The 985,649-nt window shown below is 36.5% G+C and overlaps 99 protein-coding genes, 7 long non-coding RNA genes and 2 other non-coding genes across 197 annotated transcripts; 48 read left to right on the forward strand and 60 right to left on the reverse strand.

The window, feature by feature from the left end:
* Nucleotides 1–7,400: 7,400 nt before the first annotated feature.
* On the reverse strand, nucleotides 7,401–10,352 carry LOC143204226 (uncharacterized). Of its 3 annotated transcripts, none has more exons than XM_076416746.1 (11): nucleotides 9,661–10,352; nucleotides 9,363–9,603; nucleotides 9,226–9,294; nucleotides 9,130–9,168; nucleotides 8,992–9,075; nucleotides 8,871–8,933; nucleotides 8,775–8,813; nucleotides 8,670–8,708; nucleotides 7,721–8,590; nucleotides 7,549–7,663; nucleotides 7,401–7,494 (listed from the first exon to the last, which is right to left on the reverse strand). In XM_076416746.1, the coding sequence occupies exons 1-11, from the start codon at nucleotides 9,895–9,897 to the stop codon at nucleotides 7,485–7,487; spliced, it is 1,806 nt and encodes a 601-aa protein (XP_076272861.1). In that variant the 5' UTR covers nucleotides 9,898–10,352; the 3' UTR covers nucleotides 7,401–7,484. The 3 variants fall into 3 exon arrangements, with proteins under 3 accessions (XP_076272861.1, XP_076272863.1, XP_076272862.1); XM_076416748.1 differs by having other exon boundaries at nucleotides 8,998–9,075; nucleotides 9,661–9,927; XM_076416747.1 differs by having other exon boundaries at nucleotides 8,995–9,075; nucleotides 9,661–9,927.
* Nucleotides 10,353–10,482: 130 nt separating this feature from the next.
* LOC143204221 (piezo-type mechanosensitive ion channel component) lies at nucleotides 10,483–42,253 on the reverse strand. Of its 4 annotated transcripts, XM_076416727.1 has the most exons (36): nucleotides 19,355–19,556; nucleotides 19,093–19,304; nucleotides 18,942–19,035; nucleotides 18,738–18,890; nucleotides 18,428–18,680; nucleotides 18,213–18,372; nucleotides 17,929–18,159; nucleotides 17,491–17,872; nucleotides 17,250–17,437; nucleotides 17,047–17,195; nucleotides 16,815–16,990; nucleotides 16,459–16,760; nucleotides 16,098–16,403; nucleotides 15,819–16,020; nucleotides 15,493–15,763; nucleotides 15,129–15,428; nucleotides 14,862–15,079; nucleotides 14,673–14,798; nucleotides 14,428–14,555; nucleotides 14,225–14,375; nucleotides 14,016–14,164; nucleotides 13,874–13,965; nucleotides 13,554–13,800; nucleotides 13,333–13,493; nucleotides 13,170–13,283; nucleotides 13,025–13,114; nucleotides 12,807–12,957; nucleotides 12,533–12,747; nucleotides 12,195–12,480; nucleotides 11,891–12,138; nucleotides 11,644–11,825; nucleotides 11,335–11,586; nucleotides 11,155–11,281; nucleotides 10,933–11,082; nucleotides 10,759–10,876; nucleotides 10,483–10,619 (listed from the first exon to the last, which is right to left on the reverse strand). In XM_076416727.1, the coding sequence occupies exons 1-36, from the start codon at nucleotides 19,416–19,418 to the stop codon at nucleotides 10,494–10,496; spliced, it is 6,774 nt and encodes a 2,257-aa protein (XP_076272842.1). In that variant the 5' UTR covers nucleotides 19,419–19,556; the 3' UTR covers nucleotides 10,483–10,493. The 4 variants fall into 4 exon arrangements, with proteins under 4 accessions (XP_076272842.1, XP_076272841.1, XP_076272844.1 ...); XM_076416726.1 differs by having other exon boundaries at nucleotides 13,333–13,800; XM_076416729.1 differs by lacking the exons at nucleotides 18,942–19,035; nucleotides 19,093–19,304; nucleotides 19,355–19,556 and adding an exon at nucleotides 42,081–42,253 and having other exon boundaries at nucleotides 13,333–13,800.
* On the forward strand, nucleotides 19,903–28,552 carry bma (SCY1-like protein bma). Of its 10 annotated transcripts, none has more exons than XR_013007548.1 (16): nucleotides 19,903–20,045; nucleotides 21,137–21,451; nucleotides 21,512–21,637; nucleotides 21,698–21,910; nucleotides 21,964–22,180; nucleotides 22,609–22,754; nucleotides 22,804–22,934; nucleotides 22,999–23,113; nucleotides 23,161–23,460; nucleotides 23,526–23,775; nucleotides 23,837–24,187; nucleotides 24,869–25,119; nucleotides 25,386–25,451; nucleotides 25,882–25,899; nucleotides 25,960–26,272; nucleotides 26,618–28,552. XR_013007548.1 is itself a non-coding variant. In XM_076416731.1 (16 exons), exons 2-16 carry the CDS (start codon nucleotides 21,293–21,295, stop codon nucleotides 27,704–27,706), a joined length of 2,574 nt encoding a protein of 857 aa, XP_076272846.1. In that variant the 5' UTR covers nucleotides 19,903–20,045; nucleotides 21,137–21,292; the 3' UTR covers nucleotides 27,707–27,844. The 10 variants fall into 10 exon arrangements, 8 of the variants coding, with proteins under 8 accessions (XP_076272846.1, XP_076272848.1, XP_076272847.1 ...); XM_076416731.1 differs by having other exon boundaries at nucleotides 25,960–26,109; nucleotides 27,626–27,844; XM_076416733.1 differs by having other exon boundaries at nucleotides 25,960–26,109; nucleotides 26,618–26,780.
* On the forward strand, nucleotides 28,649–33,336 carry LOC143203689 (peptidoglycan recognition protein 3). Its single transcript, XM_076415932.1, has 4 exons — nucleotides 28,649–29,093; nucleotides 30,463–30,643; nucleotides 31,826–32,387; nucleotides 32,526–33,336. Exons 1-4 carry the CDS (start codon nucleotides 28,935–28,937, stop codon nucleotides 33,223–33,225), a joined length of 1,602 nt encoding a protein of 533 aa, XP_076272047.1. The 5' UTR covers nucleotides 28,649–28,934; the 3' UTR covers nucleotides 33,226–33,336.
* Nucleotides 33,425–35,543, forward strand: LOC143204228 (peptidoglycan-recognition protein SC2). Of its 2 annotated transcripts, none has more exons than XR_013007550.1 (4): nucleotides 33,425–33,766; nucleotides 33,850–34,856; nucleotides 34,917–35,158; nucleotides 35,215–35,543. XR_013007550.1 is itself a non-coding variant. In XM_076416750.1 (4 exons), exons 1-4 carry the CDS (start codon nucleotides 33,574–33,576, stop codon nucleotides 35,450–35,452), a joined length of 906 nt encoding a protein of 301 aa, XP_076272865.1. In that variant the 5' UTR covers nucleotides 33,446–33,573; the 3' UTR covers nucleotides 35,453–35,543. The 2 variants fall into 2 exon arrangements, 1 of the variants encoding a protein (XP_076272865.1); XM_076416750.1 differs by having other exon boundaries at nucleotides 33,446–33,766; nucleotides 34,624–34,856.
* LOC143203856 (uncharacterized) lies at nucleotides 36,184–41,897 on the forward strand. Its single transcript, XM_076416167.1, has 11 exons — nucleotides 36,184–36,699; nucleotides 36,751–36,910; nucleotides 37,506–37,631; nucleotides 37,687–37,915; nucleotides 39,585–39,718; nucleotides 40,361–40,382; nucleotides 40,451–40,892; nucleotides 40,946–41,131; nucleotides 41,188–41,368; nucleotides 41,424–41,549; nucleotides 41,606–41,897. Exons 1-11 carry the CDS (start codon nucleotides 36,252–36,254, stop codon nucleotides 41,829–41,831), a joined length of 2,280 nt encoding a protein of 759 aa, XP_076272282.1. The 5' UTR covers nucleotides 36,184–36,251; the 3' UTR covers nucleotides 41,832–41,897.
* A 245-nt stretch (nucleotides 42,254–42,498) lies between the features above and the next one.
* Nucleotides 42,499–43,834, reverse strand: LOC143204227 (retinol dehydrogenase 12). The gene is made up of 5 exons (XM_076416749.1): nucleotides 43,514–43,834; nucleotides 43,234–43,462; nucleotides 43,010–43,170; nucleotides 42,833–42,955; nucleotides 42,499–42,758 (listed from the first exon to the last, which is right to left on the reverse strand). The coding sequence occupies exons 1-5, from the start codon at nucleotides 43,796–43,798 to the stop codon at nucleotides 42,591–42,593; spliced, it is 966 nt and encodes a 321-aa protein (XP_076272864.1). The 5' UTR covers nucleotides 43,799–43,834; the 3' UTR covers nucleotides 42,499–42,590.
* Nucleotides 43,835–43,960: 126 nt separating this feature from the next.
* On the forward strand, nucleotides 43,961–49,975 carry LOC143204225 (phosphatidylinositol-binding clathrin assembly protein LAP). Of its 6 annotated transcripts, XM_076416739.1 has the most exons (13): nucleotides 43,974–44,250; nucleotides 46,075–46,217; nucleotides 46,277–46,352; nucleotides 46,504–46,524; nucleotides 46,628–46,939; nucleotides 46,991–47,097; nucleotides 47,154–47,287; nucleotides 47,345–47,513; nucleotides 47,569–47,830; nucleotides 47,888–47,998; nucleotides 48,693–48,912; nucleotides 48,967–49,162; nucleotides 49,220–49,975. In XM_076416739.1, exons 1-13 carry the CDS (start codon nucleotides 44,109–44,111, stop codon nucleotides 49,316–49,318), a joined length of 1,992 nt encoding a protein of 663 aa, XP_076272854.1. In that variant the 5' UTR covers nucleotides 43,974–44,108; the 3' UTR covers nucleotides 49,319–49,975. The 6 variants fall into 6 exon arrangements, with proteins under 6 accessions (XP_076272855.1, XP_076272858.1, XP_076272854.1 ...); XM_076416740.1 differs by lacking the exon at nucleotides 46,504–46,524 and having other exon boundaries at nucleotides 43,961–44,250; XM_076416741.1 differs by lacking the exon at nucleotides 47,888–47,998.
* Nucleotides 49,976–50,479: 504 nt separating this feature from the next.
* Nucleotides 50,480–58,500, reverse strand: Duox (Dual oxidase). Its single transcript, XM_076416753.1, has 19 exons — nucleotides 58,282–58,500; nucleotides 56,990–57,070; nucleotides 55,698–55,879; nucleotides 55,272–55,644; nucleotides 55,041–55,207; nucleotides 54,746–54,982; nucleotides 54,504–54,695; nucleotides 54,191–54,444; nucleotides 53,935–54,136; nucleotides 53,251–53,880; nucleotides 52,858–53,196; nucleotides 52,494–52,803; nucleotides 52,061–52,435; nucleotides 51,783–52,000; nucleotides 51,505–51,730; nucleotides 51,219–51,451; nucleotides 51,012–51,167; nucleotides 50,822–50,950; nucleotides 50,480–50,766 (listed from the first exon to the last, which is right to left on the reverse strand). The coding sequence occupies exons 1-19, from the start codon at nucleotides 58,343–58,345 to the stop codon at nucleotides 50,638–50,640; spliced, it is 4,497 nt and encodes a 1,498-aa protein (XP_076272868.1). The 5' UTR covers nucleotides 58,346–58,500; the 3' UTR covers nucleotides 50,480–50,637.
* A 7-nt stretch (nucleotides 58,501–58,507) lies between these two features.
* LOC143204241 (putative fatty acyl-CoA reductase CG5065) lies at nucleotides 58,508–62,630 on the forward strand. 3 transcript variants are annotated; one of them, XM_076416774.1, is made up of 10 exons: nucleotides 58,508–58,631; nucleotides 58,691–58,826; nucleotides 60,627–60,822; nucleotides 60,879–61,187; nucleotides 61,251–61,446; nucleotides 61,504–61,699; nucleotides 61,760–61,999; nucleotides 62,052–62,160; nucleotides 62,222–62,370; nucleotides 62,430–62,630. In XM_076416774.1, exons 3-10 carry the CDS (start codon nucleotides 60,631–60,633, stop codon nucleotides 62,608–62,610), a joined length of 1,572 nt encoding a protein of 523 aa, XP_076272889.1. In that variant the 5' UTR covers nucleotides 58,508–58,631; nucleotides 58,691–58,826; nucleotides 60,627–60,630; the 3' UTR covers nucleotides 62,611–62,630. The 3 variants fall into 3 exon arrangements, with proteins under 3 accessions (XP_076272889.1, XP_076272888.1, XP_076272886.1); XM_076416773.1 differs by lacking the exons at nucleotides 58,508–58,631; nucleotides 58,691–58,826 and adding exons at nucleotides 59,721–59,787; nucleotides 59,846–59,980; XM_076416771.1 differs by lacking the exons at nucleotides 58,508–58,631; nucleotides 58,691–58,826 and adding an exon at nucleotides 59,838–59,980.
* LOC143204249 (biogenesis of lysosome-related organelles complex 1 subunit 4) lies at nucleotides 58,869–59,588 on the reverse strand. 2 transcript variants are annotated; one of them, XM_076416785.1, is made up of 3 exons: nucleotides 59,433–59,588; nucleotides 59,084–59,380; nucleotides 58,869–59,024 (listed from the first exon to the last, which is right to left on the reverse strand). In XM_076416785.1, exons 1-3 carry the CDS (start codon nucleotides 59,505–59,507, stop codon nucleotides 58,956–58,958), a joined length of 441 nt encoding a protein of 146 aa, XP_076272900.1. In that variant the 5' UTR covers nucleotides 59,508–59,588; the 3' UTR covers nucleotides 58,869–58,955. The 2 variants fall into 2 exon arrangements, with proteins under 2 accessions (XP_076272900.1, XP_076272899.1); XM_076416784.1 differs by having other exon boundaries at nucleotides 58,869–59,030.
* On the reverse strand, nucleotides 62,624–67,670 carry Not3 (CCR4-associated factor Not3). The gene is made up of 12 exons (XM_076416765.1): nucleotides 67,401–67,670; nucleotides 67,029–67,261; nucleotides 66,818–66,973; nucleotides 66,586–66,765; nucleotides 66,384–66,522; nucleotides 66,129–66,313; nucleotides 65,972–66,074; nucleotides 65,657–65,916; nucleotides 65,458–65,607; nucleotides 65,064–65,402; nucleotides 62,808–63,017; nucleotides 62,624–62,746 (listed from the first exon to the last, which is right to left on the reverse strand). The coding sequence occupies exons 1-12, from the start codon at nucleotides 67,423–67,425 to the stop codon at nucleotides 62,648–62,650; spliced, it is 2,079 nt and encodes a 692-aa protein (XP_076272880.1). The 5' UTR covers nucleotides 67,426–67,670; the 3' UTR covers nucleotides 62,624–62,647.
* Nucleotides 67,671–67,735: 65 nt separating this feature from the next.
* Nucleotides 67,736–70,464, forward strand: Sirt7 (Sirtuin 7). 2 transcript variants are annotated; one of them, XM_076416767.1, is made up of 6 exons: nucleotides 67,736–67,875; nucleotides 67,930–68,092; nucleotides 68,152–68,465; nucleotides 68,520–68,780; nucleotides 68,836–68,969; nucleotides 69,026–70,464. In XM_076416767.1, the coding sequence occupies exons 2-6, from the start codon at nucleotides 68,045–68,047 to the stop codon at nucleotides 69,913–69,915; spliced, it is 1,647 nt and encodes a 548-aa protein (XP_076272882.1). In that variant the 5' UTR covers nucleotides 67,736–67,875; nucleotides 67,930–68,044; the 3' UTR covers nucleotides 69,916–70,464. The 2 variants fall into 2 exon arrangements, with proteins under 2 accessions (XP_076272882.1, XP_076272881.1); XM_076416766.1 differs by having other exon boundaries at nucleotides 67,930–68,081.
* A 758-nt stretch (nucleotides 70,465–71,222) lies between these two features.
* Nucleotides 71,223–75,162, reverse strand: LOC143204235 (uncharacterized). 4 transcript variants are annotated; one of them, XM_076416762.1, is made up of 11 exons: nucleotides 74,950–75,162; nucleotides 74,745–74,862; nucleotides 74,561–74,681; nucleotides 74,260–74,513; nucleotides 74,038–74,206; nucleotides 73,794–73,983; nucleotides 73,587–73,734; nucleotides 72,827–73,530; nucleotides 72,504–72,768; nucleotides 71,929–72,078; nucleotides 71,223–71,862 (listed from the first exon to the last, which is right to left on the reverse strand). In XM_076416762.1, exons 2-11 carry the CDS (start codon nucleotides 74,832–74,834, stop codon nucleotides 71,695–71,697), a joined length of 2,259 nt encoding a protein of 752 aa, XP_076272877.1. In that variant the 5' UTR covers nucleotides 74,835–74,862; nucleotides 74,950–75,162; the 3' UTR covers nucleotides 71,223–71,694. The 4 variants fall into 4 exon arrangements, with proteins under 4 accessions (XP_076272877.1, XP_076272879.1, XP_076272878.1 ...); XM_076416764.1 differs by having other exon boundaries at nucleotides 74,943–75,083; XM_076416763.1 differs by having other exon boundaries at nucleotides 74,910–75,017.
* A 615-nt stretch (nucleotides 75,163–75,777) lies between these two features.
* On the forward strand, nucleotides 75,778–78,496 carry LOC143204242 (uncharacterized). Of its 3 annotated transcripts, none has more exons than XM_076416775.1 (7): nucleotides 75,778–76,101; nucleotides 76,157–76,476; nucleotides 76,536–76,688; nucleotides 76,753–76,891; nucleotides 76,947–77,107; nucleotides 78,065–78,198; nucleotides 78,252–78,496. In XM_076416775.1, the coding sequence occupies exons 1-7, from the start codon at nucleotides 75,937–75,939 to the stop codon at nucleotides 78,407–78,409; spliced, it is 1,230 nt and encodes a 409-aa protein (XP_076272890.1). In that variant the 5' UTR covers nucleotides 75,778–75,936; the 3' UTR covers nucleotides 78,410–78,496. The 3 variants fall into 3 exon arrangements, with proteins under 3 accessions (XP_076272890.1, XP_076272891.1, XP_076272893.1); XM_076416776.1 differs by having other exon boundaries at nucleotides 78,256–78,496; XM_076416778.1 differs by having other exon boundaries at nucleotides 75,884–76,105.
* Nucleotides 78,485–79,511, reverse strand: ppl (glycine cleavage system H protein, mitochondrial). Its single transcript, XM_076416783.1, has 4 exons — nucleotides 79,255–79,511; nucleotides 79,051–79,194; nucleotides 78,866–78,997; nucleotides 78,485–78,746 (listed from the first exon to the last, which is right to left on the reverse strand). Exons 1-4 carry the CDS (start codon nucleotides 79,370–79,372, stop codon nucleotides 78,646–78,648), a joined length of 495 nt encoding a protein of 164 aa, XP_076272898.1. The 5' UTR covers nucleotides 79,373–79,511; the 3' UTR covers nucleotides 78,485–78,645.
* A 215-nt stretch (nucleotides 79,512–79,726) lies between these two features.
* On the reverse strand, nucleotides 79,727–82,443 carry LOC143204234 (uncharacterized). Its single transcript, XM_076416760.1, has 2 exons — nucleotides 82,247–82,443; nucleotides 79,727–82,179 (listed from the first exon to the last, which is right to left on the reverse strand). The coding sequence occupies exons 1-2, from the start codon at nucleotides 82,309–82,311 to the stop codon at nucleotides 79,803–79,805; spliced, it is 2,442 nt and encodes an 813-aa protein (XP_076272875.1). The 5' UTR covers nucleotides 82,312–82,443; the 3' UTR covers nucleotides 79,727–79,802.
* Nucleotides 82,444–82,899: 456 nt separating this feature from the next.
* LOC143204240 (uncharacterized) lies at nucleotides 82,900–87,787 on the reverse strand. Of its 2 annotated transcripts, XM_076416770.1 has the most exons (10): nucleotides 87,231–87,787; nucleotides 87,058–87,166; nucleotides 86,483–86,623; nucleotides 86,188–86,262; nucleotides 86,016–86,132; nucleotides 85,834–85,941; nucleotides 84,156–84,316; nucleotides 83,956–84,092; nucleotides 83,735–83,890; nucleotides 82,900–83,680 (listed from the first exon to the last, which is right to left on the reverse strand). In XM_076416770.1, exons 1-10 carry the CDS (start codon nucleotides 87,572–87,574, stop codon nucleotides 83,502–83,504), a joined length of 1,527 nt encoding a protein of 508 aa, XP_076272885.1. In that variant the 5' UTR covers nucleotides 87,575–87,787; the 3' UTR covers nucleotides 82,900–83,501. The 2 variants fall into 2 exon arrangements, with proteins under 2 accessions (XP_076272885.1, XP_076272884.1); XM_076416769.1 differs by having other exon boundaries at nucleotides 82,900–83,890.
* A 308-nt stretch (nucleotides 87,788–88,095) lies between these two features.
* Nucleotides 88,096–95,537, forward strand: fab1 (1-phosphatidylinositol 3-phosphate 5-kinase fab1). Its single transcript, XM_076416752.1, has 22 exons — nucleotides 88,096–88,595; nucleotides 88,651–88,840; nucleotides 88,893–89,148; nucleotides 89,200–89,403; nucleotides 89,457–89,668; nucleotides 89,733–89,954; nucleotides 90,216–90,404; nucleotides 90,461–90,696; nucleotides 90,768–91,035; nucleotides 91,089–91,339; nucleotides 91,395–91,832; nucleotides 91,890–92,170; nucleotides 92,232–92,380; nucleotides 92,431–92,587; nucleotides 92,638–92,745; nucleotides 92,797–93,130; nucleotides 93,192–93,384; nucleotides 93,443–93,612; nucleotides 93,667–93,995; nucleotides 94,046–94,299; nucleotides 94,357–94,680; nucleotides 95,114–95,537. Exons 1-22 carry the CDS (start codon nucleotides 88,296–88,298, stop codon nucleotides 95,470–95,472), a joined length of 5,424 nt encoding a protein of 1,807 aa, XP_076272867.1. The 5' UTR covers nucleotides 88,096–88,295; the 3' UTR covers nucleotides 95,473–95,537.
* Nucleotides 95,510–96,737, reverse strand: LOC143204245 (uncharacterized). Its single transcript, XM_076416781.1, has 4 exons — nucleotides 96,538–96,737; nucleotides 96,272–96,475; nucleotides 95,883–96,218; nucleotides 95,510–95,821 (listed from the first exon to the last, which is right to left on the reverse strand). Exons 1-4 carry the CDS (start codon nucleotides 96,629–96,631, stop codon nucleotides 95,628–95,630), a joined length of 828 nt encoding a protein of 275 aa, XP_076272896.1. The 5' UTR covers nucleotides 96,632–96,737; the 3' UTR covers nucleotides 95,510–95,627.
* Nucleotides 96,738–97,353: 616 nt separating this feature from the next.
* Nucleotides 97,354–101,192, reverse strand: LOC143204233 (uncharacterized). The gene is made up of 7 exons (XM_076416758.1): nucleotides 100,923–101,192; nucleotides 100,669–100,868; nucleotides 100,446–100,617; nucleotides 100,099–100,394; nucleotides 99,812–100,043; nucleotides 99,589–99,756; nucleotides 97,354–99,526 (listed from the first exon to the last, which is right to left on the reverse strand). Exons 1-7 carry the CDS (start codon nucleotides 101,099–101,101, stop codon nucleotides 97,873–97,875), a joined length of 2,901 nt encoding a protein of 966 aa, XP_076272873.1. The 5' UTR covers nucleotides 101,102–101,192; the 3' UTR covers nucleotides 97,354–97,872.
* A 187-nt stretch (nucleotides 101,193–101,379) lies between these two features.
* On the reverse strand, nucleotides 101,380–106,753 carry LOC143204232 (transient receptor potential channel pyrexia-like). Of its 3 annotated transcripts, none has more exons than XM_076416756.1 (8): nucleotides 106,614–106,753; nucleotides 105,431–105,789; nucleotides 104,731–104,902; nucleotides 104,377–104,672; nucleotides 104,089–104,320; nucleotides 103,857–104,030; nucleotides 101,594–103,803; nucleotides 101,380–101,535 (listed from the first exon to the last, which is right to left on the reverse strand). In XM_076416756.1, the coding sequence occupies exons 2-7, from the start codon at nucleotides 105,783–105,785 to the stop codon at nucleotides 102,096–102,098; spliced, it is 2,937 nt and encodes a 978-aa protein (XP_076272871.1). In that variant the 5' UTR covers nucleotides 105,786–105,789; nucleotides 106,614–106,753; the 3' UTR covers nucleotides 101,380–101,535; nucleotides 101,594–102,095. The 3 variants fall into 3 exon arrangements, with proteins under 3 accessions (XP_076272871.1, XP_076272872.1, XP_076272870.1); XM_076416757.1 differs by lacking the exon at nucleotides 106,614–106,753 and adding an exon at nucleotides 105,986–106,085; XM_076416755.1 differs by lacking the exon at nucleotides 106,614–106,753 and having other exon boundaries at nucleotides 105,431–105,921.
* mRpS9 (mitochondrial ribosomal protein S9) lies at nucleotides 101,380–108,682 on the reverse strand. The gene is made up of 8 exons (XM_076416779.1): nucleotides 108,546–108,682; nucleotides 108,264–108,491; nucleotides 108,033–108,206; nucleotides 107,890–107,975; nucleotides 107,592–107,836; nucleotides 107,422–107,537; nucleotides 101,594–101,756; nucleotides 101,380–101,535 (listed from the first exon to the last, which is right to left on the reverse strand). Exons 1-8 carry the CDS (start codon nucleotides 108,630–108,632, stop codon nucleotides 101,444–101,446), a joined length of 1,191 nt encoding a protein of 396 aa, XP_076272894.1. The 5' UTR covers nucleotides 108,633–108,682; the 3' UTR covers nucleotides 101,380–101,443.
* A 276-nt stretch (nucleotides 108,683–108,958) lies between these two features.
* On the forward strand, nucleotides 108,959–114,720 carry msk (importin-7 msk). Its single transcript, XM_076416754.1, has 19 exons — nucleotides 108,959–109,153; nucleotides 109,340–109,435; nucleotides 109,504–109,586; nucleotides 109,649–109,781; nucleotides 110,065–110,223; nucleotides 110,281–110,427; nucleotides 110,480–110,598; nucleotides 110,658–110,829; nucleotides 111,078–111,225; nucleotides 111,300–111,928; nucleotides 112,003–112,149; nucleotides 112,221–112,334; nucleotides 112,518–112,662; nucleotides 112,725–112,888; nucleotides 112,952–113,117; nucleotides 113,187–113,345; nucleotides 113,402–113,665; nucleotides 113,728–113,871; nucleotides 113,975–114,720. Exons 1-19 carry the CDS (start codon nucleotides 109,070–109,072, stop codon nucleotides 114,034–114,036), a joined length of 3,135 nt encoding a protein of 1,044 aa, XP_076272869.1. The 5' UTR covers nucleotides 108,959–109,069; the 3' UTR covers nucleotides 114,037–114,720.
* A 450-nt stretch (nucleotides 114,721–115,170) lies between these two features.
* On the reverse strand, nucleotides 115,171–117,806 carry ArgRS-m (Arginyl-tRNA synthetase, mitochondrial). The gene is made up of 6 exons (XM_076416768.1): nucleotides 117,462–117,806; nucleotides 116,577–117,404; nucleotides 116,181–116,514; nucleotides 115,710–115,834; nucleotides 115,438–115,661; nucleotides 115,171–115,384 (listed from the first exon to the last, which is right to left on the reverse strand). Exons 1-6 carry the CDS (start codon nucleotides 117,495–117,497, stop codon nucleotides 115,234–115,236), a joined length of 1,698 nt encoding a protein of 565 aa, XP_076272883.1. The 5' UTR covers nucleotides 117,498–117,806; the 3' UTR covers nucleotides 115,171–115,233.
* A 212-nt stretch (nucleotides 117,807–118,018) lies between these two features.
* Cdk9 (Cyclin-dependent kinase 9) lies at nucleotides 118,019–119,816 on the forward strand. Its single transcript, XM_076416780.1, has 4 exons — nucleotides 118,019–118,771; nucleotides 118,857–118,995; nucleotides 119,055–119,186; nucleotides 119,246–119,816. The coding sequence occupies exons 1-4, from the start codon at nucleotides 118,161–118,163 to the stop codon at nucleotides 119,540–119,542; spliced, it is 1,179 nt and encodes a 392-aa protein (XP_076272895.1). The 5' UTR covers nucleotides 118,019–118,160; the 3' UTR covers nucleotides 119,543–119,816.
* Nucleotides 119,817–119,877: 61 nt separating this feature from the next.
* Nucleotides 119,878–120,724, reverse strand: LOC143204247 (ADP-ribosylation factor 4). The gene has a single exon (XM_076416782.1). The coding sequence runs from the start codon at nucleotides 120,534–120,536 to the stop codon at nucleotides 119,994–119,996; it is 543 nt and encodes a 180-aa protein (XP_076272897.1). The 5' UTR covers nucleotides 120,537–120,724; the 3' UTR covers nucleotides 119,878–119,993.
* Nucleotides 120,725–121,401: 677 nt separating this feature from the next.
* Usp39 (Ubiquitin specific protease 39) lies at nucleotides 121,402–123,385 on the forward strand. Its single transcript, XM_076416786.1, has 6 exons — nucleotides 121,402–121,839; nucleotides 121,898–122,073; nucleotides 122,123–122,348; nucleotides 122,410–122,696; nucleotides 122,754–122,944; nucleotides 123,057–123,385. The coding sequence occupies exons 1-6, from the start codon at nucleotides 121,524–121,526 to the stop codon at nucleotides 123,298–123,300; spliced, it is 1,440 nt and encodes a 479-aa protein (XP_076272901.1). The 5' UTR covers nucleotides 121,402–121,523; the 3' UTR covers nucleotides 123,301–123,385.
* LOC143204251 (uncharacterized) lies at nucleotides 123,337–124,863 on the reverse strand. Its single transcript, XM_076416787.1, has 4 exons — nucleotides 124,153–124,863; nucleotides 123,970–124,102; nucleotides 123,787–123,916; nucleotides 123,337–123,735 (listed from the first exon to the last, which is right to left on the reverse strand). Exons 1-4 carry the CDS (start codon nucleotides 124,755–124,757, stop codon nucleotides 123,650–123,652), a joined length of 954 nt encoding a protein of 317 aa, XP_076272902.1. The 5' UTR covers nucleotides 124,758–124,863; the 3' UTR covers nucleotides 123,337–123,649.
* Nucleotides 124,864–125,076: 213 nt separating this feature from the next.
* Nucleotides 125,077–125,738, forward strand: Pfdn6 (Prefoldin 6). The gene is made up of 2 exons (XM_076416788.1): nucleotides 125,077–125,256; nucleotides 125,336–125,738. The coding sequence occupies exons 1-2, from the start codon at nucleotides 125,193–125,195 to the stop codon at nucleotides 125,650–125,652; spliced, it is 381 nt and encodes a 126-aa protein (XP_076272903.1). The 5' UTR covers nucleotides 125,077–125,192; the 3' UTR covers nucleotides 125,653–125,738.
* A 2,487-nt stretch (nucleotides 125,739–128,225) lies between these two features.
* Nucleotides 128,226–132,186, reverse strand: LOC143204254 (uncharacterized). The gene is made up of 9 exons (XM_076416789.1): nucleotides 131,812–132,186; nucleotides 131,423–131,682; nucleotides 130,990–131,363; nucleotides 130,790–130,935; nucleotides 130,402–130,629; nucleotides 130,060–130,258; nucleotides 129,642–130,002; nucleotides 129,336–129,587; nucleotides 128,226–129,267 (listed from the first exon to the last, which is right to left on the reverse strand). Exons 1-9 carry the CDS (start codon nucleotides 132,070–132,072, stop codon nucleotides 128,436–128,438), a joined length of 2,913 nt encoding a protein of 970 aa, XP_076272904.1. The 5' UTR covers nucleotides 132,073–132,186; the 3' UTR covers nucleotides 128,226–128,435.
* A 1,304-nt stretch (nucleotides 132,187–133,490) lies between these two features.
* On the reverse strand, nucleotides 133,491–136,918 carry gcl (germ cell-less). The gene is made up of 7 exons (XM_076416790.1): nucleotides 136,618–136,918; nucleotides 136,382–136,543; nucleotides 136,106–136,326; nucleotides 135,890–136,041; nucleotides 134,900–135,197; nucleotides 134,641–134,842; nucleotides 133,491–134,583 (listed from the first exon to the last, which is right to left on the reverse strand). The coding sequence occupies exons 2-7, from the start codon at nucleotides 136,516–136,518 to the stop codon at nucleotides 134,184–134,186; spliced, it is 1,410 nt and encodes a 469-aa protein (XP_076272905.1). The 5' UTR covers nucleotides 136,519–136,543; nucleotides 136,618–136,918; the 3' UTR covers nucleotides 133,491–134,183.
* Nucleotides 136,919–137,184: 266 nt separating this feature from the next.
* On the forward strand, nucleotides 137,185–138,903 carry LOC143204256 (cytochrome c oxidase assembly protein COX18, mitochondrial). 2 transcript variants are annotated; one of them, XM_076416793.1, is made up of 6 exons: nucleotides 137,185–137,465; nucleotides 137,520–137,729; nucleotides 137,788–137,959; nucleotides 138,008–138,280; nucleotides 138,333–138,449; nucleotides 138,507–138,903. In XM_076416793.1, exons 1-6 carry the CDS (start codon nucleotides 137,308–137,310, stop codon nucleotides 138,678–138,680), a joined length of 1,104 nt encoding a protein of 367 aa, XP_076272908.1. In that variant the 5' UTR covers nucleotides 137,185–137,307; the 3' UTR covers nucleotides 138,681–138,903. The 2 variants fall into 2 exon arrangements, with proteins under 2 accessions (XP_076272908.1, XP_076272906.1); XM_076416791.1 differs by having other exon boundaries at nucleotides 137,185–137,729.
* Nucleotides 138,904–139,046: 143 nt separating this feature from the next.
* On the forward strand, nucleotides 139,047–140,442 carry LOC143204257 (UPF0046 protein T07D4.2). Its single transcript, XM_076416794.1, has 4 exons — nucleotides 139,047–139,536; nucleotides 139,596–139,857; nucleotides 139,918–140,144; nucleotides 140,198–140,442. Exons 1-4 carry the CDS (start codon nucleotides 139,263–139,265, stop codon nucleotides 140,326–140,328), a joined length of 894 nt encoding a protein of 297 aa, XP_076272909.1. The 5' UTR covers nucleotides 139,047–139,262; the 3' UTR covers nucleotides 140,329–140,442.
* LOC143204258 (TP53-regulated inhibitor of apoptosis 1) lies at nucleotides 140,436–141,164 on the reverse strand. Of its 3 annotated transcripts, none has more exons than XM_076416796.1 (3): nucleotides 141,042–141,164; nucleotides 140,763–140,978; nucleotides 140,436–140,706 (listed from the first exon to the last, which is right to left on the reverse strand). In XM_076416796.1, the coding sequence occupies exons 2-3, from the start codon at nucleotides 140,907–140,909 to the stop codon at nucleotides 140,599–140,601; spliced, it is 255 nt and encodes an 84-aa protein (XP_076272911.1). In that variant the 5' UTR covers nucleotides 140,910–140,978; nucleotides 141,042–141,164; the 3' UTR covers nucleotides 140,436–140,598. The 3 variants fall into 3 exon arrangements, with proteins under 3 accessions (XP_076272911.1, XP_076272910.1, XP_076272912.1); XM_076416795.1 differs by having other exon boundaries at nucleotides 140,763–140,992; nucleotides 141,042–141,152; XM_076416797.1 differs by having other exon boundaries at nucleotides 140,763–140,981; nucleotides 141,042–141,058.
* A 648-nt stretch (nucleotides 141,165–141,812) lies between these two features.
* LOC143204259 (uncharacterized) lies at nucleotides 141,813–143,047 on the forward strand. The gene has a single exon (XM_076416798.1). The coding sequence runs from the start codon at nucleotides 141,896–141,898 to the stop codon at nucleotides 142,946–142,948; it is 1,053 nt and encodes a 350-aa protein (XP_076272913.1). The 5' UTR covers nucleotides 141,813–141,895; the 3' UTR covers nucleotides 142,949–143,047.
* Nucleotides 143,048–143,547: 500 nt separating this feature from the next.
* Nucleotides 143,548–146,421, reverse strand: RanGAP (Ran GTPase activating protein). 2 transcript variants are annotated; one of them, XM_076416815.1, is made up of 9 exons: nucleotides 146,185–146,421; nucleotides 145,933–146,120; nucleotides 145,721–145,883; nucleotides 145,519–145,670; nucleotides 144,986–145,229; nucleotides 144,743–144,928; nucleotides 144,475–144,686; nucleotides 144,208–144,411; nucleotides 143,548–143,823 (listed from the first exon to the last, which is right to left on the reverse strand). In XM_076416815.1, the coding sequence occupies exons 1-9, from the start codon at nucleotides 146,306–146,308 to the stop codon at nucleotides 143,704–143,706; spliced, it is 1,593 nt and encodes a 530-aa protein (XP_076272930.1). In that variant the 5' UTR covers nucleotides 146,309–146,421; the 3' UTR covers nucleotides 143,548–143,703. The 2 variants fall into 2 exon arrangements, with proteins under 2 accessions (XP_076272930.1, XP_076272928.1); XM_076416813.1 differs by having other exon boundaries at nucleotides 143,548–143,752; nucleotides 146,185–146,419.
* Nucleotides 146,422–146,692: 271 nt separating this feature from the next.
* On the reverse strand, nucleotides 146,693–149,153 carry eIF3l (eukaryotic translation initiation factor 3 subunit l). The gene is made up of 6 exons (XM_076416812.1): nucleotides 148,996–149,153; nucleotides 148,512–148,760; nucleotides 148,067–148,273; nucleotides 147,764–148,004; nucleotides 146,940–147,709; nucleotides 146,693–146,880 (listed from the first exon to the last, which is right to left on the reverse strand). Exons 1-6 carry the CDS (start codon nucleotides 149,014–149,016, stop codon nucleotides 146,737–146,739), a joined length of 1,632 nt encoding a protein of 543 aa, XP_076272927.1. The 5' UTR covers nucleotides 149,017–149,153; the 3' UTR covers nucleotides 146,693–146,736.
* Nucleotides 148,347–155,067, forward strand: iPLA2-VIA (calcium-independent phospholipase A2 VIA). Of its 6 annotated transcripts, none has more exons than XM_076416800.1 (12): nucleotides 148,347–148,500; nucleotides 150,041–150,339; nucleotides 150,744–151,046; nucleotides 151,109–151,303; nucleotides 151,365–151,531; nucleotides 151,598–151,785; nucleotides 151,837–151,961; nucleotides 152,015–152,264; nucleotides 153,056–153,219; nucleotides 153,281–153,465; nucleotides 154,290–154,441; nucleotides 154,497–155,067. In XM_076416800.1, exons 1-12 carry the CDS (start codon nucleotides 148,371–148,373, stop codon nucleotides 154,829–154,831), a joined length of 2,493 nt encoding a protein of 830 aa, XP_076272915.1. In that variant the 5' UTR covers nucleotides 148,347–148,370; the 3' UTR covers nucleotides 154,832–155,067. The 6 variants fall into 6 exon arrangements, with proteins under 6 accessions (XP_076272915.1, XP_076272914.1, XP_076272917.1 ...); XM_076416802.1 differs by lacking the exon at nucleotides 148,347–148,500 and adding an exon at nucleotides 149,623–149,961; XM_076416804.1 differs by lacking the exon at nucleotides 148,347–148,500 and adding an exon at nucleotides 149,643–149,961 and having other exon boundaries at nucleotides 150,051–150,339.
* A 564-nt stretch (nucleotides 155,068–155,631) lies between these two features.
* Nucleotides 155,632–158,306, reverse strand: LOC143204263 (pentatricopeptide repeat-containing protein 1, mitochondrial). The gene is made up of 5 exons (XM_076416807.1): nucleotides 157,103–158,306; nucleotides 156,807–157,048; nucleotides 156,278–156,438; nucleotides 156,051–156,225; nucleotides 155,632–155,992 (listed from the first exon to the last, which is right to left on the reverse strand). The coding sequence occupies exons 1-5, from the start codon at nucleotides 158,250–158,252 to the stop codon at nucleotides 155,762–155,764; spliced, it is 1,959 nt and encodes a 652-aa protein (XP_076272922.1). The 5' UTR covers nucleotides 158,253–158,306; the 3' UTR covers nucleotides 155,632–155,761.
* Nucleotides 158,307–158,874: 568 nt separating this feature from the next.
* On the reverse strand, nucleotides 158,875–161,823 carry LOC143204265 (phosphatidylserine lipase ABHD16A). 2 transcript variants are annotated; one of them, XM_076416811.1, is made up of 10 exons: nucleotides 161,677–161,822; nucleotides 161,568–161,621; nucleotides 161,198–161,496; nucleotides 160,980–161,143; nucleotides 160,078–160,331; nucleotides 159,865–160,029; nucleotides 159,629–159,813; nucleotides 159,441–159,571; nucleotides 159,232–159,377; nucleotides 158,875–159,166 (listed from the first exon to the last, which is right to left on the reverse strand). In XM_076416811.1, exons 1-10 carry the CDS (start codon nucleotides 161,752–161,754, stop codon nucleotides 159,056–159,058), a joined length of 1,587 nt encoding a protein of 528 aa, XP_076272926.1. In that variant the 5' UTR covers nucleotides 161,755–161,822; the 3' UTR covers nucleotides 158,875–159,055. The 2 variants fall into 2 exon arrangements, with proteins under 2 accessions (XP_076272926.1, XP_076272925.1); XM_076416810.1 differs by having other exon boundaries at nucleotides 159,232–159,571; nucleotides 161,677–161,823.
* Nucleotides 161,824–162,179: 356 nt separating this feature from the next.
* Nucleotides 162,180–163,382, forward strand: ND-24 (NADH dehydrogenase ubiquinone). Its single transcript, XM_076416818.1, has 6 exons — nucleotides 162,180–162,341; nucleotides 162,400–162,528; nucleotides 162,583–162,770; nucleotides 162,825–163,032; nucleotides 163,088–163,164; nucleotides 163,223–163,382. Exons 1-6 carry the CDS (start codon nucleotides 162,306–162,308, stop codon nucleotides 163,314–163,316), a joined length of 732 nt encoding a protein of 243 aa, XP_076272933.1. The 5' UTR covers nucleotides 162,180–162,305; the 3' UTR covers nucleotides 163,317–163,382.
* An 884-nt stretch (nucleotides 163,383–164,266) lies between these two features.
* Nucleotides 164,267–166,288, reverse strand: capt (adenylyl cyclase-associated protein 1). Its single transcript, XM_076416816.1, has 3 exons — nucleotides 165,798–166,288; nucleotides 165,585–165,743; nucleotides 164,267–165,499 (listed from the first exon to the last, which is right to left on the reverse strand). The coding sequence occupies exons 1-3, from the start codon at nucleotides 166,246–166,248 to the stop codon at nucleotides 164,841–164,843; spliced, it is 1,269 nt and encodes a 422-aa protein (XP_076272931.1). The 5' UTR covers nucleotides 166,249–166,288; the 3' UTR covers nucleotides 164,267–164,840.
* Nucleotides 166,289–166,633: 345 nt separating this feature from the next.
* Nucleotides 166,634–169,631, forward strand: RpA-70 (replication protein A 70). 2 transcript variants are annotated; one of them, XM_076416808.1, is made up of 10 exons: nucleotides 166,634–166,916; nucleotides 166,968–167,218; nucleotides 167,274–167,513; nucleotides 167,568–167,730; nucleotides 167,790–167,997; nucleotides 168,055–168,167; nucleotides 168,229–168,504; nucleotides 168,859–169,071; nucleotides 169,124–169,318; nucleotides 169,372–169,631. In XM_076416808.1, exons 1-10 carry the CDS (start codon nucleotides 166,884–166,886, stop codon nucleotides 169,474–169,476), a joined length of 1,797 nt encoding a protein of 598 aa, XP_076272923.1. In that variant the 5' UTR covers nucleotides 166,634–166,883; the 3' UTR covers nucleotides 169,477–169,631. The 2 variants fall into 2 exon arrangements, with proteins under 2 accessions (XP_076272923.1, XP_076272924.1); XM_076416809.1 differs by lacking the exon at nucleotides 168,859–169,071.
* Nucleotides 169,588–169,904, reverse strand: LOC143204274 (uncharacterized). Its single transcript, XR_013007552.1, has 2 exons — nucleotides 169,722–169,904; nucleotides 169,588–169,663 (listed from the first exon to the last, which is right to left on the reverse strand). It is a non-coding gene; the product is annotated as an uncharacterized LOC143204274 (long non-coding RNA).
* A 257-nt stretch (nucleotides 169,905–170,161) lies between these two features.
* Mvd (Mevalonate diphosphate decarboxylase) lies at nucleotides 170,162–172,283 on the forward strand. Its single transcript, XM_076416817.1, has 5 exons — nucleotides 170,162–170,670; nucleotides 170,884–170,954; nucleotides 171,013–171,127; nucleotides 171,184–171,962; nucleotides 172,022–172,283. The coding sequence occupies exons 1-5, from the start codon at nucleotides 170,619–170,621 to the stop codon at nucleotides 172,160–172,162; spliced, it is 1,158 nt and encodes a 385-aa protein (XP_076272932.1). The 5' UTR covers nucleotides 170,162–170,618; the 3' UTR covers nucleotides 172,163–172,283.
* sun (ATP synthase subunit epsilon stunted) lies at nucleotides 172,213–172,904 on the reverse strand. Of its 2 annotated transcripts, XM_076416820.1 has the most exons (4): nucleotides 172,746–172,904; nucleotides 172,531–172,661; nucleotides 172,444–172,466; nucleotides 172,213–172,334 (listed from the first exon to the last, which is right to left on the reverse strand). In XM_076416820.1, the coding sequence occupies exons 1-3, from the start codon at nucleotides 172,772–172,774 to the stop codon at nucleotides 172,453–172,455; spliced, it is 174 nt and encodes a 57-aa protein (XP_076272935.1). In that variant the 5' UTR covers nucleotides 172,775–172,904; the 3' UTR covers nucleotides 172,213–172,334; nucleotides 172,444–172,452. The 2 variants fall into 2 exon arrangements, with proteins under 2 accessions (XP_076272935.1, XP_076272934.1); XM_076416819.1 differs by lacking the exon at nucleotides 172,444–172,466.
* A 225-nt stretch (nucleotides 172,905–173,129) lies between these two features.
* On the forward strand, nucleotides 173,130–177,884 carry LOC143204262 (solute carrier family 53 member 1). The gene is made up of 10 exons (XM_076416805.1): nucleotides 173,130–173,552; nucleotides 174,443–174,826; nucleotides 174,881–175,024; nucleotides 175,087–175,204; nucleotides 175,258–175,628; nucleotides 175,691–175,838; nucleotides 175,908–176,102; nucleotides 176,156–176,325; nucleotides 177,109–177,245; nucleotides 177,306–177,884. The coding sequence occupies exons 1-10, from the start codon at nucleotides 173,484–173,486 to the stop codon at nucleotides 177,565–177,567; spliced, it is 1,998 nt and encodes a 665-aa protein (XP_076272920.1). The 5' UTR covers nucleotides 173,130–173,483; the 3' UTR covers nucleotides 177,568–177,884.
* Nucleotides 177,885–180,341: 2,457 nt separating this feature from the next.
* On the forward strand, nucleotides 180,342–207,637 carry Dhc1 (dynein axonemal heavy chain 1). Its single transcript, XM_076416821.1, has 57 exons — nucleotides 180,342–180,493; nucleotides 182,924–183,061; nucleotides 183,116–183,406; nucleotides 184,510–184,699; nucleotides 184,751–184,954; nucleotides 186,003–186,247; nucleotides 186,304–186,736; nucleotides 186,790–187,161; nucleotides 187,216–187,397; nucleotides 188,040–188,246; nucleotides 188,303–188,491; nucleotides 188,544–188,655; nucleotides 189,914–190,081; nucleotides 190,140–190,379; nucleotides 190,439–190,602; nucleotides 191,746–191,751; nucleotides 192,006–192,095; nucleotides 192,202–192,396; nucleotides 192,514–192,755; nucleotides 192,809–192,995; nucleotides 193,736–194,017; nucleotides 194,069–194,326; nucleotides 194,385–195,051; nucleotides 195,112–195,554; nucleotides 195,610–195,834; nucleotides 195,888–196,060; nucleotides 196,114–196,292; nucleotides 196,360–196,547; nucleotides 196,778–197,269; nucleotides 197,329–197,447; nucleotides 197,655–197,782; nucleotides 197,848–198,044; nucleotides 198,098–198,568; nucleotides 198,620–199,054; nucleotides 199,111–199,339; nucleotides 199,395–199,567; nucleotides 199,772–200,219; nucleotides 200,280–200,910; nucleotides 200,969–201,201; nucleotides 201,260–201,448; nucleotides 201,502–201,647; nucleotides 201,694–201,841; nucleotides 201,899–201,999; nucleotides 202,477–203,092; nucleotides 203,149–203,382; nucleotides 203,437–203,906; nucleotides 203,965–204,213; nucleotides 204,266–204,434; nucleotides 204,491–204,643; nucleotides 204,702–204,962; nucleotides 205,016–205,162; nucleotides 205,226–205,603; nucleotides 205,659–205,885; nucleotides 205,945–206,064; nucleotides 206,121–206,273; nucleotides 206,857–207,039; nucleotides 207,094–207,637. Exons 1-57 carry the CDS (start codon nucleotides 180,467–180,469, stop codon nucleotides 207,295–207,297), a joined length of 14,001 nt encoding a protein of 4,666 aa, XP_076272936.1. The 5' UTR covers nucleotides 180,342–180,466; the 3' UTR covers nucleotides 207,298–207,637.
* A 307-nt stretch (nucleotides 207,638–207,944) lies between these two features.
* On the reverse strand, nucleotides 207,945–210,705 carry LOC143204280 (glycosyltransferase 25 family member). Of its 2 annotated transcripts, none has more exons than XM_076416828.1 (9): nucleotides 210,527–210,705; nucleotides 210,120–210,348; nucleotides 209,800–210,068; nucleotides 209,236–209,435; nucleotides 208,999–209,182; nucleotides 208,817–208,943; nucleotides 208,638–208,762; nucleotides 208,425–208,581; nucleotides 207,945–208,370 (listed from the first exon to the last, which is right to left on the reverse strand). In XM_076416828.1, exons 1-9 carry the CDS (start codon nucleotides 210,703–210,705, stop codon nucleotides 208,161–208,163), a joined length of 1,680 nt encoding a protein of 559 aa, XP_076272943.1. In that variant the 3' UTR covers nucleotides 207,945–208,160. The 2 variants fall into 2 exon arrangements, with proteins under 2 accessions (XP_076272943.1, XP_076272944.1); XM_076416829.1 differs by lacking the exon at nucleotides 210,527–210,705 and adding an exon at nucleotides 210,424–210,526.
* On the forward strand, nucleotides 210,544–213,542 carry mtDNA-helicase (mitochondrial DNA helicase). 2 transcript variants are annotated; one of them, XM_076416823.1, is made up of 6 exons: nucleotides 210,544–210,679; nucleotides 211,438–211,693; nucleotides 211,749–212,321; nucleotides 212,381–212,530; nucleotides 212,593–213,102; nucleotides 213,359–213,542. In XM_076416823.1, the coding sequence occupies exons 2-6, from the start codon at nucleotides 211,466–211,468 to the stop codon at nucleotides 213,509–213,511; spliced, it is 1,614 nt and encodes a 537-aa protein (XP_076272938.1). In that variant the 5' UTR covers nucleotides 210,544–210,679; nucleotides 211,438–211,465; the 3' UTR covers nucleotides 213,512–213,542. The 2 variants fall into 2 exon arrangements, with proteins under 2 accessions (XP_076272938.1, XP_076272937.1); XM_076416822.1 differs by lacking the exon at nucleotides 210,544–210,679 and adding an exon at nucleotides 210,836–211,410 and having other exon boundaries at nucleotides 211,464–211,693.
* Nucleotides 213,543–214,249: 707 nt separating this feature from the next.
* Nucleotides 214,250–217,490, reverse strand: LOC143204279 (uncharacterized). The gene is made up of 7 exons (XM_076416827.1): nucleotides 217,352–217,490; nucleotides 217,142–217,298; nucleotides 216,730–217,090; nucleotides 216,474–216,680; nucleotides 216,053–216,405; nucleotides 214,806–215,104; nucleotides 214,250–214,747 (listed from the first exon to the last, which is right to left on the reverse strand). The coding sequence occupies exons 1-7, from the start codon at nucleotides 217,471–217,473 to the stop codon at nucleotides 214,567–214,569; spliced, it is 1,680 nt and encodes a 559-aa protein (XP_076272942.1). The 5' UTR covers nucleotides 217,474–217,490; the 3' UTR covers nucleotides 214,250–214,566.
* A 147-nt stretch (nucleotides 217,491–217,637) lies between these two features.
* Nucleotides 217,638–218,316, forward strand: LOC143204282 (uncharacterized). Its single transcript, XM_076416831.1, has 3 exons — nucleotides 217,638–217,811; nucleotides 217,875–218,023; nucleotides 218,070–218,316. Exons 1-3 carry the CDS (start codon nucleotides 217,638–217,640, stop codon nucleotides 218,284–218,286), a joined length of 540 nt encoding a protein of 179 aa, XP_076272946.1. The 3' UTR covers nucleotides 218,287–218,316.
* mTerf3 (mitochondrial transcription termination factor 3) lies at nucleotides 218,310–219,543 on the reverse strand. The gene is made up of 2 exons (XM_076416830.1): nucleotides 218,881–219,543; nucleotides 218,310–218,824 (listed from the first exon to the last, which is right to left on the reverse strand). The coding sequence occupies exons 1-2, from the start codon at nucleotides 219,423–219,425 to the stop codon at nucleotides 218,332–218,334; spliced, it is 1,038 nt and encodes a 345-aa protein (XP_076272945.1). The 5' UTR covers nucleotides 219,426–219,543; the 3' UTR covers nucleotides 218,310–218,331.
* On the forward strand, nucleotides 219,520–223,384 carry TM9SF3 (Transmembrane 9 superfamily protein member 3). Its single transcript, XM_076416824.1, has 10 exons — nucleotides 219,520–219,993; nucleotides 220,127–220,322; nucleotides 220,379–220,570; nucleotides 220,627–220,796; nucleotides 220,859–220,990; nucleotides 221,122–221,288; nucleotides 221,342–221,567; nucleotides 221,625–221,833; nucleotides 221,895–222,125; nucleotides 222,718–223,384. Exons 1-10 carry the CDS (start codon nucleotides 219,922–219,924, stop codon nucleotides 222,860–222,862), a joined length of 1,740 nt encoding a protein of 579 aa, XP_076272939.1. The 5' UTR covers nucleotides 219,520–219,921; the 3' UTR covers nucleotides 222,863–223,384.
* Nucleotides 223,385–223,422: 38 nt separating this feature from the next.
* LOC143204278 (uncharacterized) lies at nucleotides 223,423–226,691 on the reverse strand. The gene is made up of 7 exons (XM_076416826.1): nucleotides 226,451–226,691; nucleotides 225,613–226,363; nucleotides 225,316–225,558; nucleotides 224,891–225,063; nucleotides 224,733–224,832; nucleotides 224,558–224,666; nucleotides 223,423–224,501 (listed from the first exon to the last, which is right to left on the reverse strand). The coding sequence occupies exons 2-7, from the start codon at nucleotides 226,349–226,351 to the stop codon at nucleotides 224,144–224,146; spliced, it is 1,722 nt and encodes a 573-aa protein (XP_076272941.1). The 5' UTR covers nucleotides 226,352–226,363; nucleotides 226,451–226,691; the 3' UTR covers nucleotides 223,423–224,143.
* A 271-nt stretch (nucleotides 226,692–226,962) lies between these two features.
* On the reverse strand, nucleotides 226,963–229,269 carry LOC143204198 (lipid scramblase CLPTM1L). The gene is made up of 8 exons (XM_076416686.1): nucleotides 228,882–229,269; nucleotides 228,690–228,829; nucleotides 228,485–228,635; nucleotides 228,114–228,432; nucleotides 227,865–228,053; nucleotides 227,496–227,698; nucleotides 227,194–227,445; nucleotides 226,963–227,141 (listed from the first exon to the last, which is right to left on the reverse strand). The coding sequence occupies exons 1-8, from the start codon at nucleotides 229,127–229,129 to the stop codon at nucleotides 227,060–227,062; spliced, it is 1,584 nt and encodes a 527-aa protein (XP_076272801.1). The 5' UTR covers nucleotides 229,130–229,269; the 3' UTR covers nucleotides 226,963–227,059.
* Nucleotides 229,270–230,588: 1,319 nt separating this feature from the next.
* On the reverse strand, nucleotides 230,589–239,967 carry Spred (Sprouty-related protein with EVH-1 domain). 2 transcript variants are annotated; one of them, XM_076416874.1, is made up of 7 exons: nucleotides 239,797–239,967; nucleotides 234,427–234,619; nucleotides 234,197–234,365; nucleotides 233,068–233,138; nucleotides 232,853–233,012; nucleotides 232,588–232,796; nucleotides 230,589–232,536 (listed from the first exon to the last, which is right to left on the reverse strand). In XM_076416874.1, the coding sequence occupies exons 1-7, from the start codon at nucleotides 239,814–239,816 to the stop codon at nucleotides 232,201–232,203; spliced, it is 1,158 nt and encodes a 385-aa protein (XP_076272989.1). In that variant the 5' UTR covers nucleotides 239,817–239,967; the 3' UTR covers nucleotides 230,589–232,200. The 2 variants fall into 2 exon arrangements, with proteins under 2 accessions (XP_076272989.1, XP_076272990.1); XM_076416875.1 differs by having other exon boundaries at nucleotides 234,427–236,051; nucleotides 236,098–239,967.
* On the forward strand, nucleotides 239,362–241,541 carry LOC143204299 (tubulin polyglutamylase complex subunit 2). Of its 3 annotated transcripts, none has more exons than XM_076416880.1 (5): nucleotides 239,362–239,495; nucleotides 240,462–240,593; nucleotides 240,649–240,925; nucleotides 241,000–241,159; nucleotides 241,213–241,541. In XM_076416880.1, the coding sequence occupies exons 2-5, from the start codon at nucleotides 240,466–240,468 to the stop codon at nucleotides 241,515–241,517; spliced, it is 870 nt and encodes a 289-aa protein (XP_076272995.1). In that variant the 5' UTR covers nucleotides 239,362–239,495; nucleotides 240,462–240,465; the 3' UTR covers nucleotides 241,518–241,541. The 3 variants fall into 3 exon arrangements, with proteins under 3 accessions (XP_076272995.1, XP_076272994.1, XP_076272993.1); XM_076416879.1 differs by lacking the exon at nucleotides 239,362–239,495 and adding an exon at nucleotides 240,053–240,188; XM_076416878.1 differs by lacking the exon at nucleotides 239,362–239,495 and having other exon boundaries at nucleotides 240,337–240,593.
* Uvrag (UV-resistance associated gene) lies at nucleotides 241,528–245,224 on the reverse strand. Its single transcript, XM_076416849.1, has 9 exons — nucleotides 244,898–245,224; nucleotides 243,951–244,818; nucleotides 243,662–243,898; nucleotides 243,374–243,539; nucleotides 243,112–243,321; nucleotides 242,914–243,053; nucleotides 242,528–242,773; nucleotides 241,930–242,292; nucleotides 241,528–241,872 (listed from the first exon to the last, which is right to left on the reverse strand). Exons 1-9 carry the CDS (start codon nucleotides 244,970–244,972, stop codon nucleotides 241,715–241,717), a joined length of 2,463 nt encoding a protein of 820 aa, XP_076272964.1. The 5' UTR covers nucleotides 244,973–245,224; the 3' UTR covers nucleotides 241,528–241,714.
* Nucleotides 245,225–245,227: 3 nt separating this feature from the next.
* On the forward strand, nucleotides 245,228–247,611 carry LOC143204296 (surfeit locus protein 1). Its single transcript, XM_076416873.1, has 6 exons — nucleotides 245,228–245,616; nucleotides 245,677–245,915; nucleotides 246,708–246,829; nucleotides 246,889–247,083; nucleotides 247,141–247,314; nucleotides 247,372–247,611. Exons 1-6 carry the CDS (start codon nucleotides 245,331–245,333, stop codon nucleotides 247,577–247,579), a joined length of 1,224 nt encoding a protein of 407 aa, XP_076272988.1. The 5' UTR covers nucleotides 245,228–245,330; the 3' UTR covers nucleotides 247,580–247,611.
* On the reverse strand, nucleotides 247,601–253,304 carry pins (G-protein-signaling modulator pins). 4 transcript variants are annotated; one of them, XM_076416859.1, is made up of 11 exons: nucleotides 253,075–253,304; nucleotides 252,537–252,769; nucleotides 252,342–252,487; nucleotides 252,155–252,287; nucleotides 251,524–251,763; nucleotides 251,096–251,360; nucleotides 250,896–251,039; nucleotides 249,934–250,087; nucleotides 249,736–249,867; nucleotides 249,400–249,679; nucleotides 247,601–248,959 (listed from the first exon to the last, which is right to left on the reverse strand). In XM_076416859.1, exons 1-11 carry the CDS (start codon nucleotides 253,120–253,122, stop codon nucleotides 248,890–248,892), a joined length of 1,845 nt encoding a protein of 614 aa, XP_076272974.1. In that variant the 5' UTR covers nucleotides 253,123–253,304; the 3' UTR covers nucleotides 247,601–248,889. The 4 variants fall into 4 exon arrangements, with proteins under 4 accessions (XP_076272974.1, XP_076272972.1, XP_076272975.1 ...); XM_076416857.1 differs by having other exon boundaries at nucleotides 250,857–251,039; XM_076416860.1 differs by lacking the exon at nucleotides 253,075–253,304 and adding an exon at nucleotides 252,850–252,973.
* Nucleotides 253,305–253,363: 59 nt separating this feature from the next.
* Nucleotides 253,364–254,299, forward strand: LOC143204302 (transmembrane protein 208). Its single transcript, XM_076416887.1, has 4 exons — nucleotides 253,364–253,499; nucleotides 253,557–253,706; nucleotides 253,762–253,898; nucleotides 253,951–254,299. The coding sequence occupies exons 1-4, from the start codon at nucleotides 253,494–253,496 to the stop codon at nucleotides 254,180–254,182; spliced, it is 525 nt and encodes a 174-aa protein (XP_076273002.1). The 5' UTR covers nucleotides 253,364–253,493; the 3' UTR covers nucleotides 254,183–254,299.
* LOC143204313 (uncharacterized) lies at nucleotides 254,007–255,977 on the reverse strand. Its single transcript, XR_013007556.1, has 3 exons — nucleotides 255,835–255,977; nucleotides 255,607–255,699; nucleotides 254,007–254,143 (listed from the first exon to the last, which is right to left on the reverse strand). It is a non-coding gene; the product is annotated as an uncharacterized LOC143204313 (long non-coding RNA).
* Nucleotides 254,774–259,863, forward strand: Cralbp (Cellular retinaldehyde binding protein). Of its 2 annotated transcripts, none has more exons than XM_076416877.1 (7): nucleotides 254,774–254,914; nucleotides 256,568–256,786; nucleotides 256,841–257,000; nucleotides 257,054–257,115; nucleotides 257,175–257,368; nucleotides 259,233–259,349; nucleotides 259,407–259,863. In XM_076416877.1, the coding sequence occupies exons 2-7, from the start codon at nucleotides 256,570–256,572 to the stop codon at nucleotides 259,653–259,655; spliced, it is 999 nt and encodes a 332-aa protein (XP_076272992.1). In that variant the 5' UTR covers nucleotides 254,774–254,914; nucleotides 256,568–256,569; the 3' UTR covers nucleotides 259,656–259,863. The 2 variants fall into 2 exon arrangements, with proteins under 2 accessions (XP_076272992.1, XP_076272991.1); XM_076416876.1 differs by lacking the exon at nucleotides 254,774–254,914 and adding an exon at nucleotides 255,731–255,886.
* Nucleotides 259,864–259,917: 54 nt separating this feature from the next.
* On the forward strand, nucleotides 259,918–265,268 carry LOC143204294 (protein cortex). The gene is made up of 7 exons (XM_076416870.1): nucleotides 259,918–260,245; nucleotides 262,745–262,914; nucleotides 262,971–263,182; nucleotides 263,379–263,675; nucleotides 263,728–263,907; nucleotides 263,974–264,127; nucleotides 265,025–265,268. Exons 1-7 carry the CDS (start codon nucleotides 260,046–260,048, stop codon nucleotides 265,168–265,170), a joined length of 1,359 nt encoding a protein of 452 aa, XP_076272985.1. The 5' UTR covers nucleotides 259,918–260,045; the 3' UTR covers nucleotides 265,171–265,268.
* A 502-nt stretch (nucleotides 265,269–265,770) lies between these two features.
* On the reverse strand, nucleotides 265,771–268,875 carry LOC143204288 (glutamate receptor ionotropic, delta-1). Of its 2 annotated transcripts, XM_076416854.1 has the most exons (10): nucleotides 268,517–268,875; nucleotides 268,290–268,456; nucleotides 267,855–268,013; nucleotides 267,579–267,801; nucleotides 267,312–267,522; nucleotides 267,089–267,259; nucleotides 266,804–267,030; nucleotides 266,537–266,745; nucleotides 266,207–266,475; nucleotides 265,772–266,155 (listed from the first exon to the last, which is right to left on the reverse strand). In XM_076416854.1, the coding sequence occupies exons 1-10, from the start codon at nucleotides 268,734–268,736 to the stop codon at nucleotides 265,909–265,911; spliced, it is 2,103 nt and encodes a 700-aa protein (XP_076272969.1). In that variant the 5' UTR covers nucleotides 268,737–268,875; the 3' UTR covers nucleotides 265,772–265,908. The 2 variants fall into 2 exon arrangements, with proteins under 2 accessions (XP_076272967.1, XP_076272969.1); XM_076416852.1 differs by having other exon boundaries at nucleotides 265,771–266,155; nucleotides 267,312–267,767; nucleotides 267,826–268,013.
* A 1,016-nt stretch (nucleotides 268,876–269,891) lies between these two features.
* On the reverse strand, nucleotides 269,892–277,427 carry LOC143204301 (thioredoxin-related transmembrane protein 1). 2 transcript variants are annotated; one of them, XM_076416886.1, is made up of 7 exons: nucleotides 277,338–277,427; nucleotides 276,804–276,923; nucleotides 271,163–271,324; nucleotides 270,883–271,057; nucleotides 270,727–270,828; nucleotides 270,257–270,352; nucleotides 269,892–270,196 (listed from the first exon to the last, which is right to left on the reverse strand). In XM_076416886.1, exons 2-7 carry the CDS (start codon nucleotides 276,896–276,898, stop codon nucleotides 270,008–270,010), a joined length of 819 nt encoding a protein of 272 aa, XP_076273001.1. In that variant the 5' UTR covers nucleotides 276,899–276,923; nucleotides 277,338–277,427; the 3' UTR covers nucleotides 269,892–270,007. The 2 variants fall into 2 exon arrangements, with proteins under 2 accessions (XP_076273001.1, XP_076273000.1); XM_076416885.1 differs by lacking the exons at nucleotides 276,804–276,923; nucleotides 277,338–277,427 and adding an exon at nucleotides 271,482–271,848.
* LeuRS-m (Leucyl-tRNA synthetase, mitochondrial) lies at nucleotides 271,916–275,807 on the forward strand. Of its 2 annotated transcripts, none has more exons than XM_076416841.1 (12): nucleotides 271,916–272,058; nucleotides 272,112–272,647; nucleotides 272,699–272,899; nucleotides 272,953–273,179; nucleotides 273,796–273,991; nucleotides 274,047–274,191; nucleotides 274,247–274,433; nucleotides 274,488–274,661; nucleotides 274,718–274,909; nucleotides 274,961–275,193; nucleotides 275,248–275,478; nucleotides 275,548–275,807. In XM_076416841.1, the coding sequence occupies exons 1-12, from the start codon at nucleotides 271,969–271,971 to the stop codon at nucleotides 275,782–275,784; spliced, it is 2,649 nt and encodes an 882-aa protein (XP_076272956.1). In that variant the 5' UTR covers nucleotides 271,916–271,968; the 3' UTR covers nucleotides 275,785–275,807. The 2 variants fall into 2 exon arrangements, with proteins under 2 accessions (XP_076272956.1, XP_076272957.1); XM_076416842.1 differs by having other exon boundaries at nucleotides 271,941–272,033.
* Nucleotides 277,428–277,478: 51 nt separating the features above from the next.
* On the reverse strand, nucleotides 277,479–300,283 carry LOC143204311 (uncharacterized). The gene is made up of 2 exons (XR_013007555.1): nucleotides 300,062–300,283; nucleotides 277,479–277,619 (listed from the first exon to the last, which is right to left on the reverse strand). It is a non-coding gene; the product is annotated as an uncharacterized LOC143204311 (long non-coding RNA).
* Rgk3 (Rad, Gem/Kir family member 3) lies at nucleotides 277,833–306,263 on the forward strand. Of its 4 annotated transcripts, XM_076416865.1 has the most exons (9): nucleotides 277,833–278,229; nucleotides 278,752–278,949; nucleotides 279,199–279,577; nucleotides 279,659–279,898; nucleotides 294,831–295,055; nucleotides 301,572–301,657; nucleotides 303,610–303,796; nucleotides 305,242–305,392; nucleotides 305,446–306,263. In XM_076416865.1, exons 2-9 carry the CDS (start codon nucleotides 278,893–278,895, stop codon nucleotides 305,558–305,560), a joined length of 1,440 nt encoding a protein of 479 aa, XP_076272980.1. In that variant the 5' UTR covers nucleotides 277,833–278,229; nucleotides 278,752–278,892; the 3' UTR covers nucleotides 305,561–306,263. The 4 variants fall into 4 exon arrangements, with proteins under 4 accessions (XP_076272980.1, XP_076272976.1, XP_076272978.1 ...); XM_076416861.1 differs by lacking the exons at nucleotides 277,833–278,229; nucleotides 278,752–278,949 and adding an exon at nucleotides 286,774–286,794 and having other exon boundaries at nucleotides 279,109–279,577; XM_076416863.1 differs by lacking the exons at nucleotides 277,833–278,229; nucleotides 278,752–278,949 and adding an exon at nucleotides 286,774–286,794 and having other exon boundaries at nucleotides 279,109–279,577; nucleotides 305,242–305,389.
* A 218-nt stretch (nucleotides 306,264–306,481) lies between these two features.
* Nucleotides 306,482–310,876, reverse strand: Ced-12 (engulfment and cell motility Ced-12). The gene is made up of 9 exons (XM_076416856.1): nucleotides 309,906–310,876; nucleotides 309,718–309,847; nucleotides 309,509–309,669; nucleotides 308,774–308,936; nucleotides 308,414–308,721; nucleotides 308,218–308,345; nucleotides 308,047–308,162; nucleotides 307,742–307,993; nucleotides 306,482–306,896 (listed from the first exon to the last, which is right to left on the reverse strand). Exons 1-9 carry the CDS (start codon nucleotides 310,527–310,529, stop codon nucleotides 306,649–306,651), a joined length of 2,130 nt encoding a protein of 709 aa, XP_076272971.1. The 5' UTR covers nucleotides 310,530–310,876; the 3' UTR covers nucleotides 306,482–306,648.
* RhoGAP15B (RhoGAP_ARAP and RA_ARAPs domain-containing protein RhoGAP15B) lies at nucleotides 310,740–318,818 on the forward strand. 8 transcript variants are annotated; one of them, XM_076416836.1, is made up of 18 exons: nucleotides 310,740–311,025; nucleotides 311,139–311,394; nucleotides 311,597–311,774; nucleotides 312,664–312,857; nucleotides 312,916–313,326; nucleotides 313,394–313,697; nucleotides 313,796–313,964; nucleotides 314,956–315,125; nucleotides 315,177–315,370; nucleotides 315,428–315,550; nucleotides 315,612–315,724; nucleotides 315,781–315,904; nucleotides 315,962–316,174; nucleotides 316,933–317,120; nucleotides 317,184–317,429; nucleotides 317,483–317,617; nucleotides 317,674–317,892; nucleotides 317,953–318,818. In XM_076416836.1, exons 2-18 carry the CDS (start codon nucleotides 311,160–311,162, stop codon nucleotides 318,211–318,213), a joined length of 3,477 nt encoding a protein of 1,158 aa, XP_076272951.1. In that variant the 5' UTR covers nucleotides 310,740–311,025; nucleotides 311,139–311,159; the 3' UTR covers nucleotides 318,214–318,818. The 8 variants fall into 8 exon arrangements, with proteins under 8 accessions (XP_076272951.1, XP_076272953.1, XP_076272955.1 ...); XM_076416838.1 differs by having other exon boundaries at nucleotides 310,785–311,025; nucleotides 311,155–311,394; XM_076416840.1 differs by having other exon boundaries at nucleotides 310,785–311,025; nucleotides 311,155–311,394; nucleotides 314,956–315,119.
* On the reverse strand, nucleotides 318,500–323,789 carry LOC143204300 (uncharacterized). Of its 3 annotated transcripts, none has more exons than XM_076416882.1 (6): nucleotides 323,651–323,789; nucleotides 320,299–320,432; nucleotides 320,100–320,245; nucleotides 319,876–320,042; nucleotides 319,655–319,750; nucleotides 318,500–319,607 (listed from the first exon to the last, which is right to left on the reverse strand). In XM_076416882.1, the coding sequence occupies exons 2-6, from the start codon at nucleotides 320,424–320,426 to the stop codon at nucleotides 319,224–319,226; spliced, it is 921 nt and encodes a 306-aa protein (XP_076272997.1). In that variant the 5' UTR covers nucleotides 320,427–320,432; nucleotides 323,651–323,789; the 3' UTR covers nucleotides 318,500–319,223. The 3 variants fall into 3 exon arrangements, with proteins under 3 accessions (XP_076272997.1, XP_076272998.1, XP_076272999.1); XM_076416883.1 differs by having other exon boundaries at nucleotides 320,299–320,455; nucleotides 323,651–323,784; XM_076416884.1 differs by lacking the exon at nucleotides 323,651–323,789 and adding an exon at nucleotides 322,553–322,689.
* Nucleotides 323,790–325,521: 1,732 nt separating this feature from the next.
* On the forward strand, nucleotides 325,522–326,328 carry LOC143204310 (uncharacterized). 2 transcript variants are annotated; one of them, XR_013007554.1, is made up of 3 exons: nucleotides 325,522–325,844; nucleotides 325,907–326,076; nucleotides 326,192–326,328. It is a non-coding gene; the product is annotated as an uncharacterized LOC143204310 (long non-coding RNA). The 2 variants fall into 2 exon arrangements; XR_013007553.1 differs by having other exon boundaries at nucleotides 326,187–326,321.
* Nucleotides 326,329–363,855: 37,527 nt separating this feature from the next.
* LOC143204314 (uncharacterized) lies at nucleotides 363,856–364,512 on the forward strand. The gene is made up of 2 exons (XR_013007557.1): nucleotides 363,856–364,014; nucleotides 364,168–364,512. It is a non-coding gene; the product is annotated as an uncharacterized LOC143204314 (long non-coding RNA).
* Nucleotides 364,513–370,678: 6,166 nt separating this feature from the next.
* Mys45A (SDA1 domain containing protein Mys45A) lies at nucleotides 370,679–373,307 on the reverse strand. Its single transcript, XM_076416855.1, has 3 exons — nucleotides 372,594–373,307; nucleotides 372,290–372,536; nucleotides 370,679–371,968 (listed from the first exon to the last, which is right to left on the reverse strand). Exons 1-3 carry the CDS (start codon nucleotides 373,227–373,229, stop codon nucleotides 370,713–370,715), a joined length of 2,139 nt encoding a protein of 712 aa, XP_076272970.1. The 5' UTR covers nucleotides 373,230–373,307; the 3' UTR covers nucleotides 370,679–370,712.
* A 543-nt stretch (nucleotides 373,308–373,850) lies between these two features.
* Nucleotides 373,851–487,295, forward strand: LOC143204312 (E3 ubiquitin-protein ligase MYCBP2). The gene is made up of 59 exons (XM_076416897.1): nucleotides 373,851–373,991; nucleotides 374,053–374,226; nucleotides 374,282–374,427; nucleotides 375,387–375,482; nucleotides 377,638–377,885; nucleotides 377,937–378,254; nucleotides 378,312–378,479; nucleotides 378,533–378,751; nucleotides 378,810–378,981; nucleotides 379,453–380,128; nucleotides 380,191–380,322; nucleotides 380,374–380,514; nucleotides 380,913–381,081; nucleotides 381,144–381,371; nucleotides 381,427–381,566; nucleotides 382,840–382,964; nucleotides 383,082–383,589; nucleotides 383,648–383,918; nucleotides 384,047–384,259; nucleotides 384,403–385,152; nucleotides 385,204–385,398; nucleotides 385,456–385,575; nucleotides 386,064–386,150; nucleotides 386,211–386,762; nucleotides 386,840–387,063; nucleotides 389,482–389,691; nucleotides 389,747–390,000; nucleotides 390,053–390,194; nucleotides 466,868–467,468; nucleotides 468,320–468,869; nucleotides 468,939–469,072; nucleotides 469,131–469,378; nucleotides 469,440–469,606; nucleotides 469,666–469,746; nucleotides 477,359–477,561; nucleotides 477,616–477,930; nucleotides 477,987–478,397; nucleotides 478,451–478,571; nucleotides 478,615–478,833; nucleotides 478,892–479,123; nucleotides 479,174–479,381; nucleotides 479,437–479,608; nucleotides 480,422–480,795; nucleotides 481,999–482,265; nucleotides 482,319–482,573; nucleotides 482,633–482,750; nucleotides 482,802–482,987; nucleotides 483,717–483,892; nucleotides 483,958–484,227; nucleotides 484,283–484,431; nucleotides 484,485–484,713; nucleotides 484,767–484,950; nucleotides 485,014–485,183; nucleotides 485,235–485,474; nucleotides 485,539–485,724; nucleotides 485,781–485,888; nucleotides 486,463–486,672; nucleotides 486,735–487,002; nucleotides 487,062–487,295. Exons 1-59 carry the CDS (start codon nucleotides 373,921–373,923, stop codon nucleotides 487,175–487,177), a joined length of 13,917 nt encoding a protein of 4,638 aa, XP_076273012.1. The 5' UTR covers nucleotides 373,851–373,920; the 3' UTR covers nucleotides 487,178–487,295.
* Nucleotides 391,396–412,754, reverse strand: LOC143204293 (uncharacterized). Of its 4 annotated transcripts, none has more exons than XM_076416867.1 (3): nucleotides 412,515–412,754; nucleotides 393,181–393,374; nucleotides 391,396–392,935 (listed from the first exon to the last, which is right to left on the reverse strand). In XM_076416867.1, exons 2-3 carry the CDS (start codon nucleotides 393,346–393,348, stop codon nucleotides 391,730–391,732), a joined length of 1,374 nt encoding a protein of 457 aa, XP_076272982.1. In that variant the 5' UTR covers nucleotides 393,349–393,374; nucleotides 412,515–412,754; the 3' UTR covers nucleotides 391,396–391,729. The 4 variants fall into 4 exon arrangements, with proteins under 4 accessions (XP_076272982.1, XP_076272983.1, XP_076272981.1 ...); XM_076416868.1 differs by lacking the exon at nucleotides 412,515–412,754 and adding an exon at nucleotides 399,516–399,674; XM_076416866.1 differs by lacking the exon at nucleotides 412,515–412,754 and adding an exon at nucleotides 393,514–393,651.
* Nucleotides 414,538–462,220, reverse strand: LOC143204287 (uncharacterized). Of its 2 annotated transcripts, none has more exons than XM_076416851.1 (9): nucleotides 461,783–462,220; nucleotides 420,515–420,766; nucleotides 418,945–419,115; nucleotides 418,748–418,882; nucleotides 418,532–418,689; nucleotides 418,160–418,471; nucleotides 416,993–417,354; nucleotides 416,701–416,926; nucleotides 414,538–415,431 (listed from the first exon to the last, which is right to left on the reverse strand). In XM_076416851.1, the coding sequence occupies exons 1-9, from the start codon at nucleotides 461,957–461,959 to the stop codon at nucleotides 415,026–415,028; spliced, it is 2,199 nt and encodes a 732-aa protein (XP_076272966.1). In that variant the 5' UTR covers nucleotides 461,960–462,220; the 3' UTR covers nucleotides 414,538–415,025. The 2 variants fall into 2 exon arrangements, with proteins under 2 accessions (XP_076272966.1, XP_076272965.1); XM_076416850.1 differs by having other exon boundaries at nucleotides 416,701–416,941.
* Nucleotides 487,296–487,418: 123 nt separating the features above from the next.
* Nucleotides 487,419–488,566, reverse strand: LOC143204308 (uncharacterized). Its single transcript, XM_076416894.1, has 2 exons — nucleotides 488,360–488,566; nucleotides 487,419–487,706 (listed from the first exon to the last, which is right to left on the reverse strand). The coding sequence occupies exons 1-2, from the start codon at nucleotides 488,421–488,423 to the stop codon at nucleotides 487,489–487,491; spliced, it is 282 nt and encodes a 93-aa protein (XP_076273009.1). The 5' UTR covers nucleotides 488,424–488,566; the 3' UTR covers nucleotides 487,419–487,488.
* On the forward strand, nucleotides 488,468–489,514 carry LOC143203870 (E3 ubiquitin-protein ligase MYCBP2-like). The gene is made up of 3 exons (XM_076416182.1): nucleotides 488,468–488,477; nucleotides 489,082–489,228; nucleotides 489,288–489,514. Exons 1-3 carry the CDS (start codon nucleotides 488,468–488,470, stop codon nucleotides 489,401–489,403), a joined length of 273 nt encoding a protein of 90 aa, XP_076272297.1. The 3' UTR covers nucleotides 489,404–489,514.
* A 115-nt stretch (nucleotides 489,515–489,629) lies between these two features.
* Nucleotides 489,630–490,013, forward strand: LOC143203871 (E3 ubiquitin-protein ligase MYCBP2-like; the record flags this gene model as incomplete). Its single annotated transcript, XM_076416183.1, has 2 exons — nucleotides 489,630–489,795; nucleotides 489,856–490,013. Coding segments are annotated over 2 exons (282 nt in total), but the record flags the coding sequence as incomplete, so codon positions are not given.
* Nucleotides 490,014–491,304: 1,291 nt separating this feature from the next.
* On the reverse strand, nucleotides 491,305–491,963 carry LOC143204309 (uncharacterized). The gene is made up of 2 exons (XM_076416895.1): nucleotides 491,813–491,963; nucleotides 491,305–491,592 (listed from the first exon to the last, which is right to left on the reverse strand). The coding sequence occupies exons 1-2, from the start codon at nucleotides 491,874–491,876 to the stop codon at nucleotides 491,378–491,380; spliced, it is 279 nt and encodes a 92-aa protein (XP_076273010.1). The 5' UTR covers nucleotides 491,877–491,963; the 3' UTR covers nucleotides 491,305–491,377.
* A 4,788-nt stretch (nucleotides 491,964–496,751) lies between these two features.
* LOC143204304 (chitin-binding domain protein cbd-1-like) lies at nucleotides 496,752–497,261 on the reverse strand. The gene is made up of 2 exons (XM_076416890.1): nucleotides 497,100–497,261; nucleotides 496,752–497,034 (listed from the first exon to the last, which is right to left on the reverse strand). Exons 1-2 carry the CDS (start codon nucleotides 497,197–497,199, stop codon nucleotides 496,829–496,831), a joined length of 306 nt encoding a protein of 101 aa, XP_076273005.1. The 5' UTR covers nucleotides 497,200–497,261; the 3' UTR covers nucleotides 496,752–496,828.
* A 2,986-nt stretch (nucleotides 497,262–500,247) lies between these two features.
* LOC143204303 (U-scoloptoxin(01)-Tl1a-like) lies at nucleotides 500,248–500,739 on the reverse strand. Its single transcript, XM_076416888.1, has 2 exons — nucleotides 500,580–500,739; nucleotides 500,248–500,527 (listed from the first exon to the last, which is right to left on the reverse strand). The coding sequence occupies exons 1-2, from the start codon at nucleotides 500,638–500,640 to the stop codon at nucleotides 500,280–500,282; spliced, it is 309 nt and encodes a 102-aa protein (XP_076273003.1). The 5' UTR covers nucleotides 500,641–500,739; the 3' UTR covers nucleotides 500,248–500,279.
* Nucleotides 500,740–505,084: 4,345 nt separating this feature from the next.
* LOC143204306 (U-scoloptoxin(01)-Tl1a-like) lies at nucleotides 505,085–505,598 on the reverse strand. Its single transcript, XM_076416892.1, has 2 exons — nucleotides 505,439–505,598; nucleotides 505,085–505,379 (listed from the first exon to the last, which is right to left on the reverse strand). Exons 1-2 carry the CDS (start codon nucleotides 505,500–505,502, stop codon nucleotides 505,147–505,149), a joined length of 297 nt encoding a protein of 98 aa, XP_076273007.1. The 5' UTR covers nucleotides 505,503–505,598; the 3' UTR covers nucleotides 505,085–505,146.
* Nucleotides 505,599–510,681: 5,083 nt separating this feature from the next.
* Nucleotides 510,682–511,184, reverse strand: LOC143204305 (peritrophin-1). The gene is made up of 2 exons (XM_076416891.1): nucleotides 511,025–511,184; nucleotides 510,682–510,967 (listed from the first exon to the last, which is right to left on the reverse strand). The coding sequence occupies exons 1-2, from the start codon at nucleotides 511,089–511,091 to the stop codon at nucleotides 510,732–510,734; spliced, it is 303 nt and encodes a 100-aa protein (XP_076273006.1). The 5' UTR covers nucleotides 511,092–511,184; the 3' UTR covers nucleotides 510,682–510,731.
* An 11,369-nt stretch (nucleotides 511,185–522,553) lies between these two features.
* Nucleotides 522,554–567,607, reverse strand: LOC143204315 (uncharacterized). Of its 2 annotated transcripts, none has more exons than XR_013007559.1 (3): nucleotides 567,495–567,607; nucleotides 536,980–537,054; nucleotides 522,554–522,645 (listed from the first exon to the last, which is right to left on the reverse strand). It is a non-coding gene; the product is annotated as an uncharacterized LOC143204315 (long non-coding RNA). The 2 variants fall into 2 exon arrangements; XR_013007558.1 differs by lacking the exon at nucleotides 567,495–567,607 and adding an exon at nucleotides 564,904–565,019.
* On the reverse strand, nucleotides 523,251–527,317 carry LOC143204307 (U-scoloptoxin(01)-Tl1a). The gene is made up of 2 exons (XM_076416893.1): nucleotides 527,158–527,317; nucleotides 523,251–523,558 (listed from the first exon to the last, which is right to left on the reverse strand). Exons 1-2 carry the CDS (start codon nucleotides 527,225–527,227, stop codon nucleotides 523,338–523,340), a joined length of 291 nt encoding a protein of 96 aa, XP_076273008.1. The 5' UTR covers nucleotides 527,228–527,317; the 3' UTR covers nucleotides 523,251–523,337.
* Blot (bloated tubules) lies at nucleotides 529,503–564,777 on the forward strand. Of its 5 annotated transcripts, none has more exons than XM_076416843.1 (14): nucleotides 529,503–529,898; nucleotides 544,656–544,837; nucleotides 544,889–545,048; nucleotides 559,015–559,258; nucleotides 559,312–559,457; nucleotides 559,517–559,560; nucleotides 559,622–559,714; nucleotides 561,045–561,210; nucleotides 561,266–561,369; nucleotides 561,423–561,654; nucleotides 561,714–561,939; nucleotides 562,001–562,266; nucleotides 563,901–564,300; nucleotides 564,356–564,777. In XM_076416843.1, the coding sequence occupies exons 1-14, from the start codon at nucleotides 529,830–529,832 to the stop codon at nucleotides 564,637–564,639; spliced, it is 2,616 nt and encodes an 871-aa protein (XP_076272958.1). In that variant the 5' UTR covers nucleotides 529,503–529,829; the 3' UTR covers nucleotides 564,640–564,777. The 5 variants fall into 5 exon arrangements, with proteins under 5 accessions (XP_076272958.1, XP_076272960.1, XP_076272961.1 ...); XM_076416845.1 differs by having other exon boundaries at nucleotides 529,515–529,898; nucleotides 564,359–564,777; XM_076416846.1 differs by lacking the exon at nucleotides 529,503–529,898 and adding an exon at nucleotides 539,336–539,448.
* beg (malonyl-CoA-acyl carrier protein transacylase beg) lies at nucleotides 565,305–566,916 on the reverse strand. Its single transcript, XM_076416871.1, has 5 exons — nucleotides 566,384–566,916; nucleotides 566,175–566,332; nucleotides 565,902–566,119; nucleotides 565,610–565,837; nucleotides 565,305–565,555 (listed from the first exon to the last, which is right to left on the reverse strand). The coding sequence occupies exons 1-5, from the start codon at nucleotides 566,851–566,853 to the stop codon at nucleotides 565,388–565,390; spliced, it is 1,242 nt and encodes a 413-aa protein (XP_076272986.1). The 5' UTR covers nucleotides 566,854–566,916; the 3' UTR covers nucleotides 565,305–565,387.
* A 439-nt stretch (nucleotides 567,608–568,046) lies between the features above and the next one.
* On the forward strand, nucleotides 568,047–569,169 carry LOC143204317 (uncharacterized). Of its 4 annotated transcripts, none has more exons than XM_076416903.1 (4): nucleotides 568,047–568,251; nucleotides 568,550–568,621; nucleotides 568,671–568,850; nucleotides 568,905–569,169. In XM_076416903.1, exons 2-4 carry the CDS (start codon nucleotides 568,558–568,560, stop codon nucleotides 569,054–569,056), a joined length of 396 nt encoding a protein of 131 aa, XP_076273018.1. In that variant the 5' UTR covers nucleotides 568,047–568,251; nucleotides 568,550–568,557; the 3' UTR covers nucleotides 569,057–569,169. The 4 variants fall into 4 exon arrangements, with proteins under 4 accessions (XP_076273018.1, XP_076273016.1, XP_076273017.1 ...); XM_076416901.1 differs by having other exon boundaries at nucleotides 568,183–568,246; nucleotides 568,547–568,621; XM_076416902.1 differs by lacking the exon at nucleotides 568,047–568,251 and adding an exon at nucleotides 568,279–568,372.
* Nucleotides 569,170–569,579: 410 nt separating this feature from the next.
* On the reverse strand, nucleotides 569,580–576,966 carry b (glutamate decarboxylase-like protein black). The gene is made up of 5 exons (XM_076416898.1): nucleotides 576,201–576,966; nucleotides 575,957–576,143; nucleotides 573,315–573,495; nucleotides 570,250–570,410; nucleotides 569,580–570,188 (listed from the first exon to the last, which is right to left on the reverse strand). The coding sequence occupies exons 1-5, from the start codon at nucleotides 576,852–576,854 to the stop codon at nucleotides 569,725–569,727; spliced, it is 1,647 nt and encodes a 548-aa protein (XP_076273013.1). The 5' UTR covers nucleotides 576,855–576,966; the 3' UTR covers nucleotides 569,580–569,724.
* An 18,469-nt stretch (nucleotides 576,967–595,435) lies between these two features.
* Nucleotides 595,436–720,768, forward strand: Dscam2 (Down syndrome cell adhesion molecule 2). Of its 4 annotated transcripts, none has more exons than XM_076416904.1 (35): nucleotides 595,436–595,695; nucleotides 668,549–668,878; nucleotides 668,936–669,097; nucleotides 675,011–675,157; nucleotides 676,773–676,890; nucleotides 679,295–679,398; nucleotides 685,836–685,974; nucleotides 686,031–686,233; nucleotides 687,609–687,753; nucleotides 701,029–701,180; nucleotides 705,022–705,167; nucleotides 705,229–705,355; nucleotides 707,262–707,457; nucleotides 707,612–707,700; nucleotides 709,810–709,929; nucleotides 709,984–710,157; nucleotides 710,210–710,538; nucleotides 710,594–710,696; nucleotides 710,760–710,850; nucleotides 710,903–711,080; nucleotides 711,135–711,333; nucleotides 711,387–711,695; nucleotides 711,751–711,865; nucleotides 711,924–712,105; nucleotides 712,162–712,286; nucleotides 713,094–713,212; nucleotides 713,271–713,414; nucleotides 713,722–713,785; nucleotides 713,853–714,102; nucleotides 714,153–714,614; nucleotides 715,659–715,831; nucleotides 715,907–715,948; nucleotides 717,881–718,028; nucleotides 719,685–719,778; nucleotides 719,837–720,768. In XM_076416904.1, the coding sequence occupies exons 1-35, from the start codon at nucleotides 595,647–595,649 to the stop codon at nucleotides 720,099–720,101; spliced, it is 5,793 nt and encodes a 1,930-aa protein (XP_076273019.1). In that variant the 5' UTR covers nucleotides 595,436–595,646; the 3' UTR covers nucleotides 720,102–720,768. The 4 variants fall into 4 exon arrangements, with proteins under 4 accessions (XP_076273019.1, XP_076273020.1, XP_076273022.1 ...); XM_076416906.1 differs by lacking the exon at nucleotides 715,907–715,948 and having other exon boundaries at nucleotides 595,438–595,695; nucleotides 714,153–714,437; nucleotides 714,498–714,614; nucleotides 719,846–720,768; XM_076416905.1 differs by lacking the exons at nucleotides 707,262–707,457; nucleotides 707,612–707,700 and adding an exon at nucleotides 706,713–706,997.
* Nucleotides 720,769–722,706: 1,938 nt separating this feature from the next.
* LOC143203568 (protein gone early) lies at nucleotides 722,707–767,233 on the reverse strand. Of its 2 annotated transcripts, none has more exons than XM_076415773.1 (9): nucleotides 767,212–767,233; nucleotides 765,662–766,074; nucleotides 763,875–764,010; nucleotides 763,659–763,817; nucleotides 739,478–739,689; nucleotides 724,712–724,915; nucleotides 723,638–724,654; nucleotides 723,411–723,583; nucleotides 722,707–723,035 (listed from the first exon to the last, which is right to left on the reverse strand). In XM_076415773.1, exons 2-9 carry the CDS (start codon nucleotides 766,010–766,012, stop codon nucleotides 722,945–722,947), a joined length of 2,343 nt encoding a protein of 780 aa, XP_076271888.1. In that variant the 5' UTR covers nucleotides 766,013–766,074; nucleotides 767,212–767,233; the 3' UTR covers nucleotides 722,707–722,944. The 2 variants fall into 2 exon arrangements, with proteins under 2 accessions (XP_076271888.1, XP_076271887.1); XM_076415772.1 differs by lacking the exon at nucleotides 767,212–767,233 and adding an exon at nucleotides 766,778–767,139.
* Nucleotides 745,423–747,367, forward strand: LOC143203573 (uncharacterized). 2 transcript variants are annotated; one of them, XM_076415778.1, is made up of 2 exons: nucleotides 745,423–745,657; nucleotides 745,702–747,367. In XM_076415778.1, the coding sequence occupies exons 1-2, from the start codon at nucleotides 745,643–745,645 to the stop codon at nucleotides 747,076–747,078; spliced, it is 1,392 nt and encodes a 463-aa protein (XP_076271893.1). In that variant the 5' UTR covers nucleotides 745,423–745,642; the 3' UTR covers nucleotides 747,079–747,367. The 2 variants fall into 2 exon arrangements, with proteins under 2 accessions (XP_076271893.1, XP_076271892.1); XM_076415777.1 differs by having other exon boundaries at nucleotides 745,512–745,657; nucleotides 745,723–747,367.
* On the reverse strand, nucleotides 763,222–763,293 carry TRNAP-AGG (transfer RNA proline (anticodon AGG)). The gene has a single exon. It is a non-coding gene; the product is annotated as a tRNA-Pro (tRNA).
* Nucleotides 767,234–767,590: 357 nt separating the features above from the next.
* awd (nucleoside diphosphate kinase) lies at nucleotides 767,591–768,890 on the forward strand. The gene is made up of 4 exons (XM_076415786.1): nucleotides 767,591–767,744; nucleotides 768,008–768,138; nucleotides 768,361–768,567; nucleotides 768,625–768,890. The coding sequence occupies exons 1-4, from the start codon at nucleotides 767,657–767,659 to the stop codon at nucleotides 768,751–768,753; spliced, it is 555 nt and encodes a 184-aa protein (XP_076271901.1). The 5' UTR covers nucleotides 767,591–767,656; the 3' UTR covers nucleotides 768,754–768,890.
* A 158-nt stretch (nucleotides 768,891–769,048) lies between these two features.
* On the forward strand, nucleotides 769,049–891,937 carry LOC143203574 (prolactin-releasing peptide receptor). 4 transcript variants are annotated; one of them, XM_076415781.1, is made up of 9 exons: nucleotides 769,049–769,274; nucleotides 819,953–820,011; nucleotides 865,031–865,578; nucleotides 867,435–867,728; nucleotides 867,793–867,986; nucleotides 868,044–868,229; nucleotides 871,419–871,543; nucleotides 875,209–875,335; nucleotides 891,739–891,937. In XM_076415781.1, the coding sequence occupies exons 3-8, from the start codon at nucleotides 865,214–865,216 to the stop codon at nucleotides 875,323–875,325; spliced, it is 1,281 nt and encodes a 426-aa protein (XP_076271896.1). In that variant the 5' UTR covers nucleotides 769,049–769,274; nucleotides 819,953–820,011; nucleotides 865,031–865,213; the 3' UTR covers nucleotides 875,326–875,335; nucleotides 891,739–891,937. The 4 variants fall into 4 exon arrangements, with proteins under 4 accessions (XP_076271896.1, XP_076271898.1, XP_076271894.1 ...); XM_076415783.1 differs by lacking the exon at nucleotides 769,049–769,274 and adding an exon at nucleotides 775,896–776,118 and having other exon boundaries at nucleotides 868,044–868,214; XM_076415779.1 differs by lacking the exon at nucleotides 769,049–769,274 and adding an exon at nucleotides 775,897–776,118.
* Nucleotides 769,906–771,122, reverse strand: Polr1F (RNA polymerase I subunit F). The gene is made up of 4 exons (XM_076415785.1): nucleotides 770,889–771,122; nucleotides 770,690–770,832; nucleotides 770,438–770,630; nucleotides 769,906–770,384 (listed from the first exon to the last, which is right to left on the reverse strand). Exons 1-4 carry the CDS (start codon nucleotides 771,077–771,079, stop codon nucleotides 769,967–769,969), a joined length of 945 nt encoding a protein of 314 aa, XP_076271900.1. The 5' UTR covers nucleotides 771,080–771,122; the 3' UTR covers nucleotides 769,906–769,966.
* Nucleotides 828,914–829,018, reverse strand: LOC143204367 (U6 spliceosomal RNA). Its single transcript, XR_013007594.1, has one exon. It is a non-coding gene; the product is annotated as a U6 spliceosomal RNA (small nuclear RNA).
* Balat (Beta-alanine transporter) lies at nucleotides 891,858–914,864 on the reverse strand. The gene is made up of 9 exons (XM_076415776.1): nucleotides 914,541–914,864; nucleotides 909,590–909,779; nucleotides 907,409–907,667; nucleotides 907,126–907,240; nucleotides 906,932–907,066; nucleotides 905,332–905,534; nucleotides 905,112–905,273; nucleotides 892,251–892,429; nucleotides 891,858–892,187 (listed from the first exon to the last, which is right to left on the reverse strand). The coding sequence occupies exons 1-9, from the start codon at nucleotides 914,738–914,740 to the stop codon at nucleotides 891,966–891,968; spliced, it is 1,665 nt and encodes a 554-aa protein (XP_076271891.1). The 5' UTR covers nucleotides 914,741–914,864; the 3' UTR covers nucleotides 891,858–891,965.
* A 2,059-nt stretch (nucleotides 914,865–916,923) lies between these two features.
* On the forward strand, nucleotides 916,924–930,286 carry LOC143203575 (uncharacterized). Its single transcript, XM_076415784.1, has 7 exons — nucleotides 916,924–917,506; nucleotides 922,017–922,124; nucleotides 922,188–922,351; nucleotides 927,144–927,305; nucleotides 928,227–928,333; nucleotides 928,393–928,632; nucleotides 929,952–930,286. Exons 1-7 carry the CDS (start codon nucleotides 917,261–917,263, stop codon nucleotides 930,140–930,142), a joined length of 1,218 nt encoding a protein of 405 aa, XP_076271899.1. The 5' UTR covers nucleotides 916,924–917,260; the 3' UTR covers nucleotides 930,143–930,286.
* A 2,460-nt stretch (nucleotides 930,287–932,746) lies between these two features.
* Nucleotides 932,747–934,472, reverse strand: LOC143203578 (uncharacterized). The gene is made up of 2 exons (XR_013007377.1): nucleotides 934,252–934,472; nucleotides 932,747–934,193 (listed from the first exon to the last, which is right to left on the reverse strand). It is a non-coding gene; the product is annotated as an uncharacterized LOC143203578 (long non-coding RNA).
* Nucleotides 934,473–939,750: 5,278 nt separating this feature from the next.
* On the forward strand, nucleotides 939,751–942,522 carry LOC143203569 (uncharacterized). The gene is made up of 11 exons (XM_076415774.1): nucleotides 939,751–939,908; nucleotides 939,994–940,175; nucleotides 940,238–940,682; nucleotides 940,737–940,921; nucleotides 940,978–941,071; nucleotides 941,128–941,348; nucleotides 941,404–941,635; nucleotides 941,685–941,863; nucleotides 941,920–942,181; nucleotides 942,234–942,374; nucleotides 942,436–942,522. Exons 1-11 carry the CDS (start codon nucleotides 939,848–939,850, stop codon nucleotides 942,444–942,446), a joined length of 2,013 nt encoding a protein of 670 aa, XP_076271889.1. The 5' UTR covers nucleotides 939,751–939,847; the 3' UTR covers nucleotides 942,447–942,522.
* A 4,300-nt stretch (nucleotides 942,523–946,822) lies between these two features.
* On the forward strand, nucleotides 946,823–949,356 carry LOC143203570 (uncharacterized). Its single transcript, XM_076415775.1, has 12 exons — nucleotides 946,823–946,980; nucleotides 947,064–947,158; nucleotides 947,212–947,347; nucleotides 947,404–947,550; nucleotides 947,610–947,788; nucleotides 947,845–947,923; nucleotides 947,982–948,202; nucleotides 948,265–948,481; nucleotides 948,535–948,689; nucleotides 948,746–948,959; nucleotides 949,016–949,177; nucleotides 949,242–949,356. The coding sequence occupies exons 1-12, from the start codon at nucleotides 946,920–946,922 to the stop codon at nucleotides 949,262–949,264; spliced, it is 1,689 nt and encodes a 562-aa protein (XP_076271890.1). The 5' UTR covers nucleotides 946,823–946,919; the 3' UTR covers nucleotides 949,265–949,356.
* A 3,353-nt stretch (nucleotides 949,357–952,709) lies between these two features.
* On the forward strand, nucleotides 952,710–957,522 carry LOC143204199 (uncharacterized). The gene is made up of 12 exons (XM_076416687.1): nucleotides 952,710–952,917; nucleotides 953,871–953,965; nucleotides 955,263–955,398; nucleotides 955,452–955,607; nucleotides 955,661–955,836; nucleotides 955,893–955,983; nucleotides 956,040–956,263; nucleotides 956,329–956,557; nucleotides 956,614–956,792; nucleotides 956,852–957,104; nucleotides 957,161–957,304; nucleotides 957,362–957,522. Exons 1-12 carry the CDS (start codon nucleotides 952,716–952,718, stop codon nucleotides 957,388–957,390), a joined length of 1,914 nt encoding a protein of 637 aa, XP_076272802.1. The 5' UTR covers nucleotides 952,710–952,715; the 3' UTR covers nucleotides 957,391–957,522.
* The last annotated feature ends 28,127 nt before the right edge of the window (nucleotides 957,523–985,649 follow it).

A 985,649-nucleotide genomic window follows, 5' to 3' on the forward strand; every position in this document is an offset into this window, starting at 1 on the left:
CAAACCAAACCAAACCAAACCAAACCAAACCAACCCAAACCAACCCCCACACCACACCCAACACCCCACCCACCCAAACCCCCACCCCCCCACCCAACCACACCACACCAAACCAAACCAAACCCAACCACCCAAACCACCCAACAAACCCAACCCAAACCAAACCAAACCAAACCCAACCCCAAACCAACCCAACCAAACCAAACCAACCCAAACCAAACCAAACCAAACCAAACTCAAACCAAACCAAACCAAACCAAACCAAACCAAACCAAACCAACCAAACCAAACCCAAACCAAACCAAACCAACCAAACCAAACCAAACCAAACCAAACCAACCAACCCAAACCAAACCACCAAACCCAACCACCCAAACCAAACCACCAAACCACCCAACCAAACCAACCAAACCAAACCAAACCAAACCAAAACCAAACCAAACCAAACCAAACCAAACCAAACCCAACACCAAACAAAACCAAACCAAACCAAACCAAACCCAAACCAAACCAAACCAAACAAACCAAACCAAACCAAACCAAACCAACCAAACCAAACCAAACCAACCAAACCAAACCCCACCAACCAAACCAAACCAAACCAAACCAACCAAACCAAACCAAACCAAACCACCCACCAAACCAACCACCAAACCAAACCAAACCAAACCAAACCACACCCAACCACCAAACCAACCAAACCAAACCAAACCAAACCCAACCAAACCAAACCAAACCAAACCAACCAACCAAACCAAACCAAACCAAACCAAACCAAACCAAACCAAACCAAACCAAACCAAACCAAACCAAACCAAACCAAACCAAACCAAACCAAACCAAACCAAACCAAACCAAACCAAACCAAACCAAACCAAACCAAACCAAACCAAACCAAACCAAACCAAACCAAACCAAACCAAACCAAACCAAACCAAACCAAACCAAACCAAACCAAACCAAACCAAACCAAACCAAACCAAACCAAACCAAACCAAACCAAACCAAACCAAACCAAACCAAACCAAACCAAACCAAACCAAACCAAACCAAACCAAACCAAACCAAACCAAACCAAACCAAACCAAACCAAACCAAACCAAACCAAACCAAACCAAACCAAACCAAACCAAACCAAACCAAACCAAACCAAACCAAACCAAACCAAACCAAACCAAACCAAACCAAACCAAACCAAACCAAACCAAACCAAACCAAACCAAACCAAACCAAACCAAACCAAACCAAACCAAACCAAACCAAACCAAACCAAACCAAACCAAACCAAACCAAACCAAACCAAACCAAACCAAACCAAACCAAACCAAACCAAACCAAACCAAACCAAACCAAACCAAACCAAACCAAACCAAACCAAACCAAACCAAACCAAACCAAACCAAACCAAACCAAACCAAACCAAACCAAACCAAACCAAACCAAACCAAACCAAACCAAACCAAACCAAACCAAACCAAACCAAACCAAACCAAACCAAACCAAACCAAACCAAACCAAACCAAACCAAACCAAACCAAACCAAACCAAACCAAACCAAACCAAACCAAACCAAACCAAACCAAACCAAACCAAACCAAACCAAACCAAACCAAACCAAACCAAACCAAACCAAACCAAACCAAACCAAACCAAACCAAACCAAACCAAACCAAACCAAACCAAACCAAACCAAACCAAACCAAACCAAACCAAACCAAACCAAACCAAACCAAACCAAACCAAACCAAACCAAACCAAACCAAACCAAACCAAACCAAACCAAACCAAACCAAACCAAACCAAACCAAACCAAACCAAACCAAACCAAACCAAACCAAACCAAACCAAACCAAACCAAACCAAACCAAACCAAACCAAACCAAACCAAACCAAACCAAACCAAACCAAACCAAACCAAACCAAACCAAACCAAACCAAACCAAACCAAACCAAACCAAACCAAACCAAACCAAACCAAACCAAACCAAACCAAACCAAACCAAACCAAACCAAACCAAACCAAACCAAACCAAACCAAACCAAACCAAACCAAACCAAACCAAACCAAACCAAACCAAACCAAACCAAACCAAACCAAACCAAACCAAACCAAACCTCTGACCAAACCAAACCAAACCAAACCAAACCTCTGACCAAACCAAACCAAACCAAACCAAACCTCTGACCAAACCAAACCAAACCAAACCAAACCTCTGACCAAACCAAACCAAACCAAACCAAACCTCTGACCAAACCAAACCAAACCAAACCAAACCTCTGACCAAACCAAACCAAACCAAACCAAACCTCTGACCAAACCAAACCAAACCAAACCAAACCTCTGACCAAACCAAACCAAACCAAACCAAACCTCTGACCAAACCAAACCAAACCAAACCAAACCTCTGACCAAACCAAACCAAACCAAACCAAACCTCTGACCAAACCAAACCAAACCAAACCAAACCTCTGACCAAACCAAACCAAACCAAACCAAACCTCTGACCAAACCAAACCAAACCAAACCAAACCTCTGACCAAACCAAACCAAACCAAACCAAACCTCTGACCAAACCAAACCAAACCAAACCAAACCTCTGACCAAACCAAACCAAACCAAACCAAACCTCTGACCAAACCAAACCAAACCAAACCAAACCTCTGACCAAACCAAACCAAACCAAACCAAACCTCTGACCAAACCAAACCAAACCAAACCAAACCTCTGACCAAACCAAACCAAACCAAACCAAACCTCTGACCAAACCAAACCAAACCAAACCAAACCTCTGACCAAACCAAACCAAACCAAACCAAACCTCTGACCAAACCAAACCAAACCAAACCAAACCTCTGACCAAACCAAACCAAACCAAACCAAACCTCTGACCAAACCAAACCAAACCAAACCAAACCTCTGACCAAACCAAACCAAACCAAACCAAACCTCTGACCAAACCAAACCAAACCAAACCAAACCTCTGACCAAACCAAACCAAACCAAACCAAACCTCTGACCAAACCAAACCAAACCAAACCAAACCTCTGACCAAACCAAACCAAACCAAACCAAACCTCTGACCAAACCAAACCAAACCAAACCAAACCTCTGACCAAACCAAACCAAACCAAACCAAACCTCTGACCAAACCAAACCAAACCAAACCAAACCTCTGACCAAACCAAACCAAACCAAACCAAACCTCTGACCAAACCAAACCAAACCAAACCAAACCTCTGACCAAACCAAACCAAACCAAACCAAACCTCTGACCAAACCAAACCAAACCAAACCAAACCTCTGACCAAACCAAACCAAACCAAACCAAACCTCTGACCAAACCAAACCAAACCAAACCAAACCTCTGACCAAACCAAACCAAACCAAACCAAACCTCTGACCAAACCAAACCAAACCAAACCAAACCTCTGACCAAACCAAACCAAACCAAACCAAACCTCTGACCAAACCAAACCAAACCAAACCAAACCTCTGACCAAACCAAACCAAACCAAACCAAACCTCTGACCAAACCAAACCAAACCAAACCAAACCTCTGACCAAACCAAACCAAACCAAACCAAACCTCTGACCAAACCAAACCAAACCAAACCAAACCTCTGACCAAACCAAACCAAACCAAACCAAACCTCTGACCAAACCAAACCAAACCAAACCAAACCTCTGACCAAACCAAACCAAACCAAACCAAACCTCTGACCAAACCAAACCAAACCAAACCAAACCTCTGACCAAACCAAACCAAACCAAACCAAACCTCTGACCAAACCAAACCAAACCAAACCAAACCTCTGACCAAACCAAACCAAACCAAACCAAACCTCTGACCAAACCAAACCAAACCAAACCAAACCTCTGACCAAACCAAACCAAACCAAACCAAACCTCTGACCAAACCAAACCAAACCAAACCAAACCTCTGACCAAACCAAACCAAACCAAACCAAACCTCTGACCAAACCAAACCAAACCAAACCAAACCTCTGACCAAACCAAACCAAACCAAACCAAACCTCTGACCAAACCAAACCAAACCAAACCAAACCTCTGACCAAACCAAACCAAACCAAACCAAACCTCTGACCAAACCAAACCAAACCAAACCAAACCTCTGACCAAACCAAACCAAACCAAACCAAACCTCTGACCAAACCAAACCAAACCAAACCAAACCTCTGACCAAACCAAACCAAACCAAACCAAACCTCTGACCAAACCAAACCAAACCAAACCAAACCTCTGACCAAACCAAACCAAACCAAACCAAACCTCTGACCAAACCAAACCAAACCAAACCAAACCTCTGACCAAACCAAACCAAACCAAACCAAACCTCTGACCAAACCAAACCAAACCAAACCAAACCTCTGACCAAACCAAACCAAACCAAACCAAACCTCTGACCAAACCAAACCAAACCAAACCAAACCTCTGACCAAACCAAACCAAACCAAACCAAACCTCTGACCAAACCAAACCAAACCAAACCAAACCTCTGACCAAACCAAACCAAACCAAACCAAACCTCTGACCAAACCAAACCAAACCAAACCAAACCTCTGACCAAACCAAACCAAACCAAACCAAACCTCTGACCAAACCAAACCAAACCAAACCAAACCTCTGACCAAACCAAACCAAACCAAACCAAACCTCTGACCAAACCAAACCAAACCAAACCAAACCTCTGACCAAACCAAACCAAACCAAACCAAACCTCTGACCAAACCAAACCAAACCAAACCAAACCTCTGACCAAACCAAACCAAACCAAACCAAACCTCTGACCAAACCAAACCAAACCAAACCAAACCTCTGACCAAACCAAACCAAACCAAACCAAACCTCTGACCAAACCAAACCAAACCAAACCAAACCTCTGACCAAACCAAACCAAACCAAACCAAACCTCTGACCAAACCAAACCAAACCAAACCAAACCTCTGACCAAACCAAACCAAACCAAACCAAACCTCTGACCAAACCAAACCAAACCAAACCAAACCTCTGACCAAACCAAACCAAACCAAACCAAACCTCTGACCAAACCAAACCAAACCAAACCAAACCTCTGACCAAACCAAACCAAACCAAACCAAACCTCTGACCAAACCAAACCAAACCAAACCAAACCTCTGACCAAACCAAACCAAACCAAACCAAACCTCTGACCAAACCAAACCAAACCAAACCAAACCTCTGACCAAACCAAACCAAACCAAACCAAACCTCTGACCAAACCAAACCAAACCAAACCAAACCTCTGACCAAACCAAACCAAACCAAACCAAACCTCTGACCAAACCAAACCAAACCAAACCAAACCTCTGACCAAACCAAACCAAACCAAACCAAACCTCTGACCAAACCAAACCAAACCAAACCAAACCTCTGACCAAACCAAACCAAACCAAACCAAACCTCTGACCAAACCAAACCAAACCAAACCAAACCTCTGACCAAACCAAACCAAACCAAACCAAACCTCTGACCAAACCAAACCAAACCAAACCAAACCTCTGACCAAACCAAACCAAACCAAACCAAACCTCTGACCAAACCAAACCAAACCAAACCAAACCTCTGACCAAACCAAACCAAACCAAACCAAACCTCTGACCAAACCAAACCAAACCAAACCAAACCTCTGACCAAACCAAACCAAACCAAACCAAACCTCTGACCAAACCAAACCAAACCAAACCAAACCTCTGACCAAACCAAACCAAACCAAACCAAACCTCTGACCAAACCAAACCAAACCAAACCAAACCTCTGACCAAACCAAACCAAACCAAACCAAACCTCTGACCAAACCAAACCAAACCAAACCAAACCTCTGACCAAACCAAACCAAACCAAACCAAACCTCTGACCAAACCAAACCAAACCAAACCAAACCTCTGACCAAACCAAACCAAACCAAACCAAACCTCTGACCAAACCAAACCAAACCAAACCAAACCTCTGACCAAACCAAACCAAACCAAACCAAACCTCTGACCAAACCAAACCAAACCAAACCAAACCTCTGACCAAACCAAACCAAACCAAACCAAACCTCTGACCAAACCAAACCAAACCAAACCAAACCTCTGACCAAACCAAACCAAACCAAACCAAACCTCTCACCAAACCAAACCAAACCAAACCAAACCAAACCTCTGACCAAACCAAACCAAACCAAACCATACCTCTGACCAAACCAAACCAAACCAAACCAAACCTCTGACCAAACCAAACCAAACCAAACCCCCCATCGAACCCCCCCATCGAACCCCCCATCGAACCGAAAACTGTAGAGGCAGTGAGAGAAGCCTTACTGTTTGAGGAAAATAGCAGACCATCTTCGTAGTCATCTCTACTCCGTGTTTACTGAGTGAGAAGTGACACCGAAGACATACGGAGGGGATAACTTGCAAAGTGATAATAATTGATATTATGGAGCGGGATAAAAAATTATAGAATTATTAAAATGGCTATTAAAAAGCAGGGGTTGGTGATAGAACATTTGGATAGGTGAACATTTAGAAAATAAATATAAAAAAAATAAATTTTGAGGTGGACACCCCTTATCACTTAGGGGTTTGAAAAATAGACAGTAGTCGATTCTCAGATCTACTGAATATTCATACAAAATTTCATAACAATCGGTCAAGCCGTTTCTGAGGAGTATGGAAACGAACATTGTGACATGTGAATTTTATATGTATAACAATTTAACGTAGTTCAAATGTCTACTTATCAATATCAATATCATTGTAATCTGTACGTTTAATATATTGACGCAATGATCTAAACTAACAAATATGATATTGAAACGTGGAAAATTATCAAGAAGGCAAATATTTTAATTTCTAAGTATTATTATTTTATATTTACACATACGACTTTATCAAATGTTGACTTTGTAAATTAATAATTTCTTTCATTTTATGAAATAAGTTTCACATTATAGAAAATAATTTTATTTCCTACAATTACAGTTACATATATCCTTCAATCACCTAATTGCTTCAACGTATACAAGTCTGTACTAGGAACAGACAGATTAGGTACAGACAAACATTTTTGTAACAAAAGTGATAAAATGCCATATTTTTAGACTTGCATTAATTATTCTAGCTTTCATTTTGTTAAAATCGAGAGTTTCATACAGTTCAATGTTTTTGCCTGCGTACTCCAACAGTGTTGCTATTAATTGGCTTGGTATATTTATAAAATTATTTAAAATTACTTAAGTGAAGCAAAAATGACATCGATGGTAAGCCATAAAATATGGCATGTGTTAATAACGAAATTGCACAGAGTAGCATGAAAAATGTGGAAGGAAATTAGGAAGGCGGATTATATTGACGGGGAGCAAAATACACAAAAGTTTAACGTGCGAACAAGTTTATTGCCAATCGTTCAAAACAGTGCAACGTGAGCCTTAAAACACTGTGGACCTAAAAGAATAATCTCATCTGCCGCTGAAAAATTGAGCAAATCAATAAACCCATTCAAACCGGCAACAATAAACTTACTAGCTACTACTTTTTGCGGACGCCGAGGCTGACGCGCTGGCCGTAGCGAAGGCTCCTCCTCCGCCTCCACCTTTGCCACCGCAGCCGCTGGAACAACCGCCGCTTCCACCATAACCTAAAAGAAATGGTTCCTTTCCTATCAAACCCTTTATTTCGTACTAACACCAGGTACCTCCTGAACCACCAAGTCCTCCACCGGCTGCACTCGATCCGGATCCTCCGAAACCGCCGCTGTGGCTTCCCGCGCCGCCACCGGCTCCTCCACCCAGACCACCGCCAAGTCCTCCTCCAAAGCCTCCTCCTTTTCCTCCTCCTAAGCCCCCGAATCCTCCTCCGCTAGATCCACCAAATCCTCCGCCGGAACTACCGCCGTGTCCGCCTCCAGCACCACCGGCACCTCCGAACCCTCCTCCGAGTCCGCCGCCGGCGCCACCACCACCTGCTCCTCCGTATCCACCTCCGCTTGAGCCTCCAAATCCGCCACCAGTCGATCCGCCAAATCCTCCGCCGGAACCACCTCCGGTGCCGCCGCCCTTACCGCCAGCGCCTCCGAAACCGCCCCCACCGGGGCCGCCGAATCCTCCTCCAGAGCTTCCACCATGGCCGGCACCAGCCCCCCCTGCTCCTCCAAATCCTCCACCGAGTCCACCTCCGGCACCGCCACCGGAGCCGCCGAATCCTCCGGAAGAACCTCCCCCACTAGAGCCGCCGAATCCTCCACCTGAGCTTCCACCGTGGCCGGCACCAGCTCCCCCTGCTCCGCCAAATCCTCCACCGAGTCCGGCACCGGAGCCGCCGAATCCTCCGGAAGAACCTCCCCCACTAGAGCCGCCGAATCCTCCACCAGAGCTTCCACCGTGGCCGGCACCAGCTCCTCCTGCTCCTCCGAAACCTCCGCCGCTAGAACCGCCAAATCCTCCGCCGGCACTACCGCCGTGTCCACTTCCGGCACCCCCGAATCCTCCTCCGAGTCCTCCACCGGCGCCGCCTCCAAGCCCACCGCCGCCACTTCCTTTACCGCCTCCAATGACTGTGACCTGACCTGAAAAAGAAGCAAATCGATATTGAAACTGTTCGAATCGCAGTTTGAAAACAAAACGATTCCAAGTTTACACACTCACCGGTCGCAAAGCCGTCGGAACCACTGCCGCCACCGCCACCTATGGGTTAAAAGTAAAACAATGTACACGTCGAGTTTGAAATATTCCGAATAATGAAGTACGAACCGGTTCCGCCGCCGTGGCCGCCTCCGACACCACTGCCTGCTGCAAAATTATTTCGATTTAACATAAATGCTATTGCAAAACGTCCACTCGACTCACCTCCTCCGAATCCGCCGGAGCTGCCACCTGCAAAGCCGCCGCCTCCACTTCCCGAATGTCCGGCTGCAATGAGGTTATGGTGGAAAAATAATTAACAGACCCGCATCAATTACGCCCTTACCTCCTCCTCCTCCTCCTCCGAGTCCGCCACCTAATCCGCCGCCTAATCCTCCGCCTAATCCTCCGCCCAAACCGCCACCGGCTCCTGCAAATTTAAAGTTTTCATTCCGTCAAGGCGCTCGTTTCACCTCACCCTCACCTCCGCCTCCGCTACCGCCGTGTCCTCCTGACGAACCACCTGTAAGCGAAAAACCAACCGTCAGATTGACCGACGCGATGAAAAATTACCTCCAACCTGAGAATCCACCGCCGCCACCCGCGCCGCCTCCACCTCCGGCGCCGCCGCCAAATCCTGCCCCGAAACCTACCGAAACGAATGGAAACTGGAAATGCTGCAGCCGCTACACTACAACGCACGCCGATCGTACTTACCGCCGCCCTTTCCGCCGGCCAACTGGCTCAAGAACCCGCCTAGGCCTTCGATGCCGCCCAAAGCGCCGCCGCCGCCAAAGCCACCTCCGCCGCCTCCTCCCCCACCGCCGCCTCCACCTGCTCCGAAGCCTCCACCGAAGCCGCCACCGGAACCGCCGCCATAGCTGCCGCTGTAGCTCGACCCCTTGCTGTACCTCCTGCTGCGTGGTTTACCCTCTGATGGCGGCAACACCGCGAAATGCTGAAACGACAACAACGAAGGATGAAGGACGAGAGGGACGAGAGAACTAACGCGTACCTGTCCTTGCACTTTGGTTCCTTTTGCCGGTTTGAAGTAGATCCCGTCGCCGGCCGAGTCCAGCGGGATGGGCTTGGTCAGCAGGACGCCCTTGTCCCCGTCGCCGCCCTCGGGTTTGCGTCCCTGCAAGTCGCTAACTAGGTAGACCTTGTCCTCGGTGTCTCCGGCCCTGGCCCCGGCCAGAACGACGGCCCACCAACAGACCAGAACGGCTCCGTGTACTGCGTGTCGCCTCATGGTTCACAGCGATCTGTGGTTCCGGATCGAGTTGCCCCATTTATAGTCGGCCGCCGACGTAAAAATTTACGCGGAATTGTGATGTTCGGTCACGATTCTCTTTATTATATAATTAACCAGTCACAGTGCATCGTATACCACAAACATATTGTTTTTTCTTCTCGCATATTTTTTATATGGATTTAATTTTAAATGTGATTCGATTCCGGCGCGAGCGCTGGCCGCCGGAATTCCCGCCAAATATCGATCGGCCAGTCATCGCGTATGCGGTTTTAGATGTTGCGAGATGCGAATATTAAATGGGACGCGATTAGATTTACCATTGGGTTGGACTGAAAGGCCCCGACGGCCGCTTCCGCCCTAAAAATCGCTCCCATCGACGAGAATCAACAAAACGATCTCGACGATGACACCTGAAAACCTGTTAATCCTTTTTTATGGCCTTTGCGGAGAATCTGCGGCGGCGGCGGCGGCGATCGAATCGCTAATGTCACGGTTATAAATAATCGCCATTGAAACGCCAAACCTGTTTATTTAACAATGTAAAACAAAGAAAACGCTTACAAAGACTAGGAACGGTATTAACGAAAACAATCTTAAACTTCTTTGGTTAATCGGATGCAGATCTCGCGAGAGCGCATGATAAACACCAGCTCCTCGAATATTTCCTCCTCCAACTCGAAATTGCCAATGTCCCTGGCGACGTAAACTTCCAGGCATTTCTGCAACGACAACGACAGTCGATCATTTCGAGAATCGAAGTGTTTCGTCGTTAACCGACGCCGAGAGCGGTTCTCGGTATCGATTAACGCGCGAAACAAACAACCGCAAAAGCCGCCTTCGTGACGACGGACGACTAACCCTCAGCAACACCTCCGGGTTGGGGATGTCTTCGATCCATATCTCTTCCGCCTTGATCATCATCTCGCGGATCAGCGAGAAGATAATCATGAAGTAGATCAGGTACATGCCCAGGATCCTGCAACGGAACGAGTAAGGGCGACGGAAAGGGAAGTGTTGGTCGCCAGAACTCACCCGCTGGCCGTTACGTAGGAAATGGTTGAGGAGAAGACCTTTTCGTTGAACACGTACACCACGATGTTGTCGCAGGTGTTCATGACGAGATCCTTAAGGTAGAACTGGTAATTTTCGTCCTGTTCCGAACAGTACTCCTGCATCTCCCACCTATGGCCCGACGAACGAAAGAAAAAACGATCAGCAAAAACAAACTGGAACGACCGCAAACGCAAAACTCACCAATACTTGTTGGAGTCTCTCTGCAGGGCCACCAGCAGGCTTCTAAAACTGGTCGAGTCTGCGCGCGCGTCGTCGTCGTCGTCCTCTTCGTCGTCCGTCTTGTCGCTTTCGTACCCGTGGCTGTATTCTGTCGAATGAAAGAGTGACACCGGATGGAACGGGAAAATGTCGACTACTTACTGTCGCTGATGAGCTCCATCATGGGCAGCGATGTGGGTTTGCCCTCCTTGTCGATCTGCAGGAACTTGGGCAGCACCGCGGGAATAAAGACGGGCTCCGTGGCCGACGCGTTGGTCAACATCTGCAGCAGGTGGTCGCGCTCTTCGGGGGCCAGCGCGTACGACGTCTGTCCGAACGTCTTTTCCTTCTTGTCGCCGCCGTGGCCTTGATGTAAGTATTCGATGGTAAGGCGCGCAAACAGCGGTTCTTTGTCTGCGAGGCACGTCGTCTCAATCTAGTCTTTGCGCTTTTCGATTGGCGCCGACTTACCGTCTCCCACCCTGGACACGAATTCCTCGAACCTGCTCGGCGACATGTCCCACGTGGTCAGGCTGAAGCGCGACCAGCTGGCGGCGATGATGTCTTCGGGCTGGAAGGTGCTGAAGACGCTCTTAACCATTTCAATGTTGTTGAAGGTCTTGGTGAGGTTCATGTACAAATTCTGGTTGAACCTGGCGGAAGTGAGAGGGTGACGGAGGGTGGGAGGAACGGAGGCTGCGGATGCCGCAGTACTTACACCGTGACGGTCTTGCCGTGGGCGTAGGCGTGGAAGATGGGATATTCGGTGCCCAGGAAGACGCTCATCTTCAGGCGGGCGGGGCGCGTGGTCACGCCCACCGTGTCACTCAGTGAGAACAGCAGGAAGGGCAGGATGAGGGTGAGCGTCAGCAGAACGAACAGAGTGCCGCCGATCAGGTACTTGATCTTCCGGTTCTTGCGCTTGCCCGAGCCCTTGTCGGTGAGCAGCTCAAAGTTGCGCTCGCACTAGACCAACGACCGAAAATGAAGAACGGGTGCCACCTACGCCTCACCACCGCTACCATCTGCTCGAATATGTTGTTGGTGATGTCCTCCATCTTGAACCACTGCGACACCCCCAGACACGAATCGGTGCACGTCCAGTCCAGCAGCGAACGCATCTCAAACAGGTACGGGATGAGGATGTACATCTTGAAGGCGAACCGGTGGAAGAGGGTGTAGCCGCTCCACAGGCAGTGAAACGACGTCAGCAGCGGGTAGCCGTTGCGGATCTGGTAGGCGGAGAACAGGAAGTAGAGGCATTTGAGTACGTAGAACACCTGCACGGGCGGCGTCCTGTTGAACGTCCTGGAAAGCAAAAGCCGAGTGAGAGAATCGGAGACGAGGGCGATGACCCCACTTTTGCGTCACCATCGGGTACAGCACGAAGAACCAGATGTGGAACGCAATCACCTGGAAGAAGTGGAACAGAATCTTGACGAAGCGCCTTCGGCCCTTGTAGATCCACCTGTCGAACACCATGAGGCCGAACAGGCACAGGAACACGCTGATGAAGGAGATTGGCACGCGGTTGAACTTTAAGAATCCCACGAAGCCCAGCGTCTCTCCCTCGCCCTGCAACAGCGACAGTTGGTCAACGTGGTCGGGCCACGGCTCCTCTTTGCGATCCCTACCACGAAGGCGTAGAAGAAGAACGATACGATAAAGAGGTTGATGAGGTCGCAGAGGAACATGGGCGTGTACACGTCTACGGGAAGCTGCGTGGACGACGGGAACAGCAGCTGTTGGGTGAAGAGACGAAACTGTTCGGCGTATTTCTGAATTCTGTAACGGAAAATGCCAAGTTTACGGGGGACCGGCTTAACCGGGGGGCGCATGTCGTCGATTTTACCCGTGCATCAGCGACTGTGGAAAGTAGTCGCTCAAGGGAACTTGCGTGCTGCTTACGGTGTAGGTCCGCGTCCCTGTCCCCGTCTGTCCCCTGAAAGTTCCGACCGTTAGTTGGAGGACGTCGGCAAAGCCGTCGTACTCGATACCTGCTCGGGACGGGCCACAGCGCCCGATTCTTGAGCTCGTAATCGCCATCGTCCAGCAACTTGACGGTCCTGTGCGCAACCGACTTCCACAACCCCAACGACTGCAACAACGACCTGCAACAGCAAACGTCCAACAACGCCCAAAAGTCCCGATACTAGATACCTGTGGAAGAGCAGCACGCTCAACATGACGATGTTGAAGGTGGTGTTGATGTTGCGCCGCAAGCCGATGATGGTGGGCGGATAGAACTTGTTGTTCTCGAACTGGTACGCGTTCCAGTCCACGACGTCCATGACGAAAAAGTTGCAAATCAGCAACATGATCTGCAACAGACGTGACGTGAGCGCCGGGGAAGGGGCGCGCCCCGCGGCGGCCCCACTCACCAGCACGTAGGCGATGCTGGTCACCCAGAAGGTCTTGGACGGTTTCGGCATCGACAACGAGCCCCAGCAAAACACCATCAGCAGCAGCGGCAACGAGATAAAGTCGGAGCGAAACACTTGTCGCATCACGATGCAGAAATAGCACAACCACTCCGAGTAGCACAGGAACCAGTACCACAGGGCCATCGCCAACTTGACGTAGATGGACGCCTCGTAAGCGGTCGGACGGTGCGCGGCCTGCGACGCCCTGAAAACAGAAACAGAGTCGACGGCAAAAAACGGAGACGCTCCACCACTGGTCGTCGCGGCCTTCGACTTACGAATTATTCAGGGGCGGCGGGGAAAGGCGGGCAGTCGGGTGCCACACTTGATTCAAACCGACTCTCTCTCCCGTGATGTATTGCGGGTTTTCCTGCAGAGGCAACGGACGTGGTCACGATTCACGTTAATTACGCGCTTTACCTTCATGAACGCCTTCTCCACGTTGACTTCGGCCAGCACCCGCCTGAACGAGCGCGTCGAGTGGTTCAACAAGGCCGTGATCGACACGACGCCGCCCTCCGCCATCCCCAGCAGGAATTCCCCCGCCTCCGCCGGTTTCCTCATCCAGGCTGAATTAAAAAAAACACACAATCAACGAGCCAGACTCGCGGGGAGCGTCCCTCAAAGACCTGCGGGTTGCCAGGAGTCCTGGTCGAGGCTCGTGCTCGCGGCCTCTTGCGTCGATGGCGTGGCCGAAGTCGCGTCTCTCTTGCGTCTCCGCCGCGCTCTGCGCTCCTGCAACACGCTGGACGCATCCACTTGTATGGCCATCGTCAGGAACTGCAACAGAAGAAGTGTTCAAGACAACTAACTCCGAGGCCGCCCGTCTTACCTCCGTGAAGAACATGGGATCGCTGGGGTCGAAATCCGCATCGACGATCTGCGTCTTGGACGGGATCAGCGGAATGTTGAGTTCCCGCTCCAGGTCGTCGAATCCCGCGTAGTTGCCGGCCCTGATTTCTGTTCCCACACGACAGCGTAACTAAAGAGTCGAACACACCGAGAGAAAGGGGGAGAGAGGAGAGAGAGAGAGAGAGAGAGAGAGAGAGAGAGAGAGAGAGAGATATGAGAATTTACCGTCGATCTGCTGGCGATTCTTCTTTATCTTCAGCAGCTTTATGTCGATGTTGGAGATCATCGCCTTGCGCTCCGCGTCCAGCGTCTGCCTCTGTGTCTGTCGGAACTGCTCGATCAGAACGGCGCCTACAATTCAAAATTGATTCAATGATGAAAATACGAACACCCACTCGGCGCAAAGGGCAACACCTCTGTCGGCCAACACCGCCTGAGCCTTGGCGTCTCGCACGAGATGGAAGAAATAGTACGACTTGAAGATACGGTGCTGAATGATCAGGAAGCAGAAGCAGACGCAGTCCCAGCCCACCCCCAGCCGCTGCTTGTCCACGTTGCAGGTCGAGTTGACGGTCAGGCCGGCGATGCCGCTAAACATTCCCAGATCGTCGACGCAGCCCAGAGAGAGTAACCTGCGCAACAGAAGAGTGATGCTGCGGTTGGGGGTCCCATTTCCTCTACCTCATGATCCTGCAATATTTGTTTTCGATATGGAAGACGAGGATGCACCCGAAGATCTGCGTCAGCGTGATGAACAACATGATGAACACGTTATAGTAGAGAAGCAGGTTCCATCTGAAGATGATGCTGCGGGGCGGACGAAGGAACATGTCTTGACCTTCCCAGAGCAGCAGGAACGAGCCTATTATGTAACCGAAGGAATAGATGGTGGGCCGCATGGTTCCCGCGAAGAAGGTGGACAGCAGAGCAACGTAGAACCAGCTGACGAAAATCAGGTACTTGTACACGTCCAACGAGTTCCTGTAAGTAAGAAAAAAGAGAAATCAGTCGAGGGACGGCGACAGCGCCCTCTGTCGCACGGCACCTGGTTTTGCCAACAAAGTCCGGCACCGGATTGGCGACGTTGGGGTCGTCGATCGTCGCGGACACGTCCTCGTTGTTGCCGCCGGCAAAGTCAGCCCCGGCCCACGTCCGCTCCAACCGGAACGCTCTCCACTGCCTGGACATGCAGAGCAATAATAAAAAATCGAAAATCAGCTTCTTGGCCTTGGGAGGATGCACCAGGTTCATCTGGTTGATGAACTGCTGCACCCGGATCATGGTATCGTTGGCGTTCCAGTAGAGTGTCAGCGTGTCTGAAACAGAAGGCGGAGGTAAGAGTCGCGGCTACGGAAGCGACGCTCTCGTTACTGTCCCAAAAGGTGGGCCAAAAGCCCAAAGTCATTAAGTATTGGAACGGCACCATCACTAGCAGCAACAGCATCACCACGAACCACATCTTGATCACGAACCGCCTGGGCCTTCCCAGCAGCACCAACAGGAAAATCGAGATGATTATAGAGAACAGATCCATCCGCACGTAGAGGACGATGGTGGCCACGATGGCGCTCAGCTAAAGGATGCGACAAAGAACCATTCGTTTATAATCAGGCAGTGGACGAACGGTCTCGAGAGGCCTCCCTTTATTACCTCAATTCCGAAACGGTAGTACCCGTAGTTGACCAGGAACCTGATCATGTTCCCGGTGCTGTCGTGGCAGTTTCGATAGTCGACGTCGGGAAACAGCGTTTCGGGCATCCGCGTGGACACGCCCCGAGCGAGACGGTAGTGGCGCTGTCGCAGTCCGACGACTCGGTACAGCGACACGGCGGCCGCCAGCACGAACGACCACTTGATGCCCTCAAAGTCGACGTACCGCCAACCGAACTGCGACTGGCGAAAGCCCAACCACTCGGCCGAATTCAGCACCACGGAGTGATTAAGGCCGTTCCTGACCTGCAACAGAGGCTTCGTCAACGGAGGCCATCGAGCGGCTACGACGCCCTCCTACGTAGTGGCCCACAAAATCCCATCGGTGATGGTTCCGGTACAGGTGCGTGTAGAGCGTTCGCGCCATGATCAGAAGCAGGTTCCAGGCGGACATGGTGTAGAGCACCGGTACGGCCACCACGCGGCTGTAGAAGCAGCTGATGGTCAGCAGCACAGCAAAGACAAAATTGAAGGCGCACATGTCGAACACGCACGCGCACCACCCCAACAGCAGCAGCAACTTCGGAAGGTGCAGCTCCAGGACGTGAAACAGCAGGTTCTTGAACCGCATGCTCAGGACGATGACTTTTTTCCAGCCCCTCTCTGAAACGACAAAGATACGCATCATCTTGGATGGTGGCAATTAACGTTCCTTACGGGCGTCCGGCGATTCCGATGCGTAGTCCTCCTCGAGGAGGGGCGACGTAAATTTGTCGAAATGTTTTTGTAGGTAATTCTTCTGGATGACTATGGCCAACTGGAAGACCAGCGGAATCACCAGGATTATGAAACGGCTGCTGATGTCGTGCGACTCGATACCGAAGCGGGCGAACCTGGAACCGAAACGTTGCGATCACGGGAAACGGGACGAGTGGCGCGGAGCGCTTACTGCTCGCTGGAGGCTACGAAACGGTTCAAGAAGCGCTGCGTGAGTCGCACCTCGTACAAGTACAGAAAGATCAAGTTGACGACGGAATACACAATCAGCACCCACCAGTAGACGGGCAAGCAGCGCTTCCAAAAGTGGAACGGGCACAACTGAAGCGGTACAGAGACGGAGACATTCGTAATATTCAGGTGGTACTTACGTACTTGAAAAGACAGGACGAGCAATATTCCGAACGCCGCCTGCACCAGCTTTATGAGGTTGACGGTTCCCCAATAGGCTAAGATAAACATCAGGACCACCACCAACCAGATCCAAAGCAGCGAGATCCACTTGGTGAAGAAGAAACCGGTGCTCTGGAAAATGGCAGACTTGGGCCACGCGGATGCAAACGCTGCAATAGGAAATGCGTACGGTCGCCGGTGGCAAGATCGCGTCCCTACTTACTGGTCTCGGCCGTAGACTGTTGCGGTCCCATAATCTCGGCCAGCTCCTCCCTCTCCTTCTTCTTCACACGTTCCAGTCGGTACTGTCGCATCGTGGAAAAGATGATGACAGAGAAGAGGGACTGAACGAGCAGGTGCAACCATCTGAGGCTTGTCGTGCTGCTGCCCGAAGACAGTTTGAGGAAACCGACGTAGCGGGGCAGCTCCTGTTCCGATAGGCTGAACGAGTAAAGGTAGTTGGTGATGAGCACGAACCAGATGTAGAGGATCAGAAAAGGACTAGTCCGCAGCATCAACTTCTGCTCGCTGGGCGTGAGCCACATAATGTTGGCCCACACCAACAGGATGAGGCTCTTCCAGCCGACGTACGTTATGGACCACACCTACAATCGCTGCGTCGGAATTGAAATGAAAGCAAGCTGGCGCGCAAGGGACTCACCATCATGATAAAATTTGCAGTCAGGTACGATTTGGTGATGACGTACAGTAAACTTTGCTGACACACACTTCGGATACGAAAAATGATCGAGTGCTCAGCCTGAAACACGACGCTCACCTGCTCCTCGGCCATTTTCTGTTGCATCTTTCGCAGAAGAAATCGCCACTTACCGACAGCGCCCCTCTGCCTCTCGCGTCGCAAAAAGGCCCACACAAAGTTCCAAAAGCCATCCTAACGCAAAGCCCTACACTGTCTCGTCCCGTAACGTCGTCGTAAGCACTTACCTGCGCTTTGAGGATGTGCCTGGTGAGAAGCACGCACATTATGTACATGACGAACAGGATGGCCAACAGACCCGCAGTGAAGCCGCTCTTGAAATACGTCTTGAATAGCCGAGGATCTTGACAGCTGAGCATGGTCTTGTAGGGGTACAGCTGAATTAACCTAAAACGTTCCAAGTTGTCGAGTGCCGAGCGGCGTATCGTAGTACCTAGCGAACCTGGTAAGCAATCGTTTCCTGCCCAAGGCCTCGTGCTGATTGAAGTATTGAAACTGGTAAAATATGATGGCGGACACGTGGAGGAACACGACGGGCACCAGAACGGCCGCCATCCTCGCGAAGAATTTGCTAAACGGTCGATACACGGCCCAGTGCGTCAGAAAACACAAGAACACGAAGAAGTAGATCAATCCGAAGACCGACACTCTACAGATGGCAGAGACACAAACCAGAAACGTAAGCAAGTATTTGGCTGCAAGAAAGGATGAAAAATCATGGAAAATTCGCTCGCTAGAAGGGAACCACTTACCGACGCTGGCCATAATGGAGACGTATTGCTTCACGTGCAGCTCCGATCTGTCTTCGTCCTCCACTCCGCTGGCGTTGCGCGTCATCGCGCTATCGTGAGTGAGTTTTTGCAGAAAGAAATACAACGCAAGAACGGTCAACAGCATGAGCGGATCTGAAAACATAGAAAAAATAAACGTCGGGCCGATCTCGGAACTAATCCTACCCGGTAAAAGCCAGGCAATGGCATCACCCAGAGGCAAATTTCGAAATTCCACCACACCAAATGTCCGCAAGAATATCTCCAAGGAACTACAATTCTACAACAACAACAAAACACAAAAGAATTCGTCGTCTATGCTCGAGCGGACGGGTACCTCGAGGTTATAACTACCGGACCGCGGAAAATACAGGACAAAGTAAAATCCGACGATGGCCAAGCAAATTAAAAGGCACGTTATCAGCGATATCTTCAGGTAGGTACCGGTGGCTCGAGCCATCGACATCGGCGTGGGCACCGAAAAAAACGGCATATACAACCCGAGCAACATGTACACATAGCTGGACACCGTGGGTCGAATGTAGACGGCTGGAAATAGGGCGACGGTGAAATTGAGTCTCTTAACAGGGGACCCTTACCTAGGAGGATCGCCGACGGATACACGACCCGAAAAAGAAAAGCCGCCAGCCAAAAATTCGCCATTAATCTGTGTCAGAGTGACAGCGGCAATAATATTCAATAAATATCTCCGCGTAACCATAGAAAGGACATTTATAGATTTTGTTTTAATTTGCTATTACTAGTCGGCGAGAACGTAAAAAAATCCAAGAAGCAGAGACTAGTTCGGGCACGAAATCCGACGCTTACAAACAAACGAATGGCCGCCTATGCGGTCACAGCAATTATTGCAAATCAAAAACCCAACGAAATTATTCGGTCCTTCGAGTCGTTGACGACGGGCGCTCGATCGCCGGAACGTCATCGGCAAGAGATCGAGAGTTTTATAGATCGCCGTGACCCATTTCAGGGGGAATGCGACGCCGAACGGCCTACTTCGACGCCGCGTCGGTGGAAATCCGGGCCAGCAGGTGGGGAGGAGGGCGCGTGCGCGCAGTTCCCCCAGGTGCGGGTCCCGGCCGTCTCAACAGGTAGTGCGAGGTCCGGCGACGGCCCGGTTGTTGCATCTTCTACGTCGGAAAACATCATGGCCCCAGTGAGTCTTTAGTTTACCATTTTGCTACCGAAAAAATCGACCGCACAAGCAGACTTGCAACTGTCGACGTACCGCACCGATGGACGAGACTGCGAGCGCCCGCTGAGGCCTAAAAGGTAAGTCCCGTTCGAATGCATGCATGCCAGCGAGTGTTCGGTCGACGAGAGGTAAACATTGTTGCGATCGTCGGGCTCCACGGGCGGCTGCCGCTTACCCCGTAAAAACAAACGGAAGGGTGAGAGCGACTCGACTCGTTTCGGCGCGATATTTATCGACGACATGATTGTATCGAATTTAAATCGATAGGGAAGGGATCGCGCGGCCGGCGGTAGCGACCTGTCGATAGCGATCGGCGTTCGTCCATCCGAGAAACGATACGATTCGGGGAAAAACTTCAAAGAGAAACGGGGGCGATTTAAGACGAGGGAGGGTAGACATCTCCATCCACATGTGCACGATTCGGACGAGAGGAAGCGGCAGAAAGGGGCGACGAGTCGGCTTCTCCCTCCGCGACCCCCTCTTGCGACGTAACCTTGCGGGAATCGGGCGACTCGAGGGGACCGAGGGACAAAAATAGAACCCCGGAGGCGGACTGACGAGGGCAAATCTCTCCCTAACGAAGTTCGACAGTCTGTGGGCGACCCCCTCCGTCGTCCGACGCGCGTATTTATTTGTTTATTAGCGAGAATGGCGCGCTGGACGTTCTTTAAGCGGACCCCTCTTGCTGCTAATCATTTGAATTCGCGCCGACACGACACGCGAAACCGCGTTCAACAAGTATCGGGGGTAATTCGACGGCACACGCGACCGCCTAATTAACGGCTTTTAACGTTTATTACAGTCGGCCGAGACACGGGGCAAAGTACTAAAATAGACGGTCGGCGACGTCGGTTATAATCATCAAGGGAAAATAAATAAATCGAGTCGATGCCTGTCGCAGGTTTGGGACGGAAGAGCGACTGTCGGAAACGCAGCTTTGCCGACGAATCGGCCGTCGGAAACGTATCTTTGTTATCTTTGGTCTCGACGTCGGCGTTGACGTACGCGAGTCATCGCGTCCGGAGCGTCTTTTGTCAACGCATTCGCGAATGGGGCCGTTGTTTCGCGGCGACATTCCTAAATTGTGTGCCAACTTATATCGTCTCGTCCCTCGACGTTGCGACTAAATCCAATGGGATTGTTATCGATGCCAAATGAATTGTTGCAGCACCGGAGACGCGATGGGTGCCGTCGTTCTTGGTTCCGTCTCAGGTGAAGTCCCCGTACAACGTTTCGTCTACTAGACCGGGCGTCCTTCTTCGGGGCGCCGACGGGCACGTCATGTAACCCGTCAGCGCCGTCCCACCGGGTGCCCGCAGCTGCCATGTTCTCCAAGCTGAGGAGCGGAGGCGGCGGGGGCCAAACCCCCGCCATCGAGTCCAACCCCATCGGTCAGTACTTCGAGATCGGCAAACAGGTGGCCAACGCCGGTCCCGAGCTGATCTGGAAGATACACGACGCCTACCGGAAGAGCGACGGCAAGGTAAGTGAGCGCAGCGAGAGTATGGCGTCCTACAGCCGCCTTTTGTTCTGGGCCCGTCAGGAATGCTCCATTTTTATATTCGAGAAGAAGTGCGCTGAGAAACTGCACAAACCCAAACGGAAGGAGACCGTCACCGAAATACTGCGCAACTCCGTCAGGCAGCTGGAAAGGTACCGCCACCCCAAGGTAGGATTCGTCTTGTTACGTGCCTTAAGGCGGTTGTCTCTTACCGGCCGCCGCTTGTAGGTCCTGCACGTGCTTCATCCGGTGGAGGAGTGCCCGGACACGCTCGCCTTTGCCTCGGAACACATTTACGCCAGTCTAGCCAACATCTTGGCCTTTCAAGAGGCCGCGACGGTCAGTTCTTCCCCCGGCGGTATACAGCAGCCGGCCAGACCCGGCGTCTTCTTGAGAGAATATTCTTTTCTAGACATCGAGTACAAGTACGGCATTCTTCAGGTACGTAGCAAACACGCAACGCGAGCCCGAATGCAGTGGCGCTTGTGTTGCAGATAACGGAGGCGCTCTCGTTCCTGCATTTTTCCGGACACATCATCCACCGCAACGTGTGTCCGGCCAGCATTTTGGTGACGAGGCGGGGTACGTGGAAATTGGCGGGGCTGGAGTTTACCGAGAAAGTCAACGACGTGGACGGCGTAGAACCCGTACCCTGTCAGCCGTGGACGTCTCGACTGTCTAAGATGGCGCAACCCAACCTGGACTATATCGGTAAGCATAACCGTATTTCACGCGAATGAAACTCGCGTCGAAGCCGCTCCTCGTTACCGGAACGAGAAGGGTTCGGGCGACGGAGCGAATTAGAATACGTTCCAATTAGGCGGCCTTCCTGCGTGAACGTGGGAACGGCGGCCCGTCCTGAATCGGTCGTTACGCTACGGCGGCCTCTCGGTTTCGCGGCAAAAAAACAAAACGGTGCGAGCGAGTCGCGCATCGGCCGGAGCGGATTAAAATTAACGAGTACATTAATTCGGCCGGAGCTCGAATTACTCCGAAATTACGTTCTCTATCTGGAGAACGACGGAGAAAGGCCAAAACGAGGATAATTGAAACGATGTCTGCGATGCCGAAAGGGCGCTAATTGACGTCAGACTGCAAGTTCCGCCTAAAAACAAAATTAATCGGGAGACGATTTCCAGCGCCCGAATCGCAGACGCAGTCAGTGTGCAGCATCCTGAGTGACATGTTTTCCTTGGGCATGGTGTTGTGCGCAATCTTCAACCAGGGACGCCCGCTCATCCAAGCCAACAACTCGAGTTCGTCGTACACGAAGCAGCTGGAGCTGGTAAGTGCAATGCTTGCTCCCCATCGAAGCCTCACGAACGCCATTTCAGCTCGAAGACCAAGTCCACAACATCTTGCCCAGAATTCCCGTCCCGCTCCAGGAGGCCACCGTCAGACTGCTGAGCAAGGACACGCGGCAGAGACCAACTGCTCAACTGCTGGTTCTCATCAAATATTTCGAGTGAGTAAACGCACGGCACAATCATATGCCGAATCTTCCATATATATTTGTTTGCACGACATAGCGACCCCACCGTTCACGCTCTGCAGTTTCTGGATACGATAATGATGAAGGACCCCACGCAGAAGAACCATTTTTACCGCAACACCCTCAAGGACGCCCTCCCCTACATTCCCAAGGTGAGCTCCGCCCGCTGATTCGACACACTTACAAGCTAAATTTTCAGAAACTGTGGTACCAGCATGTGTGGCCTTCGCTGCAACAAGAGATGAGATCTCAGGAAGTGCTGGCGTCCGTTTTGCAGCCAGTCCTGTACATGGTGCAGGAGTCGTCCGTGAAAGATTACGAAAACGTTATCGTGTCATCGTTGAGGACCGTCTTTCAAGCGCCCAAAACTGTGCAGGCGGCGGTCACCATCTTGGAGAACCTGCACATCATACTGGAGAAGACGCCGCGAGAGGAAGTGCAAACTGAGGTACTACCGATGCTGTACAACGCCCTGGACGGCACTACGATTCAAGTTCAGGTAAAATAGCGGACAAAGACTAAACTAATGCACGAGCCCTCCGTCATCTGTTTGTTCTGGTACAGAACGCGGCCCTGATCGCAGTGACGAATGTGTCAGAATATTTGGACGAGGCGTCCATTAAGCGAATCATCCTGCCCAAAATAAAGGTGATTTACGAGAAGAACCAAAACGACCTGAAGCTAGTATCCAACGTGTTGTCGTGTATTGAGCGCAGCTTGGATCGCCTGGACAAGTCGCAAATCATAGACGAGGTGATGCCACTGTTGTACGAAATTCGCCTATCTGACCCGATGATCACCCTCAGAGTCGTCAGTAAGTGATTTTGTTTGAGGAGTTTCGCAGTCGAGAGCATTTCACGGCTTCTTCCTTGCAGACATCTACCGGTTAATGCTGAGCGACAAAAAGTATGGACTGAGCGTCAATCTGATGGCCACCAAGGTGATGCCGTCGCTGTTGCCGCAAACCGTCAACCCGTCGCTGAACCTCGAGCAGTTTACCGTGCTCATCGAGGTGCTGCAAGACATGCTGGATCAGATCGACCGCAATCAGCGCAATAAGCTGAAGCTGGACAACTTGTCTCTGCCAAGCCCGGAGCGTCACCGGCCGCTTCGCCACCAGTACAGTTCTGACAACATGCACGTACCACCCTTCAACATACCCAATTTGAGGATAGAGCAGCGAAAGACCTCCAGCGCGGAGGATATGCAGAGGAAAAACTCCACAGGTAAGTCTAGAGGCATGTTGTTTACTCTTTTATCAAATACACCGTGCTTTATTTTTTTTTGAATGCAAATCCTTACGGATAAATTTATGATGATGATGCTACATAAAGAATAAATTATACATTTCAAGATGTTTATAGAGTAACATATGTTTTTTCTCAATTGCTATTTTACTTGATTTGTTGTTTAAAAGAAAGAATTTTTATATATAATTGGAGCAATTAAGTAAATAATATTTATCATATATACTTATATTATTATATTTGGTGCTCTGAAGTCATAGATTTACAAATAATCTTAATTTTAGTTCTTTTGTCATAATTTTTAGTACTGTACCATTTTAAGTTTATTGATATTTGGTTATGATATTTATTGAGATTTAATATAAGTACCCTTATATTGTCATTTCATTTTCATGTTCGCACACCTATGCTGTAGAAAAATAATATCAAAAAGCATGTTTAGATATAAAACTCAATAAATGAAAACAATATTAGGGCGAGTCAGTGTTCGGGATCGAAAACCTGTGAAATTCATAATATTGTTTTACTCGATCCTTTTATAACACTAATTAATACAATTAACTATAATAATTAAAACATAAAGTGAATGTAGTGTGGTCGAGATGCGACCAATGGGCGATCATTAGTACGAATAAGTGGTTCATAATGCTTCTGTTGCAGGTGGCATCCTCGGCGGTTGGTGGTTCGGAGGATCGCCCTCGTCGCCCGACAGCAATTTCTTGAGGGTTGCCAACGCTTTCCCCAACAGACGATTGTCGGACAACACCTTGATGACCCCCAAGATCCGGATAGCGCCATCGTGCGCATCGTCTCCCGGCGGCACGCCCGGCGGGGGTCTGCCCATTCGACGACACTCCAGTATCGGCCCGCAGGAACGGAGAGGCTCCACGGTGAACCTCTCCCCGCCCACGGTGAGTGTCCCATCGCTGATAAATCGAAAGGAAAGAGCGATCTGAGCGACGGTTGCCGCGATACTTAACCGCGAGTTATTCTGGCCTCCGCCCGGTCGCTCTTTCGCCGAAGACATACAACCAAAACGAACATGAAACATGTAACAACAGAACCGATCGCGGCCACCACTCGGACTCGCACGCGTGTCTCGGCGGGCGACTCCGGGTGCGGGGCCCGACAATTTATTTCTACACTTTATACTGAACACGTGCTGGTTGGCCCACAGGGCGGATTCGGGTACTGCTCGGTGTCCCGAGAGGGCTCGAGCCTTTCGGTGCCTTCAACGTCATATGTAAGTCACAAAACTCAATCGATGTACTCATCCACCCCACTTTACTGACGTGCGACCTCATCGCGAACGGCGATGCCGGTGCCCCCCTCCCCCACTGCGCGCTCACTGCACCGAATTGCCAAGGGGGAGGCGCGGCGAAGGGGCGCGCGCCGGCATGGCCGTTCCGCAGCTTCTACCTGTATCCACATGAAATGCCAATACTTCACATCATCGAGGCGCTAACGAAACCACAACTCGTGCTGTACGCCCAGTTGCATACATTCATACCCAGCCCGTTCCCCGGCCGGCCGCCGGGGCGTCGGCTCGCCTCCCCGGAGGGGGGCCCTCGAGCCGACGGCCCGGCAGCCTCTCACGGCCGCCCTTCTCTTTGTCAGCCATTTGTCTGCGTACTGCGCCAGAGACCAACACTAATCGAATCTGTTTTGCTTAGCTTGCCCGGAGCATGATTGTAAGTAGCATCGTCGGAGACGGCGCGACTCGCGGCCTCTGATCTATCGCCGTGTTGCAGGGCGGATCCATGCCAAACACCAGCAGCAGTGTTCCGTTCCTCCTGAGCAGCAGCATGCAGTCGATACGATCGTCGCGGCGGCCGTCCGCCGCCCTCGGCGGCTCACAGGGCGGCAGCAGCGGCCTTCTGCAGCAGCTCGGATCCGGCATGGTAAGGCTCCCACCCACACCACCGCCACGCGGGGCAGGCCGGGCGGCGGCGGGGTCCGCGCCCCCCGCCCCCGTCCGCAAGTGCCCCTCCCTCAATATTACGCTGAGCTGAGTCGACGCCGCAGCCGCCCCTACGCCGCCGCCACTGCCGCCCCAGACTACCGGTAACGACTCCTACTTTCTCTCTCTTTTACTCGCTCGCTCACTCGCCACTCACTCACTCACTCACTCACTCGCCCACTCATTACCTCACCGACTCGATCGATCGTTCACCGCCCCCCGCCGCCCACCCACATCTCACCCCATCGCCTGTTTGAATTGCACGCGCGTTGCCGTCGGACGCGGACCGCGGCGTGCCCGGCTGCTGCGGGCTCTCGCAGGAGCAGCGGCGCTCCTGCCGTTCGCTTGTGTAAGTCTGGATGGTAGTTGTAGCGCTCCCGCTTCGGTCCGGCCGGGACCGACGGGCTCCACCGCTGCGCGCGCACCTGTCATTGCTTCTGCTGTTTCAGTACCAGCTGTTCGGCGGCCGTCAGTAGACGCGACGGCCCTTCGCCGCCCCGTCGCCTTTTCCTCCCGCCACCATCTCCACCACCACCACCACCACCACTATCGGACCATCCGACCAACCCCCGGCCCATCGCTCCACCAAACAGACCCCGCCCCCGTCGACTGCCGCCATCGGGTTTGGCCGCTGGACGCCGCCGGCCCTCTGTCCGTCTGTCTGTCCCACGTGCTGTTTGTCTATGTGTAGGTGTTGAGTAGCCCGAGGTGCCGCCGCCCCCGGGGCGAGAGAGAGTAGGTCCGTAGATGCGCGCAAGTTTTCATAGAAAAAGTCTCGAGACTAATTCGCGTCAGGCGCACCAAAGGCCGACCAGAACTTCCCGTTAAATAAGATACGCTTCCTAATTTTTCTATGGAAACTTACCTCCAGCAGTCAATATTACGTGTATGTTTCTATAACTCGGCCATCCATCCATCTTTGCCGGCGCGGCCTTCGAAGATGGATGGGCTCGCCCCTAACAATAAGTGTGTCTTTTTCAGCCTTGTAATTTTAACACGACACTGTATAGTAAGATATTCTTTACGACTTTGTCTGACAATCGCCTATTTAAAAACAATTACATGTTGTGAGATTAAGCAATTATACAACTTCATATTTTTCATAAACGCGTATTTTCGCTACAATTATTACTATATTGAAAAGATAGAAACAAGATCAACCCCTCGGCCGGCCCGGCCCGAGAACTGACACAAATTCATATATTTACATTCGTATATTTGTGACGGTTGTATTCGTAGGGCGTTTCCCATTTTTCCTTTTTACCGCACCTCGCGTCGCGCGAACACATCCGAACCGTGTCCCGTCGTTTTCCGCCGGTCCCGGTTGAGAGCAGAAGAGAAGGAGGAAGCAGAGACCGCGGGGGCCGTCGGCCGAGGGCGCTCGCGGCCTCTGCCTCTGGCGGGAGCCGCGCGACGGCCCTTCGTAACCCACGTTTTTCATGATTTCTGTTTTTCAGTTGAGAAAACAGCCAATGAGAATGTATACAGGGTCATTAGGAGATCGCTTCCAAGGGATTAACACGCTCGCTTACTTTTAGCCGCGCGCCGTCGTATTTTTCCAAGAGGCGTTATATTTACAGGGATTTCCTTTTCCCCGCAAGACACGACGAGCGTTCCTCTCGAACGAGCCTCGACTATTTTTTTAGATGATTTACATCGTTCCTAACAATCCAATCCGACAATCTCTAACGTCTACGTTTCCATCGATGTACGTGCATGTCCTCCTTTATGTTTAGGTACAGAAATGAAATGTATACCCCTAGTGAATAATTGTGTGTATATTTTTAACGATCGCCAATTCTCAATTATACCATATCAAAAAGATTATAAAGATATTTAAGAGATATACGCAGAGGGAGAATATTTGTATATTGAAATGTTTCTACTATTCGGTGTAAATAGGTCGACAGATATATTCCATATTAATAAATGTGACTGAGGAGAGTTTCTATTCAAGGGACGCGGAATTATATATCAATTTCAATGTAAAAGAAAATCTCAAAATGTGGAAGAACCGCTCCGCGCGTCGGCGATCGGCCCCGCGCCCCCTCCGGCGCTCGGACGGGACGACTGTCGCAAGCCACCTTGCAACAATCGACATCGTACCGTATTATGCTCGTTCCATGATAATTAGACGTTTTACTCTGAAACGGAGGCGCCGCGTCCGCCGGTCGGACACACGCGGCGCGCTTGCCGCTCGCAACCGTCAACGCCTCCCGGCGACGACACGCGGACGCCGCGCCGTTGCGTTTCCTACTCTTTGACTATGTATTTTTCTACTTGAAAATCTATATGTTTTCTCACATTTTGTGTGGTTTTCTATAACATATCAGAAATGGGCATGTTATCATGTTTAAGAGAAATAAAAATGTGATATGTTTCAATTCGTCGTTTCAATAACCTAACCCCCCCCCCACCACGCCCCTCGGGTGTTTAAACGGTTGCCTCCGCTGAATTATCGCAAATCGTTCGGCGCATACGTGATTGACTGAAACGTGCGACAAGCAAACGTTTCCGTTCAAGGTTATAAAACAAGTTCTCTGCTGATTTGTTATAACTTCACCCCACCCTGCCGCAATCGTTTCGAACGCGCTAATGTTTATTGTAGGAGATAACGTCACATGCGCGAAAGATAACGGGCTCGTCATATTTTTGAAATTTTTACTGGAAACGGATCACTTATCGGTCGAACAGTGATGTCGAAAGTGAATATTGACGTTGTTTGGTTCGTGGAATAGCCGTGCAGCAACCACCGTCGTTAACGAAATGTCCGAGGGCGGAATCGAGGACGCCGTCGTCAAGAACCCGGTGGCGTTGTGGTCTGCCTCAAACGATGACGAAGAAGAAGAAGACGAAGAGGAACATTTAGCAATCAGCGGTACCAAGCCGTTGGAGAGTAATGGCGTTCTAACTCCCTATTTAGACGTAAGTTGCGTGAAGAGACAAACGCGCGTCTATCCTTCTTTTTATGCAAACAAAGCGGCAATCGCCGAACGAACAAATTCAGGGACGACCGCATTCAATTAGTATTCAAAAAGAATCGAGGCCGATCCCCCATTATTTTCTCACATCTGCTTTTATTCTCGAAATATGACTAATGACAACCCGTTTTGTTTGCCATTTGAACAAACGCTAACCTCTTGAAGTTAACAACGTGTTATATTATCGCGCAATTTTAACATACATTAATTTTACTAGATACCAAGCTAATCAAGACCCTTCAGCATCGATAGGAATTTTAAGAAGTTTTAATAAAATAACAATAACATACACAATTTTAAACAATGGTGTACATTTTATGTAATTAGTGGTGATTATGATTAAATAGCAGAACATTTATAGATTACGTTTTTAACCGGTTTCCCCTGTAAACTCTTTTGTTTGTCAACATTCGAATAACTAACAATTTAAATAATTCATAAGGTTATGACTTATCGGTAACGGAGACCAATTATCAACACAAATTCTGTTTATTACCTTTTGTTAATCGACAAAGGCAAATACTGCCAAAAGTGGTGTTTGTAATATACGTATTTATAATGTATGTTTTATTACAATTCACGCTGGCTTCCCTACAATTTATTATTAGGAGAACGTAGAAACTGGTCCTTATTTAGTCTTTACACTAATAATGTTTACGTATTAATTATCACTTTGCTATATTTTTCCCATTAAATACACTACACTACACGGAATCAAATTGTTTTGATTCTCATGAATCTGCATCCTACTCAGTCTAGGTTCATCTAATTATATTATATAATTCCTTGGTATAGTTGCTGTCAAGTAAGTTGTATTTTCATAGTTTAGGGCCATAAAAATAATTATCATGAAATCGCTTAGAATGACTTAGTGAGGGATACCATTAATAAAACCACATATTTGCCAGTTACTAAACAGGATAAAATTATGTTTCTATAACATTTAAAACACACCATTTTATTGGAAATATTAAGCATTTTAAACACGTAAACATCACTAATCATACCTAAACAAAATAAACCGAAAAACGCAGGTTTACGCAACGAGCAATATTCAAGCGTTAACATTGGTTCCGCTCTTGTTCGACTCTAAACGTTCTAGCTGAAATGTAAAAGTTCAATAGTTCAGTGCTTTACTACATTTGCCTGCGGGCTACAGATCCCTGCCGGAGACTTGAACTATAGTTAAGCATGTAGTTGAACTTATACAAGGGCATTCTCATTTGGTAAAATTAATGTATGTCCTCGACGCCGTTTCTATATACGCGTATAATTTAAATTGGACTACGACTATATGAAAATGTAATTTTTAGAACGAAAACAATGCCCTGCAACTATTTCAACGGACCAGCGACGCGAACCAAGTTATTGGAGATGTAAACATAGAGAGCTCGAACAATGTCCATATAGGGCACGTTTTCAAGACCATCGTTCAGGGGGACATACAAAATTCCAGTCCCGTGAACCAAGAGACCAACGGCTACTGCAAAAAAGGTAGGTTCTTATCGATCAGTTGTTGTCAGTAGTCCTTGTTGTCAGTTGTCGGCCGAGGCGGCTCTCGGTCTGCCTCGGCCTGCTTCATTTTTGTTGCGTCGTAGTTAGTAAGTAAATAGTTGTTAGTCCTCCCGCTTCGTGTGTCAAAATGCTGTTCCGCGAGATTGTGCAAATCTTGTCGGCGACAACGTGTTCCGTGTTCTCCGTATTTGTTTAATGTTTGATCATCTCTCCTCACTAATACACTATTGAAAATGTCCGTCTTGACACGAGCAGGCGACTGTCGAAGGGAAACGACCGGGCCGAAGCTAATGCGGATTGTTTTACCTTCTTGTAGCTACGCTTGCAGCTCCTGCCTTTGACGACCTTAAGCCATCGATCGCGCTCCTGTCTACGATTCTGTTCGTGCTGAGCGTCACGACGGTTCTGGCCGTTCTACGTTTTACGACCACTCAGGAGGTGACGGAGTTTAGTGCGGATGACGCTTCCAACGCCACTAGCACAGAGCGAACGCGACACGCTTATATATTCAGGTTGCAGGACTGGGGCGGCAGAACCCACACGGGTACCGAGCTGATAAAGGGTCCCGTCGTCCTGGTCATCGTTAAGCACACGGACACGGAACCGTGCTGGGATATTCCGTCCTGCTTCAGTTCTATGCAGAGGCTGCAGGGAGTCGACGTGGGCGAGAAGCATGAACCAACCATCGCCTACAACTTTGTGATCGGCGGCAGCGGCGACGTGTACGAAGGTAAGGGATGGGTTATGTCCAAGGATCCAATGAACCGCTCGATTGACGTCGCTTTTATGGGCAACTTCGATGTAGAAGAACCCACCGAAAACATGCTCGAAGCGGGCAAGTACCTCATCCAAGTAGGCGTTGCGTCGAACCATTTGGACAGACATAGCCTCCGAGTGGTGGCCCACAATCAAACGGAACCTACCAATAGTCCCGGAAAAAACGTGTTCAAACGCCTACCATCTTGGCCGTTTTACTCAGATGACATTTTATATAGTAGGGCCGATCCAGGCCATAGTTGAAAGTAGATTTGTTTCATTGGAATTAACCCGACAATGTGCTGTTTGTTGTTCGTGTTGAGTAGACTCGTAAACATTAACCAAAAGTGGCGATCTGTATCATGTGTAGGAATAGCTGGTTGACGACCATTTTTGTTCCAGTAGAACGTTGGAAAACAATTTTATGTGTCACATGTCTCTTTGCCATCCCAGTCGTTGTGATGCTGCCTATAGTTTTAACTAGATACCGTTCGAACGACCATGAGCCTCCACAAGACGACATCGTCAATAGAACTAGGTGGGGAGCTCAGCCTCCTCGATCGGTGGCGCCTTTGGAAAATGTCAACACGATATTCTACACCCGCACCGATACGAGCTGCACCACTTTTGGGCAGTGCCAAGTTCTGATGAAGCAGATGCAAAAGGTGGATTTAAACTCAAGCAATTTAACGGACCTGCGTTACAATTTCCTAATCGGGGGTGACGGGACAGTTTACGAAGGAAGAGGCTTCTACGCGAGGAACGAGATTGACAACAGCAGTCTCCTGGTTGCGTTGATGCACGATTTCACTGACGATCCGTCGAACCCGATATGTGCCGGATTCCAAAAAGTGCTTCTTGAAGGGTTTCGTTTAGACAAACTGCAACCCGCGTTGGTAGACGTAAGTTGCTACCAGTGCCAGGACGAGACATTCAACCAACATATCGAGTCCAACTGTTTAGAGTGGTAGCACACTCTAGACACGCTCGCACCACCAACACAGCCTTTTACATCTTACATATATACTGTACATACTTCCGCTTTGTCTGGTGTAAACAGAAAACTGCTTCGATGGGGCGTAAAAAGATTTTCGATCTGAACCAGGAGAGGAAATCAAACCTGTTTGACACGTCCGCTTGTTTCTTTTGCAGTCCGTTTGGGAAAAAAGTGTAAGATCATCCTATTCTGCGGCGTCTTGGGATTGATGTTGTTTCTGACGTTATCTAGTAGCAAAGACGACGACCAACATCCACCCGACGTGAATAAACCTATTGATAGGAAGACCTGCGGCCTTTCCCCATCGCAGAACCCTATCGCTGTCGATCAAATAGAATACATCGTTGTTGATCACAGCGGCGGAGAGCAGTGCTTCGACTTGAAGAGCTGCTGCAAGCGGGTGCTTGACATCCAACGCAGGGACGTGAACGAAGACGGGCTGGCGGACATCCGCTATAATTTCCTGATAGGCACCGACGGAACGATATACCAAGGGCGAGGCTTCGAGCACGCCAACGACATGAGTCCCCGAACCTTGAACGTCGCCATGATCGGTGACTTTACGGAAAAGCGAGCGCCGAATGCCATGATGGAGGCGGTTAATTGGCTCGTCCTTCTTGGCCTCGGCAAGTCTCCTATGGCCGTGGGAACCATGGACATCATATGCTACAACCAAATCAGAAGCATAGGCAACCAGAGGACTGACGACAGTCAGTTGTGCAGGGACATAGCCAACTCGGACAGTATCAGGATGTATTACGCCGACGCCATCTTGAACATCACCGACGGTCGAATCTACCCCGACTGATTGCAAAGCGATCTAGATGAACAATGTGCTATTGTACATAATAATTCTAAGGCAGTAGTATTAGGTTTAATTTTAGCTAATTTTAGTTTTTCATAAATCCTTCAGGCAATTCTCACGTCGTTTCACTTGCAACAAAACCCTGTTTTCATAATTATCGTATTTTTGACGGGTCATCGCGTGGTCATCTCCCCACTATCGCGCGCTGGACTTTGGCGACGATGTAAACGCGTAGTTGCGGTTGTAAACACGCCGTCGAATATGTTCTTCCTCCGAAAGGGACTTCCCAACGACGAGATATCCCGTTTATTCGAGGCGAATTCGTCGCCCGTCTAACCGTAGTCGGTCGAGATGCAGAGTCCGGTCGAGATGGGTCAAGAGAAAAGATGCGCCGCAGTGTCCTCCAGCACCACAGGCAATAGCGTCGGGGTTGTCTCTAAGAAAACTCCACCGCAAGGGGACGACGCACCTCTGTACCGACACGTGCTGAACGCTCAGAACAGGCTCATTGAACAGCAGGCGACGCTCATCGATCGACTGACAGGTAACACGTTCCATTTATGCCATTAAAATCGCCCCGCACATCGATCGGACGCGCCCGAACCCATTCTGTTTCTTCTGTTTCAGGCCTCGCGCCCCCGAAGAACGTCGACCGCTTTCCCTACTTGGTCCTCGTCTCGATCTTTTTCGTTTTCGTGCTAGTGACGTTCGTCACGTTCGCCGTTCTTCGCCACGTCCTCGCACCCGCGCGCCCCCCTCTCTCCGCCACACTTCCCGTTCCCCAGGTAAACACACGACTCAACGGCCACCCGGTCTATTCCAAATCGGACTGGGGCGGCGCCGCAGCGGGCGGCGCCCTTCCCGTACTGCGAGGCGCTACGCTTTTAGTCATTATCAGCCATTCGGACACCGACTCCTGTTTCGGCTTTGACCAGTGCGTCCCCCTGTTGCAACGCATCCAATTTCGGTCCCTCAAACGGGGTCATTCCGACATCGAGTACAACTTCTTGGTGAGCGACCGTGGCGATATCTACGAGGGCCGAGGATGGCGCCACGAAAACGCGATTCGGGCGGGCAGCATCTCGGTGTGTTTTTTAGGCGACTTCAATAAGATCAAACCGAGCGGAAACGCGACGGACGCGGTCAAGTCGCTGATTGACGAGGGCCTGCGGTCGGGTTTCGTATCCAAAACCTACAAGCTGGTGGGCGAGAACCAGACGTCGCCCAGGCGGTTTTACAGTCCCGGGATAAACGTCGTGAACGAGATCGGTGGCTGGCCGCACTTCTTCGGAGGGACGGTACTTTAAGTTAGAAGCCGGCGGGCACGCGCGCGGTCCATCCGCATTTCAACAGCCATTCGCCATTGAACTAACACCGCTATTTCGTATTTGATTCTTGCAGTGAACACGTGCACGGACGTCGCCCTCAAGAAACCGACGGACATAACGGATATTCTGCGTCAGAAATCTTTCAAAATCTGGTCGCTGGCCTTTCTGATGGTCCTCGTCGTCGTCGCTCTGTCCCTTGTCTTCTACCTGCCCCTGAGTTTGTCCCCCAACCCCTCCAGTCCCATTATACCCTCGTCCGGCCACTCGGACGACCTGGGGGACGGAATTCAAATCATTCAGAGACACGTGAGTACAACTACCTAAGGGCGGTCAGAGACTCGCCTTCCAACGATCCGTTTCCCGCAGGAGTGGTCCGCTAGAGATCCCCTGAACGTCACCAAGATCAGCGAGCCCCCGAAAATCGTGCGAATAATGCACACCGCGGGTTTCAAGTGCAACAGTTACCAGAAGTGCGCTACGCAAGTTCTGGCCTTGCAAGGCTGGCAGGTAAGCAGCCAGGGCATGCCCGACGTGGCCTACAACTACCTAATCGGCGGAGATGGAAACGTGTACGTGGGGCGCGGAGCCGACGTGCAGAACGAATGGATGTAAGTATGGCGCTAGGCGTCGGGACGCAACTAACGCAGTCCCTGTGTCGTTTCAGGCCGAACGCCATCGACATCGTCTACATCGGTAACTACCTGTCCCCTTACGACCAGCTCACCGACAAGATGGAAAAAGCAGGCAGACGACTGATTGCGCGACTCCGGGCAGAAGGAAAAATCACTCAAGACTACGTGGTCATAGCCCAGAATCAAACGGTAAATACTCAAAGCCCGGGAGAAAATATTTTCAAAGAAATTATAAAATGGCCCCATTACGACCCCTCAATATACTTTTAGCTTTTACATTGGCCCCCCCGAACGTATATATACAAATGTAACGAAAATAATCTCGAATATATATGTTGTCTTTTTCTATACACGAGTAGAATTAATTGTTTGCTTATCCCCGCCCCAACCGTCGCCCGAATAAATAATTCCAACTAGCCATTACGAGCGAGTCATTTAAAGCGCATTAGAGAACCATCACTGTAAACGGATAATCGAAGAAAGACATCGATAACCCGAAAGTAAAGTGCACGCCGATCGTCGGTCGCGTTTTGGAGAAACGAGAAACAGGTCGACCTCGCGATCTACGTCACCGGCCAGCCAGTACGCCTTGTAAATAAATAAGTAGCAACAATCTCGGAGCCCCAGTACTGCCGGGGCGAGGGGAGCCAGTCCACGATCGAGAATCGACGCTGCCGCAGGTTTTTCCGTGGTTGCTTCGGACCGAACCAACGCAGAGCGACAACAATATGCATCATGTCCGCCGTTAGCGATGAGGGTCCCAGTCTGCTTGACTGGCAACGCGTGTAAGGTAAGAGAACGACAAAAGATCGCTTCGCAACAAAATACGCGGGGCGCGTCCGCGGCGCAGTTTTGAGAAAGCGACATTTTTGCGGTTACGCATTTAATGAATTAGATCACCGCTTCTTTCTTACAACTCACTGTCTATCTCCAAGTCGACTTGATAACTTTAGATATTTTCGAATGCGTTCCCGGAAACGTATAAATAACACACTGATTAGCCGGGCAGTGCACGAGGCTGTTGCGGAACAATTTAGCGATCAAATAGCCTTGCAAGCATCCTTCGGGCATGGCCGTGGCATGCCTCGGAGACAATCGCGTCTACGACCTGCAAGTCAAAGACGAGCATGTTGTTACTCCCAACTTCAGAAATGTGCACGTGGATCAGGCGACGGATGTGTACTTTGGCGACCGAAATATATTCCAAGGACCCGTAACGATAGAGAAGATCGTTCTGACCAAGGGAGGAAGAGGAAAGGGGGAGGCCCCCAGAGATCCCGACCACGGTTATCGAAAGGATGGTCCAGAGCCGAATACCAGTAGCACGGCCGCCCCATCGCCCTGCCGAAGAAACAGTGAGTCTGGGACCACGTCTGGTCGCATGAATGTAAACGAAAGAATCTGTTTAGTATTAAGGCTGCTAAAATCCAAGTCGACGGAGAGGCCGCTGGTCACGACCGCCATCGTCATCGCGGTTATTCTATGTCTTATCGCGGGAGTCGCCGTCATCGTTGCAGGTAAGCCGACCGACCGTCTCGTATTTTACCACTTTAACGTATTGCTTTTAGTCGCCGACAGAGGTTTAACTGTACTGACTCGTTCGCAGTGGGGGGCAATTCCTCCTACGGACGCCACCACTCCCTTGGTGACGCCCGTGCCCTACGTGATCATCCATCACACGGCTACCGTAAACTGTTCCACTATAGAAGAGTGCATTCCACACGTGAGGTAAGACGAATTAAGTTTCCGTTTGATAGTGCAAAACGCCGTTTCCGCACTAAATAACTTAATTAAAACAATTAGCGTAAAGAGATAATTACTGATTCTAAGCATTTTGGCCATCCCTCGGGCAATTTATGGATGTCATTCCAAAAGAACAGTTTCTCCTTTAAGCTAAACCATTAATCAAAGAAAAGGTGAGAGTCGGTGAGAGAGGTTAATATCAGTAGAATAAAATGGCATATGATGCAGTTACAACATTGCATCCTTGTAAATAGTGAAATTTGTTACCACAACCTAATAGTAACCAACCTAACAAACGTAAATGAAAAACCTAACGTGTTAAAAACATTCATTTAAAACTATTCTGCTAGTTAATTTTCTCTGCCATTCTTCCCATTTACTATCTTTATACTTTTTTGTGGGGAACGTTATTAATTTTGTCTAATTGTGAGAGTGTCCAAATGTAAAGAAAACTTTTCGCTGATTGCCTTATTTTAATTTTATAATTGCCTTAATTATTTTGAAGGTTTCAATAATTTTTTATTCATTTTGCTGTTTTGCTATTCATTATTGACAGCTAACGTACGTTTTGTCATTTCAGGTTTATACAAGAGTTTCATACGGGGGGCAAGCAATTCTACGATATTGGTTACAACTTTTTGATCGGAGGAGATGGCACCGTATTTGAAGGCCGTGGATGGACGGTAGAAGGCGCGCATTCTTACGGGTGAGTTATTCTTATCTCGTGTCCCACATAAGATGTTAGAATTCTGCTTTTTAAGGAACAACTATAAAAGCATCGGCATCGCCTTTATCGGAACGTTCAACGACATAAAACCGCCCGACGTACAGATGTCAGCCTGCAAGAAGTTGATAGCGAAGGGAGTTAAGCTGGGCTACATCAAAGAGGACTATAAACTATTGGCGGCCAGGCAGTTGGCAGCCACGGAAAGCCCGGGAGCAGTCTTCTATGCTGAGTTAAAAACCTGGCCCCATTGGTCTTTGGAACTATAGAACACGACTCGGTCAAGGACTGAAATTAGCATGTAGTTTCCCACCAACACGTGCCTTAACATTATATAATTTCAATGTTTAAATCGCATTTGTGCGTTATTCAGACGAAATAGTAAAACCGCAACCAAAATTCAAGAATAAAAAATCAGTAAATCAAAGATAAGAAAATAGCAACTCGATTATTACAGTAGCCAAATATGTGCGATTCGCGATATAGATAAAAATGATGACGACTTAGATATGTTAACAAAAAAAAATCAAAACAACCTACAAAATATATAGACTCAATGTTTTGTGAAACAAGCGTAATGCTTTATGAACCGACTTCCAAGCAGACCTTGACATACGACGTGACATTGACTTCACGTATATCACAACTAGTGTTAACCGTTATCGATTTTAAATAAACAAATATTCCATTATTTATAGTACGAAAAGTTAATAATATAAAAAATAATAATATCTTGGTTCTAGTCTTTGTTTGTCCTAACTAGAGTCTCCAGCAAGTAACTGGCCGAAGTGTATGTCTTCTGTCTTGAACTCTCTTTTGATATAAGAAAGAAGAACCTTCCGGAACCTGCATGGAATTACCCATAAAACGTACTTTGACCGGATGCAATGTACATCCAAATTAATATATCGAGAATGCGATAAAATGGAAGAAGAGCCACAAATAAAGGAACGAGTCACTGATGCAAGCCATATATAGAAAGAATATAAACAAAATGTAAAAAAACAAGAATGTCTTGCTGAAATATTTCACAATAATTGATAGTGTAGTAATTTTATATTTGTGGAAATAAATGGAAAAGACATAACTTTATAATCAAATTAATAAAAATCTAAAATTTGTTGCATTACCTTTCTGCATACCTTATATAATATAAAATTATTGTATCGTCAAATAATATACAAAATTTAAAAAAACTTTCACTTCTAAGAAATGTTATTTCGCGTAAAATTCCTATCAATGTACTTAAGTCATAAGTGTTTATCACATGCAAACACAAGTAATTATATTCTCTTTAAAATGTTACTTTAAGAGGATGAATTATGCTACACCACATAACAATGTTACAGTAATTTTTTATAAAGTTATAATAATGGCGTTCACACCAAATAATAAAAAGTTTAATTTTGTTTCTAAAATATCGAAATCGAATCAGATACAGGTTTAAATCGTGCTAAATTTTTTTTTGGAGATTTTTACATCCACTTAAATCTCTTGATACATCTAAATGATTCGTTTTCTCTATCTATTCAATTAGTTATTTTCGATAATGTTGCGATGTTGATTGAGTTTACATCACAAAATATATTATTTAAATTACTCTTCCTACTCTATTTGACACCCTAGTCTATTTCGCTATATCGATATTGGCTATATATCGATATTTTTTTGATCGATATCTTTTTATATTTGTTCAAAAATATGATATAAATAATAAAATATACAAAAATATAGTATATAATAAACCTTTAAAAGTCAGTTTTTGTAATAAATTTTAAAGATTTTTAAAAAAAATATCGCTTTTTCTAAATTTTTTAAAAAATATCGATATGTTTCGGGTCGATATGACAATTTTTTTGTTTTCCGAAATTTTTCTAAAAATCGATATTTTTCCTGGTTGTTGCAAAAACAATATAGATACATATATTTAAAAAGAAATATCGAAATGACGATATTTTTCTCCGCGGCTGGCATTTCAAATTCTATCTTAACAACACCATGAGATTACAAACTTCATCTGACGTCATAGTCTCGAAGGTCTTGGTGGCCATAATCGAAAATTCGATTAAGTAAGTCTTGATCGAAAATACCAGTTTATGAGCAGTCTTGGCCAATCGGCGTGTCAGCAGTTGTCAGTGGGCGAGATTTTGAGAAATTATTACGGCAAAAGTGTGACAATAGTACACGAAGACCTAGTGTAAAGTGAATTGTATTGGTTCGAATCCCGAAACAGAGAGGCACCGACCTTTAACCAAAATACGCATCGCCATAGGCTATCTCGACCAGAAACACCAAAAAGCTACAGCTTTGACAGTCACGGTAAACATTAAATTCGGACATAGTTTAGGCGATAAATACCCCGCGGCCTTGATTTGAATTGACAAGTTTTTCTCTTGATAAACCAAAACAAACTTTCGATTTCATAGTATAATGAAAATGCCATTATCATTTATTGAACGACATCTTTCCATTGTTTACGTGGAAATATTAAGTAGTTGTTTTGTTCAGTTTCGATACCAACAACTGGCTGTCAACAAGCCGTTCTAAGTTCCCCAAAATTAAAAGTAAACAAACAGTAACCATGTCTAAACTATTAAAGGGCGTGTTCGAACAATATTTAACTTTATTATAAGCCACCTTAATACCTCAAATGTCTAATGAAACATGCCTTAATGTCTTTCATAACAACTCGTTTTTTCGCTTTGTTCCAGTCCCGAAACTAAAAGACGCAGTGTGGGATTGACTGATAATACAACAGGTACCAGGCACAACAAAAATATGAAAAACACGTTCTATGATAGAAGGCTATGACCTTAATAGACCCAAACCCAAACAATGAAATTTGCTTACGAAACAAATCGGATACGGAATTGAACCAGCAATTTTGTTGGCCTCCGCGGCAGGATGACCAGAACCAACTCGCCCTCGCAGAATGTCCCTTAGGGGACGGCGTACTACAAAACGTAGGGTGCGGAGAGGCGACCGACACCCTTCCCTATTTCGGCAACGTGTCCATCGAAAATTCGACGGACGTACACATCGGTGACAAAAATATTTATCACGGTGCAGTGACAATCAAACAAATTGTGTACGCCAGTTTACCCGAGCCCATCTCCAAAGAACTTGAACAATCTCCGGTCAGTTATTGTAGGGACGGTCTTGGATCCCACCAAAAACTCGACAATGTGACTCTCCCCAATAACACCAGCGTCCCTTTTCGTCCAGATTCTAGAACTGGAAAAGGTAAACGAAAAAACTATTTGGCATCCACAATTCTAACTGACTTAGCTTTTTAGGGGTCATTTGGCTCCGAGACACTTTGAAGACGAGACCAAGGGAGACTGCAGGATGTTGCATACTAGTGTTGCTAATATTTGTGGTTGCTCTGGTAACGAGCATGCTGCTCACAAAACCCTCAGGTAAACCAGTGCAATCTTTTAAAAACGAGCTGGACATGATTCAACCTGTTGATTATAACCCTGGTAGTAAATGACCATCATTAAAACATTCGAGACTTGATTTCATATTTTTGCTGCAGATATCACCATCAATAGCCAAAAAAACAATACCAAACTGAGGATCACATCCAGAGGAGAATGGGTGTCGCAGCCCCCTGTTCGCCCCATAAAGAATCTGACCACGCCCGTCCCCTATGTAGTTATTTATCACACCGCTACAGATAACTGCACATCCCACGCTAAATGTGTCTACAGAGTCAGGTAGCTCTGATCGTTGTAATTCTTTGATAACCGCCACTCACCGTGACTGTTTCAGGTTTTTGCAGTCGTTTTTTATTGAAAGCATGAGCTTTCACGACATAGGTTATAACTTTCTAGTAGGTGGCGATGGAGCTATATACGAAGGCAGGGGATGGACAACTGAAGGCGGATATGTGGACGAGTAAGTGAACAAAATGCGTTAATAACATCCTATTGATTTGTGATGTAATATCTTAGATATGATAGGCCAAGCATTAGCATCGCATTCATTGGTACATTCACTCATGCCAAGCCTCCCGAGCTACAAGTTTTAATATGTCAACGATTAATCGAACTAGGCTTAAAATTGGGCTACATCAATAAAGACTATAAGTTAATTGTTTCTAAAAGACTGACTGAAAATTCTAGAACGGCCCTGGTTGAAGAAGTGAAAACTTGGCCACATTGGGCTGGGAACTCTTAAAATTCCACATTCCTTGTATAATATGTAATATTTTGTTATATGCTATAAATATATTCTATATATTTGTTTTGTCGTTTATGTTGAGCATTTCAATTATAAATCGAATAACTTAAAGATAAATAATCTACTTGTATGGTTTAAGGTGCATGTGAGTAAAAAAAACTATGGTATAAACATATTGCAAAACTAGATATCTACATATCTCATCAATTTATAATTAGTAAAAGGGGAAAATTTTACAAAAATTACCTTTTATCTTTATAGGAGTCCAGTAGTCTGAAGACATGTAGAAGTACTTCTAAATAACAGTCCCATTTTCCGATACCGAACACTTAATTTCACAAAACATACTGCATTGTTTAACAAAAAAAAACCATTTCTTTTACACGATTAACTATTCATCGGAATTTCACAGATTATGCCGAAAGGCCACGCCGTTTAACAATCATTTATTTTTCATAGCCCACTAGATTTATCTACTGTCAATAAACGAAGTTTAAGACGATCATCCTTTAGCACGGCCAACTAGATGTTTTCGCGAGGATATTAGTATCATATACCTAGCAATAGAAAATACATTCGCAAATTATAACTCTAAATTTTTTTGGAACTTTTCTAAATAAATAAATTTGAGGAAGGAAGGTGTTATATTGAATTTAAAAATAAATTTCATGGCAACTGAAAATTGCTTTTATTGTAATTGTAATTTGCAATTTTATTAAATATTTAAAGACTGTTTCATACAAGACGTTACAATCATCAGTTTACAACATGGTTGATCATATCTTGAGACACTGTCCATAGATCCTGCCCGACTTTATCGAAGAATATAGTTCTTGTGCCATATGGTTTGCAATCTCTGTAAAGCAACGCTGTTTGGTCACTCAAGCTAGGTTCCGTGGCACAGTATATTACGGTCTGAGAACCCTAAAATTGCAGAAATTCAAAATAACTCATGGTGTTACATTGTCTTCATGTGAAAAGGAAAAACTAACACTGACCTGCATTGCTGTTCTCATGAATAGCAAGGCTATTGGGGCAAAAATTATATGGTACCATTTGAAAGTGTGGCGAAAGAGCCCGGTGTAGACCCATCCTGGACACACTGCGTAAACAACGACCCTCTAAAAATAATAATGCTTCACTCAGTTTGTTAATACTCTTCGCAGGGATGGTACCTTGTTTCTCAAGCGTTTCGCTAACTCATAAGCAAAGTATGCATTAGCCAACTTGGAGTCTGCATACAAATTTTCTCCTGGGGGAAAATCAAAATTTCTTATGGCATTAAAATTCAGTTTCCCCTTTTCATGCAATGAAGATGTCACCACAATAATTCTACCTAAAATACAGCTGTATATTAGATCTCCATCAGTCATTTTACATAATTGATCACATTATTTACCTTTAGCAGCTATCACCAATTCTTGCAAAAGACACGTCAAATAAAAATGTCCTAAATGATTGATTCCAAAATGAATTTCGATGCCATCATATGTTTTCAAGCGCTCATATTTCTGATACGCTACTCCAGCGTTATTTATCAGAATATCAATTTTATCGAATCTACTCTTGATGATTTCCGCAAACTCACTAACAGATCTAAGACTACCTAAATCGATCGTCATCGGAATCTAAAACGCAACTTTGGCACTTTGTTGATATTGTGGTGAAATATTTCATACCAAATGTGGGTTATTGGACAAATGTTGTTTGATTTTTATTAGGGCAGCATTAGCTTTGTCAATACTACGACACGCTAAAACAACTTGAGCATTTCTAGAGGCCAAATTTTTGGCCACTTCAAAACCGATTCCTGAATTCGCACCAGTGATAATGACAACCTTTCCATTCAAGTCAACAGAATTTTTGCATTTACCCCATTTACTCGCTCTATATTTGCGTAAGCCTAGCAGCATTAAAATGGTTGGTAAAATATAATAAATCAATCTATGCATCCTATCAAACATTATAACAATAACATGACAATAACTTCATAACCTTAATTACATATGTATTGTTGGCTGTATAACTACACCATATATTAATACAGAATATTTTCTCACGGTATAAATGGTTGCCTGTGTGTGCCAACCTGATTTTTTATTAATAGGTGAGAATATTTCCCTAGTTGTGGCAGTATGACAGTTGGTATGTTGAGTTGGAATGGTGTAGAAGGGTCGGGTTTTAGTGAAAGAAATAGTTTTTTTTGAGATCTCGTTTTGTGATAGTATATTTTTCGTAGTGTTTCTAGTGAAAATATCAAAATAACGGTTCAATATGACCGGCAGACTAGCAGGACAGACTATAAACGACCGTTTACTGGCGGCGAAACATAGCTTGGCTGGTCAAGGACTGGCCAAGTCTGTCTGTAAAGCCACAACGGAGGAAATGATTGGGCCGAAAAAGAAACATTTAGACTGTAAGTACTTGGAACGTATGTTTATGCACGTCCTTTCACCGTGAAGGAATGTTGTCGGTTTTTGTTACAAGTGCCGATCATCAGGTAGAGCAGTTTATCTGTGACGTTTAATAAAGATAAGGCTTAATTGTGTGATTATTACTCTAATTCGCCCTTAAAATAAAATGTTGATTTCAGTCAACTAAGTTGCAATACCTGTTGTTAGAAACAGGTTGTCCTTAACCCGCGAGCAAACAATTTTTGGGAAACCCATTATTAGATTTCTCTTTTTGTCGGTCGAATGTCGGAGAGCGAAACTTTGTGATGAAAACGGCCGTAGAGGAATAGAAAAGATTTACAATCAACGGCATAAATACCAGACATATTTTCTTAGTTATCATATTTATAACTACGATATGATTTGATTCGTGTTTGTTGCGGTAGTATCTACATTGTTATGTTTACGGTTTGGTTAAAGACAAACCGAACTGAGCGGGAAAAGATGCAACATTTTTCGATAGTCACGGGAATGAAGACAACGTAACGGGTGGCTGTTTATTGTACAGCTGATGTACGGAAATATAGGTCATCGCCTATACGAAATTGTATGCAGGAACTCTTACGCGCAGCGAAAGGATGTAAATAGGTTTATAGTTATTTATATACACATTGGTATCTATACGAAAATACTTTCGGAGTTATTACGAAGCGACCTGTAAATATTATGATAACATGAGCCAATCGAAAACACTAACGGCGACTTATTTCATAAAATAAACATTATTCTTTCGAAGAATTCCCAATGACCACACTTTATCAAAGCTGATTAATGCATAATTCCGGGAAGGTGACAATGAGTGAGTGCCAATTTCGCGATTAAGTGATGGAGATGAGCGGCGGCATTTAACCATTGCCCGTAAGCCCAAGGTGGTATGCGTACACGCCCGCCGAGTGCTCATTCTAAAACCCATGGGTGGTTGAACCTTCAAGGTTATATAGGCGTTCCTATTGCTACTTAATCGTCTTAATCGATGGGCCTTTTTCATGGTCACCGTTCTGTCATCAAATTTTCACGTCCTTGACAAACAGGCCGGCTTTCGATCTTTCGAGGACCGATATCACGAGGCCTTACGAAATACTTGTCATTTCCTATTGCGCTGTCAGTACTGGTTCTTCAGTAATGGTTCTCGATTAAGGGTTTTACGTATTTTCTCGCCTGATTGGTTCTATTGCGACAACGCAGTGGACGTTTGCCAAGAAAATCTTGTTTTCGATTCCTCAAAAACGTTTGTACGTATCTAGTTTGCATTGGTGTACGTGTCAATAAAATTGAGATAAAGCCGAACAATAACGAAATTCGAGTTAATCTAGCAGAGACGCCCCCAACTCGCGATAGCACACTTGGTCGTATATGGTATATCTCGGTTTGGTTTAATTATCACCAAACAACAGGCCTCCTTCTTCCTCGTCTTTGCGCCGATAACAAGTTTGGAGGGCGTCACCGCCGTTGAGCCCAAACGTAGTTGATCGTATTTGTCGTAATCGCCCAGAGAGCGATCGATTATACAGGTACGACGGCCGGTTCTCGCTCTCATTAGGACCCGTTGAATGGTGCAGAGGTCAGAGTTGCTTGTCGTCGTTTATTTTAACAGGTGATCCGGCTTGGCCTTTCTCTGTCTCACGCCCGCCAGCCGAGCGCTTTGATTGTAGCTCGTTTTATTGACGCAGATGAACGTAATGTCCTTGAGGGCGCCGTAAAATGGGCTGAGATTGTTGACATAGGACGTTTGTTTACTAACAGGTATCTCATTTTATCACTTATTCGCCGCCCCACCTTTTTTTCAGACTTGGTTCACTGCACCAACGAACCCAACGTGTCCATTCCACAGTTGGCTAATTTGCTGATCGAGAGGTCTCAGAATACCAACTGGGTGGTAGTTTACAAGGCCCTGGTCACCTGCCATCACATGATGTGCTACGGAAACGAGGTAAACGGGAGACGCCAGTCAGCCACCTATAAATAGACGGTCGTTCTTTTTTGTTGCAGAGATTCACGCAGTTCCTGGCGTCCAACAACAGCACCTTTCAGCTAAGCAATTTTTTAGACAAGGGAGGTTTACAAGGTACGTTGTTATCCGATCGATTGTGGTCGTCTTTTGTACGTGCATTGGGCTCATTTGTATTCCGTGTTTCATTCAGCCCGAGGCGACGCTGAATGAGTCACGCGTTCCTAATGTTTAATGGGATTTATGTAACTTTTCTGTTTCTGCTTAGGCATACTGAATTCGAAAACGGGTAAGTGTCGTGTCTTGGCCTGTGTTGTGCGTGAGCTGGTTCATTTTCAATACAAATTACAGACGAGTAGACCTCCTCTCAACTGACCTACGTTTGTCCTTAGGATACGACATGTCGCCCTTCATAAGGCGATACGCTCGCTACCTGAACGAGAAGGCCCTGTCCTACAGATCGGTGGCTTTCGATTTCTGCAAGGTGAAGCGGGGAAAGGACGACGGCATGCTTCGCACGATGAACGCCGATAAGCTATTGAAGACGATTCCGGTGCTACAAGGCCAGCTGGACGCTCTGTTGGAGTTCGACTGCGCGGCCAATGATCTGACCAACGGCATCATCAATATGTGCTTCATGCTGCTGTTTAGGGATCTAATTCGACTGTTTGCCTGCTACAACGATGGCATCATCAATCTCTTGGGTAAGACGACGACCGCGTACGTTGACGTTTTCGCCAATTGAACGTTTTCAGAAAAATACTTTGACATGAACAAAAAGCAGTGCAAGGAAGCGCTAGATATCTACAAGAAGTTCCTGGTCCGGATGGATAGCGTGGCCGAGTTTTTAAAAGTGGCCGAAGTAAGTGATGATGGAGTCGAGTGTGTCGCGGGTTGAGAAAGAAAGTTTCTTTTCAGAATGTGGGCATAGACAAGGGAGACATCCCGGACCTGACCAAAGCGCCCAGCAGTCTGTTGGACGCGTTGGAACAACACTACAGTCACATGGAAGGCAAAAAATCCGCCGCAAACTCGACCGCTAGCTCTTCCAGGTATTAGACGAGAGCCAGGGATTTGGCTTCGTTGTGTTAATTCCGCTTCCGTTTAAGTTCTAGCAACCAGAAGAACGTCAAGTCCGGCGTCACGGCCCTCAGCAGCACCAGCAATGCCTTCGGAACGGCGGCGTCCAGTTCGAAGTTCGACTCTTTAAACGGAATCGACGAGAACCTGAAGCAAAAGGCACTGGCGGAGGAAGAAGCCGCCATGAACCAATTCAAGGTGCGACCGAGTTCGCGCCGGCCGCCCTGTTAGTTTAACACTCGTTTCGTTTCAGTCCAAGGTATCGTCTCCGGCCAGCAACCCCTTCCTGTCGGGCCCCGTCTCGCCCGCGACGCTCTCGAGCCAGTCCACTCCGGCCGTCGATCTGTTTTCCGCCGGCCCGATGCCTACGCCGCAACCCAAGGCCTCCGATGACCTGCTGCAGCTGTCGAATCCGTTCGCGGACGCGTTCGCTCAACCACCCTCCCTCACCACTTCTTCCATGCCACCCTTCGCCGTTCAACAGCAAACCAGCGCCTGGGTCGCCAACGGAAACGGTAAGTTCACGTTCCGACCGTTCACCCATCTTTCGCTCAACGCACCGTCGGTTTAAGGGTACGGAATAGCTCAACCGCCGCAGCCGCAGACGAACCCCCTGGTCCCCAACGGCGCCTTCGTCACCGAGAACGCGTTCGCTTCAGTGTTTGGTAATACCGAGGCCCCCAGTAAGTTATCGCCATCTACTTGTACTAAATCCGTACTAACAACGGCCCGCGAAAGGCCCACGATAGTCGCCGACCCTCTCACCAACTTGGCTTTAAATCGTCTTGGCGCATGACACTGCACTCTCTATCGGAGCCACTCACGACGAGCGCGAATCGAAATTATGTTGTACGTGTAATCACTGTGTTTTCCTTTCGCAAGCTGCCGAAGACGCCGCGTGCTCGCTCTCATACAATCCCTTCTTGAACGAGGACAAAACCCCTCCTCTGTTAAACCTGGATTCGCCCACCGCCCTGCCGGAAGCCACCTACTTCCGAAACGTGTCAGGCTTCTTCCAGGCTGGCGACGCGTGATTTTCTGATTCTCGCGATTTCCCGTCTCTCGTTTGCAACAATCATGTGCCAAACGGCCACTTGGCCGCGACCGTCAGTTCAGGTGATTCTTTTTGACAGACGTTGTTTCGTGTTGGTGTGCCTGCCGTCTGTTGTTGCATCGCCTCCTTGATAGTGCACCCCGACTGGTTCGTATGGGAATGTCGCATGCTTGCTGTGTATTGGCATCAAAGTGTATCATTGCTGCTTGAGATAGATAGTTCGTTGAGTTTGATTATTGTAGTTTTTGCTGATCCACTTCCATTTGCACGTTCCCTGATGCCATTCTTAGTGGAAATAGTGATGGTTCTGTTTGTATTTCTAGCTTCAGGTCAATTTGATCCTCTCGGAGGCGTGCTGCAGCCGATTAATAGCAGTGGACAGGCAGCCGGCGGCAACAATAACCCACCCGACCCCAGTAGCGGCGTTCTTGGCAATTCTGAAGCATCGAATGGTAACGGTGGTCTGTTGACTGGCGACTTGGAGTCCAGCCTGGCGTCATTGGCCGAAAATCTGACGATTAGCGACCGAAAGCAAACGCTAAAGTAAGTATTCGAATGATCATCTGTTCACACTCCACTAAACTAGAACCGTTTTAGGGGCGTGCAATGGAACGCCGCCAAGGGCAGTTCCAAACCTAACTGGACGCCGCAGCCTATGTCTGCCACCACCGGGGCTGGTTACAAACCCATGAACCAACAACTAAATAACGCACCCTTCAGTACAACGCTGACGGCGCCGCAAGTCGCGTCTCCTTTCATGAGCCAACCCCTCTATCCCCAAATGACACAGATGGTAAGGAATGAACGCTTCACGCCGACCGGCCGGATCCCAAGTCCTATCTTGTTTCAGGTCGTCAAACCGATGGCGCCCGTAATGAGTCCGCTGAACCCGATGCCGCAGCAGCCCAGCTCGTTGGGCAGCCAACAGCACTCGCTTTTGTTCCACTGACATCTTTCACGCGTGTCATCTGTACATACTATTATCAGTACGAGCGGTTAATTAATTTACAGCACCAACCAGAGGAAGCCGATGACGATTTCCGTACGAGATTATTTGTGATACGCCACGAGGTTCACGTCCAATATGCGCCGTCGAGTCGGTTCCCAGTTTGTGCGTTAGGCCATATTCTATTAAATTTGTATATACCGTTAGAAATCAAGGAGAAATCTATATTTTTCTATGTCAAGTTTCCCGTATCGCTTCTCGGGAGCCGTACACCTCCCGCCCGCGCATCATCATTCGTTGTCTATTTATTATCGAGGGAGCAAATGGTCAGTCGGTTGAAGTCTCTGTCGTCGTACGGCTCCCGAGAAGCCTCCCGCTGTTTAGTAGCACTGGATCCGGACGAGGTGAGGTTGCCCGCTCCGGTTGAACGTAAAGCGACAATAATCGAAAAAAATAAGGTCCATTGTTGTAGAGCTAAGGAAATATTGCCATATGTTATGTACATGTACATTTTGATACATTCTCACATACGTTAAGACCAACATATTTTTTTACAACAACTTTATTATCCCAACTTTAGTGCACTTTCTATTTGCTGTATTTTTTGTATAGAACTGTTTAGGTGTGTAAAAATGAAACCAATAAAATTATCATATGTTTTGATGTGTGATTTCTTTAACCTTTTGAATACCTTATCACAGTTCGTACAAGTATTTAATAAAAAATGAAACCTTTGATAGCTCTGTCGACAATTTCCAAATCGGAAAAAGTAATTTATTTTTACAAAATCTTAGAAAACATGGGTGCATCCTCCCAATAACAATGTAAAAAGAAGCCTCTAAACTGCAATCAGTAACTTATTAATTTACATCACGAGCAATTTATGAAAATAGCGTCAAGAATCTCGCCTTATACAGTAGATATGTCTAAAAGCCTATCTTCTATCTGCAATATATAACACCTTCATTAAATAGACCAGCAGCAATGTTATCAGGGATTTTAGAACATTTTAACCCAGAATGTTAGAACATGTCGAAAATGAGTTCTCATCACTAGGCAAATTAAAAAATTTAGAACACATCCGGTCCAGCCTGGCTGTTTACATTTCTCTGTACAAGTTTTAGCCATCACTATAGATCAATTGATATAAAATATCGAAAAGCGTTTGTGGTGTTTAAATAAGTTTATTTTGTTTAACATAAATAGGTGTATGATACAAAGCTACTAGTAAAATATAATACAAAGAACAACTTTTCACATGAAAATTGAAACTAATACTTTTAAGTGGGCGTTAAGTACCTAGGAGGACTCTTGGAATCCATTTAGCCAAAGTTTTCAAAGTGATGTATAAAATAAGGCAGTTTCCTGCCCATGTTGACCTCGTCGCATGCGGACATGATGCTTTTGGTCAGGGGCCTGGGGCCGCAGCTAAACACTCCAATTTTGCTAACCTGAAACACACGATGTGGAAATTTCTTGACTTTGATGGAGGGCGGTGTCACTTACGTAGCTGTGTCTTTTTTGGACGAATTTTAAGAACGAAGTCATATCGGGCCGTCCGAAGTGATTGACGGCCTTTAGTCCAGTGAAAATGGACGTTTTGGACAATCGCTGGAAGTGGTTTTCGCAGATGTACTGGAAAAAGTAGACACGGTGGTGCTGTTTTATGAATACTTTATAGGCGCCAAGCTCTTACCAGCATAGTAGTCCTTAAATCGAACTTGTGGAAAAACTGGGTTATAAAGATGTGAATCTCTAAAACGTTGGTGACGTCCTTCTTCTCCACGTCCCTGAGCACGTCTATGAACCACTCAAAGTGCTTGTGTGACGGGCAGATCCACAAGAAATAAACCTAAAAAAGCCATCTCACGCGTAAAGTCCGTCGACCGTAAACCCCACTTACCTTTTTGCAAGCCACGCCCGAGTATCTATTGGTGGACGTGCCAAATACCAAATCGTTGAGGATGGAAGCGTAGGGGGTCACACCGATGCCGCCTCCCACCATCACGGCCACCTCAAATTTGTACCAATCCTGGTTGCCTCCTCCGAAGGGCCCGTCCAGCAAAATCTTTGGTTGGTCTTCGGGGTTATAGTTGCACGGATCGAAGTAGTTTCGCAATTTCCACGTCCAAGGCCCTAAGAAGTTGGCTCTTTTAAAAATAGTGCTCGACGATTCAGTCGATCCTCACCTTGCGCTTTGATGTGACACGAGAGGAAGTTTTCGTGGGGCGCCGACGTTAAGGTGAAGGAATGAAATTCCCGATCTTTGAAGGCGGTGCAGGTAAGTCTCACCCACTGGCCCGAGAGGTATTTAAGATTGGGCGGCCGGTAGAACTTGACCTTGATGACGTCGGACGGGAGCAGTTCCGTTTCGAAAACGTCCAACGGAATGTATCGTGTTCTCAGACTCACCACCTGTAAAAGAGAGAAGTGAAGGAGATCCCATGAGCCGAGTGCTTCACGCTACCTTGTCGAGGGTGAAAATGATCCCCGGCCCCACGAAGAACATCCAAAATCTTGGCGGCCCCGTCAGCCGGGCGAGTCCGTGAATCAGGCAAAGCACGTACAGTAGGACGTACAGGCTGTGGGTGAACCAGAAGAACTTGTAGGCCTGCTTCCGAATGGTGGGGTGGGCGAAGACGAAAATTATGCACATGATGATGAAGAGAAATACGCCGGTGAGACCTGCGAAGGAAAAAGGAGAGCGTTTTAGCTCATGGCATTCGTCGTACCGTGACTGCGTACCTGTGACAGTCTGAAACAGCCAGAAACTGATTCCAGGCTTGTAGTCCGAGGGGAAGCGTATCTCGTTAGTTAAGCATTTGAGGTTCTCGGCCGACTGGGTGGAGATGTGATAGAAATTCACTATGTGGCCGACGGTGTGCAGAAGAGAGAAGAAGAGCGCCGTGCAGGCCGCGATTTTGTGGAATTGAATGTGAGCGTCTAGAGGAATGTACTGTTGTATGGAAAAGTCCTTCAGCTTGGTGATTAGATTTCGGGACATGGTCAGCAGCAGCATGCAGTAGCAGAAAGACAGGGAAGCCGCCGATCCTCGCGTAATGGCGATGCCCACGCCCATTATGTGGCGCAGATCGGTGTGCTCGGCCATAAAGGAATAATCTGAAATGGCGAAGGTGATCGGTTGGGCGGCGGAGGGTCGGCGAGTGGTTGGACTTACGTATGAACCTCTCCACGAACAGGGCGATGGTGATTACATAGAACACGAACAGATAAAAGATGTTTTGTCTATTTTCCTCGAGGAACGTAGTCAAAATGTCCAATTTCAATCTAAGCCAGGTCTTCTCGGCGTCCACGCTGGGCTCGATGTGGAAGCTGGTCATGCGCGCCACGTTCGTCGAAGTGTCGAGGAAATTCTGCTTGGCCCCCTTGCAGTCGAGGCCGATGGCCACGAAGTCGCCCTTGTACTCTTTCATCATCTCCTTAAAGTCCTGGTAGGTGAGGTAGTTCTTGTGCTGAAGGCCCGCGTCCTACAAAGCAACGAATCGTTAGTTGAGAGAAGCCATGGCGGCCAAATGTCGTACCAAGAACATGCCGTCGATCAGTTCCGTGACGTGGTCGTCGGACAGACTGGTAGTACGAGCGATCTCCACCAGGGAGCGCAGCATGTCGGAAAACTCCTCCTTGTCAATGACGCCGTTGCGATCGTTGTCGCACATGTCGAAGATGATACGCAACTTGTCCTCGGTCTTTCCCCTGGAGAAGAGCACCACCGTGTCCAGGAACTCCTGGAAGGAGATCCTACCGTCGCCGTCCTTGTCGACGATGTTGAACATTTTCTTGACGAACACGGCGTCGGTTTTCATACCCAACGCGCTGGCAAACTCGGCCTTGGTGAGCGACGTTCTCATCACCGTCACGACCTGCAATAAAGAGTGGCGACATTCGGGCGAGTCGGAGACCCTCGCGGCACTTACCTCTCCGTCCGTGGTGGAATCGCTGCGTCTGCGTCGCTCCCCCGGCCTCAGCCCGAAAGTCAGGGCGTAAGCCTCGCGGAAAAAGTGCTCTAGTTTCTTCTCCCTGCGCTGCTTAGTTTCCGCCTTGGCCAGCATGATCTCGCGGACCACCTGCGTCAAGGCCATGCTCTTCTTGTTCGAGTTGAGGAAGTGTTCGAGCTTGGTCAGGAACTTTTTCTTGTTGGTCACGGAGTCGAACTCCAGCACCAGGTCGTGGTCCCTAGGCACGGACAGCAGCACCATGGGCTTTTTGGCGGCGGTGACATCCAGGGACTCTTCGACGGCGACCGGATCGGTGCTTTTGAAATCGATGCTGCGCAGATTCTCGCCCTTTCGGCCGATGATATTGATAGAGGCCTCGGGCCCAAACTTGATTTTCACGATGCGCTTGTGATTGGCGTGCAGCCACTCTTGTACCACCATCGTATCCACGGGCAGCTTGCAGTTCTTGGCCCGAAGCTCCTCCTGCTTCACCTTGAGGCGGCGACGGCGGCGGTTCTGCAGTTTGACGACGCCGTAACCCGCCCCGGCGCACAGGATGGGCACGAAACCCAAGAAGACGCAGGCGTAGATGTAGACCAGCTCGTTGCCCTAGAAGAGATGGAATGTCAATTAGCTGGGCAGGGAACGAGTGTCGCCGGCTACCTCGAAATAATCGTGGCCGATCATCATCTTGCAGGGCTCCATCTGGGACACGTTGAGCTGCGCAGGCTGCGGACAGGGGTCGCCGTTCTTCCAGAAGAAGACGTCGCGCTGGATGGCTCCGGGGAGCACGTTGGTGCTGTTGATGATTACGTCCCACAACCTGATTTTGCGGATCTCGGCGATCTCGGACGATGTGAACAACCTGCCGCAGATAAGGCGTCAACGCCTGTGGGCTGACGTGAGGGACGCCACTTACCCGCTAGCCTCGTTCTCGAACCAGAAACGGTCCGAGTCGCGCAACCTCGCGAACTGCTCTTTGATTACCGTGCGGAAGAGTTCGCCCGGACGACCGTAGCTCTCCAGCATTCCGCCGACGTACACGTCCACGTTGTCGATGTCGTCGGCGTAGGCGGCCACCAGCATGCGTAGCAGCTCCGGTCGTTCCTTGAACAGCTTGGGATTGATGTCGGTCCAGTTGCGGATCCTCGGCAGCCCGAAGTGCACGCGCACCTGCGACATTCGACGGATTAACGCGGCGAGTCCGCGCAGCTGTTGAAGGGCGAACTTACCGTGTTGTAGTCTGCAAGACCGTTGTCGCGGCCTCTCATAATGTTGAGTGCGCCCAGGTCCCTGCGCGAGAACTCCATCGGCCCGAAGAGCTTGTCGCGCACGTCCGAGCACAGTACCGCGTCCTCCCTCTCGGCCAACTGCGAGATCATACCCATGAGCAGCTCCTCCACGGTGTTCCTGGTTAGCACCTCCTGAAAACGAATGCGACGGTCAAGGCGTCATGGCGGCGGCGCACTCTTACGTTCGAGTCCCACCAGGTGGCGCAGAGTCTCAGGGCCAAGTGTCCCATGGACGTCTTCTTGAAATTGCACTTGGCGTCACGTCTGTACAGTCCGGGAGGGATGAGCGAGTGACCGAACCTGAAGGCGGCGCTCTGGAACACGTGCGTGACGCCGGGGTGCACGTTCTGCTGGTAGCCCTCGTACGGCGGCAGTGACTCGCCCAGGAAGGCGGGTAAGTACTCGTACACGATGATGTTCTGCAACAAAACCATGTTTAGGAGCGGCCAAGCGACGCCGAAAGGAACAGAAGGCTACCTGCAGGGTTGCCACCACCACGCGCCGCGCCTTCTGGAAGATGTCTTCGTCCGACCAGGTGGGGTTGGCCTTTTGTATGCGGGCAGCCACCACGTTGTGCCAGCGGAAGAACAGGATGCTCAGAGCGAGCAGCGCCGGGTTCTGGTTGGATCTCGGATCGCCGAGTACTGCACAAGAAAGAAACCAGGAGAGATCAGTCGGACGGGAATGCGTCGCGTCTTATCTACTTACGGAACAGCCTCTCCGTGCTGAGAGTTTTCATCATGTGCGGCACGGGATTGTTAAACAGCGGCACCTTCTTGTAATTCCTGACCGGTAGCTTGCCAGAGCGGTCCGCCAGAAACGTTCCGTTGGTAAAGGACCGCATGGAGCTGACCCACGGCTCGCTGGTGCTATAGATGAAGCTGCCGTCGATCCAACTCGTCACTTGGTTCACCTGCTCCCGGGGATTGTTGGGACTCTGACCGGTTTTGCGGTCGTAGCTGGCCCGATGGAAGGGGATGTACTTATCACCCTTGCACTCCCGATCGTACGTCTCGTCGCACTTCTCGATTTCGATATGGTGCAGCTCGATGGGACAGCCGCTTTCGCTCGCCATTACCACCTGAAAGGACAACTGAATGATGCGAAACAAGACATGTTGTGCCGCTAAGTTACCTCGGACGTAACCAGCTGACCGAAGAAGGCCAGCAACGTTGTTCGATTCATCATGGACGGTAACCCATCGATTCCCTTCATGAACAACCGGCTGAGCTTCCTGGCACTAGGCCTGTCCTGTCCGGACAACATGTACACCCCATCGGCATAGGATGGCGGGGCTCGACGAATAAGATGGCTGTCTGAAACGTAAGCCGTACAGTCTCCTTCGAACGCTTCACGATAGGCTCTGCCCATCGCCCTCGTCTTTATCGTATATATGTAAACGAAAAAGAACTAAATTCGTGGCATGCTCCGGTCGCGTGCTTGCGACACCCAGCCACGCCCTCGACTTTGCTAAAAAACGGAACCGGACACCGCGCATAATTTTAGTTCGTTTGGAGAATCGGGACGCCCAGATCAGATTCTTGTGTACTTTCCGAGTCCAGTGGGCAAATTATATCGCGCTACCTGCGGCTCTCAAGGCCGTAAAGATCAAAATACACCGCCGCCACCGCCTCGACGTCAATTAACGAGACACGGATCTTCCAACGACTGTTTCGTGGGTTTCGCCACGAGCAACTACAGAAAAAATCGCACGGCGTATGTGGTTCTCTGCGGTTAGTCGGCCTCGATGTAATCTCGCCTGTCCAGTCTCTTCCTTCATCGTCTTCGCGCCACGACTGGAGGGAGGTTACAAAGGGCCGAACATAAAGAACATAATTGATCGGCAAACATTGGGATGCGTCAAGGCCAGCACGACGGTGTTGTACCCTCTTCGAGGCAGAGCGGTTTCGAACAAAAAGCGCACGAGCCAGCGAAAAAAGACAATGGCCAGATATCCTTCGGCATTAGTTACGATTGTTATCGTGGACCGGAGGAGAACGGAAGGTTGAAAACAATCGAAAATTACTTTCAACTGCAGCTGCGTCCACTATGCAGCCGGTCACGTAGCGGCCGAGTAGCGATCTGGCCGGCGCGCGAAAAAATGACCTGCCGAAGAACACGTAAACCAGAGCTAGAAGGAACCGAGCGGCCTTTCTTTTTTATGCTTCGCGCCAAATTCACTGTCAACCGCGAGAACCGTGAACAGCCAGCGAAAGCAACGGTCCATATTGTTTTGTTCCACATAATGATCGACAATCTAGTCGAAGGATAAATTACGACAACCGAACCGCTGAAGACCGCGGACGAAGCTCATGCCGTGCACGTAGTGGTATCCCTTGACATTTTTCGATGGTTTCTAGCCACGGCTCCAAGTGAACCGTGCGAATCGCGCCGCGCATTCCTTTCTTGTCCTATCAGTTTCTTACCTGTTGCGCCCCAGCTCGGATGAGCCAAGTTGTTGAACCATCCGTCGTACCGTTGCTTCTCCACTTTACTATGAAATTGTCCTGGAAAGAAGCGAATTTTTGTACTGTCTGTTAACACAACACAATCACACCTTTAATTTATTCAGCTCTTAAGCAATTGACTAATTCGGCAAAATATAAAACAGTTCTTGCCAACAAAATAAATAGTATCGGCATACATAATTAAAAATCAATAACACCAAATTGATTTCCCAAGAGATGCAGCACTTTGTGGAATAAAAAACAAAGGAAATTAAATACCAAATGAATAATGACTATTTAGAAACAATGCTTCTAATTTAAATATTTCTCCAAGACTGTACGCAACACGTATGATTTGTTATTGCGTAATGGTTTCAAAGCAAAAGTGTATTTTTTCGTAGCTGACAAGAAACAGAACATCATCATCTCAACTCTCCCAGAAAATCTCATCATCCAAGGTACCAACAATCAATTAAGATATCAGCAAAATTGACATTTAACGTCCACGTTCCAATTAAAAAGTAATTAATTTGTAGCCCTGAAGAAAAAAACACCACCAGTATCGTTTACACAGCATGATTATGCATCAAGATAAGGTGATGAACAATCGACGTTCTCGCGCTCAAAAAATAAACAGGAGTTTTCAGAAGACTTGCAAATAAAATGCCCTGTGAATAATTCGATTCAAGGTTCGGTGGAGAAATGTGCCTCTGCATAAGAGAATTGCCATTGTTATTGTTCGTATGGCGTTACGGCCGTGGCTCATATTGATAAAACACTCCAAAACACATAATCTGGTCCAAACGAGAACCGATCGTTGTAAGGATAAAAACCGCAAAAGAGAATTGAATACAAATTAAATTAACCATTCGTAATTGCAGCCGCGGTTTCCTACATAATTGGATAAACATTCAAATTTATTTGCGAAATATCTCAGGGTCTATTAAAAAAAACGAATCAAAACGTTTTTCGTTGGCCTTAAACGTTTTTAAAGTGTCTAACGCGATCTTGATCACTTTTCAGATGAAAAAAGCTGCGTTTGAACTGTTTCTGAACGGAATGAACGGATGAAACCGTGTCAATTAATATTTACACACATTTTAAACAGACGTCCGAGTGGAAATCGCAGCCATAACATGCTCGCTAAGGTTTAGTTGCAAAATAAATGTTGTAACCCATCGGGTAGCATTGAAACTCGATTACACACACGGATTACACGATTCGAAGAAAATGTTTTGATGCAAAACTGTTTTAAGGATAGTCATACGTACCCGTACTGCCCAGTCCCAAAATACCGATTCCGATCAGACACATGTACGCTGAACTCACAGCCATACTGCTGAAAAATCCAGCTATAAAAATACAAATAAACGATGCTCACTATAGTCTCTTCACTACTCGATTCGGTTCGATTATCATATTTAAGTCAACGGCGTCTGTTTGAAACCAGACGCGCTCCGCACCATCTGCGAACATAAAAGAAACTGAAGACCGAACGAAGAGAAAGTCAACCAGTCTGAATCAGAATCTCCCACCAAGCAAAGGTCGGTGGCGGACGGGACGGCAAATTCAGTCAGGATTTTTTTCTATGGTCAGGATTCCAGTACTCTTTTTATCAACGGTTGTCAGACAGTCAATACCCATACATTAATTATTTTTCTTATTGTAATTAGTTCTTAGATCATACTAGCCATACACTTTAATTATGAAAGGTCAAGGATCGGCTTTGCACAGAAGCTTTTGAAATAAAACAGGAAATCAACCACGTGACGTCTACTTTTTAATTATCACATAGGAAAAGATGATAATTAATCAAGTAAGCTTGAATACTATTTTTAGGTTAAAATGAAATTCCAACAACGCAACAAATAGATTATATATTTCACAGATGTATGTACAATAGTTATAAAAAAATTAAATAATATATCTAAATACAAATATAGAATTACATAAAATAATCTTCGGTTTTGAATAGTTCCACCGAAGAAGGCGTTGGTTTTCGCTCAGCATTAGCCTTTTTCTTGAAAAAAAAATTTATAGGTTAGATGTCCCAGAGGGTTATCAAAAACTTACAAATAACAGTGGCGTTAACAGATTCGTAACTTTACTAGCAGTGTCTGTTACATTCAATTTTGCTTCGCTCTCTTCGATCCTGGCTTCCAGTGTATCCAAATTATGTTTCACGTGAGCAACCAATAGTTCAGTGTTGTCGATTTTCTCGCATAAAATGTCAAACTCCGACTTATACTCCATTATAGAATTCAGCAGATCTTTTGAATCTTTTATATCGGGTTGAATAAACGCGAACATTGTTTCAAATTCTTCTAGCCTGGCCAACATTTGCTCTATGGACTTGTTTATAGGAACTAACTGAAAATAATTTCCTACAAAATTACACTTAGTTACATTAGCCCTCAGTTACCTTTTGTTCTAAATTGCAATCGGTAAAAAGTTTACTATATCCCTCTGAGGTTTTCTTAATTTCGTTGCCTCTCATACTTATTGTTTTGTATACGAAACGTCACAACCGAAAATAGATCAACCATCTGTCAAAAGCAATGCAATATGCTGCAACCAACAACGAAGGACGTATTACTGGTTTCGGCATAATCTATAAATAATTAAAAAACAGAACCGCAATCGGCAATAAATGTGTTGGCAAACGACGTGATTATTAAAATATAATTATTGGTATTTAATGATGTAAATTATTCATAAGTCAAATTACATCCGAGAAACAATTAGACTCTAGGAAAAAAGGTAAAGGTGATCTCTAGGTGAAATTTGAAAATATTAGAACGTCGCCGCCAATAGTAATCGTTGATAAATGTATAGGCGGTGGGAATTTTTACGAAAATTCTGCTCTGCTAAACTAACTTCAGTAGATGGTACGTTGTCGTTGGCGACACGTTAGCACATTTGCCTTCCTAATCTTTTACGAACCCAGAAACCAGTTTATCATTCGGTTGTGTAAGTATATTTTTATAATTTTTTTTACCAGTAATCAACAGGTCTTGAAAAAATACTAAATTTAATTTTTATTGACATTAAAAGTGCTGTATTTTGTTTAGAGTTACTTGTTAACGTTCTATGTCTAACTATAATAGATTTAGTTATAGTTTTAAATGTTAGCATATTTGGAATATGTCAACAGTTTACAGTTATAAAAATATCATTCATACGTCTTCAACCATTCTTAATGGCAATTTAAGAAAGTCGTAACGTTCTTTCCTTGAAATTAAGTAATACATATTCTTTAACTGATGCTAAAACATACCTCGTAAAAGATATGTTTGCTCGTTTTATGACCGGAAAGAATGTTATTACCGAAAACGTATCAAAAGAGAAAGCGTTTATTTACTCCGATATACTATTTCACGTACGAAATTACGGAAATGCGTTTGAGAAAAAGTCCATTAGTCCAGAACGGTCGCTTTTAATTGGCGCGTAAAAGAGGAAAAAAATTTCGTCAGCATTCGATTACTTTATGTAATGGATCTGTTTGGTAACGTTTTCACTACACGACGGCGTAATATCTCACATGAAATAAAACAGAAACATCTTCAATGACCATATTCTAAGGAAAACGTAACAGAACGAGGTTTTTGTTTTACAGCGAGATGAGAAGCAAAATCGCACGATGGTATGACGGCCGAAGCGTCCTGGTCACGGGCGGCAGCGGATTCATGGGTAAAGTGATGTTGGAGAAGCTGCTGTACTCTTGCGATGGCATAGAGAAGATTTACGTGTTGCTGCGATCGAAAAGAGGCCGCACTCCGCAACAAAGAATCGACGACATGTGGAAACTTCCGGTGAGTGGAGCAGCGGTACCATCATCGAACGCACACGTAATCGGGATCGTTTGCAGGTGTTTAATAGACTGAGGGAGAAGGACACGAATGCCGTGAATAAGCTAATCCCCGTGGACGGAGATCTGTTCAGCAAGGGACTCGGTCTGAAGGACGCGGACGTCCGGCTGCTGACGGACAACGTTTCCGTTATATTCCACATGGCCGCCACGTTGAAACTGGAGGCTACGCTCAAGGACGCCATCCAACAGAACACCGAGGGCACGGCCATGGTCCTAGATTTGGCCAAGCGAATGAAAAAGTTGGATGCTTTCTGCCACTTTAGCACGGCCTACTGTTCCGCCGACATTCAGGTCTTCGAGGAGAGGGCAAGTCGTGAAACAAGCACGCGATCGTCATGAAGTCACTAAAGCTGTTTAACGACGTTCTAGGTCTACGACACCAAAGACAAGCCCAGAGACGTGATCGATGTGGTGAAATGGATGAACCCGGAAGCGCTGGAAACCGCCACCAAGATGATAATATCTCCGCATCCCAACACATACACCTACAGCAAAAGACTGGCTGAGAATCTCGTTGCTGACGAGCAGGAGAATTTTCCTGTGTGCATAATTCGACCTGCCGTGGGTAAGAAATCTTCGAACAACCGGTTGACGCAGACGCCATTGAAAAAAAATGTTGTAGTTTGTCCCGCCGGTCTCGAGCCGATGCCGGGCTGGGTGGACAGCCTCAACGGACCAATGGGCCTCCTGGTCGCCGCCGGCAAAGGGGTACTGAGATCAATGCACTGCGTTGGCTCCAACAAGGCGCAGGTCATCCCCGTCGACTACGCCATCAACGCCAGCATCGTCATAGCCTACAAACTGGGATCGGAAAAACCGTAACAATTTTCCGTCGAGCATCTGCGACTATCGACACTGACTTTAACTTTTTGCCGCAGAAAGAACGACGTACCCGTCTACAACTTGACCCAAGACGGAGTCATCTCCATCACGATGGGAGAGGTATTGGACATGGGTAAAGAAATTGTCTATCGAAACCCCTTTGAGATGCAGGTGTGGTATCCGGACGGTGACATCCGCTCCTCCAAGCTAGTGCATACCCTTTGCTGCATCTTCATGCACTGGTTACCGGCCTTCTTCATCGACCTTTTGATGCTGATATTCCGACAGAAACGATTGTGAGTATACCAACGTCCAACTGAGACTCTCGACTAACCACCCTCTTGACAGTATGATACGCATACAGAAGAGAATCCACCAAGGACTGGAGCTGTTGCAGTTCTTTACCACTAGAGAATGGAACTTTGCCAGTGATAGGTTCCTGGCGCTTTGGGACGAGGTAAGTTGTCGGATCTCGCGATTGACATGAAATTTTATTTATCTACAACATCCAACGACAGATGGACGAAAAGGATAAGAAGACGTTCAACATGGATTTTCACGCCATGCCAATGGAATGGTACTTAGAGCAGTCCGTGTTGGGAGCGAGACAGTACTGCATGAAAGAACCTCTCTCGTCGCTGCCTCGATGCAGGAGGCAGCAGAAAGCGTAAGCATAAAACGATGATCCCCAACAGATTCCTTGATATCGTTCTCGTCTGCTTCCAGGTTATACGTGCTGCACAAGCTGTTCGTGTTCACACTCTACTACTACTTATTCTACCTGCTGAGCTTGTGGTGTCCCCCCGTCAGGATCCTGCGCGACCTCCTGTGGGAGAACGTGGCCAAGTTGTCTCCTTACCATGAGTCCAACGATAGTGACACGGTGCAGATGAATGTGGGACGTTAAATAAAAGAAATTATTTTAAATTTTCTATAAATAATATTTAATTAAGATCTCTATCCTCTAAGTATTTATATTCAAAGGTGAATCCCTCCTTTTTCCTCTGTCCCCACTTTTCGTAGTCAAAATAGATATAGGTGCCCTACAACAAACCACTTGTTGCTTGAGGCGCTCTCACTGCCACGCAACTGCAACCCACTCACCTGCTCGTATTCCTCATTGATAATCTTGGGCTCTTCATGTCGCTGGAACCACATCATGTACTTCGTGTGGAATCGCCAGCTCTGTTTCTTCAGCGCCTTCGCCGCCAGATACTGCGCTTTGGTGCCTTCCATGTAGTAAAACACGAAAAACAGTGTCTCGGTCCCCAGTCGCTGGTAGAACTCGGGCGTATCAGAATTAAACAGAGGCGCCTGCAACATACAGACACTGTAGCGGCTATCACCGATAGCTAGGGTTGCCAACCATACTTTAGAATAACATATCCTACATAATCTATTACGACATTGCATAAAAATATAGTATTCGAAATGGAAATTAAGTGGTTTTCGATATACCCTAATGTTTTTCAGATGGGCGAAATTTGAAGTGACCATTACAAATTATATATATTGTAAGAGAGACGATTTACATTTGTAGAATATTGCAGAGAAAAATGATGAAAAATGCAATACGATGTTAAAAAGATAACGATATTTAAAACAATTATTTATCAATCCATATGCATTAATGTTATCATCCTTTAAAAGTTTCTCCGCTTTTTTCAATCACTGAAACGTTTTCGGAACTGTTTCTTTGGTAGAACGACAATATCAATACAGTGGAAAATGTAACAGGTACATTTTGAAAAGTCCCCGGCCTGACACATAGATAGTTTTTTAGTTAGCCCTAACCCCCAAAAGATGCATGTATAAATTTGACAGCTGTCGGATTATTAGTTTGTGAACTATAGCATTTTGAGTGAAACAACTTTTGTTATTATGAAAAAATGGATAAAAAGGATCTGGCGTGTTGATAAAATATAGCTTTTTGTAAGGAAAAAAATACAGTTGAAACAAAAACTTGGCTTGATGCAGAGTTTCCGGACACTGCCCCAGTAAAATCAACCATCAAGGATTGGTATGCTATGTTTAGACGTGGTAAAATGAGCACCGAAGACGATAAACGCAGTGGACGCCCAAAAGAGGTTGTTACCAACGAAAACATTTAAAAAATCCACAAAATGATTTTGAATGACCGTAAATTGAAATTGAATAAAATAGCAGACACTCCAAAGATATCAACTGAACGTGTACATCATATCATTCATGAATATTTGGGTATGAGAAAGCTCTGTGCAAAGAGGATGCCGAGCTCACTTTTGATCAAAAACAACGACGAGTTGATGATTCGGAGCCGTGTTTGAAGATGATCAAGCGTAATAAATCCGAATTTTTGCCTCGATATGTGACAATGGATGAAACATGGCTCCATCATTTTACTCCGAAGTCCAATCAACAGTTGTCCGAGTGGACTGTACACGATGAACCCACTACAAAGCGTGGGAAACCGCAACGGTCGGCTGGCAAGATTATGGCGTCTGTATTTTGGTATGCGCATGGAATAATTTTCATGAACTACCTTGAAAAAGAAAGGACCATCAACAGCGACTATTACATAGCGTTATTGGACCGTTTGAATGACGAAATTGCCGAAAAACGGCCGCATATGAAGAAAAAGAAAATGGTGCTTCACCAACACAATGCACCGTGTCACAAGTCAGTAAAAACGATGGCAAAAATCCATGAATTGGGCTTTGAATTGCTTTCTCATTCACCGTATTCTCCAGATCTGGCCTCCAGCGACTATTTCCTGTTCTCAGATCTCTAAAGAATGCTCGCTGGAAAGAAATTTCCGTCGAATAAAGAAATGATCGCCGAAATTGACGCCTATTTTGAAGCAATTGACAAATCGTACTACAAAAATGGTATCCAAATGTTGGAGGGTCGCTATAATCAGTGTATCACCCTTGAAGGGAATTATGTTGAATAAAAAAAACTAATTTTGCTAAAAAAATGCGTTTTACTCATAATACTCGGAAATACTCACAACAAGCAACAAATCCCGCTAATTGGACCAAAGCAGTTACTTTTTAAGAACATACTCTTGTATATTTGAAAATGAAAAATTTGATAACTTACTAAATAAAAAAAACCATTCTTATTAACACTTTGTTACCGTCACGTCAGCTTTCACTAAGCCAGAAAGAGTATCACACCATCCATAAGAATAAAAAAAAACGAATTAATTATTTAAACTTCTATTTTGATTTTTTCAAAGCTTCAAAGAACACAACAAAATGTTAGTGTTTGCCTGAAAACATTACTGTATTTTCAAGAGGTTAAAAACAGTAATTTTTTTCTTTGATAGGCTTTCCTTCTTTCCTACCTTAAATTGATATATATGTTTATTTTTCCCACCTGAATGTAATAAGAGGGCGTATTGCACGGGTTCCGGGGCAGATAGGTCCTAATTCTCTCAGTATCGGACGGATGGGGCATATGGTAATACGCGGCCTCCATTAGCTGGAACTGCTGCTGGTGCTCCTTCTGCAATGGCACGGCTCCCAAGGGAGCCACCCCTAGTAACGGCGGTATGTGCGCCTCTGTCTTGGCCTGCGTCCGGGGCGTTTCCAGTATAACCTGTTGTTGCTGCTGCTGCTGCGCCTGCTGTTGCTGCTGCTGTTGATTCTCTATCGTCGTTCTGTCGATCACCTGTTGCGCGATGGTCTTCAGAGTAGACAGTTCGACAATTTGAATCTGCAACGGAAACGATTAGTAAAAGAGTCGCGTTTTCGCCTTCTCCACGATGCACCTTCTCCATGATATCGTTGGGGAGGTTCTGGGGCCCGTCCGTGTTGGAAAGCGGCGAAGGCGCTGCGCTATTGTTCGTGTCCGGGGTGCAATTATTTTGTACTGGGCCGTTGGCGGGTTTCTGGGAGGTGCTTGTGGAATTCGTCGATGTCTGAAAAGACGAAAGTCGAGAACTGTGATACACGCACCACGGACCTTACCTGGGAGGCTATGGATGAATTTACAGCCGACGTGTTGTTCGAACTGGACGCGTTCTGCTGAGACGACGATTGACTCACGTTGGGTATCACAGTTGGAGGGTTGCTCTCGCCGTTGCTGGAGCTCATCTTCGACGCTGGGTTGTTGGCCGCTACCGCCGCGAAGTTGCTGACGGTCGTCATGTTGGATATCACGGGGGAGCTCTCCCGAGCCGCCAGGGAGACTTTGCTTGGCGTACTGCTCGTCAAGGTAGTGGTCTTGCCTGAAACTCGACGACGTTAAGCGTCCCGACGTCCGACTCGCCGGAAAATACTCACCAGAGGGCGTCGACGTCGCGCTGGCACCACTATAGTTCAACATGGAATTTGTACTACTGTTCAACGAGGATGGGGTGGCTCTCACAGCGGTCGGCTTCACCGGCTTAGAAAAAGATTATAGAACTGATGAAAAAAAAAAAAAAGCTCTTATGGTTACCTTTGTTTGCTGTTGAACCTCTTTAGCGATGGCTTTTTTCTCCTCGGTAATGCTGTTATCGTTGGAATGACTAAATGCGGTAGAATTAGTTAAGCCGCCCGCTGAAGGGGCTGGAGAGGCGATAGGTGATGAGCCAGAAATCATTGAAGTCGGCGTACCACCGGTCTCGTTACTGTCTGTTGTAGCTGCGAAAGAACAGATAGTTTCATCAAATCTCTGTTACCACTCCCCCAACACCGATGATGATGATGATACCTGAGGATGGTAAACCAACTCCCGACAATTCCACTTCATCCAATCCAATTATATCGTCATATATGAACTCGTTATCTTCAAAATCGGGCTCTTTCCACGATTCTATATAATACTCGACGTTATCTTTAATAGGTTTTATCTGCAACGCGAAAACTCGGTTCGGAACTGCGCCACTACCAACCCGAAAAACAACATTGCTCACCTGTTTTACTTCTACCGACTCGTTCACCAACATCCTCAACAGAGCTTCCAATTTCTGGATATGAAACCTATGCCTTTCTAACCTCCCTTTTAACTCGTCCATGCGCTCCTGCTTATCTTTGTCCAACTTTTTTTTCCCTTTCGATAGCAGCTGCTCTATTTCACTCTCAAAGGAATCAGTCTGAAACCATCCCCCAATAATACTACCACAAAATATTACTCATAAAACCAACCTGAATTGAAAGTTGATCAATGGACATGTTCAGCCAATGCTGCATTTCCTCCTTCTCTTTTTGAGCAGGGTCCAGTTTCTGAGCTGCCCCCAAACCTTCTTTCGAGTAAGCTTTTGTCTTTGTTTCTCGTTCCACTACTTTAAAACGTTCCATTTGCTACATGGATCATTCATCAGTTTTCGTAAATTTTAAGCAAGCGACCACAACTTACAGTTTCGATCAGTTTTCTATTATCCATCAAAATACTCTTGTCTTTAATCTCGCCTGAGGCTATCCAACTTTTGATTTGATCTCGAAGCCTCTGTAGCTTCTTGATTTCCTTCTTGAGGTCCGCCTCATACTTTTCCTTTTGATTGCTGTTCGTGGCATTATGAACTTTTTGCCAGATATCTTCGAACGTCTCTACTCCTTCAGTTACTTTTTTTAAACAACGATCTATTTCCCCTGAAACGAAATTTAACTATAAACCTGCGGATCATTATGCCGCTTACATACTCAAAATACATAATAACTATTGTATTTTAAAACGCATCTAATAAGGCCATCTCTGTTGTTAAAAAAATAATGTACAAAAACTAAGTACCTTGAAGTTTCCTAGTCGCCGCCATATCTGTCAATTTCAATGCATTCTAACGCTCTTTTAGCCAATATGGACAAGGTACCGTTAAACAATTCACACCACAACCAGTCAAAACGAACAGAAAAAGACGAATCTGTTAATAAATGTTCTTAGGTCTTAAATTTTTGGCTGAAAAAAAATAAAAAAACTGTGGCTTTTTCTCAGTACTGCTTCTTCAAGAATTTCAACATTCAGCACAGCCAACCGAAATCTACGATGTTTGACGTTAATCTGTAGATCGATTAGATCTGCGGTGGATTCGAACAAAACAAAACTGAATAATTTAAACAATTTTGGAACGGCAATTGTACCGTCTGTAGATTGTGAAAATATAATCGGGATGATATTAACAATTCCTAAAACTTGACAGGTGTTTTGATCTACTGGCAAACCAAACAACACAGTTATGAAGTGAACCAAAACAAGTTAACATGAGAGAGTGACTAGTTTTGTTTTTACTCGGTAGTCTCTAGAAGTAATTCGTTTTTCTTAGGAATGGATGACATGGATTGCGAGGACATAGCGGAAAATGAATCGGCCGAAAGGGAAAATACAGCTTCGAAAAGAATACGATTATTACGACCACAAAGTGTTCAACCAAAGAAATTATGTGCCAAGGAGGAAAGGACTGCAAACTTACGAAAAGTAGGACGCAAGTCGGAATATGTTAAATGTGTGTTAAAAGTAACAAGTTCTAGTTAATGTGTATTTTAAGGTATCTATGATTTTACAAAAATCAGAACATAGCCGAACAACAGCAGACTTGAAGACGCTAGAGAGATGCTCCAATATTATTGAGGAGGTTCAAGGGAGGCTGAAAAAACGGGAGGCTCTAAAAAAACGCCTGGAAGAGTTTGAAGATCCAGAGGATGTTTTAACAGAAAAATGCCAAATATTGGCCCAGGCAATAGCACAGTCTCAACATTTGGTGGTGTATACTGGAGCAGGTATTAGTACAGCTGCTAAAATTCCGGATTATAGGGGACCCAACGGTATTTGGACGAGATTGAAGGAAGGCAAAGAGATTGAGTTAGTGCTTATAAAATGTTTGGTTTTGTATTTCTAGTGTTTGTGGTTTTTTAGAGATCACGACCTATCCTTAGCGGAACCAACTTACACCCATATGGCCTTGTTCGAGTTGTATAGACAAAAAATACTAAAGTATGTTGTGTCACAAAATTGCGACGGATTGCATCTACGTTCCGGATTACCTAGAACTGCACTCTCTGAACTGCACGGTAACATGTATATTGAAGTATGCAAAACATGTAAGCCTCACAGAGAGTACTGGAGGGCTTTCGATGTCACAGAGAATACTGCCAGATACGCCCATAAGACATACAGGTGAGTTGTAAAAAATGAGTATCTGGGAGTGTTGTATTGACAGGAAACATTTTAGGAGATGTTATGCATGCAACGGACCACTGCAAGATACAATCGTACACTTTGGAGAAAGAGGTAGCTTACAGTGGCCACTGAATTGGAAGGGGGCTTGCAAGAATGCCAAAGAAGCCACGACAATTATTTGCTTAGGTATGTAGATTACAAGAAAACTATTTGAAAAGAAGCAACTGTTGGTTTATTAACAGGTTCCAGCTTGAAAGTGTTGAAAAAGTACCCTTGGCTATGGCAAATGAATAAACCGGCAAAGAAGCGACCGAACCTGTACATTGTGAACCTGCAATGGACGCCCAAGGACGAATGCGCCAACGTCAAGATCAACGGAAGGTGCGACGTAGTGTTCCGGAAGATCATGGCCATGCTGGGCATCTCGGTGCCACGGTACAACAAGTGTTCTGACCCAATCTTCCAGCACTCTACTGCTTTGACCGAACTGGAATTGCACACGACGAATCAGCCGGTCCTGAATTTGGAGGGCGACGGAAAAGTGAAGTCGGAGGAATTAAGTCGCGCCGAAGTTCAAAAAGACTGTTTTAGTGATAGCTCTGATCTCAATTTCCACTGTGATACTAATAGTGATAATAAGAAGACGCTTCTGAGCGATGTGTCCCTCTTCGTGTTTAGCCGATACACGGAGCTGTTCCTCTATCCGCACCAGACGAGTTTCTTGTACCCCGGTCTGCACAGCATCATCGATCCGCTGCCGGCCATTAAGGAGGAGACCTTCGTCAAAGTGGAGGCAGACGCGTTCGTCGGCGAGCCAGCCTGCAATTTCTGCCACAGAAACTACAAGTCTGTCAGTTGTTTATTTTACAAGAAGGCCGACCCGACCTTCAGCCATCAGAAATGGCGCTACAGCAAGATTGAGAAGAGAGACAAACCAAATGTGTGTCTGTGCTGTGACTATACCACGGAGGAAGAGGACGAGGCTGAGTTTAACGCCAATAGCAGTAGCGACAGGGAGGCCAGCAGCAGTTCCTGTGACAAGGAGCAGAAGGTGCGAGTGCAAGCGGGGTGGTTCGGTAAAGGTTACAGAAAGAGGAGGAGGTTCAAGAGGAAGATGGCGGAGTACAAATGACTGGCAGTTGCTTTCGACCGTTCGTTTGTCACGTGCGGAATTAGTCAATTTAGGATTAGAATTGTATAAAACGACTTTTTTACCGTGTACCTGGCGTAAAAGTGGCAAAATATTAGGTTAGCGCGTTTTCGATCGGCGGCAGCTGTGGACGGCTCAGTTCAGTATTTCCGGATATTTCGTAGTTGCTCAAAGAGTGTTGGTGTAATCGTACGTGTCGGAGGCGGGGATCGCTAGTATTAGTGCTGACAATGTGTCGATAGCGGTGTTTGATGTATGCACGTGTGTTACTTGTCTCAGTATTACCTTTTACCGGAAGAAGTAAAAGCATTTTAAGGTGTCTTTTTTAATTATTTTTATTTATTTTCGCCATAGGAATTGTACGAGTCCTTTTTACTGAGTGTTCCTTACTTTTTACTAAACACTACCACAAAACGTACAACAATTACTTTTAAATTACCTGCGATTAGCTGTTTAAACTTTACAAATATTTTTTTAAAACATTTTGTATGTGTTTTTTTTTATTTTTATTTAATATATTTTAATTTTTTACAGTTTGTTTTATTTTCTTATGCTTCCACATAATCGATGCTAACGAAATAATTGTCTAAAATAATTGAATCATAATCGGCTTATTTCAATGATACTAAACTATTAATTCAACCTCTGAAATTAAGAGAAGAAAAGTTGACGTATATGACATATTTATTCAATCGGTCCGTCGGATACGTCAACATACATTTTCTGCGAAAGAAGCATATAAGAAACCCGCGATATTACAAATCTGCTCACATAACAGCAAATATATGCAAGAAAACATTCTTTGTATTAAACGGCACATTTTTCTTTATGAATAGTTAAAGAGGTCAAATATTGCTCGCTTTGGAAAGATTGGTCATGTTATAAAATGTATAATCAATTAACTAATTTTAACAATAGATTAATAGTTATTTTTTTATTCTTAAACCTAAACTGATTTCATTGAATTTCCGTCAATATCATTACTCTTAACGTGTACAATTCTCCATATATAAATACAATTCATACATTCTGACAGCACTGCCAGCTAAAATATAGACTTTTAATATATGGTAGCAGTGGCTGACTGATTTTTGTCAAACTGGTTTTAACGTTTTCGTAAGCATTCATTTAAAGATCACAATGAATACCGAAATATTAATAGCTTGAGTATAGAATGTAATAAATTTAATAATTCAAAAAGTAATAATAATATGTAATAATATAGCAGGTCAAAAAATACGATATGATACAATGCAAGTTTTGTTGCCTTACGAACATAAACCCGAGACTCTCCTTTCGAAACAAGCTCTTTATTGAAGATGAACAAAAAGCCATTTTACAAAAATCAATTTCAGAATGTTTCTTAAAAATTACTAATACTTTATTACACAATGGCATAAAAAAGAATTGCGTAGTGTCGTTCTCCGGTTCTGTCGAGTGGTATTCCTTGAACATAGCGTTTGAGAGGGAACGCAATCTTGAAAAATATCACAATACAAATGAGTATCACACGTTTTCTGTTTACCGGCGCTTCGGTCAAGTTGGGCTCTGGAGGTGGTTATTGTTAATAGCTTGAAACAATTGAAGGTGTGACCGTAAGTCTCTATCCTATCGCCTACGTAGAGAATTGTTAAGTTATTTTGAACAGAACTATAATTTATAAGGATATTTATATAGTATATATATATATATATATATATATATATATATATATATATATATATATATATATATATATGGGCCGCCCTGCACCGTGTCAGATTATGCTATAATCCTTTTGGTTTGGGTGGCGGCGTTACAATGAGTCCGCATCGTCGGGTGACTTTCGCCGCCCCTGTCCCCGTGCCCCGACTTGTGATTCTGCATGGACAAGTCCGCCATCTGTTTCTGCAACGACGCCAGTATTTCCTCCTTGTTCTCCAGCTGTACCTGCGTCACAAACATATTTATTCCTTAATCGTTTCAACGAGGCGGTCTACCCTGATACTACACTACCTGCAAGAATAGAACTTGTCTTCGAAGATCGGCCAATTCCTTTTCCACCACGTTTGTATTGTCCAGGTTATCGTTCAGATCGTCGGACTGGCCCGAAAGATAGCCCTCTTGATTAAACAGAATGTCTCTGAACGGGTTCTGTGTGTCGCTCTGCGAAAACCAACGGACAGCTAGTGAGTTACGCTCAACAGTCTTGTTTTTAGGTAAAAATCTAGTTTAGGTGTATTGGAATAGGCAAACCGGAGAAATGGACGTAAATCGTCGTTATAGGTAAAAGTATAATTATAATTCCAATTTAATCTTAGGTTTCCTACGCCAACACCCATGAAAGATAAGTATTTAAAATGATACTGATGATTCAATCGGATTATACCTAACAAATTACTGTCTCAATGTTTGAAATATTTCTGTTGTCATTTTCATTCATTTGTTTTTAAATATGTCAAATTATAAAGCGATTCTGTCATCAGTATAATTCTTTAATTTCCTACTCCTATTATTAATATCAAACTAAACCACATCGAAGGGCTTAATTTAGCACCGTGGCCAGATTTAGCTAACAGCTTAATACGTACATCGTTTAGGAGCATCTTCAACTTAACCAGGAGCTTTTTGATGTCTCGGACGTCCTTTTGGATAGTGGGCGACTGCTTCACGTTCAGATTCAAGGTAAAGCCATTGTTGAAATTATAATTTAACGTATCCGTGTCTTGTGCGTATCTAGATTCTGGGTAGTTGTTGGAGAACAGCGGATAGTCAATCTCCCGCTCCAACCATGGAGAGTCTCTGGCGTTGGAATCTTGTGCTCGAGTTGTTTTCTCGTCACTCTTCAAAACGGACCTAAGGCGAAAACCTCTCCATTTACTTGACTCGCTGGGGCAGGCGCCGGCCGACCTACCTGTGAAAATCGATGGCATCGTTGGTGTGGCTTGAATCGTAGTCCATGATAAAATCGTCACTGCCTATACTCTCGCAAGAGGACAAACTGTCTACGCTACCGGTCGATTTGGCAAACAATCGTCTGGTCTTCAACGATGACGGACTGGACTCTGGCGCCTTGGTCTTCTTGTGGGATTTCAGCAAATGTCTCCTCAACGAATCTTTGTCGTACTCGTATTTGAACGCGTCCAAGCTCGGGGTATCCTCATCGTTTCCCGGTCCGTTCTTGAACGTCAAAGCGGGCTGATCCTCTATCTCGTCGTCTATGAGGAAATCCTTTTCCTCCGCCAACGACATGGAACTGACGTTGGTGGGTGAAGGGGGCGTCGAATTGGGCGACTTTTCGTTGATATCCTTGGACAATGAACTTCTGGCGTTGGCGTCCGTCGACTCGGACGTGGAGAGGCTCTCGATGGGAGAAAGTATCTCGTCGTCCAGCAACATGCCCGTGACGCTGGTCGAGGCAGCCGTCACGAAGCTCAAGTCGTCGTTGGCCAAGTTGCAATCTGGAGCGTCGAGAGTTGGGGGCACGAGCAGAGGGCTGATGAGCCTGGCGGGCTGCGGCGAAGCTTGCAGCGACGCCCCGCTGTACTTTGACTTCTTGTGAGATCGATAACTGTTGAGCTGATTCAGATCCAATGCCATGGCCTCGCCCGCGTTGTCCTACAAGAACCTCCGATGAAATATCAGGTTTGAACGGTAAGAAGGTCAATTCTCACCCATAGGTCGGACTGGCTGTCTTGCTTGGAAATTTCGTCCAGTTTTAATTTGAAGAACGTCTTCTGGATGTCCGGTTCTGGATGAATATCAATGCCGATCGTTGTGCGCGCCTTTTCCTGGTTGCATTGACTGACGGAGGTACTGAAACTGTAAAAGAGGGAGGTAGTAAACCGTTCAGCGCGACGACTTACGTCTCGTCTTGTTACCTGTCTTCGTTTTTGCCGGCCGATCTCTTGGCCACTGGTTTAATCTCGTAAGAATGAGAATCAAAGCTGTTGCACGTGGCGTCGCCGCTCATGTTGTTATTGTAAGCTTCGTCCTTGTGGTAAGAAATGTAGCTTTTGTTGGCTGTTAAACTGTTGCTCTCAGCATACACGGCCTCGTTGTTGTTTTTAACTAAAATGGTGGAGGTGACGGGACTATCTACCCGGAAACATTAAAAATACTTACTAGAACATTTGGTGACCAAGCCGTCGTCGAACGTGGTTTCGCAGTACTGCTGTCGGTTGTTGGCCGACTTTCTTCTAGTATTGATAATGGTCTTTTCAGTTTTGCTTTCGATCACCCGCACGGGCTCTAGTTGCGGCAGCTCTGTGCTCTGGAGGGTGTACCTCCCGACCTGAAACGATCATCACGATCGACGTACACGCTGTGATGGCTTGGCGCTATTACCTGCGGTTGAATATTAATGTGCGACCTGTAAGCGTTGGCGACCTGGGGCGCTGCTGCACCACTTGCCGGCCTGGGTGTGTTTTGAGGCCGTTTAACGCGAAAGCCGAATCTGTTGGCATCGGGTTTCAAGGTTTCTTCCTGTCTCGCGAAGAACGCCTGGTTTTCCACCGGTGACTCTTTCCTGATCACAGTCCTCCTGGGCAAGTGCAACTGCTCCTCCGCTTTTTTTGCGCTAGCGAATTCCCTGCGAACAGCTACAAGGCCAATTAAATGACATTTTTAGAATTTACAAGGAAATTACCTGTTGGAACGGACGCTGGTTTCTTTCGGAAGCCGAAAGACATGGCCACACCTTTGGTTTGTGCATGTTTCCTGCCGACGCTCCCTTCCTTATCCTTATTTTCGGCCGGCGAGTTGGTTTTCTAAAATAGAAAAGCCTCCCCTCAGTAAAGCGAACACCTCGAATTCACTATTGATATACGAACTGGAAACGTTTCCATAAATTCCGGAGACGCTTTGGGGAACACCAGTGATTTTTTGCTCCTTTTCAGCTTGCGAGACTCAGTTTGGCCCATGAATACGTTGAAATATTCCTCTTGGCATCTTCAGGTCGATTAATGTATGGAGAAAAAAGAAACCAGTAAACATACCTGGACACGAGAGCACCTATGCTACACACTAACCACTTACATTTGTGCCGTCGCGATTTTAGTCGGTATTATGTCGAAAACCCATTATGACTCACAAGAATATCAGAATACGTCCTAGAAATGCAAAGAAAATGCCCCTTTGCATTCAGCGTTCCATCCTGTACGCATGTCAGCGCAGAAAGAAAATCAATAACAAAGGGTAACTACAAAATTACATTGTCCGTGATACTATATCTTTCTGTACTAGAATAATTATCAACAATATGACAAATACCTCCTATTTAGTGACAATGGGACAAATAAATTCCCTTTGTAAAAAGGTTTCTTTATTTTAACTGATACATAAATCAATGGAATTCCGCAGCCTAATTGGCGGAGCTATTAAAATAATTGAATTCCTTATATGTTTTGCGTTTTGTAAATTTATCCTATTAATAGTGTGTTATCGCTCTTTATTAACTTAACAATAAGTTCATCAGTAACACTACCTCACAAAAGTCGCGATTATTAATCACATCAGTTCTATCCCGTTTATTTCTAAAAAGATTCGATTACGGAAACTATTTTACTTGATTATTGTTACTTCTCTGTTTTACAAAATTGTAATTGATTGCAAATTCAATTTCAACCATCTATCTATTCGATATCATTATTTGTAAAAAGTATGTTTTGAATGTTTTAATGCAAAAACAATTGGAATGTTATTTGTTTGTTCGATTTCTTCATTTCAGCGAAAAAAGATAAATAACGAACCATCTTGGAGATTTACCGAATGCAATTAGAGATAAATCCCAATGTCAACTGATGACATAAGAGTGAATTTTAGGGAACAACTGTCGTAACGTTATCGTTTAACGCGAAGGTTCGTATCTCTCTAATATCGATCGGTTTGAAAATCACCTTGGCGACGACGGCTTATTTTTCGATAAATATAACGTGAAAATTGTGTGTTGTTCGGTCTAAAATTAGACGTTATTTTTCAGCAGGCGTGACTTATCAGCGCCCATGATGCACATCCGATCTCACAATGTCGCAAATTGTTTACGAAATTTTAGATTACGAATTGACGCCCATTCCGGCCGCACTCGGTAACCTGTTGGGCGTCCAAATCAACAATTGCCTGTGTAATGGTGCGTTTTGGCTCTTGGTGTTATGGACAAGCGTCCACGTCGTGTTCGATGTCTCGCTATATGTAGGTAAGCAACGAAACAGCTACAGAACAAGAGACGACTATACTCTCATTTTAGAGTATGCTGGCAAAAGCTGGGTACAAACCTTATGCGTGTACACGACTAGTCGACGGCCTATGGTCCGTGTTCGTTTCCCTTTTGTCCTTTTCGTATTTCTTCAGCGTCGTCGCAAAGTACCGACTGGATCTGTTTAATTGGCACAGCAAGTTTTTACACGCCAACCTCAACCCGCCGTCCGACGTCTCGATCGGTATTATACTCTTATCCACGTTTTATCTGCACATGACGCTTTATCAACCAATAAAACTGGATGGGACGGACTCTATCTTGAAGTATTTACTGCTGTCAATTATTTACGCCCTGACTTACATCAATAGGTAACAAAACACGTCGCCAACATCTTTAAACAGTCTTTATATCGACGCACTCTTTTCAGGAAAATCGAGATTCCTCTCCTCATGCCACTGTTTGTCGGTGCTTCGGATTTGTCCATCGCGATGACGAGAATACTGTTCTGTGCGACGGAAAACCACTCTTCGTGGATGAGAAAAATTAAAAAGGGCGCATTCGCCATTTCGCTGGTCTTGTGGTAGGAAGGAATTTCTTAACCAGCGGATATCAAGACAAAATTGGTTTTGCGTTCTCTTTTTTAGGATAGCTGTTTACATCGTCGTCATACCTTTACGGCTGGTGCTGTTTCCCGTTAAAAGAATTTGGTACGATTTTAGAACGGCACACGCCACATTATTTTTACTGCTTATCGTTTGGTTCGTAGTGAATTTGTACGAGTCGGTAAGTAGTTGATTTCCTTTACAAGCGCTCAAACCGAATCACCCACCGTCGTTAGGTTCTATTGAAATGGTTCTCTCACTGGTTGGAGCACACTAAAGACGAGAAATATTCTATGCTGTCAGAGTCGGCTTTGGATTTTTCGCTGTTCGACGTAAGACGGGACTCGGCATATTACTGGAAAACTTTGAGAAGCGAAATGAAAACCAGAGGCGACGAGTGCGTAGAGGCTTAGTTATAAGGTTGGAGAAAAAGTAATTTCGGGTTTTCCTAAGGATAGTTTAGTCACTTTTTAAATGATCACATATCCCTATAATCATATAATAACCCGGAAATAAATGTAGACGGATTCGTGTAGGATTCAGTGTAGGCGACGTTGAGTGTTTACTGGGATTGGAAAGAAATTGTTTATCATGAGTTGCTCGAACCTAGCCAGATCATTAATTCCATTATCTATTGCAATAACTATGCGATTAAAAAACCTTATTTAATTTGTTTTTATAACATCTTTATTAGATACGCTTAGTACAATCTTAATTTATTAATAATTTTATAATTTGTTCCTATGTACTTGGATTAAAAAGCAAGACGAGTGCGAGAAAATACATCAGTATGTATTCCTCAATTATAAAATTATAATTATTGATTATTAATTTATAGCTATAGTTTACACTAAATGTATACACTTTATATAAGTTCGTATGGTTTTGTCCGCTTCAATCTCCTGACATCCTGCGCGCTGTCCAGCAGTTGTATTGCTTCCACGTTAGTATGATTTAGTAATCTTCTTTCGTGTTTCAAGGCGAAATCTTGGATAACTTCCCAAATCCATTTGATTTCCAGGTCATTGTGCAGTTCTTCGTTGGTTACATAGCGATAGACATTTGTAATCAATCGAAGAACCTTGTTTTGACAGCGTTGCATGACTAGTTGATTTGAATTTTTAATGCAACCCCATAGGTCCACCTTATTTAATGATGAATATTTGGCTTCAAAAGAGCCTTGTGAAAATAATTCATTTCAGACTTTCGAACTATCAGAAATTCTGTAGTACCAGGTAAGAGAGATAGTTTTAAGTTTATGTGACTAAATTCTGCTGGAGAAAACACGAGCAAAAACGAAATTACTTTTTCTCCAATCCATTATTTTGAACGCGCCACTAAGGATGATTTTTAGGATGGTGGCCAGGCGTAAACCCAACAATAGGAACGTTCTTTTCCAAACAATAAAATGCATGTTGGCCATTAGAAGAAAAAAGAACGAGAAAAAGGACGGTTTCAGCACCGTGGAGCGCAGCGAGACACCGTTAGGTATGCGAGACAAAAACCGTAAGTGAAAAAAACGTAAACTATTAACGTCTTAGCTAGTGAAACAGAGAATGAGAGCGAAACATCAAGTCTGGCGCCAGAAGAGGAATTTCAGGAAGCAAAACTGGTTATCAAGCTACAACATGAGGAGCACACAGCAGCCTCGCAACTAAATATCGGGGATCAAAGACCACCGTCGTGCAAAGACGAATAATTTAAGTAAGAGACACTATTGTAGCAACGATAACCAAAGATAGATTGTGATAATATGAAAATGAATAAAAGCAAATTTGACAACAAATCAACATTTAAATATATTTCCCTTTCAACACTGACGTACAATTACAAAAGAAACATAACAAGAAATAACGGCGATAACCTCGCTAACATCGCAGATAAGGAATTGGGCTCGTTCGAATAATTTATTACGATGGTCGATCCGGGCGGTCGTCAATGCGATTCCTCTGTCTTCAGAAATTCCTTGTACCGATCTTCCTTCAATAAACTGTCCAGTTCCGCCTCGTTCGCCAATTCCAACTTGAAAAGCCACCCTAGAATCAAACACAGATCGAATGTGAGAAACATTTGATTATATGATCAAATGTTTATGTGTTTATGTAATATATAATAAATTACACCACTGTATGATAAAACGTTATTCTCTACTCACCTTTCTCGTAGCAGGACGTGTTGATCAGTGATGGAGTCTCTTCTACGGCGTCATTTTTCTCAACAACTTTCCCACTGAGGGGACTGTAAATTTCACTAGCTGCCTTTACACTTTCCAACGCACCGCATTCCTCTGCGAAAATCTAATTTTAAGAATAATTGAAACGTAAGCGGTGGCTCTTTTACCTTTCTGTTTCACCACAGTGCCCACTTCGGGCAGCTGAGCGTAGACTACATCGCCCAAAGCTTCCTGTGCATAATCCGAAATGCCAACCGTGCCGATTTTGCCACTAATGTGTACCCATTCGTGTTTTTCCGTAAACAGCCTATCTGAAAAATACAGGCAATTTTAGTACAAACATTACTCAGTATAAAGGTATTGTTACTTACCTGACAGCACTGGTACCGATGTATGGACTAATTTAAGGTTAGACCGCTGATTAATGCTTTCACATTTCCGTAAAAAGTATTTGGAAACACTACACAAAACACGTGGAATTATTGCCATTTTAAAATGATAAGTTGGCCGGGAGGACGATTTTGACCACTTTTATCGCTATCGATTACTCCAGAAATACTGGCCGGTGCTCCGTAATGAGTTGAAAAGATTTTATTTTTTATCTCGTCTACGTCTGTCAACAAGCAGATTATTTTAAAAATGACGAAATTTATTTGGCCAAATTATTCCGTTTTAGGTCGTTAGGGATGAGATTTTAGAAATTAAAATTCCATCAATGTTGTTCGGAACAAAACAAACTTGCGCACCCCACGCCATCTGTCGGCGTACTGAAATTACGGTTTTGCAGTATTCTAATTTCCAGTGGGTCGTTCCCAAACTGACTGTTTTAAATAAAAATGCCAATAGATTAAAACAATTTATTTAAGTCTGACAGAGTTGATTCTACAATTAATATCTAATTATACAAGATATAAACGTTTTAATTAATCCCGTGAGAGTCTTTAAGGCACAACACGTATTTACAAACGTCCACACAATCCACGCCGTCTATATTATCGCTATAGTAATCTATATTTGTAGATTGGGAAATTGGGAAATCTAAAGCAACCAGCATATCTTTTAAGTAATCACAACGGAATTTGTTCTTGGCAATTTTTAAAGTGTGCAGTAGATTAAATTGTCTCGTACTAAAAACTTGGTAGTCTAAACTTTTGAGATTGTTATATTCCAAGTCCAAAAGTCTGAGGTCGCTTAAAGGCCACAAAGACTCGGTTAAAATGGTTGATATGTCATTGCGCGCCATATATAATTTTTGTAATGATGGCAAATTTGAGAAGACGCCCACTTTGAACTCTACCAACTTGTTTCCGCTAAGATGCAGTTCACGCAACGACGGAAAATGTTGAAAGGTACCCAGGTCTATTGTCCGTATCTTGTTATTGGTTAAATTCAGGGTTTGCAAACTATTTAGACCGTAAAAGGCATTCGCAGAACAATAGCGGATCGAACTATTTTCAAGCTTCAAGTGTCGAAGGGCGTTTAGGCCTTCAAAAGCGTTGGCTCTCAGGTAAGTCAAATTGTTGTGGCTGAGATCTAAGCTGTCTAGTAATTTCATGCGGTAAAACGCCCGAGCCTGTATATCGCTTAGTCCTATTGCGGACAAGTCCAGGTAGAGTAGATGGTAAAAGTCCTTAAAGGCGAGGCTGTTGATAGTACGCGTGCGCGCAAATATGCATTTGGCACTAAAGATTTGCAGACTAAACAGGCCGCATAATGCGCACGGCTCGATCTTGTCAACGGCGCAATTTTCCATTTTTAAAACGGATAAGCGGCTAAATGCGATAAAGGAACGGTTTCTTAGCACTGGAATGGTAGCATTTACAACAGAAAAGGCTTTCAAAGAGTCGCATCTGAAGGACTGGTCGTTTAGTTCTCCACGTATACTTAACGACAATTCTAGGATGGGACATTCGGCGAAGTACAGCGAGCGATTGTGTATGGGTTCAATGTTACTATTGGACAAGTCCAAATGATCAAGAGTGCCAATATGAAGAAAGGGGTGGTCGTTGAACGACAGGGGTCCGTTATTCCGGGCGACCCGGACAATTCGCAGCAATGGCACATTTACAAATGCGTTTGTCTCAATTACACCGATTTGATTTACGCTCAAGTCTACAAGATGGAGTGATGGCAAACCGACGAATGTTTCTGATCCCAAACGGGATATTAGATTTCTCGATAGATCTAACTGTCGCAGGTTAGGCAAAATTTGGAACGAATTCACCGCTAAAATTCTTAGTAGATTTCCAGACAAATTCAACTGTTCCAAATTTGTCAAGCCCGAAAAAATATCGTCACTAACAGCCTTCAACGAACAATTCGCTAGACGCAGCACCTGTAGGGCGCTCCATTGATGGAAGCTGTTATTTGTCAAACGTAATGTGTTGAAAGACAGATCCAGCTCGTAAACCTCGATAGTTCTAGCTTCCAAGTCGTCCACTACTGTCGTTTCGATGTGATTGTGTGACAAATTCAAATACCGCAAAGTCGTGGCCATCTCTGCCCTTAATACATTTCCGATAGAGTGAATGGAACTGTAAGACAGATCCAGGTTCTCTATCGAATAATATAACATTGCATCGCTTGGAACTAATGTACCGGACATATACAAGGCACTTACTTGAAACGTTTTACTAATACAATTCAAAAGAGGGAGGGTTAGGTTCATACCCGATAATATCAAGGTATCGACATTTACTTTAACGGAATTTCTAATCCTATCAGTATGAATCACCTTCAAGGGATTGTGTTGCAAATTTAGAATCGAAAAACTGAAGGTAAAGGTATAGGAAGTTGAATTAATTTCTTCAATTCTGTTGAAGCCTAAATCGAGTTGGATGTTATACATTTGCATCTGCGCTAAATCGAATATGCGTATTTTGTTATGCGACAGATCCAACAGTTGCAAATTGGGAAAGTACCGGGACTCTAAAAAGAATGTCTCTAATTGGTTGTGACTAAAATCAAGAACTCTAATAAGATTGTAGTTATTCAAACAATCTGGCGCGACGCTTGAGACGTTGCTGGTCGTAATTTTTAATATTTGAATGTTGGATGAAATAACCAGTCGCTCGATTTTGGGAAAATCTGAATATGAAATGTCGAGATAATAGTATTCGCCCGCATCCGTTTGTAAAATATCGTAGATGTATTCGTTTATAGATGTCGACATGCATCGAACTGTATACATGCCCTCAAAATCCTCAAAATTGCATTCCGTCTTTGCCGATGGTAAGAACACCATTAACCAAACGGCGCCAAAGAACACCCGCAAATTGGCGCTTGTCATCTTGAATCTGTAAACGACCGCGTCGGGTGTTTAACAAACGTTCAATTATTGAGATACAAAACAAGATTACTTACCGACATTCCTTGGCGGCGCACAATATGTCGTTCCAGACAAAAACAAACGATCCGGGGAGACGCATACTGTTTCAAATTCCAACGGTTAAATACAACAGGCGATATCATATCTGCACCGAGTTGGGCGTATTTCCGGCATACACATATGACATTGATGTAGACATAAAAATTAAAAATATTTTCAAGTAGTTTTTATTAATGTAATATTTTAATCGTGCGCGAAAAAATTAAAAGCAAACGTCTTATTGGTTGCATATGGTAGCACGAGCGACGGTATCAATAAAAGCTAAACAAGATAATAATGGCTATTTCGTTGGATTATTAAAAAAGTGAAGCAGACTTTACATGAGAACATGCACTATCAAGGTTCAGGTTTAACGAATATTTGAAAATAAAAATAACAAATATTCAAGACTGAACATGGTCTAGATTTGAAAACCGTATATTGCTGGTTATAAAAGACTATCGATAATATCTAGTGCATGTCTGATTTATTATAAATATGTATTTATTACTAATTTATATCAATGTTTAATGGCAAAATGGGATAATTTTAAAGACACGTCTTACCGGTTGCCTATTTGGTTGGAATTAAGAGGCGCTTAAAAATAATGACATTTTCGCGATTAGTAAAAAAATGAAACAAGTGTCTGTAAAATTCTTGACAAATATTTATTACTAGTCAGAAAAACACAGTCTCTGAATATGTAACGAGTCGTTAAGGAATGTTTGAAGATAAAAATGAGAAATACTCAGGGTAGAATATGAACAAGAGGGGATGAATTGGAAACTTAAGTACGCTTGTAAATGGAGCAATATGAAAATACTGCAACAACAACGTCCTCGTGCGGGGGTACACGTCCCCTGAACTCGTCGGACGAAGGCTAACACTGGCTAACGTTGGGCTATAAAAAATCTCTCCATAACTTATCTAGGGGCAAGAAAAAACTCCCACCTCAATAAATAATTTGCATAACAGCCTCTTCAAAATTGTTTCTGTTTGAAAATACAACAACAGTCGCCTAGAAACTCTATAACATTTTTTAAACTAAATTTACTATCGCAAACCGTTTTTCGAGAAAGTGATCTAATTAGTTGGTTCAGAGAACCATCGGCGGGGGGCCAAGACCGCGCCGAGCGCCTTCGCCAAACGCACAGCCCAAGGGGACATCGTCTCCGTGCCCGTTCTCCCGACGGTGGGGAAAGAGGCAGAGCGCGTCCACGATGAGTGGCGCGCCGTGGCGTCGGCCTCCGTCTACTTCCGGATTTTCCGGATTATTTTCCGAAACGAGGCCGTCCACTTGGTCCTCGTCAGCTTGGCACAATCGTTTTCGTCCAGCGTGTCCGGAGGGCAGAACTTGTCCTTCGGGGTAGTGGCGTTACTCTTGTACTCCCCGCATATGTCGGACGAGAAGCCGGAGTCGCTACCGAACCCTGCAACCGCGAGCGGCGTTAAAGCTGCGACCGTGGTCGGGAATCTGCTCTCACCTGGGAAACTGTTCCTGTTCCCTTGGCTCAGCTCGTCGTCCTTGTCCCTCAAGTATTCCGATGACGTCTCCGAAGCCTCGTCCATGTAGGAGAGCGACAACTGGCCGAAGGGCACGCTGAGCGACGAGCAGTCGCTCTGGTCGCTCCCGCTCGGACCTGAAAACAGAATTAAAGTACGTGAGCAAAAGAAAAAAAAACGAACGCGCGGTGGTCGCAAATACCCGAGGGGCTGTCCTCCACCGGGCAGAACCACTCTGACAGGCTCTCTCCCTCGCCTGCGTTCACCGGCGACCTGGGCGGTTTGATCATGTTGCGTACTTCTAGGAAGGGGGTCTGCAGGCACCCGAACAATTTCCGGCTGCAATTAATGAACGAGTGCGTAAGAAAAAAGCAGATAAAGTCATCCACCGGGTCGACTTACTCGTATTTATGGTGGTTCGGAGAGATCCTCTTGTACGACGCCTTGGCGTAGGCACATACCGAACACTTTTTTTGCTTGCAAGTAGCCAGGTGTTCCACGGCCTTCTTCAGCTGGGAGGTCAACGACGAGCTGTAGTATTCGGACGGTTTCACTCCGGGTACCTAGACAATGAAATCGTTCAAGTTGGCGATACGTTTTTGTCGCACTGGTGACGAGACCTTAATCCGCACACCATTGACGAAAAACAAATGTTGACAGTGACAACGGTAAATATCGAGTCCTTATCGCGACGACCTTTACTAAATGCAAAATAAACAAAAGAGGCTCTGTAAAAAGTTTCCTTTTTTTTTCTCCCGTGCCACTCGTCAATATTATAAATGGATTACACATTGTCCTACTCCCGACGGGTAGAGGGGTACTGATTGTAAAATGGACCGGGAAAAGAGCTAAAAATAGACGCGATTAGTCAATCAGTTTGATTTCAGGCGTGATTTCATTAGATCGGCGCGTGGCCGGCAGGTTAATAAAAACAATAAAAACCCGACCGGACGATCGCAGAACGTGATGGTCGAGGCCGTTGAAACACACGAAAACTCCGCATTTGAATGATTCCCACTACAGCAAGTGACGATTCTTGAATGTTCTTGACGAATTGATCTTCTGTCGCATGAACATATTCCAATGGGGAATATGCTTGAGTCACGGCAAGGGCCGAGAGTTATTGTTAAAGTTTACAACAGCATATTTTCGACGAACCAAATTAGAGAAAGGCCTAGGTCTCTAGAACGAAGCAAGCGCGCGACTCTCCTTTGCAAACTCTGACGACCGACGAAAAGGCGAATCCGGCCGGAACCAACTTCCAGGAAAAACAAAACCAGAGGGGGCTGGTAAAATGTTTTACACGAACCGCCGCTTGAATGGTGGGAAATGACTGATGGGGATTTTGACTGCAGGCCGGTCTTCGAAAGAGAACGATGCGTCAACGGGCCGAGCACAAGATGGTCGATTTTCGATTCTCGGCCACGCCGCTGCGTTCAAACCCGCAGGGAAATGTTCGGTTCGATAGCTGTTGGCCAATGATCGCGATAAGAGCTGGCATTGTCTTCACGGTCCATGAGTACGACTGTAGCTTTGTCTGTCGGAACGCGCAGTATCTACAGGCCCTAATATAAAAAGTCGCAGTTGTTCCGGTGGCGACTGTTGAGATACAGCTATATTTTATTTGTTTATGTTAAAATCCTTGATTCCTGTAAATGTATTGAAGTCGAGTTGGAGATACATTATTGAAAATAATTACAGGACATTGTTTGAGACAAACGTTAAGACACTGCCCTTGAATATCTGGATGTTTGATCTGAGAATTTGCAGGGCCACTATACCCACCGAGATACGAAAGGCATAATTTTTTAGTTACAGAGCTGAAGAAAAAAGTGTTTCGAACCACCATTATGAATAGAATATCCAGTCAAACAACAAGGCCCCAACGAGACTCAATCCCAAATCAGAAGACTTTCGTCACCAAAAGGTTAGAAGGGAGCACACAAGGGCATAAAGAAATTAACCATTTCAGAGATAATTTGGCATTTAAAGAGGCACTTCCTCACACAATCTATAATCTACTACTGGTAAAACTGTAAAGACACTGACACTGCTGCAGTCACAGAAATCGTCTACTCACCCTTCGGTTAGAAAATTCCGATGCGTCAGTCCTCCGTCTACGCACCTGGGGAACATACCTCCCGGTGCTTTTCCTCTCTGCCTCCAGGGCTTCCTTTAACTGATCATTCTGCCAAACAGACAGAGCTCATATAACTAAATCGCGAAAAGGCCCTTCGCGAACCCTCCACCGTAACTACTGACCTCCCTCTCCAGACTCTCCTTTTCGTTCTTGATCTTGGTTAGGTGGTGCACCACTTCCTGTCGCGCCCTCTCCAACTTCCGCCGGTTGTATTCAGACTCCTTTGCTTGTTCCTGCAACTGATGTCAGTCCCGGTGAGCGCATCCTTCCGCCACATATCTTATCGACACTTACCAGCCTCAAAGTTTTGTCTCGTTCCCTTTCGATGATGTCCTTCTGCTCCAGAAACTTTTCCCTTTCCAGTCGTAACTGAAACAACTACTAATTAACAAAACCTTTCGAGAAATGACCACCTCGTGGAATTCGTCCATTAGCCGTAGCGGGCTAGGCATAATGAAAGCAGACATTGATTTAATTATGCAAATGAAATACACGTTGCAATGCCGTCGGCCTTTCGTTATAATTTCAGTCGACGCGATTAACATGCGTAATTAGCTCGACGCCTAGATTAGAAAAAACCAACACGTACTTTGTCGCACTGTTCCTCCAGATACACCACCCTTTCCAGGTGCAGGAAAACTTCGTCCTCCTTTTCTCGCAGCAGACATTCGCTGGATTCCAACCTCCGAACAATCTCGTCTCTCTGCTGGATTAAATCGTCGCGTTCAGTCTAAAAACAACAGATACTTATCAAGCCGACGTAAACGCAACAATTAGCTGTTAAAATAGAAGCCTGAAAACGGATTATATATAAAAAAAAAGAGACCGCAAAAAGAAAACGTTCATTGTATGATAATTTTAAAAGAATTGACATTGAAACGCTTCAGGAGAGACAAGAAAAATTCTTACAAATGAATCTTGACGGAAATTGTTTGGTGTTTCACCGTTAACTATGTTCCAACAGGTATTATTTTCTTTTGGATAAAAGCCAAATATTAACGACGGCGCACTTCGATATTATTTTTATGAAAATCCCAAATAGTCTTTCATTTAATGTCAGCACCAAGGTTATTTTCGAATTTTTGACACTGCGTGCGTTTTGTAGCACTATTAAACGTTATCTTATCAAAGGGGCGACCAACTAATTAAAAAAAACTATCCTACCTTTATTTCATGATATTTTTCCTCCAAGTAATAGGCGATGTTTCGAGCTTCCTCGTACTTTTGAGACAGATGAAGATACTTGTCGTAATGCTTTTTGAAGAGTACAAAACTGGAAACAATTAAAACATTCGGTGGTTTCACAAGTCGAGTGACTACAACGGTGGCCAGCTTACCGATAGAAATCATTCTCACTCACGATATCTCTTATACTGTCTTCCGGGTCCACTCGATCGTAGACCGATGTCCTTTTATTACGGTAGGTCTTGGGCAAAATCACGTCGGATTTGTCCAAAAAGTCATCTTTCGTCGGCGACATACAACCAGAATCTAACAAATTTTCCGAGTGGCCGTGATGAATATCCTCACCGATAGGGATATCTGCTGCATTTTGTAACACCAACTCGTCGCTTTTGCTCGTAGTCAGATCACTGTAAAAATCCGTATTCTTGCTTGCTCGATACGTCTCCAGAAACGTTCTGGGGAACGTATCACCACGGGTCACTATTAAGTCGGTCATTTTTGTTCTCTGCCCGATAAACCACTATATATTCAAGTTTGTTTGTAGTGACGTCGATGCACTGACATTAAATCAAATCACTACTTTCACGAAGCAATTATGAAATAAGGATAAGCATAAATAATAAAATAATCCTTATAAAACCTGATTTCAGACAGAAACCAACCACCTTATTAAACAATCGTAACATGACTGAATTGACAGGTCAACAAATGAATAGAAGAAATTAAATGAATTTAGTTATCAGCTTCGACTTACGTCACAATGGACGTCACTCCTTAAGAACTGGTAAACCGATATTAAAGGTATGGCACATACGTCGTGTCTAGATGTTTATTTTTGATAGTCGCTTTCAAAAACTATGTTAAATTCAATTATTATCTCAGTATATTTTCTCATACTATAAATTTATATTTATTTTAAATTTCCGGGAAAACTTATTTTATTTTCTGAAGTAAGGGAGATCGACTATTAATTTTCAAGGCAAATTCCTCTATTAAAAACATGACAAGTGACGTTTTATAGTTGAAAATCTCAAGGTATCTAACCCCAATGTGAATTGATGGTGTCAAATTATCGAATCGAATTAAGTGGTGTTTATGTTTGTTGTTAGTATTTTGGTCTGGTTAACGGTTTAACACGTCTCTTCCCTTATCTGTGATTGCCATATATAGGAGAAATTTTTAATTCAATAGGAATGTCGTATTGACAAACAATCGATATGAGTAAAAATTTACAAACACCAACCAAGTTAACGGAATTTGCTCCCTTACAACAAGAGGAAAAGCCACAAAGTGTAGGTCAATTTATATCAAAATTTTTTAAAATATCTAAGGCCGAAGAGGTGCCCACTTCCGAAAGCGACACTACTCTTCAGGAAAATGTACCAAATTGGGCTAAAGATGCCAGTGATTCTTCAGATAGTTCTATACAGAATATGTATCCTGTCAATGTTAATGAAGGGAGAACTCTACCAAATATCTTGAAAAGAATAAGTAATTTGTTAGATCTTAGGACAAATGTATGTACAGGTACTATAGCTATGATCAATGAAATTTGATTAGCAATTCTTGCAGAATCTACAGGACTATGCAGACACTGAATTGAAACAGTACTGGATGCCAGATTCAGTGAGCAAGGAGTGTTATGAATGTTCAGAAAAGTTTACTACATTCAAAAGAAGGCACCATTGTAGAGTTTGTGGCCAAATATTTTGTTCTCAATGTTGCAACCAGCAAATACCTGGTAAAATATTTGGTTGTACTGGTAAGTACATAATTCATTTTATAAAAGCAGTTGATCACGTTGTTTGCTTTAGGAGATTTAAGAGTCTGTACTTACTGTTGTAAGATAGTACTTTCTTATCTGCAGTCTTCTAATTTTGGAGCTGCATTGACATCAGATTTGAAAGTGTTACAAGAAAATCTGCAGAGCAAATTCTCAGATCTCCCTAATGCCACTTTTTCCACTGACCTGTCGCATCAAAGTTCAAATTTAAAACCTTCCGAGTCGTCGGAGCCCTTGAAGAGGAAGGTATCTGTTGGTTATCAGGAAGAAAAATTTGCTTCTGGAAGGTAAATCAAGTGTGTTTGTGTTGCAATTTAATGAACTAAAATTCCTTGCAGTTCTGTACAGTATTTAACAAATGAAGAAAAGTGTAGGGCACTACAGAATTCAGTGTCTCTTCGCAATCTATTTGAGGAAATTTGTAAACCGGTAACCGGGATAGGCTTTGCCCCTTACAAAATCAGGCTGAGAACCTTTCAAGACTGTTTTTTAGGTTCTGAATTAGTGGATTGGCTCATTTGTCAACAGAAGGCCAAAACCAGGTGAAATTAAAGTGTTTTTCAAGGGATCATTGTATGGTTACTTTTTCTTGTAGAGTACAAGCTGCAGCTCTATGTCAGGCATTATTGGAAGGGGGTTATATTGATTCCTTCTTGGAGCCTAACTCTTTTGTTGATGGTCACATAAGATATAGAAAAGGAAACTTGTTTTGCCCCACTCCTGTGCAAGTCAGCCCCAGTTTTGAGGTTCCGGTACCGGAGGAGCCCAGCTGGGTGCAGCAGATCCCGCAAGAGTCAAGTAACACGGGTAAAAGGAATGCGAAATATCGGAGCCACACTCCCTCTACCACAAGGTCATTTATCGTTTGCAGATTCTGAAAACGAGCAAATATCGCCATCTTTAGCTGGTCTGTCCACTTCCAGCTCATATATGCTAAATCTGAACGTTGAGGCCAGCACCGTATATTTGTCCAGGCCGCCAGATTCATCGTACGATGCTCCCAGTGGCGAAAACGAAATCCAGCAGCAGTGCGGGCACGAGGAAACGTCGGTGGTGCGACCGTCCGAGCAGAGGGAACTGGCACCAGAATCGGGTATGCAATTTACTTGATGGTGACAATAACACATATAGACTCATATAAACATTAAGTAAGAAAGTATTGATTGAGATTCTAAAAAAAATATTGTTATTATTGTTTTGGTGCAAGTTTTGAAATTGCATTACTTTAAACGTGGGTTTTTCTGTTTTTTTTTATTGAATAAATTTTTTTTCGGGTAAAACTTCTTGGAGCAGTTTTTCAAAATCAGTAGTTGTTGCCTTCATCGGATATTACTCATTGCGATCGTTTTTACAGGATGGTACAATGTGCCAGCACTAAGAGAAGAGAATGGCGAAAAAGAGGCCTACGAATTGCTGACGGAGACGTTTGAACAGCACGAACAGACAATGCTCAGGCAACTGCTCTCGGCCAAAGGCCTCGCCTCTTCATGGGAGGACATATTAATACCACTCGTCCACGACGTAGTCGGCGTTGTCAGACCGGGTATGGAGCAAATTCTGTTCGGCTCGATGCAAATTGGTCACGTGCGCTTTTTCCAGACAAGAACCACGACGCTACTGAACTGGATATCAGAAATTACGTTCAGTTCAAAAAGCTGCTGGGCAACGACAAAAAGGACACGTGCTTGGTGAACGGCGTCGTCTGCTCCAAGAACGTAGCTCACAAGGATATGTCGACGGACATCGACAATCCGAAAATACTGCTTTTACAGTGCCCGATCGTCTACCAAAGAAACGAAGGTAGGCTCATGTCTCTGGAGCCCGTTCTAATGCAGGTAATGATGATGGGGTAACTCTAAAATGGGCAGGCGGTGCCGTTCACTGTATTTTGCCTTTTTCCCTGAAGGAACACGAGTACCTCAGACACGTCGCCGCTCGGATAGTCTCTTTGCAACCTGACATAGTTCTCGTTCACAAGAACGTCTCTCGACTAGCCCAGGACATGCTGAGGCAAAACAATATTACGCTGATTCACAACGTCAAGCTGACTGTGCTTGAGAGACTCTCCCGGTGCACACAGGCCGACGTGGTTAACGCGGTGGACGCGCACATCGGCCGGCCCAAACTCGGAACCTGCAAGAGGTTTTACGTCAAAAGATACAACACGGAAAGAGGTATGAGACCGGCGTAATAGGCGGCGCCTTTTTATTTCAAGCGGCTGTTTCAGGTCTCCAGAAAACTCTAATGTTCTTCGAAGGACTCGCGTGCCCTTGGTTGGGGGCGACCGTTTTGTTGCGGAGCCCATTCAAACCGGAGCTCGTCAAGGTGAAAGCGTTGGCGTCGTTCTTGTTGCTAGCTACTTATAATTGGCGTTTGGAAAAGTCGTTCTTGATGGACGAATTCGCACTGCCTCCCAGTTCCAAAATCGAATTTCTCGACGATAGTAGGGAACACTCTCCAGAGTTCCCAAAACCAAAGGTAGAGGTCAATTGGGGCTTTGTCGTTCTACTCGGTTGGTTTTTAACGTTTTCAGGTGTCGCTAGACGATCTGATGGTCGATGAACACCAAAAGGGAGCTGCGTCGGAAGAGAGAAAAGATCCGAGTCACGAGCGCAAAAATGCCACCCAAAAATTCGTCGCCGAGTCCGTCAGTGACTGCACGGATCCCTTGCAGGCTTCCTTCGACGCCAACAAGCCTCATTTTCAATCGATAACCCACGAGACTCTCTCCGTGGCCCAGTTACCGTTTTCCAACAATTTCAAAAAGTACCTAGAGGACAGCATCCTATGCATTTCCCCATACATCATCTTTCCCATTCCGTATTTAGAAACGGACTCTGGGAAAAAGAGCAAGTTGAGGCGGTTCTTTTACAAGGATCTCTACTTTAGCGAACAGTTCGATGGCAATGTTCGTAATAAGAAAAGAAACGTGGACGCGGAAAAGAACGTCGCCTATAATGGAAACCGTAACGTATATTATCACGGCCATTCCTCATTCGACATTTCAAGTGAACTTACTTCATCGCAGGTCCACTCGCTCCATCCCTTCCAAGTCGCGCAAATCACCAACGTGGAAAACAACGACATTCAAAACCTGCTAGCTCATTTTCGGGCTTGCGGTGGTCAATATCGGAAGAAGGAACTTCTAGACATCACGAACGCAAATGAGGAGCGTGTCATCTTTAAGGAGAAGAGAGACGAGCGTAGAAAGGATGTGTTGGACCCTACGAATCATCAACGCCTGGCCGTGTTGTTTTGCAGCTTTAGCCACGAGTCTAGCAACGCTCCGGCCTTTTGCGTCAATCCTTGGTGAGTTGTTTTCTGATATTGTGGCGGAGGTGATGGGCGACGTATTGGTCTTTACTTTTAGGGTAGTGTATATGGATTTCTATGGTACCAACGACATTCCTATCGGTTGCTTTCTGGAACGGTACTGCTTCAGGCCCACTTACGCATGCCCTTCGAAAACTTGCGTGACGCCCATGGTCAAACACATTCGCAGATTCGTGCACAACTCGGGTATGGCCATTCATTTTGTTTCGATGTGTTTCGTTGATGTCGATTTACAGGATGCGTTACGATAACTCTGAACAACTTTGAGAGCGAATTCGCCGAAGAAAACATCGTGATGTGGAGCTGGTGCACCAAATGCCAGAGCGTGTCTCCGGTCGTGCCCATGTCAGCCGACACTTGGTCGTACTCCTTCGGAAAGTATCTGGAGCTCAGGTACGTGATTCTGTTTCGTCGGTCTTTTATTAATTCCTGCGTTTTTTCAGGTTTCACGGCGATATATTCAGCAGAAGAGGTCACAATCCATGTAAGCACAGTTTACATCACGACCACTACCAATATTTCGGGTACAAGAACTACGTGGCTTCGTTCAAGTGAGTTCGTAGTGCATCGGAAAGCCTGCCTGGAATAACGATTACTTTCAGATTCTCCTCGATCAACATATGGGAAATATCACTGCCATCGCCGCGTATCGAGATCGCATTCGACAGGGAGCACGCCCATCAAAGACTCATCGACCTGACGAGAAAGTACGCTCAGAAGGGCCACGAGATGTTTGCTCTTATCCAGGAAAAGGTGTCGTCAGTCTTTACCGACGAGCTGGAAGGCGTAGGCAACCTTCATCAGCAGCTGGCTAAGGAACAGAATCAGTTTAAGCAAAAAGTGGAGGAGATTCAACTGAAACTCACCTCCCCCACTGTCGAGAACATGGACTTTGATGTGAAAAGCAATTTCCAACAGTCGTACTGGAAGATAGAGGCAAGATGGTTTGAGTGTGGAACCCATGTTGGAGATCTAATCGGTTTTTTGTATTCCTTAGGATTCTCTGATAAAATTAAAAATAATACTGGTGGAGCTGACGGAAAATTGGAACTCGCATTTGACCGAAGTCATCCGACAGGACAAGAAAAGGGAGAAGAGCAACGCTTCAGATCTGGAGAGTCCAGTTACGGAGAGTGCCGATTCCAAATTGTCTTTTGGTGTTTCCAGAGACAACGTTGATCAGGAAAAAGGTGATTTGTCATCGTCTTGTTCGCTGATCCTTGATTGTTGTTTTTCTTTATGAATCAGATGGATCGATGGAAGATTCGGTACATAGACGATATTCCGACGTCTCTGTCGTGGCTTACCTGGAAGACAGCACTGATAATAAGAAGGACCAGGCCAAGAAGACGGAGAAGTCGGTGAAAACTATTCTGGACAAGCTGCTACCTTCGTCGGGGACGTTGAATTTGATTCAGGCAAGCAATTTGCGACCGTGTAAACAGACCGAAGCTACCTATACGCTTTTTCAGGCTCCTTTTACTGCCCAAGAACATTACCTTTTACCGGTCGGTCAGCACGGACCGATCGTCGTGCGCGAGAACGAAATCGGCTCCATCATCGCCTACGCCCTTAACAGTCTCGATTACCGCAAATATCTCGAGGAGTTGATCAACAAGAAGACGCACAGCAATGACCAGACTCCTAGTCCCGTTCAGAAAAGAAGAAACACTGGGACCGACAAGGAGAGGAACGACGGCGACGACAGAAGCAGTGGCCTGCTGGGATTCCTACGGACCAAGGATTCCAAAGCTGAGCTGTCCGCATCGTTGGCAAACCCTGCTGGCGCCGGCGAACCACAGTAAGTCTGAGGCGTGTTAAGAGCGACAGTCCATGTGTAACTTTTTGTAGATATGGAGACATGTCGAATATTTCGGAAAAGTCGACCGAAGATGCGAAAAGGATAAAAAACTCCCACATCGTAGTTCAGTTCCAAGATGGGACATGCAATTTCTTCTGTCGCATTTATCTGGCCGATAAATTCGCCAGTCTCAGAACGACGGTGGTGCCCGATGGCGAGGAGGCCTACATCAGATCCTTGGCCAGATCGGTCCAGTGGAAGGCGAGGGGCGGCAAGTCGGGTTCGAATTTTTCAAAAACTCTGGGTACTCTTTCCGATTCTCTTTTCGTTGATCAACCTCGAAATATATTCGCTGTTTCAGACGACCGGTTCATCCTCAAAGACATGTCCAAAACAGAGGTGCAGCTGTTTCTGGAATCGGCCACTAACTACTTTGCCTACATGCAAAAATGCTCCACCACCGCGCAACCCACCCTCCTTGGTAAGATACTGGGCATCTATCAGATCATTTACAAGAACGCGTCCAACGTTAGTCATCGCAGTAGCGTTCTGGTAATGGAGAACTTGTTCTACAACAGGGAGGTGGCTCAGAAGTTCGATTTGAAAGGTTCCGTAAGAAACAGGCTCGTCAACCCCGACAACCAGGAGGGTGAAATCGTGCTGCTGGACGAGAATCTCTTGAAAAGTATGTATAGATAATCACACAGCCCAACAAAAGATGTCTCTCCAAAAACTGTTTTAATCATTTTACTTAGAATCTACTCTCTGGTATTTTCTCGTGATATGTGGCCTATTGAAAATATATATCTAATAAAAAAATGCGAAAATTTAAAAAATCAATATTTAATTATTTCTTTGTTTTTTTTCTCTAAAATTTCTTAAAGTTCTGCGGTACCGACAACAGCATATTGCTTGTCACTCCTTGAGCGTCAGCTGTGGATTGATGATAATGAATTGTTTAATTGTTCAAAATTTTTTATCGATTTTTATCAAAATATCCATACAGCAACCAATCATGAACTGTATAGTCAATTTTCTGTAAAATTATTTTCGTCGTTGGCCTTTATTATTAGAAGGAAGTATGGTTGTTGTAATTGTTTGTAATATTTGTTTCGTAGTGACCTGCGATTCCCCCCTGTATGTACTGCCTCATTCCAAAGAAGTGCTCCTGGCTGCAATCCAGAACGACACCGAATTCCTATCCACCCAGTCCGTGATGGACTACTCCCTGCTGGTGGGCCTGGACACGCAAAACAAGGAGCTGGTTCTCGGCATCATAGACTACATCAGGACGTTCACCTGGGACAAGCGACTGGAGACGATGGTAAAAAGAAGCGGCATTCTGGGCGGGCAGGGAAAGTTACCGACCATAATCTCGCCTGAGGAGTACCAGAAGAGGTTCATAGAAGCCATGCACAAGTATTTTTTAGAGGTACCTGACCATTATGCTGGCCTCTGCAAAGGATTGGAGGTGTAGACGAATCTTGTTCGTTAATTATAAAAACAATATTAAGTATTAAATACACTTTGTTATTATTGTCACCGGAATTTTATTTTGCATTTCATACTGGTTTATAATGAAGTTTAAATATAAAATGATAAGAGGGCGCCCTCGTTGGGGAATGGGGAGTATTACTCGTATTTACATGAACCGTCGTTTGTCGTCGTTTCGTTCAAAGCTGTTGCGATGCCTCTGATGTACTGGTCGCCAGGTGGTTTCACCGTAATACGGAAGCAGCGGACGAGGGCCCCGTTTGATATAGAGAATTTTACAAAGGCTCTCAGTTTAAGTTCACGGATATACTGCGGCGAATTGATCGTTGATTCTGGAAGAAAATTCAATGGCTATTTTTCAGCGTTCTCCACCCTTTGCTCATCGCGACTTACCTATCAAAGCTATCGTGGCCATACCGTTGCACAAGTCATTGTCGTCATGACAAACTGACTGATATCCCCAGCCTCGGCCTTCGTAGATTTTGCCGTCTTCTTTCTGATAGAAGTTGTATAGTACTTTCCCTTCGATTCTCATTTTCTTCTTACCCTGTTCCTCCAATGTTCGATAGTTCGAGCAAATGTTGTTCGAATCACAGGTCGTGGTCAACGCCAATAGAGATATCCGGGATACCGGCAAGCGCATTTTAGGCACACCATCTACTTGGCTAGGTTCCGCCGACCAGTTATTTTTTGGCATATAATCAAACTCTTCGATTATATTGGATTCGTCTAAAATACCGTTCGTTATTATTGTCCATCATCAGAAATACGCTCCAACTTACCTTCATCGATGTACATCATAGTGATTATGAACAGAGAACATATTAACATTAGGGTTAATAGCGATACCAGAATGTTATCGTAGCATTTTGATTTTTTAACAACAGAGATGCCGTTGGTGGCCGGCAATGGTGTCGCCATGTGTTCCTTGACTTCCCGTTTTTGTAAACAGGCATCGCAAATGTTACAGTCCTTCTTGGGCTGTACTGAAAACAAAGAAAACGGGCTGGTACAAGGTTTCTCGTTACCAATGGAGATAACGGCTTACATCTGTACTCCTCGGACATGCAATTGAACGATTTCGGTTTCAAGTAAAGCGGCACTGCCGCTCGGTTTAGGGATATTTTTTCCGAACAACTCATTCCTCCGACGTCTACAACCACAAATTAAACACCTTCTGAAGCTCTGTCCAGCCCAAGAAACTGCCGTATACTAAACCCGAGGAGTCTCACGTCGACAGAATGAAATTTTGGCCGCAAACATGAGAAAAAACAAACAATTTATAAACAAACACGACCTTTTTTCTTTACCGAGTTCGATTCGCAGATACGAAACGTACACCGATGCTGGTAATTGTGTTTGTTTAGCCCTTCATTCTGATGCGATTTAAATTATTTTTATCGCGTAGAGTCAACAAGTTATATAGATGGTTTAATTTCGACAAATGGCCGATAATAACGACGTTATGTCCACCATGGGTATTTAATAGATTTACTGACGAACAATAATAGATAACGTACAAATTTGGTTGCCTTGATTTTATCTATGGCTATTATTGGGATAAGTGATAATCCGAGGTAGCCACATCTGAAGAGTACAGAAGGTGGAATAGAATGAACCAGTTAGGCGTTTTCGTGGATTTTGTATCATTTCAAATAATAATAAAATTAGTGATAATTTTTTATTTAACTAACTCATAACGTTAAATGTACACCGTCCTTAGCATATAATGTGGCGACCAACTATCTGATGGATATGTCCCATATGTGTTGTGCCCCATAAGTTTATTCTAAGTTTTTTTGATATTATAATTTGAAAACTATTTTATATAATTTATAAACTGAATAAAAATAGAATGATTTGATGAATTCAAAAACTTAAATATATATTAAATTATATATAACAAATATGGTATACCATCACATTATATAAACGAGTTTAAAGATTAAATACCTTATTTCAATCATTATAAAAACAGATAATGAATAAAAATTAGTACTCATACTAATGTAAAATATTAATGGTTAATTAACAACTTATAAAATAATATATTTTTATATTAAAGATAAAATGGTGAAGGTAAATTAAATGTTTTGTATTTTACAAACATTATAATTTTTACAATATTTTGGATAATTTATACACTTAACAAGGGTAAAATTATTCTTCAAACACTTAAAATCTATACTAAAACATATAACAAGTATAGTGTACAGAGATATTATAAAAAACTGGTTCAAATTTAAATAATTTGTCTAGAGCCATATAAAAAATATTGAATCATTAACGTAAATTAGTACTCTAATTTTATATGAATATATAAAATATAAAAGGTTAATTACTTTCTATTGTATAGAGTATTATTAGTTCATTAACGATTTAATTAATTTTTATCTTCTTGGGCTGTGAAGAAAGTGTCCCTGATAAGCAAGAGGTGGTCGTTGATGGTTTCCATAACGTCTCGTAATTCTTGCATTTCGTTCATTAGTGAATCGACCTTTTCAGCATTTTCTTCGATCTTGGCGAATATTAAAGATAGGTCCTTGGCGTTTTCGTCATCGTTCCTCCCCAAAATTCCCAGCTTCTCTCGAGATTCCTGCGACGTCCGGTCTTTAAGCTTCTTTGCCACTTCGTACGCCGCTTCTAGAACGTCCTTCGGCAACGTATTCTCACTAAGGTTCAGTGGTTTTACGTTGATGGCTACCTTGCAAGTCTTGGGTGAGATCAACGTCCAATGGAGGATTTTCATGACGTAATTGGCCAAGTATCCGTCAAAGAGCGCCAGCTCGATGTAGGAGATGAGCTTGGTTTGCCGGACCAACTTGGAGAGGCCGGCGGTTTTCTGGAGACCCTGTATGTCACCGACGGCTATGCCCACCAGCAGATTCATCAGGATGATGGTGATGAAGAGTAGAAATAAGACAAATGTGACCTGAGCGCTGATCTCTAGAATGAGGGGCGGGTCCTCGGGGTCGTCGTCGGCCAGAATGTCGAGGTTCAGCTCGCCGATCATCATGGTGATGACGGTGATAAAACCGATGAAGGGATTAGCGAAGGTGTTTGAGTCTGGGAAAATGACGCAGAAGCTGATGGCAAATCCGATCAATAGGCAGGAGTAGGCGAGCAGTAGCTTGGCGAACTCGGCTTGTATTTTGGTGTACATAGCTACGTAGGGTCCGAACACCGGCAGCTGGCCTACGTTCAACATGAGGTCGGTCCAGGCGAAGAGCACGGCGAAGGCCCCGACGTGGTTCTGCCACGTGTAAGTACGGCCGGTGTACACAAATGAGATGACGAACACGCTGATTATCACGAACCACTCGATGATGTTGTCCGGGTACAAGAAGTACTGCTTGAAGGACTTGCAGCCTATGAGTCCGTACAGCTTTCGGAGTATCTCGCAGACGGTGATGGCAACCAGCGCGAACCACTGCATCTCGATGACAAACGGGTTGTTCCTCAGCACGTGTCCCATCATCGATTTGGTCTCGCACAACTCGATCACGTTGTCTCCATCGTCCCCCTCCATGATTTTGCCTCTGTTATAGCAGTTGTGCGCCAGCGCCGTCAACACGTACAGCGACAGACTCAGCACGAACACCAAGCAGAAAAAGAGCCTGGCTATGTAGTATTTCTTGATCTTCTTCCACTTCAGATAGAGGAAGGCCGAGCAGAGTGGATGTTGTAACATTTCCTTGAGGCCCTCGTCAACGAAGGTATTTAGGAATCGGATTTCTTTCGGGTGACAGTGCTGAAGGATCGGTCTAAAGTCCAGCGTCAGTTCCACCTCTTTGGTGGAGGTTCCGGGATGGTGCGCGAACGTTATGGACTGGTCCAGCTTGTTTCTAATAGTTTCCAAGACGACGGGAGTTTTCTTCCGGACGATGGCCAGCACGGTGGTGCCTCGGTCGGATTTTGCCGTAATGTCGGCGCCGTGAGAGGCCAGCAGCTGCGCGCATCGAGGCAGCTCGTTGATGGCAGCGATGTGGAGGGGTGTGTATCCGTTTTGGCCCTTGGCGTTGACGTCTGCGCCCCGTCTGAACAAAAAACACGATCGAACAACGACCTGAAGTGTGGTTGTTTAGACTAGAAGACTCACCGGACCAACACGTCGATGATGTTGTAGTTGGTCTTGGCGGCGGCCAAATGCAGGGGGGTCATGTTTTTGCAATCGACCAAATTCGGATCGGCCTCGCCTCTGGTGAGCAACAGTTGCACCGAAGAGTAGTTCTGTGACTTCACGGCCAGATGCAGCGCTGTCTCGTCCCTGATGAGAAAAACATCTTAATGCCACAAACGACTCGTTTACCATCGTTCGTTACCTGTCGTTCCTTATGTTGGCGTCCGCCCCAGAATCCAGCAGAACCTCCATCGACTCCAGCGCCTCGGCCTCGACGGCCAGATGCAACGCGCTGTACCTGTTGCCTTTGGTTTGAGCGTTGACATTGGCTCCGTCGCTCTTCAGCATGATGGTGAGACACTCAACGTTGTTCAGTTCGGCGGCCAGGTGGATGGGAGACATGCCTGTCAGTTCAACTTGGCTCACGTCGGCCCCTTAAAGGTAATATCGATTATAAAACCTTCCTCCGATGTTGAACGTCAAAATCACCTTGCGCGGCGAGCAGACGGACGCAGTTCACCGAATTTACCCGGACGGCGCAGTGCAGCCCACTCTCGTTGGAATTAATCTTGCTTCGGGTGACGGCTTGAAGTTCGGCACCGTGCTGTAACAGAACCATGGCGGTTTCCGAGTTGTTGCCGAACATTGCGCAGTGCAACGGGCTGTAGTACTTGTACGACTCGTTCACGTCGCACCCTTGCGATATAAGAAACTGGGTACCACCGATACAGCCGCTGAAGGCACTCAAATGCAACGCGCTTAAACCCTGGCTCGGTTCCGTGTACCTAAAACACTCTAGCTGGTTATAACTGAAGACCACGCCGATCACTCATTACTTGAACGACGCTCCCATTCGACATAAACCTTCGAGTAGATCCCATCGCTTCTGGAAAGCCGCCCACAACAGACAAATATTGATCACCGTCTCGCTCGCTTCCCCCAGACACTCCTCCAGGTTCTCCTGCATGATTTTCTTGTTCTCGATCCCGTCGAAGTAACGCGGGTCCCCTGCAAAACCCAGATTCATCGAACGGAATCAAAAATGAAGCCATTCATTACCTAGACAGTGTCTCATGTGGTCCGTCAGATCTCTCCTGATCTTCTCGTAAGTCAGCGGTATACTGTGCTGGTTGGCGAACGAAAACTGGAAACTCTCGTTGAAGAAACCCATGGTGTTGTCGGGCGAGGGACTCGAACCACAGTCCATGTAATTGGAATCGTCAGACACCTCGTCCTCGTAGAGTATCTTCGGATTTATCCTGTGGAGGAAGAGGGGTGGTGAGTAGTGGACGATATCGAGGATGGGGTCTTACCTGTGACTGCGTCTAGAGATGCCCGAATGGACCGTCGAGCGCAGAGGCACGTACTCGTCGTTGGTGTTTACGTTGAACGTGCGGGCGTACTTGGCGGGAGGACGCCGGAGTGTAACGCCGGCCAGCTCTACCATCTCCGTCTGGTTTTCCACGTCGAACACCATGTCGCGTCGGGCCATTAACGGAAAAACAAATCTCGATAGGGTAAAACACCGTTTGACTCTTCCGCGCTATCTAATCTAACCAAGTTGAATGTGTCGTCGTTAATCTTCACTAAGATAATCTGTAATGGCCCCCTATATAAAACGGATTTGTTTTTACGACGTGAAATTGTGCGTCTCATTGACGTGTTATCCTATAAACCAGGTTATTTCTATGAATCGCCTTGTTGTTGTCACAATCGGAGAGAGATTTCAAGGCTGGATTTCCGGTTAGAAAAAAGAATAAAAATCAATGGTATTGGAAAACCACTTTATTTTTTACAAATACAACGAGACGAAATAAGAGTTTGTCCGCGAAACTTAACGTTTCTTCCAAGTGAACTTCTTCCTGGCACCAGCCTGGCCGGGCTTCTTCCTCTCCCTCGTCCGGAAGTCCATGGTCAACAGTCCAGCTGAAACGCAAAATTCATAGAGGTACAGATCCCGGACTGCCTCAGCAGCATCACATACCTAAACGCATCTTCTCCATCATATTGTAGTCCAAAAAGCTTCTCAATCCCCAAGCTATGCCCCACCGGATAGCTCCGGCCTGACCCGACGGACCGCCGTTACGAACCTCCGCCTCTACGTCGACCTTATTCTGCATGTTAGTAAAAATGAGCGGAAACAAAAGCTGTAAAAGATCAAACATTAGTTGAATCATATGAAGAACCTCAAACGCTGTAGGCTATGGCATTAGAAAGAATGGGCGCGACAAATAAAATACGCCTTTAGGCTAAGAAAAGCGATATATTTATTATGCATTGTTACAATGGTATTAAATATGTCAATGTCTGGGGTGTGAAGGAGTGAAAGGGGGACTTACCTTTACATCCTACCTAACAGAAAGAGAGAGAGAGAGAGAGAGTTAAATCACAACCGCTAAATTTCTAATATCACATATCAAATGGCGTTAATAAAGTATTTAAAGCTACGCTGATGACATATATAGAAATTTGAAGTCCTGGGATCGTCACTCGACCACGCTACCCTTACGACTGTTCTTGTTCAGATTCCGGCTCTGGATGATGGTGTTTAATAATTGTTGTACCACCTTCTGGTTGTTCTGCAGCGTCTCCATCATGGACTTCAGCTCCTTCACTTCTTTAACCAGCCCGTCTACCTTTTCCGAGTTGCGCTCCAGCTTGTTGTGCACCACGCCCAGACCGCCGGACTCGAACCCCCCTCCCGCGCTGTCCGTGTTGTTGTTGGTACTCTTCTTGCCCAGGGAGGAGAGCGCGTGCCCGAAATGTTTCCGCTTCTTAGCGATCTCGTACGCGGCCTCCAGGATGTCCTTTGGGAGTCTCTTCTCGCCCGGATTGAGTGGCTTCACGTTCAGCACCACCCTGTAGGCCTTGGGGCTTACCAGCGCGGTCCAATGTAGTAGGTTAAGGAGATATCGAGGCAGGTAGCCGTTGAAGAGCGCCAGCTCGATGTAAGAGATGAGTTTGGTCTGTCGGACAAGCTTGGAGAGGCCAGCGGTCTTCTGCAGGCCCTGTATGTCGTGCACGGCAATGCCCACGAGCAGGTTCATCAGGATGACGGTAACGAAGAGCAGGAACAGGATGTAGGTAACCTGCGCGCTGATCTCTAACAGGAAAGGCGGGTCTTCGGGGTCGTCGTCCACCAGGAGATCGAGGCTTAGCTCGCCTGTCATCATGACGAGCACGGTGATGAGACCGATGAAGGGGTTCGCGAACGTGGACGAGTCGGGGAAGATGACGCAGAAGCTGATGGTGAAGCCAATGAGCAGACAGGAGTAGGCCAGGAGCAGTTTGGCGAACTCGCCCTGGACGCGCGTGTACATGGCGACGTAGGGTCCGAAGACCGGCAGCTGGCCGATCATCAGCATCAAGTTGGTCCAGCCGAAGAGGACGGCAAAGGCACCGACGTGATTCTGCCACGTGTACGTGCGGCCGGTGTACACGAACGAGATGACGAATACGCTGATGATGACCGACCACTCGATAATGTTCTCTGGGTGTGAAAGGTACTGCCTCACGGACGGGTACCCGGTCAGGCCGTACACCTTCCTCAGGATCTCGCAGCAGGTAATGCCGACCAGCGCGAACCACTGCATCTCGATGACGAATGGGTTGTTGCGCAGCATATGCCCCATCATCGACTTCTTCTCGCACAACTCGATCACGTTCTGCGGCTGGGTATCGTTCATGTTCTTGCCGTGGTTGTAGCAGTTGTGCGCCAGCGCCGTCAACACGTACAGCGACAGGCTGAGCACGAAAATGAAGCAGAACAGCATTCGGGCCACGTAGTACTTGCGGATCTTCTCCCACTTGAGATAGAGGAAGGCGGAGCACAGCGGGTGCAGCAGGATCTCTTTCTGGCCCTCGTCAACGAACGTGTTCAGGAAACTGATCTCGCGCGGGTGGCAGTGCTGCAGGATGCTGCGGAAATCGAGCCGCAGCTCCACCTCGCGGTTGGACGACTCAGGGTGGTGGTGTAAAGTGATGGCCTGGTCCAGCTTGAACTTGATGACGGCGAGGGAGGCGGGCGTCTTGCGCGTGATGATGCCCAGGGCGGTCATGCCGTACTTGGACTTGGCGGTGACATCGGCGCCTCGGTGGATCAACACCTCCACGCATTGGGACAACTCGTTGAGGGCGGCGATGTGGAGGGGCGTGTAGCCGTACTGGTCTTTGGCGTTGACGTCGGCGCCGAAGCTGCAACAAAAACCGTGCGAGTGTCTGGGCCCCGTAGGGGTGCCGCGACCTACCTCACCAGGATCTCGATGATGTCGTAAGAGCGCGCCGCCTTGCCCACGGCGGCGTGCAAGGCCGTTCTCTTATCGCAGTCGGCCACGTTCGGATCCGCGTTACCCTTCTTGAGAAGGAGCTCCACACTGTCGTAGGACTGCGCCCTGGCAGCTAGATGTAGAGGCGTTTGCAACCTAACCGCACGATGAAAGAATTGGGTGCACGACCGTCAAGCGTCTTTAGTAATCTTACCTGTAATTTTTAACGTTCGCCTGCGCTCCTCGGTCCAACAGGATATCGATGCAGTCCGAGTAACCGCCCTCAGCGGCCAGGTGCATCGGAGTCTGTTCCTTATCCTTGGTGCGTCCGTTTACGTTCACTCCCTTGGTCTCTAGCATGATTTTGAGGCACTGGGAATGACCCAGTTCGGCCGCCAGATGCACCGGCGACATGCCACAGTGTTGCGTCTGACCCACGTCGGCTCCTGTAACAAACTCTTTCGTTAATAGTCCCTAGAGATATCCGTACGACGCCACTCACCTTCCACCGTGAAAAGCCGTACGCAAGCCACGGCGTTGGCCCGAACCGCGCAATGCAACACGCTCTCGTTGTTGTAGTTGGGGCTGTTGGTCAACGCCTCCACCAGAGCCCCGTTGTTCAACAATATCATTGCAGTCTCTGGGCTATCGCCGAACGCCGCGCAGTGCAACGGACTGTAACATTTGTAGATGGCGTTGACGTCGCTGCCTTGCGCGATCAGGAACTGGGTGCCGGTGATGCAGCCGCTGAAGGCGGCCAGGTGCAGCGCACTGAGACCCTGAGTCGGTTCGCTGTAACTGCAACAATCACGCAATCTTTAGCAATTCTTAGCGTACCGCCGCAACGGAAACTCACTTCAATCGGGCCCCCAACTTCAAAAGCCCCTCCAACAGGCCCCATCGCTTCAGGAAGGCGGCCCACAGGAAACATATGCTGATCTCCACCCGGTTGGCGCCCTTGAAACTACTCTCCAAATTCTCCTCCACGATCTTCTTGTTCTCGATGTCGTCTAAGTAGTGGTGTCGACCTGTAACAAAATGATGCAATCCCAATCTCGCGACAAGGGGAGGGGGGTATTTTCGGTGGGCTTGATGTTCAATTCCAGCTTCCAAACAAGTGGATTGATTTTTTTTTGGAAAACTTTAATGTTACGGCTTAGAGAGCGAAGGGCAAGGGGAACAGTAGAACATCAACATAAGGGCTGATTGCTGTTGCTCACTTCACAGAGTACAACAGTGTACATCACATCGAAGAAAAGGCTATTAAAGACACATTACGAAGAAAAATGGAAAGTTAATACAAAAAATAATCACCTACTATTTGCATTTTGATAATTTCATATTTCTTTATAGAAAAAAATCCTAGAAAAACCCTTTTTCTTTACTTTCATATATGTCCAATTCTTATATCATCGATGCCAAAAATAAATTAAACTTCAATAAAAAGTTAAGGTAAATTGGTCTAAAATAAATACGCTAAATTAGTGTTCTGAATAAAAACGATAACTTTTTTTGAAAGAGTGCCGAAATATCTCGAACCTACTATCTATCCTTACCCGAGGACAGCTTCATGTGCTCCGTGAGGTTGTTTTTGATCGTGTCCGAGCATATCTGCACCGTCAGCTCGCTGGTCGAAAACTCTTCCAGGCTCTCGTAGATGTTGGGCGTGTGGTCTGCCGGAGGGCTGGGACCGCACTCCATATACTCAAAGTCGTCCGAGCATTCCTCAAGCATCACATCGGAATCGAACTGGGAGCGGAACGACCGTCTCCACGTCTTGTACGGATAGTGTTCGACGCCGGGATGGGCGCTGACGGAGCGCACCAGGCGCCGAGGCTTCTCGTTACCCTCCTGGAACCCCAGGTTGTCCATTCTGATGGTCTTGGCGCGTTCATCTGAAGGAGCTACCATTTATCTTGCCCCACCAAAAACAGAAACAATTCCCGTCGGTATATCGTAACAGAATGTATAAAGTATACGCGTGCACAAGAACGAGAGGATGAGAAGACGGAGACTCGATTTAATGGGGACGATAATAGTGGCGTAGTGGGTCAGTGCGTTTAACCGATAACCGTGTCAATAATATTTGTGCGTGCATCATCAACTCTTACCATGTCGCCTCGTCGACTGGACGTACCGACGGAGCCTTCTGGCGATCGGGACCGAATGAGAACCAAAGCAGATTGGATCGTTTTATATAACGACTTTTTGTGGTAAAAATGCCGAACGTTTAACAATGAGACGGGAGGCAATTTGGTGACGTCGCCGGTACCGTCCAGCCTTTAATTGTTTTGCAAGGTAATGCGGCGACTTATTCAAATTAACATCATCATCAAGCCGGCCGCGAAAATGCAAATTCCATCAAACAGATGTAATTTATCAATTAGTTTAACGTCGTAATTTACTCCGTTTAAACGGCGTGCATTTTCTCGCGTCCACCGAGCGTACGTTTCCTGTATTTAGGATTCCTGCTGTCCTCGCGACCACGGCAAACGTCCGTCGTCATCTAGAAGACATGTCCCGTCGTCGTCTTTTGTCTTAGTGGGTCATCGACCTTCGAATAATTAAACTGTAACCCACGTTCGTGGCGGTGTCGTTAAAACCGTTAATCTCTTCTAAATCGGGTGACCTTTACGCGAAACATCGTTCCGACGGTCTTCTACAGGTATTTTCCGATAGCGCGACGGTTAAACCAACCAGAACTAACTGCTTCAGAACAACAAAAACAGATATACTTACCGCTGACATACAATCACCGGAACTCCCACATATCCAATATACAGACACGCACTCAAACAAACACGACAACTAAATAAACCGAAATTATAGTTTTAACCAAACGACGGGCTGCGTCCGGATTCGTTGCATGGAACGCCCAGATGGGAGAATCGGAGCCTGGGAACCGATATATTTCCAGTGGTTCAAAATTTTATAACGTTCAGCGAGGTACGAAAACAAGACGACGGAAGAAACTGTGCGGCCCAAAGTATCGCGAAATGTGCGCGAATAAATTAGAAAATTGGCAGTTAAAAGACGCTTACATCGGTCGCGTAGAAGGGGCATCCGTAAATAAATTTAAAAAAGCCAAGATTGTTGCTCGGCTGGTCGACGGTGGCCAGACACGGGTTCAACCTACTCTTTTAATTGTTCCGCGGTGGGCAGTATCATCATCATCATCATCGCTAACAACGCCTTTACTCCAATTATAACCTCGTGTAACGTTAACTGAAGAAAAACCATAACGAGTTTACAAAACCGCACTAATCAAGTTGGAATTATTTTAAAAACCACAAGAAAAAGATATTGGATAGGAAACGAAATCATAAACAAATAATATTTTCCATCCACGCGCAAATTGGAGGTACAACCTTTATCATTCCTTTTAAATTGGTCCAATAGAAATAAAATTATACCGTTATTAATTTTTAATGAAATTTGTATTGTTATGCAACCGAAAATACGGTTAAGCCACACTGTTATACAGATCAAATGTCGTCGTCGAATAAATGCCATAGCCTGCCGATAGACTAATAGGTAGAAAACTTACCTGATCCCTTGACTGAATGTCATTGAAGTACGTAATATCTTTACCGTTAATGTCGATCTTACCAGTTCCTGGCATTCTTAAAGTTACCGTAGCTCTAGCGGTTTTCCGGCAACAATCTGAAATAATCCGAAAAGTGATTAAGGAATCCCGCCAGAGCATCTCCTATTTACCATAAACAGTAACCACCTGTCTGCCGTCGGAATCAACTTGCGGTTGTATAGCCTCGAAGGTTTTAGTTTGGTTCAATAGTGGTTTACAATACCTTAAAACAAAATCCTTTTCTCTATAAGAATATGGAAGCTCGCTTAACCTTTCCAATGTGTTAATAAAAGTTTCATAATCTCTGAGTGTTAAAGATTCTACCACCATTGTTTCCAAGGCACCCTTATCTATCCATTGGTATCCTGATAGTTCTCTGTGTGCGTGAAATTAATCAATAATCACATTAATATAAACACAAGTACTTACAATTTTAAATTTGGATCAGGCACTAGGCCTTTTTTAACCATCGCTGACTCAAATTTATATAGATCATTCATTTTTTGTACTGCATCCTTAAAATCAAAAATAACAGAATTTTGGTGTTATCAATTGTCACAAAACCAACATACATGCAATATTTGATAAAAATATGGTCTTCCAGTATAAAATAAAAAGTGAAAAGGTCTGCCTGTCTCATCAAATTCTGCAGCTTTCCTCTGTGGGAAAACTTCTTCAGGAGATTTCATCAATGGTCTTGCCTTTTTATCATATAGACCACTGGGGAACAAATATTCAATTGCCTCCTACAATCTTCCAGATTTAATATCATCATTTATATATTCATGATTTATATAACCTACATCTACATCTTTTTGAGTAAAAGTCTCTGGATTTTCTCCCATCATGTTAGCCAAATGTCTTTTACCAATTTCATACTCATGCCTTTGCGTTTTCATAAACTCGTCGTGTTCTCTAGCACGTTCCAAATATAATTTCATGGCTTTACTTTGCGTTTTTTTCTGCTGTACATCGGCAACGGATGTCTGAAGTTTCTCGTTGCATACTTGGGTGGTGGACAAGTTTTTTACCTAGAAATTTCTATTGTACTTCAGACCGTTCGGCATTTGCCCGACTACACTTACTGTAGTTATGAAAACGTTAAGGCTTAAAGTGGTATTTTTATTTATAATTCGAAATGGATCGTATACTAAATTAAAACCTCGTATCATTTTTCCAATGCGTAAAACAAATATCTCATTTCTTAAATTTTAACCTAACATCTTCTTCATTTAAAGTTGGCGCTTACTGTCATGTCTTCTTATGTTATTTACAAATCAAAGTATTGTTAATATATATGATCACATGCGGAATGCTATATTAGTGGTAAATGAAGCGAAAATTAAAGTTTATATCAAAGGTTCTGCGGAGTCAGTTTCAAATATATTATTTGCGAATTTTTCGGCCAAATATTTAATTACAACAAGCACACTTTTTACTTTTTTTGGCTGGCCATGATCACGTGCCCAAAAAATGCGTCGGGCACGTCAAATGTCATAATTGTCAGGTAATAAATAGTGCGGGCGAGTCGAAGTCCTGAAACAGTCAGGCTCTTGTTATTCCAAGTAACACTGAAAATTTTAAGCAAGTATCGTAACCAGTACACAAAATGGAAATTAGAAAAGTAATAGATCTGCTAAGGGCCACGATTGATCTCACTCAAAGGGAACAGGCGGAAAGTCAATTGGACCAGGTACGACAAACATGTGCTCATGCTTTTTTTTTATTAATAACTAGCCCAACAATTCTTCAGCAATTAACAGTTATCGAATACGAAAATGTTAATGATAAGTGATGGGTCCACGCGTTTGCGGTCGAATCCGTTGATTTTAAATTCACGATATTAGGTTACGAGTCTCACGAATGTGTTGCTTTACAGATACACAAAATTATTGGTTTTGCTCCAACATTGCTTCAAGTAGTGATGATGGGCGATTGTGAGATGCCTGTTAGACAAGCAGCGGCGATTTATTTGGTATGATTTTTGTGGATGTTGTGAAGTTATTATTAAGACTAATAATGTTTTGTATTTTATTTAAATAGAAAAATCTGGTAACAAACAGTTGGCAGGACAGAGAAGCTGAGGCGGGCCAACCAGTCCCCTTCGCTCTACATGAACAAGACAGGTAATGACATATTTTAACTGTTGTCTTTTGAAAATAATTTTTGATTATGCATATCGAAACAGAGCCCTAATTAGAGATAGCATAGTGGATGCTGTTGTGCACGCTCCGGATTTGATCAGAACCCAGTTATGCATTTGTGTAAATAATATGGTAAAACACGATTTTCCAGGCAGATGGACTCAAATTGTAGACAAGGTAAGTAAAAAAAGTGTGAAAGTCGGCGGACGACAGAACGAAAATAACTTTCTTTCTTGTGTAGAGTGTTGTCTAAATATTGCTGAAATGTTTCTTTTCATATCTAAATGGAGATGAATAATGAACATCTATTTTTAAATGTCGAGTGACTAAACATATTTGCAATTTAGCTTAATATTACATTTACTTTTTTAATAGGTCTAAATATGGTGCATAAAAAACTGTTGATTTTTAAATTCTTTGTGTTTGGTTTTAATTCACTTCATAATAATGGATGTTTTAGATAAGTGTTTACCTCTCGAATCCAGACCCTTCAGGGTGGCATGGAGCCCTTCTCAGTTTATATCAATTGGTTAAAAATTTTGAATACAAAAAGGCAGAAGAACGAGGGCCCCTTCATGAAGCCATGAATTTATTATTGCCCCAGTTATATCAATTGGAAGTAAGTGGGAATTTGTTTGATATCCCAAGAGAGGGCTAACATTTTGTCTTGTTCCAGATAAGACTGTTGCCGGATCCTTCCGATCAGGCCGTATTATTGCAAAAACAAGGTTTAAAAGTATATTTCGCGCTTACTCAATACATTTTGCCCTTGGACCTGATAAGCAAAGAGGCTTTCGCTCAATGGATGGAGATTTGCAGACAAGTGAGTGGGTATTAGAGTTGTCAATCAATGTGTTTCTTCGGTCTGTTCTTAGGTGGTAGAGAGACCCGTGCCACCGGCCGCCTTACAACCCGACGAGGACGAAAGACCGGAACTTCCATGGTGGAAGTGCAAAAAGTGGGCTCTTCACATCTTATACAGGATGTTTGAACGGTATGAGTATGAACGTGGGGGCTTTGTAGTGAACTTCGTAACTAATTACGATATTCTAGGTACGGCTCTCCGGGACATGTATCAAAGGAATACAATGAATTCTCAGAATGGTATCTCCAGACCTTCAGCACCGGCATCCTGGAGGTGCTGCTCCGTGTCTTGGACGGTTACAGAGGCGGTCATTGGGTACCAGCTCGAGTGATCCAGCAAACATTGAATTATCTAAATCAGGTAAGTACAAACACAGTCTGTAGAAATGCAATGACGATTTGAAGCATTATCTGACAGGCTTATATATTATATGCACGTTTGAGGTAGTTTTGTTAAATAGCAAATTTCTCAAATTGGTAAAGTTACTGATAAAATGGTATTTTTGGCAACATTGATTTTCAATGAATGTATTTTGTTTGGTGGTGATTGGTAGGAATAATGTCCACGATTGATTATAGTGTAATAACGATATAACATTTGGCGTTTAGGGTGTGATTCACTCGCACACGTGGAGGATCTTGAAACCCCACATGCCCGCCATCATACGAGACGTTCTCTTCCAACTGATGAGCTACTCGGCAGAAGATCATGACCTGTGGACCGTCGATCCCCATGAGTACATCAGGGTGAAATTCGGTAAGTAAGGCGCGGTATGACCGCAGCTGTCGTCCGACAGTCGGTGCCTGGATTAACGCCTCAACATTTTTTAGACGTCTTCGAGGATTTCGTGTCGCCGGTCACGGCTGCGCAGACTTTGTTGCATTCCTCCTGCAAGAAGAGGAAAGACATGCTGGGCGAAACAATGTCGATGCTCAACCAGGTTCTGAACAACCCAGCGACCGAGCCCCCGCAGAAGGACGGCGCTCTGCACATGGTCGGTTCGTTGGCGGACGTGCTGTTGAAAAAGGCGCCGTACAAGGATCAGCTCGATCAGCTGTTCATCAAGTACGTGTTCCCGGAGTTCAGCAGCGACCGGGGCCACATGAGAGCCAGAGCCTGTTGGGTGTTACACTATTTCGCGGAGTATAAGTTCAAGCAGGACAGTGTGCTGATGGAGGCCATCAATTTGAACGTCCGCGTGTTGTTATACGACAAGGACCTTCCGGTCAAAGTGGAGGCGGCGATCGCGCTGCAGTCTCTGCTCAACTATCAGGAGAAGAGCCATGCGTACATTGAGCTGAAGGTAAAGGAAATCGCGTTGGAATTGTTGACGATTATCAGGGAGACCGAGAATGAGGACGTCACGGGAGTCATGCAGAAGTTGGTATGCGTCTTCACCGAGCAACTCGCCCCTATCGCTGTGGAGATTTGCCAGCATTTGGCGTCGACGTTTAACCAGGTAAATTGAGACATCTACATCACTCCCTCTCCCCACTGTCCCTTACGATAGCGCTTAACCCGAAATTTTCGTAGGTACTGGATACCGACGAGGGTTCGGACGAGAAGGCCATCACTGCTATGGGACTGCTCAATACGATCGAAACCTTGCTAACGGTCATGGACGAACAGCCTGACATCATGAGATTACTGGAACCTACAGTGTTGCAGGTCATCGCCCAGGTGAGCGCTCGACGAAAAGTTGAAGGTATTTCCGAGTATGTTAATTAACGAGTCTTTTTCTTCGACATTAGGTCCTTCAAAACGAATTCCAAGAGTTTTATGAGGAGATTCTGTCTTTGATTTATGACTTGACCAGCAAACAGATCTCGACGGATATGTGGAAGGTGTTTGAGCTGTTGTACCAGGTGAGTGTCGGACAATAATTATCCAATGTTTGTATTATTTTACTGTCTATACCATATTTTTTTCGCTCATTGGATTAATAAACCTGTACTATTCGTTAGAATTCTTCAATGTCTCATTTAAATAATTGTCAAAGACACTTCCAACGATTTGCGGAGAAGACTTATCTCCTTTTTTCGTTACAGGTATTTATGAAGAACGCCATGGACCACTTCACGGATATGATGCCCGCATTACACAACTACATCACGATCGACACAGCCGCCTTTCTATCAGACGAAAAGCGTCTTTTGGCGATCTACAACATCTGTAAAGAGATTCTCACCAAAGGTAAGATGCCCTCGCTTGGGACGAACCGACCGTCTAACGTAAACACCCTTTTCTCTCCACAGATAGCGGGGAGGATCCGGAGTCCCACGCCGCTAAGTTGTTAGAAGTGGTACTTCTGCAGTGCCGGGGAAAGATCGATAGCGCCGCGCCTATGCTCGTAGAGTTGGCCGCTACGAGACTGTTGAGAGAGGTTAAAACTAGCGAGTTGAGGACTATGTGTTTGCAGGTATGGTGCTATCCGCATTACTGCCGCGAAGCACGCACATTAACATCATTATTTTTTCTGCAGGTTCTCATCGCCGCGTTATACTATGACCCAAATCTTCTTTTCACGGTACTACAGAAGATGCCCGATTTTACGAACCACTTCATCAAACAGTGGCTGCATGACACGGATTGCTTCCTAGGTATTCATGATCGGAAACTGTGTATTTTAGGTCTCTGCACGTTGATCGGTAAGTGAGGGACGCGCGCGCTTTTTCGGCGACATACTCTGACACCTCCCTTCTGATTATGTATTGCAGGAATGGATCAGAAGCCACCGGCCTTGATCGAGATGGCGCCGAAGGTCATCCCATCTTTGATTTTGCTATTCGACGGCTTGAAACGAGCCTACGCTGCCAAAGCGCAGGCTGAAGCTGAAGAAGAAGAGAGCGAAAGCGACGACGGTGACGTCTCAGAGAGTAAGTAGCATCTTGTGGTAGTAACCAGTCCAGGTGTGTCAAAAGTATGGTTGCAGACATTCTTAGTTCAGACGAAGATGAGATAGACGACCAAGGGCAGGACTACTTGGAGAGCTTAGGAAGGAAGGCCTTGGCTGCTGGACAGAGCCAGGGCATGGCCATCGAGGCCACCATAAATGACATCGAGGATGAATCAGACGACGACGAAGACTCGGACTACGAACCCAACGAGGAGACCGTCTTAGAGTCCTACACGACGCCCCTAGACGAAGAGGATTGCGAGGTGGACGAGTACCTCGCCTTTAAACAGGTCATGACCAGTGAGTTATCTCCCGTCCCTTCCCCACTTGCGCGTGTACTAACAACTCGTTCTTTTTCGCAGACATACAGGGCCAAAATCCCGAATGGTATGGCGCGTTGACCAGCAACCTGAACGAGAAGCAACTGAAGGTACTCAACGAGGTGGTGGTGCTGGCAGAACAGCGGGCGGCAGCTAGGGAAAGTAAGAAAATCGGGCAGCAAGGAGGTACGTAGGTAACTGGGAACGGAGCCTCGTGTCATCCTCTCAGTTTTCATCCCGGACGATCCTGGATCACTCTCCCTTCACCGGATATATCTGTTTTTTCCAGGTTATATGTTCACGCAACAATCCGTGCCAACCAGCTTTAAGTTCGGGGATTCGAACTCGTGAACGGACCCTTAATTTATAGTTTAGTTATTAAAAGAGATTTAAAAAAAAACAACAATAAAGGTTTAATGTTATTTATTGTGACTGGCTGCTAGGGAGTGAGCGAGCGGCGGGTGGGGAGACGGGCGCCCCGCCCGCGAACCAGGACTATAGTAAAATATTCCTTATTTGATTTAAGTGCCTTTTTTAACGACGCTGGGTTCAGGCCAAGAATTCTCCTCCCTTTCTTCGTTCCCGACCAGCGGAAGGGACGACGACCGCCCCTACCGGTCGCCGTTCCTATCGTTGGACGCGCTCTCGATGCCCCTCGTCGTGAAACCAATTTTAATCTGAACCAAGCGATATAAGTATATATATATATATACAAAAATATTCGCCACGCGCGACGACCTACAATGAATAGACCTATTAGTTTTTACTCATTTTCGGAGGGTTCCTTTCCGTCTAGTTTAATTTGTCTTATCCGTTATACGAATATTAAATGATCGATCTATATATGTATATATATATGACTACGTATATACAGATCATACATGGATATCATGGCGATCCTTTTTATCGAGAATGGTCGAGTCTATAAGGACTCCAGTCTTTGTTATGTATTTGTAAATCGGACGTGATTGCTGTCTGAGCAGGCCGTGTTTATATAAGTTATTTTATTGCATTTTAATAAATATTTTGCTTCTATCCCTGACTTTTATTTTGTTCCTTAGGCGGCAGGGTCTGTTGAAGAAAAAAATATATCTTTGCATATGTCACTCACATTAAAATTGCAATCACAGGTGAAATTTGCTGGATAACAGTTAATATGATAATGGTTGTCATGACATTGTAAGTCAGATTAAACTACCGAAAAGAGGTTATAGAAAGATTCTGTAAAAACTCCGAGTCAATTTATCATAAGATCTCAAAGTTTTGCAAACAGAAACTGAGCTTTTGTGTATATAAAACCGAGTATTTGTCTAATTCCAGCAGCGCCTTGCTGATATTTTAGTATAGTTTCCGGTTTACACTAAAATGTTATTGTTTGAGATTTATCTGGCACAAGTGATTATTTTATTCCTTACTGATGCAGACTGCACCAATATTTTTCAATAAATATCAATTTAAAAGGAAAAAATTAAAATCATTGCATGATTCTCATAAAATATAACTTCCTCATTAACGGAACAACAAAAAACTACTTTATTCCAAGCACAATCACATTTTCTTTAAAGGTTTGACGCCCAAGATACTGATCCCGTTCTTCAGCACCTCTCTGGCGGTGACAAACAACAACAGCCTCTGGGACGCCACCTCGGGGTTCGTCCCTTTGATCCTCAATAGTTTTAGGGCTTTGCTGATGTGGTTGCTGGAAGGAATAACAACAATTAAGCGGATCTCAACGAAAACCGTTAAACCTACCAGAGGTGAAAAAGATAGGTGACTAAAAGACACGCTTCCAATTGTTCGCCAGAGGCATATAGGATGTCCTGGAACTTGGCCAGAGCTTTGACCAGCTCTGTGGCCTCGTCTTCAATGAGAACAGCAGGATCGCATTGTTTAGCCGGCAGAATGCCCGTGTTTTCCTCCAGACTGTGCAGTCTACAGTGAGTATACTGCAGTTTTATACCTGTATCGCCTTTGACCTGAAATCAGATGGTAAAAAACATCGTCGTGCAGAGTAAAAGACGTACCTGCAGCACTTTGTCCCAGTCGAATTCGTAATCTCTTTGTCGCCTTTGCTTCAAGTCGTTTATTACGACGCAACTCACTCCCAACACGTCGGATGTCTCTTGGTCGGTGATTGGTACTTTGGTGGCTTTAAAAATAAATTTCCACAATACTAATGCGATTTAATACGAACTACAAATTGTTTAAAACTGCCAATTGTTAGTTTGGAAAGTTATTGGAAATTGTTAGGCGTTCTAAACGATATTCAAAAAAATACTAGTTTTTTTGAAGTTTTTAGCAATAAATATAAAACAAAAATCAATAAACATGTAAAAAAAAGTAACAGCAAAATATCAAGAATAAAAATCAAAGAGATTTTGATGAAAAACTGGTTCTATATAAAGCAGACTTTTTAAAAAATCACCCTTCACATACAGCTTATATTATTTGTTACAAGGAATAAAAAAACAGAAGGTATAGAAAATGACACTCACTTGGTGATTCTATCTGTCGTTTAATTACCAGCTCCCTACATTCGTCCAAAATATCCTTCAAGAAAACGGACGTCCCTTTCCTAGAACTCATCCCTCGTATTTTGCCAAACTTTACGTGCACCAAGCGATCGGCCCACGGCATGTCCATCTTGTGCAAGATACTTTTTAAGGCATAAAAATGGTCACTCTGATCGTTCCCCACCACATAGTACATTCTATCGAATTTATACTTGTTGTATCGGTCGATAGCTGCTGCTATGTCCCTGGAGAGATATAAAGTTGATCCATCACTTTTGATCACCGTTACCACCTTGTCGATTCCAACTTCAGCCACCTAACTCAATGGATACCCTTTTGTTCCAATAATTTCCCACTTTCAATCTGCTGTATACTTACAATTCGCCCATCGTTTTGTTCCTTCAAAATGTTCTTGTTCCTCATTATTTCTATAACATTTCTGATATCCTTCTGACTGTACATCGACTCCGAATTGTATTCGTCGAAAGTTATACCCAACCTCGCGTAAGTTTTCACCAGTTCCCCTTTGGTAAATTCCAAAATCTGCCGCCATCTCACAAGTTCCTCCTCAGATCCCTGCTCCAGTTTCTGAAACTCACTTCTGGCTCTGTCTTGAACGCTAGCGTCTGTTTCTGCTAATTTATTCGCGTGCACATAACACTGATACAGTAATTTTATTGGGTCTTGTTTTAGATGGTCCAAGTTATAATTCAAATCCTGAACTCCAACCTGTATAAATCCAAACTGTGTTCCCCAATCCCCCAAATAGTTTAATCTAGTAACGTTGTTTTTTACAAACATGTTTAGATTACTCAAAAATCCTCCTATAATCGTTGATCTAAGGTGTCCATAATGAAATGGTTTAGCTATATTGGGAGAACTGTACTCTACCACAATATTTTTCGGTTTAAAATTTATTTCTGGATAGGAACAATTCTCAATCACATCTTTAATGAATATGTTTCTATCTATCTCAAAGGACAACTTCCTGTTTGCCCGATCCCTAACCAGCTGAACACTCTTGATGATATCATCTGGGTGAATTTTTAAAATTTCGTTCACGTTAGTTATCCCCAAACTTGTTTCCAATATGTTTAGGGGTAAATTGAGTTCGATTTTACTTTTTTCCTTTGGGTTGCCAACGTGTATTAGGGGCTGTAACTGAATCGGACTTATTTTCGTCGATTTGTGTAAACAGTCCACGATCTAACATTGAAAATTGATAGTAAAAGAGAATAAAAAATACATCAAATATTGTAACACCTTACGTCCGATGTATAGTTTCAATTTTGAAGACATATTTTATTTTACAAATTAATCGATCTGCACTAAAATTTTGAAAATATTGAATAAATGTATGAATTTTAGAATTACAATTTTCAGGTTATGATCATAGAAAAAGTTAGGTCGAAGCTACATATCTTATAGAAATCATGCGATTACCTTTTTCAAATTGTGTTTTGTTGTTATTTAGGGATACCGAAAAAATATCGGTATATTGTTCTATCGATATTTTTTCACAAAATTTAAATACATTCTATAAACCTTTTAATTGGTACTTACGTATTTTAAATGTTTTAAATTAAATATTTTTTTTGTCACATTTGTATTTATTGTTTGAAAAAGTTAAGGGAACTTGTATATTTGATATTTATCACTCATTTATTCAAATAGTATTTTTAATTATGAACAATTTTTCTAATTATACTTTTTCTAATATTAATATTTATCTTATTGAGTATAACTATAGCAAGATACACAGAGAGAAAACACATTCTCAATATTTTTTTGTAAGAAAAGAAGAAGACGTCACCACTGTCACCTTTCATAAAAAGTAATGCAGTAACGTTTTGTTTTTATTTGGTTTTCTGAGTTTATGTGGTCATGCTATTCAGAAAGTGTGTGTGAAAGTGTTCGTTTAGCGTGTTCTGTTTTATAAATAAAGTGGCAATTATTTAAAAAATGCAGAATAATCACCATTCGGGCCATCCGAATTCAATGGCAATGAATATTCGCGAGAAAGAAAAATATATCGAATCGTTTAACTTTCAGTTTTGCGAGGAGTCGACCAAATATCAGAAAGTGGCTAAAATAGGTCAGGGTACTTTCGGTGAAGTGTTTAAAGCGAGAGACATCAACAACCCGAAAAAATTCGTGGCTATGAAGAAAGTTCTTATGGACAATGAAAAAGAAGGGTTTCCCATCACGGCACTTCGAGAAATCCGCATTTTACAGTTACTGAAGCATGAAAATGTAGTGAATTTGATCGAAATATGCAGAACAAAAGCATCGGCAGCGAATAGGTATCGGTCGACATTTTATTTGGTGTTTGATTTTTGTGAACATGATTTAGCCGGACTATTATCTAATGTGAATGTGAAATTTAGTTTGGGTGAGATTAAGAAAGTGCTACAACAACTTCTCAATGGACTCTATTACATTCATTCAAATAAAATCCTACACAGAGATATGAAAGCTGCTAATGTTTTAATTACCAAGAATGGGGTGTTGAAATTAGCTGACTTCGGACTCGCTAGAGCTTTTAGTACCAACAAAAATGGACAACCAAACAGGTAATGTTATATAACTTCTTAAAATACCATTAAGAACTAGAACAAAGGATGGTTAGGTAATACCAACTACAATATCATTTTACAGATTTACTAACAGGGTGGTTACTTTGTGGTATCGCCCCCCTGAGCTTCTCTTGGGGGAAAGAAACTATGGACCGCCTGTTGATTTGTGGGGTGCTGGGTGTATTATGGCAGAAATGTGGACACGAAGTCCCATTATGCAGGTTAGTTAAATGTTTGCTATTAATGAATTAAGCTTGATATAATTTTGTTGGTACTATAGGGTAATAGTGAACAACAACAGCTAACACTAATATCTCAGTTGTGTGGCTCTATAAACCCACAAAGTTGGCCTGGAGTGGAGAACCTGGAACTCTACAAGAAGATGGATTTACCGCAAGAGCAAAAAAGAAAGGTGTTGTGAAAGCTCTTGTTTCCTTTGTTGTATTTGATTATAGTTTATTTTTGTCTTAGGTAAAGGAGCGTCTAAAGCCTTACATGAAAGACCCATATGCCATAGACCTGTTGGACAAACTACTGGCTCTAGATCCAGCCAGGAGAGCCGATTCTGACACAGCTCTGAATCACGACTTTTTCTGGACGGATCCGATGCCTTGCGAGTTAGGAAAAATGCTGGCGAACCATTCTCAAAGTATGTTTGAGTTTCTGGCACCTGCAAGGAGAGGAACTCAGATCAGCAGGCATCATTCCATGCCGCGACCAACGACCTCAGCCGTGCAAGACAGTTGCTATCAAGATAGAGTTTTTTAGTAGCCTTAGGATGGTTTTTGTTTGGAACTTAATTTTCTATTAAACTGCGCGTTTGAGATTACCGAGCCGAGCGAAACAGTGAATTTAGTGAAGTGGCTTTCAATGAAACTTCACAGACATGTAACTGACGCTGATTTTATTTCAGTTTATAGCCAACATATAATGTGTGTATATAACAAATTATGGACTGATTGTTTTGCAATAACTCTTTTTGTAAAGACAAATATGGTGTATCTAGTAGTAAGTATTTAACGAATATATTATTATGGATTAATATTGGTGTTTTTATGCGCCTTTTTAAAGAGAAACTAGGGTATAGCTCAAAACAAAACTAATATAATTAAAGAAATATATTAAAGTTTAAATTATCCATAATATTACATATTACACATCATCAAGATCAATAATAGTTTACCAGAAATCCTAAAGTAATTTACACAAAATGCAAAATTTATCTGCTAGCCAACTCATTCGATAGCCAGTCTAAACCCTCATAAAGGCCAGTGCCCTGTGTGGCGCAGGTGGCTTGGATGTACCACTTACGACTCGACATGGAGTACAGTTTCAATTTGTCAGTGAGTTCCGCAGTCGACATCGAATTCGGTAGATCCTGTTTGTTGGCGAATATCAACAGAATCGAATTCTTCAACTCCTCCTCTTCCAGCATGTTGTGTAATTCCTGTTCGGCTTCGGCAATACGGTCTCTATCGTTGGAATCTACCACGAAAATAATGCCGTCGGTATTGGAAAAATAGTGCCTCCACAACTTCCTGATTCTCGTCTGTCCACCGACGTCCCAAACGGTAAACGAGATATTCTTATATTCTACGGTTTCTACGTTAAACCCTATCGTTGGAATGGTAGTGACAATCTCCCCAAGTTTCAACTTATAAAGGATAGTAGTTTTGCCCGCCGCATCCAGACCTACCATTAATATCCTCATCGGCTTTTTGCTGAACAAACGTGTAAATACTGACGAGATTGTTAGACCCATTTCGAACCAGTTTTAAATTGCTGCTATAACATAAAACAATACAAAAATTCACTACAAACTGTATAGTCTCAAAATTTCATTTGTACATCCACGTCATAACAATACAGAGCTTTTTAAACGAACACCGTAATATTTATTATCTCAAAAACTGAAAATGTGGCAAAAATCTATCTTTATTATGCACAAATGTCAGCGAAACGTCAATTTATTTGTTTTCTTCTATTAATTTTTAAAATAATTATTTATAAACATATGACTGGATAACAGTGAATATCTACAACTGTTAAATATTTTCAAAGTAATATCACAATATGAAACAATATAAGGAAAATATTGTTTCTTCATTCATTCCTTTGCTATTTAAATCATATTAAAACTGTATATGATTAGGCCTACACATGCGCCTCAGTATTTGTGTTTATTATGACCGAAATATTATAGACTTCTATTGTAAAATATGGCGGGCGTTTATTGGGTTTTTGAAATAAAAGTTTGTGTTTTTGTATATATTAAAAATATAGATATATTGGACAAAAAAAATATCGAATTTTTTTTGCAATAAGTATAAAAAATATCGAAAAAAATTCCAAAAAAATATATCGATATTTTTAAGGAAAAATAAAAATATATAGTAAAATATTATCCAAAAAATATATAATATTTCTAACTTCCTTTAAAAGTAGTAATATTTTTGATAAACCTGTAAGATCAAGTAACACTTTTAAAGGTTTATTAAAAAAAATAATAAATTTATTCGGAAAAAATATCGAAAAAAATTGACTAAAAAAATATCCACATATCGGCCAAAAATATGGTTATTTTTTTCAGATTCATCTGCACCCCTAGTCACCATTGGTTAGACACCTTAAAAAATTGACATGTGACGTCGAAACTTAAAGAGGAATTTTAGGTTAGGTCCAATATAAATAAACAGGTTACTACACGTAAATAATTTCCTGGATATTGAAGTAAAATAAAATTAAGGAAATGGACGAAAGCGAGGATCCACCAACAAAAAAACAAAAACTAGAGGAGCCGGAAAACGTCCAGGACGTTAAGCCTCGGCTGTGCCCCTATTTGGATACAATCAATAGACAATATTTGGATTTTGATTTTGAGAAATTATGTTCGGTGTCGTTAACTCGCATTAACGTTTATGCATGTTTGGTGTGCGGCAAGTATTTTCAAGGAAGAGGTACTAATACTCATGCCTACACACATTCAGTTGCGGAAAGTCATCATGTCTATTTGAATCTGCACACTTTGAAATTTTACTGTTTACCCGACAACTATGAAATTATTGGTAATTTAGCACTGCATATACTATCGGGAGTGATGATATACTGGTTTCTGTTTTTTAGATTCCTCACTAGATGATATAAAGTATGTTTTAAACCCTACCTTTACACCAAATCATATAAAAACATTAGATAGCAGTACCAAACTGTCACGGGCTATAGATGGTTCCCTTTACATGCCTGGAATAGTTGGTCTTAACAATATCAAAGCCAATGATTATTGTAATGTAGTATTGCAGGTAAATGTAACATATTAATGAGAAACAGAAAAAACAAGTATATTTTTAGGCCTTGTCACACGTCGCCCCCTTGAGGAATTACTTCTTGAGAGAGGAAAATTACATTAAGGTCAAGAGGCCACCGGGCGATTCAGCATTTCTGTTGGTCCAGAGATATGGTGAGCTAATGAGGAAGCTATGGAATCCAAGAAATTTCAAAGCCCATGTATCCCCTCATGAAATGTTACAAGCAGTGGTGTTGTGGAGCAAAAAAAAGTTCCAATTCACCCAACAAGGTGTGTACTATTTTATATGGAGATGCATCAAAAATGGTTGATTATCTTTTCAAATTTGCAGGTGATCCCATTGATTTTTTATCTTGGTTTTTAAATGCCCTCCACAAAGCTCTTAATGGAAACAAGAAAAAGGACAGTTCCATCATTTACAAGTCTTTTCTCGGTAACATGAAGATTTACACGAGAAAAATACCACCTATCGACATGGAGGAACGTCAAAAAAAAACGTTAATGTTAACTACAGAATACCAGGAGGTTGTAACAGAATCACCCTTCTTATATTTGACCTGTGATTTGCCACCGCCACCGTTATTTATAGACGAATTTAAAGAAAATATCATTCCCCAGGTAGGGAGAGGAAAAAAGTATTTTATAGATTTAATCGTGATCAATCATCGTTCACAGGTGAATCTCTATCAGTTATTGGCGAAATTCAATGGCCAAACAGAGAAGGAATACAAGACATACAAAGAAAACTTCATGAAGAGATTCGAAATTTCACGGCTGCCTCCATATTTGATCCTGTACATAAAAAGGTTTACCAAAAACACCTTTTTCGTCGAAAAGAATCCCACTATAGTCAATTTTCCAGTCAAGTAAGTTTTTTTTATTAATCCCTAGCATTTCCTTTGAGAAAAAGTTTTAAGTGGGAATGTATTTACATTTTAAACTCCACTAAATATACAGCATATAGTCGTTGTTTTGCAGAAACGTGGATTTTGGAGAATTTCTCTCGGACGACGTCAAAGCCAAACACAAAAATACCATCTACGACCTGGTGGCGAACATTGTACACGACGGGGAGCCATCAAAAGGCACCTATCGCGTTCACATCCTGCAAAAATCAACCGGCCAGTGGTACGAGATGCAAGATCTTCACGTGACCGATATCCTACCACAAATGATCACCCTCACGGAGGCCTACATACAAATCTACGAGTTGCGATCGTAGTCTACAAATTTAAGGTACAGGGAATAAAATTCGCTGTTAAATCAGGTTTTTAATAATAGAATAAAAACTTTATACACTCTGAAAATTGTGTTTTGTTACATGGCAAAATTATGGCACTAAAATAAAATGAACTTAATGGCATTTTAAATAAATGTTACTAGGTAACTTAGGTAACTAAACAAAATATTGTACTACGGTGAGAACAAGACTAGAAATAATATATTTATACTCTTAGAATAACTTTGGTTAAAAATCAATGGTACCGGAAGGTAGGTTTTGCTTAGAAATAGAATTATGGCAAGAGTAGTAAGTTAGAAATACTTCTAATACAAGTCATTCTTGGTGATTTCTAACCATATTCTGACTGTACTGAGAGACTAAACTGGCCCTTCGGTATTGTAGTTGCATGGTACCATATTCTAGTATCAACTAAAACTATAGCAGCACTGATTATATTCCAGTAGTGAAAGTAAAAAGTCCACTTACCTCCATCCCCCGGAAACACCTTAAACTCTACAGGCTGGCACACAGCTTGGCATTCGGGGGGTGGAATCAGATGCCATTCTTTCTCACCTTTTAATTGAGCTTGCCACATTAATCTGTTTATGAAATCCAGCTGAAAAGTAGTTTCTCATTATTCTGTACAAATCATGTTGATAAGTAACTCACATGCATAGTTGCACCATCATCATACCCCATAAATATATATTCCTTGTGCGGAATTTCAGCCTCTTCAGGAAGAAAATGCGGTTTTGGATAATATTTCCTCATTTCTTCCAGGACTAACGGATGACAATTGCCCCTACGAAACTATGAAATATATCAAAGCCTAAATGTTGTACCGCGACTTACCAACCGACATACCAACTCTTTTGATTTGGCAAATTTCTAATTCTAGCTTCACTCATACTAAAAACATCTTTAATCGAGATAAAATCCGATTTGAAATGCAGAAATTGACACTCTTCATCTACAGTCTTGTAGGATTCTTCTATGTCCATGTACAATTGTTTGAAAAAATGCCAATTAAACTTTTTCATGGCTGGCCAGTGCCAGAATGCATTTCTAACGATAATAGGCGTCGATAAAAATGCAAACCGATCAAAATCTTGTTTACTAATATTCTGCAATACGATCGGTTTACTAACATTTGAGCAAAACGTACAGTTAGATATAGGCCTGGTAGCCTCCCATACGAAGTAATTGTTAGGTAAGATGCATCGAATCCCGAAAATAATACTTAACACATTAATGTAATATAGAGTGGGTAATAAGAAAAGTAATACGGAAATACTTATTATGGTATGTCTTGCCTTAAAACCGCAGGTTTGTCGCTTACTCGGATATAAACTCTGTTGAAGTTCTTCGATGGAAAAGTCGAAACCTAAGTAGTATTGCACTAAATCGATAATTTTATTATCAACCAGTTTTTCGGAGACAATTTTTCTAGAGGACATTATGTTTTAAACATTTTCGTAATAAAATTATAAAGTAAATATAAATAAAATAAAATCTGACATCAAAAATTTATAACCCCATTATTTTATTATTTTCAGTGAACCTAGATTGATGCCAGACTATTTTAAAACGAGAAGACAGCAATAAAACAAAGATAGAAATATGATTGGTTGGTTGTACATATATAATATAGTATTTTTGTGAAAAGTATCCACATTATATATCATGTAAATATAATTATCGGTTGGAATTTGAGTGGCCGCAAATAGCCAATCACCATTAATTTCATGTTACTTCTCGATTGTTAAGTTTTTTGGTACATAAGAAGAAAAACGTCAAACCAAGAAGAAGAGGAACGTCAACGTGACACTAATTTTAAAGTATAGTAGTTCCTTTTTTGGATATTTGTAGGGTATATATCATAAATCGAGAATATGGGTGAAGACCTTCAAAGAAAACTTCAAGCAGAATTGGATAATTTAAAGAGCGCGCAAAAAGGTAATACACAGTTACTTTAAAATATCCTTGTTCCAAATTAATAACCATACTATGCTAATACCAACATGTATGTTTTTAGAACTGCAAAAAGCTATATCTACTAGGCAACAGTTGGATGGGCAACTAAATGAAAATGAGATAGTGAAAAAAGAACTGGATCTTCTGCCTGCCGATAATAAGGTATATAAATCAGTAGGTCCAGTTTTGATCAAAACAGAACTAGTTGAAGCTAAGCAGAATGTCTCCAAGAGAATCGATTATATTACCAAGGAATTGAAGAGAGTTGATGATCTCATTGTTTCATTGGAGAAAAAGCAAGACACACACCGGGAGGCCTGTCAGAAATTCCAACATCAATATCAACAAGCCCAAGTTAAAGCTGCCCTACATGCCTAATAATGTTACAGGTCATTAAATAACCCAAAAAAATTAACTAGTATGTCATTTTCTAATTTATTTAATACACTTTTTATGTGATTGCATACATGTTCTTGATTTTCATCCATAGATTAGGTTGAGATATATCATAGGAAGTGTGCGGAGGAATGTTATTTTTTTGTTTTAAGATTCTCCAGTATCTTTTCATATTTTCAATGTTTTGGAAACACTTTTCCTTTTCTTTAATAGATTTACTCAAAATATACTCGTTCTCTTTATAGGCTTTTGAGATGTTTCTGAATTCTTTATCAGCGATATCGAAGAAACTCCGATCTTTGATTTGGTATCTGGTCCAGGTGTTGTTGTTCTGCATTTGGACAGTTTCAAAGTAGGAGGGTGACCTATGTTGATATTTCTGGGCTATTTTTGTCACGTTCTCAAAACCTGATGGTCTGTATTGCAAGGTATATTTTGCGTAAGTAGTTAGCTTCGAAGCGCCCCGCATCATGAATATGAAAGTGAAAATGAAATGGATATGATTTTAAGGACAGAAAATTTAGATATAAATATGACAAATTATGTTTACAATTGTCACTCATATTTTTTAACTTCGTGGTCTTGTAATATTTTATTGAAATACCATCACGCTAAGTATAATAAAATAATTACTGTAATATGCTAAGAAACTTAAAAAAAAACTAAAGAAAGTGATAAAGCATATAAATTACTAGTCTGTTTTTTATAATATAAGAAAATTATGAAATTAGATTACATGCAACCAGTAAAACAAATAATCTGAAGCGGCCATCTATAGATAGTACTAATTTTTAGTAAACTGAACTATCGTGTTTTTCATGGTCGACAAAGGCATCTGTTAGCAATATAACTAATTTAACCACAACAGTAGAGAAAACTGTTTTGCGTATGCTCAAAGTTTGTAAAATTCTCGAGAGAGGACGCATACCTCGAATATAGCGGATCATGTTAAATGAAAAAAGACCTCTATAAAAGTTTCTTCATCAGTTTGGGACCACTCCAATAGATGTCACAGCTAACATGATTGATCAGAGGTCTCTGTTGGCGATCGGCTGAATTACTCTACAGAGTTACAGAAAACTGTTTCACGTATGCTAAAAGTTTGTAAAATTCTCGAGAGAGGGCGCCAAATTCGAGTATAGCAGTTAATGTTAAATGAAAAAAGACCCCTATAGAAATTTCTGCATCAGTTTGGGACCACTCCAATAGATGTCACGGCTAACATAATTGATCAGAGGTCTCTGTTGGCGATCGGCTGAATTACTCTATAGAGGTACAGAAAACTGTTTTACGTATGTTAAATGTTTGCAAAATTTTCGACAGAGGACGCAAACCGCGAATATAGCGGATCATGTTAAATGAAAAAAGACCTCTATAAAAGTTTCTTCGTCAGTTTGGGACCACTCCAATAGATGTCACGGCTAACATAATTGATCAGAGGTCTCTGTTGGCGATCGACTGAATTACTCTACAGAGTTACAGAAAACTGTTCTACGTATGCTAAAAGTTTGTAAGATTCTCGAGAGAGGACGCCAAATTCGAGTATACAGTTCATGTTAAGTGAAAAAAGACCCCTATAGAAATTTCTGCATCAGTTTGGGACCACTCCAATAGATGTCACAGCTAACATAATTGATCAGAGGTCTCTGTTGGCGATCGGCTGAATTACTCTACAGAGGTATATCTAATTTACATTGGCAATTTCAGTTCATGCTAAGTGAAAAAAACTTCTATAAGAATTTCAGCGTCAGTGGGGAACTGCTGCAATAGATGTCACCGTTCGCGTTATCGATAGGGGCATCTATTGACGATATGCCCAATTTAACTGCAAGAATATAGAAAACTGTTTTACGTATACCAGAAATTACTGAAACTCCCGAAAGATGCTGCAAACATTATTAATTCTTGTGTATGTCAAATGAACAAAGAATTCTCAGTTCGGAGCCGTTACAATAGATGTCACGGCTCCCGTGATCGATAGGGGTCTCTCTTGGCGATATGCCGAATTTCCCTACAGCCATACAGAAAACTATTTTACGTACGTCAAGTGTTCGTGGTATTTTCAATAGAGGACGCAAACAGCGGTGCTCATAATCTCACCTCGACTTCTTTATTTATAATAAATTCCGAATCATTACAGTAGATGTCGGCGTCTTCTTGATTTACAGCGTCATCTGGTAGCTGTGTGGCGAGTTTTACAATGATAATTCAGAAGGCTATTTTTGCTCTTCGAAAAGTTCCTTCTATTGTTGACAGATGCCGTCAGCAGTCACTTTCCGAATGTTGCGACATCTATGTAGTGAATCGCGAAATACTAGAGATTTCTATAATTAAGCAAACCAACTGTTCATAGTGGTTCGTGTTAATTTGTATAGATGTCTCTAGCATACTGTAAGTTAAAGCACTAAATAATTAAATATGAATTAATGTTGGGATTTACATTGTTAATTTGAAGCTCATGATAGAAACATCTCGGTTGCTATGATTGAATAGACAGGACGAAGTCAGGGCGGTAGGGTTGCCAAAAAATCAACAACTATATAAGAGAAACAATCTTAAAACCATAAATAGTATATATTTGCATATATAGATACAAAGGACTGTAGATCGTAGTTTGACACGAAGGAAACTTAAAACTAAAATAATCTTCCCGGGTTTACGCGATGTTTGTGTCTCGCTTACATCTAGTAAATATATATCACAGACGGTTCGACTAAAGTTGCCAGATTATCGAAAAGCCGCACACCTCGGCTCGCGTGGCCTGGCTATACAAACGGCCCCTTCAGCATCTTCCTCTTTAACAGGCCATCCCTCTTGAAACAGAGGTCCCTGGCCCTCTGTTGGTGACCGCTCAACGTCAAGAACCTAAACAGCAGGCTCTGAATATCCTGGAGCAGCTGCTCCTTGTATCCCAGCCTGAACAGGCTCTCGAACATGGAGAGGCGCTTCTTCTCGTCCACCTCCACTACCAGGGCGAAGGCGACACTCTCCACCCGCAGCAGGTTGGTGCCCGACTCCACGCTCCAGTTGTAGATGGTCGGCAGCGTGTCGATGGAGATCTTGTACCGTTCCACCGCGTCGGTGAGCACCACGCACAGCTCCATCAGTAGGTACCGGTCGCACAACACGATCACGTCCAACAGCGTCTCCAGGTCCAGATCGATGTCTGCCACTTCGGACAGATCGACGCTCTGCAGCAGACAAAGCAAGCACCGGAAGCTGCGCGTATGCACCTTAGACAACGCCACCTGACTCTCGGAGCTCTCTTTGAAGTGGCCGTTGAGAAGTCCGTTGAAGAACTCGGATTTTTCGCTGAGGAAGTCCCGGTCGGCCTCCACTACGCTGCCGTCGTCCAGGACGAAGCTGACGACGTTACCGCAGTCCCTCGGGAGCGAGTACGAGTCGGCCGCGATTTTCCGCCTGTTGGTTGACTTGCTGACGTCTCTGGGATTGACGATCAGCAGCCGGTAGGTGGCCATGTGGCACAGGGCCTTGAGGGTGCGCCTGTTGTCGTCGTTCTCGTCGTTGCGAAACAAGTCGATCAGGATCTCCAGGCCACCGCAGTTCAGCATCAGCTTGCCGAGGATGGAACGGTTCCTTGAAACAGAACGAAGCAGGCCGGTTAGTTACAAAACCTAGACTAGTGAAAAGTAAAGGATACTCACGAAATAACGTAGGGAATGACCGTGACCAATTTCCGCTTCATGGCGTCGTCGCCTCTCAGCAACCTGTGGGCGATGTCTCCCTTCCCCGCCCCGGATTCGGCCACTTCCGTGATCTTCTGCAGAATCCTGCTCGCGATTTCGAAGTAGAGGAAGCACTTGACGCAGTGCCCGTGGTCGGGCAGATTGTCCCTCATGGACCACACGACGTGGACGAAATCGGTCTGCAGCAGCGGGATCAGGTAACCGTGGTGGCTGGAAAACAAAAGAATAAGGAATCTGACGACGACGTCCGCGATCCACACCAACCTCAACAGCTCGCACACGGCCTTCTCCAAGTCATCCTTCTCGAGGATCGCGCACTTGGTTAGTTGAACCAGGAGGTCCATGTTGGCTAGCTGGGGCGCGGCCGGCCGCAGTCTGATGTAGGTCTTGATCAGCCCCACGATCTCCATCCTCAGACCGGTCTTCAGCGACTCGGAAATGGCGGGTTTGGCGACATCCGAAGAACTGCCGCCCTGATCCGCGCTGGCTTCGCCGTCATTCTCGACCAAGTCATCCAGGTCGGGAACGGGGGCCAGCGGGTCGCAGTAGTCCTCGCACTCCTCTGCGAGGTAGTCGGGCTCGTCGGGTTCGCTGCACACGGGCGAGTAATTGTCCGAGTCAGAGTCTGGAAAGGCAGAGTGTCTACAGATTCGACAAGAAACGATCGATCTCTGGAACTTACCGTGAGCCAGGGACTCGGCGGGACTGGAACTAGAACTGGCTGGGCCCCAATGCACCGGCGACCCGTTGTCGCCATCCGAACTGCTGGAACAAGGGCTTGGGCTCCTGTAATAGAGAGCATTCCGTATCCCCACCGAGTCCAATGATAGTTCCCTCTCATCGTCGCTGGATGGGGGAGATCTATAGCACTCCCTAGGTAACTGCGGAGGAAATTCGAATTGAATCGGGACAAAACTCAAGAGCGATGAAATAATCCACATGTTGATTTTTCCCGTATTTATTGCACTAACTCGCCAGAAAATGATTTTTCACGTGGATTACTTATCGTGCGTCTGATACTCACGTCGCCCTCTATGCATCGTTTTTTGGGAGGAGCGGCGCTGGGCCCGTACATGTATTTGCGCTTCTTCTCACACACGTGCATCACATCGATGGTGTCGGGAGGTCCGACCACCCAAGCCAGCTTCTTCACCAGCAGCGGGACGATGTCGTTTCCCAGCTGGTCCACCAACCACTTGGGGTCATACTTGAACTTGTTCAGCGTGTTGATCAACAGTATACAGCACTCGACCTGGAAATTGTTCGTTTATCATAACGGATACAATGAGTGGGTTTTAAAATCCACAAAGCGCATCTACTTTACTCAAAATATTCCTTTGATTCACATATTAAGATATTTCTTCTACTGTAACCATGCCTATACTCATCTAATAACCCAATAGTGTACTTACAATATTGTTAGAGGGAGTCTCGAATTCCTTCAGTACTTTAATTAGCAAAGGCACCGCTTTCCCGCACCTTTCCTGATTCCTATTGGCCGGATGATCCAGCAAATAACACAGACACTGTAAATATTCGCTGTATTGACCCCGAAACTCTAATTAGAAAAGACTGATTAATTCAACATCCTCAAAAAAATCGTCAGTTTTACCTTTGACGAGGGAATGGTTCTCCAGGACGTCGATAAACTTGGTGCAGATCTCCGGTATGGGCAGTTCCGACTTCAGTTTGCAGCTCCGGATAAAATTCATCACTATTTTGACGATCCTCTTCGGGGATAAAATAAGAACGTTGGTCAAGTGGAGGAGGGAGTCGCCTCGCTCGGTACTGCGCATGTCCAGGATGGAGTGGTAGTTTTTGTACTTGGAGTACTCGTGTATGACTCGAACTATGTCCAGTAATAGTTTCTCATTCTGCCTGTTGGTCTGCCAGATGGTACTGTACTTGATGAACAGCGCCCCCACGGCTTTTAAAACTCCAAAATCTTCTACCAAGTTGACTATGGTATAAGTGTTCAACAATTCCCTGTACACCGCCAATATATTAGTATTGGAAAACATCGAATGTAAAATTTAAAATCTTACCTTAAGGCTCTCAATGCCGTGATGACGGTTGCGTCCGATATTTTTTCTCCATCTGGCAAGGTATCCAAAGACGCTTTCCTAATAATATCTACAGCAGTAGCAACCAAAATTCCCTTTCGGTTTAAGATGATGCCGGCCCATTGATCAGAGTGCTGACATATGTTGCCAACTATTCTCAAGGTTCTCCCTTTAACACTGTCGTCGTTGGGATACTTTTTGAGTAAAACACTCAATACTGAAAAAATATTAAAGTGTCCGACCTACGACAAGTACTTTTTCAGTGTCCATGGTAAAACGCAATAGTTATAAGCAGCACCGTTGCCATTTTAAACAAACAACATTCCACATATGTTTGTTAAGAAACATCATAAAGGTCAAAAATTACTTACCAGTTCGGAAGTGCAACTCCTATCCATACAGCAATTTCCTAAAATGCTTAGGGTTGTATCGATGCAGCATTTATTGAGAGAATTGGACAATATCGACAAAAATCGTTTCAGAGTTCCACGAGAGCGAAGTGTGGCAACGTTGGCACGGTGCTTGGGCCAATCTACTTTTTTCCGTATCAAAACAAGGGCATTTAAAAGAGTCCTAGACGAACATGACTTCTCCAATACCCTAATCACCTTTTCCAGTTCACTATCCGACATTTTACTTGCTTGAAATTCCACTTATAATCCAAAAATACGATATATTTTCCTAAATAAATAAATACAATATTTTGACAGCCACTACGCAGTTACGTCAGCGTCACACGATGCACTGAAGCTCAGAGAACCAGGGACTAACGAAAAGTACATGCATAACATAATAAGCTATTGTACGATATTTCTTTATGGTTGGGGTGTTTGTTTAGGAAGGACATTGTTAATACAATAGTAGACGGTCACTGACATTAATGGCATTAGATTAACCGACAACCAATAACAAGTAAAGACGACGATTATTTCTTTATGGCAACAGTATATTTTCGAAATTAATTTATTGGCTCAAAAGTAGTCTGCCAAATAGGATCTGGTAACAAGATGGGAGTAATGTTTCCGTTCCTTTCGTTGGTGCGAATTGAGAAGCGTAACCCTTCTGGGCGGATTGGGAGGTTCGAAACGTATATCCGACCAGTTAGTGATTCTGGGAAAATGGCGCTTTTGTTTTCTTTTCCAGTCATGCTGCGGTAGTTTTATTATCAATGTTCCTTGATCATATATGTCGTAACGATCTGAAACCATCCCGACTTAAATCGAACTCGGCTAAGACCACAAAACATAGAAATAGTCTGTATATTTTGTGGCTAAGACTAATTACTCGACTGTGGCTAACCGCAATTTATTTGTGAAGTTTATTAAAAAAAATACTAGTTGTTAGGCAACAAGATGACAGTATATAGCACCGATTTACGACGATCTATCTCCCTAGAGAATAATGAGATAATAATAAGTAATCCATGTTTTTTAGGATTAAGTAATTCACGTTTTCTTAGTTTTTATTAAATTTTATAAGTAGTGATCGAGCGCTCAAAGTGACCAGATGTGTCTGGGGCTCCGACCGCCATCCAAACAAAGTGTCGGTACCTCAATATACCGGCTACCTGCGAATGTTTATTCAACAAAGGACCAGTAAACAAACCACCGAAGATGAACGGCTCTTCAAGGAAACCGAAAAAGCAGTCCAATATGGAAATTGAATACAACGAAGAAGAAAGTTTTTCCTATTCGAGGTAATTTTAGTATACAACATTCATCTTACGCCGTCTCCAGTTCACTTCATGGCCCTAATTAGCCAGTTAGATATCAACATCATGAAATGGTTTATGACCATCCTTAAATGGTTTATAACCACTATGAAATGGTTTATGACCACCATGACAGGACTGTTTTACCGCTTCTTATAAATTACGATACCGTTTTATTAGTAATAAATTAATTTGTAAATTAAGCTTTTACTAAGTATATCTAATATAAGATGTAATTAACAGTAAAATGATAGGATTTTATGATAATAATTTGACCAATTATATATTACTTTTATTGCATTCGTCATAAAAGATCCCCAGGACAAAATAAAAGACACGTTTGTTCTCTCATCAATAGTATATTTAAGAATCTATTTGGTTTTACAGACTGATTAAGGGCACTTTTAAAAGTCTTAGCCGGCATTTCTTAAAAATTCAAAATTAACGCATTTCAACGCGTTATCGCTGGCGGTGGTCATGGAAATGGTACACATACTAAATATGCCTGTCGGTAATTAAGGATATTCCATGCACGGCACAAAGGAAGAACTCCGATTCGATACATGTTAGAAAGCAGGTACTATAAGTACAAAATATATGTATTTACAAAAAACAACATGTTATATACAAGATAGAAAATATATATATATATGCATATATAGATATAAAAAAATACGATAATGTAACGTCGTTTTCAAACAACTCGACTTTAGTTACGTAATAAAAACGACGCCACTGTCAAGTGAATATGCGTGTGCGTATATACTTACAAACACATATATACATGTAAAATTAAAAGAACATACAATGGCACTGGAAAACAATTATTCGCCCCGTATACACGTAACATGTATACTGACCCTGACTAGAAGAACTATGAAGAAAAATGAAGATTCTTGCAGCCCCTGGAGAAATCTTTAATGGAAACCCATATCACCATGTCTTAAAGCAGATAGAATATGACTAAATATATACGTATGCATATATATATAAAATAACAAGCGAACTCCGCCCTCTTATGTAGAGCGTCGGTTATACCGTCTCCGGGCAAGTGTACATGATGTTGGCCGATATGAAAATCGGATACTCCAGGTCTTTATCCAGGGTCATAATCTGGACCTCGCCTCCTTTACTCATGTTGATTTTCTGAACGTCCGACTGTTTGGAGTAGATGATCTGCTTCTGCTCGTTGAGCCTCACGACCGTCACACGGATGGCGACGTGTCGCGTTGGCTGGAAACTGAGCAACACGTTCTCCGACTCAGCCCGCTGGTTCCTTTTGATGGAGAGCTTGGACTCGTCGCTGATCATCAGCAGATCAATGCCGAAGTGGAAACCCGTCCACCGCCACACGTGTCTGTCCTTGGATTTGATCACCCGGCCGCAGCGTAGGCAGTCTTTTAGGAACTGATCGTCGGATATGTCGTGGGGCCTGCGGAATCACGGATTCGTGCGGGAAAATGATACGGTAGCCGTGCGGGAGACTCACCCTTTATCCTCGTTCTGATTGACCCGCAGGACGTTCCTCCACTGCTGCAGTATCACCGGGTTCAGCCAGGACTTCGGGATGATGTTGTCTCGGGTGATCAGCAGGACGTCCAACAGGTGGGAGATAAGGTTTTGCAGCCGCAAACCCTGAAAGACCGGTATGAAGCCTCTGCCCTCCGTGCAATACAAATACGGCGTTTTATCTGTGGCGGAAGCAAGTCACAATTATCCATATTGCGTCGAATAACGAAAGTACTCACCAGATCTGGAGCAAAAGTACTCGTTAACATTGGAAATGTTTGTCTCCTTGTCGTCTTTATGATGTATCAGGTACATCCAATACTTTAGCATGACGTAGATAGAGTATTCAGTTTGGATCACAAACAAATCGGGATGAGCGACCAGTTTTGTCATCAAAGATACGGGGATGGTGCTTAGTTCAGTGTGAGAATGATTAAAATAATGCGGCATTAGATTGATCAAAAACCATCTGAAACAGGCCTCCTGCAGTTTTTTGTCTCCGTATTGACAGGCAGCTTCGTAATAGTCCAGTGCAGTCTATAAAAAAACAAAAGCCGATTAAATACAAAGATGGTTGGTGGATGGTAGATCATTCAGCGTTGAGAAATTTTGAATACGTTCTAGTTCCTAAAGGCTGCTTGAATATATATTTAAATAGTAATTTCAAAATATTTATTATTTACTACATACTTTACTAAAGAAGGAAATGGTTATTATTGGTTATATGTTAGTTTGTATTGAATATTTATTATCAAATATCTCTTTCTTTTTTTCTCTCAAAATTAGTACCAGAAAGTTAATTATGTCTGTTATGTATAGTACTGCCAGGTACTGCACTGCTAAGGTCTAGTACTTGTCCTTGTAATTGAAGGGTATGCGATATCATCTGTTTATTACAAAATTTTCATTATACAGCTACCACCCTTTTGCCTGAATTTGTATATGAATAATTAAGATGTTTGACTGCTTGATTTGCATAAACTGATAATACTGTACAATATTAATATAACCAATTAATTTTAAGAGTAGATTAACAAACTTAACCACTTTTTTATTTTTTTTTGTGTATTAAATTTGTGAGCTCAAATAAAGACATTTAAAATGGCCACCACCATATTATAAGGCAAATACCCAGTTTGGCAACAAAGAAAATACTTAAAGCAACTTTTTTCAACTGATGAATGTTTCAGTAGTTCCCATTGTATCTCAATCATCATTAACTCTCTTACCTTCGGATTGATTGTTTCCATCATAACTTCTGTACACTCTTCAATAAGACCATCCAATTGAAACATGGTGGCTGTAGCTAATATCGGAACAATCTCCAAGGGGTTTAATGCTATGTCTGAATTATACAATGAACCAAAAACTACCTGCAAAGCTGGAAAATTTTAAACAAGGGTAATGACAACCGGTATGTAAACCTGGTATTTGTAAATATTTACAGTCTAATGTGATCAGGGGATCCACTATGTCTATAGTAATGTATTTTTGAGTTGTTTCTAGCCAGGACCCACTAAACATACTTGCAAAATAGGGGCTTTGGCATAGATAAACTCTGTGTAAATGATGTTCCTTTCCTAAAGCGCAGACTGTCACGTCCGAGTTTTTACCTTCCAAAAATAAGGCTTGATATATATACTGGGCGGTACACAATAACTTTTTCCTGAAAAAGACAGCAGTAAACTCACATCAAGCCCATGTTACATACAGTAAATTACTTCTTTGGTGTATGTAAAGCAATCTCAATAACTTTGTTTACTTCCTCGTCCTCGGATTCGGAATATTTCCTTTTCCTCCCCGTAACAAGGCTTGTTACATTATCGACAATATTTTGTGTCGAAAGTCTGCCCCCCATGTTGACTTAAATAAAAAGTAATAACCTATAAACAAGAAACAAATGTTTAATTTCAGACAATTTCTAGTTTATGGGACAAATAATCGTAATGCTACTCACTGCGCAATGACGAACTATTAAATAACACCCAACTAAAATTTAAAAGAAAATACACCGACCGTATCCACAGAAGGAAACAAATTTCGCAATGTTTATACACAAACCGTTCGACAAAACCAAGATATTTAAACATACATCCTAGGAAATAAGTTCAGACCGTGATTTTTGCGCCAATTTCATATTCAAATTAAAAGGAATGGCTATCAATTTTTTTCTACTAAAGAAAAACGATCAAAATATACAGAAAACTTAGATCAAATCACAGATACGCCACCGAGAGTTATAAAAAAAATTACATCAGCTGTCAGGATATAGGCCAAAAATATCCCGCGTTGTCAAATCTCTGGAAAATAACAGGTTGAATGAAACGGGATTAAAATATATTCATCATGAATAATAATATAGCGCAGAACGAAAACTGGTAAATACGGAATTATATCTAGAAAATATCACTGTCCTGGTATAAAATGAGTATATTGCCTTAGGATCAATTTCAAATAAGCGTATAATAATTACCACAAACCTACCTGCACATAATGGCAACATACCCCCCGATAGAGAATTGTAAACATAACCTACAGTTTTACATCATCGTCCAAAATAGAGAAAACCAGATTTAAGCTTGTTTGAGGACATTTTATGTGGTAACTATTGAAAAATTTCGCAACGGCTTTATACCTAGTTACCAGGATGATCAAAATAATTCGACGTTGTCGCTCTCTACCATTGCAACATCAGGATCCTCGGATATTTCTTGTGAAGACGTACGAAAATAGATATTTAGGTCAACAAAACAGTTTATTATTGAATGAAAATTCGAAAAGGGGTTACGCTACGGACCTTCGAACGTGTAACTCATTAAAACATGTTAGTGCACCTTATATAAGTTGTTTATTTGATAGTGTTTTGAAGAAGCAGTCAGGTGTATTTCAAAAAAGACACTATTCCCTTCAGTCACAAGTGGAATTATTTGTCCAGACACAAACTGGCTTGTTCAAATTTTTATCGGAATCCGCAACGGTCAAATGGTGTCAGAGTTTTTTAATAAATGTCCATGATATGACTGGTTTGCCATGGTGGGCAACCATAATATGTTCAACTATTATTTTAAGGTGCTTATTTTAAGGCTTTCCATAAATCTGCTTGTTAACTACAATGATGACTTTGTAGGACAGTAGTTACGCTTCCTTTGGCTGTATATCAACAATATATTTTAGCAAAATTAGAGAATTTAAAGCAAGAATTACCTTATCTAGTAAATGAATTAAAGAAGGAAACTGCAATTGCTGTGAAACTATATGGTTGGGATGAAAGAACAGCCAGAGCTACTTACAACAGATCTGTATGTGATTTTGCCTTGGGGATTGTGAATTTTATACTTGACTTGTAGCTGAGGAAACAATGGAACAACTTAATAGTGAGAGACAACTGCCATCCTTTCAAATCTACCATATTATTTTGGTTTCAAATACCAATGTGGGTGTCTTTATCTGTTTCCTTGAGAAATTTGGTGTATATGCTTCCAAATCGGGATTTACAAGCACAATTGACTTTTACTGAATTATCTCTGGGTGGATTTTCATTTATTCCCAACTTAACAATCCCAGATCACTCCTGGATATTGCCTGTAGCTTTGGGAATAATTAATCTACTCATTATTGAGGTAAATTTAAACAACCCTGTGAGAAATACTTGTAAAGTATATGTATTTTAAGCTCCAGCAGTTATCTAGATTGCAAACAAGTTCACCAACAAAAATTCAGAAATATTTAACAAACACTTTCAGGTTTATAAGTGTTTTGATGATTCCTTTTGCTGCCGCAGTACCTTCAGTGAGTAGCATATTTTAATATTCAGATCTTCAGCATCATCACTTTTACATGTTTTAGTGTTTGACATTATATTGGACAACGTCTAGTGCTTACGGCTTAGTACAGAATTTAATTTTAATGTCCCCAAATATTAAGAGAGCCTTTAGGATACCAAAAACAGCAATGGAAATCAATGATCCATACAAAACGGTTTTATCTAATTTAAAAAATAGGTTTAAAAATGTCCCATAAAAATCAACTATAGAAAAACAAGCCAAGAGGGTTTGCATTCGCATAGAAAAAATCATAAAATATTGAGAATTATAATTATTGAAATTATAAATATTGAAAATATTCCTCTGTGTTTTGTGGAAAAAATGTTTTATTTTTTTGTGACAGTAACTTGTACTTAAGGATCTTAGTGAAGGGTTTTAACGATTGCGTCAGTAATAAATACATTTTAATCCCACACCTATTAAGAGCGTAAATTTATTACATATATTTTTCAATAAAAAGTACAGTTTGCTTTTAAATAAAATAATCCTTAAAGAGATCTCTAAAAATGCAATAAAAAAATTCGAGGTTGCACATCTCTACTGTCACTTTAAATCGATAATGACGTTTAAAGGCATGTTTTTGAAATCACCCTATACTAATTATGGTTTTTTGTTGCAAAATGAGATAAACTAATCTGTATTTGTGTGTCAAATTAAAATTTTATCGAATTATTTATACAGGAACGTAGCGAACAATCAAAATATTGCATATCATGTTGTTTTTAGAAGGCGCCTTTCAAGGCTAGTGTTCAGTGCGGAGTATATACGTGAACAGAAAATGGAAAAGCAAATAGCAGTTCATCCTATGGCTGAAAGGCCGACTGCTGCATGGAAGGAAATCAGTAAGCAACAGAAAATATATAAACTGAACGTTAAAATACCGCAAAAACCGGTCGAACCGAGCAAGCTTCGGTTTGTATGTATGAGCGATACGCATTCTTTGATTCGGAATATCATGTTCGATATACCAGACGGGGACGTATTTATTCACGCTGGGGACTTCACGAAATGCGGGCAAAAAGACGAGGTCATTGCGTTTAACAAATGGCTAGGTAAATTTACACTACAGTTTTTTTTATAATTTAAATTCTGATGCTGAGGCAATTTAAAGGAGGATTACCCCATAAATACAAAATAGTAATAGCCGGAAACCATGAACTGAGCTTTGATGAAAAATTCACCAACTCCTTTAAAAAAAAGATCGAGTCCAAGCCTAAGGATATCACAGATGAAGTGCCCCATTATGGAAAAACCAAAGACAACATAAGTGATGCTGTTAACACTGCCAATATTAGGCAGTATTTAACTAATTGTGTGTATCTTGAAGATTCTGGCATAGATATTTGTGGAATTAAAATATATGGAACACCATGGTGAGGTGGTTTTCAGAAACACACTTAGCTTTGTAACAATATGTTATTTCTGCAATGCAGGCAACCGGAATTTGGTAATTGGGCATTTAATCTGCCAAGAGGTGAAGAATGTCTATCTAAATGGAATCTGATACCAGTTGGTATTGATGTACTGATAACACATACACCTCCTTTGGGGCATGGTGACTTGGTTTGTTCTGGAGTGAGGGCAGGGTGTACAGAACTGTTATCAACTGTACAGCACCGAGTACAGCCAAAGTATCATGTCTTTGGTCATATACATGAAGGTACTTTTACATAATTTATAAAAATTGTAACTATTGCAAAATTTCTGTTTCAGGATACGGAGTAACCTCAGATGGAAAAATAATATTCATCAATGCATCAACTTGCGACATCAATTACATCCCCAACAATCTACCTGTGGTATTTGATATACCAATACCCCCGAGTCATATTAAAAATTTGTAAAAAAACTTATTGTTTTAAGTTATTTTATTTAATTCTCCCATTTTTGTATTGTATTTATTTGTATATTTTTTTCTAGAGGTCAGATTGTTGCCAAATAAATAAATAAATTAAAAAGGAATAACTTTATTCTTCCTATAACTTAAAAAGTACTTTTTGTTCACTTTTAATCACATTATTGTCATTTTGATTCAAGTGAAACAATGCAATATCATCTGTATCAATAACTAAAAAAATAAAAACAAATTCTGCTATAATAACCTACAAGATTCGCTAGGACTTTGAGCTTTTGTGTTCAGAAGGCGGCTTTTTTTCATGTTCTGTTCCCAATAGATCCTTTTTAACTTCATTGTAATCCAGATTGTGTTCTTTCATAGCTTTCTTAAATTAACAAAAGTATTGTGGGTTTGAAAAAACTAACAAAAGAGCTAATTTACCTTTACACAATGTTGATAAACTTTAAATAAGGGGGCGCAAACCGAATCGTTGGTACGACCTTTTAAAAAATGTTCGGAGAACCAGGAATTAAAACAATCGTCGTACTCTTTTTTCAGATCATTGCAAGCTTCTCCTATGCTATTCATTTTACTAATGGAAATTTTAAGTTAAACAATATTTGCCTTTTGAATTAGTTGGGTTATGACAACGACCTTCTTCTTAAAATAAACTAATAAATGTATTTTAGTTAAATCACTGATATGAATTAAATAACAAACCTATATTTATGCGATCTATTTTGAATTGGACGTGAAATAAAAATGTGTCCCTTTAAATGAACTTGAATTTCCTCAAAAATAATTTAGGTGAAAAATTTTTCTCGCTTTGCTTTTTGATTTTTAAATAATATTATCATAATTTCAAATATATAACAATATAAAAAATAAACTAATAAATGTTGTGTTTCCTATTAGGGACACCAAAACGATATCGATATTTAAGCAATTTTTTTTGACTTTTATTTCGATATTTTTTCAGCCGATATTTAAATAAATAAAAATGAAGATATTTCTTAAGTATCATAAAAAACATTGTAAAATAGAGACGTAATTTTAAAGGTTTAGTTTATTTAGTATGTAAAAAAATGTTAATATTTTTTATATGATATATCGATAATTTTTTCTCGGGCCGACACTCCTATTTTCTATAATTCAGTACAATGCATTTTTCTATAGTACAATGGAGCCAATACAATGTAGGTGATAGCCACCGAGAGAAATATCGATATATCGGAGGAAAATCTTTAAGAACAAATAAAAACTGTGAAATATTACCTATTAGCCTAAAGTTTTTTTTAAATCTCTTAAAAGTTAGTTATTATTTTTTAAAATGAAGTACCAAAAGTTTATTAAAAATTATATTTAATTTATTCTGAATAAAAAATATCGATGTATCGACCATATGTTTTTCGTAAAATATCTATATTTTTTTGCATCGATAGAATGGCGACATTCTTTTTGGCTGACCTGGGTAAATTAAAAAACAAATAAATCTAAATTTGAATATTTTGCGCCAAACATGCGAACATAACCTTACTTTTTATTTTTTAACGGTAGAAGTATGCCTTGTTACAATGTTACAAAGTTTAGTTTCCCTTGCTAATTTGGCAGGATCATCTGTATATTATCTGCTATCATATAGCATCAAGACAGGGCAGTTTTTAGTAACAACCATCCATTGTGTACTATTTTATCTCAGTCAGATAATCCGGAGCTTGTTCGGAGCTTTTTCAGTGCTTAGTGAATCCGTTGGGGTGTTTTTGCAAGATATCGTCCACTATATTCAACAAATATTTCACTTCGTTCTAGGAACATGTGATGGGCTCTTGAATGGCTTTAATGTGATTTATTGCAAACTAACATCTAGTCTTCTTCTGGGTATTAATGTTTTAATCTCAGTTTCAAATTTTCTGGTTCAAGGATTGTTAAATATTTACAATTTAGTCATCCAAGCCTGTGTTTTAATTAAACTTGTTATAGTTCTCTTCGGATCTGGTATTTGGTTTCTTATAACTCTACCACCAATATTACTGTATTATGCTTATGTTTTGGGGGCATCTTTCATACAAAATTTTGCAATAGAAGTGTCAGACATATGTTACAGGTGGTTTATTGGCATCAAATCTATAATTTATAATACCATAGTGTTTGTTATTGATGTACCTTTAGAGTCTTTAGCTGGTTTAGCTGTAGCTTTGAGTTTTGGTTATATTTTTGCTCAATTTTATGCCATAATTGGATTGTATGTCAAACAACAATTGAGGAAAGTCATTGTATGGGCCGGAAGACAATACTCCAAGCTTCAAAGAATACTGCGGTCAGCTCAAGTGTTGATTCAAAGGAGATGGACTCAGCCATACCATGTGCAAGTGCAGAGACAATCTGCTATCAGCCATACAGAAGCCAGACCTTTATATAGGACTTTGAAAATGGTAGGAGGAGATTCAAGCCTAAACCATTCTGATACATACTGCATAATATGTCAAGAAAGAAATAAGTGTGTGCTGTTACTGCCCTGCAAACATTTATGCCTGTGTTTGGAGTGTAGCCATGAATTGGGATATTACAATTATTTATGTCCAATTTGTAGAACCAATATTGAAAGAACCATGAAAATTTATGTGTAAATCTATCTATACATCTATATTTTTATAAATATAAAACAAAGACTGAATTGAATATAAATATAGTGCCCATTTTATGTTATTAAAGTGAATTTAAGCAAATTTAAGAGTATTTTTTTCGTATGACACAAAACACTTAATGGAAATATGTAAAGTAAGAAGGTTAACGTTACATTTTATATTTAAACAGGGCAGCCGCCAAAACATTAAAGAAAGCCTATATCGCAGCTCATATTGTTACCTGATGAAATGAATTGTATTTACCTATCATGGATATAGTGAATTAATTAAAGTTTAATGAATATTAAGAAGGGTAAAATTAAATTAAATCCGTTAGTTTAGTTAGGATATCAATAAATTATAATAGTCGCTAATTAAATCAAAGAAACTGTAGCTGTATAAAGTAGATATATCTAAGCAAATTGGCAACAATGCATACATTCAATTTAAGAATATATGCTATGGGGATCGCAGCTGGCATTGCTAAGGTTTTGGTTATATAATTATAATGCCAAAGATTTGAGTTGAATATATATTAGTACATTTTTATCGGTTGTTATTGTAAATTTGAAATATTTAAAATACACAAAAAAAGCAAATGGTTTAATGGAAAAATATATTAACAAGATAATACGTAAAATGATGACGATATAACCTAAACACTTATAATAATTACATCTTTTTACTCAAAAATACTTTCATTGTATCTTTAGTGCTATCAGGAACGTAGTTGGCAGTGGTTAGTTTTTGGAGAGAACTCAAACAACCTGATAAATTCCACATTGGTTTGAACTTTTTATCCTCACTCTGAAAAAAATGGTCAAATAGGCGTGAGAAGTTCGAGATATCTGTGTAGGTGTGCAGTTGTAGGATGATTTCTACAAGATATAGAGAGATCATATTTTTACTTATAATAGCTCATATTGAGATTGTGACATATACATTTCTTTTTAATGTAGAACGTTGCACGGGATTTAGTTTCTATGTTAAGGCAATTTGCAATAAAAGGAACAATTTTCGTTGACTTCGCCTGTCCGTGACACCGTCAGAGCTGTCTTGGATTAAATATATTTGATATCTGTCAAACTTCGGATTTAATATTGTTGTAATTAGGGATTTAAATATTGGATGGATGACATATTATTAATAATTTCAGAAGAAACTGGAACAAGCGTTATAATTTAACAACTGATAGTAGTATATGTTAAAAAAATATGATCCGCTCGATATGAACAAACGCGCCCTTATCCTTTTCTACTCACCTTTATCAATCCCGTGTTGACGAGAAGGCTGTTATTGACATGTGACAGCACGTCCTTCTTCCGAGCCCAGGTAAACAGATTTTCGTACAAAGTGTCGGTGACTCTTTGAGATGTTTGCGCCACGTCCGGTTCTGAGTTGTCGCTCAGTGATGCCACCTTCATTAAAATGGAGAGGTAATTGTCTAAATGTATGTCATCGTTTCTCTGTAAAACAAGTAAAGAAAAAAAAACACTAACGACGGTTCAGTATCGATTAAATCACAGTACCTTGGCCTCGTTCAGAATCGTTTCGGCACTTTTGCCGCATAAAAGCTCAAATACCGATACGGACCCTTTGCTCATTGATTTTGTGTGACTGCCTTCCTCCGCTTCACTATCCCCGCTTTCAGTCTCGTCTTCTTTGTCGTCCTCTCCCTCCTCGTCCTCCTCGGAATCTTCCTCTTCATTATTATCCATGGGTGCCAGCACGTGCAATTTTCCTGCAATTACCCGTCACAATAACTCACCATTCTAGAACCCTGCATCAGAGACATACCAATTTTCTTCAGTTTGTCCCTCAGTTCGTCCGCACCGTCATCACCAAACTGATTACCATCCAGGACGAGGTTCTTAAGTTTGGTCTTATTCGCTATCGCGTCGGCCACATCGAAACCTCCCTGTTTCTTGATTTCGTTGTAGCCCAAAATAAGTTGTTCCAGATTTCCGTGTTTCGGCTTCAGAGCTACATAGCAAAAAAGTCGTTAGGCTAGTTCCCGTTTGCGGGAGAGGCGGAACATACCCTGCGCCAAGGCGGATGCTCCTTGGGTCTTCAACAGACAGTCTCCAAAGTTGATCTCTCTCAAGTTTTGTAACACCGGTAGGGCCTTGGCTATGGCGGCGGCTCCCTTGACGCCGATAGTGTTGTCGTTTAAATTTAGGATTTGCAGATTGGGATTGTGAGTGAAGGCTTTGGATAAAGCAGATATGCCTACGTGATAAATACCGTTTTGAGGCATGGCGATCTCCTCCAAGGTTCTGATCATCTAAAGGGGATAAACACTTAACTATCGATGTTGAAATCTTTTAAAGAATGTTGTAACAGGCAAACAATAATAATTGTAATATCTAGTGATTCATTATATACGATTATTTGAACGAAAATGATAGCAAAGGCAGAAAAATGGTACAAAATCATAGTTTCATGACTGTCAAAACATCTTACTAATATAATTCATCTGTAACTAATCACCAGTAATCAATCAGTTGTCTCTGTAGCTCATATTATATTTTATTACATTGAATTCCTCAAATATTTACTGAATGATCACTTACCTTAAATACATTAGCTAATGCTTTAGCTCCATCATTTTCAAGTCGATTCCTTCCTGCTATAAAAACCTTAAGCGCCAAAGGTTTACCCAAGGCTTTGCTAGAATTATAGCAGTCTGTCAGAGCTGAGGCCAGTAGTTTCCCACCACCAATACCTAAAAATTTTAGTTCAAATATTTTTCTCTCAGTCACATAACCTCCAAACCTAATCCATTATTGTTCAATCGCAGTTCCTCCAAAGCATAACAAGTTGGACTTCTCAATAAAGAGGCCAGACCTTCCACGCCGATGGGACCAAAGGCATTGTCGCTTAGATCTAACTCAGTGAGACGTATGCCGGCTGTTACTAAACCGTCCCCCAAGAATTGCTGGAAAAAAAAGATTGAAACATGTTTTTCTTTGATCTATGATACGCACCAGACATTTGGGGATTTCCGATTTTAACCTCCCGGTAAACATATCCTTCCATAGCGCCCTTTTGAATTCCGGATGTTTCTCCAAGGCTTGCGCTATACATTTCGAAGCCTCGACGCCTAGTGTATTACCTTCTAGGTTAAGGAACTGCAACTCTTTGCATCTATTAATTTCCTCGACCACAAGTCTGGCTAGCAAAAAAAAACAATCTGATTAATTACACCACTTTTCATCAATTAATACATTTCCACATACCATCTTCTTCCGTGTTTAATTTCAATGATTTTCCAGCAAAACTAACACCGCTTGGTGACACTTTCGTATTTTGTAAGACATCGACAAGAGAGTCCACATTAAATTTCGTTTCAGTCCGACTCATTTTGTAAGCGAAAACGTTTAATAAAGATGATACACAATATTATTTATAAACGAGACATGTAGGGTTAAATTTAAATTCAGCGAGACGCAGCTGACAAGATGTCACAACGTCGCATGCCAGTTAACTCAACGGAAAATGTTCAAAACAATTGAGCTCTACTTGGTCGAATTTTCGTCACTTTTACACAAGACTATTCATAAATAATGTAATAATTAAATACCCATCCACAAAACATTGATAATTTTTCTATATCTTGTGTACCCATCCAAACCTTAATTATCGATAAATATTTATGTTTGTCTAAGGATGATACCAAACTCGATGTCACTGGTTGCCTATACGGCTTTTAAAAATTTCTTTTTCAAATAAATAAAAGGCAATGGGTATGTCGAAAACGCTTTATTATATTTTAGAATTTAAAGATATAATCACTGCAATCTAATATGAATATGGTGTAATTTTCTGTTGATATCAGAAAATTTTAAGATTTTCCTGATGAAAAAGTCTCCGTATCTGTGCGCTACCTTGGTGTCGGCAATATGGATCATGTCGTTGTCGATATAGAAATCCAACTAAGAAAAAGAACGGTTAACCTACCATCCTTAATCGACATTACTTGAGGAAAACTTACCTCGGAACCACTTTGGAACTTTCCCTCTAGACCCGACGCCCCTTTCGACCACACCACGTTTTTCATTTTGTGTTTGAAACACAGCAAATGGATGAGCAGGGATTGAATCTCCTTGTTCAAGTCCCATTTCGAGGGGTCACTCTTATTATTCTGACCCATGAACGTCGCCAGCTTGCTCAGGGGGAGGGTTGTGTACAGTTTGAGGTAGCTACGGATAGTGGGAAGCATCCTCTGTTGTTGCACCTCATCAATAAACACTTGGGTCTGATGATGGATGGCCTCCTTGGAGTAGTCGTCAGGGATCGAGTCGGTGGGTGGAGGATAAGGGGAGAGGAACTTTGGACAGGCAAAGACGAAGCTGTTTTCGAACTCCTGCAAGTCGCCGCATTGCATCTTGTACATTTTTTCGTGGTAGGACTTCTCTCTCAGCGTTTGTTGGATGCTTTCGTCAACGCATTGGGGATGCAACACGAGGCAGATGGCCAGGAGGTGATACATTTGATCCGTCTGCTTGTTTATTTGATCGTGTTGGTAGGTTTTGGAGGCGAATAACTGTTTGGTGCGCTGTATGTAGAGAAGGATGCTAGAGAAGGTCCTGATGGCATCGGAATAACGCCTCATCATCATGTACGCGAAGCCCACATAATAGGACGTGGAGATCTGACAGGCCGGAATATGGGAGTACTGGGACTTCTTGTGTACCTCTATATTCTCCAGCACTTTGATCGCTTGATAATAATCGCCGAGAAGTGAGTGTAGCCTCAACAATCCTGGAAATTAGTTGTTATACTCCACACAGGACAACAGGAAATACACTATCCTACCAACTAAACTGAAATATCCTAGCATCTTGTACAACGAGTGACTTCCAAAGTCTCCGGCGACTGAATCGGGATTCCCACCGCTGGCATACACTTCCAGTTGACGTTTGATATTGCTCTTATCCACCAAAGAATGAAGAACATTCAAAACACAAAGCACATTCCATACTTTGTTGTTTGAATTTAATGTCTCCAATTCCTGAGGGGTTTTCTTCTGTAATCGCGCTCTGTATTGTGAAAATGACTGGAAATAAAACAAATTCATAAAATCCCTGAGGACTTTGGTACGAAACTGTTGTCAAGTACCTGGAATTGATAAACAAACTCATCAATCAGTTCCCACATCCACAGATCAGGAAGTTCCAGTTCCACCGGCTGTTCGGCACTGAGAATATAATTAAATATCTCGCAATAATTGAAGAATGAATTGAATCTCTGTTCCAAGGACGGTCCACCTTGAATCCTAGCATAAATATGACGGAAATAAAGCTCCTTGTAGAGAATCATGAAGACCTACAAAATCCATACATTAATCCAATCAATAACACTAACTAATTTAGCAAGATCAATAGAAACTTCAGTTTGTTTACATTGCACTACAACAAAGAACATGGATCACTACAAAAAGCAATTTTTGAATAAATCTGAGCAGATGAAAGAGAAATTAAAAGATACCAGTGAGCAGGTCAAGGAAAAGCTCACCAATGTTGGACAGAACATGAACGAAATAAAAAATGAAGGTAAGACTTACCTTATCATCTTCGGCCGTTTTGATTTCGTTCCATTCGGGCCAGGGCATCTTCTCGAAATGAGCCTCGGTGAGTTTGGGCCATAAATGTTCATATACATTCTGCAATTCAAAGACTCTACCTTCATTAATGCTATTGCGGAAGTACACTAGAAAACTTTTAACGTTCTCCGGTACTTTGTATTGTTGGCGGTTATATTCATCCAGACTGGGGTCTCCGGTGTGAACCGCGTAATCATCATAGTCACAACCCTAAAATATATAATGTTAGGTTACTCAAAACTGACAAACATCGTCTGATCTAGTTATCGTTGAATAATGTCACCCTTTGAGGTAAAATGGATAATTTCCTGTGCACCTTAATTATGGGGCTAGTTCCTGCCAAACACATCGGTACGTATTAAAATTAAAATAATGATGCTACGGCATGTGACACATATTTTCGGGATTAAACTCATCAAAACTCAATGAAACGAAATAAACGTACCTCATAATCGTCCGTGTACATTTTGGCACTTTTAATCAAACAGCAGTAGTATAGAAAAAGAGAATATTTGTGAAAAACCAGCCACAACACGAGAATCTCGACTTTCAAGAACTGTCAGGCATTTCGAACTGTCAAATTTGACAGAAGCTCCATCAAAGACACAAGAAAGGATCTATGATTGGCTCGTTTATACGCATGAGTGTTTAGATCCACAGTTTGAAATTCTTATTTTTGTGAGTTAATTTTATTATTACAAGGAATTTCATATAACTACTTTATGATTACTTCATATAATTCGTTAAGTAATTGCTTTTATAGCGTTTTTAAGAATTGGATGGCTACATTTTCCTTAATACGAACAAGTTTTGTGTGGATATTCTAAAACTCCATATATTTTTCGTCCTATCCAACGTGTCCTTTTTTATGTCCTCTATCATTACCGGCAGTTTTTCTGTGTGTTTGGTTATTTTTCTGAGGTTTATCAGATGTTCACAATAGTAAATAATCAAATAATTCAAAACAACCATAAAATTGCCAAATAAAAAAGTAAATCTATTTTATGATAATGCGTATGCGCAATGACAAGTCAATTACAAACCGTGTCTTGCTCCTGTCTTGTCCTTTGTCAAATTTTGACAGATGTGGTTATTTAACCGCAAGTACATACAATGTAATCAGTTCGTATCATACATATATAGCTTTAATAATTATTTAACTCACCGTGCTAGAAGGAAATAAAAAAATACGGTTTTATTTTAATAACATAGGTTCATCCATATCTCAAACGCCGATTTGAAAACGTGGACGTCGGTCGGTTGTTTTTCGGGGGGAACACAGAGGGAATTATCTAAAAAAAAATACCAGAGCTCAAAGTTCTTTTCGATGCATTTAACGAATAGTATGTTTGAAATATTTAGGGGGTAATAATATAATTTTTAGTTAAAATGTTACAAGCTGGTTTTGACGGTAAGCAATAGTTTATATGTTAAATATTTCTCTATGAAAAATGGTGTACTTTACACGCCCCTATAATTATAATTCCCAGTGTTGCGTAGCTTTCTCAACACCGACGTCCCTTCTAACAAAGTACTGGAGACCCGTTCTGACACCTTTGCCGTGAGGGAGATTTTTATGCGGGAAGATGGGTTGGTGTTGTATAAACCCCAGAAAAAAACCAACAATTCAACCAGCAGAGAGAACTACGAGATCGTGCTTCACAGACCGACCACGGAAACGCTCATTCAGACCTTCAGTTTGGTCAGGACCAATACCTTGGATGAGGCCAAAGCAAAATTTACTATACTGCATGATAAGTTACCGGTTTTCGTCGAGATAGCCAAAGAGGTAAGTGGTGAAGATCTTTCTGTTTAAAATCGTAACTTAAATTGAACCAAGTCATTTTCACAAGCCTTTCTTGAAGCCAGCAAGAGAGAAACTAGAACAAGTGTTTGTCAAAATTTCCTTGTCAATCTCTGGATTTTTTCCGAGCCACTAAAAATATTTGTGATCTAGTGTTATCTTGAGGGAATACAACTTGTTTCCTATAAATCAGCTTCTCTTGGAAAAAGCAAAATGTGACGAAAATTACCTTAAGAAAACTATATTTTCAAAGTCTAATAACATCAAACCAAGCAAACCAATGTCTCTGCTTTCCAACACTCTATATTATAGTTTAATTGAATAAGTGCACAGGAGATATATAACTCTAAGGTTCTCCAAGGCTATTGTTTTAATGGCTACATTTGTAGATGTGCAACGTGAACGGGCTCCAGAAAATTTGCGACGTCTTATCTGAACACCAGTCCTGGACGGTCGCCCATCTCGCGGCCTACTTTGCTTTATACGATTCTTTCGATAACGCCAAGATCAACTGTTTCCTGAACAGTAGCGACAACGAGAAAGGTATGTCCCCATTACAGGTAGCAATCACAACGCACAACCTGAAGACGGTACAGATCCTGGTGGCCGCGAACTGTTCCCTGGAACACCTCGACTGGGACGGGAACTCCGTGTTCCACTACGCAGCCAGTACCACGAAGGAAATCATAGCCGTGAGTATTACGACGGTGTCGCGGTCCGAACCCTGATGATCGCCGCGCTTCCGATGCTCCAGGTGCTGACGCAGGGCTGTCATCCAAAGTGTCTCAGTTCCAGGAACCAGAACGGGTACACGCCCTTGCACATGGCCTGCCTGGCCGATAAGCCGGAGTGCGTCAAGGCTTTGTTGATCGCAGGCGCGGACGTCAACAAGACCGCGACGGGCGATGGTGACTACAGCGAGCCCGGATACGTCCAGAACTTTTTGCTGGTTTGTTTGCCGCCTGTCTCGTTCTCCGGAGACGCTGTCTTGATACCAAGTCCGTTTGCAGGATCATCCGAACACGCTGTATCAGAATGATATGAAGCACGGCGGGACTCCCCTGCACTGGGCCAATTCTCGTCAGGTGATCGACGCTCTGCTCGACGTGAACTGCAACATCAACGCCGTCAACTTCGAGCACAAGACCGCCCTGCATGTCATGGTGGAACGAAACCGGTAAGATCGCCAGCCCCCCCCGCGTGTTGGTGGTATGTAGAGCTCGAGCCTTCTGCTGTGTTTCAGGTTGAACTGCGTCGTGGCCCTTTTGAGCAGACAAGCAAAGATCAATCTCCCGGACAAAAACGGAAATCATCCCATACATCTGGCGGTAACATGCGGCTTCGTCAATATCCTGCAGGCTCTGATCGTGTTCGGAGCGGATCTAGACGCCCTGAACTACGCCGGCGAGTCGCCGAGGCACCTGGCCAAGAGTAAGTATCGAGTTATCGCAGCGTTTAAACTATCATTCCGATGTGTTTCAGACCAAAGCAGCAAACTGCTGTATTATCTCCATGCAGTCGGAGCGAAACGGTGCCCCCCGGGAGTGGCGGAATGTCACGAGGGTTGCTCTCACGATGGGACATTCGACGGCATAATACCCGCCAAGGTACGTTTTTGAATCCGGTGATGGTGTCGTAATATATAGAGATATTTTGTTAGGTAATTGGTCCGACGAATAGAGACACGCTGAATCAGATGTTGGCCGTGGCTGGGATGGAAGTGGCCGCCAAGAAGTACAAGAAGAACGATTTCCCCAAGAAAGGTCGCCTCTTGTGTCTGGACGGCGGCGGCATCAGGGGTCTAGTGTTGGTGCAGATGCTGCTCGAATTGGAGACAGTGTTCCAGACACCAATCAATTTGTGCTTCGATTGGTTGGCCGGTACCAGTACCGGAGGTATCCTAGCTTTGGGTGAGTTGAAACAATAAATAATGTACATCTGCACTGAAGCTACATTTCCTAGCTCCCAGCAAGTTTTGTACTATTTATCTTTTGCCAAATAGGCCATGTAAAAAATATCAAGTCTTGCAACGACCCGAGCGAGGCTCGATCCCCCAGACGTACTTGTGACCTGTTTTAAGATGTTGGAATTATGAAACTGTGTTCAAAAATGAGTGAGTAAACGTAGGGTTCGTCCAAGCGTAAACAAAGATGGCCTTGCATTCAAACCTGAATTAATGGGCCCTGTGGAATTTTTAGATATAATGTATTTTATTTATTATTTGATATAACAATTTTGTTCCCACCTTATTTTGTCAATGTGTTGCCTAAAAATATTCGAAGCTTTATTCCCAAAAAAAGTGGTTATGTGTTTATGATCCAAAGTCTCGTACACGGATATCCACTGCTTTCCGTAGTCTTTTAGCTGATAATTTATTGAACTCTTCCAGAATAGGTCCCCCAAAGATTATAATGTACAATTTTGACCTGTGGCCAAACGGTATAATGTTATAATGGGTCTTTGTTGCATTAGTTGCTGTTTATAGTGATTTGCCATGTACTTTCGACCTTTTACTACTGTTTTTTTGTCAATTAGTACAATACTGGAGAGCATTTTGTTACTTCTAAATGTTTCATGTATTCTTTGAAATTTACTTAATGCGAAACATCCACGACAAACTGCAACAACCATTTAATTAAATTATTCGAATATGTTCGGTTTCTTACTGTAGTTATGAATATATACAATTATTATATGACAGGGATTGCATCCGGTAAGTCGATGAAGGAGTGCCAGAGCCTGTACTTCCGCCTAAAGGAACAGACGTTCATCGGGAGTCGTCCGTATTGCAGCGAAAACCTGGAGAACGTAATGAAGGAGACGTTCGGGTCCGAGACAGTGATGTCCGACATCAAGCATCCCAAGGTACGTCGACCGTCGAATACACGTACACGAGTTAATCGTACTCGTCCTTATTATGTCACAGGTGATGATAACGGGATTGTTGGCGGACCGGAAACCGGCCGAGTTGCATCTGTTCCGGAACTATACGAGTGCCAACGACATCCTGGGCGTGAAACACGACTCCCCCTACGAATTGCCTCCGCCTCCCCAGCAGCAATACATGTGGCAAGTAGCAAGAGCTACTGGCGCTGCGCCTACTTATTACAGGTAAGTAAAATTACAGTGAGACAAAAATAACTATGATGGAGTTTTTACTAATTATATAATGAAACTAATGACGCTTTCCCAAAACATTTTAGTATATAATTCTAACTGCTCGGCTTGCTTTGCTCGTTTTGATATTATTCGGACTATTTATCTATTTATCCGATATTTCCTAGTAATGGAACAATGATTGTATTTTATCTTTAGTAAGGCCGTACATATAATCTTTTAACAGAGAGTGGAATAGAGAAACTGGGCCCATCGCATGACTTTGAATATAACTTTGCCTAACATTTAACTGGAAAAACAATAAGAGCTTTGCAACTAAATTATAAAAATAATAAACAAAAATGATGAAAGATAACAACACTTTTGAATCGATATTGTTATTATTTACAACACACGTGAGACATCATAAATTCATTGACGAGACGCACACCATGGATTAATGGTGTGCGTCTCATATGTGCACACACGTTCCTGTGGACATATGTGTCATATGTGCATAGGAATTAATGATTAATCAAATAAGTTATTGGTTACGAGTGTATGATGTCACTCATACATGCCACCGATAATGTGACGGTTTAGAACAAGTCACCTGTTTTGGTCCTGTGGTTTGAATTTCTGGCCCTCTTCGCTGTTATTCATCTATTATTTCGCTGTTGTATATATTTGTATGTATGTATTTGTTCTGTATATTTGTATGTACCATTAGCTATTAATATAATACAACGTAATAATCCGCTGCCTCGGGAATTTCGTCTGTGTATTGGTCTGGTTGAAAAAGTATTAGCGAAGCACCTATCTAACATATTCCCACTTAGAATGTTCCAGAGATACTTGGACGGCGGTCTAATTGCCAACAACCCCACGCTGGACGCGCTTACCGAGATCCAAGAACACTGTCTGGCCTTGAAAGCGATGAATAGGGACGACGAGGCCTGCCCGGTATCCGTGGTGGTCAGCCTGGGCACCGGTAAGTAAAGACCCGTCATCTACCGCCCCCGATACCCTCCCAATTCTGCTTGCAGGCGTCATCCCGGTCACCGAGCTCAAAGCCGTGGACGTATACAGACCGGAAAGCATCTGGGACACGACCAAAGTGTTCTTCGGCCTGCAGAACTTGGGGACCCTGCTGGTCGATCAGGCGACCGCCAGCGACGGACGCGTGGTAGATCGAGGCCGCGCCTGGTGCTCGTCGGTGGGCATCCCCTATTTTCGGTTCTCGCCGCAGATGTCGCTGGAGGTCGCCATGGACGAGAAGAGCGACGACATCCTCTGCAATATGCTCTGGGAGACAAAGGCCTACATGCACTCCAATATGGGTCTGATGAGGGAGCTGGCGGATCTCCTCCAGAGAGGTTAAACGGCGGAGATCGATGTTTTTCATTTATTGAAGCCTTCGGTTCATTCCTTTCTCTATCGTAGCTGTTTTAACAACCTAATGATTGTTGTGTGCTTCTAGTCATCTAACACAAGGCATTACATCACGTACTCGTCCGGAGCTGAGCGTAAAAATCAATTAGTTCCTTTGTTATTTATTCTTTTAATTATTCCAGATGTGTGTATTTTATAAATAATTATAACTATTCTCTGTTAAAAGGTTTTTTTTTTATATATTACCTGCTAAATTCGGACCCACTTTGCTGCCATCGATAGTAACGATATTGCGCAACAGTCTGGAATACAAATCCAAACAAGATTGTCCACAATATGGTGGATGCTATATTTTTAATTTTCTGATGCCACCATGATTTAATAAAACACCTTTCTTTCTTCGCGATACACCTGTCCTTACCAGATTTAGTAGTACGATTCTTCTTTTTTAAAACAAAAATTTTGTAGTACTAGTTGACATAACCAGGAATTTATAGTCGTGCTTTGCCATCGTCCTGTCAATAATTATCTCTTATAAACAGTAGTTTGAGGTCTTTCAGAATCAGTATCCTGTATATTTATATTGTTTTAAAATACCTGTTTGTGGATAATTCTGACATTTCTGTCTCTTGTCCTTTCGAAGTCTTGATGATATTGGGACGAGTGTTTCATTTGTTGATGTTTATCTAATCACATTGGTTGTAAATTATTTCGCGATTATTTCGTTACAGTTTGCCAGAGAAGTTTCATAGTGTCATTAGGTGGGGATGAGAAAAACAAAGTCAGCTATTAATGATAATGTATATAATTAAAAAATTAATCAGCGGACAGTTAATTCAACGAATAACACTTGAAACATGTGTGTCACTCTTTCACGATCCTAATATCACAATCCTCCATGCGACCGAACGCACGACGCTCATGACGTTCTTGTTTTCGTCGAGGTTTTCACCTTGAACAGTGAGCTGTGCCTCCGCGGAAACCTGACGCCATCTTTCGGTTTATACTTGATATTCTCGTCGGTGCTATTTTGTCGGAACTGTTGCCAGGGATGGATGTCCTCGGTGTCGTCAATATGTACCTCCGTGAGCCACGTCTTGTGACGCTTCAGGAATATCGTGAACATGGCGGCCTCTCGCTTGTTGAATGTCTGAAAAAAAAACACACGTGGACGCTTGTTACGAGAATGATGAACGACCTCGGCTTACATGGGCTTCCAGTTGCGCTTTTCCCCACTTCTTAAACTGATCCAGGTTATCTAAAAGCTGTTTATTCGCCGGTACACTCTGTTTAAGGCACAACTCCATTACTTCGAAGATGTAGTCGTATTGCCTGTGATAACAAGCCTGTTTCAACATGGCCCCCAAAATTACGACATTAAGCCTGAAAATAGAAAATAGTAAGAGATTCTTCTTGAATACGTTGGTACTCATACGTGTAACCGAAAGAATTCATTTCTGCTAACAGATCCAAAGCATCTTCCTTCGTTTTGCAACCTAATGCCAAAACAGCATAGGTGACCAGATTAGGCCTGTATTTCATTTGTTTCATCGATACGAGGACTTCTTTAGCTCTTTCATAATCACATCTCATGCTCTGCAAGGAGACAAATAAAAATAAATAGTGTTTAAATAGTATAAGTTTAAATGTTTATTTTTTTTAATTATGGGGGGTCCCCAAAAACAAATTGTTGTTAAATATTGAGACATTAAGGAATATACTAGAAATATTTTTTATATTTGAGAGCAACGGCAGGTAAAACAGGGCACGCTTTGATTAATTTTTATCATTTATTGGCCGTATAAGTTAAAATAAAAAATTATATTTCTAGCATCGAAAGAGCCGCGATCCAAGGCCTTATAATAAAAAAAGAGGTGCCTCTGGTGAAATTTAAAAAAATAATTTAGGAAGAAATACCTTATTGCACTATATTATTAGAATTTCGTATTTTGTCAGGATTTTACCTTCTTTTTGATCAGCATATTAAAAAAGTCTATGTCGGGGATGACATTTAGTCTTTTCATAGTGGCGATCAAGTCCTTCTCAGCTACGTTGGTACTAGGAATAACATCTAGTAGCTGGGTAAAGGTTTTTATGTCTGGAGTACATTTATATCTTATCATGGTGTCAAGAAAGTTCTTGCAACCCCCTAGTAATAACAATCGGTCTTCGGGTGATTTTACTTCAGAGATACTTAATATGTTGCCTGCAAAAAACTACATTTGGTTTCAAACTATTTAATAGTTTAATTATAACATACCTAAATGTGGTTTTTCACATAAAAGATCCGGCCTGGCACCGTTACTCTCCTGCCAATTCGAAACCATTGCGCTATTGCTTTGTTTCTCCTCGTCGCCTGTTTCGTCAGATAAACATAAAACATTTGAAGAATCCCTGCACTCTTCACCTACAATTTTTTGTATAACGTCCCTGGTCGTTTCAACATCACCGAGGCCAGAGTCACGCGTGCACCTTAACAACAGATTAAATGTATACAAGTTTGGAGCGATATTCTTCTCGATCATCTTCCTCCAGACCAGTAACCCGTGTCTGAAGCCTGCCTCTTTGTCCGATATGCAGGCCTGCAGTAAAAAGTTCATGGTATCTGCTTTAAGAGAGAAACCCAGCCTGGACATCTCGTCTACGAGTTTAAATGCCATAGGGAGGTCGCCGCATCGACCGAATGCCTTGATCATTGCGTGGTAGTTGGTATCGTTAGGCTGATAACCCTTTTCAATCATCAAGTCATACAAATGCTTGGCTCTGGTAAGACCATCCGTGGTAGGCCATGGGCTATTAGCGCAGGCATTAAATAAAGCGGTATAAGTCCCACCCATTCCATTCAAACCGCGTTTCTTCATATCATTATATAGCGCGAAAGCCTTTTTTGTGTATCCTACCCGTCCACAGGCACCCAACAGAAGATTATAGATATAAGCCTCAGGCTTAACTCGGTCATTTTTCAACATTCTCACCTCGAGAACATCGATGGCCTCCTTAATTTTACGTTGCTTAATAAAATCCTTGATAATATCGGCATACTGTTTGGTACGAAGCCTCTTTTGAGGCGCCGGTTGTTCCGTATAATATTTCTCTTCTAATACATCTCCCTCGTCTAGAATTTCTGGCTCAATAACTCCACCGAACAGATCCGGGTCGTTCTTAACCCTCACCAGAAATTCTTTTTCGTTTTCTTTTCGATTCGCATCAGACAAATCACCCCAGGATTCTCCCAAGGGCCTTTTGTTTACATTCTGTTTAGATTTGTTTCGATCAAGATTTTCTGTCGTATTTGCACTTGGCCACGATTTTATCCGACGAACGCAGTTTAAAACGGGCGTTTTGTTGGTGGTTAAAACAGTTTCAAACGATTTTTGCAATAAAATATTAGGATATTTAATTTTAAACATGTTTGTTGCGAGCGCTAAGTGATGCCATAACCACACTTTCTTCTTTCACCCTGAATATACGAGGGGTTTCCAAAAACAACTGAACTTTTTCCAATAAATTATTTTTTAATTTTAAAAGTTTTTTCAATTCTCCCTGGATGTATTAAATACACTGACCTAATATTTTATCCCATTTCTAAGATATTTTTAACATATTTTTACTTTCTTTTGAATCGCATCGTAAGGGTAATTAAAAAAAATGTCAGACGAATAAGTTCGGACATTATGGTCACGATCATTTATTATTATTTTAAGAGGTAGACAGAACGTGTAAAATCGAGTATACAAAACAACTGTTACTAAAAAAAAATTGTAAAATGGACCGGACTCTTATTTACAAGGTATTATACATTTCATTTATCAGATCTCTCTTATTCACTATTAACTAAAGGCAATGTAAATACGTTGAGCAAACTTAAAAAACGCCAGTCAATGCTGCTTTTAGACCAGCAAGAAACAGAATAATTCACAACGTTCACAATCTGAACTATTTAAAATTTCAGGCTCATTGACATTTATCTTGGTATCAACGCCTCTAGCTGATGAACGTGATATTATAAAGACATTTAATTAAGAGAAACAATTTAATTAAAAAAACATTTAATATATTTTTATATTACAAGTAAACATTTTCCGTATTGCCACGGGTCCAAAATAAATACCTAATCTCTAGCCCAGCCTATGCAGCATACAAAAAAATGACATAAATACGATTTAGCACAACACTAACACCGTTTATATTAAGAAAATTTTATACAGAAGCCTTATGTGAAGACATAATCTGAATCTACAATTATATCCCACGGTTTCGTGAACATTTCCCCGGGTAAATTCGTACAGTGGCTGGATTTGAAGTCCTTCATGTGTTTACTGGCCTGAAAAAACATAATCCATTATTCGTCGGTTCAAGAAGGTACCCCGCGTAGGTGGTAGGTCTTACCAAAAACAGGGCCATCTGGGAACTTTCGGCGAAAGAAAACTCCGGACCTATTTTGATCGGGTAAGACTTTGAAAACTCGGAAACGTACGTCTGAAGCAAGGATGAACAAACGCTCTCGTCCACATTGTATTTGCTCAACATTTCAGCTGAAAAAACAAACGATCCTCCCATCAACGTTAATTTTAAATAGAATAAGCAACGAAACGCACCTTGTTTGACGCCGGAAACTGACAAGTACTCTTGAAGTAATGACAAGTGAGGTTCGAAAATGCAAGGGTATCTTTGTTTCAGTATCTTGATCAACAAGTCATTGCCCCTGTTTGACAGCAAGTCGTTGTCCCTGTTACAAAAAATGGATAATCAGCCTTTTCGGATCAGTTATCAGTGTAAAACGTACTTCAGGCAAATAACTTCGTCATCCGTCCTCCGGATTAGCAACAGCGGGCCAGAATATTGAGACAAATGCTCGTAGACGTTCAGATTGACGTGCTCTCGTATGGCTATTTTGACTATGGATTCCCAGCACTTGGGCATATGGTTAAGAGCTAACGGTAGGATATCATCGAAAGTTGCATCGATTATCTAAAAAACCGTCATTACCACGCTAGCGAACACCATTATGTAACCACTGACTATGCCTTTAACATCAGGGTAAGTCATTGCCGCCCAGGACGATGTATACCCGCCGATACTCCAACCGAACAGCATAATATTCTCTACCTTAAAACCTAACTTATTTATAGCAAATTGCATCACGGCATCTATGGCGTTCTGCTCATTTTCCGGGTAAGGCATGCCCTAAAACAAGGGCGTCAGTTCCGCGTGAAACCTCTTATCCGTACTTACGGTACTGCCAGCGAAACCAGGATGATTCCAACCCAACACTGAATATCCCGCCTCGATCGGTGTTATCATAATGCCGATTTCATAAAAGCCGGCGTTGCCTTCGCAGCAGACCACCAGAGTTTCCCCGTTTTGGGAGGCGTTCCTTTTATCGATAAAGATGCTATCGATGTCATTACCATCGGAGGCTTTCAACTTGTATCTCTGACCTCTGTAAGATTCTACGAGGCGCGACCTTCCGCTAAGTAAACTACCCTCTAAAAAAGTGAAATCAACGAAGGCCTTAATCTTACCAAATGCTCAGCCAATGGCAATGTTTGTATTATCGAATTATGTTCGTGTAGTATCGGGTTTTCGATGATAAATCAGGGGTTTAAGGCTGTTTTATTGTATTTATATTTGTATAGGTGACTATTTTGTTTTTAATGTACATATGGAAAAACTGCTATATCTTTTACCTATCGGATAATAAGACTCTCAAAAGAAACGTAAATCCATATTAAATTGCTTTAGAGTTTATGATTCTTAAGAAATTTGACAAACCGAAAATACACAAATTTGAAAATACGCTTTTCACTTGTATATTATCAACGATAATCCACATTAAATTGTTTTAAAATTCGGGATTTTTAATATATGCCAAGCAAAGAGAAAATGTGATTTGACTAAAGGTTGCACGAAAATAATTCTTTAGCATTGCATAACAGAGGTAAAAATTAAATTATATGAAAGAAATCCTAATCTATGCTAAAAAATTGTTACAGTACAACATAATTAACTCACTGGTAGTATGTCATAATGCATAATCAAGGGAAAAATTAATTTATCATATACCCAACCAATATTATTCGGTATTGTGTTGCATGGGGCGGGTATTTAGTAAATAACACACCCTAAAAACTTACCAAGTATAGATTGCAGAATGCCAACACTTCCAGGATAAACCAGTCTTATACCAAACGTGTGTATCGCAAAAGAGGCTATAATTCTGAAGGGAATATTAGTCAAATACTCGAATGTACTATTGGCTACAACAGCTTCACTTGAAGTTTTCGAGACTCTTTCTGGTCTTAAAGTATAAATGATCGTTACAACATATACACAAGCAAATATTATAACTTACGAAGCTGTTTTACTTAAATCGTATTCTACTGGCCACAATTTAAAATCAAAATCGTATTTGGCATAATCTCTTCTATTATCTCCGTCAGTTCTATGCAAAGTAGCGAGGAAAGTCTGATAGACTGGATTCTGAGCTCTACTCAACCCTCGAATACAAAAGGACACCACGAAAATGGCTCCGAATCCGACAACTATTTTTGAGAAGAATGGTAAATTTTGAAGGTCTAAATATCCCCGACTATAAAATATTATTCCCCAAAAGGGAGATGTATACACACCCAACTTCCAAATGATATATAGCTATAAAAAACAAACAAAGCGTGAAACAGCAATTGAATAAAATTTAACTAACAAAAACCAAAAAGTCTTACAGAATGTATAACTTGATCACCGAGTTTTTCCATGGGCTGAGGCTCATACAGTTTCTGAAACATTCAGGGCAGTTAAAATCGGTCTCGAAGAGGTACAAGAACGACTCACCTCGATCGGTCCATGTCCGTATATTTTTATTAATTTTGGAGAAAACATACAGTTCCAAATAGATTTTAGTGTTGACATTTCGCTGTTTAACAATCAATTTTGAGGTTAATAAGACATACATATAGAAAGAAAGAAGACAACATTCTGATTTTATGTTCTTCCTGTTGCCAGATTGCACAAGTTATCTTTATATATGAGGAATTTGGTGTTATAAAAGTAATTTAAAAAGCTTATATTGAATAGCTTATACTTAAATTGAGTATATTAAAATTGACTAAATTGATTGAAATTCAATCAACTAGGTTAAAATTTTTAGTCAATTAACTAATTAATACTTAATTATAATAATAATATTATGCCTACTAATTTATCAAAATCGAACAATTGTTTATCCCCTCTTAATTATTCATGCAGAAATAAATCTTTATAAACGCTGATATAATCAAAAACAGTAGCAAAAGTCTCTAACAATATGGCAACATCGCTTGCCGTTAAATGGTTTGGTTAGATACATAAGAAGGAAAGAAGAAGAGCGTAGAAAACACCTAATTGCTGAACGTCAAAAAAATTAAATAATTAATAATTGAGTAAATTTGAGGGTGATTAGCCATTAATTGGATTTGTAAACTATGCTTCCTACCTTACGTACACTAGGTAATGGCTTGGTAAGTTATATTTTAATGGTAATGCTTGATAATTACATAATCAAAATCTTGTCTTCAGAGACGCAGTGCTGGTTTTGGACGCCTTCATACGTCTGCTATTTCTAGACACGATGCCCTTTTTGTTCATCGGGACACCCCCGAGGATAATCCCGATATTCCCTTTGAATTTACAGCAGAAAATCAGAAAGTATCTATTTTCTTTAGTATTTTTACTTTATGTGTGATTGGATGTAATTTACAGAGAGTTCAAGCTATCTTAGCTATATATCCAGAAGGGCATAAGCGTGGAGCTATGATTCCTCTATTAGATTTAGCTCAGAGGCAATATGGATGGTTACCCATATCAGCTATGCACAAGGTAGCTGAAATTTTAAATTTACCAAGTATGAGGGTATATGAAGTTGCTACATTCTATACTATGTTTATGAGGTAGTTGGAGAGAAACTGATTCTGTCAAGATAAAGATCAGCGTTTTTATTATAGGAAACCTACTGGCAAATATCACGTACAAATATGTACGACAACCCCATGTTGGTTGAGAGGTTCTGATGAGATTTTGGAAGCAATCAAGAAGAATCTGAACTTGGAAGTTGGTCAAACTAGCAGTGATAAGCAATTCACCCTATCTGAAGTGGAGTGTTTGGGAGCCTGTGTTAATGCCCCCATGGTGCAAATTAATGATGATTATTATGTAAGTCCCAAGGAGCATTGTTCCCCATGTTTTAAGATTATGTTTTTTTTTTCAGGAAGATTTAACTGTACAAGACACCAATGAAATTCTAAATGACTTAAAAGCAGGAAAGAAACCTAAACCAGGTCCTAGGTATGTTTTTTAGGTTTGACTTAATCTTACTAGAAAATAATGATTGATGTTATGCTAGGAGTGGAAGGTTTGCAGCTGAGCCTAGTGGTGAACCAACTTCCCTCAAAGGAGAACCACCAGCAGCTGGATTTGGGGTTAGAGCTGATTTGTAAAAGGTCTTATTTAAAATGAGGCTTGTATAAATAATGTTATTTATAATAAATTTTCTGTTAAAACTTTATTTCGTTTTAATTACCAAAAATATTCTACACTATTCTTCTTTTATACATACTCTTTATTTACATCTAGAAAACCTCAGTTCCTCTGATATTGAATGTAAAAAACACAACAGGTGGAGTAATCCCACGTTTAAGTGTGTATTATTCATCAACATCTCGCATCAAAAAAATCATACAAACCATGACCTAACGGTACAGTAGCGTACATAAAACGGAATATTTATAAAGATTACTAGCTAAAGCTGGTCACGCCTCGCCGACATTCACTTTTATATTAATCATTAGCCGATTTACTGAGAAAACTCATTGTTCAATACATGATAACGATTATCGTGGCAAAATTACTATGACAAATTATCAGTCAACATAAAATGCACAAAATATCATCTTTTCCTTGAAATTTGGGAATGTAGAGACCGTGTTTAATAGAACAACATCCAACACTTTGATTAATATATAAAACGTTTATAGAAGTTAAAATGACGTTAATACCAATTACCTTTGTATTTTGATAGCCTCCTTTACCTTTGATGTTTATGAATAATAAATTCCTTGGAAAGTTGTTAAGTATTTACTAAATTCACACATTAGAGCCTTAATTGTCATTTTGTTGAACCAAGATAGCACGTTTTGATTAGTAAAAGACAGTCTGAGTTTTAGGGGCACATATATTCACAAGTGGAATTTTTATGTATAAAATATACAACCTAAATAAACAATAAAAAATCAGGCCGCTGTTATTTCGGGATATATTGGAAGAGTACCAGCTGTTATGACCCATTGATTATCAATTCATTAACGGTACAATGAAACCGATTGATTTTTTATCGTTAATTAGTTTTGTTTCGGACGAGGTTGATTATCAATAAATAAAAAACAGGAAATTTAATGCACAAACTCTTTATTAGAAAGCCAATGATATATAAAATGGGATTAATTCAATTATTACGGAGTATATGGGTGAAAACGCACTAAATTATAGAAGTCTGAGTCTGAAATAAGAAATAAATAAACTAAGAAATCATCGCTACCATTGCTACGAACACACCGATGACTTGATATGATTAAAGAGACTTGCCACGTCCGATGTTCTGGCTGTTTTCTCATATATTTTGTAAAGAAATAAATACAAATTAAGATAATACTATTTTATAATTGGAGTTGGTGTTTTTTTGGTTCGATCGCAAACATTCTCGCGATTTAATCAAATATGATAAAACAATTACTCCCTATTTATTTTAACCAATACGATTTTGGAAAAACACTAGTTAATTGAATACGGTTTTAAAAAGATACACTCGTGGAGAACAATCCAAAGCGAGCGATGACGTCACACAGTACAAACATATCTTTTATAAACCAAGAATATTGCAATACAAAATAGTGGGAAGATATTTTGAAACCGTACGAGATTGGTTCGAAGCTATCTTCCGTCGTTCTGGGCGGTACCGGAACGACCTAGCCTTTGTTCTCTACGATTTCGGTGTGCAAGGTCTTGTTAGGGGTGATCTTGGTGCGATATTGCTCGGGTACGGGCAGTTCGACGTAGTCGTCGCCTTTCGGCACCAGCACGTTCATCTCGGAAGACTTGGAACTGATGATCTCCACGTCTAGGGAATCGTTACTCAGGTACACCTGGCAACCATCAGTTTTGTCGATGGATATGGTAGGAACTTTTCCAAAGACCTGCATCTGCGCCGACTGGCAGTTGATGAACTCCATAGAAGATACCAGATTGTCGAAAACTATGGACGTTTTCTTGCAGGAATCCATCGTGATGGAGTTCAGTTTTCCCTTGACCTGAACGGTGGTGTTCTCACACTTGAACAAATAGACGACGTTGTTCATTTCCGCGTTCTCCACCACCAGGTCCGACCGGTTCTTTTGGTACTCTATCAGCCATTTTTTGCCATCTCTAGTGAAAACTGGCGGCTTGTCTACCGCTGCGGGAGCGGACACCGAGACCGGCTTTTTGGCGACCGGTGGCTTGAATGGCGCGGGTCCCTCGCGAAGCGCGGTGTTTTTGTGAGTTTGCATATCAGCCGTGACCCTTTTCAGGTTCTTCGTGATGTCCTGGCCCTTGTTGATCTCAGCGAACAACGCCGAACGATCCAGCCCTGAAAAAAACGACGCTCAACATTTATAGGCAAGTCCCATTAACATTAATTCACGGAAAACCAATAATAGCTCATATATATATACCTGCATCACCTGCTGCGGATGCGGAGAAGTCCAAAACTGGTGGTGGTGGTGGACAACCTGGCGGAGGTGGGGGTGGGACAGCCCCTAGTGCGGAAACACCACCTTTGCCTGACCACACCAAGCCGGTGGTGTGATACTGTTTGACATAAGCCTGGAGTTCTGTAACGTCACACAGTTACAGTTAAGACCCCCAGTATCCACAACAAATCTTACCAGACAGTGTTTGAATCCAAGTTTTAACCCAATCGACGTGTCTCTTATCTTTTTCCTTCCACTCCTTCAAAACTCTGTTGGTGTAAAACTGTCCAGCATCGTTCATCTCTTTGACGTAAGGCCCCGGGGTCGGACTCACTGTAACCCATCCCAACGCCGGTATACTAGCACTTATCGCCGACAAATGATTGAAGAACGGGGACGTCCGGTGCTTCTCCCCGTAGGTCTGGATGGCTTCGATCTTCTGACTGGTCGGCTTCAACAGGTTTATCACTTCCGCTTGAGAGGGCTGAGCGATCTGCGCCGCCAACTGAATGTATTGCAGCTGGGCTTCAAAGGCGCCCTGCACCAGTTTCGATTGCTCGGCCACATCACCGCCGATTTCCTGCGAGATTCGCAGGAATTGTGCTAGAGCACCCTGCACGATATCTCTATAACCCAATACGCTCATAGTTGACGCCCTATTTTCGACTAGCTCGATCACAATCACTTTTGTAACACTCCGGCTGCGGTTCACGTCGGTTGACCTAGAACGTAAGTTGAATTTGTTGCCAGTTTGCTCAAAAAGCGATGAATGATTCACTTTTTCGTCGATGAGTAACCAAAAACCGTGTTTATGAAGCCGATTTTTTTGACGTTTTGGTGATATAAATAAAAATGAGGTTACAATTTATGAAATTTTGACAGTTCTTCTTTCAAGGAAAATCACTAATTCAACGATAACGCCCTATATTTTATTCCGATTGCTTATTAGTATTTGCTACAAAATTCACAATTTTTAAAACCCAATATTAATACTGCTTAATTTTATTAAATAAACGTTATTTATACAGCTTCGAAATCTTTCGATAGATGTCGCTCTAATATTTATTAAATACATAAATATATATTATATCTTTAAACTTCTGATCATGCTTTAAATATAGTATTTAAAAACCGCATATACAATTATTTACATGATAATTATTTTATAAACTAATATTACATATTTATGAAAAAAAATTAAACGTCAAATAGAGCGACAAGTATTACCGCCAAAATTTATATGGGTTAATTTCTTACTGAGGTTTATATCATAACAACAAAATGAGTTATAAATTATCAGAGGAGTGTTTTAGGGTACGTTTGAACGATAAACCATGATATTTCGTATAATAATAATTTTTATAGACCATCATGGCGGGGGGAGACTTTTCGGAGCCTATTGTGCAGGTTTTGAGTTTGAAAAAAATGACCACTTCTTCGGGTCAAGATAGATTTAGGGTCTGCCTTTCCGACGGCAAGTATATGATCACTGTGGCTATGGTAACAGCCTCAGTGTTGTCCAAAGTTGGTGAAAAAGGTGTCCCGAAATTTTCCGTGATACAATTAACAAGATATACCACTACGGTTATTAACAATACACCTAGTAAAGGAGACAGGTAAAGAAATCTAAATATTTTCATGGAATATTTATCTACTTTACTGTACTTTTAGCCGGGTGTTACTGATGCTGGACATAAAGCTAATAGCAGATGGTGATGATGTTCATGAAATTATAGGAAACCCAATCTCTTACTCAGAAGCCATAACTCAAGAGCAAAGGCATGAACCCCCTCCCGCGAAAATCCCCAAAATATCTGGTCCAAGCAAAGGGGCGGAATCCTTTGATGGAAATAAGAGTTTAGTGGGTCATATTGTTCATCCTATCTCCAGCTTAAATCCATACAATAACAAGTAAGTACTCTTTCATCTTAAGTTCAATTAACAAGAAAAATTAATGAAAAATAGGTGGATAATCAAGGCTCGTGTAATGAACAAGACTCCCATTAAGACATGGTCTAATTCTAAAGGAGAAGGCAAACTGTTCAGCATGGATCTGATTGATGAAAGTGGTGAAATACGACTAACCGGGTTCAGAGATCTTGTTGATAAGTTTTATGATAAAGTAGAGGTCTGTATTTTTGAAAATATCATTACCTTTGTTGTGGACACAGTATGGTTTTGTTGCAGATTGATAAAGTTTATTATATATCAAAGTGTATGTTAAAACCGGCCAATAAGCAGTTCAGCAATCTGAAGAATGATTATGAGATGACCATGGTCAATGAGACTGTGATAGAAGAGTGTCAGGATGATGATATGGGTGCGGTACCACAAATTAACTATAATTTCGTTCCTGTTAAACAGATTATGGAGCTAGATCCTAAAAGTATTATAGGTATGTTTTTGTTTTTTTTTTTTGAACAAGAATTCATTTATTACTGATGTTATTCAGATATCATTGGTGTGGTGAAAGGAGTGGGTGATTTGCAAGTTTTCCAAGCGAGATCTACGGGTCGTGAGGTGAAGAAAAAGGAAGTTATGCTGGTTGATCAGTCCAATGCATCAGTAAGCGCCTCACGAATCCCTGTTTTCGTTAGGCCTGTTTCAGTAAAGAACTATTTTCCAGGTAACACTAACTCTGTGGGGCGCTGAAGCGGAGAACTTTGACGGCTCCAACAATCCCGTCGTTGTGCTGAAAGGGGCTCGAATTAGTGAGTTTGGAGGCGGCAAGACTCTCTCCACAGTCTCAGGCACCATAATGAAGTTGAATCCCGATCTGAAGGAGTCTTACAGGCTGAAACAATGGTACGACACAGAGGGGAACTCGGTCGAGGCGACCAATGTGAGCGCGAGGAGTGGAGGGTCCCTAGGCTTTAACACACCATGGATGTGCTTCAAGGAGGTAAATATTTTCTTTTTTTCAATTCAAATGCAGTTTAAAATTTTAAATGACTCGTAATATATAGTGGGTTATAAGACTGGCAGATCAAAAAACTGTTCTGATATTTGTACATGTGACAGGGACAGACTAGGGCTCTTAAACTAACAATCATGAAGACTAATCAGCAATCACAAAAAGAGGGGATATTTACCTAACAAAATATGATGATAATTTGAAATAGAATGATAATTTATTTGATGGTATAAAAGTGCAACGCAATGATCTGCTACAAATTGAATATCAATCAGGGAGAATTACATCATTTCTGTATAAACTGCGAATATATATTTTGATAAAAGCGATAACCTTTACCAGGTGTTCGATCAGCAGCTGGGTTCCAGTAACGCAACAGGTGATTATTACCAAGTAAAAGGTACCGTTTTGATGGTGAAGAGTGAAAACTCCTGTTATAAAGCATGCCCCAGCCCCGACTGCAATAAAAAGGTCATCGATAACTCCAACGGGATGTACCGATGTGAAAAGTGTAACCGAGAGTATGAGAGTTTCAAATGGAGACTCTTAGCCAGTGTATGTACTCAACATTAGCAAAAATAAGTATTTTTTTGACAATTTTCAATAGATGAACGTGGGAGACTGGAGCGGTAATCAGTGGGTGAGCATGTTCAGTTCGGAAGCGGAAAAAGTCCTGGGAGTCACTGCGCAAGAAGCCGGAGACCTATTCGAACAGGACCCCTCCCAATTCAATGAGCTGGTGGAAAAGGCTCACTTTAAACAGTTCGTGCTCAAATGTCGGGCCAAGACCGAGGTTTATAATGTAAGTTACGACGACCTACCTTACATTTTTTTAAATTAATTGATTCCTTTCAGGATGAACAACGCCTGAAGACCGTGGCTGTTAAAGTTGATCCGATTAACTATGAGGAATACAACAACCATTTGATAAACCGTATAAAACAGTTAACGGGTGCATAATGCCTCTATTTAAATTATTAATCACTTTACACCGTTTTTTAAATCATTATTTTCTTCTATTGTTTTGTTTGATGAAGTCTTGTTCATATATGTAGAAAATAAAACATCAAAAACGTTTCATATTTTTAATAATAAACAAAATGTTATACGTTAAATTATCACATCGTTTTGTTTTAATCCAGTGCTCCTAGAAAAAATTAATGGTGAGACCTGATAAAAAAAAAGAACAAGTGCGTAAAACATACCGGGTTATCCTATAAAGCTTCGTTATATGCTCGTCTTCTAACGTAGACACCTATACAGGACAATAAACCAAAAGCCAGTAGAGTTAATATTATTAATAAAGCGAGGGTGTCTCCAAAATCGAACATTTTTAAACGTTATAGAAAATACCGATCATAACCACAAAATATTTTTTCGTTGTTTCCTGATATTTGACGTTTGGGACACGGATTTAAAAAATTTAGGGGAAAAAAATTATCGATATTTTTTGCAATATACATTAATATTTTTAATAAACCCTTACAATCAAGTAAGATAACATATTAAACATATAAAATTAAGCACCAATTTAAAAGGTTTATTAATAATTAAATGTTTTTTTTTATAATATTTAAGAAATATATTTAATATTTCTAAAAATTATGGATATATAGTCAAAAAATATATATGTCTAATTGACGAATTCAGACATAGATGTTGCGACGTCTGTAGTAACTTTCAGTTTAATTATCCGAGTAGTTTTAATCCGCTAATATAATACACTTGTGTTTATTATCTTTCATAATAATTCAACAATACATATGGATAATGCATAAATAATAATGATTTTTTATCGATTCTATATTCTGTATTATTACTCTAAAATGGCAACCTGGCAATAAACTTTCTTTGACAGTTATATCAAATACGTGTTTAAATTTTTTCTATGGTTTAAATATTTACTATTTACCTACGGAAAGTGTATTTAAACCTTAAATTTTGAATATGGTTTTAGTTCTACCGTGTACGTCGCCATTACAGGCTTTGTTATTTAAAAATCGATGAACCAGTCGTGTTAGATCCTTGACCTGTGCCACTTTCCATCTGAACTAACTGTATATTTACAAGAGGATTTTTTTTAATTTATATTAACTACCAACATGTTGATGGTAACAGCAATAGCTCCAGTCAATATTGCGGTGATAAAATACTGTAAGTACTTATGTAGTTTGTATAATATTTACTCATAAATTTTTTAAAAAGTTTAAGGTTGTTTAAAATCCACTTATTTTAAATGAACACAACCCTTTATTTTGCATTAAACTTTTTTAACTAATATTAGCTCCAGCAAGCTAAATCCTTGGGCTGCACAGCTATTTGCTGGGTGTAATATAATAGCAATTACATTTTTTTTATTTTAATTAGGGGGTAAAAAAGATGCACAGAAAAATATACCAATTAACGATTCTATAAGTGGCACACTAAGTACAGATGTGGTAAGTTTATACAGTTACTATTTGACAAATTAGGTGTTATAATTGATGAATGAATTAGATGTATGCAAAAACCACAGTTTACACAAGTTCAACGCTAGAAAAGAACAGGTTCTGGTTGAATGGTGAGGAACAGGTTTTTGAAGGGACACGAATACACTCTTGTGTGTGTGAAGGTAAGTAAAGTCATAAAATAAAATATCTTGTAGTAAATGAAATAAATTAATTTTAGTTAGAAGTAAGTCTGACGAAAGTCTGCCCCATTTTACTTGGAATCTTGCAATATGCTCTGAAAACAATTTTCCCACAGCTGCAGGTCTTGCTTCCTCTGCAGCTGGGTATGCTTGTCTGGTATATGCCCTGGGGGCTCTGTTTAAACTTAAAGATGAATTATCAAGCATTGCCAGAGTGGGATCTGGTAGTGCTTGTAGGAGTATGTATGGAGGATGGGTGTTATGGCAGAAAGGTACCTCTTCCATGAGCAATGACTCAGTAGCTAGACCTATAGCTTCACATGAGCACTGGCCAGAAATGCGAGTCCTGATACTAGTGGTGAATGACAACCGGAAAAAACACCCATCAACTATAGCCATGCAAAATAGTGTCACCTCATCGAGCTTGATTCATTATAGAGCCAAAGATGTAGTACCACATAGAATAAAGGAGATGCACTTGGCGATTTTAACCAAAGATTTCAGAAAATTTGCAGAAATAACCATGAAAGACTCCAACCAGTTCCATGCAATTTGCTTGGATACCTATCCTCCATGTTTTTACTTGAACACAGTCTCTCAAGCTATAATTGACCTAGTTCATGCTTATAATGACTACAAGGGCGAGCATGTAGTGGCTTATACATTCGATGCAGGCCCAAATGCTTGTCTGTATATGCTGGAACCTGTGCTGGAAGAATTTACTAGCATTATAAACTATGTATTCCCCCAGCCGGCAGACATCCATGACAATGATTATTTCAGAGGACTGACCCTCCCACGAAAGCCAGTTGATGAGGTAAATCAGTACAAACATTTGTCTTTAATGGGTTTTTCATTTAACTATTTTAATTCTAGATGATAGTGTACGACATGGACTTGCAGCCATATAATGCCGGAAAGCTGAAATATATAATTTATACTAAACTTGGAGAAGGCCCCAAACTGCTCTCTGATCCCAAAGAACACCTGCTCTCAGAAGATGGTCTTCCTTTATAAGTAAATTCTAACAAGATTACATGGTGCTTTTGATTAGAACAAATTATAACTTATTTTGTATAGTGTTTGACTATTTATTATATTTTAATCTAACAAATAACATTATTTTGAGACTTAAAAATGAAGTTTTTCTTAAACTCTACCTTGTTGTCACCTTAGACTTCTGATGATTCTGAAAAAAAATACACATCAGTTTGAACATTAAGACCAAGTACTGGAAAAGTTAAGCAAAACCAAGACACTCTAATTAATTGGAAGTCACGCTAAAACCGAAAACTTACGATTTATATTTAATCCCTAGCATCTGTAATGTTGATTGAAAATTAAAGTATATTTTCTTTCATCTATTCAAGGTAATCAATACTTACTGATTGGTTTTCCATCTTCCCACTTTGTGATCTTGATGTGACTGTCTGTTCTCTTTAAGGCTTCAGCCCTGACGTCGGCTTTTAGAGCTTGTCTGAGCAATCTTGCCGCAATACTAGAGTAGTTAATGTAACTAAAAAGTGAGGTTTACGTTACATAACTGCTTACATGATGATTGCGTTTTATATGTATTTGTCGTACAAGATTTTAAGCTTACTTCAAACCGGCTTGTCTCCAGGCGCTCATTTTGCCAGAATAATTTCTGAAAAATTAATGAAATAGATGAGTTAGAAAAAGTTACGTAAATGGAGTAGTCTAAATTTCAAAACGTCAAACGTCATCCGTTTCAGGGTGCGTTCAGAAATTAACAGTGATAAAGAAGAACGTATTTATGTTCCGTAAATAGATATAATTTTTTCGTAAAACATATATATTAATTAATATGGCAATTCCTCTGTTGATCGAACAATTAAAACTTTTATTGACCGTATTAGCGGTAGCATGTTGTATAACCAACTAATATTTGCAATTTTTCTATTTACAATGACAATGGAATTTGATTTACTTAACATTCCTTTGTATCTTTATTACTAGGGTAATTAGATTACGCTCATAATTTCCTTTATAATGACTATGCAGTAGAAATAATAGCCTGTTTTTATCGGGACTGACCAACTATAACACATTTATCAAGCACTCCTCTATAGTCCTCGATATTTAAAATGACGATCCACAAGTGTCTGTCGAGAAGATAAAGTGACAATTTTGAATAATAAGGACACTTGAACTTGTAAATAGACACACGGTTCGTGTATTTGCATATTTTATTATGTACTGTTTGTTGAAATCATGATATAGGACCGAATAAAGCTTGACAACGAAGCGAAAACACACGGCTGTTTTTCTCACCGAGAAATAAAGTGTTTTTTTCAGTCCGGTGAATGTCTAGGTCAAGATGAAGTTTGCTGAACACCTGTCGGCGCACATAACTCCGGAATGGCGGAAGCAATACATCAACTACGAGGTAAATGCACGTTATCGTCCTAGGAATGCTGCACACTTTGATATTTTATTTCCCAAAGACAAACTCATAGCGAATCGATAAAGTAGGGTTAAGAATACCGTTTGACAAAGAAGAAATCACGGCTGATTGGAGTGATGCATATATACAGGATGTCCCTATCTTAACTAGGGAAATTATTTAGTACTCGAGTTGAAACCAATAAAATTAAAATAATAATATATTGGATGTAAATTTTATAGATAAGGTTTTCGAATCTGTGCTCTTAATTTTACTAAAGGGGCTAAATATTATTTAAGATGAAATCAATAAATATTGGATAGAATAAGAAATTGAGTGGGAATAATGTTTTTTGCCTCCGCAACTATTTATCACGATTTGAATAACTATTCTTCTGGTAATTTAATTTTGAACATCTCATAACATTATTCCCATTATTCTTTGTATTGTTTTTTTGCCACTTTTGTTGATTCTAGTATTCATTTCTTAATATATGTGTTCCTTTCTTTCTTAGTTTTATATATTCTTATTTCCACATTTGTTTATTTTATGCTATATTACCATTTGTCTGTCTTCATTTCCTGGTATTATGATACTTAGGTTAATTTCTCCTCACTGTTGGTTTTCAATTTTCTTTTTTCTGTGTTTGTTTTGAACATCATTTAAAATTTTAGTTTTTTCTTTGATCATGAATTTTTCTAGTTTTTGTTATTCTAGTTTATACCTTTTTTATGTTTTGGTAGTGTGTTATTACACAGTTTTTTTTTAATTAGGGTTAGCGTCGGTTTTCTTAGTGTTAGAGTCTTTTTCATTTAACCGGTATACCTATTCCTTCCAATAATTTGCCGGTATTAGTTTAATCGACGGCTAATTGAGTTTTTCCTAATATTAAGGAAATGAAGGCAATGCTTTACATGGCCGTCGAACAAGCCCCCTCGGCGGAAAGCGTCCACGCCGATGACGTGCGCAAACACTTCGCTAACTTCGACGAACAATTCTTCCTCTACTGCGACAAGGAACTGAAGAAGATCAATACCTTCTACGCGGAGAAATTGGCCGAGGCCACCAGGAAATATGCCACGCTCAAATCCGAACTGCAGGACTCGCTGGAGAGCCTCAAGATGGGAACGAAAAGGGACAGGAAGAAGCTCCCAGTCAGGAAGCTGCAGGACCTGAAACTGGCGTTCAGCGAGTTCTATCTCAGCCTGATTCTGCTCCAAAACTATCAGACCTTGAACAACACGGGGTTCCGTAAGATCCTCAAGAAGCACGATAAGGTAAGGACGGTATGGGTTTGGTAGGGTCGCAGGTTGGTGTTATCTGTGTTTCAGTTGGTTAACACGGACGTGGGAGCGAGATGGCGAGAGGAACACGTGGAGGCATCTCATTTCAACACCAACAAAGATATCGATAATCTAATTACGGAGACGGAGAACCTAGTTACCAATGATCTAGAGGGAGGAGATAGGCAGAGGGTGGGTACCCGACACTAGGTTGCCGGAGTGGTATTGACGATTTCTTGTTTGTTTGTTTGTAGGCCATGAAAAGATTGCGGGTACCCCCGTTGGGAGAACAACAGTCTCCGTGGACCACGTTTAAAGTCGGGCTGTTTTCCGGAAGCTTCATCGTTCTCCTGATAGCGGTCGTACTCTCCGGTGAGCCTTGAACATGGTCAGTTGGCCGGATGACACTGTTGTTGTTTTTTTAGCTATTTTCCACGACGGCAAGGGCGAGAACCTCAAGATCGCATTCCGGATGTACCGGGGCCCGTTGCTCGTGATCGAGTTCCTCTTCCTGCTCGGCGTCAACATCTACGGATGGAGGTCGTCCGGCGTGAACCACGTCCTCATTTTCGAGCTGGACCCCCGCAACCACTTGTCCGAACAGCACCTGATGGAACTGGCCGCCATCTTCGGGGTGGTCTGGGCCCTCAGCCTGATGACCTTCCTGTACAGTACCGCGTTGAGTATCCCCGCATATGTCAACCCCCTGTCCCTGGTTGTCATCATGCTGGTATTCCTGTTTAATCCCTTCAAGGTGTTCAGGCACGAGGCCAGGTTCTGGTTCCTGAGATTGTGCGTACGTATGACCGGTTCCACATCGAGCGGGCGCTGATATTTATGGTCAAACTCTGGTTTCAGTGGCGTATGTTCGCGGCACCCTTCTACCACGTGGGTTTCGCGGACTTCTGGCTGGCCGATCAACTCAATAGTTTGGTCAGCGGTCTCCTGGACGTGCAGTTCTTGGTGTGCTTCTATTTCACTAACGGAAACTGGATGGAGGCCAACGGTAAGCAAAGTTATCGCCGGTCAGACCGAGATTGATCGCTAATGAGGGGTTGTTCCTGTTCCCGATTAGATACTTCGTCGTGCATAGAGACCAGCTTCGTGATACGGCCTTTGGTTAACTGTATACCGGCGTGGATCCGTTTCGCGCAGTGTCTCCGCCGTTACTACGACACCAAAGAGGCCTTTCCCCATTTGGTCAACGCGGGAAAGTACTCGACGACATTTTTCGTCGTTATATTCTCCACATTGAAGGGGTACTACAAGGGTAAGCGAGATATATTCCTTGTCCGATGGTTTAGCGATTATTTACGTTACTAGGAGACTACACCTCCGTACTGGACAATCCGTACTACATCATGTGGGTGCTGGCGCAGCTGGTCAGTTCGACGTACGCCTACATCTGGGATATAAAAATGGATTGGGGACTGTTGGACAAGAACGCCGGAGAAAACCGGTTCCTCAGAGAGGAGATTGTTTATTCCTCTACGGTAAGTTTTCCTAATAGGTCGTTTTATAAGTTCCGTAATCGACAGCGCACGACACCTGTGAAGTTTCATATAGATCTGGCAAATGATCCCTATATTTGCAGCAATATGCAAGGTTGGCGTGTTGAAATCGTATCTTTATATCCCTATATATATATTGAATTGATGAATTGATCACAAATTTTCATACAACGTTGCATTTTAACTGAGGAATGTTATAACGCACTTCCGGCCAACAGGAATGGGGATTTTGAAGGGTTTTAGGTTAACTCTTTGTTACGTTACCATGGTAACTATTGTCGTGTTTAACCGTTGTTATGGAACAACTTACTATTTCAATTTAATCTTAGTAAACTGGATTAAAACAAATAAAAAAAAAACAAGGGGATTTCATATTATCAATAGCCATGAAGGATATTGAACGATTAAAAGGGAATTCGATTCAATTACAAATTTCCCATTAAACCTGACAAATTACTCATATTTTTTTCTCTAGTTATTTTCACTCATTTGTTTTGGAACGTGCCAAATTATTAAAATTTAAGTGTTTATCTTATTTGTTTTTGAAGAAATACTATTTTCACTCATATAAAAAGAGCACCAAATATAAAAATGGTAAAAAAAACACGACATTTTCAAGACTATATCGTATATAGGAAAAATTATTTGAATTGCAAAAGTAGTAATAGATAGTCTTGGAAGCGTATATTGATAGTCGTAAGGATTATCACTCCAGCCTTTGAGTCTATATTCTGACCAGACATAACATTAATACTCTGATTTCAGTTCTTCTATTATTTCGCCATCATCGAGGACTTTGTACTTAGGTTCACTTGGACTTTATCAATTTACTTAACCGAATACAAATACGTGTCTTCGGATATGATGACTTCCATCACAGCACCCCTGGAGGTGTTCCGAAGGTAAAATATTACAGAGGTTCGTTTTCCGAATCGCGCTACGTCACCGTTTCCCTTTCGTAGGTTCGTGTGGAATTTTTTCCGCTTAGAGAACGAGCATCTGAACAATTGCGGTAAATTCAGAGCCGTCCGCGACATATCCGTCGCTCCCATAGATTCCTCCGACCAGATCCAGATACTTCGGATGATGGACGACGAGGACGGCGTGTTCCACCGGGGCAAGAAGAGTAAAATGGCGAAGAAGAAGGACGACAAGGCGCCTCTGATACCCGACTCCACCATAATCACGTTCAAAAAGATCCCGTTGTCCGGCATTCAAGGGTAATCGATGCCTTTATTGATACATATCGTTGCCAAAAATAAATACCACCAAGTAAGATAGGAACCTATCGTGTGATATAATAGACAATAACGTTGCTAGCCTAATTGTTTACCATTCCGTTCGTTTTTAGTAATTATATATCTCGAATTGTTTAATTTTTAACTGTACGGTTTGCCATACTACTCTTAAACATAACATTCCATTTTATCTGCCTTTTTTTATTAGTACTTAAGAAAAAAGGTATTTTCTTAATAGATATTCTTTATATAGTGGATACGTTTTAAATATGCTATTGTATTTTAATAAATTCATTTACAAATGATAGTAATTATTTGTCCCATCATCCCATATCCTGTATTACTGCTAACATAAACATTTACAGTTTTCTCGATTTAGTTGTTATTTCGGCAATCACCCACTAGATGTCGGGTAGTGCCAGATGAACGATACTATATATTCGTAGAAAGAAAATTCGTCAATGTCCAACAACTTGGGAAATGAATTGATGCTAATTTACATTTGTGTATTTTTAACTTTCTCTTAACCTCATAAAAGGCTACTCACCTTCGGACAACGATATCAGATTAATAGCAGAATAAAGTTCAGACAAGGACTGCAATGGCAAAGAATAGGTACAAGTACAATCCCCGCCCCCACATTGAACTACTAATAATATTCTAATCTACGAATAGTGCCCTCAATTGTATCCCAAATACGACAGACTAGAGTATATAAGAGGAAAGAAGAGTGCTACCAGAAATCGATCTTAATGACAACAGAACAACCAGTCATTTAAGCAGAAAAAACACTGTCCTCTAGTCCTGGGTCAAACTTACGCCGCCTGCTAATTCTCCTCAAAGATAACCTCAAAATGTCATGATAATCTGACGTTTAGTTCGAAAGTTACATTGATTTTAGCGAAATGGTTTTTGTTATTATTAAAACAATCGGGACATTTGAAAGCAATGGTCAAATTGAACGAATTTCTTTATTGGCCACCGTATAGTCCAGATCGGGCCCCCAATGACTGTTCATGGATGCTCATGGGAAAGCAATCACTGTCGCCAAGGAATTGATTTTTTCGGCTAGTTAATAGCGTTATGTCGTAATTCTATTTTCGACCGCTAATGACCGTGGAAATCAACGACGAAACCTATTAATTTGTGGTATCAGCCGGGACGGTCTAGAGTTTTCCTCCGAGAAGACACGACATCGACGAACACGCGGGGAGAAATAAAAAATCCGGTCGCGCTGCAAATAAAAAAAATATTTATGTATTTCATCGTTTCGCCGGAGTCGGGGGGGTTGTTGGTCGGGGTAATATCGTTGTGTCTACAGGTACCAGTCGCAGGAGCCGATGCCCCATATTTTTCGATAGATTGCATAATGTGGTCATGCAATCGAAGTAAAAGGAACGAAGGGGACAATATCGAACGTTCGTTCTCCAAGCAACGCAACAACAGAACGATTTTAAAATCGTTAATTAAGAAATTTACGGGCACTGCCTCCCCCTCGACTTTTCGAAAGTATTATTTTATTAATATATTATCGACATACACTGTAATGGTAATTTAAAAAAAAGGTACCTTTTATTTTAAATATAAAAAAAAGAAAATTAATGGAAAAAAAAACAGTAGTTTTAAAAAGTACTCTTCTATATGACTTTGAAACACTCTGATAATATCTAGCGTTCTTTAGAAGTTTCAGACCTATTCTTAGAATCAAAATGAAGGTTTAAATAAAAAAAAATAGTCATTTTTTAATCAAATACTATACCATTGACTGCCGGAACACCCGAAACAAAGAATAAATAAGTTTTCATCCTTTGACATCTAATGCTTCAAGTAATTAGTAAAATTCTTACGTCTTTATTGTGTTATGTATCGATAAATAGTTGTTACATATGACAGAGTCATTTTAGACATTGGGAATAAAGCATTTATGCAAGTATATTGATCAAAAATAGCGTTCAATTGATCAAAATCATGTTCTTAAAATAGATACATGTTTTACTTTGTTAGCGGAATTTCCCTGACAATGACGTTTATGAAAGATCATATGTCATCTGTAACGTCTGACATTTGTCGAGTTCGGTAATTAGTTGATTTCAGTTTGAACTGAAGTGGTGAATACGAACAACAAAATATTTTTAAATGTAACTAAAACAACCATAGGGAAGAAATAATATTTTTAAGATGTATATTTCCAATCTCTTATATAGTTATTATTATTATTATATAACTTTGGTTCACATTTATAATTGTTGGTGTTCTTTGAAAGTTCCAAGGTCTATCTTTCAATAAAAGTTGTGATTCAAATAAATAAATGGTTCGTTTTATTGAGGTATTTAATTGACAATGACATTAGTGAAAGATTGTATGTCATATGTCACATTTGACATCTAATGTTGCGTACGGTAACTAGTTATAGTAATTTAAATCGTGTGCGCATTATTTGTCGTGGTAGAAATTGGAAATACAGTATATTTATCGAATACGTTAAAAGTCGTAAACGAGGAATAGAGGATACGTTCGCGATGTCGATGTGGTCGATAATTGATGGGCTCCAATGTCCTTAGCATGTCGGGACGTAGTTAATTCCACGAATTAAGGGACATTCTTCGGGAACAACGGCGCGCTTACCGCACGGGGCCCCTTCCAATTATTGTCCGCATCAATCAATGGAAATTTAGCTTTCCGTGACTAGCGTTTGATGAGATTATCAAATGATAGATCGTCGCGGTGATGGCCGCGGCGGCGGTGGTGGGGAGGAAATTGATATAAAAACAGATAAGCATCAATAACCAGATTTACTCGTGTTTGTTGATGTTCGGATGCAGTCAGTTCGAAGGCGGCGGTGACCAGGCCGTCTGGATGATGGGCTCGGGCAGCTGCGATCGAACATGGCCGACGACGATGAGCTCAATAAAGTAAGTCGACGGATCGCTTTGTGCGAATATTTCGGAGTGGCGTGACGGCGACAAAAGCAGGAAAAAAGACGAACGGATTCTATTTTAATAACGCTAAAAGGTCCGGGTTTCGATCAAACTTGCTGTCATTACATTTATTACACGTGTATATATATAGTCACGCTCCATCCGAAATATATTAGGCGACAACCTGCTCGCGGTCACACCATAATCATGAGCACGTTACCTCCGAACGTTTTACTACCCTTTCCCATTCATACGTGACATCCGAATTGATATATCGTCGCGAACACACACGATCGATTCGTAAAAAACGAAAATGGATCGTAAATTTAAAAAGACGCCGGAGATGCGACACGGAAAGGACAAGAAGCTCTCCAACAAGCTGATATTGCTACAAGGTATCAGGAAACTGGCCATGCCCAGTAGATCTTTCAGCGAAGAATCAGCAATGGTAAGTGGACGCGATAACATCAATGACCGTCTCTAAGTATTCTCTCAAACGAATATTTTGGCAGGAATTCACTGTGACATGTAAATGAATTGGTGACCGGCGTATTCGCCATTTCATTAATATTTTAATGAACGATTGCATTGACGATACCAGAAAAGTTTTCTTAGATCCCTGTCGATTTTTTTGACACGCTTTAGTCTACACATTCCTATTTTTGGTTATTTTCCTCAATTCATTTTTTTTCGTTTCTAATTCGAACATTTTTCCTTTTTCTTGTTGTCTTCCTGTCTATTTCACACTATTTTCCCATTGTCTTCTAACCTACTCTACTCTCTACTGTTATACTAGGCTGAGGAAATAATAATTTCGTCTTTTCTCATGTTTTTCAAATAAGATTTTTGCCCATTCCCAATTCTGATACTGATGTTCATTTAAATATTCATCACCATCCACACATATATACATTTTCCTATGAGCTTGCGCTACATACGTTAAAATGAAAATATGATGAAAATGTCTTCCATTATCAAAACACAATAACTAGATTGAAAAAGCTAATGATTTAGTTTTTAGTCTATGAACCATGAAATGTTACTTTTCAAATACGTTGTAGTAGAGCTTCTTTAAACAGATATCATTGCAAATATGCGATTTTAAGGCTTAATCTTATTGCCTTATATATTCTTTAGAATTTCTACTTCATAGCATATTTTTATTCTCTACTAGAACACCTACATCTATCTTGCAAATTTTCTCCAGCGGCAATAACAATAACCACTTTGCCCATAGTTATATCATACTTGACATATATATACATATAGTACAGTTGTTTCATTTGGAATTTCATCGCCTTTGCTTTTTATCTAACATGGTGTTTGTAATTTAACTAATCATCTAGATGGATACCGAGGTATTTAGCTGAGTGTGCTTGAGGGCGGTCATCAGTCAAGTGATATAATTAGGTTTCTTTTATTTTGCAACGAAAATTTAATTTGGAAAGATTTGGAGCTGTTAAGCTGTGTTCTCCAGCTTCTAGTCCATTTGTGAATCTTGTTCAGTACCACTTGTAATTTTTTCTACAGCCTTAAGCAGAGATATATCTCTTGTCATGATGACTGTGTCGTCGGCAACTGTTCCAAGTACTGTTTCTTTTTTAATTGGGTTATCAACAGTGTACAGCAGATACAGGAGCAATCCCCAGACACTACCCTGGGAAACTCCAGCCGAAATAAGTTGATAAAAGATATGACCCTTGCAATCAACAATAGTTCCATGATAGCAATTTGCTCATCTTGTAGATCAATCCCAAATTCCATACCCGGTCAAAAGCTTGTGAGATGTCCAGGAATATCGCAGGAAGATATTTATTTTCTTCGCTTCTTCTTCCCCGCATCGAAAAAAAATCCTAACTCTTAACGAATATGGTGTCGGTAGTTTACACACACGCCAAACCACCATTCGGCGATAAATCGGCATACACATTATCTCAGCCAGAGCAGCTTTGTGCCAGTTGTTCGTCGAAGGGTCGAAATAAAATGCTCATTTTCTCGCCCGTCGATACTTTCGAAAATTGCACGTGTCACGCAAAAGTTCCCCTTTTTTTCTTCCGGGTAGTTAACGGGTTGACACCGCCTGGCACAACGATACGACGGTATAAAACGATCGCCGACACTTCAAACCCATTTAGAGCCGCGTTAAGCGTACTTGAACTCGCACCCCAGATCGACTTTCGTCATGGACGTTGCCCGATCGCGGACGCCGTCTCTCCACTTCCCCCCCGACGTCTCGTAAGACGCGTGCGACATGTTCGTTCACGGCATAAAGGTGGTGGACTTTTCCAGCGACGATGAATCGGCCGATTCTTACGAAACCACCTCGGATGACCTGCTCATGGTATTTATTTCCACGTATCTGTCGCTTCGCACGAGCATAATTCGATATTTCACGTCTAATGCTTGGCGTTTTCACACCAACAGCGAAGGAGGGAAGAATGCGAGCGCAAGGCGAGGAGGGGGGAGATGGACCCCCGACTGGAGTTCACGTTCCAGATCCTCATGGACGCGACCGGGCTCCCGAGACACGAGATAATGGACCACGTCTTCGAGGGAGACATGGTAGGTGTGCGTCGAACCCCACCGACACGGTAATCACCGGCGGGTTTGGTTTAGCTGGACGAGATCAACCAGCTGTTCCTCCCGCACATGAAGACGAAGCTGATCTGGTTCTACCAGAACATGCTGGACACCGAGGCCATGGTCACGACGGAGCCCGTCAAGTCCACCATCGGCCGACAGCTCCAGGCCAGCACTAGCAGGGCCAACTTGACCCCGAACGTCACGCCCGTCTACAAGAAGCGGCTGTTTCTCACGGACGGCTGGGAGGTGCCGTTGACCGGCGTGTGCATCTATATCTTCAGGACCAACATCACCAAGCAGCTACCGGAGGAGGGGTTTCAAAAGGTACTTCGGTTTAAAATATTTTAATATACAATAATTTATGGACAAGGACTCCTTCTTCTTCTTGAAAAGCTTCTCCGACAACTGGCATTACTTACGGTAATTTTGGAGAATATTCCGAGTATTATTATAATATTAGGCAGAGTATCTTCCAAGTCGAATGTTACAATAAATATTAATAATTCAAGAGCATACTATAAATTACATCTAGTGTCATCTAGATTAGAAAACTTATACGTCAAATTCTGTAGCTGATGGAAAGGCTCACGAATTTCTATAACGGTTCCATCAAACGAAGAATCTCAAAGCCAGTTTCACAAGACGAGTTATCGTTCAAAAAGTTCCGCCATCAAAAATAATCCTCCTGGGTATGCGCCTTTGAGGTTCCATGGAGAAGTTGTTCAGATATATTTTTGCATAACTTAGAGCGCTTTCTGTCCATTCCTCTCGTTTCTTTATTGTACCAACATTTACTTTCTGAACGCACAGTGTTATATCAAGTCCTTTTGGTTGTAAATATGGTTGTTTGTGCATAATTCAGTTGATATAACACCAGATGCCAGAGGTCCAAGTCAAAGAAAGAAACAAGCAAAACTCCTTAATCTGATCTGGTGTTTGGGTTTTCGCCTGGCTATGTCAGTTTTTCCAAAGCAATGTGTAGAAATGCAACGCCCTAGGCAGCCCACGTTTAACCAATGATTTAAAGAAGCTACGAGTTTGCCATTTACTTTTTTATTTCTTTGCTGAACTACTAAATACCTTCCAGTCTTAACAGCAACATTATCACATGCTTCGCCTCTATGGTTACTTATATCGAGGCCATCAGCTTCAAGCTTGCTCAAAATAATCTTTGAAATTCCTTCAGCAGTTTGATCTTTTGTTTCAATGGGAACTTAGCCTTTTCACTTGTTCCATGAAATGTTGGCGAACTCTATTCCTCAAAATTCGGAAAAATGAGCAAGATGTCATCATTACACATTATTTTAAAGAAAAGTGATTGACAGAAAAGATAATGACAAATTCCGTGCTTATTTCAACCGATCCGATACGTAGTGCTCCCTCCTCCAGCTACACCTCCCATATCACCTCGTTATCGACAATTACAGGACCTTTTTTGTGGAGTGATCGACGCCGAACGTATCGGTCTAGTGACGACCATCGAGAGGGTGATCGAGCACGTCTTCATGGAGGCTCTGGCCTACCCCAGTCTGGACTGCGAGGACGACGCGGCCAGCTGTCCCATGGTGAAGAACCAACTGTTGCCCAGTCTCCGGTCGTTCTGCAGCGTGCTGAGGGGTGAGTTCCTCGATTTTTCACGAGCCCGAACGCCCGGTTTTGGTTTTCTAGTTTGCGAGGAGGTCGCCAACGAGGCGAACATTTTCGACGACGGCCACGAGCCGATGAAGGGCGCGCAGCTGGAGGACACCAAGGAGATGTCGACATTTCCCGAGAAGGTGCAGGCGCTGGAGGAGCGCGTCAAAGGTTGGTGTAAGAAACTGGACGAGATTCTCAAAGAGAGCGAGCAGATTCGGAGAGAAAACGACTCATCAGGTTGGTAGGAGTGATAGACTGTATAGAGAACATTTCAGGTAGCACCACATACTATAAATGCGCAAGATGGTGCTTTGATTATATACAAGATGTTGTTGTTAAAGCATTTGATTGGTTAAGAAGAGTGTGTCACGTGACGTTACATTTTCTCGTCTAATACAATAGAACTTCCAACCAATTAAGAATCCAGAGTAACTATTCGCATGTGAAGGGCTTGAAACTATTTTATGGTTGTTGTTCGACTCGGTAACGATGTCCGGAGATGAAATATGTCGATCTACCCTGATATGTTAAGGAATTTCATTGATTTTATCATATTTAACAACGAAATATTCGGTAATAAAAAAAACAAATTTATTTCTTCCCATCACCATAACGCCACACAACTTTCGGTAATTTTGAGCAGCATTTTTCGTTCTGGAAAGAAAAAAATTAAAATATGATGAATTTTTGATTGGGTCTAAAAATATACGATACAACCTTTATATCTCAAATATTTCATGAACTGTTACCTTTCAAACCCGCCATAGTATCGCTGCATTGAATAAGTACTAAAAGTAATATGCGACTTTAAAATCATCTGATGGGAAAAATCGAAACAACTTTTTCCCCGACCTTTTAACTTTTAAATGATAAATGAACATAAAATGGGCTTTTATTTATTTTATGTACACGGTAAAATGGTGTGGTAATGCAGTAGCAGTAGTGATCCACAGGGGTCAACTGTGAGGCGGTTTCGGTTTAGTGTATTGGTAAGCCCAGAGGCAGTCCCACATAACTCGGTCCAACTTGTCACTCCAGGGCAAGTCTCCGCGACCAGGTATGCGTCATGCATTCCACCGCCTGGTTTTTAGGCCAGAACAAAAAAAAAAGGTAAAATGATGTTCGAAACAAGAAATATGCCGTAACCAATAAACATTAAGGTCACGTTTACGGAGAGCGATCGCAATGCCATCTAGTAGGTGGAAACAATACCTCGTTAACCCTCCATGACAGGACTTATTTAGTGGTGAATCGATTAAAACAACGGCACTATCCGATTTCCAAGGACCCCAGGACGAGTTGGAGTACTGGAAGAAGAGGGGCGCGCGGTTCTCGCAGATCGTCGCACACGTCAACTCGAAGGAGGTCCAGAACACGCTCATCTGCCTCAAGTTCGCCCGCTCCAAGATCTTGAAAGAGTGGAAGGAGACGGACAAGAAGATCACGTTCTGCTACAACGAGGCCAAGGACAACGCCAAATTCATACAGGCGCTGGAGTCCAAATGTCACTCGCTCTATCTTGACGACCCGGTAAGGCGGACATCCGGCGTGAGACCCCGCCTCCATGACTGTTTGATTGTTCGCAGGTGAGGATGAAGGACTGCATCATGGGATTGTTGCAGACTGTGAAGCTGATCTTCAACGTGTCCCAGTTCTACAACACGTCGGAACGGTGCTCGGCCCTGATGGTGAAGATCACCAACCAGATGATCGAGACCTGCAAGGGTTACGTCACGTGTCGCGGCCAGGAGACGATCTGGTCGCAGGACCGCGGTCTGATGAAGGACAAGCTGATGCACTGCATCGTGCTGAACAGGGTGTACCGGAAGACGTACCAGGTGGTCAAGAACCAGGTCAGCGCGCCCATCAACCGTCCTTTCACTTTTTCCGAGAACTACATCTTCGGCAAGTTCGACGCCTTCTGCAAGCGTCTGGCCAAGATAATCTCGATGTTCGACCTGATCGACGACTACAACGGCCTGTTCCAAAGGAGGATGGAGGGACTGCTCCTCGGCGAAGGTCAGTGGCCAACCACGTCGCCCCGACGAACCTCATTACGCTGATCGTTTCAGCTCTGGAGGAGTCCATTCAGAAGTTCACCGAGATCAAAACGGTCATCATGAATAAGCAGTACGACTACCTGGACCAGCGCAACACCGACTTCGAGAAGGACTTCCTCGACTTCCTGGCCAGCACCGACCGGCTCAAGGACAGCGTCGCCGAGACCATCGAGGCCAACTTCGACAGCGTGTGGGAGACGCCGCAGGGGATACGGTTCCTGGTGCGCTTCGAGAAGGTCAGCGAGAAGATCCCGCTCAGCAGGCTAGAGGAAAAGTACGAACGCATTCTGAAGTACTGCGAGAAGGAGGTGGAGAGAATCATCAGGATGTTCAAGAAGCAGAGGGACGATCCCCCGGTCCCCAGGATGTTTCCTCCCATCGCAGGTAAGTTCGTCGAGACGAGATGGAACCGGCGCGCCTGGATCTTGTCTCGTTTAGGTCGAATCAAGTGGGCCAGGTGCCTGTCCTCGCACCTGGAGGAGTTGCTGTCCAGCGTTACCACGCACTACGTCATGAAGAACCTGCCCGCGACGGTGGAGCTGTCCAAGCGGCATCGATTAGCCGAGAATATGTTGAAGATATACGAGACCGACATGGTGGCACTCTGGATGAACCAACACGTAAGTCCTGTTATCTCGAACAATGCACTAATTGTATTTTTCGAAGAACGGTTTGTCATTGCTTTTAAAATTTAGGTTTTAACCGTCATTTGGAGCCTAATCTCGCCTATAGGGTAGGCGGAGGGTCAATTACTTCAATTTGGCCATCGTTTTCATCGACCCTTTGCGTTGTATTGATGAAATAGTCCGTTTTCTTTGATATTTGATACAATAATACCATCTAATAATCATCGTTGATGATTCTACCTATATTGAGGTACCCAGTGAATATAATTCGATGTGTTTCCCAAAACGCGGACGCCGTAAGCTTTGCAAGCTAACAATTTGGTCGATTTAGACAGTGTTTACCGGCTGCCAATCAGTTAACGAACTTTTTGGTCCAAATGAATAGCAATGAACTAATTATTTCGCTTAAATAGTGTTCTGAATCGACGTGCTGTTATTTTTGATCACAGATTTTTCGTCTTTACTTAACGTAAACTAGTTTTCAATTATTAGAAATCAATTTTTCAAAATTCACCGAAAACATGAGGAATTGTGGACCATAGAAAAGTCGAAAGTTTCTAGAAAGTTGTTTGAGTGTTAGAACTATCAGGTTTGATTGAAAGTTGGCGTCATACACATTTACCAAACTACCGGCAGGTATCTGATGCCGACCGATGTCTGACCAAGCACCTGTTGGCCGTATGCCCCGAGCAACAAAAACTAAAGGTGAATCTGCATACCACCATCCCCCTGTTGATCAGGGAGACGGATCTGATGATCAAAATGGATCTGCCGGTGCCCATGGTCGCCCTGACCCTCTACGCCAAGCAGGAGCACTTCAGTCTGGTGCAGGACTCGTTACAGGTAACTTTGACGTAGTCCCACCCTTACCTATCTTGAGGGTCATTCGGTTTCTTCAGTTCCTCATCAACGACTTCCTGAAAGTGGTGAAGAACGTCAAGCTGGAGGTGCGCCCGCTGTTCCTACCGCACCTGATCAAACTATGCGGCAAGATAGAGCCGGGCCTGATCCGACTCGATTGGGTCTCGGACGACTGGCAATCGTACGTGGACACGGCCGGTGAAGCCGTCAAAAATTTCCGGATCCTGGTGAGTGTCGGCCGGCTCTTGTTCTTCCGTTCGTCTTACGTTCGATTCACAGACGGAGAGAGTTCACGACATCTACACAAACCGAGTGCTGGAGGTCCTGAGCAGCATGCAGACCATTCAGCTGCACGCTTTGCCAGAGTACGGAGAAAGTCCTTGGGATATAGGTAAATAGATGATGGTTCACACTGGTTCGTCATTTAACATGTCGTGTAAATATAATTTCAACATTTCTGTCTAGTAAACCAAAAAACATAGTCTTCTCAGTATACTTTATGATTTTTGCTAACTTTAGTTGATTGGCGTTAATCTAACGTTGGTTAACAACTTTATAAGCAAGCAGGGTTGCTATTTATATTTCTTGCTTTGGCAATACTAAGTGTTCTTAAGCTCCATCCGACGTTTTTGAAGGAACCTGAAATCCGACGTAAGTTTGAACTATCTAACCATAACCTTCTTCAGAGCGTTCGGTTATTTGACTACAATCTGTGTTGTTCATTTAAAGTAACTTTTGTCTAAGTCGAAAAAATGGAGTATAATAATTTCTTATGATTTTCGATATGAATTATCATATTGCAAGATCGTCATGTGACTTAGTATGAGAAACATCAATAAGATATTGCTTGACCATTTAATCTTTATAGTGATCCAGGGTAATCAATCTGCGAATTATGTGTATGATCCTCAAACAAAAGGACAATCCACTGTACGGGTATTCCAGGGCCGAGTGCGCAAAGCATTTCGAACCAAATGCTCGCTCGTTTCTTCGGAATAAATGAACGTGCTACATCCGTGCCGTTGAAGTAACGTAAAACGGTGAATTCTGAATGGTTCACAACTAATTATTTACCAGAAGTGCTTCGTCAAATACCAAAGAAGAAACGACAAAGAAACATCATTCACAATGACAACACAAGGTCTTACACATCACACACAACTGAAACATCCGCCAATTTGCTTGGCCAAAATATAAAAGTGATGGGTTGTCCTCTTTACAGCCCTGATTTTCCACTAAATAACTCTTTTTATTCCGAAATATCAATAATAAATTAATTAAAAATGCATTCACAATGTTGTGGAAGTGGACCTCCACCACATCGGAATGCAAAAGTGTATGCAAGATCATCATGGGAATACCTCGAAAAACAATAAAACTTGTTTCGTCAACAAAACATTGTCTATTCATTATTAAGCTCAATATATAAGTAGCAACCCTCGTGATCGGCTTTATAAACAAGCAAGAATTGTGCTACTAAATATTGTCCTTTGAGGACTGAGAGAGTTCCTAGTAAATATCGTAGCAATGTCGAAAAATTAAGTTAACAAATATTTCATCCCATCCAAAGTTGTATAAAAGGAATAAGTTTTCTCATTTTTGTTTCGTCAGTTTTGTTTTCCAACTAACTGTTTGTTAAATTTGACAAGATACGTTCTGCGACAAAATCGACGAGGTGTGTCGTTACGGTGCCGCCGAACTGCACAAGAAATGCATGATGGTGGAGGAGGCCGTGGAGGAGATCCTTTCTCTAGTGAAAAAAGTGCGTATCGACCCCGGGGAGTCCGTCGACGCTGCCGACGATTTCGTATTTGCAGGTAATCAACCCGCCTGCACCACTTCTATGGCTTTTTGTACCGCCCTTTCATCTCCTAGAAGAGAACAAACCGCCCGACATCACGGGGACGCAGCAACAGTCCGACTGGTCGCTGGTGTGGGAATGCTTCGAGAAACCGCACCTGCTGTTCAGCGGCGGGATGAGCAAGGCAATGCAGGACGTGGTGAGGGGCGCGGTGAGCGAGATGAGACGGTACTACACGAGGAAGGTGATCGACGTGCTCGTGAAGGTCACCAGAGCTTCCCTGGAGGCGCTCCGCAAGCGGTTCTGCGTCGAATGTAAGTAGGGTCGCGCGAAAAGGGCGCGTGGGATCGCCTAACGTGCAGCAACGTTCCAGACAAGGAGGAGCGCGAGCCGGTGTTCGTCCTGAACGCGGTGCTGCTTATCCCCAAGGTCGGCATCCAGCCGAACCTCGACGAAGTGCAGGAGGTGCTGAACTTGGCCGGACGCAACGTCACGTCCATCGCCAAGGGCGTGGGGCAGTGGGCGGGAAGCGCCGAGGTATATTCATTCTTCTTCTCTCGGACGGACTTCATGGTACATCCGGGAGCTTCGTGCGCCATTTTACTAGTGATGATCTAAGATACTACAAAAACGAATTTGGTAATAGGTACGGACCTGTAACGTAACATAACGGGTACTTATTTTCTAAAATACTAGTTCCAAAATATCTCCCGAGAGTTCAGAGGTTCGATAACGTATATTTGGAATACTTGGATAGGTAAAAGGTGTTGAAATTGATTGCGCCTCATGTTGCCTTTTACTTTTATTCGTAGGTAATAATTTAATATTATATGATAATACGTAAATAATCAAACTAGATATTGGTCTCATGTTCCCTACTGTTTTTTTAAAGATCTACAAAAGTATCATGGTATATATTATATATGGTTTGACCAGGTGAATTTTGTATCAGCAATTTCTATCTTGAAAATGTTTTCTGACATCAACAATAATTGTTTATAACTGTTGTGTTAGCACCCCAATCTATTCCCGGATCCATCTGATTGCAGGAGCACTACATGTGCGGAATAACTCAATTTAATTGTGTCGTCTTAACTAATATGTGTGCTAGTTGTGTTTGACGTTCACAAACTCGTTGCAATCTGAGCAAAGTGGGCAGCTTCATTTCTAGTCACTTTAGAGTTCTAAAACTCTGGAATATTATCATTTTCTATATCTTTCTGGTCATCAGAGCGGTTAGCAAATGCGGTACCTCGTTGCACATTTCATTGAGGTAGTTCGACGACCCAGGTCAGGTCGTCTTCTTTTTGGTGTTGGTAATGGTAAAAGGAAACAAAATCCATAGTGATTTAACAGTAAATATTAACAATTGTGAGAAATATCTATAAAGTATGTTGGAAAATATGGTTGTCATTTGATTCTCACGTAATCTTCCTACTAGTTCACGATTCTTTGTAATAGTGAAACTATTTCCGTACCTATTACTATTACTAGGACTAGTACAGGTACCTCTTACACAGAAATAAATAGTCATCACTAGATCTTACCATATAGACCTTCTTGCCCATTTTAAGTTTAAACTAAAGACGCGCGAGGCTCCCGAGCCATGAGCCAGGACCATCGGTGTAAATTAATCGGTATTTTTTCGCAACGACCCTTAGCATAGATCGCCGTCCAGAGAGGACAGTTGTAACAGTTTCCGCGTAAGTAAACTCTTACAACTGCCTTGAATCCGTACTCTAGTGCAGTGTGAAACTAATTGGGCGTTTCTGTTTTTCCTCTTACTCTGACTGCGTCACACGACACATTACACTCCACACGTCTTGACAACACCCTGCACCAATGCCACCACTATATCCGCCTATACTCACACATCCGCTACTCTACACACACACACACTCCTACATGTAACACGCCGCCCTCTGCATGCTAACTAGAAGGGATTCGCTCGGAAATCCGGCTGGCAAAAAATCGCAGGACCCTCCCCTAACCTGATGGACGTCGTCGTTCGCTCGAAGATCATCCAGCAGGTAAATATCTGCTTCTCACTTGGTCTCCCGTAGTTACAGTAGCGTGAAACAGTCGCAAGATCGAGTCGCCAGACGACCTCTCATGATGACTTGACGGTGTTTGCAGAAACCCAGCAAGAGCAACATCAAAACCAAGGAGGACGATTTCCGTATGAGGAGACGCAAACTCTACCGACTGATGACCGAGGAGAAGCCCATGTTCCCTCTGCAGCAACGCAACTTCTTCAACCACGTGATGGAGAACAAGGAGGTGATCAAGACTCTGTCGCTGTTGGCATCTTGCACGCAAGACATGCGCTGTGTGAGTATCACTCTCGTTCATCACCTCGTTAGCGTTTCCCGTTCGATCACCATCATCACCGATGCGACGCCTCTTTATAAAAATTGTGACATCTCCTGGCGTTTTCTCTGTCCTCAGGAGATGTCACAGTTTCTTTCAAGATGGCGACTGTACAGCATCTTGTGGAGAAACGAGAAATCACAGCGCGAACTGCTCAACTGCCAACTGACGGAGTTCGAGGGCACCCTGCGCAAGCACGAGGAACTGAACGAGCGGCTAGCCACCGAACCGGACGTGTTCACCATCGCCAACTGCCTCGCCATCTCGACCGAGAGGTTGAAGTACGGCATACTGACCGAGATTAGGTCGTGCACCCACAGGTGAGAGGCTGACGCGCCCCAGTCACAGCTGACTGATCGGCGATCGGTTCCAGGGTGGGTCAGGCCATGAAGAAGAAGTACAAGCGCGAGATGGACTACGTGTACGCGGTCATCAGCGAGATGGAGAGGAAGCTGGACCGCACCATCCGGGACCTGGACGACGTCCGCATGATCATGGACACGCTGAAGAAGATCCGGGAGCAGGAGGTGGACATGGAGCTGAGGATCGATCCCATAGAGGTAGGTAAAGTCAGAGCATTATAAAAAAATCGACTTTTTATCGAAAAATAATCAGATATTCAGCCGACAAAAGGACGAAGTTAATTAACTTATTTGTATCGCAAAAATATCCAAGTACAGATAGTAAAAGATCGAAAACAACTAAAAATAGAATCACACTGGAATGGTGTGGCCCCCGATTTGGAAGTTGCTGTATTGAAATGTGAATAACGGACATTGTACCAAATACTTGAAAGATTCAACTACAACAATCAAAGGGCAGATGATCCAAGTCCTGTCCAATGTTACAATACAATTTCGAATCTTCAGTAATGGAAATGACGTAGTTGTAATTACAATTGAAGAACCAAAGCCTCCTGTTAAGAAACTGTGACATCTCTCGATGGACTCGATGACGAAGAGGTGTCACAGTTTCTTGATAGGTGACAGTGGAATTCGAACTATTTAGAGATAAACGATACTTTACCACCGGTGACTTTACCAGCGACCTGATCGATCATCTCTGAAGCCCAACAACAAAGCTGCTTATTTTAGTTTGTTAAGTTAAGCTCTTGTTTATCTGAACTGTTGAATGTTGGTTGAGTGTCAAGTGTGCAGCACTTGATGACACAATTAAGCAAAGATATTACCTTTCTGAAGTTGTAATTGATAACTTGGCTCCAATGTACAAGTTACTGAAAAAATAATTATTGCTTTGTGTATTCTTCATAGTTTTTCAAGTTCACTGACTTATATTGCAGGAGGCGTTCAACGTGCTGAGCCGTTACGACGTCACCGTCGAGCAGGAAATCATTGAACAAGTCGACAGCCTCAGGGATACCTGGAAGAAATTATTAAATAACGCGCTCAAAGTACAGGTCGGTCTTCTAGACATGCAGCCTCAGTTCCAGAATGACCTGAAGAGCAACCTTGACAAGTTCAGGCAGGACAAGATCGATTACTGCAACGAATACCGCACGGCCGGGCCAATGCAGCCCGGACTGACGCCTCGGGAAGCTTCGGATCGTCTCATTCTCTTCCAGGTGATATATCAAGTCCGATATTCATTCCCAAACCCATTAGTGTTTTCGTAGAACCGATTCGACGGCATGTGGAGGAAGCTGCAGACGTACCAGAGTGGAGAGGACCTGTTCGGGTTGCCCACGACCGATTACCCCGACCTAGCTCAGATTAGGAAGGAGCTGAACCTGCTCCAAAAACTCTACAAGCTCTACAACGACGTCATCGATCGGGTCAACAGCTACTACGACATTCCCTGGGGAGACGTCAACATCGAGGAGATCAACAACGAGCTGATGGAGTTCCAGAACAGATGCAGGAAACTGCCCAAGGTTTGTACGGTTGCTGACTCGTCTCCTCACGACTTCACCTCGTTTCCTCCATTAAAAGGGCTTGAAAGAGTGGCCCGCCTTCTTCGCCTTGAAGAAGACCATCGACGACTTCAACGACATGTGCCCGCTGCTGGAGCTGATGGCGAACAAGGCCATGAAACCGCGCCACTGGCAGCGCATCATGGACTCTCTCAACCACGTGTTCGAGCTGGAAAGCGACGGATTCTGCTTGAAGAACATCCTGGAGGCGCCCCTGTTGCAGCACAAGGAGGACATCGAGGACATTTGCATCTCCGCCATGAAGGAAAAGGACATCGAGGCCAAGCTGAGACAAGTCACCAATGAGTGGTCCGTGCACGAACTCACCTTCATGACGTTCAACAACAGGGGAGAGCTACTGCTGCGGGGGGACACCACGGCCGAGACCATCGGCCAGCTGGAGGACAGCCTGATGGTGTTGGGATCGCTGCTGTCCAACAGATACAACGCGCCTTTCAAGAAACAGATCCAGCAGTGGGTGCATGATCTGTCCAACACCAACGAGATCCTGGAACGTTGGCTGTTGGTGCAGAACATGTGGGTCTATCTGGAAGCTGTCTTCGTGGGCGGCGACATCGCCAAGCAACTACCGAAAGAGGCCAAACGCTTCTCCAAGATCGACAAGTCGTGGCAAAAGATCATGCAGAGGGCTCACGAGACCCCTGGCGTCGTGGCCTGCTGCGTGGGTAAGTGATCATCGCCGAGGTGACTCGGCGAGCCGGTGAAACACCATCTCCTTATTTCAGGCGACGACATGCTCAAACAGCTGCTGCCCCACCTGCAGGAACAACTGGAACTGTGCCAGAAATCGCTCAGCGGTTACCTGGAGAGGAAGCGCATGATGTTCCCGCGGTTCTTCTTCGTGTCGGACCCCGCGCTGCTGGAGATCCTTGGCCAGGCCTCGGACTCGCACACGATCCAGAACCACCTGCTGTCCATCTTCGACAATACGCGCTACGTCAAGTTCCACGACATCGAGTACAACAAGATCACGGCCGTTGTCTCGTCGGAGGGCGAGACCATCCCGCTGGAGAAGGCGGTCCGGGCCGAGGGCAGCGTCGAGACGTGGCTGACGCAGCTGCTACAGACTTCGCAAGCGTCCCTGCACTCCATCATCCGGCAGGCGCACGCCCTCCTCAACGATCCCAACTTCCAGCTGCTGTTGTTCCTGGAGAAGCTGCCGGCTCAGGTGCGTGTTGGCTTATCGTGGCGAGAGGGGTGAGTAACGACGACGCTTTTTGCAGATCGGCATCCTGGGACTGCAGATGATCTGGACCAGGGACGCGGAACTGGCCCTCCTTCAAGCCAGACACGACAAGAAAATCATGCCCGAGACCAACAACAAATTCCTGGAGCTCCTCAACACGCTCATCGACCAGACGACGCGGGACCTCACGAAAATCGAACGCACTAAGTTCGAGACTCTCATCACCATCCACGTGCATCAGAGAGACATCTTCGACATCCTGGTGAGTGGTTATCGAGCGATGGTAAAACACCATTGATCGCGTTGCGGTTCCAGTGTCGATTGAACGTGCGGCACGTCAACGATTTTGAGTGGTTGAAGCAGTGCCGCTTCTACTTCAAGGAAGAGCAGGATAAGACACTCATCATCATCACGGACGTCACGTTCTCGTACCAGAACGAGTACTTGGGTTGTACCGATCGACTCGTCATCACTCCGCTCACGGACAGGTACGACTTCGGACGATCAACCAGTACAGCTTTTGGATAAACTCTTCTTGTAGATGCTACATCACCCTGGCGCAGGCGCTGGCCATGAGCATGGGCGGGGCTCCCTGTGGACCGGCTGGTACCGGAAAGACCGAGACCGTCAAGGACATGGGCAAGACGCTGGCCAAGTACGTGGTGGTGTTCAACTGCTCCGATCAGATGGACTATCGCGGACTGGGACGCATCTACAAAGGTTCGTTCTAGTTCCAAGACCGTGCGCGTTCGCTTGCGGCCTCCATTTTAACAAGAAACAACTCTAGGTCTCGCTCAGTCCGGGTCATGGGGCTGCTTCGACGAATTCAACCGCATCGAACTGCCCGTCCTCTCTGTGGCCGCCCAGCAGGTGGCAGTCGTCCTCGCCAGCAAGAAGGAGAAGAAAAAGTCGTTCCAGTTCACCGATGGCGACATCATCGACATGTGCCCCGAGTTCGGCATCTTCATCACTATGGTAAGATCATCCACAACGCTTGAAAATGTTTCGTTATGAATTTGATAGTTAATATTCCCACTATGAACAAAATTGATGATGTTTGTTGGTTAAAAACATAACCTTACATTCCGTACTTACCATTGTCCTTCCATATTTTTAAATTGCCAATTATACAAAGTGTTGGAGAGAGGTGGAGCGCATGTCCTAATTCGAACATTCCTTTCTGCATATCGTATTCTGTCTTTTAGAACCCGGGCTACGCGGGCCGCAAGGAACTGCCCGAAAACCTCAAGATCCAGTTCAGGACGGTGGCCATGATGGTGCCCGACCGGCAGATCATCATCAGAGTCAAGCTGGCCAGTTGCGGCTTCCTCGAGAACATCACGCTGGCCCGCAAGTTCTACACGCTGTACAAGCTGTGCGAGGAGCAGCTGACGAAGCAGGTGCACTACGACTTCGGGCTGCGCAACATCCTGTCCGTGCTGCGCAGCCTCGGCGCGGCCAAGCGCGTCAACAACAAGGACTCGGAGAGCACCATCGTGATGCGGGTGCTGCGGGACATGAACCTGTCGAAGCTGATCGACGAGGACGAGCCGCTCTTCATCTCGCTCATCGCCGATCTGTTCCCCAACCTGGTGCTGGAGAAGACCACCTACCCGGAGCTGGAGGACGCCATCAACCAGCAGGTGGAGGAGATGTGGCTGGTGAATCATCCCTCGTGGGTGTTGAAGCTGATTCAGGTGTGTAGGTGAGGGTAAGGCACGGGAGGACGTACGTGAGATGTTGGCGCCTGTTTCAGCTCTACGAGACGCAGAGGGTGCGACACGGTATCATGACGCTGGGGCCCTCGGGCGCCGGCAAGACCACCTGCATACAAATCTTGATGAAGGCTTTGACACAAATGGGTACCGTCCACAAGTAAGTATCCTCCCCGAAAAAAAAAACACTACACCACCCACAACATATAACAAACGATGGATGTTTGCTATTGTTGTTCTAAAATTGTTCTATATCTTAATATCCTTGAAAAACGGAAAACTCAGATAAAAAGTCGAAGAAAAACGCAATTTTAAACGCTACTAGTCATATTTCGTTGGAGAGACGCTGTATTTTTGTGATTAATAGAGAGATGCGGATGAACCCGAAGGCCATCACCGCGGCGCAGATGTTCGGACGCCTGGACGTCGCCACCAACGACTGGACTGACGGGATCTTCTCCGCTCTGTGGCGGAAGACATTGAAAATCAAAAACGGTTCGTTCGATCGCCGATCTCGCCTCGCGCGTTGCGATAACCTTCACCGATGTCGTCTTTTTCAGGAGAACACGTCTGGCTGGTGCTAGACGGCCCCGTCGACAGCATCTGGATCGAGAACTTGAACTCCGTGCTGGACGACAACAAGACCCTGACCCTGGCCAACGGCGATCGCCTCTCCATGGCGCCCACCTGCAAGATCATCTTTGAACCGGAGAACATCGACAACGCCTCCCCCGCCACCGTCTCCAGGAACGGCATGGTGAGAAATCGGTGTTGGTTCTCGCGCGTCTCCCTTTCACCGTCTCCGTTTAGGTCTACATGAGCTCCTCCGGCCTGAACTGGAAACCCATCGTCAAGGCATGGCTGAAGCGGCGCAGCTCCAGGGAGCAGGAGACTTTCACCAAACTGTTCGAGGAGTCGTTCGGCGTGCTGCAGGGCTGGGGAGCGCAGGCCCTGTCCCCCGTCATGCACGTCTTGGAGTGCAACATCATCCTCCAGATGACCTCCCTGCTGGAGGGCCTGATACCCAGCCAGGTCGAGTCGCACGACGAAGCCGCGACCTCCAAGTCGGAATTCGACGACGACGACCTCCTCGAGGATACCGACAAGCCGGAGGAGAGGAAGATCTTGACTGTCGAACACCTGGAGAAGCTGTACGTGTTCGGGCTCGCTTGGGGTATAGGCGCCTACCTGGAGAACGACGACAGGCAAAAGTGCGACGTCTTCGTCAAGGAGAACCTAGCCTTTTTGGATCTGCCGAAGAATAACAGCAAAAATCCCGACGTAAGCTTCGAGGTAAGAATCTAAATGAGAATATCACCGATAACGTTCCAGGCCACCATCTTTGACTACGTCGTCAACTCCGAGGGCGAGTGGGTGTTGTGGAACACCATGGTGACCAACTACGTGTATCCGGAACTGGCGACGCCCGAATACGCGAGTATCCTCATCCCCATCATGGACAACGTGCGAATCAATTTCCTGATCGACACCATCGCCAAGCAGGAGAGGGCGGTGATGGTGATTGGTGAGCAGGGCACTGCCAAGACGGTCATGATGAAGGCCTACATGAAGAGGGCCAACCCCGAGCAGTACCTGCACCGGGCCTTCAACTTTTCCAGCGCCACCACGCCGTACCAGTTCCAGAAGACGATCGAGAGCTACGTGGAGAAGCGGATGGGAAACACTTTCGGGGCGCCCAACGGGAAAAAGCTGATTGTGTTCATCGACGACATCAATCTGCCCGAAATCAACTGCTGGGGCGACCAGGTAAGGTCGAATCTCGTTGTTCCTTCCATCCCGAGCTGCTCGCAACTAATTCTTAGATTACCAACGAGATCGTGCGTCAAACAATGGATATGGGCGGTTTCTACAGCCTGGAGAAGCCGGGGGAGTTCACCACCATCATCGACGTGCAATTCGTGGCGGCCATGGGACAGCCGGGAGGCGGAAGAAACGACATACCGTCCAGGTTGAAACGGCAGTTTTGTATCTTCAACTGTCCCCTACCCAGCGACGCCTCCATCGACAAAATATTCAGCGTTATAGCTCAAGGTGGGTACGATGTCACGATTCACACTTTCAGGCCTTCAATTAAAATGACTTGCAGGACACTACAACATCAAGAGAGGCTTCACGCTTGAAGTACGCAACCTGGTGAAGAAACTGATCCCCCTAACCAGGACGCTGTGGAAGAGCACCCGATCCAAGTTGTTGCCCACCCCGGCCAAGTTCCACTACGTCTTCTCCCTGAGAGATCTGTCGAAGATCTGGCAAGGGATGGTGAGTATCGTCCATCAAATAGAATTAAAAATATCCGAAAAGAACATTAAAAAAAATCAAATATTTTTTAGAACAAAAAAGTAAAAGGTTCAAGTATGTTTTGTGATAAAAAATATTAATATTTTAAAAATTCATATAAAATAATGGTATATTCATGTCGATATTTTCCAAAATTATCAATATATTCAACACCATTCTTTTCAGATCGGAACCCTGTCTACAGTGATAGAGTCGGAGGGCTGTATGATGGTGCTGTGGAAGCACGAGTGCGCCAGGGTGTTCTCCGATCGATTCACCATCGAGGACGACAAGCGATGGTTCAACGAAGAGCTCATGCGACTGGTGGAAGAGCAGATGGGGCCCGAGATGCGGCGCAAGACCGAGCCCGATCCCGTGTTCGTCGATTTCATGAGGGACGCTCCGGAGCCGACGGGGGAAGAAGGGGAGGACGCGGACATGGAGCTGCCCAAGGTGTACGAGCCGGTGAGTAACGAAAATGAGCTGCGGGAGCGTCTCGAGATGTTCCTCGCCCAGTTCAACGAGATGGTTAGGGGCTCCGGGATGGACCTGGTGTTCTTCCCCGACGCCATGCTGCATTTGGTGAAGATATCTCGCATCATCCGGCATCCGAGGGGCAACGTCATGCTAGTCGGTGCGTCAGGTTGAGATTCCTGCTAAGTTATCGATGTAAACGGCGTGTTCCTTTGCGCAGGAGTCGGAGGCAGCGGGAAACAGTCGCTGACCAAACTGTCCTCCTTCATCGCCGGCTACAAGACCTTCCAGATAGCTCTGACGCGCTCCTACAACATCGCCAACTTCCTGGAAGACCTGAAGGTGTTGTACCGCTCGTGCGGTTGCCAGGGCAAGGGCACCACCTTCATCTTCACCGACCTGGACATAAAGGAGGAGGGTTTCCTGGAGTATCTCAACAACATCCTGTCGTCGGGCGTCATCTCGAACCTGTTCACCAAGGACGAGCAGGCGGAGATCATCCAGGAGCTGACGCCCGTAATGAAACGCGAGAACCCGAAGCGCACCCTCAACCAGGAGGTCGTAATGGAGTTCTTCATGAACCGGACCTGCCAGAATCTGCACGTCGTGTTCTGCTTTTCGCCGGTGGGCGAGAAGTTCCGCAACAGGGCGCTGCGTTTCCCCGCCCTGATATCCGGCTGCACCATCGACTGGTTCCAGCCGTGGCCCAAGGACGCCTTGGTGCTAGTCGCGCGACATTTCCTCACCGAGTTCCAGATCGCCTGCACCAAGGAGGTCAAGGAGGAGCTGGTCACGGCGCTGGGTTCCATCCAGGATATCGTGGCGGGTACTTCCGCCGAGTACTTCCAACGGTATCGGGCTTGAGGGGGATGCGAGACCGTCAGCAAAGTAACCCGGGGCTTGTTGTAGGTTTCGACGCGCCACCCACGTTACCCCCAAGTCCTACCTCAACTTCATAGCGGGATACAAGAGCATATACAACAGCAAGCGGAAGGAACTGAGTGACGGAGCCCTGAGGATGGATACCGGTCTGGAGAAGTTAGCGGAAGCGTCCTCGTCCGTGCTGGTTCTCAAAAAGGAACTGGCCGTCATGGAACAAGAACTGGTGGATGCTTCCCGGAGGGCCGAAAGGGTCTTGACAGGTATGATGCACGGTGCGACCCTGCGGCGCTGGTTTTAACACCCCATTGGTATGCGAAGAGGTGACCGAACGTGCCATGCAGGCGGAGATAGTGAAAAATCAGGTGCAGAAGGTCAAGGAGAAAGCGGAGGCGCTGGTATCTTCGATAGCCGCGGAGAAGGCCCTGGCCGAGGAAAAACTGGAGGCGGCCAAACCCGCGCTGGAAGAAGCCGAGGCGGCGCTTAATACCATCAAACCCGCGCATATAGGTAAGTCTTCGAGGCTTTCAATATTCCTCGCCATCAGTGCCATCGTGTTGCAGCAACGGTGAGAAAACTGGGACGTCCTCCGCATCTCATCATGCGTATCATGGACTGCGTCTTGATACTGTTCCAGAGGAAACTGCACCCCGTCATTGCGGACACGGGAGCCCCGTGCCCCAAGCCCTCCTGGGCGGAATCTCTTAAGGTAAAGGTCACGGGAAAGGTTTCCGGTTATAACGTACCCTTTCCAGATGATGGCCTCCACCACGTTCCTGCTACAGCTACAGAACTATCCCAAAGACATCATCAACAACGAAATGGTGGAACTGCTGCAGCCCTATTTCCAGATGGAGGATTACAACATGGATACCGCCAAGAGAGTTTGCGGTGACGTCGCAGGTGGATGGGTGACGTGGTAACTGTAAAACCTTCTCTTCTACGCCATACGCTTTTCAGGTCTGTTATCCTGGACCAAAGCGATGGCGTTCTTCTACAGCGTCAACCGAGAGGTGCTTCCTTTAAAGGCCAACCTGACGCTGCAGGAAGCCAGGCTAAAGGTAAGACCTTGATTACATTACCATTAATCTTGATTGTAATATTGACCAACCTTAACACATTCCAACTGAACGCCGTTGAGATTTACAACAGCAGTGAATCCGTCCATTGCCAGCACATTAATTCCTGTTTCGATTATTTTTAACTCATTTGCTTCTAAATAGTAGCTTCAACATCTGTATCAGCGAAGTTAGCGCCATTATCAACGAACGGTTATCAGATCGGTCAAGAAGTTCAAGTATATTATCCCTCAGTGATTGCTGTTTATAAATTTATTCATTGCTATCTGAGGGCATCAGGAAATAAAGTTTCTGAAGTTATTCAGGGAGTTGGTAATCCTTGAAATGGATCATGGTTGTAGAGAAGGGGTAATCAGCAGGGTTCAAATCAGCAATCGCGCCCTTCCAGAAGGTCTTCGATCTTAGTTCTCGCCTAACTCGATCTCGATTTAGACCTCGGTTACATCCAAAGAATTTTAGATAGCGATGGAGGATCTGGCCGGGGCGGAACGACAACTGGAGGAACGGGAGCAGTCACTGAGGCAGGTCAAGGAGCAGTACGACAGCGCCGTGATGGAGAAACAACGGCTGACGGACGCGGCCAACCTGTGCCTGAAGAAGATGAACACGGCGACCACGTTGATCAAGGGCCTGGGTGGCGAGAAGGTGCGCTGGACGCAACAGAGCAAGGAGTTCAAGGAGCAGCTGGGCCGACTGGTCGGCGACGTGCTGCTGGCCACCGGCTTCCTGTCGTACTGCGGCCCCTACAACCAGGAGTTCAGGGCTGGACTGGTCAACGCTTGGATGAACGTGCTACAGACCAAGGCCATACCGTACACCGTCGACCTGAACATCACCAACATGCTGGTGGAAAGCTCGACGGTGTCGGAGTGGACGTTGCAGGGTCTCCCCAACGACGAGCTGTCGGTGCAGAACGCGCTGATAGTGACCAAGTCGCGCTCGTATCCGCTCCTCATCGACCCGCAGAGCCAGGGCAAGATGTGGATCAAGAACAAGGAAGCCAACAATAACCTGCAAATCACTAAACTCGACCACAAGTACTTCCGGACGCACCTTGAGGACTGTCTTTCTCTGGGTGAGCGATTTGCATTATTTTGTTAGTCTCCAGGAGTTTAGAACGTTTTGTTCCAGGAAAACCGCTGCTGATCGAGGACATCGACGTCGAGCTGGACCCTGTGCTCGACAACGTGCTGGAGAAAAACTTCATCAAGTCCGGCAGCATCGAGAAGGTGATCGTGGGTGACAAGGAGTGCGACGTGCTCAAGGGCTTCATGCTCTACATCACCACCAAGCTTCCGAACCCTCCCTACTCGCCGGAGATCAGCGCCAAGACGTCCATCATCGACTTCACCGTCACCATGCTAGGTTAAAAGATGCTCTACCTCTGACACGTCTATGAACGCCTCTCGTCTCGCGTAGGTTTGGAAGACCAGCTGCTGGGCCGCGTCATCCTGATGGAAAAGTCCGACCTGGAAGCCGAGCGGGTGGCCCTCTTCGAGTCGGTGATGGAAAATCAGAAGCGCATGAAGGAGCTGGAGAGCAACCTGCTGGGGAGGTTGAACTCTACGGAGGGATCGCTGGTCGACGACGAAGAGCTGATCAACGTGCTCCAAGTCACCAAGACGACGGCAGAGGAGGTGACGCAGAAACTGTCGGTATCGGCCCAGACGGAGAGAAAGATCAACATAGCCCGGGAAGAGTTCAGGGCCGTCGCCGCCCGGGGGTCCATCCTCTACTTCCTGATCGTCGAGATGAGCAACGTGAACGTCATGTACCAGAACTCCCTCAAGCAATTCCTCAACATCTTCGACAACTCCATCACCAAGTCCGAGAAGAACCCGGACACCGCCGAGAGGATCAACATTATCTTAAAGTATCTAACACATGAGGTAAGCGTTTTAACTCTACCACCAACATCCCCACCGGCTAAAGTTTCTGTCCATCCAGGTCTGGACGTTTACTCAGCGCAGCCTGTACGAACGCCACAAGGCCCTCTTCACCCTGATGATGGCGATGAAGATAGACCTGCAGAACGGCGTCATCACCCACGAGGAATTCATGTCGTTCATCAAGGGCGGCGCCTCACTCGACCTCAACGCCGTCCAGCCGAAACCCTTCCGCTGGATCCTGGACATCACGTGGCTGAACCTGGTGGAGATTAACAAGCTGTCCATTTTCTCCGAGATTCTGACCAAGGTGCTCTCGTGAAACTGCCTCCCCTTTCGAATTAACCCGTTTTCATTCGCAGATCGAGACCAACGAACGGGAATGGAGGGTGTGGTACGAGAAGGAGAAGCCGGAGGAGGAGGAAATACCCTGCGGCTACCAGAAGAACCTGGACGTGTTCCGGAAGCTCCTGCTGATTAGGTCCTGGAGTCCCGACCGGACGTTGTCGCAAGCCAGGAAGTATATCATGGGTGTGTTTTAGTAGACTCGCGAGGTTCCCTCCCCTTAATCCGCCCGATGGTTGCAGATTCGTTGGGCCCGGAGTACGGCGAACCCAGCATCCTGGACCTGGAGGCCACCTGGATGGAATCCGAGCCGATGACCCCGTTGATTTGCATCCTCTCCATCGGTTCCGACCCGTCCCCGCAAATATCCGCTCTGGCCAAGTCCAAAGATATATGTGCGGACACCTCCTCCTTGTCGTACTTGGTTTTGAAGTAACTCGAACTATTCTCCAGGTCTGAAATCGGTGTCTATGGGTCAGGGCCAGGAGATTGTGGCCAGAGACATGATAGAGTCATCGTTCCAGCGCGGTGGTTGGGTCCTGCTACAAAACATCCATCTGTCGCTGCCCTTCTCCACCGAGGCGATGACCATGTTGTTGGACGCCGAGAAGGTGCACGAGAGTTTCAGGTTATGGTTGACCACCGAGGTGCACGAGCAGTTCCCCATCGGACTGTTGCAGATGGCCATCAAGTTCACCAACGAGCCGCCTCAAGGTAATGTTTCTTGTACATGGTTGTTGTTGATGGAAATAAATAATCGCGAACAGGGATCCGAGCCAGCATGAAGCGCACCTACCAGAACATCACCCAAGATTTTCTGGACTACTCCAGCCAGTCGCAGTGGCCCCCGTTGCTCTACGCCGTGGCGTTCCTGCACACGGTGGTCCAGGAGAGGCGGAAATTCGGACCTCTCGGTAAGTATTCGCTCTCACGTCGCCTACTGACCAGACGCACCAACTTTTCCCCTTCCCCCACAGGTTGGAACGTCCCCTACGAGTTCAACCAGGCCGATTTCGCGGCCTGCGTCCAGTTCGTGCAGAACCACCTGGACGACATGGACCCCAAGAAGGGCGTGTCGTGGCCGACGGTCTGCTACATGCTTGGCGAGGTCCAGTACGGGGGCCGCGTCACCGACGATTTCGACAAGCGGCTGCTCACCACCTTCACGCACGTCTGGTTCTGCGATGTCCTGCTGCGGCCTGGGTTCGAGTTCTATCGCGGCTACAAGGTGCCGCAGACGCGCAACCTTCAGGGCTACATCGACTACATCAACGGACTGCCGGCCACCGACACTCCTGAGGTGTTCGGGCTTCATTCCAACGCCGACATCACCTATCAGATCAATACGGCCAAAGGTATACACGGCTACACCCGAAGAAGGCGGGAGATGTGACCTTTAACTATTTTCAGCCATTCTGGACACCATCCTGAGCGTTCAGCCGAAGGAGGGCGGCGGGGGAGGCGGGGAAACCCGCGAAAGCGTCGTTTACTCGCTGGCCGAAGACATGCTCGACAAACTTCCGAACCTGTACAACAGTTTTGAGGTCAAGGAGGCCCTGAACCGCATGGGCGCGCTCCTGCCCATGAACATCTTCCTCAGACAGGAGATAGACCGTATCCAGAAGGTGATCAAGGAGGTAAACGGTTCCGAAACGTTGCCGGTGTCGGTAAGACTCACGCGGGCCTCCGTTTTTAGGTGAAAACCACCCTAAGCGACTTAAAACTGGCCATAGACGGAACGATCATCATGAGTCAGAACCTGAGGACGGCCCTGGATGCCATGTACGACGCGAGGATCCCGGAAAAGTGGCAAAAGGTACGTCAACGTTGTGGCGGCGCGGCCTCGGTGATTATAATGAAATTATTTCGTAGATATCCTGGGAATCGGCCACGTTGGGTTTCTGGTACACGGAGTTGCTCGAGAGGGACGCCCAGTTTCGAACATGGTGCAACAACGGCAAGCCAGGCGTTTTCTGGATGACGGGCTTCTTTAATCCGCAAGGTTTCCTCACCGCCATGAGACAAGTACGCAAAATAACAACTCGTAATATTTTGAATTGAAATAATAGTCATATGAATTAGCCAATTTATTTTTCAATACTTACATCTCCATACTGTCAAACACCATCACCTGTCAAATAACAGTTAACTCTAATAAAAATTCTAAATCTAGTCACTCACGACCGATTCACTCTAAGGGCAAGCGCGAAAACAGTACAGGAAGGAAGCTGTAGTTTTATGACGTATTATATTCTTTATATATTATTTTAATTCAATACTGCTATTGTAGTTCTGGATTTTATTCTATTTTACATTAACACTCTTGATAATCTTTCTACGCTTACCTCTTATCAAATGACGCTGTCAAATGTCACCACTGTTAAACGACTGTCAACCTTAACTCTGTTCTGTCAAACATCATCATCTGCCAAGTAACAGTTCATTCTAATGAAAGTTCTATCACTCTAAAGGCTCTATTTTTAATTTTAAATTTTATTATATTTTATATTTACAGTATTGATAATCCGTAAGTCTGTACTTACATTTACCGTTCTATCAAATGACACTATCAAAAACGTTGAAGGTTTTTCGAGTGTTGATATTTTAGGACGTGACAAGAGCCCACAAGGGCTGGGCCCTAGACTCTGTCGTCCTTCAGAACTTAATCACCAGGTACAACAAGGAGGACATCAAGGACGGGCCGCAGGAGGGCGTCTACGTGCACGGTCTCTTCCTGGAAGGCGCCAGCTTGGATCGCAGAACCGCGAAACTGGTAGAAAGCAAGGCCAAGGTTCGAAGTGAACACGGAAGCTCCGGTCATACGTTCATCGGTCTCATATTTCAGGTCCTCTACGAGCAGATGCCCGTGATCTACATTTACGCCATCAACACGACCGCCGGCAAGGACCCGAAACTATACGAATGCCCTATTTATAGGAAACCGCAACGTACCGATCAGAAATACGTCGGCAGCATCGATTTCGAGACCGATCATAATCCACGACATTGGACGTTACGTGGCGTCGCCTTATTATGCGATATCAAATAGTTAGGTCTCTTTCAAGTTTCCTTTTATATGCTGTTAATACGTTAATTATTTATCCATGTTAATGTGAGTACGCCGTCTGCTGTTTTATTTTTGAAGTGCATTTTGACTTTGACAACACTACCGTCCTTGACATTGACAATCATCTCAACGTCAACAAGAGATTGTTAAGCTTTTTAATTAGTATAAAAACAATTATATTCCGAATAGACTGTATCAAAAAGAAATCAGCAGATATCCTACCCTGTGTGTGTATTTATATATGCTGTTATTTGTTATCAAACCAATCTTGTTCAATGTTATTTGACGTTTTATGAAATAAAAAACAAAATAGTTCATATCAGTATTTTCACTTTTAATAAACCAGTTGCCATGGACTGAAAAAAAAAACAAATATCGAGCGTGGATTACTGTAAACATCGACCGACATTTGGTTTTTTTAGTTCCAAACAAGTAAAGGTTTTTGTATCGTTTTAAAATGGTTTTTCTTCTCAGTTTATAATTTACTTCTGACAACTTAATGAGTGTTCCAATTAGTACAACGAGGAAGTAAGTAAGTAATTTCTTTCTTAGATGTTAAAATATAAATTTTAAAACGTTTAAAAGGGAAATATTTGTAATCAATCGTGTCAAGTAAAAAGTCTTAAATGTTTACTGTTAAGTACTCGGTTTTATTAAGGGGCATTAGTACAAAAATATAGTAAGGCACATGTTTATCACTCTAACATTACAATTAAACTTATAACGATTTATTTACAAAAATAATAATGGCACAATTACACAAAATAAAAGTAGGCTATGGCGGTATAAATATAACACAGATGTTTAGACGATGAAGTGAATGAGTGCGAACCAAAAACGAACATTTAAAGATCCTCTTTGACGAATATTTCCGTTGGTATCACTACAGAGTCCTCCGTGTCGCTGATGTAACCCTTCTCGCCCGTATAGTGCGTCGGGAAGAGCAGCAGAGGCGCCACAGAGAAAGCCACTAGGTCTCTACGGGGGAAGTGCTTCTTCCAAGATTCCTGAGGATGCCTGTCGAACAGAATGGGTAGGTACTCGTCCACGGGTACCTGAAAACGACGGATATAAGGTAAACTGAACGGGTCGTGATGGCTCGGACGCACCAATTTGGACAGGGGTTCGGCTGAGACCAGTTTCCTCGCTCCGTTCCAGCTCAGGATATAGCCCAGGGTCCAGTACGAGTATCCCACTTCCACCAGGTACTTGGAACCCTCCACCCAAGGCTCATCTTGATCTTGCAACTTCTTCCTACCCAGGTATCTAGAGGAAAAGCGCGCGGTCACGATAAATACATAGGGGGAATTAAACTGACTTACACCAAGTCCCAGTCAGGCATCCGCCGTACCTCCGCCATGAGATATTCAATTTTTTTTCTGAAATAGGGCTCGAATCGTATGTCGTCCTCGAGTATCATGACGGTCTGGAGCCTCTCTTCCAAAACCTACAAGAGAAAGCGAGTCAAAAACCTGCGGGAAAACGTGAAATCAAAGCCTACTCGTTCCCAAATGCGATAGTGACTCAGAAAACAGCCTATTTCTCCCAGTTTCATCGGTCTTTTGTGGTAAGGGTCGTAAAAATCCGGCATAAAGGATATAGTCTTCAGAAAACTCTCGTTCAAAGCCCTGAAACGTTATAACCCGTTACTCGAACCGTATTTTCCACTTCCTGATTGCTTACCGGCCGTCTACCGCATCGATGGTCTCCGCCTGGAGCCCCAACTGATTGAAGCACCTGTGCATTCTCTCCTTCCTATCCGGTCGGCGCTTCAAGTTGATCATGAACACCTTATCGAAGCCGAAGGTGTCCTTTTCAGGCGTCGCAATGAAACCTTCGAGTAGGCCGCCGACGTGCAGCACCAGTCCTGCAACATCTCACAGTCTCCCATACAGTTTCAGCCCCTCCTAACATATTTACCTGCGTTGAGTATATCCATTTTTATATTCAGCACCTTTTCGAAATCATCCTCCAAGGTTTCCGTGGGTTCCAGAGGCACCGGTATATATCCGAACACTTCCTCGTTGCAGACGTACAGGGGAATATCATTAAACTTGGCGGAAAGGGCAAAAACGATGATGTCGTCGTGAGGACCATCGAAATGAGGCACTTTCTCCGGCCTGAAATCATTTACTGCAGCAGCGCGATACAACGAAAATACCAGGTGTCTTAAAAGAAAGTTCGTAATTTATACCGCGCGCGTATCAGTCACTAGCGTGACTCTCGAGATTTTTATCAGAATTCAGGTCATTCAAAAATGGGCGAAAAGGTTTTAAGAGACCGCAACGACACTGGAAAACCCAACATCCGGGCAATCATGGTCACCAAGAACGATAAAAAACGTGGGACGTGTTATCAGACTGTTTGAACTTCCATAACACATAATTACACCACATAAAGACAGTTTTTCGATTGTTAAAAAAATCAATTCACTAAGTACACGCAAACTTTCTTTTAAAACACCCCGTACCTCGCCAAGTCTACCTGTACGTCAACAAATCCGATTGTTTCAATCGCAAATCCACCAGTATGCAGGAATGTACCATGGGTACGTTGTAGCAACTGGTGTTTTGCCGATATAAAATCGGTTTATAGTCGTCCGTCCTTTGATAATAGTAGTCCTCGGTCATACCGTGCCAGAAATTTGAATAGAGCCCGTTGGATTGAAGCATCGGCGAGACCACCATCAATCTCTTGGAGATCAAGTAATTTAACGTTTCCGGATTGGTCAGAAATACGTCCGCGTCGATCGACTACAAAAATTCGCAATAATTCCCGTGCTCCTCGTCGAATACCGTTCCTACCAAGAGATAATCGGCCCATATTTTTCTGCCGTACATCAAGCCCGCTTCTCTTTGGTTCATTACGTGAGTGAACCTGTCATCAGTCCAGTCGGCTATTCCCTTCTCATCCGGAAACTTCGTATCCATCGTTTCGAATTCTGTGTGTATCGAATGGTATTGGTCTTTAACCGATTCTATCCAGACTTTCAAAATATCTATACTGTTATCCACATTGTGATCGCTGCGAATCCTACAAGAATAAAAATCTGAGGCGTCGAGGGACAGAACGTGCGTCTGGCAACAGCGACAACACCGCAATATTTACCTGACGTTTGCAGTTTGTTGTGTAAGGTTATGTCATCATAATGTAAACAGGTGTAGTTATTAACATCATCGCTGAATTATGCTGATATGCATCTGGTACTTACCACAAAGACATTCGATGTTTCGGATAATTCAACTCCTCGAGATACGTTAAAAAATAGGGCAGGCCGTGACCTTTATTCCTAACCAAAATGGAAATTAATACTGTGGGTTTCTTAATATTGTCAGCTAATAGATAACTGAACAGGATAGCGAAGGTAAGAAAATGTAGACCACTTTTCATTTTCGTTTCGAATGCCCTTTACATAAAAACGCAATCAAAAGCGGCCACGTACTTATCCTACTCGCATACACAGATCACTGCATTTAATATTCCTGGGTTTATGTCGGGAATATGTAGGAGACTGGCGCGATACTATTATCAGACAGAGATAACTTATGCTGTAACCTTACATTTCTTCTATTATATCCGCAAAAATATCGAAGTTGTTTCCTATAATTCTTAGTCTATTTTGTTATATGTTCAGCATATTCATTCAAATAATTTCTGTTTTTGGCCCATTTATAAATATATTTTTCGACTGAGTTTGCATCTAAGTTCGTTTTATTTTGAAATAGTTAGACGACCAACAATGCTAACCTCGCATTTTCAAACGCATTTCTTTTAAGTTTTATCAGATTCGTTTTTTTTTTATAAAACATGTTTATATTTTTATTTTATATAAAATGCTTTTAAAGAATTTATCTTATGTCCATTTCTTGCGAAAAAATACTGTTCTTACCTCTCTGTATCGAGCGTACAAAGACTCACCGGACGTTGGACCTGGTGAAGTATCTACGGTAGTAATAAAGAAAATTTTAAAAGAGCACGATGTGGGTTTTGAGGATGGCTACACCTGTGTTATATCGAAAATTACCCTTTGTAAGATTTGCAAGAATTCGCCAAAGAACGCGCCTAATGCCAGACTTTATATAAATAAAATGACAGGTAAAAAAGTTGACTTTATAATTTTAGTTTTAGTACTGCATAGTTTCCTGCAGGAATGTACTTGTGTAGTTATTGTTCGTATTCCGGACAATGGGATCAATTGAAGGCTCACTTAGGTATGATGAAGTCCAAGAAGGCCAGAGTAAGATCTCAATTTGAAAAGGATTTACAAGAGGGGGAACGAAATGCAGAATTTTTGAATTCGATAGTTGAAAAAAGCACAGATCTGAAGCACTATGAAGAGAACGAATTTTTAGATATATTAAAGAAATTTAAGTTGCCTGTAGGAAATATAATTTGATGTTTTTATGTATTTCTATACAATCTGCTTATTTTAGGATTTACCAAAAACTATATTTGAATCTCTCGACGTTAGAATAGATAATAAACGTACCGTTATGTATTTTCCCTTGGAAAACGTTGATAACAAAATAGTGGGTTATAGAACTATACATTCATCTCAACAAGTAGAAAATATCATTCCAAACATTGAGTGTGGTGGTGTGTTAACTGCTAAACCAACTAAGAACAAAAATACTGCTATATTAGTACCTACAATTAGTGACTTTTTATTGTTGGTCAGTAGTAAACCTAGTAGTTCAGTGGTGTGCCTTCCAGAAAAAGTTAAAACATTGTCTCAGTATGTATTACCTAGTTTAGAACGCTTCAACAAACTGGTACTATGGCTGGGCAGTGATAACCAGTCCTGGGATGCGGCAAGGCAATTCGCTCGCAAATTAGGCGAGAAAAGATGTTGTCTAGTTAATTCTAGCGAGCTCTTACCTCATCTGAAACCACAAGAAGACTACAAGCCCATATTGAGTTCTGCACAGCCCGTGTGGCATAAAAGCATCACCACTTTCAGTAATCTGAGAGCGGACGTGTTATCAGAGTTGCAGAACATCGATAAGGTAAGCAGAAAACACTCCAGAATAAATATGTTTGTATTCATTTATTCACTCGCTGACAGGTACAAGGTGTAAAATGGAAAAGGTTTCCCACGTTAACCAAAATACTTCGGGGGCACAGGAGGGGGGAACTGACGGTGTTGACGGGGCCTACGGGTTGTGGAAAAACCACGTTCATCAGTGAATATTCGCTTGACTTGGCATTACAAGGTGTAAGAGCAGAGCTGACCGTTTGTATTTTGGATTGGTTGTGATCAGAGTCGGCGTTGTTTAGGTCAACACGCTGTGGGGCAGCTTCGAGATCAGGAACCAGCGCTTGGCAAGGACGATGCTGCAACAAATGGCGGGCTTCTCCCTGGAGGAGAATCTGAACTTGTTCGACGAGATGGCGGACCAGTTCGAGCAGTTGCCCATTTACTTCATGACCTTCCACGGGCAGCAAAGTATAAAGGTGGTCATGGAGGCGGTGGAGCACGCGGCATACATCTACGATATCGGGCACGTAATCATCGATAACGTCCAGTTTATGATGGGTATGTCCGAGGATCAGCAGCATATGGACCGGTTTTGGAGACAGGATTCGATCATAGCGGCGTTCAGGTCGTTCGCGACCAAGAAAAACTGCCACGTCACTCTGGTCATTCATCCTAGGAAGGAAAAAAGTGACGAGGACCTTACCACGAGTTCGATTTTCGGCAGCGCAAAGGCCGCACAAGAAGCCGACAACATACTCATCATTCAGGATAAAAGGCTGGCCGCGCTAAAAGGCAAGAAATATTTACAGGTAAAAAAATAATTTGACGGTTACTTTTTTTACGTTTAAAATTACGGTGCCTTCTCGAATAACAGCAACCCGGCTTGTAAAATGTATTTATCTGTTGCTTAGTAACGCATCGTAGACGTAAAATAGACAGGCCATTTACCGTGAATAAAATTGTAAACCAAGTTATTTCAATTGTTTGAACAAACTTAGTAATTACTGTAAAATTGTGATATGTATATGTTTCGTAAGTAATTTACATACTCATTACTTGTTACAGGTGACAAAAAATCGATATAGCGGAGACTTGGGTATATTGCCGTTAGAATTCAACAAAATCAGCCTAAGTTTTGCGCAGAAGAAACCAAAGGAGAAGAAGGAGACTTCCGACAGTATTACCTCTAACGAAACTAATGTGATACCCAAATCTTAACCATGTAAATTATTAAATACTTTCCGTGTTATCTTTGCTCTTTCTTAACCCAATAACATCTACCATATTTAATATTAATAATAATCAGTCATTAATTAAAATATATCATAACTTTTTGCTCTAAATCTGAATTGCTGGCTTCAATATCCGTTGATAACGAAATTAGCATCAGGCATCTATAAGTTGTAGGTGGTAAATTTGGATTTTTGACCCATGATAAATAACTATCAAAAATAGCCCCAAGTGTTTTTAAAAAATTGCCCTACCTCCTCGGTAGGTATAGTTTCCTGATACTAGATTTTTAATACCGAACCCCCCTAGAACACACAATTTTAAAGAAAGCAAAAAAATTTGATCGTAAAAAAGGATTTTTTTGGGTTAATTAGAAAGAAATTTTGTCGGACTACCAACTCAGTTATCAGAGTCACAGGAGTTTCGAGGACGTGCTTTTGTTGGTTGGAACATGACAAATAATTAAGGTTAACAAATTGACGTTTGGAAGACACATTGAATGAACACTAAATGATGATATAAGATAAGAATGATAAAGGTAATAAATAAATATCTGCATCGAAATAGAAATAAAATACGGAATTTGAAGATATTTTACGATTTCATCTGGCTTTGCAATAATTATGATATATAAGTTGTTTTCAATTGGAAATAACTTGTTCACATAGAGGAGTTGCACACTACACACCATACATTCTTCTATTGGTAGAAATAATTTAAATGCTGTATTTACAAACACCTTTATTCTATCGCTTTGATGCCAAATTTAAATTGTATTGTTTGAACAGCACGGTTTTTCTTAAAAATCCTTGTGTTTCAAATAAATAACATTTATTTTGACTGAAATAAATGCTTAAAAGTATCGTTGAGTAGTTTTTCCAAATCAGTATCACTTAATAATGTTATATCAATGGTAGAGAAGTAGATTTAAAAAAATAAAAATTATGCTTTCTTTTCAAACGACAATGAAGTAAATTTTGCCACACAATATACAAATACACAACAATATATGATCAAGTTGTGGTGATATTCCAGCGAAAGCCTTAGCCTTCCTCTGAGGAGGCCTCTCCTTCAAGTAGCCAGGTGAAGCCAACCAGCTGCTTCCACAGATGATCCTGGAACTTGTAGTACGGACATTTCTTGTCGTTGGAGAATTTCTTGTAGTACAGGTACGCGTTGGAGACGCAGACGCCGGTCAACAGATCACTGGCTAGTCTTCGGTACCTGCGTGGAAAATAACGAGATGTAGAGTCGAGCGACAGAAGTTACGTGTGAACCTTACCAGGTGGTCTCGCTGTTGATCGGACTGTCCGGCACGCTATACTGCTCAACAAGCTCGAAGAGCTCCAAGCGACTCTCGTAATATTTCAAAAAATCCGTCGTAGACAGCGACACCGTTTTTTCTAAACGAATAATTTCGGTGTAAGCGGAACCGCCGAGGCTTGATATACTGACATCTTGCTTTTTGTCGAGGTCCTGTTGATCTGCCCTTCTCCGGCACGTACCCAACACGCGACTTTGATTATCGTTTATTTTCCATTTATAAATGCCAACGCCGCCTTTGTTTTCTAAACCTCGAATCTAAAACGTTTTTATTTGCATTATTCAAATATATGATACAGTTACAACAGTGCAACTTATTTATTTTGAAGAATCTTAAACTTTTAATACACCACATTCAATATATAATACACATATATAAACACAATTAATGTACTCTATTTACTTTTGCGGATTTTGTAATTAGGGTGTGGAAGAAATTTACGCGTGGACACACAAAGTAATCTAACTACCTATGTATCGGAAACTATAAGATATATTGAAATGCTTGCCAGATTCGTAAGTAGCCGGTCTTATATGCTACAGGAAACCTACTAAGACATCGCGAGCGAAAATAAGCACTCTTTAATGTATCGGTGACAGAAATGATGGAAAAGGCAATTGTCTAAAATTTGATGGCGGGCGATGTTGCCAGTTTGTTAATTATTAATTGTTTCTTAATAAATAGAATTAATATAAAACATTTTATTCGATCGATCAGATTTAATAGTTGATTGATTAGTTCAAATATAACAATTTTGGAATTGTATATTAAGTGTTGTGGTAGTTACTCTAGGGATGCCGAAAAAAGTATCGATATTTTTTTAAGAAAATATGGATAATTGTAAATAAGGGTATCAAACTTTTGAGCTACCGATTAAAGTATCGGCATTAAAAACAGCGTATATGAAGGAGAGTATCGAACTTTTATTTTGGGATCTCTTCCCGTTCATCAGGTGAATTTCGTGTGGAAAGGGAAAGGTTGGAATGAAGAAATATCGATATCCGACATCCCCAATTGCGAAAAATCTCCACACAATCAGGCAACATCGCGAATAAAACAAATTTTAATACATTGAAATATTTCTTCCGAAATGCAAATATAATTGAAGGATTGCCTATTCCAACGAAATCCTGAAAAATGGGTCCTTGGTGTGAAAATATCGATATTTCTCTCGTCGTAATTCGCTCATAAATGGCGGTACTTACTTCATTTTCCTCAAACTTGAGCGCGTTGAATTTTTCAGGGGTGCCTCTAGATTTGCGACGGATCGGGCCGATGACGTGGGAGTTTCTTTTTTGCATCGTTCTTGCCACCTCGATCGATATGAACAGATTATCGAACACGAAGATCCTGCCGCCATCCAAGTAGTTCTCCAGCATTTTCATCAGGGCCGTCCTGGTTGGGGTACTTCGATCGGCGCCACGTCCCGGCGGTACCAGGGTCACCTTATACGTGTAGAGGTGGTTGTCTACGAGGCGCAACATTTTGTGGCCCCGTACGGGACCGTCGCCCTTTTTCTGCTTCGCGTAGTGTTCCCGCAAATACACGGTGCTTTTGCCTAGAAAAAAATATGGACGGGGGCGAAATTAGCAAACAAAGTTGAAACAAATCAATATAATAGCATACCGACATACATCACGGGTGCAGGCGACTTGATATATGAGAAATTTTGGTTCAACAAATTCAACAAGTTGGAGATTTTCGAGAATTCGTCGCCGCTGTTCTCGCCGAAGCGCCAGAAGCTCATCAGTCTCTTGAACCTTGTTTCGGTCATTACATAGCCTGCTATGGGCGTCACCATGTCCCTCTCACAAGACCAATAATACTTTACACCTGCAGGAATGGTGTTAGCCCCTTTCAATGCTAATTATATGACACTAACCTGTTAAGTTTCTGATTTTTATAAAAATCAACAGCCCGATAAGCTCCAACATCTCTGTAGCTGTGACGTCCATCCATCCAGTGAGGAAATCTTTGTGATAGTTGGGTTTGATAAATTTGCTCCTGGCGTGTTTGTTGGTTTCATTCACTAGAAGATTGATCACTGTGTCTGTCACAAACAACCTGAAGCAGCACAGTGGGGTGAGCCTCTCTGTTGATATGTTCTCGTTGTTAGTCCAAGAACCTCCGCTGTCCTCGGACGGATATTCGGCTATAGCGTCCTGCAGTTCCTGGCTGTTGACGTGTTCATGCATCTCTTCCCATTCGCTGCTCTGCGCGACCTTTTTTTTTCTTTTAGCCGCCTAATGAAAATAATATTGCAAGTGTGTCAACTAAAAAAATAGAACATTTACCGTTTCCTCGTCTACGTCCATTTTATCCGCTCTACCATCTTCATCCCATGAATCCTGACTGGAACTTCCCGAACTCCATAGTTCGAAGAAATCCTTATCATCGCTCGAGTCGAATTCCGAATGGTCGGAACTTACGGACTTCGGTCTGGTATTTTGTCTAGTAGAATATGAAATGTTAATCGAAAATAATACACCTAAATTCCCACTAACCCAGTTGCATTGACATTTGGGGCTATTTGTACTTCGATGACGGTAGAGACCGAAGAATTATGACTTTCCTGATTCGAGGATGAACTATTCCCTTCGATATCCATTTCCATGTTTTCGGACATCCCTAATAGTTACTAATAATAATTTTGAACAGGAAATACTATGATACACAGATTTGAGGAGGAAACATAACCCCACTTTCCAATGTTTAATGTCTTCGACGGCCAAGCAACATATAATTAAGTGACGTTTGTCATTTTTGTCCCTAAATTTTTTGTACTTTATAATGTCCCGCGTTTTTTGCGGATTTTTTATGTATCTATTTATCCTTGATGAAATTAGCAGAATCCGATGCGATGATAACAACAAAACAACGTATGTTCCGCCGGGCAATACAAAATATCCACACGGAGACGAGCATCTCATAAATACGGATATAGCCTGTCCTGATATTAATCGAGTTGGTCGAGGCCAGTATTAGTTGAGTAAATTAAGATCTTAAAACTGGTACCCATATTTCCAGGCGATATGTTCGGAGTCACAGCCGCCAATTCCGCCGCAAGGAAAATGTCCCTTTCCCCCAGAGTATCCGGGCGACATGAAATTTACAAACCCGTACGTGTCTTGCGTTAACTTTCCAGATCTTTACGTACCGGAAAAAGGGACAGCCAGGTATTTGTCTTGTTATTTTCCGTCATGTCATAATGAATTTTTCCAGTTCCGAGATTCTACTACCCAGAATTCAATGTAAATCTTGTGACGTAAAACAAACGACTGATGCGTCAGCGGTCGTTTTATACTGCATGGAGTGCTACGATCTTCCTACACCGGGCTTTGAAGCAAATTTAACTGCTCGAGATATTTTGTACAAAGTAACGTTTATGGAAATTACGAACTACACGTCGGTGCAAGTGACTGGACACGAGAATTTTTGATCGTAAAATAAAGAAACCATAAATAAGGCACTATATCATTTTTATTTACAGAGATTTTAGGAAATTATTGTACATATTGACACTGCTTTTAGCTACTTCTGTCGCAAACGTCCCATCGTCGTTCTTAACCATCGTCGTAAGCGCCACATAGTTTGGTTTTCTGCTATCAAACTGGTCTCGACCCAGCTTTACCAAAAATAGATGTCTCTCCCTTAAACGTTTTTTTCTGTATGTTAAAATTTCGGGATTTTCTACGATTTGTTCTAAAGAAACTTTCATGGTGTTGTGTAGGTATTCGAAGCTATCCAATAGTCTTCTTTGTCCATTCATATACAGTTTTGGTTTTTTCAGTAAGATTTCCTTCAAGTCTGAAGGACTGAAGCACATTTCCTCTTTCAAAGCAAATATATTTACTTTAATTTTCTCCTGGTCGAAGGTGATAAGTTTCGGTTGAGCCACAGCAATTTGACGAACTTCTTTGCCAGACAGATGAAATGTTTTTTGAAAAAAGCCTAGTTTATCATCAATTTCTTGAGTTCTGCAAAAAATATTATATAGCATTAACACATTACAAACACTAAAACTATTAAATACCTGTAACTCAGCCAAAATGGATTTCTACCGACAATTCTAGAAACCATATCATTAGTGAATTGTTTAAATTTCAAGTATGTAATTCTTACATCCAAGTTGTCCAAGGTTTCACGAAAAATGTACGGATTATTCGTTATAAGATAGCTGATTTGGCTATTATCTAATCCCAGTTGATTAAAAAAAATTATATGCCCCTTTATATCGTCGAAACTTAATTTTAGAATATCCGTTACAGCCTCTGGTTTCTTTTTTTCAATAGCGGCAATATTTACACCCAGTTTCACCAGTTGTTGGATCGTTTCCGACTTATTAGCGTACGCAGCTACGTTATATGTAGGTTTCAGGTAACTAGATATATGAGATATGTCTTCAGTAAGTGGTTCCAATAAAGACGGTTTGTTTTGATCACGTTGAACTTCCAAACTATCGGTAATTTCGATATTTTTGTCTATGTCAGGATACTTTTCCTTTAGGGACGCCAGTTGCGATACAAAACAACTTAAAGAATGTTTTGTAACATTAAAACGTAACATTTGCTTCAACATTATTACGTTTGTTGGTTAATCTAAACAAAACCAACTCTTGGCTTAAAAATATAGCATAGGATTGGTATATTATTGTAAAGTATATGTCACAAAACATTGACAATTCTGTGTTTTGTGGGAAGTGTATATGATTTTGACATATACGAAAGCGCAGATTAATATATAGTATTTTTATTTCCACTAAAAGTGTTTTCTACGCCAAAAGTGTTTAACCAATTTACTATGATTTAAATAGATCTCAGAGTCTTTCGCATCTGTTTAACCTGATCCTCATAATTATGGTTATAATTAGAAAGTGTGAAGCTTTCACTAAATGAAACGAGAAAATTTGACATTTGTCTGTCCAGTTATCAATTCGTTTGATGTGTCAGTTTTGTGTAGTAGTAATCTATGCTACGTGTTTAGAAATGTTAAATAGCTTATATTTTCGTAATTGTCTCTAAATATAATAAAAGGATCCTTGCACGTAGTTAGGCATTGGAAACCAGCATATAAAATGCAACTGTTTAAGAGTATATTAACATTATGGCTTGTTGCTGGGGCGTTTTCAGACGAACACAATCATATAGTAAGTAGATCATGCCAAGATGATGGGGATTTTTGTAGAACAAGTCTAATATTTTAAATATACCCATGCATAAATGACGCTGTCTGAATGTCAACTTGGTACATTGCTAAAAAGCTAAAAGATATTGTTTTAGTATGAAGACAATGAAGAAGTGGTGCTGTGGATGAACACAGTAGGTCCCTACCATAACAGACAGGAAACTTACGCGTATTTCTCACTCCCGTTCTGTGCAGGCCCTAAAACTAACATAAATCACTATCATGAAACACTCAGTGAAGCTTTGCAAGGAGTTGAGTTGGAATATAGTGGTATCGATATAGAATTTAAAAGTAAATTTAAGCACTAGTAGTGCGTGTTGTTGCTAATTCTTATTCGTCTTTTAAAGATAATGTGGCTCGAGATAGCCATGAGTATTGCGCGGTGTACTTGGATTCAGAAAAATACAAGGCATTTGTTTATGCTGTCAAGAATCACTATTGGTATCAGATGTACATCGATGATTTACCTATTTGGGGTGTAGTGGGGGAGGTTAAAGATGACAACTATTATATATGGACGCACAAGAAGTTCGAGATTGGTGCTTAAATATAAAAAGTAGTGTAGTTAAGTCATTTATCATTATATGGGTTTTAGGCTACAATGGTAAGCAGATTATTGATGTCAACTTGACATCCGAAGAAAAAGTAGCCTTGCAACCATTTAATAAACTGAGCTTCACTTACGAAGTTATCTGGAAAAAAACCGACACGAAGTTCGAAGATCGTTTTGACAAATATTTGGACCATAACTTTTTCCAGCACCGGGTAAGTCGTTTTAAACCATCTCTCATAGTCTAGTAAATTATCTAAGAGGGGCATCTTTTCAGATACACTGGTTCAGCATTTTCAACAGCTTCATGATGGTTATATTTCTCGTTGGACTGGTGTCGATGATCTTGATGAGGACCCTCAGAAAAGACTACGCCCGGTACAGTAAAGACGACGATATTGATGATATGGTCAGTAAACAAAAGCCTTTATTTCTTACAGAATTAATATATTTTTTGAGAATAGTGAATGGATTAGAATGTTATCGAATGGTTTTTCAAAATTTAGTCATCATGCCTATTGTTTTGATATGTGATTGTAGGAAAGAGACTTGGGCGATGAGTACGGATGGAAGCAAGTGCATGGGGATGTTTTCAGGCCGGCCTCGAATCCTCTGCTGTTCTCCGCCTTGATCGGTGCCGGTCATCAGCTTACCAGCGTCGTCTTGATCGTCATCGTCTTCGCCATATTAGGCGAATTATACACGGAGTAGGTGGCGTTGGTTTAACGATGTCGGTGTTGTTGAACGCATTGAGTTTCAGACGGGGAATGTTGCTCTCCACGGCGATCTTTGTGTATGTCGTCACATCACCAGTCAACGGATACTTCGGAGGATCGCTGTACGCCCGAATGGGCGGCAAGCTCTGGATCAGGCAGATGGTGGCGTCGGCTTTCATGCTGCCGGTGTTCGTATGCGGCACAGCCTTCTTCATCAACTTCATCGCGATATACTACCATGCATCCCGGGCGATTCCCTTCGAAACCATGGTACGGCTGTTTCTCGGTACGCAGGTGCGATGGTACTGACGCTTTACACGTTTACAGATCGCGGTGGTGTGTCTGTGCCTGTTCGTCATCCTACCCCTGACCCTAGTGGGTACGGTGCTGGGCCGCAACCTAGCGGGCCAGCCGGACTATCCCTGCCGAATCAACGCGGTACCCAGGCCGATCCCCGAGAAGAAGTGGTTCATGGAACCGGGCGTGATCATCCTGCTAGGGGGCGTGCTACCTTTCGCCAGTATTTTCATCGAGATGTGAGTACCGTGACGCGGTTGTACCCCTCGCTTGTTATCCACGGCGCTATTTCGTTTACAGGTATTTCATCTTCACCTCCTTCTGGGCCTACAAGATCTACTACGTCTACGGATTCATGCTGCTGGTCTTCCTGATTCTGATCATCGTCACCGTGTGCGTCACGATAGTGTGCACGTATTTCCTGCTGAACGCCGAGGACTACCGCTGGCAGTGGACGTCGTTCCTGGCCGCCGCTTCCACGGCCGCCTACGTCTACGTCTACGCGATCTACTACTTTTTCTTCAAAACAAAGTAAGTTGTTGCTGTTTGTGTTGCACCAAATAGTTGAATTAGCCATTTTATTTTGGGGGCGAGAACAACCCATGTTATTTAATTAGGAGCAAAATTATTATCTTTATATATAATATCCTTATATTTGTAACTTTAAATATTTTAAAATTTAAGGGTTTAATTGAATTTCATTAATTTTTATCAATCCTATGATTATGAACTTGTGCTGTATTCATTTGTTGGTGTTCTTTTGCTCTCAGCTCTTTAAGATTGTGAGTACGGGCTCATTTGTTTATTAGTTATTTTTACAATTGAAGGGTACGCGATGTTGCCAGTGTACTCAGGTACTTTCCTCGTACAGTTGGAGCTATTTTGATTCCTCTATGACATATTAAGAGATGTCAAAGAATTCGACTAGTTGATCAATAAATTTACTAATTTTTTTATTCTTTAAAATATTTTAAATAGATTTAATTGAATTTTTGTCAGGTTCTTATCTTCATATATTTTTTTTCTCTAATATCCCATTTTAGTGTTTGTTAATTGTAAACTGAAAAACATATTTTAGGGACTACAACTTCAACGATTTTTACTGACTTTTATTTGGTCTTAGGATGTATGGACTATTCCAAACCACTTTCTACTTTGGCTACATGGCCCTGTTCAGCGGAGTGCTGGGCATCATCTGCGGAACCGTCGGCTACATGGGAACCAGCGTGTTCGTTCGGAAGATCTATTCCACCGTGAAGATCGACTGAAGACTCGGGGAAGAGACACATACAACACACAATTAATTTTTTGTAAATAATCGTTGGTGAATGCGTCGAGTGAATGGTGAATGCGCCCCTTGCGTGACTGTTTCATGAAAATAAAACACTTATACAGAGTAAGAGAAAAAGGATGCCATTTCTGTCTGTCTTTTTATCGTTTATAATACACTTGTTCCGTTAAAAAATATATCGCGAAGTCGATAAGCGTACGACGGTTGTGTCCATCACTTTGGTCAATTTTATTACCGGTTAAATGTGATTTCTGCTACTGTTTATGGTAGGATAGGGTTCGTTTTGTTCGTTACGGTTTGTAACGATGATATTACGTTTCCCCGCTTTGATTTCGACCGCCCGCTCGGTAGAGGGCGGGATGGTCGTAAATTTGTTTTCGTGAACACTGTATTTGTTCTGGAATATATTAGTCACCCTTCCCCCCACTCCCAACGTCCCTCTATACTAGTTTGTAACAGAGCATCTGTAAAGTTAGTATTAATAAATAACTGAAAATAATATCGTGAGTGTTTGTTCTAAAAACAAATCGCCAGAGGGATGGTAGCAAAAATGTATTAACGGAAATTATAGAATTATATTGGGTTACACAACTTAACGAACCTTAAGTGTAGGCCTGCTTCGCTCTATTCCACCGTCCAACCGCACAAAAACGTACGCGTGATCTAAAAAACTCAAGTATACAAGCTAAAAAGCGGTACATAGAGAGAAGCGGTACAAACAATCGTAAAAAGTGACAGTATAAAGAAACAATTGTCAAAATTGACAGTTTTTATATAACCTATGTAGTATATTAATGTGGAAAAATAGTTTACGTTTTTAGCGTTTACATAGATTGGGCGTCCTCGACAGAAACAATTCGTTAAAAAAGAGAAAAATCTGGTGCACGCGATTTTTTTTGATCTGTCTGTAAAATGACAATATTAAACTTAAGAAAATTAGTTTGTTTCTTTAAGGTGCCTTCACCATATGGTCCAGCCTTTTCTCCCAATCAATTTCCGAGGATCAACGATCGTCAAGGAAAGTTGTGTAAAAACAGTAAAACGTTAAAAACGTCGATTATTTTTTCATATAGCTAATATTGACAATGTACAAAACTATATGGTTCTTTCTATATCTTACATCAGTCTTTGAGGCGAAATTACCGTAACATACTATATAACAACTCTCAATACAATTTAAAATGCTAACGACGGTGGGGATCCGCTCCCCACTTTGAACCTATCACCGAATCACTGCCCTGCCCGACATCGTCGCTGCTCAACTGACCTCCAAGTCGTTGGAGACGCTGGGATGGTGCTTCTGCCGGTGGTTGGTCAGCTGGATCTCCCGGATGAAGCCGCGGCCGCAGTCGCCGCACTTGAACGGCTTCTCCATCGAGTGGGTGAGGATGTGCCTGTTCAACACATCTATGCGGCCGAACTTCTTGTTGCAGATCTCGCACTGGAAGGGTTTGACGTGCAGGTGAATGAGCAGGTGCTTGCTGAGGTTGTGGGCCTGCTGGAAGCGCTTGTGGCAGATGGAGCACTCGCAGGGCTTCACGCCCGTGTGAACCCGGGTGTGGCGTTCGAGGTCACACAGCTTGCTGAACTCCTTCGAGCAGACGTCGCACTTGAATCTGCGAATCGTGTGATTGAATGAAAGAACAAGAACGTTTTGAACACGAGACCTTACCGTTTCACCATCGGCTTCTTCTTCAACACGTGGATCAATACGTGTTTGTCCAGATCCTCCTTGGTGGAGAAACCTTTGTCACACTTCTTGCACTGGTAGGGATCCTTTCCTGTGTAAGTTCATATAAAATAACACTGTCTGAAGAAAGTACTCGATTTTTTACTAAAATAGTTACCTTGATGCACTCTGATGTGGGCCATCAGGAGATCTATATCCTTGAACTTGTCGTTGCATTGGTTGCACTCATAAGGATTCACCTTCAATTTGTGTTCGAACTAAAAAATATATAAATCGTTAAAGTTACCGTTAGTCGAATTCTTTGGTGATCCCAACCTTGTGCTTGCTGAGCTTGTAGTAGTTGGAGAACACCGCGCAGCATATTTTACATTTATACCACTGGCTGCGTTTCATTTTGTCCTGAGAATGTTTCATTTTATACTGAGCGTAATCGTCCGGCATCCACTCGGCCAAGCTCTCGTTATCGCTGGCTGCGCCTGTCCCCTCATCTAAACATTTAACCTTCATTATAATTCCGCCATAATATTTTAAAAACAATTACAATATAATGATACAAAAATCAAGCGCGCCAGCTATCACTATTTGAAACAAATTTACTTGTACAAATACAAAATAATCCCTATTCTACGAGATGTCAGGACTATATGGTGAACGTAAAAACTATCCAAACAACGCTTTCACATGTATTCTTCAATAGAAAAACCATCCATACTGAAGTAAATGATTGAATTAATACCTACCACTGGAACACATATCTAAACCGTCCTGGCTGGATTCATCGAACTCGCTTTCTTTCCTGTCCTTACCGACGTCATTGTGCTCCAGGGCCCTGTGTTTCCGGACGGCATAGTAAGATGAAAACTCCGCCTTGCAAAATTTGCAGGGAAAATTTTTCTTGCTCATTTTTCTCAAGTGTTGCTGCTTATACTCGACATATTCCTCGGGTATCCATTCTTGTCTGCTATCTTCGGAATCGTATGCATCTGAAAAGATGCGTATGTAAAACGAATTGAAAGAAAAATAAAACTCGGTCAAACCATCATCGTTTCCTTGGTCCTGGTTAGCGTTTTCCGCTTCTTCCACAGCATGAAACATACTCGCAATTTCCGCTTCGACGTCCCTTTCCTCTTCTTTCCTACTTTGCTTGGGGCTCTCATCCAGAACTTTTCTCTTGCGTCCACGTTTCTTTGCCTGTACTATTTTGGATTCATTACTGGCATCGTTTCCCTCCTCATTTTCAGTACATAAAGACTTTTTCGGTCTACCCCTTCGAGGCGTTCCTGTTTGTTCAGAAGAATCTTCTTTTTTATCCTCATTTGTTTTTTTAGCAGACGAGGATTTTTTAGGGCGTCCTCTAGGTCGTTTAAATGGAGTCTGTTTATTCACAGTGTCGCCATCATCTTCATACATTTTTTTCAAGAAAATAGTATTTCTCAATACATCAGAGGAACCAGAACCATTCATATCATTTGGACAACTCAATAAACCACACTTTGAATCTTCTTGCTCTGTCGACGTATCTTGAACTTCTTCAGAATAGGATTCATTTTCTGTCTCAGGCTCAGTGTCTGCTTCAACATGTTCAATCTTAATGGGGACATTCACTCCCGGTGGATTAACGTCCACGTAATTTTTCTGATTATGCGAAATCCTTTTGTCCGTTTTCGCCAGTAAATTCGGGTTGGTTACCGAAACATTTCTAATATTTGGTTTGTCGTAAATAACAATTTCCTGAATAATCGAAGGTACTGGACGTTCAGGTTCTTGGAAATACATATCGCTTCCGATCTAAAATAGTATACGATGTTATTTTGTTTACAAGGTATAACCTAAATTAACATCCGATATAATAATAATAATTAAACAAGCACTTACTTATCTGATTACATTAGCATTCCACATACATTATGTATCCCTCGCAATATATTATATATTCCTGAGTTTGCTGAGGACCAGCTGGTTGTGATGCAAAATAACGTTGCTAAATATCAAAACACTTGTTGCATTTTACAAGAAATTTTGGCGAAGTACATGCAAAACCAGTAGAAAAATCTGGCGCAGGTGCCAGCTCAAAAACATTCGACTAACGGAATGGTGGACATTACAATAAAATGGCGGCGGTTAACATATCCTACAGATTAAAATTAATGCATCTTCAAATTTTTTTTTCTCTAAAAAAAATTATTATTAAGTATAATTAGATCAAATTAAATATAACTATAGCTCGAACATTAGTTTTTATACGATATATAAAAATAAATGTTCAAGAAGCACTAAGTCATATAAAAGTGTACGACGGGTTGTATTATATATGATATGTCATTAATCATCTGCGAGGGAAATTTAAATCTGTCTCTTTCAAAGTGACTCGGAGAAAAACAAGATACTATAGATAAATATGTATTTAGTATAAACAATGGGTTAACAACAAAATGTTTGATTCTATATAACCCTGTATAATAAAATAAGATTATGGAATGTGATTTAGTTATTTTTTTTGGTGTCAGGTTCAGATATAACTTCTCCAGATACATCTTCTATTCTGGAAGTGTCTACGGGGTACAACCTGGAAAAGAGATTGTTATCAAGTAGTATTATTTATGTGTTGTTGTCGTTACCATCTTTGGTATAAGTAGATTAAAAATATCACGTCATCCCTAAAACAAGCCACTCTGTGAGCTGTGGGCATGGTTATCATGAACGCGAAGACGTCGTCAATGAAAGTGTTGAACGCTCTGTAGGTAAAAGCTCTCCAGGGTAGGGCGGCCACCGACTTTAATCTGTAGTTGATGAAAAGTTGCGGGAGCATGAATAGAAAGCCGAAGGCGTACACGCCGTTAACTAGGCTGTTTATGGTCCACGAGTACCAGCTAAAAGATAAAAGCTTTGATGTTTTACTAGCCATTATCACGAGCGGTACCTTTTATGGGGTTGGTAGATTAAGGAGTACAATGCGGAACCGATGCAAAGTGGATACAGCAAGTAACTCAGGTACTTCATGCACTCCTCGTCGTATTTTCTCGTCTCGGCTTCCGCTGCCGATTCCGTTTGGTCGCGCTGCAAGGAGAGCCCTTTCCACGAGAGCTTCATGTTGGTTTTCCACACCTTCTTCACCTTCCACATCTTAAAACACGAGAGAGTATAGGGGTCAGTGTAAATACCTTGTTGATGTATGGAAAGTAGTAGGACTAACTTATTTTCGTCCAAATTATATAGCAGACGACAATAGCAAAATAACCACCCATTCTACATGGCCACTTCAAACGGCCCACTTAGATCTACAGCTTACCTCTATCAAGGTGGCGATACCGCTAGGGATCAGAACCAACAAGGAAGTCCTCTGGTCCAACAGGTACAGGAAGATAATCGCCTGCGAGAAGGCTCGCCATAGGATGGTCCTGGCGGACAGTCCCGCCATCGATTTCTGCGATCTCCAGAAACTCACGTCGTTTTTGAAGGACAGAAAGTCCAGGAGTAGCTAAAAAAAGACGAGAAAGAAAATATATATCAGTGTTTCTTTATGTAGCCGGAGACCTACATGCACAGTACCGATGACTAAAGCAGCACAAAGGAAATATACGTTGGTATCGCTGAATACATTTTTGACTTCGTCCAGATCCTTTTCGGTAAAGCCCAGTTGAAGAAACTGTTTCAAGCTGGCTTCCATCTGTAGGAGAAACCTCATTTTGCCTAGAGACACAGGGCTGTACTGAAATTTAAGCGACATGCTCTCTGTTTGTTCTTTTATCTCCTCCAGTTCGTCCAGTCGCATGTTCAAAAAATTCGAAGCCGCTATGGGTAGGAACTCTGATCGGGGATTGATTCTCATTTCGCGCATTATTTCAAACGGGATATCTCTAAAATTAAATGATACTAAGAAAAAGCTATAATTATCTATGTCAGTCATACTTGTGAGGAATATGTAATTCTTCAGTACACATAATGAAAGAGTATTTGGACCTTAAATGTGTAACAGGTTGAAAATTCTGCTTCTTATTCTCTTTGCTGTTTAGTAAATTAAAGGCAGAACTTTTTGGAATCGCGTACTTTGTCAATTTTCCTGAGGAATCATCACAAGACAGTTTTAACATCAATCATTTATGGCACTAATTACCTTTAACATGAGTTGCATCCTCTGTATTATCCAGTTTATCTAAAGGATACCTTTTCGGGTACTTGCTCCGTATTACTAAAACGTGAATGAATAAAGTACCATTTCTTCGAACTTCTGCAGGTATATTGATTTCAATGTCTCTACAAGAAATCCCAATGATAAAAACTGTTATCTTCCTTCTACATTACTTACTTTTCGAACGGCTCACGATATCGGAACTGTTCCAGATGAAGAATCAAGTCATTTTTACTGCTGTACAACCTTGGGCTGGTATAAACTAATAAATCTAACTGGGGGTTACTGTTTAGAAAAGAATGGTAACATATATCCGCGCCAACACATTCCGGCGATTTCCACATATGATAAAAATTGTAAATGATGTTAGCGACAAATAATAGAAATATTGTTATTCCAACAGCAGTAAATGAAGAAAATTTCATTTTACCTTATTATTTGTTTCCTATAACGTCATATGGTACGTTAATAGAAAACACTTATAGGCAAAAAATTTAGAGTTTTGTATATTTGGTGGTTATGACCATAGAGAAATTACTCTACAGCTACGAGGAGAAATGATAATATCGGTTGCATAAATCTTAAAACAAAACAAATCAGAATATTATATCAATAAGTTACTAGCGACCTCTTACAGTCAAGAGATATAATGTGGTACCAAAAACTACAGTTAAATGTTAAATGACATGCCAATATTCAACCGTAATTCGGATAGAAGCCACTAGATGGCGAAACAAAAAATGTCAAATATTTAAAAAAAAATTAAATATTTCTGGTTGCCACATAAACAATAAATTAATTTTCATTCGACTTGAAAGGAGTATGACGATGAAAACATCAGCGCAACTTAAAATTTAAAGTTCAATTGGGCTACCGGTTCAATTAAACTTTTATTAATATTAACAAATCTAAAATTTTACTCAAGAAGTTACTGGCGGCCTCGTACGGTCAGCTGATATAATACGTACGCAAGGATCACAGTTAACTGTAACGAAATGTTGACACCCAATTATAGTGAGGCCAAAAGCCAACAGATGGCAGATAGGTAAAATATCCATTACACAGATGATTATTTTTGAGTAGATATTACAGTTTCCTATATATGTGTTTCCAGTTTTAGTTCTCAGGGGCGCTAATAGATCGCGGCACACACATGATCGTCGGTTCAAACTACAATGTGTTATCAATTTAAATTTACAGTTAACTGTAACGACATGATAACCCGAAACACTAATTCGCGTAAGCGCTAGTAGATGGCTGCACGTTTAACTATGGTTAATAAAAAAATTCAGAGTAATTTTTTAACAAGAATTGCTGGCTGCCAATATATTAAGAAAATTATTTTCAATCAAATTTAGTGATCTATAACAATGAAAACATCGGCGTAACTTAAAATATTAACGTTAAACTTGGGCTGCCGTTCATTACCCAGAGGGAAATAAGGTATTGTTTAAATAAACGTGTATTATTATAACAGATCTGACACCTAGAGATGTTACTAGCAGTCTATTACGTCGAAAATTGCAAGAGGAAAGATGATAATTACAGCTATCTGTAATGGTAGAAGCTGTAACTTGAGTAAGAGCTACTAGATGGCAGAGCGGTTGACTAGCAATGATTAATTAAAAATATAATAGGTTACTGTTGTATATATAATTGTTTCCACTTTAGTTCGTGTGAGTACTGAGAGATAGCGGCATGAGCGTAATTCCTGGTATTTCAATATTCTTTGAAGGTTAATATTTAACAATTGCTGGTTAGCAGTACATCATTAAACAAATTTTCACTCAACTTTGGAGGTGTAGAACCAATGAAAGCACTCCTGCAACTTAGAATATAACGTTCAATTCGGATAGGTACTTTTTATCGAGAAAAAACAAGGCACTCTTTAAATAAACATTTATTATTTACAAATCTGAAATTACAATATAACATTTATTATTTATTTAACTAACTAAGAGTTCACTATACTAACGATTCTTTTTGTATGTGCAAAAAAAAGTAAATGGAATCGATTCCGATCTAAAACCGACGTCCGGAGTACCGGACGAATTTTAGATCGTCGTTAACGTGGTCAGAAGTCGCCCGAAGCGGTACCCACAGTCGTACGCAGATCGAAAAATTGCCATAACATTCAGAGCCCTTGAAGGCCATGGCGATTTCGGGGTAACGACTAGAGGGGGGATACGAGTAGCCCGCGTATCGCCTGGGTCTGTTTTTCCGTGGAGATTCATCGGAGCCCCAGGTAAGAGCGGGGGAGGGAGGAAGAAACGACACCGATCTAATGCGATAACAGAGAGGCGTGATTCCGGCGGTATGTACACGACTCCGTGAGGTCGACGAAACCGGAAACGTAGACTCTCACGGGAGGGGAAATGAGGGGTCTTTAACTGGGCAATAATTATTTCGTGGTCTTGTTCAACCATACGTATGTACAATGTTGCCATATTATCTATGATATTTATATGTATATCAAGTTTAATTAGTACATTTTATAAGATATAAAACACTTGTGTTTGGTTAGTCTATGATATCGGAGATGGACAGCGGCAATTCCTCTGTGTTCTCGAATCGCCCCCGGGGTTCGCCCCGGCGTCCACACTAGCACGAAAGCGTATATTGTCAGAACAATGCGCCAAATCCGGAGCGGATATTTACACGTAGTGACTCTTCGTCTCCATATTATTTTTTTGGCAGTATGTTTGTTTGTTTCGTCTCTTCGCCGTAACGGAACCTCCGGGAGGGGGAGACGCCGCGGCGGCGATTGGAGACTTGAGCGCGCGCGCCCTCTCCCGGGCAGGGAAGGTCCGTCCTGTGCCGTGCGCGGAACCGAATGAGAAAACATCGTGAGAACTCTTAACATTAAAATCACAGTCTTCCATATATACGAACTAAATTTAAATAAATATATCTCTAGGTGCTAACCTCGAACGTATCAATAGCGATAGCGAAGAGACATTATTCTCATAAGATCGAGGGTGTGTATGTGGGGAAGGAGCGGTTGGGGGTTAGAAAGGGAGCCAACAAGCGTCGGGCATCGGCCTGGAGAAATGATGATTTTGGCACTGGAAAACGAACGTGTCCGGATCCGCCACCGCCGTTCGTTACCTCTTTTCGGTTTTAGATCCCGTTCCGCCTACAAATGCTAATTGCTCAGTCGGAGGATGTCCCGCCAGGAGGTCGCGCAGGAGACGCCGACCGTTAATACTGGATAGGCGCGTTCCGATGGAGGGGCCGGCGTCCCCCCGCGACCCCCTCTCTAAACCACAAACAACGAGAGCTACGAATAAGAGTATGTACACGCGCTTGTACACGTTTTTCTTAGAGAGAACGGCAGAATTAGTTCATTCTTCTTCTTCTTCTTCTTCTGTTTCGGAGGATAAGTGAAACGAGGATGGGGCGGCGGCCGTTTGAACGCTAAACGAGAGAGACTGGTGTGCTTGAACGGGTCACCCTACACGAAGCTGAATTCGGTGCTGAGCTCGCTCTCCCAGGGTCATGCGCCCTCCGTGGTGGCTTTATGTTTGCCGCCCCACAGGCCGCAGCGGACGCCGCGCGAGTGGCACAGCCGCAGCGGGGGATACAGACAGATGCAGGGCACGACCGTCGACAGCAGCGTGAGTCCGATCCAGCGGCGAGCGCACACGTCGGACGTCTCGTCCTCGCCCTGACAGCGGCACGGGTCGCTCTGGATCTCGCCCTCCGAGTCGGCCGCGCAGTGATACATGGAACAATTGATCAGCGGAAGACAGGACAGCCAGTGCACGACGGAGCGCACCCGGTCTGGCGCGTACTCGCAGGAGCCGCGCGTGTTCTCCTCTCGTGTGAAGGGCTGCAACGTGAAGGGTTAGACGGAGGGGGGTGAAGGGTTGAACGGACTCACCAAGTTGCAGTAGCGGCAGACAAAGTGCTGGGGCCGCTTCACGATCGGCTTGAAGACCTCAGGAAGCGGTTGCGGCGGCAGCGGGGGCGAGGCCTTTTTCAGCGCCGTGGGCGACTCCCATGTGGGGGGCAGCGTTGGTTGCTGGCTGAGCGGGTTCTCCACGTACAGGTATTCGTGTCTCGGCTGTAGTTGCACGTACTCGGAGCCGCCTGTGAGGAAACAGTACAGTCAGTCGGAAACCGACGACGGCGCGACGCCGACTCACCTTTTTGGGGGTCGTAGGAGTGCTGGCGTGGCGGCTCTACCGGTTTATCCTTCCCTACGTAAGTGATCCTGTGCAAGTGCTCGGCGGCGCCGCTCTTGCCGCTGCTGTTCGAGTCCGTGCTACTCCTGGAGTCCTTCGGGTCGCGTGGCAGTTCCAATGTCTGTGGACAAAGGCGGAAGATAGGTACACAACGATAAATAGAAGCGGGCACATACCATGAACACGTCGTCGTCGACTTCCCGAGTGCATTTGGGCAGAATCATTGATGGGGAGGTGTGATTGAAACCTAGAAAAACGACCACCAATGCAACCAGGTCGCGCGGCTCGCTCTCAGCTCGGGGGCGGCCGTGGACGCACGCGGGGTTCTCACGTCGGTTCCCCCGAGAGACACATCGATGGACGAGGGCTCGCTCGCGCTTCCGCTTTCTCCTGCCACGCAAAGCCGCGCGGTCCTCTCGAGGCGGAAGCGCGAGCCGCGCCGCTCTGGCCCATGCTCGACTTACCATGTAGAAATCCCGTAGTTAGGAAAGCAGTGAAAAAAGACACATAGAGCAAATAAGATAAAATACTGGTGATATGAGTCGGGACCGGCTGATTACGTGAAACGACCGGCTGCGGTCGCGCGACTGAGCGGAGAAAAAACAGAGAACATACACCGGAAGCGGTTTCCTGGTGGCCGCCAGTGTTTATGTTGTAAGCTCTTGCTCGGATTGAAATGTGAGCAGAGCAGTAATAACGTCAGTGCCCCGACGGACCCAACAAGTCACTAATTCTTATTCTTGAAATAATATTGTTTCATAAACCTGTCTTCTCATCCCACACATGCATAACTCCAAACTGTCGCAGTGGGGCTCATTCTCTACAATATCCAATCAAAAGTATCAAACAAATCACGAGAAAATAAAACAGATGGACGTTGGTTCGTCAATGTCTCTTAGTATAGTTTGGGACGCTGCATTCACACTGATGAGTTCGAGTAGAATCTTGCAGTTGCATGGCGTAGAGCAACTATAGTCGGGCTGAAGTATAACAGAACATTTGAGCCTTGAAAAATATCCCTGGTCCGTGGATTTCTGTAGTATGCTGTAGGAATTTGTGGAGTTTGAATTTGATAATTGTTAGTTGCATGAACATCCCTTCATCTACTTTACTGCGATTTGAATAAAAGTCGACCGTCTTTGTCAAATAATTTACGGAAACCTGGCGTATATTCTCTATTTTTTTAGTCGTTGTGGACAAACAAAAAGAAACGCAAACAAAACGGATGGCTGGTGGACGGGGGTGGGGAGATTGCGATGTGATGGTGGCGGCGCCGATGACGAGGCGCCACGCGTGGCAACTTACCGTCCAGCAGATCCTCGACAGCCGTCCTCACGCCCTTGTCGAAGGCCCTGGCGTCGGCCGCCGCCTGGAACGTGAGGCCGAAGCGCTTCGAACCCGTCCTCCAGTGATGGAAGGTGGGCATCACCTTGTTGTACTCGAAATCCTTCTTGATGGTGCAGCTGAGCACTACCTGCGGAAAGAGAGTAAGGGTTAGAGAATACGTAGAGAGAAATGAGTGATAGCGGTCGTACCGTGTTGTCGCTTATTCTCTTGCCGTAGATGAGGTAATCGTGTTTGGGCTTGTCGGGGGGGCCGGCGCCCTGCGGCCTTGGTCGCCGTCTCACCGACACGTCGCTCAGCCCCCCGCCTTCCAGCGGTACCCATCCTCCGGACGAGTCGTCCCTAGACATCACCTGAGCACGTACCCGCACCAAGTAGTTGCCACTGCGGAAAGAAAACGTTACGGGTCAGGACTGTTAAAGTGGTCGGAGGAAAGGACGAGGGGGCGCCGGGTTCCGGAGGCACACCGTCGGGAGACTTACTAGGCGGGAGCGTGCGTTTGCACGTTCGTCTGGATCTTCATGCCGGATTCCGGCACGGAATCAGAATCGGACGAGGAACCCGGCTCCAACGCGCGGTTCTCCGTGCTCCCTTCCAGAGCTGCGGTCCCCTTCGTGTCCGACGACTAGCAAGACGTCATTCGGCACCACCACCACCACCACGAAGGAGACAGCGACGACGTCCGTGGGTCCGTAACCGAACACTGAACGAACGCGTCAGTATGAACGGTGACGAAGTCGGGGAATATTCATTGACGTCACTGCTGTCCGCGTCCCGTCCCGTCCCCCACCTCACCACTACTCGTTCTCCCCTACCTTCCGATCGCACACCGCCCCCCGCCGGAGGCACGGCGGTGAGGGATGCGAGAAAATTTAGGTAACTGGGTGAAGTCGAGTTCAACGAACGATGCCGAAGTGCACACACACATACATCAGGCACTAGGATGGACGGTCGTTTCGGGCGCCCTGACCGCGTCCCCCTAGCGATCCGCCTCTCCGCGAAATCCTTCATTCATATTAGTCGGACACATTAACAAAAAACCAAGAATAAGAACCGACTGCAGAAGAGAATGAAAACGTCAATAAGGGGTGGGGAGGGTCTGATCCACGTGCTCGAGACGGTGCGGTAGGGGCAAGTGACGTCAGGAGCCACTTGCGAAAAAAGACCACGCGCGCTCAGTTCACTCATACCGTTGTGATAAGACACGTATACGTAGAAAATGTTTAGATATTTTTTGGATATCCGTTGTATATCACCCGCAGGTGGTTCAATGAATAATAAACGGAAGCGCGACAGTTCAATATGAATCGAATTCGAATCAGATTTCGTTCAGCTTGTTTTAGCTTGCAATTCAATTCAACAGCAGTGTACGTCGCTAACGTTATTCAAATTAGAGATAGTGATGTTTCATGACGAATCGAAATTTCGGTAACAAAGTTCGCAAATAAATTAAACTATCCAGCAAATACTCTCCAGCCATACCCTGGTGACGGACATAAAACCTTACCTATACCTAATAGAGAATTATAAACACAATAACCCAAAAGGAGATTCCTCAAGAGATTCAAGAAAACGCCAGAGATCAATTTGTTAAACATCTTCCAAGAAATAGCATTCATAAGCAGTGGCAGATTATTATAATCCGCAAACCCGATTAATCACCTAACGAATCTTATCGACTAAATATCCCAATGATTAGCAAACTGCTCCGGAGGATATATTGTTAAAACGCCTCACACCAATTATCGAAGAAAAAGAATGTGGATGAAGTATGATGTAAGAAAGGACTATTAATAAAAGTTAGCAAATCAATTACCTAGATAAGTCATTTTCAATTCTTATAGAAACAAATCTGCCCAGGCAAAAAAAAATCCTTCGAATCGTCGTTTTAAGAACTTAAATTATCTCGGCAAAAGTGTCGAAAAAATCAGTTTGTGAATTTAAACAAAAATAGAATTCTGAATATAAATTGGGAAATATTTCTGTATATTATAGTCCATTAAATAAAACAGCCAATCATCAAGATTTATATGCAAAAGCTGTCGCATCATATTTAAGTTTTCGTTTATTTTGGCTCTAACAACGAAATACTCATGTGAATAAAATACTGTAGTGTATTAACTAACACTGTAGTGCATCCAATGCATATATTTCCGAAGGAATTAAACTACAGTTAATTACAGCGACAATAGTTTGTAGGTTAGAGTGGTTTTAATATATTTACATTGACATATGCCAACGGCGTCGACCAGTACCAACACAAATCGAATTTTATAGACTTCGTCACAGACTTCATTCTGTCTCGTTATAATTAGACCACTAATTAGTAAAATAAAGAGAAATTAATTAATTAATCAGAAAAACGCTCAGAGTTCAAAAGGGATTTTACGTTTTTATAAACTGAATTTGGTAATACTATAGATGAATAATCCCGATTTTTAGCTATTATCTAAACAAATCTCAGGCGAAAACTGCTTCGAATCCCTGTTACGACGACTCAAATCACGTCCGCAAAAATGGTCGAGTTTTAAATGTGCCTAAAAAAATTACAATTAAGCATATAAAACGAGAAATATTTCTGCATCGTAAAAAGCCAATAGTCTATATACCCACATCTTAAGTAATATCGTTTCCTATCCTTCTGTATCGAAAGAACCTCGTCTGAGTGAAATGAGCGAATTCGCACAAGACACCGGAGAAGCCCGCTCTGCCATTGGACGGGGAGGATGAATCGGCATGTTAATAATTGCATTAGGATGGTGCCAAGTTGGGCGTGATGGGGAAATTGGAATGGCGGAAAAAGACGGAGTTTCGTCCCGCGGTTAGGATGCGTGACGTTATCGTTCCGAGAAGTAAAAAACAGTCCAAGACCGCGACGGTATCGTACGGAGATAACAATGCCAACACGCCGTCCGAAGCCCAGGAGAGCGAGCTGAATGAGAGAATGAAGAAAAAACAGGTTTAGTCCGCAAGAAACGAACCGACCGCATCCTCGGGTCGGACAGTGCGTCCCATTAATGAACGCGGCGGACGTGGCAACGCCGGCCCCGTCGCCGCATCTAACCTACTTCGGACCCATGAATGACTCCCGCCCCCCCGGAAAGGGTAACACCCTACGCGGCCCGCCGGGAACTGGGTCGCGCACATACCGGGCGAGCCAGAAAATAAGGTCGCCGCCGCAACGGACTATTTTCGGAACGGGCGCATGAATAGGGCGACCTGCATGAATGGGTGCAGGGGGGCGAAAGCGGGAGGAGCAGCCCCCCACCACCCGCTCCGCAGCGGGATTAATGGACCGGCCGGAAACACAGGCGGAATCTTTATTATTGTTTACGGCCCAGGGAACGCCAATAAATATCCCGGGATCCGCATAAACGAAGGGGCGATCGCCACCGGGAAACAAAAAATCGGGTCCATTGACGATTCCTTCCATAGATCCACCTAGACCGTTCTAAATATAGCTCTGCATAACCCGGAATGACCTACATTCCCGCCGTTGGGGTTGTTGGCCTCCAGCGAGGCCATTCATGCACCAAACTAGGTCAAAGAGACTCCCCCCTCCCCCTCCTAACGGACAAATTGCACCCCTCCATTACCCCCTCCAACGGCAGCTCGGGGGTTCATTCGCAATTGCGATGCCTCGGTCACGACGATTCGTACCTGAAGGAGTCGCCTCTGCATTGATGTTTTTCCGAATCCACCACCGACCCGAATGGATAGAGCGGTCGCGTCCATCCCCGATTTTCCAAACAGAAAAAAACAAACACAAACGTAATCGATATGGTCCGAAAAAAAAACGCTTCCAATATTAATACTCCAATATATTAAGTATTTGCAACCCGTAATGCATAATTTAATTAACTAAAATATATTGGATGAATCAAGTATACGTTTTCATTGTCCTAATTTAAAAATGTATTTTCTTGAAAAATGTCCCAACTATTTCTGAAAAGAAAATATTAATTTTTGTGGGCAATAAATGAACAATAGGTTAACATCTACATTGGAATAATATAAAAAAATTATACAAACTATTAATAACATACACACAAATGGTTATTTTGAAAAATAACAGGAATTTTTAATTTGCTAAATGCAACTTTTCAATTCAGTTGCGTTCCTGATTCCATCCAATACATTCTAAGCCATCTTTATATATTTTTAAAATTTAACATTATTTTTTGTGAATATTTTTAGCGTTATACAGCAATTTCCTTTTATGTTACGATAACACCGTTTCACATAGTAGATGTAAAGTTATAACCGATACGAGTCAACATATATCGGTGTTTTTAATCGATATACGATCCCATAATTGAACCGCAACAAAAAAAACCAGACAACCAAATATTCAAGTATCCGTTAAAAATCCGAATATACTTTAGAAAACAAAAGAAGGGAACTGTCAAAGTTCGACAGACACACGAAGAAATTAGGACTGCAAAAATAAATAGCAACAGGTGTTGGGCATTGTTGCACGTTAAGCAAGAGCAAATCCACATCGAATTTGATTACAAAACTAGAGCAACATCAACGGAATCTAACGTTGAACAGAAGGACGTTGAATCGAGACAGTTTCCGTCAATACGAAAAAATATAAGGATGAGAGACCTTTACGGAACACCCCTGTACGATTTCGACCGGAAATTATAAACAATTCAATGCCGGATGTGATTAACTTGACAATAAATAGCAATTATCGCAACGACGATTATTGGAAATCGAGAATAATCACTGGTACATTTCCCGTCTTTTATCGAGCTACCTTGTTTTCCTGCACGGATAAAAAAAACAGTCACAGACGTTCAGTGCCAGATGTTTCTCGGTGTTATCTAGACGGCCGTACCGTCAGGTCTTCCGAAAGGCCAATCGTCCATGAACCGGAAACTTTAACGCTTCTAATTAGATTAATTGGTGTCGATTCAGCCCCAGAATATTTACGTAACGTCGCTTAGAACGACCAGTAACTATAACCACGAAAAAATATAACCTTAGCGTCGATTTCTCACCCGATTTCTTTTTAAAACCAACAATATACGATCGACATAGACTCGATTGGATACTCAGAAGTGACCGAATATTATCGTAAACGTTTCAAGGTTTCCAATTAAACGGTGTTTTTAAAAAAAATGACAGCCACACAGAACCACCCTTTTTACCCATAACACCCTTCCCCGCAACAGACGGACGGAATCACGAAAACGGGTTTTTTTCTCTCGACAGGAAACTCGCAGCGGTAGAAAAACAATCGGGCGGCAAGGTGAGGGACGTTATATTTTTATCCGGAATAAGCCAAGATAAACTTATGAATGGATCTTCCATTGATTAATATGCAGCGCTTTACATGAATTAACTTGGCATATCGCCTGAGAGAGACGACTGTAAAAGGCCGAAATAACACGGATTAGGATGGTTCGCGAACGGACAGAGGTCGGACGCTATCCAACGCAACGAAAACAACGCCTTTCAGACCGGATACGTACGCCCGCAACCCTTACGAAAAGGGTGTTGTACCCGCCAATTCCTCTCGCGAGCTAAATAGCAACAATAATCGTACTTACTCTTCAGATCTGTCGGTCATGGTTGGTCACTAAAAAAATTCTAGTTGTTAGAGTCAGTTTTTTGATGGGAACCCACATTTTTGCACAACATCAAACCCAGCGAAACACGAACAACATTCTATTGAAAAATATCACTGTTTGACTTGACGCTGTCAGTTTTCATTTCGATCTGACATTTTGTGCGGGGGCGCGCATGCCTGCCAACGTCAAACTCGCAAAGGCTCGTTTGATTTTTCGCGCGCTTTTTGCTGAATATCGATTCGTTTTCGCCGTTTTGTTTAATCGATTAAAAACCTTGACTATTGGTACTTGGATCCCAATTCTTTTAAATAATTAGTTATTATGTATCAGTCTTGTATAGTTTACAATGTAAATTAATTGTGAACCCAAAAGTAAGTATATGTGAACTATTATTTTTACCATTGTATATTTATCAGAAACAAATCTTTAGATTAAGACGTTATAATTTTTTATTTAAATAAGAAACAATTCAAGGGATTATCAATCAATTTAAACATAGATTGATGTAGGTAAAAAATCCATTGTTCATTTGAACTACTTTCAAAATCTTGGCGCTTTTTGACGCCTTTTAAAAATATTTCGAAAATGTTGAAAAGGAAAATATTTAGAACGCAAAACGGTAGAACAATGTCGTCGTTTTGTAGGGACATGGGTTTCGTAGTGGACAAAGTATCGGAGGATTCTTTCTACGAGAATCTCTTGTTGGGACTGTCCAAAGTGCTCGAAAGAAGCCCATGTGTATCCAAGGTAACTTTAAAAAGGATCCCGGGGGTTAGGTATAAAAATACAATAAAGCGATACACTGTGCAGAATGATTTATTTTAATTGTAGACAGGCAGATATCAGAGCTTGGGAACATAACAACGGAGTGATATTACCGGAAGATCTTCGTTCTTTTTATTCGTCTTGCAACGGATTTCTGTTAACATACGAATTTTCCTACGATTACAAGACAACGAACGAGGAGGAGAGGGATTACCGTACTGGTATCATACAAGTCAACGCCATAAACGATGTGATTCGGGTGTATGGATACGAAACAAAGAATAACGCTAACGTAGAACATTGTGGCAAAAGGCACTCCCTGACCCTCTCCCGGGAAAGTAAGGTGAGTCTTAGCTTGAGTGAGTGAATCTTATCTTATATTGGGTTTAGAAAGACATCACCCTGAATTATCTATAGGTTTTCGAACTAGCTAATGTGGATGAAAACGCCAAGGTGGTACTAGTTTATCCAACCACATATTCCATACCAAACATATGGTTCTATTGGGGACAGATGAGCTTTTCGTTTCTAGCTGAAGACTTCACCACGTATTTTCGGATGACCGTTGCACATCTAGGTAAAAATTCTCTCCCCGTATAACAGCGACTACATATAATTGAATTATTCCAGGTATACCCTACTGGCAGTACGCCTTCTCTAAAGAAAACCTGCCCGAGACCAGTCGGGAAATGTTCACCATAATAGCCCCGGGCATCTTAGCCGAAGACAGAAACCTGGTGGAACGGCACAAATACGACCTGGACAACGTCAATAAAATCGATCCGAATATCTTCAGTCCATCGCAGGGCGGCAGCCAGGGAACAAATCTGGAAAGGAACGTCAACGTACGTTCCACGGAGAACAAGACCAAGGAGAGGATCAAATCCAAGAGCGTCCCCAAGAAAGGTACCAGCGCGAAAAACAGGAAACACTAAAAACGATCTATTTATTTTGTAACGTAACATGTTTATTTCTAATAAACGCAACTTTGTTTCAATAAATAAGGAATAATAAAACTAAAATAACGATACAATAAAACGATCGGTTTCCTTTCGATCCAGTACAGTCTGTGGAAGGAGATAACTGCTCGAGCGACGAGGGGACTGACGCGCGGCCCTCGACCCTGTCCGACTCAGTCGAGATTCCTGTGTTTCACCAGGTTGAAGGACTGGTTCGTGGACAGCAGCCTGTCGGTGCGCGCCGTCAACGGACGAGACACGTCCTGCAAGGAGGCGCGCAACTCTTCATCGGACACCACCCCGTCGGGTAAGAGGAGGAGGTTGCTGTCGCCTGAAACCAAATGCGATATTAATCCAATCCTCGATCGGTAACCTCCAAGAGACGAACCTCTGAGCCATTTTTCGAAAAACTTTGGCTGCCTGATAGGTACCTGCGCCGCTCCGGTATCGCCCACGGTCTGGTGGATCAAGGGATCGCTGCCCAACTCCAACGATGCCCGGACCAGGCCGTTCACTTGCTCGTCGACATACGACCCAGCCGATCTGCTGATCCCCTTCGTCTCCGGCTGGTTCATCCCCATCCGAATCCTGATAGACTTGGTGACCGCGCCGTGCAGACCGGACGACGGGTCCAGGGGATCGGTGCCTTGCTCGATGGAATCGAACCGTTGGGCGTCTGCCGGATCTGAGTTCGCTTTGAACTCTTCCACGCCGTCCTTGACTAGTATACCTGTGTTGTTCTTGTGCAAACCTGCGTTCGCAACGATAGATACATCATCAGCTCGGATCTTTGAATAACCAACCTCGAATTGGGCACGTTAAGACTCATTGGTGCCTCGGCGAGAGGTTATATCCAGCTTATTTAATATATATATTTAATTCGCCCCTTAAGATAACGACAGTTTATTAACCAAGTCTTGTTGCAGCCTTTTAAAACCCACACAGCCTTCCGAACACCAACGACTCTTAACGTCCGACAACCTTACCCTCCAGGTCGCCCGGCAACGAGTGCAATCCCGCGGCAAACCTATCGAACACATCCTTGCTGATTTGCTTGTTCAGATAGGCTTCCGGAACGGCCAGGGCCTCGCTCGACCCGTCCCTCGACGCAACCACCTCCTTCTTGGAATGCCTCGTGGTGGACTTGAAGAAACTTAACCTCCTCGACGGGCTCCTCACCACCGCGGACTCGGCCGACCTTCGATTCTGGCGGATCTCTTCGAGGATAGTCTCTGGAATAAACGGTCAAAATCGCATCAATATCGACGAAATGATTAATTTCAAAAAAGCGCACAAAACAAGTTGTGTTAAAAAGAAAGAAAAAAAAACGACACATATTCCGCAAATGCAGTTATTTTTGTTTTATCTTTACCTAAGAGAGGATCATTTATATTAGTACTTGATGAACTAGAAAGGGACAGACTAACCAACTTGTCCAAGGCAAGGGGACCGCCTTCTTTCAATCTCTCTGAGCTCGCGCTTTCAGCCGGGCCAGAATAATCCGCGTTCAATCTAAAATACGAAGTACGAATTCCCCATTATTTTCGCTAGCGTCCGAGACGGTACTCACCTTTTGGGGACCTCCTCATGAAAGGGCGATGCGACCACTTCGTTCCGATCGTTCCCCAACAGAAAAGAGTACATATTTTTTAGAGTTTCCTTCAGCTCGTTCGTGCTCCACTGGTAAAAAAACCGTCGCAGTTGGCTGATGTTTTGGTTTAAAAGGAACACGGCGTAACCAAAGCTGGCCTTATCTTTCCCTTTCGTGTACAGCGGAAACCTAGGACCAATTGATGGATCACCACAACAGAAAAATGTGCTGCAACACTTACTCTCTGTCTTTGTCTGGTATTAAAGACCAAATATGGTCGTAGATAACCGATCTGGAACCGTAGTGTTTTACCGGATACCGTAACGGCACTTGGAGGAACATAGAACACATAATTAAAATGTGGCACAGATATCCTAGCACTACTGAAATTCCTGGGTCAGAACAATCTGCAACCACAAAAAAATTATTTTAATTACAATTCTCAGACGGCTTATGATATTAGAATTGTCACATTTTGCCAAAAAAAAATGTAGTTTGATGTTAAGATTTTTTTTTTAAAAACACTTACCAGTTAATATTTCTGAATTTGGCAAATATATCCCCAGCATCGTATACTTGTTTTCATTGGGAATTTTTTCTATGGGATACAAAAACAACAATTCCTTCAACAGCTGTTTCTGCCTGGCCTGAATCTGTTTCGTGGTATGTAAAAACAATTCTTTATGCCTTAAGTAGTTGTGTTTGTATTCCTTGAATTTCTCAATGTTTTTACTCAAAGTATGATATGCCGAAGTTAAATTACACTCTATAACAATAAAGAATGATAACTAATGATATAAAAATCAGTAAGTACTCACGTCTGTTAACATTATCATCGCTTATCTGACCATGTTTTTGTTTCAAACTTCGGATCTGAGACTTTTTCTTGTCACGCTCTTGACTCAACAACTTTATCCTAAATTTCGATTCCTCGATTTGTTTGGCAACACTCTGCATCTTCTCTCTCTCCTTCTTGGTTGGTTTACTATGCAGCATCTTGTTTAATGAGTTCATGGTAAGCAACTGGGGCGCAAATCGTACACTATCACTGGATGTACTGGATTCGTTTGTTTTCTTCTGATCACATTCAGTTGCTTTATGAATTTTCTCCACTACACCCTTCACTTCCTCGTTTTTGTTTTTAATAAGCCTTTGCAAATCGTGCAACTGCTTCAATTTATCTAACGTATAGGTATTTTGAACTTCACCTTTGGGGGCCTTGATGGCCACTCGCCTATACAACACCAGCTCATTATTATCTTTTTCTATGAGATTTAAGTGTTTCTGAAAAGGTAGAGCACCGTCAAGGTCGTTCCTAATAAAAGTGTGACTAGTAAAATAACCTCCTTGCATGGAGAATATCACAGTGTTTAATTTAAAGTATCTCGGATGCAGATCCGCGATCTTGCTCCCCAGATACACCAGTCCCGAAAAATGTACGCCCAAAGTGATGATTATCTCGTCATTATCTCTCGCGTGTTTCCATATTCGAATCACCACAGACGATATGTGACCCTCTACGTCTCTAAGTATCAGTTCTGTCCATTTCGGATGCTTGCTGCATATTTTCTCACTGGTATAGAATGGAGAGCTCATGCAGGTTTTATGGAGGGTGAAATAGAAACTCGACCTTTTTTCTGCCGGAAGGTTGTAGGCATGAATTTGATCGACGTGACGCAACCGCAACTAAAACAAGGTTTGTTATTGTGTGCATTGGCATCTAATTTGAATACAATTAAGAATATCTAGAGTTATGTGATAATACCTGCTGAGAAATGAGAGACGCCCATTGTCGACATCGTTGTCTACCCAAAGAAAAATCTGATACAACAAAACTCATAGCAAATCGCAGACGTTTTTAAAAAGTCCATACAGGTTTGTATTGTCTCTATATATACACATAACCTATTGGTGTTTTCTTTAAATCGCGCTAGAACTAGACACAAGCAGACCAATTTTACCAACACCGATTAGTAAAATAAGGTAGCTGTTCCTAAATATTGCAAATAATGTTTTTCAACTAACTAAAAACTGACAAATATCCGAGAAAGTGGGATGGAAATGTCAATGTACATTAGTGTCATTTGTCACTTTTTCTATATATGTCACACATATTTCTTCTTTCCATAGATCCAAAAAAAAACAATAATAATAGGTTATAATTATGTATGAACTTTAATCTTGTATAATTTAGAAATATGTCCGAACGAAAGGTAATAAGTACCTTAGACCAAGGTGTTCGTAAAATAATTCTGAATCGTCCAGAAAAAAGGAATGCCTTTGATCAATTCATGTATGTGGAGATAAAAAATATCCTAAGGAAAGATGCCGAAAATGACGATGTCGTAGTTTCTATAATAACGGGGGCTGGAGATTTCTATAGTAGTGGAACCGAATTTACAATACAAAATAATGAATCTGATCCTTTAGATACAGTGAAAGATTTTATACAAGCCTTTATTGATTATCCTAAGCTTTTAATAGGTGACCTAGCAATTGTAGTAACAGTTGATTAAATAGTGGTAAAATGTCAATATTTTTTAGCGGTTGTAAATGGGCCTGCTATCGGAATAGCCGCCACCACCGCTGCGTTGTGTGATATTGTGTACTGCTCGGATAAAGCCTATTTTCTCACTCCGTTCATCAATTTGGGGCTTTGTGCGGAGGGTACGTCTAGCTTCACATATCCAGCAATATTGGGACGCAGCAAGGCATCGGAAGCTATTCTCTTGGGACGTAAAATACCTGCGAAAGAGGCTCGCGAATTCGGATTAGTTTCGGAGGTAATACCCCATCGACAGCTGGAGGGTTTTATCAAGAATCTCAATCAATATGGGCAATTGCCTGTCAACGCTGTTAGATTAAATAAAAAGCTATTAATGAGAAACTTCCGCGGCGCCCTAACGGAGAGCAATAACAGAGAAATCGAAGGTTTAAGGTTATGCTTCCAGAGCGAGGAGTTTTCGAAATCGATGATGACGTTCTTGAATAAACAAAGCAAAAGCAAACTGTAACTTATATGTATTCCAAAAATAAATTATTTTTTACTGGTTAGAAGGGATTATCATGGTGGCGCAAAAAAAGGAGGCAAAAGAAGTATTTTTATTTAATTGATAAAGTTAAGAATCCACAAAAATAAATTATCAAAATATCTTGTGAACAATCATTTGTCAACCCGTTTTTTGAGTGTTGGATTATTGTTATATTATTATAATAATAATTATTATTCTAACAATATCGTTATAAAATTTGTGACAATGCAGAGAAGAGAAGAATTCAGTGAATTTATACATAACCAATAAACCATTTCTTATAAACACAAAACACAGAGGAATTCTCAATATTTTGTGCTTATAAACAATGAACCGTTTAATAAAGTTGTTAAGAGTCAACAATAATTTCCCTGTAAAAGTTAATTTGAGATTTCTATGTTTCAAAAACGGACTCAATCAACTGTCCAAACCGATCCTTAAGAAACCCTCGAGAACAAATACAATCGAACCGTTGGGATGGTTCCTTTTGGTACTAATTTGGTCGAGAAATATTGACACGATTTAGCAGTTGATTTATCTTAGATAATACCGGCTTCAGCTTTCGGCCTTGGAGTCTGGCAGGTCCAGAGAAAATCGTGGAAAGAGAACCTCATCAGGGAACTAAAGGAGCAGGCAAATAGTAATCCTGTACAACTTCCAGAAGAGTGAGTTGACGTCGTTTCTGTAGTAATTTTCGGAAGGTACTATTCCTTAAATATGTCAGTTTAACAGAAGTTGACAATTTGGAGTACCGGCCAGTGCATGTTAGAGGCAAGTTTCTGCATGATAAGGAAATTTACATGGGCCCCAGGTCTTTGCTGGTGAAAGGGGACGCCTCGACACAAAGCGCCTTGTTTTCCGGTAACAGTACATCGCAAGGTTACCTGGTTATTACACCATTTAAATTGGAGGACAGAGAGTGAGGATGGTGGAGTGTTAGAGGTCAAGCTATTGAGATTTATGTGCTTTTTTGTAGGGAAACGATTCTAGTAAATCGGGGATGGATTCCGTCCAAAAAATTAGATCCCAAGACCCGTCTCGGAGGTCAGATGGATGGTGTGGTTGATGTTATAGGTGTAGTGAGGTTAAACGAAAATAGACCAGTGTTTACCACTAAGAATCAGTCGAGCAGCAAATTGTTCTTTTACCGGTAGTCCCTGTTTGGTACTTACCACGTTATTTATTATTCCAAAAAATATTTATCTAGGGATCTACCTGCAATGTGTTCAGCGACTGGAGCCCTACCGATATACCTTGACCAAACGGGCGATTTCTATACGCCAGAGGGCCCCATCGGCGGCCAGACCCGGATAGCTCTGAGAAATGAGCACTTATCCTACATCCTGACGTGGTTCTCGCTAAGCGGAGCCACAGGCTACATGTGGTATAAAAAGTTTCTGTCTCGATCTAGGTGAGGTAAAATAAAACAGCAGTCGTTTTAAAAGTACATGTGGTTTTATTTGCCAAGGGTTGAAAAGTAAACATAATAAAAATAGAGCTAATAACATGTTCTTTGTCAGTCTTAACGGAAACGAAGAACGAGTATTTATCGTCTCGCATCACGAGACAGCTTTGACGTGACCCACGCCAAACAAAGCGCCCCCTTCGCCATATCATCAACAATTTGTAAACCTACGCTGGAATGGACATTATTTGGCACCTAATATCTAAACTACATTTTCATCATGTGAACAATACTGGTGTAAAATAGTAGATGGTTATAAAACAATGGAGACTGACTCTCCGACATTACTAGGAAAACAATTACCTACCAATGTTAATTTCACAATATATATCACAACTCTTTTAATAACCTGACCAATTAGTGGAAAAAAATGGACTTTTCACAATTCGTATACAATTAACAAATATATGAGACATGTAAACATTAGTAATAAATCTTTTATCGTTAAAAGTCTACTTAACTCACTCTTTTTTTAATTTGAATTACAAGCACGTCAACCATTCCATTGTTTATTTAATATACAGAGTTTTGGCACAAAGTATTTTGAAGACAAACAACAACGAGTAAGTTTTGTACTTTTACGCGTTTATTGCCTAGTAAAAGAATCACCGTGCGTTAATGGGCCGATTTTGACGGAAGGGATAATGCGATGATTGCCTATCGATCCCGAAACAAAAGAACATACCTCGGCTTACTGTTACTGTTGTAGACTTATAGTATGACTAAGAACAAGAAAAATATACGTTTTATGTTTATATTATAAAAACTCCTATGGAGAACAATAAAGTAATATTAGTAATAAAATATACTTTTATCGTTATCTGTTATTAGTTAGTTTAAGATCTATTTGGTTCTTAATTCTACGCGATAAAGAACTAGAATTTGCGTTATATTAAATATATGGTGGGCAAGGCCCGGGAAAATAAAACATTTCACCTTTGGTCTGGAACAAAATATTTACGTCGCGGTCCTCATTTGCATCTCCCACGCGGTAGAGGGGACGCCCTTATAAATATTCTCTTTAATATATTGTACTATATATATATTTATATATTCTCAATGCCTAAATTAAAAGAGTTCCAAGTTTAATTATTCACTCTTTCTCCCTGCTTCGATGCTCTATCTCTCACAGGTCCCTCGCTGATCGAAGGACCGCACTATTTCTAAAACTTCATGGAAGAAACTTTGACACAGTTACAAGAATCGATCGTTTTGTTTGTTCGAGTAGGTACATTTGGTATGAGGGCGATTTAGGGTTCTCTACTTCTTCTTGGGCAGTTTTTTGACGTCCTCCACTCCGTTAGATTGCGGAAGACTGCCGTTTGTCAGTCTGCGTGGTAGATATTCGTAAGAACAATTAGGCGTGGTTCCATTGATGGTGCTTTGGTGTGAAATAGGTCACTGTACGCGGAAGGATTACGTGGGTTTGAACATTTAAACGACAAAAGGTTATAAAAAAATAACTTGTCATTGGCTGGAAAGTAGGATTTTCTCAACTCGACAACCCATATAACCCGTAAAAAATCAACAGAGCCAGACGATTCGGACCTGGTCGGTTCACACTTTTCATTTTTTGTTATATTAATTTTTGTAAGGATATAAAAAAAACGATATAATTATTTGTCGTTTGTTTTGAAGAATAAGCCGACCGGATCCGAAAGACACAGGACTTTTGTGACTTTTAACGTCCGTCCCGTACGCGTTTCACCCCAAAGGACCATCGGGGAAGCGTGCCGCTTGAAAGAGAGACTTAACGCCTTTAGGGCTCACCTATTGCTGGCCCGGGGTACGGCCGCCCGCTGGTCGTCCATGCGGCCCGACTGGAACCTCATGATCAGCGAAAAAAAGTCCTCATCAGGAACGGTGGCGCCGCTCCTGACGGGGGGGCGGGGATCGGTCTCGGCGTCGACGGAGGGAGCCGGTAGCGGCGACCGTTGATCGTCCAGCCGGGAGTTTTGGCAGCGCACCAGCTGGTCGAGGAAGTTGTCATCCGGCACGGACGAGTTGTTACGGGATTCGCTCAGGTGTCTCAGGGAGCGCGCCTCCAGACCTGCAAAGACGCGGGGATCAGTTCGAGAGTCCGGGAGACCGAGGCGGGACGCTTACCGGGCAGCGTGGGCAGCTCCACCCGCTGCTCGTCCATCCTCTTGCTCTGCATGCCGGTGATCATGTCGAACAGGTCCTCGGGGCCCTCGTTCTTCGGGAGGTTGGTGACGTTCTTGTTTTCCTTGTTGTTATCTGACGGAAAAAAGGAAAAATCATTGAAAAAGACTGGGAATGACGAGGGATGAACGTTCCACTCACTCTTGACGGACAGCGAACATCTTTGGTCGTCCATTCGCTTCGATTGGAATCGCGATAGGAGGTCGAAGAAGGAGTCGTCGTCCTCACCCTTCGCCGGGGTGCCCGCCTTGGGCTGAGTCGCCGGTACCCCCGTGCCTTTTCCGTCTGGAGTTAGCTGGAAACCGAAACATTTCACACGCGCCAATCACCAAAGGAACAGCCACACGGGTGCAACATTATGCAGCGAGAAACTTATTACAATAAATTGACAATAATTCATAAACTTTGTCCTGATAGTTTAAAAGTAACGGCGCAATATGGCAAAAATCAACCATTATTGGACTGACAGAAAGAAGTCCAAAGTTCATGAGTGCATTTGTTTATTTCTCTGATGAACGCTACATATAAGCCCGAACCTAGCGCGGATATAGTTTGGAATAAAATACATACTAATACAAACATGAACGAAATCATACAGTTACATAGTTTGGTGTTGGGGAATTTAGATAAAACTTGAGAAAAAAAAACTCATACCGAATGTATCAATAAACGATGAGATGAGGAAAGACTGTTACTTCAACTCTGTATGTATTCAGTTCTATCCAGACACTCATCATTTTTGACTTACTTTATATAAAATAACCAATCTACCGAAAATATTCTAATCACACCCTTGCAACTCCTAAAAAGTTCATATATTCTTCAGCAACAACTCGCTTAAACGGGACGACATACCGCAACAAATTGCTGTTGAATGGTATTGCACCAGCGCGCATGTACCTTTAAAATTGATTTAAGCAGGCCGTGTACATTCCGCAAAAAGTTACAGACAAACTAACGTTGAAAACAAAAGCGTGTTATTATATACAGCGCAATGTTGACAAAATAAAAGACACCCACAGTTTATTGGAACTCGTTAAACAATAAACACAAAAAGCAACTACCTTAATAAGACTAAGCTGTTCCATGCTTTCTCGCCTCACCCTGTGTAAATGTTGGTCCATTTTCGAGGGCGTCTTCAGCGGTAGTACCTCGTCCCGGACCTCGGGGCTGTCGGGCAAGTTCAAGATCCGTTTCAGGTCGGCCACGTTCATTTTGGCGGTAGCTTCGCCCATCTGGTCGCTCAACTGAAACACACGGTAACGTTAACGACCATCCCCGCACCGGACGAACGCTTATCTACCTCTTTGCTGATTTCCAGGTGTTTGGAGGCGAAGTTCAGGGCCTTCTCGTGGTGGCCCAGGGACGCATGGGCGTTACCTAGCGACCAGCATGCTCTCCCCTCCCCCACTCGGTCATTCAGGTTCTGAGCTATCAGCAGATGACGCAGGTGGTACTCGATGGCGGTCTCGTAGTCGCGTAGGAGGGTGTAGGTATTTCCCAAGCTGTAGCAAGCCTGTGCCTCTATCGCCTGGTCGCCCAATTCTTGAGCCAGTGCCAACGTTCGCCTGAAAAATTAAATCAAATAATTTTACTACCAAAAAATACTAATTCTAACAAGTTTAATACTATTTCATCTTTGACCAAAATTGTTCGTTCATGTACACATAATACAAATTTATTACACGTTATTTAAAGGTTTCAAGGGCGTTCTTTCTGAATATCACTTACTTGTAATGGTGAGCGGCTTCTTCAAACTGTCCCATGAAGATGTGCGAGTTTCCCAAGTTGCTGTGGGCCCTTCTTTCCGCCGCCTTATCTCCAAACTGTCTCGCTATGGCAAGTCTTTCCTCGTGATAGGTAATGGCTTGTCCGAAATCACCCAACAAATAATAGGTATTACCCAAGTTGCCGCAGGCACGGCCTTGGGCGGCTACATCTCCGATATCTCGCATCAACTGCAGGTTCTCCCTAGAACATAAAACACCCTAATGCAGCGAAAAGTCACCCAGTACTGCTAATTTATATATACATCAACTAAATGAAAAAAAAAATACATGTAGGATTTAGAGGATCTGTATGCTATGATACAGGATCCTACACACAGAGAACTTTCTGGTATTGGCTTTTTTGTGAATACTTAATACACCAAAAAAAGCCTACATATATACACTCAGGCAAAAAAGCATAAACACAAGAACATCCAACTATATATCTTACTGATAACACTTCACAGCATCCTGTAGTAACTCTTTTACTTCTTCCGGATACTCTCCGGGTCCCCTACGTTGGACACTATTCCTTCATTGAATGTATTTAAAAACTCAGTGTTTTTTTTAGTGAAAAACAAGTGGAAACTTACTGATAATATGTCACGGCTTCCTGGAGACATTCCTTGACCTCATCAGAAAATTCCCCAGGGTCTTTCTGTCCCACTCTGCCTATGTGCTTCCCCTTGGCATGGTAAACATTCCCCAAATTATACAAGGCTCGCCCTAAAATTGATTTAAGTTTATGGATGCTGTATACACCACTTCCAGCTCTCATACCTTCGCTTAATTTGTCATTTAGCTCTCTGGACAACTCTAGATGTCGTTTACAACATACTATGGCTTCATCGAATTTTCCCATTACTTTTAGTGTGTTTCCCAGGTTACCTGAAGACTTGGCCTCCCCTAATTTATCTCCCATTGTTCTATAAAAATACGGTGAATACAGATTTCAGACAAAATATCATTAGTTACCTTGCCAGGGTCAAGTCATGTTTGTGATATTGCATAGCTTTGTTGTAATCGCCCAAATAAAAATATGCATTTCCCAATTGACTATAAATAGCACTCAATGTCCTCAAATCGTCGGTTCCAGCCTGAATGGCTGCTTGAAAAAACGCCACACCTGCCCTGCAATCGCCTGCTTTACACAGACGTTCACCTTCCAGTGCCAGCTCCAAACACATATTGCTGGACCCATCATATTCCTAAAACAAAATGAAGGCTTGTCACTTTTTTTGCAAAATATGTTTGAAGAATTTGTCCAAAAATTAACTAAAAGATGCACCTTTTTCGACGACATCGTTATCAAGACCTTCTATAACTAAATTAAAAACATAAATGCCTCTAAACACAGTCTTTCTGGATCTGTATTTGGTTGTTTGCCATATATTCAACAATCATACGTGACCAAACATTTGTTTAATTACGTTTGTTAAATTTAAAAGGAAACAGTATGAGTAATGGGCATAATATCAGTCAGATGGAATATTAATATTGTTTCCTTACTCACCTGAGGGGGATTCTGTATGTTTTCTTGGCTGGTGGTCACAGACATCATAAATAGTCCTTAGATAGTGTTACGTTTGTTAACAGGCCGGTTCCCGATGTGTTAAAATCGCGTAAACATTATCGGTACGATAAACAAATTATAAAACACACCTTCATAAAATTTGTTACACTTTCCCTGTCAAAAAATAACGACATTTAAGGTCGTATTAGTTTCACCATCAAAGAATAGATGTCGCCAGCGGTACATCATCTTCTTTTTGTAATGTAAAGTTTTAGTACAGAAATAAATCAAACAGCTGATTCTTTAAAATAAATCGTGTCAACGTGGAACTGAGTTGGTATAGAAGCATCTTTTAAAACTTGTATTTATGAATTAAAGTTTTGGAAACTGAAGAAATATTAACTAAATAACTAATTGCCATGAGTGTGAGTTTAATCTGTCGTAAAGTATGATTGAATATAACAGTGGTGGTTACTTTGCAGCCCCCTCAAAAAGGAAAACAGGCCACAAAAGGAGCCAAACAAATTTTGGACGAAAATGTAGCTACACTCAAGTTTTACAGAAATATGGCTATGATTTCCAATGCTCTGTCTCTGGCCATTCTTGTGTTTTATCACTCAACAATCAATATTGTATGTAGTGTCTGTTATTTTAAAGTGTTTTATTTACATAATTGTTGTTTTGTAGGTTTTTTACATATTTTCAAGCTTGGTTTACATAGGATCCTACCAGTTTATGGCTTATATGGCGAAACCAAAGCACACTCCGACTGGACAGTTATTGGATAGTGGAGTGGACTTAAATATGGAAGGAGGGATTGCAGAGTAAGCAGGTTAGGAGTAACAGAGTACAACTTATGACACCATTTGGTTTTAGGAACGTTAAAGATGTGATCATCCTTACAGCAGGCTGTCAGCTGCTATCTGCTTTCATTTCCAACTATTTTTGGTTCCTGTGGTTGCTGGCCCCAGCGCGGCTATTCTGGATTCTGTGGAGGAACATCCTTTCTCCTTATTTCTTCCAGCCAGCTCCAGAAAATCCCATTATGGATGAGAAGAAACAGAAGAAACTGGAAAGGAAACAAAAGAGAATGGCCAACATGAGATAATCTTTTCTCAAAGAATTGGCATACACATTTTGACTAATTGTTTTGTTTTTTTTATGGTATTTATTTGTATTTGTTTTTATTACACTAGTTGTAAATAAAGGTGATTTTTAATATTAATTTTGTTTATTTTGGTAAAAAATATCTATTATCAGATAAAATATCAAAAAATTTATTTTGTTAGGGATATTGAAGGGTGTAATACTATAATAGTCATGATGCTCTGTCTTTAACTTACTATTGGTCAAGCAACTGTAAAAAAGGCGAAGAGTTTGGCGTTTTTTTGAAGGAAGCGGTCAATATAGAGGGTGGCAGAGTCAGTGACACTAAGTACCCCGACGTACACCACGGCGTGTCCCAGTCGGAGGGAGCAACGATCCATGGGGTATAAACAATGCGGTCACCAACTGCGAGCGAACCAAAAACAAATCCGCGGGATTATGTAAACAACTGCAACGAAAATCCGAGCAATTTCACGTCCAGCCGGCATGTGACCTACTTTTTCCTTGATATAACAATGCGTACACCACCGTGTTCTTTTAATAATTGTCCAGGAAACCGCCACCACGGTTAAAAGCGACGGATCGCTGTGATATAAGAAGTTGCAAAATTGCTTTAGAAAAATTAACGACAATTTCGCGTAGACAGCGCGTATATAGGCAAATGGTGGCGTGCGACAACCTGTTGTCGATCAGATCGGGCCAGTAACGCTGTCTTCGGGAATAAAACATTGAGGTGAGTGAATATTTTTATAAACGAATATTTAACTACTTGATACAATAGGTTCGTGTCAACATTTGTCAAACAGTGTCAATATATCAGCGAAAATGTTTGCATTTGTTTTTTGGGAGCGCTGCAATTGTCTTAATATTCTCCAGAAATATTCTAGACATATCGTATTATTAAAAAGAGGTAGATTATTTTAAAATATTAAACTTCTCTCTTTTTGCAACGATATTTACATAGAATGCGTACGTAGTAATCAAAGTTGCATGAACTAACCAGAGCGTTAGATGGAAATATTTCATTGGTTTTTTACTTGTAGGTCTAATAATTATCCAGTAAATTACTGACACTTAAAAGCGTTGTTATGAAAAACAGTTGTCGATATAACCCGGCCTATAACAATATCTTTGAGAGGAAACTCTCGAGGTGAGCGTAAACGTAAATAGAAACCATATTTTTCCTGCAATATTTTACCGCGTGTTTCGTTTAATAGTTACGTGAACCATTGCGAAAAACGGAGATTTAACTAATAACTAGTAGGCTTAATATTTTCCTATTTTGCAACGCCGTTTCACGTTTTGACGAAGAATTTCTCTCGATATGTCATATCCCTACGGACGCTTTAACAATTCTAAGCGAAACTGACGATTGTTTAGTAACCGCAAGACCCTGTTAATGATCTATGTGCTTAGCCTTCGTACCTTTTTTCATTTTACGCAACGATTATCTAATAAATCTCCATCAGAGCTCAAGTACCAGGTTGTGTGCAATATTTGGTCTTTCGGGGAGTGTGTCTATAAACAGAAAAGAACGAGAGATGATATAACAGGGCAACGCAATAGTCGCATAAAGTCGACCCCTACTCTAAATCCCCCTACGACCGCTTTACTCTTCGGTTACGAGCAAGAGAACCAAAAGAACCTATTTACCTTTGATTGCTTGTCGGTTCCGTGCTTTTATTGTCGTTAGTACAAGTCCAAGGTACGTACATTTAGTTCTTTAATGGCATTTAATAAGAGACGCGTTGGTTGACCATTACATTACGTTACGTTTATTTAGAGTAATTACCGATTTCGTTTATTTTTTCGAACATTGGCGGAAGTGGTCCATCGGAGATGCCTTTATCTAAACTCGGTTACATTAACATTTCTAGCCTTGACCGTGAACGCAGCAGCGAGCGCTCACTTTCACTATTACGTGTCGCGTTTTATTGCAGGAAATATATTGAGAACATTTTTTCCATTACGCATGAGAAAACCGTCTTACCGTGTCGCCTTCGCCAAAATCGCCATAAACAGCTTACAAAAAGTCAGAAATATATCGCCTGGGAAAAAATTAGAGTCATTTTATATGCGAGCGTTTAGAATAGGCGAAATTAATTGTACGTATTTATAATTTTTAAGGTCTGCCAAGTTCTATACTATCTTCTGTCGTACCATTATGAAAGCGATTTTTTTGGTTTTTTTTTGGTCGGACGGTAGAATGTGTAGTATATGAACTAGACGGTGGGAGAAAGCAATTCGAGAATCCTTTCGCGCGTTGCTTAAAAGCCGGAGGCGTTTCGCAATGTTCACTGTTACATTACAGACCATCGTAAAAATTGCGTTGCTGAAAAAGTATATTTCTGTTGCGACATCAGTCACGGCCTTTGTTATTTCGCAGACATGTCGACACAACTACTCATATCCACTAGCTGCTGGACGGACAATATCGACGCCGTGCCAGAGTGCGACAACGACCAACGGAACGCCCTGTCGAGAAAAGCGCTGGCGAAGAAAGCGGAAGAGGAACTGCGAGAGACCGAGAACGTACGGACAGAATGTCTTCGGCAGCTCAAGGTGTGGATTCAACAGAACCAGGACGTCGAGAATTGCATTACCGGTACGTAGGCTCCGAATAAACCCCGACTGGGTCGCTAAAAACTATTCCTTGCAGACGACAACTTCCTGCTTCGCTTCCTGCGAGTGAAGAAGTTCAGCATCCCCATGGCCCAACAAACGCTGCTCAAGTACCTGAATTTTCGTAAGCGATTCGACCACATCTTCCGTAATCTCACCCTAAACGATGACAAAGTCAACGAACTCCTCACCAATGGGTAAAAACAAACGGGAGAATCACCGGAACACTGTCTTACGTTATATTTTCCAGGTACATTTTTGTTAGCCCTGTCAGGGACAGCCAAGGACGCCGCGTGATATTGTACGATCTCAGTAAGCTACGAAAAACAAAACAGCGTCGAGCAAACGCGGAACTATGTTTTCGGTTTCAGGTAAATTCGATCCCAAGCGGTACACGGGGACGGATATGGCTCGAGCGCACGCCATCACCTACGAGACGCTCCTGACCGAGGAAGAGAATCAAATTCTGGGGGTTGTTCACGTGGCCGACATAGGGGCCATCAACGCTTCTTTTGTCACGCTATTTACGGTCACCGAATTTGGCACACTGATCAAATGGGGAGAGGTATGATATTTTTGACGCATCTAGGGCATTTCTAAAATATTTCACGGTAAAAAAACGCGGATTGTTCGGCTATTATGTTACATTACTTCAATATTGGATGATGTAAATATTCATAAAAAAAACGGTGTCTTTCTTAGGTTAGGTCATAATAATATACAGATTCCTATAGGACAAACTGACATTAAATAATGTCAGATTTTCATATAAATTTCTTGAGATTAGGTAGTCAATATTTTATATAATGTTGACATTTGTTGATGTTAAATATTTATGAAATTCATTATTTATTCATTATTATTATAAATAGCACTGGGCTTCTTGTCAAATTGACATTTGCTGATGCGACCTATCTATATTGATATTGTTAAATTGAACGATTTAAAGTGTCATCTCACAATGGGAAGATACAAGAGTCTAATTCTCGAGAGGCAACCGCGCGTACAACGATTTGAATTTGTAACGTTGCCAGTTATTGCAAATTATATGTATATTTCAAGAATAAAATATAAATAGAATAAATTATGTCAAATTCACAAATTAGCCTAATATTTCTAATACTAATTTACTAATTATAATAATACTAATTTAATATATATATATATATATATATATAAGCTAGCATCTATCATAATTGTGAAGCTAAATCAATTACTCAATAAAATATCTAAGTAATGGCAAATTCTATATGGTCCCAGCCAAATAGCATGAAAATTCGTCTCTCAGTTCATTCATTACAAGCAAGGAATGCAATTCAAATCCATATGCATTAAACTCAAAATGGTTACCGTAGGTCCTTGGATTCTACCTCTGGATACGGCAACGTCGCAAAATCAGGCAGGAACTATCGAAGTTTACCGGTTTTTTGCCGGTTATGATTCTCCAAAATTAGTCACTACTTGAAAACATTACGTTTCATGATGTGAAACATTCATAAAAGTTCGGTGACTTTTTCTCAGGTTACATTAACTGTCGATTCTAAAGATAGTTTTATGTCATAACGAAATCAAGAATTCTTCATAAAAATTGTGTTTAATGTCAAACATTCGTGGAACTTTACTTTCAGATTAGGTTATATAAAAGTACGTAGCAGTTCCAATAAAACAACCAATGCACGTCATCAAAGTGTATAATTCACCGCTGCTGCACCAAATTTAAATTTTCGTTTATTTTGAATGAAGATAACTATATAAAATATAATTTATATTAACAGTTTAGTACGTTTAATGCATATTTATTGAAAGGGTTAAACTACAGTTAATTAAACAGACGCAACAGTTTGTAGGTTAGAGTTGTTTTATTATATTTACGTTGATATATGATAACGGCGTCGACCAGTAGACTAGACATTAGACTTCATTCTGCCTCTATTTAGCTAGACTAATGCCAATTAGTAAAATGAGAAAGAAAAATTCTTCGAGCTAAAAGAGATTTTACGTTTTTATAAACTGACGGTGTTGATATGCATTGGCTATTTTATTGAAAATACTATATATTTTTATCCCGAAAGAAAACGTAAAGATATTTAAACATTTGTATCGATTTTATTAAAGTAAATATCTATGTAAGATTTTCGGTATTTCCTGCTACGCCAGATTTAAATATATCTTGTTATGGTCCGTTGCACCGGCATGGACGCATTTCGTTAAACATTTTCGCCAGAGAGCACGTGCCACTGACGATTTTTGAGACCCCGATCGTAGTTTGCGTCGAAGAGAGCTTTCACTTTCGCGCGCGCCGCCTCTGTTTCGAAACGTACTCGACATTCTCGACGAAAAACATTACCCGATCCATTACGTAACGGTTCACACGAGAGTACCGCCAAGTCACGCCTTCCCCTACATTCCAACATTCCCAACGTTTACAGCAAAGCTTCCCCATGAGACACAAGGAGATCCACCTCATCAACATGCCCCAGGCGCTCCGGTACGTCTACGACTTCGCCCGCAGCAACATAACCCAGAAGCTCAAAGAACGCATCTCGGTAAGTAGTACCACCGGCGGTCCAGGGACCTGAACCGATCCAACCCCGTGTCCTCAGGTGCACGACGGCAAGTCCACGGCCTCGCAGAGCATCGAGCTGGAGGCCTTGCCCGCGGAATTCGGAGGCCACGTCCCCGCCAAGGACATGATAACCTGGTGGACCCGACAGGTCGACGCCAAGGCCAAGAGGATCCTCGCCACGGACGACATCCGGCTTCTGAGCGATGGGGGGATCATCAGATCGAAGACCGCCAGACGGGACGCGGAGAATATGATCGGAAGCTTCAGGAAGCTGGAGGTCGATTGAGGTTTGACGCGGAAAGACGTTTTCGTAGGTAGTTAAGTCGCTTTGTACATATATATTTGTTAGCGTTAGGTTAAGGACGACCACTGGCATCATCACTGTAGCTCTTAAGGAGACATTACTTTTGTATCAGACATCTGTATGCTTATATGTTATATATTAGACACCCCCTTGCCTTAGATTATAATCGAATAAACGTATTTGGGATAAATATTTGTGTTTTCCTCTCGGAACGTTCCGCGCACTCGAAATGTTTGTGTTTTTTCGACGCGGTATCGATACAAAAACACCACGACCGACATTCCGAGCAGGCGGCACCCGTCGTACCTTTCCCAGTTTGTGTTCGTGTCGTATCGAAGCGAGCGACGTGCCATTCGCGAAGCAGTGAACGGGATGAAACAAGCGACGAACGCTCACTACTCCCTCGACAGATTCATACCGAGACGATGCATCAACCTAGAACTGAATCATTACAATCTCACTCACTCGGAGAAGGACTACCTGTCCTCCACGCCCATCGAGAACGAGCTCCTGAACGAGACGTTCATCAACACGGCCAAATACGCCAACATGATCACCAACTATAGGAAATTGTAAGTGGCAAGGGGACCGGTACGGGAGAACTCGAGTTTCGCTAACCGTTATCGGCTCAAGCCTGGGAAATCCACTCCTGCGATTATCCAAAGCAAGTTTATTTTATTACAAGTTATTCTCTTTTGCATTATACTCGTCTTTATGAGAGAAATAGATAGAAGAAAATCATTAATTGACATATAAACAATTGTTCATTTATACCACGGTGTGACTTAATTCAAAATACACTTATTTTTCAAATTATTTTGATAAATATTTCTGTAATATATTTGAAAATATTTTAAATGCACTTACGGGTACCTAACAGCAGAAATAAAACTATAGCCCGTCTAACAAAACAACCCACTCACGTCATCAAAATGTATGTCGTCAGTACGTCCCAATATTGACTTTTGGTTTACGACGAAATAGATAGAAGAAAATCATTAATTTTTTTTATAACATCTTTATTAGATACGCTTAGTACAATCTTAATTATTATTATTACAATTAATTTATTATTACTTTTCCTATGTGCTTGGATTAATTAACAAGCAAGACGAGTACGAGAAAATACATCAGTATGTATTCCTCAATTATAAAATTATAATTATTTATTAATTATTAACTTATAGCTATAGTTTACACTAATAATACACACTAAATGTTCACACAAGTTCGTATGGTTTTATTCGTTTCAATCTCCTGACATCCTGTGCTCTGTCCAGCAGTTGTATTGCTTCCACGTTAGAATGATTTAGTAATCTTCTTTCGTATTTCAAGGCGAAATCCTGCACAACTTCGCAAATCCATTTGATTTCCAGGTCATCGTGCAGTTCTTCATTGGTTACATAGCGATAGGCATTGGTAATCAATCGAAGAATCTTGTTTTGACAGCGCTGTATGATTAACTGATTTGCATTTTTAGTGCAACCCCATATTTGCACCCCATAGGTCCAAATTGGCTTTATAATTGTATTATAGATCAACCTCTTTGATTTTAGATCAAGTTGAGAGTATCTTCCGACTAACCAGTATAGTTGTTTTATTTTGGTTCTAATGTGTTTTTCTTTTTGTCTAACGTGATGCTTCCAATTTAATCTACAGTCAAGATGGATTCCAAGGTATTTTGCTGATTCTGCTTGAGGAATCGGGCATCCATTGAGTGATATAAATAAGTTTTTATTATTTCTTCTTAATGCAAAATTAACGTGGACAGATTTGGAGCTATTAAGTTGAATTTTCCAATCTTTTGTCCATTTGTAGATTTTGTTGACTGCCACTTGCACTTTTTCTATTGCCCTAGGCAGAGATATATCTTTTGCCATAATAACTGTGTCATCAGCAAAGGTTCCAAGAAGTGTTTCTTTTGTTGTTGGAATGTCAGCAGCGTAGAGTAGATACAGTAGAGGTCCTAAGACGCTAAAGCTTAAATCATTAATTGACATATAAACAACTGTTCATTTATACCACGGTGTGACATTTGAAAATATTTTAAATGCACTTACGGGTACCTAACAGCAGAAATAAAACTATAGCCCGTCTAACAAAACAACCCACTCACGTCATCAAAATGTATGTCGTCATTACGTCCCAATAGTGACTTTTGGTTTACGACATTTGCGCTGATTTTTAACTTCTAATTCTAGAATTATCAGATATTAGATTAATCTCTTAAAACTTTAACAATCTGTCCGTGGGCAATAAGTATTTTTTATGATTTCCCTTATACAATATAACTATTCTGACATGTAGAAGATCGGTTCAATAAGTAATCTTATAACCTAAATCTTATTTTGGGACTATTCTAACATATTTTGGATTATTATGTCTCACTCTATGTGACTATTAATCAGTTCGAATGGTAGTATGCGTTTGATCTTACGCACTTCACTGTCATCGCGCACATTCAACTGTTTGGCCAGTGCAATGGAATGCACTAACACTTTGAACCACACTCGTTGTACGTTTCAAGGGGATATCGCGCTGAATTAGTCTGTTGGAGACGTAATATGGGACATGATCGATGCCTCGCAACACTTTATTCTGGAATCTCTGAAGGATTGCTATGTTAGATTCGCTAGTAGTACCGCACAGTTCAATTCCATAGGTTCAGATGGTCCTAAGTATTGACTTATACAGCAAAACCTTGTTACCTAAGAATCAGCCAATAGATTTGGTTTAGTTTAACTCCTTCTACAAAGGGTGAATGTCACTTGGGTAGATTTTGTCTCATTTGCTTTGTTAGTCCATGTTTTCAACCACAATTCTGCTTTGTTTAGATGAAGTTGGAGGCTTTTTTGTGGCTGATATTGAATCTTCGTGTGATGATAAAACCGCTGTATCATTGGACGGACTATATATGATGATTTAGAATTACCCAAGTTGGGTCACATAGCGTTGAATCACTCGAACTTGGGTTCTCTGGTATTGGTTCAAGATTTTCCCCATAAATGAGTCCGGGGGGCTTCTTGCACGGCCTGGGTTTATCCCTGTTAACCGTTCATTCTTGCCGGAAGATTGCTGCGGTCCATTTACCAGCAAACGCCCGATCGTCCATACCAGATGCCAGTATTGGATGTGCCGGAGAAGACGCCGAGCCACACTTGGCCGGTAAAGCCTAGGAGGAAGCCGTTGATCAAGAGACCGGAAATTATACTGGACATGCCCGACATAAGCACCACCATCTGTAAGTGTAACCGCGCAAACCTGACTGCAGTACTCATATTCCTTTGCGACTGTCAGATCACCACGTGATTGATTGGGGTAAGAGCGGTCTCCTGGCCACCATCTTCCACAGCGAGGTCTATCTGTGGCCGTTCCGAGACTCCAAGCCGCAACAGACCGACTCGGGCGGCACCATCTTGGACTGCATCAAGTGGAACAAATCGGGCACGCACTTCGCCGTGTCCAGAACACTCTCCAGGCTCAGCATCTTTGACGCGGAAAGGCTAAAAGTAAGACTACGCTAACATTTTTGAACACTGAATAATTCCCTACATCTACAAACTGGCAACAACGTATCAGTCAATCTGGTTAAATCCAGCGCATCAATTGTTTTTTTAGTGCAGTGTCTGAACGTAACTTTACAATCGAATTTCTATTTCCTCTATGCTAACCTCACTGTTACCTCGCCTTCGCTACTCTGCACAGATCACCAGAAACTTTTATTGTAAATGCGACGATTGCGTCATAACGGCCATCGAATGGACCAGCAAAGAATACGTGTTCAGCGGCTGTTCGAAGGGGGCCATCAACGTGGTGTTCAAGAACAGCTACCGATCAGACCACACCATCGGGGTACTGACGGAGGAGATCATCGACCTGCAGCTGTCCTGCAACGAGCGATACCTGACCGTGCGAGGTATGTCCGGCTCGTGCGTGGTTTTCAAGCTGGCGCAAACCATGGAGGAGGTGTTCGTGGCCAAAGGCGGCTGCAATTACATCAAGGTGAGACATCCGCCGCGCTATCCGGACCGTCGTTCAAAGCGTCTGCTTCCAGAGCACCGCCTGGCACCCGTGGAAGGAGTCCGTGCTGGCCATAGCCGACATCACCAACACCATCTACCTGTGGAACATCAACAACCGGAAGCTGATCGACAAGAGCGTAGCCAAGCCGTTCTTCAGAGAGGAAAACATCATTGACTGTCTCACATTCAATCCTGTTTCGGCGGAACTGTTGGTAAGAGCCGCGGTTCCTGGCCGCAATTTACACCATTGACCACCCCCCTCTCTCCCGCTGTCGCAGGTCAGTTTCTACTGCGAAAGTTCCGATCCAGACACGAGCCTCGGCTACAATTTCCTGACCGTCTTCAGCGACATGCACACCATCGTGGACGAGCTGAAGTTCCACAACGCGCGGGTACCGTTCGCCCTGTGGGACGGCACCGGAACCAAATTAGGTATCTCTACTGGCCGCAATGTCGTTTAAATAAAAGGTAATCCACGATTTATTGTCGGAACCCATTCCAATTAATAGATCTCTCGATAAGTCTTCGGCCTGACGTACAGATGACGCCGGCTCCGTATCTTCCCGAACTTAATCTAGTAATGTGACACACAAGAGTCTAATTCTCGAGAATCATGGAATGTGCACAAGGATTTGAATTTGTAACGTTGTCAGTTCTTGTAAAATATAATATATCTAGATCAATTATCAATGAGTTGACAAATTAAGTTCAAATTAAGATACAAATTAACATTTTTTTAAGATTGAGGCTTATATAACAACATACGTTCTGTGTTTTTTAACCTTATTTACCTATGCTTCAACACTTAAACTTACACAAAACAAAACAAAACAGTACAAGTACAATACAAGAAAATTCTTAACCTCACAAAACAGGGTCCTTACCAGTGCCAAGGTCAAATACTATAGTTCGTTGGGTTCTACCTGTTGATTGCTTGTAAATGGCAATGTCGCAAAATTAGGCGGAAACTGCCGAAGTTCACCGAATGTCGGCTGATTCTCCAAAATTAACCACAACTGTGAAATAATTCTTGTTATTTTCAAAAGGGTGGTTACATTGAACACATTTTTTTGCCATCCACTGTACGGTTTAGATTCAGTTCTCAGGTTAGCTGGACTTAAAGGATTGCACTAGGTCTGATTGATCTACGAAGAAGTTAGTTTACAAAATTAGGGAAGCGACGTTGCTAAAAAAATTGTTTGGTTTTATTAATCGGGTACGAGACTTGAGCATGAAATGGGTTCCGATTTCAATTATCGAAGAACGTGGATTACCTTTTCAAACGTTCAGTGAACCGAAAGCACTGTATCCGGCTTACGTCTGTTTCAGCCACAGTGAGCGTTGACGAAAACTTGGCCATATGGGAGTTCTTCGGGGAGGCGGCGTCCGACATCCGAGGTAAGAGGCCGCAGAAGCGGCGGGACATCTTCAGCGTCTTCGACAATGAGAGACGTTTCAACGAGTGCCTGAGGTAGAAAGTGACGATTCTTGTGCGCGTTGTTTAGGTATAGATTATTATTGCTATTATTAAATTATTATCAAATTGAATTTAATTAAATTATTATTAGGCGTTCTTGTCCACGTGTTTCATTCATCTGAACCATCGATCCTTCCAGTAAATCATAGAAATACCAATTCGATATTTTTATATTTAGTGATTTATTCGCTCATATATAAGCACAATTGAAATTGTCGCACTTTTGAGTACAGTGATTCGAACTAACTACAATATTTAATGCCTACTAATTTAATGTTTAAACCTATAATTCTTCCAATAAAACAGCCAATGCATAACATCAAAATTGATCATGCTGACAAAATACTAATGTAAATAAAATAATGAACCAAAAATAACATCATAAAATATACTTTATTTCAACATTATAGTACATCTAATGCATATTTATCGTCGACCATTACCAACACAAATAGAATTTCATATACTGATTTGGTTACATGTTCGGACGCATCAGACGGTTTCTTTTTTTAACTAGAGTAAAATGCTAATTAGTAAAATGATAAAACGTTCAGTTCAGTACGTTCGACGATGTTGAGGATGGTGCATTGACGGTTTTCTTGGAAGGGCTATTACCTTTTGCTGATACATAAATATCCTTATAAGTACAGAATCTATAGTAAATAAATAGGAGTGCTTAAAAAAATTACGAAAATATTTCAATTGATACCGTCGAATCATTCCTGTTTCTATACGTTCAGTGGGTGAAAGGAAAGGGTCCACGGCGTCGGCGCTTCAGCGCTCGCCCTCGTCTCTTCCATACGTGCTCCAACATCACCACCGCGAACGCCGTCAGGATCCCCGTACCCAACAGTATGAAACAGGTGAAGAGATCGTTGATCCTGGCGCTGCGGAACGTCTTCTGCTGGCTGCAGATCGGCAGACTCGGGGCCACCAGCGTGGTGATGTAGTCGTGTACGCCGGACTCCAGCATCTTGATCAAACTGGAAGAGAGATGGGTGAAACAAGCAATAGATGATCACCGTGCCTCCTACCACATATTGACGAGCTTCTTGTAGGGAGAATGCAGGGATAAGGGGAAGGCGACGTTATTCCGCGTCTGTTTCACCGGCAACTCCATCAGGTCGAACTTGCACCGATAGTTGCTGATGGAGAGGAACTCCTTGCGGGCGACGTGGCCCGTGGCGAAGAACCCGTAGTTCCCCTGGGTGGCCCGGAGGAGGCCCGCGGTGATGTTGGTGACGTCGCTGTGTAGATATCCTCGCAGATAGATCTGGTTCAGCTGACTTACGTTATTCATGGACTGAAATCGGAAAGAAGTGAACCGACTCGGTACTAATTACTCTCAACCATTCGTCCAATACCCGTAAATAGATCTCATCCTGACTGTTCCTGCTGTAGGCGATGACGTAGTTGCTGTCGAGCAGGTCGCCGACGGTGCGGATCTTCTTCAGCTTCACCGAGAGGATCGACGTGATGAAGGCCGAGTAGGAATTGTAGATCAACAGGGTGAACAGCAGGGCCATTACTATGACCATCTTGCCGGATACGGAACGAGTCTCGATCATGCTGCCTGCAACAGCATCATCACCGGTGATACATCGCCCCCCCTCCGATTCGGTTCCGCTCACCTTGCATGCAGAAGACGCCCAACACCCAGAAACTAGACTCGGAGAACGCCGCTAGGTACGACCTGGGCTCGGAGCCGTCGCCCCCCACCAACAGCAGATTCAGCGACATCGCTACGAAACATATGACGCCCGTCAGCAGGACCAACAGCAGCATCTTCGTCCCGAAGGGTATCAAGAAGATGTCGCGAGCCGTGTGCGATTCCTCCGGCTTCACGTAGATGTTCCGTCTGAAAATCGATGAAGCTTCGATAATAAAAGAGCAGGGACATTGCAAGTCGGACTCACATGGACTGCATGATATCGAACGAGAAGGACATGTCGTTGTACCGCTCGGGGACCTTGATCACCATGTCCAAGCCCAAATCCACCTTCTGCTCCACCACGCCGCCCAAGAGCCCGTTCCATTTGCCATCCGGAGCCTTGAGACCTAGCGTTGGGTACACCATGGTCTTCTCCCTTCAAGAACGAAAACGATATTGCTTCGAGAAACCGGCCATAGCCCCAGTACCTTGCGTTCAGATAAGTCGTGATAAAATCCGAAAATTTATCCATATTCTGTTCGTCGTTGTCGTCCTCGATGAGGTTCTCGTCGGCCACAGTCGTCTCCTGGGTGAAGGTCTTCTTGCCCAGGATCAGCGGGAACCGGTGGAAGTTGTCCCTCTTCTCGATGATCTGGAATGGCCTGAGGGCGTTGGCGCCGGTATCTCGGTCCCAGGACCCTGTGGAAAATCGTTTTAGACACACCGGACCCGAATCCTGCTGCAAATCGACAGACCCAGAAACCTCAGCACCAGCGAGTCGTTGTACAGCTTCCGGATCTTGTAAATTTGCACGAAGCAGTAGAAGACGCCGCTGGACTCCGCCGTTTCGCAATACTCGTCCACGAAGTTGTTGGTGACGTTGGGATTGCGGTGCTTGAAAGGCAGCAGCGTCGGAGCGACGCCGTGCGGTCCGCTCTTTGTGCCTGTCGAGTGTATATTACACATCGGTAACTCCGTCTAGAATTTTCAACGAATTTTTACATCGATACCATCGCTCTCGTCAACCATACTTGATCGAGGTCATTTCCCATCTTCAAAGCCACCACCACATCAGCATCGACCGACAGAGTGCTCACGGCGAGAGTGTCAAAGACGGAGTGAACGTTGGTTCCCGGCATCACGACGTTGAACCACTTAAAGTAATCCAAATTAGAAGCGATTTCGTTGGCCTGAAACCAACACGGAACTGTTACAAGGATTCGTTAAATGTTCATGCAATTTGCACCAATATTTCTATCGTATAACTGAGTCTTAGAAATGTATACAACCCATAGTTGTTAAGTTATACAATGAAAATGATGTTGTCATAAAATAAATGGATTTATATATAGTCACGAGTCTTAAAAACAATAAATTCCAAATAATTTAAGATAGGTTTTCGTTTATTTTATCCCAAAATGCATTGCAAATTGCCTGAAGTTTAAAAATTGTTTTGTAGGGTCCACCTGATCGAGATAAACGCTCTGATTGAAATCAGTCTTCACAAAAGTGACCACGACAGCTTGTCGAGCGAGGAAAGTATCGAACACTCGGATCTTCCTTCGAAAACTGACCATCAGGCGATTTACATAAAAACAACGATAATGACTCTTAAGTACCGACATGAAACAGCCTGAAAGTGAAAAAACATCTAGGTAACAGTTGTTTTCTTCCTAATCAAGTACTCCGATACCTGAATGAATATTTTCGTCGACCACGATGACGTGCGCCATATTGCGCCACTTCGAGTATTCGATCACCATCTGGACCATCTCGTTCGTCAGCTTAAAAGCGCAATTCATGCCCGACGTCTGATTTTTGTACGCCCTCGAGGAGTTCTTGCGCCAAGACCAATTTTCCTGGCCACTTACCAGCATCGCGCACAACCAGCAAAACACCACGAGCATTCGCATGTCTTCAGTCTTCTCGGGCGAATGATTTCAACGCCTGCTTGACCTACTTCGTATCACGCAATCACTCCATTTGGAAAAGAACTAATCAACGAGATATAATTAAAAACCATTAGTCGCGGCAATTAAAAACTAATCGAAAGCGCGCGATAATGATGGAACCTTTATTTAATTACCCACAACTGTAGTCTGTACGACCAATAGCAGAAGTAAGTAAATTGTCTAGATTTCAAGAACAATGAAAGCAATTGTCTGTCGTATATTATTTATTTTACAAAATAGTATAAATGATTAGAATCTTTAAATATCTATCATTCATGGGTGTTGGTCATAGTAAATGTAAAATTAAATTGAATTCATTGGAGTTGGAATAATGATATTACAATAACAAATTATAATTCAAGTCAATTCGAATGAGTAAATGTGAAATAAAATCTTCTATTAAAGTGGAAACACCAGTAAATTATCTAGACAGCAAGGATAACAAATAAAACCAATTATTTTTGTTGTATTTTATTCAATACCATTAACAAATTCAAATGAGCTAAAACATACCAGTGTCTCTGAAAGAAACACTCATGTTCTTTAAATGATATGATAAATCTTTTATATAAATATCAAAAACTATCCATGCGGTTTCATAAATTAAATTAACACGCATAAATAAAAGACTGATCATGGTTATAATTGTTAATGATCCGTTCGTGTCATTTTTTGTTCAACCCACGCAAGTAATTTATCTAGCCAGCTAGGATAACGAATAAAAAACAATTGTTTTTTGTATACTATTTACTATAATAAAAAAAATCAAATGGTAATGCAAAAATATACAAGCACCTACCCATTGCTCATTATTACACAGTCACTTGGAATGAGTAACGACGCGACAAGTTTTGGTTCCGAATTGCTGATCCTCTCCGAACGTTTAACCTCAAAACGAGAGAAAATTTGTTCGAATCCATGTATGTAATAATGCACAGAACTAATAGCGATAATAGACTCTGTCACATAATTAACGGAACGTTTAAAGATTCCTCTCGACGCTGGAAGACGCTTCGAAATAACCACCGCTCACTTGATTTCCCTAGAAATCTGAGCACGTGCCAAAAACACCATCTAGGTAGTATATATATATATTTTACGTTTAATCATCTCAACTGTTATTAAATTATTTATTTTTACAAGCAAAGGTTACGGTTTTACATTACACCCGGGCAAGTCTTAATATCGGTTAGAGTCAAATTTGATCAGAGACGCAGTAGAAACATTAAAAATCACATGTCCCGCCTCTTTGTTTTGCGTTTCCTCGCTTTCCCGCCGCTCTCACTGCTCGAATCACCCTGTTGGACGATCTCCTCCGGTTCGGTCAAGACACGATCCCCGTCTTCGTCGCCCAGGTCGTCTCCGTCCTCCTCCGAATCCGCCGGCTGGTCGACCAGATCGTCTTTGATATCTTCGTCGTTCTGAAAAACGAGATGACAATCTCACAGATTCGTGTTAAAATTAAGTGTTTATGTTTGTACCAATTCATCTCCCATATTCGCAGATGGCGTGGAGCAAATTTCGTACGACTTGCTGGGTTTTTGTGGGAATACCAAATCGATTGCACAAACGAGAATCTGAAAGAACACAATTCCTGCACCTGTGGCTTACCATAAATAAATAACGACTCCTAAATAAATTCGTTTTTAAACCTTAAGTGCCATTAATTTTTTCACATTCTTTCGTTCTAATATATTTTAGGAGTTTTGTTTTACATTTACGTATATTATTTTCAGTTTTTCAAGCTTCCAAATATACCGTTTAAAAAAAAAATGGAAATATTGAAATAAAATTATTGGCATTTTTTCAAACTTGGAAAGTAGCTCCCTCTAGTGGGAAAAAGATGCCCTTCTTAGCAACTCCAGATTTCCATACTCCATTTTTGATATAGTAAAAGGCGAAATAAAAACGAATTTATTTCCGAGAAACCCTTTATGAAAAAAAAACATACCAAACCCAGACAAGCACCCATAATAATGGTGGCAATGGCGAAAATCAGATAAGAAGCAAATGTGGGTAAACCATACTCGTTTGTCAATTTATTGTGGATTTGCTGTAACATTTCAAATACGTCAAAGTGCAACTTTCATTACCATGAACGCCATACCCTCAGTGACTGCGATAATTTGAAAAACGACGCTATAAAACTCATTTGTAAGGAATTGGGTGCCTTCCAACTGGAAATAGGATCGACCTGTTCCCATTTTCTATCTTCAATAAACAGACTGAAAGAATCCACGTCGCGGGAACCTTTATATTGCCGAAATTGTCCGTCTAAAACACTATGAATTGCCCATTCCAAAATATATTTGCCATATATATTGTTTTAATCAATATCAATACTATAAACTGTAAATTATTTGGCATCGTACCAATTCCATACTCACTGAAATATTGTCGGTAGGGCTGTTACCATAAAACGGCCACTCAATCCTGGTGACGTAGTGACATCTACAGCCCCGATTTGTATTCCTAAAGCATTCCCGGATTCAGCAAACGTTTTCCATTTTGGATCTAAGGCCTTACAAGCCGGACACCACGGTGCATAGCTGTTTTTAAAAAAATGTTCTTATCTGTAATTTATTTTGCGACAACAATATTTTTAACATAATTTACGGCTAGATAATGGTATAGATAATTTAAAAATATAAATTGTGAGACCTGACAATTAACACGTAGGTGCCAGACGAAAGGAGGATTACTTACAATTCCACCATCCATTCTCCTTTCAGTATCTGGGACCAATTCTCCTCGTCCAATTCTATAACTTTATATCCTTCTACATCAAGGAGAATAAGCCCACAAAAAAATAGTACAGATAAGGTCATTTTGTACGCCATTTTTGATAGTTTTCTCACCGGCGTTGTCTTGGAAACGAAAGAAAACAAATACTAAATTATTTAAAAGCTAAACGAACAAGAAATACCGAACTACGATTACTCGACAAAACAATGGTATAATTTTAGATTATAAACATCACGAATTAATTTAAAATTTAGCAGATTAATTAAACATACGAGCAAAAATTAACGGACTGCGTTAACCTGTCTGTCTATATTTATCTGACGTTTCTAATGATTAATAATGTAAAATTGAGAAAAATCAAAAAAGTCTTAAGAAGAAGACAAAAGCTACTAACCTCCATAATTAATAGGGTTATGTATAAAGTAAAATGAAAATATAAATTGTAAATATGAAGTTATTGGTGTTAAAGCATCGTTTTTTATTTGCTACTAAATATCTGTCGGGAAATAGAAGGTTACTGTCTAGTCTAGGATTATTTGTATGTTGAATAAACGCTAATATGGTTCAATAAACTTACTGAAACTGTTTCAGGACGAAGATCTATCATGTAGTGTTAAGCGTAGAATAGAAAGACATTGGGCTTCCAAGTTGTATCAGCAATCATTTCAGGAAAATGACAAATCCAAAGAAAAATATTATGTGCTCTGCATGTTTCCCTATCCTTCAGGGTTCTTGCATATGGGGCATGTTCGTATATATACAATTAGTGACGCTTTGGCCCGATTTCAGAGGATGAATGGTAAAAATGTTATTCATCCGATAGGCTGGGATGCATTTGGTTTACCTGCTGAGAATGCGGCCATCGACAGACAATTATCTCCTGAAGATTGGACATTAAAAAACATAGATTACATGAGAGAACAATTGAAAGAATTAGGTTGTAGTTTTGAATGGAAAAGAGAACTGGCAACATGTGATCCTGTATATTACAGGTGGACTCAAGAATTATTTCTGAAACTTTTTGAGGCAGGTCTAGTTTATCAGAAAGAAGCTCTTGTTAACTGGGACCCAGTGGATCAAACTGTCTTGGCCGATGAGCAGGTGGATGAAAATGGCAATTCTTGGAGGTATTTAGTGATTCAGTTATTAGTTTTCATTTGAAATCTATTGATTTTTAGATCAGGAGCTCATGTAGAGAAAAAACTGCTGAAACAGTGGTTTATTCGAACAACCCAGTTCGCCAAAGAATTATATGATGGTCTGAACGATTCAGTCCTGCATGACTGGAAAGACATAATTAAGCTGCAAAAACATTGGATAGGAGAATGTGACGGAGTCAATTTTTATTTCAAAATCAATAATGTATCTTTAAAAAATAGGTATTTACCAATATTAAATATCAGTGACGATTTCAAGTCAAATATTTTTTCAGCGAAAATGATTCAGTAACTGTCTGGACGCGTTGGCCGGAACATATAGAAAAGGTTAGATTTGTAGCTGTAAAAGATAGTCATCTTTTAGCGCTTAAGGAAAACGTTAAAACCAATGGTAACACGATAAAATTAAATGTAGAGTTGATCAATCCTTTCAATGGGGAACTAGTCCCTGTTTTCGTTACGGAAGAACTGAAATTCGAACCGCTGGGTGATTGTTATGTAGGTATGTTACAATATTTGTATACAATTCTTGACAAATCGTTTTGACATATTGTCCAAATTGAGAAACAATTTTAAGAGATGCGCGCGCAACCAAGAACTTAACGCAACCATAAAAATTTATATTTCAGATGCGACGTTTCCAGTTTGTATATAGTATATTAGTATGAGGTTTACAATACATTTAAATTAGCACAAATTAATGGTAACCTAAGTATATATTTTTAAAATTTTGGATTTGCCTAAACGACAATGAAATTTTACGTTTCGCAATGTTGCCGGTTTGCAAGAGCTGTATTTATCTATGGGGAATAATATAAACACTTAAATTACAATTTTTTTTAAGGCTGAGTTCTAGAAATTAGACAGTTGTTTGACCGTTTAATATTAATTGTATTTTTCTAGGGAATGTAGGAAAATTTTATGCGATATCGTTAACACTATGATAAAAGTTAATAAAAATAATTGTTGATAAAAACGCGTAAGCTTATATGCATAATTATAAATCTATTGTCGATATGTAGTTATTAGCGGAATGTAATAGATATTTTGGTTGCGCCGGATCATTAAATGTGCCGTGTATATGATGCATTGTATTAAAAGGTTGTTATATGTGTAAGGAATACCAAGTGCGTCCGAAGAGGCCTTACAGTTTGCTGAAAAATATGGACTTAAAACAGACCCTCTGAATACCGTTGATAATCCCGATGATTTAACTGAAAAACAAAAAGTCATATGTGACAAAGCGAAGCTACTGAAGGCCGGTGGCCATTGGAGCAGCGCCAAATTAAGAGACTGGCTGATATCACGGCAGAGGTCGGCTCTCACATAATATAGATGTTAACAGCATTTTCACATTTATTATTTGAAGATTTTGGGGAACACCTATACCGATAATTCATTGTAAAAAATGTGGGTCTGTACCTGTTGATAGGGGCGATCTACCTGTAAAATTGCCCAAACTTTCGCAGCTTTCCCGTAAAGACAAATCGCCTTTACAAGATGACTCGAGTTGGGTAGGTTGGAGGTCATGTCGCGGACGATTAATGTTATTAATCGCCTTCATTATAGCTTAACACGACTTGCCCCAGTTGTGGAGGTGACGCTACCAGGGAAACGGACACCATGGACACGTTCGTGGATAGTTCGTGGTATTTTCTAAGATACCTCGATCCAAAGTACAATCGGGAGATGTTTTCCAAGGACAAAGCGTTTAAAATGACTCCGGTCGATCTGTACATAGGTGGGAAGGAACATGGTGCGTTCACAGTTTTGTTATAACAGCGATTTAAAATGATCCCGTACACTTTAGCCGTGCTGCATCTGTACTACGCCAGGTTCGTGAGTCACTTCTTGCATTCGTTGGGCATGCTGCCGGAACGGGAACCCTTCAAGCGTCTCCTGGTTCACGGTATGGTGATGGGACGTAGTTTCCGCGTAAAGGGGACGGGCGAGTACATCCCGGAAAGCCGGGTCAAAATCATAGGTATTGTTTGGTGGCACTGGCTCGTTATAAATGGTCCAATTTCGATTGTTGAGTAGATATGAAGAAGAACAAGGCGGTGTGTAAAGAAACTGGCAGGCCGGTCACCATCAGTTGGGAGAAAATGAGCAAGTCCAAGCACAACGGCGTCAACCCGGAGGATATGTTCAACGAATACGGCATCGACACCACCAGACTTCTGATACTGGCGGACGTTTCTCCTACGTCGCATCGGAACTGGAATTCGAACAGTGAGTAGGAAAGAGAGGTGATGCACAGCGAGTAATGGGGTTCGATAACAGCATTTCCCGGCATCCTGAACTGGCAGAAGAGATTGTGGTTGACGATGAGGGATTTCTTGAAGCACCGGAACCATCCGCCGCCTATGATCGCCAAGGACCAGTTCAAGGCCCAAGAGAATTTTCTGTGGGATTCCCGAAATTACTACATAAAAGGCAACACGTTCAACTTTGTGATATCACAGCAGGTCAGCATAGCGGTATCGAAGCAACAGGGTCTGACTAATAGTATTCGGGTGAGTGATCGGGGCTCTTGAGGTGACTTCCGATATTGTTACGGTGATTTTCAGAGATCCCCGGCTGCTGTGATCGCTCACAGTCTCCAATACGAGCGGGCTTTGGCCACGCAGCTAATCCTCCTTTCGCCCCTGGCGCCGCATTTCGCTTCGGAGCTGTGGTCGGGCTTCGTGTCGGCTCCGAATCGTCTCAATCACTCGGGCGAGATCGATTGGGACAAGACCGTGCTGGAACAAGACTGGCCGGAGATCGACGCGGACTACGAACTGGATCTGGTGTGTCAGGTGGGTTCTAGGATTTTTTTTGTGAGCGATAACGTTAATTGGTTTTTATATATACGGGCGTTATTATAGGTGAACGGGCATGAGAATTGCGTGGTGAAGTACAAGCGAGCCGCTCTGGATAGTCTGACGAAAGATGAAGCGGTGGAGGTGGCTCTGAGGCAGAGCGCCGTGCAGAAACCCCTGAAGCTGAGGAACGTCTTGGGCGCTGACTTTACACTGCACCCGGGCTGTGGATCTACCATAAATATTCTAACCGATCAGCCACCGGCAAAAAATCAAGTTCACCACGTAGAAGCCAATACGTAAACAAATAAACCAATACCAAAGTCTGCGATGCGTTTTATTTATTCCCATTTTACGTTGAAAGTTTATTTCCCTATCTTTATTTCTACCGGTAAACTATAAGAAACGATAAAATAAATAATAAACAGGGTGCACCAAATCAATAAGTTTAAATTTGTGAAAAATTAATGCGATTATTAAGAGTAAAACATCTAAGTTAACCATGGAAAAATTATTGTTCGTTAAATAGAACCATAGTCATGTCTTTCGGTAGAATTTCGTTTTATTTTAATGCAGAGCTGTCGAATCCTTTCAATGTTGTAGTGGTCCGTATCGGTATTTGTTATACCGCTGGGCGATTGTTATAAATGTATGTAGCAATGTTTATGTACACAAATCGTTGACAAGTTTTGATGTTTGACGGTAATTTTTGGAGACTCACGCACAACCAATAACTTCAAAAAGTTTATATTTATGATGCGACGTTGTCAGATTGTATAAAATAAATTTATTTACGAAGAATACACTAGCAATATTAGGTTTGTGGGAAGGTGTGTTGTACTGTAAAATCCAAGAGTTTTCTCAATCGCGAATCTTGACTGACATTTTATTTCGAACTTTGGAAATCTGGAAATAGCCTCATACAGCATATTGCCGGACATTGTTCCTAATCAGTTCGAACTGGTAACAGTGAAACTTCGTCGCGCCCGTAGGAGCGAGTTTGACGCCGGCACGGCACAAGTTTTGATATCTCGGCAATTCCGAACAAGAACAACTGTCGGGAGCGCGTCAAGCCAAAGTTGGACTCGCTCCGCTGACGCCTATTCGATTTGTTACCGAATTCTTGTTTCGCGAGGCAGGTTTCTCGCAGAGAGAGAGAGAGGGGGGGGGTCACATTTTCTAGTAGTTGTTTTTCATTTTTATTATTCATTTGTTTAATAAGATGTTTTATGAAAACAAAAAAATTCAAAGAGTAAAAGGTATATGAGAGCCGGCAGTGATTTGAGATTAATTTAACTCGGATAATGGTACTTAATATTTACGCTACAGTTTCTTTAGCGGGCCGCAGGTCATTGCGACTGACAGCGAATGCACGAACCTCAGCACTGATGGTTAGGGACGCCGAAAATATCGACATATAGATATTTTTCTTAGCCAATATTCTTCAAACAAATTTAAAGATATTTCTTAAATATTTTACAAAACCTTTCAATTATTTTTGGGGAAACTAAAAACCAATAATATCAGTCAATAAACCTTTAAAATTGATACTTAATGTTAAAGGTTTAGTGCATTTTGGTACTTAATCTCAAGGACTTGTTAAAAATATTGGGTTTCAAAATGTTTAGAAAATATTGATGGTTTTCCTGGTTGTTGCAATAAATATATTATTAGAAATTAAAATTTATCCCAGTTTTTTATCATTTATTATAACCAGAATTCGCGAGTGCTAAGTGGGATTTGCTTTTGGTAAGTAAGAAAAATTATTTTAATATTTTAGTGGGATTACATAAAATTTGTTTGAGCTTCTTTAGTTTTTTTTTTGGATGCTCCGCAGCACTGCAGCGTTTATGCACCGGTGGCCACTGGATCCACATTTGAAGATCTAAACGTTGAACATATACAAACAAATGTTTAGATTAGAATAATCCCTCGATCCGATACCATCCCGGCTGTACGAGGGGAATCTGGACGTGGAGCCGGAAACGCCTCCTGGAGCTGGTACCGATCGGAGCACGAATTCACAGGCCACGTCGGAGCGTCGACATCGCAAAAGTAGAACGTGCCGTGGATCTATTTTGAAACGGGATGCACTCGCGCGGTCGGCAGGACAGGCAGGGGTGAATGCCGTTTACATCCTAAAAATAATTGCATAGTAGTAAGAGTGCCGTGGCCAACGACGTAGCCGTTGGCGGTGTTGCCGCTAGCAGCGCGTGCATCCGCTGCAGCAGCGTACACACTGGAAAACGCCGTGGACAGTAAAAGCACATTGGCGTGCGTGTAGATTGGACAGATTTCTGCTCATGCGCATTTGTTCCAAATTAACTTGACATATTTCACAACCACGCGTTATTGTTTACGAGAATTGTAATTCGAAAGTAATTTTGTTGAGGTTATATAATTATTTATTATTTAATAGAGAAAATTAGCAGCAAGCAATACAAAAATAAGCGTATAAGGTATGAATTATGAGTAAAATATTATAATTTTGTAGATTACAATGGAGCAAAAGTATATTTTTGTTAAATAATATAAAACATAACTTGTTCGAAGAATATACTAAAGCTAAGAATGAAAAATGGCAATATTTGTAAAATTTATAACTATAATTGTCTGATTTTGTAGATATGTCAAAGGATTACTAAAAAGTAGATGGTTAAATGGAACGTCATGCATTTCCAGGATAGTGTAAATATAAGATGTAGTTAATAGAAAGTACGAAATAAATTGATAACATAAAAATTGAAGGTTTGTGATTTATTATTTCTTTCGGTTAATATAAATCTTCGGAGCGGATAAATAGCGCAGAAAAATTGAAATAATACATCGTATAACACATTTTATTGCAATAAATGGAATAAAATAAATAAAAAATCTAAAGATAAACATACAAACAACAATAAAATATTAAAAGATTCAAACAAAAACTAGAATAAACATAATTTTATTTTGTCATAGTAAACTACAGCGCCTTTTTTTATCGTTTTATCTTGATATTTTACTTCAAATTTGTCCGAATGATGTAAAACTGTTTGGCTTATTATTTAGTTCTTGCGAGTTCTGCTTTCTTATGGAATCTGATAATTAATCTATATAAAATTAATATGAACAGATTTGGATCTATTAAGCTGTATTTTCCAGTGTCTAATCCATTTGTAGATCTTGTTGAGCACTACTTGTACTTTTACTATACCTTTAAAGAGACTCATCTTTTGCCATGGCAAGTGTGTCGTCGGCAGATGTTCCAAGTACTGTTTCTTTTGTTGTTAGGATATCAGCAGTATAGAGCAGATATAGGAGTGGCCCCAAGCCACTACCCTGTGGAACTCCGGCCGAAATAGGTTTTTTAAGCATAATTATTCGAGCATTCTTAAGACATTCGGAACATGCTTCAGTCTCAAGGCATCGAATATGCACGACAACATGATGATTGATTTTCGTGGCAGCTCCTTCAATAAACCAGGTGGGGTGAGTGATCATCCAGGAGCCTTTATAGGATTGAGGTTGTTGTTAATTTATGCGACAACTACCATTGGAGAAATCTGATTTATAGCTGCATAGGGCTGATAAACAGAATTTGTATCTAGATGTAGATTCTATATCATTTTGTTGGAATACGTTAGCTAAATGTTGTAAAATGAAATGTATTTTTTTACTGTTACTGTTACGACCTCTGGTGCAAAATGCACGGGAGATTCTTTTCTCTACTGCTCTAAGTGTCGTGTTCCAAACACGGATCGCATGCCAGAGGAGGAGTTTAAGGACCGCGGTGATCGGTCGGGTTTATCGTCAGAGAACGGGACGTGGCGGACGACGTGGCAACGCGTCGGGCCAGTTTCCAGCGGGCGTCTCGACGCCAGTCGCGTCCCGGCGTCAGTTTTCGCCATGACGGACGACAGGACGCAGCGCGTTCCGCGACCCAAAGGACGCTCGGCCTCGATATGCGCCGGCAGCTCGAGCATGGAGGCGATCCCCCCGATGCCGCCGCCACCGGGCGACGGCACCCCGACGCAGCGACGGCGGCGACCCGCCGCCCGCTCCCAGAGCGCCCGCATCGCCAACCGCAGGAGCATCAAGTACCGCAACGCTCAACAAGGTAACGTCGAGAGCCCACAAACTTTTACAAGAAGCAAAGACGCCAAAACAATGGTCTGATGCTCATCCTCTTTCGTTCCAGCGCAAGCCGACCGGTCTCAGTCGAACAGCGAACCCAAACTGACCGAGGACTCGACTCCCGATGTGTCGCCCAACATCAGACGCAAGGGTTCGCAGAGACGGGGCACCTCCGTGTACCAGCGGAAATCCGCGGCCTTCCTGGACGTGCCCGAGAGCAAGAAATCAACCAGTCACAGCAACACGGACGGCGAGGAGGACGAGGACAGTTACAGGCTGAGGAGCTTCAGTTTCACCTCCAAAGGTACGACCCCAGTCGTGGGAGAACGAAGTCGAACGCGCGGCGGAATCGGGTCAGAGTTTTCGATGTTTTTTTTTTCGCTCTAAATTATCGTCTCTCGCCTTGACACCTATACGAAAATTTGGGTTTCGCCGAAAAATTCGCGTTTTATCGGTTTCTATTTCTGAACGCCTGTTGTTGTTCGTTTCTCAGCGGACGGACCAGCGAACGTCGATTTAACTTTTCTCCTTCCGACCCCATCTCGACCGCTCGTCGTGCAAAAGACACGGATTTTCGGAGAACGACCGAAGTTTGGCCAAAACACGCGCCGTTGGAAACTTCTCGAATAGGCTAGATGACCGTACTCTAGACTAACCATTAAAAATACATTTATTTTAAGATAAAACTGGGATTACTGAAATTTTACCAGAAATAAAAACAAATAATTCCTAAATTCGCCACGTCAAGCCAAACATCAATCAGAAACGGTACGAAACATTGACGTCACTTAGCGTGTCATAACCATCAGATCCGCATTCGAACGTTTGAACTCTTTAGTGCGCTTCGATTTTATTTGGATTATTTATCTTGTATCTCACGGTTAAAAATCGGTTTTGTGCTACCAAAGAGAAGAAAAGATAAACGAAAAAATTCGTCGATAGTGGTCGTAACTGAAATAATAATTTTAAAACGAATACTAGAACTCTTACATAATTGATTAAGCATTCAAGGCACACTAACCATGAAAAATGGTGGATTATTGAAGAACATTAAGTAAAAATACTATCGGTATAACACTTGGCAAGGAAATTAATAAATAAAGGTAATAACTCTAAACAGTTCCCCATAATAAGCACAATCGCCACTTAGGAACTGTGACAATAATATTTCTGACGACAAAATCAAAATTGTATGATAATAATTTGAAGATACAGATGCAAAAGGATGGGGCAGAGCTACCAAAATATTCATCCTACATAGTTGAACAAAATAATTAAGGGACTCGTATAGACAACAAACAAAACAAATGAGGCCTGACCTTAAACGTTATCGACTGCTGCTTAGTTTCTTTTACGCCATTTGACTTCAGTGATAACATTTGAGTTCATACATTGTCCGTGTGTAAGTATTATTCGAAATGTCTGAAACTGGTCAGTTTGCCATAACACACACACACACCATATTGTAAAAACCCTGATAAAATCACATTATTCAATCAAATATGTGTCCTTAACCTGATGAAGAATAACCCATCGAACTATATGATGTACAAGAAACCAGATATTTGATCTCGGTTTTTCGCAATCTAATCATAATGGGATTTGATTGACACTTGTTAGAAGCCCGTTTTCTTCTGTCTAACTGGCATTGGAATCTTGTAGAGACCTATACTGACTTCATGCACACTTGTATTAATAAACCATCACATTATATTAAATATAATTTTCTATATTATTCGACAACTGAAAAAAATAGTAACGTTACTAGGGACTCATGTGCACAATAAACAAAACAAATGAGGCCTGACCTCAAATGTTAACGACATTGTTATTATTTACCTCGATATTATCGATTACATTTTAGACATTAATAAATGTACATAAAATAGTAAATACTTACATCGGAATGTTCTTATTACTTCGAATAAATTACACATGTTCAAACTATACTGGCTGATTCCTGCCTTGTAAGTTTCAATCACAATTTCTACGGTGAAACGAAAATACATAACTTGTTTTAAGTTTTAACTTATGTATAATTACATTAAGGGCCCTCACACCATGGATAAACATTAAAACGTCTAATTATAACACGAAATTATTAAAATTTTGTATAAATAAGATGACCAAAACACGCGCAGGTTTGAAGCGCTTTAGTGTACAATTAAAATTTCACTATTTCAAACGTCAATGTTTCTTTCAAATCCATTTTTTGCGGAAATAACTTATTACGGGTAAAATAAAGACGTAGGATTGTTATAAAGTAGCAGTTCAAAGTAGGCATCTGGCCGACCACGACAACGATCAAATCGTTCACCGAATCACGATGAAAAAATGAGAAAACTAACGACGCTATCTATTGTCTGGTGGTGAATCAACGAAATTTCCGTTGTTCTATATATAAATACCCTTTTTTCCTTCGACAAACTGCACGGATACGTCATCGGAGCGATAAACAAACCTTAGTGGCGGTTGTAAAACGAACTTTATCATAACATATAGCGGAGAACGTTAAATATCCAGCACGATGCCAAGATTTTATTATCGACTCGATGGGCGGCTGCAACAATAAGAATCGGAAACGATCCACATCGCTAAAACTCGAGTATACGATAAACAAAACGGACACGAACAATTTTATCACTAAAATTAATTCTCAGACGATAAACCACTGACGTTAGGTGTCACTTACTGAAGTCAAATCCTACGACATTTTCGAGAAAAGTCAACATACCCTAAAAAAGTGACAGCAGAGAAGCGATTGTTTGGAAACGTCATCCCGTTGTCACTTCCATTCAAATAATCATGAATTAATAAAAATTACAAGGTCTATTAAGAATTTTACGCTGAATCCATACAACATTTACATTTTAAGATATTTTAAAATGTTGTTCTAAAAACATTAGAACAAATTAGGTGATTTTCTCAAGTTGTTTTGCAATATAGTGATACTGTGTCGATGTGATAATGACAAATATGAGTTTATCGAACTCGCGACTGCGGTTATTTCGTTTTGTTTGTGATTTCAACGATTTTACGAAATCAACATATGGATTTTTTGTTTTGAAATACCATAGCAGAATAGTCTTTCATCGTTAGTTATAATGTACCACAGAAAAATCTCCTTATTTTCGACTAGCGAGTAAAAAATGCGATAATTAATTGATTTGCGACGACATCTTCAATTATTATTGGTCCGCAACAACTCCTAGCTCGTATTTAAACATTTTGTGTTATTGAAAATCAAAATAAATAAAATTTAAGTGTGAAAATCAGATTCGACAGCTGGAATATGATGAAACAGAGATTGTTTTCTTCGAATCAAAAATAGAAACTCATGAACAATAAGTTAAGGAAAAGTAAAACGTCACCGATGACAGGCAAATGTCAAATGCGTGGAATTTTACGGTATATAATACAATTACGCTAAAATCACGACCAATAGACGGCATAGAAAGAAAAATCTCGACGCGGTACATGCCGGCCGATGCCTTTCGCCAGAACATTCGGAACAATAAAAAAATAACTCATCCAGAAAAAATAAACGTCCGTCGCAGAACATCCCGGCGTTTCTCATAAAACCGGCAAAACTATGTTAATAGTTTCGGGAGAAAAAATAAATGCCCCGTTTAGATTTATTTATCTTTTTCTGATCTTCTCGCCGGATCGCATAAATAAAACCCCACCGACAATAGATGGCGCTGCGGAACGGTTTCTGGTTGAACGCTCTGTGACTACGCGGAATGACTGACAAAATAGTCAGTTGTCAAAATAGCGTTAGGAACTATCGACTGTTTAGTATTTAACTACTTTTTCTACAAGAATTTGCAACGTTGCCAGTTCTTGTTAATTATACATTCATTGAAAGAATATAATAAAAAGAGAATAAATTACTTTTGATTCACAAATTAACCTAAAATTTCCATCTCCTCCTTCGTTGATATTTTAGCAGCTAGTTTGGCTGCAATCATATTTTTATCTGATTTTAATGACTCACACGGCTCTCCCTTTGATACGCTCAAATTTAGAATTAGTAATATTTTTACCAAAATAGATACTTCCAACCTTAAAAATAAGTGAGTGAGCCAAACTTCAATGTTTCTTGTTCAGTTTTGATGCTACAGATTGATTGTATGATCAACGATCTGTGATTTTAATGAGATATACTCACATAGAGGACATCCAGTCATATTTATCGGTACTTTTACTTTCGCAGGGTTAACTATTAATAAAATATAAAGAATTTCGTATAGAATTTAATACAATTTGCAAAATTAAAATAAAAATTGAATTTTTGACTTCACAAAACAGATCTATAACAGAGCCGCTGTATTTTGTTATATTCTCTCGATTGCTTGTAAATGGCAACGTCGCAAAACCATATATACCGTTTAGGATTTTCCATAAATAGCCACTACTTCCAAAATTAGCCACCATTGGTCTTATTCTTATATGTTATATGATTTCATGTTTTTAATTTAAGCCTTCTTTCGTTGATGTTTCAAAGAATAATAATCTTAAATAATTCCCGATTAAGGATAAATAAAATCGTTTTATTTAAATATTTGGGGGTCATTCCTCTTTGCAGTCAAGCCAAATATATGAAATATAAAAATAATTTTACATCATTCAAGATGAAACTATTCTTTTGAACGTAATAGTACCCGGAAATTATCTCTTTCCTTTTCTCTCCTAAGGAAAGTCCGAGGAGGAATTCGTACATCTCCGTCTGTTATCGCTGAATAGAAAAATAGTAGAAGTGTGCATTTGACTGAAATAGTAATTACTATTTTCAGTCGCTAGTTTTTCGACTATCGACTGTTTTCAGTCGATAGTTCCCAACGCTAGTCCGTAATCAACCCCGCGGCACATATCGCCGCCTCGTAAGTGTAAATATAGAGGATATTTCGCGAAAATATAATTTGTAGGAAAAGACACGACCGTACAATGGCGATGAAAAACGGGGAAAATTCATGAGTGGTGTCGCCGTTGCCAAGTCGGTTACTTCCTGGTATCGTGAAAATGTCATTACTGTTAATGCTAAAAATACGGTCTCGGTTGGCCGAAAATGACTTTGAACTTTAGTCCGGTTACGTTTACATTTTTCGGTTAACAATCGGACGTGTATTAGCCTATGATTTAGTACGAGAAATCGTTATTAATAAGAGATAGAGATAATAAATGTGACTGCGACGGCGGTGAGTAAACATTATTTCATCTGGAAAAGCTCTGCGGGATATTTACGGACTTGCCAAAACCATCAAGCACCGATATTAACTCGGCGTATAATTAGCTGAATAACTTATTCCGTTTTCAAGTGGTTGCTACACGAAATCAGACACTTTTCGTTATGTACACGCACACACACACACACACATGCTGCTTAAAAATAAATATTATTAATTAGTCATTTTACAGGCCCAAGTAATTAGGGATCTGTCGGCTTGAAGTTTGGCAACATCGCGTGACCGGCCTACTTAGATTTAAGGCAATTAATAGAAATAAAACGTACGCTTGTAGAAAAAACAGTTGGAAAGGTGTTGTTTTTACGATAAGGGAACTTTGATTATTTTTTTATTCCGAATATATTGCTGTGACATTTATCTTTTCGAAAGAATGCAATTTCTTATATATGTAAAGGGCGTTCAGTTTAAGATCTTTAGAACACTAAAGTCAGTCCAACAATGCAAATATAATAATAGCAAACGGTAGGGAAGTTTCTATACTCTCCGTCATATTTTAAATTTGGCATTTTTGTGGAACAGAAGCAACGAAACGAACAGAGGTTTCAAGTAAAACGTCTCCGGTAAAATGACACATAACCCTGTTGAAAATTCGAAACAGAAAACTTCGAGTAATAGAGGGAAAACTCAGTATGGGTCTCTGGAGAAAAGTTTCGCTACGTCCATTATATAGATGGAGCGATAATCGCCAATTCAAGTAATTTGATTAGTCATTTTAAATCTTGTTGTGGAGACATTGCATTGACATTGACAACTTTGCGTCACGTACCATTGACCAATGAAATTTAAATACAATGCAAATCAAAATTGTAATTAAATTATGTTTCCACAAGTTTTACTAAATAACCTGAAATATATACTACGCTATAACGTAAAAGTTTGTTTCTTCGTATAGGAATAACTCAACAACTAGTAATAGATTAGTTAGTAAAGAAATAAATTATCTAAAGCGCCCTCATGTTCATCCTCTTTACAGTTTCCTAAAGGCGAATGAGATCAAAAAAAAACTTATGATGAACGTTTTAAATAATTTTTCAAATATTCTTGTTGAGGAATGTATATTCTTGAATCCTTGAGCTCTAATAGATCCAAAAACTATCTTGGTCAGGTAACTTTAAGCCAATATATTTATTCGGATACTTACTCAAAATATTTTTCTCTAAAGAAATGAACTTCATCGAGGTATATTCTGTATATGAGATTTTCTTTATGATATAAAACTAACGTTGTATAGTTGTATAACCTCTCCAATAAAATAACCAATGCAGGTCATCAAATTTTATGACGTCAGCACGTTGCAATGTTGCCGCAACAAATTGAACTTTTAATTGATTTACATGTTTTGAAGAATTTTATAGAAACTTGACAACAGTGTCGAACAATACCGGCACAGTCAGTTTCTTTTTAACTCGGATAAAATAAGAAGGAAAAATTCCTTACGATTTTAAGACGAATTTCATGTCTTTACAAACTGCGTTTGATATGGTTGTTTTACTAGAAGGGCTATAGTGTCATTTTATTTTAGAATAAATGTTATTCGGTCTTCAGAAATACCAAATTCGAGCGTAATGATACGGACAAAAAATCCGCTCGAAGTTAACAGGTTAAAAAAAAAGTTTTTCACTAAATTAAAGAAGGCCTTGATTACAAAACCAGACTTGTAACCTCTTTACAATAATTGAGCAGACAATCGTCGGGGTTAGGACAGGGAGCGGGAAAAAAACACGGCCTTTTACCTTTGACGAGAGAGGCCGCCATCGTCGAAAAGGCAAATAAAACGTCTCGCGAGTCGGAAACGAACCGTTTCGCCTCCGTACCTTCTCCGGTGAATATTTTATAACTCCGTACGCCAGTTGTCGGTCGTTTTTTGCCTCTGCCGTCTCTTTTTTTTTGTTTTTAGTTCACGTTCACTCAACAATTCTTCTTTCTTTTGTAGGAATATTCGCCAAGCACACCGGTAAGATATATCGCATCGAGCACTTTTATAGGGGAGATCAGAAAGAAAAAACGCCCTTTTTCACAAACCGAAACACATAGAGGGCATTGTTTTTTTTTGCTCTCCTCTTATAGAGACGATCGAGTAAAACCACAAGGGCTTGGCATAAACATCGTCGTCTCGTGCTGTTTGACGAGTTTTGATGCTTTTTTTCGCTTGCTTTAAGAGTTTCGCCCTTTCGCCGAGAGATGACGCGCTATCGAAATACAAGTTACATATTTTTATAGAGTTTTCGGTCAAAATCCCGCGCTATGTCTCTTAATAATAATTTACGAGCACTAAAACGCTAAGTCGGTACGATAAACTTTTTATGGACAACCTAAAACGGTTTTTAGTATCTCTCGCGACGAAAAGAAGGAAACGTAAACTCTCAATCCAATTGAAACGACAATCAAATGAAAAGATTTGACGTTGGTTGTCAGTGAAATTAGGTTAGGGTAAACCATAGAGTAGCCAGTATAGTCCTTCCAATAAAACGTCCAACGCATGCCATCCAAATTTATGATGCAACGTTGCCGCACCAAATTTTAGATTTCGTTTATTTTGACTGTGACTTGAACGAAATATTAATATAAATAAAATAATAAAACAAATATAACGTTTTAAAATATAATTTATTTCAACACTACAGTACATCTAGAACATATTTATTGAAGCCACAATAGTTTTCAGGTTCATAGACCGATTTGGTTACATATTCGGACGCATTACACTTCATTCTGTCTTTTTTTTTTCAAGTAGAGTAACTCTAATTAGTAAAATGAGAAAGAAAAATGGTCCGAGTTTAAAAGGGATTTTACGTTTTTATAAACTGAATTTGGCAATAGATTCGATGGCGTTGACTGTTTTATTGGAAGGACTATATACGAAAACAAATTGTCTATATAAATACTACACACCTTCTTAATCTAGATAACTTGAGCTTTTTGGTTTGATCAATGTATTTTTGAAATAAAGTTTAGGAAATTTCCTGCAAGGAAACCGACGTTTCGTTTTTTTATTTCCGCACAAGCAATTGATACAGAACGCATTTTTGGACTGAAGATACATTATAATCAAATAATAGTGGTCATAATTAATTAACAAAAACTAAGAAAAATATTGAACATACTCTTAATCAGACACACAAAAATGGCGTCATAAACCAACTGAAGCAAACTATCGTATTAAGCCTTTATCCTTTATGGATTTGACGACGATATCTGTATAAACATGCTATTTTACCATATACTGGATATAGTGTCGTCTACAATATTTGTCAGTCATTATTTTTTACGAATACGTATATGCAACCAATCAAGCGCTGGGTTAATGTGCTCTCTCTTCATGTGATTGGTTCATCGACAGTCATCCGTTAAATGTCAGTGAGGAAACGTTTCAAGTAGTTATTTTTATAAAGAAAAATGAACGCAACTCATTCTAAGATAAAATCCAGGAAAACTGATAATAACGGGTGACAAATCCATTTCCTCGTCTTGCATTACGCCGAAAAACACTACGACATGATCTAAATTTGCGCGTCATGTCGAGAATGCAATTTAAGTCTCTTTAGACACAAGCCGCCCTTGATTTTAATACTTAAAAGTGCGTTAGACAACCCGCGCAGTTTACCTTCGCATTTTCCGCATCAGAACCGACGCGAATTCGAGTTTCCAGTTAAATAATAAACGGCGGGCGCCAGGGGAGGGAAAAAAACCATCAAACATTCACGGGCGGGTTATTATCGAATTCTCGACGAGATAAAAGTTGCACGGGCCCGGGAACCGTCGAAAATACGTCGGTTTTTACCGACAACAAACCCCCTCCGTCTGTTTCGACCCGGGACAGGTCTCCAGCGACATCGTAACTCCAAGACGGGGCGGTTTTTCGACGATCTGTTTGGATTACCTTAATTAATATGAGGCACAACACCCCCACGATGCGTGTATCCCGTCGGTGTACACGTCCCAAACCAACACGACCCTCATACACTGACTATTATTCGAAACTGATTAATTATATAGACGGGGGGAGGTATCTCTCGATCCGTACCTTTACCGGAAGCAAAACTTTCGAACTGTAATGTGGGGCATGTGGGGAAAATCGAAAAATTGTCTGTGAAATACTTCCTTCATCGAATAGTGACGGGCGATGAAAAGTGGATTCATTTTGAAGAGTATAATCCCAAGAAATCATGGTTATCACCTGGAGAATCCGACCAATCGACGACTCCACACGCCAAATCGTTTTGTTCGCAAGACAATGCTCTGTATTTGGTGGGACCAGAGCGGCGTGGTGTTTTGCGAACTGTTGGAACAGTTAATAGTGATCCCTACCTACAACAAATGATCAATTTGAACCATGCATTGGTCAAAAAGTGTCTAAAATGGGCTTAAAGACATGGTAAAGTGATTTTATAGCACGATGACGCGTCGTCTCGTTACGCAAATCCAGTCAGAGAAGCGTTGAAAGCACACGCCGTATTCTCCAGACCTTGCCCCGCCGCTATCAACTTTTCGCATCAATGGGACACCGATTTGCAGAATAGCACTTCGCCAATTTCGAAAATGTTAAAAAATGGCTCGATGAATGGTTTTGATCAAAGGACAAACAGTTTTTTAGTGAAACGTGAAAAATAGGCAACAAAAATAGTGTATAGATTCAAATGGCCGATGCTGTGAATAAATTAATTTTTCCATTTTTTTGAAAATTACGCAGTTCTTTTCCAATGACTTTCCGGTACATTTTGGTATTACGTACAATATTATTATTTTTATATATGTTGTATAAATCTTAGAATAATATTACCATTGTAATGAAAAAAGTTTAATATTTCTGATATAATTGTATTTTTCATGTATTTTCCAACTAATTACTTAAAATGTCTTTTTTTTGCTTTTATTTTATTCTCATTTTTACTACTATTACTATTATTATATTTAAAACTTTCCGATACTCATATTGGCCCAGTGCCACTGTATGTTTTGTGTCAGTGACACGTACCAGAGCTAACCGAAGGCACTAAGCCATATTTACTTACGATAATCAATGTGTGGTTGGTACGCCGCACGCACGGCCTCCAGGTGAAGTCCCCCGGGTCCCGTCGCCGACTCGATTAGGACGACGTCGACCGCCCGGGCGGGAACCCGCGAGGTTTGCTTCCCTTAATTCGTGTCAACCCCGACAAAGTCTCTCGACGTCGCGCAAATACGTTTTCCCGCGATAGGACCGTCGAATAAAAGTAGTAGGCCGTGTTATCGTTAAAAAAATGACTTGGCTGTGGTACGGGCGGGGGGGGAGGGGGGTCGGTGGTAATTTAATGCGGTCCGGCCACCGGATCCGTTCGACGCCTCAGTGCGGAAGAAGTAAATCGGCGGAAAATTAAAAGATAATCGGATTATTATTAAGAAGATTGCTGCGGTCTCAGCTCCGTTTTATTGTTTTCTTTCGATTTTCGAGCACATTTGCCTCTTCTTGAGGGATTAAGGTATTATCGTAAGAGAATTGACCAAAAAAAAAAAAATTTAAAAGCTTACGAGACGTCCTGGAGTATTCCGGGACAGTATGTCTTTTCTTCAAACGCCACTTGGCCAATTAGGAAAAAACAATTATTAGTAGGCTGATCTGCCTGCAGATTGACAATGCTGTCTGTGATAAACTTCAAATAGTTGTTTGAGTGATTGTTTTCCTCACTGATAGAGGCGTGGTTGGAAAACAACATTTTTTTCGGTCAAGTCTGGATCCGTTTTATCGGAGTTCCCTTCGTTAACCGTGGCCGATGCTTAGTCATCGTCGACGCCTACTAATACCACCAACTAATTAAATCCAGGGCTTCGTAAATGGAAAAATGTAATTGTTTTCGGAATACTTTCATGTTCCGTACGGAAATGAATATCTCGACTGTTTTCGTGCTCGGATTAGACGGTTTGGACGAGCGTCGATCCTGGCATGGAGTAATATATGTCAGTGTCAACTTAATACACATAATTTTGGAATTGTTTTACGTGATCTTAGCGAGAAGGCGCTGAAAACGCCATTTCGCTGCATTTCATTGGTTCGAATTACCATTACAGAGACCTTTTTCATTCATTTCATTGGTTGAGGATATCATACGTATCACGTGACTAAACCCTGACGTCACATTCCACTGATCAATTAAGTTTGAAATGAAACCCAAATGTTATTTCTCAAAAGAAAATCATTAAGATAAAATTCTGCATAAATACAAATATTATAAAAAATTAAAATGCTAAAATATAAGTTTGTATAGTTTATTGAAAAATAATTTAATGTAAATATAAAACAAGGTGCAACCTAATTGAGAACACAATATATCCTCCTGGCAAATATAACCAAAATTGCCTATAGCGTTCATCTCATCTCTTCGTTCCCTCATACTGAAATCAGACTAAGTCTGTGTCTGTGTTAATATTTTATTTATTTATTCAACACGAAAAAGTATTTAGGTCAAGTTCAATAATTAATTTGTAAATTTTATTGTGAAAACTGTGGATCGAATAATTAAAATAGTTAAATTGTATGATATATGTCGAAGTGGAGGAAACAAACCAAAAAATAATAATTTAAAGAATAGCAACAAAAGTTAAAATGTATGATTATATCAAAATTAGTGCTGCGCTCTTCTTACTGTAAAATTGAATAGTGAAATCAAAGAGACCGTTTAAAATATCGATTAACAATTTTTTTTTATTACTCTTCGTGAGTCCACAATCTGCCCTATTGGCAATAAGTATTTCTTCTGTCTATATTATATATACATGTAGAAAATCACTTCATTAAGCAATCTTCTGTATAAAATATTATCTTAATTAATTAGTTTTATTCTAATGCTTATTCTAAAGTCTACATATGTCCAGTAATCAGATCAGGTGGTGTTAAACGTTTTAGTCTACGCACTTCACTATCACTTCGCATATTTAGCTGATTAGCGAGTAGATTGGGATGCACTGACACTCTTTCGAAGTACTTCACACAAACACGTTGAATTACACTCGTTATAGGTTCTAGAGGAATATCGCGTTGTATCACTTTATTTGAAATATAGTACAGAGCATCAACAATGGCACGCAACACCTGATTTTGGAACCGTTGAATGATGGATATATTAGATTTGCTAGCGGTGATTAACAATATAATAAAACAATCATGATATACCATCATGTCTACAAAATCACTTTCAACTCTCTTGATCTACCAATTTTATTATTTAATTTTGTATTAATGTATTTTTTAAAACATAATTGTTGAACAATATATATTTCTGACTCCATGCAGTAGATCCAACAAGATTCCATCTTGGTTGTAGCCTTAAGCCAAAATATTTAGTCGGTATCTTAACCAAAATACATTTCTTGAATTAAGCGAACTCCTTCAAAATAATTAAATTTCTAATTGATCTTGTTTCTAAATGATTGGCACTTCAAACATTTTAACAACACTAATGCTCTAAATAATAGATTGTATACATACCAGGTAAAAACAATGCTGTTACACTCACACGCATCTTTAACTTAGGCTGTTCACCAACTAATTTTTGGAACAGAGTTGGACATTTCTTCCAATGAAAACGTCTCGTTTTTTATCTCTGCACGTATACTGGATACACAACCCTTTTTTACATCAAATAATAGTGATGATAAATTACAAACATGCTGAATGGACTCCATGTCAGGTACACAAAAACGGCGCCATTAACAACATGAAACAAATAATCGCGTTATCGAAATGAGCCAATCAGATGCTTTTGTGGGGTGGATTCAAACGAACCAATTAAAAAAGTGGTCTTAGTGCCTGCATCGGTGGGACCGTGCAAAACATTTCCTCGGTTTCGCCTATTTAAGTTAAACCTCTATATATACCCTATGGATCTTATTTTAGCGATGAATCCAAGACGGCGGCGACGGTCAGATGCAGACCGTCGAGTGATTCATGACGACCGCCCGTCGTGTTTACCACCTTGCGAAAATGTGCGGCCGATTCCTGGCCAAAAAAAAAACCCGAAATATTGTGACACTGATCTAGGCGAACCATGTGGTCGAATCGCGTTGCCTATAGCGTCGATTTGGCCGCTGACAGAAAACAAGTCCCGTCTTACGTCATTAAACGAATACCGAATGGGCTGCGAGATAATTATTGGCCTGGCAAGAGGGTAATCTCGGTTTCGCAACCGTTTCTTATATAGGACCGCTCGTCCGTTGGTTTTACACTGAAAGGTGTGTTATTTTGACGTTGGCCGCGTACCCACGTTTGCTTCGAACGGATGATGGGTTAGGTCAAATCCTCACGCTGAGGAATAACAGGTCAATTGAAGAATCCCCGGCCTGATACATATATGGCGCTACCAGAATTAAATCCATATGTTTTTTAGTTAGCCCCATCATTTGGGTATGAGAAAGCTCTGTAGAAAGTGGGTGACGCGCGAGCTCACTTTTGACCAAAAACAACGACGAGTTGATGATTCGGAGCAGTGATTGAAGATGATCAAGCGTAGTAAACCCGAGTCTTTGCGTCTATATGTGACAATGAATGAAACATCGCTGCATCATTTCACTCCGAAGTCCAATCGACAGTCATCCGAGTGGACTGCACAATATGAACCCGCTCCAAATCGTGGGAAAACGCAAGAGTTGGCTGGCAAGGTTATGGCGTCTGTATTTTGGGATCCGCATGGAATAATTTTCATTGACTACCTTGAAAAGAAAGGACTATCAACAGCGACTATTGCATAGCCTTATTGGACCGTTTGAAGGACGAAGTCGCCGAAAAACAGCCGCATTTGAAGAAAGAGAAGTGCTGCATCACCAAGACACTGCAACGTTTCACAAGTCAGTGAAAACCATGACTTCGAATTGCTTCCTCATCCGCCGTATTCTCCAGATCTGCACCCCAGCGACTATGTCCTGTTCTCAAATCTCAAAAGAATGCTCGCTGGGAAGAAATTTTCGCCGAATGAAGAGGTGACCGCCGAAACTGAGGCCTATTTTGAGACAAAGGACAAATCGTACTACAAAAATGGTATCGAAAAGAAGCTGGAGGGTCGCTATAATCAGTGTATCACCCTTGAAGGGAATTATATTGAATAAAAGAAACTAATTTTGCCAAAAATATGTACTATAGTACTATGGTTTACTATGGTAGGCCGGGGATTTTTCAATTGACCTGTTAAGTCGCGTGTGTGAACGATAAATTCTTAATTCTCAACGAACCGTTCTAAACAAAATTGTATGCCGCCCGAACTTATTCCTTCCGTGACGACGATACCTCAACGATCAAAACAAAACTATAAATTAAGCCTATATATAGGCACTGAATCCGCATAACGTTGTCCATCAACAGGGAACCATTCGTACGTAACTTTGAACTGGCGACGAGTTTCCATCAGGTGAATGGATCAGGTGTCGTTCCCTACACTTGATTAATTTAATTTTTTCCCAATTTTTACAATTTCATCTCATCAAATAAGAGAACGAGAGTAACTGCGGAACGATTGACAATCCAACGTCAAGCCGTATGTAAATATATATATATATATATATATATATATATATATATATATATATATATATATATATACATATACACTACACTACTTCAAACACAAACAGATGATTTATCCTATATAGGGCATCAAACGTAACTCTAATCCGATGACGGCTTATGCAAATTATTTCGAACCAGACGCCGGTGAAATCGTCTCCTCTCTCGCTCGTCTGGTGGGTCCTCCAACGGCTGTTACCCCCGGCCGAAGCGGGAGCAACATTCCTCCCGCCGGTGGCTCGTCGATATCGCTCTCGGATAGCTCGACAGGCCCATTAGCCGGAACTTCGTTCGCGGATCATCAGAAATCAAAACTGCCGCTGATTTATCGGAAAGAAAGGGCGCGGATTTAATGGAAAATCAACCGGCAATCGCGAGACAGCGCGCTTTTGTTGTCGTCACCAGGCGGCCTTTTTAATTTACCACCATTATCGTATAACGATCCTCCCTGTTGTTCGCAGGAATCATCAACAGGGGCGATTCCTTCCGTAGGAGACGGTCCAGGTCCAATTCCCTGTGCCCGCCTGCCATGGGGGGCCAGACCCCCTCTCCCGTCCTCGACAACCACTGCATAGAAGTATCGAATTACACCGTGGCGCTGCTAGGGGCTCAGGGGGTGGGCAAGACGGCCCTCATTAGCCAGTTCATGACATCGGAATGCATCAACACCTATGAGAGGCAGAAAGGTAAGTCCACCGTTTCATTCCATATCTGTATACAACTGGTTAGTTCGATATTCAATCGGGTTTTTAATTTGAAACTGCGCCGAACTGCGAGTTTCCGATAACGGAATTTTGTTTTCGTTGTTTTCGGCTTTTGTTTTTTTGTTATTTCGTTCCCGTTGCAACGCAACCAGCTCGACCGTAAAATATGCAGAGGGTCTTTATGGCTCGGCGTTCCCTCCGACTAGAAATTAATTATTTCCGCGGCTGCAACGATTAGTCGGACAATCGATAATCTTGAAATCGGATTATATCGATGCGGCAACACCGGAATAGTTACGGCGGGTTAAGGGAAACCGACCAAAAAAACACCAGCAACAGGTCGACGCCCAAATCTTTTAATAATCATCAAACACCAACTGGAAAAGTTCTCCTACATTAAATTTGATATTTGACTATCAAAATGTTTTCAAATCACATGAACATATGCAGTATGGACGTACGAGTACCAGCCCAATATTCATGGAAATGTTGGAACATATCCTCGTTAAAACAAGTAACCGAGATAACATATATATCGAGATTTCTCAAAAACCTCACAACTAAGTCAGTTCAGGCATACATTAAAATTGCCAGGGAGGTACTTGCCTGTAAAAACGTGGTACATATACTCCAAATTCACACATCCACCGCTTGAATAAAATGTAAACATTCTCGACTGCCTGTTTGACCACATTCTCATCCGTACTCCCATATGTATATTTCAAAAAGTTCTCACGTTAACTCAACAGACACAATTATCTATTCAGCTACATACTTTATTGAAAAGTCGTCCCTGTCCTATCCTAACACTTGATCATAAACATCAACTCAACAAATCATCAGTTTATTTGTTTAATTATTATTACTAACTCTAATTTTACTCTTAATTGATATTAAAAGCCCGTGACTCAAATCCTGTTTCTACCCTAACTCAGAAAATATAATTCATATATACTTAGTAATAACCCTTAGTTAAAATATTTGCCCTGTCCTAACTCAATATAGATATTTAAAAGCGTCTAACTCTAATAAGAAAATATAATTTATATACTTAGTAATAACCCTTAGTTAAAACATTTCTAACTCTGTCCTAACACAATATAGATATTTAAAGGCCTCTAACTCAAATCATGTTCGTACCGTAACTCAAAATATATAATTTATCTGCTTAGTAGTGACCCCTAGCTAAAAGACTAGTCTTGTCCTAGCTCAATATTAATATTTAAAAGCCTCTAACTCAAACCCTGTTTTTACCCTAACTCAGAAAATATAATTTATATGCTTAGTAATAACCCTTAGTTAAAACATTTCTAACTCTGTCCTAACTCAATATAGATATTTAAAGGCCTCTAAGTCAAATCATGTTCGTACCGTAACTCAAAATATATAATTTATCTGCTTAGTAGTGACCCCTAGCTAAAAGACTAGTCTCGTTCTAGCTCAATATTAATATTTAAAAGCCTCTAACTCAAGCCCTGTTTCTACCCTAACTCAGAAAATATAATTTATATGCTTAGTAATAACCCTTAGTTAAAACATTTCTAACTCTGTCCTAACTCAATATAGATATTTAAAGGCCTCTAACTCAAATCATGTTCGTACCGTAACTCAAAATATATAATTTATCTGCTTAGTAGTGACCCCTAGCTAAAAGACTAGTCTCGTTCTAGCTCAATATTAATATTTAAAAGCCTCTAACTCAAGCCCTGTTTCTACCCTAACTCAGAAAATATAATTTATATGCTTAGTAATAACCCTTAGTTAAAACATTTCTAACTCTGTCCTAACTCAATATAGATATTTAAAGGCCTCTAACTCAAATCATGTTCGTACCGTAACTCAAAATATATAATTTATCTGCTTAGTAGTGACCCCTAGCTAAAAGACTAGTCTCGTTCTAGCTCAATATTAATATTTAAAAGCCTCTAACTCAAGCCCTGTTTCTACCCTAACTCAGAAAATATAATTTATATGCTTAGTAATAACCCTTAGTTAAAACATTTCTAACTCTGTCCTAACACAATATAGATATTTAAAGGCCTCTAACTCAAATCATGTTCGTACCGTAACTCAAAATATATAATTTATCTGCTTAGTAGTGACCCCTAGCTAAAAGACTAGTCTTGTCCTAGCTCAATATTAATATTTAAAAGCCTCTAACTCAAACCCTGTTTTTACCCTAACTCAGAAAATATAATTTATATGCTTAGTAATAACCCTTAGTTAAAACATTTCTAACTCTGTCCTAACTCAATATAGATATTTAAAGGCCTCTAACTCAAATCATGTTCGTACCGTAACTCAAAATATATAATTTATCTGCTTAGTAGTGACCCCTAGCTAAAAGACTAGTCTTGTCCTAGCTCAATATTAATATTTAAAAGCCTCTAACTCAAACCCTGTTTTTACCCTAACTCAGAAAATATAATTTATATGCTTAGTAATAACCCTTAGTTAAAACATTTCTAACTCTGTCCTAACTCAATATAGATATTTAAAGGCCTCTAACTCAAATCATGTTCGTACCGTAACTCAAAATATATAATTTATCTGCTTAGTAGTGACCCCTAGCTAAAAGACTAGTCTCGTTCTAGCTCAATATTAATATTTAAAAGCCTCTAACTCAAGCCCTGTTTCTACCCTAACTCAGAAAATATAATTTATATGCTTAGTAATAACCCTTAGTTAAAACATTTCTAACTCTGTCCTAACTCAATATAGATATTTAAAGGCCTCTAACTCAAATCATGTTCGTACCGTAACTCAAAATATATAATTTATCTGCTTAGTAGTGACCCCTAGCTAAAAGACTAGTCTTGTTCTAGCTCAATATTAATATTTAAAAGCCTCTAACTCAAGCCCTGTTTCTACCCTAACTCAGAAAATATAATTTATATGCTTAGTAATAACCCTTAGTTGAAACATTTCTAACCCTGTCCTAACTCAATATAGATATTTAAGGTCTCTAACTCAAATCATGTTCATACTCTAACTCACATTAAATAATTTATCTGCTTAGTAGTAACACCTAGCTAAAAGATTAGACCTGTCCTAGCTCATTATTAATACTTTAAAGCCTCTAAGTCAATCCACGTGCCTACCCTAACTTGGTACGTCAATTTATCGGTTTAGCTTTAATACCCAACATAAATACCACTCCGGATCGAACCCCGACACGTCCGCGCATTGCGAAATGGAATTACGTTCGAAAGCAACAACACACGTAATTCCGTATGCATCGCGTGGCTTACGAGGGCCGTCGCCAGAAGAAAGAGCCGATATCAGAGGGTCCGTGGTGGGAACGGGGGCCGCCATCGAACGGTAATCCCCGCCGGCGTCTGAGAGCGTCTTAATTTAAGCCGGTACGCGATTAGATTAGAGCCGTAGCAGCGTCGCGGCCTCCGAGCCCCTTCCCCTCACCCCTTCGCGACCCCCACCGAACCGAATCGATAAGCCGACTGCGACTGTCGCGAACGCCACTTGTCGCCGTCCGTGATTAATTAGTTTTGTTTCGCACGTCGCGCTTAATTAAAGGCAAATCTTCCGCGATTATACCTACCGCACAGTCGGTCAAAGTCGAACTCAAGGCGCTCGTGGCCCGCTCAAAGGGAGGATTAAATATTCTTCCCCCTCTCCCCAAATTATCAGACGGTTAAATCCCGCCGTGTCTTTAGGTAAATAGGCGCGATTCTTTTTACGAGACGATATCGGATTCATCCATCAGACGAGCGGAACGTGTCGTATTTAATTACGATAGTTCAGCTATTTTAACGGTTGAACGTCCTACCCTAAATCAGATATTCTTCTTCGTTAGAATACAAAACAAAAGAAATAACGTAATACACAATTTCCATGCACGATACATCGAAATGTGTGTTTTTACGGTTTATAACCTCTAATTATTATCACTAATGTTCTGAAGAATTTTGTAGACATTTGACAACAGTGGCAACATAAATCGAATTCTATAGACTAATTCGGTTACATGTACCGATGCATTAGACAGCATTTTGTCTTTTCTTAACCAGTGTAAAATGAGAAGGAACAATCCTTTTCGAGCTTAAAACAAATTTTACACTTTTACAAAGTGGCTTTGGTAGTATATTCGACGTCATCTATAACGTGCATTGAACACTGATTGCTGGGGTAAGATTTAAGCTTTGACTGAAATAGTAATTACTATTTTCAGTCGCTAGTTTTGACTGTTTTGACGCTAAAAATAACATAAAATCCGAAAATAAAGAGTTAGCACCTCATTTTGCTTTGATTTTGACATTTCGGTCAAACGTCAGCGCCGCCGGTGTCAATTTCTAAGTTTCGAATTTTTTCACCGCCCCCTCCCGTAATTATAGTTGCTCCACAACAGTCGGCGAAATAAACTGGCAATTAGTGACGTCAAGCGGGCAGCCGTTCGAACACTTTAGAGCCTTTTAAACGGCGATTTTTCGTTTCCGAAAATATACAAGTGGGGCCCGACAGCAAGCGCGCGATTTATTTTGATTGGAAATGATCCGATATACAAGCATCGGTTTCTATTTACTTTTCTGTTTGTTGCTCTTCCTCTCCCCCCGCAACGAGTGATGAGCAATAGACAAAGAAAGCCGCCGTCTTTATATTTATTCCCGATACCTTCATAATCAATTTTGACATTTTTCCGTAGGTTCGCGAAAGTACTTATTCTTATAACGAAATAATACGCTGTGTTGCCAATTTACTCGGATGTTTTCTTACGAGGCTCTACTCACTAAAATTTGACTTTGCCACGTTGTCAGCTCTTGTAAATTGTACGTATATTTCATGAATATAATATACATAGAAAATATTTTCTTGAATTCAAAAATTAAGTAATTATAATTTCAAGTTGTAGGGATAATTTTAAAACCAGGGTATTGAATAAAAACTATATTTAAAAAGGACAATAGGAAACTATTTAACATCTCTAACAAATAAAAACAGAGATCAAAATAAATGATAAAGCAGCTACTTACATGATAAATGGCAAAATAGATAAAACAAATTCTAAACGCGCGAGATCTTGATGTCGAGGTGGTCGAATAATACTAAAACTGATATACAGTACTGATAAATCAATATACCGATAAGTAACGATACTGGAAATGGATGATATTGATAATATCAATAATTGACCATGACAATGGTAGTCAGTAGCGATGATGGAATATGAACCATTATGGTTAACAACCATCTTAATCCACAATGATGGGCAATGGGCAACAATATCAACAGATAATAGCGATAACTGATAGCAATGCTAATCTGTGATTGGATGAAGTAAACTTAAAATAAATACAAAATAATTAAAAGAATAATCATAAAAATTAAAATATATTTATTTTATTAATTTACTATCTATTATTATTATTCTCTCTTCCTTCGATGTTAAAAAAAATCTATACGAAATTTAAAAAAGACAATAAAAACAAGACGAACTAATTCGGTGAACTTTTATGACATTCGTTCGACGATCCAGTGATATTTGACCGACCGAATCGACTACAGCTACATCCGATTTTCCGCGATTCGCCGAATGTCAACCACAAACAATTGCGCGATTATCATCGATAAACGGTTTTACGGCCTTTATGTCAGCCGCCCTTCACCTCATCGCTCTGCGGGAACCGGAAATGGGGAAATCATAATGACGATTTCGATAGGAGATCCAGATTTTTTCCAAAAATCATATCAATAGTTTCAATATATGAAAACAAGAACTATTTAAAAACGTGTATTACTCGGCCGAAGACCCTCATCCGACTCGGAACCCTTCGAATTTAAGGGACCGCAAGCGAATTTGCAACCGATAACAAAGAATCATTATCGCTGACGGTAAATCTACACGTCCCGTTCCTTGTTCCCCGGATAGACTCGTCGAAAATTACCCGGATCGAACAATCCTCGACTAGCTAACCATCTAGAACTCGTCAAACTAACCCATTTATTTATGCATATTTATATTGACATTAGGAATAAATTCCGCGTCGGGTGCCTTCGGTTATAGTCGGGAACGATGATCTCGTAAAGACAAAAAACGATAAATGACATCTGATCTTGTTTTTAGTTGTTTCATTATTTTTCAGCCATACTAATTATATTTTATTTAACATATTACGGGAAAGCTACGCGTCTTGTTCCTTTTCTGTGGGTAAACTCGTCGAAAGTTACCGGGATCGATCTATCCTCGACTGGCTAATCATCTAGAACTCTTCAAACTAACCTATTTATTTGACATTAAGAAATAAACTCGTGTCGGGCGCCTTCGGTTATAGTCGGGAACGAACATCGCGTAACGACAATAAGCGATAAATGACGTCTGATCTTGTTTTAAATTATTTCGTTACTTTTCAGCGATACTAATTATTTTTTATAAAGTTATATTTAATACACAAAAGAGCAAACATAATTTTGAAAGTTTAATAATAACTTTCAATGTTTCTTTCTGTTGGCAACTGTTTTTCAATTCATTGTTTGTTGTTTCAGATACCCTGATAAAAACGGAAACAGTTTCTATCATGCTCAACGGCGAGGAGTCCGAATTGACGTTCCAGAATCTCGGTTCGTCAAAGGTAAGCCGACGCATTGATTTACTTCGTTGTACGATCTTAAAAAAAAACGGAACATGACGGTAAATCTCTCCCAATCCTTCGCAACAAGACGCGAAGCGAAAGAGCTCGAAGCGCCGAGCGGCGCGGAGTGAGAGGGGAACGCGGAACCGGAAAAGAAAGAGTAATGTTTTTCGTTTAAAATTAATTTCAAACGAATTCGAGGCGCGCGCGTGTGTTTCTGTTTTTTTGTCGTTTTCAATTTAATATCGAACGCGTAATATTCGGGTAACTGATCCGAATAAACAGAGTTTCGGTGTATAGGAACGTTCGTCTACCCGTTAAATTATTGATGTCGGTCGGTCCCTTCACCTTCGTCATTTTATCAACATGTAAATACTTGATAGGCTGTTCGTTGTTATATACCACCGATGTTCTTTTTTTTATAAAATTTTTAACCTCATTTGATTGGTTTAAGACACCAGAACGCAACGATACTGCATACTTATGAAGAACCTTTCTGAGTCGTTTAGAATGTTTTACTCTTTCACTTTTCTTCTTGCCCAGCCCATCAGTTCTTGGTTCTCTTATTTCTTATTGTTTTCTGTTAACATTCTTGTTTCTTTATAGCTTTAGACATATTAGGGACCTGTCCCTTTAACACGGCGAATTTGCCTTACCGCGTTTTCGACTTGTTAACCTTACTTTGCTAGGTTAAACTTCAGTTAACCCCATTTCCATCACAAACTAACAACAGCGCTGTCAAACAAATGAAAACAACATCTGATGGTCAACGCCACCAACTATTGAAACGTAACGAACCGAACTAAAACTACTCGCCCGCCCAATGGCCCACGATTGACGATTCTTAAGACTCAAACGGCCGAAGGGCCTTCCGTTTGCACCTTTCCGTGAGAGACCGCAATAAAAAAGGGCGATCGAGCGGAAATGGACCGGAAGGCCGAGACAAAAAGTCGAATCGACTTGCGATTTTCCGCTCGGCTGGGAAAATCCGCGAGGATAACGGAACGATCCGTCACGGACGGCACGAAAGGGCATTATTCTGTTGCTCGGGGGCCTAGGGGGACGCCCCGCGAGACGAAATCGACCGTCAATCACGCGGTATTCACGAATTCGTCGAGAAAACTAAATGACGGAGAGGAGGAATCCATCCGTGACCATGTTAGGGCTCCGTGGGTCTGTATCGGGTTTCCCGCATCGAAAGAAATCGACGAGAACGTGGATCCGACAACTGTCAGTGTCAACAAACTGGCGGAGAAGTATTTTTAAAGTCGCGCATCGTTCCCGCTCGCCCGTCGCCTCCGCCAAAACACGTATAATGGATATAAATAAGCGACGATCGCCGACATCGTTATCGCGGATTTCATTAGCCCCGGCACGTGTGCTCCGGTTTCTGTCCACTCTTACGCCATCAGGTCGGATGTTCCGTCGGGAAAATCGAGTTAAAATGACGGGTAGTCGGGGGAATCCGTCCAGAAAAGGTCTACGTTGATGGTAAAAAATTGCACTTCCCATATAACTAAGTAAAAATCACTCGACAACTTGTTCGTTTTGATCGTCTACAGTTTAATACCGTGTGATTTCCACGCTACTTTCATTTCGTACTTATCATAATGATTAAAAAACAATGCAGTAGCGAAAAGTACGAGACAATCGTGTCCGAGTTGGTACCGAAGCAAAAAAAAAACAACGAAATATTCGTTTTAAAAATAGGCGAAAAAAACTCGCATAAATTCCGTTTTATGTTGGATTCGGACGCGAAAAATTAGATTTACGGCTTCCATCCTCCGAACTCCATTAAACGTCGCTCGCCCTGAAACAAAAATAGTTCGCCCGAACGGAAAAACACAAAAAAACACTCCGGCATCGATAAACAAACGGCCCCCCTCCGACCCCTCTCGCGGCGGCGACGTATCCCCCAGTCTCCCCAAAACTACACGAACATCTCGTTGCAGGAAATCAACCGTACGAACCCCCCCGACGCCTTCGTGGTGCTGTACTCGGTCGTGGACAAGGCCAGTTTCCTGAAGGCCGAGGCCGAGCTCACTAGGCTGCAGGACCTGGAGCTGCTGAGGTCCCGACCGGCTATCGTGGCGGCTAACAAGATCGACCTGGCCAGGAGCAGGACCGTTTCTACTCAAGGTAACGTATGACGACGTCCCGTGGTGGTCTTTGTGTCCGGGACACAAACGGAACTAAAAATATCAATGCAACGCTCGCTGTTAAGAAACCGGAAGACGAGATGCCGCCGTCGCGCGGTTTAGTAGGCCGTGGAAACGCGAGCGGCGAAACAATCGCCCGCGAACGTACAAAAATCATCGCCTTATCGGCGGTGTAGAGCGGATTTAGGGCGTTCTGAATACGTTTCACGTGTATTCAGTTTGCACTCCGTAAAAAGCCCTACAAACGTCTGGAGGAGATTTAGAGTGCTACGCTGCATAACTGTGATACGACATGGAAGAACATTTTTTATCATATATTCGTGTGAATCGCAATATTCGCCATTACGGTCATACAATTTCGATTTATACATTTAAATAATCAGATTATTTTTAATTTGACTGCTGAAAAAATAATCTCTCACAAACGGAAAAGGAAAACTCAGAAAATAAAATGTATATCTAAAATCGGCACATTTAATATTACCATAGAGTAATAGAGAGAAAACTCAACAGAGGTCTCTCGAAAAAAGTTTCGCCACGTCCAATATCTAGATCGGGTTATAATGGTTCATTGAAGTAATTTGATTGGTTAGTTTATATTTCCCTTATAGTAACCTATAGACTTGATTGTCCTAATGTCACATTATCGACCAATGCAAATATAAAAATAAATATATCCATAAAATATAGAAATAAATACATCTATAAAATATAAATATATACAAGAAATAATAGCGAGTACTGGATGAATTGATATAAAGTTACCATTATCTTTTGGAATTCGTTCAAATATTAATGGAAATTGTTTCGAACGTCCTAGTTGTGGATCTGGAATGATGCAAGTAGGTACTACAAGTATAGTCCTTCCAATAAAACAGCCAATGCACGTCATCAAAATTTATAATGCAACGTTGCCGCACTAAATTTAACTTTTCGTTAATTTTGACTCTGGCAACAAACCACTATTGTAAATAAAATAATTAAACAAAAATAACGTTATAAAACATAATTTATTTTAACATTATAGTACATATAATGCATATTTATTGAACGATTTAAACTACGGTTAATTAAACAGCTACAATAGTTTGTAGGTTAGAGTGGTTTTAATATATTTACATTGGCATATGACAACGGTATCGACCAGTACCAACACAAATCGAATTTTATAGACTGACTTCTAATGCTAATTAGTAAAATGAGAAAGAAAAATACTCCGAGTTTAAAAGCGATTAAAACAGGTAATAAGTTCAAAGTAGCAAGATCTAGATATTGGATGCCGCGAAACATTTCCCCAAAATTTCGTATAAAGTTAAATCTCTATTTTCTCTATGAATATAACCACGAAGTTATCCATCGCCGCCTCGATACAGGTAAATATATTTAAGACCAGTTTAAAATCTTAATCGCTAAATCTATTTCTAGACGGTAAATGCTTGGCGTGCACCTTCAAGGGGAAATTCATCGAGATATCCGTTGGGATCAACCACAACGTGGACGAACTGCTCGTCGGGATCCTCACACAAATTCGACTGAAGGCCGAGAACTACGACGACAGCGGCCCCCAGCAACAGTGGTGAGTAAATATATGGTTCTCCAGACTCCCCTCACGTCCTCGCATCGTTCCAGGTACAAGAGCAGAGGGATGGTCAAAGCCAGCATGAAAGCCAGACAGATGTTCACCTGGCTGTTCGGCAAAGAGGATTCCAAATTCAAGAACTGCGAGAACCTTCACATCTTATAAGTGATCGAGTAGGCGGAATCGAGGAGAGTCCCCTCCAACACGCCGCGAGTGCCCTCTCCCCTTACCACACAGGGCGCGTACGAATCAAAAGAAACCAAAGGGCCAATATGTCTTTGAAACCCATCTAGTGTCTTCGAACTGGAACCAAGAAAAAGACGAGTGAATACAGTATTTCGATTTTTTTCTGACACTGACGCATCAAACGTCAACAAAACAATATGTGATTTTTTATCGTAGACGACTTGATAGATAACTCTGCGTATGAATCAAAACCAAAACAAGGTACTAATACATAGATTACGATTAAATGGAGCACATTTATCGCCTAGTTTCCGTATTATCGTTTGAAATCTACTCGAAGGGCTCAAGCTCTTCGATTATATTCCGAACGGATCTGTCCTATATATAAATATATCAAAGAGAAAACTTTTATACACCTCCACTTTTACTGAATGGAAAACGTTTTTTCTATTACGTAACGTACAACTGTCACTAGATTTATATAACGCCTTATTTTGTTACATTGTAATACCTTCCTAGAGAATAAGATATATATTTTCTTTTCTCTTTTTAGACTATAAGATATTTTCTGATACTTTTTAGGTTAATGGCTCGTTAGGTCTTTTTGTACATCTATTTCTCCGATATACTTTTGACAATAATTAATGTTGTATATGTTGTATAAATAAATGTTGGAAAATGTCGCGATGCTCGTTTTTTTCCTGTCGAAAACTTCTCAATTTGAGTATTCAAACACGACTTGAAACAGACCTTAGCGTCATGTGTTGTGGACTAAAATTATTATTTTAGTACCGTTTAATCGTAAGTCAAACTTTTTGCCTAGATATCTAGACCCACAAAAACCCTATTCCTAGGTTTGGTTTCGTCTTGACATATATAACCGCGTAAAAAAACTACCCCTTTAATGGTATAGGAATATATATATTTTGTAAAATAATACACAGACGTCTTTGGTAAATATAAAATGCAATATAAAATACGGTGAGTATAAAAAAGTGAGCTACCCGATAAAATAAAATGTGCGAAATAAAAGGGAGTTAAAAATTCGAAAATAAATACACAGACGGTTACTTCAGATCGTAGCAGAAGTGGTAGTGTGGCGGATCCGGCGGAATTGGCGGCGGATCCTGCGGGATAGCCACACCCTCCGCGTCTAGCAGACGCAGCTTGATCTCCATGCTCAGCAGCGTGTCCAGATCCTTTTCCGTTTCCTTGCTGGTCATCTTCTGGCCCAGGAGGGCATTGATGCCGTCCGTCCAATAGGCCAGGCCGAGTTCGTCGGGAGCCACGCAGTCCAGACTCTGGAGGTCGACACCTGGTGATTAAATTGCCATAATATTGTCGAAGATCCCGAGAGTAGTGGCTATTTCTGGAGAATCCCAACCGGTATTAGGTAGTTTTCGCCTGATTTTGTATAGAAAGGTAGAATCCAACTACAACAGCCATTTTGGATTCTACCCTAGTACTGGTAGGAGCTCTGCTTTGTCAGGTTAAGAATGTTGTTGTTTCTAGTTTATTTATTCTTGTACTGTTCATATTTTGATTATAAATAATAACCTGAATAATCTAATCTGAAGAAACATATGAGGATATTCCGTCCAGGTGCGTATCTATTCAATTTTTATTCTAATTTTGTACATTGGGTTTAATTATATAGCATATTCATTAATTTCAGGCATAGTTGATCCTGCGAAAGTAAAAGTACAGGTAAATATGGCTCTATGTCCTTTATGTGAATATATTTCATCAAAGTCACAGCTCAAGAGTCAGTGGTGAGATTTATTAAAATCAGATGAAACCTGAGCTCATTTGAGCAGTGGCAATTTAAAAAGACTAGATACACAAGTACAAAACAAAAAAGTGACGCTACAAGTGTTGAAGCATGGGTAAATGAGGAGAAAAATACAGGATATATGTTATATAAGCCAAAATCTTCTTAATTACAACTATAATTTTGGTTGTGTTATTGTAGTGTTTATGTGACGTCTAATTTTAGATATAAATAATAACATATAGTTTTATTTTGTCTTTTTTCTTTTTAAAATGAAAGATGTTTATAAAAAATTCTTCATATTATGTATATATACATATAATTTTCAACAACTGGCCACTTGTGCGCATGTCAGGATTCTCCAGAACTAGACTTTTGCTGTTCCTCACCTTCTAAAGCCAGAGAAAAGGCCAGCTGGGTGTGGGAGGCTTTCCGGCCGCGCATGTGCGGGCATTCCTTACCCACGACCAGCGCCTTGATGTCGCTCACGGCCAACTTGGCCGGCAGCTCCTCGGTGGTGGGCGCAGATTTCTCGTCGCACTCCCCGTAGTGCAACACTTTGTGATTAGGAGACAGGCGCATGAACCAAAACTTGTCCTTGATCCTCTGTCCTCTCGGAGAGTACTTTGTGAACCTCGTTCCTGCGGTAAAACGCGTTCAAGACCGACCTCGAACCCCCCGTCCCACTACTAACCTTCAACAAGAAAAGCCAGTCTCTGCTGCTTGATCAGCCCCATAATTTCCGGCGTGATCAGTTCTCGTAGTTCCACTACGGGCCTCGCGTGGCTTTCCCATTCTTCGCGGCTATTCCTGCAAAAGGCGCGTACGTCAGGCCACACTCTCAACTCGAATACCCTCCACAAACCTCTCCAATTGCCAAAGCTGCGTGATCTCTGAGTATGTTAGGGACTGAAGCTTGGTCTTTAACTGATCTAGCGAAGCGGGGGACACATCTAAAGCTCTACTAATCTGTTCTCGCACAACACTCGCGACCTTCGAAGACCCAAAGCGTGATTAACGGTACAAACATGTAAGATCAAAGCCTTAGTGTACGCACTAACCTTGCCGAAATCCTCCGCCGTCGCCCTCATCTCCTTCCACGTTTTGTTCAGCAGCACTATGCAGATGCAGTAGCATTCCTCGAAGGGATGGTCGTGAGTGAAGAACAACGGCTGATAGGTGTCGCACTGTTCGGAGGGCGCCTCGCCGATCTTCAGCAACTCGCACAAAATCCTGACCAGCTCCACGCTGGCTCTTCCAAAAGGACACTCGTGTTCGTCAGCCCTACAACTATTCTCCAACACAAGCTTCGTGTAGCTCTCCGAGTGGTTCCTCGCAAAATATATCATACAGTCCAACGCCAAGAGACCTGGACCAGATAATTGTATGTAAATATCAAGCCGCTGGTTTTTCTAACGTACCTGGAGGAGTCTCGGTGAAATCCAGTGCCGGATTTATGTCATTCTTGAAACCCAACTTCTTGTAATCTCTGGTGTGAGCTTGGGTCGCCCTGAGACTGCCGGCGCCTTCGCTGTCAAAGGCGATCCTTCTCAGTTCCTTGATCTTGTCGTGGCCGTCTTGATCCTAACGTTATCATCAAGTCAGAGAATTTCACAAGCAAAAAATAATCGACAACCGCTAAAATCATGTATTTGTCTAACAAAATTGTGTTAATAGATTCAGAAAATTATGTTTGTCTACATGTTTACTGCAATAATGATAATTCATTGGAAATAACAAAACTATATACGAAATATCGCTGTGATAAAATGAACAGGGATCCAAGCGAATTACACCACCACTATGTAAACCGACGCAAACGTTTTATTTAATGCCAATGAAATACGAATATTATGAAATATGCGAAAACGAAAAGTTGCTCTTGTAAGTTATGTGGAGTTATTTTAATAGTCGATGAAGTGAATGAATAGAATGCATAATTGAACAATTCAATTCGAATTAACTGGCAAAATAAATGATTTTGATGATTTGGCTCGCAATATTTATGGTTTATCTACATTTTACGTGACGTCACATTTCCGTGGATTTTTTTTCGAAAAACTGTACCCGTTCTTAATGAAATAACATATTTTCAGAAAATAGTAGATTAGAACATTATAGATTTGTTTATCAAAATCAGCCATCATGCCTCTTACCTGTTGATCCATTTTGGTTAACATCCTCTGCTCCAACAGGCCAAACATCAATGTCTGCAGCACATACAGCTGATGTGCCATCTCAGCACCACTGGAAGCTCCAGTTTGTAAAATATGATTTTGGATAACAGTCCGAAATTGTTTGGATGTCAGAGTTTGAGCTATAAAAAAAAATTAAATTGCAAAAATTACATTTATCATTATCTTACCCAACGATCGCCTTTTTGCCAAATCCGCCCTGTGTAAAAGTGCATTAATAAGAGCAACAGCATTTTGTTGTACGACTGAAGTGGACTGAAGATGTACCAACAGAGAGCCTATGGGAATTTCTCGCTCCACCTGTAAGATTTAATTGCAATTTGCTTTATTTCAGAAATGTTATAGAAACAGAAACAACCTGTCCATAACCCTCTGTGCTATTTAAAATCACATTTTCTAATATAGATAGAGCTGCCTGTGTTATTTGGGAGTCATGTTGAGTGTTGATGAGATGAGCTACCCTAGATATAAATTCCCCATTGAGGATATCCCATGAAACTATTCCATGCTCCATTAATTCCACAAAAGACGACAGGGTATGAGCTAAAAGCTCTCCCTTGCCGTTTCCTTTCTCGATTTGTTTTATTATGAGGGTGAGTCCCTGTTTATTGATAAACTCCAGCGCGAACGTCATGTCTGCACTCAAAACAGATAATTTGGCCATAGCTCCGGCCTTTTCCTCTAGGCTACCACCATTTAACTTTTGCAGAATATCCTGAGCGGTTTTCGATGGTGAAAAATTCAGTCTCAATACAGAACCATTTTTAATCTCATTCCTGTTCTTCTCCGTTACATAATTATTGTTATTACAATCGTCGAATTGCAATGAGTACTGTTCCGGATCGGTGAGGTTCCATACATTGCACAACTCTTGAATAATAGCGGCCAGAGGCTGTTTTTGATTGAACTCGATCAGCTGTGCCACTTGATCGGTCATTTCAACGGCAATTTTTACGATATACGAGTCCTTCATGGCTGGCATCTTTGTATTCTATGTTGGTCGATAGTACAAACAAATAACCCTTTCAATTCAAATCATCTCAGATTGTTTGTAGGTTTTGTAGGAAAACACACCTCTTTTGTTTTTATAACAATAGTGACACTCCCATTATTTTCATTTGACTTGTGTCAAACTTGTCATAACCAACATAGTTGCCAAACGTCATAATTAATAAAACATTTACTGCAGGATATTGAATCAAAACCAATGAACTCTAAGGACTTACATAATTATTTTGTGGTATTTGAGTATTTTTATCGGTCTGACGTTTTTCATTTAAATAAATATTAACTTGCGTCGTTCATTTCGGACAAAACATGTCAACGTCTGGCAAGTCCAGAGAAAAGCTGAGCGTGTTTACTGTTTACATAAAGTAATGGGTCATATTCATTGAATAATGCTGTAGTCGTCAATTCGCCGTTGATAAGAAAAAACGGTGATTGTGGTGATGCGTCATCTCCGTACAATTGGTACAACGGTAGGATTTTCCTTTGTATTTTATCTCCAGCCATATTAATTTTTCTTTACAATTATCTCATAAAGTATATACTTAAACGAAGTATATTTAATGATTAATGGGGATTTAATTAGTGCAATTTATGACAAGAAATAATGGAAAGGCCAATTCCCGCTCCGAGGGAAGGTAAAAAACCAGTACCAACTCCACGAAGAAATGTATATAAAGTTGCTACACCCTTGGAACCAACAATTAACGAACAGGAATGCGCTAATTTATCGAATAATGAATATGAAGAGGCTTTACCGCAAAATAAACACGACGAGGAGAAGGCAGAACAATTTAATACATTCTCTAAGAGGGTGTCAAATGCTTCCAAGCAGATAGCAGGTAATTTTAATCTTATATTGATCGAAATAAATTTGATAATCAGACAAATCACAGTTCTTTGCTCTGTGACTCACCAAGCAGCCACTGTTTTCATAATTTAAGGCAATGATAAAAGATGATAACACAATAATTTAAAAATCCACAAATATTTGCAGTGTTGCTTAGTTGTTTGAAGAATATGCGTTGCTTAATTTATCTGTAGGTGATATCGGTCAATTGGTTCAGGATAGAAAAAAAGCTGTGATCGAAGGGACAAGGCAGAGTGTCAGGCGTCTTACTAGACGCTTTAGTTCTGCCTCTCAGTTACAAAGGAAGCAGTCAGATTGCACTACCGATGCTGTGGAAGTTGAAGGCAACATAGACATTTTTAATAACATCAGGTATGTATCATTATTTTTTTCATAAATTGATTGACACTAAATGATTTTTCATACACTATAACGGGTAAAAACAGTTGGTTGTTGCAAGCCTCGAAATAATAAATATAACTTTATATCGAAAAGAACCTTATAAGGTGTTTGGCAGTTTAGAAATTGAGTTTATCATATCGTAATTTATATTTATTTGACATTTGGTACCTTTCATCTGTCAAAGCCGCTACGACCGACTTTTTATTGCCAATTGTTATAGAATTGAATGCCATAAAAAAAAACTTTTATACAATTTCACGGCATCTTTGATAATAATTTGTTTATCAACATTTTTAGTGTAGGGTATAATTGATATATTTCAATAATCGTTAGAATTGAAAGACAATTTTAAATAATCTAGTCCATCGTCTATTAAAGGGTATGCAACACTCAATATACGGTATTTTATTTTATAGGTTTTTAGATGTATTGTTATTATATCTTTAGCATTAACATATTGTGAATGATAATAGTATTTCCAGGACGTAAACAACCTTTAATTTGATAAATAAATATAATATGAATCACACAATTATATGCACAAAGACCCGTTTTTTTACTTTCAATGTCAGTTTTTAATGTTCTCCCTATTTTGGTTAATATTTGTTTTACTTTTTTGTTTACAAATTAAATTAACTTACACCGTTATGTTTCTCACCATCGCATGTTATTCTATATTATTTTGTTTATCAATACAACATTGTTGCACGCTTCGCGTAAGGTCATAATCAATCAGAACTAAAACATCTCGGTGGCCACAACCGATATATTTCGATTACGTAACTCATGATTGGACAACACTAAACGTTTTGCGATGAATCGCAGGAGTGATTAGAAAATAATGACGTGTTTTTCGAAGCTTCGAATCTCCATTAAGTCGGACCCATAGCATCTATAGTAACGTGGAAAATGAATCCGGGTGCTGGTCGTCGACCGAATCCCTCAATTTACCACCCCCGAAACACCCGCCGCCGCCTCTGCCCGCGGAAGGAATCTATGACGCTCCATCCAGTTCCTCGCCCGTAGCTTCCAGTGGTGACTCCAGCGGATCCGGTTAGTTGTGGGATGTGATTTTCGAATGGTTACCTTTGATTATTCATTCGATTTGCAGGTCGGGCTCTAAGCAAGCAGGACAATTACGAGAGCGTCTTTCCCGCCGCGGCGGCAAGTTTTAGTAACAATAGAAATCAGGAAAGGGCGTCGTTGAACAACGGAGACGAGCCGGAGGACTTTTCCAGTTCCTGGAAGTATTACGATACAGTGAATCAGCAGGAGAACATCTACGATAACATCGGCTCGTACAGGAGCAGTGTGGGGCTGGAGGAGGAGGGTGGCGATATCAAGGCGGCAGCCGAGGTAAACGAAGAAATGCTAGTTCCCTCGAAGGTGAGTTCTGGCGAGAGTCACTGCAATTCGATGTACGAGAACCACGACGTCGTCTTCATGCGACCAAAGAGAGACCCGTTGCAGAACGCTACCACTACCAAGAGCGTTTTGATGCAGTTCGATCCCCTCAACTTGGGTAAGAAAGAATCGAAATTCTATCGGCAAGAATCGAGTTGTTCAGTCGTTTCTTTCTTGTCTTTCAGACAGCGCCACGGAGTTCTCCGATCTGAACTTGCTGGAGGACCTATTGCAGGGCGACCTGTACGGTAGCATCTCTCGAGTTTCCACGTTCGAAGAATTGAGTAACAGCAACGAGTCGGAATCGGAAGAGTATATCAGTCCCCCCACGCCTCCCATGAGGTTCGATTCCCTGCCTGAAGACGAGACGAAGGAAACAGATAAGGAGAAGGCGAAACCTCAACTCCCGCTCCGTACCGCGAAGCCGGCGAGGGAGACCTCCAGGATCAAATCAAAATCGAGCTGGTTTGTGGACGATGTCGCGGAAAGGTAAGGCGACAAATATTAGACGATGTTTCAAGAATATATGATTCGAATCAATTAAAATGAAAAAAAATCCTAGATTAAAAAAAATGTTCTCTTTGCAGTTCGAAAGACTCGTCTGGCGAACCAAAGAAGAACTGGCTGCGCCAGGTGAAGGATCACGTTTTGGTGAAGGCGGATGTGTTCAAAAATAATAAACTGTCGGGGAGCAGCGTAGACCGGCCAGTGTTGGGCGGTAGATCGCCCATCAGCAAAAGAGGCATGCTGTACAAGGTAGGTGCGGTGGCCAGATGGGGGCGCCGGTTCGAAAAATCTATAATAGAGAATATTGTGATTATCTGGTTTGGTCCAAGTTTTGGGAACTTCTCTATTCTTAGCTTAGGCGCAAGCAAGTAATACTGATGGCTCTAAATATCGCAGTGAGCCTGGTAGTGCGTTTTTGATGGTCACCCAGCCATTCTGTTTCAAGCTCTCTGGATAGGGTTCTATATTGACTGCTGAGCACTGCGATACTCAAAAATGTATCCCACATTGCAATTCCCTTGAGCGTTTCCTGGAACGGAAATTCAACCATCCCCTGGTCGCCGATTCACTGTTAATCATCTGTATCTTCTATTAGAATGTCTACAAGATAATTTTAGTATAGATCCGTTCCCACCATCACAAATATCTGTATGCACACTGACCTTATCCTTTTAATTTCGTGTTTCACGAAGAACGAGGTAGAGTTGGTCTTTAGTCAGCAATATTTCTCCTTCTCACATTCCATCCATTCGTCACCATGCCGTAGCTCTGAATCGACTCAGATTGGGTCACTTGATGACTTTGAACCCGCATGCTCACTGTGAGTTTGGTCAACTTGCCCTTACCTCAGTCTATCACATACTGGGCGATCGTCTATGCCTCACTCAGCTTAAGGCTGATGTATGGTCTGCACAACTTTAGGAATTCCTTAACAGGAGAAAATACAGACAGACTCCATGAATTTCTACAAGAGATCAATTATCTTCATAGAATCTAGTCTATGCTGAGATAAGTGTTGATGACCAAGTCACCATTACCACTATGGTCTGGGTGCGTGGTGTGGATGGAGTATCTACTTTGTCATTGTCGTGACTTGAATTTGTGCATTTTTCAATTGTATATACACTATTTATACTTGTAGTCCCCCCGTTTGTCTTATTAATTTTATTTTGTAATCACGTTGTGTCTGTCCCGTACTGTTTTATAGTCACGAAATGACGACATTCGTGTCATTTTAAAGGTCCAGAGCGGTCCGGTGGAGGATTTCTTCGGGGAATACAGCGGCCGATGGTGCATACTGGAAAACGAGGACCTGTTCTGCTACTCGGACAACACCTGCTCGAGCCTGAAGGAGCATTTCCCCGCCTCCAGCATCCTAAGCGTGCAGTTGTTGCAAGATCCCAAGTACAGGTTTGTAGTCGGCGAGTGGAGGAAGTGTTGTAGTGTAGGGAGTGTTTACAGGTACGAGAACGAGGACTTGCACTGTTTCGAGCTGAACGTGGCGGGGAAATCGAGGGGAGGCCACAAGTACGGGTCGCGCAGCATGAGCGAGAGACGTATCTGGATGCAGTGTATCGCCGAGATGTTAACGCAAAAGTTCAAGTCGCGGTACACCAGCAATTTCATCCGAATGGGATGGGCGTACGTCCGAGAAGGTTTGTGTTGAGCTGATTTCTCTTGTTCGACATTAATCGTCTCTCGTCTCTGTGTAGGTGTCAGCGGGAAGTGGGCGGGAGCGTGGCTGATACTCAGTGAGAGGGAACTGCATTACACAATCGATCGGCACTCAGTGAAAACGATGGACCTGCGGAAGGCTCGCTGCATCAATCTCCAAGGTAACCAGAACACGGTAAAGGTTTTGTTTCCAAGTAAATGTCGACGTCGCGTATTTCTCAGGGTACCAGGAAACCGACAATAACCCCAAGACGAACGACAAGGGGCCCAACATGCTGGTAGATTGTCCGGAAATCGCGCTGTACCTCAGGATGTGGACGTCCCGCGAAACCAAGGTAAGACCGTGCTTTTCTAGAGCGGGTGTGCATATAACAGATTGATTCGTTTTTAGGTTTGGTGTCACATCGTGAAATTGGAAGCGCACAACAACGGCGCCAACTTGGACCAGCAGCAGTTAACTAAGAACGACATCCCGGTTATTGTTGAGAAGTGCATCAACTTCATCTATGCCCACGGTGAGAATTCCGTCCCCTCCAGACTCCCCTGGTTTTACACGGCGTCGTTTCTTACAGGAAGCATGTCGGAGGGTATCTACCGCAAGGCCGGCACCTGCAGCACGGTGTCCGACCTGCTGTTCAAGTTCAGGAAGGACGCGTTCGCCGTGCAGCTGACGAAGAACATCTGCAGCGAGTACGAGGCGGCCACGGCGTTGAAGCGCTTCTTCAGGGAGTTGCCCGAGCCTCTCTTCGGTAGCGACCATCGCCAATACCTGTACGAAGTTGCCAGTGAGTAATTCTTTTAGTGTTTTGACGCATAAATACTCAATTATAATTTATTTTTAACAAGCTACCGCTTAATAACCGATGCTAACCGATAGTGTGGTAAGATTACCATTAATTTACTGATTGATTATTATTAGTTGGCAACAGGTGACGCCTTCATTAGTCATTTTGCAGGAATGTTGTCTTGTTTCTTGTCTGTTGACTTTATTCGAACACTCGCTACTATTTTTTTGGAAGGAATTTTCACGGGAACAGAAAACAGTGATTGATGCAAAACTTGCTTATTTCGATGTTATATGTGGTCGACGGGAGGATCGACAGGATATTAGGTTAAGTTAAGGTTAAGGAAATGAAATAGCAAAGAGGAAAGAGATAGATACATTGTCTTGCTGATTGTATCTTATTTGTTCGATTTTTAATTTTTTTCTTTTATGTGTTCTTACACCAGTTGTGTTACTATGATTTTATTAGTCTTGGTTTAGCTGTTGCGCCTTATATTATCCATATATAACTAACATGTTGTCATTCCTCTACAAATTCTTGGAATTCTCTATCAATTCAGAATTGCGATATATTTCGTTTGGCATCTTCGCCCCCATAATCTTGACTACATGCTAGATAATGAGCGAATGTCCGCGCATCTACCTCAATGTGTTTAGTCTTATATTTCATTTTGGGTAAAAAATGGAAAGTACGAAGATACGTACAGAATGACTGAAATGCTCACGAATACATAATGTGAAAACGATCATCGTTTGTAGAGCACAAGATTGTGAGCGAGAAGATACGGATGTTCAAAGCCGCTTTGGACCAGTTGCCGGAGATATCCTACAAGACGGCGCGGAAATTGCTCGGCCACCTGCACTTCATCAGCTTACAGAAACACAAGAATCGGATGACAATCGAAAACCTGGCCGCGATTTGGGGACCGACGCTGATGCATTACGACGTAAGCGACGCGCGTCTTACCATCGCGTCTTCGCCTCTCACTGACCCTTGGCGATTGTTTCAGGACAAAGACCGGCCCGCCAAGGGATCCAGTCACGTCCAGGACGCGGACGTGGTGTGTCAACTGATCACCTACTATCGACAGGTGTTTCCCGAGGATCCCGGCGAGCTGGAGAAGGAGCGAATAATGCTGCAGGTGCTGCAGAAGTACACGCAGTCGCCGCAGGGTTCGGTCAACGACAAGACGGCCGGCGACCTCAGGGTCTGGATTTATTTGTTCAACAAGGACGGAAAGTCATTTAATTTGGCGGTAAGTGGCGGTAATCCGGTCGCCCGGACGTATGATGTCTGTTCTGTCGATAGATCGGCCCTACTAGGACGGCCTACGAGGTTTGTATCGAACTCAGCGACAAAATCGGACGGTCTGTGCACGAGATTATACTGGAGGAGGTGGTACTCAATGACAGACTGGTCAGGCCCATACATCACACCGAGAAGGTTTGTGGGTACGCAGGCGTGTTTGTGTATGACTGAATCTCGTTGTTTTCGCGCAGGTACTCGACGTGGTGCTGAAGTGGAGCTATTGGGACGACTGCGATAGGAAGAACAACTACATCACCTGCGTATATCTGTCGAAATATTGGGAGTATATCATCGAGAAGCCGCTGCCTGTGTCGGGCGAGTTGAGGTTCGCCGACTCTAGGTCGAAAGTCTTCCGGACGCTGCTCTTCCAATTCACCCAGGGCTGCCTGAGCTGCTTCAAGGACAAGTCCGTACGTATCGCCCCCGCGACGCTCTGGACAGGTTCGTTAATCGCGCCCCTGACGTTCCAGAACGACGCCAGCATGTTCTCCTGGCGCATCGAGGACCTCATTTGGTATTTCGGCCACGAGCCCAAGAGGAACCCGCAGTCCAAGTGGACGCTAACTTTCTTCGAAGTGGACTCCAAGCCGAAACGCACCAAGAGCTCTCCGTTCTTCGGGCACGTCATCGCGTGGAACGATGCCAGTTCCCGCGCCAACTGGGTCAATGCGATGCTCAAATCGCAGTACCCGAACAACCTCCCGCCTCCGCCGAGGTTCTTAGACTTTTAAGTGCAATACGCCTTAGGGAACCGAATCAATTAGTTACCAAAATAGCTTGCCTGACGGTATCCGTTACGAAACTCGAACCGGTACTTGTACTATTGTTACACTTAAGGAATAGTATTTTATTGGCGCGTGCGAGGCCTCGATCTATGACCGATCTTTGCAGGCCCTCTTCGGATTGAAACGTATTGTTATCTGTGGATGTGTGAACCACAGTATTCAGAAGTATTACTTCGTCTTGGTGAGGATCAAAGGTTACCATGTATTATTTTACACAAAAAAAATACCTCCAAAGTTTAGTGACACTTTATTTGCTATTTAAGAATAAAAATATACAATTACTTTTAAACTTAACACCTAGTACATTACGGCAGTGATTTAGTGGTGATCAATACAGGATGGTCGAGAATGTGATTGTAATTAATCTTTACACAGTGTATTAATTAGGTATTACCAGATAGGTCGAAAGTCTGATTTTTTTATAACTTACTGGATATTACTACCACATACATTTTATATATATAGATAACAAATATATATATATATATATATATATATATATATATATATATATATACATACATACATAAATAAATATGTTATTATTGAAAGACATTGGTGTTTCTTTAAGTTACATTTTATTTTCTATCTAAGAATAAAAATATACAATTACTTTTAAACTTAACACCTAATATGTTACGGCAGTGATTTAAAGGTGATCAATACAGAGGATGGTGGAGAATGTGATTGTAATTAATATTTACAGTGTATTAGTTAGCTATTACCAGATAGGTCGAAAGTCTGATTTTTTTATAACTTACTGGAAATTACGTTTCATATGTACAGACAAGAAATATATTAAATAAAAATAAAAGCCAACAGTGTCTGTTCTGTTGGTTTGTTCTTAGTTCACGACTGGCTCTTGAGTAACATCACAGAATTTCGCCAGGTTGAAACGGGTAACGCTCTCGTTAAACTATCACAGGTCCCTTTGGTCTTGTCGCTCTTGTCGATCGTCACCGCCCGTTACCCGGGGCGTTAGAGTCGTTCTTCGCCGGAATCTTGGTGTAGACGTACCTGCGGGCGCTCGTCCAGTGCACGTAGAGGTAGATGGTCTCCAGAATGACGGCCAGGAGGTTCAACGAACACGAGGATATCAGCATGGGCATCATGGTGACATGAAGGTCGGCACACGTGAGGTCTTGATAGTGGTAGGTGCCGTCCGAGTCGTCCCCGCCGCTGTGTGTCGAGTTGGAGGCCGTCGAACAGACGCAGGTGGCGTTGAATTTGTCGTGGGGCACGCAGGCGGCATTGTATATGTAAAACAAGTGGAGAATGGCCATTAAAAGCACCATGGCGGCAGTCATAGCGGAAATGCAGGCGGTTAGGATACTAGCGAACTAAAAATAGGCCGTGAGTGACTATTCTCGAAAGACGGGTGCCTTACCTTAGATATGTGGTAGTGAATGCCTAACTTGCGGCCGGGATAAGGTCGGGGACAGAAGCCCAGGAAAACGCACCCCATCACTCCCGATAGGAACACCTGAAAACCAAATATGTTTTTTATTGGTTTTGGTCCTTTAATACGCATTCACTGAACGATATTGGACCATATTAAGGTCGCGGGTTCGAAGCCTGTTAGCCTGTTACAAATATTGTAATACTCACCGGAATGGCGCTCCAATAGGGATAATAAGCGGAGGTGAGGGTCGGCGTCCACAATACGAACCAGGCCGACAACACCGACATAAACATCCCTAAAATGATCGTGAACACTTTCAGAGCCTTGACGAGCTTGTAGTTTCGGATGATCAGCGGCAGATATTTCCTGGGAACTAAGGCGGACAGAGACAGATCATAGGAAAGGTCCAGCGGAGAATCGACGTACATACCTCTCCCGTGCCTGTTCATCACGATCATGCGACTGTGTCGTAAACTGTTCCTGGTGGGGGCGTGTTTGTCGCCCAGGCTCTTGGCCGCGATATTCTGCGGCACCGTAGTGTTGAGACACACCAACTGGGTGGGCTGATCCAGGGACCTAAAGTGAGGCGTTAGTCGAGGCTTAATCTGGCGATATGAGCAGCAGCTCACCTGCTCGGCGATGGGTCGTTGTCCTGGCTGATGTTGAAGGTGGGACCGTCGTGGATGGGTGCTTTTCCGTTGTTGCTCAGATCGTTCATAGGGTAACCGGACTCGGCGGGATTGTTGTTGTTGTTCATTGTTTCCTGCAACGCATCGCCGAACACGTCTATGAGGCAATTGATAAGGTATGGCCGTGTGTGGGACGTAGGGTGTGCGGGTTTGCTCGCTGTTCTGGTTCTTTTATCGTTCGCGCGGAAGACCGAGGATCGATTTTAGAATAAATCACGGTGCCGGCCGTTCGAAAATAGAACCATTCCAATTTACATTTTCCGTCGGAAAAGCGAGCAACCATTCCCCTCCCCGTGCCTTTGGCTCGGTCTGTATCTCAAAGAGACAACAGTAAAAGGACATTAGCGTGGGCGCGGATTGGCCGGAACTGTTCATGCGCCTTTATTCTAAACTAGCCTGACAGATGTCACAGCCACGTGTTGTTGAAGTCATTTTTGGGTTATTGCTATGTCTACAAAATTTTGTTAGGGCAACATAATTATTTATTATATAATAGAGAAAATGAGCAACAAGTAATGTCAAAATAAGTGTACAAGGTATGAATCATTTGAAAAATGGTCATATTTGTATAGTTATAGGTATATAACTTTCTGATTTTGCGGATACTTCAAAATATTTAAAAAAGTTGATGTTTAAATGTAATATTATGCATTTTTAGGATAGTGTAAATAGATAGGAAGTAAAGTAATTAATAGAAAGTGTGAAATGAGTTGATAGCACAAGATTTGAAGCTTCGTAATTTATTGTTTCTTTCGGTTTATGTAAGTCTCCGGGGCAGATAAATAGCGCAGAATAATTGAAATAATATATAACAAATTGTATTGAAATAAATGGAATAAACTAAACAAATAAATCATCTAAATAAGATACATCTACAAACAATATAAATATGATATTAAAACAAATATTAGAATAAACATAATTTATTTTGATACAGCGCATTTTGTATCTTTTTATTTTGATATTTTACTTCGAATTTGCCCGAGTGATGTAAAACTGTATGACTTATATATTTAGCTTTTGTGAGTTCTGCTTCCTTAAGGATCTGGTAATTATTCTATCTTGATAGTTATTAGCATTTGGTCGTTCAATATTAAAAATCCTTTTCCGTACTTTCGTTTTCTTTTCAACTGTTACCCTAGCATGCCTCTTTAGGATATTATTCAAGGACTCTATTACCATATTTATGTTGATTCCAGCTTTTTCACGGAAACAATGTTTCCATATGAGCCCATATTCTTATTCTGTCCTCATCTTATAAGTAATACCCACCAAAATAATATTAAGAAATTGTTCGAATTATTCACACAGTAATATAGCACATACTTGTACAAATAATTTAATTAATAAAAATTCCTTTCGCCTTGCATGTTCTTTATAATATGTAATGAACCTAAGAGCCTTTTTTTGGCCTGATTCACGTAACTCTTTTACTAATACCCCATACACTTATTTTCGCACTGTTGCTGCTGAGTTCCTCTATTAAATAATAAATAATTACATTACCTCAACAAATTTTTGTAGATGTAGATAGAAAGTTAACCTAAAAACACTTCTTAACCACAACTCTCCTAAACAACGACGCGTAGCTGTGAAATCTGTCAAGCTTGGTTAGACTAAACGCGCATGAGTTGCTCTGACCAATCCGCACGTACGCCAATGTCCTTTTAGTACAGTAGATTTCTAATTTCAAAGAAGTGACATGACACAAGCGGATCGCCGCGTTAACGACGCAAGTCAAGGCCGCCTATATACAACGGAGCAAACAAAAACAATGGTAGCTGTTGGTTCCCACGGTTTTACTTGAGATACACGTCCCATCCGATCGAAAATCTGTGTTAATGTAGTGATGATAAAGCTTCTCGTCGGAAAAAACGGCGTTTATTTATTTGCATACGGAACGCGCGACATAAAAACCGTCCCACGTACGTTTTATTTCGAGATTCCACCTATAATGATCGATGCGTGCCGCGAAGGCCAATTGGAGAAAGATACGGTACCCGTATACCTGATCTGGACGTGCCTGATACATTATTAATGAACGCCCGAATAGCCAAACAAACGAACATCGTCTGCTCTACAAACGGCTCGAATGGAGACGCAGGAAAAACTGTGACAGGCCGTGTATGATTGTGTGCGTGAATTAATAAAGAACGGTTGTTTGGATCGGGATCTTCCGCTTCGTCACACTTACCGACCCATGAGGGTGATATTTTTAACCATCGAAACCGAATATAGAAAATCCATACTCGATGAAATAGTCCCCGATTAGAGCGTGATAAAATGAACCATCGTTAAGAGACGTGGTACCGGTGACAGTCGAGCGTAGTGCCGCTTATTGTGTACGAAATCAGCCGGCCGATTCTTTATTTTGAGCCTGTTCGCGTCAAACACTGAAGATTTAACTCACAACCTAAATACGATGGACTTTTCGTCGGTTAAACTGAAATAGTAAAAGCTACCGCAGGAGCTCGTTATAATTACTGTTGATATTTTAGTTTAGCGGGCTTGTTGCGCAACTTGACTGCAGGTGTGTACGGTTGTGTTGGTTACGCGAGTCTACCGGAACGTGTCCAGTTCGAATTATTGAGAAATAGCCATTTATCGAAGCAGGCCTGTATTTATTTCTTAATACGTGCATTCAAATACCAACACGAGAACACGTTGCATGTCACTATGAATAATTGGCAAAAGAAACAAGGAATTACGAATCCCATGAGTCTGATTCATAATGTGTGAAATGCATTCGATAGATTGACAAAATATTTTCAATGTGACACACGCGTTTTTGTCTTTATTTTTTTAATTCTAATTGACGTTTGCTGTCATACCAAGAAAAGACCGAACCTATTATTTGTTAGCACTTAAGCACAAAAATGGAGTGGGCAATAATATCATGTCTATCAGTAGTACAGAGTGACATTTAAATAAGAACGAAGTTATGCAAGAAATCCACAAAATTTGCTACCCATTGATTGCAAAAATGTTTACTTTAAATACGTTGTGATGAAATCGTCAATGGCTATCCGTCCTTTCTCCCGCACTTAGTCCCAATAAAGTTAAATGTCCCATTCAAAAGTCATTAAATTATAATTAATGAACAGCAATACAATAATCATTATGTCATTAATAGGAGAATAATAACGCAACACAATTATGAGATTCATTTGTCGACTACAATTAAAAGAATGTACTCTTCGCAAACTATTATAACGCAACAAGATTTTTTGTGTTGTACAATTGCAAAAAATATATTTTTTTAATTAATAAAATGTAACTAGACTATTATTACCTGTGAATCAAAATTCCATTATCCAAAACTGTCAATAATCACGATAACAAAACTGAACAAGCAACTGGATTTTTCTTTCGGAACGATTATTTATTTTCGTTACCCACTCGAACCGTGGTAAACGTCAGGTCGTCGTCGACCAACTGACTGATCGGTGGGATATCCGTTTGGTGTCGTGCGAGTGAATGGGTTTCTTCTCGCTTTTGTTACCTGGTGGATGGTCAAGTTCTAATCCCTATTTACGGCGCCCGCTGCGAGTTCCTTTATGCGTCCGATATATCTTTTTTAACGGGTCACAATTCAAAAGGACACCAAGCACTATTTTTTTATGACCGGGAGACCCCACGTTTTAAATTATTGCGTCACAGTTCACAGTTTACCATATATTGTTTAAAACAGTTTCGATAATTAAATCTCGTCCTAATTTCAACGACTATTTTAAATGTCCATATCGTCGTTTTTCTTTCTCGAACTGCCTGTTAAGATAACTGCCATAATGGTATTTACATATTTTTTTCATCAAATACTTTAAGAATATAAAATAACATTGCCCATAAAAAATGTTTCAGTTGAAGACATGTATTGGAAAGAATACGAAAAAATTAAATCAATATATAGGCAACTAAATATACGCCAAGGTTTAAAACATTAAATGAAACAGGAAGATATTGTTTGAAATTAGACCTTTTATATAGAAATATATATGAACCTATAGGAAAAATTTTAGAAATTTATTTTTAAAGGGAAAATGATGAATACGGATTAAAATTTTTAATTGGTGAATATTTCACGAATTAAGTATTGAATAATATAAGAATATAATTGAATCAGTTTTGGAGAAGTAAAATTTCTATGAAATATATTTTTAATTAGGCAGACAGATTTTGATTATATAATATACATAAATTAAAAACTACGTTAACTAATTTTAAATATAATACAAATTTACTTCTATTTTTTATAAATAATCTATTATATTTAAGCTCTATATACCCTCTAAAATAATAAAATTCTTATAAGCACTTGGGGTATGTTCAAATAATATAAAATTCTTAAATATTTTTTGAAAATTCCTAACTAAAAACTAACAATATAATTTAAAATAATTTGTTATGTATTTATTTTTTTATTTGGATAAATAAAATTATTTGCACGCCCCTGGATAAAAATTCAAACTTTGTTCAAATTGTTGTATTTTCTAAAAACGGCACTATAAAAAATGCATATTTGTTGCTTGCCATAAAATGAGTGTGCCATGAATTCTTTTCAACCCTGCGATTTGCGTCCTATGTTGCCGGTACGCATCTTATATTTGTCATTAGGTATGGTTAATTTATTTTAAGCAAATTAAATTTTAATGTATATTAAACGAAATAGAGTATGTTTACACCATTAGTTGTGTGTTTAATACTAGTATGACTGAATATATCTGAAATGTTAATACAAAATGTATTTCATTACGTTGAATTTAATGATGATCTTCTTTCCGGTATTGTAGACAACGGCGCACTTCGATATTAAGTTAGGAGCGTACTTCATTGCTGTTCCTTCGCAATTGTACGAGCGGTGTCCTTCGTTGTTGGTTGATGCCGTCGCTCCATGCAACTATTTCGTTATTTTTTCTTAAAATGCAGTAATTTTAATAGAATTCGTTCATTTTATTATTCTATAGTGACTTGTACTATTCTACACAGACTTGCTCTGCTCCCCAACGGGTAAGTTAATATTATTTAATATTTATTAAAGTAATTTCCCTTAATGTACACCCGTCACTGAGTAAAGCGTAATTGACATGCGTCAGAATAATTTGCCGGATCCCATTTTCAATTCTACTATTTTGCAGGTACGGGATAGTTAAAGCGCTTGTGTTACGCGCGTACGATTCCCTGGGTGCGCTAATGTTGCTGACGAGTTTGGATCGTTCTTAGGTGCACATTATCATCCCTTGCTAGCAGGCCATCCATTGTTTTTGTTTATTCTCTTTTTCTTCAATAAATTTTTACACTACTTCAAATGAAAAACAGTTTTAGTGTCGGTTCAGGCCTGACAATGGGCGGTATGTGGCTATTTTTTCAGAGGAAATCCGTTTTTATCGCCAAATTGGCTTCAGGCAGTTTGTTGATTTGTTCTGGATCAGCGTTGAAGCTTCTTAATCGGAGCCAGTATATCCCAGCATCTTCTTCAGAAAAGTTGCGTGAGTTTTTCTCTGGTATTTCTAATATATTGGTTTTTAATGTTGTTTTATTTTTGCTTCAGGATATTTCGCGCGCTCAGCGTCAGTGTTTACAGTGCCAGTAAACTGTGGTCCAACCCTCTAGAGAATAATTCTTAATTCCCAAATAAATCTTGAGCATCCAAAATGCACGTTATATATATATATCGGGGTAGGACTGAAAAGAATATAGCAAGAGGATATGGGCAATCAGGTAAATTCCTTGGTTCTTCATATCGTTCTTGTTATTAATCCATTTCGATTTAATTTTGTATCCAATTTTAATATAAAACTTTTATTTATTATGGATGGAATTCCGTCCAGCCCAGAAGGCTCCATTTACAAATCCAGGCCGGTACTATAGCAACTTTCGATTAATAAACAGCGATGACCGTTATCTGCCAACTTTCCAGTGTAAATTGTGTCACTGCTGACATCTTCCAACACCTTACATGGGATTTGTTTCTTCGAATTGTATTGCAAGAAGCCCGCAAATGGTACTGACTTGAAATGAATTTGTTGGGGGCCACAGCTGGATTACAGCTAACTTCCAGATACCTCAGATGTACCAGGTAAGTGAGGGGTATATTAATTGGATTTGGACATTTTTAACGCGATTCCTACATATAACGTGGTTATTCATTAATTAGTATGAGTAAATGTGAAGTGCATGAGTGTAGAAGAATAAAAATACAGGTAGGATAAACACAAATACATTAATTGGTGCATTTTGTTTATGATATATTGTACAAAATGTTGGGATAATTTTTAGGAATGGGTAAACCACATGAAGTGACACATACTGTTCCATTGATGATGTTGGTATAGTCAACTTTGTTACAATTTGGAACTTTCAAAAAGTAAATATTTGAGGCAATTTAATAATAAATTTTATTTATTTTTATTTTCTTTCAGAAATAATATGGCATTTACAGCAGTAGCATAGCAGGAAACCACCAATGCCCTTACTTTTCCGTAATGTAGTCTGCACCTAGTCCCAGGTTAATGCATCTCTGTCTTTGTAAATTGTCTTTCCTCTACTTTCTGTTTAATACCTTCTAAATAATATCATATCATATTCCATTACATTCGACATGTATCTACACCTTCAAGCATTACATCAGAGATTTTCTTTACTTATGTAACATATATTTAATTCACATATTTTTAAAAAAATATCCTTAACTATTCTATTCTAAATATTTATTACCATAATCCCTTTCTTTGTTTTTCTCTCTTTTTCTCAAGCAAGAAGCTTCTTCTCAGTCGGTTAGATACTATGTGTTGGACCATGTAATGATGACTTCACACTTACCTAATCACAGCATCAGCAGTAATCCAGGCCATGTGTTATTCTGTTTTCTATATACCTGCCATCTGTCCATATAATGTTAATTATGTGTGTTCTCCTTTGTTGTTATATTCCACAAGCACATTATGTAATTAGGAGAACTGATTAATCCATATGCACTGAAGTCAACGGATTTTATATTTCCTTTTGTTTTTGGAAATGTAACTATATAGTAATAGATTGAAATATATATTTTTAACTTTAACTTATTTAATAGGTTGCTAGTGTCTGAAGAAGAGAGTAGTTTGTGGAAGGATATTTTTAATACAGCCCCTTTTATCCTAATTTGGAGCTTTTAAATACTAAATAGTTGAAGTAGTTTGATAATAAACTCTATTTACTTTTATTTTCTTTCAGGAAGAACATGCCCCTTATAATACTCCAGTAACATAGAGGAGAACTTTGGAATCATCAACATATTCATATTTCTTCATTGACGACTACATCTTAATGTTATGAGTTGTGACATCAATACACAAATAGTCAAGGCAGCAAAACATTTTTTGGATATTGTAATTTGAAAAATATAATAGATGATTTTTTAGCTTAAGAAAAATAGTGATTTTATGAAATCAAACACTGCAAATATATATATATATATATATATATATATATATATATATATATATATATATATATATATATATATTAGCACGCCGAACTCTGCATCGTCAATAGCTTTTCCATAAAAGTGGTAAAACCATTTCTGGTGAACGGGTCGTTAGATTTCGATGAAAATTGGAACGTAGGTAGGGCTGATGATGCTCATTACGAATCGGATACGCGGAACCCTGCATCATCAATAGATTTTCCATAATAGTGGTAAAACCTTTCTGGTGAACGTGTCGTTAGATTTTGATGAAAATTGAAACATATGTAGGGCTGATGTTGTTACATTTGTTGACCGTAACAAAATAAGAAGGACAACTGTTTTATTTAACTTATGAACTTAATAAAAATGGAATTATTTCCTGAAAGCAAATATTTAAAATATCTACTATACAAAATAAGGCATATAACAAATAGAAAATAGCAATATAACTTACTTTAATGTTTTATTAATTTATTTAGATCCATATAAAAGTATATAAGTTATAAGTATAAAGTTATATAATTAACATAAACTAGCACTAGGATTAATTACATTAATAACTTTGTATATATAACTAATGACAAAATGGTGAAGGTAATTTATATTCAACTTTCTTATGGATATTATAAATTAAAAACTATTTCATATAATTTATAATCTTAGCAAAGTCAAAATGATTTCATGAAATCAAATACATAAAATATCTACTGAAACATAATCAAGCACGGATCAAATAGAGAATATTAGTACACTATATAAATTTTAATATTAGAATAATTTGTTTAGTCATAAAATTATTTATTATTTTATTAAACTGATAAACTTATGGATATTATAAATTAAAAATTATTTTATATAATTTATAAACTTAGCAAGGTCAAAATGATTTGATGAAATCAAATAGTTAAAATATCTATTCAAACATACTTAAGCATATAGCAAATAGAAAATCTCAGTATATAACATAAATTAGTTTAATATATTAATACTGTGTTTAGACCAATATAAAATTATTGTATAATTAATATAGAGTGTATAGCAAATATTTTATTTGGTGGTCATGACAAAATGGTGAAGGTACTCAAATATTCAACTTTTTTATGAATATAAATTGAAAATTAATTTATATAATTTATAAACTTAGCAAGGTCAAAATGATTTGATGAAATCAAGTAGTTAAAATATCTATTCAAACATACTTAAGCATGTAACAAATAGAAAATCTCAGTATATAACATAAATTAGTTTAATATTTTAATACTGTGTTTAGACCAATATAAAATTATTGTGTAATTAATATAGAGTATATAGCAAATATTTTATTTGGTGGTCATGACAAAATGGTGAAGGTACTAAATATTCAACTTTTTTATGAATATAAATTGAAAATTATTTTATATAATTTATAAACTTAGCAAGGTCAAAATGATTTGATGAAATCAAGTAGTTAAAATATCTATTCAAACATACTTAAGCATGTAACAAATAGAAAATCTCAGTATATAACATAAATTAGTTTAATATTTTAATACTGTGTTTAGACCAATATAAAATTATTGTATAATTAATATAGAATGTACAGTAAATATTTTATTTGGTGGTCATGACAAAATGGTGAAGGTACTCAAATATTCAACTTTTTTGTGAATATAAATTGAAAATTATTTTATATAATTTATAAACTTAGCAAGGTCAAAATGATTTGATGAAATCAAATACTTAAAATATCTTTTCAAACATACTTAAGCATGTAACAAATAGAAAATCGCAGTATATAACATAAATTAGTTTAATATTTTAATACTGTGTTTAGACCAATATAAAATTATTGTATAATTAATATAGAGTATATAGCAAATATTTTATTTGGTGGTCATGACAAAATGGTGAAGGTACTCAAATATTCAACTTTTTTATGAATATAAATTGACAATTATTTTATATAATTTATAAACTTAGCAAGGTCAAAATGATTTGATGAAATCAAATATTTAAAATAACTTTTCAAACATACTTAAGCATGTAACAAATAGAAAATCTCAGTATATAACATAAATTAGTTTAATATTTTAATACTGTGTTTAGACCAATATAAAATTATTGTATAATTAATATAGAGTATATAGCAAATATTTTATTTGGTGGTCATGACAAAATGGTGAAGGTACTCTAATATTCAACTTTTTTATGAATATAAATTGACAATTATTTTATATAATTTATAAACTTAGCAAGGTCAAAATGATTTGATGAAATCAAATATTTAAAATAACTTTTCAAACATACTTAAGCATGTAACAAATAGGAAATCTCAGTATATAACATAAATTAGTTTAATATTTTAATACTGTGTTTAGACCAATATAAAATTATTGTATAATTAATATAGAGTATATAGCAAATATTTTATTTGGTGGTCATTACAAAATGGTGAAGGTACTCTAATATTCAACTTTTTTATGAATATAAATTGACAATTATTTTATATAATTTATAAACTTAGCAAGGTCAAAATGATTTGATGAAATCAAATATTTAAAATAACTTTTCAAACATACTTAAGCATGTAACAAATAGGAAATCTCAGTATATAACATAAATTAGTTTAATATTTTAATACTGTGTTTAGACCAATATAAAATTATTGTATAATTAATATAGAGTATATAGCAAATATTTTATTTGGTGGTCATGACAAAATGGTGAAGGTACTCAAATATTCAACTTTTTTATGAATATAAATTGACAATTATTTTATATAATTTATAAACTTAGCAAGGTCAAAATGATTTGATGAAATCAAATATTTAAAATAACTTTTCAAACATACTTAAGCATGTAACAAATAGGAAATCTCAGTATATAACATAAATTAGTTTAATATTTTAATACTGTGTTTAGACCAATATAAAATTATTGTATAATTAATATAGAGTGTATAGCAAATATTTTATTTGGTGGTCATGACAAAATGGTGAAGGTACTCAAATATTCAACTTTTTTATGAATATAAATTGACAATTATTTTATATAATTTATAAACTTAGCAAGGTCAAAATGATTTGATGAAATCAAATATTTAAAATAACTTTTCAAACATACTTAAGCATGTAACAAATAGGAAATCTCAGTATATAACATAAATTAGTTTAATATTTTAATACTGTGTTTAGACCAATATAAAATTATTGTATAATTAATATAGAGTATATAGCAAATATTTTATTTGGTGGTCATGACAAAATGGTGAAGGTACTCAAATATTCAACTTTTTTATGAATATAAATTGACAATTATTTTATATAATTTATAAACTTAGCAAGGTCAAAATGATTTGATGAAATCAAATATTTAAAATAACTTTTCAAACATACTTAAGCATGTAACAAATAGGAAATCTCAGTATATAACATAAATTAGTTTAATATTTTAATACTGTGTTTAGACCAATATAAAATTATTGTATAATTAATATAGAGTATATAGCAAATATTTTATTTGGTGGTCATGACAAAATGGTGAAGGTACTCAAATATTCAACTTTTTTATGAATATAAATTGACAATTATTTTATATAATTTATAAACTTAGCAAGGTCAAAATGATTTGATGAAATCAAATATTTAAAATAACTTTTCAAACATACTTAAGCATGTAACAAATAGGAAATCTCAGTATATAACATAAATTAGTTTAATATTTTAATACTGTGTTTAGACCAATATAAAATTATTGTATAATTAATATAGAGTGTATAGCAAATATTTTATTTGGTGGTCATGACAAAATGGTGAAGGTACTCAAATATTCAACTTTTTTATGAATATAAATTGACAATTATTTTATATAATTTATAAACTTAGCAAGGTCAAAATGATTTGATGAAATCAAATATTTAAAATAACTTTTCAAACATACTTAAGCATGTAACAAATAGGAAATCTCAGTATATAACATAAATTAGTTTAATATTTTAATACTGTGTTTAGACCAATATAAAATTATTGTATAATTAATATAGAGTATATAGCAAATATTTTATTTGGTGGTCATGACAAAATGGTGAAGGTACTCAAATATTCAACTTTTTTATGAATATAAATTGACAATTATTTTATATAATTTATAAACTTAGCAAGGTCAAAATGATTTGATGAAATCAAATATTTAAAATAACTTTTCAAACATACTTAAGCATGTAACAAATAGGAAATCTCAGTATATAACATAAATTAGTTTAATATTTTAATACTGTGTTTAGACCAATATAAAATTATTGTATAATTAATATAGAGTATATAGCAAATATTTTATTTGGTGGTCATGACAAAATGGTGAAGGTACTCAAATATTCAACTTTTTTATGAATATAAATTGACAATTATTTTATATAATTTATAAACTTAGCAAGGTCAAAATGATTTGATGAAATCAAATATTTAAAATAACTTTTCAAACATACTTAAGCATATAACAAATAGAAAATCTCAGTATATAACATAAATTAGTTTAATATTTTAATACTGTGCTTAGACCAATATAAAATTATTGTATAATTAATATAGAGTATATAGCAATTATTTTATTTGGTGGTCATGACAAAATGGTGAAGGTACTAAATATTCAACTTTTTTATGAATATAAATTGAAAATTATTTTATATAATTTATAAACTTAGCAAGGTCAAAATGATTTGATGAAATCAGATACTTAAAATATCTTTTCAAACATGCTTAAGCATGTAACAAATAGAAAATCTCAGTATATAACATAAATTAGTTTAATATTTTAATACTATGTTTAGAGCAATATAAATTTATTGTATAATTAATATAGAATGTACAGTAAATATTTTATATGGTGGTCATGACAAAATGGCGAAGGTACTTAAATATTCAACTTTTTTATGAATATAAATTGAAAATTATTTTATATAATTTATAAACTTAGCAAGGTCAAAATGATTTGATGAAATCAAATACTTAAAATATCTTTTCAAGCATACTTAAAAGCATATAATATGTAGAAAATATCACTATATAACATAAATTAGTTTAATATTTTAATACTATGTTTAGAGCAATATAAATTTATTGTATAATTAATATAGAATGTACAGTAAATATTTTATATGGTGGTCATGACAAAATGGCGAAGGTACTTATATATTCAACTTTTTTATGAATATAAATTGAAAATTATTTTATATAATTTATAAACTTAGCAAGGTCAAAATGATTTGATGAAATCAGATACTTAAAATATCTTTTCAAACATACTTAAGCATGTAACAAATAGAAAATCTCAGTATATAACATAAATTAGTTTAATATTTTAATACTGTGTTTAGACCAATATAAAATTATTGTATAATTAATATAGAGTATATAGCAAATATTTTATTTGGTGGTCATGACAAAATGGTGAAGGTACTCAAATATTCAACTTTTTTATGAATATAAATTGACAATTATTTTATATAATTTATAAACTTAGCAAGGTCAAAATGATTTGATGAAATCAAATATTTAAAATAACTTTTCAAACATACTTAAGCATATAACAAATAGAAAATCTCAGTATATAACATAAATTAGTTTAATATTTTAATACTGTGCTTAGACCAATATAAAATTATTGTATAATTAATATAGAGTATATAGCAATTATTTTATTTGGTGGTCATGACAAAATGGTGAAGGTACTAAATATTCAACTTTTTTATGAATATAAATTGAAAATTATTTTATATAATTTATAAACTTAGCAAGGTCAAAATGATTTGATGAAATCAGATACTTAAAATATCTTTTCAAACATGCTTAAGCATGTAACAAATAGAAAATCTCAGTATATAACATAAATTAGTTTAATATTTTAATACTATGTTTAGAGCAATATAAATTTATTGTATAATTAATATAGAATGTACAGTAAATATTTTATATGGTGGTCATGACAAAATGGCGAAGGTACTTAAATATTCAACTTTTTTATGAATATAAATTGAAAATTATTTTATATAATTTATAAACTTAGCAAGGTCAAAATGATTTGATGAAATCAAATACTTAAAATATCTTTTCAAGCATACTTAAAAGCATATAATATGTAGAAAATATCACTATATAACATAAATTAGTTTAATATTTTAATACTATGTTTAGAGCAATATAAATTTATTGTATAATTAATATAGAATGTACAGTAAATATTTTATATGGTGGTCATGACAAAATGGCGAAGGTACTTATATATTCAACTTTTTTATGAATATAAATTGAAAATTATTTTATATAATTTATAAACTTAGCAAGGTCAAAATGATTTGATGAAATCAGATACTTAAAATATCTTTTCAAACATACTTAAGCATGTAACAAATAGAAAATCTCAGTATATAACATAAATTAGTTTAATATTTTAATACTATGTTTAGAGCAATATAAAATTATTGTATAATTAATATAGAATGTATAGTAAATATTTTATTTGGTGGTGATGACAAAATGGTGAAGGTACTTTAATATGCAACTTTTTTATGAATATAAATTTAAAATTATTTTATATAATTTATAAATGTAGCAAGGTCAAAATGATTTGATGAAATTAAATACTTAAAATTTCTACTGAAACAAATTTAAGCATATAACAAATAGAAAATCTCAATATATAATACTGTGTTTAGAGCAATATAAAATTATTGTATAATTAATATAGAATGTATAGTAAATATTTTATTTGGTGGTCATGACAAAATGGTGAAGGTTCCTAAATATTCAACTTTTTTATGAATATAAATTAAAAATTATTTTATAGAAATTATTTCATTTGTCAATCTTGTTAATAAATTTCCCTAAAAAATGGAAAAATCTTTAGTGGTGAACATGTCGTTAGATTTTCATGAAAATTGGAACGTAGGTAGGGCTGATGGTGCTCATTACGAATCGGCTACGCGGAACTCTGCATCATCAATAGTTTCTCCATAAAAGTGGTAAAACCATTTCTGGTGAACGCGTCGTTAGATTTTGATGAAAATTGGAACGTAGGTAAGGCTGATGGTGCTCGTTACGAATCGGATACGCGGAACTCTGCATCATCAATAGTTTCTCCATAAAAGTGGTAAAACCATTTCTGGTGAACGCGTAGTTAGATTTCGATGAAAATTGGAACGTAGGTAGGGCTGATGGTGCTCATTACGAATCGGCTACGCGGAACTCTGCATCATCAACGGTTTCTCCATAAAAGTGGTAAAACCATTTCTGGTGAACGCGTCGTTAGATTTTGATGAAAATTGGAACGTAGGTAGGGCTGATGGTGCTCATTACGAATCGGCTACGCGGAACTCTGCATCTTCAATAGTTTCTCCATAAAAGTGGTAAAACCATTTCTGGTGAACGCGTCGTTAGATTTTGATGAAAATTGGAACGTAGGTAGGGCTGATGGTACTCATTACGAATCGGATACGCGGAACTCTGCATCATCAATAGTTTCTCCATAAAAGTGGTAAAACCATTTCTGGTGAACGCGTCGTTAGATTTCGATGAAAATTGGAACGTAGGTAGGGCTGATGGTGCTCATTACGAATCGGCTACGCGGAACTCTGCATCATCAATAGTTTCTCCATAAAGGTGGTAAAACCATTTCTGGTGAACGCGTCGTTAGATTTTGATGAAAATTGGAACGTAGGTAGGGCTGATGGTACTCATTACGAATCGGATACGCGGAACTCTGCATCATCAATAGTTTCTCCATAAAAGTGGTAAAACCATTTCTGGTGAACGCGTCGTTAGATTTTGATGAAAATTGGAACGTAGTTAGGGCTGATGGTGCTCATTACGAATCGGCTACGCGGAACTCTGCATCATCAATAGTTTCTCCATAAAGGTGGTAAAACCATTTCTGGTGAACGCGTCGTTAGATTTTGATGAAAATTGGAACGTAGGTAGGGCTGATGGTGCTCATTACGAATCGGCTACGCGGAACTCTGCATCTTCAATAGTTTCTCCATAAAAGTGGTAAAACCATTTCTGGTGAACGCGTCGTTAGATTTTGATGAAAATTGGAACGTAGGTAGGGCTGATGGTGCTCATTACGAATCGGATACGCGGAACTCTGCATCATCAATAGTTTCTCCATAAAAGTGGTAAAACCATTTCTGGTGAACGCGTCGTTAGATTTCGATGAAAATTGGAACGTAGGTAGGGCTGATGGTGCTCATTACGAATCGGCTACGCGGAACTCTGCATCATCAATAGTTTCTCCATAAAAGTGGTAAAACCATTTCTGGTGAACGCGTCGTTAGATTTGGATGAAAATTGGAACGTAGGTAGGGCTGATGGTGCTCATTACGAATCGGCTACGCGGAACTCTGCATCATCAATAGTTTCTCCATAAAAGTGGTAAAACCATTTCTGGTGAACGCGTCGTTAGATTTTGATGAAAATTGGAACGTAGGTAGGGCTGATGGTGCTCATTACGAATCGGCTACGCGGAACTCTGCATCATCAATAGTTTCTCCATAAAAGTGCTAAAACCATTTCTGGTGAACGCGTCGTTAGATTTGGATGAAAATTGGAACGTAGGTAGGGCTGATGGTGCTCATTACGAATCGGCTACGCGGAACTCTGCATCATCAATAGTTTCTCCATAAAAGTGGTAAAACCATTTCTGGTGAACGCGTCGTTAGATTTCGATGAAAATTGGAACGTAGGTAGGGCTGATGGTGCTCATTACGAATCGGCTACGCGGAACTCTGCATCATCAATGGTTTCTCCATAAAAGTGGTAAAACCATTTCTGGTGAACGCGTCGTTAGATTTCGATGAAAATTGGAACGTAGGTAGGGCTGATGGTGCTCATTACGAATCGGCTACGCGGAACTCTGCATCATCAATAGTTTCTCCATAAAAGTGGTAAAACCATTTCTGGTGAACGCGTCGTTAGATTTCGATGAAAATTGGAACGTAGGTAGGGCTGATGGTGCTCATTACGAATCGGCTACGCGGAACTCTGCATCATCAAAAGTTTCTCCATAAAAGTGGTAAAACCATTTCTGGTGAACGCGTCGTTAGATTTTGATGAAAATTGGAACGTAGGTAGGGCTGATGGTGCTCATTACGAATCGGCTACGCGGAACTCTGCATCATCAACGGTTTCTCCATAAAAGTGGTAAAACCATTTCTGGTGAACGCGTCGTTAGATTTTGATGAAAATTGGAACGTAGGTAGGGCTGATGGTGCTCATTACGAATCGGCTACGCGGAACTCTGCATCATCAACGGTTTCTCCATAAAAGTGGTAAAACCATTTCTGGTGAACGCGTCGTTAGATTTTGATGAAAATTGGAACGTAGGTAGGGCTGATGGTGCTCATTACGAATCGGCTACGCGGAACTCTGCATCATCAACGGTTTCTCCATAAAAGTGGTAAAACCACTTCTGGTGAACGCGTCGTTAGATTTTGATGAAAATTGGAACGTAGGTAGGGCTGATGGTGCTCATTACGAATCGGCTACGCGGAACTCTGCATCATCAATGGTTTCTCCATAAAAGTGGTAAAACCATTTCTGGTGAACGCGTCGTTAGATTTCGATGAAAATTGGAACGTAGGTAGGGCTGATGGTGCTCATTACGAATCGGCTACGCGGAACTCTGCATCATCAATAGTTTCTCCATAAAAGTGGTAAAACCATTTCTGGTGAACGCGTCGTTAGATTTCGATGAAAATTGGAACGTAGGTAGGGCTGATGGTGCTCATTACGAATCGGCTACGCGGAACTCTGCATCATCAAAAGTTTCTCCATAAAAGTGGTAAAACCATTTCTGGTGAACGCGTCGTTAGATTTTGATGAAAATTGGAACGTAGGTAGGGCTGATGGTGCTCATTACGAATCGGCTACGCGGAACTCTGCATCATCAACGGTTTCTCCATAAAAGTGGTAAAACCATTTCTGGTGAACGCGTCGTTAGATTTTGATGAAAATTGGAACGTAGGTAGGGTTGATGGTGCTCATTACGAATCGGCTACGCGGAACTCTGCATCATCAACGGTTTCTCCATAAAAGTGGTAAAACCATTTCTGGTGAACGCGTCGTTAGATTTTGATGAAAATTGGAACGTAGGTAGGGCTGATGGTGCTCATTACGAATCGGCTACGCGGAACTCTGCATCATCAACGGTTTCTCCATAAAAGTGGTAAAACCACTTCTGGTGAACGCGTCGTTAGATTTTGATGAAAATTGGAACGTAGGTAGGGCTGATGGTGCTCATTACGAATCGGCTACGCGGAACTCTGCATCATCAATGGTTTCTCCATAAAAGTGGTAAAACCATTTCTGGTGAACGCGTCGTTAGATTTCGATGAAAATTGGAACGTAGGTAGGGCTGATGGTGCTCATTACGAATCGGCTACGCGGAACTCTGCATCATCAATAGTTTCTCCATAAAAGTGGTAAAACCATTTCTGGTGAACGCGTCGTTAGATTTCGATGAAAATTGGAACGTAGGTAGGGCTGATGGTGCTCATTACGAATCGGCTACGCGGAACTCTGCATCATCAAAAGTTTCTCCATAAAAGTGGTAAAACCATTTCTGGTGAACGCGTCGTTAGATTTTGATGAAAATTGGAACGTAGGTAGGGCTGATGGTGCTCATTACGAATCGGCTACGCGGAACTCTGCATCATCAACGGTTTCTCCATAAAAGTGGTAAAACCATTTCTGGTGAACGCGTCGTTAGATTTTGATGAAAATTGGAACGTAGGTAGGGCTGATGGTGCTCATTACGAATCGGCTACGCGGAACTCTGCATCATCAACGGTTTCTCCATAAAAGTGGTAAAACCATTTCTGGTGAACGCGTCGTTAGATTTTGATGAAAATTGGAACGTAGGTAGGGCTGATGGTGCTCATTACGAATCGGCTACGCGGAACTCTGCATCATCAACGGTTTCTCCATAAAAGTGGTAAAACCACTTCTGGTGAACGCGTCTTTAGATTTTGATGAAAATTGGAACGTAGGTAGGGCTGATGGTGCTCATTACGAATCGGCTACGCGGAACTCTGCATCATCAACGGTTTCTCCATAAAAGTGGTAAAACCATTTCTGGTGAACGCGTCGTTAGATTTTGATGAAAATTGGAACGTAGGTAGGGCTGATGGTGCTCATTACGAATCGGCTACGCGGAACTCTGCATCATCAATAGTTTCTCCATAAAAGTGGTAAAACCATTTCTGGTGAACGCGTCGTTAGATTTTGATGAAAATTGGAACGTAGGTAGGGCTGATGGTGCTCATTACGAATCGGCTACGCGGAACTCTGCATCATCAACGGTTTCTCCATAAAAGTGGTAAAACCATTTCTGGTGAACGCGTCGTTAGATTTTGATGAAAATTGGAACGTAGTTAGGGCTGATGGTGCTCATTACGAATCGGCTACGCGGAACTCTGCATCATCAATAGTTTCTCCATAAAAGTGGTAAAACCATTTCTGGTGAACGCGTCGTTAGATTTTGATGAAAATTGGAACGTAGGTAGGGCTGATGGTGCTCATTACGAATCGGCTACGCGGAACTCTGCATCATCAATAGTTTCTCCATAAAAGTGGTAAAACCATTTCTGGTGAACGCGTCGTTAGATTTTGATGAAAATTGGAACGTAGGTAGGGCTGATGGTGCTCATTACGAATCGGATACGCGGAACTCTGCATCATCAATAGTTTCTCCATAAAAGTGGTAAAACCATTTCTGGTGAACGCGTCGTTAGATTTCGATGAAAATTGGAACGTAGGTAGGGCTGATGGTGCTCATTACGAATCGGCTACGCGGAACTCTGCATCATCAATGGTTTCTCCATAAAAGTGGTAAAACCATTTCTGGTGAACGCGTCGTTAGATGTCGATGAAAATTGGAACGTAGGTAGGGCTGATGGTGCTCATTACGAATCGGCTACGCGGAACTCTGCATCATCAATAGTTTCTCCATAAAAGTGGTAAAACCATTTCTGGTGAACGCGTCGTTAGATTTCGATGAAAATTGGAACGTAGTTAGGGCTGATGGTGCTCATTACGAATCGGCTACGCGGAACTCTGCATCATCAATAGTTTCTCCATAAAAGTGGTAAAACCATTTCTGGTGAACGCGTCGTTAGATTTGGATGAAAATTGGAACGTAGGTAGGGCTGATGGTGCTCATTACGAATCGGCTACGCGGAACTCTGCATCATCAATAGTTTCTCCATAAAAGTGGTAAAACCATTTCTGGTGAACGCGTCGTTAGATTTTGATGAAAATTGGAACGTAGGTAGGGCTGATGGTGCTCATTATGAATCGGCTACGCGGAACTCTTCATCATCAATAGTTTCCCCATAAAAGGGGTAAAACCCTTTCTTATTCAACATATTCTTATATTCAACATTTTTATGGATGTTACAAATTAAAAACTATTTTATATAATTTGTGAACTTAACAAAATCATAATAGTTTTGTGAAATTAAAGATTTAAATTGTCTAGTCAAACATAATCAAGCATATAACAAACAGAAAATATCATTATATAACATAAATTTGTTTAATATTTTAATACTATGTTTAGAGCAATATAAAATTATTGTATAATTAATATACAATGAATAGTATTTTATTTGTTGGTCATGACAAAATGGTGAAGGTGCTATTATATTCAACTTTTTTATGAATATAAATTAAAAATTATTTTATATAATTTATAAACTTAGCAAGGTCAAAATGATTTGATGAAATCAAATACTTAAAATATCTCTTCAAACATACTTAAGCATATAGCAAATAGAAAATCTCAGTATGTAACATAAATTAGTTTAATATTTTAATACTGTGTTTAGACCAATATAAAATTATTGTATAATTAATATAGAGTATATAGCAAATATTTTATTTGGTGGTCATGACAAAATGGTGAAGCTGCATTTATATTCAACTTTTTTGTGGATACAAACTAAAAATTATTTTATATAATTTATAAACTTAGCAAGGTCAAAATAATTTGATGAAATCAAATACTTAAAATATCTATTGAAACATGCTTAAGCATATGATAAGTAGAAAATATCACTATATAACATAAATTAGTTTAATATTTTAATACTATGTTTAGAGCAATATAAAATTATTGTATAATTAATATAGAATGTATAGTAAATATTTTATTTGGTGGTCATGACAAAATGGTGAAGGTACATAAATATGCAACTTTTTTATGAATATAAATTAAAAATTATTTTATATAATTTATAAACTTAGCAAGGTCAAAATGATTTGATGAAATCAAATACTTAAAATATCTATTCAAACATACTTAAGCATATAACAAATATAAAATCTCAGTATGTAACAGAAATTAGTTTGATATTTTAATACTGTGTTTAGAGCAATATAGAATTATTGTATAATTAATATAGAATGTCTAGTAAATATTTTATTTGGTGGTCATGACAAAATGGTGAAGTTATTTAAATATGCAACTTTTTTATGAATATAAATTAAAAATTATTTTATATAATTTATAAACTTAGCAAGGTCAAAATGATTTGTTGAAATCAAATACTTAAAATATCTATTCAAACATACTTAAGCATATAATGAGTAGAAAATATCACTATATAACATAAATTAGTTTAATATTTTAATACTATGTTTAGAGCAATATAAAATTATTGTATAATTAATATAGAATGTATAGTAAATATTTTATTTGGTGGTCATGACAAAATGGTGAAGGTACTTAAATATGCAACTTTTTTAAGAATATAAATTAAAAATTATTTTATATAATTTATAAACTTAGCAAGGTCAAAATGATTTGTTGAAATCAAATACTAAAAATATCTATTCAAACATACTTAAGCATATAATATGTAGAAAATATCACTATATAACATAAATTAGTTTAATATTTTAATACTATGTTTAGAGCAATATAAAATTATTGTATAATTAATATAGAATGTATAGTAAATATTTTATTTGGTGGTCATGACAAAATGGTGAAGGTACTTAAATATGCAACTTTTTTATGAGTATAAATTAAATTATTTTATAATTATTATTTTATATAATTTATAAACTTAGCAAGGTCAAAATGATTTGATGAAATCAAATACTTAAAATATCTATTCAAACATACTTAAGCATATAGCAAATAGAAAATCTCTGTATATAACATAAATTAGTTTAATATTTTAATACTGTGTTTAGACCAATATAAAATTATTGTATAATTAATATAGAGTATATAGCAAATATTTTATTTGGTGGTCATGACAAAATGGTGAAGGTACTAAAATATTCAACTTTTTTATGAATATAAATTGACAATTATTTTATATAATTTATAAACTTAGCAAGGTCAAAATGATTTGATGAAATCAAATATTTAAAATAACTTTTCAAACATACTTAAGCATCTAACAAATAGAAAATCTCAGTATATAACATAAATTAGTTTAATATTTTAATACTGTGTTTAGACCAATATAAAATTATTGTATAATTAATATAGAGTATATAGCAAATATTTTATTTGGTGGTCATGACAAAATGGTGAAGGTACTCAAATATTCAACTTTTTTATGAATATAAATTGACAATTATTTTATATAATTTATAAACTTAGCAAGGTCAAAATGATTTGATGAAATCAAATATTTAAAATAATTTTTCAAACATACTTAAGCATGTAACAAATAGAAAATCTCAGTATATAACATAAATTAGTTTAATATTTTAATACTGTGTTTAGACCAATATAAAATTATTGTATAATTAATATAGAGTATATAGCAAATATTTTATTTGGTGGTCATGACAAAATGGTGAAGGTACTTAAATATGCAACTTTTTTATGAATATAAATTAAAAATTATTTTATATAATTTATAAACTTAGCAAGGTCAAAATGATTTGTTGAAATCAAATACTTAAAATATCTATTCAAACATACTTAAGCATATAATGAGTAGAAAATATCACTATATAACATAAATTAGTTTAATATTTTAATACTATGTTTAGAGCAATATAAAATTATTGTATAATTAATATAGAATGTATAGTAAATATTTTATTTGGTGGTCATGACAAAATGGTGAAGGTACTTAAATATGCAACTTTTTTAAGAATATAAATTAAAAATTATTTTATATAATTTATAAACTTAGCAAGGTCAAAATGATTTGTTGAAATCAAATACTTAAAATATCTATTCAAACATACTTAAGCATATAATATGTAGAAAATATCACTATATAACATAAATTAGTTTAATATTTTAATACTATGTTTAGAGCAATATAAAATTATTGTATAATTAATATAGAATGTATAGTAAATATTTTATTTGGTGGTCATGACAAAATGGTGAAGGTACTTAAATATGCAACTTTTTTATGAATATAAATTAAAAATTATTTTATATAATTTATAAACTTAGCAAGGTCAAAATGATTTGATGAAATCAAATATTTAAAATAACTTTTCAAACATACTTAAGCATGTAACAAATAGGAAATCTCAGTATATAACATAAATTAGTTTAATATTTTAATACTGTGTTTAGACCAATATAAAATTATTGTATAATTAATATAGAGTATATAGCAAATATTTTATTTGGTGGTCATGACAAAATGGTGAAGGTACTAAAATATTCAACTTTTTTATGAATATAAATTGACAATTATTTTATATAATTTATAAACTTAGCAAGGTCAAAATGATTTGATGAAATCAAATATTTAAAATAACTTTTCAAACATACTTAAGCATGTAACAAATAGAAAATCTCAGTATATAACATAAATTAGTTTAATATTTTAATACTGTGTTTAGACCAATATAAAATTATTGTATAATTAATATAGAGTATATAGCAAATATTTTATTTGGTGGTCATGACAAAATGGTGAAGGTACTCAAATATTCAACTTTTTTATGAATATAAATTGACAATTATTTTATATAATTTATAAACTTAGCAAGGTCAAAATGATTTGATGAAATCAAATACCTAAAATATCTTTTCAAACATACTTAAGCATGTAACAAATAGAAAATCTCAGTATATAACATAAATTAGTTTAATATTTTAATACTGTGTTTAGACCAATATAAAATTATTGTATAATTAATATAGAGTATATAGCAAATATTTTATTTGGTGGTCATGACAAAATGGTGAAGGTACTTAAATATGCACCTTTTTTATGAATATAAATTAAAAATTATTTTATATAATTTATAAACTTAGCAAGGTCAAAATGATTTGATGAAATCAAATACTTAAAATATCTATTCAAACATACTTAAGCATATAGCAAATAGAAAATCTCTGTATATAACATAAATTAGTTTAATATTTTAATACTGTGTTTAGACCAATATAAAATTATTGTATAATTAATATAGAATGTATAGTAAATATTTTATTTGGTGGTCATGACAAAATGGTGAAGGTACTTTAATATGCAACTATTTTATGAATATAAATTAAAAATTATTTTATATAATTTATAAACTTAGCAAGGTCAAAATGATTTGATGAAATCAAATACTTAAAATATCTATTCAAACATACTTAAGCATATAGCAAATAGAAAATCTCTGTATATAACATAAATTAGTTTAATATTTTAATACTGTGTTTAGACCAATATAAAATTATTGTATAATTAATATAGAATGTATAGTAAATATTTTATTTGGTGGTCATGACAAAATGGTGAAGCTGCACATATATTCAACTTTTTTGTGGATACAAACTAAAAATTATTTTATATAATTTATAAACTTAGCTAGGTCAAAATGATTTGATGAAATCAAATACTTAAAATATCTATTGATACATATTTAAGCATATAATAAGTAGAAAATATCACTATATAACATAAATTAGTTTAATATTTTAATACTGTGTTTAGACCAATATAAAATTATTGTATAATTAATATAGAGTATATAGCAAATATTTTATTTGGTGGTCATGACAAAATGGTGAAGGTACTCAAATATTCAACTTTTTTATGAATATAAATTGACAATTATTTTATATAATTTATAAACTTAGCAAGGTCAAAATGATTTGATGAAATCAAATATTTAAAATAATTTTTCAAACATACTTAAGCATGTAACAAATAGAAAATCTCAGTATATAACATAAATTAGTTTAATATTTTAATACTGTGTTTAGACCAATATAAAATTATTGTATAATTAATATAGAGTATATAGCAAATATTTTATTTGGTGGTCATGACAAAATGGTGAAGGTACTTAAATATGCAACTTTTTTATGAATATAAATTAAAAATTATTTTATATAATTTATAAACTTAGCAAGGTCAAAATGATTTGTTGAAATCAAATACTTAAAATATCTATTCAAACATACTTAAGCATATAATGAGTAGAAAATATCACTATATAACATAAATTAGTTTAATATTTTAATACTATGTTTAGAGCAATATAAAATTATTGTATAATTAATATAGAATGTATAGTAAATATTTTATTTGGTGGTCATGACAAAATGGTGAAGGTACTTAAATATGCAACTTTTTTAAGAATATAAATTAAAAATTATTTTATATAATTTATAAACTTAGCAAGGTCAAAATGATTTGTTGAAATCAAATACTTAAAATATCTATTCAAACATACTTAAGCATATAATATGTAGAAAATATCACTATATAACATAAATTAGTTTAATATTTTAATACTATGTTTAGAGCAATATAAAATTATTGTATAATTAATATAGAATGTATAGTAAATATTTTATTTGGTGGTCATGACAAAATGGTGAAGGTACTTAAATATGCAACTTTTTTATGAATATAAATTAAAAATTATTTTATATAATTTATAAACTTAGCAAGGTCAAAATGATTTGATGAAATCAAATATTTAAAATAACTTTTCAAACATACTTAAGCATGTAACAAATAGGAAATCTCAGTATATAACATAAATTAGTTTAATATTTTAATACTGTGTTTAGACCAATATAAAATTATTGTATAATTAATATAGAGTATATAGCAAATATTTTATTTGGTGGTCATGACAAAATGGTGAAGGTACTAAAATATTCAACTTTTTTATGAATATAAATTGACAATTATTTTATATAATTTATAAACTTAGCAAGGTCAAAATGATTTGATGAAATCAAATATTTAAAATAACTTTTCAAACATACTTAAGCATGTAACAAATAGAAAATCTCAGTATATAACATAAATTAGTTTAATATTTTAATACTGTGTTTAGACCAATATAAAATTATTGTATAATTAATATAGAGTATATAGCAAATATTTTATTTGGTGGTCATGACAAAATGGTGAAGGTACTCAAATATTCAACTTTTTTATGAATATAAATTGACAATTATTTTATATAATTTATAAACTTAGCAAGGTCAAAATGATTTGATGAAATCAAATACCTAAAATATCTTTTCAAACATACTTAAGCATGTAACAAATAGAAAATCTCAGTATATAACATAAATTAGTTTAATATTTTAATACTGTGTTTAGACCAATATAAAATTATTGTATAATTAATATAGAGTATATAGCAAATATTTTATTTGGTGGTCATGACAAAATGGTGAAGGTACTTAAATATGCACCTTTTTTATGAATATAAATTAAAAATTATTTTATATAATTTATAAACTTAGCAAGGTCAAAATGATTTGATGAAATCAAATACTTAAAATATCTATTCAAACATACTTAAGCATATAGCAAATAGAAAATCTCTGTATATAACATAAATTAGTTTAATATTTTAATACTGTGTTTAGACCAATATAAAATTATTGTATAATTAATATAGAATGTATAGTAAATATTTTATTTGGTGGTCATGACAAAATGGTGAAGGTACTTTAATATGCAACTTTTTTATGAATATAAATTAAAAATTATTTTATATAATTTATAAACTTAGCAAGGTCAAAATGATTTGATGAAATCAAATACTTAAAATATCTATTCAAACATACTTAAGCATATAGCAAATAGAAAATCTCTGTATATAACATAAATTAGTTTAATATTTTAATACTGTGTTTAGACCAATATAAAATTATTGTATAATTAATATAGAATGTATAGTAAATATTTTATTTGGTGGTCATGACAAAATGGTGAAGCTGCACATATATTCAACTTTTTTGTGGATACAAACTAAAAATTATTTTATATAATTTATAAACTTAGCTAGGTCAAAATGATTTGATGAAATCAAATACTTAAAATATCTATTGATACATATTTAAGCATATAATAAGTAGAAAATATCACTATATAACATAAATTAGTTTAATATTTTAATACTATGTTTAGAGCAATATAAAATTATTGTATAATTAATATAGAATGTATAGTAAATATTTTATTTGGTGGTCATGACAAAATGGTGAAGGTACTTTAATATGCAACTTTTTTATGAATATAAATTAAAAATTATTTTATATAATTTATAAACTTAGCAAGGTCAAAATGATTTGATGAAATCAAATATTTAAATATCTATTCAAACATACTTAAGCATATAACAAATATAAAATCTCAGTATGTAACAGAAATTAGTTTGATATTTTAATACTGTGTTTAGAGCAATATAAAATTATTGTATAATTAATATAGAATGAATAGTATTTTATTTGTTGGTCATGAGAAAATGGTGAAGGTACTTAAATATTCAACTTTTTTATGAATATATTTTAAAAATTATGTTATATAAGTTTTTCACTTAGCAAGGTCAAAATGATTTGATGAAATGAATTACTTAAAATATCTATTCAAACATACTTAAGCATATAACAAATAGAGAATCTCAGTATATAACATAAATTAGTTTAATATTTTAATACTATGTTTAGAGCAATATAAAATTATCGTATATATAGAATGTATAGTAAATGTTTTATTAGGTGGTCTTGACAAAATGGTGAAGGTGTTTATTATTATGTATTTTTATAGATATTACCAACTAAAAACTATTTTATTAATAATTCACTTAACAAAAATGAAATTATTTCATGAAATAAAATACTTAAACATATCTGCAGAAATATATTTAGACATATAACAAGTAGAAAATATCAGTATATAACATAAATTAGTTTAATATTGTAATACTATGTTTAGACTAATATAAAATTATTGTAACATTAACGTAGAATGTACAGAAAATATTTTTTAGGCGATCTGACAAAATGGTAAAGGTATTTTTATATTCAACTTTTTATGCATATTATAAATTAAAAATTATTTTATATAATTTATAAATTTAGCAAGGTCAAAATGATTTTATGTCAAATTAAATACTTAAAATTTCTACTGAAACATATTTAAGCGTATAACAAATAGAAAATCTCAGTATATAACATAAATTAGTTTAATATTTTAATACTGTGTTTAGAGCAATATAAAATTATTGTAAAATTAACATAGAATGTAGAGGAAATATTTTTATACGATCTGACAAAATGATGAAGGCACATATATATTCAACTTTTTTGTGGATACAAATTAAAAATTATTTTATATAATTTATAAATGTAGCAAGGTCAAAATGATTTGATGAAATTAAATACTTATAATTTCTACTGAAACAAATTTAAGCATATAACAAATAGAAAATCTCAATATATAATACTATGTTTAGAGCAATATAAAATTATTGTATAATTAATATAGAATGTATAGTAAATATTTTATTTGGTGGTCATGACGAAATGGTGAAGGTTCCTAAATATTCAACTTTTTTATGAATATAAATTAAAAATTATTTTATATAAGTTTTAAACGTAGCAAGGTCAAAATGATTTGATGAAATCAAATACTTAAAATATCTATTGAAACATACTTAAGCATACAACAAATAGAAAATCTCAGTATATGACATAAATTAGTTTAATATTTTAGTACTATGTTTAGAGCAATTAAAATTATTGTATAATTAATATAGAATGTATAGTAAATATTTTATTTGGTGGTCATGATAAAATGGTGAAGGTAGGTTAATATTCAACTTTTTTATGAATATAAATAAAAAATTATTTTATATAAGTTTTAAACTTTGCAAGGTCAAAATGATTTGATGAAATCAAATACTTAAAATATTTATTAAAACATACTTAAGCGTATAACAAGTAGAAAATATCTCTATGTAACATGAATTAGTTTAATATTTTAATACTATGTTTAGAGCAATTTAAAATTGTTGTATAATTAATATAGAATGCGTAATAATTATTTTATTTGTCGATCATGACAAAATGGCGAAGGTGCTCATTATTGTATATTTTTATAGATATTACCAACTAAAAACTATTTTATTAATAATACACTTAACAAAAATAAAATGATTTCATGAAATAAAATACTTAGAAATATCTGCTGAAACATATTTAAGTATATAACAAATAGAAAATATCAGTATATAACCTAAATTAGTTTAATTTTTTAATACTATGATTAGAGCAATATAAAATTATTGTAAAATTAATATAGAATATATCGGAAATATTTTACTTGTCCATCGTGGCAAAATGTCGAAGGTACTTTTTATTATATATTTTTATAGATATTACCAACTGAAAACTATTTTATTAATAATACACTTAACAAAAATGAAATGATTTCATGAAATAAAATACTTAAAATATCTACTCAAACATAATGAAGCATATAATAGATAGAAAACAGCAGGATATTATCTAATTTAGTATATCAGTTCAATAATTTATTTATATAGTATTAATATAAAATATTAATGATTTATTACATTAACAACTCTTACAATATATAGAAATTATTTCATTTGTCAATCTTGTCAATAAATTTCCCTAAAAAATGGAAAAATCTTTAGTGGTGAACATGTCGTTAGATTTCCATGAAAATTGGAACGTAGGTAGGGCTGATGGTGCTCATTACGAATCGGATACACGGAACTCTGCATCATCAATAGTTTCTCCATAAAAGTGGTAAAACCATTTCTGGTGAACGCGTCGTTAGATTTCGATGAAAATTGGAACGTAGGTAGGGCTGATGGTGCTCATTACGAATCGGCTACGCGGAACTCCGCATCATCAATAGTTTCTCCATAAAAGTGGTAAAACCATTTCTGGTGAACGCGTCGTTAGATTTCGATGAAAATTGGAACGTAGGTAGGGCTGATGGTGCTCATTACGAATCGGCTACGCGGAACTCCGCATCATCAATAGTTTCTCCATAAAAGTGGTAAAACCATTTCTGGTGAACGCGTCGTTAGATTTCGATCAAAATTGGAACGTAGGTAGGGCTGATGGTGCTCATTACGAATCGGCTACGCGGAACTCTGCATCATCAATAGTTTCTCCATAAAAGTGGTAAAACCATTTCTGGTGAACGCGTAGTTAGATTTCGATGAAAATTGGAACGTAGGTAGGGCTGATGGTGCTCATTACGAATCGGATAGGCGGAACTCTGCATCATCAATAGTTTCTCCATAAAAGTGGTAAAACCATTTCTGGTGAACGCGTAGTTAGATTTCGATGAAAATTGGAACGTAGGTAGGGCTGATGGTGCTCATTACGAATCGGCTACGCGGAATTCTGCATCATCAATGGTTTCTCCATAAAAGTGGTAAAACCATTTCTGGTGAACGCGTCGTTAGATTTCGATGAAAATTGGAACGTAGGTAGGGCTGATGGTGCTCATTACGAATCGGCTACGCGGAACTCTGCATCATCAATGGTTTCTCCATAAAAGTGGTAAAACCATTTCTGGTGAACGCGTCGTTAGATTTCGATGATAATTGGAACGTAGGTAGGGCTGATGGTGCTCATTACGAATCGGCTACGCGGAACTCTGCATCATCAATGGTTTCTCCATAAAAGTTGTAAAACCATTTCTGGTGAACGCGTCGTTAGATTTCGATGAAAATTGGAACGTAGGTAGGGCTGATGGTGCTCATTACGAATCGGCTACGCGGAACTCTGCATCATCAATGGTTTCTCCATAAAAGTTGTAAAACCATTTCTGGTGAACGCGTCGTTAGATTTCGATGAAAATTGGAACGTAGGTAGGGCTGATGGTGCTCATTACGAGTCGGCTACGCGGAACTCCGCATCATCAATAGTTTCTCCATAAAAGTGGTAAAACCATTTCTGGTGAACGCGTAGTTAGATTTCGATGAAAATTGGAACGTAGGTAGGGCTGATGGTGCTCATTACGAATCGGCTACGCGGAACTCTGCATCATCAATGGTTTCTCCATAAAAGTGGTAAAACCATTTCTGGTGAACGCGTCGTTAGATTTCGATGAAAATTGGAACGTAGGTAGGGCTGATGGTGCTCATTACGAGTCGGCTACGCGGAACTCCGCATCATCAATAGTTTCTCCATAAAAGTGGTAAAACCATTTCTGGTGAACGCGTCGTTAGATTTCGATGAAAATTGGAACGTAGGTAGGGCTGATGGTGCTTATTACGAATCGGCTACGCGGAACTCTGCATCATCAATAGTTTCTCCATAAAAGTGGTAAAACCATTTCTGGTGAACGCGTCGTTAGATTTCGATGAAAATTGGAACGTAGGTAGGGCTGATGGTGCTCATTACGAATCGGCTACGCGGAACTCTGCATCATCAATGGTTTCTCCACAAAAGTGGTAAAACCATTTCTGGTGAACGCGTAGTTAGATTTCGATGAAAATTGGAACGTAGGTAGGGCTGATGGTGCTCATTACGAATCGGCTACGCCGAACTCTTCATCATCAATAGTTTCTCCATAAAAATGGTAAAACCATTTCTGGTGAACGCGTAGTTAGATTTCGATGAAAATTGGAACGTAGGTAGGGCTGATGGTGCTCATTACGAATCGGATACGCAGAACACTGCATCATCAATAGTTTCTCCATAAAAGTGGTAAAACCATTTCTGGTGAACGCGTAGTTAGATTTCGATGAAAATTGGAACGTAGGTAGGGCTGATGGTGCTCATTACGAATCGGCTACGCGGAACTCTGCATCATCAATAGTTTCTCCATAAAAGTGGTAAAACCATTTCTGGTGAACGCGTCGTTAGATTTTGATGAAAATTGGAACGTAGGTAGGGCTGATGGTGCTCATTACGAATCGGATACGCAGAACACTGCATCATCAATAGTTTCTCCATAAAAGTGGTAAAACCATTTCTGGTGAACGCGTCGTTAGATTTTGATGAAAATTGGAACGTAGGTAGGGCTGATGGTACTTATTACGAATCGGCTACGCGGAACTCTGCATCATCAATAGTTTCTCCATAAAAGTGGTAAAATCATTTCTGGTGAACGCGTCGTTAGATTTTGATGAAAATTGGAACGTAGGTAGGGCTGATGGTGCTCATTACGAATCGGATACGCGGAACTCTTCATCATCAATAGTTTCCCCATAAAAGGGGTAAAACCCTTTCTTATTCAACATATTCTTATATTCAACATTTTTATGGATGTTACAAATTAAAAACTATTTTATATAATTTGTGAACTTAACAAAATCATAATAGTTTTGTGAAATTAAAGATTTAAATTGTCTAGTCAAACATAATCAAGCATATAACAAACAGAAAATATCTTTATATAACATAAATTTGTTTAATATTTTAATACTATGTTTAGAGCAATATAAAATTATTGTATAATTAATATAGAATGAATAGTATTTTATTTGTTGGTCATGACAAAATGGTGAAGGTACTATTATATTCAACTTTTTTATGAATATAAATTAAAAATTATTTTATATAATTTATAAACTTAGCAAGGTCAAAATGATTTGATGAAATCAAATACTTAAAATATCTCTTCAAACATACTTAAGCATATAGCAAATAGAAAATCTCAGTATGTAACACAAATTAGTTTAATATTTTAATACTGTGTTTAGACCAATATAAAATTATTGTATAATTAATATAGAGTATATAGCAAATATTTTATTTGGTGGTCATGACAAAATGGTGAAGCTGCATTTATATTCAACTTTTTTGTGGATACAAACTAAAAATTATTTTATATAATTTATAAACTTAGCAAGGTCAAAATAATTTGATGAAATCAAATACTTAAAATATCTATTGAAACATACTTAAGCATATGATAAGTAGAAAATATCACTGTATAACATAAATTAGTTTAATATTTTAATACTATGTTTAGAGCAATATAAAATTATTGTATAATTAATATAGAATGTATAGTAAATATTTTATTTGGTGGTCATGACAAAATGGTGAAGGTACTTAAATATGCAACTTTTTTATGAATATAAATTAAAAATTATTTTATATAATTTATAAACTTAGCAAGGTCAAAATGATTTGATGAAATCAAATACTTAAAATATCTATTCAAACATACTTAAGCATATAACAAATATAAAATCTCAGTATGTAACAGAAATTAGTTTGATATTTTAATACTGTGTTTAGAGCAATATAGAATTATTGTATAATTAATATAGAATGTCTAGTAAATATTTTATTTGGTGGTCATGACAAAATGGTGAAGGTATTTAAATATGCAACTTTTTTATGAATATAAATTAAAAATTATTTTATATAATTTATAAACTTAGCAAGGACAAAATGATTTGTTGAAATCAAATACTTAAAATATCTATTCAAACATACTTAAGCATATAATGAGTAGAAAATATCACTATATAACATAAATTAGTTTAATATTTTAATACTATGTTTAGAGCAATATAAAATTATTGTATAATTAATATAGAATGTATAGTAAATATTTTATTTGGTGGTCATGACAAAATGGTGAAGGTAATTAAATATGCAACTTTTTTATGAATATAAATTAAAAATTATTTTATATAATTTATAAACTTAGCAAGGTCAAGATGATTTGTTGAAATCAAATACTTAAAATATCTATTCAAACATACTTAAGCATATAATATGTAGAAAATATCACTATATAACATAAATTAGTTTAATATTTTAATACTATGTTTAGAGCAATATAAAATTATTGTATAATTAATATAGAATGTATAGTAAATATTTTATTTGGTGGTCATGACAAAATGGTGAAGGTACTTAAATATTCAACTTTTTTATGAATATATTTTAAAAATTATGTTATATAAGTTTTTCACTTAGCAAGGTCAAAATGATTTGATGAAATGAATTACTTAAAATATCTATTCAAACATACTTAAGCATATAACAAATAGAGAATCTCAGTATATAACATAAATTAGTTTAATATTTTAATACTATGTTTAGAGCAATATAAAATTATCGTATATATAGAATGTATAGTAAATGTTTTATTAGGTGGTCTTGACAAAATGGTGAAGGTGCTTATTATTATGTATTTTTATAGATATTACCAACTAAAAACTATTTTATTAATAATTCACTTAACAAAAATGAAATTATTTCATGAAATAAAATACTTAAACATATCTGCAGAAATATATTTAGGCATATAACAAGTAGAAAATATCAGTATATAACATAAATTAGTTTCATATTGTAATACTATGTTTAGACTAATATAAAATTATTGTAACATTAACGTAGAATGTACAGAAAATATTTTTTAGGCGATCTGACAAAATGGTAAAGGTATTTTTATATTCAACTTTTTATGCATATTATATATTAAAAATTATTTTATATAATTTATAAATTTAGCAAGGTCAAAATGATTTTATGTCAAATTAAATACTTAAAATTTTTACTGAAACATATTTAAGCGTATAACAAATAGAAAATCTCAGTATATAACATAAATTAGTTTAATATTTTAATACTGTGTTTAGAGCAATATAAAATTATTGTAAAATTAACATAGAATGTAGAGGAAATATTTTTATACGATCTGACAAAATGATGAAGGCACATATATATTCAACTTTTTTGTGGATACAAATTAAAAATTATTTTATATAATTTATAAATGTAGCAAGGTCAAAATGATTTGATGAAATTAAATACTTAAAATTTCTACTGAAACAAATTTAAGCATATAACAAATAGAAAATCTCAATATATAATACTATGTTTAGAGCAATATAAAATTATTGTATAATTAATATAGAATGTATAGTAAATATTTTATTTGGTGGTCATGACAAAATGGTGAAGGTTCCTAAATATTCAACTTTTTTATGAATATAAATAAAAAATTATTTTATATAAGTTTTAAACGTAGCAAGGTCAAAATGATTTGATGAAATCAAATACTTAAGATATCTATTGAAACATACTTAAGCATACAACAAATAGAAAATCTCAGTATATGACATAAATTAGTTTAATATTTTAATACTATGTTTAGAGCAATTAAAATTATTGTATAATTAATATAGAATGTATAGTAAATATTTTATTTGGTGGTCATGATAAAATGGTGAAGGTAGGTTAATATTCAACTTTTTTATGAATATAAATAAAAAATTATTTTATATAAGTTTTAAACTTAGCAAGGTCAAAATGATTTGATGAAATCAAATACTTAAAATATTTATTGAAACATACTTAAGCTTATAACAAGTAGAAAATATCTCTATGTAACATGAATTAGTTTAATATTTTAATACTATGTTTAGAGCAATTTAAAATTGTTGTATAATTAATATAGAATGCGTAATAATTATTTTATTTGTCGATCATGACAAAATGGCGAAGGTGCTCATTATTGTATATTTTTATAGATATTACCAACTAAAAACTATTTTATTAATAATACACTTAACAAAAATAAAATGATTTCATGAAATAAAATACTTAGAAATATCTGCTGAAACATATTTAAGTATATAACAAATAGAAAATATCAGTATATAACCTAAATTAGTTTAATTTTTTAATACTATGATTAGAGCAATATAAAATTATTGTAAAATTAATATAGAATATATCGGAAATATTTTACTTGTCCATCGTGGCAAAATGTCGAAGGTACTTTTTATTATATATTTTTATAGATATTACCAACTGAAAACTATTTTATTAATAATACACTTAACAAAAATGAAATGATTTCATGAAATAAAATACTTAAAATATCTACTCAAACAAAATGAAGCATATAATAGATAGAAAACAGCAGGATATTATCTAATTTAGTATATCAGTTCAATAATTTATTTATATAGTATTAATATAAAATATTAATGATTTATTACATTAACAACTCTTACAATATATAGAAATTATTTCATTTGTCAATCTTGTCAATAAATTTCCCTAAAAAATGGAAAAATCTTTAGTGGTGAACATGTCGTTAGATTTCCATGAAAATTGGAACGTAGGTAGGGCTGATGGTGCTCATTACGAATCGGATACACGGAACTCTGCATCATCAATAGTTTCTCCATAAAAGTGGTAAAACCATTTCTGGTGAACGCGTAGTTAGATTTCGATGAAAATTGGAACGTAGGTAGGGCTGATGGTGCTCATTACGAATCGGCTACGCGGAACTCTGCATCATCAATAGCTTCTCCATAAAAGTGGTAAAACCATTTCTGGTGAACGCGTAGTTAGATTTCGATGAAAATTGGAACGTAGGTAGGGCTGATGGTGCTCATTACGAATCGGCTACGCGGAACTCTGCATCATCAATGGTTTCTCCATAAAAGTTGTAAAACCATTTCTGGTGAACGCGTCGTTAGATTTCGATGAAAATTGGAACGTAGGTAGGGCTGATGGTGCTCATTACGAGTCGGCTACGCGGAACTCCGCATCATCAATAGTTTCTCCATAAAAGTGGTAAAACCATTTCTGGTGAACGCGTAGTTAGATTTCGATGAAAATTGGAACGTAGGTAGGGCTGATGGTGCTCATTACGAATCGGCTACGCGGAACTCTGCATCATCAATGGTTTCTCCATAAAAGTTGTAAAACCATTTCTGGTGAACGCGTCGTTAGATTTCGATGAAAATTGGAACGTAGGTAGGGCTGATGGTGCTCATTACGAGTCGGCTACGCGGAACTCCGCATCATCAATAGTTTCTCCATAAAAGTGGTAAAACCATTTCTGGTGAACGCGTCGTTAGATTTCGATGAAAATTGGAACGTAGGTAGGGCTGATGGTGCTTATTACGAATCGGCTACGCGGAACTCTGCATCATCAATAGTTTCTCCATAAAAGTGGTAAAACCATTTCTGGTGAACGCGTCGTTAGATTTCGATGAAAATTGGAACGTAGGTAGGGCTGATGGTGCTCATTACGAATCGGCTACGCGGAACTCTGCATCATCAATGGTTTCTCCATAAAAGTGGTGAAACCATTTCTGGTGAACGCGTAGTTAGATTTCGATGAAAATTGGAACGTAGGTAGGGCTGATGGTGCTCATTACGAATCGGCTACGCCGAACTCTTCATCATCAATAGTTTCTCCATAAAAATGGTAAAACCATTTCTGGTGAACGCGTAGTTAGATTTCGATGAAAATTGGAACGTAGGTAGGGCTGATGGTGCTCATTACGAATCGGATACGCAGAACACTGCATCATCAATAGTTTCTCCATAAAAGTGGTAAAACCATTTCTGGTGAACGCGTAGTTAGATTTCGATGAAAATTGGAACGTAGGTAGGGCTGATGGTGCTCATTACGAATCGGCTACGCGGAACTCTGCATCATCAATAGTTTCTCCATAAAAGTGGTAAAACCATTTCTGGTGAACGCGTCGTTAGATTTTGATGAAAATTGGAACGTAGGTAGGGCTGATGGTGCTCATTACGAATCGGATACGCAGAACACTGCATCATCAATAGTTTCTCCATAAAAGTGGTAAAACCATTTCTGGTGAACGCGTCGTTAGATTTTGATGAAAATTGGAACGTAGGTAGGGCTGATGGTACTTATTACGAATCGGCTACGCGGAACTCTGCATCATCAATAGTTTCTCCATAAAAGTGGTAAAATCATTTCTGGTGAACGCGTCGTTAGATTTTGATGAAAATTGGAACGTAGGTAGGGCTGATGGTGCTCATTACGAATCGGATACGCGGAACTCTTCATCATCAATAGTTTCCCCATAAAAGGGGTAAAACCCTTTCTTATTCAACATATTCTTATATTCAACATTTTTATGGATGTTACAAATTAAAAACTATTTTATATAATTTGTGAACTTAACAAAATCATAATAGTTTTGTGAAATTAAAGATTTAAATTGTCTAGTCAAACATAATCAAGCATATAACAAACAGAAAATATCTTTATATAACATAAATTTGTTTAATATTTTAATACTATGTTTAGAGCAATATAAAATTATTGTATAATTAATATAGAATGAATAGTATTTTATTTGTTGGTCATGACAAAATGGTGAAGGTACTATTATATTCAACTTTTTTATGAATATAAATTAAAAATTATTTTATATAATTTATAAACTTAGCAAGGTCAAAATGATTTGATGAAATCAAATACTTAAAATATCTCTTCAAACATACTTAAGCATATAGCAAATAGAAAATCTCAGTATGTAACACAAATTAGTTTAATATTTTAATACTGTGTTTAGACCAATATAAAATTATTGTATAATTAATATAGAGTATATAGCAAATATTTTATTTGGTGGTCATGACAAAATGGTGAAGCTGCATTTATATTCAACTTTTTTGTGGATACAAACTAAAAATTATTTTATATAATTTATAAACTTAGCAAGGTCAAAATAATTTGATGAAATCAAATACTTAAAATATCTATTGAAACATACTTAAGCATATGATAAGTAGAAAATATCACTATATAACATAAATTAGTTTAATATTTTAATACTATGTTTAGAGCAATATAAAATTATTGTATAATTAATATAGAATGTATAGTAAATATTTTATTTGGTGGTCATGACAAAATGGTGAAGGTACTTAAATATGCAACTTTTTTATGAATATAAATTAAAAATTATTTTATATAATTTATAAACTTAGCAAGGTCAAAATGATTTGATGAAATCAAATACTTAAAATATCTATTCAAACATACTTAAGCATATAACAAATATAAAATCTCAGTATGTAACAGAAATTAGTTTGATATTTTAATACTGTGTTTAGAGCAATATAGAATTATTGTATAATTAATATAGAATGTCTAGTAAATATTTTATTTGGTGGTCATGACAAAATGGTGAAGGTATTTAAATATGCAACTTTTTTATGAATATAAATTAAAAATTATTTTATATAATTTATAAACTTAGCAAGGACAAAATGATTTGTTGAAATCAAATACTTAAAATATCTATTCAAACATACTTAAGCATATAATGAGTAGAAAATATCACTATATAACATAAATTAGTTTAATATTTTAATACTATGTTTAGAGCAATATAAAATTATTGTATAATTAATATAGAATGTATAGTAAATATTTTATTTGGTGGTCATGACAAAATGGTGAAGGTAATTAAATATGCAACTTTTTTATGAATATAAATTAAAAATTATTTTATATAATTTATAAACTTAGCAAGGTCAAGATGATTTGTTGAAATCAAATACTTAAAATATCTATTCAAACATACTTAAGCATATAATATGTAGAAAATATCACTATATAACATAAATTAGTTTAATATTTTAATACTATGTTTAGAGCAATATAAAATTATTGTATAATTAATATAGAATGTATAGTAAATATTTTATTTGGTGGTCATGACAAAATGGTGAAGGTACTTAAATATTCAACTTTTTTATGAATATATTTTAAAAATTATGTTATATAAGTTTTTCACTTAGCAAGGTCAAAATGATTTGATGAAATGAATTACTTAAAATATCTATTCAAACATACTTAAGCATATAACAAATAGAGAATCTCAGTATATAACATAAATTAGTTTAATATTTTAATACTATGTTTAGAGCAATATAAAATTATCGTATATATAGAATGTATAGTAAATGTTTTATTAGGTGGTCTTGACAAAATGGTGAAGGTGCTTATTATTATGTATTTTTATAGATATTACCAACTAAAAACTATTTTATTAATAATTCACTTAACAAAAATGAAATTATTTCATGAAATAAAATACTTAAACATATCTGCAGAAATATATTTAGGCATATAACAAGTAGAAAATATCAGTATATAACATAAATTAGTTTCATATTGTAATACTATGTTTAGACTAATATAAAATTATTGTAACATTAACGTAGAATGTACAGAAAATATTTTTTAGGCGATCTGACAAAATGGTAAAGGTATTTTTATATTCAACTTTTTATGCATATTATATATTAAAAATTATTTTATATAATTTATAAATTTAGCAAGGTCAAAATGATTTTATGTCAAATTAAATACTTAAAATTTTTACTGAAACATATTTAAGCGTATAACAAATAGAAAATCTCAGTATATAACATAAATTAGTTTAATATTTTAATACTGTGTTTAGAGCAATATAAAATTATTGTAAAATTAACATAGAATGTAGAGGAAATATTTTTATACGATCTGACAAAATGATGAAGGCACATATATATTCAACTTTTTTGTGGATACAAATTAAAAATTATTTTATATAATTTATAAATGTAGCAAGGTCAAAATGATTTGATGAAATTAAATACTTAAAATTTCTACTGAAACAAATTTAAGCATATAACAAATAGAAAATCTCAATATATAATACTATGTTTAGAGCAATATAAAATTATTGTATAATTAATATAGAATGTATAGTAAATATTTTATTTGGTGGTCATGACAAAATGGTGAAGGTTCCTAAATATTCAACTTTTTTATGAATATAAATAAAAAATTATTTTATATAAGTTTTAAACGTAGCAAGGTCAAAATGATTTGATGAAATCAAATACTTAAGATATCTATTGAAACATACTTAAGCATACAACAAATAGAAAATCTCAGTATATGACATAAATTAGTTTAATATTTTAATACTATGTTTAGAGCAATTAAAATTATTGTATAATTAATATAGAATGTATAGTAAATATTTTATTTGGTGGTCATGATAAAATGGTGAAGGTAGGTTAATATTCAACTTTTTTATGAATATAAATAAAAAATTATTTTATATAAGTTTTAAACTTAGCAAGGTCAAAATGATTTGATGAAATCAAATACTTAAAATATTTATTGAAACATACTTAAGCTTATAACAAGTAGAAAATATCTCTATGTAACATGAATTAGTTTAATATTTTAATACTATGTTTAGAGCAATTTAAAATTGTTGTATAATTAATATAGAATGCGTAATAATTATTTTATTTGTCGATCATGACAAAATGGCGAAGGTGCTCATTATTGTATATTTTTATAGATATTACCAACTAAAAACTATTTTATTAATAATACACTTAACAAAAATAAAATGATTTCATGAAATAAAATACTTAGAAATATCTGCTGAAACATATTTAAGTATATAACAAATAGAAAATATCAGTATATAACCTAAATTAGTTTAATTTTTTAATACTATGATTAGAGCAATATAAAATTATTGTAAAATTAATATAGAATATATCGGAAATATTTTACTTGTCCATCGTGGCAAAATGTCGAAGGTACTTTTTATTATATATTTTTATAGATATTACCAACTGAAAACTATTTTATTAATAATACACTTAACAAAAATGAAATGATTTCATGAAATAAAATACTTAAAATATCTACTCAAACAAAATGAAGCATATAATAGATAGAAAACAGCAGGATATTATCTAATTTAGTATATCAGTTCAATAATTTATTTATATAGTATTAATATAAAATATTAATGATTTATTACATTAACAACTCTTACAATATATAGAAATTATTTCATTTGTCAATCTTGTCAATAAATTTCCCTAAAAAATGGAAAAATCTTTAGTGGTGAACATGTCGTTAGATTTCCATGAAAATTGGAACGTAGGTAGGGCTGATGGTGCTCATTACGAATCGGATACACGGAACTCTGCATCATCAATAGTTTCTCCATAAAAGTGGTAAAACCATTTCTGGTGAACGCGTAGTTAGATTTCGATGAAAATTGGAACGTAGGTAGGGCTGATGGTGCTCATTACGAATCGGCTACGCGGAACTCTGCATCATCAATAGCTTCTCCATAAAAGTGGTAAAACCATTTCTGGTGAACGCGTAGTTAGATTTCGATGAAAATTGGAACGTAGGTAGGGCTGATGGTGCTCATTACGAATCGGCTACGCGGAACTCTGCATCATCAATGGTTTCTCCATAAAAGTTGTAAAACCATTTCTGGTGAACGCGTCGTTAGATTTCGATGAAAATTGGAACGTAGGTAGGGCTGATGGTGCTCATTACGAGTCGGCTACGCGGAACTCCGCATCATCAATAGTTTCTCCATAAAAGTGGTAAAACCATTTCTGGTGAACGCGTAGTTAGATTTCGATGAAAATTGGAACGTAGGTAGGGCTGATGGTGCTCATTACGAATCGGCTACGCGGAACTCTGCATCATCAATGGTTTCTCCATAAAAGTTGTAAAACCATTTCTGGTGAACGCGTCGTTAGATTTCGATGAAAATTGGAACGTAGGTAGGGCTGATGGTGCTCATTACGAGTCGGCTACGCGGAACTCCGCATCATCAATAGTTTCTCCATAAAAGTGGTAAAACCATTTCTGGTGAACGCGTCGTTAGATTTCGATGAAAATTGGAACGTAGGTAGGGCTGATGGTGCTTATTACGAATCGGCTACGCGGAACTCTGCATCATCAATAGTTTCTCCATAAAAGTGGTAAAACCATTTCTGGTGAACGCGTCGTTAGATTTTGATGAAAATTGGAACGTAGGTAGGGCTGATGGTGCTCATTACGAATCGGCTACGCGGAACTCTGCATCATCAATGGTTTCTCCACAAAAGTGGTAAAACCATTTCTGGTGAACGCGTAGTTAGATTTCGATGAAAATTGGAACGTAGGTAGGGCTGATGGTGCTCATTACGAATCGGCTACGCCGAACTCTTCATCATCAATAGTTTCTCCATAAAAATGGTAAAACCATTTCTGGTGAACGCGTAGTTAGATTTCGATGAAAATTGGAACGTAGGTAGGGCTGATGGTGCTCATTACGAATCGGATACGCAGAACACTGCATCATCAATAGTTTCTCCATAAAAGTGGTAAAACCATTTCTGGTGAACGCGTAGTTAGATTTCGATGAAAATTGGAACGTAGGTAGGGCTGATGGTGCTCATTACGAATCGGCTACGCCGAACTCTGCATCATCAATAGTTTCTCCATAAAAGTGGTAAAACCATTTCTGGTGAACGCGTAGTTAGATTTCGATGAAAATTGGAACGTAGGTAGGGCTGATGGTGCTCATTACGAGTCGGATACGCGGAACTCTGCATCATCAATATTTTAATTTGAAATTAGTTAAATTATATAAAAAATTAATTTGTAATCATTGTTGCACATTCAAATAGAATTTCATAGCATGCTCGATATTCATTAATCCAAGATGCAAAGTTAAAATATTAAATACCAAATGTATGAAAGATATTATTTTAATTAGGACGAAATGGCGAAGGATTTTTTATTTTTAAATTTCTTTTTTTTATTTAAAACACTGAAAATCGCAAGATAGATATAAAATAATCTGAATAATAAGTTAGTCATATACATTATATTTTATAAGTGCATGGAAGCCTGAATTTATGACATTATTGTACTTCTCAGTCGATGAAGGTGAAATTCTAATTATCCTTATTGTCTCCAATCATATCTTACTAAATGTGGATGTTTTTACTGCAGGAATTTTACAATTTTAAAAGCCCTTTATAAATATTTAATGCAGGACTTAATATTAATTATTTGCGTAATTATTAGTTTATTTCTTAAAATATGTCTGATGCTACAATAATGGTTAAATATTGTAACACTAATATAAAATTATCTGAATCAGTATCATGTTAAATTTAATAAATAATATATATGTCTCTATATCTGGTATTATTGTGTTTTTCAGATAATGAATATGAAGCAAAAAAGGTACACACCTTCAAGAAGTATACACCTCCAATTATCCCATCGCAGAAATTGAACATTGCCATTACAATCAGAATTCTACTGCTACCGCTGCAGGCCTTCAAACTGAATTTCTTCAGCAAATAGCTGTCATTAACTGGTAAGTTAAAATTTTAAAAACTATTAATGAGTGTTTACTGTGAGGACTACTATTCTCAAGTATCGAGAATGGGAGAACAACAGCGTATATGACTAAATGTCACAGAATCTTGTCATTTTAGTATTGCTATTCTTACATATTTCTCTATTTCAGGAACAGCTCAAGTAAAGTCACCTGCGATATACGAGTAAAAGAAGATATGGAGTGATGGTTTGGTTTGGTTTGGCTACATCTATAAAAGGGAGAAGATAATTTTAAGATTTATCTATTATACAATTTTAAATGTATTTAAAATTAAAATATTAAATTAATTAAATAGTATTATAAAATTAATAAAACAGTTAGTTAGAGCGTAATTAAAAAAAAATTTCAGTATAAAAAAATTTCATATAAAATAACAATACTATAAAAATATAATTGTTAAAATAATTATGTTTAATAGGTATTATTTAATAATTAGAAAACTAATAAAAAAATAAAAATATTATTACAAAAGATGTTGTATTTTTCTAACATTTGTTTATCCTAGTCACTTGAGACGAACAAAACTAACTCATAAAAAAAACCACGAATTGTAGATTACCAAATATACAAATTGATAGATATTGTTATGCCTATTTTCTATATATCAGTCATTAAAAATCATATACTATAGTCTGCCAACCAAATATACACGTTGCGATATATTGGGCTGCCTACATTTTCAAAACACATATTTAAATTTTATGTGATTTTCTGCAAAGGTAATTTACTTTTCCTCAGAGCGCGAGAGGTATCATAGGAGAATATTGTTAAACATACCTTAGCCAAGCTGCTAAAATTTGAACAAACATTAAATAATGTTTAATGCACATAGTCAGTTTCATATACTAGATACATTCTTTTAAACGAAAATTACTAAGAAAACATAGTGCGTTTTTTGTGCATCAAAATTTGCATCAAATTTGAAGCCAAAGCACATATAGTGTGTTGTCCGTGAATTTTTTCATTAAAAAAATTATTAGTCTAGCATGTGAGACGGACTATAGGGGAAGTAAAAGGGAGAATTTGTTACAGTTACCCACGCCAATTTCACAAAAATAATTTTAATGCACATAGTCGGTCTCATATATTGGTTACATTTTTTTATTCGAAAAATTCAAGGAAAACGCACTATATCAAAATATGCATCAAATTTGAAGCCAAAGCACATATAGTGTGTTGTCCGTGAATTTTTTCATTAAAAAAATTATTAGTCTAGTATGTGAGACGGACTATAGGGGAAGTAAAAGGGAGAATTTGTTACAGTTACTCACGCCAATTTCACAAAAATAATTTTAATGCACATAGTCGGTCTCATATATTGGTTACATTTTTTTATTCGAAAAATTCAAGGAAAACGCACTATATCAAAATATGCATCAAATTTGAAGCCAAAGCACATATAGTGTGTTGTCCGTGAATTTTTTCATTAAAAAAATTATTAGTCTAGCATGTGAGACGGACTATAGGGGAAGTAAAAGGGAGAATTTGTTACAGTTACCCACGCCAATTTCACAAAAATAATTTTAAGGCACATAGTCGGTCTCATATATTGGTTACATTTTTTTATACGAAAAATTCAAGGAAAACGCACTATATCAAAATATGCATCAAATTTGAAGCCAAAGCACATATAGTGTGTTGTCCGTGAATTTTTTCATTAAAAAAACTATTAGTCTAGCATGTGAGACGGACTATAGGGGAAGTAAAAGGGAGAATTTGTTACAGTTACCCGCGCCAATTTCACAAAAATAATTTTAATGCACATAGTCGGTCTCATATATTGGTTACATTTTTTTATACGAAAAATTCAAGGAAAACGCACTATATCAAAATATGCATCAAATTTGAAGCCAAAGCACATATAGTGTGTTGTCCGTGAATTTTTTCATTAAAAAAACTATTAGTCTAGCATGTGAGACGGACTATAGGGGAAGTAAAAGGGAGAATTTGTTACAGTTACCCACGCCAATTTCACAAAAATAATTTTAAGGCACATAGTCGGTCTCATATATTGGTTACATTTTTTTATACGAAAAATTCAAGGAAAACGCACTATATCAAAATATGCATCAAATTTGAAGCCAAAGCACATATAGTGTGTTGTCCGTGAATTTTTTCATTAAAAAAACTATTAGTCTAGCATGTGAGACGGACTATAGGGGAAGTAAAAGGGAGAATTTGTTACAGTTACCCACGCCAATTTCACAAAAATAATTTTAAGGCACATAGTCGGTCTCATATATTGGTTACATTTTTTTATACGAAAAATTCAAGGAAAACGCACTATATCAAAATATGCATCAAATTTGAAGCCAAAGCACATATAGTGTGTTGTCCGTGAATTTTTTCATTAAAAAAACTATTAGTCTAGCATGTGAGACGGACTATAGGGGAAGTAAAAGGGAGAATTTGTTACAGTTACCCACGCCAATTTCACAAAAATAATTTTAAGGCACATAGTCGGTCTCATATATTGGTTACATTTTTTTATACGAAAAATTCAAGGAAAACGCACTATATCAAAATATGCATCAAATTTGAAGCCAAAGCACATATAGTGTGTTGTCCGTGAATTTTTTCATTAAAAAAATTATTAGTCTAGCATGTGAGACGGACTATAGGGGAAGTAAAAGGGAGAATTTGTTACAGTTACCCGCGCCAATTTCACAAAAATAATTTTAATGCACATAGTCGGTCTCATATATTGGTTACATTTTTTTATTCGAAAAATTCAAAGAAAACGCACTATATCAAAATATGCATCAAATTTGAAGCCAAAGCACATATAGTGTGTTGTCCGTGAATTTTTTCATTAAAAAAATTATTAGTCTAGCATGTGAGACGGACTATAGGGGAAGTAAAAGGGAGAATTTGTTACAGTTACCCGCGCCAATTTCACAAAAATAATTTTAATGCACATAGTCGGTCTCATATATTGGTTACATTTTTTTATTCGAAAAATTCAAAGAAAACGCACTATATCAAAATATGCATCAAATTTGAAGCCAAAGCACATATAGTGTGTTGTCCGTGAATTTTTTCATTAAAAAAACTATTAGTCTAGCATGTGAGACGGACTATAGGGGAAGTAAAAGGGAGAATTTGTTACAGTTACCCACGCCAATTTCACAAAAATAATTTTAAGGCACATAGTCGGTCTCATATATTGGTTACATTTTTTTATACGAAAAATTCAAGGAAAACGCACTATATCAAAATATGCATCAAATTTGAAGCCAAAGCACATATAGTGTGTTGTCCGTGAATTTTTTCATTAAAAAAATTATTAGTCTAGCATGTGAGACGGACTATAGGGGAAGTAAAAGGGAGAATTTGTTACAGTTACCCGCGCCAATTTCACAAAAATAATTTTAATGCACATAGTCGGTCTCATATATTGGTTACATTTTTTTATTCGAAAAATTCAAAGAAAACGCACTATATCAAAATATGCATCAAATTTGAAGCCAAAGCACATATAGTGTGTTGTCCGTGAATTTTTTCATTAAAAAAACTATTAGTCTAGCATGTGAGACGGACTATAGGGGAAGTAAAAGGGAGAATTTGTTACAGTTACCCACGCCAATTTCACAAAAATAATTTTAAGGCACATAGTCGGTCTCATATATTGGTTACATTTTTTTATACGAAAAATTCAAGGAAAACGCACTATATCAAAATATGCATCAAATTTGAAGCCAAAGCACATATAGTGTGTTGTCCGTGAATTTTTTCATTAAAAAAATTATTAGTCTAGCATGTGAGACGGACTATAGGGGAAGTAAAAGGGAGAATTTGTTACAGTTACCCGCGCCAATTTCACAAAAATAATTTTAATGCACATAGTCGGTCTCATATATTGGTTACATTTTTTTATTCGAAAAATTCAAAGAAAACGCACTATATCAAAATATGCATCAAATTTGAAGCCAAAGCACATATAGTGTGTTGTCCGTGAATTTTTTCATTAAAAAAATTATTAGTCTAGCATGTGAGACGGACTATAGGGGAAGTAAAAGGGAGAATTTGTTACAGTTACCCGCGCCAATTTCACAAAAATAATTTTAATGCACATAGTCGGTCTCATATATTGGTTACATTTTTTTATTCGAAAAATTCAAGGAAAACGCACTATATCAAAATATGCATCAAATTTGAAGCCAAAGCACATATAGTGTGTTGTCCGTGAATTTTTTCATTAAAAAAATTATTAGTCTAGCATGTGAGACGGACTATAGGGGAAGTAAAAGGGAGAATTTGTTACAGTTACCCACGCCAATTTCACAAAAATAATTTTAAGGCACATAGTCGGTCTCATATATTGGTTACATTTTTTTATACGAAAAAATCAAATTTGAAGCCATAACACATATAATGTGTTGTCCGTGATTTTTTTGATAAACAATTATTATATCATTGTTGTTATAGTTTATGTTTTGTATATTTTCCACGGCCCTCAGCATTAAGCCTACTGACTCGGGAGTAACCAACTGTAGAAATCATCCCAGAAGACATCCGGTCTTACCCATCCTGGTTACTGGCGTGATTGTGATCATTTTCCTTGTTGGATATTACACTCTTGCCTAGAACATTCACACATTTTAAACAATCACAAACATAAATGTACGACCATGCCTCAGCAGGATTCGAACCCACGGCTATCGCAACAGTAGGACGACCGTCCTATCGCCTTTACCACAGCGCCACCAAGCCGGCATTTAAAAATTTTCTTTTCTTTTCCCTAGCGCATTTGCCAATATAACTATAAACAATTTATGAATAGGTCTATTTTAGTATTTGATAAGTCATAGTTTAAAAATATTATATTTCACACAAAATTAACACGTGTTGAAGTGACAAAAAGTTCAACATGCATCTATTAAGAAATAGTTAAAAAGATGTATTACCATATGTGGAAAATAAAAAACATTTAAAAATCTGTTTAAAAATTTTATTTTCAGTTCCCTAGCGCATTTGCCGATATAATAATAAACAATTTAAGAATAGGTGTATTCTAGTTTTTGATATATCTTTATACATATACGCTTATCACTAGTCAGTTTCCTTTTTACTATATTATTTTTTTATATGTTATTTGCATTATATAATCCCACTGTGACCGTAATCATACAAAAATAGCATATTTCACCTAAAATTAAACACATGTGCTGAAGGAACAAAAAATTTAACATACATCTATGAAAAAATAGCCCAAAATGTATTCCTATATGTGTAAAATAAAAACAATTTTAATGTATTTAGAAAATTTATTATCATTTCCCTGGCGCATTTGCCAATATAACAATATACAATTTAAGAATAGATTTATTCTAGTTTTTGATATATTAATTAATTAGTTAATTTATATATACATATTTATATATATATATATTTATATGTTATTAGCATTATATAATCGCTCTGTGACCGTAATCATACAAAAATAGCATATTTCACCTAAAATTAAACACATGTGCTGAATGAACAAAAAATTTAACATACATCTATGAAAAAATAGCTACAATTGTATTCCTATATGTGTAAAATAAAAATAATTTTAATGTATTTAGAAAATTTATTATCACTTCCCTGGCGCATTTGCCAATATAACAATATACAATTTAAGAATAGATTTATTCTAGTTTTTGATATATTAATTAATTAGTTAATTTATATATTCATATTTATATATATATATATATTTATATGTTATTAGCATTATATAATCGCTCTGTGACCGTAATCATACAAAAATAGCATATTTCACCTAAAATTAAACACATGTGCTGAATGAACAAAAAATTTAACATACATCTATGAAAAAATAGCTACAATTGTATTCCTATATGTGTAAAATAAAAATAATTTTAATGTATTTAGAAAATTTATTATCACTTCCCTGGCGCATTTGCCAATATAACAATATACAATTTAAGAATAGATTTATTCTAGTTTTTGATATATTAATTAATTAGTTAATTTATATATACATATTTATATATATATATATATATATTTATATGTTATTAGCATTATATAATCGCTCTGTGACCGTAATCATACAAAAATAGCATATTTCACCTAAAATTAAACACATATGCTGAATGAACAAAAAATTTAACATACATCTATGAAAAAATAGCTAAAATTGTATTCCTATATGTGTAAAATAAAAATAATTTTAATGTATTTAGAAAATTTATTATCACTTCCCTGGCGCATTTGCCAATATAACAATATACAATTTAAGAATAGATTTATTCTAGTTTTTGATATATTAATTAATTAGTTAATTACTATATATTATAATATACTTAGAACAAATATTTTGATTTCCCTTGCGCATCATATAACAGAAAACATTTTATTTATAGGTAAGTTTTAGATACATTTTATTTGTCATATCCCCTGATGCTCTGTTGTTTTTTATTAAGTTATTAGTAAAAATTACTACATTTTTTACACATTACTTTTTTTTATAATTATATTGCGACCTTTGGGAACCCTAATTTTTAATATTATTTATTAATGTAGATTATAAAAAACATTTTTATTTTTCTGAATAACTTTTAGTATTTACCTCAAGAAATATTTCGTATTTTTATATGACATTCGATCACTTGACTTTAAAAATAAATAATTTCGTAAAACATTTTTTATTTGAATAAATACAATTATTTCATTTTCTTCAGTTTCAACAGGTGATTCCTTAAAGCTATCTGTTTGTCCTTAAAACTCCTCTTCACTTTACCGTGCACCTTGTGTTTGATCATCAAAAAGTTCTTCTTTTTGCTTTTCTCTCGGTTCGTTTTCGAACAGTGAATGTTCACGCGGCCGTCTTTATAACCGAATTTTTCTCTGTCTTCCTGGCCCTTCTTCATGGTCTGCACCCGCGTCTGCTTATCGTGCTTCCGTTTCTTGTAGATGTTCTCGATATCGCTCAGTTTTACCAAATCCTCTTTGTTCCTCTGGAAGTTTTCGTTCTCTACTGATCGCTTCTGGCCCCTGTTCGGTCCCTGTAGGTGTTTCCGCACGTTGGCCATGTCTATTTTCTTGAAATCCTCGTCGGTGAGTATCCGCTCCAATGTCACCTTGTGAGCCATGGATTTTTTCTCTTCCAGTTCTTCTTTGGTGGATCTCTTCGCTTTCAAAATCTTTCGTTTCGGTTTCGAGGCGTTTACATCGTCGTCCTCCTTTTCTGACGCGTCCTCATCGTCGTCTTCGCTTTCTTCTTCATCTACGCCATCGTCCTCTGCTTCATTAACGTCGTCGCCGCCATCGTCAGAGTGCTGTACGTCGATCCATTGTTCGTCGTCAGATCCCGACTCGCTATTTATTTCAAACTCGTCCCCTTTCTCCTCACTTAATAGAACCTCCGCCCCCGGCACGTAATCTTTAACATTCAGTTTGCCGTAATCGATCGTGTCCAGTTCTTGCGATGCTTCCGTGGGCCTGCCTCTGTCCTTCTTGTGTAGCAGTTCCGGCCTTAGGTTCCTAAACAACTGAATCAGACTCCTGGACGCCATCATCACGGCCCTGTCCTTGTACGTCTTGTACTGAGCCAAATCCCTTAGCAAATCTTCGCTTAAACTCAGGGGACACCTCGCACAAATCTCCCTCACTGCGTTCAAACCCACGGCCATCACGTCCGATGAATTCCTTTCGGTTATGAAGTTGTTCGCTATGGTTTTGAGGACGGGTTCAATAACATCGGGCGGTACGAGTTCGTGACTAGCTTGCGCGATGAACTGTAGGATCCTGGTGACCTCTCTCTGATGGGGCTGCATGAATCTCTGGATATAAGAGTAGTAGTTGAACAGGAATAGATTGTGGAGCCCTATGAGTCTTGATATAACATCCAGTGTCATCAGTTTCACCTCGAAGCGTTGGTTTTGGTTCTCCAGTCTTTGGAATAGTTTCTCAGCCATACCTAAAATATAAAATAAATCAATATAGTTCAGAAATTACTATAAATATTAGTTTGCATCCTCAACATGCAGATACATCTGGAGAATTTATAATTATATATACTTTTTATAATAAATAATAACATAGATTAATTTAGATGTGTTATAACACTATTTTTAATGATCTGAGATAAATTCTAAATGTAATGAGATAAAAATATATAAACTTTGAATAATAAATAGCACAATAATATACTTTACTAAAAAAAATTACAATGACAGTTCTGCAACGACCCTACATTCATAATCTAATTCCTGTCAGTATTAATACTTATTTCTCTTACCTTGAGGATCATGTAATAGATGTATAGCACTAAAATTGAATTTGGGTGCCTGGCTTTTCTTCTTATATTGTTTTGCTGCTAGTTTTTTCACTTTAGACAAATTCTTCTCTCTTTTTCTTGTTTTCTTATTAAACTTATTTGCCATCATAACTTCCTTAGGATCAATGTCATCATCAGAATCCGAATCATCAGAATCTTTTTCATCTGGATCTTTGCCCAGAAAGAACTTTAATGAAGCTACCATGACCTTAAGCATTAAGAACACTTTAGAAATTTAATTACTAAAAACAAACAAAATACTAACCTTTGTTATACTAGAGAAACATCCGGTGGCAATGACATTTACTGTTTTAGCATCATTCCATATATTCTTCTTGTAGAGTTCAATCATTATATCCACTGACATCTTAGCGGCACGTGAATTTGTGTCTTTCAACATACTGAACATGAAGTTCTGTAGGGTGGTGTTTAGTTTCGCATTTTTATGTTTTAGATTGAGGTTTTTTATATCTGTGATTATATGGTTTTCTAAGAACTGTCGCAGAGACTTGTCCTGGCATCTTAATAATTGGAAAAAGAGTTCTAGCAGATCTGTAGGCGCCAACAAACCTTTATTCCTCAGCAAAATGAGGGCCTTGCACAGATTCATACGGACAGAATTATCCAGCACCGTATTGTGTTTCTGCATCAAATCTATTAGCTGCTGAGGAAAGGTTTCCAGTTCTTTCGGATAACACTGCGCCACTTGGGCCATGAACATCACCAATTCATCAAGAGTCTTGTTTGGTTGATTGGGGGCCAATTGGAATACTTCAATGGTATTTTGAAAGTGCTGTTGTTGCTGTAGAAACTCCTCATGGTACGAAGCGGGGTCCCTTTTAATCAGATTCTGGAGCTGCGGTAAGTTTTCCGGCAGTTGGTTGTTGTGTTTTCGTACCATTTTTACGAAAACCTAATGTTTTCGTAAGTTGTTTTGACAGAAAGGACGACACGTGCGTTGAGGTTATGTTAGGAGTATTTCTGGTCATCGATACACCAATGGTGTAAAATGAAATTTATCTACAAGAGAATGTACTTTTATTAAAATACTAAACATAATTCTGACAAATCAAAACGAATTATAAGAAACAAGTACATTATATAGATGTTTATAGACTTTAATTTGAGGAAGATACGTTAAGACACAAAATTAATTTTTACATTCTATATCAAGTTGTCCCATTTTTAAAAATGAGTAGATTTAAACGATTAGATAAATCTACACATGATTAAAAGTATATATGAAAACAATTAACTATATGAACGTATGTGGGATATTATATAACAGGTAGTAAAACAGCCAAATAATTCTGCATGCTGTATATCTGGTTGCCTGTGATTTGAAAATATTTATATTTTTGTTTAAATCTAAATGATTTTTCGATTTTAACTAATGAGAATTATAATATTTTAATGGTAATTTCATAGACGAAGAATCAGTATAGCCGAAAAACATAACAGGTCTGTGTCAGGGTGAATCATTCTCGAATAAAAATCAATATATAAGCAGGGTTAACGATGGTGATGTTTGAGGGGTGTTTTTCGTAAGGTTTTCCTTGAATACAAACTTGATATCGCAGGAAGGGTCGATCATGTTGCCCGAGAGCGACAGCTACGCCGTTTTACATCACCGATCGTACAAAATAAATCCCGATGTCTTCAGGTAACATGATTATTATTTGTCCGCCGTATAATATGTTATTGTTGATAATTTATCGTTTTAGGAAAAAGACCGAATGGAAAAAGACGAAGAGGAAGGCGACCAAATCTCGAACCAAGCAGAAGAGGCTCGAGTTGCTCTACGAAAACGATGTCCAGTCTGCTCCGGAGATAGAGCTGCCTCTGAACGCCTCGTCCTTCGCTGTTTTCGCCTCTGTTCGCTTGGCGGTACTGGATAGGTAATGGTACGGTCCTGGGCCGCGATTCCTTGTGATGCTGTAGTTTTTGTTGAAGGTGGATGAGGAACGCCACTCAGGAACACCTGCAGAGTAGCTGTAACGTACAGTTAGCTGATCAGAGCGAATTCGAGAGTGATACCGAGGATAACACGCAAAGCAGTACCTATGTCCCGGTTAAAGTATCAAAAGTTGTTGGATTGGGTGATTATTATTCTTTATTTATTTATATTATCAGTATTTATTCTTCCTTTCATTGTCAGAATATTTCTAAAGCGTGTTTTTCGGAAGAGATATTTAAAATTTTTTGGAAACGGAAAGGAGTCAACCGGAGCCAGATATGGTGAATATAGTGTCCGTTCAGTTTTGACCAGAAATTGGCTTTCTTTTATATAATAAATCTACCATTTTTCTTTCAATATTAATGATGCTCAACTTCAGCTGAAAGCATTGAATATTATTAAGCCTGTTGCATTTTTTTTAGTCGCTCGACACTAGAAAATCTAGTTGCAACTTATCCTTTCTTATCCAAATTCCTTGAATCGTAATTACCTGTGGTTTAAATCAGTCTTTAAGAAATATGCATTCGATTTACTATAATGTTAAAGTATATTATAATTTATAATGTTATTTTTGTTTAAAAGTCAGAGTCAAAATAAACAAAATCTTAAATTTGGTGCGGCAAATAAATTTTGATTACGTGCATTGGCTGTTGTATTGGAAGAACCACAGTTATTATTATATGTGCCTTGTAAGCTACCCTGATTTTTCAATGAATATTTTACTAGTAATGTATAGGATACTGGACAGACACTAGTGTGTTTAGGTAAGTAGTAAAATAAGTAAAAACATAACCACACAATTTGTAAATAATGAATATAATCGTATGTAGATTATCATATAAAAGTGCACAAGGGCATCTGGTATATTTTGTTAGTTTTCCTGTAGTTTGGTTGTATCAACTTAACTGCAAAAATAATTTTAACAATATATTTAAGTGCTTCACAGTTTCTTCATAATCTTATAATATAAAAGATTGTTGAAAAGGTGATTACAAAACAACAATTTTTCAGATATGTTATATGTTAAATGCTGTGGCATATCGGCGTTTTCGAAAGGTAACGTGCATTCTTACCCTATATTTTACTGCCGTTTCTTTGCAGGTCTGCGTTCTGTCTTCGAGCTAATCAAGGAGAGCCGTTCGACGCACCCTGTTCTTTGCACCAAAGCCCTACTGGCGTTGATGGACGTCCTGCAAGGTGAGCTATTTCGTCTATATTATGAGTACAATTATTATAGAGAGAAAAAACCTAATACCAACACACCAGTTTGGGTTTATTACCAAACATTCAACGATTGATCAAGTGCATAGAATAACAGATGTTATTGAAAAAGCCTATGAAGATAATAAAGTATGCTCAGCTGTATTCTTAGATGTAGCACAAGCTTTCGACAAGGTATGGCACAAAGGCCTCGTCCATAAGCTACAGAAAATATTACCGAAGCAACACACCGAACTATTAAAATCTTACATCACAGCCAGAATGTTTAGAGTGAAACAAGAGGAAGCTTACTCTACAATAAAAGAAGCTAAAGCAGGTGTACCACAAGGAAGTGTACTGGGGCCAATTCTGTACCTACTTTATACATGTGATATACCACAAATCGAAAACATTACAATGGCTACATTTGCTGATGATACTGCTATTCTTGCTGTCGGAAACAATAGCGAAGAAGCAACCCGAAACCTACAACAGGCTACTGACGCTATAAATAAATGGACCCAAATCTGGAAAATACAAATTAACCAAAACAAATCTGTGCATGTTCAATTCACCTATAAACAGGCCGCGCTTACACCATTGACCATAAACCACACTGTCATACCATACAGCAATAATGCTAAGTATCTCGGAATGACACTTGATGCAAAACTACGGTGGAAGGAACATGTCAAAAAGAAAAGAAAAGAACTTGAGTTAAAATATAGAAAAATGTATTGGCTAATTGGAAGAAAATCTCAATTAACTATACATAATAAATTACTTCTATATAAACAAATATTAAAACCTATATGGACATACGGAATACAATTATGGGGATGTTCCGCAAAAAGCAACATAAATCTAATACAAGTTTTCCAGAACAAAGTCCTAAGAAGCATCGTAGGTGCACCCAGATATTACCGGACCATTTATTTACATCGAGATCTTCAGATACCGACTGTCAATCAAGAAATTAAAAGAATTGCAAAGAGACATGAGGAGAGACTTCACTCTCATGTTAATTTCGAAGTATTACAACTCTTGGACAACACCAAAACCGGACGCAGACTCAAAAGGACCAAACCATTTGAACTTGTGTAGTGTGTTGTAGTGTAGTGCAGTGAGGTGCATTAGAAAAAACTCAAAGTGTTAAAACAATTATTATTATGTTAGAGACTATGTAGGACTGATGAGTCCTATTAGATATATACCTAGATTTAAGCTATTATAAGGACAAATTGTAGGTTAGTCGGCAACGACTAGTAACAATGTATATAATTATAAAAAAAAAAAAAAAAAATGAGTACAATTAAAGGAATTCATTATCCGAAACAAATCAAGGAAACTGTAGCTGAAAAACGAAAACTGCAATAAAACAGAATGCATGAAAATAAAAAGATTTCAAACAATGCCATCCAAACTCTGGAAACCACCAAATATCTAAAACAATCATGTTTAACATAAACAGTGCACCTACAAGAGATCATGTACATCAAGCCACTCTCATACCACCAAACACAGAGCATTGTATTGCGACCAAAACGATTTCGCGTTAGAATCGATCGGCCAGCTTCGCCAGGTGCTAACTATGATTTTTTGTTTTTCAAAATAAATCCACTTTTCATCACCCGTCACTATTCGATGCAGATATGACGTCCGATTATACCTTTGAATCAACATTTCATGGACAATTTCTCGGTTTTCCATTTGTCTACCGTTCAGTTCATGTGCCACCCATCTGCCCATCTTTTTCATTTTCCCCATAGCTCGTAATCAGTCGCTAATCGTTTCTTGAGCCACATTTAATACCTCTGCCAATTGTTTTTGAGCTTGTGTCCGGTCCTCATCCATTAACTCTTGCAGTTTCGCATCTTGAAACATTTTCGGCCTACCAGAACATTCCTTCCACTGTAAGTTTCTACTAGCAAACGACGATGGTTCTTTTGAATTTAATGGAATTTAATGAAAATTCTTTTGATTAAATAACAAAAGTAATGCGTGTCGCAAATACACGTTTTCAGGCACGAAACTTAATATTTTCAAAATATAACATGCATAGCTTTGAAGCTTGATTGCTTGAAGCTTGAAGCTTGAAACCCGGTAACGAATTAACGGTACGAATCAACGGTTTCGTTTTTCTTGCGAACAGGACAGGTTCCGGAGGGGTTGAAATCCGAACCCCCCGACATCATCGATCCCCTCTTTGATCTCCTACTGGACTTGGCCACGCTGCACGGTCCCGAGAGTTCCGTACCCAACGACGGTACCCACCTGACGGCCGTGGCTTGCGCCTGCTTGTTGTCTCTGGTAGTGGTACGAGGTGATACCGGGAAGTACCTGAGTGCAGCCGCGGCCCTGCTCATGTGCCCCAGGGCGTTCTCCATACAAAACATCAAGGTAAGGACGCTGTCGTTGTCCGAAGCGGATTGTCAGGTCTTGGATTGTTAGATGCCGGCGGTGTTGTCTTCGCTACAAAGGAGCATCCACGGGGTGCTGCTGGGCAAGATGGTGCGTCCGGACTGGCTGACGAACGGCGTACCCTCTACGTCCAAGATCAATGCGTTCTCGGTCAAAGTACCTTCCGACCTGCAGAACGTGTCGTTGACGCTGAAGTCCCTGGCCTTCGACGGCCAATTCCTGTACCTGTACAGTTCCCGGGGGCTGTTCAAGATCGGCAGCGGCTACGGGGGCACCATCAAGGGGCACGTCGCCATGTGGAAGCCGGATTTCTATCCCAACGACACCGGAACCCTGGTGTTCTGCTCGGTAAGCCGACCAGGCCGCGCGGCAGTGGTCCGTCATCTCACCAATTCCTGGTTTCAGGGCAAGTTGTACCTGAAACTCAACGGCAGACGGGGCGCGGAGTTCTTGATAGTCGAGAGGACCAACCTGTTGATCTCCGGATCGGTACCGCTGCACGCCCGCGACGTACTGGCGTCCGTCGTCTTCTCCGACGGCGAGTTCCTTGGTACCATCTCCGCAGCCAAAGAAGTAATTTGTTCCCGTTATCGCGGTGACGCTCCCGCTAATATCTCCGCTTGCAGGACGGATTCGTCGTCAGGATGCTGAACCAGAACACGGTACCAGCGTCGTTGGTGAGCGAGCTGCCCCTGAAACTGGCTAGGAAGTGCGTCGACTCCTTGGGCTACGCGCCCTTCGAGGAGGAAGCGAGCGCCTATACCATCAACATCAACACGGAGGAGGAGGTGTCGACAGTGTGCGGCGGGAAGGAGTTCGGACTGTTGAGGACCGTTACTGGAAAGGTTGTATGCTTCCGGTTCACAATCAGATCACATTTACGTAATAATGAACGTCCCCTAGGTCTTGTATACGGGGAAATCGGCGGCCATCGGGATCAAGCAGGGCGGGATAAGGACGGGAAGGTGGTCGGAGCTGGTACTCACCAAATCACCCAAGATATCGCACATCGCGATGGGACACGACGGGCTGCACGCCATCCTGATCACCGAAGACGGCGCCGTCTTTTTCGCAGGTAATTAGAACGATCGTGAATTAATTTTGAGGGATTTTTGAACTTACAATTTTAAAGCTACACATGTATTTTTATTAGGAGATGTATGGTGTGCTAAAGTTTTGTCGTGGAGCGTAAATGCCCCAAAATTAATTCATACTATTAACATTTTTTAACCATTATCCAATAGCATATCATTAATGATGGTAAATGAGATATATTAATTATTGTGTCGTTTATTGTCACAATAATGGACGAATGTTCTTTCGTTGTTTTTTTTCGTTTGTTTTCCAATATGAAGTACGTCGGTTGGTCGATCCTCAAACAAAACAAAATATATGTGACCGGGTTGGTAGTAAATAAAATGGAATTCCAATCTTTTTACATATTATCATACGTGTTGTTCTTGTTGTTTGGAAGTAAAATACTCATATGATGATGGAAATATTAACAGAAAAATCTGTGGTGAAGGATACTTTCCTATGTTCCAAGGTACGGCACGACGTGGTGAAGACGGCGACCAGAACAAAGTGCGACGTCAGCCGAAGCCGGTGAAGCCCAAGAAGATGATCAAGGTGGACGGGGTCATGATCGTAAGCGGGGCGTGCAACAACGGTACCACCGCATTGGTCACCCGCGATGGCGAGCTGCTAATGTTCGGCAAGGACACGGCGCACGCGGACCCCTCCTCCGGGGTGGTGCAAGGCCTGAAGGGGGAATTCGTGGCCCAGGTGGCTCTGGGGAAGGCCCACGCGATCGCGCTCACGTCCAAGGGCAGCGTGTACACCTTCGGCATCAACAACAAGTTCCAGTGCGGGCGCGAGTTCGTCAAGCCCATCAACAAAGACGGTGAGAGACGCCGAAACGTCGTTATGGGGTCCTTAACTGGTTTGTGCGCAGGTAATTATACGCACATCATCGCCATGGATACGTGCTCCGTCCAGGAGGAGCAGGAGTACTACGAGGAGATTGAAACCAATCCCAAGGAGTCCGATAACAGGGCCAGCTTCTCCGAGGGGAACATTGGGGAGGTGCAGCAGAATATCTGTCCAGCGGGCACTCACGCCTGGCACGACGACATGTGCATGGTGTGCACTGTTTGTAGGGAATGTACCGGTTACTCCATCAGCTGTTTAAGTTCCATGAGCGCTCATCGAAACCCCGGACAGTAAGTCACAATTTTTTAGACAACACCTTTAAAATTAAAAAAAAAAAACACTCTCTTTGCAGAGAATGTGGTTGTGGTGAGGGTGACAGCGGATGCGCCATATGCGGATGTTGCAGGATCTGCGCCCGAGAGGTGGTCGATAACTCCGAGCTAGCCGACCTAGCAGGAATGATGAGATTCGACTCGTTATTCAGGTAACAACACTGGTCAACTGGTTAGCTTTGGGGTAAGAAATGTAGTTGCAGGGACAACAAAATCGTAATTCCCTCCAAGCAACGCTCCAAGTTGCAGGAACAGCTTCAGAGCCGGTTGGAGGACAGGAAGAACAAGAGCAAGAAATCGGCGGCCGGTTCCAGCAAGCCCTCGGCCAAAGTTAAGGCTTCTAGGTGAGTATATTAGATGATTGTTCGGCTTAACACTCCGACGAAACAGTCTTTCTCTTCGTTGTTTCTAAACAATTTTATATTCTCCCACTATTTAGCTATTTTTCTTTATTGATCTCTTGCCCTTTATCCCGTACTTATTGTTATGCAAGATCAACATCAAATGGATCTTTGAACTAATCCAAGATTTCAACATAGAACATAAAATAAGGTTACTAAATTATACATCATCAAGAAGAATCTGTAGACAAAGCGAAGCCATTTGAAGTCTTTCAGCAACATTCGGCTGAAAATAATGGTGTTTTTGTAATGTACTGCTTGACAAAAATAAACCAACCAATTATCTCCGCTGCATAGTAATAATTGATCACTTAATATGCTGCAATAACGATATTCTTCAGCAGATCGTCGGTTCTGGCCACTCCCACTCACAAAGCTGCGAATTCAACTCGTCAACACAACCTACTGGGGACTGTCAAGGAGCAGACCAGCTCGGACGTGGAAAGGGACGCTGCTCGTGTCACCTGTCTGCCCCCGGCACGCCTGTCATTACCGTCAGAGAGCCCGGTGGTACGTCACTGTTCCGAACTTCCCCACGTTCGTCATTTGACCGGATTATGTTCCGGTTCTAGGTACAAATTGCTTGTGGTCTCCATCATAGCGTGCTGTTGCTTCAGAACGGTCAAGTCCTGACGTTCGGCTCCAATCTGTACGGTCAGCTGGGCTGTGGCGACATTCTGGCAAAGAGCAGTATCCAGTTCGTGAAGCTGCCGACTGGTGCAGTTCACGTAGCTGCCGGCAGCAACCACACGGTGATTCTGACCAACAAAGGAGAGGTGTACACGTTCGGGAATGCGGAGGTCAGTGTTGTCTTCATAGGTCGAGGAAGAGTTATCGGGATTTTCTTACTCACAGAAAGGACAGCTGGGTCGACTGCCTTCTACAACTTCCCAGGACAATTCCCAAGCTGGCCAGAGCTCGAGTACCTCCCAGTATAGTAATCCTCGAACTCCGTGGTATAGTATACCGGGACCGATACCAAATGTTGGACCAAGGTATGTATGATTGCTGGTTATATGGAAGTGGAGAAAAAGTGTTTTTTAACTATTCCTATTATATATGTTATAGCAATTGCAGTACAGTCCATTAGGTGCATTGCATTTGTTGAGTCTTTTTTACCACTGTTTGAGATACCTGGACCTCTTCAACATTGATATCCTTCAGTGCTCCTTGGAAAACTGTTTTTTAAAGCTCACACCTTGCTGCGTGTAGATATTTTCGATTCTGGAAAACAAAAAAACTTAGTTTTGGCAAGTTAGGGTTGGCACATCCACGAGGAACTACCCCAGCGAGACCAAAATATTGCTGTGATGAAAGAACCGTCAACATTCCGGAAGTTTCATCCGCATATTGTCTTGTAGACGTGTTAGGACTTCTAAATAAAAATTCTTAATAATAGTCTGGGCAAGAGGAATACATTCCCGCAAAACAAACTCATGAACATCTTTTTTTATTATTTAATTATTACATTGTTACCAGTCGTTTCCGACTAACTTACAATTTATCTTTATGATAACTTAAATCTAGGTATATAACTAGGAAGACCCATCGGCCCTATCTTTGTCATTGATGAAATAATGTTTATATATGTCACTGCTGTATTCTTTATTACATGCACCTTACTACACAACACTACACAAGATCAGATTGTTTGATTCTTTTGAGTTTATGTCCTACTCTGGTTGTATCCAAAAGTTGCAATACTTCAATATTCCCATGAGACTCAATGGGGTCTTTTTTCATGCCCCCTTGCAATTTTCTTGATTTTTTGACTGACTATGGGTATCTGAAGGTCTTGATGAAGGTAGTCAGTTCTGTAGTATTTGGGTGCCCGCACAATACTTCTCAGGACTTTGTTCTAAAAAAATTATATTTTTTTATGTTACTCTTTGCAGAACATCTCGATAATTGAACTTCGTATGTCCATATATGTTTCTTAACATAAAAATAGAGCGACTATCGCCTTCACATTAATTCCTCAACATATTTTCGGGACTTATAACGCCCTCTTGCTTCAAAATTTATTATAGTTTTTGGCAAACTTTCAGACAGGTGACAACATTCCAAACACAATCTTTGTTCTTTTAAATCTGCCATAACGATTTCGAAAAATAATAGAAACTTGGACAGCAGTTGTTGCGGTGAAGCTCGCATTAATTGCATCTATTGGAACACATCTCTACTATGTCTACGAATGGCATTGTGTTCTCGGCCCATTTTTTGGCTCCCTCTCATACTAGTCATTAATATTTTTCTTGATATGTGCAGATATGGACGTAGAGCCACATGGGTGGGCGCGTCTGGTGATCAGACCTTCCTGAAACTAGACGAGAGTCTCATCAATTCTCTGAGCATCTCCAAGTCCACCGTGAGCGCGAACAAATACTCGATAGGTAACACCGCCATTTACTAGGAGCGTGGATTGATTGTCGAGGAGCCTTCAGAGCCTTGAAAATTAATTCACGGTCCATAGATATCCGCAAACCGTTCTCAACTTGGCGTTCCCGCAGTCCTCTTCCCCAATCAGGAGGGCGCCAGGAATTTTAAGAGCCTGATCATCAACAAGAAAGACGGCAACTGTAACTCCTTCAAGGGCCACGACCAGCTCGATTTCGCCAACAAGGCGGTCTGCCTGGATCCCATCTACAACGTCATCTGGTCGTACGACGCGGCCAATCACGAGGTCTGCTGCTACAACATCATCGCTTCGGAGTTGCAAGCTTCGTCTCCCGCTGGCGGCGGTACCAAAAGCGGTACCGTCAACAAGGAGGTGAAGGTGGTGGCGGATAACCTGTCTGGTAACGGCGTCAACACCATCCTTTCGCCGGAGTTGGCCTTGCCCGTGTCCACCAACTGTCACGTGACCCGTTTTCAAGCGGCCATAAATCTGCTCTGTTGCCTGGACACGCTCACGGTCGCGCAGGAACTGCAAATGACCGCCGTGAAGGAGGAGGTGGATGAGCGTCAGTTGACGGCCGGGAAGCAGTACTGCAAAGAGGATTTCCAGTCGGTGAATCGGTAGGGAGACTTGGTTGGAGTTAAAGAACGAATGGCTGAGATATTTGCGGGTTTTCAGGTTCGAAAGTCACGGAGGTGGATGGGGGTACTCGGGGCACAGTATCGAGGCCATTCGCTTTATGGCGGACACCGACATCCTGCTGGGGGGTTTCGGTTTGTTCGGTGGCAGAGGGGAGTACACGGCCAAGTTGAAGCTGTTGGATATCGGACCCAATGGAGGCGAACAGGAGGTGGACGGGGAACTGATGGCGGAGACCGAAGAGATTCCCTACGAGTGCGGACCCAGGCAGAAGTTCGCCATGTTATTTGACGAACCAGTGCATTTACAGGTAAACACTCAACCACATCTCTCTTTGAACACTCGCTAAATAACCGGAGGTGTCCGAAGAAAGGTTTTGTCATTTATTCAGTCATTATTTATTGTTACCCTTATCAAGCTTCTTCTGATTGCTTCCAGGCTCATCGATGGTACGTCGCCTGGTGCCGGATCAGCGGCCCCAGCAGCGACTGCGGTTCCTCCGGTCAGACCATGGTCACCACCGAGGACCAGGTGCTCTTTTACTTCAAATCGTCCAAGAAGTCCAACAACGGCACGGATGTGAACGCCGGTCAAATCCCCCAGTTGCTCTACAAGATCGTCACGCCCGAAAACCAGAGTCCGACGCGGCAGGTCAGCGCCAGACCTACAAATATGACTCCGCCTTTTTCTCGAGAAATTCTGGAATAAATCAAACAAAAGGCGCAATCATATTTGTACAATTAATGACATCACGGATCTATGCTTAACTTAATTTCGATTCACATCAATCTCAGGTGGACATAGTGGAACCCATCCACATCCTCTCGAAGGAGTTCTCCAAAACCGTGACGAAAGAGTGCTTCCAGAGTCTCCTGTCGCTTCTGCAGTGGTCCTGGAACACGTTCAAGTGGGGCATCATGGAGGGACAGTCCATCAAAAACATGTACACAAACTTGGAGCTGGAACGCTTGGTCTACATCAGCACGGCGAGCCTCAGACTCATCTGCACCTACACGAACGAAATCTATCCGAGACAAATCAGCAGGAAGGCTCCGTTGGAGAACGTCCACTTGGCCGAGTGCGTGGGTGATATCCGCTCTCTGTTAAAGCAGATACTGTCCGACAACATACCGTTGATGATACAGAACAAAAAGTCCAGCAAATCGAAGGTGTATAGCGTCGTCCTGATGAACAAGATCCTCCAGGAGTGTCACAACACGTTCGTCAGCTGTTTTCACGCTTTCTATCCCACCGCCTATTTGAAATGGACGTGTCTCTGTGATCTCCTGGCGGAAACCTGCGAGGATTACAACCCTCACAGTCAGTCAAACACCCAGATGCTCCTGAGTGCAGTGCTGTGTGCCCTGTGCGCCCCGTCCGTTAGACTAAGGAATACTTTTCCCTTGTTGAATCCGAATCCAAGCGCTGAGAACTCTGTGCACCGCGTGCTGAGTCCGTCGGATAACACTGGCTACCCCATGATGAACGTCTCCGACTGTCACAGCTACCCCATTCTCGTTGAACACATGAGCTACAAGAGCCAGGTGAGTTGCGGTTGATATCTCGAGGAGTAGGGTACCAAGATATCGTTGCAGATGGAGTCCAACTACATAGGACTCACCTGGACCTGGGCGGATGTCCTCGAACGTCTAATCAACCTGATCTCGGACCCCATATTGAGAATTCTTCAGAAACACTCGATGATCTCGCTGCCGGAGCTGTCCAAGTACTGTTGCCATCTGTTGGCGAGGGTTTTGGCTGAGTTGGTGCATCAGTGCAGCTCGGCAGACGTATGAGTTCGAGTCCCGCTGGCCTAAGAGCTTTAATATTTATTGTTGGTGTTTTAGGAGGAGCTCCAAGGAGTCTGTGGTCGGATTCTTCACATGACACCGTCTAGATTCACTAGGACCAACCAGTCCAGAACCTGGAACACTGGAAACGGTTCTCCTGATGCTGTTTGCTTCCAGGTAATGAATAATCCAAATTGTTCCGGTATCAGAAACTGTTGATCTTAGACAGATCATTCTCTATGATCGTAATCCATGTTTTTCTGAAGCTGGCTTATATTTTCTTGATATGGATGTCGTAGAGAGTTATAACTGTCGGTGGCCCTTTTGTTATCAATATTTTAGCCTGGTTAAGAATGCTCAAAGCCTCATTATCAGCGGGCATCGGACTTATTATGTCTACTGTCATACTGAACAGGAAGCTTGATAAACATCAGCTAAAAGTGCAAATAGATCTGCTATATCCTTTTGTATCAGTATAGAGAACTTTGAACCACCTTATCATACTTGACAGCGTTTAATAATTTCTTGGTGAATATTTTTATCTTTCAAAACAGTCTAAAATATGAGTCAGTAAACCAGTTTGATCCGTATACTCTGTTGTCTTGTTGAAGTGAGACTCCTGATATTGATTTTAACAAGATATGTTAAAAATTCGTCCTTTCTAGGTGGATAGAGCCGGTATTTCGATAGTGGGGGTCGGTATCTATGGAGGAATCGGTCACTATGAGTACGAACTGGAAATTCTGGAAGACGTAAGTTGATCTGGACGCTATCATCGTAATTTTCTTGATCGCATACCGTCGTTTCACCAGACTAGTCTCTGTAACGGTTTGGAGAACCACGCCACCCACCGATGGAACAGCCTGGAGATCACCAGGGGTTTCTTCGGCCCAGAAGACTTCGCCCCCGACATCTTCGAGATCAAGTTCGACCGGCCGGTACCGGTGAAGGAGAACGCGAAGTACGCCATCCGTCTGCGGAACCACGGGGGTCGTACCAACAACGGCGACGGCGGTCTAAATTCCGTCAAAGGGTCCGACAACACCACCTTCACCTTCTCCACGTGTTCGTTGAGCTTTAACGGCACGACCCTGACCAGGGGTCAGATCCCCGTCATCTTGTACTACAGCAATCCGGTGGAGTGCGGCAAATCGTCCACCTCCAAGCTGGAGTATCAGGCGAGGAGGACGGCTCTGACCATGACGGGCGCCATCATACAAAACTCGGCCAAGTTGCTGATGCTGGCTCGAGAGAAAGTCGACGAGATGCCGTCCGCGAGCATCCTCAGCGAGTCCTGCATCGTCAAAACCCTGCTGCCTCTGGTGTTGGCTCATATAAGTCCCCTGGCGTCCAGTGACCCCAAGGTACGTCAACTCAGCTCCCCATTAATTAATTATAAACGATTTGTTTCTGTATATATATATGATTTATTTTATTTAAGAGTGCCGTTCAAGTGTTGAATCTTATCCAAGAACTGTTACCTCATGTGGCTGCCTTAAATTTGTTGAGCTCCCCAAGTCCATCGAGCAGTACGACCAAAGCTTTGGTCAGTTCAAGTGCGTCAGCTCAGGAGATAGCTGATAACAAGATAACCACCACTAGCAATCATTGTGTGTGGGTAGAGAGTGATCATCCTTACAAACCCGCCACTGTTTCTAATTATAGGTAAGTTTATGATGAAAATGCGAATATTCTTGATATAACAAATGGACAAAATAAAATTCACCATCTGCATCAACAACTGAATATTTTTTAACAGAACGTTGTCCAATTGTTGTACCAAAATATCCGCTAATTGCTTCAATGATGTTGGAGATAGAAATACTACTCCTCACTTTCTGCCCTAAAAGTCCCCATAATGTTTAAATTATGTTGTAAATCGGTGATTCTGCCAATCAGGGAACATGTTTCATCAATCAACTAAGATTGAATCTCTGTATGGGCATCTAGGTATTATCATCTAGGAATATTGTAGTATTCAGCAGCAATTTGTTAGTCATAGTAAGAATTTGATCATTGAGGATATCGAGATATTCATTCGCAGTAATTCGGTCATATGTCGTACAAATGTTCAAGCTACTAATACAATACCAAAGGAATTATAATAGTATATATGCATCTTAGATCAAAATCAAATTATAAAAACTAAGGCACGTAACTGATATAATCAATTTGATTTTTAACATTGCTTCAGCTGTAATATATTTTATGCTAGCCTTGACGGCTATCAGATGTTGATAGTAATAATAAGTCACCATTATGTTATAACTTAAGAACTACTTACTGTCTGTTGGTACTAATTTGCAGAGATATACCAACTTTTCTGATAAATGTTGTGCTCTTGAAGACGTGTTTTCGTCAAGAAGAAGAGACTGTTCTGACATAAGCAGGATAAACAATTATCTGGCCTATAAATAAATGAATTAAACTATTTACAACAGATGGTGTTACTGTGTATTAATTACTGCGGGCACATTTATAACCACCTTTATTTTGAACAAAACATATTTTCAGTGCGTTGAAAATGTTTGAATTGGCATCGTATAAATCATATTTGTGGAAAGTTTTACTTCTTACAATTTGAAGAAAATGGCAGCTGGCGTTCATCGAATGCTATGACAACCGTGCTTCATCCTTTTCAACATTCGAGGTTTTAAAAGTGGTGATTTTGACACCAAATCAATGTAGTCAATGAAAATTATTCCATAGGCATCCCAAAATACAGACGCCATAACCTTCCCAGCCGACTGTTTTCCGTTTCTCACGCATTCGGCGTTTTCCCACGCTTTGGAGCGGGTTCACCGTGTACAGTGCACTCGGACGACTGCCGATTGGACTTCGGAGTGAAATGATGGAGCCATTGTTCGTCCATTGTCACATATCGACGCAAAAACTCGGGTTTATTACGCTTGATCATCTTCAAACACTGCTCCGAATCATCAACTCGTCGTTGTTTTTGGTCAAAAGTGAGCTCGCGCGGCACCCACTTTCTCACACCCAACTATTCGTGAATGATATAATGTATACGTTCATTTGATATCTTTATAGTGTCTGCTATTTGATTCAATTTCAATTTACGGTCATTCAAAATCATTTTGTGGATTTTTTAAATGTTTTCGTCGGTAACAACCTCTTTTGGGCGTCCACTGCGTTGACCGTCTTCGGTGATATTTTCACCACGTTTAAGCTTAGCATACCAATCCTTGATGGTTGATTTTCCTGGGAGAGTGTCAGGAAACTCGATATCAAGCCAAGTTTTTGCTTCAGCTGTATTTTTTCCCTTCAAAAAACAATATTTTATCAACACGCGAAATTTCTTTTTATCTATTTTTTTTCACAATAACAAAAGCTGCTTCACTCAAAATGCTATAATTCACAAACTAATGATCCGACGGCTGTCAAATTTATACACGCGTCTTTTGGGTATTGGAGCTAACTAAAAAACATATGGATTTAATTCTGATAGCGGCATGTATGGTCAGACCTTTTCAATTGACCTGTTATGAATCGACGCCAAGAGACGTTCAAAGCTCTCTCGTAATATGTGATATGCTGTATCAATGGCAAAATCGGAACGAATGTTTGCATTTTACTATTACTGGTGATGAAAAGTGGATTCATTACGATAATACAAAGTGAAAAATTCATGGGGACCACCTTGTCATGCATCAACGACAAAGCCGAATATACGTGCCTCCAAGCTAAGTAAGTGCTACCCCATCCTCCGTATTTACCAGACCTTGCTTCTTCTAAGCGGCATTTCACTTATATAGTTTCAAAGGATACATCGTTCTTTCGAACTGAAATCTGTAAATTGTCTGAAGAATGGGAAAAAGTAACGACTATCGATGAGCGAGCGATACTTTAAATAAAATACATTGTCTCGATTTCTCATAATAAAGCTTCAAATTACGAAAAAAATACCCTAAAAGTACCGAACTTTGCTCTTAAATGACTGCGATAAGCATCTAATTTTAGATTTCTGGCAATTTAAGCTTCTATGTCAAATGTTTGAGTGTGGGAAAAGGTCAATCAACTCAGCAACTTCATCAGTATAAAAATAACCGACACGTGTTCTTCCAGGGTTTTATTTCCGGATTGTATAAAGTGGATGTCGCTGGAATTCGATCCGATATGCTCCACAGCTCAGCCGGAGGATACTCTTCAGCTCTACATACCATCCACGGACTGCTTGCCCAATTCGAGAAGTGGTAACGTTGGTGTTACTCTTCTGGAGGAAGCCGAGACTCCCCCGCTACCATACTGGCCGGTCCTACATAAATTTAACGGCAGGTATGGCGAATATATACAACATTTTCGCTGTTGCACCATCATCGTTCCTATTTAGTCTACAGTGGCCAGCGAATTCAGTGATCTTGCCAGGGAACGAAGTGATTTTTTCCCTGGAGACGGCTTCGGATTATTTGAAGGACGATCGCGCCAGCGCTTACGGCTTCAAGTGTTTGGTCATCGGTTACGAGTGGCCTCCGGACAGCGCATCCTACAACGGTCTGAAGCACCTAGAGGCCGAGCTGTCTTTTCTGGGTGGCATGTGCTCGGCCAGTCTAATGAAGAAAGACCTGATTCTGCCCGTGATGGGAGGTGAGTCTTCTTCACGGAGTAACAGAGATAGTGTTGATGGTTTTGATCGTAGATGAAGCCGACGTCGATGTGGATTTAGCTGAGGGAGTCGCAGCGCAGATATATGCGGACCACGGAGGCCTTTTGGCCAAGGGTCTGGCACTGACAGCTCCACCTACAGTCACCCAAGCCTTGGATGGTATGCTGCCATACAGGTAAGTCGTTTTTTATAACTGAGTTAACGAATATTCGGGTTCGAACGTATGCGCTCGAGAAAATACATGAGATTTTTAATGAAATTACAAAAAAAATCTTATCATTTTTATGTTCAGAACTTTATCTTTTTATCTTAACCTAATCTAGCAGTTGTATTAATCATAATATGTATGTTGCATCACAATAAACTTTTAGAATTTACAAAGCTACATAACGAAAAGTATGTGATATTTCGATATTTTCGATATATTTTTTTAGCGCTTAAAATAATCCTTTCCTTTTATGAAACTAGAAATATTAAGTATTAAATTCTTTAAAAAATTTTTGAGCTTTAAAAAACACTGGAATAGGTTAATATACAGAAACTAGTTACATTTTTATAAAAAGTGTAGTGTTTGTCAGACTTCTTCAATCATATACTGCTGCATGTCGTTTTAAAATCCATGTACTTCTGCATCTGTTGATGTCATAAATTACCATGAAAATGACTGATAATGTCTTATTTATAACCGTGAGTTTTTGTTTATTGAATAAATTCGTCTTTGAAGGAGTCCAAATCAGATTTTATACAACAAAATGTTTATTTCAATATAAAAAATAGCAAAACACAAATAATATTTTCAGCACAAGATTTTTTAAGACAACTACAAGATTATTTAGACCAATATTATTTTGTTAGAATACTAGGACAGAAATGTTGTGAAAGTAATTGAAGAAGTAGAAGAAGAAATGTGCTATATATTTCGTATATATATATATATATATATATATATATATATATATATATATATATATATATATATATATATCATTTGGGGGAAACATTCAAGGAATAAATATGGCTAACATATATAGTATCGATTTTTCTCAACTTTTGGTTTTTAAAGTGATAAAAATTATGAGGATGCCCGTTTGTCTTCCTTGCTTAATTAAGTAAAGGAAAGATTAACAAATAGCATGTTATATTTTCGTGTTATATATAAGTGAAAAAGTGAATCCATAACAACAACACTGCAACATTTATTTTTCATCTTATCACTATTTACAACGCTATACATTTCGAAAGAGCGTAATATTAAGGATCATTATTCTATGTTTCTTGTGAGGTTTGAGATGAATCATCAGTATGATTAACAGATTATTAAATAATAATAAAAAGAAACCGCAACAAGCTGGGAATCACAAAAATAAAACAACTAGTTTGTCATCATTTTTATTTGTTTTGTTTGTTTGGTATTTTATTTGTTTATAAATTAAAAACACTCTCTTGTAAACGACTATGCCTACGAATCACAGAAACAACAGGACGATAAGAAAGTTGAGCTTAGAAAATACTGAGCGGTCTTTTGATAAACCTGACGAAAGTACCTTTGTATTAAAGTTTCGACAGTTTGTATCGAGCAGCCTCTGTTTTGGCGGTGACGGCCTTTCCAAGTCGGTTAAAACTGATTTGTACTTTTTGTAGTTCGTTTTTTTTAATTGGAATAATCTTTGGGTTTCGACGCTATGGTTAGATCACGTTCACGGGGTAGCATCACAGATCGGTGGTGAGCAGATCTGCTCTTTCCACCACGACGTGTAGCTCGGTCTCCCGATAGGTCCTCCCGTCGGGCACGATCAGGCTCATCGGCATTTTGGCGTCCTTGCCGCAGCCGTACTTCTGGCTCCGGTACACCATGCGATAGAACACGCAGCCCCCGACGGCTAACCCGGCGACCCCCAGGGTCACAGCGCCGACGACGATCAATATCTTGTAGTACCCGGTCAGTATCGAGCACTTGTTCGATTTGTAGTCTCTAGCGGTGGCGTAGACTCCGTCATCATCCACGCATCGGATCTCGTGATAAAAACTCAGACCGCCCAGGTTATTAACGATGTTATCGCAGTCGCACGTTTGGTTCAGGTTCAGGTTGAACACGCGAGCCTGCAGGCCGGGCTGGAGCTGAAGCGACTGCCTCTCCAGCGAGGAAAACACGTTCGATTCGAAGGTGACGGTCCGCGAGCTCGTCATCTCCTCCGCGTTCCGGCTGATGCCGTTGAAGGCTTGGTTCTGTACGTGGTGGAAGGTATTGTTCCTGAACACCACATCACCCCTGGTGATCACCCAGAAAGCCTCACCGTCCAGCTGGTCCACGTGGCTGTTGGTAACGGAGAATGTCGTCGGGTTCCGGATGTAGAACGCGCTGGGACGCACCGTCTGGAAACGGGAAGCCTCGATGACGAAGCTCCGATACACGGTGATGTCCGAGAATGTCCTGCTGGGCAGATAATCGATCTGAACACCGTCCAAAATCAAGAACTCGGTACCGAACTTCTTAAATGCTTGGGGCTTCACGTCCTCGATAACGACGTTCTTCAAAATCAAGTTCTCCATCTGGAGGAGGCCGGTGAAGGCGAACGCGTCCACCTGGTCCACCCGCACGTTGTCCAGCTTGATCTCGTTGATGCGGCCGCTAAACGCCTGGGTGCCGATGGAGTCGACGCGACTATCCGCTATTAGGATCTTCAAGCTGGGGATGCTCAAATCGAAACGCTCCTCCTGATTGACGCTGGTGTCTCGATACCCGTACCAGTTGAAACTATCGGCCTCCAGTACCACCGAGGCATCGTTCCTTAGGATTATCGTCCGGAGATTCCGAAGCGTTGATATGGATTCCTTCGTGAAACGGACGCTGGGACAGTTGTTGATCTCGATCGAGCTGATGTCGTTGCTGGTTATGGAGTTGCGTTGAATGACCAACTGAAACATACAACATAACATCTCAATACTTTTATGTTCAGTAAATTTTATTTAACAGGTCAATTGAAAGGTCCCCGACCTGACACATAGGTGGCGCTACTAGAATCAAATCCCTACGTTTTTTAGTTAGCCCCAACCCTCAAAAGACGCGTATATAAATTTGACAGCTGTCGGATCATTAGTTTGTGAATTATATCATTTTCAGTAACGAAAAAATACAGTAAATATATACAGATATTACTTACTTCTTGTGCTCCTTCCGTACAATTACAAATCAGTCCATTAGAAATACCCCCTATCCATCGACAACCGTAGTACCAGATATGCGTAAAATCCCCAGAATCGACATTATCGGACGTCGCTACACCAAGGAAGGCGATCAACGTGATTAATTGTCGTAGTCCAATTGCCATGGTGAAAAATCTACATTTTTCCTCACCTGCAAAAAGAAACGGCCATTAAATCACAGCTACCATGTCCAATTATGAACCTCGTTCATTCAATACATAGTTTTCACACGTAATATAACTAACATTTCCATTCATTATCAGACAAAAACGCCTTACTATATTAGTCACCTTTGTTTGCCCTGATAACGCATCGTAATCATACGGTCAGGGATCATCTTTTTACCAATAACCACAAAACCAATCGAAATATTTGTCTTCTCACATCAAATTTAAAGAACCCACTGAATTTTTAAACGTAATTCGATCGATTATAATATTTTATCATTAATTTGATGGATGGGGGAGTGTTTTTTCACAAAAACCGATATCAATATTTACTTTTAATGATAACGCGATGCTTTTGTATGAATGGTGTCACGATGGTAATTTATCGTTCAAAATATCTTATTGTTTTGCATTACGTTTAATAGAATTAACGTTCGGTATCATCATTTAGTAATTACTTGTCCATGTATGGATAATAACGCGGCTATATAAAGTAATGATGATAAATTAAAGTGAATTGAATGGATTCGAAGCTTTTTTCCTTTTGTTAATTAAGAACTCATCAGTTTTTGTGATTCATTTGTCTCATTCAGTCTGTTTCAAACTGAATTTTAAAAAAAGTCAGCATACACTGCAATTATTTACAGTCTTTTTATTTTTAATTTATAAACAGTCTCATTTAATATTGGACAATTCGCTTTATGTTATAAACTATGCAGCAATGTAAAATGAACCATTATGAAATTGGACTGTCTATTCATTAGTTAACTTAAAGGGTTACATCAATATACTGTAGTAAAAATGGTCAGCCTAAATCTCTATTGGACATAGTTAGTCCAATGTTTTCACACTGTCACTATTAGCCTCAAATTTCTTTTTATATTATGGAATATTTGTTATAATATGGTATATTGAAAGAGGTTAATTCAATATTTTGCTGAATATATTTTTGCAAAAGACTCATGCTACCATTTTGATTGCCTATAACTTTGCTCAAAGAAAAGATAAGTAAGTTTGGTTTTCCTAAAAGGTTTATGTGGTCTTACCCTCTTTTTTCAATATGATTGAAAAATTATATCGGCTAAATGATGACCGCGATTCGCTATGCAACTTTCGGCTCTTTCTAAGCCATTTCTTATGACATCCTGCAACACTCGAAGCTGAATTTCTTCAATTTCGTGACGAATATTGTCTTTAAGATGTTGAATCAAAAGGCCGTCAAGAATAAAATTACAATAAAATTAGTCAGCCTAATTCAATATTCATGGATATATTACTTCGTATATCAATACTGTTATTATTTCGTTAAAGCTAAAGTATTTGAAAGAAACAATTTAAAGAATGAAATGGAATGCAGCATTTTGATACATTACGATAAAATCTGTCAGTCCAAAGTAATATTGGTCCATTTTTAAGGGATTTAGAAAACTTAATTTAAAGTAAGATAACTTTATGTGCAAGAAACTGTTTAAAAATGGTTAGTCCAATGTAATATTGGACAATATCCCATTAAAATATTTATTTGTTCTCTTAACATTGACATTTCATTAAATATTTCGTAAGTTGTATGAAAATCGACGTATCTCGAGTTAAAGTCAATAATTGTTTGTTTTTCTGTTACACCACACGAACGTAATGTCCGATTATGAGCAATTTTATCGCCATTTAATGCGCGATATTCAATTTCAAAGAACGGGAGACGCTGACTTTCGTGCACGGATCTAAATTTAAAGTGGCATTGGACGCGCGATATGCTAATTTAATGTAATATTTACAAAATACCATCAACTTTAATGTCGTTATGTAACCGATTCGGTCCTTCGTATGTCGACTGATGCAGAGGCTGCAGACCAGATGTTTTTCCGTGTACATATCGATAAAAGTTTCGTTATTTTTTTAGTTATCGCTCGGTAGTTTATGTTCTTGTGATTTTTCGGATAAGGGTGTAGTTCTGGAGAATCCCCGCATACGCCTGAGGATTTGAAATCACAAGTAATATTGTAGAGCATAATATTTATGTTAAGACCCAAGTTAAAATGTTTTGGTATATTTTTCGTCCCATTTTCCCCCGAAATACAAAATGTGATATGAAGAAACTTTTATTAACATATCTCATTTTAAAATACTTTCGAAAATAAAACAATATGTAATTATTTATCAATGTATAAACACTACAATAACAAACAAGTTATAGCTCTTGTAAATTATTCGTATACTTGAGGAGTATAATATATATTCTGGAATTCAGAAATTAAAATAATATTGTCTATTACTTTAAGATTATATATTATGTCGTAAGTTATTTAACCTTTTATAAACATATTTCATTTTAAAGGAAAGGGAACATAAAAGAACATGTAAGGTAACAATGCCTGTATGTAGAATGTACATTCATGGCGATTTTGTTTTAACATTTCATATTGTTCTTCATTCATTATGATTAACATAAAATCTTCTTTACTTGAAATAGGGTAGGTACCTAGAAACTGAGACTCTGGCTTATATAACACACATCCTGTATTTTTGACTTCATTTACTCATGCTTCAAGACTTGTAGCGTCACTTTTATCTTTATACGTGTGGAATTCAACGGGTTTGCTTGCTGAATATCATATAAATCTTTATGAGTCAATGAATCTAGTATTTTAAATTACCACCATTTAAATTAGCTTGTATTTCATCCAATATAGCATCCATTGGAATTTTAGCTGCTAGTTTGGCTGTATTTATATTTTTCTGATTATAATAACCCTCACCTCCTACCCTCGTGCTGCGTGAGCTCACTTTTAACCAAAAACAACAACGAGCTGATGATTCGGAGCAGTGTTTTAAGATGATCAAGCGTAAAAAACTCGAGTTTTTGCAACAACAAACATCGCTCCATCATTTCACTCCGAAGTCCAATCGACAGTCATCCGAGTGAACTGCACACGATGAATCCGCTCCAAAGCGTGGGAAGACGCAATAATTAGCTGGCAAGGTTATGGCGTCTGTATTTTGGGATGCGCATGAAATAATTTTCATTGACTACCTTGAAAAAGGAAGGACCATCAACAGCGACTATTACATAGCGTTATTAGACCGTTTGAAGGACGAAATCGTCGAAAAACGGCCGCATTTGAAGAAAAAGAAAGTGCTGCTTCACTAAGACAATGTATCGTGTCAAAAATCCATGAATGGGGCTTCGAATTGCTTCCTTATCTGCCGTATTCTCCAGATCTGGCCTCCACCGACTATTTCCTGTTCTCAAATCTCATAATAATGCTCGCTGGGAAGAAATTTTCGTCGGATGAAGAGATGATCGACGAAACTGGGGCCTATTTTGAAGCAATGGACAAATCGTACTACAAAAATGGTATCGAAAAGTTGGAGGGTCGCTATAATCAGTGTATCACCCTTGAAGGGAATTATGTTGAATAAAAAAAACTAATTTTGCCAAAAAATTGACCTGTTACTACGTGGGATTCTACCTCTTCGTTGCTTGTAAATGGCGCAAAATCAGGCGGAATCTACCGAAGTTTACCGAATATCGGCGGGGATTCTCCAGAAATAGCCCCACTATTTTTCGGTACCAGTTTCTCTGAAATTGTCCGTCGCGCGTTCCATATTTGTTGGTGGGGCTTTCACGACGTGGGAATTAATCGCCCAAGTCGTTCCGATATAATAGTAGCGATTTATATTCGCGATAATATCGGCGCCAGCATATGCAAAGTCCTGTTCGATAAAAAGTTTGCAACACCCTTGCTTCGAGCGACTTTTCGTTCCAGTTCGGCTGGACGCCGACGAAGGCGGTAGCAACGGCGGCGTGTGGGTGGTCGTTACGATTTCGCAAATTGCACACTTACTCTCGCATGATTTATTTCGCTTTTAAATTACGATAACCGCCAAGAGCACCGACTTGGACGGTGCTAGCCTCTCGAGCTGACCCAGAAAATGCGTCCTGATGATGAACCTGATGCGGTCGCGAGGGTAAACACACAGCCAGGCATCGGAGGCGAGTTGAAAAGGTAAATGACGTTAACGTTTTTGGGTATACAAAAACAACTCCAGTAGGTTATAATTCATCAGATTCCTTGTGAAATTTGAATAATTAAGTAATTTTTTTGCATTAGTTCTCATCGCGTCTTATATATGTAAGTCAGAAGACTCTCAATATCCCCCTGTGTTTGTTCTTGTTGGCCTTTTTATGTCATAAGACTCGATGTTCCTATATAGACGTAGATTTGGAATTATTTTTTATCAATAAAGGTCTAGAGAATTTATTTTAAGTTTATAATTAATTAGATTTCACTTACATATCTTTATGGTTATTTAATAGGTCGTATTAAAAGGCCGTATCCAATTTGTTATAGGGCTTTCAGTACTCCTCTGTATTTGTTTTTGTTAACATTGTAGCGATCTTGAGGCATATCGAATTTTACATCGTGGAATAACGGTCTACAAAATACCCAGAAATATAATCCCAGATGGTGAACACGGGCGGGGTGCCGCCAGCGCCAACTAGAACCCGATAACATATAGCTGGCGGCAACCCCGAGACGTTTATCTGGGATGTTATTGAAGGGTATTTCGATTCATTGAGTGCTCAACTATCGTTTGGTTTAGACCACTGCCATCCGTTTTATCTAATTGTATTTTTCATATTTTTTATATAGTCAATAAATAACGGTCACATAATGTAAACACCACTGTTTCATTTTGTTTTACCTCCGTTCACCGAGCCACATCATTTACCCTAAAACATATTTATATGACGGTGTTTAGGAAGATATATGTGAAATTTAGACCAAAATCATCGTTCAAGAGGATTTTTATTTTTAATTTCTTGTACGTGTTGTTTCAGCATAATCAACATTTCCACGTTTGACATTGATAAAACTGTTGGTTTAGATTTGCACTGATTGTAGTCGTATTTACAAAAAATTGATGTATTTTACGAAACTATTGGCATAATCTTATAAAATTGGGGTCAAAGTCATTTAACGGATACTCTTTTCAATAAAGCGACAAGTGGCCAACTAAATACACATCGTACAACAAAGGATAATGTCTTAAAATCGAGGAAAAGCTGGAGATTTGGGTTCTTCGTGTAGTCAGTTACAGGAGAATTTAAGGGCTTGTTTATATGTCTGCCTTATAGCCCTGACCTGACATCGTCTGATTCATATTCAGCTGTTTTTCGAGCGTAGCAATGTAATCACTGATTATGTGATGTTAAAAATGTAAGTCCACTTCAACACTAGCATTTATCCGAGTCGCGATCAGGTGAAATGGGAATAGGTATCGAGCCAACGTCTATTTTAACGCGTAGAAAAGCGAAACGCTCTCCTAAACTGCCTTCTGGGTAACTAAGAACGAGTAACTTTCCTATAACAGTCCTAAATAGGCGGCTGGAACTGTCGATAGTGAAAAAATAGCACATAAAAACGTCGAATGAACGCATAGAGAGTTTAACACCGCGTCGTTATGGCGCTGACACGATTTCGTATGTTGTCAATTCAATAAAAATTCCCGGAATTTTCGTATATTGCTTTTAACGCCGCATCACGCCCGTTATGTTATAGTTTTCTTTGATAAAACTGGTGATTAATCGACCTTAAACACGGTTGGTTCGTTTTAAGTAACGAAATCCTTTTTCCACTTTTCTTTCTATACAAGTACTGTAAATTTTATTACACGTAATTATTCATAGCAATAAGTCCATTTAATTATTATATTTCCAGATTCTCTTTATTAAGAAGTCAAACGAATATTAAATTGTAAGAACATTATATTTAAACAGTTATATGATCATATTATATTAACGCAGTGAAATTGTATTAAAACTGCTAAGTCCATTTTAACAGTGAACCATATTAACGAATCCCGTTTATTAGTTGGTTTTTTAAAATATATTCAGACTTAATCGATCACTGATATTCATTTGAACAGGTATTATTGAAATACTAGGATCAGTGTTTCGGTTCGGTCGGTTCTTGGTTTGATAGTTACATATTTAGATCGTTACCTATCGATAATGACGTCGATTACTCCGATTTATCACTGTATAAACCTATATGTGACACTAATTGATCTATATAATATTTTAAAACTAGTCAGTCCAAAAGAATGGCATCGTTACTCACGTATAAATATTTTGAAACCTGAAGATGACACCTTAACCACTGTTTCGATTACGTTTACGCGGAAATCAAGTGACACTATCGTTAGTAATAGCGATCAACATCGGTTTAAACCACCGTACAGTACGCGTACGTTTTCGGTCTGAAATCTGCGAGATCTATGAACAACAACCCGTGTCCGATCCGCATACATAAGCGATGTTGCCTCCCCGGCGGCTTGCGGAAAACTTACTGAGCACGCACGTTGGCGAATTGGGGGAACCATCGGTGTACTGTACCAGCAGAAAGGCATTTTTCCGTCTCGCGACTCAATCACAGACTTTACACCATCCGTTGCAAGTCTGACGCCGTCGATATTGTTTGCCAACTTACAGAGTGTCTTCAGATAAAATATAGACTTGTAATCAAAATTATGTATTTTTTTATTATTATTCTACGTGCCATAAGAAAACATTAGCGTCAGGAAATGTATATTTAAATTTTAGACCTATCATATTAACACTAGTGATCGCCCAGTAGTCGTTAAGTTATCTTTGTTGTTATCATAGTTGTAGGGTTATTTTTAAACCCAGGACGTAAAATGACGATCATATTTAATAAAACAATATAAAATAATCCAAAATCTTAAATAATTATAAGCAGAGATCAAAATATAATAACTAATATAACAACTACTTACACAATAACACATGGGCTGGAAAGTCCCGGTTGAAACAAAGAAAACGCGTTTTTTTTTTCGCTCAAAATTGGATTTTTTCATCAACGTAATCTCCATCAAGAGCCACACAGTCTTTCCAGGGCCGCTCTAACATTTCAATACCGCTTTTGTAGAACGGTTTATCTTTTGCCTCAAAATAGGTCTGTTACCAGATGACGATCATTTTGATTCCAGAGTGACGTGGTGGATGAATGTCTCATCCATTGAACCATCCAGTTTTTTAAGCTTAAACATGGCCAAACACTGCTCAGAATCAGCAGCTCAGGTTCTTGTTTTTGGTCAACAGTAAGCAAACGCGGCACCCACTTTGAACTGAGTTTTCTCATACATGCTCAACATGTTCTTATGATATCTTTACAATGTTAGTTAACTCACACAACTTCAATTTTCGATAATTCAAAACGATTTTGTGGATTTTTTTGATGTTGCCACCAGACATTTGGACGTTCGCTGCGTTCTGCATCATCGGTGTCTCTACGACCACGTTTGAAGTCGCTGAAGTTGAAAGTTGAGTTTGAAACCGATGTTTTATTGCTGTTTCTGATGGAGGGGAATCCTTATAACACTTTTCAAGCCATTGCTTCACTTGAACAGCATCTTTCCCATCAAGAAGCAGTGTAAAATTAAAACATAAAATTGTTTTTGATCCATTGTTTTGAAAATAACAAAAGTAGTGTCACTCTTAACACAATAACTCAACAAATTATGAGTAAAATATCATGAAACTTTAACAGCTATATTTTGAAGGTTAGTAATGACTAGTATTGGTAACTATCGACTGAAAACAGTCGATAGTCAAAAAACTTGCGACTGAAAATAGTAATTACCATTTTCAGTCAAATACACGCTTCGACTGTTTTTATCAATTCCTGATGTCAGACGAAGATGTACGAAACCTTTCCTGTATAAATTGTGAGTTATATATATATATATATATTAAGAGGAAAGGAGAGAGATAATTCCCTCTCGTTTATACTACCGTTGGAAAATATAAACACAAGTAGTTAACTACTCCAAGGAATTATCTCTCTCCTTTTATTTGTGTTTATATTTTCCAACGGTAGTATAAACGAGAGGGAGATGTACATATTTCTTCACTTACTAACTTAATATATATATATATATATATATATATATATATATATATATATATATATATATATATATATTAAGTTAGTAAGTGAAGAAATATGTATATATATATATATATTAAGTTAGTAAGTGAAGAAATATGTATATATATATATATATATATATATATATATATATATATATATATATATATTTATATATTATATGCAAATCTATGGAAGAAATTGAGTACATTTTTGTCAAGGTCGCGGCTAGGACCACATAGCCAGAATGTTCGAATCAATCGAATGAAACTAATAGAACCAAAAATAGTAGCTAAAAGTACACGACTGAAACAGTCGATAGTAAATAGTAACAAAATCAGTGGGACCGAAAATAGCGACTGAAAACAGTCGATAGTAAAAAGTTGTCAATTACTAAACGATAGTCGATTTCAGTCGATAGTTCCCAACACTAGTACTAACTGAAAAAGCAGCGAATGCAATAAAACTAGCGTCATCTATGTCTTAGGCCTCGGACTTTTGAGTCCATGTGTTAATGGCAAAATAAATAAAGCAAATAAACGTGCGAGATTATCTTTTATTTACTTTTACAACCATAATTTAAGAATTACATACGGGTAACGTACGACGATTCGAAGAAATAAGAAAATACAGGAGAATAAAATAGATAACGATAAATGGATAAATAAATAAATAAGTGGAGAGCATTGAATAGACAATAACAAATAGAAATTAATAAGTAGATAATAATAAATGAAAAATAATTAATAGAATAAAAACAGAAAACCGAAATACTCGGCCGGCACACAACAGTAAAATAAACTGAATAAGAAAACGGTATTCAAAAATAAACTCTTATAAAGTTCTATCGTCTCTTGTAGGTGCTGAGATATCACACTTGGCAAACACAGCCCCCGAAGAAACATCGAAAATGTTGCCATTGATGGTAATTATTTCTGTTGCCAAGTATTCGCAGAGGCAACAAATTCTATAATTAAAAAGAAGCGGCAATCCCGCCTAATTCCTTTACGTTTTCATTCAAGCCTTTTTTAAAAAACATAAACGACCACAAATTAAGTACCATAGATATTGAGAACTTAAGAAAAAAAAATATCGAGAAAATATAAACAAATAGAATTCGCTTTTGCCTGTGAATCTTATTTTAATGAGTTGTTACAGAAAACAGCTTGAAAGCTTTCATTGGTTCGTTATCGTTTAGTTTTCGGGGCTAATTTTGACTAGAGTCTCGGTCTGGGAGTTTTCTATGTCGTCTCTCTTGACATCAAACCCAATTAGGCAACCAGGCTGAATTCCTAGAATGTATATTTAAAGTGTGTGGTCCCTGCGAACGTATGTTAACCAGACAAACGGATGTTGTCGCGCCTCCAGCAGAAAGAAATCGGGCCTGTTTGTTTTGTTGATAAAAAAATGCACTAAATGCATGAAGAACTTCTCTATTTCTTTCTCAGTTGCAAAATTAATCGTCTATATTAAAATTGATTTCGCGTTTTTAAGCTGATATTAATGTATATGCTTTTATTGGCTCTCAAAACGTTGTAAACTGAGTTCGTATAAGGGTGACTTACCTTCTACGATCGATTCGGTTGAATGTACGTTTTTTTAAATCGCGTTTCTTCGTTTAAGGGAGATTCGAACTAGATATGGGGTCATTCGCCTTTATTACTTTAACAATGGACACCAAACTGGTTTAAAAATAAATTTAATAATATTAATTACGTTAGGCGTGGAGCGTTATTATTATAGATTGACAGTTTAGAGGTTTTAGTACCATTTAAAATTAAAACAATTTTTTATAGCAAAACTAAATTAAACGACCTCATTTTTTTATTTTCCCCCCTATGTATATGTTTAATAAAACTTTTAATAATATTATTTTAAAAAGTCCAACTTATTAATTTATCTATATTTTCTTTATGATAAATTACATTACATCATTAATTACATTTGATAATGCCTTATTGATTTAATTATAATATCTTAATTAAAAACAATCAGTACATGTAACATCAGACTATTTCTCTATATTTATCTTATTAATTAAACATTAATATTAAATAAAACAGGCACTGTAGTGTTAATATTTTATATTTAGACTGAATTTAATCATATTATTTTATTGAATCGTACTATATTAAAAATGATCAGTCTAGTCCAGTTTAATATTTGTATCAGTATATTTCCTCTATTAATTTCTAACAATATTAAATATTAAAAGCTTGGTAATATTAAAATTTTCTATTCAGACTGTATTCGCTAGTGTTACCTTAATTTTATGGTATGTTAAAAGTAGTAAGTCCATACCAACTTTCAATTTATTCATTTAGGAAACGCTATATCATATTAAAGATGATAAGTCTAACTTAATATTGGATATTACACATCAGTTAAACCACCCTCCTACCGACCTATAAGTTTATTACCAATAATCTCGAAAGTTTTCGAGAAATTATACATAAAAAAACTAAACTATATAATAGAAAAAAGAAAAATTATTCCAGAACATCAGTTTGGCTTTCGCAATAAGCATGGGACTATAGAACAAGTGCATAGACTTGTAAACCAAATAAACGCTGACCTAAATGCCAAAAGATATTGTTCGGCTGTTTTCCTAGACATATCTCAGGATTTTGACAAAGTATGGCATACGGGCTTGCAGGTTAAACTAAAGAAACTTCTCCCTCATCCGGACTATCAGCTACTAAAATCGTATCTCACTGACAGACATTTTATTGTAAATCAAGGCGATGAACATACCGAATTAAATCCCATATATTCAGGAGTTCCGCAAGGTAGTGTACTGGGTCCAGTACTGTATCTTCTGTATACGGCTGATCTGCCCACCACAAAAATAACTACTGTGGCAACATATGCAGATGATACAGCAATCTTAGCATCCCATGAAGATCCAGTCACAGCATCAATAAACCTACAAACCCTCCTGGAGCAAATACAATTATGGTTGAAGACATGGCGCATTAAAGCCAATGAATCAAAATCCACGCATATAACGTTTACCCTGCGTAGAAGAACATGTCCACCAGTAAATATCAATCATCGTCAACTTCCCCAAGCAGAGCATGTTAAATATCTTGGTATGCATTTAGATCGACGCCTAACCTGGAAGAAGCACATACTCTCTAAACGGAAACACCTAGGACTAAAATTATATCAAATGTATTGGCTCATTGGGCGCAAATCCAAGTTATCATTAGATAACAAGGTATTGCTGTATGAGACTATACTAAAGCCCATTTGGACATTGAATGAATTCAACTATGGGGTACCGCTAGCAAATCTAATATATCCATGATTCAACGGTTCCAAAATAAGGTGTTGCGTGCCATTGTTGATGCTCCATACTATATTTCAAATAAAGTGATACAACGCGATATTCCTCTAGAACCTATAACGAGTGTAATCCAACGTGTTTGTGTGAAGTACTTCGAAAGAGTGTCAGTGCATCCCAATGTACTCGCTAATCAGCTAAATATGCGACGTGATAGTGAGGTGCGTAGACTAAAACATTTAAAACCACCTGATCTGATTACTAGACATATGTAGACTTTAGAATAAGCTTTAGAATAAGACTAATTAATTAAGATAATATTTTATGCAGAAGATTGCTTAATGAAGTGATTTTCTACATGCCATGTATATATAATATAGACATAATAAATACTTATTGCCAATAGGGCAGATTGTGGACTCACGAAGAGTAACAAAAAAAAAAAAAAGTTAAACCAAGATAGAACCAAACATCGGACTAATTACCCTCCGAACCTTAATCGCCTAGGAGAATACGAATTTTCCGATTCCGAACATTCAGGACGGTCGAGTGTACATAATTGTGTGACATAATTTACGAGATGTTTCAACTTTTGTCGTATATATTGCGCTGTTTGTTCCGATAGAGGGGTGAACGGGCCCGGCGACGGTAGCGGTCTAGAGGGGAAGGTGGGGTATTCGGTTATTTTCAGAGGTAACAAATAAAAATAAATTCCGTTTTAATTTCAAGGTAGATGTTGCCGCCGTTTGTTGATATATAAACGGTGATGTCATTTTAACTGTGCCGGGTGTATATAAATAGCCTGTCGACGGATTATTCATGAAAACGCCGTGATCTAATGGCTGTATTTAAAAGATGGACGCGTTACCATATCGCCATAAAATTGCAGGGCGAGTGGGTAGTTTCGATTCCATCCGATGCCTTCGTTATAATTTCGATATAAATCGAGTTGTCACCTCCATAGAGTAATATATAGAGTGTTAACTTAATGCATATAATCAGAATTGTTTTGCGTGGTCTTAGCAGGAAGGCGCGCTGAGAAAGCTATTTCGCCGCATTTCATTGGTTAGTTTAAATTACCATTACATGTAAAGCAAATATTTTACTGACTGACCTACGCCCAATATATTCGGGTGTTCGACAGGGCAGCCTTCTTGGCCCATTGTTATATCTATTGTATAAAGTTAACCTACCGACCTCAAGAAACACTACTGTTGCAACATATGCTGACGATACACGAGGATCTAATATCAGCCACAAGAAACCTCCAACTTCATCTTAACAAAGTCGAATTGTGGTTGAAAACGTGGCGTATCAAAGCAAATGAGACAAAATCTACCTATATGGCATTTACCCTTTTGAAAAGAACATGTCGGTCAGTAAAATTGAATAATCATGAACTTCCGCAAGCAGACAAATAGACCTGGAACAAACATATAGTGACAAAACGCAATGAGCTTGGACTTAAACTAAACCAACTGTATTGGTTGATAGGATGTAGATCTAAATTATCATTAGATAACACGGTTTTGCTGTATAAGTCAATCTTAGGCCCATTTGGACTTATGTGTGGGGAACTACTAGCAAATCCAACATAGATATGCTCCAGAGGTTCCAGAATAAAATGTTGCGAGACATCGTATTACGTGTCCAATAAACTGATTCAGCGCGATACCCCCTTAGAACCCATGACGAGTGTGATTCGAAGTATTTTGAAAGACTATTAGTGCATCTAATGCACTCGCCAAAAGTTAAATTTTTTTTTTTTGGCCTGGAACCGGGTAGGGGAATCTTGTTACGGATACCTGGTCGGGAGGACTCGCAGGAATAAGCGAGTTGGACTGGTTATGTGGAGACTGCCTCTGGGCTACCCTATCAGCTGATCCAATGACCCTAACTGATACTTCTTACTGTTAGTAAGGAGGGTGCCCGTAACCGGTAACACCGTTAAGAGGCACAAGGGCCAGGCAAGGACGTGGCGTCGTTATCACACCACGCAGCTTGCGGTACATGAGTTAATCGCTCGCCGAAGAAGGTCGAGACAATTTGGAGTTAGAGCACGACGAGGTAGTGTCGACTGTGATAGAATAAGGCTACGAAGAGCCGAAAGAGTTATTGGCCTAAAATATCGGCCAGCTCGGTAATACATCTATTGTCCGAGAGACGAAGAGTGGAGAAATATCTCGAGTAAACCTCGGATATAAAATCGTGAACTTGGGGGACGTCTGTTTCTCTATGAATTTGATTGTTCCTGACGAACCAGGGGGCATTGATTATTCTCCTGAGAATTTTGTTTTGAAACACTTGAAGACGTTCCACCTGGCTAGGTGAGACGTAATTTAGATAGACGCTGGAGCCGTATAGAACGACTGATCGAACCAGCATCTTGTACAGGAGAGATTTTATAGATAGAGGAAGCCTGGCTGGTCCGGTTGATAAGCGGGAACAGCAAATTAACAATACCTTGACCTTTATGGAGAGACTTTTGAATGTGGGAATTCCACCTAAATTTGCGATCGAAGACAAGACCGAGATAGGTGGCTTCTTCTGACCATAGAATTCAAAAGTTAAATGTGCGCGATGACAGTGAAGTGCGTAGGCTCAAACGAAAACTACCATACGAACTGATTAATAGACACATAGAGTGAGTCTAAAATAAGTTAGAATAGTCTTTAGAATAAGTTAGGATCGACTTTAAAATAAGTTTATAAGTTGTATAGCGGATCACTTACTGAAGTGATCTTCTACATGTCGGGATGGTTATATTATATTACGGAAATCATATAATAATATTTATTGCCCACGGGCAGATTATTGACGTTCTAAGAGATTAATAAAAATAAACGAGCCAGTCAAACGAACCAACCGAAAAGGGGGTTTCAGTGCCTACATTGGTAGGACCACGCAAAGCATTTCTTCAATTTCGCCCATTTAAGTTAAACTTCTATATGATACTCAAAGGATACCTTTAAAAAAAGCTCACACGCTTTGTTTCACATGGATGTTGCGGTATAAAACTGCAAGAGTAATTTACCACTGCCGTAAATTAGTTCACCAGCCGGCGTGTTCGTCCAACTATCGTCGGAGACTTCCAAGAAACTTAATCGGGAGTCAAATAAACAGCAAAAACATTTAATATAATGCAGTTCAGACAACTGTTAAACTTACAACGACAAGACATGTTGATATATCGCTCAAAGTATCAGATTATTGTTTTTTGTTTTGATTTTATTCTTCTAATTTCCCTCACACGTTGAATTCATATTCTCCTAAAACGTTCTAGATTCTTGTTTTAACTGATAAGTGTACTGATATGAATCTGTCATTCAGGATTAGGATAAGCAAATCATTTTTAACACATTTTAATGTTTCTTAAATTACAATAAAATGATTAAATTCCATCTACATATAAAATTCCAACACTATAATGTATATCTCATTTAATATTTACTTTTAATTAATCAAAAATATAGACAACCAGGTAATTATTAAATAGGACTGACTATTTTTAAGATATGGTTAAAGCAATAAGCTCAACAACATAACAATACCCAACATTCTTACTATTTAACGTTGATTGTTCAAAAAATAAAAACAATTTAAGGAAATGTGATAGTTTCATATTATATTGGACTTACTATTTCTAAATCAAATATAATTTAAAGATACAATTCCAACATTCTAACAACTTAATTCGTATACAAATATATTTATTTTTCTTACACCTTCTAAGCATTTTTCAACATATCTGTAAACTTAAAGTATATGTTGCAGGATATTGATACAAGATTTACATTATAGTTAGTCAGAAATGGTACCATATATGTGATATACTTTGTTTATTTTGGTATTGAAATAATTTTTAAACTTTGATTTAAATACTGCTAAACTCATCGAAATTTGGTGTAGAATGTCATGATAAATAAAATGACGTTATAGAGAAGCTTCCATTGGTTTGAAGATCTAAAATTATTCTCAATTTTTCTCTATGTATACACGATTTTTGACCATTGTCAGTCTTTTTCTTATAATACTGTTTACTATACATCTAAATTTATCAAAATATCAAGATATATGTAAAATTTAACGCTGAAAATACTAGTGATATCTAGAAATTTTAATTTATTTGGAGATCTAAAGTTACTCCTCATTTTTTGCCCTGGTGTCCTCTATTTTTGACTATGGTCAGACTATTTCTTATGACTCCGTCCTATATACATTTACCTTTATGAAAATATCAAAATAAATGTAAAATTTCATGCTGCAAATACTAGTGATATCTAGAAATTTTTATTTATTTGGAGATCTAAAGTTACTCCTCATTTCTTGCCCTGGTGTGCTCGATTTTTGACTATGGTCAGACTTTTTCTTATGATTTCGTCCTATATACAATTACCTTTATGAAAATATCAAAATAAATGTAAATTTTCATGCTGAAAATACTAGTGATATCTAGAAATTTTAATTTATTTGGAGATCTAAAGTTACTCCTCATTTTTTGCCCTGGTGTGCTCGATTTTTGACTATGGTCAGACTTTTTTTTATGACTCTGTCCTATATACATTTACATTTATGGAAATATCAAAATATATGTACAATTTCATGCTGCAAATACTAGTGATATCTAGAAATTTTAATTTATTTGGAGATCTAAAGTTACTCCTCATTTTTTGCCCTAGTGTGCTCGATTTCTGACCGTTGTCAGCCTTTTTCTTATAACTCTGGTTTGAATTCTGCTAGATTTATTAAAATATCGAAGTATATGTAAAGCAAATAATTGTTTTCATTAAATATGTTAAAAACAGAACACCCAAAAATAGACACAGAATTATAATAGGGAGACTAGCCCCCCTAGATTGTATATTTAATGAGTGCCAAGACAACAAATCAAACCTATCACCACGAAGATGTCATATCGAATTCAAAACATGACAGGGAATCGTAGCCTTGAACTGTACAGTGTCAATATTGTTTCGTTTATGTTTGTGTTCGTGATATTCGGCTTGGTTTTTTTAAATTTAAACATCGTAGGTGTGAGCTATAAACATTGCGTAAGGCTCACGGTGGTATCGAATAAAAATACACTGTTTGTTCATTGATTTCAACGGAAAATGTGAAACGAAGTCGTTCAGGATACATCTTAACTAAAAAAAACACCCACGACAATATCCTAATAAGACCGATTTCTGAATGTATAACCATTACTAATGTGTGCTCGGCCTTGTCTTACTGTGAATTTCAATAGACCGAGCCGTACGAAATAAGAAAGCCGTTGCAGTATCAATTGGTAACATAACTATATATAAATGATAAATGCGATGAGGTCAAATCAGTTATAGATGCGTTGCAATTTATTCAGAGCCAATGCAGAATGTACGTTGGGAATTATAACTGATAAATGGTGTCGTTTCCCAATCTCGTAGCTGATTAATTCTGCGGGTGTGCCAGCTGCGGCTAGATTATTATCAGTGATAACGATCGAAGAATATCCGACTTGCAATTATTGAAACGCAGTATTGTGTTGACCTTTAGCTGGTGTTGTGTTCCGTGCCTGTTGTTTTTCAGCATTCGATTGTTTTTTTAATTGTTACAGATGTAAACATGGTAAACTTAACGGTTTTAAACAAACTGGCATGGATGAAAATACGAAGACATTTGCGAAATTGTACGCTCAATAAGGTGGTGGTTTTAAAATAGTTCATTTATTGGGAAATTGTAACTTTTTTCTCTGTATTTTCGACTTTTGACTGTTGTCAATCTTTTTCTCATAACACTGGTTTAAACATCGCTACATCGCTACAAAATTTCGCGCTAAACAAAACCATAGTATTGAGGAGTTTTGATTCGGTTGGAGAACTAAAGTTACGCTCCATCTTGTCCCCAAGTAAAATCGATTTTTGCTCATTGTCAGTCTTTTCCTCATAACTCTGATTTAAATGTTGCTACATTGGTCAAGATATCGAGATACATGTAAAAGAACACTGCGATATCAAGAAGTTTACTCCCTGTGTACATTTTATTTAATAAATACTATATTCAGTATACACGTTTAATCGTATCTTTAATGGGTTTTATGACTGATTAAGATCAATGAATATCCACAACAACCGTTAAAACGCAATATTTGTGTGACCTTTAATTAATTTAAAGCTGTTATGTGTTATTTTCAGGCTTTGTTAAGTTTTTTTTGTATTTGTTACAGTAGTGAACACGTTACAGCACATTTATTACTACATTTCTATTAATAACAGCAATAATATTACTAATTCCAGTTATTATAGCCCATGATCACATTTTTATGTATTTAATTCATTATATTATTTGTTATTCTTAAATTAACCTTATTTATATTTCTTTTTGTTGGAAATTTAAAACGTTAATAACACTAATAATGGCCATCATATTTACTAATTTTAATCTTTCATCGAATGCGTTGAGTACATTTAATTAATTACCATATTATGAAGTAGATGATAAAAGTTGTTTATTTATTGTATTAAGATTAAAACTCTTGTTATTTTTTATGACATAATGTACATATGGCGATGTTACTCATGATTTTTGACTTTTAAACTAAAACAAATATTGACACTATTACGTAAAAACCTCTTAAATTATTGGTTATTTCTGTTTGCTGTGTATATGTTAATTACTACGTCTTGTCCAGTATCAATATGGTTTCTTTTCTCAACTAAAAGATAAATACGACTATTTGTTGGTCGATTTGCATACGTGATGAATGGTGTACCGAAATTTCTAAGTTTTTACTTGTGTTGGAGGAATGATTGGGTAATATTGACTTGGTAGGAAAGTAATTTTGATGCTGTAGTTTCCTAATTTTAATATGTCACGAATTATTCTGTATGTAGGGTGATTTTAGTAGAGTAAAAGAGGTTTCAGTAGAGTTAACTGTTGCTTTTTATTTACGTTTGTTGGTGTAATTTCCATTTAAATAATTAAAGGTTATATATATATATATATATATATATATATATATATATATATATATATATATATATATATATATATATATAATTTCAAAATACATATATTTTGAGAGTTTTATCTTTATCAGTGAGGTAAAATGTTGGCACTTTTCCATATATATATAAGTCGTACAGAGTTTATAGAGAATTTTATGTTGAATCGAATGGTAGTACTGTAATTTTTATACAACCTTTAGTTTTTGAATTTTATAATGAAAAGTGTATTTTTAAAAAATGATTGGATTTTTGTTATTTCCCATATCTTAAAAAATATAAATTCTAAAACAATTTAACTTAGATTTTCGTTTATTTCACCTTAAAATACATTTGTTCTGAGATTTAACCGCGAGGTAAAATATTTTGGCACTTTTTCCTTACATATAGCCGTGAAAATTTGCGATTTTTTGTCATTTTCAGATATTCTCTTGTCATTTCCGTTCAAATTATTTCAAGTCAATGAAAATTATAGGATTTATAGAGAATTTGACGTTGAATCGAATGATAGTATAATAGTTTCCATACAGTATTTTGTTGATATGATATATAATACAATGGGCAAAATTAATTTATAGAAATTTCATTTCAATTAGTCTTTTAAAAATATAACAAAAGTATCTATGATTAAATATTACAAAATAAAGGCACTACTGATCAGTATACTTTAAGATATCTTACTAAACCGCACATATAGTAACGCAGTTTGCTTCAATATTCATATACTGCTGTTATTGCAGTGTAATTTATTTATTAACAATGTTGAAGATGCGCTCATTATAATTACTGTTTTATATCACGGGATCTTAAATCTGGTAAATATTTGTCCGGAATAGAGTTAGTTTTTACCCAACACAAATTATCTGCGTTAAAAAACTCGGAACAGCGTGTTTGAATACTTACTTAACAAGGATTTCACTTTTGTCAAGGTGACACTGCGACGTGAAGGTTTTTTTCTCTTCGGTTTCGATGCTGGACGAAGAACGAGACCGAGATAAGGCCTGTAAGAGGTACGAGGACCCGTGTCGCGTGCTATTGGGTTCCGATAGGCGACGGTAATAACAAATTACGGGATGTGACATTAACCGACGCCGACAGCCGATTTGCGCGCACTAGCGTTCGGTTTTTGGTCGCGACGTTTGCAGCAGGCGGACTAGAGTTTTGCAGTAGTTCGGTTTTGAAAGGTCGAGGGAAACATCAAGGTACAAGGTGACGATATATCGGTTATGTGGCATCATCCGTTGGAAATACTTAGCTATCGTGTTATCGTGAATATTGGTTTTTAGTTATAAAAATGCCCTAAGTAAAAGTGTTCTGCAATAATTTTAATTTAAATAAAGTTATTTAATCACAAATAACAGTATCGTAAAATATACATAATTTTTAGGCTTAATAAGATCACCAAAAAGGTTTATTTAGTACAGCATTTTAGTGATATTCATTTTTTTTGCGGTCAGAAAGAAATGATGAAGGCGCTTTTAAAAACCATTCTCTTACTTTTACGTCTGATTTGAACATTAAAATTCCAAGAGATCCCAAAAAATGCGGTGCTGAAGTGTAATGCAATGTTTTGTGTGACGCATCGATGATTAAATGTGTTATATCCAAAAATATACTATATAAAATGTTTTTTTTATATTTTTATATAAATCTGATTTAAATTTAAATATACTGATGAAAATGTCGATCGTTATGTCAATTTTGATGTTCAATAATATGGTAAAATATTATCACTTTCAATGTAGTGTAAACAATATAGCTCAGAAAAAAAGTTTCAGGCATTCCTCTACAAGTTCAATTTAATTAAGATATAATGGAAAGGAAAGATTTGGTGCACATGAGATAAAATAGTACTATTTTAAATAGTTATAGATAGTTTGATTAAAAGAAAGCTATACTGATGAATATATCTGCTCTTATGTTAAATTTGATGCTCACTAAGGTGGTAAAACTCAAAAGAATGATTGGCCAGAAAAATTATTTAATTTAGTTAAAATATCAAGGAAGGTCATGTATGCTGAAGTTCCTTATCTTTAAGATCTTCAACCAGATTATAAATAGTATTATTTTAAATAGCTAAATGCTTAGAAAAAAATGTCATTCTTACCTCCAAGTAAGAATAAATTACCAATCTTTCGAATAGTTGTGGTGGAAATTGCTGAAAATCATCTATTATTCAAATTATAATGATATTATTAGAATTAGAAATAGATTAGAATCATAATGATATTATCATATCCTATACATATGATTCCTATCCTATATATATATATATATATATATATATATATATATATATATATATATATATATATATATATATATATATATATATATATATATATATATATAATATGTTTGATGACCCTGGCTATGAAAATATTATATTATTACAAAATTTCGAGCATTCAGCGCTTTACTGTAATTAAAGAAATTATGTGTATTGCTACTTTTCAAAATAATCTTAAGATGAGCCAAAATTAATTGACTTAAAAAAACGTATATGTTGAATAATATTAATATTTTTAACGTTATTAAACGTAGTCGAATATCTGCTATTTTACCACTATTGATTTTTATTAAATAACGCTTTATTGTTCAATAACACACAATATATAAGTATAATAACAAAATGTAGTTAAATTATTTGTCAACGATATGGCGAATGCGCTGCTCTCCAGACAATTTACGATGCGCAGCTTAAATTTGAATTAAATTCGAATGAAAAATCGCTTTTTATATAAAATTTAGTGTTAAAAGCGATAATTTAAATATGCTGTTATTCAAATGTGATGTTTCAAGATATATGGCAGCAAATGACACAGAAAAATCGATTATTTTAAATTTTTCTCAGATTAATCTTCATTTTAACGCACATTACTATGAAAAATGAGACGATACCAGGAAAAGGAAATAAAACAACGAATTTTATAGATAGGTATTCCATTTCTCAGCATTTTTTTTTTGGTATAAAAAAGCTATAAATGATCTAATACAAATTCTCGATATTAATAAAATACAAAATATACAATATGTGAACATTCTCGGAGTAAGTTTCTTTGATATTTTATACAGTATCACAGTGGAGCAGGTCCAGGGGACTCTCGCTTGAATATATCATCGTCATCATCATCATCATCATCATTAATTAAGGCTAACATCATCGCGATAACGTTCCTACTTCGTTTCTTCATTATTCTTAACTGCTAACTATTTACACGTAACTGAGGAAAAGGGTTAGAAAGCAAATTTAGTGATACTATCTAAAGAGTATTACAAAAAACATTAAACAAAACCATCTAGTAAGGTAAAAAGGAAAGATTCGGTGATTTTATGTACACTTATCGAGAGAACGTCTTCAGATTATCACTCAGGAAATAAATCGGAGATAGGGATGACCCAGAATCATTATTATTACAATTTGGTGGAGGGGCCCGGCTGATACCGGTACTCCGGCTTGTCGGGCAGCGGCCTCAGCGCCATGGTGTTCGAGCCGTTGCTCCGCACGCTGTTCCTCTTTCCCTCGTCCTTCTCCTTCAGCTCGGAGTACAAGTGAACGTCCCTGTCGATGGGTTCGCAGTAATCGCCGCTGAGTATCGGCTTGGTACTGCTGGTACTGGAGTCCAGGCCGGACTTTGAGCTGTCCGCGCCACCGAACTTCTCCTCCATCAGCCTCAGGATGCCTCGGGGCCCGCTATTGGCCCCCAGGGCAGCTGACGGGGCCCCCTGGACGGTCGAGGAGGGTTGTTCCTCGTAGGGGGGCGGGGGAATCTGGAGGTTCAAGTTGCCCAGTTCCTCGTAGAGGTGGGCTTCTTCTTCTCTGAAAATTACAACACGGACTTTGATGAGTCGGTTAAAAAAATTGAAATGGTGAATTTTGCGGGATTTCTCTATTTTCTTGTATTCATGATGGATTCTCAATGACTGTATAATGAATGAAGAACTTCCTGGTTTACTGAGAACGAAACCATCAAGGGATTTTTCTCAGCAGTTCTAAGTTCAGGGTAGAAGTGACTTTTTTACTACAACGCATTGAATAAAAAAAATGTATCCGTTAAAATTAATTGACAGTATTAATAAGTTTAAAATATGGATGAGAAAAAAAGTTGATCTCGGATATTTTCCTATAAATTCAATTGAATCTATATGCTCAGAAAATTTTTTTTGTCCATAACACTTCTAATATTAATTCGTTACCTACATAAATTCTGACGACCAATACTGGCTGATGTCTGTGAGCATTATGATTTAAAATAAAAAATAAATCATTTAAAATTAATTCGGAATTAAAATAGGCTTACAATACTCAGAAAAAAATCAGAAGTGAACTGAATTTACGATATAGAAAAGAAAGCTTGTGAAGCTTATGGTATATTATGCTTAAGGTACATTTTATTCTTGGTGACGAAAAAAATATATTTAGAATAAAACTTAACACAGTTATGTGCTCATAAAAAATTGGGTTTTAAATTGCTTGCAGATATCTGCTTGTAGCACTGATTTGATTGAAGTTTTATTGATAAAAATTCTAATACTAATACTAAATTATTTACTGAATGAAGTGATAAATTATAAATCTTTTGAATATGACAGAAAGATACTCATAAAAATGATTTACAACTTTGATTGAGCAACTTTGATATTTACAATTGAGCTTTTAGATATTTTAGGGTTACAAGTCATTCAAAGTAGTTGTGTTATATTAATGAACCAAATAACATTTAGGGCTGGTTTATGTTGAATATATGCTGTTGAAGATGTGGCATTGACAAAGAGGTTGATGAGCTCAGAACCATGAAGCTATGATTGATCGTGATTCTCAGCTTCACGCCTCAAATAGACAATCTCTAGACTTATAGTTGATAAAAATGGATGAATAGTAAATAAAATTGAATATGTAGCTGAATATCGTCATCACTACAAGCAAATGTCGAGAGTGCTGAACAGGAGGACCCCAGGGTCCCGTGATGAGAGCGGATCAATGGTGATAGGTAAGTTAATCGTGCCGGATGAGATGTTAAACAAAAAGATGAAGACCATAACCTTAAAAACGTTTTATTCATACTTAAACGATCCCAGGCGGTCTTACCTATTGTTGTTCTCGTAACTATCGTCGACCACAAACATTTCGTACAGTCTCTCGATCATCTCGCTGGCCTCCTGGTGGGTGGTGGGGTCGTCCAGCCTACTGGACAGCTCGTGCAAGAACTCCATCGTGAGCTCCTCCGGCATGACCAGCTTCTCGTTCTCGGTCTCATTGGTGACGATGGTGTTCTCTTCTTCGTCGTGGCTGTCGTTGCTGTTCCGCAGGTAACCTGAATCGGGACAAACTGCATGATCGTTCTCGCCGTATTCGGTCGATCGACGACGATTTGACGCACCTTTGCGCTTCAGCCACCGCCCGCCCCTGATCATTATTGCCACGAACGTGCCCACCAGCAGCAGCGCGATGAACCCGGCCAAGACGACAACGAATATCAGCCAGTCCTGCTTCTCGTTGGAGTCGTGGTCGGCAAAGATCTTGCCGGTGGTGTTGATGGTGCGCGTCTCGCCGTTGTACGGCTCGCACACTGTGTGATTGGTGCAGGCCTTTTCCGTGAAGTTCTGCATGTTGATTATCTCGACCGGGAGAGAGAAGCAACGGGACAGAGTCTGGTCGATGGTGCAGAAGCTGGTGTCCAGAACCAGCCCGCCGAGGTTAGTGGCGTTGGTCATGGCCTCGACCCAATCCTCCATTTCGCAGCTGAAACGTAAACGGAAAATTAAAAGAAATGGTGGAGGAGCCGCCGGATTATTTTATTTAACTGAAAACAGAAGCGATTTCGGCATTGTGGTGTGGTTTATTTTCCTAATCGTTGCATTGACAAATACGTTTAGTCATACTACACTATCGGTGTTCAGACATTTTCTTGCAAAAACAATATTTACAATATGTTGAATGCGCCTTCAACATAATCGTGTTTTATTCAGGAGCCCGAAGGTTTTCGAATAGTAGGTTATATAAAGAAGTGCGAATTAAATAATGATTTATGTCAAAATATAAATTAAGATTTGTATTGTTATTCAAATTAATTAAAATGTTGCCATTGCCAACATTATTAAGATCTTCAAATGTTAGTCGATGCACCATTCAGTGTATATGTAGTAATAAAATGTAATTAAATTAATTGTAAAAATATGGTGAATGCGCCACTACATAATACTAATACTATTAAAGCCAATAAATATTGTTATATTAGTCGAATAATTGATGATTCGTTGCTACTTTATATGGTTTTAGGAAATAACGATGCCCAATTCACCATGTGTAATAATAAAGCATAATTAAATTAATTTTAAAAATATGGTGAATGCGCAACTACAACCTATTAATATTATTAAAACCATTAAATGTTGTCTTATTAGTCGCATAATTGATGGTTCGTTGCTACTTTATACAGTTTAAGGAAATAACGATGCACCATTCAGTGTATGTGTAATAATAGTGTTAAGATAATTTTAAAACATGGCGAAAGCGCCGCGGTTCCAGCATTTTCCCGTTAACTGACCTGCAGGACTGGTTGAAGAAATTGTCGTCGAACACCAACACTTCGGGGTCGTTCAGCTTCGACACGAACCCGAGGCTGTTGTCGAGGGCGCGGTAGATCTCGTTGCCCTTGAAGCTGATGCCCTGCACGTCCTCGTTCCAGGGGGCGACGATGAAGTCGGCGTGCAGGTTCCGGATGACGTTCTGATCGATGGCGATGCGGTTCCACTTGCTGATGACGACGGCGGTCGAGTGGAACGTGCGTATCTGGTTGCCGACGATGTCCACGTGGGCCGCCGTGCTGACGATGGATCTGCTCTCGATATCTGTTATTCTGCGACGGGTTTAAGATGAGTTCGGGGCGTGACGGGGATGGGATCGTGATGGGGCTTACGTCGAATGGTTAACAGTGATCTTGGTCATTCCGGTGGTGATGGCCTCGGTTTGTAGCTTGGCGATCTGGCACTTGTTGATTCGGAAGTCCACGACGAGGGTGCGTTCGGTGATGGCTTTGGATTCGATGACGCCGACGGTGCAGTTGTTGATTTCGATCTGGAACAGATGAACGGGTGGTGATTCCTCCGCGCGTGGAGGAGAAAACACGACTTACCTCTGATATTTGGATGGACCTGAATGCATTCGATTTAATGGCGTCGATTCTGCTGTCGCGGAAAACCAACTGGGCCAGGGACGTGACGAAGACCGCCTCCTGGATATTGCCGATGCCAACGTTGATAAACAGCAGCTGCAAAATTGGGATGACTGGTAGTTTCGACGAGATGGTAAGGACCGGATGTTGATACGTACCACCGTCACAGGTCCGTGTCGGCTGCTGGTTGCTATATTTTTGATGTCGAAGGCCTGACTCTCTAGATAAACTTTCGACACGTCTAGCATGGTACAGTTGATCAGATTGCTGAACGCCAACTTTTCGATATGGACCGTATCTGTTGCTATTATTTCCGTTGATAAACTACCCTGGAAATACAACAGCCGTGTGTGAAGACCTGAGCCTTGATACATTGTAAGAATTTATAGGTGAAAACCACCGGGTTGGATATTAAAACATGCATATTTGGTTTGAGAAGAAATTCTCAATACAATATTGATAAACTCTGAAAATTTCACGTCATTTTGGCATTTAGAATGTTCACTAAAGCTAGCCGGACATAACAATGAATAACAGATATAGTTGAACATAAAAAGACTTTTCTTTTTTTTCGTACTTTTATTTATTTTTAACGTAATTCTAACCAATAATCCAAGAATACCGAATATTCCGTTTGTTTTTGAGTATTTTCATTACTTCGTCGATTATAGATATCTCGATAATTAATTAACGTGTCACCAAAGTGAAATAATATATAATATGGCGATGCGCCGCTATATAATTTTAGTACAATTATATTTGTTCAACGTACTCATATTTGTTTTCTCGCTTATTTATTTACCTTAATGAAATACCCATTCCATAAAATCCACAATCCATTATAATAATATATATTTGAATCAATTTGAACGATATGGTGAAAGTGCCGTCGGATTATTTTATAACTCGACAATAAAATTAATATCGCGTCTGCAGCTTGGCGCATTATTTACTTAATCGAATTAAAATAATAATTTTAGCCTTATTATATTATTTATGTGTAAACGCTTTCACGTATATTCTATATTGAAATATATATGTTTACAATATGGTGAATGCGCCTCAAAATTACTAGTTATTCACTCGACAACAAAATTAAAATCACTTCTTTAGCGTGATGTATTATTCCTTTAATCGAACTGAAATGTATTTTTAGCGTTATTATCTTATTTATGTACGAATATGTTCGTGTAAGTTCTATGGTGAAAAATGTTTCGAATACGGTGAATGTGAATCCAAGATCTTGGTTAAACTTGTAATTTAAAAAATGTAAATCTAATAAATTAATTAAAAGAGAAACGAAAATAGTTATATAAGAAGTGTGGATTATTTCGTTTTTTTTTGTTTTCAAAAAATACTTGTGTTTACAGTGATTCTTTTAAAGGTAGATGGTTTCGAAAATATCTGCTCATTATCCGTTATTGGGAACTTCCATTACTACCATTTGATTGATGATTGATTACAAAATTTCACATGTCACAATAGTATACTAAAAACTTAACATGGTGAATGCGCCGTGATAATTTAAATATTGTTGTTAAAATGTATTAAGCGTGGTTATATTAGTCAAATAATTGATGAATTTTCATAGCCCATTTAATATAATGAAATAACGGTGTATATTCTATATAATACACGTATAATAAAATGGAGATTAAATAAAACAGAACAATATGGCGAATGCGCCCTGCTCTGGTAGTTTCATATTGGTTTGTTCTGCTTACGTACCTGCATGTCGTCGAAAGCTCTTTCACTAAAATGAACCACGTCGCAATTTAACACTTGCACCAGAAGACTGGGGCTCCTGATGGTGTAGGCGGCCCACTTCGTGAACACCACCTTTCGGATGTTCTCCAGCCGCATCAGGGCGATTGCCGACAGCTCATCGAAGGTCTTCGTGGAGAACGTGACCCTCTGACCGCCAGTGATGTAAAACTCGGTTATCTTCTTCGGGATATGGTTCGCGGAAAGGTCCAGCTCCTGAAACAGAAAATACTTTAGTTTAGTACTTTAGTTATCACGCTCCATAGTTTATCATCGTCGTCATGAGATTTTTCGATAAAACAGACATATAATCATAATCCCAGGTCTCAATGTACTTTAAATTCGGTTACAATCCTCTTATTTAAGAAACAACACAATACAAAATCATATAGACAGATTGAAGTCGAGTTTGAAATCAAAGGGTACCAGCACTGGTGAGTAGGGTTGATTGCAACACTTTGTCTTTCAATCTACAGATTTTGACGATTGTGTGAAAGAGGGTAATTTTTTAGCAGTTTCTACGTCAAACTCCTTTTACATTTGAAAACCGTTTTTGTTCTGCTTCTGATTGTCCACATCGACTCTCACTTTGAGCTGATTTGGAAGCTGAACATGCTACACTAAGAATAATTAAACTTCTTCAAGCATCTTACCATTGTTCCATTAGCTGTGTGTCATTGCAAAATGATCTGTCAAGTATCCACTTCATTTGAATGTAGCAGTGAATGCAATTATGCGAAAAAAAAAATAAAATAAACATGGGCGCTCGATATGATACATAAGTTAAAGTTACTAGAATTATTTATGTAAATTCAAGGGTTTATTATTTCTGAAATCATTGCCCTTGTCCCCAGCTAACCAGTACTTCTTTAACTAAAATTAATTTGCTGTCTCATCCCGAATACAATGCAACAGGTGGTACCATTGTGTCGTAAAAACACGAAGTCGAACGAGAGAGTCCCTGATTCGCGTGGGAAGGTCTTGAATGCAATGGAACAGGTATTTTTCGACCTATATATTATACGAAATGGCGCTTGCTGCGATATCTGGACGCCTCATGTCTCGGTCACGTCGCCTTTCACCTCTATTCTTTTGTTTCGTAATGACTGGATTGTTTTGTGTTTTTGTTTATGATCAGGTGACACATATTCGTGCTCAAATAGGCTAATATTGTTGTATTGAAGACGTGATGGTATTGGGTCAGTCAGTCAGTCGAATTCAGCATCTCATAGTACACTACACCTTGCTGATCTCACCATATACACAGCAAGATATTTTGCGCTTGGGAATGTTGTAGGAGATATACTATACATAAATAAGATACAATATTCCTCAAAATTTCATTCTTTTTTTTTCTTACAAGCCATGTCATTGATATATATTTACATTTATATTAGGAATTTTTTTCACCAATAGCTATCGATCAAGATACATTCAAACACCTAATAATGTTACATTAATATGACGTGTGAAAACAAAATTATGCCATATTTATACATTATAGGTTCTCACTAAGCAATAGGAACAGTTTTTTTCTTCATTAACTACTCTTACAGTATCACAGTAACAGCACATAATAACTGAAAAGGATCAAACCCTGAGAACAAACGTCAATATTGTCAATCGATTTATTTATTATTATATTTATCGTTTAAAAGGAGAACATAGTGAACAGAACATTTCATCATACCATTAAGTTCATCAAGTTTTCGATAAAGTTTAGCATAAGGGTTGAAAGAATGACATTGAAATGATTTTCGATAGCCAATATTCAAAAATTTAAGTGTTATATATAATTGATCGATACTTCAGAGTCAAACGAGAAGATTCTTAGTCTAACTTGACCAAAATACAAGCAGGAGTACCACAGTGCATTGGAAGCAGTCTGCTGTATACTCGACACTACATTCAATGAAAATGTTTTTACTACATTTGATAATAACATTGGATGTTAACACAGCTATTACAGAAATATAAAGCTGGACATAAAAATGGCACATCAATAATCAAATTCAAACAAATCAAATTAGTGTATAATGATTTCACCAACAAAAGAATCAAGCACAAAGCAGTATATTAGGAAAGTTTATAAATTGACAGGAAATCTGGTATGGAATTATAGCTTAATATTTTGCTATAAGCTTGATGTTAAACTTAGGTAGAAGCCACATGTTCAAAGTACTCAAGTACAAAAAAAATTACTGGTTATTGGGCAGATATTCAGCCGTGTCAATATAAAATAAGCTTTTACTTTACCGACAAGTCTTGAAATCAGTGTGTAGATGTTGTTCAGTTCTGGGATTGTACCAGTTAAAGCAATATAAATATTTTACAAAGGTTCCAGAACAAGGCACCGCGAGATATTGTTGATGCTCTATGATACATTCGTAACGACAATCTGCATATGGCCCTGAAGGTAGAAACTGTCGATAACATTATCAAGAACAATTCCCAAAGACATGAACTGAGGCTCCATCAGTACATCAATGTTGATGCTCTTCAGCTTCTGGATAATGATGGCTGAGTCACAAGAGTAAAAAGTTAGAGGTAAAACTCGGCATATTAAAAACAGTGACATAGATATTAAGCACAAAGTGTCTAGCGTAGAATATATTTTATAGTTTCAAAATGGAAACAAATTAGAAGAATAACAAATAGCTTATTAGTGTTAATTTACTAGATTCCTATAATAATAATAAATAACAATGACTTAAAAATGGTAGATAGCTACACATCAAATGAATTGTAAGTAGTACGAGTTTATCTATTTTTCAATCGACGAGTAGTAGGCCTAGACCGCTTCCGGGCGAGCCTGAAACGATACGGCAACAGCGCGCGATATGCTTAGACTTTTTTCATAGATATCGAGGTGAAGACGTCGTCTGGTGCATGCCAACTAAGCCTGGGGCTTCTCGACGTTGTGGTATTCGATTAAGTATGTGGGTAGTCACTACCACACCATCAAGATTTAATATTATTTTAATTAATGCTCAAGTACATCTCGATAACAACAGATATCGGGAACCGTGGTCCTATTTAAATGAAAATGAATAAAATCGGAACGTTTACTGTTTGTATCGATTTGAGCGACGCTTATTTCCGATGTCTGTTTGTTGTTACAAGGAAGACGGCCTCATATGGTCGGTCGAAACACATTTATTTTATCTTAAACGACGGTATGCGCGCCGCGTTTGGGTCCTCTCGAACGTATCTTGTTTATAATGGCTGGTTAAAGGGGTAGGAAACGCGTATCCGGTTTATTCGTCTTCCTATTGTCTTAATTAGCGCTTACTAGATCGAAAACATACTGTTTTGTCGTTGAAAGATGGTGTTTCATTAATAGTTATTCAGAGGGTTTTATTCTTCTATCACATTGATTATACCGTATCTGGGATTAATTTAAAAGTGTAAAAGTATAATTCATCATATTTCTGCTAGTATAATAACTAATTATCAATCCATACGGCACCAAAATTTAACAAATCGTCAATGTTATGTTAAAATCTAATACGAAAAGCTACAGATAATTACATTCTGAACCAAAAAGCTCTTAACAAGATTTTTTCGTTACAGAAAATCAACGTTTTGGGCTGATATCACTCAATAACAAGATTTCCATTAGTTAAAGGGATCCGAAATATATCCGAAAATGTTACTGTTCTACCTTTTCAGGTTCTCATACGCGTACATAATAACCCAATGAATCGACTCGAATCTTTACGAGCATCATAAGTCGACAAAAATCGGGCTTTTCGTCATGCCAGTCGAGAAAGTGACGGGTCACTGCGGCGACCTTCGCCCTGTGGGTTAATTACGATAATTGAGACGTGACGAATGCGACCGGCTTCCGTCGAAGCCCTTGTTCTACCGATCAGATGCGTACGGAATTGGATGGGGTCACCCCCGTGTCAATTCTGCTTGACTCACGCTTGAATTCTAAACATTGACTGATTAGAAACAGCGTAGAAGCCGTGTTTCTATTGAAAAAGCAGGTTTGCCACGTTCTACCCGTTGTCCGAACATTTTAGCAGTAATAAGAAATCTATTTTTCGCCAGAGTAATTGAAAACTTGATGGATGTAAGACCTTAGTATAAACAAAAAAGTTGAGAACTTCTGGCATTACCACTGGCATATCAAAACATTATTATTAATAAAGCGTCCACAAACTTTGAAAAAGGGTGTGTTGAACTGTCATTAAAACTCAACAAAAAATGTTGAGAACATCTGGCATTACTAATGACATTGATGTTTACTTATTATGTACTGTTTTAATATTTTGTTAGCGCTATTATGCGTCTAAATATAAAAGTCACCAGGTATATAATAATGATAAACTAAACGATTAATTGCCTAATTTAACCAAATTAATGATGTATCAATACATTTTAAAAGATTGTGTCCTGTATTCGCATTAAAAACTAATAAAAACATATTGAGAACGTCTGGCGTTACTAGTGACATTGACGTTTACTTATTATACACTGCTTTAATATTTTTTAGTACTATTGTATCTAAATATAAAAGCCACCAGTTACATATTAATCTAATCTCAAATTAAACTATTTAATTACCCAATTTACCTCAATTAATAAAACTTGGAAGAGGGTGTGCTGTATTGACATTAAAATCCAACAAAGAAAATGTTGAGAATGTCTGGCAACATCACTGACATTGACGTTGACGTTCGCCAACTAAATATCGTATTATTATTTGGACGGTGCTGGTACGCGTACGCCATTTAAATCAGAGCAATAGACTGCTAATCGCAGCGTAACCCGGGGGTCAAACTGCTCCATGAGAAATCGAAAAACCCGACGGTTAAATCGACATAAAACCCCGACTGAAAACGTTCCTTAGTTTATTAAGTGATAAAATAGTTGGCCTTGACTTAAGAAACGAATAAAACACGTTACCATGGAGATAAATTATGCCCCGATAAATACACAAACGACGGGTTCTATAATTAACAGTACTTACAGTGTTTTATATTATATTGTATTATTATGTAGGCGTATGTCTTGTTGCATATATACTGGGGATTCCATAATGTGTGGTTTTTGAAACGTTATTTAAAGTAAGTTAGTTCGTAAAAATAGACAGTTTGACATTGAATAATGACTTCTCGGTTATTATTCGAGTTTTTTAATGTCGAAATTGACATGATATGTTTTTTTTTCTTGACCACTATTATTAATTCTAACCAAAATGAAAGGGTATTAATAATTTGTATAAACATGTTGTTTCGTTGGGCGTTTAGAGCATGGCGGCTTAAGATAAATAATTTTTTGTCGTTCTTGAATAAATGAGCCTAAGAAACCGATACTGTCTCGGAGTCTGGGGGGTTGTCGGTTCCAGTATCGCGTTTCAACCACGACATTTCCAAATAAAACGTTTTCTGTGTTTTTTTCCACAGTTCTCTGGCGCGTTTTACGTTACTTAATTCTCATTTATCGCCCAGAATAGGGCTTTTCTAACGGTTCTTAGGCCTCGCTTGGTACTGTATGGTTTACCTGGGTCTCCCTCACCCCACGTGCAGTTGGCGTTGGTGTGTACCATTGACCGTTCGGTCTTATTATCGCTGTAATGGCATCAGCTGGCGGAATAGGGGTGTGTGAATAGGGTGACTCTGTTTACTTCGACATGATATTTTCAATGAATGAGCTTCGGTACGTTTGATGGTTCCAATTTGGATTACAGGCAGCTTTAGTTGAGGGGGATACGAATGAAAACAGCTGATACGGTGTGCAATTTAACAAAACCCTGCTTTTATATAAAAGATATTCATTTGCCTGTTGCTTAAAACTGTTTCCACATGCATTGGGATAGTTTAGAATTGCTCATGTTCGGAACTGTCCCCCATAATCCCTGCTAAAATATAGATATGTCGATGAAATCATCGTTGTATTGTATAATTACATGTTAAATGTTATGACGTAATTTCTTTTCCATAAAATATTGTTTAAACTATATTCTTCGGACATATATATGACAATAAACATTAGCTGTCATTTATTACTTTACGATTTTAGTTTATAACATTGAACGAAATATATTCTTCTTCGTATTTATCGTTTTTATCGTAACTTCACTGACTTCATTTCATCTCATTGGCAATAAAACTTTTCTCAACTTTTCTCAAGAAAATTCGCGATTTTTGGCTATTTTCAGACGTTTCTCCGTAAGTTCAATTCAAAAAGAGATCAATCAATGAAAATATCTCCACTTAATTTTTAGTAAAAATCGTTACTTCTTATTTAAATCGTTACTCTGGTAAAAACAGAAGGGTTTTCAATTCCTCGTATTTTGTTTGAGAAATACTTGTTTTTATTGATGTCTAAAATCTTGGAAAATACACGAAAAATAACCAAATAGCATGTGTATGTAAATACGTACGCTTAATTTAAGAACAAAGTTGTTTTCTGAAAAATATATCGCAATTTTGATGTATATATTCTAAAAATCAGATCATTCTGATCAAAAAACAGAAGAGTTTACAATATCGGGCATTTCCTTGTATCTTTTGAGGATCACTTGTCAACATTAGTATGGGAAATCTTCAAGAATTCCTGAAAATCAACTAAAAGACACATATGACATGTACAAGGTTATATACGTTGTTTTATAATATGTAAATTTGAGAAATTATTCAAAAGAGCCCAAAAATAGCACATGTGTAAGAATATATGCCTAATTTAAAAACAAAATTGTTTTCTACAAAATATATTATAATTTTGATGTCAAAAACAGAAAATTTTGTAAGATCGGGCAGTTCTTCGAATGTCTTGATGGTCACTTATCCTGATTGCTGTCTAAAATCTTAAAGAATTCGTGAAAAACAACCAAATAACATAGAGAACATGTGCAAGTTTATAAAAGTGCTCTATATATTATATAACTTAACAAAAACTATAAATTATTGACAAAAAGTCCAAAAATAGGGTACCTACAGTACAAAATATATTATAATTCTGATGACAAAAACAGAAGAGTTTGTAAGACTGGACAGCTCCTCGCATCTTTTCATGGTCACTTATCCTCATTGGTATTTAAGATCTTAAGGAATCCGTGAAAAAAACATCCAAACAGCATGTAGAACATACACAAGCTTATATAAATGCCTTAACAACATGTAACAGCGAAGGAATAAACGAGAAATATTTAAAAAAATGTTGTGCAACATGCGCAATGGGTCTTGATATTAATAAAACTCGAAAAAAACGATTACACGAGATAGGTTAACGAACTAGCCGACGATGAAAACATTCATATGGTATGGGCCGCGTCGAGCTTTCACTATGTGCTGAACGTAATCAACAAACGCGCGTTTTTGCGCTTTAAATAGTCCGTTTCCAATCTCAGTCCACCGTTTTATCAGTCGACAAGGCGAACAATGTAGCATCGCCTCGATATAGATTAACAATTGTCATTACTATTGTTTCGATTTCTCGGAACCACCCAGGAAATAGCCAACTAGATAGTTTAACGTATGGAATTGAGTAAACACAGTGATGTTTACAGGGTTTCGACTAGTCGCTTCGGTTACATCATTTTTAATAAAATGTAACTAAACTGGTTGTTAATTCCAACAATATTAGGTCAGCAATCTTTAAAAATCATCTATATTTTACTATATAGCCTATAAATTAATTTTAAATTATTTACAACAGATGTCCGTTGAAGTAATATAATTATTCATTTTTTAATAGGAAAAATTATCAGCAGACAGTACGAAAAGTAAGTGTAAGTGTATAAGGTATTAGTAAAATGTCATATTTTAGTTAAGCTAACTAAAAGTTATGTGGAGCAGGTTACAAAAGCTCTTATGTTCATTGCATGTTGTAAGGAACTTTCAAGGCAAAAGGGAAATAAAAAATCTGGAACTAAGAGCGCAAATGAAAGAAGAAATGAGAAGAATTATTAATGTTATAATAACATAAAAAGGAAAAAGGTGACGCCATTTTTAAACGAAAAAAAATTTGAATGGTCCATGGTAAATATAAATACTACTATCATGATTTAAGAAAATATTAGATGATTTTCAGTCGCAGACAGCCAGAGTATTATAGGCTTAGAAAGAAAGACATACATTAAATTCTTTATGGGAATATTAATAATATGAGTTATATTAAATGAATACTTAGTCATATGTTTTTTAATTAATTACATCTAACATTAGATATGCCAAAAATCGATCCATAAAAATAATGAATGATCATGCAAACTCACACTCACACTTTGGGAAAAATAGCTCGAATATAACAGGTCAATTGAAAAGCTGCCTGGCCTGACACATAGATAGCGCTACTACAATTAAATCCATATGTTTTTAGTTAGTCCTAACTCTCAAAAGATGCGTGTATAAATTTGGCAGCTGTCGGATCATTAGTTTGTGAATTATAGCAGTTTGAGTGAATGAATACAATTGAAGCAAGGTCTGGCTCGATGCAGAGTTTCCGGACACTACCCTAGGAAAATCAACCATCAAGGATTGGTATGCTAAGTTTAGACGTCATGAAATGAGCACCGATGACAGTGAACGAGTGGATGCACAAAAGAGGTTGTTACCGAAAAACATTAAAAAAATTCACAAAATGACTTTGAATGACCGTAAATTGAAATGGAATGAAATAGCAGACACTCTAAAGATATCAACTGAACGTGTACATCATATCGGTCACGAATATTTGGGTATGAAAAGCTCTGGGCAAAGTGGGTGCCGCGCGAGCTCTATTTTGACCAAAAACAATGACGAGTTGATGATTCGGAGCAGTGTTTGAAGATCATCAAGCGTAATAAACTCGAGTTTTTGCGTCGATATGTGACAACGGACGAACAATGGCTCCATCATTTCACTCCGAAGTCCAATCGGCAGTCATCCGAGTGGACTGCACACGATGAACACGCTCCAAAGCATGGGAAAACGCAGCAGTCGGCTGACAAGGTTATGGCGTCTGTATTTTGGGATGCGCATAGAATAATTTTCATTGACTACTTTGAAAATGGAAGGACCATCGACAGCGACTATTACATAGCGTTATTGGACCGTTTGAAGGACGAAATTGCCGAAAAACGGCCGCATTTGAAGAAAAAATAAAGTGCTTCTTCACCAAGACAATGCACCGTGTCACAAGTCAGTGAAAACTATGGCAAAAATCCATGAACTGGACTTCGAATTGCTTCCTCGTCCACCGTATTCTCCAGATCTGGCGCCCAGCGACTATTTCCTGTTCTCAGATCTCAAAAGAACGCTCGCTGGGAAGACATTTTCGTCGAAAGAAGAGGTGATCGCCGAAACTGAGGCCTATTTTGAAGCAAATGACAAATCGTACTACAAAAATGGTATCAAAAAGTTGGACGGTCGCTATAATCAGTGTGTCACACTTGAAGGGAATTATGTTGAATAAAATAAACTAATTTTGCCAAAAAAATGTGTTTTACTATGGTAGGCTGGGGACTTTTCAATTAACCTGTTAGTTGGCTCTAATGTCGATACTGCCGACTTGCTGATAATTTTCTTATTTTTGAAGTTCTGATAATTTATGTTACTTGTGTTTTCTGGGTAATATGTTTACTGAATTCTTTGTGGAATGATTGTGGCTAACCACTGTAAACTTCGAATAAATATGTCACTAAATCAGAATTGGTCGATTGGATGTTAATTATGTTGGATAAGAGGGACTTATAAGATCATACAGTATGTGATAGTACTTGCAGAATGTATCACTTTATTGCGAGAGAAACTAGCACTAATCCGCAGCGATAAACCTCAATCGATTGGGATCTTCGTTGATACGATCGTATATGTTCAATTGACGATTTTACCTACTTTCGAAGTGAATGCCGGGAGCCTCATATCGAACGGTATATCCGATTTATTGATACTGTAGCCTTTTTCCCGACTGGTTTAATTGGCGGTATAAATATTGCGGTTCTCTCTTTCGCAACATGGCGGCAATCCGTTACCCATTCGATTCATTCTCTCGTTGTCCGATCGCGTATGTCGCGTGCTCCTAGGAAAAATGTCTTCGTGGAAGCTTGAAACAGGTGACTGCGAACCAACGATACAGTTTATATTAACGATTGTTTTCATCACTTCGATTTCGTTGTGAACATCATCATTTTTGGTGATTTCTTTGTTCAAAGAGGTCAGAGATTCATCACTGTATGATATGATGACCTAAATCAGCCAAATTATTATTAATTTTCCTTCATTTAATTATATTTTCTTATATATTCTTATCCAAAACACTACATCAGACAAAAAACTGCACAGATCAGATTCAATATCAAAGAACTATACCGGGTGGTCGGAAGATACTTCACAGTTACATATTATATTTGTAGTTATAGGGTGCAACTATGGGTTTGAAATAAAACCGACTGGTAATCCAACGCTTCCAAAAAAAAGTTCTACGATTAATATCCAATGCTATGCTACACAATGACCTCGAAATCAAATAGAATTATAAATTTATCCAAGATTTCGCCTTAAAGTACGAAATGAGGCAAATAAACCACAGAAACTTGAAAGCAAAACAAGTACTGAAAAAAGCACAGGAAATCAGAAGATTGAAGCGAACCAAACCACACGAACTTGTATAGTGTATAAGTGTTACTCTTAACTGAGCTTAAATAGTCCGATTTAATTTTAATTGGTTTAATTTAATTTAATTTTAACTCGTCTTTCTTGTATATTGATTAACGTAAGTATAACAGAACGATAACAATAAATTAATTTTGTAAACTAGGATTATATTAAGAACATCTAATGTAAGATGTAATTCAAAAAAGTTTATGGGAAATTTGGTTTTCGATATCGGTACCGCCGTTAACTGTCAAAATACACATAGAATATTTATAACTTCATAGTTAAAGCAATTAAATCTTGTACAGGATAATGTCAGAGATTCTGATAAGAAATAGATCAAAAGACAAGCTACCACATAGGTCACCGACTGATTCTTTCTTGATCCAATGACCTGTTTTTTCCATAATGTAGAATGTAAATATATTTCAAAAAAAGAACAATCATCATTTAAATGTTGCTAGAAAAACGTATATCACAAAAACTAGAGGTAATAGTACTAATAAGTATACCTAATGTAAAAAGATTAGCAAGTGATTACTAACTTGGTATATCTAAGAGCAAAACTAAATAATGTAAGTATTGTGAATTTATTCTGAATGATTCTTTCAATGATTTAAAACTTGAGTTTTTCCTATTGATACATTCTGATCTTTTATTCACCTGCTTCTGCAATTGTAAATAGTAGGGAGTCCAATTACTAAATTGGTCAATGTTCAAGCAGTTTTTGATGAAGAATTGCCTTTCATTACCACCAAATGCTTAGCATAATCTGCTCTGGTGTCAACCAAGATGTTTTTCTCCGATTATTCTCGTATTTGATCAACTTTTCACTGCTGGTTATCATTCGTTTAAAAAATTACCCGATCTCGTTTCTTCTTAGCAGCGATCCAAAAATTGAAATGCAGTCCATTACCATTTTTCACTGTTAACTCATATGTGACCCAGTTATCGAGCCTTTTCTGGTATCCAGTCTAATGTAAATACTTCGAACTACGATTTTATGGTTGATGTTTAGTTTCGTAGTGATATTGCGGGATGAAATATGTCTAGTCACAAAATTATATTTAAGAATTTCAGCGATTTTTTCAACAATTTATCGACCAAGAAAGCCAATTGTGGAAATCACGTAAGATTTCATCGTCATAAACATAATGCAGTTTTCTATGAGGCTGTACTGCATGTTTCCGTTTTTCAGAAGCAAAAAGGGAAACTCTGGCACAAGTCGTACACGTTAAATACCTTTTATTATTTTTCCGTCATCATTACTATAAATAAATGCAAGTTCATACAGGAGGATTGTCGGTTGAAGACGAAATTTGGACCGTGATGTTTTTAAATAGTTCGAATAATAGAAAATGAATATTTATGAACTCCAAATAGTCCCACTATATGATAAGTATCTCTGACGACCTATAAAATCGAAACCGACGCTATTATAAACCGTTTTTTGTTATTGTAACTAATTTTAAGTAGTAGTACGAGTGATTTGTACGAAACCAGACAACATATAAGAATAATAATCGGGATTTACATAAACAGTAGCATATTTTCAGACGCCAGCATATATATTCACTAAAAATGTGAAACGTAAATAAATAAAGGCGTTTGAGGATCGGTCGGGACAGGATATTGCCACAGAGCCAGGCCATAAAAGTGTTTCGGTACGGTGATAGCTCAAGAAAGAAATATTAGCCACCCCAAAGACCCCGCGTTCGTTAGGAATATTAAACAACTCCCTTTCTCTCTCTTTCGGTCGTCCATTATCAGGCGGTGAATGAAATTCGGATACCGTCGCCCGGTACTTTGCTGTGGTGGTACCGAGACGGATCGATCGTTAAATAAATAATTCAATGCCGCGTCTCCTATTCGATCCAAAAATAAAGGCGGCGGCTGGTTAGTTGCGGTCCAAAAATAAAGGCATTCGGGCGGGTTTTTGAGGAAACCGGTCGGCTTGTTTTTTTCCTCCTATCGTCAATTAGAACGTACACAAAATCCATTCTGTCGGATTTCGAATCATTGGAACGGTTCCAATAAAATGGACACAACGCGTCGGACTTTTCACGTTATATTTCGAAAGTATGGGTATTCGAAGGTCGACCTTTTGATCACTAGACATAGAGTCACATGGCTTTTACTGGTTTTTGTTTGGATAATTCGCAATCAATATAAGAAATAAATAAATTCGGAAGGTTTTTCCAACAAAAAGTTCAATTTGAATGTTTTCTTTGATTTATAAGTAAATTCATTTTGCTTTTGTGTAAAAAAAATATTAATATGATGATTCCACAGTTTATTAGCTCACATTTTTATGATATTCGTCTTTCTAACACCACTTAAAGGGCGATTGTTCTTTTTAAAAATGTATTTAGGTTCAACATTGTTGAAAAACACCTACCAGGTGGTTGGGTCTAGAGTGAATCTAGTGGCCCTTTGAATTTTCTCTTGCCAGAGATTCTAACATCATTATGTACAAGATTTCATTGCTTTAACCATGAATTTAGACGTTTTGTATATGTATTTTGACAGTTAACAGCTGTCCTAAGATAGAAAAATAAATTTTCCATAATTGTCTTTGTTACATATTACAGTACTTGGAATATTTGCGGACGACACAGTTATCATGGCAAAAGATGTATCTCTGTCTAAGGCTGTAGAAAACGTTAAAATACACAATGAGTTAGTTAAAACTATTTTTAAAAAAAGTAAAAAGAAAACAAATAATCTGTTGTGTTAATAGTATTTTTTTGTTATTATATTTTGTGTTAAAGAACAAAATTCTATAGTGTTAATACTTCAATTAATTAATAAACTTTTACGTTAACCATACTATTGAGAAAATCTTCTTGGTGATATGTTATAGTAACTTTGTATTAAGTTTATATTATTGTTAGGATTCAAATTATTTAGTAGCGTCCTAGTTCTCAAAAGCTTTATTATCTCCGCATTATTCTGACTATTTTAAGATTAAAAATCGATCCATAAAAATAATGAATTTGCAATAAGAGTTCCATTGATGAGTAAATTCGTTTAAAATTCATTATTATCATCAAATTTCCTTGGACTTTGAAAATTTGAGATTGCTGTAAAATAAAACGATACTATTTCTGAGTAACCGCTCGATCATAGTTGACTCTAATGTTGATACTGCCGAGTTACTGAGAAATTCTCTTGGTTTATGTTACATGCGTTTTCTGGGTAATATGTTTACTGAATTCTTTGTGGAATGATGTGGCTAACCACTGTAAACTTCGAATAAATATATAAGTCAATAGGAATTTGTTATCATAGAGAGAAAAAACCCGATGCCAACACACCAGTTTGGGTTTATTAAAAAGCTTTCCACCATTAACCAGGTCCACAGTATAACAGATGTTATTGAAAAAGCCTAAGAAAGTAAAAAGTATGCTCAGCTATATTCTTAGATGTAGCACAAGCCTTCGATAAGGTTTGACATGAAGGTCTTGTTCATAAACTACAGAAAATGCTACCAAAACAACACAATGAACTATTAAAATCATACATTACAACTAAAATGTTTAGTTAAATAAGAAGTTTACTCTACAAGAAAAGAAGCTAAAGCAGGTACCACAAGGAAGTGTATTGGGACCAATGCTTTAACTACTCTACACTTGTAATATACCACAAATGGAAAATATTACGATGGCTACATTTGCTGATGATACTGCGATTATAGCTGTCGGAGACAATAGTGAAGAAGCCTCATGAAAATTATAACAGGCAAGTGACAATATAAATAATTGGACACAAGCTTGGAAAATAAGAATTAATGAAAGTAAATCTGTACATGTGCAGTTCACCTATAAACAGACCGTACAAGCAACAATAATATTAAATAATACTATCATCTAATGTTGACACTGCCGAGTTACTGTGAAATTCTCCTGGTTTATGATACACGCGTTTTCTGGGTAATATGTTTACTGAATTCTTTGTGGAATGATGTGGCTAACCACTGTAAACTTCGAATAAATATATGTCAATAGGAATTTGTTATCATAGAGAGAAAAAACCCGATGCCAACACACCAGTTTGGGTTTATTAAAAACCTTTCCACAATTAACCAGGTCCACAGAATAACAGATGTTATTGAAAAAGCCTAAGAAAGTAAAAAGTATGCTCAGCTATATTCTTAGATGTAGCACAAGCCTTCGATAAGGTTTGGCATGAAGGTCTTGTTTATAAACTACAGAAAATGCTACCAAAACAACACAATGAACTATTAAAATAATACATTACAACTAAAATGTTTAGTTAAATAAGAAGTTTACTCTACAAGAAAAGAAGCTAAAGCAGGTACCACAAGGAAGTGTATTGGGACCAATGCTTTAACTACTCTACACTTGTAATATACCACAAATGGAAAATATTACGATGGCTACATTTGCTGATGATACTGCGATTATAGCTAGGAGACAATAGTGGAGAAGCCTCACGAAAATTATAACAGGCAAGTGACAATATAAATAATTGGACACAAGCTTGGAAAATAAGAATTAACGAATGTAAATCTGTACATGTGCAGTTCACCTATAAACAGGCCATACAAGCACCAATAATATTAAATAATACTATCATTCCATATAGTAACAACGCTAAATATCTCGGAATAAATCTCGATGCAAAACTTCGCTGGAAGAAACATGTAAAGAAGAAAAGAAAAGAACTGGAATTGAAATATAGGAAAATGTACTGGCTAATTGGAAGAACATCAGAATTATCAGTACATACTAAATTGCTATTATATAAGAAAATACTGAAACCTATATGGATATAAGCAGTTCAATAATGGGGATGTTCTGCAAAATTCAAATTTTTCAGAACAAAGTCCTGAGAGATATTGTGGGCGCACCCAAATACTATAGGACTGATTACCTACATCGAGACCTTCAGATACCCACAGTCAGTCAAGAAATGAAGAGAATTGCAAGGGGGCATGTGGAAATACTCAATTCTCATGATAATATTGAAGCATTGTAGCTTTTGGATACCACCAGAACAGGACACAGATTCAAAAGAATCAAACCATCTGATCTTGTGTAGTGTTGTGTAGTGAGGTGCATATAATAAAAAAATACAGCAGTGACATGTATAAACATTAATTCACCAGAGACTGAGATAGGGCCGATGGGTCCTACTTTTTATATACCTAAATTTAAGTTATCATAAAGACAAATTGTAGATTAGACGAAAACGACTAGTAACAATGTATTAATTAAATAATAAAAAAATAGGATTTGTTAATTGTGTGGGAATAGACGCCTATACAAAGTCATATTTCGTTTCTTTAATTCCGACTTATCTACCACTGGTTTCAGATCATTGTTTATAATTTGCTCGTATATTTTTATAGACAAAGTAATCCATCTCGAATTATTAATCAAATATATTTGCATCAGAATTCCAATATTGACAACGACAAAGGTATTTGAAAATTGATACTTTTTTAAATAGCTGATTGAGACTGATTTGTATACGCTCGGAAATCAGTGTAGCAGAAAATAATCTTTAATTCTAGAACACAACCGATATATTAAGCCGAAATCATCTAATTAACAATGATGTTTTCAATGGGTCACCCGCGTTATTGTCTCTATTTCCTCTCGTGAAGTCACCGCAGAGGTTTGTCAATTTTTTTTGCAATAAACCACAGATTCGAAGGTGTGTCAACATCTATGCCCGATGAACCGTTGACGTGAATTCGATACGCTCGGTCTGGTAAGACCCAGAAAGAAATTCGTCCATATATTAGGTTGGGGAAGAAATAATTTTCGCAACAGATGATTTTAAAGTCGCATATCTGTAGAAAAGCTTGTTCAATCATAGCATAATATAGTGAGTTTCATAAGTAACAGTCCTCTAGATATATAGATAGAGTTATTCGTTCATTTAGTTCAATCTTATGCCCTTTAAAAAGGAAGATTTCAGTTCATTTTTGTCAAATTCGATAAAATCCTTAAATACATCGAGGGAGACCGACATATACGGCACTGTAAATCGGCTCAGCATCTATCTTGATGGTAGGTTAAATTGCAAACACCATATTAGACAAAAAGCAGAACAGATCATACTGAAATTCATCATCATCAGTCAGTCCATAAAGCCTTATGGGGCTTCATTAAAACATCAAACCAACGATACCAAACAATGCTCTACGATTAATTACCTATGATTATCGCTACGTAAACAATGAAGAGCTGGACGATAACCTCGAAATTAAATGGATTTATGAACTTATCCAAGATGTCTACTTAAAACATGAAATAAGGTTACTACAACTGCTTCTGGACAACACGCAGAAAATCAGAAGATTGAAGCTAACCAAACCGCACGAACTTGTTTAGTTTTAGCCTTAATTTAAGTAGTTTAGTTTTATTTTAATTTGGCAAGTACAACAGAACACTAATAATAAATTAATTCGTAAGATAATGTAAGACATACTACATTATTGGTATACAAGTTATACCTTTATTATTTTCAAAATAATGGCGAAAATATTCGTTTATTGATCAAGAATTGTTTTTGAAGCTAAATATTGACTTGATAAACATTATAGAGACTGTGTTGTAAGAAAACCAACTATTATTGAATTGGTATAGCCACGGATGTTCCTGAAGGTTCTGGACACCCAATACCTGTTTTTATTTATGAAGTAATTACGAAAGACTGTTAAGTGAAATTGGGTGAGATAGTCAACGCTTTAAAGATGTTAAAAAAGAGTGTATTTATAGAATTTACATGAAACTTTGAGCAACAGCTGAGTTATTTCCCAAAAGGGACTAAATATGACAATAGATTCTTCAAAATGAATTACAATGCATAGTTGAATATCAGAATATATTGAAACAATCGATATTCTTACAATTACAGTAACTTTCAGGTTGTTGAAGGTACCTGTTGTATGAAACGTCGTTCTAGAGTCAGATCCTAGCCGATTAAAATATTTTTACAGGTTATGTGTTCTTACGATTGATAAAGTTCGATATGGAGGATATTACTCCGAGTAAATGCTTCATTTTCACATATAAATATACGCAATCTGAGCATTTAAATATGTAAAAAGTATCCACTATTAAATTTGAATTGTTCATTGTTCTCGATGACATTTTTTAAGTTGAATATATCGCATTCGATATATCCTATTTCTGAGTAAATATGAAAACGTATAGGGGCGGATGGGCCAACAGGGATGAGGTAAAATTGCCTGGAGAGTCTGTAACTTATTCCCCCCTCTAGCTCTCCAAAGATGCTCAGAATTTTTCCATTAATTGGGACTATATTATCTGAAAGTTATAGCATTTTGGCCAGAAATTATTAAATCGGCCAAAAGCAAACAAAATCAAAAGGATTTCATGCATTATTATGTCACAGCGGATAAATTCTTATACGCCTGAATCAAAAACATCATCAATCACAATCAATCTTGAATGAATGAAAAATCCATCCATTTTAATTCTCCTGTTCAATATCTTCACCATTTTCATGTCAGAGGAGTAGCATCACATGACGTCGACAATAAACCGGAAAAATAAACAAGAAACCCAAACCACATAAAAATCAAGCACACGTCCGCTATCCATGTGCCGGTGGAATACGAAATGAACGAATCTAGGTTGAACGAAACAGGTTGCTGCATCGAAGACCGGCATCTCGATGAACTTTTTCTCTTCCTCCTTCCTTCGCCACCCGATTCTGAGGAGGACGCGTCGAAGATACCCGAGACATATACCCGGTGCATATTTTAATAGTTTTTGCACGTCTTCGTCGAGTGCTGACCGCTTACCGGCCGATGCTATCGAGATATTCCCCGCTGCGTCACGTCTGTCTTTCTGTCGTAAACTTATTTGTACCGATATATAGATTATGTGTGAGCAGGATCCGGCTTTGTTAAACCCAACACATTCACTCGGTCATTTTGTTCTTTTATCTACGACAATTTTAGTTTAGAGAACACAAAAGTCACACGAGGCCACATCCGCCGAGTACGATGGCTGGTCGATCATATTTCACGATTGTTTTCGGAACTAGTCGTGCCATGATGGGTTATATGTCCAAAATCTAAGTGGTAGTGTTATGGAGATGTGTTCAAACTCTGGAGCCTGCTCGCTGGGGCTCGTTGGTTCAACTTTGAGCATCAGTATCTTGATTTCGTTGATATTTTCGGTATCGGTAGTCATTGGAGACTGATCTGAGGTTAATCAGCTACCATCTCTTTTCTTTGGGTGCTTGTTATCATTCGTATGGTTATATAGGCCATCGTTGAAAGAAACACATAATTTAACCAACTTTTGTGTTATTTTGTGTGCTGATTCTGAAAATGGTAATAAAAACATTACGAGTTCACTCATTTTTTATAATGAAAGTACTTATAATTATTTTTTTATTATATATTAATTTATTACTGTTGTTTTGTTATATTTGCATTAATACACAAATTAAAATTAAGTTAAGACTTCTTATGCGAAAGTTAAGAGAAACACTAATTCACTATACAAGTTAGGGTGGCCAATATTCTGATTTCCTGCGTGTTGGAAGCAGTACTTCTTCCACGTTGCTGTGACTTGGTAATCTTATTTCATGTTTTGATAACGGATATAAGCTTCAAGAATCAAAGAAGCTTGTTTTGACAGTTGCTTGATTACTAGTTGGTTTGATGTCTTAGTACAACCCCATAGTTGCGCCTCATAAGCCCAAAAATGCTTTATAACTGATTGATAAACCAATCATTTGATTTTGAGCCGGATCTTGAGTCAGGTTCTTGGTAAAGAGAGATGGATGCGATGATCGATATAATTAAGACTTAATTAAGACGATAAAGCTTTGGTACACTGCCAAAAAGATTCTTCTACCACCACTGTCCATAAGGTTGGGCTTAATGAAATAATTCTTAGACATAATTTAAAGAAGTTAGGACTAAGTTTTTGGGCACCAACAAACATTTTTTCGGTTGGCCTTTGTTATATCTTTGATTGTAAGTAGGTTAATAGGTACTGATCTAGAAAACATACATTTTATTTGAAACACGTAATTGAAGGCAAATTCTTTGATTAACTTTCTTTGTTTGTTTCACTTTTTATCACTAGTAATGAGATCGTTGTGTAAATGAATCTTAAACTTAAACGAAATTATTAATTGCTGATAATTATTTTGGTTTGGTTACCATTTGATCACTTTAAATGCGATTCTTATGATTTTAGACTAATTTTCTTAGAGTTTTCAAAAGATATTTAAACAATTTCGTGTCCCCACAGTTGATATGAAAATTCCTAAAAACCTGTGATGTGAAACTCCTGCCATTCGCAAGATTTATTTTTAAATTTCGAAAGCGCTACGGTTCTGTGTTGAGTTGATATTTAAATTTGAGGGCTATTTACCCATTGTATTGACATCTTTACGATGAAAAACGCTATGATTAGAATTTGGTATAATAACAGTATGAACGATGTGGTTTTTTCTTGTTACCAAAAGAAAATGAACGACAATTTTAATATACTATGTTTTTTATAAGTTTTGTCACTCTGCGTATAATTTTTTTGAGATATAAGCACAGTTGGAAGTCAGAAGGAGCTATCTAAATAGTTTAAGCTATCCTATAAGTTTCCAGTATAAATTTGAGTTTAATGTTTACCATATTCGTAAGTACGGTATTCCTCAGTCTCTATATCTAATACGTAGTGATAAAAACTGCAACCAACCTTTTCTGAGACTTAAAATTTTATCCAAAACATTTTTTGTGCGGCCTAATGCTTCTAATAAACCTGACCAAAACTAAATGCGATGGTTAATTAATATGCAATCGAGATTATTTAATTATCTAACTCATTTCCGCCGCAATCATATTAAGGAAGCATCAGAGGAAGGTTATAAACGTGTGCCAACTGATAATGGTCAATAATAGACGAATGCGTGATTCACGAAACCAAATTCCGTACTGCCAACGAGTTTATCGGTCAATTAAAGGGGTACTCTGATTTAGAGCCAAAACTTAAAGCTTCAAGAGTATGCCGTTAAGAGGATTTTTCAAAATCTTAATTATTTTCGGAGATATAGCTGTTTAAGTGACACGGCATCTGAAATGCGTTTTTTCCAAAACTACTTTTTTCGAGGGAATTGACGGGATAGCTTAAGTTCTATCGCATCTACGTGGTTGAATAGCTTAAGTTCTATCGCATCTACGTGGTTGAAATTTTGTGTGAGCATTCTCTATATATTTCGCGATCGTACCAAAGGAAAAGTATAATATAATTTGGCTTTTTAGTATATTTAAAAAATTTGAAAATGTTAAAAAAGATGGTTTTTACGTAATAGTCGTAGTTTGCCAAAACGAATTTGGTCTGATTTTATTTAATTTAATACGATAGAAAAATGTATGGAGAAGGTTCACACTAAATTTGAAGTAAATTGATTCAATAGAAATTGAGATATCATATGAGCTGAAAAAGGCGTTTGAAGTTTCGTTTTTACAATAGATATCGCGTCACTAAATCGGCTATATCTTCTAAAATAATATAAATTTTGAAAAATCCTCTTAAGGGTGTATTCTTGAAACATTAAGCTTTGAAAATATGTAAAAAATTCTAGACCCACTTAACTAAAAAAATAAACGCGGTTATGATTTATTTTGTTTTAATAACAGAGTGGATTTCGAAATCCGTTTGAGCGGCGACCGTGAAGTCGGTTCAAAAGGAAATTGTTGGGACGCGGAGTGTGTTAAATGCAGAGGTGCATTGTAACGTTACGCCGACGTCGAAATATGTACTTCTTCCTGTTTCCAGCTAGATGCTATCGCTGGTTCGGCGCTATTAAAATTCATATCGACAATATAATTTCGGATCTGTGCGGTTGTTATTCGAAAACAACTCTCAATTGAAATATTTTTTATAATATACAGTAGACGCTCGTTAATGTGAATTAACTCAAACTATGTGTATGGCACGTCATGTTATCAAATTATTTACGTTAACGAATTTTATTTAAATAATAAACGTTTTATTAAAAGAAACGATAGACTCATATACATATATTTATAACAATCTATATAACAGATTTAATTAACGTTTAGTAACAGGTCAATTGAAAAGTTCCTGGCCTGACACATAGATGGCGCTACAATAATTAAATCCATATGTTTTTAGTTAGCCCTAACCCTCACAAGATGTGTGTACACATTTGACAACTATCGGATCATTAGTTTGTGAATAGCATTTTGAGTGAAGCAACTTTTGTTATTGTGAAAAAAATTGATAAAAAGGAATTTCGCGTGTTGATAAAATATTGCTTTTTGAAGGGACAAAATACAGTTGAAGCAAAAACTTGGCTTGATGCCGAGTTTCCGGACACTGTCCCAGGAAAATCAACCATCGAGGATTGGTATGCTAAGTTCAGACGTGGTGAAATGAGCACCGAAGACGGTGAACGCAGTGGACGCTCAAAAGAGGTTGTTATCGACGAAAACATAAAAAAATCCACCAAATGATTTTGAATGACCGTAAATTGAAATTGAATGAAATAACATACACTCTAATGATATCAACTGAACGTGTACATCATATCATTAACGAATATTTGGGTATGAGAAAGCTCTGTGCAAAGTGGGTGCCGCGCGAGCTCACTTTTGACCAAAAACAACGACGAGTTGATGATTCGGAGCAGTGTTTGAAGATGATCAAGCGTAATAAACCCGAGTTTTTGCGTCGATATGTGATAATGGATGAAACACGGCTCCATCATTTCACTCCGAAGTCCAAGCGACAGTCATCCGAGTGGACTGCACACGATGAACCCGCTCCAAAGCGTGGGAAAACGCAACAGTCAGCTGAAAAGGTTATGGCGTCTGTATTTTGGGATGCGCATGGAATAATTTTCATTGACTACCTTGAAAAAGGAAAGACCATCAACAGCGACTATTACATAGCTTTATTGGACCGTTTGAAGGACGAAATCGCCAAAAAAAAACGGCCGCATTTGAAGAAAAAGAAAGTGCTGCTTCACCAAGACAATGCACCGTATCACAAATCAGTGAAAACGTATTTCTTATGTTTCCTGTTCTCAGATCTCAAAAGAATGCTCGCTGGGAAGAAATGTTCGTCGAATGAAGAGGTGATCGCCGAAACTGAGGCATATTTTGAAGCAAAGGACAAATCGTACTACAAAAATGGTATCGAAAAGTTGGAGAGTCGCTATAATCAGTGTATCACCCTTGAAGGGGATTATGTTCAATAAAAAAACTAATTTTGCCAAAAAAATGTGTTTTACTATGGTAGGCCGAGGACTTTTCAATTGACTTGTTATTGTCTTCCAATGCCTGTGTCTATAATTTACGAAGAATTAATATATCTGTGCATGATAGTTCCTTCACTTCAGTCCAATCTAAAGCTTGATTAAAAACTTGTATAGCTTACGCGTCAGTTACCACATTTCTAACTTCAATAAGAACGTCCTCCTCGTCTTCTTATCTTCGTTCTATGAGTTAATATCAGCTGGAGTACAAGCAATGTTAGGATTTAGTATTTTCATTAAGTTGGTATGAAATAGGATATCCGCATTCAATCGCAATTCTTCCCTAATTACACCCAAGAGAACATTGTCTTTTAGGGTAAATGATATGTTTCAGCTACAAATGAGCGCGGATATATAGTTTTTCCTATCGTTGGTTTTATTTTGTGTGAACCATCAGTATTAGACAAGGTAGAAATGTTATTCGTTGTTTTTTTGGCTTTCTATCCAGAACAGATCATTCAATGTACTTACGTGTGACTCCGTACGTAAAAAATTGATCCAAACTATCGGAATTATTCTCCATCATGCACCATCTTCTTTTCCCTGTCTTGTACCTGGCAAAATGTAATGTTTACATCCAAAATCAACGCCATTCGGGTAAATATCAGTCGGTATTCGACCAATTCTATATCGTTCCTGTTTATGATATCCTGATCGACGAGACCGAAACCATTAAGTTTATTTATTTATTTCCGGTTCAGGCCGTTGGAGAACGTCACTAGCTTGTTTTTTTCGAGAGTATAGGAATATATCGCTGCCTAGTTGTTTGACTAGTGCCATTAGCAAACATGGATAATATTTAACATCATTAATATTCTAATTCTAAGAGCCGTTTAAGTTTTGTGACGTAATTATATGTTTTTGGGTGTGTCGAATCCGAAAATCCGACTTTCTTTTTGTCATAGTACGACACGTTTCTTGATAGTATGTAACTATGTTAAAGGAGTTATTATATTAATATATAAGAGTTCCCAGTGGGGCTCCTCTTTGCACATTTTCGCCTATGGGAAGGATTTTTGAATCGTCCAACAGTAGTCTGATATAATGGAGACGCTCCATTTTCCTTGGTATCTTTTCTCCATTTCGTTGATGTCTTGGTAAAATCGTTCACCTTGCAATTCACTCAAATCTCCTAAATATTCCTGAAAGTGGTCGATATGGGAATGAAGAAAATATACTTTTATATTCGTCAAGCAGCCAAAAGTTTGAAACTTTATAGTTAGGGTCTTTCGTGATTGCTTAAAAATGTCTCTGTGACCTTCGTAAAAGCAATCCACCCTTCTTTTTGATGATCCACCATGGTCGTGATGAACTGTGGGTTAGTCCTTACGCCATAGAAATTTTCCGTACTATTTTGGTTTCCAGAATATCAAAATACACAGAAATCAATTGAAAATACTGAAACGGCTTTTTTCTTGCGGACTTGCTGAATATTTGGTCTCTTGTTATGTGTTATAAAGAATTTGTGCTGAATCGAGTGTAGTACAATAATTATCATACAACCTATAATTTCTAAGTTATACAATGAAAAGTTTATATCATATATCTTAAAATTTATAAATTCTAAAGCAATTTAACACATATATTTGTTTCTTTTTTCGACCCAAAATACATATATTTTATAAGTTTGATCTTCATCCGAGAGATAAAGTTTTTAGGCCATTTTTCCATGTATATATCATACAAATTTGCGATTTTTTGCCATTTTCAGACTTTTTACTATAACTTCTGTTCATATAATGCAAGATTAATGAAAATTACAGGAATTATAAATAATTCCGCGCAGAATCGAGCGGTAGTACAATAATTGTCATACAACCTTTAGTTTCTAAGTTATACAATGAAAAGTGTATTTTCGAAAAATGAGTGGATTTCTGTTTATGCCTTATATGTTTATTATTAATTTTTATTTAATTACAATTTTTCAATTTAATTTTAAATACACTATTTTTATATGGAGAAAAATCCTAATGTATTCAATCATACTATCAACTTATTTTTCTCGTCTTTACTAGCACCAACCTATTCCTACTAGAGCAGAGCTATACAGGACTAGCGTCAGAAGGGAACGCTTCCAATTTATCTCTTTAGTATCGGGATAATCCGTGGGACTTTTCGAAAATAAACGTCGAGCCTTTGACGAAGGCGCAACATTCCGGTCGAGATATTTCTGGACGAGGCTCCACACGCTTTCCTTTGAATCACTAATTCGATGAGATCCGTGGAAGCTGCAGCGACGTCGTCGCCGTCGCCGAGACCACGGGCTTCGGAAACCGGTGATAAATCGGGTAGATAAGGCCGGAAACCTGTTTTTCTTCGGCGAATGGTCGCCGTTCGACGGGAAGTGTTTAATTATCGACGCGGTGATTGTCGGATGGTTCCCGATGGCGGCGGGGTCGTACAGGTCAACGCTGATAGATGCCGTGGAGAGCTGACGATTTATTTACATCGTTTTCTCGTTCCTTCCGACTTAATTAACAGTTATCTGAAGAACGTCGTTGATATTTGTGTGTATAAAGGTCGTGAATCAATCCCGAAGGATTTTCTTTGTACGTTCGTGACGTTGTTGTCGTAGTATCTTAAGTTCGTTCGCCAGAAAAGGTCGGTCCTTACTGGCCATGTTCAAATTGTTAAATCTCTAAAATGATTCTGCCTGGATGATGTTCTGGTCAAAAACTCAATTACCATGGAACAAACTTTACTCCTTAGACTTCCCTCTCTTTCCTAATCTCAAATTACCTCTAGGGCACCCATTTTCAGTCGATAGGAGATATGACAAGCGGAAAATGACGATGTTTCCAGAAAATGTTTTTAAAAATGCGTCGAAAATTGTGTCTTGATGGCTAATTCCCTCTAATCACAAATTAATTAACACGTATTATAACAAAAAACCAAAGAACAATTGCTTTTTATAACCAGTATTTAAAAAAAAACTCCTGGACTCTCACAGACTAAAGGACAACGACTAAAGGTGATGTTATCAACCGTCCCAGTGTTCTTCTCTATCCCTCTTTAAATGGATCTGACACATTTTTTATTGAATAACACGCAGTCTACGTCTCGGTAAACTAATTAGGTCTGATATAGGCCATGTGAAAGTACAGAGGATGCTGGTTAGCAGGACAATTTATACATACGCCTGTTAAAAGTAGAGATTCACACGGAGGGAGACAAGATTGAACGTTGTAGGTTTTTTTTCTATGAAACCAGAAGCTTATGATAAATATGAAACAAAGAACGGCGTTTATCAGACACTACTTGTTTTGCAATGGTATTAATAGCCGAAATAATCGCTGTTATTATGTAAATGATGATTGTTCAACCGCAAAGATAAATATATAGATAGTCGTAGATATATACATATCGTAGATATATAAATAGTCGATCTCGATAAAGTGTTGATGAATAAACTAATATTACTTTTCGGTTTCGAAATTAGCTAATGAATTGTTTTGTTTCGCCGATATAAAGGAAAAGAATCAGTAATATTCCGTGTAGTTTTACGCAAGAGGAAGATGACCTTACCTGATGGTTTTAGTTTGAAGAAGTTTCTCATATTGTCGCGGAAATACATTTATTTGTATATTATTTTACGTAAAAGGCAGCGATTAATTAACGAAAATGGCTTTCTTTTTTTCAAAGTATTCTTCATGATGTTCAATACACTTCCTTGTGCGCTTGAACCAACTTTCGTAACTCTTTTTCAACTCAGAGGTATGTCGAAAACCGTTAGCCACACAATTTGTGATATGCGGGAATAAAAAAAATCATTTGGTCTGGAGGTTTGGTACTTAGTGTTGCCAAGGCTCAAAATATAAATAATATAAATCACTTCCACGTCGTTTAAGTCAGACCATATTGTGACATATTTTCTTAAATAATATTATAATTTTTGTACATGTACGTTAATTCTGTTTATTTGACTGAAAAATACAGCAAAAACTGTTTAAACTGTTCAAATATTAATATAGTTTGAATACATAGTAACAAAACGACACCCAACATTTTTCAGACTCTTCTTTTCAGCACCGTCTGTCAAGAAATTATTAAGTTATTCAACACCACACTGACCAAGATTAATAATAGTTTAGTTTTGAATATTCTTACGTAATTATTGCTTACATTTCTTATAGTCAATATACTGTGGTATAAGAAACTATCTCGAGTTTTTACAGCAAAAATATGTTTTCAACGTACTATAAAGGCATCAGAAACATTTTAATCATCCTTTTTTTCTTGCAAAAACATCATACATCATTTGAGGGATTGTGAATTAATTTTGAGGGGTCGATAATTTTTCTGGAGGTTGTCATAAGAAGCTTGGAACGGATGGCAGTTGATAGGAGAAGGTCCAGCTATGACCACGAAAATGCGATTTGGTTCAGGATTTTCTTCACGAATATCAATTCGAATCTATTCGACATAAAACGTCGAAATTACGTTCACAGTTTACATAGGTTCGCACCAGTTAATGGAAAACAAAAACAAATCGCTGTCAACCGAATCGTTACGTGTTTATATTTCTTGTGGCGGGTATGAGTGAGGGAGGGGGCCCAGGGACCGCGTGTTTTTTGTTTGAGCAGCAAGCGTACCCTTGAACATGTGTACCGTAGTTTATTTTTATTGACGCTTCACGTTTACCAAGCGAGGAACATGTCTCAACGACACGAAAATCGATTTGCGTAAGATAGCACGACACAGTTCCCAAATTAGCAATGGTGCTAGAGATATTCGATGTGGTACCCACCGACGCAGCCGGTTATATAACTGACCTTAAAACGTCGACACGTTCTCGTTTTCTTCGGGTACTCGTACGCCGGCCAAAACTCGCCTTATTCGGAGGTACATTACCTTAGTGGGCAGTTTGAAGAACACGCTATGGTTTTGGTAGTAATACAATTTAACTATCAACAAACTGCTAGGTACTAATTATTGTTCTATCGCTCAGTATTGTCCGAATTGTATTTCAAGAGTTTCGAACATTTATTAGTTGAATCTGTTATAAAGAAATCGATAGAATATCATTAGTTTTTTGTTAATTATGTATCTGTTAATTAAGTTCTGAATATTGGAGTACTGGCACACTCTGGTAAACATTTTAGAGTTCGTTTTAAAATTGAAATAATACATATCAATTTCTCTAATAGTAATCTAACGTATATCATTTGACAACGTTCCTAGAATAATAGACATCAATGAATGTTTTTGTACACAGTTTTCCTAGATATAGCATAAGTATTAGAACAAATTAAAATAGTTTCATATCAGTAAGTAGATACATAATCATCCTTGTCTCCAACATACCGCTTCAGAATTAGACCAGAAGATAAATCTATGGAATTAAAAGCATTATGAGTTTAGGGTAAATGATGTGGCTCGGTGAATGGAGGTAAAACGAAATGAAACAGTGGTGTTTACATTATGTGACCGTTATTTATTGGCTATATAAAAAAATGTGAAAAATACAATTAGATAAAACGGATGGCAGCGGTGTTACCTGGAGACGAGGCTTGGGCAGTCGATGGTGGCACGTCTAAACCAAACGATGGTTGAGCACTGAATGAATCGAAATACCCTTCAATAACATCCCAGATAAACGTCTCGGGGTTGCCACCTATTCGTTATCGGGTTCTAGTTGGCGCTGCTGGCACCCCGCCCGTGTTCAACATCTGGGATTATATTTCTGGGTATTTTGTAGACCGTTATACCACGATGTAAAATTCGACATGCTTCAAGGTCGCTACATGAGCAACAATGCTTCAAGCTTACGCTCTAAGGCTTACCTAAACTGAAGAGAATTACTATAGATGAGAGCAACTGTTAACTGTCAGCCCGTCCAGGCTGTAGTTTAGTAAATTATTCCTGAACTAAAACTATCTGTCATGTGTCTTCTTGTAGAGTGTAACTCTATCAGATATTTGAGTACCTTTTAGAATTTAAAAGATTTCTGATTCAGATAAATCCGATTTATTGGAGGTTTCTTATTATTATTCACCATCTGGAGTCTTAGGACCTTTCTGGTTCTGGAGCAATCTCTTTGTTGTTGTTTGTCGAGAATTTCTAAAACATTTATTCTTCTTTCACTTGTATGTTTTTAAGATCCAACAACAGCTAGAAGACCGAGAGGGATTCTGACTTGGCCAATGGTGCGCACACTTGGACTTCTAGTTTACTAATTTTAATTACATTTAGTTCACTGGCTTGATGAATTGAAGCTTGAAGTTATTTTGTACATACGTCATCTAAATTTGTGACGTCGAAACGTCGCAATGTTGCCGCATCAACTATGAGTTTCAGTTTGACTTTGACATACAACAAAATTCTAATCTAAATAAAATAATTAAGCAAAAATGTTATCACTACATAGTATAAAACAAAGTCGCCTTTTCTGTCCCCATATCCCTATGTGCGCTTAAATCTTTAAAACTACGCAACGGATTTTGATGCGGTTTTTTTCAATAGATAGAGTGATTCAAGAGGAAGGTTTATATGTATAATACATGCATAATATACTAAGGCAACATTGCTAATTTTAGAGGTTTCTAACGTGATGTCGTAAATTAACCTATTTTTTTAGGTTTATTTAGCAATTAGCAAAAACGCTGCCTAACCCTACGAGTTAGATCAAATTAATGTACTACAGTATTGTACACCATAAAAAGGTCTACAAAAAAGTCCGCGATGGTATATGTTTATCTTTTAGGGATAACCCACATTAACCATTTTTATTGTTTACTTTTTACGTGAGAAAATGGCTTATTTACGAAGCTATTTTAAGCAATACGGCATTAATCCTTATCGAATTAAGTACCTTAAATACAGTGTGCAATTAATATAGATCAATATGGTTCCTTACAGCATGTAAATTAAACAAATATTTTCGGAGATATTACAAATTTAAAATTTGCGTTTAAAAATGTGTAATGTAATAAAAATTGTATGAATTTAGATATTCCAAAGATAGCAGGAAATCTTCATAGTAAGTATAGGGGAAGAGGAATTGTTTTACTCCAAATTTAATGCGTGCAGGCCAAGGGCAGTAATGAATGAACCAAAAATACTGGATCGATTTTAATCATGTTTTCATTGAGTGACATAGGCATATATATTTTATGCCCGTGCAAAGTCGGAGCGGGCCGCTATGTTTTTATATACAACGTTCATATTTTTTCTGTAGTGTATTTAATTTAGTATCAGCATAAGCCGGGGCGGGTCGCTAGTTAAATATAATTTATTTTGACATCATAGTACATCTAAAAACTACAGTAAATTATACAACCACAATAGTTTATAAGTTAGAGTTATAACCTATTATCACTATTGCTTTCAAGAATTTTGCATACATCTGACAACAGGACGACTTTGACAGGCTCATTCTCAGTATTCTGAAACGAATTTCCAAATTCCGGCAGGCAATAAATTAAACATCTTGATGACGTATGTTCAAAAAAACTTTGAATAGACTATATATTTAAATATGTGCTTGTTGTCCTTAGTAGATATTACTGTTATTATAGGTGAATCTGGATGCAGATATATAAGGTTTGCGATGTTAGTATGAATAAGTTAGGTTAAGTTAAAAGCGTAAGCAAGCTGCTCGTTTATCATAATATATTCGTTAAAATGGCTAATAAAGTTTTCTTAATAACTTATATTAAGAAGAGTGTTTAATTTTTTAAATTTTCACATCTAACTGACAAAGAATGTTATGTACAGTAATTAAACAATTCAGAAAATAATTTTAATACATTGTAGTGTCTATTAGAGCCTTGATAATCAATCGAAGAATGAAAGAACGACAGAAAACTTATTGGAAAATCGAATACAATATAAGAATCATTAAATAACTATAACATTATCAAGTAATCATCAAAGACCGTGCTTTTTCACGTTCTTTATATGTGAGACTGCTTGAGAAACATCCTCCGTTAATTTGGTGCCGAAAAATATCTCTTTCCTGTCGTCTTTTCGTCACCCGACCGACATCGAAGTCGGGAAAACGTTGAAAAAGACGCCTAGCTAGACGTACATAATTTTTCTCGGGACACCGTACACAATCCGAAACGACCAACATCGCAGACTGAATATTAAAAGGTTCGTTTATTCAATTATAATCATTTTCGATTCGAATTTCAGTTCCGGTCGTGCAGGCGCTCGTCTTTCATTGCAATGAACTAGTAAACAGATGGACGGAATTAATAAATAATCGTTTTCGGTCGATTTTTGTACTGTTATAATGCCAACGGCTTTGCTTGGCGTTTCGTTTTTTCCTCGCGGTTCGATGGCTCAGGAAAATCGAAGAAAGGAACAGGAAATTTTCTATCGATTGTCTTGGGAGATATCGACTGTCGCTTGATAACTACTGTTAGGTAAAACAAATGAAACGTGACGTTTATTTCCGTATTTTCATTCATATTTTGAAACAAAACAGCGGCTTAAACAACAGTTGAGCATTAATAACTTTGAATCAAAGTTTTAGAAACAAAATATTATTTCCTATGCTACACCAATTTTGTCGATGAATCAACATTAGAAAAACTAATTCTACGTAGAGACTGAAAAAACGAAAGGAAATATATGAAAGGTAATAATTTGGCAATGCAACAGATATCATTCTTAATAAGATAATGAAGGTCCGTGACACGTATATCGGCGTCTAGAAAGAATATAAGGAGTAAGAAGAGGACATAAAAACTATCCACTCGATGATGCCATTCATTCTTATTTTGGCGCGCATTTTTGAGGTTACTTACACACATTATAGAGTTTTGTGTTTAAGCTATGAGTTAATGAGCACAATGGAAATCGTATTTTGTATAATTTTGAATGACTGTATTATTTACCATTTTCAAGTATTTTACGGTCATTCCCTTTGAAATAATCGCAGGTTAATGAAAATTGCAGCCATTATAGAGAATTTTACGCCGAATCGAATGGTAGTATCATCATTTCTGTTTTTTCTGGAGGATTTCTGTTTTTGTTGTTTATCTTAAAAATTATAAATTCACACTAAGTTTAGAATAGTGAGAAACATATATTTTGAGACATTGTCATTATCGGAGAGGTAAAACATTTTGGAATTTGTTCCATATATATAGTTATCAAAAATTTGCGATTTACTAGTTATTTGCTGCCATTTCGATTGAAATAATCACAATATAATGAAACTTACAGGGTTTATAAATAATTTTACGTTGAACTGAATGGCGACATTGCAATTTTAGTATCACCTTCAGTTTTAAAGTTATATATTAAAAATTGTCACATTTTTGTAACATATACTAAACATCATAAACTCTAAAGTAATTTAAGATCGATTTTCAGTTTTTTATCCGGGTCTGTTGAATATTAATAAAAACTTAATAATTGTACGTCAACGAGAATTTAATGCTCATCCTGTATCAATCCACAGACTTTCGAATATATACAAACGTAAACAAATGAATAATTAATGGTTTGATGTATAAACAACGCCGTCAGGAAGGTCGTTGACTGAGATAACAAACCCAATGACCAAAAACACCTTCGGTACAGCGTGTAAAACCCTCTCCTCAACTAATTATAGACGGGCGGGTGGCACATGGGAGCACCGCGGCGTACAAACGACAAAGAGCCACTAAATCAGCATCAAGTTTATGTTTCCAGCGTTTCCGAAAGAACGGAATCGCCGCCTATTTGGATGTTTCGGGGAAGATGGCCGTGAAAGAGACAAGCGCATCCCCATTTTAGAATGCCCGAGAACCGTTATAGATCAAGTCGGCTTTGGAATTACCGACGCTCTTTTCGGTACTGGTTTATTGTAGCTTTTAACCAAAACGAAAACAATAACAAAAATCCAGAACGACGAATCCAGTATATAATTTGTAATTGGCATTTCAATTACCTGACTCTGGGATATTTTATATATAGTATTTCAAATACTTTAAAATAAACATAATATAATAATACCATTCAGTTCAAATCAGCTGAAGTCATGAAGGACTACTGTCTTCGACATAATACAGCTTATGGGAAATAAATCAAAATTAAATGACTTATTTGACAAGCTGGGTAATACTAACACTTTCTCAGTCATAGAATTCAATACTTGAAGTAATTCATTGAAGTCGTGAAACGAGGGGAACCAACATTCAGGGTAATTGTTACTAAAGCAAACTCCTGCATACTTTAATTTCTATAAGAAGTAGATTATATCTGCTGGATTGAAATTTGAGGCATTTTACTGTTTATTAAATAAATGTAGTCATAATAGTGCTTGCCATCCTAGTTACAAAATGCCTTGGCTGTCAGAAAGCACTACAACAAATAAGAGTAACAAGAGTAGCAGTACTCGCCAAGAAGATAATGATTTTATTACTTTTGCTAACAGGCACAGTAATCAAACATAGACTAAAAATAGAACTAGTCAGCTTCCTAAAGGATAAAAGCAAAATTCATTGTTGAACGCTATCCAAATATAAAAAATGTGCTCATATCTTCATCAGAATCTACAGAAAGTTTGTTTTCTTTAGCAGGATTTATTCATTCATTAAAGTAAAGCATTTATTTTGTCCAACCAACATCATAAAACTTGTTCTGTCTTGCAAACAATAAAATCCACAGGAAAAGACGAGAAAATGAGACTGACACAATGTATATAATTCACCTGCGGTTATATTTGACGACAAATAACCTCGAGTATTTGTTATTTATGTTCTATACACAGGACTAACATTAAACAGTCCAAGTCAAACCGTTTTATGACACTTCATCCAGACAATGAGTGTGATTTAATGTCGTCATCTGGCTAATGAGGAAACTGGTGTGCGTATTTGCATATATTTATCTATTTTTATCGTGGCTAAAAGATATTCGTCTTTGTTTTGCGTTAAATGTCATGGGTTCAGTTAATTTGCAAAAAGAACAGTTGTAATGTAATGTTGTAAACAGACGAGTCACACGTTTATTAAGTTACGGTTATTGAGTAAGTAAAATGTATTTGTTATATTAAACTATAAGGAGCAAAATATACAGTAACAGAGAATTTCATTGTATTTCCACAAATTCCACTTTTTCTTCTATTATACAATGAAGCACATTTTTGTTATTTGAACATTTTTCCCTAGCTTTGTTTCCAAGTTAATCGTGTTTCTATAAATACTTCTTTGTATTGATAGAATCGTTAGTTGTGGTCCAATAATTTAGTTGTATTTCCATAAAATCAACAATTGGTAGCTTTATTTCTCAACTACCACAAGCAAATAGTTCGTTAACATCAAATTAATTGTTTTTCCACAAACATGAGTTACTCTGTTATATTTTGAACGATAATTTTGTTACTTCTTCGTATTTCCATAAATACTTCTTTGTATTGATCGAATCGCTAGTTGCAGTACAAGAACTTAGTTGTGTTTCCAGAAACTTTCAGGTCAATATCTGAGTGTCTTATTTCCTGTACTTAAGTAAACATTAAATAATATTGAGAATTTAAATGTATTTTCACAACATCCAGTTTTTCTTCTATTATACAATAAAGCATATTTTTGTTATCTGATCATTTTTCTCTAGCTTCGTTTCCAAGCTAATCGTATTTCTATAAATACTTCTTTGTATTTCTTTAATTTAGTAATACATGAATTTAATTGTATTTCCATAAGGTTTAATCCCACTGATTGATAGCTTCAGTTAATGTCCAAGTACCAGCCAATATTCTTATATAATGAGCATTATGTTTGTTATTTGTTCAATGTTCTCCAGCTTTATATTCAAATTAACTGTGGTTCTATAAAGGCTTTTTCAACTCCATATTAACAGTTCTTTTTCTCAACTTCAACCAGTAAAAAATCATTAAATATTGGAGATTTAATTATATATTTCTATATATTTAAGCACAAGGATTAGTGGTTGTGTTTCTCAACTATAAAAGATAAGAATTAGTATGAGAAGCACTTTACCTGTTATGGTATTGACAAAAATTCTACGATGTGTTAGTTACGATAGTACAAATGTATTTCTCTATAATAAGTATTTTTATATAGTGATAATTTTTTAAAGAAACTTTAGTTTAATTGTATTTTCATATATAATTTTAATTTTAAAAATTAATGGCAGTATTTTCGAACTATAATACAATGCACAACACACTTTTTACTGTATATATGTTATAGATAATATAAATCATAAACACGTCTGATATAACAAAAACATTAGTTCAATTTTATTTATAACAACCAACTTGTTTATAATTTATCTTCAAACATGAGTACTGATTGTTTTATTGTGATTCACTGTATTTTTACGTGTATAATTACTTATTCCCTGTAAGTAGCGTGATACCAATAAAAATAATGTTATTGTTTCATGGCAAACGGGCACAGGAAGAGGAATCGTCTTTCTCAAAGATACTGTCAGTGTCACAAAAAGACACGGTTGATGAATGGGATGGACCTTCGTACAAGTTAAATAAACCCTGTGGAAAATCTAACAGCCTGACTCATGCTTTGACGAATGTGACTAGAGGATGCCATTCTAAATTCCAAAAATGGTTTCTTTGATGCGACGTCAGAAGAAAGTACGGGAGGTTTTTGTGAGTTATTTTGAATTGAAAAAATTATGATACTCGAGACAATTTTGAGCGTATTAGTTATGAGATGAGTATTACTCGAAAACAGTCAAAGCATCTTTCAAAAAATTGACGGGTACCCAATATAATATGATCAAACATGGTTACTGTTTGATTTCTGTGAAAACTGGATGTGTTAGTGCCTGTTCACAAAGTCCCAACCTCTTTCAGACTGTTCGTATTTTTTATATATCCCATAACGACTATATGTAGGTCGAAAACTATTTATAAAACCGTGTGAAATCGAAATAGATTTGACGGTACGCAAAAGAACTGCTCCCAGTTGTGGAAAAACGAACGTGCTCAAGGTGATCGAGCTTTTATTCGTGTGCTTGTCTCAAAGAAAATTTAATATCATGTATGCAGATCCGATACGTCTAACTGCGTCTAGAAAATATTCAGAATTCATTGGCATACGCCATATTTCTAATGAAACCGCAACTTTCCGCGAATATTATTTGATTTATTCATACGTCTGATGTCGTTCGAAGTTAATTTCTTCGTAATTTATTGAATATTCAGTCATTTAATTGTATTTCTTTAACTAAATGCCTGGTGTTTAATTACTTAGTTACGCATAGTGAGCAAAAATGGTTTTACGTAACAAATTTAATTGTGTTTCAATAAATCAAGGATTTTACAGCAAATATTATTTGTTTTTGGTTTATTTTCTAAACTGTTTTAAAGTAAATGATGTGGCTCGGTGAATGGAGGTAAAACGAAATGAAACAGTGGTGTTTACATTATGTGACCGATATTTGTTGGCTATATAAAAAAATGTGAAAAATACAATTAGATAAAACGTATGCAGTTCTCCATTAGTTACGTAGCCATAGACAATGTTAATTAATCGAAGAACTGTGTTTCGGCAGCGTTGGATTACTAGTTGGTTTGATGTTTTAGAAAAAGCCCATATTTGCACCCCATAAGTTTGATAATTGACTGATAAACCAATCTGTTTGATCTTAGGCCAGGTTGGAAGCATCTTCCGACTAAACCAATACAATTTTTTTTATTTTAAACCTGATCTGCTTTGCTTTTTGTTTAATGAAATGTATGTTATCGCTAGTTAACAAAAGAAAATTGATATATTTGTTTTGTGTGATATACGAGTGCTGTTTTGTTCAACAAGAAGAGAGTTAAACTCATTTAGTTTTGATTTCGCGATTGTTGTCGATACGTGCTTGTAGTTTATTTCAAATGCTTTTGGTTAACTTATATATCACACCTTTGTATCAAGCCTCGTCAAAAGTTTATGTTAAGTTTACAAAAACTGCAGAGTATATTTATTTACCTTGATATGCTAATGATATCTAACAGTTTCATTGTTAAAATTTATAGTAATCAAAAAAATCTACCTGCTTGCTTGTTGTGAAGAGTCTTCTGGAGATATATACAAGCTTTGTCGAAAGTTTGTTCTATGTTTAGGAAGACTGCAGGGCATATTTGTTTTTCCTCCAAAGAATGTTTGATGATATCTGAGAGTTTCGTTGTTCAAATTTATAGTAATTATAGTGGATTATCTTAACTGTTTCTTTTCTTTCGTCGACATATTGACTTGTTGCACTTGATGCAATGTAACCTATCACCAATCACCATCAGTTCGGTTTTGGAACGTATAAATAATAACAAATCGATAAAAAATAATCACAAACAGGAAACGCTAATAAGTTAATAAGCCAGATATGTTTATGAATGTTTATGGAATGCGAGTGGTAAACCTCATCGATCGCTTCGATTCTTTCGACGTGATAAGTTTCCCTTCGCGCATTCCTCACCTTCCATAAACCAGATCCGAGAATAGACGGGCTCTCCGTGCATATTTTGCCGGATATTTCGGATAATCCAGGCGGCGCGGCGTTTTTGCTCGATTAAATTTCGTCGACCACGTCGAGATTTACGGTCCTGAGCAAGGCTTCCAGTCGTAGGTGACGTGTTTCGAAAGCGGTCGATTCTAAAACCGGGAAGAGTTTGTTTACGATCAAGGAACCGATAGTTTTTTCATTGAAGCCTCAGAGATCGGTGTAGAAATGCTTGGGAAATATAAACGCGGCCTTAATCATCATCATTTTTATCGTCTAGGCACGACAGTTTAGTTAGTCCAAACCAAGTTTAAAACGTTGAGTTTTAAAAGTGTTAATAGTTAAGGGTATCCTGATGAATCATTAAAATAATGTAAGGCATTTTATCAGCCATCAAAAAATACCTTAAAATTAATTCACATATCATTATTATACATTATTTTCTTATATACATAGTTTTATCAAATATTTTTTGTAGCATGTTGAGAGTAAATTAGATGGCTCGGTGATTGGAGGTAAAACGAAATGAAATAGTGGTGTTTACATTATGTCACGTTATTTATTGGCTATATAAAAAAATGTGAAAAATATAAAACAGATAAAACGGATGGCAGCGGTGTTACCTGGAGACGAGGCTTGGGCGGTCGATGGTGGCACGTCTAAACCAAACGATGGTCGGTTACTGAATGATTGGAAATACCCTTCAATAACATCCCAGATAAACGTCTCGGGGTTGCCAACTATTCGTTATCGTGTTCTAGTTGGCGCTGCTGGCACTCCACCCGTGTTCAACGTCTGGAATTATATTTCTGGCTATTTTGTAGACCGTTATTCCACGATGTAAAATTCGACATGCCTCAAGGTCGCTACACATGTCTTATTTTTTCTATGGAGTCCTTTTTATATAAAATATTTTCATTACTAGATCTAGACCAATCAACCCGGACTACGTGCTCTTTGAGTTTGCTTTGATCTTTTACTATGCAATTTTCATTTACAGTTACAGTTCCATGAAGAATAGGAGCTGGTAATTTTTTTAATGTGGAATCGACCCACTGGCAGACGAAACATTTTTCTATATAACAGTTTCTCATTCGCATATCGCAGGCATATATTTTTTTTTTGTAAGGTCCTACCAAACAATAGTTATTAAATATGTTAATTACATCAACACTGAATGCTAAACAACCAGGAACATTTTCGTCCAATTTAATACCACAACATAAATGGCTCTATTGTTAAAAGTTATTAACGATAAAAGAATTCAGATAATGGGTATTTATGATATATATGTGACTGCTAACTAATGAACATTCTGTTTTGCCCTGATAAAGTCAATCGAATGATAACAGAGTCCACAAACAAACAATCAGGACGGACGATTAAGAAACAAATATTGATACAACTTAGTAGAATTGTCAAATATTTGTGTCTGATATAGAGCTATGAGAGTTTTCAGCACCACATCTCTGTTGGATACACATTGAGAAATTATCAAGAAAATGCTGACGCCATAACGATGTTTACAAATGCCGCTGTAAATTCGATCTGCTTTGAATGACGTTGAAGCTGATAAACAGCCAAATATTATTTATCGTAACCATGTTCAAAACATCATATTCGCCAGAAATGATTCCGTGTGACTTTTTGCCCGAAAAGAATTTGAAAGGTCGTTGTTTTTTTTATAATATGTACTGCGGGTTGCATAAACCTAGAATAGTATATATCGAGTTTTACATCGACTAGCGAAAACAACTATTTTTCGTCTTTTTTTCCGGACGATTTCATAAAAAGTGGTGTGCCATCATCTACAGTCTCGGACAGACCGATTTAATTATATATCAGGTTCGATTTTTTCTGCCTTGACTCATCAGAAAAGGCCGATTTCAATGGACTAGAAACGTTGTCGTGCTACTTGAACGGAGCCTGAGTCATCTCGAGCTAAAATTAACGGTGGATGAAGCCGAGGTGAACGTCTGATGTAGAAAATTGAGCAGGTTTTACGACTTTACGCACAGTCTTCGAAAAGTTCGCTCGCCATGGAATAAGACGCCGTACAACATATCTAACATATTACGTTATTATCTGAAGGTAAACATAAAGCACAGTCTCGAGATGGTTAAGAAAAACAAACTCAATATAGTGATATTTGTACACCTATTGTTTTTCTGATATTGATTTGTTTTATCTACAATCGGTTCGAGTTTATTTTCTTTTGATATGCGATGATATGACTCACGTTAGAATTAGATCATTACAAACGGGGATTTTTAATGTTATTTTGATGTTATCACTGTTTCAGAGTAATTGTTTACATTTTAGAAGTTTTTTGTAATTGAAATTTTAAGATTAAGACCAACTGATTCTTCACGTAACATGATGCTAGTAACTGACGATACAGCTAGATCAGGTAACATTTTCAGTAATTGAAGCTTCAGGCCATGCATTAAATAACTACGTCTCATACTAAATAACTGAAGGAAGAAGGAAAAAAGTGGCAATTCTTGACTGATATATCAGTATTGTTAATATGTAATGAGAAATTTAGTAATTATGATGATTTTGAGGCAGATTTAGAGTAATAGAGCCTATGATGCTTAATATAAAAGCAAAATTAATAGCAGTTTAGTAATCATAACGAAAAAACTTAGAATTTTTAAAATGCTGACAAAAATGGATGTTAATAAAAAAACTACCAGAAAAAAGTATGTTACTTTTAGATTCATTCATAGATTAGATTAGTTCAGAAGGTTAATTATTTTTTCTTGTTATACTGTAACTTTTAAATGTTTGAGTCCAGTTTTGATTAGTATAAATATTATATGAGTAAAGAGCCAATAACAAATGAATCTAAGTTTTAAATAAAAGGAAAGATAAATCAAGATGATGGTTATTGAATAAAAACAGCTTGGAGCCATAAAATAAATGAATATAGTATATGGTTAAGGAAAATATAAAGGTGCTGCCATTAGTTTAACCAGTGAAAAGTTATTGCTATTTGAAAATGGAGAATCCACAAGATAATTTCCGTCATCTATTGCTTTATGTATCTTTTTTTATTTATGAAATGTGAAACATGTAGTACAAATTTATCAGAAATGGTTTCATCGTTTCTATATGTACAACTATAATGTACGAAAAAGGTGAAGGACGACCAGTGAAGCTTCAATAGTAGTTATATCAGTTATTGAATTGCAAATAATTGTTTATCATTAGCTGCTCCAACATGGTCATTGTCAACTAATGAGATTGATAAAAAGGCGATTATCGCACAAAAACCAAGCACCTTCTTAGTGAGTTGACTCAAGGTGCGGCAGGTTAGCACTCAAAAGAGCAGATCAGACTCAAAATCGAAGAACTTTATTAGTTAACTGGAAGATACTTTCAATTTGACCGAAAATACTGGTTTATCAGTCTGTTATAACGCTCATATGGATTGATGTGGTTCGAATATGGGGTTGTACTAAACCACCAAACCGACTATTACCAATGCTTCTCGCTACGTAACCAACGAAGGACTACACGAGGACCTCGAAATCCAACTGATTTACGAAGTTGTCAATATATACGATACGAAGTTGACAACAAATATATATATATATATATATATATATATATATATATATATATCACATCTGTAGTTTTAATTTGAAATCTGTGTGTAAATTATTAAGTATACAACGAAATAAAAAATAACGAGATTTTGGATGTTTGTTTTCATAATTATTTATCAGAACTGTTTGGTCGTTGGGACACAAAATGCTGTTCAAAGAATAATGCGTTCTAAATATAGCGCGCACATTTTCTTTTTTTTTTTTGGTTGTAGCGCATATGAATATAGTTTACATTTAATGTACGAACCACTGGGGCGTGGATTATCGTCTTTTGCCTTCAAGTTCGACTTTTTCTCGACTAGTCCTTTGTTCTCCCGCGGGATTCTCACCTGACTGTCCGCCAAAATACAATTGACGTTCCTCCATCCTCCCGTCAGCTCGGTACAGTTACATCCGTCGAAGTCGCAGATGGTGTGGCCTCCCTGGCTGGCGGCTAACTCCACCAGGGCGTAGAGGACGACCGTTCCGAAGAGCGCCGCGGACAAAAAACGATCCTGGGTCCGCATAATGCACTGCACTTCATCCTATGACACCACGAAACACCTCCCGTCACTCATGGTCTATCTACTGGCGGCGATTTCACGGCGCTGGTCCATCGATCCCTATCGACCCGTGGTGCATCCTCCGTTGCACACGTCGAGATCTCGTTTCTTCACGTAGACACACGCGCGATCGAATCTGCGCCTGCTCTGCTTTGGCACGTCGCTTGACCCACTCGGACAACACCCGAAAATCGACTGAACACGGCGCAGCTTCTGGTTTGACTGAGCCAGTCGGCCGTACGAGACTGATGGTTGGATTTAAGCCAGTGGCGTCACATCCAAAAGCCGTTTTAATTCCTCACAATATATTCCTTCATTTTTACACCATTTGAATCATATTTATTTGTTAATATGTATAATTTATGTGTTAAATTCTCGTTTTGTATAAAGGCTGTTAACTGATTTTGAGAGGTTTTCCTATAAAATATATCTACTAAATTATTATCTATCTATCTCTACATCTAATCTATCTTATCAGATACAATTCTGAAAACTTCAATTGGTTCCCAAGAACGTTGCTAATTTTCCAACCAAACGTTCTGTCATGTGTATATCTGTATAATTTTTGTTGTTAATTGCATCTTACATGATATATACTTAGACAATCTTAATTTACTAATTAATTTATTATTACTATGCGTTCTTAAAAGTTATTAAAAGTTTTTTAAATTTAAATGAAACTAAACTGTTTTATTGCTCTACTTATTATTCTTTATTTATCTTAATCGTTTCTTACAAGGGAGTGTTAGAGAATCCTGATGGTAGAACTTAAAAATGAAAACAAACCAAACTCACAAAGTTAGTGCTGGTGATAACCGAATCTATAGGTAAACAATCAGCGTGGGCGATTAAGAAACAAATATTAATACAATTTAATCGAATTGTCCTACATTGTTTGGTTTAAAGCTATGCGATATTACAAGAATGTTAACGGATTCCGTTTAGATATCCTTGTTGGATAAGTATTAAAAATTATCGAGTAAATACAGTATTTCATTACTTAAACTTGATCTGCTTTGAGTAAAACAACAGTTTACGAACGATATAAATCTATGGTATTAGATCATAATAGTTTTTAGATATTAATGATATAAGTTCTAACAATTCTATTGCTTCACTAGAAAGTTGCTTATTTTTTAGGCAACTATTCTGTCATATTTATAATTATACCACGACCGTTTGTCTCTAAATACTTCTCTTATCATTACTCGTATAAATTGCGATGATAACGATCGCTCTTGTGGGTGGAGGGGTAGAGAGTGTTTCGGTTTCGCGAGCTTGGAAGTGTTCATTTTGATGATAATGATAAAAAAACGGTCTGGAGGATGAACAGTTGGTCACAGACTGTCGCAGAGCTTAGCAATTGATAATTCAACTGTTTCCATATGTTTATATTCGGGGAAATGATTATCATAACATTATTCAAAATTCCATCTCGAAATGACAGGCAAAAAAAGAAGACTTTTCGGTAACGTATTGTGATTGCCGATGATAACTTGATCTTCTATGACAATTCCAAGAGTAAATAGTCATGGGTTAGTCCACTAGAGCTATCCATTTTAACACTGAAGCAGAATATACATAGCTATAAAGTCTTACTGTTCATCTCGGTGGATCAGAAATATTTAGCTTATTACCAGTTCAATTGAACAAACTGAAGGATATATTGTGGCAAAAATAGATAGCCACAACGTGTAACAGACGCTAATTCATCATTTTACATGACAACTCTCGACCAGACGTAAAAGTTATAAACTGGATTGTTGTCCAAAATATTTAGAAAATGAATGGTAAATGTTTTGAGGAATATATATTATACCAATTCTTATCTTTCTTATCTTCTACAGCTTTTTAAAATGGGAAATGATTAAAATACGTTCACTTAGTACTCATATTAGAGATAGGTGGAACAATTTGAAAAGCATTTGTATACTACGATAAAATATAATGTTTCTGTACCATTTATCATAAATTCATTGAAGTTTAGTACATTATTTTTCATCAATTTAGATAAATCTGTTACAGCTTTAATAATTTATGGTTTTGCTGCTTTACTAAACCGTTTTTCAATTATGCTTTTGTAAATTTCATTACATATATTGCATTGCAAGTTGAACTAAAGTAAGCGTGATTATTTAACAATCGTAATTATAGAAGAATATTTTATAAACTAATTTATAGCTTGAACTAATTAACCTGAACTAATTAAAGATAAAAAAATAGAATACTCTGGACTAATTATTGCTCCAATACTTTATATGATGATATACATAAAACAATTTTAACTATTATATTAAATATATACATTTTAAATTATTTCAGAAACACACATGTATATATTTTACCCAAAGTGCCGCTAATGATCGAGGCACCAACATACCACGTTGTTATCTCTCCGTCTTCGTCGGCTATCGGGTCTCTTCCTCGGTTACAGTACCTACTTCAATCATTTCTTTGTCTGTTGACAGAACGCTCTTTAACTGCATCCAGGCGCGAGAGAACCCAAACCAGCCTGTCCGTACATGTTTACGTCGAACTTTCCACCAAATTTTGATGATTAATTAGTGCAGATATCATGTATTTTTTCAGGCTTTCCCAGTAATCCTTGAGCTAGGCAGTTGCAACAAGTTCAATCGGACTTTCGCTGACTTCGCTCGCATATCAGATGAACGTTTGGCGTTGTGCGTGCTTCTATAAACAGCTTTATCAGTAAAAACAATAATATTTGTTAATTTGTGGCAATATTGTAATCTGTTTCCGGTTATTCAACTCGATAAACAATAATAACGCCCTCAGGACGTATCCCCCGAGTTATAAGTAATGGACAGTCACCTTTTTTATTCAAGCCGTGTTTAAATCACGGCTTTTGTCAGCTGGGCGCGATAGACCCCCGTCTTGGTTTTAACTACCTGCTCTCACTGCTAGTCGAACAACAGGTTTGGCCTTGGGTCTTATCGAAAATCTGTATTCGATCAATAGCCGACCGTTCTTTTATTTATCAGGTATCAATACTGTTCGAAAGTTCTCTGTTCGTTTCTGAAAGAAAATGAGAAAATGATGATGTCGGTGATGATGTGGTTCCGGCTTTCAATCAACCACCGTAAAATGTTTTATTTTCAAATGCTATGTATTTTTATTTAGCAAAACTTAAACAAATATCTCGTTAAACTATGAACTTCCCTAATGAGCGCTTTGTGTGTTACGGATTAATCTAAGTGTGAATTAATTTTAACGGATTTAAAACGAATGACGAGTCTTGATAATATATCGTGTTAGTCTTACTTAAATTCATGATTGATTAATTGATGGTAATCTAATTTTTTGTAATGAGAAAACTGATGAGGACGTTCCCATTGAAGTTAGAAATGTGGTGACTGACGCGTAAGATATACAAGTTTTTAATCAAGCTTTAGGTTTGAGTGAAGTGAAAGAACTATCATACACAGATATTTTAGTTCTTCGTAAATTATGGACACAGGCATTGAAAGACAATAACAGGTCAATTGAAAAGTCCCCGGCCTACCATAGTAAAACAAATTTTTTTTATTCCACCAGAAAACTCCAACTTCTCGATACCATTTTTGTAGTACGATTTGTTATTTACTTCAAAATAGGTTTCAGTTTCAGCGATTACTTTTTCATTCTACGAAAATTTCTTTTCAGCGAGCATTCTTTTGAGATCTGAGAACAAGAAATAGTCGCTGAGGGCCTGGAGATCTGGAGATTGGTGACGGTGGATGAGGAAGCAATTCCAAGCCCAATTCATGGATTTTTGCCATCGTTTTTACTGATTTGTGACACGGTGCATTGTCTTGGTGAAGCAGCACTTTCTTTTTCTTCAAATGCAGCCGTTTTTTCGGCGATTTCGCCCTGTAAACCGTCCAATAACGCTATGTAATAGTCGCTGTTGATGGTCCTTCCTTTTTCAAGGTAGTTAATGAAAATTATTCCATGCGCATCTCAAAATACAGACGCCATAACCTTGCCAGCCGACTGTTCCATTTTCCCAGGCTTTGGAGCGGGTTCATCCTGTGCTGTCCACTCGGATGACTGTTGATTGGACTTTGGAGTGAAATGATGGAGCCATGTTTCATCCATTGTCACATATCGACGCAATACTCGGGTTTATTACGCTTGATCATCTTCAAACACTGCTTCGAATCATCAACTCGTCGTTGTTTTTGGTCAAAAGTGAGCTCGCGCGGCACCAACTTTGCACAGGGCTTTTTCATACCCAAATATTCGTGAATGATACCATGTACACGTTCAGATGATATTTTTAGAGTGTCTGCTATTTCAGTTTCAATTTATGGTCATTCAAAATAATTTTGTGGATTTTTTAAATGTTTTCGTCGGTCTTTAGGACGTCCACTGCGTTCACCGTCTTCGGTGCTCATTGCACCACTTTCACCCATTTTCACTTGATGGTTGATTTTCCTGGGGCAGTGTCCAGAAATTCGGCATCAAGCCAAGTTTTTGCCTCAACTGTATTTTTTCCCTTCAAAAAGCAATATCTTATCAACCTGCGAAATTCCTTTTTATCCATTTCTTTCGTAATAACAAAAGTCGCTTCACTCAAAATGCTATAATTCACAAACTAATGATCCGACAGCTGTCAAATTTATACACGCATCTTTTGAGGGTTAGGGCTAGTAGCGCCATCTATGTGTCAGGCCGGGGTCTTTTCAATTGACCTGTTATTTAAAAACTAGTATGAATGTTACAAAAAAACAGTTAAATGGTTTATTAAACTACACCTCTAAGTTATACAAACACAAAAGACATTACATTTTCCTTAAACTTGAAAGAAAGCAATAACAAAGTAGGAAGAACAGTAAACAAAATAGTATTTTTTTCTTCCCCTTGTTGCAGTACCCATTCCAACGAGCGCCTGTTCCTGCGAGATTTCGTGGGATGTGTAGCCGGCTCCAGCGGTGGTCGCCTGGCGCAATGGCTCCAGCCGGGAAGTCGTGCCGAGCCGTCCCAGTGCCGAGTGTTATGCGCTCGAGACGATCTCCGTCAAGGCTGGCCTGCCATCGTCACCGTGCTCACCAGGGATCAATACGGCGAAGCTGTCCGCGTCCCCAACATGAAGGTGGAGGTCAAGGCCATTCCCATCGACAAGAAGGAGCTGGGCGATTGCGACGGCGGCCGTAAGATGCGACGCGTTAGCCAGCCGGATCCACTGACCTTCGGGGGACTCCCCCCACCTCCGCTCCATCACTCCTACGAACCGACGATCCGGGACAAAATGCGGTTCCACGCGATCACTGTCATGAAGCCCTTCCAGAACTACTCGTTCGAGGAGTTGAGGTACACTTCGCCGCCAGTGAAGAGGTCCAGCGAGAACATGCTGGTGCGACCGAATCCCGACGGAACGTACAGCGCCACCTGGACGCCGGCATCTGTCGGGTGTTACTCCATAGTGGTGAATATCGACGGGTACGAGATGGAGGAAACCTTTAAAGTAGAGGTACGTGGCGTGGATCATTATCGTTCTGGTCACCATCATCAGTCCATAGCTCTTCTGGCCTCGGACAATGTTAGTTTCCTATGATCTTGATCCATATCTTTTTCGGAGTTGGTAGCTGTATTATCCATCCAAAGTCATCTCATTCGACAGACATGTTAAAACTATTGTAATCGGAATCTCTGATTTCTCGGCTCCTCTCAGTTTGTCTCCTCGCGAGCTCTTTGAAGTTTCATTTGTATGATCTTAAGAGACTTCTTCAGTATAGGAACAACTGCAGCTTTCTTTCAAGTTGACGGTACTCTTTCCAGCCAGAAAATTCGTTTTTCCACCGGCCTTGATCATTTTTATCGTGACTTAGTCGACTACAGTGGTCTTACCACAGTTTTAATGATTTCATTATTGTTCGCAATTTGTCCACTGTTAGCTCTTCATCAGGAACAGTTTCTGGAATGTATATTGCTGGTTCAGTTGCAAAACCCGGTGGAGGCTTTTATGATTTATAGAGCTGTATGACTTTGGAAAGGTTTCATTTACTTTTTGAATGTTGTGGTTGGCAGATTTCGTAAATATTCACGTTTCTATGAAGCAACATCCAAATCGGCGGCCACATCATTCCAGTAGGCTTCTAGGGCTTCTAGTTGTAGTTTTTTACCCAACATCTCTGTTTAATTTTCTTTCTATATTGTCTGTATATGCGGCCTTTTACACTTTGACCGTTGGAGTCGCCGATCCACAACCATGCTCTCGCATCGCATCACAGTATTACCCTCCACAGAGTTATTAAATGAGGCAAATGACAATAAACGTAAACCATTGTCGTTCATTTCTTCATAGAATTGTTCTGGTGTTAGGTAAAGGAACCACCGCAAGGCATGATTCCTCCCAATCAGAGCAACAACAAGAAAACCAACAACCAGCCCAGCAAAGTGAGGAAGTTCGTGGCCAAGAATTCGGCGGGATTGAGGATCCGAGCTCATCCCTCCTTGCAGAGCGAGCAGATCGGCATCGTTCACGTGAACGGTACCATCGTGTTCATCGACGAGATCCACAACGATGACGGTGTGTGGTTGAGACTGTCCGCTGATACCATCCGCCAGTACTGCAACCCGCATATAATGGAAGCCTGGTGTCTCCAATACAACCAGCACCTGGGCAAAACTTTGCTGCTACCGGTGGAGGAACCCAAAACTATTCTGGAACAGGTACTCACCGATACGATCATGAGAAAACTGCCGGAGATCCAAGACAAGTCCAAAAGCTCCCAGGTCAGTTACAAGGTGATCAAATGCGGAGCTTCCGGGCATAACGTGCGGAGTAGGCCGAGCTTGAAGGCTCCTCCCGTCGGGATGCTGGGACTAGGCAATCGTATCGGTGTCGGCGAGTACGTAGTCAACTCAGAAGGTGGGTACTTTTTACAGTTACTACTGTAACAGTTAGTGCTTTATCGTATCTTCATTAAAACATGTATAGGATGCTGGGTACTTTTAGATAAGCCTACTAGAGACAAATACTGTTACAATAATGACGGAGAAGGTTGGTCGTTGGCTATTGGTAGTAACAACATGCTCTATCTGGATAATGTGAGCGAATCCGACAATCCCAAGGTTAATGCTGGACTATCTTACATCCGATTTGTTCATGAAACCGATTTTTTTCTCGCAGCTCATCTCGGATGACCAGAAGAAGGGCTTCGCGTTCGCTTATCCCAAGTCCAACGGGGATTTCACCTTTTCAGGACAAAGCACCTCGTCTACATTGAAAGGCAGGACAGACGAGCTCAATTCCTCCAATCCGTTTATCTTCGGGGAGAGTCTCGAGTCCGATCCTCCAAAAGTACCGAAAAGGGAGCGAAGAGACAGCAGTAAGTCGAAATTCCGCCCTAAACTGACGAGAAGTGATGAAGGACAAACGTACGGAATGCTTTTATCGTAAGAATCACCGAGTGTTTTATATATATATGGTCTTTTAAAGGAATGAAGGTTTTTCTGACGTTCCCTCACCTCGTCCTCTGCCGGAAATGGGATCAAACGGAAACGGCGTCACTCCTCCGGATACCCCCAAGAGATCTCAGAGTCCCAGGGCTGGGGGTTTTTCTCCCAAACCTATGAGTAGGAGTTCCAGTCCTGTGGCTTTACCAAGTAGGAAATAAAGAGTCTCAATTCCAATATCTTAACAAATGAGTATTGGTTCATTGTAGGTCGGGCTTTCCAGCAGGATAGCGGAAGTAGCAGTCCCCCTATTTACGGTTCCTCCAGAAGTATTGGTCTGTCACCTTTAGGTAAGAGTGATCATATATTATTCTAATTTTCACAATTTTTCCTGTAATTTCTGTTCAAATAATCATAAGTTAACGAAAATGACTGATTTTATAAAGAATTTTACGCTTTATTGAATGACAATATAATCCTTTCTATAAAACCTTTGGTTTTCAAGATACACAATGGAAAGTGTATTTTGGAAAAATCGGTGAATCTCTGTTTATCTCACATAACTTAAAAACTATAAATTATAAACCACTTTAGCATGGATTTTCGTTTATTTCGCTCCAAAATACATATATTTCGAGAGTCTTATCACTATTCCAGAGATACAATTTTTTGGTACATTTTCCATACATATAGTCGTGAAAATTTGTGATTTTTTGCCATTTTCGCCATTTTTGCTGTAATTTCTGTTCAAATAATCGTATATTAACGAAAATGACTGATTTTATAAATAATTTTACGCTCTATCGAATGACAGTATAACCATTTTTATAAAACCTTTGTGTTCCAATTTATACAATGGAAAGTATATTTTCGAAAAATGGTTGAACATCTCTTTATCTCACATAACTTAAAAACTATTAATTATAAAGCATTTTAGCATGGATATTCGTTTCTTTCGCTCCAAAATACATATATTTCGAGAGTCTTATCACTATCCCAGAGATACAATTTTTTGGTACATTTTCCATATATATAGTCGTGAAAATTTGCGATTTTTTGCCCTTTTCACAATTTTTGCTGTGATTTTTGTTCAAATAATCACAGGTTAACGAAAATGACTGATTTTATAAATAATTTTACGCTCTATCGAATGACAGTATAACCATTTTTATAAAACATTTGTGTTCCAATTTATACAATGGAAAGTATATTTTCGAAAAATGGTTGACCATCTCTTTATCTCACATAACTTAAAAACTATAAATTATAAAGCATTTTAGCATGGATTTTCGTTTCTTTCGCTCCAAAATACATATATTTCGAGAGTCTTATCACTATCCCAGAGATACAATTTTTTGGTACATTTTCCATATATATAGTCGTGAAAATTTGTGATTTTTTGCCCTTTTAGCCATTTTTGCTGTAATTTCTGTTCAAATAATCGTATATTAACGAAAATGACTGATTTCATAAAGAATTTTACGCTCTATCGAATGACAGTATAACCATTTTTATAAAACCTTTGTGTTCCAATTTATACAATGTATATTTTCGAAAAATGGTTGAACATCTCTTTATCTCACATAACTTAAAAACTATAAATTATAAAGCATTTTAGCATGGATATTCGTTTCTTTCGCTCCAAAATACATATATTTCGAGAGTCTTATCACTATCCCAGAGATACAATTTTTTGGTACATTTTCCATATATATAGTCGTGAAAATTTGCGATTTTTTGCCCTTTTCACAATTTTTGCTGTGATTTTTGTTCAAATAATCACAGGTTAACGAAAATGACTGATTTTATAAACAATTTTACGCTCTATCGAATGACAGTATAACCATTTTTATAAAACATTTGTGTTCCAATTTATACAATGGAAAGTATATTTTCGAAAAATGGTTGAACATCTCTTTATCTCACATAACTTAAAAACTATAAATTATAAAGCATTTTAGCATGGATTTTCGTTTCTTTCGCTCCAAAATACATATATTTCGAGAGTCTTATCACTATCCCAGAGATAAAATTTTTTGGTACATTTTCCATATATATAGTCGTGAAAATTTGCGATTTTTTGCCCTTTTCACAATTTTTGCTGTGATTTTTGTTCAAATAATCACAGGTTAACGAAAATGACTGATTTCATAAAGAATTTTACGCTCTATCGAATGACAGTATAACCATTTTTATAAAACCTTTGTGTTCCAATTTATACAATGGAAAGTATATTTTCGAAAAATGGTTGAACATCTCTTTATCTCACATAACTTAAAAACTATAAATTATAAAGCATTTTAGCATGTATTTTCGTTTCTTTCGCTCCAAAATATATATATTTCGAGAGTCTTATCACTATCCCAGAGATAAAATTTTTTGGTACATTTTCCATATATATAGTCGTGAAAATTTGCGATTTTTTGCCCTTTTCACAATTTTTGCTGTGATTTTTGTTCAAATAATCACAGGTTAACGAAAATGACTGATTTCATAAAGAATTTTACGCTCTATCGAATGACAGTATAACCATTTTTATAAAACCTTTGTGTTCCAATTTATACAATGGAAAGTATATTTTCGAAAAATGGTTGAACATCTCTTTATCTCACATAACTTAAAAACTATAAATTATAAAGCATTTTAGCATGTATTTTCGTTTCTTTCGCTCCAAAATACATATATTTCGAGAGTCTTATCACTATCCCAGAGATAAAATTTTTTGGTACATTTTCCATATATATAGTCGTGAAAATTTGCGATTTTTTGCCCTTTTCACAATTTTTGCTGTGATTTTTGTTCAAATAATCACAGGTTAACGAAAATGACTGATTTCATAAAGAATTTTACGCTCTATCGAATGACAGTATAACCATTTTTATAAAACCTTTGTGTTCCAATTTATACAATGGAAAGTATATTTTCGAAAAATGGTTGAACATCTCTTTATCTCACATAACTTAAAAACTATAAATTATAAAGCATTTTAGCATGTATTTTCGTTTCTTTCGCTCCAAAATATATATATTTCGAGAGTCTTATCACTATCCCAGAGATACAATTTTTTGGTACATTTTCCATATATATAGTCGTGAAAATTTGCGATTTTTTGCCCTTTTCACAATTTTTGCTGTGATTTTTGTTCAAATAATCACAGGTTAACGAAAATGACTGATTTTATAAATAATTTTACGCTCTATCGAATGACAGTATAACCATTTTTATAAAACATTTGTGTTCCAATTTATACAATGGAAAGTATATTTTCGAAAAATGGTTGAACATCTCTTTATCTCACATAACTTAAAAACTATAAATTATAAAGCATTTTAGCATGTATTATCGTTTCTTTCGCTCCAAAATATATATATTTCGAGAGTCTTATCACTATCCCAGAGATACAATTTTTTGGTACATTTTCCATATATATAGTCGTGAAAATTTGCGATTTTTTGCCCTTTTCACAATTTTTGCTGTGATTTTTGTTCAAATAATCACAGGTTAACGAAAATGACTGATTTCATAAAGAATTTTACGCTCTATCGAATGACAGTATAACCATTTTTATAAAACCTTTGTGTTCCAATTTATACAATGGAAAGTATATTTTCGAAAAATGGTTGAACATCTCTTTATCTCACATAACTTAAAAACTATAAATTATAAAGCATTTTAGCATGGATATTCGTTTCTTTCGCTCCAAAATACATATATTTCGAGAGTCTTATCACTATCCCAGAGATACAATTTTTTGGTACATTTTCCATATATATAGTCGTGAAAATTTGTGATTTTTTGCCCTTTTCGCCATTTTTGCTGTAATTTCTGTTCAAATAATCGTAGATTAACGAAAATGACTGATTTTATAAATAATTTTACGCTCTATCGAATGACAGTATAACCATTTTTATAAAACCTTTGTGTTCCAATTTATACAATGGAAAGTATATTTTCGAAAAATGGTTGAACATCTCTTTATCTCACATAACTTAAAAACTATAAATTATAAAGCATTTTAGCATGGATATTCGTTTCTTTCGCTCCAAAATACATATATTTCGAGAGTCTTATCACTATCCCAGAGATACAATTTTTTGGTACATTTTCCATATATATAGTCGTGAAAATTTGTGATGTTTTGCCCTTTTCACAATTTTTGCTGTAATTTCTGTTCAAATAATCGTAGATTAATGAAAATGACTGATTTTATAAATAATTTTACGCTCTATCGAATGACAGTATAACCATTTTTATAAAACATTTGTGTTCCAATTTATACAATGGAAAGTATATTTTCGAAAAATGGTTGAACATCTCTTTATCTCACATAACTTAAAAACTATAAATTATAAAGCATTTTAGCATGTATTTTCGTTTCTTTCGCTCCAGAATATATATATTTCGAGAGTCTTATCACTATCCCAGAGATACAATTTTTTGGTACATTTTCCATATATATAGTCGTGAAAATTTGCGATTTTTTGCCCTTTTCACAATTTTTGCTGTAATTTCTGTTCAAATAATCGTAGATTAATGAAAATGACTGATTTTATAAATAATTTTACGCTCTATCGAATGACAGTATAACCATTTTTATAAAACATTTGTGTTCCAATTTATACAATGGAAAGTATATTTTCGAAAAATGGTTGAACATCTCTTTATCTCACATAACTTAAAAACTATAAATTATAAAGCATTTTAGCATGTATTTTCGTTTCTTTCGCTCCAAAATATATATATTTCGAGAGTCTTATCACTATCCCAGAGATACAATTTTTTGGTACATTTTCCATATATATAGTCGTGAAAATTTGCGATTTTTTGCCCTTTTCACAATTTTTGCTGTGATTTTTGTTCAAATAATCACAGGTTAACGAAAATGACTGATTTCATAAAGAATTTTACGCTCTATCGAATGACAGTATAACCATTTTTATAAAACCTTTGTGTTCCAATTTATACAATGGAAAGTATATTTTCGAAAAATGGTTGAACATCTCTTTATCTCACATAACTTAAAAACTATAAATTATAAAGCATTTTAGCATGGATATTCGTTTCTTTCGCTCCAAAATACATATATTTCGAGAGTCTTATCACTATCCCAGAGATACAATTTTTTGGTACATTTTCCATATATATAGTCGTGAAAATTTAAGATGTTTTGCCCTTTTCACAATTTTTGCTGTGATTTTTGTTCAAATAATCACAGGTTAACGAAAATGACTGATTTTATAAATAATTTTATGCTCTATCGAATGACAGTATAACCATTTTTATAAAACATTTGTGTTCCAATTTATACAATGGAAAGTAAATTTTCGAAAAATGGTTGAACATCTCTTTATCTCACATAACTTAAAAACTATAAATTATAAAGCATTTTAGCATGGATATTCGTTTCTTTCGCTACAAAATACATATATTTCGAGAGTCTTATCACTATCCCAGAGATACAATTTTTTGGTACATTTTCCATATATATAGTCGTGAAAATTTGCGATGTTTTGCCCTTTTCACAATTTTTGCTGTGATTTTTGTTCAAATAATCACAGGTTAACGAAAATGACTGATTTTATAAATAATTTTACGCTCTATCGAATGACAGTATAACCATTTTTATAAAACCTTTGTGTTCCAATTCATACAATGGAAAGTATATTTTCGAAAAATGGTTGAACATCTCTTTATCTCACATAACTTAAAAACTATAAATTATAAAGCATTTTAGCATGGATATTCGTTTCTTTCGCTACAAAATACATATATTTCGAGAGTCTTATCACTATCCCAGAGATACAATTTTTTGGTACATTTTCCATATATATAGTCGTGAAAATTTGCGATGTTTTGCCCTTTTCACAATTTTTGCTGTGATTTTTGTTCAAATAATCACAGGTTAACGAAAATGACTGATTTTATAAATAATTTTACGCTCTATCGAATGACAGTATAACCATTTTTATAAAACCTTTGTGTTCCAATTTATACAATGGAAAGTAAATTTTCGAAAAATGGTTGAACATCTCTTTATCTCACATAACTTAAAAACTATAAATTATAAAGCATTTTAGCATGGATATTCGTTTCTTTCGCTACAAAATACATATATTTCGAGAGTCTTATCACTATCCCAGAGATACAATTTTTTGGTACATTTTCCATATATATAGTCGTGAAAATTTGCGATGTTTTGCCCTTTTCACAATTTTTGCTGTGATTTTTGTTCAAATAATCACAGGTTAACGAAAATGACTGATTTTATAAATAATTTTACGCTCTATCGAATGACAGTATAACCATTTTTATAAAACCTTTGTGTTCCAATTTATACAATGGAAAGTATATTTTCGAAAAATGGTTGAACATCTCTTTATCTCACATAACTTAAAAACTATAAATTATAAAGCATTTTAGCATGGATATTCGTTTCTTTCGCTACAAAATACATATATTTCGAGAGTCTTATCATTATCCCAGAGATACAATTTTTTGGTACATTTTCCATATATATAGTCGTGAAAATTTGCGATGTTTTGCCCTTTTCACAATTTTTGCTGTGATTTTTGTTCAAATAATCACAGGTTAACGAAAATGACTGATTTTATAAATAATTTTATGCTCTATCGAATGACAGTATAACCATTTTTATAAAACATTTGTGTTCCAATTTATACAATGGAAAGTAAATTTTCGAAAAATGGTTGAACATCTCTTTATCTCACATAACTTAAAAACTATAAATTATAAAGCATTTTAGCATGGATATTCGTTTCTTTCGCTACAAAATACATATATTTCGAGAGTCTTATCACTATCCCAGAGATACAATTTTTTGGTACATTTTCCATGTATATAGTCGTGAAAATTTGCGATGTTTTGCCCTTTTCACAATTTTTGCTGTGATTTTTGTTCAAATAATCACAGGTTAACGAAAATGACTGATTTTATAAATAATTTTACGCTCTATCGAATGACAGTATAACCATTTTTATAAAACCTTTGTGTTCCAATTCATACAATGGAAAGTATATTTTCGAAAAATGGTTGAACATCTCTTTATCTCACATGACCTAAAAACTACAAATTATAAAGCATTTTAGCATGGATTTTCGTTTCTTTCGCTCCAAAATACATATATTTCGAGAGTCTTATCACTATCCCAGAGATACAATTTTTTGGTATATTTTCCATATATATAGTCGTGAAAATTTGCGATTTTTTGCCCTTTTCACAATTTTTGCTGTCATTTTTGTTCAAATAATCACAGGTTTACGAAAATGACTGATTTTATAAATAATTTTACGCTCTATCGAATGACAGTATAACATTTGTGTTCCAATTTATACAATGGAAAGTATATTTTCGAAAAATGGTGGAACATCTCTTTATCTCACATAACTATAAATTATAACGCAATTTAACATAGATTTTCCTGTATTTCATCCCAAAATGCATATGTTTATGGAGTTTTATCTTTATGCGAGAAGTACAAAATGTTGGTATTTTTTCCATCATTTTGTTGACATTTGAGTTCTTATATTTAAAAAAATATATAATAGACACCTTGTATTGAAGTACATAGAGTTCATTATGATGGCCACTCGCTAGGGTCGAACGATTTCTTTCATCAATCTTTGATTTAAGTAGGGAATAGTTTCAGAAACTCTTGGAGTTTTTAAATCGCCCTCTATGATTTTAAACCTTCAATTTATTGGGATCATAACATTTTACATTCAAAAAGTTGATTTCAATCATATTGCTCGTTTGTTTTTCATTGGGAAAACATATCATTACCAAGACTGCACATTGGTTTTTGGAATTTAGCTTGTTCTCTTTTCTTATATCTTCTTTATTTACAAACCCCTTTTAGTCCCAATTTTATAGCTTTTATACATATACTTCTAATAGAATCCGGTGTTTCCTATGACTATATCACAATTTTCTTCTATATTAAAGTATCTGGTAACACCGGGCATGAAGGAGGACGGCGTGGTTCCAACCAATCGGATACCAGCGCCCTCGTCAGCAGTTTAACCAGGGACCTTTCGCAAAGCCCCAGCCAGTCCACGCAGCCACGCGAGATCTCCCCAAGCCCCAGCGGAAGTTCCCTGCTCAACAGTCCCCCACACACTCCAGGCTCAACGAAGAAGGACGGTTCAGTGAGTATCCCCTTACCGTTCGAGTCAAAACACCACCTAACGTTTATGATACAGGACGGAGAGCAATCCTCCAGGAAACTGACGCAAACCGGCACTCAGACATCGCCGGAGAACGTCACCAATCCCATCAAGGGTCACTTCTCCATCGGTATGGTGACTAAGGAGGACAAGGTATCGCCTAAAATGATGCGAATGGATCGGGCTTCCGCCAAGGTACGGCCCAAACGGGCTATATCGCCGGCTAACATGCATCAGCTCCCGGCGGCTTCGAAGGTACCCTATCCTGGTACCGAGCCGGTGAAACAAGCCATCAGTCCTTCCGTGGCCGAGTCCTTGAGGGCGGTGTTCGCTGCGTTCTTATGGCACGAGGTTTTTGGATGTTTTTTAGTAAATGTGTGAAATGTTCAGGTTTTTGTTGCTTTTAGGGTATAGTACATGACGCCATGGCCTGCGCGTCTTTCTTAAAGTTCCATCCGACTCTGCCCAAGCAGGGAGCGCAGGTTGTCACGCGTCATCCGGAGCTTCCTCTGGATAAGCGACGCCGGGAACTGACCAAGGAGGAACGAGCACGTCAAAGACACTCTGTGGAGGTCAGCAATGCGGGTAACTACCTCCATATTCAACCAGCCACGTTGGAATCATTGACGAGATCGGCGGCAAACGCCAGCGCCAATCGTAACCGATCCAGGAAAGTCACCGACAGCACCATCAGGGAGGAAACAGGAGAACAAAACTACTCCTACCAAACTATCTCCGTTCTACCTCCGGCGCTGAAGAGCTTGGTGTACCTTTGGGAAGAGCTAACCTCGACCTGTCTGCAGAAGATCAACGAACAGGTAAAATACTGTGTTCAACGGCAAAACGGCAATTTACTATTAGCCCCATCCAGATTAGTCCCACGAAGGATAAACTGAAGAAAGATAAGATGGATCCGAAGGAAAAGAACATCGCCCTCGAGAAGGACTGCAAGAAGAACAAGAAGAAGAAACTGCCCCCCAGGAACTATCTAGGTTGGTGCGATGTGATTGTATATTTTTTAATTTTAAACTCTAGATGTAGATGTTGCAGAGGACATCGGTTTGTCATCCTATCTGCACTCGAGTGAAGGCGACACCTTGTGCGAACTGTGTGGTGATAGTTTTCCACATCCTGTCACATATCACATGCACCAGGAGCATCCGGGTTGTGGCCAACACGCTGGCGGTAAAGGATACAACTCGGGAGGGAACTACTGTTTAGGATGGGCGGGAAATTGTGGCGACGGTGGAGTTCGTAAGGGCAGCAGCATTGTTGCTAGTTGTACCGTTATGATTTTGACCTCTTCTTCCAGACGGAAGCGTGTGGTATTTGCTCTGCGAGCAGTGCCGTGAGAAATTCATGAAAAACGGCAAGACCAACAGACACTCGTCCCAGAAAGCCAAGACCCTGATCCACCGGAAAGCTCTGAACGTCCGATCGGCTAGTCTCAATGGCGCCGAACAACACATAGTGATGAAGAACAACGCCATGTTTCTCCTGGACCTGGCTAGCTCCTCGGACTCCGGCATGGGACCCCAGAGAAGGTTGGTATCTGTCATCGTCGCTCTCGAACATCACTGATTCAGTCCTACAGGTCGTCGGGCATCATGATGCCTTCCCTTTCCGAGAACATCACTCCTCCCGACTGTTCGGGCCCCTTCGGCCCCCTCCCCCCGTTCCAGTGCCTCCAGACTTTAGGAGGGTACAACTTCTTCGACGAGCATCCGTTCTATGGCGACATGGTCCCCAGGCAAAATTTCCAGGGGAGTTTCAATAACCTTCCCGGTACCTCCAAGCAACGGGTAAATCCCTAGGTCTCAGGAAAAGTAGGCGTTGACTAAATAATGTTACTTCCAGCCCTTGTCGGAGGTCTCTCTGTCGGAAAACGAGTCAGATAACATAAAAGGAATGCGGTTTCATCGATCCGTCTCCATGGGAACCAACGGGATTCCCTGGGCCAAGACGGGATACGACGGCAGGATCATCATGATGAGGAGACGCAACAATAGCAGCTCGGAGATAGCCGGAGGTGGTATTACCAAGTGTATCAGGAAGTCGTTATCGTTTTTTTCGCGAAAAACTACACAACTTTCAAGACAATGGACAAATGATTTTATTTAAAGTGTTGACCATTTGATCCTGTACACCTTTCCCATCTCTCAGGCAATTTAGGGATGCCATCTCATAAAAAATTGTGCTTTGAGCAGAACTATTCATCTAGCCATTTTCTAATTTCTTCGAAAACGAAGTGCTGCTGTGCAAGCGCGTGTCCCATTGATGTAAAAAGTTGATGGTCGGACGGGGAAAGATCTGGAGATTACGGTGGGTGTGATAATATGTCCCATGCAAGTGCTTTCAAGGTTTCCTTGACCGGTTTTGCTTTATGAAACGGCGCGTTATCATGCTGTAAAATCACTTTACCGTGTCTTCGATCCCACTCTAACCATTTTTCAACTAGTATGAGGCTCAAATTGATCATTCCCTATTAACTGTTTCACTAGGTTTCAAAAGTTCGTCATATACCACGCCAGTCTGGTCCCACCAAACACAGAGCATTGTCTTGCAACCAAAACGATTTGGTCTGGGAGTCGATCGGCCGGATTCACGAAATTTGACATTTTCAAAGGGACATAAATCTATGATGGTGATGCTTTCGCAAAATATAACATGTATAGCTTTGAAGCTTGATATTAGAATAATAAAATGACATGATATGTTTCAAATCATAACATTGTATACTTAGGCCTAGCGATATCTGTTACAAAAACCGGTAACGACTTTCCGATAGATCTGGTATTCCAACTAAAAAAGGAATTGAAGCTTGATGGAGCTTTTTTTATAGACGCTGGGTCATCGTTGCTGTGCAATCCGTCTCCGGCTCTTCAGAAACTCATCCCCAAAGAAGAGCTCTCCTCCATCGTGAAGACCGAGATACCTGCAGAGTACCGAGAGAGTATGAACCTACTCCAAAGGCCTGTGTTGCAATTCGCCACACAGCAACATGACCTAGACTCACTCAGGCTGGCCATGAAGCAGGCTCTGAGGAAAGCGATGTGCAGGGTGTACGCCATGCAAGCTCTGAACTGGCTTCTGCGCTCCGTTACTCAACCGATCTGCTTGCACGATCTGTTGTGGTGGTTCGTGACGTCACTCACCCCCATCGAGATTGAGGTTGAGTCGGAAGAAGATAATCGACCACCGAAAAGGTCAGATGAGGTAACGTTGTGAAGTAAAGCCATTTATGTAGACTGTTTCCTCTCTCATGGAGTACGGTAGTCTTAAAATAATCTCTTATTAGTTTAATGCCTTAGTTTTGCATTATTTTGGTTTTAATTGCTTAAATGACAATCACTACCTATTTTCATTTTCACTTTTTCCGTTATAATTAACTGTAGCATTATACAAGAAGTACTTTTTATCCATTACTTTTTAGGATATTCCTTTTTTGTACTATATATTCTTCATTATACCAGGGAATTCTGTAATTCTTATCAGATTTTTTTAATCAAAGTATTGGATATTCTCTTCAATATATTGTGCCTATCTCTTCCTCTTCTGTTCTGCAGTTTATGCACTATCGATGCAAAAAAGTCGCAATCAAGTGGAGTTAGCGGGTACGATAAAACTTTCCATCCAAGTACCAATCCAATACCTTCTTGCTTAGTTTTGGTGTATGAGATGGCAGCAAAATCACCTTATCATATCTTTAAGGTTATTGTGGACATTTTTCGATCAATGCACAGTCCAAATTGATCATTTGTTGTCAGTAGTGATCAGTATTATCTCTCCAGGTTTCAACAGTTTATAATATACATCAACCTGATCACAGCAGATACAGAGCATGATCTTGAGACCTAAGCCATTTGGCTTTGCAGCAGATGGTCTAGCTTTGCCAGGTGATAACCACGTTTCACATATTCATATGGTTGGAGGTGCTCACCCTAAGTCTCTAGCAGAAAACGATGACTTTCTTTTAATGAAACAAAAAAGTAACGCACGTTTTCTTCAGGCATAAAACTGGACATTTTCAAAAAAAATCTATACCGCTGTTCTTTTAGCGAAATGCAACTTGTGTAGTTTTGTGGTTAATGTTAGTAGAATAAAATGACATATGTATCAAATCGTAACATTGCATATTTACTTGTTAGCTAGTGAAATGAGCTGGTAAATATCTCTACTTATGTAACTTCTGTCGTGACTGCAAGTTATTCACAAGTGGTACTAATGCTTGTTGTATTGTCGCACTGAAGTCCATAAATTATCTTGTAGTCATTCCTGCTAGTTCTGTTGATCAGTTGAGATCTTAGATCTCATCCAAGTTTTTTTATAAACCATACAATTACTATACAAGCTTGAATATCATTTATATTTAATATATTTTTTCTTTCTAAAACTCTATATTTAACTTTTCTCATTAAGGAATTTAATGTCTGTGAACATCCACTGTCCGATATCACCATAGCAGGGGACGCGGTCCATCCTCTGCCTGCCACCTTCCATTCCTTGCTTCAAACTATCGCCAACATCATGATCTTGCTACCGATGGGGTCGGCATTGCAGCAGATCGCCGTGCGATGCTGGGGCCTGAAGTTTGCTCCGACCGATCACGGCTTCCTGCATCGTTCCCAGGTTTTCAACAACATCAGCAAAATTCTGTCTAGGAGCGAAGAAATCGAGGACTTTACGGTGAGTTTTCATTTTGGCGCGCGTGAGCCTATGTCTGAGACATGGTTTTACAGATGTCAATGCACGAAAGTGCTTTTAGTCAACCTACTGCCTCTGTGGAGAGTCTCAAGGATCTGACGCAAATGGTCGAGATCAAAGCCTCCAGCCGACAGGCCATGATCGCCAGCTTGACCGACGGTTCAACGGAGACATTTTGGGAGAGTGGAGATGAAGATAGGAACAAAACCAAAAGCATCACCGTGGTTTGTGCTCACGGACATCATCCGGTATTGATATGCGTCCATGTAGATAACTGTAGAGATTTAGGGGTGAGAATGATCGTGATGATCCAATTTTCTTGAATATAAACTGACTTGCCGCCATTTAGAATAAAATATCAACGATCACCTTTTATTCGGGACAAAATACTGACGAACTGTCCAAGCTTAGGACCGTGGAAGTAGAAACCAGGCTGCTAGGTGGCTGGGTCAATTGTCCGATAATGGGTAAGCCGTGAAAGTGTTAGTAAACCTCCGATATTATTATTTGCGTTGCAGAAAGCAGTGATAACGTTATCCGCTTGGAGCTCAAAGGTCCTGATAACTCTGTACGACTGAGACAGATCAGGATCTTGGGTAAGATTGACGGTGAGGTCCTCAAAGTGGGAAAACTGTACAGTGCCGGCACCATCCAGCAGAGGAACTGTGAGAGCGAGACTTTGAGAGTCTTCAGGCTGATTACAGGTGAGATTCTTATTATGTAGTTTTCTCTCTCTTCTATGCCTTGACAACCTTTCCTGGTTTGATCATAGGGTAGTATATAGAGTGTTAACTTAATACGTATAATTTAAGAATTGTTTTACTGGAGGATTTTTTTTCTTAGTTGTGCATGGTGTATCTGGAAAAACGTTCTTAATATCAATGATTTTGGTAACGACTTGATAGCCAAATGGAGTTGCACTTGTACTTGTTTCATCAGGTACTGCAGATATTTTGTTGGAAGGTCGTCGAGTAGCTCAGTCAGCACTCTTTTCTGTGGTTTGTCTGGTTTAGGCATCATTACGACTTGGGCAATTTTCGATCATCCTGGGAAATGTTTCAGACCAAAGCAAGCATTGAATATTTTTACAAGGATCATAATTCCCTTGTGTGGTAGATGATTTAAGAAGGTTGCGTCGATAACATCGTAAACTGATGCTTTTCCTTCACTGAACAGTAGGCATATTTACTGGCGTAATAAGGCACTCTTTAGTTTCAGCTGTGTTATTTTGGTCGGGCCCTGAGAATGGCTAAAAGATATCTCTTAGATGGTCGCTAAAGCTACTGGCTTTCTCCTTCTTTCTAACAGGAGTTATTTGAGCTTTAGCTTTCTTTTAACATTTTTGTTGATTTCTACAGCAAGAATTCTTATGTATTTTTTTATTTATGTGTGAACAGTTCTATGAAGTTCTTTAATTATTATTGTTCTGTTAGCGCAAGTGTTTGGTAAACTCTTGCAAGGCGAGGATTCGCATAACATCTCCGGAAACACAGACGCTCCCTTGTCGGGGAGTGACAGCATCGAACCTTTGGAGGAGAGCAACGATCTACGTGAGCATATGGTTGGGATTTTGTTCAGTAGAAGCAAGATGACCCATTTACAGAAACAGGTAATACTTGTTACTATTATGTCGATAAAAATGATGTATTTGGAGTTTTATGTTCATTTCTGCAGGTCATCGTCCATATAGTTCAGGCAATTCGCAAAGAAACCGAAAGGGTGCGGGAAGAGTGGGCCTCGAACCTGTGCGTCACCTCGACCGCCTCGTCCCACAGCAGCTCGGATATCGTCAAGAATTCCGACACGTACTGCTTCGAGATGTTGTCCATGGTACTCGCCTTGTCTGGTAGTTCGGTGGGTAGAGCGTACTTGTCACATCAGGGCGGTTTACTGGGAGATCTCTTGGTACTTCTTCACACAGGCAGTGCTCGGGTACAACGACAGGTATATCTTCGATTTTTCTGTAGTTGTTTCCGCGAACCAAGCTCTGTTTATCCAGGTTACATCGCTCTTGAGGAGAATGTTGTCGGAGGTCACGCCAGAGCTCTTCGCCAAAGTCGTCGGGGTCACCAACCTTCCTCCGAAAGACTTTAACATAGTACCAGTAACCAACAAAGACGCTGGTTCCTCAAAGTTCGACGTAAATAGGTCTGTGCACATAGCACGAATTTTGAACCACATTTTCACCAAAAGGGTTTCAGGATCGGAATACTGGACATATTCCTCAGCATCATAGCCAAGGCCCTCACTTTACAGGTGAAAATTCGGAGTAAATCCGGCGGAGGAGGTGCAGCCAAAGAGATCAACACTGTGAGTTTGGCGTCGTCTATTCAGTCCACCGACGATGTCGGTTCTAGGTGGTGGTTGAAGGGGACATCAAATCGGAAACTGGCCGATGTTATCGTACACATGATCACTGATATGACAGCGGTATGATCAGAGGATGATGTATCAGTTGTACGTTATTTTAATTCTGATTCTAGGGCAAAATGTCCGAAGCTTGGGCCAACATCACCAAGAGTGCCATAGCCGAGAATATCCTGAACTTAACTTGCCTAAGTGAAGACCAGCGATTGCCCACTAACTGCTTGAGAACTCCCACGTTATGGCTGGCTCTGGCTTCACTCTGCGTCTTGGATAAAGATCATGTCGAACGATTATCATCGGGTAACACTTTGCCTGTATCATAACTATGCAAGGTGGACTAACATCAACACCATTTCTATCCAGGCCAATGGAGCAAAGCTGAGGGACACACGATTCCTCCGAGACCGATGTGCTGTAATCATGACGACAGTGAAACCACCGCGGTCATCCAGTGCAACACCTGCGGGAACCTCTGCGCTGACTGTGATCGTTTCCTGCATCTGCACAGAAAGACCAGAACCCATCTGAGACAGGTACCACCACGAACACATTAAAGAAACGATATCAAACTCGTCTTGACCTAGGTTTGTAAAGAAGAGGAAGAGGCCATCAAAGTGGAGCTACACGAGGGTTGTGGCAGGACGAAACTCTTCTGGCTTCTCGCGCTGGCGGATTCTCGCACTTTGAAGGCTCTCGTGGAATACAGAGAGGGCGGTACCCGTACCAGGGCGGCTGGTATCACCGGTATTTGTCGGTTCTGTGGAACCACTGGGAATTCCGGACTTTTGGCCATTGGAAATGTTTGTGCTGACTCAGAATGTCAGGTACGGGTTTTAGTTTTTGTGTCATTGTGCTAATATGGAGTAATATTTTCGATGATATCTCCAGGAATATGGGAAATCCGCGTGCACCAAGTTGTTAAATTGTGGTCACATGTGCGGGGGAGTGCTGGGAGAGGCACAGTGCCTCCCCTGTTTGCATGGATGTACCAATGACGCTACCCTACGCCAGGATTCCGACGATATGTGCATGATCTGTTTCACAGAGGCTCTGTCCTGTGCCCCAGCTATTCAAGTGAGTTCAAAATCAGTCGAAACCTGTTGAATTTTGATCTGGTATTTGTGTTTCAGCTTCACTGTGGTCATGTGTTTCATTTTCATTGTTGCAAAGCGGTTCTGATGAAGAGATGGGTCGGGCCACGCATAACATTTTCGTTTTCATTGTGTCCCATATGCAAGGTAAGTATTTGTAGTAGCAAACTATAGCGACACTTGTTGCAATATTTTATGTTGTGTCACATGATATAGTGTGAATCTGTTTTGGTGGCAAAAATTGCATATATACTCCGATTTTCTTCTCCCATTCACCCACTGTTATTTGGTTGGTTCTTAGTTCTTCTATAATATAATATTCTATAATATATTTCTTCTACCCATTCTTAGATTTTCTTCAATCTGTTTTGTCATAGTCATTATTTCTGTATTATACATTATTATTGATATTATTGATGTTTTATATTTTTAATATCTTTCTCTTGTTAAATTTTTATTTTTCAATATTTTGTATGTGCAGAATGTTTTGTTTGTTTTTATAATGTTATCTTTTCTTTCTATATCTCTGTCGCTACTGTGTTTTGCGTCACATTAAATAAGTCTTTATATTTCTTTCTCTTACTACACTATATTATATTTCCGAAGATGTTATTCAAGAATAGATCTTAAATTAGACGTCTAGATCTGATATTGTCAACGTCCTTAAAAATCAACGTCATAATAAACTTGCCCCGGTATGTTTATATCAATGACTCTTTAGACTGACATCAAACATCCGACGCTGGAGGAACTCTTGGAACCTATCCAGGACTTATTCAAGGACGTGAAGAGGAAGGCGTTGATGCGGTTGGAGTACGAGGGACTACACACGGTGGAGGCTGTTGTTACTCCTGGTGCTCGCTTCTACAACGACCCAGCGTCCTACGCAATGGACCGATACGCTTACTACGTGTGCTATAAATGCAATAAGGTCAGTAGCTCAACTATAAACTCGACGATTCTCTTTAGAATACAGTAATTTTGTGCTCGCAGGCTTATTATGGAGGCGAAGCCAGATGCGACGCGGAGGCGGACGACCGGTACGACCCTGCGGAGTTGGTATGCGGGGGATGCAGTGACGTGGCCAGGGCGCAGATGTGTCCGAAGCACGGCGCCGACTTTCTGGAGTACAAATGTCGATACTGTTGCTCGGTGGCCGTGTTCTTCTGCTTCGGTACCACCCATTTCTGCAATCCCTGCCACGACGACTTCCAAAGAGTCACCAACTTGGCCAAGAGCGAATTACCACTATGTCCAGCAGGTAAACCCATTAAAAAACTCAAGTTAACCTCCACAAATATTCGCACATTTCTCCTGCAGGACCTCGGGCTACCCAGTTAGATGGAGACGAGTGTCCACTGCACGTCAAACACCCACCGACCGGGGAGGAATTCGCGCTAGGTTGTGGGGTCTGCAGGAACGCCCATACGTTTTAAATAATTGCTATAACACATAGATAACTAATTTTTTTATATATATAACATTATGTAGTACCACAGCCACGTTCCTTGTTGAACACTTTTAAATATTATTACGATATAACGTAAAGAATATTAATATAATCGTTTAATATTAACTAGATATTTTATTTCTAAGGTCATTACTCGGAATTTTTCGGCCAAAATATAAAGAATTAGCGGGGAATGGTTTAATATTGAATGAAAAAAAAAACGAACATTTTATTTTATTTTATGTTATATTTCAACTTACAAAGGAGACTTTAAAATAATATTAGTACTTTAATCAATTATTTACGGCTAGACGGGGTTGACCTTGAACCAGGATTAGGACGGGTACCACAGCTTACATTCTCTTCGTTTTCGCATCTCGAGGTAGTAACATCGAAAAGGGCCCCAGGGGCACAAACTATTCTCCATGGCTCTCCATTGCTGCACTCGTAGAAGGCTGAGCAGTCATCGGGGTCTGCTATGTAAGTTGGTGATGCTCCATCAACTTCTGGACATTCTGAACAAGAACAAAATATGTTAGATGTGTGTCATATTTAGCACAGCTCCATTTTATTAATGTTTTTGCTAGAAACGAAATTATTTCACTTATAATTTTTCTTGATAATCAAATTATAAAGATTACATCACATTATGTTAGTCAATCAAAAATCAAGAAAACAAAACAAGCATGATTTTAAACCGAATAACGAATATACAGAACATTTCAGAACAAACGTATATATTATTGCATTATATACACCATGATATTAACAATTAAAAGATTACTAGCATTCATCAAAGTAATTTTCTTTGAGACCTTAGGAAAATGTGAAATTATTCATGGTGAGATAGTTAATACCAACATAATAACAAGTCGATATGTTTGTCCAATGAGATATGAAAAAATATTCGAGTTCAAGTCGACTTTTTGGTTGAAAAAACAAAAATGTATTAAGGCCTGAAGAATAGAAGGTTCATATGACTCTGGAAGATTTGACGAAGAATGTTAGAAGAGCTTGTGTATAAACAACAACTTATTTGTTGGAATGTTTGAAATGAAAAATGTATAGTTCTGGTGATATTTCGAGTTTAAAGGTACATAACATTACAGCAAAATGGTACTAGCACCAAGAATACCCCACTGATACAAATAGCATAATAGGCACTTACCGATATTCGCTCTGACCAAATAACAGCAGCAAATAGCGAAAACAAGCAGACCGACTTTGATCATATCGATATTTAGGTCACCAACGGAGCTTGTTGAAATTCTAGTACATGGCTATAAGTTGGCAGGTTATTTATATGTGATTTAATTGTTGATAATGATGCAATTAACAAGTCTGAGATAATATGAAGTTCATTATCGGAACAGAAATCGTAAAAAAAAACAGATTAGAGTTGCTATTTCCTTTTGATCTTTTTGACAGTTTCAATTTCTGTTAGTTCTCAAACACTTTCCTATTTTTGATAAGAGTCAAGTTGTTATAGAAATAATTGGTTCATGTCGCTATTACTGGCGACATAAGTACAGATAAATATCAAAATAATAATATAAAAACACCATACAGTGAAATATCTGTATAGGGCTAGATCAGTTTTAAATAGTAAATAGCTGTTGCTTTATTCAAGATAATGCAAATTTTGATTATATAGTCTATTCAGTGGGAAAGGTTCACATTTCAAAGTGTTATGATAAGACAAAAGTAAATCTAACGACGTTTTCCATCCATTTTTGACTCGCCAAACAGTTCTATTTAGCGATGTGACAGTCTTGATAATGCTGTTCTTGACAACACCTGTCAAGGTTTAATTAATGATTAAATTGGTGTTATGTTGCTAAAATGGTTGTTGTACTTATGCATTCTATTAATCGAAAGCCCACCAAATAGTTTTCCTTGACTCTATAGCTAAGGGATGTGGTTCCATTTATTGTGTAGAGATCACATTTCATATTCAGATTTTTAGAAATCCCTGCCACGACGACTTCCAAAGAGTCACCAACTTGGTCAAGAGCGAATTACCACTATGTCCAGCAGGTAAACACATTAAAAAACTCAAGTTAACCTCCACAAATATTCACACATTTCTCCTGCAGGACCTCGGGCTACCCAGTTAGATGGAGACGAATGTCCACTGCATGTCAAACACCCACCGACCGGGGAGGAATTCGCGCTAGGTTGTGGGGTCTGCAGGAACACCCATACGTTTTAAATAATTGTTATAACACATAGATAACTAATTTTTATATATATATAACATTATGTAGTACCACAGCCACGTTCCTTGTTGAACATTTTTAAATATTATTTAAGTTTATTTATTTAGCCATGTGACAGTCTTGATAATGCTGTTCTTGATAACACCTGTCAATGTTTAATTAATGATTAAATTGGTGTTATGTTATTAAAATGGTTGTTGTACTTATGCATTCTATTAATCGAAAGCCCACCAAACAGTTTTCCTTGACTCTATAGCTAAGGGATGTGGTTCCATTTATTGTGTAGAGATCACATTTCATATTCAGATTTTTAGAAATCCCTGCCACGACGACTTCCAAAGAGTCACCAACTTGGTCAAGAGCGAATTACCACTATGTCCAGCAGGTAAACATATTAAAAAAACTCAAGTTAACCTCCACAAATATTCACACATTTCTCCTGCAGGACCTCGGGCTACCCAGTTAGATGGAGACGAATGTCCACTGCATGTCAAACACCCACCGACCGGGGAGGAATTCGCGCTAGGTTGTGGGGTCTGCAGGAACGCCCATACGTTTTAAATAATTGTTATAACACATAGATAACTAATTTTTATATATATATATATAACATTATGTAGTACCACAGCCACGTTCCTTGTTGAACATTTTTAAATATTATTTAAGTTTATTTATTTAGCCATGTGACAGTCTTGATAATGCTGTTCTTGACAACACCTGTCAATGTTTAATTAATGATTAAATTGGTGTTATGTTATTAAAATGGTTGTTGTACTTATGCATTCTATTAATCGAAAGCCCACCAAACAGTTTTCCTTGACTCTATAGCTAAGGGATGTGGTTCCATTCATTGTGTAGAGATCACATTTCATATCCAGATTTTAGCAAATTAATCTCCGATACATAAAAGCCAAGAACATGTACCAGCAAGTATAGAAAATCGTCTAATATCGGTAGTAGATAAGTCGCTAACAGAATCGCAGAGATGTTTATGATATTATTGGATGAAATTAACATAAAGGGTATCAAAAATTGGTTGGGTCTCAATATTCAGTTGCAGTTCTTTTTCTATATAACTTTCTAAATGGAAATTATTTTTGCCTCTGAATATTAAAAACTAGTAGAGAAAATAACAGCCAATATGGTACTTCAAGTTAATGATAAAAGGTACTTAAGCAATATTTTTTGGTACAAACTAAAACTTTCTTCATGAGCTCTAGCATGGAAACTAGGTTTTTATTGATCTTAATAGACATCTAATCCGCAGTTATGGTATTTGAGCTACGTGGGGGTTATGAAAGGGTAACAAAATGTCTGATGGCCCATGTATTTGCAAATATCGGACCAGAGTTTCGTTTGGTATAGTCTAAAATTACTCACTGATCTATCCAAAAGATTAGCTTTTTAATGGGATTAAAAGATCTGTAATGTTTCCTTGAAGTTAATAATAAGAAAAATATTACAAGATTTTTTGTACAATATTAGATACATTTCTTCTTTCCACAGGCCGGTTAAATGAACTCTATTTTAATTTTGTTTGAACGATCAGATGTTGGAAGCTTTCATCCAAAATAATGAAAAATGGTTGAGAAATTATCTCATTGGGTACGATATAAATTGAACGAAAAAAAAATTAAGCTATTTGGGTATGTCAATCAAGACATAAAGGAGATTTTAAATGAATGATAAATGATTTTACAACATTGGATACATTTTTTTTGCACAGGTTAAATGAACTCTATTTTAATTCTGTTTGAACAATAAGATGGTGGAAGCTGGCTTTCAGATATTACATTTCTTTTAGTCTCTTTAGGTTGAATATTTCATACAAAAACATGAAGAATAGTTAAGAAATTATCTCACTGGGTACGATATAAATTGAATGAAAAATCAACCCACTTAGGTATGTTATATTTCAGGACATAAAGAAGATTTTAAAATAAGATTATAGTTAGTACATGGGTATTTTACGATTTACGGCTAGACGGAGTTGACTTTGAACCAGGATTAGGACGGGTACCACAGTTTACATCCTTTTCGTTTTTGCATATCAAGTTATTAGCATCGAAAAGGGTCCCAGAGGCACAAACAAATCTCCATGGCTCTCCGTTGCTGCACTCGTAGAAGGCTGAGCAGTCATTGGGGTCTGCTATATAAGTTATTGATACTCCTTCCGGACATTCTGAACAAGAACAACATGTGTTAGATATTTACAACAGCTTCATTTTATTAATACTTTTGTTGCGAAATGCAATAAGTATTTCTAATTCTAAATATTTTATTTGTTTTTCCTTCCAACCTTCTAAAGGGTTGACAATCATTGAAATAAGATCTAGATGTGTTAAAAGACCAGTCAAAACGGTCAAATCCAGCAAACCAAAAATGGTATGATAGGCACTTACCGATATCCGCTCTGATCAAATAACAGCAGCAAATAGTGAAAATGAGAAGACCGGCTTTGATCATTTTGATAATTTGATCACTAAGGGAGCTTGTTGAGGCTATAGTAGGTGCCTAAACTGGGAGTTTATTTATATGCGATTTAATTATTGATAATATTACAATTAACATGTCTGAGATAATTGCTAATCTGAAATTTGTTATCGGAACAGAAATCAAAATAATAAAAAAACAGATTACCTTCTTGAACATCAACACTCAATTTTCTTTCGGTACATGATAAACATGATATTTTTAACGTTCACCATGCTGTCATTATTTTTTCGAGATATGATAATTCTTACACGTGTTTTTTCGTTTTTTTTTTGCTGTTGATAAATGTTGTGTTGTCAAGTAGTTAAAATTGTTGTTACAGAAATAATCGGTTTTAATAGCTATTATTGGTGACGTAAATACAGATAAATATTAGAAAGACAATATAACAATATCATACATTTGATGGTTTAGTCTTGATAATGCTGTTCTTGAAAACACCTGTTAATGTTTAATTAATGATTAAGTTGGTGTTGTTGTTTTATTCAAGATAATGCAAATTTCTATTTTTATATACTGTGCGTTCAATGATTAAGTTCAGATTTTTAAAGGGGGTTTCCATCCGTACTTATGCATTCTATTAACCGAAAGCCCACCAAACAGTTTTCTTGACTGCTATAGCTAAGGGTTGTGGTTCCATTCATTGTGTAGAGATCACATTTCATATCCAGATTTTAGCAAATTAATCTCCGATATATAAAAGCCAAGAAGATGTACCAGCAAATATAGAAAATCGTCTAAAATCGGTAGTAGATAAGTCGCTAACAGAATCGCAGAGCTGTGATATGATGTGTGATGATATTATTGGATGAAATTATCAGAAAGGTCAAATAGACAAAATAGGACAACATATAGGGTATCAAAAATATGGAAAAAATAGAAATAGCTCATCGGATCTTTTGCAGATGATGTAATAATAACAACTGATAGGCCAGAATAACTACAGAAAACTTCAAATTGATGGAATTTGACTATGATATTAAGAGAATATGAACAGATAATGGACAAAAGCACAACGAAAGTCATAATGATGGAATAGTCGGAAGAAATATATATGCAAAGTGAGAATGTAAGAATCGAACAGGTAAATTTAACAGGTATCTGGGTATACAGATCGAAAGTAATGGGAGCTGGAACTGAATGTCAGAATTGATAAAATACCCAGAAATATAATCCCAGATGTTGAACACGGGCGGGGTGCCAACAGTGCCAACTGGAACATGATAACGAATAGCTGACATTCAGGCATTTGACAACATTTGAGGTGTTCATCTGGGACATTATTGAAGGGTACTTTGAATAATTCAATAACCGACCATCGTTTGGTTTAGACGTGTCACCATCGACTGCCCAGGCCTCGTCACCGCTGCCAGCCCTTTTTTATCACTTGTATTTTCACATTTTTATATTACTTAAATAAATAACGGTCACATAATGTAAACACCACGATTTTATTTTGTTTTACCTCCATTCACTGACCTTAAATTGCCATAAATAATAAGCGCTAAATTTAAAGTGTGGACAACAATGTATAGATTAACAAAGTACATACAACTATAGAAAGAGTACATAGTACATAGAGTACAGAGTAGGAAGAGCTGATGGTGTAAACACTTAGTGTGTATGGAGAACGCGAGATAGGTAAAGATAATATGGGAAGCAACGGCGGCGAGGGGAAAAATCAGAGAGCAATCTAAGCGAATCTAGGATGAGTGTAGAAGATCAAGTAGATAAATGTAGAAGGTAAAGTTCGATAATAGTTCCAAAGAAGCATGGAACAGTGTGACACAGAAGGTACTTTCTTTATTAGTATATCATTGAATATTGGCAGCACGTCGCACCAAAGAGCTCTAGATCCCTTAACTTTGATCACCTTTTCAAGGATCATTTCATAACCTTGTTAAAAAAATACGTCGTTCCCAGCCATGACAGTTTTTGCGTAATCATGCGATATAATGGCACCTAAGATAAACGATAAGGTGTATTTTTTTTATTTCGTAACATACACAAATAAAACAAAAAACAACCTCCGGATCATATGACTCAGGTCCATAGTTTATGTTATCTGGTTTTAAAAGGACAGAAAACGTTATATCAACGAATATAAATACGCTATCATTTTTTTTCAAACCAAATAATAATACACATGGTCACTTTACACCATGTGTACCGTTTAAAGCCATTTGATCCGCTATGCTATGAGAGGGCAAAATTGTCTCGCTCTCGAAGATGGAACAGAAAATGTTAAATGAGGCAGACCTTTCCTAAGAGATGAATTAAAATTGCATATATCTAGTAGTACTTATTTGATGAAGTCATATCTTAGCGTGTCTCAAAGACCGTGGACCATTTCACGAAGGACAAAATAATTTGAACACTTGAGATATAAACAATGTTTATATATTAATAAGGTGCTGAGCAACCATAAAGCTGTTGTTCAGCTTCTCTTCATAATGGTTCAGTTATTAAGTCTGACGAGTATGCTGGTCAGGAAAAATGTTTGATGATATTGTAATGCTTCTCATACCAAGCCTGAATCTTTTTGGCCATGTTTATGAGCTTATTATCATCTTGGAATATGGAAGTATTTAGCAGCAATATGCTAGTCATTGTAATAATTTCATCATTGATGATGTCCAGATATTTATTAACCAGTTAAACCAACCGTTTAATAAATAATAAACGTAGATTCATCGGACTATAGCACTGAGTACGTACTGTTTTTGGGATACTATTTAAGTATGGTATAAACTGTTGAATACTGGTACTAGTAAAAGCTTTGGTCTGTAAGGTTAAGAATTCTGTTGTATATAGTTTATTTGTTCTTGTGCTGTTCATATTTTGATCATAAATAATAAGCAGTAATGGATAAATCATCGATTTATGGATATTATTTATTAATATATAACCTCTTCGTTCGAGCAAAATGTCAGTAGCATTTTTTAAGGTCTGCAAACAGCCAATAGTTACTGGGAGGCAAATCTGGCGAATACGGTGGATGTGGAAGCAATTCGAAGTTCAATTCATGTAGTTTTGCCATTATTTTGATTGATTTGTGCCTTGATGGAACAATTTTTTTTCTTCTTCTTTTCCAACACTCCATTATTACGCATAAAAAAAATAATATTTCCCTTCTCAAGATAGTCGATGAATATTACACTACGCACATCCCAAAATACCGAAGCCATAACCTTTCCAGCCGATTGTCGTATTTTCGGGCGCTTTAGACGATGTTCACCAGTTGCGCTCTAGATGACGATCATCTGCATTCCGGAGTGAAATAATGATTCCGTATTTCATCGATTGTCACATATCGACGCAAAAATTCCATTTTTTACGTTTAAACAAGACCAAACAGTGCTCAGAATCACCAACACGTTCTTGTTTTTGGTCACACGTTCTTTTGATATCTTTACTATGTTAACTAACTCACGTAACTTCATTTTTAAATCAAAACTCATTCATGTCATCAATCAAAACGATTTTGTGGAGTTTTTTTGATGCTTTCTGGTGTTATTACATCATTTGGAGGTCCACTGCGTTCTGCATCTACGACTACGCTTTAAGTCAGAAAACCAACGTCTTATTGTTGTTCCTGATGGAATGGAGTCATTATAACTTTTCAAGCCATTGCTTCACTTGAACGATATTTTTCCCATCAAAAAGCAGGGTTAAATTAGTGAGTACTATAAAGTCAGTAGCGCTATATATGTGTTAGGCCCGGGACCTTTTAGTCCATGTGTGTCTATAGTAATGTGTTTAGTTTGATGTCCAAATTTACAATATTATATATCAACTTCTATATTTTTACCTCAAAGTAAACTACTGTAGTGACCTTGAGGCATGTCGAATTTTACATAGTGGAATAACGGTCTACAAAATACCTAGAAATATAATCCCAGCTGTTGAACACAGGCGAAGTGCCAGCAGTGCCAACTAGAACCCGATAACGAACCTGGCAACCCCGAGACGTTTATCTGGGATGTTATAGAAGGGTATTTCTATTGATTCAGTACTCGACCATCGTTTGGTTTAGACGTGCCACCGTCGACTGCCCAAGCCTCGTCTCCAGGTAACACCGCTGCCATCCGTTTTATCTATTTTGTATTTACCACATTTTTATATTACTCTGTGGCGACCGCCACGACCCCTTAGGCCACCACGAATTCACCACCAGCAAGCACAAAGGTTGGCAACGCCGGTGGATTGGTACCATGCAGTTCCAGGCGATAAAAGACCATCACGATGACGTCTCGTTCTCTTTTCTTTTCTCCATTCCCTTGTAATAGTACCACTTCCACAGCGCTACCGTACTTCCTCTACCTAACCTAATATCCTTTCAATTCTCCCGTCGACCACATGTATCATTTAACATTGAAATAAACAGTATTTCTTCAACCAGTGTTTCCAGTTCTCGTGCAAATTCCTTCCAAAAATAGTAGTGAGTGTTCTGACAAATAATCGCAGCGGCAGCCACACATTTCGACCGACTGACCGACCCGACGAACATTCCTACAACTCCAATAAATAACGGTCACATAATGTAAACACCACTGTCTCATTTCGTTTTACCACCGTTCACCGAGCCATCTAATTTACCCTAAACTATTAACAAAATAAAACACTCACCGTTATCCCAGTCCAGTTACAGGGTGTTCGGATGGGGCTAATTCTCGAAAACACTTTATTTTCCATTATGTACGCATTGTGTACTACAAATACCCTAACGATCGATGAATTCTCATCAAGTAAGATCATGTAGGATATCTTGTAGGGTGGTATCGTTGGTTAAATAACCCACAAAATGGAACGTAAGCAAGCAGAGTGTTTGAAATGAAACTTCGACCATTAAAATACAAATGAAAACGTTATATTTCATTAACGTTTTACAGTTTTACAATATTTATTTGTGCGTAATGCAGAGACTATTCCGATGGAGTTGTATCTGGTATAGGTCTGGTACCGCAACTCACTTGCTTCTCGAACTTGCAAATGAAGTCGACATCATCGAACAGAGTACCGGCAGCGCAGTGAAACAGTATCTTTTCCCCGTTGCTGCATTCGTAGAAGGCCGAGCAATCGTTGGGGTCTGCTAAGTACGTCGGAGCTCCATCCTCATGATCCGGACAGTCTGGAAGTCATTTCGAACGTAATAATCACGAACGCGTATTTATAATTGAATCGGAATCTACTTACCACCAGCCAATAACTTGTCACTCTTAGCAATGAAACACTTGACATCGCATAGCAGAGATAAAAGGACGCAGACAGCCAGAATAGCGGTTTCGAGTTTCATGGTGTTTGATGTTATAGTCTCGCGACAAGTACCTCGGTTAAATGCGTCAGGAATTCACGACAATATATACTGCACATAGCCAGATAAGGAAAGTACATCCCAATATGTCAACATATCCGACGGGATTACTAGATTGGGATTTTCCTATTACTCGTCAGACGTTTCAATCATCGATATGGATTTAAAATTGATTGAAGTCAGATTATCAAAAATATGAGCAGATTAATGTTGTTTTAATCACGATCCACGGTACCACTGTGAACCGGATTGAACAATTTCTGGCCGAAACTCTGAAGCTTTCGAATACGAAAAATAAAAAATGTTGAGCGGCATTGGAAAGTTGCAATTGTCTGGAACCCTTGAAGGCCCATTCGCTTCTGGACGTAATAAAATGTGAATATTTTTTTATTAAACAGTTTGAATAACATTTGAATTGACACAGGCTCAAAGAAAAAAATGTTAACAAAAAAAATTGTTGGGCCAAAAGATAGTTTAAACTTTTAGCTACATTTTCGTAAAATCGTTAAGCTTGGAAGACCAAGGACATGTTACTTCAGTTCAAGTTCATATAATCATGTTATGTTAATCATAATGAATGAGAGACTGAATGAAAGAATGGAGGAATTGAGGAATATGAGATGTTAAAAGAATATAGTCATGATTGTATACACGTAGATTCTACATACGGACTTAATATATATTTGAATTGCATTCCTTGAATGAATGGAGAGAAGGGTTTCCATACTGTTTTTGCATATCAAACAGATCCGATGAAGAAGCAATAAAGATATTTCTAGTACCGGGTAAGATATATTATTCAGTAATGTTAAAGATAAATGGATTCTTGTGTTTTAATCTATTGATAAATTATATTTGTTGCCTTACATATTGTTTTATTAATCTTTTTTTTTTAATTAAATATGTTTATAAAAACTTAAATAATTTAGACATAATATATAAACTATTAATTGATTATTGATTTATTACAAAATAAATCGCAGTTTGAATAACATTTGAGTTGACATGCTCAAAGAATAAAACATTTTAGCAGCAAAGAGAGACAAAAATGGACAGAAAATTGTTGGGTTACATGATATATTGTATCTTTAGCTACATATTCCTAAAATAGTTAAAGCTAGAAGACCATGGAAATGTTACTACAATTCAAATTCTAATTTCAATTTTCTTTCAAGTGATTTAACACGTTAACTATACTTGTACTTGTAAGTATATATATATATATATATATATATATATATATATATATATATATATATATATATATATATATATATACCAAAACAAAATGGTTATTCTGTATATCTCCTATATCGCACTTTATTAATCACAAGAACACAAAGTCTGTAAAAACTGTTTGAATAGGACACCATCTGACCCTAGAAGAACGTTTCGTACGGGAGGTCAATTAAAAAGGACTGTTATTGTGAGAAAACTCCTCCAGTAATAGAACTCTATCCAGACAAATTGAGATATGGCTGAAGATGACGTCTACAAGCAACTTTAGAAAGTCTTAATTCTTCCAGCAGCCTATCTATCTATTTTGTTTTCGATTTATTATTATCTGCTCATTAAATTGCTTAGTGGTAGGTAAGAGTGTTCCGCAATACACTTCGAAGCATCAACTAACATTGTAATAACATGGTAAAATCCAGGAGGCACTGATTCAGTGCCGTTGGATTATGTTTTAAATAACTCCCGATTTTGTTTTATAGTCAACAATGTCCGGGCGATGTGAAGAAATAACTGTAAATGGACAGACCACTTTGGCAACAGCAAAATGATGACGATAATGGTGATTGGTTCGTGAAATTTATTATCACTCCAGACATTAACGACAGAGGATCGTCGTTTTACTTCAGAGGAATACTTAACACGAGGCGGTATAAACAAATATTTCGGATACTTTGAGTTTCACAGAGCTATATGGACAAAGGGTATCGTAACTAATAAATATGGAACAAAAATAATCACGTGTCATTTCTTCGTTAGATCTACCATTATGGCCACAACATAAGTTGAGTTCTCGAAACCAGCCACGAGGGTGCTAGCATGTTTGGATGTAAAAGATATTCTATCGGTGGATCACCTCTTAGCTGGTAAGATAATAAATCAAATCATGATTGTAACTTGAAAACAACTGAGTTTGAAAAGAAGAAGAATTGTGAAAATACCCATCCTATTGGTCAGATTTAGTTCCCTCTGATTTGTCTGTTTTTTTTTCTTTAAGCAAAGGGTAAACAATCTTTACAAATACAAGTTAACAAACACAACCATAACAAAGTAAAGACTCTATCCAGACAGCTCACACTAGCACCTATAACGAAGTGGTAATGGTTAATTGGTATCGATGAAGGTAATCGATTTCTCGTAGAAATCCGAGGAGTCTGTCTGTATTTTCTGCAGTTTCTCAAGTTTTTAAGCCCTCACATAGCTCTAATATGGGTGAGTCGTTGACAATCCTCCAGTATGTGGTAGACTGAAGTAGGGGCTAGGTGACAAAACTCACGGTGAGCAGGCGGGTTCGAAGTCATCATGTGACCGTGCGAGAAACGACAGTGATCTAATCTTAGGCGATTCAGAGCTACGACATGGTGACGAATATATAATTTTTAGTTTTGAAGTTATACAACGAAAATTGTATTTTTAAAAAATAATAAAGTAACTTAACATGGATTTGGATTCTCGTTCCTATCTATCCTATATATCTATCTATGACATATATATATATATATATATATATATATATATATATATATATATATATATATATATATATATATATATATATATATGGTGGGAAAATAATCGAGGGAAAAAAAGTGACACATTTTCCATATTCGATTTTTGCCATTTTTAAGTTTTTCCGCCTGTCATTTCAGTACAATAATGTATATATTACTTTTACAACATATATATATATATATATATATATATATATATATATATATATATATATATATATATTTAATTTTAATATATCTTTATCAGAGGGTTATATTTTTTATGGTAATACGAAAAAAAGTAACACATTATTTATACATTTATTTATCAAAGAACACTTATTTTTGTAGCTGTGTAGTGGTGGGGTCACTATCTTTAGTAGGAGGTGGTGTAGTTATAGCGGTAGGGATTTGAGTGGTCGGTCTGGTTCCACAGTCACTCTTCTTCAGAAAATCGCACACCTGTACGTTGATGTTGTAGTAAGTACCTCGAGGACATTCAACCTTGAACGGTATACCAAAGGAGCACTCGTAGAAACTCCCGCAGTCGTTGGAATCCGGGAAATACCCGTCAGGTTCTGGGCAAACTAAAAATGAACCATTAAACCAACGTTCACCTCCGAACCGAGAGTTACTCACTGTAATCTGCGCCAGAACAAACGACTAAACTCACCAAAAGACCTAGCACAAGAACTCTCATGATGCTGGATACTTTACACCGTCAAGATCTCAACAGAACAACCATTTATTATCGTTTTCTTAAGCTTTTATAGCTGTTGCAACACGTATCCTTAACTGATAATATAAAATAATTGCTATTTTGCACCATGTCGGTTTTTATCCGCCTTATTTACGTAAAACATCTTTTTTCGAAGAAATCCTAATCCGTAAAACGTATAATTGTTTGAATTAATGCGCGACACTTGTCGTAATTTGCCTTCCAAGAGGTTTAAAGAAAAAGTGTTATTTAACGTGGACGTGATGCCTTCGAGACGACTTTCATCGTTAGAGAGTAAATATTAGAATTATTCCAGCGAAAATTGGCGTGGTATCTAGAACAAGCGATGGCCTTTTTTGCGCTGCAATATATTAAATGAGATTGATACGTTTAATCCGTTGATTTTTGGTTCTCCCCTACCTATTGTACGAGTTTTGTTGGTTCTTGTTTGTTTGCATCTTGTTTTGTCTCGTAAGAAGTAATACGGAGCCAGAGTTGATACTAATTTAAAACTGGTTTATAGAGAAAAAAATTCAATCAAGACTTTTTTTGTATTATTCTCTTAACATTCCACAATATGTTCAATAGGCAACACGTATTTGATCAAATTTATGTTATAGAATTACATTTTATAATTAATTTGTTACTACAACTTTGTTGTAAGTGCATTAACGCAAGTCTATCCTAAATTAAGATAAGAATACATTTATACACTAAACAAGTTTGGGTGGTTTGGCTCGCTTCAATCTTCTGATTTCCTGCTTGTTGTCCAGTAGCTGTATTGCTTCCACATTGCTGTGATTTAGCAACCTTATTTCATGTTTTAAGCCAAAACCTTGAATCACTTCGTATATCCATTTGTTTTCGGGGTCATCGCGTAGCTCTGTCTTAATTACGTAGCGATAATCATTAATAATTATTCGTTTTCAATGTTTGGTTTGGCCGCGTTGGATTATTGGCTGGTTTGATGTTTTAATGCAATTGCCTTTATAACTGACTGATAAACCAATCTCTTTGATTTTAGGTCCAAGTTGAAAGTATCTTCCGACTAACCAGTACAGTTGCTTGACTTTGATTCTAATCTGCCCTACTTTTGTCCAAAATGATGTTTCCAATTTAACCTGCTATCGAGATGTATGCCAAGATTTTTTAGCTGATTCTGCTTGAGGAATCGGGCATTCTTCAAGTTTATATAAATCAGTCAGATTTATAGTCAGATTTATAATTAGGTTTTTGTCATTTCGCCGCAACGCAAAATTAACATGGACAAACTATTAACTGTATTTTCCAATCTTTAGTTCATATGTAGATCTTGTTGACCACTACTTGTACTTTTTCTATTGCCTACGTACAGATATGTTTTTGCCATGATAACTGTATCGTCGGCAAATGTTCCAAGTGCTGTTTCTTTTGTTGTTGGGATATATCAGCAGTATAGGGCAGATACAGGAGTGGTCGCAAGACAGTACCCTATGGAACTTCAGCCGAAATAGGTTTAAGTGTATTTATTTTCATCGAATGCCGCCTTTTCAACAACCGCTGTGTGCCCTTGATCGATTATCAAGTGGTGATTTCGAAATACAAAATGGAAATGTGGTATTTCTATAAATGGTTTAATACGTTTTAACAGCAGTTTCTCAAGTAATTTTGATAGCGCCGGTAGCAGCGAATTAGGCCTGTAGGATCCAACTTGTTCTTAATTATTCATAATTATTCAAGCAACCTTGCGACATTCTAGAACATGCTTCAGTCTCAAACAGGTATGGAATATATATGTCAACATGATGATTGCTTTTCGCGACAGTTGTTTCATGTCATACAATGACATGTTAAAGATAGTTTCAATAAGTGATCCCCTGTACAAACTTATAAACTAGTAGTATACTTAATTTAACTGCTATTCTATGTTACTCTAAAAACTATTTTAGGTGTCTATTAATCAGGTCGGAAAATATATTAATTAGTAAAGTTAATTGTCAATTGTATTACTAGTTTTAACAAATAAATTAATACAAAAAGGTTTTTAAGCCAATCCTTTTATTTTGTTCCTTGATTCTGCCTTTCATAACATCACAGTAATTTTAACAAATATCTTTTTAAAAATGTAAATTTCAAAACTTTTCGTTGTACAACTTGGTACGATTTTTAGAAGAAAAAGTTACAATACGATTATGAACGATTAAATTAAAATTATAAATAAAATATAAATTAAGTTAATAATTTCAGTATAAAAACAAAACGGTAGAGCTTAATAGATAGAAAGAAGATAGGAATTGAAGGCATTAAAGAAATGTAAAATCTTGTGTGTGTTATGTCGTCTTGTCGGTCGGAATCCGAACACTCACTACTATTTTTATGGAAGGAATTCGCACGGGAACAGAAAACAACGGTTGAATAAAAACTTGTTTATTTCGATGGGAGGATGGACAAGATATTAGGTTATGGAAGTACTGAAGCGCTGTGGAAGTGATACTGTTACAAGGGATAGAAAAAAGAAAGAAATAGAAATAGACGTTTTTTTCTTGTTCCAGAATGACCAGCTAGAACCAAATGGTCTTTTGCGGATGTCGCTTGTAGTAGTTCAAGTTGTCTCTCAGAGACATATCTGTACCACACCTGTGCTCCGTAGAGGCAGACTGGACGGAGTAGTATTTTATACAGAGTAGCTTTCTGGAGGATTGGGAGTTTACTTTTTCTGCAGAGTAGTGGGAAGAGTACTTTGGGCCACTGGAACCTGCGATCGAACTGGAGACCGAGGTATGATACTTTCTGGAGCCAGGGGATGGAGATTTTTATCTATTTGGAGGCGACAAGCGCGGAATTCCTTCTTGCAGTGGAAAAGAATAGCCTAAGTTTTGCTCGGGTTTATGTGCAACCGCCAGAATTTGTACCACGCAATAGCTAGGTTCAGTTGGGCTTGAAGTCTGTCGCGGATGGCGTCGGGATTGTAACCGGCGGTAAAGAAAGCTGTATCATCTGCATAAAATGCAATGTTTGTGGAGTGGAAAATCAGCCATATAGAGGTTGAACAGGGCAGGGGCTAGGGGAGCACCTTGCGGGACTCCTGCGGAGATCTGCTTTCGAAAGGAGACTATCAGGTAGATTAGGTTATTCGGTAGACCAAGCTGGTTCGTTGTGTGATTAGACCAGATTAGACCGTTGCGTCATATTTGATCGAAAGCTTTGGAAACATCTAAAAAGATGGCTCCAGTTTTTCGACCTTTTCTTAATGGCTGGTGGATGGTTGCTGCGACGCGAGCAGCTTGATGACGGCTTGAGTGCTTGGCACGGAAACCGAATTGTTCGTTCGGGATTACGTGGTGTGCGTCTGTGAAACTGTTTAAAGCGTGTAATATCGCTTTTTGGAAAGTTTAGAAGAAAGAGACGTCGACGTGGTGGTCTTTTATAGCCGGGAACCGCATGGTACCAATCTACCAGCGTTGCCAACCTTTGAACTTAATCTAGATGTAATAGTGGTGGCCCAAAGGGTTGTAGCGATCGATACAGTAAATTTAATATTGGCTTACATTCACAACCGGATTCAGTAGGTGGCGCTGCGATATGGTTTTAGGATTTTTAGAATATTTGTAAAAAAATTTCGATTATAAGAACATATTGAACAAGATAACTATTTTAGTATGTGTCTTATTGTATCAATATTCGTAAAAATATATTAATTTAAAATAAAATGCATACTTCATCGTAAATTCCATTACATTAATTTTAGTACATTCATTGTGTCACATAATTTGATTACCATATATAAAATATTACTTAATTAGCATTATTCTAAAAAATTCAAAGTAGCCCTTGAATAATTATCTTTGCCAGTGCGCCTTGTTCACTTAGGATAAAAAACAATATAAATGATAACATTATTCAAATTGCTTCTTTATCTATTCATTGCAAAAAATATAAGAGGTTCGGAAATGCCCATATACTTAACACTCAGTTCAATTGTCTTCCTTGTCGTTCTTGTGGTCTAAAATTATTTTCGTGAACGATTACTGTCAGGCCTGAAGGCGATAATATGGATTAGCCAATCCTGCTGGTGTATTTAACTCCGAATATACGTGTTATGTACTGGGTTCTTGCTATCAGATTACACTAGAGAGTGCTTTTATTTAAATATATTTTAAAATCTTCATTTTATCAACCAGGATTTATTTGGATTATCTGACTCCGAACCACGATCCTCGGCATTCAGTCTACCGATTGACCGGTGACCAATGTATTTCTGACTAGAGACATTTTTAATTGAAGTACGTCCATATTCTGCGGCATTCGAACTCAATAAGAGAACAGGAGGACTGTTCTATACTTAAACAAGCTATTAAGAAAATGTGTTTCAAACTTTGTTGTATTTTATAATCTGATTAATATATAAAATAGTACTTAATTATGAAAAATGATAAAATTATTTAAATTGCTTCTTTATCTATTTATTGTAAAAAATATACATTTTTCCTTGGTCTTTGCGTGATGGACTTAGACGGAATCGATGGAAGGTGCCTCGGTAGTTGGTTGAGGTACAGGCGTTGTGGGTCTAGTTCCGCAATCGAGGTTGTCTATAAAGTCACAAATCTTGGATTCCGTGTTGTAGTACGTGCCCGGAGCGCACTTAAGCTTGAAGGCGGTACCGAAAGCGCACTCATAGAAGCTGCCGCAGTCGTCCGGATCGGGAAAGAATTCTGGATTCTCGCCATCTACTTCCGGGCAATCTACGACCCCCAAAAAAAAAACAATTATAGCGATCAAGAGAACTACTGGATCCACTTACCCGGCAGGGCGACAACGGCAGAAACGAGGACCAATAGGAAACCGAACGCTACCAGCTTGTTCATTTTGATGGTTCGAACAGACGATTGATTCGTTTTTTTTTAATTTTCGGGCTTTTATACAATTGCTTACAAGTTGTATGACTGATAACGCATCGTTCGAGAAGGTTTTTAGTAATCTTTGCATTGCGAGCGTGTGTGTGTAAAATCGACTAATTGAGGATCATTCTCCGAAAATGCGGTATGATAATTTTTTCTCGATTTGGGAATCGAAGACTGTTCAAAATTTGAGCTGAACGATGATCAGTAACGATTGTGTCCAAGTGTTGGCTGATAAATGGGTAAAAATGTAAAACTGCTGAAGGGTGACGCACATAAGGTTGCATTATTGAGCTAATTAGTGTATAGAAATCGAAATAATGCCTCAAAAGTGCATTTTTTGCAAATCTGCTATCGAACTTTCGGAACTCTATCGAACACTGTTAGAAACGTATGTTAAATTTTTAGTTTTAACGATTTAAAATTGGTGATTTTGATGTTAATGGTAGAGAACGGCTTGTTGGACTATAAAAGTAATTCGAGAACAATGAATTTCAAGATTTACTGGATTTAAGCTCTTAAAATAAAGTCCAGACAACTTAGCAGTCAAAAAAAATCAACTGTTTCCAGAAGCTCACGTGCCATGGGAATCATACATTAAAGGAGGGAAAACGGTTACCATACAAATTGACTGAAAATGTTATTTCGAACCGATTTCATTACAGAATTACATTAATTAGTAAAGACGTCGTAATTTTGATAATTCTGACATTAAAAATATTGTCAGTAATTACTTTCCGGTTTTTCACTAGAAAAAACAACACGTTATCTATAATAGATAGTTAAAACGTGTTTATTCAAAGCGTTAGTCATTTGATTGTAGACTTTTTATCCTTGCAGCTAAACCATTAATCGGATCATTTTCAAACTTGCTCGAAATTGGCGATAAACACGGGTCTCATCGATGTACCAAGCTGGTAGTGGCATAGAGCCAAGTCTGAAGAATTCCATAAAACTTCAAGTAACTTCAATACTTCTTTCACCAGTATTGCTGTACGTTGTAATGCTGTAAAATCAATTTATTTTATCTTTGAGCGTATTATGGACGTTTTTCGACCAATGCACAATTAAAATAGATCTATTCGATGCAGAAATGACTTCCTATCATACCCTTCAATGCCAAAAAAGCTTTTGGTTTTGACCTAATTACTGGAAGAATTTTAAAAGAGCCCTCAGGAAGGTGCATCAAATTAATAACATTCATATTTGATGCCATACTATGACTTAAATACTTTCCTAGCACTTGGAAAGTGGTTCAAATCATTATGCTTCTTAAACCTGTGGAAAAATCAGAAGACGTCTCCTCTTACCGTCCTATAAGCCTGTGGTCTCTAAACTTTTCGGAGAACTATACATTAAGAGACTCAAAATAATGACAGAGGAGAGAAATATTATTCCAGACCATCTATTTAGCTTTCGTAATAAACAGAGAACAACAGAGCAAATACATAGATTAGTCAACCAAATTAACAAAAACTTAAAGGATAAAAAATATTGCTCCGCTGCATTTCTCGATATTTCTCATGCCTTCGACAAGGTGTGGCACACTAAATGTTAAATTGAAAAAGCTTTTACCCCATACGCATTTTCAACTGCGAAAACCATACCTCACAGACCGACATTTTATTGACGAATACACTGAGCTACACCCAATATATTCGGGTGTTTCGTAGGGCAGTGCCCTTGACCCATTGTTATTTCTTTGGATACAGCTGACCTACCGACCTCAAGAAACGCTACTGTTGCAACATATGCTGACGATACAGCGGTTTTATCATCACACGAGGATCCAATATCAGCCACAAGAAACCTCCAACTTCATCTTAACAAAGTCGAATTGTGGTTGAAAACGTGGCGTATCAAAGCAAATGAGACAAAATCTACCCATGTGATATTCACCCTTTATAGAAGAACATGTACCTCAGTAAATACGTATAAGTCAATACTTAGACCCATTTGGACCTATGGTATTGAACGTCGCTATACTACTAGCAAATCTAACACAGATATCCTCCAGAGGTTCCAGAATAAAGTGTTGCGAGTCATCGTCGACGCCCCATATTACGTGCCCAACAAAACTGATTCAGCGCGATATCCCCTTAGAATCCACGAGTGTGATTCGGAGTATTAGTGCGAAGTACTCTGAAAGACTATTAGTGCATCCCAATGCACTCGCCAAACAGTTAAATGTGCGCGTGACACTGAAGTCCGTAGGCTCAAACGCAAACTAACATACGAGCTGATTAATAGACACATAGAGTGAGAGTTAATAATCTCTAGAATAATTTAGAATAAGTTGGGATGGACTTCAGAAATCATACCCTCGCAGCAGCATTTCGGTAACTATTTTTCGATTTTCTATTTGTACGTTATCTAATTCATCTTCCCATCTTTTGGATCTTTCCCATCACTTGTAATCGTTCACAAATTGCGATTCTGTTTATATTAAACTTTTCTGTTAATTGTTTTTGAACTTATTTTGGGTCTTAGTCCAATAACTCCCGCAATTCCATATCTTCAAACGTCTTCGATGTACCAGGACGTTCTTTGCAAAGCTTCTTTCTTTTTATGGAACAAGAAAAGTAATTATATATCTCTATTAATTTCTTAATTTGCTATTATTTTAAAGTTAATGTCAAAATAAAATGACATATGTATCAAATCATAACATTGCATATATAAACTGTCAAGTATTTACTAAATCGTCGCGTCATATATCATTGCATCACAGAATGGAAATTATAGCCTTTTGGGGCTCGCATTTGTCTGTTTGAGATTGAGATACAATATATAGGAGGATATAAAAATAACTTCCTTTCAATGCCCACTTGATTATGTGCCATTATAATGCAATGAATTACGTGGAAAATACGCGGTTCTGCGAACTGACATCTCTTTAAAACGGAAACGATGATATTCTTATCTCAAGATGCCACTTGGCTACTTGGTCGAGTGTCTGATAATTTCTGGAATATTCGTATTGTTTGCTGATGCACTTTAGCACTTAAAAAATTGATCGAAATTATGTCAATGTCATCAACAAACAACCGAATCAAGTGCGAATTCGGGTTATCTTATTTGATGAAGGTTTTATCGATCGCCAAATACGTTGTTGTACTGTATGATATCCAAGGATGGAAGTCAGGGAGGGTAGTTTATTCCTTAGCCAATACACTCTTATTGTATCCCAAGTTCAGTTGCAGTCATTTGGTCCTAGACATTTTACTCACGTCACGTCACTGTTCCATTCTTTAGATAGTTCTTTATGATCTTAGTCAATCTTTTCTTGTGTCTTCCATCAAAACTTGCCGCACCCCTGGTGGACATTTTAAGATTTTTCGTTCATTTTTGTTCGATATAATATTTTCCTTTTCCATAGATAACATAGAAATAAACGTTAAATGATTTTCCTTTAGTGAATTTCTAAGAAGCGTTTTGGTTAGCTTTTGGCGTTGAGCAACATCGTTGTAATGTGATACCTCTGATGTGATACTTGTTTTCTTCAACTGTGACCAAAATCTTTGATAATTTTCCAGGTTTCTTGAACCTGTAACTTTTTTATAGAGTATAGGATGAAAGGAATATACGAAAGTGGGTTTTAGTTCTGAGATATTCCGAACATGGTAGTAGTGCAACTATATCATTGTTATGTCGAACTTGAATGATACAGTGTTCAAAAGTATCGATACCCTTACTAGTGTGGGGTCGATGTTTTCTTGCAGCAATTAATGGGGAAAAGTCAGTCAAAACTTCAATAGAAATTAAAAAAATTATTTAACCTATCTATTACACGTATTTTATGTTCTACTATATATACACTATTATTTAGCTTAATACTTACCTACACCTATTTATCTATTTACAATATTATTTTAAGTACTACCAACTAATCATTTTGAAGTCAGTGGCAAGCAACAAATTAGATTTGTTTTGTTCGTAATTTAGTTTTGTGTATATGTCTTTTGTATTGTTTAGGCTCGGTATCGACATCAAACTGATGTGTTGGTATTAGTTAAAATAATAGTGTAATTAGATAAATAGGTTTAGGTAGGTATTAAGCTAAATTCTGTGTATATATTAGAATATAAAATACGTGTATTACATAGGTTCAATAAGGTTTTTGATTATTTTTATTTAGTTAGAACTATTATCTACATATTTTATTTTAAGACGTTTTTTCTGTGTTAAAAATCTATGTTTGATTATTTAATAATTTTTAGCGAGTCCCTTATTTATTTTTTGAAGTCGGTTTTTGTTAATTTTTTTGTTAAAAATATTATTTTTCTCTTTTTAGTGTTAAATATTTACTCAATAAATTACGCAGTTGTTATTAAGTATTACAAAGGATAGCCCAATTAAAAGTACAGTCCGTATGAGGAAAAATACGAAGAAAGAAACAATAATTGAAAATAAGGAACGTTTCAGACCCTGGGGTCCCCTACCTAGTCTAGGTGATTTGACAAATGTTCCAATCAAACTAGAACAAAAAAATTGCCGGCTTGTTGGGAATAGAACCCGCGACCTCCGCGTGTGAGCTTAACGTTATATCCATTACAACATAAAAACAGTTGCTTACAACGTTTCTACTTCTCATATGATATAGATAGTGGTTAAAAAGCAAACTGAATGGTTTTTACACTGAACTATTTCCGATTTTGTGTCACACCCATTCAGCAATAACATTATACACAAATATCTGATTATTTTAGATAAGAATTTGTGAAAACATTGTAGGTGCCTTTGAAATTTAAGATTTTCCCTCGATCATTCGCCTTCCTCCCATCAGATTCCGATTTGCTGCCAATGGGACTACAACCTTCTCTTTTAATGTCAGTTAAAAAGGAAATATAATGTCGTTCAGATAAGAGTTTTTATCTCTTTTATATAGCTGTTCAACAAGTAGTTTATTTTTTCTTACATAAAATAGTATTTAAACTAAACTAATCGTAATCATAAAATCATTGTGAGTCAATATACTAAAATTCTTTCTTGTTAACGACTTTCTACGAAACAATCATGTTGATCATAATTGTTCTCATTAGAATGTACTTTTTAATCCTAAATATATAATTGACAATACTCTGCCAATGTCAAAAGGTTTTTCAAGTATTACTATAATTTCGCAGGCAAAAACAAAAACAGCAACTAAAATAAATTCTCATTTATTATCATCAAAACATCACTATACATATACTATTATTTCCCGGATTCTTTGGAGCTTGGTTCTGGTGTTGGTGCTGGAGAGGGAGTTGTGGGTCTAGATCCACACTCGGCATACTCCAGAAAGTCGCATACGTTTATTTCCGGATGGTAATAAGTACCTGGAGGACACTGGATGTGATGGGCCTTTCCATACGCGCACTCGTAGAAACTACCGCAGTCGTCGGGGTCTTCGAAGAAGACGGGATGTTCCCCATCCTCAGCAGGACAGTCTAAAAATCGACGGGAACCCGTGAAAATCTTGAAGGTGAATTCAAAAATCAACTTACCTTGTAGTCCCGAAGCGACAGCGACAGCAATCACCAAAAAGCCAACGATTACCAACAGTCTTTTCATTTTGCTTACTACCGTTCCAGTTTGCTGCCACGTTTTTATATATACGGTTTAAAATCAAGATAAGATTTCGAGTAGACGAAACTGATGAACTAACCACAATTATTTTAAGTAAAGCTATTGGCTATGAACCGGATATCGACAATTTGCGTGTGTCAATTAATACATATAACTTCAGAATGATTATGTGGCGTCTAGAAAGTGTGCCGATTCATTTCTGTTATTGATTTGGGACGCCCTGTACAATAACGATGATCGATGAGCGGGATTATCCACAACGACATCAGTTCGTTTCTAGAAAGGCCTGATCATTAATCTGTTTAACCCTGTGCATTGAAGATAGTGATAACAATTGGAGAATAACGCTATTATTATTTACCAATCGGCTTTATTTTTGTTTTTGTTTCAACACTCGATAACGCTATTTAATGTTCATTGCCGATTTTATTTTACACGTCAAGACAACGTCGGGTTAGTTGCACCATTTATAACTTAAGGACGGCTAGATCGATCTTAATGATCTCAATCACTGTTACTGTTACAACTTATTTGTAGTAGCTGATATCCATTGTGATTCTACATATTATGGTATAAAAATTCAAAGGAAAATAGTGGGAAAATATAATTTCCTCTCTAGGCTCTAGAAACGTATTGAAATACATAGAAAATACTCTTGGCTATTGTACTAACTACATATTTTTATCATTAATTCAGTCAAGAAGAGATACCACTAATATTAGTACGAATAATTTAGAGCGAGATTAATATCAATAAAGGTAGCTAAAGCAAAATAATACAAAACAAAAATATAGAAAACAAATGACAACAAGTGTCAAACAATTGGTCTCAAATGCAGTAAAATATATAACTCCAATAAAGCTAAAGTCTTGTTAACACACCTCTGGTATACTTGATTTTTGATTTTGATTCCGAGTAAGGCCACTGCTGTCAAGTAATAGTAACACCGAAATTCACTACTTTTTTTTTAAATATATTTTTCATTAATTAACTTCAAAACTACCTGCTCTATAAAAATAATTATTCTAGCATTTGATTTAACATAAAATTCGTCATAATCACTGTAAGTCTCTTTAACCTGTGAATATTTGAACTAAAATGTGAGTAAACATTCTGAAAATGAAAAAAATCGCAAATTTTCTCGAATAAAGGTGAAACTTTCATAATATATGTAAAGTATGACAAAGTATGTAATAGCTGTAAAGATGTGAAACATACATCGAAATTCGCTATATTTTAAAAATATACTTCTCATTATATAACTTCAAAATTACCTGTTCTATAAAAACAATTATACTAGCACTCGATTCTGCAAAAATTCTTCATAACCACTGTAATATTTATTAACCTGTAATTATTTGAATGGAAATGATAGTAAAAAATTTGAAAATGAAACAAAATCGCAAATTTTCTCGACTATATAAATATATGGAAAAAGTATGACAATCTTTTAGCTCTCCCATAAAGGTGAAACTTTCATAATATACGTATCTTGGGCTGAAAAAAAGGAAATACATCTTAAATATCTGAATAATTTATAGCTATAAAGATATGAAAGATAAACCAATATACAGTTTTTTGTGGAAATATATTTTTCATTAAATGACTTCAAAACAACAGGTTGTATAAAAATAAATATACCACCAATCAATTTATCATAAAATTCTTCATAGTATCTGTAATTTAATTTTTTCAATTATAATAATAAATCAAGTTAAATATCTGATTAATTTATAACTGTAAAGATGAAACATACACTGAAATTCGCTGTTTTTTGAAAATATACTTTTCATTATATCACTTCAAAAATACCTATTCTATAAAAACAATTATACTAACACTCGATTCTGCAAAAAATTCTTCATAAACCCTGTAATATTCATTACCCTGTAATGATTTGAATGAAAATGACAGTAAAAATTCAGAAAATCATAGAAAATCGCAAATTTTCACGACTATATATATGGAAAAATTGTGAAAATTTTTCACCTCTCACATAAAGGTGAAACTTTCATAACATTTGTATCCTGGGCTGAAAAAAAAAGAAAATACAAGATAAATATCCGAATAATTTATAGCAGTAAATATATAAAACCTAAACCGAAATTCACTGTTTTTTGAAAATATACTTTTCATTATATCACTTAAAAATACCTTTTCTATAAAAACAATTATACTAGCACTCGATTCTGCAAAAAATTCTTCATAAAGCCTGTAATATTCAATACCCTGTAATGATTTGAATGGAAATGACAGTAAAAATTCTGAAAATGATAGAAAATCGCAAATTTTCACGACTATATATATGGAAAAATTGTGAAAATTTTTCACCTCTCACATAAAGGTGAAACTTTCATAACATTTGTATCCTGGGCTGAAAAAAAAGAAAATACAAGATAAATATCCGAATAATTTATAGCAGTAAATATATAAAACCTAAACCGAAATTCACTGTTTTTTGAAAATATGCTTTTCATTATATCACTTCAAAAATACCTTTTCTATAAAAACAATTATACTAGCACTCGATTCTGCAAAAAATTCTTCATAAAGCCTGTAATATTCATTACCCTGTAATGATTTGAATGGAAATGATAGTAAAAATTCTGAAAATAATAGAAAATCGCAAATTTTCACGACTATATGTATGGAAAAATTGTGAAAATTTTTCACCTCTCACATAAAGGTGAAACTTTCATAACATTTGTATCCTGGGCTGAAAAAAAAAGAAAATATAAGATAAATATCCGAATAATTTATAGCAGTAAATATATAAAACCTAAACCGAAATTCACTGTTTTTTGAAAATATACTTTTCATTATATCACTTCAAAAATACCTATTCTATAAAAACAATTATACTAACGCTCGATTCTGCAAAAAATTCTTCATAAAGCCTGTAATATTCATTACCCTGTAATGATTTGAATGGAAATGACAGTAAAAATTCTGAAAATGATAGAAAATAGCAAATTTTCACGACTATATATATGGAAAATTTGTGAAAATTTTTCACCTCTCAGATAAAGGTGAAACTTTCATAACATTTGTATCCTGGGCTGAAAAAAAAAGAAAATACAAGATAAATATCCGAATAATTTATAGCAGTAAATATATAAAACCTAAACCGAAATTCACTGTTTTTTGAAAATATACTTTTCATTATATCACTTCAAAAATACCTTTTCTATAAAAACAATTATACTAGCACTCGATTCTGCAAAAAATTCTTCATAAAGCCTGTAATATTCATTACCCTGTAATGATTTGAATGGAAATGACAGTAAAAATTCTGAAAATGATAGAAAATAGCAAATTTTCACGACTATATGTATGGAAAAATTGTGAAAATTTTTCACCTCTCAGATAAAGGTGAAACTTTCATAACATTTGTATCCTGGGCTGAAAAAAAAAGAAAATACAAGATAAATATCCGAATAATTTATAGCAGTAAATATATAAAACCTAAACCGAAATTCACTGTTTTTTGAAAATATACTTTTCATTATATCACTTCAAAAATACCTTTTCTATAAAAACAATTATACTAGCACTCGATTCTGCAAAAAATTCTTCATAAAGCCTGTAATATTCATTACCCGGTAATGATTTGAATGGAAATGATAGTAAAAATTCTGAAAATAATAGAAAATCGCAAATTTTCACGACTATATGTATGGAAAAATTGTGAAAATTTTTCACCTCTCACATAAAGGTGAAACTTTCATAACATTTGTATCCTGGGCTGAAAAAAAAGAAAATATAAGATAAATATCCGAATAATTTATAGCAGTAAATATATAAAACCTAAACCGAAATTCACTGTTTTTTGAAAATATACTTTTCATTATATCACTTCAAAAATACCTTTTCTATAAAAACAATTATACTAGCACTCGATTCTGCAAAAAATTCTTCATAAAGCCTGTAATATTCATTACCCTGTAATGATTTGAATGGAAATGATAGTAAAAATTCTGAAAATAATAGAAAATCGCAAATTTTCACGACTATATATATGGAAAAATTGTGAAAATTTTTCACTTCTCACATAAAGGTGAAACTTTCATAACATTTGTATCCTGGGCTGAAAAAAAAGAAAATATAAGATAAATATCCGAATAATTTATAGCAGTAAATATATAAAACCTAAACCGAAATTCACTGTTTTTTGAAAATATACTTTTCATTATATCACTTCAAAAATACCTATTCTATAAAAACAATTATACTAACGCTCGATTCTGCAAAAAATTCTTCATAAAGCCTGTAATATTCATTACCCTGTAATGATTTGAATGGAAATGATAGTAAAAATTCTGAAAATAATAGAAAATCGCAAATTTTCACGACTATATATATGGAAAAATTGTGAAAATTTTTCACTTCTCACATAAAGGTGAAACTTTCATAACATTTGTATCCTGGGCTGAAAAAAAAGAAAATATAAGATAAATATCCGAATAATTTATAGCAGTAAATATATAAAACCTAAACCGAAATTCACTGTTTTTTGAAAATATACTTTTCATTATATCACTTCAAAAATACCTTTTCTATAAAAACAATTATACTAACGCTCGATTCTGCAAAAAATTCTTCATAAAGCCTGTAATATTCATTACCCTGTAATGATTTGAATGGAAATGATAGTAAAAATTCTGAAAATAATAGAAAATCGCAAATTTTCACGACTATATATATGGAAAAATTGTGAAAATTTTTCACTTCTCACATAAAGGTGAAACTTTCATAACATTTGTATCCTGGGCTGAAAAAAAAGAAAATATAAGATAAATATCCGAATAATTTATAGCAGTAAATATATAAAACCTAAACCGAAATTCACTGTTTTTTGAAAATATACTTTTCATTATATCACTTCAAAAATACCTATTCTATAAAAACAATTATACTAACGCTCGATTCTGCAAAAAATTCTTCATAAAGCCTGTAATATTCATTACCCTGTAATGATTTGAATGGAAATGATAGTAAAAATTCTGAAAATAATAGAAAATCGCAAATTTTCACGACTATATATATGGAAAAATTGTGAAAATTTTTCACTTCTCACATAAAGGTGAAACTTTCATAACATTTGTATCCTGGACTGAAAAAAAAGAAAATATAAGATAAATATCCGAATAATTTATAGCAGTAAATATATAAAACCTAAACCGAAATTCACTGTTTTTTGAAAATATACTTTTCATTATATCACTTCAAAAATACCTTTTCTATAAAAACAATTATACTAGCACTCGATTCTGCAAAAAATTCTTCATAAAGCCTGTAATATTCATTACCCTGTAATGATTTGAATGGAAATGATAGTAAAAATTCTGAAAATAATAGAAAATCGCAAATTTTCACGACTATATATATGGAAAAATTGTGAAAATTTTTCACTTCTCACATAAAGGTGAAACTTTCATAACATTTGTATCCTGGGCTGAAAAAAAAGAAAATATAAGATAAATATCCGAATAATTTATAGCAGTAAATATATAAAACCTAAACCGAAATTCACTGTTTTTTGAAAATATACTTTTCATTATATCACTTCAAAAATACCTATTCTATAAAAACAATTATACTAACGCTCGATTCTGCAAAAAATTCTTCATAAAGCCTGTAATATTCATTACCCTGTAATGATTTGAATGGAAATGACAGTAAAAATTCTGAAAATGATAGAAAATAGCAAATTTTCACGACTATATGTATGGAAAAATTGTGAAAATTTTTCACCTCTCACATAAAGGTGAAACTTTCATAACATTTGTATCCTGGGCTGAAAAAAAAGAAAATATAAGATAAATATCCGAATAATTTATAGCAGTAAATATATAAAACCTAAACCGAAATTCACTGTTTTTTGAAAATATACTTTTCATTATATCACTTCAAAAATACCTATTCTATAAAAACAATTATACTAACGCTCGATTCTGCAAAAAATTCTTCATAAAGCCTGTAATATTCATTACCCTGTAATGATTTGAATGGAAATGACAGTAAAAATTCTGAAAATGATAGAAAATAGCAAATTTTCACGACTATATGTATGGAAAAATTGTGAAAATTTTTCACCTCTCACATAAAGGTGAAACTTTCATAACATTTGTATCCTGGGCTGAAAAAAAAAGAAAATATAAGATAAATATCCGAATAATTTATAGCAGTAAATATATAAAACCTAAACCGAAATTCACTGTTTTTTGAAAATATACTTTTCATTATATCACTTCAAAAATACCTATTCTATAAAAACAATTATACTAACGCTCGATTCTGCAAAAAATTCTTCATAAAGCCTGTAATATTCATTACCCTGTAATGATTTGAATGGAAATGATAGTAAAAATTCTGAAAATGATAGAAAATAGCAAATTTTCACGACTATATGTATGGAAAAATTGTGAAAATTTTTCACCTCTCACATAAAGGTGAAACTTTCATAACATTTGTATCCTGGGCTGAAAAAAAAAGAAAATACAAGATAAATATCCGAATAATTTATAGCAGTAAATATATAAAACCTAAACCGAAATTCACTGTTTTTTGAAAATATACTTTTCATTATATCACTTCAAAAATACCTTTTCTATAAAAACAATTATACTAGCACTCGATTCTGCAAAAAATTCTTCATAAAGCCTGTAATATTCATTACCCTGTAATGATTTGAATGGAAATGATAGTAAAAATTCTGAAAATAATAGAAAATCGCAAATTTTCACGACTATATGTATGGAAAAATTGTGAAAATTTTTCACCTCTCACATAAAGGTGAAACTTTCATAACATTTGTATCCTGGGCTGAAAAAAAAGAAAATATAAGATAAATATCCGAATAATTTATAGCAGTAAATATATAAAACCTAAACCGAAATTCACTGTTTTTTGAAAATATACTTTTCATTATATCACTTCAAAAATACCTATTCTATAAAAACAATTATACTAACGCTCGATTCTGCAAAAAATTCTTCATAAAGCCTGTAATATTCATTACCCTGTAATGATTTGAATGGAAATGACAGTAAAAATTCTGAAAATGATAGAAAATAGCAAATTTTCACGACTATATGTATGGAAAAATTGTGAAAATTTTTCACCTCTCACATAAAGGTGAAACTTTCATAACATTTGTATCCTGGGCTCAAAAAAAAGAAAATATAAGATAAATATCCGAATAATTTATAGCAGTAAACATATAAAACCTAAACCGAAATTCACTGTTTTTTGAAAATATGCTTTTCATTATATCACTTCAAAAATACCTTTTCTATAAAAACAATTATACTAGCACTCGATTCTGCAAAAAATTCTTCATAAAGCCTGTAATATTCATTACCCTGTAATGATTTGAATGGAAATGATAGTAAAAATTCTGAAAATGATAGAAAATAGCAAATTTTCACGACTATATGTATGGAAAAATTGTGAAAATTTTTCACCTCTCACATAAAGGTGAAACTTTCATAACATTTGTATCCTGGGCTCAAAAAAAAGAAAATATAAGATAAATATCCGAATAATTTATAGCAGTAAATATATAAAACCTAAACCGAAATTCACTGTGTTTGAAAACATACTTTTCATTATATCAGTTCAAAAATACCTATTCTATAAAAACAATTATACTAGCACTCGATTCTGCAAAAAATTCTTCATAAACCCTGTAATATTCATTACTCTGTAATTATTTGAATGGAAATGACAGTAAAAATTCTGAACATGATAGAAAATCGCAAATTTTCACGACTATATATATGGAAAATTTGTGAAAATTTTTCACCTCTCACATAAAGGTGAAACTTTCATAACATTTGTATCCTGGGCTGAAAAAAAAGAAATTACAAGATAAATATCGGAATAATTTATAGCAGTAAATATATAAAACCTAAACCGAAATTCACTGTGTTTGAAAATATACTTTTCATTATATCACTTCAAAAATACCTATTCTATAAAAACAATTATACTAGCACTCGATTCTGCAAAAAATTCTTCATAAACACTGTAATATTCATTACTCTGTAATTATTTGAATGGAAATGACAGTAAAAATTCTGAAAATGATAGAAAATCGCAAATTTTCACGACTATATATATGGAAAAATTGTGAAAATTTTTCACTCCTCACATAAAGGTGAAACTTTCATAACATTTGTATCCTGGGTTGAAAAAAAAGAAAATACAAGATAAATATCCGAATAATTTATAGCAGTAAATATATAAAACCTAAACCGAAATTCACTGTGTTTGAAAATATACTTTTCATTATATCACTTCAAAAATACCTATTCTATAAAAACAATTATACTAGCACTCGATTCTGCAAAAAATTCTTCATAAACCCTGTAATATTCATTACTCTGTAATTATTTGAATGGAAATGACAGTAAAAATTCTGAAAATGATAGAAAATCGCAAATTTTCACGACTATATATATGGAAAAATTGTGAAAATTTTTCACTCCTCACATAAAGGTGAAACTTTCATAACATTTGTATCCTGGGCTGAAAAAAAAGAAAATACAAGATAAATATCCGAATAATTTATAGCAGTAAATATATAAAACCTAAACCGAAATTCACTGTGTTTGAAAATATACTTTTCATTATATCACTTCAAAAATACCTATTCTATAAAAACAATTATACTAGCACTCGATTCTGCAAAAAATTCTTCATAAACCCTGTAATATTCATTACTCTATAATTATTTGAATGGAAATGACAGTAAAAATTCTGAACATGATAGAAAATCGCAAATTTTCACGACTATATATATGGAAACATTGTGAAAATTTTTCACTCCTCACATAAAGGTGAAACTTTCATAACATTTGTATCCTGGGCTGAAAAAAAGGAAAATACAAGATAAATATCCGAATAATTTATAGCAGTAAATATATAAAACCTAAACCGAAATTCACTGTTTTTTGAAAATATACTTTTCATTATATCACTTCAAAAATACCTATTCTATAAAAACAATTATACTAGCACTCGATTCTGCAAAAAATTCTTCATAAACCCTGTAATATTCATTACCCTGTAATGATTTGAATGAAAATGACAGTAAAAATTCTGAAAATGATAGAACATCGCAAATTTTCACGACTATATATATGGAAAAATTGTTAAAATTTTTCACCTCTCACATAAAGGTGAAACTTTCATAACATTTGTATCCTGGGCTGAAAAAAAAAGAAAATACAAGATAAATATCCGAATAATTTATAGCAGTAAATATATAAAACCTAAACCGGAATTCACTGTGTTTGAAAACATACTTTTCATTATATCAGTTCAAAAATACCTATTCTATAAAAGCAATTATACTAGCACTCGATTCTGCAAAAAATTCTTCATAAACCCTGTAATATTAATTACCCTGTAATGATTTGAATGGAAATGACAGTAAAAATTCTGAAAATGATAGAAAATCGCAAATTTTCACGGCTATATATATGGAAAAATTGTGAAAATTTTTCACCTCTCACATAAAGGTGAAACTTTCATAACATTTGTATCCTGGGCTGAAAAAAAAGAAAATACAAGATAAATATCCGAATAATTTATAGCAGTAAATATATAAAACCTAAACCGAAATTCACTGTTTTTTGAAAATATACTTTTCATTATATCACTTCAAAAATACCTATTCTATAAAAACAATTATACTAGCACTCGATTCTGCAAAAAATTCTTCATAAACCCTGTAATATTCATTACCCTGTAATGATTTGAATGAAAATGACAGTAAAAATTCTGAACATGATAGAAAATCGCAAATTTTCACGACTATATATATGGAAAAATTGTGAAAATTTTTCACTTCTCACATAAAGGTGAAACTTTCATAACATTTGTATCCTGGGCTGAAAAAAAAGAAAATACAAGATAAATATCCGAATAATTTATAGCAGTAAATATATAAAACCTAAACCGAAATTCACTGTTTTTTGAAAATATACTTTTCATTATATCACTTCAAAAATACCTATTCTATAAAAACAATTATACTAGCACTCGATTCTGCAAAAAATTCTTCATAAACCCTGTAATATTCATTACTCTGTAATTATTTGAATGGAAATGACAGTAAAAATTCTGAACATGATAGAAAATCGCAAATTTTCACGACTATATATATGGAAAAATTGTGAAAATTTTTCACTTCTCACATAAAGGTGAAACTTTCATAACATTTGTATCCTGAGCTAAAAAAAAAGAAAATACAAGATTAATATCCGAATAACTTATAGCAGTAAATATATAAAACCTAAACCGAAATTCACTGTTTTTTGAAAATATACTTTTCATTATATCACTTCAAAAATACCTATTCTATAAAAACAATTATACTAGCACTCGATTCTGCAAAAAATTCTTCATAAACCCTGTAATATTCATTACTCTGTAATTATTTGAATGGAAATGACAGTAAAAATTCTGAACATGATAGAAAATCGCAAATTTTCACGACTATATATATGGAAAAATTGTGAAAATTTTTCACTTCTCACATAAAGGTGAAACTTTCATAACATTTGTATCCTGAGCTAAAAAAAAAGAAAATACAAGATTAATATCCGAATAACTTATAGCAGTAAATATATAAAACCTAAACCGAAATTCACTGTTTTTTGAAAATATACTTTTCATTATATCACTTCAAAAATACCTATTCTATAAAAACAATTATACTAGCATTCGATTCTGCAAAAAATTCTTCATAAACCCTGTAATATGCATTACTCTGTAATTATTTGAATGAAAATGACAGTAAAAATTCTGAACATGATAGAAAATCGCAAATTTTCACGACTATATATATGGAAAAATTGTGAAAATTTTTCACTTCTCACATAAAGGTGAAACTTTCATAACATTTGTATCCTGGGCTGAAAAAAAAAAGAAAATACAAGATAAATATCCGAATAATTTATAGCAGTAAATATATAAAACCTAAACCGAAATTCACTGTGTTTGAAAATATACTTTTCATTACATCACTTCAAAAATACCTATTCTATAAAAACAATTATACTAGCACTCGATTCTGCAAAAAATTCTTCATAAACCCTGTAATATTCATTACTCTGTAATTATTTGAATGGAAATGACAGTAAAAATTCTGAAAATGATAGAAAATCGTAAATTTTCACGACTATATATATGGAAAAATTGTGAAAATTTTTAACCTCTCAGATAAAGGTTAAACTTTCATAACATACGAATCTTGGGCTGAAAAAAAAAAAGAAAAACCAAGTTAAATATTCGGATAATATATGGCTGTAAATATATGGAACATAAACCGAAATTCACTGTTTTTTGAAAATATACTTTTCATTATATCACTTCAAAACTACATGTGTAAAATTATTACACTACCACCGATTCTGCAAACAATTCTGATAATGAAAAAAAAATTGCAAATTTTCTCGGATATATGCAAGTCTGAACATTTTTCATCTCTCAGATAAAGGTGAAACTTTCATAACATACGTATCTTGGGCTGAAAAAAAAAAAGAAAAACCAAGTTAAATATCTGGATAATATATAGCTGTAAATATATGGAACATAAACCGAAATACACTGTTTTTTCGAAAATGCACTTTTCGTTATATAACTTAGAGATATTTGGTATATACATTATTATATGTATATATATATATATATATATATATATATATATATATATATATATATATATATATATATATATATATTACCATTAGACTCACGTTACAATTCTATATAAACAATGAAATTTTTTAACTTGCGATTATTTGAACTAAAATAAATAAAGTTAAAAGAATAAAGTTAAATAAAGATAACTTACGAAGTGCAGTTAATAAATATCCACAATATACGTTATATCATTATTATTACATGTTATTGAGCTTAAATCACGGAACCTATTTGATGACCAAGGAGTAGCGTCATTCATGACAATTACTACCAAGAATGCGATGTATTGTATTGCATTTTGGTAATAGAAAATGTTTCTGTGAACATTTTTTTTTGGTAGCTTCTTATGTTCGCTGCAGCAGCCAGGAAACAAAATAAGGATTTACAAGTTATAATTTAAATTGATTATGGGGGTTTAAAAAAAACTCGTTTTTCGATACTACGTCCATTATAATTCCATTGTAAGTATAAGTATATAAGAAACATATTCTATGCAAAAGCCAAAAATCACTTAAATTATTTGGCCAAACGGACTTCCTCTGTGGTCTCTGTAGTTGTGGAAAATATTGGTCGGTCTCCACAGTCTACGTTATCCGAAAAATCGCACACATTTTTGTCCTCGTTGAAGTAGGTGTCAGGGGGACACGTAATCCTGATTGGCGTATCGAAAACACACTCATAAAATGCGGAGCAGTCCTCCGAATCCGGATAATAGACTGTGTCAGCGTCCGAACAATCTGAAGTAAATGAAATCGATTATTCCAAGGCACCAATAAAACAAACGATATTAAACAGTTAACAGACAAAAATACAGACAAACAAGTAAGTCACAATAACAAACCATATCTAAGGCATAAAAAGTATCATACTGTTGATTTCAAATGTTGACAATCTACAACCGATATATCTCATTCAGTAATGACTGGTTGCTATTTATATTATGCGCCCTGGCACATCTAAATATTTTTAGTCTCTATCTGATGTTTCCAATTGGAAGTTTGAGCTTCTTCAGAACGTTTTACCGCCTGACTTTTGACGAATTTAATTATGATTGTACTTGGCTTAGGTACAAAGTAATGAAACGCTTAATGACAAAGAAAAGTCGCCCAAAATTAGTTCTAGCGCAAGCTGTGCGAGAAATGATTTTGTAAGATCTTCATATAACTTACTGTGATACTGAGTCATCTTATTACATTATTATGACAAGAGAATTTGTTCACGTTGGATCCCGTATAATTTAACAAATGCTCAAAAATATGCTCCTGTCAGTTGGTGCAAAGAAATAGTCAAAAAATACAATCATGGCGCATCAAAAGCTGTGTATAACATCCTAGGGATGTAGAGAAAATATCGATATATCGTATATATATATATATATATATATATATATATATATATATATATGTATATGTATATATATATATATATATATATATATATATATATATATATATATATATATGTATATATATATATATATATATATATATATATATATATATATATATGTATATGTATATATATATATATATATATATATATATATATATATATATATATATATATATATGTATATATATATATATATATATATATATATATATATATATATATATATGTATATGTATATATATATATATATATATATATATATGTATATATATATATATATATATATATATATATATATATATATATATATATATATTAATATTAAATATTTAATTTTAAAGGTTTATTTAGCGGAAAAAATATATTTTTAGGCTATTTCACTATTTTTATTTTTTAGTAAAATATCGATATTTTTTTAAATATTGATATATCGAAATATCAATATTTTTTTCGGTGGCCAACACCCCTGTAACATCCTCATAGGTGACGAATCTTGGATCTGTGCAACTGAGTAAAAAACAAAAACAACAATCCTCTGTATCGGTCTTTCAAGGTATTTAATTTACTATTGAAAAACGTAAAATATTCGTGAGCTGTAAACGAACAAAAACCGAACACATATCACATATTAAATTTGCAACATAACAATCTCAGACTACATGCTGCTCATCCTATTGTGATACACTAAACGTATTTACCATATTTAGATCACAATTTATTATTATCCAAAGAAGCTAATTTTTAAAGAGGGAGGTTCCACTGATTGTCCAAAAAGACAAACAAAAAAAAAGTAAAACTGAAAAAGATCGAATCTTCACGATTGTCATTGACTTTTCACGATTTACTATAGACAGACAAATCTGTTACCATTCTATATTAAATTAAAAACAAATAAGACTTATATAACTATTATACTAACAAATAAGAGAGAGTCAAATAAGATCATCAAATATGCAGGCAATACAGCTACTGAACAATACACAGGAAATCAGAAGATTGAAGCGAACCAAACTACACCAAATTGTAAACTTAACGTATTTAAGTAGTTTAGTTTATTTTCATTTTGGAAATATATACTGATGTATTTATCCCGCACTCATCCTGCTTGCATATTGATGCAAATACAATAGAATAAAAGTAATAAATTAACTTCATAAATTAAGATTGTACTAATGTAACAAAAATATGTACGAGGGTCAGTATTTATATTTCGGGAATAGGAAAAAAACAAATAGTTAAGCTGCGAATATGTTTTTATTGTTTTTCAAAGTACTCGCCACGATGATCGATACACTTTTGCATACGCTTAAACCAATTTTCAAAGCATTTATTCCATTCCGAATGAGGTATCCTCACAACATGATTTTGGAACGATTCTTCAGGCGATGAAAATCGTTAACAACGCAGTATATTCTTCACGGATAGGAACAAAAAGAAATCATTGGGTGCCAAATGAGGGCTGTACGGCGGATTACCCATCAGCTCAATGTTTTGAGTGCTCAAATAGTCTCTTGTCTGAGCCGATGTGTGAGAGCTCGCATTGTCATGATCAAGAATAATCGGGTGTCTCTTGTTTGTTTTCACCGAAGACTTATGGAAAACAAGTGGTTGTGCACAAATGGTAGAATTTACCACTTCTACGATCCTCTAGAGGCACTATTGCAATATGACCAGTTGTCTCGAAGAAACAGGCGACAATTTTCATTGAAGTGCTTCATGCGCGAACAACTTTTGCTCGATTTGGTTCATCTTACTTTCCGGCTCATACAAATATATCCATGATTCGTCACCGGTCACGATTTTATAAACGTCTTTCGAAGCACCGCGATAGAATTTCTTAAGCATTTCTTTGCACCAATCGACACGAGCCTTTTTTTAAGCGATTGTCAAATTCTCTGGGATCCAACGCGAACATAACTTTCGCACAGCTAAGTGTTCATGTAAAATCGCATATATGCTGATAGAACTAATGCTTAGGGTTGCCTCAATCCCACAATAGGTGACATGACGATCTTGCTTAATCATTTCGCACACAGCATCGATGTTCCTGGCACAACAGCCGATTTTGGATGACCTTCACGAAACTCGTCGAACAGTGAAATAGGACCACGATTGAATTTACTAAACCAGCGATACACGGTGGTTTTTGATGGAGCTTCATCGCCAAAAGTCAAACTAAGTTGATTGATGCACTCTTGTTGTGACAATCCACGTCGAAAATCGTAAAAAATAATCACACGAAAATGTTCACGATTCAGTGAACAACAGTGTTGTCAATTCCCGAAATATAAATAGTGACACTCGTAATAATTGCTGTTCTCCAATGAATTTATTTTTATAAGATATATTGAAGGTTATTGTTTGAGTAACAGAACATATTTCATAATCTTAATACAAAATATATCATCATCTTAGACTGTAGTATATTTCCTTCTGAATGAATTTTATGGTCGAGCATTGAGGTTTTCACTCATCAAAGAGCTCAAAGAGTGTTGGAATATTTATAAGCTCGGTAATATTTGGTCATACGAAGGACAGTAGCAAAGGCGAAGTGATGGTATTTTATCATTGTAAAACGCTTTTACAGTAAGTTTAATCATGGCCATTTGTGTAGCATCAGTTCAGTAGCAAAAGAATTGGTGCTGTGCAAAAACTAGAAATGCAAAGAATACATTTACTTGTGAAAAGATTTTGTTTGTATCTAACCGCACATAATTTGAAAAATTCCTAAAATATTATCGTATTGTTCGATAGAAACCAATTTATCATCAACCTTAGAATAGTCTCAAGCCATTTACTTAAAACTGGACCAAAGAAAGCAATAATAATCGTCAATCTACAGGCAACAACAATCCAACTCCAACATCCAACTACCATTCGTTCTGGTCTTTGCAAGACTTCAAAATATGAATGTAAATATTGTCTGAGTACAGATTAATCTTACCTGGAACGGCTACACTGAGCAGGAATAAACTAGCCAGGAATACTGGGAAAAGGAATGTAGTACCGGCCATGTTGTATAGTATGAATCATACAGAACATCCTAGATCTTATATATATATGCCAACAAATATAGGAAAACCACTCCAATTACTTGATTTTTCCTCTTAACCTATTGAAAATGTTTACCCATTATTTTTCTAGTTGTTTCTATTAAAAACAAATTACTCACGTACAAAACATACGGTGTATTTGTCTTATCGAACATCGATTTTTAATACAAAAATAGAAAAAAAAAAACGATGCATCCGAAGGTTAAACACAAGTGCTCTTGGAAAATTTCAGTGTTTACAAAGAGATAAGAGTTGTTTCAAAAATAAATGATGCCCATGATAGATATCTTCCTGCCTGGAGGTTTCATATTGTTATTGTTTTAAAAAAGGCTTAGTCTAACGATATATTAATCTCGTGGAATTAACAAGAATTTAATAAATGATAATTGAAATGGTGTAATTTTCGTTTAATGCGTTTTTATTAAAGCCAAAACTAATTTAAACTAAAATCACTATCTCAATTAGTTTTATCGGAGATATGATAACCGACTATGGAAGTTTCAGTAACTACAAGTTGTTTTGACGTTTTGTTACATAGAAAGTATTCTTTAATCGAGATTAAATACAAAATGTACGTTACAAAACGAACGTGCTGCTAAAGTTGGTTTTCATATGAAATACGCAATGCTACGTTATGATGTTTCGGCCATTATTTATGAACCTTCATCTAAAGGAGATACAAGCTAGACCAAATCCACAAGGTGTCATTATTGTTTTTACTTGTTAAATAATGTGATTTCTGGCAGGTGGGAACTTACAAAAGTCAGACGAATTTAAACTTGGAGAATAAGGTGATATTACAACTGTTGACTGATGACTGCACCCTTTTCATGAATTTTGGCAAGTAGATGTCCAAACAGTTTATTGCATTGACGTTTTAGTGATAATATATACTTAATATGCCTCTTGCAATTTCTGCTATTAAAAAACTGTCATTTTCACATAAATAATAACACGGTAATAAAAACTATACAAATGATAAAACAAATTACGCTGAATCGAATGGTAGTATAATCACTTTTATGGAATCTATAGTTCTAAAGATATGTAACAAAAAGGGTATATCTATAATATGAGCGATTTTCTGCCCATGTCCTATATTTTAGAAATTCTAAAGCAGTTCTAAAACATGGATTTTCATTTATTTGACCCCAAAATACATGGAAAGACTTATCTTTATAGTAAAGGTAATATGTGATGAAAACTTTTTTGCGATTTTTTTGCTATTCTTATGATTTTCACTGTAATTTTCCTCGAAATAATTACACACTAATAAAATTAGGGGGGCCACTACGAATAGAACTAAATCTAATAGTAGTAGAATCACATTTATACAACTTTTGGTTTTAAAATTATATCATGAAAAGGGCATTCCAAAAAATCAGTGGATTTCTGTTCATGTCACATATCTTAAAAATTATAAAGTATTTTAACATGAATTTTCATTTCTTTTACCTCAAAACGTGTAAAATTGTAAAAATATATTTGTTTCCAAGTTCCCCTATCCATGAAAGAGAGCGCAAACAATCGATTTTACAAAGATGATTAACAGAAGTTATTGTTCATAAATAATCGGAAACTGTACATAACTTTTATATAACTGTACAACATGTGGTTATAGTCATCGAAAACATTATTTAAACAAGTATTTAATCTGGCGAGTACGTATACATCAGATACTATCGACACTACAATTCATTAATACTTTATAGTTTATATAAAGTATTTTTGGTATGTATAATATGCTTTTGGTGACACCTAGTGTGAATTTGGTGAGTTGATATAAACGAAAATGCGTTTTCAGTGCAGGCAACCAAATAAATCTTGATTGTATTATTGGTTGCACCTAACTCGAACTTTAGTTACATTTACGATATTAATCGGAGATACTCGGTATAAATGGCGTCTGTTTATTATAAATTATAGTGTTACAAAATATATTAATTGGTGTCTCATAATTCTTTTTCTTGGGCTTTTCTAAATCCTTGGGCGCTATTCCACTCTCTTGGAGGATAGAAATCTCAAAGGCACTAAACGGTATACAACCAGTAAAACCTTGGGACTGCGTGTTTCATAATTTTTTTCGTTCGATGGTGGTTTATTTGTTTTTAATCGTGGCCAACTGTGCGGTGATATTGGGACGCCAGTAAACTGGTCTTGCTGGCGATCGGAACGCGTGAATTCAACTCGGTACGATTATCGATAAAGAAAAACAACGCGTAAAAGTAAACCGATCATTAATTAAACCAGTCGTACCTCGTACTATAGCTCGGCGGCAGGTCCCCCAGACTCTGCGCCGTCCATTTACACCTGTCGTTTTCGTTAACGTGACACCGCCAGCCGGATTCAAAGAGCGCCGCGGTCCGATAAGCGCCACCACGCGTCTCGACCACCAGCGATCATCATCAGGGCCCGGACGGTCCGAAACGCGGAGGATACCGCGATGACGCCACATCTTCAGGGTCTTCCCGATCGTTTGGTTCGCGTAAAATACCCCGAGGTGGACGTCTCGCTTCAGTTTTGAGAGTTTGCCGCCTGTTATGCACTGATACCGCGTGGGAACATGTTGTACGATGAGAAAATGAGTGAGAAGTGGCAGGAGGATGAGGCCAAGTTGACTGCGGGTCATACAGTAAGTGTCTAATTTCATATTATCATTAAAAAGACAATAATAAACTAAAATAATTGTTTACATTCTTCAAAAAGTTTTTTCGATCAAAACAAATATCATTACAGTTAGATGCTTAAAAACACAGCAAATATTCACGAGGTGTTCTTCAAAATCGAACAAATTATTCTCTAAACAACACAAGAAACAAAAACAAATAACAATCGCATGGATCAAAGTCTGGACTATATGGTGGATGAAGTGAATGTTCTTATCCTATGCCTTTCGTTCTTTGATGATCCTTTTGGCTTGGCGTATGACAGTTATGGACGATGTCCAAACATTTTTATACACACAGGCTCGCTATTAATGTACTACATTCTCTACCACCAGGTTCAGAATCCAGATTATTCTCTCTTTCTGCATGTATAAATTCCTTCAAAGTTTTTCTGTCTCTGATATCAAATACAACATATACGTTTCAAAAACTAATTTACATAAATGAAGCAAAGCTTTGATCCTAAATATGCTAAAAGTTAAATTAAGTTATTCATTCATAGAGTGTTAGGGTATTTTCAATGTTGGTTAAAAGTCCGGATACTGTTGAACTGCCATGGGATTCAAGTTGGATTTCATGTGGAATAGAGTCTTTTGCAATGCTAGGTTATGATATACTGGTCATTATTTGTGCCCAAAAGTGTATTGCGAGGTACTTCATTGTTTTTAGATATTAAATAATAAAATTTCTGGCATGTGAGAACATTTAACTCAGTTATGTCTCCTTTCTGTGTTCTTTTCCAGTGATTCAACGTTCAGGTCTTTTCTTTTCATTACTTCTCATTCTGCCCATCATTGTTACACAACTCTTTCAATTCTAGCATACATTTCTACTTTCTGGATTCCATTGCTTTTGATTTCTATACCCAGATTCGTTCGTCACTTTCATTGCTGTATTCACCCCTTTTATTTTTACAACCACACTTTGGATATGTATTAATTCTGACTCTCCCATCACTAGGACTTTCGTTTTTCGTTTATTCATTATCATTCCAAATTCTCCTACTTTCATACTCCATCTCTTTTTTTGTAGCTATTTAAATTTCTATTATAAATAGAGTTGGGCTTAAACTTTGCATGTTGTCTGCAGTTTTGAATTACTCTTACAATTTTATTATATACACATCTTTATTATTTAATCTTCTTTCTGAATTAGCCTTTTCTGAATCAACAAAAGCTAGATATATGTTTTTTATTGGGGTTTTTTGGTAATGGAAAAAAAGGAGAAAGACGATACACCAGGTGGTTCATAACCTGTAGTGTAAACACTGCTGTCACAAATTTCATATCTGAGAGAAAAGTTCAGTTTAAGGGGTGTTAACAAGTGCTCCATTCCATTAATTCTAAATCTTGATAGTCTGCATTCTCTGATGAGTGTGACAAATGCATAGAACTTTTTTTAAGTTTCTATGGATTTTTTATGTATTAACGGCTGTGATCTGTGACCTTGCAATTATCTTAGATCGACCTGCCCATCATCTTAGAACCTTTCTAGTTGCTCCGGACGCTATTTGTTATCCATATCAAACTCACCGTTTCTAAAGCCGCGAGTAAGCGCCCAATATACCTCGAAGACTCTCAACAGGAAATGTAAACCCCGTAAAATTAATTCCCAATCCTTGTACAAGAAACGAACACGACTTTAACTGGAATTTTATTGAATTTATCTGTACGAGCACTCGTTATGCAAATGTAGCATGATCGAACGGTTCGATTCGTTCTTCTGCAGCCGCGGTAATTGACGTGGACGTTTTCAAGAAAGCGTCCCGGCTCGAACACGCGAACGGCGCTCCGTGAAAGCGCGCGCCTTAATTTATCCGACACAATTTCGTGAAAAACACACGTCGACTCTTAATTGTCACTATTGCACCGTCCTAATTGGATCTACCAGTGTCAAAATGCGCGGCGTCATTAAGGTCATTAGTATTTACGAGATTATCGGTCGGGCCCCATTAGAAACCTTTTAATTGGTCTTGTATCGGTGGGTATAAATGTTGCAATACGTGTTGACGATAAGAGCAATCGTCTTCAACCTAAATACCAAGTTATCATAGTATGAATGGCGTTATCTCTCAAGAATATTGAAGTGAATTAATTATCCAATTCAAATATATAATGTGGTTGTAATTATTATAACAAAAGCACTTCAACTTATTATATAGCACTAGTTTTCATTGGTAACCAGCTGACTAGACAGATGTTGTCCTGTGAATAGTCAATTCGATTTGGAATAAATACATTTTTACTAAAAAATATTTCAAAGTGTTTATTGTAATAGTTTTTGATGTACTACATTATTGGTTTTGTTTTCTGTCGCGCAAATATATAATGTTAATGTTTTCTATCTTTGAACGAAGAAATACACAATGAAACAATGCAGAAATTCTCATTAATTTTAGTTAAGAACGTGAGCTTCTTGCTTGCAAAGAAAGGAGTGATACGATTAGACCAATGCACAATGCATTTGAAAACTGTGTGTCACTGGAAAAAAGGTTTTAATATCCATAATGTGTGCTGCAGCAAAGCAATTTGATGACAAGTTGATGAATGCACATGACATACAAAAAGCCTTTGGATGCATAAACAAACGTAGACGAGGACATAGACGTTTTAATGTTGCAAGTCTAGTAGTAATAGATGTTTAGCCTAAATTAATGGTTGTGTCATTATCATTCATCTTAAATTAATTCATATCATTCTTCAATAAAATTTTCAAATTCATATTTTTAAATTCAAAAATAATAGCCTTCAAACATGATTAATATTTAATTATAATAGTAGGTAATACTCACTAGTAAACACGCAACATACAATAATGAACGTTGAAAAAAATTATGAAACAGACAACCTCAACGATCTGCTTCTCTTGGCTGCTGCACCGTAAATCATAAAGTAAATATAGAAGTTTAACTTAAATATACAAAATCGAGGAAATGTTTTGCGAGGTCCATTCAATGGCGGCTCTGAGACCACTTTTTTGATTGGCTCTAATAATAATAACTTGCCTCAATACATCTTTGTGTTGAACAAGTAGGTAAAATGTTAACAGAGGCAGACTTTCAGCTGTGCTGCTTTGCTTTCAGTATGAGGGAACAATAAGATAGAAACTTGAATACATCTTATTTGAATTGATAGCACTAAAAATATATAAAAAAGGTAAAGAGCTATAGACAATTTTGATTATATTTGCCATGAGATATGTTATGTTTTCAATTAGTTTGCAGGAAATTTTTATATCCACATTTAATTTCATTACAGGTGCTTGCAATGGTAATTTAAACTAACCAATGAAATTCAGCGAAATGGCGTTCTCAGCGCCTTTCTGCTGAGACCACGCAAAACAATTCTGAAATTATTTGTGTTAAGTTAACACTATATATATTACTCTATGACGCCGACCACATGGCAAAAAATTAATCGGCCACGAGTATACCCGAAGGGCAATTACAATTATAAACGAACGCACGTGGTGTGCAGACTAACGGTTGCTGTAATCCAGGGACTTCACTTTAAAACTTAAATGCCCTGCATTACGGACGCACAACGTTCATTGGTCCAGTAACGATTTTCTGAAAACTGTAACCGATTGCCACATTATAACTGAAGGCAGCCCGATGAGGTTTAAGTCCAACATTTCTACGTTACGCATTTCGATTCCAAAGATTCCGTTCAACTTCATTACAGCAATGCGAGTTCTACGACCTAAGTTGGTACGTCTAGTTGGTGACATTTTGAAGAACCAAATTCAAATGAAAATTCTACCAGGTATTAGAGAAACTTGGGGTTGGGGTTTGGCCTATGTTTTTTTTTTAATAGATAAGAAACCTGAGTGTTTTTGCAGCGCCGTTCGACAAGTCGCCTCTTATTTCCGTAAAATAAAAGTTTTTTAAAATATATGAATAGGTTTTGCTTTCTAAGCCCTTTGATATTCGATAATTTATATTGTTTAACACGCTTTTAACAGTATAGACCTATAAAACTCGATTTTTTCTGTCGGTTTATCGGTCAAACCTATGCTATTGAAGATATTAAGTTTAAATATAAAGAGAACACCAACGCACAGAGTTAACGTGACATTTAGATGTGTTATATAGTTTGAAATAGTTAATCAAAGGCTTCAAGATGAGATATTAGAACCTCTAAAGGAAAAACATGATCGTGGATTGCCTTTGTTCCAAAAAATTGCAAGAAAACGACGCAGGAATATATAACTTACATGGACAATACTCAATATGTTTCGTTGGAAAACATAGCACATTGTATTAAGTGAAGTAATGTACGTTATGAGATCGAGCTCATCCTGTATACATACCGCGACGAAGATGTAAGGTCTCTTCGATGTCATTGCCGTGGAAATTGAATACCCGATAGACACGCATCACCTTTCAATCTCTCATAATAAAATGCAAATAAAACAGTTCCAATTTTTCGTCTCCTAATGGCGTTTCCCATCGAAGTCGTAATCAAAACAAAAACTCGAAGCAGTACAATCACTTCCTACAACTAGATATCGCGTAAAATATCGGAGGCGTAGCTTTCTAGTAATTATCCCAACTAATCAACACGAAAAAGTATGCAGTATGTATAATAATTACGTACATGTTTCATATATAAATTCCAAAGTTGTATAATGGCCAATATTTGTCAGTTATTAATATATCACTGGTGAACTGATATGTTACAGACCTATTTAACTGCTATCTATAATAGCTAAGTTATTGTAAGGTAATAACTATGTTAGTGTCCAGCATTTTTATTCCACATTCTATAAAAGTGTTTAAAATAACATTAGATGGGGTAGTAACACTGTTGGCAAAAAATATGGAGTATCCACACTGCAAGAATATGTAGAATTAAGTGTTTGAAAACAAAAATATTACAAAGAAACTGCAAAATACTTGGAGACCCAGGAAACAGATAAATTCAAAAAGGATGCAAATACGGCTATAACGGAGAATTCCGTTCAAGAGTGGGTTTTAAAATAACGAGAAAAGCATGTCTGAATTAACGGCGAAAAAAAGTACTAAATCTTTAAATGAAAAACTGAACTAGACTGAGGATTTCGACGCTAATGATGGCTTGTTACTGCTGGGGTATTTAACCCTCGATCTCGGTTCACTAAATATTTAACTATACAAAAATTAACATGTACATCAAGTCTGAAGAACCAATTTACTTTTAACGTGGTAGTTAGCTTTACCAAATAATAAACTATTTAATGTTCTAAATGGTTTATGGACTTTATTCGTTATGATTTAATTCTACATATTATGCTAGCTAACTTATATTCTTATTTCGTACACACTATTTGTTCCCATTGAAGTTAGAAATATAGTGATTCATGCGCAATCTAAATAAGTTTTTTACCAAGTTTTACATTGAACTGAAAGAAAACATACTCATACCATACCCAGATATGTCAATTCTTCGTAAAATACGGGATAATTCTAAAGGCCAATTAAGGCAGATTAAAATTGCCGATTTCTTTAACTAAAAAATAATTATCGCTGTTGAACCATTTGTTTATTTTGTTATAAATATATGTATATATATTAATCGTTTATAATTTAAATCACTTAAATCACGTTCCTGAATGTAAATATTTGTGCTACAATGTGAACTACGCGCAGTTTGAATTAGTTCACATTAACGAGATGTATTTACAATACCTATGAATAATGTCATTCTTTAATAATACTATATAGCAGATAAGGAAGCAGATAAATATTGCGCGCTACGGAAAGTAATTCGGGAAATTTAGAAGAGCAATTATTAGAGCATCGCCTGTTAAAAATGAAGCTTTAAAATTGCAACACACCTAATACTAAGCACTAATTTTAAAGGTTTATTAAAAATAATCAAAAGGTTTTTAAAATATTCATTAGCTACATAGATTATAGATATATCATTATATCGATATTTTAACGACATGATTTTACGATAGTATATGATATTTGATCATTATTTTTTATCGGCATCGCTACTAATAATATCTAATGTAAGATGTAAGTAATAAACAATATTTTTGTTGATCTAACATCAGCATAGTGCTGTGTATGTGAAGGAAGCACTGAAAATATAGTTTTTTGTTTTGCATTTACATTTCTTCTGTCATTTTCATTTCTTTCGCATGTCAAATTGATATTTAATATTGCATCTTGATGATGATGATGGAGAAATGTTGGTATCAGCCATACTACACCTGCAAAAGTAAAACAAAACCGAATCGTTCGCTTCCTCGGACAAAGAAATGGCGTGGAATCATTACCGGAAACACTTTCCTATTATTATTTTCATTATTAAGCTGCGCTCGATGCACGAACGGTACAGTTTCGTTTCCAGTGCATTCGCAAAGTGGGAAATGGTTCGCATCTATGTAAACGAACCAGTTTAGAATAACGAAATCGGCGGCAAATAGCTTGGGAACGTGTCGTAACAGAGAGCGCGCCGTGTTTTTGTTGTTGTTTTGAAACGATCAACCACATAATTCAAATATTTTATCTCTATCGAGCAAGAAATCGAAGTAGCCGTGTTTATTTTACCATTAACAAACGAATGACACACTATCCGACCACCATGACGAATTTTATCAATTTTACCAAACAGAGGTGGGTTCAAAAATCGCATAAATACAATCACGTAGTGGTACAATGGTGTGTAATAATGTTTCTTTTTATATAATTATCCTAATGATGATAGCACACCATCTTCGTCATCGTCCTTGATGGTTACGAGTCGCATTGTTCGACCAGTGTTTGTTTCTTGGTAGTTTTTTTTTCTGTTTTCAACGATTTGCATTAATGTATATTCAATTGTTGCCTTGAATGGGACTCGAATGTTTTCCACATAATTGTGGGATTCGATTTTGTAAATTAAACGAAGTTATTTCACCTATGCGTTGATGAGGTGTTTTATCACTGTTACATAATTGTTTAAATTAATTATATATGGTGAAATAGAAATTATATTTACCAGAAATAAAACAATTTAACTCAATCTTAAAGGAACAAAAATAGGGATCAAATTAAATGATATAACAGCTACTTACTCAATAAATGGCTAAATAAACAAAGCAAATGCTAAACGTGCGAGGTCTTGATGTAGAAGTGGTCGGGTAGCAGTTCTGAAAACGAAATGAAAACGTATCTGAGCGACCAATTTTCAGTCATAAGGATAAAATTAAAAATACATATGAAATATAAAAGGAATTCGTAATATTACTGTCAATTAATAGTACGGATAGCTAACAATACAGATAATTAATTGTACCTACAAGTAATACTGACTGATAAACTAAAAACTTGATAGCAACAATGATAGTCAATAACAATGGCCTAATAATAATGATAATGAATAACAATCTTAATCTCTAAAGTGGTCAATAACAATGACGGACAATTATAACAGATAACGCATAATAGTGATAGTTGATGGCAATGATAAACATGCTAGAATGAAGCCAACTTCTACCCCTAACACTAATAATAATGGACGTACAACGAGATCAAGGTAGTAAAGCTTTTGCTGTTGTGCGCTCCCTTCTCTTAACTCCGACTATGATGAACGTTCAATGCATACAAGGGAAAGAGCCAAAAGTCAGCAGGAACAACATTCGGTGGCATTTATATATGTTTTAAGTCAATAATAAGTCATAACTATGCATCAGTTATTTTGCCACTTTGGAATCATAGTTATACCCTTATAGTTATTTAGGGTAAATTTTATATGGCTCGGTGAATGGAGGTAGAACGAAATGAAACAGTGGTGTTTACATTATGTGACTGTTATTTATTGAAGTAATATAAAAATATAAAAATGCAAATGATAAAACGGATGGCAGCGGTGTTACCTGGAGACGAGGCTTGGGCAGTCGATGGTGGCACGTCCAAACCAAACGAGGGTTGAGCACTGAATGAATCGCAATGCCCTTCAATCACATCCCAGATAAACGTCTCGGGGTTGCCGCCAGCTATTCGTTATCGGGTTCTAGTTGGCGCTGCTGGCACCCCGCCCGTGTTCGACATCTGGGATAATATTTCTGGGTATTTTGTAGACCGTTATTCCACTATGTAAAATTCGACATGCCTCAAGCTCGCTACAATACTCCCCTGCCAGAATTTTACATACAATTATTTTGAACAAATAAAAATACAAAAACGTATGAAAAAAAATCAAATACAAAATGCTGATATACCAAAAAAAATGTGTTGCATGAAAAGGGCTTTGAAACATATGATACATCGAAACGGTTGTGGTTGGTACGGTTGCGATCTGGTACGGCTGTTGATATCTTCCGGTCCTACAGATACCGTTGCTTCATCGTCGCTATGGCATTTGAATGTGGTCCATCGACGACGTTGAAAACAAGCTATTTTTCGGACAGGACTCCCGTAATCGACGCTGTGGGAGGATCGATTGTTCGACGACGAGACGTTGGCAATTCTGGTACCTCGGCAAAGACATGATGAGTCCACGGTGACAGCAATCGGTACCTATCTTCTGGAGCTGCTCTGTGGCTACGTTACATTAGAAAAAAACAAATAACAACGTAATCCGACCGAAGCTGCCCAAAGTCTTTCAAATCAAAATGTTTGCCATTATGACGGAGACGGCGAGCGAAGGAAGACATTATGATTTAAACATAGCGCCGAAAGAATTGTTTAGCCGAGACGCTGATGATTAAACAGTGATGTAAAAATCTTTAAGAGTTCAAAAGAATGTGAAAGAAATAAAATTTGGACAAAAAAAAATGAATTGGAAATAATGAAATGAAATTTAAATCATTGTTCCAGCACTAAAATAAAATTTAGTGAGGAACAAATGTTTGAATGAATGTAATGTTGAAGGAATCACGGTAAAATCGAAAACGAATCGAACCGTTGAACGGTGATACAAAGCGACACTGAGGGTTCTTATATATCAAAAACTCCAGAGGAGTACCTCACATCACATATTACAATATAATCCCATAAAATAAAACATTCTTCCAGAGTGGTATGATGCCGAAGAAATAGGAGAAAGTACGCGCTGCTAATAATAAATAAAACCCCAATTTTCCCCCTGATATATAGCTTTTGCTTTTAGTAATTACATGAAATGTATTCAAAAAACAATATAGTAACGATTTCAAAACCCCATCATTTTTAAAACAATCACATATTTTGATCAGAAGATCCATAGGAATATTAAATTGACTCGGTTAAATTATTCTGAAGAAATCTGAATGCAATTTTACTGAACAAGGTGTCTAAGTTCGATAAAACCGTTCTGTTAAAATATCTCTATAGTTTTCATAGAAAGTTTTCATTCAATTCAATTCAAAACAGGAAAAAAGTTCGTGAATCATTGTATCGATGTTTCCCCGTCATATCAAAATGAAAAAGGAGATAAGATAAAGCATTCACAGGACATAGAGCAAAACAATTTCCCGGGCAAAGGGAGTTATCATTTTATATGCCTCGTGTTAACGTGTCAGTTTTTCGTATCCCTTTTCATGGTGCTTGGAAGAATCTGTCAGGTAAGTGATGAGAGTACCATTGCATTAAGGTTAGGCCTAGCATCAAGAAATTGTCGCAAACTAGTCAGATATCGCGTTAGGCTTGATATATGGATAATGGACATTTATAATTAAATTACGTGTCCTATAAACGACTAAGAATCGACTAGAATTACGATTGGCGATGATAATATCGAGTTTGATACGAAAGTATATCGGTTAGGTATATATAAAGTTATTTATGACGATGTAGTCGATGAGATCGGCTTAAATCCGAATTCTATGAATTAATATGGCTAATAAGTACGATCCACAACAATGGAATAACAACCTTGTGAGAAATTTAATATCAACGAGATATCAATTGTTTCTATTATTGTAGATTACTCAAAAGAATTTTTATTTTAAATCCAATTAATAGTCGATATGTAAGATTGGGGAAAAGTTACAGTGTCGCGATACAACATTTATAGTATCATAAGTTTTTTATAACTATATTTAAAAAAAAACAAGGAAGTCTCGCTATGAGTGTTCACAACTTATTCCTTAGCTACATGTTAACGTCAAAACAGGAAGTGGCATCAAATCCACCGCAAACCAAAAGCTTTTAACCACTCAGGAATCATGCAAAACCTTTTTTCTTTATTGTTTTTAAGATAAATTCATGATATCATCGTTGCCTAAAAAGTTACAGCGAGTATTATATGTACTCAGGGTCATTTAATTTGCAGCTAGAGATAAAAATAGCCTGTCATTTTATAAATAAGTCATAGCGGGCCATGGATCATACTACGCAGGATTGATGAATTAATTGTTTAATGTTTGTTATCGGTAAGAACGGAATCTTTTAATTGCACCTCATAAAATATCGAATTTATTGTGGTTGTTCTCTTGATATCTCTATTTCTTTAGATATTTCTACGATATATTGTTGATTCTTTGTTATAACAAGCAGTTTAGAGGACATAAAGTCTAATAACTTTAAAAAATAATAATGTTAACCTTTTTTTGTCATAACATTGACAACATAATATATTTTAAGTATATGGTGATGCGTGTAAAGTATTTCCTTAGATATACTCAAAAAAATTGTTGATTTTTAACTATTAGACTATACTAAATTAACATATATTCTATAAAAATAGCAGCTTTTGAAATATAATATGATTAATGTAATATTGTCATTAAATTTTATCATTTTTAAGTATAGATAACAATATTTTTTTCTATATTAATAATGTTTTACACATACAAGTAAAAAGCTATTATTTAAATATAATCATTTAAATATATAGTATTTCTCGTAACAATAGTGATAAGATATGAAAATTCTGACTTATCTGAGGCATTACTTAGCTAATTTCCGAAAAAAACGATAGTTCTAGCCCTTCTTCAGGCTCATACATATTAACCTGATATAAATCAAGATAAACTGATAAAAATAACATGACATATATAAAACTTTAGTCTTAATAGCACGACAATTTTGTTTTACTAGATCAAGTAATTTTAAATATTTGGATATATATGAAAATTAGCTATTTTTAGGCTTGATTTAAATCAATATATGTTATACTAGCAAAAGTAGCAGTATATACAGTACGCGATGATCAAAAATTATATTTTCGCAAAGTTACGTAGTTTCTAAAATATAAATATTCCTTGGTTGACAAAATTTTTAACAAGAATTTTACAAATATACCTAAAATTATTATTTAAATATTGCAATTTTAGTGTTTACCTCGTGCTAATAGTAACAGAATATGATTTAGTCAACTCATTCTGAGATATCATTTAGTTAATTTAGAAAAACACCTATTTTTTAGATATTAAGGCATAATAAAAAAACTTTTATCAACTTGAAAACATCCTAGAAACTTTAGCTAATTCCAAGACAGAAATTAAGAAATACATGTTTTCGATTTAATATTTTTTCTATCAAACCATTTTACGCCAAACCAGTAGACATAAACGACGGTATGCAGGTAGGAATCATTGATGTTTGACAGTATTTCTTCATCCAAAAGCAGACCTTGTGGTCTCCCCTAAGCGGAATTACGAAAAAACATTTCGCCTATGTCGCAAATCGACTGCAAAAAGTTGTGATTCAGCATCGATTGAACCAATCGACAATTTTCCCTTTTATTTTGACATAAAATGACGACAGCATACATTACACCAAGACCTCGACGAACGAGTCATCATGGCTTGCTTCGAAAACGTACAAGTATATCAGCCAGATTACGGAGGTTGTTTTCTGAGGGAAAACCATTGATTTTAACGATGAATGGGACAATAGCATGCACTATGTTTGTAAGAAACAAGGTTTTGTGTATGTATATCGGTCAGGTAGCCTGGGAAATTTCGTAGATATATCGTACATTGTTTTCAACCAATAAGGACTGCAAGGGACAGTTCCAAAGGCCACGGTGGCTTAATTATAAGGTCGTCCATCAATTGGTAATGAACGGTGGTGACGCCAGTGTAATATGCAACCGAACTTATTTAAATTACATGGTGATAAAGTACCGGGACTGTTCAATATCTGTGTTGTACAAATGTAGTTCATGTTCAGTAAGAAATGAGTCTAAATTGTCACTTTACCAAGAGATATCACTATAGATAAGATCTAGCACTATGGTCCAGAATTAACCATTATGGTAGAAATAGACCAAAAATGTTTCAACATTAATTTTTTTTTGAACACAAAAGTTGCTTGATCGTAAATTATCTCCAAATTGGTAAAATAATAAACTTGTTTATTTAATAAGGACAAATTGCTTTTGCAATTGCAGTGTTTACAGAATAAGAAAATAATGCATGATCAAGATCATGCACCATCATGAATGCATTGATGCAACGACCACCCTAACCGCCAGATGGCTCTCCTCCAGTCAACTATATGTATTACAATATTTATAGTTCAGAGTTCACCATGTAACACAATAATTGAATGAAGGGACTCTGAAAATGAGAAAAATCTGTTATTTACATCATCATATTTATCAAAACCCTTATCATTGAGTCAACTCTGTCTGTAACCTGGAGGACAGCTCTATATTTCTTCTCGACTATAAGCATTCAATTTCCTGCACATACTCATTATCACTTCCTGTCTTATTTTTCGAACTATACAGCACAGTCGACCAAAGTATGTCTATTCCAGTTTTCAAATCCATAATACCATTTAGCCATTTCAGTGAATTCTAGTTCAATATCTTTGTAATGAACAAAGATATTTGTTTAATTATATTTCCAGACGTATCTTTACTACCAATTAGCAAATGTTCTTAATAGCTCTTGGACTAATACTGTATTCTATGTTGAAGTTACCGCTAACTGTCGACAATTTTAACTGCAGAAGTATACAACTTATAAATATCTTAGTCTATTGAATTCCCTTTTCTCATCCCTATTAACCCAGTTGTATAGATTTATAACAATTATTGAAAAAAAAAGAAATTAACTAGAACATGGATTCTGATGATGTCCACCATATTTTCCAAACCTTTCTCCATGTTATTTTTGTGTCGCGTATTGCCGAAAAAGTGGTTCAAATCAGAAGTACTCTTCTTCAAGAAGCAGTCAATGTCATTGCTTTTAGGACATTGACGACATTGTGCCCGTTTCTATCGAATAGACCTCGTACTAAATCGCAGTCGCAGGTAAATTAAGCATGACGGGCACGTTCATTTGTTCAAAATCGTTTTAGACTTTTACTCAAATAGGCAAAACGTGATCGCACAGTTATATTACAGTAAATCGAAATGCGCGAATATATACATAACGGCCGATTTTTTGTCGTATCGGCCATCGGCTAGGGAAAAATGTGTAACTCGTACAAGGTCCTCCCGTAAATTGAAGCAAAAAAACAAACGCGTTCCCATTTTGTGCGACAACGGCCTTTCCGCGCCCCCTCCGTTATATCGACGTGATCATTTTAATATCAGAAAAAGTCACCCGGTGATTATGCAACCCGCCAGACGCCTTTCACCTTGCATTAGTTGCACTGATTCGTCGAGAAACACGGTTGTATTAGTTAAAATGATCAACTAACATTAATTATTCGTAGTATTTCAGCTAGTTTTTTCTCTAAATGATACTAGGAAAATAATATATGATATATATAAATATAAATAATATCGAAATTTAGTTTGAAATATGGGACAATATATGATACAAAAATTTCAAGTTACACATGTCATCCTATATGCTGACAGTTGATACTGTCAGATATTATTCATTATGTATTATCATTATCAATATAATATTATTCATTATCAAAGTTTAACTCAAAGTTTATAAATCAAAGTTTAATATCAAACTATTGGGAGTAAAACTCCCAATATTTTGTCAGTAACTATCATAAATCATATCGAAATTTAGTTTGAAATAAGGGAAAATATATGATAGTGCTGTATCATTTTAAATTACACATATCCTATATTATGAAAGTTATTTTCATGTACAATATCAAGATTTAACTAACAGTATTGTGTCAGTAACTATCATAATATCAAAATTTAGTGTTGTATAACATTTTAAATTGTCATTCTGTATTCTGACAGTTATTATCATGAACACTATTTCAAGTTCAACTTCAACCGTATTCAGTGAAATATAGTATATCAATTTTAACACCATTACAAATAATATAAGTTATGGCTAACTACGTTATACTGAGGAATAAATGATTGCGTATCATTGTATATCACTTTAAACCATCTCACGCAATTTAATCATGGAAAATAACATATAACTGGTGATATTATACGAGAGATCATCATGTTGTATATAATTTTAAACTGTACCTTAGATATCTGGAGATGTACGATATATGATAGGGTTGTATATCATTTTATACTGCATGTATCGTGCTCTATTCTGATTGATGATACGACCATAAAGAATTAGAAAGTTTAGCATGGGATATTGAACGTAGTCAATTTTCCCTCAATCTCAATTCGAATGGCCACTTTTGATTTAAGATAATATAGATTATATTCTATGTTAATACAGGTATTATGATGGCATTGTATACTATTTTGAACTACTACAGTTTGACATTCACAATATTGAATTTAGTATGTTATTTCTAGCAGTGTATATCATAACGATGTTAAATTGTATATTTTCATGTATTATAAATAACCTGAACACGGATGTAAATTTAATTCATGTAACTTCTGATTAATAGTGATTTTTATCGACTATTTCTTTATTTTCAGATAGCCAAAAAATGGAACATCACAGAGCCTATGTACAAGCCGAAGTTGCTCAATTATTCACCCTCTTTGAGGGCGATCAAAAACTACAACGACTTACCCATCGACACACCCTCAGAAGGCGTAGACAATCTCGCCTTCGAGCCTGATTTTCAATACGAATATTATATACAACCAGCTTTCAAGTAAGTTACTACGAGACAAGACATGTGGTGTATTGACAGAGGGCGTTTCAGTGTCAGTAAAGACAGCAACTCCAAGACCTCAAACTACGATTACCAAACCATGAGCACAGCGTCGCTGAAGACGACGTCTGCTGGGTCCGAACTGACTTCCAACATCGACGCCACCGAGATGGGCTCGTCTGTCAAACTGGTGACGGAAAAAGTAGAAAGGGTAAGAAACACCGGCTAGAAACTCATCGCCGGGTAAACTATCAAGTTAATTAACAAGACCTAACCGAGTATATTACGTAAAAAACGAAAATTTACATTAAATAATTGGAGAATGAAAAGAATCCACCGTTTTATGCCACCGATACTAACGAGCAGCCTTGCTGCTGACTCGTTGTTGGTCGACCAAGCGCGAACGAAATTATCATTTCATTACGTCGTTCCAACTTTTGTTGCTCGTCGATTGTTTTTTCCTGGCTCCCTGTTTGTCGCGTTTGAAATGCGACTTAAAAACCATCAACCATTAAAAACCGAAAAGACCACAGCATCAGGAGGTAAATAATAAAAAAAGGAAACGATTAATTAACGAAATCAATTAACATTTAGTACAGAGTCCGTTCTGTAATTCAGTAAATAACAGTGGAGTGTTTCAAAGGTTCTTTGATGTTAGAATGTATTTTTGTTGTATATCATTTTAAAATACTTGATTGTCTAGACTGAGCAAAAAGGAAATTTTTGTTCATGTCATGTACAAGTTTGATTATTTATCATCTGCAGCATTTTAAAATCGATTATTTCTATATTAAAAATATTTACTACTATTGTATATCATTTTAAACTTTATATTTTGACTGAAAAATATTGGAAATGGATCCATAGATATTCTAAAACACTTTAAGCATTGTTATTACCAATACCGTAAAGGTGCTTATTTTCATATTTAATATAAGATTTTAATGTGTTGTACATCATTTCGATCTGTAGTTATCTTCAGGGAATTTTGAGAATCAGTATTATTTATAACATATATATTATTTTATTGAATGATTTTCGAGATTTAATCTGCACTCTATATGTATATGTTGTATATCAGGATGGTGTTGATTATTTTTTATGTATATGTTATTTTATATAATGTATAGAAAAAATTTTCAACTATAATGATATTTTCATTTACATATCGTATATTAATTAATTTTGTCTTAAACACTATACTTATACACTATTCATATAAATTTTGTATATGTTGTATATGTACGTGTTATATTGACACATGCCTCTCTTCTTTTTCGTATTTTTTGTTCTAGAATTATTATGGTTTTCAATGATTTTATTTTCACATTGTATAGTATCGCAAATTCTGCAATATAAATTTCTCAGACACACGTTGTATATCAAAAATAATATTAATGTTGCTTTTTATTGTACCTAGATTTATTTTTCTAAAAATATTATGATATTAATTAATTATTAACGTGTTTTATGGAATTTAATTCTGCAGCGCAGTATAGATTTAATATGTACATGTTGTAGGTCAGGATTTCAAAGGGTTTCGTTCTTCAAACGGTCCAATAACACTATGTAATATACTTTGCTTTAAGTATATTAAGTTGCTTCTTGATGGTCCTTCCTTTTTCAAGGTAGTTAATGAAAAATATTCCATGCGCATCTTAAAATACAGACGCCACAAACTTGCCAGCCGACTTTTGCGTTTTTCCACGCTTTGGAGCGGGTTGATGTAATGCGGGCGAAATGATGGAGCTATGTTTCATTCATTGTCACATATCGACGCAAAACTCAGATTTATTACACTTGATCATCTTGAAATACTGCTCAGCATCATCAACTCGTCATTGTTTTTGGTCTAAAGTGAGCTCGCGAGGCACCCACTTTGCACAAAGCTTTCTCATACCCAAATATACGTGAATGATATGATATACACGTTTAGTTGATATCTTTAGCGTCTGCTATTTCATTCAATTTCAATTTATAGTCATTCAAAATAATTTTGTGGATTTTTTAAATGTTTTCATCGGGAACAACCTCTTTTGGGCGTCCACGGCGTTCACCGTCTTCGGTGCTCATTTTCCACGTCAAAAATTAGCATACCAATCCTTGATGGTTGATTTTCCTGAGCAGTGTCCGGAACTCAGCATCAAGCCAAGTTTTTACTTTAACTGTATTTTTTTCCCTTCAAAAAGCAATATTTTATCATGACGCGAAATTTTTTTTATTCACTTTTTTCACAATAACCAAAGTTGCTTCACTCAAAATGCTATGATTCACAAACTAATGATCTGACAACTGTCAAATTTATACACGCATCTTTTGAGGGCTAGTGCTAACTAAAAATCATATGGATTTAATTCTAGTAGTGCCATCTATGTGTCAGAAGACTTTTCAATTGACCTGTTACGCCCAATACTTTTTTTTTATAAATGTTATGATGATACATAACCGTGTTACATATTATTATAAAGTGTAAAATCAGTTATATACATTATCTCGTTAAAGTTAACGATCATTTTATGAGCTATAGCTACTACAAAATTATAGTTATGTAAAAATAGTAGTCCTATTACGTTTATGACGCCGTATGTCGTTTATTACGATATAAACACAATTATTACAACCCATATTGCATCAACAAAAATTATGTTAATTATATAAGTGCAAATTTCAAAATTGTGTCGCCAACTTTTACACCGGCTCGCATCGATATCTTTTCTCGCTTCCTCGTTAACAGCAGTTACTCCCGATAGTTTTTGCGGTGACATAACGATGATTTACTTGAAGATAATTGGTAATTTATTCGCAAAAAAATAAAAACAAATTCACGTACAACCTTTGACTGGTTTTTACGAGAATAGATCGGTTAAAAGATAAATCCTTAGACAAATGCAGGAGCAATCGTTCAATGATCTCTTTTATTTTAGATAACTTATCAATTGTTACCATCTTTTACTTGGTTTATTGTACTTAAATACGACGAGATAATTAGGTTAGAGGAAACGTAATGTGCGTTCGGGCTATGAATGCTTAATTAATTCGCTTGTGTTTGTGAATATGACAGTCGTGATATAGTATCGTAATTCTAAAGGAGTTGTGCTGTGTGTATGTGTAGGCAGTTCGATTGTGTAGTGCGTTGGTGAAAAAGAATAAAACGAATGATACTGCAGGTTTGAATTTGTCTTTGTTTAAACAATTAATTTTCTTTAACGTAGCAAATAATATAATGTGTCTCATTAAATCGTTTTTAATTATTACGATATATGGTAATATATGAATTTAAAAAACAATACAGTAAATGTATTTAATGTTCTCCTTTTGTTAATACAAAAAATATGATCGGGTCGTATATAGTATGTTATTTTAACCTGCTTGCAAATTTTTTCAATAACTAATATTGTTATTCCATATCAATTCTTGCTCTTATTATACGACATATGATGATGATGATGTATATCATTTCAAACTGTAGATTCCTCTCCACATTTTGACTTTTATAAAACTGATTTTACTGTGTTTTTCAAGTATTGTGCATAACCTAGAAGTTATATATTTCACCAGTAATCTGAGATTTCCATTAATATTTTTATTTGCTATTGATACAAGATGTAACTATGTTGTATATCATTATGAGAACGCTTTCCCTATTTTCATCTTCACAACACTGAATTTTCTATATTTTTCAATTATTGTACATAACTTAATACTTCCAATATTAATTTTTATTTATATATTATAATCCTTATATTTCTTACAAAATATCTAACAATATTGTATATCTAAATATATTATATATGGTTTTGAACTGTATGTTCATCAATATCATATTCACTGGTAAATTCCTCTTTATATATTGAATTAGTGGTATTAGGATTTTTATTGTGACATAGTTGACATATCATTCTGATCTCTTGGCCTCTCTCTATATATTTTGACATTCACAATATTGTATTTCTTATGTTCTTTGAGTATTGTATATGATCTTGAAGTGTATATATCTGGAAATATAACACTGTAGATTTTATCAATATTTTGTTGCTAGTAGTAAAATATACAGCATTGTGTTGTATATCGAACTCTAGTATCTTATTAAATAGTTCTTGGAGTACTTTAGAATTATATATTTTGGTCCCTTTATTTTAATAGGTTTTGCTATTGCTATTTTAACAAAAATGAACGTATTGTACATCAATGTGAACTGTAATGTCCATATCTTGAGAATTATTATTGGAACTATAGTCTTGTTAGTACACATTTCAATTAATACGAATATGGATAATGTCATTGACCGTGATCTTTTTTCAAATTTACCAAAGTTTGTCTGATTTTTCCTGAATGATTTGCTGTAAAACTGACCTGATTTAGTTTACGTTAATTCAATCCGATATTAGTCCGAGTATAATTCGATTATGTTGCCTGCTAATGCAAGAAATCCATGTCGGATCGGTCCACTTAACAAGAATGATAGAAAGAAAACCCGCCTTTCTTGGCGACTGATAATTACACGGTCCGCACGCTTGGCCAGCCTCAATTGCAAAACAATCTCTCTCACTCTCTGCCCAATTATGCCTCGCTGCACCCGACCAGATGTCGCTGTCGTCCCCAGCACCGCCTACTGCCCGTTTACCCAACACAAAATCCAACGAAAACGCGGACATCTGGCTCTTTATGTGTGTATGTGTGTTTTTTTCACACTCCGACGATCAGCCGGCAGTCCAAATTCGCCTAATAAAATATAACCTGGTCAGTAACGAGCGGTACGTCCGACGACGCGGAAGTGCCGCGCTGTTTCCGGTTTTCGTTGAAGATGGCGCCCGTAGAACGCGGTCAGGATGCGCGCGAGTGATGCGGAAGGTCACCGCGGGGTGTACCACGCGGACTATCAACGTTTCGTCACGCTGCGGTACCGTTCTCAGGCCTATCTGCGACGCTGCGAATCCTTGGACAGCTGGCCCCAAGTCCTGAAGAACTTTCTAAGGAGGAGATGGTTCGGTGGAGATTATTTTCGACTACGTAAAGTAAGAGAATCAAATCTCTCCACCATTATCACTGTAATCATAATTTTACGATAACAAAGTGTCGATGGATAGAATCAAAGAGAAGATCGATTGTGAGTTTTCGTCTCTTCTTCGATAGAACATCTTATCCAACACCTCTAAATGTTTGGCCACTTTGCAACACGTGTAAATTAATAATACAACTACATTACAACGAGTCTACTAAAGAGAAACATCCACTAAAGTATCATATTTTTATAGTATGCAGTCTTTTTTGGCATTATTTCAACAGATTGATATATAATGCCAAAATTTAATGCCTTAATTATTAATTTATTTTGATTACAAGACACGTAACGATATTGTATATCAAAAATACAAATTCAGAATAGTGAATTTCCTATGTTGCTGAACATATTGTGTACAGTTTTGAACTGTATGTTCATTTATCACGTTCTTCGTATTGAAGTTCTTCGTTTTCACTGGTAGATTTCCTTGTATATGTTGAACTACTAGTATTGAGATTTTCATTGTAACACTGTTGTATCATTTTGATTTGTTGTTGTTCTCCCTTTATATGCTATTTTGATAATATTGTTTTTTTATGTTATATTTCCGAATATTGCATATCATTTTGAATTATATATATATATATATATATATATATATATATATATATATATATATATATATTTGTGTAGATTTTATCAATATTTTGTTTGTATTAATAAAATATATAATATGTATGATTGTGTTGTATGATCATGTCGAACTCTAGTATATACTTTACTAGCGACCCACCCCGGCTTCGCACGGGTGCAATGCTGATACTAAATTAAATACACTACAGAAAAAATATGAACGTTGTATATAAAAATATAGCGGCCCGCTCCGACTTTGCAGGGGCATAAAATATATATGCCTATGTCACTCAATGAAAACATGATTAAAATCGATCCAGTATTTTTGATTCATTCATTACTGCCCTTGGCCTGCACGCATTAAATTTGGAGTAAAACAATTCCTCTTCCCCTATACTTACTATGAAGATTTCCTGCTATCTTTGGAATATCTAAATTCATACAATTTTTATTACATTACACATTTTTAAACGCAAATTTTAAATTTGTAATATCTCCGAAAATATTTGTTTAATTTACATGCTGTAAGGAACCATATTGATCTATATTAATTGCACACTGTATTTAAGGTACTTAATTCGATAAGGATTAATGCCGTATTGCTTAAAATAGCTTCGTAAATAAGCCATTTTCTCACGTAAAAAGTAAACAATAAAAATGGTTAATGTGGGTTATCCCTAAAAGATAAACATATACCATCGCGGACTCTTTTGTAGACCTTTTTATGGTGTACAATACTGTAGTACATTAATTTGATCTAACTTGCTAATTGCTAAATAAGCCTTAAAAAATAGGTTAATTTACGACATCACGTTAGAAACCTCTAAAATTAGCAATTTTGCTTAAGTAAATTATGCATGTATTATACATATAAACCTTCCTCTTGAATCACTCTATCTATTGAAAAAAACCGCATCAAAATCCGTTGCGTAGTTTTAAAGATTTAAGCGCACATAGGGATATAGGGACAGAAAAGGCGACTTTGTTTTATACTATGTAGTGATACATATACTAAATATTCCTTTATATTTTGATACTTAACACTCAGTTTTATCAATATTTTACTTCTATTGAGCAAGACGAGTTTTTAGTTTGTGTTTAACAGACATTAACAGCAAGGACGTGCATGCCATGGCGAAAATCCACAAATCGGGATGCAAAATCCTGCCCTATCCAGTATATTCTCCAGATTTAGCTCCCAGCGACTATATCCTGTCTCCAAACCTGAAGAAATAGCTGGGTGGTAAACAATTTGAATAGAATAAAGAGGTTATCGTTGAAGCAAACGCCTATTTTAGTTTGAACCTTGTATTGATGAGTTAGAATGGTATTATGTTGAGAAATAAAAGCATTCTTCGTCGAAAATAATAACTTATCTGCGATTCAAATTTGTTTCTCTTAAAGTTTACCCACTACGTCATTAAAAATATATAGAACAGAATGATTGTATCATCGAGTGATTAGTGGAATTCCTATTAGTATTAAAATCTACACTCATTTTATGTGGTATTGTGTTCAGTTTGGTAATTTTGAATTAATCATCGCACTTTCAAAGATATATCGATTTTAATTAAACCGGCATGTTGCGAAAACAATCGCCATCGTGCTTTATTAAAGTTTCATGCTGTGTACGCTTGTTTTCTATGCTATTTTTAGTGCTGGTTACGAATTACGGGTGAATAATTTTAAGTAAATTAAATAAAGAACACCTAGAGAATCAATTATAACATACAGAAGAGACTAATAAGTTAAATGCTTCGTAATATATCTAGTATTTTTAAGGAAACTTCATTTCGCATATTGTCGCCATCATTCGGCATAGCTATACATACGGAATATTGCATAACTTCCTAATCAAGTTTTAATCACGCTTTGTATTGATGGATTAGAGTCACATTTGTATTGTGTCTTACGTATATCTTTGTGATGATTAAGCAGGATCCCCTTACTAACCAGATATAATCATTTTGCTTTTTTCCAAACCTACTTGATATATTTTGTATTACTAGTATCAAACTTATGTAAATGGCGAATAAAACCGAGCAAGTCTTAGATTTTTTAATATATTATACAAAACGTTATTAAAATATGAATAAAGAAGAAAGATTGAGAAAGAGTGAGCATGTATGTAACTCTTTCGCTTTTAGGGAATCTACCCAACATCATTGTTAGGCAGATTAATTCAGTAAATCGTAGAGACGTATTTTTATACATAGAATTTAAAAATCACGACCCATAGAACAAACAATCAGCAATAAAAGGAACTAGAGAAAGCACACAAAGATCAGTGGGTCTTTCTTTTTATGAGCTAAGCCTGATAAGACAATAAAACTGATCTTCTGAAACTCAGTTCCTCTAGAAAGAGACATTTTCTCAGAATGTGTTACAAACGTTGTCCTGTAACTAGGGCAATGATACTGGGAAGATATTTTATATCAAGCCGTGTAGATAAAATATCTTTTTATTTTTACCTTTATCTCTAATAGTTTATATCAAGCCGTGTAGATAATCTTTTTGCTGCCGTTTGCTTTCAGATAATGATAGATTAATGAAAATTACAGGCGTTATAAAGAATTTTACGCTGAATCGTATGGTACTATATTAACCTATATATCGTCTTTAATTTTTAAGTTATATAATGAAAAATTATTGTTAAAAAATTAGTGGGTCTCATTTTATGTCACATATATTTAAACCAACAAATTCTGCAGCAATTTAACATAGATTTTCGTTCTTTTCGTCCCAAAATATATATATTTTGAGAGGTTTGTCTTTATCTGAGAGGTGAAACATTTTGACACTTTTTCCATACATATAGTCGTGAAAATTTGCTATTTTTTGTCATTTTCAATCTTTTCGCTGCCGTTTATTTTCAGATAATGATAGATTAATGAAAATTACAGGCGTTATAAAGAATTTTACGCTGAATCGTATGGTACTATATTAACCTATATATCGTCTTTAATTTTTAAGTTATATAATGAAAAATTATTGTTAAAAAATTAGTGGGTCTCATTTTATGTCACATATATTTAAACCAACAAATTCTGCAGCAATTTAACATAGATTTTCGTTCTTTTCGTCCCAAAATATATATATTTTGAGAGTTTTGTCTTTATCTGAGAGGTGAAATATTTTGACACTTTTTCCATACATATAGTCGTGAAAATTTGCTATTTTTTGTCATTTTCAATCTTTTCGCTGCCGTTTATTTTCAGATAATGATAGATTAATGAAAATTACAGGCGTTATAAAGAATTTTACGCTGAATCGTATGGTACTATATTAACCTATATATCGTCTTTAATTTTTAAGTTATATAACGAAAAATTATTGTTAAAAAATTAGTGGGTCTCATTTTATGTCACATATATTTAAACCAACAAATTCTGCAGCAATTTAACATAGATTTTCGTTCTTTTCGTCCCAAAATATATATATTTTGAGAGTTTTGTCTTTATCTGAGAGGTGAAACATTTTGACACTTTTTCCATACATATAGTCGTGAAAATTTGCTATTTTTTGTCATTTTCAATCTTTTCGCTGCCGTTTATTTTCAGATAATGATAGATTAATGAAAATTACAGGCGTTATAAAGAATTTTACGCTGAATCGTATGGTACTATATTAACCTATATATCGTCTTTAATTTTTAAGTTATATAATGAAAAAGTATTGTTAAAAAATTAGTGGGTCTCATTTTATGTCACATATATTTAAACCAACAAATTCTGCAGCAATTTAACATAGATTTTCGTTCTTTTCGTCCCAAAATATATATATTTTGAGAGTTTTGTCTTTATCTGAGAGGTGAAACATTTTGACACTTTTTCCATACATATAGTCGTGAAAATTTGCTATTTTTTGTCATTTTCAATCTTTTCGCTGCCGTTTATTTTCAGATAATGATAGATTAATGAAAATTACAGGCGTTATAAAGAATTTTACGCTGAATCGTATGGTACTATATTAACCTATATATCGTCTTTAATTTTTAAGTTATATAACGAAAAATTATTGTTAAAAAATTAGTGGGTCTCATTTTATGTCACATATATTTAAACCAACAAATTCTGCAGCAATTTAACATAGATTTTCGTTCTTCTCGTCCCAAAATATATATATTTTGAGAGTTTTGTCTTTATCTGAGAGGTGAAACATTTTGACACTTTTTCCATACATATAGTCGTGAAAATTTGCTATTTTTTGTCATTTTCAATCTTTTCGCTGCCGTTTATTTTCAGATAATGATAGATTAATGAAAATTACAGGCGTTATAAAGAATTTTACGCTGAATCGTATGGTACTATATTAACCTATATATCGTCTTTAATTTTTAAGTTATATAATGAAAAATTATTGTTAAAAAATTAGTGAGTCTCATTTTATGTCACATATATTTAAACCAACAAATTCTGCAGCAATTTAACATAGATTTTCGTTCTTTTCGTCCCAAAATATATATATTTTGAGAGTTTTGTCTTTATCTGAGAGGTGAAACATTTTGACACTTTTTCCATACATATAGTCGTGAAAATTTGCTATTTTTTGTCATTTTCAATCTTTTCGCTGCCGTTTATTTTCAGATAATGATAGATTAATGAAAATTACAGGCGTTATAAAGAATTTTACGCTGAATCGTATGGTACTATATTAACCTATATATCGTCTTTAATTTTTAAGTTATATAATGAAAAAGTATTGTTAAAAAATTTGTGGGTCTCATTTTATGTCACATATATTTAAACCAACAAATTCTGAAGCAATTTAACATAGATTTTCGTTCTTTTCATCCCAAAATACATATATTTTGAGAGTCTTGTCTTTATCTGAGAGGTGAAACATTTTGACACTTTTTCCATACATATAGTCGTGAAAATTTGCTATTTTTTGTCATTTTCAATCTTTTCGCTGCCGTTTATTTTCAGATAATGATAGATTAATGAAAATTACAGGCGTTATAAAGAATTTTACGCTGAATCGTATGGTACTATATTAACCTATATATCGTCTTTAATTTTTAAGTTATATAATGAAAAATTATTGTTAAAAAATTAGTAGGTCTCATTTTATGTCACATATATTTAAACCAACAAATTCTGAAGCAATTTAACATAGATTTTCATTCTATTCATCCCAAAATACATATATTACGAGAGTTTTATCTTTATCTGAGAGGTGAACTTTTTTTAGCAATTTTCCATATATATAGTTGTGAAAATTTGCTATTTTTGGTCATTTTCAAGCGTTTTGCTGCCCTTTGCTTTCAGATAATAGTAGATTAATGAAAATTACAGGCGTTATAAAGAATTTTACGCTGAAACGAATGGTATCATATTATTTTGTATGCCGCATATTCTTTTTGGGTTATAGAGTGAAATGTGTAATTGCGAAAAAATCAGTACATTTCGGTTTATGTCACGTCTCTTTAAAGCTATAAATTCTAAAATACATATATTTTAATAGCTTTATCTTTATCCAACATGTGAAATTATAAGGAATTTAAAAGATTATAAAGAATTTTACGCTAGATCGATTTGTAATATAATTACTTATATACCACCTTTAGTTCTTAAGCTATACGGTGAAAAGTCTTCAAAAAACTATGTGGATTTCAGTTTAAGTCAGATATCTTTAAAGCTATTAATTCCACATTAATTTAACGTGGATTCTAGATCCTTTCAGTCCAAAATACATATATTTTGAGTATTATAAGTATGCTAAAGTAACACTAAAATCACCTCCAAAAAGATGATTCTGGTAACAATTGGTTCCTGATTCTAATATAGACATAATAAATATATCAAAAGAATATAAATATTAAATTATTAAAAGTATACCAGGGTTTTCCTAGATTTGATTACATCCTACAAGCACAACGTGTAAACATCGAAAATTATTTGTTTTAAATCCACTATTTACATAATTCCAATGCTCATAAAATTTTGGTAGAGAAAATAATATAAATATTTATTTATAAATTAAATGAAACAATCGAAACGATATCGGGAAATATTCTCGCTATAATTTATTATCACATCTTATTTTGATTATCACGTGATAAAGTATCGAGTTTGATAAATATTTGGGATATTTCGTCATCAGTACCTATAGAAATAGACGAATATTTCAACGCTTTGATTATTTTTACGATATTTCGCTAGGTTTGACCGTTGTTCTCCTGTACTACAGTTCGCAAAAACAACATTTCACAACAACTAGAGTGAAACAGAGAAGAGAGAGAACAACTGTAATTAGACGGTTCTTGTCCATTATTTAATTTGGCCTTGTTATCATTTTGATCAGAATTTAAACAAACATTGTCCGTATTAGGCTCCAGATTATCTCGGTTTTTATGGTTTTCTTCTGTAATTTGACTTCATTATTATTCATTTATATAGTTTTTGTATTATTTATTTTTTTAATCTGTGAAGGTAGAATCTCTAAGGTCTTCTAATCTCCTCAGCTTGCCAATTTCGTCCAAATGAGGAGGTAACACTGGTTTTCTGGAAAACGTTTACAAAAATCCACAAAATCGTTTTGAATTATCGAAAATTGCGTCGGTTGCGGCTAACGTCATATAGATATCAAAATAACGTGTTGGTTTTATATTGCATGAGCATTTGACTATGAAAAAGCTCTTTTCAAGTGGGTGCCGCGTTTTCTCACTGTTGACCAAAAACAAGAACGTGTTGATGATTCTGAGCAGTGTTTGGAAATGTTTAAACGTAACAAACCGATATTTTTTGCGTCGATATGTAATAATGGATGAAACATGAATCCATCACTGACAGGCCTAATTTAGGCAAAAGATAAATCGTTCTACAGAAGTGGCACTGAAATGTTAGAGTGGCGCTGGAATGATTGTGTTCCTCTTTTTCTTTGTTACGCCCGGGACTTTCCAGTTCATGTGTCATTTAAGATGAAAATTTTTACCGATGAATCAATTTTCTATACTCGTAACTAAACCTTCGTACAAATTAATGCACGTGGATTACTTATAGAGAGACCAAAAACACTTAATAATTCGTTCCTAAAGTATATAATATAACAATTCTTATCTGTTATGACGAAACAGTTGCCATAGACCTTGCCCCAATAATACGTAAACAAAATCCATCAGTATTAGAAGGATTGGATGATCTATGATTGCAATGAAGGTGTAGGTGCAGTTTAAACGGCTTAATATCTTAACTTTACAACCATTATTTTGATATTATTTCAGAACTGGTTACAGTCATATTATCTATAGACTGGGGATTAGTTACTCACAAGATTTATGATCCTGTGATTCACGATATTAAACGTTAACTAAACGTATATTCTTGGTGGTTTTTTCGGAAATGTAGGGTGGATCATCAATTTCCCAAAAATTCTTCAGGTCGTTTAAGAGTACGCTCAATAAATCAATAGAGGACAACTGTTAATGTTTCAAAAATTGTATTTTTTACGAATACTTGAATTTTAAGATAAGCTCATTCGAATTATATCGTGAGTTTTTAGGGCTATATTTCTGATTGACGCTCAAAAGTTATATCAGCACCAGATGTATTGTAAAAGGATTAATTGGTTATGGTCCAAATTGTCCAGTAACATCAGTTTCTTAGAATATATTAGGTCTATCAATTATTTTTAAAGGATGTTTTTTTTATTTGAATGGAGTCCATCGATAGTCGCTGCTTTTTCCCATTTTTCAGGCAATTTACCAATTCCATCTCGAAAGAACGATGTATATTTTGAAGCTATATATGAATCGATCCATTTTTTGACATCTTCATAAGAAATGAAGCACTGCTCTGACAGATCACTACTCATATGTCGGAACAAGTAGTAATCACAAAGCGCAAGGTCTGGATAATCCGTCGGGCGAGGTAGAACTTCCCTTTTTAATGTTTCCAAATATATTTTCATCAGTTTTGCAACATGTGATCGAGCATTGTCATGCTGAAGAATAACAATGCTGTGTCTTTGCTCGTGTTCCGACCATTTTTCGCGCAGTGCTCGGTTCAAACGCATTAATTCTAGTCGATAGCGATCCCCATTGATGGTTTCATTAGGTTTTAGCAGCTCATAGTACTATTTGGCTGTCCCGAGCGCTCTTTGTCTTCGGTGTCAAAATCACCACTAGAAACATATTGAAATCGATAGGGCATGGTTGCCATAAGCTTCATACAGCATTGGATGACCTTCAGCCACTTTCAAAACCTGACCTGTGACCTTCACGCTTCGACGAAACGATATATATTGAGAACTGAAGCCAGTCAGTAATCAACGTCAGCTTCAACGTAAAATTAAAATTTACCCGATGCGATTAACACACGGTAACGCCATCTGTTTTAAATCCTTTAGACATAATTTATAGGCCTGATAAATAAAATTTTGTTGATAGACTACCAAACTCAAGACTATTCATGTAACTTTTTAAATTCTCCACATAAACACATCATTGTCATCGTGACATTCATCCATCCGATTCTCCAGGTCTAGCTCCCTTTACCAAACCGTATATCCGCTCAATATAATCATTATTCTTCTATTTCAGTCGTGTAAGACATGGTGCCTTCACATCTCGACTGTCATTTGCACGATGTCGATGGCCATGGGGCTGGGTAATATGTACAGGCTGCCGCAGATGGCGCTGATTCACGGCGGACTACCCTTCTTGGTGGTCTACGCCGTTCTTACTGTGATACTGGGTCTGCCGTTGCTGTTTCTCGAGCTGGGCGTGGGCCAGATGGCTCAGGAGGGCTTCATCAAGAGCTGGAGGGCTGTGCCATTCTTTAAAGGTAATCCGCGATGGTGGAGGTTGGCACTCACACTGATTGTCGTGGTGTTGCAGGTATAGGATACGTTAAATTGTTAGCTGGTTGTTTTCTGAGCCTGTATTACCCTCTCTACGTGAGTCTTGCCATAATATATCTCGTCTGGGTGTTGAAAGGACCTGTTCCATTCACCGACTGTGCCAATGGAGTGGTAATAACCAGCGTAAGTAAACGATAAAGTCCAGAGAAACCAGATGGTGTTAGACGGTGAATTTATTGCAGGTTGGATATTCAGCAACCGCCAAAAACGGACAGGAATGTCTAAGGTACCAAATGCGATATATTATGTGTTTATTATTTTTACTTAAATACGATATATTCCCACAGGAGTACGTTCTTGAAGAGACCACTCGACGATCCTTATTATTTCAGTATATTTGCCGCTGCTTTATTTCTTATATGGTTAACCATTACGTTAATGTAAGTTTTTTATTTTTCTAACGAATGTGTATGCCTGGTTGTATGTGTTATAACTTTAAGTTATCGCGTATTACTAATTGCATGTATGTAAATGTGTACGTATTTTATTGTATAGAAGAGTGTTCTACAATTTACGAAATATTACAAAAAAATAGGTGAATATTTTGGTTTCTTCTTCGAATGTACGAATTTATTGTCTTCCGAAAGTCTTGAATACTTATAACGGGATCTACTTCACAATTGTGGCTTGGCTTGAATACTTGATCAAAAAATGTCTTATTGTGTGTTAACATTTTGGATTTTCGTCCAAAAAGGCAATGTAGTCGTGTATATTTTATTTGCAGATACACTACTCTCTTTTTAATTTGTTCTTTCCAATTCAATTTGACATCTAATGCCGTAGCGAAATATTTGGGGGTAGTTTCGTATGATATACCGATGGTATTTAACAGAACAGACATTGTTTTATGATCTAGATTGCCACCATATGTGGAACTCGATTATTTTGTCAGAATTGGTTCTTACCAATTCTTACCTAATATTCTTATTTCTTAACCATCCCCAATTTCGAAGAACTAAGATTCTATGATGTCCGTAACCCAAAATCCTGACCAAACAATGAAACGTAGTGGATGCATTTTTATATTTCAACATAACGAGTGTCTGCTCATAGTGATTCTGCCATGTTGCCAGTTCTTATAAATTATATGCACATTTCAAGAATATAATATATAGAGAATATATTTTCTTGAATTCAAAAACTAACCGATAATACTTCATTAAGTTCGCAGTTTATTAGTACTTTTTGATACTCAAGGGCTTCTCATAAAAATATTTAAATTGGAAATAATTTCTATTCTATTTTTTTCTATAAGAAATAATATATTCTAAAAAAACTATATCTATGTATAAATATTACAGTGGGAAACTAAAGCTACTTACTATATATATATATATATATATATATATATATATATATATATATATATATATATATATATATATATATATATATATATATATGCATAATATAAGATATATTATGCTATGAGATATAATACAAATCTAGATGTGCTACAATTTTCATCAACATATGTACTCACATCCTGTTCTGTCAATATTATCTCTCTAATCTTTCGATAGCTTGTAAATGGCAATGTCGCAAAATGAGACGGAAAGTGGCGAAGTTAACCGAATGCCAGCTGGGCGTCACTTTGACTAGAACAACGCTTTGCTCATTCTCATTTTTTACCATAAAAATGGCGGCAAATCGAAAACTCGCATAAAGATTGAGAACAAAAAGATGTTCTAAAAAATATATATATTTTAGGTCAATAAAAAGAACCAGGAGTTACGTGAAATCATTGATAATATTGTTCTTCCCTGTGCTTGCCTGCTATACAGCCATGACAACCAAATCAATACTGATGAACGTGAATATCTCGACTCTACTGTTCTTTAAAGGTGCTGACTGGAGTCTTCTGGGTAAAGCCGAGGTATGTCGTCAAAATTCCCAAAGATATGTTCTCAAATGATCATCCTACTTTCCAGATATGGTACTTTGCGACTATTCAGATCTTTTTTTCGACGTGTATCGGTTTTGGATCGTTCGTCACCAACGCGGGGACGATATACAACAAGGTCAACCCATTCTGGTAAGTACCAGACATATTCTAATGCAGCAGAGGGTTATTTATATTTTATCCAGGACTGCCTTCGGATACATCACCGTCAATCTGATTTTTGGATCAGGCTCGGTGATAATAATGACCATCCTGACTGGTAACGTCAACGATACCATCACTTCCGGTTCGGAAGTGGCGGAAGTGCACTTATTCGCCTCCATTTACGACGCGATCGTGCTGAAGAACGATGACGAATTCATCGCTTGGATGTCCGCCGTATATTTGCTCTTCATCTCTTCTGGTTTGATCAGTATGGTACGTACCACCGCAGTTATTAGCTTCAGGAGGTTAAATTAATGATCTATATGTTCCAGGCGACACTCTCCTATAGTTTGCTGAAGGCCATTTACAGTCACGACGGTCTCCGATTGAAACGCTGGCACGTGGCTTTACTGTTCAACTTTTCCGGCTTCATCCTAAGCTGTCTCCTGTTGCTGCGGTACGACTTCGATCTGGTACACCTCCTCGATCACTACGTAGTCGGGAACTTGATCCTGATCACGGTAGTCATCGAGGTTATCGCTTTTGTAGCTTTTTACGGTACTAGTATACAATATCTGATTAGTTACAGCTTGTAAAAATGCTACTTCTTCAACTTCAGGCACGGGACGTCTACAATCCGACTTCGAGTTCATTCTGGGGAGGCTGTTATCAAAATTCTGGCTGTGTCTTTGGTGGCTGACCCCCTTGTTCCTTACAGGGGTCTTCGTATGGGGCCTAGCCACCCTCTCCTTGGAGGGAATCTTCAAGGTGGATCCCGTATGGCTCTACGCCGTTGGATGGGCACTGGTTCTCACCGCCTTCATCTTTATATTTGCCATTGGAGTCTTTGTGTCACGAAAACAAGACGGATACACTCTCCTTGATGTACGTATTTATTAGAGTGGGGAACTATCGACTGAAATTAGTTGAAACAGTCGAGCTAATCGATAGTGAAAAAACTGGCGATTGAAAATTATAGGTACTATTCCAGTCAAATGCACATTTTCAGAGACCAAGACAATTATTTGATTCTCTATACAGTACAGATCAGTTAATATTAAATAAATTTAAATTGACAAGTGGCAGTGTGAAGAAAAAATAGAATAATGATGCCACATATATTTAATAGTATTTTAATATTCGGAAAGTAACAATGACATAATATAATAAATGTATAGTTAATAGGTTTATTTCTATTTCATTCTAACATGCGCTTACTAAATTTTTTTCAACCGTGCGATAAGTGAGACGAATATATACATATTCCTTTTCGAAATTTCATTGGGAAAGAAAAGGAAAGAGATAATTGCTGTAATTTATTACCTTCAAAATAACGGTTTCATTTTGAATGACGTAAAATTATTTTCATATTTTATATGTTTGACATGATTGTAAAGAGGAATGGAGTAATGACCACTAAACATTTGTATCGTATCTCAATCAATCTTTATTAACTATTTGACCATCGCGCCCTTTTAAATACAATAATAATTTTATTTTTAGGAATATTGTTATTCCTCGAAACTTGAATGAAATAAGTTTTAACATTCAAAAGGCTTGAACAAACATCGAGAGACCTAGAAAATCGAAAAACTCAATAAAAAAGGCCCAAGAGTTGCCAAAATAACATAAATGCAATAACAATATATTTATATTTATCAATCAAAATGTTCTGTTTTCCTTATTTCATTAATAAATAATCTTTACAAATAGAGTTCCAAAACACTGCTATATTATTGTACCATATACAGTTATTTACAATCGAACTGCAACCAAAACCATATATAATATGCATAAATCATTAATTCGGCACATTATTTTTCACGATCGCGGCTAGAACGAAAAAGCCAGAACGTTAAAAATCGGTCGAATAAAACTAGTAGGTCCGAAAATAGTAACAGAAAATAGTAACGACCACAAAATATAGAGAATTTTCAATGTTTTGTGTACACGACTGAAACACTCGATAGTAAAAAGTAGTAAAATCAGTCAGACCGAAAATAACGACTGAAACATTCGATAGTAAAAAGTAGTTAATTACTAAACAGTCGATAGTTGTATTACTAGTATTTATTTTTAGTATTAAAAGTAATGTATTTCCGTGATAATAAAAATATTAGGTCTTAAAAGCTCATTCAAATATTCACTGGATATATTGAAGCGTTCATTCGTCAGAAAACTGGATACATTTAAAGATAAATTAAAATCGCAGGAATACAATTCTGTACTATATGGTGGATACATTAAAATTCCCCATTCACTGCCTTTGGTGTATATATTGCTCTTTATGTGCTATATTTATTTTAAAAAATTGTATAGTTTTCACACATTTACCATCGAAATTTCCCAGCCGAACCCGAATTCTAACAGCACACAGCTTTTTATGAGCCTCTACTCTATTTTTCATATGAGGAAATACCGTAATAACTTTTTCCCCAACCTTATATGATTAATAGGAACCTTATATTACCCCGCAACCTTCGCCACTCTGACATACGTTCGTTCTCCCTCTATTTCAGAAACTGAAAGCATCTCTGGAGCCGTCTCACAACTGGGGACCCAAGGACCCGATGCTGAGACACAACTGGGTCCAGTGGAACACCAAGAGCCTGTCGGGCGAGCGCGATTTCACCCTGAAACGCAGGGGTACAAAGGACTACACGAAAACCATCAAGAAACGAGCCAAGAAGGAGGCGAGCGAGCTGTCGGCGATGTCCGTGCACGGGGCCTACGTCCAAACGGATACACACAGCACCAACAGTCCTAGCACAATAAGCAGACCGAAGTCGAGTCATCGAAACAACACGCCTCGGAACAGTACCCACTTAAATAACGGAGGTAACTACGATCAGTTGTACTACATCAGCAGCGAAGCTTTAGGGAATATGAAACACCATAACGAGCCTCCAACTGAGCCAGGTAATTCTGATTTTAACTCTAACAATCAATCGATAACACACGGTTGATGTTCCAGAAGCTTCTCTGGTGGATTCGCTGGAGAAAAACAACGCGAATGGGCAGGAAAATCACAAAACAAAACCGACGAACCGAAATACATATCCCTTCACCACAGGACAAGAAAGCACCGATAATATCCGGCATACTTTCCCAGGAAAAATCGCCGATAAGTATCTGGAGGACGAAACCTCCGAAGGTTACGGGACCTTCCGGAACAAAGGACCTTACGTGATCGAAGGAGGCGATATCGGACACGTGTGTTATAGAAAATACGGTGTGGACGAAGTGACTGAGTTGTAGGTGCGAAGGGAATAGTTGAAAAACTTATTTTAACCATGATATTGTAGGACCACACCAAAATATCACCAAATATATTAAATTATACTAAAATACTTTTATATTATTATGTAAATAAAGTTGTTTTTATTTTCTTATTGATGTTTTGTCTCTTAATTAATAATATATAACGTGATAAACACCAAGTCTCAATCAACATCAAATCAGCAAGTATATTAATAATAGCAAAACCATAAAATAAAAGCAAATTAATTAATGTATTCTTACCGAAGTGTCTGAATACAAAATACACACAGCGCAGAAAACATTTTAACTATGCTCAGAGAACACTATCCGTACTCCCACAATAAAAAACTAGTGGGAAGAATCACGGAACACAAAATTTAAAATTGATTATAACCGAATACATTTTTACAAGCTTTTTCGGCGACTTATTAACGGCGAACAAAACAAAAAATGACGGAATAAAACATGTCGGTTTCTATGACAACCGATAATGTGTTTTTTGCAAGGCCGCCTTAAGGAAAACTTAATTTTATATAAAGGAAACATTTACAAATCAAATTAATATTATGTTTGGAATGTTTTTTCTTATTCTTTTTTTAGCTTAAAAACTATATTCTTTCAAAAACTATATTTGTTGATTTATGAAAAAATAACTGAAGTGATTTCATGTTACTATATAAATAAAGTAGTTTTTATTTCTTTACAGATTTTGTTTCTTAATTAACAATATTTAACACAATGTACATCAAGCCTCGATGTTGAAACAGTGGTCCCAGGCTTTGGCATTGACCTGTTTCAGGATTGTCTTCAAGGAATGCCCTGGGCCACACTCATAAGTCTGAGGGAAGTATTCCCCTGGATCCCTTTCATATACAACATGCAATAGCTGCTCCCATTTTACCGGTTTAACGATCTGAAGGTAATTATTGTTTTTAAACAGTTAAAATACTAGAAAATATAATAGTACCTGTTTGGGTAGTTGTTCTCTGATGTGGTTAGCATTCCTGTATCTTTTACCATCAACATTAGAGTACACTCTAATAATGGGATCCTGTATATCAGTCTTCTTCAGAGCTCTCCTGAAAACACCTACTGCCTGTATCATGTGATCACTGTGAAATGCCCCACTGACGGGCAATCTTTTAACTTTTTTGATTTTGTATTCCTTGTAGTTTTTCTCCATGTAGTCAAGAGCCTAAAAATGATACTGGTGTCAAGTGACCACTGGATATATGTTGGTGTTATAGGGATTTTCTTACTGACTCACTGCCTGATATTACTTTACAATGAGGATATAAGTAATTAGCTATACGACATTCTGGATACTCATCACCTTTATCCATAGCCCAATCCTTTGCTATTTTACAAGCATAGTTCACTTTACTGTCTGGCCCAAACATAACAGTCATCATTCCACCTTTACATGTATCCGCAGCAAGTTTCATTGCTTCTGCACGTATTTGCACAAGCTTGATGGCTGTAATTTGGATATCAGTACTACTTAGCATGTACATAAATCAAAAGTACGATACCATTTTCAAATTGAATAGATCCAGCAAATACTAGGGCTGTTAATTCTCCCAAACTAAATCCCGCAGTTGCCACACAATTATTTAAAGCATTTGGTCTCTCTTCTTTTAATTTTTCCAGTGCAGCTAATGATGATACCATCACCGCTGGTTGGCAATACCTACAACACCCTCTCTACGTTATAACTCAACCAAAAATAACCTAAACCAACCTGGTGTCGTTTAACTGATCTGCTGGGCCCTCCAGACACAGTTTTAACAGGTCATACTTCAAAATGTAGCTGGCCAAGTCAAACAAGTCCTTGGCCATGGGATATTTCATCAGATCTTTGGCCATTCCCACATACTGACTTCCCTGTCCCGGAAAAACAATTATGGTACTATCACGAGGATCTTTTTTCTCTGTCTTGTAGTAGTCACCCTGTATCTGTTCTTTGGTGCCGTGGACAGGTGGTTTGTGGGGATAGGGCGCGGTGGCCCACTGTTGCTCTGGGTTCGTAATTTTAGCACCGTCAAATGAAGAGGCGTCGTTTAACAGGCGTTTAAGGGGAGATTCGTCCGAGTTCTTGGAGTTGTTAAGTAATGCCGTGTAGGTAAAGAAGGTTCTGTAGCTAGAGCAGAGGTCTCCAATGCCCTTATTAACATTGATTAATTTTATATTACTTTTTAAAAACAGAGACATTATTGTTTCTAAATGTGAGGTTAGAGCTGGTTAGAGCAGGATGCCCGGGAACGTATATTCAAAATTTCCTGCACTTGTACAAAATTCCTCTTCTTTTCTATGTAATTGGGATTTATCGACTAACATAAAATGAAAACATACGGTTTTAGATTTAATTAACTGTAATTTTTAATTGGAGCTACAATTCTTGAAAAATAATAAAAAAATATTTCAAAAATGAAGTACTTAACTTTATATTTACTTATATTGTTCTTTTTTGTTAATAAAAAATCACTAAGCCACACACTAACAATTAACAAAGGTATATAGTTAGAACCGTATTATTTTAATAACTTGCGAATAAAAGTATAAAAGTATTATCCTTTAAATTTTATATACTTTGTAAGTTTTAATATTTTTAATAGTTTGTACGCTTTTCATATTAAAAATGGTGCATGCAGTTAATGTTATTGTGAAAGTGACTATTGTTTGGTGTTGTATTTTATAAATTGGCATTTGTAAATTCAAATTATTCCAAAAAATCTCATTGTCTAATATTTCAAAATAGAATAATTTCACGGTTTATTTGGCACGACAGTTGTATATTAACGACAAATATAATAACAATAATACTTTATATTAATGAAATTAGTTATACTTACCCCCAACTCTCGAATATTTTGTAGCACAGCTGAACACAATATTTATACGCGCGTACGAAATAAATGTATTACATTATATTTTAATTAATTTAATTAGAGCACTAAAAACTATTACTACTTACTCTAAAACGCGATATTTACTTATTTTTAAACAAATTATGTACCCATAACGAGAAACGTAAAATTAATAACGCTCTTATTTCGCGCTTGCCAGAAGACTGGAGAAAACAAAACACGCTCGTTTCTATGACAACTGATAAATAAATCTGTATTCATATACAACGCCGCCTTAAAACAATTATATTCATATTAAATTTTGTATCTCACATTACTAATATTTGCTGTTTCACATAATTTTGTTGAGCGGTTTTTTGTTTAAAAGTACCTTTACCGATGTTAATATTTAAATGTCTTCAAAGCCAACGGAAAAAATATTTCATCATTTCAAATATTCATTACTATTTGATCTCATTTAATTAATGTTAACTCAAATTATTGTAATTAAATATATTTACATTTTGGTTTTGTAGTATACAGGCAACCATTAAAACAACTGGTGGTAACCGAAGGTTGGTGACGTCAATATCTTGACAAACTGGCATTAAAAATCCCTATTAATATTTGTAAACAAATGCAGTTCAATTAATTTTTGTCTTGTGTTGTATGGTTTACAAGAAGTATTTATTTGTTTTTAGACCGTAAATTTGAATATCTGAAAGTTTTCAAGGCCGAATTTTGAGAGTTAAGACATATATAGGTATGTACTGTCATGATAATTTATTTAAATACCAATAAGGCGCCATAATTTTCGAAGAAAATCGGATATAAATAGGTATTTTTAAATTTGTTTTATGGATGTAAATGGAGATTAATAAAAGGTAAAATATGTTTTAATATCGAAAATGTACTGAATTTAGTTCAATAGTGTTAAAACGATAGCATTTTCGGTCTTCTTTTAAATATTTAGGCGTCAGGTAAAATGTCACATGGATGATTAATATGCTTTGGTATTAATGTTTTTATCAACATTAGTGGTTTGTTACTGTTGATTTTAGGTATCGTAATGCAGAATATGGGTGATAATAAAGTACCTCCGCCTTCGTACAATGAATCTGAAGGATTGATAGGTTACCAGGATGCCTTTAAATGACCTGTTATAAAATTTGTTGATTGTAGGAGGGGCTCAAACGTCTTCACAAGCTTTCCACCCGTATTATGGGGCTCCGCCCCAACCAACTTATGGAGTACCACCCCAACCAACATATGTAATACCACCACAACCAGCGTATGCGGCTCCGACATATGGAGCTACAGCAACTACGGTCATTGTAACACCTCCCGATGTTGTGGTTATAGGTACACAGTAATAGTATATAAAATATTGATGAAATTCTAAACAAATCAATTAAGGTGCGTGCCCGGCATGTAGAGTAGGCGTCCTGGAAGATGATTTCACAGTTATGGGGGTGTTATGTGCGATATTGTTTTTCCCACTGGGAGTTTTGTGTTGTCTAGCCATGAAGGAGAAGAAATGTAGGAATTGCGGAGCACAGTTTGGTTAAGGAACAAGATGTATTGTTATATATCATTATATAATCCTATGTTTTATCTTAGTTATAGATATTTTGTTTATATATAAAATGTATTTACCCAAATATATATTTTATTACACGTCTGTTGATTTTTGATAAAGATTGTTTTAATATATTGTCTTATAACTAGAAATACTGAAATATTTCTTTTATAAATAAATACTTATCGTGAATTCCTATATTGGATGCAGCATATTGTTCTTGCCTAGACAGTAGTTCTCTATTTCGAAATTTAGAAGAAACAAAACCCTAGCATCATCGGTTGATGGTGATTTCAATGTCAGGAATGAGGTGTGACTGGATGAATGGAGTTTTCTGGCTGATAGAGTGTGTGATGTGTGTTTGGGGTATGCCATGCTGCTGTTAGTCTGCTGTATTTTTTGTTGGGCAGTTTTTTGATGAATGGTTTCTTCTGCATTGTTATAAAGGGAAAGGAATATAGATATCGCAAAGAAGAGTTTGACACAGGATGTTGTTTGTACATATAAACATATATTTTGTTTATATATATTTAAAATGTATTTACCTAAAAATATAAACGTTTAATAATCTGTTATAACAATTTTTTTATATCGTCTTACAACTAGAAACAAAATAAATATAGTTATATCTGTACATTATCAAACAATAAATAGTGATCATAGATCATGTCCCAACCTCTCAAACTCCTGCACCAAATGCAGCATATCGTTCTTATCCAGGCCGGAGTTTTGGAACACTATCCGGAAGAAATTCGGTTTGCTCTTGTGCGTCTGGTAAGTTACCATCATGGTCCCCTCCTTCATCATCCTCTCTTTGATTTTCGGCGCCACGGCGTGCAGTTTCAACCGGAATTCTTCGTCGTCGCGTATCTTCCGACGTAGCTCCTCTTGGCTGTCGGTTCTCAGACTCTCCGGCAGGTACCAGAAACAGATGTTGGTGCATTCGGGTTCCGGAATGACTAGCTCGAATCCTGGCCGGTTTCTGATTGTGTTCAGGAAGAATTCGGCGTTGGAGAACGTCTTGTCGATGTGGTTCTCGAAACCGTCGGTTCCTTTGGCTTTCCACATGAACCAGAACTTGAGTACGTCGGCTCTGCGCCCGCACTGGATGTGTTTATCGCCTGGAAGGGGAAAAGCGTCAGCGAAAATTCCGGGAAGCGGCGAAAAGAAGTTTTGTTTTACCTGTATCGAATTTTGTATCGTAAAATTTATCCTTCTGGAACAAGTAGGCCGCGTTGGCAGAGTGCGCTTCAGAGAGGAGGTTTTCGTGTCTCAGCAGGAAGGTGGAACACTGTTGGGGGGCCGTGAGCAGTTTATGAGGGTTCCACGTTACCGAATCGGCTCTAAAAATTTTTTTTTAATTGGTACAAAGAGTATAGTAAAAAGTTCCGTCTAGATTTATAGATGCCGCTTTCTTTTAACCTTTAACTTAACCTAATAGATCTAGCCTACAAATTTCGATTTGCGTTTAATTTATAGAGATTACAGAGGCCAAACAAAGAAGTAAAACTGAACAAATCGCTTTTCTACCTATCGTACAGTCCAGATCTGGCCCTCAGTGACCACTGGTTGTTTCCAGACTTCAAACAATTAAGTGATTGTGGAAGTTTGAAAGCAAAGACGTAAAAGACGTAAATTAAAGTACGTAACAATGTATTAAACAGTCAGGGGAGTTCTGAAAGAAGTTTTAGAGAGAGGAGAGAGTTTCTTGACCGACAATGTTGTGGCTTTATTAGTCAGGCAACTTATCGAGTGTTATCTGCATGTACAAATTTGTTAGAATAAAATATGTTAATGAAAGAGTTAATTAAACAGAACTTAATATTGTTAACACTTATGTGAATTTATCTTTTGATATTATATTTTTTTTGTCAGTTATGTTCTGTATTTTATTATATATTTATATCTTTAAATCTTAACCCTTGACTTTAAGAGGTCAAATATAAATACTTGTTATTTAGAGCTTTAACTAACTTATAATTTTAGGTAACACTAATTTTGATATAATTATTGGTATAACAACACTTGTGACTATCTTAAAATAACTTCAAATTTGACACTTTTGACACCAAAACTTTTTTTTTTTCAAATAACAACTCATTTCTATTTTTTTTAATACCATAATAGAAAGTAAACTCACTTTTTTAAAACTATCGATTGCAATAAATATGTTTCATATAGAGATGATCAGAAATTCTTATGAAATGTTCAAATATTGTATGACCATAAAGAGAACAAATCTCAACAGTGCGAAGCTATTTTTTGTGTTATGTATTTTAAAAATATCGATATAATTTCTGTAACTAATATGGCTGAATTGTAATTGCCTTTAATGAATGAAAAACATATTTTTTTAGAAGTTCAAGAAATGGTGTATCCCGAATCCAGAATTATATATAGATTTTTTGGTTCTATGGATCTCTTCTATATGTAAACTTCAACTGTGGCAGTATTAACATATACATTTCGATTTTCTAGTTGTTCAACAAGTGTTGTCGTTCGATATAAACAAGAGTTTAGTTTGAAATATAATGTTACAAGTACATGGAGCTAATTTTGACGATATGGGTGGATAGCCGTTAATTAGCTTGATGTTCATAATATTTTCTTTGAATTGTCAATTCTGCCGTGTGTTTAGGCTTTGTGTAGTTTTTAACTACGGTTTTTCAATTTTACATTGGTTCAAATTTTTTACACATAACACGGACTGAAAAGTCCTGGCCCTACCACATAGATGGCGCTAGTTTTATTGCATTCATTGCTTTTTCAGTTAGTACTAACATTCCTTTACTTATAAGTTTGTGGTTTATTGTGTTAAGAGTAACACTACTTTTGTTATTTCCAAAAGAATTTTTATTATTAGAAACAATAATAAAACGTTGGTTTGTTGACTTCAAACGTGGTAGTAAAGACACCGATGATGCAGAACGCAGTGGACGACCAAATGTATGGTAACACCAGAAAACATCAGAAAAATCCACAAAATCAAAAAGTTGCGTGACTTAGCTAACATTTTAATGATATCAAAAGAAGGTGTTGGTTTTATATTGCATGAGCACTTGACTATTAGAAAGTTCCGTTCAAAGTGGGCGTCGCGTTTGCTTACTTTTGACGGAAAACAAGTACATGTTGATGATTCTGATCAGAGTTTGGCCATGTTTAAACGCAACAAACCGGAATTTTAACATCGATATGTGATAATGGATGAAACATGGATCCATCGAATTAGATTGATGAATATGGCTAATTTTTAATAAAAAAAAAGCGTTTTCTTTGTTACGCCTGGGACTCTTCAGCCCATGTGTTCTACACAGTCTAGAAGTGTGTCTAAAAAATTTCTTATAAGAGTATTTTTCAAAAGTTAAATCATTTTAGGAGATATAGTTGTTTCTGTGAGGCGGCATCTAAAAACGCCTTTTTCTCAAGTTCTACTGAACCGATTTCCTCGAAATTTTCTATATGAAAGACAAAACTACAACGGAATTCGGATTTCTATTATTTCAAAAAAAAAAAACAAAATCGGAAAAATATGCCTCTAAAACATTTTTTTCAACAGCCGCAATTTGTGGAAAAAATGTTCGTTTGAATCGATTTTTTCAACTTTCTAGACTGGTATACCGCTCAAAGTAATGATATTCCACGACGAGAAAAATTTGGTTCTTTTTTTGTAAAAAAAAACTTGGAATCTCAGTCTCGGCTTATTCGTCGAAAATATGGATTACTTTTTCGCGCACGTAGTACCACCCGATTTGTGCAATCGAGCCTAGAACAAAGGAATCAACGATATTGCGACATTCGGTTCGAAATAAAAAACGAATGGAATCGAAAAGCGCTGATAGCCTTCACGGCTGCAGGCTCGTGAAGAATAATTAAATCGTTTACGGTTAAGTAATTAGCTAGCAATGAGCAAACGGCGACTTCAATTTCTCGGTTTCGAACCGAGGCAAGTCGAAGTACGAAAAAGTACGAAAAAAAGCAATCAACGGCGGTAATTAATAAATCTGATGGTACCGAAATGGAAACCTCGATCCTATTACCCGGACAATCGCCGACCAAGGTTCTCGGACGCGGAGAAAACCGTCCGCTCGCGTTCCCGGCTCGTTGCGCAACTGTTACGATTTTAATTAGACACGGATTTTTGTAGAAATCGAAAATTGGCGAAGGTCGGCCGCTGTAGTAGCGTTTCCGTTGCGAACGGGTCGTGGATTGCAGAAAATGTTTCCTGCACCGCGGGGATAATGCCTTACCTCTCGATTCCCCGAAGAAGCTGCCTGTGTTTGTGCGAGACGAGGGCGCCGCCTCCCCAGGCAGCGTCCACGTGAAGCCACATGTTGTATTTCTGACAGATGTCGGCCAGTTTGTCGATCGGGTCGAAAGCCCCGATGACGGTGGTGCCGGCGGTGGCAGAAACCATGAAAGGAGAGCAACCTGAGAGAGAAATACAACTATCAGTCTCATAACTTTACGATATCGTTTATTTATGGTCTCTTCTGGTTCAACATTTGCTAAAATCATGCTTTTTCTATATTCTCAAAGGTCTAGACTTGAAATTTCAATAATTTACAGAGAAAATTGGTTTGTGAACGCGGAGTAAAAATTTACTGGAGTTTTTTCAACTACATCCATTATTAATAGTCTTAATGGTTAAGCTTATAACAATTTGCAGAGTTATAACTACTTCAGTCAAGGAGTAATGCCGGAGCAAATATTTTAAATACTCTTTTCCTAAATACCAGTGGTTAAATATTTTTACGGAGTATATTATTCTTAAAGTTCCTACTTCTATGAGAAGTTAACATTTTTAATACACTTATAGCTACTTTAGACTAATTAGAATTTTAAAAACATGCTTTTTCTATATTCTCAAAGGTCTAGACTTGAAATTTCAATAATTTACGGAGAAAATTGCTTTGTGAATGCGGAGTAAAAGTTTAATGGAGTTTTTTTTAACTACATCCATTATTAATAGTCTTAATGGTTAAGCTTACAACAATTTTCAGAGTTATAGCTACTTCAGTCAAGGAGTAATGCCGGAGCAATTATTTTAAAAACTCGTTTCCTAAATACCAGTGGTTAAATATTTTTGACGGAGTATATTATTCTTAAAGTTCCTACTTCTATGAGAAGTTAACATTTTTAATACACTTATAGCTACTTTAGACTAATTAGAATTTTAAAAACATGCTTTTTCTATATTCTCAAAGGTCTAGACTTGAAATTTCAATAATTTACGGAGAAAATTGCTTTGTGAATGCGGAGTAAAAGTTTAATGGAGTTTTTTTTAACTACATCCATTATTAATAGTCTTAATGGTTAAGCTTACAACAATTTTCAGAGTTATAGCTACTTCAGTCAAGGAGTAATGCCGGAGCAATTATTTTAAAAACTCGTTTCCTAAATACCAGTGGTTAAATATTTTTGACGGAGTATATTATTCTTAAAGTTCCTACTTCTATGAGAAGTTAACATTTTTAATACACTTATAGCTACTTTAGACTAATTAGAATTTTAAAAACATGCTTTTTCTATATTCTCAAAAGTCTAGACTTGAAATTTCAATAATTTACGGAGAAAATTGCTTTGTGAATGCGGAGTAAAAATTTACTGGAGTTTTTTTTAACTACATCCATTATTAATAGTCTTAATGGTTAAGCCTACAACAATTTTCAGAGTTATAGCTACTTCAGTCAAGGAGTAATGCCGGAGCAAATATTTTAAATACTCTTTTCCTAAATACCAGTGGTTAAATATTTTTGATGGAGTATATTATTCTTAAAATTTCTACTACTATGAGAAGTTAACATTTTTAGTACACTTATAGCTACTTTAGACTAATTAGAATTTTAAAAACATGCTTTTTCTATATTCTTAAAGGTCTAGACTTGCAATTTCAATAATTTACGGAGAAAATTGCTTTGTAAATTTGGAATAAAAGTTTAAGAGAGTTTGTTTCAAAAAGCGATGCATATTATGGTTTACAATTTTGCTGCCATCTTTTTCTTTTCATTGTCTTTAATTACGTTTATTTTTAACACAATAATAGCTATTTTAGAAAGGAATCAGGTAATCTCGGAGCAAATGTTTTAGACACCCTTTTTTACAAATAATATTGTTGAATGTTGATTCAAAACTGTTGATTATTAAAAACTAAACCTCTAAAATTATCTCGACCAGAGGAAATCATAAATTGACGAGAATTTGTCATGTTTTACTTGTTTTAGTCACGGAGTAAATAAGTTTATAACAACAACGGAGCAAAAATTCAAAACAAAAACAAACAAAAATTAGAATTGAAGATGTTTTTTCTTACATATTCACAAATTATAGACATTTAAAAATATATTTTCGGACCAAATTAAGTTACAGCTATTTACCGTGGGAGCAGATAAGCATACAATGCCGGAGTAAATATTCTAAAAAGTGTAATTTGCAGGGTTGGATGACGGAGCAAATAAGCCTGTAATTTCGGAGTATATATTTAGCCCATTAATAGGGTACACTGGTGTGGAAATACTTATTATGAATGTTTTAATATGTAAAACTCTATCCAGGGGAAGAAATTGTAGATATACAGTAATTTACATTGTTAATAATAATTTACGGAATTTAATACGAGTTTTCCTCAAACATCCAGATTCTCAGATGTTTATATTTTAATAAAAGGTGTAGAAGGTTTATTTAGAATTTTGAAGTATGTCTCTTTTTTATCAGCAGCAAATAATTTTTTAACGCTGGAGTAAAAGAGTAAAAACTTTAAGCGTGTTTTTATAGAGGATAATTTTACGTAAATGAGAATGTTTTTTGGATAATATTGTATTGACAAGAAAATAACTTCGGTTTTTTTCTCGTGAAAAAAAAGGTTTGTTTATGATTAAAAAAATAAACTTACCATCGTCAATAGATTTCTTGACCAGTGTCTCCAGGTGTTCCGGGTCCATTTTGCCCCTGGAGTCTGTGTTCACTAGATGGACGTTGTCGGTTCCTAGGCCAAGGAAGGAGGCCAGTTTTTTGATGGAATAGTGCGCGTCCTCGGAGGTAAACAACACGGGACGCTTGATGCCGTGCAATCCCTTGGTCTACGAGGAGGTTTTTCGATGAGGCTGATGATTGCGTGGTAATGCAGGCGTTCTTACCTTGATGTCTGGATTGAAGTAGTGCCTGGCGCAGCTGATGGCGTAACCATTGGCTATGGAACCCCCCGGACAGAAGATCCCGTCGCCATCGCCGTTCTTCCAACCGACGATCTGTCTCATCTCTCGGAGGACGGTCTCCTCCATGAGGATGATAAGCGGAGCTACCTCGTACGTGTACGCACTTGGGTTCAGACAGTCGGTGAGCAGTTGCCCGATCAGTCCGTAGGGATCCACGGAAGAAAACAGCTGATTGACGAAATAGGGATGACCGGTCTTCACGGAGAACTTGATGACGTCCCGTAGGTGGTTCAGGAGCTCTCCATGACTGGCGCCTTCCCGGCCCACCTCGAAATCGAACTCCCGCATCAGCTGCTCGGGCTGACGGAACTCCAGCACCTTGTTCTTGCGGGAGGTGCCGTCGAACACGGCCTCCTTCAACAACACGTCGACGCACTGCCTGAAGAAGGCCTCGTGGTCCCGCTTCGACGCCAAACTCTCGAACGTCGCTAGTTTATCGGCGGGATTCGACGCCACCGGAGTCCTGCTGGCCTTCCTGCAGAGGAACGCGGTTTCCTCGTCTTCGGAGGAGCCCAGCGTGTCGCTGTACACTTCCGTCTCCTCCACGGTCACGTCCTCTTGAGCGTTCGCGGGCATGGCAGGCTGCGGGCTGGATACGAGTGATTCCTCGTGCTACACGACTGAACCACCTGACGGTATTTAGTGGCTGGGACGACGAAGAACGCGTCCTTTAAAACCGAACGCGGGCTAGTTGGGGATTTCGCCTTGAATCGACGCCACTACTTCTCGGAGATGATAACACTCTCGCCAGTGGACCTGGGGAATTTCGATCGGTCGGTGTCAACGCATGTCTCAGTTCTCGGTACCCAGCCGTCGAGAAAAATTCGATGGCAATTTCGGTTCCGACCACAGCTGACTCAGGTCCTTTCCCCGAATATTTTTTGGTTTATTTTGTTTTTTTGCCAAATCATTTTATTTATATACATATATTTCGCTATAATTGGTTCATTTTTTCTTTGTGTACATTTAATAAACGTTTTTTCTTTCATGAATCAGGAAATGCCGCCTAATATCTGATAAGATTGGCTTATAGAGATTTAAGACGCTTGAGTCGTGGTTGTTATATTTAAAATTTAAATTTTATTCCGATATTTTTTGTATATCCCTCAACTTCGAACTTTTAAATGTAAAACATCGAAGGAATCTGTTACAATTTCAATATTTAATGGAGTTATAGAAGTCCTGGTGTAGAATTATTGTCAGTCATTAAAAAGCCTGATTACCTTTTGTCCTCTAAATAAATAATTAAGGTTAAAAAATAATTCGCTCTTTTCAAAAAAAAATATATTTCATTGGATTTCTAAGAAGTTGCTTTGTTATATAAATATATTTTTTGTTTTGTTGTAATAAATTACTGAGATTGTATAATGTGAGTACGAAGTCAGTCATTACTCGTAAAGTATGTTTCAAATTTTAATGTTTATTTCTAAATTTCTTATTCTAATTTTGAAAACATATATAAATATGAATGTATAACTAAACAATAGCGATTAATAATCTTTTAAAGAGGTTCAGCTTTTCTAGAAAGCTTATTTTCATGTCCAAACCTCTAAAATTTTATTTACTTTATTTACTTAGTTATTCTTAATGTTTTTATATTTATGCGAGGACATTTTATCCATTCTTTGATTAAAAGTGTTTTTTTTCATCATTTGGTTTTTCCTGAAATATTTCTATATATATTTAGCAATAATTGGTTTGTTTTTCATGAAATATTTTGTGGTGACTTATTCATGAATGAAAAAATGCCCCATCACTTTCTAACCTAACTTTAATAACTTCCCAGGACAATTGATTCAGTGTGGTACCAATTACCCTGTGTCATCACATAGTTAATATTTTAGAAAATTAAATTGAGTTTAATATTTTTTAATATTCTTAATTATTTTATTCGTATTCATTAAGATTCGACTGTTACTGGAAATCAGTGGTAATGGTGTCTTGAATGAAATAGGAGGTTGTGAGAAGGGTTTCAAAAGTTACGGGTTTAAGTTCAAAAGAAGAGTCTAAACAAACTCAAATCTTAAACAGGTAATTAGGATGCATATTATGTGACCTTCCAGACTAGTTCTCAATAGTCCTAAGTCATCAGAGATGGGTTTAGTGGAATATTTTTGGTACATCACTCATTTTAGTTATTTCTTAAGTAGCTGGTTTAAGGCGGAAAGCCTTTTTTGCGTACTGCCTACTTTTTGGACAATTAGTTCATTATCTGCGCGATAAAATCTACGAAATCAATATATTATTGACGACTTTCAATTTTTTTCTGTAACAAAGAAATTATTTAATAATATATAACTGAATTAACTATTAATATTAGTAACTAATATACTGGGTTTCTGCGGTTATATCCGGGATAGATTTGGTTATATATAAACAATCTGGTGACGAATGATTTTAACTTTTTCTGTATGCAGAAATTCGGTCGGTTTTGCAATATCGACCACAGAGAGACTTTCGATTTGGATATTTTTTTCGAAACTATAACAGACAAAGGCAAGTTGCTGAATCAGATATCTCGGTCAATTATTGTGGATTATACACAGTTGTTCGATTAGAAATCACTTGGTGCAATTACTCATCGATTTGGATAGTCCTGGAGCAAATAGTCTTTGAAATGTGTAGCTCGGATGCAATAATGCTTTTCCAATCTTCAAAACAGTTGTTGGTTTAAATATTCTGAATCTAGAGAATAGTCAGTAATAAGGCGATAGGGTGGTTGTGCTTGTGGTGAAGTGGAATTCGTAATGAACCAATGTTGTGAGAGGACTAAAGGCTATATATAGTAGCTGAATGTTATTCAATCCATCATTTCGATCTCTCTGAATGAATAGTTTTACTCAAACTGCCCGTAATATAATTGCTTTATGATCGAAATTTTGGCATGTGAATTCAGTTCTTCTCAAGATCAAATTGGGGACTTATCAGCCGATATTCGAACATCATAATGATCTTGGAGTCTCTAGCCAACTAGGGCATATAATTTTATTTAAATGATCTTATTTTCGTTAAAAGAAGATGCCTGAGATCATCAATTTTCTTCTAAGTACATGTTCATAAAATGTTCAAACAAGATAATTAGAAATAAAAACAATTTCATTAAAAAATTAGGAATACAATTTTACATATGTACGAAAGTTTTCATTAATATATCTTCATTTGTATAGGAATTATAGAAGAAATTAAAAAAATATATCTATGGTCATCATTTTTTTACAAGTATATATAGAAAAATATTAATAAATGTTAAAGGAAAGTAATTTTATATAAATTGTTATATAAGTTGTCTTATTTTAATGAATGTATATTTATATAAATAAGAGTTATAGGAGTCAATTATCTGGTAAATAATGTTCAAAAATATCGAATAATACATTATATACATAAAAAATTTTATAACAAATTTGGTTACATAGCAATAATTGTATATAGAGACAAACTTTATTAAAATTATGCCTCTGTTTATACTAAGACTATATATATATATATATGAAAATGGTTAAAAACCATCAACATTCACTGGACAAAAACAACAAAATTGTAGCTAGTTGCGACATTGAATCGACCGTGGGATATCCGACTCGATTTCCTATCGAATATCAGTGAGTGCACGAGATGTGCGCGATTTTTCTGCATTAATATGGATGAACAAATCGGTTCGAATGTCAAGACCTCCGAAACGCCTTCGAATTTAATCAGAGTTAATAATTAACATTATACAATACGTCAGTTTTTCGCGGCTTTTGTTTTTGTTTCGACAGCCTATCTTTGATCTTGCCATTCGAAACAACAAGGCCGGTCTCTATGAATTCGACGACAAGATTTAGATGTGTCCTAGCTCACCGTGGACTTGGTTGGCGCTTCGCTGCTATCGAAGGTCACGGAGAACCTTAATCTTCAGTACTACCGTTGTTCGATAAGGAAGGCTTTCGGTACATTTGTCTGTACTTAATTCTAGTTTAACCAAAGGTGTATTATTGAAAATAAGACCACTTATGCGCCTACAGGTGGTATGCAGATGGAAGAAAACTGATTATCTTTTATTAAAAATAATTTTTTCTATAGTTTTGATTCAAATGATGTTTTATAGAATCTTAGAATAATGAAATTATAACCTAATATATACATATTTAATTTTTTTTAAATATTGAAAAATATGAACTGAAAAAATATAGATATATCGGTCAAATATATGATGTTTTAATAATCACAGGGGATGATGAGTAGTTTCCAACAGAATGTTGTCCCATTCTTGTACTAAAACATCCGCCAATTGCTTCAGTGATGTTCGAGATGAAAATCTAGTCCTCATTCTTTTGGTCTAGAACTCCCCATAATCGTTCAGTTATGTTGAGATCTGGCGATTGTACTGGCCAAGGGAGATGTTTGATGATACTCTGATGCTTTTTGGCGATGTATATGGAGACATGATAAACTTGGAATATCTCAGCGTTGATCAAGAATGTATATAGCTAGTTATAGTAAGAATTTCATCATTGAGGATGTTGAACTATTCATTCGCAATAATTCGGTAAATGATGTGAATGAAGGAACCAACTGAATATTACGATATTGTCGCCGAAATCATAACGAAACTCCCCCATGGACCCATAAGTTTCTTTTGGAGTTTTCCATATAAAAAACCTGTTAGTTTGTAAGAAACAATGTAAACGATGATTCACTGAACCATGCCATATTCTTCAAACCATCAAGTGTCTAATTTTTATGATCTTTGTACCAGTTCTTTTGTAGCTTAGTCCCTTATAATCGCAGTCATTACATGAATGTTAGCTTCATGGAGCTCATTATCGTTCTGGGCTTCTTTCCGTAAAATAAAATAAAAGTTGCATTCTTTTAAATCCTTTACATTTCATAACTTCTAACATGTCAATTGAAAAGTCCCAGGCCTGACACATAGATGGCGCTACTAGTATAAATTTGATAGCTGTTAATATGTGAATGTGGCCATTTGTGAATTATAGCAATTTCGCGTTTTGATAAATTATTGTTTTTTGAAGCGAAAAAATACAGTTGAAGCAAAAACTTGGCTTGATATCGAGATTCCGAACTAAGTTAGACGTGGTGAAATGAGCACCGAAGACGGTGAACATAGTGGACGCTCAAAGAGGTTGTTACCGACGAAAACATTAAAAAAATCCACAAAATGATTTTGAATGACCGTAAATTTAAACTGAATGAAATAGCAGATACTCTAAAGATATCAACTGAACGTGTAAATCATATCATTCACGGATATTTGGGTATGAGAAAGTTGTGTGCAAAGTGGATGCTACGCGAGCTCACTTTTAACCAAAAACAACGACGAGTTGATGATTCGGAGCAGTGTTTGTAGATAATCAAGCGTAATAAATCCGAATTTTTGCGTCGATATGTGACAATAGATGAAATGTGGCTCCATCATTTCACTCCGAAATTCAATCGACAGTCATCCTACTGGACTGCATACGACGAACCTGCTCCAAAGCGTGAGAAAACGCAACAGTCGGCTGGTAAGTTTATGGCGTCTGTATTTTGGGATGCGCATGGAAAAAATTTTAATGACTACCTTGAAAAAGGAAGGACCATCAACAGCGATTATTACATAGCGTTATTGGACCAATCGCCGAAAAACGGCCACATTTGAAGAAAAAGAAAGTGCTGCTTCACCAAGACAATGCACCGTGTCAAAAATCGACTATTTCTTGATCTCAAAAGTATTCTCGCTGGGAAGAAATTTTCGTCGAATGAAGAGGTGATCGACGAAACTGACGCTTTTCTATATTGAAGCAAAGGACAAATCGTACTACAAAATAGAATCGAAAAGTTGGAGGGTCGCTATAATCAAAGTATCACCCTTGAAGGGAATTATGTTGAATAGAAAAAACTAATTTAGCCAAAAAAATGTGTTTTACTATGGTAGGCCGGGGACTTTTCAATTGACCTGTTATATATAGCAATATGATAATACAATTTATGGACAAAAATGTTCATTTGTGACTTCTTTCATAAATTATTGATGAGCGAATGCGACTAGTATTTTTCTATCTGTTGCATTTTCATGAATTTCTCACCGTTTACGTCTGTTCTCGTTACTCAACAATAGCATTCGAATATAGCAACATCCTCGAAACCGATAACCAGATGGTTTTGTTGATAAAAACATCAAAACAATTACTTCGAACAAGGAAAACATCAATAAAAGCAATTCAAACCGACGAGGACGACTTGTAAATGGTATCGTGTAATTTAAAAGGTATTTTCCGAGCTGGGTGATGAAAGAGACAGTGACTTGAGCTCGTAAAACTTCCGGTAAAAAATGCTGGTCCAGTTTGAACGGGACAGATAGCGAAACACAAACAAAAAACAACCGAAATCTGAATTCGAAGGAAATCAATGTCATCATATCACACTTCCTGTCGAGCCGCTAGGATTTTAGCTAGATTTTTCCGCTGTTAGAATCGGAACCAATCAAGGCTACTAATACCGCCAGAAAGGTTACTAAAAAACAATTTATTGGCAATTAAAGATCGAACGATCGGCCTTGTCTTCGGTTCTGCTAGAAACACTCTTACCGTACAGGTGGTTCTCTACACTGTTCCACCGAAACACGCGTAAAATAACTTTGTTCTTTATTGTTAAGGCATAACAGGTCTCTCGTCTAACTTTGTTCTTGATCATAATCTTTGTTTTTAGTCAGTTTTAATAATACATAGTAATGGCGGCTCCTGATACAAATTTTAAGGGATAAGGAATATATAGGACACCGATGTAGTCGATATCAGAACGAAGATTCACTCGAATAAATTATATCAACAACGTTTTAATGAAATCTCACTGACACTCACACGCTCACCGTATTGAAGAATATTATTATCTTTAGTGGCACGGTATACCTAGAATTAACAACCTTCTTGTTAATTTCTGTGTTTGAACAATAAAAGGGTAAATAAGAGAGCAAGAAAAAAAACACAATACTTGTACAAAAATATATATGTTATACGTGTCACTGGATTTTATTGTTGAATATTTAAAGGATATCCGTCTTCTCCTTTTCAAAATATCAATTAATATTGCACAGCAACGTAAGAAATAATTTTCTAACTAATTATTTCTTCTTGTCAGTCATAGATTTGCAAAAATAATGTACTGAGTACCGAAAGCAAAGAACCAACTTCTGACCTTGAATCTTGATGTTGATTCAAAGTTACGACCATCCTTATTCTGGACGATTTTTGTTGCTCGAAATGATGCCCAAATGATTTGAAAACAAGAACTGTATTTACGAATTTCACGAAAAAACTATTTGGATTGAGATTTGGATCCAGCTAATAGTGTGAAGTTTTACTTTTGTAGAATATTCTATTTCGGCGTCTTATTTGAAAGTGAATTATATAAATTAAGACTGTAGTAAACACACCTAATGTAAAATATAATTAAATAACTAAAAAAACGTATAAATATTGATGTGGCTTAATAATAGGTCAATTGGAAAAGCCCAGCCTGACACATAGGCGCTACTAGAATTAAATCCATACGTTTTTTAGTTAGACCTAACACTCAAAAGATGCATGTATAAATTTGACAGCTGTCGAATTATTAGTTTGTGAGTTATAACATTTTGAGTGAAGCAACTTTTGGTATTGTGAAAAAAATGGATAAAAAGGAATTTATCGTGTTGATAAAATATAGCTTTTTGAAGGGAAAATATACATTTGAAGCAAAAATTTGGCTTGATGCCGAGTTTCCGGATGCTGCCCTAGGAAAATCAACCATCAAGGATTGGTATGCTAGGTTTAGACGTGGTGAAATGTGCACCGAAGACGGTGAACGCAGTGGACGCCCAAAAGAGGTTGTTACCGACGAAAACATGAAAAAAATCCATAAAATGATTTTAAAATACCGTAAATTGAAATTGAATGAAATAGCAGACACACTAAAGATATCAACTGAACGTGTACATCATATCATTCATGAATATTTGGGTATGAGAAAGCTCTGTGCAAAGTGGGTACCGCGGGAGCTCACTTTTGATCAAAACCAACGACGAGTTGATGATTCGGAGCAGTGTTTGAAGATGATATGTGACAATGGATGAAACATAGCTCCATCATTTCACTCCGAAGTCCAATCGACAGTAATCTGAGTTGACTGCACATGATGAACCCGCTCCAAAGCGTGGAAAAACGCTACAGTCGGCTGGCAAGGTTATGGCCTGTGTATTCTGGGATGTGCATGGAATAATTTTCATTGACTACCTTGAAGGAAGGGCCATCAACAGCGACTATTACACAGAGTTATTGGACCGTTTGAAGGACGAAATCGCCCAAAAACCTCCGCATTTGAAGAAGAAGAAAGTGCTGCTTCAGCAAGACAATGCACCGTGTCACAAGTCCATGAATTGGGCTTCGAATTGTGTCCTCATCCATCGTATACTCCAGATCTGGCCACCAGCGACTATTTCTTGATCTCAAATTTCAAAAGTATTCTCGCTGGGAAGACATTTTCGTCGAATGAAGAGGTGATCGCCGAAACTGAGGCCTATTTTGAAGCAAAGGATAAATCGTACCACAGAAATGGTATCGAAAAGGTGGAGGGCCGTTATTATCAGTGTATCACCCTTGAAGGGAATTATGTTGAATAAAAAGAAACTAATTTTGCCAAAAAATGTGTTTTACTATGGTAGGCCGGGGACTTTTCAATTGACTTGTTAGTTCACAATTGGATATAAAAATTCACTATCAAATGTAGGCACATCCACCCTCTTGACCAGATTTTTCGCCGTCTGTTCTTTTAAGAACTACTTCCATCTCAAATTGAACAAAGCATTATAAATGGAAAAAAAAACTTTTTATTTCACATTACGGTTCATAAAATAACGCGATACCTTGAACATAAAATAACGTCTGACCTACTATCGCCGCACTAATTTGTGTCTAAACTAATAATCAGCGGCAAATAATAATTAGGTTGGGCAGTGTGCGTGTGTACGTAGCGCGTACGCAAATGAACCGAGACAGAGAGGGAGATGGAGGGACCACAGAATCACTGTCACTTTATAGCGAGCAAAATCACTTGATACTCTCATTATAAGAATTAATTATGACCCAACTAATCACGCTTGAAAATTGCCGTTCCAGTCCTCGACGGAGGATAACTCTGTTATTTTACTAGAACTGATTTTCGTCTTGTTTAATGGACAATGTCCCTTAATTTTGATGGATATCCATCGCGTACAATATTTATAATTATTTGGTGCTTGGTTCGAAATATTTACTTGTCATTTGAGCTAGTTAAGGATTGTGAATTCATTGTATAACTTGTTTTGCTGGGATTGCCGTTATTTTTGGACAGATTTGATAGAGAAAATTTGGAAAGATTGGATAAATTGACTCCGAAAGATACTGACCAAGTAAATGGATTGAATTTCACAGGTATAAGGCATAAAAGTGACGCTACAAGTGTTGAAGCATTGGTAAATGAGGTTGAAAATGAAAATAGAAATGAGGATAGGGTTGAATTTTGTTTGTCAAGGGTGATGGGAGATCAGACAATGACTTTAGTTAATATGTTAAATTTGTGGTGTACATAATTGTATAGACTTGTCAGACTAAGGAAAAGTGTGGAATGGATGGTGTGAAAAAGAGATTATCGTATATTTTTTATAGAAGTTTAGTTTGTTACTGTAATGTTTATAACAGGTGAGACAAAAGTCCCGCTACCATTTTGATTGCGCGCCATCCTGATTATTTGACGTTTAGCTCAGTTTCGATTTAACCATTGTGTTGTGTAGACGTCCAAATTTTATTATGGATAAATATACGCCACAAGAATGAAGAGAAATAGTGACAATATTTATTCAAAATAATCGTTCTATTATTGCCACTCAGCGGAAATTGCGTCAAAAATATCCTATTCGTCCAGTGCCTCACAAAACTACAATTTATCGTTTGCACGCGAATTTTCAGATAGGCCTCATTCTGGAAGGCAACGGACGTCTCGTAACGCTGAAAATGTGGCTCTGCTATGCAATAGTGTTGCAGAGTCTCCAGAAACATCAATTCGGAGACGTGGTTCCCAGTTACACATTTCTGCACGCAGTTTAAGGCGAATTTTGAATATGTCCCGGTACAAAATTCAATTAGTCCGAAAATTGCTACCGGAAGATCCTGATTAACGAGTTGAGTACAGTAATGCAATCCTAAGGCTGTGAAATTGAAGATTTTTCGTCTAAATTGATAATGAGCGATGGAGCTCATTTTCTTCGCAGTGGCCACGTCAATAAACAGAACAGTTGGTTTTGGGGAACACAGAATCCTCAATTGATTCATGAAAAATCATTGCATCCACTAAAAACGACTGTATAGTGTGGTATTCATGCTGGAAACATCACTGGTCCCTATTTTTTGAAAATGACCAAGGCGTTCCTGTTACTGTTACTGCTGAACGGTACCAAGACATGGTAAGAAATTTTCTTGTACCAGAAATGGAAGAACAAGGACTAGAGACATGTGGTTTCAGCAAGATGGGGCCACAGCACAGACAGCTCGTTCAACAATTCAATTATTGAATGACGTTTTTCCACAAAGACTAATTTCGTGAAGTCGCGATTTAACGTGGCCAGCCAGATCTCCGGATTTAACAGCGCCAGACTTTCTCTTATAGGGTTTTTTAAAATCAAAAGTTTACGTGAATAAACCCGAAAAACGATTCAACATGTTAAGGACAATATTCTTCACTAAAATGAAGAAATTTAGCCTCAGATGTTGCAGGATATCATGAAAAATGCCCTAAAGAGCCGAAAGTTGCATAGCGAATCACGGTCACCATTTAGCCGATATAATTTTTCAATCATAACGAAAAAAAATGTAAAGACCCTGTGTATATTATCAATCAATCTTTGTTAACTATTTAACCATCGCACCCTTTTTAAATACAATAATATTTTATTTATGGTTAATTAGTGAGATATTAAGATTATTATTCGTTGAAACATGAATGAAAGAAGTCTTAACGTGCACAAGTCTTGAACGAACCTCGTGAGACTTTCTCTTTACAGTTACTTACAGTACGTTAGTTCCAAAATGCTGGTATATTAATGCACAATGTATTGTTGTTTACAAGCATACTACAAACCATATATATTACATATAAATCTATGTAAGCATAAATTTGGCACATTATTTACAAGGTCGCCATTAAAAATCAGTTGAATGATACTAATAGGTCCAAAAATAGTAACTGAAAGTATATGACTGAAACAATCGATAGTAAAAAGTCGTCAAATACCAAACAGTCGATAGTTCCCAACGCTATTTATAAGTAGATGCAGCGTCGGTATGTTATCAATCTTGATGAAATCTCACTCGTGTCAATGAATAAACAGCAATGATTCTGCGGCCGCGTCCTCCTCCACTTTCTGGCCCTCCCTCCTGCTACACCGTTATGGAGTCGGCGTCAGGACCGACCATTGTCGAGAGTTCAAACAAAAACTATCGAAAGGCAAAACGCAAAATGGAAACTTTCGTGGAAACAGCTGCTCGGCATCATCATTTTTATGAACTGGCTAACGGAAAAGTTCCTGACTGCGTATTGGAGGGGTTGGAAGTTCGGGAATGGGGCGACGGAACCGAAAAGTTTTTCGATCGCCAGTGTGTGTGTTGTCGATAGAGATAGAACCGGAGTAGTTACGAGGATAATTATGGGTGAAGTTTACGAGCTGATGTCGATTATCTCGATTTTTTATAGTCAGACTAGATACTGTATCGAGTTTGACAGTTTGGGCGGACTTGGTTTGCACTCGAATGGAGAAAACAACATTATTTCGGTCTTTTTCTGGATATTTTTTGACACAATCAACTTTTGTGTAGGAATTACGCGATGTAAATTTTTTAATTAAAGATATATTGTGAAAATAAGACGACTTGTGCAGATTTAAACGTCAATTATACATTTACAGGTATGTAGATGCAATTATATAAGAATTATATCCTTAAAAATATTTATATTAATTGAAAGAATACCACGTTAGTCAAAAATAACAATGAATCAAAGAATTACACTAGTTAGTCGCAAGATACTCCCAGCTTGACCGTAAAATCAAAGAGATTGATATATCGAATAATTATAAAGCCCATTTGGACTTACGGGGTGCAAACATTGGATCGCTCTAAAACATCAAACCAACTAGTAGTCCAACGCTGCCAGAAAAAAGTTGTACCATTAATGCTTGTCGTTACGTAACCAACGAAGAGCTGCACGATGGCCTCGAAATCAAGTTGATTTACGAATGTATCCAAGATATTTAGCGTTGTTGCTATATGAAATGATAGTATTGTTTAATGTTATAGGTGCTTGTACGGTCTGATTGTAGGTGAACTGCACACGTACAGATTTACTTTCGTTAATTTTTATTCTTCAAGCATCCAAATACCGTCAGAAAGCTTTCAATATTACGATATTATAAAACGGTATTTTGGGAAATATATATTGGAAATTTATAAATATAATTAATAGTTTAACCAATATTCCTCTGTGACGCCCTGAATACCTTTGCTAATTTCCCATAAATATGCTTCAAAATTATTTGAAAGAAATGAAACAAATTTTTTATGTTTATTTTTATGTCTTCATAATATAGAACAAAGTGTAATCTTATGAATTATAACGTTACACTTGTTTCATTGTTGCCATTAAAGGCATCACAGGATCTGTATATACTCGATTGCTCTTCTTTGTTTTTATGTTTTTAATGATATAGTCATAAAATTGAAGCCCATGTTGATGAAAATCCAGCATAGCATGAGCTCACCATTCGTCTTCTAATTTGGTGCTGTCACAGATTTATGAAGTATTGGAAATTGGTTCAGAACTGGTACCGGCGATCTAATTTGTAGTTGTTGAGTTTCTGATTGACTTTTAGCGGATATACAAGGGAATAAAAGGAATGCTGAAATAAAAATCGCTTTGCGTGTCTTCAGATTTGTAAACATCCGCCGTGACGTTGGAGATGGAAATCTACTCCTCGCTCCCTACTCTAAGACTTTCTAAAACGGTTCAATTATTTGTAGTCTTTCTTGAGGCGTTCTTAATGATATTCTTCAAACCCAGCCTGAACTTTTTGGCTGTGTGTTTGTATTAGATTACTATTAATCGAGTGAGTGTTGAGTTCTGTTATTCCTCTTGCCGCTGTAGTTTTAGATTATCTGGCCACAATCCTATGAGAGATCACACATTTCGTCGCAGAACAAAGCGTATAACATACCGAAATATAACCTACGAGATTTGACAAGTAAACTAAGCAATGCAAGTGTGCCGTATTGCATGGTGCTATATTACTATTCCCTGTACTTATGTCAGGTTTATATGGGAAAAATGTATTGTTATTAAATGTTTTACAAATATTCATAACAGCTTTAATTGAATTCAATAGAAATATGTATAATAAGGATATCTTAGACCTAAACTCTTGTAAAACCACTCTCGCTTTTCACATAAAGCCTTGGCCAATAATACCAATAAGTACGAATTGTGTTCTCACTACAACCCTCACCAATGCAAACGCGCACATGAACGGACCGAATGGTACGAATCTGATTCTTCCACGGCCATACCAACCCCATTATATCCCGAGAGGTAAAACTGTTTCCCTAGAGTTGTTTGTAAAGTATTTTCCGTTCGTTGCCTAAACGTACCCCTCGCGCGTCCCGCACTCCCCCTCAAGAACCGGTACCCCCCCCCCTCCCAGCGCCTTCTTATTTAAAGTTACGAACTTCATCGTGTTGTTGGCTCGAAGTTTTTTAATTTTGCCACTCGTTCGAAGGTGATCGGCGACGGGGTAAAGGGAAAAAAAAGGGGGTGGGGGCAGGGGGTTTGCGCGGCTCCAAGCTGGAAGAGGGTGGATAAACGTTTCGGATTTTTATTTTAAATTGTTTAGTTAGGCGAAAAAACTCTCTACTACTTTTTAATAGGACTTTCGAGGATATTTATTAATTTTAAAGGAGGTTGTACGAGTTCTGGGGTAAGTAATAAATATGATGTTGGGGAAAATAATAAGACAAGGGTTCGTGTTAGATACTGTCTCATAAGCAAAAAACTGTTTTAGGGCTTAGTAACTATTATCAGGCCTATAAATTAATTTTAAAAGATTTACAACAGACGATGTTACTGTGTATTAATCGCATTGCGTATATTTGTAACCAACTTCATATTGAAGCCAGTGGGTTAAAAATGTCTGAACATGTACCGAGTAAATAGCAATTGCGGGAAGTTGTACTTTTTGACTTCAATCTGAAGAAAAAGGCTGCTGAAGATCATCGAATGCTGTGTGAAGCTTACGGTAGCCATGTTTGATTTCAACATTTTTTTTTACTTGAAGGTCGTTCTCGTAAAATTTACTTACAATGCCTGACATTATGTAGGAGATTATGAGCATTTATTACATTTATTTTACTTCAGTGTCTGTTTGTTGCAAAAGATATGTTCAGCTGCGTTCCTAAATATATCTCAGGACTTTGATAAAGTATGGCATACGGAATTGCGGATTAAATCAAAGAAACTTCTCCCTTAACCTGATTATGAGCTACAAGGCGATGAACATACCGAATTACATGCAATGTATAATAGTTTAAGAAGCAAGATAGTGTACTGGGTCCAGTACTATATCTTCTGTACACAGCTGATTTACCTACAACAAAAATATCCAACATGTGGCAACATACGCAGACGATATGGCAGTTTTAGCCTCTCATGAAGGTTCAGTCATAATATCAATGAACCTACAAACACACTTAAATCAAATACAAATGTGACTGAAAAGATGGCGTATAAAGGTCAACGAAACAAAATCCAGTCATATAACTGTTACGCTGCTTAGAAAAACATATCCACCAGTCTATATCATATAGTTGTCAGTTTCCGTAAGCAGAGTGCTAAATATCTCAGTATCCACCTAACACTTGGAAGAAGCACATACTCGCCAAACGGAAACAATTTGGATTTAAACTCTACCAAATTATTATTGGGCGCAAATCCAGGTTATATATATATATATATATATATATATATATATATATATATATATATATAATGTAATAAGGCTAAAAAAATTCTGACGCTTGGTCGGTTTTATGGACTTTTGTTAAATATAATTTATTTAATATAATAAGTAAAGTCTTTTTCTACAAGGCCTGATGAAAAAGTTAATTGATATTGTAAACATCCAATGAAAATGGATTTTCTTAAGTTTGATGACAAGAGCTCTCCAGCGGAGTTTAGTATCTAAGCTCATTCCCATATATTTACAAGAGTCAGTAAAAGGGACATGGACATCGCTTATTCTAGTAGATAAGTACTGGTTATGTTTATTGGTAAAATTTACATAGATAGATTTGTTTTTGTCCAATTTTCTATCGAATAACGGGTGTTTTTTTACTTGTTTTTAAAAGCAGACCTGGAGAACTTCAGTTTTACTCAATGGGATCCCGTCGGTATCAAGGGAGTGATATTTCTCCTGGGGTAGAGAGGTTTTACAAAGAAACCTGTATAACGATCGCGGCTACGATACAATAAAAACCTGCGGAATCAGTCTTGTTGGTGTTGTTTCGGCCTCTCTTGCCGATTTTTAATTTCTGCTCTCGCCGTGTCTACAACCGTCGCAAACAATACCCGGTCCTCCTCCCTCGCTACACCTCCCCAATCCGTTCCGCGTTCCCCCCGTCGCCGTTTTCTGGAACGGCCTGATAAATTTCCATTTTCCAGACTAAATAGATCGCGAAAGATGACGTTACGGCAATTTTTTCCGAGACCGATGCCGACGGCAGCAGCGGCATTGTGTTACGTAAAGTCATTTTTCTTCAGTCGACGTCACTTTGCCGTAATTATGAGGCTTCTCTTTCGCGGGAGGAACATCGATAATGCTAATAAGCGGACACACGATGCCGGCATCCGAGAAGGTTGCGTGAACGGTCTGTGTTTCTTGCAATCATTTCCGTCACGACATGGAGTGTCACGGGTAACTTGCTCCATTTGGAGGTTATGGTTTGTGGTTGCCTGTTGATATTTGTTTGTGTGACCATAATTTGTTATAAAACTATCAGATCTTAAGGAATTTTTAGTGTTAGTAACATATATACATACTAATATTCATTCTTCATACAATGTGGGGCAAAAGTCCCGTTACCATTTTGATTGCCTATAACTTATCTCAAGGAAAAGATAAGTAAGTTTGGTTTTCATAAAACGTTTATTTGGTCTTTAATTTTTTTTTCGTTACGATTGAAAAATGTTATCGGCTAAATGGTGATCGCGAGTTGCATAGCGAAAACTTTCGGCTATTTTTAAGGCATTTTTGATGTCATCTTGCAACATCTGAGCTGAATTTTCTCAATTTCGTGACGAATATTGTCTTTCAGATGTTGAATCATTTGGGTCTTATTCACATAAACTTTTGATTTTAAAAAATCGCATAAGAAAAAGTCTGATGCTGTTAAATCCGGAAATCTGGCTGGCCATGCTAAATCTCCACTTGGTCTTATTTAAATTAGTCTTCGTGGAAAAACGTCATTCAATAATTGAATTGTTGAACGAGCTGTATGTGCTGTTGCCCCATCTTGCTGAAACCACATGTCCTCTAGTCCTTGCTCTACCATTTCATACAGTTGCTTTTAGTGGATGCAATGATGTTTTATGTATTAAAAAATGTTGAATACTGATTAAAACTACCGGTCGTTCTTATCCAAGCGTGACTAGAATATATAAGCATCGAGGATGATCTCTCGGCACTGACTGTTTAATACTTTACCACGATTTATATCTCATACAATTTATGTAAAAATCAAATGAGAAACAAGGACATATAGGTAAAAAATATGATATAAATATGTATTTCGAATCATATTCTAATTGGGTTCGAGTAAACATCTGCCAAAAATGGAGTTGAAGTATATAGTAACTTATTATAGTAAAACATATTTTGTAAATGTTTCATATGGTTGGATGTTGACAGAAACAAATGAAAAGTTGTAGAAAATGATGGACATTATTTCGAATAATATATACCGTGCCAATTTCTCTCATAATTGCCTTTTTAAGATGACCAATTTTTCTCCAGGAAAGAAGGTTATACACGATATTTAGGGTTCTATGAAGGTTATTTTAAAAACTCCATCAGATTTTTTTTTACGGGAGAGTAGATTATGACCAATTATGAGCCTCTGGGTACTAATACTTTCTTTTAAGAGCAACACCTTTGGATTTTATATGGATACTTTTGGTTTAGGATATAAAATATTCTGAAACCAGTGCAATTCTAAACATTTATCTTACAGTAATTATACTGTGATTTGAGGTGTGATTGGAGCTTTTGTCTTTCTGGAGCCGTACATCTTGAATCTTTTTCGGAAATGTATAAAAATAAATTTTAAAACAATTGCAGCAACCTTTTGTATCGCATCAAACATTATTCAAACCATTACGCTATTGAATTCAACCTGTTCCTCTATCTGTACGAAATTATCTCCCGAACTATGCCAGCAGATTTCATTAAAAATATGCGGATACGTGTTTTTGTATTTGTCGCGCTTGTTTCGGCATCAGCTTAAAGAAATATCCCCACCAAAACGCGCACCCTCTCCCTCTCCAACCCGAATCGGCGTTTTTTCCCCACGTCCCCCCTCCGTTCCCCTCCCGTTGATCCGTCATCGACACTTCCCCCACCGCCCAGTACAATTGCAATCGGCGTATGCCCCTACCGCTCGTTAAAGACACTTCCCCGTCGCCCCACCGCCGCCCGTCCGCGCAACATGCCTTCGCCTCCCCCGCCCCCGGGCTCCGGCGACCACCCGTTCTGCCCCCACCAGCGCGTACCTGCACAGAGCGACAAAAAAATCGCTGGGCAACGTATCAAACAAGCGTAAAAATCCAGCGCCTACCCTAATAACCACCCAGCGGGTGCCTAAAGGGGTAGTTTGAGATGAGATACACTGCCTCACGAAACTAGACCTATCCCAAAATGTTTCGGGGACGCCTTGTCGGACCGGCGATGTTTGGTTAGACGAATTAAAATGTTTGTTAGGTCTTAAAAAAACTGTGGCAATAAATATTAAATTTAACCACTTTGAGTTATGTTTTTAAAATGACAGCAAATGTTGGCAAGTTCAACAGGTTATAGAAGAATCATATTTTGCCAAGAGATATTGCTTTCTAGTCCCAATATCATTGTTTTTGGCGTCAATGAGGACTTGAACAATTGGGGAAACAAAAAAATCGGAGACAATGAATGCAAAACTTATTGGGCGAAAACCTAGGTGAAACTCTTAAATAACTTTATGGCAGCGTAGCAGCTACGATGGGAAAGATCGGAAAGGAGCAACAAATTGGAACCATGTTAGCGTCATTCTACCATTCTAGCTACAATTTAGTATTTTGTATTTTAAATAAAAATAAAAAATACTGCATTGCATTATATTTCAAATAAACGACTTAAACATATTTTGTATTTCGTATTTCAAATACATGCAATATAGTGTTTTGTACTTTGTATTTTAAATACATACGAGATAGTACTTTGAATTTTAAATAAACGTAGTTAAAATACTGCATTTTTACTTTGTATTTCAAATACACGACTTAAAATATTTTGTATTTCGTATTTCAAATACATTCGATGAAGTATTTTGTAATTCGTATTTCAAATAAAATAACTAGAGTACTGTATTTTGTGTTTGGTATTTCAAATACACGCCTTTTGGTATTTCAGATACATGGAAGATAGTATTATGTAATTTGTATTTTGATCAGAGGCAAATACATTGGCCAGCTCTGAATTCTTCCACTATATGATAATTGTGTGGGCCGAACCGAAATTTTGTCGAAACTTTCTCGCCCTATCCGAACTTTCTTCGATAGCCGGTATTCGTAGATTATGTTTTTTGCCGGATCGGTTTCATTAAAATAAGCGAAACGATTTTTTTCCAGCGCCAGCACGTTCGGGCAGTATACGAACTCGGGCGACTCTCCCCCGGGGGCCGAAACGCGAAGGGGGGCGGCGGACGCCCGGGCCGAGGGGACACGGGGCGGGAATACCGCCCCTCATCTCCATGGTGGCGCGCGCTATCAGCATCCCTCTTCGGGCGGCAGTTCGCGTCGGTCTTCCGCGTACGTCGCCAGCCTCTCTCGCCGACTAGCACGAGGATGTCGCGCCGCTTCCTTACGTCGCCGCCACACCACCACCGTCACTAACGTCCCCGAAACAGGGGCCCCCGTAACGAGGTGAGCCCCCGGGGGGCCGCGCACCATGGCCCCTACCGATCTCTAATCCGATCCGTCGCGGACCGGACGCTCTTTTCGCGAGTTTTATTGACATTTCGCCAGATGTCGACCGCTATGTGGTGGTTTTTGCCGCTACTCTTCCTGCTAGCAGGTGAGTTTATTGTTTGTAAACATTGGCGCCAGTCCGCGCTGTTCACGGTAGTTCATTCGAGCATTGTTCTGATGAACTCAACGCTCGTAGGTCGGTCATACGTCCACGGTGTCGAAAATATCACATGGTAACAATACAGGATGATACGCCAATAAATATTTTATGAAATATTAGATATTCTAGATGCACTCTGTACATAAAAACATCATATTGTAGTTTGATAAGCTTCCAATATTGTTTAGTTTCCCCATGATAGAAGAAAATCACGGGAAACTAAATCAGGTTCCTGCAATACCAAAAATGTGTCGTTTAGGTGCATCCAAATTGCCTTTAGGCTTGTTTTAAATATTGAAAACATCACACAGTACTAATAGAGAAACATATTTACGATAATAAACAGTCTATTTTATAATACACGGTTTACACGGACGATAGACGATAATAGACGGACGAACAGATGTAATTTGTATGTAAAAACATCATATCGTATTCTGATAAGCTTCCAATACTGTTCAGTTCCCCTATGAGAATAGAAAATCACGAGACCCTAAATCAGGTTCATGCAACACCAGAAATGTCTGTTTCTTATCGGGAATTTTTCTTTCAAATTAGGCGAGTTTTAAACATTATCTTTCATGGTACCCTTGGCTATATCATTTAGCTGCGCCTAATTTGGCTTGGCTATTTGTTTGAAAAGCTAAAAAAATCGTAGAGTATTTTTATAAGATCATACCTACGATAATAAATATAAAATATATAAAAATAAATAAATATTATTTTATAATATTAAACGAAATCTTAGATGTGCCTAAATTACATTGATGGGTTTCAACATTTTTCATGATAAAAAATCACAAGGTACCAAATCGGGTTCGGCCAATACCAGACACTTGTGTTTTTCATCGGAACCCGTATATATTTTGAATCAATCGAATATTTAACATTAAATATCGGCTATTTGGTTTATGTGCATCTAAATTGCCTTTTGTACTTGTTTGAAATATTCAAAAAGGCACAGAGTACTAATGGAGGATCATACCTACGATTACAAACAGTTTATTTTATAATACAACCCGAAATTGCAGATGAGCCAAATCATAATGACGAGTTTTCAACATCTCTTTGTCCTTTAATGACCAGAAAATCACAAGGAACCAAATCAGGTTCGTACAATACCAGACACTTGTGTTTTTCATCGGAACCCGTATATATTTTGAATCAATGGAGTATTTAACATTACATATTGGCTATTTGGTTTATGTGCATCTAAATTGCCTTTAGTACTTGTTTGAAATATTCAAAAAGGCACAGAGTACTAATGGAGGATCATACCTACGATTACGAACAGTTTATTTTATAATACAACCAGAAATTGTCGATGTGCCAAATTATAATGACGAGTTTTAAACATTTCTTTGTACTTTAATGGCCAGAAAATCACAAGGCACCAAATCAGGTTCGTACAACACCAGAAACTTTTGTTCCTCATCGGAAACTGACGATATTTTGAGTTAGTGGAATTTACAATATTAGCTTTGATTAGTATCTCTATATACATAGGCTAATTCGTCATTATCATCATCATATAAACCCTTGGTTTGGTTTATATTGACTTGCATTAGTTTAAGTCACCATTTAAAGAATATATAACATAAACAATGAAATGCATGATGAATGGTGATGTTGCTTACAACGATAATTACTAGAAAAACAAACATATTCTAAGAATCTTGGAGTCTGGTTCTCTAAATACTTCTATTATTATCACTATATATATTCAGAGGTATTTCTTAGTTGCTGAGAGGGGAACGTTGACTTGGATTGGCCCAAATGTAAAAAATATTAAAATAACTAAGCTCTGATGATATTGGTCAAGCACTCGTTGTATTGCAGATTTATTCTTTCTCCTGGCTTTGTAGTAAAAATGCGTTATAATTTTCTATAGCAAGAGCTTTCTATATCAATGTCTGTTGTTGTAGATCCTTTGCTGCACAATCAACAAATAGAAATATTAATCTTACTTGATTCTTTTAATAATTATTCTGCTGTGTGGCTTTAGGAGCTTAATCAAAATCTGTTTTCTAAGCATCCTGTCATCGACGTCTAGTCTTCGCTGCAAACGTACTATAAACCACCAACTTGGTAGCGACTTCTTGACGAAATTATTTTTCCTCCATTTTCAATTTTGTTTACTCATTTTTCATTTTGTGATAAAGGATAGACAAGTTAGTAATAAGCGGCCCACAAAGGAAGGGATTTAGATGAGGGCATATTATGAGCAGTGTAGGAAGAGTGTGCTGTGTTGAGTTGTAAATTTTACTTACGGGCTAGACGTTATTATTGTTATTATGTGAAAGAACAAAATAGGGACTGACAACATGATATGTAAAAATCAACAGATATTTATTCGTTAGAAATAAGACTAACGGTACTAAACCATACAACTAAAAAATGTTTGACAATAATCTAAAGGTAAAACAGCAACTAAATAATAATCTAATGGAGATATATCAGGACTATATGGTGAATGCGAAAAAATCACCTATCGAATGCAATTTCGCGCTTTCAAAAGAAGAAATTCGTAAGGCTCTTACGTTTTATCTTGTAGTTGTATCTCGAACGTATGGATTTTTATTTGTGCTTTTTTTAACATTGTGTTAATTCATCAGGAAAAATAAAAATCATCCTGGAAAGATTATCAAATAGACTATCAAGCCTCATTAATAAGTATTTGAATTTTAATTGTTTTTCTATACACGAAAAATATTTTAATACACAAACTGTCTTGGTATTATTTTGTTTTTTCCATGCTGTTGGTTTCGATCGAATGTGGGCGGTCCTATTCAGAAACAACGGTGAAATAACTGACCTGTATAAATACAGTAAATAAACCGTAGTTTAAATTTAAATTCCATGAATTATTAAACAGTTTGTATAAATTGGTTGCAAAACGTATTCACCATTTTGTCAACAAAATAAGGATATGCCTGGACCAGTGTTTTACGTCATAACACTCATCATTCTAGTAGTTTCCATGATAATGGAATAAATATACGTTCTATTTCGTATTAGATTCTAAATATAACATAATTTTTCGTATTCGTAATATGTTTTTAGATTAAAATTAACTGGGAAGCTTGTGTCTGTTATTCGAAGATGAGAATTACATATCTCTATCTACATGATAAAAAATAAATTATTTTTTCGCAATGTTCAGTTCTCTATGAGATCACAAATGACCAGATATTAAATTAGGTCTGTACAATATCATAGAGAAATTTTCTGGTTATAATTCGCTATAAAAAGCACTATTCACTTTGTTATAATAACAAATTGTTGTAGATTAATCATTCAGATTGTTGTCCAAACAGCCACTACCATTTTTTGAGTTTCATACAAAGTTCTGCTTGTTACTTTGTTGTCCTATGTTTCTATGATGCTTCCTGTTGTAGAAACCAAATATTTTCTGTGTCAAATTCGCGAAGTTCCATGATTATATATCAACAAATAAAAATTACTGTCTATTTCTTTATTTACGTGGTGAAACCTCACGTATTCTAACAAAAACAACGTGGAAACTGAAAGGAATTAGTCAAATTGCCATTTTAAAAATGCAGAAAGCTATAGGCTCCGGAATAAACTGGCATGGGTGGGGCCTGGAGAGACGGGTGGCCATGATGGAGGTTAATGGAGGCAACGCCGGCCGCCTGCAGTTGGGCTCGCAGGACAATTAAACCGAATTAGGCGCAGATATGCAGGAACGTTATCTCCATCACGTCCTGTCACATAAACCAGATTGTCCACGTACAAGTCCCACTGTAATTAATTAAATTACTGTTTCCTTTCTGATTCATTTGTTTTCTTAGGAAGTTTCGTTAATGCATTGATGGATACGGCATCGGTTTACCTCCGGTATTCACCACTCAGCTAAAATATTCCTCATTTTCAATAAAAAAGTCTACCAAGAAAGAAAACTGTTTAATGCGACACCAATGGGCCTTCATAGATATGTACAGTTCATTCAATAATGCAATGAACTCACGTCATCTAAGTTTATAACGTCAAAACGTCGCAATGTTGCCGCATTTAACTTTGACTTTTTCCGCAGTTTAGTTTATATTAGCTTTGTTATATAACAAAATTATAATATAAATGAAATAATTAAACAAAAATGTTATAAAATATAATTTATTTTAACATTGTAGTACATATAATGCATATATTATCGAAGGACTTAAACTAAAGTAACAATTTTTTTTAGGTTAGAGTTGTTTTGTTTATTTACATCGAACTCTTTTTCAAACCACCTGTGGTATTCCCTGGAGGCTTAATCTACCTAATTAATAATTTTACATCCAAGTAATGTATTTTATTTTTATTAGAGAACATATTTACTTTTTTATGTTTCGTTCTTGTTTCCTTCGATGCTGTTTTTCTTCGATCACTGTGTTTCTGTTACTGCCGTGTATTTTTTTCTCGATAAAATTAAATTTAATCACTGCATTCTCACTAATATATTTGCCGTATCAGCAAAATAGTTAGTATTAATTCTTCCCTCAATAATTTTAACCAAATGCTCATGTGCATTCAGAACAATTACATACATATATATGCACATAAATCTTCCACACTATCAGTTATACAGTTATCCTGTATTGGTTATGTACTCACCTTTAGTTGTTTTCACTCTTATAACCCTGTCTTTGTAATTGTCAGCATTTAAACTTAATCTCACACCAAGAAAGTTTTATTCGGTTCTGAGTCATGATTCAAATCAATAACTACACTGTGAATTTCAAATCTAAACCTAGTTACATTATATATCATGATGACGTGAGTACACTGCTATTTTGGATACACTATATATTCTTAATTGACATCATTAAACCGAAACTACTTTCTTCCTAAGCTGCTACACCGCCCACTCTGTTCTCTCTTCGTCACTGACTCCAAACGGTTGAGGGGACTGGAAAAAGACGAGAGAGATGCATTTTTCCTTTTCGGGTATCGGCAAAAATTCCATCGGGATTTCCTCGTACAATGGACGCAATCAAGGGTGCGGTGACGGCTGAACGGACGCTGACGAATTTCGTGTGTCAAGCACGAGCGGATGATTCCGTGTATCTTTTGGATAAACGACGATCAATTTGGCGGGTTTTCAACGTCGAAGAAGTGGAAATTGATTTTCCATTCGTCAATGTTCGCGGATGCAGTACAATAGACGTTGCGATGAAGAAGACTGGATGACTTCTATTCAATGCGGGCCTGATGAAGGAGATTTGCGCCATTTTTTAACGCTAAAAGTGTCTAAAATGCCTTTAGGTTGGTAAAAATGTGAATGGATAATATTACTAAGCGTCAAAACCGAAAATACTTTCTTATACTAATAGCATTCGTCAATAATCGTGACTGTAATAAAGAATCATAACAATACAGATTCACGATAATAATATATGATCGACAGATACAGAACATAAAAATATTTATTTTTAAATTACGAGTAGAAATAAAAATTAAAATTAGCATCTTAAGTCAAACATCAATCTGATTAGCATTACGAAACATTGACGTCACTTAACGTTCCTTAACCATCCCTATTGCAACTGTCTGTAGTATTATTGAAATTAGGGCTATCAAAATGTCTATTTTACATAGTTTATAGTAACTATAATACGAAAGGATAAATATGAATGATCCTAACTTCTAGCAGATCTATGGAATAAAAAATCTACCCATTATTAGGTTTGTAATATTTGGGTACATAAACTACACACTTTGAAATGTTGAAGTTTATTTTAATAAAAGTATTAAACACTTACAAGAGCATATGAAACTTCAATACTTTACAAGTACAAAATCTGTGTTTATACAGGCTTTAAAATATTAAATTCTTCTATGGATTCTTAAACTAGATCTCTGCTTAGTTTCTTTTACCTTGTTTGACTTCCGTGGCAACATTTCTAACAATAGTTACGCATAGACAATGTATGTAGAAATGTTGTCTGCCATAACACGCACATAACAGGTGGTCAAAACTTAGAAAATCATATTGTATCCATTCTTAGCTTGGCGAAGTATCGAACAGTTTGTTATCAAATCATGATGAGACACTTGTTGAATACTTATATTTAATGAATCCTTGTATTTTCAAAATATTGTGGTCATTTAGTAGTGTTAGAAGTTCATTTTCTTCTGCATGATTGAATATAAGTTGACTCCAAACACACTTGTAAAACTAAAAAAGTAAAAAATAGTAAATACTTACATCAGAATGGCCTTGAAAACAATAACTTGCCGATGTTCAAGATTTAACAACATTTCTCCAAAATCTTCTACCTTGAAACCACAATATATAACTTGGTTGGAGTTTTCACCAATACATAATTACATTAGAGAACTTTGTTATACAATGTAATGCCTCATTATAAAACAAAATTAATAAAATAATGCATGCATGAGTAAATCTTGTACGTATACAAAACGCCCAGTGCGACCAAAACAACTATGTATCATACAAATTTGAAGTCTTTTTGAGCATTTTTAATTTACTTTATTTCAACCGTCAATTTTTTTTTTAAATCCATTTTTTTGTAGAAATCAGTGATCATATATATGTTGATAATACAAATTTTGTCAAGTTAATGGTGAAAAAAAATATTTACAAAGACTTACTGTTTATTTTTTACTGAATACACCACTCCTAATAATGGTATCTAAATTCTCATCTATTAATAGACATTAAGAAAATGTCCTAGGCAAAAATTAGAATTCCTATCGTTTTTGCTGTGTGCCAAACGCGCTGAAATATAACTGAAGATTGAACGGGGAATCGGCTGTCGCTAGAATGCCGACACGGTATAGTAATTTCAGAAATTCCCTTAATTCACTGCCCTAGAACGAATATTCATAATAACGGAGGGGTAACATCTTGTTAGCAGCGAAAATATCACGGAAAATAATTAATATAGAGACAGTAAAGTATTTATTATTACGTTTTGTTGTGATATTTCATGATGTTTTATTATGATGTAAATTACGTTTATTTTACAAAACGTGCATCATAGATACATCAGTTATGAAAACTATTAAGTAATAACTATATTTTACCATTATGACACGTAGTTGCCATGAAGTATCAGTATGCCTTTAATTATAAATATTAACAATATTCTGACTACTTTTCTTCCTGTTTTGGAAAGTACTTGGTGCATTTTCAGATAAATTCTATTTAAAAGAAAACCTTTTTTCGATTTATAAGAATTTTTTTTTTATTACTCTTCGTGAGTCCACAATCTGCCCTATTGGCAATAAGTATTTCTTCTGTTTATATTATATATACATGGCATGTAGAAAATCACTTCATTAAGCAATCTTCTGTATAATATATTATCTTAATTAATTAGTCTTATTCTAATGCTTATTCTAAACTCTACATATGTCCAGTAATCAGATCAGGTGGTGTTAAACGTTTTAGTCTACGCACTTCACTATCACGTCGCATATTTAGCTGATTAGCGAGTACATTGGGATGCACTGACACTCTTTCGATGTACTTCACACAAACACGTTGGATTACACTCGTTATAGGTTCTAAAGGAATATCGCGTTGTATCACTTTATTTGAAATATTGTACGGAGCATCAACAATGGCACGCAACACCTTATTTTGGAACCGTTGAATGATGGATATATTAGATTTGCTAGCGGTACCCCATAGTTGAATTCCATATGTCCAAATGGGCTTGAGTATAGACTCATACAGCAATACCTTGTTATCTAATGATAACTTGGATTTGCGCCCAATGAGCCAATATATTTGATATAATTTTAGTCCTAGTTGTTTCCGTTTAGAGAGTATGTGCTTCTTCCAGGTTAGGCGTCGATCTAAATGCATACCAAGATATTTAACATGCTCTGCTTGGGGGAGTTGACGATGATTGATATTTACTGGTGGACATGTTCTTCTACGCAGGGTAAACGTTATATGCGTGGATTTTGATTCATTGGCTTTAATGCGCCATGTCTTCAACCATAATTGTATTTGCTCCAGGTGGGTTTGTAGGTTTATTGATGCTGTGACTGGATCTTCATGGGATGCTAAGATTGCTGTATCGTCTGCATATGTTGCCACAGTAGTTATTTTTGTGGTGGGCAGATCAGCCGTATACAGAAGATACAGTACTGGACCCAGTACACTACCTTGCGGAACTCCTGAATATATGGGATTTAATTCGGTATGTTCATCGCCTTGATTTACAATAAAATGTCTGTCAGTGAGATACGATTTTAGTAGCTGATAGTCCGGATGAGGAAGAAGTTTCTTTAGTTTAACCTGCAAGCCCATATGCCATACTTTGTCAAAAGCCTGAGATATGTCTAGGAAAGCAGCCGAACAATATCTTTTGGCATTTAGGTCAGCGTTTATTTAGTTTACAAGTCTATGCACTTGTTCTATAGTCCCATGCTTATTGCGAAAGCCAAACTGATCTTCTGGAATAATTTTTCTTTTTTCTATTATATAGTTTAGTTTTTTTATGTATAATTTCTCGAAAACTTTCGAGATTATTGGTAATAAACTTATAGGTCGGTAGGAGGTCACATCTTCTGGTATTTTTCCTGGTTATAAGAAATTGAAAAATAAGGAATACGTTTTATTTCTAAGCAGATGCTATATTGCTATCATGAAAAGTATTTCTAGTTAGTAAGCCAAAACTATATACTATTTCGAAAAGTGCTGGTTAAAAAGTTGACTGGTTCTAAAACGTTCTTAAAAACAAATTCTATTATTAAGTATTTTAAATACTATAAGTGCCATAATTATTTTGTTTATGGCGTTTGTGTTCTGATAAGTGCCTAAATATTTATGAGAATATTTGGGAAAAATCGCAATATGAAAAGTGCTTACAAAATGTTTGTCTAATTCTCATTGTTGCCAAAGTAAAAGAGATATACAAAAAAACTGTAATAACAGCTTAATTTGTTTGAGCGAGTTCTGTAAAGACGAACCAGTGGTAGTCAGAGGTTCATTAAAATAATTCGAATCACTATCAGTGAAGATAAGAGCTGAACTTAGAAGATAAATAATAGGTTCTTTTATATCCAGCAAGTTTACTTGCCAAATAACCTTTATATTTATTTCGTTATACGTTGCAAAGTACGTGCCATTATCCATTAAAATTATCTCCGAAAATGTCCTGTTTTAACATAGTTCTCTCTTTTTCTGTCGGCGCGAACATGAATATTGCAGTACGCAATTTGGATAAATATTTTTTTAAACAGGCTAACTGTAGATGAACCGCATGTTCTCCGGAGCAATAAACGAGCCCCCTCGGTCCCACCGCCGTCGAAAACCTTTATTAAGTCAGCTTTATTTCCCGTACTCCCTTCCTAATAACGGCGAAACTAGACCCGTTTAAGAGCTCCCCGATGACTCGAGTCCGATCTCTTAGCCGGGAAATTGCGACAACCGCGAGAAAGAACAACGGATAAGCTGAAAACCCCCGCAGAAAACTCGTATTGTTACAGTATCGAAGGCCAGAAAAACTTTATCGAATCAGTAGATACACTGAAGTAAAAGTAGTACAAAATTATGTTATAGAAAAAAACGTTATACATTATAATTTTGTATTATTTTGTTCAAATAATTCATTCAAGTCATTTTATAATCAAACAAAATGCAAAATCATTTAATACACTTAAGTTTTATGGATACTTTCGTGATGGTACTTCTTATATCTTGAATATTTTTAGAAGTTTTATATAGGAAGTTATAAATACAGACTTCACAAGTTAGTCTTTGAACATAGATACTGTTTAAATGTACCTAGTATATTAATTGAACATATTTTAGGTTTTCGCATGTCTTTGTGAAAATAATACATTATTTTCATGATAGAACTTTTTACTGTGTGTGCATTTCTTTTAAACCTTAGGACTTAGCAGCTAAATAAAAATCTCCATAAGTCATTTAAATAATATATATTATCATAATTGTAAACAGAATATCAATTATGAATATTTAAATATGATAAAAAATTGACGATGATCATTTTCGTGATAGCATTTTTGACACGATGTATATTTAGATTAAATGTAGTTATTGTATTGTCAATACAGATGTTATCTGCCCTTTTTGCCTAATAATTTGCTATAAATACCCACTATTACACCGGAGTAAAAATAGTACGAAATGATTTTATATAAACAACGTAGTATATTATAAGTTTATTATTTTCGTCCATAATCATATGAAATATAAATTATTTAATCTATTTAAGTTTTATGGGTACTTTTGTGACAGTACTTCCCATATCTTGTATATTTATAGAAGTTGTATGTAGGAGGTTAAAAATACAAACCTCATAAGTTTTTTAAACATAAACACTGCCAAAATGTACCTAGTATATTAATTGAACATATTTTAGGTTTTTGCTTGCCTGAAAATAATACATTATTTTCATGATAGAACTTTTTATAAATAAAAATCTTTTTTTTACAATGTGTACTGTACATATACATTTTGCATATTAGTTAACAAAGCTTCTAGGAATTTGCTAATTTTAATTTATCAATTTTATGATAGTGGATCTATATTTAGATGAACTGTATATTATACATTGTATATACAAGCACCATAAGTTCTTTACACAATATTTGTACCATCTTCATTTGTTATTTTCATGATAATGCTTATTACATACTATGTATATTTATACTATCTATTTAATATATTATAAATTAAGTCACTAATATGTTGATTAGTATTGGTCGTTTTCATGACAGTACTTTTCACTGGATGTGTATTTCGATTAAATGTATTTAGTGTGTTATAAATACATACACTGTATGTCCTTTTTCAAATGTATCTGTCGTTCATGTGTCTAGATTTTAACTAGCGAAGTTTGAAATAATTTGGTCATCTATATTTCGACAGTAGTACTTTTCACAGGATATGTATTATAAATATATATTATAAATAAAAGTCAAGATATGTATAAAGATATCTATTATAAATAAAAGTCCTCATTATACTGAGTACTCTATATGAGTTCAGCTATATTTTCATAGTAGTACTTTTGATAGGATATGTATTTCCATATAATGTATTTAGTACATTATAAATAAAAGTCCTCAATACCGAATACTATACCAGGTATATTGGCTAATAATATTTCTAGCCTTTTACTGACTATCACTACATAGTATAAAACAAAGTCGCCTTTTCTGACCCTACATCCCTATGTGCGCTTAAATCTTTAAAAACTACGCAACGGATTTTGATGCGGTTTTTTTCAATAGATAGAGTGATTCAAGAGGAAGGTTTATATGTATAATACATGCATAATATACTAAGGCAATATTGCTAATTTTAGAGGTTTCTAACGTGATGTCGTAAATTAACCTATTTTTTAGGCTTATTTAGCAATTAGCAAAAACGCTGCCTAACCCTACGAGTTAGATCAAATTAATGTACTACAGTATTGTACACCATAAAAAGGTCTACAAAAAAGTCCGCGATGGTATATGTTTATCTTTTAGGGATAACCCACATTAACCCATTTTATTGTTTACTTTTTACGTGAGAAAATGGCTTATTTACGAAGCTATTTTAAGCAATACGGCATTAATCTTTATCGAATTAAGTACCTTAAATATAGTGTGCAATTAATATAGATCAATATGGTTCCTTACAGCATGTAAATTAAACAAATATTTTTGGAGATATTACAAATTTAAAATTTGCGTTTAAAAATGTGTAATGTAATAAAAATTGTATGAATTTAGATATTCCAGAGATAGCAGGAAATCTTCATAGTAAGTATAGGGGAAGAGGAATTGTTTTACTCCAAATTTAATGCGTGCAGGCCAAGGGCAGTAATGAATGAACCAAAAATACTGGATCGATTTTAATCATGTTTTCATTGAGTGACATAGGCATATATATTTTATGCCCGTGCAAAGTCGGAGCGGGCCGCTATGTTTTTATATACAACGTTCATATTTTTTCTGTAGTGAATTTAATTTAGTATCAGCATTGCACCCGTGCGAAGCCGGGGCGGGTCGCTAGTAACTTATATATTAGCCCCTTGAGTGATTTTACAATACTAGTCGTGTTATAGATAATTGACTGACTATCAATATTACATGGATTTTGTCATTCGATATTTATTATTTTCATGAAAGGGATTTTTATTAAGTGTGTATGTTCGAGGAAACGTCTTTGTAACATGAATAGCTTCATTGGTGTCGTTGTTATGTTGTTATTTTATATATTTTTAACATATTAATCAAAAAATGTTTCAACGTTAACATACTTTTCTTGGTTCAAAGATAATTAAACGCATTGATATTGTCTATAACAGTCGAGATAATTCGAGAGGAACATTCAAACGTCGACAAAGGTATTTTCGCGGGTGGGAGTGCCCCATCGAAACACCTAATCTCGAATCATCGAAACAACAGCATCAGATAATAAAAACGGTCGGCGGAACGAAAACATCGCGAGTTTAGTCGAGTTTTCCGCCGTTTAGATATGGAAAAGTAGATAAGTGTCCTACAATGTAATCTGTTTCGAACTTCGTCGCCGCTTTCAGCGAAGTTTCACCGGCTCTATTGACGAAGTTGCGCGTTGTGTTTGCATTATGACATATTAAATTTGCAATTTCGGAACTGTTTTATGGCGTTCGCGGTGAAGTTTCCCTTATTGACGACGGCGGCGGAGGGAGGGAAGGGGGTGAGGTGCAGGAGATTGAGGTGGAGGTGAAAGAGGTCAGGAGGCTGCCGGGCTAGGCCAAGCCATCCGCGGGCTAAAAACGCTCGCTCCATTCCCGCTAATTCGCACCATTAGGTGTGGGGCCCTCATTAACGTTGGAACGTTGATGAAATTCAGATTAGCTACGTGTAGGAATTGTAAGGGTTGCGAACTCTCGGCTTTTAGACACTCTGTTGGATATATATAATGACTATGTCGCAAATTTCATCAACTAAAACATCTTTCGAATAAACGATAACGTTCAACTTTGCAAAAAACACTTTTTTGATTATAATCATTACTGATTCTCATTTTTTTAAAATTATTAATACGTTATTACTAGTCATTGGAGACTAACTTACAATTTGTGTCTACAGTGACTGAAATTTAGATAGTTATCTATGAAGACAAGCAATTTTCACTGTTTTTACTATTTAGTACTTCACTTCATAACTACAAGGTCACGCTTTGTTTAATAAACGGTTTGGTTCTCTTGAATACACCGCCAAGTGCAGGGTTGTTCAATATTTGCGGCACTTTGGTGTTTACATGGGAGTTTTCCTTCATGTCTTGTTGCGAATTTTCTGTATAACAGTATTAAGTCGACGGTCTCGCTGTTAGTAATTGTTTCTATTTTATCTGAGTACGTTCACAATAATTCCCAGGACTTGACTATTGTGAAATACTTGTATTATATAGGTTTTAGTAACTGCTTCTACAGCAGCAACTTATTATTATGGATTATTTAGATTTGCTTCTAAATAAATAAACAATATATTTTTTTCTGTTTTAAAATTGGGTAGTGAAAATATAGTCATTTATTGAAAGCTAAACTGAAAAATTCCTAATCTGGAGTTTCTCTCAGTTCATGCTTTTGGACAATGTGGAGGCTCTTTAGTATAAACTCGTCATAGCTAACATGACAGACAAGCTGAAAAACTCTGGTTATATCGACTCTAAAAGTCTCTCTCTTATACAATTATCTCGACTTTTTCCTAAAAATGTAGTTAATGTGAGTGAAGAATACTAGGAAGATTTCATCAAGACATAAAGGCGATGATGATATAATTCAAAGGTGATAAATTGTCAATATGAATGGTGAGTACTGTTGATTACTACATAGAAGATGACAAAATGCATCATATCGGAGAACTTTATAGAGAATAGGAAAACGAAATACAATAAAAGAAACTAATATTCGCATTTTAGTATAGTTTACATTTATAATTTTTAAAATTCTATTAATTGTTAATTAATATTACATTTATATCTAATAGCAAAAATTAATGTAAATTTTTATGGTTTGCAATATTTTACGACAAAACTAATCCCAATCAATATAGAATATATGAAGCACCCTTCTACTGTGCACTTCGTATACTCTTCATAATGTTCCAGAACAATAGAACATAATATGGAATGGATCGAATAGCAAGTGCAACATTCTGGTGTTCAACAGTTGATCTTCTATTCATTTGTATTTTGAAGCTTTCCACCAGACCAGGTATAGCTGGCTTTCTCGCTCTCAAAAGTCCCACAAAGTCTCTATCATATATTTGTAAATTATGATTTATCCTAATTTCCTATTTTTATGACAAAACAACGTTATGATCTTTACAGTAGTCGTAATCCATAGAATAACTTCTAGCTACTGTTAGAACCTAACAAAAATAAAAAATAGTATTTTTTATCAAATGGCATCAACTTATGACACAATCGGGCACATTTTTTTTATCAAGAAGAAACGATAAGAAAAAATCCGTCGACGTTTGCAACAGGAATGACGCTTGGGACACGGTCTCCATATATTATCCCAATAAACTATTCGGTAATGTCGGAATCCGCCCTCCTCCGACCGACAACCGACACGTTTCTTCACGTCCCGATCCTCGGAGACCCCCGGGGGCCCTCGCCCACCTCCTCCGCCGCATCCCGGAACGAAACAAAAGGCAAATTATTCAGACGGATCCTCTGCGGTCCAGGGGCGAGGATAATTTCCATAAGGACGACCGGAAAACGAATACGCAATTTTTCTCTATTGGATAGGTCTTCGCTGTATCGAAAAGGCGAATAACGTTTATTTCCCCCCTAGAGGGGGGAGGTTGGTTAATGCGCGGGTCCGCGACGTCTATTCGGATAAACAAACACGGAAAAGGACGGTACCGGTTCCGTAACTATAAGTTTTATTAATCTCTTAGAACTTCAACAATCTGCTCGTGGACAATAAGTATTTTTTTTTATAATTGAAGTTATAAATTTAATTAAACTGACATGTCGAAGATCGCTTCAGTAAGTGATCTGCTGTACAAAAATATAATCTAAATCTTATTTTAGATAATATTATAACTTATTCTAAGGTATATTCTAACTTGTTATAAAGACTATTCAAACTTTTTTAGTTCTAACTAGTTTTAGTTTTAAAATTAGAGAAATAAAAGTATAATTTCAAAAAATATGTAGGTTTCTCTTTATGTCGCATATGTTAGAAACTATAAATTCTAAAGCAATTTCACTAGGTTTTTCGTCTAATTCACCTCAAAATGCATATATTTGGAAATTTTCATATTTCTCCAGGAGTTAAAAAAAAATACGCCCTTCTTCCATATATATAGTCGTGAAAGTTTGCGATTTTTTGGCATTTTCAAGTATTTTGAAGTGATTTCCGTTCCAATGAAGGCAAGTTAATGACAAAAGTCGGCGGTTATAAAGAATTTTACGCTGAATCGAATGGTCGTATAATAATTTTTGTGCAATCTTTAAGTTTTAAGTTATGCGATGAAAGATATATTTTTAAAAAATGTGTTGGTTGCTGTTTATTCAACATATCTTAAAAACTATAAATTATAAAGCAATTTGAATTGATTTTTCGTTTCTTTCACCTAAAAATACATATATTTGGAGAGTTTTATCTTTATCCAAGAGCCAAAAAATTTTCGTATTTTTTCCATGTATATAGTCGTGAAAATTTGCGTTTTTTTGCTATTTTTAAGTATTTTACTGTGATTTCCGTTCTAATGAAGGCAAGTTAATGACAAAAGTCAGCGGTTATAAAGAATTTTACGCTGAATCGAATGGTCGTATAATAATTTTTGTGCAATTTTTAGGTTTTAAGTTATGAGATGAAAGATATATTTTTAAAAAATGTTTTGGTTGCTGTTTATTCAACATATCTTAAAAACTATAAATTCTAAAGAAATTTAAATTGATTTTTCGTTTCTTTCACCTAAAAATACATATATTTGGAGAGTCTTATCTTTATCCAAGAGCCAAAAAATTTTCGTATTTTTTCCATGTATATAGTCGTGAAAATATGCGATTTTTTGCTGTTTTCAAGTATTTTGCTGTGATTTCCGTTCTAATGAAGGCAGGTTAATAAAAATAGTCAGCGGTTGTAAAGAATTTTACGCTCAATCGAATGGTTGCATAATGATTTTGAAACAACCTTTATATTTTAAGTTATACGATCAAAGATATAGTTCCAAAATATATATATATATATATATATATATATATATATATATATATATATATATATAAATTATTCTAAGCCGTATACGGACATCGGATGCAATTGGGACATGGAACGCCGGAGATAGATGGGGCTAACATGGCGGTTTAGCAGCTAGGCAGGAGGCGAAGGCGAGGGGGGTGGAGAGGTTGAGGGTCGATGTAGCCGGCGGACAACGTCATACGGGGTGGCAGATATATGTGCATGTATGTGTGTGCATTGAGGCAGCGTCTGGCGCGGAAATGTGACTGTACGTTAATATCCTGCAGTGGGCAGCCGCGACAGGGAAGCTGCTGACGTCCCGTCGGTTAATGCCCGATAAGGCTCGCAATTGTTGGAGAAGAAAACACACACCAGAAAAATAACCGGCCTGCACATAATAAACCGCGGAATCGACGAGTTCGGACAGTTAGAGTTGCTCGAAATTATATCGTCGAATCACTCACGGTCTGCGGGGTTCCATTCATCATTTAATTACTTTTTAATGGAATCTCGTCGTCTTCGTCCTTCCTGGGAGGTCGGCGGTGGGTCCCGTGGGAGAGCCGTGACTGCGTCGGGGAACGTACGCGACGGGGGAGACGGTAACTCGCTGCCATTAGGTCGGAGTCCAAGTCTCTTAGGTGTAATTACACCTTTCGTTCTGATTACGTACCCGCCGAAACTTTGCTTAGTTTCTGATTGGTAGATCCCGTGTCGCCGTCGCCGTATACTCAAGGTTCATTGTTTCGTTGGGTCTTGGGGAGGGGGGAGGACGGAAGATTATAATATTCACAAAAACATGGCCCAATGGTTGTTTACCTGTTTCTGTTTCTAAATGCATAATCTTAATCATAGTGATAAAGCACATCTTAGAATAAGGACTTGCCAGGATGCAGCTCTTTTTTTAGTATTACGAGTATATATGGATTAGCAGAAACCTAAATTGGGCAGTTTTGTACGTTCACATAGCTTCTCCATCATCCTCCCATATATATTCTTCTTGGAGCTTCCATAACCAATATTAATCAAAGTTTCCTCTAGTCCTAAACAAAAACAGTCGGATTTAGAGCAAATATAGACTAAATTATTTAATTATATAAAATATGTTTAATAAAATGTCAATGAGTTCCAACAGATAGAGTACGAAAGCAAAAACTTTCCAACAAGTTCGTATTAATTTAATCGCTGATAAAGTTAAAGTTTCTTAACTGAAAACGTTACTTCGCACAACAGCTTGCGATATTATGTCTGAAGGGGAGTAGTCCTGTTAGAATGCCGAACGCTGACAGAAACTTTGGACGTTACCTGTATAATTTATTATCCAATTATATCATTAAACAATGGCAAAATCTCTGTGTGCCTCGCACAATAGGCCGGTCCCTTCGGCTTATCCCATATTTACTTCAGCCCTTACCCATTTACCTAAGTAACAAGCCATTCAGCTATTCACCGACGTTCGACGACAGATGGCGGTTGGGTCGCGTGTCCCCCCGCCGTCGGGTGTGGGACTACCCGGAGGGCAAACGGGCTCCGTGGCGGCTGGAGAGCTCGGGGAGGGGGGGTGGACTTTTAGACCCTCTTCCGCGACACTCTATTGTTTCGAGGACCGTAGCGATTTCGTACTCGATGGATCTCGGAGACCGACGTACAAAAGCCCTATAATGGGGTTTAATTTTCGCTGAAGGACCTGGAGAATATTGGACTGATATTTCGTACGTTTTCGTCTACGTACTCGTAGTTGTGTGTGTGTGTGTGTGTGTGTGTGTGTGTGTGTGTGTGTGGAGCGTACGCGCACGTGGAGCAGGGGACGAGAGAGAGGAAACAGATTGAGAGCTGGGTAAATAAGAGTTTGGTTTTGGAGTGCAGATATTTTTAATCAAATACCAACGAGTTCGAATATTTAGAACCCTGTTAATTTTCAGGCTTTTTCTAACATTTTATATCTTTCCTTGCGTATGGTATACCGTTTCCGTTTCTCACCTTTGGTGGTATCAGGTAGCAAACTGGTGTTAAGGTATACGTTTCTACATACAAAATCAAGATATAAATAAAAAATGGCAAATATTCAAGTCTGCGCCGCTTTCAAAACTAAATAGCTTAAAGAAAGATGAGTATCATGTATATTGAGAAATTAAAAAACGATAAATTTGAGTAATTACCATCTCCAGGCTGACGTATAGAATACAGTGTGTCCAATGGAAAAAGTATTTATTTATTATTATCAACCTTTTTATTGTGCATTCTTCAAATGTTTTTTATACATTCTCACACCCTCCGATAACTAAAAGCGTAAAAACCGAAAAACGTTTCCATGCAACCTGAATTTAAAATATGATTTTTCCCAATGAACACCTTGTATATTAGTGTCAAACTGTTGTTGTAATCAATGGGTCACCTTTATCTGAACTAATAAGTTTCGCCAAGGGATAGAAATATCAGATATTTGTTTTTTCCGACTCACATATACTGATGAAGATTAGCGTGATCTGCTGAAGGATGAAACACTTTAATTATTTACAATGGAGCATGAATCATACATTGTTGCAATTATTCTATTATACTACTCACAACATTTAATATATTTATTGGTTAAATACTTATTACAACTTATTATATACAACGAAGTGAACCAAACGAAATTTACTTACAATCTCATATTTTGATAAACCCTAATATATAATAATATAATAATCTCTACCCTGAGATAATATTATGCCTTCCAAAGACCTTGTTCCATTAACGAGCATACAAATGGATCTCAAAAGAACTTTCAAACACTCCCGTATTTGTTAAATAAAAAGTTGACTCTACCTATCCGAACTCGTCGAAATCTGATTTAAGGAAGATACTGTTTTGTGATGTTTTCTAACAATTCCTGTAGGTACGCACCAAAATTAGATATGAAAAAAATCAGGCGAAGAAACAACAAATCCAGTTTAGCGATCAAACACGCGGAGGTCACACGGGAGATAGAGTTGGTGGGAAAAAAACGAGCCCTCTCGAGACCGCCGGCGACTAGAGAACGCAATTCGTAAGAACGAACTCTTCGTCGCGCTACCTCCGATACAGAACCTCCCCCGCCCCCTCGCGCCGCACGTTACGCCGCCCTCGTTCTCACGTCGCCAAGATTAATGGAGTTTGAAGTGGGTATTATGCCTCGAAAAGTTGGAGGATTGCGTTTCTACGTACTCGTGCGCGCTGCCCAGTGAAGATACATCTGTCGGCGCTTTGTCAACGAATAGACTCGTTCGTCGTGCCCCTTCTCCCCCTCCTTCATCGTCCCCCCGTATCCTTCGATCCTTTTAAAAAAAACTCCAGCAGTAGGTTTGAATAAGTCCTGGGTAAATAGTACGTCGGCGGACGGTCTCCCCCGGGAAATAAGACCTTAATATCGTGAATTATGGGGATATACCGTCTGCTGTTGGAGAACAACGTCGTCGGATCAGAAAATTTCATTCGATAAAGGCGAAAATCAACGAATTTTATGATTGTTGAAAATCAACGAGTTTCGAGATTTAGAGTTTGCGATATCAAATTTTTCAACGAATTCATACAATTTTTGTTAATAAAAAAACGTATTATCTGATTGAGATTGTCTCTCTATTGTTTCTAATCACCACATCTTTCATTCTACTGACGATATAAAGAAAACAAAGAAATTAGAACGTCCGGCTTCACTGTCCCGATGGCTGTTCGAACCAAAACCTCCCTCCACCCGCTCGCCATATTCCGAATGGTCGCGCCCAATCGTTGCGCCTACGGCCAGTAAATTCGCGCAAGATCGTTCGTTGCAGGCGCTTTTGACGGCAAGCCTCGCGAAACAAATAAACTCGGAATCGGAAAATAAATCGGCCGTAAATGTCACAAACGTCATCGTTAGCGCCGGTCCGATATCCGATTTATGATGGTTAATCAAGTCAACTGAGCGAGAAGAGGGAGGACGAGGGGTCGGGGGAGAGGGGCTCCTTTATCCGGCTTTGATCAAAAATTAACTCGCGCTGATTCGGGAAAATTGATTTGTTTTATCGGATCCAACGAGTTCGTAGAAACTCTATATGTCGGAACTTGTTGATCGATATTGAACCCGTTAAAGTTTACTTAATTTTTAAATAAGATAATTTTGTCTATTTACATCTAAATGTCAGAACTCTCTGAAATCTGAAACAATCAATATACAGATCTATATGTTTATTATTTACGTTTAATCGCAGTGACTTGATCTTTAACGCGAATATCTTCTAAGCATTGCTTCCTAATATTTTCCAAATAGTGTTTTCTTATGACAGCCTGGTACTTATTTTCTTCAAATGTTAACTTGATACTTTTTACCTATTTTAGTTACATGTATATATGTATGAGCTCATTGAAATATCAAACAATCAATATACAAATCTATAGATTGATTGTTATTTATTTTGAATCGTAGTGATTTGATCTTTGATGCGAATGATGCGATGTCTTGTAAGCATTACCTTCAAATAATTCTCAAATAGTGTTTTCTTATAACAGTTCGCTTCAAATGTTTTTTCTTTTGGTTTTTTTTACCAATTTTAGTTGCATCTAAATATCTGACCTCGTTGAAATATGAAGCAATCGATATACAAACATATAGATGTATTTTGGTTCCTTCAATTGAATGACTTTGTGTGAATTAAATCGTTTTATATTTATTTATTTATTGTCTTTGTCACTTTTAGTGACTATCAATTCACGATAAGATATTATATTTATCTTCTTATATTAAATGTTTCTGGATACGTGAACTGATCGCTAAAACAAAAGAAAAACAGCGAAACGACTCGGGTTCGAGAGATTTCTGGTGGGGAAAAGCGATAAAATCGATGGTACGGCGTGGAAATTATGGAAATTAAAACAGACGATCTTTTGTTTCGGGTTTTTTTTTCAGCGCCCGCACCCGTCGACTCCATTATTCAAACGAAATTCTTCTTTGCTGTTTCTGAGCGTTTCTCCCCGCCACGGGAAACCGCCGTCCCCACCTCCTCCTCCTCCTCCGCTCCCTCCCGCTTTTAATCCAGAAAAGAGGGAGGTGGATTATAGGCGCGTTATTCTCGCTGAAGGCGTGAAATTGGATAGTTCGTGCGAGCAGAAATGAAAAATGCCGCCGTTATGACGAGGACCTTCCGTGCCGGACAAGAGTCGGCCGCTTTTTTCTGCTTCTCTGCCCTTCGCCGCTGGCCCGGACGGAATCTCAATGTCCGGATTCATCGGCGTTCCACAGAACTTTTGATGGGGATGATTTAGGGTTATTGCGTTTGGCGGTAAAGCTCTTTTCTCCTCTACTTAGTCGTAGCTTAGGAACGGGTTTTTGGCATCGTAGAAAGAAAAATAATAACGGAAAAAAATCTAAAAATACGAACTCGTTGAAATCTTAGATAAAAAAATGTTCTAGATATTTTCACTCGTTGGATAAATATTGAAAGATACTTATTAAGACTATAACCTTTTTATGGCTTTACAATGCCTAGTTGTGTCCACAGAGTGTAAAAATCACAAATACATTATAATTATAAAACTATGTTCGTTATAATTATATTACTGTTTATATTACTTCTGTCTTTTCATAAATTATATACTTACCAGCTCCTCGTTGAAATCTGAGGTTCTATATAAAATATGCTCTACATATCCTCATTCGTTGAATATAGTCTCTATGATTATGCAAACATATAGATGGACAAATATAAATTCTTGTATAGATTATAAAATTTTTATAGCTTTACGACCTCTAGCTGTATAAACTCAGAGTAAAACAGAAAAAAAAACTGTGTATCTTATACTTTATTTATCAGCTCCTCTCATAGCGAGTCTAGAGTTTTTTTTATGAATAAAAATGCATAATCTAAATTTCAATCATGTTATTTAAAGTAAAAGTCGTGTAAATTGACCTTGAAACCAAACACATGTTTAATTCAATGATATTGTTATGGTATGTAAATATTGAAAATAATTTCACACCATCTAACGTAATAATACGTACTTACCATGAAGTGCACCCTAGAAAACATAATCAAAGTTAAACTTCTGGAGAATTGTTTTCACTTTAAATTCAGCTTTTTTTGTTTTTGAGTTTTATGGTATTTTATCAGCGTTTCATAAACGTTTCTGTACAATAAATGCTAATATATGTGAATGTTTTTATATGTTTTCAATGTATCATGCGTGATTCTAATTCTACGAACTCGTTGGAACTTACAGATTAACGATATTATTTGTTATATCAGACGTTGTATTCTAAAAATTACATTTCTGTTGCCTCTAAGAATTAAAATTCAAAGCCTAGCCTCAAAACAATATTTTCCTAAAGTTTCTATCACCATAAAGTAACTAGCCATGAAATTTAAATTCTGACACTAGAGACTCGTTGAAAAAAATCCATCGATGTTCTAATTTATAGATTAACTATATAAATACATTTCTCTATACTTTAAGTATTTTAATTAAGAGTCAGGGCGAGATCATAAAAACATAACAAAACAAACATAAAATTCCGGGGTAAAAGACCCTCTCATTATCGAGCTGTTATCGTTTCATCATCGGACACAAATTTCCATATTAATTAATGGAAAGTAGGCGCAATTTTCCACCTCGCTGGTACCACTCGTCGTACAATAACACCCCGTCGAAAAGAAAATAAATTCCGCCGCGTCGGACAATTGACATTCCGGCCCTTCCGCGCCGCTCTCCTACACACTGACACGCAGAACTACATTCGAAAGCGGGTCTGTAAAATGAAGCTGGGGCGGGGGAGGCGCGGGGCGGCGGACAGAGTGCATATACCGGTCCCTCACCGCAGGAAGGACCGAGGAGGGCGGTGTTCGGTCGGACAGCGACCGGCGAACGTGGCACAATTGTAGGCTGCATCTGCATTCGATTGAGCGGACTCTCATTGGTGCTCACGCAGCTTCTACGTCACGCTGGCGGATGCTGCGGGCGGCCGGGGGGCGAGGGGGTCGCCGGAGGTCGATGTGTGTGTACGGGCGGGGAGTGGGTGGTTGGTTTTGGCCGAGCCGATGACGCACGTTGACTGAATGTGTGCCGTTCGCGTTTGGGAGTGATGATTGATTGGGGGACGGCCAACGTCGAAGCCCGGGACCTAGGTACCTCGGAATCTGGGACATGGCAGCGTACGAGAGCCGATCTAGGTCGATGGTGGTGGTCTCTTTCTCATCGCCTTCAGTCTTGGACCACATTTATTTGTGTGTATCCAGCAGTATAATTATTGGAAAGAACGATTTTCGATTCAGTACCAATTTAAGTCTGTTAATTGCTTTTGTGCGGCTACTAGATCTTGTTTCATCACCCGTGAATTGTTTGTAACAAGACGGTAAACATGCGATAGACAAAATAATGTGAGCACCTGACATATACTCAATATTTATTTATTAATAAGTCAGTTGCTTGAATGAAATTGGAGAGGGAAATCTACTTCTCACTCTCTACTTGAAGCCTATTGAACCTTCTTCTAGCATCATGGTAAGAAGAACGTCGTTATTGAGAATGTCGAGGTATACATTCGAGGTTATCTGGTCAGTGATGTGAATGAGGGTACTAGCTGATTACCACGATATGGCCAGTCAAATAAGCAAGAAACTTCACCTTTGCTTGACTATAGGAAGAAAACAGTCTGGATCATAGGCTTCTTTTGGGGTTTTCCATACATAAAAACGACTATCTGTAGGAAACTATGTAAACGAAGATTCTCCGGATCATACTACATTCTTCTAATTACCAAATTTCTAGGTTGTGTGATCATTGCAGCATCATTATTCATTGATCTCGGTAGATTTTTGTTGTCCAGCGACAATCTCTTGTAAGCATCTGTCAGGTAACTTTGGGTTTCGCCATTATTTCTTTTCGCCGATGATGTTTTATCATGTTTTGAGTATGCTGTTATTATCATGGATACTGACGTTTGTGAAACGAAAGACTGATTAAAAGATTGCACATTTTATCGGCTACACAATAAAGCGTATGATACACTGAAATATTATCTACAATGTAAATTTACATGTAATTTGAGTAATATATGCCTCCCATAATTTATTCTGTTATTTACATTTTTATATTATTTTGTTTATTTCCTGTATAAATTATATATTGAACAAATTTGCTAACACGGAAAAAAATTTATATATCAGAAAAATAACATAACTGCTTTATTTAGTTTGATGATCAGGTAAGGATTACTATAAATTTTCTAACAGTTATGTTGTTTATTGGGTTTATAGAGACCGTTTTGTTGTTGATTTAACCTTTACACTTAGAAAATATTTTTATCACAGTCGTTCTGAAATAGCTTTTTGCCTTTTACTTGATTTACATGATTATTTCCTAATAAGAGATAGTGCTGTAGGTGTCATATGTTTAGTGTCTTTTCTCTATTAATGCACGTTTGAATTATTTCTTTTCTGTCCGGTTTTTTCTCTGTTCTGAAGTATTTCTGTTTGATGCCAGATTAGCTTAGGTCGCTGGTCCAGTCCTGTGTCCTTTCAATATACTTCCCCTATACTTTTCCTCATTTCTGTACTTCCCATCCTGTCAATCTTTGTTATATCACTGACTCTGAGGTACTTCATTTATGCTGTTTGTATCTTACTTTTATCTCTCTTTCACAATATCCACATCTCGCAACCGAATGTTACTGTTGGTCTGTAAATTTCTTTGTATATTTCCGTTTTAGTTTTGTTTGACATTTCCTTTATATTAATGAAGGGAAATCCACATTTGTTGGCGGAAAATTGGGAAAAGTACCAAACAACTAGTAACAGTAACAACTGATATATGTAGAATTGTAATAAGTTACATTAACAAACAGTACAACGATTGTACCAAAACGTTCTTTACAGATTCAAATACTATGAACGACTAATAAATGACCAGGAACTGTCCAGAAAGTCGTAATCGTTAAAACACTTAAAAGCCTTCTCTTCTATATTTACTAGCTGTAAAATCTAGAAACTAATGGGACAATACCCAGTAAATAAGCCATATACTACATATTCATGGTTTCAAATTCATACTAATATTTCGTAGTAACTAAAAGGCGTCTACCGAGAGGTTTTATACTTTCAATTTAGATTATCTTTGATTCTGCTTAATACTTTTTCACGAATCAAAAGCATTGCTTATCGTTATCACTTTTTTTGATAACGTAATAATGATATTTTCGTCGCTGCGCTTTAATATGATTACTTCATAGTATTTGAGTATATTTGAAATAAAAATAGTACTACATGAAGCAGTGGATAAACTACACAACTCACACACGACAGAATCGTTCTGATATTTGCCTCCAATCAACCCAGTCAAAGACCGGCAATTTACTTAATTACCCTGCGAAGTAACGCAGCGCCCGATAGCTCCACCGCTCACTAATTAGTGACGATTTTTAATTAAAAATATTTATAGAGCCGACGCCGGTCTCCGGGCCATGTTTTTTTTCCCGAGTTTTTCCGCAACACATTGCATTTTCCGGCCTTGTATCCCGAGATATGTCAGTTAATTAGCAGTGCCGCGTTTCAACACAAATTAGACACATAAAAAATGCATCAAAAACCTGAATGAGACGGCGATGGGGGCGCTGCGAGCGCGGCCCCTTCGAACCAGGGCCGGATTGTTGTCGATTGTGATGGAAAACAGTGGAAACTCATCAGGTCGTGATGATTTGATGGGATGCAATAGTGGAGGACATTTCCGTAATGTTTAAGGGAAAAAGTAACGTATCTATTCATCGAAGTCATACTATAGGAAGGTGGCGACATTTATTATAAATAGTGATCGACCTGTGGTTGAAATTCGACCACAATTTATGTTAAGTTAATAATGTTTCTCCCATAGTAGAACAAAAATATCATGAGTAAGATATGATTATATATGATTTTTATTTACTTTCATGTTAATTGCAATAAATGTGGAATATTAAATTAAGTCATACATATTTGTATATTATCTAAAACAATAGAAAATACAATTAGGCACTTTATATTTAACAATATACAAAATTATATTAAAGTAATGTATTTATAATCATTCAATGATCTCTCCAAACTTAGGGCTATAAAGTAGAGAACATAATTGGTAAAATATTCTAAAAATAAATTGTCATATAGTTACATAATTTATTGTATTAGTCACTAAACCTCTAAATATTTATCAGTGGTTCAAAATATTGTGGTTATTTCACTTCATCTACATATTTTCATTACTTCATTTGTGTATTAATATAATTTTTATCTTCTATAACTATTTTTCTTCTAAAATATATATTGAAAAATAATAAATGTAAAAAAAATCAGGCTTATTCGTTAAAATAATCATTTCTTTACCTACATTTTTAAATAAAACTCCATCGTTCTTTAGTTATTTATTAGCAGGTCATATTTCATATAATATTGTGGAATCTCAGCATTGGAGATAGCTCATCTTATTTGTCTTTTATGACTTTCATTAATCTACTGCTTTCTATTTTGTCTTATGTCCCATATGAAGACTAACAGCTCACCAACAAATGAGAAATTAAAACATTAATTTGAACGCCTGATGTACAAAATAATGTATTTATTTAATAAAATCATTATTTTATTTAAAAATTTTACATAGTTTTTTTATGTTTTGTTTATAAAATGATTGCAAAAAGCAATGTATATTAATATAGCAGCCTTTGTTAAAGAAGCAATGAAAATGAAAATGATCTGTGGAATATAATAGAGTTCAGTAACTATATATTTCCATCTTTTCTATCTATTCTTTCGCAAAATTAGTACGAGCCTTTCACCTACAGCACGGCTGAAAAAAAAAGACAATAAACATTCGTAAACACATATTGCTTAAAGTTCTTAAAATGTTTAGTAGCTTTCCAGAATGGATCCTCGATATTACTGTCCACAGGGAGTTTCGTAAGTTTCGTATGCATTTTCTCTGTTAATTGCTCTGTGGCTCTATTCATCATAGTTATGTCAGAACAGGTCCTCGATTGCGGTTATCTTCTTCAAAGTTTATGTTTTTTCGCCAATTCTTATATCTTTTGGAACATTTCAGCTCTTTAGCTTCCGTTCATTTCAATAGAACTTTCGTATGCAACTTTATGAATGATATGAATAAATTTTCGAACAGTTACTGTTAATTAAAAGCTATTTCGAAGAAAAACTTGGATTACTTTTTCGCCACCTAATAGTTATTCACTTCCCCGTTTTCGCTTGAACATTCGAATTGGTCCTTTGGCTTAATCGTCCTTGGAGCGAGGTCCTTTTCAATACACAGAACGAGCGCTGAAAGGGGATGAGGGAGAAACTGCTTAACGCACCACCCTCGATCTCCTTCCCCCTTCACCTCATCCTTGTTCCTCTCCTCCTGCCCCCGGACAGGAACGTGTTCAAGTTGGTGGCCCTTTGTGCCCTGGGCGGCTTATCTTCCGGCCATTCCATCTCGGGCGGGTGTCTCGACGGTGTAGGTGGTAAGGATGCCGGTAAACTTTTTTCTATGTCGTTTATTTACATGGAAAGTTAATTTCGGACCGAAGGGGCTATTGTTCCGGCTGTCGCCGTTTCTCGTTTTCGTTCTGTATCGAGTTTTTTGGGATAGGTGTTGCTGAAGTCGCTCGAAATGTAAATTAGCTCTTCCTGTCGTTTATTAAACGCTTATACCTAGTAGTTATATAGAGTCTTATATCAAATTTTATAATAGAGCATTTTTTCTTCGTAATATAGTTTTAATTAGTACATATCGGCTATTTGCTCCAATCATATTCAAAAAATTGTCGATTTTCTCAACAGACGTTAACATGCTGGTTTAAATGAAGGTCTATGTCATGATAATATCAGTATTTATTTAGTGCTATGTATCCAATTGTGTGATAAATTTTACACTTTTTGAAATTTGTGAAATACTCCAAAAATTAACGTTTTTTCACATAACTAAAAAAAATTTAAAAAAATCATTCATCTTTCTACTAATAGATTAATCTAATACAATAAACTACTATCAAGATATTCGCCTTAAGCAGAGTTCTCTCTTTCAATCAATTAATTTCTTCTTTTTTTCAACCTGAGGTTCAGTTATCTGATTCAATCTGATTATTTTGTTGGTAATAATTTAAGATTATATGCTCAACTGATGACAAAATTGTTAAAATATTCAACATTATTTTTGATATATGTATATACGAAACTTTGAGGATTTAGTATCCATTTTCCACTCTATTTGATATTATACTAAGATGATTTACAAATATGAAAATGACCAAAATCAAAACTGGTGTAGTAATAGAAAAAATGAGAAACACAGAATATTACAATTAAATATAGTAAGTAGTGTTAACGTATGCACAAAAGAAGTCATATTAATTAAAAGAAGCTGCATGTTACAAAATAAGTTCAGACAATAAAATAATATTAATTGAAGAGCAAAATATTTGAGAATAAAACAAATTAGATTAGAAAGTATTAACTAAGAGACAAATTAGAAGGTATGACCATGAAGGAATAGATAAGCATAAATATTTTAAGAGTAGTTCTAAAAGCTAAAAACTTAAGCGATTCACAAAAATTAAACATTTTAAAAAATATGTAGCAGTAGAATGTATAGAGAAGGCAGACGCCAGGTTTCGAGTAAATTTATTCGGTAGAACTAGATATATAAAGTCGACTATGTTAGTCAAAAGGAAATAATAAATCATTAAGCTACAGATCTTATGTTATCATTCTATTTCATATACTTTCTATTAACTACATCTTACAATTCCATTATCCAAAAAACTCGTGATATTTCCTTTAAACATCTTTTACTTTCTGTTAATCTTTACAAATATATGAAATATCAGAAATGTATAAGTTTAAAGGTATACACATTTTTTAAAAATTAATTACATCTTATATTAGATACGCTTAGTTTACTTAATTTACAAATGAATTTATTACTACTGTTCGGTTCTGCTTGCATCGGATCATAAGCAAGGCGTGTACGCAATTAATACATCAGTACGTATTTACCAAATTAAAATATTAAAATAAAACTAAACTACTTAAGCGAAAGTTGAGAATACGCTATATAAGATCGTGCCTTATATCATGTTTTAGAGCGAAATCTTGGATCACTTCGTATATTCATATATATATATATATATATATATATATATATATATATATATATATATATATATATATATATATATATATTTATATATATATATATATATATATATATATATATATTTATATATATATATATATATATATATATATATATATATATATATATATATATATATATTGCTTTACTGATTATAAACACGTCGGAAAAAATGAGTTCAGTATATTTAACTAAATTTACTTAAGAGCTAGTTCATAGTAAAAACAATGAACGCCGTGAAGGTACACGATAATGGAAAAGATAATGGAAAATATTGTCAGTCGGTCTGGGTACATATACAATTTGTATCCCCTGTTCGTCTCGCTCTGTTTTCATTCGAACACACAATTGTTGACTCTACATTATAAACTTATTAGAAATAAAGAGTGCGAAAATAAAGAGTTATCAAAATTAAAGCAATTATTCTATATTATTTTTGTTAGAATAATGCGGACAACGTTGATATTGATTCCAATGTGGATATTGCTTCATTAAGTCGTCGTAACTGTCGTATTTCAACTAAAGAAAAACTTTTTTATTCAATTTTAATCACTACTAAATTATAAACTCGTTGATAAATAAAATGAGTTCACAAGTAAAGACTTGCTAAAATTATATATCGAAAATTAAGTATTGTTATTAGAGTATATATATATATTGCTATACTGTACTATTACAGATTAAATAGAAAATCATCTATACTCAATCTTTAGTGACTCTGGATTATAAATACGTCGGCAAAAATGAATTCACAAAAATAGAGTTGCCGAAATTATAGACCAAAATTAGAGCAATTAATCTATATTCTATCTGTTAGAACAACACGAACGAGACGTCGGAAGAACAATGGGCGAACGAGCGTAAGAAAAAATCTGAGTAAACGCGAGACGACAGGGTTTCGGCGCAAAAATAAATTGAAATGTGCCATGAAATCATGAAAATCATCACCATGAAAATGCCAAAAATAAATGAAAATTGAAACATTTGTGAATAATTGGATAATAAAAAGTGTCATGCACGACCATATTATGGAAGATATCGTGGTCAGAGCATGGAAACGGGGAAGATAATCTCATTATAAGATCTACAATCTAGAAAACTTCTTGAAAAATCTTATTGAGGGTATGTTCTTGGAGGGTTAGGCCTTGAAAATATGAAAAAATCAATTATTTTAAATTTCTAGACCAGAAACCCACTTGATGTTCATTGTTGTAAAAAAAATTCCCATAAAGGGATATGATCTTCAGGTTACGATGAAATATCCTGACCATTTTTGTCAAGGATATTACGGTCATATCGTAACCGCGAATAAATAAAAACCCAGTGACAAATCGACGTGTATACGCGTCGGTGGAGATGCCGTACGACGGGCAACATTGTCCGGCGAGGATATTTCCGTCCAAGATGGCGAATTAAACGAATGGAGGTTTTATTTGGCGAAAGATAAATCTCCTAGAGCGGAGTGCCGGCCCTCTGTATTTTGTATGAGCCGGGCGAGTGTTTTATTTCGGAAGTGTGTCGTTTATCTCTTTCCAGACGGTGGGGTGGAGGAAGCAGCGCGGCGGTGGCGGCGGAGTCGGTAGACGGACGAACATACGTTCTGCCACCGGCTATTTATTATCATCGGCAGGGCCCGTACGGAGCCAGAGCAAAAAGCCTTTTAAAATGCCCCACCGCCACTTCATTTATCAGGCGGGTTTTCTTGTACTTCTGCTACGGCTAGTCGCCAAAGAGCAGGAACGTGGAGAGGCGAGGTACTTTATAAATTAGTATCCTCATATTTATACCCTCTTATTTCCTATAAATTCGAATCACATCAAAATTATTAGGAAAACGAAAGATTTTTTGTACAGAACTATTACAAACTAGATAAACCAGTGAATCAAGCATATGTTTTAAGGTTCTAATATGTGAAAGAGTTTAGGAAACAAAACCCTTAAAAGGAGGATGAATACAGACAAACTCGATCACCATTCAGTCAAAAAATACAGATGGCTGGATAGTCTGAGTCGTATTACATAACATAAATAGTGTGGAACTAACCCAAATCATATAGCTCACTGAAACTTTGCTAGTAATTACAAGAAACACTGCGTTAGATCGGTTAAGAGTCACAGTGTAAGAGAAAATGTGTGTTTACCTATGAATCGTTCGATAATAATCTAAATAAAATACAAGAGCAACTTGCAACATCATTAAATCGACATGGGAGTTATTCAGAATAAAGAGAACTGGATACTGCTTGATTTATTGAAGATATAGACATTATCAAACTTGATGACTCCATGAACTTGGTGTCACTACATCTTGTACATTTTCTTTGTTAATAACAATAGCCACTTCGTTGATTGTATGTGAATTACACTACTTCGCATGCTAACCAGCAGGTTTTTTGTTAATACTGATGACACTAATATTTGACAACTAACAAAAATATCCATCCTCGTTGACACGAAACTATTGATGACAGTAACAGTTTCTACCCATTTTGATCGCAATGATTTCATATTTTCTCACCATATAAACCGTTCCTGGACAATAAATATTCCAAAAGCAAAATTAGCCAAATCGGTCCACACTTTTTCTTATCCAGTTATTCACAAATGTTCATTACATTTTTCTATATATTCCTTTATATATTTTTTTCATATCTGGTGGTCTATGGTGGACATTTAGAATGAAACGATAAAAGATTAACACCGCACATCGAAAGTACCTTCTTACTAAACCAACATATTTCATAACGTAAATCTCCCTAGTAATATATCACAGAAAATACGTATTTTAGTTTAAGAAAATTCCGTGGTAATAAAAAAATGATTAAGATGGGAAACAACCGACAAAGCCCGAAGGTGTATACAATAACAGTAGCAGGAGGAGCAGCAACAGCAACAGCGGCAGTTTTCCGAGCCGGAGAAAATGTCGAATAAACGTCGGCGAGTTTTTCAGCGAGGAAATGATGCTGCGCCAGACACGCCATGGCGGTTATGAGATTTTGATGGGATCTAATGGCTTGGCAGATTTGTTTTTTTTTGCGCTCGGTGCCCCCACTCAGATTAATATGATGGGATTTCACGCGAGAGACATCGGATGTAATAAGATTACGTCTGGGTTATAATATGAAGGAGAATGGAGCGAAATGTAATAAGAACTCGTGTTTCCAATGGCACATTTCAATTTATTTTTGCGCCGAAGCCCTGTCGTCTCGCGTTTACTCTGATTTTTTCTTACGCTCGTTCGCCCATTGTTCTTCCGACGTCTCGTTCGTGTTGTTCTAACAGATAGAATATAGATTAATTGCTCTAATTTTGGTCTATAATTTCGGCAACTCTATTTTTCCGAACTCATTTTTTCCGACGTGTTTATAATCCAGAGTCACTAAAAATTCAGTATAAATGATTTTCTATTTAATCTGTAATAGTACAGTAAAGCATATATATATATATATATATATATATATATATATATATATATATATATATATATATACACTAATAACAATACTTAATTTTCTATATATAATTTTAGCAAGTCTTTACTTATGAACTCATTTTATTTATCAACGAGTTTATAATTTAGTAGTGATTAAAATTTAATAAAAAAGTATTTCTTTAGTTGAAATACGACAGTTACGACAACTTAATGAAGCAATATCCACATTGCAATCAATATCAACGTTGTCCGCATTATTCTAACAAAAATAAAATAGAATAATTGCTTTAATTTTGATAACTCTTTATTTTTGCACTCTTTATTTGTAATAAGTTTATAATGTAGAGTCAACCATTGTGTGTTCGAATGAAAACAGAGCGAGACGAACAGGGGATACAAATTTTATATGTACCCAGACCGACTGACAATATTTTCCATTATCTTTTCCATTATCGTGTACCTTCACGGCGTTCATTGTTTTTACTATAAACTAGCTCTTAAGTAAATTTAGATGAATATACTGGTATCCCCAAACATAACATTTTAATTGCATAAAAATATTGCTATAAAATAATAAAACATCTTACTCTAACTGAAATAACTCGTTTAAGTAAATTTAATCTTAAGCTTATGAATTAGTTTTAAGGGAGGGCCTTTGAGAAATAGAAATGTTAGGGATATAATAATTTTACCAAATATTATCCACCACTAACCACTACTTTCTTTTCTCTTTCTGCCGACATTTCTAGTTGATGTATTATAGTTTAATTAAGCAATATGTATATCTGAATCAAAATCATTATCGTTTTGTTCTAACGAAGGTAATATCAAATAATTGATTTAATGTCGATTTATAATTTCGGTAAGTCTTTATCTTTAAATCAATATATATATCATATATATAAACATCAATATATATATATATATATATATATATATATATATATATATATATATATATATGTATATATATATATATATAAAATTAATTAAAATTATGAACGAATTAATAATAATTGAAATTAATTAGAGAAATTAACTTGAAAATAATAATTTAATGTTTGTTTTCCAACGAGTTGATTTAAAGTAAGCGATATTAAAGTAATAATAATTCCAACGAGCGCGATTCTCGACGATTTCATCGAAATCTGGCGTTTCTTTATGTTCCTCCTCATTCCGAAACGGGCGACAACGAAACTGGAGTGGAGGAAGTTCGGCGGGCGCGGTGGTGGTGACGACAGGGGAGAGGGAACGAGGGACCGGTATGTACGTAAGAGCCTTTTCCAGCGGGTTAATTTCTGGATGCGGGAGCCCGAAACTGACTGGGCGGGACGTTATATCGCCGACTAATTGAGTCAAAATCGATCTTTAATGTTGTTTCGTCTCTCCCTCGAGACGTTCCGCATTCCCGGAGCTTAATCCGCGCGAAAGTCAATTGGAGGCGATCGAATTAGACTGATCCCGATCCCGATGTTTTGCTTTATCCGGCGCCCCATCGCATTCTCCGGTCCCGCGACCCCGCAGGCGTTCGGCAGGGTTGTCGGCCTGATTAAACAACCGAACCCCTTAAACCTGTAATAACCGTTCTATGTTTTATTTAAGCTTTAACGTGAAACCCGTACCCTTCAGCTAATGTCGTCGATATATCGATATCTCGCGCAAATAGCCATTATTTATAATAATATCGAGCGGCAACTCTAGATTAGAAACTCGTTGGAATACAAATTTATGTCGTAGTTTTGCTAAAATAATTAAATTTTTAAGATGAATTTAATATTTATCTGTAAAAGGAATTAGAGTATTAATTATCTACACTCCTAATATTATTATTTAACAATTTGTTTAATAAGGAGGTACAATAAAACAAAATTTGAATTTTCACTATCCTTAAAAAGCAGCGATAATTTGACGAAAAAAACTGCTTGGCTTTTTTTCATGCGAGAGAAGAATGTATAGAGAAGGCTCACATCAAATTTCAACTAAATCGGTTCAGTAAAATTTGAGATGTTAACCGTCTCGAATTCGTTTAAACTACAACAGATATAATAAAGGAATATTCTTAAAAGTTTGAAAATATAAAATATATCGATTCTCTATAAGTTCTCTTAAGCATTGGAAAATGTACCCAAAAGAAATAGTAAATAACTCTATAACTGACAACTCGTTGACTTGAGTAAACCCAATACAATAACCCCTAAATCCGCGAGCAATAAAGAAAATGGAGACCCTGTCGAAAACGTCTACCGTTATATTTTATTTATAATTGAATATCGGCAATTTAATTTGCATAATTTAATTGGATTTGCTTTACTAGAATTGGATTTTGTACTCTAAATAAATTCGACCCCTTTCCGAACGCCAATCCTAAATGAGCTCGTTGGATTAATAATTCTCATTGGACGATCTGTTTCCAAAGGAAGATTTGGAGTTCGAAAAATTGGGTTTTGTTGGTTATAAGCTTGCGATCTCTAGATGTACGAGTTCGTCGATTGAAATCCCATTAGCATCAATCATGGAAATGGGTTGCATTTTGTCGACTTTGACGAGGAAACTAAACTTTTATTTGTCTAGCTTGCATGGTTGTCATTTCTCCGGCTGTGGTATTAGGAGAATGCGTACGGGATCCGAGACGGCTTCGGAGAATGTTACGAATATTTTTCCGGTCCGCAGCGGCGAGGTTGATTTATCTCGCGTCGTTATTAGGAAAGCAACTGGGAAAGAGTCGGAAGAAAAATTCGACACACGCGAGGGAAATTTGCCTGAAATATCATCCGCCTTTCCGGCAACCGTACATATAACGCTCTACAAAAATTGTGTATTCCAATAAAAACAGAGCGAGACGAACAGGGGGCATAAACTAGATATATACCCAGAACGACTGACAATATTTTCCATTATCTTCTCCATTGTCGTGCACGTCCACAGCGATCATTGTTTTTTCCATAAACTAGCTCTTAAGTAAATCTAGACGAATTTACTGGTGTCCCCAGACACAAATATTTTTGCCATTTAATTTTTATATTATAATAAATTATAAAATATACTAATTATAAAAAATCTTACTCTAACTGAATGCACTCGTTGAAATACACTTGCTGTTGACCGTATAAATCAGTTTTGAGGGAAAGTATCGACATTAAGCGTACCGACTGGCCACCAACTTAGAAATCATCACAGAAGACATCCGGTCTTACTCAGTCTGGTTACTGGCGTGACTGAGATCATTTTCCTTGTTGGATTTTACAGTTTTGCCTAGGACAATCACCAATATTAGATAATTACAAACATAAATTTATGACCATGCCCCAGTAGGATTCGAACCTGAAGCTATAGCAACAATTGGAGGATTGTCCTGTTGCATTTACCACTGCGCCATCAAGCCAACATCTGAATAACTTATTATATAGTAACATTGAAAGGTCTTACACTAACTAGCAGAATTCGTTGAAGCAATATTTAATATTAAGCTTATGAATTAGTCCTAAGGAAATGCCTTTGAAGATAAAAAATATTACGTATATAATTATTTTTTAAACTGTTACCTACTACTAACCACGACTACTTTTTTTGATTTCTGCCAATATATTTATATGAAAATTGTTTCAATTTCGATATATAATTTCGGTAACTGTCTCCGAACTGGAAGGTTATGGATTAATGTTGAGACAATCTTTTTGAGGAATCCCCCACTAATATTTTTAAATTATTATCCCCAACTAACCATTATTTTGTCATATCTTTAATCTAAAGTTTGAGTGATTTATTACATAGTAAAATTAATAGTTGTTACTCTAACCGAAAGAACTCGCTGAAATAAATCTAATAAATATATGTATTTTTTGTAAAAAAATTGATATATAATTGTTTATCAACACTAGTCTTTACCCTTTTTAATATTTCTATTTACATTTCATCGGTAGGATCTTGTGGATTTGTTAGAGGTGGCTCTCATTTAGGAAAAATTAACTTTTCCTTAAAATAAAGAGAAAACTGATAGTTTAGGTAACCTAAAGTTGGGAAAATATGTTTATGCGTTAGTTAATTTATTGATAGTCATAAATACACTTTTTCAGTACTCTTCGATAAATATTCTATGGATTAAATTTTGTTCTGTTTGATTTCATATACGTTTATAATAAAATGAACTGTAGCTATGAGAATTCGTTGACTAGAAAACTTTTATACCAGTCTATGTAGATCAAGATTATTATTAATTTCACTCTAACTGTAAAAGTCGTTGACATTTGATTCTATATTAATTTTATTATTAGCACACTCTAAACGTAGAAACTCTTTGGATTTCGTGAACTCTTTCGTTTTTAACATAAGGTTTTTAAGATCGATTCCTTTGTTGTTATAACGGATGTCCGTCCGGCAATCATCTTACTGATTAAACTCGAATCTGAAAGGCACCAACCCCCTCTGTCCTCCCACACCGGGAAAACAATCCGTTGCCGTAATAAGAAATTAGGGAACCGGCGCTCTTCACTCCTCTCACCACACTAATTAACTCTCCTTTGTTGGAAAAACGGCTGCAAAAATCCTTTCCAGCTCGACTGCCGGCAAATGGGATTGCGAAAAAACGAACGGAATGCCTGTGGGTGTCCGAGAGGGATGGCGAGACGGGGAGGGGGAGGAGGGTGTTTCGGTGAGCTCTTAAGTGAAAAGTTTTCAACCCGAGGCGATTAAAAGCCCCCTTCTCCCCGATCCATCCGCGCAGCCAGACCGCGGCAACGACAAAAAAGGGTTGGCAGATTTTTTTTGGGGGTTTTCGCGCCGTTACCGTCGTTTCTGCCCTCATCCCCTTCGTCGACTCCTGGTTTATTATATAAAGACGTGATGCTCGGTTCCTAGCCCGAGAATAGTTATGTTATTTCTGGACTTATATGGTTATTATAATCATATAACTTAACAGAAAACGCTGTAATGTTTTATGTGTGCTTTGCCTCACAGTTTAGTTGTTATATAATTCAGTAACAGGACGAGTCAAGGTGAATTGTCTTATGGCCTGGTGATATATTTATATTTAGATCATTTGTTGTGAAGACATAATAGACTTTTGTATTTTACCTAATAAATATTACTTTTTGTTTTGCTGAATTCATATATAGTTTTACTAAAAGGAACTCTAGCTGTGGATACTCAGTGATCAGCAAACTTTTATGCATTTTGTTATTTTTCACTGTATGTAGATCGCGAAAATTAACAATTTCAATCATCTATCGGTTTAGATTTTCTGGGCTTCATTCCAACTTGTTTATAACACATAAATAAACGTTAATAAGCCTATTGTTTACATGTTTGTTTTTTATATCATTTAATATAAAAATATGCCATACATCTTATCATTATTTGTAACATTTTATTCTGACAACCGTTACGTGTTGTAGAGTGAAAAGGTTTAAAATTGGCATTTTTGAAAAGATATACCTACAAACAATATGATAAAACAATATTGATGAAGTTGTTAAATGGAACTTGAGATACTGACATTCTGTCTATAAAATTAAATTCATCTTATATATTTTTTACTATTTTACTATATTAGTTAAGTAGTCTTCGAGCAATATATTGATATGGATTTTAAGCCAAAAGAGATATCTTCAAATAAATTTAACCACTAAAATAATTAATCTTTAATTGATGTTACTTTAATAAACACCTTTTTTGTAGTGGTAAACTAATTTGCATTATTTCAATATTAATTGATCTTGGATTTATTTTGAACATTTTGTGTTAAACTCTCGACAATATTTTGACTTGATATATTGTCTCGACCAACAATATTGAAAAATAGGTTAACTTTCTAAAAAAAACGTACAGTCACATAGCACATTATCTTACTTAATAAAGATAACTTTAGATTTTTAATGAAATAATATCGACTGTAATTGACGTATCAGAATCATCAGAATAGAGGGTATTTCCATGTACGTACAGTGATGCATTGACAAGTTGTTCAGGTACAAGTGCAAAAAACATTTTTAGAATTTCATTTTAATCACTGGCGATCAATAAAAGCGATTTCGTTATGGAAGAAAAGCATTTCACTTATCAAGGAGTATTTGTCGGGCCTGTTATTCGAAAACTAATGACTGACGCAATTTTGAATGCCTTATGAAGTAGCAGCATGGGCATCGTTTCAAAGTTTGTTCACAATTTTCCTGGTAATCATAAATCATAGGATCGACATTTTATTGTAAAGTTACCACAATATGTCTCTCAAAATTAGCGTTGGGAACCATTAACTGAAAACGACTATATATATTTAGTAATGAATATATATTTAGTAATGAATATATATTTAGTAATAACTATCGACTGTTTCAATCGCTATTTTTGGTTCGACTGATTTTACTACTGTTTACCAATGACTATTTCAGTCATTTGTAAAAGATTTCAGTTGCTATTTTCGGTCCGACTGACTTTGTTGCTATTTACTATCGACTGTTTCAGTCATGTACTTTTAGTTACTATTTTTGGTTCTACTAGTTTCCTTTGACTGATTTTTAACGCTCTCACTCTGTCGTCATAGCCGCAACCTTTGCAAAAATGTACCCAATTATGCTTACATAGATTTACTTGTTATATATATAGTTTTATGATTTTTTGATAGTTTGCTTGTAAATAACAATATATTGTACATTAATATAGCAGCATTTTGGAACGATATTTTTCAAGATTGTTAATGTAATAGGGTAAAAAGATTAAAATTATGAATGATAAATAGTAAAATACTTTTGTCTGTTTTTATGGCAATAATAGGTAATATTTCGATTACTCTCTCGATTTTTGTTAAAAAATATTTCCGTTCAATAATAAATAAAGCATTTACTTTATTTTAAAAAAACTCTAGTAGTTATTGTGCGATCATTTTTAATTATGCCATGGATTATTTTTTTTCTATGATTAGGTATATGTTTAATTATTATTTAGTATTTATAGTTATTGTAAATCTTTGTTTTTGTTTAGTATTTAGGTTTTGTTTAAGTTGTTATTCTCTATATTTATTATAGTATACTATATAAAAATGATAATTAACGTATTAAAATACGATAAAAGATTTGTGGGCTATTATTGCATTCCATAGAAAAATTCCATTCCTTTTTACAGATCCGCAGAACCTTCAAATATAAAAATAATTCTAGTTCATTTAAAATGAAATTATTAATTACATGTTAATAGTATTCGGTAATTATTTCTTTCAAGAAATAAAACGTGAAGGAATATGTACATCTCCCTCTCACTTATACTACCGTTGGAACATATAAGCACATATAAAATTAACTGCTCCAAGCAGTTATCTCCGTCGTTTCCTCTCTCACAATTTATACAGAAAGGGTTCGTGCATCTTCGTCTGACATCACGAATCACGAATCTTTGACTGTCGACTGTTTCGGCTCTTTTCAGTCGATAGTTCCCAACGCTACTCAAAATAAATTTTCTGTATTCACATCTTGATTTTTTCCTTGAGTAAGAAGAGCGGTTACGCCAAGATATAATGAATGAAAATCGTAAATTCGTGATTCCAAGCAGTATACTAGACTCACTTCCACCTGTGTTTATGTCTGATTTATTTTATTTAAATTAAATAAATGGCTGTTAATGTTCAAAAACAGTAAAATAATTAATTTATTGAATACTTCGAAAACTAGAACCAATTTTAGAAGACGGACTTCTGATTTGTGTTCAGTTACCCAAATGATAGCTCAGGTTCACAACCGTTTATACTTGTATAACTTACATTTTTAAGAACCCCCTTAAGTTCATATTATTTAAGATTTTTTCCAATTTCGAGACTAGAACATCCATTAAAATATCAAAATTGCATTTTTTTACTCCTCCCACTATATACATGTTCTTCAGGACTGGACCAGAGCAATCGAATACTTTATTAAACCTTCATTCAATCTGAAGTCAAGTTCAGTTTATTAAACAATTTCAAAGCATAATCAAGTCGCTTTAACTATCGTCCATCAAAAACACGAGCCGTAATATGCGACGAACATTGCCGATGGAAAGCTGTAAAACTATCGATAACCGACCTATACGGTCTCGAGGGCCGAGCTAAGACAAAAATAAGCCAACAGCATCCAATATTCGCCTTTTCTCCAATTACTATCCCGGTTTATCTCTCGGCCAGAGCAAAACACCGAAGCCAGAGATCTACCGTTTTTATTTTCAATTTGTACGGTCTCATTCACTCGAATTTTCTTTTACCGGCGCCTTGTTCTCGAATAAATAAACCGAAGAAACTGTAAACCCGACGAGAAAAAAACCGAACCCGGCTTCCGTACGTGGACCGGGACGGTACGACGTAAGCGTTCGTTTTTTCGTCTAAAGGGTAACTGCAAACTGGACTTGATTTTAAATTAATATCTAAATGAAGTACAGTGTAACATTAGTTGTGCTGAGTCGGCAAAAAAGTAATTTCGTTTTTGTAGTATAGTATTTGTGTCATCATACACTATAAATTTTGTTATTTTACCAAAAATATACGTAAAGAGTCTCAGAACAGATACCTACAGCTTCATACTATTATTATGGAATAAAGATTATTCATATTACCTACATCTATTCAAACCTTGTAAAGTTTCTTTGATAACAACAATAGCCACTTCCTCAATTATCGCTGAATTAAAACAAACCTCGGGTGCTCACTTGCAGGTATTTTGTCAGGTCTAATGATGATATTACTAATAATCCGATGCCATTTTAATCATTCTCACTATGTTAAATCGTTATTGACTATGACACTTTCTATGGGAAAATAAAATTGTTGCTTTTACCATTTTCGTCATAATTATTTCATATTTCTTCACCATATAAACCTTCCCTGAACTTCCACAAATATTTCAAATAAGTTTTAGCGAGATTAACTTAAATTGCTTAAACATCAAATATAAAAATAATATGGTGCATTTCAACACAAACCCTCGAATCTAAAAGTATCTAATGTACTCAAATTCTCATCTCCGGATATTATATCAATTAGAAATCCATTAGTAAATTAGACTGATCATTGTAAAATTGCCCCACGTAGTAGTAATTGCCCTTAATGGGGAGGACCTTTTAAAATGGGGATTTATATTGTCATCTGCCTGTTCATCGATATTAATCAAGTTTTTTTCGAAATTAATACTTGAGGAGGATGGGATCTTGTGTTTCTTAAGTCTGATATTAATATTTTTAAAGTAATTTTTATTTGTATCAAATAATTTTAACGAAAACAACGTTTATTTGATTTAATTTTGGTAATAAAACACAAATAAATAATTTATAATGTATGTTAAAGCTGAGTGACAGTTATATCTTGTTTTAAAATACGACATTTTTAATACCTTCTTTGTTATAGTGTCCGCTAGTGTTCCAAAGAATATTGCATAGGTTGAACCTAATTTCAAATTCATAAAAGTTTCTGTTTTAACTCAGGAATGGTGAAGACTGCGGCTATTGGTAGAAAGTCTATTCCGATTTATTACTAAATATATGATATGTATGGATTGATGCAGTAATGGCTGGCAGAAGTTTATGGTAAAGCTGATTAAAGTATGTATATTGCTTTTTATCGCGTCAATTTCTTCCCCTGTAGAATATATATCTTTTTTTTGTTTTCTTGTGTGTTTTATATAGAAATTTTGGACTAAATAAGGCTACCGAGCACTTTTGCAATGATTAGACAGGAATTTCTTAGATAATTAATCACATATTTGTAGAGGAATATCCAAACAGGCTGTATTATAAGAGATAAATTAGCATTTTTAATCCTAGATCAATATTTATTTTCTTTTCCAATAATTGCAGGCCTATAAAAATTAGTAGTATTACAAGTAAGTTTTGCCCGTAATCGAATGGTCGCATATTGATTTAATACAAAATAGAGTTTCTGAGTTATAGAATGAAAAGTGTATTTTCCGGAAATACGCGGATTTCTGTTCATATCATTCTTTTCTGTTTATCCTAAAATTTATAAATTTTAAAGTCATTTAATCTGATTTTCTGATTTAATTTGGTTTTGAGTAATTTAATTCTTTTCTTTTATAAAAATTCGTTTTTTTTTTGGCAATTTCAAGTTTTTTACCGTTAAACTTATCACATCTTAACGAAAATTACAGGGATTACAAAAAATGTTACGCTAAATCGAATGGTATTATACTAATTTATATACTACCCTTAGTATTTAAGTTATACAAAGAAAAGTATATTTTCAAAAATGTCATATATCTTTAAAGCAATAAATTCTAAATCAATTTAACATAGATTATCATTTCATTCATCAAAAAATATGTATATTTCGGGAGTTTATCTTGATCTAAGGGGTAAAATTTTTTAACATTTTTTCCAGATAGTCATGGAAATTTGCAATTTTTTACAATATTAATTTTTTCATGTACGACCAAATTATCACACGTTAATGAAAATAACAGTGACTATATTATAAGAATGTATTGTTTATATTTAAATTTATATAAATATATAAATATATATATATATATATATATATATATATATATATATATATATATATATATATATATATATATATATATATATATATACATATACATAAACATATATATATATATATATATATATATATATATATATATATATTTTTGTAGGTTTCTTCCCAAGATACCTCTGTTTTCATGACTTTTCCCTTTATAGAATAGATAAAAAATGTAACAAAGACTAGTAAGTGGTTTGATGAAAATAGCAACATTTTCATACCTTTGCTAACTTTTTCTTCCAAATAATAGCAGATTATTGAAAATTGCAGATAAAATAATATTTAATTTTCAGGTTATGCAACGAAAAGTGTATTTTCTATCAAAAGCTTTTGATAGTTCGATATTTGTTGGAGATGGTATAGGATAGCCATGTCCTCCCATAAAATTGAGTAACAAAAATGGCACGGGTGATAAGGAGAGGCGGTTAACTTTTATCTTCATAAAAGAGATAAAAAACGTAGTGATGTCTAGCAAATAGTTTGATGAAAATAGTAACATTTTCATACTTTTGTTGACCCTTTCTTGCAAGTTGTGGAAAATTTTGGACGTAATTACATGTCATTTTGAGGTTATGTAACGAAAAGTGTATTTTCCATTAAAAGCTTTTGATAGTTTAATATTTGTTGAAGATGGTATAGGATAGCAAATCCCTCTCATAAAACTGAGTAACAAAAATAGCACGGGTGATATGAGAGGCGGTAAAATCCCAACAGAAATACATAGGTTACGTGGCGCTACCCCCGCTTTTCCATTTGTGTAAGTAAAATTTATATCCCGATAATAGAGAAGCCGGTTTATTTTTCCGCAGTTTGTCGTGTCGTAAATTTCGGATTTCTCCTTTGGCTTTTTCTCCTCCTCCATCTCCCCCACCCGCAGCCCCGTCGGCGTGTTTCTTTTTTCTCGTTCGCGCATTTAATTCGCAGCAGACGGCATCTTAATTCCTCCTCCTCCTCCTCCACAGCAACATCCCGGCCCAAATTGGTTCGGAGTGGCTGGCGAAATGGTCAGGGAACGTGGAGAGCGTCGAAAAGGATGAGGAAGAAGGCAAAGAAAAAAAACCCGGACTGAAATATGGCCCCGCTCGTTGATTAAGGATTTTTTAAAGAGATTTTTTCCTTGATTAACCGACGCTGTTCCTCCGCCGGGCGGTCGGACGAAGGATAAATTCTCCTTGGGGAAATAAATCAAGGTAGATCGACTGGCGGACGTGACGTGTTTATGGGATTTAGCGTCAAGACGAATTGACTCGTGTCGATTTTCGGTTATGTGATGAAAATAATGCATAACTTACTAATATAGTCTTGATGTTACGTATAATACTTAACTTTTATCTTTTTTGGGTATTTATTGCCAAGAATACTTCATTTTATGGGGTAATTTTGTCATTGGTATAAAATTAACCACACTAAATTAATTAAAATCATCCCTGTTAGCTTCCAAAAAGTACCTGTTGTCTTCCTCGTATATCAAACATCAAATTTTTTTATATATAACTGAAAACAAAAATGAAATAGCAAATAACATACTATTAATGACAAATAAAATATCTAATAGCACCACTAAATCTCATAACATTAATATAACAAATAGATCTATTCAGGTACTATTCATTAGTGACTGGCTACATTATTTGCTAAGTGTAAAAGGTCTCTAAACTCTCTGTATAAAACCAGTAACACTGTAATTTCTCATTTAAAAGACAATCAGGATCAAAAAGGATGAAAAATATATAGTTTAGAGAAACATTACTTGATATTTATTTAAAAAAATTATGGTTTGTGTGATGACTTCAACTGGAGGCGACAAACTAAGTATTGGATTTTTTCATAACGACATGACGAACTTTGCATCTCTAGTTTTGAGAACTCGTCCGTTTACATCGACATATTTTCGAACTGTCTGTCATATAATACCATAAAAGTACCTTATTTTTTGTACATCTAGTTTTGCGAACTCGTCGGTTATTCTTAGTGTGTTACGAAATTACTACGATGATAAGAAAGTATTCTTCTGACAGCAGTCTTAGGAACTAAAAAAAAACAGTGACATAGAGTAAGAAAATGTAAAAAAGTAATTACATTCTTCATTGTTTTACTTATTGCCACGAGGAGGAATTATTTTCTTCTGCGTTTTAATATAGAAAGTATAATCTTTTTCAGAATGACATGAGATAAACCACAAAAAGACAAAGAGACAAAAACCACACAAACAGACAAAGATTTTGCCTCTCCAGTTCTGCGAACTCATCGGTTAGCTCCAGCCAGTTAAGATCCTCTAAACTCTTTATTTTACACACTTTAGCGTTTCTGAAATCAAAGCAAGGAAAATAATGTCACTTAAAACCTTGTGAGAGAAAATAACCATCTTAATGATGAAATATAATAGTATTGAAACTTTTTCAGTATCTTCAAAATTTAGAACTGGACTGTTTGATGATTTCTCCGATCTTTGTTGGAGCCGTTTTGAATTTAATCATGTCTATATGAATTAGTATGTCATAACCTGATATTAGATGCTAGAATCCACGTACAAATATCAAAATTCTACTATATACCGGACAAAATTTAAGGATTTTATTCGGTAAAAAATACTTCGCCAACTAAAAATGTAAAATTCCTCGTAACTCTCACTAATTACCCCGACGTGCCGATAAATGATCCCCATCATCAACTATATGTCAATATTGCACATCGAACCTCTCCCGCACCATCAAACTTCGGCCCGGCTTTAATAGTTCTCCAACACTAATTAATTTTTCGTCTCCCTCGCCGTCTTCGCCTCACCACCCTTCGCCCGCCCACCACGACGGCGTCGTAAACAACCCCGCTGCGGTAACGGCATCAGCACTTTTGCAGTTCGTGAGTTGGGAAGTCGGTTGAATGACAGCACAACTTTTCACACTCCCTCCCCTCATCTCCTCGTGGCTCGTCGCTCCCCCATCGCGATGTTTCTAACTGGAAGTTTACGAGTGATAAGGGCTGGTTGACTGGCGTTTTGACCAGTGGTGAATTGATAATATACGAGCTATTACCCTTTTAAATAACTTAGTTGGGAAAAAACTAGGAGTAATTTTGTTTTTTTAAAGTGATAAAAGATGGAAGGGTTTAGAAAATATAAACTATTAATTTGCTTTTAAAGTGTTTTACTTAACGGAAAGAAGAGATAGCTGGTTCATACAAAGAGACACTCAGGGTAAAAAATGATATAAAACATCCCCATGTCTATTTTTCGAGATCTCACTCGCAACACCATTCAAAAGAGATCGAAAACCAAAAAAGAGATGGCCCTTGAGATCAGAGTGCAGTCGATAGCTATACTATACTAATAGGTCAATTGAAAAGTCCCTGGCCTACCAAAATTAGTTTTTGTATTCAACATAATTCCCTTCAAGGGTGATACACTGATTCTAGCGAACCTCCAACTTTTCGATACCATTTTTGTAGTTCGATTTGTCCTTTGCTTCCAAAAAGGCCTCAGTTTCGTCGATCATCTCTTCATTCGACGAAAATTTCTTCCCAGCGAGCATTCCTTTGAGATCTGAGAACAGGAAATAGTCGCTGAGGGCCAGATCTGGAGAATACGGTGGATGAGGAAGCAAATTTTGCCCTCGTTTTCACTGACTTGTGACACGGTGCATTCTCTTGGCGAAGCAGTACTTTCTTTTTCTTCAAAGGCGGCCGTTTTTCGGTGATTTCAACCCTCAAACTGTCCAATAACGCTATGTAATAGTCGCTGTTGATGGTCCTTCCTTTTTCAAAGTAGTCAATGAAAATTATTCCGGGCGCATCCCAAAATACAAACGCCATAACTCTGCCTGCCAACTGTTGCGTTTTCCCACGGTTCGATCCAAAATCCAAACGGTTCGTCGTGTGCCGTCCACTCGGATGACTGTCGATTGGACTTCGCACTAAAATAATGGAGCCATGTTTCATCCATTGTCACATATCGATGCAAAAATTTGGGTTTATTACGCTTGACCATCTCCGAATCATCAACTCGGCGCTCACCGTCTTCGGTGCCCATTTCATCACGTCTAAACTTAGCATACCGGTCCTTGACGGTTGATTTTCTTAGGGCAGTGTCGGCATCAAGCCAAGTTATTGCTTCAACTGTATTTTTTCCCTTCAAAAAGCAATATTTTATCAACACACGAAATTCCTTTTTATCCATTTTTCTCACAATAACAAAAGTTGCTTCACTCAAAATACTATAACTCACAAACTAATGACCAGACAGCAGTCAAATTTATACAGGCATCTTTTCAGGGTTTCAGGGTTTCAGGGCTAACTAAAAAAACATATGGATTTAATTCTAGTAGCGCCATCAATGTGTCAGGCCGATTACTTTTCAATTGATCTGTTATATTACATGTAATAAGTACTTAATAATAAATTCTAGTCAAATATGAAATTTTTCTTTATTATCCTTTTGACTGATGATTTTGTTCATATTTTAAACTTAGATTCCATAATCAACTGTTTTCTTGTGCTGAGCAAAGTTTGAGAATAGATATTTGGTAAAATTATAATTCTGTCACCGTGGCGTCATTTCTGATGCGTAGGAAAGGTTATTTTATAATTTTACCCTGACATTTTCTTATAAATGAACTCTAAAAAAAGACACATTGATGCAAATCACCGGACCCAAACAAAATTAGATGAATAATAAGGTGGTAAAAGTGTTTCTAGTCGAAAATTAGATCCGAACAAACTTCCGATCGGATGAAGGGCTCGACGACCCGTAAAGGTCGATACATAATTTGCTACTCCGTTGATTTTCGGCCGAGTTTTCGACTGGATTTAAACGACAGTTGATGGATCGCCCTCCAAATTGATTATCCGGTCGCCAGACGTCGTCATCCTTACGAAATAAATCGTTTTATTAATATGGGCGGACATGATGACGATCCAGAACGACGATTTCCCTTGATACTTGGCCGGCCTGTCGCGTAACATCGCGAGAACAACACTTTTTGCTCGGCGTCTCTAGCCGTGCGAGCTCGTCGGTTTGTTCCAGACGCGAAAAAATGGTTTTCGGTCGATATTTTATAATCCCGCCGCGGATAATGGTGGAAATGTTGTCCCCCCTGCCGCCCTGCTCCTCGCGCACCATAAATTACTCTCTACTTTGGTGACTTCCTGATGGACAAAGCCCTCGATTAAAACGACAGTTGATAAATCGCTTTTAAAATTGATTATCCAATCGCCGGGATCGATATAAATTGTTACGGTCGCAGATAGAAAACGTTAAATCGGGAAAACCGTTGCCTTTCGACCGGTTAGCGGTCGAATTTCCGGGAAATGGCGGGGATTTTAATGATTCCATGCGATCATCGCGATGGATTTTTCTTTAAGATCGACGCTCGACCTTGGGCGGTGATTTTTCCGGATGAACGGAGTGCGGAAGTGAAAGTGGATGGACGGGCAAAACGGAGGAGTAGGAGGAGGAAGAAAAAAACGGACCCCATTGAAGTCGACGACCATCGGGTGCCCCCCGGGGGCTGGAAAGCCGGAGATTGGCGTGTCCCTGGAGGCGGACGTCCGTACCCGAGCTCCGGAGAATGGACAATTAAGGAATGGGCAACAGAAAAAGACAGCGGGCTGCGGCAAGGCCGGAGATTGCAGGATATAGTGGGACGGACGTGGGTAATGTTCTCCAAGATATTTCGATTTGTGATATTAATTCATTCCATTTATTATATACATACATGTATATATACATCTTTAACAACATTTTCTTCCATTCTGTAGCTTGTTCATTTCTTTTTCGTTCTATTTATACTAATCATTCTCTTATATATATATATATTATATATATATATATATATATATATATATATATATACATATAATTGAAAATATAATATATATAAACAAACGATAATATAATGATGTCCAAACATGCCTTTAATTCTTGAGAACTAGCCAGAAGCCAGCAATTATAAGGAGCTAATAAGTTGGATGTAACCATTGATGTAAAAATAATGAAATAGCTCGTAATTTAATGGTTTTAGCTAAAAGAAACGGTAACATATAGAATATAGTTTATATGTTATCTGAATAAAATTAATATAAAACCAAATATGTCGAATGTATTTTAATTTTTGATCCATTTCCCTTTATAAAATCGTCTAAGTTTTCGATTCTAGTATCAGTATTTGGGCTTTCTTTTAATAATTTACGTTTTTCGACTTTTTCCCTATGCCTTCACCTTTCTTACCTTCTCAACAAAATGTCCTTCCACGGTCCTGTTTATTATATATATTTATATTATTTTTATTTCCATTTTTTATTCTCTTTTCATTACTTTTTTAGTTATTGTCCATAATTTTTAATTTAACCTTTTTACCAATTGACCAAAGAGTTACTAGTTTCTTAGCATTAAAATTGTAATGGCAAATAACTGTGCGTTTCTTGCATCCATCTGTTTTAGATGTTTACAATAATAACTCGAGATTGTTGTTTTACCGGTTTGAATACTAATGATAATTGACACAGCAAAAATTATGTCTGCATCCCAAAACGTTGATGCTAACATTTGGTATGTAAACCAAAGAGCTAAGTTAACACCATTCCTTAAGTTTTTGTTTCTTTATCGGATGTGGTTTGTTTCACAGCGAGTGAACGAGGCAACAGAATTTTAATTTAATAATTAGGTGACTATCATCACTAGGATCGACATCTTTTTAGTTGTAACTTCTATATATATATACATATATATATATATATATATATATATATATATATATATATATATATATATATATATAATAATTAATATAATTGAAAATATAATATATATAAACAAACGATAATATAATGATGTCCAAACATGCCTTCAATTCTTCAGTACTAGCCAGAAAAAAGCAATTATAAGGAGCTAATAAGTTGAATATAACCATTGATGTAAAAATAATGAAATAACTCGTAATTTAATGGTTTTAGCTAAAAGAAACGGTAACATATAGAATATAGGTTATATGTTACGTTTATATGTTATCTGAATAAAATTAGTATAAAACCAAATATGTCGAATGTATTTTAATTTTTTATCCAAGTTTTCGATTCTAGTATCAGTATTTTGGTTTTCTTTTAATAATTTACGTTTTTCGACTTTTTCCTTATGCCTTCACCTTTCTTACCTTCCCAACAAAATGTTCTTCCACGGTCCTGTTTATTATATATATTTATTTTATTTTTCTTTCCATTTTTTATTCTCTTTTCATTACTTTTTTAGTTATTGTCGATAATTTTTAATTTAACCTTTTTACCATTTGACCAAAGAGTTACTAGTTTCTTAGCATTAAAATTGTAATGGCAATAATAAATGTGCGTTTATTGCATCCACCTGTTTTAGATGTTTACAATAATAATTCGAGATTGTTGTTTTACTGGTTTGAATATTAATGATAATTGAAACAGGCAAAATTATGTCCAAAACGTTGCTGCGAACACTTGGTATGTAAACCAAAGAGCTAAGTTGACACCATTCCTTAAGTTTTTGTTTCTTTATCGGACGTGGTTTGTTTCACAGCGAGTGAACGAGGCAACAGAATTTAAATTTAATAATTTGGTGACTATCATACTCTTTTGAAAGTTGGTACCTGTGATATCGAATTTTTGGGCCTAATGTTAAGTAACTTGACATATATGAGTAGAAAAGAAAGTAAATTGATCTAAATCCTTTTAGTTCTTGGGATATACGATAAATAAATGCACATAAAATCTGAAAAAGGGACGCCGACGTCCTCGGACGCGGGCAAACTGGGTCGCACCCTGGGAGAGATATCTGTCTAATAAGAGCTTTTTTATATTAATGGAGCGACTGGTGCGCCCGTCCATCCCATGACATTAAGTGGAGAATGGAGCGGAATTTATTCTCCATTTACCCTCGACGGGATAAACAAACAGGTTAAAATACTGTTAAAAAAATCTCAATTTCGCCAAATTGAAAATAACCATTCCGGTCACGCGTCGACTAAGTCCCGGGAAGGAAGCGCCGCGGCGCATAAAAAAGGCCCCGGGTCGTGGAAGACGTAGACGTCGACGTAGCCGCCGCCTCCACGGGCACGTCCGCGCGAATTTTCACTTTCGACGTTGTTGCTTGTTTTTCCGAAGACCGACGAATTCGACAACAAAAAGACCTGGACGTGGATCGGGAAAAGATGGACTTCGAACGACCGTATTTCGGCGCTCGTTCCGCGTCCCTGGCGGAAAGTATCGAAGAATAGCGCCCGTCTAAGCAGATCCGCAGCAGATCATAAAATTCAAAATGGTCGCGGCAAACGGCCACGCTTTTATGGTCGGGCGCCATTTACGTGACAGATAAGTCGTCAAAAACGCCTTATGGATCCATAAAGTAGAATGCGGGATGTAGTTAAAACCGGTATTGTGTCCCTAGCATATATATATATATATATATATATATATATATATATATATATATATATATATATATATATATATATATATATTACAAAAGAAGATATGAACTTTACGAGGTAGTACCCAGGAATGTTTCCTCAATATTCCAAAAGCGACATTTTGTAACCCATACCAGTGGTGGAAATAATAACCGATAAACAGCCTAAAGATAACTGTTAAATTCGATGGTTTTGACGTTGTTCCATGTAACAGTAATATTTCATTATTGTCATTTTCTATTTTGCATCTCTAGTTCTGTGAACTCGTCGGTTAATTATGATTTTATTATTAGACAAAATGTGCGTTAAAATGTATTACCATTTTATTCAAAGAAAGACTGCTCTGTCGTGGAATACAAAAAGTGTTTATACAATATTTTACAACTGAATTTTAAGACTACACTAAATATGATAATTGATACTCTACCAAGTAAAAGGGATAAAAGTAAAAATAATTTTTATGTTAAAAATATTACTTAAGGGCAATAAAACATTCTTTCACAAATATTACACTATTTTTCATTGATAACATTGATACATTGAATTATTGTGTTGATTGCTGATGTTACCATTAGAACCAACTAACTTTCCAGTATATTTCATATATAAAATACCCTCGCAGTATTACGCTTACCTCTAGCTCACCGCGGCTTATCCGACAAAGTAATATATCAAAGAAAAACAAAAGAAAATCGGACGTGTCAACACATAATACCACAAAACATTTGATAAGATATAAATATCCATTCAATCGCCACAAAATCGCACTTCACATTCGTTGATTGATTGATTTATGCGTATATAGAAAAACCAAATAGAGGTTTCATTCTAAATGGGTGTGGCATTTGTTGGCAGTCGATCAAAAACAACAAGTTATTGATAGAGAGTCCTGCTTATAAGAACATTGTATAATCTCCTACCCAATAGCTTTAGAAAGATGAATTATATATATATATATATATATATATATATATATATATATATATATATATATATATGAAACAACTATGAGCAACAATAAACAATAACAGGTACGTCTAGCAATAATATATTCAGCAGATTTCGAAGTGGCCCCCTTCCGCGACGGTAACGGTAAGATTTAAACGTAACTTGAAATTTTCAGCCATGGGTGGCAGGTGTTCTGGCGCCAATCAGTCCCATTCTCAACGCAGCGGTTGCGTCAGAGACTCCAAACTTCCGTGGCTTTCAGCACATGTTCTGCCCTTTAAAATTGACCATATGCTGTAATCCATCGGGTTGAGATTCGGCGAGTAGAGAGACCATTCTGCTGATGAAGTTTGAAAAATGGGCTCGGCACCAGTTTTGAGTCGCTTTGGCTTTATGGGCAGGACTGGATTCTGTCTTGTTGGTTTAACGTCCAATTTGCATCATCGAAATGCTGTGAAATGAGTCCATGAAAGTACGACAGCCTGGAGAATGTTGCGACGGTACACTTCTTAATCGATTTTGACCTCGAGGGGGGTCTTGCTGCTGCCCCAAATTCCCAAAATTTTGGCAGTGTTCGACGATGGCCGACATGCCAGGAGCCTGAGCGGACCAGCTCCTGTCATTATGGTGATTGTGCGCTTGTTCAACCGTGAATAATTTCTCGTCTGTGAAGAGGATGGACAACTTTTATGTTGTAACTTGTACGCCTTCAGGTTGAGCCCCTTCTTGGCTATTCGATGAACCTACAGCTTGCTTACACTAGCCTCACTGGCGTACATTTCTCACATGGGCGTTTTCCTTGGCGAAACAGCTCGAAAATGGCACTACGTTCGTTTGACATCCTAAAAACACTACAAAATGAGATAGCATAGAGTGAACACAATGAACACAATGGTACATGAAGAATCTCTGTATATATATTTCTATAATAACATGTTCATCTAATTCGTTGATGTCTGGGAACAAACAATATTTACATCTGATCCAATAAAAAATAATCTTCCTAAAGTATTGGGTAGGAGATTATACAATTTTCTTAGAAACAGCACTCTGGATCATTACTTGTTTTAGATAGACTGTCAACAAGTGACACACCCAATTAGAATGAAACCGTTCTTTGGTTTCTCTATGTACGCATAAACCAATCAATCAACGAATGTCAAGTGTGATTTTGTGGCGATTGAACGGATATTTCTATTTTATCAAATGTTTTGAGGTATTATGGGTTGACACGTCCGGTTTTCTTTTGTATTTTTTTTTGATATATTACCTTCTCGCATAAACCGCGGTGAGTTCGAATAATTAACCGACGAGTTCGCAGAACTAGAGATACAAACAGTTGCGTTAAGGTTATTTTTCAGTTATTATTTCACTCTTGGTATGGATTACGAAAGGACGCTTTTGAAACATTAAGGACAAATTCCTGACTACTACCTCGTGAAGTTTATATGTCTTTTGTATATATAATATTACTATTAAAATTTAAGTATTTATTGTATCGCCTTTACTACAAATTTTATCAATATATTGCTAACATTTAGTTATACAGCTAACATACATATAATAATAGTTTTCTACTTAGAAATATTGAGTTATTCAATGTATACCAAATGCTAATCATGGAAAGCTCAATATTATATCGTTCGACATTCAATATTGAAGAAATCTGCGGTCAAAGTCCATCACTTTTAGAAATCGTCCTATCTCAATTGTAGAATTTGGTTTTTAAACGACTCAATTAGTGAATTTGATCTCAACGACCAAAAGAGTTCGAATACAATGATTGCAAGACATATTGGATGAAAACAGAGCTGAAACCCCGAAAGAGTTTTCAGATAGCTTAGCTGTTGATTGATAAATTCTTTCCAGACATTTACATGAGACAGGAAAGATTCAAAGGTAGGAAAATATGATGAAAATGACATTTAGAATCTTCATTTTCAAAGCGCAATAATTTTTGATTTCAAACGCTTCTAATACATTCCTCGACTTTATAAAAAAATTATTAAAATGCTGAAGGACATCGTTTAATTGATTCCCGAAATGAAACGGATCGAAGGACGTTCGTCGAATGCGTGAAAAAAATAATATCGCTAAAAGGAACCGGCCCGTCCTAATTGGAAACGCGTTCATCCAGAAAAGATCCGTACGAATTAAACTTTTTTCCTCCCGAATAGACGTTTCGGGAGGCGACGGCCGATGAAAGAGGGACGACGCCGGCGACGCTTTAATCCGCCGAAACATCCACCCGTAATCAAGAGAAACAAAACGACGAGTTCCCGGCTCTCGTCGACGTCGATTCCTTTGATTTCGAGGCGAGTTTTCCCACGTCCCGACTCCCCTCTCTCCCTTTACCATCCCCCGCCCTCCCGCCACTCTTTCGTGGGCGAAGAAATATCATCAGTTGAAGAAATCGACAACAATTGACGTGTTTCCTTTGAGAGCAGAGTGGATATTTGTAGATTTTCGTATTTCCTCATGATATTCCACTATTTATCCAAATTCATGGATACCTACACTACCGTACCTGCTAACTTTAAGAATATTATTCATTTTTCATTACAACATTATTTTTGATGTTGAACTAATAGTTTTTAAAATATAAACGAAAATTATAGAAACATTTTTGAAATTGAAGCAGTTTTGAGTCAATAACTTTTAAAGTATAACGTTCTATAAGAGAACTAAATCAGTGTGTTATTGAACACACAATTTTACATAAGTTGTGATATTTTCATCAATGTATCTTTATTTAAATTAAATATACAAAATTTTAGAAAATCCACAATTTCTCTGATATGAATATGATGAATATGGAAAAAACTATAAGGTCTCAGCCTAAAACTGGTATAAATGGTAACGTAAAAAATAATAACAATACTATTTCCGATGTATTATCAAATATTTTTGAGATATAAGTCAAATTTTCTATGGCTAAAAAGAAGACACCTTTTTTACCAAGAAAAAACACTTATTTAACTGACTACCCTTTTAGTAGTAGGTCTCTTAATGAGAGTTTCGATTAAATATCTTCGAATATATATGGTAGTTAGAAAAAAGTAGTCTATTATATCTTGATATATCTATCAATTTATCTTAACAATGGAATAAAATAATAATTATTCCATTGGAAGAGATAATATATTTAAACTATAGAAGAACACAAGTTTTAAAATATTTTTTGTGTGATTTCTTTATCTGTATATTTTCCACAGTTCTATAATAACTGCGATCCCCAGACCAAGAAAAAATCATCAGCTGGAAGACCAATTGACCTGTTCCCTTCTAAAACTCCCATTCATTTTTATGAGGCTTCCCCTCTCTTCTTCACCGGACACTCTGGACTTCCAATTTCACACATGAATCGTCGGAATGAAATTTAAACATTGTCGCTTTGACGGCTTCATTCACTTTCAAGTCCCCCGCTTCCGTCTGTAAACCGATAGCCTCGTTAACGATGAGGATGGACACGGTGGAGGTATAAAGGTGGGTAGGGGCCGGTGAGGTAATTGGTCATACGATCTACGGTGGAAATTAAGTCCTGACGGAGCTGGCGTCACAATGGCGCCATTATAAATCAACGTAATTATCCGCCTTGTTCGCAGTTACAGTGTCTCGGGTGAGCTCTGATTGGGAATCAAGTCGAATTGATCGACATGGTTGCGAAAATCAAGACCAATTTACTCACCAATTGTCGGAATTAAAATACTTTGAACAAATACAGTTTCAATATGACATCAAACTTATACAAAAAAACGAATAACCATTTTAAACAGTGAAAAAACCTTCTCAATAAATTTAATTAATTAATTTGTTGTTTGGTATGTTGATAATAATTTATAAGTTATTTATAACATATTAATATTCCAGTATTTAATCTAGTAGAAAATGTGTATCATGTCAGCTGAATTATGGTACATAATTTTACAGAAAATGAATAATACAGTTCATGTTTGAATGATGCTTATTCACAAAAATAATAATTACAATTTTTATCACCCAATAAATTATACAATTTTACTATTTCAATATTTAAAATTAATATTAAAGGCGTTTAATAAATAGTGGAGTTATTCTTCATTATTTTGAAGAAAATGAAGTATACAGTTCATGATTGAATGGTGCTTATTTCCAAAAATAATAATAAAAAAATGTATCACAGAAGAAACAATACAATCTTAACACTTTAATATCTAAATCTAGTATAAAATGCGTATCATACATAATGAAATTATGCCTCATAACTTTATAGGAAATGAACTATACGGTTCATGATTAAATGACGCTTATTCCCAAAAATAATTAAAATTTGTATCACCCAAGAAATTATACAATTTTGATATTTCAATATCTAAAATTAATATAAAATGCGTATCATAAATAGTGTTATTATGTTTCATAATATTATAGAAAATGAACTGTACAATTCATGGTTAGATGGTGTTTATCGCCAAAAATAATAATAAAATATAAATAAAGTATAAAATGTGTATCATACATAATGGAATTATGCGTCATAAATGTACAACAAATTAACACTGCAACTAATGATTGAATGTTGTGCGGATATTTAAATGTCGTATCCATGCTCAATAAGAGACTTACAACATCTTGATAATTTATTTGTAAATAGGACAGCATCGCACATTTGATATTCACCAATAAGAATATTTCAACACTACAGCTACACATAAAATTGGCCTTCATCATACAAGTTAATAAAGCATTTCGAAAAAATGTTATACGTTTAAATATTTGTTTATTAAATATCCTCATGTATCACAAAGAAAACTATAAAAAGAGATTTTCTTGTAGATATCAAATCCATAACTTCAGAACTCAAAAATAGATACATTTTTGGGTAAATTGGTTTTGAATGTTTTAACAACACTATTATTTCATTCAAAATTAACATAATAAAGCAGGATTGAGTCGAATCTGGTTTATTATTTTACAAGTTTGCTGTATAACCAAAACAAAATAGTATTAGAGTCGCAGTTCCCAGTCAGTTAAGTCTGGAATTGAACTCCAAAATATTCTTGTAACATACAACCTGAACATTTCTTTAAATAAAAGCCTTAACAACCTTAACAGTTATATCATAAATCCTCTAGAAATCGTCTAGCAATGGTCCAAACATAAATATTATCAGTTTAAAGCAGCTACTAATTCTTGTATTTGTTAAATGTCATAAAAACCACTTCCATCAAATAAATCTTGCAAAGTATGTTTTTAATGTGTTGATTTTTGAGAGGTCGTATTTAAATATTGTCATTACAAGCTGTAGTTTATAACTGGCATAAAGAATTTGAGTGGGATTGCAAATTAGCAGAGCAATTTAATCGTCCTAAACTGCTGTTAATCTAGAAAATACAGTTACTAAAGTGAAGAAAATTATGAATGAAACCCTTGAATTACCTTTGTCAAGGTAAATACCTGAATAAAAGAGAGCTATTAGTGATTTTTCCGAAATTTTAGCGTCCTGAACGCTTTCTAATGGTACGTGACACGAGGCTATTGTTTAACGATACACTAAACGAACAAAAAAGAACGGACAATTTCACTCAGACTCGGTTAAAAACCGAAAGATTCAGACCAATCTTTCCCGGTCCGTCTGTTTCTTTGTTCTGTCCTTTAATTTGCCGGACTTAAATTCGCTTTTGGCGCTAATTGCCGCCTTTTTTCCCGTGCTGACGCTCGCCCGAGGTTTTGTGTGGAGGAACGTTCGAAATTAATTTCTTCAATTTTCGGCTTTATGGTTTTTGGTCCTTTTTTCGCTCGGTTTTTTCCTCCTCCCTCCATCCCTCTCCCTAACCGCCCGTCGTCGTCGCTCGGCCGAAACAAGGCGAATTTATATCGCTTTCGATGATTATCTTAATTGAAACAGTCTCCGGACTGGTAAATCGTTCGAACAATGGACAACATCGACTAGGTCCATGAAGAAGGTTATATATATCACTGCGAGATACAAAAGTGTTTAAGACGGTACTGTTTATAAGAAAATACGAAAATATATCAAATTATTTAAACAAAATTGTCATTGTGTCAATATAAATACATTTTTTACTATAATTTATTCTTCTTGAATAGCTAGGCATCAGGAGCAGCTAAATATGGATCATAGAGTAGATATAGTAAACATTCCTACATTTGTGCATGAGTTGATAGGTTATCTTGATAAAAAAATTCTGTAAATCCTATCATTCCTCTAAAATATTTATTATGATATGCCCCAGAAAGTGACACTAATAATATGAGATTATTGTTTTAGTAGTTTAGAGGTAATTTACAGTTTTGATGCTAACACTTTCACAGACATCTTCTGGACCATTAACTTTTTTCGAAGTTGAAGTACAGAACTCATGCCTTTTCTTAACATATTATTTAAATTCAGTACGATATCGGCAGACTTATATTTTATCTAAACTAATAAAACAACACACTAAATAGGTTTAATAATTTTTAAAGTCGTCTTCGGGCATGTTCTTGTTTTTTAGCTGGAAATTACGACATCCGTTGTGTATATAACTTTCTGAAACCCAAAATATCTACAAAAATATTGCTTATGACATCTGAGAAGGTGTCTAGAACTCTTACTAAACCTTTTTCAATCAATGCACAATATCTTAAAACCTTAATGTATTTTTTTAAGATTTGTAATGATTATACAGTTTTCGAATGCCATTTAGTAACATTTGAATAGCCTTCAAAACATATACCATTCATATTCATTTTAGCAACGTTAAGTAAATGTAATTACATATTACAAATTTATAAATATTGGTTATAAGTATAAATATTGTTATACTGTCATAAAAATGTGGTAGCAACTTCAGAAGAACTTTAATTTTATTATTTGGTTAATAAAATATGTTGATCTCTATATTTTGATCATATGAGCTACATAGAAATACATTTGACACATTTAAACAATCGTTAATGAATTGGCTTGAATTCTACGCCTTCCACAAATTCATAATTTATCATGGCATGATACGCATTTCTTTTTTATATCATTAAAAATGTAGTAGCCTCTTCAGAAAAATAAACATACGTACGCAGAAATCCTATTAATGTCTCACAATAAACTGGAATTCCCATATTTTATTAATGTTAAAGTGTTTAACTGTTCCAGATATTACTAAAATTATATTCGCATACTTTTAAGTCATTCAAATTTGGCAAAGTCCAAAAGTTCTGAACAATTATTCTTTTAGTTACATTTTTCAATCATAAGTCCCAAATCAAGTATAGTCATAAAACAAAAACAACCCTCCAGCTTATCAAACATACAATGTTATATAATTCTTGTACTTTTGACTGAAGTATCTTTATTTCGAAACAAAGTTATAAAAAAGTTTTGAAATGCTGAAATTCCAACAACTTTTCACCGTATAAATAAAAAGTTAAACTTGGCAAATAAAACTAGAATACTCCTGCTGTAATAATAAAATTTGATTACACCAACATGAATAGAATTCTTTGTTGTATATAACATTTTCTGATTTAAAAATCATTGTTTTAGTGTTTCTAGAGACCTGTGAGTTATTTGTAGGGTTACATAAATCATTTTGTTTTTGTAAAAATATATTTGATGATATTCCACTTCTCAAACTACTTTTGTTGTTGAAAGTTATTTGCAGCCTTGTATTGAAATTTAAGTACAACAGGCAGGTTTAGTTTTTGAACAAAACGACATATATACGAGTATTACTGATTAGTGATTTTAATTTTTGTGTGAAGAAAAACGTCACGTGGAATTTTGTGTACAACATTTTCAACGCCACTAAAAGTATGTAGAATTTATATTTGGACGACAAAACTTACGAAATGAGACTGCAATATAAGTTTTTGAATCGTAAATCGGACTCCCAGGCGTGTGTCCTCTCCAGAGCGTTGTACACGGCATAAAAAAACACTCCAACACCGGCGACACTATTTGCATAATCTCTGGTGTAGGTATTTACCGGCTCTGCCTTTATCTTCGCCTGGATATCTCTATTTCCCGAATATCCTTAACTGTCGCATGCATAATTCAGCAGTATCACGGTCTCCTGTCACCGTCGTTTCGTATACAACATCCCCCACGTCAAATGAGACATCCATATTTCTCGCCGAAGACAAAGCCCGAAAAAACTAATCAAATATACGGTTTTCGGCGTCGTGTCCCCGCCCCGCACTACTACCCCCGCCACTGCCTCGCTTACTATGTATGAGCCGTCGAATATATTCGACTAGGAGTGGTTAAAGGCGCGTAAAAGCGCCCGGGCTTGAGACGTTCCCCGAGGAGAATCTATCAACTTAACCCACCCACCTCCGGCCCGTTAAGGGTTGCGTTTCGGCCGACCGGTTTCCCTCCGCGTTTCTGGGAATTAATAGGTTATTGGGAGAGGCACGGTCTAATAAATAGGGGTAATTAAACGACAGGAACGTGAACAGGTTGCTGGAACGGTCCTATGTGAATAGGTAACAACGTTTCGACTGATACGGCGAGCTGTTGAGCTCGACGAGTGTGTCTTGAGGGGAAATTAGGATGATATCGGACGAAAATCAAAGAGACTCTGCAAGATATTTCATGCTATTCACTCATTGAAACGGTAACTTAAAATTGAGGATACCGAATCTCAGGAACCTTCAATATGTTATTAAAGCTTATATGGAGGAAGAATTTTTAGGTAAAATGCCATATAAATAAGTAAATTTGAATAAAATGAGATACGCCCATATCAAGTAACCATGAATAACCATAACATCGGACTTTACTTTCATTGAACCTGGCCAATGAAACCAATTCTAACACGATAGATTATTCGCCGTTTCTGTTGTATCCAAATCGACTACTGACATGTAGTTTTACATTGTAATCGTAATTCTAGCAGAGCAATTCCAAATCGGAAAATAAGTCCTTACGTTTTGTATTTGAAACAATATTACCACGAAGAGTGTGGTTTAAGATTTTGTATTACTTGTGATTATACTCATATTGTTGGAGCTATTAAAGAGTTATTGTAGTTTTGATTTAACGATTAAAAGTGTGATCATATAAAGTTATATTTTACATTATTTGTAGGGACAATAATTTAATGTGTCCGTTGTATCAGAAGGTATAATAATCTATGAAAAAAAATACAACATATAAAAAATTTCATCGTAATACAGATTAAAAAATTCGAGAATAGTAATCGTCTGTCCTCTGTTTAGAACGTATTTCAATTTTCACAAACAACATTTTCAGAATCGTAATATAAACATTTATAAATCAATTTCTTAATTTTTAAGAATTTCAATTAATTTGAAATCTGGTGAACATTGGTGAAAATTATTTTTGCTAAGTAACTGGTAGAAATCGATAAGTTTCTGGAGATATCATTGTACTAGAGCTAATTGTACAATTAATTAAGATTTATTTTGCACAATTTTTTGATATTAACTTATTCTATTATATATATCCTAATCCATTTAGGTTTCGTTAGTAAATATATTTCGTACCAAAAATCAGTAACCAAACAATGCAAGTAATAAATACATTAATGTGTGCCTCAGTAACTGAATATTGTAAGGAATATTAGCAATTATAAGATATTTTATAGAATTTTAATTCCAGTCTCATTTGTTGGAGAGTTTTTAGTTCCCATGTGAGATACGAGGCAAAGTAGAAAGCAGTAGATTAACGAACGCTATAGAAGACAAATTAAAGATGAGCTAGCTACAATGATGAGATTCCAGAATATTACTTAAAATATTAACATGAAATAAATAAATTTACAGAGAGGAAAAATGACAAATATTATTTTAGAGGTTGAATAGTGGAATAAATAATGATGCAATTTTATTTTAAAATATAGGTAAAGAAGGCAACAGTAGCTATATATTTTAAACTGAATGTTTTGAAAAAATAATCAACCTGTTCACTGAGCACACATTTAACAAATGTGTGTTCAATGAACTCGCTACTTTTGCTATTTTTGTGTTGCTATTTTAAAATGAGTTATAAAAAGTTCGAGAACGTACAAAGCTCGACAGTTTTAATAGGCCTAAGTAAAGTTAGATCGCATACAAAACTGAAACATTCATATTTTTAGAAAACGGGTGGATAAATTCAACTACATGACCGTTCATGTATTTATATTCTTTTCAGAGAACTAATTAAACTCCAATTATATAATGAGTTTGGTGAAATAGTTATCCCGGTTTTTCCTAATAGATGGTTTAAAAGCAGCTGCTAATGCTTATTAAATAAATCTATAGTACAGCGCGTTTGAAACTAAACGAATGATTACGGGAGAGACTGGATGACAAGTTGCCACCATACATCACGGACCTTGCCCTGCTCGATTGGCTTCAAAAAAAATTGAATAAATTGCTTTAGTTTCTTGCTCAAAAATCTGAAATTTATATGTATAAATTTGCTTCGAAAAACATTTAAAAGTGACTTATTCTCCAACTCCTTGTAGCTCTTCCAAAAATTTAAGACTTTTGCAATATAATATATCAAAACTTAATAGAGAATAGCTAAAATCCGAGGTATAGTAGCCACTAGAATCCATAAAAAAGTCCGGGATATATAACAGAGCCTTTTACAGTTAATACGTGATACATATGCAGAAATAAAATGTATTAAACCTTAATATGAAATAGTAAAGTATAAAAGTCTATTTATCTTTAATTAAGTTGCGAAGAGTCAATGATTGTGATAAGAAGGATTTTTATGATAAAAATAATTGGGTATTTTGAGAAAACGTATACAAGAGGAATCAGTAAATAGGAAAATCAATAAAAATATATTCTGGGCTCTGAAAAAGAATCCGTGAAGCCATATCAGTTGGTTTTGTTGGTATACAAATTAAGTAGCTATGGGACGATATAAATCAAATGTTTTTTGTTACGATTCAATGAACCAATGCTTGTGAGGGGGTTGCTGATAATTTAGTTTGGTGGTAGAATTTAACATCAGTTTTTTAACGGAAAAAAATGTTACGGCGAAATTAAATTACTCAGAAAAATATTTCCAAAGGTTTGATAGTTATTGATATATAATCATATAATCCGGATAAACTTACTCCTGTTGTTTTTCCTATACTGCCACATTATTCGAACTCTCGGATATCTCCAAGAAATAAAATAATTCCTACGCTGACCTGGCATCGTTACCGAAAGCACCAAAACTTCGATGGGGTTAAAGACGTCTCCGGAAAAGTTTTTGCCCATTCTCGACGTCGAACCAACAAAAAACAACCGGATCCAGTCCATAAAGACCAAGTGGCAAATACGTGGAAGGAGCCTTCGAGCCAGAACAAAGAGAGGCCCGAAACGAGGAGGTGGGAACCGGGAAATATAGACAAATAAACGTCGGAAAAATCGTCTTTCTTCTAATCCCCGCCGTCATCCCCCCCAACCCCCCGTCTCATTCATCCAACCGACCATATCGTTCCTCACCCTTCTTCGAGTTCGTGGTTTTTATGAGGGCAACGTTTCGGCGGTCCGGGCCATTACCCGAAGGTTTTTCTACGACCGAGAGACATTAGTTAAGCCTTCCCGGACCGCTCCGTATTTCGGGAAACTTTCGCTGCGGACGATTAATCTTCCCAGAAGTCACTTGTTGAATAAGGCGCGCGGGAGCAAGACAACAACCGGCTGCTGGTTGTCGTGGATCGCTGGAACTCCGTAGGAATGGGGGGTGTCGCCGACCGAGGGGGTGGGACGTTGGCAACTTGGCAGTTTCGAGTCTGCGAACTCGGCGGCTTATTTGTGTGTGTGTGTGTTTTTATCCCGATACGGCGCGGTTTTTTTATTATCTCAATATAGATGGGGCTCCGATGTCCTATGGTCACGTTCGAGTCGGTGATGATATCATCCGAATTGGTCACTATTAGAAAAAGTATTTGAGTGAGAAATCAAGTATAAATGAATTGTAGGTCGTTAGTCTCATTTAAAGTCGAGAACGGTTGAGGGGATTTAGATAATTTCAGATTGAAAATGTTTGTGGAAGTCTAGGGAAGGTTTATATGGCAAGAAAATATTAAATAATTACGAGGAAACAAAAAAAAAAAATTTTGTCGTTGTCGTTAATAATTTCTCTGTCATAAGGACCAACGCTTTTATTCGGTTTGTTTTCGGAAATGTATTTTATGACCAAAAAAGTTTAATAGTGGTTAAAACTACCAGCAACTATTATCAAACTGTGATCATGTTTGTCAAATTAAACACAACTATATACTAACGGTAATTTCATATTCGGTATTTCAACGAATCATATTCTCATTGTGAACAAGTAAAACTTTACAATGAATAGTATGGGAATATATAGTGACTGGTTATGGTAAAACAAACCTTGGAAATATATTTCATATTTGTTAATATTTAGTTACAAATTTAGTGCTCGAAAACTTTCGAAGTAATTCAAATGTGCGACAAACCATCTCACCTGCTAACCAACCAAACTGATGTCTAGCGAGAGACAGAAAATATTAATATTGGCATATCACAATTGCCTTCGAGAATGGCTGGAAATGAAAAGTGTAAACTTAGAACGCGACGAGTCAAACACAAGAACAGAGGGTACGATACAGCATCCGAAGGTTATTTATTTTGACAGTTTTGAGAAAACTAGATTTAGAGCTTCGGCAAGAAGCTCTTCTCTAAAATAAATCAGGTTTAGTTAAAAGTATTCAAAAACTTCAGATTACTAACAGATCCGGACACGTGTTGCTGTGGCTAAGGAATATGTTAAATTATGTTATAGTAAACTACTCAATACAGTGAAACTATTATTTACGAATAAAGGCAAAAACATTATATCTGGTATTAAAATCGACGTGATTAAGATAGAACTAGCAAGATTTCTTTAGATATTTTTGAATTTCAATATATTTAATAAACTTAAGCATCGACAACTTAACATTGGTCTCATATTTGATCATTAAAAGACTGTACACGAGTATAACATAGTTTTAATATATTATATGATTTAAATTATGTCACATATTTCAAATCGTCCAATACCAAATCACTGTCTTGATAAAAAATGTTTAATTTGATTTAATATTAGATTTATCTACGACCACAAGTAAATCCATCTCGGTTCTATTGTGGATTGCAGTCGTTCCCTACTCCGAGTTTATATTTTCGAAGAAAATTGGAATTCTTTCGAACATAGACCGAAGTTATTTGCAGCACGACAGACTATACATCATACAGTAGTCGCGGTAACCGATAAAAATATGTCGGGGCTCTAAAACAGAGCCTTTTACAGTTAATAAATCATGAACCGAATTATTTTCTCATTATAGGCAAGATTGGATGTCAGCCCTTCTCAAAACCCAAGCCCTACCTTTCGAGACAGGTATTTTAGTTGATACGCGATGCCGTCTTATAATAAATTAACTCCGCGACAAAGACCCTTATTTTCCTTTTATTCCTCGCCACCTCCCGCTCTTAGAAAAGTAAATTATTTATTATATATTTATTTTATTTAGTTAATATTGTAAGGTTTCAAATTATTTGAATATGCTAAAGGTGAAGGTTCACTTTTTATCACATTTTGTTTGAATATGATTACCAAATTCAATTCTTAATACTCTTTATCGTCAAGTACTTTAGTTATTTTCCTTTTTTATATCGTTATTTTGTTTAAAGTTATAAATTTCCAATTTATTTTCCTTTACTAGAAAAGTTGAAATCTCGCTTTTATCACAATTTGTTTGAATATGATTCACAAATACTTATTCAATTAGTAATTTTATTTCTGTTTTAATTTTCCCAGGTATATATTTTTCAATACTTTTTATTGCCAATTACTTTATTTAATTTCCTCTTATTATAGATTTATTTTGTTTATAAAAATTGTTTGTATAAATAATTGTATTTATCAATTAATACGAATACTGTACAATATCGAAGCGTGTGTTGGTGTGTCGAAATAGAGAGAAATCTGTAAATCATTTCCGGGCCAAATCGGAAGTAATTCGGAAAGAAGCTGGCGTAATTGAAAGACTTCATCAATACTGGGTGTGACCTTGGATAATGGAACGGGAATTGGACTCGTTGGGAACGTAGCGAACAAGAGACAGTTTCCGAAATTGGTAAAATAGTCGTTCTGTGTTGTAATTTTTCGTGAGCTAGACCCTGCGACCCGGCGGGCACTAAATTTAGCAGGGCGGGATGACCTCGTCGGCGGACGTGGTCCTGCTGGCCCGGTATGGTCGGCGTGTCCTCCTCGTGTTCGTCGAAATTGATTAATTTTGCCGGGGATCGGAGATAAGGGCCCTTTGTGACGCGCCATGCGGAATAATATATGGGTTAGCGATGCCGAACGCTACGAAATGCCGATGCAACTGCCCTCCGATAGTTCCAATTAGGGAAATTGCCGCTGGTTCCCGATCGAATACGGATGCGGCGTTCAATCCCCGACCTATTTTGTCGTTTTTCCTTCCTATTTTTCACGTCGAAATATGTTGCACTTCAGCCAATCTTTACATCTGACGGCGGGAATGAGAAAAATATTCAAAATGATTGCGGCGATGTATCCGACACCTATCAGCTCGATTTAAAGTTATTTTGCATATCACAGGAACCAATTAATAGTGTCCAAATCTAAAATTTGAGACTTAAACTTATTTAGCGTTTGTTTGATGTACTCCCACTGATGTATTCCATATAATTTTAAAACATGGCAGAGTTTCGAGACACAATTTAACCATATTAGTTCAAAGGGTTTTAGTTTCTTCGACCCCCGGGTACTTCTATTATTATGGAGCAGTTGTAGTACTTCGAAGTTTTTATGTTTACAAACGATCACTCGCTGATTTTCGCAAATCGTTTCATTTCATTTTCTTTCGCCAAAAATAACGATATTTAATAACTAAAATGAAGCATACTTTGAACACAATTTACTTGTAGATCTAGACAAGATACAGCCCCTAACGTTATGTTTAGTGACTAGACGATTATTCGCGACGCAAAGAAGACTTGAACTTCTCGCTTCGTTCAAAGTTGGGGCGTTCGCGACATCGCCAAAATGAATTATTGATGTCCGACGATGACGGCGACGGGGCGGTGGCGGGCTCGGGGGGGAGAAAAACGCCACCTCGACCATGGAAATCGGCAAATCCCGTCGCCTCGACAGCCCCATATTCCTGTCGTCCTGATTCGATCACACGCATCGGTGCCCCGCGTCTCCGAAATCGCTGATTCCGGCCGATTCTTCGTCACGCGTCTCGGGCATCGTTACCGCCATCTTCCGCCCGACTCGTTTCACGTACCCCGAAAAGGACCGGGGTCCTCGCTTAATTTCACTTTCGAGTATCGGACGGCGTTCGGGAATCGATTTTTCTCGCTAACGGCAAGGCAGAAAAAACGCCCGTTAAAAGACTGCGAAAGGAACCGAAAAAAGCATCAATACACGCCGAGATTCGAGTGTGAACGTCAACATATTCCAGACGAATCCGCGTCCCTCTATACTCGTGTCGTTCTGATTCGATATCATGGCTCAACGGGCCCCGTTTGCGAGAAAGATATAAAAAGTCAATTTTTATGCTACATTGGATACAAATTCTTCAACTTCAGTATAACATCAGGGCTATAAATTCATTTTAATAATAGATCGTGTTACTGTGTATTAAATCGCATCGGCTACATTTGTAACAAGCTTCATGGTGAAGCCTCACTAACAGGCTTCACTTTTCAGTATTTGCCATTTCGTCGAATAGTGAACAAAACATTTTTCAGTGCATTAAAAATATCTGAATTTATACCAAGTAAATCGCATTTGCGAGAAGTTTTACTTTCTTGGTTCAATTTGAAGAAAAAGGCGGATGAAGTTCATCAAATGCTCTGTGAAGCTTATGACAAACTTGCCATCGATTTCAAGATATTGTTGCGTCTCTTTTTAGCAAAAAATATACTATTTCTTATTAATTAAAATGTTAAGATTCAGTACTTGAAGATTGTAAACTTGAGAGAATATTATATCTTCCAAGAACTTCGTTTAATGGACAAGATAATATGAACATCATACAATATAGCACATCTTGTTGCATGTTGGCGACACTGCTTCTGTGTAAATAATGCGACGCGTATAGATTGATCAGTTTATACTATATCAGTTTATATTATATATATTAAGTCTTGTACATTTTATTTCAGTGTATTATATAATTTGCTTTGCGGTATTTAAAAGAAGTGATCGGTGAAATATGTGAACTCTCATACTTTAAAAGAGGAAAAAGTTCGTGTTGTTTACTGTCTCATGAACGACACTATCCACGGCGATGACAGCATATACAAGACATAGTAATCATGCTCGAAGAAGAATAGTGAATAAAATCCAATCATATAATCTGACTTTTAAAAAATTGCCTTTAAAATATCGTCAAAAGCCCAACCTTGGTTTGAGAAGCATCAGAATATCATCAAATATAGTCCTTGGTCATCGCATTCGACAGACCTTAACATAATTGACCCATTTAGAGCAGAGAATGAGTACAATTTCGTCTCCAAAATCATTGAAGCAATTGGCGAATATCCTGATACAAGAATGAGACAATATTGCGTTGAATACTATTTCGCAAAGAATTTCAGCTCTTTTAAAAGTAACTCAAGACCTTATTATTAATAAATAATGTATATATATCAGATGTATTTAGCTAATAGCTGCTACACATTAACTGAAATTCTGAAACTGAAAATCTATTATTTTAAGTATAACTGAAATCAGTTATTCAAACTAAAAATAAATACAAACTAGATAGAACTAAACTTTTAATCGAACTACTTCGAAATAATTTGACGTTCCAAAAAATTGTGGTTTTGAATGGTCGGGTTCCCCCTTCAAATCACCAGACGTACATATTGCTTTGCCCTCTCTCCCGAAGGCTCTGCGACGGTAGTTCCTAAAGCCATTTCCTGGAGAGCTAACGTCGAACGCGAAAGGAAACCAATTCACTTTGTGCCTTTGCCGGTCGAGCGACACGCAGTTTTGTTCAGTTACCACGCCATTATGACAAAATGTGTTCTGACGAATAGATTTCGGAAGTCTGGATCGCAAGACAATGGTTGTACTGCGTCCCGAATAGTTCTAAAGCGAAAATATCTCCAGCTGACAGTTTGTTCACATTTTACTTGATAATAAAGAAGTTTTGCTTCAATTCTTGCTAAACGACTCACGCGCCATAAACTCGCTCTTATATCGGATTTATGTACGACGTAGTTCCTCCTCTTATACGGACATTTTTTACGGATTTTATTGAAGATTCCGTCACGGTGCTGTCCCTGAACGCCCGGAGCGGAATACGTTGGGATAATGAGACGAGCGCACGAGGAAAAAAATGATGCCGAATCCGTCGAAATCATCGTTTCCGAAGACGCGGACCGCCGAGCCGTGATATCGAATCAGGACGACACAAGCACGGGGCATGAGGGAGATTGGCTTGGGAGGCGATGTTGACGAGCAGAATCGAATCTGGAACGGTATTGATGTTTATCGTCAGAGTAGGAGACAAAATCACAAAAATCAAGGAAATATACTACATTTTTCAATACTAGAATGTTTAAGAAAATATAAAGCGGGTCTGCTGATTTCTGGGGTGAAATTCTATAATTAAATATGTTACGGGTTCATGTAAAACACTACTTATTAAACCATAATTGGCACTTCTTCGAGATATATTAATATGACTATATGTCATTACAAGTATAAAAATGTCGACATGCAGAATTGATTCGTATATTTCAATATGAGAATGTTTAAGAACGTATAAAAAGATCTGGAGGTGGATCTTCTTCATGAGATTTACAATATGATAAATACTTTAGATTTTAGAAATTAAATAAATTTTCTTTCACCACAATCATAATTTATTTGAGTATGATTCGCATTTATTTAATATTCAGTAATTTATTATAATTTCGATTCTCCGCAAATATAATTTGCTAGGCTATGGTATTTTGTTATGTAACTTTATAATAGATATTTTTTTTCACTCATAATATATTGGAGTATGATTTACATATCTTTAAAATCCATGATTTTTTTATAATTTCCATTATTACCAAGCATAATCTGCTAGTCTATGATGATTATTTTATTATATAATATTATAATACAGTAAATGCTTGCTTTTCCCTCTTAAGGCGATTTCAGAATATGACTTTTCGTAAATATTTCAACAACAATTTAATCTGTTATGGGTCGCAGTTCTTTGGATTTCAAAAATTAAATATATATTTTAGTTCACAATAATCATAATATATTGTAGTATGATTCGCATTTCTTTAATATCCAGTAATTTATTATAATTTTAATCATTCGCAAACATAATTTGCTAATCTATAGTGATGGTTTTTTTATGTAACTTTATAATAGGACTAATTCTTGCTTTTATTTCTTTATGAGACCTCAGAATGATACTAATGTTTAAACAACAATTTAGTAGGCTAGGAGTGGCAATACAAATACAAATAAATTTATATTTTATTACACCACAATCATAACTTATTGAAGTGTGATTCGCATTTCTTTAATATCCAGTATTTTTTTATAATTTCGATGCCTCGCAAGGATAATTTGCCAGGCTATAGTGATTATTTTATTATATAACTTAAAAATAGAATAAACGATAGTATTTAAAGTTTATATGATTGCATCTACTTAGATATGAAAAAATATTTTTAATTGATTTGAAGCACAGCAAATTACGAACTTGATGTAAATATTGCATAGAATAATGTATAGCAAATCTCCCAGAGATCAGAGAGAGGAAGAGAGAGAAAACTTGGTAAATGTGAACAGGACTTCTTTTAATTTAAAATCTAATTAATTTTATTGATTTTGCGAAAATCCCGAATCGTTTGTGGTGGATATCTGGTCGAAATCGCCCGGTCTCTTAATTTACAGACCCAACCCGAGACAGAAAACCCATCTCCCGTCAGAACTCGAGAACTCCGACGTTTTTTCCTCGTCCCCCCGATGGTGGAGGAGCCGGCGTCGACACCAATCGATGCCGAAAGAGTTATTTTGAGAAGTGAGAAAGCGGCGACTAGCGAAAAAACAAACCCTTGACGGGCACGTCAATATTTAGCACTTCGACGACTCCGCAGATAGTTTGGATTAGGAAATTGGAAACCACCGATTCGCTCGCCGGACCGTACAAATGGAAATGGCGGGTTGGCGGAGAGGCGCGGGGCGGCGGGGGATGCCTGTGCGGGTTTTGAGTTTCGCTTATCGGGGCGGACGGCGGAGAGGGAGGGGGAGCGGGCGGTGTGAGGGGTGTAGGCGTGAAAAAGGGTTTGTTTTGCGCGATGGGCTCGAAAAACAAACATGCACATCGAAGCAGATAGTGCGGAACTGGGTCAAAACCCCGGGGTTGTACGGAAAAACTGCGTTTTTTTATTTTATCAAATCTATTGAGTTTGCAGATAAAAAAAGATCAATTACACCAAATGTACAGAATCAAAAACAGAATTGAAAAATATTGCAAGAGAAACGTCTGATTTTACAGCCTTGACTCAAAATATTTTCAAATAAATTCTTAAATATATGTAGATGTTGATAGTTTTCAGATTTAGGGTTGTACCAAAAAGAACAATTTAAACATAATTGAGCGATTTTAGAACTGACGATTATTATTACCGTAATCTGCTATTTGGACGCTATCTGCCAAAAGTTATAAACAGTTTAACCAAATTCATCTTTACCATGTCAATGTCGAGACAATCCAGGCATCTCAATAACACAGATATGACAAAGAGGGTAAAGAGACAAACTTAAGGGCAAACGATATATTGACGTAAATATATTTTTGGAATATCAGAAATTCTAGCAAAGAGACTTGCCAAAAAGTTAAATAAATAAACAATAGCACTCTATAGTCGAATTGGTACAACATTTCATTCGAAAACATGAACAGCACAAGTAAATTATCACATAAAATATAGTACGAAGTTACTGTAATACAATTATTCAAGATTATTCTTTCACTCACCACCAATAATTAAAAAGTCCTGCGAGAGAAAGATTTAGTTTTGCACCCTCCCGTAGATTTTTGATAGTAATCATTAAAATGGAAAACGAACGAGCATTAATATAGTAAATATAACTTAAATATAACGTAAATAAAAAAATGTTGACCGCTCATTAACTCACCGCTAACATTTTTCAGCAGGTGATGTCCTTGCGTTCGACTCCCACCTGCGCGGCCCGGCCTTCGTCATGGAACCGCCTCCTCGCCTCGAATTCTCCAACTCAAGCGGCGGCTGGTTGGACTGCTCCGCTTCCGGAAGTCCGCAGCCGTCCATCGACTGGCTCAGCGTGGACGGCACCTCGGTGGGAGACGTGTCCGAGGTGAGACGAGTCCTCAGGAACGGCACCCTGTACCTGATGCCGTTCGCGGCCGCTTCCTATCGCCAGGAGATCCACAGCACCGTCTATAGGTGCGTGGCCTCGAACGCTGTCGGTCGCATCATCAGCAGAGACGTGCAAGTGAGAGCTGGTGAGTTGCCGTAAATAGGGTTATGTTAACAAAGGCTTGATTGTCGATTCGTTTCAGTGGTGACGCAATCATTCAAGGTGGACGTGGAAGTGATAGCGGCAGCACGAGGATGTACAGCAGTCCTGCGCTGCGTTGTTCCTAATTTTGTCAAGGACTTAGTTCGTATTATATCGTGGGTGCAAGAACCCAACTTCTTCATTTACCCGTCCCTTCAAGGAGGTGAGTGAATGAACTACAAAATTACTTAGTAATATTTTTGTGATTTAACTGTTGATTGGACAAGGTCATATATTAAATTTGGTTTGCGAGGCAACAGTTAATGCGTGGTAGTGAGGGAGAGTTCATGGAGAGATAAAATATGAGGAGATAAAATATTTCAGAGTAAAGCACAATGTAGAATCTTAGTCAGAAATATTTGGATATACTTTCGGTAGCACACCGTAGTCCTATGCACAATGACGGACTTCCAACACCTCCATGAAACTCTTGTGAATATTTTTATTACAATAGGAAGCAAATAAAAATGGTATAAAATGAATGAAGAGAAGTAGAGCCTTGGAGAGGTTAGACTAGATGGAGATTTTTGGAGGAACAATTGTGAACTATTATCTCAAATTGGTAAACAATAAACTCCTATTACTATTGCAGTTCTAAAAATCAATAACAGAATAGATTAGTTTAAGCACTTTGAGGAATTGTTTCTAATATAATTAACCAGGCCCTGATTAAGATTTTATTGATAAACAGTATTTAAGTATATTTTAGGTTCACTTCAAGTATAGTCTATTAGAATACGAATAGGTGTTCTTTCAGATCTACCCATTTTTCTATATTTTCGATTCCTTTCTAATATATATTTATATATATATATTTCTAGGTTATGGCCGAAATATCTTCGAAATTCAAAAATATATTGTTTCACCGCAATCATAATATATTAGGCTATGATTCGCATTTCTATAAATTCAATAATTTACTACATTTTCGATTATTTGCAAATAATATTTACTAGGCTATAGTAGAAATTTTAATTAAACATACTTTAGGTTTACATTGAGTATAATTTATTATACTATGATTAGTTTTCTGAGATTCACTAACTTCTCACACACTAATTTCATTACAAGCACATTTTAGTAGACAATGTCTGAAAGTAATACGAAATTCAAAAATATATTTATCCCCCGCAATCATAATATGTTTGGTTGTCACTCGCATTTCTTTAATATTCAATTATTTACTATATTTTCGATTATTTGCATAATTTACTACGCTATGGATGTAATTAAAATTAAATGTATTTTTGACTCGCCTGAATATAATTTATTACAATATGATTTGCAGTTCTTTGAGATGTACTGAATTTTCTGTTTTCGATTCAGCACAAATATATATTACTAGGTTATGACTGAAAGTTATTCGAAATTCAAAAATATAATGTTTCATCGCCATCAAAATTTATTGTGCTATGATTCGCATTTCTTTATTTCGATTATTTTAAAGCATAATTTATTAGGCTATGATCAGGATATTTATTAGGCTATCATAATTTGTGAGGTTATAAGTGACATTTTTGGAATTAATATATGTTTAGTTATATAAATAAAAACTATTGGAAAGTTATATTATAGTGGTTCAATTAAAATTATGTAATTAACAAAAAAATATTTTTAAACCATCAACAGGCTTTTCATATCTATTATCGAAAATGTTCCTTTCATTTAACATAATTTATCGAAATCCTAATTACTCTTTAATATTATCAAATGTGACAAAGACCCAGTATATGAATACGTATTCGATTCAACACACCCCGTACAACTATTTGCGAACAATTAAAAGGAATTTTCGCTTACTATTAAAATATTTTCTCGCCACGGATTTCAGTTTTATGCCTGCCATTCCTCGTCCTCTGCCGTCGAAATAAAAGAGGAGGAAAATCATTATACACCGTAATTATTATACATTTCTGCCATACTTCAATTTACGCCCGTCTGGCTTTTTATCGTCCACGTCTCGACGAAGAATTCGCGACATTTTTTCTCTCATTAAAGGAGATGTCCAACTAGATGGACGTGCAACAGCAATTAGAAAAAAATCTCTAATCTCACAACATTTTCGTTCGAAGATTTGGGAACCTTTTGTATCAGATACTCGACGAAAGATGCGAGATATCGTTCCTTGATCCGTGCTGATATCAAAACATAGCTTTGGAAGGTCGGACGTGGTACAATGAGCAATTGAGAGGACGGAAGGTCTCCTAAGATTCGTCAGGACTGATAAAGTTAATTATTTCCACTCTCTGGGTCAATTTTTCCTCAATTTCTTTTGTCTATTGTTATACTGTATATATGTAATTCCTATTTATTTTATGAGCTTCTAAACTTAATTAAAAACGGTTTTTATCAACTCTCTAAAGCAATGTGTAGTCGTGATGGGTGACAATATTACTTTATCTTTCTTATTGACTAATTTTGATCGTTTTCTCTTAATCGCCCACCTCAGTCGTATTAGTTATTGACAGTAGAAAGCCAAGTTTATAATATAGCTAGGTTCCAATATATTACGATAAGCCAGTCGTTTTGAATGTCACCAAACGCTTAGCATTATACTTTTTGCCATCACTGTGTACTTTACAACCATGTGTGAAGCCTTTCCATCATCTGTAATCATGTGTTGCATATATTTATATTATTCAGTGTTATGTAAATGTTATAAAACTATTTTGTAATCCATGTTTAGTTAAATATGTTATTCGTTCTGAAAATTATTCACAAGTTATTCTGATTCCATAATTACTTAATATTAATAGGAAATACATTCAACAAAAGTGACAAACCGTTATTTTTATGGCATCTTTCCAAAATACAAATCGAAAAGACATTTTCTCTCCATGCAAAGGCTTTTCCACCAGTACATGTGACTAAGCAACGAAACTATGGCCGTTTTCGTGATATTTAAAGTCAAAATGAATTACACCTTTCAAGCAGTTCTTTCGGAAATATGTTTTAAATACTTCTCAACAATATTGTAGAATAAAACCAAATAAAAGAGGTCGACACTAATTGTATAAATATTTATAGATATATTAATATATAATTCTCTCTCATATTCATGAGGTCTAGTACTAGTGTTCATAAATTATGCCTTTTATTTTCAATACAAAAATATTTCAAATAGTTTTTAATAAAGAAAACGTTTTAAAAGTATAAGATTAGTTGAAATTGAATAAAGTAGACTTAAACCTTTAACTTTGAATATTTAGTGAAGTTACTGATAATATTACAGTATGCACATCAGATATAGTACATTATATAAGTTAATTTTGCCTTTAAAATTGCATTAACAATTTTTTCTTCAAAATTAGTTACTAAATAATAATTATATTGTTTTCGATATACCCTAATACTTGAAATGAAAATAGTAATGGAACTCTATGCTAATATAATAGATTTGTGATAGAATTTGTTATATGGTTTTTGAAGAATTTCTTATAACAAGATTCAGTTAATAAAGCAAGAATTTCATTCAGATTATTTGTGTTAGGTCGACGGTAACTAGTAATATTGTATAGGATATTAGTCAGTTCATTTTAATACATAGATGGCATTCTTGTTGCCAGACCCATATGATTTCGAAATGTATGTATTATGTATTTCGAAACGTATACGTGTATAACATATAACGCATAATTTCCAATATAAAAACCTTTCCTAACAAGACTTTTATAGCTCAACCGCTATATTCAACCAACAATCGATAATCTATTAGACAATATTTATAAATCTCGTAGATTTGTTCGGCTTCACGACTCCACTGGATTCTGACGAGCACGTCATCGTCAACTCGCCTCGCCTACCTCCCGGACCCCTCGACCTTTCGCGTTGCTCGCTGTTGTCGCTTTTTTTTTCAATGTACAGCCATTGTTTCATTAGTCGATGTCAACAATTGGGGTTGTTTGTAAAATAATAATAAAGACCGCTACGGGGGGGTGAGGTGGTGGGTAAATTGCTTATCGATCGGCGATGGTGCTTCGGGGCTACGCGTCTTCGTACATTATCCCGTGGATGGCGGTTAATTTGTTTACATTGTTTTCTTCAATCATTCCTCATTACGCAACGTGGCGAAGGGGCGAGACTTATACGGATACCGGGTCATATTTGTGGTGAAATTACGATGGTACATGTGGCGAAATGAAGAATAACGATGGGTATATACGCCCGGAGTCAATAAAGTTACGTTAAAAGGCCGCTGGAGACGAATATGTGAAATTGATATTAATTACTGTACATGTACAGTAATTCGTAAAACTTATATTCCAAAGAGAGGAGACCAAAGAATTTACGTTATTTTGTTAGCTAATAGTGAAATATTAAGGAATGATTGTTTTAACATGTTCTGATGAAGCTTCCTAGGTGCTGTAAACTAGGTTAGTCTCCATTGATTTTTTATCTTATGTATAATAATCTTGTTTCCTCTGTTTTCGTCCTCTATTTCTTTTTTTTAGTTCATTTGACAAAATTCGGGTCGTTTTTCTTCGTTTCCATTAAGTTTGATCCTTCCTAATTTACTTACTGTATCTTTCGCTTGTTCTTTAATGATAACTTTGACACTATAACTACTTTTTGGTTTCTTTGTTTGTTACTTTGATATTTTTATACTTCCATCTTTTCTTTTTTATTCATTTTATTATGTACTTTTGTTGTTCCTTTTCTATGTCTGTTCCGATCTCTCTAGTTTCTTTGATATCCGTGAATTTTTATTTGTTTTTTTAATTTTTTTTGCCTTTTGTATTACAATTCATTTGATCTTTGTAGTTAGTGTTAAAACAATTTTTCTGTTCTCTTTAGTGCTCTTTCCTATTATTTGCTTTTGTTTTATAATTTCATTAATATTGTACCTATCATCGTTTGTTATATTACTCCAAATATCAAGTTTTTTCCTCATGTTTTGCCTAGTTCTGATATTATTTCTTCTTATCTCCATATTAAAAAAATATATTATACATAAAATTTATATTATCAATTTTTCATACATTCTGAATAACTATTTTTTGCTTCTCCCAATATAGAAAATTATTTTTCGATAATATTTCCAAAATATTCTATATTCTTGTTTGCATGTATTTTAATCAGCGATACCTATTTGATTCACCACATCCTGCGTAATCGCCATACATAACGCCTTTTGATTATTACTTGTTCAGATCGATGCAGCGTAGCTTGGGTGTTAGCCGGTTAATTTGGATCACTTGCAAACCAATTAAATGCGAGCTATATGTTCTATATATATATATATATATATATATATATATATATATATATATATATATATATATATATATATATATATATATATATATATATATGTATATATTCTGTATATATGTTCAAAGCGGCTATACTCATCACCTTGTTCCCTTTTGGAACATGAATTGGTTAAATGAACTATAGCTAATGAAAATTTTCTTGCCGGCTCGAATACTCAGTATTATTGAAAACAAACTGATTATTTCTATCCATTTCTCGAAATGGTTACGAATCTATGAAAGTAATGATTAGTAGAATCACATATATAGTCCTTCCAATACAACAGACAATGCACGTTATCACAATTTATAATGCAAAAATAAAATACTAATATAAATAGATTAATGAAAAAGAAAGTTATAATATATAATTTATTTTAATTATATTATTATAGTTTATTTTAACATAATACTGTATAGTACATCTAACGCATGTTTATTCAAGGACTTAAACTACAGTCAATTAAACAGCTACAATAGTAGAGTTTTTTCATTATATCTACATTGATATATGACAACAGTTTATAGATCGATATGCTTACATGTTTGGACGAGTCAGACTTCATTCTATCTATTTTTAACTAGAATGATGCAAATTAGTAAAATAAGACAGAAAAATTCACATTTTTATAAATTGAATTTGACAATACGTTCGACGATGTTGATGACGTGCATTGGCTGTTTTATTGGAAGGATTACAGGTTACGTATTCTACTATTTCTCATTGAAAAACTATTTTAAACTATTACATATAAAGAATCTTACATTATTTGTAATATTGTCGCCTGCTAACACAACTCTGATATCGACTTCGTCTTTTTCAGATGGAAAATTTCACCAACTACCTTCCGGGGAGTTGCTCATCCATAATCTCGAATTCAGTGACCAGTTCCCCACCTACCGATGCAGGACCATGCATCGCCTCAGTCGTCAGGTGGTCGTGAGTAGTGCCGCCAACGTCAGAATCACCGGTAAGTGTGTCGTCCTCGCCGACGCCATGGCTCCCCCTCGACCGTCTCCGAATTACTTAAGAAAAAAATCACGAACTTTGTCCATTATCCGGTCCAACTTTCTCCGCGTCCCTATAAACACGTCCCGCACAAAAAAATAACGTCGCAGGATTATGTTTTAAGTAGCATTCCCCTGGGGAGAGAGGGGAAGACCTGGAGATTTTCATTTCGTTGGGGGAAGGGAGGAAAGGAAAAAGGCGACTTCTGCGGGAGACGCAAATCACAATGGAACGACGCGGCTTTGTCGTTCGACGCTGCTGCTACTGGTGCTGCTGGTGGAGGAGGTGGAGGCGTTCTCCATTTCGATAAACGCACACACATATATTTAAGGAGAAAACGCTGAGGGATGAATGAGGGAGCGAAGTGGATCGAACCAGGGACCCCACAGTGCTGCTGGTTGGGAATGTTCGATATACGGAGAGGCTTTCAATGGTCTTTTATTGTGCGCAATTTCGCCATTGAAACGTATCGGTCCGATGCGATATGTGCAAATGCCTCGACACTATTCGTATAGAATTTCTTGGAGAAAAATGAAAATGAATACCAGACGTGTCGATAGTTCCCTTCCGTTTTGTTTTTCCCAGAGAAAATACGTTACTTATAATGTAGTATGTGTAGCTGTGAGATTGATATCAGGGGAAGAAAATGATATGTATCAAATCATCAGCATTGTATACTTACAGCTAGTGAAATCTAGCCCAAAAACTGTAACTAAAGTAAGTACCTACACCCCTAGTATTTTTATTTAATTGTTTTAGCGATTTAATAACCAAGAATGACAAATAAATAGTAGTGGTAATTCAATGAAGCCAAACTATAATACGTTTGTAACCTAAATATCCATATAATATGCTTCAAAAATGTGAAAAAAAAAGAAATATATATTTCCCTAAATCAATATATAGCAAATATAAAAATATATTTTAAATATTTACTATTTGGCATTGGATACGTTAGTTTTTCTTTATTTGGACAACCAGAAAGAGAGAAAGATATATAGAAAGAACAGTGTTGATGTTACAAAAAGTGCTAAATTAATTAACTGAATTTCGTCATATATTTTTTAAATTATCTTGATAAATAAAAGTGGTACGTCCAACTGGTTAAAAAAAGTTTAGGGCTTTCCTTTTTTACTAAAAAAAATCGATGCTTTAACCTTCTTGGCTAATTTTTGGAGTGTAATTCGGGTCAGCCTGGTTCAGACTAGTCTTCGCCTTCTTATTTTGACTCAGGATGATGATGGTAAACCTGAATCTTATCCATAGCGACGATATGGCGCATAAAACTGAGCAGAAACATGTGTTTCAATTGAAAAAATATTTAATTTAATAGAGATGTAGTTAGATTTATTTCGTATGTTCGAAGTCCTGTGGTACCAGCAGCAGTAACTATAAGACTAATAATTTCTACACTATCTAATTAGTACTTTAGTATTTAGATGCTTCTTGGAATTTGAACCTTATATATCACCCTCCATTGAAAAAAACCTATTAATTCTTATCTTATAATGTAGTTTTAAGAACAACAACTTCAGCACTATCAAACCACCGCCTGATAAGAAATAATTTTGTTACAGAACATCGTGGTATCGTGACACCCGTCATCGTAGAGAGCTCCGGCATGGTAACGGTGGCTCAGGACGAAGGTGCCGCCCTAATATGCATAGCCCAAGGCTGCCCCTCGCCAGAATATCGGTAAGTGCGTCCCGTCGCCCCCGCCGACCTAATATCTTGCCCTCGTCTTACGTAATTTAATAACCGAAGCGAGACGCGAAGAAGCGTAGAGGGTAAAACCTATTCGGACCCGTTCCTCACCCCCCTCACTACGTCCCACCCGTCACCTCCTCGTCGCCCGCCTCGCAGCAGGATCGGTTACAGAGAATCCGTCTCTTTCAAATTTATGGTAAAATTTCGCAGGAATGAGGCCACGCAGTATATGAACAATCGGGCGAGGAAAAAAGGGGCCACGTTATTATTTTAGTTAGTAAGATTCATGGGGCACAAGAGCGGCGAGAAGGTGCGAGCATCTTTCGTGATCTATAAGCCTGCTCGACAAAACTTTAGCACACCACACAATTTATGGTAAAATTTCACAGGAACGGAGCTACGCAGAATATAAACAATTGGGTGAGGAAAAAAAGGGCCACGTTATTATTTTAGTTAGTGAGATTCATGGGGCACAAGGGCTGCATGTGAGAAAATCTTTCCTAATCTATAAACTACACACTACATATTTTTCATTAGATTTTACGAATAAAGTCGGTTAGTTTAGGTATTCTCATAAACATTACAAAAGGACAGCTATTGTTTACTTATACGTTTTAGAATCAGGCGAAAAAACTAAAACACAATTAGGTCAACATAAAAAAACTGATGGATACTTTTTATTTCTCTTCTATTTATCACAACTTCGATCAGTCTCTTCGGCTTCTCTTCACATAGCTTATAGCCTTGATATAACTGCTTCCACTCATCTTGTATAACATCCTTCAGTTATACAACGCTTTTAAAATGCTTACGCTTGCTTAAGCGCTGGTAACTTTTTAAACTTACAGTGTACACTTACAGTACTTACAGTATACAGTGTTCTATATTCTTTAGCCAGTTTGGCAGTATGAATAGCAACATTGTCTTGCTAAAAAATATGATTTTGACCGGCAACCTGTGTTCAATATGTGGCTGTGTGTTCTTCGATCTATTTAGTATAATTTATACCATCAATTTTCCCATAAATGAATCCATTCCAAATCATAACAGTTCCTCCACCCAACTATATACGACTTAAAATAGTCTGATCTTTTCTTAAATCATGATAATAATAGTTACATACATCAAGATTTATTCTTAAATCCCTAGTATCATGTGAGAGACGTTGATCTTTTCTTTTTAATGTACTAGTTCAAAAAATCTAATTCAAAAAGCGTTCTCATTCAAAGCTTGCATTAAAACATATGACAATCCTAGATTATCAGTTTTTACTAAAATTAAGGTTTTCTAATACAACCACTGATTTTGGATGATATTTACGACATTTTTAGAGAATATTGACGCAGTGAAAGTTGTTATAAAATAGCTTTTCACCAAAATCATCACTTATGAAGAAGCTTTCTTAATATTTGGGGTTTATATGCAGTTCTTATTTTATGCTGTTTTGTGTCAATGCTTTATGCATTTATTTTTATCATTTTTGCTGCTTTTCTTTTAAAATATATACTATTAGCATTCCGTTGACCCTTTGGTCTATTCACTATAACTTCTTTTATACGATATTGGTGTACTTTGTAACCAAACCAAATCAATTTTTGTATTCTTCTCTTCGTAGTTTAACGTTTTTATCCTCTTGTTTCTTTATCTTTTTCTACGTCTTTACTTCCTTCGTTATCGCCATCTTCCATATATTTTTTCGCTTTAGAATTTCTAATCGTTAGTTTTCTATAACTGAAACCTCTCCAGTATTTTTCATTATTTTAATCATATATACTTGTTTCATATTTTCATGATTTTGTTTCTTAGTGAATTTCAAGTAAGTAAGTTATCCCCATTTTTCCACTATTCCAAAAAATTATATTCTTCTCGCTTTTTCGTCTTTAATTATTGTTCCTGTTCTTACTGCGTTATTCCAATTGGGTGTAAAGTCTAGTTGTGTATTGTTTGTTCAATAAACAAATATTACGGATTTTACACGATAATAATTAAATACATAGGCTTTTGGATTATGTAGCGTTGTTCTCATTAATTAATTAAATGTATATTGCAATTAAAAAAGATTTTGATGCCTCGACTTTTACCTTCATACGTTAGTTCAACACGTGGATGAGGGGTGTTTGGGTGCTAATTAGCGCTTTTTGTCGTTCCTGTTACGTCACACCAATTACATAAAGAAAGTTCTGAATAGAATATTACTGGAAAGCTAGGGTAATTATGTTAATGAAAATATCAGAAGTTGGAATTTGGTACGCTTAATTATATATTATATACAATCTTTTTGTTGTAAATATATTTTTTACACATATACATATACTAAGTATTTATTATGTACATTGTAAAAGAATATACTCTTGATAATAACACATCAATTAATCCACCAGTATTTTTGTAGATGGTATAACCACGGATCGATGGAACCTAGTCTTATAATGCCGGGGCCCAGAACACGCCAACTGGGACCAGTTTTAGCCATCGAAGCAGTGACAGCAGAAGACGGTATGTATTCTGTCAATGCCAAAGCAACAAAAAATAGCAATTTTCTTTTCGAATCAAAAAGTTCAAAGAGTTTATAAAGAATTTTATGCTGAATCGAATAGTAGTCATGATTTTTGCTACGTCTAGTTTTAAAGTTATAGAAAGGCAAGCGTATTTAAAAAAAAGTTATTTTCTGTTTATATCAGATACCCTTAAAATTATAGTAACTAAAGCAATGTAACATGGACTTTCGTCTCTTTCACCTCAAAATACATATATTTTGCAACTATTATCTATAGGTTGGGGATTAAAAATATGGCACTTTTTACATATATATAGTCGTGACCATTTTAAGACTTTCACTATTTGGACTTTCCGTTAAAATAATCTACTTTAATGAAAATTATAAGGATTATAGAGAATTTTAAGTTAAATCTCCTAACTCCTATTTACGTCACCAATATCGAAATAGTATTTATTAGAATAAAAAAACGTCAAATGGAACATTCCGTAAAATGAACCCAACACAATTTACACGTTATCTCAAAACATATATATACATAAGAAAATATTACAATAAGAAAATATCCGCTGGAACATTTCGTTAAAACAATGCGATACAATTCATCTTGAAACGTAGATATCTTTTCGCTTTTATTTCCAGCTTATCGTGGTCAATGGATGGTAGAAGATAAATAAGAATAACGTAAATAAAACAAGAAACAATCTGAGACAGGCCTTCCTAACTTCTCTTGGTGTCACCATTGTCAAAATATCACTCACTACAATAACGAAACACCCGATGGAACATCCCGGAAAATGAACCCAACACAATTTACACGTTGTCTCAAAACGAGATATATATATATAGACCGATAAGTGCAATGCATATAAAGTGAGAAACAATCTGAGACAGCTTCTGTTGCTGTCGCCAATGTCGAAATAACACTCATTGCAATAAGAAAATATCCGCTGGAACATTTCGTTAACACAATGCGACAGAATTCATCTTGAAACGTAGATATCTCTTCGCTTTTATTTCCAGCTTATCGTGGTCAATGGATGGTAGAAGATAAATAAGAATAACGTAAATAAAACAAGAAACAATCTGAGACAGGCCTTCCTAACTACTCTTGGTGTCACCATTGTCAAAATCTCACTCACTACAATAACGAAACACCCGATGGAACATCCCGTAAAATGAACCCAACACAATTTACACGTTATCTCAAAATGAGATATATATAGACCGATAAGTGCAATGCATATAAAGTGAGAAACAATCTGAGACAGCTTCTGTTGCTGTCGCCAATGTCGAAATAACACTCATTGTAATAAGAAAATATCCGCTGGAACATTTCGTTAACACAATGCGACACAATTCATCTTGAAACGTAGATATCTCTTCGCTTTTATTTCCAGCTTATCGTGGTCAATGGATGGTAGAAGATAAGTAAGAATAACGTAAATAAAACAAGAAACAACCTGAGACAGGCCCTCCTAACTTCTGTTGGTGCCACAATTGTCAAAATATCACTCACTACAATAACGAAACATCCGATGGAACATCCCGTATAATCAACGCGACACAATTCATTATCTCGGAACGCAGATATCTCCCTCGCGCTTTTAATTACTGGACTTATCAACGTTCATGCAAATATTAAAACTAAGAGAATAGGACACGGAACGAAGAAAAATAAATTAACGAACGTCGAAAGGAAAACAGCCCGGCTCGAAAGCGGGAAAATCGGGCACGGCGCGAACCCGCGAGGTAGCTGGAGTGACGCTCGCCGACTTTTCCTCCTCCTCCTCCACCTCTTTGCTCCTATACAATCTTTTTTTTTGCTGGTCGGCATACCGACGGCGGAACACTCGCGTTTATTTTCCCTTCTGCTATTTGTATTTCTCGCTTTTGTCTGGTTATTAAAATATAGGTTGTATCACGTGACACACTCAGTTTAGATTCCAGAAGATATTATCACTATCTGGTTATTTAAAAGGGAAGATAAGGAAAATTAAATGATCGTTAACATCTTACAGGAGGCGTCTAAGAAGCTAGAGTAAAACTGACAAGGCACGTACAGGTCATTAACTGATATTAAATAAATACTCCGAGGGTCAATATCAAGGTTTCCTGGATATTTTCACGAGATAAAACCGCAAACTGACAGAGAAATAACGTTTTAAGTGTGAGTAAAATGTCAGAAAACAAAACATACATCCAAATATATCATAATAAAGTGGGGGAAAAGTTATTTCCAAAAGGAATTCATTGATATTAATTTTAGATCCTAATAAATTACATTGAATAGTCCAATTATTAGTTTGAAAACGTTCTAGAGGCTAATGATAACCAATTCCTACAAAATGCCACCAAACACTGTTGACAAGAATTTGTAACAATTTGGGAAGTTTCTCCCAATATTATTTTATATAATACACTTTTCATCTTCCATAATCATTTGTTTCAAAATTGTTCGATTTTATTTAGTTTTAGAAACCATTCACAAATAGGAATTATTTTCACATCTAGTTTCATGTGAATATCATCTTCCAAGCTATATATGAATTCCGAGTGGAAAACATTCATTATTTTAATTATATGAATTATATGAAATTTTTCTTCTGAAGGAGTTATATCTGGGATGCAATATATACAAAGGGTGAGGTGGAAGATGCTTTTTAAGCCTTTGTTGAACAATTGTTGCATCAATCCTTGGCAACCTTCCATACGAACTCAAAATTTGATTGCGGAATCTAGACGTAAAATATAAACAAAATGTTCGATTAGTAGACGATAAAATATCTAAATTTAAAATTTAAATTTCTGCCTCTTCGGACGTAACATTATTATTCTTGAGTTCAAGCATGGTAGGTGAATATATATTAACAGCATAATAAAGCAATTGTCTCTATAAAATCAGTCTCAACTACTTGTTGTTGAAGAATGAATATTTCTGACTCATTTCATACCTTTTAATAGATCCAAAACAATCTAAACAATTTTGAGTAAAATTAGACTTAAGCCAACGTAATAATAAACCATTATACATTGATTAAGTAAAGGAATAGCTTACAAATAACCAAATACACAAAACATATTTTTAAAGGGCAATAAAATTTACCGCAGAATTGATAGCTTTGCATAAAAAGCCTTCATGTAGTTTAATAACACTTTAATCACACTGATTTGAACACATTTTAGATTTAAACTCTGGGTAACATCTTCACTGTTTCTCCTGTTATTTCACTTTGTTATATATGTATATATAAAAACAATACATCTACGGACATACATACTAAATACAACTAATTATATATATGCCAGTGCTAGGCCACACATTCACAAACGATTAATCCAGCTAATTCAGGATCTTTAACTCGATTTTTAAATACAGCTTGACATTTCTTTCAAATCAAAGGATTTGTTTCTCACATCACATATAGCGGATGCACTTGTGAGATCGAAGATACATTATAATCAAAAAATGGTAATTATATTTTAGTGACAAAAACATTGAATTTCAAACCAACTAACAGGTCAATTGAAAAGTCCCCAGCCTACCATAGCAAAACACATTATTTTGGCAAAATCAGTTTTATTTATTCAACATAAATCTCTTCAAGGGTGATATACTAATTATAGCGACCCTCCAACTTTTTGATAGCATTTTTCTAGTACGATTTCTCCTTTGCTTCAAAATAGGCCTCAGTTTTGGCGATCACCTCTTCATTCGGCGAAAATTTTTTCCCAGCGAGCATTATTTTGAGTCCTGAGAACAGGAAATACTCGCTGGGGGCGAGATGTGGAGAATACGATGGATGGATGGATGTTTGCCACCGTTTTCACTGACTTGCGACACGATGAATTGTCTTGGTGAAACAGCACTTTTTTGTTCTCCAAATGCGACCGTTTTTCGGCGATTTCGTCCCTCAAACGGTCCAATAACGCTATGTAATAGTTGCTGTTGATGGTATGTCCTTTTTCACGGTAGTCAGTCAAAATTATTCCATGGGCATCCCAAAATAAAGACGCCATAATCTTGTCAGCCGAGTGTTGCGTTTTCCCATGCTTTGGAGCGTGTTCATCATGTGCAGTCCACTCGGATGACTGTCAATTGAACTTCGGAGTGAAATGATGGAGCCATGTTTCATCTATTGTCACATATCGACGCAAAAACTCGGGTTTCTTATGCTTGATCATCAACTTGTTGTTTTTGGTCAAAAGTGAACTCGCGGGGCACCTACTTTGCACAGAGCTTTCTTATACCCAAATATTCGTGAATGACATGATGTACGCTTCAGTTGGTATCTTTAGAGTGTCTGCTATTTCATTCAATTTCAATTTACGGTCATTCTAAATCATTTTGTAGATTTTCTAAAAGTTTTCAGACAGCTGTCAAATTTATACACGCATCATTTAAAGGTTAGGGCTAACTAAAAAACATATGGATTTAATTCTAGTAGCGCCATTTATGTGTCAGGCTAGACACTTGAAGCAACACTCACTGAAGGCTAGCACTCAATTGAAGTGTTATTACATAAAAACTGTTATTCTGTTAAAGTTTAATATTTTGTAGAAATATCACCTAAATCCATCGAATTTTTTGCAATTTTGGATACGATTTGTTCAAAATTCGTTCTTGGTGAGACTTCAAAAAAATGCTACTATATTACATTTTCAATTATAAAGTTCTGATGTTCTCGTGGTAAATCAGTGAGTATTACATAGATACCATGAAACATGAAAAGAGAATAGAATATTCTTGTGGTCGGTGATGGGAAACCAAAAAAAATCTGTTTTCTACCTGAGACGGACTATATCTCATTTACTTCCGTTCATATTTCCGCACGCCTCTTCGAAATGAACCCTTCAATGTGGGAGAAAAAAGAGAAAATGAAAGAGGAACGAACACCGTCTGACTAGTGGTTTCTCCTCCTCCGCCTCCTTCTCTCCCTACCTCCCTGCCAGCTCGCGTTGTCCTTTTCCCGCGTCTAGTCAGCGAAAAGGTCGAACGTCATCGATCACACATACACACGCTTCGCAATAATGAGCCCACCTCCGATAAGGAACCGGAACTTGATGGATTGAAAGGGAGCACGTCGAAAGGATGGCGAGAGAACAGAGAAAAAGGCCTCGCTGGAAGAAATCACCGCGTCTGCAACGATAAATCAGCATAATCTGACGGGGTGCTGATGCGGGGCCGTGATTTTTCCTTATCGGGGGGTGGTGGTGGTTGGTGGAGATCTGTGTGTGCGTTCGGTTTCTTGGTCGGAATCATTAGGATGAACTGCATAAATTATTCGGGCGGAAGGAAAATCCGGTTTGGTTTTGTGTAAACGGTGCTCTCGCAGATTTTATTAGTGTTATCCGTCGCTAGAGACCCTTTTTCTCCATGTTTTCTCCAAAATTAAAATGCTACGTTGCAAAAACAACATGCCTTTTGAGTGTATCCAAAACTTAGGTCAGGAGTCCGAACCCTCACTCAACAGCACAATAATAATCAGAAAGCACAAGGTCTGGTGGATATGTCGATTGAGGAAAGACTTTCTGTTTAATTCTACATCTTCGACCTTCTTGCGCTTAGAAATTACTCCTCATTACTCTTAAACCATTCCATGTTATGATTAAAGAATACTATCATGTAATACCATAAATTTTTATACTATACTATTACCAAAAAATTCCCAGAAAGTTTTCTTGGTTTGGATTTTGAGGGTACCGCACAAACTCAAAGTTCTACTTTATTGTTACGCCCTGTAGTGACCTCAAAACAAACTCTAATTGTATAGGTTTATAGCACAGTACAAGGTGTTAATAAAGCAATGTAAAATATTTACATTCAAAGAACAAATCGGCTGGGAAACACGAAGCTAGACTATATCTCAATGAAACTCACAAGCTCTTCAGCTAATAGATGGCCAACACATCATTACACAATAATTTATATTGTTAAAGACAAATTAATGGTCCACGGACAAATGAAAGTCCGGGAGAGTAGTCTCGTAAATGACAATAATAATAATTCTGATACTGACGATTTAGTGAAGATGACTGAGGGAATATAGAATAAGACTGGCAAAAAAGACAAAAATGGTAACGAACATAGCGTTTTGTCAACTGTGTTTAGTAATTTTAATAAATAAAGGTGTAGTAATTAATGTAATCGATATCATATTACCATATCATAATATCATATACTATCATATCATCATATCATATCATATCATCAAATCATATCGTCATATATTATCATATTATGATATCATATCATATCATAATATCATATTAACAGTATTATATAAATATATAAATATTTTCAAGCTCGAAAACTAAAATAATGGTAGCTGAAAACAACAAATAACATTGTTAATTATATAAACATCACTAATTATAGATTCTATAAGATACAGGACAATGTTAGCCTAACGTTGAACAACTTATTTTAATACAGGAGGTACTTACCGATGCTCTGCCTCAAATGCTGGAGGCGAAGCCAGCTCGGACATACGCCTCATTGTATCTACGCCTCTTCACGTCGAGATCTCACCTCCACTGCTCAGCGTTCACATGGGAGGAAGTGCCGAATTCAGGTATGCTCCAAGCGAACCAGCGTCCTTTTCCTGGATTAAATGTAATTTCGAATAAGGTGCGTGGTATCGACTCAGTCGGGAGGGCCTCACCTGATCACCTGGTACAAAGATGGTAGACAGTTGCCCAGCACCGGTAGGGGTCCCAGCGAGACCCTCATAGTCAATAACGTAGGTAGAGAAGACCGTGGCATGTATCAGTGCATAGTTCGTCGAGCTGAAGGCGATACTGCTCAGGCATCGTCCGAACTTCAACTTGGAGGTAAGATTTTATCGTTATACCGAAATAAATCAATTAATGTTCCTTAGTCTCACTAAAACTCGGGAACGGCTAGACCGAATTGGTTAGTTTTAGTTTAAAATATTTTTGGAAGTCTGAGAAAAGTTTATACGGTGAGAAAATATGGAATAACTTCAAGAAAAATAGTAAAAACTATAAATCTTCATGTTATTCCTCAATTGAATGGTTTCCCAGTTTCCCTGCAAGCTTGTGTTCAAATTCCAATAAACTATTGTTAATTCATAGCAACTTCAGTGTGCCTTTGGTATTTATACACCTTGAACTGTGGTGTATGTGCCGGAAATCCACAGACTAGGGGTTTTCATCAAAGCTTGAATGTTTGTTATTTGGAATAGTTTATGGTTAGGGGTCGTTGATCACCTGTAATTCACCTTTTGCGACCTTAAAGCTTCAGCTGCGGTACTTTTGCCCGAACTCCACTTAACTACACCAAGAAACGCTTTGAATAATTGGAATAGTTTGTGGCTAGGGGCCGTTGATCACCTTCAACTGCGCCAGTTGTAATATGTGAAATAATTTAGAAAAGAAAAAATATTAATTTACTTGAAAATACGATTTTATTTAACGGAAAGAAGAGGTGACAAGTATAAAAACAAAGCAACCCATCTCACTTGTCCACCATTCAGGTAGCCAAAAAAGCAGATGGAATATATGGTTTATCCAATAGCTAGTGTAGCTCACGCCATCAAGATGTATAGTGTATTGCCTATTGTATTATATACATTCCTTGTATTACCAGACAAAATTTTCCTTCTCATTTTACTCCAGTTAAATAGAGATACAATGCTGTCTGATACAATGCTGTCTGACTGGATCGAAAATCGAAAAGTAACCGAATAAGTCTGCTAAAGTCGTTCGGTTGTCAAATATCTGCAAAATTCCGTAACCTGCAAACTATTGTGGCTATTTAATTAACTATAGTTTAAGTCCTTCGATAATATATGCATTAGATGTACTATAGTGTTAAAATAAATTAAATAATATAAAATTATTGTTACATTATTTTATTTATATTAGAATATTGTTATATATCAAACCGAAAATAAACTAAAATACGTAAAATTTTCAAAGTTATATGAAGCAAAATTGACTGCCACTGCACTGCTACTTTGGAGAGACTGTATATAATTCTGTCTGTGTGTATGTCACTGAACTTTTCCTAAACGGTTGAACCGAGACTGATGTATTTTTTGATAAATTTTTTTGTGGATTTATGGATGGTTTAGATTGACAACTGGATCCGGTAGATGGTGCTGCTGGATTTTTAAAAATATTCTTCGATTACTACATATCACAGCAAAATCACTAATTGCCGATTTTTCTGGCCATTTTCTAGATGCACCTCCGGCCCTCCTCTACAGCTTCATCGAACAGACACTGCAACCGGGCCCAGCGGTGTCGCTCAAGTGCAGCGCCTCGGGCAACCCCACGCCGCAGATCTCCTGGTTGCTGGACGGCTTCCCGCTGCCCAGCCATGGTCGGTAAGTACGCCGTGTTCACCCAACCGCCGTGGACTGAATAAATTCTTGGGCGAACCCGTCGTAAAAAGGGAAACAGTCGCGCTTTACGACCACCGATGTTTCGTTTTTTCCCCCGCATCCCGCTTCCCCCCTTTCGCCTCGGTTCTTGGTCGCCAGCGTCCCGATACGGGTCAGGGGAGACGGGGGAGTCCGGGCGGGAGCGTGTGTTGTTGTAAAACGCTTAATTCACTGGATATTGTTCCCGGGGAAAAAAAATCATAAAATTTAACGTTGTCGAACATTCGAATTCGAATTTATTTATTTCGAACAATTAAAATCGCGTTCTTTACAGTGGACATGATGTCCCTACAAATAATTACAACAAATTGCTTACCAACAGCAAAACTCAATTATTGTTTAGTTACAAGTTTGATACTTAGGTTTTGGTAAAAATAAAAATATAAAGTCAATTTGACTATCACAAAAGATGGACATTTTTGTTGGTTGTCAAATACTTGTGGCTGTTTTTGTAAATGTAATGTTATATTGTGACTAAAAATGTTGTATATTTAAAACTACCGATCACAATCATCAAAAGGTGATTAGAATATTTAATATATTAAACATTGAGGGTAAGGTCTCGGCACTAGCAGTTTAATACTTTACCACGATTTATATTTCATACAAATGCAAGTACTATGCGATAAACTTCAGTTCTAGAGCGTGAAAATCAAGTGAAAAATAATGATATATGTGTGTTAAGTGTGATATAACTAGGTGCTAATGGTAATTTTAAATTGTTTTCTAATTGCGGTCTAATATTGAAATATATAGTAACTAAATACCATAGAGTAAGAAAATTGTGTAATTTTATCGGGATATAGAACAGGGTTCTTCTTCTCAGCGACCAACAAGGACGCGAGGGAGGAGCTTCTGAAATAAATTACGACGCACCTAAAGCAAGAATTAACTAGAACAGAGAGGTGCAATAAAATAATCAAGATTTACACATAATAGAGAATGAGAAGAAGACTTAGCCAGAATGGAGGGTATTTGTATTTGTTGTCCATGAATTTCACATTTACCTGAACAGGATCATCAGATGGGGTCTCTGAGAACAGTATTACTGGTTTAGAAATATCAATATTACATAATGCTGCAAAACCAACTGCTCCTCTGTAAGATACTTCATTCCAAATTAGTTTCTCGATCAAATTGTGTAAGTAAAACCTATCCCCCTATTACATTCAGCAATAAACGACATAAACTGATTCCTAATGGCCATCAACGTGGTGCTTATTAAGTAGGACCGTATTGCTGCAATCTCCCCTCGTCCTCTCCCCAACATCGCTAGCACTCGCGAACCGAAGCGCCCCATTTTATAGTCGTGTCCCCCTTTTTTCTCTTCGCCGTTTCCGTCGGGCTGCGGTGAATGGCGGACGGCCCCTTTTATGTGCCGACATATAAAAGTTGGAGAACTGGAGGAGAGATCGACTTATACGGACGGCAGCTTCCGGCGATACAATTTATTGGGGGAAGTTCTCGGTCAGCAAGTGCCGATAAAAAAGTTACAGTGGCTCGGTTCAATTCCATCTCGAGCGTTGAGACGAGTCGCGGTTACTTTTGAGTCGATGACGTCGTTTTCTCGAACGCGATTAAAACGTGTTGCTTCCACCGCCATCTATAAACCGCAGGGAACAGAGGTAACCATCGATTTTGGATGATTTTTCCCTTTGGTGTAACTGTATATAGTCTATCCAAAGTAGAAGTGAACTCACGTCATCAAGATATACAATGTATTGCCTATTGCAATTAGTAAATCCGTTTTAATACCATCCAACATTTTCCTTCTCATTTTATTCTAGTTAAAAAGAGATATAATGTATTCTGATACGTTCTAACATGTAATAAAATCAGCCTGCATATGCCATTGGGTTGTCAAATGTCTGAAACATTTAGCAAAACATTAGTGATAATAAGAGGTTATAAACCGACAAGTTACAAATGTATTGTCGCTTTGCTTGTTTTAACAAATTTCAAATCACTGCCAAATATCTGTAATTTATCTGATTGAAAATGCTGAAGCTAAATAAATAGTCAATCAGACACAGATAATCTTTGATTAATAACTTTGAACAGGCACAGGTTTTTATTGGAAATATAATTGTATATTCACAGAAAAGAAAAAGATCTGGCATCCAGCTACTATTTCCTGTTCTCAGATCACAAAAGAGCATTCTTTCGAGCTGGGAAGAAATGTTCGTCGAATGAGAGAATGATCGCCGAAACTGAGGCCTATTTTGAAACAAACCCCAAATCGTACTACAAAAATGGTACTGAAGGGTCGCTATAATCAGTGTATCACCCTTGAAGGGAATTATGTCGAATAAAAAAACTAATTCTGACAAAAAATGTGTTTTATTATGGTAGGCCGGGGACTTTTCAATTGACCTGTTATATATATAAGCAGTTTCGATTTACATTTCACAATTTTCGAGTCGAAAGTATATTAATACGACAACCAAACAGTCGATCGAACATTCTGTCAATTTAAATGCTAAGAAAATGAAATTACCTCTCCGCAATCTATTGTTATATCTACATATATCTTGCAGGGTTAAACATTCCCCACACCGGGTCGCAGGAATATGAGGGAACAGCGAAAATAAAAATATTTACGTACCATTAGTTCATAAACCTGCCCATCATCCTCTTTGTGATGCGTCGTAAAGTCGACGAGTTGATTCCTGGGCCCCCCTTTCGGAGACCTGGGTTCGCCGTCATAAAAGCTCCTCGCAGGACGAGTAACAAGTACCCCCGGCCGAAAGTAATTTGGAACTATGTACGTGTTCGCCCCCGCCCCGGTCGTCGCCCTCGTTCCCCTCGCCGCCCTCTCGGGCCACCCTAACGAGGAGTTATGCAACCCGAGCGTCCTCGGAATTACGTCCCGTCCTGCGGGAGTTAATGAAGACAAAGACGGCGCTCGGCGAGGCGCCAAAGAAATATTCGGCCTATTAAGGGGTTAATTTGGAGGGGGACGCCGCTCGTTTGTTTTCATTTCTGGGGCAGCGGAGATTTTTCTCGTCGCGGCAGCCCGTTTTATGGACGGCGTCGGACAAGGGCAACGATGTACGTGGTGTGTGCGGGCCCGGATGATCTGAATGGGGTCGTTTAATTTTCATTAAGCCCGGGCTCAATGATGGAAAAGGAACGAGGATACGAATTAGTTTGGATCCGGCGAGAAAAATACGAACACGCGGACTCTTACTGATAAACGATTCGCCGACATCGTTTGGACGTTCCCTTCTTCCTTTTTGTTGGAGTATTAGGGACGTGGAAAAGTAATCTACGTATTCCAAATTGTATGTTGTTTAAATAAAGGGGTTCCCTGCAATATTCCTGGACATTTCGCAAGTTTTTGACTGGGAAAAGATGAGCAAATTGGGTAGTTAAAATGTATTTATTCAGATTATTTGCCATTTGATGTCCATCTCTCTTTTTTATTTACAACTCTGAATACAACCTAAGCAGACCACATGAATTGCCCACTTTGTCCTGGCAATTTACGACTCGTGGGTCAAACCAATACAACGTTTCCATTATAGGGATTACTCGATGGGCGCCATGTGGTTCTAGGGTTTCTCCGATATCGGAAACCACGAAGGAAATACGCAATACAATAAGGGGGCTAAATAGAGGGTATAAAGAAAGCTAAGCTTATAAAATGTATACAATATACTAAACCGATATCTCATAATAATTAATTTAATATCTAGTCTTAATATCGACTAGAAATTCATCTAGTCCTAACATGAAATAGCATGAAACCCTGCGAACAAACGGTGTTATCAGTTCACGTACAAGAAAAAAATAAAAGGCTTATCTCTACTGAGGATTTTTTGACAAGAAATAATTTCCTTTCAATTGCACTATTCCCCCGAAGACTATTCCCTTCATGCGAGTTGTGCTATTGATCGACAGAAGCCGCGCTCTCGCAGGAACTGCTAACGCTATCCGTGGTACCTTTTAGGATCCAAAGACGCAACACTTACGTTGCTGTGCGTTGTCATGATTTTGAGTATACTGTTGACGTATTTGCGATCATCAGTATCAATTGTTTCTCCAAGGCTTAATAGTTCATAATATACGACACCAGCCTGGTTCCACCAAACATAGAGCATGATCTTGCGACCAAAACGATTCGGCCTATAGGTCGGTATCATCAAGTGATAACCAGGATTTTTGTTCATTTGATATATTCGAAATAAGGCCGGTTTTTTTTACCCGTTATTATTCGATGCAGTACTCCTTTCATACATTTTAAGCAGCATTTTACTGATGTTCTTCAACTTCTCTAATTGCACTCATCTTCCCAACTTTTGAAACCTTTTGTAGGAATGTTCGTCTGGTCGGTCAGTCGGAATGTGTGGAAGGAATTTGTATGAGAACTAAAAAATGCTGATACATGTGATCGACGGGAAAATGGACAGGATATTAGGTTAGGTAAAGGAAGTACGATAGCGCTGTAGAAGTGGTACTGTTACAAGGGGATAGAGAAAAGAAAAGAGCGAGACGTAGTCGTGGTGGTCTTTTATAACCGAGAACCGCATGGTACCAATCCACTGGCGTTGTCAACCTTTGAAGTTGCTGTAAAAAAAAAAACGATAAATACATATAGATGTTCGTAATTTATTTCGCGTCACATTCTTTCTTGTACATCATCCCAACTAATAGCGACATTCCCTAATAATAAAGTCGGAAAATATTTACCGAGCCCGCTTTGTATTCACGTCTCGATCTGCAAAGTGTAGTTCGGTCGATATAATGGCGATATTCAAAATGAAAATGACTCCGGAAGCGTGCGAATCTATTCCCTGTTTGCCGATCGCGACTTCATCGTCTTTACTGTAACAGATTTTTACTATCCACCTTCGGAGAATCGAATATTAAGGAATTGAAAATTTACGGGATACTTCGCGAGGTAAATATCGATACGTGGTGCGAGAAGAAGGAAAACAAGAAGAATTGTAAGAAGTCGATGATCGTAATTATTTTTCCACCACTGCTGAGTGTTAACGAGGGAATACTTCCTCTTATTTTCGTAAATTAATGCGTAAAGACGAGCTTATTCATTTAAACGAATAATATAACAAATATATAATGTAAAAAATCGCTACGTATGATGGACATGAGTTAAAAATTACTTATTAAATCCTATGTCCTCGAACGATTTCGTACTCGAACCCAACTGCTTATTATACAAAGCTACCTGTTCCTGCCGTCCTGTTTGATGTACCTTTGGGAGTTGTTCTCTGAGGAAAATCGTCCGTCTTCTTTATTTGTTGTTGACTGATTCTTTATTTTGGCTGTTTATTAACTGATGCTTGTTTCTGTTCTTAATTCAATATTGTTCTTACTGTTTCTTTCCATATTCTATTATATATTTGTTGATTCTGATTCACACATATAGTCAACCTTGTGGATGAATCTATTCCTGAAGCTCCTCTCTCGTTTGTGGTGATTCTTGGTGTTGTCTGAGAAGGTTGGTTCAAGAAATCCTTTTCTGCATCTCGATTTGTTCATATTTTCGCGTTCATACACACAGCCGAAAATGTTCAGTCTTGATTTGAAAAGCATCAGAATATCATCAAACGTATTCCCTGGTCAGCACAATCACCAGGCGATAATATAATTGAAAAATTCAGGAGTGTTTTAGAGCAGATAGACTGGAATAGATCCATTTTCAACATCGTAGAGTGTAATTGGCGGATATTTCACAAGAATGGGACAACACTCCATAGAAAACTATTCAAACACACAGGAAAATAAAACAAATAGTTAAGCTGTGAATATATATTTTTATTGTTTTTCAAATTACTCGCCACGATGATCGATACACTGTTGCATACGCTTAAACCAATTTTCAAAGCATTTATTTCATTCTGAATGAGGTATCTTCAAGACATGATTTTTGAACGCTTCAATAGCTACTTCGGGCGATGAAAATCGTTGATAACGCAGTTTATTCTTCAGGGAAGGAAACAAAAATAAGTCATTGGATGCCAAATCAGGGCTGTACGGCGGACGACCCGTCAATTCGATGTTTTGAATGCTCAAATAGTCTCTTGTTTGAGCCGATGTGTGAGAGCTCGCATTGTCATGATGAAGAACAATCCGGCGTCTCTTGTTTGTTTTCCTTATTTCACCGAAGACTTCCGGCAACCAAATGGTTGTGTACCGATAAGAATTTACTGTTCTACGATCCTCTAGAGGCACTGTTGCAATATGACCAGTTTTCCCGAAGAAACAGGCCACCATTTTCTTTGAAGTGCTTCGTGCGCGAAAATCTTTTACTGCCGCTTACTTTTGGGCTCATACGAATATATCCATGATTCGTGTCACGGTTTTATAAACGTCTTTCGAAGCACAGCAATTGAATTTCTTAAGCATTTCTTCACACTTAAGAACCAATCGACACGAGCCTTTTTTGAGCGTTTGTTAAATTGTGTGGGATCCAACGCGAATATAACTTTCGCACAAGTGTTCACGTAAAATCGCATATATGCTGATGGAACTAATGATGATCTAATGATATTAGATTAATTTGATATTTTTGACGATATACGTACTCGTCTCGGCAAAAAATGGAACAGAATCGTGAATATAATCATTTCGCACACAGCATCGATGTTTTCTGGCACCGATTTTGGACGACCATTGGAGATTCATTAAACTCGTCGGACAGCGAACTACGACCACGATTGAATTCACTAAACTAGCAATACCCGGTGGTTTTTGATGGAGCTTCATCGCCAAAGGTCAAATTAAGTAGACTGATGCACTCTTGTTGTGATAATCCACGTCGAAAATCGTAAAAAATCGTCGCACGAAAATATTCACGATTCAGTTCCATTTTTTGCCGAGACGAAACATTCAACTAAATATAAAATAAACAAATAGCGTCCGTGCGACAAAATGTTCTGAGTAGATATGTCGTCAAAAATGTCAAACTTTACGATGGAACCGTCAGATGGACTCGCATGACAACAGTGTTGCCAATTTCCGAAATGTAAATAGTGACCCTCGTATTATATCTAATATCCGCCAAAGCCCGGGTACAAAACAATCAGTAAGAATAGATTTTTTCAAGTATATATACTCGAAATAAACCAATTTACTTTACATAAAAAGATCTACTAACCTATGTTGTATTGATGGTATATGGTAGATACATTACAGGCCTTTGATAGTTATTTTGTCACGTCTATAGATAATGTAAAGCAGTAGAAATGTAAAAAAAACAACAAGGAATAATATTTACTGAATTTTAAAAGAAAACATAACAAAAAAGATAAAGATAGTCATTATATCTGTTAACTTATTTTTCTACTTCTCTATTAATTGCTATAATCGCTACGTTTCATATGGAATTCCTGAATCTGTAATTCATTATAATTTACAGCTCAGTTCAGATATTTCTATCAATAATTCAATCTAGTTCAATTTGTTCGATGAGGTTGATTTCATGAGTTCCTAAAAATAGTTGAAATCAACAAAATTCGTATTAGTTATGCATTAGGTAAGAATAATATAATTGATAATACAGTGATACTACGACATCCATCCGTCCTGTTTCATTTAAACGAGAGATTTTATTGCGTCCATCATATAGTCCAGATATGTTTCCATTAAATTTCTAATTATTTTTTAAGATTTTCAGCCAATAAGATGGTCCAGTTCTGAGTAAGATCACAAATTATTAACGCACCCAATAAGTACCTAAGAGGAATCAACGCGGGTTAATCTAAATAATTCAGGAACGACAGAACAACAAGGTTGCTGTTTTGATCTGCATTTCATAAACATAAATTAATAATCTCCAAAATTATCGAACGAGAGTGGAGGTACGTTGAGTTACCCTCTCTCTCCCTCTCTTTCATCCTGCCCGACGTCCCCAACACTCCACCCGTCCCTCACTGCATATTTTAATTACGTCACAATCGGTGACGTCAATGCAATCGCGGGTGCGGAAAAGCCTTTTCCATTTTCTCCCTCATTTGCAACGCTTCGATCTGCCGGTTATAGGCGGCCGATGTGGGTCGGAGGCCGGGAGGCGAATCGGGAGAACGAGGAGGGGGGATGGGGGGAATTGCTGTGGCTGCGGGGCTGAGACCATTGTGAAAAAAGTACAGTCGATTGGCTTAATTTTCCGTGGCTCCTTTGGTTGATACGAATTCAACTTCGTAATCGGACAGGGGGGAGGGAGGAGTGAATGGGACGATAATTATGGGGGTGGTTACGAAAAAGAAGAATGGATAGAGGTGTCCGGAAGTTTTAAGACGTATTTTGTAGACAATCTGATAAGTTTGGTGTAAGTTAAGTTTAAACAAAATATTGTCCGTGAATCCTTATATTTGCGACGAAAGATATTCTTAGTTCTAGACCAGATCCTGGTTTTAAATGGTCGAAAACTTGTGTATACCTAACTCTGTTATCTCTATTCCAGACCACTTAATCTATGGAAAGTCATCGAAGATATATTTCCAATTATGTTCCATTTTATAAGTAGTAATATAATTTCCAATGCAGTTAACTCTTTTTTTCGTTTCTTATATCTCAAGATACATATATTTTGGGAATTTTATCTTTCACTGACTTATATTTTTCCATATAGTCGAAAAATTTTTCGATTTTTTGCCATTTTAACATTTTTTGTTGTCATTTTTCATCAAATAATCGCAGGTTAATGAAAATTCTGTGAAATATAGAGAATTTTACTCCGATTCGAATGGTAATATAATCATTTTTATGTAAATTTTAGGTTATAAACAAAATATGTATTTTTAAAAAATGAGTGGATGTCTGTTTATGACATATCTTCAAAATTATTATATCTGCTGTATTTTAACATGAATTTTCGATTCTTAAGTCCTAAAATACCTATAATTTGAAGCTTTTATCTCTATGTGGGAAATAAAAAAAAATGGCATTTTTTCCATGTATATAGTCGTGAAAATTACGATTTTTTGCCATTTTAATATTTTTTATTGTCATTTCCCGTTAAATAATCGCAGGTTAATAAAAATTCTACGCAATATAGAAAATGTTAAGCTTAATCGAATGGTAGTATAACAATTTTTATATAATCTTTAGTTTTTAAGTTATATAATGAAAAATATATTTTCAAAAAATGAGTGGATTTCTGTTTATGACACATGTCTTCAAAAATATAAACTCCATTGTAATTTAACACTCAGTAATTTGACTGTCTGGAAGATAAAAAATGCCACTTTTTCCATGTATATATATAGTCGTGAAAATTTGGGATTTTCTGCCACTTTAGCATATTTTGTTGTCATTTCCTTTCAAATAATTTCATGTTAATGAGTATTTCAGTGATTATAAAGAATTTTACGTTCTATCGAATAGTAGCTCAATACTTTTTATGCAACATTTAGTTTTAATGTTATTCAACGAAAAGTATATCTTCGAAAAAAGAGTGGGTTACAGTCTAATCTTAAAATATACATACTTAAACAATTTAAAATGATTTTTCTTTTCTTTCAATCTAAAATACATATATGTTAAGAGTTAAGATTTTGAGCTACTTATAATTCTTTCTAAGTACATCCTATACACTCGGAAATCTTTACCTGGAATAATCACGCGTATCAGGAACTATATCCAAATTCATAGTTCGCAACACTATAAACGATAGCGCTCAAATGTTTATGTAATATAAACTTTTCGAATAAAATTTAACGAAATGGAATAAAATTTTCATAATTTAACGAAATGTGAATAAGAATTCTCCGAAACTCGATTCACGGCCGCGCGGCGCTGCCTCCCGTTAGTTATTTATTCCCATTCCTTTAATGCACACTGTATAGGCAGCAATTGGTTTCCTTACCATCTGGCCCGGGCGCCTTAACTCCCTAATAAAGGCAATTGGGAGGAGTTCGCCAAATAGGGCTCGTTAAAATCGACGGCCCAGAAAGAGTGGAAATAATTACGATTTTCGTCAAATTTATTTCGATTTTCATCGGGGTCCCCGAACCGAGGGCTTTTTTCTCGGTCGGAAGGGGGGAGGGGGTGGGGCGAGGAGGAGGAGGAGGAGTGGGAGGTATCGAGATGTTGGAAGTTTCTTTGGCTCGACGGAATAGCGAAACTGGCGACTTGTTACGGGCCATCGGATTTAATGTACTCATTTAACGAGTCCCTAGGTTCGAATACCGGGGCTTGGATGCTATTGTCTATTGCGAAATATGGATTTTCTGTTGCATTGTGTCTTCTTCGAACTACTCCTTGTCTTGTTCTCGATGTTCTTTTATAAATTCAATGCTTCATTGTCCATGGCCTATTAAAAATGATTGAAATGAATGGGTTCGAGGCAACGATCAAAAAGCTGAATTATTCGCAGAACATTTAGCCAACGTATTCCAAATGTACAGATATAATAAACCCTCTTTGTCAGTCCCATCTAGATATAAAACTCATTTCTTCACATCATTCATTCATTCTCATTCATTCACCTGGGCTCGACGCTGCCACGAAAACCAGAAATCATATTGACATGGACTGTCTTAAGATTGCTCGAATAATTTTGCTTAAAAAACTGACAAACCGGCAGAACAAGTCATATCTTGCGGGACTATTTCGCTGCTATTTGCGATATTAAAATTATTTGAGAAAGTGTTGTTAAAACCATTTATAGAAATATCAGATTTCCAGTTTGGATTTCGAAATCACTACTTGACAATCGACCAGGAACACAGAGTCACAGCGGTTGTTGAAAAGGCATTCGAAGAAAAGAAATACTGTTCTGCAATATTCCTGGATGCCTCACAAGATTCAACCGGGTATAACATTTGAGATAAATCTACAAAATCAGCCAATTGCTACCGCCGAATTACTATCGACTGCTGGAATCATATATTTTCTAAACAAAATTTAGAGACTGACATGAAGGGGCATTCTCAACACTTAAACCTATTTCGGCTGGAGTTCCACAGGGTAATGTCTTGGTCTATACCAGCTCTATACTGCTGATATCCCAACAATAAAAGAAAAAGTACTTGAAATATTTGCTGACGACATAGTTATCATAGCAAAAGATATATCTCTGCCTAAAGCTGTAGGAAAAGTACAAGTAGCAGACAACTAGATATACAAATATACTAGAGATTGAAAAATACAGCTTAATAGCTCCAAATCTGTCCATGTTAATTTTGCGTTACGGGGAAATGACAAAAACCTAATTATATCACTTTACGGCCCAAGAAAAATCCAACGTATATGAAAACTTCATCCTGAAATATATAATAATCTTATTATGGAAATCAAATTTTATTAAATTCCATTTAAAAAAGTTTAGAGAGTGTTAGTTCTTGAGGGAGTTTACATATACTTTAATATACAGTCCTATATTACTTTAATCAATATTATATATCAAATCTATTTCTGATCTTGTATTTAAAATGTTATCAAAACAAGTTCTAGTAATCTTTATGTGAGAAACATAATTGATTTTTTGACGTTTCTCTTAAAATGTTTATTATTTAAATCATCCAGCTATAGCATCAATTAAACAACAATATTTCAACACACATATATCAAATACAAATGTGGCTGAAAACATGGCATATAAAAGCCAAAGAAACAAAATACAGTCACATAACTTTTATGCTGCGTAGAAGAACATGTCCACCAATCTATATCAATAATTATCAACTCTCGCAAGCATAAATATCTGGGTATGCGCTTAGATCGACGCCTAACCTGGAAAAGACACATACTCGTCAAACGGAAACAACTTGGAATTAAACTCTACCAAATGTATTGGCTTGTCGGGCGCAAATCTAAGTTATCATTAGATAACAAGGTGTTGCTGTATGAGTCTATACTCAAGCCTATTTAGTCATATGGAATCCAACTATAGGGAACCGCTAGCAAGTCTAATATATCCATCACACAACGGTTCCAAAATAAAGTGTTGCGTTCCATTTTCAATGCTCCGGACTGTGTTTCAAATTAATTTATTCAACGTGATATTCCTCTAGAACTAATAACGAGTGTAATTCAACGTGTTTGTTTGAAGTACTTCGAAAGAGTGTCAGTGCCTCCCAATGTACTCGCTGGGATGCGTAGGCTAAAACGTCTAACACCTTCCGATCTGATTATTGGACACTAGCGACCCGCCCCGGCTTCGCACGGGTGCAATGCTGATACTAAATTAAATACACTACAGAAAAAATATGAACGTTTTATATAAAAATATAGCGGCCCGCTCCGACTTTGCACGGGCATAAAATATATATGCCTATGTCACTCAATGAAAACATGATTAAAATCGATCCAGTATTTTTGGTTCATTCATTACTGCCCTTAGCCTGCACGCATTAAATTTGGAGTAAAACAATTCCTCTTCCCCTATACTTACTATGAAGATTTCCTGCTATCTTTGGAATATCTAAATTCATACAATTTTTATTACATTACACATTTTTAAACGCAAATTTTAAATTTGTAATATCTCCGAAAATATTTGTTTAATTTACATGCTGTAAGGAACCATATTGATCTATATTAATTGCACACTGTATTTAAGGTACTTAATTCGATAAGGATTAATGCCGTATTGCTTAAAATAGCTTCGTAAATAAGCCATTTTTAAATTTTTGTAGACCTTTTTATGGTGTATACAATACTGTAGTACATTAATTTGATCTAACTCGTAGGGTTAGGCAGCGTTTTTGCTAATTGCTAAATAAGCCTAAAAAAATAGGTTAATTTACGACATCACGTTAGAAAACTCTAAAATTAGCAATGTTGTCTTAGTATATTATGCATGTATTATACATATAAACCTTCCTCTTGAATCACTCTATCTATTGAAAAAAAACCGCATCAAAATCCGTTGCGTAGTTTTAAAGATTTAAGCGCACGTAGGGATATAGGGACAGAAAAGGCGACTTTGTTTTATACTATGTAGTGATATACAGACTTTAGAATAAGCTTTAAAATATGACTAATTAAATAAAATAGTATTTTGTACCGGAAATCACTTAATTAAGTGATGTTCTACATGCCATGTATATATAATATAAACATAAAAAATACTTATTGCCCACTGAGTTGATTGTGGAACTACTAAGAGTAATAAAAAAGCAGGTTCGTTAATGTAAACACTTCGATACTATGAACTACACCAGGTTCGAATTAGTTCACACTAACGAGAATCTACCGTATTTCTTGCTCTTATCGATATCAGAACTTGATAAATCTTTGGTTTTTCAGGTTTGTCATCGGTCAATATGTGACTGTTCACGGCGACGTCATCAGCCACGTGAACATCAGCCACGTGATGGTAGAAGACGGCGGAGAGTACACCTGCACGGCAGAGAACCGAGCCGGCAAAAGCTCTCATTCCGCTAGACTCAACGTCTACGGTAATTCTTCCCCGTCCCCCTCGTATATCGCGCGTATTTACATTAAGTGTTAAACGTTATAGAAGACAAATCGAATTACCGCCCCAGACAGGCCTGCCCTTCGGAAACAACCGAAGGTGGTTTTGGTTCTGGTCGAAATCGTATTAACGAGGATTCGGATATAATTACGCAATCCCTGTGGGCAATTACAGTGATAATTTGTAGCTGTCCTCCTCCTCCGTTTCCCTTCCTACCTTCGGCGTGCTCTACCCCGAGAAAAAAATCAATTGAGAAATTCTGTTTTCGGGTTTAATTGAATCACGATGATAAGCAACGAAATTAAGATATTTTATAAGAAGAAGAAGATATTTTCTTGAGTCTGACGCAAACTCATTTGTCAAGATGCATTACAGAATCCAAAGAGATGCTGTTTTTCCAGATTTACAATTTCAGTTAAGGATTTTTTCATCTTAAAAGCACTATTTAATGACTAAAATCCCATGAAGGATATCTCCACTTTTAAAGAAGCCTTCTATATCCTTTGGAGTGGATTATTCTCCATCCAGTGTCCGTTTTATGTTCATCTCTTCAGCTTCTTCTGTCCTGTTGATGTATTATTCGGCGGTCATCGTCATCTCTTGTTCATCTTCTTGTTTTTTTGGTTCTGTTTGCTGCATTTTTTTATGAAAATGTACCCTGTACAGTTTCTTCTCTTTCTTTTATCCTTATTTTCAACATTCTTTCTTCTTAACTACTCGCTTTATTCTTCCATGTTTTTTCCATCCTATTCTTCACTTTCTATTTGGTTCTATATTGTTCTTGTTGTTTACTTGTCTAGATATTTCCTAATTCTTTAATAACTTGCTTTTCATTTTTTGTAGAGCTGCCTCCTACCACAATAATTATCCCATTATCCTTTCTCAACCATTTTCTCATACTTGTTTAGTTAATTTTCTTCTGATTAAAAATGACTATTGCAGAAGCAAAATAATTGCAGAGCCTCTTAGCAAACCCCCTAAAGAAGGCCCTAGAACATACAGCATTTGGTATCTTCCCAGTAACTTTTGGTGTAATATAATAAATATTTTCCATCTCCTATATACAACATAATATCCGAGTCAAATTAGGATCAATGAGAAGGACGATAATTAGTTATTTTATCTCCTTCGATAAATTTCCAGTCCAATGTGTGTGAAAATTATTTAAATAAATAATCGTTACATAAATAAAATTATAATAAATAAGGAGGGAATAGCAAAAGGGGTGCATATTAGATTAAGAAACTTGCTAGGGGTGCGAGAAACATATGCCAAATGTCTCTCGAATGACGTTATATAGACAAAAAATTGAAAGCACATTCATTAAGGTTACAGAGTTAGAGGTACTCATTAAAATACTTCAGAGAGAACTATTAGGAAAGATATTTGCAGTCTTGTAAGAATGCAAAAAAAAACTAGAGGAATTACAGATAAATGAAACATTCAGGACGAAAATCAAAATTTTAGTCTTTAAAACTATTGTAGAGTTAATACTTTTGTAATAGACAAAATACTAGGCCTCATTCTTTGTGAGGGAAGTTCTGAATAGCTTCAGTGAGAAATGGAGGATAGAAAAAAACATTTCTAGTGGACAGAGTGAATAACTTAGCACGTATAATTACAAAATTACAACATGCTGTGTTCTTGGTTGTAATTTAACATCGAAAATACTTTTCTACTCATCAATAAAGCCTGACTGGTGCAAAGAAACCCGTCTAACAATCCCTGCCAATGTTAAAATTCCGTCTATTTTATAGTCCTTTTCTCCTCAACAACGCTTGTTTTATATTCTTCGAAGAGAGAAACATTTTATATTTCGTTTTTTACGGCTGCTTTATTTTTTAACATACAATATATTCGTTCGATATCATTTCGCGTTTAAAACGGCGTATATTCTAATAAACAATATTGCCTGTCCTCCGATTGCCCCTCTGTCGTTCGTTCTTCTCTTTTTTATTACGATTTCTTTTCGAGAGGGAGAAGCGCGTTCCTCGCAATGATTACAGGAGGCCAATTATCCATCCGTGACGTTGTCGACAATGAGCCTTGGAAGAAAAGCCCTCAGCCATACCAGCTCCAGATATTAATACGAGTCTTTTTTTGTCTCTCCCTTTACGACTAATAATGTTTTATGTGCAATAAAGTCTTTTATTAAAAAGACAACGGCAAGAGTAACGACGATGCCTGAGAGAAAATTGAACGAAATATGGTGAGGAGAATAGTCTGATATTATTTTTATTTAGATTTGCGATTGGGAAAGAGGAGGATGAGAGCCAAATGAAGGAGAGGGAAGCCGGGGGGGGGTCAGCCTTGTGGGTTTAAATCTTAGTCTTGTGAGAATGTGAAGTTTACTTCTGTTCCTATATTTCATGTTTATATATTTCAAAGTCTCCTTTTTAGCAACGGAGGTTTATATAGACTCAACTGTTTAATTGCTTAACGCGGATTTCGAACCACGGTTCTCGAAATTAAGCCTGTCAACTGGCCAGTGACCAAATTAGATACTAACTCAGAAAACATCCGGTCTAACTCGACCTGGTTACTGATGTGACTGGGATGGTTATTCCTCATCATATGTTCCACTGTTGCTTATAAAGATATTTACAATTGCCCCAGCAGGAATCAAATCCGCCCGATATATATATATATATATATATATATGTGTGTGTGTGTGTGTGTGTGAACTGATAAGGTGGCATCTTTAGACAAAGTTGTTTCTTTTAGTATCGGAATATCAACAGTTTAGAGCAGATACAGGAAAGGAAGGGTCCTAAGGTACTACTCTACAAGCCGAAATACGATTAAATGTTGAAAATGTCCCTTCTTGCTTAGTGCCTTACCTAGTCAAAACCCTGTAAGGTGTCCAGGAATATTGCAAAGCAGTAATTTCAAAGCATTTCTTCAAACGCACTTTCAATAACAGCTTTTACTGGCCTGTTGTTGGACTGACATTGTTTTTGTAGCAATTTCTCAAATAATTTGGGAGTCGTAGATTGTAGCGAGATAAGGCAATTGTCAAGTTTTTTTTAAGATTTTTTGTGTCACCTCAAAACATTCCAGAATTTCAATCTTAGGTAGACCAAGATGTATGTCACTATGATAATTGCATTTCATGGCAGTTCTTTCAACAATGCAGGTAAATTGGCATCAATTCCAAGAGTCATTTTAAGATTAGCGCTTTTATCAAATTACGTGGCAACTTTCACTGAAGAAATCAGCTTTGTAGTTATTTCAGGCTGATAAAAAGATGTTGAATATATTGTAGATTGTATAAAATGTTGTGCAAACAATTCAGCTTTTTCTTTGAGTTGCCCTCCACAGCGAAGTTTCCGTTTTGGTCTGCTTTCGGGCTTAATTCATTGAAATATTTCTCAAAACAATTTCGTTTGTCATCTTTAACCTTTTGATTCGTCCGATTATGGATTCTATTAAACATGTATTTGTCCATAGCATTTCTGGTTCAGTGTCAAACTGTTATAGCTTTTCTACGTCAATTATTCACATAAAATAAGAAAGCTTTGTACAACAAGAAAACTTTTAAATCTCCGCACAGTATCCAACCATGTATTAAAATTTTCATCAATTTTCTTCATATGTAATAAATAAGCAACAGGTAATGAAAGTAGGTATTTAAATTATGTAATAATACAAATTTTTCACTTGTTTCTCATATTAAAAGACTAAAATATGACGAATTGGTGGATGGCACGTTCCTCAATGAGTAATATGTTGTTTTCCTGGATAACCATTGTTGTCATTATTATCTCCATGATGCTCCTTGTGAAACACCTTAGATTTTTTTACCGTCTCCTTATTATTAACAGGAATGCCATACATAAGACTTATACCAAAAGTGACAGCGGTGGCAGGAGAACAACTTAAGCTGAAATGCCCCGTCGCCGGATATCCCATAGAAGAAATACATTGGGAAAGGAGCGGTAGTGAGTTACCAAACGGGCTTCGCCAAAAGGTACAGTCGACATCAATAACTTAACAAAAAAACCATCACTAATCGCCTGGGATATGAACAGGTTCTTCCAGATGGTACTCTGATCATCGAACCGGTCCAAAAGAAGGAAGATTCCGGAGTGTACACCTGTTGGGCTCGAAACAAGCAAGGTCACAGCGCGAGAAGAAGCGGAGAAGTCAATGTAATTGGTAACTATCATGAAATATTATCCTAAAATATTACTAACACGTAATAAAAACGTGATTCAACTGTTGAGGTTTTGTTGAAGTGCTATCATTAGACTTCGACTACATGTAGGAAAAGTATAATCGGCGTTCTTCTTGGAGTAAGAGAAATTTTCCCTTCGAACAGTATTAAATCACAACAAGTATAGTACCGCAATATGAGATGCATTAATCTTGTGGGAACCAAAATTCTTCTAGGTTATTATTATGCAGATCTGGAAACATAAGTTATGGTGATGAATCTAGCATATGTCAGGTCATTTCCCATTTCAAATTCACAAACTAATCGTTTGCATAATCATCATTTCGACCAATAGGCTGCTGTTGGTAGCGCAGGATTTCAAACATTCTTCACTAGGTTCCACCACATTTAGCGACAGCTGTTTTGGCCTCAAATCGTATTATCTCGATCCATGTCTTTTCGAAGCTGCTCGCTGTGTCCTCCACCCAAAAGGTCGAATTTTACAGAAGTTCATGAGAAATTCGTTTATCTTTCATTAGACAGATAGACGTGTCCGAATTTGTTCCCCAACAATGCTCTGATCGTAGCATCTTAAACTAACTATTTCGTTTTTAATATGATCTCAGAGAGAAGAACACGTCAAACTGTAACGAAGTCCAAACATCGGAACCGTATAGAGGAATTGACAAGATAACCATTCCACACGCACCATCTTAGAGAACCAAAAGGTACTGTCGCGTGGTCGATTCGGCCTATTCGGAGGCAGAGGCTACTTTTTTCTCCTGTATTATTGATCCCAAGTACTGCGTCTGATCCAACTGGACCTCGTTAATATTTATACTAGCGATCAGTCAGTTGTCACGACTTTCTCTTACGTTTTTTTCTTTATCAATTCCTAAACCGTAAGGTTCTGCGGCGCGAACTATATCATGAATGATGCTAGAAACCACAATATCCGTATCAACGAATACAGCGCTATCATCATCTAGCATTAAATCGGTCAAAGAGTTTGTAGCTTACTTTCGGAACCACTTTACAAACGAACCATTCCTTTAATAGTACTGGCTTAAAAGAATTTTCTTTAGTATTGGCAGTTATTTGTTCTATACTATTTTCACGTATCACCTATCTTATATTTCTGTATCACGGACCAAAATGGTTGTCTTGTTGACTAAAAATTATACGACTCTAAGATAAATTACCTCATGATTATTCGATAAAATCCGAATTTATACAGTTTTATACTGGTACGTGGAGGAATCAGTCATCTTGATCGTGACATGATGATCGATGGTCTCTAGAAGAGCTGGTGTCAGAATTAATCAATGTGGTCGCGTTCTAACTAACATTTTCTTTTAGTACCACCAAAAATTAGCCCGTTTTACGCCGCAACCGCCATGCACGTCGGAGACAGGGCATCTCTCACGTGCTCGGTGACCAAAGGCGATCAGCCGCTGACGATCACCTGGACGAAGGACGGGCGAGTGTTGACGCAGGGCAGTTCCGTGTCGGTGACCCAGGTCGATCCGTTCACCAGTATCTTGGTCATCGAGAGTCTGTCGCCCGAACACAACGGCAATTACTCATGCGTGGTGCGCAACGCCGCCGCGGAAGTGGCCCACACCCAGCAGCTTGCCGTCAATGGTAATTTGCCTGCCCAATGGAGTTGCCCCCCCCCAAAAAAAACACATATCGGCCTTGGAGTGTTTGTTTATCTCTTTCTTTATTTTTTCGGTTACTTGGATCTTAGATATATATTTTTTCTGTCTTCCTGTCTTTCTTTTTCTCTTTTTTAGGCGGTAGAACGTCCTCGACGGAACGCGGAGGTTGTTAGCGGAGCGGGTTATTGTTGTAGTTAAAGCCGCACCAAGTTCGAGGGCGTTCTATCGGTCTTTCTTTTCGTCTCAGTGCCTCCTATCATAGAACCGTTCAGCTTCCAAGACGGACTAAGCGAGGGCATGCGCACGCGCACCGTGTGCGGAGTCAGTGCTGGAGACCCGCCCCTCGTGGTCACGTGGTTGAAGGACGGCCGCCCGCTCACGCCCGAACTGGGCGTGAACGTCACCGCCCTGGACGACTACTCCAGTTTGCTCAGCGTGGCCAGGTAATTTGTGTAGGTCTCGCGAACCGCCTCATTCCCTAAGATCGTTTCCGACCACGCCCTACATCTCTTGATGGGGCGTGGTCGGAGACCGACACGCCCACTATATAAACTACAATCGTTATCGGACCTACACAAATACCCTGCTATGTTCTAGCCTAGACTCTCGACATTCCGGCGATTTTACTTGCGTCGCCAGCAACCCGGCTGCCGAGGTTCGATTCACGGCGAAACTTCAAGTCAAAGGTACGGTCGATATATCTCCCGAGCCTTGTGACTCCTCCCTATGACACTACACCTGTTATTATCTACCTGTCTCACGTGGGGGTTCACCTTCGACGCGCGAAGCGAGGCGTGAACCCTCGACACTCTTCCCGTCACTCTCGCCTGTTTAGCCCCACCACACCACCTGGCAGGCGACCTGAACGAGCGCGACACGGCTGGGGGGCGTGGCTTCCCACCCCCCACTCTCGCTCGCTCACGTAGCCTCAAACGCAATTGGCCACTCACGCCATCACGCCCCGCCCACTAGCACCACGCTTTGGCACAGCTGACGTCATCGGGGCCCGAATCGGTCCGAAGGGACACGAGTAAGGCCGAAGGTACCGTTTTTGCACCATTTTCCGTTAATTCGAATGATTTTTTCATGATCGTTGGCTCGGGGTCGCGTGTCGGACCCTGAGCGGGTGTTTTATTTTTTTTAGTCTTTTTCCTTCTCACTATTTCACTGATTTTTGCACGTCGTTGTTGCTTGAGCATGTATTCGTGGCATGCTTGCATATCTAGGCACTTTATTTTCTATGTATTCAATTTACGACTATTCTTAACTGTTATATATATATATATATATATATATATATATATATATATATATATATATATATATATAAAGAAAATAAAATATTAAAGTCACCCATGTGAATCACCGTTGGTAATGCTTTTTGCAGCCAATATCACGAAACGCTTTTTATTTAAATCCTCCCGAAGTAGTTCGATGTTCAAATACTTGATTCACGAATGTTCACAAATGTAAACTCAGTTTTAGGTTTTGGAATATATATATCAATTTATAATTATCACTATTGTTCACATCACATCAGAAATTACTGAATTGGCAACATGGTTTGGCATATACTGCACACATATACTGGATATACGAGGTCTACTGGAAAGTTATTACCGATTTCTCTAACAGATGTCGCTAGGCTTATGTATGCAATGTTATAATTTGACTCATATGATGTTTTATTCTAGTGACATCAAGCTGCAACGCTATACATGTTATATTTTACGAAAGAACCACTTTCGTAGATGTGTACCTCTTTGAAAAAGTCAAGTTTCGTGCCTGAAAATGTGTATTTGTGGCAGGCACTACTTTTCTTTCTTAATCAAAAGAAAAAAGCCTGTGAAGGTCATTGTTTGCTGGTAGAAACTTACGATGAGCATAATATAATCTTAAAAACATGTAAGACGAGGTTTCCAAAACACAAAAGTGATGAGTGAACGTTCTGGTAAACCGAAAATGTTTGAAGATAGTTCCGTATCGCAAAAATTATTGGATGAAGACCCGACCAAGCCCAAAAAAATTAACAGAAGCGTTGAAAGTGGCTCAAGAAATGATAACGAGCCATGGGGAAAATTCAAAAAATGGGAAAATGGGTGCTACATCAATTGAATGACAGGCAAATGGAAAATCGAAAAATCGCCTACAAAATATTTTACAGCTCGATTACGTACTGTCTCATAAAACAAAACCGGTTAAGAAAGCGTTGAAAGCACCTAGGTGGGACATATTATCGCATCCGCCGTACTCTCTAGACCATGCCCCGCCCGACTATCCACTATTCGTATTAATGGGATACGCGCTTGCAGAGCAGGACTTCGCCAATTTCGAGGAAGTTAGAAAATGGCTCTATGAATGGTTTTGCTAGAAGGATAAACAGTTCTTTGGGATAGCATGCATACATTTTCTGAAAGATGGCAAATGGTCAATATTTTAAATACATAAATGTTTCCATTTTCTTGAAAATTATATTTTTTCCCAAAAAAATGGTAATGACTTTCCGGTACATCAATTCATCAGCAACATTACATTTTTTAATGAAACTAGTATCATCCGTCAAGTCAAAACACTTTTTACAGTAAGAGGTGACTACTGATGAGAAATAATATGATGATGAAATATGAAAGAATAAATGAGAAAAGATGGCACCAATATTAACACATTGCAGCAATTAACTATTAAATTAATTTGTTCAACACGTAAAACTGAGTAAAATCTTCTAAAGCACATAATATCAATCAATCTTCGACGAGAATGAATCTAGACCGATTTGTGATGTTCGTTATTTCTAGTGCCGCCGAGATGGTTGGTGGAACCCGTGGACGTTAGCGTGGAACGAAACCGACACGTGGCGTTACATTGCCAAGCCCAGGGTGTCCCTACGCCCACGGTCATCTGGAAGAAAGCCACAGGTGGTTATTTTTATCGACTCGTGGAAGTAACTCTAAGACTCCATGTTTTTGTAGGGTCTAAATCGGGTGATTACGAGGAAGTGCGCGATCATATGTACACTAAACTGTTGGGCAATGGGACGCTGTTGCTTCAGCACGTTAAAGAGGACCGAGAAGGGTACTATCTGTGCCAGGCGGATAATGGAATAGGGACCGGAATAGGCAAAGTCATTCATCTAAGGGTCAATTGTAAGTCGTAGGGTTAAATGAAACCTCTAGGTGATGTGACTTTGATTTTTAGCATCGCCATATTTTTCGGCACCTTCGAGGATGGTGACTGTGAAGAAAGGCGATTCGGCCATCCTCCACTGTGACGTCAATGGAGACAAGCCCATCAGCGTGATTTGGCTCAGAGGAGGCAAAACCGAACTAAACCCGTCCACGAACTATCGAGTTAACGCGAAACAAGACGTTACGCCGGATGGTGTGGCGGCAGAACTGCAAATACTCAATGCAGACGCGTCGGACTCTGGTGCGTACTTCTGCCAGGCCAGCAACATGTACGGGCGCGACCAACAACTAGTACAACTTCTAGTTCAAGAACCACCAATGCCTCCTCAAAACCTAGAGGTAGGTCCTGCCAGACAGCACAAAAAATGTGTTCCAAAAATAATTTTTGCCATAGGTACCATCCAAAAGTAGTACCTCGGTCAACTTAAAATGGATCCACAAGTCTGGGGACTCCAACGAGGTGTTCAAATTCATCGTCGAGTTCAAAGAAATGGAACGTAAGTTATTTCTGATGGATATCCAAACTCGACGGCGCTAAAGAGTTTTGGTGGTACTTTCAGGACCCTGGCATCAGATAGATCTGACGGAAACTCCACTTCCTTACTCCGCCATCATCGATGACTTGAAACCAGCCACTAAATACAGCTTCAGGTAACCGAAAATCCGTTTAAAAGTAACCAAGTGCATTAGAGATTGTTTGCAGGCTCATAGCAGAGGGTCCTGCTGGTCGTAGTTTACCCAGTGACGAGATCGTCGTGAGAACCTTGAGCGAGAAGCCGGCAGGTCCTCCTCTAAACCCCAACGCAAGGCCTATTTCATCTACGGAGATCCTGGTGACGTGGACACCACCACTACCTGAACTTAGGCACGGTGAAATCCAAGTAATAACAAACTGATCATAAAGCAAATACTTGCAATAGTGACTATTTTTCAAGGGTTTCAACATCGGATACCGATCCCCATCCATGGGTTCCTATAACTTCACTTCCATCACGGGTGATGGTGAAGATGGAGGAGAGGTGTTGCTCAGCGGACTGGCCAAGTTCACCAGGTATCACATCGTAATTCAGGCCTACAATGAAGTCGGTTCTGGTCCACTGAGCGAGCCAGTAACCGCGCAAACTATGGAGGATGGTAAGACTGTCGGAGTTAAATGAATACAGATCATTACGGTTCATTATTGACAGTACCCAGTCAACCACCGATGGATGTTCGATGCGCCCCACTAACTTCGCAAAGTTTACAAGTGAGTTGGCAGCCTCCTCCTACAGATGATTCCAATGGGTTGCTGCAAGGATACAAGTTGACATACGAACCAGTACCAGATGATCGATGGAGAGGCAACGATGAGATGGAAACCAGGAAGACCACCGCGCTGACCACGGTTATCACGGGATTGAGAAAGTTCACCAACTATAGTTTACAGGTCCTAGCGTTCACCAAAGTGGGGGACGGGGTACTGACGATTCCTCACTTCTGCCAAACCGAAGAAGATGGTAAAAAATTGTTTTTAGTTGAGTTCTGTATCGATTTAATGGTATTTTGGTGTAGTTCCTGGAGCACCAGCTGACATAAAGGTCGCAGTAGCAACTCCACAGTCCCTGAAGGTGTCTTGGCTACCTCCTTTGGAACCTAACGGTATTATAACGAAGTACAGCCTGTATCGGTGAGTGCTGAGCACCAAAAATGTGCTAGGGTAAAGTTTCCATACACTATTTTATCAGGAGAACGTCAGATGGAAGACAAGAAATAGATAATGGGCGCCAGATCATCTCCAGTCACAATACCGTGTTCGAAGTGAAGAACGTTCAACAACACGTCGAGTACCAGTTCTGGGTGACAGCATCTACTCGTATAGGTGAAGGTCAGAGTTCCAAAGTGGTGAACCAGATCGTAACTTCCAGAAGTAAGCTCCTTAAACCCCGGTACCACCACCATAATTCAACGACCCTGAATTTACAGTTCCTGCGAGGATAATCTCGTTCGGTGGGCTAGTGGTGCGACCTTGGCGTTCCACGGTGTCCTTCAGCTGTGAGTCTGTTGGTAGTCCGAGGCGAGAGTGGTTCTGTAGCGACCAGATTTTAAAGGTACTATAGCTTGATTGTTTTTTATAAACCTTTTGTCTTTACAGTGACTTAAAGTCACTTTTTCTTTAATAAAATTAAAGTTAGTAGTACGTTTTGTAGCAAATCACATGGTTTGGTTCTCCAGACAGTTGACTCCTTCCAATGAAGTTTTGCATCAAGATTCATGTATGGAATAATTGTATTAATGATTCAATTCATCATATATTGGTACGTGGACAGTTTGGTTGTAGCTGAATTCATTGATGTACTTTTCTATAGGTCTAGTTCACTTATTTATAATATTACTTGCGTGTTGCAGTTTTCTGGTTGCTTTTTCGTTCTTCTCTCCAGTATCAAGTATTACAGTGTCATTAGCAAATGTAGCAACAGTATCATCTTCTATTTGGGATATATAATATATATATATATATATATATATATATATATATATATATATATATATATATATATAGTAGATGGAGAACATAATCCAAAACACTGGCTTGCGGTTGATCTACTTTTGTTTATTCCATTGTTGAGTAGTACTGTTCATATTTCTTCCTGTTAAACTGTAAACATCCTGGCTGAGATATAGGAGTGTAAGTGTAACATTTTATGGAATATATACATGAGTTCTTTGTGCCTATCTATATCGAAGACTATGTCCAATTCAATTTTTTTCTCTTCATTAGTTTTTTCATTAATATCTGTATTCTATGTACATGGTCAATTGTTGAATGTTTGTTCATAAAACCAAGCTGATGAGATTTTTTCTATCTATGGCGTGACTGTTGATCAATATTTGAAAACAGCATTGAAATATTACAGGGTGGCGCAAATCATAATCAACAACTTCTGGATACCGGGGAATTGATACTGTCCAATCTTCAGCTGACCGATGCGGGGAACTACACATGCCAAGTGGATAACGGTCACGGTACCGACAGGTTCGTACCAAGTCTACTGAGAGTCTCATAATTCCAACTAATTTTGTTCTCGTTCAAGGATCGTCTATAATTTGGTGGTGCAGGTACCGCCCAGCGCGCCACTCCTGTACGTGACATCAGCTACCAGCTCCAGCATTCTACTTCACTGGAAACCCGGACATAATGGCGGCGCTCCAGTCAGCGGATTTCATTTAAATTACAGGTTAATAAAAATTCACTAAATTATCAGGTGTTTTTGAAGGATTCACCATATGTTGATTCTTTTGTCCAGAAGAGGTGCCACTAGAGTTTGCATTATTTATGAAAAATAAAATTGCAGTAAATATTTTATTACTTTGTGATTCTGCGACGGATTCTTATTAAGAGTTCAATAACCCAACCAAGTGTTAAATCTTCATGTTAATCACACACTTCATCCATTCAGTGTTTCGTTGGAATCAAACTTGGTGTGAAAAACCAACAGATGGCCCTGCATTATATTTGTAATATAACGTAAATTATGATTTCAGGAAAGAACATGGTGAATTAGACGAGGTACAGTTGTCTAGACACGCGACCAGTTTCGAACTGAAGGTGGGTCACCATCAGGGATTCTCGAATGTAAATGGTTCTCCTAATGGAGATGTTCTATTCTGTTTAGGGTCTGTCGTGTGGCTCCACGTATCACTTATACCTCACCGCGCATAACAAAATCGGTCCCAGTCCTCCAAGCCATCCCCTGCAGGCCAGGACCCAGGGACATCCGCCGGGGGTGCCTCCGGCAGCCTCGTTCATCAACCCCAACTCCACTAGCGTAACCCTGAGGCTCCACGTGTGGCCCGATAATGGGTGTCCCATCCTCTATTTCGTGCTGCAATATCGCAAGGCCTCCGAAAGTCAATGGACTCTGGGTAAGCGTTGATTCTTCGCGATATTCGCCCGTGATGACCGATATTTTCAGTAAGCAACGCCCTGAAGCCCCAAAGACGTACATCGATCACCGGCCTGACCTCGGCCACGAAGTACGTCGTCAAACTGGAAGCTCACAACGTTGCCGGCTTCAGCACGGAGGAGTTCAGCTTCATGACGCTGACGAAAGATGGCGACGTGCCCCCGCCTGATCTCATCACGCAGGGGGACGACTCCACCCCGTTTTATTCCGACTGGAAAGTGCTGATACCACTCATCATCGTCGTGGGACTCATCAAGGTTCTCCTGATCGGGATGGTGGTCTGCGTCCGGCGACGTGAGTATAAGAAAGTGGAATCGATGCGGGAGGGGATATTGACGCCATCTACCGTTCCAGGGAGGAAGGAGAACGCGCGGGAGCATCTGGACAACCAGCAGAACGCAGAAGCTCAGAGGGAACGTTATTACGCCACCATACACAAGGTGGCGCTGCAGGCGGGAGAAAAAATACCCGGTAAATTTAATTGAGTGACTTTTATTTGTCGTTTTTCACATGTTTCCTAAAAATCCGGTAAAATTAAAAAAAACTATTTAAGCATCGCATCTTTTTTAAATACAATAATAATTTTATTTATCAATATATAAGGAATGTATTGTTATTAGGAAAATTACTATTTGTTGAAACTTGAACGAAAGAAGTTTTAACATTCAAAGGACTTGAACAAACATCGAGAGACAAAAAATGTTATTCCTTTTTCGTTCTCTGCAAAGAGACCAACACTAACAACCCAACATGTTGATATTCCACAGTCCCTGATATCCTTTCTCCATCACTTTAATGGTTTGATGGGGCCATTTTCATTATTCTTATAATATTGCTGTATTTACATCACCTAATATGCAATGCACCTAATAATAGCAATCATCTACATGATATATCTATTCTCTCCGTAACGCTGACACAGAAACCAAGTGACCACTACAGCTTTGTTCTGCGCGCGTTATAAAACAAAGGTAGTGCTAATATGTATCTTTGAGTATTTTTTATATAACATCCACAAACGTACCAAAAATGTTTTGAAACGACTTTGCAACGTTGTCTCTGCATTCACACAAAGCCAAAACAATTTCCAAGTGATGTTTTCAACGCCGTCAGCTGCCATTGTAAGAGTGCAAACTCGAAAACTAGAACCACTCTAGACACACGGATCGACGATCTAAATTCAGGGAATCAGATAACGTTAAGAATCGTTCTAATCTGATCTGGTCCGAAAGCTAATCGGAACTTGTAAATTTGTGATGTTAAAATGTGAGAAATCGTCGAGTGGTAGGACTTTTTAATAATAGTTTGCAAAACAGCACTCCACATAGGTTGACTCTAATAACAGAAAAATTGTTTTCATCTTACTTGGTGCTCAACAAAACTCACTTATAATTAAATAGAAATTGAAAGGGAACTGCGAATCATATTTTAGGAAATTGAGACGCGCTGTGATCCATTCACATTCCCATTTGTTATATAATCAATTTAATATCACGACACAACTTGTTCTTTCAGAGACATCAGAAGACATATCGCCGTACGCCACCTTCCAGCTGTCAGAGCCGAGCACGCTGCCTCAGAACACGATGCTGCACAGTTTCATGTACCACGAACATCCCGTGACGGAGGGATGCGCCTCGCCGCCCCCCTCCAGCTCCATACAACGAAACTCGCCCTACTACAACATCGTAAGTTGGTCTCGCGCTACAACCTCCGTCTGATCCGCCTTTAATACAACAACATTTTTCTTTTCCTCTCTATAGAAACAGAATAAAAAATGCGTGGAATCTTCCTATTACAATATAGTATGTATCATGCTGAATAACCGCGGTGACGTGTTTGTTTTTGTGGTGTACCTTTTTTTTTATCCCCGTAGAGTGTTACTTCCCTTCAGCCTAGGAAAAAGTTTTGAGGTACCATTGAGATTAATTATCTCTATAGTCAGGGTAGGGCGGTATTGGAATTACTTGTTTAATTACAAATAATAAAATAGTCCTTCTACAACATGTAATTTGAATTTCAAATACTTAAGGCTCCAAAATTCATTTACACATAAATCCGTTTAGAAATCTTATTAATGGGGGATTTCTACAGAAAATAATACTCGACAGGTTTCGTAAGCAATATAAAGGTCGGTAGATATGTTAATCTTTGTGACAAGAAAAGAAAAGGGATCCAGAGTAAGACTAATAGTTGCTCGATATAGATACATGCGAGTATCTGCTGTTGCTGTTTATAGTATATAAAAAAGGAACAGTGTTTCAATATAAAAACTAAATATATAAATAAATACACTGTCATACCTCAGAACTCTTTTCTGCTTCTAATATAAGGTGGATAATAAAGGAACATTATTAACCTATTTATTGTCCATCTTGTATGATATATAAATTGTTTCCAAGGATTCCAAAGATCTATTTATGTATGTCTTAAAGTGAAAATCTGGTAAAAGGTTATTCAATAAGTTTTGTCGTTGGAGTATAGATAAAGACCACTTTATCGCGTTATTAAGTTACACATGATCGACGAAGAATGGGATAGAAGTCGGGGTTAGAAAGCTACGGGAATAAATGTGCACCAATAATTTATGAAAGAGACGACCAATCATAATGGGTTTTTGCACACCCTGAGTGCAGTTATGTATATTATCAACCATTACTCCCTAATTGGAGAGCGTAGGGCGGTTGCCTATATTCTCCTTGCGATTGTACCCATTTTATATAATTATTATACTTTGTTTCCCAATTCTGATATAAGATTTCTATTAATTTCTAGCAACATATCAGTTCTAACACAGGACATATATTATCTAAAGGGTTTTGAGCAATAATTAACCTCTATAAATTACATATACAGAGGATGGGTAAAATAACACCTAACACATACACAATGTCTATTTGTTAATAAGGTGTTGGGCCACTATTTGCTTTTAAATTAGCTGCAATTATTCACGGAATATATTCGTAACTAATAGTTTCCAACGGTAATGTTGTCCGATTCTTGTACCAAAACATCCGCCAATTACTTCAGTGATGTTAGAGATGGAAATCTACTCGTCGCTCCCTACTCCAAAACTCCCAAAATTGTTCTGTTATATTGAGATCTGGTACTCTGGGCAGTGAAGATGTTTGATGATATTCCGATGACCCTCAAACCAAGACCGAACGTTTTTGGCTGCGTGTTTATACGAAATAACGTAAATGATGATTCATGGGACCATACCACATTCTTCCAATCAGAAATGATCAGGTTTCATGACTTTTGCGCCAGTTCTCTCGCAGCTTGGTGTTGATTTTCGTTGTTTTTATAATTAAGGATAATTGAGGGGTTTTGGAATGGCAGCTATTGAAGTTAGTTTTGTTAATTAATTCTTTTAACAGTCGAAATTTCCTCTTAGTCAATCGTTTGATTTAACCGTAGCAGAACAAAGCAGAGCAATAAATAGGCGTCGCATTATTTGCACGAAAGCAGTGTTACCAACATGCAACAAGATGTACAATATCGCATGGTGTTCATATTATTTTGCCATTGTCCATAAAATTTTCCAGTTCCGATCATAACATAGTGTTCTCCTTATCGCACGACAAAACTTACTGAACAAGCCGGCCTTGCAGTTGTGCTTTGGTAAAACGTATCTTGGCTTTGTGTCGGTCTGAGTGTGAGTTTGACCTTGATCAGTTCGTCCCAACCCGTTAGACAGTAGACGAAAATGTGTTTTTATCTCTTTTCTCTTGAAGCAAAAATTTCAAAGTACAAAAGGTCACGGGCGACGCAGGGCGAATCGAAAAGACATCGACAGCGACGAGAGCGAATCGGACCAGGAAGCCCTGACCTCCAGTCGCACCGAGTCCTCCAATCAGTTGGATTTGAAGCACAAAGCCCCAGGTAACGTCCACGTTCGTTATCCACGCCAATACGAAAGCTCGATGTGTTTAACTGTAAAAATATTTATGAAAATCCCGTATTTCACTTCGCGATGTTGTCAGATTTAGGAATTATACTTAAATCTGGGGATAAATGTTCACACGTTCACTCAGATGATTGATTCTATAGCTTGTAGTTCAGGATCTTTTAGTTTTGGAGCTGATAGAGATTTTTAACATATCCTTCCGTCTTTTCTCAATATTTCCAAGCTTCATTCATATATAGACTTTAATAGAGATAATATTTTTACCGGCAAATTTTTATAACCATCATAATTTAATACTTTTTTCCTATTAAAAGTGATTGAGATCAATTATTCTTCTATAGATTATAGATTCTACTATAGATTATTAGGGTTTTCTTTAGTTACGGCAGTCTTAAGTCTGTTGTCTTATATTTTAGAGCCGCATTTATATCAAGTCGGGCTTATCTAGACTGTGACCTATCGTTAACCAAATGCCCATATTCACAATAGTATAAAACATTGTATTTATGATCACTTCACAGTTCTTTGAACTGAATCGAGTTGTCCATGTTTATTGTCCAGGATGGCTTTCCTTTTCTAGCGTTTAGTCACAGCTTGGACTTTATAAGATGAATAAACAACCTGGTTCTCTTCTTGTGTATATATTATTAGCTTAACTAAATAAGTAGAGAAGTTATGTAAATAAATACACACCACGACAAAACTTTAGCACATCACATGTAGGGTGACCTAATGTGTACTAACCTTTTGTACTCATCTCGAATAGCAATTTTTAGTAACTCTTTAACATTGTTAAATTATTTACAATTTGAGTACACAGCCCTTGTAAGTTAAACAAGCGATTATCAATAAGATTCAAATTAGATGAGCACTTTTAATTCAAGTTGAATTACATACAGTATAATTAGGAGTCCCGCGAGGTAGTGTACTGGTCCCGATGCGGTACCTCTTACCTACAGCCGATCTACCGATCACAAAAGCCATTACTAGAAAATCACGAAGATACATTAACAGTATCAGAGGACCCCTTTGATAAAATACAATACGAAATATTGTTGTTTTCTGTGTTTGTGGCACAGCGGAGACACCAACAACCACTATGAAGTTGAAAATTCGCCTAAAGAACTGACTTGTTTGTGGTAAATCCAAACCAAAAATGTTTTTAAAAAAATTAATGAAATATTTTGTCAAGGTGAACATAATAATCGTAAAGGACTTTTGTATTTGAAAACTGTTTTTTCTAAATTAAGAGATGCTAAATTAATAGAAGGCATTTTTGTTTGCCCACAAATAAGAAAACTCATAAAAAACAATGAATTAATAATGAATAATTAATAATTTAAAATTTTCTTACTGTCTTCATTCATATATTGTACTTTAATTTATCATAACTTTAAAATGGTAATGTTTAAGTTTTTGTGTTCAGCAGGTACAATTTGACAAAAAAGCCGTTTTATTTAATGTTAACAAAAAAAATTGTCACAGTGTTGTTAGTATTGTAATTGTGTCTAGTACCAGGATACTTAATGTGAACGTAGAACCAATAGTTTAGAACTGCAGTTTAGTTAGGCATCAGATGCGAACATATTGTTATTGTGACATAAAATAGTGAAGCTTTACGTGCGTTTCAGCGTTCACCTATCACGGTACTGCCCAATCGAGCACGTCTTCCGACCTGTCCCCGATGTCCGAGCAAAAATCGCTGCCCCGCCGCAACAGAAACAGGTCAGACACACCACACCCCCACCCCACCCCGACAATCAACCCTTGTAACCGTCATTAGCTTGTCCAGGTTCGGAGCTCAAGGTCGTTCCGGGTCGCAGCGTCACATTCTCAGCCACCTGTCGGTGGCCGAGACCGTCTTCGGCGAATCGACCACGCCCCCGAGCCAGGCCGGCCAGATCGAGCTGTCCGAGGCCGAGTGCGACATTGACTCGCTGAAGAAGCTGAAGCTGGGTCTGCGCAGTTCGCTATGGGCGCGACCGCAAAGCGGCGGTGGGCAGCAGGGCGGCCAACAACCGCCCTCCGACTACTCCATCGCGGTCTAATATGATTGAGTTCGGCGACGAGGAGGAGGACACGCGTCACCAGCACCTGGGGGACGGACGCTGACAAAATTCCAGTTCTATTTTTAACGAGTCGTTGTTACCACTACTGCCAAAAATCTATTTTCGTTCAAGGACGTAGGATCGGGAGACGTGGACGCGCATCCCCTCCGAGTTGTACGGCGACAGCGGTGGTCCCGGGAGCTCCCTATCGTCACCACACGTCTCGTTCTTCGCCCACGTTCCTACTTCATCGACGCGCAAAAAGGAAAGACCAGGTCCCAGCCGGAAAAGACCTCCTAGGACCGCCGACATCGCCCTTATGTAATATATTTATTATAGTTTGTCAAGAAATCAAAATTTTATACAAAATGATAATGAATCAAAAAAAATTGAGACATATAAGATTATATTGTTATGTTTGATCCCGTTGAGTTTTGAATTGTACCGATTCGGAAGGAAAAGTTGCCAATTTTCGACGTATTTTCTACATGTTATTTTCGTATGTTTTTTCACTTGTAATAAGACTTGGATGGCACGGAGCGCCGGCTCGACGCTCTGGCCCATGACATAGTTAGGTGTACCGATAAATCAAAGAGAATACGAATCAAACTTTGAATCCCTGTACCAGAGTTAAAAAAATAGTTCAAAATAAAAATCAACTTGGAAAAAAATCAAAAAAATTGTTTTTTTGTTCCTTCGCCATTTAAACATAAATAACGCAATTGAGATAATTAGTGAGTAAAAAAATTAAAACAGTATAAAACAGGAATAAATATATAGTATAACCCAAAATTAAGTAAGAACGGCTTTCGGAAGAAGCCATTTTTCCGGACAAAAATATAGAGAAAAAATAATTCCCTCCATTCAATCATAAATGATAAAACATACAAATTTAATTCCTCTTTTTTTGTCGAATTGTAATTTCACCCCATATCAGAGTAAAATACCAACAACTATATTTTAAAAAAATTGCAAATTATGTTCCAAGATACAAGGAAATTTCTTAAACAAACGTATTTTTTCCTGTTTAAAAAATGTTGAACAAAATCTTATATTATTCAACCATAAATGATAAAACAAATAATTATATAATATTTGGTCTACTGTATATAAAATTTGTAAACATTCCGCTCTATATCTCAACAAAAATTCAAATAAAACAGTTAAATAGTGCTACATATATAGCTAAAATTACCTAAACGATTTATAAATAAAATATAATTTCAGCCTCCACTAGAGTAAAAAAATGACAAAATAATAATTAATAACAAAAATCAAAAAAGTTCCTTCACCATTTTATCCAAAATTACGAAATAGTGATAGTAAAGGTGGAAAAATAAAATCCTTAAAAATATACCTGTAAAAATAGATTACCTTCTAACATAAAATAATTTCTTGGAAGAATAATAACTTTTTCGGAAATAAAAAATACTTTGCAATTCAATCATCAATTATAACAAATAATCATATAACATTAGATGTACTATTTGCAAAATTTTCAGTAAAAGTTCCGCCCTATATCGAAGAAAAAAAACCAAACAATAATTCAAAATTAACAAAAAAAAAACAGTAAAATATTAATTGCCTTCGTCAACTGATTAAATTTCCTAAAAGACGTGTTAATAAGTGTAAATATATAAAAAGTATGAAATAAATAAAAGCATAAATCAATCATTTCAAATTAATTTTTTAATAAAATAATGTTCGTAGAAAAAAATTTTGATTTTTCGAGATAAATTATTATAATTCGATTATTATTATTATATAAAATAGGCAAAAATTGTCACGAAATTAGTAAAAATGTATAAAATAACAACAAAAATACATTACAATGCGATATAAAGAACATAACCCTGAAAAATGAGTATTTTCAGAAATAAAGAGAGAAAAATGACGCTCTTTTACTAAAAATATAACACTGATAAAATAAACAAGATCTTCCTGAAAAATACCTTCAATATTGCTAATTAAAATATAGTGTTTTGTATTTTTGGATAAAAATTGCTTATTTTCGCTCATCAAAAATTATGATGAAAAACTCATTCCCTATTCAATCATAGACTACAGAAAAAGAGGAATCACAATATCAGGCGTCCAATTTGTAAAACTTGCGCCCTATATCACAGTAGAAAAAGAAATAAAAAATAAAATGCAACGCTACCATTAAAAATTCCTTCACCATTTAATCATATCTTAGAATAGTTAATATTAGTTAAGAATAGTTAATATAATGATAGAAAACACTTTTGGTTTACTTAATTAAAATGACATGAAAGAAAAATAAAATACCTTTGTCTTTATTTATCCAGTAAAAAAGATCAAGTATAATAGAACCATAAACATAGTTTATGATTCGAAGTGAAAAAAGAAGGTTCTGGAAAAAATATTTCGATTTTGTCTATTTAAAAATATTATAAAGGAAAAAGGAAGTTCCTTCGCCTTTTCATCGTAAGTTATTTCAAGCTGTAGTCGCGTTCTAATTCATCTCTGTATGGCGTTACTACTATGCTGAAAACTATACTATATTAAAATTAACTAAATTAAACTAAAATTAACTTGTAATGAACAAGGAATATTAAGGAAAAGGTGATAGAAAACATAACCATAAAAAAAACAAAAAATATATTTCTATACCGTTTCAACTAAATACTGCTAATCTCAGCCGTCGTCGCGGCCTTAAATCTCTAAAATATCGTATAAAAAATAATAAATAACTTATACAAAAAGAAACTAAAAATAAAACGATACCAAAGTCGTTGATAGTAAAAGGAAAAATTGGTAAAGGTGGCACTAATGGACGGTGGTGCATCCTGTTTCATCAAGAGGACGAAATAACGAAATCCCTAAAAAACGGATGGACATCTAACGTCCTTGTCCGCCTTGCAGGAGAATGCTCCTTGGAAAACGCTCACCTGTGACCACGCTATATGCAACCTAACAACATAAAATAAAGAATAATATGTGTATTTCTTGAGGTTTTGTTCAATTAAATTGTAGTTGATTGGCAAAATATCAATTTTGTAATAATTTCCGTGCAAAAATTATATAAGATGTCTCAAAAGAAAATTTATAATTGTTTATATTCACTCAGTAAACTACTAATAAACTATTGTTAGTTGGGGAAAAAAATTCTTGTATTTGAATGGTAGGTAAATATTTTGATATTATTTATGTATTAAAATTATATCTATATAAAGTGACTCAATGGTAAACATGAAAAACATGCAGAAAACTCTAGAAATGTTTGTAAAAAATCAATTTTGTGTATATAAATAACTAAACCAAACAAATATACGAAAGGAATCTTACAGTGTTTTTTGGGAGAGTGTAAAGTCAACGATGTTCTGGTAGAAACGCTGCTGGCTGGTCTGTTCTGAGCACCTGGTCTGGGCATAGCTGATGAAGAGCAAGCCCTGTTCTTCATACTGCTCCAAACCCCCTTGGTGTTTGTGATTTTGGTCATTGAACATGCGAGACAACGCCTGCAAAACAATTTAGGACGAATTCCTGGGAAAATAGTTCAGATATACATATACCTCGCTGGTGATGGATAGAGCCGAGAGCTCTCGGATGATACTGAGCGCGGTTTCGTTCCTGACCTGCACGGGAACGTCCAAGTCCAACCTCGAAAGGTACCTGGACAAGCACCTTCTGGAGTTGGTCACCGATCTGAACGACTCGTTCACCGTCATGTGAAACGGGGTGAGGATCTTCTTGTCCGACGTCCAAAGACTGTGGTACGGAAGAATGGAGGCGATGAGGGACTCGGCTATTTCCTGGCCGATGCGCCCGTACAGAACAGGTGCGGGGAAGGCCTCGCTGAAGAACGGTTCGCTCAGCAGGCTTCGGGGAACTATGACCTGATTCTTGGAAGCCACGTATCGTACTGCTGGTGTCTCCCTCAAATATTCCGCGAGAAAATCACCCCCAGTTAGAGACTTCGTCAGCAGCTTCTCCTCCAAACTGGTCCGGAAGATCATGGCGTTTTTGACACTCTCGAAGAAATTTAGTTTTATGACTGTAAAAGAAACGAAGTAATCCTTGAGGTACTGGAGTGTCTTTAGGTCATCTGGTAACCCCACTTGTAGGGTGATGCTATTCAGTTTGGTATCCAAATGTTGGTAAAGCAATGGATATATTTTAAACACCGCGATCTTCTCCTTAACAACGCCGAGAATACTGTGGAAGGTGCTGTTTACGATGTTCTTGGTTTTGGTGTTTATGGGGGACGCCTTTTCATGCAGGTACTCGATGGCTAGACCCATGTGGGTTTTAAGCAAGGACGTGCAAAACTCCCAACGCTTCAACGGCTGCGAAATTCCGAACAAAGCCGAATTGAACGAGTGCAGGAGGGGCGGGTACTGATCGGCTAAAAAGGGAATGTATTTCTGCACCAAGCTCCAAATGAGGTACCCGTTCATGGTCAGTCTGTCCGTGCTGGCGATGATTTGGGAAATTTGAGTGAGGTAGCTCAAAGAGGTAATGATCACCTCCGTATTCTCCGAGATGTTGGCTTTAGGGTACATGGCTTGAAGGATATCGTGGAACGGTATCTAGAAGAGGTAGGAGCGATTCGAAATTATCCTGTGGAACATCGCGTTTCCACTTACCATACTGTGCGCGTCTTTCAGTTCGAACAGCGCCATGGTGTTGTAGGAGGTGATGGGATTGCGTGAGGAGGCTCGAGAAGGAGTGACCTCCGCTATCCTCTTCTCGTAACTGTAAATGTCCTGCGCGAACTTGGACGCCTCGGATTTCGGGGTGTTGAGGTTGATCACCACGTCCCTGATGTACTCTAAATAAGCGTTTCGCATCTGCAATAATAGTTTTACACTATTAATAAAGCTCTGTAAAGTCAGACGGGGCAAGGTCCGGACCATATGACGAATACATAACTAATCCTAAGACCTATGAATATTGAAAAGTCTTGAAGAATTCTTCTAATGAGAATTCTACCGCAACCCACTTATCTGTATACATAATTCATCAGAGAAAATTGCACAAGATGTTTCACAATCGACCTCCATAACAGAAACAGATAAATTGAGATGCGGTTTGAAATTGAGAATTGTAATAAAAATTCTTTCTTTTTAATTATGCTATTTTTCTTTTTTCGTATGGCTAGTATGTCCTGTTTAACTCCTATTATTGCTCCAACTCGCAGCATCATCCTTAAGGTGAGAATTATAGCTTTAGAAACTCAAGAAAGCCACAGGAAACTAAGACAGGTAAATATGGTGATATTTTAATTGTAAAATCTTGGGGTTCTTTCACAGTTAAGCTTGTGGTGATGTGTTGTGTGCCCAAAATAACAGTTATAAAGTCGCATAATGGCTTCAAGGATATGTCCACCTCTCGAGTCAACTGCTATGACGATTTTTATACAATCAGCTACTATTTTTTTTTGAACTACCATCTGAGCTACGTTACGTTGCTACGTTATATGGCTTAATTCGATACATAATTTATTTATCCACGGAATATAAAATATGTACAAGAAAATTACGTTTTTTCAGTTTACTGCATATTGAGAGCAGCAGGATGTTCTGACGCAGTTTGCAGGTCGCGTGTGCGTCACCCAAAACTAAAATAATTTGCCATTAAAAAACATCGGCGTGAAATAAATGCCATTGTTTGAAATTGATATATCCGAAAAACAAGAATTTAATAAGACAAGAGAGATTTCCAAACCGCAAAAGGTTGGGGCAGCTACCATTGTAAAACATTTTGTTAAAATACTTAAAATGATGAAACAAATAAATGGAGATTAATGTTTTATCATATTTCAAAGACCACAAGTGCAACACTAGCTTTAAGATGACAGTGATGATGTAAATGATGACCAAAGATATTGGCTGATTGAAATGTATGACAACGGAAAATGTTCTCAGAATTATGTGCGAAATCCATCAAAGACAACCCCAATCTTTTAATGAAATTTACAGAAATTAAACTTGATATCTCAAAATTGCCAACTTATTGAATGCTAATTGAATATTCGCCGTATATTCCGGAGTTAGCATTACTCGGGACGAACGATGGCGATATGAAATTCATCAAATAGCAGCCAAAAGTCCTCAAGTCAATCAAGTAAGAAGAAATGTAGAAAATAGTTCAAACAAGTGTATTGATAACAAGGCAAGATTCTTTATAATTCTCGTAATTTCCATTGATCTGCAATTATTTAAATGGAAACGATAGCAAGAAAAACTTGACAATTACAAACATTTTTTTTAAATACACCTTTCACCGTATAACTTAGAAACTAAAGGTGGTGTAAAAATTATTATACTATTAGATTCAGCGTAAAATTCTTTATAAACCAAGTAATTTTCATTAACCTGCGATTGTTTGAATGGAAATGACAGCAATATATTTGAAAATGGCAAAAAATCGCAAATTTTCACGACTGTATATATGGAAAAATCATTAATTTTTTCTATCTCTCGGATAAAGATAAAAGCTACAGAATATATGTATTTTGGGGTGAAAGAAACGAAAATCCATGTTAAATTCTTCTAGAATGTATAGATTTTAAGATATGTGTCATAATCCGAAATTAACTGATTTTTTTGAAAATAGGCTATTCATTGTGCAATTTAAAAACCAAAAGTTATATAATAATAGTTATACCACCATTCGATTCAGCGTAAAATTCTCTATAAACCCTGTCATTCCCATTAACCTGCGATTATTTGAATAGAAATGACAGCAATATATTTGAAAATGGCAAAAAATCGCAAATTTTCACGACTGTATATATGGAAAAATCATTAATTTTTTCTATCTCTCGGATAAAGATAAAAGCTACAGAATATATGTATTTTGGGGTGAAAGAAACGAAAATCCATGTTAAATTCTTCTAGAATGTGTAGATTTTAAGATATGGGTCATAATCCGAAATTAACTGATTTTTTTGAAAATAGGCTATTCACTGTGCAATTTAAAAACCAAAAGTTATATAATAATAGTTATACCACCATTCGATTCAGCGTAAAATTCTCTATAAACCCTGTCATTCTCATTAACCTGCGATTATTTGAATAGAAATGACAGCAATATATTTGAAAATGGCAAAAAATCGCAAATTTTCACGACTGTATATATGGAGAAATCATTAATTTTTTCTATCTCTCGGATAAAGATAAAAGCTACAGAATATATGTATTTTGGGGTGATAGAAACGAAAATCCATGTTAAATTCTTCTAGAATGTGTAGATTTTAAGATATGGGTCATAATCCGAAATTAACTGATTTTTTTGAAAATAGGCTATTCATTGTGCAATTTAAAAACCAAAAGTTATATAATAATAGTTATACCACCATTCGATTCAGCGTAAAATTCTCTATAAACCCTGTCATTCTCATTAACCTGCGATTGATTGAATAGAAATGACAGCAATATATTTGAAAATGGCAAAAAATCGCAAATTTTCACGACTGTATATATGGAGAAATCATTAATTTTTTCTATCTCTCGGATAAAGATAAAAGCTACAGAATATATGTATTTTGGGGTGATAGAAACGAAAATCCATGTTAAATTCTTCTAGAATGTGTAGATTTTAAGATATGGGTCATAATCCGAAATTAACTGATTTTTTTGAAAATAGGCTATTCACTGTGTAATTTAAAAACCAAAAGTTATATAATAATAGTTATACCACCATTCGATTCAGCGTAAAATTCTCTATAAACCCTGTAATTCTCATTAACCTGCGATTGTTTGAATAGAAATGACAGCAATATATTTGAAAATGGCAAAAAATCGCAAATTTTCACGACTGTATTATATGGAAAAATCATTAATTTTTTCTATCTCTCGGATAAAGATAAAATCTACAGAATATATGTATTTTGGGGTGATAGAAACGAAAATCCATGTTAAATTCTTCTAGAATGTATAGATTTTAAGACATGTGTCATAATCCGAAATTAACTGATTTTTTTGAAAATAGGCTATTCACTGTGCAATTTAAAAACCAAAAGTTATATAATAATAGTTATACCACCATTCGATTCAGCGTAAAATTCTCTATAAACCCTGTAATTCTCATTAACCTGCGATTATTTGAATAGAAATGACAGCAATATATTTGAAAATGGCAAAAAATCGCAAATTTTCACGACTGTATATATGGAAAAATCATTAATTTTTTCTATCTCTCGGATAAAGATAAAAGCTACAGAATATATGTATTTTGGGGTGAAAGAAACGAAAATCCATGTTAAATTCTTCTAGAATGTATAGATTTTAAGATATGTGTCATAATCCGAAATTAACTGATTTTTTTGAAAATAGGCTATTCATTGTGCAATTTAAAAACCAAAAGTTATATAATAATAGTTATACCACCATTCGATTCAGCGTAAAATTCTCTATAAACCCTGTAATTCTCATTAACCTGCGATTATTTGAATAGAAATGACAGCAATATATTTGAAAATGGCAAAAAATCGCAAATTTTCACGACTGTATATATGGAAAAATCATTAATTTTTTCTATCTCTCGGATAAAGATAAAAGCTACTGAATATATGTATTTTGGGGTGATAGAAACGAAAATCCATGTTAAATTCTTCTAGAATGTGTAGATTTTAAGATATGGGTCATAATCCGAAATTAACTGATTTTTTTGAAAATAGGCTATTCATTGTGCAATTTAAAAACCAAAAGTTATATAATAATAGTTATACCACCATTCGATTCAGCGTAAAATTCTCTATAAACCCTGTAATTCTCATTAACCTGCGATTATTTGAATAGAAATGACAGCAATATATTTGAAAATGGCAAAAAATCGCAAATTTTCACGACTGTATATATGGAAAAATCATTAATTTTTTCTATCTCTCGGATAAAGATAAAATCTACAGAATATATGTATTTTGGGGTGATAGAAACGAAAATCCATGTTAAATTCTTCTAGAATGTATAGATTTTAAGACATGTGTCATAATCCGAAATTAACTGATTTTTTTGAAAATAGGCTATTCACTGTGCAATTTAAAAACCAAAAGTTATATAATAATAGTTATACCACCATTCGATTCAGCGTAAAATTCTCTATAAACCCTGTAATTCTCATTAACCTGCGATTATTTGAATAGAAATGACAGCAATATATTTGAAAATGGCAAAAAATCGCAAATTTTCACGACTGTATATATGGAAAAATCATTAATTTTTTCTATCTCTCGGATAAAGATAAAATCTACAGAATATATGTATTTTGGGGTGATAGAAACGAAAATCCATGTTAAATTCTTCTAGAATGTATAGATTTTAAGACATGTGTCATAATCCGAAATTAACTGATTTTTTTGAAAATAGGCTATTCATTGTGCAATTTAAAAACCAAAAGTTATATAATAATAGTTATACCACCATTCGATTCAGCGTAAAATTCTCTATAAACCCTGTAATTCTCATTAACCTGCGATTATTTGAATAGAAATGACAGCAATATATTTGAAAATGGCAAAAAATCGCAAATTTTCACGACTGTATATATGGAAAAATCATTAATTTTTTCTATCTCTCGGATAAAGATAAAAGCTACAGAATATATGTATTTTGGGGTGATAGAAACGAAAATCCATGTTAAATTCTTCTAGAATGTGTAGATTTTAAGATATGGGTCATAATCCGAAATTAACTGATTTTTTTGAAAATAGGCTATTCATTGTGCAATTTAAAAACCAAAAGTTATATAATAATAGTTATACCACCATTCGATTCAGCGTAAAATTCTCTATAAACCCTGTAATTCTCATTAACCTGCGATTATTTGAATAGAAATGACAGCAATATATTTGAAAATGGCAAAAAATCGCAAATTTTCACGACTGTATATATGGAAAAATCATTAATTTTTTCTATCTCTCGGATAAAGATAAAAGCTACAGAATATATGTATTTTGGGGTGAAAGAAACGAAAATCCATGTTAAATTCTTCTAGAATGTATAGATTTTAAGATATGTGTCATAATCCGAAATTAACTGATTTTTTTGAAAATAGGCTATTCATTGTGCAATTTAAAAACCAAAAGTTATATAATAATAGTTATACCACCATTCGATTCAGCGTAAAATTCTCTATAAACCCTGTAATTCTCATTAACCTGCGATTATTTGAATAGAAACGACAGCAATATATTTGAAAATGGCAAAAAATCGCAAATTTTCACGACTGTATATATGGAAAAATCATTAATTTTTTCTATCTCTCGGATAAAGATAAAATCTACAGAATATATGTATTTTGGGGTGAAAGAAACGAAAATCCATGTTAAATTCTTCTAGAATGTATAGATTTTAAGATATGTGTCATAATCCGAAATTAACTGATTTTTTTGAAAATAGGCTATTCATTGTGCAATTTAAAAACCAAAAGTTATATAATAATAGTTATACCACCATTCGATTCAGCGTAAAATTCTCTATAAACCCTGTCATTCTCATTAACCTGCGATTATTTGAATAGAAATGACAGCAATATATTTGAAAATGGCAAAAAATCGCAAATTTTCACGACTGTATATATGGAGAAATCATTAATTTTTTCTATCTCTCGGATAAAGATAAAAGCTACAGAATATATGTATTTTGGGGTGATAGAAACGAAAATCCATGTTAAATTCTTCTAGAATGTGTAGATTTTAAGATATGGGTCATAATCCGAAATTAACTGATTTTTTTGAAAATAGGCTATTCACTGTGCAATTTAAAAACCAAAAGTTATATAATAATAGTTATACCACCATTCGATTCAGCGTAAAATTCTCTATAAACCCTGTCATTCTCATTAACCTGCGATTATTTGAATAGAAATGACAGCAATATATTTGAAAATGGCAAAAAATCGCAAATTTTCACGACTGTATATATGGAGAAATCATTAATTTTTTCTATCTCTCGGATAAAGATAAAAGCTACAGAATATATGTATTTTGGGGTGATAGAAACGAAAATCCATGTTAAATTCTTCTAGAATGTGTAGATTTTAAGATATGGGTCATAATCCGAAATTAACTGATTTTTTTGAAAATAGGCTATTCATTGTGCAATTTAAAAACCAAAAGTTATATAATAATAGTTATACCACCATTCGATTCAGCGTAAAATTCTCTATAAACCCTGTCATTCTCATTAACCTGCGATTGTTTGAATAGAAATGACAGCAATATATTTGAAAATGGCAAAAAATCGCAAATTTTCACGACTGTATATATGGAGAAATCATTAATTTTTTCTATCTCTCGGATAAAGATAAAAGCTACAGAATATATGTATTTTGGGGTGATAGAAACGAAAATCCATGTTAAATTCTTCTAGAATGTGTAGATTTTAAGATATGGGTCATAATCCGAAATTAACTGATTTTTTTGAAAATAGACTATTCACTGTGCAATTTAAAAACCAAAAGTTATATAATAATAGTTATACCACCATTCGATTCAGCGTAAAATTCTCTATAAACCCTGTAATTCTCATTAACCTGCGATTGTTTGAATAGAAATGACAGCAATATATTTGAAAATGGCAAAAAATCGCAAATTTTCACGACTGTATATATGGAAAAATCATTAATTTTTTCTATCTCTCGGATAAAGATAAAATCTACAGAATATATGTATTTTGGGGTGATAGAAACGAAAATCCATGTTAAATTCTTCTAGAATGTATAGATTTTAAGACATGTGTCATAATCCGAAATTAACTGATTTTTTTGAAAATAGGCTATTCACTGTGCAATTTAAAAACCAAAAGTTATATAATAATAGTTATACCACCATTCGATTCAGCGTAAAATTCTCTATAAACCCTGTAATTCTCATTAACCTGCGATTATTTGAATAGAAATGACAGCAATATATTTGAAAATGGCAAAAAATCGCAAATTTTCACGACTGTATATATGGAAAAATCATTAATTTTTTCTATCTCTCGGATAAAGATAAAAGCTACAGAATATATGTATTTTGGGGTGAAAGAAACGAAAATCCATGTTAAATTCTTCTAGAATGTATAGATTTTAAGATATGTGTCATAATCCGAAATTAACTGATTTTTTTGAAAATAGGCTATTCATTGTGCAATTTAAAAACCAAAAGTTATATAATAATAGTTATACCACCATTCGATTCAGCGTAAAATTCTCTATAAACCCTGTAATTCTCATTAACCTGCGATTATTTGAATAGAAATGACAGCAATATATTTGAAAATGGCAAAAAATCGCAAATTTTCACGACTGTATATATGGAAAAATCATTAATTTTTTCTATCTCTCGGATAAAGATAAAATCTACAGAATATATGTATTTTGGGGTGAAAGAAACGAAAATCCATGTTAAATTCTTCTAGAATGTATAGATTTTAAGATATGTGTCATAATCCGAAATTAACTGATTTTTTTGAAAATAGGCTATTCATTGTGCAATTTAAAAACCAAAAGTTATATAATAATAGTTATACCACCATTCGATTCAGCGTAAAATTCTCTATAAACCCTGTAATTCTCATTAACCTGCGATTATTTGAATAGAAATGACAGCAATATATTTGAAAATGGCAAAAAATCGCAAATTTTCACGACTGTATATATGGAAAAATCATTAATTTTTTCTATCTCTCGGATAAAGATAAAAGCTACAGAATATATGTATTTTGGGGTGAAAGAAACGAAAATCCATGTTAAATTCTTCTAGAATGTGTAGATTTTAAGATATGGGTCATAATCCGAAATTAACTGATTTTTTTGAAAATAGGTTATTCACTGTGCAATTTAAAAACCAAAAGTTATATAATAATAGTTATACCACCATTCGATTCAGCGTAAAATTCTCTATAAACCCTGTAATTCTCATTAACCTGCGATTGTTTGAATAGAAATGACAGCAATATATTTGAAAATGGCAAAAAATCGCAAATTTTCACGACTGTATATATGGAGAAATCATTAATTTTTTCTATCTCTCGGATAAAGATAAAAGCTACAGAATATATGTATTTTGGGGTGATAGAAACGAAAATCCATGTTAAATTCTTCTAGAATGTGTAGATTTTAAGATATGGGTCATAATCCGAAATTAACTGATTTTTTTGAAAATAGGCTATTCACTGTGCAATTTAAAAACCAAAAGTTATATAATAATAGTTATACCACCATTCGATTCAGCGTAAAATTCTCTATAAACCCTGTAATTCTCATTAACCTGCGATTGTTTGAATAGAAATGACAGCAATATATTTGAAAATGGCAAAAAATCGCAAATTTTCACGACTGTATATATGGAAAAATCATTAATTTTTTCTATCTCTCGGATAAAGATAAAATCTACAGAATATATGTATTTTGGGGTGATAGAAACGAAAATCCATGTTAAATTCTTCTAGAATGTGTAGATTTTAAGATATGGGTCATAATCCGAAATTAACTGAATTTTTTGAAAATAGGCTATTCATTGTGCAATTTAAAAACCAAAAGTTATATAATAATAGTTATACCACCATTCGATTCAGCGTAAAATTCTCTATAAACCCTGTAATTCTCATTAACCTGCGATTGTTTGAATAGAAATGACAGCAATATATTTGAAAATGGCAAAAAATCGCAAATTTTCACGACTGTATGTATGGAGAAATCATTAATTTTTTCTATCTCTCGGATAAAGATAAAAGCTACAGAATATATGTATTTTGGGGTGATAGAAACGAAAATCCATGTTAAATTCTTCTAGAATGTGTAGATTTTAAGATATGGGTCATAATCCGAAATTAACTGATTTTTTTGAAAATAGGCTATTCACTGTACAATTTAAAAACCAAAAGTTATATAATAATAGTTATACCACCATTCGATTCAGCGTAAAATTCTCTATAAACCCTGTAATTCTCATTAACCTGCGATTGTTTGAATAGAAATGACAGCAATATATTTGAAAATGGCAAAAAATCGCAAATTTTCACGACTGTATATATGGAAAAATCATTAATTTTTTCTATCTCTCGGATAAAGATAAAATCTACAGAATATATGTATTTTGGGGTGATAGAAACGAAAATCCATGTTAAATTCTTCTAGAATGTATAGATTTTAAGACATGTGTCATAATCCGAAATTAACTGATTTTTTTGAAAATAGGTTATTCACTGTGCAATTTAAAAACCAAAAGTTATATAATAATAGTTATACCACCATTCGATTCAGCGTAAAATTCTCTATAAACCCTGTAATTCTCATTAACCTGCGATTATTTGAATAGAAATGACAGCAATATATTTGAAAATGGCAAAAAATCGCAAATTTTCACGACTGTATATATAGAAAAATCATTAATTTTTTCTATCTCTCGGATAAAGATAAAATCTACAGAATATATGTATTTTGGGGTGATAGAAACGAAAATCCATGTTAAATTCTTCTAGAATGTATAGATTTTAAGACATGTGTCATAATCCGAAACTAACTGATTTTTTTGAAAATAGGCTATTCATTGTGCAATTTAAAAACCAAAAGTTATATAATAATAGTTATACCACCATTCGATTCAGCGTAAAATTCTCTATAAACCCTGTAATTCTCATTAACCTGCGATTATTTGAATAGAAATGACAGCAATATATTTGAAAATGGCAAAAAATCGCAAATTTTCACGACTGTATATATGGAAAAATCATTAATTTTTTCTATCTCTCGGATAAAGATAAAATCTACAGAATATATGTATTTTGGGGTGAAAGAAACGAAAATCCATGTTAAATTCTTCTAGAATGTATAGATTTTAAGATATGTGTCATAATCCGAAATTAACTGATTTTTTTGAAAATAGGCTATTCATTGTGCAATTTAAAAACCAAAAGTTATATAATAATAGTTATACCACCATTCGATTCAGCGTAAAATTCTCTATAAACCCTGTAATTCTCATTAACCTGCGATTATTTGAATAGAAATGACAGCAATATATTTGAAAATGGCAAAAAATCGCAAATTTTCACGACTGTATATATGGAAAAATCATTAATTTTTTCTATCTCTCGGATAAAGATAAAAGCTACAGAATATATGTATTTTGGGGTGATAGAAACGAAAATCCATGTTAAATTCTTCTAGAATGTGTAGATTTTAAGATATGGGTCATAATCCGAAATTAACTGATTTTTTTGAAAATAGGCTATTCACTGTGCAATTTAAAAACCAAAAGTTATATAATAATAGTTATACCACCATTCGATTCAGCGTAAAATTCTCTATAAACCCTGTAATTCTCATTAACCTGCGATTATTTGAATAGAAATGACAGCAATATATTTGAAAATGGCAAAAAATCGCAAATTTTCACGACTGTATATATGGAAAAATCATTAATTTTTTCTATCTCTCGGATAAAGATAAAATCTACAGAATATATGTATTTTGGGGTGAAAGAAACGAAAATCCATGTTAAATTCTTCTAGAATGTATAGATTTTAAGATATGTGTCATAATCCGAAATTAACTGATTTTTTTGAAAATAGGCTATTCATTGTGCAATTTAAAAACCAAAAGTTATATAATAATAGTTATACCACCATTCGATTCAGCGTAAAATTCTCTATAAACCCTGTAATTCTCATTAACCTGCGATTATTTGAATAGAAATGACAGCAATATATTTGAAAATGGCAAAAAATCGCAAATTTTCACGACTGTATATATGGAAAAATCATTAATTTTTTCTATCTCTCGGATAAAGATAAAATCTACAGAATATATGTATTTTGGGGTGATAGAAACGAAAATCCATGTTAAATTCTTCTAGAATGTATAGATTTTAAGATATGTGTCATAATCCGAAATTAACTGATTTTTTTGAAAATAGGCTATTCATTGTGCAATTTAAAAACCAAAAGTTATATAATAATAGTTATACCACCATTCGATTCAGCGTAAAATTCTCTATAAACCCTGTAATTCTCATTAACCTGCGATTATTTGAATAGAAATGACAGCAATATATTTGAAAATGGCAAAAAATCGCAAATTTTCACGACTGTATATATGGAAAAATCATTAATTTTTTCTATCTCTCGGATAAAGATAAAATCTACAGAATATATGTATTTTGGGGTGAAAGAAACGAAAATCCATGTTAAATTCTTCTAGAATGTATAGATTTTAAGATATGTGTCATAATCCGAAATTAACTGATTTTTTTGAAAATAGGCTATTCATTGTGCAATTTAAAAACCAAAAGTTATATAATAATAGTTATACCACCATTCGATTCAGCGTAAAATTCTCTATAAACCCTGTAATTCTCATTAACCTGCGATTATTTGAATAGAAATGACAGCAATATATTTGAAAATGGCAAAAAATCGCAAATTTTCACGACTGTATATATGGAAAAATCATTAATTTTTTCTATCTCTCGGATAAAGATAAAAGCTACAGAATATATGTATTTTGGGGTGAAAGAAACGAAAATCCATGTTAAATTCTTCTAGAATGTGTAGATTTTAAGATATGGGTCATAATCCGAAATTAACTGATTTTTTTTAAAATAGGCTATTCACTGTGCAATTTAAAAACCAAAAGTTATATAATAATAGTTATACCACCATTCGATTCAGCGTAAAATTCTCTATAAACCCTGTAATTCTCATTAACCTGCGATTATTTGAATAGAAATGACAGCAATATATTTGAAAATGGCAAAAAATCGCAAATTTTCACGACTGTATATATGGAAAAATCATTAATTTTTTCTATCTCTCGGATAAAGATAAAAGCTACAGAATATATGTATTTTGGGGTGAAAGAAACGAAAATCCATGTTAAATTCTTCTAGAATGTATAGATTTTAAGATATGTGTCATAATCCGAAATTAACTGATTTTTTTGAAAATAGGCTATTCATTGTGCAATTTAAAAACCAAAAGTTATATAATAATAGTTATACCACCATTCGATTCAGCGTAAAATTCTCTATAAACCCTGTAATTCTCATTAACCTGCGATTATTTGAATAGAAATTACAGCAATATATTTGAAAATGGCAAAAAATCGCAAATTTTCACGACTGTATATATGGAGAAATCATTAATTTTTTCTATCTCTCGGATAAAGATAAAAGCTACAGAATATATGTATTTTGGGGTGATAGAAACGAAAATCCATGATAAATTCTTCTAGAATGTGTAGATTTTAAGATATGGGTCATAATCCGAAATTAACTGATTTTTTTGAAAATAGGCTATTCACTGTGCAATTTAAAAACCAAAAGTTATATAATAATAGTTATACCACCATTCGATTCAGCGTAAAATTCTCTATAAACCCTGTAATTCTCATTAACCTGCGATTATTTGAATAGAAATTACAGCAATATATTTGAAAATGGCAAAAAATCGCAAATTTTCACGACTGTATATATGGAAAAATCATTAATTTTTTCTATCTCTCGGATAAAGATAAAAGCTACTGAATATATGTATTTTGGGGTGATAGAAACGAAAATCCATGTTAAATTCTTCTAGAATGTGTAGATTTTAAGATATGGGTCATAATCCGAAATTAACTGATTTTTTTGAAAATAGGCTATTCATTGTGCAATTTAAAAACCAAAAGTTATATAATAATAGTTATACCACCATTCGATTCAGCGTAAAATTCTCTATAAACCCTGTAATTCTCATTAACCTGCGATTGTTTGAATAGAAATGACAGCAATATATTTGAAAATGGCAAAAAATCGCAAATTTTCACGACTGTATATATGGAAAAATCATTAATTTTTTCTATCTCTCGGATAAAGATAAAATCTACAGAATATATGTATTTTGGGGTGATAGAAACGAAAATCCATGTTAAATTCTTCTAGAATGTATAGATTTTAAGACATGTGTCATTATCCGAAATTAACTGATTTTTTTGAAAATAGGCTATTCATTGTGCAATTTAAAAACCAAAAGTTATATAATAATAGTTATACCACCATTCGATTCAGCGTAAAATTCTCTATAAACCCTGTAATTCTCATTAACCTGCGATTATTTGAATAGAAATGACAGCAATATATTTGAAAATGGCAAAAAATCGCAAATTTTCACGACTGTATATATGGAAAAATCATTAATTTTTTCTATCTCTCGGATAAAGATAAAATCTACAGAATATATGTATTTTGGGGTGATAGAAACGAAAATCCATGTTAAATTCTTCTAGAATGTATAGATTTTAAGACATGTGTCATTATCCGAAATTAACTGATTTTTTTGAAAATAGGTTATTCATTGTGCAATTTAAAAACCAAAAGTTATATAATAATAGTTATACCACCATTCGATTCAGCGTAAAATTCTCTATAAACCCTGTAATTCTCATTAACCTGCGATTATTTGAATAGAAATGACAGCAATATATTTGAAAATGGCAAAAAATCGCAAATTTTCACGACTGTATATATGGAAAAATCATTAATTTTTTCTATCTCTCGGATAAAGATAAAATCTACAGAATATATGTATTTTGGGGTGATAGAAACGAAAATCCATGTTAAATTCTTCTAGAATGTATAGATTTTAAGACATGTGTCATTATCCGAAATTAACTGATTTTTTTGAAAATAGGCTATTCATTGTGCAATTTAAAAACCAAAAGTTATATAATAATAGTTATACCACCATTCGATTCAGCGTAAAATTCTCTATAAACCCTGTAATTCTCATTAACCTGCGATTATTTGAACAGAAATGACAGCAATATATTTGAAAATGGCAAAAAATCGCAAATTTTGACGACTGTATATATGGAAAAATCATTAATTTTTTCTATCTCTCGGATAAAGATAAAAGCTACAGAATATATGTATTTTGGGGTGATAGAAACGAAAATCCATGTTAAATTCTTCTAGAATGTATAGATTTTAAGATATGTGTCATAATCCGAAATTAACTAATTTTTTGAAAATAGGCTATTCATTGTGCAATTTAAAAACCAAAAGTTATATAATAATAGTTATACCACCATTCGATTCAGCGTAAAATTCTCTATAAACCCTGTAATTCTCATTAACCTGCGATTATTTGAACAGAAATGACAGCAATATATTTATATAAAATGTATCTTGAGATAAAATAAAGTAAAAAAAAAACGTGTTAAATAGTCTTATTAAATTGAAGCTATGAAAAGAACGCCCATGAAGAATTTATAAGTCTTTCAAACGCATCTTGTAACGTGTTATTCATAAAACGGTACCTTTGGTACTCAACAGTTTCACTTTTAGCACATGTGTTCGCATAACGAAATCCTCTGCGTCATCCGCAAATCCGCGAAACACGAAGAAAATGAAAACGGTCTACTTTTGCTATGGACTGACGTACCGGTTCGGCGCTCTCCAGGTAGTAGTACAGGCGGTCGGGCAGTCCTAGCCCCGAGGGCGATATCCGGACGGAGTACGAGTCGGGTGAGTGAGGATCGGGTTCTACGTGGATTCGAAAGAACGGAGACACTCCGTATGAGACCTGCAGCTTGCTCAGCAGTTCAATCCCGTTGAATTCATCGCGGTTCCAGTTTTTGGTGATGTACCATCCACCTGTAAAGATAAAGACAAAAAAGAACAGTTATATACGACAAAAAGCTCCGAATTTTGTATATAAATAATAATACTAAGAATTTATTTTTAAATTAATTACATCTTACACTAGATTTGCTTAGTACAATCTTAAGTTACAAATTAATTTATTATTACTGTTCTGGTGTACTTGCATCAAAATACAAGCAAAACGAGTACGGTAATAATAGTTCAGTATGTACTTCCCATAAGACAAAGCACAAAGCAGTAGATAAATGAAAGAAGGTAAATTAAAAATGAGTTGCAACGATGGGATCGAAGAGTGGAATAAATAAGCAAAGAACGATGTAGTTTTATTAAAAAATATAAGTAAAGATATTATTATTTTATCAAATAAGCTTGGTTTTTTATTACCTTTTTGGTTTCTCAATATATGTTTTAGGTGAAAAATATATAAAAGAAAAAAATTAGATTAATGCATAAATAAAGTAATGAAAATTGTAGATCAAATGAAACTCACTACTAATAAATATTAAGATGTTAACAATTAATGCAATAGAATATGTTAACTACTTGACAATATATTCTTTGAATCTTTTATCAATTATTTCAGTTATTTACTTTATAGACCTCAGTTTTGAGAAGTCAATAGTTCATATAATAATTATAGATGTATTGGTTTAAGATAATTTCTATATTGTCAAAAATAAAGTGCCTAATTGTTTTCGTCATTGTTTTAATTAATATACAATATGTAATAACTAACAAACGTTAACAAAAGTAAATAAAAATCATTATACTTTTGTTTCCAACTCCATATTCTCCATATATATCAAACATAAATAAATAAATAAATAAACGTTAAACGTGTAGCGGACGACAATATCGAGGAAAAAACCCGGTCCCATTCGGAACACTCTCACTTTCCGAGGAAATGATTTCTCGACCCGTGAGTATATCAGAACAAATTCGATTCGAGACCGCAGAAAGAGAGAGAAAAAAAAAAGAATCAACACAATTAACGGTCACTCCTTAATCTGAATATCAAAAGAGAAATCGAACGGCCGGACCGGGACCCGGTTGATGCGTGTGTATATGAATAGATTTTGTTTCGGCCGGCTCCGTAATTCGGAATAGCGTATGAGGGAAAATCTCTGACCGAATGGGCGGGCTTCGAACGAAGAAAAAACGCCGGCCGACTTGCATAAACATTCGGTCTATTGTTCTAACGAAGTTGGATCCGAATCGTTGTGGTGGGCGTTCGAATTTTAATGATGAGACACGGTGGGGATTAAAATTGATTAATAGTATGACGAGGACGAAGGATTTCACCAGATGCAGTTACAAGTTCTCTAAAAAAGGATTATAATAAAATATTTAAAGTAATATTATGTTAAATGTTGTCCCATAACTCCACTATGACGAAGATAATTTAAAAAATACAAAAAAGGTGGAAATTCTTCAAATATCTATCTATTTTTATCCTTCTACGTATATGTATATAAAAACCTTTAAAAACTCATTCAGATTTACAAATATTTCGAAAGCTAGACTTTATGGGTTTATCTGGACTGGACCTACAGTTTAACGTGGGCTCCGAACCACGGTCCCCAACATTAAGCCTACTGACTGGCGAGTGACCAACTTTAGAAATCATCCCAGAAGACATCCGGTCTTACCCAGCCTGGTTACTGGCGCGACTGGGATCATTTCCCTTGTCGGATTTTACACTCTTGCGTAGAACAATCACAAATTTTAAACAATCACAAACACCAATTTACGACCATGCCCCAGCAGGATTCGAACCGGCGGCTATCGCAATAATAGGAGGACCGTCCTATCGCCTTTACCACTGCGCGCGCCACCAAGCCGGCCCAAATAGTTGTGTTTTATGTGCAACAACATTTTCAACATTTCGAATACCATACCATTTACGTTAAATTTTACTATAACCATGACACTCTCGTCCCTATAGCTCTAACACTGAGACAGTTATAGGAAAAAGTTTTAAAATTAGTGGAAATTCCATTTCTTCGCAACTATATTATAGAGAAAAAGGTAAAATTCCTTGAAATATCCGATTATCTTGCTTTCTAACAAAAAAAAACACGAAAATGTTATTAAAATTTACCCAAGACTATTTCGCTATTTCAAGGGATACTATTAGAGATACGGTTATTGGAAAAATATGGTTATAGCTTATGTGCAACAAAGTTTATGAGAATTTTGATATTACCATTAAATATTGTGATAAAATCATTAAAATGGTTGAAAATAATATATATATATATATATATATATATATATATATATATATATATATATATTATAGAATATTATATATTATAGAAAAAAAGGTAAAATCAGGTATCAGATCCTCTAAATTATATTGTTTTCTATATGTGTTTACAGAACAACCATGTAAATATTGTTAAAATCTGCCCAGGCATTACCTATCCTAATATTTCAAGAAATATTATTAGAGCTACGATTTTTTGGAAATTTTTAAATAGTATAACTTACTAAACTTTGCTATCACACTAACACTTTCATACTCATAGCTCAAATACTATAGGGAGCCACCTAAGTTATACGAAAAAGTTTTAAATGCAAATTCACGACTATCCATCTAGAAAAAAAGCACAAATTATTACCGTATCGTTTTCTATATCGCTTCACATGAAAATATCGTTCTAAATTACGCGGGACTAACTTATTCCGATATTTCAAGATATATATTTAGAGTTACGATTTTTCGAAAATTCCAAATAATAGTTATATATAAATTTTAGGTAATATTTTTATTTTTTTGGTAACACCAAAATTCGTATAACTCTAATTGCACAAGGATATAGGAAAAAGTTGTAAAACGTACAGGAATCTAATATAAAAAATAGTAACTATATGTTGAGTATCAAAACGTATCCATTATATGATTTTTGTATACTTTTACAGAAAAAAACACCGTAATATTTAATAAAAATCTAGACAGAACTTATCTATCATGATATATTAAGAGGTACAATTAGAGCTACGGTTTTTGGAAAATTCTAAATAATAGTTATGTCCTCCTTATATTAAAGTTTGTTTAAAAAATAGTACTGCAATTGATAACATCTACCTTTTCGTCAGTGTATATTTTGAGCTACATTTTTTTAAATAATCTACCAAATCTTTGTCACAAAAAAAACGTGAATTAAAACTGCTTCAAATATCATGGCATCAGTGTTTTTGTGTCATCTCTGGTCTACGATGATGAAAAATAGATTTTCTATAGCCGAAAAGTATAATATTGATAGAAGAAACTCATGTTGTGAACTTGGTGATTTTTTTGTGCCAAAAGGGTACAGAAATTATGAAAAACTATATTATTTGTCAGGAAAATATGATCTATTCCTTATATAAGATGAAAAGTTTCAAAACTATTTATTTCTTTGCTTAACACAAAACTTTGACTCGATTTCGGTACGTGCACGTCGTCTTCGACAAACAGTCTGGTGACCATAACAATTAGCGTGCACCTGACTACCAGTAGTACCAATAATCGAAAGTTTTCATCGCGTCCCAACAACACGCCAGCCTATCAGAGATATAAAAAATATTTTACTACCAGTTAATTGCTATAAATAGTGGATCGTCGCCAATACAAACAAAGCCGGTCGCTATTCGTTTCGACATCTAACCTTGAAAAGAAAGTACCATGAATCGCTCACGTGTGATACCGCCTTGGCCGGCGACCACTGCGATGTTTCGTAAGAAGATCCCTTTGAACGTGCCTCATTGCAATGTCTTTCGGTCGGAATCGGCCGTAATTCACGAATGTGGAAAGCGCCATAACTGGTTGAAGGCGAAATTGGCCATGAGAAACGCGGCACGCACTCCAGTTACACAAGAAAATTCGAAGAAGGAAAAAAATGGGCTTGCGAATTTATTGCCACGGCTCACTATACCGTGACCAGACCGGAATAATCACGTGTCCAATAACATCTATCGTCTAATAGAGACACCAGAAATTGTCTTTGGTTATTTAACATATGGGCTTTATTGCATACACTGCTGATACTACGTTTGTTATTTTCAAAAGAATAGATCAAAAGCTATGTCGTGCTTTTATTTTACACTGCTTCTTGACATTGTGGCAACATTTGACTATGAGAAAGCTCTGTTAAAAGTGGGTGCCGCGATTACTCACTCTTGGCTAAAAACAAGAATATGTTGATATTTCTGAGCAGTGTTTGGCCATGTTTAAACACAACAAACCGAAATTTTTGCATCGATATGTGACAATGGATGAAACATGGATCCATCTAAGTGGACAGCAACTAGTAAACCTCGGCCAAAGCGCTCGAAAGCACGACAATCGGCTGGAAAGGTTATGGCTTCGATATTTTGGGATGCGCAGGGTGCAATGTTCATCGACTATCTTGAGAAGGGAAGCCCCATCAACAGTGAATAATATATAGCATTATTGGAACGCCAAAATTGCAAAGAAACGACCGCATATGCCAAAGAAAAAATGTTTCATCAAGAGAACGTACCGTGTCAATGAATGTGTGATTCGATATGGAGGTTACGTTGATGAATAAAAAGATTTCTTGAAAAAAATACTGCGTTTTCTTTATTGCGCCCAGGACTTTTATCAAATCTCATTAAACAAGACTTTAATTGGACTTGTGAATAGTTATTTCTCTCTATCTCACTCGTATCTTCATAACAAACATGAGCAACCAACATGTTATGTTTATGACAAATCCCATACCCTTCAGTTTTCAATGTAAACTTATATGAACATTATTCAAATATCGTTAATATCTCTCAAAGACATACCCGTCTCGACATTTCGAAGAGTATATCAAACTACGGTTTTTGGAAACTTATTAAATAAATAAAATTAAGATTACTAACACTTCGATAGAACTATTTAATTTTACATTAAATACAGACAGACACTTTCGTCCCTGTAGCTCCATAGCTCCAATACTGTAAAACTTGTAACCATAATACAATTTTGGGACAATGATCGATAGATATATTTTCATTATGGTTTCCTGGCTAGCACCTGTGGGCCTAGACGATGGGATAACCACTGCAGCATAAAAAGGGTGTTACAAACGTAACATGTGTTATGTTTACAGTTCTAAGAAAAAGTCTCCTTGAACTATACTAAGATAGATGAGAGATTTAGAACCTCTCAAAGAGCATCATGTTGACATGATTTATAGACAAATGTTATTGTAATCACCATTGTAATATCTTGAATATTGTCAAGATAGTGACTATTATAATATTTTGTTGAATAATTGTATTTTATTAACCAAGAAAAAAATAGTATTTCTTACAACTTATTAAACGTGTTAAAATTAATGAAAAACTTAACCATTTGCTAAAAATTACATAACGAAAAGCAAAAACTATGGTAAATACCAAACGATAAAAAAATATGTAAAGTCCGGCCTGGTCACCGGCATAGTGGGCCGTCCGATTCGACACCACTTTCGATAGCATTGATACAGATCCGGCGGGTACGGAGCCGCCGCCGCCGCGGCATCGTGCCGCCCGCGGCCTTTCGGTGAAAGACGACACCGACCCAAAAATTTCTCCGAAAGAGAGAAAAAAACGGTCGCGATAACGTCACCGCCAAACTTTTCTCTGTTCGCTCGGCGTTGACGCGCCGGGGCAAGACGACCGACGCTCCGTCTCGCTCGAAAACTAGCCCCCGATCGCTCCCCATTCACGATTATGTTAATGGTACCAGCGCCGCCCGCGTTGCTTTCACCGGATCCGGCCGAGAATCTGCTTACGCGACACCGCTCCGGGCACGTCGTCCTCGCGGTGGTGGTGGCGGAGACCGGGTGGGGTCGAAAGGCCGGGGATAAAACCGAGGGGGCTCGTTCGGAAGCAGCCAAAACATTTCCGGGTCCTCGCCAACGACACACCACACTCGAGACTCGGTGATCGGTACGGATCGGTCACGATGAAGACATTCTTGGTGAGTATCCCATCGTCCAGGGAGCGGTCGAGTTATTTCAACAGGGTTTCTCCGTCGTTTTCCAGCTCGCCGCCGCCATATTGGCCATAGCCAATGCCCGGCCTGAAGCCGGGTACAGTTACCCGGTCCCAGCGGGTCCCCAGCTCACCCTGCCGGGTCCCAGCATCGGAGGGAGTCACGGGGTTTCCAGTATCGGGCTCCTGACAGGAGGGGCGTCTCTGGGAGTCGGTCACGACATCAGCCACATCAGCCTGACGAGCACTGGAGGTAACGCCTACGCGGGAGGAAGCAGCTACGCCGGCTCGGGAAGCTACAGCGGCGGCTCGTCCTTCTCGGGACACGGGTCCTCCCTGCTCTCCGGAGGTTCCTCCCTGTTATCTTCAGGGGGTTCCTACGCCTCCGGACACGGTCACGGATCCTCCCTGTTATCGTCAGGTGGTTCCTACGCCTCCGGGCACGGTCACGGTCACGGATCGTCTCTGTTATCATCTGGAGGATCTTACTCTGGCCACGGATCATCCCTATTATCCTCCGGTGGTTCATCCTTCTCCTCCGGACACGGTTCCTCGTTGTTATCGTCGGGCGGTTCCGGCTCGTTCTCCTCCGGACACGGATCATCTCTCTTGAGCGGAGGTTCCTCGTCGTTCTCCGGTGGATCGTCTTCCTTTGGAGGTTCCGGATCCTTCGGAGGTTCCAGTTCTTTCGGAGGCTCCAGCTCCTTCGGAGGTGGTGCCTCCTCAGGCGCGGCCTTCTCCGGAGCCAGCTCGGGAGCGTTCAGTTCCGCGGCTTCCCTGGGAAATATCGGCGGCGGTTCCACTCTGGTCCAGAAACACATCTACGTGCACGTTCCGCCTCCAGAACCTGAAGATCTGAGACCTCAACGCGTGATTCCGGTAGCGCCCGCTCAGAAACACTACAAGATCATCTTCATCAAGGCCCCGTCTCCTCCTACACCCACAGTGCCCGCCATCCCTCTGCAACCGCAGAACGAGGAGAAGACCTTGGTCTACGTGCTGGTGAAGAAACCCGACGAACAGCCCGAGATCACCATACCAACGCCCGCACCCACCCAACCAAGCAAACCGGAGGTGTACTTCATCCGCTACAAGACCCAGAAGGCCGCTGTCGGTGGTGGTGGTGCCGCCGCCGCTGCGGCCGGAGGATTCTCCAGCGGTTCCCTGTCCAGTTCCAGCTTCTCTGGCGGAGCTTCTCTGGACGCGGGGGCCGATTTCTCCGGAGCATCGGGCTCCCTGGGGATCGGGTCTCACGGGTCGTCCATAGCCGGCGGACTGGGATCGTTCTCCAGCTCCCATAGTAGCTCGTTCGCGTCGAGCTCGTCGTCGTCATCAGGTGGTGCCTCTCTGACCTCCTCCTACGGTCCCCCCGGCTACATCAGCGGGAAACCTGAAGGACCGTACTAAAACACGCCCCATATAGTGATGTCGAGGTGGTTAAAAGACTTAGGAGGACCCCCACGTCGGTATAACTCCGATCTAGTGGTGGACTGCAAACAAAACGAACGTGCGCGGGTCTCTCCCAATAATCGTCGCTTAGTATTAAAAATCCCATTCTGTGTATATTATCGTTCATATATAGTTGTTCATTTTGCCATATTAGAAAGTAGGAAATATATTCCGATAGCTATGTAAGATACGGTGACAAATAATAATGTAGGATATTATTTAAAGGAATAAATTATTTTCGACGCTATACCATCCGTGTTTCATTGTCCCCGACCTTGTTGTTGTTGTTGCACCCGTTCGAAATTCGGTAGTTTCACACCAGATACATGTGTGTATATATAATTTCTTTATTAATATTTGAAAGTTAGCGGCTACACGCCCTGACATAGTTCTTGCCGAAACGTCGATGGACCCCCTTCAATAAAAACCCATTAAATTTATGGCTATTTGAAAGGTTTATGAGCCTGATCGGTGATATACGAGCCAAAAGCAACATTCGATTTCTTTTAATTAAAACAGTACGGTGTAAATACAATCATATGTTTGATGTTTTATACGGTTCGTTGATTATTTTCGGTTCCATTAAATAAAAGTTGTTTTGTCGTTCGATAAGACATACACGATTTTATGATTTAGGTTGGGGATAGAGTACTATTTTTATATACAGAGTGTTCTACGTCCAATTATATTTAACAACCGCTATAGTATAGCTTCATTGAATAAGTATGGGCACTTGTAAAACCATCTATACGGATACTTCGTAAATTACTTAATCTTCAACCTAATTTACACAGAACTGATTTAAATTCCTCAAAACAGGAATGACAGTTTAACGATTTAGTACAAATTAAGTTGCCAGGAGAATATTTACGGTCTGTATCATAAAAATAAAACATCTAAAATACAAAAAGACATACTTTAATAAATTAGTAGCACACTATAAATTGATTTTGAGGGATTTACAACATATGGAGTAACCTGGGTATAACGAGCCAGACATTTTCATAACTATACTCGTGATCAGTGGCATATTACTCCAATGTAAGTAATGCATTTTATCGAATTATGAGACAACAAAATACCATCTGTGGTTTTTCTGTTTTTTTTTTGTTCCTGCTTCTGAAAACTTACGATGAGCACATTCCATCGAAGTTCTCAGACAGTTCAATGAAATTCTGAATAAATGACAAATCAGATGGTGTTAGATCAGTCAATTATTGTTAATTTCCTCATCACAAATCACAGATCTTGCTGAGATTTGATTAAAGGGATATCTATGACTAGAGATTTGAAAAAAAAGAATTTCTTTGCATATATTCTTATAATTTTAGATTATTAAGAAAATGCTCTCAAGAGAAATATTCGAATTATGTTCTAAAGCCTGTAACTCTATGTTTAAAATATTGAAATGATTTACATATATTATATTTAATGTCTTAACGTACAAAAATCTCCAGTATATTCCCATTTATTAACAATTAATAACAAATCAACAATTAAGGCACTAATTAACAACTTTCCCTATTTGTTAGAGGTCTATTGTCAGATTACACTGTATTCATCTGGCTTCGCAGATATTTGCAGACTTAGCTGCTTTTATGGGATACAGTGTCAGGGCAATAAACAGTTTAAGTTGTTTGTTCATCCAACGTACTGGTCAGATCTATTATTCGTTCATAGACATGAGGAACAAAATAAAAAGATACCAATGTGTTCTGTAATACGGTCCTGACTATCCCGCCCCGACTATCTGGCTTAAACTACCTGAATAGTAAACAAGTAAGATGTGTTTCTGTTTTCTAATAGATAAGAACCCCTCAGTGTCGCTTTCTGTCGCCGTTCAACAAGTCACTTCTTTTCTCCGTAAAATAAAACAGTTTTTAGGAAAAATAACAGTTTTTTTTTAAATTTAATTCCCTTTCACAAAATATAACCTGTGCACATTTTATCTTTAGAACTTCCTTCTGTATGTAATATGATATAGTTTCAAGAGCTTTACTTATCAGGTAAATATTCTAATAAAGCCTTACACGTCGAATTTCAACGATTATCAGCCCCAGACTTAACAAACAAATGATAACACCCGACAAAGAAGTGCGGTTTCAACAAAAATAACACATAATCTTTAGAATGTCGACGTCTTCTCGACGCACCATGGTAGAATGTCGATGATATTTAGATTTACCAGGATTAAACAATTTCTGGTATCGAACAAGACAAAGGCACCGGCCATAAAACGCCCTGGGCCGTTGTAAAACCATGGTTTCTATCAGGTCGAAAGAAACAATTTTACAATGTTTGATTTTAGGAAAATTTGCTCGCCATGGCTTTCACTATTGTTTGATTTTTCATATATATATAGAGCCCGGAGAGACAGAATCGTATCATATTACGAGTCCTTGATGATTTATACGAAGATGTATATGGTTGGTGTCGTGGTTTATCTCCTGCACGTAGGATTGGCGATGGCCGACTTGCCCAACTATCAAGCACCGAGTTCGTATCTCGAAAACGCGCCTTACAAGCCGAACATGTTAACTGAGTGAGTATTAGCGACTTTAACACGACGGTATATTAAAAAACAACCAATATTTCTCAGGTATTACCTGCCATCGCGTGTATCCAACCACCAACAACCCACATCCCCTCCAAACGTGGAGTATATCCCCCAATCGAGCCCTGTCACCATCCAAAAACACCTGTACTTTCACGTAGCACCACCAGATCCAGAAGAATTCATCCCGCAAAAGCAGGATCAATCATTACCGAGACAAAAACACTACAAAATAATATTCATTAAAGCTCCGACGTACAACACACCCCAAATGGTGTCACAACGTGCTGTTCTTCCAGACGAACAGACCGTCATCTATGTCCTGGTGAAGAAACCCGATACCCCCGCTGTAAAAGAAGCTCCAGCACCTATACAGGAAATTAACAGGCCGGAAGTATATTTTATTCGATACAAAGGCAAGGAAGATGATGAACAACGGAAACTGGTAGATGACACGGTGGTAGTGGACAGTGTTGATAGTACCGACCCCAACGGAGGGTATAATTATCCCAAACCGCAGTAGAACACGACACAAGAACCATGTAATCGATTAATAAATATGTTTTTTTTTAGTTGGACAGTATATAATTGTATGTAGCATATATTTTTGAATAAAACCCGACCATATGTAACTTTCACTGTTAGTCATATTGAGTACCGCCTTCTTGATCTTATTAGTATGCAGAAGTACTTTCCTTGATCGTGTAAGACACGCTTTGATCGGTGTTTATTACAAGGGATTTCGATATACCCTGGTAAAACGTGTGTATTTTTGTAATAGGCATTGATGACTGTAATAAAGATCCACAAAAATATTCATTTATAATAACAATCTAAATCAAATATCAAATTATAAGTGTGATTACTAAGTAGAAATAAAAGAAGAAAATTTAAAATTTTGTCGTATTAAGATGACTACCAATCAGAAGGGTTACACGAAACATTGACGTCACGAATACATCTAAAGAGTGCCCAGTAGGTACTCCACACAATTATTGAAATTAAGTGTCAGTGCCAATAAAGATGCAGATGGATTTGGCAGAAACAAAAAGAACAAAATTATCATACACAATAAACAAAACAAAAAGGAAATGAACCATGTTCAAGCTGGTTAGCCAGCTTAAATCACATTTCTCTAACTTTTCTCTGTCTTGAAATTTATTTGGAGTTTTTACCCATGTGTAATTGCTAATAAAATGCCTAATTATAACGCAAAAATATTAAAATTATGTATAAATAAGACTTGTAACGATACAAACCGTCCAGTGCGACCAAACAGCTCTGTCACGGGCATATTTTGAAGTGTTTTATAGCGGGCCATTTAAAAATACTGTGTTTCAAATGTCAGTTGATCTTTCAAATGCATTTTAGTTGCAGAAATAACATTTATTCCGGGTAAAGTAAATAAGTAGTAATTGTTATAAAATACTTGTTCGAAATTAGTCATCATGGCTTACAGTCGGTAATACCAGAGAGTGCTGGGAGTACTGTGGAAACACGTTGGATATTCCATATTTACTACGCAACTAATGCCAATGTTACACGATAATTGTGTGTTTCACTGATAGGAGACCAGCAGCACGTCGAACTATTTATCATAATTAAAAATAATTATTACAGGCAGCCACAGTTTGTTTTTTATTCAATAGATAATCTGTACTGTTTCAAATTTGATTGATTCGATATCGATAAAATATAAGTACAGCTGACTGACATTCTGATAAGTTCAATGAGAGTATAAGAAATCAAGTTATATGCAATATCAATAATCAATATAAGGCTAAGAAATAATTTATTTCGCTTTTTCCTAACAGATGGGATAGTTTTAAGGTTGCATATATCTAGTAATCTAGTAACCAGCCGAACCCAAACAGTTATATTTGTTTAGTTGATAATTTAATTTTTACATATATGTCACAAAATTATATTATTATTTTTGAATTGTCTGGGCTCGTCACTGACTTCAAAGTAATCAGTTGGTGGTAGTTAAAATAATATTGTAAATAGATAAATATGTTTCGATGGGTATTAATCTAAATTGTGTGTATATAGTAGAATATAAAATACGTGTAGTGGATAGGTTAAATAAGGTTTTTGTTTATTTTTATTTAGTTATTACAACGATTATTATGTACATATTTTATTTTAATTTTTTTTTTGTGTTAAAAATCTAAGTTTGATCTTGTTTGAAAATATATATTTTTTGTTAAAAATATTTTATTTTTCTCTTTTTAGTGTTAGATGTTTACTCAATAAATTGAGCAGTTATTTTATTTTATATATTTTAAAGTTTCCTTTACCAACTATGGGTTTATCTGGACTGGACCTACAGTTTTTATCGTGGGCTCCGAACCACGCATTAAGCCTACCGACTGGCGAGTGACCAACTTTAGAAATCATCTCAGAAGACATCCGGCCATGCCCAGCCTGGTTACTGGCGTAACTGGGATCATTTTCCTTATCGGATTTTACACTCTTACCTAGGATAATCACAAATGTAAATTTACGACCATGCCCCAGCAAGATTCGAACCCGCGGCTATCGCAGCAGTAATCGTACCGTCCTATTGCCTTTACCACAACACCACCAAGCCGGCAGTTATTTTATTTAATATTACCATGGATAGGTCAAGTAAAGGTACAGCCCGTATGAGAAAAAATAGGAATAAAGAAATAATGATTACAATTAAGGAGCGCTTCAGGCCACCGGGTCCGCTACCCAATCTAAGTGATTTGACAAATCTTCTAATTAAACAACAAAAAGTTATTGTCCCAGCCGGGAGTCGAACCAACGATCTCCGTTAAAGAGCTAAACGCATTAACCATATAGTGGCAGTAGTGTACAATATTTCTACGACGTTGTATATGCTATAGTTTGGGCTTAGAAGGCAAACTGAATGGCTTCTACACTGAACGACTTTCCGATTTTTCGTCACATCAACTCAGCGGTAACAGTATACACAAATATTTAATTATTATAGATAAAATATATGTGAAAATATACTACGTGCCTTTTAAATTTGAGCGCTTCTCCCCAACAGATCCTAATTTGGTTCCAATGAAGCCACCCATCACCCCAGTACACTTTCTCAAGGAGCAGCAAGAGTCCTTGATTTCCTTATTCTTCGAGTCCTTGTCGAATTAAACTCTGATCATCGTCCGGTCCTTCTCAAACTCGGAAACTGCGCCACTACTCAAGTCCCACTCACAAGATTCAGGATAAAGACTGACTGGAAAAACTACCAATCTCTTCTCCTGGAATCCGAACCAATTAAGAAAATTAACACACCAGAACAGCTCGACGAAGCCGTATTCAAACTAACTCGCGATATTCAGTCTGCTCATGAATCTGCCACTGTCGAAATTTCATCACAACCCCAACCGTGGAGAAATTTAGAGCGAGGGAGGCGAACAGAGCATGCAACAGGGTAAAGGTAGCCGTCTCGACTTGGCGAGCGATGAAATGGAACTCATTTCTCGCGGACCAAAGACTGGATGGCCCCCCCTGGCTTCTTACGTGCCTCCAAATGCCTCGTGGGGAAGACGCACAATGTCATCCCCCCTGAAGTCAGCGGTTACAGGAAATTTCGCAGTCACTGACCAAGAAAAAGTCGAAAAAAATGTATTGTAACTGATGTATTGTCGAAATGTATTGGTAAACCCAGAGACAGTCCCACATAACCTGGTCCAACTTGTCACTACAGGGCAAGTCTCCGCGACCAGGTATGCGTCATGCATTCCGCCACCTGATTTTAGGCCAGAACAAAAAAAATTAAAGAAAAACTGATTTTGGGATCACTATAACATACAACTCTTCGTTGATTATGTAGCGTTAAGCAATAGTAACGAATCAAAGAGCTTTGATTAAGTAGCATTGAATCACTAAGAGGTTTGAAAACTGCTCAGCTTTTGTCTAACGTGATATACTCTCCTTATTGAATGTATAACTCCGAAGAAAAGAAGATACGATTAAATTAAATGAAGTACAACTCTCCCCTAGTACATTATTCTACTTTTTCCAAATTAAACGCATAACAGTACACTTACGGTCATCACTACTTTCCTTTCCAGAATCAGACTAACAAAGAAATATAAAATATAGGAAAAAAAAGTCAGAAAGTTGAATCCTGCCTTGGAATCAAGACAGCGCCGTCAGTTTAATGAAATATATTAGGTATTTCACGACACCACATCATCAATTTTGATGTTTAGTATCAACAACTGAAGCAATCAAACAAAACGGGACGGAATCGAGTTTCCCCAAAACAACATCTAACGTTTCAGGTTTTTTTTTTACGTAATTCGCGGTTCCCTATACTCGTATATAAAGAAAGATTGTTTAATTTCGCTTGTTGGTCGGTCCAATAAAATAGGTTACCAACTCATATTCGACATGTCTAAGTGGCCGCAAGCCGGAAATATTCGACCGTCTATTTTGGGCCAACATTAAAACCATCGAGATATGATCCATTTGCTTTCTGATTTCTGGTAAATAAACTCGAGAGAGGCGTTCCGATAATCGCCAGTTTGTATTTTTAGCGGCGCCATTTAGTAATATTCGACGGGTCGCGGCACCAATAGAAAAAGGTATCGAAACGTTGAGGTATGGACATAGAGAAATAGAGATTTAACTTCATGGGAAATTTTGGGGAAATGTTTCGCGACGTCCAACATCTAGATGTCGCTACGTTTAACTTATTACTTGTTTTATTCGCCATGCTAAGAGTCGCGACGGGATCTGATTGGTTCATATCGTTCTATGGTTTGTTTATTTTTACGCTATGTTCCCTATATAGAGAATAGTGTGGTTATTATTATTTAATTTTATTAGTATATTCAAGTTGGTAGTGTTGGTCTAGCAAGTGTTGTGTGCCCGGTTGCACAGATAGCAAGAAAATGCAACATTGTTTTCCATTAAAAAAGTACCCAAAAAATTGAGTAAAAAACATTAAAAATCCTAAACTGGTTGGGTTAAACATGAAATAGATTTATGATCGTTACCGCGTGTGTCATAGACATTATTGTGATACATTTAAACTTTCCTTTAAGTATTTATGAACAATTTAGTGATGGTGAAAATAATACCACGAGCCCAGAATATGTACAAATGGAAGTGGATCAAAATCAAAATGATATAGAAGGTGAATTGAAGGAGTCAGTCACATTTCTGTTCATAATTGTTACCATTAATTTCTAAACTGTCTTACTATATTTGTAGTGCCTATTTCCATCGTTCCACGCTCACAACCAGGGTGTTCGAAGCAAGTATCATCGACATTTGAACAAACTTCAGAAGGTAATGTAAAGTTTGTATTCATTCAGCCAGTATCCCCCTTTCTGCTCATTCTTACCGTTAATTACTTGACTCTACAACTTCAGTCCAGATGTTCCTATGAGACCAAACAAAGTTTTACGTTGTACCGTAGTGTACATCTCAGGTTATTTAGTAAAACTTTTTGAAAAAAGAAATTATGTGTGATTTTTGTTTACATACAATTATGAATAAATCAGTAGACCCACAAATTGAAATTTTGGGGAAATGTTTCGCGACGTCCAACATGTAGATGTCGTTACCTTTAACTTATTACTTGTTTTATTCGCTATGCTAAGAGCCGCGACAGGATCTGATTGGTTCATTTCGTTCTATGGTTTGTTTATTTTTACGCCATTTTCAATGTGCCCTTCAGGTTTCTATTTCCATATCACTGCCTGATCTATGCTTTGAGCTTAATTTGGTACGGTCTTTAGAGTGACCACTGTTGTTCCTCTTGCTCGGTGGTGATGAGCTACGCGAGGAGCCAGGCGTTGAATTCCGATAATTTTCGGAAACGGTCTGCCTCTCTTTACTCTTATTGGGCAGACTTGAAGGAGCTTCTCCCCTTCTCTGGGACTGAGATCGGGATGAATGGGGATGGCGGGCTCTTGTTGAAGCCGAGGTGTTTTCAGTGGAGGTTTGTCGATCTGGATGCTTCCTTCATTTCTTGTTTATCTATGTTGCATTGAGTTGCGGTAGTGACAAGTTTTTTTTACAGCACTGGCAAAATTTATTTGAGTATTCCCCAACTGCAGTCTAGCTAAATTCCTAGTCACGAAGTATGACATCTTTTCATGAGTTTTTGCTTTCTGTATTAAAAGTTCCTCCTTGAATACAGGGCATCCCCTGTATGTTGGAGAGTGTTCCTGTCCACAGTTAACACAGTAAAGCGGAGGGGAGCATTCTACTTCTCCATGTGTGTTTTCCCACAAGGGGGACAGGTAGGAGCATATGTACAATTCATGGACATGTGACCGGATCTCTGGCATTGATAACATCTCATGGGGTTTGGGATATATTGTCTAACTTTCGGACTTAGGTAACCTGCCTTGATTTTTTCAGGGATGTGATCCTTTCTAAATGTTAGGATGTAGCTATTGGTTGCAACGATCTCTCCATTTTTCTTCGAGACGATGCGCTTTACCGATGTTACTCTCTGTGATGCTAAATTCTCCAGTATCTCCTCGTCTGTACACAGATTATAGTCCCTGCTCGATATAACTCCTTTGCAGAAATTTAGTGTATTATGTGGGGCAACTGTTACCTGTATACTGTGAAATTTCTTTAGTTTCATCACACTCTCTGACTGTCTAAAATTTGACACTGCAACTAGTATTGTTCCATTTCTAAGTTTTTTAACTGACTGTACTTATGTATAGTAAATGGCGATAAACTTGTCAGTATGATCACCCTCGGATGATATGATAAAATATTTGTCGTATTCATCTTGCGTATGACTATTCTGTAGTTCATTCTCTTTCCGGAGCCTCTTTAAACCACTATTTTGGGTGCCGGTAGTTGTTACCTGCATCCCGACCTGGTCCCCTATCGGGAGTGCTGCGCAATCGACGGCTAACGGTCGAGCGGGGCCTGCGCGACCACCCACGGCCTCGACCGGTTCCGAATCCCTGCGCCGCAATTTTGTTCTCCAAATTATGTAAATCCATAGTTTATGAGAAAGACATAGAACACATAGGGGACGCTACTAGACGGCACATAACTGGGGCCCCGGGATCGTCACACCCGTACTATGGCCGCGACGCGTCAACCTTGGTTGTCACCTCGCAGTCACAGCCCCCCGGGGGACTTAGGAATTATAAATTCTAGCACAATTTAACATAGATTTTCGTTTCATCCACTCCAAAATACATATATTTTGAACGTTTCTTCGTGAAATTTTGCATTTTTTACTGACATTTTCGTTTAAATAATCACAGGTTTACGAAAATTGAAGAGATTATAAAGAATTGTACGTTGAATCGAATAGTAGTATAATAATTTTTGTACAACCTTTAGTTTTTTAGTTATGGAATGGAAAGTATATTGAAGAATTTTTATTTAAATCACATTTCTCAAAAGTTATAAATCCTAAAGCAAATTAACATGGATTTTCGGTTAATTTAACTTCAAAATACCTATATTTTGACGGTTTCACCTTTAATCAAGGGGGTAAAAAAAATTGTCACTTTTGAAATATCTATGAAGTCATAAATATAAGGGATTTTGGTATTTTATTAACTTACCATATATTATATACGAAATATAAATATAATGTCCTATATAAACATAATAATTAGAATAAATTAAACATTTGTTCCAGTTTTATTCCAATTAACTCTCAAAAAGTACGAAAAACTACCACTCATTTACCGCATCCCGCATCTTCTGTAGCCCTGATCGAGGGTCTTTCTAAACCAGGTCCCTCCGAATCGACCGCCACATCGTCTTTCGAAAGTCGGTGTCGCCGCGTGCCTCGAAGGAATGCGGCCACCGGTCGCGTCCTCTGCACCCCTGGTAGGAAATATGTAAAAGTGAGGACCCTCCGAGTGGGAAAAACAACGTTGAGGGACGTTTCGACGGAAAGGGCACCGCGTTCTTCTTTCTACCCTTACACGGACGATCGCCACCTTAAATCGTGAGTGACGAAGTGCGCGCACCTCCTACCGATCCTGGCGACCTGTCCGAGGTTCTCTTTATCTAAAGATTCCCGGGGATGAGCTTCAGCGCCCTCTACACGGAAACGCGACAAACGCCGCGATAAATTCGGCCGAAAGGAATTTCAAGCTGGAATTCGGACGTTTCGGTCATCAGGGTGGTAGAGACCGGAGGAGGGTTGCCTTGGATGGGACCTAGATCGACGGAAAAGGTGAGGGTGCAAGGAAAAAGACCCGCATTATTACTACCCTCTATTTTCGTCGGGTATTGGGGTAGTAGAAAGCGATAGAAGTGAATGTTGGATAGAGCTCCTAGTTTTGTAGTCAGATACCTTTAGGCTTTACGATTATTATTTATAAATCTGATCTACTTTAGTATTGTTATTACCAATAAATTAAAGAAGCACGAAACTGTAACCAACGAGCCGACAATCATTGACATGATGAAATTGCTTAGTGAATTTCAGACTGAAATGCGACACAATCTCAGCCAGTTAACAAAACAGGGTGGAAAAATTAGAAAAATTGCAAAACATGATAAAGAAAAACAAAAATGAGCAATTCGTTCTTAAGAATAATAACATGAAACGCAAATGGGCTAAAACAGGGAGTCCTGAAACTAGAACTATTTGTGAGAACAAATAACGGGGACTCATTATTCTAAAAAAAATACATTAAAATACGGAGTTATGATGTACACTAGACAGTACATCCCAGCGAACGTGCTCGAAGCGAAGGTCTAATTATAAAACAACATACAAGATAAGAATTTAAGAATTTCCAACAAAACGAGATCAAAAAAAAAAGAAATACAGCTACGATAGTTAGCATTGAAAAGAACGGCGTTGAAATAAATATAGGAGCTATATACTGTCCACCAAGATAAAAAATAACACAATAGTAATACAGCGAGTTATTTTTAAAATTAGGCCCAAGATTTATTATTGGAGGGAACTTTCTAATAACACCTGAAAAAGAAACGAATTACCCGCAGCAGTTAATATTATAAATTGTAATCATTCATGGCGTGATCCCACTTACTAGCCCACCGACAGTAATAAAGTACCAGACCTACTGGAGTTTTACATTTCGAAAATCAAATACAAATCGAGCGCTTGTGCGAACTATCATCTAATCACACTCAAGTATTGTTAACACTAGGCACGACAAACCGGGCAAAAAAAAACAAAAAGGCCTAATCTTAATAACAAATTTGCTAACTGGCACACGTTTAAACTTATAATGCAGAAATAAATCAGTTTAGATGTAAGACTCAAAAGTATAGAAAATCTTGAGCAGCAAACCCGAGATATAACTGAACAAATTCGGTCAGCTGCAAAAGAAGTTAGTTACCCCAACATCGAGAGAGAAATCACAACATGAGGTAGGAGGATTGATAAAAGAAGGACGAAAAACTATAAAAGTATGGCAAGCAACAAGAAAGGCTGTAGACAAAACAATATTTAATCGAAATAGTAAATACATATATCAAAAAACTGCTTCGAAAAATATTGTAAGTAAATTAAATAAGTAAATAAGAGAAAGCAACTCGGAGATTTAAAAGACCAATTATTATAGTACCGCCTATTAAACATGATCGAAATAATGGGTTCAACGCAACGATGAAAAAGGAATATAGAATATAGAATAGAATGACAAAGATATAGAATCTACAATGTAACAACTGTACTACAACTGTACTACAACTGTAAATATGATTTATACAATGGAATAATTTCCATTAAAAAAACTAATAACAATATCAGTCTTAAAAGGGCTCCAGAAATTGATGATAGTTCGTCTGAATTATTGAAAGGACTGCCACGAAAAGCAATAATCATGTTGACATACATATTCAATGCTTGCTTGGGACTGAGGCATAGTTCGGATAAAATAATTAAATTCAAATAATTATGCTCAAAAAACCTGGCAACCCGACAGAACAAGTCGGACGTTCCTATCTATATCGCTGCTACCTGCGATATCAAAATTATTTGAGAAACTGTTGTTAAAACGTATTAAACCGTTTATAAAAATGACCAGATTTCACACCACTCAACAATCGACGAAGAGTACAGAGTCACAGCGGTTGTTAAAAGGCATTTGAATAAAATAAATACTGTCCTGCAATATTCCTGGGCGTCCCACAAGCTTTTGATCGGATCGGAATTACTGTCAGTTGATGGAATCATATTTTTTTTCCCAAGAATATTCTCGTATCAAGAGGCACTCTCAATACTAAACATATTTCGGCTGGAGTTTCACATGGGTAGTGTCTTGGGACAATTCCTATATTTACTCTACACTGCTGATATCTCAATAATAACAGAAACAGTACTTGGAACATTTGCCGACAACACAGCTATCATGGCAAAAGATATATCTCCGCCTAAAGCTGTAGGAAAAGTACAAGTAGCGGTTAACAAGATCTATAAATGGACTAGAGATTGGAAAATACAGCCTTGTCCGTATTAATTTTGCGTTACGATGAAACGATAAAAACCTAATTATATCACTTGATGGATGCCCGATTCCTCAATCAGAACCAACTAAATACCTCGGTATCCATCTCGATGATAAGTTAAAGTCAAGCAACTATACTGGTTGGACATATTAGGTGCAAATATGGGATTGTACTAAAAGACCAAACCAAGAAGTAATCCGACGCTGACAAAACAAAGTTCTACGATTAATTACCGATGCTTATCGCTACGTAACCAACGAAGAACTGTACGATGACCTCATCAACCTTAAAACGTGAAATAAGGTTGCTAAATCACAGCAACGTGGAAGCAATAAGACTACTCGATTAGTACAAGTAGCACACACAGGAAAACAGAAGATTGCAGCGAACCAAACCAAGCGACCTAAGTAAACACTGAGAAATAATTTAATACAAAAAAAATCCTCCGAAATTGCAAACCTTCACCTTCTATTTCTTGCTCTGATAAAATAATGAATGTTCTCGATAAATTCGAATGATTGTTTGTTTATATTAAATGCATCTCGATTTACTGACCCACTAAGCACGCGAAAGCACCATAAAAAAACTCGGGACGTTCTAAAAATATTTCAAACTCGAACAGCATCACCAAAAAAAAGTATTGTTACGGTAGTGATGGACTTCTAGTGATATAAGTTGCCGGAAGGGTAGGGTAAAGTGACAGTATCGCAAAAATCAGACTCTCCCATCGATACATCTAAATCAGAACGTCGAAAAGCGCTTCTATTCCGACTACTTTCACCCGTACGCTTCACAGCTCTCATCGCGCTACATCAACAATCGACCACAGAATATTTCTTTTAAGTCTCACCGCGGAAGTGGTACCATAATCACCAAAATAGCGGCCCAAAACAAGCAAATAACCTCACACTATATCCAATCCCAATTTTCATATAGGCGATGGACAATATAAAATGAACAATATAATATAGCACAACTTATTGCATGTTGGTAACACTTTCCGTGTACATCAAGCGGCTCATATTCATATGTATTACTCAGTTTATATGCCAAATCTTGTACGTAACTATTAGTTTATATATTATTCATATAAATTAGTTTTTTTCTAACTAGATATTTTGAACTCAGTGAACAATTGTTTAGTTCACACTTCGACGAAATGATATTATAAAATCGTATACATACACCTGATGCGATTTAACACACCGTAACACCATCTGTTGTAAATCCTTTAATATTAATTTGTAGGCCTAATGGTAGAGTAGTACTAGAAAGTAAAGAGTAGAAACTATTCAGGCACTCTATAGATCTATTCTGCCAAGAATTCTAACTGTTTTAAAATCAAATGGTGTATATGTTAGGTTCTGATATCATTTTGTGCGTCCCCTGTATATATTAATGACATTGTATAGCTGAATACACAAAAATTACAATTATCCTCATAAAACATGTTTACTACCAGGAATATTTAACATAATAAAACTCTCACCCCCCTTTGATCGACGCCACTGATCACCCGGCCAGCTCACGTCCTAGACCTAATCGATACCAACCCCAACAGAGCGGAGGGCTAGTCACCCCGGCGATTCCCTAGTCTCCTAATAGAAAAACCCTCTATGGCTCTATATTTCCCGTTTAGGCGCCAAGTTCCTTCGACCCTTGGCTCGCGCTGGTTCATCCCTCTGCGTTGGAGGGTTGCGCGCGACCTTAGTCCATTTCTACGACCCTGATAACGGGAAAAAGGGGCGGGTGTCACTTAAAGGGGAGCCGCGATTGTTTTTTTTTCAGATTAACAAGATTTACTAATTTATTCGATCAAATCTGCTTAACGCCTTTAACAATAAACCCGTTTTTGGAAAAAAACATTGAAAACAGATGATGTATCGGACGGTTAACAGTTCAACTTGACGGCCAAAATAAAAAATACAACATCTGGATTAATTAAATTTGGACTTGCGTTAATAAAACTGCGATATTCAACTATATAAAAAAACATTTAAAACTTTAATGACTCTAAATGATAAATTCGTTTGAAGAAAACGAGTTCCCATATGCAGAGTGCGAACATCAAGAATATAAAAAAATTCAGATAACATATTTAAAACTTCATTAAAGGCAGGAATAAATATTCCTGGAATGATTTAAGAATTACTATACGATTGTATTTTTTGGTTCCGTCAATTTAGATGCAACAATAACAAAAATGGAAAACAAACCATATATTGGACACCCTTTAAATTAACTTGAGTAAAAAAAAACATCTCAATATCTTCAGAAATTAACTATGCAATAATAAAAAATCTGACATTACAACTATAAAAAAAATTATATGGATTTAATTTAATGACTCTGCGTTTTAAACTCGTTTGAAAACAACGAGTTCACAGATAGAGTGTTTAAACGTTTTCAACTTTAACTAAAAAAAATCACTAAAAGGTACCAAAATCAATTAAACTTTATAGTAACACGAAATAGAAGGTTTTAACAAAAAATCAAGAAAAAATCAGAATATTCTCTTGGATTTATATAAACTAGAGATAAATAAAATAAGTAGTAAAATTAAGCTAAATAAAATTGTATAAAAAATAAATTAAATAAATAAAATGTGAATTGTCAACGCTTCATCTATAACCAAATATTTCAATTTGTTTAATGCTCTAAATTAGAAATTGGTCGAAAAAAAAGAGCTCGCAGATAGAGAGGCTGTGAAGATCTAAAAGGCAGCAACTTTATTTTGAAAAATTTATAAAAAAAGGGAATAATTTCCCCGTTACAGAGAATATAAGATCCTAACCTGCCAAAAAGATTGGTATAAAAAATGAGAACCTTATTTAAAGGGTTAAACTTTGGTTAATGGCCTTTTTGGCGAAAATGTAATTAATTAATCACATAAAAAGCACCAGGGTTTAATAATTAAAAGAATAATAGCGATAAAAACAGTTTTAAAATTATTTCCATCACAATGTTAATCAACCACAATAACCAAACACTTTTATGCACTCTTAAAACCAAAACCCAACAAAACGCTTTGTGAAATTACAACGCAATTTAATTAAAACTCATTAAAGACGCGTATAACTATCATTTTAAGCAAATAAAAAATTTAAAAAGTTACTGGGCTCGTCCGGGATTTGAACCCGGGACCTCCCGCACCCTAAGCGGAAATCATACCCCTAGACCAACGAGCCTCTGGTAGTTTTGTGCGTCGACACGGTACTAACACGAATTATAAAGTAGTACCCATTTATAACCGTTACCGTTATAAGTATTATTTATACAATTGCGTAAAAAATAGAAGTAAAAATATCACACGCTAAAATCATCCGACTTTTTCTGATCGTTTATAGTGTATACCCGCATAATATCCAGTACTACACGTTACAGAAGGTTCCTGTTAACAGCCATCGACCCGTAATAATACCCAGAGCCCCGTCTGTTTTTAATTAACGTATACTACCGCGTTAAAAGCCATGAACGTGCCATTTATATATAGTAAAATGAACGGTACTTTCACAAAACAATATTAGAATAAACAAAACCGAGTAAAACTCACCCAGTTCTGTTATGATATTCGTGAGGGGCCAGGCATTGTCTCTGTACAACACCCCCGGTTCTACGCAAGACTGGTACAGGTACTTCAGCTTCCATTCAATGGAGCTGGTGGCCAGGGGCAAGTCCAAGGTGGATATAAGGGTCCTGATGCGTTGAGATTCTGCAAAAAGATCGATTAACGTCAAGAACGATGTCGGTAGGCCGGTACCGGTGGTACCTTTAACGACGAGTTTCTCCTTCTGGTTCCAGACAGCTCGGTCCGTCGGCCTGGTACTATTTCTAGACCAGCTGGAGCAGAACGCGCCCCACAAATTCGAACATGGCGACACCGAAGTGTCCAGGTCTTCTTTAATCTGAAACAAGAGTTTTTCATAAGAAAACTTCGTATGTTTGTTATCGATTGTCATTAATTTTGCTTAGCTCTCGTGCTGCGAGCGCCAACATCTTAAAAATAACTCTCGAAACCATTTTCTTTTGATACGTATCATCTGGCGGGCGACGCAATATTCTCAGAACCATATTGTTCCCTGTTTGTTGTTATAAGACGGAGCGTATGCGGAATTGTAAAAAACATATATCATTGGAAGTCATCGATTATACATAGCAGATGAACAAAGACCCCACTTTGAACAAAACACAGAAAATCGTCAATAAATTTCAATAATGGGTGGGTTAATTAGGTTTCTCATGGAAGAACGATGCTGAAACAAATTAATATCGTGTTCGTTTTCGAAAGAATAATAACGATGTATCACACTAATTAATAGGCGCAATAAAAGTGAATAATTATATCCTGAATTAAATAAACTAACAGTTGTACTAAAAGTGACTTTAACACTCCACAAAAAACTTAACTATATTTATCATAAAGATGATCAGAAAAACATTACCTAACTACCAAGTATGTTAAAAAGAACTAAAGCACTCAATATGTATCAATTTAACAATGTTTATTATAAATTGAAACATTTCTGTATAAAACATACTTCTTTTTTTCTGTATAAAACATACTAAAGCAACTTTATAAAATTCAAAGTATATTCAACAATATATTTAACTATATATAGACAGGATAACTGAAATACTTGGTAAGCTTTTTTTGTTTTTGTTTTAATTGTAGTACAAAATAATTAACAAAATAATATTGTAATAAACCAGTAAATAAACAGAATAAGCCATCACTCATTGAACAAAGTAGTAGAATAGTTAAAAAAATCAAGTTAATTATATTTACTATAGAGAACATAACTGAAATACTTTCTGAAACTTACTGAAATAATTTCTGTATAAAGTATACTAAAAATCCAAATAATTTTAATAGAATTAGACTAAATGTTATTAGTCTAGAGTACAACAAATAAGTAAACTGTGCTAGAAAGAACTTAGAAACAAAATTTCTGAGTGCAGAACAATCACAAAACAAAAGATTCTTGTGATACTTAACCAGTGGATGAAATAAACCAATATTTCTTATACATAATACATATAGCAGAATAATTATGGTAAAAAATATGATATGTTAAACAACAAATAGCAAGAATTGTTTTCATATGAGTGTTTATTACAGAGAACCTAACTGAAATACTTGACAAGTTTTATTTCTGTATAAAGTATACTAAAAAATCCAAATAGTTTTAATATAATTAGACTGTTACGAAACTAGAGCACAACAAATAAGTAAACCGCGCTTCTCTGATTAGAAAGAACTATAGAAACAAAGTATCTGAGTGCTGAGCAATGAGAGAATAAAACAATCTTGTGATACTTAAGCAGTGGATGAAATAAACCAACAGTCTTTATACACAACACATATAGCAGAGTAATTATGGTAAAAAATATTATATGTTAGACAACAAATGGCAAGAGTTGTTTTCATATGAGTGTTTCATAGGCTGTTATGAGACTAGAGCCCAACAAATGACAAGAATTTTATATAAGACATCCCAAGCCAATTTAAATCAAAAGGATTACTAAAAGCCAAGAAACACATAAAAATCAAGTTACCTGTGCTGCTGCTCTTAGACATCCAGGGTCCTTGCAAATAGGGTACTTGTACATGTGAGGTATCCCATTCCAGGTAACGCCCAATGCTACAACCAACACCAATAGCACCAGAAGTGCTAATACCAGTCCCAACATGATCCACACCCACTTTCTGGTCAAGCCGGTCTTTTTCTCCATGGTATCTAGGTACTTATCATAAAATCTATCGTGGTCTTTGATGGGAGCCTTTTGGTCCAGACAGGGATCCAGCTCAGTGGTGTCCTCCCCGTTCTTGGCGTCGGATTTCGTATCCATGGTACCGTTGGTGGAACCCAGAGTCGCGGGAGTCGCGTTATGAGACGTGGGAGGCATGGTTATCACATCCAGACGACCGAACAGAATTTACGCGAATATCTAACCGATCCGGCAGGCATCTGAAAACAAAACACCGATAAAATATGTCAACAGTGCAAAGCCTGCTTGAAACATCGAGTTACAATATCAAATCAAGTTTCAGTCAGGTTCGGATTCCTCTTATTAAAAAAAAACCACGGAGGATGCGGTTGGCTTGTATATATTTCACAGTAATGAAATCAGCACATAACAGCAGCTAAAATGATATTTCTATCAAATATAAACAAAAATCCTCATAAATCCGAATGGCAACATGTTTATTTATTGGTATTGACATTTAATGGAACCAAGGAAATGAAATTCAAGGATTGAAACTACTGCCGTGCAATTTTTATAGGTGCTGACTCGTATATATATATATAAATATATATATTTGTTATTAAAGCTGCCCAGAGAGTCAGGTCTTGCTTTTGTTTAAACAGCATATTAAGCATATAAATTTTATGGCATATATATTAGCCGATTGTAATAATATCACGGACCCCAAGTTACAGCAATTTAAATTGATGCTCTAATAGGATTAATACTATCGGAAAGATCGGTGGCGAATGACTTTTAGTATTTTAAATCTTCGTAACAGTATACACGCATCCTAACGACGGTCGCCGGTTTAAAATGCATTAAACATTCATTTAGAAGGAGAATTAGAACAACAACGCGGGGCCGTGTGTCTGTTTTTCGTCCTCCACGTTGCCGTTAGCGCGGCATAGGTAAAACACTCACCTGTTGATTGGGTTCTTAACCTGAACTCTCTTATTTTTTATGGTAATTAGAATGGGTTAAAACCGGGAGTGGGAAACACTTATAAACGACCGAACTGGCGGTCCGCGACGTCCAGTTCGACGGAAACAAAATCGCGACGGAGACGAAAAACTTTCACCCCGAAAATCCGCCACTTTCACCAAAATAAACACGCGGATTTTCTAAACTGCCAACGTCCCGAAAAAAACGAAGACTTTTCCTATATTGCACACCGTAATTATTAACTAATGTTTAAAACATAACATTAAGATAAAATTAAAAAACACAACTTGTTATACTCCGGTGAGTACTGGCCTACCGCTCTGTCAAACAACTTCAAAACAACTGAAATGCAATTTGAATCCTAGAGTTCTCGGAATACACTTTTGACAGATTTTTTAGATATATTGCCTTACCAGTAATTCCGTGCAGCGCTATAATCATTGATTTCGATTTTTAAGAAAATATGTTATGTATTATCAATAATATTTAATTAATAAATAATGTTTTTAGAAATATTTTAAAATATGGGTTTCGTATATCGTCAACCAGTAATGCAGCTACAATTGGCCCGAATGGTAGGCAACCAAGATACCTGAATTTGAATATATTTTTATAAAAATAGATATGCACACAAATTAGAATTCATATCGCTATTTTTTCTTTGATAGTTATTTGTTATCAAAACAGCTTAATGTTATTATTATTAAAAATTTTACTAAATATGCAAGTGAACTTAGAACCTTCGCTTTTTGATATTAAATAGTTATAAATAAGCGACTATGAGCACAAATAAAGTTAATAAATATAAATATACCAATTGTGTCGCCTGCACTTCGACCGACAGCTGAAGATATTAAAATGGTGAAAAAATTGATTTCCTTCGGTGTGTTGGTACAAAACTATTCGAGCCCTTTGGTTTTTAATAGACTGGCGTCCAACAATGCGGGTAAGATTTATTTTTGAAGTTTATCAGTGATTAATTAATAAAAGATACGTTCCTAGATCGAACCGATAGTTTCGGAACGTACCCTTACGATACGTCAGTTTTATTGACATTTTGGTCTGTGCAAGGCCGCCTTACGTTCGTTTTGTACACGTGACCGGTTTTCTAGTGTACCTTCCGTGGACGTTCTAATAGAATCGTCCATTTCGGTTGTAGTCTTTGCATGGTCTGTACCTTATTGTCGATTTTTTCTTTATTTTCGAAAGCCATGGCTGCTAACCGCGAGAGAACCTTTATCATGGTCAAACCCGATGGCGTCCAAAGGGGTTTGGTGGGTAAAATCATCAAGCGCTTCGAGCAGAAGGGTTTCAAGCTGGTCGCGTTAAAATTCATGTGGGTAAGTAGGAAAAGGGATCGGGAGAACAGTGGGTTTCGTAAGACCTAACCTGATATTTAGGCTAACAGCGTGGCAAGGTCAAAGTATACATGATGTTTAAGACATTTGAAACCTGAACAAATCATAAATTGATGAAAAAAACGTTCACTGATTACTTTTGCTTTGCCCCAAGTTAGTTAACTGTCATAAACGGTGATTTTCATTCAAGTTTTCACTCCACAGCCTTCCGAAGAACTTTTGAAACAACACTACTCCGATTTGGCCGCCAGGCCATTCTTCCCTGGTCTAGTCAAATATATGTCATCAGGCCCAGTCGTCCCCATGGTCTGGGAGGGTCTCAACGTTGTTAAAACCGGTCGCGTCCTTCTGGGCGCCACCAATCCAGCCGACAGTGCCCCGGGCACCATCAGAGGAGACCTCTGTGTCCAGGTAAGCCTGCCCTCAATGTTCTGTCAGTAAAATCGTTAAGGTCACATTTTCTCATAGGTTGGAAGAAATATCATCCATGGTTCTGATGCCGTAGAGTCAGCCAACAAGGAAATCGCTCTTTGGTTCAACGAGAAGGAATTGGTCAATTGGCAACCAGCCACTCAAGCCTGGGTGTATGAAGATTAAGTTTGTGATAATAGAAACATTCTATCACCGATAATTATTTAATTTATATAAGTAAATTTTTATATTAACAATAAAATGCAGTGCTAAGCATTGCAAAATGCTTTAATATCAAAAATAAATCTCCAAGAGTTATTTAATTGGTATTTGATTTTACTTGTATGATATGAATCAGAGATAAATTGCATTAGAAAAAAATTGTTAATAAAAACATTATTTGTTTTTATAATTCATACAATATATCCCTCTCTCTCTATTTGGCATATTAAGGCTAATAAGATTTGTCTTTATTGATAATAGTAGGCTGGTTTTCCCACTTCAAAAATTGTTTTTCTTTGGCGTCCATGATTGATTAGTTTATTTAGAACAAGCGTCTGTCAATATAAAAATTTTGTTATAAATCAAATTCGTATTCAAAAGTAGCATTAAAAGTTATTTTTTAATTGTTAAAAACTTTATTAAACGCCGTGAATCGCCATGTATAATTTTATGGTGTCATAAAAACACCAGATTGCAGAAAAAATGTGAGTTAATATTTCATTATATCTTAAAGCTGTTTTTTTACAAAAATACGTTTATATGTATTTATATTATATTATTTATATGTATTTATATTTGACATCATAACACAAATGCATGAAAATGAGGAAAAATGTTTATCATAAATTACATTTATAGTTTTGTTTTCAGATATAATTCTACTGAATTGTTTTTTATTTTTCAAATCGTTTAAATGCTTGCTTTTCAGGTGTATTATTCATTGAAAATCATTTTGTTTTTGTTCTAATTGTTTTTATTTAAATTTTTAGAATGTGCTATTGAAATTTCAGTTATCGACTAGGTTTTGAGATTTGCAGACAAAAACTATATGCAAGCTCAATTTATGTATAAACAAATTAGGTTTTACCAAGATTAATAATTAATTCCATGATAGATACTATAACAAATTGTTATACTTTAAATGTTAAGATTTTATGTTCCTGTTGGAGCTTCAGAACAAAAAGTACAAATACTTTTATGTTAAAATATAATGTTTCGAGGTATCAAAGCAATCTATCTCATGTTCTTAGTGTTTTGCGCACACATAAATATGGCATCTTAATTTTCATGCCTAAAATATTGATTTCATAGACTCATTGATAGAAATGAAACATGTCAATAAAATGACTTTATTCCTAATTATATTTATACAAAACGTCAACAGAAAAGGCTGCGATCAAGTGAGCTCCAGTTTTATCTTCTGTGAGTTTCCATTATCAAGTGACAGCGATTTACTCCTTTTCCTCTTTCTGGTGTCTTCTTTATTAACCATCGTCTCTGAGGATGCGGTGACGTCGATCGATACTCCATCAAAGAGGGATTTGATGTCCAGGTCTGGCAAGGATTGTTCATCGTCATCTCGTTTCTTTTTTTTCCTTTTCTCTTTCTTAGTGACAATCTCTTCAGGGTTTTGCTCTTGTTTTTTGTCCTTTTTAGATTTTTTCTTTTTCGCCGGTTTTACCACAGTCTCTTCGAGGTTATTACTGTCGGTTATTACATTCTCCTCTAGGTCAAATTTGATTTTTTTATTGGGTGTTTTTGTTTTGGTGAAGGCGTTCACGAATTGTGCATTTTCATTAGTGTTTATTATATTTCTGAAATAGTTCTAAGTGTTCAAATGGTAAAAGATGCAAGAAGTTGTACTTACAATAATTTCGCTCTGATATATACCAAGCGACTCTCTAAATCAACAAATGTTATCTCAAACTCAATTTCATTCCCTATTTTCACTTTGTCTCCTAACCATTCTTCAGGGGTACATTCTCCTTTGGGTAAAGACACATTGAATGTGTTGTAAAGTAGACAACCAACATGGTCTTTTGATGTTTTAGTCACCATTCCTTGGATTATAACAGAACTACAAGTATTTCTTACATTTCTCACATAGAATTCTTCTTACCTTGTAAAATCATTCCCTTCTTAGGTAGAAACACGTAAAAATCCGCTCTGACGTCAATATGGATATAACAATTATCCAAACCTATCGTACCGAGGTGTGAGTTGAGTTTCACATTTTCAAAACCTAATAATACACCTTTGACACTATAACACGAAACGCACTCATCAGTCTTCATTATATATCATAAAGTTATACGTACTTTTTATCATATTTAGCTGTCCTTTTACCTAATTCATCCTTAATACTCTGTCCAAAATCTCCAAGCTGAGCAGGATGTAAAGCTAAGTGATACTGGCAATTATTTTTACTAACACCATTGTTTTCATTTTGCACCAGGGTATTTAAAAAATCCGGTTCGAATTTTATTTGAAAAGCATTAAACCTTGTCATGTTGTTTGTTATGAAACTGTATGAAACGTGCAAAAATGGGGTTATATATCGCTACGCATTGTCGTATAATTGGTTGCCTACATTCAAGATACGAGTAACAAATCTTTGTTCCTAGTAATATTTCCATAAGAAATTTAATGAAATTGAACCGTTTAATAATTAGGACGAACTTGTGTCAACTCCATAAAAAGTATCGATTACATTTTTAATAAACGCCTTATTGAAAACGCGTCGAGGAGAAAAAACAGGAGGTTTTTTTTTCTCGAACGAAAGCCGAAGCTCTAAATTATAATCTCCCTCATGACTTAGAGAAAAAGGCAGCACGTGTCGGGGACGGGCCGCGTTCTCCTCGTCGAATATTGCGAACAGGCAAGCAAAGTGAATGCTCCAGAAATAATAATTAAGCAGTTGTTTTGCAGTAATTACGCAGATATTCGTTAGGAAGGGCCGGTTTTTTCGTTCAAAAATATAAAGATAAAAATAACGGATCGGTCGCGGTTGTAATAAAAATTATTTACGTTTCGTTCGTTAACAAAAACAAAATGGAAGAAGAACAACAAAACGAATACGTTCTAGAAGTTGGGCAGCAAAAATTAGTATATAGGCAGTACATTTTTCGAACGTATTATTGTCACACTGACAATTGACATCTATGTTTTTATGTCATCTGTCATATTGAGTGACAATTGAAGTGTTATAGCGTACTTATACCATTAATATCGTTAATATAACCTCTTTTTCGTCATTTCCGACGAAAACGGAAATCAAAAAATTAAGGGTTTTGTCAGTATTTTTTGGTTTATAACTAATAATCGTCGTTTGGTAGGTTTACCACAGATTACACCGTTTGAAAATCAACGGTAATGTGCTTTTGTCGGAGATAAAGCACGTCCGTGAAGGTATCAAAGCTTTTTAGGCCAAAAACTGACGGAAGTTATGAGACTTAATAAAAAATTAACCTTCCCAAGCAAGAAAAACCTATATATGCGCGCTAAAGGTTAAATTATGTACATATATACGCGAATAATATTAATATTTTCAATTTTATGGCACCGTTTTGCCTTCCTATCTACATTTCACCCGGATGCCGGCGCCCGAATCCTTTTCGTCCTCATTAAACGGACGGCTACGGCCAAATGGGATAGAACGGGATCACCGTGGGGCCCCGGAAAAGGTTACAGCGCGTCCGCCGGCACCACCCGAACGTTTACCTTGAGTTTTATGGCCCTGCGGGGGGTTTCAGTCAACGGGAAACCGTGGAAAATCCAATCGTCTCGTTGGCTGCAGCGACGTCCCAGATAAAAATTCAGGACGCGTTATTTAAGCTCTTCGAGGAACAAAAAGCTAAGTTCGCATGACATCCGATGACTTAATGAATTGAAAACAGTGTTTGAATAAAATTTTTAATATTTGTTATTATTTACTGTCAGATTATTGACAGAGGACGTCAAATTTATTGAGAAAATAGGTTCGGGTTAGAGTTGTTGCTCTACTTAAAGGCAGGGTACGTTAAAATTTTGACAAGTAATGTCAAATATATCGAGAAAATAAGGTTAGGGTTATCTAGGGTTGTTACTCGACTTGTTTCGTAAAGTTATTGACAGGATACGTCAAAATTTTGAAGAAAATATATTAAGTTGACTTGCTTAATTTGTTTTAAATATATTAATTTACGTCAAATTTATTGAGAAAATAGGTTAGGGTTAGGCTTGTTACACTACTTGCTCTAGGGTTGTTATTTTCTGTAAGGTTATTGACAGGATACGTCAAACTTTTGACAGGTAATGTCAAATATATCGAGAAAATAAGTAGGGGTTATCTAGGCTTGTTACTCTACTTGCTCTCGGGTTGTTTTTTCAAATTTATAGGAAAAAAATTCCTCTAGGATTGTTATTTTTCTGTTGTCAATTATTTGACAGGAAATGTCAAATTTATCGAAAAATTTATTATTTCTCTGTAAATTGGTAAAATGGTTTCAGTAATTTTGACAGGAAACGTTATATTCACTAAAAAACTCGATTAATTCTCTCCAAGAGTCTTTTAAAAAAGAAACAATAAAGTAAAAGGAAGGAAATTGTCGCTTATTAAGACCCCAGCTGTTTTCTCATCAAGACAAATTGAATTTTTCCATGGTGTATATGAGAAACTAACTGAGAAATGTTATTTGTTCACATTATTCGTTATATAGCATTCGGAAGTTGCATTTAATCATTTAATTTCGAATATAATCGACAACTGAACTCTAATGGTGGTTAAAATGGGAATTGTTAGCGTAGTTTTCATTTCTGCGTTTTGTATTTTAGTTCTACTAATATAGGGAATATTCGACATAACAAGCACCTCAATTAAAATTGTACATCTTATATGAAAGACCTGACAGAGCTGAAAATAACTGAGCATTATCGATTATTATCATTATTTGTTTGATAAAAAAGCATTTAGAACATATATATATATATATATATATATATATATATATATATATATTGCTTTTGCTTTTGCTTTATATATTATTCTTTTGCTAACATTTTCGTTTCAAACAAACACAAATTAATGAAAGTTACAGGAATTATAAAGAATATATAATCTTTAGTTTAGAATGAATCACATATCTTTTAGGCACTTTTATAGCATTCATGTAACATATATATAACTTATATGGTCATAAAAATTTGAGTTATTACTTGAGTTATCTTTAGACCAGTTAGGCAAATTGTTTTAATTAGTTTTAGTATGAAATAGTGGTTTTAATTGCCAAGACGTAAATATTGATGAATTTATGATGATTTTAATTAAGATATTGGCTGGTTCTTGATATTTTGCATCTATTATTAGATTACAATTATATTTTGAGCGATTGCAGTAATTTAAATTCGACTATTAACTATAAAGTGGAACTATTTAGTTCGCAACATTCTATTAGGGTAACGTTTATCCCCCCATCTCCTTCTCAACGTAGTTGTCGTGGCCCTGGGACACTGGATGGATGTAGTTATCGACCAGAAAGTTCTTAATTTGGTCATTTATCAAATTTGCTTCCAAGGTGTCGGGCTATTGAGCCTCCCTTTATTGATAGGGATATTGGTGAATGGGATAGACAAGCAAAAGCTTTCGCAAAAGTACGAACTTCGTCGATGAAATAACTAGTTCGTAATGACTGGAAGAGGTCATTAGTCTCTGATATATATTGTCTTAGTTATATATGGTTTTAACTTGAACATAGCATTGCGAAATTATACAGGGGATTAACAAACTAATATTAACAGCCCTCACATAGCCAGTATTTATTTAATAATAAGGTTCTAAACCACCATTTGCTTTTAAAATGGCTGCAGATTTTCGCAGAATAGATTCGTAGAATTTTTATTTTCCAACGGAATGTTCCAATGAAATGATGTTAGGATATGAAAACCTATTAGTCTCTCTCTGCTGTAAACTCCCCATACCTGTTCAATTATGTTGGGATCTGCGGATTGTTCATACCAAGACTGAACCTTTTTGCTTTGTGATTTATTATTTCTTTTGGTTTATATAACCGTTCTGAGTAGATAAATAACGCAGAAATATTGAAATACTGTTCTTGAAAGTGTCCTATTCTGGTATTAGCCAAGAGTTGATATTAGCCAATGTGTGTCCTTACGCCTCCTTCCTATTCTCTTAGTTTCCTGGGTGACAGTCGGTATTTAAAGGTCTCGATATAAATAATAAGTATCTTGGCGCATCTAGAATACTTCTCAGGATTTTGTTCTGTTCAAAATAATTTTGTGGATTCACTGCGTTCACCGTCTTCGGTGCTCATTTCACCACGTCTTAACTTAGCATACCAATCCTTGATAGTTGATTTTCCTGGGGCAGTGTCCGGAAACTTGGCATCAAGCCAAGTTTTTGCTTCAACTGTACTTTTTCCCTTCAAAAAAGCAATAATTTATCAACACGCGAAATTCCTTTTTATTAATTTTTTTTCACTATAACAAAAGTTGATTTACTCAAAATGCTATAATTTACAAACTAATGATCCGACAGCTGTCAAATTTATACACGTATCTTTTGAGGGTTAGTTAAAATACATATGGATTAAATTCTAGTAGCGCCATCTGTGCGTCAGGCCGGTGACTTTTCAATTAACCTGTTAGCGTAGTTAATGAATTGGCCCCAATACACTTCCTTGTACCACAAGTACCAGCTGCTTTCGTTTCATTTATTATAGAGTAAACTTCCTCGTGTTTAGCTCTAAACATTCTGGCTGTTATGGAAGATTTCAATATCTCACTGTGTTGTTTCGGTAACATTTTCTGTAGCTTAAGAGCCAGGTCATCATACCTTATTGAAGGCTTGTGCCACATCTAAGAATATAGCTGAACATACGTTTTTATCTTCATAGGCGAGTCGAGTAAGGACGCGAAAACTGCCGAAGTTAATCGAGTACGGACGATGCGTCACTGAAATTAGTCACTACTTTGTTTTTTGTTTTCCAGTTCGTGTATTTTAAACTTTGTAAGTTCCTTAGGCGTGTCTTATTGACTGTAACAAATCCATCACCTTTAATGTGTTTACCGTGGTATTTTAACATCTTTTGCTGGGTTTCTAGTAGCACATAGGCATATAACATAGGCATTTTGATGATACCAACGATTTAAATGAAGGAAGCTACATATTTTCCATTACAAACACGCCATCGTCCTGTATAAAAATGCGAGAGCGAGACGATATCATGAGACGGAAGGAGATGGGGCGCACGCCGACGGGACAGGCGCTGGCGAGGCCGACGCTGGACGTTCGCCGGCGTCGTAACCACGGCAACGACGCCGATTCTCATCTGTTTAGTCGACAGAGATTTTCCCAGGTGGTCAGACCGTAGTCGCGTGCGCTCCGTCTGGATTTCCCGCTCGCGCCAGCCCACGCGGTGGTTCTCTGGCCCAAGAACCACCACGTCATCGACCAGATCGTCGACGACGGCACCGGAGCATCGTCCAATTGACCGTTCGAAGCTTCAGTCGTTCAAGTAAATTCGACGGAAATAGATGAGAATCACTCCACAGGTAAATCCATGTTTCGATGTTGACGCTGTGCCTTTGGATAACTAAATGTGCGATAGAATAGGAAGGAGAAGCCGTCGACGTGCATGAACATAGACTTATATGTTAAAACGACGGAAAAAATGTACTAGATGTCTGAAATTATACTCTAGGTTCAATATTTTCAATAGGAAAGACCAGGAAGAAGATGGTTTCACCATGTGGTACCATCTGCAGTCCATCAAAACTGTTTTCCATTTTCCACCTATCATGATTATCATTCTAACACTATGTTCATCGAGCTATTGTCGTGGTACCTATTCGTACAAGCACTTACATTGCAAACTAAAAAACGTGGATTATTTCTTCACGCGTACAGCTTTTATTTCACCATACAGCGACGAAACTTATCCTTGGGGGTTTATCCATCCCCAGATTCGCTTATGAATGTTGAATTATATCTTTCTCGGATCTAGCAACCCTAGAAACCCATAAATATATAACGAAATGATCGATATAAACTAGATTTATCCTACGTAGCTTTGGTTGCCTGTTGAGTCGCTTATCGTGACCCTTTGGGCTTCATAAAGCTGCAGGATTTGGCAGTAATTGAGTAACACTTCACAATTACAAGTGAGTTTTTTTTTGTTCGAAAGAAAATGTTTTTTTTTTCGCGAATTAATTAAAGTTTCGAATAATTAGAGTTAAACGCGAAATTCTAGAGGCCGTCATAGCCTTGGGATTTAGGTATTTAATTTCCATTGCAGAATTATTACAGTGTACGAAACTCTTATCTCTCTAGCTTAGTTTTATTTCTCTTCTTATTTTTTTTTAAAATCTTATTAATAGGATTTAATAGAAAATGGGAAATGCAACAAGTTTTCTTTTGACCTCTTGATGAGAGATATAATTAAAAATAAAATATTTTTAAAAGATCTAATAATTCATGTTTTTAAATTTTTTATTGTTATATAGCTATGATTGATTAGACCTGGTTGAATATAGAAGAATTGTTATTATATGTATTTTACTTTTAAGCATTTAAGTAATGAATTTTTAATATTTTTATAATACTATTTAGGAATACATTTTTTCTTTTAGGAGTCCACTGTATATGTCGAAATTATTCGGTAGTTTGTTTCTTTATGATTTTTGTGTATCCTTGCGATAAGTCAGGCATTTAAAACGTATTTTGTTGGTTCAAGTTAAAAATGTTTATGATATAATATCACCAAGAATAAGATGGTAGATGCCAACAAAGGTGGTATAGTAGGGACATATATTTCAAAGAGTTTAGAACATAAAATGGAGAACAAAATAAGGTTTTTACATTTTTTCGAGAATTTTTTTTAAACAAAAATTATTAGTTCTTTAAATATACGAAAAACTTGCATTGCATTCATTGTTGAACAATACTTCTTTGTCTACAATGAACGAACTAGTGGTTCAACTATTAAAAAAAGCCTTTTTAACCTTATAATTATCGTTCGCTTGTATTTTTCTTCGGCTTCCCATAAAAATTCGATTATATTGAATTTGCAGTGATAGGGAGGAAGACGTTACCGTTTTGGTCATATTGTTCAGATATCTAAAAAAGTAAATTACATGAAACACACTTAAACATTTCATTTATATTTACTAAGTAAACATTTGAAATACTTCACGCTGTTACATGGTATCTTCTTTCAAAACTTCATGTATATTTTGCAAGCAATTCCACAATTACTGCCTTTGTCGACCATTTGTTGGGATCTTTTTGTTAGATTCCTGTTTTTTGTTTTTGACCTTCTTCCATCAACTTTTGTTGCCTTTACACTCTTTTTATTAGCGTCTTGCCAAGAGTGACTTAATGTTCCATTTTAAATATGTATCTGTCCATAAATTGAAATAACAAGTTTCCCTTAGTTCTCTTAATATTCAGTGCAGCTGAAATACAATATGATTTGAATGAGAGCGTCAAATCGTTTGCCGGTTTATAACCTCTTATTATCACTAATTTTTTTTATTAATCTCTTAAAACTTCAACTACCTGTCCGTGGGCAGTAAGTAATATTATGATCTCCGTTAAATAATATAACTATCCTGACATGTAGAAGATTGCTTCATTAAGTAACCTCCTGTACAACTTATAACCTAAATTTTATTCTGGCTGAGATAATATTCTGACTTATTTTAAAGTCTATCCTAACTTATTCTAGATATTATTATATTTCACTCTATGTGTCTATAAATCTAGTGTTTGAGCCTATTTAACTGTTAACTGTTTGGCGATTGCGTTGGGATGCACCAATAGTATTTCAGAGTACTTCGCACTAATACTTCGAATTACGCTGTTTTGTACCAATTGTACCCCACAGTTCAATACCATAGGTCCAAATGGACCTAAGTATTGACTCCTTATCAGCCAATACATTTGGTTTAGTTTAAACCTAAGCTGTTTGCGTTGTTCTCAGATATTTAACGTTGTCTGCTTGCGGAAGTTCATGATTATTCAATTTTACTGAGCGACATGTTCTTTTAAAAAGGGTAAATGTCATATAGCTAGATTTTGTCTCATTTGCTTTGATACGCCACGTTTTCAACCACAATTCGACATCGTTAAGACGAAGTTGGAGGTTTCTTGTGGTCGATATTGAATCCTCATGTGATGGTAAAACCGCTGCATCGTCAGCATATGTTGCAACGTTCTTAAGTTTGGTCGGTCAGCTGTATACGATGGATATCACAATGGGCCAAGAACACTGCAATGCGTTATCACTAATGTTTTGAAGTATTTTGCTGATATTTGACAATCAGACAACTTTGGAAATTGATTTGGTTAAATGTTCGAACGTAGTATACAGCATTGTGTTTCTTTTTAACTGGAATAAAATGGGAAGGAAAATATGGTCCGGTATTAAAGCGAATTTATGAACTGCAATAGGCAATACATTATACATCTTGATGATATGGGTTCACTGCTACTCTGGATGAACTATATACCGTACCATACTATATATCAGGTGTTCATATTATTATGTACATGCCCAACACATGCAAGCGCTTCAAAACCAAAATAACAATGATGCCGTTGATCTTTGTAATTACGTATCATATACTTATCTAATACTATTTATAGTAGCCTAATGAACTCTGATAATGAACCGGTTCTTTTTCTCCTCCTCGTCTCGTATGTTTTCTCAGTCGAAGTCCGAAAAAACACGAATACTCGGAACCGCAGGCCCGAAATTAGCATACAAACGTGCACATAACTTACCGTGTTGTTTTTTCTGGAGCCTCTACCTCTCGGCCGGCCGTTTAACGGCCCCCCACCTCCCCGTTTCCTCACGGAATCAAAACAGAGCAGTTCGACCTTCCCCGGGACCGAATTCACGTTCATTACGTGCGTTTATTTGTTTCTCTCCGGATTCGCGATACCCCCTCGAAAATGGCGCGTAGCACGCGACTTATTCCGAGTTAAATTAAACGCCTAATCGATCGTTATTACTGGGAATCACCTCTGGAGGCGCGATACCGATTTATGACCGGGGACTTTTCGAACGGTTTCGGGAAAGACTCGCCGATAATTCCGGATTAACGGTAACCTGAACGTATACGACCAGGATACCACGTTATTAATACAAAAATTAAATTAAATGTATAGGGTGGGTCATTTGTTGGTTTATTTTCGAATTGCATGCTATTTCGACAAAGTGTCTGGCGACCGGTTTTAAAAAATTGTTGTATACTATCCCGTCTCTTCAACAAAGGTTTCTTCTATTTTGGGCTTTAAACTCGCCGAAAAACGCTCGGTGATGTTACGTGAGGTTAGGAGTTATATTATTGTTAATATCGTTTTATCAAATTTCTCAATAACTCGAGTCAAATTCCTCATAATTGGGGTGAATATTTTGCTGATTCCCCTGTATTTAATCGATTAATACAAGTTATATTATATGAAAGCGTTTTAAGAAAAAAAAAGTATTATTTTTTACAATTATTTCATTTTATGGAAAAAAACGGCGATACAAAAGGACACTAGGATTCTATTAGTAAACAGACCAATCCCTTCTACCTGAAGGGGGTTTTCAAACATGTCCGGATAGTCAGTGCAGTAACTAGGCATTACATAACACCTCTTCCCTAAAGAAACGACCATAGGGATGTACGTGGTCGTTATTCCGTCTCGACAATTTAGTTTTGTTATAAATATTGTTTTCGTGTTGGGAACTATCGACTGAAAACAGTCGAAACACTCGATTGTCGCAAAACAATCGAAATAGTCGATAGTCAATGCGACTGGATGTAGTAATTACTATTTTCAGTCAAATGCACGGTTCGGCTGTTTTGTTCAATTCGTGATGTCAGACGAAGATGTACGAACCCTTTTCTGTATTGTGAGTGAGGAATGGACAGAGATAATTGCTTGGAGCAATTACATTTATATGTGCTTATATTTTCCAACGGTAGTATAAGCGAGACGGAGATTATATTCGGAGACATATGACGGAGATATCTTCATTTCAAACGAAGTAGAATTATTTTTATATTTGAATGTTGTGTGGATTTGTAAAAAGGAATGGAATTGAGTAATACCGCACAAATGTTTTATCATATCTTAATATGTTAATTACTATTTTCAAATAATATACAATAATAAATAAACTTAAACATACACCTAATCATAGAAAAAAAACATGACATAATTAAAAATGATGGCACAATAACTACTAGAGCTTTTTTAAATAAAGTAAGTGCTTTATTTATTATTGAACGGAAATATTGTTTAACAAAAATTGAGAGTTTAACCGAAATATTACCTATCATTGCCATAAAAACAGTCAAAAGTATTCTACTATTTATCATTCACAATTTTAATATTTTATTATTATTTATTATTATTTACAAGCAAACTATCATAAAAATCATAAAACTATATATATTACATATAAATGTATGTAAGCATAAATTCGGTACATTTTTGTCAAGGTCACGGCTAAGACGACAGAGCCAGAACGTTAAAAATCAGTCGAATGAAACTAGTGCAACTAAAAATAGTAACTAAAAGTACACGACTGAAACAGTCGACAGTAAAAAGTAGTCAATTACTAAACAGTCGATAGTCGATTTCAGTCAATAGTTCCCAACACTAGTTTGTACCTTCGTCCTTTGAAGATCTTCAGAATGACACTGTTGCCACTGAAATTTCCATAGTACCCCTCTAAGGAATAATTTTACAAATTTTGGTGGTTCAATAGTCCAACAGTCTACAACTATTCGCCTTTGGTGGCTATTTATGCTGAACTGCACGCAACTTCAGTCCGCCGTTGATGGCTTTACACTTCGAACTGTGATAGATGTGCCGGGAAACCACAGACTAGGGGTGATTTTTAAAGCATGAATGTTTCTTATTTGGAATATTTTATGGCTAGAGCAGCTTCAGTCCACCTTTTGTGGCCTTAAGGCATTAGTTGCGATACTTTTGCTGGAACTCCACTTAACTATGCCAAGAAACATCACGAGCAAAAGTGAAACGATTGCCAATCCAACGTCAACCTGTGCCCTTTCCTTGATTATTAATGTGATTCTGGTTAACTAATGAATTCAGAAGAGAACAGTCTTATGAACTCTCCAGTATCCTACTGACTACGTCAGTTATAAAATGTGAAGATTTTAAACAATAAATGCTATTATTTTACTTAAATAACTATTTTGTTTTACGGAAAGAAACGGCGACTTGTTGGACGGCGATACAAAGCGGCACTGAGGGTTCTTATCTATTATAAAACAGACTTGTTTACCATTGAGGTAGTTTCCAAACATATGGACGGATAGCTAGAGCCATAACCAGGCATTACATAACATACATCCTGATATCAATATTTCAATTGCGGATTTTGAAAGAAACTAGATAAAACATATCACAGAGTGCTAATTATAGATTATAAGGCCTATGCATAGTATCATAACAGCATCTCTATTTTCAGATGGAAACAATTTTCCAATCACCGCACTAATTTCGATTTTTAAACGCCTATATCGATGCCATCTACGGGGAAAAGCGACAGAGATAGGAAAGTCATAGGGTTTCTGATGAGTCTAGCGACGCTAAGTGATATTTTAAATGCATTTCCTATCGCTGGCTCGCCTATCGAGGATCTGAACATCTCTCTGATAAAAAACCGTAATCATATAGCGACACCAGCGCTAAATTTATTTGGTCTACGCTGAGGGTTGTAATTTACACCCACATACTTGATGAAATGAAACGGAAATTCGATTTAAAAAATCCGGTTAGTTTTTAACGAAGCTGCATCGATCTGTGGCAGAAGCAGTGGGACGTACACACACACACACACCGGCAAAGTCAACGTTTGTCTTCTTGCGTTTATTATAAAATATAAACAAAATCAGTGTATACCAGAGATATGGCGTGCAATAAAGCGTTTTTTTTTCACGTTCGTTGTACATATTTGTTCGGTTTTATCGCGCTAAAAGCTTTATGATTATGTAATTTGATCGAAATACCATAAATATTTGCCGGCCTAGTAAAAATACAGCATCTCCGGCGGATGGATCGATATCTCGTAATATTTGACAACAGCGAGTATTAACCTTCACAGTACCCTGAGGTTGCTTGGTACAACTACCAAATCTCCGTTGATGCGTTATTTGGTTGCCAAAATAATATGAACACTTGACTTATACACTTAAGTACTAATATTAAAGAACTTTGTTGACAAAATATGGTTTAAAAAAGTGAATTGCATATTCGAATACTAGTTTTTAAATCTTCGTTTATTTTTTTTATATTTCTTTGTATATCCATATTCTTTGAAATCCTATTGATTTTTTCAGTTCACCAGAACAAGCAAAACCTAATTATTATTTTTCTGATTATATTACTTTGCGCAGAATGTTGTACACAGTCAATCGTTCAAAATCGAATATTTGGCACCGTTAAATAATAGTGATAGCAGAGTACTAAAAAGATATTTTTGGTGCTGTACTGTCTGGTTCCTATCTTGAAAATTAAAAGCACAGATTTATCTGTTTCAAAATAATCTGTGGAGAAACATATGTTGTAATACTCAATTTTCGAACCTCCCAGTTTACTTCTTTTGAAAAAAACGTTATATTTGTACTAATTGCTAATTCTTTTTAAAGATTCTTATGTGGACCGAATAACAGTTGATTACTTGATTATTTTGAAATTATAGCCTTTGTAAATACCTGAATAAATGAACTATGTATTTCAATTTAGTTATCGATGTAATGAAAGGTATACTATTTAAATTACAATTAACAATTGGATCTGATGAATAATATTTATAATCATCTGGTTCAAATGCGTGAGCTCATACATAAAAAACCTACGATATCCTTCAATATGTCTGTCAGTTCGTCTTCTTTTTATATACTCAGCCCTGTAGCGACTCAGATGCATAATCAGAACATGGTTCCTATTTAATTTCCCATGTACTATCTTTACATTTTGTGGTTATGACTTCCAGGTCTTCTAGAGACAACGTCCTTGATGTTACGCAGAACAAAATAAGCGTTAGGGGCGACGATGGTTGCTCGTTATCATTCTCCGCTGAAAATCGTCGAAATAAATCAACCGCTCGTCTTCATAAATCCTCAGTTAAAAGGATCCAGCGGCAATTATCCGGAATCTGTGCCGGCGTATGCTGAATTAGCGTTCATTAGTAGAAACCGATGATTTTCGGTCTGTAAACGGCGTTCGATAACATCGGATCGCTTCGCTCGACATCCAGAAAACCGGCTAATTACCATTCTTCAGCCTTAATGAGCCAATAACGGCCAGAAAACGGTCTGCATCTACTCGATTATGCCAGACTGTGGAGAAAGGTCAGATCGGCTGGTGATTTACAATTTCAGGATTTAATTTTCGTAGCGGTCGTATTCATCGTTCTTTCGATTTTAACAATTTTTAGTTCAAACAAAAGTTATTTCAATCGACCTTGATGTAACGAAACTGAAGGCAATTCAAAGATATTCTTTATACCAAGTATGTTACAATGAGGTCCGTTATATAGAAGTAGGACGATTTGACGATTTGTTTTAACAACATAAGAACACTTGTTTATTAACCTTAAAATTACGTAGATACTCATCTACTCACCCTGTTAAAGCGAACGATTTCTACTGATAAGACCTTTTTGTTTCGTTATGTTGAGATGGCAGAATCTAAAATTAAAAATATTAAAAATAAAGCAGATAGCTCTTAAAAACCTACATAAAATGTAATAAAACAATCTTAACGTAGTTCTTAAGTATGTTATAAGATATTTCCTTGCCTCTATAAACTTTATCTCATCTTCGTTTATAGAGTTAATCTACATTACTGAGCTACTCTTCTTAACAAAATTGTTGATTCATTTATATTTATGACTCCATAGTTTCTAACAGATCCAAAACAAAAGTCCAGATTGTCTTAGTTAAGTACTTATGCCATATATTGCCACAACATATTGATTTTGATACTTAGCCAGGATATATTTATTTAAATAAATAAACCCCTTAACAAAATAAGCATATTTTTAAAATGCTATGCAATTCAACACTGCTCAAATGTTGCTTGACTTGTAGTGTAGTCACAATTACCTACATATTTTTGACATTATTCCATTTGAATACATTTTGGATATATGCTCTCGCCAACTATTGCCTATTTCTTGGTAATAAGTTTAAAAATAGGTTAACTTAATATATAATTCCCAGCGAGCATTCTTTTGAGGTCTGGGAACAGGAAATAGTCGCTGGCGGCCACATCTGGATACGGTGAATGGATGGATTTTTGCCATCGTTTTCACTGATTTGTGACACGGTACATTGTCTTGGTGAAGCAGCACTTTCTTTTTCTTCAAATGCGGCCGTTTTTCGGCGATTTCCTCCTTTAAATAGTCTAATAACGCTATGCAATAGTCGCTGTTGATGGTCCTTCCTTTTTCAAGGTAGTCAATGAAAATTATTCCATGCGCATAACAAAATACAGACGCCACAAACTTTCCAGCTGACTGTTGCGCTTTCACACGTTTTGGAGCGGGTTCATCGTGTGCAGTCCACTGTCGATTGGACTTCGGAGTGAAATGATGGAGCCATGTTTCATCCATTGTCACATATCGGTGCAAAAACTTGGGTTTATTACGCTTGATTAGCTTCAAACACTGCTTCGAATCATCAACTCGTCGTTAAAAATGGTTAAAAATGAGCTCGCGCCGCACCCACTTTGCTCAGTGCTTTCTCGTATCCAAATATTCGTGAACGATATGATGCACACGTTCATTTAATACTTTTAGAGTATCTGCTCTTTCATTCAATTTACGGTCATTCGAAATCATTTTATGGATTTTTTAAATATTTTCGTCGGTAACAACCTCTTTTGGGCGTCCACTGCGTTCACATCTAAACTTAGCATACCAATCCTTGATGGTTGATTTTCCTGGGGCAGTGTGCGGAAACTCGGCATCAAGCCAAGTTTTTGCTTCAACCGTATTTTTTTTTTAATTGCTTCACTCAAAATGCTATAATTCCCAAGCTAATGATTCGACACCTATCAAATTTATACACGCACCTTTTGAGGGTTATTATATATATATATATATATATATAGATATATATATATAGATATATATATATATATATATATATATATATATATATAGATATATATAGAGTCTATATATATATATATATATATATATATATATATATATATATATATCTGTAAGCCTATGTTTATAATTGTAACATACCACGTAAATACAATGCCATGTCACACTCCAAACAAGCTTAATTCAGATAATTTGGGATTTTTTAATTGACCTATCTATTTTTCTTTGTGTAACCGTATTTATAATATTGATTGATGAAATTATAAAGATATATTAAATAGACAAAACACAAGGACTATAAATATAGGGTAAAAATAAAAATGTCGGTAGGAGCTTTTACAGAAGATGTAATAATAAGATCAGAACACTGATAGAAAATCATGAAGAGTTGGAATACGATACCAACAGAGTATGGAATCATAATGAACGAAGGCAACACGAAAGTCATGGTGAAGAGAAAGTCACAAGTAATAAATATCCAAATTAAGGATGTACAAGTAGAATAAGTAAATGCGTTTTTGTGACTGCTTCTTGGTTCTTTGATCCTAAAGAGTCTGTTGCTCTGGAAATGAACCTCTTTAAAACAAAAACATAATGGTATCCATTAATTACGCCACAGACTGTATTTCCCAAGGATTATGTTACGTATCGAAGGATCCCGGTAGGTTGAAATTAAATATGCATTAAACCGGTCCGATGTTAAGCATTTTCCAATGAAATTTACCCGAAAAAAATGTTATTGAAGCCACTTGCAGACTTGAAAGCCCCGGGGGAGCACTGCGGAATATTAAGTGGCTATTTCGGCGAGAGCTCGGGGGAAAAGCGAGTTTTCCAGTGGAAACTGTCCGATTTTTCATCGTTTATCACGCGGGACATCCAAGGACCGCGCGACGTATTATTAAGATAATAAAAATAACTTTTACGAAGGCGGAATGGCTTTATGCGACAGGACTAACGAATCTCATAGGGTTATTGTCGTAAAACGGCGTTATAATCGACCATCGAGCTATTAGCGACGATCATTAAATAATTTTTTACGATCGGTTATCAAACGTTATCGTTCCCGTGGCGAATGGAACACTCATCGCTCGTAATAGTGCTCGAAACGAGCCGATGACGAGTCCAAAAAAAAACGAACGTTATTGGAAGTGCGTAACGGTGGGTACAGAACTGAATTCGACGAACATTTGAACCGAATAGGTTTCAAAATTGGTTCAAAGTTGTACGACATGACATTCAGAGTTTGGCGACGAACCAAGAGTTATGACCAAGAGCCGCGAATCGGGCCAACAAACATCAACAAATTTGAGCGAGAGTGAGAAAAACTGACGGGATTACGAATGACATTGGTTTCGGGTTCGAGAAAATAACCCCGTTGTTCCCTTATAATTTATTACTACAAAGATGTTGCCTGCAATATAAAAATTATTTGAGAAACTAAGATTTAAACATTTTATAATAATACCAGATTACCAGTTTGGTTTTCGAAATCACCATTCAACAGTCGATCAAGTGCACAGGGTAACTGCGGCTATTGAAAAAGCCCTTGAGGAAAAGAAATACTGCCCTGCAATATTCCTGGATGTCTCACAAGCTTTTGATCGGTTTACCGCATAACTATTGTCAATTGCTGGAGTCATATCTTTTCGGAAGAAAATTTAGAGTATCGCATGAAATGGCGGTCTTGACAGTGTAAAACTATTTCGGTTGGACTTCTACAAGGTAGCGTCTTAGGACCTCTCCTATATCTGCTCTATACTGCTGACATTCCAACAAAAAAACACTACTTGGAACCTTTGCTGACGACAAAATTACTATGGCAAACGACATATCTCTGCCTAGGGCAGTAGAAAATATACAAGTGTCAATCAACAAAATCCACAAATGGACGAAAGATTCAAAGAAAATTCAACTTAATAGCTCCAAATCTGTCCACGTTAATTTTTCATTGCGGCGAAATAATAAAAACTTAATTATATTACTCAATGGTCGCTCGATTCCTCAAGCAGAATCAGCTAAATACCTTAGAATCCATCTCGACGGTAGATTAAATTGGAAAGATTATGTTAGACAAAAAACCAAAACACATTAGAACCAAAATAAAACAACTATACTGGTTAGTCGGAATATACTCTCAACTTGATCTAAAATAAAAAAAGTTCATTTATAAGACAATTAAAAGCCAATTTGGACCTATGGGGTGCAAATATGCATAATAGTGCATAAGCTATTATAATTTTATAATTGAGGAATACATATTGATGTATTTTCTCGCAATCGTCTTGCTTGTGAATTAATCCAAGTACAAATGAAATGTAGTAATAAATTAATTTATAATTAAGATTGTACTAAGCGTATCTAATAAAGATGTTATAAAAATATATAACACATAGAATTATATAAAAAGGTTCATATTTTCTTTGCAAGAATCTTGTTATGAAACCTGAAATAACATTTAACTTGGATTTATATTTTGCAAACGGCAATTATCAAAAACGTGTCATAAAAATAATATAGTATCTTAAAAATATGAGATATGTTTTTCTTATTTTACATTGAGTTGTAGGGAATTACATTTATTGATACCTATTATAGCACAAACCTTGTTAAATAACACGGTCAAACCATTTCACAACTGGCGAGGAAAAATATGTAATGTAAATAATTATTTTTTTTTTATAACATCTTTATTAGATACGCTTAGTACAATCTTAATTATTATTATTATTACAATTAATTTATTACTATTTTTCCTATGTGCTTGGATTAATTAGCAAGCAAGACGAGTACGAGAAAATACATCAGTATGTATTCCTCAATTATAAAATTATAATTATTTATTAATTATTAACTTATAGCTATAGTTTACACTAATAATACACACTAAATGTTCACACAAGTTCCTATGGTTTTGTTCGTTTCAGTCTCCTGACATCCTGTGCGCTGTCCAGCAGTTGTATTGCTTCCACGTTAGAATGATTTAGTAATCTTCTTTCGTGTTTCAAGGCGAAATCCTGCACAACTTCGCAAATCCATTTGATTTCCAGGTCATCGTGCAATTCTTCATTGGTTACATAGCGATAGGCATTGGTAATCAATCGAAGAATCTTGTTTTGACAGCGCTGTATGACTAACTGATTTGAATATTTAGTGCAACCCCATATTTGCACCCCATAGGTCCAAATTGGCTTTATAATTGTATTATAGATCAACCTCTTTGATTTTAGATCAAGTTGGGAGTATCTTCCGACTAACCAGTATAGTTGTTTTATTTTGGTTCTAATGTGTTTTGCTTTTTGTCTAACGTGATGCTTCCAATTTAATCTACCGTCAAGATGGATTCCAAGGTATTTTGCTGATTATGCTTGAGGAATCGGGCATCCATTGAGTGATATAATTAAGTTTTTATTATTTCGCCTTAATGCAAAATTAACGTGGACAGATTTGGAGCTATTAAGTTGAATTTTCCAATCTTTTGTCCATTTGTCGATTTTGTTGACTGCCATTTGCACTTTTTCTATTGCCCTAGGCAGAGATATATCTTTTGCCATAATAACTGTGTCATCAGCAAAGGTTCCAAGAAGTGTTTCTTTTGTTGTTGGAATGTCAGCAGTGTAGAGCAGATACAGGAGAGGTCCTAAGACGCTACCTTGTGGAACTCCAGCCGAGATATTTTTAAATGTCGAGAACGCCATTTCGTGCGATACTCTAAATTTTCTTCCGAATAAATATGACTCCAGCAATTGACAATAGTTACGCGGTAACAATTTGCTCATCTTACAGATTAATCCCAAATGCCAAACCCGATCAAAAGCTTGTGAGACATCCAGGAATATTGCAGGGCAGTATTTCTTTTCTTCAAACGCTCTTTCAATAACCGCAGTTACTCTGTTCACTTGATCGATAGTTGAATGGTGATTTCGAAAACCAAACTGGAAATCTGGTATTGTTACCAAATGTTTAACACGTTTATATATCAGCTTCTCAAATAGCTTTGATATTGCAGGTAGTAGCGAAATAGGCCTGTAAGATTCGACTTGTTCTGCAGGTTTGTCAGGTTAAATAATTATTAACAATATAAAAAATTAAGTTTGTCAAGGTTTGGTGGAAAGCAATATATTATTGTTCAGAAGATATATGAAAGTTGTGCAAATACTAGAAATTGCAATTGGAAAATAGTTGAAAAATACAATAATGTCATATTGCTACCGATTTTATTCAACTCATAGAACAATGCAAATATTTTAAAACCTATCAATCACATCGACATAAAAATAACTATTAATTAACCCACTATATTCAATAATTGGCTTTTTAACTTCTTTTCAAAAAGACTACCATATTTTCGACCTAAAATATAAAGTAAATCCCATTAAATACAGTAATTTTATTAAAGAGCTACTTTCCTTTCTTATTTTTTAGCTTAATTTTTTCCAAGATATGTCTTAAATATGCTAGTTTGCTAGCAAGTTTATTTTTTAGTTTATAATTTGAAAATATACTAGCATAATATCTTCTTATAAGGACTGTGGCTCTTCCATCCAAATCATCTGGTACTGGTCAGCTTGTATTTTTCATACTACTTAGCCGTTGTATCTAAACTAATTTAAACACAGTTAACAAATAATTCACCTTCAAGACAGTAATTAAATTTCTAGAATATAATCATACACCATGCAGTAAATACGAATTCGTAAAGTTGTATAAACATAATCCATAACCATAATTTTCAAACGAGATTGCATTTCAATCTTATAGGTATTTTCCTCATCATATCTTTGTTTATTATCTTATTCACCATATTTAAAATAATTTAATATTATTTAAAAGGTACTTAGACGGTACGTACTATTTTAGCGATACACGTTGCTTTTCAGAAAAACTGCACAGTCAAAAGAGATTCACAGCCATTGTATTTTATTACGTCATTGTGAAAGTATGGTTATAAACAAAATAATGATTGTTAAGAACCAGAAAATATTGCGAGCGGAGAACTGTTTGCTGAAACTTGAACCATTCCCAAAAACCGTAAAACCTCCGTAAATATTGGAGAACTGGCAACGTTGAAATATCGCCCGTGCATTCGAATCAATTTTCGTATAAAAAAACTATTGATACTGATGTTGGGCATCACACAGAATTAAAATAAACATCTGTGTGGAGCTGTGTTGGTTTGTTTTCCATCGTTCACGAACTATTCGCTGCCATATTTCGAGCTAGAATGCTGGCCGGCGTCCAAAACCGTTTCATCATAAGTTTATTAAAATTTATTTTCTCACGCCTTGGGTTGTTTATCGACGAATAAGTGACATGAGCCTACGGAGATGTAGTAACGTTAACAATTCAATTTCTGATGTAACAAATAATATGAAATAGCATCAGAGCTGGACAAAATACATGTTTTGATTTACAGTGGTTGGCCAAATTATTACGGACAACATTGAGATTATTTAATTTACTAGTTTGATTGGATTTCTGTAGCAAATTATTAGTTGGGGGTCTCTTATTAGTTGAGATATTTTTATTTGTACGTGTGATCTATTGGGATCATAAAGACTACAACAAAATATAAAAACAGTTTTATAATCTTCGTTTTACTAATTTTAATATTATTAGAAAATAATAGTATTACTTTTAATATTTAGTGATGCCACCCTTTGCTGCAATAAGAGCTTCTATGAGCTGGGGCATTCTCGTAGTACATGTTTTCGCATCTTCCCGGAATTTGGAGTTGTTGGCCATTTCCTGATGAGAGTTTAATTTAACTGCTGCTTAATTAACTGAATTATACAGTAACACTAACACTTTGTGACACACTACCGAATCATGCATAAAACTGTAGTTGTCATCGTCAGAGAACCATTTATTGATCTTCTTTGTCTTGATCTTGATGGCGTCCACAATAGCTCAGTGTCGGGTAATTGAAATACCAATTACAAATAACATTTTTAAGAAGTAATGTAAACTAAATAAAAAAAGATTACGTACAAATTTACTAACTTAATTTAGTTTTCAAACATTCGAGATTATTTTTTATAAATCATTTCGTTAAACGTTAAATTACAACGGTAAGAACGCTAAATGATTTTACGAGAAATATCCATAAATCAGTCGCAGTGCAGACTAATTCCTCGCAGATCCCTAAAAAGATTTAATACAGTTGGTAAAACCGAAATCAAGGTATTAGTGGGCGAGATCTTTTGAATAATTCCCAGCTGAATGGCTCAAAATAACAGATCGCAGATTGTTTCTAACATAATTAAATTATGTTTTTCCTTTATATAAATATATATATATATATATATATATATATATATATATATATATATATCTTTTTGGGCTTGAACCGAACTATTTTCATTAATTGAGAAGCTGAAGGAAAGCTAATTATTTATCTCTTATGAAAATTCATATTTATATTGGAATAAAATAAGTTTAACAGTATATAAGTTAGAGTTATTTCCATTTCGTTTACATATGTCTCGGTTTAGTTAATTTATTTATTTAGATTTATAGCTTTGTGTAAATAGTATTTATTTTAGCAATTATTCGTCCTATTTGAAAGAAATTGTTAAAGATAATCCAGAACGCTTTCAAGGTTTCAATATCTTACATTTATTTCTATTTAATTTACAGGTCCTTGTCTGGAGTTAACTGAATTATTTACATTAATTTATAACTTTGTGCGAATGGTATTTATTGCATGAATTACGTGTTCTAATTCTAAGAAAATATCATTATAAGTAACCAAGAAACCTTTAAAAATATAAATCTTACATTTATTCCATTTCATTTACATATTTTTCGCTATCGCTTAAGTCAATGGTTAGTGTTGGGAGTTAATTATAACTGAAATACATCCTTTGATACAGTATTACATGATTATTTCATGGAATATATATTTGTATTGGAAGAAAATATTGTTATCCATAAAAATCTTACAGTGATTTCTATTTCACTTACATATTTTTTTAAAAATTTGGTACGAAGACTATTTACTTCACGTTTTTGAATTGGAATTTGCTTTATTTACATAGGAAAGAAATTTATATATATATATATATATATATAATATATATATATATATATATATATATATATATATATATATATATATATATATATATATATATATATATATATATATATATATATATATATATATATATATATATATATATATATATATATATATATATATATATACATATATATATATATATATATATATATATATATATATATATAATATATATATATATATATATATATATATATATAATATATATATATATATATATATATATATATACATATATATATATATATATATATATATATATATATATATATATATATATATAATATATATATAATATATATATATATACATATATATATATATATATATATATATATATATATATATATATATATATATATATATTATATATATATATATATATAATATATATATATATATATATATATATATATATATATATATATATATATATATATATATATATATATATATATATATATACTAGCGACCCGCCCCGGCTTCGCACGGGTGCAATGCTGATACTAAATTAAATACACTACAGAAAAAATATGAACGTTGTATATAAAAACATAGCGGCCTCCTTCCACTTTGCACGGGCATAAAATATATATGCCTATGTCACTCAATGAAAACATGATTAAAATCGATCCAGTATTTTTGGTTCATTCATTACTGCCCTTGGCCTGCACGCATTAAATTTGGAGTAAAACAATTCCTCTTCCCCTATACTTACTATGAAGATTTCCTGCTATCTTTGGAATATCTAAATTCATACAATTTTTATTACATTACACATTTTTAAACGCAAATTTTAAATTTGTAATATCTCCGAAAATATTTGTTTAATTTACATGCTGTAAGGAACCATATTGATCTATATTAATTACACACTGTATTTAAGGTACTTAATTCGATAAGGATTAATGCCGTATTGCTTAAAATAGCTTCGTAAATAAGCCATTTTCTCACGTAAAAAGTAAACAATAAAAATGGTTAATGTGGGTTATCCCTAAAAGATAAACATATACCATCGCGGACTTTTTTGTAGACCTTTTTATGGTGTACAATACTGTAGTACATTAATTTGATCTAACTCGTAGGGTTAGGCAGCGTTTTTGCTAAAGCCTAAAAAAATAGGTTAATTTACGACATCACCTTAGAAACCTCTAAAATTAGCAATGTTGCCTTAGTATATTATGCATGTATTATACATATAAACCTTCCTCTTGAATCACTCTATCTATTGAAAAAAACCGCATCAAAATCCGTTGCGTAGTTTTAAAGATTTAAGCGCACATAAGGATATAGGGACAGAAAAGGCGACTTTGTTTTATACTATGTAGTGATATATGTATATATATATATATATATATATATATATATATATATATATATATATATATATATATATATATATATATATATATATATATATATATATAGGAAAGAAGCGATGACTTGTTGACTCAATGACCCAATATCACGATATAACTGAAATGTTGAGAATATTTCCTTAGTACACATAAAGAGAACGCCACATAGTATTGGTATAAGTTACCAGGAAGCAAGTTGCCATTTCGGCTTTGTCGTTTTAATTGAATGATTGGTTTAACATCCTCAGTTAGCGAAAATCCAAGATATAGGACTCGACATAACATCGCGTTTTAATTATACAGTAAGATAATTAACGTTTCCCGTTAATTACAATGATCGGATATCAAATATCTCGGAAATTAACTGAGTCGCAACTTGATATTTTATTAGATTTTCAATTTTCCTCAGCGTCCCTCTCTCTTTCTCTCTCTCGCTGTCTTTTGAACACTAATTGCTTTAGACCCTTCGATTTTGAATTGAGGTTCAAATTTATAGAGTGATGGTATTTCGCTTTCTTTTATAGTGTAGATAAAGGTTATATTATATGTTGGCTTCCTTATATATAGTATTTTTAATGTGTTTTTAACAATATATAGTGATACTCTAGAACCTTTCTCTAGAATCGGTCTATTAATTTCTAGCTCAAAGGCATTGCACGCTTTACTAACCCTATGGAGGTTCTATTGAGATGTTTTGTCAATTACCAAGTTTTTGCTGTCAATTCAATTGCTGTGAAATAATAGTAACATATTTTTCATATAACATATTTTTAAAACTATAATATCTGAAGCAATTTAATATCAATTCTCCTTTTTCCCCCCCAAAATATATATGTTTTGAGAGTTTTATCTTTATCCAAGACCTGAACATTTTCTGCAGTTTTTCCATACATATAGTCGTGAAAATTTGCGTTTTTTTGCCAATTTCAAATTTTTTGCCATCATTTCCATTAATATAATGACAGGTTAATGGAAATTACAGGGATTGTAAAGAATTTTATTCTGAATTGAATGGTGGTATATTAATTTTTGTACCACCTCTTCTTTTTAAGATATACGATGAAAACTATTTTTTAAGAAAATGAGCAGATTTAGGTTTATGTCACATATCTATAAAACTATAATATCTGCAGCAATTTAATATCGATTTTCTTTTTTTCCACCCCAAAATGTATATGTTTTGAGAGTTTTATCTTTGTCCAAGACCTGAACATTTTTTGTGGTTTTTCCATACATATAGTCGTGAAAATTTGCGTTTTTTTGCCAATTTCGAGTTTTTTGCCATCATTTCCATTAATATAATGACAGGTTAATGGAAATTACAGGGATTATAAAGAATTTTATTCTGAATTGAATGGTGGTATATTAATTTTTCTACCACCTTTTCTTTTTAAGATATACGATGAAAACTATTTTTTAAGAAAATGAGCAGATTTAGGTTTATGTCACATATCTATAAAACTATAATATCTGCAGCAATTTAATATGGATTTTCTTTTTTTCCACCCCAAAATATATATGTTTTGAGAGTTTTATCTTTGTCCAAGACCTGAACATTTTTTGCAGTTTTTCCATACATATAGTCGTGAAAATTTGCGTTTTTTTGCCAATTTCGAGTTTTTTACCATCATTTCCATTAATATAATGACAGGTTAATGGAAATTACAGGGATTATAAAGAATTTTATTCTGAATTGAATGGTGGTATATTAATTTTTCTACCACCTTTTCTTTTTAAGATATACGATGAAAACTATTTTTTAAGAAAATGAGCAGATTTAGGTTTATGTCACATATCTATAAAACTATAATATCTGCAGCAATTTAATATCGATTTTCTTTTTTTCCACCCCAAAATGTATATGTTTTGAGAGTTTTATCTTTGTCCAAGACCTGAACATTTTTTGTGGTTTTTCCATACATATAGTCGTGAAAATTTGCGTTTTTTTGCCAATTTCGAGTTTTTTGCCATCATTTCCATTAATATAATGACAGGTCAATGGAAATTACAGGGATTATAAAGAATTTTATTTTGAATTGAATGGTGGTATATTAATTTTTCTACCACCTTTTCTTTTTAAGATATACGATGAAAACTATTTTTTAAGAAAATGAGCAGATTTAGGTTTATGTCACATATCTATTAAACTATAATATCTGCAGCAATTTAAAATCGATTTTCCTTTTTTCCACCCCAAAATATATATGTTTTGAGAGTTTTATCTTTGTCCAAGACCTGAACATTTTGTGCGGTTTTTCCATACATATAGTCGTGAAAATTTGCGTATTTTTGCCAATTTCAAGTTTTTTGCCATCATTTCCATTAATATAATGACAGGTCAATGGAAATTACAGGGATTATAAAGAATTTTATTCTGAATTGAATGGTGGTATATTAATTTTTCTACCACCTTTTCTTTTTAAGATATACGATGAAAACTATTTTTTAAGAAAATGAGCAGATTTAGGTTTATGTCACATATCTTTAAAACTATAATATCTGCAGCAATTTAAAATCGATTTTCCTTTTTTCCACCCCAAAATATATATGTTTTGAGAGTTTTATCTTTGTCCAAGACCTGAACATTTTTTGCAGTTTTTCCATACATATAGTCGTGAAAATTTGCGTATTTTTGCCAATTTCGAGTTTTTTGCCATCATTTCCATTAATATAATGACAGGTCAATGGAAATTACAGGGATTATAAAGAATTTTATTCTGAATTGAATGGTGGTATATTAATTTTTCTACCACCTTTTCTTTTTAAGATATACGATGAAAACTATTTTTTAAGAAAATGAGCAGATTTAGGTTTATGTCACATATCTATAAAACTATAATATCTGCAGCAATTTAAAATCGATTTTCCTTTTTTCCACCCCAAAATATATATGTTTTGAGAGTTTTATCTTTGTCCAAGACCTGAACATTTTTTGCAGTTTTTCCATACATATAGTCGTGAAAATTTGCGTATTTTTGCCAATTTCGAGTTTTTTGCCATCATTTCCATTAATATAATGACAGGTCAATGGAAATTACAGGGATTATAAAGAATTTTATTCTGAATTGAATGGTGGTATATTAATTTTTCTACCACCTTTTCTTTTTAAAATGTACGATGAAAACTATTTTTTAAGAAAATGAGCAGATTTAGGTTTATGTCACATATCTTTAAAACTATAATATCTGCAGCAATTTAAAATCGATTTTCCTTTTTTCCACCCCAAAATATATATGTTTTGAGAGTTTTATCTTTGTCCAAGACCTGAACATTTTTTGCAGTTTTTCGATACATATAGTCGTGAAAATTTGCGTATTTTTGCCAATTTCGAGTTTTTTGCCATCATTTCCATTAATATAATGACAGGTCAATGGAAATTACAGGGATTATAAAGAATTTTATTCTGAATTGAATGGTGGTATATTAATTTTTGTACCACCTTTTCTTTTTAAGATATACGAGGAAAACTATTTTTTAAGAAAATGAGCAGATCTTTGTTTATGTTACATATCTTTAAAACTATAATATCTGCAGCAATTTAAAATCGATTTTCCTTTTTTCCACCCCAAAATATATATGTTTTGAGAGTTTTATCTTTGTCCAAGACCTGAACATTTTTTGCAGTTTTTCCATACATATAGTCGTGAAAATTTGCGTATTTTTGCCAATTTCGAGTTTTTTGCCATCATTTCCATTAATATAATGACAGGTCAATGGAAATTACAGGGATTATAAAGAATTTTATTCTGAATTGAATGGTGGTATATTAATTTTTCTACCACCTTTTCTTTTTAAAATGTACGATGAAAACTATTTTTTAAGAAAATGAGCAGATTTAGGTTTATGTCACATATCTATAAAACTATAATATCTGCAGCAATTTAAAATCGATTTTCCTTTTTTCCACCCCAAAATATATATGTTTTGAGAGTTTTATCTTTGTCCAAGACCTGAACATTTTTTGCAGTTTTTCCATACATATAGTCGTGAAAATTTGCGTATTTTTGCCAATTTCGAGTTTTTTGCCATCATTTCCATTAATATAATGACAGGTCAATGGAAATTACAGGGATTATAAAGAATTTTATTCTGAATTGAATGGTGGTATATTAATTTTTCTACCACCTTTTCTTTTTAAAATGTACGATGAAAACTATTTTTTAAGAAAATGAGCAGATTTAGGTTTATGTCACATATCTTTAAAACTATAATATCTACAGCAATTTAATATCGATTTTCTTTTTTTCCACCCCAAAATATATATGTTTTGAGAGTTTTATCTTTGTCCAAGACCTGAACATTTTTTGCAGTTTTTCGATACATATAGTCGTGAAAATTTGCGTATTTTTGCCAATTTCGAGTTTTTTGCCATCATTTCCATTAATATAATGACAGGTCAATGGAAATTACAGGGATTATAAAGAATTTTATTCTGAATTGAATGGTGGTATATTAATTTTTCTACCACCTTTTCTTTTTAAAATGTACGATGAAAACTATTTTTTAAGAAAATGAGCAGATTTAGGTTTATGTCACATATCTTTAAAACTATAATATCTGCAGCAATTTAAAATCGATTTTCCTTTTTTCCACCCCAAAATATATATGTTTTGAGAGTTTTATCTTTGTCCAAGACCTGAACATTTTTTGCAGTTTTTCCATACATATAGTCGTGAAAATTTGCGTATTTTTGCCAATTTCGAGTTTTTTGCCATCATTTCCATTAATATAATGACAGGTCAATGGAAATTACAGGGATTATAAAGAATTTTATTCTGAATTGAATGGTGGTATATTAATTTTTCTACCACCTTTTCTTTTTAAAATGTACGATGAAAACTATTTTTTAAGAAAATGAGCAGATTTAGGTTTATGTCACATATCTTTAAAACTATAATATCTAAAGCAATTTAAAATCGATTTTCTTTTTTTCCACCCCAAAATATATATGTTTTGAGAGTTTTATCTTTGTCCAAGACCTGAACATTTTTTGCAGTTTTTCCATACATATAGTCGTGAAAATTTGCGATTTTTTACCAATTTCAAGTTTTTTGCCATCATTTCCATTAATATAATGACAAGTTAATGGAAATTGCAGGGATTATAAAGAATTTTATTCTGAATACAATTTCCCTTCTGTACTGTTGTAAATTCTAATTGGTTTGTGCTAAAATTAAAGGTTCACAAGCAGAATTATATCATATATTATTAAATTAAATTTATCATATATAATTAAATAATCATATCATGTATCCTTATTTGTTTCAAAATTAGCTAATTTTATTGATAACTAAATAACTACAAAGGCTTGGGACACCTTTTTCATTTAACATCTTTCGGCAATGACAAATCTGTAACAAAAACATCGAGGCCCAAAACAACAACTCTTCGTTTAAAGGCAATTCCAACTCCTGTTCAATATTGGACAAATGTTCAGTTTGATAATGGACATAGATCAAGCTGACGTGTATTCGAGACGTGTCCGTGTCCCCGTTGTTTTCCTCCCACTACGCACATGGAGATTTCGCCAGCAAATCAAGCCGGATAACCGAGCCGATGCTTTTATATCGACGGCCATATAACCGCGTCTCACCCACCATCCACTTCCCGCATTAAGGGTATGTTATTTTCGAAATAAAATCGCTCTCATTCGCATCACGTCGCGTGATAAATGTTTATAAATATTTAGTTAACCGCGGTGAATTAAAACTAAATGAGTTTGTGTTGTGGCGAAGACGAATGAACAACAAATAATTTGTGTACGATAATTCAAAAATTGGTGGGGTCTCGTGGTCTGAGTTGTTAATTTTTGTTCCTATAGAGCGTTGCTTGGTTGAAACGGGAGTAACATTAGTTTTGAAGAACTAGGGGTCGTCCTAGGTCAAAATAGAGTAAAGCGAATAATTTAAAAATTATATGTTGGTAAAATTTGTTTTCGCAGTATTTTCTATATAAACAGACATAGATTTGATATATAACATTAATTAAAGTAATTAATGTCTATATATTAAAACATAACTATCTCAAAAAATACTAATCTCTAAGTCTAAGAAATTCTTCTAGAACTGAGAACTCACTAACCTTTTTTAAATGACATTTTTTTACATTTAATTTGCACTAGTTTTAATAACTAACAAAGTAATGATAAATTTAAATGACACTACTGAATAGTATAACAAAGTATCATAAGTAAGATGATTTTCAGAAGTGTAACAATTTCAGAGTATCAAATATTTATGACATTGTTTTCTTACTTTTTTCTCCGTTTACCAGACATCAATTCATATCAAAAGCTGATTTCGAAATTCTGAAAATGTTGCAATCAAAGAGGACAGATGAATTCTGCCAATCTATGTTGTATATATATAAATTCTATTCTATAATATAAATTATATATAAAATGAATTCTCGAATTCGAGAATAACAAGAATCGATAGAGGTATGTAACGAGAAGGCTCACACTAAACTTTGGCAGAATTTCTTACTAGTTTTTCACATAATCTTCATCTAACTTTTTTACTCATCTTTGATAGCATTTTTAGTTGTTCAACATTGTTAAATTGCCGTTACCGTTTGAGTACACAGTATGTGCTGACTTATCTTAACAATCTTGATAATGTCTTAACAATAATAAGATTTAATTGTCAAGATAATTATCTTAATAATGATATTTAAACAAGGAGAGCGCGTCGAGCACTCTAAAATTTGAATATTGTGTTTTGAAAAATAGCCTTTAACGGGTTTTGCTATATGAAAAGTATCATTGTCTTGCTGGAAAATATAATTCTAACTCACTAATCAATTTCATATAACTATGATATTTATTTTCCTAGAAATGAATTTTATTTCTATCTTTCCATCAAAACTTATTGCAGCCCATCACATGACACTTCCTCCATCTAACTGTTTTGAAGCAAAATTTGAAGCAACTTTTCTAGATCTATTATTATGCTATCTGTGATATTGTATATCAATTTCACCTATATTTTAAACACATAACATCTTGAATACGTATGACACAATAGTGTACATGTGTGCAAACAATAGATTTTTTTTATAATACATCAAATGTCTTGTTCAGATAAACTTCAATAGTTCAGAATACAGACTAGCTTTTGCACGGCACTTAAATCTAATATTACTGAAAAAAAATTGGTAATATCGATACAACACTCATATATCGTTACAAGATAAAGCCAATAAAATGATTCCAGACGTAATCGATGCGACTAACATCAAAGAAAAATGGATGAAAACCGCGAGGCAATCACGTAGAACGAATCGTAGTCGAGGCTACGTATTTTTATTAACGATTTAATAGCGCAGTAGGTAAAAATACATAAGCAATCGTTGCAATACAGAAACTGAAATGTTAAACAATTGTAGACGAGCTAATTGGGTCGTGTTGATATCAATTAAGGAAAATTTGCTTTTGGATGAAGTCCAGTATATTTGGGAATTTCGGATATAAACACAAACATACAGGGGATAGACAAAATAATATGATCAGCATGTATGGTGGAGCTTGTTTCATGTTGCAATACTGCTCTTAGATAAATAATGCTACGCGTTTAGTGCCTATTGCTTAGTTTACGTGCCAAGTATTGTTGGTTATATATCAGTAATATATGCTCTGCCGAGGTTAAAACAAGCGATCGGTGAAATGTGTGATCTCTCAGAATTTGAAAGAGCTCAGATCGTTAGCTTGAAGCTAACGATCCAGACGTCTCCTTCCTACAGTCGAACATGGGGGTATTCCGTTATGATTTGGGTGGCAATATGGTGGTATTCAGCTGGATCTATCATTCACATCAGTAGCCGAATTACTGCGAAGGAATATCCCTACCCCTCCTCAATGATAAAATTCTAACTAGCCTATTGCTGCGAGTTTCCATATTCCAAGATGAAAATATACACATAGACAGAGCCAAAAAGGTTCAGTCTTAATTTCACATCAGACTATCATCAAACATCTTGCCTGAACATAATTAATGCATTTTAACATTACAATACATCATGCATATATTATCAAGGGATTTGTACTACAATTAATTATAACTAACACAATATTTAGTTAACAGCCGCCATAGTCGATAGATTAGTTTATTGTATGTTATTTACGTTGAATTCTTTTTTGAACCAACTGTGATATCCCCTAGATGATATCATACACATGAACTACTGTGTCTCTTTTTTCAGGCATATTAATAAAAAAGTAAATTACATAAAAACAATCAAATATTTCATTTCACTGCACTGTATATGACTAACGATAATTTACATACTAACAGTTATCCCCAGAAATAATCCTATTAAATTATGTTTATATAAAAAAACTGTTCATCGTCTTTATAAATTTCATAAATTTAATATTGAATACAACTAACATCAATGCATACTTTCGTTTCGGTGAATCCAAAATTATATTGTTTTTCTTTTTTTTGTGATATTTTAATTATAGTGTCCATACTAATATCCAGGGCAGCTGCAAAATAAAATCAAAATATTTCCAACAAAAACCCCAGCAGCTTAATATCCAATAGTATCAAATCAGAAAGGTACGTATTCTAACGCTTTTTACTGGTAACGGACCCCCACTATCTAGTTTATGTTCGAAATTATTGGTTATGGACGTAGCCTGTTCCTGACTGACTATCTAATGGCTTTGGAATTTTCAACCAGAGTAATCAAAAATATTAAGCAGCGATTTTATATCTATCAAAATGAGCAAATCGCTAAGACAACATTTGTCGGTTTATAATCTGTGGTTAATTAATGTTTTGAAGAATTTTGCAGACGTTTGACAACCGAGCGACTTTTGTAGGCTGATTCGGTTAAATGTTCGAACTTGATAGCGTTGTATCTTTTTTTTACTCGAATGAAATGGGATGGAAAATATTGTCTGGCATTAAAATGAGCTTATAAACTGCAATAGTCAATACATTATGCATTGATGATGTGAGTTCACTGCTACTTTGGATAGACTATAGGTTGTGTATACGTTAGATGTTCGTATTATTTCACCATTACAATTTGGAAAAGTAGAGGCTTAGAAATCGATCCCTATTCCCATTAATTACGGTTTCACCCTCGTATCTCCCACTAAACTAATTTCATTGAACCCGTGAGGTGGAAAAAAGAAGCTTGTTCCATTTTTCTTTTGACTGTTATAGTGGCAAATAGCTTGGGGCGTTTGCTGATATCAAAAGGGTCGCGGGAGATTATAAGGAAGGCAGCGGCGCTGACATTCAACAGATGGAGGGCAATCTATAACGAGGGGGTAAATCGGTGTTAGATATAATCGGGAACTAAAGACTCTCGGGGATTTTACACCTAAAAAAAGAAAATCCACCATAAATACCGGGAAATGTTACTGGAAATGCCGACGTACGCTTTTTATATAAGTTTAATTTTACGTAGTATAATGGGTTGGAGAAAATAATTTTGTTTTTTTCATATATATATATATATATATATATATATATATATATATATATATATATATATATATATATATATATACTGCATTTATCAGTGCATAACTTATTATTGGTCTACTATGGAAAAATTGTTGTAGTAAATCCTAATGTATAAGGAGATAATTAAGCTACAGCAGCTATAGTCAAGCAACAACACATTTTACTAGCTTGTTTAGCTACAGCACATATATTCTAAAGCGCTTCTTTATGTAATATATATATATATATATATATATATATATATATATATATATATATATATATATAGTTATATATGTTCCCCAGAGATCTGTTTGGTTATCGGTAGGGTGAGTTCTATTTGCGAGCAAGCTGAATGTTTTAAGCGATTGCCATCACCACGATAGAGAGAAAATAAAAGGGCGACCGAAAAGGGGAGAATGGCTGGGAGAGGGAAAATTGTCTCGGAGATAACGATATAAAGGATTTCGATAGACCATAAAAATATTCCGCCCGACACTGTCAAATTTATTTAGTGCATAAGAGAAAAATTCATCGGTCTATTCGACAGTTGCTCGGCCACGCTATTTTTAGACGCTTTTAGAAGAAGTTATTTGTTACGTTGGGTGGGGGTGTTATTGGGGGAGCCGGGCGAAGGAAATGGGGAATGTTTGTGGTCCCGTTGTTGCCTTGTATTCGTAGCGGTTAGATTGTAATAATGGACCAATTGATTTCTTCGCTTAGTTTCGCCACAATGGAAACAAATTGCCAAAGCGGATATGTTTATAAATAATTGATTGATTTCTTGGCGAAAAACTAAATAAAATTTTTACAGAGACCAAACGAAATGGTAGTCCAACAGAGCAAGCGATACTAAGAATTACGACTATCCTCATTCTGAATGTTTTTTGTTGCTCCAAATGATGCTGAAATGATGTGAAGCGAGGATTAAATGCACGAATTTTACGTAAAAACAATTTCGATTGAGATGTGGGTTCAGCTAATAGGATTTTCGATGGTTCTGGTGGCATATTTAATAATGGAAGTGAAAGTGAAACTAGCAAAGATCGGTCAATTCATCTTTGTACTTAAATGCATGACAATGTTTGCTTTTTTTTCATATTGCCGATGATGACTGGTGCATGTGACGAATAGTTTATTTCGACCTCATATTCGAACGTCATGTGTATCTCGTTGTCTCAGTATATTAGCTCGAGGATATTTATTCTGTTGCTCTAGACTTTTATTTACACGCGTGTTTGCAACTGGGTATCTTAAATTGTTTTTTTAAATATTCTTCTGTCGTTATATTTAACCGACAGTTGCGGACTATTTCTGCATTTTGTATATGTCGATCAATATTTCCTGTTATTCCTAGAAGATGTAGCATTTTGTTTTAATAAATACACCACAAATACATATAATTAACTTTTTAAGTTAAAATTAACAGTAATGCAGACGAAATTCCACTAATATAACTAAACAAAAAATACCAAATATGTTTCAAAATATTTCCATATATTGATAATGTTATTTTTATTATTCAATATATTAGTGTAAATGAACACACACTATATCCCATGAAAAGGCTCAGTTAAATATCTACGAGGCAAGATGAATATATCAGTCTTATGCCAAATAAGATCAGTATGGGTTGATCTGTCGAAAGCAACAGGTTTTCCGTTTAATACAACGAGCAATATATTAGTATAATATAAAATTTAATTTCGTTCTTCAGATAGTTAGGATTTCATTGCTGCGCTTACCATGAAAATGTCACTCTGACAAATATATTCAAGTTGAAATCAAAATTATTAAAAGAAATTCCTGAAAATTTATCGCAATCGTCTACCACATCATTGTGAATTTAAATAATTTTATTATTTATTCTATAATTAATAGTATACGTAATGTATGGCCACTATAAAAGCCATCTATTCCTACAATTAAGCTATAAGGGGCTATAAGCATGTATGTATTTAGATAAATTCAGTGATGTTTTTAAAACATGATAATTTAATATATGTTCAATTCTCTATGAGCCTAATCCAATAGCCACACAGGCCCACATATCAGAAAATTGGAGCGTTTTTTTATTTTAGCAGCTCTTATTGTTTAATTTTACGCTTCTTGAATTCGAAAGTATCTACATTTTCTTTCAAACAAATTTGGCTTTTCAGCAATGGAAAGTAAACGTATACAATCATTATTTAGTAAAGAATAAAATATATCATTTTGAAGGAAAGACCTCAATAAAGGTTCAAAATTTATTCCAGAATAAGAAATTATTTTCTTATTCAATATATGATTGTAGTTTATCGTATCTCGTGTTGATTATATTGACCTTGACGAAAACCTTGTTACGTCTTTATCTGTTTTAACTGCAAAATATTTTTTAGGCAAATTTATTTAATCTTTGGGAGAGTGGTTATATTTTTGTATTTTTATTAGCGTGTGTATAAAATGTAAACCCGTTTTTATCGACTTTAACCGCAACTATATATATTAAACAGATAGTAAGTCATCTCGGAGACAGAGGCCATGTCGTCTCGCAAGAGAAATTACTTATGTTTAAAAGTGTATAACGCCACAAATATTTGAAACTTTCGAGATAGTTGTCATATATTTCTGTCCTGTCTTCACTTGCCTTAATACACTATTTCAATGATATTTATTTTGATTTTCCATTATTTTGCTATTTTATATTTTTCTACATTTTAACTCTAATATCTACAAAATATCTTGTTGATGAAACATGATGGTAAGAGAATATGGAATTATAAATAATTTTAAAAATCGAAAATCGTGGAAGAACCAGAAGTAATAGATATCCAAGTTGAAGGTGTAAAAATACAACAAGTAAATGCATTTAAATATCTTGGTATATAAACGAAGGTAATAAAAGCCAAAACATGGAAGTGAATGCCATAATTCGAACAACCACGAATTTGTCCTTCATTCAGGTAAATAGCAAATTCTTTAACAAAAAAGAAATACATTATTGTATTAATTTATATTAAAATATTATTATTTTTATTGAGAAAACTATCTTGCATAGATTTATTGAAAATATGATATGATATGTATATGTAATTTACGATTACCGAATTTTTGCAATATGGCAAGGTAAAATGCCCCCCTGCTTTTGGTTTCCAATTTTTCAATTAGAATCACCTAACAGCCCCATTTGAAGGCGTTCTTCTAGCAGCCACCCCCGCACCACAACACCTGCCAGCCAGGCCTCTACACGTGCTATTGATAGGTGGCGCAATTAGCCAGTTCCTGAAAACTTTCAGTATGACGTATGAATCAATTTATCCCGGATTATTTCGTGGGATACGCCGATTTTTCAATGTATCGGCGTTAAAGGTGTTGCCGAGGGAAAGGGGGAAAGTGGATTACTGACTGATCAAGTTTTTCGGATTTTGCCTTGACGTTAATGTTTTAGTTTTTTTACATTTTTTTAGATTCTATTGAAATAAGTGATTTTTACATATAACGTGATACAAATAACCATTATTTCGGGTTCGATGAGATTATTTCTCTTAACTCATCGAATTTCGACAGTATATTATACAGTTTGGTTTCTCATAGAATGTATAACAGAACTCTTTGTTTAAAATATATAATTATTATATAATTTTATAGGTTCTGATCGAAATCCAAAATTACACTATGATTATGTAGAATTGGAAATGCATTAACTATATCTTAAGTCACCTTAGTTCAACTAACTAGGTGACGAATTATTTACATCAGAACATACTAGGCTACTAATACGAACGGTTATTATTGAAACATAAATTAAATTTTTTTATGGCGCTGAATAATAGAACAAATAATTTTTGTTTATACATAAACATTCAGAATGTTATATAAACTGTTTCGACTATAATTTATTAGGCCATGAATGACACTTCTTCGAAATACGATAATAAAATATATTTCTTATTCTATCGCGACCATAATTTATTAAATTATAATAGCAATTTTTCTAATACCTAGTAAATTATCATATTTTCGATAGTTTGTAAGCATAATTTACTAGCCTGTCGATATAATTATTTAAATATAAGTTAAATTAGAGAGAATTTTGTTAAGAAAATATAATATATATATATAATAATATAAATACTAACTTTTATTAAATACAGTACAAATAACTAGGCGTTAAAAACATTCAGGATTCGATATGCATATATTTATTTCGGTCGTAATTTACTATACCTATATTTGCTGACAGTTTCTCGAAATCCAATAATAAATTATTCACTTTATTTTATTACAATCATAATTTACTGGATCATGATTGTCAACTCTTTATTATCCAAAAATATTCAGTTATTTACAACCATAATTCACTAGGCTATAACAGTAATTATTTAAGTATAAATTAGCATTTATTATGGAAGTAAATAATACAATAAAGTACTTTTGTTTATTTAAAAACCTTCCGAATTTGATATAAATTGTTTCAATCATAATTTACTAGGTTCTGATTGACATTTATTTGAAAGCATAATTTATTAATTTATGACTGCCATTTCTTTTTTTTATGTTTATTTTAAAGCCTCCTTTTACCAACTATGTGTTTATCTGGACTGGACCTACAGTTTAACGTGGACTCTGAACCACGGTCTTCAGCATTAAAGCCTACCGACTGGCGAGTGACCAACTTTATAAATCATCCCAGAAGACATCCGGTCTTACCCAGCCTGGTTACTGGCGGGACTGGGATCATTTTCCTTTTCGGATTTTACACTCTTGCCTAGAACATTCAGAGATTTTAAACAATCACAAACATAAATTTAGGACCATGCCCCAGCAGGATTCGAATCCGCGGCTATCGCAACAGTAGGACGACTGTCCCATCGCCTTTACCACTGCGCCACCAAGTCCGCTGTCATTTCTTTAATATATAGTAATTTATGTTTTCGATTGTTTGCAGGCATTATTTATTAGCCTGTGGAGGTTATTATATAAATATAGGTTATATTTTGTTACGGTAAAAATTGTTAATGTAAATTTTTATGTTCATAACTTACAGGGTAATGATTGGCACTTCTTTAATATGACGGTGTATGATTTAATATTTAGGAACAAATTACATGTTCCTAGAGAACTAAATTGTAGAACAAGGACTAATTTTTGTTTGCTTAAAACTCCAATCTAGAAATTGACGTAAATTGCTTTAGTTCAATCTTGGCAACTTGTTGTGTCACAACAAGGTTTTCTTATTATTTCCCTAGGGAAAAATAATAAGTGATTAATAATAAGTGAAATTTAATAAATTCTAGAATCAGTTCTAGAATAGTCATTAGAATAAGTTAGGATACGATTTAAAATAAGTTATAATAGTATCTAGAATAAGATTTAGATTATAAGTTGTACAGCAGATCACTTACTGAAGTGATCTTCTACATGTTAGGATGGTTATAATATGTAACGGAAATCAAACAATAATACTTATTACCCACGGATAGATTGTTGACGTTCAAAGAGATTAATAAAAAATTATTTGCCTATGGGAGATTGACTTGATTGATACATGTTGCAAGAATAAATATACCGTATGTTTTTAGCCTTTGTTAAATATTTCATATATTTTTACATATTTTCTGAAGATGAGCATACTACTAATAAACAATATTACTTTCTATGATACATTAATATTACATTATATATTTGTATGGTATATTTATAAAAGAAACTCTTAGAAGTACAGCATCACGGATCACTTCAGGAAACACGAAATAGTTTCGACAGAAGTCATTAACTCGACCAAATCGACTTCAGTTACTACTATTTCTAACAGTTTTATATACGGAGACTGACATAAACTGTTAAGCGCACCCCCGGGCGTACCCAGGAGGAACTGGAAAAAGACCTCGTAACTTTTCGAGTAGAAATCTTATCGCTTCCAACTTTCGTACAGTCGAAGTTCCCGCTACTTCGTTACGTTTCGAAGTTGGGGTCATGTCCCGGTACAGTTGGCGCGCCAGAGGACTTCAAAGACGTTGTCTACCGTCTGTCTGTTTCCAATAATTTCGGTTTTAATCGACGAATATCGAACGTCGTGTTGAGAGCAAGTCTCCGTAATCAAATATTTCAGAACTTTGGTTTTAATCTTACCCGTTTAGCATCTGCTATATCTTAAAATCCACGATGGCTTCGATGATATTATTTTTCTCAACTTAACGTATATCAAAAATCATGTCTATAAATAATAATAAAACTTGAAATATATTAAATAAACAATGTACAAAAATTAAAAGCATATTGTCGGTTAAACAAATAATTGTTTCTTATAATACTAGGTTTTAATAGAAATCTGATTATATATTTATAGAAGTGCATTAATTTACCATATTTTTGATTAATCCTAAGTACAATTAATTTGTTATACATTATTTTAATTATAATTTACTTTATTCGCCGAAATACAGTAATAAAATATTCATTTTGTTTCGCCACAATCATAATTTGCTATATCATGATTCTCATTTCTTTATTATTATTCAGTAACATCCAGTTATTTCTAAGTACAATTTACTCTCGTTTACTGGTAATTTTTATTATAAATTACATTTTATTATTGAATTAAATAAAATAACAAATAACTTGTTTTTTTAAAAACATTCAGAATTTTATATAATTTTTTTGGTTATAATTTATTAGAATTGAGGGACACTTCTTTAAACTTTTAATTATACTGTCTTATATAAATGCATAACATATATGTTATACTTCTTTTGTATGAAACATATAATGGTTGTGTATAACTATGCAATTATATTAATCTTATGTATTTTAGAATTATTACTATTATTATTTAAAATTACAACTTACTATGTGGCGAATTTTATTTATTAAAACATTCAAGATTTGATATACATTATTTTGATTATAATTTCCATTTTGATAAGAATTTGCTTTATTAGATTCTGATTGAAATCTAATATATATATTTGGATATCAATTAATTTAATATATGTTTATATAGCTGTAAATACAACTAGATGATAATGTTGAGTTGCTAAAAATATTCAGGATTTAATATACATTATTTCGATCGTAATATACTATGCTATATTTGCTGCCAGTTTCCCGAAATCCAATAATAAATTATTCATTCTAGTAATAAAATAACTATTAAAATCATAATTTGCTAGATCATGATTGTCATTTCTTTATTATCCAGAAATATTCAGTTATTTACGAGTATAATTTACTAGGCTATAACAGTAATTATTTAAGTATAAATTACCATTTATTATGGAAGCGAATAATAGAATAAAGAACTTTTGTTTATTTAAAACCTTCAGAATTTGTTATAAAGTGTTTCGAACATAATTTACTAGACTATGAGTGACATTTCTTTGAAACCATAATTTATTAAATTATGACTGTCATTTCTTTAATATCCAGCAATTTGTAATAATTTCGATCATTTGCAGGCATAATTTATTAGCTTGTGGAGGTTATTATTTAAGTAGAAGATATGTTATTGTTATGGGAAAATTGTTTAGTGTGATTTTTTGTTCATAACTTACAGGGTAATGATTATCACTTTAATATAACGGTATAAAACTTTATATTTTAACATATTATATTTTCAACAAATTATATTTTCTTACACAACTAAATAGTAAAACAAATGTTAATTTTTATTTATTTAAAATATCTAGAAACTGACACAAATCGCTTCAGTTCAGTCTTGGCAACTCTCTGTGCCGTAACAAGTATTTCGAATTAGTCCCGCTTGATATTTTTGTCTAATTTATTCATATTTACCCAGAATTAGAACTGGATACGTATAAAATACCTGGTATTAACTTCAAGTTCTGTGTCATCAAATTAGAAAGATCCCGAATCGAGCGTATGAATAATTCATAGCGCTTCGTTGATGTGTTGGGATCAACGGGAACGTTAGCAGCTTTGTAGCAACTTTCTGCTAATTACCATAAAGTCTTTGCGCTTGGAGTTGTTCGAGGCTCGAGCCTACCGGGTAAGAAAAAGGCCCAAAGTGGCGAGTGGTAATCGGCGATAAGCTACTGGGGGCCTTGTAACGTGGATGATATTAGTGTAGCGACATTGAAAGCTACTTAGCTGCGACAGTTTTTATCGGTGGCTGCGTCCGAATTATAACGGCTCCTTTGAAAGTGAAACGAAACGGTCTCCGGCAGTTTTACGCATGTTGGAGTCGGTTTTATACCGACGACAAGTCTCATCAATCAAAATTTGCATATGTGCGAGGGAGCTTACGGTTTCGGTTTTGGGCAGCTTCATTCTCTCTGTAAACAATGAGTTAATTTATGATTAAATAACCTTTCAAATATAAAGATCTGTTAACTATCTCAATATATCACTACAAGAAGTACGGGATCTGATAATTTCAATAGGAATTAACTAATACTAGAACACCAATTTTGATTTGTTATTTACTGTAATTTTTCTTAACTCATTTTTTACTTATTATGACTGCTACAATTTTTCTAATCTATATAAAAAATTAGTCGGCAAAATATATGTTCAGGCGCATAACTTTAGAATCACTTCACCAAACTGCATAACTCTTTTTTGTTGTGTTCGGTATTATTAGGATAATAATCATGTTTGAGACACGACACAACAAGGCAACAATTATGTTTTAGAAAAGGTTTTTATATTTAAATTTCACAATATGAAGAGAGTGAAACAGAAGGCAGTTCATAGAACATGGACACGTTGATGTTTTTCTTTAATTGGTTTGGACCAACATGTTCAACTTACTATAACAATTAAATCAAACTAACTCATTTATCGAACTCACAGTGAAGAACCTACAGAAACTGCTAGGAAATATACCCCATTGAGTTACCATGTTATATAGAAAAGCTTTTTGAAAATATAATTAAAATAATCCTGAACTTCATAGAAAAGCTGTGGACTATTCAAAGGATAAAATTATAAATATAGGAAATTGGTTGTTCTATATTTGCTCTCCTGATTTCATTTCGAATCCAGAACTAATAATGTATTTATGTTAAGTCCAGCCAAACACACATCATTAAAAGAAAAGAAATTTTTAATATGCTTCTATACCCTTGATAATAAACAATTCTAGAAGACTGGTATGTTTTTGTTGATAAAAAATAAACCTCGTTGTTTTAATTTCAATATTGTAAAAAATGTTTCTGAATACATAACCGGTATTTTATATTTGATGTTTTGTGAGGAACAAGACGAAAATACCACCAAAGAATGAAGATAATGACGGGCTCTTGTTATCTGTGTGTGTGTTTACGTTCTATGGAACCGAACAATTTCTCCTTTATAACCTTGAAGCCATTGGCATTTAGAACCTATCTCAACCAAAACATATTTCAACCCGGGGCCAATTTATTCGCGGAGTAATGTCACCGTCTACGATTCCTTCGTATTTTTTCCTTTATTCCACCTTCATTAAATCATTAGGACGTTGTTTATCCAGAATTCTGCGGCGGAGGTCGCCCGACTTACCCCAATTAGGATACATCATCTCATTAAGGGGATGAATATGAAAAATTGATAATAAATCGAGTGGAAACGTTCCGTCTCCGTTTCGAGATTGACAAGATATTTCGGTATCGTCTTGTTTTGTTGGGAATGTAGCGAGATTCTGCAGATATTTAGGTACGGGATTTTTTCGAAGGTTTTTAAGGCGCAGAGAGTCGAAAAAAAAGGACGCCTTTACACTAATTTTATCAACTTTCCGATCGATACAAGACGGAGGATTACGTTATAATTAATGTCCTATATTAATGGATTTTTATATACAGGGGATGAATAAAATAATATATACACCTGAAATGTACACAATATTTGTTTATGCATAAGGCAACCCATCATTTTCTTTTAAAATAACTGCAATTCTGGCGAATGGATTCTTCCAGCGGAAATTCCAACGGATAAAATATCCGCCTATTGGTTCAGTGATATTGGAAATGGATTGATAGATGGATGACCAGTGACGTGAATGAGAGGACAAGCATAATATCACGATATTACTACCCAAATCATAACTGAATTCATCTCATTTAACATCTTCAGATATTGCTTCCTTTTGCTCTACTTCTAAATGAACTGGAACACTAAATGGAGCTAACTCTTATAACGAAAAGTAGAAAAACAGAAGCAAAACCTGACGATGGCAGATGAGATTCTACTGAAACGTCGTCTGCTAAAAATTATTAAATTCTTTGTAAAGCAAATCGTAGTTTTATAATTTAACGTCGAGTTTCAGGGTGCCTGTTTTGGAATTATTGGGATTAAGGGCAACAAAAAGCTTTTGAACTATATTTAACTTAATTATAATACATGTTGATGTTATGTTTTCCTCTATTATAAATTAATTTAATTAATAATATATACACCTGAAATGTATAGAATATTTGTTTATGCATAAGGCAACCCATCATTTTCTTTTAAAATAGCTGCAATTCTGCTGAATGGATTCTTAGTGTCCAGCGGAATATTCCAACGGATAAAATATCCGCCTATTGGTTCAGTGATATTGGAAATGGATTGATAGATGGATGACCAGTGACGTGAATGAGAGGACAAGCATAATATCACGATATTGCTACCCAAATCATAACTGAATTCATCCCATTTAGCATCTTCAGATATTGCTTCTTTTTGCTCTATTTCTAAATGAACTGGAACACTAAATGGAGCTAAGCTCTTATAACGAGAAGTAGAAAAACGGAGGCAAAACCTGACGATGGCAGATGAGATTCTACCGAAACGTCGTCTGCCAAAAATTATTAAATTCTTTGTAAAGCAAATCGTAGTTTTATAATTTAACGTCGAGTTTCAGGGTGCCTATTTTGGAATTATTGGGATTAAGGGCAACAAAAAGCTTTTGAACTCTATTTAACTTAATTATAATACATGTTGATGTTATGTTTTCCTCTATTATAAATTAATTTAATTAATAATATATACACCTGAAATGTATAGAATATTTGTTTATGCATAAGGCAACCCATCATTTTCTTTTAAAATAGCTGCAATTCTGCTGAATGAATTCTTAGTGTCCAGCGGAATATTCCAACGGATGAAATATCCGCCTATTGGTTCAGTGATATTGGAAATGGAAGGATGACCAGTGACGTGAATGAGAGTACAAGCATAATATCACGATATTGCTACCCAAATCATAACTGAATTCATCCCATTTAGCATCTTCAGATATTGCTTCTTTTTGCTCTACTTCTAAATGAACTGGAACACTAAATGGAGCTAAGCTCTTATAACGAGAAGTAGAAAAACGGAGGCAAAACCTGACGATGGCAGATGAGATTCTACCGAAACGTCGTCTGCCAAAAATTATTAAATTCTTTGTAAAGCAAATCGTAGTTTTATAATTTAACGTCGAGTTTCAGGGTGCCTATTTTGGAATTATTGGGATTAAGGGCAACAAAAAGCTTTTGAACTCTATTTAACTTAATTATAATACATGTTGATGTTATGTTTTCCTCTATTATAAATTAATTTAATTAATAATATATACACCTGAAATGTATAGAATATTTGTTTATGCATAAGGCAACCCATCATTTTCTTTTAAAATAGCTGCAATTCTGCTGAATGAATTCTTAGTGTCCAGCGGAATATTCCAACGGATGAAATATCCGCCTATTGGTTCAGTGATATTGGAAATGGAAGGATGACCAGTGACGTGAATGAGAGTACAAGCATAATATCACGATATTGCTACCCAAATCATAACTGAATTCATCCCATTTAGCATCTTCAGATATTGCTTCTTTTTGCTCTACTTCTAAATGAACTGGAACACTAAATGGAGCTAAGCTCTTATAACGAGAAGTAGAAAAACGGAGGCAAAACCTGACGATGGCAGATGAGATTCTACCGAAACGTCGTCTGCCAAAAATTATTAAATTCTTTGTAAAGCAAATCGTAGTTTTATAATTTAACGTCGAGTTTCAGGGTGCCTATTTTGGAATTATTGGGATTAAGGGCAACAAAAAGCTTTTGAACTCTATTTAACTTAATTATAATACATGTTGATGTTATGTTTTCCTCTATTATAAATTAATTTAATTAATAATATATACACCTGAAATGTATAGAATATTTGTTTATGCATAAGGCAACCCATCATTTTCTTTTAAAATAGCTGCAATTCTGCTGAATGAATTCTTAGTGTCCAGCGGAATATTCCAACGGATGAAATATCCGCCTATTGGTTCAGTGATATTGGAAATGGAAGGATGACCAGTGACGTGAATGAGAGTACAAGCATAATATCACGATATTGCTACCCAAATCATAACTGAATTCATCCCATTTAGCATCTTCAGATATTGCTTCTTTTTGCTCTACTTCTAAATGAACTGGAACACTAAATGGAGCTAAGCTCTTATAACGAGAAGTAGAAAAACGGAGGCAAAACCTGACGATGGCAGATGAGATTCTACCGAAACGTCGTCTGCCAAAAATTATTAAATTCTTTGTAAAGCAAATCGTAGTTTTATAATTTAACGTCGAGTTTCAGGGTGCCTATTTTGGAATTATTGGGATTAAGGGCAACAAAAAGCTTTTGAACTATATTTAACTTAATTATAATACATGTTGATGTTATGTTTTCCTCTATTATAAATTAATTTAATTAATAATATATACACCTGAAATGTATAGAATATTTGTTTATGCATAAGGCAACCCATCATTTTCTTTTAAAATAGCTGCAATTCCGCTGAATGGATTCTTAGTGTCCAGCGGAATATTCCAACGGATGAAATATCCGCCTATTGGTTCAGTGATATTGGAAATGGAAGGATGACCAGTGACGTGAATGAGAATACAAGCATAATATCATGATATTACTACCCAAATCATAACTGAATTCATCTCATTTAACATCTTCAGATATTGCTTCTTTTTGCTTTACTTCTAATTGAACTGGAACACTATATGGAGCTAAGCTCTTATAACGAGAAGTAAAAAAACGCAAGCAAAACCTGACGATGGCAGTTGAGATTTTACCGAAACGTCGTCTGCCAAAAATTATTAAATTCTTTGTAAAGTAAATCGTAGTTTTATAATTTAACGTCGAGTTTCAGGGTGCCTATTTTGGAATTATTGGGATTAAGGGCAACAAAAAGCTTTTGAACTATATTTAACTTAATTATAATACACGTTGATGTTATGTTTTCCTCTATTATAAATTAATTGAATTATACGAGGACCAAACTATAAATATTGAGGACACAGGATGTGATACAATGTTTACGGAATATGTATATTGTAAATATGTTTAATGCAATAAGTGTTTAAAATAATACACTTAATTAGAAGCTTTAAAAATAACTAGACATGACATAATGTTAAATCTTGCGTTTATTTAACGAAACTTAATTTAACAATTTGGTGTAATGTAATGTGTTTTTTCTTAAAACAATTTTATTAACTAGTAACTTAATTACGCTGAAGTTAACATATAGTACAACCATCAGAATACTCTGTTTTGCATTAGCACCATTTCACTAATTCTTTAGCCTTCCTACTAGGTATGTGTTGTCTAGGGGCTGGATAGCTTCGACGTTGGTTGAGTAAACTTTGTTTGGAGCTACTGGCAAATTTCGTGATGGTTTGGTCAACAGTATCCATTTAAAGATCCCGAGGAATGTCTTTGCCTCGGCACTGCCATGGTGTATCAATAATGTTCCTTAGTTCTTTATTCTGGAAACGATGGATCACTTGAATGTTGTTCTCTCTGACACAACCCCAGAGTTTAATAGTATACGTCCAAATGGGTTTCAACATTTACATATAGGAGCAATTTGTGATATGCAGATACATTGGAATTTCTTTCAGGTAGCAAATACATTTGCTTCAGTTTAATCTTACTCTCCTCATTCCGTTTCCAGATACTTAGAGATCCAGTAAAAGCAATCTGGGTATCATCTATTCTAATAGGCACTGATTTTGCTTATTAGTAAAATTTACGTGTACAGATTTATTTTCGTTTAAGTTGATACGTCCTAACCAAGTGGTTAATTCCATCAATGGAGGCTTGGAGTTCAGCAAAAATTACGATTGTTTCATTTGTATAATTTGGGATATCACCGATACACGAACCAACTTTTTGCTGAATTTTAAACTATCGCCTTTGTCGAAACCCTGAGTGATATCAAGGAACACAGTGGTCTATATGATATCCTGAGGATATTTAAACGATTTGGGAATCATTATTGTTTTTGCAACTTTCCACATCTTAGGGACTTCAATCTGAACGATGCGTTAATAACATTTGTAAGTTTACTATAACTTTTCTTGGAAGTTACTTCAAAATTTCTCTAGTAGTCACGTTAATATTTGTTTCAATGTAATCGGCGATTTTTTTTTTGTAAAGTTAGTTATTCCTACCTATATAGTTTTACCCTCCTAAAATAGACGGAAGGTTTATTTTAGTTAATAAATTCCGGGTTGTAAGCGCAAGAGTTCATTTATTCCCCACTAAAACTAATTAATTTAAACATGGACGAGAACAATTTATCTTTCGTAACCTGTTCGTAACAGGTATCGATTTTAATTGATGAACTCAAAATAACACTCACGCTGCTTACAACATCATCAATCACACATTTTTGCATCTTCTTTTGTCTCACAGTCTTTTGTTTCAATACCATAACTTTCAACCATATTTTCCTGGCCTAAATCCGTCTCTGTGCCGGTCTGAGACTGAAAACATTATTGCTCTGCAGCTTAATCTAGTTCTAGAAAACAAACACTCGTTTCGGTAAATAATCAAACACATCCTAAACGCGCAGTCTATCCAATCTCCAGTCGTGAACACCTGTCGTGTCTAAATATGTCTGATCGGATCATTAACAGATACCGAAACATATCGGACGGTATGTGGATCGTAAACAGCTGAACTTGAGAGTTTAATAGAACGTTAGGAACGTGTATTAAGGTTAGAAAATACGGTGCTATTTTTATCCCATATATATTTCTCCTAGGATAACCTAATTTTTTTGATAATCTGTGTAAAAACAGTATTGAGTTTGTATGAATTGTTAGTTAGAAGTAAATATATAAAAACTATGAATTAATTAGTGTAATGGTTACGGTAATTTTTCGTAATATGAAGGATTTCTTATATAGGTTTTCGTTGTTTGACACCAGATAGCTCTATCTGTAGGAAATGATTCATAGTAACAGGTGTTTATTTGATAGTTTAGACAGATTACAGGTTATTTAATAAATTTGCAGAAATGAAATGGATATACTTAGAAACATATCGGAAAAATAATGACCTTAATTTAATCATAAACCTTTGGTTTTGATCTTTTGAGAAAATCGGTTTTTGCTTTTTGTGCGACCTTTTTACTATAAACTAGAATAGTATATGTATATATATATATATATATATATATATATATATATATATATATATATATATATATATATATATATATATATATATATATATATATATATATATAGTAAAAAGGTTAATTTAATTTTTTAAATCAAAAAATTTAATTTCTAAGAAAGTGTATTAACGTGAATCTTTACTAAACAAAAACCTTATTAAACTAATGAGAATATCTTATAACATATAGGTTGAGCTAGACTATCAAAAAACCATGTATTTCATCATTTGGCACTGAAAATCATTAGGCATTATCAAAAATTTAATATTGCGTATTTATAATTGTGAGATTTTCAACATAAAATGTTCATTGAATAGGCATTATAAATTCTAAAGCAATTTAATATAAATTTTCGTTTCATTTGACTCCTAAATAGATATATTTTTCGGAGTTTTATCCATTTCCATATAGACGATTTCAAGTTAATAAATATTGCATAGATTATAAAGAATTTCGTGTTCAATCAAATGGTGGTACATATATATTTCCAAAAATTACTGTGTTTCTGTTTATGCCACACACCTTTAATAATATTATTTCTAAAGCTATTTAACACACATTTTTGTTTCTTCTGCCATAAAATACATAGAAATACATATATATCTAGAGTATTATGGCACTTATCGGGAAAATTTACAATTTTTTAACATTTTTATATTTCTCTTCTAATATTATCGTTAAAATAATGGAATGTTAATTACAGAGATGTAAAGAATTTAGAATAGAATCAAGCGGAAGTATTTAAAGAACAATTTAGATTTTACCTTATACAATGAAGTATATTAAAAGATAATTATATATAGCATATTATAATATAAATAAGTTGGTGCTAAATCGAATGGTAGTATACGATACAACTTTTTCTTTATAAGGCGTATTGCGAAAACTATATTTGTAATTTAGTATAACTATATGATATATTTCCTCTTTTCAGGAACCTAGATTGCCGAATAAGTCAAGACAAACGAGACCTGATAACTCGGAAAGTGAAAGGTAGGTATCCATCTCATACAACCAACAAATTTCGCATACGTTTATTATTACATTTATTATTAGTATATATTATGCATATTTTTTATCATTATTAAATAATATATATATTTTTTGTTATTATTATATATTATATATTTATTATTACTATTATATATTATCTATTTTTATTATTATTATTATTATTATGGGTTTATTAACATCATTAAGACTTTTTATATAGCAGTTCGAACAATATTTGCTTTTAAAGTATGCAGCAACATTGTTTCGCATCATTTTATTTCATTTTATCATTATATTATGCATATTTTTTATTATTATTAAATAATATATATATTTTTTGTTATTATTATATATTATATATTTATTATTATTATTATATATTATCTGTTTTTATTATTATTATTATGGGTTTATTAACATCATTAAGACTTTTTATATAGCAGTTCGAACAATATTTGCTTTTAAAGTATGCAGCAACATTGTTTCTCATCATTTTATTTCATTTTATCATTATATTATGCATATTTTTTATTATTATTAAATAATATATATATTTTTTGTTATTATTATATATTATATATTTATTATTATTATTATATATTATCTGTTTTTATTATTATTATTATGGGTTTATTAACATCATTAAGACTTTTTATATAGCAGTTCGAACAATATTTGCTTTTAAAGTATGCAGCAACATTGTTTCGCATCATTTTATTTCATTTTATCATTATATTATGCATATTTTTTATTATTATTAAATAATATATATATTTTTTGTTATTATTATATATTATATATTTATTATTATTATTATATATTATCTGTTTTTATTATTATTATTATTGGTTTATTAACACCATTAAGACTTTTTATATAGCAGTTCGAACAATATTTGCTTTTAAAGTATGCAGCAACATTGTTTCGCATCATTTTATTTGAACCGAATAATAGGTCGCGACTATCATTAAAATTATTTCAATGTTCCATCAAGTCACCTTGGTTAGCGCAGTGTTAAAAGCGACAAGACGGTCCTCCTACTGTTGTGATAGTCGCGGATTCGAATCCTGCTGGAGCATGTTTAACATTTGTAGTTGTCCTTTGGTAAGAGTGCAAAATTGGCCAAGGAAAATAATTCTAGTCACGCCGGTATCCGGGCTGGGTAAGACCGGATGTCTTCTGGGATGATTTCGAAGGTGGTCACTCGCAAGTCGCTAGTCGGAAAAGGGGATTTAAAATATACAAAAAATGTTCCAGCAATAATATGATTGGTGGGTGGGGTTTCAGTTTCAATAATTTCTGTATAAACACAATAAGGTATCGCTAATTTGGTATTTATGTTACAAAATGATATTTGTACTGTTATAGTGGGGCTAAATTTGGTATGTCCGAGGGTTTTGAATAGTAATTTGAACGAACAAGTTGTTCTACTGTTTATAAAGAGTTTTTATTTAACTCTAAACATACAGTGTCCACGTTTTCAATATAAAACCCATGATAATGTATATTTTCCAGCCTCTTTATATGGTTTGAGTAAAATATTGATGATGGTAACACCACTGTTCACACCACCTATCTTTGTCGAACATCGAATATTGATGGGATGATGTGTTAACTTGAATTTATTGTATTATTTTCTATGTGTTACAACAGTTTTTTTTCTCGATATCCGAAGGAAAATCGACAAAAATTTCATTAGCTCCCGCTAGTATCGCAATCCGGAGCGAAAGGGGGGGACCGAGACCGATACGAAGAAAAAAAAATGGAAAAAGAAAAAGAAAGAAACGGAAAAATATTGGTTTCTTACCATTGAATGGCGCAATATATTTCCCCCGCAGAAAATCTAGGAAAGCCTTCTCGCGTTGTTTGTTTAGGAGTATCTTTCTCTGCCGTTACGAAAATAAAGCCCCGTAATGTCGGGGCGCGCGTATCGAACTGTGATTTTTCCATTTTCTATTTTCCAGCGTCGGTTTTCGGTGACTCGGTCCGTTGAATTGTATAAAAACTGACGACGTCGGCCACTCTCCGTCGAGTTTTTCGTTTCAACGTCAATAATTTCTACCTAAACACCAACAAGGTATAGCAAATTCGATATTTATGTTGCATAATGATATTTGTATTGTTCTGTTGGGGCTGAAGTTGAGATGCCCGAGGGCTTTGTATCGCGTTTTGAACGAACGAGTTGCTCTACTGTTTATAATACGTTTTTCTTTAACTCTGAACATACAGTGTCCGAGGTTTTCGAAATAGAATCCATGATAATGTAAATGTTCTTGAATCTACATGAATTCTACGTTATACAGTACTATAAAAGTCCATAGAACATTCGTTTACTTTGTTAATATTATTATGTTTTGATAATGAGTATTTCAGAAAGTAATTTTCGTCCTATATTGTTTTCTCCATCCATGTTACATTACACATTCTTTATTTTATGGCCTCGGCATGTTGAAAACGAAAATAATATTTAAAAAAATCAGTCAGGATTTAGAGTTGATGAAAAGAACGTTGCCTAAGAAATATATAATATGTCAAGATAAAGATTGCTTCAAATATATGTTTCAAAATCCAATCCTCTCAGAAGGGAAGATGAAATTATTACCGACCATTAGATTGGTTTCAGTTTTCAAGAAGGTCATAGATAAATTATTAGACATAAAGACCCTAATTGTAAAAAAATCGCCAAAAGAATGCTTAAAGAATTTCAAGAACAGAACAGAACAAGTAGAACGTTTGTTTACTCAGTTAAAATTATTAAGTTTTGAAAATGGATCTTTCAGAAAGTTATTTTCGTTCTATTTTGTTTACCATTACGTTCATTGAGATTAATCACTCCATGTTTTATTTCATAAATTGTTAATTGTGCATTATTCGATATACTAATGAGCCTTCAAAGAATTGTTCAAAATTGTACGTACTAATATTTGTGCAAATATTATTAATGACTACAACTGGTAAGCAGAATTGTTAACATACATTAAAAAAAGCAACCTTAGCTCAATATGTCATACTCTCTAATGTATTTTCTATATCTGCAAAACAGTTAGTATTCTTTCTCTCCTCACATATTTTAACCGAATGCTCATCTATATTCTGAAGTGTTACCCACACATATGCGCACATAAATATTTTACAATCTACAATAACATTTCCTGCAGTTATGTATTAATCCCATGGGACGGAAAAGAGTTAATTACAGAGTGGACTTTAAATGCTCTTTTCGATAATTGACACTGAATGAAAAATTAAACTAATAATACGTTGATTTATTTTAAACGTATGGTAATACTTCTGATTACCAACTGTACCAATTGTAGCGAAGTAAATTTGAAAAAATATAATAACAACATTAAGTGTATAAAAAATATTTTTTGTTCAATAGCAATCCACCATTTATTCATCGTAGGATTGTTTTATTAAAACCTGTTGGGCATCTGCCAATAACAATCTTCTAGTATTAGCAATTTTGTATTTGAACAACTTTTTTTCTTCTTCTGTATTCGAGTTGTAACATGTTCTATGATCACTTGTTGGTAACTTTTGTTTTAATTCCTTAATTTAGAAAAGTCTGCAGCTGGTACATATCGAATTTTTATCAAAACACAAACACATGAACTTAAGCGAAGTGAGATGTCGAGAGTGCTGGCAAAAGCCTAAAGATGGTGATTTTGAAAGCCAAAAAAAGCGAGAATTTTTTTTAGGAATCAGTGTAGTGTTTCAGAGAATGGAAAAAGTTATAATTAAGGATGTACACTGTTCTCTACCAATTTAAGTAAATAAGGCTGTAAGTTTACAACAAAAAATTCAATACTTATTTGTACATATATAAAAAGTTCCTCAGAATATTTTTAAACATTAATTTACATTTATCATATCCCTGAGAAATAAGATAACACCTGCTTTTCAAACAAATGTATTTAAATCTATTAGAGATAAATAAATATTATGCTTCTTAATTTTAAGTTAATTTTAGATCATTTGTATTAGGAAATATAATTATCTTATTGCTCTTTCTTTACTCTCTCTCTCTCTCTCTCTCTCTCTCTCTCTCTCTCTCTCTCTCTATATATATATATATATATATATATATATATATGTATATGTATATATATATATATATATATATATATATATATATGTATATATACTTTTAATCCAATGTTTTTTTTTAAATAAAAAATGTTTAAATCCATTAAAGGTATAATTTAGTACAATTTCCTATATCTTTGTTTGCGTTTACATAAACAAACTTTAACTGCCATCGTACAATTTTGCTTGGAATAATGGAAAAGGGGGGAAAAGTTAGGGAGCTCCCTAACCAAAGACAGCGGGGATTTTGTATCTGGCATTCCAAGTTAAGAGTACGTAGCGATTTTAAATGGTATAAGTTATAATATGTTTTCCGGAACTTTATATATTTTATGTACCTAAAAGCAATATCAGATTTACATTGTATTTTTATATAGGACTTCTTAGATACCGGGTGTTGTACGGGTTAGCGAATAAAACAAAGTCCAAGTTGTTAAAAATCAGGACCAAGCTGAATACTTTAAGTTAAGACTGAATTATGTATTACTGAAATTTACTGTAACTAGGATAATAAGATAGTATTAGAATTCGTAAAAAATCCCCAAAACTATAGGTGAACATTGTTGGTGCAGACTTTTTTAGTCAAATTTAAATCTCAGTACTTTTATTATATAGCATTTTTCCAAATTTTGATCATGTTTTGGTAAAATATCAGTCATTTTCATGAAAATAGGAGAGAGGATTTTTATAACTTTAAAAGTGTCACCGTATAGAGATATTTTTTTAGAATGGTATTATCAAATTGCCGCTGGTACGCTCATGTCAGGTGTGTTGGTAATTACTTTCTGGTTTTTTTTACTAAAGGGTTTTGGCCATTTAATTTCATTTATGAAGGCCATTTCAAAAGAATTTTTTTCTTTTAGCTGAATGAATCATCGAGCCATTTTTTAACTTTAGTGAAGCAGTGCTCTGCAAGCTGCTTTTGTCAGTGGATATCAGAATTAACTATCATTTCGCATGCTTATGTAAAGTTATTATTACGTTAATTTTATTCAAAGTTATTATATACTAAACGTTCATAACATGTAAAAATTATACTTTCCCGAAATTCTAAATCAAAATGATATAAATAACATTCTAATGAGGAACATACGTCGCTTGAATTGTATACATCAAGTCTACATCGTACTCTCATTTAATTAATTACTGTAATATTATTACAATCGATCAAGACGTTAATTAAGATCACTGCTAAATGGAAAACAAGCTCATTAAGCTACAAATAATGCGAAATTCTGGTTCGAATGACAATACGAACGTCAGAATCTAGGTATATATGATAAATTGTATTGAAATGGGCGTATATTTAGAGTAATATTAAATCTGAATATGAAATGGTGTATTGGTACAGTGTGAAAGTCTATTTGGTGACTTCGAAATCAAATGGATTTGTGAAGTTAACCAACATTTCGCCTCAAAAGATAACTATGAAGTAATATAGTTACTGAATATTCGGTTCGGGCGAATTCGGCACATTAATGAAAGAATGACATAACGTATGTGATTATCTTTGTTTCCTTAATTCAATGTTTCCTAAACAGTGTTTGAAGTGAGGTCTTATATCCTTCAAAGAGGTGCATATCCCTACATTTTCTGTGGGTAATTTTCATACTAACAGTTATCTATGAAATAATAGTATTAAATTATGTTTATATTAAAAAAACTACTAATAGTTTTTATACATTTCATAATTTAATTTTGAATAGAACTAATATCACTACATATACACCCTTTTTTATTATTGGTGAGTACAAAATTATATTGTTTGTTGTGTTTCTTTTTTCAAGATATTTTAGTCATAGTGTCAATACCAATATTCAGTGCAGCTGCAACACTATAAAAATATTTCCAATAAAAATCCCAGCAGCTTAATACTTAATAGTATCAATACTTAACGCATGTTACTGGTAAATACTCCCCCGATCACCCCGCTCCTATTCGAAGTTATTGATTAGAAACATAGTCTGTTTCTGACTGACTATTTATTTGGCGTCGGCATTTTCAACCAGAATAATCACAAATATTAAGCAGCCATTTTAAATTTATTAAAACAAGCAAAGCGCCAAAATAACGTTTGCCGTTTTATAACTTCTTATTATTACTAATGTTTTGATGAGTTTACAGACATTTGACAATCGAACAACTTTTGCAGACTGATTTATTTACATGTTCGAACGTATCAAATAGGAGTCAAACACTTTTTAACTCGAACAAAACGAGAAGGAAAATATTGTCTGGTATTAAAACAAATTTACAACCACAATAGGCAATATATTATACATCTTGATGACCTAAATTCACTGCTATTTTAGATAGGCTATAGCTTACGTAGTCTATCAACTTAGTAATAATTTAATTGTAATTTGGTAAACACATATTGACGGATTTATTCCATATTCATCTGTACAATAGAACAATTAAAAGAAAATATTTAAAATCACCAAGAACAAGTAAAAAATGTGGAGAGATATCAAAATAGAATTTCGTTTCTTTGAATTGCTTCTCGGGTGCGAGGAAGGATTGAAAAAAGTCCCATATCAAACTCACTTATAAAGAAACTCCGTATATAAAAATAAAATACCTGACGGGACATTTGCCAATGTAGCTCAGTAATGTGCCTTTACCGGGTGATGCCTTCATCAGATTTACTGTCACCAGAAACGGGCGTTTTATATCCTCAGCCATCGCCAAAATACATCATCGTTTTATACAGCTTAAATCGATATCCGTAATATTTCCCCAAATATAACAATTCCTTTCGCATAACGACAACGCAAGATGGCCGAACGCAGAGCTCCCAGATTTTTATATTAAGTAATTGTACTTCGCCTTCGTCTTCAGGACGAAGAAATAAAAAGCGCGCGATGGGCGGCGGGGTGGGGCTGTCGGGGGGTCTAACCAATAAAATTGGACGTATACACTCGTCAGAAAAAGTCGTATAATACGTTGGGAGATGTGTTTTGGGAAAACTCGCGTTTTACGTCAGATAAAAGAGAAGCAAACCGGTCATAAAGTGGGGGTTTATAGTCTCGTCAAAAGGGCCGACAATGTCGCGGGGAATATTGTCGGTTGTTTAGTTGTAATGGCACTCGAAAAATTAGGTTCGACCGTAGGAATACCAATTAATTACGTCGTCGAATCTGGTGAAGATTTAAAACCTTGCATTACTTTCTCTCTCGCTCATTATTGTGCTATATTATTTTACTTTGATACTTTCTTCATAATAAATTTAAAGTTCTGACCTATGTTATGGCTTTGGAATGCTTGCTTGCTGCGTTTTCCACCTAGAAGGTCGATTTCGCCACAGATGCTGTGAGGAATTTGTTCACTTTTCCCAACTACAAAAATTTTTCCCAACTATGCACTGACTTCATTTCTAATAAGATGTCGAAGAGAACCATGTAGAATTTGTCTTAGGCATTGCAGTTGGAAAATCTCATGCTCTGAGATGGCAGAAATATTTCCTATCTTATACAGAAATCACCTTAGATAACGAAAAGCTACTGCAGTTTGGTCGATTTCACTTACTTCGCCAGTAGATACCAATTTTTTTCTCTTACATTAGTGATCCCAAGTGCCTGAAATCTTGCATTGCTCCCAACATATATATTAGCCAATATAGTGCTAAAATCAGCGACAAGAAATTTGTAGCATTATATTAATAACCATGTCCGTTGTCTGATAGACAGTGAGGGAAGTTTGGTTGTTCGGTTCTCAGTGTGATTAAAAAGTTACATTCTATGAGTATATTTTTAGTCCTACAAAGATTCCGATTAAACTGCATGACATCAGTACTGACAACAGAGACAACAGTATCTCTTAATATAACATGACTTATTGATTTATAAATATATTATATATAGTTATAATACTTATATTCCTTCCAATATTTCTAAAAAAATGGCACAACATTTATCTATGAAAGAGTTTTTTTTAATTATTTTTATACACTTGAGCCAGACTGCTCTCAAACTGTTGATTGTTGTTAAGACCCATTTATTTCTCACTGGAATTCACTGGAGCTAGAATATTGGGCTAGTACTTGAATTTGCAAGAAATCCTCAAAATTAAAGGTGAACAAGAATTTTTAATGATTATTTTAATTCATAAGAATATTTTTTTGGTAAAAGTATTTATGTCCAAAATTGAAGGGTAACATCCTTGAACATTATTATATAAATATTTAAATATATTTCTTGTGCCCACAAAAAACTGCACCAAAAAGAATATGTATTTTTATATTAATAATATTTTATTTTAATATAATATTAGTGTAGACTTTTTTGGACATATTTAAAACTCCATAATTTTATTATTTAGTATTTTCTATATTTTTTATTATTATATATTAATTTATATATATTTTTCTATTTTTCTCTTTTTGGATGATTTTTTTTTGGTTAAATCATAATCGAACTTCCTTATCAGGTGTGTCAGTAATCCCTTTATGTTTTTTTTTTCGCTTTATTTTTTTTAAGGAAACACTTTATTTAAAATATATAGTTAAAATATATTTATTTAGTTTTGGTCTTTTGATTTAATAAATGTTGCCCATCTCTCAGGCGATTTATGAACGCCATTTAAACAGTTGCACTTCCTACATAAGTGTCGTAGAAAGTGCATGACATAGTTAGCGAGATTATGAAGCCGATTTTGATTAGACTAGTTTGAGAGGTCGAAAAGAAAAATTTGTAGGTAGTTGGAGGCAGTTTTGGCTGCAGCTTCACGGGAAGTGCTGTGGGCTAATATCAACTGTAAATAATCTTATATGGACGCTGGGACATGGCAGATCAAAAATGGAATTTATTGCTATAAAAATATGGACCGCTTCCCAATTTTCCTTGGCATCCTTGTGTAGAGAACATCGCTAATCTTCTCCGAATCGTTCCATTTTTAGTACATGTACCATCGAAGAAATGTGAATATTATTTTTATTATTCTTCATGGATTCGGTCAATCATCGAGCACCATTTAAAACCAACTTTTTTTCCGACAAATAACCATCATAAACTTCCATCGAGGCAACAAGATTACGTTCCGCAGACTTCAAAAATATATTCCGACTCTGCCCGTGGCGGGAGGTTCGGTGAAATCGATTAAACGTCACAGCCACTCGACGTACCGTATTTAATAATTGTATTAACAATGGATTCGGATGTTTATTTTACATCCTCGTGGAGGCTTGTCATGTTTCTTTTCCCCGGCAATTTTTATTTTTAACGAGCCCGAACATGGTCCCGTTCTTGTTAGGGAACCTGCGAGTTTCTGCTCTGCAAGACACGCGTCTTGGAATTCGTATGGAAATTATTCCGGATGTCCTGGATTCGTTTCGGTTCTCGAAAGAATTTTATTTAACACAATAAATCGATATTTATGGAAATGCCGTTGAGATCATCGCCTTTTCAATGACTTTTTAATGGTAAGTGTGTTGGATGGACACTGGGTGAAGCAATCGAGGAAAAATTATCATAGCTACCATAGCCCTAGTATAGTTTTTTTAATGTACTTATTAAACCCTTAACGATTAATTTTCTTCTGTCTTAACATACCAACAAATAATTACAACTAACATATTTTTTACTGAATCACTTTGATGACAATCGGAAAATCTTCTGATAATGTACCTTTCAGTCACTTTGATATTAGAGTCACTGGCGCAGTCCTACAGCGCAATTTCTCTGCTATACACTGGTCTTATTTGCTTTTATAAAATAAATTTTAAATTTATAAGTAAAAGTTTCGGCCTTTACATACATTTTTATAAAAAGCATACAATACATTTTCCTTAACTATATGGCTGTTTTCATTTAACAATTTAAATATCACTTTCGGAATTTAAAATGAAAAAAATAAATGTTAGAATCGATAGAAAAATTATGAAACTATTAGCAAAATGTATTTATTAACAAATTATTGTATGGCATAATTTTTATTGGTGTTATACACCCTTCTTTGTTTATAATTTAAATGTACAACTTTACAATTCAAATGTAATTTTTCGAATTCAAAGGGAAAATATAAAGGTTTTAACTTATAGAAATGTGACGAAGCTATCCATTATAAATATTCATTAACATATTATTGTATAGCATAATTTTTACTTATTTGAGACACCTTTCATTGTTTATAATCAAATGTACAGTACTAAGCTACTATAAAGCTATAGCTAGCACAACTCTACCCTTTTTTCCACTTAACAATTTAAATATCAATTTCCGAATTTAGAAGGTAAAAATAAACGTTAGAACTGATGTGAAGGTGATGAAGCTAATAATAATACGTATATATTAGCACATTATTGTATAGCAAAATTTTTATTTGACATACCTTTTTTTGTTTATAATTCAGATGTAAAGTTGTAGGATAGCACATTTATACATTTTTTTCTTAATTTAATAATTTAATAAATTTAATACCTTAAGTAAAACCTTAATAATTTAGGTGTCTTTTCCGAAATAAAATGAGAGAAATAAACTTTAGGTCTTATAGAAGACTATTAAATATATAATAAACATGTTTTTTATAGCATAATTTGTGTTCATATGATACACCTTTCATATAAACTCTTCGTATAAACTTCTTCGTTTAAAATTCAAATACTGTTGTAACATTACACAACTATACCGTTTTTGCCAACAAATTTATATCATTTTTTGAATTCTTATTGGAAAGTATAACCGTAAAAACTCATAGAAAAGATGGATGGCATTCTGTCAAAAGTCAATAATGTACAACATCGAAAAAGACAGCAGATAACACATTTTTTTAATAAGATGGGCTATTCCCTATACTAGGAAATTATCTAATATACAATAATACATTATACTTGTGGTGGTGTAATTAATAAAATACAATGGAAAAGGGTCTTATAAATGGGAATAATTAACAAATATTATCGTCAGTGCTCTTAAAACTAAGCTCTCATCATTTTGCGAACGAAGCTTTGTATTTTCAAAGTTACCTCATTATAATACGTAATTTTCTTTAATAAGACGCAGTTTTACTCCGCGAAATCCCACAAAGAGAAGATTTAACGAGACGCCTGTCAAATCCTCGATTCGTTACCGTACATAAATTCGAGTCTTACGCTTTTTGTCGATACCATATCGATTCCGGAGTGATTCCTATTGATCGATATCGACGTCCGCGTCTTTTTGATATTAATTAGAACGGTTTTTGTTTATGAGAGAGAAAATTGGAATATCAGAGAGGAATCGTATCATTAGTAGGTAACGAACCGTCACTAAGAAGATTAATATATATATAAAGGAACCAACGTGAGTCGACGGGAAGGTCTTTGAAGGCCATAAATTAAATTTTATCTAAATTATTCGAAATATCCAAGGATATTAATAAGGTTTTAAAAGAACAATAATTATTTTTGTCGGCCGTCGTTTTTTTCCTTTGATAAATTAATGCCCTGACCTTCTCATTATTTGTCGTTTTATTCTCTTCAAAAAATCTATAATAGTACTTTTCTTCTCATTAATAGGGGACCAATTAGGTAAGAGTTGTTACATTATATATAAAATCAGTTAACAAGATAAGTTGTTCAATAACACATCGGTTATTCACTTCATCTCACTAAATTATTATGAAGGTTAAGTAAAAAATTGTACAATAGAAAATACATAGTAAATGAAAATTAAAATGTAACGTGGAAAAGAAAACGTACGTATTTTATAGCATAATTTTTACCTATATGATACACCCTTCTTGTTTATAATTTAATTGTGCAGTGGTAATATTGCACAATTCTCTTCTCCCCCTTAAAAATTCAAATAACATTTTCCGAATGCAAAATTGAAAACATATGTGTTAGAACTGATAGAAAATTGATGAAGTTATTAATAATAAGCATTTATTGATAGTATTTTGTGTAGCATAATTTTTACCTGCATGATACACCTTTCTTTGTTTATAATTCAATTGTACAGTGGTAATATTGCACAATTCTCTTTTCCCGCTTAACAATTGAAATAACATTTTCTGAATCCAAAATTGAAAACATAAGTGTTAGAACTGATAGAAAATTGATGAAGTTATTAATGATAAGCATTTATTGATAGTATATTTTATAGCATAATTTTTACCTGCATGATACACCTTTCTTTGTTTATAATTCAATTGTACAGTGGTAATATTGTACAATTCTATTTTTTCCGCTTAACGATTTAAATATCATTTTACGAATCCAAAATTAAAAACAAATCTTAGAACTGATAGAAAATTGATGAAGTTATTAATAATAAGCATTTATTGATAGGATATTATATTGTATAGCATAATTTTTACCTACATGATGCACGTTTCTTTGTTTATAATTCAATTGTGTATTAATAAGTTTTAACTTTTATATCTTTTTTCCACTTACCTATTTGAATGTCATTTCCCAAATTCAAAATGGAAAAAATAAACGCTAAAACTGATAGAAACGCGATGAAGCTATTAATAATAAATATTTGTTAACATATTATTGTATCGCAAAACTTTTCTTTATATAATACTACAGCACTGTTTCCTCCACTTAACCATGTAAATATAATTTTTCTACTGCAACCAAACCAAACCAAATAATTAACTGACAATCTAATTTTTTCGGAGATAATTTAAACCGTGGTGTCATTTTCTGTCGTCATTTCAAACGGCAAGTGGCGTTTTGTGTGTATTTATTTCTTTTGGGGGGTGAAACCGTGGTACTTTTGTGGACGCGGATACAGAACAAAAAGCGTTCCGCCATATTGTCACCAACTCAGACCGTCTCTTGTTTGATAATTCGGCCGGAGCTTTTGTTTTGTTCGATGGCGTGCCAACGACAAATGTGCCTCGTTCTTTAATTAGCACGACAACATTCCCCGTTATTTCGTAACTGTTAATCTGTCCCAGTTTTTCCCCAATTGTCTGTCCGGGAATTGAAATGGTGTTCTTTTCTTGTTAAAGGATTCATTGATACTGTAACACTGATTTAACTAATTAGTTATATTCAACTTGTTTTGAATTGTTCAAGATAAGGACGTTTACAAATTGAACTTCTTTAGCAAAGTTGTAAAATAAAAATAGTTAAAAACGTTGATGCTAAAGATAAATATTACAATCTATTTATATAAAATTTAATATCAGAGGAATCTATATACTTGGATTATCTCCACATGAGTTAACAGTGAAAAATGGAATGTGTTTGTGTTTCCATTCATGAATTGCTATTTTACTAATGCCATTTTACTCATTTCAAAATGATGGTAAATATTTGGTAGTATTTTAAGCAACTATTCAGCACAAGCTAGTCTCAACTATCAAAAACTAATACGACTAGAACAAGCAGTTAAATACTTATAAGGTATTAGTTTTGATACATCTGACGTATTGTCCAGATCGTGTTTCATCCAACTACCATTTGTTCCGGTCTGTGCAGGACTCTCTTGATGGTATAAAGTTATCTTTCACTGTAACTTTTAGTAATGTCTATAATTGGTTGATTGATAACTCAGGATCTTATTTTATTCTTCTCTTCGTTGTTGTTTGATGCCTGTGCTACCTTTGTTTGGATGGAGACGAATCCTCACTAAAAAAACTAAAAACGTGAGAAATGAAATTGAAACAGGCATGAAAAAGTATCAGAAGTTTCTCCCCCTCCACCAATCAATCTCCTGATCCGCCGGTACAATTTAAGAATGTCACAAGTCTCATTTCCCGGATATCCTGATTAATACCGTGTTAAACACGCGAAGACGACGTTTGTATTCCAGGCAGGTAGAGGGTGATACGTTTTGGTCGAAAAATCCCCCTCCATCTATTAGGAGTCGGTAAGGGAGGACATTATCTTATATACATCTCATTTATAACGCGCCAGTTCTTGAATATGGCCAACGAATGGGGCCCGTTAATCTTCTGTAAAAGTCTGATTATTTTTTTAGATTATATTATATGGGCGTCTAATCGATATATGTGAGATGCTACAATAAAACCTGGGTTTTATAAAATAGGACACGATAAAATTATAGTGGGATGTAAAGTCCCATATCTGTTGGTATTTCTCTAAATCAGAACATCATATTGTCATTCATATTGAATTAATTGTCAAAAAATATGTATTTAATCCCTAATAGCTTCTTTGTTTACCTGACTAACGCTCCTTGGGTCAACTATATACAAGTGTTATTTGCAAGTATACGCGATGAAGATATATATTAATTAATACAGTATTACATAGAATAAGCATAATTTTTATTTATATGAAACTCCTTTGTTTGTTTAAAATTCAAATGTACAGTCTTAGGATTGCATAACTATACCGTTTTTCCACCTAGCAATTTAAATATCATTTTCCGATTTCAGATGGTAAAAATAAACGTTAAAAATTATAGAAAAGTGATGAAGCTATTAATAATAAGTATTTATTAACATATTGTTGTATAACATAATTTTTATTGATATGATGCACCCTTCTTTGTTTATAATTTACATGTACACTATTAAGGCTGCTCAACTATACCGTTTTGTCCACTTAACAATTTAAGTATCATTTTCCGGATTTATATGAGAAAAATTAACGTTACAACTTATAGGAAAGTGATTAAGCTATTAATAATAAATATTTATTAACTTTAATTTATATTATTGTATAGCAAAATTTTTATTTATTGTATACCCCTTGATTTATTTATAATTCAAGTGATATATCTGTAGTATTATTTATTCATTGAAGAAGTAAATGAAGAAGAAGAAGAAGGTCTCTGAACATTACATTTTCGCTCAGAATGAATTAATTAGCCAAAGACATATATCACTAATATTTTGGTTTGGATTTAACAGTTCCGATGTAAAAGCTGCCATTTAACTCCAAATAGCTTCTTTATTCACCTGACTAACGCTCATTTCATTAGCTATATACAAGTTTTATGCTTTAGACTACACATTTTTCTTTAGCCCGACGTGATTCCTTGAGGAAGCGGCAACTATTTGATCGGGTTGGTCCCCAAAAAATATATTAAATCCAATAGATTCAATCCACAAAATGCATAGCCATAAATTTAGTTCTTCTTTCATTAATTAACATCATACTTTTTATAAATTATATTCTTATTTTATTTTAGTTTGAAGAGGTTTATTATCTTCCAATATGTCATTAGCATAGTAGTGTAAATAACTATTTTATCTGTACTTTTTTACACATTTTACAAAAAATAATTGATGTGCAATATTTTTAAAAATTATACGCCCTTGTTCACTATCAATATTTCGATACATAAAACTGATCAAGTCATAGTGATGTCTCTCCTTCTATTTTTTGAACGTTTTCATCATATGGGTTACATCCTAATCTCCGCCAGACCTTAGGTGACACTTGATTTGAATTGTCTTTTAAATTCTCCATTTCTGGAGGGTTACAGTCTGTGACATAATGAAAAATATCGATTGTACGATTCGTATCTTCATTGGTCTATCCGGGTTATATCTTTATTCGTTCGAGTTTGATAGTTTTTTAATAAAAACCTTTTAGAGACAGGTGTGACAGATTAATAACTCATGATTTTATTATTCATGAGATAATATTATTTTAACTATAGTGATAAGTGAAATAAAGCAAGTAATCAAAATCTATTAATTTCTTGATAAAATACATTTAATCTTAGAAATTACAGCTTATACAATTATTGTACACAAGTGACAGCAAAATATTGAAAATATGAATTTTCAAGAATATGTGGAAAAAGTGTTAATATTTTTATCTGTAAAAACTTATTGAAACTTTCAAACTATATGTATTTTGAGATATAATAAATAAAAATATATATAAAATTGATGTAGAGCTTTAATTTTTTAAATATATGTGTTATAATAATAATATTGTATATTTTAAAAGGTTGTATAAAAATGACTATATTTGCATTACATTCAATTCAATATTCTCTATAATTCTTGATATTATCATTAACCTTCCATTATTTTAACGGAAATAGCAACAAAAATTTTTAAAATGGCAAAGTATCGCTATTTTTCATGTCAAAAGTATCTATATATATGTATTTGAGACGATATATCTTAAAATATATTCAAAAGGAATGTTTTTAGATAGTCCCCAAACAGGCGAAATAATAATTCTTAAAACCATATAGCTATAAAAATTCGTGAAGAAAACTAGTTTATAACAGATATCTAATCACATATACAAAGATAGTTACCTCATCATACTGTTTCAAACAACTATCATCTCCATCTACATGAAACAAAACGCATAAACTGGAGGATCACTGAAATTACTGTATAAGAAGTTCAGGGTTATTATGTCGAACAAAAAAAAACATTTTGTAGTAACATTGCAAAAGATATACAAGGAATCTTAATTAATTATGTTATAATTAAAGTTAGACAATAAATAATAAACTTTTCAGTCGCCAGAAACACGATTCCTTTATATAAAATTTCGTTTCAGTGACAAATCATTTTTAAAAAACCAATATCGTCAAATTTAGAAAGTTTCTCACCCAAAGTATCGAGTTATATAATCCTTCCATTCTCGGCACTTTTATTTAAACTCAATATAATAATAAAAAACATTTTCAGCTCGATTGTTGTTTCGTATTTTTTGTTTACAATTCGTCTTGCTTGTTCAGTCTCGACCTCTTGAACTTTAGAGTGTTTTATGGTTTAATATTCAGATTGTTTCACGGGGTTTGACTTGATGTATATATTGGTTTGACTTAAGTTGTCTCGTTGCGGGTTTGAGAATTACCATACTTTTTATAAGAACAAAAATGTTTAAATTGAAACCTCTACCTCTTGTTCTGGTCCTTGTCTCATAGCTTAACGATCGAAAACTTTTTTTTATATATGTATTTATCAGGTGTACCGGAAAGTCATTACCGTTTTTTACGGAAAAACTGCATGATTTTAAAAAAAATCGAAAAATGCATATACATCTTGCACATCTTTGAGGAAATTTATGGATGCCATCTCAAAAAAACTGTTTTCTAATTTCTTCGAAATTGGCGAAGCCCTGGAAGCGGGTGTCCCATTAATACGAATAGTTGATAGTATAATACCCACAAACATAACAAAGATAATTCGAGTCGACTTCGCGATGTTGTTTCAGCATTTTTATACGTTCTGAAGCACAACGACAGTACAAAGTTCCAAACGATTTTTAATGTAATGCCGTCACAGTCGTTCGAACTCGAAAATTAGAACCAATCTTGACACACGGAGTGAAGATATGACATCAGGGCACCAAATAACGTTAAGTATCGTTCTCATCTGTTATCATCTGAATTTATAACCCTGTAAATTTATTTGAAATAACCCCAATCTACATCAGAACAGCAACAATACATACCCGGTTTCTGTTTTACCGACCTCTTTACCTACAACGCACACAGAGCGCCGTTTGACAGTTCTAATTACCAGGGACATAAATCAGGACGGTTTGCAGTGACCGAGGATAAACATCCAGGTAGAGCGAGACGGATCCAGCGATAATCAAGAGTTTTGGGAGCGGCGAATCGAGATTGTTAATTATTTGTTTTGCCGGCGGAGGTGAGGGGGAGGAGGATGGTTGGTAATGATTGCGGGATCCAACCCTCGCGACCTCCCCTCACTCTCTCTCTCTCTCTCCGTCCTCTTCCTTTGCGGCGTCAGATTAGAAGTGAGAGCCGAAAGTGGGGCTGGCTTGGCGAGGCGAAGATGGTAAACAATTTACGGCAGTCGCTTTTGGGACGGTTTTAGTTGACGTAGTGCCAATTCCTATGGTAATGGGCCTTGTATATTACGTAGTCCGCCCCATTGGAAAAACTACGGACCTTGTCCGCTACCAATTCTATTACCATTTTATTGCATCAGACGGCTTTGGCCTACAAACAAAACAAAACGTACAAGTGGTGCCCATAAATTAATCTAGTACATTAAGTTAAACTCATTTGGAAACTTCTGCAACTTACTTACAACAACTTACATAACTTGTTGTTTTAAGATACTGAAGGTAATCCTGGGACAACTTTTCTCTTCATCGTAAAAACTTATTTTATTTTTTTGAGTACTTAGATCTCGGTTGGCTTTGCGGTCAAAATACTGGGTTCCTATAGCTTCTGAACTTTTGGTTTTGATTCATTATGTTGACGATATATACTAGTTTTAGCCGTAGTGATACGATGATACATGGAAACCTTCTTATCCTTTCTATTTTCTTTAAATTTAATTATCACATTGTTACTAACCGATGAAAATTTATCTTAAATCTAGGTATATATCTAGGAGGATCCATTGGTAATATCGTAGTCTCTAATGCAAGAATGATTATATGTTGAATGTAAATGATGGTGATGACTGATGATGGTGAATAAAATAGCTGATTTTATTGTAAACTTCTTCAAGGAATGATTGACAGTATAGAGATATTGTTTATCATCACTTAACATTTCTGTACCTAACATAGTTGGAAATTAGGATACGCTGACTAAAAGAATAAATTAGATAGAAGTTACTACGAGAATCCTAAGTAATAAAAAGTCAGGAGAGTTCTCATGACCATAGCTACTAAAACTGAAATATATATCCGCTAGCATTGACGCAACTTTCGCTGAGGGGCAATAATGGAACGATTATATTCAATACATGTTGTCACTATTTCTACTCGTTCTTGTGGCATATATTTATCCATAATAATCCATCATGTTGATGATATATACTAGTTTTAGCCGTAGTGATACAATGATACATGGAAACCTTCTTATCCTTTCTATTTTCTTTAAATTTAATTATCACATTGTTACTAACCGATGAAAATGTATCTTAAATCTAGGTATATATCTAGGAGGATCCATCGGTAATATCGTAGTCTCTAATGCAAGAATGATTATATGTTGAATGTAAATGATGGTGATGACTGATGATGATGAATAAAGTAGCTGATTTTACTGTAAACTTCTTGAACGAATGATTGACAGTATAGAGACACTTAACATTTCTGTACCTAACAGAGTTGTTTTAACCTTAAAACCGTTTGGTTCTGTTGTGGCTAAAGCTCTAAGCTAAAGTGATTTTAGTGATGAGAATTATGGTTAAATTGACCTAATTATTAATTGGAATTAAATTGCCATAAAAATAATTTTATGGTCCATATATAGCCTCCAGTTACTACTGATTATTTTCAAACCTTCAAAAAAGACACACACACACACAGAAGTTTAGCAAAAACGAAGAGGTGATTACCAAACATATAGCAAGTTAACATATGGAACGTCTCATGAAATTTCAAACCCACTCATAAATGTAGTACCGCCTCATCTATGAAATAAATCAATGATTACATTGTAATAAGGTCTCTAAATCCTGGACGAAAACAATCGGCGGAAACAAAGTTGTTACACCTATAAACACCGGAAAAATCTAAAAGCAGTTATTTTCAAGGTATCCACAATTTCTCACCGAAACTTCAACGAAAACTTTCTCGTTATTTTCGACTTAACCCCAATCGCCTTTTTTTTCCGTTAATTTTATCGAACACTTAGAAACTTTAGTTCTAAAATGCAATATGGCACCTTCTTCCGCCAGCGAACTTTCGAAACTGACTATTTCTAACGTAGATTCCAGGAAATCTCCTTAAATTCTTCGTTTTTTGATCGAAGGGTTAAGACACACACAGAGAGAGAAAGAGAGAGAGAGGTGATTGAATGCCAAGAAGAGAGAGATGTGACATTCGTCGCCATTATCGGGGAAAAATGCGGAATCCTTCCGTTTATTAAGTCGTCGACCGGGTCTCGTCTGATACTGTCTGGATATCGCGCTATCTTGGGGTGAATAATAACTACGAGAATAAGGTCTCAGTGGAAATGAAGGAATATGTTTTACTGCTTTTTTATATTGTATTATTGCGTTTTTCATAAAGTATATTAAAAAGAGGTCGTTTGTTTTAACTGGCTTTAGCAGACTTCAACTTAATATAACTAAATCATAACTTATAAGTAACAGGTCAATTGAAAAGTCCTCGACCTGACACATGGATGGCGCAATTAGAATTAAATCCAATTGCGTGTTGGTAAAATAATGCTTTTTGAAGGGAAAAATACAGTTGAAGCAAGAACTTGGCTTGATGCCGAGTTTCCGGACACTTCCCCAGGAAAATCAACCATCAAGGATTGGTATGCTACGTTTAGACGTGGTGAAATAGCACCGAAACGGTGAACGCACTGGACGCCCAAAAGAGTTTGTTACCGACGAAAACATTAAAAAAATTCACAAAATGATTTCGAATGAGGGTAAATTGAAATTGACTGAAATAAGCAGACACTCTAAAAATATCAACTGAACGTGTACATCATATCATTCACGAATATTCGGGTATGAGAAAGTTCTGTTCAAAGTTGGTGCAGCGGCTCACTTTTGACCAAAAACAACGACGAGTTTATGATTCGGAGCACTGTTTGAAGATGATCAAGCGTAATAAACCTGAGTTCTTGTATCGATATACGACAATGGATTAAACATGGCTCGATCATTTCACTCCGGGGTCCAATAGAGAGTCATCCGAGTGGACTGCACACCATGGACCTGCTCCAAAGCGTGGGAAAACGCAACAGTCGGCTGGCAAAGTTATGGCGTCTGTATTTGGGGATGCGCATGGAATAATTTTCATTGACTACCGTAGAAAAAGAAAGTGCTGCTTTACCAAGACTATTTGCCAAAAAAAATATGGTATATATTTAGTTATATATTCCTTTTTCAAAGAATTTCACCAACTAAATTTTTGCAAAAAAAGAATTCATTTTAACCAAAATTACTCAATTCATTTAATTAAAGCCATGAAGAGTATATTAAATATATCTTCGTGTTGACAATAGTGTTTTTTATATATATGATTAATGGTTAATATATAAAAGAATATCTATATATTTCCTCCCATATTTACCGTTTTTGTCTTTTTACATAGTGCAAGAACGCCTTAGATATGTTAACTATTTTTTCAGCTTCGAGCAAAGTACGCGGTTAGAATATCTCTTCCTTATTCGCCAGTTATGACCCCCTGTAATTGTCTCTATTTATAAAGGTGCATAATATCTAATTGAGATTATTAAGAAGAGGAAATTATCAATATAGCTAAATAAATAAAATCCTCTAATAACAACAAACATTTCAGTGAATGCTTTAAATCATTTTAAACAAGAAATCCTTAAGTTAAATTACTTTTCCTAGGGCAGTGCTTGTAGATTGCTAAAAACTCCTTTAAATATTGTAAATTAATTAACTAATTTTGTTCTTATCATTGTACTGTTGGACTTCAAGGTTGTTTATTTTATATTATTCCTTTATTTATCGGGAAATTATTGAATAAAGCTTTGCTAAAATCAAAGCAAAATTAGTCATACAGATCTGAGTTTCAAAGAATGCGTATAACCCTGTGGAGGTAAAACCTTCTTTAATTATAATAACCTGAATTCGTACATGATCCGGATTTTATTCGTGATAAGGCCAATGAACGAGTAATAATAAAGTTGTAAGAAAACTGGTAAATGCCAGTGCACAAAATCGCAATTATGTTATTAAAGTTAATCCTAACCGAGAGTCAAGATATAATCATTGAGAATTAAAAAATGTTTACACGCTCTAGTAATCATTAATCAATAAAAACTATGTAAAAATATAAATATGTGTAAAATCATTTTGAAAATGTAACCTTAGAAGAAATTAGGATGTAGTTAAAATAACATTTTTGGAATAGAGATCGATTTTATTGAATAATTGAAAGCTAGCTTAGCTTGGACATGGGGAAGCTATATTCTAGGGAAGTGGATTATTCTGGTAGGAAATTAGGATACGCTGACCAAAACAATAAGTTAGACAGGGAGTTGAACGATTTCATTAATTATTAGGGATAAAAAGAAAGGTTTTATGTGACCTATTGTAACTGAGAATCCCAAGTGGTAAAAAGTCACGTGTTAGTTCAGGAGAGTCCTCATGACCATAGCTACTAAATCTGATTGATATATATATATATATATATATATATATATATATATATATATATATATATATATATATATATATATATATATATATATATATAGGGTGGGGTAAAACTCTCGTTAGCATTGACGCAACTTCCGCTGAGGGGCAATAATGGAACGATTATATTCAATACATATTGTCACTATTTCTGTTCGTTCTTTTTTGCTTATATTTATCCATAATAAAGTTTGGGCGTCTACACAACACAATGGTTAAAGCGAAACTGAGCTAAACTTCATATAAGCAAGATGGGCGTAATTAAAATGGTAGCGGGACTTTTGACCACCCATTATATGGAAGTCTCAGTCCAGTTTTACCAGAAAATATATCTTTGGGTAAATTATACGGCTCCGTGAATGGATGTACGAAAAAACCGTGATGGTTACACCATTTATTAAGGTTATAAAATAAAATGTAGAAAATATAATAGAGATAAAAAACAGCGACGTAGTTTTACTTGAAGGGACGCTTGGGCAATCGAGGAAGGCACGTCTGAACTGAACGATGCTCGGCGACTGAATGATACAAATTACCCTTCAATGATATCCGAAATCAACGTCTCGGGATTCTGGAAGATCTTCGTTCTCGTTTACTGGACGTCGCTGCTGGTACCCCGCAGATATACTGCATCTGGGATAATATTTTTGGCTATTTTGTAGGCCGTTGTTCTAATATATAAAATTTGACATGCCTCAAGGTTTTGTCCCATACGCACTTTCAATTGCTGAAATCGTACCTCTCAGACAGATATTTTATTGTCAAACTGGGTGACGAACACACTGACCAACAGCCCATATATTCGGATGTTCTGCAGGGCAGTGTTCTTGGTCCATTGTTATATCTTATATACATAGCTGACCTACCGACCTCACGAAACACTACTGTTGCAACATATGCTGACGATACACCAGGATCCAATATCAGCCACAAAAAAACCTCCAACTTCATCTTAACAAAGTCGAATTGTGGTTAAAAACGTGGCGTATCAAAGCAAATGAGACAACATCTACCCATGTGACATTCACCCTTTGCAGAAGAACATGTCCTTCAGTAAAATTGAATAATCATGAACTTCCGCAAGCAGACATCGTTAAATATCTGGGAATGCATTTTGATCGACGTCTGACTTGGAAAAAACATATAGTGAGAAAACGCAAACAGCTTGGGCTTAAACTAAACCAAATGTATTGGCTAATAGGGCGTAAATCTATATTATCATTAGATAACAAGGTTTTGCTGTATAAGTCAATACTTAGGCCTGTCTGGACCTATGGTATTGAACTGTGGGGTACTACTAGCAAATCTAACATAGATATCCTCCAGAGGTTTCAGAATAAAGTGTTGCGAGTCATCGTCGATGCCCCATATTACATGTCCAACAAACTCATTCAACGCGATATCCCCCATAAAACCCATAACGAGTGTTATTAGAAGTGCTAGTGCGAAGTACTCTGAAGGACTATTAGTGCATCCTAATGCACTCGCCAAACAGTTTAATGTGCGTGATGACAGTGAAGTGCGTAGGCTCAAACGCAAACTATCATAGGGACTGGTTAATAGACACATAGAGTGAAATTTAATAATTTCTAGAATAAGTTAGAATATTCATTAGAATAAGTTAGGATAGACTTTAAAATAAGTTGGAATAGTATCTAAAATAAGATTTAGATTATAAATTGTACAGCAGATCACTTACTGAAGTGATCTTCTACATGTTAGGATGGTTGTATTATATAACAGAAATCAAATAATAATACTTATTGCCCACGGGCAGATTGTTGACGTTCCAAGAGATTAATTTAAAAAAAATGCCTCAAGGTCGCTACATTTCTATCTTAACCATCCTATGAGCCATTTCATTACTTGGAATTTCATGTTTCATTGCCTGTTTAACAAGTAGCAAAATTTAGACAAAGAACATCGAAAAAAAAATAAGTTAAACATCAATACAATTTAAATAAACGACATTCTCTTCCCGTTAATTCGTTTGTCGATAGACCTGTTGAGTTTCTGCGTTCGTTGTTTGTTTGTATTGAGTTTATTCCGTCTGAATTCGTCGAAAACACCCAAAAGACTAAACAACGGTCTATTTCTGGAAGGGAACGGAGAACGAACAAAAATGTTTTCGCTCGTTTTTGTTCAGCGACGCGGTACACGTGATTCGTTAGTAATTGGACGACGATTAGCCTGATAAAAAATGACATCTGTCTAGAAAATCCGACTCGAATCGATCAGATTATAGCCCGATGGGCATAACTCATTTTTCCCGCTGCTGGGTCTGGGCTAAATCGCTTTTTAATTCGGGAAAAAAGTAGGTAAATCTGATTACGCATATCCGTCAGGCTAACTCGACTGACCAGCGATGACAGTTACGTATAATGATCGACGACAAGTTGGATTCGTGCGACTCCGGGATATATATCGAGTTATGGAAGGCTGGAGGAAAATAATGTGGTTTTTTTTTGGTGATAGATACATCTAAAGCCGCATATCTCTGCTAATGCGTATTCAGTGAAGCCATACTCTTCCAAGTCGCCAACTGTTACATATAGTTGGCTATATATTAATTCCTATCACATCACCCATGACATAGAGTTCTAAGTACATTTTTATGTAGTGGTATCTCCTGGAGGCCTAACCTATCTAGTTAATAATTGCATATCCAAGTAAAGTATTAGCTCATTTTCACATTTAGTTCTTGTTTCCTTCGTTCTTGTGTTTCCTTGTTAAGTCATTTTGATATCTCTAAATTTCTCCTGAGTTTCTTTGATTACTGCATATGTACTTATGAAGTAATGTATTTACTATATCTGCAAAAGCCAACTGTTAGATATAGTTGACTATATATTAATTCCTATCAAATCACCCATGACATAGAGTTCTAAGTACATTTTTATGTAATGGTATCTCCTGGAGGCCTAACCTATCTAGTTAATAATTGCATATCCAAGTAAAGTATTTTACTTCCATTAGATCATCTGTTTACATTTAGTTCTTGTTTCCTTCGTTCTTGTGTTTCCTTGTTAAATCATTTCTCCCTAGTTTTTTTCATTACTGCATATGTACTTATGAAGTAATGTATTTACTATATCTGCAAAATAGTTAGTATCTCTCCCCATACATTTTAACCTAATGCTCATCTATATTTTAAACAATTACCCAAATATATATACGCACATAAATATTTCGTGATCTAGAATATGATTTTCTACAGTTATCTTTAATTAATTATATACTCATCTTTAGTTGATTCTGCTCTTATCACTCTGTGTTGTTAACTATCAACATTGGAGCATAAGCCCATAACAAAAAAGTTTCATTCAGTCTCTTTCACTATCAGAAGCACTATTCAAGTTATTTACCAAATTATTGTAGACAATGCTTCTTTCTGCAGTGATTTTTTTCGGAAAACACATTATAAGTAACAAAAACTGTGTTATTCTAACTTTTACTTTTTTCCATCAACATTTTTTTATTTTTATGTCTTTACACTCTTTTTATTAGCGTCTTGCTAAGGTCCATTCTGAAATATCCATATCTCCGTTAGATACATAAAGAAATTATAAATCTTAATTATATTTTTTATTATATACTTTTAAAAATTGTACTCTTTTAAAAACAATGCCTGAGTTCTAGAGACCTCTTCGTGGGTTATATTTACACCACTTAAATCCCATGTTTTCTATTGATGACTCTCTCTGAAATAATTATGTATAATATTAATAAACTCGCTACGAGAGACATGAAAATTTAAAATTTAAATCCCTTTATCCCAACTCATTATACTTATCATGATATTTTTCAAGAATATCTCATTAACTGAATGGGTTTCGTTCAAATATGGCGGAAATGCAACTTGTTCTTATATAATGTAATATATAATATGAACTACCAAATTTTTCCCATGGGTTTAACTTCACTTTTGACCTTATAAAAATCACGAACATTCATTCTTGTTAATAATTATCTATTTTTTCGGTAACAATTGGCAAATTAAAAGAATAGCATGATGGTATGAAGAAATAAAAATGCAAATAGAACAAAGGAAGAAAACTTGGATAAACTATTTGAATGAAAAACCATCCAAAAAAAAATGGAGACAAAAAGTAAAGAAAATTTCTAAGAACTTTTCAAGAAAACAAATTATAAGAGCTAAAAGTTGAAGAATTAAAGAGTATACTGATAAAAATAATGGACGGAAAAGCACCACGTGAAGATAGGAAATGCTGCTGCTGAAGAAAATGGGCCAGAAAGCTACTAAATTATTTTTGGAAACTTTGGAACAAATCCCACCAGAGTGGCAAAATACATTTATTCTTTCGATATATGAAAAAAGATCAAAGAGCTTGTAATAACTGTGACAGGAAAATTCTGTTGTGCGCATCCATGAAAATATAGAAATAAAATACTATATTTGAAGGAGTACGTTTAAAAATTGATTTTATCGTTTTACATTATAGTTTATGGCACATTACAGATATACTTACAATATAATTCTAACATTTCCATATTCTGATGAAAATTCTTCGTTTGAAACTCCCACATCCCAAACATTCACACATAAACAATTACTAAATAAGTTCGAACGATTTAATTAATCAACTACATCCTAAACTCGGTAAACTCAGTGAACGAATGACGAAGAGAAACATTCGAAAATAAACAACTTTGTGGTTGAATATGTCTTGTAATCGTGTAGACTCATTGTTAATTTGCTCCCATTGTCTTGTTATGTCATTTAATCAAAACGTCGACATGTTTTTTATGTTACCGGGTTCATTGTGGCTTTCGCAATGTAGATGTGTTTGAACGTACCGATGAACTCCTTGTTTGCAGTTATTTACATTAAATTTTCATAAACCATTGTTGACTATATTACGAACCTCCGCATTATTCGGGCAGAATAGCACGTATGATACAACCGACCCACAAAAAACGTTATAATTACGGCCATCCTTCATATACCTGACAACTGGTTGAGGAGCTTCGGGCCTCTCACGCCCCCCATTGTTCTCATAGTACCGACTTTATTCGTAGTAAAAATAAAACTCATTCAAATCCGGCCCCCATTCCCCCCATTCTCGTCCCGGGAATACCGTGATACAACGTTTCGCCGATTCCGGGAATATTTCGGATGGTTTCTCTCCTGGAAAACAAACGTTTACGGGAATATGCATTGCGAACGCCTTTGAAGCGGGTTTAGTTGTTCGGGGTAACATAATCCAATCATATCGCTTCCTTATATCGAGACGCGGTTTAAAGAAACTTCAGGAGATATGATTGATATTAATATGAAGATTTATGTTGGTATCAAAAGCCTGGTTGCGGGGTGTCAGATTGGATAACCCGTTATTATTAAAAACCACTAGGTGGTTTCTTCTGTGTATCTATAAAATGAAAGCTTGTATAAAAGTTGTTATACTATCATTAGATTCAGCATAAAATGCTTTACAATTCTTATAAGTTTAGGAAATTATTCTTCTACACATTGTAGAGATTAGAAGGTAGACTTGGAGAAAGTCCTGCTTCCTAGTTCAGAATTACTCGTATGCTTGACAGATTTCACTGCCATGCGTTTTTGTTTACCATAGTTGTGGCTAGTAGATCACTTATAGGTTATTTTTACCATAGTTTGTTATGGTAATATAAATATTTATTATTTAATAGAGAAAACTAAGAGTAAACAATGCGAAATTGTAGTCTAAGCTAGATAAAAGTTATGGGAAGGCTCTATATTCCCCGCATGTTATAAACAACATTCAAGACAAAAGGAAAATAAAAAGTCAAGAACTTAGAGCTCAAATGAAAGGAGAAATGAGAAAAATTATTATTGAAACAGAATTTATGCAGCTGGTGGATGTAGACGTGATGTTATTTTTGCAGGTGCTACTTATACGATGAGGAGAGGATAAAAATGTGGGTTCATTGCTTCTATAAAAGCTTCTGGAGTCCTTGAACAATCTCTTAAGAATAAATGGCCTAATAGTTGGGAAATTATTAAATTCATTAGACGAGTTTGTTGATTTAAAATTTGAAAATTTTAGTATCGTTCAAAATAGAATAATTATCAGAACCCATAACTCACAAAGATAATTACATAATACATACGGTTTTACAGCATTTAGGCAAATTTATAGTAAAACATCGGGATAAAACGATAAAAATTGTGTGTATACTTCTTAGATTACATTTTTTGTTCATTGTATTCCATTTATTGCAATAACATTGGTTATACGATGTATCACTTCAATTTTCCTGTACTCTTAAACCGAAAGAAATAATTAATCACAAAGCTTTAAATTTGTTATCAATTTATTTCAATTTCTGTTAATTATATCTTATATTTACATTATCCTAAAAGTCGTAAACATCTACTTTTTTTTAAACTTTGGAAATATTGGCATAAAAAAGAGGTTATAGGTATGAAGTATACAATTATGACCAGTTTTCATTCTTACTTTTACTATAATCTTCAAACAAATCCTGTTTTCATATTTCATGTTCATAAAAAAAAGTACGTGGCTGTGAAATCTACCAATCTAGTTTAGAATAAATGCCCATGAACAGTTCCGACCAATCAGCACACACGCTGGGCTCATATTACTATTGTCTCTTGAAGGACTCAATAATTTACTCGTGGTCAATCTAACTTCTCTGAACTTTCATGTGATTCATATTATTTGCATATAAAGCTTCGTTAGTTATAATCTGTTTAAATAAAAAAAAAACAAACAAATACGTAAATACAAAATTGTATTAACTCTACTTGTATCTCTTTCATTAATATTATTTACATATAAAGCTTTATTAGTTATAATTTGTTTACATAAAAAGAACAAACAAACAGGTGACGACTAAATTGTATTAACTTTATTTGCATCTCTGCATTCGTTATACAAATATTTCTATTCTGTCGAGATATAATGAACAAACAACGAAGTTAATTTAATATATTAAACGTATTTGAACAAATCACATTGACCATACGAAATAACTAGGGCGGCAATTTAAAATAACATCATTTGTTGGGGATATTATATTCGATGAAAAAGATACATCGACAAATTGTTTGTATATTGGACGTTGCATATAAATCGATCATTTTTTAGCGAAAATATTCGTTGTTTTTGTTGTTGTTTTTAGATTGGAAAATAAATTAATATCCAGAACACGTGGAATATCAGCGCTCATCGACGTAGGCCTGGTATTGCGTTGGAAACAGTTTGACAAGGAAGTTATTACGGTTTTTTGTATGCAAAACCGACTATTGATTTTTGTCTTTTTTTAAATTTGGTACTTGTTTTCCTGAAATATCAAATACTAGCGACCCGCCCCGGCTTCGCACGGGTGCAATGCTGATACTAAATTAAATACACTACAGAAAAAATATGAACGTTGTATATAAAAACATAGCGGCCCGCTCCGACTTTGCACGGGCATAAAATATATATGCCTATGTCACTCAATGAAAACATGATTAAAATCGATCCAGTATTTTTGGTTCATTCATTACTGCCCTTGGCCTGCACGCATTAAATTTGGAGTAAAACAATTCCTCTTCCCCTATACTTACTATGAAGATTTCCTGCTATCTTTGGAATATCTAAATTCATACAATTTTTATTACATTACACATTTTTAAACGCAAATTTTAAATTTGTAATATCTCCGAAAATATTTGTTTAATTTACATGCTGTAAGAAACCATATTGATCTATATTAATTGCACACTGTATTTAAGGTACTTAATTCGATAAGGATTAATGCCGTATTGCTTAAAATAGCTTCGTAAATAAGCCATTTTCTCACGTAAAAAGTAAACAATAAAAATGGTTAATGTGGGTTATCCCTAAAAGATAAACATATACCATCGCGGACTTTTTTGTAGACCTTTTTATGGTGTACAATACTGTAGTACATTAATTTGATCTAACTCGTAGGGTTAGGCAGCGTTTTTGCTAATTGCTAAATAAGCCTAAAAAAATAGGTTAATTTACGACATCACGTTAGAAACCTCTAAAATTAGCAATGTTGCCTTAGTATATTATGCATGTATTATACATATAAACCTTCCTCTTGAATCGCTCTATCTATTGAAAAAAACCGCATCAAAATCCGTTGCGTAGTTTTAAAGATTTAAGCGCACATAGGGATATAGGGACAGAAAAGGCGACTTTGTTTTATACTATGTAGTGATATTAAAGAGATTTGCAGTTAAAACATAGAAAATTTACTAGTGATAGGCCCCGTAGGAACTAGTGCTAATTTAAAAATAATATGTTACTAAAACTTGTTTTCACAATATTTTTATTATAAGATCAGAAACGTATTTGATATATAACATCTATTATGTACTGTATTAAAAGTGTAAACATATCCCAGTTAGTAAGCTTGTTAATAAGATTAGGCTTCTTTGTCTTTTTTTTTCAGAAATGGTGCGCCTAGGATTTTTATTTCATTTAATGAGATGCCCTTCGAAATGTAAAAGTTTAATAGGTCTGATACTTATTTAAGTGGGCTTACGACCTGAATGATTAATTACAATTTACAATATTTGTAATATTAATTGATGCGAGTTTTTTTTCCAGGTGTTATTAATCGTTAATCCCAGGCTAAGTTTTTAACATTAAAGTCCCCTCCAATAATAAATCTTGAGCCTAATTTTAAAAATAAATCCCTGTATTGTTGTTGTTTTTTTTATATTTTAAAGTCTCCTTTTACCAACTAGGTCCTTCACCTTACAACCACGGTCCTCAGCATTAAGCCTACCGACTGGCGAGTGACCAACTCTAGAAATCATCCCAGTTACATCCGGTCTTACCCAGCCTGGTTACTGGCGTGACTGGGATCATTTTCCTTGTCGGATTTTACACTCTTGCCTAGGACTCATCACTAATATTAAACAGTAACAAACATAAATTTACGACCATGCCCCAGCAGCATTAGAACCCGCGACCTCGACCCCTTATCTCGTCTTGGAATTTTTCCACCCTCTTTTGGTAACTGACTGAAATTGTTCAGTGAATTTCAGACTGAAATGCGACACTTCTTATTTTAATTTATTTTTCTTCAATGGAAAGCTTTTTCGGATCACTGATTAATATTCGAAATTTACACGATAATTTACTCGTCGGAACATTTCGCAAGGAAGCACGGACAAACCGCATTGTAAAGGTTAAAATCCCGTTTCTTTTGTGTAAGTTATTACGGCCCGTATCGATTAGAGCGACACAACCTTCGAAAAGACAAATGCGTAAATGGAAATGGCTTCTTGTCAGGCCCTGCCACTCGTCAGCGGCAGGTCGACAGACGACAAACGTTTACCAGTTTGATCAAGAGTGCTCCCGATGATAAAGTTCGAACGGAGGCGGTCTAATGATAGCGGATAAACGATGTACAAACACTTCAAGTCAGAGCTTTTTTCCTCCTCGTCCTTCCTTCCTTCCGTCAACAATAATGATCGACGTCGATGGGAGGGGCCGCCTGCCTACCACCCCCCTCGACCCTTCGCCCTCGCGCCCCCTTAAAAATATACAAATAAGATCGATCTATAAATACCGTCGTGTTTTCGAAACGAAAATTGTGAGGAACAAACGAACTGTTCGCGGCCTGCTTGGTTTTATTGTGTCGGGTGGGAAACAATCTCGATTTACCGTGGCGAATTAATGGAAACACTGGGTTTAATTAGCGCTGTCGGTGATCTTTTTTTTGCTAAAATAGGTGTTTATTGAAGAAATTCATACTCCCTGATATGTTCTTAATTTGTTTGTTTATGATTATTTTTTGAAAATGGTTAAAAATCGCTATTTTTCATGACTTTATTTTTCATATACGTACTTTAGGATGAGAGTAATCTACTTTAGAATTATATATTACTATAGAAATATATATATATATATATATATATATATATATATATATATATATATATATATATATTAACTTCGTTGTTTGTTTATTATATCTCCACAGAATAGAAATATTTGTATAACGAATGCAGAGATGCAAATAAAGTTAATACAATTTAGTCGTCACCTGTTTGTTTGTTCTTTTTATGTAAACAAATTATAACTAATAAAGCTTTATATGTAAATAATATTAATGAAAGAGATACAAATAGAGTTAATGCAATTTTGTATCTACCTATTTGTTTTTTTTTATTTAAACTAACGAATTATAACTAACGAAGCTTTTTATGCATTTTATGCTTTTTATGAAGTTAGATTGACCACTAGTAAAATATTGAGTCCTGGGCAAAATGGGCATTTATTCTAAACTACATTGGCAGATTTCACAGCCACGTACTGTTTTTTACGAACATGAAATATGAAAACAGGATTTGTTTGAAAATTATAGTAAAGGTAAGAATGAGAACTGGTCATAGTTTTACACTTCATACCTATAACTCTTTTTTATGCCAATATATCCAAAGTTTAACAAAAAGTAGATGTTTACGACTTTTAGGATAATGTAAATATAAGATATAATTAACAGAAATTGAAATAAATTGATAACAAATTTAAAGCTTTGTGATTAATTATCTCTTTCGGTTTATTTAACTCTCCGAAACAGACAAAGAGTACAGAAAAATTAAAGGGATACATCGTATAACCAATGTTATTGCAATAAATGGAATACAATGAACAAAAAATTTAATCTAAGAAGTATACACACAATTTTTATCGTTTTATCCCGATGTTTTACTATAAATTTGCCTAAATGCTGTAAAATCGTATGTATTATGTAATTATCTTTGTGAGTTTGCTTATGGGATCTGATAATTATTCTGCTTTGAACGATACTAACATGTTAAAATTTTAAATCAATAAGATCATCTAATGAATTTAATAATTTCCCAACTATTAGGCCATTTATTCTTAAGAGATTGTTGAAGGACTCCAGAAGCTTTTATAGAAGCAATGATCCCACATTTTTATCCTTTCCTCATCTTATAAGTAACACCTGCAAAAATAACATAAGGTCTACATCCACCAGCTGCATAAATTTCGTTTCTTCTGTTTCAATAATAATTTTTTTCATTTCTCCTTTCATTTGAGCTCTAAGTTCTTAACTTTTTATTTTCCTTTTGTCTCGAATGTTGTTTATAACATGCTAGGAATATAGAGGCTTCCCATAACATTTATCTAGCTTAGACTACAATTTCGCATTGTTTACTCTTAGTTTTCTCTATTAAATAATAAATATTTATATTACCATAACAAACTGTGGTAAAAATAAAATTAACCTATAAGTAATTTACTAGCCACAACAAAACACTGGGTTTAATTAGCGCTGTCGGTGATCTTTTGTTTGCTAAAATAAGTATTTATTGAAGTAATTCATACTCCCTGATATATTCTTAATTTGTTTGTTTTTGATTATTTTTTGAAAACGGTTAAAAATCGCTATTTTTCATGACTAAAATATACGTATACGTACGTTTTAGGATGAGAGTAATCTAGAATTTAGAATTTGTAATTTCTTAGATATGTGCATATTATATATATATATATAATAAAATAAATATATATAATAAAACAGCAAACTTTATTCTCATCAATATTTATGATGTCAAAACGTGTTAATATTGCCGCATTTACTTTGTTTTGTTTTAGTTCGTTTTGGCATTAACATGTAATAATGTTATCAAATATAATTTATATTAAGATTATAACATATTTAATTTATATATTATCAAATGACTTAAACTACCGTTTATTATACAGCCACAATAGGTTTTATCATACGAGTATTTACATTAAACTCTTTTTCACACCATCTATGGGTTCTAACATACCTGTGCATAGTTTTCTTGATGAAATTAGATGAAACCACTGTATTATACATATATATATCTGCAGAATAAATAATATTATGCATTTGCTATACCTGTAAAAGAAAAAAGTTAGTATTAGTTCCCTCTCCAATCAATTTAATCAAATGCTCATGTATATTCCGAACAATTACACCCAAATATTTTTTACACTCTATAATACGATATTCTACTGTTACCATTCATGAATTATATTTAGTAGGTTCCACTCTCAACACCCTGTTTTGGTATTGTCAGTATTGGTCACTGTCACTTTCTGATCCACTATTCAAATCAATAACTACTCTGTTTATTTATTATCTAACACTAGTTCACAATTCCACCTTTTTTCAATTGCCAATTATTGTAGACAAACCTTCATTCCACATATTCAAAAGTAACAATTTGAAATAGTTCACCCTTCAACATGGCATTTTGAAAATCGTTGGGATCTTCCCCACCCATATGCTATGGTATGGTGCATTGTCTATAAAAATAATTAATAGTTTATCTTTAGCAGCTAGTTTTCAAACCAGAGTAAAAATATATGGTTCATTTCTCCATGATAATCGCTGTTGGATGTGGAGGAAAACATTAACGCTGCTACAACAATAAAGCAATTTCTGTTTCCAGCACGAAGAATAATAATCTGTATTTAATTATTATAAAGATATTATACTAACAAAAACTATTGAAAGTTCAGCAATAGCTACTATACCACTCTGGGAATGTATGAAGTGCAGTAACAACATTTGTATAACTCTACATTTTCTTGGAGAAGTGTCAAAAGTCTTACCCATTCTGACATAGCAAACATAATTTACTTTTTGATTGTATTAGACACAAAAGTCATTTAAAAGTAATGAAATTATAATATTTAGACTATACAACAGCAATAATGTAAAGCGCGAGTTTTAACGGACAATGACTGAATGAGAAAAAAGATTACACAATTGACAAATGACGAGCGTATACTGTGCTGCTACTGCAAAACTCTACTCTACTGCTCATTCCAGTGTTTTCCTTTAAAACCATCATTTATTCGAACAAATATAACAAACTATAAATAACATAAATACGTACACTCCCTAATAATTTGGCGACCTACTGTAGTACGAGGGTCACTATTTATATTTCGGGAATTGACAACACTGTTGTCATATAAGTCCATCTGACGGTTCCATCGTAAAGTTTGACATTTTTGACGATATACGTACTCGGAACATTTTGTCATACGGATGCTATTTGTTTATTTTATATTTGTTGATATAAGTTTCGTCTCACCAAAAAATGTAACTGAATCGTAAACATTTTCGTACGATGATTTTTTTACGATTTTCGACGTAGATTATCACAACAAAAGTGTACCAATAAACTTAATTTGACTTTTAGCGATGGAGCTCCATCAAAAATCACCGTATATCGCTGGTTTAATGAATTCAATCGTGGTCGTAGTTCGCTGTCCGACGAGTTTCGTTAAGGTCGTCCAAAATCAGCTGTTGTGCCAAAAATCATCGATGCTGTGTGCGAAATGATTAAGCAAGATTGTCATGTGACCTAGTGTGAGATTGAGGCATCCCTAAGCATTAGTTCCATCAGCATATATGCGATTTTACATGAACACTTAGCTGTGCGAAATTTATATTCGCATTGGATCCAACACAATCACTCATAAAAAGGCCCGTGTCGACTGGTGTAAAGAAATGCTTAAGAAAATCAATATCTTCTTCGAAAGATGTTTATAAAATCGTGACAGGTGACAAATCATGGATATATTCGTATGAGCCCGAAAGTAAGCAATAGTCGACTGTATGGGTATTTCAAGATGAAACAAATCCAAGAAAAGTTGTTCGCGCACGAAGCACTTCAAAGAAAATGGTGTCCTGTTTCTTCGGGAAAACTGGTCATATTTCAACAGTGCCTCTACAGGATCGTAAAACAGTAAATTCTGATTGGTACACAACCATTTGTTTGCCAGAAGACTTCGGTGAAATAAGGAAAACAAACAAGAGACGCCGGATTGTTCTTCATCATGACAATGCGAGCTCTCACACATCGGTTCAAACAAGAGACTATTTGAGCACTCAAAACATCGAATTGATGGGTCATCCGCCGTACAGCCCTGATTTGGCACCCAATGACTTCTTTTTGTTCCCATCCGTGAAGAATAAACTGCATGGTCAACGATTTTCATCGCCCGAAGTAGCTATTGAAGCGTTCAAAAATCATGTTTTGAAGATACCTCATTCGGAATAGAATAAATGCTTTGAAAATTGGTTTAAGCGTCTGCAAAAGTGTATCGAATATCATGGCGAGTACTTTAAAAAACAATAAAAATATTTTCGCAGCTTAACTATTTGTTTTTTTCCTATTCCCGAAATATTAATAGTAACCCTCGTACAGTCTCATTTGTCTCTCTTTTTATGTATCAGAACAATTAGTACTATTTGCCATTCTTAAGGGCTTTATTCCTCTTTCTATTCTCTGTTGAAAATATGTACAAAATATGTCTTGACAATATTATCTTGATTAGGCCCCTCACTTTCTTTACTTGGTGGTCTGTTATAATATTGCTTCAAAATTATATTATGTTAAGTCCTATTACTCGAGAAAATCTACTACGACAAGTTTTTCAGTTTACAATAGAAATATATCATTTTAGCGGGCTTAACGTATTAACGAGTCAATAACGGTCGTGTCTGCAAGCCTTAGGCGCTCTATAATTCTCGGTAAAAATCTCCAGAGCCGAGCAAATTGAAAGGAATACCTTTTAGTTTCGGGACAATAGTTCCTGTAGGGATGCGGGCCTCTTCACTTCGTCCAAAACACAAAGAAATACAACACAAAGCGAAGACGTAACCGAGCAAACGGTTTTATAGCCGACTATTGTCTCGAACAACGAGCCACAAATCACCTCGTAAACGACAAGGAAACTAGCATTATCCAGTGTCGGATCGCGGAATAAATTCTTAACAAACAGTCACCCTCCAGATAAATGGTTCTTCTTAGCGACGGGAATGGTTACGGGGAAAGTTTCCGACGTTATTTGGTTATTAACAATCATTAGCACTGTTTAAGAGGAATTATATATTGGGTTGAAGATAATGAAATTTCTTGTAAAGGTAACTTTAAATGCACTACTGCTACCCTTCATCGCCTACTGCGAGATTTTGAGCAAGCTGCGTCAGCAGTTTATGTTTGACCACTTAGAATGAGACGATAGTAAAATGCCCTAACAATTATATTGTAATAAATAATTAGATTATCTTAATTATTATTAATTAAAAAATAACCAAAGTTAGCGCAGTAGTAAAGGCGACAGGACGGTCCTCCTACTGTTGCGATAGTTCGAGGTTTCGAATCCTGCTGGGGCATGGTCGTAAATTTATGTTTGTGATTGTGTAATATTTGTGATTGTCCTCGGAAAGACTGTAACATCCGATAGAAAGAAATATGATCACAATCACGCCAGTAACCAGGCTGGATAAGACCGGATGTCTTCTCGGATGATTTCTAAATTGTTCACTCGCTAATCGGTAAGCTTAATGCTCGGGACCGTGGTTCGGAGCCCACGTTAAACTGTAGGTCCAGTCCAGATAAAACTTCGTTGGTAAAAAGTAAAAAAATTAAAATATATATATAAAAAAAAATAACCAAAAAATAATTTCCTCTTATACAAATTATTAACTTTGGTAAACAATAACCGGTGGCTGCGAAATTTGTCAAGCTACTTTAGAATAAATGCGCACGAGCAGTTCTGGCCTATCAACAAGCACGCTCTTACTATACTTAAAATGAAATGTTTGAATTTACTGACACAATATCCCAACGAGCATTTAATAAATTTGTTTCTGTAGATTCTAATAATTTGCCAATAAATAAAAAATTCTAGGGATAGCTTCGCACAGAAACGGATTAAAATAGGTTCCTAGTACCCTTAGGTAAGATTTATATAATATAACATAATAGCAGATTATATAGATATAATAAAAAATAAAATAAATTAAAATAATTAAATAAAATAAATTAAAATAATTAAATAAAATAAGTTAAAATAATTATTAAAATAAATTAAAATAATTAAATAAAATAAATTAAAATAATTAAATAAAATAAATTAAAATAATTAAATAAAATAAATTAAAATAAATATAACAATTCTTGCCTACAATATTACCACATATATATTTGGTTCTTAGACTTTTTGGTGTTATAACATATTGTCTGCTTCTTATCAGTAGACTGACACAGATTTGTTTGTCTCAAAAGCATCTGTAGAGGAACATATGTTATAATTTTCAGTGTTTAAACTTCTCAATTTGCTTCGTTTGAAAAAATATTATATTTGTAGTTACTTCCAATTAACTGAGTAACTGCTCATTCAATGCTGATTTCAATATTTATCTTTTAGCCATATTTTTCTTTTCAATAGGTTAATGAAGATGATTTGTTAATATAGCCATATTATATATTTAATTTAAATTATCGTTGTAGATTTTAATAAAAGATTTACTATTAAAATTAGAATTAGGAACTGCATCTTGGTTATTTAAGATTTCAACGAGACGCTCATACATGGTCTTCTACAGCTCATATAAGAAGAGATCTTCGTATTCGAGAGGTTAGAAGAGGTTATAATGAGTTGGCAATCTGTTAAAGTCAGTCAATCTTTCTCCAAGCCTTAACCCCATTTTCTTTATATCTTGTGATCTATTTTTTATAGCGGATAATAAATATTTGAGTTGTTAGATAGAATAGGCAAGTAGAAACTTGGTTCATTCAATATTTCGTTCTTGATTCGTATCAAACCCAAGTAACGGGCCTGTATATGGCCCACTCTTATGTGAATGATTCAAAACTACTTTATAGCCGATAATTAGTTCAGTAAACATAGAAATTTCATATAAACATAGAAAATTAAAAAGAAAACAAAAAAAAGTAGAGTATTCTATGGACTGCCATATTTCCAACGCACTATATCATAATTTCATTGAGTAAGTATTCGTAGAGATATGCAGCGTTACAGTCATCCATTAGAAAAAAAGACGAAATAACTCTTTTCTCCCACCTTATATTTTCAACCTCAAGGACTGGAATATCACCAATTCTCAGTTTCCATGCGAAACAATATTAAGTTCATCCTATTTCTTCAAAAAATGTTCCTTTGGAACATTCTCTCAATATCTATTTTTTACTCCACCGTCGATAACCTCGTTGGATTTCCCGCCACTCACGAAAATCTGACCGAATATTTTAATTCACGGCTTTTAAACGAACGGAGTTATTCCAGGTCGATTTTGAGAATTGATCCGTTCAGCTCGCTAAATTGCTCGGGCGAAATTCCATTCGAGGACGACGACGACGGCGACGTGGAGAGCAAGCAGTCAGTCAGTCGGCACCGGGGCCCGCACCCCCCGAATATAAACGACGATATTCTAATTGGCGCATAACTCGCTCTCCGGGGAGAGCTATTCGAGTATTCGACGGCATTTAATTGTTTGGGTTAAGGCGAATCACGATTACATTCGCCGACGAGTTCGCAAAGTTAGAGTGTTTTAAATATACCTAAACAATAATTAACGGGGGGCCGATTTGAGCGTCGCACGGGTCTGGATTCGGATTTAATTGGACAGTAACTTTGTTTTTATGTCGGCTGACGTCGCACTGGGAATGTACCGGGTTGTTCAATTAGTCTTGTCGCCCGACAAAGAAAATATGTTAAATTGATGATTATAGTTATCTATTAAAACGTTTTTTTGATAGATTAAGCTTGTATTATTAGGATTATGAAGATAGATTATTAGATTATCAAAGGAAAAATGGGAGTTCATAATACTCTTTCAGCCAATACTTCAATACCTCATTATTGGTTCAAGAAAAACAAACAAAGAAGTCCAAAAAACACCTTCCAGGTGTTTGGATATACAAATAGTTTAACTGGTAAACGTGTTCAGAAACCTTGGCCTCATTCTGCAGAAGAAACACTTGTTATAAGATTGATTCTAGAGGTTCAACCTTCTTCTATTACAAGTCAAGATCTCAAATCAATCCAATAAAACATCAGGGTTATAGAAGCTCCATATTCTTCGTACTGTTTTCATTTCGTGTATCCAAACGATTGATTTAGAGCGGAGAAAGAATATAGGTTCTCTAAATATGAAATGAGAAATTCTATGATGTTTGTGATTCTTCTATGATTAATGATGTTTGTGTGTGTATGGTTCAACGAGGCCCTAGCATCAATCTAGATAATTTTTATTATATCTTAACTCTACTTATAAAGCCAAAATTGACAACAAAATAGATGTTAATACTTTGGTCTCTTCTTCATTAATATCGATATGTATGGAAGTAATGACGAAATAATGTCATATTTTGCAATAAATCGAACACTGCTATCGGAAAATGGACATTATTGATATGAAAATAGAACTTGCCTCGGAAGTTGTTTCCTAACTTGACACGTCGCCGACAAAAGAGCGACGCCATTTCGGAAACACGTCGTCAAATTGGCAAAGTGTTATTTTCCAATTGTGCAGAGTGTCTCCGTTCCGGGAATGCCGGGAGTTAATGCCACCGTCCGAGCCGGATGGATCGTTGCCGAGGCAGCCAGGAATCGGTGAGGGGCGCTAGAAGGTTCGGTGTTGCGAGTTCAGGACTAAATTCGCACTAAAAATGCCATTTTCGAAACGATAATGGAGCAGTTATCGAGCTCGACGCTCTTTCAACGAAAAAGCGCCTGTCTAAGATACTAAATGGAATGTTTTCTATTGAAATTCGTTCGGAATTACTAAACAGGCTGGCGTTCGATGATGATGCCGACCGACGGTGAAATATTTCTACACGTAGCCAATGTTTTCAGGAAAAAAGTGTTTTATTTGTATTTTAAGATATCACACTAGATCACTTGCCGCAGACATATAACGTCAATATACACTTACTAAGTTGTATTAAAATAATGGTAAGATAATGAAAATTACAGGAATTACAAGGAATTTTAGAAGTGAATCGAATGGTAGTATAGTGATTATAATACAACTTTTAGTTTTTAAATTCTACAATGAAAAGTCTAATTACAGAAAGTAAGTGTTCTTGGGTTTATACAACATATCTTAAAAATTATAACTTCTATAGCAATTTAATATGTATTTTCGTTCCTTTCTCACCAAAATGCATACATTTTGGCAGTTTAATCTCCATCAGAAAAGTATATATATATATATATATATATATATATATATATATATATATATATATATATATATATATATATATACATATACATATACATATATTCTACAATGAAAAGTCTAATTACAGAAAAAAAGTGTTCTTGGGTTTATACAACATATCTTAAAAATTATAACTTCTAAAGCAATTTAATATGTACTTTCGTTTCTTTCTCACCAAAATGCATACATTTTGGCAGTTTAATCTCCATCAGAAAAGTATATATATATATATATATATATATATATATATATATATATATATATATATATATATATATATATACATATACATATATTCTACAATGAAAAGTCTAATTACAGAAAGAAAGTGTTCTTGGGTTTATACAACATATCTTAAAAATTATAACTTCTATAGCAATTTAATATGTATTTTCGTTTTTTTCTCACCAAAATGCATACATTTTGGCAGTTTAATCTCCATCAGAAAAGTATATATATATATATATATATATATATATATATATATATATATATATATATATATATATATATATATATATATATATATATATATATATATATATATAATAAAAGCAAAAGCCCGATTTGTTTAAATAATAGCGTTTATTCGATAAAAATACTGGTTTATTCATTCGATAGCCAGGACCAGGCAATGTGTCCAATGTCCAACGAAGAGTGTTCTGGAACCATTCCGTGGTGTGCACAGGGATTGGACATTGAATTTAAATACAAATGGAAAATATAACTTTTAGTTTTTAATTTATATAGTGGAACTATTTCAAATATTTAGTGGTCTTATGCTTATATTACATATCTTAAAAGTATAATTACAACATAAATAACTTCAATCGAATTGCAGTTTATGTCACATATGTTGACAACTGTACATTCTAAAGCAATTTATCATGGATTCCGTTTCTTTCACTATTACCATTATACTTTGGGAGTTTTATCTCTATCACAGAGGAGTTAAACATTATTAATCCAACGTATCATTACGAAAATATCCAAAAATAATCGAAAAACTGAATATATGATAATGGTGGAGCTGAAAAAATCATCTAGCTAGCTGTAGTGCAACTATGCTTCATATTTCTTTAAAAATATGCGTGGTTTTCAGTTTCTAGCCAGAAAACAATTACATTAAGTCCCAAATTCGACGTTTTCATCATATATAGTCAAAATCCAAGCCATACAACAAACAAATTAAGCCCCACGCCGCCGATTTAATTAAAAAATGTGGTTCTGTCCCATCAGATTAACCGGGGACTCTCATCCGCCGTAATCGATTTAGCATCAACAGGTCGATTAAAACCCGAACGATTTGGCGAAGGCGCCGTGTAAATACAGCGGGTACGCTGTTTGCTCGATCGCCGTCATTCTCCTAATATCAAGCGCGAGTTTTTTAATATTCGTCGCCGATGCCAATCGATGCTCGCCCGACGGCGTGATATTTTTCCGAAATTTCGATGCCGTAAATGATTTACCTTAATATGTTTACGTCCGGGCCACCCACCTGAGGCTGTTGCTGTCAGTTGCAAACTTCGTTTAGTTACATTCCTTCCACTCCGGCCCGTAATGGAGTTAAGGAACTGCGGCCCTGCGCCACCCCCCCGCCCCGGAAGCGTATTACCATAATATATTGCCTCGTATCGGGACGTACATGTATATTTAGAAAAATTGCGCTTCGGCAGTTGAATATTAAACGGTGTAATGATGGATTTGTCGCACTACTTGGTGTGATTTGGCGCCTGAAGAGAAATCGTTTCGGTTTTATACTAATAGAAGGATTTGAAGTCAAATATCACTAGTTATAGTCATTCATTGAAGAGCGATTTAACTTTGTAGGCTATTAATCGATACTAGTGATCGCCCTGTGGTTAGAACTCAACCAAATTCTATTAAAATAATCACGTTTCTGCCATAACAATCATTATCTTTTATCTATATTTCTCTCCTGTAATATATATTGTAATAAAAATAAATACACCAGGCACGTTTGGTCATGTGTGAAATACGGCTTCAACAGCCAAATCGGAAAGGTTGCTTGCATCGTATTATCATTAGTGATGAAAATGAAATTGATCCATTACAATTATACAAGACAAAATATATCATAGAGACCATCTGGTCCTGCATCAACATCAACGGCATAACCGAATATCCATTACTTCAAGCCGATTCTCCGTATTTGGTAGGATCGACACCCAACCGGAATATAAACAGAGATACAACAGTATTATTCTTCAGAATGACATTGCTCGACTACATGTTGCAAAATCTATGAAAACTTACCATGGAGTATAGTCATAGATAAGTCCAGACATATGTACTATATAGTTCGAGAAGGCTTTTATTATGATAAATTTAAACCACATCAATCTTTAATGAACTAGAAAAAAATTGAGAATGATCATATAGACCACTATTTATTATAACTCCATACAAATGTCCGGCAATTCGAAGAAATAAATCAATTGTTGTATGAGATCTAGTTGGACATATCTTTTATTATTTTTTATTATTATTTAGTTATTACATTGCTACTAGTCGTTTCCGTCTAACCTACAATTTGTCTTTATGATAACCCATCAGCCCTATCTCAGTCTCTGGTGAAATAATATTTATACATGTCACTGCTGAATTTTTTAATATATGCACCTCACTACACAACACTACACAAGATCAGATGGTTTGATTCTTTTGAGTCTGTGTCCTGTTCTGGTGGTTTCCAAAAGCTGCAATAGTTCAATATGTTCATGAGAATGGAGTCGCCCCCTTGCAATTCTCTTGATTTCTTGACTGACTGTGGGTATCTGAAGGTCTGGACGTAGGTAATCAGTCCTATAGTATTTGGGTGCGACCACAATACCTCTCAGGAGTGGGACAAATAGCAGCGTTTTATTTTCCATTATAAGTCAATCAAAAATAGTAATACGTAAGGTAGCGCGATTATTTTATCAAAACTCTTGACTAAATCATTGATTCATAAACTCGTTACAAAATATTTTGTTTCGCAACAATAATTTCTTCAATTTCTTGTGTTTTTATCTAATAAACTGTGAAAATAACACTAGAAATCCGAGGTACTCGTACATATGTTATCGAAAGGTGAATTGCAATAATAAATATCGCCATATATCCGACCAAACTATTACGTTCAACAAATAAACAATATTCTGTTAACGACAAAAGCAAACACATGTCTGCCATGTAATTATTTTTACCTCGTTGTATTATATATAGTTTTGTTTGCTGTCGGTTTATTTTTGTTAAATTATGTCGAATTTCATTGGAAAACCTCAGGAATTATCATTGAAGGATGATTTTAGTTTTGTTTTCTAACGTAGCTCTTGCTATGTTAACTTGCATGAGAGTCTAACACTATTTGCCCGAAGCATTTGAGAACAACTTGTACTGCTTATACTTGAAAATTTTATCTCAGTAAACAATTTAATCAGTGACGCTCAGAAACGCTTGTTTACGTTAGATTCAGCATATTTTCAGTGAATTCATGGTCTTGTTTGTGACTGAAAATATTGATAATGGAGGAATTTATTTAATTTAAATACTTATAAGAATACTATGAAAAACAACAAAGCCTTTTCGTTAATTAATTATGTTACTTAGATAAACTCACAATATATCTAAGTAACAACCCTGGTTTGAGACTTACAATCTACTAGGAAAAATCGAGATAACTTTTTCTGCATTCTGATATATTTTTAGTACTTCAAAAAAGCTTATTAATATTTTTTAAATACTATTTTAGAGGATTGTATTTAGAAGAAACGCGCAAAATTTTCGACGAATTTTTATTGTGTGATTTTTTGAAGGCGATTTTAGACCGTTTTTATATACGTTGTCATTAGTATACCACCACTAAGACTTTATTGGTTTGTTACAGGTGCTAATTTTGTCAAGACCGTGCGAAGATGAACCATAACAGCGGTACCAGATCGATTTACAAACCGTCACCGCTGCCGGTACTGGTATAGTTTCTTGAGCTGATGCAGAATTACCTACGGAGATGTTCGAAATAGAAGTGCGCGATCACTAGTGCGACAAGAACCGAATACAATCCGTCGAGATGCCCGTGGTCGACGCCATCAACGTGACCACCGTTCACAAGCTGGACATAATCGACAAGAAGGGAGTGCAAGTTCTGTTCCTGGTGGCGTACACCACTATCTTCGTGGTGGGACTATGCGGTAACGTGCTCGTGTGCTTCGTGGTGTTTCGCAACAAGGCCATGCGGACTGTTACCAACTTGTTTATCACTAACCTGGCCCTATCCGATATACTCTTGTGTGTGCTGGCGGTACCGTTTACTCCTCTCTACACGTTCTTGGGCAAGTGGGTCTTCGGCAACTTGATTTGCCACATGGTACCCTTTGCTCAAGGCACCAGTGTCTATATTTCAACGCTTACATTAATGTCAATTGCTATAGACAGGTACGTTCAAGTACTTATTAGGTTTTTTTTATCGAAAATAAAACAGATCTTAATTACTTGCATCTATTCTAATCAATGTTTTCACTTTAACAAGACATTAATTGAGAAACATATGGTACAATATATATATATATATATATATATATATATATATATATATATATATATATATATATATATGTATATATTAATCTCTTAGAACTGCAGGAGTCTGCCCGTGGGCAATAGGTATTTTTTATGACTTCTGTTATACAATATAACTATACTAATATATAGAAGATCACTTCGACATATATCGATCGCAATAAATCACTTACTGATTTATTGTACAAACTGATAATCTAAATGTTATTCTATATACTATTCTAACCTATTCTAAAGATTATTATATCTCACTCTATGTCTACTATTCAGTTCGAATAGTAGTATGCGTTTAAGCATACGCAACGTCACTGCCATCACACCTATATAACTGTTTGGTTAGTGAATTGGGATGACTGCCAGTGCATCTTTTCAGAGTACTTTGCACTAACAATTTGGATCACATTCGTTATGGGTTCCAAGGAGATATTGCGCTGAATCGGTTTGTTGGAAACGTAATATAGGGCATCGATACTGGCTCGCAACAGTTTATTCATTCTAGAAGTTCTGATGATTACTATGTTAGATATGCTAGTAGTACCCCACAGTGCAATACCATAGCTCCAAATGGGCCTACGAGTTGATTTATATACTAAAACCTTATTATCTAAGGATAATTTCGATTTACGTCCTATCAGTCAATACTAGTTTTAGCAAGTTTAGTTTTAGATTTAGTTTAAGCACAACTATAATTTATATTAATAAATTTTTATTAATAATTTTTTCTTAACATTCTCTACAATTTTTTCACATCTCTCTGGTGAGAAATGGCGATATCCCGTTTTTATTAAACTTTTTGCGCTTGATATTCTTCTTATTGCTATAGCCAGTCATAATATACTGCAGAAAACTCTTCTTTTAGTGCCTGTTATATAATGAAACCTCAATGTTTAAACAGTTCTGAATGGAATTTTCAAGTAGTTGGTTTAGTAGTGATTTTCCCTTCTCTTGTGTCTTTCCTATCGCTTGCAAAAGTCTGGAGATAGTTGATTTATCAAGTGCTAGACTCTCGGAAATCTCTCATCATTTCTGCTGGGTTTTCGTACAATAAGTCCTGCAATTCTACATTTTCAACCTTTTTTTTGGCTTATCAGATCATTTCTTACCATTCAAATTAATTACCACTTTAAATGGTTGAAACCAAAACCGACAAATGAGATATGACGAAGCGGCATCTTAGGTATCGCTCATCAAAATACAAACATGACTTAACATTTTTATCCGGGCAAAGAAATTTAGTTTAGGAGTTTCTTTTCCGTAACATTATTGAAACTGCACTTGAAACACTTTTAACTTCTGATTATTTATGAAAAATGTTATCTAATTACATTAATCTAATTTAAAATCCTATTTATGATTGCCTCTATCTCTAATTTCACTACAAATATATTTTATATACATTAGTTGTTAGCATAACCCCATAAATGATTTTAAATTTTTCAAAGAAAATCATACGCAAATACCGTAAATTTCCAAAAGCACTACCACAAATACAGAGTTTAAGTGACAGTAATTATTAAAGACGTTATTAAAGTTTTTATAAAGATCACCCTTTTCATCAAAAAATCAAACAGTAATCCGTGATATACAGGAGATGGACAAAATAATATGAACACCTAACATATACACGATATTTATTTATAAATGAGGGAATATAATTTAATACTAGTAGCAACCAAATATTTTTCCTCAATATCCATTTTTATTACTTTCAGATATTTTGTGATAATATATCCTTTCCACCCACGTATGAAACTCTCGACATGCGTGGCCATCATCATCATCATCTGGATCTTCGCCATCCTGGTCACCAGCCCCTACGGCATCTACATGAAGCACGTACAGGACCCCCATAACTTCACCAGGCACTACTGCGAGGAGGATTGGCCCGTGGAACAATGGCGTGCTGCATTTGGTGTCATAACCGCCGCTCTTCAGTTCCTCATCCCTTTTCTGATCATGGCCTACTGTTATATCTGTGTCTCCATCAAGTTAAATGATCGCGCTAGGTAACCCTCCGTTCATTTCTTCATAGAAAGTATCAATTGACATAAATTTATGATGTATACATAGAACTAAGCCGGGATCTAAGAACAGTCGTAAGGAGGAAGCAGACAGGGAGAGGAAGAAGAGAACCAACCGCATGCTCATAGCTATGGTGGCGGTCTTCCTACTATCCTGGCTTCCCCTGAACGTCATCAACATCATCAACGACTTCAACAAGGACATGATATCGTGGGAATACTACTTCCTCAGCTTTTTCTTAGGTATTAACGATGGGTAAGTTGAAGAACGTGGGTTCAGAATGCTGGTGTCGGTTGCAGTTCATCAAATGGCCATGTCCTCGACCTGCTACAATCCCTTCCTCTACGCCTGGCTCAACGAGAACTTCCGCAAGGAGTTCAAGCAAGTGCTGCCCTGTTTCGACGCCTCTATAGTGAGGGTGCCATCTAACAGTCGCTTCACCAACTGGAGATCAGAAAGGACTTGCAATGGTAATGAAGCATATGGTAGGCATTTACTATCTTATATTTTACTTGAAAATATTATTTTATTTAACGAAAAGACGTTAGCAAAGAACTTTTGTGTCATTTTTGAGTCACGTTTGTAACAACGTAATTTCGAAACCATTGTTATATTTTTGAATGTTGGCCAAGAGGTGATTAAATTCATATTTTCTTGTCACAGAAACTCATCGCTCAATGACATGACAACAACCTTACACTATTGAAAAATGATTGTCATTTACCGAATTGTAAGTGTGAATTTCGCGTCACCATAATCTATTTCAGGATCGTAGTGGAATGCTGCTCGTTTATGGATTATAGTAGCATTGCGTCTTCTGTGCTTGTGGTTGTGTTTGATGTGTACGAACTCGTTGAATTCTAAGTCTATCCACTTCATTTACAGTCACTGTCGAACACAATTGTGACATACCAATACGACTATTATCATTTTCTGTCTCTTGTTGATCGTCTCATGCAGTTAGCATGTGAAGTAGCTCGTCGCACATTTGATTGTCTTCGACGACCTGTGCCAGGTCGTCTTCTTCTTGGTGTTATTAATAACAAAAGTAAAGACAGTTCTCGACCACTAAACAGTCACTGTTTCAATCATTATGTTTAACTCTATTTTCACGTAATCGACTCGATGCACTGAAAAATTTAGAAATAGTGTATAGTTTGTATGAAATATAAATCGTGTTAAAGCATTAATATCTTCAATATGTAATACATTATATTTTTTGAGCGCGGTTTGATAATATCTGAATGCACTAATAAATATTTGACGACCAACAAGTGACAGTGATACTTTGTATTGAACAAAATTGTTGTTTCTATTATCATTCTTGCAATTATTCCATATTTTAGCACCATGTACACCTTTTCTGGACTTACACAAATATTTTAAACTAATTAGGCAAATAAGTCCAGCCGTTCTCGACTTTTAGCGAGACTAACGAACTGACATTTCTTCTTTCTTCTTTCTTTCTTTCAAATATTATAACTAACTAAATCTATATAGCTCCAAACTATCTACGGTACTCCTGCTTCGTTAGCCACTTCTTAATAGGTTTAGTTTCAAACCAAACAAAAAAACCAAGTACTCGTTCGAACTATAACCATTGAAAAGTTTGGAACTACGTTTAGTAGTCACTTGTCATAGCGTATCCAATTAATGAGTATCTAACATTTTTGGTTACAAAATTAATTTCTAAACACATCCATAAATATGTGGCAGTCGATCAATGACAATGAAAGTACGGGACAGAATTGTTGGTTTAACTATTTTTCTTGCAATTGTTCCATGTTCTCGCATCATATAAACCTTCCCTGGACTTCCACAAATATCTCAAAACCTAAATTGGTCATATCGATTCAACCGTTCTCGAGTTTTAGCGAGACTAACGAATTGCAGTTAATTTAGAGTGAAAAAAACCAATGTTAATAAAACAACAAATGCCTTATTTTTTAAAATCCAGATATTACGACTATAGAGAGAAAAAAACCTAATACCAACACACCAGTTTGGGTTTATTAAAAAGCTTTCCACAATTAACCAGGTCCACATAATAACAGATGTTATTGAAAAAGCCTACGAAAGTAAAAAAGTATGCTCAGCTATATTCTTAGATGTAGCACAAGCCTCCGATAAGGTTTGGCATGAAGGCCTTGTTCATAAACTACAGAAAATGCTACCAAAACAACAGACCGAACTACTAAAATCATACATTACAACCAGAATGTTTAGAGTCAAACAAGAAGAAGCTTACTCTACAATAAAAGAAGCTAAAGCAGGTGTACCACAAGGAAGTGTACTGGGACCAATGCTTATCTACTTTACACTTGTAATATACTACAAATGGAAAATATCATGATGGCTACATTTGCTGATGATATTGCGATTATAGCTGTGGGAGACAATAGTGAAGAATCCTCACGAAAATTACAACAGGCAAGTGACAATATAAATAATTGGACACAAGCTTGGGAAATAAAAATTAATGAAAGTAAATCTGTACATGTGCAGTTCACCTATAAACAGACCGTACAAGCACCAATAACATTAAATAACACTATCCTTCCATATATCAACAACGTTAAATATCTCGGAATGAATCTCGATGCAAAACTTTACTGGGAGGAACATATAAAGAAGAAAAGGAAAGAACTGGAATTGAAATATAGGAAAATGTACTGGCTAATTGGAAGAAAATCAAAATTCTCAGTACATAATAAATTGCTATTATATAAGCAAATATTGAAACCTATATGGACATACGGAGTTCAATTATGGGGATGTTCTGTAAAGAGTAACATAAGCAAAATACAAATTTTTCAGAACAAAGTCCTGAGAGGTATTGTGGGTGCACCCAAATACGATAGGACTGATTACCTACATCGAGACCTTCAGATACCCAGTCAGTTAAGAAATCAAGAGAATTGCAAGGGCGTATGAGGAAAGACTCCATTCTCACGAGAATATTGAAATATTACAACGATTGGATACCACCAGAACAGGACACAGACTGAAAAGAATCAAACCATCTGATCTTGTGTAGTGTTGTGTAGTGAGGTGCATATATTAAAAAATTCAGCAGTGACATGTATAAACATTATTTCACCAGAGACTGAGTTAGGGCCGATGGGTCCTCCTAGTTATATACCTAGATTTAAGTTATCATAAAGACAAATAGGTAGGTTAGACGGAAACGACTAGTAACAATGTATTAATTAAATAATAAAAAAAAGATGTTACGACTGACTAACACTATGTAGCTCCAACTCTCTACGGTATCCCTGCTTTGCAACTTCCTAATAGGTTTAGTTTCAAACCGAATAAAAAACAACAACAACACGCTCCAACAATGGCCATTGAAAAGTTTCAAACTGCATTCACTCACGTCAAATCTGCGCCAGGCGCAGCCCTTTGTACCTGAGTACGTCATCGCCATTTCGCTGCGAACGCTGTAATTGCTACCGAGCGAATCACGTTCCCGTCTGGCTAGCAGGACGACTGGAAACCGTGCTCTTCCAGCGAGCACAATCAAAGCTTTGGGGCTCCGGATGCAAATTCGAGTTAATTAATAAACTCTCAACCAACAAAGGCGGTTGAATGGACGAAAATAATGGACTGCGAAATATGGACAATGGCTTTTTCGGCCTGCAGCGTAACGATGCCGTTTTGTTTGGTTGCAGGGAACAATGAGACGCAACAGGAAACGCTGCTGTCCTCGCAGATACATCGGGCGCCCTCTCTGAAGGAGAAAAAGCTGACGCCTCCACCCCTGAAGACGGACAGTGTGGAGATGGAAAATATTATCGTAAGTTTGTTTGTTGTTTCTTTTATTTATTTATTTATTTAACATTAATTAAATTATTATTAATTTTAATTAATAATTTTCAATAACTAAAGAACATTTATTGCGTTATCAAGAGCTGTTTGGGTTATATGACGTATCTTTACATTTTTTGGGTGTATTTAATCCCAAAAATTACTCCGTTTTTTGTCATAGTATAAAAAATGTTTTGATAATTGGGGTAACTGTGCTAAACTAGCTATTACATTAAAATAAAATATGTAGTTCAAAAATATCATCTTATTTACAAACCATTAACGATACGTATTTTTTTATCCAGTATATGTTCTAGCATGCACTAAAGAGGTTTACCGGAAAGTCGTTACCGTTTAAAAAAAACACTGCATAATTTTCAAGTATTTCTCATTTGATTCTATACATCAGGCAATTTATCGATATCAATTAATATCAATTTATTAATTTATAGAGTACCATGCCATAGTAAAACAGATTTTTTGGCAAAATTAGCTTTTTACGCAACATAATTCCCTTCAAGGGTGATACACTGATTATAGCGACCCTCCAACTTTTCGATACCATTTTTGTAGTACGATTTGTCCTTTTCTTCAAAATAGGCCTCAGTTTCGGCGATCACCTCTTCATTCGACGAAAATTTCTTCCCAGCGAGCATTCTTTTGAAATCCGAGAACAGGAAATCGTCTCTGGGGGCCAGATTTGGGATCTCCCCAGATCTGGGGTCCCAGTCTGGAGATCCGTTGGATCAGGAGGCAATTCGAAGCCTAATTCATGGATTTTTGCAATCGTTTTCATTGACTTGTGACACAGCGCATTGTCTTGGTGAAGCAGCACTTTTTCGTCCTTCAAACGGTCCAATAACGCTATGTAACAGCCGCTGTTGATGGTCCTACCTTTCTCAAGGTAGTCAATGAAGATTATTCCATGTGAATCCCAAAATACAGCAGCCATAATCTTGCCAGCCGACTGTTGCGTTTTCCCGCGCTTTGGAGCGGGTTCATCGTGTGCAGTCCACTCGGATGACTGCCAATTGGACTTCGGAGTGAAATGATGGAGCCATGTTTTATCTATTGTCACATATCGACGCAAAAACTCGGGTTTTTACGTCGTTGTTTTTGATCAAAAGTGAGCTCGCTTTGCCCCCACTTTGCACAGAGCTTTCTCATACCCAAATATTCGTGAATGATATGATAAATATGATAGAGTATCTGCTATTTCATTCAATTTCAATTTACGGTGTTTCAAAATCATTTTGTGGGTTAGGGCTAACTAAAAAACATATGGATGCAATTCTAGTAGCGCCATCTATGTATCAGGCCGGGGACTTTTCAATTGAATTGTTATATTGTATTGCATCTTAAAAGCATCCACAAAACCTTCAATATCGGTGCAATACAACAATTCCTGTCCTCCTGGATTTTTTTCAATATTAGTATTTTCTTATTTTATGTTTTTTTTATTGTGAGTTTTTATTAGTTTATTTAATTAATCAGCAATTAGTTTCTCTCTGTCTTGACGTATGAATAAGTAGCTACAATTAAGATATTTTTCACTGAATCCCTTAGTATTCAGACATTAGTAAGATCAATTGGTTTTCTCTTATTGAAATGGCATGAATCTCCATTTTCAAAACGCAATAACTTTTGATTGAGTCAACGAATGACACTTGCCTTTATGTATAAAATATTCTATGAACCATTACCTTTTAAGTACGTTATGATCTAACTCCATTGAATAAGCATTCTTATAAATATGCCACCTTAGATTATTATTTTGTTATATAAAACCAAATTAACTTCATTCCCAACTAATATACCTCAACATTCGAAACAATGGCTGGTTTTAAACTACTTTAGAAAGCTTTTACGGAACTTTTACTTCAATATACAAACATGGAGGATTAAATAAGGAAATATTTTCGTAATAGAAACATCGCACGGAATTCCATAGTACGCGCAGAGCCGAATACGTCGAAGTTTTAACTGCATAGCGCCAATACCAGGTGTGTCTGTAGTTACTTTCCAGTTTTTATAACAGATTTCACTAGCCATAAGTATACGATGTGACTATATATGTATCAAAGTTTTATTCCACTGAAAATTAACCTCAAGACTAGTGAAGTTACGTTTCGCCAAAATAACAGCGTTTTAGATTTATAATTTTTTTTAAAATGTCAAAACTTTGTGCCTGAAAACCTTCATTCGTGGCCCCTATTACGTCGTTTCATCAAAAGAAAAAAGCCACAGAAAATCATCGTTTGGTGGAAGAGGTTTGTGGTGAGCATATTCTAATATTAAAAATATAGAGGCGTATATAATGAGGCGTAGTTTTAAAGATTCAGTAGTGATTTCGATATGCAATTACAGAGAGTGTTTTGGTAGATCGAGAGAGTTTGAAGATGCGACACCGCCAGAATTATTGGATGGACATCCAACTCAAACTTAAAAAACAAGTGGCAGAAGCCTTTAATGTCACTCAAGATACGATCAGTGGACGTTCATGAGCAATGGGGTAACTTCAAAAGATCGGAAGATGGGACATTAATTAAAGGCTAATGGAAAATCGAAAAATCGTCTGTGAAATGCTTCAAAAATATGAGCGAAAGTTATGTTTGTACTGAGCAGTGACTGGTTATTTGTTGAGTTGGTTATTTTATTGGTTATTAGCTGGCGAAGCCGGTCGATCGACTCCAAAGCCAAATCGTTTTGGTCGTAAGACAACGCTCTGTGTTTGTTGGGGCCAGAGTGGCGTGGTGTATTACGAACTGTTGAAACTTGGTGAAACGGTTAGTAGTGATCGCTGCACAGCAAATGATCAATTTCAACCATACATTGACCGAAAAACATCCAGAATGGTCTTGAAGTCACGGTGAAATGATTTCACAGCACGATAACGCTCCATATTATAACGCAAAACCGGCCAAGAAAGGGTTTAAAGCACTAGGCTGGGACAAATTATCATTCCCGCCGTACTCTCCAGACCTTGTCCCGTCTGATTATCAACTTTTCTCATCAATGGGACTGGCGCGTGCAGAACAGCCCTTCGCCAGTTTCGAAGATGTTTTTCGTTGAAAATTATTTAATGTTTTTTTCCGATAAAACGGTAATGACTCTCTGGTACACCAGGTAAATAACGTGTACTCTTTAAGGGAATAAACTGGAAATTAAATGAATCCGACGCACCCGGTAAAAATAATGCATCCCGGCTTGATTAATTAATAAAAAAAACCTGGTCGCTTTTCGGCTTATTATTGTTTTATTTGTGTTGGGACGCATCGATGTACCCCGGATTACGCGTACATTAATTAAAGTTCCAAATCCGTTTAGAACGAGAAAAAAACTCCGGTCCGCCATATGAATAATTTAGCACGGTAAATAGCACGTTGATGTTCCGTATAAAACGGCGGGTTTCGCGTTCTTTTTGTTACTTTTTTCACTCGCCCCCGGTAATTATTTTCGCCCTTATCCCGTTGAGTTATCAAGCGCACGGGCGGCCTAGGCAAGGTTCAAATTGAAACTGCGGACGTGCCGTGGCGTATGAAATCCAAATTAACACCGACGTCGCTGAATAAATTACTTTCTGGGTTCGCACCAGGTCCGTTCCAGCCGGTCGGAGTTCTCCGTCCCCTTTCTACGTGTTCGTTTTCGTTACAGGTGCCCAATATGGGGGTTGGGGTCGAGTACGATTCCGCGCTGGAGGTGGTCAAGCTGAACCTGATCGCCGAAGAGGAACCGCCGCCTTACAATGACACCAAGTCTAGCTCAGAGTGACTAGCCTGAGGTAATTATTGAATTATTTTATGAACATTAATTTATTAAGTTAATTATGTTTATCTCATAACAGAGCAAAATAAGTAATATAAAAATGGTATGATACTAAAACTTGTTTTCACAGTATTTTCAATATAAGATCAGAAATATATTTGATAATAAATAAATAAACGTTCTAACTGGCTCCAGAACTAACACCCACTAACCTTTTTAAGTTGCATCTAATTATATCTAATTTCCATTAAGTTCCAATAATCAACAAAGTGTTGATAAGTTTAAATTACTACACCAGTGAATATTATAACAAAGTATCATAACTAAGATTATTTTCAGAAGTGTAACAACTTTAGAACATCAAATACAAGTATATATGATATTTCTTTTCTTTTATGTTGTAAAAATAATGGAAATGGAAATGAAGTAATACATAGTTGTAGATTAAAACAAAGAATGTATGAATAAAACTATATTGAACCTGATATGTTAACTTTAGCATGTATATTAAAATAATAAAGAACACGATTTTATTTTTTACAATTTAGAAATGTATATAATATTATAAGGAATATATTTACAATCATTAAATTACACTATACATTTTTAAACACTTTGGTCTATAAAGTAAACAATCAAAATAATTCATTCAAAGTTCATAGTTCACATATCTAATTACATTAATCGCTAACAGTTTAACATTTATCAATACTATAAGATCTTTACAAATTTACTGTTAACAATTCATAATTTCTTCTATTTGTTTTATGTTTTCCATCTACGGAAAATATCTAGTTAGTTTCTTTTTAACTGCTGCATGTTTTCAATACTTCATTAATGTATTCATATATATGTATCTTTTATCTATATTCGTTACCTAAAATATATATTGCAAAAATAATAAAGGCACCAAGCTGATTAAAGGAATAATTTCTTTAAAATTATTTAAATTTTAAATAAAATTGCATCCTTCTTTGCTTATTAATTCCGTTCTTCGATCTCATCCTTGCAACTAATTTTTAATTTTCCTTCTTTCAATTACCTACTGCTTTCTACTTTGTCTTATGTCCCATGAAGGAACAAACAATTCCCCAACAAATAAGGAATTAAAATTCTATGAAGCTGTTTTATAATTGTTAATATTCTTTGCGACATTCATTTTAAATCTTGACGCACAAATTAACGTATTTGTTATCTGCAATATTCCGTTGGTGCTTTGTTTAGAAATATACTTAGTACAGAACTATCTTTACACCACTTAAATCCTATGTTTCCTAACAATATATGAAGTTTCTCTAAGTTTTCTTTGATTGATGCTTTCTAACAGTTTCCTTTGGAATAATTGTATCAATTATATTTATATTGGAAAAACTATTCACTGTTTTTATACATTTCATATATTTGATAGAGGTGATCTTGCTATTTATGAGGAACGTTTCATTTTGGCGAATCCAAGATTATATTGTTTTTAATTTTTTGAGATATTTTAGTCACAGTGCCCGTATTAATATTTATTGCGACTATACCACTCTAAAAATATTTCCAATAAAAACTGCAGCAGCTTAATATTTAACAGTATCGATACTTACTTCTCTAGCGCAATTTACTGACAAGAAGGGGCCTCCACTATCTCGTTTCTGTTCGAAGAAACTGTTTAGAGACGCAATCTGTTTCCGACTCCTTCTCTATCTAATGGCTTCGGCATTTTTAATCCGAGTAATAATAAGCAGTGATTTTAAATGTATAAAAATTCAGCAAAGCGCCAAAACAACGTTTTATAACCTGTAATGATTATCACTGTTTTGAGGAATTTTGCAGACATTTGACAACCGGGCGATTTTTGTAAGCTGGCTCGGTTACATGTTTGAACGTATCGGACAGCATTCTATATTTTTGACTAGAATAAAATGAGAAGGAAAATAATGTCTGATTTTAAAACAAATTTATGAATTTGTTTTAAATAGCGTGATTAAAAAATGTGATAGGCAATACATTAGAGTTTTTATACATTAGAGTTGAGTTATTTAGATTTCTTTCTCCATTGTGTAAAATAAAATGTATATAAAAAAAGGAATGAAAGATGTGAAATCGATAAGTAATGGTGAAAAGAATTATTAATTGGATAGAACTGACTTACTAAACCGCCTGTTTGGTTTACTGATGATGATTATACACACGACATATAATAATTCTACTGTTCTTCCTCTTATATTATCTTCAACTTCTCATATCGATGGTACCCATGCGTTAGAAACTCGAACTTATATTACCATTAGACTTATAGCACCCTAAGCTATATAAAATATTAGCTATATAAAAAAATTCTAATAATTCTGTTCTACAATTATTTTGATAATTCTAATGTTCTATTATTAGTTCTTTAATTTTTTAATTCTTTGATAAATTCTCTTATTCTGATTCTCATATTCTATGTATCGCGTTTTATCGTCAAAGTTTTGCCCTCGGGTTCTTGTTGGTGGCTGGGGAGGCTGGTTGAAGAAACCCTTCTCTGAGTCCCGATTTGTTCACAATTTCAGTGAGGGAAAGACTTTTCCAGCCAGAAACTTCTCATATCGATGGTACCCATGCATTAGAGACTCGAACTTATATTACCATTAGGCTTATAGCACCCTAAGCTATATAAAATAAAAAAATTCTAATAATTCTGTTCTACAATTATTTTGATAATTCTAATGTTCTGTTATTAGTTGTTTAATTTTTTAATTCTTTGACAAATTCTCTTATTCTGATTCTCATTCTCTATGTATCGTGTTTTATCGTCAAAGTGTCTCCCTCGGGTTCTTGTTGGTGACTGGGGAGGCTGATTGAAGAAACCCTTCTCTGCGTCCCGATTTGTTCACAATTTCGGTAAGGGAAAAACTTTTCCAGCTAGAAACTTCTCATATCAATGGTACCTATGCATTAGAGACTCGAACTTATATTACCATTAGACTTATAGCACACTAAGCTATGCAAGATAAAAAATATTATTATTTGCATAAACTTAGAATTAAACAGTTTTCGTATTAGTTGTTAGTTATTTTCGTCAAAATAATAATGAGGTAAGTAAATTCTAGTTTCTCATACAAAGTCAGTAACCTGCAACTAATAGTAATATATTTCTTTGATTTATTAAACGAAAATTTTTACAAAAATCCTTTTGGTACTTAATCGACTCAATCTCGGCACTTCAACTCCGGCTCGCAGGTAATTTTTCTATCAACCAATTAAGAACAACTTTCCGAGAAACCTCAACGATGTCCCCCCTTTTCCCACCTCCCCCTTGCCAGCAATCCGATAGGCTTAATAAATTATTTCCATCCTCCGTACACCTTTGAAGCGCCACCAACCACTCGTCGTCTCCCCTACTCTATGCTCCCCGGCGTACCCCTCCCCCTCCCTCCTTAGCAGTCTTAATTTATCCGCGATCAAATTATTCAACTTAAATAAAGAGTCTTAATTGAACCGTAGACCTTTAGTTAAAGGTTCGTCGGTAGATTAATAATAATCTGGGCCGCGAGCGTAGTCTTGTTCGATGATTTTAATTAAACTCGCGAAGTTTCCGAAGGCATCGGAGTCCCGTCGCGGACGGGACGCGGATAGCGACGGGGCGAGGGAAGGGGGTGTGAAAAAGGGGGAGAAAAAGTTCGTCTTGGCGTCGCGCGAAGCGCGAAGGGTGAGGACGGCACGCACGACGGTCAGATTTGGTTTGTTGTTGGTATTTTGGCAAATAGAATGTCGGGAGACGTCCGTTTAGCCACATATTTTCATTCCAAGGACTATATTTAAAATATCGCCCATTGATAATATAATACTAACACCCCTATATTTATCATTTTGATTTATTATATTTTAGTCTATTTTAATCGTATCATTTTATTTTTCAAATATACAACAGGCGTACTGGAAAGTTATTACCGGTTTTTCTAACAGATGTCGCTAAGCTTAAGTATGCAATGTTTTCATTTGATACATATGTCATTTTATTCTACTTAAAAGCTATATATGTTACATTTTGCGAAAGTAACACCGTCATCGATTTATACCCCTTTGAAAATGTCAAGTTTCTTACCTGAAAACGTGCATTTGCCCCACGTATTACTTTTCTTACATAATCAAAAGATAAAAGCCGCTGAAAGTGAGCAAGCTCTGACCTTAAAAACATGCGATGCATCGTTTCGAAAACTCTAAAGTGGCTATTTCGGTACGAAACTGCAAACCCACACTCAAAAAACAATTGACCGAAGCGTTAAATGTTGCCCAACAAAGGATTACTTGGCTACCCATTACGAGCAAAGAAAAAATCCAAAAGTTGGGAAGTTGGCTGTCACATCAATTGAATGACAGGCAAATGGAAAATCGAAAAATCGTCGGTGAAATACTGCTTCAAAAATCTGATCGGAAGTCAGTGCATCAAATTGTGACGGGCGATGAAAAGTAAACGCAAAAATCATGGTTATCACCTGGCGAATTCGGCCGATCGAATCTAAGGCCAAATTGTTTTGATTGCAAGACAATGCTCTGTGTTTGGTGGGACCAGAGTGGCGTGATGTGTTACGAACTGTTGAAACTTGGTAACGCACTTAATGGTGATCGCTACCGATAATAAATGATCAATTTGAACCATCCATTGATCGAAACATCTAGAAGGGGCCCAAAGACACCGCAAAGTGATTTTACAGAACTATTACGCGCCGTTTTATAAGTCAAAACCGGCCAAGGAAGCTTTGAAAGCACTTGGATGGGACATATTATTGAACCCGTCGTACTCTTCGCCAATTTCGAAGAAGCTATAATAATTTAGATAAATACATTTTTCCATTTTGTTAAAAATTACATAGCTTTTTTCGACAAAATCGTTGTCCAGTACACCTCGTAATAAAGAACATAGAGTTTAGTAGAAGAATATCTATAAGAAACAGAGATAACGAGTAAAAATTCTACCAGAAAATCAATAAAAACTAAAATATAGTAGAGAGTCTAAGAATGCAGAAAACAAAAGAATTAATAGATGTGATCCTGGAATAAATATAAAGGGAATATAATAGTATAATGTCTGGTAACTGACGCTAGACGTAATTTGTTACTGACTTTAACTATTTATTGGTTTTTCCATTTTCAGCCAGAGTAATCGCAGTTGTTAGGCAGCGTTATGAAATATATCAAAACGAGCAATGTGCCAAAACAACGTCTATCAATTTATAACCTCTCATCATTATCACTAAAGTTTTAAAGAATTTTGCAGACATTTGGCAACCAGACGAATTTAGTAGGTTGATTCGAGTAGATGTTCGTCCGCATCAGAAGAAAAAATACGCTCTAGTCAATAAAATTCAACCTCGCGTAAAGAATTTTGCAGACATTTGGCAACCAGACGAATTTAGTAGGTTGATTCGAGTAGATGTTCGTCCGCATCAGAAGAAAAAATACGCTCTAGTCAATAAAATTCAACCTCGCGTATATATATATATATATATATATATATATATATATATATATATATATATATATATATATATATATATATATATATACATTCGCACACACAGAAAATATAAGCACATATAAAATTAACTGCTCCGAGCAATTATCTCCATCCTCTCCTCTCTCATATGAAAGAGTTCCTACATCTTCGTTTGACATCACAAATTAAAAAACAGTCGAACCGTGCATTTGACTCAAAATAGTAATTACTATTTTCAGTCGCTAGTTTTTTGACTATCGACTATTTGGACTGTTTTCAGTCGATACTTCCCATCGCTAGTTATAACTATCAATCTTAATGCTTTGTCCTAGTTCAATAGCAGAAGACAAGGATAAGAATTTAGACTAACATTGAACAAGGAGAAAAAATTAAGAATGATAGTTCAAGGCGCATATTTAAAAAACGAAAAAAAGACAACTTTCAATATCTAGAAATACAGAGTTAGCGTTGATAGTGTAAAAGAACGGAGAAGAAATGAACTGAGACTAATCCGAATATATAGAGCAGAGATCCGTTTGGGCGATTGTGTTATAAGCAATAATTCAAGACTCCATTAAAAGTAAAAAATAACATTATCATTTTAATACGTTTCGGCATAAATTGACTGCGTCCTTTTACTGTTAAGTTAGAGAACAGACAAACTATCCCAGGAGGACGACCTCACGGCTTCGCTGCCGCCCCCATTACACCTCCTCTTCATCTATTTCGGCTCCCGAAAATAATTTGTACTTTTACGTTTACCGAAACGGCTCGAAGTCAAAAAACTCGATTTTTTCCACTGGCAGGTCCTTTGGAAATACGAGAAACGTTTTGTGCCGGTCCATAATTCACGTAGCGAAGCTTTGTATGTTTTTGCGCCACCCCCTGCTCTCCGCCCTCCTTCGGTCGGTCGGTGGGCGTCGCGAGTCGTCTAAAAAGCAACGTAAATAACAGAGGGGCGGAGGGGAAGACCGGCCGAAATTATAAAATATTACTCCGGCGTTTTCTGCGCCTTTGTGCCGTGTAAAAATGATTGTTGTTATCGCTTTTTTTCTCTCTAAGGGTCGCCGCCCTTTTTTGTGTACTAATTGACGTTTTATTTTCGGGACCACGTCTCTGACGAGCGCCGCTTAAAAAAACACCACTCGTACCTTCATTGCGGACAATTAAACATCGTATTCTTCTTCCCCGGTCTTTGTTATAAGGGTTTTCGATATGTTTTGTGGGGGTATAATCACTGAAAGAAGTTGTGCTACCGCCTCTTGTTTCAATGAACCAGTGCGATGCCGTTGGTGGGACTGGGGATGTCACTTTTCTTGGGCCTCACGTGCTGTTATCCTCTTATTCGGCTCATAGCTAATACCAGCTGGTTTGTAGGTTCCACAAGTCTCGCCTGATATTTTATTGAGATCTATATACATGTACCTATTCCTCATGCTTTCCAGAATATTGAACATGTTCCTTACTGTTGCCTTGCTCTGGAATCTTTCCAATATTTCAATATTGATGTTAATTGCTGTGCCCTATAATTGAATTCCGTATGTACAGTTCGTCTGCTAAGTATATCAGTTAACCTGCAATTGAAGTAAGTATTTCACCTATTCTTCCAGTTGGTTGTTGTTGTTATATAATTTTACCAATGGAGCAGTTTCCCTTCTAAATGTGTAAGTATCATGAATGCATTTGGTTTGGTTTGCCTTTATTTTTCCCTAGTTAAATCATTTCTCAAAGCATGACTTTGAAAGGCCTCAAGCTGATAGATATTACGCAGTAACACTGTTTAAGCCTTGAAGCCGAATACAGAAAGATTAGTAAGATATTCGTTCGAATGATGCGGATTTTAGTCAGGATTGTAATATTTCCTCTCTTTCAGGCACACCATTTTCAGGAAGATTTCCCTGTATAAGTGATCCCCAGTACTTAATTCCTGCCCTTTCTCTATCTGGATCCTTCTGATAGTTACAGTAGCAGTTGTCAATGTTTTGATTTCATTAATTCTCAACTTATTCGGCCTTGCAATCCTAATTGTATCATGAAGAATGCAACATCTCATCGATCAATGAGCATCATATTGAACAACAGAACACAATATTAAACCAAATGGCCAAATGGTTGCAGAACTAGTCTGAATTTGCTGTTTTGCTATCTTGAAGGTAATTTACCAACAAAATTTATTTTCCGTCTTAAAACAAAACTGATTTTTAACCAATTTCTGTTAGTTAACACCTTTAAATGTCGTAAGTACTTTAAAGCACCTTATTTAAAATAGCAGGTGTAGATTAAAGTCCCAGCTATAATGATGAATTACAGCGCCAAGTATATTTTATCTTTTTTTTTAATACTGCAATTGTTGCTTAGAAAGTCCTATATATGAATGAAATTTTGTTCTATTAGAGGATTTCCTAAAGCATCTATTAGACTTAATTATTTAAAACACTTGTGCTTGTTCTTGGTATACTAAATACAAGTTACTATTTTCCTAGCTAAGAGTTTATGATGCACAATTTTATCCAAAAATAAGAATCTCCATTAGTGCATCGCAGGGTGTTAACTTATTTAGAATAATAATCTTATTACAAACCAAATTAAAATATGGGTATGTGTTATCAGTCTACTGAATGCTCTTCCTGTATATTTCGGTATTGTACTGTATTAATGTCTTCTCTGTGTAAACATAATCAAAGAAACGCAATACTCTACGAATATAATAGTTTTCATTTTTTCAAAGTAAAGTTATTCATATAAATTTTAATCACTAATCAATCATATAATTCCCATTATGATCGATGTTTTTTTGTCATTTTTTCTTGTAAAATCATAATTGCGTTACTCTAAAACTTGTGAGTCTTCACTCAAGGGCCTATACAATTTTCTATGAGCCAGTGTAGCTTTTCTTTTTAGAAGTGTAAGAAAAATAATCAAATTTGGTCCCGACCAGATGAGTACGATTCTTAACTAACGTTATTTCTGCAATCCTTGTATCAAGATTGGTTCTAATTTTCGAGTTTGCGCATGGTGGCAGCGCTGAGCTCTGATAAAGGCTGTCAGCTGAGGCCATTGCATTAAACATCGTCTGAAACTTCTGTTTGGACTGTGGTTGTGCTTCGGAGCGTCTGAAAATGCAGAGACAACGTTTCGAAGTCAGTTTGACGTGTTTTTGTTATGCTTGTGGATGTTATATGTTTGGTAAACGTAGAAAAATCATGATAAATGTACTCAAAGATACGTATTTGCGGTACTTCTATGAAATTTTCTGATTCTGATTTACACTTGATGAACTGATATTCTGATGAATATCCAAGAGTTCTCAACTTTGTGTATTCTATGGAACATTACCTTTCAAACAAAGTATAATATGGCTTCATTGAAAAAGCATCACTGGATATACGCGACTTTAAAACCATCTAGAAGGAAAACTAACATCATAATATCACTCCTTCGGCTATTAAAACTTAACTTGAGGTTATCAAGATCGAAACTTACTTATGAAATGTAAAACAAACTTGAACCCCTTGCGCTCTTGATTCGTAAACGCTTCGTGGCTCGTGTACTCCGAATAAAGAGATCTCCGAATACGGAGACGAACTCTATCGCGTCTTCATAATTCTATTTTACGAGTTGCTATCTAATTTGCATGGGGTCCTGACCACACTATGATTTTTAGGTGTTCGTCTCGAGAAATAGAGAGGAAACGTTAAAAACTGATGCAGGATGCATAATAATCTAGTTTAAGGGTCGTTTTACTCGAGGAAACAACTTAAAGTAAGTAAAGTTGGTGCGGGAAAGTTCATCGAAAGTTCATAAGAGTTTTTAATTAGACGGTTAAAGTTTTCGAATTTTAGTCGTATTTTCGGGGAAGTTTTATAATTACATCAACTCTATTTTAAAGTTGTTTCAGCGTTTATTATTTTTCCCATATAATTTTCTTGTTTTATACTCGTAATGTATATAAAGTTCATTATGACAACATTCTGAATAATGAAAAAATTACAAATGTTTCGCGAAATCATTTAATTTTGGCTTTTGATAAAAAGAATTTCGTCTTGATGCCGAGTTTCCGGACACTGCCCTAGGAAAATCAACCATCAAGGTCTGGTGTGCTAAATTAAGACGTGCTGAAATCAGCACCGAAGACGGTGAACGCAGTGGATACCCAAAAGAGGCTGTTACCGACGAAAACATTTAAAAAATCCACAAAATGATTTTGAATGACCGTAAATTGAAATTGAATGAAATAGCAAACACTCTAAAGATATCAAGTGAACGTGTACATCATATCATTCACGAATACTTGGGTATGAAAAAGCTCTGTGTAAAGTGAATGCCGCGCGAGCTCCCTTTTGACCAAAAACAAAGACGAGTTGATGATTCGGAGCAGTGTTTGAAGATGATTAAGCGTAATAAACCCGAGTTTTTGCGTCGATGTCGATGTCACAATGGATGAAACAGTCGGCTGGCAATGGCATGGAATAATATTCATTGACCACCTTTACAAAGGGAAGGGATCAACAGCGACTATCACATAGCGTTATTGGGCCGTTTGAAGGACGATATCGCCGAAAAACGGCCGCATTTGCAGAAAAAGACAGTGCTGCCTCACCAACATAATGCACCGTGTCAAAAATCCATGAATTGTGCTTCGAATTACTACTTCCTCATCCACCGTATTCTCTAGATCTGGTCCCAGCGACTATTTCCTATTCTCATATCTCAAAATAATGCGCGCTGGGAAGACATTTTCGTCGAATGAAAAGGTGATCGAAACTGAGGCCTATTTTGAAACAAAGGACAAATCCTACTACAAAAATGGTATCGAAAAGTTGGAGGTTCTCTATAATTAGTGCATCACTCTTGAAGGGAATTATGTTGAATAAAAAAAACTAATTTTGCCAAAAAATATGTTTTACTATAGTAGGCCGGGGATTTTTCAATTGACCCGGTAGTGTGTATAAAATTCAGTATGAAAAAATTTCAAATGTTTCGCGAAATCATTTAATATCGGCTTTTGACAAATAATTCCTTCATGAAGTTCAAATATTATTTTAAAATGGTCCAAAATGTTTTGAAGATGTTCAAGAATCACCACGAGACATATGAACCGACGATGACACTTTTTTATCAAAGGTTGGGCAGAATTTGAATTACTTAGTAAGTAAAATATATAATTGAAGTACATTAATATTTCAAATACCTGACGCTGAGATATTTTGTACTTAGTATTAGGTGCGTCAAACTTTAAATTTGGACTGAACGATTGTGAACTGACTGATTTTTGTAGACAGAGTGTTCGCTTTTTCGAAAAATATACAAAGCCGTGAAAGAAAAAGCCTATATTGCGAAAGTTTCATACAAACATAGATTAACAAAATTTGGGAATAACAAGAATCGTATATTCTCCTTGTTTACAAGCTATATGGATTTTTGCAAGCAGCTCTTGATATGATTTGATGTTAGGTGAACAGAGGACATAATACATAAAATAACAGTTTCAGATAAATGTATTTACTGACAAAAAATTACAGTTATTATTATAAAAATCGAAGACTGGAATAAACAAGTAAAGAACGATGAAATTTAATTTTAAAATTTAGTGTTTGTTTTGTTTTCTTATTCAATATATAAATTAAGTGAGAAATATGAATAAAAATAGGGATTATATGAATACGTACATACAGTTAAAATGAAACTAACTACATAATTTGCACAGATTGAACACATGGGACAAATAGAAGAAATTATGAATTATTAACCGTAATTTTGCAAATATTTTAATGCATATTAAGGTGGATTAACGATTATTATTAAGGAATATTGAGGTGTTTAACGATTAATACTATATATATGACAATTTATTCTTTAAACTCTTTATCAATTATTTTGGTTATTTACATTATAGGTCTAGCTTTTGAAAGGTCAATAGTTCAATATAAAGTCAAAAATCAATTTCAAAATTGTGCTTTTCATGTGTGTTACTTGATTTATTATTGCATTTTTATGTTTATAACATAAAAATAAAAAAAAGATCGTATGTACTTATAGTTGATGCTCTGAAGTAGTAAGTATTCTTATTAATGGTACTTTGTCACCTTCACTGGTGTAGTACTGTAATCGTATCAGTACTTTGCTGATTATTGATTTAATTAAATACAATTTGAAAAGGGTTAGTGAATGTTAAATCTTGGGGTAGTTTGCATATGTTTTTTAAAATATACATATGTTTATTGTTTTTATTAATATTATATATCAAATATATTTCTGATCTTATGTTGAAAGTTTTATAACAAGTTTTATTACAACAAGTTTAATATGTCCTACTCAAATTTCTGTTTATCTTATTATGTGAGGAACATGATGATTAACTTTGTAAATTATCGCTAGTTTTATTAATTTTGCTTATAAAATCTCAACAAAATGACAGAAAATCGAAAAACATATTAAAAGAAAATCTCTCAAACCCTCAAATTCCACATATATAATCTCGAAGTATAAAATTCTTGCTCGGCCGATAGAAAACAACCCTTCCAGATACCGAAATAATACCGTAGCACGCCAAGAATGATATTCAACGAACAGAAATCCGGGGCAATATAAAGTTACGGCTTAAATAAACGTCCGGCAATAATGGCCTCACGAGATAATAGAAACGTTTCGACGCCCATTTAGAAGTCGACCTCAGAAACACGCGCGCGCGATCCGAATAAAACGGAGAATGAAATTCGGCAAAACGCCAACTTTTTCCCCCCTTTGATTTATCGTTTCCGCGTGGTCCGGTCCTTTCTTCTTCTTCTTCTTCTTCTTTTTCTCGTTCTTCTCGCCGACCTTACCGGGGAAACCGCGAATCGCGGAAACGTGTTAATTAAAAGTCGTCGGCTCTTTTCGTCATCATCATCAGCGGGTTAAAAATGGCCGCGGGAAGTGGGGACGGGTGGACGGGGAAGTCGGTGATTAATTTCTGAGGCGGTCTTATTAAAATTTATATCGGATTTCTACGGCGCTCCGTCTCACAAAAGAATCAGGACTCCCTCTTTTAATTGACACCATAAAAATAATTAGTTCGCATTAATATATGGCGGGAGGGCGATTGTGCCGCTGCCGACCGTCCATTCCTCCCGATTAAGCTTTCCAGTTGCAAAAAATGAAAGGAGAATAAATCACGGAGGAGAATTAGAATCGAGAAACCCCGAATTTAATATCACAATGAAAATTGATATTAATAGTGAGGGGGGATGAAATCCGTGGTCGTTTCTTATCAGAAATTGAATATCTATCGTGAAGGAACGTGACGTCGTGCTTTATTCGATGTTTTAGCTCAGTGGCGAGTGTTGAAAAACGCTGCAGCTCTGCTGAAGCCCCAAAAATAATCATGCAATATAAGTGATAGGTTTTTTGTTACAAGAAATATAACACTACTTTCTCCTGACTATCAATAATGAGCCTAAACCTACGAGTGAAGAATTCGCTGTTATACTGGTTGTTGTTCATGTTAAAATGTCATTTATTATCATGCAAAATGATAAACTTCCATCAGTTACTCATCTTTATTGCTCTTTCTTCAACTATACATTATACAGTTGACATCAGTAAATATCTACAGCAATATTTCTATTCGGATTTATCAGCTTGTAACAAAAGACATGATGCAAGTCATGTAGATCATAGCAAGACTTAATGGCCATCAAATGAATGTAAATCTTGCTATTCGTTACCTTCGTGCTCTTGAACTTTTTTGGTCCACTAGATTATTCCTTGTCATTGACATCACAATCAGCACCTTTGAATAGTTGAAACCAAAACCAACAATTGTAATTTGACGGAGTAATACTATCATAAGTGTTTAAAAGTGTTTGATGGAATTCAGCAGTAAATTCTTAATCAAGCAATGCATAGGTGTATTTAACTATTAGGTTAGGTATCAATCCAAAGAAAACACCGAGATATGACTTAAGTGCCGAAAAATTATCGCCACAATTAATTCTAAAACTTACCAGCTTATTTGTAACATTTATAGGGTACATAAAATCATAGATATTATTGAAAATACCTGTGAAGAGGAGAATGTTTACTCATATATATTGTTGGGCTTAGAGCAAACCTTCGATAAAGTATAAATTCCGTTAAATGTTACCAAAGCAATGCGTTGAACTCGGATATTTAAACTTACACAAGAGGAAGTTTACTCAACAATGAAAGAAACAAAGGTAGGGGAACCACAGGATAGTTCTTTGGACCCTGTTATTTACCTATTCTAAACATATGACAGACCACAAATATAAAATATCACTGTGGCTACATTCGCTGATAACACTGCGATGCTTGCTGTCAAAGACAATAGCGAAGTGGCAACTAGAAAACAATAACACGCAAGTAATCATATAAATAAAGGAACCAAAACATAGAGAAGAAAAGTCAACGATAGCAACTCAGTGCATATTGAATTTATCTAGAAGTAAACTGTTCATATACCAATAAATATAATAAATCTTAATGCAAGACTTCGTTGGAAGGACCACATCAAAAAGAAAAAAGAAGAACTTGAATTAAAAGAAGAAAAATATAAATTCTACATAATAATTTGTAGCTGTACAATTAGACTTAACTTATATGGAACTTATATGGAACTATAACTATATATACTTACAAGAACTTATATGGAAGTAATATCGAGCGAGAACTTATATCAACAAAAGACAGATAGGTCAGACAAAAAGTGCTGAGAAGTATACTGGATGCACCTAGATGCTATAGGAACAATAATTTTCACCGAGACTTTAGATTCCAACTGTCATGGAGATTCGTAATGAATGATGATGAGTAAAGACTCTCATTTAAACGCCGAAGAACTTGGATCAACATTGAACTCACACGCAGACTCATATAATCAAACATACTAAATGGTTGAAAGACTAACAACTAAATTTCAGTTTATTTGAGACTAAGAACTAATGAATCTTCCTAAATTGCAAGTTAATCGGCAACTATATATATAATATATATAATATATATATAATATATATAATATATATATAATAGTAAGAAGTGCCGGCTTGTTTGTCGCAGTGGTATAGGCGACAAGACGGTCTCCTACTGTTAGTAGCGAGCTCGAATCCTGCTGGGGCATGGTCGTAAATTTATGTTTGTGATCATTTAACATTTGTGATTGTCCTAGGAAAATGATTCCAGTGGTGCTTGTAACCAGGTTGGTAAGACCGGATGACTTCTGGTATGATTTTTAAGTTGGTTACTCGCCAGTCGGTGGTGACGTTAAATTGATGTCGGTTGGTTCGGTGCCAACGATAAACAGTGGGTCCAGTCCACATAAACCCTCGTAGGTAAAAGGAACCTTTAAAATATAAAAAGTTAATTAGGTTTAACAGTTGTCGTTTATGTTGCTCTTGATGCATTTACACCAATAAATATCGCTGATTAAAATAATTTATAGCAGCTAATATCTGATAAAATCAACATATGCTTATTTGGACAATTAGATACTTTAAAGCTTCTCAACATAACTCAAAATGAACGATATATACATCACCGCACGAAAAACAATTCTCACCGCGAGACACTTCACAGAGAGAACGGCATTTTTTAGTTTTATTAAGGCAAAACGACCGACAAAAAATCGGAGTTATAAAGCTCCAGCATCTCGAGTTTATTGTTTCGCGTAGACCCGGGGGGTTGCAAGGGGTGTCTCTCGGCTTCAACGGTGCGTGTTAAAAGCAACTTTTTATTGTGCCAATAAATTCGCACGGGCCCTGTTCCTAATTTGGTTTTGCGAATAACATTATTTCGGAGGTTTTTACTATGCGAAAAAAATGATGGAACAACAACAACAACGAGCTTATAACAATATTGAGTTCGGGCTAGGTATCGTGGAATAAAACTCATTTTTATGTATAAATAATTTACTTTTATTTCCTATATATTTTTACCATCTTTTTAATTGTATATATATATATATATATTTATATATATATATATATATATATATATATATATATATATATATATATATATATATATATATATATATACCTATATTAGTTCAATTAAATAAGTCTCTGATGAAGAAAAAGTATATTTAAAAACAATTATCCTAAATCAAAAGCTCATTCTTGAACACTTGAGAAATTTAATTCAATCTATCTAAGAAATCGATTCACCGTCAATTTTATTTGATTTTTTCGACCCTTTTCATATATTATTAGCAGAAAATATATTTATTGGAAAATATATTGTTTTTTTTTAATGTTAACTTATACCAAATCAATTATTGTAATTCAAAAATACAATAAAACTTTACTAATTCAATATTCATAAAGTGATTTACTAAAATTTTTATTTATCATGAATGTTTGTCTATACTAATCAACAATTCAGTATTCCCTGAGGTGATGTTTCTTAGTGATATTTGGATAATGAAACTCTAGTTTTCTCAATTTCATCCATTATACGATAATTGTGTTAAAAAAGACTCATGATTATACATAAATAATTCTATAATTACTACGTACTTTACCATCATTTAAAGTAAAAAAGTCTCTGATAAACAAAAGTATAATTTCAAACAAAACAATTAATTAATCAAGGTAAGTCCAATTCTTACGAATTCTTAACAAATTCATTACAATTTATCGAAGATTTCGATTCGTAGTCAATTTTATTTGACTGCCTCATCTATGTTCGTCTCTTATTAACAGGCGATGCATTTATAAGAAAACATTGTATATTCTAGTATAACTTTATATTGAATCAATTACAAAATACAGTTGAACTTTACTAAAATAAAATTAATGAACTGAGGAAATTTGAGTTAGTTATGTATTTCCTTGAATTTTTCTATACGATTCAACAGTCTCTATTTTTTAATGATGACCCATGATTAGTGGGACTCTACCGTATTTTCTCATCAACTAAGCAAACAATATTTTAAATTGATTAATTTATATTTCCAGGTAATCCCAGTGAATCCGGCAACGATATACAATTAGATAAATTATTTGATATTGTTTAAATACGAATAATAATCCACCAGTGCTATGGATTTAGATGTAAAAAATAATAATAACAGCTATGGAGTGCCAACAGAATATATATAAACCTTATTAAATGTATATGTATATAAATGAAAAATAAATATAATTTATAGTACAATCGGTAGGGTTGTTCTTGCCTCCTGTTCCTATACCAACGAATCCTGAGGTCGTAGGACCGTCGATTTGTGTTCTGGTACTTTTTGAGGTGGGGGACAGCAGGCGAAAAAGTCCAACTGATTGGTTTCGGCATCCTCCAGTGTTTGAGGTAGGTGTTGATTTAGTGTTTCTGGTAGCAGAAGAGATGATATGCCTCCGACGATTAACATGGCGCCCATTATCACCAGTGGTAAGATGATTATGTCGGAACCCTATAAGAAACCAAATTTGGGTCAGCATCCTCAAGATTGGAGGAGGAATACTTCAATACTTACCAAATAGTTAACGAGAGGAATGAATATAGGTCCCAGCATTCCTACCACGGAGCTCAGCGACATTCCCAGCCCTCTTACTACGGTGGGATAGAGTTCTGATGCCATCAGAGGTAGGACGACGAAAGCTGATGATATTCCCATCTTTCCAACGCAGTATAGGGCCAGAGTTATCGTGTAATCTGTAAGAGATTGATTCGTTATCAATATAAAATATGTTTCAGCTGTAAAATTTGTTTTGAAGCGATCAAAATCGTTGAGCAAATATTACTTTAAATTTCAGGAACATTGACTCAATTTTTCGGATAAGTACGGGAAGTAGGAGCAGTAGGGAACATAATCATTTTTACTTCTTTTAGTTTAATAGCTTAATATATTCTCTGCTAACCCTGCAGCCATTGTTTAATGAGACAAAAGGAGAAACAGATTATCTTTTCTTCCTTACCCACTAATTGAAGTCATGTTCAAATCTTTGACAGATAAGCTGCACAAAATTGTTAAGATGCGAAAATAGGCAGAGATGTAGGAGTAAGTAAAATTTTATCCACTTTTATGACTTGAACATTATTTTACAGTTGGTTTAATTTATTTTTTGGTTTACATTACGAATATTTCTTTCTCAAATTTTTATTTTCATATTTCTAGGCTAGAAAACCCTATAGTTTCGGGTAAAGTTAGATGTTGCGTCGCTAAAACATGTACTTCCCTGAAAATAATTTAATTATTGAATGGGGAAGAACTCTTAAGAGGTTAATCTTTGAAAATATTTTAAAAATCCGGATTTTTAGCTTAGAATTCACCCTTAAAAGAACGAGTCCAAACCTCAAGTGTTAGTTTATTTATATAATGTCTATGATGAACTATGTAATCACTGATCTTAAATTTTCCTATGGTCGTCAATTAATAAAAATAAATAAACAAATATATAGGGCGATTAAGCTCAGCAATAAATAAGTTTTATATTGGTAAAGCATTGTTTTATTACCACTGTAAAAAAGAGTCCCTATTTCCCACATATTTGGATATAACTTTCAACAAATATTTACATTTACTAGCGAGGCATTAGGTTCAACAAGTTTAATTTTTTAATAAATACGGACCCATGTTTCCTCTTGCGCATACATTGTACCATATGGTACATTTTGTATATATATATATATATATATATATATATATATATATAAATATTTTGAAATCTTTTTATATCTTGTCCCCACTCCTAATTAAACAAAAACCAGCCAATCAAAAATTTTAACTAAATGCTAACTAAAATCAATAGATGTAGAGGGGATTTTGGACATAATTTTTACGATTTTTAATAATGAACTGGTGATAAAATATATTCGTTTTTCTAAATTCACTCTATATATTTTAATCATCCTATTTTTTTCAAATAACAAAATTGACTTTGATAAAAAATATATTTCCAGGGAAAATAAATGACTGTCCGAAGATTAAAATAAGTTTAATCTGTGTGACCGCCACCATCTGTGAAAGAACAGCTGGTTTTAGTGAAAATTCAGTCTAAAAAACACCTTATTACTAATAATTAGATTCAGTTAGGACTTTAGGTTAATAGTTATAATAATTTTTAGATTCAGTTTAATATTTATTATATGTATATTTTACGAAAATAAGTTGAAATATAACATCGTTATAGACATTTTATGTTAAAATGACCTTTTCTATATAAATCCTAGCGGATTTAATGCCAGAACAGGCCAACTAGTGCAAACACATTATTACTTAACGAGATTTTTCAACTTTCTGGCTAGTTGGATAAAAGCGAAGCAACATTTATTATCACCTACGAATATACGGACATCCTGCAGGAGCGCGAATCCGTTATTACGGCTTTTAGCAGGATAAAACAATCAAAAATACATTTAGCAAAAACGTAAAACTTTACAGTGAGGATGGTTAAAAACCAACATGATGTCTTAATGGGTGCGATGCATAAGAAGGAAATGCTTTATTGTTTTATTTATGTTATTAATTTTCCTTTTTTAAATCTACAGCATGTTCATTGGGGATGTACATATTTTAATTTTAAATAGTTAAAGTAAGGTAGATTGCACAGTATATTTAGGTATATTTTTTAATAAGTATATTTAAAAATGCAAACAAATCGATAATTTTCACGACTATATACTTGGAAAAAGTGCCAATATGTTTTTACCCCTTGGATGAATAGAACGATACGATAGAACTCATAATATAAATTATAAATCCTGTAATTTTCATTATCTTACCACTATTTTAATATATATCGCAGTAAGAAAATTGAAAATGACAAAAAATCGCAAATTTTTACTACTATATACTTGGAAAAAGTCTCAATATTTTTTATCTCTCTGATAAAGATAAAACTCTCAAAATATATGAATTTTTAAGCGAAAGCAACGAAAATTCATGTTAAATCCGTCCATAATGTATAGATTTTAAGTTATGTGACTTAAAATGAAATCAAATAATATTTTGAAAATTCACATTCCATTGTATAAATTAATAATTAAAATTTGTGTAAAAATTGCTATACTATCATTAGAATCACCGTAAAATTCTTTATAAACCCTGTTATTTTCATGATCCTGAGATTATATGAACGGAAATTATAGAAAATTTCTTGAAAATGGCAAAAAATCGCATATTTTCATGACTATATATATGGAAAAAGTGCCAATATTTTTTATCTCTCTGATAAAGATAAAACTCTCAAAATATACTTAATTTGAGGCGAAAGAAACGAAAATCCATGTTAAATTCCTCCAGAATGTATAGATTTTAAGTTATGTGACTTAAAATGCAATCAAATAATATTTTGAAAATTCACTTTTCATTGTATAACTTAATAATTAAAATTTGTATAAAAATTGCTATACTATCACTCGATTCACCGTAAAATTCTTTATAAACCCTGTTATTTTCATGATCCTGAGATTATATGAACGGAAATGAAAGAAAATTTCTTGAAAATGGCAAAAAATCGCATATTTTCATGACTATATATATGGAAAAAGTGCCAATATTTTTTATCTCTCTGATAAAGATAAAACTCTCAAAATATACTTAATTTGAGGCGAAAGAAACGAAAATCCATGTTAAATTCCTCCAGAATGTATAGATTTTAAGTTATGTGACTTAAAATGCAATCAAATAATATTTTGAAAATTCACATTCCATTGTATAAATTAATAATTAAAATTTGTGTAAAAATTGCTATACTATCATTAGAATCACCGTAAAATTCTTTATAAACCCTGTTATTTTCATGATCCTGAGATTATATGAACGGAAATTATAGAAAATTTCTTGAAAATGGCAAAAAATCGCATATTTTCATGACTATATATATGGAAAAAGTGCCAATATTTTTTATCTCTCTGATAAAGATAAAACTCTCAAAATATACTTAATTTGAGGCGAAAGAAACGAAAATCCATGTTAAATTCCTCCAGAATGTATAGATTTTAAGTTATGTGACTTAAAATGCAATCAAATAATATTTTGAAAATTCACTTTTCATTGTATAACTTAATAATTAAAATTTGTATAAAAATTGCTATACTATCATTGGATTCAGCGTAAAATTCTTTATAAACCCTGTTATTTTCATGATCCTGAGATTATATGAACGGAAATGAAAGAAAATTTCTTGAAAATGGCAAAAAATCGCATATTTTCATGACTATATATATGGAAAAAGTGCCAATATTTTTTATCTCTCTGATAAAGATAAAACTCTCAAAATATACTTAATTTGAGGCGAAAGAAACGAAAATCCATGTTAAATTCCTCCAGAATGTATAGATTTTAAGTTATGTGACTTAAAATGCAATCAAATAATATTTTGAAAATTCACTTTTCATTGTATAACTTAATAATTAAAATTTGTATAAAAATTGCTATACTATCATTGGATTCAGCGTAAAATTCTTTATAAACCCTGTTATTTTCATGATCCTGAGATTATATGAACGGAAATGAAAGAAAATTTCTTGAAAATGGCAAAAAATCGCATATTTTCATGACTATATATATGGAAAAAGTGCCAATATTTTTTATCTCTCTGACAAAGATAAAACTCTCAAAATATACTTAATTTGGGGTGAAAGGAACGAAAATTCATGTTAAATTAATCCAGAATGTAAAGATTTTAAGTTATGTGACTTAAAATGAAATCAAATAATATTTTGAAAATTCACTTTTCATTGTATAACTTAATAATTAAAATTTGTATAAAAATTGCTATACTATCATTGGATTCAGCGTAAAATTCTTTATAAACCCTGTTATTTTCATGATCCTGAGATTATATGAACGGAAATGAAAGAAAATTTCTTGAAAATGGCAAAAAATCGCATATTTTCATGACTATACATATGGAAAAAGTGCCAATATTTTTTATCTCTCTGACAAAGATAAAACTCTCAAAATATACTTAATTTGGGGTTAAAGGAACGAAAATCCATGTTAAATTCCTCCAGAATGTAAAGATTTTAAGTTATGCGACTTAAAATGAAATCAAATAATATTTTGAAAATTCACTTTTCATTGTATAACTTAATAATTAAAATTTGTATTAAAATTGCTATACTATCATTGGATTCAGCGTAAAATTCTTTATAAACCCTGTTATTTTCATGATCCTGAGATTATATGAACGGAAATGATAGAAAATTTCTTGAAAATGGCAAAAAATCGCATATTTTCATGACTATATATATGGAAAAAGTGCCAATATTTTTTATCTCTCTGATAAAGATAAAACTCTCAAAATATACTTAATTTGAGGCGAAAGAAACGAAAATCCATGTTAAATTCCTCCAGAATGTATAGATTTTAAGTTATGTGACTTAAAATGCAATCAAATAATATTTTGAAAATTCACTTTTCATTGTATAACTTAATAATTAAAATTTGTATAAAAATTGCTATACTATCATTGGATTCAGCGTAAAATTCTTTATAAACCCTGTTATTTTCATGATCCTGAGATTATATGAACGGAAATGAAAGAAAATTTCTTGAAAATGGCAAAAAATCGCATATTTTCATGACTATATATATGGAAAAAGTGCCAATATTTTTTATCTCTCTGATAAAGATAAAACTCTCAAAATATACTTAATTTGAGGCGAAAGAAACGAAAATCCATGTTAAATTCCTCCAGAATGTAAAGATTTTAAGTTATGTGACTTAAAATGAAATCAAATAATATTTTGAAAATTCACTTTTCATTGTATAACTTAATAATTAAAATTTGTATAAAAATTGCTATACTATCATTGGATTCAGCGTAAAATTCTTTATAAACCCTGTTATTTTCATGATCCTGAGATTATATGAACGGAAATGATAGAAAATTTCTTGAAAATGGCAAAAAATCGCATATTTTCATGACTATATATATGGAAAAAGTGCCAATATTTTTTATCTCTCTGATAAAGATAAAACTCTCAAAATATACTTAATTTGAGGCGAAAGAAACGAAAATCCATGTTAAATTCCTCCAGAATGTATAGATTTTAAGTTATGTGACTTAAAATGCAATCAAATAATATTTTGAAAATTCACTTTTCATTGTATAACTTAATAATTAAAATTTGTATAAAAATTGCTATACTATCATTGGATTCAGCGTAAAATTCTTTATAAACCCTGTTATTTTCATGATCCTGAGATTATATGAACGGAAATGATAGAAAATTTCTTGAAAATGGCAAAAAATCGCATATTTTCATGACTATATATATGGAAAAAGTGCCAATATTTTTTATCTCTCTGATAAAGATAAAACTCTCAAAATATACTTAATTTGAGGCGAAAGAAACGAAAATCCATGTTAAATTCCTCCAGAATGTATAGATTTTAAGTTATGTGACTTAAAATGCAATCAAATAATATTTTGAAAATTCACATTCCATTGTATAAATTAATAATTAAAATTTGTGTAAAAATTGCTATACTATCATTAGAATCACCGTAAAATTCTTTATAAACCCTGTTATTTTCATGATCCTGAGATTATATGAACGGAAATTATAGAAAATTTCTTGAAAATGGCAAAAAATCGCATATTTTCATGACTATATATATGGAAAAAGTGCCAATATTTTTTATCTCTCTGATAAAGATAAAACTCTCAAAATATACTTAATTTGAGGCGAAAGAAACGAAAATCCATGTTAAATTCCTCCAGAATGTATAGATTTTAAGTTATGTGACTTAAAATGCAATCAAATAATATTTTGAAAATTCACTTTTCATTGTATAACTTAATAATTAAAATTTGTATAAAAATTGCTATACTATCATTGGATTCAGCGTAAAATTCTTTATAAACCCTGTTATTTTCATGATCCTGAGATTATATGAACGGAAATGAAAGAAAATTTCTTGAAAATGGCAAAAAATCGCACATTTTCATGACTATATAATGGAAAAAGTGCCAATATTTTTTATCTCTCTGATAAAGATAAAACTCTCAAAATATATGTATTTTTATGCGAAAGGAACGAAAATTCATGTTAAATTCATCCAGAATGCAAAGATTTTAAGTTATGTGACTTAAAATGAAATCAAATAATATTTTGAAAATTCACTTTTCATTGTATAACTTAATAATTAAAATTTGTTTAAAAATTGCTATACTATCATTGGATTCAGCGTAAAATTCTTTATAAACCCTGTTATTTTCATGATCCTGAGATTATATGAACGGAAATGAAAGAAAATTTCTTGAAAATGGCAAAAAATCGCATATTTTCATGACTATACATATGGAAAAAGTGCCAATATTTTTTATCTCTCTGACAAAGATAAAACTCTCAAAATATACTTAATTTGGGGTGAAAGGAACGAAAATTCATGTTAAATTTATCCAGAATGTAAAGATTTTAAGTTATGCGACTTAAAATGAAATCAAATAATATTTTGAAAATTCACTTTTCATTGTATAACTTAATAATTAAAATTTGTATAAAAATTGCTATACTATCATTGGATTCAGCGTAAAATTCTTTATAAACCCTGTTATTTTCATGATCCTGAGATTATATGAACGGAAATGAAAGAAAATTTCTTGAAAATGGCAAAAAATCGCATATTTTCATGACTATATATATGGAAAAAGTGCCAATATTTTTTATCTCTCTGATAAAGATAAAACTCTCAAAATATACTTAATTTGAGGCGAAAGAAACGAAAATCCATGTTAAATTCCTCCAGAATGTATAGATTTTAAGTTATGTGACTTAAAATGCAATCAAATAATATTTTGAAAATTCACATTCCATTGTATAAATTAATAATTAAAATTTGTGTAAAAATTGCTATACTATCATTAGAATCACCGTAAAATTCTTTATAAACCCTGTTATTTTCATGATCCTGAGATTATATGAACGGAAATTATAGAAAATTTCTTGAAAATGGCAAAAAATCGCATATTTTCATGACTATATATATGGAAAAAGTGCCAATATTTTTTATCTCTCTGATAAAGATAAAACTCTCAAAATATACTTAATTTGAGGCGAAAGAAACGAAAATCCATGTTAAATTCCTCCAGAATGTATAGATTTTAAGTTATGTGACTTAAAATGCAATCAAATAATATTTTGAAAATTCACTTTTCATTGTATAACTTAATAATTAAAATTTGTATAAAAATTGCTATACTATCATTGGATTCAGCGTAAAATTCTTTATAAACCCTGTTATTTTCATGATCCTGAGATTATATGAACGGAAATGAAAGAAAATTTCTTGAAAATGGCAAAAAATCGCATATTTTCATGACTATATATATGGAAAAAGTGCCAATATTTTTTATCTCTCTGATAAAGATAAAACTCTCAAAATATACTTAATTTGAGGCGAAAGAAACGAAAATCCATGTTAAATTCCTCCAGAATGTATAGATTTTAAGTTATGTGACTTAAAATGCAATCAAATAATATTTTGAAAATTCACTTTTCATTGTATAACTTAATAATTAAAATTTGTATAAAAATTGCTATACTATCATTGGATTCAGCGTAAAATTCTTTATAAACCCTGTTATTTTCATGATCCTGAGATTATATGAACGGAAATGAAAGAAAATTTCTTGAAAATGGCAAAAAATCGCATATTTTCATGACTATATATATGGAAAAAGTGCCAATATTTTTTATCTCTCTGACAAAGATAAAACTCTCAAAATATACTTAATTTGGGGTGAAAGGAACGAAAATTCATGTTAAATTTATCCAGAATGTAAAGATTTTAAGTTATGTGACTTAAAATGAAATCAAATAATATTTTGAAAATTCACTTTTCATTGTATAACTTAATAATTAAAATTTGTATAAAAATTGCTATACTATCATTGGATTCAGCGTAAAATTCTTTATAAACCCTGTTATTTTCATGATCCTGAGATTATATGAACGGAAATGAAAGAAAATTTCTTGAAAATGGCAAAAAATCGCATATTTTCATGACTATACATATGGAAAAAGTGCCAATATTTTTTATCTCTCTGACAAAGATAAAACTCTCAAAATATACTTAATTTGGGGTGAAAGGAACGAAAATCCATGTTAAATTCCTCCAGAATGTAAAGATTTTAAGTTATGCGACTTAAAATGAAATCAAATAATATTTTGAAAATTCACTTTTCATTGTATAACTTAATAATTAAAATTTGTATTAAAATTGCTATACTATCATTGGATTCAGCGTAAAATTCTTTATAAACCCTGTTATTTTCATGATCCTGAGATTATATGAACGGAAATGATAGAAAATTTCTTGAAAATGGCAAAAAATCGCATATTTTCATGACTATATATATGGAAAAAGTGCCAATATTTTTTATCTCTCTGATAAAGATAAAACTCTCAAAATATACTTAATTTGAGGCGAAAGAAACGAAAATCCATGTTAAATTCCTCCAGAATGTATAGATTTTAAGTTATGTGACTTAAAATGCAATCAAATAATATTTTGAAAATTCACTTTTCATTGTATAACTTAATAATTAAAATTTGTATAAAAATTGCTATACTATCACTCGATTCACCGTAAAATTCTTTATAAACCCTGTTATTTTCATGATCCTGAGATTATATGAACGGAAATGAAAGAAAATTTCTTGAAAATGGCAAAAAATCGCATATTTTCATGACTATATATATGGAAAAAGTGCCAATATTTTTTATCTCTCTGATAAAGATAAAACTCTCAAAATATACTTAATTTGAGGCGAAAGAAACGAAAATCCATGTTAAATTCCTCCAGAATGTAAAGATTTTAAGTTATATGACTTAAAATGAAATCAAATAATATTTTGAAAATTCACTTTTCATTGTATAACTTAATAATTAAAATTTGTATAAAAATTGCTATACTATCATTGGATTCAGCGTAAAATTCTTTATAAACCCTGTTATTTTCATGATCCTGAGATTATATGAACGGAAATGATAGAAAATTTCTTGAAAATGGCAAAAAATCGCATATTTTCATGACTATATATATGGAAAAAGTGCCAATATTTTTTATCTCTCTGATAAAGATAAAACTCTCAAAATATACTTAATTTGAGGCGAAAGAAACGAAAATCCATGTTAAATTCCTCCAGAATGTATAGATTTTAAGTTATGTGACTTAAAATGCAATCAAATAATATTTTGAAAATTCACTTTTCATTGTATAACTTAATAATTAAAATTTGTATAAAAATTGCTATACTATCATTGGATTCAGCGTAAAATTCTTTATAAACCCTGTTATTTTCATGATCCTGAGATTATATGAACGGAAATGATAGAAAATTTCTTGAAAATGGCAAAAAATCGCATATTTTCATGACTATATATATGGAAAAAGTGCCAATATTTTTTATCTCTCTGATAAAGATAAAACTCTCAAAATATACTTAATTTGAGGCGAAAGAAACGAAAATCCATGTTAAATTCCTCCAGAATGTATAGATTTTAAGTTATGTGACTTAAAATGCAATCAAATAATATTTTGAAAATTCACATTCCATTGTATAAATTAATAATTAAAATTTGTGTAAAAATTGCTATACTATCATTAGAATCACCGTAAAATTCTTTATAAACCCTGTTATTTTCATGATCCTGAGATTATATGAACGGAAATTATAGAAAATTTCTTGAAAATGGCAAAAAATCGCATATTTTCATGACTATATATATGGAAAAAGTGCCAATATTTTTTATCTCTCTGATAAAGATAAAACTCTCAAAATATACTTAATTTGAGGCGAAAGAAACGAAAATCCATGTTAAATTCCTCCAGAATGTATAGATTTTAAGTTATGTGACTTAAAATGCAATCAAATAATATTTTGAAAATTCACTTTTCATTGTATAACTTAATAATTAAAATTTGTATAAAAATTGCTATACTATCATTGGATTCAGCGTAAAATTCTTTATAAACCCTGTTATTTTCATGATCCTGAGATTATATGAACGGAAATGAAAGAAAATTTCTTGAAAATGGCAAAAAATCGCACATTTTCATGACTATATAATGGAAAAAGTGCCAATATTTTTTATCTCTCTGATAAAGATAAAACTCTCAAAATATATGTATTTTTATGCGAAAGGAACGAAAATTCATGTTAAATTCATCCAGAATGCAAAGATTTTAAGTTATGTGACTTAAAATGAAATCAAATAATATTTTGAAAATTCACTTTTCATTGTATAACTTAATAATTAAAATTTGTTTAAAAATTGCTATACTATCATTGGATTCAGCGTAAAATTCTTTATAAACCCTGTTATTTTCATGATCCTGAGATTATATGAACGGAAATGAAAGAAAATTTCTTGAAAATGGCAAAAAATCGCATATTTTCATGACTATACATATGGAAAAAGTGCCAATATTTTTTATCTCTCTGACAAAGATAAAACTCTCAAAATATACTTAATTTGGGGTGAAAGGAACGAAAATTCATGTTAAATTTATCCAGAATGTAAAGATTTTAAGTTATGTGACTTAAAATGAAATCAAATAATATTTTGAAAATTCACTTTTCATTGTATAACTTAATAATTAAAATTTGTATAAAAATTGCTATACTATCATTGGATTCAGCGTAAAATTCTTTATAAACCCTGTTATTTTCATGATCCTGAGATTATATGAACGGAAATGATAGAAAATTTCTTGAAAATGGCAAAAAATCGCATATTTTCATGACTATATATATGGAAAAAGTGCCAATATTTTTTATCTCTCTGATAAAGATAAAACTCTCAAAATATACTTAATTTGAGGCGAAAGAAACGAAAATCCATGTTAAATTCCTCCAGAATGTAAAGATTTTAAGTTATGTGACTTAAAATGAAATCAAATAATATTTTGAAAATTCACTTTTCATTGTATAACTTAATAATTAAAATTTGTATAAAAATTGCTATACTATCATTGGATTCAGCGTAAAATTCTTTATAAACCCTGTTATTTTCATGATCCTGAGATTATATGAACGGAAATTATAGAAAATTTCTTGAAAATGGCAAAAATCGCATTTTTTCATGACTATACATATGGAAAAAGTGCCAATATTTTTTATCTCTCTGATAAAGATAAAACTCTCAAAATGTATGTATTTTTATGCGAAAGGAACGAAAATTCATGTTAAATTCATCCAGAATGTTTAGATTTTAAGTTATGTGACTATAAAGGACTCTATTAAATTTTATAGGTTAGGTTGAATGTCGCAATCTCTTTATTTTCGCCACTGAGTCATAATTTTAATACTGAAAAGTTATGTAAAATAATAGTAATTATTTAAAAATTAGTTTAATAATAATATAAGTATCTTTAGCTAAAGGTATTTAGTTTGAGTGTTTAAATTTTATAATGTTGTTGTTATTATCAGTTATACATCAATAGCGACGTATATTCTATTAAATTATCAAGGAATATTTCAAAACAGCTCGAACAGACGATGGAACTGAGCGCGAGAGGTATTTTGGATATCGTTGAGGCCGAGGGTTGCAAATCAATTTGTACACCTAATGGCGTGTGTTTATAAATCTTTGTATTAATAGGTGACAGACTGAACATTGCTTGTATATAGATTTCTCTGCCGAAGCCGCAGATTCCAATTACGGCACGTGGAGCTTCGTAATAGCTGCGGTAGAAATAACTACTATTTCTAATTAATACTCGATGAAAGGGATCTAGTTAAATTGATAACGTCTATATATGTTTTAACAATATTTGGAAACTGATTGGTCAAGTATGAAAATGATTTAAATATAAGTTAAACAAATTTATTTTGTACATACGTCATCTAAATTTGTGACGTCAAAACGTCGCAATGTTGCCGAATCAACTCTGAGTTTTAGTTCAGTTTGGCTTTGACATACAACAAAATTCTAATCTAAGCAAAATAATAGAACAAAAATGTTATCAAATATAATTTATTTTAATATTATAGTATCTTTAAAACTACAGTCAACTATACAGCGACAATAGTTTATAGGTTAGAGTTATAACCTCTTATCACTATTGCTTTCAAGACTTTTGCATACGTCTGACAACCAGACTACTTCGACAGGCTCATTGGTTTACGTGTTTGAACTAATCAGACAGTATTGTGTCTCTTTAACTAGAATAAAAATGAGAACACGTTTTTTTGGTTCATATTGACTTTATTCATCAACCTAATCTCCATCAAGAGTCACACAATCATTCCAACGCTCTAACACTTCAATACCACTTTTGTAGAACGATTTATCATTTGCATATTACATTTATCATCAGTTTACTAAGAAGAAAATATAGCCCAATCATCCGTATGATATAAATCAGACATCTTACCATTTTGAACGAGGAAAGTTGCCAAACACGATGATCCACCAATTACCATACTGATACACAAGGTCCATCTCCTTCCCAGACGCTCCATCGCCGGCCAGAGGAAGAGATACGTCGGGAACTCCACAGCGCCCGCTAGGAAGAAGTTCAAGTACTCATCTCCGCCTGAAACAACAATTTTTCCGTCGTATTTTCGTGTTGGCAATCTCCACAGTTCTCTCACCCAAGGTTGGAGCATAATATGACAGTCCTACGTAGACGCTCGTATTGGTAAACCACAGAAAAGTAATTATGATGGTCTTCCATCGTAAATTTGGATAATGAAACAGATGTTTTATGCCGAATTTTTCCTGGTTTTTTGGCTTTTGACTCGTTTTTTGTTCTTTTGTCAACATCACATCGGCTGGGAATTTGTTCCCATTGATCCTGTAAAGTTTAAAGACAATTTAATGGATATTCAGGAAAGTATTCGATATTTAAAATTATTTTAATCCATTTATTTCAGTTAATCTCACTGTTTTGTAACTCACTAAGTAAAAGTAAAAAATTAATCAAACTTAGATTATTAACACAAAAAAATGTTTTAATATAGAATATAGTAGCGTTGAAATAACTAAATAAAAATAAACAAAAACCTTATTTAAACTATCTACTACACGTATTTTATATTCTACTATATACACACAATTTAGCTTAATACCTACCTAAACCTACTTATCTATTTACAATATCATTTTAACTACTATCAAGTGACTACTGTGTGCTTCTACTTCTGTGCCGAACCCAAACAGTTATATTAATTTAGATTTGTTTTGTTGGTAATTTAATTTTGTGTATAGGACACAAAATTATATTATTTTTATATTGTTTGGGCTCGGCACTGACTTAGAAGTCGTCATGTTATTCATATAACTACAGGAATTGTACTCCAAGTCGATTTAGGACATCGTGTAAATTAAAACCACCCCGAAACTCTAAACCCGTATGACAATGAGATCGATTGTGCAAAATATATTTTTATCGCTACGAAAAACCGCAGAAAAAAGTGCCGTGTCACATTAGACTCTTGCAGGAACGGAGCATTTACCTATGAATCGCCGCTGAATACGTAAAAGTGTTATGTCTGGGGAGAAAATGGTAATATGGATGCTGAGATTCTGTTAACCTTTTATCGCGTTATTGATTTTGTTACTCGTTAAAATATCAGGAGAGGTGAAGCGAATATCGCTGGAATTTTAGAAAATAGCGTGAGATTTTGTGTTGTGTCTACATCTATTGAACCAGAAAACTGAATATCCGGACGAATGAGCTTGATGTACTTCAGCAATAAGTCGCATAGTAACTTTTAAGACAAACAAATCATATAAAATACAAAAAAGTATATAAAAAACATCTAAAAGAGGGAGAAATTCAGTATGGTTTCTTAGTGTTAATATATGTACGAGAAAGATAAAAATAATGACATTACCATCATTCATATCTTATTAATCAAGGTGTTTCTTTTTCCTTTTTTTTTGTTTTCAATTTTATGTAAAATACTTCGCCAGATAGACAAAGAAGCAAGATCTGAAGATGGCAGATTCCTGAACCAAAACGAGGCAAAATTAGTTTTCCTTCAACCGAAATCCTTTTTAAAAAAATCCTCTAACCTTAAACTTCAACCCTTTCTCTAAAACTAAGTTATTATCAATAACAATTGTCAACTTGTTAACTGAATTGTTTTTTATTACTAGAAACTATCTAACACTGAAAAGAACCCAATCATATCAATAGAAAAATACTTAATTATATATTGCTGATAATTCTCAATACCGATAACTTACCTGGCTATATTTTTTAATATTGTTTTGGCTTCTTCCACTCGACCTCGCGCCAACAGCCACCGAGGACTCTCCGGTACCAAGTACCAAGTTAAGAATAATGCTGCAAAAGGCGCTGTGGTAGCAATGGCCAACAATCTACGACAATTTAGTTGAAACTTTGACCTGTATGATATATTCGGCAAGTCCTGACTCACCGCCAATCTCTTATCATCCATACTACAACGGCCAACAACACCAAAGAAATGGAGTACGCGATGTTTATCAGTATAGTGACTGTGGTACGGTCTTTCGGACCCACTAACTCAATAGCTGAAATATTGATGATAAATAGCAATGTACTGATATTATTCTATCTTGAACACATAAAGCATTATCGTTATATACAGGGGATAGACAATAAAATGAACACCTGACATACACAACACCATTATGTTGTCTATATCTTGTGTATATATTTTTAACAAACTGCAATAATACCTAAAACATATGGAGTTCCCAATATTGCTGGTACAGTGAAACCTACTCCGATTCTGAAAACTAGCCAGGAAACGAAGCTGTTAGTGAACGCTGTACCAATACCGAAGACGCACTGTATCATCAGGTAGATGAAGTAGGCTGGTTTGCGTCCGAGGCCATCCTGGACGTATCCGAAGACGTAGTTACCCACCAGACCGCTGAGTCCGAAGAGGACTAGGGCCAAAGTAGGCGCGAAATTTCCTGAGCATACCAAATCCCACTGAAATCGATGAAATGATTAGTTTTTGTAAAACATTTAATCACTTAAGTGAATTGCTGTCTTCGAACGGCAACTTGGCAACTAAGCATAAATCAATCAGATGAAGGCATATTTAAAACTAAATACACCTTTGTTTCGATACAGAATGGAAGAATTCGAAGTTTTGTGTTCTTCTGATTGATAATGTGCTGTAAAATGGATACTATACAGAGTAGGTATTTAATTTTGACCTATAGACATAAGCTATTTGAGCATTTAAGTATATAGATAGCATCCACTATAATTAAGATTACTTCAAGAAAAGTAAAATTTAAAACTGTAGCTAAATGTTCAAGGAAACAGGTGGGGCAAAAGTCCCGCTACAATTTCGATGGCGCGCCGATCTTGGTTATGTAACGTTTAACTCAGTTTCGCTTTAACCGTTGTGTTGTGTAGACGTCCTAATTTTATTATGGATTTATCTACGCCACAAGAACGAGCAGAAATAGTGACAGTATTTATTGAAAATAATTGTACCATTATTGCCACTCAGCGGAAATTACATCAAAAATGTCCTAATCGTCCAGTGCGTCACAAAACCACAATTTATCGTTTACATGCGAATTTTCGACAGGACAGCAGACAGGCCTCGTTCTGGAAGACAACAGACGCTGAAAATGTGGCTCTGGTGCGCGATAGTGCTACAGAGTCTCTAGAAACATCAATTCGAAAACGTAATTCTCAGTTACACATTTCTTTTTTTTTTGCAAACTGATTTGAAAATGTTCCCGTACCAAATTCAATTAGTCCAAAAATTGCTACCGAGAGATACTGATCCTGAGTTGAGTACAGTAATGCAATCCTAAGGCTGTCTGGTGAAATTGAAGATATTTCGTCTAAATTGATAATGAGCGATGAAGCCCATCTTCTTCTCAGTGGCCAAGTCAATAAACAAAGCAGTCGGTTTTGGGGAGTCCTCAATTAATTCATTAAACATCATTGCATCCACTAAAAACAACTGCATAGTGTGGTATTCATACTAGAAACATAATTGGTCCTTATTTGTTTAAAAATAACCAAGGTGTTGCATTTACTGTAGCTGCTGAAAGATACCAAGTCATGATTCGAAATTTTCTGGCGCCTGAAGTGGACGAGCAAGGGCTAGAGGATATATAACACACACAGCGCGTTCAACAATTTAATTATTCAATAACGTTTTTCCACAAATGCTAATTTCGCTAAATGGCAATTTAGCATAGCTAGCCATATCTCAGGATTTAACAGCAACAAATTTTTCTTATGGGGTTTACGAAAAAAGAAATGTTAATACCAAATAAACTTTTTCTGGAAACCAAACTTACTTATCTTTTCTTTGAGCAAAGTTATAGGCAATCAAAATGGTAGCGGAACTTTTTCCCACGTTGTATCTTATGGCACAACAATTTTCTGATAATTTTTGACCATCTTTGTTGTTAACCTTTGTTTCATTGTGTATTTCACCTCAGAGTTTGTTTAAACCACTTATACAGCCACTAATGATTCTGTTTTGTAATAGAAACATTTTTGAATCATTTGTTTTTCATGTTGTATTGGAATTGCCATTTTCGTTGGGTTAATAACATTTGTTCGAATAACATTTGTGTAGAAAAAGAGGCCTCATAACATTTGTAATACTGGATTACAAGAACCACCACAATAGAAGTTATTCAAACATATTGAAATCGTCATCATTATTGTAATCGTATCATTATTCTATGGCCGGTTTGAGGGTGATAACTGTTTGAAATACTTGAACATCATTAATCGCCTATAGTTTTATATAAATACAAGAGAAATAATTTAAAATAACTCTCCATTATATATAACACTTCGAATTTCGAAAAAAAAATAGTTGTCAGATAACTTTTCCGTATTCCTGCAATTTAAAATCGTTTCCTGCTCACCTCGCTGACGATTGATTGTCGAATATCCATCACGTCGTAGGTCCAGCCATTCCTGCAAGGTATTTTCGGTCTGGAATTATTTCCACCATCGCTAATCGAGCTCTTTAACGAATCCGCGCTCTCTCCGATGTCGTACATCAAACACTGACTGAATCTGGACACGTTGTCAGTTCCGATGATGAATGGAATGCTTGGGAAAGGAAGTAGAATGTTGAATTTTAGTAAAACTCGGTTTTATATTAAGATAAACAGATAATTGTTATGAAAGATTCGTTTTATACGTGTTCTTGTTCTTATGGAAAGGGATTAAGCTTGACGACTGCAATCAACAACCGCAAAAATATATATTTTTCGAGTTGGGATTCATAATTTACCATATACGATGAAATATTAGAGGCTACACGAAAATTCAACCTATAGTGTATTTAATGTTTTTTTGAACATACGTCATCAAGTCTAGTGTGGCTGTATAATTAACTGTAGTTTTTCGGCGTACTGTAATGTTAAAATAAATTATATTTGATAACATTTTTGTTCAATTATTTTATTTAGACTAGAATTTTGTTGTATGTCAAGGCCAAAGTGAACTAAAACTCAGAATTGATGCGGCAACATTGCGACCTTTTGACGTCACCAATTTAGATGACGTATGTGGAAAATATCTTTGAATAGACTATATACGGATTGTAACTGGCCTAAGGTACAAGGCGCTTATCTCAAATTCAATTCATTCGCAATCATCATTTGAGGTCAATTGTCACATGCTTCTTATATAATTATAATAATAGACTATAAATTAGCTTTAAACGTTTTTTTTTTTAAATTTGAAGCTTTACTGTGAAAAATCAGTACCATATATTTTATTCAGAGCATTGTCCTTTGACAGCCGCTACATTTTCTCATGCGTCAGACAATTTACGGATCCCATCTCGAAAAAATCATGTATCTCTTAAGGGTATCCAAGAATCGATCTATTTTTTGGTATCTTCATAAGAAGTAAAACTCTTCTCAGAGATATTTCTCGAAGAATCCTATATATTTTTTATAAATCAATTTTTGTTGGCTCATTGGTTGAACTAACAAATAAAAACGTCTAAAAAATATATATATATATATATATATATATATTTATATATATATATATATATATATATATATATATAAATATATATATATATATATATATTTATATATATATATATATATATATATATATATATATATATATAAATATATATATATATATATATATAAATATATATATATATATATATATATATATATATATATATATATATATATATATATATATATATATATACTGGGTGAATAGCGGAAGAAGCGAATGAGGACAATCAAAATATATAACACTTTTAAATCGATAGATCAACGTTCTGAAAACAAAATGCTCAAGAAGACAAATAACGTAAATGAAAACGTAAGATTGAAACACAGCAATACCTTCAAACAACCTCAGTATTACTCCATTGTTTTTCTATTATATTTATTCTAATTTTTGTTTTATATATTATTCATATTGTGTATGTTTAATTGTGCCTTATTTAGATTACTATTTTTGTTTATTTTGTTCCTTTTATTGCAATCAGATTTGTTATACGATAGAAAATTTCAATTTTTCTGCATTATTCATCTGCTCCGAAGTGTTATCTTCTTCTAGAGATTTGAAGAGATATCTAACTTCAAATCTTATGTTATCAATTTGTTTCACACTTTCTGCTAACTACATGTTATAAGTACACCATCCTAAAAATTCATGACGTTTTACATAAACATCTACTCTTTGGTAACGTTTTGAAATATCACGAAAATCGAAAAGTATAAAATTACGACCGTTTTTCATTATTTGCGCCTTGTAAATTTCACCCTTTATAATATTTATTAATTATTTATATATATATATATATATATATATATATATATATATATATATATATATATATATATATATATACTGGGTGAATAGCGGAAGAAGCGAATGAGGACAATCAAAATATATAACACTTTTAAATCGATAGATCAACGTTCTGAAAACAAAATGCTCAAGAAGACAAATAACGTAAATGAAAACGTAAGATTGAAACACAGCAATACCTTCAAACAACCTCAGTATTACTCCATTGTTTTTCTATTATATTTATTCTAATTTTTGTTTTATATATTATTCATATTGTGTATGTTTAATTGTGCCTTATTTAGATTACTATTTTTGTTTATTTTGTTCCTTTTATTGCAATCAGATTTGTTATACGATAGAAAATTTCAATTTTTCTGCATTATTCATCTGCTCCGAAGTGTTATCTTCTTCTAGAGATTTGAAGAGATATCTAACTTCAAATCTTATGTTATCAATTTGTTTCACACTTTCTGCTAACTACATGTTATAAGTACACCATCCTAAAAATTCATGACGTTTTACATAAACATCTACTCTTTGGTAACGTTTTGAAATATCACGAAAATCGAAAAGTATAAAATTACGACCGTTTTTCATTATTTGCGCCTTGTAAATTTCACCCTTTATAACCTTCAAGTAAATCCTTTTTTTTAGGTTATATAACTTAAGTATCTCGTTGTTCTGCAACATTTTATAAAACTAGTGCTACAAAATTAGAATAAGCCGACTTGGTGGCGCAGTGGTAAAGGCGATAGGAACGTCCTTCTACTGTTGCGATAGCCGCGGGTTCCAATCCTACTGGGGCATGGTCGTAAATTTATGTTTGTGATTGTTTAAAATTTGTGCAAATAATCCCATGCACGCCAGTAACCAGGCTGGGTAAGATCGGATATCTTCTGGGATGATTTCTAAAGTTGGTCACTCGCAAGTCGGTAGACTTAATGCTGAGGACCGTGGTTCGGAACCCACGTTAAGCTGCAGGTCCAGTCCAGATAAACCCCTAGTTGGTAAAAGGAGACTTTAAAATATATAAAAAAAAGAAAAATTAGAATAATTTATTAATAATCTACATCATATACATTTATTTGCTGTTCTCTCCAAAGTGTATGTCTTACGGTGTTTCTAATTTGAAAAAATACAGATGTTTATTTGTATACCAACTACAAACAAAACTGGGGTGCAAAAATTGAAAAAATATAAATTCATCTTGACGGGGGCGTATCAATTACAGACATCCTGCCAAACAGAAATTACCATTGGCCCCCTGGAAAAAAAAACTATTCAAGAAAGTAGGTTCCCTCCAGAGACCCGTGAAAAATTATTAGGACGCATACGCGGTCTCGCAGGACGGCTTTCGGAAGGTCTTGCAGGAAGTTCGGAACGAGACATCCTGCCGGAATCGAAGGAAACAATTTTTTCCCGCCATCTATTTTTTCCCCACTACTACGTCGGCATTTCGTTCGAGTCGCATCCGGTCCCCAAGCAACTGGGGATATTTGCCCGTCCCGAAAATGTAGACTATAACTCCGAATCTCCGAGTTTGCTTCGCTACATCTCAGGCGAACTTGGAAGCAGCAAAACGATAAAAATAATTCTGACTAGAACCGGTTTTACGATGGTTTCCATTAGCCGTCTGCAAGTACGATATGATTTATCAAATTCATTTGACATCACAGCCTCTCAGATCAACTCTGCTCAATATTAAACCACACGTTCAATATGATATTTAGTAAGTACTAATACTATTAAATATTAACCTGCTGTGGTTTTTATTGGAAATATTTTAATTGTGTTGCAAATGCACTGAATATTAGTATGGATACTATGAATAAATTCCCTGAAAAAAAGAAAAAATATATAATTTTGGATTCATCGAAAAGAAAATATCTAGATATTTTATTCAAGATTAAATTTATAAAATGTATAAAAACGGTGATTTTTAGATTATATAAACATAATTTAATACCATTATTTCAGAGAAAACTGTTATAGTATGAATTCATGCCAAATTTATAAATATGCAGCTCTTTGATTGCTACGAATCATCAGTTGAAACACTGTTAGGAAGAAATATAGGATTTAAATAGTATAAAGATAGCCCACAAAGGGGTCTAATACATCTTCCACACACTTATTAAAATAATACGATTTTTAAAAATTGATAATAAAATTAAGGGACACTTCTTATTTCAACTTTTGTACAGATATATATATTTTAAAATGGAACTCCAGAACCCCACTCTTAGCAAGACGCTAATTAACATAGTTTAAAGTCAACAAAAAGTGATGGAAATATGTAATTTCATTAGGTTTTGTCAATCATAATATTTTTCAATAATTCATTGCAAATATGTTGTTATTCATGCTAGAAACAGAAATCCAACAAAAAGATCCCAACAATAGGTCTGCAAAGGCTGTCATTAAGAATTGTTAGAGTACTTAAAATAAATATAAATAAAAGGTTTAATTGTATTTTATGTAATCTACTTTTTTAGTAATTGGAATAAAATAATTTGTAAATAAATAATAATATTTGTAATAGGGACACAGAAGAAGAAATTGACAAATAGTGGAATTGTGACAGTGAGTGAATATAGTATGTAATTAACATAGGATACACAGAAGAAACTAAGGAGAATTACAGTGATATCGTAATGATTTGACAAGAAAACATAATAACGAAGGAAACAAGGAGTAAACATAAAAAAGATAAATATGTTATGCTCTCCATTGAATATAAAAAACAGTTATTGGATATAAAGTTGCTAACTAGATGGATTATACCTCCAGAGTATACCACTATATAAAAAAACGTACATAGAACTGTACCTTATAGATTGTGTGGAAAATACTTAAAAGAAATATAATAAAACCACTGTAATCTACAAGCTGTGGCGAAGTTCTTCGATAATATATTAATTAAATGAGCTATAATGTTAATATTAATTATATTTGATAACAACATTGCGAAGATTTGACGACATACGTGAGTTTGGACGGACTATAGTCCTAAAATCTTAAATATATCAATTATACCTGACGTTTTTCAACATATTCTCATCAATATGTGTCTTGTTCGTCAAGGCACACCAATGATCAGGCACCGTAGCCATAAACAGTTGACTATAAGCGTTGAATCCGCATGGGAACACCGCCGGCAGAAGAACGAACCACAGCACCAGCTTCTGGTACCTCCCGAACTCTCCGACCGCCCGCAGGATCTCGTCCAAATCCATCTCGAAATCTTATCGGATCAGCTACAACATTCCTCCGCCTCGAAACGGACCTCGAACGTTCGTCTATTGTTTTTTTATTGTTTCGCAATCCGTACACGACCGAAGACTACGTTGATTTGTTGTTGTTAATTTCACGGGACCCTTGTTACCTATCTTAATTAAATTACGTCCAGTTCGGGCATCTAATTGGGGCAAATTGATTTTTAAATTAGGAAAAGGAACTTCCTACTGTGACCGTCGGGTTAGATGGAGAAAATAATACCGAGGCCATCGAAAAGGTTCTTTTTTTAAGAGCACGAACGCCCGGTTTGTTGTGGTCTAATTGAAACCCTGCAACAACTGTCCCTTCCAGTGACTGTGAAAAATATGATTTAAACATATGATCCAGTGGATTATATTTATTTAAAACAATTAATGATACAAGCCAAGCGAAAGTCATTGTGCTGGAATAACGAGAATAATAAAAAGTAATAAGTCAGAAATGATGTCAATATTCAACAAAAAGAAATCTTAAATCAGTTCAAAGAAACCTATGGTAACTGGGAATTGGTTTTTCGTATATTAGAATTAAAACACGAAAACCATGATAGGTAGGTGTCAGCCAATCTTAAAACCTTGTGAATGTTGCTACTACAAAGAGCAACATTATATGGTAAATAACTATTATACTGAACATGCCGATATTATATTGAATGACCGTAAACTGAAATTGAATGAAATAGCAGACACTCTAAAGATATTAACTGAACGTGTACATCATATCATTCACGAATATTTGGGTATGAGAAAGCTCTGTGCAAAGTGGGTGCCGTGCGAGCTCACTTTTGCCCAAAAACAACGACGATTTGATGATTCGGAGCAGTATTTTAAGATGATCAAGCATAATAAACCCGAATTTTTGCACCGATATGTGACAATGGATGAAATATGGCTCCATCATTTCACTCCGAAGTCCAATCGACAGTCATCCGAGTGAACTGCGCGCGATGAACCCGCTCCAAAGCGTGGGAAAACGCAACAGTCGGCTGATAAGTTTATGGCGTCTGTATTTTGGGCTGCGCATAAAATAATTTTCATTGACTACCTTGTAAAAGGAAGGACCATCAACAGCGACAATTACATAGCGTTATTGGACCGTTTCAAGGGCGAAATCGTCGAAAAACGGCCGCATTTGAAGAAAAAGAAAGTGGTGCTTCACCGAGACAATGCACCGTGTCACAAGTCAGTAAAAACGATGGCAAAACGACGATCAAATCCATGAATTGGGTTCTAATTACTTCCTCATCCACCGTATTCTCCAAATCTGGCCCCCAATGACTATTTTCTGTTCTCAGATCTCAAAGAATGCTCGCTGGGAAGAAATTTTCGCCGAATGAAGAGGTGATCGCCGAAACTGTGGCCCATTTTGAAGCAAAGGACAAATCGTCCTCCGTATCACCCTTGAATGGAATTATTTTGAATAAAAAAAAGTAATATTGCCAAAAAATATGTTTTACTATGGTAAGCAAGGGCCTTTCCAATTGAACTGTTACATGAGCATTTGGTTCGTAGTAACTCTTTTACAGATGATATTTCAAAAGCATTAGTGGGAATGCAATGATTTAATCAGAAGGAATAGAATAAATTGATAAAATTTTGCAAAATGTACATGTATGTGTTTCCAGAAAGGAGCAACGAACTAGAAGATGTCTTTATTACTGTTGAGAATGTTTTCACTAAGTTAACGCTGATACAAATTGTGATGAAATAACATTTGGTGCATATATTACTACTATTATAAAGGTTATAAAGACGAGTATTATTTTGTTATAACAATTGGGTATATAAAAACAAAATATTTTCTATTTCTGTTTGTTTTTGAACAAAAAATCGATTCAATAGTAGATAGTAAATTTCAAAATTTAAAAAGAATTATCAGTTAATCCAAGTGAATTAATATTTACTCACCTATATAAGCAGATAAAAATATATATATATGTAAATGTAAGATAAGCAGGAATATTTTTTTTAAATAAACATGCATTTGCTCTCATGCATTTGTGTGTATATAGTGTTTAATATAACATATACAGGGAATAGATAAAATAATATGAATGCCATGCAATAGAGTATATCTTGTTGCATGTTGGTAGTACTGTTTTCGCGTAAATAATGTGACACATATCTATTGATCAGAGTAGTTAGAATGCCAGAAGTATATTTCTATCACCAGTATCATTGAAGAAATTAGTGGATGTTTTGGTGGACACTTAACAAATCTATTTGTGTATATGTCAGGTGTTCATATTATTTTGTCGATCTCCTGTACCCTTAAACAAAATCACATTTTCCCCCAGCCTATATTTATTGTGGTAGCTCGTAAACATAGTTACATATCAACGTTGAAGACGTTAACAGATAAAAATACACTTGATGATAACGTCGAGATAAGCCGCAAGGAATATTTAAAAATAAAACCAGTGATTGACGTGTGGTTCGACGTGTTTCAGTGCACTTTCGTCATCCTGACTTGGCTGGAAAATGTTAATGGACATTTTGGCGGCAGCCCTAGTGCTGTTCCTCACTTATGTTTATATACACAACAAGAAAGACCCAAAACCAATATTCGGTGTATATAGTCGGCCAGGCAAGTGGTTCTTCATCAAATATCCGGCATTCTTAACGCTGATGGTTCTTCGAAGGCTGAAGTACTATTTGGTGGGAAAGGACGGTCTGTACGACATAAAAGAACTGGAAAAAATTCAACCCCTCTCTGAACATCCACTGGTAAGTTCGTTGACTTCCCGCATCATCAGGAATGTCCGTTATATAATATCTTAATTACATTCCACTCCAAAAACGAAACAAATAATACGAGAAAAAAGCATTGAATGATAACAGATCTACTTATATTAATTAACAAATAGAATTACAGAATCTTACATTAGTATTAAAATGAGGTTAGAACAAAAACAGTTCTCAGTTTAGGCAAACGTCGCGTTGTTATTACAGCTATATTTAAAATGGCTGCGATAAGGTATATGAACGTGATGTTTAAGTGTTTACTGCTATTTTATCTCTGATTAAATAAATGTTTGTAATTATTTTAGTCAAGGTCGGTATATTTAATTATTATTATTGTTGAAATACCTGTACTGATGATAAGAAAATATAATGTCCCTTAACTTTAATACATTTGCTCCAGTAATATATTATTTTGCGAATTTTGAAAATATATGGTCGTTGAGGGAAATTAAATATGTTTTTTTAATTATTAATATATTATTACTGGCTGTTGCCGACTGCCTTATGATTTCTCTTTGTAGTAACTTAAAACTAGGTATGTATTTACGAAGTCCCATTGGCCCCTACTTAATATTTGATAAAATAGAAGTTAATAGCACTTTTCTTGGTCTTAGTTCAATATTATTTAAAAGTTGTCGCACTTGGTGTTAATATGAGAGTGCAACATTTCCTCATGTCTTGTTACGAATTAATTTTCTCTATGGCTGTTGGAATCCGAAGACTCGGTGTAAGAAATTATTCCTGTAGTATCTAAGTTCATCTATACTGTTCGCAGGACTTTATTCAAACATGTTTGTAATATGTATCTGCTTGTAGAACAACAACTTACTATATATAGATAATTTAAATTTTCTTCCATATAATCAATACTTTTTTTTCGAGTTCTTTTGTTTTTAACATCTTCCTCCTAACAAAGTTTTGCATCAAGATTTATCCTAAGGTACTTAGACTGTTAATTTGTGAGATAAGAGTGCTATTCATATATGAATAGTTTTGGGTGTAGGTGAATTCAATATGCACTGATTTACTCTCGTTGACTCTTATTTTCCAGGCCTATGTCCACTAATTTATAGTATTACTTGCGTGTTGCAGCTTTTTGGTTGCTTTTTCGTTATTGTCTCTAATATTAAGTTTCCCAGTTTTGAGAAACTAATATTTAAACGTGTTAAACATTTGGTAACAATACCAGATTTCCAGTTTGGTTTTCGAAATCACTATTCAACAATCAATCAAATGCATAGAGTAACTGCGACTATTGAAAGAGCGTTTGAGGAAAAGAAATACTGCCCTGCAATATTCCTGGATGTCTCATAAGCTCTTGATCGGGTTTATTATTTGGGATTAAACTGTAAGATGAGCAAATTGTTACCGCGTAACTACTGTCAATTGCTGGAGTCATATTTATTCGGAAGAAAATTTAGAGTATCGCACGAAATGGCGTTCTCGATATTTAAAAATATCTCGGCTGGAGTTCCACAAGGTAGCGTCTTAGGACCTTTCCTATATCTGCTCTACACTGCTGACATTCCAACAACAAAAGAAACACTTCTTGAAACCTTGATGACACAATTATTATGGCAAAAGATATATCTCTGCCTAGGGCAATAGAAAAAGTGCAAGTGGCAGTCAACAAAATCTACAAATGGACGAAAGATTGGAAAATTCAACTTAATAGCTCCAAATCTGTCCACGTTAATTTTGCATTGAGGCGAAATAATAAAAACTTAATTATATCACTCAATGGATGCCCGATTGCTCAAGCAGAATCAGCTAAATACCTTGGAATCCATCTTGACGGTAGACTAAATTGGAAGCATCACGTTAGACAAAAAGCAAAACACATTAGAACCAAAATAAAACTATACTGGTTAGTCGGAAGATACTGTCAACTTGATCTAAAATCAAAGAGATTGATCTATAATACACTTATAAAGTCAATTTGGACCTATGGTATGCAAATATGGGGTTGCACTAAAAATTCTAATCAACTAGTCATACAACGCTGTCAAAACAAGGTTCTTCGATTGATTACCAATGCCTATCGCTATGTAACCAACGAAGAACTGCACGATGACCTGGAAATCAAATGGATTTGCGAAGTTATCCAAGATTTCGTCTTGAAACACGAAAGAAGAATACTAAATCGTACTAACGTGGAAGCAATACAACTAATGGACAGCGCGCAGGATGTCAGGAGATGGAAGCAAACAAAACCGTACGAATTTATATAAAGTGTATACGTTTAGTGTAAACTATAGCTGTAAGTTAATAATTAATAAACAATTATAATTTTATCATTGAGGAATACATACTGATGTATTTTCTCGCACTCGTCTTGCTTATTAATTAATCCAAGTACATAGGAAAAGTAGTAATAAATTAATTGTAAATTAAGATTGTACTAAGCGTATCTAATAAAGATGTTATAAAAAAAAGTTTCCCAGTGTCTACAAAGAACAGAACCCAAAACACTGACTTGTTGTTTCTTTTACTGTTGAGTAAATTTCTTCTTTTCTAGACATTCTGGCTACGATGTTGGAGTTGTTCCTCATACTTTATCGAGGGCTTGTACTACATCCAAAAATATAGCAAACCAAAATGTTCTCTCTTCGTAGGCCTTTTTAATAATATCTGTAATAATATGTACCGTGTCAATTACTGAATGAGCAGACATAAAACCAAACTTGGTACCATTGAGAACCATTGGTACAATATATATATATATATATTTGTCCAAATATTTATCCAGTAATTTTTATCAGTATGTGTCATTTCGTCAAAGTGTGAACAAAATATTTGCAAATGCTTGAATTTGTACCGAATAATAGCATTTGTGAGAAGTTTTACTTTTTACGGTTAAACATCATCGAATGTTATATGAAGGTTATATCAATCATGCTTCATCGATTTCAACGTGTGAATACTGGCCTCGAAGTTTTAGTTTAATTTTGAAACCGAAGACAGAGACAAAAAATTGTCAAGGTGAGGATTTGAAGATATTACTCGAAGAAACCATGAAAGAGTATTGCTATCGAAAACAATTGATGTGTTTTGCTCGAGCACAGCTCGAAAATGGCCGGAATACCATTAAACACACAACAATGGAATTATATCATATGACAACTTCGACAACATGCCGCAAAACCGTTGAAGATATACTTGTGAGTGCCCACCAGTAACATGTCTAAGCAGAACTTTATTTCTTTCTGAAACTACCAAAAAATTGGTTGATTCGTGGATAGCCTACAGAGGTACATCGTTTTTTCGAGATAGAATCCGTAAATTACCTGAAAGACGGGAAAAGGTAGCGAATATCGATAGAAAATACTTTGGATAAAAGACATTGTACCGATTTTTCAATAAAACAAATTCCTTTAATAGTAATTTTTAGGCCTACTAGATAATCGTATCAAATTTAGTAATTAGGTTTGGTTGTTTAACATTTTTTTACATTCTTCGCATTTTTACCAACAGATCATCAAAAAGTATGCGATAACCTAATATTATTGCTCTTAAAGTAATTACTCTGACTCTATTCATCAATCGATGAGGAAATTTCGATAGAATATCCGTGAAAAATGTAGTGATCTCGTCCTCGACAACTTTTTAGCTTCAAAACGAACAAACGCTCTTTTCTCCCCTCCGAATGTTCGACATCTAAATGCCAGCCAAGCGTCCAATAGATTCGGTTTATTCGCGGCAAAGAATCCTCGGCGGACATCTCCAATTAAATTACAAAACAATGACGTTACGCCGAATCCGAAATATAGGTCAGACTTTTGTGTCGCTCTCTCAGCTTTCCATGGCACACTCGTCTCTTCCATTAAATAATCCCTTTTATTATCAACGGGAATTTGTCATCGAGCGTCTTTTCTCCATTCCTCCCCCCCCCCCCTCCAACACCCGCTGACCAACCTAATCCGTCTTACGCCCTTTGAGTCGAGATAATGGTTTAAGATAAAGCCCCGGTTCGATTGTTTCGGACTTGGATTCGACGGCGGGGACTTTTTTCGCTATGGAAATGGATCTGTCCGACATTTCTACACGTGGAATCCTCGCCGGGTGGCGTGAATAATCGCATTGTTTTAGGGTACGTGATATGGCTCGGTGAATGGAGGTAAAAACGAAACGAAACAGTGATGTTTACGTTATGTGAGTGTTATTTATTGGTGTAATGTAAAATGTGCGAAAAATAAAATAGATAGAACGGATGGCCGCCGTGTTACCTGGAGAAGAGGCTTGGGCGGTCGATGGTGGTACGTCTAAACCAAACGATGGCCGGGTACTGAATGATATACGGAAATACCCTTCAATAACATCCCAGATAAACGTCTCGGGGTTGCCTCCAGCTATTCGTTATCGGGTTCTAGTTGGCGCTGCTGGCACTCCACCCGTGTTCAACATCTGGGATTATATTTCTGGGTATTTTGTAGCCAGTTATTCCATGATTCGACATGCCTCAAGATCGCTACAATGTTTCGTCTCGTTCCAGGCGTTCGACGCGGTCTTCTTTCACGGAGCTACTTTGAACGGTACCTACTTGTGCGCCGGTGGGGAACGACGTCGGAATGGCGTCGTGAATGGTTTGTTTTATCTTTTGGTGAGTTCGTCTGGGTTTTCTATAGACTGACGGGGTTTTTAATGTGCCTTTTGAATGTTCAAGCATCCGGAATTCGGGATGTTGAAGTCGCCGAAGTTGCCCAACACCAAACTGGTCATGGACCCGGAGGCTGCGAAGGAGGGCAAGAAGTGGTCGGCGGAGGGCATCACTTTTACACCCGTGGAGCCGATGAGGCGATGGAACATCTCCTATAATGGAAAAATGAGGTCAGTATGACTGAAAGTAATTAATTTATTTTTCTCTTTTTGGAGAAGCACATTTAGGTTTCCATTTGTTTATATATATATATATATATATATATATATATATATATATATATATATATATATATATATATATATATATATATATATTTATAGCGAAATTCTTCACATCAAACAAAAAACAAAATCAAATAAAAAATATATAAAATTAAAGTTATCTAATCCATCGAATTTAACTGATAATTTTTTTTTAAATAATTATTTATATTTTTATTCAGGAATGATCAAGTTAAATACAAGCCCCTATTAATTTATATTCAGATTTTAAACTCATCTATGTGGACGTGCCACAAGGTGGTGTCCTTTATTTTATACCACTGATATACTTATTTACTTTATGCCACTGATATGCCTAAATGATAAGGAATAACAACAGCAAGATTTGCTGCAGATAACAAGATTTAGTGTAAATAGATTATAAGCAGCTGTCAATAATTTTACTGAGTGGACTAAAAAGTGGCAATTGTTGCCACAACATGGGGCAAATGTCCTACTACCTCTTTGACTGCCTGTAATTTTGTTCAAAGAGAAGATAAATACGTTTGGTTGTCATAAAAAGTTTATTTGCTCTTTACATTTTTTTTCAGTATGGTTGAAAAATTATAGCGACTAATTGGTGACCACATTTCGCCGCAACATTCCGCATTTTTTAAGACATTTTCATGGCATCCTGCAACATTTGAGGCTGAAATTCTTCAATTTTGTGACGAATATTGTCGTTCGGGGCTTATTTTATACTTTTGATTTTAAAAAACCCCATAAGAAAAGTCTGGTGCTGCTGTTAAATAGAATTGTTGAACGAGCTGTGTCTGCTGTTACTCCATCTTACTGAAACCACATGTCCTCTAGTCCTTGCTCTTCTTTTAAGTAGTAACGGTAACTACAAGACCTTGGTCAATAAAAAAAGGGACCAATGATGTTTTCAGCATGAATATCACACCATACAGTTGTTTTTAGTAGATGCAATGATGCTTCATGAATTAATTAAGGATTCTGTGTTCACCAAAGCCGACTGTTCTGTTTATTGATGTTACTCATTATCAATTTAGATGAAAACCCTTCAATTTTACCAGAGAGCCTCAGGCAGTAATGCGCTGTATTCAACTCGTTGATCAAGATCTCTCGGTAGCAATTTTTGGACTATTTGGATTTTGTACGGGAACATTTTCAAATCAGTTTTCAAAATTCGTTTTAAATTGCGTGCAGAAATGTGTAACTGGGAACCACGTAACCGAACTGAAGTTTCTAGAGACTCTGCACCACGTTGCAGACAGACGTCCGTTGTCTTCCAGAACGACGCCTGCCTGCTGTCGTACCGTACTGTGAAAAATTCGCATGTAAACGATAATTTGTGGTTTTGTGAGGCAGTGAACGATTAGGATAAATCTCATTTACGGGAAATTTTACTATTCTACTTAAAATTTAAAAAAAAATGCGACTGAAGATGGTCGAATCCTCTGTGAATTCAACCTAAGAAACCAGATTAGACTTAGTCCCCGGTCCAAATAGCATTATCCTCCAGTTATTGGGAACGAAACCTTCTCTGCCCCCCGCCCCTCCCGAAAACACAAAACGAATGACGAAAATTAAATAGACGAGATTTAAACAGCGGAAAAATGACGCGTCATTATGTTCGCATTTGGCTTTTCCGGGATTTTCCCCCGCGGGATCGGTTCGAACGGGTCCCGAATCGAACCGAAGCGTCGCGGACGGATCCTCCCGCTGGGGCCCGCGCCGGCCGAAACGCTGGCCGGCTGGCTGGCTGCAAAAAAACCCTCACCGGTTATTAAAAGCGGCTGGGAAGGTTTTGCGCCGCTGCCTTTTTTTGATTATGCAAATATCTCTAATGAAATTTATATCAGCCGGTTCGGTGCCGCTTGTTTTTATAGAAATCCAGCTTTGGGCCCTAATATTATTTTATATCGTTCGTTTGCACGATTTTTTTTGTTTTCCAGAAGGTGAATCGATAGAGAGATGGGGGGAGGGAGACACAGAAGGAAAGAGAGAGACCAGAGACACACATTAAGTATACGAAAATATAACAAATTATATGTGTTGGTATGTTTAGTAGTCAAAGTAGCAGGGAAGTAACGTCATCTCAATTTATGACGTCAAAACGTGGCTTTTAGCTTTGGCTTTTGGTTTATTTTAGCTTTGATAGATAAGAGTATTGTATTGTAAATACAAGAATGAAACAAAAATGTTATTAAATATAATTATTATTAAATATAATATTATAACACATATATTCCATATATTTTCGAAGGAAGGTACTACAATTAATTAAACTGCAACAAATTTCGTAAATTAGAGTTATTCTATTATATTTATATCAAACTCTTTTATAAACCACCTATGAGTGACTAATCCACCTAATTAACAATTATATATCCAAGTAATGTACGTATTTCACTGTATTTCTTCTTCGTCTTCTGTTTCTATTCTATCTGTGTACATTTTTCTTGATAAAATTAGATTTAACTGCATTCTCTCTGATGCATTTACCATATCTGCAAAACAGTTAGTATTCTTTCTCTCCTCACATATTTTAACCAATTGCTCATGTATATTCCGAACAATTACACACATGTCTATGCATCTATATCTTTCGTACTCTACAATACGATTTTCTACAGTTATCTTACATTAATTATATACTCACCTTTAGTTGTTTCCACTCTTATCACCATGTCTTGTATTGTAAGAAAGTTTCATCACTGTTACATACAGAGCCACTATTCAAGTTAATAACTAAGCTTTCTAATCTAATACTAATTCACCACTACATCCTTTGTTAATTTCTTCTTCTGTTGGTCTGATGGAGCTTATCCAATTAGAAGGATTTTATTATAGAGGATCCTTTTCATATATTCAAACAGTTCTTGCATTAAACATTTCAAATATACTTACCAATGAATAATTTGAAATACACCACTCTTTAACACAACTTCTTAACTTTTTGAAATATCTGTATCTACATACAGATTGAAATAACAAGACTCCTTTAATTTTTAAATAAATAATAAAATTATATTCTTTTAAAGACAATCTTTGGAAGCTGCATTAGACCTCTTCGTCTACATACATACCAGATGATATTCTCATGAGAATCGAATTTTTCGTGCCCCTGGAAATTTTCTTGATTACTTGACTGACTGTGGATATCTGAAGGTCCCGATGTATGTTAGGTCGTCAGTGCTGTAGTACTTGGGTGCGCCCACAATACTTTTCAGGAGTTTGTTCCGAAAAAATTGTAATTTGTTTATGTTGCCCTTTGCAGAACATCCTCATAATTGGACTCCAAATGTCCATATAGTTTTCAGAATTTCCTTATATAATAGCAATTTATCATGTACAGATAATTGTGATTTTCTTCCAATTAGCCAATACATTTTCTTATGTTTCAATTCCAGTTCTTTTCTTTTCTTCTTTATATGTTGCTTCCAACAAAGTTTTGCATCAAGATTCATTCCGAGATATTTAGTATTATTGCTATATGGAATGATAGTATTATTTAATATTATTGGTGCTTGTAGGTCAACTACACATGCTTTATATACTTTCGTTAATTTTTATCTTGCAAGCTTGTCTCTAATTATTTATATTGTCACAATATGTATTAGCCTGCTGTAATTTAGGTGTGTTATATATATATATATATATATATATATATATATATATATATATATATATATATATATATATATATATATTGTTTTTGCTGTTGTAACAAATGATATTGACAGGGAGAAGTTGTTGTTTTTAATTAAAATCAAGTCTCTAACAAGTCAACCAAAATTAAGTGGTGAAGCCAGTCGGATATTTCGCTGGTTCGGGCAACATCTGGGGCGGTGGGGGAAAAACCGCAAGCTCGTGGCGATATTTTTAACACTCCCGTAAAGTTTTAGCTCGAATCTATTTTCACGTTACTGTGTATTTAAGTTAATCTTTCAACATAGTTTTCATTGTTATAGATTGACCACCCGTTAATAACATCTTGACAATAAATCTTCTCCCTTACCTAGAGCTGCGATTTGAGGCTGTTGGCATATTTTTTAATGGTATATAGCAAGGGGTGGTCCAATTCAAACAATCTATTAGAACAACGCAATGATGTTACAATGGTACGAAGTGTGGTGATCTTTTTCTGCCACATTTACCAATACCACATGCCTCAAGAGCTATCTTATTATCAATTTAAATTTTAATCCTATTGACGACAGACTTTAAAACTCCAGCAATAGCTGCTATCTCTTTCTGGGAATGTGCAGTAACAACATTTGTATCTCTCAATATTTTTTTGAAAACGTGTCCAAAACCTTACCAATTCCGATAGGTTGAAAATTTGGGTTAATCGCGTGGAACTATTAATAAATTATAAATTCGTAGACGAAACATGGCAAAAATATTATTATACGGAGTATTACAGACCTTTTTGTTTTGCACTCAAAAGTCGATCATAAGTAATGACATGAAATTAATGATTTTAACGGACAATGACTAAGTGACAAGAAACGTCGCACAATTAACTCTATTGCCACTTCAAATAAACAATAATAATGATGCCAGTGCCTATTTAAAATGGAATAACCCTTTAAAAACTACATAATTTATTCAAACAAATATAATAATCTATAAATCACATAAATACAAGTACTGTCCCTAATCATTTATCCGCCCACTGTACATATTACATAGAAAAACAAAAAAAAATCATTAAAAACATTATTTTTAGATCACACGAGAGCCCAGAAACTGTCTTCGAGGTCATCATCCAAGCTACCTTCACCAGCACGCTACCCTGGGTGAGTTTCGACGTAGACCTACCAGCGAAGACTATGGCTCGAGCCATCGCCCGGGAGCCGTGGTCCAGAAAAAAGTTCGAGTTAATGAAAGAGTAAGTTGCGATCGATGACTCTACGTGACGGGATTATGCCAATAGCCTGTCAAAACTTTGCCACATATCTCAGAGCGAGAAAAGAAAAGGAGGGTCGCCAACTCTCGCCAAAGTAAATAATCGCATCCTGGGCCTCCGCCCTTATTTCACCTCCCTACTCGTTTCCTTTGTTGTTTGTTATACTTCGTCTCCATTTTAAAGCAAACATGTCAATAAATCATTGGGGGCATAGAATTTGGGATCTGATTGGCTTCAATATCGATTTAAGACAATCCTGTTTAATAAAAGTTCTTCTCTTCAGATAATTTTCTTATCAGTACAAGATTGTTATTTTAGAAGAATCATAGAGGCTAGTGGGTCGCCCTGTGATTGAAATTCGACCACAATTTATGAAGTTAATTATGTTTTTGTATAATATTTTGTCATTGTCATTTTGTTAATCGTTAAACATCTCCATATTTTTCAGTGGTTTAAAATATTTACCAAATTACTATTAATAATTCGTAACTTCTTATATTTATCCTATGTGTTCCATCTAGGCAAATTATGCTGTTAGTTTCACTTTATCTACATAATTTCATTACTTGATTTATGTTTTAATATAATTTTTATCTTTTATTCATATTTTTCATCTAAAATATATATTGAAATCAACAAATTTAATTTATTTGATAAGAAATGAATGATTTTACCTATATTTTTTAATGAAGCTGCATCGTTCTTTACTTATCTATACCACTATTCAATCTTTAAACTAAAAAATCTGTAATTTTTTTTCGTCAGCTAATTTATTTATTTCAAACAAACGTTTAAGTTAACAAAGTTCTTCTAAGCGTTGTTAACGATCCTTGATACATTAAAAGTATAACAAAAGAAATTAAAGTATATTAAAGAATATCCCGAATTATCATTTACTTCCAGAGCTCATCAATCCCATTACGAACAAATGGGTGACATCGTTGGTACCATAAAAGTGAACGGAAAGGAACTACCGTTGAAAATGGACGGTTTTAGAGATCACAGTTTCGGTAATAAATAACCCAGCCTATGTACAACCTCAAAATGTTAATACCTCTCTAACCAACAGGCTTCAAGAGAGATTGGACGCTGATGCACAGATACATTTTCCACATGTTCTACCTAGAGAATCAGACTCGCATAACATTGGGCGTCATATCTCAGCCATGTACCGCGTCTCAGGTCGAGATGGGCTACGTAGTGTTTCCCAATGGCAAATTGGAAATGATCGAAAGTTGTGACTTGCAGCTCTGGCAACATGGAGAAAGCGGCAGGCCTAGTGATCAGATCTCGTTCAGTTTTACTACCAGTAAGTTTTTCTAGAATCTTATAAAAGAGTACGAAATTAACTTCAGATTTATACGCAAAAAACAGAATTAATTTGATACTATCATAATATGCCTGTGTGTAATATACGTTTTGTTATAGAAAATGGTATTTGCCATCATATAGTTTCCTTGCTATTAAATAGCAAGACGGTTTAACACGTATATATATATATATATATATATATATATATATATATATATATATATATATATTGTATTAGTTTGGATTCCGACAGAAAACTTCAACAATTGACCAGGTCCATAGAGTAACGGATACCATTGAGAGTTCTTTCGAATAAATACAAATATGATCTGTGGTTTACTAGATGTAGCATAAGCCTTCGATAGAGTTTGGCACTAGGGCCTGATATATGAATTGCAGCAAAAACAAAATGTTGCTAAAGCAATATATAGAGATATAAATATCACATATCTCCAATAGGTTCTTCAGAATTAAACAAGAAGAATAATATTCTAAGGCAGCGTCCTAGGATCTTCTATCTTCTTTATATTAGTGACATACCAAAACTCGAGGAAATTACGATAGCTACATTTGTGGGTGATAAAGGACCGTTAGCACTGAGTAAAAAATAAAGATAGCACAAGCAGTTATCTACGGACTAACAGACTGAACAAAACAATAGAGGATACATTTAATGAGCTAAATCCTGTTACCAAAAAGAAACTAAACAACCCACCAGTCTTGAAATTGAATGATGCTGTACTATCATATATAAATAGTGCTAAATATTTAGACAACTTAAAATAAAATATAAACAGCTATATTGATTCCTTGGAATAAAATTCTAAATGTCAATTCACAATAAAATACTGTGGTGCTGTGCCCGGTGTAGCAATGTATTGCATTAGTTTCCAGGAAAACACAAAGCCAAACTACACCTCCTTGAAAACACAGAATAGCTTCAGCTACTGCATTGACGATATTCTGTTCGCATACTAAACAGGAAACTAAACCCTAGGAACTTATGTGGTGTAAGGTGTGAGAACGGAACTATAGATTGTCGCTGGATAGACTATAATATGGAAATTATAATAATAATTGTTAGTAGTAAATTAATCGTTGGTCTAGAAGACCAGTGTTAATAAAATAAGTTGAATAACAATTATTGTCATCAAATTGTTTCAAATAATGGTTATATTCAATACTCTTAAGACATATATAATCGATATTGATTTGTTGTGTTGAAAAAATATCTACCAATTCATGTGATACTCCAAATTACACCTGTATAAACATTTTTAACATCCCTACTCATTCTAATATTTACCTAAATTTCAGAAAGTAATATCTTTGAATGCATGGTGACCTACAACAAGACTGCTAGCCATTTTGTGGGTGGTAATGAAGTGGTGAAGATGTACGAACGATTTGCCGACTGTAACGTGAATGGAGTAAAGGGCAAGTCGATTTCTGAATGGTGCTACAACAACGTCAGCGGTAACTTTGATTTGAATCAATACAAATGTTGATTAACTTGTTTCTTTTCTTTTTCTGATACGGACAACAATTGTTTTATTTCGGGTCTGCTGAAAAGAAAGGTTTGCTATTGCAAATTTACTTTATTACTTTTTGAATGGCTTTTATTAATAAAATAAACCTTTTTTGTGTTTGAATTTGTTCCAATTTTATCCTAATTCACTAGCTTTCAATTTTCCTGGAAAAGGTGTAAAAGTTTTATTATACTTTTTCTTGTCGGTTTAATTGACTGGGAATTTCCTGACTATCTTTGGTAAATCCTTATTGTAGTTATTAAGTTTTCATCTCTATCTTACCATCTATTTAGTAGGTAATGTTTTATACCCAAGAGCAGGATAGAATGGAGAGTATTTGCTATTCACTCGTTTTATATGTAAGTAAAACCATTTTTTGAGTTTCCTGCAATTTTTTTTCACAAAACAACTTTTAAATTTCTGTAACAAGAACGTTAAGATGTCAATAACCTCATAAATATTGATGACGTGGGCTCACGTGGGTTATGTTGGATGGAGTATATATAGTATCTTTAGTATAGACCATAGAGCAATAGAGAGACAACCCAATAGGGGACTCTGAACAATGGGTTATATCGGCCATTCTATAATTTGATTGGTCAATTTCATTCTGTCCATTATAGGCACCTGTAAAATGTTTATACTCTGTGAAGACATTTGATTGGCTCTTTGATAAATTTTGGCACGTGACCGCCCTGACGTCACGTTTAATTAACCAATTAAATTTAAATAAAAAACAATTTAATTTATAAAATAAATTTATTAAGTAAAATTCAATGAATGAAATAAATATATTCTGTAAAACTGCAAATTATGTATAACATATACATATAGTATAAATATAAATATATCTATAAAATATTAATATTATTATAAACAAAAAACTTTGGAATAAATCAAAATTATCTCTTTTATTTTTTTCCATTTTTCACATTTGTTTGTTTATGGCCATCAATATAATAGGATCTATTAGAATTATGGCTTTTTATTTTCTTATAACAGGTCATTTGAAAAGTCCCCGGCCTACAATAGTAAGACACATTTTTTTGGCAAAACTAGTTTTTTTTATTCAATATAATTCCCTTCAAGGGCGATAAACCGATTTTAGCGACCCTCCAATATTTGGATACCATTTTTGTAGTACGATTTGTCCTTTGCTTCAAAATAGGCCTCAGTTTCGGCCATCACCTCTTCATTCGACGAATATTTCTTCCCAGCGAGCATTCTTTTGAGATCTGAGAACAGGAAATAATCGCTGGGGGCCAGAGAATACGGTAGATGAGGAAGCAATTCGAAGCCCAATTCATGGATTTTTGACACGATGCATTGTCTTTGTGAAGCAGCACTTTCTTTTTCTTCAAATGCGGCCGTTTTTCGGCGATTTTGTGCTTTAAACGGTCCGATAATGCTATGTAATAGTCGCTGTCCTTCCCTTTCAAGGTAGTCATTGACAATTATTCCATGCGCATCCCAAAATACAGACGCCATAACCTTGCCAGCCGACAGTTGCGTTTTTTCCACGCTTTAGAGCGGGTTCATCGTGTGCAGTCCACTTGGATAACTTTGGAGTTTAATGATGGAGCGGTGTTTTATCTATTGTCGCATGCTGACGCAAAAACTCGGGTTTATTACGCTTGATCATCTTCAAACACAACTCCGAATCATCAACTCGTCGTTGTTTTTGGTCAAAAGTGAGCTTGCGCGGCACCCACTTTGCACAGAGCTTTCCCATACCCAAATATTCGTGAATGATATGATGTACACGTTCAGTTGATATCTTTAGAGCGTGTGCTATTTTATTCAATTTCAAATTATAGTCATTCAAAACCATTTTGTCGATTTTTTAAATGTTTTCGTCCATAACAACCTCTTTTGGGCGTCTACTGCGTTCAACGTCTTCGCTACTCATTTCACTACGGTTAAACTTAGTATATCAATCCTTGATGGTTGATTTTCAAAATTGGCTTCACTCAAAATGCTATAATTCAAATACTAATGATCCGACAGCTGTCAAATTTATACACGCATCTTTTGACGGTTAGGGCTACCTAAAAAACCTACGGATTTAATTCTAGTAGCGCCATCTATGTACCAGGCAGGGGACTTTTCAATTTACCTGTTAATGCAACCAAGCTTTTCTATAAGTCTGATCGAACATAATTAACAAGATGTTTCGGAAAAAATTCTCTCGCGTTCATCCATGGGAGAAAGGAACCGCCCCTACTACTTTTTTCAACGTCTGTGTCTGATTTTATGGAAAGCGAACGCCGCTCCGGACGAGATCGGCGAGGTCTGCGATCCAGAAACCAATCCGAGTATACATATTTATAATTGGGAGGGTGAATAAGTTTGAATGCAGCTTGTTCGTAATGAAATCACGCGAGACGGCTCATCCCCCGACAAGAGTCGTCTTTAATATTCCCATTTATATTTATGATGGTCGTTCGTTTCTTTTTTCTGGCGCTGCTTCTTCGCCCATGGCTCGAGTGTAAACAAGAGAAATTCGCTTAAATTAACACGGTGCATCCGATGAGAACTTTTGAGAGCTACATTTACATCAAAATGGGAAAGAAAGATCGTGAATAGATTTCATGAGTTTGTATTATAATAATGTATTCAAGTTTACGAATTAGACCCAAACAATAATGAAAAGAAAAGTCAATAAGTGTCTCTAAAGTTTGACAACGTCCACTTTCCAGATGGTGGTGGCATCGCTATTCTAGAATATTAATTGATTAGTTTAAATTTCCATTATAGGCACATGTAAAGAAAAGACATTTCATGGGTCTTGAGGTTTTCAAACATCGTGGCATCATACTTTATTAACCAGTAAAAAGTATATTTAATTCCTAAAAGTTATTAAATGAAATACAACGAAAACATAAAAAGTGTATATAAAAACAATATAACAACAATATATAGCATAACAAAGAAGAAACTTCAATTGTAAACAAGAGAAATTCGCTTAAATAAACAAGGTGCATTCAATGGCAACTTACGAGAGCTACATTTACATCCAAGTAGGGAGGAAAGATCGTGAATAGATTTACTGACTTTGTATTGTAATAATTTATTCGTGTTTGCGATCTAGACCTATACAATAATGAAAAGAAAAGTCAATAAGTGTCTCTGAAGTTTGGCAACGTCCAATTTCCAAATGACAGTGTTATCACCATTATAGTAAATTAATTGGTTGGTTTAAATTTCCATTGTAAGTACCTGTAAGGAAAATAATTTATTTTGAAGACATTTGATTCGTCTTGAGGTTTTCAGAAACATAGTTTCGTCGAAGATAATTGACCAGTAAAAAACTATATTTAATTCCTCAAAATTATTAATTATAATTCAACGAAAACATAAAAAGTTTCTCTAGAAACAATATAACAATAAGATATTGCATAACAAACATTTCGGTATATGTCCCCAGACTCTTTCTGATTTCTGCTTATCCTTGCTGTGTATGTATATGTACATGCTGCTTATATATATATATATATATATATATATATATATATATATATATATATATATATATATACATATCGGTCGTGATCTGCCTAACATTGCTTCATTTTTGATTAAGATAAAAATGTGATATATTGTGATATCGAGATAGAATCAGTAATATCAATATCCCCACATTGAAATAATAAATCTTGGTATTCTTGGTAAAAATGGCATTCTTTAAAAAGAGTCCTTAAGTTCCATTAGACCTCTTCGTGGATTATATATACACTACCTAACTCCTGTATTTCGTAACAGTGAATGAAGGAGTGACTTACATTCTCAAAGAACTGCATATCCCTAAGTTTTCTTTGGATACTTCCCAGAGCAACTATTACCTCTCAAATTATTGTGTTCAATAATATTTATATGGAAAAAAACTACTACTGTTTTTATACATTTTAGAAATTTAACCTCGAATAGAGCTAACATCAAGGTGATCTTGAGTCGTCACTTGCTTTGTTATGTACCATTCCTTATATTCACCCCTCTAAATCCTTATATTACCAATAAGTGCTACAACACGCTAAAAATATTTCCAATAAAACTATATCAACTTAATATTTAATAGTATTGATACTTACTTCTCTAGCGCAATTTACTGACAAGAAGGGGTCTCCACAATCTCGTTTCCGTTCGAAGTAATTGATTAGCAATACTTATTGATATATTTATTGATATCAGTTCCCTGGCGATTGGTTAATTTGTACAGATTTCCTGAGCTCTATCCTGGCAATTGAAAATTCAACTTTTAGGCACCCCGTTATCGTTGGTATCTATAACATCTATAACAATCTTGTTGAGCGGAAAATAGAGGGTAATGAGAGAGCAGACAAAGCAGCTAAATAAGCCACTCTAAGTGGTAGATATATTCCTAGTTTCCATATTATAAGGATCTATATCCCATTAAAATCGATAGTCTTGTTCAACTAGAGTGAGACTTGCTGGGGGGCGATAATAAATTGTGGTTTATTAAGCAAGTTTTTTTTTTTGCTTCTATGACATTGCCTACTAATAGGTAAGAGGTCAATTAAAAAGTCCACCCTACCATAATAAAACACATTTTTTTGGCAAAATTAGATTATTTTATTCAACATAATTCCCTTCAAGGGCGATACACCGATTATACCGACCCTTCAACTTTTCGATACCATTTTTGTAGTACGATTTGTCCTTTGCTTCAAAATATGCCTCGGTTTCGGCAATCACCTCTTCATTCGACGAAAATTTCTTCCCTACGAACATTCTTTTGAGATCTGAGAACAGGAAATAGTTCACAAACTAATGTTCCGACAGCTGCCAAATTTATACACGTATCTTTTGAGGGTTAGGGCTAACTAAAAAACATATGGATTTAATTCTAGTAGCGCCATCTATGTGTCAGGCGAGGGACTTTTCAGATGACCTGTTATAAGCAGGTCCTGTTAAATAGATTAATGATCGGGCATTGTCGGTTCTCACATTCATATCTTATGAGTGGCGACATTCCTCCATTGTGTGATTATTGTGGACTATTAAAATCAGTCCGACATGTTTTAAAATCGTTTGAGGCTCTACGGTCTATTAGAAATAGACATAATATACCTAGAAATCTGAAAACTCTTTTCACTTCAAACCACACCGATAAAATATTTGATTATTTACATGAAATTCATTTACAATATTCTATTTAATTTCTTATCTCATATTTAATTTTATTTTGGAGAAAGCAAACTATTGTATATTTTTAACCTTTACGTTATATTTTATCTACTGCTTTGGTCTCAATTTATTAATATATTTTGTATTATGAATTATAATTTTTTATACTGTTATTGTTTTACATGTGCTTTTAAGTTAACTATTTATTTTTATATTTTATCTATATTTTTATATTTATCCGTTGTTTTACATATCCTACTTATTAAATTGATATAATTTAAATGTATAATATTTATTTATGTTTTATCTCGTTTTATATATTGATTGATTATTATTTTATTTATACAATTTGTGTTTGTACCGTATATGGATTTTATACATGTTTATTCTGTTTTGATTTTGTCTACTAGACATACTTAACAATATATATCACTGTCCTAATAAAATAAATATACGTTTAAGTCACCAAATAACACAACAGTGTTGAAGTGACTATAACTTAAAAAAACAGTCAGAAAGACTGTAATTATTTAATGATCTTTTCATTTTTAGTCAGAATTATCATAAATTTTAAGCAAGAATTATAAATGTAACAAAACAAGCTCCAAAGAACATTTGCTGGTTTATAATATCTGAGTATTATCGTTGTTTTGAATAATTTCGTAGACATATGACAACGGTGCCGACCAATGTCACCATAAATTGAATTTCAGGGACTGATTCGGTTACATGTTCGGACGCATCAGACTTCATTCTGTATCTTTTTATCTAGAATGTTGATAATTAGTGAAATGAGAAGGAAAAATCCGTTCCGAGTTTAAAACGAATTTTACGTTTTTATAAACTGAATTTGGCTGCATCAATGACGTTTTGATACTGAAGATCTCTTAAACAGGTCGTTGAATTAACGAAAGTGCTCCTGAGGTTTCTTCCCGTACAATTCCGAGTAATTTTCTCGGATGTAAGACTCCAGGAAACCAAAAACCATCAACTGAAGCTGAACGTCTTAGAATACACCTCACCAAATCGAATTACACATAATATTATGGACAGGGTGAAGAAAAAACACAGAAAAACGCCGGAACAAGCTCAATGGCGCGTTAATTCTCCCCGACGTTTCCCCTCCCGCTCCGGACCCGACGACGTTCTGCTCTTAATGCGTCTATTTATATTTATGAAACGAGGTCTCGACGCCGTTTTTCAACTGTATCCCATCGACGCCCGGCCATATTTTCCCGATTTAGCGCCCGCATTTGCATCCCTTTGATGAGACCCGTCGCATTTAGATGCAAATGCGAAAAATACCGATAGAGTCGCGCGCGTGAACCTCCGCGCCCCCCGCATCGGTTCCGGAGCTCCACTCATCGGTGGGTGGGGAGGGACACTTTCAAAAAACAATATAAACGTTTAGGAGCGTTGCAAGCGTTGAATTATGCATGAGCCGCGGCGCCGCCACCTGAAGGTTACGCGAAATGGAAAATCTTTAGGGTCCGTCGACGCTATTAAGGCCCTCCGGATGGCTGGGCTTTAAACCCGAAGAAACCTATCGAGAAAATTGGAAGCGGAACACATTTGCACGTTCCCGGTACCGAGAGGCGGAGTGAAAGTCCGTTTCTACCAATTACTATAGAATGCCCGCGAGCTGATTAACTAGTGGCTGTTTTTAGATAGATAACGCTAAAAGAGAATACGATAGACATGCATTGACTTTATGTAAACACATTTCGATATAATCTGTACATAAATATGATGGTTTCACTCGTTTTTTTCAGATTTGCAATAAAATTGTCTAATAGAATATGACTTTTTATTTATCTTCATTTGTTTCCCTATTTTTATTTATCCGGTAAACAAAATTACGATACCTTCAATTATTGAAATGTGCATTTTAATTAGTAGTTGATTTAAAATATTTAAAAAATATACCAATGATAATTTTCATATTGTTACCTTCGCTAATCTTTAAATGACTTCCCAACATATTTTTTACTATTCAAAACTTACGTTCGATTGTTGCTTTTTCATTTAATGGGGCTAAATATCTCCGTCGCAGAACAACATACAAAGAAAAATATATTAGAGTAAAATTTTCAACACCAACAGACCAAAGCAAATTATATGCGCTGGCGTGGAGCTTGTCAGAAGAGCACTCAAACTATTAATTGTGCAAGTGTTCTAAATTAAAATGACCTTACTGTATCATCAGTAAAATGCTACAACTACATTTATTCTAAACTCACTTGACAGACTTCACAGTCACGCGTTGTTTTTTTCCAAGAGTTGTGGTTAGGAAGTAATTTTTGGTAAAATATTATTTTTACAAAAGTTGGAACCAAGCTACAAAGGCTCTTATGTTCGTTTATGGAATGTTATAAAGAACATTCAAGACAAAAGGAAAATAAAAAAACCTGGAACTTAGAGCGCTAACGAAGGAACAAATGAGAAAGACGAAATCAAATTTAATCAGCTGGTGGATGTGGACATTACAAAATTACAAGAGCTGGCGACGTTAAATTTTTAAATCGTATCTACAAGTATGTACTACTACTGCTGTTTGAACAATTAATTTAAGTTTATATTATTTTTGTAGGTATGACTTATAGGATGGGGGCAGAATAAAAATGTGGGCTCATTACTTCCCAAAAATGCTGAAATCATCGGAAACATGGCAATAGAGTCAATGACAAACAATCTTTGTGAACTGTTCATTATATAATTATACAAGATGGACATTGTATCAATAAACTTAATTCAAAATCTGAATTTTTCTTCTTGAAATTCTTCTTTAATTTGTGAATTCGTGATAATTTATTAAATTTATATTATATTCTTAAAATATACATATAATTTTTAAAAACTGGCAACGCTGCAAATTCAAATTCTGTGCATGACAGGATTTGTAAAGAACTGCACTCTATTCTCTGATTAATACAATTCGATTCAACCTAAAGTTATTTGTAATTCCTCAAGTTTTCATTAACCTATGAAGGATAATGATAGCAAAGTACTTGAAAATGGTAAAAAATCACACAATCATTTCAATATTTTCACATATATATAACACATAATATCTATCTATCTATCTATATATATATATATATATATATATATATATATATATTTCACATATATATACAATTTGCACATCAATATATGTGTACATCTCGAGATGTTTTACATCTCGGATAAGGGTAAAATGGTTAAAATATACCGTATGTATTTTGGAGAGTAGGAAACAAAAATCTAGGTTAAATTGCTGTAGCTTGTGTAACTGTTAAGAACGTTAAATTTATAAATTTCGAAGAATTAACGACAAAATGGCGAAGGAAACATCAGAAATCTAATTTAAACAAATCCAGCTTTATATTTTTTTTTAATTAGCACATAAGACACAGTACATAAATTTTGGTGTTGAGTAATAATCAGCAAAAATATTTAGTTATCATTGAATGTTTGAATACAATGCTTTGGTATATACGGAAACTGTTTTATATCAACACTATTAAGTATCCCTCTAACTGATATTTGTATACGGTTAGTGTATTTTACTTCTTCGGTCTGCAGAAATCAAGTCTAAGTATCAGAGGTTTTAGTTAATATTTAGTTAAGCTACTGAAAACAACTATTCCCAATGAAATGGTGGAGGAAATTTTTTAAAATACTTAAAAATTACATAATTATTTTCTAAATCTATGAAAATATGTTTATATATATATATATATATATATATATATATATATATATATATATATAAACATATTATATATATATTATATATATATATATATATATATATATATATATATATATATATATATATATATATATAACAACTCCTTAATAGTCTCTCAAGAAAATGGCGAATGCGCTGGTCTGGGTTTTTAAAGTTTCCTCCAGAAAATACGAAATTTAACGAAATTAAAATGGTATTATTGGTAGTAGTAAGTATAGAGCGTCTTTTTTTCAATACTCATCAATAGGTTCTTTTAAAAGCCCCCTTTTATTAATAATATTTACCTACTGCTAGATGAATATTTCTTCAATTGCCAACAAACCTGCATGATCGAGATGATTTAAAAAAATATAAAGACGAAATTAAAATACAGTGAGGTATTTATAAATATTAATATTCTTCTTCTGATCACAAATTCTTAATGTAGACTCTCAAAAAATGGCGAAGGTGCTAGTTTGGTCTTCAGTTGCTAGAAATTTAGCCAACTTAATGTTTGTATTAGTCTAGTATACAGCATGTTTTGCTTACTTATACTTACACTTACCTATTGCTAGACGAACCTTTCTTCAACTGCCAAAACTATCGTGCGAGGTCAACCGAAAATCGCTAAAAAAGTTATCAGTCCCTAAAAAAAACACATTTAGTTGTAAATTATTTTAAAAAATATAAGAACAATTTAATTTAATTGCCCGAAATTCTCTTATCCGCCAAGCAGTATCGAGCACGTAGCAGTGCCTCGGTTTTTCGGTATAAAAGATCCGAAATTTTCCGGTAGAGGCATCAGAGGTGAACCGCTCAAGTCAGCAATGAACCAGAAAAGGTACTCCGTTTTGTTGTGCGCCCTTTTGGCCAGCAGCTTCTATCATGGTAAGAACGTCTTTAACATTCGCCTTATTCACATTACATTCACATTTTTTTTTTCATTATTTGAATACAACAATTTTCGAAACAGAAATCTGTGCCAAGACCATCGCCAAAAGATCGCTGGGCTATGGGCCTCCCAATGTGATAGTCGGAAAACCTGCCGTCGCTCAAGTGGGACAGGTGGTCCAGATTGAACAGGCGCCTCAAGTAGCACAAGTAGCCCAAGTAAGTCAAGCACAAGCCATCGGAGTGAACAGTGCAGCGGCTGCGGTAAGACAACGATTTAGTTCAACCCTACCGGATTAATTCCATCGACGATTTCCGCGTTCCAGAATCAACAGATCTCGACGTCATACTCTTCCTCCTCGTCCCATTCGGAATCCTCATCATATTCCGTTTCGCAGTCTTACAGCGCTAGCGAATCTGCGTCTGCCGCATATAACGCTGCCGCCGCAGGGTACGCCACTGGATACGGTGGCGTTTACCAGCCCGTCATCGATGGCAATCTCAAGCTGTACTCCAACCCCGCCAGCAACTACATGGCCCTGTACAACAGCGGTTCCAACTCGGCCGCCGTCTTCAACATCAACTCCAACCAGGTCGCCCTGTTGAACGGCAACGCCGGATACGGAAGCGTCTTGGACCTGGGCGCCAGTAGCGGTTCCTACTTCACCTACGAACAGAGCAGCACGGCCGCATGGCAAGCTCAGACCACCAGCTTCGAGTCGTACTTCAACAACCTCAACAACTTCAACGTCTTCAGCGGAATCAATGGAGGTAAGTAGGTCGGGAGACGAGATGGTAACCTTCACGCGTTTCATGCGGTTGCAGCCGTCAGCTACTCCTCTGCCAGTGCGAGCACCGTGGTTCAGAAGAGCATCAGCACCGTGGTATCCGACCTGTGGGGCAGAAGCGGTATCGACTTCGACGTCAACTATCAGAGAAGCATCGACTACACCATGGCTTTGAGTAGCCAGTTCATCACCACCGTGAAAGGCTTCAACGGACTCCCAGCCGTACGTAAAGTAGTAACGCGGATCCCTCCCGATCTACAATATGATGATTTTTACAGATCCTTGGTACCGAGCCCGTGACTTTGGGTTACGATTATCCTGGATTCGTCAACGCCCTGCAAGGTTTCGGAATTTTGGTCAACAGCTTGCCAAGTTCGTTGTTCGACACCCGATCTCGTGTACGTCATTCACCTTGATCTGTTTTTCAGGTGGTTTCGATACCATCCGAAGCGCCGACTACTCCATCAACTACCACAACATCTTCGGAGCTACCAACGGTGTCGAAGCCCTCACCCAGTACCTGTACCAGATCAATCCCCACTACGACCTGGGAGTGTACACCTCTATCCTGAACAATCCCCAGAATCTTTTCAATCTCATGGTGAAACTGGGCGGTAACGTCAACTGGGGAACCACCGGAGCTTTAAAGGTTGGCAGTTGGTACTCGCCAACTCCGATATTGACGGTATCTCGTCCTGTTCCAGATCATCCTCGGTCTGACCAGTTTGGATGCCAGCAACGATTCACTATACGAGCTCTTGACCGTGATCACCGAATTCTCCGCGGCCACCACATACGGCCTGAACAGCCGACTGGACCTGATGCTCACCGAACTCCAGAATCTGTTGTTCTTCAACAAGCAAAAGAACTACGGCGCCGCCTTCAGCGGTCTTTCCAACTGCATCAACGGTTTCAGGGATAGGAGCCTGATCATCAGTAAGCGACCTAAGTCTGAAGTGGAACAGGTTTTAACCATTTTTTCCAGACAAAATCAACGTCGTGGAGATAATTGACCTCCTCATCGATGGCGTCCGAAAGGGACCAGACTATTCCATGCCACTGATCGCTTCCCTGTTGTTTAAAGTACGCAACGTGATTGACATCAACGTGTCCGTGCCAGCTCTCGTCGTATCCCTCCTACTTGACCTGAACAACCCACTTGGAGTGAGTGATTGAAGCTCTAATATAGGGACGGGGTACTAAATCGACCTGATTTCCAGTTGGACGTCGTCAAGAACTTCGGATGGAACCTGGACATCGCACCTCAAGCCGGCAACATCTTGCCACAGTTCATCAACGTTGACCACATCGCACCTTTGATCAATTCGTCGCCGTACTCACTACTCACCGGTTTGCCAGTCGTCAGTAACGTGATGGGCTACATCAACGACGCCTTCGCCAAGGTCGCCCCAGCTTACGACATCAACTTCAGCCTTAAGTCCATCCTGAACCAAAACAAATATTTCCCTGATTTGCTCAATGGTATATCGTCGTGGATGAATACTTGACAGGATATTAATGCTCTCCCTTGCAGGTGTCTTCCGTCAAGTAGGATTCGTCCTCTTCCCCGCCTCCAGGCCGGTGCTGTCCTCCGTGCAGAACATCGCCAAGTACACCACCAGTTTGGAATCAGTGTGCGGATTGACCAACAGCGATTACGCCTTCTTCAACGGACGTAAGTCTCTCGGAATTCCTATATAGGACGTAGTTATTTATTTATTATTCGATATTTACAGCTTATTATTAAGTAAAATCAGCAACGAAGGACCTTATTATGTAACATAGAGCGAACACTGAAACATTAATAAATTGAATTCATTGAATTTTTGTCTTTTTATTTTCAATCAATATTCTTCTAGTTTTCAATCAACATTTTCTGTTGATAGTAACCCTCTGCAAAGTTTTTCATACAAAGTAACAAATGTATTAAGAATGTTTATTTAATTTATTTGTTCTAAGATAATAAGCTCGTTTATAGTATTGGATAACAATGAAAATGCATCGAACTCAACAATACATTATTTTTACCAAATATGCATCTGATAATAACAAAAACCAGCACTAAAATGACTAATGGGCTCTTCTTTATAACTGTGAGTTCAGAATTTTAGTCGATATTAATCAAATAGTATATACATATACTAACAGGCCAATTGGAAAGTCTCCGGCCTACCATAGTAAAACACATTTTTGTGGCAAAATTAGTTTTTTGTTTATTCAACATAATTCCCTTTAAGGGTGATACACTTATTATAGCGACCCTCCCACTCTTCGATACTATTTTCGTAGTACGATTTGTCCTTTGCTTCAAAATAGACCTCAGTTTCGACGATCATCTCTTCGTTCGACGAAAATTTTGACCTGTTATTATATGTTTTGAAGATATTACAGTGGTGGTGTAGGAACCATCATTTGAATGTGTGAATGAATCAACATATTGACTACATAAAGCTTATGCAATAATGTTTTGAGAATGACTAAATACGAATAAATGAGCTTTTGTGAAAAGTGTTTTTTTTCCTGAGTTTCTGTCCTATTACTTGGCCAGTACCTACCAAGGCATACAATAGGTCATCATCTGAAGCTTCTGATATAAATATACGGTTAATTTTGTTTCTTATACCTGAGTTGTAACCTTTGATTGATATTACATTTTTTACAATAAGCTCTAAGGTTTTTTTATATCTACATTTGAATTACAATTTATTATTTTAAACAAATCTTCCTAGAAAGCAAAAACGTGATTTTACGTGTTTTTGTTCCATTTTGGAACCACTTATAGCAAGTAGTATATTAAGCATCAAATATTTTTCTAAATACTCCAGGGAGAAAAAAAAAAGTTTCTGACTAGTGAAGACAAGACTATAAAATCAACCGAAGTTATAGTGGATACAAATATAGTCTATACAAGATTGCTGTGAACATACGTCATCAATAATGTTTAATGTATCGCCTGCCGTAATTTTTAAATTTGTTTCAATATCAGGCAATATTTTCCTTCTCATTTTATTCCAGTTAAAAGGGATACAATGCTGTCTACCTTCACGTAGATTGTCTCCCTAACCAATTATTTCGAACAGGAACGATATAATGGGGGCCCCCCACTTGCCATAAAATTAGTTAGAGAGGTCAGCATTTTTACTGTTAAATATTCATTTGCTGCGGTTTTTATTGAACATCTATTTTTATATAGACATAGTCTCTGAAATATTTCAAAAAATGAATAACATAACAAGCGTTGGAAGAACAAATGATTAGGTATTATTATACATTTATTAATAATTCACCGCAGATATATTGCGCTTCGTGCTGGAAACAGGAAAGGTTAATAGCACCTTCGGTTTGGATGACCTCAGTCAGGCACATTGGAGTAGAAATTCCCAAATGATGTATACAAAATCGTGAACAGGCCATAAAAATAGATAGGAAAAGGGCGATTGGGAATGGTGTATATAATTAATATACGATAATTGTAGGAAATAGTATTCTAGAATGTAAAAGATTTATGTCCATTAGATATGTATGTAATTTCTCAGAATATACATGAGTATTTGGTTAAAGTGTGCGAGGAGAGAAAAAATACCAATTGTTTTGCAGATATGACATATGCATTAGGCAGAATTCAGTGATTAATTTTATCAAGAGTGGTCTACACAGATAGTAGCACAAGAAGTAAAAAATAGTGATATCAACATGAGTTCACATGGGAACACACCATACCAAAGGTAAATATGCTTTCTAATGAATGTAAAATATATGTTGGATATACAATTAGTAATTAGGTATATTGTGCCTTCAGGGGGATTAGGCCTTCATAGCACTATATAAAAAACGCAACTACTGCCTCATGGGTAATATGGAAAAAGTTCAATTTAAATACAATAGAACAACTCTAACTTATAAATTTTTGTGGCTGTATAACTAACTGTACTATTATCTACACTATATTTATTATTTTATTTAAACTAGAATTTTGTTATAAATCAAAACCAGACTGAACTGAAACTCAGAACTGACACGGCAACATTGTGACCTTTTGACGTCCTAAATTTAGATAACGTACGTTCACATCAACTTTGGATAGACTGTAACATTGATATACGCACCTGTCATCTGACAAAGAAGATGCCGATTTCAAAAAAATACTTTGAATATAGATAATAATCTGTGATAAAAATAGATAAATAACTCCTTAGAAGTCTACTGTGTACAACAACGAATGGTAGACGATAATTTGCGATGTTCAACAACACAAAGTTATTCGAAAAATGGCGATATGGCCTGAAATTTCCCAAATCGCTTAGAACGTAACTATTTCCTAACGTAGCATAGATAGGCATAGAAAAAGATAATTAAAATTGTTTTCGATGATATTGACATTCCGATATGCAAATGCTACCTCGCCTCTTACGCAGTAAAATTAGATCAATTTGATATAATAAACATTCAAAAATAATTAAAACAATATAAAAACATGCATACTGATGTTTGAAACTAATTATAAGTTTCGTCTTAGTTGAATTCGGAATTAGAGGGAAGAAATGTTAAATGGTTTCACTTGCAGAATATAATATATAATTCTAAACTTGATATTACGTCTCTTAACGTTAAACTACATAAATTATTGTCTCGAAATATATTATATTTTGGGTGTATGTACAGTTTTAGCCAGAAAACTATCAACTAAATTTTTTATTACTTTTAAAGAAACGAAAAAAGTTTCTAAAAGGGACTGGGTTTCAGCTGTAAGGCAAGCATAAAGTCATGCCTTAACAGTCTGAATATTATTCATCCTATATACACTAGTTTTACCTTTGCATTATAATAATAAATGTATTATTCATCATCAGAAGTAATGCTGTACAAGGGCGATTCATTTTGCTATCACTGGAGCAACATATCAGACGTCTCTTGGCTTCAGTTGTGTAGCACCCAATTCTTTGTTTTTGAATCATTCAACTGCCCTTCATACATCAGGAAATCTTTAATCGATCAAGATTTTATCATTCCACAAGTTCTGTGAAGGATACTTATGCAGAAACCTCAGTAATTAACCATTTTCATATTTTATTACGGCGCTGAAATTTGAACATCATGAAGTACGATATAACCTTGAATTCTTTACTTGCTGATATTAAATAGGCTTGCAGAATGCTTAGCCCATCACTAGTTTTTTTTTAATTAACAAAATTATATTCTCTGCTAATCAGTTATGATTTTGTAAGGATTTTTGAGCACCGACTATCTATCTATATTGTTCAAAAGAATAAGATGCATGTAAAATAACTTCTTCTATAACTAAATCCTACTCCAGAATCTCTATAATTTATATGTGATTTTACCATAAATTATTATATATAGGTTCCATATACACTATAGGTCATTTCAATCCATGTTCGTTTCAGAAATCAATAAGTATATCAATTAGAAATCTTAAAATGTTGAGGTAAAATCCTTTTAACAGTATGAATTAAAATTTTATTTGTAAAGGATTTTTTCATAATTCGAAATGAATGGTCAATAAAAATAAACATCTTGAAAACTACTTTACTAAGATGGAATACTTTATTTCTTTTTACGTTTGTATAGCTTTGACTAATTATTTTCAAATCTATAGACGTTAGATGATGTCTTTTAGTTAATGTGGATCCCAAATATTGGGTTTCTTACCCTCTCAGTATTTTGAAAGTTTACTGTATTTTGCCGTTAAAAATATTCGTATGGTATGACAGAATCATCATTAGTAATGATTAACCTAACCATTACCAGGTTTCACCTTTTAACGTTTCTTGCCTCTTTTAGTATGAAATTTTGTATATGCATATCCTACATACTGACGATAATCTCCCGACTTTGCTACCTTTGAATATCACTTTTTTAGGTCTTCGGCACGTCGTCTGTTTAACCAGTACTTCTGGTCATGTTAAGAAGAGCAACATTGGAATAATTCGTGAGTACATAAAAGATTTTCTGTATTTCAAATGAAAAAAAATATATTCGTAAAACTCCCCTAAAAATGTTTCTACTTTTTGTTTGCGCAAACATACGAAATGGATCGCTAAAAATTTCGCATATGGTAATGATAACACGACAATTGTTCACGGCTGGTATTCGAGCAATTCTTTTCGTTTAGAAATTCCCGAAATTTTTCCCGCAAAATGAATCCGGTATAAATGGAGGCCACCGCTAGACACCAAGCACATCGAAAACAAAATCGAACATGAACCAAAAGGCATATTCGGTTTTGTTCTGTGCCCTATTGGCCAGCACCTTCTACCATGGTAAGTACCATATTTTTTTTAATTTCTAATATTGATCATTGGCAAAAAAAATCACTCCGAGTTAAATATATCTGTGTTTACAGAATTGTCAGCTAAAGAGGTTTTACCACATCAACGGCATCATCATTCCTCATTGAAGAAGCATGAAAGAGCTGCGATTGCCCAGGATTGTTATCTGGTATATTATTATGTCTATTTATAGACTGAAATCAATGTATTTTACCTTCCTAGAAATGTTCTGCGAGTGTAAATGCTTCGGTTTCCGTGTTGGTCAATGTCGATGCTTCCTTGGTTGCCGCCTTCAACGCCAGCGCTCAAGTAGGTCTGGTGATTGACGTCAGCGCCAATTTGACGGCACTTTTCGATGGTAAGTGCGATATCCATTGGCGAGATCATCAACAATAAACATCCTCTCTCCCTCAGCTAAAGCTGGAGTGGTATTCGTCATCAACTTGTCCGAGAATCTAGTAGTGAAAATAAGTGGTGGATCCCAAGTATGGAGCGGTGGAGATTTCTCGGTCTACTTCAAGTCCCTTTCCAGTTTGTCCGTCCTCTACAGCGCTGGAAGCAGTAAGTATACTCGTCGATAAACCCAAAGAAGTTGCTGAAACCCTAACGTGTCTTTGCAGAAGTGAAAGTTTCGGATGTCTCCAGTTCAGACCTGGCCATAATCAACAGCATAGTGGTTGTTCTGGTAGCCGACGTATCTGTTCAAGTCAAACAGGACAGTTCCGTTGGTCTGGCCTTGGTCATCCAACTCTCCATCGACTTGGGTGTCATTTTGAAAGCTAACGTTGCCTTTTACGAGGTAAATTTTGTTTTATATATCGAGCAAGACGACCAACAAATATATTATTGTTTCAGCTTATATCCGGAGCTGCTACCTTCAACGTCCTTATCCTGGTAGGAAGAATAAAGGCTCTGTTGGCCATCTTAGGGGATGGTAACAACTCCCATTACCCACTGGGGACCGTGCTCTGACGAAATTCCTTTTTTTCCAGTGTCTCTGGAGGTTGCTCTTTCCGCCGGCGTGAACTTCAACTTTGGCGTGTACCTCTCCATCGAATCCGGCGCCGACGCCTTCGCTTACATCGCCTCGAACATCATAGTCGTCGTGGGAGTAGATAAATTCGCCTCTGTCCTAGAAAATCCTTTGATCGTCCTGTACGTTTTGATCAACTTGGCCGGTCCCAGCGATGGTAAAATAGTCCTAGTCCTACAGGTATCGTATTGACGGCAAGTAGCCGTTCACCTCCTTCATTATATCTCTCTGTCTCTCACCAGGTCTTGCTCTACTTGTTGTTAGCGGCTAAAGCCGAATACTCTGTAGAATCACTGACCAGCTTCATTCTCATATTGATCAGTCTAGCCGCCAACAAAGCTAGTGTAGCCATCAGCATCAGCATCTATTTGAACGTACTATTGAGAGTCAGCGCCATCCTCAACATCGCTAAATTCACCGAATTCGTCCAGGGGCTCATCGATGGTAGCTACGTATACTGTAAGTTCCACCAATCACTTTTAGCGTCGGTATTGGAGACGTGTTTGTTTCAGTGTCGGTGAAGATTGGAGTTATATTGCAGCTCTTGATCAGTGTGAAGGCTGGTCTCGAACTCGTCATCGCCGTACTGGTGAACCTCTCGGTTTCCGTCCTGGCAGTCGCCATTCTCCTGCTTCAGCTGGTGATCTTCACTACAACAACATTGGGCGTAAATATAACTCATTTTTGGTGTGATGATACCGTTATAATATGTACATACCTTAGGCGTCCATTCTGGCTAGCGTGGGCATCACCATTGTAGCTGGTATATTTGGAGCTCTACAAGCTGCCGCCTTAATTTCCGCCCTGGCTGTCTTTGTCGCTACCGGCGTACTCTCCGGGCTGCTATCGATTGTTCTTGGTCCAGTTATCGCCATCTTTAAAGCCCTTGGATTCGCCTACGCATCAGCCGTCTCCAAATTCCAAGGACTCCTCAAGGGTATTTCTAATTATATTTCAATCGCGCTCAAATATAACATTCACGACTTGTTCTAGCTTTCTTTAAGGTCAGCATCGGTTTCGGCTCAGCCAGTGATGCCGATGTCGAAGCAGTTAAGAAAATCCAAGCCCAATTGTCTGCATACGTCAGCAAAGGAGGTTCTTACTTCGTCGCCGCTTCCGGATACGTCAGTGTTAGCGTCAGCGCATCTGCCTCAGGTGAATATTAGTTCAGATTACGAAGAAAAAAACACATCGCTAATATCGTCCCAATGCTTTACAGGTTCCGTATCGGTGGGTTCTTAAATAGGGTCAGTACCCATCTATTCGATCGATAATATTAGCTTGTAGTTTGCGGTGTTGGTGACAAGAAATAAATGGTATGCACAACCATGAAATATATAGTTTTATTTTCCCATAAAAAAACCCTTTGATACTAGTATCATTGCCAAAAAGATTCAGCAAATAAAATTCGTAAATAAATTTCTACGAATTTCTAAAAAACACAAAATAACGAAATAAATTACAAATTAATTATTATTATTCGTAATTTAAACTATCGATTCGATTTTTTGAAAAAGCGATATAATTTTTGACCAACAGTGATTCTAAAATGGTAAACCAATAAACTAAAAGATAATTTTCCATAAAGTTCAAGCATCTACTTATAGAACCTAAATAACCATCTTAAAACACAATGAGTTAGTTATGCATTGTTTCGAAATATGCCTTAGTGTTCAGATTTTACTCTCTCTAATTTTTGGATTTTTTTATACATCAAAAATAAGCTTTCCTCTCAATAGGAAGATGGTTGTTTTGTAAGTCTCAAAAAATAAGTTAAAATTGAGAAACCTTTTATTAAAAAAACACTTTAGAAATTAAATTTCTTATTTTCATAGCTGCGTATATTGATAAAATAAACTAATAGTTCGAGTAAAATGAAGAAACAGTGTAAATATCTTTTATATTTTTATCTCTATTGGAGGCAACTACGATATTAATACTATTTTTGGATAATAATTTGTATAGAAGAAATTAAGTATGAGTCGGCTTGGTTGGCGCAGTGGTGAAGGCGACAGGACGGTTCTACTGATCCTAGGGCATGGTGGTAAATTTGTGATGGCGTTTAAGCAAGAGTGTAAAATTCGGCAAAAAAAAATGATCCCAATGATCAGAACAAAATCATTATTAAGTGTACAAAACAACTTAGAGCCCAAGCCTAAGATTTGGTCGCGAGGCGTCGCTATTCTCAAAAAGAGATAAGAGTAAGATACAAACAGCAGAAACGAAATACCTCAGAAGAGCCAGGAGTGTAAGAGAGGAACATCTCTATTATATCAAAGGAGGAATACATAGAAAGTAGACCTGGTGGGAATACTTACAGGAATGGCGGACTCATGGCAGGCAAATAGCATGTAAGAAATAAGGACGGATACATGTATCTGATATATATATATATATATATATATATATATATATATATATATATATATATATATATATATATATATATATATATATAGAAAAGACACTAAACATAACATAGCTACGCCAGTACAAATATCATTATATCATAATGGGATGGAAGACTGCAGGAATAAGCAGGAATACCAGCATGTAGATGACACGAAAGAAAAGAAAAATTAAGAAAAAATCAGGAAACTGTCTCAGGACAGAGACTGATCCAATTCAAAGACCAATTTCATATAAAAATGAACACAAGAAAAGTATTTATGTATCTAACATGACTGAATTTACTGAAGCGTGGGCAAGAGCATCGGAGTTCAAGCCATAAGGTTACCAAAGGTGCATTGAAGATGCTTATAAGTGCCCTATTTATTAACTATTGGAATTAGGAAACATCAAACTTTGAAAAACACTCCTGGTTCGTGGGTTCCTGGAACAAACATCAGAGTTCAGGGTATAAGGCCATCAAAGGCTAACTGAAGTTGCTGTGAATTAACTTACTGTCCTATTGGTATTAGGACACCAGCTTGTAGTTCAGGATTGCAGTTTGATTTAAATTTATTTCAATATATTTTAATACTTCCAACGTATGGTTAAACTAAATCATTTTCAGTGTATGTCAAATACATCAATATATTTATTTTTCAGTCCTAAAAGTTTTTAAAGCATTTTACTTACCATAACAGTTGTGCCTTTGGTTTGTATGAAAAATAATTTAACTTACAAATGATAGAAGCCAACATTTCTGACCACAGGTGGTACTTGTGTCCTAAAGTCACAACGCCTCAAGCTCCAATGAGTGATAATGCCCGATAATTTTGAAAATATGCGTACGGTAAATCGTATAATACTATTTGAAATAAAAATCGAATGTTTCAAGTGCTTTCGTGATAACTCCTCTGGTTATCATGGACGAAAGAATTTTACGTTAGAATGTGTTTGTTTTGTCAGAATTTTCTAATCGTATTTATGGCAGAAGAGAAGAATTATTGCCCAACATAAACAACCTACAGAGATATTCAGAATTATTACATGTACGTCAACAATGAAACACTTTTTTAAATAATTTTAACATATATCTGAGTTACTTGGTGGGTCGATACCAAATTTCTATATTTTAATATTTCAATATCAAAATAGTTTTAAATTTGTATAATTATTTAACGAAAATACTTATTCTTCAATGTTGTTGCTAATTCAGATTATATTAAGAAAAATTAATGAAAATATTAATGTAGTTTTACAAAAAATTAACTAAACAACCCTGAATACAGTTTGGAAACATATTAATAGTCGTCTCCATGATCCCTAATCAACAAAAGGGATCTATATAGTTCACACGTTTTATATATGAGTTTGAAAGCAGAGAAAAGCTAACCCAAAAAGATTTTTTTATCATTACTAGTATCAATTAGTGTAGAAGAGTGCAGTTTCTTATGTATCAGAAATTAACTTGAAAGGAGAGTCGGTCGTCAATCCTGAATAGTGACTATACGACTGTACTGCACTAACACTGTCTTAAAGCACTAATCAATGACTAAAAGAACGTCAAAGAGAAACTGGTACATCTCAAGAACTAAATTTGAATTCTCTGAATTTTTGAAATATTCTGTTATTATATATAACCATAGAATTTTTCATTTTTGTAATTCTCAATAATTAGTTCTTACCTCGACTCTTACAGCACGTATTTTATGATAATGTGTTTGTAATTAATAACAAAATACAGCAAATGATATTAACCAAATAGAAATAAAATTAGATGTAACATGATAACAAGAACAACAAAGTGTAAAATGAGTAAATTAAAGAAAAATATATAGAGTACTGAAGGATATTTATCATTACATTATTATTACTGATTTATCGTTAATGGAGATTGAAGTGAATGGAAATTATAAGAAATTGATATAGGGAGAGGAAAGAAGAGGATCGAAGAAGGCAAGATAGAACAAACACACGATAAGAACCTAGCAAAAAACGAGATAAAAACGACTAAAACAAGAAATAAAATATTTGACGAATGATGACAATAAAGAAACATAACAGAAAGGACAACAAGGATAATAAATAAGGAAGAAACAACTGAAAAATAGTAACTGGTTGGATGTATTCAGTTAACTTAATAATAAAAATATTTTAATGAATGTTTTGAAAATTTTTAGTTGGTTTTTGTAGAAAAACAAAGTCCACTATTATGTACCACTCACTGTGTAGGTAAAAAGAAAATTCCTCTAGAAATATGTTGACACATAAGTGATTTTTCGACACGCCCCCAACACGATATACGATGACATTAAAAGTATTTATCGTTCGCCAATTATGCGTAGAATTTTCGAAAATATGTCCCAATAGAAATAGTTTCACGCCATTTTTTCCCTATAAAAGAGGCCGTAGACTACCATCGAATACATCCGCTACAAAATCGAACATGAACCAAAAGGCATATTCGATTTTGTTTTGTGCCCTATTGGCCAGCACTTTTGTAACTGGTAAGAAATGTATTTGTTAGTTATAGAAACTTAATTAAAGAAACAAAGTTTATTTTAATTAAAACCTAAACAATTGAATTTAAAAGTTTTTAGAACCGAAGTTTATTAAAAAGTTTGTTTTTGGAGTTTTCAGGCTACGGGTTTGTTTCGCTATTATGAATGTTCTAAAAGGCTGCGCTTAAAGATTTCTATATCTTTTAATAAGCAGATCAATCTGTATCTAGTTGTTACTCAATTTTAACACACATTCAGTACTTTCTCCAGTACTAATTAACACTTTTACAACTTCCATTATCGTTCTTATTTTGAAATTCCTGTTCTTTCACTATGATATTCATAACGCTCTTTATTTGATGTTGGTATACTCAGATATAACTACTAGTTGTTTTCTTTATAGTTCTTGCAGTTCTTAAATTATCTAGTTTAATAATATATAATAATTAATATCTCTATTCCTTTTATTCTTGCAGTTTCCCTCTTTTCTTTCCTCTCATGATGTTTTTTTGTTCATTTTACATTTATATATTTCATAATTTTTTAGTCTACCTCCACTTCCCTGTGTTGACAATTTCTCGTTCTTATACTATAGCTCGTATCAAGTTTCTCTCCCCTATTGTTTCTTTCTTGTTACATACTTGTTGGCTTCTTTCGTGTTTTTTATATTTTTTGACTAAATCTGGATTGGGATGACAACTTTAATTCCTCTATTTTTTCTTAAAAAAGCTTAGATGCAAGAAATTACCACTCTGAAGTATTGAGATCACTCATAATTTGATGTGTAAATTGACATTTCCACTTGAAGATATCTTCGTGCAGATGTTAAGATACATTTGTTTAAATCAATACTGATTAAATGTGAAAAATGGCTCCAAAATATATACTAAAGCTCTATATTCAGCTCGTGCATTATACGAACTAAAATATTCCATATATCCGATCGTTTTTTTTTTCAGAACTTAGGGCCAAGGGTCTAGACTATGCCCATCATAACCGCCACAAGCTCTCTCAAGATCGAACCGAAATACGAGAACAGAAACAATGCAGCTGGGTAAGATCGATTTTTTCCATGAATAATTCGTTCAATTCGCAGGAAAATGCATGAATATTAAACTAATCTTTCTATTTTATCAATATCGCAAAAAAGGCTATCTTAAGGTTAAGAAGGAAAAGTTTCACACAAACATCATATATATATATACATATATATATATATATATATATATATATATATATATATATATATATATATATATATATATATATATTGTTAATATTGTTAATTATTATTGGACAGATGCTGGAGGACATTTTATTTCAGTAAGCATCGACAAATCATCACTGCTTTAGAGACTCTCTGAGCAACAAGCTTTTTTATTCACAAATAAGGAACTTAGTCCATTAAGTATTTCACTGTTAGTTCTATGTAGCATCCAAGTATCGAGCTTCTTTTGACACTCTATCTTCTCTATTTAAGTGGTTTAAAATTGTTTTGTGATATTCTATCGTAATAATTCCGACAATGGAGATCACTTAAACAGTCATCGTCATAAAAACCAGACAATTTTTAATGAGACTAAGATTTTAAATTCCGAATTTCATTTTCAAATGGTGAAAATGCCTTACTGGATGAGCGACTGATGCTACCTATATATTTAGATTTATTATGGGTTATCCCCTTTTAAACATTCTATAATACGGCTTCATTCAATTAGTATTAAAAGAGTAATATCCAACTTTAATTTTAAAGTTCTAAAACATCAGAATTTAAAACCAAAGAATCGTGATTTATAGAAGCGGCGAAGTTCCCCCATGGGGATTTTAATCTGATTATTCCTTCCTAATAAACAACTATAATAATTCCCCTTCTACCCAATTTCATATAAAAATTAATACAAGAAATGTGTCTATGTATCTAACGTGACTGAATTTACAAAAGCATGGGCTGAGCATCTGATATCAACTGTAGGGTCACCAAAGGTGCTTAAAGTCCCCTATTAATTAAATATTGGAATTAACAAACATCCAAGCTTTGAAAAACACCAATGGTTCGTGGGTTCCTGGAACAGGCATCAGAGTTCAGGGTATAAGGACACCAAAGGCGAACTGAAGTTGCTGCGAACTAACCTACTGTCCTACTGGTATTTGGACACCAGCTTGAAGTTCAGGGTGTATAACAACAACATTAGTATTTATGAATAATATATAAAAACACTAAAAATATACTGTCCTCTTTCAAATATTCTATAGTACGGCTTCATTGAATAAGTATTAAAAGTGACATATCCAACTTTATAACCATTTGTTAAGAAGAACCGAAATTACTTTTTATAACTGGTTATCATCAGGTCTGTCGTGGTGCCCAAGGAGGAAGTTTGAAGTTCATTGTCAATGTCAACGCCAACCTGGTCGCAATCTTCGATTTCGAGTTTAACGTCGCCATAGTCTTCGACATCAGCTCCAACTATGTGGCGGTCTTCAACGGTACAAACTATCAGTTATGACGCAAACTCGTCTCTAACACCCTCATTTTCCAGGAAACACGGGCATTGTGATAGCTATCAACTTGTCCACAAGCATAGCTTTCTACATTACAGCAGAAATCTCAGGATCAGTGTGGAGTTCCTCCAAGGTGTCATTCGAATCGTTCTTCGCCAGCCTCTCTTTGAGTGTTTTCTTCAGCATTAGCGGAGGTAAGCGATGATGATGTTCTAAACGTCAGTCATCAGTTAATGTTGTTTTCCAGCTGTCCAATTCGAGGTTAAGAAAGCGTCATCCGAAGTCCAGCAGGCTCTTGGTGTTATCCTGGAGAAACTAGTCTTTGGAATTGAGATCGATGTATCTGAAAGCTTCACCTTGTTGTTGTCCATATCCGTATCGTACATTGAAGTTTTCAAGACGTCTCTGAAAGGGGGACTTGTGGTAAGTTTCAGTTTGGATTTCAGTAACAAGCATAAAGAAGTTAAAATTCATCGTAGCTTTTTGGAAATGGAGCCATATCACTGTACGGAAACCTATCAGGATTTCTGCAAACTCTTATTAGTTTCTCCAACATCGTGGTTCTTGTTGGTAAGTCTTGATAACAGGTCATCGAAGCCCTATAAGTCGTTAACTTGTTACCACAGGCGGTGTCCAAGTCCTTATATCTGCCGGTATCAACTTCAACTTCAACGTTCTCTTCTCCGCTTCGTTCGGTAGCCAGTTCCTCGTCAACGTCATCCAACAAATCTCCGTCAACATCAACATCAGCGAGAAGTTCTCGGGTACCCTCAACAAGGCCGAGTACTTCTTCGCTTTCCTCGCCCAATCTGGCGGTTCTGGATCTGGTAATATCACTGGAATTTACAAGGTATTTGAATACTGAACATATTCGAACAAGAACTCAGTTTGGAGTGATTGATTTTAATGCCCCAGATCGCTAGCAGCATCATTGGTCTCATTGACAAGTCAGCCAACGCTAGTATCACCAAGGTCATCGATTATTTGGTTCAATATTCCATATCCAGCAATACTGACGTCGCTGGTTTCTACTCATCCCTGGATGGATTCGTCAGCGTGTTTGAGGCCAACGCCAACCTCAAAGCTTCATTCTCCGGCCTAATTTCCATAGTTGAAGCATTGAAGAGCAAGTCTTTCGTCTACAGTAAGTTTATAAAAATAATGCGTAATAAAATATACAGTACATAAACCGTGATGCAGAGGGTGTTAATATCTCCGCCATCATCGAGCTTCTGATCGAGAGTGCTAGCAAAGATTCCAGCTACAGCCTGGTACTGGTAGTCTCCGTGCTCTTGCAGTTGAAAGCCATTATATCCGAATCAGAATCCTGCTCTTATCTGCTCTTCGTTCTCATCGTATACAGCAACACTGCGGCTGGTGTAAGTATGATTTTCTGACACCAATTAACCCAAATAACATTGGAACATGACATTTTCAGCTGAGTATCTTGAAGAAATTAAATATCGCCATTAAAGTTTCATCCGGCGTCAAAAACAATCTGCTCATCTCTCTGTTCTCTGGATTCAACATTGTCGCCTTCCTTTTCGGTAATTTCTACAGCGCCATCAGCGGATCGGCCATCGGTGGTATCGCAGTAGCTGTCAGCAAGGCTGTGAAGATATCCAGTAGTGGAAAACTCGAATTCAGCAAGCTATTGAACGCCTCCACTAACGTCGTGAACTTGATTAAAGGTAAACGACGATAAAACTAAAGTATCCTGACTGATTACGCCATTCTCGATGAACAGGTGCTATCCAAACTGTCACTGGTCTAAGCCTGGGTGTATCTACCAGCGTGAAACAACAGGCATCCTCAGCTATAACCGCTGTATCTGGCGCCAAAGGATCGTTCTCGGCAGGAGCATCGTTCGGTTTCAAGTTCGGATTCAGCAGTAAGTTATTGGCTTCGAAGTAATCCCTAGATAATTTTACGTTTTTGTTTGTTAAAGGCTCCGGCGGTGTATCCGTCAGTGGTTAAGGTAAGATCTCTTTAGACATTCTAAGGCCGGTATTGATGATACTATTTTTATTAATATAGAACAGGTGATAACAAACAATTATTTTACATATGGTGCTGGTAACGAAAAATAAATGGTATGCATAAAAACAATTGATTTTATTCAACTATTCCTCAGTATAATAATAATATATAAATTTTGTTTATAATAGACTGTTGTCATAATTGGAGTTTTATTACTTCCTTAACACTTTTAATCAATTAACTAAGAATTGTTTGTGATAATTTCAAAATTTTCTTTTAATTATCTCGTTTGTTAATACATAAAATATCATACTAAATACTAAATTGAATGAATACGGTACTATCTGATAGATACAAAATAAAAAATGTATGATAAGTTATAAAAAAGTACTTTTATAAAATTCAAAATGTCATTTATAATTATTTCAATCAATATTCTATCTGATTCTTGGTAACTTTACGCATGAATTTTGATGGAATATTCGGTTGTCATATAAATCTCCACAATCAACGTTAAAACACGTGTATCAGATCGAAATGATGTCTTTTCTTCAATTCTTCTTGCCTCTAGCCATGTCCGTGTTCACAATTTGTTTTCTCAATACCCTTCTTCATTTCAGGTATCATTATTCAGCCTTTAACTTTTTAGTTTTAGTTTTAGTTCTTCATTAAATAAGATTTGATGGACCATTTCGACAGCACATGGAAGAAAACCGATTTTGCTATTGTCTGGATTATTTTGGTCTTGGTGTTTTTGATCGTTATAATTTATCGACTTTAACCATCCTACTACTTTGTTTAATTTATTAAGTTCGCGTTACTTTTAAAAGAAAGTTGAAATATATTCTGGCAATTATAGTTGAAGGTAACTCCACTCTACGCTGTGTACATAATATCAAATCAAAATACTATAAAAACCCGCGCTATTCCAGGAAACAGGCAAAAGCTTGTAAGGTGAGTGAGTATTTTTTTCGAATTACATTATATTATATATAGATAACATTTTTATTGTATCAAATCCAGCGCCAAATCCAGTAAGATTAATGGGTCTGTTGTTGAACAATAGTCGGCAGGTAATTAATCATATTTCCTCGATAATAACAGATATACTGATTAGTGTACATAAAAAATAGTACGCGGCTATTTCAATATAAATTCCTAAAAAGACTTTCAAAACCTTTCTTAAAAACTTTTTCTTTCTAAATCATATAGGAGATATTGAAATAGAACTATATGAAATCGACGGCACTCTTCGAGACCAGAAGGTCAACAGCGATAAGACGTGGTCGTAGTTATTGTATTCGCTATCGCTATCGCTACTAAAATAATTATTCTACTAACTTGTTGGATACTTCAGATAAGATATAGACTTAAACAATTGCTCGTTTGACTGTCTTAATAGACAGAATTTGTCCTGAGTTTCAGTAAGGTTATTTCTTGACGCTTTCTCTGATTGCTTTGCGATGGAGGATATATATCTTAATGAGTACTTGAATAATAATCACCTCAACTATTGATAATTTGAGTGCTACATAAGATGGTCGCAATAACGTCCAGTTAGTGATTTTGTCGCAATATATTATAATCGAAAATGTTTAAAATATGTGAAGAAAATTTGAAACTCTATCGCAGTGTCACCTACCGGGTCCAGTAGTCAATCAAAACCATTTCACAACAGAAGAATTATATACAGGAGATGGAGAAAATAATATAACCATCTGACATATACACTATATTTATTTATATTATAAGGTATTGAACCACCATTTTCTTTAAAACAGCTCCAATTATTCGCGGAATAAATTCATAGAGCATCTAAATAGTTACCAACGGAATATTGCCCCATTCTTATACCAAAATATCCAGCAATTGCTTCAATGATGTTGATTCTTCACTAAGGGCGAATCATTTTCGCATATATCTAATATTTGACGACGAGTTTACCATCTCGACCAATTCAAGGAACGCTAATCCGCACATATGACGATTTCCGAGCGAATTCAACACGTATCCATCTAATTACGTTATCCCGGAGGGCGTTCTTTGTCGCGAACCGATAAAACGTACACCCCACCATCCGTCTAACGCCCGTTTCCGTCCCCCAGGCGAATGGTAACAGTCTTCCTATTCGACAATTAATCATAACTCCGCAACACGTCTCCCGTCCTCCCCCGTCGGTCTGGTCCCTGGATTTTGTCGTCCCGGAACAACGAAAACTAAAACTGTACAAAGGGCGCACAATTCAGACCGTCTTAATCTAAGAAAGTTGGTTCGTAATCCACTTCATTTTGTATCGTAGTGCCGTCAACTTTTCGCTATACAGAGAGTGACATAATGTTTGGGATCTTTTTGTTTTTTTGGTACACGTACTCGAGATTATGAACTTTTCAGACTTCGTAGCTATAGTTTAAATGGAGATAGAGTCATACTAATGGTAATTCTTACGAAGAAACCTACGCTAATGTTGTTTAAAGGAAAGATATTTTTATACTCGTGCTAAACCTCTGCTTTTATCCATATCTTCAAAATAGCTTGGGAAATTGTCAAACAGATAGCTTTTTCATATTATTAGTCATAACATTGATATAATACCAGATTTCAGATCACTCTAAGATCTAAAATTTGTTTACACTTTTTCCATGTATATACTCAGGAAAATTGTTCGATTTTTGATAATTTTCTGACTTTTCGTTGTAATTTTAGTTCAAATGGATCATCCTTAAGGAAAATATTTACACTTATATGGAATTTGATGCTCAGTAAGAGGGTGATATTGTTTGCTTATATAAATAACGGGTTTAGAAGCTATAAAGATATTGTTGCTTTTGCACAAATTTGTTTAAACCGTTGTTTTTATAAATATCTCCAAAATGGATAAGAAAAGAGAAAAATAAATCATCTTTACCTATTTTCCACCACAATGTTGATATAATACCAACATATCACTGATTCTAAGGTATACATTTTTATAGCCTTTTTTCCATGCCAGCATATGCTCAGGGAAATTGATCGATTTTTGATCATTTTCTGACTTTTCGTTGTAATTTTAGTTCAAGTGGATCATCCTTAATGAAAATATCTACACTTATATGGAATTTGATGCTCAGTAAGAGGGTGATATTGTTTGCTTATATAAATAACGGGTTTAGAAGCTATAAAGATATTGTTGCTTTTGCACAAATTTGTTTAAACCGTTGTTTTTATAAATATCTCCAAAATGGATAAGAAAAGAGAAAAATAAATCATCTTTACCTATTTTCCACCACAATGTTGATATAATACCAACATATCACTGATTCTAAGGTATACATTTTTATAGCCTTTTTTCCATGCCAGCATATGCTCAGGAAAATTGATCGATTTTTGATCATTTTCTGACTTTTCGTTGTAATTTTAGTTCAAGTGGATCATCCTTAATGAAAATATCTACACTTATATGGAATTTGATGCTCAGTAAGAGGGTGATATTGTTTGCTTATATAAATAACGGGTTTAGAAGCTATAAAGATATTGTTGCTTTTGCACAAATGTGTTTAAACCGTTGTTTTTATAAATATCTCCAAAATGGATAAGAGAAGAGAAAAATAAATCATCTTTACCTATTTTCCACCACAATGTTGATATAATACCAACATATCACTGATTCTAAGGTATACATTTTTATAGCCTTTTTTCCATGCCAGCATATGCTCAGGAAAATTGCTCGATTTTTGATCATTTTCTGACTTTTCGTTGTAATTTTAGTTCAAGTGGATCATCCTTAATGAAAATATCTACACTTATATGGAATTTGATGCTCAGTAAGAGGGTGATATTGTTTGCTTATATAAATAACGGGTTTAGAAGCTATAAAGATATTGTTGCTTTTGCACAAATTTGTTTAAACCGTTGTTTTTATAAATATCTCCAAAATGGATAAGAGAAGAGAAAAATAAATCATCTTTACCTATTTTCCACCACAATGTTGATATAATACCAACATATCACTGATTCTAAGGTATACATTTTTATAGCCTTTTTTCCATGCCAGCATATGCTCAGGAAAATTGATCGATTTTTGATCATTTTCTGACTTTTCGTTGTAATTTTAGTTCAAGTGGATCATCCTTAATGAAAATATCTACACTTATATGGAATTTGATGCTCAGTAAGAGGGTGATATTGTTTGCTTATATAAATAACGGGTTTAGAAGCTATAAAGATATTGTTGCTTTTGCACAAATTTGTTTAAACCGTTGTTTTTATAAATATCTCCAAAATGGATAAGAGAAGAGAAAAATAAATCATCTTTACCTATTTTCCACCACAATGTTGATATAATACCAACATATCACTGATTCTAAGGTATACATTTTTATAGCCTTTTTTCCATGCCAGCATATGCTCAGGAAAATTGATCGATTTTTGATCATTTTCTGACTTTTCGTTGTAATTTTAGTTCAAGTGGATCATCCTTAATGAAAATATCTACACTTATATGGAATTTGATGCTCAGTAAGAGGGTGATATTGTTTGCTTATATAAATAACGGGTTTAGAAGCTATAAAGATATTGTTGCTTTTGCACAAATTTGTTTAAACCGTTGTTTTTATAAATATCTCCAAAATGGATAAGAGAAGAGAAAAATAAATCATCTTTACCTATTTTCCACCACAATGTTGATATAATACCAACATATCACTGATTCTAAGGTATACATTTTTATAGCCTTTTTTCCATGCCAGCATATGCTCAGGAAAATTGCTCGATTTTTGATCATTTTCTGACTTTTCGTTGTAATTTTAGTTCAAGTGGATCATCCTTAATGAAAATATCTACACTTATATGGAATTTGATGCTCAGTAAGAGGGTGATATTGTTTTCTTATATAAATAACGGGTTTAGAAGCTATAAAGATATTGTTGCTTTTGCACAAATTTGTTTAAACCGTTGTTTTTATAAATATCTCCAAAATGGATAAGAGAAGAGAAAAATAAATCATCTTTACCTATTTTCCACCACAATGTTGATATAATACCAACATATCACTGATTCTAAGGTATACATTTTTATAGCCTTTTTTCCATGCCAGCATATGCTCAGGAAAATTGCTCGATTTTTGATCATTTTCTGACTTTTCGTTGTAATTTTAGTTCAAGTGGATCATCCTTAATGAAAATATCTACACTTATATGGAATTTGATGCTCAGTAAGAGGGTGATATTGTTTGCTTATATAAATAACGGGTTTAGAAGCTATAAATATATTGTTGCTTTTGCACAAATTTGTTTAAACCGTTGTTTTTATAAATATCTCCAAAATGGATAAGAGAAGAGAAAAATAAATCATCTTTACCTATTTTCCACCACAATGTTGATATAATACCAACATATCACTGATTCTAAGGTATACATTTTTATAGCCTTTTTTCCATGCCAGCATATGCTCAGGAAAATTGACGATTTTTGATCATTTTCTGACTTTTCATTATAATTTTAGTTTAGGTAAACCGTCCTTAATGAAAATGTCTACACTTATTTGAAATTTGATGCTCAGTAAGAGAGTGATATTGTCAACTCAAGTTTAGGTAAAACCTTCTTAATTAAAATGTCTTCACTAGTGTAAAATTTAATGATCAATAAGTGGGTGGTGATCGTATTCTCATATAATTAAAGGGTTTAAAATTTGTGAGGATATTGTTAATTCTACTCAACATTAAACCTTATTTGTATTGATATCTCCAAAAGAGCACAAAACAATATAGAAAGAAAGATAATTTTTTATGTGAAAGGGTGATTTGTAATGATTTTATTAATAAAAATTTATTCAAGTATTATAAAAACATTATACAGTATTTAAGTAATTTCCCTCCCGAGATATAAATAATGTCAATTTTACACCATTTCCTCCGGAAGTAATATGATATATTGTTCCAGAAACTTTTAATCTATACAAAACCATACATCTCCGGAAGGATATTGATATATATTTACCGAACGTCACCTTCTTGTGCAACATATTGTATATTTGACGAGTTTTTTTCTACAAACAATTAGCAAAATTACAAACATAATTGAAATATTCTAATTTGTAGCATTAATCAAGACGAAAACGGTGAAATAAATAATGGAAAGCAGATGTTTTCTAGTCTTACTATAAATGTAATTTTAGTTTCCTTATTCTGTTGTATATCTTATAATAAATACTATAACTTACGCCGTTTAATTACTGAGTATAGAGTTTTATAATCCTGGAATATGGCTGATTTTGGTACTACGATACAGGCGTTCCAAAGGTTATTGCTATTCATTTTCAATATTGCAAATATCTCGAATAAAAATAGGCAGCTCGATAGGCAGTCTCACTCATTATCGGATCTGATCTTGTCCGAGTTAATTGACATTATTTAAAAGGGGTGATTTTGATTTCTATAACAAAGAACGGTCTGAAGAAACTAACAAACTCCACGTCAATGAATTGTAAGACTTGTAGAACCAAATCTTAGCTCAAACTCTCCGAGAACTTTCAAACATCTCGGCAACTCAACGAATCAACTGTTTTCATGTGATGGAGAACGTTCAAAGTTATCTTCTTGCATGACAACGGTCGACTACAAGAGTTTTAAGTAATATCCTGTCCAGAATTGGAAACGAACAGCTTGCTCACCAAACATAGCGCCTTCTAATTATCACTTGTTCAGATCTATGTTGCATGGCTTCGAATAAAGTTTCACAATTCTAAAGAAATGCCAAAAATGTGTCATGATAAATATAATTAACCAACATTGTTCTTTCGATACGGTATTGCCATGTTACTAGAAATACGAATAAATTGGGGAATATTTTAAATATTTCTTAATGTATTGTTATTTTAAGGCTTAACTGTAGTAGTTGCCGACTAACTTAACGAATATCGCTGCAGTATTTTAAAACATGGTACTTACCCAGGAAGACCCATTGGCTATTACTAGTATCAAGTAAAATAATATAAAAGTTTGTAGCACATCACTTATATACTCAGTTATAAGACTTTCCTCATGTCTTAGAATCCAAAAGACTCGATATAAGTATTTATTCCTGTAGTATCCACGATATCTCTCAGGACTTTATCTAAAATGCTTGTATTATGTTTATATTACTTTTCTGAGAATATACACGAAACTGAGTCCTATACGTTCTATACGTTCATAGGTTTTAGTAGTGGCTTGTACAGCAATAACTTATTATGTACTGATAATTTAGATTTTTTCAATAAAAATTTAAATTTTTTTTGTATTTTAATTCCAGTTCGTTTCTTTTTTGTATGCTCCTTCCGACATAGTTTTTCATCTAGATTATTACTGTATGGTATAGTAGAGTTATTCATATTTATTAGAAAGTGAACAGTTTAGTTGTAAGCGAATTTAATGTACATTGATGTTCACTTATATTATTACGTGCGTATTTCAGTTCTCTGGTTGCTTCTTCGCTATTGTCTCCAATAGCAAACATAGCAGCGTTATTTTATGGAGTTTACATATGTCCCTTATGGCACACTTTTTTTTAAGGCTTGGTCTACATCCAAGAATACAGCAAAGCAACTATTCCCTCTTCGTAAGCTTTTTCAGTAATGTCTGTGATTTTATATATCTAGTCAGTTGTTGATTGTTGACTATGGAGGTATTAGAAATGCTTAAACAAATGCTGTTTTAAAGTTTAAACATTATCTGAATCCATGTGTGTATCTAATATATTCTAGGAAATGTAATCATTTAAACGCGCATCTTAAACTTTACAAGCATCAATCAAGAAGATATCTAAGAAGACTTCTATACGGTTTTTTGGAGAGACTTAGGTGAGCTATCAATGAAAAAATTCAATTTAACGTTATTCAATATAGACCTAACCAACAATAACCTCAATCGCCCCTATGAAAATATATAGCCCTAAAATCGATAGAAAATTAATCACTTTTTCCATAAAAATGATAGCAAGTAGACAAGATTTCGATGAAGTCAGCTGATACCACGTCTCGATGCCGAGAGAGGGCGCTGGAAAATAATGACCTACCATTCGACACGCTCTGACGGCAGCGCTGCCAATTTCCTCGCTTTTCTCTCCCACCAATCTCACTCCAATGAAAAATCCCATTAAACAAACGACAATCGATAAGTGTCAGTTGATTATAGATACATATATCGTCCGTGTTTCGTTGTTTGTGCGATTTTTTCGATTCCTTATCTTCGGCTCCAATTGTTTGTCTATGTTGCCGTGTTTACCGTAACGAGATCAGCCAAATGTGACTTCAACGAAGCGACCAACATCCAATTACACGTTATCAGCATCGGACGACACCAGCCACTATTAATATTAAACGTGTCACGGTTAAGGTCGCTCGATCTCCCGTTGGTCAGGCTTTGATGAACGTTTTAAGTCGGTTTTGCCGCATTTTCCTACAATCTTTCAAGAAAATATGACGACTGGGCGATAATTTAAGGGGAAACGCGTGAACTAATCCCTTCTATTCCAGATATCTTGATTGGTATCTCATGATATTATCTTTGATTAGTTAATTCGATATAAAATGTCTAATTTTTCTTATAACCATGACTTACAAAAGATATAAGAGTAAAAGTACTATTATTTACATTTAATTAACCTGTTTCCTTGTTACGTAGATATTACTTTGTTTCAATTTATTTTGAAAAATGTTTAAAAACAGACATGGGGTTCAGTGTGATGTCACAAACTCCTTGAATAATCTTATGTTCGCTGAACCAGATATTGAAGCTTCTAGCATTCTTCTTGATATGGTTCGAACCACCGACTATCGCAACAGTAGAATGACCGTCCTTTCGCCTTTATCACTACTTTACCAAGCAGGCAGTACTACGATTATATGTTTTCTTATTAGGATGCTTCAACAAATCATCATCACTCATTATATATGTCTTCTTCAGTACCTTAGAAAGCGCCACAAGTTCGAAACCAACCACATAATGGATATATTCAGGCATGATCTTTAAAATTGATGAATTTTCACTCATCAGGCATAACCACCAGCTGGTAAAAAGTGGACATTGATAAAGTAAAACACAAAGAAATAAAACTGGTAGTTTTATTATAATGTTTCCCTCACGGGGCCCAGATTTACGGGTACGGGGAGTGACGCCCCCGAGGCCCGAGTCTACCTCAGGAGGTCGTGAATGCAGAATCTACATTCCTACTGTAGTTTCTAGCAGATTCCTAGCTAGAGTGAGTGAGTAATTATATGTGGTGAAAGCATTATAATGTATTACACTGAACAGAGGTATTTGGGTTTATATTTGATTGCCAGCTCAGCTGGTTCTCTCATACTAATTATATTAAAATCAAATGCTTAGCACATATTAGCTTGCTTCGATTCATGGCCATCTTCCATTGGGGTGCCCACGGAGTTACATTATTGAATATATATAAGGCGTTAAGTCGAAGCAGTAAAGATCGAGTATGGAATCCAATGTTTCATTCCGCGCCTCCTTCTCATAAAACAATTGTACACACACTCACATTTTGAACACAGAGGAGTCCAGTAGAGAGCATTACTACAAAGCTGTAATATTCCCTTTAGAGAACAGAAGAAAATGACTCCTTATAAGGCATGCTAATTTACTCTGGTTTAAGCAATACCTTCACAGTATAAGACATTTTTCCTTCAAAATTTTATTCATTCAGTTGATAAACATAAAGGATCATATAATTACGTTAAATCGGCGTTTACGAATTTGGTGTAGGAGCAACATATTAGCACCATAGGAATTATTTGATATTTTTAAAGTGTTAGAATTCATTGACAAAGATAACTAAAAATTTTATGTAATTACCGCAGACTTCATGGGCTTCCTCAAGAACCTTAATTCCACACTAAACACCCTCTGGTCGAGGTCATTATTGTGACTGCCATCTTATACGGGCATAGAAGCTAATGAGCGTGCTGTCTACCTTGTAGTAATGATACAGGAATCATTAATAGTGAATACTTTACTCGACCTAAGGCTCGACCAATTATATAGGGACTTATTGGATGAAAATAAACAAAGGGAGATTATTCTGTTGTATATCTTATTATTAATACTATAACTTACGCCGTTTAATTACTGAGTATGGAGGTTTATAATCCTGGAATATGGCTGATTTTGGTACTATGATACAGGCGTTCCAAAGGTTATTGCTATTCATTTTCAATATTGCAAATGTCTCGAATAAAAATAGGCAGCTCGATAGGCAGTCTCACTCATTATCGGATCTGATCTTGTCCGAGTTAATTGACATTATTTAAAAGGGGTGATTTTGATTTCTATAACAAAGAACGGTCTGAAGAAACTAACAAACTCCACGTCAATGGATTGTAAGACTTGTAGAACCAAATCTTAGCTCAAACTCTCCGAGAACTTTCAAACATCTCAGCAGCTCAACGAATCAACTGTTTTCATGTGATGGAGAACGTTCAAAGTTATCTTCTCGCATGACAACGGTCGACTACAAGAGTTTTAAGTAATATCCTGTCCAGAATTGGAAACTCTGCCGCAAACAGCTTGCTCACCAAACATAGCGCCTTCTAATTATCACTTGTTCAGATCTATGTTGCATGGCTTCACCGGAATAAAGTTTCACAATTCTAAAGAAATGCCAAAAATGTGTCACAATAAATATAATTAACCTGTAATATTCCCTTTAGAGAACAGAAGAAAATGACGCCTTATAAGGCATGCTAATTTACTCTGGTTTAAGCAATACCTTCACAGTATAAGACATTTTTCCTTCAAAATTTTATTCATTCAGTTGATAAACATAAAGGATCATATAATTACGTTAAATCGGCGTTTACGAATTTGGTGTAGGAGCAACATATTAGCACCATAGGAATTATTTGATATTTTTAAAGCGTTAGAATCCATTGACAAAGATAACTAAAAATTTTATGTAATTACCGCAGAATTCATGGGCTTCCTCAAGAACCTTAATTCCACACTAAACACCCTCTGGTCGAGGTCATTATTATGACTGCCATCTTATACGGGCATAGAAGCTAATGAGCGTGCTGTCTACCTTGTAGTAATGATACAGGAATCATTAATAGTGAATACTTTACTCGACCTAAGGCTCGACCAATTATATAGGGACTTATTGGATGAAAATAAACAAAGGGAGATAAAAAGAAATGACTACTAACGACTATATATAAAAACATAAGTAGTAAAAGTTTATCTGTATAAATTCAACTAAAAATAATTCAACCCTATTTGTACGTGTGTTTTAGGATAACCCATGTGTTTCTTCTGAAGGGAGAATGCAATACTCGCAGGAAAACATATTTTAACAGAATGCAGGAAACACAAATCTGAGACTGAAGTTTGGGATTGAGAATAGCTTGGGCGGAATGCAGGTAATCTGTACATCCTCTTATGTTACCTATTCTATCTACATAATTGTGCTTTATATCTATCTATAATCATCTATTTTTATTTATACACTGATTTATTGTACATTTCCAACATCTTAAAATACTTTTGTAAAGAAACTTGTTTTGTTTTTATATTTTAAAGTCTCCTTTTACGAACTATGGGTTTATCTGGCTGGACCTACAGTTTAACGTGGGCTTCCAACCACGATCCTCAGCAGTAAGCCTACCGAATGGCGAGTGACCAACTTTAGAAATCATCCTAGAAGACAACCGGTCTTACCCAGTCAGATTTTGCACTCAGAACAGTCATAAATTTTAAACAATCACAAACATAAATTTACCACCATACCCCAGCAGGATTCGAACACGCGCAACAGTAGGACAAACCTGCAGAACAAGTCGAATCTTACAGGCCAATTTCGCTACTACCTGCAATATCAAAGCTATTTGGGAAACTAATATTTAAACGTGTTAAACATTTGGTAACAATACCAGATTTCCAGTTTGGTTTTCGAAATCATCATTCAACTATCGATCAAGTGCACAGAGTAACTGCAGCTACTGAAAGAGCACGAAATGGCCTTTTTGACATTTAAAACTATTTCGGCTGGAGTTCCACAAGGTAGCATCTTAGGACCTCTCCTGTATCTGCACTACATTACTGACATTCTAACAACAAAAGAAACACTACTTGGAACCTTTGCTGATGACATAATTATTATGGCAAAAGATATATCTCTGAGTAGGGCAATAGAAAAAGTGCAAGAGGCAGTCAACAAAATCTATAAATGGAAGGAAGATTGGAAAATTCAACTTAATAGCTCCAAATCTGTCCACGTTAATTTTGCATTGAGGCGAAATAATAAAAACTTAATTATATCACTCAGTGGATGCCCGATTCCTCAAGCAGACTCAACTAAATACCTTGGTATCCATCTTGACGGTAAATTGGAAACATCCCGTTAGACAAAAAGCAAAACATATTAGTACCAAAACAAAACAACTCTACTGGTTAGTCGGAAGATACTCTCAACTTGATCTAAAATCAAAGAGGTTGATCTATAATACAATTCTAAAGCCAATTTGAACCTATGGGGTGCCAATATTGGGTTACATACAACGCAGTCAAGACAAGGTTCTTCGATTGATTACCAATGCCTATCACTACGTAACCAACGAAGAACTGCACGATGACCTGGAAATAAAACGGTTTTGCTAATATATCCAAGATTTCGCCTTGAAACACGAAAGAAGATTATTAAATCATACTAATGTGGAAGCAATACAACTGCTAGACAGCGCGCAGTATGTCAGGAGAATGAATCGAACAAAACCATAGGAACTTATATAAAGTGTATACATTTAGTGTAAACTATAGCTTATAAGTTAATAATTAATAAATAATTATACTTTTATAATTGATGAATACATATTGATGTATTTTCTCGCACTCGTCCTGCTTGTTAATTAATCCAAGTACATAGGAAAAGTAGTAATAAATTAATTCTAAATTAAGATTGTACTAAGCGTATCTAATAAAGATGTTATAAAAAAATTGTATTTATGTTTTACAACAACTTAACATTACAAAATTATTTACAAATACTAAACTATAGATAACAGTGAATAAGCAGATTAAGTTCTACAGTCCTTTACATCGATATTTGCATCGAATCAGTTCCAGCTTTTACAAATTGTTTCGCTTTTATGCGAATTCCAAATCAGTGATATATATTTCAGTATATAATGCAGCTTTAGTACTATACACTAACCAATTTATACTTAATTGGACAATAATCCCAACAAAACCTGCATGGAAATCCGGCTATATGCGGCTTAATATTTAAAAGGGTAAAATATATTTAATTTTATGGAGTGTTTTGTTTAAATAACTACATTTCAAATATAATTCACAATTCAATGAAACAGTTTGTGTTGCACTTTTTCAAAACTAATTTTTTTTAATGATTTTATCTGATTGGTTTTGTTGAGAATCCAGTTCTATTTAATTATTAACGATTTATTGAAAATTCTTTATCAATGTTGTTTAAATTTTGGTGTGACTTTTGATTATTGCAGTCTTGATGGGAGTATGGACGAGCAAAGGAAAGTTTTACACGATTAGATTATAATTTTCAGTATAGGATGTTCTTTATTAATATCTGCAAGGATTTGGTAGTTTTATGTAGCAGTATTCGGTATTATTCATAATTATATTCTTTTTCAGGGACAAAGAAGTATTTTTAATACGCCAAAATAGCTAAAATAGCATTTTACAACATCTTTTGTTGCATATCCAATATAGCGATCGATATATAAGAACTAGAAGGATTAAAATTAGAAAGAGAAAAAGGCGCCTACTGGTATGGCGTTATCGTCACTTTAGAGGTTATTGCATCAAAGCTTCAATATCGAGTCTTGTACCATAACATTAATAAAGTGGACAGAACCTTTGCGACGTCACCGGATGACTATCTCGAGATTTCTAGCTAGAGTGAGTACATTATCTATGGTGAAAGCATTATAATGAATTACGGTGAACACATGTATTTGGGTTTATATTAGATTGCCAGCTCAGCTGGCCCTCTCATACTAATTATATTAAAATCAAATGCTTAGCGAATATTAGCCTGCTTCGATTCATGGCCAACTTCCATTGGGGTGCCCACAGAGTTACATTATTGAATACATATAAGGCATTAAGATCGAGTATGGAATCCAATGTTTCATTCCGCGCCTATTTCTCGTAAAACAATTCAACACACACACACATTTTGAACACAGAGAAGTCCAGTAGAGAGCATTACTACAAAGCTGTAATATTCCCTTTAGAAAACAGAAGAAAATGACTCCTTATAAGGGATGCTAATTTACTCTGGTTTAAGCAATACCTTCACAGCATAAGACATTTTTCCTTCAAAATTGTATTCAATCAGTTGATAAACATAAAGGATCATATAACTTTTTTTAAGGGTACTAGAAATATACTGAAACTCACCTATGTACTCTCTTCATCACTTTCACGTCAGAAACAAAAACCACTTTACACCATCTTTTGTTGCATATCCAACGTATGAAATACAAAAATGGTTAGTGATCGATATATAACAACTAGAGGCGAAAAAAGAGAAGTAGGATTGGACTAAAGATTAGAATTATAAAGAGGCGCCTACTGGGATGGCTTTATCGTCACTTTAGAGGTTACTGCATCAAAGCTTCAATATCGGGTCTTGTACCACAACAATAATAAAGTGGACAGAACCTTTGCAACGTCACCGGATGACTATCTCGAGATTTCTAGCTAGAGTGAGTACATTATCTATGGTGAAAGCATTATAATGAATTACGGTGAACACATGTATTTGGGTTTATATTAGATTGCCAGCTCAGCTGGCCCTCTCATACTAATTATATTAAAATCAAATGCTTAGCGAATATTAGCCTGCTTCGATTCATGGCCAACTTCCATTGGGGTGCCCACAGAGTTACATTATTGAATACATATAAGGGATTAAGATCGAGTATGGAATCCAATGTTTCATTCCGCGCCTCCTTCTCATAAAACAATTGAACATACACACACATTTTGAACACAGAGAAGTCCAGTAGAGAGCATTACTACAAAGCTGTAATATTTCCTTTAGAAAACAGAAGAAAATGACTCCTTATAAGGGATGCTAATTTACTCTGGTTTAAGCAATACCTTCACAGCATAAGACATTTTTCCTTCAAAATTGTATTCATTCAGTTGATAAACATAAAGGATTATATATTTTTTAAGGGTACTAGAAATATACTGAAATACTCTCTTCATCACTTTCACGTTAGAAACGAAAACCACTTTACACCATCTTTTGTTGCATATCCAACGTATGAAATACAAAAATGGTTAGTGATCGATATATAACAACTAGAGGCGAAAAAAGAGAAGTAGGATTGGACTAAAGATTATAATTACAAAGAGGCGCCTACTGGGATGGCTTTATCGTCACTTTAGAGGTTACTGCATCAAAGCTTCAATATCGGGTCTTGTACCACAACAATAATAAAGTGGACAGAACCTTTGCAACGTCACCGGATGACTATCTCGAGATTTGTAGATAAATTTTCATTCAACATCCCCAACTTTTTGAATGTTTTATTTTTCTCTAGATGAATTTTCTGTATTCTTGAAACATTAAAGTTAAATTTTATTTATCCAAGACACTTGCCATTTAATTCTATATATTTTGCCTATTTGCCTGAGCTATTTTATCGATGCCAATCCAAAAGAACATTTTTCCTTTTAACAGAAATTCATAATCATTCAGAAATAGTAATTCGGCTCACATTCAGTTGTTCTGCTAGTTGTTGTGGAATTTGTGTTAGGTCTTCGTCTAATAACTCCTGAAATTCCGTATCTTCAAATGTTCTTGGTCTACCAGGACGTTCTTGATTTTCAACGTTTAAATCAACACTTGATTTGTCCAAACCAGGTTTCAAAGGTTCTTATGGCTGAAGCATAAGCCCCGTAAGTCTGCCAGTAAATGTTAATGTCAGTACATTAAAATGACATAACACGTGGGCTAAAATATCTCGGACGTAACAAAGAAGACAAAATTGGTCAAAATTGGCTTTATTCATCAACGTAATCCAAGAGCTGCACAATCATCCCAGCGCCTGTTGATTCGAGCGAAATTTCTTACCGGTGAGAATTTTTTTGAAAACTGTGAACAGCCAATAGTATCCTGGAGCCAAATCTGGTGAATATGGTGAATTCAGAATATGTAAGAAGCAGTGTAAAATTAAAACACGAAATCGTTTTTGATCCATTGTTTTGAAAATAACAAAAGTAGGGTCGCTCTTAGTACAATAACTCACAAACTTATGAGAAGAATATCATGAAATTTCATCAGCTTTCTTTTGAACGTTAGTTCTAACTAAAAAAGCGGTGAACGCAATAAAACTAGCGCCATCTATGTATTAGGCCAGGTACTTTTACCCCATGTGTTATGTCAAACAAATCATAACTAACATAGAATACTGTCACAACAAAAACTGAAAATAATTACCGACACGCCTGATAAATCTTTCTTGTCTAGACCAAAAGACTTGGCAGATTTTAAGCCCTGTGAGTATCACTTGTTGAAACCGACGCAGCAATATGATTATAACTGAACCATTTTAATTTAAGAAAAACCAATTCGAACTTCGAAATACTACATAACATTTGCCATTTCATCTTTTAGATCAATAAATAATTTATGCGATAATTTATATAAACAAATTAAGATTTTTTAAAATCTCGCGTTTTTATTCATCGAAAATGATCGAGAAATCTTCAAATATCAATACATTTCCGCGAGGCTAATTTTAAACGGCAGTAAAACGAAAAGAAAAATATTTTCGTCTCGTCAGTTTTAAAGTATCCTTTTTATGCATTTTCTTATTTAAAAAAAAAGCCGATCCTGTGGGTGTTTATAAAATACATCATCCACATCAGAAGAGATGGGCGCGAATTATTAAGTGCTGTTTACAGTTCTCGGTTAAATTTGCATGGAAATTATGACGAAGTGTTAGGCGATTTGTCTTCAAATGTTTGATGTTCAAGCGAACGTTCAAAGCGTTTAAACAAATAAAAGGCGATAGTTGTAAAAAAGTTTCTATATCCTTCGGAAGTATTTCTGTTATATTGATGTATGTCGAACTATTGTAGGAATAGTTAATGGGAGATTGGATCAAATATCATATGTTTTTTCTCTTCGTCAAGTCACATTAATTTCTACCCTATCCTGGACGCTTTTGTGTATTGCTCGTGCATTATGTTGCATTATTAGTCAATTTGTTTATGTAATTAATATGTTAATAAAGCTAATTAGCAGTAGACAATACGAAAATACGTGTGAAACGTATGAATTATAAGTAAAATGTTATAATTTTGTAGAACCCTATGGAACAAGGGTACATTTATATTAAATAATATGAAAATAGAACTTGATTGATGATGATGGTAAAGGTTTATACCTATACATTTGTTATATTACAGATATTTGAAAATATTAACGAAAGATAGAAGATATCTATCATTGTATTGTTGTATCAAATAAGACGAACATAGAACTTATTTGAAGACTATAGTAAGGTATGTAGAATGGTCATATAAATGATAGGTAGAAAATATATAAGGAAATATCATAGATTTTTGAAATAGCGTAAATGTAAGGTGTAGTTAATAGATAAAGTTAATTGCACTGCTCTTGAGATAGTACTAAAAGTATATTTATCAGAAATAAATTTTATTACAAAATTTTGTTGGAAAAATGTGAAATAAAAGCGTATTTTTATATAAAACATTCTATTCTTTTTATATCTCTTCTTTTTTATTCTCTTCTATTTATATAAAACATCTTATTCATATGGAATATTTCTTCGCCTGAAGCCTCTTCCTTCTTTTTTACTCTGGATTAAATGTTTTACACACAATTTTGATTTAAACTACTTTAAAAATCATTCTTGTCTACTACCTTCTGTCCTCTGTCTTAGAGTCTTAGATTTATTATTTTTCTATAAGTTTTTTTTATTTTGTACAAACCTTGTCCTGGTAATAATGAACACAACAATTTGGTGCAACAGATCTGAAGTTATGCGCCTACATACATTTTAGTAATTCATTTTTAATTATATAGAAGTGTAAACAGAATCGGTCTACTAGCAAATATGATTTTTCTACTGTGAAATAAAAGTTTTTAATTCCCTTTCCTATCACCAAGAAAAGTTAACATCCTCATCATACAAACAGGATTATTAAGGTGCACCAACTTGCCGAATATAACGTGATTCACTCCCTTCTTATTTCTCTCCAATATCTCCAATCAAACTCAATCTGAGTTCATATCGAGCAGAGAATGATACGTGGCGAACATAAACAAGTCAATATACAGAAGAAGTTCCGCGTACATCCAAAGCGAGTATGTTATTTCCTTATTCGAGACACACAACTGAAAAAGCTTTCATATATAGTATGTAGTTCACAGTTGAAAAACTCCCGCCGACTTTGTTGGAATTCCAATTAGTCTCTGGGTTTTCTTTATGAAAAATATTTCTCGTCTGTATTATGTCGATGCGTCGAATACTCAACTTTGGACGATATTGTTATTGCAGTTTATTGCTAAGTTTTTGGAGCGTCAACAATTATGTATAATATTAATTAATTTAATATGTAACAAAATGCAAAGTGAGTTTAGTATTTTTATTTACTATTTTGTAATTTAGAATTTTATTAACTTAACAATTTAGTAAGTTATTCATTTTTCTTTCATAACAATAATTTAATAAAACGAATAATTTAAAAATTATATGATGTTAAATATATTTAATATATAACATTAATTAAAATAATAAATAACTGTACATTAGAACATTATAAAATAACTCTATGAAGAATTAACGCACACTAACCTTTTTTAAGTGACATTTAATTACATCTAATTTCGTTAAATTTCAATAATGAACAAAGTATTGATAAGTATTACTATAGCATTGAACATTATAAAAAAGTGTCATTGGTAATATTATTTTCAAAACTGTAACAACTTCGGAGCATCAATACATGGTGTTTCTTTACTTTTATATTACAAACATAAATATGGAAGAATAAATGAAATGGATTTCTTTCGCAGCTGTACCTTCCGATAAAGCAAACACATTAATTTATCTCTTTAAAAGAATTTGAGATCGTTTTTAGACCCTCAATTTGTATATATATATATATATTAGTTCTGGTCCTCACATCACCATAACTCTTTTATTGCTTCTGCTTCTATGGAATTATCATTCCACGCTCTCTTAGTAGCACATCTCATCTGTTTAAGATTGTCTTTAGATGTGCGTGTGTCATATCTATTAAAAATTTGTGCATTTGGGCCATTTACCTAAATAAATAAATATATTCTCTGTTATCAAGATCAATCCAAAAATCTGTCAACAAAAGCAACAACAAAACTTTAACTTTACAAAAGGTAGTGAAAATGAATTCTCTGTGCTTGAGCAATTTATAAATTAATTAAAACTTTTATTATAAAACAATATATTAATCTCGCTGAGAACCTACCTATAAAAAACACGTTTTACTACATTTTGTTGACTATAACACAACATATCCTTGCAAGATTAAATATTTTACTTACACTAACTCAAAGCTTTCTATTTGGTCGGTCTATATTACGTAACATTTTTTGCGAAGACCTTATCTCGTTCCTTATAGCGGACAGGGCTGTAGAGAAAAAATGATCGAGATTTTTTCGAGGATTCTTAGCCTGTTTCCTGATGGGCTTCTGTATGGACGGCCAGTCTTAGCCTTTCTTTCTGCTATTTATATACTTTCAATATTTCGACGTTCCCACCATTCGGATTGTTCTAGTTTCAATTATCCTTGATTTCTCGACAAGGTCTATTGATTTTTTTCCATCAGATTCAATATAGGGGCGTATCTAAAAAAATAAAAGGACTCAAATTAAAATATAAAATATATATTTGGTTATTTGTAAGAAAATATAAATTATCCGTACATAATAAGTTGATGGCAGTACAAGCAGATACTAAAACCTATATGGAAAACCTATAGAATTTATTTGTAGGGATGTTCTCAGAGAATACGATTATTTCAGAGTACAAGCTTCAATAGTACTGCATATTCACTAAAATACTATAGAATGTAAACACAAAAAGTGCGGCAATTCTTGGAAAACTCTGATCTAGGACGCAGACTCAAGAGAATTAAACTGTATTATCGTACGTAGTTAGGTCTTACGTAGTTACTAATAATGATAATACTGTTAAATCTGCGGAAATAATCATATAGCTACATTTACTTCATAAATAAATACCTTTTTCTCAAGGGTTACTCCCCTCCAGGTCATACTAGCAACCAACTATCACATCAAGATGAGCAAAGAAGATATTTCCCCACAATCTTCTCCACAAATGTTGTTGATACCTTAAATATGTTAAGTCTTCAACAACAAATTTTAACAAAATCTACGAAAAGGAATAGAAACAATCAGTATTAAGGAATGTTTTACTAGCATTCCTTAAATATGCCTTTTCGGAAGAGAGAAAAAGTGTTCTTAAGTCTTTAAAATACCTTGTGATAACTTATTTTACTGTAGATCATCAAAGTTTCGATATGATTAAACATATATCCATTAAATTGACCTCCCTATTTGCTAAAAACGTGTGGAAGGAGATGGGCTCTATATATTCCTGTAAGAACTCGACAGTAATGGGGTATGCAGTTGCAGGTGAGCTTGAAACGTGACTAGCTTGGAAAAAGTATCAGAGCGGAGATCTTAATTTCTATTAAACATAGAAGGTACAGAAACTAATTAACATTGTTCGCGTTTACCAAATTGGGTTTTTAAAAGAAAATTTATTTATATAAGTTTCAACAATCAACTCTTGCTATTTTCCTGATAATATCTGATAATAATAACAATTTCTGAGATTCTTGGATGAAAAACTGAACCAAATGCTTTTTCCAAGTCTTTTTCAAGTCAGTTTTACTGAATTAAAATGGTGTCCGTATTGATAGTATAACAATCGGCCTCGAATTAATAGTTTTTGCTGGTTAGAGCAGCTTATGGTAAATATTTAACACCATTTGTATAGCAATATAGAGGTACCAAATAATTGCAGTCGTTTTAGAATCTTCTTCGGGCTTCAACCTCGGTCTTTTCTATATTTATATGTGATCCACTTGTCATCCTCCATAGTAATTTGTTTCAAGAATGGTTCACAGCAATTCACAGAAGTAAACTTATTTACTGTTAAGTCATATGTATCCTAGTATCGTATAAATTCTTTAAAACTATTATATGGTTTATGTTCTATTCTGTAGAAATGTTATTATACAAAATATGTCGGCTTAAAAGATATATTTTAGATTTTCAACAGTTTTTTTCAACTATTCCTTGTTCTTGTCAGCCACGTTCATCTTTATCTTCGACATTTCTGAAAGAGAATCAAGCAAAGCGATTTTGTCATAGCCATAAATATTTATCAGCCTACTCTGCATCTTTATATTTTCTGATAAATAGTATTAGCTGACAAATGAGTGATTTATATATAAATATAAATAGCAATGAATGAAGAAAATCGGTCACTTCGCAGTAAAGTAAATGATATCTAAAATGTTCTATGCATTGTCGTTTATTGAGTATTACTGAAGGTATTCAAGTGAAAACCATCCGTTAGGAAAAGTGCTTTCTGGTTTTTGTGACTGATTTCACTAGCCATGAGTAAGTGTAATCTATTTGGTACATATGTAATTTTATTCTACTGATGTTAAGCTCAAAACAACACAACTTACGTTCCGACAAAATAACAGTGTTATAGATTTATATTTTTTAGAAAATTTCGAGATTTGTCTTTGAAAACGTGCATTTGTGAGTCTTTTCTTGTCCCATCAAAAGAAAAAGCCACCGAAAGTCATCGTTTGCTGGCTTATTTAAACGTACAAGACAAATAACGTCCTGGTTGACCGAAAACATTTGAGGATGCCGAATTGCAGGAGTTATTGGATGAGAACCCAGCTAAAACTCAAAAAACAATTGGCGGGAAAGTTGAATATGAGTCCAGTCATAAAAAATAATGGGAAGATCATTGCCACTTGAACTAAATGACAAGCCATTAGAAAATCGAAAAATAGTCAGTGAAATTGTTCCAAAGGAAGTAATTTCTGTACCGAAGAGTAACTGGTGATAAAAAAGGATTTATTTTTGGAACTGAACCTGGAAAGGTCAAATCACTTTAGTTGCAACATCATGCCCTGTATCTGGTGGGAACAGATAGGTATAGTATATCTTGCGGTATTGTGCATTGATCGAAAAACGACAGCAATACGCTCGAAGACATGTTAAGGTAATTTTGCAGCATGAAAACGCATCCTCTCATACAGCAAACTCAATCAAAGAACCTGTCATATTCTCTAGACCTGTGTCCATCCGACTACCACCTTTTTGACGTCTATGGAGCACACGTTTGCCGATTTTGAAGAAGTTAAAAAATAAATCGTCGTTTAACTCAAAGAAGAACCTGTTCTATGTTGAAAAAAATCAAAATTAATTGGTACAATTTCGATATAAACTGTCTACCATCACTTCAAACCACATTTCCGAACATTTCATTATTTCAAAATACGATACCGTTCATACCATTAAACCAAAAGCAATAATTAATATCGCAAAATAACAGATATTAATTAATACAGCGCACATTTTTGCCCGTTCGTATTTATTAGGAACATAATTTTAATTAAGCGCGTAAATAATTCATATATTCTGCCATTTTCCTTTTGTTGTAATGGTGTTTCGCCGCAACAATATACTGGGTCTCGTTCAACAAAAAAAAGACATAAATACACCAGCATAATTAAATTCCTTGGGTTTTCGGAGATTTTAATATTTGCGTAAGAACCGGTAAATATCAAAATGTTACCGTATGAATAATTACAGTTAGAGACGAATGATTAGGGTAATCGGCATCGTTTCTATATAAACGTTTATGTTAATGTTATACAAATAACGAGAAGTCCGTTTTATCAATATCGAAAACGTTCTAGAGCACCGACTGGTAAAAAAGGCATTTCGAAAGTTAGAAAGATCAAAGAACAGGGTCTTTCTTTTGGATTAATGGAGGGATAAAATTATCAGAATGCTTTTTTTCGAAAGGAGATTTTATACGAACATGAAATTATTGTTTGATTGTTAGATTTGATCTTTGTGAAACTATAGGGTAGATCATGTGTTTATTTTTAACTGTCTTCAATAAAGGAGGAGGTTCTATGTTCGACTGTATATTTTTTTATGTCTGTTCACCGCTTTCTGCGTTAATTGTGGACCGATTTTCGAAATTCTTTTTTCTTTATTCGAAAGGGTACACTTTCGAGCTGGTGGTATTGGAAACAAGTCAGGATCTGATGGCGGAATCCGGGGAAATCGAGGGAAACTCTCAAATTTCAAAGGAACGTACAATGTTTTCACATATTTTTTTATCTAAAAGAATGAGACATTTGTCTATAATGTTATTGCTAAGCTAATGTACTGGAAGATACAATTCCTCAACGGTTAGGTGTTAGAAGATATTTATTTAAATATTATGGGAATGTACAGACAACTAATTGTATACTTTGGAGTTATTTAGGTAAGCTGATGATGAAAGCAGGGACCAGACCGCTATACCCTTCAGGGGTTTTTGAGGAGTTTTTAGTAAAGGTTTGCTTGCCAAAGACGTTCAATACAAAAGCCTCTCGGCTCGTTCTTTAAGCACAGGCAACTGGCTCTATGTTATAGAAGCTAGAGTGTTCAGAAACACGTGGAGGTCGTGGGTTCGATTTGTCACCTGGGATAGGTGGCGTCCTCCGAGTCCCGAAGCCTTCCTTATTTTCAATCACTCTTTCTTTATTCCTAGTTTCCTCATAAGGACTGCACCTTTACTTGGCCTATCCATTGTAATATTTAATAAAATAACTGCATAATTTATTGAGTAAATGCCTAACACTAAATAGAAAGAAATATATTTTTTTTAATTGAACCGATTTCAAAAAACCAATAAGGAACTCACTAAAACGTAAAAATAATCAAACCTAGATTTTTAACACAAAAAAAGCGTTTTAAAATATGTACATAATAATAATCGTTGTAATAAATAAATAAAAAAAACAAAAATCTTATTTAACCTCTCTACTACCCATATTTTATATTCTACTATATACACACAATTTAGCTTAATACATACCTAACAACTTAATAACTTAATACTTAACTGACATAGGCCAGTTTTAGTCTATTTCTAACGTCCCAAAACCGATGATATGATGAAAGAAAAATCCTTAACAAAACTTAGCTAATGGTTACAGACTAGTTCGTATCTTTGTATTGAATATATTAACCGACTGTTAACAATTCGCTCTAGTAATTTACAGAGGTGGCAAATAGAGTATACCGATCTATATTCATTAAGAGTGGATTTTCTATCAACTTTTCAGGCTTTTAGGTAGCTCACCCCTAATCCAGATTATATTATAAATATTCAACAAATGTAGTTGTTGGTCTGTGCTAAATTTTTTGATATAAATAGTTCTGGAAAGTAAAATGATGATGAACAATATTACATGACATCATTTTTTTCCATAAGAAATGTTCCTTGTCAAATTATAAATGTTATTTCTTGTGTTCTTTGCTTAAAAGTGGTTTCTATCAAACTTTGTTTCTTATTAAATGTCTAGCAACATGTAGGAACCATATTTTCGGATTTTTTCAAATATTTATAGTATGCTAAAGTTTTCTAAATTCATTGATTATTAGTGTTTAAAATGAATATCAATAATTCCATTGAATATTTTCCCTCAACCCTTTATTTTGTGATACTGATTATAATTTAATGACATAATAATGAAAATGCGATGCTATAACCGAAAATGAGACGACCAGTCAAAAAGTAAAAGAATAATGCAGATATTTCTTGAGTATTCGACCTATTTCCCGTCAATCCGGGCCCTTTTTTTATTAGATCTCGAGAATGCGAAACACTGAATTCTTTACAGCATTACCCGCGACTCTTTCTTTAACGCTTTTAGCCGCCATATTGGTCGATAAAATTTGCCTGGTCGGGTGACGTGGCTGAAATCAAATTTACGCTCGCAGACTGAATGGGTAAAGGTGTTTTCCGTTTTTATTTTTGGGGCGAAAAGAGCGCGGAGTGTGCCTCAATCGGATATTCTGCGGCCGACCCTAGGGGCCTGCGGTTGCGGTGAGTCGGAAGCTTCCACTGTTTACGGCCCGGTGAAGAAAAACCGTTTCAGGATGCGTCTTGATGACAAAAAATATGGTCAATAACGATGCGACTAGAAGGTTTTAATTACTTCTGTAAGAGCGAGTTTTATTTGTTTATATTTCCTCGATTCAAGGAAATCATAAATCATTCCCAATATCTATGGTAGTGAGAATTCCATCTTGTAGTTCGGTGTTTTAAACCTGTGAATTTTGGGTCGTTTTTATTTTTTAAAGTTGTTTTTTCAAAAAAAAAAATTTTAAGTCTTTTTTTGCCAACGAGGGTTTACCTGGACTGGGCATACTATTTAACGTGGGCTCCGAACCCGGTCCTCGGCATTAAGCCTACCGACTGGCGAGTGGCCAACGTAGAAATCATCTCAGAAAACATCCGGTCTTACCCAACTTGGTTACTGGTGTGACTGGAATCATTTTCCTTGTCGAATTTTTCACTCTTAGCTAGGACAATAGCAAGTATTAAACAATCACAAATATAAATTTACGACCATGCCCCATCAGGATTCGAGCCCGAGATTTTCACAACAGTAGGTGGACCGTCCAGTCGCCTTTACCACTGCGCTAACCAAGCCGGCTTAAAATAGGTTTGAACGAGAATGTAAAGGAACTAGGCTTGATTGCCACTTCTTCTCAGTTGTAAAGTGTATTAGAATTATGGAGTATGAATGGTAACATCGTTGATGTTTCTTCGGTGACTGTATTTGCCTGAAATATTATAATAGTTCATTTCTAAAGACGTGACATTCAGAGTAAACAATGTTTACTCATTCAATTTATTTTATTGTGTTTTCTGCCACCCAAGCTGAGTTTCATCAAATGGTGAAAAAACTCACCAAGTTTGTTCACAGAGTATTCCAGTTTTCTCTTTTTAATTCCCATTTATCATTTATTAAGTCTCCAGTTACTATGTTCTATTTATTATTTTATATGTATTAGTGTTCATTTTATATATTCTTTTCACTATCTTCCATTTATTATTCTCTATTATTTTTTATTTTCTATTATGTAAAGAGTATATAATATATTCCAAGAACCTTACCCTATCAACGGATTTACAAATGTTCCCAATAAATATTTATTGACGACGCTGGAGAGTATTATCCGTAAAATAACTGAAATAACTAAATAATTCAGGTTAGGGCGGTGGTGGTAAAAAATATCCTCCAAAGGGTATTATCTATGCCTTAAATATACATTTACAAATGTGACCAGCAATGGCTATTGGTAAATTAGAAAACTCTCTAGCAAAGTTTTCTCATCTGTTTGTATCCATTTTTTCACCAGATTAGATTCATGTTATCTTTTTTGTCTCTTGTATAATTTGTCTTACTCTTATTCTGCTTTCTTTGTATATTTCGTAGTTTTCGGTTGACTTATCTATCGCCATTATTCATCACGACCTGATAATTTCGAATCTCCATTGTAGGTTTAAAATGCATCCGGGCCTTTGCATACGTCAAGCGCAGCCAGTTGTTTTCTCCGACACAGTCTGGCTGCGGAAAATTAATTTCGAACCGTTCGAAAGCCACTTTCGAGTTAACCGCAGTAGAAAATGGCGGCACAGTATCTATTTAAACTCAAAGCGGTCGCACTAACGCAGTTTAAATGAATTTCTTCGTCTTTCAGCCATCGAAAAAGGTAAAATACGAACGTTGCCATCGTAAATTGGCCTGGACTTTTCTTTCTACGCTAAAAGCGAACCAAATTAACTACCAGTTTTCTTTATTACAGGTATTAGCCCATATCCGACTTGTTGCTACATTATCTCGAAGGAAAATCCCGTGAAATTGACTCCCACGGGCATCTGAAGCCACGCTCTCAGTTAGGTACACAATCAATAAGCGCAGGAATCGAGAGAACGGTTCGAGAGTTTATCTGATGCTACGTCCCCCTGCTCTTTAATGATTCAGAAGCGTGCCCACTTTTTACGTCACGCCAGACGAAGACTGCTAAACAAGTGAGTCGCGTGCTGACAGCGTCATCTTTCAACTCTGCCGAATACAAGTTTCTCTTCGTCTTAATTAAGGATGTTAAATGTCTGCCAAGATGAAGCGTTATGACTGCATTGTTAATTCCAAGTTTAAATGAAGATAGATGCTGATACCGATTGGATTTATTCGCTTCTTGTTAGTTAAAACTGGTAAATTAACACCTATAAATATACCACCGTATCTCTCTCTAATAATTAACGACTTAACAATCTCTTCGACTTTTAGTGTCGATGCTTATGTAGTTTTATTATAAAACCGTCTTAAGTTACTTCAATAATCAGAGACAATAATAAATTATAATATATACAATACAAAACTAACCAAAAAAAAATGAACAAGTCTAAGAATACAAACATAAAGCACATTTACACCTAATTAGGATTGTTTATTGATCAAAATTCGACCGCAATCATGTTTTTCTCACAATAAAGTAAAGAGAATAATTTAAAAACGACATGTTATTCTAGTAAAACTTGTGTTGGTAATATTTGTAGACATAATATAAGATCAGAAATATATTAACTCATCTATTCATATAATATGTATCTTTTAGTTCATATTTTTCCATATAAAAAATAATAAATATACCAGTTTATAAGATAAAAGGATATTTTTTACATAAAATTTAAAATAAAATTGCATTCTCTAGTGTTTGTTTCACGGTTTTATATTTAAAACAGTAGCTGTCATATTGTTTCATTAATTTTTTATGTAATGTATTTGTATGATGTTTTTTTATAGTTTTTTATCTCTTTCCCATTTTTCATTTATTCAGTTTCCTTTCTTCATGATTTAACATGAATCATTAAAAGGAGCCCGCAAAGCCACAATTGCAAAATCCCTATCAAACACTCTAAAAGACGGACTCGCAATGATTTGTTGGCTTACATATTCTCTAGGACCTGATCTGCTTACCACAAAAATAACTACTGTGGCAACATATGCAGCCGATACAGCAATCTTAGCATCCCATGAAGATCCAGTCACAGCATCAATAAACCTACAAACCCACCTGGAGCAAATACAATTATGGTTGAAGACA

This window comes from Rhynchophorus ferrugineus, unplaced genomic scaffold (genome assembly GCF_030347505.1).
Source record: "Rhynchophorus ferrugineus isolate W39M unplaced genomic scaffold, kcgeb_rfMv2 rfM10, whole genome shotgun sequence".
Classification (NCBI taxonomy): domain Eukaryota; kingdom Metazoa; phylum Arthropoda; class Insecta; order Coleoptera; family Curculionidae; genus Rhynchophorus; species Rhynchophorus ferrugineus.

Excerpts from the sequence above, each read along its gene's own strand:
- LOC143204226 (XM_076416746.1), bottom strand. The coding sequence starts at position 9,897 with ATGAGGCGACACGCAGTACACGGAGCCGTTCTGGTCTGTTGGTGGGCC. Across the intron at positions 9,604-9,660 it reads GAACCAAAGTGCAAGGACAG|CATTTCGCGGTGTTGCCGCC; the intron begins GTACGCGTTAGT and ends TTGTCGTTTCAG. Across the intron at positions 9,295-9,362 it reads GGCCGGCGGAAAGGGCGGCG|GTTTCGGGGCAGGATTTGGC; the intron begins GTAAGTACGATC and ends TCGTTTCGGTAG.
- LOC143204221 (XM_076416726.1), bottom strand. The coding sequence starts at position 19,418 with ATGGCGAATTTTTGGCTGGCGGCTTTTCTTTTTCGGGTCGTGTATCCG. Across the intron at positions 18,160-18,212 it reads GGCACATCCTCAAAGCGCAG|GATGGCTTTTGGAACTTTGT; the intron begins GTAAGTGCTTAC and ends GCTTTGCGTTAG. Across the intron at positions 11,083-11,154 it reads AGAGACTCCAACAAGTATTG|GTGGGAGATGCAGGAGTACT; the intron begins GTGAGTTTTGCG and ends GTCGGGCCATAG.
- bma (XM_076416731.1), top strand. The coding sequence starts at position 21,293 with ATGTTCTCCAAGCTGAGGAGCGGAGGCGGCGGGGGCCAAACCCCCGCC. Across the intron at positions 21,452-21,511 it reads ACCGGAAGAGCGACGGCAAG|GAATGCTCCATTTTTATATT; the intron begins GTAAGTGAGCGC and ends TGGGCCCGTCAG. Across the intron at positions 24,188-24,868 it reads GCAGAGGAAAAACTCCACAG|GTGGCATCCTCGGCGGTTGG; the intron begins GTAAGTCTAGAG and ends CTTCTGTTGCAG.
- LOC143203689 (XM_076415932.1), top strand. The coding sequence starts at position 28,935 with ATGTCCGAGGGCGGAATCGAGGACGCCGTCGTCAAGAACCCGGTGGCG. Across the intron at positions 30,644-31,825 it reads CAACGGCTACTGCAAAAAAG|AACGTTGGAAAACAATTTTA; the intron begins GTAGGTTCTTAT and ends TTGTTCCAGTAG. Across the intron at positions 32,388-32,525 it reads GAGTCCAACTGTTTAGAGTG|GAGAGGAAATCAAACCTGTT; the intron begins GTAGCACACTCT and ends GATCTGAACCAG.
- LOC143204228 (XM_076416750.1), top strand. The coding sequence starts at position 33,574 with ATGCAGAGTCCGGTCGAGATGGGTCAAGAGAAAAGATGCGCCGCAGTG. Across the intron at positions 33,767-34,623 it reads GCTCATCGATCGACTGACAG|TGAACACGTGCACGGACGTC; the intron begins GTAACACGTTCC and ends TGATTCTTGCAG. Across the intron at positions 34,857-34,916 it reads TTCAAATCATTCAGAGACAC|GAGTGGTCCGCTAGAGATCC; the intron begins GTGAGTACAACT and ends CGTTTCCCGCAG.
- LOC143203856 (XM_076416167.1), top strand. The coding sequence starts at position 36,252 with ATGGCCGTGGCATGCCTCGGAGACAATCGCGTCTACGACCTGCAAGTC. Across the intron at positions 37,916-39,584 it reads CCCATTGGTCTTTGGAACTA|AAATATCGAAATGACGATAT; the intron begins TAGAACACGACT and ends ATATTTAAAAAG. Across the intron at positions 41,369-41,423 it reads AAATGTGTCTACAGAGTCAG|GTTTTTGCAGTCGTTTTTTA; the intron begins GTAGCTCTGATC and ends TGACTGTTTCAG.
- LOC143204227 (XM_076416749.1), bottom strand. The coding sequence starts at position 43,798 with ATGTTTGATAGGATGCATAGATTGATTTATTATATTTTACCAACCATT. Across the intron at positions 42,956-43,009 it reads CGAAACGCTTGAGAAACAAG|AGGGTCGTTGTTTACGCAGT; the intron begins GTACCATCCCTG and ends TATTATTTTTAG. Across the intron at positions 42,759-42,832 it reads TCATGAGAACAGCAATGCAG|GGTTCTCAGACCGTAATATA; the intron begins GTCAGTGTTAGT and ends CTGCAATTTTAG.
- LOC143204225 (XM_076416739.1), top strand. The coding sequence starts at position 44,109 with ATGACCGGCAGACTAGCAGGACAGACTATAAACGACCGTTTACTGGCG. Across the intron at positions 46,353-46,503 it reads AGACAAGGGAGGTTTACAAG|GCATACTGAATTCGAAAACG; the intron begins GTACGTTGTTAT and ends GTTTCTGCTTAG. Across the intron at positions 46,940-46,990 it reads TGGCATCATCAATCTCTTGG|AAAAATACTTTGACATGAAC; the intron begins GTAAGACGACGA and ends GAACGTTTTCAG.
- Duox (XM_076416753.1), bottom strand. The coding sequence starts at position 58,345 with ATGGCTGTGAGTTCAGCGTACATGTGTCTGATCGGAATCGGTATTTTG. Across the intron at positions 55,880-56,989 it reads TCCGAGCTGGGGCGCAACAG|ACAGCCATCTTATTCGTCGA; the intron begins GTAAGAAACTGA and ends CTTACGTTTCAG. Across the intron at positions 53,881-53,934 it reads TCGGCCACGATTATTTCGAG|GGCAACGAGCTGGTCTACAT; the intron begins GTAGCCGGCGAC and ends CATCTCTTCTAG.
- LOC143204249 (XM_076416784.1), bottom strand. The coding sequence starts at position 59,507 with ATGAGAGGCAACGAAATTAAGAAAACCTCAGAGGGATATAGTAAACTT. Across the intron at positions 59,381-59,432 it reads ATTGCAATTTAGAACAAAAG|TTAGTTCCTATAAACAAGTC; the intron begins GTAACTGAGGGC and ends AATTATTTTCAG. Across the intron at positions 59,031-59,083 it reads TGTTAACGCCACTGTTATTT|AAAAAGGCTAATGCTGAGCG; the intron begins GTAAGTTTTTGA and ends TTTTTTTTCAAG.
- LOC143204241 (XM_076416774.1), top strand. The coding sequence starts at position 60,631 with ATGAGAAGCAAAATCGCACGATGGTATGACGGCCGAAGCGTCCTGGTC. Across the intron at positions 61,700-61,759 it reads AAACTGGGATCGGAAAAACC|AAAGAACGACGTACCCGTCT; the intron begins GTAACAATTTTC and ends TTTTTGCCGCAG. Across the intron at positions 62,161-62,221 it reads TCCTGGCGCTTTGGGACGAG|ATGGACGAAAAGGATAAGAA; the intron begins GTAAGTTGTCGG and ends ATCCAACGACAG.
- Not3 (XM_076416765.1), bottom strand. The coding sequence starts at position 67,425 with ATGGCGGCGACTAGGAAACTTCAAG. Across the intron at positions 66,523-66,585 it reads AGTCGGTAGAAGTAAAACAG|ATAAAACCTATTAAAGATAA; the intron begins GTGAGCAATGTT and ends TTCGCGTTGCAG. Across the intron at positions 66,075-66,128 it reads AGGTTCAACAGCAAACAAAG|CCGGTGAAGCCGACCGCTGT; the intron begins GTAACCATAAGA and ends TCTTTTTCTAAG.
- Sirt7 (XM_076416766.1), top strand. The coding sequence starts at position 67,932 with ATGGATGACATGGATTGCGAGGACATAGCGGAAAATGAATCGGCCGAA. Across the intron at positions 68,082-68,151 it reads GGACTGCAAACTTACGAAAA|GTATCTATGATTTTACAAAA; the intron begins GTAGGACGCAAG and ends GTGTATTTTAAG. Across the intron at positions 68,466-68,519 it reads AAGGAAGGCAAAGAGATTGA|AGATCACGACCTATCCTTAG; the intron begins GTTAGTGCTTAT and ends GTGGTTTTTTAG.
- LOC143204235 (XM_076416762.1), bottom strand. The coding sequence starts at position 74,834 with ATGGGCCAAACTGAGTCTCGCAAGCTGAAAAGGAGCAAAAAATCACTG. Across the intron at positions 74,682-74,744 it reads AATTTATGGAAACGTTTCCA|AAAACCAACTCGCCGGCCGA; the intron begins GTTCGTATATCA and ends TTTCTATTTTAG. Across the intron at positions 74,514-74,560 it reads ACCAGCGTCCGTTCCAACAG|CTGTTCGCAGGGAATTCGCT; the intron begins GTAATTTCCTTG and ends TTGGCCTTGTAG.
- LOC143204242 (XM_076416775.1), top strand. The coding sequence starts at position 75,937 with ATGTCGCAAATTGTTTACGAAATTTTAGATTACGAATTGACGCCCATT. Across the intron at positions 76,102-76,156 it reads TGTTCGATGTCTCGCTATAT|AGTATGCTGGCAAAAGCTGG; the intron begins GTAGGTAAGCAA and ends CTCTCATTTTAG. Across the intron at positions 76,477-76,535 it reads GCCCTGACTTACATCAATAG|GAAAATCGAGATTCCTCTCC; the intron begins GTAACAAAACAC and ends CACTCTTTTCAG.
- ppl (XM_076416783.1), bottom strand. The coding sequence starts at position 79,372 with ATGGCAATAATTCCACGTGTTTTGTGTAGTGTTTCCAAATACTTTTTA. Across the intron at positions 78,998-79,050 it reads CACTGTGGTGAAACAGAAAG|AGGAATGCGGTGCGTTGGAA; the intron begins GTAAAAGAGCCA and ends AGATTTTCGCAG. Across the intron at positions 78,747-78,865 it reads CACGTCCTGCTACGAGAAAG|GGTGGCTTTTCAAGTTGGAA; the intron begins GTGAGTAGAGAA and ends GTTTGATTCTAG.
- LOC143204234 (XM_076416760.1), bottom strand. The coding sequence starts at position 82,311 with ATGCGTCTCCCCGGATCGTTTGTTTTTGTCTGGAACGACATATTGTGC. Across the intron at positions 82,180-82,246 it reads TGCGCCGCCAAGGAATGTCG|ATTCAAGATGACAAGCGCCA; the intron begins GTAAGTAATCTT and ends GGTCGTTTACAG.
- LOC143204240 (XM_076416769.1), bottom strand. The coding sequence starts at position 87,574 with ATGACCGACTTAATAGTGACCCGTGGTGATACGTTCCCCAGAACGTTT. Across the intron at positions 86,624-87,057 it reads AAAAATATCATGAAATAAAG|ACTGAACGCGACGATTTAAT; the intron begins GTAGGATAGTTT and ends TGTTGTTTTTAG. Across the intron at positions 83,891-83,955 it reads GGTGGAGGACAGCCCCTCGG|GTCCGAGCGGGAGCGACCAG; the intron begins GTATTTGCGACC and ends TTCTGTTTTCAG.
- fab1 (XM_076416752.1), top strand. The coding sequence starts at position 88,296 with ATGAGTAAAAATTTACAAACACCAACCAAGTTAACGGAATTTGCTCCC. Across the intron at positions 89,955-90,215 it reads GGAACTGGCACCAGAATCGG|GATGGTACAATGTGCCAGCA; the intron begins GTATGCAATTTA and ends TCGTTTTTACAG. Across the intron at positions 91,340-91,394 it reads CAGAGTTCCCAAAACCAAAG|GTGTCGCTAGACGATCTGAT; the intron begins GTAGAGGTCAAT and ends TAACGTTTTCAG.
- LOC143204245 (XM_076416781.1), bottom strand. The coding sequence starts at position 96,631 with ATGAGTTGTTCGGAAAAAATATCCCTAAACCGAGCGGCAGTGCCGCTT. Across the intron at positions 96,476-96,537 it reads CATGTCCGAGGAGTACAGAT|TACAGCCCAAGAAGGACTGT; the intron begins GTAAGCCGTTAT and ends CTTTGTTTTCAG. Across the intron at positions 95,822-95,882 it reads GGCCACGATAGCTTTGATAG|AATCAACGATCAATTCGCCG; the intron begins GTAAGTCGCGAT and ends ATTTTCTTCCAG.
- LOC143204233 (XM_076416758.1), bottom strand. The coding sequence starts at position 101,101 with ATGGCCCGACGCGACATGGTGTTCGACGTGGAAAACCAGACGGAGATG. Across the intron at positions 100,618-100,668 it reads CCACATGAGACACTGTCTAG|GGGACCCGCGTTACTTCGAC; the intron begins GTAATGAATGGC and ends TGGGTTTTGCAG. Across the intron at positions 99,527-99,588 it reads ATCATCGACGTGTTGGTCCG|ACGGGGCGCAGACGTCAACG; the intron begins GTGAGTCTTCTA and ends TTTTTTGTTCAG.
- LOC143204232 (XM_076416756.1), bottom strand. The coding sequence starts at position 105,785 with ATGGTAGCTCCTTCAGATGAACGCGCCAAGACCATCAGAATGGACAAC. Across the intron at positions 104,673-104,730 it reads AAGTTGGGGGCCCGATTGAA|TTACAGCGAACCGACTCAGG; the intron begins GTGAGTTTCCGT and ends TGATTGTTGCAG. Across the intron at positions 103,804-103,856 it reads ATCATCGAGATCCTGGTGAG|CTTCGGCGCCGACGTCAACG; the intron begins GTAGGTCGCGGC and ends TTTTTGTTGCAG.
- mRpS9 (XM_076416779.1), bottom strand. The coding sequence starts at position 108,632 with ATGATACGAGGTTTTAATTTAGTATACGATCCATTTCGAATTATAAAT. Across the intron at positions 101,757-107,421 it reads ACATTCAGTCAAGGGATCAG|CTTTTGTTTCCGCTCATTTT; the intron begins GTAAGTTTTCTA and ends GATCTTTTACAG. Across the intron at positions 101,536-101,593 it reads GATGGAGAAGATGCGTTTAG|CTGGACTGTTGACCATGGAC; the intron begins GTATGTGATGCT and ends TTTGCGTTTCAG.
- msk (XM_076416754.1), top strand. The coding sequence starts at position 109,070 with ATGGAAATTAGAAAAGTAATAGATCTGCTAAGGGCCACGATTGATCTC. Across the intron at positions 112,663-112,724 it reads TAAAGAGATTCTCACCAAAG|ATAGCGGGGAGGATCCGGAG; the intron begins GTAAGATGCCCT and ends TTCTCTCCACAG. Across the intron at positions 113,118-113,186 it reads AGGTCTCTGCACGTTGATCG|GAATGGATCAGAAGCCACCG; the intron begins GTAAGTGAGGGA and ends TATGTATTGCAG.
- ArgRS-m (XM_076416768.1), bottom strand. The coding sequence starts at position 117,497 with ATGTCTTCAAAATTGAAACTATACATCGGACGTAAG. Across the intron at positions 116,515-116,576 it reads AACAAAACGATGGGCGAATT|GTGGCTGAAGTTGGAATCGA; the intron begins GTAAGTATACAG and ends CCATTGAGTTAG. Across the intron at positions 115,385-115,437 it reads ACCTATCTTTTTCACCTCTG|CAACCACATCAGCAAAGCCC; the intron begins GTAGGTTTAACG and ends TATTCCTTCCAG.
- Cdk9 (XM_076416780.1), top strand. The coding sequence starts at position 118,161 with ATGCAGAATAATCACCATTCGGGCCATCCGAATTCAATGGCAATGAAT. Across the intron at positions 118,996-119,054 it reads CACGAAGTCCCATTATGCAG|GGTAATAGTGAACAACAACA; the intron begins GTTAGTTAAATG and ends TTGGTACTATAG. Across the intron at positions 119,187-119,245 it reads CGCAAGAGCAAAAAAGAAAG|GTAAAGGAGCGTCTAAAGCC; the intron begins GTGTTGTGAAAG and ends TTTTTGTCTTAG.
- LOC143204247 (XM_076416782.1), bottom strand. The coding sequence starts at position 120,536 with ATGGGTCTAACAATCTCGTCAGTATTTACACGTTTGTTCAGCAAAAAG.
- Usp39 (XM_076416786.1), top strand. The coding sequence starts at position 121,524 with ATGGACGAAAGCGAGGATCCACCAACAAAAAAACAAAAACTAGAGGAG. Across the intron at positions 122,074-122,122 it reads ATTGTAATGTAGTATTGCAG|GCCTTGTCACACGTCGCCCC; the intron begins GTAAATGTAACA and ends GTATATTTTTAG. Across the intron at positions 122,945-123,056 it reads ATAGTCAATTTTCCAGTCAA|AAACGTGGATTTTGGAGAAT; the intron begins GTAAGTTTTTTT and ends GTTGTTTTGCAG.
- LOC143204251 (XM_076416787.1), bottom strand. The coding sequence starts at position 124,757 with ATGTCCTCTAGAAAAATTGTCTCCGAAAAACTGGTTGATAATAAAATT. Across the intron at positions 123,917-123,969 it reads ATGATGGTGCAACTATGCAT|CTGGATTTCATAAACAGATT; the intron begins GTGAGTTACTTA and ends ACTACTTTTCAG. Across the intron at positions 123,736-123,786 it reads GGTGTTTCCGGGGGATGGAG|TTTTAGTTGATACTAGAATA; the intron begins GTAAGTGGACTT and ends GTGCTGCTATAG.
- Pfdn6 (XM_076416788.1), top strand. The coding sequence starts at position 125,193 with ATGGGTGAAGACCTTCAAAGAAAACTTCAAGCAGAATTGGATAATTTA. Across the intron at positions 125,257-125,335 it reads TTTAAAGAGCGCGCAAAAAG|AACTGCAAAAAGCTATATCT; the intron begins GTAATACACAGT and ends GTATGTTTTTAG.
- LOC143204254 (XM_076416789.1), bottom strand. The coding sequence starts at position 132,072 with ATGTCGGATAGTGAACTGGAAAAGGTGATTAGGGTATTGGAGAAGTCA. Across the intron at positions 130,003-130,059 it reads CGCCGAGTCCCTGGCTCACG|ACTCTGACTCGGACAATTAC; the intron begins GTAAGTTCCAGA and ends CTGCCTTTCCAG. Across the intron at positions 129,268-129,335 it reads GTCATTCCCTACGTTATTTC|GAACCGTTCCATCCTCGGCA; the intron begins GTGAGTATCCTT and ends TTCTGTTTCAAG.
- gcl (XM_076416790.1), bottom strand. The coding sequence starts at position 136,518 with ATGGGGGGCAGACTTTCGACACAAAATATTGTCGATAATGTAACAAGC. Across the intron at positions 135,198-135,889 it reads TGGAAACAATCAATCCGAAG|ACTGCACTGGACTATTACGA; the intron begins GTAAGAGAGTTA and ends GTTTTTTTATAG. Across the intron at positions 134,843-134,899 it reads GTACTTTTGCTCCAGATCTG|ATAAAACGCCGTATTTGTAT; the intron begins GTGAGTACTTTC and ends CTTCCGCCACAG.
- LOC143204256 (XM_076416791.1), top strand. The coding sequence starts at position 137,308 with ATGATCAAAATAATTCGACGTTGTCGCTCTCTACCATTGCAACATCAG. Across the intron at positions 137,730-137,787 it reads TGTTCAACTATTATTTTAAG|GACAGTAGTTACGCTTCCTT; the intron begins GTGCTTATTTTA and ends ATGACTTTGTAG. Across the intron at positions 138,450-138,506 it reads TTGCTGCCGCAGTACCTTCA|TGTTTGACATTATATTGGAC; the intron begins GTGAGTAGCATA and ends TACATGTTTTAG.
- LOC143204257 (XM_076416794.1), top strand. The coding sequence starts at position 139,263 with ATGGAAAAGCAAATAGCAGTTCATCCTATGGCTGAAAGGCCGACTGCT. Across the intron at positions 139,537-139,595 it reads TGCGTTTAACAAATGGCTAG|GAGGATTACCCCATAAATAC; the intron begins GTAAATTTACAC and ends GGCAATTTAAAG. Across the intron at positions 140,145-140,197 it reads CTTTGGTCATATACATGAAG|GATACGGAGTAACCTCAGAT; the intron begins GTACTTTTACAT and ends TTTCTGTTTCAG.
- LOC143204258 (XM_076416796.1), bottom strand. The coding sequence starts at position 140,909 with ATGAATAGCATAGGAGAAGCTTGCAATGATCTGAAAAAAGAGTACGAC. Across the intron at positions 140,707-140,762 it reads TTTATCAACATTGTGTAAAG|AAAGCTATGAAAGAACACAA; the intron begins GTAAATTAGCTC and ends TGTTAATTTAAG.
- LOC143204259 (XM_076416798.1), top strand. The coding sequence starts at position 141,896 with ATGTTACAAAGTTTAGTTTCCCTTGCTAATTTGGCAGGATCATCTGTA.
- RanGAP (XM_076416813.1), bottom strand. The coding sequence starts at position 146,308 with ATGAGTCGGACTGAAACGAAATTTAATGTGGACTCTCTTGTCGATGTC. Across the intron at positions 144,929-144,985 it reads AGCATCCGCCTTGGCGCAGG|CTCTGAAGCCGAAACACGGA; the intron begins GTATGTTCCGCC and ends TTTGCTATGTAG. Across the intron at positions 143,753-144,207 it reads TCAACACGGGATTGATAAAG|AGTGAGGATAAAAAGTTCAA; the intron begins GTGAGTAGAAAA and ends CATTTTTTTCAG.
- iPLA2-VIA (XM_076416799.1), top strand. The coding sequence starts at position 148,371 with ATGGATCACTACAAAAAGCAATTTTTGAATAAATCTGAGCAGATGAAA. Across the intron at positions 148,501-150,040 it reads GAACGAAATAAAAAATGAAG|TGTTGCGTAGCTTTCTCAAC; the intron begins GTAAGACTTACC and ends TATAATTCCCAG. Across the intron at positions 151,047-151,108 it reads CCACGAAGGAAATCATAGCC|GTGCTGACGCAGGGCTGTCA; the intron begins GTGAGTATTACG and ends CCGATGCTCCAG.
- eIF3l (XM_076416812.1), bottom strand. The coding sequence starts at position 149,016 with ATGTACACGGACGATTATGAG. Across the intron at positions 148,005-148,066 it reads AGTTTGTTTATCAATTCCAG|TCATTTTCACAATACAGAGC; the intron begins GTACTTGACAAC and ends TTTTATTTCCAG. Across the intron at positions 146,881-146,939 it reads AGTTCCAAAGTGGTTCCGAG|TTGGATTTCTATATCGACAA; the intron begins GTAAGTTTTCCT and ends TCTTTTTCTTAG.
- LOC143204263 (XM_076416807.1), bottom strand. The coding sequence starts at position 158,252 with ATGTTTAAAATTAAATATCCTAATATTTTATTGCAAAAATCGTTTGAA. Across the intron at positions 157,049-157,102 it reads ATGTGAAAAACCACATTTAG|GCAACATATTAAGTATCTCT; the intron begins GTATGTTATAAT and ends AGTTTTTTGCAG. Across the intron at positions 156,226-156,277 it reads ATGAATTCTTTCGGTTACAC|GCTTAATGTCGTAATTTTGG; the intron begins GTATGAGTACCA and ends TTCTATTTTCAG.
- LOC143204265 (XM_076416810.1), bottom strand. The coding sequence starts at position 161,754 with ATGTCAACACTAAAATCTATTTGGAACTGTATGTTTTCTCCAAAATTA. Across the intron at positions 161,497-161,567 it reads GTGATCAAGTTATACATTCT|CTATATATCATTTGGAAGTT; the intron begins GTAAGACTTTTT and ends TGTTTTTTATAG. Across the intron at positions 159,572-159,628 it reads GACGAAGTTATTTGCCTGAA|GGACAACGACTTGCTGTCAA; the intron begins GTACGTTTTACA and ends TTTTTGTAACAG.
- ND-24 (XM_076416818.1), top strand. The coding sequence starts at position 162,306 with ATGCTTCCTACCTTACGTACACTAGGTAATGGCTTG. Across the intron at positions 162,342-162,399 it reads GTACACTAGGTAATGGCTTG|AGACGCAGTGCTGGTTTTGG; the intron begins GTAAGTTATATT and ends TCTTGTCTTCAG. Across the intron at positions 162,771-162,824 it reads TTCTATACTATGTTTATGAG|GAAACCTACTGGCAAATATC; the intron begins GTAGTTGGAGAG and ends TTTTTATTATAG.
- capt (XM_076416816.1), bottom strand. The coding sequence starts at position 166,248 with ATGAGCGTATTGGGTTATAGAGATATCGTGCAGGGTGCTCTAGCACAA. Across the intron at positions 165,744-165,797 it reads TTGGATTCAAACACTGTCTG|AACTCCAGGCTTATGTCAAA; the intron begins GTAAGATTTGTT and ends GTGACGTTACAG. Across the intron at positions 165,500-165,584 it reads ATCCGCAGCAGGTGATGCAG|GGCTGGATCGTTCGGCGTTG; the intron begins GTATATATATAT and ends CGTTTTTTTCAG.
- RpA-70 (XM_076416808.1), top strand. The coding sequence starts at position 166,884 with ATGAGTTATAAATTATCAGAGGAGTGTTTTAGG. Across the intron at positions 166,917-166,967 it reads TATCAGAGGAGTGTTTTAGG|ACCATCATGGCGGGGGGAGA; the intron begins GTACGTTTGAAC and ends TAATTTTTATAG. Across the intron at positions 168,505-168,858 it reads CATGGATGTGCTTCAAGGAG|GTGTTCGATCAGCAGCTGGG; the intron begins GTAAATATTTTC and ends AACCTTTACCAG.
- Mvd (XM_076416817.1), top strand. The coding sequence starts at position 170,619 with ATGTTGATGGTAACAGCAATAGCTCCAGTCAATATTGCGGTGATAAAA. Across the intron at positions 170,955-171,012 it reads GCACACTAAGTACAGATGTG|ATGTATGCAAAAACCACAGT; the intron begins GTAAGTTTATAC and ends TGAATGAATTAG. Across the intron at positions 171,128-171,183 it reads ACACTCTTGTGTGTGTGAAG|TTAGAAGTAAGTCTGACGAA; the intron begins GTAAGTAAAGTC and ends AATTAATTTTAG.
- sun (XM_076416819.1), bottom strand. The coding sequence starts at position 172,774 with ATGAGCGCCTGGAGACAAGCCGGTTTGAA. Across the intron at positions 172,662-172,745 it reads TGGAGACAAGCCGGTTTGAA|TTACATTAACTACTCTAGTA; the intron begins GTAAGCTTAAAA and ends CTCACTTTTTAG.
- LOC143204262 (XM_076416805.1), top strand. The coding sequence starts at position 173,484 with ATGAAGTTTGCTGAACACCTGTCGGCGCACATAACTCCGGAATGGCGG. Across the intron at positions 174,827-174,880 it reads TCCTCAAGAAGCACGATAAG|TTGGTTAACACGGACGTGGG; the intron begins GTAAGGACGGTA and ends TCTGTGTTTCAG. Across the intron at positions 175,205-175,257 it reads GATAGCGGTCGTACTCTCCG|CTATTTTCCACGACGGCAAG; the intron begins GTGAGCCTTGAA and ends TTGTTTTTTTAG.
- Dhc1 (XM_076416821.1), top strand. The coding sequence starts at position 180,467 with ATGGCCGACGACGATGAGCTCAATAAA. Across the intron at positions 197,783-197,847 it reads GACATTGAAAATCAAAAACG|GAGAACACGTCTGGCTGGTG; the intron begins GTTCGTTCGATC and ends CGTCTTTTTCAG. Across the intron at positions 206,065-206,120 it reads TCCCGGAAAAGTGGCAAAAG|ATATCCTGGGAATCGGCCAC; the intron begins GTACGTCAACGT and ends ATTATTTCGTAG.
- LOC143204280 (XM_076416828.1), bottom strand. The coding sequence starts at position 210,705 with ATGAAAAGTGGTCTACATTTTCTTACCTTCGCTATCCTGTTCAGTTAT. Across the intron at positions 209,436-209,799 it reads TCGGATTTGTTGACGTACAG|GCCGGAGAAAGTGCCTCATT; the intron begins GTAGACTTGGCG and ends AAATGATTTCAG. Across the intron at positions 209,183-209,235 it reads AATGGATATACTCAACGCAG|GACTGGTGCTGCACGTCGGC; the intron begins GTAAATATGTTA and ends GAGATGTTGCAG.
- mtDNA-helicase (XM_076416822.1), top strand. The coding sequence starts at position 211,149 with ATGCTTTTAAAGAATTTATCTTATGTCCATTTCTTGCGAAAAAATACT. Across the intron at positions 211,411-211,463 it reads TTATATAAATAAAATGACAG|GAATGTACTTGTGTAGTTAT; the intron begins GTAAAAAAGTTG and ends AGTTTCCTGCAG. Across the intron at positions 212,531-212,592 it reads TTGACTTGGCATTACAAGGT|GTCAACACGCTGTGGGGCAG; the intron begins GTAAGAGCAGAG and ends GGCGTTGTTTAG.
- LOC143204279 (XM_076416827.1), bottom strand. The coding sequence starts at position 217,473 with ATGTCCGAAAACATGGAAATGGATATCGAAGGGAATAGTTCATCCTCG. Across the intron at positions 216,681-216,729 it reads AAAAATCAGAAACTTAACAG|GTGTAAAGTATTATTGGTCT; the intron begins GTTAGTGTCATA and ends CCATTCCTGCAG. Across the intron at positions 216,406-216,473 it reads TGCACCCGTGATGTATGTCG|GCAAAAGCACCGTGTATTTG; the intron begins GTATGCTATTAT and ends ATTTTTTTCTAG.
- LOC143204282 (XM_076416831.1), top strand. The coding sequence starts at position 217,638 with ATGTCCCGCGTTTTTTGCGGATTTTTTATGTATCTATTTATCCTTGAT. Across the intron at positions 217,812-217,874 it reads CCTGTCCTGATATTAATCGA|GCGATATGTTCGGAGTCACA; the intron begins GTTGGTCGAGGC and ends CCATATTTCCAG. Across the intron at positions 218,024-218,069 it reads CCGGAAAAAGGGACAGCCAG|TTCCGAGATTCTACTACCCA; the intron begins GTATTTGTCTTG and ends GAATTTTTCCAG.
- mTerf3 (XM_076416830.1), bottom strand. The coding sequence starts at position 219,425 with ATGTTGAAGCAAATGTTACGTTTTAATGTTACAAAACATTCTTTAAGT. Across the intron at positions 218,825-218,880 it reads CCATTTTGGCTGAGTTACAG|AACTCAAGAAATTGATGATA; the intron begins GTATTTAATAGT and ends TATTTTTTGCAG.
- TM9SF3 (XM_076416824.1), top strand. The coding sequence starts at position 219,922 with ATGCAACTGTTTAAGAGTATATTAACATTATGGCTTGTTGCTGGGGCG. Across the intron at positions 220,323-220,378 it reads TATCGATATAGAATTTAAAA|ATAATGTGGCTCGAGATAGC; the intron begins GTAAATTTAAGC and ends CGTCTTTTAAAG. Across the intron at positions 220,571-220,626 it reads GCACAAGAAGTTCGAGATTG|GCTACAATGGTAAGCAGATT; the intron begins GTGCTTAAATAT and ends TATGGGTTTTAG.
- LOC143204278 (XM_076416826.1), bottom strand. The coding sequence starts at position 226,351 with ATGTATTTCCAAGAACCTGAACGTCCAGTACCTTCGATTATTCAGGAA. Across the intron at positions 225,064-225,315 it reads TTTAGATATGTGTTCCAGTG|ATGAGGGGACAGGCGCAGCC; the intron begins GTAGGTATTAAT and ends TTAAATGTTTAG. Across the intron at positions 224,502-224,557 it reads AAGAAGCCGATGGTGAAACG|ATTCAAGTGCGACGTCTGCT; the intron begins GTAAGGTCTCGT and ends CACGATTCGCAG.
- LOC143204198 (XM_076416686.1), bottom strand. The coding sequence starts at position 229,129 with ATGAAATTTTCTTCATTTACTGCTGTTGGAATAACAATATTTCTATTA. Across the intron at positions 228,054-228,113 it reads TAGTCATCGGTACTGTGCAT|CTACTCCTGGACTTTCTGTC; the intron begins GTAGGTCTCCGG and ends GTCTTTTTTTAG. Across the intron at positions 227,699-227,864 it reads GTATCGCCACCTTGATAGAG|ATGTGGAAGGTGAAGAAGGT; the intron begins GTAAGCTGTAGA and ends TCGTGTTTTAAG.
- Spred (XM_076416874.1), bottom strand. The coding sequence starts at position 239,816 with ATGACCGACAGATCTGAAGA. Across the intron at positions 234,620-239,796 it reads ATGACCGACAGATCTGAAGA|TGGCAACTACTTGGTGCGGG; the intron begins GTAAGTACGATT and ends TTCTTTCCGCAG. Across the intron at positions 234,366-234,426 it reads AGAGAATAAGCGACAACACG|GTAGTGCTCAGCTGCACCAT; the intron begins GTACGACCGCTA and ends CTCTTTCCGCAG.
- LOC143204299 (XM_076416878.1), top strand. The coding sequence starts at position 240,403 with ATGTTGAAAAGGAAAATATTTAGAACGCAAAACGGTAGAACAATGTCG. Across the intron at positions 240,594-240,648 it reads AAAAGGATCCCGGGGGTTAG|ACAGGCAGATATCAGAGCTT; the intron begins GTATAAAAATAC and ends TTTTAATTGTAG. Across the intron at positions 240,926-240,999 it reads CCCTCTCCCGGGAAAGTAAG|GTTTTCGAACTAGCTAATGT; the intron begins GTGAGTCTTAGC and ends AATTATCTATAG.
- Uvrag (XM_076416849.1), bottom strand. The coding sequence starts at position 244,972 with ATGAGTTTTGTTGTATCAGATTTTTCTTTGGGTAGACAACGATGTCGA. Across the intron at positions 244,819-244,897 it reads CGTCTCTCATTTCTCAGCAG|TTGCGGTTGCGTCACGTCGA; the intron begins GTATTATCACAT and ends ACCTTGTTTTAG. Across the intron at positions 241,873-241,929 it reads TTTCGAAAAATGGCTCAGAG|GCGACAGCAACCTCCTCCTC; the intron begins GTTCGTCTCTTG and ends ATTTGGTTTCAG.
- LOC143204296 (XM_076416873.1), top strand. The coding sequence starts at position 245,331 with ATGTCCGAACGAAAGGTAATAAGTACCTTAGACCAAGGTGTTCGTAAA. Across the intron at positions 247,084-247,140 it reads TTTAAATTGGAGGACAGAGA|GGAAACGATTCTAGTAAATC; the intron begins GTGAGGATGGTG and ends GCTTTTTTGTAG. Across the intron at positions 247,315-247,371 it reads AGCAAATTGTTCTTTTACCG|GGATCTACCTGCAATGTGTT; the intron begins GTAGTCCCTGTT and ends ATATTTATCTAG.
- pins (XM_076416857.1), bottom strand. The coding sequence starts at position 253,122 with ATGATGTCTGTGACCACCAGCCAAGAAAACATACAGAATCCCCCTCAG. Across the intron at positions 252,488-252,536 it reads CATGACTTGACCCTGGCAAG|AACAATGGGAGATAAATTAG; the intron begins GTAACTAATGAT and ends GTATTTTTATAG. Across the intron at positions 249,868-249,933 it reads ATGTTCGCTGTCCGTCAAGA|ATAACAACAAGGAAAACAAG; the intron begins GTGAGTGGAACG and ends TTTTTCCGTCAG.
- LOC143204302 (XM_076416887.1), top strand. Across the intron at positions 253,707-253,761 it reads ATCACTCAACAATCAATATT|GTTTTTTACATATTTTCAAG; the intron begins GTATGTAGTGTC and ends GTTGTTTTGTAG. Across the intron at positions 253,899-253,950 it reads ATGGAAGGAGGGATTGCAGA|GAACGTTAAAGATGTGATCA; the intron begins GTAAGCAGGTTA and ends ATTTGGTTTTAG.
- Cralbp (XM_076416877.1), top strand. The coding sequence starts at position 256,570 with ATGTCGACACAACTACTCATATCCACTAGCTGCTGGACGGACAATATC. Across the intron at positions 257,001-257,053 it reads AACGAACTCCTCACCAATGG|GTACATTTTTGTTAGCCCTG; the intron begins GTAAAAACAAAC and ends TATATTTTCCAG. Across the intron at positions 259,350-259,406 it reads AGCTCAAAGAACGCATCTCG|GTGCACGACGGCAAGTCCAC; the intron begins GTAAGTAGTACC and ends CCGTGTCCTCAG.
- LOC143204294 (XM_076416870.1), top strand. The coding sequence starts at position 260,046 with ATGAAACAAGCGACGAACGCTCACTACTCCCTCGACAGATTCATACCG. Across the intron at positions 260,246-262,744 it reads ATCACCAACTATAGGAAATT|ATTGCTGCGGTCCATTTACC; the intron begins GTAAGTGGCAAG and ends TCTTGCCGGAAG. Across the intron at positions 262,915-262,970 it reads CGACATAAGCACCACCATCT|ATCACCACGTGATTGATTGG; the intron begins GTAAGTGTAACC and ends TGCGACTGTCAG.
- LOC143204288 (XM_076416852.1), bottom strand. The coding sequence starts at position 268,736 with ATGCGAATGCTCGTGGTGTTTTGCTGGTTGTGCGCGATGCTGGTAAGT. Across the intron at positions 268,457-268,516 it reads CGACGAAAATATTCATTCAG|GCTGTTTCATGTCGGTACTT; the intron begins GTATCGGAGTAC and ends TTTCACTTTCAG. Across the intron at positions 266,746-266,803 it reads GGGCGTCTTCTGCATGCAAG|GCAGCATGATCGAGACTCGT; the intron begins GTGAGCGGAACC and ends ATGCTGTTGCAG.
- LOC143204301 (XM_076416885.1), bottom strand. The coding sequence starts at position 271,615 with ATGGCGTACAAAATGACCTTATCTGTACTATTTTTTTGTGGGCTTATT. Across the intron at positions 270,353-270,726 it reads TGGGTGCTTGTCTGGGTTTG|ATTCTCGTTTGTGCAATCGA; the intron begins GTATGTTTTTTT and ends GTGTTCTTTCAG. Across the intron at positions 270,197-270,256 it reads CGAATATGGGAGATGAATTG|AACGACGAAGATATCAAAGA; the intron begins GTACAAACATAA and ends CTCGTTTTTCAG.
- LeuRS-m (XM_076416841.1), top strand. The coding sequence starts at position 271,969 with ATGAAGTTATTGGTGTTAAAGCATCGTTTTTTATTTGCTACTAAATAT. Across the intron at positions 274,662-274,717 it reads AAGCCGGGTCAAAATCATAG|ATATGAAGAAGAACAAGGCG; the intron begins GTATTGTTTGGT and ends ATTGTTGAGTAG. Across the intron at positions 274,910-274,960 it reads TCGGAACTGGAATTCGAACA|CATTTCCCGGCATCCTGAAC; the intron begins GTGAGTAGGAAA and ends GTTCGATAACAG.
- Rgk3 (XM_076416861.1), top strand. The coding sequence starts at position 279,124 with ATGTATTTTTTTACTGTTACTGTTACGACCTCTGGTGCAAAATGCACG. Across the intron at positions 279,578-279,658 it reads GTACCGCAACGCTCAACAAG|CGCAAGCCGACCGGTCTCAG; the intron begins GTAACGTCGAGA and ends CTTTCGTTCCAG. Across the intron at positions 305,393-305,445 it reads AGCGGCCCCCAGCAACAGTG|GTACAAGAGCAGAGGGATGG; the intron begins GTGAGTAAATAT and ends GCATCGTTCCAG.
- Ced-12 (XM_076416856.1), bottom strand. The coding sequence starts at position 310,529 with ATGCCAGCCATGAAGGACTCGTATATCGTAAAAATTGCCGTTGAAATG. Across the intron at positions 308,346-308,413 it reads CGGCGGAGGATTTCGGCAAG|GTCGCGAGTGTTGTGCGAGA; the intron begins GTTAGTGCGTAC and ends GGGTCTTCGAAG. Across the intron at positions 307,994-308,046 it reads ACTGGCTTTTCTTGTTGAAG|GAACGAGGTTCACAAAGTAC; the intron begins GTTAGTAGTGGG and ends GTTTTACCGCAG.
- RhoGAP15B (XM_076416835.1), top strand. The coding sequence starts at position 311,160 with ATGGAAAGGCCAATTCCCGCTCCGAGGGAAGGTAAAAAACCAGTACCA. Across the intron at positions 317,430-317,482 it reads GAAAGTCATTTAATTTGGCG|ATCGGCCCTACTAGGACGGC; the intron begins GTAAGTGGCGGT and ends TTCTGTCGATAG. Across the intron at positions 317,618-317,673 it reads CCATACATCACACCGAGAAG|GTACTCGACGTGGTGCTGAA; the intron begins GTTTGTGGGTAC and ends GTTTTCGCGCAG.
- LOC143204300 (XM_076416882.1), bottom strand. The coding sequence starts at position 320,426 with ATGAACAACAACAACAATCCCGCCGAGTCCGGTTACCCTATGAACGAT. Across the intron at positions 320,246-320,298 it reads AACGACCCATCGCCGAGCAG|GTCCCTGGATCAGCCCACCC; the intron begins GTGAGCTGCTGC and ends GCCTCACTTTAG. Across the intron at positions 320,043-320,099 it reads GATGAACAGGCACGGGAGAG|TTCCCAGGAAATATCTGCCG; the intron begins GTATGTACGTCG and ends TGTCCGCCTTAG.
- Mys45A (XM_076416855.1), bottom strand. The coding sequence starts at position 373,229 with ATGGTACGAAAACACAACAACCAACTGCCGGAAAACTTACCGCAGCTC. Across the intron at positions 372,537-372,593 it reads GTTTCTCTAGTATAACAAAG|GTCATGGTAGCTTCATTAAA; the intron begins GTTAGTATTTTG and ends TTAATGCTTAAG. Across the intron at positions 371,969-372,289 it reads TCTATTACATGATCCTCAAG|GTATGGCTGAGAAACTATTC; the intron begins GTAAGAGAAATA and ends TTTATATTTTAG.
- LOC143204312 (XM_076416897.1), top strand. The coding sequence starts at position 373,921 with ATGTTGCCCGAGAGCGACAGCTACGCCGTTTTACATCACCGATCGTAC. Across the intron at positions 469,073-469,130 it reads GCGAATCCGACAATCCCAAG|CTCATCTCGGATGACCAGAA; the intron begins GTTAATGCTGGA and ends TTTTTCTCGCAG. Across the intron at positions 477,562-477,615 it reads CAACGAAGAAGGACGGTTCA|GACGGAGAGCAATCCTCCAG; the intron begins GTGAGTATCCCC and ends TTTATGATACAG.
- LOC143204293 (XM_076416867.1), bottom strand. The coding sequence starts at position 393,348 with ATGGCAATTGGACTACGACAATTAATCACGTTGATCGCCTTCCTTGGT. Across the intron at positions 392,936-393,180 it reads GTACGGAAGGAGCACAAGAA|TTGGTCATTCAACGCAACTC; the intron begins GTAAGTAATATC and ends TGTATGTTTCAG.
- LOC143204287 (XM_076416850.1), bottom strand. The coding sequence starts at position 461,959 with ATGCGGACCCAGGATCGTTTTTTGTCCGCGGCGCTCTTCGGAACGGTC. Across the intron at positions 418,690-418,747 it reads GGTCCATCCAAATATCAGAG|ATCGAAATCAACAACTGCAC; the intron begins GTAAGTCGTGTT and ends CATCTGTTCCAG. Across the intron at positions 417,355-418,159 it reads TTCTTCAACCAGTCCTGCAG|CTGCGAAATGGAGGATTGGG; the intron begins GTCAGTTAACGG and ends TTTACGTTTCAG.
- LOC143204308 (XM_076416894.1), bottom strand. The coding sequence starts at position 488,423 with ATGATCAAAGTCGGTCTGCTTGTTTTCGCTATTTGCTGCTGTTATTTG. Across the intron at positions 487,707-488,359 it reads TTTGGTCAGAGCGAATATCG|AATGTCCAGAAGTTGATGGA; the intron begins GTAAGTGCCTAT and ends GTTCTTGTTCAG.
- LOC143203870 (XM_076416182.1), top strand. Across the intron at positions 489,229-489,287 it reads ATTACCACTATGTCCAGCAG|GACCTCGGGCTACCCAGTTA; the intron begins GTAAACACATTA and ends TTTCTCCTGCAG.
- LOC143204309 (XM_076416895.1), bottom strand. The coding sequence starts at position 491,876 with ATGATCAAAGCCGGTCTTCTCATTTTCACTATTTGCTGCTGTTATTTG. Across the intron at positions 491,593-491,812 it reads TTTGATCAGAGCGGATATCG|AATGTCCGGAAGGAGTATCA; the intron begins GTAAGTGCCTAT and ends GTTCTTGTTCAG.
- LOC143204304 (XM_076416890.1), bottom strand. The coding sequence starts at position 497,199 with ATGAAACTCGAAACCGCTATTCTGGCTGTCTGCGTCCTTTTATCTCTG. Across the intron at positions 497,035-497,099 it reads TGACAAGTTATTGGCTGGTG|ACTGTCCGGATCATGAGGAT; the intron begins GTAAGTAGATTC and ends AATGACTTCCAG.
- LOC143204303 (XM_076416888.1), bottom strand. The coding sequence starts at position 500,640 with ATGAGAGTTCTTGTGCTAGGTCTTTTGGTGAGTTTAGTCGTTTGTTCT. Across the intron at positions 500,528-500,579 it reads TTGTTCTGGCGCAGATTACA|TTTGCCCAGAACCTGACGGG; the intron begins GTGAGTAACTCT and ends GTTCATTTTTAG.
- LOC143204306 (XM_076416892.1), bottom strand. The coding sequence starts at position 505,502 with ATGAACAAGCTGGTAGCGTTCGGTTTCCTATTGGTCCTCGTTTCTGCC. Across the intron at positions 505,380-505,438 it reads TGCCGTTGTCGCCCTGCCGG|ATTGCCCGGAAGTAGATGGC; the intron begins GTAAGTGGATCC and ends TGGGGGTCGTAG.
- LOC143204305 (XM_076416891.1), bottom strand. The coding sequence starts at position 511,091 with ATGAAAAGACTGTTGGTAATCGTTGGCTTTTTGGTGATTGCTGTCGCT. Across the intron at positions 510,968-511,024 it reads TGTCGCTTCGGGACTACAAG|ACTGTCCTGCTGAGGATGGG; the intron begins GTAAGTTGATTT and ends GTCGATTTTTAG.
- LOC143204307 (XM_076416893.1), bottom strand. The coding sequence starts at position 527,227 with ATGGCCGGTACTACATTCCTTTTCCCAGTATTCCTGGCTAGTTTATTC. Across the intron at positions 523,559-527,157 it reads GCTCAGTGTAGCCGTTCCAG|ATTGTTCGGACGCTGACACA; the intron begins GTAAGATTAATC and ends CATTTACTTCAG.
- Blot (XM_076416843.1), top strand. The coding sequence starts at position 529,830 with ATGTTGTACGATGAGAAAATGAGTGAGAAGTGGCAGGAGGATGAGGCC. Across the intron at positions 545,049-559,014 it reads TGACGGAAAAAGTAGAAAGG|TCGTGTAAGACATGGTGCCT; the intron begins GTAAGAAACACC and ends CTTCTATTTCAG. Across the intron at positions 561,940-562,000 it reads CGCTTTTGTAGCTTTTTACG|GCACGGGACGTCTACAATCC; the intron begins GTACTAGTATAC and ends CTTCAACTTCAG.
- beg (XM_076416871.1), bottom strand. The coding sequence starts at position 566,853 with ATGTCTCTGTTTTTAAAAAGTAATATAAAATTAATCAATGTTAATAAG. Across the intron at positions 566,120-566,174 it reads ATCTATTCAATTTGAAAATG|CCATCAAGCTTGTGCAAATA; the intron begins GTATCGTACTTT and ends TCCAAATTACAG. Across the intron at positions 565,838-565,901 it reads TAATATCAGGCAGTGAGTCA|GCTCTTGACTACATGGAGAA; the intron begins GTAAGAAAATCC and ends TATCATTTTTAG.
- LOC143204317 (XM_076416903.1), top strand. The coding sequence starts at position 568,558 with ATGCAGAATATGGGTGATAATAAAGTACCTCCGCCTTCGTACAATGAA. Across the intron at positions 568,622-568,670 it reads TGAATCTGAAGGATTGATAG|GAGGGGCTCAAACGTCTTCA; the intron begins GTTACCAGGATG and ends TGTTGATTGTAG. Across the intron at positions 568,851-568,904 it reads TCCCGATGTTGTGGTTATAG|GTGCGTGCCCGGCATGTAGA; the intron begins GTACACAGTAAT and ends AAATCAATTAAG.
- b (XM_076416898.1), bottom strand. The coding sequence starts at position 576,854 with ATGCCCGCGAACGCTCAAGAGGACGTGACCGTGGAGGAGACGGAAGTG. Across the intron at positions 576,144-576,200 it reads ACTTCAATCCAGACATCAAG|ACCAAGGGATTGCACGGCAT; the intron begins GTAAGAACGCCT and ends ACCTCCTCGTAG. Across the intron at positions 570,411-573,314 it reads CTTCTTCGGGGAATCGAGAG|AGCCGATTCGGTAACGTGGA; the intron begins GTAAGGCATTAT and ends AAAAATTTTTAG.
- Dscam2 (XM_076416905.1), top strand. The coding sequence starts at position 595,647 with ATGTCGACCGCTATGTGGTGGTTTTTGCCGCTACTCTTCCTGCTAGCA. Across the intron at positions 595,696-668,548 it reads GCTACTCTTCCTGCTAGCAG|CAGGTGATGTCCTTGCGTTC; the intron begins GTGAGTTTATTG and ends AACATTTTTCAG. Across the intron at positions 669,098-675,010 it reads TTACCCGTCCCTTCAAGGAG|ATGGAAAATTTCACCAACTA; the intron begins GTGAGTGAATGA and ends CGTCTTTTTCAG.
- LOC143203568 (XM_076415773.1), bottom strand. The coding sequence starts at position 766,012 with ATGCCTCCCACGTCTCATAACGCGACTCCCGCGACTCTGGGTTCCACC. Across the intron at positions 763,818-763,874 it reads GGAGAAACTCGTCGTTAAAG|AATCTCAACGCATCAGGACC; the intron begins GTACCACCGGTA and ends ATCTTTTTGCAG. Across the intron at positions 723,584-723,637 it reads CTCTATCCATCACCAGCGAG|GCGTTGTCTCGCATGTTCAA; the intron begins GTATATGTATAT and ends ATTGTTTTGCAG.
- awd (XM_076415786.1), top strand. The coding sequence starts at position 767,657 with ATGGTGAAAAAATTGATTTCCTTCGGTGTGTTGGTACAAAACTATTCG. Across the intron at positions 767,745-768,007 it reads ACTGGCGTCCAACAATGCGG|CCATGGCTGCTAACCGCGAG; the intron begins GTAAGATTTATT and ends TATTTTCGAAAG. Across the intron at positions 768,139-768,360 it reads TCGCGTTAAAATTCATGTGG|CCTTCCGAAGAACTTTTGAA; the intron begins GTAAGTAGGAAA and ends TTCACTCCACAG.
- Polr1F (XM_076415785.1), bottom strand. The coding sequence starts at position 771,079 with ATGACAAGGTTTAATGCTTTTCAAATAAAATTCGAACCGGATTTTTTA. Across the intron at positions 770,833-770,888 it reads ACAGCTAAATATGATAAAAA|TGTCAAAGGTGTATTATTAG; the intron begins GTACGTATAACT and ends TTCGTGTTATAG. Across the intron at positions 770,385-770,437 it reads TATATCAGAGCGAAATTATT|AAATATAATAAACACTAATG; the intron begins GTAAGTACAACT and ends GAACTATTTCAG.
- LOC143203574 (XM_076415781.1), top strand. The coding sequence starts at position 865,214 with ATGCCCGTGGTCGACGCCATCAACGTGACCACCGTTCACAAGCTGGAC. Across the intron at positions 867,729-867,792 it reads AAGTTAAATGATCGCGCTAG|AACTAAGCCGGGATCTAAGA; the intron begins GTAACCCTCCGT and ends ATGTATACATAG. Across the intron at positions 868,230-871,418 it reads CAATGGTAATGAAGCATATG|GGAACAATGAGACGCAACAG; the intron begins GTAGGCATTTAC and ends GTTTGGTTGCAG.
- Balat (XM_076415776.1), bottom strand. The coding sequence starts at position 914,740 with ATGGATTTGGACGAGATCCTGCGGGCGGTCGGAGAGTTCGGGAGGTAC. Across the intron at positions 907,067-907,125 it reads TGGATGATAAGAGATTGGCG|ATTGTTGGCCATTGCTACCA; the intron begins GTGAGTCAGGAC and ends AAATTGTCGTAG. Across the intron at positions 892,430-905,111 it reads AACTTTCCTCGTTCAAAATG|ATTACACGATAACTCTGGCC; the intron begins GTAAGATGTCTG and ends AATCTCTTACAG.
- LOC143203575 (XM_076415784.1), top strand. The coding sequence starts at position 917,261 with ATGTTAATGGACATTTTGGCGGCAGCCCTAGTGCTGTTCCTCACTTAT. Across the intron at positions 922,125-922,187 it reads ATGGTTTGTTTTATCTTTTG|CATCCGGAATTCGGGATGTT; the intron begins GTGAGTTCGTCT and ends TGAATGTTCAAG. Across the intron at positions 922,352-927,143 it reads TCCTATAATGGAAAAATGAG|ATCACACGAGAGCCCAGAAA; the intron begins GTCAGTATGACT and ends CATTATTTTTAG.
- LOC143203569 (XM_076415774.1), top strand. The coding sequence starts at position 939,848 with ATGAACCAGAAAAGGTACTCCGTTTTGTTGTGCGCCCTTTTGGCCAGC. Across the intron at positions 939,909-939,993 it reads GGCCAGCAGCTTCTATCATG|AAATCTGTGCCAAGACCATC; the intron begins GTAAGAACGTCT and ends TTTTCGAAACAG. Across the intron at positions 940,176-940,237 it reads TGAACAGTGCAGCGGCTGCG|AATCAACAGATCTCGACGTC; the intron begins GTAAGACAACGA and ends TCCGCGTTCCAG.
- LOC143203570 (XM_076415775.1), top strand. The coding sequence starts at position 946,920 with ATGAACCAAAAGGCATATTCGGTTTTGTTCTGTGCCCTATTGGCCAGC. Across the intron at positions 947,159-947,211 it reads TTGCCCAGGATTGTTATCTG|AAATGTTCTGCGAGTGTAAA; the intron begins GTATATTATTAT and ends TTACCTTCCTAG. Across the intron at positions 947,924-947,981 it reads GTTGGCCATCTTAGGGGATG|TGTCTCTGGAGGTTGCTCTT; the intron begins GTAACAACTCCC and ends CTTTTTTTCCAG.
- LOC143204199 (XM_076416687.1), top strand. The coding sequence starts at position 952,716 with ATGACATTAAAAGTATTTATCGTTCGCCAATTATGCGTAGAATTTTCG. Across the intron at positions 955,608-955,660 it reads TTTCTTCAGCATTAGCGGAG|CTGTCCAATTCGAGGTTAAG; the intron begins GTAAGCGATGAT and ends GTTGTTTTCCAG. Across the intron at positions 957,105-957,160 it reads CGTCGTGAACTTGATTAAAG|GTGCTATCCAAACTGTCACT; the intron begins GTAAACGACGAT and ends CTCGATGAACAG.